The sequence below is a fragment of the Pseudorca crassidens genome, chromosome 1 (assembly GCF_039906515.1).
Source record: "Pseudorca crassidens isolate mPseCra1 chromosome 1, mPseCra1.hap1, whole genome shotgun sequence".
NCBI lineage: Eukaryota > Metazoa > Chordata > Mammalia > Artiodactyla > Delphinidae > Pseudorca > Pseudorca crassidens.
In genome coordinates this window covers 67,002,952-67,971,516 of record NC_090296.1, presented here as the reverse complement: position 1 = coordinate 67,971,516, position 968,565 = coordinate 67,002,952, and the positions used below count along the sequence as shown (strand labels likewise).

General features: G+C 37.8%; 8 protein-coding genes, 1 long non-coding RNA gene and 6 pseudogenes across 47 annotated transcripts; 7 read left to right on the top strand and 8 right to left on the bottom strand.

Moving 5' to 3' along the window:
- Positions 1-141,887: 141,887 nt before the first annotated feature.
- On the top strand, positions 141,888-157,622 carry COCH (cochlin). 5 transcript variants are annotated; one of them, XM_067738334.1, is made up of 12 exons: positions 141,888-141,933; positions 142,289-142,345; positions 142,440-142,490; positions 144,607-144,763; positions 145,614-145,747; positions 146,265-146,327; positions 147,007-147,051; positions 147,145-147,292; positions 150,058-150,161; positions 150,873-151,099; positions 151,276-151,792; positions 155,006-157,622. In XM_067738334.1, the coding sequence occupies exons 2-12, from the start codon at positions 142,312-142,314 to the stop codon at positions 155,179-155,181; spliced, it is 1,656 nt and encodes a 551-aa protein (XP_067594435.1). In that variant the 5' UTR covers positions 141,888-141,933; positions 142,289-142,311; the 3' UTR covers positions 155,182-157,622. The 5 variants fall into 5 exon arrangements, with proteins under 5 accessions (XP_067594435.1, XP_067594425.1, XP_067594443.1 ...); XM_067738324.1 differs by having other exon boundaries at positions 141,892-141,985; XM_067738342.1 differs by lacking the exon at positions 141,888-141,933 and adding an exon at positions 142,115-142,188.
- Positions 157,623-158,298: 676 nt separating this feature from the next.
- Positions 158,299-272,713, bottom strand: STRN3 (striatin 3). Of its 6 annotated transcripts, none has more exons than XM_067738222.1 (18): positions 272,507-272,713; positions 212,435-212,538; positions 211,886-211,959; positions 207,086-207,167; positions 203,607-203,780; positions 196,264-196,393; positions 194,895-195,036; positions 189,553-189,663; positions 180,726-180,863; positions 176,430-176,563; positions 174,935-175,110; positions 174,700-174,747; positions 174,278-174,399; positions 170,565-170,732; positions 169,189-169,329; positions 165,743-165,850; positions 160,110-160,196; positions 158,299-160,027 (listed from the first exon to the last, which is right to left on the bottom strand). In XM_067738222.1, the coding sequence occupies exons 2-18, from the start codon at positions 212,461-212,463 to the stop codon at positions 159,858-159,860; spliced, it is 2,034 nt and encodes a 677-aa protein (XP_067594323.1). In that variant the 5' UTR covers positions 212,464-212,538; positions 272,507-272,713; the 3' UTR covers positions 158,299-159,857. The 6 variants fall into 6 exon arrangements, with proteins under 6 accessions (XP_067594323.1, XP_067594288.1, XP_067594278.1 ...); XM_067738187.1 differs by lacking the exon at positions 272,507-272,713 and adding an exon at positions 271,863-272,391 and having other exon boundaries at positions 207,086-207,164; XM_067738177.1 differs by lacking the exon at positions 272,507-272,713 and adding an exon at positions 271,863-272,390.
- On the top strand, positions 219,057-219,144 carry LOC137207313 (U6 spliceosomal RNA; annotated as a pseudogene).
- LOC137224908 (heparan sulfate 2-O-sulfotransferase 1 pseudogene) lies at positions 244,208-254,293 on the bottom strand (annotated as a pseudogene).
- Positions 271,400-331,094, top strand: AP4S1 (adaptor related protein complex 4 subunit sigma 1). 9 transcript variants are annotated; one of them, XM_067738471.1, is made up of 8 exons: positions 271,400-271,735; positions 273,830-274,018; positions 279,546-279,731; positions 312,204-312,412; positions 315,010-315,096; positions 316,789-316,857; positions 320,935-320,946; positions 330,559-331,094. In XM_067738471.1, the coding sequence occupies exons 4-8, from the start codon at positions 312,275-312,277 to the stop codon at positions 330,685-330,687; spliced, it is 435 nt and encodes a 144-aa protein (XP_067594572.1). In that variant the 5' UTR covers positions 271,400-271,735; positions 273,830-274,018; positions 279,546-279,731; positions 312,204-312,274; the 3' UTR covers positions 330,688-331,094. The 9 variants fall into 9 exon arrangements, with proteins under 9 accessions (XP_067594572.1, XP_067594587.1, XP_067594579.1 ...); XM_067738486.1 differs by lacking the exons at positions 273,830-274,018; positions 279,546-279,731 and adding an exon at positions 286,200-286,295; XM_067738478.1 differs by lacking the exon at positions 273,830-274,018.
- LOC137225156 (small nuclear ribonucleoprotein G pseudogene) lies at positions 277,466-279,561 on the bottom strand (annotated as a pseudogene).
- Positions 331,095-333,805: 2,711 nt separating the features above from the next.
- HECTD1 (HECT domain E3 ubiquitin protein ligase 1) lies at positions 333,806-423,918 on the bottom strand. 5 transcript variants are annotated; one of them, XM_067738063.1, is made up of 43 exons: positions 423,779-423,918; positions 422,178-422,452; positions 400,094-400,328; positions 396,090-396,317; positions 394,800-395,081; positions 394,432-394,702; positions 393,609-393,685; positions 393,425-393,523; positions 389,839-389,953; positions 389,080-389,254; positions 379,802-379,940; positions 379,442-379,612; positions 374,593-374,815; positions 373,814-374,077; positions 373,633-373,709; positions 369,935-370,069; positions 369,211-369,357; positions 368,039-368,133; positions 366,159-366,264; positions 364,340-364,474; positions 363,640-363,779; positions 363,020-363,343; positions 361,889-362,055; positions 361,618-361,794; positions 357,765-358,601; positions 356,853-357,074; positions 352,485-352,618; positions 351,492-351,614; positions 348,984-349,140; positions 345,477-345,699; positions 344,300-344,354; positions 343,685-343,867; positions 343,084-343,291; positions 342,914-342,999; positions 342,628-342,755; positions 340,884-341,085; positions 339,530-339,667; positions 338,646-339,253; positions 337,580-337,658; positions 337,361-337,454; positions 336,512-336,662; positions 334,879-335,023; positions 333,806-334,767 (listed from the first exon to the last, which is right to left on the bottom strand). In XM_067738063.1, exons 2-43 carry the CDS (start codon positions 422,315-422,317, stop codon positions 334,630-334,632), a joined length of 7,833 nt encoding a protein of 2,610 aa, XP_067594164.1. In that variant the 5' UTR covers positions 422,318-422,452; positions 423,779-423,918; the 3' UTR covers positions 333,806-334,629. The 5 variants fall into 5 exon arrangements, with proteins under 5 accessions (XP_067594164.1, XP_067594173.1, XP_067594180.1 ...); XM_067738072.1 differs by having other exon boundaries at positions 352,491-352,618; XM_067738079.1 differs by having other exon boundaries at positions 357,765-358,460.
- On the top strand, positions 396,378-396,694 carry LOC137206907 (translation machinery-associated protein 7-like; annotated as a pseudogene).
- Positions 423,919-473,279: 49,361 nt separating the features above from the next.
- HEATR5A (HEAT repeat containing 5A) lies at positions 473,280-585,307 on the bottom strand. Of its 8 annotated transcripts, XM_067738130.1 has the most exons (39): positions 585,171-585,303; positions 573,604-573,773; positions 572,738-572,820; positions 566,895-567,095; positions 565,398-565,609; positions 563,535-563,643; positions 559,368-559,517; positions 558,518-558,692; positions 552,834-552,994; positions 551,172-551,427; positions 550,403-550,558; positions 548,709-548,959; positions 546,172-546,283; positions 541,018-541,170; positions 539,912-540,011; positions 527,658-527,767; positions 523,013-523,176; positions 522,614-522,789; positions 516,367-516,472; positions 515,421-515,611; positions 513,969-514,128; positions 511,045-511,234; positions 509,975-510,144; positions 506,349-506,375; positions 503,961-504,099; positions 501,229-501,408; positions 499,218-499,457; positions 497,636-497,817; positions 495,709-495,777; positions 494,099-494,278; positions 492,178-492,397; positions 488,443-488,691; positions 486,620-486,747; positions 484,712-484,859; positions 483,588-483,860; positions 481,764-481,988; positions 476,398-476,552; positions 475,069-475,282; positions 473,280-474,776 (listed from the first exon to the last, which is right to left on the bottom strand). In XM_067738130.1, exons 4-39 carry the CDS (start codon positions 567,018-567,020, stop codon positions 474,469-474,471), a joined length of 6,165 nt encoding a protein of 2,054 aa, XP_067594231.1. In that variant the 5' UTR covers positions 567,021-567,095; positions 572,738-572,820; positions 573,604-573,773; positions 585,171-585,303; the 3' UTR covers positions 473,280-474,468. The 8 variants fall into 8 exon arrangements, with proteins under 8 accessions (XP_067594231.1, XP_067594223.1, XP_067594214.1 ...); XM_067738122.1 differs by lacking the exon at positions 573,604-573,773; XM_067738113.1 differs by lacking the exons at positions 572,738-572,820; positions 573,604-573,773 and having other exon boundaries at positions 585,171-585,307.
- A 1,849-nt stretch (positions 585,308-587,156) lies between these two features.
- On the bottom strand, positions 587,157-617,234 carry DTD2 (D-aminoacyl-tRNA deacylase 2). 5 transcript variants are annotated; one of them, XR_010943660.1, is made up of 5 exons: positions 617,044-617,181; positions 613,388-613,457; positions 591,926-591,994; positions 589,172-589,257; positions 587,157-589,003 (listed from the first exon to the last, which is right to left on the bottom strand). XR_010943660.1 is itself a non-coding variant. In XM_067738422.1 (3 exons), exons 1-3 carry the CDS (start codon positions 617,152-617,154, stop codon positions 609,072-609,074), a joined length of 465 nt encoding a protein of 154 aa, XP_067594523.1. In that variant the 5' UTR covers positions 617,155-617,234; the 3' UTR covers positions 608,290-609,071. The 5 variants fall into 5 exon arrangements, 3 of the variants coding, with proteins under 3 accessions (XP_067594523.1, XP_067594513.1, XP_067594532.1); XR_010943661.1 differs by having other exon boundaries at positions 587,157-587,556; XM_067738422.1 differs by lacking the exons at positions 587,157-589,003; positions 589,172-589,257; positions 591,926-591,994 and adding an exon at positions 608,290-609,397 and having other exon boundaries at positions 617,086-617,234.
- On the top strand, positions 617,153-950,598 carry NUBPL (NUBP iron-sulfur cluster assembly factor, mitochondrial). 6 transcript variants are annotated; one of them, XM_067738373.1, is made up of 11 exons: positions 617,153-617,254; positions 698,928-699,075; positions 702,557-702,591; positions 760,244-760,334; positions 802,939-802,978; positions 803,065-803,155; positions 879,209-879,302; positions 915,937-916,022; positions 935,620-935,740; positions 939,530-939,612; positions 948,784-950,598. In XM_067738373.1, the coding sequence occupies exons 1-11, from the start codon at positions 617,153-617,155 to the stop codon at positions 948,844-948,846; spliced, it is 954 nt and encodes a 317-aa protein (XP_067594474.1). In that variant the 3' UTR covers positions 948,847-950,598. The 6 variants fall into 6 exon arrangements, with proteins under 6 accessions (XP_067594474.1, XP_067594487.1, XP_067594465.1 ...); XM_067738386.1 differs by lacking the exon at positions 617,153-617,254 and adding an exon at positions 698,197-698,219; XM_067738364.1 differs by lacking the exon at positions 617,153-617,254 and adding an exon at positions 698,226-698,354.
- LOC137228243 (ATM interactor-like) lies at positions 620,500-622,992 on the top strand (annotated as a pseudogene).
- GPR33 (G protein-coupled receptor 33) lies at positions 643,721-644,743 on the bottom strand. The gene has a single exon (XM_067745339.1). It carries the CDS (start codon positions 644,741-644,743, stop codon positions 643,721-643,723), a length of 1,023 nt encoding a protein of 340 aa, XP_067601440.1.
- LOC137225165 (uncharacterized) lies at positions 690,803-698,403 on the bottom strand. 2 transcript variants are annotated; one of them, XR_010943716.1, is made up of 4 exons: positions 698,084-698,403; positions 694,332-694,456; positions 692,632-692,847; positions 690,803-691,111 (listed from the first exon to the last, which is right to left on the bottom strand). It is a non-coding gene; the product is annotated as an uncharacterized lncRNA (long non-coding RNA). The 2 variants fall into 2 exon arrangements; XR_010943715.1 differs by having other exon boundaries at positions 692,632-692,728; positions 698,084-698,398.
- Positions 907,503-908,749, top strand: LOC137228144 (HIG1 domain family member 1A, mitochondrial pseudogene; annotated as a pseudogene).
- Positions 950,599-968,565: the final 17,967 nt, after the last annotated feature.

Below are 968,565 nucleotides of genomic sequence, written 5' to 3'. Positions count from 1 at the left end.
CTTTTAAAGAAATCTCTGGGGAAACTTTGGCCTTTCTCAAACTATCCAAGCTTAGTCCCATCTGTCCTGGTGTGCATTACCTAGCATGGTCATCCACAATATTGCCAGGGTCACAGTTGCTGGTATCTTGGGCTAGGGAGCCCAGCAAGTCTGAACCAGCAAGGCCAGAGCTTGACTGATTCAGAGACCAGTTTCATCTGTCTCCACAAGGGTTATTCTCTTCAGAGGAATTGATTCCTGCCCCGAGAAAGCTCAGGTGAGAGGCAAAGATCAATAGGAAAGGGAACTGCTCTGCCAGGTGATTTACAAAAGTTGCATGCATCAATTAATCCTCACAACAGCACTGTCAAGTAGGTGGTACAGCTCCAATTTTATAGATGGAAACAAAACTCAGAGGGTTAAATACCCTGCTCAAAGTCATGGCTGGTACATGGTGGAGCCAAAGACAGCATGCACATGTCTCTGCTCCAAGTCCCACTGCTGAAAATCTCCTGGCTGAGGAAGCAGGAAGCTTGGAGCCTTGCCAAGCCACTCCTCACCGATCAACCTGAATCAGTCACTTTACCCCTCTTTTTCCTCCTGTGCATAATGAGTGGTACAGAGCAGGGGCATCTAACATGGGGCCCTCCAGGCAATGCAGCTCACCTGAACCAGCCAGCTCAGGATGTTCAACAAAACAAACACCTTACCGATGAGCTCACACACAGGAACTGGCAGGCTCAGCCGCCTGTCTGAAAGAATTTGAGTAGTTTGGCATAAACATGGGAAAGGTCAGATGGGGCTCTACAATGAAAGGGAAAGGCAAAATTATAAAGGACTGAGAGGAAATTCAAGTCAAGACGGAAGTTTGCCCTGAAACGGAAGCTTCAGTTTCCTCACCATTGGGTACTTTGTGCTGAGACAAACTGTAAGACAGACCCCATTGCAGTGTGATCTAAACTCTGAATTTTCAACTCATGCTCTTAAAATTCACAATTTTTAGGTACTATTCAAAAGAAGGTGAATAGAAGTTGTGTGAAGACTTTTAAACTTACTTAAATAGACCCAGATCATCGCACCATAGACATTTGGAGAAATTTTTTCACGATTTTTTAATATTGCAAAGCACAGAGCAGCCTGACTCCAGGGGCTGATGAGACTGTACTGAGGTGACACGTGACTAAAGAAAACTGGAAACTGAATTTCTAATTTGTTATAGTGACCACATCAAAATAGACATAGACTTAGCAGAGAGAACTACGGACTATTCAACTTCGCTTTGTTGAATTGCCCTGGGTTCAACAGAATCATAAATCTCAAAAGTTTATATCCAGCGTTATTTACAATAGCCAAGACAAGGAAGCAACCCAAGTGTCTATCAACAGGCGAATGGACAAAGAAGATGTGGTACATATATACAATGGAATATTACTCAGCCATAAAAAAGGATGGAATTTTGCCATTTGCAGCAACAGGGATGGACTTGAAGGTTATTATGCTAAGTGAAATAAGTCAGACTGAGCAAGACAATACAGTATGATATCACTTATATGTGGAATCTAAAAATACAACAAATTAGTGAATATAACAAAAAAGTAACAGACTCACAGATATAGAGAACAAACCAGTGGTTACCAGTGGGGAGTGTGAAGGGGAGAGGGGCAATATAGGGGTAGGGGATTAAGAGGTACAAACTATTAAACTATTATGCATAAAATAAGCTATTTTATAATAACTATAATGGAGTATAACCTTTAGAAATTGTGAATCACTATACTGTACACGTGTAACATATAATATTATACATCAACTATACTTCAATTTTAAAAAGTTTTAAAAAGTTTATATCCAAAGAAGTTTCTGGATGTTGATGAGTGTGTACCAGGCTTTAAATGTTTGTAGCTGCTTTTATCATGGAAACCTCAGGATGATTCTAAATTATCAATCATCAACCCCATCAATGTGGCTCAGTTTCAAGAGGAACAGCAGATTTTGCTAAAAGAAAGCTCTATGTATGAAGATGACACAGTATCCTAAGAATCCAGAGACAGCTACATCAACTCCAGGACTCTCCTGAAGGACCATGGCTAAGTGGCTGTAATAACATGTTGACTTTTCTGCCAGTATCCTTTTCCCTGATTTTTGTCACCCCAATCTTTTCTTCCTCTTCTTTCACCATGTGACTCAGGTGGAGCTGACACCATTCCTGACAAGTAAATGGTTAAGGGATAGATAAGTAAACAAATCCAGCCAAGGAGAGGCAATTAGATTCCTGCTGAGACAAAGCAGGGCCACTCTCTTTTCTGCTGGACTTAAACTGGAGGGCCTTAAATATGAGGTTGTCGATATTGCCACAAGATGCATGAGAATGAAACCAATGCAGAGCCCAGAGATGTCCTAATGACATCATTTGAACCCGCTGGGTTCAAATCTGAGTGTTGGAGCCAGAGGCAGACACAGTAAAATGCAACGGATGATTGCAACATCCTTTGAAAGCCAAAGAAATGTAAACCAGACAAAACATAAGAAACAGTGATTTTTCAGACAATGGATGTCAGGAAGCACAGGACAGGGATCCCTAAGAGAAGAAAACAAACAAGATGAGCCCTACAATTGCACCAGCTTACTTCCTGGAGAGACTTTTTTCAGGGTGCAGCACAGGCAGAGCTGGTCCAGAGGAGACAGAGTTGGACATCTGGGAAGGTTGAGGCAGCTTGAGGTCATAGGGTAGAATAATGGAAAGAAGAAAGCTACACAGGTAGAGAGTTCTAGAGGTCTTCAGAGGGTCAGATGAATACTGATCAGTACCTGTGTGTGAAGAAACTACCCAAGGTAGGGAAAGAACTACCTAAAAGAGTTATACAGGGAGCAGGAACAATTGTCTTTGCTCATGTGGGGTCAGAAATAGTATCTGTTCCCATCAACCAATTACCTCATAAATCGTGCAGGGATTGGCAAAGTACTCAAAAGGGTTTTGCCTCAGTAGTGGGGAAAATTAGCCTGACTAAATGCTATTGTGGTCCCATCTAACAAACCTTAAAAGCAAGATTCAAAAGGATTGTTTCTAAGTAACTTAACCTTGTGCAAAAAAGCTCAAGAATAGAGAAATACAAACATATCTAAGCCACCAACAAGATAAAAGTTACAGCATCTAATAAATCATACTAATGTTTTCTTAGGTCAGTCTACCAAAGCAATAGAAATAAAAGCAAAAATAAACAAATGGGACCTAATCAAACTTATAAGCTTTTGCACAGCAAAGGAAAGCATAAAAAAATGAAAAGAACCTACGGACTGGGAGAAAATATTTGCAAATGATGTGACCAATAAGGAGTTAATTTCCAAAATATACCAACACCTCATACAACTCAACAACAAAAAACAAACAACCCAATCAAAAAATGGGCAGATGACCTAAATAGACATTTCTCCAAAGAAGACATACAGATGGCCAACAGGAATATGAAAAGATGCTCAACATCACTAATTATTCATGAAAATCAAAACTACAGTGAGGTATCACCTAACACCTGTCAGAATGGCCATTATTAAAGAGTCTAAAAATAATAAATGCTGGAGAGGGTGAGGAGAAAAGGGAACCCTCCTACACTGTTGGTGAGAATGTAAATTGGTGCAGACACTATGGAGAACAGTATGGAGGTTCCTCAAAAAACTAAAAATAGAGTTGCCATATGATCCAGCAATCCCACTCCTGGGTATATATCTGAAGAACACTCTAACTTGAAAAGATACATGCACCCCAATATTCATAGCAGCACTATTACAATAGCCAAGACATGGAAACAGCCTAAATGTCCATCAACAGATGAAAGGATAAGGAAGATGTGGTGCATATATACAATGGCTTACTACTCAGCCATAAAAAAGAAGAAATAATGCCATTTGCAGCAACATGGATGAACCTAGAGATTATCATACCAAGCAAAGTAAGACAGAGAAAGACAAATATCATATGATATCACTTATATGTGGAATCTAAAATATGACACAAATGAGCTTATCTACAAAACAGACTCACAGACATAGAAGAACAGACTTGCAGTTGCCAAGAGGGAGGGGAGTGGGGAAAGGTTGGATTGGGCGTTTGGGACTAGCAGATGCAAGCTACTGCATATAGAATAGATAAACAACAAGGTCCTATTGTATAGCATGGGGAACTATATTCAATATCCTGTAATAAACCATAATGGAAAAGAATATGAAAAAATATATATATATATGTATAACTGAATCACTTTGCTGTACACCAGAAACTAACACAACACTGTAAATCAACTATACTTCAATAAAAAATAATTAGTATCTAAAATCCAATCAAAACTTATCAGATAAGATTATAGGACAATAAAGCACACAGTGAAGAGAAAAATTCTCAATAGAAACCTACCCAGAAATGCCAGGGCTGACAGAATTAATAGACAAAGACATTAAAACAATTATTATACTACATTCCATATATTCAAGAAGGTAGAAGAAAGTTTAAACATTTTCAAGTAGCGATGTAGAGGATATTTTTTTAAAAGACCCCAATTGAACTTAATAGAAATAAAAAATTCAATGTCTCGATTAAAAATTTGCTAGATATATTTGTAGAATAATCATATTTATAAATTGAACTTAAAGCTTAAGAAGACCTGGGCTTTTTCAGTTTGGGGTTTAATAAACCGAAAGTCAACTTTTTAAACAAAAGTGTTTTCTATAACCAAAAACTTACAGTGACAGCCTTAAGACATACCTGAAGCTCTTTTATGCCAATTACCTGAGTCAATAAATTCACTTTTTGGCTTAAGACAGTTTGAGAGGACTTTCTGCCATTTGCAAAACAAAACGAAACACAAACAAAAAAGTCATGAAATAGTTGCCAAATTCCGGAAATTATATCAGTCTAACTGATTCTGGGAAAACACATTCTCTTTCACAGAACTGCTAAAGCCAATGCTGACACCTACTATCAACAGAAACGTGGATGTAGATTCAGAATTGAGATGTGTCTGCAGAATACAAGCCATAAATCAAGAACTCCCTAGTCTGTTAAATATAAGAATTCTCGTTGATTTTCTTTTTTTTTTTTTCTCATTGATTTTCATATTTGACCAGTTACTTACACTAGGCCTAAAACGATGAACCTTTGTGAGAATAAAATTGATTAAACTGTTTATGGACTATTTTCTGTTTGTGCTGCTAAAATGTTTTTAATTGTTAATTCTGTGAGTAATTTTTTATATTATGCAGTTTACACACAAACAAATTTCTGATCATGTATCCTCTACTTAAAAAACAAAAAACGACTTGGATTAGACAATCCTCAAGTGCCCTACCATAATTAATATTCTAAGATTACAACCAAACTTACAGAAAACTGATTTATAAACCTGTATTCCAATTTATTGATAAGTTAACATACTAAAAATCAGCAGTGGTCAATTGCATGGGTCATACCTTATGAGAGGCAGAAGACCAAAGAAGAGGAAATTAACAGCTTTAAACTTCTGTTATCAGACAAGGACTTTCTTAGGTGTTTTAAATATTAGCTCATTTAATCCTCATAAAACCCCTAAGAAAATAGGTAATACTATTCCTGCTTTGCAGATGAGGAAATATAAGTTCAGAATTCAGCCAGTATACAAGGTCGCTCAGTTAGTAAGTGGTGGAATTTGTACTGCTCAGATCTGAGTCTAGAGCCTTTTCTTTTGAAATGAGAATTAGAGGATATTAGGAAAATTAGGATATTAGAAATTAGAGGACACAGAGGTTAGAGATACTTCTACCAAGTTATTTCAGCCTGATGACTTGTCTAAGTACAGTTGTCCCTTGGTATCCATGGGGATGGGTTCCAGGACCCCCATAGATACCAAAATCCATGAATCCTTAAGTCCCTTATATAAAATGGTATAGTATCTGCATATAACCTAAGCACATACTCCTCTATACTTTAAATCATCTCTAGATTACTTATAATACCTTATACCATGTAAGCGCTATGTAAATAGTTGCCAGTGTGCAGCAAATTCAAGTTTTGCTTTTTAGAACTTTCTGGAATTTTTTAAAAAAATATTTTTGATCCACAGCTGGTTGAATTCACAGATGCAGAACCAGAGGATATGGAGGGTCAAATGCATATGTTTGCTTTATAACCAGGACTGACTAGCAGAGGCTGGTACTTACAGTAAATGTTTGATGGGAGGTTAGATGATAGATGAATGAAAATTCTAGCCACAAACCCTCATTCACTGACTCTGTTTCAGAAATCCAATGTGGCCCTGTGCCCTCATTCATTCATTCAAGTAAACAAACATTTATTAAAAGCCTCTCATGTGCAAAATACTCTGGGGATGCTAGAGTTACAAAGTCAAAAAGACACAATTATAACTTCCCTCATTTCCCAAAAGATTGGAGACAGTATCTTGACTTCTTCTAGCCAGTGTATAAGGAGTTACACCATTTTCAGAAATGAAGTTTCTAAATCATAGTGCAGGGTGGTAGGTTGTAAGAAAACCCTTGAGCAATAAGCTAGTTCTTGTTGGGTTCAATTAGACCTGGTACAGGCAACCCTTAGCACGTGAATGGTCCTCAGCTCGATCTACTTCCTTCAGATAGTTGCCTTTCTGTCCTTGAAAGAGAAAGTCCTTTCCAGTATCTCTCCTAGTTGTTGGTGCTTTTTCAGGGCAAGCTGAAAACATATCTTCATTAAATAAATGAGAACACATCCATACCGTGGAACCCAGTGCAGCTGCAAAAAGTAATAAAGAAACTCTTGCTGTACTATTATGGGATAGTCTACAAGAATACAGATATATTGTTAAGTTATTTTAAAAAAGATGCAGAACACTGCATATAGTATAATATTCTATGTGTAAAAAAAGAGAAAAGAAAGTATGTACACTTATTATATGTCTATAGAGTAGCTCAGGAAGGATACACAAGAAATTGATAAGTGTTTGCTTCCTGGAAAGGGTGCCTGGGGTACAGGTATGTGAGGGAGACCTAGAGCTTTTCATTGTCTACCTTTTATATATTTTGAATTTAGTACCATATGTGCATTATGTATTTCATTAAAATTGAGTGGGGGGAGAGACCCTTTGTGGTATACCAGGAGACAATAGATTGTTTCAGCTCACAAAATCTAATCGCAAATCTGATAGGATCTCTTAAGTTCCCATTTTACTTTCTGTCTCCATAGCATTTAACATTGTTGTCTACTCCCTTCTTAAAATTCTCCTTCTTTAGCCTCCATGACTTAAAAATACCATTTGATTTGCCGTCTGTTCCTGTTATTCCTGAGATTCAGACACCCTGGATAAGAATCAAGGGAAGAAAGTATCATTGGCTTTGTCATAGAATACTTTGTATAGGAACAGCTGGTTTTACCACATCTTGCCACTTGTGAAAAATCAAGAACAGCTATGCAACACTACACAGGTTGATATTAACATCTATATTAAAAAATACTAATCTACAAATGAGCACCGGAGCCAGACTGTCTGAATTCAACTCCAGCCTTATCTCCTCTTACCGGTGTGGCCCCAGGCAAGCTCCTTAATTTCTGAAAGCTTCAACCTCCTCACCTCTACAAAGGGGAAATAATTTTACAATGTCATAAAATTGTTGTGCAGATTAAATGACATAATCCATGAAAGTGCTAGTTACAAGGTCTGAAGCTCGGTCCATGTCAGCTATGACTAAGTCCCACGATGTAAGTTTCTCGAGGGCAGGACTCTGTGATCCACTCGGGACAGCTAACTGGTCCAGCAGAGACCTTTCCTGCCACAAGGTGCTATGAGTGGTTCTCACAAACAAGAACCCAGGAGCCACGCCCTCAACACTGCAACCTTTGGGCTCCACGTGGCTACATCAGGGACGTGCCCGAGACCTTCCTAAAGATTCTGGTGTCACTCTGTTTTTCAAGAAGCCTGCTGTGGCCAAGACACAAGCCCTCGGGAATAGGAGCAACATTATATAGACAGCAAAGCAAATTTCTCTGCCCCATTCTACACTTCTCTCAGCTGCTAAAAGTTGGTGTCAAAGGTGCAGCCCTCCTCTGTGTACACAATCCTATTCCTCCAGTCAGGATGGTAAGACCCTCACCAGCCTCTCTGTAGGCAGGCATCTGTTCAAATATCTCCTCTTGGAGAACAACAAAATGTCCCAAGTTGTCCCCCATGCTGTAGTAACAGGAAGGAAAGGAAATAAATCAACCAATTTTCTCATTCCTCAGATGTCATCTGTGATTTGCTCTGCCTCTTTCCTGGCACCGTGTCTAACGGTGACACCAACATGACACCAAGAGGCTGCTCCTGTGTCTCAACAAAGACCAGGATTCAGCCTCACGATCCCCGGCATTCAGATGCCCTGAATTCAGAGAAATGTTTGATGGCCCAAGACCCTGATGCTGACATCAGAATCCAACCCTGGAAACAATCCTTTGGCTCCAGAGTGCTTGGTACTCAGGTTTCTAATAAACTGCTTGTGTTTAGAAGGAAAGCTGTCCAAAGGCGAGAGTGAAAGAGACCACTTTGATTTTGAAGTTGGTAAAAATAAGGAGAATAGTTTACAAAATGTAGAAATAAGTTCCCACTTCAAGGAGACCTTTGTCCTTTGTCCGCTTTAGGCAAACGCCCTTCTCAGCTGATGTGTTCTTTCCTTCTTCCACCTCCTCACAAACCCCACCTTTCATATCAATAGGGAACTCCAAGGTTGATAGATTTAGCCCAAATATATCCAGAAAATAGATGCCCACGGGTAAGAAAAATTAAAGAAGCTTTTCCCAACTGCTTTTAAATATTCCAATTTAATTTACCTTCTAACTCCCATGTCCCTGTGCATGCTAACTAAGGAGCTAGAGCATTGTATCATCTGACCTCAGGCTATGTCCTCATCTCTGCCCATGGGGACTGGATGTCTTGTTTTCAAAAATTATAATGAAATTATTTCATTTTAAAAGAAGGAAAAAGAGAGGATGGGTAATAAATGAATAGAGAGCATTGGGGTTTGGGAGCCATTGCCTTATTCTCTCAAATGAAAACTTCTGGAACTGTAGGGCAGAAGAAGCTCAGGATTGAAGGGGGCTCCAAGTGGCCCAGTCTAACTGTTCAAATCCCCTCTATTATACCTGCACCAACACGGCCCCCACCCAGCCCAGCAGTCCTTCAGGGTCAGGGCTGTACCTTCTTTCTGAGGCAACCAGACACATCCTTAGACAGCTGAGCCAGACTACAGAAAAGCTCAGGAAATTCCACCTTCACACATGCACGAGCAGGTCAAACTTCTGACACCATGCTTCTTTTCACCACCTGATTATAAAGGTACCAACCTGTCTTGAAGGAAATGCTTATCAACAGCCATCAGAGAGCAGGCAATCTGAGAACTGCTGGTGCACACATAAGCAGAAGTCTTCTTAAAGAGAGAAGCCTCACTAATTCTCCGAAAGTCTTCACTTTCGAAGCCACCCTAGATCCTGACACAGTGTTTATGAGTCCCACGTACTAAAAGCATCTCTTCTGAAGAGTAACATGGGAATACACAAAGAATAGCATCCACCATATTCATATAATAAATAGGTCTGCTGGCATCTTCCCAGATGAAAGGCACTCACCACGAGGAGGCAAACACTAGGAAGGCATTGTCAGCACAGTAAAACTCAGGCATCAGATTGAAGCCAACCTTCCTTTTGCCTGTCTTTTGTTTTCTGTGGTGCACCCATGTACCTAAAGAAATGGGCCTTGTGAGGGGCTTCCCTGGTGGCGCAGTGGTTGAGAGTCCGCCTGCCGATGCAGGGGACACGGGTTCGTGCCCCGGTCCGGGAAGATCCCACATGCTGTGGAGCGGCTGGGCCCGTGAGCCATGGCCGCTGAGCCTGTGCGTCTGGAGCCTGTGCCCCACAAAGTGGGAGAGGCCACAACAGTGAGAGGCCCGCATACCGCAAAAAAAAAAAAAAAAGAAAGAAATGGGCCTTGTGGTCATCAGCAGGCAAAGACCACAGGAGGCTCAGCATTTCACTCACTTTCAATTTCAGTGGAGATGTTCAGTTGTCTATAAAGGAGAAAAGAAAGAGGAAAATCCAAATACCCTGGAAAAGTTCTGCCTATTCTAAACTCTAAGGTTTCTGTCACAAGAAATTATATCAGCTAGACACACATACACACACAAAATAAATGATGAAGATCTTTCACTTAATTCCTCCTTAAGAAATTTATGCCTCATATAAGAGTTGCTAAAGTAATAAAAGCTTAATATAGACCACCTACAAAGCCATGAAATACACCAATGGACAGATCACTGAGACAGAAAATAAAGCAGGAAATACAGGCCTTAAATGACACATTAGAACAGATGGACTTAATTGACACTTATAGAACATTCCATCCAAAAGCAGCAGAATACACTTTCTTCTCAACTGCATACAGAACATTCTCCAGGATAGATCACATCTTGGGCCACAGATCAAGCCTTGGTAAATTAAAAAAAAACCTGAAATCATATCAAGCATCTTTTCCAACGACAACACTATGAGATTAGAAATAAATTACAAGGAAAAAAACACAAACACCTGGAAGCTAAACAATATGTTACTAAACAATGAATGGATCACTGAATAAATCAAAGAGGAAATTTAAAAATGCCTAGAAACAAATGAAAATGAAAGCACAATGATCCAAAACCTATGGGATGCAGCAAAAGCAGTTCTAAGACGGAAGTTTATAGCGATACAGTCTTACCTCAGGAAACAAGAAAAATCTCAAATAAACAACCTAACCTTACACCTAAAGCAACTAGAGAAAGAAGAACAAACAAAACCCAGAGGTAGTAGAAGGAAAGAAATCAAAAAGTTCAAAGCAGAAATAAACAGAGATGAAGAAAACAATAGAAAAAAATCCATGAAACTGAAAGCTGGTTCTTTGAAAAGATAAACAAAGTTGATGAACCTTTAGTCAGACTGATCAGGAAAAAGAGGGAGACAGCTCAAACCTGTAAAATTAGAAAAGAAAAAGAAGTTAGAACTGACACCACAGAAATACAGAGGATCATAAGAGATTACTGCAAGCAACTATACGCCAATAAAATGGACAACCTAGAAGAAATGGACAAATTCTTAGAAAGGTACAACCTTCCAAGAATGAACCAGGAAGAAAGAGAAAATATGAACAGACCAACCATTCGAAACTGTGATTTTAAAAATTCCAACAGGAGAGAGACCTTCAAGATGGCAGAGGAGTAATACGTGGAGATCACCTTCCTCCCCACAAATACATCAGAAATACATCTACATGTGGAACAACTCCTACAGAACACCTACTGAACGCTGGCATAAGATCTCAGACCTCCCAAAAGGCAAGAAACTCCCCACGTACCTGGGGAAGGCAAAAGAGAAAACAGGAACAAAAGAATAGGGACAGGACCTGCACCTTGGGGAGGGAGCTGTGGAGGAGGAAAAGTTTCCACACACTAAGAAGCCCCTTCACTGGTGGAGATGGTAGGCGGGCGGGAGGGAAGCTTCAGAGCAATGGAGGAGAGCACAGCAACAGGGGTGCAGAGGGCAAAGCAGAGAGATTCCCACACAGAGGATCACTGCCGACAAGCACTCACTAGCCTAAGAGGCTTGTCTTCTCACCCTCTGAGGTGGGGCAGGGCTGGGAGTTGAGGCTCGGGCTTCGGAGGTCAGATCCCAGGGAGAAGACTGGGGTTGGCTGCATGAAAACAGCCTGAAGGGGGCTAGTGTGCCACAGCTAGCAGGAAGGGAGTCCGGGAAAAAGCCTGGACCTGCCTAAGAGGCAAGAGACCATTGTTTCAGGGTGCGCAAGGAGAGGGAATTCAGAGCGCCACCTAAACAAGCTCTAGAAACGGGTGTGAGCCACAGCTATCAACGCGGACACCAGAGATGGGCATGAAATGCTAAGGCTGCTGCTGCAGCCACCAAGAAGCCTGTGTGCAACCACAGGTCACTATCCACACCTCCCCTCTCAGGATCCTGTACAGCCTGCCACTGCCAGAGTCCCGTGATCCAGGGACAACTTCCCTGGAAGAACACATGGTGTGCCTCAGGCTATTGTAACATCATGCTGGCCTCTGCCACCGCAGGATCGCCCCGCATTCCGTACCCCTCCCTCCCCACGGCCTGAGTGAGCCAGAGCCACCTAATCAGCTGCTACTTTAACCCCGTCCTGTTTGAGCGAAGAACAGACACTCTCAGGCTACCTACATGCAGAGGCTGGTCTAAATCCAAAGGTGAACCCCAGGAGCTGTGTGAACAAAGAAGAGAAAGGGAAATTTCTCCCAGCAGCCTCAGGAGCAGCGGATGAAATCTCCAGAATTGACTTGATGTACCCTGCATCTCTGAAATACCTGAATAGACAACAAGTCATCCGAAAATTGAGATGGTGGACTTTGGGAGCAACTATAAACTTGGGGTTTTCTTTCTGCATCTAACTTGTTTCTGGTTTTATGTTTATCTTAGTTTAGTATTTAGAGTTTATTATCATTGGTAGATTTGTTTATTGATTTGGTTGCTTTTTTTTTTAATATATAGATATGTATGTTTCTTTCTTTTTCTCTTTTTTTGAGTGTGTATGTGTATGCTTCTTTGTGAGAGTTTGTCTGTATATCTTTACTTTTACCGTTTGTCCTAGGGTTCTGTCCATTTTCTTTTGTTTGTAGTATACATTATTTTTTTTTTTTTTTTTCCGGTACGCGGGCCTCTCACTGTTGTGGCCTCTCCCATTGCGGAGCACAGGCTCCGGACGCACAGCCTCAGCGGCCATGGCTCACGGGCCCAGCCGCTCCACAGCATGTGGGATCTTCCCGGACCGGGGCACGAACCCGCGTCCCCTGCATCGGCAGACGGACTCTCAACCACTGCGCCACCAGGGAAGCCCTGTAGTATACTTTTTAGCACTTGTTATCATTGGTGGATTTTTTTTTTTGGCTTAGTTGCTCTCCACTTTCTTTCTCTTTTATTACTTTTTAATTTTTTAATTTTTAATAATTATTTTTTTATTTTAATAACTTTCTTCTCTTTCTTTCTTTCTTTCTTCCTTCCTTCCATGCTTCCTTCCTTCCGTCTTTCATTCCTTTCTTTCTTTCTTTCCTTCTATCCTTCTTTCTTTCCTACTCCCTTTTCTTCTGAGCCGTGTGGCTGACAGGGTCTTGGTGAACCAGCTGGGTGTCAGGCCTGTGCTCTGAGGTGGGAGAGCCAAGTTCAAGACATTGGTCCACAAGACACCTCCTGGCTCCACATAATATCAAATGGCGAAAGCTTTCCCAGAGATCTCCATTTCAATGCTAAGACCCAGCTCCACTCAACAACCAGCAAGCTACAGTGCTGGACACCCTATGCCAAACAATTAGCAAGACAGGAACACAATGCCACCCATTAGCAGAGAGGCAGCCTAAAATCATAATAAGGTCACAGACACCCCAAAATATACCACCGGACACAGTTCTGCCCACCAGAAAGACAAGATCCAGCCTCATCTACCAAAACAGAGGCACCAGTCCCCTCCACCAGGGAGCCTACACAGTCCACTGAAAACACCTTAGCCACTGGGAGGAGACACCAAAAACAACAGGAACTAAGAACCTGCAGCCTGGGAAAAGGAGCCCCCAAACACAGCAAGTTAAGCAAAATGAGAAGACAGAGAAACACACAGCAGATGAAGGAACAATGCAAAAACCCACCAGACAAACAATGAAGAGGAGATATGCAGTCTACCTGAAAAAGAATTCAGAGTAATGATAGTAAAGATGATCCAAAATCGTGGAAATAGAATGGAGAAAATACAAGAAATGTTTAACAAGGACCTAGAAGAACTAAAGACCAAACAAACAATGATAAACAACACAATAAATGAAATTTCAAATTCTGTAGAAGAAATCAATAGCAGAATAACTGAGAGAGAGGAATGGATAAGCGACCTGGAAAACAAAACAGTGGAAATAACTATCGCAGAGCAGAAAAAAGAAAAAGAATGAAAAGAACTGAGGACAATCTCAGAGACCTCTGGAACAACATTAAATGCACCAACAATCGAATTATAGGGGTCCCAGAAGAAGAAGAGAAAAAGAAAGGGACTGAGAAAATGTTTGAAGAGATTATAGTTGAAAACTTCCCTAATATGGGAAAGGAAATAGTCAATCAAGTCCAGGAAGAACAGAGAGTCTGACACAGGATAAATCCAAGGAGAAACATGTCAAGACACATATTATTCAAGTTACCAAAAATTAAATACAAAGAAAAAATATTAAAAGCAACAAGGGAAAAACAACAAATAACACACAAGGGAATCCCCATAAGGTTAACAGCAGATCTTTCAGCAGGAACTCTGCAAGTCAGAAGGGAGTAGCAGCACATATTTAAAGTGATGAAAGGGAAGAACCTAAAACCAAGATTACTCTACCCAGCAAGGATTTCATTCAGGTTCAATGGATAAATTAAAACTGTTACAGACAAGCAAAAGCTAAGAGAATTCAGCACCACAAAACCAGCTTTACAAGAAATGCTGAAGGAACATCGCTAGGCAGGAAACACAAGAGAAGGAAAAGACCTACAATAACAAACCCCAAACAATTAAGAAAATGGTAATAGAAACATACATATCGATAACTACCTTAAATGTAAATGGATTAAATGCTCCCACCAAAAGACATAGACTGGCTGAATGGATACAAAAACAAGACCTGTATATCTGCATCTAAAAGAGACCCACTTCAGACCTAGGGACACATACAGACTGAAACTGAGGGGATGGAAAAAGATATTCCAGCAAATAGAAATAAGCTGGAGTACCAATTCTTATATCAGACAAAGTAGACTTTAAAATAAAGACTATTACAAGAGACAAAGATGGAGACTACATAATGATGAAGGGATCAATCCAAATAGAAGATATAACAACTGTAGATATTTATACACCCAACACAGGAGCACCTCTATACATAAGGCAAATACTAATAGCCATAAGTGGGGAAATTGACATTAACACAATCATAGCGGGGAACATTAACACCCCACTTTCACCAATGAAAGATCATCCAAAATGAAAATAGAAAAGGAAACACAAGCTTTAAATGATACACTAAAAAAGATGGACTTAGTTGATATTTATAGGACATTCCATCCAAAAAAAAACAGAATACACTTTCTTCTCAAGTGCTAAAGGAACATTCTCAAGGAAGGATCATACCTGGGTCAAAAATCAGGCCTTGGTAAATTTAAGAAAATTGAAATTGTATCAAGTATCTTTTCTGACCACAACGCAACGAGACTAGTTATCTATTACAGGAAAAAAACTGTAAAAAATAGAAACACATGGAGGCTAAACAATACACTACTTAATAACGAAGAGATCATTGAAGAAACCAAAGAGGAAAACACAAAATACCTAGAAGAAAGTGACAATGAACACAAGATGATCCAAAACGTATGGGATGCAGCAAAAGCAGTTCTAAGAGGAAAGTTTATAGCAATACAATCCTACCTCAAGAAAGAAGAAACATCTCAAATAAACAACCTAACCTTACACCTAAAGCAATTAGAGAAAGAAGAACAAATAAACCCCAAAGTTAGCAGAAGGACAGAAATCATAAAGATCAGATCAGAAATAAATGAAAAAGAAATGAAGGAATCCATAGCAAAGATCAATAAAACTAAAAGCTGGTTCTTTGAGAAGATAAACAAAACTGACAAACCATTAGCCAGACTCATCAAGAAAAAAAGGGAGAAGACGCAAATCAATAGAATTAGAAATGAAAAAGGAGAAGTAACAACTGACACTGCAGAAATACAAAGGATCATGAGAGATTACTACAAGCAACTGTATGCCAATAAAATAGACAACCTGGAAGAAATGGATAAATTCTTAGAAAAGCACAACCTTCAGAGACTGAACCAGGAAGAAACAGAAAATATAAACAGACCAATCACAAACACTGAACTTGAGACTGTGATTAAAAATCTTCAACAAACAAAAGCCCAGGACCAGATGGCTTCACAGGTGAATTCTATCCAACACTTAGAGACAAGCTAACACCTATCCTTCTCAAACTCTTCCAAAATATAGCAGAGTGAAGAACACTCCCAAAGTCATTCTACGAGGCCACCATCACCCTGATACCAAAATCAGAAAAATATGTCACACAGAAAGAAAATTAGAGGCCGATGTCACTGATGAACATAGATGCAAAAATCCTCAACAAAATACTGGCAAACAGAATCCAACAGCACATTAAAAGGATCATACATTATGATCAAGTGGGGTTTATTCCAGGAATGCAAGGATTCTTCAATATAGGCAAATCAATCAATGTGATACACCATATTAACAAATTGTTGTGTTTTTTTTTTTGTGGTATGCGGGTCTCTCACTGTTGTGGCCTCTCCCGTTGCTGAGCACAGACTCCAGACGTGCAGACTCAGCGGCCATGGCTCATGGGCCCAGCCGCTCCATGGCATGTGGGATCTTCCCAGACCAGGGCACAAACCCGTGTCCCCTGCATCAGCAGGCAGACTCTCAACCACTGCACCACCAGGGAAGCCCCATATTAACAAATTGAAGAAGAAAAACCATATGATCATCTCAATACACGCAGAAAAAGCTTTCGACAAAATTCAACACCCATTTATATAAAAACCCTCCAGAAAGTAGGAATAGAAGGAACTTACCTCAACATAATAAAGGCCATATATGACAAACCCACAGCCAACATCATTCTTAATGGTGAAAAAATGAAACCATTTCCTCTAAGATAAGGAACAAGACAAGGTTGTCCACTCTCACCACTATTATTCAAAATAGTTTTGGAAGTTTTAGCCAGAGCAATCACAGAAGAAAAAGAAATATAAAGAATCCAAATTGGAAAAGAAGAAGTAAAGCTGTCACTGTTTGCAGATGACATGATACTATACATAGAGAATCCTAAAGATGCTACCAGAAAACTACTAGAGCTAATCAATGAATTTGGAAAAGTAGCAATATACAAAATTAAGGCACAGAAATCTCTTGAATTCCTATATGGTAATGATGAAAAATCTGAAAGAGAAATTAAGGAAACACTCCCATTTACCATTGCAACAAAAAGAATAAAATACCTAGGAATAAACCTATCTAAGGAGACAAAAGACCTGCATGCAGAAAACTATTAAACACTGATGAAATAAATTAAAGAGGATACCAACAGATGGAGAGATATACCATGTTCTTGGATTGGAAGAATCAACATTGTGAAAATGAGTATACTACCCAAAGCAATCTACAGATTCACTGCAATGCCTATCAAATTACCAATGGCATTTTCACAGAACTGGAACAAAAAATTTCACAATTTATATGGAAACACAAATGACCCCAAATAGCCAAAGCAATCTTGAGAAAGAAAAACACAGCTGAAGGAATCAGACCCCCCAGACTTCAGACTATACTACAAAGCTACAGTAATCAAGACAGTATGGTACTGGCACAAAAACAGAAATATAGATCAATGGGACAAGAAAGCCCAGATATAAAACCACACACATATGGTCACCTTATTTTTGATAAAGGAGGCAAGAATATACAATGGAGAAAAGACAGCCTCTTCAATAAGTAGTGCTGGGATAACAGGATAGTTACATGTAAAAGAATGAAATTGGAACACTCCCTAACACCATACACAAAAATAAACTCAAACTGGATTAATGACCTAAGTGAAAGGCCAGACACAATAAAACTCTTAGAGGAAAACATAGGCAGAACACTCTATGACATAACTCACAGCAAGATCCTTTTTGACCCTCCTCCTAGAGAAATGGAAATAAAAATAAACATATGGGACCTAATGAAACTTCAAAGCTTTTGCACAGCAAGGAAACCATAAACAAGATGAAAAGACAACCCACAGAATGGGAGAAAATATTTGCAAATGAAGCAACTAACAAATGATTAATCTCCAAAATTTGTATGCCACTCATGCAGTTCAATATCAAAAAAACAAACAACCCAATCCAAAAATGGGCAGAAGTCCTAAATAAACATTTCTCCAAAGAACATATACAGATTGCCAACAAACACATGAAACGATGCTCAACATCACTAATCATTAGAGAAATGCAAATCAAAACTACAATGAGGTATCACCTCACACCAGTAAGAATGGCCATCATCAAAAAATCTACAAACAGGGCTTCCCTGGTGGCGCAGTGGTTGGGAGTCCGCCTGCCGATGCAGGGGACGCAGGTTCATGCCCTGGTCCGGGAGGATCCCACGTGCCACAGAGCGGCTGGGCCTGTGGGCCATGGCCACTGAGACTGTGTGCCCGGAGCCTGTGCTCCACAACGGGAGAGGTCACAGCAGTGGGAGGCCCACGTACCGCAAAAAAAAAAATCTACAAACAATAAATGCTGGAGAGGCTTTGGAGAAAAGGGAACCCTCCTGAACTGTTGGTAGGAATGTAAATTGAGTCAGCCACTATGGAGAACAGTATGGAGGTTCCTTAAAAAAATAAAATTACAACTACCACATGACCCAGCAATCCCACTGCTAGGCATATGCCCTGAGAAAACCATATTTCAAAAAGTGTAATGTTCCACAATGTTCATTGCAGCTCTATTTACAATAGTCAGGATATGGAAGCAACCTAAGTGCCCATCAACAGATGAATGGATAAAGAAGATGTGGCACATATACACAATGGAATATTACTCAGCCATAAAAAGCAACGAAATTGAGTTATTTGTAGTGAGGTGGATGGACCTAGAGTCTGTCATACAGAGTGAAGTAAGTCAAGAAGAGAAAAACAAATACCGTATGCTAACATATATGTATGGGATCTTAAAGAAAAAAAAGGTTCTGAAGAACCTAGGGGTATGACAGGAATAAATCCGCAGATATACAGAATAGACTTGAGGACACTGGGATGGGGAAGGGTAAGCTGGGATGAAGTGAGAGAGTGGCATGGACATATACATACTACCAAATGTAAAATAGATAGCTAGTGGGAAGCAGCCACATAGTACAAGGAGAGCAGGTCATTACTTTGTGACCACCTAGAGGGGTGGGATAGAGAGGGTGGGAGGGAGACGTAAGAGGGAGGAGATATGGGGATACATGTATATGTATAGCTGATTCAGTTTGTTATAAAGCAGGAACTAACACACCACTGTAAAGCAATTATACTGCAATAAAGATGTTAAAAAAATAAATGAATAAATAAAAATAAAAACTTCCAAGAAACAAAAGTCGAGGATCAGATGGATTCACATGTGAATTCTAACAAACATCAAGAGAAGAGTTAACAACTATCCTTCTGAAAGTATTTCAAAAAATTTCAGAGAAAGGAATACTCCCAAGCTCATTCTACAAGGCCATGATCATCCTGATACCAAAACCAGACAAAGACACCACAAAAAAAAGAAAAGCACAGGCCAAAATCACTGATGAACACAGACGCAAAACTCCTCAATGAAATACTAGCAAACTGAATCCAACACATTAAAAGGATCATACACCATGATCAAGTGGGATTTATCCAAAGGATGCAAGGATTCTTTAATATAAGCAAATCAATCAACGTGATATACCATATTAACAAACTGAAGAATAAAAACCATATGATAATCTCAATAGATGCAGAAAAATATTTTGACAAAATTCAACAACCATTTATGATAAAAACTCTCCAAAAGTGGGTAGAGGGAACATACCTCAACATAATAAAGGCCATATATGACAAACCAACAGATAACATCATTCTCTATGGTGAAAAACTTAAAGCATTTCCTCTAAGATCAGGAACAAGACAAGACCACTCTCACCACTATTATTCAAAATAGTTTTGGAAGTCCTAGCCATGGCAATCAGAGAAGAAAAAGAAATAAAAGGAATACAAATTGGAAAAGAAGAAGTAAAACTGTCACTGTTTGCAGATAACATGATACTATACATAGAGAATCCTAAAAATGCTACCAGAAAACTGCTAGAGCTAAGTAATCAATTTGGTAAAGTTGCAGGATACAAAATTAATACACAGAAATCTCTTGAATTCCTCTCCACTAAGAAAAGCTCAGGAGGAGAAATTAAGGAAACAATCCCATTTACCATCACATCAATAAGAATAAAATACCTAGGAACAAACCTACCTAAGGAGGCAAAAGACCTATACTCAGAAAACTATAAGATGCTGATGAAAGAAATCGAAGATGACATAAACAGATGGAGAAATATATCATATTCTTAGACTGAAAGAATCAAGATTGTGAAAATGACTATACTACCCAAAGCAATCTACAGATTCAATGCAATCCCTATCAAATTACCAATGGCATTTTTTCACAGAACTAGAACAAAAAATTTCACAGTTCATATGGAAACACAAAAAGACCCTGAAGAGCCAAAGCAATCTTGAGAAAGAAAAACGGAGCTGGAGGAATCAGGCTTCCTGACTTCAGACTATGCTACAAAGCTACAGTCATCAAAGCAGTGTGGTACTGGCACAAAAAGAGAAATATAGATCTATGGAACAGGATAGAAAGTCCAGAGATTACACCCAAGCACCTATGGTCAGCTAATCTAAGACAAAGAGGCAAAAATATACAATGGATTAAAGACAGTCTCTTCAATAAGTGGTGCTGGGAAAAGTGGACAGCTACATGTAAAAGAATGAAATGAGAACACTCCTTCACCCCATACAAAAATAAACTCAAAATGAATTAAAGACCTAAATATAAGGCCAAATACTATAAAACTCTTACCATAAGCAGAACACTGTTTGATATAAATCACAGCAATAACTTTTTTGATCCTCCTACTAGAGTTATGAAAATAAAAACAAAAATAAACAAATTAAACGTAAAAACTCTTGCACAGCAAAGGAAACCATAAACAAAACGAAAAGATAGCACACAGACTGGGAGAAAATATTTGCAAACAAAGCAACCAACAGGGGATTAATCTCCAAAATATACAAACACCTCATGCAGCTCAATATCAAAAAAACAAACAATCCAATCAAAAAATGGGCAGATCTAATGTTTAAATAGACATTTCTCCAAAGAAGACATACAGATGGCCAGAAAGTACATGAAAAAATGCTCAACATCACTAATTATTAGGGAAATGCAAATCAAAACTATAATGAGGTGTCACCTCACAAAAACCAGGCAGAATGGCCATCATCAAAAAATCTACAAACAATAAATGCTGGCAAAAGTGTGGAGAAAAGGAACCCTCCTACATTGTTGGTGGGAATGTAAGTTGGTACAACAATTATGGAGAAGAGTATGGAGGTTCCTTAAAAAACTAAGTATAGGAGATCTAGGGAAGATGGCGGAAGAGTAAGACACGGAGATCACCTTCCTCCCCACAGATACATCAGAAATACATCTACACGTGGAACAACTCCTACAGAACACCTACTGAACGCTGGCAGAAGACCTCAGACCTCCCAAAAGGCAAGAAACTCCCCCACGTACCTGGGTAGGGCAAAAGAAAAAAGAAAAAACAGAGACAAAAGAATAGGGATGGTACCTGCACCAGTGGGAGGGAGCCGTGAAGGAGGAAAGGTTTCCACACACTAGAAGCCCCTTCACGGGCAGAGACTTCAGATGGCGGAGGGGAAACCTTCAGAGCCACGGAGGAGAGCACAGCAACAGGGGTGCAGAGGGCAAAGCGGAGAGATTTCTGCAAGGAGGATCGGTGCCAACCAGCACTCACCAGCCCGAGAGGCTTGTCTGCTCACCCGCTGGGGCGGGCAGGGCTGGGAGCTGAGGCTCCAGCTTCGGTCTGGGAAAAATGCTGGACCTGCCGAAGAGGGCAAGAAACTTTTTCTTCCCTCTTTGTTTCCTGGTGCATGTGGAGACAGGATTAAGAGCTCTGCTTAAGGGAGCTCCAGAGACCAGCGTGAGCCGCGGCTAACAGCACGGACACCAGAGATGGGCATGAGATGCTAAGGCTGCTGCTGCCGCCACCAAGAAGCCTGTGTGCAAGCACAGGTCACTCTCCACACCTCCCTCTGGGGAGCCTGTGCAGCCTGCCACTGCCAGGGTCCTGGGATCCAGGGACAACTTCCCCGGGAGAACGCACGGCGCGCCTCAGGCTGGTGCAATGTCACTCAGGCCTCTGCTGCCGCAGGCCCGCCCCGCACTCTGTACCCCTCCTTCCCTGCGGCCTGAGTGAGCCAGAGCCCCTGAATGAGCGGCTCCTTTAACGCCGTCCTGTCTGAGCGAAGAACAAACGCCCTCCAGGTGACCTACAGGCAGAGGCAGGGCCAAATCCAAAGCTGAGCTCCAGGAGCTGTGCGAACAAAGAAGAGAAAGGGAAATGTCTCCCAGCAGCCTCAGAAACAGCGGATTAAATCGCCACAAAAAACTTGATGTACCCTGCATCTGTGGAATACCTGAATAGACAACAAATCATCCCAAATTGAGGAGGTGGACTTTGAGAGCAAGATTTATTATTTTTTCCCCTTTTCCTCTTTTTGTGAGTGCGTACGTGTATGCTTCTGCGTGAGATTTTGTCTGTATAGCTTTGCTTTCACCATTTGTTCTAGGGTTCTATCTGCCTGTTTTTTGTTTTGCTTTTTTTTTTACTTAAAAAAATTTTTTTTCTTAATAATTATTTTTTTATTTTAATAACTTTATTTTACCTTACTTTATTTTCTTTTATCCTCTTTCTTTCTTTCCTTCCTTCCTTCTTTCTTTCTTTCTTTCTTTCTACTTTTTCTCCCTTTTATTCTGAGCTGTTTGGATGAAAGGCTCTTGGTGCTGCAGCCAGGAGTCAGTGCTGTGCCTCTGAGGTGGGAGAGCCAACTTCAGGACACTGGTCCACAAGAGACCTCCCAGCCCCACATAATATCAAACGGTGAAAATCTCCCAGAGATCTCCATGTCAACACCAGCACCCATCTTCACTCAACGACCAGCAAGCTACAGTGCTGGACACCCTATGCCAAACAACTAGCAAGACAGGAACACAACCCCACCCATTAGCAGAGAAGCTGCCAAAAATCATAATAAGTCCACAGACACCCCAAACACACCACCAGACGTGGAACTGCCAACCAGAAAGACAAGATCCAGCCTCATCCACCAGAACACAGGCACTAGTCCCCTACACCAGGAAGCCTACACAACCCACTGAACCAACTTTAGACACTGGGGACAGACACCAAAAACAACGGGAATTACGAACCTTCAGCCTGCAAAAAGGAGACCCCAAACACAGTAAGATAAGCAAAATGAGAAGACAGAAAAACACACAGCAGATGAAGGAGCAAGATAAAAACCCACCAGACCTAACAAAGGAAGAGGAAATAGGCAGTCTACCTGAAAAAGAATTCAGAATGATAGTAAAGATGATCCAAAATCTTGGAAATAGAATAGAGAAAATGCAAGAAACATTTAACAAGGACTTAGAAAAACTAAAGATGAAACAATGAACAACACAATAAATGAAATTTAAAATACTCTAGAAGGGATCAATAGCAGAATAACTGAGGCAGAAGAACGGATGTGTGACCTGGAATATAATATAGTGGAAATAATTACTGCAGAGCAGAATAAAGAAAAAAGAATGAAAAGAACTGAGGACAGTCTCAGAGACCTCTGGGACAACATTAGATGCAGCAACATTCAAATTATAGGGGTTCCAGAAGAAGAAGAGAAAAAGAAAGGGACTGAGAAAATATTTGAAGAGATTATAGTTGAAACCTTCCCTAATATGGGAAAGGAAATAGTTAATCAATTCCAGGAAGTACAGAGAGTCCCATACAGGATAAATCCAAGGAGGAACACCCCAAGACACATATTAATCAAACTGTCAAAAATTAAATACAATGAAAACATATTAAAAGCAGCAAGGGAAAAACAACAAAAAACACACAAGGGAATCCCCATAAGGTTAACAGCTGATCTTTCAGCAGAAACTCTGCAAGCCAGAAGGGAGTGGCAGGACATTTTTAAAGTCATGAAAGAGAAAAACCTACAACCAAGATTACTCTACCCAGCAAGGATCTCATTCAGATTTGATGGAGAAATTAAAACCTTTACAGACAAGCAAAAGCCGAGAGAGTTCAGCACCACCAAACCAGCTTTACAACAAATGCTAAGGGAACTTCTCTAGGCAAGAAACACAGGGGAAGGAAAAGACCTATAATAACAAACCCAAAACAATTAAGAAAATGGGAATAGGAACATACATATCGATAATTACCTTAAATGTAAATGGATTAAATGCTCCAACCAAAAGACACAGACTGGCTGAATGCATACAAAAACAAGACCCATATATATGCTATCTACAAGAGACCCATTTCAGACCTAGAGACACATACAGACTGAAAGTGAGGGGATGGAAAAAGATATTCCATGCAAATGGAAACCAAAAGAAAGCTGGAGTAGCAATTCTCATATCAGACAAAATAGACTTTAAAATAAAGACTATTAGAAGAAACAAAGAAGGACACTACATAATGATCCAGGGATCGATCCAAGAAGAAGATATAACAATTGTAAATATTTATGCACCTAACATAGGAGCACCTCAATACATAAGGCAACTACTAACAGCCATAAAAGGGGAAATTGACAGTAACACATTCATAGTAGGGGACTTTAACACCCCACTCTCACCAATGGACAGATCATCCAAAATGAAAATAAATAAGGAAACACAAGCTTTAAATGATACATTAAACAAGATGGACTTAATTGATATTTATAGGACATTCCATCCAAAAACAACAGAATACACATTTTTCTCAAGTGCTCATGGAACATTCTCCAGAATAGATCATATCTTGGGTCACAAATCAAGCCTTGGTAAATTGAAGAAAATTGAAATTGTATCAAGTATCTTTTCCGACCACAATGCTATGAGACTTGATATCAATTACAGGAAAAGATCTGTAAAAAATACAAACACATGGAGGCTAAATAATACACTACTTAAAAACGAAGCGATCACTGAAGAAATCAAACAGGAAATCAAAAAAAAACCTAGAAACAAATGAAAATGAGACATGACGACCTCAAACCTATGGAATGCAGCAAAAGCAGTTCTAAGAGGGACGTTTATAGCAATACAATCCTACCTTAAGAAACAGGAAACATCTCGAATAAACAACCTAACCTTGCACCTAAAGCAATTAGAGAAAGAAGAACAAAAAACCCCCTAAGTTAGAAGAAGGAAAGAAATCGTAAAGATCAGATCAGAAATAAATGAAAAAGAAATGAAGGAAACCATAGCAAAGATCAATAAAACTAAAAGCTGGTTCTTTGAGAAGATAAACAAAATTGATAAACCATTAGCCAGACTCATCAAGAAAATAAGGGAGAAGACTCAAATCAATAGAAGTAGAAATGAAAAAGGAGAAGTAACAACTGACAGGGTAGAAATACAAAGGATCATGAGAGATTACTACAAGCAAATATATGCCAATAAAATGGACAACCTGGAAGAAATGGACAAATTCTTAGAAATGCACAATCTGCCAAGACTGAATCAGGAAGAAAGAGAAAATATAAACAGACCAATCACAAGCACTGAAATTGAAACTGTGATTAAAAATCTTCCAACAAACAAAAGCCCAGGACCAGATGGAATCACAGGCGAATTCTATTAAACATTTAGAGAAGAGCTAACACCTATCCTTCTCAAACTCTTCCAAGACATAGCAGAGGGAGGAATACTTCCAAACTCATTCTACAAGGCCACCATCACCCTGATAGGAAAACCAGACAAGGATGTCACAAAGAAAGAAAACTACAGGCCAATATCACTGATGAACAGAGATGCAAAAATCCTCAACAAAATACTAGCAAACAGAATCCAACAGCACATTAAAAGGATCATACACCATGATCAAGTGGGGTTTATTCCAGGAATGCAAGGATTCTTCAATATATGCAAATCAGTCAACGTGATACACCATATTAACAAATTGGAGAAAAACCATATGATCATCTCAATAGATGCAGAGAAAGCTTTCAACAAAATTCAACACCCATTTATGATAAAAACCCTCCAGGAAGTAGGCATAGAGCGAACTTTCCTCAACATAATAAAGGCCATATATGACAAACCCACAGCCAACATCGTCCTCAATGGTGAAAAACTGAAGGCATTTCCACTAAGATCAGGAAAAAGACAAGGTTGCCCACTCTCACCACTCTTTTTTTTTTTTTTTTTTTTTTTGCGGTACGTGGGCCTCTCACTGTTGTGGCCTCTCCCGTTGTGGGGCACAGGCTCCGGACACGCAGGCTCAGCAGCCATGTCTCACAGGCCCAGCCGCTCCATGGCATGCGGTGTCCTCCCGGACCGGGGCACGAACCTGTGTCTCCTGCATTGGCAGGCAGACTCTCAACCACTGCACCACCAGGGAAGCCCTCATCACTCTTATTCAACATAGTTTTGGAAGTTTTAGCCACAGCAATCAAAGAAGAAAAGGAAATAAAAGGAATCCAAATCGGAAAAGAAGAAGTAAAGCAGTAACTGTTTGAAGATGACATGATACTATACATAGAGAATCCTAAAGATGCTACCAGAAAACTACTTGAGCTAATCAACGAATTTGTTAAAGTAGCAGGATACAAAATTAATGCACAGAAATCTCTGACATTCCTATACACTAATGATGAAAAATCTGAAAGTGAAATCAAGAAAACACTCCCATTTACCATTGCAACAAAAAGAATAAAATATCTAGGAATAAACCTACCTAAGGAGACAAAAGACCTGTATGCAGAAAATTATAAGACACTGATGAAAGAAATTAAAGATTATACAAATAGATGGAGAGATATACCGTGTTCTTGGATTGGAAGAATCAACATTGTGAAAATGACTCTACTACCCAATGCAATCTACAGATTCAATGAAATCCCTGTCAAACTACCACCGGCATTTTTCACAGAACAAGAACAAAAAATTTCACAATGCGCATGGAAACACAAAAGACTCCGAATAGCCAAAGCAATCTTGGGAACGAAAAACGGAGCTGGAGGAATCAGGCTCCCTGACTTCAGACTATACTACAAAGCTACAGTAATCAAGACAGTATGGTACTGGCACAAAAACAGAAATATAGATCAATGGAACAGGATAGAGAGCCCAGAGATAAACCCACGCACATATTGTCACCTTATCTTTGTTAAAGGGGGCAGGAATTTACAGTGGAGAAAGGACAGCCCCTTCAATAAGTGGTGCTGGGAAAACTGGACTGGTATATGTATAAGTATGAGATTAGATCACTCCCTACACCATACACAAAAATTAGCTCAAAATGGATTCAAGACCTAAATGTAAGGCCAGAAACTATCAAATTCTTAGAGGAAAACAGGCAGAACACTTTATGACATAAATCACAGCAAGATCCTTTTTGACCCACCTCCTAGAGAAATGGAAATAAAAACAAAAATAAACAATTGGGACCTAATGAAACTTCAAAGCTTTTTCACAGCAAAGGAAACCATAAACAAGACCAAAAGACACCCCTCAGAATGGAGAAAATATTTGCAAATGAAGCAACTGACAAAGGATTAATCTCCAAAATTTACAAGGAGCTCATGCAGCTCAATAACAAAAAAAATAAACAGCCCAATCCAAAAATGGGCAGAAGACCTAAATAGACATTTCTCCAAAGATATATAGACTGCCAACAAACACATGAAAGAATGCTCAACATCAGTAATAATTAGAGAAATGCAAATCAAAACTACAATGAGATATCATCTCACACCAGTCAGATTGGCCATCATCAAAAAATCTAGAAACAATAAATGCTGGAGAGGGTGTGGAGAAAGGGGAACACTCTTGCACTGCTGGTGGGTATGTGAATTGGTACAGCCACTATGGAGAACAGTATGGAGGTTCCTTAAAAAACTACAAATAGAACTACTATATGACCCAGCAATCCCATTACTGGGCATATACCCTGAGAAAACCATAATTCAAAAAGAGTCATGTACCAAAATGTTCATTGCAGCTCTATTTACAATAGTCAGAAGATGGAAACAACTTAAGTGTCCATCATATGATGAATGGATATAGAAGATGTGGTGCATATATGCAACGGAATATTACTCAGCCATAAAAAGAAATGAAATTGAGCTATTTGTAATGAGGTGGGTGGACCTAGAGTCTGTCATACAGAGCGAAGTAAGTCAGAAAGAGAAAAATAAATACCGTATGCTAACACATATATATATGGAATTTAAGGGAAAAAAATGTCATGAAGAACCTAGGGGTAAGAGAGGAATAAAGACACTGACCTACTAGACAATGGACTTGAGGATATGGGGAGGGGGAAGGGTAAGCTGTGACAAAGTGAGAGAGTGGTATGGACATATATACACTACCAAACATAAAATAGATAGCTAGTGGGAAGCAGCCACATAGCACAGGGAGATCAGCTCAGTGCTTTGTGACCACCTAGAGGGGTGGTATAGGGAGGGTGGTAGGGAGGGAGACACAAGAAGGAAGAGATGGGGGAACATATGTATATGTATAACTGATTCACTTTGTTATAAAGCAGAAACTAACACACCATTGTAAAGCAATTATACTCCAATAAGGATGTAAAAAAAAAAAACAAAACTAAACTAAATATAGACCTACCATATGATCTAGCAATCCCACCCCTAGGCAAATATCCGGAGAAAACTCTAATTTGAAAACATACACACACACCCAATGTTCATGGCAGCACTATTAACAATAGCCAAAACATGGAAGCAACCTAAATGTCCATCAAGAGACAAATGGATAAAGAAAATGTGGTACATATATACAGTGGAATTAGTCAGCCATAAAAAATTACAAAATAATGCCATTTGCAGCAACCTGAAATGGACCTAGAGATTATCATACTAAGTGAAGTAAGTCAGACAAAGACAAATATGATATCACTTACATGCGGAATCTAATTTTTAAAATGACACAAATGAACTTATTTACAAAACAGAAACAGACTCATAGATCTTGAAATCAAACTTATGGTTACCAAAGGGGAAACATGGGGGGAAATGATAAATTAGGAGTTTGTGATTAACATATACACACTACCATATATAAAAAAGATAACAAATATGGACCTACTGTATAGCACAGGGAACTCTACTCAATATTCTGTAATAACCTATATGGGAAAAGAATCAGAAAAAGAATGGATATATATAGATAGCTGATTCACTTTGTTGTACACCTGAAACTAACACAACATTGTAAATCAACTATACTCCAATGAAAATGTTAAAAGTTAAAAATTAAAAAAGGAAAGAAAGCCATGAAAATACCAAGTGTGATGAGGAGCCAGCAGAAGTGGCAGTATTTCAAAGAAAAACTGATTACATGTAGATGTGTGGGCGTGTAGCCATTTATGTGTGTGTAAATATATATATATAAAATATGTGTGTGTGTGTATTCTTGATATATATATATATATACACATACACACACAAACCAGATATCATGATGGCATGATGGTTAATTTTGTGTCAACCATGGGGTGTCCAGATTAAACATTATTTCTGGGTATGTCTCTGAGGGTGTTTCTTTTTTTTTTTTTTTTTTTGCGGTACGCGGGCCTCTCACTGTTGTGGCCTCTCCCGTTGCGGAGCACAGGCTCCGGACGCGCAGGTTCAGAGGCCATGGCTCACGGGCCCAGCCACTCCACGGCAGGTGGGATCTTCCCGGACCAGGGCACGAACCCGTGCCCGCAGAATCGGCAGGCGGATTCTCAACCACTGCGCCACCAGGGAAGCCCTCTGAGGGTGTTTCTTGATGAGATTAGTATTTGAATCTGTGGGATCAGTAAAGTAGATTGCCCTCCCCAGTGTGGGTGGGCAGTGGTGTTGATTCTGTTTCCTGTTCCCCTGGATAACTATAATATAGGTAGATGATGGATGGATGGATGGATAGATACATAGACAAACAGACAGAAAGAAAGATATAAACAGAGAGCAATACTTACAAAGCAGGACTGAGGCATCATTAAAAATAATGATTGTGGGCTTCCCTGGTGGCGCAGTGGTTGAGAGTCCGCCTGCCGATGCAGGGGACACGGGTTCGTGCCCCGGTCCGGGAAGATCCCACATGCCGCGGAGCGGCTGGGCCTGTGAGCCATGGCCGCTGAGCCTGCGCATCCGGAGCCTGTGCTCCACAACGGGGGAGGCCACAACAGTGAGAGGCCCGCGTACAGCAAAAATAATAATAATAATAATAATAATGATTGTAACAACCACTGACTAAGCATCTCCCATGTGCCGGGAACTGGCCAAGCATTTTACATATGCGCCCTGAGGTTGCAGCTGGGCAGGAGACGATTTAAAGTCGCTGGCTGTGAAGTTAAAGCATCACCATTCAAGAGTTCTTCTGGGTGCACAACACAGCCAAAGACTCTTTGCCGGTATGGAGCGCCTCACTGGTTTTCCCTGAGCCACGTAAGAGAAAAATGAATCCCTGTCCATTATTTGAATTCTGACATGGGTAATGAAGAAGGGTGAGAGCCAAGAGAAGTAACTTGAGGAAGGAAATCACTATTAAATGAGGAAGAACTATCGGGAAAACAGTCCTCTGGGGACTATCTGGGGGTCCTGGAAAGGAAGGATCCTGGAGTAAAAATAAACTATGCCACTCAAGCCCAACCCATGCTGTTGGAAGTGCCCCATTCCAAGGAGGTGAGGTGGGTGATAAAAGCTGCTACCACTATGGGTCCTGCTATCTCCCAACTAGAACTGGACAAAAGCGGGGAAAGGTATTTTCCTTCTGGTTGGAGAGAAGGAGTTCAGTGGGAAGATGGTCAGGTGGCTGGAAGAAAGACCCTAAAAAACTATCATGTCAAAAGAATTACAGATTCACAGGAAGTAGCCTAGACACAGTGGATGACCACCTCAGGCCCACTGGGGACTCCCAAATGGCACAAGCACAGGCACAAGGATCTGCCCAGGTGACATTAGAGGCATTGAGCAGCAGACCATATGTTTTACACTCTGCTGGGGAGCCCGTAACATTCAAAACACATACTTTCTCTCCTCTGGCCTTACTACAACTCCATGAGACAGGTACTCATGTCCCCACTTTACAAGTGAGAAAAACTGAGGCATAGAGAAGTTTTCTAGCATCACAGGTATAGAAAGGCAAGTCACAGTGCTGAGATTAGAAGCCAAGACTATGATTCCAATGACTCTGCCCTTCACCTCACTTTGCTGCCCATCCTCTTAGCAGCATTCGGATTATCTGGATGAAGGCCCAGACGTGTGTAGGGAGACAAGTGATATATTAGTGTGAATTCTGTGCTATCATAGCTTATTTATGAATAGCAGGGTCTGACATCCTGGCCGTCCCTGACCGCTTGTATGTGATCTCCTTCACCCTATCCCAGGCATGAGATGGCTAGATGCCTTCCAGTCACAGTGAAGTGGTTCCAGCAGGAACCTTGAGCACCTAACTCTTGTTTGGCTCTTTCTGAGGGAGACCACGATATTTACAGGCCCTGCTACCCTACACACGTTCTACAGCACACGACCTACCACCCTGGCCATCGGTGATCAGACTGGAGTGGCCTCAACCTATAAGCTGGCGTGGAGACATCTCAGCCCGAGAAGAGAATCCCATACTGGACGGTGGCTGAATCAAACGATCTTCTCTCTTAAGAGGTTTGCAGAAGAAGAAGCAGTTGGTAGCAGGTGCAAAAGCAGAAAGACATTCAGAGGCAGTCAGAACAAAGAGCACTAGAGTGACAACCCGGGTGACGGCGGGCAGCTAGCTAATCTCGTGAAGTCCAGATGCTGAAGGGAAAAGAAAAGACTCTGCCACTAGAGTCACGGGCATCCTGATTGACCTTCTGGTGACTGAACTATTTTCCAGACTCAAGAGGCCCAGCTGCAGGACGGTTCCTGGGTGTCCATGGGCCTGGCAATGTGACTACAACCTGGGTCTGTGTGAATCCTTGGGGAGAAGCCATCCAGTCTTTGAGTTAGTCTGTGTGAGTCTCCAATCATGCAGCTAGCAACCATCAAAAGAATTATACTGTTAAAACAACAATCAACCAGTGTCACTTTATATTTCAATAAAAATATTTTGGGAATGGTCACTTCTTCCAATATAACCTCAAGACCCAGCAGTGGCAAAGCCAGACACAGACAATAGCTGCAGACAGCATGATTTATGGGGAGCACATCTGGCTTTGCTTTTCCATGCTGTTTTCGCCTTGTTAGTATTCCTGGTCCTCGTCCTAAATTAGCCCCCATATCTCCATCAACTTATCCACACTCATGACCTTGTTCTCTATCTGACAATGAGATTCTGATACTCCTGGGAGTTGGGTAGCAAAAAAACATTGAAAAAAAAAAAAACCCATTACATTAGCTGGAGTCTTCTACTGCCATCTCCTTCTTCAGAACTTTGCCCTGTCTTTGTTGGTTTTTGTCTACTTCCTTGGGCCAGTCAACAACCAAAGGCAACAGTGTTCTGGCCTCCTTTCAGGCACTGCAGAACACGACATGCTAGTCAAGGTTTACCACTGATGTGTTTATTTTCTTCTGAATTTTAACAAACATGACTGCTGTCCTACCTTCAAGGCACACAGCTGTCCTCAACACATCACATTGTGCTTTTCTCATGCCTGGGACTCTGGATAGCTATGGGGCTAGGAAAATCTCAGCAAACCCCTTGGCCTGGACGCTGATTTATTGCTCTTATTAGGAAGGCCCCAAAATATTTAGATTTACTTTGAAGAAAAAAACGTTTCTTCAGGTGTGAGAGATTGTTAATGTACTATTTCTAAGTCTCTTTCCACCATACCAGATCTTGACAATGCCTATTATAGAATCTAAGTGGTAAAAGTTTGCAGTATACTAACTTTACCTACTCATTACACTGTAAGTTGTTACCACACTGTGAGTCTCTCTAGTATAGAGACAAAGTTTAATTCAACTCAGTCTCCCAGTCTCCCCCACCCCAGCATGATGCCTGATACATGAAATGATGGAATGATGGAGGGAGAGAGAAAGGAAAGAAGAGAGAGCTGAATGAATGAGTGAATTTCAGGACCATACAACAAAACTGTAAATTTCATACTATACAATCTCCTGAACACAACCATCACCAGGTAAAAAGGTGATAAAGCACAAACTGCCTATCTTAGTCCTGACTTTTCCTGACCCCCACAGTCTTCTTTCAGGTCAAATTAACCTTTGAAATATGCAAATTTTGTGATGTGAAAAAATAGACTAAATCATCAAAGTCCTCAGCCTCTAAGAAGGACCAGAACTGCCCTGTTTATGTCTATAACAATGGGGCTATTCTCTTCATGTTTTTAAGGAAATGTTTGGAAATGTCACTGAGCTGTGTAGCCTTACTGGGTGTCCTCCTAAGTGCCCTCCACTAAGAGTTATTCTAGAACAGGGCTATGCTAGCTGTAATAAGCACATGAATTACTTTTAAGCTAAAATTTAAATGTTAAATTATGTAGCAGAAACTTCAAAAAAAGAGTGACTCTTACTAGCCAAACAAACTATTTTAAGAATTGGCAACATCTTTATCTAGTTTTTCCAATGTGGTTGAAAATTTGTACATACTGCACTTTCAACTATTTCACTGAAGTTCAAAATCAACATTATTAACATGTAAAATAAAAGCTAATTTTTGAGAAGACTTCCACCGAAGTCAGTTGTCTCTGAACTGGGTTTCCAGCAGCATTGACCTTGGTGAGATGAACAATGAGAACGGTATCCCTGACAGCTCATGTAGCAGGATGACATTATGTAGGTAAAGTCATCTCTAAGTTGGCAGAAGGTCAATACAATTTACACTGTGAAGGATACCAATTCCTCACAAGTGAAGTTTCACCCTCATAGAGTTGATATTCTAGACAGGGAACACAGAAAATAAACAACAAATTGGATAAATTACCTATTATGTTAAAAGATTATAAATTCTACTGGAAAAAGAAAAAGTGCTGCAAGGTCGGGGGTGGGCAATGTGTTGGAGAGAGTAGTATTAAGTAGTCCAGGGCTGGCTTTGTTAAAAAGGTCAGAGTTAACCAAAGACTTGAAGGAAATGAAGCTTTGAAGAAATGCTGTGAGATTTTTTCATAAAAGGACTCTCACCACCATGACCGAGACATGCAGGATAAACTGGTCCTCAGGATTCCAATAGAGACGCTGGGGGTGAAGACAAGAAGACAGGCGAACAATCCTAGCATCCCTCTGCTCTTCATCAGGGTAAGATGCTGGCCCTGGTTCCCAGTCATGCACATCAGAGTTGTTAGTGATCTGGGACACAAGCAGGTGTTCTAATGACAAAGCCCCTTCTCTTCCCACTGCTCCCGGCTGCCTCTGTAGTAATTATGGGTCCCTAGCATCGTCTTCCATGGATAATTGTCAGAGAAGCTTTATCCTAGGTCCATTCTTATTAAATAAATTTGTATATCCATACTTAAGATACAGTAATGGCAATGAAGATTGATATCCGGTCATATTTACATATTCACGAAACTGAATTTTGAGCTGAGAATTTTACCACTGAGCAGACTTAAACCATACCCACAATTGATAATGTTTATTAGACTGAGTGATCACCCAACCCTCTGTCTTGTCATTTGGGCTGCTGTATAACAAATTACCACAGACTGGGTGGCTTAAGTAACAAACACTTATTTCTCACAGTTCTGGAGGCTGGGAAGCCCAAGATCAAAGTGCCGGCTGATCCAATGTCCAACAAGGGGCTGTTTCCTAATTTGCCAATGACCATTTTCTCATTGTACCCTCACACAGTGAAGAGCAGAGGCAGGAAGCAAGCTCTCTCAAGTCTCTTCTTCAAAGGACACTGATGCCATCCGTGAAGGCTCCACCCTCGTGACCTAATTATCTCCCTAAGGCCCCACCTTTGAATACCATTGCATAGGGGATTAGGATTTCAACATATGAATTCTGAGGAAACACAAACATTCAGTGCATGGCACTATACAAAAAATCATTTATAACAATGTTGTAAACTTAGATTAACCGTAAATCTATAAATGTCTATACACTTTGGATTTCATTATAGTACACAGCATTCAGATGTTGTTTACCCTTTCAAATTTAAAAAACCCTCTATAACGTTCTCCTTTCTCTTTGGGTCTTCATCAGGGCTTCCGGGGATCTGGTTAACCTTGGCCCAAACCCCGGTGCCTTAGGCTAAAATAGCCAAAAGCCTTCCACTTCTTTCTAGGTGTTCTTGTAGTTTACTTCCTCTCACTGTTTCCACGTTCCCTCGTCTGCCCTGGCTGCCCTCTCCAACGCATGTGTGTTCAGAGCCTAGCCCCTACATTGCATGTGTGTGTGTGTGTGTGTGTGTGTGTGTGTGTTAAAATACAAAAAAAATTTACCATTTTAAAGTGTTCAAGGGCTTCCCTGGTGGCACAGTGGTTGAGAGTCCGCCTGCCGATGCAGGGGACACGGGTTCATGCCCCGGTCTGGGAAGATCCCACATGCCGCGGAGCGGCTGGGCCTGTGAGCCATGACCGCTGAGCCTGCACGTCCGGAGCCTGTGCTCCGCAATGGGAGAGGCCACAACAGTGAGAGGCCTGTGTACGGCAAAAAAAATAAAAAATAAAAATAAAAAAATAAAGTGTTCAATTGCGTGATATTAAGTACATTCTCACCGTTTACAACTTTCACCACTATCTAGTTCCAGAACTTTCTCATTACCCCAAACAGAAACCCCATAACCATTAAGCAGTCAATCCATATTACATACTAGCAACCAGTAGTAATCTGCTTTCTATCCCTATGAATTTGCTTAGTCTGGTTATTTCATATAAATGGTATGATACAACACGTGGCCCTTTGTGTCTGGCTTCTTGCACTTAGCATAGTGTTTTCATGGTTTATCCATGTTGTAGCCTGTAACAGTACTTCATTCCTTTCAATGGCTAAATAATATTCCATTGTATGGATGTACCACATTTTATTTGTCCATTCATCCATTGATGGACATTTGGGTTTCTTCCAACATCCTTGTAAAAGTTTTTTAGTTGAATACCTGTTTTCAATTCTTTCCTACATTAATTTTGTTTCTTTTTTAAAGCCTCTCATTCCAAGCATGATATGAAGTTGGTAACTTTACTGATGACATGGGACATCATGAGGAGGAGTCATGAGGTGTCACATTACAAACAAGCTGCTTCCCACCATCTCTCTGGCTCCAGATCCTTGGTCTCCTGCAGGGGCCATGGACAAATCTCCCATCTTTTCACTCAGATTTGTTCTCTTCTCAGTGAGGTTCCATGAGGTCTCATTTTTTTTTAACCCAAGAAAGTTTGTCAAGGAAGTTCTTCTAAACAAAACATCCCTCTTGCTGAAAGGAATTCTGCTGAATATAATTTCTTTCTCTTGTTACATAAAGACCTTTGCAGAACTGGCATAGGGCAATAAACTGATAAACCCAAGAAGGCAGAAATCATGGATTTCCTATGCTGAGGGAAAGGATTTCTGCACTAATTTCTGTCCCTCAGGTAACCCATTAATTAATTGTGCACTAATAGTCAATAAAATTGGGACTTAAATCAAGAAAAGCATCTTTGGGGAATCTGACATAACAGTATAAAGCTCCCAAACAAAGCAGTGGGATGGTCTAGCTGTTTGATTTGGGCCTAGGTCCTCAACGCATTTCACAGTTAGCCTCCGTCCTCTCCTTGTCTTTCTTTACAGAACACCAAGAGATAGGACAAGATCACCAGAAAATCTAGGATCTAGCTAGAATTAAAATGGAAGAGTTACTCAGCTTGACACTGCTACTGGGATGGAAATGGTCCAACAATTGTACATTCAACTACAGACAATCTGAACAGTGGCTACAGTAGCAAGAAACAGAAGAGAGCAACTTTCTTATTGAGTTTAATGTAACAAACTTGCTGATGCTATTATATGCCAGACACTGTATGAAGCACTAGGAATACACTAATGAATCAGATTTGGCCCATCCCTCAAAGGATTCCCATTTAGTAGACAAAGAAAGACATCCAAACAAACAATTATAAGGTTATGTGATACTAGACTGAACAAAAGTTAATGGAGAAGGTAGAGAAGTAGAGGGAAGATGGAAGAACAAACACATGACAGCACATGAGAGGACTGTTAATTACTGAGTCCACCTCTTCCATTTCCTTTGTTGTAGCCCTATTTCAACCCCTCATGACTTTCATCTGACCTTCTGAATTTATTTGCTAACTGGCCTTGTAGTCTCTTAGACTCTCCTCCCTACTGACTACTCTCCACTCTGTCACCAGGCTTACTCATATAAAATTCAAATCTGATAATAATGATCACTCACTAAGCACTTTTAGGGGTCAGGAGTTGTGTTAAGCATATTACATATATTATTTTATTCCATCCTTATCTAACAAATGAGGAAACTGAATGACAGTTTGCTCAAGATCACCTAGCAAGTAAAGTTAGTGATAAGGTAAGTGGTAGAGATGGCATTCAAAATCAGTTGTGTCTGAACCCTTTTCGTTTGACCTTAACTACTACCATACATTGTCTCTTCTATCAGCCAAAATCCTTTGTTGCATAAAACTGATTTAAATAGAAAAGGGGTTTATTAAAAGAATATTAAGTGTTGTTCTGCCTCCACTTAAGATGTAGAAAATCACAAGACACCCTAACAATATAGAAAACTGAATAATGTAGTGTAAAAATTTTTACTTTTGGTGAGCCTATCAGATCAAAAGTGCCTGCTAAAAGCTACAGGTAGAAGACATACACTGAGAAAAGCCCTCCAGCATTCTGAGCCACTGACAAAGCATAAGGTAACAGCAGCCCATCACCAGAGGAATTTGAAGTCTGTGGTACACTGAATGTAAACATAGAAACAACAAAATTCAAGCCCATCTAAACTACTGACTAGACTGACTCAACCCTCCACAGCAATGGCCTGGCAGAATAAAAATTATACCTGATTCTGATTTACCTCACTATCTGCTGTTCTATATACAGTGTCCAGCATCCAGGGATAATTACAAGTATTACCAAAAGCAAGAAAACATAAGCCATTTTCAAGACACATAACAATAAACGAACCAGACCCATAAGCCAGATCCAGTATACCAGATACTGAAACTACTGGAAAGGAATTTTAAAGTTGCTGTAAGTAATGTGTTAAAAGATCCAGTGGAACAGGTAAACAATATACATAACAGATGTAGAATTTCAGCCAATAGATGGAAATTAATTTTTAAAAGTCAAATGGAAATTCTGGAAAAAAAACCCCTTTAATGGGTTTATCAGTAGACTACACACAACAGAGGAAAGAACTAGTGAACTTGAAAATAGGTAAATAGGAATTATGCAACCTGAAGCACGAGGAGAAAAAAGAGTAAGGGGGAAAAAGAGCATCTAAGATATTGTGGAATAATATCAAATAAGAGTAATTGAAGATGCAAAAATAGAAGACATAAAGAATGGGGCAGAAGGAATATTTGAAGAGATTATGGCCATATATTTTCCAAAATTAACAAGCCACAGAACCAAGGAGCTCAGAATAAATTTAAAACACACACACACTCAAGCATAGACACACATACCTAAACACATCAGAATCAAACTGCTAGAAATCAACATTAAAGAGAAAAGCTAGATAGCATCCAGAAAAATAAGAAACATTACTTAATAAGAAAGAAAGAGAAGATAAACAGCAAGCTCTTGTCAGAAAATATGAAAGCCAGAAGACAACAGAGGTGATAATGTGTTTTTGTACTAAAAAACAAAAACAGTCAACCAAGAATTTTGCACCCAGCAATAATCTTTCAAAACTAATAATTAAATACTTTTTCAGACAAACAAAAACAGAGAATTCATTGCTAGCACTGATGTACTACAATAATGTTCTCTAGGCAGAAAGATTGAAACTAGATGAAAATCTGGATTTATACAAAGAACTGAAGAGTCCTGAAGATGGTAAAAAATGGATGTAAATTTTTTAAAGTTTCTTCCTTAGTTTTAAACTTTTTAAAAGATTATTGACTGTCTAAACCATAAATAGTAACTATATATTTGGGGGTTAATAACATATATAGAAGCAACAAGTGAAACAGTAGCACAAAAGATGGAAGAAAAGAAATGAAAGTATACGGTTATAAGATATTATTTGAAGGTTAAGTGTGAAAAGTTAAAGATGTATATTGTGATCCCAAGAGTAAATCTTTTAAAAAATACAGGTAACTAATGAGCCAATAGTAGAGACAAATAGAATTATTTTTAAAAACCCAATAATTTTGAAAGAACACAGGAAAAGAATAAAAACAAAGAAAAGATGGGACAAGTGGAAAATCACTAGCAAGATGGTAGATGTAAATCCAACCACATAAATGATTACATAAAATGTACATGGTCTAACATAATTAAGAGGTAGAGATTGTAAGACTGAAAGAAAAAAGCCATTGAAAAGGATGTTGCTTTAAATATAAAGACATAGATACATTAAAACTAAAAATATGGAAAAAGATATACTATAATATGCAAGCACTACTAAAAAGGGAGCTAGAGTAACTATATTAATGTCCAACAAAGTAGACTTTAATATCCAAAAGATATACTATAATATGCAAGCACTACTAAAAAGGGAGCTAGAGTAACTATATTAATGTCCAACAAAGTAGACTATATTAATGTCCAACAAAGTAACTATATTAATGTCCAACAAAGTAACTATATTAATGTCCAACAAAATAATGTCCAGAAAAGAATATTTCCAGAGGTAAAGAGAAATATTACCTATAGATAATGGGGTCAATTAATCAAGAAGACATAGCAATCTTAAATGTCTTTGTAGCTAATAACAGAGCCTTCAAAATATATGAGGGACAATTGATATAAAAGGAAAAATAGACAAATTCTCAACTATATTTAAAGACTTCAACACACTTCTCTTAGTATTTGATAGAAGAAGCTGCTGAATAAACATTTTTCAAGTGAACATGGAACATTCATCAGGATGGACCATATTTTGGGCCATAAAACAACTTTCAACAAATATAAAAGCACAGAATCACACAAAGTATGTCCTCTGAACATGTTGGAATTAGATGAGAAATCAATAATAGAAAGATCCCTGAAGATTTAGAAACTAACCCACCCACTCTTAGATAACCCTTGAACCAAAGAAGGAATCATAAGAAATTAGTAAATATTTTGAATGGAATAAAAATGAAAATACAGTGTATCAAAATTTGTTGAATGCAGCTAAAACAGTACCTGGAGGGAAATTTATAGCATTAAATGCTTATATTAGAAAAAAAAAAGAAACGTCTTAAATCAATAATCTAAGTTTCTATATTAAAAAACTAAGAAGAGTAGGTTACAAAATAAGCTGAAGGAGCAAATGATAAAGAGCAGAAAGCAAAGAAATAAAAAAGTGAAAATTAATACAAGAAATTCATAAAACTAAAAGCTAGTTCTTTGAAAAGTTCAATAAAATGTATAAACCTTTAGCCAGACTAATCAAGAAAAAAGAAGGAAGATACAAATTATCAATATTAGGAATTAAAGAAGAAACATCATTAGAGAGCTTACAGATATTGAAAGGATAATAAGGAAAAATTTGAATCAACTTAAGGCAAATAAATTTGATAACAGATAAAATGGATGACATATAATTTATTTGAAAGTTCACTTTTTAAAAAGATAACATGAATAACCCTGTATTTATTAAGCCTAGGGCTCTAGGACTGGAGCCCTAGTTTTAAAACTTCCCTCAAAGAAAAATTCATGCCCAGATGAGTTCATTGATGAATTGTACCAAACTTTTAAGGAAGAAATAATATCAATTATACACAGCCTCCTCCTAATTCATCCTATGAGGTCAGCATTGCCTTGATACCAAAACCAGAAAAAGACATTACAAGAAAAGAAAACTAACTATGAAAATTCCTTCCCAAACTATAAGCAAATTGAATCCAGCAGAAAAAAGAAATAATATTACATCAGGACCAAGTAGGGTCAATGCAAAGTTGGTTCAACATTTGAACCAGCTTTTGAAAAACATCAATTGTAATTCACCATATTAACAGAAAGAGAAAAATTCCAATGATGATCTCAATAAATGCAGAAAAAACATTTGGCAACTTTCAACATTCATTCATGATAAAAGCTATCAGCAAACTAGTATAACTGGCATTTCTGAAACTGGTAAAGAACACATATGAAAACTTACAGTTATCATCATACTTAGTGCTGAGAAACCAAATGCTTTCCCTTTAAAAGTAAGTCTGCTCCATAAAATAGATAGACAGCAAGGACCTACTCTGTAACACAGGGAACTGTATTCAATATCTCGTAATATCTATAATGGAAAAGAATCTGAAAAAAATATATATATATACATAAATGAATCACTTTGCTGTACGCCTGAAACTGGCACAGCATTGTAAATCAACTACACTTCAAATACTCACACACACACACATGCACACACACACACAAATTAGATCTTCTCCCCATCAGCAACTCTCATAAGTCTCATGTGTACCATTCTCCACTCAAAGGAGGGGCACTAAGCCCACATCTTGGGGGAAAACAAATCAGTCTAGATGGCATTGGAGCATCCTCTTGTCAGAAAGCCATAAGGCTTTAAACACCAGCCGTGCTAACAGGACAAAGCAACCAACCTCACTCTGTAGCATCAATAATTATATGATAATTATTTTATTATTGTCATTGTCATTGTTATTGGATGAGTTGGATCTGTGAAAGACCATGAGTTGATGATGACAATCCAAAAAGGAAAGTTCCAAATAGAAAAAGAGTGCAAAAAATGTAGCTGTAACACACAAGAACAATGACTGTAATAGGATAGGTTTAACGTTTTATTTTGATACATAATGTTAACACACATGGGTACTTTGCTTTTTTATTAAGTAGACATCTGTTTATAAAGTATATGTACTTACTTGTCGCCACCTGGGTAAGGAAAGCAACTCACAGACCTGTGAGTAATCAAATAGTCCCAGACAATGGAACTGTGGGCTGCTCACATACAATAACCAAGGAGAAGGTGAGGATGACAGCACGTTCTGAGAACAAATTAGCCAACTCTCCTAGAGTCCTGCTAACTCCACAGACTCAATTCCTCCTCGTCTAGGAAGCGAAGCCTTCAGGTGACTGAATAAATGTAACAAAATAATATATGGGTGGGAATACATGAATTGTCAAAACTGCAAAAGTCCCCATCAATGTATCAAACAGGACAACAGGTTATATACTGCTGCCCAAGTGAGAACGAAAGCCCATGATTTTGAGGAAAGACATCAGGTTGCAAAAAATTAAAACCCATGAGACATTTAGGTTGCTTCCATGACCTGGCTATTGTAAATAGTGCTGCAATGAACATTGGGGTGCATGTGTCTTTTTGAATTATGGTTTTCTCAGGGTTTATGCCCAGTAGTGGGATTGCTGGGTCGTATGGTAGTTCTATTTTTAGTTTTTTAAGGAACCACCATACTATTCTCCATAGTGGCTAAACGTCCATCGACAGGTGAATGGATAAAGAAGATGTGGTACATATATACAATGGAATATTACTCAGCCATAAAAAGGAACGAAACTGGGTCATTTGTAGAGACGTGGATGGACCTAGAGAGTGTCATACAGAGTGAAGTAAGTCAGAAAGAGAAAAACAAATATCGTATATTAACACATATGTTTTGGAATCTAGAATAATGGTATAGATGATCTTATTTGCAAAGCAGAAATAGAGACACAGACGTAGAGAACAAACGTATGGACACCAAGGGTGGAAAGCGGGGGTGGCGGGGGTGGGATGAATTGGGAGATTGGGAATGACATATATACACTATTGATACTATGTGTAAAATAGATAACTAATGAGAACCTGTTGTATAGCACAGGGAACTCTACTCAATGGTCTGCAGTGACCTAAATGGGAAGGAAATCCAAAAAAAGAGGGGATATATGTATACATATAGCTGATTCACTTCGCTGTACAGCAGAAACTAACAACATTGTAAAGCAACTATACCCCCCCCCAAAAAAAAAACCTATGAGAAACCTATGACTTAAGAAGTCTTACAGACATAACAGAAAGGAAGCTCAGCTGGTGATCCGTGGCCTGGTGACAGTCCCCTTGGACCACCAAAGCAAGTTTTGAGTCCTGACCAAGAATCAATTGATCAAACACCCAGTTCCAATAACCTCAGCTGGACTAAGATGACATTTCTTTTTCTTTTCAGTCTGATCAGATTTTTGAAAGCCCAGAAAAGATTAAAAATAATATTACAGAAAGCCTAGGAGGATACCAAAATAAATAAAGCAATGATCCAAGGAAGCAGAGGGCAGGAGGCTCCAGATTTTGTGGGGACTGAAGCTTTTACAACGTGCCTTCTTTTTCTTAAATAGGGTCACACAAAGTAAGGTATAAAAGTAAATATACCTTACTTATAAAAGTAAGGTATAAAAGTATAAAACTAAATATGCATCTAGACAAAAGAAGGAGGCTTGTAAGAAGCTGTACAAGTGAAGAAGCTGTACAAGAAGCTGTACAAACTTCACGAAAATGAAGTCTGCTCTCACTGATTCCATTCAACAGCCTTCCAAAAGAGGTCTTAGCCAGAGCAATAAGGAAATAAAAATCATACAGATTACAAAGGAGCAGATATAACTATCTTTATTTACAGTTGACAAGATGATCTTCACAGAGAATCCTAAAGAATCTATAAAAAAAAAAAGAGCTATAAGAATCGATAGGGGATTGTACCAAGGTTGCAGGATACAAAATCAATCGCAAAAATCAGGGACATCCCTGGTGACCCAGTGGTTAAGACTCCGTGCTCCCAATGCAGGGGGCCCAGGTTCGATCCCTGGTCAGGGAACTAGATCCCACATTCATGCTGCAACCAAGAGTTTGCATGCCACAACTAAGGAGCCCTCGAGCCACAACTAAGGAGCCCACCTGCTGCAACTAAGACCTGGTGCAACCAAATAAATAAATAAATATTTAAAAAAATTCAATTGTATATACTAGCCATGAACCACTGAAAACTGAAATTTAAAAACTATATCATTTACAAGTATGTTATAAAACATAAAAACTGAAAACTATCATGAGACATCACTACATACCTACTAAATGATTAAAATTAATATAACTGACAATATCGAAGGTCATAGAGGATGCAGAGCAACTGGGAATACAAAATGATATAACCACTCTGGAAAACAATTCAGCAGTTTCTTTTAAAGTTTAACATATACTTACTATATAACCCAGTGATTTCATTCCTAGGTATTTATCTAAAAAAAATAAAAACATATGTCTACACAAGGACTTGTACATTGAACATTCACAGCAGTTTGTATATAATAGGCAGAAACTGGAAAGAAACCAAATGTCCATCAACTGGTGAATGGATAAACCAATTATGATATGATCAAATATTATTCAACAATAAAAAGGAATGAATTGTTACACACAACAGTGGATGAATCTCAAAAGCATTATACTAAGTGAAAAAAAAGTCAGACACAAAAGCCTCATATTGTATGATCCATTTATATGAGGGTTTGGAAAAGGCAAAACTCCTAGGACAAAGAGATCAGATGAGGGGCTGGGAATGGGGAGAGAGGACTGACTATAAAGGGGCATAAAGGAAATTTCTGGGGTGATGGGAATAGTCTGTATCATGATATAGGTTACACATCTGAATACACTTGGTAAAACTCACTGAATTATAAACTTTAAAAGGGTATATCTTATTGTCAGTGAGTTATACCTCAATAGACATGACATGGAAGGAAGAAAGGAAAGAAAGAATGAAGGAAGGAATGAAGAGGAAAGGAAAGAAAGAAAACTGGATCAGATAGTTCACAGGATCTCTTGGAAAGTTGGAGAAACCAGCTTTGTAGGCTATGTAGCCAGCAGTCATGTCCAAAATCATGCTGGGGTGACAGTGAGGTAATGACATCATTGCTGATGCTGGGCAGAGACACTACAGCTTCCACCACTACCCCAAAACAGCGGACACTAGGCCCTGACCCTCAGGTGCTTGCCCTCTGCTGCCTCTAGGAATGAATGCTCTATCTCCAGAAATGGATTTTTCTTGCTGTCCCTGCTTCTTCATGTCACGATTTGGGTCTGGAGTGGAGACATCTGACTGGCAGAGCCTAGGTCATATGCCCACTCCTCAACTGCATGTGAGACTGGGAGAGAGAGTACACAACACTTTCAGCTTCTGCAGAGATGCAGACTCTGCACCGCAAGGTGGGGAACTCCTCTAACACAGGAAGCAGGTTCCCTACTGTCTCTCCAGCATAATTCTGGAAGAGTGAAAAATGTGCACTACGCCTCCCACATCATGACACTGATGAAGGATTTTAGATGAATGCCCAGCGCCTGACCCTGATCTGTCTTCCTAACTTCAGCATCCTCTCGCCCCACCACCTGACTGGCTCTAATCACTTAGGAATTGTCACTGCCCCTTGCAGGTTGTTCATTTTCATGGACTCGGCTATGCTCTAAATGTCCTCCTCCCCCATCTCCATCTAAGGAGCTCCTACTCATTTATCAAAACCCACTTCAGGTAAGCCTTACCCAAATCTATGGGCAACACGAACCAGGCCTTTTCTATATTCTGCTCTACGATAGAATTTAGCAGGTACAAAATTAATAGATGCTTGGTAGACGAGAACTGTCCTTCTCCAAAATAAAAGAAGAGAAAGACGTACTTTTAAAATAAAATAAAATAACTAACATTTAAAGCTCTACTCATATAGTCAAAGGTAATAACAACATTTTTTATGTTTTCCAGAAATTCTGAACCAACAGATGACCTTTGGCCCAGTATCCTTATTCCTCACCCTGTCCTGAAGGATTCTCCCTTAACAAATGAGTAAAGTTAAGACATATCTGCAAACTCTCCCTAAGCCAAGAAACACAGAGCAATGAAACACCCTCAGATCCCAAAGAGGCCCAAGACCAGGTCCAGTCTAAGCCTGAAGCCAAGATGAAAACACGGTATACAGCTGACATTTGCTGTGAAATGCTTCTCACTGACAACTAGCAGAGTCAACAATTTGATTGCAGATCCTAAATTACTCTTGCAAAACAAACAAACAAATGAAATATAGCTAATAGATACAGCTGACCTGAAACAGAAATAACTGCCTTAGTCACTTCTGTCCCCACTAACTGACCAGGCGACCAGCGTGAAGCAGGGTAGTCCCAGGGCACAGCATTCTGGGGATGGCGCCCACTGGAAGCCCATGAATGCCTGGGGTGGAGGCTAGATCCCACAGCCTCCCATATTTCACATCCCCTGGCTGTCACTGGTCTTGTGCTAGGTGAGAAGTCACTGACCCATCAACTCCATTTCACCTGGACCTCAAGTCAGCTTTGTGCTCATCTCTCTGTTTGGACATTCTTCCCTCTACAAAGATCCCTTCACAGCAATTTATTCTGACTTCCTTGTTTAAGATGGCAGCACGCCCTCTGCTCTCTTTCATCTTTGCTTTTCCCTCTACAGCAGCCTTCTGAGCACATAAGGGTTTTGAATCTCTTATTTGTGCATTTTTACATTTTCAATTCCATTGTTAAGGATGCATGAAGTCTATTATGAAGTCCCTCCCTCCCCCAACACATTTGTTAATTTCAACAACTGACAGGCTGCTAGCAGAAGCTGATGGCCAAGGAGCGGTAAGAAAAGGGAAATCTGAAAGAAAAATGTGTTCGGCCCAGGTTAAATGAGTCACAGTGGGCATCCAGAGCTGCTGCAACCACCCTGCCACACCTTGTCCCACTTCAACAAAGATCACCCCTACTTGTCCACCTCGTGGGACCTGAGAACAGCTCCCAGGGGCAAGAGAGGCCATCCCACTTACCCAGCTCCCAACAACCATTCCTAAGGACTTTCAGAGTAGAACATTTAAAAAAAATTTTTTTGCCACAAGGGAGAGAGTCTGAAATCATTAGCAAAGGAAAATCCCAAGAGATCGCATAGCTTTCCCAAACAAACTCTCTAGACTTGGGAACACGTACTGTACCCATTTTGTACGTAGAGAGAAAAACGTTTTATAACCTGACAAAAAAGTTACATAAACAACACTATCCCCTTTGTTGGTTTCTTTTTTTAAAAGGATTGTTTTGAAAATAGATAATTTTACTGATCCAGGAGCCAAGAATTGTTGTTCTGTCTTGAGCTGTTGGATGCCCCTTCTGGCAGGACTGTTTGTTTGCGTAAGATTATGCGTGCTTGCTGGGGACATAAAAATGAGCTCCTCCGAGCGCTCGGGATTGGACAGAGCTGCACCTGCGTGGAGCTTGGTGCATGTTGGCCCCGGCTCTCAAGGAGCACCAGCTTGCTCTCACCCACTCAACTTAGGATTTCCTCAAATCAAAGCTTTTTCTTATTGAGGCTACAGAGGTGGATGAGAGTGCAGGGTTGAGGCTGTCTTTACATGCAGACTGACCAGGTAAATGATACTCAGAAAAGGAACATACAGCCTGACAGTGTCCAGAGCAAGCAGGCAAAGGGCAAGAAAAGAGAAAAGGTCAACTGCCAGGTAAAACACATCAAAATAGAGCTAATTATCTTGAGGCTAGTATTTCTGGTAAAAGGACATACCAAGAAAAGAAATGAAGAAAGCTCCGAGAGAACATTGGTTGTAAACAAGCACACTGCACAGAAATCTGGTTCCATCCCTGCTCAATCTCAAATGAGATGTTTCAGATGAACCTGAGGAAACAGTTACGGAATCCCCGCTGCTCTAATGTATGGTTGCTCTTTTGCAAAATAATAGGGTACAACCTAGCGGGAAGGAAACGAACAGTACATAATGCTTATGCTTCGTGTATTTAAATCTGCTTGAAATAGAAGTACAGAAACTTCTCCTACAAATGGCTGCTCCTCAATCTAAAAACACAGAACGAGTGACTCTAAGAAAGAGGACCAAAGCTAAACTTCCTTGCAATGAGAATGCACCCCATGGGTGCACTCTGTGAGGCAGATATCTGAAAAAAAAATTCTTCTGTTACAATCACAAGCCTCTGTGGTCTGAGTTTTCTCCTCTTTAATTATGTCCCTCAGAATAGTAATTCTGACATTAAATGTTCTTCCTCAAGAAAACGATGAAAAACAAGTCTTTGAGAAGTTATACGTGGTGTGGAATGCCACACAATGTTTTTAAACCCACAATGTCAGTGTTCAGTTTTTCCATGCAATACCACCTCAAAAATATCCAAGTCCTTTCCTTAAATATCGAAGCTTCTCAGGGTGGAAACTCATTCACTGCCCTGATCCCAGTACCAACCACAGAGCCTGACTCATAGTGGCGCTCAAGAAATATTAGTTGAATTATCATTAATATGAACAAACGTACACAAAGTTACAACTATCTACTTCCAGTTTCTGGACAATGCCTTTCCTGCAAATGCTGTCAGCAGAGTAATGTTTTGAGCAGAGGGGAATGTTTTTAAATTGGCACATCAATATTTAAAGAAGGAGTGGAGGGTCTATACTTGTTGATTTACAAAAACACATTGATTTTATTCATTTTGAGCTGAGAATCAACTTGGGAACATGAGAGGAGGTAGAAATGTGGGCATGTTGATTCTTGAGAGACCCTGCCAGTCAGCGACTGCTGTACCTCAACACAAGTGCATTCTTTGCTATTTTTCTTGGAAAATGATGAGAGAGGGCAGTGAGCGTGTCTTATCAGCTTCCAGGTGTAGGCAGTCCGCCCAGCCGCTTCAAACAGGGAAGGAGGGACGGGGAGGGACAGCCAGTAATGGAACCCAGGATGCGCCTGCTGGGGCAAGAGCCTTTTCAGATACAATCCCCGATTATTCCCATGTCACCTGGACTTCCCACTGTTCCCTTTGATTTTTAAAATATCCCAAGCAACACACATAAGGGAAGCTTTTGTTTACATTAGAGAGGAAATAACTGAAAACAAACAACTAGGCTGCACTATTTCTCACTCTTTCAAACCTGTTAACCCTTGTGATGGTAATGATTGAAACAAAAGAAAGAAAAAAAGAAAAGAAAAACAATCGTCCTCCAGTTGAAAGCAGACATGCCTTCTATGAGGATTTGATCATTAGGCAGTCATCAAAGTCTATTTTACACTGATCTGAAATCATTTGCCTCTCCCTTCTTCCCTAGTGTCCAGGATGAACATTTCTTCCTGTGTCCCTTTCACGTGTAGTAAATTTGCTGGGGAAGGATGGCACGTTTCTGACTCTTCCCTGTCCTCTTAGTTTTTGGTCCTTATGTCTTCCATAGTTGCCACTGAAGCACTGGCTTTTCCCTAGGGACTCCTCTTCTGAACGTATTATTTTTCTGACACCTTTTAAGTGGCTGTGCCCTTTCACACTGAGAGAAAGCTGTTCTGCAGCCTTCCTCTCCAACAGTTTCAAAACCTATAAAAACCTTCTGAAAACAACAATATTTTCCTTGATATGTCAACAAAGTCTAGCAGTGACACACATATAGTACTGAATTTTGAGCTGATGATTCCCATGTGTGAGTTACTACTGAATTTTACTCTCCTGAGTTCTCAGAGGTATTTTGCTATTTTCTGCAGTGTTGAGATGAGTAGCCCTCTTCCAATCTCAGTTCAATTCTCAGAAGGCACTGGAAGTCATGTTCCTTTCCTCTCTAAAATCCCTGGGAAAAGTCTCCTTAATTAGTTTCTCAATATCAGTTGTTGAAAAACATTCTGTAGCTTCGGACTACAAAATAGTTGGGCAATGTGATATTTGCTACATAACAGGTAGAAGAAAATGGCAAGGAACAGTATCAAGGCTTTCTGGAAATTTTTAATACAATTTGCAGGACAAGACTTTGCGAGCTACTAATTAAATTTGTTCATTTGTTCACACATATTTTGAGTGCACATTCATTGTCATACATTGTGCTAAGAGCTGGGGAACAGCTTCTGTGATTCATCTGCCAACATAAAAATCTTCCCCAGCATTATCTGATTGCACGTGTGAAATTTAGAGTGCTCTAACTTCATCAACGCAACAATATTGTGGTGTAATAGATTTTATTTCATCAACACTATGCCATCTCCTTTGGGAGTACAAGTTTGCCCATTTCCAGACACCGTGGAAACAGCTTTCTCCTTAAGCTACTGAGATTGTCAAGATACTCTGAAACTGCCCTGTTGTGTTGACTGCATACAGACGAGAATACAAACAACTGACCCAGGCCCATTTGGAGCATCAGTTTGGTAACAAGGACTGAAGTCTAAGACCAACAAGGGACATGTAGCACCCAGCTCATGTAAGGCCTCTGCCAGCAATACTTTCTGGTAACACAGAGCTTCACAGTGCCAATAAACTCTGCCACACAGGCAGTATACTGTCCAAAATACATAGGTCATCCAAAAAATATGAAGTCAAATTAAGAAGATCAGAATTCCCTTTGAGAGGCCAGCAGACAGCATAGCACCAGCATGACATCAAGCTCCAGACCAACATCAACTTCTATAAAATCAGTGGTAGCACCTAACCTCTTCTGGTACAGGGCAAAACTTGGACCTACCACAGATGCCACATCTGACTTCTCCAGCAGTTCCACAAGTGTCACCTTTCAGCACCCTGAATATTAAATTCGAGGACAGATCCAGATTCACTTAAATCCTGGGATGCGATTGGTCTACCAAAATTAAAGCCATATTTATTGCAGTATACGCCCACAGAACGGACAGCAACAACACCAAATCATTCCAGCATAACCTTTGGGAGGTTAGTGGCTTCTGGATGGTGGTTACAGAGGTGATACACACACACACGTGCAATTTCTAGCTAGCTCAACATCAATTTCACATTAATTGTATCTTAGAAAGAGAAGCAGAAAGTTCGGGTTGGGTTTCTAGGTAGATTACTTTGGGGCGGGGAGGGCGGGCGAATCCTAATCTCTTGCTCTACTAAATACCTCCCAGCTCTTCTCCTCTGCTCCTCACTGAAACAGCTAATGAGTGAAAGCTAATACTGCGCCCAACAACAGAATTGTCAGATCATGAGGACAAAAACATAACAGCATATCTCTGCTATTTGACTTTTTTCCCTTGAGGAATCTGAAAAATAGTCACTCACTTACCTAGAACAGTGTAAGAACTCCTCTCCAAGTTTCCAGGTCTTCACCCAAAGGCCCTTCTGCTAGATAAGCGCAAAGGAGAGAGTTTTAAAACTAAGCCAGCTGAACTACTTAACTGATGAGGCATTCCCAGTAAGGCCTGCAACCTATAACATTTAGTTGTAGGTTACAAACTAGGAAATTAAGGGCTCTCAGCTCTGTGTTATCTGCGGGTAAAAGAAAGCACGCTAATTAGCCGTAATGCCTGATTGTATTCAGGTGCTCCATTTAGAATCATAGTCCTTAATCAAAAAGTGAGGGGGTTCGTTTTTAAAAAATCATTCCAACAGAGTGAAGTTCAGTACAGAAAAGGGATGGGGAAAATGGAAAAACAAGTTCACAAGCATGGTGTGTTTAGCTTGTATTGAATCCATAATTTTGAAAAACCAGTGTATGACATTTCACTGCATAAATCCCAAAATGATAGCAATGTTAATATGTAAATTCACAATGAAAAAGTCCCAAGGAAAGGGTGAGCTGTAAATTCCATTAGAATTCATCTAGTTCATCCACCCCAACTTTACAGATGAAAAGAACAGAAGCCATGTCTTTGGATTAGTAAAACCATGGGCAGTGCAGGCTGTAGTCAAGCAAACACGGCAACCCTAATCCTGCACAAAATCTGAGGACCTCTGAGACAGCCTCCCCACGACACTGGCTCTGCCATCTTTCCAAAACCACATCTGGTTAGTGGAAGACTTGAAGATGGTCCAGAGAAGAGAACAAAAGTTCCTGGAAGAATAGAAAAAGGGGCCACAAAGAAAGATGAGAAACAAATGGAAGTAGAGCACAGAATGCTGTGGAGGATGAGTTGCTGGGTAATGGTTTCTCTGATATCCCCACAGGGTAAAGATAGGCCTTGCTTTGCATATAAGGAAGTTTTTAACCATCTGAACTATTTTTAAATATTTACTTCGGCAGCATTAAGTACATTCACATTGTTGTGCTACCATAACTGCATCCAAAGAACTCTTTTCACCTCGCGAAATTGAAACTCTTTATCCATTAAACACTGATTCCCTGTTGCCCCCTCCCCCAGGCCCTGGCAACCACCATTCTACTTTCTGTCCTACCAGTTTGACTACCCTAGGTACCTCACTGAAGTAAAATTATACAGTATTTGTACTCTGTGACTGGTTAATTTCACTTAGCATAATGTCCTCAAACTAAAGGATTATTTATTTATTTTTTGCGGTACGCGGGCCTCTCCCATTGCGGCTCTGGTCGGGAAGGCTCAGCGGCCACGGCTCACGGGCCCAGCTGCTCCGCGGCATGTGGGATCTTCCCGGACCGGGGCACGAACCAGCGTCCCCTACATCAGCAGGCGGACTCTCAACCACTGCGCCACCAGGGGAAACAGCTTTCTCCTTAAGCTACTGAGATTGTCAAGATACTCTGAAACTGCTTAGTGTCCAGGATGAACAATCCAGGGAAGCCCCGATTATTTTTAAGAAGGCATTTAACAAGCATTAGTTGAGGGTGCTGACCAGCTGTTTTCCATCTTCCATAAGAACAAAGAAAACAAGAGAAAATGAGTTTAAATGACAAGGGTAGAAAAAGTTGTCAGATGCTGGAATATAAACTCATTTAAAGAAAAGACTATGCTTTTTCTTTAGCACTTACAGAAGTGCTGTAAACAATGAATTAACATATTTAATTTGACTTATTTCCTTATGATAAGATCTCTTAAAATTATTAAATTAATTCAACAAGCCCTAATTGAGCCTCTGATTGTAATGGTGTGGAAAGTACTAAAGAAATAGAACATATTGTCCTTTTCCTTGAAAAACATACAATTTATTCCAGGAAACAGTATAACATTCTTCTAGTTCTTACGGTACTTACCATCTCTGCCATAAGCTAGGGATGGCAAATAGCTTTCAATTTAAGCACCAACTCATCAACTGTTAGAGACTGCCAAAAACAGAGATGAATTATGTGCCCAAGACTGCGTCACAGAAAAGACACTGTAATTAGTTATTGCTGTTTGTTGTGGGTCAAGAAGGGACAAGCAAGGGTAAAAGTGTCATATTCTGGCCATTCCTCTCAAAACCCTTGTAATTTGTTATGCATTGTTGATTAACACCCATCAATATTTGTTTCACGTTTGTCTCTCCAGCTAAAATGAGCTTCACAATAGTCATTGGTACTGCAGCTTCTATTGGGTTGGCCAAAAAGTGCCTTCTGTTTTTAAGTAAAAACAAAAGACACATTTTTCATTTTTACCAAGAACTTTATTGAACAACATATTCACCCTTTTCTCCACTACCTTCTGCCATTTTTCAGGCAACTTCATAATTTCATCTTCCCAAAACATTTTAATTTTTTGAGCAAAGAACTGGTCCAGTTGCCTTTTACAGCCTTCCAGGGAATTGAAATGTTTTCATTAAGAGAAGTTTGTAAATACTGAAATAAATGGAAATCTGAAGGTGCAATATCTGGTGAATATAGCAGATGAATCAGAACTTCCCAGCCAAGCTGTAACAGTTTTTGCTTTGTCATCAAAGAAACATGCGGTCTTGCGTTACCCTGATGGAAGATTTTGTGTTTTCTGTTGACTACTTCTGGATGCTTTTCGTTGAGTGCTGCTTTCAGGTGTTCTAATTGGGAGCAGTACTTGTTGGAATTAATCATTTGGTTTTCGGGAAGGAGCTCATAATAGAGGACTCCCTTCCAATCCCACCATATACACAACATCACGTTCTTTGGATGAAGACTGGACTTTGGTGTTGTTGCTGGTGGTTCATTTCGTTTGCCCCACGATCTCTTCCATTCCACATTATTGTATAGTATCCACTTTTCATCGCCCGTCACAATTTGTTTTAAAAACAGAACATTTTCGTTACATTTAAGTAGAGAATTGCAGGCAGAAATACAGCCAGGAAGGTTTTTTTCCCTTAACTTATGTGGAACCCAAACATCAAAGAGATTAACACAGCCAAGCTGGTGCAGATGATTTTCAACACTTGATTTGGATATTTTGAGTATGTTGGCTATCTCCCGCATGGTATAACATTGATTGTTCTCAATTAATGTCTCAATTTGATTGCTATCAACTTCAGCTGGTCTACCCCACCTTGGAGCAATGTCCAGCAAGAAATCTCCAGCACAAAACTTCGCAAACCACTTTTGACACGTTTGATCAGTCCCAGCACTTTCTCCATACACTGCACAAATCTGTTTTTTGTGTTTCAGTTGCATTTTTACCTTTCTTGAAATAATAAAGCATAATATGCTGAAAATGTTGCTTTTTTTCTTCCATATTCAATATTAAAATGGCTACACAAAAATTCACCAATTTTGATAAGTTCTTTTTTAAATGCACACTGATGTGACAGTTGTCACAATACAATCTAACAAAATTGTTTCGAATGAAGTTAAAGACAACTAAGGGCTACTAAAGCCATCTTACAGAAAGAAACGAATGAACATTTTGGCCAACCCAATACGTATTCAGTATGCCCACAAAATAGCACAGTACTAGGAACTATATAAACACACAACAATGTGACAAGAAATAGTTAGGGAGAGGGCTTCTGGGAAGATGGCAGAATAGGAAGCACCAGGAATTTCTCTCCCCACCTAGACAGCAATTGCACCAGCAGAATCTTGTCTGATGTAACCATTTTGGAATCCTGGAGCATGCTGAAGTTCTGCAACCTCCAGGGGAAGACTTGGATGGGAAATTGTGGTCCATTTCAGTCCATTGCAGCTCTTACCACAGTAGCAGCTACCTATCTCCCACCTTCAGCCATGTGTCAGGCACTTGTGCATGTGTGCCTGGAGCAGGTTGCGCACAGCGTACAGGAGTTAGGGTGGGCAAAAAGACCCTGTCCTCCAAATACCAGTGACCTGTGCTCTGCTTGATTGCTGACTGCTGATTGGGCAAACGAAAAGGTGGGCAGCCATTGTTGTTGTACCTCCCCACCATTACTGCAAACCCCTCTCCTTGTGGCTAAGGTGATTCCCACGGGATTTAAAAGGCTGGTGCCCATCCCCTTATCTCTGTCATCTTTCTTTTTTAATCCTTTTAGGAACCAGGTATTAGCAAACTAGGATATTCACAAATAACTGTATGTATGGGGGAAATTAGAAAGTGACTACATGTGCCCAAGGAAAGTCTCACAAGAGAGAAAAGGGCTGAGAGAATATTTGGGAAAAAAAGTGGCTGTAAACTTACCAAATCTGATGAAATATGTGAATATAAGCATCCAAGAATCTCAATGAACTCCAAGTAGAATGCACTTGAAAAGACCCATACCAAGGCACATTATAATCAAACTTTTGAAAGGCAAGAGAGAATCTTGAAAGCAGCAAGAGAGAAGCACTCATCACAGTCAAGAGATCTTTAGTAAGATTATAAGCAGATTTCTCATCAGAAACTTTGGAGGCCAGAAGACAGTGGGTCGATATATTCTAAGTGCTCAAAGAAAAAAATCAATCAAGAATCCTGTCTTTTGAGGACACAGGGAGGGGGAAGGGTAAGCTGGGACGAAGTGAGAGAGTGGCATGGACTTACATATACTACCAAATGTAAAATAGATAGCTAGTGGGAAGCAGCCGCATAGCACAGGGAGATCAGCTCAGTGTTTTGTGACCACCTAGAGGGGTGGGATAGGGAGGGTGGGAGGAAGATGCAAGAGGGAGGAGATATGGGGATATACGTATATGTATTGCTGATTCACTTTGTTATAAAGCAGAAACTAACACACCATTGTAAAGCAATTATACTCCAATAAAGACGTTAAAAAAAAAAAAAAAGAATCCTATGTCTGGCAGGACGGTCCTCCAAAAGTGAGGGAGAAATTAAGACATTCCTCTGTAAACAAGTGCTGAGGGAGCTCATGACCACTAGACCTGCCCTGAAAGATATGCTCAAGGGAGTCCTGTAGGAGGAAATGAAAGGACACTAGACAGTAACCCAAAGCCACATGAAGAAATGCAATCTCAATAAAGGTAAATACATGGGCAATTATAAAAGCTGGGATTATTGTAACAACTTATTAAACTGTCTTTTCTACACAGTTTAAGAAGCTGATACGTTTAAAAAATTTTTTGTCTAAAAGCTAGTATTATTTTCACTTTGGTTTATAATTCCACATTTTTGTTTTCTACATATTTTAAGAGACTAATGCATTTAAAAGAATTATTAGGGACTTCCCTGGTGGTCCAGTGGTAAAGAATCTGCCTTACAATGCAGGAGACGCAGGTTCGATCCCTGGTCAGGGAACTAAGATTGCACATGTCACAGGGCAAATAAGCCCACGTGTCACAACTAGAGCCCATGTGCTGCAAACTACAGAGCCCACACACTCTGGAGCCTGCGCACCACAACTAGAGAAGAGAAAACCCGAACACCACAGCTAGAGAGAAGGCCGCACACCACAGTGAAGAGCCCGCGCTCTGCAACAAAAGATCCCACATGCCTCAACAAAGATCCCACGTGCCGCAACTAAGACCCAATGCAGCCAAAAATAGATTAAATAAATAAATAAATAAATCATAAATCTTTAAAATAAAATAAAATAATTATTAGTTAGTGTTTTAGGGCACACAACGTATAAAGATGAAACTTGTGACATCAACAACTGAAAGGTGTGGGGATAGAGCTATAAAGGAGCAGATTTTTTGTATGTTATTTTAGTGAAACTGGTATAAATTCAAATTACAGTGTTATAAATTTAGGATGTTGAATGTAACCCCCATGGTAACTACAAAATAGAAATGATAGAATATACACAAAAATAAATGAGAAAGGAATTTAAACATTTCATTACCAAAAATATCAACTAAACACAAAAGGAGAGAGTAATATAGGAAGTGAGGGACAAAAAAGCTCTAGGCATACAGAAAACAAATAGAAAAGTGACAAAAGTAAGTTCCTTCTTAACAAGAATTACTTTGAATATAAGTGGGTTAAACTCTTCAATCAAAAGACAGAGATTGTCAGAATGGATAAAAATACACACTCCAACTATACGCTGTCTACAAGAGACTGACTTGAGATCCAAATATGCGAATACATTGAGAGTGAAAGAATGGAAAAAGATATTCCATGTATATAGTAACCAAAAGAGAGCAGGGGTGGCTGTACTAATATCAGACAAAATAGACTTTAAATCTAAAAAGTTTCCGAGAGACAAAGGACATTATATATTAATAAAAAGTTTAATACTGCAAGAAGATATAACCATTATAAACACTTATCCACCTTATGACAGGCCAAATGGGATTTATTACAGGAATGTAAGGATGGCTTGACATGTGAAAATTGATCAATGTAATATACCACGTTAACCACATTATCATCTCAATTGATGCAAAAAAGCTTTTGACAAAATTCAACATCCTTTCATGATAAAAACACTTAACAGATTAGGAACAGAAGAAAACCACTGCAACATAATAAAAGCCAGATATGGAAGACCCACAACAAACATTATACTCAATGGTGAAAGTCTGAAAGCTTTTCCGCTAAGGTCAGGAACAAGACAAGGATGCCCACTTTCACTTCTATTAAACATGGCACTGGAAGTTCTAGCCAGAGCCACTAGGCAAGAAAAACAGATAGAAGGAATCCAAATTGGAAAGAAAGAAGTAGAATTATCTCTGTTCACAGATAATATAATCTTATATCCAAAAAACCCTGATGATTACACACACACACACACACACACACACACACACTGTTAAAACCAATTAAAAAATTCAGCAAAGTAGCAGGATACAAAGTCAACACACAAAAATCAGTTGCATTTCTACACACTAACAATGAACAATCTGAAAAGGAAATTACAAAAACAATTCCAGTTAGAATAACATAAAAAGAATTAAATACTTAGGAATTAACCAAAGAGGTGAAACACATGAAAATTATAAAACATTGCTAAAAGAAATTAGAGAAGACATAAATAGATGGAAACACATCTCATATTCATGGACTGAAAGACTTGATATTGTTAAGATGTAAATACTACCCAATGCAATCTACAGACTGAAAGCAATCCCTGCCAAAATCCCATGAATTTTTTTTCAGAGATAGAGAAACCCAACCTAAAATTCATATGGAATCTCAAGGGACCCTGAATAACCAAAATTACTTTGAAAAAGAAGAAAAAAGCTGATGACTCACACTTCCTGATTTCAAAACTTACTATAAAGCTATAGTAATCAAAACAGTGTGGTATTGGCATAATGACAAACATACAGACCAATGGAATAGAACAGAGAACCCAGAAGTAAATCCTCACAAATACGGTCAAATGATTTTTGACAAGGGTGCCAAGACCATTAATGGGGAAAGGACATTCTTTTCAATAAATGGTCCTGGGAAGACTGGGTATCTACATGCAAGAGAATGAAGTTGGACTGTTAACCTAACACCATATTCATAAATTAAAATGGATTAAAGACCTATATGCAAGAACTAAAATTACAAGACTCTTAGAAGAAAACATAGGGAAAAACTTCACGACATTGGATTTGGCAGTGTTTCTTGGAAATGACACAAAAGGCAGAGGCAACAACAACAAAAAATAGAAAAATTGGGGGCTTCCCTGGTGGTACAGTGGTTGAGAGTCCACCTGCCGATGCGGGGGACACGGGTTCGTGCCCCGGTCTGGGAGGATCCCACATGCCGCAGAGCGGCTGGGCCTGTGAGACATGGCCACTAAGCCTGCGTGTCCAGAGCCTGTGCTCCACAGTGGGAGAGGCCACAACAGTGAGAGGCCCACGTACCACAAAAAAAAAAAAAGACAAATTGGACTTCATGAAAATTTTTAAATGTTGTGCACAAAAGACACTATCAACAGAATAAAAAGGCAACTCACCTTTTTGGGAGAAAATGTTAGCAAACACCTCATAAAGGATTAATATTCTGAATATACAGTGAACTCCTAAAACTCAACAACAAAACCTGACTCAAAAATGGACAAAAGACTTGAATAGACATTTCTCCAAAGAATATATACAAATGGCTAATAAGAACATGAAAAGATGCTCAATATCATTAATCATCAGGGAAATGTAAATCAAAACTACAACGAGATATCATCTCATACTCATTATGATGGCTACTATCAGAGCAACAGAAAATAACAAGCGCTGGCAAGAATGTAGAGAAACTGAACCCTTGTACACTGTTGATGGGAATGTATAAATGGTACAACTGCTGTGGAAAACAGTATGGCATTTCCTCAAAATATTAAAAATAGAAATACCATATGACCCAGCAATTCAACTTCTGGATATATACCCAAAAGAATTGAAATCAGGCTCTTGAAGAGATATTTGTACACCCATGTCTGTAGCACAATTATTCACAGTAGCTAAAATGTGAAAGCAATGCAAGTGTCCATAAAGCAAACTGTGGTGTATATATTGAAATATTATCCAGCCTTATAAAGGAAGGAGATTCTGACATATGCTACAACATGAATGAACCTTGAGGACATTATGCTAAATGCAATAAGCCAATCACAAAAAGACAAATACTGTAATGATTCCACTTATATGAGATACTTAGAGTAGTCAAAATCATAGAGACAGAAAGTAGAATGGTGGTTGCCACAGGATGGGAGGAGGTGGGGAATAGGGAGTTATCATTTAATGTTCATAGAGTTTCTGTTTCATAAGATGAAAAGAGCTATGGAGATGGATGGTAGTGATGTTGCACAGCATTATGAATGTATTTAATACCACTAAACTGTATCTTTAAAATGATTATGATGGTACATTTTAAGTTATGTGTATTTTACCAAAACTTTTAAAAAACTAAAAGAAAAAGTTACCAGGTCAACTACCTTGTCCATTACTCATCCCTTTACTTGCTCTATGGATCCCATCCTCATCTCCATCCTCTTGGTCCTTGCTCTATTAATATTCTTTCCCTTTCCTTTATCTTCATCCTTTTCTTCTCCATCTTCTCTTTCTTCATAGCACATGAACATGCTTCATCTCTTCCATAAGTGAAAAACAACTACCATTCCTAGGCCTATGTGCTCCCAATTTCTGGACTATGTTTTCTCTTGTCCTTCACAGTGAAACAGAGAAAAACTGGTCAAAAAAGGCTACCTCATCTCCCAGTCCTCTTTGGAGCCTTGCAGTCTGGGCCTTACATCATGGAGTCCCCTGAAAACATTTTTCGCACTCATCACCAGTTACCTATTAGTGTCCAGATTCAATGCACTCTTTTCAGCTCTTGTAAAATTGCCTCTCTGGAATATCAGATGCCCTTAATCTCTCCATCCTTCTTAGAGTTATTTCACTCTTGATTTTGGTTATGACATCTCCCTGGTTATTTCTCTTCCCTCTCTGGCTGTTCCTTCTAACCACAATTTTAAATGGCTGTGTCCCCATGGGTCAGTACCTCTTCTTTTCTCACCACACAAACTCTTTCTGAGTAATCTCTCAACAACCACAGTTTATATCTGATTACCCAACTGCCTCCCGCATAAGCCAACTGAATAGCCCACGAACTTTTATTTCAACACATCCAAAATTAAACTCATTGTCTTTCTTCCCATTGTCCTCCCTCCACACACCCTATTTCCCATCATCATTTTTTAAATAAATTTATTTATTATTTTATTTATTTATTTTGGCTGTGTTGGGTCTTCGTTGCTGTGTGTGGGCTTCTAATTGTGGTGGCTTCTCTTGTTGCAGAGCACAGGCTATAGGCGTGCAGTCTTCAGTAGTTGTGCTGTGTGGGCTCAGTACTTGTGGCATGCAGGCTCTAGAGCACAGGCTCAGTAGTTGTGGCAGTCTGTGGGATCTTCCCGGACCAGGACTCGAACCCGTGTCCCCTGCATTGGCAGGTGGGTTCTTAACCACTGCGCCACCAGGGAAGCCCTATTTCCTATCATCTTGATGATTAGTACCTTCATCCATACAGCTGTCCAAGCCAGAAAACTGAGAGTCATCCAAATTTCTCCCTGTTCTTTTATTCTCCCATCTAGTCACTCTACCAATGTTAATTCTTCCTCCTTGATATTTTTCATATATATTTTCTTCTCTGCATTCCCACTGTCAGTGTTCTAGCTCAGGCCTTCATCGTCTCTCTCCTGGACAACAGCAACTAACCTATAACTGGTGTTCTTGCCTCCATTCTGGTTCCATCGTGCCACCTTTAGAGCAAACATCCTAGCCCACAAATCTGTTCATATTGCTCCCTTGCTCAAAACTTTTTAATGGCTCCTCACTGCCTATTATCCTTTGAATCTCAATGCCAGGATGAAATCCTCTCTATTAGTTAGGACTCCTTAAGCAAAAAGAAATACATCTTTTTTTTCAATTTATTTATTTATTTATTTATGGCTGCATTGGGTCTTCGTTGCTGCACGCGGGCTTTCTCTAGTTGTGGTGAGTCAGGGCTACTCTTCATTGTGGTGCTCAGGCTTCTCACAGTGGTGGCTTCTCTTGTTGTGGAGTGCGGGCTCTAGGCGCACGGGCTTCAGTAGTTGTGGCATGCACGCTCAGTAGTTGTGGCGCATGAGCTTAGTTGCTCCATGGCATGTGGGATCTTCCCAGACCAGGGATTGAACCCATGTCCCCTGCATTGGCAGGCAGATTCTTAACCACTGCGCCACCAGGGAAGTCCCAAGAAATGCATCTTGACTGGCTTAAGCTCAAGGGGAATTTACTGGGTTATGTAGCTTGGAAGTATACTAGAGAAGATCACAAATGTGATTCAGCAATTCCTCAAAACCATGCCCCAGCCTAGTCTCTCAACCCAAAAGGTTATTCACTTAATGCTTCTGCTTTACTCTAAATTTTGATTCAGTTAATGTCCTTAAAGAGTATTGTTTTAAATTTTATTTTATATATTTATTTTTGGCTGCGTTGGGTCTTCGTTGCTGCACGCAGGCTTTCTCTAGTTGTGGCGAGCGGGGGCTACTCTTTGTTGTGGTGCGTGGGCTTCTCACGGTGGTGGCTTCTCTTTTTGTGAAGCACGGGCTGTAGGCATGCGGGCTTCCGTAGCTGTGGCGCGTGGGCTCTAGAGCACAGGTTCAGTAGTTGTGGCACATGGGCTTAGTTGCTCTGTGGCATGTGGGATCTTCCCGGACCAGGGCTCGAATCCATGTCCCTTGCATTGGCAGGTGGATTCTTAACCACTGCACCACCAGGGAAGCCCTTAAAGAGTAGTTTTAAAGACAACAGCTGTAGTAATCTAGTTATAGTAATGAGGTGTAAAAGAGTTTTCTCCTAGTTAGCTGTCCTATTATGTGTATCAATAACTAGTATCATCTTACGGACTCTTTCTCTGTAATGGAAATAAGAGAAGCACATGAAAGAGTTTAAGCTGATCAAAAATAACTGGTGAAATTAATGGAATAAGTAAATAAATATTTCTGTGATATCAGACTTAAAAAAAAACAAAAAACAGAAGCAGTCAATAATGAAAATAATTGTTCCTAAAGGTGACTCTGAAATTCCCTCTGATCTAGTTTTAAATACCTCAAAGACACTGTCTTAGCAATAACAAGATAAAATTTTAAAAGGAAAGAGACAGGGAATTCCCTGGAGGTCTAGTGGTTAGGACTCCATGCTCTCACTGCTGAGGGCCCAGGTTCAATCCCTGGTAAACTAAAAATCCCATAAGCTACAGGCCATGGACAAAGAAACAAAAAACAAACAAAGAAACAAACAAAAAAAACCAACAGCAAAAAAAAAAAAAAAAGAGGAAAGAGGAAATAGACATTATTAGAATGCAATCACATCCATTTGTTTATATATTATCTATGGCTGCCTTTGCTCTACAACTGCAGGGCTCAGTAACTAAAACAGAAACTCTGATTCACAAAGTTATAAATATTTACTATCTGACTTTTTATAGAAAAATCTTGCTGATCCCTGCCTACACAAATAGAAGAAGAAATTTCTTTATTTACTAGTGACCATGAGGAGGGGCTTTGGATCTATGATTCAAGATTTCTACAGTAATACGTGATTGCACTTATTGTATCAAATCAAGTCATGAATTTCTATGGAGTCTCTTACTGAGATACCAACCCCTCTCTTTGTCTTTTTATTTTTTGTAATTTTGGGCAGGGTGTGAGTGATGTAATATGTAGTGACATGTGATCAATATGTGTATTAGATCAGAAACAATGACCTAGAACACAAATTAATGAGACTACAGGGGCTGAAGGAAATGAGTAAATCCACTTGCCTTCACTGCTCATGTCCGTTTCAGGAAGACCTTGAAGGTTCAGCCAATGCACTCCAAAAGCCACATGCCAATAGGCCATTTGCAGATTGTTTCCTATCTTTAAATTTCCCAGATCCTGTCTGTACTTCATTGGGATTAAAGAAGTATTGGTTCATGCTCAACATCATTAGCCATCAGGAAATTCAAATCAAAACTACAGAGAGATACTATTTCACACCCACAAGCCTGGCTATACTAAAAAAGACAGGTAATAACAAATGTTGGGAATGTTGTGGAGAAACTGGAATCCTCATGTGCGGCTGGTGGAATTGTAAAATGGTAAGCTACTTTGGAAAATAGTTTGGCAGTTTCTCAAAAGGTTAAATATAGAGTTACTGTATGACCTAGCAATTCTACTCTTAGGTATATACCCAAGAGAAGTGAAAACATATGTCCACACAAAAACTTTTAAATGAATGTTAATAGTGGCATCATTCATAAAAGTCAAAAAATGGAAACAATCCAAATGCCCACTAACTGGACAAACAATGGAAAAATAAAATCTGCTTTATCTGTGCAATCGGGTATTATTCAGTTATAAAACAGAATGAAGTAGTGAAACATGCTATACCATGGATGAAATCTGAAATATTATGTTAAGCAAAAGAAATGACAGACTCTCTCCTGGACCAAACTTTAGTGAGGCTCCTCTAAGCCTTTCCTTGATTAGGCCTCATCTTAGGGCCTTGTCCTTAGACCTGCATAACCCAGTTTTAGACAGAGTCCTGCTAAGTCATTTTAGCAAGAATTCCCACCCTCAGTATATGACCACCTTCAATATCTGATCAAATTCCTCATTCCCCACCAACCCTCATGTGATATTTGGTCACCCTGGTCTGCCTTCAGGCAGTGCTGTTAGTTCAGTTGAGTAGGAAATTTCCCTACATTTGATGGCTCCACTTAGTAATTTTCCATCCACCAATTCTCCCCACCACCACTGCGGCCTTCTCCTTAGCTATAAATCCCCACTGTCCATGCTGTCTTCGAATTCAGCCCAGTTCTATACTGAGGGCTCTTTCCCCCTATTGCAATAGTTATCGAATAAAAGCTATTTTTACTACTTCAACTACTGTCTCTGGTTTCCTTTAAGAGAAGCCAATCACAAAAGATCATATATTGTATGATCCACTTGTATAAAATATCCCAAATAGGTGAATTTAGAGAGATGTAAAGTCGATTGGTTATAGGGATAGGGGACTTGGTGGGGGAGAGTCTACTAATGGGTACAGAGTTTTTTTGGGGGGTGATGAAAATGTTTGTGGTGATGCTTGCTCAACTCTGAGTGTATATTAAAAACCACTGAACTATACACTTTAAAATGGATGAATTACATATTATGTGAATCATATCTTAATAAAGCTGTTTAAAAAAGAGCATTGGTTATATTCTTTGGATTATGAAAAAAGAGGGAAATTCAAGTACTTTATGAGCAAGATTTTTAGGATTTAAAAAAATTTAAATAGGACAATATATTACATGCACATTGTGGTTCCAAAAAATACTAAGTAGTGTGAATAATATATTCTATAGAGTATAACAGTTTACAAAATATTTTCAGATCTTTATCTGATTGTGACAACTAGTAATTACTTCCATTCTAGAGCATGTACCATGGACTAGGCAATATGCTAGGTGCTTTGCTACATTTATCTTTTTTTTAAAAAATAAATTTATTTATTTATTTTTGGCTGCACTGGGTCTTCGTTGCTGGGCGAGGGCTTTCTCTAGTTGAGGTGAGCAGGGGCTACTCTTCATTGCGGTGCGGGGTCTTCTCATTGTGGTGGCTTCTCTTGTTGCAGAGCATGGGCTCTAGGCACACGGGCTTCAGTAGTTGTGGCATGCAGGCTCAGTAGTTGTGGCTCACGGGCTTAGTTGATCCACGGCATGTGGGATTTTCCCTGACCAGGGACCAAACCTGTGTCCCCTGCATTGGCAGGCGGATTCTCAACCACTGCGCCACCAGGGAAGTCCTGCTACGTTATCTTTTACAACAGCCTTGTGCCCCAAATTAGAAATGATTATTCCTACTTTACAAGTGAGGTAACAGGTAAAAAAAGTAAGTTGCTCACCCATAACTAATAAGTCGTAGAACTCAAGCTTAATACAACATCCCGTCTCTAAATCCTATGCTGTATTCTCTGAATCAATATTTTTAGAGGTATAGGGGAAAAAATATGTTGATATCAAAATTCAAGAAAAGCATCTAAGCTCCATCTATTTACTGAAACTAGAAAAGAGATCACAGTATAGGCTCTGGCATAAAATAAGCATTCAATAAATATCAGTCATCAGTATTATTATTATTCTCCAATTTAGTGACATTTTTGCCTCATTTAGGCAAAAGGTCTTTCTGAACTTTTTGCAGGTTTTGGTACTAGTGATTTTCCTCCTTCTTCCTAAAACTTTATCTTCCCTGGGGTTTCATGACACCACGATTTCCTTTTTTTTTTTACCCTTCTGACAGCTGTTCATTTTCTTAGATATGACATCAAATGCATGCTCCATTAAGAAAAAATAATAAACTGGACTTTATCAAAATTAGAAACATTTGTTCTCCAAAAGGTACCATTAAGAAAATGAAAAGGTTGAGAAAAAATGTTTGCAAATCCTATATCTCATAAAGGAGGTATAACCAGCATGTGTGTGTGTTTATATATGCATGTGTGTGTGTATATATGCATGTGTGTGTGTATATATATATTTATAATTCAATAAGAAGACAAACAACCCAATTAACAAATGGGCAAATGATTTGAAATGACACTTCACCAGAGAGGACACATGAATAGCTAATAAGTAAAGACGTTCAACATTATTTGTCACTAGGAAAATGCAAATTAAAATGACAGTAAAATACCATTACTCACTCATTAGAATGGCTGTTAAAGAAGACAATAACAATTGTTAGAAGGACGTGGAGAATGCCCCTACATTGCTGGTAGGGATGTAAATTGGTACAGCAGCTTTGGAAAGCATTCAGCAGTTTCTTAGAAAGTTAATTATAAACTTACCATATCACCCAGAGATTCCATTCCTTTCTATTTACCCCAGAGAAACAAAACCATAAGTCCACACAAAGACTTTTATGTAAATGATCATAGCAGCTTATTCAGAGTACCCCCAAACTGGAAATAATCCCAATTTCTATCACTATTTACTAGACAAACACAATGTGGTATAGAACAGAATACCATTCAGCAACATAAAAGAGCAAATTACTGATATAGATAGATAGATATAGCTATCTGCAACAACATGAATGAGCTTCAAAAATATGCTGGGTGAAAGAAGCTAGACAGGGACTTCCCTGGTGGCACAGTGGTTACGAATCCACCTGCCAATGCAGGGGACATGGGTTGGAGCCCTGGTCCGGGAAGATCCCACATGCCGCGGAGCAACGAAGCCCGTGTGCCACAACTACTAAGCCTGCGCTCTACAGCCCGCGAGCCACTACTACTGAAGCCCACGAGCCTAGAGCCCTATATCCCAGTTTCAGAGCCTGTCCATCATCTCAAGAAGTGCCTTCCTGCTCATTTGAGTCAGTCTCCACTCCTGTCTCCGGCTCCAGACAGCCACTCATGTGTGTCCTGTCTCTGTTTTTGCCTTTTCTAGAAATTTCATATAAATGGAATCATATAAATGAAATATGTGGTCTTTTGTGTCTAGCTTCTTTCTTTTTTTTTACAAAAAATTTCTATTTATTTTTGGCTGCATTGGGTCTTCGTTGCTACGCGTGGGCTTTCTCTAGTTGCGGCGAGCAGGGACTGCTCTTCGTTGCGGTGCACGGGCTTCTCATTGCGGTGGCTTCTCTTGTTGCAGAGCACGGGCTCTAGGTGCGTGGGCTTCAGTAGTTGTGGCTCGCGGGCTCTAGAGCGCAGGCTCAGTAGTTGTGGTTCACTGGCTTAGTTGCCCTGCGGCATGTGTGATCTTCCTGGACGAGGGCTTGAAACCATGTCCCCTACATTGGCAGGCGGATTCTTAACCACTGCGCCACTGGGGAAGTCCCGAGACTGTAGTGTTTTTAAATGGTCTTATTTTGTTCCCTAAATATTTTTTGAAATATTGGTCTGTGAAATCTAAAAGTCTGGGAACCACACTTTTTAGAAGATCTCTTCTTAATCCTAAGGCTTTTTCACTGAATCACAGAATATTATGACCATCCAGTGCCAGTTGTCATTCTCTTTAACCAACACTATTATATTTGATGTATTCAACCACCCCCTTCTTCCTAAAACTCCTCTCAATGAACAGGCTTCAGTGGCACACACACCCAAAAAGCAAAAAAACAAAAAATCAACAGTTTTTCTCCTCTGATTGCTCCTCTATTGCTTTCCTTGTTGGCAGTTCTATTTCACCAAATGAAAAATTATAAGTGTGAGCCTTCCTAAAGACACTTTCTCCCCCTTCCTGCCTCCTTTCTCCCATTCTCTCCCTCTTTCCTTCCCTGCCTCTCTCTTTCTCTCTCATTAAATTGTAATAGGAATGCTTACCATGAAATCTACCCTCTTAACACATATTAAAGCACACAATGTCGGCTCTTCTCTTTATTTCTACTCATTCTTTCTGGGAACTGCTGTCTTCAGACCTTCATCACCACCCCCACGCTGATGACTTTCAACACTTTAGACTGGAGAACTTAAACCACCAGAGTTCCAACAGTCTACAAGCCATTTGCACCAACAACTTTCCATCTTCCACAATGAACTCATTTTTTTCTCCATCAAACTAGCTTAACCTCACAAATTTCCAGTTTCCATCAAGTACTTTACTGGCAACCAAAACCTCATTGTTCTTTTATCCCTCCTTCTCTTTCATCTTCTAAATCCAGTCATTCCTCAAGTCCATTTTTCAAAATTTCAACACAAACTTTGGAGTAAAAAAGACATAGATTTGATTGTAGACTCTGATTTAATAGTTATGAAAACTTTGGACAAATTACTTACTGTTATAGACTGAATGTTTGTGTCCCACCCCCCCACCCCCCGCCGCAAATTCATGTATTGAAGCCCTAACACCTAATGTGATAGTATTTGGATATGGGGCCTTTGGGAGGTAATTAAGGTTAGATAAGTTCATGAGAGCAGGGCCCTCATGACGGGATTAGTGCCCTTATAAGAAGAGACACCAGAGAGCCCACTTGCCCTCTCTCTCCCTGTAAGCACACAGTGAGATGCTGGCCACCTACCAGCCAAGAGGAGTCCTCAGAATAAAACATACCTCACCAGCACCTTGATCATGGATTTCCCAGCCTCCAGAATCATAAGAAGTAATTTTCTATTGTTTAAGCTGTCCAGTCTATGGTATTTTGTATGGTTGCCCAAGCCAACTAAAACATGTACCTCCTCTGGGCCTTTGTAAATTGTGACCAGTAATACCTACCCTGCTGGAAAATATTAGTTCCTTCTTTTCTCCATCCCCATTACTACCAACTCACCTGAGGCCCTCATCTGCTAACTGCTAGACTAGCCGAGGTTCCTAGTCTTCCCTTATTCTACTCTACCCTGCATGCCACAATCACATTAGTAGTCAAAGAAATCAAATCAATATGTCATTGCAATTCCTCAGAGCTCTGAATGGTTCCCCACTTAACTACTGGATAAAGTTTAAATTCCTAGATCTGGCATTAAAGTATTTCAGAGTACCTTTAATGCTATCTATTCAATTTTTCTCTCCAAGAAACACTTCTGCAGGATGATTTTCACTAATCCCTTTCAAACCTGCCTTCCTCAGTCTAGAAGGTACTTAACCTCCTTTCTGTCTACCAAGATTCACTCTTCAAGTTACCCCTACTCCAGTAGGTCTTCTATAGCTTCTCCAGAAACTCTGACTTCTAGACTTCTATTCCTCATTTTGATACCTTCCATGGCTCAACTGCATTATGTAAGGATGTGTTACCATGTCACCTAAGAAAGCAGACTTCTGGGGAGCAAGACCTGTCTTACATGACTTCTCTATAATCCTCAACACCCAGCACAATGACACACACACAGTCAATTCTTAAGAAATACTACTGAATTAATCTGATACACCATCACTTGATATAAACAGCTCATGTTCCTTTTATTCTTGTTTTTAGTTACAAAATGTTTCAAATATATAGCAAACTCTAGAGAATAACAATAAGCACCCCAATTTTTAGATTGTCATGTTTGCTTTCAAAATTTTAAGGCAATAATACTTTGCAGATGCTGCTGAGGTCTTTTGTGCCTCTCCCTGTTGCCATTTCCAACCTCTTTCCCTGAAGGTATTCATTTAGATATGTGTCTTTACCATTAACATTTTAATACTTCGACTACTCATATATCTGGCCATAGATGCTACTTTCTGTGTTTTTAAAATTTATGTAAGGGACTTTAGTCACACTGGGTCCTGAGATGAAGACAATGAGAACAAACTCCCAATGGACATGCAGTCATAACAGACCATCCTGAGTGAAACAAAGGTGAGGAGAGGACTTGTAGGAGGTGAGGGCAGAAAGGATCAGTATGCTGCTGTTTTGAAAACCCATCAAAAAGGATAAAAGAACAGAAGCAAGAAGATCAGGAGGCTACTGCAATAACACTGCCATGTGGCTGACAGGGTTGTGGTGCTCTGGCCAGGTGTCAGGTCGGAACATCTGAGGTGGGAGAGCCAAGTTCAGGACAATGGTCCACCAGAGACCACCTGGCCCCACGTAATATCAATCAGCGATAGCTCTCCCAGAGATCTCCATCTCAAGGCTACGACCCAGATCCACTCAATGACCAGCATGTTCCAGTGCTGCACACCTAATGCCAGGCAACTAGGAAGACCAGAACACAACTCCACCCATTAGCAGAGAGGCTGCATAAAATCATACTAAATTCACAGGCACCCCAAAACACACCACCGCTCGTGGTCCTGCCCATAAGAAAGACAAGATCCAGCCTCATCAACCAGAACACAGGCACCAGTACCCTCCACCAGGAGGCCTACACAACCCACTGAACCAACCTTAGCCACTGGGGGCAGACACCAAAAATAACAGGAACTACAAACCTACAGCCTGTGAAAAGGAAACCTCAAACACAGCAAGTTAAGCAAATGAGAAGACAGAGAAACACACAGCAGATGAAGGAGCAAGGTAAAAACCCACCAGACCAAACAAATGAAGAGGAGATAGGCATACCTAAAAGGGAATTCAGAATAATAATAGTAAAGATGACCAAAATCTTGGAAATAGAATGGAGAAAATACAAGAAACATTTAAGGGCTTCCCTGGTGGCAAAGTGGTTGAGAGTCCACCTGCCAATGCAGGGGACACAGGTTCGTGCCCCGGTCCAGAAAGATCCCACATGCCGTGGAGCAGCTAGGCCCATGAGCCATGGCCTCTGAGCCTGTGGTCCGGAGCCTGTGCTCTGCAATGGGAGAGGTCACAACAGTGAGAGGCCCACATACAGAAAAAAAAAAAAAAAAAAAAGAATTGAGGACAGTCTCAGAGACCTCTGGGACAATATTAAATGCACCAATATTCGAATTATAGGGGTCCTAGAGGAAGAAGAGAAAAAGTAAGGGACTGAGAAAATATTTGAAGAGATTATAGTTGAAAACTTCCCAAATATGGAAAAGGGAATAGTCAATCAAGTCCAGGAAATGCAGAGAGTCCCATACAAGATAAATCCAAGGAGAAACACGCCAAGACACATATTAATCAAACTACCAAAAATAAAATACAAAGAAAAAATATTAAAAGCAGCAAGGGAAAAACAACAAATAACATACAAGGGAATCCCCATAAGGTTAAGAGCTGACCTTTCAGCAGAAACTCTGCAAGCCAAAAGGGATCTGCAGGACATATTTAAAGTGATGAAAGGGAAATACCTACAACCAAGATTACTCTATCCAGCAAGGACCTCATTCAGCTTCAACAGAGAAATTAAAAACTTTACAGGCAAGCAAAAGCTAAGAGAATTCAGCACCACCAAACCAGCTTTACAACAAACGCTAAAGGAACTTCTCTAGGCAGGAAACACAAGAGAAGGAAAAGAACTACAATAACAAACCCAAAACAATTAAGAAAATGATAATAGGAACATACATATCAATAATTACCTTAAATTTAAATGCATTAAATGCTCCAACCAAAAGACATAGACTGGCTGAATGGGCACAAAACAACACCGTATATATGCTGTCTACAAGAGACCCATTACAGACCTAGGAACACAGCCACAGTGAAAGTGAGGGGATGGAAAAAGATACACCTTGCAAATGAAAATCAAAAGAAAGCTGGAGTAACAATTCTCATATCAGACAAAATACACTTTAAAATAAAGACTATTACAAGAAACAAAGAAGGACACTACAAAATGATCAAGAGACCAATCCAAGAAGAAGATATAACAATTGTAAATATTTATGCACCTAACATAGGAGCACCTCAATACATAAGGCAAATACTAACAGCCATAAAAGGGGAAATAGACAGTAACACAATCATAGTAGGGGACTTTAACACCCCACTTTCACCAATGGAAGATCATCCAAAATGTAAATAAATAAGGAAACACAAGCTTTAAATGATACATTAAATAAGATAGACTTAATTGATATTTATAGGACATTCCATCCCAAAACAACAGAATAGACTTTCTTCTCAAGTGCTCATGCAACATTCTCCAGGATAGATCATATCTTGGGTTACAAATCAAGCCCTGGTAAATTTAAGAAAATTGAAATCGTGTCAAGTCTCTTTTCCGACTACAACGTTATGAGACTAGATATCAATTACAGGGAAAAAAATCTGTAAAAATTACAAACACATGGAGGTTAAACAATACATTACTTAATAACCAAGAGATCACTGAAGAAATCAAAGAGGAAATCAAAAAATACCTAGAAACAAGTGACAGTGAAAACACGACCCAAAACCTATGGGATGCAGCAAAAGCAGTTCTAAGAGGGAAGTTTATAGCAATACAATCCTACCTGAAGGAACAAGAAACATGTCAAATAAACAACCTAACCTTACACCCAAAGCAATTAGAGAAAGAAGAACAAAAAAACCCCAAAGTTAGCAGAAGGACAGAAATCATAAAGATCAGATCAGAAATAAATGAAAAAGAAATGAAGGAAACAATAGCAAAGATCAATAAAACTAAAAGCTGGTTCTTTGAGAAGATAAACAAAATTCATAAACCATTAGCCAAACTCATCAAGAAAAAAAGGGAGAAGACACACATCAATAGAATTAGAAATGAAAAAGGAGAAATAAAAACTGACCCTGCAGAAATACAAAGGATCATGAGATATTACTACAAGCAACTCTATGCCAATAAAATGGACAACCTGGAAGAAATGGACAAATTCTTAGAAAAGCACAACCTTCCAAGACTGAGCCAGGAAGAAACAGATAATATAAACAGACCAATCACAAGCACGGAAATTGAAACTGTGATTAAAACTCTTCCAACAAACAAAAGCCCAGGACCAAATGGATTCACAAGCGAATTTTACCAAACATTTAGAGAAGAGCTAACACCTATCCTTCTCAAACTCTTCCAAAATATAGCAGAGGGGGGAACACTCCCAAACTCATTCTACGAGGCCACAATCACCCTGATACCAAAACCAGACAAAGATGTCACAAAGAAAGAAAACTACAGGCCAAAATCACTGATGAGTATAGATGCAAAAATCCTCAACAAAATACTAGCAGACAGAATCCATCAGCACATTAAAAGGACCATGATGAAGTGGGGTTTAACCCAGGAATGCAAGGATTCTTCAATATATGCATATCAATCAACGTGATACACCATATTAACAAACTGAAAAAGAAAAACGATATGATCATCACAATAGATGCAGAAAAAGCTTTTGACAAAATTCAACACCCATTTTTGATAAAACCCCTCCAGAAAGTAGGCACAAAGAGAACTTAGCTCAACATGACAAAGGCCATATAAGACAAACCCGCAACCAACATCATTCTCAATGGTGAAAAACTGAAACCATTCTCTAAGATCAGGAACAAGACAAGGTTGCCCACTCTCACCACTATAATGCAACATAGTTTTGGAAGTTTTAGCCACAGCAGTCAGAGAAGAAAAGGAAATAAAAGGAATCCAAATCAGAAAAGAAGAAGTAAAGCTTCTGTTTTGCAGATGACATGATACTATACATAGAGAATACTAAAGATGCTACCAGAAAACTACAGGAGCTAATCAATGAAATTGGTAAAGTAGCAGGACACAAAATTAATGCACAGAAATCTCTTGCATTCCTATAGACTAGTGATGAAGAATCTGAAAGGGAAATTAAGGAAACATTCCCATTTACCACTGCAACAAAAAGAATAAAATATCTACGAATAAACCTACCTAAGGAGACAAAAGACCTGTATGTGGAAAACTATAAGACACTGATGAAAGAAATTAAAGATGATACAAACAGATGGAGAGATATACCATGTTCTTGGAATGGAATAATCAACATTGTGAAAATGACTATACTACCCAAAGCAATCTACAGATTCACTACAATCCCTATCAAACTACCAATGGCAGTTTTCACAAAACTAGAACAAAAATTTCACAATTTATGTGGAAACACAAAAGACCCCCAATAACCAAAGCAATCTTGAGAAAGAAAAACAGAGCTGGAGGAATCAGGCTCCCAGACTTCAGACTATATTACAAAGCTACAATAATAAAGACAGTATGGTACTGGCACAAAAACAGAAATATAGATCAATGGAACAGGATAGAAAGCCCAGGGATAAACCCATGCACATATGGTCACCTTATCTTTGATAAAGGATGCAAGAATATACAACGGAGAAAAGACAGCCTCTTCAGTAAGTGGTGCTCAGAAAACTGGACAGCTACATGTAAAAGAGGAAATTAGAACACTTCCTAACACCATACACAAAAATAAACTCAAAATGGCTTAAAGACCTAAATGTAAGGCCAGACACTATCAAACTCTTAGAGGAACACATAGGCAGAACACTCCTCTATGACATAAATCACAGCAGGATCTTTTTTGATCCACCTCCTAGAGAAATGGAAATAAAAATAAAGTAATGAAACTTAAAATCTTTTGCACAGCAAAGGAAACCATAAACAAGACCAAAAGACAACCCTCAGAATCGAGAAAATATTTGCAAATGAAGCAACTGACAAAGGATTAATCTCCAAAATTTACAAGCAGCTCATGCAGCTCAATATCATAAAAGAAAACAACCCAATCCAAAAATGGGCCGAAGACCTAAACAGACATTTCTCCAAAGAAGATATACAGATTGCCAACAAACTCATGAAAGGATGCTCAACATCACTAATCATTAGAGAAATGCAAATCAAAAGTACAATGAGGTATCATCTCACACCAGTCAGAATGGCCATCATCAAAAAATCTACAAACAATAAATGCTGGAGAGGGTGTGGAGAAAAGGAACCCTCTTGCACTGTTGGTGGGAATGTCAACTGATACAGCCACTATGGAGAACAGTTTGGAGGTTCCTTAAAAAAGTAAAAGTAGAACTACCATACGACCCAGCAATCCCACTACTGGGCATATACCCTGAGAAAACCATAATTCAAAAACAGTCATGTACCACAATGTTCATTGCAGCTCTATTTACAATAGCCAGGACATGGAAGCAACCTAAGTGTCCATCGATAGATGAATGGATAAAGAAGATGTGGTATATATATACAAGGATTATTACTCATCCAAAAGAGAAATGAAATTTAGTTATTTGTAGTGAGGTGGATGGACCTAGAGACTATCATACAGAGTGACGTAAGTCAGAAAGAGAAAAACAAATACCATATCCTAACACATATTTATGGAATCTAAAAAAAAAAGAAATGGTTCTGAAGAACCTAGGGGCAGGACAGGAATAAAGTTGCAGACATAAAGAATGGACTTGAGGACATGGGGAGGGGGGAGGGTAAGCTCGGACGAAGTGAGAGAGTGGCATGGGCATATATACACTACCAAATGTAAAATAGATAGCTAATGGGAAGCAACCACGTAGCACTGGGAAATCAGCTCGGCGCTTTGTGACCACCTAGAGGGGTGAGTTAGGGAGGGTGGGAGGGAGACGCAAGAGGAAGACGCAAGCTGCATATATGTATATATGCAGCTGATTCACTTTGTTGTAAATCAGAAACTAATACACCATTGTAAAGCAATTATACTCCAATAAAGACGTTAAAAAAAGAAAAAAGATTGCTTTGGTGTTTGGGGTCTTTTGTGTCTCCATACAAATTTTAAGATTTTTTTGTTCTGGTTCTGTGAAGAATGCCATTGGTGGTTTGATGGGGTTTGTGTTGAATCTGTAGATTGCTTTGGGTAGTATGTAAAAAAAATAAGGTACTTGACTGTTGATTCAAAAAAAAAAAATAAAAAATTTATGTAAGTATTGGACTTTCCTAGTGGTGCACAGGTTAAGAATCTGCCTTCCAGTACAGGCGACATGGGTTCGAGCCCTGGTCCAGGAAGGTCCCACATGCCACGGAGCAACTTCTGAGCCTGCACTCTAGAGCCTGCAAGCCCATGCTGCAACTACTGAATCCCATTCGCCTAGGGCCCGTGCTCCACAACAAGAGATGCCACCGCAATGAGAAGCCCGCGCACGGCAACGAAGAGAAGCCCACGCACCGCAACGAAGAGTAGCCCCCACTCACTGCAACTAGAGAAAGCCCGTGCACAGCAACAAAGACCCAATGCAGCCAAAAATAAAATATAAATAAATAAATTTATTTTTAAAATTTATGTGTTTATACCATATTTATCCACCTATAAATTGTTCTTTTCAACTCATTACTAGATTTTGAGATTTATTTCCAATGATAAATTGAGATCTAGTGTAGTCATTTTACTGCTCCATAATGCTGCATTGTATGATTGTACCATAATGTGTTTATCTATTCCCATATTGCAGAACTTTTCAGTTGTTTCCAATCGTTTGCTGTCACAGGCAATACTGCATTGAACATTCTCGAGAATGTGAGGCAGCCTACTTCCAAAGCAACTAAACTCACACATAGAATCTAACTCCTCAACAATGGTTCACATGTGTGTTCTCGAAGTTTTAAACTTTCAAATATTCTAATCAGGCCCTTGGGCTATTAATATTCTACTGCTGACACAGCACAAACACCAGGACCCAGTCTCCCAGTCTCAGTATAGCTGCTTATTCCTTTTCCTTGACTTTCACTAAACTCTAAATATTAGTAATTACTATATCCCTCATTATCAATACACTACAGCTAATATCCACCAACGATGTAAAAATGAGTACACTACGTCTCAGTAAACATTTCTCTTCCCAGCCCAAAGCTTTTTAATGTCTGATCAGCCATCATGGAATAAATATTTATTGAACTCAGTAGTGTCAGGCATCGTTCTAGGCACTGAGAATCACGTGGTGAAGCAGAAACTGTTCCCACAGAGCTTGAATTCCGATAGGAAAAGACAGGCAATAAATAAATAAGTGAACATAAACTATATCAGATAGGGACAAATGCTGATTAAAAACTTAAATTGTGATATGATAGAACATAATTAGAAAAGGGTTCTTAAATGTTCTCAACACAGAAAACAATTGATAATTATGTGATGTGATGGAAGTGTTAGCTAATGCTAGTGGGATAATCATTTTGCAATATGTAAGTGTATCGAATCAACACATTGTATAACTTAAACTTACATAATGTATATGTCAATTACATCTCAATAAAGCTGGAAAAACAAATAATTTTTTAATTTGTAAAAAAAAAATCAAAAAAAATTTTAAAGACTGGCTGTTCTAATACAGATGGCCAACAGGCACTTGAAAAGATGCTCAACACTGCTAATTACTAGAGAAATGCAAATCAAAACCACAATAAGGTATCACCTCACACTGGTCAGAATTGCTATCATCAAAATATCTACAAATAATAAATGCTGGAGAAGGTATGGAGAGAAAGGAACCCTCCCACACTGTTGCTGGGAATGTAAATTGGTGCAGCCACTATGGAGAACAGTAGGGAGGTTCTTTAAAAAACTAAAAATAGAATTACAATATGATCCAGCAATCCCACTCCTGGGCATATATCCAGAAAAGATGAAAACTCTTAACTCGAAAAGATACATGCACCCCAATGTTCATAGCAGCACTATTCAAATAACCAAGATGTGGAGGCAACCTAAATGTCCATCAACAGATGGATGGATAAAGAAGATGTGGGGCATATATAGACAATGGAATATTACTCGACCATAAAAAAGAATGAAATAATGCCATTTGCAAGCAACATGGATGGACCTAGAGAATATCATACTAAGTGAAGTAAGTCAGAGAAAGACAAGTATCATATGATATCACTTATATGTGGAATCTAAAAAAATGATACAAATGAACTTATTTATGAAACAGAAACAGACTCACAGACATAGAAAATAAACTTATGGTTACCAAAGGGGGAAGGTGAGGGATAAATTAGGAATTTGGGATTAACAGATGCACACTATTATGTATAAAACAGATAAACAACAATGACTACTACAGCACAGGGAACTATATTCAACATCTTGTAATAACCTATAATGGAAAAGGATCTGAAAAAGAATATAAATATATATATACATATATATTTACACATAGATACATACATATATCTGAATCACTTTGCTGTACACCTGAAACACTGTAAATCAATTATACTTCAATTTTTAAAAAAAAAATGGAAAAAAAAAAAAGAACCCTGCTGTTCTGGACCAGTGGTGTGTAATAGAACTTTCTGCAATGATGGAACAGTTCAACAGCTGCACCATCCAATATGGTAGCCACAAATGTGGCTAGTCCCTCTGAAGAACTAAATTTTTATTTAAATTATTTACTGAATTTTAGGACTTCCCTGGTGACGCAGTGGTTAAGAATCTGCCTGCCAATGCAGGGGACACGGGTTCAATCTCTGGTCCGGGAAGATCCTACATGCCACAGAGCAACTAAGCCCGTGTGCTCTAGAGCCCACAAGCCACAACTACTGAGCCCATGTGCCGCAACTACTGAAGTCAGGCACCTAGAGCCTGTGCTCTGCAGCAAGAGAAGCCACCGCAATGAGAAGCCCGTGCACCGCAGCAAAGAGTAGCCTCCACTTGCTACAACTAGAGAAAGCCCTCATGCAGCAACGAAGACCCAACGTAGCCATAAAAAAATAAATAAAATAATTTACTGAATTTTAATATACACTTAAATGTAAATAGCTACATGTGGCTAGTGTCTACTGAACTGGATAGGGTCGCTTGCCTAGGGTCACAATACTAGTAAGTGACGAGGTGAAATTTGAACCCAAGGAATCTGGCATCAGACTATATATTCCTAACCACTACATCATATTGCCTCTACTGGGACATTAGCTGAAAGGAGAGATCCTAAGAGGTTTTGCTTTTTTGTTAGTTTGATAATAGAGCCTGTTTTTACTCTGATGGAAATTAGTCAGTGGAAAGTGAAAACTTCATGAAGTAGATGAGAGAGAATGCAAAAGGAAACATCTTGAAAAGATGAGAGGGGATGAGATCCAGAACACAAGGAAGGAGCTGGCCTTCGATAGGAACAGTGAGTTTTGTTCTTAGTAACAACCAAGAACAGGTGGTGGGAGGGGAGCAGAAACTGGGACTGATGTGGTAGGTAGATTTGGAGATAGGATAATAAGAGAGTTTCTCCTTGTTGCTCTGACCTCAATCAAGTGAGGCAAGGTTATCTTCTGAGAGTGAAAAGGGAAAGGAACAGGGAGGAACAGGTTTGACAAGAGAGGGAGCGGTACGATAGAGGTAATTTCAGAGAACGGTTAAGTGTAGAGGAATGTTAAATAGTATTGAGGGCTTATTTGAAATCTGTCGTCATGAATTTTAAATGAAACCACTCAGTGTAGTTATTTGGTTTTCTCCAGCAATTATAGCTGAAGAAATTGGGTACAGGCACAGAGAAAGCAACTATGTGGTAGCAGTAAAAAGAAGGGAGAGAGGGACAAGGGAATTAAAGGTATTTGCAAGGGAGTGAGTAAACATGAAATCCAAGTTGGGTGAGGAAGGAAATGAGGACATGAGAGTGAATGACAGTGAAAATGCAGTAATGTCTGTAATTGCAATCAAAACATGAATGAGGAGTTGTTTGCTTTCTTTTATTTTTATGGAACCCGACAGGCTGCTTCTAAAATTTGTATGAAAGCACAAAGGGTCAAGGAGATCTAGGACAGTCCTGAAAACCACGTTGGGGGACTTGCCATAGTAGATATTAGGACTTATTTTAAAGATATATAACTAAAGCAATATGGTATTGATCACAGAGGCCAATGTAGTATTGGTCACAGCTAACAGGATAGAGAGTTCAAGAATATATGGAAATCTGATTTACGGCAGAGCTGACATTGTACATAACGTTGAATGAGGCTGGTAAAGCAGGTTATCCATATTAAATAAATGAAAATTGATCCTTAATTCACACCATGCTTATGAATTGATGTCAATATGAAATCAAAACTATGCAACTTTTCAAAGAAAATAAGAAATATATGTATGATTTCAGGGTAAAGAAGAATTTCTTTAAAAAGAAACAAGCACAACCACAAAAGAAGGAACTGATAAGTTTGATATATTAAAATTAATAACTTCAGTTCAAACGATATGATAAAGAAAGTAAAAAGACAAGCCACAAACTAGGAAAAGGTACTTTTAACACAGAATCCAGGATTATAATCCAGAAAATATAAAGAATTTCTACCAATCCATTGGAATCAATCCATTTAAGGAAAATAAGCAAAAGACATAAATAGGCATTTCACAGAATAAGAAATATGAATTACCTAGAAACATAGAAAAGATACTCAAATTCATTAATATTTATGGTAATCAGAGAAATGAAAATTAAAACCACAATGAAATATCACTTTATACCTTTAGATCATCTTTGGACCCCGAAACTTCTATGAGGGTGCAGGCTGAGAAAACCACTTCATCGCAAACATGAACCGTTTCTTATAGAAAAGGAAGGATGACTCAGAGCTCAGAACCAAGAACCACAAAGAACCATTGTCAGGGAGCAGGATGGACCCATTTAAAGGAACAGGTGGTTTTCAGAATTAGATCAGTGACTACCATGTCCTTTTGCCAGGAGTGTTAATTTATGGTATAGCTATCCTATCCTGTATCACCACAGTATCTTGGGTGTGCAGAGGGCAGATAACACTTGTCTCTTTGGCTCAAGGTCTTCATGTTAACAGAAACCATACTCAAGGTGTGGTACCCAAAGAATTGTATCTATACCAGATTAGATGAGCAGATCCTAGACTCTGATGCAATGCTGAGATAAAAGGAAGGTTTGGGGATCCTGGGAGAGATGACTGTAATTTTGCATGTGGGAGGGATGTGAATTGTGGCAAGGGAGACAATGGAAGAAAGTCAAAGATGGCACCATCAATTCCTTCCCTACTCACACATGCATGCTGTTCCTCGACTCAGAAGGTGGAATCTAATTCCCCTCCTTTTGAATCTGGGCTGGCTTTAATGATTTGCCTTGACCAATAGAATACAGTGAAAATGAAGTTCTAGGACATCCATGGATGGGTGATAAAAAGCCTCAGCTTCTGCCTTAGAACATGTGCTTTAAGTCCATTCCTCTTAGAGCCCTGAGCCACCATGTAAAAAGTCCAGGCTACTCTTCTGAAAAAGAGGTGTGTGGAGCAGCACTGAGGTTACCAGACGTGTGACTATCCAGCCCAGTCAAGCATGCAGGAGACTTCAGTCCCAGTCACTAACTGACTACAACTGCATGTGAGATCCCCAAGAGAGAACCAGCCAGCTGAGCACAGTCAACTCTCAGAACCGTGGAGAAGGTTGTTATTTAAGCCACCACACTTTAGGATATTTGTTACACAGTGATAGATAACCAGACAACATGGTTTTGAGCCCCCTTATCATCTTCACCCTCGTATATACATGTTCTAATTTTTTTCACCTAAGTCAAGGCTGTTATGGAAATCTTTTCCTTTATAATCTTGCCTGTTTTACAAAGAGGGTGTATCCTGTCACTCTAGAGGGTTCCTTGTTTTGACAAATGCCATGATGGATTTGGGTATATAAACTTGGAGGGAGGAGCTAGAAGTAGAAAGAAGGCTCAAGTTGAACAGCTCTGCTTTATAAAGGAATTCAAAATGCCTAGGGAAAATTGAGGACAGAGGAAAAACAAGAGCCAGGAATGCTAGGCAAAGTATCATAAAAAGTACAGAGAAATAACTCTCAGTGGTGACACTGCAGCAAAGAGACAATAAAACTCAGAAAATTCTGATGGAAGGAATAAGTTGTTAACTTTGGAGTATAAAATATAAAAACCTCTTCCCTGACTTATGAATCTTCAGTAAAATCCACAATGCTCACTTTCTGATGTGAGTGGACTCCTTATCAACAGCATGTAAGCATGATGGAACAGAAGAATGATGGGGCAGTCAATATCTGGGTTATATTTTAGAAAAATGTTGACTACAACAAGTATTTAATCCTGTAACCTGGCATTAAAGAAGTCTCCCAAACTAAAATGGATCCATTAATAAACATTTTGAGATAAAGTTGTTCAATAATTTTGAGTCATTAAACTTACTCCTATCCAGCCTCTTTCCATTTTATTTCAAAGAATATCACAGGATCCAGTTAAACGTCTTCATGAAATCCACATGCTATATATATAAATGCCACTCCTCTTAACTGCCAGTTCATTAACCTTGTCAAAAAGAGTAGATTTATCTGACATCATATGTTCTTAGAATCATGCATCTTCCCTATGTGCTAAAAAAATCCATCCTTTTAATTCATCATTCTACAGTCTTGACAGGAATTGACATTAAGCCAACCAGTAATTGCCTCTTTGAAGGTGTTCATTGCTGCCTGAAACCTGGAGTGCTTATTAATCCAGCCATGTTTGGGAGAGAATCTTCCCTGAATCAGGGTAACGCTGGACTTTCTCTGATGACTCTGGTATATCCCTGTGTATTGTACCAATGGTAACATGTACAGATATGTGGCATGAACCTGAACCTTAGAGATGTTGCCTCCCCCCAACTTATTGTCTACCTCTACAGATCCCAAATCTTGGTTCTGTATGCATAAGGCAGTATCTTAAAATAAATGCTCCTGGGAAACATCTAACCCTGAAGTTTCTAATCAGAGGTTTTGATAGCTCCAGTGTCAAAGTCTAGCTACCTGCTAGTAGCTTAGCCTTGCAAAGTTTTAAGAAAATCACAGTGATCCGTCAGCAATTTTTGTTTAAGAACAGAGAAGTGAAAAGCTAAAATGACAAGGACTGAGAATTTGTTAGTAGAGCAGTAGGGTATAAATTCAAATGTGCCTTTGAGAAAGAAGGGGTGCTGACTAAAGTTGCTGACCTAAGAGAAAGAATTTGACTCTGAAATAAAGCTGGAAAGGCAGAATTGGGGCAAGTGTCTGGACATGATGTCTGGACATGATGACAGATTTAGGAATTCAAATGAAAACTGAATAAAGGAGTAAAAGAAAAGCTGGCATTAAAGCTAGGAATGTCCCTGCATGTCTGGAACTTCCTTCCTGTCAATACACAGACCCTGGTGATCCTTTCCCTTACATCTCTTATTACTTTCTGAAGATAAACTATTTCAAACAGTTTGGCTCTGTGAGTGGTAAGATGAATAAACAAGCTTTTCAGCTTTAACAAAGGTATAGATAGAGACTGTGGGAAGTAAATCACCACTTTAAAAAATGAAGATATTTCCATATGTGTAAAAAGACATCGTGCTCTAAAGGGGGTGCTCTGTAACCCTAGAATGACGGAATATGTTTTAGGTGCTGGTCAGCCACCACAGAATGGCTCATTTATGCCTATTCCCAGCTTCCCCCACTTCTCGCCTACATCTTCTATAAAAGAGGATGCATAGGTCAGAGAATATCTTTCCAACTCTCCCTTGCAGCAAGTGTGTGTGGGTGTGTGCACACACCCACTATACACTAAAACCTAGAACGTTCCTTGGTATTTAAGTTGTTGAACAAAGTACAACAGATGAAATAGATTCATACTGTTCACTCTAATGCACTCAACAAGAACTCATTAATTTCTTTTTAAAACATTACTACATGGGCTTCCCTGGTGGCACAGTGGTTGAGAGTCCGCCTGCCGATGCAGGGGACACGGGTTCGTGCCCCGGTCCGGGAAGATCCCACATGCCGTGGAGCGGCTGGGCCCGTGAGCCATGGCCGCTGAGCCTGCACGTCCAGAGCCTGTGCTCCGCAACGGAAGAGGCCACAACAGTGAGAGGTCCACATATCACAAAAAAAAAAAATTACTACATGCCAGATACTATGATAGATGGTGGAGCTAGAATGATGAGCAAGACAAAGTCCCAGCCCCAAGGAACTCATAGTTTATTCTGAAAAAAAAAAAAAAAAGAGTTGTGAATGTGAGGATAAAGGCAATAAGAGGGGTGAATTACAGAGTTCTGTGCTGGAAAGGAGAAGGAAAGCTTCACAAAGATGGTGACTGGTAAGCTGACTCTTAAGAAAGGAATTAAAGTTCACCAGATACACAAGAGAGGGTATGGCTTTGGGAAAAACCACGGTCAAGCTGAATTTGCTCAAGGAGTGAAATAATTTTCAGTCTTTCCTATTTACTGATTTTTACAGACCAGACCAATATTCCCCAGTAACTGATCACCCATTTCCCACATTACTGCTGCAGTTACTCTCATCTAAAGAAACTCGTATTTATCTCTTTCCCCAGAGATATTGCTGCGGTTTGGTCTTCACATATTAAGACAACCTTTGGGATAACTGTCATTGACCTCAGGTTCTTTTACTGAGGCATGGTACAAGTCACTAACAGAAAAATCATTGCCTAATGAAGAATAAATGTAGAAATGTTCTATCATTCCTTTTCTATTCCATAGGCTCTGAAAAATTCTATAACCAGCCTGGAGCTATATTTAGACAACCATAATACATCCCACACAGAAAAGATAAAATTCCAATCGATCAAAATGACATTTCCCCATAATGGAAATAAAATGCAAACAGGCTAAGTACCCAACAATTTGGTTTAGTAAATTATGGTGCATCAACATGACAGAAAATTATTCAGCCTCCAAAAATGATAATGTGTGGTATGTGGGAAAGAAAATGCAAAATAGCTTATACACATGATTGCATTAAAATGCATCTGCTTGTGAAATATTACTTGGAAATAACATGAAAAAAATTAAAATCAGTAATTGCAGTGGGGATTGCAGTTTCTGGCATATGTTTCTTTTCAAATTTTTCTTTAATGCTATCAATGAGTCATCTTTTAATTTTTTAAAGTTTGGTGTTTTTAAAGAGTGCTCTGAGTGTGGCTGCTGAATTCAAGTCTGCCATCTTCTTTGTTCCTCATACTTTGTTACAGTTAACGCAGCCTAAGACCACAAGAGCTGTTTCATGCCACTCTCATTGAACTTAGTGACAGCAACAAAAACTCTTATCTTACACTTTGTGATCAAAAAAATTTTAATATAGAAACTTTCCTTTAACTTCACTAAATTTTTCTTTGTTAGAATAGAGCCATCAATTCTTCTTTTTCTTTTTTATACGTAATGAAGTTTTATTTTTCAAAATGTACAGCTGGAGGGACCTGTTCATGCAACCTCACCAGTAGCTGGGGCATCTCCACCCTTGGTGTTTCTAGTGTAAGTCACGTGAGCTCTGTGCTTTGAAACCAGCTTAATAAGTCCTTTACTAAGGAGCTTCTGAAAGGCTGCCCTAGCCAGAGAACTGCTAATCTTCAGTCTCTCAGAGATGACAGTGAGGCTATGAGCTTATAGTTGGAAACTTGCTTACAGAGTTTGCCATATATCTTTTTGTCAAACAAGACTAGGTTATTGAGCTTGTCCCAAACTGTCTTTGGACCACTTCTTCTTTTTGGCCTTTTCAGAGAGCAGCTGCTACCATTCAGCCTCACTACAATGTTGGACAAAAAGCCCATCACTTCTATCTGTTGACATATTTTTAGCTATCGGAGAAAGAATAATATAATAATTAAGAGTATGGGCAGTCTTCTTTCTTCTGGTTGCATTACCTTGGACAAGTTACTTAGCCTCTCAGTACTTCACTTTTTTGTCAGTAAAATAAGATGACAATAATTGTGATAATATTACCAACTGAATATTGAATTCTAATTTTGATAATTCTTGGGGTTGTCATAAAGATCCAATGAGGTGATCCATGCCAAGCATGGCCTATGTGCTCAACCACCAGTAGCTATTTATTGCCCTTACACTTGACTCATACTTGCCCTTACACTTGCCCTTATACTTGACTCATTTATTGCCCTTACACTTGACTCATACACTTGCCCTTACACTTGACTCACACCTCACTCGACTCTTCCTGACACCGTTTATGCAGTTCTGGGCCACTCTCTAATCTTCTCTTGGCATATGTTCTTCTTTTTCATCTTTTATTTATATCTTTTTAAAATCTGAGTTTAGGACTTCCCTGGTGGCGCAGTGGTCTGCCTGCCAATGCAGGGGACACGAGTTCAATCCCTGGTCTGGGAAGATCCCACACGCCATGGAGTAACTAAGTTCACGAGCCACAACTACTGAGCCTACGTGCCACAACTACTGAAGCCCACGCACCTAGAGCCTGTGCTCTGCAACAAGAGAAGCCACCACAATGAGAAGCCCATCCACAGCAACTAGAGTAGCCCCCACTCACCACAACTAGAGAAAGCCCAGGCACAGCAACAAAGGCCCAACGCAGCCAAAAAATAAAATAAAACCTGAGTTTACCAGAGAACTTTCTAGAAATGATACCTTCTTCTTTTCCTTGTTTTTTATCTGTTTTTCCTGTTTTTTATCTGACTACAATGTCAGAATTATATTATGTAAAGAATCCTGTTCCAGGGACTTCTCTGGTGGCTCAGTAGTTAAGAACCCGCCTGCCAATGCGGGGGACACGGTTCGAGCCCTGGTCTGGGAAGATCCCACATGTGCGGAGCAACTAAGCCCATGCACCACAACTACTGAGCCTGTGCTCTAGAGTCCATGAGCCACAACTACTGAGACCACGTGCCACAACTACTGAAGCCCACATGCCTAGAGCCCATGCTCTGCAACAAGAGAAGCCACCGCAATGAAAAGCCCATGCACCGCAACAAAGAGTAGGCCCCACTCGCCACAAATAGAGAAAGCCTGTGCACAGCAATGGAGATCCAACACAGCCAAAAAATTAATTAATTAATTTTAAAAAAACAAAAAAAATTTTTTTTTAATTGCTTTAAAAATCCTGTCCTGCTTGAACCATATTTTCTTTGAAGAGTTTCATGTCACAGAATCATGCCCATCTTTTGTATGAACTTTTCCAACCCTGTATTCCTACATGCTCAGGTTCATATGGGATGATTCTGGCCTTCATACTCTTTGGCTTTCCTTAATTGAGGTGAAACCATGCAGCTTTTTATTCTTCTAAATTAAAAAAAAAAAAAAAAAGACACACATGGTGTACAAAGGAGTGAAAAAATAAAAAGCAAGTCACTCCCTCTTCTCCCAGAGGCAAACATTATTATGTGTTTTTTGTATTCTTTGGAAATACTCTATGCATGTTCATGTACATTTATATTTGCATACATATACATGTGGGTACATATGACGTTTTAAACCCCAACTGGATCAGACCATACACACTGCCCTACAAGTCACTTTTTACTCAGCAATATACCTTGGAGATTGTTTCATATCAGCACAAATAACACTTCATTTTCGTTTACAGCTGTGTAATTTCCATCGTATGGATGAATCCTAATTTTTTCACCAGCCCTATATTGATGTTCATTTGGGATATTTCTATTCTTACGTTATTACAAACATTCTGGAATAAATGTCTTTCACCTATTACATACATATTTTATGTGGTATATAAATAACCACACTGCATAAATAATTTTGTGTTCTTCCTTTTCCACATATCATACATTTTGGAAGTTTTAGAAAGTTATTTTCAGTTTTTCTGTTATAGATACAGCAAAATGACTATCATCCTTAATAATTCAGATGTCATGAGAAATGTCATTTTGATTAATTGTGATTCTAACCTTTGAGGATACAGGATATATTAGAATTGTCCAAACAAAGCTTCTGGCAGATTACAGAACTCTGCAAAACCAATGAAATAAGAAAAACATTGATATAAACATTTCTTCTCCTTAGCAAACTCTTCTATCAGAGACAAATAAGTTCCACACTTAGAGTTGTCAGACAAAGAAACTTAAGGTCACTATCTCTATTACAGCAAATGTGCAAGTAATATTTGTTAGAGTCCTGGAAATTTAAAAGCTGATTCAAAGAGTACATGCATTCATTGAAAAGTACAGTCAAATTGTGCCCCAAACAGGTTGTACCTGACTTCCTCAAGTTTCTCATTACCCTGTTCATTACCAAAAAATTTATCTTACAGTCAAAATTTGACCAAGGGCATCAAGTTTTCTATTTGTATCCTTAACATTCTGAGAGGTAAGTCAAGAATTGTCCTCTTCACCGCTTTTAGCCAAACAGGTCTTTGGGAAAAGTGCAGTTCCATCAGTATCCTTCTCACCAACATTTTCTAAGAATTGACTGTCAGATCCTGGATGGCCACCAGTGAACAAATGGAAGACCTGGGAATTTAAAATAAGGGTGGCCCTGACTGTGAAGTGTCATTAGTTCATTCTTCTAATGGTGAATCAGCTTAACCACTTGGATCTGATGTGTTTACTGTCTCTAGGCTGTAATGTAGTTAATAAAAATGAAAAGTGAATTTCCAGATTTGTTACCAGCTTAGCTACTCTTTAATGCCTTAAGATACAGACAGGGAGCTTCTAGGGCAGAAAATCAAAGACTTCTTTGGCTCTTTCTGGACTCCAGATCTTAAATTCTGTAGCACTTCAGAGATGATTGCTGCTGCCGACAGAACTTATCACAAACCAGAGGAGCATTTCTCAGTGTAAAGAGTCTCACTTTTCCTCTTTAAGTGTACAGTGTCACTGCATTAAATCATCCTGCACACAGAACCCAGTGTGAGAGACTATACAATTCATTCATTCATTCAACAAAAAAGTATAAGTATCCACTTTCTCAGACTCTGTCCCAGGTTCAGAGATAGTGATACAAACAAAACAGACAAAAACTACTACCCTCTTGGAGCTCACATTCTCGTAAGGTGGAGTAAGTCAATAAACAGAATAAGTAAAATATAAAATATACTGGATGGGGCTTCCCTGTTGGCTCAGTGGTTGGGGGTCCGCCTGCCGATGCAGGGGACACGGGTTCATGCCCCGGTCCGGGAGGATCCCACATGCCGCAGAGCGGCTGGGCCCGTGAGCCATGGCCGCTGAGCCTGCATGTCCGGAGCCTGTGCTCCGCAACGGGAGAGGCCACAACAGTGAGAGGCCCGCGTACCGCAAACAAACAAACAAAAAATACTGGATGGTAAGAAGTGCTACAGAAAAAAAAATTATACTTTAAAAATTAAAATGGAAAATCCAAACAAGATCGGTAGATTGCGTCAATGTCAATATCCTGGTTGTGATATTGTACTATAGTTTAGCAAGATGTGACCTTTGGGGGAAACTGGATGAAAGGTATATGGGACCTCCTTGTTTTCTTACCATTGCATGCGAGTCTACAATTGTCTCAGTAAAAATTTCCATTAAAATTTTTAAATAGAATGTACACTTTTAAAGAGCGAGCAGATAAAGGTTTACTGAACAGATAACAGAGAGTAAAGACCTAAAATTGGTGAAAGAGCAAGACATGGCCATATGGTGTAAGAGTGCTCCAGACAGAAGGACCAAAGGAACCAGACAGAGCTGGCCTGCAGGATTCAAGAAACTGCTGTCGATGAGGGGAATGGCTAGAAAGAAGTGAATGGAAAGAGTGGAATGAAGGGACAGGTCACTTTATAGACTGTGGCTTTTACTCTGAATGAGAGGAAAAGCCACTGGATGGTTCTGGGCAGAGGAGCAGCACAACCTGGCCTGGTTTTATTAGTGTCATTCTGGCCTCTGTGTTAATATTAGACGGTAGAAACCAAAAGATGAATTACAGTATCAGAATATGCATGGCATTCTGCTAAATCACACAGATGTCAAGGTAAAATGCCTCTGTCCATGCATTCTGAATTCACTGACTCAGTGAGTTTTCTCAGATTCATAAGAAATATTTTCATAGACATTTCCCCAGCCCAAAAAACTACAAAATAATTCAAAGTATCTGACCTCTGTGCATGAACTCCTCCCATGAAGCTTTGCTTAAAATTTTTATACCATCAATATTCAGATTCTATAAAAGGAGAGTAGCTCCAAGAAGTTACAATGGGAAAATGTTCCTTTGAAAAACTAGTATGTTTCTTCTCTTTCCCAAAACACTTTTCATGAAAAATTTTTGGGTTTTGTGTTGTAATAGTACCTCCTGAATTTGACAATTGAAGAATCAGTAAGCATTTGATGGTATAGTGTAAAAAAAGTAATAAAGAGAAAACATAGTCTTTCCCTTTGAGGCTTATAACAAACGTTTAAAAGAAAGTAGTAATTGATAATTTAGATAAACATTCTGCAAGAGGTTGGTTTTCACCAATAGTTGTTCTTCAAGATTGGTAGCATCTTGAAATTATTGAAAACAAAGAATGTAAAGGGTGGGTTATACAAGATTCTAGCAACTAGAAATTTCTATCAACTGGAACCTCTATAAACCCAAAGTACAATGATAATTCATGTCCATGTTGGTTCATATGAGGAACTGCAACCCTGAAACATCTTCTGAGTCACCTAACAAAAATTGTGTTCAATACAGTATTTTGAATGTTATTAACTTTGAAGACTTTAGGTTTTCAAATTGTGTGTGGGATGTTTGATGACAAGCCACTAACCAGAATATTTTATTACTGAGAACTATGTATTATTTCTCATCTGTGTTGGTTTACTGTATAAAATTTCATAGGTAGAATTTCTAGACTCAAGATGTAAAATCTAGTCATTGATTATTTGTAATGAAAATTTCTTAGGACTGATCATTCTAGAGGCAATCACTGAATCTCTGTAAGGAACTTTAGAGATTATCTAATCTAATTCAACAACCCCACATATCCCATATGAGAAAATTGATATCAAAAAAGTTTAATGCATGCAGTTAATGGTAGATGCCAAAACAGAGCAGTTTTGCCAAGCTGAGGAAAGAGATGGTAGAATTCAAAGCAGCTAAGTCTCCTAAAAGCGGCAGGACAGGATCTCAGAGAAAAGGGGCCTGAATAGAGAAGGAACTCAGAAACTTAAATAGAATCCCTTGAGTTTGGGGCCAAATAATAAGCTGTACATGCACAGGATGAGACTTCATAAGGCTGGGCTGAGAGGAAACACCAAGAAAAGAACAACTACTGCGAAAAGAACAATTACTGAGAGCTGAACAAATGCTGGAGTTCACACAAAGCTGGGAGAGTCTCTAGATATGATCAGCCAGAGAGCTGAGCCCCCAAGATGGGATTAGTGCCCTTATAAGAAGAGGAAGAGACAGCATAGCTTCCTCTCTCTGCCATGTGAGGATACAGCAAGAAGGTGGTCATCTTCAAACCAGAAAGAGGGCCCTCACCAAAAACTGAACATGCTGGCATCTTGATTTTGGACTCCTCAGTCTCTAGAACTGAAAATAAATGTCTGTTGTTTAAGCCACCCAGTCTGTGGTAGTTTGTTATAGCAGCCCAAGCTGACTAAGGTGCCTCTGCCCACTTTTTTCCTTCTCCTCTGCAGCCTCAGCCTCCTTGACTTCATATTTAAATGTAGAGCTCCAATCATGATGGCTTTCCTCCTACCCCCTATATTCACCAGGCTCCTTCCATCTAACTCAGGGTCTTTGCACACATTGTTCTCTTTTTTAGGAAAGTTCCTTCCTCCTTCTCACTAGCCTAAATACATATACTTCTTTGACATCTTACTTTAGTCATCACTTCTTCAGGGATCCCTTCTCCTACTTATCTGACTAGGTCAAATCCCCCTATTATACGCTTTCTTAATACTCTGTTATTCTCATGAGTACTAAACACTGTAGCAATTTATGTCTTAAACTTTTTTTATTTAGTGTTTGTCTTTTATACTAGCCTGTGAGCTCCTGGAGGACACATTGAAAGCCCTGAGTAAATATTTATAAAATGAATGAATGAATGAACACCCTCCAAAAATAATGATTTCATAAAATGTTTGCAACAGATTTTCCTAATGGTCAATAAGTACTTGTTGGAAGAATTAATGAATCTCCCTATTCCCCACTGTTTTACCTATAAAATAGGTGCCTACCCTGCTTACCACAAAGGGGTTGTAAACATATAACAAATAATTGAAGTATTTGATATTAAAATTTTAAATGGCATCTGTATTAGTTTGGGTAGGCTAAATAAACATCTGAATCAAATAGATGCAAACATGTAGTGGCTTGAATACAACAGAAGTTTATTTCTTGTTTATATAACAGTTCAGAATAGGTGTTCAGGTCAGCAGGCAGCTTTCCTACATGCAATTGATTCAGGAATCAAAGTTCCTTCCATCCTGTAGCTTCCCTATGGTCTTGTTATTATCTGCATTCAGCCAGTCGAAAAGAGAATGGAGGAAGAATTCCTACTTTCCAAAAAGCCCCATTCAGAAGTGGCACACATCACTTCTATTCGTCAGGTAGCTGACTATAATGCCATTACTATGGAAAAAGGAAAGAGTGAATTTTGCAGGCAGCCAACAGTCTCTGCCACGACCACCTAAATTCAAGGTCTCTAATTGTTTTAGATTTGCTTTGCTTTTTGAACAGGTGGCAAATACAAGTAGTAACAACACTCTGGGCTAAAATCAGGTCAGACCGGAGGGCAATAAAAACCCTCTCTTATCATTTCCTATTGGCAATGGTACCCCAAGCTTGTTCCACAATAATTTGGTTGTGGAAGTTTAGTCTTTTCTCACTCTCTGTTCTCCAAAGTAAGAGAAGAAAAAGGAAACATTGAGGAAAACATACCTGGGGTACTATTTATTCACAAGTAATTCACATGATCTCTTCCAGTGACAGTTTAATTGTTATTAGGACTAAAAGCTGATTTACTCTTCGAACATAATCAGTTCTTAATTATTTATATGCTGGATATCATCCGTTTGCCCCTCCAGGTCTATCCGGCACCCTTTTCTGTGCCTCACGAAGCTGACTGTATGGACTAAATCAAGTGCCTCTTACCCTCTGGCACCCCTTTGGGTTTAGCCAAAGAACGTCATCAACAGGGGATCAAAGAAAGAAGGGTCACCATGGACTGGCTACATCCGTAGTTCATCCAAAGGCCACAGTTCCTATCAGGAGGTCCTCCCCATGCAGCTCTCCCTCTACAAGTGCTGCTAATCGCTTCCTGACCCTTTAGAACCAGAGGTGGTGTCTCCTTGTTGGCCAGTCCCGAGGTATTCCAATATTTCCAGTGATTTCTCTAGATTCTATCCACACTTTGTAAATCATTTCTTCATTAAAATCTCTTCAAGTTACTCATCTGTTTTCTGCTGGGACCATGATTTCTCAAAGTGGTTCCACAGAATCCTAACTCTAATGTTAAAATATACATTAAGTAAAATAAATTTTTAATGCACCTATCAAAAAAACGTTGTAAACAGTAAATGAAACAAAATATAGGCTATCTATATATTATATGCTGCATTTCTCAGACTTTTTTATATTAATTTAATTTATTTATTTAATTTATTTTTTTGGCTGCATCAGGTTTTGGCTGTGGCACGCGGGATCTTTGTTGAGGCAGGCGGGATCTTTCATTGCGGTGCACAATCTTCTCTCTAGCTGTGGCATGCGGGCTCCAGGGCATGTGGGCTCTGTAGCTGTGGTATGCGGGCTCCAGAGCGCTTGGGCTCTGTAGTTTGCTGGCACGTGGGCTCTCTCGTTGAGGCGCACAAACTCAGTAGTTGTGGAGTGCAGGTTTAGCTGCCCCGCAGCATGTGGGATCTTAGTTCCCTGACCAGGGATCGAACCCACGTCCCCTGCATCTGAAGGTGGATTCTTTACCACTGGACCACCAAGGAAGTCCCCTCTCAGACCTTTTTGATCATGGAACTTCTCACTTATTTGAGAGCATCTGAGGAAACTGGTATTCTAAAGAATACATCTAGACAATTCTGATTTATACCAATAGAAATGAGAAAAGAAACACACATATGACTCTACACAATTACTAAGAATGCTCAAATTGTTTACATTTTCGCTTTAAAATATGGTCAGTCACTCGCTGATGATGGCATGGAACACAAACACACACACACACACCCACACACACACGCACATACCCTGAGTCCACTGCTAAGACCCCAGGACCCACCTGTCTGACTTCAGAGTCATAATGCGGGTCACAGGAGATAACCCACCAAGGAACTTTGTCCTCAGAAATATGCAGTCTTGAACCACTATGACTTACAAGAGCCCCATTGGATTAGGGAAAAACAAACTGTAGACAAATTTTATCACAGAGAAAGAGCATGCAAGCTACAGAACTGTTGGAATCATTTCATTTCATGAACTGTACATGTGATACCTTTATACAGAAATTACTAATTTTCAAATTGAGGATTTCAGAAACACTGACCTCAGGAAAACCCTGCAAGATAAGCTTTCTCACCTTCAGGACTACACTTGAGTCATCCCAGATCGTCAGTAATCTAATTTTTAAAACATATAAATCTCCAAGCAGCTAGCATTTCCCTTTGCCTTCCTTGTTCTCCCTGATTACATCCTTGATAGCACCTACTACCCTACGTCATAATTGTTAGTTTAATCCTTTGTCTCTTGAAGCAGTGTAGGCTCTTTGAGGGAAGAAAATGAGCCTTGTTGTTTTTTAAAGCCTTCACATTTGACACAGTTTGTGCTTAATAAACATTTTTGAGCAGATGGAAAAATACTGGTTGAATGAATAAATGTTTCCTTGGTAACCTGTTTCACTATCAGTCCTGTCATAAAGTTTTGCTTAATACCAACTAAAATGCCATCTTGTGATTAGAAGAATTCCTAAAAGATACTAGAGGCTACCCACTCTGGACAGAAGTGCAATAAAAAAAAATAATAAGATTTTCTTGGCTTTTGTTCATTGTATTTCTTTTTAATCTTCAGAGAAGAAAACTACACAACCATTCTTGCCAATGTATTTCAATTTCAAAAACTATTAGAGTTAGAAAAATTCCTCCTCCTAGATATAGGACTGGGCAAGCCAAGTAAGTGAGTGAAGCATGGTATTTTGGTGTAAGGCCTAAAACTAAGCCCCAGCATTATGTGCCGCCTCGATATCAAGTGAAATCAAGAGGGTCTCAAATGGCCTAACCAAAAGTTCTCCTCCCCACTCTGCCCCATGGATAAGGTCTCCTAGCCAAGCAACCCTCCTTATCAAGGCCACCTGGCAAAGGTACTGCTCATCCCTGAGCAGCAAGTTTCAGCTTCCCGCCAGCCTGTACAATTATTCAAACTAGTCAACCACACCTTCTCACAGGAACCAGGGGTCGCCTCACCCTTTTGACGTTTAAAAGCCTGCTTGTTCACTCTGTTTCTGAATGCATCCCTCATGTTACCTTGCATGGAGTGTGGGCTGACAGTATATGTGATTAATAAACTGCTGTAATCTCATCTGTCCAGTGCTGAGTGTTGCGTGTTCAGCCATCCCCATAACCCTAGGGTGAGAATCCCTTCCTCACCAGTGGAGTGAATAGGAGGCCATTAAAACAGATTATGGACCTGGTATGGGAAAAACAGCTGCCAGAGGAAGAAGTGTAACAATACCCTTAGTGCCTTAGAGCTAGGGAGTGGGGGGATGTGGAGGACAGTATGGGATATGCCCCAACTTAAACAGGGAGCTGCTAGTCAGCACTAGTCTACTGTTGACAGGCAGGAATGAGGACCCAGAAGTGCCAAATTTTCCAGTTTTCAAGAGACCCTGGAAATCTAGATTTTTATGTCCACATCTTCCACTTTTTAAAGGTCTTTCTTTCTTTCACTCAAACAAAACCTACCTAGAGGGGTTTTGTGATTTTGTGGGGTGCCAGTTTGTAACTTCTGCCCTAGAATTTAACTCTAGTCCCTAGCACACTATGATCCCAACACTTACATAACATTCTGCCATTATGCCTTTCAGTATCCTGTGCTTTTCCTACTAACACATTTTCCTGCTAACATTGCTGATTCAAGTTAGGTTTACCACACCCTTAAAATGCAAAATTTTAGCCATATTTGTCTATAAGTTCCCATTATATATCAGAGTATTCTGTTTTTCCTCCCAGCAATAATTAACTGCACTGAATTTTATTCTGGACGTATTTCACACTCCTTCAATACTAGGTCCATGTTGGATTCTAATAATTTCTTCCAGGTACTTCCCAACTGACTCAGCTTATGCTGTTCACTCCATTATATCATTCCAAACATTAATAAAAGGATCCAGGATCAAAACTGTAAAATAAGACCCCTAAAACATTTGCTGTTATGTTTCTCCCAGATTGACATAACACAAATAATTACTTTCTTAATTACTTCCAGGAAATGTAATAGAGCATTTTTTTTCCAGGATGTCACTTTTCAAAGACTGGTAAATAGTAGTTTAGAAGAATAAATAGAGTTACTGTGAGGAAAACGAACAGTACTCTTTACCGTGCCACAACATTTTAATGTGTTTGATGAATTTAAACACATATTTTAAAGAAACACTTTTGAAGCACAGTCATCCATTTATTCATTCAACAAATTTTTATTGTGCACCTACTATGTGCCAGTCACTATTTGAGACACTAGGAACATATTAGTGAACAAAACAGAATAGAATTTCTCCTCCCGTTGAGTTCACATTTCATAATATTAGGTAGAATATGAACTTAACTATACCTGTTAATTATAGCTAGGTAAAAATATGTAAGCCAATGGACAGAATCAGAAGAGAATATGCAAAAATTAAAATAATAGGTGGATATGTTAGAGAAGGTACAGACTATTTCTTTCTCTGTTCAACATAAAATCCATGAATTCATAATAAAACAAAATAAAAATTAAAAATAAACAACTCATTGGTCACTTATGAAGGTTGCTAGTATACCAACTCATTCTGAAAATTGATAAATAAGTAGAATGATCATTGTCTTAGTCTGTTCTGGCTGCTATAACAAAGTACCACAGACTGGGTAGCTTGTAAACAAGAGAAATTTATTTATTATAATTCTGGAGGCTGGAAGACCAACAAAGAGTATAAATAAAACCAAATGAGACACATGCCTTCAACATCACTATGAAACAGAATACCATTAACTGCAAATCACCTGAAAGTAGAGAAATACAACAAATTCCACCATAGCTCCCACAACCAATGCAAGCCTATGGATGTAGAGAGCAGTGACACAGGAGCCTTAAGACACTCCATAAAAAAGAGAAGACAGTGGAGAACTTAAGCAAAACACAAACAAAATTAGTCCCAGAAAGACAAGTCCAACATAAGTGTCAAAATACTAAACACAGGTCCAAAACTTGGTTGTACATGGCACCTGATAGAAGAAAGGGGCATGAAAGTGAATAGAACCAGAAGAGACAGAAGAGGAAATAATACTTCTGGGAGAAAAAGAGATAAATAAAGAAGAGGTGGGGACCATTGGAAGGTGACAGTAAAGGGAAATTAAAAGTAAAAGGTAAAAATTAAGGATTCTTCAGAAATAAAAGAAAAATAAAACATGCCAACCTCCCTTTCACCCACTACCAACATCAATACCATCATCTACTAGAGAAAAAAATGCATTTCACTAAAACAAGAGAAGAGGATGTTCATGAACCAGAAATTGTCCAGGAAATGTCTTGGAATATAAAACAAAATCAAACAAATTCCATACAAAGCTATTGTAAGGGAAATATTAAAAAGTCTAGAAGCATGGGCTTCCCTGGTGGCGCAGTGGTTGAGAGTCCACCTGCCGATGCAGGGGACACGGGTTCGTGCCCCGGTCCGGGAAGATCCCACATGCCGCAGAGCGGCTGGGCCCGTGAGCCATGGCTGCTGAGCCTGCGCGTCCGGAGCCTGCGCTCCGCAACGGGAGAGGCCACAAAAGTGAGAGGCCCGTGTACAACAACAACAAAAAAAAAAAAAAAAAAAAAAAGTCTAGAAGCAAAAATCTAAAACTAAATAATAGAAATAGACCCAGGATGACATATGCAAAAGAAGAAATGCAATGAGAGTAGATAGGACTGGAACAAAAAAAAAGACAAAACTATCTCAGAAATAAAGAACAAAGTACAAGATATCCAAGGGAGAACATTGATAATGGAAATGTAATTTGAATGGAAATCTAATAAGAAACCATAAACATGAAAATAAGATGAAGAGGGACTTCTCTGGTGGTGCAGTGGTTAAGAATCCGCTTGCCAATGCAGGGGACATGGGCTCTATCCCTGGGTCGGGAAGATCCCACATGCCGTGGAGCAACTAAGCACGTGTGCCACAGCTACTGAGCCTGTGCTCTAGAGCCCATGAGCCACAACTACTCAGCCCTTGTGCCACAACTACTGAAGCCTGCGCGCCTAGAGCTCATGCTCTGCAACAAGAGAAGCCGCTGCAAGGAGAAGCCTGTGCACTGCAATGAAGAGTAGCCCCTGCTTGCCACAACTAGAGAAAGCCCACACGCAGCAATGAAGACCCAATGCAGCCAAAAATAAATAAATGTTTTTTAAAAAAGAAAGGAAGATGAAGAAAGAAACAGCATCAGAGAAAGTGGAAAGTGGTCGAAATGGAAGGTATACAAAGAAGGTCTAACACATATATAATCAGAATTATACATAAGTTGTGTCATTTCCCTGATAGAGAAAAACAGTGAAGTATAACTAATATTTAACACTATAATTCAATAAAACTTTCTGGAAATAAGAGAAAACTTAAGCATATTGACAGGGCCCTTCATTTACCTGAGCATATTGGCCTAGAATAAACTCTAAGATATATTCTAATAAAACTATTAAATATTAAAGGCTAAGAATACTCCTCAAAGTTTCCAGGCCAAAAAAACAATTACTTATAGGAGTAAGAAACTTACACTGGGGCTTCCCTGGTGGCACAGTGGTTAGGAACCCGCCTGCCAATGCAGGGAACACAGGTTTGAGCCCTGGTCCGGGAAGATCCCACATGCTGTGGAGCAACTAAGCCCGTGTGCCACAACTACTGAGCCTGTGCTCTAGAGCCCGTGAGCCACAACTACTGAGCCCACGTGCCACAACTACTGAAGCCCGCGCACCTAGAGCCTGTGCTCTGCAACAAGAGAAGCCACTGCAATGAGAAACCCGTGTACCACACGAAGAGTAGCCTCCGTTCCATGCAACTAGAGAAAGCCCACATGCAGCAACAAAGACCCAACACAGCCAAAAATAATTAATTTTTTTTTTTTAAAAAAAGAAACGTACACTGGCATTAGGCTTCACAGGAGCAACATATAAAGCAAGGGGCCAGTATTTTCAGGAAATTCAAGGGAAGAAATTATAAACCAAGAGTTTTATAGCATGATGTCCTTCAAGCATCAAATCTATTAAAAAACAGTTACGAATGTGCAAGAACTCAAGAAATACAATACTCAAAAGTCCTTTCTAAAGAGCCTACTAAAGCAGAAGTTGGGAGGTACAGACCATGGGCCAAATCAGGTCTGTGACCTATTTTTGTGTGGCCTATGAGCTAAGAATGTTTTATATTTTAAAGGGTTGTAGGAGATGGAGAAGGAAGAGAAGGAAGAGGAGGAGGAAAAGGAAGAGGAGGAGGGGAAGGGAGAGGGAGAAGGCGAATAGCAGCAGTAAAGAGTGTACATGCTATAAAAATACTGAATCACTGTGTTGTACACCTGAAACTAATATAATATTGTAAATATTGTAAAGTATAGTTTACTTCAATTTTTTAAAAGAGTGTATGTGGACCAAAGCCTAAAATATGTACTTTCTGGTCCTTTACAGAAAAAGTTTCTTTGACCCTTGACCTAGAGGGTAAGCTTTATCCAAGCAAAAGAGGAGTGGAGAGGGGCTTCCCTGGTGGTGCAGTGGTTGAGAGTCTGCCTGCCGATGCAGGGGACGCGGGTTCGTGCCCCGGTCTGGGAAGATCCCACATGCTGTGTAGCCGCTGGGCCCATGAGCCATGGCTGCTGAGCCTGCGCGCGTCCGGAGCCTGTGCTCCACAACGGGAGAGGCCACAACAGTGAGAGGCCCGCATACTGCAAAAAAAAAAAAAAAAAAAAAAGAGGAGTGGAGAAACAGCAGTAAACAGACATGGTGAGCATTTCTTGTATCTAATGGTAGAACTAAGAATAAAACAAAGGTAGGGACAGGGTCATAAGAACAGTATGTGAACATTATATGTTCTGACAAAGTAGAAAGAATGCAACTTCCAAAAAAGGGAAGTAGACGAGAGAAATGGGAATAGTAAAATAAGATCATTGAGTATTATAGAGGGATTAGGTAGGAGTCAAGGGACATCATTTAAAAGTGACAGACCAGCTAGTAAAAAGTAAGAAAAGGGGGATTAAGGGCACTCTTAAGGGATAAATACAAAGATAACCACAGAATAACAATACAAATCTTCCTAAATACCAAAAGAAAAATATATAAAAGCAAAGAAGACACACTATATAGTGAAACACAATGAATATAATTGTATCCAGTAATTATAACACAAAATAATATGACAAAGTTGAGACAAAACATACATATCATAAAATACAGATATCAATTATATCAGATATACATTTCAATATTAATAAATCATATCAATAAATTTTAATGGGCTTAGCTTGCCCATTAAAAGAAAAAGAATTTTAAATTGGCTCACAAATCAAGACTCAACTCTGTGCTGTATACAAGAGACACTACTAAAACACGATCATTCAAAAAGGCTAAAACAAAGGAATAGGCAAAAATATATTAGGCAAATGGAAACCGTAAGAAAGTGGGCATTGCCGTCTTGATATCAAAGTAAAATTCAGGCTAATAGGCATTAAGTAAGACAAATGATGACACTTTATGATGCTAAAAGCCACAGTTCACAAAGAGATATAATAGTTATGAATACCCTTACCACCCCACATACATCTAACATCCCCCATGTCTCATGAGCACAGAATTCCAGGGGACTCCATGTGTGGGAGTTTGGTGAGACTCAGAACGAGGACAAGGTAAGCATGTTTTGTCCACAACTAAGTGGGGGCACTGATAGCCCTAAAAGGCTATGCTTTCTGTTTGAACCAGAACTTACTTCAAACACAGAAAGAAGGAAATGGCATTCAAAGAAAGAAGAAGGACCTAGGAAATCTATCATATCCTTTTTTATTTGTGTTACTTCTTGCGTTAGCCAACCACTTAAACTGAAAGTGGCGACAGAGAAGGAAAGGGAAAATAGAGCAATCCATGTTTTTGCTTTTGCTTTCACTCTTACTCATCAGTAAGCCAAAAGGAAAGAGTGTTGGTAGGGACCTCCCTGGTGGCGCAGTGGTTAAGAATCCACCTGCCAATGCAGGGGACACCCGTTCGAGCCCTGGTCCAGGACTATCCCACATGCCTTGGAGCAACTAAGCCCGTGCACCACAACTACTGAAGCCCGCGTGCCTAGAGCCCATGCTCTGCAACAAGAGAAGCCACCGCAATGAGAAGCCCGCACACCGCAACAAAGAGTAGCCCCTGCTCACCGCAACCAGAGAAAGCCCGCATGCAGCAACGAAGACCAAACGCGGCCAAAAATAAATAAAAATTAAAAAAAAAAAGAAAAAAAGAGTGTTGGTAAAATGTGAGCATATTGAGAAGCAAAATAAAAATAGTTGTGTTCATTGTGTGCAATGTTTCCAATATTCTGTAAGAATGAAACATATATCCATATGAGCTATAAAGTACGAATTGTGTAATGTCAGGTGATTCCACATATGTGTTATATGCTCTTATATTTGTATTTTAAACTGACATTGCACTATATAAAAATGAACAGGAAATTTTATGCTAATAAAATTAAATTAAAATTTTTTCTTTAGAATGGTATTAAATAGTAAATAAAAATTAACAAGAAAGGAAGAGCTTTAGTAACTATATAGTGGAGAAACCACAGAATGCCCTAACCTGGTGATCAAAATTAACATCACCAATTAGAGGCAGGCAAATGTGATACCATGAGAAGGATGCAGCACTACTTATGTAGTATTCCAACTGGAAATAAATAAACTGAGTCTAATCATGAGGAAAAAACAGACAAACCTAAGTGAAGAACATTTGTTAAAATAATTTGCCTGTTTTCTTCAAAACTGTCAATGTCATGAAAGACAAAGAAAGGCTGAGGAACTGTGCCATGAAGGACATTAAAAAGACATGACACACACAAAAAAAGACATGACAACTAAATGCATTATGTCATCCTAGACTGGATTCTGTACATAAGGGGGTGGGATGGGGTGAGGTGGGGTGGAAATTTGCTATATAAAGGACACTATGGAACAATTGATAAAATTGGGATACAGACTGATAAAAAATATTGTATCAATGCTAAATTTCCTGAAGTTGGTAACTGTACTGTAGCTATACAGTAGCTACACACTGGTATGTTAAGATTGACATACGTATTTATTTCATCTGATATATATATATATATATAGAGAGAGAGAGAGAGAGAGAGAGGGAGGGAGATTGAGAGAATGAGACTGCAAATGTGGCAAAAGGTAAAAAATTGGTAAATTTGGATAAAGGTCTCGGGTACTTCTCTGTACTATTCTTGAAACTTGAAACTTTGAACTATTTCCAAATAAAAGCTTATTATTATCAGATCATACCTGCTCCCCTCTCATACCCTTCTAATGGTTTTCTACCACATTTTCAGGTGAATGCAAAACCTTTACCCTAATCCTTGTGATCCTTGTGATCTAATTGCCCTGCCTCTATTTTCCACCTCTATTTTCCACCATCTCCCCCAGGTCACTGGGATTCAGTTCCACTAGCCTTCCTGCTATTCTTCACCTACACAAGGTCCAACTTAGGGTCTTCGTAGCAGCTGCTCCTTCCCTATAACACCTTGCCCTGATCTTCACAAGGCTGACTCCTTTGTCTTATTCAAGCATCAGTTCACCCATGTCCTTTTCTAAACAAATATAAAGTGCCTGACCCCCAACCCAACCACTTTCCATCGCTTCCCTCTATTTTATTTTTATTATGATATTTATCACTACCCCGTGTCTCATGTTTTTGTTTGATCATTGTCTGTTCTGCTAAAATGTAAACTCCATGAGACCTTATTTGTCTATTCTTCACTGTATTTCCAGCGCCTGGAACAGTGGAACGCAATGGACATATTATAAAGTGTTTGCTGAATGAACAGATGTTGCAATAAACATCCTTGTATATATGTATTTGTGTATGCTCTAGTGTAAATTTTGAGAAGTGAGATTCTTGGATCAAGGTACGTGTGTGAATTTTAAATTGCCGACGTCCCTCCAAAATTACCGCACCAATTTATCTTACCCCAACAACCCCTGAGACGGTCTAATATTATTCACTTTTTTATATTTTCAATATGGTTACAAGGGTATTCAGCTAATAATAATTCATTATGTTATATATTTGTTTCATGCAATTTTCTGTATCTGTGTTATATATTACAATAAAAACAGCTTTAAAATATTTCAATATTATAGTAAGAGAGAATTTGCTTGTAGAAATTCAGCAAGTAAAAGCCAGAGTGATTATTGGATACAAAAGGTATCCAATGTTATTCTTACATAAGTGAATTATTTCTGCAATTTTTTTGATCATGCCAAGGAAAGGGTTGGATGGTTGAGGACCAGAAAATATGTGAGGTATCCTAAAATTGCTTATATTTAATCCTAAACCAGCAAGATCTTAATGTACACTTTCTAACAAAAGCTTTAAAGGAAACTCTTTCAAAAATTTTTATTTTAGTGTATCTTTTTTATGGATCTTAGGACTTTGTAATAACTCTTTCTGAAATAAAAAAAGTAAGAGTATATTTATTGGCAAATTAAAAATGCTTAATTTCTAAGGACTAAAGCACTATAACTTTGTTACAATGCCTTCAATAATATTAACGACTCAACAATATTACAACATAATTTTAAGAACCCTAAATATCAGTGAGGCTAAAACTCAGAAGAAGATATACTGACTTCAAGTGAAGGACAAAATGAGAATCTCAATACTTTGGGGTCTAATTACTCTTAAACAAGACAAAGAACATCTGTTTTCTTCCACAAGGGTAGTGAAGCTTGCCCTTCTTTTTGTTTTGTTTGTTTAAGGTTCTGTATTTGATTAATTTCATGGCCACAAATGATATATTTGCAAAAAAATTACAGTGGATATTTGAACTCAACAATCTCTCTTTAATTTTTTGCAGTTCTTATAAAATCTTCAAAAAGAAAGAAATAACCTGCTGTATAAATAAATAAATTAAATTAAATTTTAAAAAAGTTTTAATGTTTATATATAAAAAAAAGAAAGCAATAATTAGAGTGGCACCCCTATGAATGCCCAGTGAAATGAAAACTAAAACTTTTGCTGGAGGGAGACCCATAAGGGAAGCAAATTCAACTCAACCAAGACTTAGGCTGCAGGATTCAGTTCTAAAAGTCGGTCAGATATGAGCCACAGAACCCACTGGTTCCATTCCGGAAGCACAAATCAGGAATTCAGGGATCACTTATCAGCACCATTTCTCAGTTTGCTGGCAGTACCAGAATTCTAATAAATTAGTTCAAAAGTTCTTTGAACAAGTTCTTCAGGTAATATATCTGAATGGTTCCCTCCCACAGCTGCTAACAATTGCTGATCATGCAAACAACTCAAGTCCATTGAAAAAATATTTTTCCTTTATATATTTATATGTACACAAACACATAAACATGTCATGTATAATGATTTAGGAAAGTTGTGCTTCTGTTGTTATAAACTATCAATTTTATTTATTGAGGGTTTACTATGTACCATGTTCTATATTGAGGTCTTTACATACTTCCTACTTAATCCACAGAAACTCTGCTAAGTAAGAATTATTTTCCCCCATTTTACAGTCAAGATATTGATGCTAAGAGAAAAATATGACTTGCTCAAGGTCACATGGATAATAATCAGTGGCTCTAGATTCCTTACCCACTACTCCAGGTTAGCTGTTTCCCCCTCATTGAAGTAAACCTGAACAAATATAAAGAAGCTGTCAGGTCAGCAGAAAATGGCAGGGAAGTACTGCATACTTTCCCTTACAGCCATACTCTCATGGCCTAAAAAGGCCACATTCAGGTTTGTAATGGAGAGAGGTACTTCCACCATGATACTCTCTTCCATAAACCACACATGCTCAACCTTGACCAGTGTGAACTAGGGCTGTGAGTCTCATAGAAAACAGCAGATATCAAAAACCAATGAAGATACCTGTCTATTTTGGAAAAGTGCCCCAAGAGATTCTGATACCCTGGGCCCTGACCTAAAGTTGAGAATTGTTGCACAAGGAATGTTAGAAGAGTTTAGAGAATTTCTTCCACCTATTTTCTGCATTTATCTCCAAAATAGGCAGTTGAGTATTGGCTCATGTGCTGCAAACGCTTGGGTCCAAACTCTATTTTATCTGGCTGATATTCCCAAAACTGCATAGTTTATGCTTAGCATTATTTCTTAGTTTCAGAACCAATTCAGTTTTGTTCTTTTTACTTCTTTTTGAACATTTGTTCCATTATAAGCTTATTTTTTTAAGCTTATTTTTAATGCCATCACTTTTCCATTGAAGTATATATATGCACATATATACATACACATCTATACACAATTCTTGACATATTCAAAAGAATATAAATAATGTATATGTAAACTTTAAGCAAAATGAGATAAAGGTCACCCTGTATGACTGACAATCTAAAAAAACAGAACATTGTCAAAAACTTGTACCTACTTATGTGCCCTCCCCTTTTGGTGGAGTGTGCCCTCTCCTTATAAGCAGAGGCTCAAAGAATATACCTGGCAGTGTTTTCTGATTTCCATGCTAGTGAGTTCTGTTCCTTGTTTTTACTTCCTTTAGCCATTTCATTCAGCTTTGGGTCCTTTGTGTATTCATTATTGACTGATGGATTCAGTCTGTAAATGTGTTAGTAAGTAAGATTGACCTGTAACTTCCTCTGTCATATTGAAATTTGGCTGAATTTGTTACCAAGGGAATAGGGGCCTCATAGAATAAGTTTTCTATTCTCTGAAATAAGTTGTGCAAGTTTACTCCTTGAAAATTTGGTAGAACTCACCTATAAAACAATCTGGGTCTGGAGTTTTCTTCATGGGAAAATATTAACTGCTAGTTGAATTTTTGTTAATAGTTTTAGAACTATTTGGGCTTTCTAATCTTTTTGAAACAGTTTGTTTCTAGGATCCGTGGAAGAGGTTAATTCTGGAAAACTTAAAGCTTACATCTCTTTAAATATTACCTAACCACTCTCAGTCTAATTGGGACTCCAATTAGATATGTATTAGATTTCCTCATACATCTACTTATTTTCATACTTTACAGTTCCTTTTCACCCTCTGTTGTGGTGATTATGGCTGTACCAAATCTGCTGTTAAATCCATTTATTGAGTTTTAAAATTTTAAACAATTGTATTTTCCATTTCCAGAAATTCCCTTTTATTTTCAAGTCTACATATTCATTCCTGACAGTCTTTTGTTGCTTACTTATGTTTTCAACTGCTTACATTATTTCTTTAAATATTTTTAACACAGCTGACAATTCTGACCACTTAAGTCTTTGCGGGGAGGGGTCTAAATCTGTTCATTTTTTCTGCTGATTCTGATTCGTAATGGCTTACCTTCCAATGTGCAGAGTGACCTTTGATTGCGAACGATTGCTTAACCTGCAAACTGAATTGCTGAAGATTTCCTCCAGAGACAATTGCTTCTGCTTCTGCAGTTGCTCATGTTGGATATCCCAGGCTCAAATTCCTCACCTGCTCACCAGGCCAAGGCCCAATATCTTGGTAGCACTGTGGCTCTTGACATCTGCCTCATGCTTTCATTGTCCCCTGATCTACTGGTTGCCGTATTTGTGGAAAGAGGGTCCTTGGAGACTTCTACTACTTCTTATGAGACCAGAGATGCCTCAAAGAGTGTGTCCTTGAGAGCCACACTACCAGAAGCAGAAATCTGACTGTGATGGTTTACACGGTGTTAACTCAGTTAAGCTGGAACTCTGTTACCCCCAAATCGTCTCCTTCTGTGGTTGTGGGTTTGAGTTCACCAAGAGGAATTTATATGAGATTTACAAAGCAGAGTGAAGCAATGGCCATTACTCTCTGAAAGTTGTTGTAGTCAGACATGCTGACAGAACTACACAAAGGTGCCCTGCAGGATGGAGCTTGTCCTTGCTCTCCCCTGTTCCATGTCCAGCTTTTCTTCCCATTACTCACCCTGTTGACTTACAGCAGCCCCACACCTACGACCAGATACGTAAGTAGTATCAAACAGCTTCCCACAGACCTGCCCATGAGGCCCCCCATCACTGGACGTGTTTGGCTCCTCTGGTGCCTGACTGGTGACCCCTTCTCCAACCGTCAGTCCCCTCCCGGACCTACACTTCCCCAGCCCCTTGTCAACTGCGCAAGATCTAATTCTGATAAAAATCCTTGAACCCCTAGCATGCATAATGTCTCTTCTCTTCAGACTGAATGCTGCCTAATATACCCCCATGGCTTTTAAATTTAACTTAATCTATTATTTGGGGGGGGCGGGAAAGAAGGCCAGAATGTCTATTTGAAGCTCTCATTCAACCAAAAAACCTTTACTGTGCCCCAGCTAAATGCCAGGCACTGTCCCAGTCTCTGAGGGCATTAAAAACTTGCTTTCAGAGAGAAACAAATACATAACAAACACTATGTTCTGAAGTAAAGTAAATGATAGAACTCTGCACAGACTCAGAAGAGGGGCAGCCAATCCAGCTGGGTTTGTCAGAGAAGACTTTCAAATGAAGTAACCCTTGAATGGAGTCTTGAAATAAGTTCCTCAAGCTTGAGAAACATAAGGCCTCTTCTTTAAGAGTGTTTGGTCTGTTTGTGAGCTGTGTATTGACAATTCTTCACCACTTTTCCCTATCCTAACTCAAAATATCCTATGCAGCAGCAGTCTGTGCTATATTTAGTTTGTGAGTAGTGATTTAGTTTTTTCAAAACAATGTCTTTGTCATATAAAATTAGAGTTGTTAATTTTAAATTAATTGGTTTTATAGATCTTTATATTCAATGTGTAAATATGTTTTGGTTTTATAAGACTAATGAAAGAAATTTATACCTAATTTATGTATATACATATTTAAGTAACATAATCATATAATTAATTCAAGTCAACACTAGATGCTGTAAGAATTTTATTTTCTTTAGGAGAAATCTCTATGTTGCTCAGGCTTAAGAAACATGAGGAATCATCCTTAAGTACTTCCTCCCCTTCACCATCCTAACCCTCCTCCCCCAAGAGACAAACAGTCACCAAGTCATGATGATTTAACATCATGAACCTTTCTTCTTCCCCTCTCCATCTTCACTACCTCTCCATTTTCTGAGTCCCTGCAGTGGTTTAGCATCACAAGATCTACAGCATCAGATGCAAGCTCCTTCACATGGGGTCGCTGCACTGTGTTCTGATCTTCACTTGGTACAAGTGTCTCATTATATATCAACCTGCCACTGTTTTTTCTCATATATGTATGACAGTTTATCATAAATGCATGACTCTAACACAACCATCATAAGTACAGATGCATATGTGAGCACTGAAATATGACAGCAGAACTTAATTATAAGGTGATCAGCCTGATGACCTAGAATACATTTATATAACATTTAAAAAATTATCATCAAAATTAAAAACAAAAAACTTTTAAATTCTCACAGATAACTCATGAACAATACCCTCTGCCCTGGCACAGTACCTCTCAACTCAGGCTATACCCATGAATAAGGGATCCTCAGTTAAAAGTTTAAAAGTTTTGATAGCCAATAATAGTGCCTACTAAGGCAATTATTAGACATGATTTAACCCCAAAATAAGAGAAATAACTCAAGAAACTGTATAGGGTAAAAAATAATTATTTAAACAGGGTGAGATATTGCATCAATTTTACAGAGTCTTGACAATAACTATAAGGGGTTCCAATAACTCAGACAAAGCATTCAAATGTTCTGCTTTTTCCCACGCTTTTCCAGAGCTCAAATGACCACAGCACATGAGCTTGTGCCTACCTACCTCTCCCATCTAATCCCCCTCCCTCCTCACTCATGTACTCGAGCTGGACAAGTTCTTCCCTTCATCATGACAACTAACCTGCCTTTTCTTTTGCTTAGAAAACTCTTATACCCACTCTACCTTGCTGGCTCTTTCTCATCATCCAACCACCTGTTATTTAAACAGAAGGAAACTCAAGGACACTTTTCTTCTATTCATTACTGAAAAGCACCTCACTATATCAGGCCTGTTACGCTGAGCAAATAAAATACGGTCTCACCTCTGGGAAAACATTAAACTAAACAACATTCAAATTATAGGGGTCCAAAAAGAAGAAGAGAAAAAGAAAGGGACTGAGAAAATATTTAAAGAGATTATAGTTGAAAACTTCCCTAATATGGGAAAGGAAACAGTTAATCAAGTCCAGGAAGCACAGAGAGTCCCATACAGGGTAAATCCAAGGAGAAACATGCCAAGACACACATTAATCAAACTATCAAAAATTAAATACAAAGAAAACATATTAAAAGCAGCAAGGGAAAAACAACAAATAACACACAAGGGAGTCCCCATAAGCTTAACAGCTGATCTTTCAGAAGAAATTCTGCAAGCCAGAAGGGAGTGGCAGGACATATTTAAAGTGATGAAAGAGAAAAACCTACAACCAAGATTACTCTACCCAGCAAAGAACTCATTCACATTTGATGGAGAAATTAAAACCTTTACAGACAAGCAGAAGCTGAGAGACTTCAGCACCACCAAACCAGCTTTACAACAAATGCTAAAGGAACTGTTCTAGGCAGGAAACACAAGAGAAGGAAAAGAACTACAATAACAAACCCAAAACAATTAAGAAAATGGTAATAGGAACATACATATCCATAATTACCTTAAATATAAATGGATTAAATACTCCAACCAAAAGACATAGACTGGCTGAATGGATACAAAAACAAGATCCGTATATACACTGTCTACAAGTGACCCACTTCAAACCTAGGGACACATACAGACTGAAAGTGAGGGGATGGAAAAAGATATTCCATGAAAATGGAAATCAAAAGAAAGCTGGAGTAGCAATTCTCATATCAGATAAAATAGACTTTAAAATAAAGACTATTACAAGAGACAAAGAAGGACACTACATAATGATCAAGGGATCGATCCAAGAAGAAGATATAACAATTGTAAATATTTATGCACCCAACATAGGAGCACGTCAATACATAAGGCAAGTACTAACAGCCATAAAAGGGGAAATAGACAGTAACACAATCATAGTAGGGGACTTTAACACCCCACTTTCACCAATGGACAGATGATCCAAAATGAAAATAAATAAGGAAACACAAGCTTTAAATGATACATTAAATAAGATGGACTTAATTGATATTTATAGGACATTCCATCCCCAAAAAACAGAATACACATTCTTCTCAAGTGCTCATGGAACATTCTCCAGGATAGATCATATCTTGGGTCACAAATCAAGCCTTGGTAAATAAAGAAAATTGAAATCATGTCAAGTATCTTTTCTGAACCACAACGCTATGGGACTAGATATCAATTACAGGAAAAACACTGTAAAAAACACAAACACATGGAGGGTAAACAATACACTACTTAATAACCAAGAGATCACTGAAGATATCAAACAATACTTTGAAACAAATGACAATGAAAACACAACGACCTAAACCCTATGGGATGCAGCAAAAGCAGTTCTAAGAGGGAAGTTTATAGCAATACAATCCTATCTTAAGAAACAAGAACATCTCAAATAAACAACCTAACATTACACTTAAAGCAATTAGAGAAAGAAGAACAAAAACACTCCAAAGTTAGCAGAAGAAAAGAAACCATAATGATCAGATCAGAAATAAATAAAAAAGAAATGAAGGAAACGATAGCAAAGATCAATAAAACTAAAAGCTGGTTCTTTGAGAAGACAAACAAAATTGATAAACCATTAGCCAGATTCATCAAGAAAAAAAGGGAGAAGACTCAAATCAATAGAATTAGAAATGAAAAAGGAGAAGTAACAACTGACAGGGTAGAAATACAAAGGATCATGAGAGATTACTACAAGCAACTATATGCCAATAAAATGGACAACCTGGAAGAAATGGACAAATTCTTAGAAATGCAGAACCTTCCGAGACTGAACGAGGAAGAAATAGAAAATATGAACAGGCCAATCCCAAGCATTGAAATTGAAACTGTGATTAAATACTTCCAACAAACAAAAGCCCACGACCAGATGGAATCACAGGCGAATTCTATCAAACATTTAGAGAAGAGCTAACACCTATCCTTCTCAAACTCTTCCAAAATATAGCAGAGGGAGGAATACTCCCAAACTCATTCTACGAGGCCACCATCACCCTGATACCAAAACCAGACAAAGATGTCACAAAGAAAGGAAACTACAGGCCAATATCACTGATGAACATAGATGCAAAAATCCGCAACAAAATACCAGCAAACAGAATCCAACAGCACACTAAAAGGATCAGATACCATGATCAAGTGGGGTTTATCCCAGGAATGCAAGGATTCTTCAATATACACAAATCAATCAATGTGATACACCATATTAACAAACTGAAGGAGAAAAATCATATGATCATCTCAATCGATGCAGAGAAAGCTTTCAGCAAAATTCAACATGCATTTATGATAAAAGCCCTGCAGAAGGTAGGCATAGAGGGAACTTTCCTCAACATAAAAAAGGCCATATATGACAATCCCACAGCCAACATCATCTTCAATGGTGAAAAACTGAAACCATTTCACTAAGATCAGGAACAAGACAAGGTTGTCCACTCTCACCAGTATTATTCAACATAGTTTTGGAAGTTTTAGCCACAGCAATCAGAGCAGATAAAGAAATAAAAGGAATCCAAATTGGAAAAGAAGAAGTAAAGCTGTCACTGCTTGCAGATGACATGATACATAGAGAATCCTAAAGATGCTACCAGAAAACTACTAGAGCTAATCAGTGAATTTGGTAAAGTAGCAGGATACAAAATTAATGCACAGAAATCTCTAACATTCCTATACACTAATGATGAAAAATCTGAAAGCGAAATTAAGAAAACACTTCCATTTACCATTGCAACAAAAGAATAAAATATCTAGGAATAAACCTACCTAAGGAGACAAAAGATCTGTATGCAGAAACTATAAGACACTATTGAAAGAAATTAAAGATTATACAAATAGATGGAGAGATATACCATGTTCTTGGATTGGAAGAATCAACATTGTGAATATGACTCTACTCCCCAAAGCAATCTACAGATTCAATGCAATCCCTATCAAACTATCAATGGCATTTTTCACAGAACTAGAACAAAAAATTTCACAATTTGTATGGAAACACAAAAGACCCCAAATAGCCAATGCAATCTTGGGAAAGAAAAACGGAGCTGGAGTAATCAGGTTCCCTGACTTCAGACTATACTACAAAGCTACAGTAATCAAGACAGTATGGTACTGGCACAAAAACAGAAATATAGATCAATGGAACAGGATAGAAAGCACAGAGATAAACCCACGCACATATGGTCACCTTATCTTTGATAAAGGAAGCAAGAATATACAGTGGAGAAAAGACAGCCTCTTCAATAAGTGGTGCTGGGAACACAGGACAGGTACAGGTAAAAGTATGAAATTAGAACACTCCCTAACACCATACACAAAAATAAACTCAAAATGGATTAAAGACCTAAATGTAAGGCCAAGCACTTCAAACTCTTAGAGGAAAACATAGGCAGAACACTCTATGACATAAATCACAGCAAGGTCCTTTCTGACCCACCTCCTAGAGAAATGGAAATAAAAACAAAAATAAACAAATGGGACTTAATGAAACTTAAAAGCTTTTGCACAGCAAAGGAAACCATAAACAAGATAAAAAGACAACCTTCAGAATGGGAGAAAATATATGCAAATGAAGCAACTGACAAAGGATTAATCTCCAAAATTTACAAGCAGCTCATGCAGCTCAATATCAAAAAAACAAACAACCCAATCCAAAAATGGGTAGAAGACCTAAATAGACATTTCTCCAAAGAAGATATACAGATTGCCAACAAACACATGAAAGAATGTTCAACATCATTAATCATTAGAGAAATGCAAATCAAAACTACAGTGAGATATCATCTCACACCAGTCAGAATGGCCATCATCAAAAAATCTACAAACAATAAATGTTGGAAAGGGTGTGGAGAAAAGGGAACCCTCTTGCACTGTTGGTGGGAATGTCAATTGATACAGTCACTATGGAGAACAGTATGGAGGTTCCTTAAAAAAGTAAAAATAGAACTACCATACGACCCAGCAGTCCCACTACTTGGCATATACCTTGAGAAAACCATAATTCAAAAAGAGTCATGTACCACAGTGTTCATTGCAGCTCTCTTTACAATAGCCAGGACATGGAAGCAACCTAAGTGTCCATCATCGGGTGAATGGATAAAGAAGATGTGGCACATATATACAATGGAATATTACTCAGCCATAAGAAGAAATGAAATTGAGTTATTTGTAGTGAGGTGGATGGACCTAGAGTCTGTCATACAGAGTGAAGTGAGTCAGAAAGAGAAAAACAAATACCGTATGCTAACACATATATATGGAATCTAAGGAAAAAAAAATAAAGGTCATGAAGAAACTAGGGGCAAGATGGCAATAAAGACACAGACCTACTAGAGAATAGACTTGAGGATATGGGGCGGGGGAAGGGTAAGCCGTGATGAAGTGAGAGAGTGGCATGGACATATATACACTACCAAACGTAAAATAGATAGCTAGTGGGAAGCAGCCGCACAGCACAGGGAGATCAGCTCAGTGGTTTGTGACCACCTAGAGGGGTGGGATAGGGAGGATGGGAGGGAGGGAGATGCAAGAGGGAAGAGATGTGGAGATATATGTATATGTATAACTGATTCACTTTGTTATAAAGCAGAAACTAACACACCATTGTAAAGCAATTATACTCCAATAAAGATGTTAAATAAATAAAAATTTTTTTAAATTAAATAAATAAATAAATAAAATAAAATACGTTCTCAAATATTATTCAGCCATAAAAATTGAAATCTTGCCATTTGCAGCAACATGGATGGACCTTGAGAACATTATGCTAAGTGAAATAAGGCAGAGAAAAATATCATTTGATCTCACTTGTATGTGGAATCTAAAAAGCAAAAAAAGCAAAAAACCAAAGTCATAGATACAGAGGTGGGGGTTTGGGGGTAGAGAAAATGGGTGAAGGGGGTCAAATGGCACAAACTTCCAGTTATAAACTAAATAAATTGTTATTGTTACAACTATATTCAATATCCTGTGATAAACCATAATGGGAAAGAATGTGAAAAAGAATATATATATATGTATAACTGAATCACTTTGGTGTATAGCAGAAATTAACACAACATTGTAAATCAACTATATTTCCCTAAAATATAAAAGAATTTTAATGGTATATATTGTCTTTTTAGCTATAATTCTATTGCATACTTAATGGACTACAGTATAAACATAACTTTTATATGCACTAGGAAACCAAAAAATTGGCGTGACTTGCTTTATTGTGATATTCACTTTACTTGAGGGGCGTGGAACTGAACAAGCAATATCTCTAGCTATGCCTGTATGAGGTCTCACCTCATCAGTTTTAACAGTGGTTGAGATTTGGGGATCCGGTCTGTAGGATTAGTCAAAAGTTATTTGAGTGTGATGATATATTCAAGTCTAACATCTCAGACCCTGGCAACTCCAGGTCTTTCTGGGACACTGACAAATTCCAAGGTATAGTAGATATCACATGGTCAACACAGGCTCCTAAAGTTCTTCCATTGGAATGTTCCTAGGTTCTGGTAGCTTATGAACTGATAAGAGTTCCTCTAACTTTCAGTATTGTAAAGACTAGGGGCTAATCTCAGGGACCAATTAAGAAATCCAATTAGAAGACTGGGACTGATATCTATGAAACTTATATCTAAAGCAGTGTTTCTCAAAATGTGATCCCCAGTGGCATCAGCATCATCTGAGAACTTGTTAGAAATGCAAATTACAGGGTCCTGCCCTCCACACAATGAATCAGAAATTACAGGGGTGAGGCCCCAAAATCTGTATTTAACAAGACTTCCAGGTAATTCAGATGCACAATAAGGTTTAAGAACCACTGATCAAAGGCATCCCAAAAAGACATTGTCTTTTATGAAGAAGGAGCATAGTAGTAAACAACCTGATAGACCGCACACCTAAAAATTCCAAGAATGTGGCATACTGATGGAAAAAGTAATCATTAGACCCTTCTTTGTTTGTTTTCTAAGAATTGGGCGCCAGGAACACACGGAACCACTTAGTTCTCTGGTCTAAGTAGCTGGCCAGAATCTGGGTCCAGATCTGGACAGAAGACAGGGGTATTAAGAAGGTCAGAGAAGCGACCACCAAAAAAAGTTCCAGAACGGCATCAGATTTTAATATTTTATGGTAGAACTGGCCAATCTCATGCTCCACCCCATATCGTGGCACATTGAAAACATATCCGTCTGCTTTAAGCACATTCTTATCCTGCCTGTAAGATTTTTTTTTGCTCCCCAAATAAGGTACACATTTAAAAAGACACCATTGAAGTTTATGGATCTGTGTATTTTGTAAATGCACAGCCATGAACTGCATTCACAGCTGTGGCCTTCCCCCTGATAGAACATATTAAGCTGCCAGTAATGCATTCTCTGTGCGAGCCAAGGGGAAAAGCCTCCTTTCGTCCCTCTTTATGTAGTGACTTCCACAAGTTCTCAGACTCCAGCAGCACAGGAAATCTGTTCCCTTGGAACTTTGTCAATAAAAATAGGAAACAGAAAACTACAGACAAAAATCAAGAAATTACATCCTCCAAGATAATCGTCATTACTAATCAAAAGAGAATGGGTGATGCACACGGCAGAGAAATACAGAACTTACAGTCAAACACACCTGAGGCCCCCATTTCAGAACCCTTAGGCTTAGCTACAAGAAAAGTTCCCTTCTAGGCTAATTCCAAAGAGTCATGAAGAATTGGATTCGACAGCTTCGGGCAACCGACGGGGAAAAATCGAAAAGGCAGTGAAATTCACCACTTCTTTCCATAACCCTCTTCCACCTCCACGTAAACCTTCTTTGCCACCCACATTCAGTCAGTCAAATAACTACCTTTGCAATGTCTCACCCATCACCTTGACCCAAATGTCTAAGGCTGTGTAAAAACAGCATTGTCAGATTTCATAAACGTGCAATGATGACTCACGCTGAAGGGAGACATTCTGTCACAAGGGAAACAGAGCTTGTCAAAGGAACTCATATTAAAATTGGGTAGGTCTCAAATTATAGGTTAGAGTGTTTTATTTTTAGAGATAAGTTTTATATTTTGTACTGTTTCTCAAAAACTAAATTTTAATAAATGGTGCTTCATTTTTAAAACCAGGACTAGTATTTTACTATTATGAATCATTTGAATTTTGTATTTGTCAATAATTAAGACAGTTTTTATTTTTAAAGAATTTTAGTATTTAGACTCTATTCTGCTTACTCTTGAAGTTAAATAGAAGTTAATTTTTGGCCCCATAAAATCCTGCATTCTTTTGTCATGTGTGAATACACCAATTTATATGTCTTTTACCTTCAAATACTGGTCATTTAACAGTTGGTAAAACAAGCTGCCTTCAGTAAAATCATTCTCAACACTGTTTAAATATATATCTTTGAATCATCTACTTCTAGGCGTCAAGTTCCCAAGTTTTCTTTGAACGTTCCTCTTCCTACATCTTTTCTCTTTTTTCTCCTTCTGTTTCTCCCTGACAATAAAAGGTCTAAGGAAAATAACCTAAGGGTGAAAATGTTTACAGGGTGTGATTCAAAGAATCTCCATCTGGGACTCGTACTTGAAGAAAAGTGTGAGACTTGGGACTTTCACTAATTTTGTTTTCTCCCTTGCCAGGTGTGGAAGTCCCCTTGGTGCTCTCCTCTTTATCATTTTGCTGGTGGTGGTCACAGTGCTGTGTGGCAACTTCTGGGCTGCCCCAGGAGGAAAATGATCAGCTCCTGAGAACAGGCAGGAACAGCATGGCCTCACAGTCCTGCCAGGAAAGGCAGACAGCAGCCCAGCCCGCCTTAGCTCTCTCCTGTCTCTCTAAATTATACCCTCAGATGACGTTAAGAGGGAAGGAGTAAAGCCCCTTGGGTAGAAGTTTTTCCACTAAGACCTAATAAGGGGAAGGCCTCTCAGCAGTGAGGTACCCTAGCCTAGAGAGGGGGTAGGCCGGGTAGGCAGGGGGAACTGCCAGCCTCCAGCATTTTAAGTAACTGGTAGTTTTCCATCAGATAACATGAGGCGCTTCCCAAAGCGACCTAGCAGTTTTAGCCCGTTATGCCAGAAAAGTAGCAGATTACAATTCCTTGGTATAAAAGGAAATCAGCACAACTTTCTGGGAAGGAAAGATTCCTTTATAGAGAAAAGAGAGGAAGCTACACAGACAATAAGAAAGAAAAGAGACTAGGAGGAAAAGTTCAGGAGGCTTGGAAGGAAACTATAAAACTTAGAACTTCAAAAGAATAGAAAACTGTATGCAAGGTGTAAGTATGACTAAAAAGGGAAGGCTAAAAAAAAATGAATGACTGTGTTTAAGTCTTTGAAAACTATTTTACAATTCACTCAAGAAAGTAAGAAGGCATAGGGTAAAGAATGAAAGTCTTCGAGGGTTATACAGGGAAAAGAAGCTTCTGACAGTACAGGTTGATAAACGTCAAAAAGAGTTACTGAGCAGTTGTGGATTTTAATTACTTAGAGAAGTATAAAAAGTGAATTTAAAAAATCTTTATCATATAGCACCTACTACTTGTCTAACCATAACTTTATGGTTATCTGTCCTGACTACTTTGTAGGACTGTTACAGGTACCAAATAAGATAGTAACACTTGGACCAGACTGGGAAAGAGCTCTCCGGTTCTTTCCATTCAGTCAGACTTGTTGAATGACTATTGCCCACTCTCACCTATATTATAAATGGCATCTAGTTTAACCCTCACAATACTCCTGTGAGGTTGGTAGGAGACACAACGGTGTTCTATTTTACCCTAAGGCCCGTGAAAGCCAGGGATGTAGTTCTAGGTCACAGAGGTAGCCACTAAGATGGTGTGAAGAATAAACTGCCTGTAACAGCATTTTCAAAAGATATTAGTGCTGGTTCCCACTTCAGAAAATTCACTCACAATATGCTTTGTTACAACCAGGGTGGGGAAGGGAAGAAACAGAAGAACTCTTTAATCTAGTTCGTTTACTCGGAAGAACAAGTATATCCTGTGACATCTTCCTAACGTTTGCGAATCTGGGGCATCTGTTATGTTTGGGAACAGCTTGCCCAAGTGTTTTCATATAACTACTCTCAACCAACAGTGCTGATAAACTAAGGCATACTGTGTTGTATTGATTTACACTGAAACAAAAAGCTGCCTTTTCACCATGACAGATAACTGAAATATTTTTTGAATAAATATTTTTGGTTTGTTAAGTCACAGTCAGCTTTCATATTATGCATCAAAACAGATAGTCTTTCCTGAGTTTAAAAAAAATCACAGATATTTTGTAATAAAACATTAAGCAAACATGAACCTGTATCTCTGCAGGGCCAACTTAAGACCAAGTTTTGACGAACTGACTCTAAATTCGTCTGTTATCATCAATAAAGGTAATGTCAACGAGGCAACTGAAATTCCTTACATAAGAGTTAACTCTAGATTATTCAGCTTTTGATTATCCAGGTTGTAAGAAACTTCCACCTAAGATAATGGGAGAGGACAAAGAAAACCAATGTTAGATACCCGTTCAGGGTACTTCCCTGGTGGTCCAGTGGGTAAGATCCGTGCTCCCAATGCAGGGGGTCCAGGTTCGATCCCTGGTTGGGGAACTAGATCCCACATGCATGCCGCAACTAAGAGTTCACATGCTGCAACTAAGTCTGCATGCCACAACTAAAAATCCTGCATGCTACAACTAAGACCCAGTGCAGCCAAAATAAATAAATTAATAATAAATAAATAAATATATTAAAAATAATACCCATTCAGGTAGACAGTATCAATAGCTCTGAATAAAAATGCCAGAAGAGAATAGAAAGCAGATAGTGGAGAGAAAGGAACAGACACTGCTGGGGGCCAGGCAGATTCGCTTAATCTGCTTTAGTTTACACGATAGATAATTTTACCCTTACTTTAGTGCAATGAAAATGGATTCACAATGAAATGAAGTGACATATCCAAAATCATAAATAAGAGTAGAAGCCAAGGGCTTCCCTGGTGGCGCAGTGGTTGAGAGTCCGCCTGCCGATGCAGGGGACACGGGTTCGTGCCCCTGTCTGGGAAGATCCCACATGCTGCGGAGTGGCTGGGCCCGTGAGCCACGGCCGCTGAGCCTGCGCGTCCGGAGCCTGTGCTCCGCAACGGGAGAGGCCACAACAGTGAGAGGCCCGCGTACCGCAAAAAAAAAAAAAAAAAAAAAAAAAGAGTAGAAGCCAAGACTTGAATGCAGATATCTCAAGATTCCAGAGCTCAAATGACAAGAGCACATGAGCTTGTGCCTACCTACCTCTCCCAGCTAATCCCCTTCCCTCCTGCTCACATACTCCAGCCTCAGTTACTCCAGCTGGACAAGTTCTTCCCAACTAACCTGCCTGTTCTTTTGCTTAGAAAACTTATTCGCACTCTACCTCGCTGGCTCTTTCTCATCTTTCAGTTCTCATCTATTACTTCCTCAGAAAGTGGTGTCCTAACCCAAAATATGATCCCCTGATATATGTCTTCAGAGCACCCAAGTCTTTTCCATTTCATCCGTCATGATTTGTAATTACACATTTAATTGTGTTTCCTCTTTCCCCACTAAAGTACAAGCGTCAGCAGTGCAGAGATCCTATCTGTTTGCTCTTTACTCTCTATCCAGTGCCCAACACACAGAATGTATATAACAAATATTTTTGAATGAATGAGAAAGTGAGATACAGGATTTTTCTAAAGTTGGCCATTATCTAAAATGCCCCTAATTCTAGTCTATCTAATAAGGTTAAGTTAGCCAAGAGCATTTAGAATTTATGGTGATAGAGGACTTCTCAGGCCATTACTGGTGTGCCACAATGGGATATTAGCAATGAGAAAAGACACTATCAAAAGCTCACTGATCAAAATACACATGAGAAAGCCATGGAAAACACCTCCTGGCCCTGCAGCCCTCACCATGCTGGGAAATCAGCATTGTCCTGGGGATTAATGGTCACTTCCTTGACCAAGAGGCCATGTTTTCCTCATTAGTAACACAGTCATCATAGCGTGGCTGATCTGGGTTCCCAAAAGACAGTCTGATTAAACCATGTGCCTAGTCTCATTGCCAACTCTTCAACATTAATTACTGAAAACTAATCCACACTTACGCCTTTCATGTTTTATACTTAAAGGCGCAAGTCTGGTCTTCCAATGGTGTTCCTGATTTTTGTTCTAGGCTTCAGTTACAACAAAATTTGCTTAGGTAACTTCCTGTGATTGAAAAGCTAATGCATTCTAGTTAAGCAAAGACTGAACAGCAAAGCAAAATACTTCAGTTTTCATTCAGTTCTGTTACTACCTAACTATGTACACTTGGAGGTCAAATAGTTTTAACCCCTGTAATTTAATTATCTTAATATTCCTATCTGTAAAATTATAATCATCACTCTGACAGACCTATAGCTAGTCTGAGTACTTGTAAGATTCTCAGAGACATCTGGGTGACTGACCTTTGCTCTAATTCTGCAGCTCCTCTAAGATCAGAAAAGATCCTAGACCAGACTGTGCTAGCCTGGGGAGAATGAATATGTTAACAGAGGGTGTGGTGCTCACTCCAGCAGCACATATATAATACTAAAATTGGAAATATACAGGGGACTTCCCGGGTAGCGCAGTGGTTGAGAATCTGCCTGCCAATGCAGGTGACACGGGTTCGATCCCTGGTCCGGGAAGATCCCACATGCCATGGAGCAACTAAGCCCGTGCACCACAACTACTGAGCCTGTGCTCTAGAGCCCGCAAGCCACAACTACTGAGCCCACATGTCACAATTACTGAAGCCTGCACGCCTAGAGCCCGTGCTCCACAACAAGAGAAGCCACCGCAATGAGAAGCCCACACACCGCAACGAAGAGTAGCCCCTGCTCGCTGTAACTAGAGAAAGCCTGTGCACAGCAATGAAGACCCAATGCAGCCAACAAATAATTTTTTTTTTAAAAAAGGAAATATACAGAGAAGATTAGAAGATTCTTATCAAAGGAATGAGCATATGAAGTCTTTACCCTGATGGTTACCTAGACCACAATTATTTGGATTTGGGGGAAAAATCAATTTTTAAACTTTGAATTTCTTAAGCAAACTTCTTTTGTACCTTTCTTACTTATAATATCCATCCCTGGACATTCTGTATTACAAATATTTGTGATGCTAAGAAGTGAAGCTCATTTTATGTGATCATCATGCATTGTAATCTACTTTTGGTAGTTAAGAATATTAAACCCTCATTTAAATGTCATGCGCACACACACACACATCCTTGTGTGTCATTCTTGGTCCCTGGGCAAGGATGACCCACATATTTGTGAAGCATTTTGTATTTTTAAAACTAGGGAAAAAAAGAGTGTGTGTTGATGCTTGTGTATACTATATTATACCAGTCTCTATGGCATATTGTATAACACCAAGGTGGATGATCTGATCATAAAGATCCAGCTAGGCTTGGGGCGGGGGAGGATGGGTCTGTCCATTGCTCAGATTACACTTCCCAGTGTAATCCTCACTCAGAATTAATCATATACAATGATGTTGAAGCCCTCTTTGGGAGACCCAGAGGCTTATACATTGTGTCTGTCATTGGAGAACATTGTTGACAGCTCTACTGTGTATCCTGATAGCACTTTCTTCCATCAGTATCCTTTAGATAAAAACACCTTGACTCATTTCCCAGGTAGTATTTGTGTCTGGCCTCTACCTCATTCAGAACCTACTGTAGATACTTGTCAACGTGGTGGTAGCATCGGTTCAAATGGGCTTTAGAAAAATAAAAAGTATTTCACAAATATGGGTGATTATTGCCAGCTGCCTACAAAGCTGAATTTTTTGAGCTCTAATTTCTTTTCTGTAAGAAATAGATGCAATATGGTATTTGCAATAGGCTCCAATTCAGACTCTACTGCTGCTTATAGGCTTTGTATCTTTAGAGAGATCACAGGTTCTCCCAGGACCTATCTTCACCTGAAAAGTGGAAATTCCATAACAGCAGTACCTGTCTCATAAGGTTGTTGTGAGTGCAAATGTTAATGTGGGAAGTACCTAGTGTTATGTCAGCACATTGAAGGTGCTAATATTTGAATCTGAAATCAGAAATCCAAAATTTGAAAGAGGTAAATGAATTATGGGGATTTACTGGCACCTGTAACTGGCAGGTCTATAGGAAATGTCAGCAACAGGCATTGTTCACGTAAGGTCCAGCTCAGCTTCTCTGCAGTTCTCCTGGCTCTGCCCTACTCTATGAGTTGCCTCTCCCACAGGCTGGTTTCTCCCGCTGTTGCAAGATGCCTGCCAACAGCTACCAGGGCAACACACTTTCTCCTTCACATCCAGGGAAGACAGAACGTGACTTCTTACAACAAACAACAGTCCTCAGCTTTGGAGACCCTTGAACTAGCCCTGTGACTAGGTCAGTGCCATGCCCTGGTGTGTAGGACTGAGGAGGTTGAGTGGAGAGGTGTTACACAACGGGGAAAGGTGAAATGAATGCCACAAAGACAACCAGAATGTAGACTACAGTAACACAATAAATGCTTAGTGGTTGACAATATATTCCAAAGTGTTTTGTTTTTAAGGAAATAAAGTACCTATGAAGAAATGTTGAATTCTGAGCTTTCTAGGATCCTAATAAGCCCAGATGGCAGGCAGTAGGAGTGGGCAAGGCGCTGGCAGGGCCTCTGAAATGCCCAACAGAAATCCCAGGATGTAACCCTCCAATTCCTACAAATCTGAAATCAACTGGAGAAACAGAAGAAAAATTTCCCAATGCTGGGAAAGTTTTAAACAATGAAAGTTCCTCTCCGTGCTTTCCCACAGGAAATCCGCAAACACTCCATCAGTACCACTGGAAGGGCAGAAATCCTGACACAAACGTGGTCTCTACTTAGAAAGAAAGTTAAAGCCCCAGAACCAACCTTTTAAGATGATTTCCTTTTCCCTAAATAAAGCATTTGACTGGGTTTTGGGGTTTATTTGACTGTAGGTATTGAAATCCACTCAAGGTATTTAAGCAAAAAAGGGAATTTACTGGATGAAAACCAAGTATTTCCCAGCCAGGAATTAAAGCTGGCCTCAAAAGGGACTGGATTCACTCGACCAGGAAGTGAACGTCCAATCGCTTTAGTCTTCTCGCTGTCACAATCAGCTTTCCTGGGTCAACCTGTCCGTGGGTCAGCCCTGGTTTTATGTAGTCCTTGTTCAAGAACCACTACTACAATGCTGGATAGTTCCTATAAGCCAATGTCAAATTTCTGGGAGAAAGCCCACAGTACACCTAGGGTCAGATGTCTGTCCTTGGCCTATCAGCTATGGCTGGGGAGGGCATGGACACCAGGTTAGGTCTGCTGTACACATGGGAGAGGGTGTATCAGCAGACTCTGAGAAGGGGAGTGAACCAGAGAGTCAAAATGACTGACAGGCTCGACATGTCAGCCCTTTCCTCCTCTATCACGGTAAAGTCAGCATTACATGGTTTCATAAAAACATCAGAGAAATAGAAACCAGTAGAGGAACATGCACTAAGTCTAGGTAGCTCATCTCTCAGCATGGCCCCATTCTACCGTCTTATGTATCTTTTATATAGCACAATTTCTTAGTGCTGCATTTTTCTTACCTGCCAAGTACAGATACTCATACTTGTCCTTGTAATTCATAGGACTGGAGAAAGGATAAAGAAATAATAGATGTGAAAGTACTTTAAAACATTAAAATGATGTTATTTACACTCTGCACACTATAAAGCATCTCCTCCGATTTCTAACTCAAACCCCACTGTTTCCATGGAAATACTTATGAGTTCAAGGATCATTCGTCAAAACAGCCCTTTTGGGTTAGTTCTCCTAGGTGGACACAGGTCTTACGTCTACCACATAACTGTGCGGCACAGTGTTTTACAAGTTACCCAGCGCACACACAGCATACAGTATACGCACAGCAGACATGAAAGAGGAGAGCTACAAAGATTACAGAAAGGCAGGAAAGTAAAAACAAACAAACATCCCTCAAATAATAACAAAGTAAAAACAAGAAAGAAAACGTCACCCCTGAGAAAACAAAAATAGATAAATTAATAACAGTCTGCAAAGATATGTATTCCCAGTCCACTAAGGACAAAAAGAATAGAAATAGGGCTTCCCTGGTGGCACAGTGGTTGGGAGTCCGCCTGCCGATGCAGGGGACACGGGTTCGTGCCCCGGTCCGGGAAGATCCCACATGCCGCGGAGCGGCTGGGCCCGTGAGCCATGGCCGCTGAGCCTGCGCGTCCAGAGCCTGTGCTCCGCAACGGGAGAGGCCACAACAGTGAGAGGCCCGCGTACCACAAACAAACAAACAAACAAAAAAGAATAGAAATAGGCTGCACATGAGCAGATATAAGAGCGAAAGCCCTGGGAATGAGAGCTGCTAAGCATTCCCGACTAACAGAAGTATCCAGTTATTCCTTCCTTTGCAGTGGATGATGCATTCTTTGACGGCAGGATTTTGTTGCATTCCTCTTTGTTTCCCCAGCATCCAGCACGGCACCTGCCCCTAAAGGCACTCAGTTAACGTTGTTGACAACATGAGTGTTCAGAGACTGAGAAGGCAGCAACAGACAGTAGCCATTCTTGTCCCTGTGAGAAAGAAACCAGTTCCTTGGCACCGTGCAGGAGAAGGGAGACATTTCATGTACTTTCTGTCTCCCAATACAAAATATACCAATTGTGAACATGTTATTTCTGTGGACTGAGAGGTGGTCCCCAAGTAGCAAATGTCCCATTATGTTGTCATCTTTTTAGAGTACTATGACACAAAAAATTCATCATCTACCAAAAGCGCTCTGCTTTATATTTTATGTCTCTTGATCTGCCCACAAAGCTTGCGCTCAGGTTTGTCAATCATCAGCAGTCTTTGGTGCTGTGTTCAGGACAGTGATGGAGTTTTAAGTTCTGTGGAAGGCAGTGTGGCACCCTAGAAAGTGCCCAGGAGACTTGGGATAGTTCTGATTTTACCAGTAACTGGTTATCTGGTCTTAGGCACCTCATTCAGCTTCTCCTGATCTGTTTCCTAATTTGTAAAATGAGGGAATTAAACTAGGTACTCTCTAATGCCTCAGTTCCATCAATCTATGCTTCCAAATGGGGCACCAGAGTCTTAAAGAGCTACTGTACCTAGAAAAACAGTTATTCCTCAAAGGGAAGATGAAAGTAAACACAATATTTCTCACATTTTTTACTTCCATATTATCAGCATTCTGAGTACATTTAAAGTCTGAGTCTTATTTAATATCTGAGGCGACATGTTTTCCTCTCTGAGGGGATTGGGTCCATCTTCTTCATTCATGCCCACTACAATGAGGGAGGCAAAAGTGGCAACACAAAAACAAATTTTAAAAATAAAAATAAAGCCAACATTACTACCAAAATGACTGAAAGAAAGAGGTCAATGAAAAAAATTACAACACAAACAAGCAAATGCCAAACAGAAAAATTCCAGCCTGTCAAATGTAGTTATGTGTGATTAACACACCACAGTTGAATTATTTAAATTCAGTCACCTTCAAGTCCAAGCAGACAAACATCACTGAGTACAGAAATCGTCATCCCAATTATGCCACAATCCAAAACAAATTTTTAAACAGAGGGAAAAACTTGTTGCCCCAAAGAGCAAATAGGAACAGTAGATAAATTTCTTTAGCCTTTGTAGGAATAAGTTAGGCTAACAAATGTCCCTTTAATCTTAAACAGCTTCTGCAAAAGGGATTCAAATTTACCAGAATAATCTAAAGCAGCCCTTCCCAATCCATTCCCGAGCCCTAATTAACCTAAAGCATCCATCTAGATAATGAACTGATTTCTCTCCTTTGCATCTAGACAGGAACTTGCTATATACCATCCTCGAGAGAACTGAGAAAACAGTCAAATCATTTTCTGAAACCCCAATTCAGAGAGCTGATTTAACAGACTTAATACTCAGCACTCCTTACACTTCACCTTTTTATAGTAGTTTGTGCTTCTCATAAGCCACAGAAATATGCCATGCTAGCATAAGTGGAGTAGGTATCTGCTTCTATCCATTTATTAAAGTCTTATGGATCTCCTTTAAGCTTAATATTACACACAGATATACAGCTTTATATGTCACATCGTTTTTTCTGGGTTTTTGTTTATCTGTTCACAACTTGTTCAAAACTAGTTGACTTCCATCATGCCTGAGATAATGATTGCACCAATCAAAAAACAATCATGAGTTGTATATTTAGAGTATAATTATTCTGAAATTGCTTTCAGGTACTGTGAGATAAATCAAATTAATAATTCAAGTAGTGCCACTGAGAATTGAGATTTTTCTTTTTTTAATTAATTAATTTATTTTGGGCTGTGTTGGGTCTTCATTTCTATGCGAGGGCTTTATCTAGTTGTGGCAAGTGGGGGCCACTCTTCATCGCAGTGTGCGGGCCTCTCACTATGGAGAATTGAGAGTTTTAATTGAAGTATAGTTGATTTATAATATTAGTTTCAGGTGTACAGCATAGTGATTCAGTATTTTTACAGATTATACTCCATTAAAAGTTATTACAAGATAATGGCTATAATTCCCTGTGCTATACAATATATCCTTGTTGCTTATCTTTTTTTTTTTTCAATTTTTAAAATTTTTATTACATTTTGGCCATGCCACGTGGCATGTGGGATCTTAGTTCCCTGACCAGGGATTGAACCCGCACACCCTGTGGTGGAAGGGTGAAGTCTTAACCACTGGACTGCCAGGGAAGTCCCTGCTTATCTATTTTATACAGTAGCTGGAATAAAAACATGCTAGAAAGAATGAATAGCAGACAAAGTGATACAGAAGAACACATAAGTGGTCTGGAAGATAGAATAATGGGAATCACCCAATCAGAACAGCAAAAAGAAAAACAAATTTTTAGAAATGAAAGCAATCTAAGAGATCTCTGGAATAACATTAAGTTGTTCCAACATTCACATTATAGGGGTTCCAGAAGGAGAAGAAATAGAGAAAGGGATTGAAACTGTATTTGAAGAAATTATGGCTGAAAACTTCCAAACCTGAAGAAGGGAACAGATATTCAGGAAGCACAGAGGGTCCCAAACAAGATGAACCCAAAGAGACCCACACCCAGACATATCATAATTAAAATGGCAAAATTTAAAGATAAAGAGAGATTTCTAAAGGCAGCAAGAGAAGAACAAAGACTCTTATATGAGGGAATCCTCATAAGGTTATAGGCTGATATCTCTGGAGAATTGAGATTTTTAAGTATGTTTGAAAAATAACAAAGAAGTAAAAATGAATGAGTTTAAGTAAACACCCTATGGTCCTGAGTTGGAATTGGAAGTACCCACATGAAACCATGGGTACTTGGTTTACCAAGTAGTTTAGAAAGAAAATAATAATTATCCCTATCTCTGTCCACTAAGAAAGGCCTAGAAACGATGACCAACTCAGTATCAATGAGCATGCTTAGCACCTAGATTATAATCTCTAAATACCATTTCCCATTAAAATGAACCAGAGTTCCTTGGTGAACTAGTTAATTCCACGTCTTGGGCAGGAAATTTTCATGATGAGCCTGGAACATATTGTCATACAAGAGAGGAAGGAAGCTATCAAAGACTACTAGAGTCAATGTCAAAAGGACTCAGAAGCAAACTAGAAAAGGTGTCACAGATCAAAAATGTACCAATTTGAGCATGAATGAGGATAATAACTATAATACAACAGACTGAAACATATTAAATATGCTAAAATCCATGAGTTCTTAATAACACTTAAACAAAAAAGACAAGAACAAACAAACTCAGTCACCTTTAGAAGGTGTACGGAAACCAACCAATGTTTAAAAAAAACCTTATTACAGGGACTTCCCTGGTGGCACAGTGGATAAGATTCTGAGCTCCCAATGCAGGGGGCCCGGGTTTGATATCTGATCAGGTAACTAGATCCCACAGGCATGCTACAACTAAGAGTCTGCATGCCACAACCTAGGTGCTCAGGTGCCAAAACGAAGGAGCCAGTGAGACACAACTAAGGAGGCTGCCTTCTGTAACAAAGGAGCAGGCGGGCCTCAACTAAAGAGCCTGCCGCTTGGGGAAGAGCTGGCAGCCCCTACTAGTTTGTCAGCCTGACAGGAACTGGAACAGCCCCCAATTTCATTTAAAACTTAAGCAAATAGTCCAGTTTGTGCATGTGGCTTTCAACCCAACTTATGTAACTTCTGAGTTATTTGTTGTTTTGACACTATTATTTGGTTCTTTCAACATTCCCCCAAACCTGCTTCTGTTTCCTTGATACATGGTAATTATATGATTGTAACATATATGATCAGGTCTTTGTTATTATTAAAAATATTTTTCATCAGTGAAAAGAGAAAAAAAAGAGCCTGCCTGCCACAACTAAGAGCAAGCGCAACCAAATAAATAAATAAATATTTTTTTAAAAATTTATTAAAATAGGGCTTCCCATGGGCTTCCCTGGGGGCGCAGTGGTTGGGAGTCCACCTGCCGATGCAGGGGACACGGGTTCGTGCCCCGGTCCAGGAAGATCCCACATGCCGCAGAGCAGCTGGGCCCATGAGCCATGGCTGCTGAGCCTGCGCGTCCAGAGCCTGTGCTCTGCAACGGGAGAGGCCACAGCAGTGAGAGGCCTGCGTACCGCAAAAAAAAAAATAATAATAGGGCTTCCCTGGAGACACAGTGGTTAAGAATCCATCTGCCAATGCAGGAGACACGGGTTCGAGCCCTGGTCTGGGAAGATCCCACATGCCGCGGAGCAGCAAAGCCCGTGTGCCACAACTACTGAGCCTGTGCTCTATAGCCCATGTGCCACAACTGCTGAGCCCACGTGCCACAACTACTGAAGCTCACATGCCTAGAGCCCACACACAACAAAGAGTTGCCCCTGCTCGCTACAACTACAGAAAGCCCACATGCAGCAATGAAGACCCAACACAGCCAAAAACAAATAAAAATTTTTTTTTAATTATTAAAGTAAAACACACATAACATAAAATGTTCCCATTTTACCCATGGCATTAAGTACATTCACATTATTAAGCAACCATCACCACTATCGATTTCCAGAACTTTCTCACCTTCCCAAACTGAAACTCTATACCCATTAAACACTGACTCCCCTTTCCTCCTGACCCCCAGTCTCTGTCAGTCTATTATTTTGATTTGGCAAATAAGGTGTAAAAATGAAGCATTTAGGGCTTCCCTGGTGGCGCAGTGGTTGAGGGTCCACCTGCTGATGCAGGGGACACGGGTCGTGCCCCGGTCCAGGAAGATCCCACATGCCACGGGGTGGCTGGGCCTGTGAGCCATGGCCACTGAGCCTGTGTGTCCAGAGCCTGTGCTCCACAACAGGAGAGGCCACAACAGTGAGAGGCCCGCCTACCGCAAAAAAAAAAAAAAAAAAAAAAAAAAAAATGAAGCATTTAGTGCAGAGAGTCCCATACAGGATAAATCCAAGGAGAAACATGCCAAGACACATATTAATCAAACTATCAAAAATTAAATACAAAGAAAAAATATTTAAAGCAGCAAGGGAAAAACAAATAACACACAAGGGAATCCCCATAAGGTTAACAGCTGAACTTTCAGCAGAAGCTCTGCAAGCCAGAAGGGAGTGGCAGGACATATTTAAAATGATAAAGGGAAAAACCTACAACCAAGATTACTCTACCCAGCAAGGATCTTATCCAGATTCGACAGAGAAATTAAAACCTTTACAAACAAGCAAAAGCTAAGAGAATTCAGCACCACGAACCCAGCTTTACAACAAATACTAAAGGAACTTCTCTAGGCAGGAAACACAAGAGAAGGGAAAGACCTACAATAACAAACCCAAAACAATTAAGAAAATGGTAATAGGAACATACATATCCATAATTACCTTAAATGTAAATGGATTAAATGCTCCAACCAAAAGACATAGACTGGCTGAATAGATACAAAAACAAGACCTGTATATATGCTATCTACAAGAGACTCGCTTCAGACCTAGGGACACATACAGACTGAAAGTGAGGGAATGGAAAAAGATATTCCATGCAAATGGAAATCAAAAGGAAGCTGGAGTAGCAATACTCATATCAGACAAAAGAGACGTTAAAATAAAGACTATTACAAGAGACAAAGAAGGACTCTACATAATGATCAAGGGATAAATCCAAGAAGATATAACAATTGTAAATATTTATGCACCCAACATGGGAGCACCTCAATACATAAGGCAAATGCTAACAGCCATAAAAGGGGAAATAGACAGTAACACAATCATAGTAGGGGACGTTAACACCCCACTTTCTCCAACAGACAGATCATCTAAAATGAAAATAAATAAGGAAACACAAGCTTTAAATGATACATTAAACAAAATAGAATTCATTGCTATTTATAGGACATTTCATCCAAAAACAACAGAATACACTTTCTTCTCAAGTGCTCATGCAACATTCTCCAGGATAGATCATATCTTGGGTCAAATATCAAGGCTTGGTAAATTTAAGAAAACTGAAATCGTATCAAGTACCTTTTCCGACCACAATGCTATGAGACTAGATATCAATTACAGGAAAAAAATGTGTAAAAAATACAAACACATAGAGGATAAACAATACACTACTTAATAACCAAGAGATCATTGAAGAAACCAAGGAGGAAATCAAAAAATATTTAGAAACAAATGACAATGAAAACACGACAATCCAAAACCTAGGGGATGCAGCAAAAGCAGTTCTAAGAGGGAAGTTAATGGCAATACAATCCTACCTCAGGTAACAAGAAAAATCTCAAATAAACAACTTAACTCTACACCTAAAGCAATTAGAGAAAGAAAAACAAATAAACTACAAAGGAAAGAAATCATAAAGATCAAAATAGAAATAAATGAAAAAGAAATGAAGGAAATGATAGCAATGATCAGTAAAACTAAAAGCTGGTTCTTTGGGAAGATAAACAAAATTCATAAACCATTAGCCAAACTCATCAAGAAAAAAGGGAGAAGACTCAAATCAACTGAATTAGAAATGAAAACGGAGAAGTAACAACTGACAGTACAGAAATACAAAGGATCATGAGAGATTGCTACAAGCAACTATATGCCAGTAAAATGGACAAACTGAAAGAAATGGACAAATTCTTAGAAAAGCACAACCTTCCAAGACTGAACCAGGAAGATAAAGGAAATATAAACAGACCAATCACAAGCACTGAAATTGAGACTGTGATTAAAAATCTTCGAACAAACAAAAGCCCAGGACCAGATGGATTCACAGGCGAATTCTATCAAACATTTAGAGAAGAGCTAACACCTATCCTTCTAAAACTCTTCCAAAATATAGCAGAGGGAGGAATACTCCCAAACTCATTCTACGAGGCCACCATCACCCTGATACCAAAACCAGACAAAGATGTCACAAAGAAAGAAAACTACAGGCCAATATCACTGATGAACATAGATGCAAAAATCCTCAACAAAATACTAGCAAACAGAATCCAACAACACATTACAATGATCATACACCATGATCAAGTGGGGTTTATCCCAGGAATGCAAAGGATTCTTCAATATACACAAATCAATCATGTGATACACCGTATTAACAAATTGAAGGAGAAAAACCATATGATCCTCTCAATAGATGCAGAGAAAGCTTTCAAAAAATTCAACACCCGTTTCTGACAAAAACCCTGCAGAAAGTAGGCATAGAGGGAATTCCTCAACATAATAAAGGCCATATATGACAAACCCACAGCCAACATCATCCTCAATGGTGAAAAACTGAAACCATTTCCACTAAGATCAGGAACAAGACAAGGTTGCCCACTCTCACCACCCTTATTTAACATAGTTTTGGAAGTTTTAGCCACAGCAATCAGAGAAGAAAAGGAAATAAAAGGAATCCAAATTGGAAAAGAAGAAGTAAAGCTGTCACTGCAGATGACATGATACTATACATAGAGAATCCTAAAGATGCTACCAGAAAACTACTAGAGCTAATCAGTGAATTTGGTAAAGTAGCAGGATACAAAATTAATACACAGAAATCTCTGGTATTCCTATACACTAATGATGAAAAATCTGAAAGTGAAATTAAGAAAACTCTCCCATTTACCATTGCAACAAAAAGAATAAAATATCTAGGAATAAACCTACATAAGGAGACAAAAGATCTGTATGCAGAAAATTATAAGACACTGATGAAAGAAATTAAAGATGATACAAATAGATGGAGAGATATACCATGTTCTTGGATTGGAAGAATCAACGTAGTGAAAATGACTCTACTACCCAAAGCAATCTACAGATTCAATGCAATCCCTATCAAACTACCACTGGCATTTTTCACAGAATTAGAACAAAAAATTTCACAATTTGTATGGAAACACAAAACACCCTGAATAGCCAAAGCAATATTGAGAAAGAAAAACGGAGGTGGAGGAATCAGGCTCCCTGACTTCAGACTATACTACAAAACTACAGTAATCAAGACAGTATGGTACTGGCACAAAAACAGAAATATAAATCAGTGGAAGAGGATAGAAAGCCCAGAGATAAACCCACGCACATATGGTCACCTTATCTTTGATAAAGGAGGCAGGAATATACAGTGGAGAAAAGACAACAAATAAGTGGTGCTGGGAAAACTGGACAGGCACATGTAAAAGTATGAGATTAGAACACTCCCTAATACCATACACAAAAATAAGCTCAAAATGGATTAAAGACCTAAATGGAAGGCCAGAAACTATCAAACTCTTAGAAGAAAACATAGGCAGAACACTCTATGACATAAATCACAGCAAGATCCTTTTTGACCCACCTCCTAGAGAAATGGAAATAAAATAAAAATAAACAAATGGGACCTAATGAAACTTCAAAGCTTTTGCACAGCAAAGGAAACCATAAACAAGACAAAAAGACAATCCTCAGAATGGGAGAAAATATTTGCAAATGAAGCAACTGACAAAGGATTAATATTCAAAATTTACAAGCAGCTCATGCAGCTGAATAACAGAAAAAAAACAACCCAATCCAAAAATGGGCAGAAGACCTAAATAGACATTTCTCCAAAGAAGATATACAGATTATCCACAAACACATGAAAGGATGCTCATCACTAATCATTAGAGAAATGCAAATCAAAACTACAATGAGGTATCACCTCACACCAGTCAGAATGGCCATCATCTAGAAGTCTACAAACAATAAATGCTGGAGAGGGTGTGGAGAAAAGGGAACCCTCTCACACTGTTGGTGGGAATGTCAATTGATACAGCCCTATGGAGAACAGTATGGAGGTTCCTTAAAAAAGTAAAAATAGAACTACCATACGACCCAGCAATCCCACTACTGGGCATATACCCTAAGAAAACCATAATTCATAAAAAGACATGTACCACAATGTTCATTGCAGCACTATTTACAACAGCCAGGATATGGAAGCAACCTAAGTGTCCATTGACAGATGAATGGATAAAGAAGATGTGGCATATATATGCAATGGAATATTACTCAGCCATAAAAAGAAACAAAATTGAGTTATTTATAGCGAGGTGGATGGACCTGAAGTCTGTCTTATAGAGTGCAATGAGTCAGAAAGAGAAAAACAAATACCATATGCTATATGGAATCTAAAAAAAAAAAAAAAGTGGTTCTGAAGAACCTAGGGGGAGGACAGGAATAAAGATGCAGACATAGAGAATGGACTTGAGGACACGGGGAGAGGGAAGGGTAAGCTGGGACAAAGTGAGAGAGTGGCATGGACTTATATATACTACCAAATGTAAAATAGATAGCTAGTGGGAAGCAGCAGCGTAGCACATGGTGATCAGCTCGTTGCTTTGTGACCACCTAGAGGGGTGGGATAGGGAGGGTGGGAGGGAGATGCAAGAGAGAGGAGATATGGGGATATATGTATATGTATAGCTGATTCACTCTGTTATAAAGCAGAAACTAACACACCATTGTAAAGCAATTTTACTCCAATAAAGATGTTAAAAAAAAATGAAGCATTTATCTTGCCTTTCCCATAAGATCTGTATCTCGGGAAAAAAAAAAAAAAAGAGAGGATTCTCATTTTAGAAGTACTCCACATTATAAATGAAGAAGGAATGCTAAAATTAAGAATATCACCACTTTGTAAGGTCCACTAAATTAATGGATTAAGACAATGCTTACCAATGGCTGATAACATCACAAAAGGAAACATTGTATCTCTGATGCTTTAAAGTACAAACTGCCTGTCCTACAGAATATAAATGATCCTCTTACCCACTTGACGACTGTTTATTAAATATGAGCAATAAAGTCCCAAGAGATTTTATTTGTTATTTTTGAAAGAGTCCTATGGTTGGATAAATTTGGCAGTCATTGACTTAAATAAATTTAATCTGATTCACTTGGAGGGGAAAAAAGTACAAAGTGCCATCTATAAAGTAGTACACATACATACAGCAACAAGAACAACAACAAAATTACCTGATTTGATCAAGCCTCTATAGCTAATTCCCAAATTTATAAGAAATACAGGGGACAGCAGAACATGCTTAATGACACCGTGGAGATACAATCAGCAAAATACAAACCATGAGGAAAGCTGCAGAAAATTATCTGAATTTTTCAATAAAACGCAAACAGATAAAGAAAGAAAATTTTAAAAGAAAGATGGAGAACCTAAATATCAAAAGAGACTTAAGAGACGCATCAAATAATTATAATGTACAAACCTTATTTTTATCTTCATTCAGCAAATGATCCATTTAAATATAAAATTTGTAAGAAAACTGAAGCAATATAAACCCTAAGTGGCTAATTGTTAAAGAATTATTAATTTTTTAGGTATGATAATATTAATATTGTTATATTTAAAAAGAGAGTTCTTACAGAAAGATCTTTAGAAATTCAAGATTATAATGTCTGAGATTTCTTCAAAATAATCAGGGGTAAGGACATGGAAAAAACAAAACAGGTCATAAATTGATCATTGTTCAAACTGGTTAATAGATGGATTCACTGTAATATTTTATCTACTTTTTGCATATGTTTGAAAATTTTCATAACAATTTTTTTTAAGGAAGAAAACTAAAACCCCAAATGCAACTCTTGGGCCTAATGCATAATAATTTGAATTAGCTATAGTCATGTAACAGCTTTTATTACAATTAAAAAACTATTGATCTTAAATAACTCAATCTAAAAACAGCTGAAGGGACTTCCCTGGTGGTGCAGTGGTTAAGAATCTGCCTGCCAATGCAGGGGACACGGGTTCAATCCCTGGTCCGGGAAGATCCCATATGCCATGGAGCAACTAAGCCATGTGCCACAACTACTGAAGCCGGCACGCCTAGAGCCCATGCTCTGCAACAAGAGAAGCCAGTGCAATGAGAAGCCCGCGCACCGCATGGAAGAGTAGCCCCCACTCGCCGCAACTAGAGAAAGCCCGCGCACAGCAACGAAGCCCCGACGCAGCTAAAAAATAAATAAATTTATTAAAAAAAGAAATTATTATTTGACTTGAATGTTAATAGTATGAGCCGAACCTGTTGTGTTGTGTTTGGAATGCATAATAATATTTTCTAATTATTTTGTTATGCTAACCTACCAATTATGCATTTCTCTGAGGATGTACTAATTTTATAGCAGATTTCAAGGGCCACACATTCCTGGAAGATGTTACCAGGCACTTCCATTAAAGGATTTATTTCTTCCTTTTCCATATTCTTATAGTCCTTGTCATTTCCCTCACTTTCTGGCATTTATTCAAACGTTTCCATGTGGCTTTATTTGGCTATTACGAGGGAAAAGACGGTATAATCTGGTGGTTAAAGGCATGGGCTTTAGAGACCCCGATTTGGCTCTGCTTTCTACCTGTGTGACTTGGGACATGTCTTCTAATAAATCTGGGCATTAGTATCTTCATTTATGAAATTAGGATGATCTCCACCTCCCAGGTGTGTTACAAAGATTCTATGATAACACATATAAAGAGCTTGTTACAGTGTCAGGATCACTATTATTTTAGCATTTTGATTATACCTTTGCTGAGAACCAAATATGCAACTTTCTGGCCCAAATCTCACAGTGAGAAAGAAGGATAAGCCATCAGCAGAAAATTCCCAGGACTGGAAGCTATGGACCACACTTTACACTGTTGACTGAGCATCTAGTCTGTACTCCAAAGCATCGTGCAAGTCATTGGGAACATAGAGGAGCACATGGAATGGTCTCCGCCTTCTAGGAGCTTACAGCCTTTTGGAGAAGAAGTGCCATAGATAAAAAACAAACAGTATAGAAATAAACAGGGGAGAAGAGACAAATCTTCCTTGCAGGAGAATTCCCAATAATTTATGTAAGCTACTCTGGCCTCAAGGAGGTTGAATTTAACTCCCTACTGCTTAAGTGTGGGCTACACATAGTGACATCCTTCCAAAGAGGACAACATGGAAAGGGGGAACAAAAGAGCAACTTTACAGTAGAGAAACCTGACAAACACTCCTCATCCAGGTGACCAAGGTCAACATCAACAGGAATAAGTCATGTTGATAGTAGGTGCCCTTGATGTGATGTGTTACATTACCTCTGTGGTCCTCCTTCCCAAAACACATAACCCCAGTCTAATGAGAAAAACATCAGACAAATCCCAACTGGGGGACACTGTACAAAATACCTGACTAGTACTCTTCAAAACTGTCAAGGTGGGCTTCCCTGGTGGTGCAGTGGTTAAGAATCCGCCTGCCAACGCAAGGGACACGGGTTTGAGCTCTGGTCTGGGAAGATGCCCCATGCTGTGGAGCAACTAAGCCCATGTGCCACAACTACTGAGCCTGTGCTCTAGAGCCTGCATGCCACAACTACTGAGCCCACGTGCCACAACTACTGAAGCCCGCATGCCTAGAGCCTGTGCTCTGCAACAAGAGAAGACACTGCAATGAGAGGCCCGTGCACCACAATGAAGAGTATCCCCCGCTTGCCGCAGCTAGAGAAAGCCCGTGCGCAGAAACCAAGACCCAATGCAGCCAAAAATAAATAAATTAAATAAATAATTTTTTAAAAAAACTCTCAAGGTCATCAAAATAAGGAACATTTGAGAAAGTGTCACAGTGCAGAGGAGTCTAAGAAGACATGCTGACTAAATGTTATGCAGTATCCTGGATAGGATCCTGGAAGAGAAAAAGGGTATTAGGTAAACACTAAGGAAATCTGCGGAAAATATGGACTTTAGTTAATGTGTCAGTATTGGGACTTCCCTGGTGGTGCAGTGGCTAAGAATCCGCCTGCCAGTGCAGGGGACACAGGTTCGATCCCTGGTCTGCGAAGATCCCACATGCCATGGAGCAACTAAGCCTGTGCGTCACAACTACTGAACTCACATGCCACAAATACTGAAGCCTGTGTGCCTAGAGCCCCTGCTCCGGAACGAGAGCAGCCACCGCAATGAGAAGCCCATGCACTGCAACAAAGACCCAATGCAGCCAAAAATAAATAAATAAATTTATTTTTAAAAATGTGTCAGTATTGGTTCATGAATTGTGACAACTGTGCCATACTAATGTAAGATGTTAACAGGGGAAACTGGATGTGGGGTATATGGGAACTCTAGTCTTATCGATGTTTCTATAAACCTAAAACTGTTCAAAAGTTAACTTTTTAAAAAACAATATAGCAAATGACAAGACAATGGGATTGACTCATTCATTTAACAAATATTTCTTGAGTACTAGAGGTGCTAGAGGTGGGGACTAGAGGTGCAGTGATGAACATGAGACTAGAGGTGCAGTGATGAACATGAGAGAAAGATCCTTCACCTTCAGGAGCTTGCATGGGACGTGTGCTGGGCCTATACAATAAATTTATGTTCCCTGTCACAGCTTTCCTCGCTTAGGAAGGCATACCGGTGGCATTCCGGTGGCATTCCGGTGGCAATGTGACCTCCATTACTTCTTGGTAAATAAGGGGCAAACATGATCCAGGCCACGGTTTAGCAGTGAGAGGTGAATAGCAAGAGACCTTCCATAAGAAGGGATGAGTGCTGGGAGGTAGTTGGCACAGCCAGTGTTTCCTAAGGTTTCCAAACCCCAGAAACAGCACAGCCCTTGAAGGCTATATGTGCCCAGGGAGCAACTGCCCAGCCACAGAATTCAGCCAGTCAGAGGTCCCTTCCAATCACTTGGTCTAGTCTCCTTGACTTTATAGGAAAGGCAACTAAGGCTCAGAAAAAGGAAGTGATTGCTCGTGGTCATAAGGCTATCTCTGAGTCAACTTTTTAATATTCACTCCTCAGAGGCTGTGAACATTTATTCTATTGCTAGAAATCATCAAAAACTGAAAGGCTAGATGTACATACTTGCTTAGTATCACATGTGAACAATGGAAAGGAATCGAGCAGGAAAAATGGATACAAAATAAACATCAATGTGGGTCAAATAACATAGGTGATAGGAGTTTACAAACTGCTAATGCTCTATAACTAACCATAGAGACTTATGGGATACTGCAGGACAAACATACAGTTCCTAAAAGGGAACAAACTCACTTTAAGATCACCATAACCAAAATAAAATCAAATCACTATGCACTGCATTATCTAAGTAACAGTTTGCAGGGAGGTTAAAGGTATAGGGCGTGGGACAGGACTGATATTCCTTTAAAAAATAAAAACAAAATACCAACAACAAAAACATAAAAACTTCTGGGTAACACCAGATTCATACCTAGATAAAAACAGAAGAGAGGGGACCCATAAACTAGAGGTTATCTATGTAGACAATGAGCCAAGTCTACTCAGAGAACCCGGCTATTCTTGAGAAACTCTTCTCAGCCTCATCCTAAAGCTTGAAGATGCCACCTAGAGTATCAGTTTGAGAGGCAGCCCACTCCCTTCCCAATGCCAGCCCATTCTGCACAAAGTTAGAAATGTGATCAGACACTACACTCAGGGAAAATTGCTTTTGAAAATGAGTTTACAATCTTTCTGTTAAGGATCGTTTTCAAAGAGCCATCAGGCCAGAAGATGCTTCCATGTTTTAACAGGGGAACGCAGTAGGCACATTTAAGGTGGAATTTTAATGAAAAGATAATGAAAGAAGAATGAAAAATTAGAATTATTCGTTTAACCTCTAACATTGACCTAAGTATTAGGCCCTCTGGGCAATACATTAGAATCACCTGGAGAGCTTTAAAGAATTCTAACGCCCTGGCCCTGACCCAGACCAATTACATTAGAATCTCTGGGGTGGGACTCAGGATTCAGTACTTTTTTTTTTTTTTTTTTGTGGTATGCGGGCCTCTCACTGTTGTGGCCTCTCCCATTGCGGAGCACAGGCTGCGGACGCGCAGGCTCAGCGGCCATGGCTCACGGGCCCAGCCGCTCCGCGGCATGTGGGATCTTCCTGGACCGGGGCACGAACCCGTGTCCCCTGCATTGGCAGGCGGACTCTCAACCACTGCACCACCAGGGAAGCCCGGGACTCAGTGCTTTTTAAAGCTCCCCAGGTGATTCCATTGTGCAGCCCAGTTAGGAATCTACCGCTCTACAGAGAGTTAGTCTAAAATTTGAATATCAAATACTCTTATATAAAGCAGGATAAACTAACTAGGCATCCTAGAAGTACAACACCCTGAAATGTTACCCAGTTGAATACAAAACTATAATTTTAACAATTTGTCTTTTTAAGTCAATTGTACCCAGATTTATTTGACTTTCCATCTCTTCTTCAGATGTTTCCACAGCAGAAGCAACTACCACTTAAGTTCAGATATTTTTTTTCTCAATATGCTTATGGTGAGCCTGAGATACAAACTAAGTGAGAATGAGAAATCTCATCCCCACTCCACATGGTTAGTCTTTCAAACTAGAAAAATAAAGATTAACTTCTCTTAAATGTTTCAAAACAAAATAATTAAACTCTACCTTTGGGTAAACAACCAATGAAACTCAGTGAGGTATTTCCTTTCTTTTTTAATAGTCACAGACTCAGGGTCAATGATGGAAATAGCTGCATAGTTCTGACTCTGCTAAATGGCTCGGTGAAATTACATCACAGGAGGGCTGAGCCTTGTGGGAGTTCTGAAGAGCAGCACCTTTTAGCCATTTGGGTTGAGCTGTGGAGTGCTAGCCTTTTTCCTGGAGGTGAACTCTCCCTAATTATATAGCATCACTACAATTTGCCCAGCCTAATTGGAGGAGGTTATCCAAACCTGACGGAGGACACGCAGCAAGCAATAATGATAAAGACAGCTTTAACGGTCCTGAAGGCCTAACATTTCTCCCAAGGAAAATATCAGGGGTGGTGGCTACATTGCTGGGTTTCTAAGAAAAGGGCAACTCTCTCTACCATGAGAGGGATTAAATCTTTAAGGCAGCCATGAAAATAAGAATCAAAAACCTCCTAGTCCACAAATGTTATTCAGTCTCTTTCTCTCCAAAAGACATTCAGATAGTAAAGGGAATGAAATCAACACCGCCGGCCCGCCCCTCCGCAGCTGCCTGGTGCAATACTGACTCATTCCAGATTGAAAGGATAGTTGTAAAACCACTACCATATTTGGCTTCCAGGTGGTGGTGGTATGTTTCCTTCCTAACATAAAACGTATAGGAATACTATTCAGCAATAAAAAGGAAGGAAGAACTCATTCATGTTACAACATGAATGAAACTTAAAAACATTATGCTCAGTAAAAGAAGCCACATATTGTATCATTCCATTTATATGAAATATCCATAAAAAACAAACCTTTAGAGACGGGAATTACATTGGTGTTGCCTAGGGCTGAGGGCGGGAAAAGGGATTGGCTGCCAATGGCCAGAAGGGATCCTTTTGGGAGTGCTGGAAGTGTCCTAAAATTGGATTGTGGTGATGGCTGCGTAACTCTGTATACTTACTAAAAATCGTGGAAATCACCGAAAAGGGATGGATTTTACGGTATATAAATTATTGGTTATTCTTTAGACCTAACTAAAATCCTATTCTTTGGACTAAATAAAACTTTTAAAAAACGAAATCGTGCCCCCTCTCCTGCGTCTGGGGGTGGTTCCTCAGCTGCCTTGCAGGTCCTGTGTCACTTTACACTCCACGTGAATTCTGCTTTCTCCCGTTTCCTCATGTGAAAAGTTACCAGGATGAGAGAGAAAGAGAGGGGTGGAAGAGCATATTACCACATCTGAGATCTGTGTAATCCCAACAGACACCAGGTCTGGGAGTTTGGAAAGGCAGTCATAAATCCTTCCTGATCTAGAAAAGAAGAAAAGGCAAATGTAAAGAAGGGTCCGGGCCACCTCCCAAGCGTGGTCCTACCCATGACAGTAAATGGAGCCCCCGGGGAAAATCCGACCGTGGCAGAAACAAAGTCGGAAGGCTGGATCCCTAAAATCCGAAGAAAAACCAGTCCGCTGATGGGGTTTCTAACAAATACAGGGCATGCGTTTACCCAACCCAGGTTGGCGTGACTTCAGAAGTACGAACTTTGTTTCAACGGGAGCACAGATCTGGGAAGTTTGTTCTGAGGCCGCGTGTACCTGGTAGCTCTCCGGGGCCCCGCGTTCCCGGCGCCGCAGCTCCCGCCGCGGGGACTGTGCGCGGGGAACCACCACTCCCCAGCCCGGGTGAGGCCGGCTCCCTCGGGCAGCCACGCCCGGTCGCCGCACGTCGGGCAACCTCCCCGCGCGCTCCCGCCGCCGCCCTACACTCGTCCCGGCTCCCCTGACGCCGGGGCCGGCGAGGTCCCCGGCCCTCCCCCGGGCTTTCGCGTCTCCCCCGGGGACGGACGCGGCATCCAGGTGGCCGAGTCCCGCGCCGCGGGGGTGGCGCCTCGGCGCGGCCTCACCCCGGGACGGAGAGGGGGTGAGGGCGGAGCTGGACGGCCGCCGCCTGGTCCCGGGGGACCAGCTCCCAGCCCCCTCTCCGCGCGCGCCCCCCGCACAGTGCTCATGCGCGCGGCCCAGCCTTTATAGCGGCCGTGGGAGCCGCGCTTTCCGCACTCGGGCGCAGCCGGGCGGATTCGACTCAGGTGCAGAGCCCCCGGCGTCCGGCGCGGGCGTGCGGTTCCCTGACGCCTGCCTGTTCGTGTCTCCCCTTTGTCGCTCCCAGCTTGTCTGTCTGTCTTCAGAGTGCACCCTCCTCCTGGTCCGGGGTTGCACCTCGACTCTGGGTTTGGCTTGATTTGCAGCCGGAGCGTCGCCTCCAGACTGAGAGTGGCACGAGCTCCCGGGCAGCGGCCTCTTCGGTCTCCTCCTCTCCTCGGCCGCCCCTGGGTTTCCGAGGGGTGCGGGATCCCTGAGGGGGCGGGGGGCGGGCGCGGTGTGGTGGGGACGTAGGGATCTCCGTTCTCGGGGAGCCTCCCTTGCATTCTCCCTCCCTCCCAGGTCCGAGCAGCCCCTAGGCTACCATGTCTGCAGCCTGGATCCCGATTCTCTGCCTTGGTGGGTACGCGCCCCTCACCGCCCTCTTCTCCTCGCACCAAGCAAGGTGGAGGTGGAGGCTGGAACCAGCCCTCGAGCTGTCCTCTCTTCGCAGGTGTCTGTCTTTTGCTGCTGCTGCCACAGACCGCGGGCAGCGAGGGAGCCGGTGAGTTGCGGGTTCCCGGGTCCGGGAGCAGGGCTCTGTCCGGGGGTTGCGAGGCGCTGCGGGCCAGCGCGTAGGAACGCACTCAGATGGAGCCCCTGGGCCTTGGCCGGGGGCTGGAGCTATAAGGGTGCGAAGGTTGGAGCTGCTGCCTGGCGCACCCCATTCATACCTACAGCCCATCTACTCCGGCTTACCCATTTCTCCCTCGGGAAGGGGCTCCTGGGGTCCGATGGGGACGTTCTTCACAAGGTGCGGAGAAGGAAGCCTCCCCCCATCCACACCCACAACCCCGGAGCTTCCTCTCCCCCCAGCAAGCCGAACAGCGGCAGCAGAAGTGGGGGGTGTTCGTTGAGCCCCACTGAGGAGCGCCGTAGTCCCGAGTGTTCCGCGGAGTTTGGGGTCAGGGAGAGGCCTTCAGACTGTCAGAGAGACAGAGAGAGGCTTCGGGAGTGAAAGAGAGGCTTACGTCGTTGTCCCATCTTGTTTGACCCCTCGCTGTGTTTCCAGGAATGACCCCTATAAAAAAAAAAAAAAAAAAAGGCAGCATTTACGGGCCCATTTCATATTCGAGAGAGTCTAAAAGGAGTGTGTTCCACACGTAGAAGTCCGAGTAAGGGTGTGTGGTTCGGTGTGTTTTATACAACATAAAAATCAAACTCTTTTTCAAAATCTATCCTTTATTTTTCTTGAAAGGAGAAAGGAAGGTAAGTATTGCTGAGGGCTGTATTCAGTGCCCCCTCACACAAACACACACTAAAGTCAGTGTTGGCAGCTAAAGGCAGAGCCTCTGGTGCCTCGAAAATGGGAGGAAAATTAAGGCTGTTTGCTAACAGGTATGAAGCTCATAGGTATGAGGCTACTGTTCTTGGTAAGGATTTTAACTTGCCCAGCAATCTAGAGTGTTTCAGAGCTAGGGAATCAGCATTGTACCTTTCATGGCGTCCTGCCTTCCTTTCCATGGAGGTGTACAGTCCAGGGCTGGGCACAGAGGGCTCTCAGAAGAGGGTCCTTGCTAGAGGCAGGCTTCTCAGTGGGGCAGTATGACCAGACAGCACTACTGTCTTGGAAAAAGAAAAAAAAATTTTTTTTAATGATTAACATCTGTTTCAAAAACGTTTGGAAAACATCTGTTTCAAAAAGGTTTGGATAACCACAATTTCCAGTGTTTGGAAAATAGTATTTAAAAACATTATCCTCAATTTAATAGTCACAGTAAATTGATGAATTAATATGTTGTATTAAGTTATCTTGTTACATGTTGCCAAGGGCTTGTCTCTAACATCTTTTGTAGTAAAAACTATGATTATTAGTTGGGTTGACCATGTAAAACTTGAGAGTATTAACAGTGCTTTCTAAAACTGCATTCACTGCCTGATATATCTCTCTGGACAGATCTGGAGCGGAAATAAGCAGGTTCAATTCAGATTAAAATGCTCCATTCTGAACGCACTAACTTCTCTGTTTCCTGTCCTGCAGGAGTTACAGAATTTTCCTTGGGCTGTGTGACCTTGGGCAAAATAACCCCATGGCTTTAATTACTTCAGCTGAAAAATGAATGATTGAGCTAAATGACGTTCTGTAAAGTGAAGCACCTTTTTACTGGTTTGCTTAAATTAAAATATAATTTTAATGCGCTGCATTTGAAGAAAACTGATATAAATGGCCCTCAGAAGCAACGGATGACTTAGATTTGTGCATGTTTCTATAAAAATGTTCCTCAGAGGTTCAACCCAGATTTAATATCTTCACCTCAGGCAACTATGTACACAGTTGTAATCAGAGTTGAGGTTCTTATATTTCTAGAATGAATTTAATAAATGGTCAGTGACTAATGTTATTTTCTAATTCTGATATATTTCCAATTATGCATCTCCAAACTGATAAGAACTAAAATTCTCCCATTAGACTTTACAATGTCTGAGAACTAGATTAAATTGGAAAACTGATTTTTGGCTTGCTAAAATCTGGAATGGTGTGGAACAGTACCTACATCAATATTCTTAACAAGACGTGTAGAAATTAGGGAAGTAAAATTTCAATCTCATATTCTAGTTCCCCCACCACCACTTCCCTAAATGTCCTAAGAATGGTTTTTACGTCTCTCCTTTCTCTTCAGTTCCCATCGCTATCACATGCTTTACCAGAGGCCTGGACATCAGGAAAGAAAAAGCAGATGTGCTCTGTCCAGGCAGTTGCCCTCTGGAGGAATTCTCCGTGTTTGGGAACATAGTATATGCTTCTGTATCAAGCATATGTGGTGCCGCCATCCACAGGTAAGCTCCAACATGCCAAGGGGAGAGAAATGCAAGTGTGATTATTTCCCTTTCTCTTTAGCCATCTGGACACCCCCTCCCACCTTTTCTTTCTTTTGGTACCAATTTTGGCCATAGAAGATGGATACATTTTTAAGGTTTTCCTGGATATCCTTGAGTCACCAACTACATAAGGGAAGCTTTCTGACTAAAGGCAAATTGCATTATTTCTGGATAGCTAGAGTCCTGTGATTCTAAAAACATTCCTAATCATGTACTATATTACTGAGTTTTTACTGTATGACAGCCATTATTTTAACTTCCACGACGACTCTACAGCTGTACAAGGTAGGTACAATTTTACCCCATTTTACAGATGAGGAAACTGAATTCAGAGAGTTGTCAAGTATCTTGCCCAAGGCCACCACTGTTAGCAAGTGCCAGAGCTGGGACTGAAAGCCCAGGTCTGCCTCCAGAGCCCATATTCATCACCATTCTTCTGTCCTGTGAGAGAATGGCCAGTATGACACTTTTTTAAAAAAAAAATGAAGTTCAAAGACATGTAGTTAGAGTATTTTAGAAGACTGTTTGGCACTCTTAACTCTGATCCTCTGAGCTGTAGGGAACAGGAAACTGCAAGTGTGTCCTTATTAACACTTAAGAAGTTTCACAGCACAAAACCATTTCCCTAGGTGGATTTTGTACCTGGGTAAGCAAGTTTTTAAAAAGGTTGACAGCATCCTTAGATGGCTTCCCTGCTGAACTATTTTCTTGATTAATCAGAATAATAGGTGCAGTATGGCCATATAAGTCAGTCAAATGCCCCTGAAAAAGTGTGGATAGAGTCTCAGCTGTTATTCTTGTGTTGCAGGGGTGTAATCAGCAACTCAGGGGGACCCGTAAGAATCTATAGCCTACCAGGTCGAGAAAACTATTCCTCAGTAGTTGCCAATGGCATCCAGTCTCAGACGCTTTCCAGATGGTCTGCTTCTTTCACAGTGACAAGTAGGTACAATTAAAGTGTTCTTACTTTTGTGTAAATATTGTCTCCCCAACCCCCCAAAAAGTTTTCTGCTTTTCTCAGATCAACCTCTTTGACTCTGATGCAAAAACTTGTGATCAAGACTGGAAGGGTCAACTGTGGGTTAGAGTCAGGGGATCCGAAGGGTTAAGGACACACTCAAGCCAAACTTGGGTAAATGGGAGGAAAATTATCTTGCTGTCAGAAGATGGCAATAGAAAATTGAATTGCCTGCAATCAGAATGCCCTGACATTTACCAAATAACCCTAACTCAAAAAAACAGGTGAATGAATGTGAACTCATTTTATGGTGATCTTTTAAAAATACGATACAATAGATGAGAATCCATTTTGGTTCTTTGAAACTAGCATGCAGCAATTACTCTTGCAATTGCCATCACTCTATTACATTTATCATCCTATAGAACCCTAAATTAGATTCATTATGCTTTGATGGTAAGGAAGGAAGAGGAAAAAATAGTCTTCTCTTTATTTTAACAGAAGGTAAAAGTGGTACCCAGGAAGCCACAGGACAAGCAGTGTCCACAGCACGTCCAGCAATAGGTATGAAATATGGAACCTATCTCCTAGTTGCCTGGCACAGCATTAGGAAGTTATAAATAAGTGTTATTGATAAAAGCTTTCCTTTTTTAAAATATTGAAACACAAAGCAAATACCTTTACTGGTATATTGCATAGGGAAACTTTCAATTTTATATTTCAAATTACTTATCCTTCTTTTATTTTCATTTATAAACTCTACTGCTAGACATTCTCTTGAAGTCCTACCATTTCTCCCTGATTTGATAAACTATGCCTAGAAACTGGTCTAAGTAAAAGTACCATGAACTTCTAGTTCCATTTGTCATATGAATAAAAGAAATGAGTGCGTGTCTATTTGAGAAATAGCCAGGGATCTCCCTTTCTAAGACTGTGGCAATTTTAAAGTCAAAGAAATGAAGAACATTAGAATCTAACTCTGAGTTTCCAATCCTACCTCAACTGTGGGTTTGGGATATCAAAGTCCTGGATTGGAGGCATATTAAATATGTAGGTCTACTACAGTCCTGACTTGTTTTTTTGTTGGGGCATTGCTTCCCTAGTCCAGAAAATCATGAGGAAATTAATTTTTAAAAAAGTATTTTCAAGAATGATGCTCCTTATCATGAGCTTTTCCCTTGTGGGTCTCCTTCTATGGAACTGTCTTCCTTTTGCTAATGCCAGGTGCTTTTTTTTGTTTCAGGTAAACGACTAAAGAAAACACCGGAGAAGAAAACTGGCAATAAGGGTAAGAGTCCGGATATCCATTTGGGAATATTTTCTCTCTCTCTCTCCCTTCTCTTGAAACTGCTAATGGAAAGACTTGTTTGGGTGTTCACAGACTGTAAAGCAGACATTGCATTTCTGATCGATGGAAGTTTTAATATCGGGCAACGCCGATTTAATCTACAGAAGAATTTTGTTGGGAAAGTGGCTCTAATGTTAGGAATTGGAACAGAAGGACCGCACGTGGGCCTTGTTCAAGCCAGGTACCAACCTTGTTAAAATGGGAGGAGACTTGAATGATGTCTTGAATGATGAAAAATGATCAATCCTTTTAGTGGGTACATACATTTCAGTTCAATATAAACAAATTGAGGTGTGGACAGTCTGGATTCCCAAATTATGAAGTCAGAATTTAAGACTGCCTGAGCAGACTGGGTAGGTATAAGTGCTTCCTTTTTGGGATGAAATGATTTAGAGAATTATATGCTATCTATTTGAGGACCAGAAGGTAGGCTAAAAGTCTTGTTGCTCATACAGATTACTTCTGCACATCTGCTCTGCTCAATTCCTAATTTCTCTTCCCTGAAGGAGGAAGCAGTGATGTTTATTTCTCCTATTTGGTCATTATTCTTTTTAGCTCTTTCCAGATTCCCTTGATGGGACATCTGAAGCTTAACCTTTTATTTATTGTATAGTAGTGTTTATTCATGTCTTTTAGGATTATCATATGCTCATTAGAGAAAGCTTGAAAAACATATAAAACACAAAGAAAAAAAATTTCCCAAATATACCCCTCTGAGATAATCAATGTAAAATGTTGTATTTCCTTTCAGTATTTTAAGAAAATATTTGATGGTACATATGTGTGTATTTCTTTTTCAAAAGCTCAGATTATATCAAAAGCTCAGATTATATCAAAATACTGATGCTCACAATACTGAGCATTGTGAGCTCAGTATCACAAATATTCTTCAAAAAATGATGTTTCGTAATGTTCCTTAGCATGATTTATTTAACCATTCTATTGTTTTTTCACAATTACACTGTGCATCCTTATGTCATCTTTGTGCCATCTCTGATAAATTCATTCGGCTAGATTCCCAGAAGTGAGATTGAGTCAAAGGGTTCTGACATTTTTTTTTTTTTTTTTTTTGCGGTACGCGGGCCTCTCACTGTTGTGGCCTCTCCCATTGCGGAGCACAGGCTCCGGACGCACAGGCTCAGCGGTCATGGCTTATGGGCCTAGCCGCTCCGTGGCATGTGGGATCTTCCCGGTCCGGGGCACGAACCCGTGTCCCCTACATCGGCAGGCGGACTCTCAACCACTGCGCCACCAGGGAAGCCCGGGTTCTGACATTTTTAAGGCTTCTGAAATAAACAGTTAAATTGCTTTCTAGAAAGTTGATTCAGTTTAAACTACTATCAGCTGTGTGTAAGGGTGTCACAAGTAGGATTACAAATATTTATATTTCTATTTGTTCTTATCTTGTTTTTTACAATTGGTTCTTAGAATTTTTTTTGGTGTAAGAATCATTAACTTTGTTGATTTATACATAATTTAACCATTGTCCCATATCTTAAAAAAATGAGCTTCTTATTCCATTCATTTGTGATATCAATTTATAACTTTAGACAAATGTTTCTTTGATCCATATGTTAATTCTAACATCTTTTCTACAATGCTTTGATTATTGTAGCTTTATTGTATATTTTAACATCTCATAGGGCAAATTCCCCTCAATATTTTTCTTCTAATATTTTTTCTTTGCTGTTTTTACCTAACTCTTTTTCAAGAGGAAAGCTACACTACTTTGTAGACGCATACAAAGACTAGCTTCTTTATAAACGTCCTGATTTATGATTTTTCTATTTTAGGAAGAACATTAGAATAGATAAACTATGTCAAGAGTTTATATTTAAGTAGAATAAGAGAATATCTCATTAAGGATGCAAAACTAAGACTAAATCTCATAAATAATAATTTGGATAGTTGAAAAGTGACCATAAAAATGAAAAGATTATTGACTCATGAAAACTGATTTTGTGACCCAACCATTAAACCAAGTATATAGAAATCATGCCACCAAGTATGCAGAAATACAATGAGTGCTATTTCCTTCAGAAATCTTGACTTAGTGGCAATTGATAATGCTAAGATCTTAAAATTTTGCACTGATGAAATTTTGACTTATCTAAAAGTTTTAAACACAAAAATTGTGCTTTAACTAATTGTTTTCACTCAACATGGTCTCTAATGAACACAGAGTAAGTTATAAAAGCTGAAATTCTTTTACTATTAAATATGAAAAATCCCAAATCTATTAAAATATACATAATTGTAAGATTAGCAAATGTCAATATCATTTATCATAAGAAAAATTCAATATTATAATACTTTATAATTTGTTTCCTTGTAAGTTTTCTCATTTTAAAAATGTTGGCCTTAGTGTCACTGAAATTGCCTCTTCTGACCAGAGACCTGGGTTAATAGACCCAGACTATTCAGGGCTTCCAAGGTTCCCCACTGGAGCAGACCTAGACTCACACCCAGCTATGTTCCAACTATCTGGTGCCCATCTCTGCAGATTTCCATTAAGCCCAGTGCCCTGAGCCACCCGGTTTCAGGTGCTTCATATAGTTTAGGAGCCAGACAAACCTGAATTTTAAAATGTGGTTATGTTTTGTTGGGTAAATTACCTAGGTGTTCTGGGCCTCCATTTATGTAATAGGGATAATAATCCCTACCTTGTACAGTTATGATGAAATGAGATTATACATGTAGTATGTATTTAGCATATTACCCAGAATACAATAAACCCTCAAGGTAGCAGTTGTTTTTGTTACATTTTTTGAAAGAACCCTTAAAATTCAAGTAAGGATGCAATATACCCTAGTTGGCTGTATGCTGTGGAATTAAGAAACTTAGGTATTGTCCAATTTAAAGACTTTTTTTAAGGTATATAATATTGCTTGTTTGTTTTACATTTCCAATTCTCCCTGGATAACATTTTTTCCCTTTTTTGCCTAGTGAACATCCCAAAATAGAATTTTACTTGAAAAACTTTACATCAGCCAAAGATGTTTTGTTTGCCATAAAGGAAGTAGGTTTCAGAGGGGGTAATACCAATACAGGTAAGTAGACTTCAGCATCTGGGATGTAACACAGAGAGGGTTATGAATGATCAGACATGTAAGACAGTATTATGCTATTTTATATAAGCAGAAGTGAAACTCTTCTTCCTGGCACTGATCTTGGTTAGGTCTGCACTTGATATCTGAGATATTTAATTTATAATGGAAAATGTACCAAAGGGTTTATTGGTATTGCTCATTTTAAAAAATATAAGACGTTGTGACTTATAATCCTCAGGTAGGGCAGATGTCACTTTAGAAAAGTACCTGTTTAGAATATTTAAAAGAAGCAAAGATCAACAGACTCATCTAATGAATGCAGATGTGACAGAAAGAACTAAAATAGAATGTTGGACCTTCTGAGGGGAGACTTCTTGTTCTGAGCCCGTAGAGGTACTCGTCAGTCACTAAGGGGCTAGATAGAGAGCACAAGTACAGAAGTGGGAGTCAGGTTTATGTTTCTGACTGGTGATTGATGTAAGGAAAGGGAATGTAATGCTCTGGGGGGTAGGTGATGGAAGAAATGTGGGTTGTGAAGACAAAAAATAGGCATGATGGATAATTAAACTTTCCCATCTGATGCACGTGTTAAAGAACTGAGTTCTATATGTGTTAAATTCTTAAACTTGGAGGCATCAAGTTCGTACAGGGAAATAGAAGTGTCATTTTAAGCAGTGGTGCCATTCCAGTTTGCTTCTTTTTCAAACCTAGGAAAAGCCTTGAAGCACACCGCCCAGAAATTCTTCACAGCAGACACTGGAGCGAGAAAAGGGATTCCCAAAGTGGTGGTGGTATTCATTGATGGCTGGCCTTCTGATGACATTGAGGAAGCAGGCATTGTGGCCAGAGAGTTTGGTGTCAATGTATTTATAGTTTCTGTGGCTAAGCCTATCCCTGAGGAACTGGGAATGGTTCCGGATGTTGCATTTGTTGACAAGGTAAGGAGTTGAGAGTGTCTTCTGTTATAGTAGTGATTCAGTTTGGGACCTCTAGGTGTAGTGCTGACTGGACCATATCTGGGTTAACTTTGAAGATTCAAGATTTAATGTTTTCATAATTTTAAAGAAACAACTTTTGATTCCTTTGGTTATCTTTTATGTGTCTCTCCCATTAGGCTGTCTGTCGGAGTAATGGCTTCTTCTCTTACTACATGCCCAATTGGTTTGGCACCACAAAATACGTAAAACCTCTGGTACAGAAGCTCTGCACTCATGAGCAAATGGTGTGCAGCAAGACCTGTTACAACTCAGTGAACATTGCCTTTCTAATTGATGGCTCCAGTAGTGTTGGTGAAAGTAATTTCCGCCTCATTCTTGAATTTATTTCCAACATAGCTAAGATTTTTGAAATCTCAGACATTGGTGCCAAGATAGCTGCCGTACAGTTCACCTACGATCAGCGCACAGAATTCAGTTTCACTGACTATAGCACCAAAGAGAATGTCCTAGCCGTTATCAGAAACATCCGCTATATGAGTGGTGGGACAGCTACTGGTGATGCCATTTCCTTTACTGTGAGAAATGTGTTTGGTCCCATGAGGGACAGCCCCAACAAGAACTTCCTGGTAATTGTCACAGATGGGCAGTCCTATGATGATGTTCGAGGGCCTGCTGCTGCTGCACATGATGCAGGTAAGGTCCTTGTCCTTTGTCTGGGAAGGGAACTGGGGAGAGGTTCAGTGAATTTTAGGAGTAAATATAAACTTAAGTGTTTGTTCGATTGAACAAACATCTATAGGATGGCAGTCATTGTTCTAAGAGTTTTACCCAGTATTAACTGATTTAATTGTCAAAGCAGCCCTACTAAATCTTATTCTACAGATAAGGAAACAGACTTTCCCAAATCACACACCTAGTAAGTGGTGAGGCCAGTATTAAAATCCAGGCAGGGACTTCCCTGGTAGGCCAGTGGTTAAGGCTCTGCACTTCCACTGCAGGGAGTGTGGGTTCGATCCCTGGTCGGGGAGCTAAGATCCCCCATGCTGTGTGATGTGGCCAAAAAAGTAAAAAATAAGGATTTTGTAATCCTCTAAAAAAACCCAAAACAAAACCCAGGTAAGTGTGGCTGAATCCTTACCTAACCACTGCATTTTGGGGAGAATTGCCATGAGAGCTATGTCACATGTCAAGGGAATGTTACAGGTGTTCATGTTTGGCTCAAACTTGGAATATATAACCCCTCAATTACAGTTTATCATAACTTACTATGAATCTGCTATTTGATAATTTATCCTTTTTTTTAGTAGTTTTCAGTCTGCCATGAGTTTTCTAAGATCACCAATTAAGACTTTAACCCTATTCCACTTAGATTTCCTTTTCAGTGTCTTTTATCCCCCTTGAGATAATGAAACACTTATAAAAGGGTATAAAAAGGTTCTTTCTCTTACCCCAACCTTAATATTACCTTTGGTAAAGGCCACTAGTTCCTGAAGACATTAGCATGTGTGTTGCTGAGATCAACAGGCCAAGAAAAAGCTGAGGTTCCCTTTCCTGGGATAAAAACGGAATGATTGGGAGTCCAATTATATATATAATATATATTATATATAATATATATAAAATATATTTATATATAAATATAAATATATATATATATATATATTTTTGCGGTACGTGGGCCTCTCACCGCTGTGGCCTCTCCCATTGCGGAGCACAGGCTCCGGACGCGCAGGCTCAGCGGCCATGGCCCACGGGCCCAGCCACTCCGTGGCATGTGGGATGCTCCCAGACCGGGGCACGAACCCGTGTCCTCTGCATCAGCAGGCGGACTCCCAACCACTGCGCCACCAGGGAAGCCCCCAATAATATTTAAAAAAACAAAAATGCTAACTTGGGAGGGGGAGAATGAAGAGCCTTACATTTTTCTATACTCCTCTGTACTTCCTTTTCCCTATTTAATTCCTAATGACTTTTGCTTTTATACATTTATTAGCACCTCTGCTAGTGCACTTGTGTCCTTTTATAGGTATTGATGGAATACTGTTTTTATTAAGTAGAATAGAGAATGGATACCTGCAATTTAAGCTGTATATACAATGGCTTATTTTTATACATGTCTTAATGTATTCTTCAACTAACTTATGTTGAAGACCTTTTTGCTATCATACTCCTTAAAAGTGTAGCTTACTGAATTTATGGTTAACAGGATTGGATTCAGGCTACATAAAGTGAACTAAATAAATTCAAATATATTCTCCCTATGTGATTAATTGAACTTCAGGAGGTTGGGCCGCACTATTTTCATGAAAGTTATCCTTTAGTGATAGCAAAGTGAAAGTTAACAAAAGCCAGAAGATAGGATAGGTGTTCAGGGCTAGGGCACAGCTGTTTTGATTTTTTAACTGTAATTATATACTGGGCCTGAGCTTGACAATCTGAGCTTGAATGTAAAATTAAAAGTGAAGAAAACTGAAGGGGAGAAATTTTTTTGACTTCTTTCGCCAGGGAGAGGGGAGGATTAGCTGGTGATGATAAATCAGTAATTGTTTCAAGTAGCTTTTACATCATCAAAACCTGCTTTATTTATGTCTTAAGTATTCACAACTCTGATCACTGTATACCACTAGAAGGGTGATGAAGCTTTGGATAGAAGGGAGTAACTATTTCAGAAACTCTAAAAATTTCATGCGGGATTTCCTCCAGTACATAGATGGTAGTCTACACTTCATAGACATTTTTTGGCGGTTTTTGTTACTTTATTTTGGCTGCGCTGTGCAGCATGCAGGATCTTAGTTCCCCAAACAGAAATCAAACCCCTGCGCCCTACAGTGTAAGCATGGAGTCTTAACCACTGGACTGCCAGGAAGTCCCTGGCTGTTTTCATCATCAGAAAACTTTTGCTTTGGGATTAAAGACTGTCATTTTTTTAAAAAAATAACTTTATTTTTGGCCACATTGGGTCTTCACTGCTGTTTGCGGGCTTTGTTTAGTTGCTGCGAGTGGGGTCTACTCTATGCTACAGAGTGCATGGGCTTCTCATTGCAGTGGCTTCTCTTGTTGCAGAGCATGGGCTCTAGGCACGTGGGCCTCAGCAGTTGTGGCTCGCGGGCTCTAGAGCACAAGCTGAGTAGTTGTGGCACACAGGCTTAGTTGCTCCGCGGCATGTGGGATCTTCCCGGACCAGGGCTTGAACCAGTGTTCCCTGCATTGGCAGGCAGATTCCTAACTACTGCGCCACCAGAGAAGTCCCTGTCAATTTCTTACTATTGGCCAGTTTGCTAATGCAACACATAATGAAATGGGAGAAACAATTATCACTCATAGAGGACTTGTCACCATTCCCCAGACAAGGCAAGAGCCTTAGAAAACTTTCATCATTTATATATCCCATCTTCTGTGTCATTTTTTCTTGCTCTATTATACTGGCTATGACTCCAGTATAACAATTAATTGTGATGATAGCAGGTTGTCCTTCCTCATGCCAAACTCTGAGTAGTTTTCACCATTTCACTAAGTATGTTTGCTGTAGGGTTTGTTCTTATTTGTCTTTAGGTATTATCAGGTTAAGAAAGCTTCCTTCTCCTTCTAGCTTACTGTGTACTATCATGAATGGATGTTGAACTTTATCAAATTATTTTTTTCTTTCAGCGATCATATGACTTATCTGTTAAGGTGGTAAACTGCACTGATGGCAAAACCTGTGGTTTTGACCCAACTGTTTAGCCATTCTCATCACGATTACTGCTAAAACCAGCCCAACAATTTGGTACAGGGGATTTAGTTCTTCAGGCATTACAAGGCAGTTTTGTCTGCAACTATGTACTAATGTGTGAAAAATATATACACGTAATTTTATACATAAGCTGGAACTTGGTTTTAATTGACTTAAAAATACTTCTATTGTAGGTATCACCATCTTCTCTGTTGGTGTGGCTTGGGCACCTCTGGATGACCTGAAAGATATGGCCTCTAAACCAAAGGAGTCGCATGTTTTCTTCACAAGAGAGTTCACAGGATTAGAACCAATCGTTTCTGATGTCATCAGAGGCATCTGTAGAGATTTCTTAGAATCCCAGCAATAATGGTGACATTTTGACAACTGAAAGAAGTAGTGCAAGGGGATGTATAAGTTGTTTTTAGTAATACTGAAATACTATATAGCATGCTAAGATCAGACACAAAACTATTATACTAAAGATGGCAAAAATGTAAGCAAGTAAGCATTCATTTAAAGTTGCCTTCTAATTACAGTTCAGACTCCATTGTTCAAAACACTCTGCTGAGGCTTCATAATCACGAACCTTAGAAACTCAGGAAAGAGGAGATACCGTAGATTATAATTTTAAGAGTTCTATTTTAACATGCATATTAAATGTATAGATATGCAAATTCTATAGCTCAATAAAAGCAGCTGATATTTAGACCAAAAGCAACATTCCTTCTCTAATTCTGTATTACACATATAAGGAAAATGAAAGAGAAACACATATAAGGAAAATGAGAAACAAACAGAAAACAGCTCAACTTAGTTCAAATATATATTGACCCAAGCAGATGTTGTCTTAAAACCAGTCAACAATCTGGTTTTAAGATCTTACTTAACATACTAAAAGTTACTTAACATACTAAAAGTTATAATTACAGATAAAATGGAAGCGATTTAGGTATCAAGCCTCTTTTGTAGTGTACTTTCATAATAACAACAAATATCACACTGAACAAGACTGAAGAATTGCCTGGTATTTTTCTATTTATAGCCTTAATTTTATATGTGTATTGATGTATTTGGCTTATACTCTAAAAGTCAACCATGTATTGAAAAAAATATTAAGTTGCTAAAATTTTACTTACCACTTATAAACACTTAGCTTTAAAGAAAAGCACACCTTTCAAAGAGGAGAACTGCAGGAAAGAATATTCTACTTTGACTATTTAAGCAATAAAACTGCTAGTGACTATTATTCTAAGGTCCCTTACTTATTATTCCAAGTGTCTCCCCCTAGGGCATGGTAAAAATTCTATTGACACATTAACCACTTCGTGTGGAAAGACCGAGTTTTTTTCTTAAAATCATGCAATAAGACTAAATATATTTATTTTCTGTTCCAATTACTTATTGAATGCCTACTGTTTTAGGCATTATGCACAGCCAGTACCAGGTTAAACAGTTGATTACTTGGTTCAAAAAGTTGTTTTGTAATTAATAGTATTTTTACTTAAACATCCTTGTGAAGTTGGTTCCTAAGAAAAGTGATCAAAACTCCCTTTATGTAACTATCATTACCTCACCAAGAACTCTCCTCTCCGACGGAAGTGCTGTCATACCTTATCCTGCCTGTCTTCTCTAAGGACAGGATCTATCCTCTCATTCATCTGCACACTCTATTTCCCATCACACATACACTGATCCTATCTGAAATGGTTTACAACCAGTTGACCTGAAAAAGGTGTTAACTGGTTGGAAAATTTATACTCCAACAAGTCTTTTGAGTTTAACAATTTTATAGCTTGTGTAAAAGCTTACGTATCAGAGAGCAGAACCGAAACTGCCTTTGACACTACATAAAAATTTGACCAAAGAGAATATGGGAAGTCATGACTCCCCTGACCGCCACTGCCCCCACCCTTTATAAAGCTACAAATATGACCGATTCATGTAACAAGGAAAATTTTAACAACACAAACGGGTTTAACATGTTTTTTCCCCAATAAATAGACAACTTTCAGCTGAGAATACCACTCCTTAAAAAATTAAATGAAAACCCAGCCTCTAGTCATTAGCTCTTTAAAAAATTTTATAAAGAACAAAGTTTTGAGGTAACCAGGGAAGCTAATATTTTGACTTAAAGAGCAGCAAGAGAGTAGAAGTGAACACTTTATATTTAAGTTACTGTTATTTTTTAAAACTAAACATAATCAAGATAGAGTTAACAACTAAAAATAAGAATAAAATGATTTTTTAAAAGATATAATTCAACTTTGCAAGCATGCCTAAATTTGTTATGCTAGCCTATTTATAAGCCTTAATGCATTAAATGAGATGTTGGTCTTCAGTGGATAACTTACTTTGAAATATGGAAAAAGTACATGAATAAATATGAAAAGAGCAGAATATGATTAAATATTGGGAAAGTCGACATATTAAAAAGTTTGTATATAAAAATACTCAAACTTTATGTATAAAGCACCATTTAATAGTCAAATGAATCTAGATAATTTCCCATTAAGTCACAAATGGAAGCACACAAATAAGATATTCTTTTTGCATCCTTTTAGTCTCTTCCAAATGTTTAATATTGTAGAGAAAATACAACCAAAGTAGATAAAAATAAACATATATACTATTTTTATTCATTTCAGTTTTAATACATTTCAAAAAAGATGAATGTTTATGCATTGCAATGATGATAATCACATTTCAGTTCAACAGTAATGCATTGGCTTGGAACAGCTGCCAGAAACAATACTAGCTTTGGAAAGCTTGTTCCTAAATTATTAAAAAAAAAAAAAAAGGAAGAGAAAATGCCTCTAATTAATTTATTCATTAAGTTGAATGTTCAATTCAGAAAACAAAAAAAAATACTTTAAGAAAATTTCTGAAAACTTTTAGTGTTTCACCAGCAATGACTAAAATTGACATTTCGATTTTTATGGTAGGTGACAGAATTTCTCAATGTACATACAATGTAATTTTCTTTTCTTTGAAGTAGGCATTCAAATAGAATTTTGCCACGTTAAGTTTTCTAATGTTACCTTCTAATCGCATTTGCAATTCCCTTCAAAGAAAAAGGATTATTACCTTGTTGAAGGAAAAGTTTGAAGATATTAATACTTAACATTTATGAGGATAACTTTTAATTAATGAACAATGCAATGTTTATTCTCTGCTGAACTTTTCTGTGGGAAACAGGTTTGGCTAGATAGGAAAGACAACACTATTAATTGAAATTCAGATTTAATAAATTAATAGGGTATCTTAAGGAAATGATTTAAAACTGCATATCTGCTGGTTTTGTTTTTTGGTTATTTTGAATTATCTAACTTACTTCAATAGAAGATTTTTAAATCCCCAAATTGGGTGAAATACTTAGAAAGGCATTCTTAACAGTATTAACTGTTCTAATCTTATTAGAATATCAATAAACAGTACAAAGTTTAAAAGAACAGCATAAAAATGAAGGACTCACTGAGAAATCATCTCCATTTCCTACTTTACTGGAGAGTAAAGTATTGCACTTTATTATTCAGCACAAAATAATGTAGCCAACAGTAACATACAGGTACACAATTTAATATTTATTATATGCATTTTATATACATTATTTTTCAACAGCTGTACGTTCGCTATGTGGTACAATCTTAAAAATTTGCTGATTCATAGTTTGTAAAACAAAAACCTTACAAAACTCATCAAAACTCGCAAACTGATCAGAAAAGTTTTTTGGAAGACTAGAAAAAATACTTTATTGTCTTAATCATGCATTACACAAACAAAATCTTTAGTTACACCATAAAATTAAGCACATCTGAAAAAATAAAACAGGGATAACTAGTCCAAACACAGCAGATTTCTGTATCCTGATTCAACTATTTTTGTATCCTATTTGTAATGCAAATAAAATTTTACTCCAAATATTTTAAAACAAGATAGTTTTCTCTGGAATCATGGTAAACCAAGATATGTAACTGGGGGGAGTCACCTTGGTTTGTAACTTAAACTATAAAATACTCCATTTTTAGTCTATTTTAGACTATTCAAAGAGTTCCAAAATAGATATACAGGTTCCTTTAGCACATTAATAAAAGGATATAAAGACCAACAAAAAGTGAAATAAATAATAGGCTATTAGCAAGATGGATAATCCTTGATAAATAAACTTGTAAATACAGTAAGATGTACAAAATATCACATAGTGATAGGATGCCAAGATTAGTTTTTTTTTTCTTTTTTAAGAGTTCATTTGGAGTACTAAACCCCACCGTTTCATTTTAATACACTTAATAGTCCTTGGTTTAAGAAGACAGTTATGTGATGTTGAAGGTGATTTAGCATCTTTATGGAAAGACTTAGCTGAGCTGTACTACGCAAAAGAAGGAAAGAGTGTGCTTACACGGCAGTGGGTCAGTGAGATCTCTGTGTTTCAGGGTTGTATAATGCAGAAAAACTTCAATACAATCTTGAGCACTGTTGTGACAGGCTAAATATATAAAAAGACTTATAAAAACTAGAATTTTATCCAAACATTTTGTGCAACTAATGCTAAAATATTTTAAGTTAAATTTTCTTTTTTATTTTTTTTAAAGCAAAATAAGTTTAAAAGGGAATCTGTGGCGTTCAACTGATAAACAGAAGATCACTAAGAGATGAAAAAAAGCTACTCTTGGAGCTCACTTCCCCCCAACAAGAGCACCACATTCCTAACCCTAAGGCAGCACACAGAGTCCAAAATAAAAGTCTTTTTGTAAGATCAGACTCCACACTGGCTTAAAGATACCTAAAAGACAGACATACGCTCAGTTCATATCCAGTACAGGCCACAAATAATGGAGTCCTTTTTTTGTCCCACGAAATACAGTAATTACAATTAAATTAATGAGCCTGATGTTAAGATGTGATTTCCACCAATTTATGCCTGCCCCAAATATAGCCTTCATCAGGCAGATCACATGTAGTGTCATATCAGTAACATTTTTGATGGCAGTGATGCAGACCCTCTGTGTCCAAGCGACTCTGTTGTTATGATGAGTTTTTGCTGATTCACACAAATACTTTGGCAAGGGCATCAGCCCCCGCACTAGCAATATATGCTTTTGATGGATGGAAAGCAACATCATAAATTGATTCATCTAATTTTTTCCTATGTGCTGTTATTTCTTGCACACATGTCTTGCTGTCCAAATTCCACAATCTAATAGAACAGTCATGGCCTGTAAAAGAATAAATGAAAAATGTTACTGAGTAACCGTTCTATTATAAAATTTGTGGGCAGTACAGGAAGTTCAGACTTACTTCCAGACATCAAGTAGATTCCATTAGGATCTACTGCTAGACTTGTAACAGCATCCAAATGAGCTACCATAGAATGGATCATTTTACCTAAATAAAACATAACAGAGAAGATTAAGTTTTTAAATAGTTACTAACTTGAGCGATCAGAAACCAAAATACAATACTGACATAAAATATCACCACAGCAATATTTTTTTATTGTGATAAAATACATTTAACACAAAATTTACCATTTTAAACATTTAAGAGGGTACAATTCAGTGGCTTTTAGAACATTCCTAATAATGTGCAACCATCACCATTATCTAGTTCAGAACATTTTCATCTCTGCAAAAGGAAACCCTGTACGCACTAAGCAGTCACTCCCCATTCCTCCCCAAGTCCCTGGTAACCACTAATCTGCTTTCTCTATGGACTGGCCTATTCTGAATGTTTCATACAAATGAAATCATACAATAACACGTGGCATTTTGTGTCTGCCTTCTGTCACTTAGTATAATGTTTTCAAGGTTCATCCACTATAATAATATTCTAAAGACAATTTAATTCTAATGCAGAAGTTTCCCAGCAACTCCTAAAGACATCTGTGTGACATGAATCTGACAGTATATGATAGTGAAAAACATAATGACTACAGGGTTGCATCAAAAGCTTAAGATCGGGCTTCCCTGGTGGCGTAGTGGTTGAGAGTCCGCCTGCCGATGCAGGGGACACGGGTTCATGCCCTGGTCTGGGAGGATCCCACATGCCGTGGAGCGGCTGGGCCCATGAGCCATGGCCGCTGAGCCTGCGCGTCCGGAGCCTGAGCTTCGCAACGGGAGAGGCCACAGCAGTGAGAGGCCCGCACACCGCAAAAAAAAAGGCTTAAGATCATGTAAAGGGGAATTAAAATGAAAATAGAATTCTTCTCATTCAGAGATGTAAAAATTATTGTATATACAGGGTTAATGATAAATAAATCACCAGGGAATATATTCCTCTTTAAAGATTCTAGTAGCAACATTTATCTTCTGAAATGTCAATCATTTAATACATTAGAAACAAGAAAGGGGAGAAGGGTGGGAGTACATCACAGAAATTACTCTGGATTTCCCCAGATAGTAGCAAAAGCACTATTCTGGAAAACATAATTTAGTGAATATCTTCATTAAGATTTGGTAAGCAAATGGATTCAACAGTGAATTGAAATTAAAAAACAAGTTGTGAATACAAAGTTGCGTTGCACAAATACAAGGGCATCAGCCTCTGCATTGGCAATACATGTTCTGATGGTTGGAAAGCAAAATCATAAATTGATTCATCCAAGAAAGGAATAAAACAGCAAGTACCACTAACTTAAAAAATTTCCTCCCCTTTCATTCAGCAATGAATATTTATTACTCAAATGCCTGGGCTGCTCCTAATGAGAGATGGAGGTCTTTCTCCAGAATTCTATTTACAGTCATTTGCCATGCTCCTTGTCCCCTGATGACATTCCACACTGAGACTTGAAATAGACCTACTTTTGTTATTTGCCATGGGGCTATAGCCCTTAACCTGAATACAAAACCACAACATAATCAAATGTGCAAAAGGTACTCTGAAAAACATAAGTCTGCCATTTTCTGGCAATACTAAACAATTATCAATTAAGGACAAAATTAGTCTCCTGTCATTTCAACCACATTTGTCTGTTTTTCATCAATAATTAAGATTAACAGAGTAATTTTAACGATTTTTCTCTACTATCCTGAGAAACAGAAAAATCATTCAACATACTATTAGTCCAACATAATTCACCTATCAGTTCTAGAATCCATTCCTCTGAATATTCCTATTAAAAAAAAAAAACCCAGAGTATGAAATGGCTGGCCTCAAAACATTAGGGGGTTAACTAAGCATCATCAGCTTCCCTTAAAATATCAGCTCTGTGATGGTGACTCTTAATTCATAGATCTCGTTCTGATTTCTCTCCTGAGAATGATCCTACATCTCCTATATTTAACATGTCTTAAACCAAATAATTCTTTCAACCAAATAGCAGATCTACCCATTTCTTTAAGGGTGCTATAATTTTCCAAGTTTAACTTCAGCTTTCCTGCCTGTGCACTAAACTAACCCTCACTATGATATGTAAAGCCAGTTTAGAATCAACCTTCCTCTACATAGTCACGAAGTCACTTCAGAATGTGAGTGACCTTCAGATTGGACCATTTACAGAGAGGTGCAATGCTGAACCAAGCTGGATGCTGGGTTTCTACTAGTGACCACAGAAGTCACAAAGCTTCTGACCCCTCCCAACAACTAGGACCCCTCCTTCAGCAGCATATACATGCAGCTTCTCACATTTAACCAAATTTACCTTTGCCCCATGGCTCTGCTACCACCCTTCTTCCCCCACCAAGATTAATTCTTTCTTCCTATAACTGAGGAAACAGAGGACATATGCAGTCACCAGTTCTCTCTTCCCCGGCACCTTAAGCTCTTTGACTTAAGATAATCTTATTATTTGGGATAATCTATGAAATGGAGAAGAAACAGACTAATAAAAAAAAAATAGTGGACTCTGGAAGCAAACTGCATGGGGGTTTGAATCCCAAACCTGTAATTTTCTCTGTTTTGTAACACTGAACAAATAACTTCTTTTGATCCTTTATTTCAACTATAAAATGAAGGTAACAGTGCTATATCTACCTTACGGAGCTATTAGAAGAGCAAACATGTTAGTATATGTATATCAAATAGAACAGTGTTTCACTTACAGAAAGCAATATACCACTTGTCTGTAAGATTTAAGAGGACAAGATATTTTATTTTTGTTCACCAAGCATGGAGAAGTGTGCTGAGGATATGGCAGATACTCATAATAAACTTTGCTGAATGAATGAGTCCATAAGCAATTCAGACCCTCTTCCTCCAAGTCCTCCACATTCCTCACTTGTACTACACCTTCTCCCAGATTCACCCACTAGCCAAGTCTCTTGAGCACAGCACATATGCAATTCCTATTTGTCCCTCTACCAAAATTTTAAAAATCATGAGCCCTGAAGATCTCTCTGGAACAAACAGTACAAATTGAAAGTTTTAAAGTCAAGGGTCTACCATATAGTGTGACTTGAATACTCTTTCTAAACCAATATTGCAAACCCCTGCTCAAATATTCAAGTGGTTTTCATAGTGCATAGTGTAAACAAAGATCCATTATTCTTAGCCTGGCTCTGAAAAGTTCACCTCAATAGTTTCTGCTTTCCTTTTCCAAACTTACGTCTCTGGTTTTGCCTATAAGAAACTTCTGTTCCAGCCCAAGTTCCCACTGCTGTGCCTCTACTCAAAATATGCCCTTATATGGAATTTCCTATTTTCTTCACTTAAAAACAAACAAACAAACACCTTACCATTCTTTCAAGGAAACACCCAAACCTTCACTCTATGAAGACTCCTTTATCCTACTGCATTATGCATGAGTGTGTGCATGTATGAGCGTGTGCACACCCACACCCACTATTTTCCCCAGACAATAAGCCCTCAGAAAGCAGAAACAACATCTTATACATGATAGTAGCCAGTGCAGTGCGAAATACTAAATATACTTTCATTGTTAAAATCTAAATACTTACTGAGTCCATTCATACTATCAATTTCTATGTTTCAGATAAAAAAAAATTCAAGGGCTTCCCTGGTGGCACAATGCTTAAGAATCCGCCTGCCAATGCAGGGGACATGGGTTTGAGCCCTGGTCCGGGAAGATCCCACGTGCCGCGGAGCAACTAAGCCCGTGCGCCACAACTACTGAGCCTGTGCTCTAGAGTCCACGAGCCACAACTGCTGAAACTGCATGCCACAACTACTGAAGCCTGTGCACCCTAGAGCCCGTGCTCTGCAACAACAGAAGCCACCGCGATGAGAAGCCCACGCACCGCAACAAAGAGTAGCCCCCGCTCGCCGCAACTAGAGAAAGCCCGTGCAGCAACAAAGACCCAACGCAGCAATAAATAAATAAATAAATTTATTTTAAAAAAAATTTCAAGAAACTTACTATTAATTTGATAGAATAATACCCTATTATTAACAACTTAGCTAACCATCAACACCAGTTATCGGGATATTCTAGTTTATCACATTTAAATAAATTACCACTTTTCAAAGAAGACTTTAAAACAATACATCTCAACTCAATTTACAGTTTAATTTAACTCAAGTGTTGTATGTGTGTGTATCTGTGTGTATGAGAGACAGAAAATGAGAGAGAGAGATTTTCCATTGTTTAGAGCCTGTTGCTTCAATTATCTTCACATTACAAATAAGGTACTAGCTGGTTAACACCAAGAATTAATTGGTAGAATTTGTAAACAATTTAAAAGGCTATAGGCTCCTTATTTCTGATTTCTGCCAGTAAAACAGCTCTAGAGACTCACTTTTTGCTTTTAATATAACCACTAAAATTCCTGAACCTTCCCTTACAAATATAAATCTTCAATAATTAATGAAAGGAATCTTTTTAGAAATACAGTAAAGGAAATTATCTCTTTGCTCTTGCAGCAGTGGAAGATGTTTAGGCTTCATAAAAATGTTTAAAGAATTGATTTGATAAGGTGTTAACTGAGAACATTCACATGAATATGAATCTTCTTTCCTGTGCAATATATAGACCTGTGAATATCCATTCTCTTCTCAACTTGTCCTACTGAGTTAAAAGGAACCTCTGTCCATGAAAAGTGTTATTTGAGCAAAGATATTTATGTAAGACTGTAAAGACTAAAAATTATGACCATGTCCTATACAACCTTCAAAGAGAAATCTGTAGTTCTAATTTGCTGTCTTGCTTGATAATTTGTTGTCCTGCAAAAATGTTGCAATTAACATTTAAGTTTCTTATTTGAAGTCCTTCAATATCCCTCTAATCATTTTAGCTCCTCAAAGAAGCCTCTCTTAGCTATCAGACTTTTCCTGAAAGAGAGCAAACAGTACTTTATGTAGTATTCTAGGTAATAACAGATGAGACAGAGGCCCTTAAACAAACAATTCTATGGCCAAATTAAAATTTGATTTTTCTATATAATTGGTATGTTTTCCTTACAACAAGAAATAGAGGAGGGCTTCCCTGGTGGCGCAGTGGTTGAGAGTCCGCCTGCCAATGCAGGGGACACGGGTTTGTGCCCCGGTTCGGGAAGATCCCACATGCTGTGGAGCGGCTGGGCCCGTAAGCCTGCACGTCCAGAGCCTGTGCTCCGCAACAGGAGAGGCCACAACAGTGAGAGGCCCACGTACAGCAAAATAAAGAAAGAAAGAAAGAAAGAAAGAAATAGAGGAAAGATGACAATAAACAATTGACACTGTATCATCAATTCATCCACTGAGAAATAATTTTAAGGACATATTTGAAATGCCAAATACTAGAAAGAGATCTTTTCTGCTATACTAATTCACAACAGAATATAAAGAAAAAAAATTCAAATGAAAGGGTTTATAACTGTCATGAAATGAAGAAATCGTAAGAGGTAAGCAAGGTATTATATATACTTAAGGATAAAAACTAACATATTATAAGTGTGCTACATTAAGTAAAGCAAAAATTTGAGTTAAATCAGTTTAACTTGGCAATTTTGAAGCCAAGAGGTCAATATCTTATATAGAAAATAAGATAACCTACTTACCCGTTTTATTGTCAAAAAATTTGATGTGTCTATCTTCATGAGCAGTTATTGTAACAGGAAGTGTGGGATGACTTACTACTCTGTTAATGTGATTACTGGATTGTAAACCTGAAAAATAAAGAATAATAATACACCAAAATTCAAACCATCAATGTAATGTGAAATCTAAAAAAAGTACAAACAAGACAATATAAAATAAAAACAGGTTCACAGACACAGAAAAGAAATAGGTGGTTACCAGAGGGGAGGGGAGGGAGTGGCAGGGGAAGAGGTGAAGGGGATTATGAGGTACAAACCTCCAGTTATAAAATAAATAAGCCATGGTGATGTAATATACAGTAAGGAATATGGTCGATAATGTTTCAATAAATTTGTACGAGGAAAGATGGTTATTAGATTTATTGTGGTGATCATTTCATAATGTACGCAAATGTCAAATAATATGTAGTACACCTGACTTAATACTGTCCGTCAACTATATTTCAATTAAACAAAAAAACAACAAATACTTCAATCAGAAGTTAAATGATGGCCTTTTTAGTCTTACCAAAAAATAAGCATCACTAACAACTAAAGCTTTTATACATAAAACAAAAAATCTAAGAAATAAAACTAGAGCTCTAGAGAGATACAATTTCTTACAATACGTGTAAGCTAGCATGCCCTATAATATAAATGGATAGTACTAGGCTCAAGTTTAGAAAAAAGTTGGAAGTATTTTATTATTTTATTTATTGTTTTTTTTGCGGTACGTGGGCCTCTCACTGTTGTGGCCTCTGCCGCTGCAGAGCACAGGCTCCGGACGCGCAGGCTCAGCGGCCATGGCTCATGGGCCCAGCCGCTCCGCAGCATGTGGGATCTTCCTGGACCGGGGCACGAACCCGTGTCCCCTGCATTGGCAGGTGGACTCTCAACCACTGCGCCACCAGGGAAGCCCCAAAGTTTGAAGTATTTTAATTTAGACTGTCAATATAGGTGGTTTAGAATTTTTAAAAGACCCACAAATCATTGCTTTTAATAAATAGCCCATAAAAGAATTGGAGGCAATTAATAAAGAAAAAATTCATAAGTGATAATTAGATGTTTGCAAGAACCACCCACATCCCACCCACACTGACAAAAAACCAGAGAACTGGAATTAATGTTCTTAGGAATGAGACCTTTTCTTTACTACCAAGTTCTTAATTTTTGATTAGATTAGTGATGAGGAAGAAAAGAGAGAGATCAAAACAAATGGGAAGGGACTTCCCTGGTGGTCCAGTGGTTAAGAATCCGCCTCCCAACGCAGGGGACATGGGTTCGATCCCTGGTCAGGGAACTAAGATCCCACATGCCATGAGGCAACTAAGCCTGCGCGCTGCAAGAAGAGCCTGTGCGCTGCAATGAAAGATCCCACGTGCCGCAACTAAGACCCGAGGCAGCCAAATTGATAAATTATTTAAAAAAAAAGGGAAAATATTGTCAACATTTATTAGACTAAGTAAATCAATCATTCTACATGTATACAAGAACTCTTAACTGAACTTAAACACATTGAAAAAAATAATCTATGTAAGAGGAAGAAGGGGACTTGGGTTGAAAAGACACTTTGGGTATAATGTGGTTTGAGATTTGACCATGGAACCATTTAAATGTTTTCTATAATTATAAAATGACTTTTAGAAGAGCAGTCATGAAAAATCAAACAAATGAAAGTTAACGATAAAATTAAATGAACTTAACCATATATCCAATCGGCAGTATAAGCACAAAGAAATGAACTACTTCAAGTGACTTTTTAAAGCACAGTAATTAGACTGTCCGACACTAGTAGACTATACCCTATTATCAGTAATGATACTGTTGGTGGTGTTGCTATTATTATTCTGAGATGACTGTATCTGTACTGTGAGATAAATCAAACAAGAAATTATGATGATTTTGCTGAGAACCAAGAGTTTCAACATTGTTAAAATGAGATAAAGATACGAAATCAATGAGATAAAGATATGAAATCAATGAGATAAATCTGAATTAGAATTGGAAGTATTTGTATAAATTTATCAGTCTTTTTCTTTATTAAAAATGTATTTCTAGCTCTGTCCACTGAAAAAGTCTAAACCAATGACCAACTCAAGAGACATGAAAGCCATGGGGACTGACTCAATAGCACAGCACCTATCTTGTAGTCTCTAAATGCCATTTTCCACTAAAAGAAACCATGGCTCCTTAGAGAAATGGCTGATTTCAGATCTGGGGTGCAAAGTGAACAAGATGAACCTAGAACACCTTGTCATCTCAGAAGGCAAGAAAACCATCAACAACTAACAGGGTCATGTCAAAAGGAGGACTCAGAAGCCAAGCTGAATAAGCTCTCACTGGCCAAAGATGAAATAATCGGAGTAGCAATAAAGATAATACCTGCAACAGACTGAAATACATAAAATACATTTATATCCAAGAAAGATTATAATGATAATAAAACCAAACAATACCCAAAAGACTCACTGGTCACCTTTGGAGGATGCTAGGGAACTACCTCATCATTTTAAAGCAATCATTTATCTTGCTTTTCCTTTATAACTACTAACTCCAGGTAACCAAATTACTGATGAGAGGTGTTCCTTTTTATAGAAGCATTCTAGCTAATAATGGAGAAGAAATGACAAAATTAGAAAATAATTTTTCAGCAGTTAATGAATTAATGGACCCAAGCAATGAATGGAAACATAAGAAAAAGATAAACCAGACAATATTTACTTCTGAAAAAAGTGCAGATTACTATGAAATAATCTTGCGAAAAACACTTATAAACTTTAAAATGAAGACAAATAAAAACATTGAACCTGAATTTGAATAAGCCTCTAGATCCACAAACAATTTACAGGAAATAAAGTGAATAGAGGAGCGCATTAAATGATACCACAAGGACGTAACTGGCAAAATCCAAACTATGGGAAACTATAGGACAAACTACCTAATTTCTTCAATTAAAAAATGCAAGGGAAATAAAAGAGATGGAGGGGGAACCTACAGATGAAAAGAGACCTGAGAGACTTACCAACCAATCACAATGCATGGGCCTTATTTGGATCCCTATTTGAATAAACTGTAAAATACATACACATCCTATACTTACAACCTTGGCCATTTACACATAATTAATGGAGCTGGATGATGAGTTCATTTGGTTCATTATATTTTCTCTACTTTCACATGTATCTTCATTAAAAACTTAATTAATTCACTTGCTTTCTTTTACCTTTACATTGCTCTACTCACTTCTCTGTCCCCACATATTCACCCAGGCTTTTAAGCATAATTTGAGGAAACAGCAGAAATAATAAGTATACAGTGAAAGTAATTATTTTTCCATCCTAAATACAGTCAAAATATAAAAATTGAAAGGTTACCCAACTATTGTGAAATAATCCTTTTTAAGGTTCCAACCTTACCAGAAAACTTACCAGAATCTATCTGTGATGAAAGCATCACCAATGACTGTGATGTTTCTAAATCATAAATTACTGTACTACCAGTGTTGAAAGAAGTCACCATATGAGCTGGATCACAGCCTATAAAGTCAACCGATGTAGGTATTCCATGCTCTGAAGGGAGCACAAAGAGACACAGTGTAAACACAATAATTTAGAAATCTCTGATTTTCTAGTAAGAAAAAGGAATTTGAATATTCTTGAAATAATGTTAATAATGAAAAAGAAAGCAATTATGTTAGGATGGTAAGATATAATGGGTAACTTTTCCTCAATTATTAGGAGTTTTTATAACATTATAAGAAAAATATAGCTAGAAGGCTCTTAAAGTAAGAGTAGATATATACAAAAATTATTGTTCTCCTATGCATTTTCTTCTGAGAGAGAAAAAAAACCCTAGGTTAGTTTACTGGCCCACTTGCAATTTTATTTCTTCCTGTAAAATGATAAAATAGCATTCTCACATCACTGTCTTGGGAGACTGTTCACCTGTCTGAGACTGGTAAGCCTTATCAAATAGCTAATACAAGTCAAATTTTTGGATCTGTGAAAATGAAGGTTTGGACTTTGGAATGCACTGATGCAGTACTATCCTAAAGTGTCCCAAGCAGCAATTTTGCTCTTTAACATATTAAATTCAACTGTCCAGATCAATGCACAACTACGTGAAATCTGGAGTAAGCAATTAATTACCTGGATGAAGCAAGAAACAAATTATCTAAATGAATTTTCACCTCAAAAGCTTATTTAGGCAATTCAAAAATTAGTAGAATCACTAAGGTATCTAGAGACCCAACAAAATTAAGCATAAGTGTTCATCTAAAATGTTTTAAAACAAAAAATTATTTTTAGTAAAAATAAAAGGTATGATTTTAAAAAATTACTTGTGTAACTCAGTTTGCACTTCCCAGTTAAGGGTGCTATTTCAATGATTATGGCTAGACTTCTCAACCAGTGTGCTCATATGTGGTTTATAGGTATGCTTGAGACTGTGATCCCTTCAATCTTTGTAAGCAGCCACTTGGATGGAGTTGGTGGAGGGCCTCCTGCTGTTCCTGTAAGTAGCCTCGTTTGTCTACTCTACTGTCACATACAAATAATTCTATTCTTCACATAGGACATGTCCTGAAAATGGTCAAAAAAAGCACTGAGCTACAGGATATACTTGCAAAGCACCTTTCTTATTTATAAAAAAAATGACTAGGAATAAAAAAGATTATCACAGCTTTATAAATTTTTTTCAATTATCTCTTTAAGCAGTCAGGAAATAGTAAATCAACTACTTCGTCTTTTTTATCTTCCAAATTTTTAAAAAATTAACTTTTTTCAAAGAGGCAAAATTTACTCACCCTTGTCTCCATTGTAAGTGCAAATACATGGCAATTTTTCTTGTGGATTCCATAATCTAACAGTGCCATCTGCTGAACATGACAGTAATTGATTTTTTATGCCACTATAAGCAAGACCCCAGACAGCATCTGTATGAGCAACTAAAGTGCCAGCTAGAACATTTGGCTCTGTAACAAAAGAAACAAATAAAAGTTAGCTGAAAGAAGTTTTAAAAAAATGCTTTTGTATATAAAGATAACTTACTACATAATTAAGTATAAAGACTACACATACGGTCATAATAAGATAAACCAAAGTGCACATAGCCATCTCTATGTTGTGGAGTTATGGGTTATTTTTATTTCCCTTTCCAATACTTGCCTATATTTTTGCAATTTTCTAACAGGAACACACACTTAAAAAAACCAAACAAAAACAGCATTATGGAGATGTAACTCCCATGCCATAGAAACCACCAATTTAAAGTGTCAGTTAAATAGTTTTTAGTATATTCAACAAGTTGTGCAATCATCACCACATCAACATTAGGACACCTTCATTGCTTGTTAGCTATTTCCCCCCAATCTTCCTCTCTGCCTTTCTGCAGCCCTAGGCAACCATTATTCTACTTTGCTTCTATAAATTTGCCTATTCTGGACATTTTACACAAATAGCTTTTTGTGACTTCTTTCACTTAGCGTAATGTTTTCAAGGTCCATCCACGTTGTAGCATGTATCAGTGCTTCATTTCCTTTTATTGCGAAATAATGTTCCAGTGTATGGATATACTACATTTTACTTATCCACATGTGATAGACAATGGGGGCTAATAACATTGAACATCATTTGTCCTACAATCCTGTTTCTCTACTAAATTCCCACTTTCCACAGATATTTCTCATCATCTCTGCAATACTCACAGTTCGTAACCTCCCTTACTCATGAATGATTCCCTCTCATACTTCACTGGGGAAATACAGAGTTGAAATAGAAACTTTTCCCCTACCTTTCTGTCACCCAACCTATAAATCTACTTGTATCTAAAACCATCTTCTCCGTGTTTCCAGATACAACTAAGGAATTATCCTCCTTCCCTCAAAAGGCTAATTCCACCAGGTATTCTGGATTCCATTCAACACACTAACTTGCTTTCATGTTTAGTTTTTCTACTACACAGATTATCCTCCTCCCTGGGATCATTACCACAGCAAACGAATATGCTCCAAAATCTCTCAACCTAATAAACAAACCTTACACCACCCTTCCACCAAATAATAGAAAACCATATTGAGTAAATGTGCTTTCTTACCTCCCATTTACTCTCTAAATCACTCCAATACCATCACCACACCAAAACAACCCTTGCTAAAATCACCAATGACAAAGTCTATTCTATCAAATTTAATAACATTTCCCTTCCTTCCTTCCTCCTTTCCCTTCTTCTCATCACAGTGCCTTTTCATCCATAGAGTGTACCTTGAAAGGTCATCCAGAGGTCCCTTTACCTTTTGGTCTTAGCCCCAACATCCAACCTCTGTCTGGCCCAAACCTGGACATCTATTTGTTACTTATAAAAAAGAACCCTCCTATCTTTATATTATTAGACCTCTAAGCAACATATGAAAGTGCATACCATTTCTTCTCAAAATGGTATGCTTGCATGATTCCACATTTTTCTGGACACCCTCCTACCTCACAGGCCATGCCTTCTTAGTTTTTTTGGTTGGCTCTCTTGCTCTAGCCACCCCACCTGCCATGTCAGAGCTCCTCAGGATTTTGCCTTCTCTTCCTACCCTATACAACACATTCTCCCTATGTAATGCCACCCATTCTCATCTTGGCACTGATGGTACCTACTTGATATTGCCATCTCTTAACATGCATAAAACCCCAAACTCAGCATCCTTTATCTTCTCACACCTGTTCTGTTCCCATTCAATATGCTACCATCGTACACTCAGTTGCTAATGTCAAAAATGCAGGTGTGGTAATGAAAAAGTTCTGAATTAGATAGTGGTAATGACTGCACAACCCTGTGAATATGGTAAAAACTACTGAACTGTGCACTTCAAAAGGGTGAATCTTATCATATGTGAATTATACTTCAATAAAGCTGTTAAAAAATAAACAAGAGTCACTCATCCATCACTATATCCACTCAACCCAATTTATCAATAGATTCTGTCTGTTCTACCCTATCTCCCCAGTATGTCTTAAATCTATTTCTCTCCAACTGCTCTACTACCCACTCTAATCTTGGCAACATCATCTCTCACCTAGTCTACCAGATCACTATGTTACAACTTTACAACTTCACATTGGTATTCCTTTCTCCACTCTTCCCACCCCCAATCTATTCTCCTTGCAACAGGCAGTTATCTTTTTAAACCCTACATTTCCAACTTGCTTCCTGGCTTAAAACTCTTTACTAAAAGTTAACTTTGTTCTTCAGATTTTGGCTTGAATGTGATTATTTTAGACTATATCTAAAGAAGACTTTGGCTGTTACTCTCTCTCATAGTACTGTATCTTCATACCACTTACCACAGTTTGTAACTATCCATCCCCTTGTTTGTGTTTAAAGTCTAATTTTTTCTATCAGACTAATTCTTATTTGCTGTATGCTTGACATCTGGCAAATTTAGGCACCAAGTGTGTGTTAAATAAAAAGACCACAGAGCTCTTAAATTCTTTTTTGAAAAAATATTAACATTTATTTGGCTGTGCTGGTTGCGGCACACAGGATCTTTGTTGCAGCGAGTGGGATCTTTAGTTGTGGCATGTGAACTCTTAGTTGTGGCACGTGGGATCTAGTTCCCTGACCAGGGATCAAACCCAGGCCCCCAGCATTGGGAGTGCAGAGTCTTCAACACTGGACCACCAGGGAAGTCCTTTAAATTCTTTTTAAATGAACCAACCATTAAGTAGACAACTATTTAACCATTCTCATACTAATAAACGTTCATTTTGTTTTAATTTTTTATAATTACAAACAATGCCCTTGTAAATATATTTGAATACATGTGCAGGTATTTGTTAGCCAGATTCTAAAAGTGGCATTTGGGAATAAAAGTTTTTTTTTTTAATTAAGGAATTTTTTGTCCCTCAAGTTGACAGATTTATATTCCCTTATGTCCCTAATTTGTTTCTGTCGTCTCCCACTAAATATTTTTTGAACTACATAAAGTATTTAAGTTTTAAAAATTATTCCCTATATTAAATTTTATTCTCCTTTCTGTAACTAGTACTGAAATTAATGTTTGAATTAATACAGTTTTTAATTTTTGAACACCATAGAGGAAGTACCAACTTGCAGGCTAAAATATTCATGGCATGATATTTCTTAATTTTTCTCTTTAATAAAAGCACATTACTAGTAAATGGAAGGACTAAATGAAGAGACTAATACATATTTAAATAATCTTATAATATTTGAGGTGATTATTTTTGTCAGCCCCATTCACTTTAAAAAAGACATCTTGAAGCCTTCCCTGGTGGCGCAGTGGTTGAGAGTCCGCCTGCTGATGCAGGGGACACGGGTTCGTGCCCCAGTCCGGGAAGATCCCACATGCCGCAGAGCGGCTGGGCCCGTGAGCCATGGCCAGAGTCTGCACGTCCGGAGCCTGTGCTCCACAATGGGAGAGGCCACAACAGTGAAAGGCCCGCATACCACAAAAAAAAAAAAAGAAAAAAAAGAAAGAAAAAAAAAAGACATCTTGAGACTTTTACTTACCATATGTATCATATGGATCCACATTAGGACTAGGCATATTCCACCACTGGATAGTTGCATCAATACCACCACTAAAACACTGTTCTCCATTAGAACTAATAGCTAATGATAGAACAGGACCACTATTATAGGAAAAGAGGAAAGAAATTACTTATAAAGCCTAAGAAGAAACTCACATCTGCATCCCCCCAACCTCTCTCTAAATTTATGTGGCATCTAAAACTGTTTAGGTAAACATGTACATTTGAACAGTACTGATTATATTCTCACTAATACAATTATTAATCAAATGAAATATTGTTCAGTATGTCTTTCCTAACATAAAACAAACATTATGAGAAAATTGTAAGGTTTTACAATTGATAAATAATAATTAACAATAACTATGGTTGTTAATTAAGTCCTAATTCAATAAAACTTACATGTGGGCCCTAAATGTGTAGATAGGCTCTACATCTAAAGAGGCACTCCTAAAAGAAGGGGAAAAAAAGGGTGGGGGGGGAGAAGATAAATAATGGTAAATCATTGGTTGATATACAAGGGTCATTAGGAAAGATCAAATGAGTACATAAAAGATATGAGACCATAAAGAATAATAATTATTTATAATTAGCAAACTTGGAAGGAAAAAGAATAGGCTAACATTAAAATACTTGCTTTTTGGCAGGAACTGTTTTTTGCAAGTTCCATAGTTTCAGAGTATGGTCCTCAGAGGCAGTAACCAGCACAGGTTCTACAGGATGAAAAGCTAATGCCCGTACTCCATCAAAATGGCTACGTAGTGTATACTTGGGATTCCATGTCTTTCGAAAGGCATCTTTATTGGCAGGCAACTAAAAAGAAAGAGTGCAATATTTAGTGGTAAAAGTAGTTAACTGATAGGCATGTGGAATTTTTGTTTGTTTTGGAGTGTTTAAAATATATATTCAAAAGTGCTTTGCTAAAATAAAATGTCCAGCGGAAATTTAGTATACCTTAAAAACTTTATAACAAATCTTTATCATTTAATAAGAGCTAAGAAGAATAATTTCATTAGCTTTCAAATACTTAGATCAAATGAGTCCCTTAATCTGTTTTACCTAATCATCAGGGTAAACCCAAAGTCCTATTAAACATCAAATGAGAACAAAAACAAAACAACTACCATGCTGCAATACTTTACATGAAAACAATAAAAATTATATGAATTACTACTAAAAATCCAAGGGTGCAACATTAACAATACAGCTGTCATTTAGAAAATCAGCATGTGATATTTTTCAAGGCATCAAGTTAAAGTACTTTCCAAAAGTCTGAACTAAAGACACTTTATTGATATTGATAAGAGGTTAATCTTTTTACCTTCATTTCTCCATCTGTAAAGACAGGCTGTGAAACCACTTCTAAAGTAGTCAAAAGTTTATTGGAATTTAGTTGCTTATATACTTTAAAAGTATTAATGAGAATAATCCAGCCCACCAAGGCTGATGTCTCTAAAAAAGCATGCTAACGTAAGTATAAAATGTAGAAAAAAGGACTTTGTTATGAAAGGAAAAAAATTAATTTGCTGAAAAACTGCAAATACACTAATACAAAATCTAAGCAAGTATAGTTAACTCTCGATTGAGTGTTTATTGTCTATAAAAAATTTAACCCAAGACTAGTTTCACCTCTAACACTGTCCTTCCCACGTCCTCTCCATCCTCTCCCCATCCCTCAAGTGAAGGACTAAATATTCAGGAAATGACAAACTAACTCTAACATTATCCTTTAAAAAAAAAGTTCAACAATAAAACGTGCTTTTTAAGAATTATCCTGAAGGCAAATAAGTGATTCAGGTTACCTATTTTTCTCTTAACAGCAAAATATGGCTTAATTTGAGTAGGTAATTGAGAGTTGACTACTCAGTTAGATATTTATCAACCAATATTTTAAGGTAATCAATCACCCCGAACTCCTAACTAATCCACCACAATACCTAAGAAAAAATTTAAACACCACAAAGAAAGTAGTTATAAGAAAAAAACTACATGTCACTTCAAATAAACACAATGTCACACTTAAACTTATCTTTTCCATGCACCTTGACATTAATTCTGTTTTATAAGTGTTTCCAAAAAATAAGGAGCCTTCTATTAAATCATTAAAAAATTAAAAATAAAACTGCACTTACATCATAACTATAGTCTGCATCATTTGTTACCGTCAAGTCTGCAAGGTCTCCAAGGCCCAGTACACTTAACAAAACATCATCAGAACCCATAATAAATGACTTGCCTCCTCCAGATGGAAACGTTATTGGTTCAGCTATAAAGAACAAAACCGCTTCTTAAATGCTGAAAAATCATACAGTACAAGACAATATTGTGGGGGAAATGTAAGCACTTAACAGTTACAATATTCAGTAATATAATTAATTTTTTTCCCACTTCCCTCATTTCTTCCACTCAAAAAATCCTATTACTGTGTAGTAATAAACAAGTGTTTATTTTGGAACTGAACATAATTTCCCACAAATCAAATGTGCACTAAGATATATTATTTCAGGGTGGGAGGTGGGGCACAAAAGCTTTGTCTATTTACATCACTTATCACTTTGGTACAACTATAATTATAGTATTTTTAAAACATAATAGGTTGTTGCTAAGTCCTTTTGCTTTCTATCATATTTGCTTGAAAGTGCTAGGTATTCTAGTCCCTGGTAAAAATTAATATAACTATTCACATGTAAATAGTTTCCAGTCTGCAATACAGTGTATCAGCTTACTGAAGTGAAGCCTTAAATTGCTCAGATTTCTTCAGTAACAGCAATGGTCTAGGAAAAGGGCAGTTCTACCATCACTGTCCGTTTTCTTTCCCCAAAAGGTTAATGTATGTGATCTTCAGAATGGCTTCCAGCTTTCAAACTTTGACTGTGTTTTTTTATTTTAACTTCCCTTTTATTTACCATTATACTTCTAAAATAAAATAACTAATCTATACTGACTATGGATAGCACTTTAAACTTCTGATACTTGGACCAATTAAAATCAAACACTGCCATAATTAGAATAACTACACTACTATAAATTTTGCTATTACAGTTATAGTATAAGCAATAATTCTCCGTATCATTTCAAACATGCTTTGAAAGCAAAATTTTAATCTTAAAATACAAGGGGAAAGTACATAAATCATTGTAATACAAAACAACTCAACATATCAATACATATTTAAAATCCATGAGCAAATTTAAAAGGGAAACATAAAAATTCAAGCTATTTATCAATTTTGAAAAATTCCTATAAAAGATGATGATATAAATTTAATACACTATAGGAAACATAACAGATGTCATAAAACTTGTCAGTCATCACTAATACTACTGAAAATATTCTGAGAAGATACAAGTCAACTTCTCCTAGATATATACTATGGCAAAAGTAAAATTCATCCTTACTTAGAATATCTTATTATTTATTAAAGTAATCTGTAATATCAAAGTAAGCTATATAATTTGATTCAAATAGGGTCCTGAATGACATTCCTAAAATGAAGCTGTGTGTCAGCAACTGATATAGGGTAAATCAGAAAGAAAATACACATAGGGATAGTAGTATTTAATTAATTTTATAATGACTATACCTACTGAATCTAAATAATCTATAGCACTGATCCTTCCTATCACTATCTAGTATGCAGTTATTGGTAATACCAGAGCAGCTGAGAATTATAAAATCAATAGTTTAAAATTATGTTTAAGAACAATTATATAAAATTCATTAGGTATTACTTTCTCAAAGCATTTTTAGCCAGTACAAGGACATGTTTTTCTTTTAAGCTCAGAATTTGTTTCTAAGACAAGTTAGAACAAAATGCCACAATTCCTCCCACTCACAATTATACAAACACTCAATAACAGAACTTTTGATAAATGCCCAATAAAGTATTGGTAACTTTAACATGGTAACTAATTATTCTGCATTATTACATATTCTTTTTGCAGAGATATTTCTTAACAGTTACTGGCCAATTTAAGAGCATGTGAAGGGAAGTGTCTAAGCAATATTAGCTAGTTTTATTAGAGTTTTAGATTAATTGTATTAAATAAAAAGTATACCAATTTCTAATTAATCACATAACTACAGTTCTCTATCTCTATACACATATATCCATTTATATATAGCAAGCTATCCTGCTCACTCAGCATTTACTACATATACATCTCGGTGAAACAAATCTTTTAAGCTGTATTTCTCCTTTCCACAATCACCCATTACTGTGGCATATAGCAATCATAATAAATACTCAATTTATCTGCCCTTGTCTGTTTGCAGAGGGAATTAATTTCTATTCTATAAATTCATTTTATTAATGTTAACATAATTACCTATAGCACATGATTACATAAGCATAAAAATGTTATTAGCAATTCAAAGAAAAATTATTAAAAGGAACAGTTTTTAATGATATAAATTATGATACCTTTTATTAGATAGCCTAAAAGATTTCATCAAGCAATTTAAGAAAACTATTATCATATTAGCATTTCCCTTTACGGAAATCTTAGGGTCTACAAAACGAGGTCTTACAACAAGGTCCTTTGTGTACTTTTTAAATTAATCCTCCTTTTTTATGGACACTAATGACCAAGGAAACCTGTAGCTCACATATCAAACTCTTCCTATCTCCTTCAATTTTATCAAATCTAAAGAACACAGCTCAGTAACTGATTCCATCCATGCCAGTGGCAACATGGTATACCTTAAGTCTTAACTAAAAATTGTCTGAAATGTTGTAATGTGTATAAGTTTCTCTCCTTGAAAACAGATATTTTTTCTTTATACAATGAGGTATGACATGGCCTTCAACAGGAATGCATAAAGTTGGAGATGGCCACAGAAAATAAGAGATTATGAACTCTAATGTTCCCTTCTTAGCTCTAAGTCAAAGCTGAACTTGAATCTTTTTTAGTAACAAATTCTAATAATATTTACCCTTTAAAAAGTGTAATAATGTTATGCTTATCTTCCCACCCCCTAGACCTTCCACTATTAATAGTCAGATCACTGAGTTACTTTTTTTTCTTTAAAAAGCACAATTAGACACAAACATACATACAAGTTCTAAATTGGTTTTTGTGTAGCATGAGTCTTGACTGTTTTTTTCTATAGGTCATTGGTTTGAAACATTTAAAAGGGTCCCTAATTCCTGCTAATCCGGCCTTGCCTTAAGCTGTAAAATCTGCAGTTTATGTACAGTGTTAACTACAAAAATTTTAGCAAGTTTTCCTATGCACTGTTTGGTAAACCATTACTAAATGCATAAAATGAAGAATAATGGAGCTGGTATATGCATTTTAGAAAATACTTCCTAAAGTAAAACAGGAAAATAGCTTAACAGTGGGAAAGAGATCTAGGAAAAAATCAATAGATTTTTACTTTTCCTGTTGCTTTTCATGCTTTAATATGTTTTGTTTTGGTTTTATTATTTTAGTGATTTTCTTTATCCTTCCTCAAATATCCCTAGATTATGATGAGTGGTAAATGCATGCAGAGATGATTGACTGTAAAGGAAAATGCAAAATTATTTAATTTTAAGGAAAATGTACTAGTAGAGAACCCTTAGAAGAGCATAAGATGTATTCAAAATTTTTTGACTGGGCTATCAAATTACCTTACAGAGCAAAAGCAGAAATATCAGTGAAATTCAATCTATATGCCAAATTATTAGATAATGGACTATCCTTTATATATATGTATTATATATCACAATAAACCTTTGGTAAGAATTCAGTCTCATTACTTACAATTATAATGATCTAGACCTAGATTTATCAATTACTCAAGTACATCTACATACCTTCAGCTAAAATCAATTATGGAAAAAAATGCCTAAATAGTATTTTCTTTTTCTGTACATTTCTAATTTAGGCAAATTTTAGAAAATTCATTACAAGTAGTATATACCTAGCACCAGGTTAAAGAATAATGATGTTGCCTTATTCTAAAATGATTATATCAGGCAACTGTTTTTTATATATAGAGAGAGAAATAATACATGTAAAGTTCCAAGCACAATCTCTGGCACTTAGTTGTCTCCTAATCAGTGACAGTTATTATTAGTTACTAAATGTAAGCAATATGACAAAATGACTAAATAGTTCTTTTCCATATGTACTATTTCAAGTCTACTATTTCTCTGCTACTAGAACTGTAAGCTAAAGTCACAGTTCAGAAAGGTACTTTGAAATGATATATGAAACAACTCCACCTAACACCAAAAACAAACAAAAAAATTATAAAGACACAGAAGCCAAAAATTTCAAAATCCCTTAGGACAATTACACCAAGAGCTTGCCCAACACCTTCTCTGAAGATCATACAAACTGATCATTTTAAAACAGCAGCAAGTTTATAATATTAAGGAGATGTGATTTGGAATTAATGTCTTCTGCAATGTAAATAAACATGACAGCTAAATTTTGTACCTTCCTCTGCTCTTGCACCTTCATGATCAGTTCTAGTAGAGGCTGACCTAGACTGATTTATGAATCCTGAAGGGATGAGGGGCAGCTCATCATCTCCCAGATCAGCTATCATGTCGTAGAATTTTGTCCTGTTGACCCCTGTAAATTAATGTCAGCAGCAGAGGTTCATGTAACAGCTACCGCTTGACTTGCTAGCAGCCTTAAAAACCTACTTACTAATAAAATAGGCTATTTTTAAGAAGTTCCAGTTATAAAAATCTCCAATAATCAAAGATGTCTTCAATTTTCCATACCAACCCCCCCGAATAATTTAAATATTTAAGATATTCACTATTTCTGTGGAGATACATATATACATAAAATTGAGTCTTCTGTCACACAACCAAAGTTCTAAGCTCACAGACACAGAAGGTACCATTAAAACAAAAAATTTTGGTGTTTTAGTTACCATTTAACAGTGTAAAGAATAAAACATGAGTTTTTCCAACATAATCCATTATTTTAAAACATTAACAAAGAAATTAGTACAAATGATTTTTATGAGGGTGCAACAAACAATTAACTTTCCCTGTGTTTATGTGGATATTTTCCTGCCATATTCACACAAATATGTCATTAACAAATCAACTCCAATTTTCCTCAAAATGTTTTTTCACTTTTCCCAAATTTGAAAAACCTGATTTACCCATGAGCTCTCTTAGTTTCTCATCATAGTATAAAAAGTCAGCATTGTCATAGGCCATAAGTTTAAGGAGAGAATTTCAGCTGTTGCATGGATAATTCAGGCCCAAATATGCAAAACTCAGTAGCATCTACAGTACTGTGGGATCTCTTTAAAACTGTGAAATTCAGAAATGACAGGAGAATCATTTCTCTTATGTATTTTGAAAGAAAATAGTTTTAAGAATGTCATAAAAAATAATTTGAAAAGACAAAAGAAAATGCTTTATAGTCAATATAAAGTGAAAACAATTAAAATAGGCAAATCCAAGGCCACACTTTATGACCTTATTTACTAATGTCAACATTAATGGACTAGACTACATAATTATTAAATTTCACTATGGCTATGAGAATATTAGTAATTCTATAGGAACTATCATTCATTTATGTATCCCTAACAGAATGCCAGATAGTGAGATTATAAGGCTTAATGGAAATAGGTGGAATCTTATACATTTATTAACTCTATTTCACAGTAATCCCTAGCTTCTTAGAAACGCTTGAGCAACTCTACTGTACGCAAAATGTCAAGTAGTCTGAATTTCCTAAAGTAATTATAATGGAGAAAACTCAGTTATTATCTGAGGATTTTCCCCAACAATGAAGTGACTGTAAACAAATTCTCTAATAAATGAAAAACTGCCAACTGGATATCTAACCATCAGTGAAATTCAACATGAAAGAAGATGAATGTTATCCTTTCTCACAAAATAGCTCTCCTTTATAACTTTCCCACTTATGAGTACCAACATCATTGACTTGATTTCTGTTCTTAAAATTCTGCAACCACATCTTTATTCTTTCTTTCTTTTTTTTTAATTTATATTTTTGGCTGTGTTGGGTCTTCATTGCCGCTCGTGGGCTTTCTCTAGTTGCGGCGAGCAGGGGCTACTCTTTGTTGCAGTGTGCGAGCTTCTCATTGTGGTGGCTTCTCTTGATGCGGAGCATGGGCTCTAGGCAAGTGGGCTTCAGCAGTTGTGGCACGTGGGCTCAGTAATTGTGGCTCGCGGGCTCCATAGTGCAGGGAAGCCCTGCACCCACACATTAAGAATTCCTTTTCAACTTATAAATGAGGAGGGGGGGAGATCTGTTTTTAAATAGAATCCTCCTTTAAACTATTCTTCAGGGACTTCCCTGGTGGCACAGTGGTTAAGAATCCGCCTGCCGATGCAGGGGACACAGGTTCGATCCCTGGTCTAGGAAGATCCCACATGCTGCAGAGCAACTAAGCCTGCACGTCACAACTACTGAAGCCTGCGCACCCTAGAGCCCGCAAGCCACAACTACTGAGCCCACGCGTCGCAACTACTAAAGCCCGTGCACTCTAGGACCCGTGAGCCACAACTACTGAGCCTGTGTGCCTAGAGCCTGTGCTCCGCAGCAAGAGAAGCCACCGCAACGAGAAGCCCGTGCACTGCAACAAAGAGTAGCCCCTGCTCGCCGCAACTAGAGAAAGCCCGCGCACAGCAACGAAGACCCAATGCAGCCAAAAGTAAATTTAAAAAATTAAAAATAAATAAAACATATTATAAAAAAATATTCTTCAGATTAATCTCTTTCTTGCTATTGACTTTATTCTAGTCAAAGCTTGCATTCTTATGAATTACTGCAGAAGGTTCCTAATTGGTTTTCCTCTCTTCCAGCTCCATTTGTCTTTAATCAAATTTGAATACTACAGCTAGATTAGTTTTCCAAAATTATCACATTTATCATATCATTCCTTACTCTGAAACCACAAACAGCACTTCAACACTCTTTGAATCAAAGCTAACTAAAATCTTGTACTTAACCCTATTATGTGCTTCATATGCGCTGATCCTATTTTCCTAACCAATCTCATCTTTCAGTGCTCCACAATACAAATCTCCCTAATTTTCAAATCAGAGCAGTTTCCCTATAGTATCAATATTCACCAAGGTTCTTTCTACCATATTTTGTCATATCTGTCCTTACCTATCCCTTAGAAAGGTGAGAATACTTCCTGCACATACTTCCATCTCCTCTGTGAGCCTTTGTTGATCTTTCTCTGCTCACTCTTATCATACTTATGTATACCATAAATTTGACTTTATTAGATATTACTTATAAATAATTTCATCATATGATAGCTAAATATAATAAAGACAAGAAAAAGTTTTATCATTACAGGTAAGTCATATCTTCCTGAACACATGGACTGGGAAATATGGAAGAAAAGGAAAGCAGGAGACAACATGAAAGTTAATTAATGTTTAAACTGAGGATCCCAAATTATGTAATTATTACTTTTTTTGGCTTGCATACTATAGCCAAACATTAGTTTCTGTTTGGCACAGTGGCAAGTTTAGGAAAGATAGGAATGTCCCTGCTTTAATTCTAGTTTCTCAAAAACTGCTAAAAGATGAAAGCAGATTTCTTAACCAGATGTAACAGTCCTATCTAGCACCTACTTTGTAGAACATCTTTCAACTAACTACATTTAATGCTCTTTCATTCTCTTTCTAAATCTATCCTGTATTCTAAATACAGTAATTGTAATGAAATGCAATTTCAAATAAAAAATTTGAAGTCTGATTAGCAATAATGAGAAAATTGTAATCATATTAGTGTAATAGAATGTTATACATAATATTATAAAAATATTCAACGGCATAATTGAAGACTCATTAGGTATTAAACAAAAGTTGATTCTCAATTATTACTCTAATCTATAGAAGAAATACTCTTTCTAATTGTAACACCAAGAAAAACTGTCCTTTCACCACTATGAATAATAAAACAACCCATCTATCTCTTAACCACGACCATCAAGTCTATACAAATGCACAATCAAAAAAAAAAAAAGCACAATCATCTAAACAGATTCTAGGAAAACGAAAAACAGTATGCCATGTGTAAGCCAAACTATGGACTGACAACTGCTGTTAGTGTTTTTGTTTTTATTTTTTTTGTGTGTGTGTTAGTGTTTTTAAATTCACTCACAAACATACACACTCATGACATGAAATCTATCTTTCCATGACTCTATTAAGTAAAACAGTAATTTTTTTTTTTTTAACTGAATCTACTGTTTTCCCTTTCTCAATCTACTGTTCTCCCTTTGTTAATCAGCCTTATATTCTGAAGTGAAACCAAATGTTTAGCAGGCAATCTGGAGAAGATAAGTTTATTTTAGAATAAGATTTAGTTATGTCATGTTTGCTTGATCTGTTGTATTTTCTATCATCTTAATTAAAAGAAAGCTTTGACATGACAAATGTCATCTTAAAAAAAAGGACATCATAATATTAAGGAAAAAATAGTTTAGCTGCAAAGTGATTCTGCAGTTTAAAAATGTGTCCTCACTGAAAGAGCATCAAAATACTTTCTCCCCCTTGTGAAAATACCTGAATTATTTTCTTGGGGGAGAAAAAAAAGAGAAAGAAACCTGAGTTGAAGAGTGGTCTGTTTTAGAAGTGTGAAATTGAAGCCAGAAATATAAAACAACTGCGTTTCTTAGCTGAAAATAATATCCCTTAACTATGAAACAACTGTTCGTCTTTGATTTGATGCAAGAGAATAGTGAACAGTTTTATGGACTCTCTCCAAAACAGAAGCAGGTTAATCATCACAGTCATTTTATAGTATGTGCCAAGGTGCTTTTATAGGCTTACTGAAAGTTATTGCTACAAAATAATAATTTCACCTTAAATGTTCTAAAATGCCTAATATATAGATGATTGGACTTAAGTCACAATTTACAAAAATATTATATTCCCTCTTGACAGTCTGTCATCCTGAATCTGGAATAGCAAATGACAAATACTAATATGAAACTTTTTTTAAAAAAGGAAAACTAGAAAATGATCCAGGGATGCTCATTTATATGTGAATCTTTGAAACACAAATCTTTTGAAGAAAGGACATGAAATAATCTGATCTTCTTTATAAGCCTCAATTTTATAAGTATAAAACAGCATAGGAATAACAATAAGCAAGAATAAGACTATCTATTAAAGGAAAACATATTACAATCCACAATTTAAACTTTCCATGTTGAAAAACCAAAACAAATACCAAAGTCTTAAAAGATTTTTACCCTCCTCCTTCATATTCTAAATAAAGGTTCTAAATTTCAGATGCTTTACCCTTACTTCAGTTGCTATACACAGTGTGATTTTTGTTATTGATTTACATGTTTTTACTGAAACATAAAATACTGCAAAAAAGGAGACCATAGAAAGCTAGAAAAATCCTATCAAACCAAGATTTTGACAAAAGATTAATTCCGAACCCCCCCTCACTCCCTTTCCCAATTACAGAAAGCTTAGAAATTATTTAAAGATTACAGAAAACAGAGTTTTAGATTAGATAACAGTATTATATCACTTAATTCCCTGATTTTCCTCATTGTACTGTGGTCATATAGGAGAATGTGTTTGTGCTCAAGTAACATGCGCTAAGGTATCTAAGGAGCAACATGTCTACTACTTACTCAGTTTCTGAACTGTTCAAAATAATAAAGGTACATATTTAAAGAGAGAAGGGATAAAGCAAATGTAGTAAAATGTTAACATTTAAAGAAACTGTGAAAGTGCATGGAATTCTTTACCCTATTCTTGCAACTTTTCCTTAAGTCTGAAGTTATGTCAAAATAAAAAGTTACAAGGAAAAGGAAGCTTAACCCTTCTGAAGCTTAAGACCAAAATAACTGTATCAAGTCTCTTTAGTTTCACGGTGTTGACTCTTAGAAATACTAATAGAAAAAGTAAGAAAAAGAAAAAGAAAATTAATACTGAATTGTATCTACAGTCCAAGGCAAGGATGTCACTTTTATTTTCTTTTGCCTTAGGTGGGAAAAATGAAGGGTGAAATGGAATGAACAAACTGGAAGATAGATAAACATTAGCTTCCTGCCTCTTGATTTTAGAAGTCTTTCCATTTTTAATAGTCAAATCATGGTTGAGTCTTTACAAAGTTAAACAGTTGGCATTCTCACCACTTTTTTTCCCATTAAAAAAAAAAGGCATTTAGATTGGATTATATCTGATTTCATATGGTAAAGTTAGCAAATAATTTTCTTCCCTTTAAGAAGCTGGAAAAAACTCTGTAGAAACTTAGTGCTATGATCCAACAGGTGTGATTCATTCACATTTTGGAATAAAGAAAAAAGGCTAAAGTTTATGAATTATTCTAACTTATACAAAGCCACATCTGCAAAAATATCAGAAGAAAACCCAACAAAAATAGATAATAAGAATGCTAAGGAAATTCATGAATTATCTTTTCATGTAAAATTGTATCTTAGCATTAACATGATGTTCTACCTGGATTAAGACCTAAGTTTATTATCCATCAATTAAAAAAAAATTTATTTCCATGGCAGGGATTCAGAGCCAACATTTTCAAGGTGAACTCTATATTAAAGAGCAAAAAGTTTTTATTTAACTAATTCACAAAGGAAGTGTAAAGAGAAACATAATTTATTATTTCCTAATTATTCACTCCTGAGACAGTGTTGGAAACCTCATCTTTATATCTACATACATGGGTAAATTTAAAAGCACTGGTGTTTATAAAAACAGTAAAAATGAGAAACAATCTGAAGGATTAACTAATGGAGGCTAGGTTAAATTCACAAAATGCAATGCTATATAACCACTAAAATTACATTTTATTTAGATGAATATGAAAATTACGAAAAAATGAATTAAAAACAATATGATATTCTTGTTGGAAATTGTTAAAGGAGGTTTATGTATAAAGACATTTAGAAAAAGTTGGAAGAATATATGCCAAATATTAATATCTGAGTTGTAGGACTGAAGGTAATTTTTACTTTTTTGTGTCTCTACATACTACTTGTATTGTTTGAATCATAAGTATGTTCTATTTTTATGGCTATATAAAGTTAGTTTTGTTTTTTTTTTTGAGAAAACAGATACAAAATCAAAATTAAAGGGGACTGGTTGAATAACACAGTACACATTTTGGTAATAAAATCGTATTGAGACATGAGAGCCTCAGGGCATGGCTGTGAGGTCTCCAGATCCTGATTTAATCACAGTAGTTCCCTTTCACCCATTTCACATATTAGGTTCTGCAATATTCTGCTTGACAACAGGGTAGCTTGGTATAAAGAAATTGGAAAACGTTATACAGTGGAATATTTATTGACATGAAATGGTATTTTCTATGAACTGTTAGCTAAGTAGGCAAATAACAAAACTGCATATTATGATCCTACTAAAGAAAATTAATTAAATTACAATTTTATGGGGATTTTAGACTTTAGTTTCAGTTCATCTGTTTCTAATAGTTCTTAAACAGGTATTTTTTTCAATAAAAAACATTTTTTAGAAAAATGTAAAACCTACAACTAAAAAACCTTAAGTTGACTTATATCTTCTTTCTAAACCTCAAAAAGGTACAGGCATATCTTGGATATATTGAGGGTTCAGTTCCAGACCACTGCAATAAAGCAAATATCACAATAAAGCGAGTCACATGAATTTTCTGGTTTCCTGGTGCATATAAAAGTTATGTGTACACTACACTGTACTGTGCACAGAATTATGTCTCTAAAAAATGTACATACTTTAATTTAAAATACTCTATTGCTAAAAAACAATACAGGGTTGCCACAAATCTTCAATTTGTTAAAAAGAAAAAAAAATGTGTATAGATCTAAACACATTCTATCAGGGAAAAAATGGAGTATCTATATTTTAAATTAAAAGCAATACTACCTAGCATTTTCTAAAGAAATCTTCAGCAGGTAAGTCAGTTTATGAATAACATACAGAAAATAAGTAATCTAATATTCAAATAAACTATTTCTTAAAAAAAAGATCTAAACCCTAAAATTCTAATGTCATTGTGTCTATATTAAAATGGCCAATCATGCAAAAGTACTTTTATACTCAACATGCATTAATTATATAGGTAAGTGATGTTAGAGCTGAACACAGTCCCTGCCCAGCATTAAACATTTTTAAATATGGTAAGCAGTTCAACATAAAATATGAAACTTCTTAGAGAACAATTTATCTTTTTATTCACATGCAATAACATAAATAAGCATAAGGTTATAAAAGTGCACAACACGTAAAATCTCCCAAATTCCTTATTTACCTCCACAATAAATTAAACCATTCAAAAACTGCTTCACTGAAGAAAACTTACACCCTTTTCCACTGCAACTGCCATTTCATAAATTAATATATTTGTCACCAGAGAAAGGAATATGAAAGAATGCCTACATGGTTTTTGCCATTGAAGTCTACTGTTTTCTCCTACACACAGTCAAAAAATTTAGACTGGCAGGATTCAATGGCCAGTTCAAAATAAAGTTCCCCAAAACTAAACTTCAGTTTCTCCATTTAATACTCATAGGTCTGAAGATGATTTTCATGCGACTGTTCTTAAGCTTGATTCACAAAATGGAAATGAATTACTTCGTTGAGATGTGCTGTAGCTAAATTTATACTTTTACAATACATTCATTGGTCAGGATATTAACAGTGAAAAATACACTGAGGTACCCAAAGACACTCAGTGATTGACCAAACAAACCCTACTGCCACCACTACCCTCTCCTCTGGCCTTACTCCATCAGAGTAGCCAAGAAAATACTGCCTAGGAGAGCTTTTTTTTTGCTACTGTTGTTGTTTGTAGTTGGATTAAGGCCAGAAAGCACAAACTATGGAAAGGGCTTTCCTATTCACTGTATTTTGGAATTCTGAAACTAAGAAATGTAACCTGGACATGAGCTGGTTATAGCAGTAACACCCTATGTATCAACAATACAGAAAGTTATACTTTCTTCCTTTTGAACAGATTTCTATTATTTTTCATCACAAGGCCAATATTCCTTACAGTTTGGTAAACTTTTTAAAGCTTAAAATACAGACAAAAACCCTGAAATTCTTCCTTCATCCTTATCCACATATTTAAAATGATTTCCCACTTGATCAATAACACAACCTAAATTACATTCAAATAAATTTCAATTATACAACAGACAAAGTTTAAAGTTAGTTGCCCCCTTTATAAAACAAAAAGAAGTAGACAAAAAAATCAGAACTGAAGAATTTTTTTTTCTCAAAGATTGGTATACAAAAATTATAATAGAATCTGCACTTACTCTTTACCCCTTTCTTCCCCTTTCGTTCCTTCTTGTACTGTTCCTTCAGTTTACTTATTAGTCCCTGGTCTACATCCCAAACCTCAGTAGTTGGGGAGAGGTCATCTTTATCTACATGCAGCATATTATTAAAAGAAAAAAAATCAGCAGTTGGCAATGCAAGCTGTTGGCAGTAAACTGTTATAGCTTTATATAATCATAATAAAAATGTACTAATAGCATATATTCAAAGTACTTTAAAGGTGCAGTCTCAGTTTTGGTATTCACAACTCAAACTCTAAAAGCTCATCTAGTAAGTTTCTAAACATTTAATACCACTAACAAAAGTTAAATGGTGCTTCATTTCTATGAATCACAAATTTGAAGGTTATTATTCTTTCAATAACTGATATTCTTACAATGGACTGACATTAGAAATCTAATGTTATACAAAAATAGATCACTGCATCTTTATAAAAATGTTAATAAAAAATTATTCAGCCAGCATCATAAAAGCAAATGAATGAATTACATGCGAACTACTCATAAAAGTGCAAGCTAGAAAGGTCAGTGCCATTTTATTGATGAAAATATTCATGCACCTTCTGTCACATTGATTCTGCATGCACAAAATAACTGTACTAATGGAGAGGCATTCTAGTCCAATATAATACATACATATATTCCAAACTACAATGTTTCGAATAATCCATACAAAGCATTCAGAGAATCCCACCTCTGCCCCCACCCCACCCAAACAGTTCAACATCTCATTACCTTCTTCCATTGGTCTACAACTAAGATTAGCAAAAAAAAAACAAAAAAAACAAAACTCAAATTCCACTGAAGAACTTTTTAAGAGTTGATACTTTTAGGGTAAGATAAAAGCAGTGAAAAGTATGGAGAAGTGAAAACACACATTGCTGTAAATCTGCTAAGGATGATACTTTAGCTATTTTAGCTGAATAAACAAATCCGTATTTGTTTTAAGTAAATACTTGTGCCTAGAATAAATTTACCCTATAGTAAACTAAAGGAAAAACAGCATTAAAAAGAAGCAGAATAAAAATATGTCTATTCGAATTATTTTAGGCATTAAAGGCTTTTCCATCCTTTAAGTTTTAAACTTACTGTTTAAGTTGAAAGCTGTTATTAGGAAGTTTAACATTTTGTTAAAGAACTAAGAGTTTATTTAACCCTGTTATTAAATAAAAATTATACCAAAACACATAGGCTAAGTCAATCAAGAAGACTGACATAAGAGGAAGATTTTAGAGAAAACATACTTTAGAAATTTTTGTTAACTCATTATATTCTGGCTTACAAGCCTTATAAACTCCCTAGGACTCACTGATTGCATCTATACAGTGGACATACAAAAAGCCTTTTTTCCTTATAGATAGTTGTATGTAAGTAAACATAAAAAATTCTCATATTTAAATGGTACACAGGGAAATTCCCTGGCAGTCCATTGGTTAGGATTTGGTGCTTTCACTGCCGGGGCCCGGGTTCGATCCCTGGTTGAAGAACCACGATCCCGCAAGCCAAAGGTACACAGAAATTCAATTTACTGTACCTTGAGCTTTTCCTACTATAATTGTCATCACTTTCTCCCTTACGGTACTATGATCTTAGGTAGTCAGTATGTAAAAAGCTAAATCCAAAAATTTGCTAACTTGAATTACCTGAAACTAGGTTGTTCAAGCCTGAAATTTACACGATTATTTGTCAAATCTGCAAACTGTAATACTGTTTGTAATACAGCTGTAATAATGATTTAAATAGAAAATCCACTTTTCATGTACTCTAATCATGAAAACAATGCTATATCAGGAATCCGTTCTGTCACTTTATCAAATACTCTAAGAAAAAATGTGATCTAAAGAATCGCTTGTACTCATCTTAATAAAGCTTACAATTCTTATTTTTAAAAGTGACAAATGGACACATTTTGAGCAAACTTTGTTAAACCTCATAGAAACAACAACAAAAAATTTAAGTGGTATATACTTTACACTGGAAGTTAGATAAAACAGTAAAGTTTAATATGTTTTTTAAAAGACCTTTGTAGAAAAATAAATCTGTGAATAGCTCTAACTGGAGTAGCAAAGTGTAGTGAAGTGAAAAAGCAAAGGGAATAAAAAAGGATAAGCTTAAGAAAAATACAAATACTACTTGCAAGGTAAACTCAAATCTAGAAAACAAAGGTAAACTTAAGGCAGTGCAAAGAAAAGGTTGGTGAATGCATATGTGCACAAACATCCTGAAACTTGCCTGGTAGGTAACAGCTGATTTGATATTACTTATAAGAAATAGTTAAGAGCAAAAGGGAAGAAGCAGCATAATCTTCTACATATTAATTCTGTTTTTAAAAAATCTAGGGGGAAAAAAAAATACCAAGAAATGAGGTTGAATCAGTTGCGGGAACTTTCTTGTTTACAAGAAAACACAAATATGCACCAAAAAAATGACCCTTGACAACTCAAAACCACAAAGGCCTAAAATTTTGTTATGGTGATTCTAACTACCAAAGCAAAGGAATTATACAAATCTACTTAATATAGCATAAATTGGTAACTAACTTTATGCAAATATTCAGTACTTTATTCATTATATTTAAATACAAACATTTGGTATTTTGTAGTCCTATACATTCTACAGACCACAGTTTCAAAGTGTAGGAGACAATAACTAAACAACCTTAAAATGCCTAGTCTCCATGAGAGAAATACCGAAATTAGAAATGCTCACAATATTTCTGATTATGCCAAGAAGTAAAAACTACTAAAATTAAACCCAGAGTACCTAATGTAGATGACAGAAGAAGAAAAAGATTTAAAAGCTTTCTAAAAGCAGTGGTTTCATAGGATAAAAGGATTCAAAATTAGGTACCCGAGTAGACTGCTAGTATACAAAATAAAAAATAACATAGATTATCCGATGTGGGTGAATACTGGGATGTTTCATTATGACAGACTATTTACTTTTAAAAACAACAACAACAACAACTGTGTCCTTTACCAAGTAATTTATCTGAAAAGCATCACCTTCCCATTTGTAAGTAAATTCAAATTTTAAGTAAATGAATTAAATAAATATAAAGGGGTATTTGTATATCCAGCCTCTTTGTTTTGAAAAAAACTGAGTATGACACCTGTTGAGTAAAAATGATAAATTCAAAATCACTGCATAGATCCTTTGATAATTTTCATTTCTTAAGGAAAGAAACTACTTGAACCATTTTGTTCTTAACAGAATCCTTTCCTTCTCAAGAACTTAAAATGTTTTAAAGGTGTTTTAGACTTGTCCGGAAGGAAGAGACTTTGTCGGTTACTTCCAATTACACAAGAAGATTCAGGTCACTCTCAAATATTAACAGTAAAAGTAAATAAAGTATCGACACTTGTCATTCACACTAATTAGGTCCTCACTTGAAACTCTGCTCTACAGCCAGAAGTCTCTGGACAGAAGGACAATCAACTGCACATAATATAGTACTTTGATTATAGAAATAATGCCATTTTATACAAATTACATTCCTGAAATTTTTATGTATTCTTCTGATGGACAGTTAAACTTCCAGCAATTTTAGGTGAAGAAAATAGGAATGGATATGTGCCAAGATTTAGCTATACAGATGTTTGAAAACTGCTTTTGATCGTTTTTTTCTTTAATAAAAATAATCTAAATGTACAACAGTACAGCAGAGTTAAAGAAATAGTGGAACATATTCCATCAAGAATACTATGCAGTTTTTGAAAATGATGTTGCGGAAGAATAATATATTAAGTGGAAACTGTGGTTTATATATCAGCACGCAGCAAAATCCTTGTTAAATAAAGATATAAATATTAACCATGATTCTCTCTATATAGCAGTGTTACAGGTGATTTTTAGTTTTCTTCTTCACATGTATCTGTGCGTTCTAAACCTCCTAAAAAACACAGCAATTATAAAATAATTATGTATTTATACAATTTAAATATATTTATATAATTATTTTAAAATCCAGAAAAAAATAAACAGTATTTTAGAAACTTTCGGAAAAAAATAAGGTATTTCCAACTTTGAATGGGTTGCACAGAGAAGTTAGAAGAAAACATACTTTTATTTTTCTGGAGCAAGGTTAATTCTTGCTCTTGAGCAAAGCTAATTCTTAAGAAGGGAAAATTTCTATAACATAGCTATTTTCAAATAGTAAGTACAAAAGTGTATATTCGAAGTCTAGAAAGTAATTGTGGAATTTTTTAATACTTTCAATTAGTATGTCTCCTCTTTCCCCTTAGAAGACAAGTAAAGATCTGAAAACAATGCTTGAGAATCATAAACAATGAGAAAGCTGATAACAAAATTCAGATCTTTTAAGTACTCAATTTGTATCAGGATAGTCAATAAACATTATCTCTTAGGTCTTGTCTCTCCTGCTGTTAGCAATATTCAGCTTCAATATATAAGTGAGGCATTTTTAAAAAATCCAAGTGTGTTTCCTTATTACCAAAGTACTTTATAAAAATCTAGTGATAATTCCCCTTGCTAGTAACTAAGCAACTTTGGTATTCATGTGAAATATGCATTAAGGTACTTAGTAACCTTCTCCAATAAAGCTCTGTAAACACAATTTGAGTTCTCCCTACCAGGTAACGTGTTGATATTAAATGATGATTAAATGAACATTTTTAATAGGAATAACATACTGGACCTCAGCTATTAACTTAAAATACTTTGTACACTTTTATTTTACTTTCTAATGGGGTTTTTAAACCCTGTATAAATAGAACTGTTTTATCCCTTTTAGTTATGGCTGGATTATTATTAGCAGTAGGTATCACTTCCAAAGGCTAGGCTCTAATGCATTTGTACACTGAATATTACATGTAATGAAGTTTAATACTTCAATAAATCTTGCTCAATATAGAGCTATAATTCAAGATTAGTAGATTTATTACTTCCTAGCAATAAATCAGATAATACCATACAGCAATACTGAAAAGAGTTATCTTCTTGAAACCCAGGTTCATTACCAAATTAAATCATAGGAATGTTTAAAACTACATACATGCTTTAAAAAAAAATCTGCTAAGAAGAAAGGAATTGGATCTCTAAATTGACTAAATATTTCAACTTTAAATCAAGACAAATTTCAAAAAATCAAAATCCACCAAAAGCCATATATTAAAGTTTAGTCACCAAATCTAAATAAATTGGTGCAAAATACTCTGAAATTATTCAATACCACTCTTCTCCTTGCTCTCAGTTTAACTGCCACCATACGTTCAGATATACTACATTCCACATATTATATTTAATAAAATACAACTTTAAGGGCTAGATGATTTCCCACCCCCATTTCTTTATCACCTTACCCCATTCTGTGCCATCCCCTGAACTCCGTGCTTCTCCAGCTCCTTCACCGTCTTCAGCAGACACTAAAAAATCAAATTCTTTCAGTGCTTCCTCAGTATCAGGATCATCGGTTAGGTCAGCAGCTAAACCTTCATTACCTATCTGTAAATGGAACATAAGCCAAGAATTACCTTTATGCTAAATTGTAAAGGAGTCCTTTATGTTTTCACACAATTATCTTTACATTTGCACTCTCATTTTTAGATTAGATACAAAATTTTAGATTTTCCACATAGTTCACCAATCCCAAATTATACCCTAGATAAATGGTTGTCAACAGTGCTGTGTGAACACTGTTATAAAATGTGATGCAAGCAATGTGGTAATAAGAATGGTTAAAATCTTAATCTTCAAGTATGATGATTCTTACAAAGAACTTCTCTAATTACAATAGATTCACAGGTACCAAAAGACCCATGCACTAACTTACATTCTAATATGTTGTGTTGAATTGACCTCATTCACTGAGAACTGCACAGGCAGTCCGTAACATATAAGGATATGGCATAGTTAATAAGGACATTAATGCAAGTCAACAGCTGTGGTATTTATAGTACTGCTTCCCAGAACAAAAAAATAGGGAAGGATCAAAATCTCTATTCACCTATGCTCCACATATGAGTGTGTTACACACATGAAATTTGGCAGAAAGGTTGAAAACTGCTTTTATAGACTAGAAGCTTCTGCGAAACACTGGCATTTTTCCCATATTACTGTAAAATCCCAAAGAACCACAACAGAACCCATCCACTTTTTTTTTTAAAAAACATACTTGAAATACTGTACACTATTATGACAATTCACACATAGATCATTTAATCTACTTTTGCTCTTATAGCTAACCCGCATCAACACTAAAATACATAAACCTGTTTCTTAGGTTATGAGCAAAAGCAAATTTTTATTAATCCTTAACAAACAATGAGTGTTGACACGTACATTTACAATTCTTGGTTTACTCCCTCACCCAGGGTGGGAGTACCACCCCACTTCAGTTACAATTTACCACTTGTTTACTGTACAGGAAGAGAGAGACTTCAGCAGTGATTCTTAATTGTGACAGGAGTGGAAAGGATGCAACTTTTTAAAAAAAGTTTCAAATCACTGGACTAGTCCTATAAAAACAGACCCTTTCTTGCCATTTATAATACAGCAAATAATTTGTACTATGTGTAGGTAATTCAATAAGAACTGACTATATAAAACTTCCAAGTGACATAATAAATGATCAATCACTCCCAATGTAACGAAAGACATCTTGAAATTTTCTATTCCAAATACATGACTACATATATTTTAGCTAATAAGAATAGAAAATTGAATTCTTACTTTGTGTTTATTTATCCGATGTTTGTCTTTTCCTTCTGGGATGCCTTCAATCATGTCATTTTCCTCTTCTTCGTCGCTGTCATCAGCATTTTCTAAGAAATTGAACGTCTCAAGAACATCACCAGAAGGCCTGTAAGAGAGGAAAAATGATGAACCAAAATATTCCAATGATTAATTCTAATATTTCTTTCTGTCTCCTATTTTAAAATAGTACTTGAAGGTAGTAGAGAGATTCAAATGAAAATTTACTTATAATGTATTATCTAAATATTCTACACAAAAATGTTTGAAAGATCATTTATGTTCTACAGTTAAAGTATCTATCAATAAAAGCAGTTGTTAAGTTTCTACAATGAAAATACTTTAAGTAATTGCTGCATCAAAATAAAAACCCTATAGTATTAGGCACTCAAATGTGCTATTATTTCTCAAAATAAAGCCATCATGAGCAAGCAACTTAAACTCAGCATTTCTTATAGCTCTACAACCTCTTACAGCTTGGTGCAAATGTTTACAGCTAAAACTGAACTTTATCGGGATGCTCAGATTTAAAGTTATGGTAAATCAGATATAGAACATTCCAATCCATTTTACAGATTTCCTTACCTAGAAAACAGGATTATTAATATACTAAAGAAATACTTTCAGGACTTAACCTGGTGGTCCAGCGGTTAAGACTCGGTGGTCCCAATGCAGGGGGCCCAGGTTCGATCCCTGGCCAGGAAACTATTAGATCCCGCATGCCACAACTAACAGCTTGCGTGCCACAAGTAAAAGATTCCACATGCCACAACTAAGACCCGGCGCAGCCAAATAAATAAATAAATAAATACTTAAGGGGGAAAAAGAAAAACTACTTAAAAAAAAAAACCTTTGAAGTGTTTCAGAACCACTCATATAATAGGTAACAGTGATAATCTATTTTTATCTACTTACGAAGTCATTTTAAAACTATAATCTGAATTCCTCCTCTATGTACAAAAAAGGTTTTCAAATAGTTGTTTAAATGTCTAAAAACAGAGGCTGCAACAGAACGGTGAAAGCTTCAGCTGAATGCAGACTCTCACAATGAAAGTCTCAACTCTTCCACTGACTTAGCTGCCTGAATTTGGCCAAGTCACTTAAACCTTTTGGCCTCAACTTCTTTACCTGTAAACTGGGGGGGTTAAACTAGATGACCTCAAATATCCTTACTAATACGAACAGTACATGGTAACAAAAAGAATAATAGTCTAAAAGTTAGGGTTTTTTCCCTCCCTGATTGGTTCTTAGTCCAAATTAAGGATATAATACAATTCAGACTATTTTTTTAACATCTTTATTGGAGTATAATTGCTTTACAATGGTGTGTTAGTTTCTGCTTTATAACAAAGTGAATCAGCTATACATATACATATATCCCCATATCTCCTCCCTCTTGCATCTCCCTCCCACCCTCCCTATCCCACCCCTCTAGGTGGTCACAAAGCACCGAGCTGATCTCCCTGTGCTATGCAGCTGCTTCCCACTAGCTATCTATTTTACATTTGGTAGTGTATATATATATGTCCATGCCACTCTCACTTCATCCCAGACATAGGGTTTTAATAGGTCTATTATACTCTGCCTAATCCAGCACATGGTTCAAGGACCTGTATCAACACTGAATGTAGAAAGAGATGTGTTTTTCAAGTGCAAATTAGTAAGAACAAACAAAAAACTACCACAATAACAAAACACATACTTTTCAGTTCAACATTAGTAATACGTCTCGATATCTGGGGATTAAATGAAAGGCAAAGAAAATATTTGACAAAATTGGCACTTCAATGACAGAAAAATAAAAAATTTAAGACATGAGAGTTTTGTTTTGAACTTTAATAAAGTATTATGGTTCCTTGGATAGAAGTTCCTGTCTCTAAAGTGAGAACTCACGTTTCAGGTTTTAAAAACTGTATTTGATCACAACAATACACGTACAAGGTTTAAAAGTCAAACAGCACAATCAATAAAAGAAAGAACAGATGAATCAGACTGCCCAAAATTAAAAACTTTTGCTCTTTGAAAGACACTATAGAGAATTTAAAGAAAAGTCTACAGATTGGGACAAAATATTTGCAAGTCACACATTTAATGAACGACTATATAAAGAACACTTAAATCTCAACAATAACAAATAAAACAATGAAAAAATGGGGAAATTATTCAAACAGATCCTGTATCAAAAGATATGTGGATGGCATACACAGATGCTCAACGTCATTAGTCTTTAGCAAAACGGAAATTAAAGCAACCATGGACTGTGAAGGGTCTGAGACTTTGCCCTACTTGCAAGCTACCATGCTGTTTCTCTTGAGATGTTTTCTTTTTAGCATTCACGATGATGGCCTTTGTATGGATTTTTTTTAATTCACTTTATAGTGTAACTGGGAGAAATCCTTTCAATGTGGAAACAAACATCCTTGGAAACACATTCTATAAATATATTCAAGAATTTTTTTTAATTACTCTTTAAAAAATTTTTTCAACACCAGTTTACCTGTTCTCTCTTTTTGAAACTCCTATTCAGATGTTGTCCCTCTTGGACTGATCTTTAGATTTTCCTCTCTTTTCAGTCTTACTTTTTTTCCCTTTTCTCTTTTCTGGGAGAGTCTTTTATCTCCCAAGTCTTACATGAAAATTATTTAAATCACACTTCTAAATTTCTATTAGCTCTTTTCTGATCTCTTACTGAACCTTATACAATAACATATTACTGTTTTATAGATGTGTTATCTTCTCTCAGTCCTCTCAGAAGAGTAATTATAGTTTTGAAAGTCTTCTGCTCCCTCTTTTCTCTGAGTTCCTTTTTTATGTTTGGTTCCTTTGGTCTCCAATTTTCATATTAAAGTCTTTCCTTAACTGTTAATATTTAACAGTGAGGCACAGAAAAACTAATTGGATATATCGTGTACATGGGTGAGGCTTGTCAAAGTAGCTAGCTTCACACTTCTGTTATAACAACAGGGCAGAGTCCCAGCCATTTCACTGGCAGATCCCAACTGTCGGATCATAAGGTCTTCTCTATTAATGTGATCATATTCCTGCCTGAAAGGGATTTAAGACCAGCTGCCAACATACCTGAAGCCAAGTAGAAGGAAACAGGGAATCTCACTGCTCAGCTAGAGATTTTCAGATAATCCTCCTGTTTTCAGTACAGTAGCCCACCCTACAGTTGCTTGTTTTCTTAAGAAATCAGAAATCACTGGAATTCACCAGAAAATATACCACCATTCTTTGGGATAGGGGAGGGGTGTTCAAGCGGCTATACAGGATTAAAGAGGGGGTTTAAGATTCTAACTGCCTCTTACATAAACTTGAAACTAATTCTCTATTAATAATCCCCTCTAAACGTGACTCCAAATGTACCTGATACCTCTAACTCCTTAGCTTTTGGAACTTTACTGGCATTTTGGGACTTGAATTGGCTTGTTCCTTTTCTTCTTTCCAGCTTCCAAAATTATTAAGTTCTCCCTATCTAATGGACAGTATATCCTCTCATTCTTTCTATATATTCAATTTTTTGTCCTTATGTGTCAATCAGTGTGTCTTAAAATGTCTTTAACTGATATTTTAACAGAGGTTCCAGAAGGCACACAAGTAAATCTGCCTTTAATCCACATGCTTAAGTGGACATCTACATCTATGGAATTTTATAATAATTTTTTTCTTTGCCAACTATTTACTATCCTTTCTCATTCAATGAAAAGCAATCAACAGAATTTTTAAAATTATATATCCAGATGAAGGGAAAACAGAATGAAGTCAAGAGTAAGGTTCGTAAGTAAAAGGGTAAAAAAGAGTCAGTGTTTTCTAGAGATAAGGGAAACCCACAAATATGGCAAGATTCCAAACAGAGTAAAAAGAAAGAGAGCAACTACTGGAGGTTCAAAGGTAAATCAGACCAATCACTAAGAAGCAGCACAGCTTTTCAGTTACAAGACCTATGAGAACTCTCTCCCCCAATGAATCCTTATAAGGTGGAGGCTGTGTGATATGATACACTACACACCCACAACATCCCCCTACAATAAACCAAAGAATAAACCAAGAAAGACAACAATGACATTTACTCAGTAGAATCTAGTAAATATTACTCTTGATTGGGTCACATTTCAACTGGATAAGCAATATTTCATCATAGCTATTATTATGCACCAAGCATTGTTCCAAATGCCTTACATTAATTCATTTCTTCTTCACATCAACCCTATCATTACCATTTTATAAATGAGGAAACTGAGGCACAGGAAGGTAAAGTACCCTGCCCAAAGTCACAGCTAGTAAGCAGCAAAGTCCAGATTCAAACCCAGTCTGTCTTCAGAGTTCCCATTCTAAACCATTAAGCATACTGTCTCTAATAATATGATCTACAATTTACCATTCTTCTACTGTTGAACATGTAGACTGCTTCAAATTTTTTATTGTTATAAATGAGAATACGATAAACATCTTTTTGTTGACACCTCTATCAACATGTTAGGTCATTTTCGTATTTCTTAGGAATTTTCAAAGGCCCTGATCATAGCTGAACCATACACACCTACATTTGTACAGACTCGCAATATACAGCTATATTCATTAAGAAGGAAATCACATTGATTAAAAACAATTATTACCTAAACGTCTGTGGACGGATAAATGGATAAAGAAAATGTGGTGAATACATTCAATAATTATTCAGCCATAAAAAAGAAGGAAATCTTGTCATATGCTATGACACTGATGAACCTTGGGACATTATGTTAAGTGAAATAAGCCAGTCACACAAGGACAAATACTGTATTAATTCCACTTATATAAAGTATTCATATATTATATAAATATATATAAAGTATTTAAAGTAGTCACTCGTAGAAACAGAAAGTCAAAGGGTGTTTGCCAGGGGCTGGGGGAAGGAGGAAATAGGGAGTTGCTATTCAATGGGTATGGCGTTTCAGTCATGAAAGATGAAAATGTTCTAGAGAAGTGCTCTACAATATTGTGCTTACAGTTAACAACACTGCACCGTACACTTAAAATTTATTAAGATAGATCTCATGTTATGTGTTTTTTACCACAACAGAAAAAAAAAACTATTGAACTCTAAATCTTGCAAAGGGAAGAAGCTTTACAAGGAGAAGATACAGTCTGTTGTGGATTTTTAATTCAGATTCAGGTGTGATATAGTAAACTGTGTTCCTCTAAAGTAGTTATAAATCCTAAGAACTACTTAGCCTGGTTAGCTGACAAGTTTAGTTTAAAATAACATAGTAATATCCTTGCTTTTTCTCTAAAGCTATGAAAGCTCTATGATTCCTGAAATCCAGAGTAAAGAAAACAAGGGCTCTGTTAGATGTCAAATTGTTTTTATTAAAGAGACCTTATTTCTCAGAAATAAAACCCGTAAACTAAAGGCTTATGTTAACTTGAAAGTCTTTAAATAACTGCATGATGTATCTTAGATAAAATGTATCTAAGGTATGAAACAATGCTAGTTTATAAACTGTACATATTATTAACTTCTTAAGCTCTAACCAAACTAATGAATTCATTTTGGTTTTTTCCACTCTTTTTTCTTTGTCGTTCCAACCTATGTAATTCAATGTAATATCTAATGGTAAAAAATGAAAAGAAAGTTCCATCTGCTTGACAACTTGCATTTATCAAATCTGTACTATAATCAAAAGTGTATTTGGTAGACAGAAAACAAGTGTTAATGAGGATGTAGAGAAATTAGAATTCTCATACATTTCTGATGGTAATGTAAAATAGTCCAGCCACTTTGGAAATGAGTTTGGAAATTCCTCAAAAAGGTAAACACAGAGTTACTGTATGACACAGCAATTCCACTCCTAGGTATAAACCCAAGAGACTTGAAAACATATGTCCACACCTGCGGACCAATGTTCAAAGTAGCATTATTCATTATTCCAAAATGTGGAACCAATCAACATGCCCATCAATTGGATAAGGAATAGATAAACAAAATGTGGTATATCCATAGAAAAGAATATTATTTGGCAGTAAGAAGAAATGAATTACTGACATATGCTATAACATGGATGAATCTTAAAAATATTACACTAAGTAAAAGAAGCTACTCACAAAATAACCATTTACATAAAATATCCAGAATAGGCACATCTATAGATACAGAAAGTATATTAATGGTTGCCTAGGGTTGGTGAGTGGGAGGAATATGGGAAAGAATGGGGAGTGGTAGCTAATGAGTACGAGGTTTCTTTATGGAGTAATGAAAATTTTCAAAACTTAGATTGTGGTGACGGCTGAACACCTCTGTGACTATCTTAAAAACTATTAAACTCATATACTTCAAGTGGGTGCACTTTATGGTATGTGAACTCTATCAATAAAGACATTAAAATTTTAAAGTATACCTGGTAGCTTTCTGAGTCCAAACACAATGCAAAGCCTTGTTTCTTTAACACTAGTGTCTAAACAACCATTACTATTCTAATTATATAGTAGTATAATTTATTGAAAATACTCTAACAAAAATTTAAAAATCAAGACATTAAAATAACTCTGAACTACATGAAATCACTCTCTAATTTTAAACCTATTTCAGAACTACAGTCATTCTCTTCGCATCAAAACTTAAGATAAATAAATCTTTAAAAAAAATTTATTTATTTATTTGGCTACACCGGGTCTTAGTTGCGGCACGCGGGATCTTTGTTGCCGCGTGCGAGATCTTCGTTGTGGCATGTGGGATCTACTTCCTTGACCAGGGATAGAACCCAGGCCCCTTGCATTGGGAGCATGAAGTCTTAACCACTGGACCACGAGGGAAGTCCCAAGATAAATAAATTTATTATATAATTTTAATAAATTTATTTTATTTTTGGCTGCATTGGGTCTTTGTTGCTGCATGCGGGCTTTCTCTAGTTGTGGCGAGCGGGAGCTACTCTTCGTTATGGTGCGTGGGTTTCTCATTGCGGTGCCTTCTCTTGTTGCGGAGCATGGGATCTAGGCATGTGGGCTTCAGTAGTTGTGGCACAGGGGCTCAGTAGTTGTAGCACACGGGCTTAGTTGCTCTGCGGCATGTGGGGTCTTCCCAGACCAGGGCTCGAACCCAGGTCCCCTGCAGTGGGAGGCGGATTCTTAACCACCGTGCCACCAGGGAAGCCCCAAGATAAATAAATTTAAAAAGCACCTAAATAAAAAGTTTCTTTGTCCATGGTACCATTTGCAGGGCGGGAAGGAATCTTTAAATCTGAACTCTACATGCTTCAATAACTGTTAATAGCAATAACAAGAAGCTAAAGAAATTCACAATACCTGCTATATAAACAATGTTAACCTATAAGTATAGGTCATACCTTTTGATTTCTTGTCCTTTTTGCTTAGGAGATTCACCTCCATTCAGGATCTGTTCTAAATTCTTTGTCTCTACTGATCCATTTGGTTCTGAATTAGATAGTCCAAGTAATGATCTTACCCGCTGAGACCGTACATCTAATATTGTATCTGTGTAACCTACTTCCTGAAGATATCTATAAGAGAAAATTAAAAATATTAAATCCCACATATTGCTAATACATGCAATCTTGTCAAATCAAAATCACATCAAAGATTTTAGAAAAATCCATAATCCTATAAAATTTACTCTTCCTTTGTCTCAATAACTTTCTTCTCTCTAGACTAGTTCCAGTTCTACAAAAAAAAAAAAGGCTGATTACAAACCACAGTTTAATTTAAAAAGCATATAGATGGCTAACACTAATTAAGGGCCAATTATCCTGAAGCCTAAAAAGACCTAGAGCGTTAAAAAACTTTTAGCAGTTGATGATATATATTACTTAAAAAAAAAAAATTCCAGAAAGTGGTAAAGGATGAACAGAAATAAACCTCAGAACAATGACATGCTACGTTTAAACCCTGGCTCTTAGCCAGAGGTTGATGGATAGATTAGTTCTCCTTCTAGGATCTAAGGTCTTATAGCAGTCCTACAGTCCCGCGGTTTTCAAACTTTCCTTGTTATCTAAACCAGGGTACCTAACCGAGGATCTAGGATGAGACTCAAAAAGAAGAAAGGGACTGAATCATGACATAAGTATAGATAATGGGTCATGAACGGCTTTGTGTGACAAATTTTAAAATTTCTTCCTAAAGTATTTGACAGGCTAAGGGAAGATGTTAAAAAGAAGCCTTTTTTGTTTCTTTTTATATGTTGCTGACAAAATAATAGAGGATTTTTAAGTGAAAGCTAAAGACAGGGAGACTGGTTAGGACACTAACAGCAAGAATTAAAACTTGAGAAGAGGAGAAATGTGAGAAAAATAAAATATCTTAGTGACTTGGTACACAAGTAAATATGGCAGTAGAATAAAAGAAGATATAAGAATTTTGGAAAATTTTCAGGTTTCTAGCTGGGATGGTTGCATGGTGGTTCTACTGAATAAAATAAAGAATAAAGGGTCAGAATATGGTTTAGAGGGTACCTATCAAATAATCAAGTAGTATCTATGAAAGTGGTAACATTTATTAGGCACAATGGTAAGAAGGTCAAAAGCTCAGAAGGGACTGGACTGGGTGTACAGATTTGGGAGTCATTAGTGTTTGGAGATATTTGAAGCCATGGATTTAAATGAAGTTACCCAGAGAAAAAGCATAAGTAAAAACAAAACCTGGGGACACAAACATCTAAAGGGCTGGAAGAATAAGAAACTCAAAGGAAAATTAAAAGAAAGAACTTGAGAAATGAGGGTAAAAAAAGCAGAGAGTAGTTTCATGAAAGTAAGAAAAACAGAGTTTCAAAAAGAAATGAAGAGTTAATGTCAAATATTTCCAAAAGATCAATATGAACAAAAAGGTTCTCATAAACATGTTTGTGATAGAAGCTTCAGGGGAATATCAAAATGGAAACCAAACTAGACAGTTGAGAAATGAATAAGGAAGACTATGGAGATAAACTACTGTTACAGAAAAATGAGAAGAGACACAATATAAAGCCAGGCAATGGGATTAGGCATTTATGAGAGAAATACTGTGCAACTGATTTCTCTATAGCCGTCATACTCTTCTAAAAAAACGCGATCCTCTTTTGAGGAAAAAAACTCCCACCACACTCTAGCCATGTGGTCTAAAAGAACTGTCAAGATCTTAAACAACCCAGGTAAAAATAACTGACTCGTGGGCAGTTATTTGATCAAGTTAAGACAAATCCAATCCTCAGAAATTATTCTGACTAAAATAAGGGATCCCCTGCCACCTGGAGAAAAGTGGTTTTCAGTAGAAAATAAAACTGATACACAGAGGAGTAGAACACCAGAGAGTAAGAACATATCCTGGGTGTTTCCAGTCCCTGAGAAATCTTCAGTGATACACTAGCTCTTAAGTTTCTAACACTCAGTTAATCAGCACTTCCCTCAACTCTGCTAGCTATCCCAGCATCCTTCCAGACAGTAATCTGTTTTTGAAGTTTGTGTGAGTTTTAGTCACTAACTGTCCAGATTGATAAACACTTCTTTGAATGGAACATTAGAAACCGAGATGATGAATATGAGGTTTAAATACATTTTCAGAAAGGAAAGCAAAAAGTGAAGACAGTTCTCACCTGATAGCCTTCATGATTTCAGTGAAGTAGAGCTTGAGGTGCTCTAATGAGAGTAAGGGAGAATGGGCTGAGATGTGGTAAAAGTTCAGAATATCCACTGAGGGCAATGGGAGCAGGAGATGACCAGGGATATGGAAAAAGGCTCTATGCAATGTTTGGACAGGAAACCGTGAATGTGTAATGGCATTCACACAATTCTGTGATTTTTCTCTAAGAATTAATTAGAAACAGAAGCAACAGACAGTAAGACTCATTAGGGCTGGGATACTGTAGGTAGGTATAGTAAAATGACTGGTGGTGGGGGTAAGGAGTGGGCAGCAGGAAAGTTAAGGGTACCAGCAAAAGGGTAAAGGATCATGGGGTCTAAGTGGAAGCTAGGGAAACAACAAAAAGAAACAACAAAAAAACCCCACCGCCAAAAAAAAAAAATTAAACCAACAATAGGTAAAGGAGGTAAGGGAAATGAAACAGTCAAGGATCTAAAGATCAAAGGTCAGAGGACAAATAACCTGGGAACTGGAGTAAGAAAAGTGGAATATGATCAAGGAATATTCCAGAGGTAGGGCAGTTCTAGGTTATAACAAGATCAAGGGTGTGACCATACTTCACTGGGTTACTGAAGCGATGGTAAAGATGCCTAGAGTTGAGAAAGTTGAATTACCTAAGATTTCAGTAATATGCGAGTACCAAAGTTTTCAAAATACAAGGGAAAAGAACAAATAGATAAGACAATAATATTTGCCACGTAAGTACTTCTAATACGGCAAAGAATTCAAACATCAAAAAGGTTCCTCGAAAAAAAAAAGCTTCCTTAAAGATTCAAGTAGAAGCAGGATTTAGCAAGCCACTTCTGAAAAGTTTCTGATAACCAGTTAAATTGCTTCTCTAAGCCAGTCACAATCTCACTTAAAACGAAATATGTAAATTTTCCAGTGATGGAAATGAGAATGTCTGTAAGTATGAACTCCCTATTTTTGTTCTCGTCTTCAAGACATCTAGTCTTTATGACATCCTACTCCATAAATAAGAAAAAAACATCATTCTGAGAAATGTTTAGAGAAACATTCAGAGGAAACAAAACTTTAAAAAGATCCAAGCATCTAACAAAACAAAAAAGAAGCAATATGAAAACTATACACATTGTCCCATTATCATTAAATAATTTTCACTTGCAAAGTGACTGAATAGAAGCACTTTCATACCTAGATCCTTAAAGAAAGGTGAAAATGAACCATTACTCACTGTCTTAACAGCTGTCTGCCCTGCTTCCACGTTAACTGGCTATTCTGAGGTGCTGTGGGAGCCTCTGTGTCTTTGGTTTCTTCTAAAATTAACAGTAACAACAACAACAACAACAACAAAAACAAGACAAGTTTCATACACGTTACTTCAACTCCTGATAATACTGCCAAAGTTCTCTTAGGGATAAAGTCCCACAAGAATATACCAAAATATTTTATAAAGGATAGAAGAAAATTAACTTTTATTGAGTGTTTACTGTGGATCACTCATTTAAAGTGTGTTTATCCTGACAGTCCAAACACTTAGGCACCACCCTCCTTGTTTTATTACAAGTGATTTAAAAATCAAAAGCCCAGGCTTTGAAATGAAATTTTATTAAAATCAATTTTTTAATACCAGAATTCTGCTGTTGAATGCTTTTGAAATTAAAAAGTGATATTTACTATTTATATAAACTTTTCAAAATCAACATTGTTTAGAAATTAGATATATATTTATAAAACTAGTGAATAACTTAGAGTCTGTATCAGTAGACTCTAAGGCTACATACAAGACTCTATACAGTCGATTTCATTTTTAGAACTAAAAGTTAGACCAGAAAACAGTTTTTACTATATGTAAAAAGTCATATTTTATTCTCCGGTAACAAAGTGTATGCATTAAAAAAGAGTTTAATAAACAGTATAACTTCAGATGAGTTAAGCTCTCAACAAGTATATCCACAGTGATATTTAAAACTATTCATTGGCACTAATGATACAGAAATATTTTCCTGCAATTTCCCATTATAAAAATTATGATAAAGCAAAGAATATAGGGCCATAGAAGACAAGCCCTCACATTGAATGTTGAGAACTCTTACCATGGCTTACAGTCATTAGGCTCCTAGACTCCTCAGAGTCACATGAACAAACAGTTATTGGTAGCAATTCAAATATTCTCTGCAGGTATTACTTCTCTAACCTTAACAATCCGTTATTAATATCTTCTCATTCTTCCCCTGTGCACGTAGAAACATCTATAATTTCCAGAAATAATTATCTCATTCTAATAGCCCCCATTTTTTATTTATAACTTTTTCTATTTATACCATTTTGCCTATTTTTAAATCACATATAACACATAATTAACTGGCCAAAAAAATACATTTAAAAAAAAGAAACACAAATTGCCCCAAATTCTATCACCAACAGTGTTAGTACTTGAGATTTTATCATTCCATATTTTCCATCTGAAAATAACATCAGCTTCTCCCCTCCTTAAATTAAAAAAAAAAAAAAAGGTCAAAGTGTGTGTACTACACTACAAGCTGCTTTCAATACTTAATGTATCTTGAACATTCTATGGCAATAAATATAGATTAACATCATATAAAATAATTATATAATCTACAGAAAGTATATACCTATTTAATTTAACCAGTTCCCTAATGTTGAAATGTTTCCATTTTTCACTATTATAAATAATGTTGGTAAAAATATTCTTGAAGTACATCCTAAGCGTACAGCTCAATGAATTTTTTAACACACCTATGTAACCAGTACCTAGATGAAGAAATAAAATGTCATCAGCACCCCCAAAAACTTTCATCGTGCCCTTTCCCAAGTCTAACTAGATATTCCTAAAAGGATATTAACACTACCCTGATTTCTAAACACTAGGTTAATTTTTGAATTTGATATATATGAAATCATTTCTATCAATTTTCAATTTTATGTGATCCACATAAAATTTAGTTATAGTTTATTCACTTTTGGTTATAGCTTAGTCTAGTTATAGTTTATTCACTTTTTTTTTTGCTAAACAGCATTTCCTTACACTAAAATATCACAATATATTTGTCTATTCTATTGGTGAAGAACATGTGAATTGCTTCCAGTTTTTTGCTATTAAAAGTAATGATACTATGAACATTCTTATACAAGCCTTGTGATGAACATTTTAAGGAGTGGAATTACTGGGCCACGGGGCATGCTATGTTCCCTTTAGCAATACAGTTATCCCACGCTTTTCGAAAGCTCTCTTTAGGCCACCTCGCTTTTATGAAAGACCTACATTTAGTACCTGTTTTCGCTAGCCTAACTGAAAAAATTCAGAGAGAATTTTCACTCTTTATGAAAAAAGGCGAAAAGAAAAAACAGCCTTCAGCATTTGTTTTGCAGTGAACTGTTAACAGTGGCAGCACGCACCCCCAAGCAGCGAGAGAGGCACCACCAAGCTCCGTAACAAGCCCATATTTTTGAACTGTGTCTATTATCATCTGTGCTTTATCTTGATCTATTTTGCGCATCATTAGCAAGATGTGTCCAAAGGTAAATTGCGTCTTTGTTTTATGTCATTTTGGCTTATGAACAGGAATGCTCTACTTTGGGATACTGGGGGAAACTTGTACTGACAAATCATTTTCAGAGCAGTTTTATCAAACTAGAATTCCAACACCAGAAGGTGTGCAAATCCTGGTTGATCCACATCCTCAGCAACACATGACATTTTCTCTTTTTCATTTTCACATTGTGGTAGGTGTCTAATTGTACTGTGCTGTGGTTGTAAGTTGTATAAACCAATACATTTGAGCATCGTTTCGTATGTTTATTGGCCATTTGGATATCGTCTTTTATTGGTGGCTTTTCAAGTCTTTTACCCATATGTTTACTGTTGTAGACTTTTTCCCTTAAATGTAGGGAAATAGGAGCTGTTTACAGATTTGGATACACCCCCTTTTATAGAGTTAAGTTTAGGATATATATACTGGTATTACTAGGACAAGGGTATAAAAACACACATACCTTGTACTTCTTTCATAACAGTATTTCGTACGTTTTCTCTTTTTTACATTTTGATTTATTTTAAGTATATAAAAGGCAACACTGATTCATTTAATGTTTATTTCTTTCTATACTTTGATGTAAATAATTTTATCTCATTGTTTGCATGGTGTATTTTTGCCCATTCCTTTGTTTGTTTTCCACTAAACATCCTGAGTAGTTTTTCTACATCAGTAGAAATAATCTACTTTATTATTATTGTTTCCTATAAATAAAATACTTGGTTGTTATTTTATTCTTCAATTTAAGGAAGTTTTAATAGTTAAGTTTATATAGATAAAAACAGACTTGTTTTTCTCTCATTTCAGTTGGGGGCAGGAAAGATTACGTGCTAATGATTTTCCTTTATACCAACTTGTACCAAGACCAGTTAGCCAATTCCGACTCTAGTTCCAGGAACAGTGGGGCTGTTCCTCACATTTATACAGACCAAGTTAGGGGGACAGTCCTCAAGTTATACTAAGTGGGGAATTCCCTGGTGGTCCAGTGGTTAGGACTCAGCGCTTTCACTGCTGTAGCCCGGGTTCAATACCTGGTCTGGGAACTAAGATCCTGCAAGCCATGCGGAGCGGCCAAAAAAAAAAAGTGATTATTTTCTGAATATTCTAGCCATATTAGAAAAAAAATGAGTTAAAGAAAAGCTATGAAGACATCAGGTTTTCTCTATGGTGAAACCACTATACTCCCTCTAACTATAATGGGACTGCTGCAGTAAACATGGCCCAAAATATACAGGCCTTCCATATTTTTATCATTTATTATAGCTTTTCCAAGGAGGAGACCATAATATTGTCCCCTGGCATCTGAGTCTTCGTAACCACTTAAAAGCTAGATCAAAGGAAACCTATGCCACTCCTATCTTGGTCTCTTAATTTTATATATGACAACTAGGAAGATATGGTTGTGGTGCTAAAATTGGTAAGTGGAGAAGACCTAAGAATAAATCAACTGCAGGTTGTACATATAGGGTGTTTTCTGCCAAGTTTTAAGTACTTGATGTTAAACCAAAACCAATTAGCTAAATTTTAAAAATTTACTGTAACATTTAACTTAAAAAAAAAATCCCTATTTGTTTTATTTTCCCTACCATGTACACTTTGACTTTATTAGGAATGGAAACAACAATACAAGGAGAAGAAAAATTGTATATCAAAATAAAGACACATTTTTTTCCTTATCTTAGTAACCAGCAGCCAAGAACAGTATAGAATTCAATTTGCCTGCACCATCAAACTGTGTATATAAATGGGTTCTACATATACCTCAGAAATAGAAAATTGCAGTAATATTCCCAAATATTATATAACATAAATCAAAATATTCTTTCCTTATTAAACTTTTAGATTACTCAAATTGTAATCATATGGAATCCTAAATTAACACTAAACTGTTATAGCCTTTTCCTATATCCAGCCCTCTCTTCCTGCATAACTGTTCATCACATACTACTCTCACACTCACTACTTTAGTAAAGAGCAAGGCCAATTGGAGATAATGTTTTCCTTCTCTTATCCTTATCTGGCTGCCTCCGTAGTTTCCAAATTCAAATTTGCAATTTCTTTATGAGTTAATCACAGCTTCTCTAGAAAAAAAAAATAACTTTTTAATAATACAAAATTAAGCTTATATAGACTTGGGTAAGAATTGCCTACAGGTGGTACAAAGAGTTACTCATTACCTTCCACTTCTAATTACAACCAAAAATACACCCAGTTTTACACAGGTTTCAAAACAAGAAAGTATGTAGGAGATTATGTAGATGACACTATTGATACTTACTTTTATTCATTTATTATTTTTCCCCAAATTCTAGACAGTATTATAATAGGCAACCATCTAACTAACTGATGCTTTCAAAGCAAAATGGGGGTAAAGAGAACATGTTTGTTACATAAAAATGAGCTTAAACCAGTTTTTCTTGCATGGGGTGTGTGTGTGGGGGGCGGGGGGAGATTAACAGAAGAATCAAGTTTACCTGATTCAAAGGTTGGCATTTTCAAATCACCTTGGTTCAGTTCTGTGCCGTATTTTAATTTGTGATATTTTGCCCTGAAAATTTAATAATAAATTGTTGAAAGAAAAACAATTTTTTTTTTCCTTTTCTACATAGGTAAGTAACTAACTACTGGTATATATTTCTCAATGACAAATAAAGCATAATATGAATGTCTGTTTCTTTAAACTTTACTTGCAAAAGAAGTTGGAGAAAAAAAATATACTGGATGTAAAAGAAAAAAAATAAGATAAATTGCCCAACTAAAATATACACCCAAGTAAAGATAAATTTTTCCTAATCTGTAAAAAAGAAAAAACTTGGACTCTATAATAAAAGATATTATTTCAATTTAAAGATTTTAATCTTTTTTTCTTTTCCTATATAAGAATCAAATCAAAACATCGTCCTGTATTTTGGGCAAACCTTTGTATCTTTCAAAAGGCGTTAAATACACTGTATAATAATACATAAAGAGAGTAATATTGTTCTACTTTATTTTATTCATATAAGAAAATGAGGGACACATACCTTTCTTGTTTTAATGCATATTCTAACATCTTTATTCTTCTTACTAAATCCTTCTTCAAGTTTTCTTGACCTTTTCTTTCTCCTTGCAAAAATGCTATCCGGGCCTAAAAATACAAAAAGTTCATTTATTTTCATTTTTTTCTTAACTATACATAGGAAATTGAAAAAAGGAAAACAATAAATGTAAAATTCTGCCCTTTTACTCATGACAGCAAGATTTGAAATTCATAGAAGCAGTTGATCAAACTTTCTTTGTTAGATAATACAATCACTTTAAAATAAAGATAACTATAAATTAGCTATTTGCTTATAATCCTTTTGGTCTCTAATATTAAGTTTTACATACTTTTGAAAGGAAATTTTGTATGTAAAAATTGCACCTAATTCCTAACAAACAAGTCACAAAGAACTAAAAAATATTATATTCACAAGTAGATAAATATTTTTCCTCAAATTAGATATTGCTTGTTTAAAAAACAGTAATATTCCCTCAAAAGCATTTCTTTCATGAAATACTTAAAAATTTATAATCTTTTCCATTCTATCCACCACACTCCAAATTGTTTTATCTCTTGAAACAATTATCCAGAGTATTGCAAATAGTTTAAGTTAAGCCACTTTATGTTCAATGACCTCATTACTTTCTGTTGTCATTTTCTACAGTGAGAGAATTTTTTTTCCTTTTAATTGCCTTATTTTCTCAGAGAGACAATTCTCCATCTTTTTCTGGCCCTTCCCAGCATGTCAGCCTCCTTTATACACCCCACACTAAAGAGTAATGTTTAAGGAGGCTGGCATCTACATGGGGATATTTGCTGTTATGAACATATTTACAATAAAATTAACTTTCATGCTCTTGCCGAGATGACCAATAGGTGTATTTGCCCATGAAGATAAAGTAAGCTACTTTGTAAGCTAAATTATGGTTAATTTTTAAAAAATTTCAGTGAACATGGAATCAGAACAAATGAATTCATCTGAATAATTTAACACATTAAGTTTGGAAAAATTAAATGAAATCATTCACAACTCCGTAAGACCTGAGAAATTATACACAACTATATAACACTTAGTCTACATACAAATTTCAAAACAAAAATAAAGATCTAAGAGCAATGGTAAAGATTCAGAACCTAATAATAGTCTAGATCCTAAAGAGAAAAGTAGTACTTCTGACTCTCTTAAGCTGTGGAGCAAAGGCAGAATATATCAGTTTCATTACACAGCTTCAAGAAATTCTGATTGAGGGTTTTCTCCTGTATTGGCTTTAAAAAAAAACAAACATGAATCACATACTGTAGAACCCTTACGTGACTCTAATTTCCAGATCTCATAAGTATTTTACAATTAGCAACAGAAAAAAATGAAAGAAGCTCATTTTATTTTGCTTCTTAAGAAGTAGTGGACTTCCCTGGTGGTCCAGTGGATAAGACTCTACGCACCCAATGCAGGGGGCCCAGGGTCCATCCCTGGTCAGGGAACTAGATCCCGCATGCATGCCACAACTAAAAAAAAAAAAAAAAAAATATCCCACATGCCACAACTAAAAAGACCTGCGTGCCACAACTAAAAAGATCTTGCATGCCACAGCGAGATCTTGTACGTAACAATGAAGATACCACATGCCACAACTAAGACCCAGCACAGCCAAATAAATAAATTTTAAAAAAGTAGTAGTAGTAACTGGTAATTTTTTGGTTGAGAAAGATACTGCAAACTAAGTGCAAGTCATACTGTCCTCTAAGGAATTAAAAAAAAAAAAAGACTACAATACTTCCTATTAGAATCTTATACTGTTGTGAGAATTCATTTTCACTTCTTTCTTTGGCATTTTGGTATTAAAAGTCATCCATACCTAGAGAATCCAGTAAATTAAACAAAGAAGCACAAATCCTGTAAAACAGCAAGAACCCCAAAGCAACTTCTGAACAGGAGCTGAAGGAAGGTAACTCACAAAGACACAAGACAAGGAAATGGTAAGAATTCATTAAAATGAAACTTAAAAGGACAGAGTCTAACATAAAATACTGGAGAGGAGAGTAAAAAGCAGATAACAACAGAAAACTCATGACTACTGGAACTGATCTTATGACCTGTACAGACTAAAAAGGTAAAGATTATGTCTGATAGTGATAATAAGGACCAATAAAATAACAGATTTGACATTTAGTAAAGGATCATGGACAGTGGACTTTTCGATTGCTTTTACAGGTCATAATGCACCATGAACAGCATCATCTTTGCAAATAAACACTTTAAAAAGTAACCACAAAAATCATATTTACAAAGACACTAACAATAAAGAAAAGGATGGATAAATTCACTATAATTAAAAAGCTTCTGTTCAAGATAAAGTAGGAATTGGCAACCTACCTGTTTTTGGACAGCCACAGAGTGAAAAATGGTTTTAAAAAAAAACAATAAACAAAATTAGAATAGGCAACACAGACCCAATGTGACCTGCAAAGCCTAGTATATACTATTAAGGTTTGCAAGCCTTCTATATTAATATTAGACAAAATAGACTTTATATGAAAAAAGGTCATAAGAGACAAAGGACATTATATACTAATAAAAGGTTTAATACAGCAAAAAACAAAAAAGTTATAAATATTTACATACCTAATGAGACCATCAAAATATATGACACAAAAATTGACAGAATTAAAGGAAGAAATAGTTCAATAATAATAGCTGGAGACTTCGATATCCCACTCTCAATAACACATAGAAGAACCAGACCAAAAATAAGGAAACAGAGGACTTGAACAACTCAATAAACCAGCTAGATCTAACAGACATATATGGAACACTCTACCCAACAACAACAGAATACATTCTTCTCAAATACACAAGAGATATTCTCAAAAACAGACCACATGTTAGGACACAAATCAACTCTAATCAATTTTAAAACTTAAATATCATTTAAAAAAATCTCCTGTGATCACAATGGATGAAGTTAGAAATTAGTAACAAAAAAACTTGAAAAAGCCACAAATTTGTGGATATTAAACAACACCCTCTTGAACAACTAATAAAACAAAAAAATCATAAGAAAAATTAAAAAATACTTAGGAATGAAAATGAAAACACAGCTTACCAAAACTTACGGGACACAGCAAAAGCAGTGCTAAATGAATAATTTATAGCTATAAAGGCTTACATTAAAAAGCAAGAAAGAGGGGGCTTCCCTGGTGGTGCAGTGGTTGAGTCCGCCTGCCGATGCAGGGGACATAGGTTCGTGCCCCGGTCCAGGAAGATCCCACATGCCATGGAGCAGCTAGGCCCGTGAGCCATGGCCGCTGAGCCTGCACGTCTGGAGCCTGTGCTCCGCAACGGGAGAGGCCACAACAGTGAGAGGCCCACGTACCGGAAAAAAAAAAAAAAAAAAAAAAAAAGGCAAGAAAGAACTCAAATCAACAACCTAACTTTACAACTTAAGGAATTTCAGAAAAAGAACAAACTAAACCTAAAGCTAGCAGAAGGAAAGAAATAATAAAGATTAAAGCATAGAAATAAAATAAAGCAGAGAAAAACAACAGAAAAAAAATCAACAAAATCAAAACTTGGTTCTTCAAAAAGATCAACAAAATTGACAAACCGTTACCTGGATTGACTAAGAAAAAAAGACACAAATAACTAAACTCAGAAATGAAAGTGGGGACGTTGCAACCAATTCTACAGAAATAAAAAGGATTATAAGAGTACTACAAACAATTGTACACCAACAAATTGGATAACCTAGAAACACAAAATCCACCAAGACTGAATAATGAAAAAAACAGAAAATCTGAAAAGGTCTATAACTAGTCAAGAGACTGAATTAGTAATCAAGAATCTCCCAACAAACAAAACCTTTAGACTGATTGCTTTATTAGTGAATTCTACCAAACATTTAAAGAATTAACACCAATCTTTCTAAAACATTTCAAAAAATTTAAGAGGGACATTCCTTAACTCAATGAGTCCAGCACTGTGCCAAGAGCCAAGGCTAGATAAAGGTACTGCAAGAAAACCAGTATCTCTTATAAACACTGATGCAAAAACTCTCAACAAAATACTAGTAAATCAAATTCAGTAGCATATTACAAAGATTACAAATCATGACCAAGTGAGATTTATTCCTGCAATGCAAGGATGGCTCAACATAAGAAAACCAATTAATATAATATACTACATTAACAGAATAAAAAACACATGACCATTTCAACTGATGCAGAAAAAGAATTTGACAAAACTGAACACCTTTTTCTTGATTAAAAAACCTCAACAAACTAAGAATAAAAGGAAACTCTCATGACATAATAAAAGCCATTTATGAGAAAAAACAACAAACGTCGTACTCAATGGTTAAAGACTGAAAGCCTTCTCTCAAAAATCAGAACAAGGACGCCTGCTTCTAACACTCATGTTCAGCATAGTACTAGAAGTCATAAGCAGAGCAATGAGGCAAGAAAAATGAAAGGAATCTAAGTTAGAAAGGAAGAAGTAAAATTATCTCTGTTCACAGATGATATGATGTTATATGTAGTAAACCCAAACAATTCCATAAGTCTGTTACAACTACAAATTCAGCAAAATACCAGGACACAGTCAACACACAAAAATCAATAGCATTTCCATACACTATCAGTGAACAATCATGAAAGGAAATTATGAAAACAATTCCATTTACAAAAGCATCAAAAAGAACAAAATACTTAGTTAACATAATATTTAAATAAGGAGGTGAAAGACTGGTACAATGAAAATCAAAAAATATTGCTGAATGAAATTAAAGACAGAGGGACTTCCCTCGTGGTCCAGTTGTTAAGACTCTGGGCTCCCAATGCAGGGGACCTGGGTTCGATTCCTGGTTAGGGAACTAGATCCTGCATGCCGCAAACTAAAGATCCCACATGCCCCAACTAAAGATCCCACATGCTGCAACTGAACATCTCACATGCCATAACTAAAGATCCTGCACACGGCAAGGAAGAGTCCGTATGCAGCAACTAAGACCTGGAGCAGCCAAATAAATAAAATAAATAAATATTAAAAAAAAGAAAGAAAAGAAATTAAAGACAGAAATAAGTATAAACACATTCCATGTTCATGGACTGGAAGACTTACTATTATTAAAATATCAATACTACCCAACTGATCTACAGATTCAGTGCAATCCCTATCAAAACCCCAGTGACATATTTTTTCCCCTTTCTTTCTTTTTTTTTTTTTTGGCCACATTGTGCCCCTGGCAGTGGAAGCATGGAGTCCTAACCACTGTACCACCAGGGAATTCCCCCCAGTGACATTTCTTAGAGAAACAGAAATACACACTCTTCTCAAAGTCACATGGAACATTCACCAAGACAGGCCACACTGTGGACCAGAAAACACACTTTCAGCAAATATAAAGAATTAGAAATCATACAAACATGCTCTCCACTCTGACAGCTTTTCAAATTGCCTTTAAATTCACATTTAATGTAGGAAAAGTAGTGCTTATGGGGAAATTTACACCAGTCAATGTATATATTAGAAAAGATCTAAAATCAACAATTTAGCTTCCAACTTAGGCAAACAGAGAAAGAATAGCATTATAAACCTACAGCAAGCAGAATAATAAAATTAGAGCAGAAACCAATAAAGCTGAAAGTATACCAATAATCAATGAAATAAGATTCTTTGAAAAGACCGATAAAATTGATTAACTTCTTAGCCAAGCTAACCAAGAAAAGAGAGAAAAAACAAATTAATACCAGAAATGAAATGAAAGAAAGATCATCACTACTGATCCCAAGGACACTGAACATATAATAAAGGAATATTATGAACTCTATGCCCACAAACTTGATAATTTACATGAAATGGAACAATTTCTTGAAAGACAATCTACCAAAATCACACAGGCGAAAGAGATCATGTGAATAGGACTGTATCTATTGATATTAAAGAAATTAAACCAATAGTTAATAACTTTCTATATCAGAAGGAACCAGGCCCAGATGGGTTCAATGGTGAATTCTACCAAACATTTAGGGAAGAAATGATACCAATTCTCTATAATTATTCTAAGCAATAGAAGCAGAGGGTACACTTGCTAACTCATTCAATAAAGCCAGCATTACCCTACTATCAAAACCAGACAGATGTCACAAGAAAGGAAAACTACTGATCAATTATCTCTCATGAACATGAACACAGATGCAAAAACCCTCAACAAAATATTGTCAAATTGAATCCAACAATATATACAAAGAATTACGTAACAAGTGGGATTTATTTCAGGTATGTAAGGCTGGTTTAACATCTGAAAATCTATTTATGTAATCTATCACTAACTGGTTAAACAGGTTAAAGAAGAAAAACCATATGACCATATTAATAGATGCAGAAAAAGCATCCAATAAAATCAAACACTGATTCATGACAAAAACTCTCAGCAAGCTAAGAATAGAGGGGAACTTCTGCAGTTGATAAGATAATGTACCAAAAACCTATAGCTCAATATCCTATTTAATGGTGAGAAACTAGATGCTTTGCCTCCTAAGACAGGGAACAAGGAAAGGCTATCCCCTTTCACCACTCTTATTCAACGTCATACACAAAGTCCTAGCCAATGCAGTAGACAAGAAAAGAACATTTTAATTGGAACCATAAAAAGAAGATTAGCGTGGCCCTTGAGCAAGGAGGATATGCAAATTCATGAAGTATTCCATGTTTTTAAAAAAGAAAATTTTAAAGTACACACATTGAGAAGGAAAAAATAAGACTCTGCAGATGACATGACTGTCTACGAAGAAAATTCTAAAGAATTACCAAAACCTCCTGGATCCAATAAGCGATTATAGGAAGGTTAGAGGATACAAAGGTAAGACAAAAATTAACTGCCTTCCTATATATACTAGCAATGAATAACTGGAATTTGAAAATTGAAACTGAAAACACAATGCTCCTTGGTATCTATCTAAATTAGCTGAAAACCTGTGTCTACACAAAAATATGAACATGAATGTCTGTAGCTGCTTTATTCATAACTGCCAAAACTTGGAATCAACCAAGATACCCTTCAATGGGTAAATGGATAAACACTCTGGTACATCCATACAGGGAATATTATTCATCATTAAAGAGAAATGAGCTATCAAGCCAAGAAAAGACATGGAGAAACCTTAAATGCATATTCCTAAGTGAAAGAAGCCAGTCTAAAAGCCGACACACTGTATAATTCCAACTATATGACATTCCACAAAAGGCAAAACTAGAGACAGCAAAAAGAGCAGTAGTTGCCAAGCATTTGGGGGTAAGGAGAAAGATGAACAGGTGAAGCACAGGAAACTTTTAGGAACGGTGAAACTGTTCTACGTGGTACTATAATGGTAGATCCAGGACATTATGCAACTGTCAACACCCATAAGCCAGTACACAGAATGAACTTTAATCTATGGACAAACATTAATAATAATAATGTATGAGAACTGGTTAATTGTAGCAAATGTACCACACTATTGCAAGATATTAATAACAAAGGGAAACTGGAGGGGAGGCAGGCAGCAGTGCCACACCACATATGGGAGCTCTGTCCTATCTGCTCAATTTTTCTGTGAATCTAAAATTGTTCAAAACAAAGTGTTCGTTAACAAGCATTAGTGAGGATGTGGAGAAACTGGGACTTTTGTGCACAGTTGGAATTATAATGATGCAACCATAATGTAAAACAGTATGGAGGTTGCTCAAAAAATTAAAAATGGAACTAACATATAATCTAGCAATTCCACTTCTAGGTATATATCCAAAAAAATTGAGAGCATGGTCTCAAAAAGATATTGCACACCCATAATTCACAGCCAGCCTATTCACTACAGCCAAGAGGTGAAAGCAACACCACTGTCCATCAACTGATGAACGGATAAACAAAATGTGGTATATACAAAGAAATATTATTCAGCCTTAAAAAGGTAGGAAAACCTGTCACATGCTACATGAATGAACCTTCAGGACATGCTATGTCAAATGAGGAAGTCACAAAAAGACTACATAATTCCACTTTTATGAGGTCTCTTAAGTAGTCAAGTTGAAAGAAACAGAGTGTAGAGGGGAATTCCCTGGCGGTCCAGTGGTTAGGACCCTGTGCTTTCACTGCCAAGAGCACTGGTTGGATCACTGGTTGTGGAAGTAAGATCCCGCAAGCTATGTGGCAGGAAAAAAAAAAAAAAGAATGCTAGTTACAAGGTGGGGAGGAAGGAGGAAAGAGAAATTGTTGTTTAATGGGTTTAATGTTTCAGATTTGCAAGATGAAAAAATTCTGGAGATCTGCTTCACAACAGTGTGAATACACTTGACTAAACTGTACACTTAAAAACAGGTAAGATGATAAATATTATATTTTTAGCACAAATTTTAAAAAGTATTTTTAAATATCTTTATTTGAAAAGGCAAACCAGATAGAAGAAATTTGCAAAACATATACCTGAGAATGGGCTCATATATATAATTCCTATCTGCTCCCCCAAAAGGTATACAACTTAAAAAAAAACCAACAAAAAACAGCCTGATAGAAATATTGTAAAAAGACTGACAATACCAGGTCACAAGATACCAAAATGGCCAATAAAGATGTGAAATAGTTCTCAACCTCATTAGTATTCAGAGAAATACAAATTAAAAATACAATAAACACAACACCAGGTTGGCTAAAAATTTTTTAATCTGATAATACTATTTGTTGAGGAAGATGTGAATCAACAGAAACTCTCATAAATGACTTATGGGACCATAAAATGGTATAGCCTCTTTGCAAAGTTTTGTATTATCTATTAAAGTTGAAGATATAAATACATTAAAACCATATATTCCTAGCTACATACCCAACAGAAATGCATGTATGTATGTGCCTACTAGGAGACATGTAAAATATTCCCACACCCATTTTTTATAACAGCCAAAAACTGCAAACAATCTAAATAACCATCAGATCAGAAAACAGACAAATTGTCGTATGTTAGTACAATGAAATACTACCAAGTAAAGTAAATGAACAAATTAAGGTTCCGAACAACAAAGATGAACCAATATAACATTGAGGAAAAGAGCAAGACACAAGAGACAACATCCTATACGATCTACTGATATATATAAACTTCACTATCAGGCAAAACTAAACTAATACATTTAAGCAATGAACACTTAGATAGTAACATACTAAAAAAAAAAAGCAAGGAAATGATTACACAGAAAGCCAGGATAGTGGTTACCCCTACGAGGGAAGGAGGCAGTGGTGATTTGGAAGGGGCAAGTTTTAAGGCTTCTAGGGTGCTGGCAGTACTCTATTTTTTGACCTCTCCAAGAGTGATATCATGGTTGTCCTCTTTATAATAAACCGCTAACCTGTGCAATTATATTTTACACACTTCTGTAAGTTATATTTCACAATTTTTAAAAATTTAAAAAATTAATCTCACTCTTAAGAGTTAGATTTAAGAAGTATATTTTTATTATGAAGATATTGTCAAAGACCTAGGTCCTTTAGTTAAGAAGAGAAAAAGGTTCAAAAATGGAATATGCAGTAAGTTCAATAAAGGATAAACTTTTTAAAGAACCATAAATTTTCATTTTTTATTTGCCAGAATCAACTAATTTTAATGTTTTTAATTATTTGACTTCAAAAGTATAAAACTGAGTAGATAACTAACTTGAAATTCATTACTACATACACAGTGTAAGACAGAAATGAGCTTTTTTATAAATTTGTTTCCATATCCAATCTCAGTTAATTCAGAGTAACAAAACTTTATTGTTAAGACAACTTTTCTTCCTCTGAATATAGATAAAGGTACCCATTAGGGCTATATTTTATCATCTGAGTTATTCAACAATCAGTAGGTGATTATCACATGAAAATCTAAAAAAATTACTTGACACTGACAGCAGAACAACTTTTTTAACTGCAAGACCACTAGAGGTCACCAGTGCAAAACATCCAACATTGATTCAGCTAATACTATCAACCTAAAGTATTTCACAATTACTGTAGTTTCCAATATTTCTAAATAAGAACATTTTGCTTAAAACAAATAAATTACTTAACAAAATGTTTTATTGTAAGATTATTCTTACTTTAAACAAAATTTAAACTGAATGCAAACACTGGATATAGGTAATTTTTATCTAATTATTTTAAAACAGTCTTCAGAGCTTATTTTAAAAACATATATTCAGAAACGACAACATCATTAAGGAGCAAACTAACATGCAAGGAATTTTAAAAGATAGTGTTAAATACTTCAGATTTGGAAGCAAATTAAAGACAAAATCAGGCTATAGCAACTACTAATAAATTCATATTATTAGTATTTAAAATAGTAGGCTCTCAACAAATGTTAGGAACCTCTCCCCTTACGGATAAACTCAAATTATACAGGTGACTCTATTCTAAGCACTTAAATATTTTGGGTTAAGCAAGTTCAGCTGTAAATAACTTAAGGTATAAATACAGAGTCAGCTGACCCATGGAATTTTATTTGAAATGTAAAATACAAGAAAAATTCATAACATATAGAGGTTTCAAAAGCTGGCTAATTATCAGAAATAACCAAGGAGGTTAGATTTTACACACACAAACACACAGCTTCATAATTCAGTGTGTTGAGGAACTGGAACTGCACAGAAAATTTTGTATAACCATCTGGTAACACAAGCAGTCAGTTCCCCACCTAAGGTACACTCAAAAAGTATACTGCTGGGACTTTCCTGGTGGCGCAGTGGTTAAGAATCCGCCTGCCAATGCAGGGGACACGGGTTCAATCCCTGGTCCAGGAAGATCTCACATGCTGCAGAGCAACTAAGCCCGTGTGCCACAACTACTGAGCTTGCGCTCTAGAGCCCGTGCTCCACGAGAGAAGCCACTGCAATGAGAAGCCTGCACCACAATGAAGAGTAGCCTCCGCTTGCCACAACTAGAGAAAGCCCCTGTGCAGCAACGAAGACCCAACGCAGCCATGAACAAATAAATAAATTTATTTAAATAAAAAAGTATATGGCTTTTCAAGAAGAATAAACAAAAAAGCATGCTTGCAATAGCCTGTAACATTTTTCATAAAAATAACATTTTCCTATTTTATATATTGCTAACAATTACAGGGAAAAAAGAAACAAAAAATACTAAGATTTCCAGAGGCAAATAAAACCTTTATTTTATTTTTATTTCTGCTCTTTATAATAGAGTCTAAAACAGAATTTAATAGAAATACCGCAACCATCCTCTAAAATCTCAATGTAATTTTAGATGGTAGTAGTTGGCTTAAAGCATAAAAGATTTTAAATTTTTAACTATAAAACCTGTATTTCAGTAAGTTCTCATTTATCTGGCATTTGAAAGCATAAAGCTCCAGGTATAAGCCCATTTTCTATAAACATAAGAATTTACCCCTTCAAGGTATAAAACTATAAACCATTTTAATAGACTTTCTAAAAACACGTTTAGGGAATTCCCTGGCAGTCCAATGGTTAGGACTTGACACTTTCACTGCCGTGGCCTGGGTTCAATCCCTGGTGGGGGAACTAAGATCCTACAAGCCACGCAGAGGCCAAAAAAAAAAAAAAAAAAAAAAAAAAAACCCAACAAATTTTTAACAATAAAAAAATTTTTTAAAAATAGAAACACATTTAGTGACATCTTGACCAATTTTAAAATCTGTTCCTTTTTTTTTTTTTTTTTGCGGTATGTGGGCCTCTCACTGTTGTGGCCTCTCCCATTGCGGAGCACAGGCTCTGGACGCGCAGACTCAGCGGCCATGGCTCACAGGCCCAGCCGCTCCGCAGCATGTGGGATCTTCCCGGACCAGGGCACGAACCCGTGTCCCCTGCATCGGCAGGTGGACTCTCAACCACTGCACCACCATCAATACAAATTCATAAAAATACTAAAATATTGCAAAAGCCAGTAATATGGTATTAATAGCACTGATTTAGAACCTGCAGAGTAATAATAAATTGACACATCCCCTTAGCTGCACAGAACCACTTCTTACCAATATACTTAAAACTTCTACCAAAAAGAGTCTTCCCACTCACTCTCTTGGTCAAGCTTGTTTTCTATACTACTGAGGTACTGGCAACAAGCTTCCCTCTTTCCTCAATCATTCTATTTTGTACCAGGCTTGGAAACCAAAAGAATAAATGGACTCTACTCCTCTAACGTATTTTATTGCTATTTACGTATCTTTGAAAAGAGAATGAAATTCTTTTAAGAATATGGCTGGGTATAAACTTTTAAAAAACTAAGTGGGAAAAGCTTCTACGTAAGTGACTTTCACCTTTTATTATTTGCTTCATTGTTTTCTGCTGACAAGACTGATTCTTTGGGGAAGCCAGTAACAAAAGAATGTTGACTTAAATGAAAGATTACGGTTCTATCATAAAATAGCAAAATGGCTTTCACATGACTACAATTAGAGGAAAAAAACATTTTTTCTTGTTATTATTGGAGAGCAAACTTTTGTTCTCAAGACTGGTATGTTTCTTGAAACCACATTTTTAAACCAAGAGATATTTCTAAGTTTATAATGAAAATAAGTAATTACAAATAATAAAAAATAATTTTACAAGCAAGTTTTTAAGAACAGCTTAATTTATTATTCTTCCTCTTAAAGTACTTTTAGTAATCAATTAAGGCAATACTGATCAGGTAAGTTATTTAAAATCATTACAAATCTTGAGATTGCTAATGTGAGAAAAAGACATTTAGTTGTGTAGTATGATTTTCATTAGTAGGGGTCCACATTCCTTTACTAAAATCCTTTAGGCCAGATGTGTTCTGGAAATTATTACTAAAATGTATGTACCACAAATTACTTAACCTTATCCAATGCAACTTGCAGCAATAACAAAATCAAACAAATACAACAAAGTATATGAGTGTTCAGTATGTGGGATAAAGACTATAAATAGCTGTTACCAAAACAAACTTGGGTCCACTTGCCCAACACACAGCAAAGCCAATTTACTGACAATGGGTGTGGTGAAGAAGTACACAGCTTACTGCAGGGTACCAAACAAGGAGAACAGGCAGCTCATGCTCAAAAGACCTGAACTCCCCAGTGGCTTTCAGGGAAGGGTTTTTAAAGACAACATCAGAGGTGAGTGTTGCAGGGTGTTTGACAAGCTTGTAGACACTCTTCTAATTGGTTGGTGGTAAGGTAACAGGATGATGTTTCAGGAATCTCAATCATCAACCTTCTGGTTCCAACTAATCTGGGGTCTACTGCTTGAGTCCAGCATATAATCACCCCTCTCCACAAATGGATGCAGAACAACTCAAAGATATGCATTAGATTGTTATCTATATCCCTTCAGGAGGAACTAGGAGGCCTGTGACTCTAATAACAGAGTCATATACTAGTCATTAACTACTTGAGTCTGTTCTTTAGAACTTGGGTAAGGCTAGGAGACTAAGGCCTTTTTTTTCTATAAACAAGGAACAAGGGACACAGAGGTGCTTTTGAATCTAGGAAGGTCCTGAAGGGTACTGCTCAGTTTCAACGCCCCCCTTTTCTTTGATTTTCCTCAATCCTGAGGGAAACAAGGGCAGGACAAGAAAGGAAATAAAGTTTTGGATACAAACGTTCATCATAAATTTTGGCAGGGGGACTCAGTTTCAATTCCCTACTCCTGTTTTAACTTTCCCCCAATCTTTACGGGAATGGGGCAACAACCACTCTGGCTACTTCCTGTTGAAATGGGGGCATAGTCCTGCTTCAATTTGGGGAATGGACCATGAGTTAGAGATATTCCCGAGTTCCAAGTCTTGGATCTGAATCTTGCATGATTAAGATCTTAGTCCCTTGATCCATCACTGTGGTGCAACAGACCCAATTAGAATTAAGAGGAAGAGTGAAAACCCAAACTTTAAATAAATCTCAGAAAACAGATCTCATTCCCTGAGGAATTCAGAAGAATAAGCCTGAAAATCAGTCTATCTGGGAGACTTGTTGTTGCCAGGTAGCCAGCTGCTTAGATATAAAATTATATCTAAGTAGGTTTAACTTCTGATGTGGTATTAACATATAAATAACAGGAGCTACTGGCCACTACACACACATCACTTTTTCCTGCTAAAAATCTAAATCTAATAGAATCTAACAATTCTATTGTCATGTAATACTCTGGCTAAAGAACCTAGCGCCTCCTGCTAGGAAGCTAGGGCTTGAGCTGTCTCATTTGTTACTATTATAAAAGAAAAAATTTAATAATTACAAGAGATCTTGAAACTATAAGGTTGGAGCTGGCAGGTGCCAGCAGACACTGCTTTGAGAACAGCTGGTGTCATCCCTGAGTCCAACACAGTTCAGAAAATGCAAGTTCCCAGCTAAACAGAAATGTGTCTAAAATCATGTCCATAATGGCCACCAAGTTCCTACCTTGGATGCCTGAACCACAGTTACTCAGTTTTGATTTCTAAATGCATTTTTCCCCCCTTAATGGTTAAAGGAGATGAACAACATATGTCTGACAGGCCACAAAACAGGCTATTCTACTTTAAGTTAAATCATGATGTATAAGGCAGAAAGATTTCCCCATACCTCGATGTGGGAAAATTTCCTCTATCATTTCCCCTTTTGTTTGCAAATCTTTCCATAGATCAAAATATTTGTTCCTAGATGCTAGGATGGTTGTTGCTTCCTCTGGGTCCATCACGTCCTTTGGTGCTAGGCCTAATTGTGTGTGTGTGTGTGTGTGTGTGTGTGTGTGCGCGCGCGCGCGCATGTATTTACCTAGTTATCCACATTGGATGAAAACTAATCAGACATAGTGAACAAGCTCAGACCTATGATAATAGAGAAGCATTTTGTAGTCTATACATTTTATCAATTATACCAAATTGTAACACGAACACTGTACATGTGCTTTTAGCAGTGGACTTAAAGCAAGCAGCAATACATGTTATGAGTAGTTATACTCTGTGACAACTTCACTAGAAAATTTTCTTTTCATCCTAAACACTGGGGCCACCAGTATGCTGTGAAGTAAAACAATAACTTTCAGTGTTGATAGGGAGACAAATATCTGGTAATCAATTCAATTGAATTAGTAGGATAGGTCTTACAGGCCTGGTCTGGATTCCTGGATCAGCTGCTTACCACTGCTGTCATCTTCTCATCCTGATGTGGGTGTCACTTGGGGTCAACAGTCTTTTCTATAGCCCAGCCCACTGCAGAGGCATAATTTCTTAAGTGGGAAGTATGAATTAAAGAGTCAATGTCCTTCAGTTTCGTTGTGCATTAGCCAACTAAGAGTAATTAATAAGGATCCTTTTCTCTAGATTGGAGACAGTCCTTTAAACTATGCCTTTCCCAGTATGCATAATCTCCTGGTTGTACATCACGGGGTATTTGATCTTCATCCAAAGATAGTTTGTTGCGATAAGCTTTAGAAACAAAGTTAAGAGTGTCCTTTTAATAATTCAACTAAACTTTACAATTATGTGACTTAACAAAGAGCTAACTGGGAAGTGGGTCTAAGGCGGTAAAAACAGACCTCAATTAACAAAACTAGAATATCCACTGAAACAATTTTTCTCCCTAAAATTGCCTTCATTTCTACCAAATATAGCCAAATTACGACTAATTTAATCACAAAATAAGTCTGATTAACTGGTCACAGAGGCACTAACAAGCCATCCAGGAACTTTTCATAAGGAGTCTCAGATTGAATTCTTTAAAAGCCTCTCAAGGCCAGGAAAGCCACACCAAAGGCTTGCCAAAGATTCTGCCTGTGGTATCTATAGATCTGAGTGAATTCCTCTCTTCCAGAGGTCTCCAAAATATCTTGAGGTTCCTGCACCTGCCAGGAGGTGTTCTTCCTTATTCACCTGTTAAGGCTGCTGGGAACCTAAGAGTTTTCAATTTCTGGAGGAATCAGATATAGAGAAAAGATAAATGTTTCAATTCTGCTTACAAAGGTATAATTTACCAAATTTTTCTAAGTTAGAGCTGAAGGAGACAGGTTCCCTTATATCTGGAGAACACAAATTAAAAGCCAGTAACATTTCAAAAAAAACCCCATAAAAATTATATAACTATATTAACCAATTCACTCAGTCCTGTGTAACTAATATTTTATCTTAGTCTTTTGTTAATGGTTTCATGAAGCCATCAGGTTTTCCATTAGAATTCTTTAATTTTTTTTTACCCAGTTCAGCAGTATGATTTGAAATTTATCAGAAACCTATACTTGTCAAAAAGTTCTTTCTATGAAACTTCTTGAAGATGAAGCATTTGTGCAGAAGCATCAGAGTAAAACTCTACAAATGACAAAAGACTTTAAAAGGTATGGTTAAAGATCTGATTCCAACGCAATTCACAAAGAAACCTGGTTATTGTTGTGACCTGCAACATTTTAAGATAATAACTAGAATTATGACTGATAATATTATACCAAGACACATCCAAATTTTAGAAATTTTACATTATTTTTGGAACACTTACATTTAAGACATTTACCCGTAATAACCTAAGGTTTATCACCACTCATTTGACAATGTTTCCCATGTAACTTAACATATCAAGTAATCCCAACTAATTAGTCTAATATCTCTCTGAGGTGCTTCAGGGGCCCTATGGAGCATCCCAAAGTTAGTGAGAAATCAGGAGAGCAACAATCAGAATTTGATCTTTGGGAAGTTTGCTAAAAACATCAATAAGGCTTCAAAAAACACTCAGTCAAACAGGATTAAAGGTCACTATGAAATAATACTCACTTAACCAGAAGGGAAAATCCAATTAAAGTGGCATTCCACTCAAAACCAGATTACCAAGTCCTATGCCTTCCCCCTCCCCACAGAAGGAAATTTCCAATTAAGGCAACCCCATAGGAAAGAATACCCTGGTGTAATCACACGGAGGTTCTGTCAATTACCAGAGATGACTTACAGACCAGGACCAGAGCCTTGTTTCCTTCACCACAGAAGCACCATGGACAGTGATGCCTGGTCGACAGCAAGAGGCTGCCCTTAAAACAAAGGTGTTCAGGAAGCTGCTGGACAGGATCTGAGAGCTGCCACCAGCCAGGGGCTGATGTGCCACAGGCAAGATGCCCACTCTGGATGACAGTTCATTTGTGGTTTCCAAAACTGTTACTGAACCAAACTTGGGTCCAGTCACCCAACACACAGCAAAGCTAATCTACTGACACTGGGTTGTGGTGAAGTAAAGCACAGCATTTATTGCAGGGCACCAAGCAAAGAGAATGGGCATCTTGTCATCAAAAGACCCAAACTCCTTTATGGCTTTCAGGGAAGGGTTTTTTTAAAGGCAACATTAGAGGTAAGGGTGGCAGTGGGCCTGATCAGCTCATGAACATTCTTCTGACTGGCCAAACCCAAAGTCAGACATCAATAACTTTGCCTTAGTAAAGAATTCTTAACATAACTTAGGCTCCAGGTGGCATAAGAAAACTATGAATTGGCAAGCAGGATGAAAACTATTTGTCAGCCCAAACAAACTTCATACTAAGAAAACTGGATTACTAAACCAAATCAATTGTCTTTGTTTTACCACCAATTAGACAAATGCCACTAGAATATAAGCTCTATTAAAGTATGAATATTTGTCTTTTGTTCACTAATATATTCCTATTATCAAGAACATTGCCTGGAATATGTAAAAACTCAATAAATATTTGTTGCTAAATAAATGAATGAAATCATAATTACAGTTTCTCAGTTTACTCAACTGTAAAATCTGGGAGTGACCATATATATATATACAACTTCTTCCTGAATCTCAAAATACGTAATTCATCTATGGTAGGTGATATTTCTTTAAAGAAAATGTAAAGTTTTTCACATGCATAAAGGAAAAATTTACTTTGGTTAAGTAACTGTGTTTGTGATTTGGTAATTTTTAAATCTAGTCTATGTTAATTCAGTATATTAATGATCAAAAATTAAGAAAATATTTAAGACATTTAAGAAACTAAGCATGAATAAGCTGAAATAATCCTAAATTTAGGAGTCTTATGTATCTGTGCCCACATTTGTTGCTACAGTACTAAATCCAATCAACGTACAGTTTTTTAACCTAAAATCTTACATTTTCAAGGAAAAAAGCCCTGAACACAATCCCTAATATATACTTAACTAACCTTAAGAATGTCAACTAAGAAAACAATTTTCTTTTGGAAATCCCCTTTAACAGCTCAAGTAAGACACTATTACTCAATAAAAGTTTCCACAAAATAGGATGTCTCTGATGTGGCCCAAAGCTACCACAGTTGTTGGTCTAAGAAGATACCTTGGGCTTTAGTGCTCTGGAATTCTGTGGAATACCCTGGGTTAAATTTAGTTCATTTTCCCACAAGGAAAGCTTATAAAAGGGTTAAATTTACTCTTCTTCCTGAAAAATCCTTGGTAAGAATTAAAACTTAGTTGTTAATAAGTCAGCTATCTTTTAAAAAGAAAGGTGCCTTTTAAATCTCTAGGGGAAAAATTATTCATGTAACTTACTAGCTCATTAAAACCATTCATATATTTAACAAAACGTAGTGCACTGCTCATGTAATTTTTTTTTTTTTTTTGCGATATGCGGCCTCTCACCGCTGTGGCCTCTCCCACTGTGGAGCACAGGCTCCGGATGCACAGGCCCAGGGGTCACGGCCCATGGGCCCAGCCGCTCCGCAGCGTGCGGGATCCTCCTGGACCGGGGCACGAACCTGCGTCCCCTGCATCGGCAGGCGGATTCTCAACCACCGCGCCACCAGGGAAGCCCTGCTCATGCAATTTTGGTACTAGGAATTCTAATAGCTTAATTTGTTGCACATCTTTAAAACTAATGTAAAAATAATGATATGAATATATGACAGGTATATAGAAAGTCCTAGAATGTGCACGGCTTGCCATGGTTACATACCTCGAAGTGCAATTCTCTTCTGATCCCAAATAAACCCATCTCTGCTAAAGAAGTAACCGTCTATTTGTTTTTTTAAACACACTCAGGTTCTGCTGCTCACGGCTCAGAAAGCCAATACTCAACAGGGTGTTGGTTGGAAAGGAAAAGTTCCTTTATTCAGTAGGCCGGCAACCTGGGGAGAAGGTGGACTCGTGTCCAAAAACCAACTCTGAAGATTCTGCTTGACCATGAAAGTTTTTAAAAGGAGAACCATTTTGAGAGGGGGTCAGAGTCTCTGTTGTCTTCCACTCTGTGCAGACTTTCTTCTGACTGGGTGGTGCTGAGGTAATAGGGCAGTGTTCCAGGAATCTTGTGCTCAGCCTGAAGTTACCATCCTCCACCTGGGTGGAGGCCTTAGTTCCTACAGAAGAACTCAAAGGTATTGTTATATATATTCCTTGAGGAAGAACCAGGACCCTGCACTATTGTTCTTGACTGCTGCTCCTTTGTTTCTGCATTCCCTCCCTTCTCTCATAAGCAACTGCTTGAATCTGCCCTTTGGATGGAATTCAGGGAAGGTCAAGGAGGCTGACCACAGTATAATCAGCTGCTTCAGGGTCAAGTTAGCAATACATAGTCCTAGGCTCTATTTTCATCAGCCTTTGACCAGATAAGATCACATCATTTAGCCCTGTTAAATTAAACAAGGAAGCCATTAGACTGAGTTGGTTTTAATGCCTTAGGAGCCTACATAGCCAAACCAAAACCTAAGCCTGTAATGCCTAAAGGTTAATAAATCAAACCTAGGACTTCCCTGGTGGTCCAGTGGTTAAGATTCCGTGCTTCTAGGACTTCCCTGGTGGCGCAGTGGTTAAGAATCCGCCTGCCACTGCAGGGGACACAGGTTCGAGCCCTGGACTGGGAAGATCCCACATGCCATGGAGCAACTAAGCCTGTGTGCCAGAACTACTGAGCCTGAGCTCGAGAGTCCGCGAGCCACAACTACTGAGCCCGCGTGCTTCAACAATTACTGAAGCCCGCGCTCTGCAACAAGAGAAGTCACTGCAATGAGAGGCCCGTGCACCACAATGAGAAGTCTCACTGCAATGAGAGTGGACCCCGCTCACTGCAACTAGAGAAAGCCCGTGTGGAGCAACAAAGACCCAATGCAGCCAAAAATCAATCAATCAATTTATTAAAAAAAAAAAGATTCTGGGCTTCCACTGCTGGGGGCGAGGGTTCCATCCCTGGTCCGGAAGTTCCACATGCCACACAGTACAGCCCAATAATATTAGTAGTAACAATAGTAATAATAATAAATCAAACCTAAGGACAACCATACGACCAGTCAACTAGGCTTTCCCAAATAAAGGAATTACTACCTAAGCTAATAACTTATTTGCTTTACTTTCACCTCCTCTCTAGAAGTCTTCCCCTGGCTCCTGTCCAGAGTGCTCCTATGACTTCTGGTTTGTTTCTGTTCAATTTGAATAGACATTTGCTCAAATAAACTCTTAAAATTTTTTTTTTTTTTGCAAACGTGGACCTCTCACTGTTGTGGCCTCTCCCGTTGCAGAGCACAGGCTCCGGATGCACAGGCTCAGCAGCCATGGCTCACGGGCCCAGCCGCTCCGCAGCATGTGGGATCTTCCCGGACCGGGGCACGAACCCGTGTCCCCTGCATCGGCAGGCGGACCCTCAACCACTGCGCCACCAGGGAAGCCCAAACTCTTAAAATTTTTAATGTGCCACAGTTTATCTTTTACCAGGCTGTAGTTCTCACTACTAAAAGGTGATGTAGAGTAGGACAAAGCAAGAGGAAAGGAAACCTCACTCTCCTCCATTAAATTTTAAGCTGCCTGAACAAAAGAACTTGTGTTCTATTTTGTATTATTACCCAGCATGCCCTATACATATTAGAAATCTATCGAAGTAATACTGGTACTGGTGTTCACTGCCACAATTGTTTACTGAGTGCCCCCTATGGCTCTAGGGATACAACGATGCACTAGACCAATACAATCCCTACTCTCAGAGCTTATAGTGTACCGTGAGAGAGACAGTACATTCGTTCCTTCAGTATCCCTCAGGGGATTGGTTCCAGGTCCCTTATATAAAATAACATAGTATTTGCATATAACCTACATACACTGTCCTTTATACTCTAAGTCATCTGTAGATTACTTATAATACCTAATACCATGAAAATGCTATGTAAATAGTTGTAAATACAATGTAAATGCTATATAAATAGTTTCCAGCATATGCAAATTCAAGTTTTGCTTTTTGGAACTAACCGGAAACTTTTTTTCTGAACATTTTCCATGTGCGGTTGGTTGAATGCATGGATACAGAACCTGAGGACGTGGAGGGCCGACATTAAATAGACTAGGCATGTGCAATGCAGCTTAATGAATATTATGATAATGGAAATTCACCACATAGGAGGCCTTTGTACTTGCAAGCTCAAAGATAATTTCCCAGAGCAAATAACAGCTAAACTTTAGACTGAAAAGGAGCAGAAGAGAGTTCAAACAGGAGAGGAAGTATTCCACATAGAACTGCATGTGTGAAGGCCTGGAGGGGAAAGAGGATACACTAACTTTACAAGTGTAGAGAAACAAAGTATAACTGGAACATGTATGTCTGGGAGAACTGGGAGGTGGGGGGGAGGAGGAGAGGAAAAAGGAGGAGAGATACAAAGGAAATAAAGCTGAAAGGTTAGCAGAAGCCATATTGTGAAAGGCCTTATTAGAAAATACCACTAAAAAGCTGTATTTGAATATATCAATACATATAACATAATGTATAGACACTAAAAAATTTTATGAAGACCTCTTCTGGATACTCCCTGACAAAACAGTGGAGATAATACATAGTACAGGGAAAGCTCAATAACAACAAATAACCCAATTAAAAAATGAGCAAAGGATGTGAATAGATACTTCTCCAAAGATGATACAAAACGGCCAATAAGCACATGAAAAGATGATCAACACCACTAATCACTAAGGAAATGGAAATCAAAACCACAGTGAGATATCAACTCACATATATTAGGATGATGGCTATTCAAAAAACAGAAAATAATAAGTGGTGACAATGACACAGAGAAACTGAAACCCTTGTGCACTGTTTGTGGGACTGTAAAAGGGTGCAGGTGTGGGAAAGAGTACACCAGTTCCTTAAAAAGTTAAAAACAGAATTATCATGATCCAGCAATTTCACTTCTAGGTATACATCCAAAAGAATTGAAAGAAGGTTCTCACAGAGAGATTTGTGCACCCATATTCATAGCAGCACTAGTCACAACAGTCGAAAAGGGGAAGCAACCCAAGTGTCCATCACAGATGGATGGATAAACAAACTGTGGTATATAAATACAATGGAATATTATTCATCCTTAAAAAGGAAGGAAATTCTGATGCTTGGATATACCTTGAGGACACTATAGTATATGAAATAAGCCAGTCACAAAGAGACAAGTAATGTATGATTCCACCTACAGGAGGTATCTAGAGTAGTCAAATTCACAGAAAAAGAAAGTAGAATAGTGGTGGCCAGGGGCTTGAGGAAGGGTAACTGGGTTGTTGTTTAATGGTTACAGAGTTTCAGTTTTACAACATGAAACAGTTCTGGAGATTGGCTCAACAACAATGTGAATACACTTAACACCACTTAACTGTATACTTAGAAAAATGATAAATTTTATGTTATAGGTTTCTAACACACACACACACACACACACGTTCCTTGTATCCAATACCTACCTTTCCAAAGAGAATCAATGCATGATTGTCTTGTTTCACCTCCTCACCTGAAGTATAGTTGATTTACAATGTTTCAGGAATACAGCAAAGTGATTCACTTTATTTATGTGTATATATATACGCATATATATTCATACACTTTTCAGATTCTTTTCCATTATAGGTTATAAGAAGATACTGAACACAGTTTCCTGTGCTACACAGTTGGCCCTTGTTTATTTTATATATATATTTATATTTTATATATATATATATATATACACACACACACGTGTGTGTGTGTGTGTGTGTGTGTGTGTGTGTGTACCTTAATCCCAAATTCCCAAGTTATCCCTTCGCCCTCCACCTTTCCCCTTTGGTAACCACAAGTTTGTTTTCAGTGATGCCACTGGTATGTTTTAAAGCAATTCTCAGATATCTTATTTCACCCAAAAATACTTCACTATATTTTGCTAACAAATATTTAGTTTACAGGAAAAAAATGCCATTACCACAGCTAACAAAATTAAATAATATTAATATTTTTATTATATTTGTTATGGTGATCTGTAATCAGTGATCTTTGATGTTACTACTACCACTGCTGAAGGCTCAGATGATGGTTAGCATTTTTTAGCAGTAAAGTATTTTTAAAATAAAAAAAAAGTCTACAGATAATAAATGCTGGAGAGGGTGTGGAGAAAAGGGAACCCTCATACACTGTTGGTGGGAATGTAAATTGATACAGCCGCTATGGAGAACAGTATGGAGGTTCCTCAGAAAACTAAAAATATTGAATACAATTACCATATGATCCAGCAATCCCACTCCTGTTAATATATGTGGAAAAGACAAAAACTCTGATACATGCACCCCAATGTTTACAGCAGCATTATTAACAATAACCAAGTGCTCATCACCAGAAAACTGGTTTAAGAAGATGTGGGGGGTGTGTGTGTGCATGTGTGTGTGTATACACACATAATGGAATATTACACATATACATATATATTCCATTTGTAACAACATGGATGAACCTAGAGAATATCACACTAAGTGAAGTCAGAGAAAGACAAATTATATGATATCACTTATTGTGGAATCTAAAAAATGATACAAATGAACTTATTTACAAAACAGAAACAGACTCACAGACATGGAAAACAAACTTATGGTTATCAAAGGGGAAGGGGGGGTATAAATTAGGAGTTTGGGATTAACAGATACACAATACTATATATAAAACAAATAAACAAGGACCCACTGTATAGCACAGGGAACTATATTCAATGTCTTGTAATAACCTATAATGGAAAAGAATCTGAAAAAGAATATACATGTATGTGTGTGTGTTTATAGATTTAAAACAATCTGTTTGCTGTAACCCGACACTAACAACATGGTAAATCAACTATATCTCAAAAAAATATATACACATATCTTTATAAGGTTTTTTGGTCAAATCAGGTCCACATGTTGCATTTGGTTATGTCTCTTAAGGGTGGAGAATATTAATACCATGGAAAATTGTTTTTAAGTGAAAAAAGGAACACAGGAATAGAAAATACAATGTTGAGATTGGTTCAAGGTGGCAGGGTAGAAGGATGTGCACCGGAACCACAACTAACTGCTGAGCAATCATTGACAGGAAGACACTGGAACTCACCAAAAAAGATATCCCACATCCAAAAACAAAGGAGAAGCCGCAATGAGATGGTAGGAGGGGGGCAATCACAATAAAATCACATCCCATAACTGGTGGGCGACTCACAAACCGGAAAACAATTATACCACAGAAGTCCACACACTGGAGTGAAGGTTCTGAGCCTCACGTCAGGCTTCCCAACCTGTGGGTCTGGCAACGGGAGGAGGAATTCCTAGAGAATCAGACATTGAAGGCTAGTGGGATTTGACTGCAGGACTTCGACAGGACTGGGGAAACAGAGACTCCACTCCTGGAGGGCACACACAAAGTAGTGTGAGCATCAGGACCCAGGGGAGACTGAACCACACCTACCTGCTAGTGTTGGAGTGTCTCCTGCAGAGGCAGCGGGTGGCTGTGGCTCACCGTGGGGACAAGGACACTGGCAGCAAAGTTCTGGGAAGTACTCCTTGGTGTGAGCCCTCCCAGAGTCGGCCATTAGCCCAACCAAAGAGCCCAGGTAGGCTCCAGTGTTGGGTTGCCTCGGGCCAAACAACCAACAGGGAGGGAAGCCAGCCCCACCCATCAGCAGTCAAGCAGATTAAAGTTTTACTGAGCTCTGCCCACCAGAGCAACACCCAGCTCTACCCACCACCAGTCCCTCCCATCAGGAAACTTAAACAAGCCTCTTAGATAGCCTCATCCACCAGAGGGCAGACAGCAGAAGCAAAAAGAACTACAATCCTGGGCTTCCCTGGTGGCGCAGTGGTTGAGAGTCCACCTGCCCAGGTGAAACGAGTTTGTGCCCTGGTCCGGGAAGATCCCACATGCCACGGAGCGGCTGGGCCCATGAGCCATGGCTGCTGAGCCTGCGCGTCCGGAGCGTGTGCTCCGCAACAGGAGAGGCCACAACAGTGAGAGGCCCTCGTATTGCAAAAAAAAAAAAAAAAAACCAAAAAAACACTACAATCCTGCAGCCTGCGGAACAAAAACCACATACACAGAAAGATAGATAGACAAGATGAAAAGGCAGAGGGCTATGTACCAGATGAAGGAACAAGATAAAACCCCAGAAAAACAACTAAATGAAGTGGAGATAGGCAACTTCCAGAAAAAGAATTCAGAATAATGATAGTGAAGATGATCCAGGACCTCGGAAAAAGAATGGAGGCAAAGATCGAGAAGATGGAAGAAATGTTGAACAATACAATACAGAGATGAACAATACAATAACTGAAATAAAAACTACACGAAAAGGAATCAATTGCAGAATAATTGAGGCAGAAGAACAGATAAGTAACCTGGAAGACAGAATGGTGGAATTCACTGCTGCAGAACAGAATAAAGAAAAAAGAATGAAAATAAGTGAAGACAGCCTAAGAGACCTCTGGGACAACATTAACGCAACAACATTCGCATTATAGGGGTCCCAGAAGGAGGAGAGAGAGAAAGGACCTGAGAAAATATTTGAAGAGATTATAGTAGAAAACTTCCCTAACATGGGAAAGGAAATAGCCACCCAAGTCCAGGAATCACAGCAAGCCCCATACAGGATAAACCCAAGGAGAAACACGCCAGGACACACAGTAATCAAATTGGCAAAAATTAAAGACAAAGAAAAATTATTGAAAGCAACAAGGGAAAAACGACAAATAACATACAAGGGAACCTCCCATAAGGTTAACAGCTGATTTCTCAGCAGAAACTCTACAAGCCAGAAGGGAGTGGCATGACATACTTAAAGTGATGAAAGGGAAGAACCTACAACCAAGAGTACTCTACCTGGCAAGGATCTCATTCAGATTTGATGGAGAAACCAAAAGCTTTAGAGACAAGCAAAAGCTTTAGAGACAAGCAAAAGCTAAGAGAATTCAGCACCACCAAACCACCTCTACAACAACTGCTAAAGGAACTTCTCTAAGTGGGAAACACAAGAGAAGAAAAGGACCTGCAAAAACAAACCCAAAACAATTAAGGAAATGGTCATAGGAACATACATATCGATAATTACCTTAGACGTGAATGGATTAAATGCTCCAACCAAAGGACACAGGCTTGCTGAATGGATACAAAAACAAGACCCATCTATATGCTGTCTACAAGAGACCCACTTCAGACCTAGGGACACATACAGACTGAAAGTGAGGGGATGGAAAAAGATATTCCATGCAAATGGAAATCAAAAGAAAGCTGGAGTAGCAATACTCATATCAGATAAAATAGACTTTAAAATAAAGAATGTTACAAGAGACAAGGAAGGACACTACATAATGATCAAGGGATCAATCCAAGAAGATATAACAAATATAAATATATATGCACCCCACATAGGAGCACCTCAATACATAAAGCAACTGCTAACAACTCTAAAAGAGGAAATGGACAGTAACACAATAAATAGTGGGGAACTTTAACACCTCACTTACACCAATGGACAGATCATCCAAAATGAAAATAAATAAGGAAACAGAAGCTTTAAATGACACAACAGAACAGATAGATTTAATTGATATTTATAGAACATTCCATCCAAAAACAGCAGATTACACTTTCTTCTCAAGTGCGCACAGAACGTTCTCCAGGATAGATCACATCCTGGGTGACAAATCAAGCCTCAGTAAATTTAAGAAAATTGAAATCATATCAAGCATCTTTTCTGACCACAACGCTACGAGACTACAAATCAATTACAGGGAAAAAAACATAAAAAACACAAACACACGGAGGCTAAACGTTACTAAATAACCAAGAGATCACTGAAGAAATCAAAGAGGAAATCAAAAGATACCTAGAGACAAATGACAATGAAAACAAGATGATCCATAACCTATGGGATGCAGCAAAAGCAGTTCTAAGAGGGAAGTTTATAGCTATACAAGCCTATCTCAAGTAACAAGAAAAATCTCAAGTAAACAATCTAACCTTACACCTAAAGGAACTAGAGAAAGAAGAACAAACAAAACCCAAAGTTAGCAGAAGGAAAGAAATCATAAAGATCAGAGCAGAAATAAATGAAATAGAAACAATGAAAATAGCAGAGATCAATAAAACTAAAAGCTGGTTCTCTTAGAATATAAACAAAATTGATAAACCTTTAGCCAGACTCATCAAGAGGAGGGAGGACTCAAATCAATAAAATTAAAAATGAAAAAGGATAAGTTAAAACAGACACTGCAGAAACACAAAGCATCCTAAGAGACTACTACAAGCAACTCTATGCCATTAAAATGGAAAACCTGGAAGAAATGGACAAATTCTTACAAAGGTATAACGTCCCAAGACTGAACCAGGAAGAAATAGAAAATATGAGCAGACCGATCACAAGTAATGAAACTGAGACTGTGAGATGCAGAAAAAGTTGTTGACAAAATTCAACAACCATTTATGATAAAAACTCTCCAGAAAGTAGGCACAGAGGGAACCTACCTCAACATAATAAAGGCCATATACAACAAACCCACAGCAAACACCATTCTCAACGGTGAAAAACTGAAAGCATTCCCTCTAAGATCAGGAACAAGACAAGGATGTCCACACTCGCCACTATTATTCAACATAGTTTTGGAAGTCCTAGCCACGCTAATCAGAGAAGAAAAAGAAATAAAAGGAATAAAAATTGGAAAAGAAGTAGTAAAACTGTCACTGTTTGCAGATGACATGATACTATACATAGAGAATCCTAAAGATGCCACTAGAAAACTACTAGAGCTGATCAATGAATTTGGTAAAGTTGCAGGATACAAAATTAACGCACAGAAATCTCTTGCATCCCTATACACTAACAACGAGAGATCAGAAAGAGAAATTAAGGAAACAATCCCATTCACCACTGCAACAAAAAGAATAAAATACCTAGGAATAAACCTACCTAAGGAGGTAAAAGACCTGTACTCAGAAAACTATAAGACACTGATGAGAGAAATCAAAGATGACACAAACAGATGGAGAGATATACCATGTTCTCGGATTGGAAGAATCAATACTGTGAAAATGACTATACTACCCAAAGCAATCTACAGATTCAATGCAATCCCTATCAAATTACCAGTGGCAGTTTTTACAGAATTAGAACAAAAAATCTTAAAATTTGTATGGAGACAGAGAAGACCCCAAACAAAGCAGTCTTGAGTGAAAAAAATGGAGCTGGAGAAATCAGACTCCCTGACTTCAGGCTACTACAAAGCTACAGTAATCAAGACAATATGGTACTGGCACAAAAACAGAAACATAGATCAATGGAACAGGACAGAAAGCCCAAAGATAAACCCACATACGTACGGTCAACTAATCTATGACAAAGGAGGCAAGGATATACAATGGAGAAAAGACAGTCTCTTCAATAAGTGGTGCTGGGAAAACTAGACAGCTACATGTAAAAGAATGAAATTATCCCTAACACCATACACAAAAATAAACTCAAAATGGATTAGAGACCTAAATGTAAGAGTGGACAATATAAAACTCTTACAGGAAAATATAGGAAGAACACTCTTTGACATAAATCACAGCAAGATCTTTTTTGATCCACCTCCTAGCTTAATGGAAATAAAAACAAAAATAAACAAATGGGATCTAATGAAACTTAAAAGCTTTTGCACAGCAAAGGGAACTACAAACAAGACGAAAAGACAACCCTCAGAATGGAAAAAAATATTTGTAAACAAATCAACGGACAAATGATTAATCTCCAAAATATATAAACAGCTCATGCAGCTCCATATTAAAAAAACAAACAACCCAATCCAAAAATGGGCAGAAGACCTAAACAGACATTTCTCCAAAGACATATAGATGGCCAAGAAGCACATGAAAACCTGTTCAACATCACTAATTATTAGAGAAATGCAAGTCAAAACTACAATGAGGTATCAACCTCACACCAGTTAGAAAAGGTATCATCAGAAAATCTAGAAACAAGTGCTGGAGAGGATGTGGAGAAAAGGGAACTCTCTTGCACTGCTGGTGGGAATGTAAATTGATACAGCCACTATGGAGAACAGTATGGAGGTTCCTTAAAAAACTAAAATAGAATTACCATATGACCCAGCAATCCCACTACTGGGCATATACCCAGAGAAAACCATAATTCAAAATGACACATGCACCCCAATGTTCACTGCAGCACTATTTACAATAGCCAGGTCATGGAAGCAACCTAAATGCCCATCGACAGATGAATGGATAAAGAAGATGTGGTACATATATAGGATGGAATATTACTCAGCCATGAAAAGGAATGAAATTGGCTCATTTGTAGATATGTGGGTGGATCTAGAGACTGTCATATAGAGAGAAGTCAGAAAGAGAAAAACAAATATCGTATATTAACGCACGTATGTAGAATCTAGAAAAATGGTACAGATGAGCTGGTTTGCAGGGTAGAAATAGAGATACAGACGTCAAGAACAAACGTATGGACACCAAGGGGGGAAAGTGGTGGGGTGTTGGGGGGGTGGGGGTGGGATGAATTGGGAAATTGGGATTGACATATATACACTAATATATATAAAACAGATAACTAATAAGAACCTACTATATAAAAAATAAATTAAATAAAACTCAAAAATTCAAAAAAAAGGGTAAAAATAAAATCACTGCTTAAAAAAAGAGAAAATACAATGTTGAGTGGAAAAAAAAATCTGGACATTTACCGTAAAATTAGTTAAAATGTAAAAACAGACGAAATAATCTGTGATGTAGAAGTCAGAATAGTAGTTACTTCTAGGGGTTGGCGGGAGAGACTAAGTGAAAACGAGGTGGACACATATAGGGCACTGGCAATATTATCTTGATTTGAGTGGTATTTACATTGGTGTATAATTTGTAAAAATTCATCAAGTTATATACTTAAAATTGGAGTACTTTACTAAGTGGATGTTATACTTCAATTTACAAGTTCAGGCAAAAATACATTAAAAGTATCACTCTCACATACATACCCGAATGCCAAAATACTAATAATGGTTATCTCTGGGTGGTGAGATAAGCAATTTTCATTTTCTTTTCTAGGCTTTTCTATAGTCCCCCCAATTAAAAGAAAAATATTTTAAAATGAAGAATGTTGCTATTGAAAATTCCCTGGCCGTCCAGTGGTTAGGACTCAGCGCTTTCACTGCAGTGGCCTGGGTTCAATCCCTTTCTGAGAATTAAGATCCTGTAAGCCGCAGCATGGCCGGAAAAAAAAAAAAAAGAATGTTGCTATCAATTTTAACATCCCCTCTAAACATTCATTAATCTTCTCTCTTCTCACACTGATAAAAATATGCATAATTTTTTCTTCCACACAATTTGTCCTCCTGCTGGATTTCAGGTTTTGAACAGCCCTGTTACTGGTTAAATGAGTATTAAAATCCAACTTTTGACCCCTGGCTAAAGAAATATAGACCTTATATTTACACTCTGCATAATATATAGTTGTCTAAGTGCAATGCGCTTGTGTAAGCATGGGAGATACATGCGTACACACACACACACACACACACACACACACACACACCTTATTCTCAACTCAGCAACCAGTGCACTCCTCCCCACAAAAAGCCAGACACATCACTTATGCTCAAAATTCTGCCATGGCTACCCATCTTACCCAGAATAAAAGCCCAAATCCTTATGATGGCCAACAAAGTCCTAATTGTCTGGTCCTTTTTACGTCTCAGGTATCCTTTCCCACCACTCTTCCCCCGTGGACTTCACTCCACCTTAACCACATGGGTCATCTTGCTAGTTTCTGAATCCATCAAGCACACACCTATTTGCCTTGGGGCCTTTTCCACTAACAGCAATGCCAGTGAGTTCTTCCTTCACACAAATTAACTCCATTACCAAAACTTTGCTCAAATGTCCTCTTCTCAGTGACACCTATCCTAACTATCCTTTTAAAAATTACAAACTGTTCCACATCCCCATATACTCTTTTTTAAAAATTTTCTTTCTTTATTTATTTATGGCTGCGTTGGGTCTTTGTTGTTGCGCGTGGGCTTTCTCTAGTTGCAGTGAGTAGGGGCTATTCTTCTTTGCAGTGCACAGGCTTCTCATTGCGGTGGCTTCTCTTGCTGCGGAGCACGGGCTCCAGGCGTGTGGGCTTCAGTAGTTGTGGCGCACGGGCTTAGTTGCTCCGTGGCTTGTGGGATCTTCCCGGACCAGGGCTCGAACCCATGTTCCCTGCATTGGCAGGGGATCCTTAACCACTGCACCACCAGGGAAGCCCTCCCCATATACTCTTAATTGCCCTAACCCTCCTCTACTTTTTTCTCTTACCACAACGCTTAATCACTTTCTAACAAAAATCTCTTCTTTATCTATTCATACAGTTTCTCAACAATTTATTTACATGTTATTGCTTGTTTCCTCCCACCCTCAGACCCCACAAGAATCTAAGTTTCATGAGAGCAGGAATATTTGATTGTTTAGTTCATGGTTATATCCCAAGCATTTAGAACAGTGTGTGGCAACTAGCAGGCCAGGAAGAAAGGGCGGGGGGCGGGGGGGGGACAGGTGGAGGGGTGAGGAAGGAAGGAAAGAAAAAAAAGTCCAGTGGAAAGTTTAATGACATACATATAGATTAAAATTAGAAGGAAAATGGTGGTGACAAACGATATCTTATTAAGATTATAAATTAAAATTAGTGAAATATCTCAATTGAGATATTGAGTACTCACTCAGTAAAACTTCTATACTCAGCTGAATTCATCACAATTATTTTCATACACATTTATATTCCCCTATTATATAATAATGTGAGTAAACTACAAGTTGTGCCTGACCCCAAAACAGGTATTTATCTACAATTAGATTTATCGAGTAGATCTTACCAGGTAGATCATGACTAGTCCATCATAAATACTTAAACTCTACTAAATAGCAATCTGCCAAAATTTCAACTTACAAAACAAATTAGCAGGTTTTTCATTACAAGATTCACTACAGAATTTTTTTCAAGAGTTAGAACATTCAAAAGAATTCAATATAGCATGAGAAATAGAGTGAATCTTTGAAGACTGAAATTATCATAACTTCCTCCCAGGAGTCAATGGCATCAAACCCTTTATTCAGAAGAAACCTAATTCCTATTATTATAATTTATAATATTTTTCTTCTACACAAGAAAATCTCCCCTTTCCTCCTTCCTTGCCTACACACACACATATATATTAATATGACTGCACATTCATTAAAACTTTCATAAAGTTTTAAGTATGTACTTTTAGGTAGCCCAACATCAACTTAGAACTCTGAAGAAAGACATTCTCAAACTTCAATAATATACAGACCCCTTAAAAAAGGAGAATCGTTCCTGCAGTTTCCAGTTATTTACAAAAGTTGTAATCCTAACGTTATTTAAACCTACGCAAACACAAACTTTTTAAAAATTAATTTTTATCACAGTATAGTTGATAAACATAAACCTTTAAGTAAACTCTTTATGCACACAGATCTTACATAAATACAGAAAGTCAGATAAACCAAAAACCAAATACAAAACTTCTAAATAAAATTCAATTTAACACGAACACTTAAAAAATAAATGGCATGGTTTTGATGAATAAATCTCTGCTCACAACACAAAAATGGCACTAACTGAACCACCATAAGCTTCCTTTAAGATTGGAATGCCTGTACTACTAAATGGTAATAAGGCAGGTAAATTTTTCTCAGTTTCACATTATTATGAAACATTAATTCCTGATGCTAAAAAAGCATTTGGTCTTCAGTTAACTCAAAAGCATCTTATTCATTAAGACTAGTACTTCTATTCTTTTCCTTAATATTAGTCCCTAACAATCAAAACAGTAACACTTGGCACCACCAAAAACTAACACATATTCTAACCCCAGCATCAAGTGAAAGTATTCAATTATTACTCAGGTGATCCAGAACATGTTTAAGATAATCTACCATTGAAAATAAAACACTAAATTTTAAAATTGTAGAGCACTTTCAGACCTCATTTGATAATCATATGTTCACTGTATGATCCTGCCAGCAAATAGTGAAGAGTTTCCATTATCTGATAACCCATAGTCATCAGGAAGAAGTTTCCAAAGATAACTGTGGAATCATCTTCCAGAAAGGTTAAAAATAAATCAGATTCATCTGTCCAAAATGATTTCAGGACTGATGAAAATGATATACTCCAAAAGTTGGCTTTATTATTATTGCTGTTGTCATCACTGAAGCATCTGCATACTGTTTACCATGGTTCCCAGGAGCAACAAAATGACTTTAAAAGCCATAAAAAAACTCTTGCTCAGTTTCAGAACCCTAATACTCTTTTCTTCGAAACTATTGTAAGAAACTAAGATAAGGAATACTGATAAAAGGATACTAGTCGGGAGTTTGGAGACCTACATTCGAATCCTCACTTGTCACTAACTAGCTTTATAACCCCTTAGCTCACTCATTCTCAGCTTACTCATTTGTCAAATAAGAGGGCTGAATTAGATGTCTTCTTAAGATCTGCTAGTTGTAAATTTCAACCACTAAGATTAGCATTTCAGAATTCTATGATGACACTTCTGATATTAAAATGACACAAATCAAAACTAAAATAGCTCAGTTTTTCAAAAATGCCTTAGGAAAAAATTGTCTATCTTATTATGAGTAAAAATGTATATAGTTCTTAAAAGAATTCTATTTTACAGCTTTCTCATGAGAAAAAACTTATTCATTAAAGTTACAATTTAAAAAAATTTTAGAAGAAAATTATAATTAGAAGAACTCACATAAAGCTATGTAGCAGACACTGATGTGCTATCCAGACCTCCCTTCAGAAATGAAGGATTTATTGTCCAGCTGCTGTCAAACAGCCTTCACCTGTCAGGCCTTTTCAGGAATTGCCTCAGCTAAAGACAGCTGCATGCCCTAGCAGCCTTCATGGAGGGACTGATCAAAACAGGCGTATAAGGGCCCAGCACCCTGTCACAATTTTGGACAACTCCACAGGTTATCGCAGCTTCAGAGTTTCTCAAGGGGGCAACAGTGGCTTTTGTTGATAATACATTACAGCCCAATTTACCCCTTCTGCTTCCTTTCCATTCCTTCTACAGATGTTGATCCTAAGAACATTTCTGCATGCTAATCATAGTTAGCCTACCCAGGGACCCAACTTGCAGCCACTGGTGTTGAGAATGGTCCAAGAAAATAGGCTCTAAAATGAAGTTTTGGAGTTGGATCACCATCCACGTAGCCAGGCAGCTGGCAAAGGACACTATCACTGGTGATGACAGAACAGAAACTGAGCACAAACTGGCAGTGCAATGGCTAAAAGTTCCATTGTTGGTAAACTGGGTAGTTATCCAGTGGAAGAGAATGCAGATGTTGGCAAACTTTTTTTTTTTTTTTTACAGGACCAGATAGTATTTCATATTCTGCTTTGATGTTTTTGTTTTACAACTCTTTAAAAATAGGGCATGACAAAAACAGGCAGACACAAGAGTGGGTTTGGCCAGCAAGCCATAGTTTGCCGAACCCTGAACTTTAAAGGTGCAGTGTATCAGATATTTGAGAAATATAAGGAAAACAGTAATTATAAAGACCATGAAACTGGGTTTCTGTTGCTTTAAAAGCAATTGACTCGTTGGAAAAATATAACAAGAGGTTAAAATGAGTGACAGGGAATTAAAAACTAAATGTGAAAAAGCCAGAAGTTTCTTTGGTAGCATAAAATCTTTAAAAGCAGGAGGCCACAAAAGGCTAAGGGCCAAGACTTAATTGTAAGAGTGGCAGGGCTCCAAAGAAAGTTAAAGTCTCAATCTGGATAAGTCTGCTATGCCAAGGTTAAGGCCTGCATAGGAAAAGAGAACACATTGGAACCCTGAAAAAATGGGATAGAGAGATGGGTTGATTAACCTGAAAATTCTCAATCCCCAGTCTCCTTGAGCCCTCTGAGCTTGGAGAAGGAATCCACACATCCTTATTAAGTGCAACTGTTATTCTCATCAGCAAGAATTACCAAGTAAAGACCTCTGAAATTCTCTCCTTCATAAAAGCAATGAGAACACTGGCAAAAGCTGGGAGAATCAACTTTTTCAGAACTCTGAAAATTACAAAGAATTGAAGCAATCTGGGGAATGTTTATTCACCAAATAATGGCTGAATCTTGGTAACAACAGCAAGCTTTGTGGTGTTTAATTTACCCTATTTCCATTCTACCCCTTCCTACTTCTGTGAAAACCAACAGCCTGCAGTCATAGTGAATGTCAACAGCCACTGGGCGGGAGAGCAGAACAGGATTGGATCTTCTTAAAAGTCCCACTCCCAGAGAACTGTCATTATTTGACATGTCTGGTAGTTCCTTGGAAGACTCTACTACTACCAAAGTTGTCTTTATGTGGCCTGACTCTGAACTCATCCAGAGCAAACAGCCTTCTTTCTGGTCAAAAACAGTCAGAAGCAACTGTCAAACACTGCAGCTGCCTGAGATTATGGACAATATTTGGGGCAAACAATAGCATAATTAAAAAGCTTAAAAAGAAAAGCTGGGGAATGAGATGTCCATGGGGGCTTTGGAAAGCTCCAATATACTCCTGGGAATCCACACTCACACATAACCTGTGTAACTTCTCAGGAAAGACCTGAGAAAGCCCTAAACTCTCACCTCTGGCTAACCTTTAGGCTCTGCACAAGCAAGAAAAGAAAGCTAAGACAGAGTTGTAAATTGCCTAGCTGAGTGTTGAAGGCATGTCTCAACATACACATAGAGCCCCTTAGCAAAGACTGGAAGATTTACATGTTTCAGGCATCCAAGGAAACCTATGTCTATTCATTACTTTAACCACTAAGCTAACTGAGCAGAGACTTTAGTGACCACATAAAACAACAGAAAAACAGAGTTTACAGTATTAGTACCAAAAAAGTCACATAAATAAATAAAGAGATAATCAATCAATCTTGGGGAGAGGAGAAAACCTGATTTGTACAGTTGCTACATTATTTAAAAATGTCCAGTTGGCAAAAAATTAAAAGCATGCAAAGAAAGAGAAAGTACAGTCTAAACACACACACACACACACACACACACACAGGTGGTGGGCTCATGCAGCAATATCCCTGAGGAAGCCCAGATATTGAACTTACTAGACCAAGACTTTAAATCAGTTAATTTAAGTTTGTTAAAACAACTAAAGCAGGATATGAGAGCAATGTCTCACCCAAATTGACAATCTCAAGAGACAAAAATTATTTTCTAAAAAAGATCAAATAGAAATTATAGATTTGAATAATATAGTAATAAAATAAAAAATTCAATAGAGGGGCTCAATAGTACATACGAGCAGGCAGAAGAAAGAATCAGCAAACTTGAAAATAAGTCAACTGAGATTAGCCAGTCTCAGGAAGAATAAAGAATGAAAAAAAAAAAAAGATCAGAGACTCAGAAATCTGTGGGACACCATTAAGCACACCAACATACACATAAGGAAGAAGAGACAGAGAAAAGGATAGAGTATTTGAAGAAATTAAGGCCAAAAATTTCCTAAATTTGAAAAACACATTAATCTACACATCCAAGAGGCTCAAAAAACTTCAGGAGGATAAACTCAAAGGCATCCCACACTGACACACATTAACTGTTGAAAGCTAACAAAAAAGAGAAAAAAGCGACTCATCACAAATAAAGGATCGTTTCAAGACCAACAGCTGATTTCTCATCAGAAACCATGGAGGCAATGGGATGATATGCTCAAAGTGGTGTGGAAAAAAAAGACTGTCAACCAGTAATTCCATATCCAACAAGACTATCCTTCAGAATTGCAGGAGACATTCCTGATCAACAAAACTGAGTAAGCTGTTACTAGTAGACTTGCCCTAAAAGAAATACTAAGAGGAGCACTTCAGCTGAAATGAAATAACACTAAACAGTAATTCAAATCCATATGAAAAATACAGAGCACCAGTACAAGTAACTTCATAGGTAACTATTAAAAACAGTATACATGTATTTGTTTTTCTCTTTTTTTCCTATCTTATTTAAAACCAAAAACATCAAGCAATAATTAGAAAGATGGTTGGTAAGTATACAATGGATAAAGATGAAACTTGCAGGATAACAACACAAAGGAGAGGGAAGGGAATGGAGCTTTATAGAAAAAAGTTTTTATATGCTATTGTAATTGAATTGGTATTCAAACTAGATAAAATGGTAATGACAACCCCCAGAACCATGACTAAGAAAATAACAACAAAAACACAGTAAAAGGGGACTTCCCTAGTGGTCCAGTGGTAAAGAATGTGCCTTGCAATGCAGAGGACGTGGGTTGGATCCCTGGTCAGGGAACCAAGATCCCACATTCCAGGGGGCAACTAAGCCCGTGAGCCACAACTATTGAGCTGGCGCACCTCAACTAGAGCCCAAGTGCCGCAAACCACAGAACCAACATGCTCTGGAACCCGTGTGCCACAACTACAGAGCCCACATGCCCTGGAACCTGCAAGCCACAACTAGAGAAAAGAAAACCCACACGCCACAATGAGAGAAGCCCGCGCACCACAATGAAAGATCCTGCATGCCTCAACGAAGATCCCATGTGCCACAACGAAGACCCAACGCAGCCAAAATTTAAAAAATAAATAAATCTTTAAAAAAAATACAGTAAAAGAACAACAAGGAAATTAAAATGGTACGTTAAAAGATATCTGTTTAATACAAAAGAAAGCAGTTAAGAAGGAAGGGAGAAACAAAGGTACCTAATCTCAGCAGTGACGTCTTCCCCAAGGAACCTTTGAAATAGTAATCTCTTACACACAGATCCACTCCTTATCACTCTTCTCTCTGCTTTACTTTCCTCTATAGCACTTATCCTCATCTGACAAACCTTTCTTTCACTTATCCCCTTTCCTCTATAGCACTTAACCCTACCTAACAAACTTTTCTTTCACTTATCCTCTTTCCTCTATAGCACTTATCCCTATCTGACAAACAAAATTTTCTTCCTCGACCCACTAGAATTTAACCTTAATGAGGGCAGTTTTACTTTATTTATAGCTTTATCCTCAGTGCCCCCCACACAGCTACTGAGTGCTCAATAAACACCCAATAAATGAACAACCAGTAGAGATAAGCCTTATACGAAATGTCTCCCATTTTAAGAGTGGCCCAAGAAAACCAATATATGTCTACATGTACAATTTGTAGATTTAGTAGCAGGAATATAAAGAACTCCCCATCTGATAGGTTTGCTATTTTCTCTGTTAAGTAGGAGATAAAGACATCCTGCTGAGTCAGAGGGGGAGGTGGTGTTGTTGAAGATTTACAGAGAGTACCTAGCCCTGCACATTTTTGTTGAAATTAGTATCTAAATCAAATTCTGATATTATTGGACACGGCTGCCTTAAATCAGCAGTCATGTGATTTCATGTAAAACTGTACACCAAAATTTCATGCATTCTTATAACTTAAAACAAAAAGTGTTCACACTTTAGAAGGATCAGTAAAAAGAAATGAATGTGTAGAACTCAGTTTGAAAAGAGTGCCACACTAGATGAAGAGTTTATAAAATATATCAATTTTTTTTCCGCTGAGAAGATATTTATTAAACACAAATTTATATCAAGATTAACTTTTTTCAGGGCTTCCCTGGTGGCGCAGTGGTTCAGAGTCCGCCTGCCAATGCAGGGGACACGGGTTCATGCCCTGGTCTGGGAAGATCCCACATGCCACGGACTGGCTGGGCTCGTGAGCCATGGCCAATGCTGAGCCTGCGCTCCGCAACGGGAGAGGCCACAACAGTGAGAGGCCAAACAGATTAACTTTTTCAACCAGCTTTTAAGTGGACCTTTTCTTTGTTAAAAAAACGAATGGTATGAAACTATATGTTAAAGATGTTTCCATGATACCTTACATTTATATAGCACATTAGTTTTCAAAGTGCTTTCACATGCCATCTCATTTAATCCTCACAACACCCCTGTGAGGTAGGTACAGCAGGTATTATCATCCTCATATCAGGATGAGGAAACTGAGGCTGAGAGAGGTTAAGTGACTCGCCCGAGATCACACAGCTGATAAGTGGCAGAGCCAGGACAAGAAATCAAGTTTTCTGACTCCTCATCCAGAACTCTTTCCACTATAACTACTGCCCCCAAATATGAATAATGTACTGCATATCAAAATTGAAAGGTTATTGAAGTTCATTTCAGTGATACCTTAACAGTAAAGTTAAATGAGAAATACGAGAACAGTAGGTCTGATGGTTTTACCTGACATAATAAAACTGGTGCAAAACCACTTTTGTCTAATTACTTATAACCTTTTGGTCCAAATACATAAAATATGCAATATTTACAGCATTTTCCTTTTTTTTTTGTAAATACAATGCTTTAAAATACATTATAAAGCACCTTAGTTAAAACAGTCTACAAAGTACAGAAGAAGTAGGAAAATCCTACCCATACCACAGCTCACTAACCGAGTTATAATATGGACTCACCAATACCTCAGTTTATACCTTTACAAATAATGGATTGAGAAACAAATACTAAACTTATTTTTCTGATATTCATGTGTGGAAGCCTTAACCAAAACTTCAGGCAATGTCAACATTCTTTGACGTGTTTCCCCAATCTTAGATATTGGAGAGACAGGAATGAGAAATACTACTTTGATTCTTTTTACAGTATTAATAATGGTTTAAATTGATTTTTAACACTAATAATCATTTTTTAAAGAAAATTAAAATGACCTACATAAATAAGGGCAGTTCCAACTACAGCAGAAACATTCTTAGCAAACTTGATCAAACATTTCAATAAATTTCATGGGACGTGATTCACAAAAACAAAGTACACACTGCCAAACAGTTAGTAACACTATCCAGTTGTGGTGTATAATGCAAACCTCCAGATGAAGGTGGAAGTAGCAAATGGATTCATCTTCATTCATGGTTAGTTGAAAAAAACGCTTTATCAAAAACTGTATCAGAACTTTTTCTGAAACTGTATTTCAGTATTTAGCCTTCAATTAGACCTGCTATGTGTTTATTTTAGGTGATGTGTAGGTTGTGTCCAAACAGGAGGTTGTAACTCCCACCAAAATTTAACCAGGAAAAAAAAAAAAAGGCTGAAACTTAAACTTCCTAGACCACTGACATATCAGCCAGAATCTACTTCCTTGACATCACTGTCTGTATTCTAACTCGGTTTAATACAAACTGTCTTATACACCCATCAGCAATCCAAGTTGTGGAGCTGAGAACTAAGGTGAAGACAGTCAAAGTTGTAGTTCAAGAATCTAACTGCCACACCTTGTACTCAGTTCGATTTAGGGTAAATCTTTTCATAGAAAAAGTTCTGTGCAAGGATGCAGAGGTCTCCATCTTTTTTTTGTACAGCATGGGCTCTGATAAATTGGAACTGCTTTAGTGCCAACTCATAGAACTCTTTCTCCATTTTCCAAATGTCAGACTGCTGTAGTTTTGCAATGGTTTGTTTAGTAGGGAGTTTCTTCTCTGTGGTTTTCCTAAGGTGAGATTTCTTTCCTGTATGATAGCGTTCTGTAGCACCCCTGAAGAACCAGGGCGAAGCTGCCTCCAATAACGTGATAAAATCTTCAAGCTCTTCAGTAACTCCCACCAGAAACTATTCATTAACTAGGTTATATTTGGCTTGATCCATAGCCCACCTGCTTCCTACATTCCAAAATTCTGAGTTGTGGTCACAGAAGAATGGGATTTGAAGCCAGAGCTTCTCTGGAGCACAGTCTGAGCTCCCCTCAGCTACACATTCATCAAAGGTCTTTTTGTCCCCTTGTTTTTGTCTTCTTAACCCCAGTCTATAACCGTCTCCAAATCTCAGAAAGAGTAAGAAACTAGCCTCTCAATAGGATCCCGTATGACATTAATGTAAATTGGCTTCTTCTTCACACCAAATTTTGCAAAATCCAAAACAGAAAGGTGCCTATGATAAAACCCTGGTTTCATCTCTTTCCAGGAAGTTATATTCTTTACAAAGCACACCTGATCTTGCAGTGACATTACTGGATTATTGTCGGTAGTGTTGATGTGAAGAACATGGTATTTATTCTTTACACATAGATCATAAGCAATATTGGTAAAAGAGGTGCTTGCAGTTTTGGGGACTCTGTTATAAATGACCACCATGTCCTCTTCTTCATCTAAAGCTGCATCTTGCTAGGGGCTATCCATCGCATGTTGCTGCTCAATCTCTCGAACTTCATGTCTTGCAATAGCCCTTTCTAGCTTCAACTGGGACTCCTCCAGTTTCTGGATCTGGTTCTCCAAGAAAAGCATTGCCACTGCGAAGGCCACCATCATCAGCAGCTGAAACTTGGACGGCATCATCCTGAGGAGCCCCGGGAAACCTGCTGCTCGCAATCAAGACATACCGCAGGGGGCGGGGATAGGGGCCCAGGAGGCAAGGGAGATGCCGGGAGGAGCCCACCGAGCCAGAGAAAGGCAAGGAGAGCGCGAGAGCAAGAGAACCACCGAAGCGACCCCCCTTCTCGCCTCCCCAGCCCCCCGCCCCCAGGCGCCAGCACCTACACCGCCGGTACTGCTTCTCCTCGGCCGAGGAGGCTTACGCCACGGCTGCCCCCACAAAAGCCCGCGCAGCAAACACAGCGCAAAGCGGCTGCCCGGCTCTCGCCTCCCTCTACTGCCTCAGTCCCCGACCCCCGCGCCCGCCTGCCTGCCCGCCTCCCTCTCTCCTTTGCTCGCGGCCATGCTCTGCTCTCCTCCACCAGTGCTTCGGCTGCAGCTGCACCGTCCTTGGCCCCTGGATATATCAATTCTATTAACAAGTAAAAATCAGTTATATCAATAGAAGTGAAAACAGAGTCTTGAAGAGGTATCTGTACACCCATGTTTTAGCAGGATTATTCACAATAGCTAAAAAGTGGAAGCAACCCAACTGTCCATCAGCTGACAAACGGGTAAGCAAACTGTGGTAATGCATATAATGGAATATTATTCACCCTTAAAAAGGGAGGAAATTTTGACACACGCTGAAACATGGATGAACTTTGAGGACATAATGGTAAATAAAATAAACCAGTCGCAAAAAGACAAATACTGAATTATTTCACTTACATGAGGTACCCAGAGTAATCAAATTCACAGAGACACAAAGTAGAACGATGCTTACCAGGGACTAATGGGACAGGGGATAGTTATTGTTTAATATGTATAGAATTTCAGTTTTATAGCATGAAAAGAGTTTTGGAGATGGACTGTGGTGATGGTTGCACAATATGAATGTACTTAATACCACTAAAGTGTATACTTAAAATTAATTAAGATGGGGCTTCCCTGGTGGCGCAGTGGTTGAGAGTCCACCTGCCGATGCAGGGGACACGGGTTCGTGGCCTGGTCTGGGAAGATCCCACATGCCGCTGGGCGGCTGGGCCCGTGAGCCATGGCCGCTGAGCCTGCGCGTCCGGAGCCTGTGCTCTGCAATGGGAGAGGCCACAACAGTGAGAGGCCCGCATACCACAATTAAAAAAAAAAAAATTAAGATGGTAAATTTTGTTGTGCATTTTACCACAATAAAAAACTGGGGTGGGGGGGGGAAGGGACTTCCCTGGTGGCACAATGGTTAAGTCTCTGAGCTCCCAATGCAGGGGGCCCGGGTTCAATCCCTGGTCAGGGAACTAGATCCCAAATGCATGCCACAACTAAGAGTTCGCATGCCACAACCAAGGAGCCGGTGAGCCACAACTAAGACGTGGCACAACCAAATAAATTAAAAAAAAAAAACTGGGGGGTAAAGTCAGTTATTTTAATATGTATTAAAGGGCAGTATAAATGACATACTGTTACTTTTAAAAGAAAAAAAAACAACTTTTTTCTTTAGAGACTGAATTTAAATAAAAAGAAATTTATACCAGATGCCATGTATTTGTTTATACCAGACAGCACAACAGAAGCTAAAGGTCTGACATACCATTGGCTTAGAGAAGGGGACTTAAAAAAAAAACTGAACCTGGTTTACAAAAACTAGTATTTAAGGACACCAGAAACAGTGAAAACAACAGCACAGAACTAAAGGACACTACAAACCAGAAAGATACAGTATGGCTACAGGAATAACTGAAGAAAAGTCAAGGAGCTAAAATTTATGTAAGGCTGGTAAACTGGAAATAAGAATCTAGGGAGAAAGTGACCACAAATGGAAGACATAAGAAATAAAAAATTCTGGAAAGAACTAACAAGACTTGAAGAAAACTAGAGTCCAAAAAGTTCAGCAGAGACAGAATATTATCCTGCAGGTAGCCTCTAAACAAAATGCAACACAAGAATAGTAAATTATTTCTATATAGATATAATTTGAAAAAATGACAATGATGGACATTTGAGACTGAAAGAAGTCTATACAAGAACTCAGAGAATAATAACTGAGAGAACCAATTACAAACAGTTAAAGATTTAAGAAAACAAGCCTGTGGAAAGGCTAAAGATTAAAATTCCAGTCAATGACTTTTAAAAACTAATATTAGGAAGAAGGCCATTCTGGAAAAAATGGAATGAAAATGAGTTTTAAGAAAAGCGGCAAAAAGGGTCACAGCTACCATCTAGCCTTACAGTACTTTACTTTTTTTTCTTTTCTTTTCTTTTTTTTGCGGTATGCGGGCCTCACACTGTTGTGGCCTCTCCCATTGCAGAGCACAGGCTCTGGACGCGCAGGCTCAGCAGCCATGGCTCACGGGCCCAGCTGCTCCGCGGCATGTGGGATCTTCCCGGACCAGGGCACGAACCCGTGTCCTCTGCATCGGCAGGTGGACTCTCACTGTGCCAGCAGGTAAGCCCCAGTACTTTACTTTTAAATACAGACAGGCAGTCAGTGGTCACCAATATGTTAGGACAGCATGAGGTAAGAAAGAAGGGAAGCAAAAGAAAAACAAGAAATTCAGAGAAAACTGACAATTAAGGGAAAGAAAACTTCAACAACAAATATATATATTAAATAAAAACAATACCATTCTTTTTAAAAATTCAAGTAAGAAAATACATTTACAAATTCAAGATAACAGGATTGAAAAATATAGTTGAAGAAAGTATCTCAGAAAACAGACCAAAAAGAGAAAATCAGGAAACAGAAGAAAAATTTTAAATCAGTAGGTCCATCATCAACTGAACAAAAAAGTGCCCTAAGGACTCAGGACTACAATAACCCTTCTCAAAAAAGATTAGTACTGCCTCTCCCAAGGGGGTGTTTGGAAATGTCTGGGGACATTTTTAGTTGTCCCCAAAACTAGTGGGTTATTCTGGCATTTAGTACTGGGAGCCAGGGTGCTCAAAGCCCCATAAGCACAATACAGTCAAACACAAAAATGGTACTACCTAAATGCCCACCATGCCCTCTACTGAGAAATAATGGATTACGGAGAAAAAGAATTCTCTCAATGCCTGATACGATATGCATTTTCATAAAATTTAACACCACCAGTATAAACAAAAGATACCTAGAAAAAAATTCAAATCACATACAAAAAAAAAAAAGGATCAAGAAACTGAACAGCGGGCTTCCCTGGTGGCGCAGTAGTTAAGAATCCACCTGCCAATGCAGGGGACACGGGTTAGAGCCCTGGTCTGGGAAGATCTCACATGCTGTGGAGCAACTAAGCCCGTGTGCCACAGCTACTGAGCCTGCGCTCTAGAGCCCACGTGCCACAACTACTGAGCCTGCGCTCTAGAGCCCATGTGCCACAACTACTGAAGTCTGTGCGTCTAGAGCCCATGCTCGGCAACAAGGGAAACCACTGCAATGAGAACACAACGAAGAGTAGCCCCTGCTTGCCACAACTAGAGAAAGCCCACACAGAGCAACGAAGACCCAATGCAGCCAAAAATAAATAAATTTATATAATCAAACTCTTCAAAAGCAACATTGAAAGTTCAAAGACAAGAGAAATGTCTTTGAAATGCTGATGGAAACTTATTTCCAGCCAAACTACCAATCAAGTGTGAAAATAAAATACAGATTTTTTTAAAAAAGATACAAGTCCCTAAAATTTACCTCCTATGCAACTTTTCTCAAGAAACAACCAGATAACATATTTCAGCCAAACAAAGGACTAAATATGCCAGGGCAGGAGGCAGAAAGGGAGCCAGTGGGAAAAGAAAGGGGGTGGGGTGGGGGTGCAGGGGATTCCCTTTTTGAAAAGACTACAGAAGTTACAGAATAATAACTCTGCAACAAGTCTTAAGAACAAGTCTAGATCAGAGCAAGGAGAATGACAGTTCTGAAGTCAAGTTCTCCCCACTCCAATCCCTCCATACAAGAGGCAGAACCAACAACACATGTGATGTGCTTGAGTTTGAAAACCCCGACAGATTTCTAACACCTTTTGGAAAAACAGCAATAGATACATAGAAAAATAAACAAATAAAAAATGGAGGCAAGTAACTCCAAGAAAAACAAAAAGTTGTGCAGAAAAGGAACAGTATTCACAGTATACTTTTTGACTCACAAATTATATTATACATAAATTATTATACTTGATTCAGAAAAATATTATATACATGGTCACAATAACATAAAAGCTAATGATTTAACTAACTTTATTACCTATACTGAAATATGGTATGGAGATGTAAGAGGTGTGATAAACCGTCACAGCATATATAGGGTAAGGTACTATATCCATGGTTTCAGGCATCCACTGGGGGGTCTGGAATGTATCCCCTGCAGATAAAGGGAGACTACTGTACAGAAAAAGTTCTGAAAAGATATACACCCAAAATGCAGTGCTATTCCTAGAAGATTAAGATTACCAAAAAGGCACTACTTTATTTTTGACATTTCTGTAGCTTAATATTCATACATTACTTTAACAATAACTAAGAATTAAAAGTAATGTAAAGGGCTTCGCTGGTGGCGCAGTGGTTAAGAATCTGCCTGCCAACGCAGGGGACATGGGTTCGAGCCCTGGTCTGGGAAGATCCCACATGCCACAGAACAACTAAGCCAGCGTGCCACAACTACTGAGCCCATGTGCCACAACTACTGAAGCCTGTGTGCCTAGAGCCCGTGCTCCGCAACGAGAAGCCACCGCAATGAGAAGCCTACTCGTAGCAATGAAGACCCAACACTGCAATAAATTAAAAAAGTTAAAAAAACACACTAATGTAAAAATTTACAAAATAAATAAAAGCAACTAAATGCAACCGCAAAAAAATTTAAAACATCAAAAAATCTTCATGAGTAAAACACGGTATTTGTAAATTTTTAAAGAAATCAATTAAAAAAGAAAATGGGGAAAAGATAAACTCATTAAAAATACTAAGTTCAACTTGTTGTTTTATGATAAAGTATTTTTCAACGGTGTCTGCTCATCTGTGTCTCCCTCTCTCTTATATATATGTACATAAAGAAACACTCCAAGGGGCTTCCCTGGTGGCACCGTGGTTAAAGAATCTGCCTGCCAATGCAGGGGACACGGCTTTGAGCCCCGGTCCAGGAAGATCCCACATGGCGTGGAGCAACTAAGCCCACGCACCACAACTACTGAGCTTGCGCTCTAGAGCCCGCAAGCCACACCTACTGAAGCCCGCAGGCCTAGAGCCCGTGCTCTGCAACAAGAGAAGGCGCTGCAATGAGAAGCCCGCGCACTGCAACGAAGAGAAAGCCCGTGCACCGCAACGAAGAGTAGCCCTCACTTGCCGCAACTAGAGAAAGCCCGCACGCAGCAACAAAGACCCAATACAGCCATAAATAAAACAAAAAAACAAAATAAACACTCCATTTCTGAAATATCCATTTCAGTAAAAGAAAATACCTACTTTATGTTTGCTGGGCCTTTTATTTTTTTTTTAGTAGGGAAAATAGAAAGGTTGCCAATAATCCCATCACCCCAAAATCACAAAGGTATTTTAAAACATTTGTACTGGGTTGTTCAATATAATTTTTAACATAGCTGATTTAGCACATAATATGCAACTCTGCTTTTTAGTTTATCATAAGCATTGCCTGGTCATCAAATATTCTTCATAAAAATCATTCATTACTATTTGAGGGGAAGAAGTAACCTCCACCCCCATGCATTAATCCCAAGCACAGATTCATTTTAACTGCAGTTGTGATCTCTCTTATACTCTATTTCCCACAAGGGGGAGACAGGACTAAGGTATTTTGAATACCTTATAATAAAAACCAGAAAGTTTGGTATCATTCCAATATCAAATGAGGGGATAAGGGAAGAGTAGTCATTTACTACTGGTGTTATTTCTATCTTGTGGGCTTTTTTCCGTATGGTACTACAAAAATTACAATTCAGTTTCTCATATCTAACAGCTTAATTGAACATCCTCAGCAACTTCACTCATTTAATAAATATTTAGCAAACACCTATTATGTGCCAGACCCTTTACTGTCACACTGGGTATACATTAATTTTTACAAAAAGACAGGTCCCTCCTCTCAAAGAGCTTACAATCAATCTTAAAAGTGTGCATGGGGGGGGTAGACAATTTTTAAAATTACAAGTTACATTAAATATTAAGAAGAAAATGGGGCTTCCCTGGTGGCGCAGTGATTGAGAGTCCACCTGCCGATGCAGGGGACGCGGGTTTGTGCCCCGGTCCAGGAGGATCCCACATGCCGCGGAGCGGCTGGGCCCGTGAGCCATGGCTGCTGAGTCTGCGCGCCCGGAGCCTGTGCTCCGCAACGGGAGAGGCCACAACAGTGAGAGGCCCGCGTACTGCAAAATATAAAGATTCATGGGCTTCCCTGGTGGCGCGGTGGTTGGGAGTCCGCCTGCCGATGCAGGGGACGCGGGTTCGTGCCCCGGTCCGGGAGGATCCCACATGCCGCGGAGCAGCGGGGCCCGTGAGCCATGGCCACTGAGCCTGCGCGTCTGGAGCCTGTGCTCCGCAGCGGGAGAGGCCACGGCAGTGAGAGGCCCGCGTACAGCAAAAAAAAAAAAAAAAAAAAAAAAAAAAAAAAGTTTTAAAAAAAAAAAGATTCATAATTATATACTTTCTAGAGTCTCGACCCCACCCCCACCCTCACTTATGAAATATAAGCTTATGGAAGTCTGGTCCACTTTTTTTTTTGGCCACTCCGGGCAGCATGTGGGATCTTAGCTCCCCAACCAGGGAACGAACTCACGTCCCCTGCATTGGAAGCATGGAGTCTTAACCACTGGACTGCCGGGGAAGTCCCTGGTCCACTTTTTAAAGCTCTGGGAAAAAGCAAAAACACAAATGTTAGTTTAGGCCACTCTGACATAGTTTTATTATGTGAGGCAACTGTTGGTGGCATATTATCACACCCATCCACTGTTTCTCTATCACTGCCTTTATTCCTCTTCCCATCCACCCCACTCCCCTTGTTTTCTATTTCATCTTTTTCTTTGTTTTGTCTTTCTCACTCCTTTGTTCCTCAAGATTTCAGTAACAGACTTACAGCTTAAATGAAACTGGTTAACTAATGGCTTTCACAGCTAAAACATTGGTGACCCCTAATTCAGACTTGAGTGCAAGCCATGAAATAAAAAAAATTACAAATTTGTATAATGCTTTGTTAACTGCTAATATTATAATCCTACAAAACAAAAAAGCAATATAATAGAGTTTATTTTTGGCAGAAGGCTGGTTGGTTGCTCACACATTTAAGAACACAGTTACAAATGTTTTCTGAAACTTTAACACAACCATTCAGCAATAGTGGAGTAATTAAATCAACTATGGCGTGTATACAAAGTAGAATACTACTACTATGCAGCTGTTATAAAAGTGAGAATGTTCTCTACTGACAGACTCAGAATAATCTCCAAAAAATGTTAAATGAAAAAGCAAAGTGAAAAACAGGTATATAGTTTACGAACTGTTGTATCAGAAAGGAAAGAAAATCAACATACATATTTGCTTACATCTATTTGCATAAAGAAACACTGGAGGGATACATATGGTACTACTAATAAAAGTGGTTACTAATGTAGGACACTAAGGGTAGACAGGCTCATGGTAAGTACAAGATTTAATTCTGAACCACGCATTAACTATTCAAAAAATAAAATTAAGAGTCTGAAAATGTTTTAATTAGAATTTTTAAAACTCTTTTACAAAATCTATCCAAACATGATCCAAAATTTCACTACACATTTATAATTACTTCACTTATATATAGCCTTTTAAATCTTGTGACACTGACCCTATTCATTTGTTTACAATTCTTTACCACCGAGGTGGTCCCAATGAACACCAGGTACCAGTATTACCTTAAAATGGCATAAGGTATCAGACAAAAGCAACTCGGCAGCACGCGGCTTCACTACCTATTTACTGTTTTATGTTGAACAAGTTATTTAAACTCTTGCCCATGTTTCCTTCTCTCTAAAATGGAAATACTTGTTATCTATGATTTAGGGATGGTATACAAATTAGAATGATTCCAAACATACAGAAAGCACTCATTAAATGTTAACAGGTACTATTATTAATAGTTCTTTCTATGGACATATAATGCTTTCATCTATGTAATCAAACACCACAGGGTGTTTCAACTGAATCCAACAAAAATTCGCAGCATATTCAAAACCAGCAAGTTCCTGTTAACAAGTAGCTTTAATTTACTGGAAAGCAGAAAATGAAAATAAAAAAGTGCAACGATGTAATCATACACAGTGCAAGCCATTGTGAGTGCAGAGAAGGGGTGATAATATTGCTCAAGTTTAACGTATCAATAGAAGGAATGACAATGTTAAAGGGAAAGGGGATAGAGAGCTGGATGACACCAAATCGTTAAGAGACTTTGATCATTCAGGTTCCCAAACCTGGCTGATTATCAGAATCACCAGCTATACATTTTAAAAACACAGATCCTACCTCAAACTACTGAATCACAATGACCAAGGACAGAATGTGGGAATCTGTATTATTAAAGATCCCAGGTTACTAGGTTTTGGAACCACCACAGATCTCACCCTCTTACAGTTAGAGACTTTACAAGTATCTCCAGATAAAATAAATTTAATCATTGCCTTTGGTAGCTTCACTGGAAGGACAGCTAAAGGCAAGTTGATATTATAATTACTCATTCCTTTAAGTCATTAAAGTACTTTTTAAGGTAAATATATGTGTTTTAAGTAATAATATGACTGCCATTTACCCAACAATTACTCATAAATGACTGGAAACAAGACCCAACACCATTCCATCCCAAAGCAAAGTAAATGTCAAGAGGGAGGTGATACAGAGAATTTAATTTTAAAAAGGGCAAAAGCTCTGAACAGAACCTCACCAAAGAAGACATACAGATGGCAAATAAAGTGCTCAACACTGTTATGTCATTAGGGAATAGCAAATTAAAACGATATATCACTACACACCTATTAGAATGGCTAAAATCCAAAACACTGACATCAAATGCTGACAAAATATAGAGCAACAAGAACTGTCAATCACCACTGGTGGGAATGCAAAAAAGGTACACAGCCACTCTGGAAAACTGTTCGGCAGTTTTTTAAAAAAATTAAACATACTCTCATCATACAATCCAGTATTCAAACTCCTAAATTACTTGAAAACATACATCCACACAAAAACCTGCACATCGACATTTACTCATAATTGCCAAAACTTGGAAGCACTGAAGATGTCCTTCAACAGGTGAGCGGACAAATAAACTGTGGTACATATGTACAATGGAATATTATTCAGCACTAAAAAGATCAATCAAGCCACAAAAAGACATTTAAGGAGGAACCTTAAATGAACACTACCAAGTCAAAGAAGCCGTCTGAAAAAGCTATGCACGGTATGATTCCAATTACGTGACATTTTGGAAAAAGCAGAACTATGGAAGACAGTAAAAAGAGCACTAGATGGGACTTCCCTGGTGGTCCAGTGGATGAGGTTCCGTGCTTCCACTGCAGGGGGCGCGGGTTCAATCCCTGGTTGGGGAACTGGGATCCCACATGCCATGCAGCGCAGCCAAAAACAAACAAAAAAGCAAAAACAAAACAAAAAAGCAAAGCAACAAAAAAAAGAGCAGTAGCTGCCATGGGTTTGGGTGAGGGAGGAAGGAACAGGTGGAGCATACGGGATATTTAGGGCCGTGAAAGCATTATTTACTATAAAGGTGGATGCCTGTCATTATATATTTGTCAAATCCCAAAGAATATACAAGACAGAGAGTGAACCCTAATGTAAACCACGGACTTTGGTTGATAATAATGGGTCAGTGTTGGTTCATTAATTGTAACAAATGTACCACAGTAGTGGAGCTATTGATGTTGGGGGAGGTTTTGATGGGGGAGGAGTTATGTGGGAACTGTCTGTACTTTCAGCTAAATTTTGCTATAAACCTAAACCTGCTCTAAAAAATAAAGTCTATGACAGAGAAAACACAACTTGGAAAAAAAAAATCAAAGGAAAGGTATTTTGTAAAAAAAAATTTTTAGTAATATATTTCAAAGTTGACAAAAAAGTAACGGTGGCCCTGGAACCCTCCTGTATTGCTGGTGGGAAAGTAAAATGGTGTAGTCACTTTGGAAAACACTTCAGCAGGTTCCTGAAAAAGTAGAACATGACCTGGCAATTCCATTCCTACGTATATACCTAGGATAATTGAAAACATATGTTCACACAAAAACTTGTGCAGAAATGTTAATAACAGCATTTTTCATAATAGCCAAAAAGTAGAAACACCCAAATATCCACCAACTGATGGACAAAATGTAGTATATCCATACAACAGAATATTATTCGGCCATAGTAAGGAATAAAGTACCGTTACATGCTACACATGGATGGACCTTGAAAACATCACCTTAAGTGAAAAAAGCCATTCACAAAAAGCCACATATTGTATGATTCCGTTTATATGAAATGTTCAGAATATTCTTGATATTCTATGATAGAAAGACTATTCTTTCTATCATAGAGACAGAAATTAGTGATTGCCAAGGAAAAGGGGGAATTGGGACTAACTACTAAGAGGTTAAACTGGGTTCATTTGTAGGTGATGAAAATGTTTCCAAATTAGACACCGATGATGACGATACAACACAGTAATATACTAAAAACCAGAGAAATGTACAGTCAACCTTCTGTATCCACAAGGTTCTGCATCCATAGATTTAACCAACTGTGCATCAAATACAGTCAGGAAAAAAAAATTCCAGGAAGTTCCAAAAACCAAAACTTAAATTTGCAACTGCAGGCAACTATTTACATTGTATTTACAACTATTTACTTTGTATTAGGTATTATAAGTAATCTAGAGAAGATTTAAAGTGTACGGAATAAAGTGCATGGTTTATACGCAAATACTAAACCATTTTATATTAGGGACTTCAGATCCAGGGATAGAGGGGAGAGCGGGGTGGGGGAGTCCTGGAACCAATCACTCCACAGATACTGAGGGATGACTGTACACTTTACAGGGGTGAATTTTATGTTACGTGAATTATATCTCAATTTCTGAAGTTTTTTAAAAGCTAAGGGTGGCCCTAATGGATGAATGTTCCTAAACACTAACATCAACAGCTGCTAACATCAGGAAAGACAACGAACTGTTTTGTGCCTTCTGATGGAAGACCTCATCACCACCTGTGAAGTAGTCTCGTCCCCCACTACCACCCCAAAAAAGAAAATAAACCAATATGTAGCAAGACCCTGTATCCGACTAACCAAGTTACAGGGAAAGCAAACAGGACAACAGATAAACTGTATCTGATAAACTGTATCAGAGATGCACTGAGCAAAACACAGACTCTGGGAACCTTTATAGGACCAAAGATCTGATTTCTTCAACAAAAAATGGCAAAGAAAAGGAAAGAAAGATGGAGGGGGTTCCAAAAGCAATGTGTTATTTAGATCCTGATTCAAACAAACTCTTCAAAGATAACTGAGAAAACTGGAAATTCAAACAGCGTATATTTGATAATATCAATAAATTAAGGAATTATTCATTTTCTTAATTTGGTATGCAACTACAACTGTTGTCTTTTGAAAGTCCTTATCTTTTAGATATATACTGAAATATTCATGGATGAAATTGTATGTTTCTGGGATTAGCTTCAAAATAATTTGGGACAGGGAAGGAGTGGACAGAAGTATAAGTAAAATAAGATTGGTCATGAGTTGTTACTGAGTGATGAGTGACAAGTTTATGGGAGGTCACAGATCGCTATATTATTCTTTAATATGTTTAAAACTCTCCATAATAAAAATTAAAGGGTATATGTAATACAATCATATAATACATCCTTTACAATATGAAGGATAAACTCTTAAGAGAGGAGCATGTATGGAGGGAAACCGTTAAGATTCCTCCAGAGAAATCAGGCAGGAGGAACACGCTGAACTAAAACAGTTGTAGTAAAGAAATTTAAAGCACAGATTAAATCAGTGTTACTTCCTTAGGTCAGTGGTTAGGCTTCAAGTATATTCGAAGCCAAAAAATTGTTTTTTAACTAGAAAAGGCTCCAAAGTTTTTATGCAAAGAAGACTATATTTCCAAAAAATTAATAATCACGGAATTAAAATATATTTTAGGATACTGAGGCTATCTATATTAGATAGCCCACTGAATCACTAAAGTCCAGCTCACACTTCCAACAAAGTTCTTTCCTGCTTTAGAACTTATTTTAATGCTGTTCCTTTCCACTGAAAAACCTATGGTTAGGTAGTCACACTTCAGATCTCAAAGTATACTTATCCTCCTAAGGGTTTCACAAAAATTAAATGCGTTAAGATATGTATTAACAACTTAAAATAATTCTTGGCATATAGGAACTGCTCAATAATTGCTTAGCTATTTACCTGAAAGCTCACTATCTACACAGGTTTTCCACCACCATTTATTTTCTCAGCATCCTGTTAATTTCTGATTTATCACATTTTATTATTTCTCAAGTACTGCACCAACAGTAAGGTCCTTGCTTCACATATCATTATATACCCAGTATGTAGCACAAAATAACACTGAAATATATTCACTGAATAATCATACTAGAATCAATAAGACCCAAAGACTCAACATTTTTAGAAGGACCCATTGATCTCTTTAGCATCTGCCAATGGGAAGGATGATGATAAACATTAACAATAACAGGGGGACTTCGCTGGTAGCACAGTGGTTAAGAATCCGCCTGCCAACGTAGGGGACATGGGTTAAAGCCCTGGTCTGGGAAGATCCCACGTGCTGCGGAGCAGCTAAGCCTGTGGGCCACAACTACTGAACCTGTGCTCTAGAGCCCACAAACCACAACTGCTGAGCCCGCGTGCCACAACTACTGAAGCCTGCACACCTGAGCCTGTGCTCCACCACAAGAGAAGCCACTGCAGTGAGAAGGCTGCGCACTGCATCAAAGAGTAGCCCCTGCTCGCCTCAACTAGAGAAAGCCTGCACGCAGCAACGAAGACCCAACACAGCCAAAAATAAATAAATAAAATAAATTTATTTAAAAAAAACAATAACAGGGAATAAAGGAGAATAAACAAGTTAAGTGCCTTTTGTGGGGGAAAGAGGCAGGCATTTGAGATGAACTGAATAATGGATATATTGAATTCGAAGTAGAAAATTTAAACAGGAAGTTAGAAATACGTCTGAGACATCTGAAAGTCAAAAATACAGTAGTGATTAAGAACATGGTCTCTAGAGTCAGTCTGCCTAGGTTTAAATCCCAGCTCTGCTACTCCTAGTTATAGGATCTTAGATCTTAGGCAGATTACTTAACCTCTGGGCCCCAATACTCTAGTGTCAGAAAACAAAACAAACAAACAAAAAAAACCCACCACCAACCAAAGAAACCAATTGTGCTCACCTCATTGGGTTTTTTTAGGATTAAAGGACTAAATACTGAAGCATCGGAATAACAGCAAAAAACAAAAACAAAAAACACAGTATATTTCGAAATTTACAGTGAAAACAAAAAGAACCAGAACCCCAAGTAACGATAACTGAGACCAAAGGAGAGGAAATATATGAAAAGTGATAAGTGAACCAAAGGGAAAATAAGAAATTACAGAATATAGGCCAAAAAAAAGGATTTTGAGGAAGAAACTCTCAAAAGCAAAAAGTGTTGGTTAAGTGCATATAATCTGTAAGAAGGCCTCAAGATTTGGCAATTTGAAGGTCAATCACCAACAGAAAGAAGTGTTCTACGAAGTGTTTAGATAGGTATAAGGAGAGAGAGCAAAAAAAGACTATACAGCAGGATCAAGGGGTAAATGGAGAAAAGAAATCTAGATTAGGGGTCCCTAGACTTTCTGTTTCCAAGGACTTCAAAAAAGAAACAGGGAGAATATGACATAAGATTGTGGACTCAATTCTATCAAATAAAAATTTTTTTACTCTACTGCCACCACCATTTGAAAAAGGAAAACTGCATAACAGCAAGTCTTTATGAAGGCTAAAACTCTCGGAATAAAAGGAACACCTTTATGAAAAATCTCTATACTGTTCTTATTTTTTATAATTTCATAGTAGATTTATAAAAATCTTGTAATAGAAAAGGAACACGGATTTGCAAATCATTATTCTAGACTACCCTAAGAAAACCCTGGCAATAACAGATTAAAAGGGAAACAATTACCTCCCCCCATTAAAAATGAAGAAATCAAGTTATGTCTGAGAGAAACATCTCCTATTAACTTAAGATCTTTAGATGGCAATATCTGTCACGTTATGACAAATCTGTATGCCAGAGTATGCAAACACAAACACTAATTAAAAGTTTACACTTGGGCTTTCCTGGTGGCGCAGTGGTTGAGAGTCCACCTGCCAATGCAGGGGACACGGGTTCGTGCCCCGGTCAGGGAAGATCCCACATGCCGCAGAGTGGCTAGGCCCGTGAGCCATGGCCACTGAGCCTGCTTGTCCAGAGCCTGTGCTCTGCAACAGGAGAGGCCACAGCAGGGAGAGGCCCGCGTACCGCAAAAAAAAAAAAAAAAAAAAGTTTACAGTTGCTGGAGAATTAGTAGTTTTAGAATACTAACTCCAGGACTACATTTTCTATGTATTACCTATGCCATATTTTTATAGTTGGCACACAAGCATTTTGTATATGCCATAAGTGCATTTATTACACACTAACTACAGAAAAAAATATAAGGACATATTTGCAATATATATAAACTAGACCTGGCATGCCATGGGGGCTCAATAAAACTTTTTTGAAATGTACTGAAGTGGTGTATGCTACATAATGAATTACAAGTCAGATTCCATTTCTACAAAAAATACCAAAAAAACAATACAACACAATGGTTTCAAGAGTGGTAATAAGACCAAACAAAGCCTTTGGATTCAGATAAACCTGGGTTCAAATCTCAGCTGTAATACTTTATAGCTGGCAAAGTTATTTAAACTGTTTGTGTTTCCTCATCTGTAAAATAGAAATGATACCTACCTCATAAGGTTGTAGTGCTGATGAAATGGCAGTTATAATTTCTATTTAATGTGACTGCCAAAATCTCACAAGCAGTCCAGTCCATTTTTTCCCAAGTCCTAGACCAAATCAATCCAAATCTCTGGAGGATGAGACAAAGGCCTGCATACTTTTTATAGTTTTACAAGTGATTACCACTAGCACTCTCTTCTAGAAATCACTGTCCTAGAGCCTTATTAACAAAGCTTTACCTAAATCCCAGGTAAGGAACCATCACAAAGATGAAAGAGAGTTAAGACATCCTTTGGTTTAGTTCCAATCTTCTAAGAAAGACCTTTACCCAAAATTCCTTTTACAGGGAAGAGAACCATAATGCAAACTTCCAGTTTAAAATCCTTTCCAAAGCCAGGAAATTTAATTCCACACTGAAATTTTATATCAAAATGAGGTATACCTTAGCCTGGTTGTATTCATTATTGAATAGTTTTAATACTGAATACTTTAAATAATGTATAGATGAACAGTGTACCCAAGGATGTATACCATAACGATATGCAACTTCTCTTATTTCTGTTATCTTTCTTAAAATTAAGTTTAAGTTTACAATTTAAATCCATTCACGCTTCACTTAAACTTTCCCAATAAATTTTTTATTCAACACATACATTTTAAAATGTGCATCTCACAAGCATTCTTACTAAAGACTGAAGACGTGTAAAGCAAATTCAGCATTCCAGAAGCAAACCTGAAATCCTAATAACTAAGTAGCCCAATAAAACATTTTAGAGAAATATACAGAGCAAAAATACACAATCATGAACATTTTATTCCAAAAGAATCAGTGTGAAATAATAAAAATTCCTGGAAAAAAATTAAGAGTCTAGAAACACTGTAGAACTTCTTCAAAAAAAAGCAAACAAAAAAAGTTTAGAATGGCTATATCAGAACTAATATGCCAACTGTAGATAAACTGAAAGCAAGCAAGCAAAATGAATCTTCCTTAAAAGACTTCGGTCAAGAAGAGAATTAGAAGGGAAAGCAAGGGCTAGGGTAGACAATATAGATAGACCTCACTGTTGTATAGATTTTTTACTAATTTAGACACAAGACATTTTTCAGCTACTTACACCAGTGAAACTTATGAATGACTAATGCAATTGCTAACTTGAAAAGTGTTTAAATTCAAGCTTTTCTATAACAGTACAAAGGTTATAAACACTGTATCAGGGACTGGTGAAATATTATTTAGTGAGCCCAAGCCTCAATGCATTAATAAATGCAATTTTTAAAAATAAATGCCTCACACCGAATATTAAGTTTGCACATGGTGTAGTAAAAGTTGTACATCAATAGAACTCTATACATCCCAGATATTTTAAAGCAGACTACACACACAAAAAAACAATTTTGACTTTAGCTTTTTAAATGTTATATTTTTAAGAGCCCAATAGTATATCAAAGCACTAAAACACTGAATTGACTAACAGGTGTTAATTTATAATTAACTTTCTCAAGACTTGGTAAAGTGTCAAAATATATGTTTCTTACTTTTCAAAAGTTTAACTTTCCCAACTTTGTAAAGACAAATAAAAGTCGACTGGTTCAAAATCAAACTGACGATATACATATTTGTTTGAGGACACCCTTTTTAAGCTAATCCAATCTTCCTTCTTTCAACACTGCATTTCCCTAACCATTCACCCCAGGCATATATGACATGTATGTCAGCGAACAATACTACTTACATTCTAAATATATACCAGTCTGAAGAACAGGTGCAACACTATTTAGATGCATGCCTTTTTTCTTCTAAGCCAAAATTTGCCTTAGAAAGTGATTTTAAAATAAACACAAACACCCAAAACAGTTGAACAATACTTTTAAAAAGATGTAGTCCTTCTGAAATACAAGACATAAGTCCTTAAAACACCAACAATCTTCCAAAAGTTAGGTAAACCAACCTATCAAAGTTTCACCTTAAGACTGAGTCCGGCTCAATTATGAAGGATCCTGAGGATATTTAACTTTGCTTCCCCTGCGTGAGTTGGTAACGTGAGACAAGTACGCTTTACTCCAAGTTAATATTAAATCTTCATAAAGACGGCACAGATATTCTGGTTTGGCTTTTTATGTGTAAAGAAGGGGATGGAGAACGGCGAAGGGTATTCTAAAAAGAAAAATTCAGTACAGAGAAGCGTTGATGAGTCAATCACTAAGAACTCAAAGGAATCTAAGTGAATAAGGCAGCATCCCAGGTAAGAAGGTACTTAAAGTTGGCGGTAGGAAATGAAAACTTCACAGGTCAGCCGCAAGCCATTGTGCTCGGTAGCAGCCCTGGAAAGAAGCGTGGCTGTCAAGGAGTAAGGGTTATCAACTCCGGGGGAGGGGGGCAGACATGCCAAATCGGAAAAGGGGGGTGATCCGGGTAAAGGTGGTAAAATGCCCGTCCCAATCCCTCTCCTCCGGTTCTCCATCTCAAGAGGCACAAACAAGAGCAAACTCAGTGCCCAACAGCCCCTCGCCGGACTCTCTCCCACAGAGAGGAACTCGGCCCCAAGCCCCGGAGACCCGCGCAGGCCGCCTCCGGAGGAGCCCCCGCAGACGCCATACTAAAAGCCAAAATGGCTGCCCGAAGGAAGCCCGCACCGCGCAGCTAGTGAGAGCTGGGTAACAAGCTTCTGCGGGAAGGGGGGAGGGGGGCTAGAGGAAGAGCCGTCGCCAGGACCATCGCCCCCTCGAGCCGCACAGGTAGGTTTCTCTCGGCCTCCCAAGGCCTCGAGCTCCAACTGAGGGGAGTCCCGGCCCCACCCCCCCCACCCCCCGGTCGGGAACCCCGCCGCCGCAGCCGTCCCGCACACCGACCCCAGCGAGGTACCTGCAGTTCGGCCCGCTCCACCTCCCAGTGCGCCCGCTCCATCTCGAACCGAGCCCACTCGTGCTGGATGTAGTGCAGGATCCCTGGGATAGTGTACTGCTGCGGCCGGGACAGCTCTGGGCCTGCCGCGGGACCCGCTCCCTCGGCGGCCGGAGCACCCCCACCGCCCGCCGCTCCATTCCCCCCGGGCGAAAGGCTCATGTTCCCCCCAGGTCCCTGCTGCTGCCGTGCAGGGGCCGCCATCCCGGGGCCGCCACCACCACCTCCGGCGAGCTCGTCCATTGTGTGTGGGGCCCCGGCCGGGGAGCAGGGCGAGACGCCGACCGCTGGGGGAAGGGCCGGGGAGGGTGGCCCCGCGCTGGCGGCGGGGCGGAGGCCGGCTGGGAGAGGGGCGGGGAGGGGGTTGTTGCTGAATGCCTGCCGTAGGTCAGAGCAGGGAGCTGCCGGCCGCCGCCATTACAGTCCCTCCTCCATCTGCCAGTTTCACTCACTCACTTTAGGGGAAGGGGGGGCCGCGGCGGGAGGGGGAAGGGGGGCAGGGTTGGGAAGGAGAGAGACGTAGGGCCGCCGCTCCCGCGCAGCATGCCGGGTAGAGAACGCCACTGCCGCCGCTCGCCTACTAGCCAAATAGAGTCCGGCCTCACCCTACGCAGGCGTACTGAGGACGCAGTCGGCTTGCCGTTAGAGGCGGGGAAGGAGATTCGGCCCCGCCCCTAGGCCCGCCCCGCAGGCTCGCTGCGGGATTCTGGCGGTGGAGTCCGAACGGTGGGCTATCGAATCCAATCTTTGGAAGAGAGTTGGTCTCTGCCTTCCCAGGAATCCGTATCCCTCTCTCAGTCAGTCCCCAGCGCCGTTCCCTACCCAAAGGTCTCAGCGGCGCGCCTGCCTTTGGAGCTGGGTTTTAACCTGGTTGGTCGCTCTGGCCGGCCGCAGCCGGTCCCGGATTCCTGACGTTTCTTTTGCATTCCTTGCGTGTTTTCAGGCAGTCCCAGAGGGTCGGGCCTCTTTCTCTGCCTGTCACTCTCTCTCTCTCTGGTTTCCTAGCACCAGGCAGTTCCCGGGGCTTTGGGGACGTTCTCTTTTGGCAAAGAGCCCAGATCGTCCCGGACGTGGAGACTGATTCTCTGTCTCTGGGCTTTGCTCCCAATTCTGTGCTCACTGTCGCGCGTTGCAACTTGTACAGCTTTGCCTCCCGTCTTTCCTATTCTGGGGTGGGTTGTGTTTGGGGAGTTTGACAGGGGAGCAGTAGCGATTGTTTTCATTTTTGGGGGGGAGAAGAGAAGGTGAAAATCTTTAGATCTTGATAGTGGGCAGAGGGAGAAAGAAAACTGGAGGGGACTGGTTAAACTAACAATTTGATATTTTAGAAGTGAATGAGCTCACAAATATTGTCATTCATAGCAGAATCTTTTGATGGAAATAGAAAATAAGAGCATTGTGAAGACAATTTAAAACCCTACATGAACGGCTAAAAATGTTTTCCTGGGTTGTTTTAGTGAATGTAATATACACATAAAAGACAAGGTTAATCTTTTAAGTACCGTGGTGTGTGTGTTTATGTGCTTAGGTTGCACGGAAACATCCTTAATGAACTAGTAAGTTTCTAAAAGTTAATGTAGCTAATAACCATTTGGTCAAAAAATAGGACAAAAATGATATTTAACAACAATAAGGAAAAAAGATTCATTAATTACAGCTATGCAGGAAAATCGCATATAACATTTATTGCATTCAAATTTTTCGCTTCTCTACTACCAATAAAATTTTCACTATGGAATATACACGACCACTCGGTGTAATTTCCAAGAGATAAAGTAGTATATCTTATTTTATCATGTCTGCTTTACTGTTATTATAGTTTAACGGAGAGAGGATTGGACTTGTTACCCATGCTGCCATGTTTTATTTACATATGAAATGATGTCTGAGGTCGCAGAATTATTAAGAACTATTTTTCCATTTCATAGCAACCAACATACAACCAGCTCATTCAATCTTGTTCATTTGCGAGGGGCCTCAGAGCACGTAAAAAGTTCAAAAATCCTGTACTGCCTCAAGACCCATATACATCAAGAAAAATTTGTGAGAGGGTGTGACTGATCTCCCTTACGTTGGCATCAAAAGAAGAGGAGCATACCCACTAATATTTCCTGCTGGTACGTCAAGTTCAAGTAAAGACTGGATTTATAATCCTTTTTCCTCCCCACTCACCTTCAAAAAAACCCGAACTCTGCTCTTCTATTACCTATCATATTAAGTGGCACCACATTCAAACCTGAGGCCTTGCAGTCATTCTAGTACCTTTCCTTCACTTGGTCCCCTCATCCAGTCCCTTTCTCAGTAATATCTTTTATATCTATTCCATATCTTCATACATGTCTTAATTTAAACCTTCCCACCTTTACTGTTCCCCCGCCTTCCACTACCACTGATGCCTGAGTGATCTTCAAAAGTCAGATCTGATCCTATCATTCCCTGCTTAAAATATATTAATGATCACCAGACTTACAATAAAGCCCAAATTTTAGCATAGTATATAAAAGTCCTTATTGCCTAATTTACCATCACACCATCATGGTATCCCATTCTCTCCAGCTAATCTGCAGCACCATTTTGGGTTCCTCAAATGTGTAATGCTGTTTCATTCCACAAGAATTTAATACATGCTGTATCCAACTGGCTTTGCTTCCCTTCTTCCTTCAAAACTCATCTCAAGTATTTCTTCCTCCAAGAAGCTTTCCAGATCCGTGAATTATTTAGTATAGTATCCTAATAGTATCCCATGCTTAACTCCTAATACTTATTACATTGTATTTAAATTGTCTATATATGTACTCCTCGGTGACACTCATACTAAACACTATGAAAGCAAGACAGTCACATAACAGGTACTGCAAATATTTGCTTCACTTATTTACTTTTTTTTTAAAAAATTTCTGGATTGGCTACTATTTTTCAGATGCTCTGTTAGTCGCTGGTGAACCACTGTGAATCAAACAGATATAATCTCTGCCTTCACAGACTTGCCAGTCTAGTTTTAGGCAAATTACTTAGCACCAAGCACCCTTACTTCCTCAAAGTCTTATCCAGATCTGTCTCTTACACTCCCTATTTGAAGAATTCCAGTTGAACATGTCTGGATTCACTTTGTCCATGGTTTTATAAATGTCAACAGTGCAATCCTAAACCATATTCTTCCCAGATCATAGTCATTTATCTGCAGGATTGTAGCCTCCTAGAGGGGCAGGACCTATGCCCCTCTTGTTGAAAACTGTACCCCCAGTGCCTGGGACAGTGAAATCCCCAATAAATGTTTGATGAATAACTTAAATTCATACTAGACTAATATGAATATTTTTCCTTCACCTCAGTCTTTTTTTTTTTTACCAGTTTTTGCTACCATTGTACCAATTATCTCTTGAGGTTCAATGACCAGAACTGTCATGAGCACTAATAGTAAAAGACACCAAAATTTTCTCCTCTATCGGGAGATTATTTTTTACAGTATTGATGTTGTGCTTTGTGTACATGACTCCAAGGACAGTCTGCAGGGAGCTCCTAGAATCTTGTTCTCTGTAGGTAATGAGCTTTCCCAGGCTCACATACAACTCACCTAACTGGAATTCCCTTCCTAAACTGTGACTGAGTCATTTCCTCTTTTCAGCATCAACCTTTGAAACTTCTTGTTTGTTCTGTCCTTTCATCAATCTTGTTCATTTCTCCTTCACTCCCATTGATTCTCTCAGTTTGGATGCCTGCCTATTTATATCTTTAATCAGTTTAGAATTTTAAGGTTTTTTTTTCCCCATTAGCTAATCTTAGACACCTGTGTTTTTATTCTACCTGACCAAAAAGAGACTTGTCACATTTCATGTGCATATATTATATCAACAAAAGTATGTTAAGGAATTCTAGTCTTTTAAATACATCAGAGTGGTTAACACTCAGATGCCTTCTTCCCAGTTACTGCAATACCTGATGTACAAAGTGTTTTGACCCTGACTTTGAGAACTATGTGAATTCCTTCCCAGACATCATATTATTTCATTGGTACATACTTCTCTAGGCATCTTTAACAGATTTTTTCTTTAACATACCACTATACCATTATCACACCTATAAAATTAATGGTAATTCCATTGTACAGTCATCCTACTAACAAAGAGCTCAGACTGGTTCATAATCACTGAACTAGTCATCTTTTTCCATCATCTGAAAAGATTGTGACAAGTATTCTTATCTCTACGAAGAGAGAAAGCTGAGATAAGAGTTCTGGGTAACTTCCGCAGCCCTTAGTAGAATAGGAAGTATTCCTACTCTTACATCAGTGAGTATACATGTTTATTTGGAAACAAGAAATAAAGTCTCCCTTTACAATTCTGCCTCCTTCTGTCCTGTCAATGGATTTAATATTACTACCTCTGGCCCCCAAATCATTTGCACTTTTGAAATCATTTTTTAGGTAGTTTCAGGGTGATTCAGTCACTTGGGGAAACTACATAGTGTTTACATTTATAAATATAGAAAACAAATGAATATTAGAGCCCAGAGAAATATCTTTGAGAAGAGTTGGCATGTGTTCAAAAACCAAACGAGCAAAGTGTATAATGGAGATGGAACAGAAAAGGAGGCAGCTTTGACCTGCACTGTGGTTTAACCAGCATAATAAGATCAGGTATCTACTTTTCATTAAAGCAGTTGCTTGTGGCTAAGAAAAGTATAGAAATATATGCAGGATACCTGAACTATTCAAATAGTATATTGTGTGGAAAAGAAAAGGAATAGGACCTTCACAGATTACAGAAAAATAGGCACCAAGACCTTCAGGAAACTGTGCATGCTATATAAAATTCTAGTCCAAGTTCATTCCTGAATTGTCTCCTGGGTAATATGATTCAGAAAGCAATAGGCTGTGATAATACTGTGTAATAGCTAACTCATAGAGATGTCAAAATTGAAAGGGAAAAAAGAAAAAAGGATTGCCTGGAGCCAAGTCCCTCCTGAACATTGGGTAAAAGTGAACAACCAGCTCTATAAACATGAGAACCAAATGACTGGAAAATGTGACTGAATGGGAAATTGCCAAAAGTTTCCTAGGTAATAATTTAACAATCTTGGAAATGTGGTTTGTCTCCTGTTGGAGCAGCAGGGGAGAATGTTCAGAAGAATGGTACCAGACATGGACATCTTGCCTGGGAAATCTCTGCTAAAGACAGTTTACTTTGGAAAATGTTTTAAATTTGGCAAAAATTCACAAAACCTTATTTTTCTATGATAACATTTTTAAAGACGGTAACCTTTAGTTTTGTCTATTAATAGACCAACCTAAAGTACCTGACAATTACCCTACAAAAAAAGATTAAAGAATTATTTGGAGCATTTTTAAATAACTCCTATTGCTCCTTTTGTATTATAGCTTTCAATATAGTAATCGGATGTTGTAAATCATGTTGTGCATAAGACTTTTTATTTTTGGCCGCACAGCATGTGGTATCTCAGTTCCCCGACCAGGGATTGAACCCATGCCCCCTGCAGTAGAAGCTCCAAGTCTTAACCAGTGGACCACCAGGGAAGTCCCTAGACATTTTTTTTTTTTTTAACATCTTTATTGGGGTATAATTGCTTTACAATGGTGTGTTAGTTTCTGCTTTATAACAAAGTGAATCAGTCATACATAAACATATGTTCCCATATGTCTTCCCTCTTGTAGACATTTTTATTTAACTTTTTATTTTGGATTTCAGTCATTCAAAAGTAGGAAAAAAAAGTGTAATGAATTGCCATTTTCAACAGTTATCAAGATTTTGCCATTCTTATTTCATCTATTCCCCATTTTTTCTGTGTGAGGAATTTTTTTTGACTATTAAAAAAGTTTAACAAGAAAGTTTAATATGAAAATGTACACTGCTCAATTTTTTATATGATAGTAAAACAGGCCCTTTGGAGATGGGACATGAGGAAGCAATTGATATCTTTGATGAACACAACCTTTGTTTATACTCATTCTAAGGCTTCTAACATGATGATACTATTTTCCCTTATACTGCCATTCCAGTATTGTTCTGTCACCCACCAATTGCTGTCTCTGCACATTCATCTATTGAAAGATTCATAAAGGAGTCAAGTCCCCAAAGATTCCTTGGACATGTCCACCACCATTTGATTTCAGTGATAACTTCTTGTCCATACATGTTTCAACTCAGGAGGGTGAGCCTTGCTTATGGCGTCTACTCAACAAGCTCAAAGATACCTTGAAATGGAATTCGTGGCCTTCCTCACACTTCCATGGCCGGCTCTCAGAATAATTTAAAGTAAATCCCAGACATCATATTATTTCATTGGTATATACTTCTCTAGGTATCTAACAGATTAGGACCTTTTTATTTTCAACATACCACAATACCATTATCACACCAATAAAATTAGTGGTAATTCCATTATACAGTATAATCCCTAGTCCATCGTCAATTTTCCCCAATTATCTAAAAAAAATTTTTTTTAAGAGTTGGTGATTTCAAATCAGGATCCAAACAAAATCTATATATTTCCTTTATTTGCTGTATCTTTAGGTCTTTTTTTATTTGTCTCCCCCCTCACCCCCACATCGTCATGCCATTTATTTGTTGAAGAGGTGAGGTTATTCTGCAGAATTTCCCACATTTGGCTGGTTGCATTTTTATTGTATTATTTAGCATATTCCTTTCTCCTTCGTATTGTCTGTAAACTAGGAGTTAGATCTAGAGGCTAGGTTTGATTCAGGTTTTAATTTTTTTTGGTAAAAATATTTCTACATTGGGGATGCAATGTACTTTCTATTGCATCACACCAGGCAGCACATAATGTCTAGTTGTCTCAGTTTTAGTACTGTGATGTACTAAACTTGATCAGCCTGATCTAGCTATTGTCAGCCTTAGCTAGCTAGCTAGCTGTCTTTTAACACATATATCGTGCTCTACTCTCAACAGTTTCTGCTCAGCGCAGAGTCTGTCTTTCTATTAAAGAGCTTCCACTGGATGTTGCCGAGCCTTCGGGGTCCTGATTGGGACCTTTCCTTGCACTCATTGGCAAAAGAGATCCTGCCAGATCTCCTCCCAGTTCTCAGTGTAGTACCTAGATTCCCTCCTGGGGTTCCCATGTCAAGGAGGGGGGGGAGGCGCCCTTCCTTTGGATGATGACTTGGTGATTTCTGGGTTCCTTGGCTCTTTTGACCCTTACAGGACCACATTTTCAAACCTCCACTTCTGCTGGCACAGGTGTGGTTCCCCCTTTCTAGTTGCTAAGGGTAGTTAGTGTTCTGGAGTTCCAGGGGATGTTTTTCCCTTGGTTTTTGGTAAAGATGTTACTGTATAGTTTTTTCTTTTTTTCCATCCTCGTGGCTCTCACTGTTTTTTGTAAGGGAATCCCGGGAACTTCCAAAACTGCTCTGCTACTAACACCACTCCCTTGCTTCTCTGCACTCTTGGCGTTTTAAGGTTTAAATTGCCTGCTAGTTAACCTAAATTTATTTATTAGAGCCCTGCTATTGAAATAACTTATTTGATCACTGCTAAAATAATTGTGACATTTTTGCTATTCAGAGATGTGAGATATAAGTGAGTGTAAATTTAAGTATGAATAATATCCTCTGGGAACAGTTGGGCAGGCTCTTGTCTGACAACTTTACTCTCCTATTTACATTTTCAGCCAGGAGCTGTAACATGTTGCTGTACTTTACTGTGAAATTCAGTAAAGCAAAAAGTGCTCCTGGGCAAAGGGCAGCCAAGCAGTCCACCTGAAAGGCTCTGTGTTTACCCTGACACCTGATCGGAACAAGAATGATACTAAATTCAGATACGTGTCTGAAAACTTGCCTTGGACAGCATTTGCTGGGTATGTTTTATCTATTGGAAGTAGAAAGGGAGATTAGCTGAACTCGCTAAGAGAGCGAGTCAGACATAAGAATTTTGGAAGTTTAGGTCTGATTACAAATGTTAAACACACTGTAATAAATGCAGTAGTATGAGCTTTTCTGTCCTAAAGTTTCACATTATCTGATTAAGCCACTTCTTGGGCTTTAGGCTCCCTGTTGAGATCAACTGAAAGCAAATAGTCTGTTAGAATTGTACCTTTTGTGATACACTCTGGGGTCAAGATTAAACCTGCCAAAATATGCACATATAGCCATTAGCCAGTGAAAGCTTCTGAACAGAGGGTACAAACTGGGTAGACCTAGATTTACTCTAGTGAATGGAGAGTGAAATTGTACGTCCATGGTCATATTACAGCCGTCACTGAATTACTGGAGTCTTGAGGCAAACCTGGAGGTAAAGAGCAGTGGGTGAGAGCACAGACACTGGAGCCTGGCTAACATGATTGAGTCCTTCCTCTGCCTTTTTACTTGGTGACCTTTGGCAAGTGACTAAGTTTTCATATCTGTGAAGTGGAGATAAAAACAGTCTCTAACTCATAAAGCTATTATGGGGATTGAATGAGTGTAGGTAAAGCTCGAAACAGCAGCGCCTGGCTGTTTGGTAAGCACTGTGTGTTTTCTATTGTTATTATCTCTCTTCAAGAGTTGTTTTGTTGGGTTATTAGGACATCTTATCACAAAGGCTGAATAATGCCTCTCAGGTTACAGCAGCGGATTCTTTCATGACCACCATCAAATATCAGGAGCGTTAATTACTCATTTGAATTAGAGTCAGTTGTGGCCATGTAACTAACAAAAAAGATAGATCCTGTTGGTTGAGTAAACTGCTCCTCAAATTAAGGTTTAATACAGTAATTTTTGTGTTTCACTGTTTCTTTTAAAGTAATGATCTGCAAAATGGAGCCATAATTTTCTAAGTGATCTCTTCAGGACTGAAAAATGTTAATGTAGCTTTTAATACTGCTTCATTTTAACTCAAGACACGCTTCATTTAATTAGGAAGATCTTAAATAATAATTTCAATATATAACTGTAGTTTTACAGTATTCTTTTCTTTTTTTTTAACATCTTTATTGGAGTATAATTATAATTGCTTTACAGTCTTGTGTTAGTTTCTGCTGTATAACAAAGTGAATCAGCTATATGCATAACGCATATCCCCATATCCCCTCCATCTTGCATCTCCCTCCCACCTTCCTTATCCCACGCCTCTACGTGGTTGCAAAGCATCAAGCTGATTTCCATGTGCTATGCAGCTGCTTCCCACTAGCTATCTGTTTTATATTTGGTAGTGTATATATGTCAGTGCTACTCTCTCACTTCATCCCAGCTTCCCCTTCCCCCTCCCCATCTCCTCAAGTCCATTCTCTACGTCTGTGTCTTTATTCCTGTCCTGCCCCTAGGTTCATCAGAGCCATTTTTTTTTTTTAGATTCCATATATATGTGTTAGCATATTGTATTTGTTTTTCTCTTTCTGACTTACTTCAGTCTGTATGACAGACTCTAGGTCCATCCACCTCACTACAAATAACTGCTTTGTTTCTTTTTATGGCTGAGTAATATTCCATTGTATATATGTGCTACATATTCTTTATCCATTCATCTGTCAGTGGACACTTAGGTTGCTTCCATGTCCTGGCTATTGTAAATAGTGCTGCAATGAACATTGTGGTACATGACTCTTTTTGAATTATGGTTTTCTCAGGGTATATGCCCAGTAGTGGGATTGCTGGGTCATCTGGTAGTTCTATTTTTAGTTTTCTAAGGAACCTCCACACTGTTCTCCATAGTGGCTGTATCAATTTACATTCCCACCAATAGGGCAAGAAGGTTCCCTTTTCTCCACACCCTCTCCAGCATTTATCGTTTGTAGATTTTTTGATGATGACCATTCTGACTGGTGTGAGGTGATACCTCATTGTAGTTTTGATATGCATTTCTCTAATAATTAGTGACGTTGAGCATCCTTTCATGTGTTTGCTGGCAATCTGTATATGTTCTTTGGAGAAATGTCTATTTAGGTCTTCTGCCCATTTTTGGATTGGGTTGTTTGTTTTTTTGATATTGAGCTGCATGAGCTGCTTGTATATTTTGGAGATTAATCCTTTGTCAGTTGCTTCCTTTGCAAATATTTTCTCCCATTCTGAGGGTTGTCTTTTCATCTTGTTTATGGTTTCCTATGCTGTGCAAAAGCTTTTAAGTTTCATTAGGTCCCATTTGTTTATTTTTGTTTTTATTTCCATTTCTCTAGGAGGTGGGTCAAAAAGGATCTTGCTGTGATTTATGTCATAGAGTATTCTGCCTATGGTTTTCTCTAAGAGTTTTATGGTGTCTGGCCTTACATTTAGGTCTTCAATCCATTTTGAGTTTACTTTTGTGTATGGTGTTAAGGAATGTTCTTATTTCATTCTTTTACATGTAGCTGTCCAGTTTTCCCAGCACCACTTATTGAAGAGGCTGTCTTTTCTCCATTGTATACGCTTGCCTCCTTTATCAAAGATAAAGTGACCGTGTGTGTGGTTTTATCTCTGGGCCTTCTATCCTGTTCCATTGATCTATATTTCTGATTTTGTGCCAGTACCATACTGTCTTGATTACTGTAGCTTTGTAGTATAGTCTGAAGTCTGGGAGCCTGATTCCTCCAGCTCTGTTTTTCTTTCTCAAGATTGCTTTGGCTATTTGGGGTCTTTTGTGTTTCCATACAAATTGTGAAATTTTTTGTTCTAGTTCTGTGAAAAATGCCATTGGCGTTTGATAGGGATTGCACAGAATCTGTAGATTGCTTTGGGTAGTATAGTCATTTTCACAATGTTTGTTCTTCCAATCCAAGAGCATGATACATCACTCCATCTGTTTCTATCATCTTTAATTTTTTTCATCAGTGTCTTACAGTTTTCTGCATACAGGTCTTTGTCTCCTTAGGTAGGTTTATTCCTAGATATTTTATTCTTTTTGTTTCAGTGGTAAATGGCAGTGTTTCCTTAATTTCTTTTTCAGATTTTTCATCATTAGTGTATAGGAATGCAAGAGATTTCTCTGCGTTAATTTTGTATCCTGCTGCTACTCTACCAAATTCATTGATTAGCTCTAGGTGTTTTCTGGTAGCATCTTTAGGATTCTCTATGTATAGTATCATGTCATCTGCAAACAGTGACAGTTTTACTTCTTCTTTTCCGATTTGTATTCCTTTTATTTCTTTTTCTTCTCTGATTGCTGTGGCTAAAACTTCCAAATCTATGTTGAAAAATAGTGGTGAGAGTGGGCAACCTTGTCTTGTTCCTGATGTTAGTGGAAATGGTTTCAGTTTGTCACCATTGAGAATGATGTTGGCTGTGGGTTTGTCATATATGGCCTTTATTATGTTGAGGCAGGTTCCCTCTATGCCTACTTTCTGGAGAGTTTTTATCATAAATGGATGTTGATTTTGTCAAAAGCTTTTTCTGCATCTATTGAGACTATCATATGGTTTTTATCCTTCAATTTGTTAATATGCTGTATCACATTGATTGATTTGCATATACTGAAGAATCCTTGCATTCCTGGGATAAACCCCACTTGATCATGGTGTATGATCCTTTTAATGTGCTGTTGGATTCTGTTTGCTAGTATTTTGTTGAGGATTTTTGCATCTATGTTCATCAGAGATATTGGCCTGCAGTTTTCTTTTTTGTGACATCTTTGCCTGGTCTTGGTATCAGAGTGATTGTGGCTTCATAGAATGCGTTTGGGAGTGTTCCTCCTCTGCTATATTTTGGAAGACTTTGAAAAGGATAGGTGTTAGCTCTTCTGTAAATGTGTGATAGAATTCACCTGTGAAGCCTCCTGGTCCTGGGCTTTTGTTTGTTGGAAGTTCTTTTTTTTTTTTTGTGGTACGCGGGCCTCTCACTGTTGTGGCCTCTCCCGTTGCAGAGCACAGGCTCCGGACGCACAGGCTCAGCAGCCATGGCTAATGGGCCCAGCAGCTCCATGGCATGTGGGATCTTCCCAGATTGGGGCATGAACCTGTATCCCCTGCATCGGCAGGTGGACTCTCAACCACTGCGCCACCAGGGAAGCCCCTGTTGGAAGATTTTTAATCACAGTTTCAATTTCAGTGCTTGTGATTGGTCTTGTTTATATTTTGTTTCTTCCTGGTTCCATCTTGGAAGGTTGTGCTTTTCTAAGAATTTGTTCATTTCTTCTGGGTTGTCCATTTTATTGGCATAGAGTTGCTTGTAGTAATCTCTCATGATCCTTTGTATTTCTGCAATGTCAGTTGTTACTTCTCCTTTTTCATTTATAATTCTATTGACTTGAGTCTTCTCCCTTTTTTTCTTGATGAGTCTGGCTGATGGTTTATCAATTTTGTTTATCTTCTCAAAGAACCAGCTTTTAATTTTATAGATCTTTGCTATTGTTTCCTTCATTTCTTTTTCATTGATTTCTGATCTGATTTTTATTATTTCTTTCCTCCTGCTAACTTTGGGGTTTTTTTGTTCTCCTTTCTCTAATTGCTTTAGGTGTAAGTTTAGGTTGTTTATTTGAGGTTTTTCTTGTTTCTTGAGGTAGGATTGTATTGCTTTAAACTTCCCTCTTAGAACTGCTTTTGCTGCATCCCATTGGTTTTGGGTTGTCATCTTTTCATTGTCATTTGTTTCTAGGTATTTTTTGATTTCCTCTTTGATTTCTTCAGTGATCTCTTGGTTATTAAGTAGCATATTGCTTAGCCTTTATGTGTTTGTATTTTTTAGTTCTTTTCCTGTAATTGATATCTAGTCCCATAGTGTTATGGTTAGAAGAGATACTTGATACAATTTCAATTTTCTTAAATTTACCAAGGCTTGATTTGTGACCTAAGGTATGGTCTATCCTGAAGAATGTTCCATGAGCACGTGAGAAGAAAGTGTATTCTGTTTTTGGATGGAATGTCCTGTAAATATCAATTAAGTCCATCTTGTTTAATGTGTCATTTAAAGTTTTTGTTTCCTTATTTATTTTCATTTTGGATGATCTGTCCACTGGTGAAAGTGGGGTGTTAAAGTCCCCTAGTATTATTGTATTACTGTCAGTTTCCCCTTTTATGGCTCTTAGCATTTGCCTTATATACTGAGGTGCTCCTATGTTGGGTGCATAAATATTTATGATTGTTATATCTTCTTCTTGAATTTCTCCCTTGATCCTTATGTAGTGTCCTTCTTTATCTCTTGTAATAAATAGTCTTTATTTTAAAGTCTATTTTGTCTGATATGAGAATTGCTACTCCAGCTTTCTTTTGATTTCCATCTGCATGGAATATCTTTTTCCATCCCCTCATTTTCAGTCTGTATGTGTCCCTTGGTCTGAAGTGGGTCTCTTGTAGACAACATATAGATGGGTTTTGTTTTTGTATCTATTCAGCCAGTCTGTGTCTTTTGGTTGGAGCATTTAATCCATTTACATTTAAGGTAATTATCGATATGTATGTTCCTATTACCATTTTCTTAATTTTTTGGGGTTTGTTTTTGTAGGTCTTTTCCTTCTCTTGTGTTTCCTGCCTAGAGAAGTTCCTTTAGCATGTGTTGTAAAGCTGGTTTGGTGGTGCTGAATTCTTTTAACTTTTGCTTATCTGTAAAGGTTTTAATTTCTCCATCGAATCTAAATGAGATCCTTGCTGAGTAGAGTAATCTTGGTTGTAGGCTTTTCCCTTTCATCAGGTTAAATATGTCCTGCCACTCCCTTCTGGCTTGCAGAATTTCTGCTGAAAGATCAGCTGTTAACCTTGTGGAGACTACCTTGTATGTTATTTGTTGCTTTTCCCTTGTGGCTTTTAATATTTTTTCTTTGTATTTAATTTTTGATAGTTTGATTAATATGTGTCTTGGTGTGTTTCTCCTTGGGTTTATCCTGTATGGGACTCTCTGTGCTTCCTGGACTTGATTGACTATTTTCCTTTCCCATGTTAGAGAAGTTTTTGACTATAATCTTTTCAAATATTTTTCAGACCCTTTCTTTTTCTCTTCTTCTTCTGGGACCCCTATCATTCGAATGTTGGTGCGTTTAATGTTGTTCCAGAGGTCTCTGAGACTGTCCTCAATTCTTCTCATTCTTTTTTCTTTCTTCTGCTCCCTGGCAGTTATTGCTACCATTTTATCTTCCAGCTCACTTATCCATTCTTCTGCCTCAGTTATTCTGTTATTGATTCCTTCTAGGGTATTTTCAGTTTCAATAATTGTGTTGTTCATCACTGTTTGTTTGCTCTGTAGTTCTTCTAGATCCTTGTTACATGTTTCTTGTATTTTCTCCATTCTGTGTCCAAGATTTTGGATCATCTTTAGTATCATTACTCTGAGTTATTTTTCAGGTAGGTTGCCTATCTCGTCTTCATTTATTTGGTCTTGTAGGTTTTTACCTTGCTCCTTTATCTGTAACATTTTTTTTTGTCGTTTCATTTTTTTTTTTTTTTTTTAAGGGTGGTGCTGTTTTCCTGCCTCACTGGTTGTTTGGCCTGAGATGTGCAGCACTGGAGTTTACAGGCAGTTGGATAGAGCTGGGTCTTGGTGCTGAGGTGAGGACCTATGGGAGTCATCACTCCGATTGATATTCCCTGGGGTTTGAGGTTCTCTATTAGTCCAGCAGTTTGGACTTGGAGTTCCTACCACAGGAGCTTGGGCCCGACCTCCAGCCTGGGAGCCACGATCCCGCAAGCCTTGTGGCACAGCAAAAAAAAAAGGAAAGAAGGAAGAAAGAAAGGAGCAGTACAATATCAAAGAATTTAAACAAAATAAAATTAGAAAGATAAAAATATATTAGGAAAAATAAAATATCATTGAAACAACTGCAACAAGGTAAAATACAACCATAACAGAAAAAGAAAAAAATAAAAGGAGAGTTGGGAACAAGCCAAAAGGAGAGAAGAATAACAAAGTATAAAGAATAAAATAAAATTAGAAAAATAAAAGATTTATTATGAAAAATAAAAGTATAAAAGAATCAATAACAATGAATCAACAAGATAAAACAGAACCGCAATCTAAAAGAGGAAAAAGAAAAGAAAAAAAAAAAGCCTTGGCTATGGGGACGGAGTTTAGGCAGGGGGTGGAACTTAGGCAGGGGCGGGGTTTAGGGTGGGGTGGGACCTAGGCAGGTGGGGGTGGTGACGTTTGAGCGTGGGGTGTGGCCTAGGCAGGTTATGTTCAAGCGTGGGGCAGGGCCTCTGCTTAGGACCTGCACAGAAGGGGAGAGGCAGATGTCAAAACAAGGGCCTCTGGAGTGTGGAGTTCTGGAGTTTGGAGGCAGTGCCCTGGGTGGAGGTGTAGGGGTGGGGCTTGGGCTCTGCACGTCAGGAGGGAGACTCCGAGGGCGCAGGATTAGGCCTGGGAGCCCAAAAGGGTTCCCAGAGCCTAAGTGGACAGGGAAAGCATTGGCAGCGTTCTCTTCCGTTCCTTTTCACCCTTCCCACACTGTCTGCCCCAGGGTCACTCTGGTTGCTGCTGGACCCGTAACCATAGATGGGTTCCACTGTGTGTAGGAACTCCTCCCCTCCCGCAGCCCCCCCTCAGGGGGGCCAGTCCCATAGGTCTGGACTTTACTTGTGCTCCTCCTTCCCACCCTCCCACTCCCTCAGGACCTGCGCAGCTGGAGGGTGCTTAGGTGGGCAGAGGATCAGGCCTGGGCTACCAGCAGGTTCCTGGGGGCCCAAGTGGGCAGGGAAACCTGGCCACTCTCCCTTTTGATCCTCTGCCCTCCCAGTGGTTCCCCAATTTCCCCTTGGGACGTGGGATCCCTTCCCCTCCCCCAGCTGCCCTTCAGAGGTGCCAGTCCCATCCCGACAACACTTCTCCTCCCCCTCACTCCCCCCACGGCCCTCATCCTACCTGGTTGCTGGGGGTTCCTCCCATCCTCTTAGGTGTCTGTGGTCCCTCACCGGTGCCTGGTAGATGCCCTAATTGTGAAGAGATGCAAATTCCGCATCCTCCTAGTACACCATCTTGATTCCACCCCCCTGTAGTAGTATTTTCTTACACAGTTTTTGGGAAAAATTCCACATGGTTACTAATTTTTTCCCCCAGGTAGTGTGAACACTAAAGTAAAAGACCATATAATGTTGAAACAAGTTAATTGTCGGTAAACTATGGAGTGATGGTTTTATAGAAACATTTTCCATAATTTGGGTATTGCATTTTAATTTATAGTCAACTTTTTTATAGACTTTATACTTCTATAGACTTTTTTTTTTTTTTTTTTTGGCCACGTGGCATGTGGGATCTTAGTTCTCCAACCAGGGATCAAACCCGTGTCGCCTGCAGTGGAAGCGCAGAGTCTTAACCACTGGACCACTAGGGAAGTCTATAGACTTTTGTATAAAGTGAGATACCTCTGAATCCCAGTTGGGGTTTGTTTGTTTGTTTCTTCTTTGTTTGACATAAAACTATAGGAGCCATTAGCAAATCAAATTTTAATTCTCAACTCCTTTAGTTTGATTTGAATTTAAAAATCTGTAACATTGTATTTGACCCTGTAAGAGTGCTTACAGGCTTATCACTTGAGTCCTAGTGCAAAGCTATTAGAAGATCACTACTCTTCGGAAGAGGGAAAAAATATGAGAATAATCTATCTCCGTAGTCTTTCACAGTTTTCACTGGAAATCAGATGTCCAACAAGAATTGACAAAACCTAATTTAAGAAATACAGAGTTGAGACTTCCCTGGTGTTCCAGTGGGTAAGACTATGCACTCCCAGTGCAGAGGGCCTGGATTCAATCCCTGGTTGGGGAGCTAGATCCCGCATGCATGCCACAACTAAGAGTTCGCATGCCACAACTAAGAAGCCCACGTGCCACAACTAAAAGATCCTTTGTGCCACTGTAACTAAGACTCAGCACAGCCTAAATAAATAAAATATTAAAGAAAAAAAGAAATACAGGGTTAAATTTATCAAAATCCAAAACATTTTGTTTGAAGTATTTTCAATCTGAGAGGTAACTTGATACTCCATTTTATAGGAAAGGGAAGTAATACATAGTAATCCTACTTCTCTGCTGGAGTTCTTTCTTATTGACACATTGTAACATCACAATAGCAAGTCCTGGGAGGAGCCCATCCATAAGACCCCTAGATCTCTTGGTCCCTGCTTCCTCTTCTCTAAAATTAAGATATTAGATGTCTTTGTTAATCCAAAATTTTGATGAAGAGTTTTAGGTGCTAAGCACAAATATTTAATTTGTATGGCTGATTAACCAAACAATTTGGAATAAGGTTTACCACCAGAAGTGTTTCTTCACTAATGGCCCATGCCCATGTTTTGTCAAAGTAAACATTTAGTTCCCCTTTTTAATGTTATTTTAAATTTCAAAATAAGTTACCCTTGACATTAAAACCAAAAAGAATACAATTTTAGAAGAAAAATTTTTATTTTTAAAGATACCTGTCATTATCTCCGTTGTGTGTAGTAAAGGGAAGGTTGAGTCCGGTTACTTACCTGAAAGCAGCTTTTCTATTCTAAGAGTGGAAGGTAAGATAACAACAATAAGAACAGACTCTATGAACTCCAGCCTTTAAGATTTTGTAGCTTTAAACTGCACAGTTCCAACCACCACCAGATCTGATAGTGAGCACCTCTTTGGCAAATGACTAATGGACAGTCTATTCTCAATCCCTCCATCCCCCACTCCACACACACATAAATGACTAACGAATAAAAATAAAACAAGTACTTTTGGACAGACAATGTAATGGTCTATTTATAGTATATAAACTCCTCATCCTCAGTTTTTGAAATATGGCTTTTCTCCCCTGTTTCAATCATACTGCTGTAAAGACCTTAAGAATTCCTCAGTTCACCCCCCCCACCCCACGCCCTATTTAAGATAGAAAGTCTGATACTTGAACATCTCCAAAAATACAACATCCATCCGTTTTGGTAAAACTTCCAGCTTGTCTCTGCTATTATTATGTATGTGTTTGTGTTTTTGTTTTTTTAAAGCACATTCTCTGCATTCAAAGACCGTATTCTTTTTTTTTTATTATTAGTTAATTAATTTATTTTTGCTGTGTTGGGTCTTCGATTCTGTGTGAGGGCTTTCTCTAGTTGTGGCAAGTGGGGGCTACTCTTCATCGTGGCGCGTGGGCCTCTCTCTATCGCGGCCTCTCTTGTTGGGGAGCACAGGCTCCAGACGTGCAGGCTCAGTACTTGTGGCTCATGGGCCTAGTTGCTCCGCGGCATGTGGGATCCTCCTAGACCAGGGCTTGAACCCGTGTCCCCTGCGTTAGCAGGCAGATTCTCAACCACTGTGCCACCAGGGAAGCCCTATGTATGTGTTTTAAATGGGTGTGAAATGGTATCTTGTGGTTTTAATTTGCATTTTCCTAAGGATTAATGATGTTGGTGTACAAATAACCATTCTTATTTGGATTTATATATATATATTTTTTTCTTTTTTTCTTTTTTAAAGGCTTAGTTTTAATTTTTTTGGCTGCATTGGGTCTTTGTTGCTGCGTGCAGGCTTTCTCTAGTTGTGGCGAGCTGGGCCTACTTTGCAGTGTGCAGGCTTCTCACTGTGGTGGCTTCTCTTGTTGCAGAGCACGGGCTCTAGGCACACGAGCTTCAGTAGTTGTGGCACTCGGGCTTCAGTAGTTGTGGCTTGTGGGCTCTACAGTGCAGGCTCAGTAGTTGTGGCACACGGGCTTAGTTGCTCTGCAGCATGTGGGATCTTCCCAGACCAGGGATCGAACCCGTGTCCCCTGCATTGGCACGCGGATACTTATCCACTGCACCACCAGGGAAGTCCCTTGGATTTATATTGTATATCTTAAACCAGAATTTGATGAGACTTTTCTTTCTATTTTTTTGGCTGCACTTCATGGCACTCGGGATCTTAGTTCCCCGACCAGGGATTGAACCTCTTCCCCCTGCAGTGGAAGTGCAGAGTCTTAACCATTGGGCCACCAGGGAAGTCCTGATGAGACTTTTTGATCAATTTACCAAAATGACTTTAGATCAAGATCTGAGGATCACATGAAGCATTAGAAAATTTTCAGATATACTGCTAGAAAAATGGTAGACCAGACTATTAAGGTTTATTCTCAAAGCACTTTAGTAATTTTTCTGCAAAACTGTTAGCTTCAGGATTCCTGCAAATCCTAATTTGTTTGGAATTTAACATTTTAAATGTTTTAATTATTTTAAAACTATTTAAGTAAAATAGCACACATTCAAAATTAATCAAATGTGGTTGAAATATTTCTTGAGTGACCCAGGGATTTAACAGAAAGTAAAAGTGTCAGCTGAAGCTACTAAAAAAATGTATTCTGAATCATAAAGGAGAGATTTAGAGAGAGAGGGAGAGATAGGGAGCAGGGAGGAAAATGGATGGAAAGAAAAGCACGTGGTAATGGGTTTCTTGAAGTCAAATTTCAGTAGTCTTAGAACTGCAGTAGAAAGAATCCATTGGGAAGAATGTGCAAACTACACTGGGGAAGAGAATGAGGAGGGAAAAGGGGGACTCTATTGAGTGCTTTGCATTTCCTTCACCTCTTTTTGTCCTGACAGAAAGTCTGTGAAGTAGCTGTCTTTATTCCCAGTTGACAGATGAGAAAACTGAATTATCTCAGAATTCCAGTAAATTTTCAAGCAAAGAAACAAACTGTTTTAGTGTATAAAAAAAGAGTGTATAACATATTACAAACTCTGAGGGAGGTGATCCAAATTAGATGAAAATCTGCTAATGACCAGTATTATTTCCTCTCACTCAAGGATGGAGAAATTCAGAAATAGCTAAATAACTTCAAGGCCTACGGAATGAATCAACATGCTGTGGCAAATAGAATCTAGCACTTGCTAGTTCCATGTTTCCTGAGTTAGGCCATATTGATTAGATGCTCTCAGCACATCCTTTTTTTTTTTTTTTAAATTTTATTTATTTTTTATTTTTTTAGGCTGTGTAGGGTCTTCGTTGCTGTGCTCAGGCTTTCTCTAGTTGCTGTGAGGGGTAGCTACTCTTTGTTGCAGGCTTCTCATTGCGGTGGCTTCTCTTGTTGTGGAGCACGGGCTCTAGGCGCGCAGGCTTCAGTAGTTGCAGCACAAGGGTTCAGTAGTTTTGGCTCTCGGGCTCTAGAGCACAGGCTCAGTAGTTGTGGCACACAGGCTTAGTTGCTTCACGGCATGTGGGATCTTCCTAGACCAGGGATCGAACCCGTGTCCCCTGAATTGGCAGGCGGATTCTTAACCAACTGCATCACTAGGGAAGTCCAGCACATCCATTTTGAGAAAGAGTACATATTTTACAGAAGTATGGCATTTAGAAATGCCACAGTAAATGAAACAATAGCTTCATTATTAAAGTAAACATTTATTTTTCAGTTGGCTAATTTTGTAAAACTATATAATGCAGCTCAACATTTTTTTTAATAAATTTATTTTTATTTATTTTTGGCTGTGTTGGGTCTTTGTTGCTGCATGTGAGCTTTCTCTAGTTGTGGCGAGCAGGGGCTACTCTTAATTGTAGTGTGTGGGCTTCTCATTGTGGTGGCTTCTCTTGTTGAGGAACATGGGCTCTAAGAGCGCAGGCTCAGTAGTTGTGGCACACGGGCTTAGTTGCTCCATAGCACATGAGATCTTCCTGGACCAGGGCTCGGACCCATGTACCCTGCATTGGCAGGTGGATTCTTAACCACTGTGCCACCAGGGTAGCCCAGCTCAACATTTTTTAAACAAACTTTTTTGTGTGTAACACAAAAAGTAAGACATCTCTTAAAACTTGGGAAAGAAAGCAAAGTAAGGATAGAGAATAAAAATTGCCCCTAATCCTACCATCCAGATTTAAGCAAAATACATTTTGGTATAATTCCTTCCTTTTATGCTTATTATAGTAGCTCTGAACTTTATATAATATACATGTACATGTACTATTTTAGTAACTTTACGAAATTGTGCAAATATTACCATGCTAATAAATGCAGTGTTTGCAGATTTTCATCATCCTAAAAAGAAACCCATCCCCGTTTTCCCCCAGACCTTTCTCTCCTGGCCCTAGGTAACTACTAATATGCTTTCTATCTCGATAGATTAGCCTTTTCTGGGCATTTTGTATTAATAGAATTGTGCAATAGTATTTTGCATCTGGCTTCTTTCACTTAACAATGTTTTAAAGGTTCATCCATTTTGTAGCATGTGGCAGTGTTTTCTTCTCATTTGCTGTTGAATAGTTTTCCCTTGTCAGTAGATACACCCCATTTATTTTAATCCATTCATTAGCTGGTGGACATATGGTTTGTTTCTACTTTTTGTCTATTAAGAGTAATGCTTTTATGAACATTCATGTACAAATTATTTTTGTGGACCTATGTTTTCATTTCTCTTGGGTATATATTTAGAAGTAGAATCTCTGGATAATATGGTAAGTTCATCTTTATCGTTTTAAGAAACTGCCAAATTGTTTTCCAAAGTGGCTGTATCATTTATGCATGATACAAAATTAATATACAGAAATCCGTTGCATTTCTATAAACTAACAATGAACTATCAGAAGGAGACATTAAGGAAACGATCCCATTTATCATCACATCAAAATTCCCTGGCAGTCCAGTGGTTAGGACTCCGTGTTTTCACTGCTGAGGGTGCGGGTTCGATCCCTGGTCGGGGAACTAAGATCCCACAAGCCATGTGGCACGGCCAAAAAAAAAAAAAAAAAGAAGACCCAGTTCTTATCACATCAAAAAGAATAAAATACCTAGGAATAAACCTACCTAAGAGGTAAAAGACCTGTACTTGGAAAACTATCAGACACTGATGAATGAAATTGAAGATGACGCAAATAGATATAAAGATATACTGTATTCTTAGATTGGAAGAAGCAATATTGTTAAAATGACCATGCTACCCAAGGCAATCTACAGATTCAGTGCTATCCCTATAAAAATACCAATGGGCTCGCCGCAACTAGAGAAAGCCCATGCACAGCAACGAAGACCCAACGCAGCCAAAAAAAAAGAAAGAAATTAAAAATAATTTTTTTAAAATACCAATGGTATTTTTCACAGAACTAGAACAAATAATTTTAAAATTTGTATGGAAATACCAAAGACCCTGAATTGCCAAAACAATCTTGTGAAAGAAGAACAGAGCAGGAGGAATCACACTTCCTGACTTCAGACTGTATTATAAAACTACAGTAATCAGAACAGTATGGTACTAGCACAAAAACAGACATAGAGGTCAATGGACCAAAATATACATCCCAGAAATAAATCCATGCATTTATGGTCAATTAATCTATGACAAACCAGGCAAGAATGTACAATGGAGAAAAGACAGTCTCCTCAATAAGTGGTGCTGGGAAAACTGGACAACTACATGTAAAAGAATGAATTAGAACAGGGGTCCCCAACCCCTGGGCCATGGACCCGAACCAGTCCACGGCCTGTTAGGAACCAGGCCGCACAGCAGGAGATGAGTGGCGTGCAAGCGAATGAAGCTTCATCTGCCACTCCCCATCTCTCGCATGACTGCCTGAACCACCATGTCTTTGCCCCCTGCCCCATCTGTGGAAAAATTGACTTCCACAAAACCAGTCCCTGGTGCAAAAAATGTTGGGACTGCTGAATTAGAACATTGTCTAATACCATATACAAAAATAAACCCAAAATGAATTAAAGACCTAAATCTGAGACCAGAAACCATAAAACTCTTGGAGGAAAACATGAGCAGAATGCTCTTTGACATAAATTGTAGCTATATTGTTTGGAATCTGTTTTCTAAAACAAAGAAAAGAGAAGCAAAAATTAACAAATGAGACCTAATTAGACTTAAAAATTTTGCACAGCAAAGGAAACAAAAAGACAACCCACAGAATGGGAGAAAATATTTGCAAATGATATGACTGATAAGGGGTTAATATCCAAAATATATAAACAGCTCATACAACTCAATAAAAAAAAATACACAACCCAATTAAAAAATGCACTGAAGACCTGAAAAGACATTTTTCCATGGAAGACATACAGATGGCCAACAGGAACAAGAAAAAGATGCTCAACGTTGCTAATTGTCAGAGACATGCAACTCAAAACCACAATGAGGGCTTCCCTGGTGGTGCAGTGGTTGCGAGTCCGCCTGCCGATGCAGGGGACATGGGTTCATGCCCCGGTCCGGGAAAATCCCACATGCTGCAGAGCAGCCAGGCCCGTGAGCCATGGCCGCTGAGCCCACGCGTCCGGAGCCTGTGCTCCGCAACGGGAGAGGCCACAACAGTGAGAGGCCCGCGTACCAAAGGAAAAAAAAAAAAACCACAATGAGATCACTTCGCACTTGTCAGAATGGCTATCATCAAAAAAAGCACGAATAACAAATGTTGGCAAGGATGTGGAGAGAAGGGAATTCTCATACAGTGTTGGTGAGAATGTAAACTGGTGCAATCCCTGTGGAAAACAGTATGGAGGGTTCTCAAAAAACGAAATATAAAACTACCATATGACCCAGCAATTCCACTCCTAGGTGTATATCTGAAAGAAATAAAAACACTAATTAGAAAAGATACATGCACCCCAATGTTCATAGCAGCATTATTTATGATTGCCAAGATATGGAAGCAACCTAAGTGTCTATCAACAGATGAATGGATAAAGAAGATGTGGTATATGTATATGCAATGGAATATTACTGAGCTATTAAAAAAAATGAAACTCTGCCATTTGCGACAATGTGGATGGACCTAGAGGTTATTATGCTAAGTGAAATAAGTCGGGCAGAGAAAGACAAATACTCTGTTATTACTTATATGTGGAATTGAAAAAATACAACAAACAAGTGAGTATAACAAAAAAGAAACAGACTTACAGATATAGTTACCAGTGGGGAGAGGGAAGTGGGGCAGGGCAATATAAGGGTAGGGGATTCAGAAGTACAAACTAGTATGTATAAAATAAGGTACAAGGATATATTGTACAACACAGGAAATATAGCCAATGTTTTATGACTATAAATGGAGTATAACCTTTAAAAATTGTGAATCACTATACTGTACACCTGTAACATATAATATTGTATATCAACTATACTTCGACTAAAAAAAAAAGTGACTGTAACATTTACATTTCCACCAGTACCATATAAGGGTTCCTGGCCAGTATGTGTTATTTTCTGCATTTTTTGTTATAACTATTCAAGTGGGTGTGAAGTGGTATCTTGTTATAGTTTTAATTTGCATTTTCCTAAGGTTTAATGATGTTGAACATCTTTTCATGTGCTTATTAGCCATTCATATATCCTGTTTGTTCAAATGTATTTTCAGATCCATTGTTCTTTTTTCTATTGAAGTATAGTTGATTTACAGTGTTTCAGGTGTACAGCAATGTTTCTGGTGTGTGTTTGTGTGTATTCTTTTTTTTTAATTTATTTATTTTTGGCTCCATTGGGCCTTAGTTGTGGCATGCGGGATCTTTCATCGTGGTGCACGGACTTCTGTCTAGTTGTGGCTTGTGGGCTCAGTAGTTGCAGCTCGCGGGCTTAGTTGCCCCGAGGCATCTGGGATCTTAGTTCCCCGACCAGGGATGGAACAGGGATCGAATCTGCATTGCAAGACGGATTCTTAACCACTGGACCACCAGGGAAGTCCCTGTATATATTCTTTTTCAGATTCTTTTCCATTATAGGTTATTACAAGATATTGAATATAATTCCCTATGTTATACAGTAGGTCCTCTTTGTTTATTTTTTAATTGTGATGCATGTCTTTCTATTAAAAGTCTTTTATATATTCTAGATACAAGTCCTTTATCAGATATATGATTTGCAAATAATTTCTCCCAGTCTGTGCCTTTTCATTTTCTTAATGGTATCTTTTAAAGTATAAATTTTTCAATCTGATAAAATCCAGTTCGTCAAAAAATTTTTTTCTGTTATGGATTATGCATTTGGTCTCAAATCTGTTTCTTCTAAAAGTTTTATAGTTTTACCTCTTACAGTTAGGTCTATGATCTATTTTGAGTTAATTTTTGTATATGGTGTGACATAAGGGTCTAAATGCATTGTTGTAATTTCTTGAGGTGAAGTGAAATATTCTCGTCAGCTACTGGTAAATCCTTGGCAAAAGAATGATCCTCTGCTTCTTGGAAATGTCACTGTATTCCAATATATGTACAACTTTGAGAGAGACTACCTGGGGCCATGAGGGATGGGGCTGCCACCCAAGCCAGCCAAATCAACTGGATGAACCTGAGGATCTGTGGGTGACATGTCAAGCCAGATTGCCCTCTTATCCAGCACAGTAGGGATTAAGATCCATGAACAAGTGAAAGAAATTACCTGTAATGCCTGTGTTTCTGTTTACTCTCTTCCTTTACTGTCTTGTACCTAGTGAGCACTCAGTTGGTGTTATTTGATATGATTTCATAAGCAGAAAGGCAGACTTCATGACCTTGTACGTGTGTACTTTAATGAGTCCTTAACACTTTGATGCACTGAGTATGGTCCCTGCCCCAGACATACTGAATCAGATTCTGTATTTTAATATGCTCCCCAAATGATTTATGTGCTCATTAAGTTTGATGAGCACTGGTCTAGAGTAGAGCAAATGACAGCCTGCAGATGAAATCCAGTTGCTGACTATTTTTATAAGTAAAGTTTTATTGGAACACAGTTATACCCATTTCTTTACATATTATTTACATCATGTGTGGCTACTTTCATCCTGCAGTGGCAGACTGATTGAGTAGTTGTGAAAGGGGCCACATGGCCCTCAAAGCCTAAAATATTACCTGGCCCTTTTCAGGAAAAGTTTGCCAACCCATGGGCTAAGGAAAAGGAGGGAAGGTTCCCAAATGATTATATGTGGTAGAAAGATGAATGGGAGATCAAGATGTTATCTAGGTCAGAATAGAGCCTGACAGACTGGCAGACTAAGCCATTTATACAACATACACATTTATGCACATACACACACCTTACCTATTAAAATTAGCGTGTCTCAGGACTTCCCTGGCGGTCCAGTGGTTAAGACTCCGAGCTCCCAATGCTGAGGGGCACGGGTTCGATCTGGTTAGGGAACTTAGATCCCGCATGCTGCACGGCGCAGCATAAGTAAATAAATAAATAAGTAGATAAATAAAATTAGCATGTCTCTTAGCTAAAAGAAAATAGGAAAGACAAGTATAATCAGTGAGAATGTTAATAAAAATGAACCTCATACCTAAACATCTATATTATACTGATAAAAATTAAGATATTTAAGCAATAGAACCAAATATAACTAAATATACACACCAGCAAACAAGCCCTCTTCACTTTGATAGAAATACTTGTAGGTCTCTTTTTTATTTTAGTCAACTTTTTATTTGGAATTATTTTATGTTATTTTATTGATTTATTTTTGGCCACACCACGAGGCTTGCAGGATCTCGGTTTCCCGACCAGGGATTGAACCCAGGCCATGACATTGAAAGCCTAGAATCCTAACCACTAGGCCACCAGGGAACTCCCCATATTTGGAATAATTTTAGATTTATAAAAACGTTGCAAAGATAGTACAGAGAATCTCTACCCTCACCTATCTCCCCTAATGTTATCTTCTCGCATTACCATGGTACATTTGTCAAATCTAAAAAAACAACTTGGGTAGCATTATTATTAACTAAACTTAGACTATTCACCAGTTTTTCATTAATATCCTTTTCTGTTCTGTGAGCCCCTGCAGGATACCACACTGCATGTAGTCATTATTATCTCCTTAAATCTTCTCTGACCTGTGATAGGTTCTCATGCTTTCCTTGTTTTTCACGTTTCAGGGAGTACAGCTCAGATTTTTTTTTTTTTTTTTTTTTTTTGCGGTACGCGGGCCTCTCACTGTTGTGGCCTCTCCCGTTGCGGAGCACAGGCTCCGGACGCGCAGGCTCAGCGGCCATGGCTCACGGGCCTAGCCGCTCCGCGGCATGTGGGATCTTCCCGGACCAGGGCACGAACCCATGTCCCCTGCATCGGCAGGCGGACTCTCAACCACTGCGCCACCAGGGAAGCCTCAGATATTTTTTAGAATATCCTTTAATGTGGGTTTGTGTAATGTATTTTCTCATGATTAGAATGGGATTATGGGTTTGGGGAAGAATACCACAGAGGTGAAGTACTCTTATCATGTCATATGGTGGCAGGGGTGGAACATGACATCGTGATGATTTAGCCTTCATCACTTGGCTAAGGTGGTGTGTGCCAGGTTTTCTACTATAAAGTTACTATTTTCCATTCCCATCTTCTGTTCTTTGGAAGTGAGCCACTAGGTTCAGCTAACCCTCAGATGGAAGGGGAGAATTAATCTCTACCTCCTGGAGGAGAGAGTATCAGCATATATGTTTGATACTCTTCTGTCCCATTTATTTATTCCATCATGTATTTAAATCAGTATGTACTCATGTGTACTTATTTTATACTTTGGGTTATAATCCAGAACTATGTTATTTGTTGTTCACATCTTTCTAGCTTTGGCTGTTAGGAGCTCTTCCAGATTGTCTCGTCTGTCAGTCTCTTTTTAAAAGCTTTATTGTGATATAATTCACATACCATAAAAACCACCCATTTAAAGTATACAATTCAATGGCTTTTATATATTCACATATTTGTGCAGCCATCACCACAACCCCACATTTCTTAGACCTCACCCTCCAAACCCCCATCTCCTGGCAACCCTTTATCTACTTTCTGTCTCTACAGATTTGCCTATTCTGAGCATTTCATATACATGGAATCATATAACATGTCATCCTTGTGACTAGCTTCTTTCACTTTAGTAGTTTTGTCAAGGTTCATCTGTTTGGTCTCTTTTTCTTTTTGTCCTTTTGTTGTTTGTTTTATTTCTTGTTTTTGCATGATTTCTGTCTGGTCTTTTTAATCTTTATCTATACAGATGTTCCTTCTACGTAATCATTATGGGTATAAATTTGGTGTTCTGATTTTGTGATTTAACATTATGTTATCTACATTTTCCCATTCTCATAGTCTGCATATTTATTTTAATGGTTAAAAGACATCAAGTTGGTGTTCATTTAACTTGGCTCTCAGTTTGTAGTATCTGGGCTTGATTTATTTTTCACTACTGTAAATGATGTTGCTGTAAATGTTTTCATGCATGTGGATTTTTAATTATACCTTAGGATAGATTCCCAAGACTGAAGTGCTTGAGTTGAAAAGTAGAATCACTTTCATGATTCTTTTTGTTACATTCTACCAGGTTTCATTGTAGAAAATTTGTAACAAATTAAGGGATTGCTAATAACATATACATATCTGTTTCCTTATATAGCCTTATCAGCATATTTTTCTAATTTTTAGGTGCGTTTTTTTAAAATTAAATTTTATTTATTTTTTTATACAGCAGGTTCTTATTAGTCATCAATTTTATACACATCAGTGTATACATGTCAATCCCAATCTCCCAATTCATCACACCACCCCACTTACCACCACTTTCCCCCCTTGGTGTCCATACGTTTGTTCTCTACATCTGTGTCTCAATTTCTGTCCTGCAAACCAGTTCATCTGTACCATTTTTCTGGGTTCCACATATATGCGTTAATATACGATATTTGTTTTTCTCTTTCTGAGTTGCTTCACTCTGTATGACAATCTCTAGATCCATCCACGTCTCTACAAATGACCCAATTTCGTTACTTTTTATGGCTGAGTAATATTCCATTGTATATATGTACCACATCTTCTTTATCCATTCATCTGTCGATGGGCATTTAGGTTGCTTCCATGACCTGGCTATTGTAAATAGTGCTGCAATGTACATTGGGGTGCATGTGTCTTTTTGAATTATGGTTTTCTCTGGGTATATACCCAGTAGTGGGATTGCTGGGTCATATGGTAATTCTATTTTTAGTTTTTTAAGGAACCTCCATACTGTTCTCCATAGTGGCTGTATCAATTTACATTCCCACCAACAGCACAAGAGGGTTCCCTTTTCTCCACATCCTCTCCAGCACTTGTTGCTTGTAGATTTTCTGATGATGCCCATTGTAACTGGTGTGAGGTGATACCTCATTGTAGTTTTGATTTGCATTTCTCTAATAATTAGTGACGTTGAGCAGCTTTTCCTGTGCTTCTTGGCCATCTGTATGTCTTCTTTGGAGAAATGCCTACTTAGGTCTTCTACCCATTTTTAGATTGGGTTGGTTTGTTTCTTTAATATTGAGCTGCATGAGCTGTTTATATATTTTGGAGATTAATCCTTTGTCTCTTGATTCGTTTGCAAATATTTTTTCCCATTTTGAGGGTTGTCTTTTCATCTTGTTTATGGTTTCCTTTGCTGTGCAAAAGCTTTTAAGTTTCATTAGGTCCCATTTGTTTAGTTTTGTTTTTATTTCCATTACTCTAGGAGGTGGATCAGAAAAGATCTTGCTGTGATTTATGTCAAAGAGTGTTCTTCCTATGCTTTCCTCTAAGAGTTTTATAGTGTCCAGTCTTACATTTAGGTCTCTAATCCATTTTGAGTTTATTTTTGTGTATGGTGTTAGGGAGCGTTCTAATTTCATTCTTTTACATGTAGCTGTCCAGTTTCCCCAGCACCACTTATTGAAGAGACTGTCTTTTTTCCATTGTATATCCTTGCCTCCTTTGTCATTAGTTGACCATAGGTGTGTGGGTTTATCTCTGGGCTTTCTATCTTGTTCCACTGATCTGTGTTTCTGTTTTTGTGCCACTACCATATTGTCTTGATTACCGTAGCTTTGTAGTATAGTCTGAAGTCAGTGAGGCTGATTCCTCCGGCTCCATTTTTTTCCTTCAAGACTGCTTTGTCTATTCTGGGTCTTTTGTGTCTCCATACAAATTTTAAGATTTTTTGTTCTAGTTCCGTAAAAAGTGCCATTGGTAATTTGATAGGGATTGCATTGAATCTGTAGATTGCCTTGGGTAGTATAGTCATTTTCACAGTATTGATTCTTTCAATCCAAGAACATGGTATATCTCTCCATCTGTTGGTATCATCTTTAATTTCTTTCATCAGTGTCTTATAGTTTTCTGCATACAGGTCTTTTGTCTACCTACATAAGTTTATTCCTAGGTATTTTATTCTTTTTGTTGGAATGGGAAATGGGAGTGTTTCCTTAATTTCTCTTTCAGATTTTTCATGCTTAGTTTATAGGAATGCAAGAGATTTCTGTGCATTAATTTTGTATCCTGAAACTTTACCAAACTCATTGATTAGCTCTAGTAGTTTTCTGGTGGCATCTTTAGGATTCTCTATGTATAGTATCATGTCATCTGCACCAGTGACAGTTTTACTACTTCTTTTCCAATTTTTATTCCTTTTATTTCTTTTTCTTCTCTGATTGTCGTGGCTAGGACTTCCAAAACTATGTTGAATAATAGTGGTGAGAGTAGACATCCTTGTCTTGTTCCTGATCTTAGAGGAAATGCTTTCAGTTTCTCACCATTGAGAATGTTGGCTGTGGGTTTGTCGTATATGGCCTTTATTTTGTTGAGGTAGGTTCCCTTTATGCCCACTTTCTGGAGAGTTTTTATCATAAATCAATGTTGAATTTTGTCAAAAGCTCTTTCTGCATCTATTGAGATGATCATATGGTTTTTTTTCTTCAATTTGGTAACGTGGTGTATCACATTGATTGATGTGCGTATATTGAAGAATCCTTGCATCCCTGGGATAAATCCTACTTGATCATGGTGTATGATCCTTTTAATGTGTTGTTGGATTCTGTTTGATAGTATTTTGTTGAGGATTTTTGCATCTATATTCATCAGTGATATTGGTCTGTAATTTTCTTTTTTTGTAGTATCTTTGTCTGGTTTTGGTATCAGGGTGATGGTGGCCTTGTAGAATGAGTTTGGGAGTGTTCCTTCCTCTGCTATATTTTGGAAGAGTTTGAGAAGGATAGGTGTTAGCTCTTCTCTAAATGTTTGATAGAATTTGCCTGTGAAGCCATCTGGTCCTGGACTTTTGTTTGTTGGAAGATTTTTAATCACAGTTTCAATTTCATTACTTGTGATTGGTCTGTTCATATTTTCTATTAATTTCTGGTTCAGTCTTGGGAGGTTATACCTTTCTAAGAATTTGTCCATTTCTTCCAGGTTGTCCATTTTAATAGCATAGAGTTGCTTGTAGTAGTCTCTTAGGATGCTTTGTATTTCTGCGGTGTCTGTTGTAACTTCTCCTTTTTCATTTCTAATTTTATTGATTTGAGTCCTTTCCCTTTTTTTCTTGATGGGTCTGGCTAATGGTTTATCAATTTTGTTTATCTTCTCAGAGAACCAGCTTTTAGTTTTATTGATCTTTGCTATTGTTTTCTTTGTTTCTATTTCATTTATTTCTGCTCGGATCTTTATGATTTCTTTCCTTCTGCCAGCTTTGGGGTTTGTTTGTTCTTCTTTTCCTAGTTCCTTTAGGTGTAAGTTTAGATTGTTTATTTGAGATTTTTCTTGTTTCTTGCGGTAGGCTTGTATAGCTATAAACTTCCCTCTTAGAACTGCTTTTGCTGCATCCCATAGGTTTTGGATTTTCGTGTTTTCATTGTCATTTGTCTGTAGGTAGTTTTTGATTTCCTCTTTGATTTCTTCAGTGATCTCTTGGTTATTTAATACCGTATTGTTTAGCCTCCATGTGTTTGTGTTTTTTACGTTTTTTCCCCTGTAATTGATTTCTAATCTCATAGCATTGTGGTCAGGAAAGATGCTTGATATGATTTCAATTTTCTTAAATTTACTGAGGCTTGATTTGTGACCGAAGATGTGATCTACCCTGGAGAATGTTCCGTGCGCACTTGAGAAGAAAGTGTAATCTGCTGTTTTTGGATGGAATGTCCTATAAATATCAATAAATCTATCTGGTCTATTATATCATTTAAAGCTTGTGTTTCCTTGTTAATTTTCTGTTTGGATCATCTGTCCATTGGTGTAAGTGAGGTGTTAAAAGTCCCCCACTATTATTGTGTCACTGTCGATTTCCTCCTTTATAGCTGTTAGCAGTTGCCTTATGTATTGAGGTGCTCCTATGTTGGGTGCATATATATTTATAATTGTTGTGTCTTCTTCTTGGATTGATCCCTTGATCATTATGTAGTGTCCTTCCTTGTCTCTTGTAACATTCTTTATTTTAAAGTCTATTTTATCTGATGTGAGTATTGCTTCTCCAACGTTGTTTTGATTTCCATTTGCATGGAACATCTTTTTCCATCCCCTCACTTTCAGTCTGTATGTGTCCCTAGGTCTGTAGTGGGTCCCTTGTATACAGCATATATATGGGTCTTGTTTTTGTATCCATTCAGCAATCCTTTGTCTTTTGGTTGGAGCATTTAATCCATTCATGTTTAAGGTAATTATCGATATGTATGTTCCTATTACCATTTTCTTTTTTTTTTTTTTTTTTCCTATTACCATTTTCTTAATCGTTTTGGGTTTGTTTTTGCAGGTCTTTTTTTTCTCTTGTGTTTCCCACTTAGAGAAGTTCCTTTAGCATTTGTTGTAGAGGTGGTTTGGTGGTGCTGAATTCTCTTAGCTTTTGCTTGTCTCTAAAGCTTTTGATTTCTCCATCAAATCTGAATGAGATCCTTGCCAGGTAGAGTACTCTTGGTTGTAGGTTCTTCCCTTTCATCACTTTAAGTATATCATGCCACTCCCTTCTGGCTTGTAGAGTTTCTGCTGAGAAATCAGCTGTTAACTTTATGGGAGTTCCCCTGTATGTTGTCATTTTTCCCTTGTTGCTTTCAATAATTTTTCTTTGTCTTGAATTTTTGCCAGTTTGATTACTATGGGTCTCGGCGTGTTTCTTCTTGGGTTTATCCTGTATGGGACTCTCTGTGCTTGCTGGACTTGGGTGGCTATTTCCTTTCCCATGTTAGGGAAGTTTTCTACTATAATCTCTTCAAATATTTTCTCGGGTCCTTTCTCTCTCTCTTCTCTTTCTGGGACCCCTATAATGCGAATGTTTTTGTGTTTAACGTTGTCCCAGAGGCCTCTTAGGCTGTCTTTATTTCTTTTCATTCTTTTTTCCTTATTCTGTTCTGCAGCAGTGAATTCCACCATTCTGTCTTCCAGGTCACTTTTCCGTTCTTCTGCCTCAGTTATTCTGCTATTGATTCCTTCTAGTGTAGTTTTCATTTCAGTTATTGCATTGTTCATCTCTGTTTGTTTGTTCTTTAAGTCTTTTAGGTCTTTGTTAAACATTTCTTGCACCTTCTTGATCTTTGCCTCCATTCATTTTCCGAGGTCCTGGATCATCTTCACTATCATTATTGTGAATTCCTTTTCTGGATGATTGCCTATCTGCACTTCATTTAGTTGTTTTTCTGGGGTTTTATCTTGTTCCTTCATCTGGTACATAGCCTTCTGCCTTTTCATCTTGTCTATCTTTCTGTGAATGTGGTTTTTGTTCCACAGGCTGCAGGATTGTAGTTCTTCTTCTGCTCTGTAATTTTTTAAATAATTTTTTAAATTTTATTTATTTTTGGCTGCATTGTGTCTTCGTTGCTGTGCACGGGCTTTCTCTAGTTGTGGCGAGCGGGGGCTTCTCTTCATTGCAGTGCACAGGCTTCTCATAGCAGTGGCTTCTCTCTTTGGGGAACACCAGCTCTATGCACGCGGGCTTCACTAGCTGTTGGATGCGGGCTCACTAGTTGTGACTCACAGGTTCTAGGACGCAGGCTCAGTAGTTGTGGCACATGTCTTAGTTGCTCTGTGGCATGTGGGAATTTCCTGGACCAGGGATCAAACCTGTGTTCCCTGCATTGGCAGGCGGATTCTTACCCACTGGGCCACTACGTTAAGTCCCTCTAATTTAATACACATAAAGGGAGGAAATGAAAGAAGTCAGTGTGCTAAACATTTTACAAAAACTGTATTATTTCTTCATTTAATCTTTGCCACCACTTTGTAAGTTAGATATTATATAATATTATATAGTGCAAGGGCTGGGTGTCAAAGCCCCTTGGAGTTATAGCCAAAGGGCAGATACCAAAGATCAACTTGTGGAAGATCAAGATCAAGAGTGTAGAAATCCAAACCATTTCATTAAGCACCAAGACCTGAGCTGGAATGGGAGCCAAGGTACTGGACCAATGGGACAAAGACCCAGGAAAGCCTGAGCTAGATTGTTTCAGCAGGATGTCCTTTTGATGAATTCAAAAATACATCCCTTTAGTGTCCTTTTGTAGAATCCAACCGGGGTCTTGTGAGTGGACCAGGTTCATTTAATGGTACTGGAAGAGAATAGACACTACACTAGCCTCTTGACATTTTGGAGTTCATTGATCACATTTATGTTTAAAAAATAGAGTTGCTACACATGCATGAATATTTACATGTAAATGTATAGAAAAGGTCTAGAAGGATATGCATTAAACATATTGAAAAACATTGGTTCAGTCTTTGGTAAGATGAACAGGATTTGCAGCAGGAGTTGGGATACCAGGGTATTTTATATGTTTTCTTTGCTTGAATACTTTTGTTATTTTTATTTAAGGAAAATTTATTGCTAAACAAAAAAAGCTTTCATTCATTCAACAATTTTATTTATTTATTTATTTTTAAATATATTTTGGCTGTGCTGCACGGCATACAGGATCTTAATTCCCTGCCCAGGGATCAAACCTGTGCCCCCTGCAATGGAAGTTCAGAGTCTTAACCACTGGACCATCAGCAAATACCCTCAACAAACATTTATTGGATGTTCACTATATACTAGGCACAATGCAAATATCTGAAGTAAGATATAGACCCTACCCACAAGTTCATTGTCTGGTATAGTCTTTTTCAAATTTTGGGTCATAGTCCTTTAGCAGATTATGAAATTAAAAATCATTGGGTCATATTGGATTATAACTCAAAGTATAAAATAAAATATCCATGGGTCAGTACTGATGTAAATAAATGGTTGAATAAATAAATAAATAGGTAGAATAGATCTCCTGTGCAATAGAATTTCAAATAATTTTATGTAGATACTCCCACCTCAAGGAGATCAAACTAAAATCCCTACCCCTTAACGTGGGCTGCACGTAATGAATTCCTTCCAACGAGTGCAATATGGAAAGGGCAGGGGATGGGGTTAGGGAATAACTTTACAGTAAAGAAACCTGACAAAAACTACCTCAGCCAGGTGACCAAGGTAACATCAATAGTGATAGGTCATGTTGGTAGTATGTGCCCTTGATAGGATGTGATGAAAATGGCACTTGACCTCTGTTGTTTTCCTCCCCAAAACCCATATACCCAGTCTAATCATGAGAAAAACATCAAACAAATCTCAATAGAAGGACATTTTATAAAATACCTGATCAGTGTTCTTTAAAACTGTCAAAGTCATCAAAAACAAGGAAAGTGTAAGAAACTGTCAAAGCCAAGTGCATTCCAAGGAGATGTGAAGATTAAATATAATATGGGATCCTATAACTGAAAAAGGACATTCAGTGAAATGTAAGGAAATCTGAATAAAATATAGACTTCAGGTAATAATAATGTATCAATTCATTAATTGTAACATATGTACCATACTAACTAAGATGTTGATGATAGGGGAAACTGGGTGTGGAGTATATGAGAACACTCTATACTGTCCTTGCAATTTTTTCTGTAAATCTAAAACTATTCTAAAAAATAAAATCTATGGAATTAAAAAAAATATATCAGTGGTCCACAACTAGCATTTTTCCTCAATATTTTGTTGTGACGATTTTCAAATATACTACAAAGTTGGAAAGAATTGCACAGTGAATTCCCATATACTCACCACCTAAATTCTACCATTAATCTTTTACTATATAGTCATCCGTCCCTCAGTATCCGTGGGGGATTGGTTCTAGAGTTCCCACACATACCCAAATCGGTGCATGTTCAAGTTCCTTATGTAAAATGGCTTAGTGTTTGCATATAACCTACGCATATCCTTCCATATACTTTAAAATAACTTAATCTAGAAATAACTCTAAATTACTTATAATATCTAATACAATGTAAATGCTATGTAAATAGTCGCCAGTGCACGGCATATTCAAGTTTTGCTTTTAGGAACATATTGGAATTTTTTTTTCCCAAATATGTTCAATCCATGGTTGGTTGAATCTGTGGATATGGAACCCACAGATCTAGAGGGCCGACTGTACTTACTTTATCATATATCTAACCATCTATCCATCTGTCTACCCATCCATTAATTTATCTTAGTTTTTTTGGTGCATTTCAAGGTAAATTATAGGGAGTTCCCTGGTGGCCTAGTGGTTAGGATTCCGGGCTTTCTCTGCCTTGGCCCGGGTTTGATCCCTGGTTGGGGAACTGAGATTCTGCAAGCCAGGCAGCACAGCCCGCCGCCCCCCCCCCCAAAAAGTAAATTGTAGACATCAGTACATTTCCCCCCAATACTTCAGCATGTATATCATTAACCAGAGTATTAGTTTCTTTTTATATAAAATTTACATTTGGTAAGTTTTGAAAAATCCATACATCTGTGTAATCCATACCCCTCACAACTGCATTTTTTATAAAATGAAAGGTCATAGAAGATACTGGAGTACAATACACAAAGTATGGGTGAGTATTGTTTTATGAACTTCCATTCAGATATGTATGTACCTGTATACTGGGTCACAATGTAAAATATATCACAGTGTAAAATATATCACAGTAAAACAGTGAAAATCACTGGTCTGGTTGGGGAGCTCAGAATGTAATCAAATAGTGATTATTTAGGGTGACAGGTTTTGTAAGATACAGTGATGGGTTCAAAGAAAAGACAGCCAACTTTCTGTGGTTAGAAAGAGGGATTGGGATAGGCAGGAAAGGCTTGTCTGAGGAAGAGGTGATATACTATCGTAATGACATTGGCCAACACTTACATAGCACTCACTTCATGCCAACTGCCAAACACTGTTTTAAGAATGTTACATACACTAACTACTCCTCACAACCTAGAAGGTCAGTACTAATATTCCCATTGTACCTCAGACTGAGTACAGAAAGATTAAGTAATCTTCCCAGGATCACAAGGCTAATAAGTAGTAGAGCCAAACAGTCAAGCTCTACCTAGTTCATGCTTTTGACTATTATACCTTACGAGTAGTATACAGTTTTTGGTGGAAATTGGCTTTGTAACTTGGGGGATTTTATTTCAGTCATTTTCATGGGGCAAAAACAAAGTTTTTGTCTGATATTCCCTGAGTGTGTGTGTGTGTGTGTGTGTGTGTGTGTGTGTGTATGTGTATGTGTATGTGTGTGTGTGTGAGTTTTACAATATTATGGTTCTGGGGTACATAGAAAGCATTTAGAGCTAGAAAGGATGTTAGCCATCATCAAATAACATTTTCATTTCCAGAAACTTCCTACTCTACTGTTTTCACGCAGTGACTTGTTTGGTATTTTCCATTCATTGTGCAGCAGCATTAGAAAAGATAATGTTGAGTTGATCATTCCCAAAGATACCTGAAGTTGATGCTTATTAAGCTTAAATGGACATTAATGACACTAATACACTGAGTGAGGCAGAGGCAATGTGATAAAGACAGCATTATGAGTCAAGAGACCAGAATTCAGGACCTCACTCTGCATCTCAGATTACCAGTTTTCCCATCTACAAAATGGAGTGCACATCAGAGATGACAGATACAAGGTGCATATGTTGCCACACCCTGCTTCCTAACCCACAACTGACATTACTAATTATTCATGACATCGTCTTGCTCTGAACCTGAAAACAGCTTCAGAATCCTTCTCAACACAGTGCTCAATGCAGTTAGTACAGTTAATCAAAGTTGGCACCCAAGTTGAAATCTATTTGTCATCTTTGGGTATGACGACCTATAAAGATTCTTCCAGTTCTAACTCCCAGAAATACACCATCAGAAGTATGAAAACTGTGCCCAATTCAATACTTACTTCAGTCTTTCCAGTCTGTCTTTTCTCTAAGCATTAAGTTTACATCATGTAGGGGACTGGGACGCTGATCTGTTTATATTCTACTGTGAATATACCCACCTCCCTAGTCTTGGCCTTTAGGCATCCTAGCACCCTTTGTGTAATGTCTTCCCCAGTAAAGTTTCTTTTTTATTCTTCCTTGATTTTTCACACACATTCACACAAGTTCTTGGGTGTGGAATCTCCTAACTTCTTGGCAATCAAGACATCTTTCCCAGCCCGTGTGTTGTTGAATGCAAAGAGTATATTAACAGAGGAAGTTCATATCTGCTCCCCGACCACTCCCAGCACTTGTCTAAGCATATTCCTTCTTATTGCCCTACCTCAGTTTCATAATTATTTGATCTCCCTCCCCCCTGGTAATTAGTAACCAGGATAGGTGCTTATGTCATTCATCTTCAGTTCTCAAACATGTACCTGTCTCTGAGTCTCCACATTGTATATTTTGGTGTTGTATATTTTATTATAGAAATACTTTACAGTTTTGCTTGTCTGCTTTATTACCACTGTGTAATCCTACAGTTGTAAATCGTGTAATTGTTTATGAGCGTGCAAAAAAAAAATACTGTATTCAAGTCTTTAGATGCCTTCAGCTACTATTTTCAAGACTTGTGTCCTAATGAGTATCAGTTCAGCACGTCCTTGTTTGTCATCCTTGCTCTTGAAGTCAGTGGGAAGGAATGCTGTGCTTGTAAGGTGGAAACCAATTTGATCCCTTGGTGTAGCATCTCAGTGGGATCATTTTACATCTCATTTTACCACTTAATGCAACCAGGGCATTTAAAGGCAATGGTTTGGCCATGAGTACCTTTGAGACAATATTTTCTTTTACCTGGCAGTTGGAGTCCAGGGTATAGGATTGTCATTTCTAACTTTCATAAAGATGGTTTTAAAATAACTTTGCTGAAAGGGAATAAAGGAAAGGATGGTAATCTTAATTTATTAGTCATCTGCCATAATTTTTACTGGCAGTAATTTGTAAGGAGGATAAAAGCAGGACTTAACACCAGACGATTAAATAACACAGAGTATGTTGCAATGCCACCTACAGTAGTGAGTTTATCTTCCTGGAAAAGGGAGTGAATGACCACAGGCCTCCCCCTGTGGCACAGCTGTCAAATCCCCGGCTGAGCTGGTCTAGATGACATCCTGTTCTGCACACCGAATGAACACAGCAGCCCCAGGCTTTGCCAGACTGGATCTGCCTCTAACCAGCTCTTAGTGTTTGGAATTGTTATGAGATAACCGCCTGTCTGATAGGGTTTAGGAAATAAAAGATGAGCTAGGAAGGCAAAAAATAATATAAAAATATTATCATCTGTTGCAACTATTGTGTAAAATTATTCCAAGTTTTAAAATTTCGCTTAAGAACTATTGTTAACCTTGGTCTTTTGCACTGATTTTCAAAGATATTACAAAATGTGAATATGATTTTGTAAGATTGGCCTGAGACAGCTCTGATGCTCATGATGAAAGAATTGGCCATTGGTCAATATTGTGCGCTTTTGCATTGATTATTTCAAAAACTATATTAAGTATAAGAATAACAAACATGGGATTCAATACAGGTGAGTTTGAAATAAACCCACAAGCATGAATGAGGAGTAGGGGTGTCATGGATCTGTGTATGCGCTTGGCCTCTGACCTGCATCTCACCCCTGACATACAGTAATCCAGGTATCCTGGGTGCCTTAACATCCGTAAAATTCAGTTTTCTTGTCCTTAAAATGGGGATAACAGAAGTCCCTGCCTCAGAAAATTGTGAGAACTAAATAATGTATGTAAATTGCTCAGTACAGAACCTTATAGGACTTGTTACGGGGCCTTGTACGAGGACTTCGACAAATAGTTGATGTTACTACTGCTTTCAACACTAAGGAAAGAAGAGCTTCACTACACATCCTGTCTCCATTGTCCATAGAATAAATTTCATATTCCTTAACATAACTTCTAAAGCCCATTTTATCTTATGCGAGCAGCTCAATTTCCTGTGACCATTCTTCTTGCCCCCTGACCTGCAACCAAAGTGAACTTCCCAGAGCTTTCATACCCCTATTTTCTGTGCCTCAGAGTCTCTCCCTCTGGGTCATTCTTCAAGATCTTGCTTAAATGCCCCTTGTCTGGGAAGCCATTCCCAACTTTCCTATGATGCTCCTTGTCCCTCCCTTTTGTGCACCACAGAAATATACCTGTCCCAGTTATAACTCATCACTCTGTACTGCTGTTATTTGTTTACCTATCCAGTACCTTTGCTAGGTGTCATGATCTGAAGATCAGAAATAATTACTTCTTCATCCATATTCTCCTTCTGGTGCTTGACACATAGTTGGCGCCCAACAAGATTGATGAAACAATTGAATGAATATGAGTAGAACTACTGTAGATACTCAAAAATGTTTTGGAGGATAACTAAGGAAAATTTATCTTTAGTTATTTATTAAAGTCTCATTTAGTTCACAGGAGTGAAGACCAATATTATCAGAAGACGTTTTACTTCTGGTTCATCTACAGAACACATTTAATATGATTCTTGAGAAATTTGATCTTGCCTTTCTGTTGTTCTTTTATTCTTCAGGTTCTGGTTACAGCTACCCCTCGCCATAACTTTTGAACTATATTTGGAAAAATACTGGCCAGAAAAAAAAAATGATAAAATTTTTCCTCATGGTGAATAAACAAGGGCAGACCCGACTTTCTAAGTACTATGAACATGTGGAGATTAATAAGCGTACGCTTCTGGAAACAGAAGTCATAAAGAGCTGTCTCTCTCGATCCAATGAACAAGTAAGTTTCTGATTCTCTTTGATCTCTGCATTCAACTCAGCAGTGGCAAATTTATTATTACTGAGTCGCAGGGGCCATCGTTTTCTTTGAACTACATTCTTTCAATAGCTATTAGGGAAAATTAACAAATGAAGTGAAATGAAGACTGCCGCATAGCTCTCTTTACATCCCCTTAAGGAAAATAAAAGCAAAGAAAATCAGGAAAAGTCTTGGGTTCATATTTAGGTCAGCATATTTGTCTTATTGCACTATGGAAGTGGCAGCTCAAATTTAAGCCTGCTAATAGACATACCTTTTTTTTTTGTTCATATGAATTCAGCCCTTGGAACTCTTAGGAGTGCCTGTAGCAGACGGCTTTCTTTAAGCCAAAAGATGAAGGTCAGATGACCAGTATAGAGGAGAACAGTCAAGACCCACTTTGTGCCGGAGGATAATAACATGATTCTCATGTGGAGTGCAGTTTTTTTCTGCTTATCATTTTTATAAATTTACCACCAACGTAATACTGGAACAAGTAATTTAAAAACAAAACAAACTTGATTTGAACTTGTCTTATTATATAGATGGGAGAAATTGAAGTTAAAAAATTCATATGAAACAACAAATCTATCCATTCTGCCAAAATTGAGGTTAAATTAAATCGTTAAAATAATAGTAAACAGGAATTGTAAAAACTGAGTCTACTTTTACAAAGGACTTTAGTTGGAGAATTACTTAGTCTAGGCCCTAAACTTGGAATCCTTGGAAATCACTGAGCAAACTAATGCAAATCCAGAAAGCTTATTTAAATCACCCATTAATTTTGCTAGTTCTCTTTTTCACTGCATATGTAGAAAGGCTGCTCCTGGGAACCACTGGTAAGTCATAAAATATTAAGCTACATCAGTGCTCACAAGTTACGCATTAGAACTGTGTTTCCCTTGGCTTCTAAATTGATTTTCCAGTCAGAACATCTCAGAGTCCTCTTTGAATTACTACTTTGGACTGCCATGGCACACACTGCTTTATGTAGTTGTCAAAAGAAAACAAAAACTATTAAAGGACTGTGTTAATAGCCACATACTTTAAGTAAAGGTAAACAAACTGCAGAAGTATTTCTGTTTGAATCTTTCTGCAGAATGTAGGCACTCTACAGTTTCATAGTTTTCACTGATAGGTTACCCTCTGAAATATATGCTTTGAAATGAACATACCATTAGATATTTTTGAAGCATTCTAAATTATCTTAGATTTTAAAGGGAACCCACTGGGCTTTTAGCATAATCAGGTACCAAAGTAACACAATCTCAGCTTCATTTTTATTTTATCCACAAAGGTGCTTGGATACTTTTTTTTTGAATGTCAGAAACTCCTGAGAGTCTTTGAAAAATGTTCCTCAGTTCTTTCAAATAGATTTTGTTTCCTTGAAAGATCTGACTGAACAGAAATAATACTGGCTCTACAATGAACCAAAAGCTGCAGAATGGTCCTGGACTTAATACTTTTATCCTAATGTCAAATAAAAGCCTCAAATGCCTCCATTATATAGATCATTGAATGGCTTTCCCGTGGAAGAAATGCCATAATCAAAACTTGCAGCTTTGGAAATTCCTTGGCGGTCCAGTGGTTAGGACTCTGTGCTTTCACTGCCAGGGATGCGGGTTCGATCCCTGGTTAGGGAGCTAAGATCCCACAAGCTGTGTAGCATGGCCAAAAAAAACCAAACCAAACCAAACCAAAACAACTTGCAGCTTCATTCCCAGGTACATCTGAGCACCATAGAGCAACATATCCCAGTGCAAAAAGTCATACCGTTCTTGATCAGTCACATTTGGTCAAGCGCACCCAAAAATCCAAAGGAAGGGCAACACTGTACCTTCAGCCTGCTGTCCAATTCCTGTCCACCCAGTGCCTTCCTCTCCCCCTTTGTACAATGGCTTTAGGAAAGAGATGAATGGGAAGGGAGTTGTTTCCTCCACTAGTCAGTAATGGTAAGCTAGTTATTAATTCCTATAAAGCAATATTTACAGTGGGAGATTTTTGTCTAGTGTCTGCCACACAAAAGCCATCTTTAAATAATTTATAAAAAGAGCCTACATTGATTCTTCTCAAAAAGAAATCAAGATTTTTTCTTTTTTGCATGTGTGTATGCTCTGTATATTTGGCTCTTGAATGACTATCAGATAGTACAAACGGAATCTCTAATTGCTTCCAAAAGAGCCCAGGGGAGATGGAAAGAAGAAAATCTTCTTTATCATGTTGGCTTATTTTCACTTTTGGAGGCAGTCTAAAATGCTGATTATTTAGTAGCCTTTTCTTTGCTGGCTGAGTTCCACACAGAGCCAAGCAAAGGAATAAGAAGAAGTACAGGTGGGAACCCATGTGAACACTCAGACATTTTTCCAAGACCACTTCTCCACCTCCCACTAGAGATGCTTCCAAGCATTCCCCTGAGTACTGTGAGGAGGCGGCCGGCAAAGACTGTGTCACATCTTAATGTTGAATATTTCTAGGAATGTGTTGACAGATACTCAAATCAGAACCTAGAAATTATGCATGCCATTTTGAAGAAATCCCTGTCAACCACAGGAATTAATGTCTAATTGTGCTTTGTCTAGTGCTCTTTCATTGAATATAAGGATTTTAAGCTGATATATCGGCAGTATGCAGCTCTCTTCATTGTGGTCGGAGTTAATGACACTGAGGTAAGATAATAGAAGAGCTTATGGAAAATACAAGAAAATTAGGAATAACAGTCTGATTTTTTTTTTAATAAATTTATTTATTTAATTTTGGCTGTGTTGGGTCTTCACTGACACGTGCTGGCTTTTCTCTAGTTGCAGTGAGCAAGGGCTACTCTTTGTTGTGGTGCGTGGGCTTCTCATTGCAGTGGCTTCTTTTGTTGCGGAGTATGGGCTGTAGGCGCACGGGCTTCAGTAGTTGTGGCATGTTGGCTCAGTAGTTGTGGCTCACAGGCCCTAGAGCGCAGGCTCAGTAGTTGTGGCTCACGGACCTAGTTGCTCCGTGGCATGTGGGATCTTCCCAGACCAGAGCTCAAACCCTTGTCCCCTGCGTCAGCAGGCGGATTCTCGACCACTACATCACCAGGGAAGCCCAACAGTCTGATTTTGATTCCTCCTTAAATTGACATTTTCTTCCCCACTTACCTCCATAACAATTATCTTGACTCTTGAAGGATATTGGTTTTTATCAAGGCTGGGGAAACTGTGTGGAAGAGATAAACCTAGGATTTTTTTTGGATTAGATGAGCAATTTGTGGAGAAGCACAAAACCACAGAATGCCTTCCTCGACCCTAAGCAATACCAGTTTCCTGCCCTCATTCAGTGTGGCACAGTAGGGCAGCTTAGCCAAGGGTAGGGGCCAAACAACTGTGACATTAAACATAGGCTGACATTTCAGAAGGCAGAGCAAACTGTAAATATGATTGTGTTGTAATTACATCTCATCAGATATAGTTCACCTTTTCAGAAATGGTCAGTCCCAGATCAATAGCACCTTTGGCCATAGAATCCCTGAAAGGGTATTTAAGATCTAAAATACTTTGAAATCTCAGTTGATTGTTTTTTAATCCATGAACCAAACTTTGAGATGGTTTCCCCATCTTCACAGATGGGAAAGTGATGACATGAAGACCCTGGGGGAAAACAAAACAAAACAAAAACCAGGCTTCAGCCAGTTGGTGATGAAGTCAGGGAGTAAACCTCAGAACTCTATAATCACCAGACACAATCTGGTTTCAGTTCAGTTAGATTCATCATGGACTTTTCAAAAACTCTTAGAGGTTAAGGTTTTCTACATTTCCCCTATTGATAAGCTTCTTTTAAAGAAATCAGTCCTAGAATTATTCTGAATATTTGTCAGTAGGAAGCTGCTTTGCTCACATTATCTGTTTACCAAATGCTCTAAAACCTGGTTGCTGACTGGGCAGCTCCATGTCTGATTTCCCCAATAGGTCATATTAAAACTAACTGCACCCGGGAATTCCCTGGTGGCGCAGTGGTTAAGAATCCACTTGCCAATGTAGGGGACACGGGTTCGAGCTCTGGTCCGGGAAGATCCCACATGCCACGGAACAACTAAGCCCGAGTGCCACAACTACTGAGCCTGCACTTTAGAGCCCGTGAGCCACAACTACTGAGCCTGCATGCCACAACTACTGAAGCCCATGCACCGAGAGCCCGTGCTCCGCAACAAGAGAAGCCACCGCAATAAGAAGCCCGCGCACCACAATGAAGAGTAGCCCCCGTTCGCCGCAACTACAGAAAGCCCGCACACAGCAACAAAGACCCAACGCAGCCAAAAAATAAATAAATATTTTTTTAATAAATAAATAAATAAAAATAAAACTAACTGCACCCTTCCTTTTTTATTTCAGAATGAGATGGCAATTTATGAATTCATCCATAACTTCGTGGAAGTTTTAGACGACTACTTCAGCCGAGTGGTAAGTCTAATGACTAAAAAATGGTTTTCGTCCTTAGCTCAATTTCCCAGAAATGGGTCTATGTCAAAAATATGTGTTAATGGGCCTCCCCGGTGGTGCAGTGGTTAAGAATCCACCTGCCAGTGCAGGGGACACGGGTTCGAGCCCTGGGCCAGGAAGATCCCACATGCCACGGAGCAAAGCCCGTGCACCACAACTACTGAGCCCACGTGCCACAGCTACTGAAGCCCGCACGCCTAGAGCCCGTGCTCCGCAGCAAGAGAAGCCACCGCAATGAGGAGCCCCCCGCACCACAACGAAGAGTAGCCCCCGCTCACCACAACTGGAGAAGATCCACGCGCAGCAACAAAGACCCAACACAGCCAAAAATAAATAAATACATTTATATATTTAAAAAAATGTGTTAATATAGAGCTTTAATGTGTAAAAGTTAAAAATCAAATGACGCCAAATTTTCATTACCTTTCCTTCTGGCTCATCCAACGTGTTAGAAACCTACGTGTGTCTTAGATCTTTATAAAGAACCAGTTCTATAAGACTAAGAACCTCTTGTGTCTTTCTCTCAATTAAGATATTTTGCTATATATTCGAACTTCCTCTCTCTTTTCTTCTTTCTTCTGCTTCCCCTCCTAGGACACCAGGACCCTTTTAGTTTAAGAATCATTTCCATCCAGACCCTTGCTTTGAGGATCAAAACCAAGTCCCCTTAAGGAATACATGAGTTCCTTTCCAGCAGTCCTTTAACAGTTGTACTGAAATGTAATTTAATAACATACAGTTCACCCATTTAAAGAGTACAGTTTTTAGTATGTACCCAGAGTTGTGTAACCATCACCACAACCAAGTTTAAAATATTTCATCACCCCAGAAAGAAACACCATACCATTTAGCATTTCTCTCCCAATTATCCCCTCCACCTGCTCCAAGCACTAGGCAATCTTCAGTCTACTTTCTGTCTCTATAGGTTTGCCTGTTATAGACATTTTATATAAATAGAATTATATAAAGTACAATAAAATATGGTCTTTTGTGACTGGCTTTTTAAATTTAGCATAATGTTTTCTAGGTTATGCTGATCACGTTGTAACATATATCAGTACTTCTTTTTTTATATAAATTTATTTATTTATTTATGGCTGCATTTGGTCTTTGTTGCCGTGCACGGGCTTTCTCTAGTTGTGGCGAGCGGGGGCTACTCTTCGTTGTGGTGCGCAGACTTCTCATTGCGGTGGCTTCTCTTGTTGTGGAGCCACAACTCTTCGTTGTGGAGCACGGGCTCTAGGTGCACGGGTTTCAGTCCGGCAGGCGGACTCTCAACCACTGCGCCACCAGGGAAGCCCTGGCAGACTTCGTTACAGGGCAATTGACTAGCCTGTTTTCATTGCCTTAGTGCAGTTTGTTCTTAGAGTGTGGTTCCTGGACCAGCAGCATAATTATTACCTGGGAACTTGTTAGAAGTGTAAACTCTTGGCCTACCCCAGACTACTGAATCAGAAACTCTGGGTTGAGGCACAGCAAACTGTGTTTTAAGAAGCCTTCCAAGTGATTCTGATGCATGCTTAAGTTTGAGAACCACTGCCTTAATGCATGAGGCTTGCTGTCAGCTATTTCCTAATTCAGCGGTTGGAGCTGGGCAGCTGCCTAGTGGCCTGCGACATGGTAGTGCCTCTAGCTAGGAAGGGATTGGTGCCCTCCAAAGCTGAAAGAGCAAAAGGTCTGGCCATTCCAGAGACTGGCCTTGCAGGGACAGGGGGCATTGGGTCTGGTTTTAAAATCCATCTTCTTGGGCTTCCCTGGTGGCACGGCGGTTGAGAGTCCGCCTGCTGATGCAGGGGACACGGGTTCGTGCCCCGGTCCGGGAGGATCCCACATGCCGTGGAGCGGCTAGGCCCGTGAGCCATGGCCGCTGAGCCTGCACGTCCGGAGCCTGTGCTCCGCAATGGGAGAGGCCACAACAGTGAGAGGCCCGCGTAATGCAAAAAAAAAAAAAAAAAAAAAAATCCACCTTCTTATTGATTGCTTGGGGAGAGCACTATAGACCAGCACTTTCTGTCCAATAGAACTTTCTGCAGTGATAGAAATGTTCTCTATCTGTGCCATCCAATGTGGTAGGTGCTAAGCCACATGTACCTCTTGAATATTTGAAATGTGATTAGTGTAAATGAGGAATTGAAATTATAATTTTATTTAATTTTAATTGATTTAAATCACCATGTGAGGCAGGTGGTTACCATACGGACAGCATAGCTGTAGTTCCGGCTTATCTCCTGATGACCACTTTCTTAGACAGACTGGTTGCAAGTCAGGGTCTGTGATTCAGAGCTGGCCATGGTTAGTCACTTTAAGGGAACACCTATCAAGAAGAATATAATTTCCCAAAATAGCAATGTTTTAAACCTGGGAGAATAAAGCGTGGGTACAGGCACTATCATTGCTAAGGTTTTAAAAATTATTATATTCGGTAACTAAGAATAAATAGCAGGTTGCTGAATTTTAGCTGTTATTCTAGGGAGAGAGTCAGTGACCACATAAACCACAGAAGTAAAGATTAGGATTTAATTTAAGCCAGGTGATTATACAGGACTTGGAGAGTACTAAGGGATGACCTGGTTTAGGATGACAGTAGCAAAAAGAAGAAAAAGAGGAGAGAGAGGAGAACCCTGGGAAAGAAAATAGAATCTGTCCCACTCATGGAGAATGCCTTGTCATCTAAGATTTATTTTTAGGTTTGTGAGTTTTAAACAGTTTTTCTGGGGCTATTTTTAATCTTAGAGGTTCCAAATCTTAAATTTGGAGATCAATCTCATGCTGTCTGGGCTGAAAGAAGCATCTTAACATCACGTTTCAAAACAGAAAGCCAGCCCAGTTAGCTTCCAGAGAGGCAGTTTTGCAAGAGATGAGGGCTGTTGCTGTTGAGGAAGTGGGATCAGAGTTGTCAGTGCTGCACTTGACAAACCTTAAGTCCTTTCAAAGATGAATTTAGCGCTTTCATCTTTTCTCCATCTATGACTTTTTCAGGACATAAATTTGTTCATTAAAAAAAATTAAAAATACATATGAGCAAAAAGAAAGGGTAGATCATCAGTGAGCATGCCGTTTATTGATACATACTGTTAGGTACATTGCCTTTTAGGCTTTATGTATCTGTATCTAACTATATCTATATCTATCTACATATATACAGGGGATAATGCTGTATATACCATTTTATGACTAGCTTTTAAATTTTTATTTATTTTTGGCTGTGTTGGGTCTTTGTTGCTATGCACGGGCTTTCTCTAGCTGCGGTGAGCAGGGGCTACTCTTCGTTGTGGTGCATGGGCTTCTCATTGCGGTGGCTTCTCCTGTTGTGGAGCACGGGCTCTAGGTGCGTGGGCTTCAGTAGCTGTGGCTCATGGGCTCTAGAGTGCAGCCTCAGTAGTTGTGGCACACGGGCTTAGTTGCTCCGCGGCATGTGGGATCTTCCCGGACCAGGGCTCGAACCCGTGTCCCCTGCATTGGCAGGCAGATTCTTATCCCCTGCGCCACCAGGGAAGCCCCAGACTAGCTTTTTTATTTAACAGTATGTCAGGACTTATGTACCTATGTCATCATTTGTGGATTTGCTATAATTTATTTAAGTAGTCCCCCCTAGACACTTAGCTTGTTTTCAGCAATTTGCTACTATAAATAACATTACCCTGAATATGCTGTCACACATCATTGTGCCGTTATTTAACTGTTCCCTTAGGAGAGACTTCTCGAAGTAAAACTGATGGATTCAAACTGTGTGCACATTATTACGATTTTGTACATACCTATCAAATTACCTATGATCTGTAAAGGTTGAATTAGTTTATTCCCTCTACACTCTAAAGGTGAAATGTTTTAGCCTATAAAAGTCCTCTAAACTGCAGCCTATTTTGTTTTTTTAAATCACTGTCCCAAACTCAGGGCCTTCCCGCACTCAGGCTTCTCCCTACAGAGCAGCCTCTCCCACCTGCTTTCAGGCTGGCAACCAGAGCAGCCGCTGTCTCTGCTAAGTGCATTGTGTCCCAGTGTCTCCTTCTCATCCTTGGACTCTTTTCTCTTTTCCAGAGTGAATTAGATGTATCCTTTTTCAGTGCTGTGAACCAAGTTTTCCATAGTGCTTGGCAAAGAACAGGCTAGTCTTGATCAGGTAAGTGCCATGGGGCAGGAAACCAATTCAGCCGAATCCAGAATTCAGAAGGCTAATCATCAGCAGCTCTGACAAGACAGCCGGAGGTACAGGTGCTTTGCAGAAACCCTCCACCCTTTTTCACAAAGACGATTCTTGTACTTTTCAGACGGGGCAATGCTATGGTGGTAGTTAATAATCACTCTTATATATTAATTTAACTTTTGCATATGGAATAGACTTTTGCAGAATTTAAATAACACAGCCAGAAAGTGCTTGGGCCTCCTGGAGAGAATGGATTTCCACAGCTCTAGGTATAAATCTCCAGAAATTCCCCACATGATCAGAAGAAGGCCTTCAGGGATGATAAACTGGAAGGTTAAAGAAATTGCCTGGCTTGTATTCATCTCCTTTTATAGCAGAGGAAGCTCTCCTTTTCTTCTCTTCTCCTTTTTAAATCAGAGTATCCAAGGGCCCCAAGAACAAGCATGATTTACTTAGAATGTTGCAGGCCTGCGGATTTGGGCAGGAGCCCACTGGGGTTCGTGTCAGTGCTCTGGAGGCAAGTTGTCTTTTAAGTTAATCTTTACTTCGGAAATCTGCTTACCACTTGAACGCAATAAATAGGTGTCCTTTGAGAAAACATCAGGCTTGAATATGAAATAGTAACATTAATTATAACAAATATATTAATTATAACATGTTTATGTGTGTGTATACACACACGCACACATACACACACACACACACACATACACATACACACACACATACACACACACATACACATTAGATGCCTATGCCCAGAAACAGTATGCCAGTATATTCTGGGGAAATGGCCATTTACCTTTTACTATTGATAGAAAATGTCATGTTGATAAACTTGATTTGCAGGCTGCATTTGAAGCCTCTTTAAATCAGTTGGGGAAATCTGAGTGCCCTCTAGTGGTGAGTGACCTAAATCTGTGGTCCTTTTGACCTAGGAGACCCAAGACCAGGCTGTATATATATTAGGGTGTATTTTTATGCAGCATGTCACATTGCATTTTAACTAAGTCCTTTAAAGCAATTCAAAATAAATCTCTTCCTCCTTGTACAGGGTAATAAGAAAAATGACTTTTGGTTTAAGAAGTCATCAGGAAGACAGCAAAAGCTAATAGTTACTTTACTGGGAATATAGATAACCCAAGTTTTGCTTTCATTGCTGCTACCAACTGTCTGTGTGTATCAGACAAGACACATAACCCCCTCATCTCAGAATGACAGAATTAAACTAGAAGAGCCTTAGCACCCTCTCAGCCTTAATGTTTGATGTTGCCATGACTAGGTAACTGAGCTATCTTACACCTAGAACAGGCTGGGAAAGTCTTATAAGTCTAGATATTCAGAGAAGTAAAGTGAATCAGATATAGTAGGATGTGTATTATAGTTGGACTCAGTGTGTTGATGTGTCTTATATACTGACTAGGTGTTTATTAAAAGTAGAGATGGGTTTGTCTTTGTATCCCTCTAGTGTATGGCATAGGTCCATGTAATGAACTCCAGCATTCTTGTTTGAATTTAATTTTCACACCAAAGCACACTATTTTCATCCTTACCCTGCATTTTACTTAGTTTCATTTTTGCCTTCTCTTCCTCTCTGACCAACTTATATATTCCTGTTCTTGGGAAATACTTAGGCACATCCACCTGACAGATTAGGAATTTTGCATAATTTAGAGAAGGGAACTAAATCTCTCCAGACCTGGAAGTGTATGTCTGTGCTCAAGCTGTAAATTCACATGGCCCTCCCATGGTCTAAAAGTGCAGCAGGGGGCAGGGCAGGCAGGGCATGGGGCACCTCTCTTAATATTGAGATTCTGAAAGAGTTTCTACCCTCAGCCATCTGAAAAAGGTCAAATTACAAACCCACGACTCTATTCTGTCTCATACATAGTTTTTTTTTTTTTTTTTTTTTTTTTTTGGCCGGGCTGCGCAGCTTGCAGGATCTTAGTTCCCCGACCAGGGATTGAACCCAGGCCCCGGCAATGGAAGCTCGGAGTCCTAACCACTGGACCTCCAGAGAATTCCCCACAGTTCTGTTTAACTGTCACGTTGAAGAAGTCCAGGGAAAACTTTACACATCAGTTTCTTAACAGTAAGACAAGGGAGCCTTTTAGAGGTGTGGCCTCACAGACAGACCACATCACCACCCTGGTAGCATGTAACCAGGAACCTACCAGAGCAGCTAACATTGTGCCAGGGAAGCTTCCTTAGGCCTTGAAAGGTTGGACCAGCAGCTGATATAATTGCAACTTAGAACCGATTCTCCCAACACTCAAGAGCACATAACCTTTGTGTTTGCTCAGATTAAGGAAGCCTTCCACGTCCGTCTGCTTGGAACAGACACAATTTAAGGCTCAGTCTTGTTGCAGCAACAGGAAGGTGGGAGTCCAAACCTTATGGAACTCCCAAGAAGCCCTTTACTCGCAGTCTTTCTCCAGAGACTTTACCGCCCTGCAGCCTTTTAAGAAGGGAGCAGTTTTCCAGAGCCTGTAGGGTTAGACACTGGGAAATTAAATGCATTGTTTACATTTTTCCCTAGTATGGGCTTGTTCTACTTCTAAGAAGACTAACGTCACAGAGCAAGGCAGATGGGTTATTAAAAAGAAATGACATAAGCTCAGGAAATCAGGACAGAAATTCTGGTTTGTTGAAAACCCTTCTACTAAGTGGAAACTCTCTGTTGCAGAGTAGTCTCAAGTGGGGCGGCCTGTACCCCGGGGACTAAGCACATCAGGACCTAAACCGTTCACGTGCGCTGAGGCAGCCCTGGTACCCTCTTTACATTCCACTCCACCCGCGGGGCTGAAATGTTGCCTGAGGACTTCTGTCGGGAAAGTTTGCCCTTCCTCATACTTTGGTAGACTTATTTAAGACTTCAAATTCCACGAATTAAGATAGTTTTTAGGAACCAACTGGTGAGCTTCTCAATATGTGCTCAGCTCCAGAGCCCCAGGTTTGCCGAATTCTCCAGACAGTTCATAATTCAAAGGAGCAATCGGATCCCCTTCTGCTAAATAGTCAGAGGATGGCACCCATGAACAGCGCTGTGTAGAAGTCCAGTTCCTCCCCAGTTCAGCGCACACCTAATGTGTGTGAAGGCGCCAAAACCCTTGACACCCGTCTTGGTATTTGGTGGCCTTAAAGAGGCTTAAAGACTTGGTTAATTTTGGCTAGAATGGAATGCAGCAGTACTGTCTTCAGACCCAGACAACCAGGGTCCCCTTCCTGGGCCCTGTGCTTTAGAGGACCCTACTCTAGCTCTCCTTCAGCAGCACCCCTCTCCATGGGGTAAGGATGCTTACCCAGAGCCGGCAGGGCCTCCCATCCACTCCTTGACCACCCTCCAGCACCTGGGTCCCCAGAATTTAGCGGGTACCTGGTCATCCCAGTGCCTGCTGCCAGGGCCTATGCAGGTCTCTTTACCACCCCAGGACTGGAGGCAGGAATAATAGAGAGGCTGGGATGGTAAGGGGGTATTCCACATGCATGCCTGGGAGGAAAAGCCAGGAACAAGCTGGGGTTCCTATTTATATTCTTGTGCCCCCTCCCTGACAAATATAGGATAGCTCTAGAATCCAGAATGTTTTCTTCATTCAAAAATATCTTAAAAAAAAAATCTTTAGAACACTCATGTTTTTACTTTGTAAGTCCTTAAAGTCCAAAAGCTTGAGCAATTAATTCTAGAGCCTAAAAGCTCATATGCGTGATGTGAAACATGGTCTCTTTACTGAAGTTGAGGGTGGGCGAGTAGGAAGGGCCTCCATCCTCTTGCACTTTCTATGACTCAGCTAGTTATCTACCAGGGTGTGCCCTGGAAGACTAAAAGCACCCAGCCAACAGTAAGAGCACCGCTAAGATTTGCAGTCAGGCCCTGATCAGGCCCCAGGCCCAGTAGGGGGACGTCTATCTGTCGTTCCTTCATTACTTTCCTAAAATCCCAAACACCTTTAGAGGTCCAGAAACTAGAACAGGGCTTCTCCAAATAGGAGATAATTTCAGCCTGACTTAGTGAGAAATCACAAAAGTAACTTGTTCAACTAGGGGCTATGGAAATACTGACAAGAGGACCAAAGATATTCTCTAGGGAAACCATCCAACACTGAAGTGGCAGCTTCTAGAGGAACTGGAATTTTCTCGATGGTCTCTCAGAAAGTTAAAATAATTAATTGTTATTACAAAAGGATTTCTTTTGAGGTATGGTGGAGCATGTGACCACATCAGGAATAGCGTGATCATATCAGAAAGGAGTAAACTAGCTTTCCTCTCCCTGAAGGTTCCTTTTGGAGTCATAGGGTTTGACTGCTTTGGAGTTGGAAGAAAACTACACAATCATCAAGTTAAAACCTCACTGTTTAGACAAAGAGGCTGAGGCTCAGAGACGGATAGCAGTTCTGTCCCAGAGTAGCTCTATGGATTGACTGTTCCAAACTACAGAGCTACTTTGGCACAGAGCTGGTACTGGTCTCCGGGTTTCCAGAGCCTTTGATTCTAGGGCTACAAATGTGATTTAAGATTAAATTTGACACACTTTTTGAAAATTCATAATCATCTGGAGTAGATTGTAGCAAATTAGTCTCTAAGAAAACATTTATAAAGTGCCTGGCACCATGCTGTCTTGGTGTTTCCTGAATTAGGGAAGAAGTTTTTGAGAAACCCTGGTCTTCGGTTGGAGGAGTCATAAATAATGAAAAATTTTGAAGCGAATACCTGAATGTCTTGATAAGAGCATGCTTTCCAAAAGTGACGTTCACGTCAGAGATTTCTAAACATCTTTTCCTTTTGAAAATATGTCCATTGAAGCAGGGCTGCAAGAGAAGAGAGCAGGCCCCTGGGCCCAAGGGAATGTGTGCAGCTGGTCCAATCTTTGGGAAGGGCAGGCAAGGAGGGGTAAGGGGGCCACAGCCCTCTCCAGCATGAGAGTTCTAGTCAAGTCATGAGTGATGAGTCTCAGAATTATGAACAGTCTCCAAGGGAGTCAGCCGTTCACCTGGGAAAGGGATGTGAAAGTTCCAGATTAAACAGTTCTGCCTTCCAGGCCATTTTGGCCCTCCCTAGCCTTAGCCATCTCTCTATATCCTTTAAGTGTGTTTCTGAGTCCTTTAGGTGCCATATTCATCCCCTACTATTCCTCCTATCCCTCCCTCCGGGTCCCTCTGCCTTACCCCCACTCCTTCTGTTCTATGCTTCTGGGTTCTGTTTTACTCAGGAATAGTGGCAGCAAGCTATGAGAAGCAACAGAGAATCTGGGGAAGAAAAAACAAGAGAATGACAGGCTCATTGACCCCAGTGCTGACTGATATTTGTGTAATTTTACATAAGCCTATATAAACTTAAAAAAAATTACACTGGGATGTCTTTGTTGCTTTCAGAATATGAATGGATCTTTCAGGAAAACCTACTTAACAACAACAATAAAAAAACACTCCTTGGGGCTTCCCTGGTGGCGCAGTGGTTGAGAATCTGCCTGCCAATACAGGGAACACGGGTTCGAGCCCTGGTCTGGGAAGATCCCACATGCCACGGAGCAACTAGGCCCGTGAGCCACAACTACTGAGCCTGTGCTCCGCAACAAGAGAGGCCGCCATAGTGAAGAGGCCCGTGCACCGCGATGAAGAGTGGCCCCCGCTCGCCGCAACTGGTGAAAGCCCTCGCACAGAAACGAAGACCCAACACGGCCAAAAATAAATATAAAAATAAATGAATAACTAAAAGATTACTATTAATAAAAACAAAAAAAACAACAAAAAAAACCCCACTCCTTTTCAGTGACCTAATTAACTAAAGGCCATACTAAGCCTAAAAGTGAACACAAGACTATTACAAGGAGAGTATATCCAGAACTATGCAGAATCTTCATGATAATCTTCCATACAGTAGCATGTGATTTTCAGTGGGAAATGTGAACACATTGGCCCTTTGCAACTTATCTAACTCCATGGGCAATTGAGTTAAAGTATAAAAAAAAAAGAGAACACGCTTTTTCCCCACCGTACTTAAAGAACTTTTTTTTTTCTTTCTCTTTCTTTCTTTCTCTCTCTCTCTCTCTCTCTCTCACTACGTTGGGTCTTCGTTGCTGTGTGCGAGCTTTCTCTAGTTGGGGCGAGCGGGGGCTACTCTTCGTTGTGGAGCACGGGTTCTAGGCACGTAGGCTTCAGTAGTTGTGGCTCTCAGGCTCTAGAGTACAGGCTCAGTAGTTGTGGCGCACAGGCTTAGATGCTCCATGGCGTGTGGGATCTTTCCCGGCCAAGGATCGAACCTGTCCTGTGTCCCCTGCATTGGCAGGTGGATTCTTAACTACTGCACCACCAGGGAAGTCCGAGCTAGAATCTTAAAAAAAAAAAAAAATAAAAGAAATCAGTAAGAAGACAAGGGATCTGAGGCCAAAATCTAGAATTAGAAAGTTTAGTTTCTAGGCTGGGCTCTTCCTTGGAATTGCTTTTGAGGTCCCATTAGAATGTATGCTGCTCAATTATCTCTTATTAAAGGAGAACTAGACCACCACAGTGGTGTTAAAATACCATGATGAAAAAGTGCTTTATGATCCAGAGATCAAAATTCCAATGTATGAACCAGAAACATTTCAATCACTCTAATTAAAAAATTGATTTCAAGTGGCACTAATATTACTGAGGTCCTACGCTATTCAGCTCCAATCCACATTACATAGAAATTCAGAAAGGCTCTGGGTTTCCGGGTTGGGAGAAAGTGGGGCTTTATGAATCTGTTCTTTAAGAGGCTCTTTCTAGTTCATATCAGCTCCAACCTTAGGGTGCCCATGAAGGTAAACAAGTTTCCTCAAGGATCTTTAAGTCAGTTGAATTCAGTAAAACCTAAGGTTGGACCCTCTTAAACTAGTCATTCTCAGCTCATCACCTTAATAGACCAACAGCGTGTGCCTTTCTTGCTTCCTCCTATTCCAAATGTCAGGGCTAAAGTGTGTTTGCCTCTGCTTATTGCCACGGGACTTGGCATATAGGGCATTTTTTGGTCCCTGCTCACCTGGCTTGTAGCCCAAATGCCATTACTCTTGGCTTTTCCAGTGTGCACAAGTAACTCATTAACCAAATCAAGATGTGAACAACAGCTGGATTCTTATTTTCAAGGAGCCACATGATTCCAAGGGGAAATCAGTTTTCAGGCTTTTGCCTCACATTGGATTTGGTCTGTGGTTTCCCTTTATAGTGCCAGAAAGTTGCATGATTATTAGAGGTTTCAGCCAGATACTCAAGATAGACAGGCAGTCACATGCCCACAGTACCAAATGCCCTCACTGAGCAATTCATGTTTCCAGGATGTTGGGAAATTCAGACTTGCTGAAGGACCTTGTCCTTGCATTGTGAGGATGTCAGTGGTTGTTATGATTCAGCAGTAAATTCTAATCTGAATTGCAAAACATTGAGCTAGTTGTTCAAGGGGACATCTGAATTGCTGACCATATTCTTGCCAAAGATGGAGCAGTCTTCAGAGCAGCTTGATCCCTGCATCAATTCAAATAGAATAGATTAAAATGAGATCTCCTTCTACCTCAGAATCACCCTGGATGGGTTGACATTTTCAAAGGCACTAGGCTTTAAACAACAAGGTCCTATTGTATAGCACAGAGAACTATATTCAATATCCTATGATAAACCATAATGGAAAAGAATATTTTAAAACAATGTATATATATGTGTATAACTGAATCACTTTGCTGTACAGCACTAATTCCCACAACACTGTAAATCAACTATACTTAAAACAAAAAACCTTGACACCAAAAAAAAAAGGCACTAGGCTTTCATTGCCCTTAGTGAATACAACAGGGGGATTCTACAGGGCATTTTTTTAATGCAGTCACCTGTGCTTCCCAGCTCTGCCTTCCTTTATACCTGGCTGTCATTCCTACCATGTTCTGGCTTCTGGGTCTGGTGAAGAGGATTAAGTCAAGCGCCTAATATTCCAGTCCCAATTTGGCCATGGACAAAGCAATCATCCATCTAATTGGAAGATATTATTAATAGGTATAACAGAGTAAAGCTTTTTTTTTTTCTGGGTCACTTTAGGACAGTCCCCATGGGCTTCTGAAAAAGTTTATTCTGCTGGAGAACTATATGCACAGAGCTTAATGAGGTATTAACACAGAGCCTAAGAGAAACTTAAAAGTCATTCACAGGATTGTCTCATTCTCTGTAGATGTACTTTACTAAACAAATACAATAGACTTGAACGTCTGGAATTATTGGGAAGAAAAATCAGGTGGTAATGGCTCATTTTACAAAGATTCACTAATTATGAACTCCCATAGTGCATTTAATCACTCGCTTGTTGAATGCAGTTTGTCTATTTGAAACAATCTGTCAGCTGTTTTTTGTTTTGTTCTGTTTTTTTCTAAACAGACCAGGATTGTGCTTTTTAGTGATGGAAACTTTAGTAAAGCATAGAATTTAGAAACGTTCAGCCATTATCATCTTCACTCTCAAGAGTTTCTGTCTTCCAGAACAGGTCAGTTCTCTCTTCCAGTTCAATTTCACAAAAGAAAAGTTAGGTACTCAAATGAAGGGACTACTGGAGGAAGGACTTGGCTCTAAATAGCTAGACATCATAGTCTAGCAATGTTTTCTTCTTCTCCCATGCCCTGTACTAACTTTCCAATAAGAACGTCAGTAATCTAAAGTGGCTCCATAATTCTCAAATGAGTATTTTTAGAATGCTCCATTTATTAGAGGTACTCTCCCGAAAATCGGGATTTTTCTCTCCTTGGGAATTAAGTCAGCATTGCCTTTTCTTCATTCATTTCTCCTCGTGGTTATTTTTTTCTTTTAGCCTGTCTGACACAAAAGATGCTCAAGGTGCAGTACTGTAAAGGCATTTGTTTTGGGGTAGGGTTTGAGGGCGGAGGGAGGATGTATACTCAGCAGCCTCAGGCCTCTCCTGGGAAGTCTGGAAGCAGAGCAGTTAAGCCCAAACTTTCGGTTTAAATTCCAGCTCTGACAACTACTAGCCATGTGACCGTAGGCAATGGCTTTGAGCCTGTTTGTTCCTGTGTAAAATGAGGATAATGTTAGCATGTACATCACCGAGTCGTAGAGAAGACTGAAATAATACATGTAAAACACTCAACACAATGCCTGGAACACAATGAGTATTCAGTAAGTCATGGCTATTACTGTTGTTATTATTGTCTGGGAAGACATTGTTCTTGAGGTCAGGTAACACTCTTAACCAAAATTTACTTGCTTTGTTCTCCAGCTCTTAGTAGAGATTCCGTCTCCCTCTGGCTAAAAGGTATAGCTGTTCCATTTCTATGTCTATTGTCCAGTTAGTTAGCCTAGCCAAGGTGAAATTAGGTCTATATGTGTACATGAAGGTAATAATTTCTAAGATAAATACCAATTTTAATTTCAGGAATTCTGTTAAAAAAAAACACAAAACCTTCATGCTTAGACTAATTTACACTGGAAAAATTCCAGGCAAAGTCATAAGTTATTATTTACTGAATGTTAACATTTTTATAACTAATTTCCTTAATATGACCCTAGATAATGTTTAATTTGGATAAAGTACACATCATTTTGGATGAGATGGTGTTAAATGGCTGCATTGTGGAAACGAATCGGGCAAGAATTCTTGCCCCTCTACTAATTCTCGATAAGATGTCAGACAGCTGAAAACAGAAAGGCTCTGCCAGACAACGACTTACAGGAAATGAGGACACCATGGAATACCTCTCAACATCACTAGCCCAAAAGATTCTGGAAGACCAAACACTGCAAAATGGGCTGTCCTTCCAAAGACATTTAAAATAGGTGTTTTCCACAGTTCCTAAACGGAAAACAAAACTGTATTTTAAAACATGATGCACAAAGAAAACTTTTCTCTAAACGGAGAGACAAGTTTTATTTTCTGAACATAAACATTTTTTTTCTCACTTGTTTAGATTTTGTGGAGTACTGAGGGAAACTCTTTTGGTCTCTGCTTCCCTTTGCAAAGGGATAAATTCAGGAACAGCATCATGGGGTGGGAAGAAAATGTGGCACCTCTCTATTGGCCAATAAACTTTTAAAATTGACTTGAACATGCAGAGCACTTTGAATAATACTGTTTTCTGAATGCTATCTTTTTCTTTAAAAAGTCAAAATGTGTGTACCTAATGAAAATTGCAGAATCAAATATTCTTTGCCAGTTTCTAAAAGCCTGATATCCATTTTATGGGTACTTGGCAATTACAAAGACATCATGTAATTAACTCTATAGAGAATGTTACCACCTAATAATGAATCGCTAAGACAACCATTATAGCTATCCTATATGCCATATTGTAAAGAGTTAGTCTTATTAGTAAACTTATTTGTAAATGAAATTTAGTTCGAAGTTTAAAAACAGAATGCAAGAGAATATATCTCTGTTCAGGTTGCCATGAAATGACTCCGTCTTCCCCTCCCTTTTATTCCTTCAACCCCTTCTCCTGGAATGTGTTGAAGCAAAGAAAACTGCTAAGTCACTATAGAAGAGCAATGCTCTGATCCTCCCAAACCTTTCTGTATATATGCTTTTACTTCGTAACAGTAGGAGATACAGAGCTGTCTTAAGTAAAAGCATGTTCATGTGCATGTTAGGGTAGGAGGGCAAGTACATTGGAGGACACAGAAATATAGTCTTGATACATGAAGACGTTGTGCCATCCTATGGAATTCCAAGAGTTCTTTCACCTACAACACTCTGTCCTCCAAAAGAGGACATAAATGGGCATTCTAGGCAGTAATTCATTCAGTACTGTTTGATTTCTCTTCCTGTCTCGTGTGTGTGTGTGTGTATAGGAGGGATTTTGTTTAAATTCTCTATGTGTTTCTAAAACTTCACTTACATATTTCAAAGTTTGCATCTACCAGGCAACCAATGAATAATGGACTCCAAAAGCAAACCTTAGTTGTTTTGGACTCATTCAGGAAAGCAGAGGAAAGGCTTCTGACCTGCCAGAACAGTGAATGGTATGCATTAAGTAGCCAAGGTCTGGGGAAAGCCCAGTCTAGATCAAAGTGCTTTGGAGGTCTTTCTGAGACATAATTAGTTGGGAAACACTGGCCTAGTTGGTAGGCACTTAATCAGTAGCACATTCGGGTAACTGCTGAAACTGGTACACCAGAAGTAACTAGGGAGTGAATAAAATTAATTTTGGGGTCACACCAAAATAGCATTCAAATAACATCTTGGCACAGATTTTAGTACCTTGAGAGAATAACGATTAAAAAAAATACTAGGTAGATACCACTGGAAAAAATACTCCAGAGGCTAGTGTATGTGAAGACCCAAGTAGATGTCTCACAGTACTTGACTTATACACGAAGTGAACTCTAATGTGACTCTCTGTTGTGTGACAGGCTGTGTCATCATCTCACTTCTGGTTTATTGCTGAACTGTGACTACCAGCGTTAAGTGGTTTTCAGACTCATGAAATTTATGTCTCAGACTGGTCAGCTTTACCTTGTTCTTGGACTTTTAGTTCTACAGGAAGATTCCTGACATTTCAGAGTTACTCACTGTATAAGACTCATCAACTTTACCTGCTGTAGCAATGTGCTAGACCAGGATTCAGCAAACCTTTTCTGCAAAGGACCAGACAGTAAATATTCTAGGCTTCGTGGCCCATATGGTCTTTGCTGTAACTACTCAGTTCTGCCACTGTAGTGCAAAAACGAGCCATAGATTATACATAAATAAGTCAGCATGGCTGTGTTCTAATAAAGCTTTATTTCTTTATGGATACAAATCTGAATTTCATAAAATTTTCACATAAGATATTATTATTCTTTTTTATTTTTTTCAACCACTTAAAAATTTTAAAAACCATGTTTAGTTCATGGGCCATACAAATGCAAACGGCAGGCCACAGTTTGCTGACCCCTGTGCTAGAATAGTCTTGGTAAAAGCTGGCTACTGACAGACATTTTAGAGACTTAAATAATACACATAAACTGGATATTAATTCTACTGCTAGTGTAAAGTTCTAGTCATGCATCCATGTATTGAGACAATCACCACCACTGTTTTCTGGATTAAAGCATAGGTCATATGTTTAAATATTGCTATTATGTTTTATTTTAACTTTTATTCTCGCAGAGAACTGTGAAGCTAACAATAAGGTAAAGTAAATGCTGCCTCTGATTACATAGTCACAACATTCTCATGCAGAGAACAGAAACACTACTCAAATGATTGACTGCAATGGGAGAAATCTCTTCTAATGTAGAAAGGGAACGTACCTTTTAAACAGGTAAATTGTGGGCAATTCCAAAAAATGCTTTTCACGCCTATAAAAGCCATTTGGCTAAATCAGACCTAGTGACATTTCTTTTACCTAGATGCATAGATATGATAAGTCACAGGAAAATGGAAATATAGCCCCTTTTCAAAACCAGGAAATAGCATTATCCCAGTGGTTTCTTTTCACACTAACACGACATTCAAAAATCATTCTTGGATCTTAGACTTACACGTCGCTGAAGATACAATGGTAAGTAGCACATTTGGTGTTTAAAAAATTAACACAAATAACTTGGCTATTTCTACCTGAAGAATACTTTAAAGACAGAACACAAGAGTTGGATCACAAGCATGTGAACATATATTTCTCCTAGCTTTCCAGTTTCAGTAAGTGTATTTACACAGAAAAATACATTTCTTCATGTAGTAGTTTCAAAAAACTATATATCTCAATGATTCAAAATGAAAAGTATACAGTTAAGCTCTTAGGCCTGATGGCTGCAGTGAAACAGTCACATGACACAGTTTTGTACGCTGCAAACATTTTAATGATTATTGTTGAGAATACATTTTGGAAATTTTTTTACTTCAAACTGCAACAAGTTAAATAAATGTTTATAATATACAAAGAAAATACAACCAAAAGTAAAACTTGCTTTAAGTGTGCCTTGCACCTAAACCAGTGTTTTCTCCCCCCCCTTAATATATCTTTATTTTTGAACTGCACAAACACACTTAAGAATTTGAATTTTATAGTATGGCATTTAGGAAATAAAAATATACTCCCCACCTCAAAGAAATAAAAAGGCTGTGCATGATTATATGCCAAACAAAAGAGAGAACACTAGATATACTCTGATAGTGCAGGCATCATTAAAAAGGAAAAGAAAAAGCTTGAGATGCTCATTAACTCTCTATGTTTTAAGGAAGCAGGATTTTTGACCAAGTAGCTTAAAAGCCAGCAAAACAGGCATCAGTGATGGCAACTGTAGTGTATGAAGTATGAAATGACAAACTTTACACAAATACACTGTTAGAAATTTACCAATGAACACTGAAGATCTGAGAAGCTGCTCTTTGGAACAGTCAAGTAGGACCACCTAATTCCAGTCACATGAGCCCTTGTAGCAACACAAAGTGTTCTGTGCTATATACTTGCTGGCTGGATAGTTAAAGGATTTGTTTTGTCATTAGCAGCTAACGAACTTATTCCATGTGTTCTTAAAGCCTTAATGGTGGAAAAAAGGCAAGTGTCATTAGCATGGAGGATCATATACTTCTCTGCACACAAACACAAAAGGCTTCACTAGAATTTTAAGTCTCTGATGTCTCCCATTGCACTTCAAAGCTCAGTTGAGATGAAAGCCTTTCTCCATTGTAGCAGCTAGCAGGCGCTCTCTCATGATCTCCTCCGAAGAGTATTCCGGCAACTTTAGATAATGTACACATGTATTCACTGATGGGTAGCTTGCATCAGTAGCATCAACCTACAGAAATAGAAGTGAAAATAACAGAAGACCATGACTTTAAATATGTATTTCTTTCAACCCTTAAGTATCTTAATTCCATTTAGATTCCCCAGTAGCTAGAGTTTGTACCTTGCGTACAACTGTGAGCCTAGGATGCAAGTTAGCCAGTCCACCTGGGGGTAGAGTTGAACAACCAGTGGTAAACTGCAGGAATGCCTTCCTCTCATCTGAAGACATGCCACATAAAACCCTCACAAACCTAAGGAAACCTGGGCTAAAAGAAGAAAAATAAAGTTATATTGATTTGATAGCTGATTTAAATGAAAAATACTACCATTACTGTATAAGCCAGCAATAACCCTAAAAACGAATATCCGCATGTTGGAAGAACAACACTGTCTAGAGACTCTTGGGTAAGTATGAAATAAGCTGATACAAACTACTTGAAAAATACCCTTCAAAGACTGATACAGACAGACTGAAACACTGATGGAGTATAGGAATCAAATATGCAACAAAGGCAGCAAATCAGAAAAGCTCAAGATGCACATGCATAATTCACCCAAATATGGCTAAACTAGCAACAGGGATCTGAAATAATACATTTTTGTTACAGTGAAATAAAGTATCACTATATGCTACAACATGGATGAATTTCATAATTATAATATTAAATAAAAGAAACCAGAACTTAGAGAATACATACTGCATGATTTCGTTTACTAAAGTTCAAAAAGCAAGCAAAATTAATCAATGGGAATAGTGATTTAATGACTAGAAAAGAATAAGATGGGGATGGGGACTTCTAGAGTTGTTTCTTGTTCTGGGTACCAATTATACAGGTGTGTCCATTTTGTGAAAATTCTCCAGGATGTATGTGCAATTTGTGTACTTCTCTGTTATGCTTCAATAAAAACTTACTTAAAAAAAAAAAGCTATATATACAATGTCATTTAAGTTTAAAATAATAATACTTTCTCATTTACATCACTTTGAAAACTTTAAAAAAAATACAGGGCTTACAGTCTTAAAAAATGTCAGTGGTATGAAAGAAAAAACATCCAAGGAACTGTTGATTAAAACCATATCACAACTAAATACAATTTCCTGACGGGGGAGAATGGGAGTGAAGTGAGTGCTATTAAAGATATCTCTGGAATAATCAACAAAGCTGGAATGTAGACTATAGATTAGCTAATAGTATAGAATCACAAATTTGCTAACTAGTATGGCTACGTGGGAGTATGGCCATATTCTGAGGAATGTACACTAATGTATTACAGAGTAAAGGTACAAGATATATGCAAAATATCCTCAAATGGTTCAGAAAATATATGTGTGTGTGTGTGTGTGTGTGTGTGTGTAAAGAGATAATGTAAAAGAAATACAGCAAAACGTTAAGTACTGGTGATTCTGGTAAAGGATATATAGGAATTCTTAACTATTCTTCAACTTTTCTATAAGATTGAAATTATTTGAAAATAAAGGTTAATATAAAAGCAATAAAGCCTAAGGGTTTACAAATGACGCAATTTTTAAAATGATGAACAGTTAAAACACAGTGAGAAAAGGAATGTTAAACATCAGCCAAGATGACTTTTTGTGTGAACTCAGCCTTATCAGTGAATATACATCTTGGTAACGGTGAGACTTAACTCCTTTCTCATTTTATACATATAATTCACTGAGTCATTTAGAGAACCCGCCATTTGATTTTGGGACATAAACAATTTGTTGATCTTAGAAAATAACCAACACATACCTATCACGTGTATAACCCAACTTAGGTTCAGTATAATTAATAATATCCTCTGCTGCCCAGGATGGCGACTGATTTCCACAAAGAATCATTTGGACTTCTTCATGGCTGAAGGAACTTAGTTTCTCCATTGGAAAAACTTTATTAAACCCATCTACATTACACACACAGCAAAAAAACAAAAACAAAACACACAACTCAGTTTCCAAGTTATAATTTCAAAATAACAAATTTCAAATCAAGATATTCAACTAAATGGAAAGAAGATAAATATTAATATTTGAAAAAGCAAATATAAATGAAAATAGCTTGAAATAAAAACTGTGCTAGGGTTTTAAGTACAGAAATTTTTGCTTATTATCACAAATGTAGACAGGGAGAGAATATTCAGACACTATGGTCAGTAGCCAAATTCTAATAATTTCCCAATCAGTTCTTATGTCATACAAGCCAGCCAAGGCTATGTTTCTATTTTTAAAAATAGTAAGTGATAAACAGTCCAATGTATTTTGCGTCAATCTTTACTTGAAGAATTTAGGTTCTAACATAGTTTAACTCATCTTGATCGTGTAATATTGAAAGTATGCAACAATATTATATCCACTTACAAATGAAAAAATAGAAGCCAAAAGTGGGTCCCTCATTACTCAGGAGGACCAAGCTGAGGGTATGCTACAGCTTGAAAATGTTCCAACCTGTTCTGAGTACTCTGCAGGACCTAACTGTTGGGAAGACAAAAAACTAGACGGCAAATCTAGAGATTACTAGCAATTTTTGAGCATAGCAGTACCTTAATTTCAGCTGTCTCAAAGTAAAAGGAGAGGGATTCAACTAAAGAGCCTTAAAAATTACCTCTAAAGGCTTCCATCTGTTTCTGAATACCCATATGCATACAAAAGTCAAACATCAAATCCACATATTCTTCTGCATTATCCATTGTTACCATCTGCAAAGGAAAATTTGTCAACGTAATTGTTAATATCTAGGAATATTTCAGGAGCGCCTAGTACAACTGGCCTCATTAAGAGGAATTTTCTGGACTTACAGATATATCAAAAGCAAAATTTGTACCTCATCTTCACCACTTGGCTTCAGATCCACAGCTGTAAAACCATATATTCTTGAGGAAGGGCAAAACTGGAAATTTAAACTGGGAGGACAGAAAAGGATTAGATTAACATTCAGCTACCATTGGTGTTTAATTTTTAAAACACTGCCGCCAAAACCATGGGCACCTCCCCCAACAATAACAAAATCACTATACCAGCTTAGATATTAAGTATGGGGCCTTTTAAAATGCAAAACCGTGTGCCCAAAAACTATCTGGCCAACTGTTTACCAAACCTGGCTTTGCAGGCATTTCATGAAACATCACCTTTCATGTTTTACTTCCTCCTTAGGCACAAAATTAATCAACTATGGATTTTTGTAATGAATTATGGTAGCAACATGTTTACAAGTTATTTTTGCAAAAGAAACTTTTTTTTTTACTAAAGTTGTTCATGCTCTGTTTTTACCCCCGCCTCAAGTCAAACCTTGAACATATGAACAACTTATCAAACACAACTTCTCAATGTTATCATCAAAGAAAGAAGGAAGGAAGGAAGGAAAAAAATGACAGCAAAGCCTCGTAGTCAATCCAAAAATCACAGTTTAACATACCAAGGGTATAATAATTACACGTATATAAATTAATAGAATTTTATCAAAAGATCTACAGCATCTGAGTTAGTTAATGCAGCCACTGGGGATAAGGCTTACATACAAAGCAAACTATTCTGAGGTTTTTCAAGTAGGCTATATATATCAATTAGCTAATGAATTTGTCAAAATATTATTGGCTTTGGACTGTTTACACAAGATATATATAGTTATCACATTTGATAAATCAGATAATCTTTCAGATGTCTGATGATTAATAAACTATATTCTGGTATTCTGAGTGCTCTCTTTATAATATTAACAAATCAAAGGATCAAATCAAAAATCGATATTTCCTGTAGCATCTTATTATTGTTAACAGACTGTATATTCATATATTGCAAATCAGTGAAGACAAAGGAACAAAAGCTTTAGAATTTATTCATCCATTAGGTTGAAGAGTATATATATCTATATATACACACATAAAGCTTACCCTAAATCCTCTATGCTAAGTGGAGGCCCAGAACCTGATGGATTCTTCAGCACTAGTTCTTGTAATTTTGTGTTCTTCTCATCTTCAGAAAGACCTTTGTTGCTTAAAATCTGGCGCCTCTTGATAGCAAGGTCTTTAATTTCTTTTAAAAATCTGGCTCTGTGTGGGTTTACTAGTTCAAAGTCTTCCCAAGTTAAAATTCCATTAAACCAAGCTGGGGGTTTTGGTTTGGGGGGATCTAGAATAAATTCTGATTTTGAATCCTCTTCAAAGCTTCCTACTGAGAGTGAATCATGACCTTCTTCTGTAGAGGCTTCAGACTGACTTTCAGTACAGTGTAAGTCTCTATCACCTCGTGACTCATAAATCAGTTTACTCATATTGCTTTTAATGTCACCCATACACATAAGTTTAAAGAAAGGTTTAGAAATAGGTAAATCCACAAGTCTATTGTCTTGAATGCATTTGGCCAAGAAAATTCCAAGGAAATGAAAGAGTTTTGTGATCCTTTCAAGCTCATCACTATCTTGTGGAAATGGAGCTGTAAACAGTCCACATGATCTCTGAACATAGTATCCAGGAGGTTTCAATCCACCTCCAAGATCGACCTAATTTTTTAGAGGGAGAAATGCAAAAAAAGATGAAAAGATCCATAAACATTAAACATCTTAATTCAGCTATCTAAAAGTATCTATAAACACATTTTATTAAATAGGTTTTATAGACTAAATTTTACCCTTTAAAAGCATTTTAATAGTATCAGGATTATTCAATAATAAAAGTAGAGTCAGAAAACCTGGCTTACATTCTGGAAGCATAACTGATTTTTAACTTTCTAAAAGCAGAATCGCAAATCAAATCACAAAATGGGAAGTATATCTTACATGACGAGATTCATCATCTGGAAAGTTATCATCACAAAGCCAAGCTCCCAAATCAGTTCTCTGGAATTCTGCTGCCACCAGAGCATAAAATTCTAATGTGGGCCCCAAGCCAGTTCCTTCTTCTCCTAAAAATTCAACCTAAACATGAACAAATAAATTATGGGGGAAAGTAAGCTTAAAAAAATTTTTAATGATCCCATTCTTGCCAAAATCCAGTCCTGCTGTAATATACTTTTTTTTATAGTAGCAGTATAATATAAGCCACACAGAAGTTTTTATTCCAGTTTTTCTAAAGAGAAATTTGATTTGTTGTACGCTATTCCATATTTAGACACTGTGGTGAGCATCGTCCATACATCAACTTACTTCTCGCAACAAACCTACAAAATAAATTATCATGTCCTTTTCATACCAAAGGAAACCAAATTTCAGATAAAGAGGTTATATATCATTTGCTTGAGGAAATGATGGTATACAGATTTATGTGTGTGTGCATCCGCACGTGTGTCTATGTGACACCAAAACCTAAACTCTTCCACTTATTTCTGACTTTAGGCAATCGCTTTAAAGGTTTTTTATCCATACTCCATATATTCCAAAAATTATTTGAGGCAGCTTACAAAAACACACAGTGCATTTTAAAAAATAATAATAATAATAATTGAGAATTATCTGTGTTAGAGATAATATATGGGTATATATGGGTAAGAAGAATAAGATGAAGGCACAGAAAATTCTTTTTTTGGGGGGTGGGGTGGGGGTGAACTGGCGGCATGCGGATCTTAGTTCCCCGGACAGGGATTGAACCTGTGCTCCCTGCAGTGGAAGCACGGGGTCCTAACCACTGGGCCGCCAGGGAAGTCCCAGGCACAGAAATTTTAAAGTGAAAACCATAAGCCTTATAAATTTTCTAGAGGTGTATTGTATTTATCATAATCAGTCTGTGATCCAAAAATAAACCAGGTGGCTGACATCTGTGACAGGAGAGGTATTTCTTTCCTTGTCTCTCATATATAAGGAATAATATGTATATAGGATATAATCAACAATGCCCACAATAACATTTCTGCAGTAAATATATTGAATTTCTTACCGCCATTTGCTACAACATCTCTCAATATCTTCATGAGTGAAGATATTCTTTGCTGCTCATTAAGCCACGAGATCCTGACCCCTGAGGAGGTGAGCTGACATCCTCTTATGAAAGATGCTCTGCCAGAGGAGAAGGCCTTTGCACAGAGGGCAGAGAAATCCATCTACACTTCTATCTAATGCAGTTTTTTATGTGGTGGAAGACACAGACTGGTTCTCTAACTGTCAGTCCTGCACACTACAAGAAATTATATAGAGGTACCTCAAGAACTGATTTCCGATCTGCATGTATTTGCATGACATTCTCAGCCCACTCCATCAGTGATTCACCACGTGGAACTTTCACTCTTTCATGCTTGAGACGACCAACACGAAACTCTCCAGGATCATCTCGCCTTACACTACTTGTGGTCCTTGTTCTTTCCACAGTGGCCTCACGTCGGTTTTGTAACCACACTATTGCTCTGAAATAGAAAAATACCTATGTAGCTGTAGCATACAGCAACAGCTGAATGTACTACTAAACCAGCAACAAAAGTCAAAGATTTAAGAATTTTTTAAAAATAGTATTTTATCAGATGATCAAATATACTAATCTTATTTCCTTAAACAAACTGAGAAAATACTGAGTCTATATTTTCCCTTTTTACTTTAGCAATTAACAGATCAAAATAAAGGTCTGTGGTCCAACCCCACACAACACATAAAAATACAGACAAACTCATAATACATAAAATATAAACATTTCCTAAATCAGAGAATGTAAAAAATGGTTAAGCTATCTTTATTACTGTGATACAAATTGAAAGCCAACACAGAAACAGTGTTGTGATTTTGAAACATTTTCTTTTTAACAATGCAGAGTTAACCCATCTAGGATGGGAGAAAGAATCTTGAATTAAGAATAAGAAGATGAAAGATCTACTCTCTCATGTGTGCTACAATTTTTTTGGTACTCTCAGGCCAATCAGCTATGTACTTTGAGAATCAGTTTCCTCATCTATAAAATAAAAATCAGGGAGTTACCTAGTGGTCTAGTGGTTAGGATTCGGGGCTTTCACTGCCATGGCCCGCGTTCAATACCTGGTCAGGGAACTTAAGATCCTGCAAGCTGTGTGGTGCAGCCAAATTTTTTTTAAAAAATTGAAAAAAAAAACCACCCCAAAACAAAAGAAAACAAACCCACACATATAAAATAAAAGTCATAACCAATGCCATTAATCACAGAGGGCCTATAGTGCTATGTGTGCAAATGCTTGGTAAATGATATGAAATGGTCCAACAATGTAACTAAGGGCAACAGGCAACTCCATTTAAATTATAACTTTTTTACATCTACTTTGAAAGTACTCTGGGTATTCAATCACTCAACAAATATTTACCGAGCACCTACAACATGCTGTACACTGCAGCTAGAGCAGTGAACAAAACTGCCAGAAATTCCTGCCCTCATGAAACTTTCATCTAGTGAAGGAGACAGAAACACAAAAAGAAGTAAAATGGTATGTTAGATTGTAGTAAGAGAAAAATAATGGCCAGAAGATATATTTTAATGTTATCAAAGCTATTTGCAAGCATTAAATTTTGTATTCTTGGGAATTTCAGCAACTAATAATTTATGTAAGCCGCTTAAATACTGTACAATAAATGCTAGCTAATGGAAAACACAGTACTTCAATCCACACTGCTTCAAGAGAGCTTATATCCAACTGGAAATCAAAAAATGTTTAAATGTTGACAACTTTTTTTTTTTTTTTTGGCCATACCTCACAGCTTGCGGGATCTTCGTTCCCCCACCAGGAATTGAACCCACGCCCTTGGCAATGAAAGTATGGGGTCTAAACCACTGGACCACCAGGGAATTCCCAAATGTCGACAACTCTTTACGAGAAAACAATATATTCCCTTCATCAATCTTGATATAAAGTATATATGTACATTTTGAGCTTATATAAAACATTTAAAAACACATTTATTCTAAAAATGTAAAATGATACACCTCCTACCTTGATGCACCAAATGCTGTACATGTGAAATACAGCTGTCTAGTTTCAAATGGTATTAGAAAAGGACACTTGCTGGTTAACTGTTCACACCAGTCTGGCAGAGCCCCACTTGCCAATGCCAATGGCTCCTGCAAATTAACAAATAACAATGTCTTAAAGCAATTATGAAAAAAGACAAAAAAGAGTCAATTCTTAACAGGAGAGATGGCGTGAGGTAGAAAAGGAAGGAGAGGCAATACATTCAAAGTCCAACAGATTGAAGAGTTCAAATATCTGGTTTTATTACCTCAATCTGCTGCAAAATTTTTGTTGTGATTTTTTTGCTAGTGAATTCATCTGGTGGAAAAGTAAACTGAGGCTGCTCATCACCTTCTGTAAAAGTAATAAAATTAATAAAAATGTAAACTGACTTGCTTTTAAAAATGCCACAGAAACGAAACAAGGCTTCTTACAGACCTTCTTGGGATATTCTTGAATAAGTGTCACTTGCAACTATATACAGAATACGCAGAAGCTGAAGGACATCTTCTACTCCACAAGAATTCTGTCCATTGCCTGCTTTGGCCTGAGGTTGTTCTTTTGTCAAATTAAGAATATCACTACTTTGAAGAGTAGAAATGGCCCCCTGGTTTAACCCAGACTTTGTTCCATGCTCACAAAAATCCTAAAGAAACAATTGGGAAAACTAGCCATTAATCATTTTCAAGAAAAGCAATATATCATCCTATTAGTATTAATGTGAAAAGGCTGGAATTCTTCAAAGAATTGCCTTCTTTTAAAATAAAAACAGTATCATCCAAGTCAAAGCTTAACCAAGCTTTGTTCTAAACAAGAAAATTATCAAAATATAACCACTAAAAGCCACAGTTAAAACTACGTATTTAGATCCAATGCCACAAACCATATTTGAAATTTTAGCATTGTCATATTAACAATGTTAATTCAACTTCTTTTTTTTAGTATGTCCCAATGAACTGCTTTTCCTCAAGAATATTTAAAAAGCTGCAAAGCACAAAGCCATTCCCAATCAAAATAGTGTTCTGATGCCAATATATACCTTATATGCAGCTATGAGCTGAGAACAATTTCTGTTTTTCCTAATACTTTTATTAGTGCCAGTTAATTTCCAGTGGCGCAGGAAAGCGGCGTCTGCATTCTTCTGCAGGTAGGTTATCAAGTCATTCTTTGGTAATTCATCAGTGCCAAGATACTGTTCCACATGCTCTATAGACCAACAACCCTACAATAGGAAAAACGAAATGTTGGCCTTTCCTGATTATAAAGTTTATGCTACTTCACATGCATTACATAAGGTAGCTTTAAGATCATGCATTTAACCTAATCTAAAGAATCCCATGTTGGGCTTCCCTGGTGGCGCAGTGGTTGAGAGTCTGCCTGCCGATGCAGGGGACACGGGTTCGTGCCCCGGTCCGGGAAGATCCCACATGCTGCCGAGCGGCTGGGCCTGTGAGCCGTGGCCATTCAGCCTGCGTGTCCGGAGCCTGTGCTCCACAACGGGAGAGGCCACAACAGTGAGAAGCCCGTGTACCGCAAAAAAAAAAAAAAATCCCATGTTGCTGATTTCTCCCTTAATTGTTCAATTGAAACACAGCGTTAGTTTTTCTTTTACTAAGTAGCCAAGAGCAAGACTCATTTCCTAAAAATAACTTACCATTTTTCCATTTTCCTTTTCTTTGTCAGAATCTTTCATTTCTCTGTACATAATTCTAAATATGAAGATATTATTCAAGTTAATTCATAAATCAAATGATTTGTGGTTATTTCTAATAAGCCTTCAATTCTTTAAAAACATGTATGAATGAGGACATTCATTAGCTATATGCTTACATGAAATACTGAACTCAGGGAGAATTTATAAGAAAAAATATTCATTTGTTAAACATAGGGAATAGCGGAAATCATATTCCTGAAAGAGTTATGGTTTATAAATCGAGCATTATTAAGAAAAAGCATGTATCAAACCTAAAACTTTTAAAGATATAAAGTAACATGCCATCTCTTATAACTTTCATACATTGTTGTAAAAATAAAATAAGATGTGTCTGCATCTGTGTCTAGATAGAAAGAAGGATAAGAATAACAAGGACCAAGAGGCGGTTGAGATCAAATTTAATATTCCAATAAAAACTGAAGGACGAGAATGCCATGAAGACCTTCTGTTCTATCTCAGAAAAACCTACATTACTTTATTGGACATTATCTAAGATTATCAGTGACGTTAAGAGAATATCGGAAAAATAAACTAAGAAAAGTGAAGTTACATAGGATGACTATGATATAATTATTTATAATATTAAATTATATTAAATTATTTATATTATTACATAACAAATATTATTATAGGTAATACTTACTGAGCACCCTCTACATCTCATACAGTACTGAATCTACTTTACATATATTAATTCATTGATTCCTCACAACCACTCTCATTTTACAGATTAGAAAACGAGGTACTAAAATGTTAAATAAATTTGCCCAAGGTCATTGATATTATTTAGTGAATGAATAAATGAATGAACAAAGAGAGGTAGGTTTAACTCACAGACACCAAAGCAAATAACAGAAAACATTTACTACTTCATACACAATCCCAGTCAAAGAGTTCAACAATTATTACATAAGGAGCTAGTCTAGATTATTTCTAAAGTTCCTCCCAGTTGTAAGCTTTAACCTTTCTCCATCAGGAGTCAGAAATGCTCTTATCTATTCCTGTAAACCAAGAGAACTAAATCTTTTCTGTTCCTATAATACAAAATATAGAAAATATTTCTTGGCTCATACACTATGAAAATATCTACTTAAAACATTAAATTAAAATCTCTTACGTGTATGTTGGCTCCCAAATACGCCTAAGTTTATCTGATTTCACATTGCCGTTACACGACAACTGAAGCAATTTCTGTACATAGTAAAAGATGGTTGATCTGAAATTAGTGAGTGGTAATTCAACTTCACGAGTTGTTCCAAGACCTGTTACTTTCAAAGTGAGGGCTAATCGAGGTGACGGAGTACATTCAACTTCTTCCAAGAGCTCTGAATGAGGTGTTCCTAAAAATATGGAAGATATGAAAAACAATTACACTAAAATAAGCAGTCCAGAAAGAGCACTGCACCAAGAGACAGGTTACATGAAATCTAAACGTTTCTGCCATATATCAGCTACTTAAGATTCTCCTGGGGACTTCCCTGGTGGCAGAGTGGTTAAGAATCCACCTGCCAATGCAGGGGACACGGGTTCGAGCCCTGGTCCCTGGTCAGGGAAGATCCCACATGCTGCGGAGCAACTAAGCCCATGCGCCACAACTGCTGAGCCTGAGCTCTAGAGCCCGCAAGCCACAACTACTGAAGCCTACGTGCCTAGAGCCCGTGCTCCGCAACAAGAGAAGCCACCGCAACTAGAAGCCCACACATGCGCCCCGGCTCGCCGCAACTAGAGAAAGCCCCTGCGCAGCAACAAAGACTCAATGCAGCCCAAAATAAATAAATAAATATATTTATTTATATATTAAAAAAAACCCTATAGCTAGTGTCAATCTTATTAAAAAAAAAAAAAATTCTCCTGGCCTCAATATTTTTGTTTTTTTAAAATGGGAAGAATACAGTTAGGTTAAAGACAGTGTACTAGAGAAGAATTTATACATATGATAAGAATCTCTAGTTTTTATTAGGGTATACATGAGAATTGTATATTTCAGAACATTTTATTTTTATGAATGAGAAAACTAAAATTATTAATAATACTACATACAGAGAAAACCACATACTCAGTTAAAGACTTATCAACCTTTTGCTTGCATTGAATGAGTCTGTTATGAGGTAAACACACACACACACAAATACAATTAGTTTCATACGTATTTAGTGATGTACTCTCTTTTTTTTAATCTCAGGAATCTTTTCCTCATATCATGATATAGTTTTATAAAGTATTGTTTTATACACTGCATGACATCCCATTGTACTTTAACTGAACCATATCCGTTATATAATGAAGGTCATTTCCAATTTTTAAAGAATACCTCTGTAGTCATCTGAGTGCAGAGCCAATACTTCTATAGTACCAATATGTAGTAGTAAAAATATGAAATATATTGCTAAAGAACTCTATCGAAAATCTGTACCTATTTATACTCCCTAGAATAGGTTTTCTTTTTTTTTTTTTTGCGGTACACGGGCCTCTCACCGTTGTGGCCTCTCCTGTTGTGGAGCACAGGCTCCAGACGCGCAGGCTCAGCGGCCATGGCTCACTGGCCCAGCCGCTCTGCGGCATGTGGGATCTTCCTGGACCAGGGCACGAACCTGCGTCCCCTGCATCGGCAGGCGGACTCTCAACCACTGCACCACCAGGGAAGCCCTAGGTTTTCCTTTTTGAAGGGACCTTGGAACATCTTGATTCATACTCATTCTCACCATCATACTACATCACATACCTCACATTATACTATAAACTGTACTTATGTTCATATTTAACATAGGTATCTTTTTATCAAGTAATAAGTACATTCCACAGTAACATTTAAGTCTTCTTGAAGGATAATATACTGATTACAATAGCTGACATTTATTGAGACACACATCAGGTACCATGCTAGACACTTTACATATCTCACCTCATTTAAACCTTGTAACTACCTTATCAAACAAGGACTTTATTTTCCCCATATAAGAGATGAGGAAAGCCAGGCTTACATAGATTAGGGGATTTGCCCAGTGTATTAGTTTCCTATTGCTACTATAACAAATTACCACAACTGAGTGGTTTAAAACAACACAAATATATTATCTTATAATTCTAGAGGCCAGAAATCTAAAATGGATTGGGCAAGGCTTTGTTCCTTTTGGAGGCTCTCGGGAAGAATCCATTTCCTTGCCTTTTCTAGCATCCAGAGTCTTCCCATGTTCCTTGACTCATGGCCCCTCATCACTGTGATTGCTGCTTCCTGTTGTCAAATCTCCTCTGACTCTGACCCTCCTGTTTCTCTCTTACGAGGGCACTGGTGATTACATTGGGCTCACCCAGAAAAACAGGATAATTTCTCCATCTCAAGATTCTTAATCACATCTACAAAGTCTCTTTTCTCACGTTAAGGTGACATATTCACAGATTCTAGAGGTTAGGACCTACATATCTTTGGGAGGGGGCCATTAGTGTGCCTACCACACCCAAAATAGAGTTGTAAGAGATGGAGCTGGCACTCAGGCTGACTGACTCTGGAGGCCATAACTAAAACCACTATATAGCTTTTCAAAGTAAAAGCTGCATGGGAGTAATGCTTAGCAATTTTGATCCAGTAGAAAACAATACAAATTATCTACCTTTAAATGAGTCCTTGCTTTAAAGTTTATACAAATGTAAAACACTGTGTGTTTTTAAAATACTATAATTTTATAGCCAAGACATGGAAGCAACCTAAATGTCTATGGACAGATGAATGGATAAAGATGTGGTGTGTATATATATACACAATGGAATACTACTCAGCCATAAAAAAGAATGAAATAATGCCATTTGCAGCAACATGGACAGACCTAGAGATTATCATACTAAGTGAAGTAAGTCTGACAGAGAAAGACAAATACTGTATATCAGTTATAATGTGGAATCTAAAATGTGATACAAATGAACTTATTTATGAAATAGACACAGACTCACAAATACAGAAAACAAACTTATGGTTACCAAAGAGGAAAGGTGGTGAGGGAGGGATAAATTAGGAGTTTGGGATTAACAGATACAAACTACTACATATAAAATATAAACAACAAGGTCCTACTGTATAGCACAGGGAACTATATTCAATATCCTGTAATAAACCATAATGAAAAGAATATGGAAAAGAATACGTATATGTATAACTGGATCACAGTGCTGTAAACCAGAAACCAACACAACATTGTAAATCAACTATACTTCAATGAAAAATAAAATAAAATACTGTAATTTGCTCCTTTTAAAAAAGTCTGTATTTTTTTTTAAGGATGCATGGCTGATATATAGTTTCTCCTGAAACCTTTTACTTATAACCTGCATATACGAGTAGTACCTTACTTTTTAAAACTATACAGTACTGGGCTTCCATGGTGGCGCAGTGGTCGGGAGTCCGCCTGCCGATGCAGGGGACGCGGGTTTGTGCCGCGGAGCGGCTGGGCCCGTGAGCCATGGCTGCTGGGCCTGCGCGTCCGGAGCCTGTGCTCTGCAGTGGGAAAGGCCACGGCGGTGAGAGGCCCACGTACCGCAAAAACAAAAAAACAAACAAACAAACAAAACTATACAGTACTACTTTATTTGGTACCTATTAAAATTAAACCACAAAAACTAAAATATAGTATACCTGGGGGTGGAATTTCTAGATCAGTTGTCTGCTGGACATTAGTACGACCAGGTCTAGGATCAAAAGCAGGAACCAAAGCTGAAAACTGCCGCTTTAGTACATAATCATCATCCCATGTTCTCCGGCGTCCCCCTTTAGTTTCATACTCTTCTTCTTCCTATTAAAATAAAATTCCACGTACAAACATTAAAAGGTAAAACTCTTCATTATTGCTAAAGTGATATGCTATCTATAAAATAAGGTATATGTCAAATACTTCTCTCTATAGGTATTACATGTTCTTATTCAACCATATTTCTTAAGCACAATATAAGCCAAACATGTAGATACATAAATTTCTTACTGATTTAAGTTTATGAAAAGTAAGTCGCTGTATGGTTAAAATTTCAAGAGTCACACATCTGGTAATAAAGCTAAATGAAAAGTCAAAAAAAGATAAGTAGCTTTAGTGATGGTTACACAAATTTATACATGTGATAAAATGACAAAGAACCATACACACACATTGGACCAATGCCAGCTTCCTGGTTTTGATACTGTACTCTAATTATGTAAGATGTAACCACTGGAAGAAACTGGACAAAGGGCACACAGGACCCTTCGATCTCTGCAACTTCCTGTGAATGTATAATTATTTATAAATAGGCTGTTTTTTTTAAAAAAAAGTGTAAACTGTATTACATACTGAATTACATACAAAACAGATACAGTGCTTGGAAGTTGCTTTAAATTACTGTGGGGCAAATAGTTCAAACAAGTTCGACAAAGTGTTGATCTGTCAAATGATAGGTTCTTGGGGATTCATTGCACTATCCTTTCTACTTCTAGCATGTTTGAAAAATTCCATAATAAAAGATTTTTTAAGGAACATTTTCTCCTCTCCTTCACTTTTTGTATCAACAAAAAAGAGATCAATGAATTGTAAATATTGTAAATGTCTGATGTAATAATTTTTAAATAATAATTATCTATATACTTAAACATACACATATAGACCCCCCATATTTTGAACACTTAATTGAAATTAACCTTTATAACAAATCAAACTGACATTTGACAGCTCTGGAACCAGAATGTCTGGGTTTTTATCCTGGATCCAAAACTTCTATGTGTGATCTTTAGTAATCATGAGGCAGGAGATGCATGGGCTCCAGGCTAGGCATTTAAAACTGGTCTCCTGTTTACATTTCTTGGGACGAGAAAAAGACGGGCTTCAGGCTGGACACTTACAACTAGCTTCCTGTTTGCCAATTCCTGAGACAGGAGATAGGTGGGCTTCAAGGTTAGATATTTAAAACCAGCCTCCTGTTTGTAATTCAAAACAGAAATAACAATAGAAACAGGGTAAATATCCAGGCTTTGTCTCCTGAGGACACTAAGATAACAGTCACAGCAAGGACAGAGAGGGGCTAATCCCTGTTTGAGTAAAGATCAAGAGGTCACATATTTCCCATCCTTGGGGCAAGGGAGACACTGCACATGCGCAGAAAGGCTCCTTGGGGGTCAAAAAGGACGAGGCACCACCCCATAATATGTGATGCCAAGGCCCCCCATAGGCCTCTGGGCTGGAATCCATCTTGGAAAAAAGTAGCGCACACATGTTGGAGAGGGCCCTAGGGCAGGGCAGGTGTGGAAACAGAAACCAGGTAATTGGCTAAGGATAAACAAAGACCCTGAAGAACTGCCCTATATAAATGACTTAACCACCGATTTACTACTTTAAAGAGGGGGGACTTTAGGGGGGACGCCCACACCCTTTCTCTCCAGGTGTGAATCTCTGCCTTGCTTCTGTCTTAATTAAACAAACTGTTTCTCTGTGTTCTCTCCCACTTGTCTGCTGTGTCTCTAATAATAAACTTTGTACCTGTTTTTACAGTTTTTGCCTCCTTAAGAAATGCATTTTTCAACGGAGGCAAGAGCCAGGGAAAATTTGCTTCTAGCTTCTAGTCCCTGCTGGTCTGGTGGCTAGGATTCCTGGTTTTCATCCAGGCTACCCAGGTTCAATTCCTGGGCAGGGAACTAACACCTTGCTTCAAGCCACGGCTCACTGCTGCCTCTCCAAGGTCAATCACTTCACCTGAAAATTGGGTTTTCAGGTGAAAACCCAAAGGGTTGTTGAAAGGACCGAATTAGTTAATATATATAAACAGTGCCTAGCACCTAATTAATGATAAATGTTAGTTAATAGACTAATACTTCTATTACTCTACTATGAAAACTTAGAAAATAGCTGTTAACCATTTTAGTATATGTTTACTGCCACCCAAAGGCCAAGATGAGCAGGTTTCAAGTAAGAAATTCCTGTATGCATTATGGTAGAGCAATCATGGACTCTATCTGGACTATGGAACCCAAGCAGTTGGGCAAGTTTCTTTTTGTTAACTCTATTTAGTAGCTTCCTGCCCTCACCCTGCCCCTGCTGTATCTTTTTCTAGGCATTTTAGTTTGTGCTTTACTGTGAAAAGGGAAAAAAATACACTGTAGAGAAGGTAAACATGAAGATATTACCTGCTCCCCAATAGGTCGGCTCCCCGCTCCAGCTGGGACCTGTGGTAGCTGTGAGGTGACAGCATGGTGTGTTACATCAGAGCGGGAGCCAGCTCGACGCTGCAGGGATGGACGTCTCAGAATCTGATACAGAAAATGTAAAGAGACATGTCTAATTATCTGACCCATATATATCTCTATTCAGCCTTGACCTGAACTATAAACCTATATTACCAAAACTGTCATTAGAAAACTTCATATTCATTAGCCATGTACATAAAAGTTACAAAGTGAATGTTTTAAATTCATCATGCATCATATACTAACCTTCACAAGAAATGTGCTAATATTCTATATGTTTTCTAAGCAAGATATACTAAAAGCACTTTTTGGAGTTCTCCACCCCACTATAACTCAACTTATGAAAAAACATGTTTTAATCTAGTAACACTTTATAAAGGGAAATAAAAATTATACAAGAAGCTAAAATAAAAGGCATTTTCAGGCAATAGTTCAATTTGAAGACAATCACAGTTATCAAACACTAAGATTTCTGGATCATACTGCCTAAGCTTGGGTCCTACTTTTCTACTTAACTCTAAATAATAAGGGCAAATTATGTTTTCTATGTCTCTGTCTCATAGGTTCTGTGTAAGGACTGATGAGATAACATGCAGATACTGCTTACAAAACAGTAGGTACCAAAAATTTCTAAGTATAACTATTGTGGAAGAACCATGAAAATTATATTCTTTAGGATTAGGGCAGTTCTTCACACTTTAAAACCTGTGAAAACATCAGATGTGACATAGTGTTTTTCAACTATGACCAATTTATTTTCTTTCAAAAAATGTCATAAATGCTCAGATTAAAAGTGCTTTTCTTAATTAACCACATTTTTCATACTGGTGCCATATCGCTTGCTTCAAAGTTTAACCAGGACTTTGCTTTTCCTCTCCTCATTTCAGTTATTAACATCCTGTCTTAGTTGAGAGAATGGGGGACTCTCTCTACCATAACCTCCTCGTATTCTTGGTCCTCCTGATTGTCGTCTTCATTTTCATCATCTTCCTCATCTGGCTCCGGCAAGTCCTCATCATCATCTAGCTCAGCTAGCAGAGTACTGGCACGGCAGCTATCAAGGAAATCTAGAAAACAAAGCCAACGATCTTCCTCTTAACAGAATTAACAAAGCATAACAAAGTAACTTTGCATATTGATTTTTCTTTCTTTTTTTTTTTTTTGCGGTATGCGGGCTTCTCACTGTTGTGGCCTCTCCCATTGAGGAGCACAGGTTCCGGACGCACAGGCTCAGCGGCCATGGCTCACGGGCCCAGCTGCTCCGCGGCATGTGGGATCTTCCCGGACTGGGGCACAAACCCGTGTCCCCTGCATCGGCAGGCGGACTCTCAACCACTGCGCCACCACGGAAGCCCCCCGCGTATTGATTTTATAATACAAAGGTAAAATTCCAGAGGGACAAGTATAAAGGCCACATCTAGTACTGACACTCTTCTACCACCACACATAAAGGATGAGTAACAATGGTAAATAGTCACAAGCATGGCAGAAAACAACATGGGACAAAGGATGGTCATAAACTAAGTCTGTATCTACAAAATCATTTTTAAAAAGGTCAACAATATGGGGTATGTTAAAAAATAAAAATCCTATCATTATTCTCTGCACAAGTCATAGGAAACATAAAACGGTGGAAAGTGTGAACACTGGAATCATTCGCTCTGTCAACAATTATCTGTTGAGTACCTACTATGTGCCACGAATTCCGTTAGCCACCAGGTATATGCAGTTGTAAACAAAATAAACAGGGTCTGAGCCCCCATGGAGTTTACAGGGCAGAGAGGCATTTAAAGGTAAACAAATGAATACATAAATATAAACTGTGAAAGATATTATGAGGGAAAAGAACAGAATTAAGTCGATCAGAGAGACCTGAGTTTATCTATGTGACTGGGGAGATACTTAATGATAATGACTACTTAAAGATAATGTCTATTTACTATGGAATAATGTTAGGTACCATCTTTCATATTACGCAAATTATCTAGCACATAAAAAAGTTCAATAAACTTGAATCCCTTTTGTCTCCCTCCTTCTTAGGATCTCTTCCCTTCACCCTTCAGTAAAGAGAAGGTCAAATTTACATTGCCCCACATCAATGAAGATGCTGAGAAACTGTTCCCCACAGGAACTGAAAACAAAAAGAGGAATAATGGGTCTAAAACAAGGTAAGTTTTTACTGGATCTGGAATTAAAAAAACTTCTATGGATAAGAAGACAGTATAGTAGTATATACTCTATATTCCAAAAGAACATCCAGAAAACAATTTATAATTATTTAGTAGAAACTTGCATTTGTAAATTTCTGAACCAAATATAATTTTTTAAGTCTAATAATTATATAGGACTAAGAATTCAATGCCTTTTACTGTGACTTGCCATTGCTTATGAGACATATTCTGATTTCAGAATATTCACAGCTAAATTGGCAACATTTTTTCCTTAGTGACATAAGATAATCATAATTAACGGCATCTTAAATTTGACAAAATATATTACCCCTAACGTACGTAAAGTGCCCTCCTGCAATTTAGGCAGTGGTTCTCATGAACATGATGTGGTAGTATACAAAATAAATCAATTCCACTTTTTGGTTTATTTTTAAAGGAAAAAAATATATATGTATATATAAATTCCACCTCCTATATGTTACAATTCACTGAAGTCAGAGGTTTGTTTAACTCATCTTCCCTTTTTTTATCAGAGTATAAGAATATTATATATACATATATTTTCAAAAAGCTCCTTATTTTATATATTTGACCATATTACAGAATCAAATCATTTCCCTCAAAGTTTGCATATATAGAAATTATTTTATAAGGCAGATGTTACTCTGATCCTTCATATAGCAGCACTCAAAGAGTCCTCCAGTTTTAGAAATGTAGAAAAGGAAATTTTAACCGCCAAAGAATAATTTTTAAAAGGCAACCAGTAGCCCTAACTCTTCAATATTCTTTCCCACTAGCATACCCACAACTTTCTTAACCTTCACATGATTTAGAACTAAAGCTTAAAGTTAACATATTAACAGGGAGAAGCAGAAGGCCTCCATGAGAAAAACGAAAGTAAAAAAGTTTATTCAGTGAATTTACAATACTTTGGTGTAACAATCATCATCATTTTACCATATACATATTTAATAGCTAAAGTAGAAACAGAGAGATGTAATACTTTTCCTAAAACCACAGAACATCAGATGCAATTCCTGGCTTGGAATAGGAGAGGCCAGTCTCAGAAAAGAAGAGGAAAACATATTAAAATGATGTATACATAAAATAGTACTTAAAATATATCTTCACATAAATTTTCTTTTATTTTAAATTAACAAAAGTAATTTTGAAAAAAGAACAGGTGATCAAGGATGTATGATAAAAGGTATTCTAAAACAATAGGAATTTACCCTAAGGAAATACACAAAAATACAATTCAAGGATGCTCATTCATAACAGTGTTGATGGTACTGAAAAGCTGTAGCTTAAATATCCAAAATGGGGGATTTATTAAATAACGATCATACAAACAGAGGAATATTTGGCAGCCATTTCATATGTTGTAGAAACTCATCGAACAATATGAAAATATTTCACAATGTACTGAGTGAAAAGAGCTTTCTGCAAAGGACAGAATCCTTTTTTGTTTAAAAAAACAAAAACCAGAAGAACATACATATCAAATGATATGTATTAAATGACAACAGTGGTTGTCTCTGGAAGGTATGAACTAGATGATTTTATCTGCTTCTATATTTCCTTTCTATAAAAAGTTTTACTTTTCTAATAAGATAAAATAAGATGATCAAAAACATATATTTTAATTGAATCAAACCGTTTTATCACTGACTACATACCATGGAAGCTATAATAATGTATAAAACCCCTAAGCAAAAATTAATTCATCTGAAAAAAATTCAAATGTTACCTAAATAAAGAATAATTTCCAAAAGACTTTGGTAATAGTTGTGATATTGTGATTTACAATAAAATAAATTTGGTCTTCGCCTTTGTTCTAGGTACTGAGTTCCTAAAACTCTTGGAATTTCCTAAGAGATAAGAGCAATAGAGGTGTCTTTTGTTATTCATAACCAGAGTTGGTTTGATGAGACTTTTAAAAAGCCCTAAGGTAATCTAAGGATGGAACTGGTTGTTAGTGGAACCAACCACAAGTAGAGGGTTGGAACTTTCATCCCACCCCTTAGACCTCTGAGGAGAGGAGCTGGAGGTTGAGTCACCAATGGCCAATAATTTAATTAATGGTGCCTAAATCATGAAGCCTCAAAAAAACCCCCAAAATGCTGGGGTTCAGAAAGCTTCCAGGTTGGTGGACATGAACACACTGACAGACCAGGAGGGTCCCTAAACTCCATGGGGACAGAAGTTCCTGTGCTTGGGACCCTTCCAGACTTCACCCTATGCATCTCTTCCAACTGGCTGTTCTGAGTTATATCTCTCTCTTTTTTTTTTTTTTTTTGGCCGAACCATGCGGCTTGTGGGATCTTCGTTCCCCAACCAGGGATCGAACCCCGGGCCTCAGCAGTGGAAGCACGGAGTCCTAACCACTGGACCGCCAGGGAATTCCCTATATATCCTTTTTATAATAAACCAGTAACCCAGTAAATAAAATGTTTTCCTGAGTCCTGTGAGCCACTCTAGCAAATTAATCCAACCCAAGGATGGAATCATGGAAACTTCCAATTTATAGCCAGTCAGTCAGAAGCACAGATGACAATCTGGACTTGTGATTAGTGTTGTGGAACTAAGACTTTAACCTGCGGGATCTGATACTATCTCCAGGTAGGTAGGTAGTGTCAGAATTGAGTTAAATTTTAAGACATTGAGCTGATGTGGGAAAAGTTCACACACATCTGGTGCTAACGACATGCCAGAAGTGAAGCATTCTATGAGTATTAAAAGTACAGGAGACACACAGGAGTGTTTTTCCTCTTACATTACAACATACAGGAACTATCAATTTATAAAGCTTATTAATCTATCACACTCTTTCTTCTCTGATAAAGGTATCAAATATCTCTGTTATTATGGTTCTTCTAATAAAACTTCACTAGTGACAAAAGGCAAAAAAAGGATGACACACAAAAAGTTCCTAGACGTCTATTTACAATCAGATAATTTCTTAACAGTCCTGCATATCACTGTGAGTTTTTTCATCATATATGAAGCTGCCACATTTGTAAGAAGAGAGAATTATCCTTTTCTAATTAAAGGTTAAAAATAACCAAGGAGAAAAATGTAATAAAAGCGTCGCTATACAAATATCTAAATATTGTAAACTATAACTTACCATATAAGGAATATTCTGCTTCCTGACCTGTGTCACTCTCACTGGAGGTGGATGTGAGGCTGGTGGTCAAGGTATTACTTAATGACTGACCAACTGATAAAGCTGTTGTTGCTGTAGCTACATTGCTGCTGCTAGTGACACTGGATGTTGACATAGTCACTGTTGATGTAGTACCAGGTGTGGTCAAATTAGGGAAACTCTGAGCACCCATAAGAGGAGAAGCTAAAGATAAAAATGAAGCAAATTAGTACAAAAAGGGAGGATTATATAAACCTTAGAAAAACTACATTGTATATTTAGGAAAAAGAATGAGGTCATGAAACACCAATTATTAAAAGGCTGAAAAGCAACAACTTTGGGAACCCAACTGAAATCCAACTAAAAATTCTTATTTTTATAGCATTATTATTTTTCAAAATGTTAAGCCTAGCTTTTTAAGTAAGTGAAACAGGCAATGAAATAACTCCCAATGTTATTTTCCAAGGGAATTACTTTGACCCACTGGTAGCTTTAATTAGAATTAAAAACTTTCAGAAGCTAATACCAATTCAGGACCTAAGTAAAAGCTATGCCAATATTACGCTCTGATTTCAATTGACTTTGATGATATTTAATAGTCATCTATTTCCTCTTGCAACCGTACTTAACAATTTATCACAGAAGAGTGAAAAACAGAAGTGTGTTATTATTCAGAATAAGAGGTTCTTTATCACACCTGATCAGAATTCTTAAAATATCACAGTTCTATAGAACTTAACCTCATATTCCTGAAGTGCTAAATTTGACACAGTTGTATCTAACATGGTTAATGATCTAGTTAAAGACTGAAGCCAGAATCCACTTGAACAGATCCTACTTTGCATCCCTCCGAGTGGAAAAAGCATTGGGTTCCATAAGGAAAAGCTCACTTACTTGCTGTGCTCATCACATTCCTCCCCAAAGTATTAGTGTTGTTATCACTGCTGCTTCGGCTTAGATTCATGTTGTTCGTGGCATTAGTCCGTGCTATGTTTGCCACTCTCCTTACAAAACTCTCCAAGCTAGATGTTTCTCTTGAGGACAGGTTAGGAACACTTGCACTAGAGCTCATAGGGGCCCCAGCAGCTAACAAAGAACTCACTGATAGTCTGTTACTTGCTGAAGAGCTAAGGGGCCGTTGTGAAGCTGCTTCTTTATTAGTTAACTCAGATACTGAACTAACATCAGGAGAACTAACACTAACAATTCCCATGGATATTGCACCAGACTCCCCAGGAGCACGAACAGAACTATCAGGGCCTAACTTTCTTTCAGCATTTTCACTTCCCATTTCCGTTGTTAAGGTGCTGGTACTTGCACTGGAAGATGACCCTACTTCTGTTTGAGGGACGTTTTCAGCAGATGAAAGAACAACAATTGGTTCATGGACATCAGCTCCTGAAACTATACTGTGTTCCATTACAATTTCTGATCTCCGTTCCGTTTTGGTCGAACCCAAGCTGATGTCGCTGCTACTGGCCACGCTACACACAGAACTGCTGCTTCCTTTTCTACTTGAGGAGCCTGCAGCAGCAGATGTCTTGTCTGGACAGTTGTTTTTCACCAAGCTGCTCCATGATTGCGTTGTGCCTGAAACAGTGGATGAAACAGGTTTGGGTGATGCCACTGTATCAGGGTCGTACCCTGGTGCAAGCTTGAGGTCAAATTTTCCTTCTGCGCCCATACGGTAAGAGTTTGAGCCACCAGCATCCCAGGTGACATCAATCCAGCCTGGAAAGGGACAGGAGTTTGTGAGACCCAGCAGAAAGCAGATAGGAGCGTGTCAGACAGTAGCTCCACAATATGGGATCAGCTTTTCATCAGTGCTGCACTTCTCTGAATTTCTAGTCATCTAAGGTCTGCTAACTAAAATTAAATCCTTCCTTCTATTTCTCTTATTTCTGAACTGTTTGTTCTGGTGATGCTTAATGTAAGGGTCATGTTTACATCTATTGGGGTATCTTTTAAGGGGAAGAACTGTTAAAAATTGTAAAAAGACTGATAAAAATGGTAAAATGTTACAACTTCAGCAAGTATAGATGAAATCTAAGTAAAAGCTTTTTCAGTTGCTAAATATGATTATGTGGTCAAATGTTATTTACAGAAAAAAGTGCTAGCTTAACCATTAATTTCTAAGTTTGGGCTAAATCCTATAATTGACAGACAAAATATTCATATATCACTGTAGAAATTCTAGGTCACTATAGTTCAAATAACACTAAGTTAGCATTTCGGTTGTGTTCTCAAAGTTCAGTGGTTATTTGGTTCTCTTATGATTAAGTTTAATAAATTTGAATAAGCGCAGAAAATTCTAAAACCAAAATTTTAAAAGTATGCTAGGCTCTTTTATTAGATAGAACCTATGTGATAAAGCTAATAACGTGAAAAGAACTAACGAGAATAACAATATTAAATCTATGTTTACTTATGCTTGGAAAATGATACTTATTCTTTTTTAAAAATGGTAATTAACTTCCAAAAACAAAACAAATTGCCTATTAGAAAGAAAATTAATAGAAATTTTACAATCTGATTTTAGTGCTATAAGCTAACTACTTCAGAGGAAAAAAAACACATAAAAATATTTATTTTTGTAAAGTGCTAAGTCTTTATAAAGTTTAAATAAAAGTACTTTACCCATACACACACATACTCCCATGCATGCGCACACGCACGCACACACATGCCCAGTTCATATAAGTGTACGATGAGGCTCAGAGGGGTTTAAGTAATACTGAATTACCTGTGGGCATTATCTGCATACAAGTTGTTTGAGAGGAAACTGACTGCCCCAAATCTACATAATCTAGTTTAGATGACATTTCAATTGCCTCAATTTATTCTGTATGCTGAAATAACCTCTGAAGAACCAACATTTAACTATCTCTTCTGCAACATGGAAGAGTGTTAGAAAAGGACAAGTTCAAAAACATATCCCAATCCCAAATAAAAATTACATTTGTATTGTATTTACTGGTCCCAAAATATACTGATAACTTATTTCATAGTACTTATCAAAATCTGTAACTGTAAATTTATCTGTTTTACCCAGAAAGCAGGGGGTCATACTTTTTTGTTGACCATTGTGTATCTGAAGTCTAACGAAGTACCTTTACATAGTAGGCACTCATATTTGTGGAATAAATTAAAAAATGGGTATTCCTACCAACACAAAGATTCTTTAGAAAGGAAAGAGCTTTAATTGATATAGCATAGAAAAATAACTCAAAACTGTAAACCATTCATATTCTGCTTGAGAATGTGTTTAAACTGATCACTTAGAAAGGGTACATACACACTATCCATAAGTGTAAAGATACAAAACTCTGAACTCCTCTTATACTCAAAAGATAGATAAAAAGATAGAATTAGTAATAACTAGCCATTATTAGAAATGGTTAGCTTAAGTATTTGAAAGCTAAGAACCCTCTATGGCATAAGGGTTTTAAGGTATGACTTCGTTACATTTGTCAAATCAGTAAAATAAGCCTTTCTTACATGCTAAATTCTGAAATTAAGATTCCAGTTGCTTCACTTGACTCCTGCCCAAGAAAAATACGCTGTATTCACATATCTCTAACTAGCTCACACACTTAAAAGTCAAATAATTTAGGGGGAATAGACTGTTAACTAAGTATCATTAAGATGCCTAAAAACAAGAATATTGGAAATTTCTGAGTTGAATGGGACTATTATTATTCAGCTATTATTTTTTTTAATGAATTTTGGCAGCTACGTACATGCTCACTCACTATAAACCTGCTATCATGACAGTGATCTGCAATTAGGGTATGACTATACAGAAATGCATTTAGTAATGTAATTTAAGGAACAGAATCTTAAGCATAATAAAACCAAAAATAGTTTAAGTAAATAAATGCCTTTATCACATAGTTCAGATATCAAATGTTAGTCATTCTCCTAAGCATTGTCACTTTTATTATGTCTCTTTCAATATTTGGTGTAAGTTGAGAATATAAACATTTTACTCTTCTTTTTTTTTTAATGCTAGGCAAAATTCATAAGAACCCACTACTGGTTAGGCAAATTATCCACTAATAAGTGAGTCTTTTAAGTTATAAAAAAAAAAACTAGCCACTATAGTTGCTTCTGGGAGTTAAAAGCAATTTAAGTGGGTATGGACTTCTTTAAAATCTACAGATCACAAGTTAAAAATGAACTTGATTTTAAACAATAACCCCTACCCCAAGGAAAAACTGGTAGACTGTGAAACATTGTGAAATATCTTATAGTTAACTAATAAATGAAAAGTCTACAATTTTTGTTCGATGCTTTACTGAAAAATATTTAACTATAAATGTTAATGCTTTTTCTTCTATGTGACTCATAATTGAACAAAAAATTCTGCCCTGATTCTTGTCAAGCCAACAATATAAAGAAAAGCATAAGAAATTAAGATAAAAATCAATGGAAACTTATGAATAATAAACTAAAAAAACATAAAAACAGCAGAAAATGTGTCTTTAGGGTATTCACCTTATACTAGCTTATTAATTACTTCAAAATATTAGCAATAAGTTTTGAGTCAAAACCTAAGAATTAAAAATTTTTCCTATTTCTAAATAAATGATTTTTCCCATTTTTAACATAAAACCAATAAATCAGTTCTTCTACTTAGTCCTGGAACATTTAGTCAATTTATAAATTACCCCAAAGTAACAAAAGAAAAATATTTTGTTATTTAAATACTCGATTTCTACACTACCAATGCTAAGCACCTACTCACCATTATGCAGTTCTCCTGTGACGGTGCCTTCTCCCTGTGGGCTGCCATCCTGATCCCGCCATTTCCAATCAAGGCCTCTGATCACACGAGCCCCTGGAACCATGTACTTCAGTACCTGGGAGCGTACTAGACGTCTCTGTCTTCTAAGGTTAGCTTCTGCTTCCTTAGCTGCTTTTCCTGTAAGGTATAAATTAGAGAAATATAAACAAAGTCGCTTTTTATAAATATAATTGTTTTAGTAAGTTAGAAAAACCTACTCTCATCTCTTTACCTAGCTGATCTTCACATACTCCATTTACAGTGCCATAAAGTTCAAATCCAGATAGTGAGAGATAATGGGTTTGGCCACTAGCATTCTTCCCCATCTGTTTAATTCTCACATGTCGCCACCCTTGTTTCTCATCCTTCGGTGGATCAAGAGGCCAGGTGGCTGTTGACCTGTGAATGTATTAGGGAAAATATTATGTAATGTTTTAAACATATGAAAAAGATGTTTAAGGTGGTGAAGATTTTGTTACATAATAGAAAACTATATGAAAAGTAAACTAACTTTCATGTTCAGTCAACGGTTTGTTACACAAGAATCAAGAAATCAAAGGAGAAAAATAGCAGTAAAGAAAATAAATTAAAAATGAAATGTGTAAATGTGTATTATTAATTTGACTCATAACACTAAATGACTTATGAATAATAAAATACAAAGAAACAAGACCAGAAATTTTATGAATAACAATGTTTTTATGATGAAAAACATTTTTATATTTTTGCAAAATTTTAAATGATATACTAAAATATTAACTTTAAAGCTTGAAAATATTACCTATTAATCATAATGTTAAGAAGCTCCTTCCATACTACATCACATACAGAAAAGTAATTTAACTCTACACTCTACTCCTCAAAATATGCCACAATGTACAATTAAACTTTATTAGAACTAAATTTTTTAGAAATATAATGCTGACTTTTTGTCCTTAAAAAAAATATATGATCAATATATAAAATTTAGGAAAACAGATACATAAAATAAGAAAAATCAATAGTCACTGTTAATTTGTCAAACATTCACATATACTATGTGAATAAATGGAGAGTTTAGTAAAAGTTAACTCCATTTTTTTTGGTTTTTATCAGTGTGCTATATATACACACATACAGCTATATATCAACTTCTTTTTAAATAAGTAAGCTCAGCTTCTACTAATGTTTAAAGCATTTGATGGTTTTGACAAAGTCAGTATTTCAAAATTTTAATACCTAAATGACAGTATCAAGTGATATTTTTAGAAAGAAAATCTTGTTTCAGTATCTTACAAAAAAGAGAGCTCTAGGAGGATACAGTTCTAAAAATAAACAAAGCTCTTTACTGAGTTTTCCAATTTACAAAGACTCCCCAACTAACCCTGGTTCATTGAGACTGCAGTCATCAACATGGGTATACAAAGAAGTCCAGTTCTGTCCATCTTTGGATACCTGGAAAACCCAATTTCTCAGTGCAGACCTTCCATAACCACGAGCATGACGAAGTGTATATGCTGATGGTACCACCCAGAGACCCAGATCTATGGCAAACCAGGCATTCTTATCATCATTGCTATGACAATTTAAAGCTGAATTGTCACGACTTAATATGTCTTCTAAGCGGCCATAAGGTAGATTTCTTCCTTCTGATGATGTTACTACTACAAGTCCATAAGCAGCTGGATTAACCCATTCATATGCAGTTCTACACAAAAACAAAGAAAATACTCTTAAGCAGTGTTAACAGTTAATACTATTAAAATAACTGCATTTGCTCAGACTAGCTTTTATCCACATAAAATTATATTAATTAAGAAAAATTCTACATTTAACAATTTAGGTATTTTTTTCTTCATAAAAAGTAATTTGGATGGTCTTAAATTTAACCTAAAAGACGAAATTCCTAAAACTGCAGGATACTCAGAGTGGTTAATTTTATTCTACTACCTAGAATTCTTTTTCCAGGTGAATGTTTTCAACCTACATTAAATAATGACTTACTTGGCATTTGTCCCAATCCAGTAAATGATTCCATTTTCATCAAAATCATGCTGGTGCCGAAATATAAAATTTTGGCCTTCTCTTAATTTTCGAACAAAAACAAATGAAGATCGGTCAAAATCATACCACTGCTTTGCTACCTAACCAAAGAAAATATGGAAGACACCTTAATTATGATATTTTGAAATGCAGTGCCCATTTGGTTCCTATCCCTTTAATGTGAATTATTTTATAATCAATATTCATTTAAGAATATTTGAAAAAGAAAAAAAACCCAGAAAATTCCATAATCATAGCACCCCACTATTAATATCAGAGAGTATTTCTTTAGTCTATTATTTCAATAGATAGAATAAAACAAAGTCTTGATCAAACTTTACAAAAACATTTTTCTCCTATCCGTCTGTATATATTATGATAGCTATATAATATTCAAATTAATGGAAGTAATTACCAACTTGATATTCCTTTATTTGATTAGCATTAAGGTTTTGTTCACTATTTGAGTATTAAAAATAACTATAATAGACATCTTTATGAAGAAAACATTTAGAGTGTATAAAGATTATTTTCTAAAATGGAATTACTAGGTCAAACTCTATTACTGTAACTCTGGAAAAATACTTCCCAAACCACTTTTCTAAAGGCCTAAACCACAGCAAAGAATGCTTATTTCACCATTCCCTTGCCAGAAACTCACCATTTTTAAGAGATACTGTTCTAGAGATTCAACTGTAGCTAAGGGCTCCATCTTCAACATCCTGCCGGTCCTGTCTATCAATGCAGTTTCACCAGGTGCACGTTCCAACCGAAATCTTAATCTTCTTGTAAGTATCTACACAGAAATGATCAAAATGCTTCAGAAAATATTCTGTTTTCTTAGAATTTTGAAAATGAAAAATGTTACATAACACAGCAATTGAGATTTATAAAGTATAACCATAAAGGAAGGATCAATGTCTGTTTTCTATTAAATGTTTTTTTTTAAAAGAGGTCCACTGAATAATATTTTCAAGAAAGAAACAAAGAAATTTACTTAGAATTTCTAAACAACTTCAAACATACATGGTTTAAATAAAATTATTCTGAAACACTTAACAGAAATATTACAACCCCAACTGATAACTTGCAATTTTCCAAGTAAGTTATAAAAAGTAGCTAATTAACTTATGCCTTTAAAGCTAGAATATATTAAATAATCTATGGCTAATAAACTTAAAAAAATACAAGATAGCTTCCAATCCAATATGCTTTAGTAAATAAAACAAGTATGTGCTTCATTTCTGTATAAATCTTAACTAATTCCTTTAGACACATAATTAAATATTTACATGTACATTTGGAAAGCATTTCAGACTGCAAAATTACCAGGGGGCATATTCCCAGCCTTCCTATCTTTGTATCTTGCACAGTCTCCTAAAATGAGATACGTATAATAAAAGATGTTGGTGCTCCTAGGACTGTAAAAGTATAAGCAGGGGAATTTCCAGTCTTTGAGACCTATTTCTACCTCATTCATCTATCAAGGATAAAACCTTTAAAAGGGTAGACCAAAAAATCCCCTTGTTCCTCTATATTATTCTATCTGAAGTAAAGCACAAAGTAGACCTCTACATCTTGTTTAATATATACATCATGTCAGATATACTAATTATACTGTAACTCTATGAACAAGCTTTCTAGTCTGGGAGTCTAGTTGGCTTTGGTAACACTACTGGGTTCTTGGAGGTATGGTAAGTTTTTTGCCTTGAGTAGGCACTGTTATTGCAAATAGTTTTAGTCACTTATTAAAGGCCATATTTAAAAGAAACTATTTGATACAGTGGAATGCAGGATAGATCAAATAAAGGCAAGATTCAAGGCCAAAGAACATGCTAGAAAATACCAAAGTAACCTACAGAAGATGTGATAAAGATCTGTTTTGGAATATTAGCAGTAAGAATTATTTGTTTTGTCTGTTAATATCTGGATACTAGATGCTAACAAAAGAATAATTTAATGAATTAATAAGAATGTCAACCAAGTGACACTCAGGAAGAAAACAGGTTTTTTATAAAACCATGTGATAATGACAGATTTCAAAAATCAATAGAAATAGCTAAGGAAGGCCATCTGGTTCTAAACAATGACAGACAGAAAGCAAGGAAAAAAACCTGTGCCTAAAGTATTTTCACATTTTCTCATATGTTGAGATACACTCAGAGACGAAGGGACTTAACTCATAATTCTAGAACAGAAGGACTCTCTTTACTGCTTTCCCACTGATAAGGCGTCTTTCGCCAAATATGACCTACCAAATATGATTTAAAACCTAAAATAAACATTAAAATACCAATACATTCAAGAGTCATTAAAAAGAACAATCAAATGTCATTAAAGGTTAAAGTCTTTAATGATTAAGCACAATCGTTCTTTAATAAAATATAAAAGTTTTTTGGTTTTGTTTTTTTAAAGAAAACTATCTAAGCCTGCTCCTAAATGCATTCAGCAATAACAGCAACTGCATTTTCCATGGTTACCTGGAGGTTATAAGTGGATCCTGGTGTATCATACAAATGGAGAGGTAGACGTTCAATAGATTCTAGTACAGCTATTAACTTTCGGATTAATGCAACAGCTGGTCGACTAGGAAAAAAAATAATCGTTAAGAGCTTTTATATAAGTTCATGCTAAAGTTCATAAAGAAACTGTAATAACCAACCTCATATAGACCCCCGACTTTCTTTATTAATGCAAAGAGAAGTTTAATTTTGTATTAGACTACATGAGTAAGCAAAAATAATCTTATAACTCAATTTCTTCACTTAATAAAATATTTCATTTTTCTTATGAAATGTTCATCAACTGCATTCAAAGTAATGTATAATTTGGGCTTCTCTGGTGGTGCAGTGGTTGGGAGTCCGCCTGCCGAGGCAGGGGACGCGGGTTCGTGCCCCGGTCCGGGAAGATCCCACATGCCGCAGAGCGGCTGGGCCTGTGAGCCATGGCCGCTGGGCCTGCGCATCCAGAGCCTGTGCTCCGCAACAGGAGAGGCCACAGCACAGCACTGAGAGGCCCGTGTACCGCAAAAAAAAAAAAAAAAAAAAAGTAATGTATAATTTAACATGTAATTTATTTTTTAAAGTTTAAACAATTTTATTATATAATATCTGATACATATAAAAGAACATATAAAGCAGCAAAGTTTTGAAAATGACAGTACTGTTGGCAAGGCAACACTGGTATAATATTTCTGGAAAACAACATGACAATTTATATCAAAAACCTTTAAAACATCATCAATAACTCAGTAATACAATTTAAAGGAATTTATGTAAAAAGATGTTTCCACCAAGACACTTACATTTTAGTATTAGTAATAATTTGCAAACAGCCAATATGTTTAATAGACTATTTCAATAAATTATTATATATCCATATAATGTAATATGCACTCATTTAAAATGGTATTTAAAATTAATGGAATTAATTGAATTTCACTTATTATTTTAAAAATTCAATCACATTCAAAAGTAATAAAATAGTAAAATGCACCTTCATCAACTCATGACCCAGCTTCAACAATTACCTACTAATAGCCAATTGATTTCTATCTATATCCCCACCCATTTCTCTCCTTCCTGTATATTTCAAAGAAAATGCCAGGGGACTTCCCTAGTGGTGCAGTGGTTAAGAATGTGCCTGCCAACGCAGGGTTCAAGTCCTGGTCTGGGAAGATACCACATGCCACGGAGCAACTAAGCCTGTGCTCCACATCTACTGAGCCTGTGCTCTAGAGCCCATGAGCCACAACTACTGAAGCCCACATACCTAGAGCCCACGCTCCACAACAAGAGAAGCCACTGCAATGAGAAGCCCGTGCACCACAACGAAGAGTAGCCCCCGCTCACTGCAACTACAAAAAGCCCACAGGCAGCAACAAAGACCCAACGCAGCCAAAAATAAAAATAAACAAATTTATAAAAAATTAAAAAAAAAAGAAAATGCCAAATAACATATCATTTCACCCAGAAATACTCTGGGTATGTACCCCTACAAAAGGATTCTTAAAAAATAAAATAATATCATTGCCACACCTAAAAGGTAATGAACAATTACTACTTAATATCAACAAATATTTAATCAGTGTTCAAATTTCCACTTGTATCTTAAAGATTATCTAATTTAAAATAAGAGGCCAGTTGCATTCACAGCAGGCATGTAATCTTCCTTTTATTCCATTAGATTAAAAAATACTTTAAAAATCTTTCTTTTATCTATTTATAATATAAGCTACTTTTGTACTGAATAAAAAAGTTCCTACTTTGTGTATAAACACTATACTAGGCTCTATTTTAAAGGAAAGCTATCAACTTGCAAACACTGCAAACATCAAATTAAAAGAAATTTGGGGATTTACCTTTCATCATCTTCATTTTCACTAAAGGCTGTTTTAAAAACATTTATTCTTTCTACCAGTTGACTACAATCTTGCTTCATATCTAAATCCATGCTCTAAAAAAAAAAAAAGGAAAAAAAAAGTTTTAGGGCTGTTACTGAAATTTATCAAAACACATTCTGCAAGATGAATATTAATATATTACAAAATTATCAATACAATATAAGTGAAATCATTATTTTCTTTCAATTAAAATTCTTTTCATTATATGACTAGTAGATCATGGCTAATATCTTCAGTGTTCATAATGAAGTGGCAATTATACTCCTTTTCTCAAAGTGTAGTGGTATGCAAGATAATTTCAGATTATTTATGAACATTTCGCATTTTAACAGTACTATTTACATTAATTAGTATTAGAAAAAATATGACTGGTATATCAAAACAATGATTTCATAGATACTACTAAGTGATGTTATATCAATATAATTTTAATAAATGAGAATACAAATGGTAAAAATAATGAAGGAAACACGAGACACTGCAGTTAAAGTACAATGATTAAGATCAAGAAATTAAAATGGCAAACAGAACTAAAACGGGGAGAAAACCTTCACTTTTCATAATTTATTCTGTTAGAATTTGTTAAAATATAAGTGTGTGTGGGGGTGTGTATATATACACACCTTTCATTAAAATAAAGGAAAAAATTTTATCACAATAAAGAGATAGTAATGCAGTCTAAATCGAAGAGAAATATAAGGTTATTAGCAAATACTTGTCAAATATTCACATAAACTTCCTAAATTGCCAATGCTCATAAATTAATTCTATGCAAATATTTTAGGTATTTAAAAAGGCCTATAGACTAACTCCATTTTATGTTACGAGGGAATCACAGCAGTGAATAATGTTAAATCTTAGGCTACTACAAGCAAGTGTTTTGTTCAAACAAATCTTGAACAAATTATAATCAGGTAACCAAAAAAATCTAAATAAACTCAATTATTTAATTCAACTGGCTCAAACTAATCATAAAACTTGAAAGGCTGGAAAACTTATAAATGTTAACATTTACTACTCAGTTTTTAATACATCTTGACAAAAACAAAGTAAGTCTCGCTCTGTCAAAGTGTAGTTAAAAATATATTTTTTAACTATATACCTCATTCTGTACTACTTCATAAACTTACATTATTTAAAACAGTAAGAAGCGCTTGCACCAAGCCACTACTGCACATTTCATATGGTGAAATTGTGTTTTCATCCTTCAAAAGTACAATTAGATTTTCTAAAGCTGTCTTCATTAAATCTCTCCAAGTGTTCTCACTCTCAATACACTAAAAGAAACAACATTTTTTTAAAAGACAATCGAAAAAACAAACAGGTCTTAACATACTTAACTTATCAGAGCATCAATTACCATGAAAATAAATTAGATACTAAATTAGATTAAGAAATTCAAATTATTAATGCAAATTATCTCTACCAGGCCTGGTAAACTCTTTTGTAAAGGGCCGACTGTAAATATTTTAGGCTTCACAGGCCACATCACATATCTTGGTCACACCTATTTAAGTCTGCCATTGTGGCCACTAAATCAGTCACGGACAATATGTAAATAAATGAGCATGGCTGTGAGCAATAAAACTACTATGGACACTGACTTTACACATGCATATAATTTTCAGGTATCATGAAATATTATTCTTACTTTTGATTTGTGTTCAACCATTTAAAAATGTAAAAACCCTTCTTACCTCACAAAACCATACAAAATTTAGCCCATGGGTGATAATTTTCTGACCCCCTAATCAATACCCAGAATATAAAATTTTATCACAATAAAGAGATAGTAACGCAGGAAAAAAGGAAACCAAGATCACTGTGTGTCATAAAATCTAGAGGCTAACATACTTGTCTATTTGTATGAAGTTCCCAAGATGACTCTAACTGAGTTGCTATGTTTCTGAGTGTTACCACTACTCCACGAGGCATGCTTTCAACAGCTTTAAAGTGGTCATCATATAAATCTCGAGCCATAGTTCGTACCTACCAAAATAAAAATAGTAAATGTGAATCTTTACTACAATTAATAATTTTACCAAATCTTCCTTTTAAATATATACATGCAACCTTTAGAATTAAGACGTTTGTGCCAGTATCAAGTTCCAAAAAATGTTACTACTTCTATTCATACACATCAAGAAGTTCTCATGGTTGAAAAACTACTCTAGCAGATTTTAGCAACGTCAAATCGAAGAACTTATAATTTTAAGTTTTAAACTTTGTATTCATATACCAAATAGGAGCTTATTTCATTTAAATCAAATTAAACCTATAAAAAGGTCACTTCGCTCTTTTTAATAAAAGTAACCTGTTTATGGTGAACCAATTAGAAAATACAAATAAGCAAAAAAAAAAAAAGAAAGAAAATTAAGCCATCTATAATTCCATCAACTGAAGTTGAACCTTTTAACATTCTGGGGTGTACTTTAGGTTATTATGTCTTTTTTCTATTTATTCACACAAAGTATATATGATGCTCATATATTTATATATTTCATCAAGAGAAAGAATGACTGTATTATCAGTTTGGGTACTAATTACCTCTCATTTAAGTTAAATTAATGTTATTTGAGAGAGAAACCCACACATGTCCAAGGCTTGGGTCTGATGAAATTTAGTATGTAACATTCTTTAAAATATATGCTTAAATAATGTAAATTTAAGATTTATGTGATTTCATTTAAATCATAAGCATAGCTCTAATGTAACAAAAAATTTCACTCCCTAAATGAATTAATAGTACCTTCCCATTCTATTTTAGTATGCCTTTCAGAATTAAAAGATAAGTTCTGGATATCAGACAACACTGAAGAAAATATTCCTTTATAAACAATATTAAGAAATAAAAACAGGTTAAAACTAATAGTTAAAATTATTTTTACCTAAAATTACTGTATGTTGATATATACTACTTTCATATGCAAAAGAGCCACATGATCACTGATTTACTACTGATTTCAAGGATCTGAATCAATAATCATATTTTTTTAAGAAAATGAAACTACAGGACTGAGACTATATCCTCTCCTTGATTTACTTTTCTTTTGTACTGTAAAAGTTCAGTTCCCTGGGAGTTAATCTAGATTTGTTGGTTAATACAACACCAAAAAAGTTTTTATTCCAAAAAACTCCTGAGAAAGCTGACCGGTAGCTTTATAAAAATTACAGCTGAGCCTCATTATTTGAGAATTTAATATTTGTGAAATCAACTAGTCATTAAAATTCATTTGTAATCCACAAATCAATACTTGCAGCACTTTTCACAGTCATTTTTCGGCAAGCACTGTGCAGCAAAAACTTTAAAAATGTGGGCTTCCCTGGTGGCGCAGTGGTTGGGAGTCCGCCTGTTGATGCAGGGGACACGGGTTCGTGCCCCGGTCTGGGAAGATCCCACATGCCGCGGAGCGGCTGGGCCCGTGAGCCATGGCCGCTGGGCCTGTGCATCCGGAGCCTGTGCTCCGCAACGGGAGAGGCCACAACAGTGAGAGGTCCGCTCACCGCAAAAACAAAACAAAACAAAACAAAACTTTAAAAATGTGACCAGAGCCTCACAGGAACCTAAACCTGTATTTCTCCAAGAAACAATGGTTCAGTATTCATGGCAGCTTTATAGAACATAACTATCATGAAAATGAAAACTGTATTTAGTTCAAATTCCTTTTACCATCTAATGGCTACCTTCAATTGAGATATTTCTTCCTCAAATGCCCTTAAGATATCCTGAATTGGAAAAAAACCTCTGGCTTCACACTCTTTTTTGAAAAACACAGAAGCAATCATGGAATAATATATATAGCTACAGAGGTAATATACATTTATAAATTAAAGAAAGCAAGAAAGAGAGAGAGAGAGAAAAAGCAAGCAAGCAATTTTCTTTCCTAGGTCTAGCATGTGGAAATGTGGAATATCTTTGGGATAGCCTAGCAAATTTACAACTGGAAATGAAGACATGAATGAATATATATAATATATATAACATATATATATTATATAATATAGTGCTCCAAATAAAACCCCTTATGACTATTCCTATGGCCAAAGCCGCACAAGTACCCCCCATCCCAATCACCCAAAAGCATTCTTCACATACTATATGAAAAAACTATATCATTATTTTAGGTAAAATAAAAATGTGTCATCAGAAGATACTGAATCTAACTATGAGATTTTATTTTCTCTTTTAAAAATTAAAAAATTCAAGAACAATTGATATAATATAGATGGACATATAATGGCTTGGGACTTCCCTGGTGGTCCAGTGGTTAACACTCTGCCCTCCCAATGCAGGGGGCCCGGGTTCGAACCCTGGTCAGGAAACTAGATCCCACATGCTGCGACTAAGAGTTCGCATGCTGCGACTAAGAGTTTGCCTGCCACAACTAAGAGTTCCCATGCCTCATCTAAAGAGCCCACATGCTGCAACTGAGGATCCTGCATGCTGCAACTGAAGATCCTGCATGCTGCAACTGAAGATCCTGCATGCTGCAACTGAAGACCCAGCATGCCACAACCAAGAACTCGCATACAGCAGTGAAGATCGCGAGTGCCACAACTAAGACCTGGCAGAGCCGAATGAATGAATGAATGAATAAATAAATATTATTTAAAAAAAAGAAATATAGAGACATGGATGTAGGAAACAAACGTATGGACACCAAGGGGGGTGGAAAGTGGGGTGGGGTGGGGTAGGATAAACTGGGAGATTGGGACTGACATATATACACTAATATGTATAAAACATAACTAATAAGAAACTGCTGTATAGCACAGGGAACTCTACTTTGCTTCACTGTACAGTAGAAACTAACATAACATTGGAAAACAACTATACCCCAATTTAAAAAAAAAAAAGAAAGAAATATAATGGCTTTATTTTTGAAAAAACCAATGCATAATAAATGGATAGAATTTAAAAACTAGTAATATGAGTCAATAACATATTTGCTCCTGGAGTCAGTAACATATTTGCTCCTGTATCTTTTTGAAACAGTGGTTTCATCTGAGATGGCCATTAAACTAAGCATCAAATTATCTGAATCTAGAACCAGGAATTCAAATTGATTCATCACGAAGTATTAAATCAAGACTGTAAATTATAATAATGCATTTTCAATCCCACTACATCACTAAAAATACTATCATTAATCATAATTAAAGCATGAGTTTAAAGTTTCTGTGACATTAATAATTCACATAATTTTAAAATAATTTAAATTTTATACTTTGTCTCAATTTTGTTTCTATTTTAATGTTGGTGTTTACTTATAGTATAAAAACTAAGTTTTTTTTTATACTTATAGTATAAAAACTGTAAGTTTTTTTATACTTATAAAAACTATAAGTGTTTACTTATAGTATAAAAACTATATGTAAATGTATACATATTGCAGAAAATAATAAGCACAGAAAGAGGAAAACTAAAAATACATTAGATTAGGGTAGCTTATGTTACATGGCTCAATGTTTTAAATGCCTACGATCTACCCCTGAAGCCTTGCTACATCAGTATAAAAGACAAAAAACAAAGCAAATCCCATAAATAATACCTTTTGCTTAGTTTTTTCTAACTTAGATTTTAGTTTTCTGCCTCTTTTGCCAGTCCAGCCAGTCACAAATTCTGAACCTTAAAAAAAAAAAAAAAAAAAGTTATTTCACAGAACATATCTTATTGCAATTTAACATATTCATTTATTCTTATCTGTTAAACTGACATACCTACATACTTACCCAGAGAAGTTTCTGCAGTAAATGAATGCTTGGTTCCTCTATTAGATTCAAACACAAAACCAGGTAAATCTTCTTTCAGTATCGTTGCTTGCTGGCCATCTGAGTTATGAATAGCAATTTCTCCTTCTTTCAAACATGTTAGTGACCAATTCCCTACAGTGAGTTTAGCGGGTCCCGGTGCTGAGAGTATAGGTTGACTTGAAGTAGATGGCTTTACTTGGCCTCGAGCTCTTTGTAACTTCTCTAAGAATTCACTTCTGCTTTCTATAAAGACAAAATGTTTGTTTTAAAACTTCATTCCTTTCAAATATTCCATTTTTTTAAGGAAACTACCTATTGAAATATCAATTTTATTAAAAAACTTTCATCAAAGTTTTGTTCTGATATACTCTCACTGGTTTGATATTATTTAGGTTCAAGCATTAAAACAATCCTACAGCCATAATTTTTTTAAAGTAGAAGGCTTTTGGGAAAAGATATAATTTGAGACAGCATCACACATGTGCAATTCATCATTATGTGATAAGAGGCACCTTTACCTAAAGGATGGAGACAGTAAAAGTAGATATTGATACAATGCTATTCCTTGTCTCATACAATAAAAAAGTATGAAATGCTTTCATGGTACAATCATTTTTCTCTGTTAATATTAAAGAAATGGCCATATGATCATCAAGGACATGCTATTGCTATGACAATGGTGGCAAAATATGAGCAGAAAAACAAATTATCAAAATTACAGAAACTAGTAAAACATTTTAACAGAAACAAAATATTACCTGAACTATCCGATCCACCTTCAGGACTACCGCTTGAATACATGGTGGCAAGTTTTCCATCCAAGATAAATCTAAACCATCCATTACTGCCATTAGATAGTTCCAAGGCTGCTGCATCACTCCATATATATAAGCAGTCCCTTCCCCTAATGATGGACCAGTCTCTCCAATGATATGGCTTACCCTGCTGCAATTCTTTAGCATCTTCCTGTGGTTCATCTTCCTAAATGTGTAAAATTATTCAATGAAACGTGGGAAATAACTTATATTCCAAATATTCATAAGTACTTAAAAAAACATGACCATGAATCAAATTCAGAATTAAAACATCCTGAATATAATATTCATCTGCCTGTATTTTAATACATATTCTGATTCAACTAATTACCTATAATCTTAAAAGTCCATCCTAAAAAAAAGTCAAGAAATTCACATAATAACCAAAGTTATAACATTTCCAGGTATAAAGGTAAAGAAGACAAATGGATTAGGTTTACACACAATTAGCTAATTATCTAGGACTTGATAAACTCACCATATCTCTGGGCCTAACAGATTATTTGTAAAAAATGAATGTTTACACTAGATCAATGGTATCCAAACCTAGGGTGCAAAAGAATGACCAGAAATGTGTTTTAACAATATAATTTATAAGTTCCCAACCTTAGCCAAGTGAATCAAATATACTGGATTATTCCTATAATCATCAAAATGTTAGCTATAGCGTGTTTAAAAGAAAAATAACTTGTAAACACTGTTTGCCTACCCCGGCATCAAAAAAATTTTTATTCTGTTGACAACATTTAATATTAAGAATATTCATCATTAACATATATGATCTTGGCATGTGTGTGCATGCATGCGTATATGGGTAAAGTACTTTTAAACTTTATGAAGACTTACTATACTTAAAATTGTTTTAAATGTATCTTTTACATGCTTCTTCCCTGAAGTAGTACTTAGCTTATAACACTAAAATAAGATTATAAAATATGGATTATAAATTTCCCTAAACATAGTACTTGTGCTCCAGGCCATGATAGGTTAATAAGGATCAAGACTTGCCTATCCACTGTCAACAACTAAAAAAAACAGACAAAATACATGAAAAAGTGTTTTCAAATACTGGACAACAAGCAACAAAGGACTGCATGATCTCCCAGAAAACAGAAACAAATAAGGTAAGCCCCTTAGGCTCAGACAGAGTTTCTGGCTAAGGTCTTAAGAAGAAGGAACACAGAGGCCAGCAGTTTAAGTTGAGGAAATGGAGATCTGTGTTTGAAGAGATTAAGGCAAATGGAATATGTGGTGGATGAGTTCAGGATCAGGGAGTCAAGCACAAAAAGCCTCTAGAAATGTGCAAAGCGGTCACCAGGACATCTCTACTGAGTACCAGCCCATCTGTGTACAGGTGATGTTCCATAAGGCAGGGCAAAGAATGACTTGAAAATGGTAAGGTGAACAATTCAGAGGTCACACAGGGTGGTCAGACATTTGCATTCCTAACAGCCAGAGTGGAAAATCATCATACCAACAGTTCAAAATTTTTCCAAATGTGATGTAACTGTAAGCCCACAGACCAAAAAAAATTAAATAATCCTGAGCAGGGGCAGAAAACCCACATGTGCATGCACACACACAAACCAAACAGCTAAGCACATCAAAGTCAAATTGCTAAAAACAAGTTATAAAGTCTTAAAAACAGCCAGAGGAAGAAAACTTCTCAGTAGAGACTATGCACATCAGGTGACAATGAAATAGCTCTTCAAGTGCTGGAAAATGATCAGCCAAGAATCCCTGTAGGAACTGAAAATGTCCATTGAAAATGAAGGCCAAGGGGCTTCACGGGTGGCGCGGTGGTGAAGAATCCACCTGCCAGTGCTGGGGACATGGGTTTGAACCTTGGTCCAGGAAGATCCCACGTGCCACAGAGCAACTAAGCCCGTGCACCACAACTACTGAGCCTGTGCTCTAGAGCCTGCGAGCCACAACTAGTGAAGCCTGCGTGCCTAGAGCCCGTGCTCCTCAACAAGAGAAGCCAACACAATGAGAAACCCGCGCATGGCAACAAAGAGTAGCTGCCACTCACTGCAACTAGAGAAAGCCCGCATGCAGCAACGAAGACCCAACACGGCATAAATAAATAAATATATTTATAAAATAGAAAAAAAATGAAGGCCAGAATCAGTCCAATGGTTAGGACTTCATGCTTCCACTGCAGGGGGTAGGGGTTCAATCTATGGTCAGAGAACTAAGATCCCACAAGCCACGCAGTGCAGCCAAAAAACAAACAAAAGAAGAAGGTATTTTCAAAGAATAAAGATAAATCTCAAAGAATTTTCTGGCTTGTCTTCTCATTTCCAGATAATGTATTTTGGGGACTTCCCTGGTGGTCCAGTGGCTAAGGTTCCACTCCGAATGCAGGGGGCTCGGGTTCGATCCCTGATCAGGGAACTAGATTCCACGTGCCGCAACTAAAAGTTCGCATGCTGCAACTAAAAGATCCTGCATGTCTCAACTAAAGACCCTGCATGCTACAATGAAGATCCCATGTGCTGCAACTAAGACCCCGTGCAGCCAAATAAATATATTAAAAAATAATAATGTAGTGTGAAGAACAAAGGTTTAATTTTAATGAAAACAATTTTTTTTTGTTCTTTTATAATCTTTTAATGTCCTATCTAAGAAATCTCTGTCAAGCTCAAGGTCACTAAGATTTTCTTCTTTTTCCTCTAAGAAGCCTTACAGTTTTAGCCCATCCATTTCAGTTCATGGTTTCTTTTTTTGTTAAAAGGGGTAAGATTTCATATTTCTGCATATGTTATCCACTTGTTCAAGCATCATTTTTAAAGAGACCATCCTTTTGTGACTGAATTACCTTAGCACTTTCTTTGAACAATTGACCATATATGTGTGGGTCATTAATCTATTTTTACACCACTACCACACTTTCTTGCTTACTATAGCTTTATAATAAGACTTGAAATCTGCTGGTGTATGTCCTTCAACTTTGTTCATTTTCAAGGATGCTTTGGCTATTGTAGGTTCCTATCATTTTCATATAAATGTTTGCTTGTTAACTTCTACAAAGACTGCTGGATCTGTAACCTATTTCTTGAATGAAAGAATTCCAGGGGGATGAACCCAGATATCACTTCTTGTTTTGTTTTTTGTTAAATCTCCAGTAATTTAGGAAACACACATATACACTAAACCACTCAGGATTCTGCAATTACCATACCCTACCATTCTCTCAAAACTGTTAATACTCAGTCACTAATATGTAGGAAGCATTCACTAAATGGTAGGACTAAATCATTGCTGGCAATTGGTAGAGACAAATAAGGCATATTTTTAAATATGCAATCTAAGGCAAGAATTATCGATAGGTACTGAAACTAGTGGATAAAAGTTTAAAGAGAAACTGCGTATTTGCACAGTCTCAAATTATCTCCCCACAAATTACTTATTAATTACAAAAGGGAAAAAGTATCTTTACAGGGCTTCCCTGGTGGCTCAGTGGTTGAGAGTCCGCCTGCCGATGCAGGGCACACGGGTTCGTGCCCCGGTCCGGGAGGGTCCCACATGCCGTGGAGCGGCTGGGCCCGTGAGCCATGGCCACTGGGCCTGCGCGTCCGGAGCCTGTGCTCCGCAACGGGAGGGGCCACAGCAGTGAGAGGCCCGTGTACCGCAAAAAAAAAAATCGTTACAATAGAGAAACCTGGTAGAAACAAACACAACCAACTGATCCAAGTTAACGTCAACAGCAAGAGCGCAAACAGACATCATGTGCCTCTAAAAAGGCACATTTTACACATGAGAAGGCCATAACATCACCTCCATAGTCTTTCTGCTTAAAAACACACAACCTGAATCTAGTTATGAAGAAACATGGCACAAACACAACGTGAGGGTCATTGTCCAAATTAAGTGGTCTGTCCTCTTCAAAAAAATGCCAAGGCTATGAAAGAAAAAGAAACGCTGAGAAATGGAACAACATGACAACGAAATGTACTGTGCTCCTAGACTGGATTCTGGGGGGGGGGGGGGTGGCGTGGGCCGCAGGAGGGCATTGCTATTAGGGCAATGGCAAATTTGAATACTGTCTCTGGATTAGATAACATTTTCTATAAATATTAAATTTCCTGATTTTAATAACTATACTAGGATTCTATAAGACAATGTCCTGGTTTTTTGGTGAAGATTTTAGGTATAAAAAGGGGCACTGACTTCCCTGGCGATCCAGTGGTTAAGACTCCGTGCTTCCACTGCAGAGGGCACGGGTTCAATCCCTATTTAGGGAAGTTCCACATGCCACGAGGTGCGGCCAAAACAAAACAAAAATAAATAAATAAATTTACAAAAAGGGGCACTATGTATCCAGCTTCTCTCAAATTATATATTTTATTATTATCATCATTATTATTATTATTTTGGCCATACCACGTGGCTTATGGGATCTTAGTTCCCCGACCAGGGATCGAACCCGGGCGCTTGGCAGTGAAAGCTCGGAGTCCCAACCCCTGGACCGCCAGGAAATTCCCTCAAAAAATATATTTTAAATGTGCGTGCACACGTGTGTCTTTGTAAGTAACAAAGCAAATGGAGCAAAATGTCAATAATTAGTGATTTTGGATAGAGGATGTTCTGATATTCTTTATTTGCAACTTTTCTTCAAGTTTTAAATTTTACCAATGATGTATTTTAAAAGAAAAGTGACCAAATTTTAAAAAATTATAATACTACTCCATACTGCCATTATTTTGTCAAAACCCATTGTAACTGGAACTACATTTCCTCAAAAGAAACCCTATTCCTGATAGATACCACTGCAATTAAGACCACTCACTTTTTCTGGTTTTGATTCCTCTTCATTCTCATCATCAGAGGAAGGACCTGCCAAAGTTGACACTTTGCTAATTACACCAAGTCTGGCTAGCTGATCCAAAAAAATATCACCACCTTTATCTACTAAGTCCCTTATGATTTGCAAAGCCAGCAAGTGGCCATCATCGTCGTCCTGGGGGGAAAAAAAAGGAAATTAAGGGAAAATGATAAAAATAAGTTTAGTTGCGTGGAGTAGACAAATGCAATCATTTGTACAGACAAAATGATTTAATAAAATTAAGACACAAGTTAAATTATTTTACCGACTACTATCTAATGGGAATTAAAGCTACAGGAATTTCAACAAAGATAATAAACTAACCTCTTGATCAAGAACTGTTGCAGTGATTTCCACTAGTACTGTAGGCAAATTGTGACCAACATCAGAATCACAAACTTCTTTCAAGAGTGCTTCAGAGCAAAAATGAATCATTTTTCGAATCAGAGCAAGACTTGCTTTCCTTGAAAAGTAAAAAAAAGAATTTTAGTTAGCCATGGTGAGAAGCTAAAATAAAACAAAATGCAACACTAATGAAAACCAAAATATCCAATTTAAGCTTTAAATACTCTGCTAAAATATACACTTAATAAAAGAATACAATTAATAAGAAGCTACTGAATAGCACAGGGAATTCTATTCAATACTCTGTAATGACCTATATGGGAACAGAATAAAAAAAAATGGATATATGTGTATCTACAACTGACTCACTTTGCTGTACAGCAGAAACTAACACAACATTGTAAATCAACTATACTCCAATAAAAAAATTTTTTTTTAAAGAATACAAAAAACTAAGACAATACTAGCACTAGGTTTATGTTCATTTTTTGAGGGAATTTCATTTTTCTACTATTAATATATTGAGCTCATTAAAAACAATTATTTTTGTAATTTTCTTACATGTGCTATTTTATATTAACCAGCATGACTGTTAACATGCCATGATAATTTTAGAAAATCAAAAGTAACACAATTACTAATAAATGGCATCTATAACCCCAAATATAAAACTCTTAACTTAAAACACCTGATGGTTTATATGGAACTCATATTTCAAATTAAGGATTTTTGTCCTTTGTCAAATTAAAACATGTTCATTATAATATTCTCATATAAATGAGATCCTAGTAATCCCATGCCCTTAAATATTCCCATTGTTAACAACTTGGCATGACTCCTTTCCCTTTTATTATCCACTGCTTTACTTAGAACACAGAAGATACTCAATGTCACACAAATTAACCTCAATTTTATAAGCGATTTGTTCTTTTAAAATAAAATACACAAATATCCAAACACATTTAAATTATAATACACTGGTCTATTACATAAAAGTCAATAATGCTTTTAACACATGTTTTCTGAGCATCTAACAACAGTCTGTGTGCCAAGCTGTACATATCATTGCCCTTGAGGTGAGTTCTCCACAGGAAGGATGGAGAGGCAAAAATCACTATCGAAATCCAAGAGAGGTATCTGACAGCTGTATTCCTACAGAATGTGGTCTTGATGTATTTCATAACTCTCTCTAGGTGAATTTCATGTATTCTTTAATTTTAAAACATGTTTTATTACAAATTCAAGTACATTAGAGAAAATAGTAGGCAGATGGAGGGCAAACTGCCCTAACAGGATTAGTTCCTTCCAGTGTTTGTTAACGGCAATTTATATTTGGTTGCAAAATCAGTATTTATGTATAATAATAATTTTATATCATGATTTACTTGAATTAAAATAGCATAAGAATGTTTCTATGTTGTCTACCTACCTATCTGGCTATGTGTCACTACCATGCTGAGTCATAATAAGCCAGGAACACCTGTATATATTTTAAAAACTTTACACCTCATTTAATCCATCCACCAAACCCACTATTAAGTAGGTTTTATTAGCTCAGTTTTACAGATGAAAAAACATGAGACAAAAAAAGGTAATTCTACTAAGGTCACAGGGCTAATAAATTAAAGCCTCAACTCAAACTCATCTCTTAACCAGTACACTATGCATAATATTCATAACATAAAATTTTCCTGCTTGTCACTATTATATAAATCATAAGCATTCAGCTTACTGGCTTTTCTATTATAAATAGCATTATTTTTGGTGAACAGTTTTATTTCTTCAGTAGAGGGATTCTTGGATCCAAGAGTCTAAATATTTTCGTACGTACTGAATGTGCATCAATACTGAATCTATACTCAGCAAACTGATTTTTTAAAAAATCTGTTAAGTGACAACATGGATGGACCTCAAGGGCATTATGCTAAGTGGATAAGCCAGAGAAAGACAAATACTGCCTTATATCACTTAAATGAGAATCTAAAAAAAAAAGAAAGTCAAACTTATAGAAACAGTAGAAAAGTGGCTGCCAGTGGCTGGGGATGGGGGAATTAAGGAGAGGTTGGTAAAAGGGTACAAACTTTCAGCTATAAAATGAGTAAGGTTTGAGCATTTAATATAAAAAATGGTGACTATAGTTGATAAAACTGTATTGTATAATTAAAATTTGCTAAGACTAAATGTTCTCTCTCAAACACACATGTATACACATACACAAAGATAAATACGTGAAGTGATGGATATGCTGATTAACTAAATGAGGGGAATCCTTTCATAATGTATAAACATATCAAATCACTAAGATGTACATTTTAAAAATCTTACAATTTTATATGTCAATTATGCCTCAATAAAGCTAGGGGACAAAAGGACTGTTAATAGCTTAAATTATCAGTAGATATGGATGTACTAATCCATTACGATTTTGTTATTTTTGTAAAAAAAAAAAAAAGGTTCTTAAATGTCTAATGGGTGAAAAGGACATGAAATTTTACTTTTAAATGTTTTGTTTTTTACTAGTAAGGGGATACATTTTTCCCTGTTGTCTTCTTTTTCATCTTGAGCACTGTACCATAATGTCATTGGCTAATTTATTTAAATTGGCATTTATACTTTGACCAAAAACTTGTATGTGTTCTCTGCATAATAAAGGTAGTATGCCTTGGTCATACTTGCTAACAAATACCAATTTGTTGGAAGATTTATCTGGATTACAAGTTTATATTTCTGTCACTTTCATGGTTACGGCTAATACTGTAGCTGATATGCAGTTTTGTTTTTTTACATAGAATAAATTTTAAATGACAGATAGGACTAACACAAACAAGTTTTAAAAGTCATTCTTCCTACCAAGTTCTGATAAACATTTGAGAATATTTTCTTTTTGTTTTCCTAAGGTTTTATTTTTTCATTTATTTTAAATAAATCTAGAATTTATTTAAATACACAATGTAAAGGACTAAGCTGATTTTTAATCAAACCACAAAGCAAATATTCTAATACCATTTAATATATTATGTTAATATATTATAAAATATTAATACATTATATAATTTACCACTATAATACATCCAATTTCTTTTCTTTTTTTTCTTTTTTTTTTTGCGGTACGCAGGCCTCTCACCACTGCGGCCCCTCCCGTTGCGGAGCACAGGCTCCGGACGCGCAGGCCCAGCGGCCATGGCCCACAGGACCAGTCGCTCCGTGGCATGTGGGATCCTCCCGGACCGGGACACGAACCCGCGTCCCCTGCATCGGCAGGCGGACTCCCAACCACTGCGCCACCAGGCAAGCCCTACATTCAATTTCTAAACACAATTGATTGTTTAGAGGGCTAGTCTACTCCAATGATTTATAAACTCTTGGGCTAGTTATCATAAAGATTTAATTACTGAAAGTTTACACTAGCTACTATTCAGATTTTTCTTTAATAATCTCACCTATTTATTCTTCCAGAAGAACTTTAAGATCTGTCAAGTTCTAAAGCAAATTCTATAGTTATTTTCTTTCAAACTGCATTCTATAAATTAACTTTGGAAGAATTTATATCTTTAGATTATTTAATATTCTCATCCTAGAACAATTTCCCCCTTTATCCAACCATGTCTACTTTCCTCTCAATCAAATTGTGATTTAAAAAATAAATAAACAAATGGATCCTCAAGGATTTCTGCTGCTGAAAAGTTTACTCAATCTTTGTCCCATTATTAACACTAACTCCAAAGATGTATATTTACCACACCTCTTCAAAATTCTAAGTAGCCTTTCTTCAAAAGCAAAATGTGAAGTCCTCAGTCTAGTATTACAGATACATATATCAAATCATTACGTTATACACTTTAATACAATGTTACACGTCAATTATATCTCAATAAAACTGGGAAGAAATATCTCACAGACAAAATAATCAGGTTTTTACAAAATGCTCCACCAGTGAAACTGCTATCCTGTTCTGAAGGCTTCATTGATCTGTTGTCTGCCTTTTATTTCCTGAACAGACAATGCACACAGGCCAATAATGATAGATAATAGCTAAAGTTGATATATTCCTTATATACAGATCCTCCTTTAACTGCCTGATTAGAGTATACACGCTTACTCTTCTGATCAAATTTTAAACTGAAATGGTAAAAAATTGGGTTGTAACCTATTCCAGATTGTTTTTAATAATGACAAGTATATATTTTTTTAATGAATCATCTTGGGAGATGGGGGAATGAATGAAATATGTGAGGGAGACTAAGAGGTACAAAACTTCCAGTTACAAAATAAATGAGTCACAGGGGTGAAATGTACAGAATGGGGAATATAGTCAATAATAGTGTAAACATTTTGTATGGTGACAAATGGTAACTAGAATTATCATGGTTATCATTTTGTGATGTACAGAAATACTGAATTACTATGTTGTGCACCTTGAACTAACATAGTGCTGTAAGTGAATTATACTTTGAAAAAAAAAAGGAAGAATGGAGGGAGGGAGGGAGGGAAGGAAGGAAAGGAGGAAGGAAGGGAGAAAGGAAGGGAGGGAAGAAAGAAAAGAAAAAAATGAATGATTCAGAAGTGGAAATGGATGAACTACAAGAAAGAATCTTACCAAACAAAAAAAATATTACCTGATAAAAATCAAATTAAGAAGAATCATACAATATGATACGATTTATATAAATCTTTAACTTGTAAAATACTATGCATCATTTACAGATAAATTTATATATTTGCTATATATTCTTGTAATATATTACAAAAATAAAGGAAGCAAGGGAAAATATTAACATATTAATAACATAAAATATTAACCCCCCAAAACCCAATTGTCAAGAAAAAAATTTATGAGAAAATTGGGAACAATGAATGCTGATTTGATGTTTGATAATATTTAAGAACTATTATAATTATTTTAGGTGTAATAACGGTATTGCAATTATGTTAAAAAACAAAAAAGAATCCCTTTTTTTTTAAAGAATCCCTTTTTAATGATGAAAATTTATTTTTTTATTGAAATACAGTTTATTTACATGTAGTATTCTAGTAGTTTCAGGTATACAACATAGTGATTCAATATTTTTATAGATTATACTTCATTTAAAGTTACTATAAAATATTGGCTAGGGCTTCCCTGGTGGCACAGTGGTTGAGAGTCTGCCTGCCGATGCAGGGGACATGGGTTCATGCCCCGGTCCGGGAGGATCCCACATGCCGCGGAGCGGCTGGGCCCGTGAGCCATGGCCTCTGAGCCTGCACGTCCGGAGCCTGTGCTCCGCAACAGGAGAGGCCACAACAGTGAGAGGCCTGCGTAACGCAAAAAAACACAAACAAAAACAAAAACAACAAAAATATTGGCTATATTGCCTGTGCTAAACAAAAGAACACTTATTTTTTATGGATGCATATAGAAAAATTATGGATAAAACTATTTGTCTTGGATTTCCTCAAAATAGTACAGTTGGGGAGGTATAAATGAAATAAGACTGGGATATTTGTTAAAACTTATTGAAGCTATGTGATAGGGTTCATTATATGATTATCTCGACGTTTTAATACATTTTAACTTATCTATGATAAAAGTTTTTTAATAAACTATCTTTTTACAAATACCTCTAAAATATTAGGCACTATGCTAAATACCACACATACTTAATTTTAATTTTCACACCTAAGGAGAATTAAGTATAATTATCCCATCCTAGAGATGAATTAAGATCAAGAGGTTAACTATCTTGTCCATGGCTATCTGTCTACAAAGTGGCAACACTGACTTTTGGACTGACTTTGAGCTGACTCCAGAGTCTGAGCTCTGAACTAAGATATAAGATATATGCTATCTTATTCACCACAATTAAATTTGTCAGCTATTATCTGGAAAAATTTAGCATCAAATATGTTATAACTAAAATTGTGTTTAGACGATCTTCAAATATTTAACAGAATGATAAAAAAAAAAACTATCCATTAAGGGAACTCTGTTATATGGTGACATACTTTATAATTTCCTGATGGCCTTATAATGAAGCAATTCTAACTCCAAATATAACTTAAGGTTTTTTAATTCGCATGACACCTAGTCCTCTAAAATTTTCAGGCCGAATTATCTGTTCAAAATTGAACTTGCTCATTTCTAAAAATGAATCAAATCTTTTGTTAAACAAACAAACAGAAAGTGGCCCCACTAACACCTACCCTTCTGTAGCTATTTGGGGAAGAATAAAAACCAAGTTCCTAGGTGTTCACAGTGAATTGAGTGGCACTTTCATCCTATTTAAAGTAAACTACTTTCACTTTAATGTCAACTCATAATACTGGTATTTAAGGCACTTGAATCCTACAAAACTCCATGTTCTAAAGACCTCCTGAACTTAAAATCAAATTCTCAAATCACTCAGCCAAAATTTTGGCAGTCATTCTTTACCCCTTCCTTTCCTTCATCCCTCCAATCTAATTGGTGGTCATCAACCCTTATACAGGGTTGGCCAAAAAGTACGTTCCGGTTTTTCCATAGCATCTTGTGGAAAAACCCAAACGAACTTTTTGGCCAACCCAATACAACCCATCTCCCAACCTCTTCAATCTGTTCCCACCAATCCAGTCTTCCAGCAACTGTCTAAAGTTCACATCGATAATTAACCCGTAGTAGTCTGTTTTCATTCTTGCCCTCCTCCAGTACTTTGCTCCACCAGACTGCCAAAGTGATCTTTATAAATCACAAATCTGACTGTGACAAATTTCCTCACAAGTCTTTAATGATCCTTCTTGAACTGCGGGGTAAAGTCCATACTCACTATCTAGACCAGAAAGGCCTTCACAGGTCATAAAAAGCTCTTGTCTACCTTTTTGACAGTATTCCCTGAGCTATACAAACATATCCCATATCCCACTGATACCAAAATACTTGCAGCTGCAAACAAAACGCACTCATTCAATCATTCAGTGTATCTACTGAAGATCTACTAAATATCAAGCCCTATCTATACCTCCTTGTCTTTGTAGGTATAAGGCAGGACATAAGGCCATCTCTCATGGAGCTTTAGAGGGGAGATAGACAATAAAACAAACAAAAACTCAAAGAAGAGCAAGATTTCAGACAGTGTAAACTCTGTGAAGACATTAAAATATCATGATTGATATGAAAAGTATCCTAGGGGTAAATTTAAATTAGGTGGATAAATGTCAATGGACATAAGCATTTGAACTGAGACCTGAATGATATGAAGTAACCAACCATTCAAAAGTCCTGGGAATAGAAAGCTTCCAACAAAGTGAAGTGCAAAAACTCCATGGTAAAAATGTACATAAAATGTTCCAAAAACAGAAAGAAGGCTAGCATACTGTAAGTGCAATGGGCTAGGTGTTATATAGTACTAAATGAGGTCAGAGACCTGGGTGGGACTTATACAAGACCTTCCAAGCCTGAGTGTTAAGCAGTTAGGTTTGGGGTTTCCCTGGTGGCGTAGTGGTTGAGAGTCCGCCTGCCGATGCAGGGGACGTGGGTTCGTGCCCCGATCCGGGAGGATCCCACATGCCGTGGAGCGGCTGGGCCCGTGAGCCATGGCCGCTGAGCCTGCGCGTCCGGAGCCTGTGCTCCGCAACGGGAGAGGCCACAACAGTGAGAGGCCACAACAGTGAGAGGCCCGCGTACCACAAAAAAAAAAAAAAAAAAAAAGTTAGGTTTTAGTTAAGGCCAATTAGAAACTACTGGAGGGTTTAAGTCAGAAGATGATGTGATATAATTATGATTTAAAAACTAATTCAGGGGACTTCCCTAGTGGCAAGGTGCTTAAGAATCTGCCTGCTGATGCAGGGGACACAGGCTCAAGCCCTGGTCCGGGAAGATCCCACATGCCGCGGAGCAATTAAGCCCATGCCACAACTACTGAGCCTGCGCTCTAGAGCCCACGAGCCACAACTACTGAGCCTGCATGCCACAACTACTGAAGCCCCCGCACCTAGAGCCCGTGCTCCGCAACAAAGGAAGCCACCACAATGAGAAGCCCACGCACCACAACGAACAGTAGCCCCCACTTGCCGCAACTAGAGAAAGCCTGCGTGCAGCAACAAAGACCCAGTGCAGCCAAAGTAAATTATTTAAAAAAAAAAAAAAGGGACTTCCCTCATGGCACAGTGGTTAAGAATCCACCTGCCAATGCAGGGGACGCAGGTTTGATCCCTGGTCCGGGAAGATCCCACATGCCGTGAAGCAACTAAGCCCATGTGCCACAACTACTGAGTCTGCGTTGTACAGCCTGAGAGCCACAAGTACTGAGCTCGCATGCCACAACTGCCGAGGCCCACACGCCTAGACCCCGTGCTCCGCAAAAAGAGAAGCCACCATAATGAGAAGCCCTCGCACTGCAACAAAGAGTAGCCCCCACTCGCCGTAACTAGAGAAAGCCTGCATGCAGCAACAAAGACCCAACGCAGCCAAAAATAAATAAATAAATTTATTTTAAAAAAAAAGAAAAACTAATTCAGCATAACATGTAGGAACAGATTGTAGAGGGACAAGATAGAAGACGAGGAGGAAGATCACTTTAGAGGCAACTATAGTAGCCAAACTACAGACTATTGCACCTTGAACCAGAGTATTAGCAATAGATGGATAGAAATGGCAGACTTTGGACACACTATAGAGGGAGAGCCACCAGGACCTGCACCAGGATGAATTGACTCATACCTCCATGCCTTTGCACACACTGTTGCACAATGATCCTTCTAAATTCATCTGCCTAGAAAACTTCCAAGTATCCTTTAAACCCCAATTTAAATCTCATTTCTGCATAAAATCTCCAATTTGCCCAGCCAATTAGTTGTTAACCCATCTATATCCCTAGGGAATATATGTCTAATCTGCTACTTGCCACTCTGTATTGTTACTCATTTCTTCCTCACCAGCTTGCAAGGGCACATAAACAGGGCCAAGTCTTAATTCTTTGGGAACTCCTCCAGTGGGCAGTTTACACTGACTCTATCAAAAAGGCCTCCATAAAGCTCAATAAATGTTTGTTGTACTTATAAAAATTTCTCTAGAATTGATATTCAGAGAGCTACAAAAACTGTTAGTCTACTTTTCTTAATTTTCTAAACTTCTCTTAAGTCAGATCATCAGAAGGAAAGATTTACCTCTCCAATCTAATTTTTATTCTTACCATAACTTTTCAATATTAAAATAAACCTCACACATCCTTCTGGAAAAGTGAGATAAATAAAGGTATATAATTAGCATATTTTAACTAGTAAATACAAATAGTATGGATAACTACCTTATAGAAGGCAGCATAGTCTGCTGAAATGTTTGTGCAAATACTGGCAGTAACCTTTTCAAGTATATGGGTGCCATTTCTGGATCTCCTTTCGGCTCATTACATTCTTCTTCATCTTTGTTTGTATCTTTCTTTTTCTTATCATCTCCTTTATTAACTGGACACATCCAATCACCTACAGACAAATATTGTTCAATAAAATACTTTGCTGGAAAATTTTTCTTTCAATGAAAAAACATTGAAATGTACTATAAAATCAACTATAATTACCCTAATTAACAACAGTCAAACAAATTAGGATGTTGTATCTATCAAAGGCATTTGTAAAACTACTAAAGAACATTAGTACCTCCAAGAAGCTGAATCACAACTTAAGGAGATAATTTTGGATACTTCACTTGATTCCATAAAATATTTCACAGAGACTCTGCATTCATCTACTCTGTGAAAACTTAAAAATTTGGTCAAACTACTTTGTCTATGCAATAACCAACTATTCTTTATGACATTCACACCCCCTTAAACTTGTGATTTGGCCTTTTTGGAATCATGCAGCCACAGTCTCAAAGAACACAGAATAGTACACTGTTAAATGTTTATCAAATATAAGTTTGTGTGTGTGTGTGTGTATGTAATTATTTGACTTCACAGAAATGATTTCTTTATATAATGTTAACATGTCTACAGAAAGCTACTTCTATGGAAGTGAAGCTGAAAAGTAATAGCAGATGGCTTAAAAGGAAAGATATTACCACTCACCTGGAGACTGAAGAATAGCTACTACTTCACTATGGCCCCTTTCCCGAGCTTTATCTAATGGAGTTTTCCCATCTTCATCTCTCAGATCGGGATTTGCACCATGCCGTAAGAGAGTCTAGAAAAGAAAAGCATTTAATGTGGATATAATAATTAACACCTTATTTCTTCAATATCCAATTCTGCAACCTTTAGATTGCACTGACATACTTCAGACTGCAGACTTACAGAATTAATCAAGCAGGTACCAATTCAAATCTCTGCCTTTGCATACAACACCTTAAAAGTGGTTTATTTATATCTTGAAAAAATTATAGATTAATGTCACTTGGTTATTTATTAACATCTCAAATTAAGTACGTTCACATTTGAACCTGTCAACTGCTCCAGTCAATTTCCTTACTTTAACAGAGGTACTAATATTCAGTTTGTGGTGTGGTAATCATCTTCATCATTTCGTGTATACTGCCAATTACCAAGTTAAATTGATTCTTCTAGAATGAACTACCAAATTTAGGTATTAAATACTAATTTGCACTGTTCACCCTTTTTTTTGGCCACACTGTGTGGCACGTGGGATCTTAGTTCCCCAACCAGGGATCAAACCTGTGCTCCCTGCAATGGAAGCCTGGAATCTTAACCACTGGACTGCCAGGGAAGTTCACCAATTTTTAATGGACACTGGACTCTCTCCCCAGCAGACTGTAAGCTCTTTTGAACAGAGAACACATTTCACATTTCTCCTATCAGCCTCAGAGCTGCAGCTTTTTGAATTTCGTTATAACACAATATATCTGACAAATAAGTGAGTACATACATTCATCAGAAAAGTATGCAGTACTGGCTAAGAATTCCAAACTGCTGGAGTTTGAATCAGAATAACTCAGTATTTCATCAAATCTAGGATGCCACAGATACTTATAATCTGATATAATCTGACAGAGATTATAATTACTACTAAGAAAGAAAAAACAATGCCAATTAATTTTGCAACAATGCTTTCCTATTGCTTGGATTTTTTTTAACTTACTGAAAGAACTTTTATAAACTTAGATTTTTTTTCATGTATTACTTGGACAAACATAAATTTAAAAAATAAATGAAATATAATAAGATATTTCTGTAACTTCACATTCTGAGCACAATTGTTCATAATTTCTTTTTGATCCGAAGTCACCAATATTTGTGTTTCTACACACAATGCTGTCATCTGTGCCATAAAGAGTTTAGTGACACAGCATTACTGAGCGTGCTCTTCTATCAGAAAGGATTTTTCACTCAAGTTACTAAAATCCATTTCACAATTTGTATTGGATTGACAGGTAATAATAACTATGCTGCAATTTCTATCTGGCCAATAGCAATTATAAGACTTTCCTAGTTAAAAGATGTTAAAATGTGTATGGGGGGGGTGGGTAATATCTTAGAATCAATTAAAAAACAGGAGAACCTGTGAAGAATGATAAAACATGTTAAATGCTTAAGACCCTGGCTGGCACAAAATAAGTGCTTGGTGAGCACTATAATATCATTATTAGTAATGGCAGCTATAGCTCATTGCAGGCTGATGTATAATCAAGATGGGTTAAGGTTAGATACAATTCATTTGGCTCCTTCTCCCACTCAGCTACCCAAAACTGCAAAACAGTAAGGGTTTGAAAAAAAAATTGCCTTAATAAAATTTTTTACCACCCTTAGGAACATCATTCTCTAAAAATTAACCAATTCAAACTGACAGAATTCAAGCTTGAAGAGACCACCTAGAAAGCTAAGTTGTTAACAAAAATCTTCTTACAGTGTGTAAAGACAATACTAGCAATACTGTGACAATAGTAGCAGCTACCATTTAAGCATCTACATACAATGTGCCAGCTACTATACTAAGTGCTTTTCATGTATTTTTTCCTAATTATCACAATAAGCATGCTAGCAGGGACTTTCCTGGTAGTCCAATGGTTTAGACTCTGTGCTTCCACTGCAGGGGGCACAGGTTCGTCCCCTGTGGAAACTAAGATACCAAATGCTGCGCAGCACAGTCAACAATAAATAAATAAAATACTAGGAGTGTATATGCATTTTATTAATAAAATTGTAAGTCAAACTTAAGAAACTGGTCCAAGGCCAGACAGCCTTTTTTGTTAATGAGTTGAGACTTGAATCCAGGTGTGACTGACTTCTTAGCAAATATGAAAAATTCCTTCACAATATGAAGATTCTTGAGACCTAGATCATGCATTTGGTTCAACCCTTATCATTTGACCTTTCTGGACCTCAATTTCTCCTAACTGTACAAAAAAAACTCTACAGTAATGATGTATGGAGATTCCTCAAAAAATTAAAAATAGAACTACCAGGGACTTCCCTGGTGGTCCAGTGGTTACTAATCTGCCTTCCAATGCAGGGGACGCGGGTTTGATCCCTGGTTGGGGAACTAAGATCCCACATGCCGCAGGACAACTAAGCCCGTGTACCGCAACTACTGAGCCCACATGCTGCAAGTACACAGCTCATGTGTTATGGAGCCCACACTCCACAACTAGAAAGAATCTGCACCCCGTGGTGAAAGACCCTACATGCCGCAACTAAGACCCGATGCAGCCAAATAAATAAATATTTAAAAAAAAAAAAAAAAAGAACTACCATATGACCCAGCAATTCCACTCCTGGATATTTATCCAAAGAAAATGAAAACACTAATTGGAAAAGATATGTGTACTCCTATGTTCATTGCAGCATTATTTACAACAGCCAAGATATAAAAGCAACCTAAATGCCCAACGATAGAGGAATGGATAAAGAACATGTGGTATATATATACACACAATGAAATATTACTCAGCCATAAAAGAGAATGAAATCTTGCCATTTGCGACAACACGCATGGACCTAGAGGGTATTATGCTAAATGAAATAAGTCGAACAGAGAAAGACAAATACTGTATGATTTCATTTATATGAAGAATCTAAAAGACAAAACAAAGGAACAAACATAACAAAACGGAAATAGGAAAAAAAAAAAGAACTCTCCAAAGTCCTTTGCTAATCTAAGAGTCAAAGATATCATGTTCTTCGGCAAATAAAATATTTGCTATATTGATAAACAGAAATAAGAGAAACATGTATAAAGTTATTCGTTACCAAGAGTAAGAAATCGGGAAAAAAACAAGTTTTCAGCAATAGATGACTGGCTGAATAAATCTGCAGTACGTTCACACATGCCAAGTATACAGATGTACAAAAACTCTCTATATACTAATAGGGAGAAGTCTCAATGTGTATTATTAAATGAAAAATGTGTATTATTAGATGAAAAAAAGCAAAGTATAAATCAGTGTATATGTTACATTTTGTATAAGGAGAAAATAAGCATACATATTTACTCTTGCTTGCATCTGTATTAAGAAACAATGAAAAGATAAACAAAAAAACCCAATCAAAAACGCTTACCTGTAATGGGGATAGGGAAATGGAGCAAATGGAAATAGCATGAAAGCATGGCTTATCAGAATAAAAGTTTTCATTTCATTCTAATTTCAGAACCATGTAAATGTTAAATATTAAATTAATAACTTAAAAACCTGGATTTTACCTTTGCTACTTGAGGTCTTCCAAAACATGCAGCATAATGTAATGATGATGACCTCTGACCTCTATTAACATCAGCACCTCTTTCACAAAGAAATTCTACCTGTAAAATGATGGAGCATCATCAAGTTGCCTTATTAATATTGCTATCTTTGATTTAAAACATTAGCTTTTATTTATTAGCTTACCATTTCCTGAGTTCCAAAAGCAGAGGCCCAGTTTAATAGAGTCTGACCCACATCATCCATAAAATTTACTTCAAAGGCTGGAAATTTGAAGGAAAAAAATAAATCTTTTTAAAAGTCAACAAATAATAATGAACTTTTCTAAAGTGGGAACCATTTAAAGATTGTTATTAATAATCACTAAATACACAGCCAATTTTAAACATTCAGGTCGACTATAAAGTAGTAAATAATAAGCAAATGTAAATTCTGCTAAGAAAAAGTATTCTAAAATTTTTATTTAAAATAAACATAAAATAAGAAACAAAAAAACAAACACAATAAAACTCAAGAGTATTAGTTTCCTCACACTGTAACTGAGGAAAAGAAACTAAACCACATCGATAATCAAAAGAAAACAAAAGTCTGATGACACAGAAGCATTTTTCACCAACTTATATTTGCTGATCACCTCATGAAGCAGTGTAAAAAAAAATTGACTATATATAATGATAATTCACTTGTGTCAGTTTCCATTAATCTTGAGAAAACAACAGCCCTAAATTCAATCTCCACTTAACCTTAGAATTGGTATGAACTCCTGGCAATAGACAGGTTAATTTCATTTACTTATTCAACAAGCATTTACTCAGATCTTACCATGCACCAGGCTGATAATTTATATACATGGGGAGAGGAGAGGATATAGAATACGTTGGCCATTCTATTTTCTGGCACAACTGCTAAAAATTAAAAAAAAAAAATTAAAACTCTAGAAACTAGAAGTTGCCTATATAATTCCTTATCTCACAGTTTTCTTTTTATATTTTAAAAAATATTTTCCAACCTCCTGTGTCAATTGCATCTATGAGTGCATCGGTATCTTTACTTCGAATACAGTCTATAAGCTGCCGATGTGAGCGTTCCCCAGAACTATCCAATCTCCGTAGTCCTGGGATTCTGCCTGTGGATCCAGCACTAGACTTTGGCAAAGCCTTTCGTCCTTCAAATAATAGCACCAAGAGAAGGTCAACCAAACGCATGGTATCAAGCACACATCTTTCATCACCCTGCAATGCACTTTCAATTGAATCTGGAAGTTCTGACCTCAGGAGATCCTAAAAAGAGAATGGGAGAAAAAAAAGTTTTAGCATACTTGCACTACACCAAAATACTTCTTCTGAAAGATTAAGTAAGATTCAAAAACACTCTTACGTGCGTTACTACTGGAGAGCCTCTGCAAAGTGTTGAGAGCAGACTTACAATTGTAGACACCTGGTTACTCAATTTGGAATCTGCAGCTGTGGAAGGCGCTCCTGTGGTGCTGCGACCTGGTTTGCAAGCTGACGATGGCCCTGATACAGTACCACCAGCAGCAGCCATTCTAGACAATAGCTCCTCGGTTAATCCGTGCTTGGCTAATGGAGCTGGGTCAACACCACGACGGGTAAATCGGTCAGCTAGTGATGCAAAACATCGCAGAGCTCCATCTGAAACCTAATGATGTAAAGAATATACATATGGATAAAATTCACTTAAAAAGGACCAGTACTGTTTATTTCAATACTGAGACTATTAAGAAAGGCAATTGTAGCAAAGCATACAATCTGTCTAGGTTTGAATACTGGCTCCACATTCTGATAACTGTATAACCTAAAGATGTTACTTAACTGTTCAAGGCGTCAGCTCCCTTATCCGTAAAATGGGAATAGTAACAGTACTTATAATTCATTGTCTGAGCTCAAATGAAATGACATATGTAAAGAATCTAGAGGAACAGTAAAACCTCAACAAATATTTACTATTATTATGTACAACTTTGCCAAGATAATCGATGGACAGCAACTGAAAATAATTAACATCTAAATGGTAAAAAGCATTAAAAGTCAAGTTTTATTTCCTAAAGATGCTAATATAACAAGTTTACACATATAAAATTTCAAATACTGTTATTTTATTTTAATGAAAACTACCCTTTTAAGCCAACAAAATTGTGCTGAGCCAACAAATTACACTGGGTATAAGTGCAGCTTTAAAAATTATATACTTCTAAAACGTTTAAATTTTAAGAATAAACACATAACACTTTTATAATTTAAAACATATCACTGCCAAAACAAAAAGAGATTATCATAGAGATCTAAGATAAAAGAAAGAGAAGATGAAAATTATCTCTAGCTCATCAAGCAAAAAATTCAAATTGCACTAAGGTTGAACCTTAAACAACACAGGTTTGAACTGCATGGGCCCACTTACATGTGGATTTTTTTCCCCACTAAATTCACACTACAGAACTACATGATCCACAGCTGGTTGAATCCACAGCTGCAGAACCCCAGATACGGATGGCCGACTGTAAAGTTATGTGCAGATTTCCAACCGTGCGGAGGGTCGGCACCCCTAACCCTCACCCTGTTCAAGAGTCCACTGGATATCGTGGTTATAACTAGTGGACACTATAAAATCACGTTTTGAAAAGAAAGTACACAAGAGCAATGTAGTTACCTGATGATCTTCATGTTTTAATAAACTAGACAGAGATTCTACACAAATTTCTAAAGAGGAATCTTGAGGTTCCATTTTGCCACAGAGTCTTGATACCACAGCCATGGCAGAGTGCAAGGTATCTTTATGAACCAGGTGTCCACTGTCACGAATGAAGGTAAGCACACAATTTAAACCACCAGCCTCGAAGACCGCACCTGACTCACGAGTGCATATCAGTTCTAACACCTACAACAGTAAAACAAAATTCACAAAAGAATACAGTAAGTCCAATTTTAATTTTCGAGAATGACAGAAAACACAGTACACCCTCCAAATTGATTAGGAGCCACATTTTAAAAAGGGCAGGGTCTGAGAAAGGGGGGGCAGAAGCTGTGTCTGGCTGTGAAGATGGCAAGAAGTAGTCCCTGAAGCAGCCCAAGAAGGTGGCCAAGGAAGATAAGGCATTCAAGCAGAAACAGAAAGAGCTGCAGAAGAAACTCAAGGAGCTAAAAGCAAAGGCCATGGGGAAGGGCCCCCTGGCCACAGGTGGAATTAAGAAATCTGGCAAAAAACTGTTCCTTGTGCCTGAGGCAATGGTGATCCTTAATTCCATTCTCGTTTAACCATCTGGATTCCCTGCCATAACATGCTGCTACCTACAGCTAGAATGAAGTGTTGACTTGGAGCCTGTTGTACCTTTAAGAATAAACTTTTCAGGAATTCCCCGTGGCGCGGTGGCTAAGACTCTGCACTCCCAATGCAGGGGGCCTGGGTTCGATCCCTGGTCAGGGAACTAGATCCCACATGCATGCTGCAACTAAGAGTTCGCATGCCACAACTAAGGAGCCAGTGAGCCACAACTAAGCAGCCCGCCTGCTGAAACTAAGACCTGGAGTGATCAAATAAAAATAAATAAATAAATATTAAAAAACAAGAAAAGAATAAACTTTTGTTAAAAAAAAAGTGAAGCAAAACAGAAGGAATTAATTTTAACATATTTTATTTAGCCCAATATATCCAAGGTGTCATTATTCCAACATGTAATCAATATAAAAATTATTGGTATTTTTATGTAATAAGTCTTCAAAATCCCATGTATATTTCATACTTATAACACACCTTAATTTGGGGTAGCCACATCTGAAGTGTTCAGTAGTCACATATAGCTACCATATTGGACAGCATAGGTTTAGGCGGTGAAACCTGCATGACAAGCTGAGAACTACAAGTAATTTAGCAAAAGTTTATAAAGGTCCTAGACATTAAAAAAAAAATTCAATAAACGCCAGCTATTACATTATTCATCATCCTCACACTTACTCTATGAATATTAAGACATTAAAAATCACTTTTAATTTCTAAATTATATTGATGTTTAATGCATTCAGGTAGAACTAAAGAGTTAACAGGGTCCACAGGTCTTACAGGCATACCAGAAATTTAGACTTTATTCTTTAAGCAAGAAAAATGTTTAAGCGGGAAATAATATGATAAGATTTCCAGTTAATATCTGTGGGAAGCAGGGTACAGGGAGAGTGTAGAGGCAAATGCAAAAATTCAAGCATTAATATTCACGAAAGAATGAGGGCTTAACTAAGGCAATAACAGCAGGGACAAACAGAAGGAAATAAACCAGAAAAGCACTTGATCATTAATTACACCTGTGGAGTAGAAAAAAGGAAGTAAAAGATAAAGCACAGGTTTCTGTCTTGAGCGACTGGCTACAAGTTGATGTCACTTATCAAGAGAGGAGTTTATCTGTAATCAAAGACAATGAATTCAAACATCCAGTTGAATATATACAACAGGCCTTTGAATATGGAGTCTAGAACTCAAGAGAGAGGTCAGTTCTAGAGATAAAGATGTGAAGGGCATATATATATATATATATATATGTATATTTTTTTTTTTTTTTTTTTTTTGCGGTACGTGGGCCTCTCACTGTTGTGGTGTCTCCCGTTGCAGAGCACAGGCTCCGGACGCGCAGGCCCAGCGGCCATGGCTCACGGGCCCAGCCGCTCCGCGGCACATGGGATCTTCCCGGACCGGGGCACAAACCTGTGTCCCCTGCCTCGGCAGGTGGACTCTCAACCACTGCGCCACCAGGGAAGCCCATGAAGGGCATATATTTATATATGAATGGTATTGATGCTCACAGATGAGATTGTCTAGGCAAAGTTTATACAGATTTAAGAAGCTAAAAACAGGACCTTAGGAAATACTACCATTGAAGAATGAATTAAATAAGAATAATCTGCAAAGGAAACAGAGAAAGGGAGAGCAGGGTGTTAACAGACAAGAAAGAGTTTGAAAATATAGGTCAGTGAATAAATGCAATGGAGTAAAACCCCAGTCCTGGAAGAAAAATGAAGTGATGTGATGTGATCAAGAGAATAAGAGGGGGGAAAGCTCTGAACAGAAAAACAAATACCTCTTCCTCTGAGGCCATAGACAGAAATAAATCTATAAACACAGAATCAGAAAGTCAAGATATTAACACCTACAAAAACAACTCTCAAAGCATGGGGAAGACATTTTCAGGGGTCCTTGAAATTATAACTTTTTTTATAATAACACTGTAACAGTTAATTGTCTTTTTCTTTCCTATTCTCTCAGGAACGTAAGGCAGTACTTTCTAAAAGTTATATGAAGTGTGATATAGTAACAGGCTGAATGCAGAAGCACATATTAGGATTTAGCTGTCTTCTATTAAACCACAGATTTCAAATGAGACTTAACAATGTTACTCTTCTCACTAATTTTCTCTTTGTTCAGGACACAGTGATTTTCATTAAAAATGTAATGTATGTTAACACATAATGAGTTTGTTATTTTATGATAAATGAATAAATACTTTTAAATTCTCAGTTTTAATATCTAATATGGTAAATATAAATAGAACCTTCATAAACAAAGGCTCCTTGTGGGTCCTCAATAATTTAAGACTTGTAAAGGGATCCTGAGACAAGAAGTTTGAAAACTGGTGACCTCGAGAAGCAAGAATCATAAAAAGAATGAAACAGGAATCAAAAAAGAGAATCAGGGCTTCCCTGGTGGCGCAGTGGTTGAGAGTCCACCTGCCGATGCAGGACACACGGGTTCGTGCCCCGGTCCGGGAAGATCCCACATGCCATGGAGCGGCTGGGCCCGTGAGCCATGGCCGCTGAGCCTGCGCGTCCGGAGCCTGTGCTCCGCAACGGGAGAGGCCACAACAGTGAGAGGCCCGCGTACCAAAAAACAAAAGAGAATCACGTAAAATCTAAATGTGTTCACCAAGTACTTCCAATAAACTACTCACCAGTACTGATGCTTTTAGAGTAACATAAAGTTTATAATTAGTCCCATCAGGAATAAAACAAAACCGCTAACTCTTAACAGGAGTATAGCAAAACAATTAAATTCATGGGCCCTAGAACCAGGCTTCCTGATCTTCAAATTCCTAATCTTTGAATCTTGGCTCTCTGCCACTAACTACTTGCATCATCCCAAGCAAGTTATTTAATCTTGGTATGCTTAAATTTTTTTCACCTATAAAACAGAAGTGATGATATTAGCGGCACCTACCTCATACAGAGTTGCCATGAAGATTAAATGAGAGTTAACACATGTAAAGTGTTCAGAATAATGCCTGGCATTGGTGGTCAGTGTTAGTTGTCATGGTTCCTGTTGTTACTGCATGCATACAAAATCATTTTGGATAAGAACAGAAATAACCTATCTCAAAGTGTTAGTGGCTACCAGAAACCAAAGAGCACTGAGGCAACACAAATAACCTATCTCAAAGTGTTAGTGGCTACCAGAAACCAAAGAGCACTGAGGCAACACAGAAAAGCATTATCAGTGACCTGCAAGTTTCCTTCAAAGATAAGATTTCTTTTCCCAAGCCATATGGGATCTCCTTTGGTACATAAGGACTGTGACTTCCATTCTTTTCAACCACGGAAAGATGTTTTTTTTTTGCAAAATATATTTTTTACTCTCTAAGTGACCTTCAAATGGTCCAATAAATAATTAAGACTTACCTTTACACATTGTTCAGCTAAGTCTCTGCTTGTCCTGTTGTTAAGTTCGACTACAACCAAACGATTGCAAAGTGCTTTTATAGCTCCATCTACCCCAACAATCCTTCGGGTGCATTCTGCAGATACATCCAGGTAGTATGTTATGGCACGGGCTGTCACCTCTAGCACATTGTCTGGAGCACTTTCGTCAAGAAAAATTTTGCAGAGGGCTGGTAAGAAAGTGCGAGGAGGACATCTGTAGTGAAAGAAATCATATTTCACCTAGGATTACTAAATTCTTAACATCAAAAAGTCACCAAAGTAACAGATAATAAAAACTATATCATGATACATCATGCTCGATACTGCTTCTGCATATATATTAGGTAATATTTCTCATATTGCTTTTGCTTCCATAATAATAATCACAGGTTAATTTCATCATTGCTGAGAATATAAAGTTGTAAACAGTTTAAAGTAGCAGAATTAACATGAAACCATGTTCAAAAAAAATTGCTATTCAATACTAAGCTCAAACATCAACTCTGTAAAACCTTCCCTAACCTGCCCAAATAGTCAGGTGGTATTTTCACATGTTCCTAAAGCCTCATAAAAACAGTTCCCACATTGTTTAATGTATCATTTTATTTCCTTATTTACATTAAGAGTTCCTGAATGCCAGGGACATTGTTCAATTCATGTTGTATGGGAACAAATGCTGATTTGGGGTTTAACAGACCAGAGTAATACATAGAACAACAGCTATGTAGCATTTCTGGTCCTGATTTGTAAAGTAAAGATAGTATCTAAACAATATCTACTTTATATGGATGTTATGAAGATTAAATGAAATTATATACATTAAACACTTAGCTCAGTACCTTGGCACCATATTAAACTAATTAACGTTAGCTCCCCTTCCCTCCTATGAATAGCTAATACCTGCTATATAAACCTGCATGACAGTTTTATCAAAAGAACATTTTGCATTTTTTAATCAATATTTTATCAACACTTAAATTATAAAAGAGCACAATTTAATTTAGTAGAGATCTCAGTTATATGCCATCAAATACTTTAACTTATCTGCACAGACTAAACTTCAAATGAGCTACAGATAACACAAAAGGCACTACAGTCATCCCTCGGTGTTCAAGGAGGAAAGATTTCAGGGCCCCCTGTGGATACCAAAATCTGTGGATGCTCAAGTTCCTTATATTAAATGGTACAGATACAGAGGATACGTGGAGGGATACAGAGGGCTTGCTGGACTCTCAACGTTTCGGTGGAATTATTTTTCCTCCAATTTTTAGTGTGCACATATCTTCAGTAGCTTTTTAAAAATATCTGTAATGTATGAACGTCAAAGTAACTCTAACCTTTATTATCTGCTTGAATGATGTTCACTTAAGGGGTCCGGCGGCAGGAATATTATCAAAGATTTTAGAAGACCTCTTGCATTCAGTAACTGACCAGTCACTGATTAAACACAGGTGGTTTTTATTAGCCAGCATCACTGGCAACCTAGGTCACATAGTCACTATAAATTTTCTGAGGAGGAAATGCTTTAAGATTAGGTTATGGAGATAGTCTGATATTTCTCAGGTAAGATCAGAAGACTGACTAGCATATCAGAATCTTAAAGCATTTTTGCTGCTCTCTACATTGGCAATATGTTAGTAAACCAAAGAGATAAGATTGTAAAAGTGTTAATACTACTGAGGAAAAATATACTCTTAAAAATAACGTTTTTTGCCTTAGAAAACAGTAGCTTTTGAAAAAAGAACAAAATTTTGAAGTTGACAGTCCTCACATCAAATGACAAGAATGGATCTACCATATGATTTATATTAAAAATAAGAAAATATCCATCTATCTTATACAGTACAAAAACTGGACATCAAAACACAAAATCTAAGAGAAATGTTCAGTATAACTATCTATAATTCATGGGGAAATGTGGTATCTGCTTATTTGGGGAATAACTATGATCCCTGCTGTGTTCCCTAAAATGTGATGAATCTCCTGAACAAGTATGGCTAAGGGGCCAATGAAAAAAAAAAAACAAAACCACAAAGAAAGAAGTTCTAAACATAGGTTCTCAGCGGTTAACTGTAATCAATTTTATTTCTAAGAGAAAAATAAAAATATCCTGCATACATATTTTAAAAGAGCTTATTTTATGTCAGGTATAATGAAAACCTGCTTTGTGAACTTTTTAAAGGTATGGTACAAAACATCTGTTGTAACTTTTGGCTATTAGACAGGAAAAAATTTTTGTTTTTCTAGCTCTTGAGTTACTTTTAAAACCATGAGAAGGTATTTTAGGCATATTCACTAATTTTTCAATTTAGAACCAAAGCAATTTACAAAAATCTCAACAATACAAATTAACTATAAATTGAGCAAAAAAAGTAGAGAAAAACACATCAATAGTAATTAATGAATTCTGAAAAGTACAGAATAAGTGAAAGAACTATAGTTATATTACTTGAAAGTTCATATTGCAACTAAAACAAATTACTAACAAGTGTTGTTGCTTAACATACTCTGCTGGATAACCTGCTTTAAGACAGTCACTGTGATATAAACATTTATAAGACCTTAAAACTGTCTTTTCACTTGTTGGTTAGTAACAATTTCCTAGAATCATTTTCAAAGAAACCCTGTGTTGATAGATACTTCAACTGGGCCTTTAAATTCAACTTGAGCTTCATGGCTATTCAGGAAGCACTTGCCTATCTTCTAGGAACAAGACCCTCGCGTTCCTTGCCCTTCCTCCTGGGCTACAACCACAGCCACAACTTCCCCAGGTCTGTATCCATGTCAACAGAGATTAACTAAAAAACTAATTTACATAATCAAGAAAACTCATTATAAATCTGTGATCACCAATATTAAATAAACACAATGCCCAATAATTCTGCTACATTTCTTCCAGTGTCTGCAATGAGTATCTCACACCTTTTCTTCAATTTTCTCTTGGCTTAGTGACTCCCTTAGTTTTCCATTCTAGCCTCAGTCCTAAACTCCCTTCTCTTCTCTAGCTCATCTCATCTATTCCCTTTGTTCATACACCATAACTATAAATCTCATCCACATACCATGAAAACTCCCAAAATGTTATCTCTACCCCAGACCAACTAAATCACTATCTCCATTTAGAATTATCACAGGCATCGTAAAGTGAGCATATTCAAAACAAATGTGCCTCCACCTCCAAACCACTGCCTTTGTAAATATCACAACCATCCAGAAACCCAGAAACCTGAGAATCATCCTCAGTTTTCCCCCCCCATTTTCCTCACATTACACATCCAATCCATTAGTTAAATCCCACCAATTTTCCCTCTAAAATATATCGTAAATCTGTCCACTTCTCTCCACATCTTTTACAAATGTAATCTAAGCTAACTTCAAACTCTTGTCTGAACTACTGAAATAGCCACTTAGACATTCACATTAAGAGACAGGTTTAGCACTAGTGTTGAGGAAAGTATTTCTAGAGGGAGAAGATCAGTCTGGAATAAGGTGTAAGAGCAGGAGCAACATAAAGAGGGCATCTATGCAGGGGAATGCCTCAGTAATGGGCAACTGACACAGACAAGGGAAGTGATCAAATGAATAAATATATTGAGGATAATGGGAGCCAGATATCTCACTGGACTGAAGTTGGAAACACAGAAAAGAGAAAACTAGAATGAACCCTGTGGTGTTAGATTGGAACTGGGGGTACTGGTATGAACTCATGGTTTTCAACAGACTGACAGAAAGATAAAGATACATAAAGATGCTAATGTGTGTGCTGATCCCTCTGCCTAAAAAGCTTTTCCCCCTACTCTTCCCATGGCCGGTTCTTTGTCATCCTTCTGTCAGCCTAAATGTTACCTCCTCAGCTTCAGGCTTACCTTTACTAACTACTCAAAACAGGACTCCTGTTTTTTGTCTTAATTTACTTTGACAATTTATATTTATATTTCATTTTTTGTTGTCCACTGTAACTCTCTCCTAAAAATCTGTAAGCTCCTCAGGAACAGAGATGTATTTCACACAGCACCCAACACGGTTCTCTGCATATGGGAAGATACTCAAGTTTTATTTGTTGAATGAATGATACCAAGAAAAAGTAAGAACTTTTTTGCTTATGGAAAGAGAAACCAAACAAAAAAGAATTCCATCAGCTCCCCTACTGATCTGCCTCTCCACCCCCATACCCAACCCCTCACTAATATGTCTCCACCCCTCCACACACGCCTTCATCCTAGACCAACCCCCATTAGGTCTCCTTCCCCTGCCCCACACCTTCCCACAACACAAAAAAGTGAATCCACTTTTATCTCTCATTTCCCATAGAAAGCAAAACACCAAATCTAGACTCTAGTCTAAACTGCTCTCTTGAAGCCCAGAATTACAGACCCAACTGCCTCCTTTACTCATCTGTCATACCTAGAGATGTTTCAGGAACCATCAAACACAACCTGCCAAAACCAAACAAAGTTTCCCTACCAAAAACCATACTATTTATTCTCTAACCTGCCATCCAACCACTCAAGTAAAAATCATAAAATTCTTCCAAACTCCTGTTTCTAAAATACAAAAATCAACACCTAATCTTGATGGTTCTACCTCCTAAATCTGTTTAATATCTTAATTAAATTCCAACTAGAATCTCTCACTAGACTTTCCAGATCCTCGTGGCCTTGAACAGGTCTCCTCTGCAAGAAACATTTAGCCCCTTCTCCTCTTTTCACTTGTATTCCTTTTTCAAGGAAACTTTTAAAATTAAATGTAAAAAATGTTAGGAACACTCAGGTCAGAGAGTACCTCCTCTTGGAAGCCTGCCTTAGACAAACCTCACCACGCATTCTCAGTTATGTTCCTCTTGGGTGGTTTCAGAACATTCAGTGAAACCCATCTATCAGAAGCATCTGTCAAACTATATTTTCCCATTTATCTGTCTCATCCATGAAAACATGAGCTACTTGATAGCAAGGTCTGTACCTTATCTATCTCTGTTCTCCGACAACCAAGTCCAGTACTGGTTATCTAGTGGACACTCAAATATTTGATAAATGAATACATGAAAATAATCCCAGTTTCAAAAAATTCAGTTTAATAGAGAGAAATATAATTTAAGTAAGTAAAAATAAATATAATAAGTGCTGTAATAAAAACCTGAAAGAAGGAGTTTCATTAAAAGTTTTTTTGGGGGGAGTTTAATATCCAAAATATATAAACAGCTCATACAACTCAACATCCAAATAAAAACCAACCTGACTGGGACTTCCCTGGTGGCACAGTGGTTAAGAATCCGCCTGCTAATGCAGGGGACACGGATTCGACCCTGACTGGGGAAGATCCCACATGCCTCGGAGCAACTAAGCCCGAGTGCCACAACTACTGAGCCAGAAAGTCACAACTAATGAAGCCTGCATGCTGCAACTACTGAAGACTGCACGCCTAGAGCACGTGCTCCACAGCAAGAGAAGCCCCTGCTCGCTGCAATTAAAGAAAGCCCATGGGCAGCAATGCAGACACAACGCAGCCAAAAATAATTTAAAAAAAACCAAAAACCTCCAACCTGATTAAAAATATGGGCAGAAGACCTGAATAGACATTTTTCCAAAAAGGACATGTAGATGGTCAACAGGCACATGACAAGACGCTCAACATCATTAATCATCAGAGAAATGCTAGTCAACCACAATGAGATACCACCTCACACCTGTCAGAATGGCTATTATCAAAAAGAACACAAATAACAAATGCTGGTGAGGATGTGGAGAAAAAGGGACCCTTGAACATTGTTGGTAGGAATGTAAATTGGTGCAGTCACTGTGGAAAACAGTATAAAGGTTTCTCAAAAATCTAAAAATAGAACTACCATGTAACCCAGCAATTTCCACACCTGGGTATATACGCAAAACAAAAACAAAAAAAGTAATTTGAAAAGATACACGTGGCCCAATGTTCACAGCAGCATTATTTACAACTGCCAAGATATAGAAGCAACTGAAGTGTCCATCAAGAGAAGAAAGGATAAAGAACATGTAATACACACACACACACACGCACACAATGGAATACTACTCATCATAAGAAAAGAATGAAATTTTGCCATTTGTAATAACATGGATGGACTTGCAGGGTATTATGCTAAGTGAAATAAGTCAGAGAAACACAAATACTGTATTATACCACTTATACATGGAATCTAAAAAATAAAACAAACTAGTAAATCTAACAAAAAAGAAAGAGACTCACAGATATAGAGAACAAATTAGTAGTTACCAGTTGGGAGAAGGAAGGGGGAAGGGGCAAGATAGGGATAGGGGATTAAGAGGAACAAACTACGATGTGTAACATAAATAAGCTACAAGGCTATATTGTACAGCACAGGGAATATAGCCAATATTTTATAGTAACTATAAAATTGAGTGTAACCTTTAAAATTGTGAATCCCTATGTTGTACACTTATAAATTATGTAATATTGCACATCAACTATACTTCAATTAAAAAAAAAAGGTGTGAGACGGAAAGCTCAGCTCAGGGGATTTGGGGAAAGGAAGACCTCACAAAAAAAGGAAGAAGTTTGAGTTAAATCAAGGCATTCTCTGCCTTGAAGAGTTATTGCAAGAACTTGGGATAAAGTATATAAAATATAGTGTTTAGCACATAAAAGATGCTCCATAAACCATAGGGTAGAAGTTTGCCAAGCAGACAAGCTCCTGTCTTCTAAGTAAGGAGAAGAGTATATGCAAAGGATAGAGGCTTGAAGAATTACATACTGTGGCAGATTGTATTTTCCAACGATATCCACATTATTTCCCATCCCACATATCCATAAATTCTTTTTTACAAGGTGACTTTGATATTCTTTCTACTGAGAGGGTTTATGTTTCCAGGCAGGTTTATGATTACAGTGAAAGTTATCACTTTGTGACTTCTAACATTAACTCAATTCTACTGGATTCTCTTAGGACTCTTGCTCTTAGAACACAACCACCATGCTGTAAGGAAGCTCAATTAGCCACATGGCAAGGCCAGTAGATGTTCTAACAAATGCAACTAAAAGCCAGTATTCAAGTGCATGTGAGAGAACAAGTCATCAGATGATTCCAGTGCCTGGTCATCAAGCTTTTGTTATTTACAAGTAGGATCACACTACAAATACCATCCTATAACTTGCTCGTTTCTTTAATCAATATGTTGTGACCACCTTCCCACATTAATATAAATAGGTCTAGTTCAATCTTTTTAATGTCTACATAATAGCCAATATAATGAATAGCCATACACTGTTAACCATTTAGATGGTTTCCAGTTTTTTTTACTACTTGAAGCAGTCCTGCAGTGAACAATATTGGGAGTATATCTTTGCACATCTGTACCAGTATTTATGAAGGAAAGATTTTGAGTATTTCTTTTCTTTCTTTCTTTCTTTATTTAAATTTAATTTATTTGGCTGCATTGGGTCTTCACTGCTGTGTGTGGGCTTTCTCTAGTTGCGGCGAGCGGGGGCTACTCTTCGTTGCGGTGCGTGGGCTTCTCATTTTGGTGGCTTCTCTTCGTTGCGGAGCAGGGGCTCTAGGCACGCGGGCTTCAGTAGTTGTGGCACGCGGGCTCAATAGTTGTGACTCGCGGGCTCTAGAGCACAAGCTCAGTAGTTGTGGCGCACAGGCTTAGTTGCTCTGCAGCATGCGGGATCTTCCCGGAGCAGGGCTTGAACCCATGTCCCCTGCATTGGCAGGCGGATCCTTAACCACTGCACCACCAGGGAAGTCCCTTCAGAAGTATTTCTGTGAGTACATTTTTTGGTTTGACAGATATTATCGAACTGACTTCTAAAGAGGCTATACCACTGTATACTCCCATCAGAAGCATTTTAGAGTACCTATTACCCCACTCCTAGGCCACTAAAAATGATATTACCTTTACATTTGTGCTAAATTGATAAATATTTTTTAAAAACTTTATTTCATAAAATTTGACTGGCTGTGAGAGAATTTAATAAACTTTAAAAATGAAACACAGAATATTCAAACCTCCACCAAGAAAACAAAAATAATCTAAAGATGTATACATATACATAGACAAATACTTCAGGATATACAAAATCTCTGATTAGAACAGTAAAAGCCATAAATAACTCCCCCCCAAATTCAACACCCACATTTTATTTCTGTATTTCCAATACAGACTTTATTTCTGTATGAACATGTACTTAAGGCAGATACAAAATAAATTAATTAATTACACTACCAAACTGGGAATATATTAACATTATTTTAAAATTTCCATTCTGGGGGACTTCCCTGCTGGAACAGTGGTTGAGAGTCTGCCTGCCAATGCAGAGGACACGGGTTTGAGCCCTGGTCCAGGAAGATCCCACTCGCTGCGGAGCAGATAAGCCCGTGTACCACAACTACTGAGCCTGCACTCAGAGCCCGCGAGCCACAACTACTGAAGCCCGCGTGCCTAGAGCCCATGCTCCACAACAAGAGAAGCCACTGCAATGAGAAGCCCGTGCACTGCAACGAAGAGTAGCCCCCACTCACTGCAACTAGAGAAAGCTCGCATGCAGCAACAAAGACCCAACGCAGCCAAAAATAAATTAAATAAATAAACTTATAAAATTTCCATTCCGATTTCTCTTAAAAGATAAAATTCAGGGGCTTCCCTGGTGGTGCAGTGGTTAAGAACCTGCCTGCCAATGCAGGGGACATGGGTTGGAGCCCTGGTCCGGGAAGATCCCACATGCCGCGGAGCAACTAAGCCCGTGCGCCACAACTACTGAGCCTGCGTTCTAGAGCCAATGAGCCACAACCACTGAAGCCCACACACCTAGAGCCCGTGCTCCGCAACGAGAAGCCACCGCCATGAGAAGCCTGCACACCAAAACGAAGAGCAGCCCCCGCTCAACGCAACTAAAGAACGCCCACGTGCAGCAATGACGACCCAACGCAGCCAAAAATAAATAAATACATACATAAATAAATTTATTTAAAAAAAATTCACTAACCTACTCATTCATTCCTCCAGGGAATAAAAACTTGTAACATTATCTTCAATTAGATTCTCCTGCAATCAACTGTAAAGTTCAAAACAATCAAAAACCACAAGGTCTGCTACCAATAGCAGTTCCACTTTGAAATTACTCATGAGAAGGTAATTATATATGAACATATTTTGTCAGACTTCTAAAAACAATTAAATATTATTAATCCAAACAGATAAGCAAACTTTGGTTTCCTCTTACATGTAATTTTGAAGTCAGCAGTTCAAAAAAACATACCATCAGGCAAAAATGCATGTACAAAGACGCTCATTGTTGCATAACCTATATATCTAATAACAAGGGTATAATTAAGCATATGACACATCCGTATGGCAGATTATGCAGGTTTTTTAAAGCTGTTTACTAAGAACTAATGATACAAATACATAAAGAAAAGGGGGACTTCCCTGGTGGTGCAGTAGTTAAGAATCACCTGCCAATGCTGGGGACACAGGTTTGAGCCCTGGTCCGGGAAGATTCCACATGCCGTGGAGCAACTAAGCCCATGTGACACAACTACTGAGCCTGCATGATACAACTACTGAAGCCCACACGCCTAGAGCCCGTGTTCTGCAACAAGTGAAGCCACTGCAATGAGAAGCCCGTGCACCACAGCAAAGAGTAGTCCTGCTTGCCACAACTAGAGAAAGCCCACACACAGCAATGAAGATCCAACACAGCCGAAAATAAAGAAAGAAATTAAAGAAAGAAAAAGGGAAAAATATATCCATTTTGGTGTTTATCACATAAAAATATGCAAAGAAACTAGAGCAAAAAGTTAAAATGGCTTATTTCTAGATGGTGCAATTATAATTTTCATTCTCTAGATTTCTGACTTTTCTAAATTTCTGAAACAAACCTATTTCATAACTCCCCAAAATAAACTTAAAATCTGTTAACCGAAGTAAGCTAGACAACAGCAGATGGATTGGGGAAGGAAGTCAAAACATAATGACCCACGTTGGAAATGAGTTTCAAGGGCTTTTTTCCTTTCCTTTCTTTTCCAGCTTTGATCCCTGGACAGGCCAACTCCCGAAACCACGTAGCAGGGGGGTACAAAAGAACTCTGAGAGGACCAAGAAAAGGGGCCTCTGTGAGCCTGAGGGTATGAAGAGAAATTCCTGGGGTATCTTCCTCCCAGTCTGGCCTCAAGGCCAGACCCAGGTGAAAGCCCCAAACAAAACTCTGCGTGATACATGCACAGTGGCACAAGCATCTAAGGCCCTGGGAGAACTGGGAACTAAGAAAAGGAGCCCCTATAGCCAAAAGAGCATGAAAGGAATCATGCTATTTTTTTTTCTGTCTTTTCTCTTACTACTTTCACACTGAGGGCAGTCCCAGTCCCAGAAAGTATATGACAGCACAAGGGGGTTGAAGAATGGGTGGGGAGTGGGGGAAATGTGGTTAAAACTTCAAGAGATCCCCAGTTTTCTAGCTAGAACACTAGTAAAAAGGGTTCCTGGTAGCTGAAAGATGTGGGGGAAATCTCAGAGAAAAAGGAGCTAGAAAAATGATCCCTGACACAAGTTCTGAGCCCACCTCTGAATATATGGAAGACAGAGATAAAAAACAATAGCAAACACTTTGACAACTGCACTATGACATAATCCACCACCCAAGCAAGTCCCAGACTAAACTCTGAGTGACACATGCACAAAGTAGACCCAAACACCGTAACAAAGGCTTTGAAACCACTGACATTGGAACCACCACCCACAGAGAGCAAGACAGAGCTTGCAGTCTAAATTTAACCAGGTTGACTGCATGCAAAAGAAAACAACAAAATCAACATTCTCCAGAGGGTTTTTATAAAACCCAGAGTCTCACAGTATAATATTCCAAATGTCTTGGATAAAATCCAAAACAACCTGAAACACACAAAAAATCAATACAATATGATCTATCCAATTCAAGAAAGAAGACAGTCAACACATATAAGCCTGAGACAACCTAGTTGTTAAAATTATCAGAGAGGACTCTAAATCAGCTATTATAACTATACTCCACGAACATTCCTGAATGTGAACATTCTTGAAATGATTGGAAACAGAAGTCTTCAACAGAAAAATACAAAGTATGAAAGGAATCAAATGAAAATTTTATAAATGAAAAAACAGTTTGTGGGGAAAAGAATACTTCACTGGATGGGCTCAAGAGCAGAATGAAGATGACAGATAAAGAATCTGTGAATCTGAAAACAGATCGACAAAAATTATCCAGTCTGAAGAACACAGGGAAAAAAACTGGGGGGAAAAAGGGGAACAGATTCTTAGGGATCTGAGGGAGCATACCAAAAAGTAACATTTGTGCCACTGGAGTCCCAGAATGAGAAAAAAATTGGTACAGAATACAGATTTGAAGGAACTTTCTGTATCTGGTGAAAGACATACAGATTTAAGAAGCTCATTAAACCTGAAATAAGACAAATTCAAAGACAACCATGTACAGACAAATCATAATCAAACTGCAAAAAATCAAAGGTAGAGAAAAAAAGATCTTGAAAGCAGAAAAACAACACAAAGAAACAAAGATTAGAATGAATGCAGATTTCTCATCAGAAACCATAAAAGCCAGAAGATAGTGGAACAACATCTTTAAAATGCTGAAAAGAACTGGCACTACACAATTCTATATCCAGCAAAATATCTTCACAGCATGAAAGTAAAATAAAGACATTCTCAGATGAAGGAAAACTAAGAGAACTCACCACCGAAAGACTTCTCCTAAAAGAAATGCTACAGAAAGTTCTTCAAGATGAAAAGAAATGACACCAGAGAGATACATGGAACTTCAGGAATGAAGGAAGAACAACAGAAATGATAAGTATCTGGGTAAATATAATAGATTATTTTCTCCCTATTAAACTGCTGAAAGCAAAAATTACAACATTGTCTCTTGAGGTTTTCAACATATGTAGACAATACATATGACAACTGTAACACAGGGATAAAGGAATCTACATAGTTGTAAGCCTTCATCATTTCACTTTAAATGGTTAAACGTTAACTCTGAGTTAACTGCAATCCCTAAAGCAACCACTAAAAAATACAAAGAGACAGAGTCAAAAAAAACTATAGGTAAATTAAAATAGAATGCTACAAAAATATTCAAGTAATTCAAAAGGCAGGAAAGAAAAAACAAAGACACAAAAAAAGAAACAGAACAACAAAAAAGCCAAATAAAATGTTAGACACATATGTAAACATACCAAAAACGACATTAAATGTAAGTGGTCTAAACTCACCAATTAGAAACAAAGATTGTCAGGCTGGATTAAAAAACACAAGCTAACTGCATACTGTCCACAAGAAACTCACGCTACAGACGGGTTAAAACAAAAAAGTGGAAAAAGATATAGCAAACAAACACTATCAAAAGAAAAGCTGGGGGCTTCCCTGGTGGCGCAGTGGTTGAGAGTCCACCTGCCGATGCAGGGGACACGGGTTCGTGCCCCGGTCTGGGAAGATCCCGCATGCCGCGGAGCAGCTAGGCCCGTGAGCCATGGCCGCCGAGCCTGCGTGTCTGGAACCTGTGCTCCGCAACAGGAGAGGCCACAACAGTGAGAGGCCCGCATACCGCAAAAAAAAAAAAAAGAAAAAAGAAAAGCTGGGGTAGCTATATTTATGTCAAAGTACACTTCAGAACAAGGAAAATTATCAGAGAGAAATAGGGACATTACATAACGATAGAAGGGTCGCTTTAACAAGAAAACTTAACAATCTTAAGACATCTAACAGGGCTTCAAAATACATGAAGCAAAAATGGAGAGAAATGAAGCTAAATAGATAAATCAATAACTATACTTGGAGACTTCAACACGCCTCTCTCAGTAACCTATAAAACAGACGGAAAATCAACAAGGATATAGACTGAACAACACTGTCAATCAACTTGACCTAATTTGACACTTGTAGAACATTCTACCCAACAACAGAAGAATATATATTCTTCTCAAGTGCATATGGTCCATTTACCAAAAATAGACCATACTGTGGGCCATAAAAAAACCTTAATAAATCTAAAATAACTGAAATAATATTAAGTGTGTCCTCTGACCACAATAATAACACAAAAATATCTGGGAAATCCCCAAATATCTGAAAATTAAGCAACATACTGCTATATAACCCAAGGGTAAAAAAGAAAGTTTCAATGAAAATTTTAAAATATTCTGAACCAAGTGAAAATGAATATAGAACATCAATGAAAACATAAAAGAAAAATTTATAGTATTAAATTTATATTAGAAAGGGTCTCAAATCTCAGCTTCTACCTAAGAAACTAGAAAAAAAGAGCAAATTAAACCCCAAATCAACCCAGAAGGGAATAATAAAAAGCAGAAATCAATGAAACTTAAAACAGAAAAATAGAAAAAAGGAATGAAACTAAAAGCCGATTCTTTGAAAAAATTAATAAAATTCATAAATCTCTAGCCAGATTGACCAAAATATAAAAATTACCAATATCAGGATGAAAAAGATAATTATCATTTACAGACAGTTCTGGGTGTACTCTGATGCTTTTGCAAAAATGTTCCTATAAAAGCGTTTCATCTTCAAGGAATTCATGGAAAAGACTGTGACAAGTACAGGTTTCTGGTAACTGACTATACTGCTGAACTGAATGAATAAGCATTTTCAGAACTCTAATGGAAAACTGATGAATTCATAAAAGTGCTAACAAAAGATCAAGATGAAAAAAAATTAATTACATAGGACTGAGTGAACTGATCAGGATGATTATAATTTTTGTGGCTTTCTGTTTGAATAAAAGAAAAAAAAAATCCCACAAGGATTCAGAGGCAAAAAATATACAAATCAATTTTCACTGCAAAGTAAAGGAGTTGTTACAGTGGAGGATTACTGGACTGAATGTCAATATTATGACATAGTATGAGTGTGTTTCGTGTTTGGTAATTGCAATCACTGTTGCTTTTGTTGTGGTCATCCATTTACAATGCTTGTTGCCAGTTTATCTCTTGTAAAGATAAAATACAGTGTGTGTGTGTGTGTGTGTGTGTGTGTGTGTGTGTGAAAAAAAAAGAGAATTATCACTGCAGACCATATACACATTCAAAGGATAAAAAAGCATACTACAAACAACATTATGCCCATAAATTTTAATTTATATTAAATAGACCAATTCCTTGAAAGACATGCTACAATTCACTCAAGAAAAATTAAGTAACTTGAGCAGTCCTCTATTACAGAAATTGAATTTAGTAAAAACCTTCAAACACAGACTTCCCTGGTAGCACAGTGGTTAAGAATCCACCTGCCAATGCAGGGGACACAGGTTCGATCCCTCGTCCTGGAAGATCCCACATGCTGCGGAGCAACTAAGCCCATGTGCCACAACTACTGAGCCTGCGCTCTAGAGCCTGTGAGCCACAACTACTGAGCCTGCATGGCACAACTACTGAAGCCCATGCGCCAGAGCCCATGCTCTGCAACAGGAGAAGCCACCGCAACGAGAAGCCCGTGTACCGCCACTAACAGTGGCTCCCACTCGCTGCAACTAGAGAAAGCCCACACGTGGCAATGAAGACCCAATGCAGCCAAAAATAAATTTTTTAAATAAATTAATTAATTAATTTTAAAAAATCCCCTCAAACACATCAATTTATTCTCTTATGGATTGTGCTTTTGGTGTTTATTTAAGAATATCTGCTTAACCTGGGGTCACAAAGGATTTCTCTTATGTTTTCTTCTAGAGGTTTTATAGTTTTAGGTTTTATGTTTAGGTCTTTGATCCCTTTTGAACTTATTTTTGTATATGGTGTGGGGTATAGGTAAAGGTTAATTTTTTTCTTTTTTGCATATAGATACCAAGTTGTTCCAGCAGCATAAAAAAATATCCTTTTTCCACTTAACTGTCATTGCACCTTTGTTGAAATAAGTTGTCTAGGTATGAGTCTATTTCTGAACTCTCTATTCTATATCATTGATCCATTTACCTTTATACCAATACTACACTGTTTTGACTACTGCAGCTGCATAATAAGAACTGAAATACAGTAGTATTAGTCCTCCAACCTTATACTTCATGTTTTGGCTAGCTAGGTCCTTTGCATTTTCAAATGAATTTTGCAATCAGTTCATCAGTTTCTACATCTTGTCACATTTATCTGTAAGAAATTCAGAAGAAATAAAAACTCAAATTTACACAGAAATCTGTATGCTAATGTTTATAGCAACTTTGGTTATAATCACCAAAACTAGAAAAACCCAAATGTCTTTCAAGAGGTGAATGGATAAACCATCTGCAGTACATCCATAAAATGAAATACTATTTAGCTATTACTGTTATACACATATAGATGACTCTCAAATGTAATATACTACAAGAAAACTCAAAAGGCTACACACTGTATATATCATTCCATTTATATGACATTCTGGAAAAGTCAAAACTATAGCAACAGAGAAAAGACCACTGGTTGCCAGGCACTGGGGTTGGGGGAGGGTTTAACTTCAAAGGGAGAACTCTAGAGAATTTTGGGGAATGATGGAACTGTTCTGAATTTTAGTTGTGGCGGTAGTTACACAACTGTATCCGTCTGCCAAAATCCATATGTAATTTAAATTTAAGACAAAATTAAATAGCATACATATAATAATCACAGTCCTCCCTGAATAGTGCTAAAAGAACAAATCTATGGCACAAATAGATGCATCACAATTAAAGGATTAATAAAACTTTTAAACTTGCTAAATATTTACCTCTTACATCATAGGTAGAAATTATTTTTACATATTAAACCCAGTACTATACTATAATACCAATTTATAGACCCAAAGGTGTCCTAATTAGGAAACTTTAAGATCACTCAATCTCTACAGAACTACGGTCAGATCAGTCAACTACACAAATGAGATTTAGTAGAATGTTCAGATGAATCCAATTTAAGCAATAGTTTCCAAAATGCTACCTGCAATGATGAAAGAATCTTTCCCTAATGGAAACAGAGATAAGTAACTTAAAACAAGTGCAAAAAAAGTTTCATGAGGTTACAAAGAGAAAGAATTTCTCTTAGGAACTGTAATCCTTTCTATACTATTACTACCATATGCTTTTTTCCAGACTATATGACTTGGACCAAGATTTCAGAAGATTTACAATATAAAGAAATTTAACTTTTTTTAGATAAAGGAAGTTATCTATCGTGGCGATATTTTACTGAATATAGTCCCTAAATTGAGCACTTCATTTACTAAAAAAAAAAAAAAAAACACTAAAAATTTTAACTGTAAAAAATTAATAAATTTTGTTTCTTGAAGATAATAAATAACATCTTTTGATCCATTTTATCTTTTATTCCATTCTTGCCCCTGCCCCCAGCCTTGACTCTGTATTGCTTAACTTACAATAACTCTTGGCATACAGTTAAAAATTACAGCCTTCCCTCTCAAAGAAAAAGGAGTAAGTCAAATTCCAATATGTAGACTTGTTTTTCTCCAATTAAAATACACACACAAAACTGACAATTCGTTCAACAAATATTTATTGAATGCCTTTTGTTTTGTTTGTTTTTGGGTTTTTTTGGCCACACTCTGCGGCATGTGGGATCTTAGTTCTCCAACCAGGGATCGAACCTACCGTGTCCCCTGCAGTGGAAGCGTGGAGTCTTAACTACTGGACCGCCAGGGAAGTCCCTTACTGAATGCCTTTTGGTGCCAAGCACTGTGCTAAGTGTTGGGGGTAGGATACAAAGATGAGAATAACAGTGCTGGGCTCTGAGGCATTAAAAGATCTAATGACGGGCTTCCCTGGTGGCGCAGTGGTTGAGAGTCCGCCTGCCAATGCAGGGCACACGGTTCATGCCCCAGTCCGGGAGGATCCCACATGCCGCGGAGCGGCTGGGCCCGTGAGCCATGGCCACTGAGCCTGCGCATCTGGAGCCTGTGCTCCGCAACGGGAGAGGCCACAGCAGTGAGAGGCCCGCGTACCGCAAAAAAAAAAAAAGATCTAATGACACAGTCAACAAGTACTATGCAAAGTATACATATATATTGCTGTAAACTAGAAGAGTGTTTTGTTTTTTACATTTTTAAGGTGACAGACACTTTGAAAACAAAATGAAAGCTCACTGAAGCTCATTATCTATGAGCCCCCTAGAGCACTGACAGAGCATGCTTCTCATCTTCCAGCACTTCTCTCTGCTGTCCACTGAAAAGCACATATACAGCTGCTCTGTTTACAGAAATTCACTTATCTAACTTTTCAGGATTATATGTGTTTGATACAATGAGCATTCTCTGTGCAGGGAAGGCTCGGCTGCAGGACTGATAAAAAAAAAGTAATTTCACTTCCCTATTACTCTGCCACTGGGTAGAAAAAAATATGGAAAAGGCAGGTACATTAATGGAAGTGGGTAGAGAAAACATCAATACATATCGATGTGATCACTGTTTCTCCTTTAGAGAAGAACACGATGCTCTTCCTCCAGAAGACTCCTCAACCAGTTTGACTCCAAAAGTACTTTCTATAAGCATTTTAAGGACTATGGAAAACAGGCACAATATAAAGAATTTCTTCAATATCTAGCTACTGTACAACAGCAGTATGTTAGCAATGGAAAAACAAAAGTAATAGTAGTATGTATGCGTGAGATGCAGCAGAGGTATTTGAAGGCATTTAAATTTTATTCACTAGGTAAAGAACACAAAAGATTTTGTAAAGAGGAATAATACAGTCAAATCAGTATTTTTAGACTATAGTAAATTATACCTCAATAAAGCTGGGGAAAAAAAGACCATAAAAATATTTTAAGACTGGAACTCTGCGTATAGTTAGCTTATAGGCAGGGATATCTGCTATGAAGCCACAAGCACTGCATGAACATAATCATCTCTCCATACCAATCCTAGATATTACCATTGTTTTCAATCTCCTACTTCAGGGAGAAAATAGACGTCATCAGACAGAAATCCCTTCAACTTTTTACCATCAAACCTAAAACATCTTCCTCTTTCCTGTGTTACAACAAGGAACACACTACCTTAAATCTATCTCTCCACCAGTGGACCAAAGCTTTAATACTCAAGGTGGGATTTTCCAACCAACAACTTCAGCAGTATCTGAGAGCATACTAGGAATGCAGAATATCAGGCACCACACCATACCAACTGAATCAGAATTTGCAATGTTAACAAGATCCCCACGTGATTCACATTATGCACATTACTCCCAGTTTCTCAGAATCCTTATACTATGAATTATCCATTCTCTCTCCTAACTTTTTTTTTTCTCTACTAACTCTCTGACCTCTAAAAGAAAAAGCCCCACACTCCCATTCCAATACAACTTCTCAAAAATTTTTCCATACTCCCTGTCTCCATTTCTTTCTTCAGCTCATTCAAATCTGGCCCTCAAGCCACTCCATTCAGCTCTCATTAAGATCAATGATCTTGGGACTTCCCTGGTGGCACAGTGGTTAAGAATCCACTTGCCGATGCAGGGGACACAGGTTCAAGCCCTGGACCGGGAAGATCCCACATGCCGCGGTGCAACTAAGCCCGTACACCACAACTACTCAGTCTGCACTCTAGAGCCTGTGCTCCGCAACAAGAGAAGCCACCGCAATGAGAAGCCCCGCACACTGCAACGAAGAGTGGCCCCCGCTCACCGCAACTAGAGAAAGCCTGTGCGCAGCAATGAAGACCCAACGCAGCCAAAAAAAATAAATAAAACAAATAAATTTATTAAAAAGAAAAAAGATCAATGATCTTGGAAATGTTGCTAAATCCAAAGGACACCTTTTAGTCTTCACCCTACTTGACCTCTCACGAGTATGCAACATAATTGTTCTTTCTCTTCTTTAATCCCTCTCTTCCCTGCGTTAATGTGCACTAATGCAAAAGCAATGGTGGATAAAACTGCTGGTGCTTTAGCATGAATCAAGGCAGCGGCACTAAACTGTACCACTAGTAATGGTATGGTATTCTTCACTGCCAAGCTCTAGCATGGGGGGAAAAATTATTTATTTTACTAAACCTCAACCCTTGAATACATATCTTTTTAATATCCTACTTAAGGAAACGGAAAGTAAGCATAAAGCACTTCTGCACAGGAAGAGTACTTGTACAACTGTTGGAGAGCTGAACTAGCCACTTTTTTTCATGCAACATCATTTTTACTTGAAAAAACTTCAGGCAAATTGTGGTTATTCAGACTTGGATATCTGGCAAACATTTTCTCAAAAATTAACCAAGTAAGCCTTTCACTTCAAGGAAAAACAACTGACAGTATTTGTTGCCAATGATAACATTCAAGCTTTCAAGCAAAAATCACAACTTGTACCTGCCACCAGGAGCTTGACAGAGCTTCCCAATATTTAAAGACCTTTCTGATGAGATTAGTAGTCGCAATAACAAATGTGAGTTTGTGATACTGTAGAATGACATATGGCAACATTAGGAATATCTGTATAACTCAGTAGACCAATACTTTTCACATGACCAGTGCATGATCTTTAAAACTTAAACATGGGTTTAAAAAAACCCACTCAGGGACCTCCCTGGTAGTCCAGTGGCTAAGGCTCCATGCTCCCAATGCAGGGGGACTGGGTTCAATCCCTGGTCAGGGAACTAGATCCCACATGCCGCAACTAAAGATCCTGCGTGCCACAACTAAGACCTGGCACAGCCAAAAGAATAAATAAATAAATATTTTTTAAAAAACCAACCCATTCAAAGTACCAGAGAGACCAACAGATTTTAATGTACAAGAGTATGACAAGTTCACTGATATTTCAGAACCCACATTATAACTAACCCTTCAGAAACTATCACTTGCCTATACACTAGTATGCATAAAATAGATAGCTAATGAGAAACTACTGTATAGCACAGGGAACTCTACTGAATGCTCTGTGGTGACCCAAATGGGAAGGAAATCCAAAAAGAAGGGGACATATAGCTGACTCACTCTGCTGTACAGCAGAAACTAACACAACATTGTAAAGCAACTATACTCCAATAAAAATTAATTAAAAAAAAAAGAAACTACACTCCCACCCTCAGTTTCGTATGATATCAAAGAAGAATATCCATAATTACACGCAAAAAATCATTACAACATTCCTCCCTTTTCCAGCTACATCTATGCGGGGGATGAGTTTTTTTTCATATATTTCAGTCAAAACAATATAATGCAACACAATAAATGCAAAGCAGATATGAGAATCTAGCCACAACCACACTCATGATCTCAGCCCCTCAAAACATGGGAGTTCCTTGGCAGTCCAGTGGTTAGGACTTGGCGCTTTCACTTCAGGGGCCCAGGTTCAATCCCTGGTTGGGGAACTAAGATCCCACAAGCCATGAGGCGTGGCCAAAAAAAACCAAAAAACAAAAACAAAAAACAAAAACATGGTCCTCTTCCAGTGTTCTCTCTCACTGAATGGCATCATCATCCATTGTAACCTGAATCATCCATGGTACCTCCATGCAATGAAGAGTAGCCCCCGCTCGCCGCAACCAGAGAAAGCCCATGCACAGCAACGAAGACCCAACGCAGCCAAAAATAAAATAAATAAATTTATAAAGTAAAAAATTTAAAAAATAAAAATTTCCTTTAAAATTGTTTCAATATAATAACACTTCTAAAAAATGCCATTACAAACACCTCTACTATACGTTACTACTTAATGGAAGACATGATAGTTGATTTGACTTACTTTTTAAAATACCGAAAGTAATTCTCAGGTCAATGAAAACTCTCTAATGAAATCTATGAATGTTCAAAAACCTATTTCACTTTTCTATGAATCTGACCAAAACAAGCGTTAACAGAGCAGCAAAATTATTATGTTCTCAAAGTTTGCCAATAACAATAACTACTTGAAATAAAGGAGTCACTAACAGACTGTGATTTGGGAACTTTGTTCATAAGGATTTTTATCATAATAGTACTGTCTCAATGGGATTTACAACTAAGAATTATTAACTATTTATTTATTAATTCATCTTCATTAATCATTCAAAAATGAAGATGATTAAAAATGCTTTGTCAATTTAGTAATTCAGCCTTTATTCTCACCTCAAAGAAATTAAGATAATTATACCAAATTTTATGGCAACATCTCAAACATTTTCTACTAATTACTTCAAAACGGCATTAGAACAAATATAGAAGCATCTGAGTTTTCATTTACTTATCACCGGAATTCAAAATTATAAATATAAATGTAAAATAAACAATGAAAACCAAACGTGTTCAGCATTCAGAAGAACAGTTAATCTAACTGGGTAAGTATCACATAAGAGGAAAAACATGGCATTAATGGCCAGTCTAGTACTGATTCCTTTACATTTTTGCACAAATTCTACACAACCTCTGAATAAAACTGCTTAAACTCTCCAAACATCAAAGTCTGTTTATTCCGGAAAGTATGCTATATGGTTAACATCCAATTTATACCCTCTCCAAACTGAAATTTACAAAGCAATGATTTGCTTAACAAAGTACAGGGAATTCCCTGAAGGTCCAGTGGTTAGGACTCAGCACTTTCACTGCAGTAGCCTGGGTTCAGTCCCTGGGGGGGAACTAAGATCCCGCAAGCCATGTGGCACCGCCCCCCCCACCCAAAAAAAAGGTACAGTGTCCTAAGACTTAACACTAATGAAGAAAGGGCAATTGGGAATATATGTTCATTATCATCTGCATTTTCATGTCAATTTAAGCCAATTACTCGATACAGAAATAGCCACCTTTAAAGAACTATTTGTATTCTCCCAGCTCATAACATGTTTTGAAATTGAATCAATCAAGCTATGGGTTAAAATCAGTATTCCCTAATTCCTATTCATCCAATAAACATGCATTTGTGTCATCACAATTATCATTACTAGAGTTAGTTCACCTACCAATTTTTATTTCTCAGGAAAGTGTAAATGGAAGACTGCAAGAACTTTTTAAAAGATAGTTTTAAAACTCACTAAACAAAATTCTACACAAACTGAAATCAGCAAATGGTTGAAAACATGTTATGTAGATGTCCCTACAGCAACCCCAAAGGAAGATGATGAAGGGATGTACTTACGTTTCAAAACAACGATCCACGTTGTCAGACATCAAAAGCAGCATGCATAGCTGTTCAAGGGCTATTAGTTGCATGTCCCTTTCATCTCCCTGTCCCATCTGTAGCCATTCCAGCAATGTATCTGGATCCACGTCTGCCATGTTGTTTTTAAAAGCTTCTTTGCTCAAATTTAAAAAGTAAAGGCAAAAAGTCCTCTAAATGTCCAGGACTGATCAGCGTGGGTTTAAAATTTTTTTCTTTTACATCGGCTAGAGCCAAATTTTTGTGTTGTCCTCCTAGGAATTAGAAAAGACTCATAAGTATGTTTCGATAGCGCGCTTAATGCAGTTTTTCAACTTTCCTTATTCCTCGGGTTTAACTTCATACATTGTACTAAATAAAAACCAGTTTTGCACAAGAGTATAAGCTGATTAGGTTGCTGCTTAACTGGAAACCAGAGCCGTCTTTGTCAAAGACAATCAAACAAGCTTCGGATCCCACTACTGCTTATCACTAACGTCTGCGCCAAAAAGCAAACAACACCTTACTAAAAAGGTTCTTTTTTTTTTTCCAGCAAACTTCTTTCCCCTTCCTCCACCCAAAACCGATCTTCTGATAAGGGTTAGATTCAGTATTTTAAGGAGACTAAGCACTTTGATCCAATTCCCCCCCAAATTAAGTTTCTACTTTAAAATTACCTCCAATTTCATAAATTCTACTGACTTCTCAATTTATTTACTGCTCTTAAGATGTCCAAATACAAATGATAATTAGATACAAGATCTATCTATGAATAAAGACTTTATTAGGAATTTTGGCAGTCTTGACAACTGTTCTTAAAAGTTTAAAAAGAAATGCTAAAAGTAAGTGCAATGGACTAACACGTTACGGATCAGAACATAGGCCAATCTACGGTCCTCCTTCCCCAGCCCCACAGAATGAGGCAGTTAATTAAAAACAACAACAACGACAGCAGCAACAACATCGGAAAAGCAGCCCCAATAAGCACTACAAAAGCTCGTAAGCGCCCTGACGGAAGGACAGCTTTGGGTCCCACGTAACCCAGCTGCAGGTGTATAAATCCAGCGGCAGGTCCCGCTGGGCACCCAAAGGCGGCGATCTGCAGGGATGACCCAACACTCCGGGCCCAGCCGACTCCGCACCGGGCGGCGCAGGCACCGCGCTCAGGTTTTCCGGCACCAAACCCGGCTAAGTTAGGTACCTGTGTCGAGGAGGAGGGGAAGTTTGGGAGGAGGAGCAGCAAGCCTCTCTGCCTGAGAGGAGGCCGCCGGGGCGGGCAGGGCGATGGGTCTCCCGGGAGCGGCGCCCGTAACTCCGAGGCCCGGCGGGACGTCCCTGGCCCCGCCGGGCGGCGAACCCTTCTCAAGGACAAGGGGGGCCAGCCATGAGCTCCAGCTCGGAGAAGCCGGGTCCCTACGCGGGCAGGGCCGGAGGAGGGGAACAAAGGGGCTAAGCGGGTGAGTCGGCGGCAGCCCCGCCGACCTCACCAGGGTCCGGGGTCTCGCTCCCGGCCCGCGGCCGTGCATCCCAGATGCCTGCACCACGCCTGGCCTTTCCGACCGCCCAAGGCGCTCCCGCCTCCCCTTCCCTCAAGCTCTTACCCGGGCCTGTCGTCCCAAACCGCCCCGGTCCAGCTCCTAGCAGGCCGCGGGCAGAGCAAGGCCCGGCCGCGGCCCTCGAGTTCCCAGGAAGCTGCAGGCCGCGCAGGTCGAGCCGGGCAGGCGGCACAGGAAAAGCCGCGTCTCGTCCCTCCCCTTCCTCCGCCAGGACCTGGTGACAGGGAAGCGAGAGGTTCCCCAGACCGGCGGCCGCCAGCTCACGTCCCGTCTTCGGCACGCGTCTCCTCAGGCCCTGCAGCTGCTCAGAGCCCCGCGTGGTGCTGCCGGCGGCGGCGGCTGGGAGATGCAGCGTCCATCGCGATCCGGGAGGGGGATGGGTGGAGGGTCGGGTGAGAGCCGGGCGGGGAAACTGCGGAGGGCAACCGTGCGCGGCGGAGGCGGAGCAAATATGCTCTCCCCGCTCGACCCTGCCGGCCGCCACGTGGGGCGCTGCGGAGACCAGTCGGCCCACAGCGCTGGGGCGCCTAGCCGGGGCGCCGGGCGACCGGACGCGTCGTCGCCGCTACCGGGGCCTCGGACTCCTTCGACCTCGTCGGCTGTCGCTTTTCTGTCGTACGCCCTGCGCCTTCACGCTTCGCTGTCAATCCGAGCGCACTCCCAGCACCCCGCGCACAGGGGTGCACGCACGCTCAGCGTGTTTTGCACGGTGTGTACACATTTGACGTGCTCCAGCTGAAGGCCCCGACGCCGCCCGTGAAAGCTGCGGCCCAGGCGACCTCCGCCACGAGCTTCCCCTCCTCTCGGCTGGTCATCCCTCCTCGCGCACGGAAGTGCGTCGGGGGAAGAAAAGCGCCTCCATTCGGTAGGCAAACCGCCCGGCAGTTCACCAGAAAGGAAAACTTTCACCACCACCCTGGGAGGTAAATATTGTCGAGTATCCTCTCCATTGTACAGATGAGAGAGAGCACTGCGGCTCCCAAAAGCGTGAATCAGGCCCAGTGGCGTCCCCAGTAGAAGCAGCTCCTCGAGTGTGCTTTTGAGTTCTTTCTCTGTGTTGTAGTCTCCAATATGTCCATTATTATTACCTTCAAACGTTTTATTTCACACGCGTTGAAAACAAAATATGCCTGCTTATGGGACGGGCTTGGAGACATTTAGGATGTAATTAATTGGAAATGTGAATATAGCTTTTTTTTAAATCAAGAAATGAATCCATTTGTTTGTGAGATAAGTAAACCCATGCCCCGTACACCCACTGTACTATCACTTTTTCATATTTTAAACGAAAATGAGTATTACATGATAGTATTTGAGTCGTGTTCCTTTAAGCAATCAGAGAAGCTGCTACATTGCTTGAAGAACTAGTATTTTGGAAATTACAGATTTACACCTCAGATATCTACAGGTACATGTCCCATTGTAGCAGGTAAGTGTTCCCAGGTCTCCGGTTAATAGGTCAAATTAAGAGAAAAGAGTGGAGGATTCCACTATCTTGTCCCAAGTACAGCACATGAGAATAATTATTTGTGAGCTATGAATGTGACTTGGAGCTGCCAGGAAAATCTTCAAGGAGGAAGTGGCATTCCTTTTGGACTTGAAGAATGGGTAGAATGTGAACACTTCAAGGGAGGAGTAAGAATACAGGCAAAGCCTGATCTGTTCTGAAACAAAGGAAAGAGGACCTGTGCCCCAAGCAAAAACCAGCATTAAGCAATGATATAGAAGATAGGAGCTAAAGTAAGCGGGGACTTAAATGTGTGGGATGCAGAATTTAGGCTGAGGAAGCTAACAAGTTCTGGACTAGAACATTGACTGGAAAAATTATAAAAGTCTTACAAAGATGTATAGGGCAAGAGTGTCCAGAATGGCTAAAAGGAGCTACCTAGACAAGGAGATTAACTGGGAGATTGCTAAAATCCTACAGTAGTGGAGAGAGAAAGGGCCTAGTTTTTGGCAATAAGAATGGAGAAGAAATCTTTAAAATACTTTTTTAAAAAATAGATCAGAATTTAAATAATTATATAAAGGTATAGTTTCCTTTATTCCCTCACCATCTCTATTTATACCACCCACTTCCTACCTGGAAAATTAATGGCTGTAGTATACTTTAAAGAAACCCTATCCAAAAATGCTGACCTTTTTTGTGATTTTATTATTGAATCATTTTTTAATTGAAATGAGATCCCGGAAAAAGAGCATTAAAGGAAAGGAATAAAGCCCTGCAGAAAACAGGAGACCCAGATGAAGGCAACTGACCGTGCTTGAATATATGTCCCAAGAAACCAGGATATATTTACATGTTAATATTTCACCTTTATGTCAAAATCTAAGAATAATGAACTTTAAGAATTGCTATGTGCCAGGCAGTGTAAGGTACAGTGAGTAAGTCACAGACCTCATCTTCAATAAACTATAAAAGTCTAGAGGAAGGTAGATGTATTCACATCCACTGTGTCTGGCTCCATGATCATACTTATTACATAATATTGTCAGGTACACTGGGACCATCAAGGAGGTAATGATATCTTGGAAGGCTTCAAAAATAATGTGTGAACCATGTTTGGAGCTGGCCAAACATTACGAAGACCACGTGGAGAGGCATAGAGATGTGGAGAGGACTCCTCTTGGGGGAGGAGAGGGAACAGGCTGCCTTTTGGTATAGGCCCCACTTTCATGAAGGAGCTTCAGTATATACACAGCTGGAACCGTTCAACAAGATCAAAAAGGAAGACGTTCATTCAAATTTAAACTCTTATCCCACTGATTGGCGTTACAATGAAGTAATTTTTAAAATAAATCTTATGAATAACACAATTATATAACACTAAGTTTTTTATGTATCGAAAGCATTGTTAGCTGTAAACATTTCAAATACACTACAAAAGATGTCTGGGCATTTCTTGAACTTTTAACTGGAAATGGGGATGTCTGTGGCTTTCCTCAATTTCTGAGAGGCTCTGAATATGAAAGAATGTAATCAGTCATTTTGGAAGAGTAGGAAATTAATTTGGCTGGAACCTAGGGTGGAGGTAGTGGCTGGAAGAGAACATTGAGGTTAATTGGAATCAATTAGCTAAGGGTCTTGTGCTAAGGAGTCTGAACATTGGGTGAACAGTGTTGTTCTTTGGGTGATGGGGAGCTTTTGGACATTTTAAACAAAGGAGTGCTGTAATGCAAACCAGGTTTTAGGATGATTAAACACCTTAAAGTTAAAATTGATTTCTATGAAGCTTTACAGTTAGCAAGAGACTTTTACATATATTATTATTTAATCCTCATATATAATTTTATTATATATATAAAAATGATCTAACAGCGTAGGTATTATTATTATTATTATTTTTGGTATTATCTTTATATAAGAGGAAAAGCTCAGAGAAGTTAGGTGACTTGCTCAGGGTCTCATAGCTCCTCAGGGACCGGTCTCGTTCTGAAACCCAGGCCTTCAACTCTTCGGGCTCTTAAGAGTCTGAAGGAATGTTGAAGATAACCTACTCTGTCTTCCCTCGTACTGAAAAAAAAATGTAGTAATTTGTCTGTGCCATCCCTGACTTGTTATCCAGCCTTTTCTATGATATTTCCAGTGTTGAGAAATGATTATTTCATGAGGCAATGCATTTTACCCCAATCTATTAGCTCCAATTATTAAAAAGTGGTGTGGTAGAAGCTGGCCGACCAATATCTGAAACGCTGTTCCCATTTTACTACCTGGGTGAACTTGGATAAATTATTTGATCCCTCCAAACCTCAGTTTCCTCATATGTAAAAAAGGATGACAACAGCTACATAATTAGATGAACATTAGAAGAGTTGAAGGAGATTGAGTATGCAGAGAACCTAGACCAGTAATTTTCAACCTCAGCTGCACATAAGAGTCATTTGGGGCACTTTTTTTTTTAATAGACTATTTTTTTAGAGCAGTTTAGGTTCGCAGTAAAGTTGAGCCGAAAATACAGAGAATTCCCATACACCTCCTGCCCCTATACATGCACAACTGTCAAAATCCCCCACAGGATAGTACATTTGTTACAATTAACGAACCTAGGTTGACACATCATTATCACTCAAAGTCCATAGTTCACATTAGAGTTCACTTTTGGTGTTGTATAGTCTACAGATTTTGACAAATATATCATCACACATATCCATCATTATAGAATAGTTTCACAGGCCTAAAAATCACCTGTGCTCTATGTATTCATCCCATTCACCCCTAGCTCCTAGCAACCACTAATCTTTTTACCTTGTTTGTTGTTTTACCTTATCCAGAATGTTATACAGTTGAAATCGTATAGTATATAGCCTTTTCATGTCGGTTTCTTTCACTTAGTAATATGCATTTAATGTTCTTTCATGTCTTTTCATGGCTTAATAGCTCATTTCTTTTTAGGGCTGAATAATATTATGTTGTCCGGATGTACCAAAGTTTATTTATCCATCTACCTACTGAAGGACATCTTGGATGCTTCCAAGTTTTGGCAATAAAAATAAGCTTCTGTAAACATCCAGGTGCAAATTTTTACATGGACATAAGTTTTCAACTCATTTGGATGAATTCTAAGGACCATAATTTCTGGATTGTATGGTAAGAATATGTTTGTTTGTTTTCCTTCCAGTTTTACTGAGATATAATTGACATACTGCACTGTATAAGCTTAAGATGTACAACATAATTATTTGACTCACATATGTCATGAAATGATTACCACAGTAGGTTTAGTGATCATCCATCATCTCATATAGATACCACATTAAAGAAATAGATTAAAAAATTATTTTTTCCTTGTGATGAGAACTCTTAGGATTTACTCTTAACAACTTTCATTTATAACGTTCAGCAGTGTTAATTATTGTTATCATGTCATAAATGACATCCCTAGTACATATTTTTCTTTTAACTGGAAGTTTGTACCTTTTGACTACCTTCATCTAATTCTCCCTCCCTCCCACAAGAATATGTTTACTTTTTATTTTATTTATGTATTTATTTATTTTTTGGTACGCGGGCCCCTCACTGTTGTGGCCTCTCCCGTTGCGGAGCACAGGCTCTGGACGCGCAGACTCAGCGGCCATGGCTCACGGGACTAGCTGCTCTGCGGCATGTGGGATCTTCCCAGACTGGGGCATGAACCCATGTCCCCTGCATCGGCAGGCGGACTCCCAACCACTGCGCCACCAGGGAAGCCCAAGAATATGTTTACTTTTGTAAGAAACTGCCAAACTGTCTTCCAAAGTAGCTATACCATTTTGCATTTCTTTTTTCTTTTTTTTTTTTTTTTTTTTGCTGAGCTGCATAGCTTGTGGGATCTTAGTTCCCTGACCAGGGATCAAGAGCGCCAAGTCCTAACCACTGGACCTCCAGGGAATTCCCCCCCATTTTGATTTCCATAAGCAGTGAATGAGAGTTCCTGTTGCCCAACATTCTCGTCAGCATTTGCTATTGTCAGTGTTTTGGATTTTGCCCATTCTAATAGGTGTGTAGTAGTATCATATTATTGTTTTAATTTTCAATTCCCTAATGGCTTGTGATGTGGAGCATCTTTTCATATACTTATTTGCTACCTGTATATCTTCTTTGATGAGGTGTCTGTTCAGATCTGTTGCCCATTCTTTAAGCATATTGTTCATTTTCTTGTTGAACTGTAAGTGTTCTTTGTATATTCTGATAGTAGTCTTTATCAGATGTGTCTTTGTGAATGTTTTCTTCACTTGGGGAACTTTTAAAATGTCAGACGATCAGGTCATATCTCAGACCCCTTCAGTCAGGGTCTCTGAAGGTAGAATCCGGACTTCAGTATTTTTTAAAAAAATGTTTATTTATTTATTTATTTTGGCTGCACTGGGTCTTAGTTGCGGCTTGTGGGATCTTTGTTGCGGCATGCAGACATCTTAGTTACGGCATGTATGCGGGATCTAGTTCCCTGACCAGGAATCAAACCCAGGCCCCCTGCATTGGGAGTGTGGAGTCTTACCCACTGGACCACCAAGGAAGTCCTCGGACATCAGTATTTTTTAAAGTCATTCTAACGTGTAGCCAAGGCTGAGAACCACTGACCTAAGTCAATACAATAATAATAATATTTAAATATAATTATAATGACACTATCATTATTATTATTGCTGCTTAATTTTCTTAGGCACTTATCATGTCCTGACACTCTTCTAAATATATTACAAGTATTAATTCATTATGGACATTAGCTACTTTGATGTACTATGTTGCCTTGGCCTGAGTTTTGTTTTCCTAATCTATAAGCCTAAGATAATAATAGAAACTAACCCCTCATAGAATAAATATATAAACAAGATAATGCATGTAAATGCCTACCACATATTAAACACTCAAAAGTGCCAGCTATTAATATTAATTACATTATTAGTTGTGCTCTCTAATATGGCATGCTAGGTCTGCTCCCTCTTCCATGGGACAGGTCACCACAATTAAAGACAGCAGTAATGATTCCACGTCCTTTTTTCTCCAGGCAAAGTAAGTCTAGTTCCTTCAACAGCTTTACCCTCCTTGGTCATGGTCCAGTTTCTCCTAAAATTCTTTAACTTATTCCTAAGTCTAAAATTGTGCTTTAAAGGTGATCAGACCAGGACGAGGAGAAGTCTTCTGTTGCATTGGGTTGGGAGGGTGGTAGTCACATCACTCTTTAGGCTCATACAGAGTCTGCAGTAAACTAAAGCCCTTACTTCTTGCTACCTGAACTGCCAAGCCAGCTTTTCTTCAGTCTTTTAATTTAGCGGTTAATATTTTTGTCCTTAATGTTTAGACTTATTAAATTTCGTCTTGTTGATTCTGCATCAGTACTGCATCCTGTGGCAATCTCTTTGAATCCCAATTGGGTAGTGAAATGTATCAGCCATCCTTCCAAATTCTTTGTTAGTAGTTGATTAGATAAAGGTGCGACAGAACTTGGCCAAAGCAAAGGCACTGGTGTGTCACAAACCTTTCACCAAGCAGTTTTTTATGCATTAAGTAACATTCTCTTGATGTAGTTGTTCAGGTAACTATGACTTTACCTAACAGTATTTATCACCTGACCCACTTACATCCTTCTTAGCAATAAGAATTTTAACATACTTTTTTTTTAAAAAGTGACAATACTAAGAAAATGAAAACCAAAATTGAGTCTTGTAGTGCAGAATGAACATATTTGTATCCAAGATTTTAAAGGAAATGTTGTCAATTGCCTTCTTGAAATCCACTTATTTCAACTATGACATCCCAATAATAACATTTGGGGAAGTTGGGTAAAGTATATATGTAGGAAGTCTTTTTATTTTTTTTTGCAATTTTTTTGTGTTTGAACTTATTTCAAAATTGAAAGTTAAAAAAATAAGATAGTAAGTTTAGCTTGAGATGACTAATTCTTAGTATTGCTGTCTTCTAGGAATCATCCTTCTTTTCTAAAGATTTCAAAAATGATGTATTTATAAATATATTCTAAAATTTTGACAATTTTTTACAAGATTCAGTCTATCCATCATATGTCCCTTGGTAATGAAGACAGAAAACAAATAATAGTTGTAAAAGTTGTGTGTTTTATGTTCCTAGTTAGTTGTTCTTTCTCCAAGGCTAAAAGAAAAGGTTGTTACTCTTCATTAGCATGCTCAGGTGCATAATAAGTACTTCATAACTTAGTTAAAGGAAAAGTAAGATCTGATTTATGAAAATTCATTCAATAGAAGACTTTCAAGAACCTAAGTTCTGTAAAGAAGTCTATTTTCTGGGACTTCCCTGGTGGCGCAGTGGTTAAGAATCCTCCTGCCAATGCATGGAACATGGGTTCGATCCCTAGTCCAGGAAGATCCCATATGCCTCAGAGTGACTAAGCCCTTGAGCCACAACTACTGAGCCTGCACTCTAGAGCCCACATACCACAACTGCTGAGCCTGTGCGCCACAACTACTGAAGCCCACGCGCCTAGAGCTCGTGCTCTGCAACAAGAGAAGCCACTGCAATAAGAAGCCCGTGCACTGCAACGAAGAGTAGCCCCCGCTCACCACAACTAGAGAAAGCCCACACACAGCAACGAATACACAGAACAGCCAAAAAAAATAAATTAATAAATTAATTTTTAAAAAAAGAATTATAGGGGGCTTCCCTGGTGGTGCAGTGGTTGGGAGTCCGCCTGCCGATGCAGGGGACGCAGGTTTGTGTCCCGGTCCGGGAGGATCCCACGTGCCGCGGAGCAGCTGAGCCATGGCCGCTGAGCCTGCGCGTCCGGAGCCTGTGCTCCGCGACGGGAGAGGCCACAACAGTGAGAGGCCCACGTACCCAAAAAAAAAAAAGGAAAATAAATAAATAAATAAATAAATAAATAAATAATTATATTTTCTTATTAGATATTTTAAAAAGTGTGTTGGGGAAAAACATATAATAATTGTATAAATTTGAAGTTTCTCCTATATATTTGCTATTAAGGGATTATTGTTAATTGTTTTTAATGTGTGATAATGATATAATGGTTATATTACCAAAAAAAAAAAAGAGTCCTTATTGCTTAGAGAAGCATACTAAAATATTTACAGATAAAATGATATGATGACTAGGATTTGCTACAAAATAGTTTGAGGGGATAGTGGGTAGAGTACAAATGAAACATAATTGGCCATGCACTGGGGATAACTATTGAATCTGGGTAATAAGTACATGGGGGTTCATTATACTAGTGTCTGTAGTTTTGTGTGTATTTGAAAATCTCATAATAAAAATGATTTTTTAAAAATATATGGGAGGTCTAAGAGGATAAAGGAAGCAATACTGACATTTTGAGATAATCTTATGGAAATGTTTCTTAATTTTAAGTTACAGCATCATTTAACCTTTTATCTATGGAGAGAGTGCTATAGTTATTTACTTAAGCTTTTTAAAACTCAATATAGTTCAAGTAAGTTTATTCTTATGTTTTTGTTATATAATAAATTAAAGAGGTAACATTATAGGGGATAATGAAAGGAACAGATATTTTTAAAATTAACTTACAAACACTTATACAGAGCTTACTATGTGTAGGCACCCTTTTAAGTGCTTTGTAATTACTAACTCATTTAATCCTCCTCACAACCCTACAAGGGAGATAATGTTATTTTCTCCATTTTACAGATGGGGAAATGAAGGCCTATAAAAGTTAAGTAATCTGTAAGATCACACAGCTGGTAAACAACAAAGGTGGATTTTGAATCCAGAAAGCCTGGCTGCAGAAGCTCTCTCTCTCTCACTGGGCTAAATGAACCCCCCCAACACACACACACCATGATAAAAAGAAATACACCTTGAGGCATTAAGCATATAGAAATTATAGCACGAGTGCAGAAAAATAAATACACCAGGATATTTACTGCAGCATTTTTATACTTACTGAATATTGGAAACTGCCTACATGTCCCATCAATAGCAAAGTGAACAAATCTGCCCAGATTCATTTAACCTGTGCAGATGTTTAAAAGGAGATTGACTTAGAAAAATGAAAAATATTTAAAATTAGAATAGAAAGTTACAGAATCATAAACATTAAGATCCCATTTTTAAATTCTATATATAATATGAATAAACATAACGTAAGAGGGACTTCTCTGGTGGTCCACTGGTTAAGAATCTGAGCTTCTGCTGCAGGGGGCCAAGGTTTTGATTCCTGGTTGGGGAACTAAGATCTGGCATGCTGCGCAGTGTGACCTAAATGAATGAATGAATGATACATCAAACTATTAAATGGTTTCCTCTGAAAAGTGAATCAGAAAAAAGGGAATAAGAGAGAGCACTTCGATTTTTATTTTATATTTCTTTTTAGTGTTTGAATTTCTTTTACAATCACTTTTGCAATTAAAAACATTTTTTAATGTAATACATATATACAGTGTAAAACTTGGGAAGTCCAATAGAATAAAAAGAAAAAACAATAATAATCACCTACCACCTTGAGGTCATTATTATTAACATTTTGATAACACTTCCATGACCTTTTTTCCTATACAGAAATATATACATACACAAAATCATACACATTATATATTGTGATTGTATTAAATAATATGAAATTAATGACAGTAAACAAGTCTTAAGCCCTTTTCTTGGACTTCTTACATCACCAGAGTCCAAAATTCATCTACCCAACACCATCGCAGCTCATGTGTTATTCAAGGAGTCCGTTTTATCCTTTTTATCAGCTAACTAAAGAAGCCTGAGGGCCAGACTTTGATTATCTGAGCTAGGAAAACTAGCTGCTTTCCTTCAGCCTTAAGGATTAAACTTATACTTTCAGAGATCAGTGTGTCTGCCATAGCAGATGAGTTAAAAAGGTGAGCAGTTATTCAAGTAAAGCTCCTTAGCAGAAAAATCCATCTAGGTCATTCAAAACCAAAGTACTTCCCTCGAGGTCATTTGCCAAAGCTTATCTGAATCCTTGTCTAAAACACCTTGGAAGGTAAATCAGAATTTAATATAAACTTGGAGCCCAGGAAATATGTTTGATTTACTAGGTAAATGCCAATGGCTTGATAATACCTGCAGACTGTATATATGTATTATTAATGTGAGAATGTGCATATGCTGAGGTAATCTAGAGATTAAGGCAGGCAGCTCCTTGACCAAGGAAATTAACCACCAAGCTTTCATGGAAATGATATCTGTTCTAGTTTTTCTTTGAAAATCATCATTAGATGATTTCAAGATTTTTTTATTATTCACTTTCTTTAGTTTTATATTCAATTTTTCTGATGTGTGCATCATATATATCATATATACATATATGTATATATTTAAATATATAAACTTTGTATATACACATGTGTGTACATTAAATATATGTATATATATACTTTTAATAGTAGCTTTGTGGAAATATAATTCATATACAATTAATGCTTTTAAAGTGTACAGTTCAGTGGTTTTTATAACAGTCCCAAGGCCTTTTATTTTTTTTTTATACCTTTCATGCCGTGAATTCATAGGGAATGTGTTTCAGCAGTTCAGGCTCCTTTCCATTGGTTTTTACAAAGTTTGCTTCTCTGGGTGAAACAGGCTGGTGCTTTAGTTGAATCCAAGTACCACTGTCTTTGGCTTCCTTCTTTTTCTGATTATTTTCCTTCACATGTTTCAGGAAGCTATCTTGGCTCTTAAGAATGTTTAATACATTCAGTATATACGTTAATTCTCTTGGCAAGATTCTTGCCCTTAACTCGTTTGTTTACAACAGTGCCAACCGCATGCTGGGTAATATAGTAGACTCTTCTAGTTTTGCCTTGGTAACATTTGTGGGGCATTCCTCTTTGAATAGTGCCCATTCCATTGAGGTTTACAATATCACCTTTTTTGTAGGTTTGCATGTATGTGGCCAAAGGACCAACAACATGTTTTCGAAAAGGCCTAGAGAACATAAAGAAGGTGCTTCTCTTCTTTCCATTTGTGTTCGTCATTTTGGTGAATGACTGGAAGATGGCAGTTCCAGCCAAAAGTGTCTTTTTTAATAATAGCCATCCTAGTGAGTGTGAAGTAGTATCTCATTGTGATTTTTATGTGCATTTTCCTAATGACTAATGATGTTGAGCATTTTTTATGTGCTTATTGGCTCTTCATATGCCTTCTTTGGAAAAAAATCTGTTCAGATTCTTCATGCATTTTAAGATTGGGTTTTTTCATTGTTGAGTTATGAGTTCTTTAAATATTCTGGATATAAGTCCCTTGTCAGATATAATTTGCAAATATAGTCTCCAATCCTGTGTGTTGCCTTTTCAGTTTCTTTTATTTTTTGGCTGTGTTGGGTCTTCATTGCTGCATGTGGGCTTTCCCTAGTTGCAGCGAGCAGAGGCTACTCTTCGTTTCCGTGCGCGGGCTTCTCATTGCGGTGAATTCTCCTGTCGCGGAGCAGGGGGTCTAGGCACATGGGTTTCAGTAGTTGTCGCTCTTGGGCCCAGTAGTTGTACCAAACCCGTGTCCCTTGCATTGGCAGGCAGGTTCTTAACCACTGCGCCACCAGGGAAGTCCCACCTTTTCAGTTATTTTTTTTATTTTTATTTTTTTTGCGGTACGCGGGCCTATCACCGTTGTGGCCCCTCCCGCCGGGGAGCACAGGCTCCGGACGCGCAGGCCTAGCGGCCATGGCTCACGGGCCCAGCCGCTCCATGGCACGCGGGATCCTCCCGGACCGGGGCACGAACCCGTGTCCCCTGCATCAGCAGGTGGACTCCCAACCACTGCGCCACGAGGGAAGCCCAATTTTTTTTTTTATTAATTTATTTATTTTTGGTTGCGTTGGGTCTTTGTTGCTGCGCGTGGGCTTTCTCTAGTTGAGTCAAGTGGGGGCTACTCTTCATTGCGGTGCACAGGCTTCTCATTGTAGGGTCTTCTCTTGTTGCGGAGCACGGGCTCTAGGCACGTGGGCTTCAGTAGTTGTGGTGCGTGGGCTCAGTAGTTGTGGCTCTCGGGCTCCAGAGGACAGGCTCAGCAGTTGTGGTGCACAGGCTGAGTTGCTCTGCGGCATATGGGATCTTCCTGGACCAGGGCTCAAACCCATGTCCCCTGCATTGGCAGGCGGATTCTTAACCACTACCCCACCAGGGAAGTCCCTCAGTTTCTGGATGGTGTTTTGTGAAGCACAAAAGTTTAAAATTTTTATGAAGTCCAATTTATCTATTTTTTTCTTTTGTCACGTGTGCTTTCAGAATCTAAGAAACCATTGCTTAATTCAAGATCGTGGATATTTACATTTATGTTTTCTTCTAAAAGTTTTATAATTTAAGCTCTTACATTTAGGTTTATCATTTATTCTAAATTAATTTTTGTATATGTTGTGAGGTGGGAGTCCAACTTTATTCTTATTTGCACATGAATATCCAATTGTCTCAGCACTATTTGTTGAAAAGACTGTTAATTCCCCATGACTCGCCTTGGCACCTTTGTTGAAAATCAACTTACCATGAGTGTAAAGGTTTATCTGGACTCTCAATTATGTTCCATTGATCTGAATTTCTGTCCTTATTCCAGCACCACCCTGAGTTGCTTACTGTAGCTTTGTAGTTTTGAAATCATGAAGTGTGAAGTCTTCAATGTTGTTCTTTTTCAAGATCATTTTGGCTATTCTGGGTTGTTTGCATTTCCATATGAATTTTAAGGTCAGCTTGTCAATTGTAAAAAAAAAAAAAAAGAAGCTCTGAATTTTTTTTTTGAGATTGGTGTCTGACTTTTATTTTATTTTATTTTATTTATTTATTTATTTTTTGTGGTACACGGGCCTCTCACTGCTATGGCCTCTCCCGCTGCAGAGCACAGGCTCCAGACGCACAGGCCCAGCGGCCATGGCTCACGGGCCCAGCCTCTCCGCGGCACGTGGTATCCTCCCAGACTGGGGCACGAACCCGTGTCCCCCTCATCGGCAGGCGGACCCCCCAACCACTGCGCCACCAGGGAAGCCCCTGACTTTTATTTTTTAAATTTTTATTGGGGTGTAGTTGATTTACAATGTTGTATTAGTTTCTCCTGTACAGCAAAGTAAATCATTTATACATATACACATATCCACTTTTTTTAATGTTTTTTTAGATATTTATTTATCTTTATTTTTTTTTAATTTTTTTTTGGCCGCGTTGGGTGTTTGTTGCTGTGCGTGGGCTTTCTATAGTTGTGGCAAGTGGCAGCTGCTCTGCGTTGCACTGCGCAGGCCTCTCATTGCGGTGGCTTCCCTTGTTGCGGAGCATGGGCTCTAGGCGCGCGGGCTCCAGTAGTTGGGGCACGCTGTGGCACGCAGGCTCAGTAGTTGTGGCTTGCAGGCTCTAGAGCACAGGCTCAGTAGTTGTGGCGCACGGGCTTAGTTGCTCCGCGGCATGTGGGATCTTCCCGGACCAGAGATCAAACCCGTGTCACCTGCATTGGTAGGAGGATTCTTAAACCACTGCACCGCCAGGGAAGTCCCTTATGTTTACTTTTTTTTAATATTTATTTATTTGCCTGCTCTGGGACTTAGTTGTGGCATGCAGGATCATTTAGTTGCAGCATGTGGGCTCTTAGTTGTGGCATGTGGGATCTAGTTCCCTGACCAGGGATCAAACCCAGGCCCCCTGCATTGGGAGCTCGAAGTCTTAACCACTGGACCACCAGGGAAGTCCCTATCCACTCTTTTTTAGATTCTTTTCCCATATAGATCATTACAGAATATTGAGTAGAGTTCCCTGTGCTATTCAGTAGGTCCTTATCAGTTATCTGCTTTATATATAGTAGTGTGTATATGTCAATCCCAGTCTCCCAATTTATCCCTCCCTGCTTTTCTCCCCTGGTAGCCATAAGTTTGTCTTCTACATCTGTGACTCTATTTCTGTTTTATAAATAAGTTCGTTTGTATCATTTTTTTAGATTCCGCATGTAAGCAATATCATATGATATTTGTCTTTCTGTCTGACTTACTTCACTTAGTATGATAATCTCTAGGTCCATCCATGTTGCTTCAAATGGCATTTTTTTTTATGTCTAAGTAATATTCCATTGTGTATATGTACCACATCTTCTTTATCCATTCATCTGTTGATGGACGTTTAGGTTGCTTCCATGTCTAAACAAGCTCTGATGGGAATTCCCTGGTGGTCCAGTGGTTAGGACTTGGAGCTTCCACCGCAGGGGGCCCGGGTTCAATCCCCGGTTGGGGAACTAAGATCCCACAAGCAGCGTGGTGCAGCCAAAAAAATATAAAATTTAAAAATAAACAAGCTCTGATTTTGATAGAGATTACATTGGGTATGTACATCAGTTTGGGAAGTATTGCCATTTTAATAATGTTTCCCAATTTATAAATATGAGATATCTTCATTTGTTTAGTTCATCTTTAATCTTTCAGTAATATTTTATAGTTTTCAGTGTACATGTTTTGTACTTATTTTAAGTCATGGAGATGTTTCCATGTATACTTGAGAAGAATGTGCATTCTGTTTTAGTTGGGTGAATGTCCCTTAGGTCTAGTTGGTTTATAATATTGTTCAAGTCTTCTCTTTCCTTACTGATCATCTGTTTGGCTGTTCTAGTCATCATTGAAAGTGGAGTAGTGAAGTCATCAATTATTATTGTTGAACTATCTATGTCTCCCTTCAGTTTTATTAGTTTTTACTTAATGTATTTTGGGACTTTGTTGTTAGGTGCATATATATTTATAGTTATGTCTTCCCAACAGACTGATCCATTTATCATTATAATATATCCTTCTTTGCCTCTAGTAACAATTTTTGTCTTAAACTCTACTTTTTCTTGGGCCATGTGGCTTGTGGGATCTTAGTTCCCCAATCAGGGATCGAACCTGAGCCCTCGGCAATGAAAGTGCAGAGTCCTAACCACTAGACTGTCAGGGAATTCCCTTAAAATCTATTTTGTCTGGTATTAGTATAGCCACTCCAGCTCTCTTTTGAGTACTGTTCTGTATGGTGTATATACTTTTGCATTCTTTTCCTTTCAACTTGTGTTTTTGAATCCAGTTTGTCTTTTATAAACAGCATATAGTTGAATCATTTTTTTATCCATTCTGCAGATTTATGCCTTTTGATTGAAGTGTTTAGTCTGTTTACAATTAAGGTAATTATTGATAACATAGTTCTTACATCTGCCATTTTGTTATTTGTTTTCTGTGTGTTTTATGTCTATTTTATTCCTCCATTACTGCTTTCTTTTTTGTTAAGTAGTTATTTTTTGGTATATCATTTCAATTCCTTTGTTGTTTCTTTTACTATATGTTTCTGAGTTCTTTTCTTAGTGGTTATGCTAAGGATTAGAGTTAACATCTTTTTTTAAAAAAAGATTTGTTTATTATTATTATTTATTTTTATTTTTTGGGGGGGTGCATCAGGTCTTAGTTGCGACATGCAGGATCTTCATTGAGGCATGCGGGATCTTCATTGAGGCACATGGGCTTCTGTCTAGTTGTGGTACGCAGGCTCCAGGGCGTGTAGGCTCTGTAGTTGTGGCGTGCCAGTTCCAGATCGCGTGGGCTCTGTAGTTTGCGGCACGCGGGCTCCCTATCTTAGGCACGCGAGCTCAGTAGTTGTGGCGTGTGCGCTTATTTGCCCTGCAGCATGTGGGATCTTAGTCGCCTGACCAGGGATCGAACCCACATCCCTTGCATTGTAAGGCAGATTCTTTACCACTGGGCCACCAGGGAAGTCCCTAGAGTTAACGTATTAATTTTAAAATAACCAAGTTTGGATTAATACCAACTGAATTTCAATAGTATACAAAAATTTTATTCCATATAGCTTTATTTCCTCCCTTCTCCAAGTGCTATTATTGACATACAGTTACAACTTTGTATATCGTATACCCATCAACTCAGTTTTATAATCGTTGCTTTATGCAGTTGTTTCTTAAATAAGTTGCAAGAATAAAAGAGTTACAAACAAAAATACATTCATACTATCTTTTATGTTTACCTATGTATTTACCTTTACCATTGCTCTGTACATCATGTATTGGCTTATTTTAGGCTCTTATTAAAATTTTTCAAAATATTCAGTTACATCTGCTGTTTCCCTCAGTTGTTTTCCCCTCTCAATAGTTTTTACACTGTAATTATCTAAAGTAATGTGGTTTAGTGGAAAGACTGAGTTTTGAATCAAGAGTCTGGTCACCTACTAATGGCTTTCAGTCCATTGACTGATTTTCTAATCCAGATTAAGCCATTTAGTCACTATCCGGGCTTCGATTTCCGTAACTCAGAAGTGGAAAGAGTAGCATTTGGCCGTATTTGACTGCTGACTTTAAATGTACCACTCTACCAAGTATAGGTTCTACCACAGATGAGAGAAGTTCTCTTGTAATTCTAGTCTAGCAGCTAATGTACAGAAAGAAGGTCAAAACCTTTATAACATTATAGGCTAGTATTCCAACAAGAGAGAGAAAATGACTGAGAATAAATAAAAAATTATGAAAACTGCTTCAGATGATCTGTTGCTATTTGCAATATGCTTTGCAAAAACAAAAATCCTTCAACTTGCAAATTGCTTATATTTCTATGAAGAAAATATAAATAAAATAATAATCTTATGAATACTCCCCAGTATTGTAAATGCCTATTCCTTAGCTAAATTCATTTTAAAAATCCAGTCATAGCCCAGCATAGGGATCAGGAAAACTTGAGTCAGCCAGCTATTTGAAGTGAGTTTGGGGGGAAAAAAAAAGTATATCTGAATCTTAAGACTATATTTAATATGTTTTCTTAGTCTCCTGTTTCCTGAGGTCTACTCTTCCTATCAGTTTTTTGTTTTATTTGTTTTTAGGGAAGAAAATAATCATATTCACCTTGGAAGTAAGCCAGAGCCAGAATCACCATCATTTAGAGTATAACCCGTAAAATCTATTCTGGTCATTTTCTTTGCCCCCACTCAAACAACAGTAAAAATGAGGTTGAAAATAATTCCTTAGGGGCCACAGGTGAAATTCTTCCTCATAGACATTTAATTTGGGATTGAATTTTTAGCAGGGATACCAATTACACCTAGAACAATAAGGTAGTTCTTGGTGATTTATCAAGCAGAAGGTGTTTTGGCCTTTTGCTCCTGTTGGAAACAAGTCCAAGTTGGAAACACCTTCTACACTCAGGTTTTGTCAGTTGATGAGGTTCTGACCATGGTAATTTCTGAATATTAATGAAAGAACAAGTCAAAGTAGATGATCTGGTTAGTGTTTCCTAGTATTATTCAGACCCGTTATACAAAGATACTTATTCTAAGGAACTTCCTTTGTCCTTCTTAGTCTTGAGGAAATGTGACTAGATTGACTGGAGTGTAATCTTGCTAACCATTGCATAACTTTCCATATGATTCTACCTTGTCAAAGGGAAGCTAGCCTTTGCCTTACTCTATTACACTATTTAAAAGCATACTCTTTGTAACCAAATAAAAAAGAAATATATTTTGCTATTCTTTCACGCTCAAAAGAAGGTGTAGGTGGATATCCGTGTTTTTTTAGCTAAAGAACCCCATGTCCTTTCATTAGTGGTCTGGAATCTTGTTAGCAAACAAAATTTGCACGTGGCCTTTGTATTAGCGTTACTGTCACACTGTGTACGTATGGGAGATAGAAGACGCTAAAAATAACTAATCTAGCTTCAGTAAATGGACCGAACTGTGTGTGCTGCATATTCCCACAGACTTAACGATCTGGGTAAGATAATATTTATTCTCAGAACAAATCACAATTGAAACCCTTATTCTCCTCTCATTTGGAGTTTTTTTTTCCCTCTCTTTCCCCCTAACCTGAGAATGGCTGCAGGGTTTTTTTAAGAGGAGCTTGCAGTCTCAAGAAAAAAAGCACAGAAACGTCTCTTCATAGTGGTTTCTTCAGTCAAATACATTCTGTATTGTAACATTGATAAAATTATGACAGAATTTTAAATAATACGGCAATTGCTTTTCCCCATTTGACTTATTTTAGTCACTGATATAATGTTCCTGCTTCAGAGATTTACTTCTTATCTATGGATTAATAGAAACATATGAAAAGTATTGATTTGTTTACCTGTTCAGGTTCTTAAATTCTAAATCTTAAAAATAAGTTTATTTGTAGCTATAACTCATAAGTGTCCGGCTTTTCATTTCTTTCAGAAATAAGGCAGAAGGTGGTTAATATCCTCATCTGCTTCTCATTGGTCCTCATAGGTTCACCCCTGCTCCCCTCTCTCATGTTACACAACATTAGGGAGCCTGGAACATAGTGTCAGCATCTTTCTAAAGGCAGTGGGTGATATTTACACACTTAAGCTGCTGGCACTGACGGGGTGACTGGAGTCAAATGTAAACCATGGCATTTATCATTCCCAGTCAAATATATTGTGCAATGAGTAGCAATGGGCACTGTGTGAAAGGTTGCCTAATAAGCCGCCCTAGTCTTAGGATTAGTCAGCATCTTGCTGTGAGGTGTGTGTGACCAAGATACTGGAGGTTGTTGGAGATGGAAAGGCAGGCTGGCCAATGATAGGAAAAAGGAGGGGCAGCTCAACTCTTGGCAAACAATTGAATCTTAGCACAGTGCATTTGTTTTCTGAGGTGCAGAGGCTGAGAGGCTGCTGAGAAACATCTGAGGGAAAGATGTCGTTTTCTGACTTTTTATTGTTTTTCATGAAAACTTTCCCCTGTGTAAAATCTTAGAAGCCAGTGTAATTTCTGGTCATGTTAATTTATAGTGGAACCAAAAAATGCTTTTTGGGGAAATCTTTTTTTCTTTGTAATAGAAAGTTTAATTATTAAAAACAACATGATCACACTAAGATAATTAGAAAAAGCAAGGGGGAAAACGCTCATAATCCCTTTTACTAAAAATAATCATGATATCATAGTAGCATACATTTTTATTCTTTGAACTGTTTTACAGAGTTGTAATCATCCAGTTAAAAGATTTTGTCACATAATTTTTGGTAACTTATCATAAGCTTTTTTTCCCCCATAGTGCTACATAACCATGTTTAAAATAACTGAATAATATTCCATTCAGCGTATGGATGAACCAGTGTTCACTTTAACCATTACAATAGGCTGCTTCCATTTTATGCTGTTGTTACTGATATTATAAATAACACTGAAATGACTATAATTTAAAATACAACGCTTTTTTGTATTTTTAAATTTAAGGTGATTTATATCAAATACAAAATTTATATAAAGCATATATGAACAGCTTAAAGGTTAATAATAAAATGAACCGCTGAGTATCCACTTCCAACTTAAGAAATAAAATATTGCCTGTAACTTAGAAGCCCACCTGTATGCTTCTCTTTGGTTGCATCCTGTTCTCTTTCTCTCCTACAAAAATAACCACTAGCCCAAATGTTTTGTTTATGACATATATTTTTTTATATTTTAGATTTTTCCTTAGATAATTTCTAAGAGAATTTAATAATTAATGTAAATGGGGTTACATGTTTATCAGGGCTAGTTTCTGATGTTGGTAGAGCATTGGCTTACATTTCTCCTTCAGAAATTGTCAGGCTTGACACACCCCAGTAGTCAAGGCAGGCCCACAGACCAAAGAAAAATTTGCCTCCTAAGGAGGTGCACCCTGTGACAGCTCCCTGCAGTATGAAGATATTATGGATTAGGACTGAGAACCTTTATCGTAGAGAGAGATGATTCTGGTTTACTTACATAAAGGTTACCCTCCCTCCTCCCAGTCCTTTCTCCATTCCCAGTTATTTTGGTTTTAATATATCATTTGTATGTTGTTATTTTAATCACTCATTCATTTAAAGCAGTCAGTTCTTTTTTTTTTTTGCGGTACGCGGGCCTCTCACTGTTGTGGCCTCTCCCATTGCGGAGCACAGGCTCCGGACGCACAGGCTCAGCGGCCATGGCTCACGGGCCCAGCCGCTCTGCGGCACGTGGGATCTTCCCGGACCGGGGCACGAACCTGTGTCCCCTGCATCGGCAGGCGGACTCTCAACCACTGCACCACCAGGGAAGCCCCAGTCAGTTCTTTTTGTTCAGCATATTGGTGTCTGTCTTCTGGAATAAATGCCAACATATTTATGTTCAACTTTACCTAACCCCAAGCAATCAGATTGGTCAGATTGATCTTCTCAGTTTTGAAAATGGAGAAACTAAAAAATTTGAAAATAATTGGCCAATAATAGAACCAATAAGTATGGTTAGCTTTTAGGTCAATAGGAAAAACCCCAGACTAGTGTTACTGATCACCTGCATCAGAATCAGTTAAGATATTTAGTAAATTCAGAGATTCCTGGATTCACTTGAGACCTACCAAATCATAATCTCTAGATTTAGAGTCCAGAAATCTAGTTTATTAAGCACCCCAGATGACTTTTCAGTACCCCAAAATTGCAAAGTACTACCCTAGATCAGGAGCTACAACCAAAGAAAAGTGCTTTAGTAAATATTCCCGTATTCGCTAGTGTGTTTCTATTTGTTTAGCACTGAGATGTGGGGTTGGGTGACCACATAGCAGTCCTTTCTGTAGGAACCCATTGTGATGTATTTTGCTGGATGAGAGTGGAAAAACCCAGTTCTTTACTCCACTACTATTAGAAGTTTTAATATGAGAGAAAGAAGTCTAGGAATCACCTTAATTATTTATAGCAAATTAGCGTAGATTTTCATTGACCATGGCCAAGAGCAAGAATGAGATATAGGAGGGAAGCAAGTGAAGGCATTTTGCCTGAAGCAAAGACAAGGGTTCAGTTATAGTTTGTGCAAAGCACACTCTGTTTTCTTCTCAGTATTGAGTACTGCTCCTGTCTGTGACCTTGATAGTCAAAACTGTTTTGCATGTAACCATTGTCATGCATAGCACTGGTTCTACAATAATCTTTGAAGCAGAAATCTTTATGGTTTCACCAAGTCTGGAGGCACTTATAAAGAAGAGAAGTGGGGCTTCCCTGGTGGCGCAGTGGTTGAGAGTCCGCCTGCCGATGCAGGGGACATAGGTTCGTGCCCCGGTCCGGGAATATCCCACATGCCGCGGAGCGGCTGGGCCCGTGAGCCATGGCCGCTGAGCCTGCACGTCTGGAGCCTGTGCTCTGCAACGGGAGAGGCCACAGCAGTGAGGCCCACGTACTGCCAAAAAAAAAAAACAGAAGAGAAGTGGGGGAAAATAAGTTGTTGAAAGCAAAAACTAAAAGACAAGAGTTGGAGAAATGATATAAAGGTAGATATAGAAAGTTAAGCAGAGTCAGGAAAGAAGTATCACAAGGAATATGGGAAACACTGCCATTCTTCAAATTCACCCTCAATGTAGCTTGAGATATTGCTAAGCAAAACCCTTCTGAGAATTAAACCTGAGAACCTAGTTAATGAACATTTGCTGTCTGGAACAGTGAAGGAATTCCCTTTAGCTGAAAATTAATTGCTCTATGAAAATGATCATTACTAAAATACTTACTGCTGAAACTACATGATATTTGACAAAGTTTCTCTGCCTTCTTTCATCTAGTTTTTCTATCTATGCTGTCATTAAAGAACCCAGCAATGATAATAGGAATATTACACATTTCAATATTTAATATGTTCAGACTCTCTTAAAATTTGAACATAATATTTAACCCAGAGAAAATGAAGTAGAGATGAGCTAATTGGTGCAATGTCAAATATGCTGCAAATATACTAAGAATGTTCAATTGTAGAAATAAGAATAGTAGTAACAATATGAATAAGGGGGAAGAACCAAATAGTAAACTATATGCATATCTTGCATTTTATGAGGGTTATTAAAATAACACCTTAAATCAGAATATCATATTCAAGATATCTTTTTAATGTTTATTTGTGTACTTGATGATCTGCACTTTGGTTTAAGTTCTGTCTCTAGAATACAGAAATGTAACAGATCTCAGTAATATTTATGGAGAGTAACTATGAGGACATGATAATATAATGATAAGTAATAATTTAGGAGTTAAGGAATTTCAGACCAATAACCAAAACATCATACTGATCTATGAAACACCAGATAAAGTTGGGATAAAGCAAGATTTTCCACTTTATTTAACCTTATAATGGGAATTCTAGATGTGGTTCAAAAACAGAAATCATATGAATACTTAGAAGAAATGATAGATGAATATGAATCTGTTGCCAGGTTGGAGTTTTCCTAAACAAAACAAACAAACGAAAAGCCGACAAAGAACAATAATGGCAAATGAATGAAAATAATAACTTTGAACTACATAAAAACATAAACAAAATATTGAAGAATAACAAAATAAGAAATCAAAGTGACCTACAAATGTGAAAACAATGTTTAAATCCACTAGTAATTAAAGAAATTCAAATAAAAACAATGAGATATTATTGTTCTACCATCAAATTGCTTGAGATTTAGAATGATAAAAATATTCAGCACTGGGTAAGCACAATGAAATGCGAACTTTTTTTTCTTTTTGGCTGCACCACATGTGGAATCTTAGTTCCCCCACCAGGGATCGAACCCACACCCCCTTTAGTGAAAGCGTGGAGTCTTAACCACTGGACTGCCAGGGCAGTCCCGAAATGGGAACTTTTGAACATCATTTGTGGGAATGCCCTCTTTGATGAGGAATTTGTTTCAAAACCCTTACAAATATACATACCCTTTGATTCAGTCATCCTTCCACTGGCATTTATTCTAAGGGAAAAAATAAGGGCATCAATAAAGATGAACAGGAATGTTCAGAACAGCTTTTTATACAATATTGAAAAATTGAAACAACCAAAATCAAGAGAACGACTAAGTATGTTATAGTTAATTCATAGGATACAATAATACTAAATGAGCGTCAAAAATCATGTTTTGCTCACTAATGATATAAGTGAAAGCACTAAAAATAGTAGATAAATTCTGATTCCAATTTTTAAAAGTTTATACATATTTGTAGAAAAAGAATGGATGATATATACTAAAATATTCATGATTGTTTTCTCCATGTGTTGAGATTCTGAGTTATTTTTACTTTATTTTACGCTTTTCTAAATTTCCTACAATAGACACATATAATTTTAAAAGCAAAAAATTTTAAGTTAAAGAACAATAAGGGTTAACCCTCTTCATGAAGAGAATGGCATTCAAATCCTTTACTAAATCTTTTGCCTCTGACTCACAAGGAAATCTTGCTTCTAAGCAGATCCTGATCTATATGAAAATAGGAGCTGTTCTAGATATTTAAAGTTTTCCTGAGAAAAGAAGCAGAAGATAATACAATGAGTAGCTTTTTCACCTGAAAGAAATTTTATTCCATGCTAGACTACACACACAGATACACACATACACACACACACACACACACTCCTATGCCTAGATCCTTCTGAACTCCAGATAGCATTTGAACCACAGAGAATAGTAGAGGTTGTGGAATACACAAACGATAAACTTCCTTAAGGATCTTCCTAATACTAATTCTGATTCTGAAGCTGGCACCTCTCCTCAACACTTGAATTTTGGTGAAATGCTATGGACAAAGCAAACTTCTCTGTTAATGATAAACTCATGGAATTATTTTTTTTAATTGAAGTATAGTTGACATACAGTATTAGTTTCATGTATACAATATGGTGGTTTGACATTTATATACATTACAAAATGATCTCCACAATAACTTGTAGGGGAGCAAAATTTGCCACCCCAAATTGTGTTTCGTTGGCATGAGGATTCATTTAGGCTGATTTTTTTTTTAATTTTTTAAAAAAATTTATTTATTTAATTTTTGGCTGTACTGGGTCTTTGTTGCTGCACGCGGGCTTTTCTCTAGTTGTGGCAGCAGGGGCTACTTATTCATTGCGATGCACGGGCTTCTCATTGCGGAGCATGGGTTCTAGGCACGTGGCCTTCAATATTTGTGGCACGCAGCCTCAGTAGTTGTGGCACGCGGGCTCTAGAGTGCAGGCTCTAGAGCGCAGGCTCAGTGGTTGTGGCACATGGGCTTAGTTGCTCTGCGGCATGTGGGATCTTCCCAGACCAGGGCTCGAACCCGTGTCCCCTGCATTGGCAGGCGGATTCTTAACCACTGCGCCACCAAGGAAGCCCTAGGCAGTTTATTTTTAAGGCTGAAAAGTCTCAAGAAGAACCTTTGACCTTACCCTTAACTGCCTAAAAGAATGGATAGAGGGAGGACCTGATGCAGGAAGTGAGCTATTACCTAAGACAGCTACAGTATGAACTAGGTGTGTGGACAGGGAGAAACCTAGCAAAGTCTGTTTGTTAAAACTCCTCTCTGTCCCATTGTCTCAGCATGGCCTAGCGAACATTTGTGTACCAAACACTTCCTTTTCCATCTCCATGTCAGTTGTCTTCCTCCCCTTTGAGGTCCCAAATCACTGCCCCCAGCATCCTCTTTTGTCTTTAGCTGAGGATGGTATTTAAGGTGAGGGATTTGGCCATTTTGATGAGTTACTCAGTTCTCCTAGGTCTCTCCCATTTATACATTTTATTAAACTTTTGTTTGATTTTCTCCTGCTAATCTATCTCATACCAATTTAATTCTTTGACCAGCCAAAAGAACCTAGAAGGATAGAGGAAAATTTTTTCCTCCCAAAGTTTAGTACCACCTGACACCATATAAAGTTATGGAATTATTATCAAAGATCTAACCAGGATGTATTAGACTCTTAGTGATAAAGAAGTAGGAGGTGTAGAGGAGGAAAAACTTGTCTTGACCCTCATAAGGTCCCTGGCTGGGCCTGAGTATTAAACTGACAAAGACAGATTCGCAGGAGAAAAGCATACACATTTATTTTATGTAAGTTTTCATCACATGGGAGCCTTCATAAGGAAATGAAGACCTGGAGAAACAGTTAAGCCTGAGAGTTTTTATACTAGGTTTGTTAAAGCAAGGAAAGTTATGGAAAACTATGATAGGCTAAAAGGATATGAGCTCAGGGTAGTGAACTGGAGAAAGCCTAGCAAGGCCTATTCATCTGGATTCTTCTTGGTGTCCCTCCATCTTCAGAGATAAGGATGCTTCTTTCCTCTGAGTATAGGGAGGGCTTCTTTCACATGAGGGTCTTATGACCTGCTTCAGGGGTAAGCAGGGAGGTCAGATAGTCCTTCCTGCACTTGCCATTTCTAAAATTCCTTCTTAAAATATTCAATATGGGTAGTGTGTTCTGAACCCTGTGAGAAGAATGTAGAAGGCCCTCTGGTGTCTTGATTTTCACCTGTGCCAGTACATATCCAAGTTTTCTCTGGTCTCTAGTGAGAATGTCTGAGTAAGATTCACAACTCTCATTTTTGAGGGGAAATCTCTTCTGAGATTATATCCAACCTACTATTTTTTAGTTTTACCATATCTCTTCTCTTAGGAAAGTATGGTGATATAGTGATATGTTGGCTTTTTTTTTAAGCTCTTATATGTCTAAATAAAAAGTTGGCAACCCTGTGCCTATTTTCTCCTACCACCTCCAATATTTCTTTGGAAATCTGAAACCAGATTCAGTAAGTTCCTTGTAAGCCTCTTCGGGTCAACTTCTACTTTTCAACTTACCATAGGAAAACAGCAGCTGGGCTTTTCAGCCTTAATTGATCATTGAGTCCACCACTATAATAAAAGAGAAAATCAGAAATCACTGTCACTTCTGGATGTCTGGTTAAAAGAAGCCAGAACCAGAGAGTGGTTCAATCATTATAAACAGATTTTATTCAAGAACTATTGCAGTAGGGAAAGAGAGACTTCGGTGTAGAACTGGGCTCAGTTCCACATACAGTGTGATCAAGTGAGGATTTATAGCCAAGGAAGAGTGTGAGAGTCAGTGGATGGCGTATCACTAAGAGGAAACATCAGAGGTAAGGAGGGATTCTGGCTAAACTGACTTAATAGGATTCTTGCTGAAGGTAAGCCAGGGTGATCAGATATAAAGGGTGTGGGATACTCTCTAAAGTGACTCAACAGGATTCTTGCTAAAAGTGGGTGATGCAAAGACAGACATGGAAATCCAAAGGTTAAGGCCTAGTCGAGAAGAGTATTCAGAGGACCCTGACTAAAGTTTGGTCAAGGAGAGAGTCTTTGTCAGTCTCTCAATAAGAAGAACGAAGATGCTACAAGGGAATGATGGCCTGGTAATAAGAAATTACTTCAGAACAATATCTGTCCACCTTTCCACTGGCACCCCTCCATACAAAAGTAAATTAATTTCAAAATATACTCAGCACAAAGATAGAAATGCCTCCAGATTAGCATAAAATAGCCAACCTCTTATAAAAAATTCTTATGTGTATGTATATCATTATTTCTAATTTGTCTATCTGGTTCTCTAGCCTTGGGTTCAATTCCTCATTCTGCCACTTAAAACCTGCATGGTCAGTTAATCTCTCTGAGCCTATTTCCTCATATATAAAATGGGAATAATTAGTTTGGCATTTTTTATCTCACACTATACTTGTGAATGTAAGATAAGAAAGAGTAGATAGAAACTCTGTAAATTGTAAAGTGCAATGTGAATGTGTGTTATAATTTTAAAAACGTAGACAAAATGCATTTTTTTCCTCACAGCAGACCATCTTTTATAATTAGAATACTTATTAAAATTTCAGTGAAATCTTAAACCATCTTTGAGCTCAGTGGTAAAATTAGGTAATAACCTTCTAGGACCAATGGCCACTCCAACAGATTTGGAAAATAATGTGATTATCTTCAGAAATATCCTCCTTTAAAGTGTTCTGCATCACATAGCCTTGTTTAGGCCAACCATGGGAAATTGCCCTTTTTAGTAAGTCAAAATGGTAGAAAATCAGCTATTCCATATGAATCAACCTGTACTAATATATCAATATATACAGGCAAAATTCAAAAAGAATCCAAGACCTGCTAGGAGTCTCAGGGGCTTCTCATAAAGATCTCAAGTGTCCCTCCATGACTGTACAATGCTCAGATTTCTAGGAGCTGGATAAATATTGCCATTTTTATCTTATAAATGAAAAAAAACAAGATACAGATTTGTATTTCTATCACATAATCAAGTTAGCACAAGACTCATTTTGATAACTTCTGTATCCTGTTCGGGCCTTCTTGCACAGCATGGTTGGTCAGTAAAAGTTTGTTGAATGGACTTAACCACTCTTCTCAGAGTTGCAGAACTGCATGTCCAATTGCATGCTATTGTGAAGGTTCTGCTGGTTCTTTAAACTTATTATTGTATGTCCAACCAGTTCCTTCTCCAGTCTTCTCAAACCAGGATATAAGCCTGAAATTCATCTCTCTCTGTTTTTCAAGTTTCCACCTCAAATCATCAGTCAAGTTCAATCCATTCTACCAATTCAGTGTCTTTCCCATTCATTGGGTCTCTCATTGCTTAGTTTAAGTCCTTTGCAAGTTTGCTTGAGCAATTGCAGGCTTCAAACTGCTCTTCCTGTCTCCAGGATTGATTTCTAACGTTCTGCCTAAAGGATCATGCTTTGTTTGTTACCGAGTCCAAGCTCGCTCTGCTTGCCGTACGACAGGCCAATAAATGGGGAGATGAGTGTTGAGGCAAGGAATTGCGACTTTATTCAGAAAGCCGGCAGACCAAGAAGATGGCAGACTAGTGTCCCCAAAAAACCATCTTATTGGGGTCTGGATGCCAGTTTCTTTTATAAAACAGCGAGTGGGAGGAGGTGAGGAAGTAACGTAAAAAGGCCGTTTATATTGCAAAATATCTCCTTGCTTGGCCGAATTGAGGAGGGGATGTGTTAATTTCTTCTTTTCTGCAGCCATTCACAGGTGGACAGGGTCAGAATGTCTCTCTGTGAGCTGAACAAAGGCACTGTAGTTTAACAGGCAGAGGAGCAGGGTTCCCTGTGGCAGGCCATTATGTATGATTATAATAACAAAAGCAACAAAAAGCAAAGGTTAAAGTCAAAGAAAGAGATCCAACATGGAGTCAGATTTTGCCCTTCACTGTTACATGTTCACTTTATATCTCCTGTAGCATCCAAAATAGGATTTCAGTAAATGTTTGTTGAATGAATGGCTGGGATTAAGAATCAGGAGATGCAGAAAGGGTCATATATTTGTGGAAGTTCTTTTATATGTATGGTACTATACATCAGTTCATTTAATCTTTACAACAACTCTTGATGCAGACACAAGGTTTACTTTCTATTTAAAAATTTTTTATTGCACTAACATTGCTTTATAACAACAAGATGTATTAATCTTGTGTGTGCATTCTTCCCTCTTTGATCTTTAGAGAGAATTTTGTCCTTCCCACTTTAGTTTCTTCCCTCTCCTCCACCTCTAGGAAGAATTTTCTCCCTTCTACTCTGGTTCTTTGGGCTTTTTTTGTTTTTGTTTTCTTTTTTGACAACTAATCATTTAAAAATAGATATTACTTAAAAGAGTGAAGATTGGGAATTACCTGGCAGTCCAGTGGTTAGGATTCTGTGCTCTCACTGCCGAGGACCGGGGTTCAATCCCTGTTTGGGGAACTAAGATCCCACAAGCCATGTGACACAGCCAAGAAAAAAAAGAGTGAAGACTGAGAGGGATTCTAATTTAATTTATTCTGGAAAAAAATCTAAAGGGGAAAAATATCAAGTTGCTGGTAATCCTTTTCTTGAGTCACTGAGCATTCAAGTTAAACTGACATGACTTTGGCTCCAGATCTGTGGGGGTTGAGGCATTTTTAAGATCCATCTTTGGAGAAAAATTAACTTTACAAAGGCTCTGCCAAATTTCAGATGATGTGAAGGTCCTTAGGTTTTTGTGATTCAAGTTTAAGAGAATGGAGAGGGGGAGTCTGCATAGGTCCAGGCTGGGGGAAGCAGGGTAGGATGTTGGCTTGCGGCAGGGTGGGGGGGCAGGGTTCCTTTGTTATGGAGAATGCAGTCCAAGGGCAAATTGGAGAGAATTTGAAATTGAACATATACTCATAATAAAGAACTAAGGGGGTGGGGGAGGGAGAAAGAAGGTACAAATAAAACACTAGCCAAGCTGACTAGGGGTGAGGAGGGATTTGTGGAGGTTTGGAGAATGGGCTTTGGAGCAGCTTTGGGAGAATGAGAAAGAAGAAGAAGGAGGGTTTTAAGTATTGCTGTGGGTGACAAATTTGATCTTTTAAAAAGGATGTTCTTTGAGAAAAGCAAGTAAAAAGTTGGGAATTCCTCTTGAAAGCGTTTTGGCTACTAGGCCTTGTTTCTTTCAGTATGAAATTGAGCCATGTGGAATCCACATTGAACAGAAAACTAGGGCTTGGAGAGCCAACCTTTTACTAACATCACACATACAGTAAAGGGCTAAGTCAGAATTTGAATTTTTATTTTTTTTAATTAATTAATTTACTTATTTAAATTTATTTATGTATTTATTTTTGGCTGAGTTGGGTCTTCGTTGCTGCACATCGGCTTTGTCTAGCTGTTTGTCTTTGGCGAGCGCGGGCTACTCTTCATTGCAGTGTGCCGGCTTCTCATTGTGGTGGCTTCCCTTGTTGTGGAGCATGGGCTCTACGCATGTGGGCTTCAGTAGTTGTGGCACGTGGGCTCAGTAGTTGTGGCTCTCGGGCTCTAGAGCACAGGCTCAGTAGTTGTGGCACACGGGTTTACTTTCTCCGCAGCATGTAGGATCTTCCCGGACCAGGGCTCGAACCCGTGTCCCCTGCCTTGGCAGGTGGATTCTTAACCACTGCTCCACCAGAGAAGTCCCTAAGTCAGAATTTGAACCCAGTCCTCTCCAGTTTCAAGGTCTTGTCAGTTTTTCATTCTCACATGCTACCTGTGGTTCAGAAATCTGTTGAATCACATTTCTACAAATTCCATTGAAATTGTGATAGGAAGCGTTGTTCCTAGTATTTATTCCTCATTTATGAGCTTTCTACCCAAGAATCTTTTTGTTTCAGGGATGGTGGGAGGTCAGTTAGTGAATCCTTTCCTTGCCGTGCTTTCTGGTTTTCGTTTATAATTTCTAGTTCAGTCTTTCTGCTTAAGAACATCCCCTGATTTAAAAGACCTTCAGAGATACACCTGAAAGTAACACAACATTGTAAGTTAATTATACTTCAATAAAGTAAAAATTAAAAAAATATATATATATATATATGTAAAAGACCTTCAGAGAGATAATAATTTCAAAACCTAAACTCTCCCCAGGGATAAAAGAGGAAACATCTCTGCAAGTGTGACCTATTTACAAGCATCACAGGCTCCCACTCTGTCTGGGGAGGTGACAGTATTTTGAATCATAAGGAAATGGAAAGATCTGAATTTAAAAGACTCTAGGATACATTATCTCAAGAGTTTGGAAATACAAGAGTCATTGGCATATAATACCATTAGAAACATGGACAAGATGAAATAATCATAACTGTGATGAAGATGAAGATGGTGATGGTGATACCAGCCATATTGAGCGCTGCTTGGAGCAGGCACTATGCAAATTGCTTTACATGTGTGCTAGGTAATATTTTGAGATATTAACTTTTCTTTCTCTTTTCCCCCATCCTAATCAGGCAGTTAGTTCTTTTCCTCAGAGGAGGTATCAACACAGATAATAAAAGTGGCCTAGAAGTTTCTCTGTCTTTTGCTTACCTTGAGTCTTTAGAAGAACTTGGAGAGTTTATGAAGGTAAAAGGGAGAAGTAGATTTGTAAGAATAGCTAGAACAGTGGTTCTCAAACTTCTTGATTTCAGGACCTCTTTATGTTCTTAAATATTATTGAAAACCAAAAAGTGCTTTTGTTTACATGTTACTTTCAGATAATTTGTGGATATTCTTTTAGGGTATGTTAAAGAGAAAACCACAGGCCCCAAATGGTGTCACTTATGCTGAAGCTTATGATACCAAACCTAGACTAAATACCTGATGTAATAGTAGTTTTGACCTTACCCAGGAATGTAATCTTAATCTGCCAGTCTGGAATTTTCTAGTCAGCACCAGTGAGGTAATCAGTCACATGGGTCCTCTCTATATCACCCTCCTCCCCTGAGAAAGGAAGAACAGGTAATCTGCATGGTAGACCTTCATCCTTCCCCTAGAAGAAGGTGACCTGGCCTGAAACAATCCTTTCTTTTCCTTTGTTAATAGCTTCCTTGCCCCACCCTCCTTCTGCCTTTAAAAACCTTACATTTTGTTCAACCCATCAGAGTGCCCTTCTGCTTTCTAGGTGGGATGCCCTCCAATTCATGAATTGTTGAGTAAAGCCAATTAGATCTTCAAATTTACACAGCTGAATTTTTTTTTTAAAACAGGTACTATACTAAAACTCAACAAGTGGTAATTTATAGTCTGGTTGCAGTGTGGAATCTGAAACCACATAAATGAACTTTTTGTCTATCGTTACATTAAAATCCATTCATCTGTGTTGAACTTAGAATGGATCCTCTACCCTTGCATGAATTTGCTGGCCATTCAGAAAAATATTGGCTCACTGAGTGAGTTATGCAGATCTTCCAAATGTTAACATCTTTCACTATATAATATTAAAAGATGACATTGGTTGTCACCATTGATCTCATCAGAAAAGTTAACACATCAGGAAGCTGTACAGGTTTTCCAAAAAGCTATATTTTATCATTGGCAACAAATGTCACTTGCTTATTTCTTTATTTTTAACTAGCAGGCTCACTTTGTTCCTTTGGTAGAAAATACCAGCCTAAAGCCCAGGGGCAAATAAGATGGCTGTCTGTTAGTAGTTCTTTTAATTAAAAAGAAAAAAGGCGGCTAGTTTAGCTCACAGCTCAATTCCTCTAGTGCTTTGTGGCAGAAGTGCAATGTAGCAGAAGGACATTCTGTGTATTTCCCATTTCACCACACAGTCATATTAAAAACATGTGTATACAAGGGTCAAGATTTAATAAAAATAATACTTTTTACTGCTTCATCAAGGGCATTCTTAAGTGAAACTGTTTTGTTCTTTACTGCAAGTGTGTGGTAGAAGAGAATACAACTGTTACTATAGTTTGGTACTGCTGGGGAGGAAAAACTTTTCCTGTACCCTTTTAGATTCTGTGCTTGAGAGTCTTCAGAGTAAACTGACAAACAACAAGTTAGCAAAAGAAAAGACAGATTTTTATTCAAGTAAGGATACGCTGGAGTTCACAGAAAATGTGACTCAAAGAGGTGGAATTTGGATGGAATTAGAATTTGGGACATATATAACACCTTACTAAGGGAAAGAGAGAGAAACGCGCTTAAACGAAAACAGTTGACTTCTTAATAAGGGTCTGGGGAGAAAGGGCACTGAGGGGAAAACAAATGATCTTTTGGAAAGCTGAATGGGCTCTTAGGAGAAAGTCTGTGTAGGGGTGGGTGTGGCGACTTATCATCTACAGGGATAATAGTTGCTCCAAGGCAAGGGATTTATGACAATTGAGTTCTTTTCTTTTTTTTTTTTTTAATAAATTTATTTATTTATTTGCTTTTATTTTTGGCCGTGTTGGGTCTTCATTGCTGCGCACGGGCTTTTCTCTAGTTGCGGCAAGCGGGGGCTACTCTTTGTTGCAGTGCGTGGGCTTGTCATTGCGGTGGCTTCTCTTGTTAAGAGCACAGGCTCTAGGTGCTTGGGCTTCAGTACTTGTGGCATGCGTGCTCAGTAGTTGTGGCTCGGGGGCTTAATTACTCTACGGCATGTGGGATCTTCCCAGCCAGGACTCGAACCCATATCTTCTGCATTGTCAGGCAGATTCTTAACCACTGCGCCGCCAGGGAAGTCCCAATTCATCAGTATTTTAAAGGATAAATTTTGTGTTCGTGCAAGAAAATTCAGCAGTAAAGAATGGTATGACGTGATTTCCTGGTCCCAGTTCTTACTCACCATTAATAGTTTCTTATATATCCTTCTGGAAAATGTCCATGCTTATAAAACCAAATACATGCACACACACATACATGCTTCAACAAATAAAACAACTTGTATACAAATAAATATATATGATCTATTAATAAAATCATAAATAAGAGCATAATATGCATTCTATTCTGCAACTTTTTTTAACAATTAAGTGTTTGTTGGGCATTTTCACACAACAGTATAATTGATTCGCTACATTTAAAAAATTAGTTTCATATTATTGCAATATTTATATTAGTATGCTTTAATCATAGCCTTAGTAACGGACATTTATGTTTCTCATATATATTTTTAAAAATAGGTATTACTTAAAAAAAATAGGTATCACTTAATTGGCCTCCAATATGTTGCACCAATTTACACTCCTACCAATGGCATATGTGCGTGCCTGTTTCTCAGCACCCCTATTGTCACTGAGGATTATCAAAACTTTAAAAAATAGATTTAAAAATTTATCTAAGTCTGTCTTTTGCAGTAGAAATGTATATGCATTGGAAATGCATGAAGTCAGCACATTTACCTGAGTAGACAAATTGTAGAGTCCCACATCAGTGTAAGAGTAAGGTAGTGGGGAGTCATTAATTTGTTTCTCTGGTTTATTTTCCTAAGATTTGGGACTTAGAAAGCATTTTCTCATACAGTGCTCCAAATGGTGAGTGGGTTCACAGGCTAGATGGGGATGTTATACTATAGAAGGTACTAGGCCTCTAATTCCAGCTTCCAGGGTACTTGTAGTTAATATCCCCAAAATGTAAGGCTGTGCTGGTAGTTTGAGACTCTAATCACTGTTTAACCATGTTTTTTTTAAATTTTGTTTTGTTTGAAATACATTCATACATCCAATTTGGGAGGTCAGAAACACACTTCCCCTCTATTGTAGTTATATGGCGCGTACCCACCACCTCACCTCTCCTACCTTCCTCATACTGGGAGACAAGTCTTCCCCAGAGTTTTGGATCTCGGCAGGCGGACATGCCATCTTACACACTACCCTCGACTGAACGTGAAACAACCTGAGAAACACAGACTATTCAATGGGAGAAGGGAGAAGAGGAGTGAAGGAGGTAGATAAAAATCCCCCTTGGCTATGGAGAAAAGGCCGAGGGTTTCAGTTCCCTTGTCTGAGGCAAAGATGGCACAGAGCCCCAGGAATAGGCTTAAAATAGTGATCCTGGCAGGGCATACAAGACTTCTGAGATTGATCAGAAAAGCTTCCAGCTTATGAGATCTCCAGTGTCTTTTTTCAGCCAGCAACTGGAATAGCAGGGTAAGTCATTTTTCTAATTTCTTGATATACTTCTTATCAACAAATAGTTTTTTCAGACTTCTTGGGTGAGAAAGCAGAGTTCTCTCCTACGCTGAGGGGAAGGAACCTGTTTCCTGGAAATAGCTCTGCCATATTTCACCAGAAATACCTCATAGCCTCATTGGTTGTATTTCTTAAGGCTCTGATGAAGTTCTATGTTCTCAGAAAGAGGGGACAAGTAAATACAAGTCCACTTCAACGTTCTGAATTCCTGGGTGCAGAAAGTATAGTATGTATACTCATCTCTATACGCATCACAGTATTTGTTTCTGGCACTGAGAAACAGCATTCAGTGAGCCCAGAAACACTTGGATTTTGTACAACTTTTTTTTTTTTAACGAATCCTTATCTTAAAATGTCTATCAACTTTCTTTAACTTTTTAATTTTTTATTGTCTCTTTTAATCTTTTAAAAATTGAGGAATAATTGACTATCAACTAGTTTTTTCTAATAAATTAATTTTATTTATTTATTTTTGGCTGCATTGGGTCTTTGTAGCTGCGTGGTCTTTCTCTAGTTGCGGCAAGCGGGGGCTACTCTTCGTTGCCGTGCGTGGTCTTCTCATTGCGGTGGCTTCTCTTGTTGAAGAGCATGTGCTCTAGGCACACAGGCTTCAGTAGTTGTGTCCCACAGGCTCTAGAGCGCACACTCAGTAGTTGTGGCACACGGGCTTAGTTGCTCCATGGCATGTGGGATCTTCCCGAACCAGGGATAGAACCTGTGTCCCCTACATTGGCAGACAGATTCTTAACCACTGCCACCAGGGAAGCCCTCAACTAGTTTTTAAAATTTAAAATCACAACTTCTGGTAGCAGGTTTAAAGAAACTAATTAAAGCTAAGTATTAAAGAAATTCAGATGGCCATCAAATATTTGCCCTCCAAAAAGAATGCCAGCCCTAACTGATTTCATTAATGAGTTCTACCAGATCTTCAAAGCATACTTAATATCTATCTCATGCAAACTGTTCTAGAAAATAGAAAAGTTCAGAAATGGCCAGTTCATTTTGAAGGCCAAAGTCTTTTTTTCATTTGTTCATTTATTTATTTATATTCAGTTTTTTTAAATTGAGGTATAATTGACATATAACATTGTATAGTTTTATATAATAGGTGTTGTACACCTGTTAGTTTCAGGTGTAGAACATAGTGATTTGATATTTGTATATATTGTGGAATGATCACCACAATAATTCTAGCTAATAACTGTCACCATATATAGTTGCAAAAAAATATTTTTTTTCTTGTGATAGGGACTTTTCCAGAGGCCAAAAGTCTTGATTCAAAAACTAGATAATGGACTTCTCCGGTGGTGCAGTGGTTAAGAATCTGCCTACCAATGCAGGGGACACGGGTTCTATCCCTGGTCCGGGAAGATTCCACATGCCTTGGAGCAACTAAGCCTGTGCACCACAACTACTGAGTCTGAGCTCTAGAGCCCGCGTGTCACAACTACTGAAGCCCGCGCACCTAGAGCCCGTGCTCTGCAACAAGAGAAGCCACAGCAGTGAGAAGCCCATGCATCGCAATGAAGAGTAGCCCCTGCTCGCCACAACTAGAGAAAGCCCACACGCAGCAACAAAGACCCAATGCAGCCAAAAATAAATAAAAAATAAATAAATTTATTTAAAAATAAGGACAATACATGAAAAGAAAATTATTGACCCCAAACACTTATGAATATAAGTGCAAAAAAAAAATCTAAATAAAGTATTAGCTAAACAAATCCAAAAAAAGTATTTTAAAAATCATACATCAAAATCTAGTAGTTTATTCTAGTAAAGCCATACTGGTTCAAAAGTGGAAAATCTACCGGTGTAATTTACTACATTAAGAACCTAAAGTAGAAAAATCATTATCTAAATTGAGAAGAAAACACTGGATAAGTCTTAGTGCCTATTTATGATTTTTTTAAAAAGCAAGAACTCTGAGACTTCCCTGGTGGCTCAGTGGTTAAGAATCTACCTGCCAATGCAGGGGACACGGATGTGAGCCCTGATCTGGGAAGATCCCACATGCCGCAGAGCAACTAAGCCCGTGCGCCACAACTATGGAGCCCGCGTGCCACAACTACTGAAGCCTGTGCGCCTAGAGCCCATGCTCCGCAACAAGAGAAGCCACCCCAATGAGAAGCCCCGCGCACCGCAATGAAGAGTAGTCCCCGTTCGCTGCAACTAGAGAAAGCCTGCAGGCAGCAATGAAGACTCAACGCAGTGAAAACAAATTAATTAATTTAAAAAAAAAGCAAGAACTCTTAGCAGAGTTGGAGTATAGAGCTTTCTTAATTTGATAAAGCTTTTATACCAATTTCAGACACGTCTTAAAGATTGAAAACAAATCCTTGTTAATTTACCACAGTGCTTGTAGGGGAGGAAAAATAATTTTTCCTCTACCCTTCTGAGTTCTTAGCTGAGACCCCTGAAATAAAGGGCAGATTAACAAAACAGAAGAAAAACAGAAGTTTATCAACACGTATACCTCATGGATACATGGAATATACCCAGGGAAAAATAAGTAGTCACTGAGGTGTCTTAGAATTCAGGATTAAATACCAGTTTAATAGGGAAAGAGGATGGGAGATGTAGGCATCTTAGGGATGAGTAAATGATTATTAGGAAAGGTGAATGGGCCTTTAGAAAAATAAATGTGAGTGACAGTTTGTCTGGGTGTGGTTTCAATTTCTAGTCTCCTCTTCTGTGATAAGAGTCAATCTTCCCTGGTTGATTAAATTCGCAGGGTGGGGATTTATGACAACCGGGTTTCTTTTTGGAGGATCTGTCTTTAGGCAGATAAGGAGAGTTCAATGAAAGCCTCCCCCTGCATTTGCTGCTTTTCAAATGCTAACAGCTCAAAATAACCAATGTACCAAAATGGCACATTTTGGAGTGGCATGTTCTGAACTCCTACAGTCATATTTTGGGGTGGCATTATTCTCCTACCCATCATGCTATAAGGAAGAGAAAAGTTGTATTGGTTTATTGTATCAGTTTTCACATACAGGTTCTGTGAAGATGATTTGTAGAGTGTTGAAAACATAAAAACAGAAAAAATTGTTGTGGACTTTTGTCATTTTTTTTGGTTGTCCAGTTTCCAACTCTTCTTCCTTTATGGGAGAAATCCTTTATTGTTTATAATCATGTACATGAGATGCAATGCTCTGCTTCCCACAGTGGAACCTTATGTGGGAACATCTTCCTTTTTCTTGAACTGTAGCCCTTCTGCAGCCAGTGTGAGATATGATCTTGGCTTAGCCAATGAGATGCTCCTGCCCGGACCCTACTCTAGCCAGATGGCCTGTGATGGTTCGATTGTGCTAGCTGTGGCAGTGATCAATGGGGGCAATGTCCAGCAGCTTCCTACTGCTTGGTCTTCCAGAGCTGTCTTGACTCCTGCATGTCTTCTAAGTTTGGTGTTCCTTTCCCATTGACTCATTGAACCCATGAGAGCCTTCAGTAAATTCTCATTTTTCTTTTCATTTAAAGTTTTATGTATATGCAACTAAGAACCTTGACTGATACACCTTTCTTTCTGTCACCTAGAAGCAATTCAGTTAATATTTTATTCTATTTCTTTCCATATTTTTGCTTTGCATTTTTTATATAATTACGATCAAGCTCTCTACTTTTTTTTTTTTTTTAAGAACAATAAACACCTTTATTACATGGACTAAGATAGGAGGGAGGAGGACTCATTTGCCTTTCTGGGCCTTGATTTTCCTTAGATAGAGCTCCAGCTCCTTGCCCTCCAGCACATAGCCATCTGCTTGGCCACACTGGCCTGGTCTAAAAGTGATGCATGCAAGAAGCTTGTCCTGCTGGAACTGCTCCTCTAGAAGACTGCTGATTTGAGCATTCTTTTTCCTTTCATCATATTTCTTCTGAATTTTCTTTGTTTTTTGTTTAAAATTTCTTAGACATACAAATGGCCAACAAACACATGAAAAGAGGGCTTCCCTGGTGGCGCAGTGGTTGAGAGTCCACCTGCCGATGCAGGGGACACGGGTTCGTGCCCCAGTCCAGGAAGATCCCACATGCCGTGGAGCAGCTGGGCCCGTGAGCCATGGCCGCTGAGCCTGCGTGTCCAGAGCCTGTGCTCCACAACGGGAGAGGCCACAACAGTGAGAGCCCTGCATACCACACACAAAAAAAAAAAACACATGAAAAGATGCTCAGCATCACTAATTGTTAAAGAAATGCAAATCAAAACTACAGTGAGGTATCCCTTCACACCCATCAGAATCGCACCGTTAAAAAATCCCCAGACAATAAATGCTGGAGAGGGTGTGGAGAAAAGGAACGCTCTTGTACTGCTGGTGAGAATGTAAATTGATACAGCCACTGTGGGGAACAGTATGGAGGTTCCTTAAAAAACTACAAATAGAACTACCATATGACCCAGCAATCCCGCTACTGGGCATATACCCAGAGAAAACAGTAATTCAAAAAATGCACACACCCCAATGTTCATAGCAGCACTATTTACAATAGCCAGGACATGGAAGCAACCTAAACGTCCATCAGCAGTGGAATGAATAAAGAAGATGTGGTATATATATACAATGGAATATTACTCAGCCATAAAAAGGAATGAAATTGGGTCATTTGTAGAGATGTGGATGAATCTAGAGACTGTCATACAGAGTGAAGTAAGTCAGAAAGAGAAAAACAAATATCATATATTAATGCGTATATGTGGAACCTAGAAAAATGGTACAGGTGAACTGGTTTGCAGGGCAGAAATTGAGACACAGATGTAGAGAACAAACGTATGGACACCAAGCAGGGGAAGCGGCGGGTGGGGGGTGGTGGTGTGATGAATTGGGAGATTGGGATTGACATATATACACTAATATGTATAAAATGGATAAGTAATAAGAACCTGCTGTATAAAAAAATAAAATAAAATTCAAAAGAAAAAAAAAAAGGAAATTCCTTCCCAGGTAGGATTTAAAGAAGTTAAAAGCTCTCCTCAGCTCCATAGATGAGAGGTTAACAAACCCAAAGGCCAGGGGACAGGGCAGGTGGCCCAGTCTTGCCAAGTATGAGAACTTTGGCCACCTGCCAGGGTGGACAAAGCAAACCAGCACATATCTTTTAATTTCCTCACAGTCTATTAAGTAACATATAATAGATACTCTTCAACTGAAAGAATTTAAAGTCACATGCCTAGAGCCTTCTTATTTAGCCAGTCTCTCGCATGTTGACCTCTTATCACCAAAAATATCTCCTGTAGCTATTCATGCTATTAGATCCCTTTACTGCTGTTGTGGGTATGTGTAAACAGGAATTCTCATTTGAGTCATGATTAGTCTCCAGATAATTAACTCATGAACTTGTGGCTAAAAGTTTCCTTTGTTAATAGCCTTAGATTCTACTAAAGTAGAGCTAACAGAAAGGGGAGAGAAGTAAATTTGGTTGGGGGAAATACTACTATTTGGCACATACTTCTTAAACCAGTTTAACTTCATTTTACTGTATTTTTGATTGGCCAAGGGTGGGTAAGAGACTTTACATAACTGCTCTCTTAATTTGTTGAGTTAGAGAAGTTCCTTGATTTGTTTCTAAGTTCCTTAAATAGCCTGTATTAATCTAGCTCTTTTGACTTTCTCCATGTACGTTCATCCTGTCACCACTCAATAAGTATTTGGGGCTTGTGTTTTGGATCCAGCTGTTTAAGAAGAATGACTGAGAAGGAAATTAGGCCATAATTCTAGAAGGTGAGATTGAAATAGGTGTTAATCTTAAACATAAAGATAAAATGAAATGAGGCACACAGAAAAATGAGCAAGGTGATTATGAAGTTTGCTTTTAAATTAAATATAAATCTACAGCAAGCTGCATCTCTTTTCAGAGTCAACTCAGGGTCAACCTCTGTAGTCCTTTGCAGTGTGGTAAATCCACTCAAGACCTAGAGTTCAGCTGTCTTCCCTATCGATTCAAGTTAAGCTAAGACCCTTTTTTTGTTGCTGTTTTTTTTTTTTTTTTGGCCGTGCCACCTGGCATGCGGATTCTTAGTTCCCCGACCAGGGATCAAACCCGTGCCCCCTGCAGTGGAAGTACAGAGTCTTAACCACTGAAACACCAGGGAAGACCCTAGGATCCTTTTCTTGAAACTCATGAAAATAGGACAATAGATTCAGTTGTCGACATTAGCAGTGGCAGTCACTCGCTCTGTTGCTGTTGGGTTTTTTTGGTTTGTTTGTTTTTTGTGTTAAAAAAATGTTTTTTAAGCTTTTATTAGAAAGTTGATTTCATATGCTCTCCTGCTGGAGTAAGTCTATATCTGAGGATGCTAAAAGCCTTGCTGCCAAGCCAGTTTTGAATGTAGTTTAAACTGGGAAAGGAACCTTCATTGGGATGGTGGCCAAGAAGCTAGTCAGTTGTAGATATAGCTTAAAAGGTCATTGGCTCACTTGCAAAAATGCTGGCAGCCTCAACATTTGCTACAAATTCCTCTCATTAATCCATTGTTTTTGAATTTCTTTCCCACTGAGAAACCTAAGAATGTCTCTTGCCTGAGTGTACCATTCTCAGCTGATCTGCTTCCCTGAGATGTTAGGAATGATGGCCTGCAGCATCCCCCGTGAGTCACAGCTCAGGAGGCAGGAAGCCTTACAAGTTCTTTGCATATAGCCACTACCCTGTCTCTCTGTGACTCAGTCCACACTCTCAAAAGGTCATAGACAACATGCCTTGAGAAGCACCTGAGGCTTTGACCCAGAACTGTCAGAACCAGAAAGGGTCTCAGATAGCCTGTCCAAGAGGGGAACTAACCATCCTGGCTCACCTGGTACTGAGTTTCCTGGGACACAGAACTTTCAGTGCTGAGCCTGGGAATTCTAGACAAATAGGGATAGTTGGTCACACTATGCTCAACTATTTAGCAGAGAAGAAACTGAGGCCAGGAGGCTGACCTGCCCACACTAACAAAATTAGAATCCAGATCCATTGGTGCTAAGAGTTCAGTGCTCTTTCTATACTGGTACTTCCTTATATGCGCATAGTGCGTTGCACACTATAGGTACTTAAGATTCTACTGTGGTGGTTTTATGAGTTCAAGGGAAGTGCTTTTCACAGATACGATCATTTCTAATTAGCAGTGATCTCACTCAAGGTCATCATTAGTCAATGGTCTCTACTTCTGGACTCTGAACAGAATAGAGTTAATGAAGGGGAGGGAAATGTAATGAACAATAATAGAAGTGGTTAAGAAAACAGAAGGATTGGGCTTCCCTGGTGGTGCAGTGGTTAAGAATCCGCCTGCCAATGCAGCCCTGGTCCAGGAAGATCCCACATGCCGCAGGGCAGCTAAACCCGTGCGCCACAACTACTGAGCCTGCGCTCTACAGCCTGAGAGGCACAACTACTGAAGCCTGCGTGCCTAGAGCCCGTGCTCTACAACAAAGAGAAGCCACCGCAACGAGAAGCCCGTGTACCACAATGAAGAGCAGCCCCCGCTCGCTGCAACTAGAGAAAGCCCATGTGCAGCAACAAAGACCCAACGCAGCCAAAAATAAATAAATGAAAGAAAGAAAGAAAGAAAACAGGATTATGCAAAGATGGAGAGACCTATGTGTACAGGTTGGCTGAGCAACACTGCAGCAGGGGACACGTAGAAATACAATATGGGGTATAAACACCAAAGAGAAGGGTACATTATTTCCCTGTTCTCAAAGAGTGTGGTAATCACTATGTAATGAAAATTGTATCACTGATGTTCATGGTTATATGTTTTCCAAGGACTTCGAAAGAACCTAACTCCCAGCAGTATTTGTCCTTCTAGGTCTGAGATCTGCCCTGTTTTTCTTACCAGTTTTCTCCCCTGGATACTGAGTTTTCAATGAAGTAGCATAAATTACTAGGGATCATTAGTCTGTTAAACCTAGATCTTTATGATCTCTTATCTAAACACTGCTGTATCCCATTCAATGCTATAGTCTTCTCACCTGCAAGAGGAACTGGTGGTATGTGTATGAGGGAACAGAAAAAGCATTAGGAATGTGACTGGCTGATGATTAAGTCTAGAGAAATGACTGTTGGAAACAAGGGTCCAGGAACATTATTTATTGTGGCCATCTTCAGCAATTCATTTTGTGGGGTAGTGCTAGGCACTTGAATTCTTTTATCTGGGATGGAACTCAAGGAAGTGGCACATGGAAAGGGAGCAGCATAGACAAAATGGAAGTGACTAAGGTGTTTTGACACCCATTAAGATGGGTGTTAACTCTCAAAATGGAAGCCAGATAACTACTTTTCTATTCCACCACACCTTTTCCTGCTGGTGACCAGAGACAGAGTTACCTTTTCTTCTGACTAATCCCTAAAAACACAGGTGAACAGAGGCATAGCTGACCTACTTTGTAAATACTTATTGTAGTGTTAATCAGCAAATTTACTACAGGCAGAGGTCAAGTGACCTCACAGCCATTCTGCTTTAGGCTGAAAGCCACAGTGGGAGCTGACCTTAGTTAGGGTAGTGCTGCTCCAAAAATGGACTTGTGACCACCCATCAGAAGCAAGATGCAAAACAAGCGTTGTTTAAAAATGCAAATTATTGGGCCATACCCCAGACATTCTGAATCTGATTTTCTTTTTCTTTTAAAATAAACTTTACAATTTAGAATAGTTTTTATTTTTTTAAAATTTATTTTATTTTTGGCTGCCTTGGGTCTTTGTTGCTGCATGTGGGTTTTCTCTAGTTGCAGCGAGCGGGGGCTGCTTTTCGTTGCGGTGTACAGGCTTCTCATTGAAGTGGCTTCTCTTGTTGCAGAGCCCGGGCTCTAGGCACGCGGGCTTCAGTAGTTTTGGCGCGTGGGCTCAGTAGTTGTGGCTAACGGGCTCTAGAGCACAGGCTTAGTACTTGTGGCACACGGGCTTAGCTGCCCCGCGGCATGTGGGATCTTCCCGGACCAGAGTTTGAACCCGTGTCCCCAGAATTGGTGGGTGGATTGGGGAAGCCCTAGAATAGTTTTAGATTTACAGAAAAGTTGTGAAGGTAGTACAGAGTTGCCATATACCTAAACACTCGGTTTTGCCTGTTATTAACATATTACGTTAATATGGTACCTTTCAACTAGTGAACCAATATCGATGCTTTATTATTAACTAAAGTTCATACTGTATTCAGACAGCCTTAGTTTTTACCTAACGTCCCATTTCTGTTGCAGGATCCCATCCAGAATATGATACATTTTTGTCTCCTTAGGCCCTCCTTGGTTGTGATAGTTTTTCAGACTTTCCTTGTTTTTGATGACCTTGATGGTTTTGGATGGGGTCTTCGTTGCAGTGCGCAGGCTTCTCATTGCCGTGGCTTCTCTTGTTGCGGAGCACGGGCTCTAGGTGCGCGGGCTCAGTATTTGTGGTGCACGGGCTTCTCATTGCAGTGGCTTCTCTTGTCGGAGAGCATGGGCTCTAGGCATGTGGGCTTCAGTAGTTGTAGCACGTGGGCTCAGTAGTTGTGGCACACGGGCTTAGTTGCTCTGCGGCATGTGGGATCTTCCTGGACCAGGACTCGAACCTGTGTCTCCTGCACTGGCAGGTGGATTCTTAACCACCGCACCACCAGGGAAGTCCTCCCCCTTTTTTTGAAAGGAAATTACTATGCGCAACCCCTTGAGGGGTGGGGAGTTAGGTTTCACATAAAATTATTTGGAATTCTTCTACATGGGAGATTTGTCTATTTTCCACCATTTATTTATTCAATAATTTATATTAGGATAGACTCATGGACATTTATTTTATACTTTTATATGTCCCCATTGTTGAATTTTTTTATTTTTAATTTTGTTATTAAAACCACTGCCCCACCAGGGAAGCCCACTAACTCCTTTTTTAAAACTTCAGATATAAATCGGTGTGAGTTCTCTAGGGCTGCCATTACGAAGTACCACAATCTCGTTTTAAACAGCAGAAACTTATTCTCTCATAGTTCTGAAAGCTAAAACCCCAAATCAAGGTGTTGACAGGTCATGTTCCCTCCAAAGCCTCTAGGGGAGGGTCTTGCTCCCCCAGCTTCTGGTAGGCCAAGGCATTTCTGGGCTGTGGCAGCATAATTTCAGTCTCTGCCGCCATCTTCACATGTCTGTCTTCCCTCTGTGTGTGTCTCCTTCCAATGGCATTCTCCTCTTCTTACAAGGACACTAGTCAAATTGGATTAAGGTCCCACCCTACTCCAATATGACTTCACTGTAACTATTTACATTTGTAATGACCCTATTTTCAAATAAGGTCACATTCTGAGGTACTAGGGCTTAAGACATCTATTTGGGAGACATAATTCAACCCATAACAAATTCACATACCACAGAATTCATCCTTTTAAAGTGTTCTTTTCTGTGGGTTTTACTATATTCACATGGTTATGCAACCAACACCACTATCTAATTCCAGAACCTTTTCCACATTCCAAAAAGAAACCCCATACCCATTAGCAGTCACCTTCCCCTCCAATCTTCCTCAGCTCCTGACAACCAGTAATTTACTTTGTTTATATGGATTTGCCTATTCATAAATATTTCATATCAATGGACATTTCATAAAATGGAACCATATAACAAGAGGCATTTTATGTCTAGCTTATTTCACTTAGCATACTGTCTTTAAGGTTAATCTCCATTGTATCATGTATCAGTACTTCATTCCTTTTATGGCTGAATAATATTCCATTGAATGGATATACCAACTTTGTTTATATATTCATGAGTTGATAGACACCTGGGTTGTTCCCACTTTTTGGCTATTATCAATAATTCTGCTGTGAATATTCATGTACAAGTTTTTGCATGACTTTTTAATTCTTTCATACCTAGGAGTGGAATTGCTGGATCATATTGTTAATTATGTTTAATTTTTTGAGAAACTGTCAGACTGTTTCCAAAGCAACTGCACCAAATTCTCAGCAGCAGTATAAGAAAGTTCTAATTTCTACACGTCCTCCTCAACACTTGTTACTGTCTTTTTGATCACAGCCATCCTAGTGATCAAGTGAGGTGGTATCTCATTGTGGTTTTGCATTTCCCTCATGAATGAGGATACTGAGCATCTTTTCATGTGTGTATTAGCCATTTGTATGTCTTCTTTGGAGAAATGTCTGTTTTAACTCTGCCCATTTTAAAATTGAGTTGTCTTTTCATTGTTGAGTTTTGAGAGTTCTTTACATATGCTGGATATTCTCTCTCTCTCTCTATATATATATATTTAGCTATGATTTGCAAATTTTTTTCTCCCATTCTGTGGGTTGTCTTTTCACTTTCTAATAATGTTGTTGTTTTAATATTTATTTATTTTGGCTGCATCGGGTTTTAGTTGCGGCATGCAGGATCTTCACTGCAGCATGCAGACTTCTTAGTTGTGGCATGCATGCAGGATCTAGTTCCCCGACCAGGGATTGAACCCAGGCCCCCTGCATTGGGAGCAGAGTCTTACCCACTGGACCATCAGGGAAGTCCCGTCTTTTCACTTTCTTGATGGTGTCCTTTGAAGCACAAAAGTTCTTAATTTTGATGAAGTCCAGTTTATCTTTGGACTTCAAAGATAAAGCCACTTGTGCTTTAGGTGTCATATGTAAGATAAATGGTTTAGGCATATGTTTGCCCAGAGACAGACAGTAGGTGATTTCTGGAAGTTCCAGTACTATGTTAAGCATATAAATCAAACAACTAAAGGAACATTTTCATATTGTAGAAAATTCTACAAAAATTTTTATACAAAATTGAGAACTCAGAATGGTCACATTATTACTGAAAAGAGAAAGCATTTGCAATGAAAACTATAGCAAATGGCAGAGTCACAATACAGCTGACTGGGGAATAGGAAGTACATGTTCTAACCATTTCTCATCTGGTATTGACTCAAAAGAGTGTGTTGACTGCTGAAACAAAAGCATTTCCATAATTTAGCAAATCTGTTTTTACGAAGCTTTTGTGTTTAAATGAAGGCCTAGATGATGTGTTTCTAGTACCTGACACTACTAGGGAGGAAAAGGTAGGAGAAAACAAGTCACCCTGGCAATTCAGGGAGCAGTGAGCACTCTTCCAGCATTTGATTGCAAACTGCAAGGCCCAAAGCTTTGTTAAGATTAGAAACAAGTAACTAACAGAGAAATATTGGGACTTATAGGCTCGTTGTTCACCAGAGAGCATCAGTTTTGGTTGCATATGAATGTTCTGGTTTTTTTTTTCTGAGGACACTTGTACTAGCCCAATAACAACACTAACAAAACTGCTTTTGCTGTGTCACTGGCATACTTTAAATTGCTTTAAAAAATATCTCACTTGTTTTGTTCTTTCTTGGAATGTTTTATGTTATAAAGCAGTCCACTACTGCTGATAGGTGTGTGTATATGCGTGTGTGTGTGTGTGTGTGTGTGTATATAGTGTGTGTGTCTACAGTTTTTTTGCATCTAGATTTTTTTCAGAGAAAAGTATTAAATTTTGATCCCATTAAGCAAAACATTGTCAACATTAGTTTTTCATTGGTAGCAATGACCTCTTAAATTTTCTTAATAGAATCCTTTAAAAAAATAAGTATTTTCTGAAATATTTTGTCAGAGAACGATATGTGGATATGTGCTAAGAATGCCTATTAAGTAATTAGAATTTTCTCCAAGTAGTCAGTGGAATCATTTTATAATGTCCTAAGTAGAACAGCCAGGAGTCCTGAGCAAACAGAAAGGCAATTAAAGGAAGCTAGCTCCTTTGAATTTACAGAACCTGGGATTGTATTTGTGGTCTGTACTGGATACATTCCAGCTCTACATCACAACACAAAATTTCCCATTTCCTCAAAGCTAAAAGCCGAGGCATCAGCTAAGTAGATTGATAAACAGAAAAGTCAAGATAGGCACAGTTCATTAAACTGTCAGCCAGCAGTTGAATAACCATATTTCTGATAAATTGAGGTCTTGCAAGGGTTAACAAGTTATTTGTAAAGAGGAAAGTACATTCAATTGATGGAGAAAATGCAATATATGTAATTACCTTGATTCTACAATTATGTTAACAGGACTCTGAAAGATACATATAGGCAGACTACTGAAGCTTTAGGACTGTTAGCATAATATAATCATTAAACGGCCAGAAATGATTCAACATTTTAACTATAGTTTTTGGGTAGTATAGACTTTATTTCATATATTGTTGGTTTTGTATTAACATTATCATAGTTTATTAGCTTGAGGGTTGAAATTTCTTCCCTCAAAATGTAAACTAATATTGTAATAAAAAGACAAAGCGAATTCTTCTCTTCAAAATTAATGTTACAAAAGACTCTTAGGTTATACATTTATTCCGTCAAGTATGTATTATTCTCTAAGCCTGTACCATATGATATTCCTTCCAGGAAGTCCATCTCAGAAGCGTCAGTTTTCTTCCCTGGGTTCCCATAGCACTATCCTTGTATCTCTTTTATAGCACTTATTTGTATCTTTTAAAGTGCCTTAATGTTCTTTTTAGGTGGGCAGTGAAGTTTGATTTATAGAAGTAGAAATTTTGCTTTGGATGCTCTATTTATAGAAATCTGGTCTTTCTGATGTTACTTTATAAGTCTTTCCAATGATAAGCTTTTAAATAGTGGGTTAAATAAAATGAGACTCAACTAGTAGTTTGGGCTGTATTTCTTCCCTTAGAAAAACATAAAGCTCAAGCAAACATTATATATACCACTTTGTTTCATCCAGGTTGCTCATCAACACATTAAATTTGTAAAGAATTACCAAGTTAACGTGCAACTGCTTTATAACAACTGGAGACTTGTTAAAATAAAACAGATGTAAAGAATTTTTGATGTGTTTTTCAGTCTTAACTATTCACCTTTAAACAAATCAGAACTTATATCAACAACTAATCATGTAATCATTATTCCCATTGAAATTGTAGACGTCACAAATTTTTCCCACTTTTTCCTGTTGTATTAGCCAGAAAACTTTTGGTGGCAATTTGGAGAAATATTAAATGAAAATATCTTCAACTAGGAGTGAAGAAAGCTCTGGAAGGAATGTGGAACAGTGAAAGAAGAGAAAAGCTTTACCTTGATAGAATCAGGACCACCAACGGACCTTTTCTGTCTCTAGCTTGGAACCTGGGATCAGAAAGGTGGGTTCAAGTCTCAGCCGTTAAGCCTTAATTTCTGTATCAGTAAGGGTATCTTTACTAATTCAATATTGTATTAAACAAGATGATACATTAAAAAAAGCCTATAGAATTGTGCCCAACTCAAAGTTCCTAATTCCATGACACTGGACATATTTTTTCACAACTATTGACATTCATATAGCACCTTTAAATCAATTCAGGATCAATTCAGGATATCAATTCAGGATACCAGGATGACCTGGTATCAATTCAGGATACCAGGTCACTAAATGAGGAGCAGAAATCTTAATGTTTAAGAACAAACTAAATGAAATAAAAAACAATACAAAAGAAACAAAAAAATAAAAAAAACTATATCCTGAGAATATCCCAGTCCAGCATTTGTCTTGGCAAAGGAATAAATTTCTCAGCTCAAATTCATCTTACACCAGTACAGTTCAACAGTTTTTTAAGTGTCTAGTTGATGCCACACAGGCAGTTACAGAAGACAAAATTTCTCCCTTTAAGACACAGTCTAAAAGGGAGTATTAAAATGCAATGTGATGTTCAGTGCATAGAATAATATATAAAGTACTGCAGGAACACAGATGAAGAAGCAGTTACATTTGCTTGGTTTGAGAGGAGGGTAAGAAGCGTTAAGGAGTTATCAAGGGGAAGTGACATTTAAACCAGGCCTAAAAGGACTGGGAGTCAGCCAGATAGAACAAGGGAGAGAAGGGCATTCAGGTGAAGGAAACAATAATGAGTATACAGTCAAATTCATAGAGATAATTAGAAAGACAAAGAATGCAAACCATTGCAAAGAATGTTCCAAAGAAAGGGCTCCCCTCAGAAAACAGGCTAAGTTTCAGAGAAAATATTATTTGCTCCACAGAAATGATTTTCTGCACTCTGTGAGACTAACCAGTCATCTTTTGTGAGTAAAATAATTTCAAATACAAGAATGATAAAGAAAATTAGCTTTATTTATGTAAATTAGAAAAACTGATTGTAGTGTTAGAATTTGTCAAATGCTTTCATTCTGAACGATTTACAAGTGTATTTATGTACAAACATAATAAAATAGAGTACCATCACATTGCTTTCTCTTGACTCCAAGTGTCTCTCCATTCTGAACATGCCCCTCTCACTTCGGGTTTTAATTTTTAACAGGGAAATTCTTTGTTCTGACACAGTGCTTGATTCACACAGTATAACACTGAAGTGGAAGGAGAGTCAATGACCATCAATAATTAAAAATTATCCTTCAACCAATATGACTTTATCATTAGATTTTTTCTATATTAAAATATGTTTCATGTTAAAAAAAAATACTTGTATTCATTGAGGATCTAAATTTGTTGTACTAAATTTGACATTTATATAAACCCATAGTTAATTTAAATATAGATATGAATCTATATTAAACTCATTGGTATGAATGTTTGCCATAAATGAAAATGATGAAAATTATTAGGAACAGAGGTAAAAGAAAATCCATGTGAGAAATTGAAGTGGAAATGCCCTATTCTATTTAAAATGACTAAAATTTCAATTTTCTGAACTCAATACAAATAAAACCAATAGATGGTAAAAAGCCATGATATTTATAGACACCAAACCTTAAGTCACACTGTAGGGCATTAATTAATTTGTACTATTACATATTTTAGATAATTCTAAACCAAGTTTCCTAAATAGCTTGCCAATCATTTACGTTGTTTGAGAAATCCAAGAAAGTCTAATACAATTATTGAATAAGGCCGAATTTTAAACTGGCAATCGAGATACAATATAAATGCAGATAATTTATATTAGAGTCAGATTTATATATGTCATAGTACTATGTGTGTATGGACTATTAGAAGAAATAAATTTTGTTTTTAAAGCAGTGGTTGGTTTTCTAAGTTTAGTTCTTTAGCACTTTATTGAAATTCCCGGCAAGAATTCTGACAGAGCTCTGTGATTTTATTATATGAAAGAAAGAAAAAAAGAAACCCACAAAAAATGTTAAGTTTGCTGTGACTTTTCAAAGCAATTTAAGTTAAAACAAACAGCCTCCAAGTGCACTTGTGTCTAAAATGCCACTTTTGCCCCCAAAGTGAAAGAAATGATCAAGTATTGTGTTAAGGTGCTTACTATTCAAAAAAAACATCAGAGGAAGTTGGTCTTTAATTGGATGCTTGAATTCTTTCCAGAGTTCTTAGTATGTTTAGATGTTGGTATCTTGAGTTTGACACTTTCTTGATTGCCCTTTATAGCAGCTTCAAGGCGGGCTTTCAAGGCTGGAGAGGAAGCCATTACACTTTTAAAAACTGATGAATACTGAGGCCCAATCTGCATGAGATTTTGCAAAGCAAAGTCATGTAGATTTCTCATTATAGAAGTTGCTGATCCCAGAGCATTCTCATCCAAAAGGAAGGAAATGAGGATGGGCAGAAGACAGGCCACCAGCTGAGAGCCTGGAAAGTAAACAAATGATGTAAGCCCCAGGTTCAGGGATGTAAATGTTTCTTATACACTTGATCTGGACATATTTCCCCCACTTGAAGGGAAGCAGTTCTTCCAATCTCTTCTCCCAAATTAATACAAAACAGTTCAATACTGTTGATTGATTAACATCAACACCTGCCTTTCCACGAGTGTGAAAATATAATGCTAAGTGACTAATGGGATGTTTTACAGTTTAAATAACATTAAATTTCTGATTTTGGACAGATTCTGATTTAGTATGCATTTAGTGCTAGCACTTACGATGCTGTTCCTCAGCAATGGCTACCAGTGCTTCCAAAACCTTTATGCCTTCTTGCAAGATCTGAAGCTCAGTAGTGTCTTCAGGTTTTCTTTTGTCTATTTCCTGCAGTTTTTCCACGATAGAGGATACTAAAGAGTAAATGTACGGGTAGGAAACAGCTGGATTTGGATACTGAAAAATGGAAAGTAGGAGCTGATAGGTCTTGATTTGTACCTAATCAGAAAAAAGACAAAAATAATATAAACTGTAAATATAAATTTACATTTATATTAAAATGTAAGTTTTAATGTAAATTTTTAAAGTAAATTAAAAAATGTAAATGAAAAACATTTAAAGCCTCCCCTCCCACACTTAAATTTATTTTATTTCTAATTTATCTTTAATTTTGGAAGTCCAAGCACTAACAGGTATTCAAACTTGCATGCTAACAGTGGTTGTGACAGCTTGGAGTGGGAATAAAGTGGTTAATTTTTCTTCTTTTGACTAGTTCCCATTTTCCCCCTCGTTTGTCTCTCTATAATGTAAAAAATCAAACAAACATACAAACTTGAAAAATATTCTGGAAAATGTTTTAGATGAAAATCACATATATTTGATGCTATGAAGGTTTTAAGGAACCATGTCTGGACCATATTAATTATGTGTCATCACATACTGGAGGCACCACTTTGAGACTGCTACATAAAGCTCCTGTTAGGCTAGAGGAAACAGATAGGACAGGAGAACAAAAGGAGATGACTATACAGCAAATATAGAAACCATCCTTTATTCATTTGAATGATTATTTTTTTTTCTGAGAGAAAATCTGTTTACTAAATTTTAGGAGTCTATTTGTGATCATGTGCTACAAACTTATTTTGTACCACATAACAGCACAGGAAATTAATTTAGCAAATAAAAGGGCCAGAAAGGAATGGGATTAATTTGTATATGCTGCTTTTGAAATAGGTCCCATTATTTTGCAGTCATATACTGAAGGCACATGCTAGAGTCTTCCTTTCCTTTTTTTTTGAAAGGAAATCCACTGAAGTTCTAGGGATATATCAATTTTAAGATGCCCCTAATTCAAATTTAGGTTTTTTTTGTTTTTTAATTTTTTAAAAAACATTTTCTTTATCTTTCTCCAACTAACTACATTCCATCCTCAGGGCCAAAAAACAAGACCATTATTATTTGACTTTGTCAACCCAAGAACATGAATTAATCCAAACCTAAAAATAATTTTCAGTCTGGTACTTTCTGTTGGACTCAACAAAATCATAAGGAAAAGTTTTGCAAAAGCCTAAACATGTTCCTATTACAAACATCTATCTTCTAAACACACTTACCATAGGATCTTTTATCTCAAGAGTAGCCTTAAATTTCTCAATACAGCGCTTCTGAAGGCATGGGATCGTAGTTACTTCTGGACTGGTAGACAAAGTAAATACTGTGATAGCAGTAAGCAGACTGACTTCATCAAGTTCTTGGTGTGTTCCAGCTACTAAAAAGAAATAATCTATGAGAAACAGATCCCAACACTGTCATATTTACTGTTATATACAGCTGTGAAGCTGTCTCTAGTTTGGTAGTAATTTCTTTTGTGTACCTAAGGATTACAGACAGTAATACGGACTGACTGACTAAGAATCCTGGCAAATGCTGTAGCTTTAAAATATGCATTTTAAGTAATTCTAGAGTCAAGAATTACCAAAGAAATTACAGTCTGCGTACGTAAAGACATCAGTAAATACTTATATACATTTACTAGGAATATGCATTAACTAGTTATGTGACCTTGGATATTTAACCCCATCTTCAGTTTTCTCATCTGTAAAATGAAAGTAACAGTACTTAAATTTATAAGGTTATGAGGATTAAATGAGTTAATCCTCGCAAAGCATTCAGAATAGCATGTTGCACATAATGCTCAATATAAATTAGCTGTTATATTATTATTTTTATTGTGGAGAAATACAGAAATGCTTGGACAGTTGTTTTTTCTTTGTTAAGTTTAAAGTATTCATATTTTGATAATACACGTGTCAAGCGAAAATAACTTAGCACTTTGTTTGCTACATATACCATTTCTTAACAGTACAGAAAAATTTGAAAATATCTGTGTGTGCCACAATCATTTAAAGGAATTTTCTACTGGATGTAATTTACTTCATTTCCCAAAGTCATACTCTCATTAAATAATTTTAATGAACCTCTTGTGGAAAATCAATGTTATTTGAAAAGGAAAAGGTGTGGCAAATTCAACTCATTAAATTGTGTAAGAATGGATTACTACTTATGAAAAAAATTACATATATATGTAGAAGGTTTGGTAACATTCACTCATCAAATACTTAAGAAACATTTTCTATGTGCCAGCACTCTTTTTGGCACTGACAATACAATTTACAGAGAAGATACAGAATATACCAAGAAGTAAATAAAGGATTCCAGCTAGTCACAAGGTCTATGAATATAAAAAATATATTAAGAGATAATAGAAAGCAACCCAGGAGTTGCTACATTGGGCAGTCAGAGAAAGGTTTAGGAAATTAGTGTTTGAGCTGACACCTGAGACACAGCAGCAATGAAAGCAAAATACTATGGATGGGTAGGATTTATTTTATAAAAATAATTTGAATAATTTTAAGGTAAAATAGGTGCATGGTTAACATTTAAATTATGACAGTATTATTATAAGCACTTTGTATTTAATCCTCATTAGCATCGTGAGGTAGGTACACTTATTTCCCCCATTTTATGGATGAGAAACTGAGGAACGGAAATTCAGTCATTTGCCCAAATCACACGGTTAGTAAGGCATTCAGTTTGATTCCAGAAAGCATACTGTTAACCATGATGCCATAGTGCTTCACATACAGCCAAGTTATTCTTAGTCATTTATAGCAACTTGAAACTACAATAGCTAGTCTGTTTAGTAAAAATGTCTTTTTATTCTCCGTAAGATAAAGTTCTCCTGGGTTCCTCTTCCCATTTCTTCTAAAATTCCCTTATTCTCCCAGCCCTGCCCAAATTCCATTATACCCATTCTCTTTTACCTACAATAGATGCAAGGTTCGCTTAGCATTAAGCCCCATGGAGAGGCCTATGTGGTAAGGAACGGAGGCCTCCTGCTAACAGCCAGTGAGAGACTGAGGCCTCTTACCAACAGCCATGAGCGAGTCCCCTTGGAAATGGGGTCTTTAGCTGTGACCCCGGCCAACATCTTAACAGTAACCTCAAGAGAGACCCCAAGACAGAACCACCCAGCTATGTTGCTCCCCAATTCCTGACCCTCAAAAACTGTCAGGTAACAAATGTTTGTTGTTTGAAGTTACTAAGTTTTGGAGCAATTTGTTATGAAGCAAATGTTTTCCCTATCAGCTCCTTCCTTAATTCTTCTCAGTAGCTAGTCCAAATCCTCAGTGTCCTAACCTCATTCTCTGACAGACAACAGAAAACCATCTGTGTGTGTGTGTGTGTGTGTGTGTGTGTGTGAGATGAAAGAGGCAAGCTCATCATAACTCAACCTAACAACTTACGCCTATTAACTTTCCATCCTTTCCTCCCTCACACTGGCAGATTCATCCTTCTAAATGTGCTGTGAAGTTTTTTCCTTTCTGCCTAGAAAAGGGATGCTGCTTCCCTCCCTAATAGTTCCAACTCCAACCCCATTTCCACCTTTTTTTTCCCCATAAGCATGAACTCATACTAGAGCCTCATCTAAAAAATAAAATAAAATTCCTTGACCCTGTATCTTCCTTCAGCTTTCTCGTCTCCCTGTCGAGAGGAGCCTGTACTTGATCCTTCCCCTCCCTTACTCCTCTCTCGTACCTCAACACTGTGAGCGTGATCTCCACAGTGTATTTTACACTGCTGACCACTCTCGAGTCATTAAAACTCTCTTTTCTTTGGCTTCTGTTTCTGCATTATATTCGGAATCTCCTCCCATCTTGTTGCATAAACCCAAGTTAGGTGATTTCAGCCATCCCACTGACAACTCCCAAACGCATGCAGTCTAAAACCATCTCTAGCCAGACTTTCTTGAAGCCCAGACCGCTTCATATTTCATTCCACTTGATTATCCTGTAGGCATTTCAAAATAAACTCACTATCTTCCCCTGAAAACCCTCACTTTGGTATTTCTGTTAAGGGCACCATGAACACCCAACTCACCTTACCCCTTTCAACTCCTAAACCAAACTATCAGTAAATTCTGTTAATACTTGCTAAACATTTTAGTTTTCATTATTTCATTCCTTGTTATCCTTACTGCTACCACCTTGTCTCCAACAGTCTTGCTTTTTTCTCTATACTGCTGCCAGAGTGAGTCTTTAGAAATGCAAATCCCATCACTTTACTCCAGTTTTAAGAACACATGCCTATTGAAGGCAGCCCAAATTACCAATCATGCCAAACCTTCCATCATCTGGCCCCACTTACCATCCAACTTCCACCTCTACTAATCACCGTTCACCACCCTCTTACTCTTTCCCCTCAAACCCACATTCTCTCGTTGCTCTACTTACCGTCCCCAAATGTACCATGCTATTTAGGTCTGCTGGTCTTAGATCAAAATGTTGCGTGAGAATCCTTTTCTATGATGTCCATGTGGAGAATGGAGAATGCTTTCTAATCCTTTAAGAAACTGACTGTTTTGAGAAGACTCTTGTGGTAGCTACAGAGGTGTAGCACTGAGCTCCCCTTTGTGAGGGCAGGTGCTGCCCAGCTGTGAGGCATGCAGTCAGCTGTTAGCTCCTCAGGGTTGGCCTCAGCCCCCGAGTTTGCTTGACTGAGATCACAGTCTTCAGGGGGCAGCCACATCTGAGGGAGTGTAGACACTGCTGTCCTATGGGAGGCACTGACAGGCAATATTCAGAGACGCCCAGCAGGCATGCTGAGCTTTGCTGGATGCTGGTACTGCAGCTTGGCTTCTTTAGCCCAAGATTGCTTTCCCCATTCCCTTCACAGGCTTTGTTCCTTAATAAGCCTCTTGCTCCCCAAACTCCATCTCAGCATGAGCTTCCAGAGAACCCTACTGTGACACTCTGCCTGATTCACTCAAACAGAGCTGACTACTCTAACTTTTGCCAGTTGGTCTTTTTTTTTAAGTTTTTTTTTTGATGTGGACCAATTTTAAAGTCTTTATTGAATTTGTTACTATATTGCTTCTGTATCATGTTTTGGATTTTTGGCCACGAGTCATGTGGGATCTTAGCTTCCCGACTAGGGATCCAACCCATACCCCCTGCACTGGAAAGCGAAGTCTTAACCACTGGACCACCAGGGAAGTCCCTATCTCCTTTTTTTAATACTAGAAAGGCAGTGATAAATAAGACATTACTGTTGCCTTCAAGGAGCTCCTATGGTATTAATCATACCTTATGGCACTAGCCTCCCCTAGACTCCCAACTTTGGGCACAAAGTACGTGGTCAATAAATGCTGAATTCAACTGAAACCTTTTTACCATACAAAATAGAATATGGTGAATTGTGACACTGATAAACAGAACAAAGAAGGCAGGGATAGGGACTTCCCTGGTGGTCCAGTGGTTAAGAATCCACCTCCCATGCAGGGGATGTGGGTTCGATCCCTGGTCGGGGAACTAAGATCCCACATGCCGCGGGGCAACTAAGCCTGTGCGCTGTAGAGCCCCTGAGCCACGACTAGACAGCCCTGCACGCTGCAACTACTGAGTCCATGTGCTCTGGAGCCTGTGCACCACAATTAGAGGGAAACCCACACGCCGCAACAAAAGATCCCGTGTGCCACAACTAAGACCTGATGCAGCCAAATAAATATTTTTTTTAAAAAAGGAGATAATTTATAATATGTCTAAACACTTTTTACAATTACCATGACATAATGTTGAAAATAAGACCTACTCAACAATAACAAAGGGAAAAACTAAGTTTAATGGACATTGAACATAATACTAGCTATCATTTATAGATATATGCCAGGTAAAAAGCGAGATGCTTTTTGCATGTTATGTTATTGCTCTAACAGTCTCCTGCAACACAATCTCCTTATTTTGTTAATGAGAAAACTAAGGCTCAGAGAAGTTGGATAACTTGTCTAGTCACTTAGCTAGTAGGTCCTGGAGGGACAGATCAGTCCTGTATTATATTTGTAATGTATACCTTATGCAGTTTTCAGTACATTGTGCATATTAAAAAAGTTCTGTCAGCTAGACATGGATGATACTGTATTTTAAAATTAACATACTATTACATTTGAAGGTCTCTCACTGTCAACATACAGGCTGCCAGTCATTTAATTGCATTAACGTTAAAGATACTAAAATGAGGGGGCTTCCCTGGTGGCGCAGTGGTTGAGAGTCCGCCTGCCGATGCAGGGGACACGGGTTCGTGCCCCGGTCCGGGAAGATCCCACATGCTGCGGGGCAGCTGGGCCCGTGAGCCATGGCCGCTGGGCCTGCGCGTCCGGAGCCTGTGCTCCGCAACGGGAGAGGCCACAACAGTGAGAGGCCCGGGTACCACAAAAAAAAAAAAAAAAAAAAAAAGATACTAAAATGAGACCATAGATATTTTCTGTCTACGATACATATCCTCTAAACAAGTATGTAGTGAACTGTGGTCTCCTTTAGGTGCGACTGCCAAACATGATCAAGTAAATAGCTAATTCTCAAAAAACTGTCCCTCTTGCTTTTTAAAACAAACTGAACAACTGCTTCCAAAGAGCCTGAATTACCTGGATCCCAACAGTCAAGAACTGTTGTTAAAGCACTACGGAGAAGGTCAGTCCAAGCAGTATGGCTCTTTTCTGCTCGGGCCATGGGAGAAGATAATATTCCTTTCAGAGCCTGCAGGGAAGCTGCAACTGTTGAAGATAGCTGGCCCCCAGGTAACTTCACAGCAGTTTCTCTGAGGACTCCAATTGTGAGGTACAGTATAGTAGGGAGGATTGAGATGCTTCCTGTAATATTTTTAAAAAACACTATTTCAGTCTATATACAGTTCCTCAAAGGAAATCACCAAATGAGTTAGATAATGTCAAAGATTTCTAGCTTTTAAGATTATTCTCCATTAGGGATTATAACTGTTAAGATAATTTAAATAACTTTAAGATTTTAAAGGGTGGATTAAATTTTGGCTATAATTGGAGATGTTATTTAAAGTATATCACAGTACCATTATCCATTGCTGTGTTATTTTGTTTTATTTGGTAGTTGACAAACATTGAATTTATTTTTACTTTTTAGTGTGGTAAAATATATGGAACAAAAAATTTACCATTTTAATCATTTTTAATAGTTCAGTGGCATTAAGTACATTCACAATGTTGTGCAACCACTATCACTATCCATTTGGATTTCATATTAAACCCTTTTGAAGCAATTTGTAGTGAATCACTCAGTACAAAATATTAAAGTTTCCATGGCCACTAAGGAGTTAAAAAGTCACTTTGTTTAAAGTGAAAGAGAAGAGACTAAAGCTAAAATAGTCAATCAATTTTCCCAGAGGCTATCAATAAAACTCACATCGTATATTTTTGCCCCCAATCCTCTGCTAGTCACTTTTTCTGCTACTATTGGTGTAAGACAGTGTGTGAGAACAAGGAATACACGTTTAAAAGTCAAACTGAAGCTTAAAGTCATGTTAAAAATAGGACAGAATGTAAGTTGGTCAAGACACATTTAAGCAGAAATATGCTTACCAATTAAGAAGTATCTATTAAATACTGAGTCCCTATTATGTACTAGAGGATACAAAATTTCACTGGAAACAAGACATATGTCTGTATATATATTTACCTTCTCTTTCTATAATAATCAATTACATATACCTCTATATGACACATAAAAACTACATATCTACATATGGAAGCTACACACACATACACACACACACACACAAAACAAACAAACAAAAAAAAAGAAAAACAAAACAAAACTCAATATGAGCCAGAGTTTTTAGGGAAGCCTTCACAGATGAGGTAAGGCTGGAGCTGAACTTGAAAGGAAGGCAAAATTTTACAAAGGAGAGAAGGGGTGGGGTTGGGGTCATTTCGGATCAAGTAACACCATCAACAATAGTACAGAACAGGGATATGCATGAAGCCTCCTGGGTTTAAGGTTCACACGGAAGGAATCAGGAGGCAGTTGTACTCTGCAGAGCCTTAAACACTATATTAAAAGCATGGACTTGATTCAAAACAGAACTGGATATGATGAGAAGCTTCTGTTGTCACTGAGGTAGGGAAAGTCCATTAGATACTGTATACCAAAAAATGCCCAAGAGCTAGTAATTGCCATCGATGGGTTTACAATATTCTCAACCATGGAAGAGACTATCTATGTAGAGTACATGCTGTCTCTGTATTTACTTTCACCCTTTTAGTAAAACAGATTACTGGAATATTGTAATGTTAACCTTAGAGGATTAAAGACCATATGCAAAGCTTTGGGGGTCAGCATTTGTGTAATGAGGAAAAGATAAGCAACCATTACCTCCATTATCAAAACCATTTCTCTCCTTCCAGGTCAAGTAAAGCAAATCAAACACCACAACATACCTTCAGGAGAGCACACTGCAGGAAGTTCAGAGAGGATAACTAATGCAGCGGAAACCAACCTACTTCCATCTTCTGACAGCATCTGTGGCTTTGTAGCTTTTACTCCTGGGCTACCTGTCAATTTAGGATTTAGCTCTGGGAGCTGTCTAACTAGAATGCATACACACAATTCCAGTGTTGCAAAGACCAAAGATTTCCCAGGCACAAGTCCTCCTGTGTCCTTTCCCTCTCCAAATTCTGGCAAGGTTTCCTTTTCAGCAGCCCCATCATCAACTAAAAGACAAAAAGAACAATGTTGAATAAATGCTTCAGGTTTGTTTTGCTTCTGGTAGATGGCAGTTTAGTTCATTTCCGTTGTAGGTAACACATTTAAATGGGTGAAGTCTTGGGTCTTAAAGAATGAAAGAGAAAGTTATGGAGGTAAAAGTAGTTGTCTTTATGTGGACTTCTTATTGCAATGGATCAAAAGAAATCCTCAGTGACCTTCTCAGCCTTAAAATATTGTCTGGTTAACTCCTTGCTGTTAAGGTGTGAACCTGATAGCTAGAGCTCCAGCACTGACCTTACCACCTTAATATTGGTAGTGGCTGGGCAGAAAGATAGGAACTGAGGTCCCTGATGTCTTTAAGAAGCTGCCATCTCAGCCCAGGACTGCCAACTTCTGGACTTCTTTTAGATGAGAGAATAAGTCCTCGTGTTTTAAATCTACTGTTATATTGGATTTTCTGTTATAGGTAGTCAAATGTAATCTTAAGTGATAAACTCACCAATACCAAATTTGACTTGTAAATGAACAATTTAATCACTTTGCAAAACTTAAGTTATTAAAGAATTGTCAGTAGTTCTTTCCAAGTACATTGGTAAACACTTAAAAGTAGGTACTCAATCAGTATAAAGAATTTTTTTTCCTTCCAGGGCTGTTAAAATTCTAATTTTCCCAAGGAATAGTAGTTTAGCTACTGACAACATCCAAGCTAACACATAGAGGTGCATGAGAGGATTTGAAGCCATACCTAGAGGTTTGTACTATACACAATAAATTCTCAGAACGACATAGACACATAAGCAATACTTAAAAAAATAATGATGCCGTGTGATTGATTTGGCATTATAGGAACATTCACCTTCTGCACTTCGTCTTTTCTCCTTCACATGTTCTTGAGCTGCACAGATAATCTGCCTTACCACTTCAAGAGAAGCCAGCTGAATGGAAGGTGATTCTCGGGTCAAAATTACTCGATGTAGTACATTCAACAACTCGATACCCAAGTCCTATCACAGAAAACAGGTGAGACTATATGGAAAATTACATACTTAAAAAAAAAATACCAATGTTAAATGCCATGACAAAATTCAGAGAAAGAAACAATGGTCCATAAAAAATAAAGGTGTTAGGGCAATAAAGTTATGTAACACTTGCTCCACTTTAAACCAACTCCAGGTTGGTTTTTGTCCAATCCTGTGGGAGATGGCACTATGACAAAAGATCATTTTCACACAGGTCCTAAAGTGGGAAAACAAACGAGATTTCTAAAACAAGATGAAAAATGTGGCTAAAAGTATATAAGGACTGCCATGTAGATTCCTAGATTTATATTAAAGTTTTCTGGTACTAATAAAGAATGATGGCGAAGTATGACATTAAAAGTGGATGAGTTATTAAGCACAGAATGAATATCTCTCTAAAGAATAAAATACACTGGACAAATACTATTTCATTTTCTCCTTTTCTTTTCTATTGGTTACTCTGGTGGCTTTCTTTCATCTTTGAAAATAATAGTAAAACTGTCATTATGATACTTTTTTTTTTTTTAAAGATGTTGTGGGTAGGAGTTTATTAATTAATTTATTTATTTTTGCTGTGTTGGGTCTTCGTTTCTGTGCGAGGGCTTTCTCTAGTTGTGGCAAGCGGGGGCCACTCTTCATCGCGGTGCGCGGGCCTCTCACTATCGCGGCCTCTCCCGTTGCAGAGCACAGGCTCCAGACGCGCAGGCTCAGTAGTTGTGGCTCACGGGCCCAGTCGCTCCGCGGCATGTGGGATCCTCCCAGACCAGGGCTTGAACCCGCATCCCCTGCATTAGCAGGAAGACTTCCAACCACTGCGCCACCAGGGAAGCCCCTATGATACTTGTTTTAACATACAGAATAAACAAGCAGAAAAAGTTTAAAATTTATTCAAGTACAATCCAAGTCAGGCAGGAGCCTGATTAATACTTTAAACCTAATAAACGATAGTAGTAATAAGTTAAATAACTGTATAGAAAAGAAATCATACCATCCATTTTTCTTAACATCCAAGAGTCAATTTAATATACAATTCAATATACTGGTAGTACCTGATGCTAAGGGTGCCTGCCCAATACAGAGTTGCTCTTGGGAAAGCAGTTAAAGGAACTGCCATTCTTTGTACAGTGATCTTTTTTTTTTTTAACATCTCTATTGGAGTATAATTGCTTTACAATGGTGTGTTAGTTTCTGCTGTATCACAAAGTGAATCAGCTGTGTACAGTGATCTTTTAACCATGGTCACAACTGGGTCTGATATTAGTGTCTGACTCCACCTAGAGACTAGCCAGTCGTCTCTTAAAAAGACTTGGATAGAGAACTCAGCCAAGAGGAATACTACGTAACTGACAATAACTACGTGAACCAAGAAGAAACTCTCAGGGAAATGGGGTATAAGATACAGGTATATACGAAGAGCAGGGTGCACTGAAGCGGAAAGAGACAAAGACAGTATGATATAGAACCTTCCCATCATTGCAGAAAGTTCACATGAAGAGCTGCTACACGGAGTGGTTGGATGGTGGCAGCAGAAATAAGTGCGACAGAAGCAGAGACAGAAAGAGGCATGACTGCTCCTAGGTCAGCACAGTTGCTGATGCCATTTCAGTTCTGAGGCCTAGCTGTGCAGTTTTTTAGTCTCCTTTTTACTTCTCCGTGTTTACTCCCTATTGACTGTAGTAACCTGGACATGTTTCTGTTCCTGTTCCTTGACATGTACAGAAGCCAAACAAAAAACAAGAAATCACCTGATCACTGCCAATTTTAGATCTGGGCCAAGGAACATCTAGAAGGGCCTGTAACGCATGTAAACAAGCAGTAATGCTTTCCATGGTTGCATCTGAACGTAAGGAACACAGAAATTCCACACTGATTCCTGTAGAAAGCAGAAAAAGAGAACGAGGCTTCTTTGAGATTCTTAGTTTATGAAGTTAAATAATTTTCTATTTTGATAAGATATACAAATAAACTTAGCAAAAAGGTAATGCAAATAAACCACAATGAATTTAAGACTAAACAATTAAGTGATAAGGCAATCTCTTAATAGTTTGTTTTTATCAACATATACACAAATAATAATCTCAATTAGGCTTGCTCACTACTGCAAAAATTACAATAAAATTGCACCAGAGAATTTAACATGTAGAGTTTCATAACTTTATTTTGACTAAAATTTATTGAGTGATTACCATGTATCAGGCATTGCACTTTAAGTATATCATTTCACTATCTGAGAAAGTAGGTACTATTATTACCACTCCTTTTTTTTCTTTTAGTGGTACGCGGGCCTCTCACTGTCGTGGCCTCTCCTGTTGCGGAGCACAGGCTCCAGACGCACAGGCTCAGCGGCATGTGGGATCTTCCCGGACCGGGGCATGAACCCGTGTCCCCTGCATCGGCAGGTGGACTCTCAACCACTGCGCCACCAGGGAAGCCCTATTACCACTCCTTTTAAGCACACAGAGCTTAAATAGTTTGCTAAAGGTCCATTACAATGGGGCACACCAAGAATTTGAACTGAGGTAACCGTACTGCACAGCTTATGCCCTGCCAATCTTCGTTATATAAAAGTTCATTTTTATCTTGAAAAATTTTTTTATTTAAAAGAAATATTTATTTATTTGGCTGCCCTGGGTCTTCATTGCCTCATGCAGGATCTTCGTTGCAGCATGCAAACTCTTAGTTGCGGCACGTGGGACCTAGTTCCCTGACCAAACTAGGGACCGGACCCGGGCCCCCTGCATTGGGAGCACCCCCCTGCATTGGGAGCGCGGAGTCTTAGCCACTGGACCACCAGGGAAGTCCTAAATGTTTTTTAGAAAGTTCTCATCTCAAGGCAAGCGAAAACAAAATTTTAACATACCCAAGGAAATAAGAAATCCGGTCATGTTTGGCCTGGTAAGGAATAACAGAAGCTCTATGAACCATAAACCTTACTTAATTTAATCACTTGCCTTTATAACTCTCACATGTCACTTAAATCAATAACTTATTTATAGGTAATGATCTAATAACTTGTTTCCTCAGAACAAGGTAAGTATGAAAAATATTTATTCTAGAAACTCACTGTACCTAGAAAGATACTTCACTTTAAAAATGAAGTTCCAAGGCTTCTGTGGTGGCGCAGTGGCTGGGAGTCCGCCTGCCGATGTAGGGCACATGGGTTCGTGCCCCAATCTGGGAAGATCCCACATGCCGCGGAGCAGCTAGGCCCATGAGCCATGGCCGCTGAGCCTGCGCGTCCGGAGCCTGTGCTCCGCAACGGGAGAGGCCACAACAGTGAGAGGCCCGTGTACCGCAAAAAAAAAAAAAGCATGTGGAAAGAACTAGGCTTCTTTTGCAAATTTTACATACATTCAACTCGATGCTAAAGCCAGCCTGTAATGGCATTCTAGACTTAATGAAATTTGCAATTTTATAAGCTGTATACAAGCTTACTCACTTGTATACATCAAGGCTATCACTAATGCCTAATAAAGAATGAAGTAATAGCCACCAAGAGCTGATAGGCAGGGGGCACAATTCAAGAAAAACTCTGTAGGGTCAGAAGCTAGTAAGGTCTTTTACTGACCTAAAATAAGATGGAATCTCTCAGTGTAGACATCCTCAGGGGACTTTACTGGAGCCCCAGATGATGACCCCTGACACATGGAAGTTGGTGTTACAGGCCTTGAGAGATTAGGTGCTCCCTCATCTGGGTCAGCAACAACAAAGCCTGTGCTTGTAAGCCACAGTGCTGTAGCATGGAGGATAAACGCCCAGGAGCTGTAATAATGCAATTTTGCGTTTTCACTAGTCTCTGCTGTGTAGAAAGCACCACCTACAAAAAAGGGAAAGCAAACAGTTTCAGGAGGAATAAACGAAGAGATTAGCTCACACTACATTTTCCCTTTTATCTGTTACAAGATATAGACCATTTCCATCATCCCAAAATTTCCTTTGTGACCCTTTCCAGTCAGTCCCCTACACCTCAAGGCAACTACTTTTTTTTTTAAAATTTATCCATTTATTTTATTATTTTTTTTGGCTGTGTTGGGTCTTCGTTGCTGCGCAGGGTTTCTCTAGTTGTGGCGAGCTTGGGCTACTCTTCATTGCAGTGTGTGGGCTTCTCATTGCCGTGGATTCTCTTGCTGCAGAGCACGGGCTCTAGGCACACGGACTTCAGTAGTTGTGGCACGAGGGCTCAGCAGTTGTGGCTCGCGGGTTCTAGAGCACAGGCTCAGTAGTTGTGGCGCACAGGCTTATTAGTTGCTCCTCAGCATGTGGGATCTTCCCAGACCAGGGCTCAAACACGTGTCCCCTGCACTGGCAGGCAGATTCTTAACCACTGTGCCACCAGAGGAGCCCGGCAACTACTTTTTGACTTTTATCACCACAGACGTTTTGCCTGTGCTTGGACTTCACAGAAATGGAAAAATATCCAGTATGTACTTGTTTGTGACTGAGGTTTTTTTAAAAAATAAATTTATTTATTTTATTTATTTATTTTTGGCTGTGTTGGGTCTTCATTGCTGTGCACAGGCTTTCTCTAGTTGCAGTGAGTGGGGGCTACTCTTCGTTGCAGTGCGTGGGCTTCTCACTGCAGTGGCTTCTCTTGCTGCGGAGCATGGGCTCTAGGCACGCGGGCTCAGTAGTTGTGGCTCACAGGCTCTAGAACGCAGGCTCAGTAGTTGCGGCACACGGGCTTAGTTGCTCTGCGGCATATGGGATCTTCCCGGACCGGGGCTCGAACCTGTACCCCCTGCATTAGTGGATTCTTAACCACTGTGCCACCAGGGAACCCCCTTTTTTTTGATGTTGGCCATTTTAAAAGCTTTTTTTCGGGACTTCCCTGGTGGCGTGGTGGTTAAGAATCCGCCTGCCAATGCAGGGGACACGGGTTCGAGCCCTGGTCCAGGAAGATCTCACATGCCATGGAGCAACTAAGTCTGAGCACCACAACTACTGAGCCTGTTTGCCACAACTACTGAAGCCTGCACGCCTAGAGCCCGTGCTCCGAAACAAGAGAAGCCATTGCAATGAGAAACCCACACACCGCAAGGAAGAGTAGCCCCTGCTCGCCGCAACTAGAGAAAGCCCGCACGCAGCAACCAAGATGCAACACAGCCAAATAAATAAAAAAATAAATAAGTTAAAAAAAAGTTTTTATTGAATTTGTTATAATACTGCTTCTGTATCATGTTTCAGTTTTTTTTGGCTACTATGCATGTGGGATCTTAGCTCCCCAGCCAGGGATCAAACCTGCACCCCCTGCATTGGAAGGCGAAGTCTTAACCACTGGATCACCAAGGGAGGTCCCTGTGACTATGTTTTTGTTTAACAATGTTTTCAGAGATTCATCCATGCTGCTACATTATCAATATTTTGTTATCAATGATTTTATTTCTCCTGAGCATACAACTGTTCGGTCACAGGGCTGATATATCCTTACAACTTTATAAGAAAATTTGCAGGCTAATTCTTAACTTTTTATTTTATTATTATTATTTTTTGCGGTACGCAGGCCTCTCACTGTTGTGGCCTCTCCCGTTGTGGAGCACAGGCTCCGGACGCACAGGCTCAGCGGCCATGGCTCACGGGCCTAGCCGCTCAGCGGCACGTGGGATCTTCCTGGACCGGGGCACGAACCTGTGTCCCCTGCATCGGCAGGCGGACTCTCAACCAGTGCGCCACCAGGGAAGCCCCACTTTTTATTTTTAATCACAAAATATTTTAAAACAAATATGTGATGTGTATATGCGTGTTTAGAAGGTGAAAGACTTATAGGATCTGAAAAGAAACCAGAGTATGTGTATGCATGTATAAAACAGATACCTATTTACCTATCTCCAAGATTAACATTTTGTCTTTCTTAAATCTCTTTCTTAAAAAACAAACAAAAAAACTCCTAAAACTTTGTACACCACTAATTCTTGCCCCTCCTTTTGTAACCACTTTCCTCAAGTCACTGTGAATCACTCTCATTATGGTCTTACACTTTCACTCTAGACGTCTGTATTCATAAATAATAGATGCTGTTATTTCTTGTGTGAGTTTCCTTAAAAGCCTCATACTGTGTGTATCCTTTTTAAACTTGCTTTCCTCCCAACACTACATTTTGATGATTTATGTGTCATTAACATTTGCTGATAAATTATGTCAATAAATCGGTTTATTTCCATTTTGTTTCCATTTTTAATGCTATTGAAAGGTACAAAGTACAATAAACACTCCACATATCTCTTTGTGTATAATTCCAATTAAAATTCTAACAGAACTTGATAGGCTGACCCTAAAATTCATAGCAAAGAGTAAAAAAAAATAATAGCCATTTTGGAATAACATAAAAATTAAAAGCAGCTACCAAATATCCAATCCATAAAATGCAATATTAATAACTGACTATAAAATTAGACCCCTAAGGGAATCTAAAAAAGAGTAGATATATGTATATGTATAACTGATTCACTTTGCTGTACAGCAGAAACTAACACAACATTGTAAAGCAACTATACTCCAATAAAGATTAATTTAAATTTTTTTAAAATTAAAAAATAAAATTTGATCCCTATCCTCATTCCACACACATAATATAAATTCTAGCTGGACTAAAGTCCAAAATATAAAAAGCAAAACTGTAAAGCTTATATTTCTTTATGACCTTAAGTTACAAAGAAGTATTAGGCACTATACAAAAACCATAAACAACTGATTATATTACTTTTAAAAAGATAAAAGAGCAAACTACAGGCTGAAAGAAGATACCTGCAAGATATGGAATCACAAAGGAATAGTATTAAACATATGTAAAGGATTAATAAGTCAGTAAGAAAATGTCAAATAGTAGAAAATGGGCAAAGATTATGACTAGGTGATTTATGGAAAAAGAAACTTAAACGTCCCATAAACCAATGAAAAAAGATTCCCAATCTAGGAAATAAACCAATGAAACGCTTTCATACTCATCAGATTGACAAAAATTATTAACAATGATAACATATAATGATGGGAAGATGTAGAAAAACAGAAGCATGTTGCTGTTTGTAATGTATGTTGTTTGTATGCAATGTATGTTGCACATACGTTGTTGTAACCACTTTGGAGAGCGATTTGGCAGTGTCTTGTGAGGTAAGACGAGCATGCCTTGTGACTTAGAGATTCAACTTCAGGGTCTCCACCCTGAAGCAACTCTCCCGTGCTTATTCTATGAATGAAAATTATTCTGGGAAAATGTTTCAGATAAACATTACCTGCTATCGGAGAAATTTTGAAAATACATGTTACTGACTGTCATTCTAGGGATTATGTAAATATTTCCCCCCCTTACCTTCAACAGGAAGCTGGGAGGCAAATTCTGAAGGCAAAGTTAGGAGAGCAAAATCCTGAAGTGCAGCAAGCCAGAGCCTACTTAATGTGCCAAGATCTGCGTGGACTAAGTCAAGCAGCCCGTCTGATGAAATCGACCCGTTTCCGACACTCTCTTCTGAACAGGTAGTCTTCAAAGGTTGTTTGTGGTTTTTATGTCTTTCTACAGCAATTATGTAGACCTGTATAAAGGTTACTTTATAAATAGGAAAATCTCGTATCCACTGAAAATGTGTTACAATATTTTTATCTTGCTGAAGAGGCAGACTTACCTTGAGCCTGCCTCCTGGACTTAAAATGCATTGTGATACCAAGAAGGTATACATATGTAACCACACACACAAAACTAGGGTAGAAAGATCCAAAAGCATTATCTTCAGTGAGATATATTAGGGATAATAAACATTTGACAAATATGCTGCCACCTTGCAGTTTACAACCATGACAGCTATAATTAAATGATCATGGCACTCTCTTTTACTAAGCCTAGACATGGCTTTGTAATCCATTTCAAAATATGGCTACAGGCAGCCATCTCTGAATTGAAATAAGCTGAATATCTTCTTTCAATGTTACCACTAAATTACTATAAAAAGTTTAACTATATAGATTTAACATGGACTACAGAATGTTAAAGTATTCAACATTGTACATAATGTGTACTATCTCTTTATCCATAACTCCAAAATCCAAAAAGCTCTGAAAAATCTAAGTTTGTCGGCAAATCAATCTGGTGGCAAAACACAAAAAAATTTATGTGAAGCTATTTCTACAATGTGAATATTCAAACATTTCACACAGATATATTTAAGTGTTTGATTACAGATTCTATGGTATTGTCCCAGACATCCTAGATGAATACATGAAATATGCATCCAAATTTTAAATCCCAAATATATCTGGCTCCAAGGATTTCAGATAATTATGGACCTCAATTACATGGAACTTGTTGGCTAGTCATTACTTTCACTAAGGAGAGAACAGGAGAAAGTAATGGCTTAAGCAAGAGTATAGAGTTTCAAATTATTACAAAGAACACTATATAAGCACAGAGTAATTTATAAAATAGGTTACAGAAATTACAGAATCTGTTTGCTCTATTAAAAGCATATGTTTAAAGCATTTAGAGTTGACTGTTAAAGATCATTAGATCCAACTTATTAAATCTAGGCAGAACTACTTCCTGAGATTTGTCAACACTAAATAATGACAAAAATAGACACTTTACAATCTTCTGATTTTAATTAGCCCCACTGAAGGAAACCCTTTCTTATATGTTGGTTAATTCTCTCAGTTGCAATCTGAGACTATATACTTCATTAAAGTGGTATATGAACCAAGACTGGACAAGTCTGGTAACTGCTGAAGCTGGATGACGGGTATATATGAGTTCACTGTACTATTCTGTGTAAACATTTCCATCGTAAATTTAAAAATTATATAGCTTTCTTCCTGATTAGAAAAGTAAATAAAGAAGAGTTAAGCACTTCCCTCTAAGATTTCTCTAATCTTAGGAAATAAACCAACTTAATATTCAAGTAACTTTATGAAAGAGCACTAAAAAATATTAACATATGTGTTATAGAGTTGATAGAATATATGAGCAAACCCACATTTCCAATAATTCAGGTTTCAATAAAAGTTGATTTCCATTGGCTACTATTAATGTCTCTCATGACTGCCCCTGCTAAAAGCAGCAGATAACAGACAACAGAGGGCACTTTAGAATCCTTGGCCAAAATATCAATTAGCATGTAAATACACCTCATATTGAAAGTCTTCTGTCAACCTTAAACATAGACTTATTTGTGTTTTAAATAGCTAACTTCAGTTTATGGCCTAAGATGTTTATTAACAACTTCCAAAATTCTAGAAGTACTAACCTCTGCCCAGGCTTTTAGCACAGCTAAGATCTCCATGGTAGAAGCACTTTCATTATATAAGTGACTTAGAGCTTCTTTTCCAACCTGAATTTTTGTTAATGATGCAACAAGCAACTGATGAACTCTTCGGAGATCATTAAGGTCACTTACAACTCCACTTGCTATCCAGGCACTGCAAACCTAGTTTTTTAAGAAAATCAAAGGCTATATTTAAAAATTATAAAAATTATAAACACCCCCTTTGTGAGTTCAGCAAAACTCACCCATATCTCAGGAATCTGGTCATTGAAATCATCTTGCTATCAAGAAACCCCAAGGGATACTGGTGATAATGATAGTCAAAGCCAGCATTTCAAAAGGGAATGAAGTCTTAAGGTTGAAGAAAGGAAACTGTGCTAATAAGTATATAAATCAGAGTTTCAGATGTTATTAACACAGTGAAATTAAGCCATGAAAGGCATCACTTTCATAAATGTTTGGATTAACATCTGAATTATATCTCCAATCTTGACTATTTCATCTTATTATTATTTTAAAAACAGCAATTAATTGCATGGTTAATTATTTTATCTTTCTTGAAAGATAAATTACCTACCATTTAAACCTCAATGAAGATTTTGATTCTTTTGAAGATATTTTTAATTTTAAAAACAAAACATCATTAATAATTCTCCAATTCAAAAAGTTTACTCAATTATCAGAGGTTATCTATAAAGGTTTTCCTGGGTGTCACCATATTTCTCTTTTACTACAGAAAATTTATTTTTCTTTTATATTTATTTAGTGTGCATCTCATTTCACAAAAGATTTCAAGTGGCTTACAGCGAGACCACATATAATAAAAACGATGATAAATTAGACTCAGGACAACAGTTAACACACTTCTGTGAATATTTGAAGGCTCTCAAACATTTCCTAAATACAAATGAATTTAGAAATTTGAAAATACTGAGTAAAATTATAATTAATTTAATTCACATCAGTTCTGCTTTCAGGCCATTCAGGTCTGGATATTGAATGTCTGACAACCACACCAAGAAAAGCAACTATTTAAAACTGTATATTATATGGCTCTCAGCTATATGAAAAAAAGCTCAGCCTCACTTGAAATACAAATCTAAACTATCCTGAGATACCCTTTTTACTCCATCATATACACAAAAATCTAAGTTTGACAACTCACAATGCTGCTGAGACTTTGGGGAAATAGGCACTTACATACAGTGCTGGTAGGAGTTTAAATTGGTAAACTCCTGTAATATACTCTTGAACCCAGCAATTCAATTTTAGGGAATTTATCTCACAGATATGCTTAGACCCAGTGAAATGACCTATGCAGAAAGAAGGTCATTCACTGCAGCAGTATCCATAATAGCAAAAGACGAAAAAACCCATATTTCCATCACTAAGGAGCTGGTGACATACCCATATATTGGATTACCATGCAGTTATAAGAAAGAAAAAGTTCTCTAAACTTAAAAAGTAAAGGAAAAGGGGCAACTGAGATTAATGGTTAGACAACTATAACGTAGAACCTTGGTATCAAATACTAACTGGAGAGCTGCTTCCTAAGAGAGGGTTTTTCTTAAAATTTATTTTTAACCTTTTACCTGACATGCTTTGGCAGTGACATCAGGTGGCGTCTCTGAGGTGAAGGCTGGTCTAAGTGCCGCTCCTACCTGGCAAGACATTACAGGCTCATTCAAGCATTAAAAAGTAAAATAGCACAAACTTTTTCTCATTTTAATGTTATTTTAAAATTAGTTTTTTTTTTAAATTAGTTATTTATCATATGTATTATGAACATCTTTTGTTTTTGCCTGCCCAGCATATCTTCCCGTTTTTAGCTAAGTGCATCCAAGTTTTCCTTCGGGGAACTTTCTCTCTCCACAACTCTCAGCCCATGTTGTTGCTATGGAGTTGTGAGCACTGTCTGGCTCCAGGGACCCACACTGGGATAATGAAAGCTCTCCTGAGGACATTTGCTAGGAGTACTAGGAAAGAAGCTCTCTCTTTAAAAGACTCTGGATGCTAAGAGAGCCATCTTGATACCACTTGGAGAGGGCAAACTTGAGAATAAAGCCAGTGCAGAAGAAAGCAGAGCCAACTACGGTTCCTGAAAACAATTTTCCTTTCCTCCTTAAGTGAGTGGTAATTTTATTTCTATCATTTGCAATTTTAAGAGCATTAAAAATATAAGAGGGGCTTCCCTGGCAGCGCAGTGGTTGAGAATCTGCCTGCCAATGCAGGGGACATGGGTTCGAGCCCTGGTCTGGGAGGATCCCACATGCTGCGGAGCAACTGGGCCCGTGAGCCACAACTACTGAGCCTGTGCAGCTGGAGCCTGTGCTCCGCAACAAGAGAGGCCACGATGGTGAGAGGCCCGCGCACCGCGATGAAGAGTGGCCCCCGCTTGCCGCAACTAGAGAAAGCCCTCGCACAGAAACGAAGACCCAACACAGCCAAAAATAAACATACAAATAAATTAATTAATAATAAAAATATATATATAACAGAGCTCCCTTTAAGTAAGTTGAATTATAATATTTTAGTCTAATGTGATTAGTTGTATCTAACTCCTGTCCCTTCCTTTTGCTCTTTCCCTAAACACACATTGGCATTACCTGCTGGGAAGATGTGATGGAGCCTGCTAACCAACTGGTGAACTGCTCTGGATTCCCTAACTGCCAGCCATCAGAAGCTGCCTTTGAATCATGAGAGGTATCCTTGGATGAATGCTACTGAAGGATTACATGTGATGTGTATGATATAATATGTGATGATTTTGTTATCTTCCTTGTTCCTCCTAGGCTGCTTAATGCACCAGTCAAAAAAACACCAGTTAAAAAGCTTACAGAGGGCTTCCCTGGTGGCGCAGTGGTTGAGAGTCCGCCTGCCGATGCAGGGGACACGGGTTCGTGCCCCGGTCCGGGAAGATCCCACATGCCGTGGAGCAACTAAGCCTGTGCGCCACAACTACTGAGCCTGTGCTCTAGAGCCCATTCGCCACAACTAATGAAGCCTGTGCGCTCTAGGGCCAGCGTGCTGCAACTACTGAAGCCCGCGTGCCTAGAGCCCGTGCTCCGCGACAAGAGAAGCCACTGCAATGAGAAGCCTGTGCACTGCAACGAAGAGTAGCCCCTGCTCGCAACAATCAGAGAAAGCCCGCGCACAGCAATGAAGACCCAACGCAGCCAAAAATAAATAAAATTAAAAAAAAAAAAGAACAATGCCTATTCCACAGGGTTATTGTTAAAGATTAACTTAGTAAATGAATGTTAATTTTTTAAAAAAGCCCTTTATTCCCCCAAAATTACCAAAAAGGTTTTAATTATGAAAATTAACCTTTAGTGTTATAAAAGACCTGTTTTATGTATTATTTTGCTTTTACATGAAGATTTCTTCTTTAAACATATACTGATTATACTGGTGATATATTAGCAGAGATACATACTCATTTACATATTAAAAGGTGACATGCCAGTTAGTTCCACAGACTTTTAATAATAATAAAATTCTCTAGTAGAAAGAGCTTACATTGGCTTGATACTGTTCCAGAATCACATGACCTGGAAACTCTGGTTCTGGAATAGTTGCAAATCGCCGAATAACAACTAACAGTGTTTCAAGGCCAGAAAGACGGAGCTGATCACTGTGATCTGTGGCAGCCATAAAAGCCATGCGAATTAAGTCACCAAGATGTAGCACCAAAAAGTCATCTGCAATATTAAAAAAAATATCTTATTAAGAAAAAGAATATGCTGGAACTAAGATTTATGTTAAGTGATAATTTTTCCTCCTTTTAATTTCATAACCTAGACTTTCTTTTAAGTACTTCTGATTTGATTTACATTTTACTGTTTGTTAAATACAGACTTTAAACTGGCTTTACTGCACCAGTGCAAATACTCACATACAAACAACTATCCCAAAGCAAGTAATTATGCAGCTATTCAAAAACAAAGGCAGAATTAGCATCCTTTAAAAGAGTACTAATAGTACCTTCAATAAAAATTTTGTTCAGACTTTCTGATAAAAGTACATTAGAAGGTACTTAGGAGACTGGGTTTTGATGAATTAGGCAGTAATTTAATCATCCTCTTTACATCAAGTTGAGGCTAAAAGACTTAATGTCCCTTTAAAAAAAGTTTTATGTGGTTCTTTATATGGACTACATTACCTTACTTTTTTGCATGTCCTGCCACACACACAAATGATGGGAGCATAAAAATATTTCTAGCTGTGAAATTATAAATGATAATTCCTTTCACGCCTACAATATATTCTTTGGTATAATAATTCTACTGGGGAGAGACATAAGACAATCATTTAACACTGTTCCAACAATAAAATGTTTACAGGTACAACTAACCTTTACCTAAAAAATATGTGAGACCAATTCAAAGAAGTATACTAGTTATAGGTCACACTGAAGAAACCAACTCATCTTAGTAAGTGCCAATTACAGTTTTAATTGGGAGCACAGGAGTCAGTAAGCACGTATATCAGAATAGTGCTCATCACAAATAAGAGACTCAATAAATGCTTGCTTGAAAAACAATTAAAATAGAAATACTTAATTCATACTCTCAGACTGACCATAACAACATCTTGCCTTATGATTCTTTTGTCAGGTAAAGAATATTTCCAAGGCACTGAGACATGAGCATTTAGTCTTTGAACATATGTGCTTAAGTGATTTTAAAAAATTAGACATTAAACCATAACCCACACGCATTTAGGTAAAAATAATAAAACTGAACAATAAAAGGTCAAAATGGTCTTACAACTCGGTTTACTTTACATTGAGATAGACTTAAATATTTTCTAGGTAATATCCTTGAAACCAAAATAATCTATGAGCAAAACTGCTCTAAGTTACAATTCAGAAAATAAAATTTAGAAAATAAAATTTGGCAACTAGCTAATGTACATACTACTTTCCAAGAACATGACTATTCTCTATAAACTTAATATATCACATATGTCCACTAAACAAAAGTGAATGTGAATTTAAGAAGTTTAATCATTAAAAATGTATTTGAACATTAAAAATATACTATAGGCAGACAGCATTTCAATGTATATCATTTGGTCTTTTCATTATTATGCCACTTACTTCTTGAATCCCTTTTTTTCATTTCTTGTGCTAAAGCGATGTCAAAATGTGCACTGTGTGCATTCTCACACTGGTTAATTATCCTGCAGACACATTCAGCAGCAAAGACTCTTGTAGCCCATCGCGGATTGGTAAAAGGATGAGGTCTGCCATCATTTCTGATGGTCAGAACTGAAGCATCATCCCCTTTATCTCCTTCCTCTTCTTGCATTGTATCCACACAAGTTACAGTTGGAAAATCTTTTATCAAGGGAGAATACACATAATCACAATCAGTTGGAAGATATATTTATAAAGGGACACAATGACTTCAAGTACAGACTAGAATTACTGTTGATCAAAATGACTACTAGTAACAGTGGTATCTAAAGAAATGCTAAAAAGAACTATTCTTAAAAAATGACAAAGTTGTTAAATTATATTTAAAGTGAAAACTGAACATGATACTAGAATAATTATCAATCCCCTGTATGTAGATGGATATGCTTAAGGAAGCTCAGAATTCCCTAGTAGGGAGTGTGGTGGATAGAACTAGAGATGTTGTTTTAACACTGGGGCCTTGAATGAATTTAAGAAGGTTCCTGAACCCACTAAAAATGTCCAAAAATGTTTTTTTCAGTACAGACCCATTGCTGTAATTACAGTCTCAAATTGTCCTGATGGCCAGAGCCATTAAGTAGTAAATTATTTCCCCTTAATATTATACTAACTGCTAACTTATTAACTGTTTAACTCGACTTAAATTGGAACTTATGCTATAAAACAAACCAACTTGTTTTCCTTAAATTATCTTGTATGTCAACATTTTTTGAGTGTGATACAATAGATAGCAATGATGTTACAAATAAAGTTAAGGCGAACTCTTGTCTTAAAACTGAGAAGCAAACAGAGACTGAAATGTGGGTTTTCCTAATAAAAAGGGATAGAGGCAAACTACAAAGGATAAAGAATAAATGGTGAAATAAAATTGAGCTATTAAAAATTTTTAAAAAGATAGGTAAGATACCAGAAAGGTATAATCAACCTATCTATGCACATATATTTTTTTCTTTTAAAGAAGTCCTTCTAAGTTCTTAAGTAGTGGCGATAGAGGAGAACATTGAAGAAGGAAAACATGTAGAGCATAATGGTTGAAAGAGCAGGTATAAATCACTGGAAGAGTACCAAGAAGAACAGAGGTAGACAGAGAAGAATATTTTTAAAAATGCCAAAAATTTTATGGTACCTTTCTTCCTTTCACATAACTTAACTCAGAGACCAAAGTGACATTAAATTATAAGACTTAAGTAACTGAGTTGAGAGCTACTGAAATATTATGAAAAGTTAAGATTTTAAAGTCATGTAGGCTAAGGTTTGAATACATCTGTGTGTGTTACTTAACCTTTCCAAGTCTTGTTTTCTCTCGTGTAAAATGGAATAATACTGCCTACTCATAGGATGGTTAAAGGATTAAATCATATAAAATATGTACAACACCTGGAACAGAATTGGTTTCTATCCTCTTTCTTCCTCATTTATTTTCTTAGTCCAGGATATAAATTTTAAAGACTCTAACACTTTCTCACTAATAATTATCTTGTACTAACAAAGACATTAGAGAAACAACACTATTAATATATTTAAATTAACATTATTAAGAGTAGAGAAACTGGCTTGCTCAAAATGTCATAACTCTTGGTGAGTTTTCTATTAAGTTGATTTGAGGCAACACCTCAAATATTTCTCATATGTATGAAAATAAATGATGGGGCTGCTGTAAGTTAAGTTATCCCTTTTATAGCATAAATAACAATTCTAATTTTTAGTTTGTTTTTCACAGGAAAGTCATATAAGACAATTATAAGAAAAAAAAAAGTAGGCTTTTAAGTGTTGGACTAGAATCTCCATTAAAAAAAACAACAAGCAATTATAACCCAAATATCCAGATTGATAAACTGTCACTAGCAAACAATTTTAGATAATGCTCTTACTTTTAATTTTATTATGTTGGCTGGTAATCACCAATACTTACCAGCTGATGCAGCAAGTACATCTTTACAAAGCTTTAACCAAAAGGAGAGTTTATCCACTGCCATAGATGTGAGCATATGGTTTAATGTCTCTTTGATATCATGGCATAATCTCCCATCTGTCTCTTTGTCAAGTAAGGTCAATAAGGCCCCTTCAAGGCCTACTTCTCTGATGTTAGCATCTGACAAGAAGAAAATCGATGATCTAAGTAATACAGAAAACAAAACTGCCATATGAGAAGCACACACATTCAGTAGTTATTAAAATATTACATGCAAATATATTCTAAAGAACTAGTCCAAATATTGCACCTCAACCTACTGAGGTCTATTTTAGTTCACAATTCAAGTTTGGTGATTATTCACAACACTGCAAAGTTATTTTTTATGCAATGTCATTGAAAGATAAATCTTTATTAAGAGTTAATATGTTTTCCTTAAATTAGATAAACATTTAAACCCAATTAGCATTCTAATATTTATAAAAATACTTTCTAATACTTTATAAAAAAATACTTTCTAATACTTATATAAAAAAAACCCCAATACTTCTGAAAATTTATACAATGTTTCTTGGTATGATTATTTTATCTTTTCTTTAAAGTTAATTCAAATAAATAATCATAATTAAGTTTTACTTATTCTGGTACAAAAGCTTTACATTTATTAACATGAGAGTAAAACTCAGACAGAAAACAACTATTGTATGGAGAACAGTGTTTAATTACTGCAACTAAACTACAGTGGATCTAAAGAAGACTACTGAATTAATATAAATTACTACACAATATTCTCACTGCAAAGTAATAAATCATCTCAAAAAAGAAATAAAAACCTTGATCTAGTGTCTATTTCCTCTAATTCTGAAAATGTCAAAAGAACGTGTACATTTTCTCTTGAAGATTTAACTCATTTGGCAATTATGAAAGCATTTAGTTCTAAAGATTATGCTACTATTTTAAAAGAGGAGTTATCTTTTAAAAATCAGAAGGAGGAGGTAGGAATGTTTCTGATTAGGAGTCAGAACAGCCTAATGTAATGTGTGAGTCATGACTGGATCATAAATTTGGATGGGGGTGAGAGGGGTAGGAAAGAGTATTATAAAGGACTATAATGGGAAATTTGTGCGAGGACTGTACATTCTATGAAGCTACTAAATTAATGTTGATTTTACTAGGTATGGAAATAACATGTGGTCATGTAGGAGAATGTCCTTGAAAAATGCAAATAAGTATTTAGGGGTGAACCATCATGATGCCTGCAACCTGCTTTCAGATGGTTTGGCACAAGGTTTGTGTGTGTGTGTGTGTATATACTGAGAGATATATAAAATGAGTATCGTAAAGATAGTAGGTGAATCTATGTGTTCACTGCACATTTCTTTCAACTTTTCCATGGGTTTGAAAAACTACAAAACTTTTAAGAAGGAATATGAGTTCTTTACTATAAATTTTTCTTTTATTTTTGGCTGTGTTGGGTCTTCATTGCTGAGCATGGGCTTCCTCTAGTTGCAGTGGCTTCTCTTGCTGCAGCGCACGGGCTCTCTGCACGCGGGCCTCAGTAACTGTGGCACGCAGGCTCAGTAGTTGTGGCTTTCAGGCTCTAGAGCGCAGGCTCAGTAGTTGTGGCTCATGGGCTTAGCTGCTCTGCAGCATGTGGGATCTTCCCAGACCAGGGCAGGTGGGTTCTTAACCACTGCGCCACCAGGGAAGCCCCTTTACTATAATTTTAATCACACAGCTAATTCAATAATTATGTACCAGTACAGTTACATAATAAAATCCTAAAGCAACAAATACAGATAATTCCAGTGGTGAATATAAGTTAAAGGTCACTTTGGGGAGAATACCACACATTAACCATGTTCTGCAACCTGTCTGATGACTATAACAGTTCAGCAATGCTGATAAGCTCAAGTCAGAGCAAAGGTTTTAATATAATAATAAAACTAATTTAAAGAGCACAACATGACAGTAAAATACATTATAGATCTGAGAGCTTTAGATATTGGAAAGGTTTATGAAGTCTGAGACCTAAAAGTGTGACAGCACTTGGGAAACTATATACTTTTAAAGTGTAAGATATTATCATTACTATTTTTATAGGCTGTTTGAATTTATATGCATGTTTGAGTTATTCACATAATTTTTAAATGAAGAGACATACTTAAAACAAATCTTACTGGCCAAGAAATCCTTTAATTCAGCTCTAAAATATAGAAAGGGTATAAAAATCCTTTAACTTGAAGCAGATTCATCTATGAGAAATTTTATTGAATGAGATTTAGGGGGAAGACAGGCATATATGATAAAATGACTTCAGCGCTAAATCCAGTTTCAATCCATTATTGTAAAAAAACTCGTTTGAAACCAATGGCTCTCGAACTTCAGTACCATTATCATTATTGTAGAAAAATAATTAAGAGATTGCTGGGCTCTACTGCCAGATTTCTGGCTTAGCAGATTTAGGATGGGGTCCAATAATCTGCATTTCTAACAAGTTCCAAGGTGAGGTGGATGTCGCTGCTGTAGGGGGCCTAAGATGGAGAACCATTATCTAAACCAGTAACATCACTGGGTGGAATGATAATCATTGTTAGCAATTATCACTTGTAGCAGGTTTAAGACATTATATACTAACTTTTAAATTTCGTTTTAAAAACTCATGTTTATATGGAAGATTTAAGATTAAAACAGTCATCTGAGCTGGAGATAATACTGATAAAAAGAACTACCTGGAGTCAACTCTTCTCTGCTATCCTTAGCAAGCATAACAGCGTGTTCTGAAACTTCAGCTGCTTCTCTCTGAACAAGCTGACGTAAACAAGCCAGTACTGCTCGTCTCAGTAACAAATAGGGACTACAAAGATTCACCTGAAAAACACCATTTGGGAAGTAAAAGAGCTGAAATTCTTCGTGGCATTCAATACATCTAACAGATATTCACTGGACCCCTCCTGATTGTGTCCAGCCCAGTGATGGGCTGGACACAATTTACTAAATACACAGAAACTTCAACTATCCTAGCACATATTTTTTATTATACAACTTAGAAACAGCTTAAGGAGTAATACATGTATTTATTAGGCAATATTCATAAACAAATCCAAGCAAAAGCCTCCTGACAATGTTAGAAGACATAAAATTTATATGAGTAAAACAGTTTTGAGAGACAAAAGAGATACAATGGAGAAAGAATTTATTTACAGCTTATATATATGTGCTCATGGAACTATATTATAATGTTTTATGAATCTCTAAGTAGAAGTTTATACAAATCCATATAAGCACTGTAGCATACTGGTTAAAATGGAGGCTCTGGAGTCAAACTGTCTGAGTCCTAGATCCATGACTTACTAGCTGTGTGACCTTGGGCAAACTATTTAACCTCTCTGTGTCTCAGTTTCCTCATTTGTTATATGGAGATAACACTAAACACTACCCCCATCTCACAGGGCTGTTGTGAAGTCAACACAAAGAAACATGCAAAAGTGCTTAGCACAGTACCTGGCAAATAGTAAGCACTCGATAAATGTTAGTTATTATTAATGCAGCGTCTATCAGTAGTAGTTTATTCAGATGCCATACATAGTAAGTAAATGCATTTTCAAATAAAGGCAGAAAGAGTCTTACTCGGAAAACATATTCACCGAAAATGCTCTCTAGAAACAACATTATAGATAGCAAATTTTATACATGTATATCTACTTATATATGAATATACATATATGTACATAGATATGTAAATGTCTTAGCAATAGAGAATATTTCTGCTCAGAATGATAGGCTCAATACATATTTTTACTGAGAAGTATTTAAACCATGTAAATCTCAATAGGTTGTGTCCACCTAGGGTAAATGATACAATTGGTGATATACCTTAAATGAGCAATTAAAACAAGTCAAAGGTTTCTGGATACCAATTGTTAATGATTTCATAAGTAGAATAAAGCCTAGAGATTTTGAAATTTATTTTGTCCAAACTATGAAAATAACGACCAGTTTGGTGTGGCTTATGACAATAAATGTTCTTATAATAGTGATTTTTCTGAGCAAAATTTTAGAAATAATGGCATAATTCATATATGTGCCTTTAGATCTGGTTTATGTGTCAAAGACAGGACTGAAGTAGGCGAGTCTGTTGAAAAGACCAGAGGCAAAATTCTGAGGAAAAGAGTACGTAGTGGCAGCTGGTTTGTGATATATGATACATGCAAAGAGAGCTAAATCCTTAATTTTATCAGAAGATAAAAGGCAAGAAAAGTTTGTGAATATATTAGCAGTGAAACATATAGATGAGAACTGCTTTATAAATATGTTCTAATACCCTCAAGCTATATCATGAACTCAGAAGTGTAAAGACAGGAATGCCATTCACAAAGCCTCAAGGTCATGTCATTCTAGTCATGTTTAAGAACTCTGCTGTTAGAAACTAGTATACAGGATAACAGAGAAGTTAAAATGTAAACGATTAGGTTAATTCATGCCCAAGATTACGGCTATATTTAACAACAATGACAAAAAAGCACTCAAGACAATTTTAAAGAAAAGTTAATAAATCTATTAGTTACTTTAACTGGAGTTTTACAAGCACATAATACAAGGCAGGTGCAGCGTTTATTCAGGCTGGTCAAACAATCTTTTAGAAAAAGCATGCTCAAAAGTACTCTTTACTTGTTTGGTAGAAAAAATATTAAAAGGCCGTCACACAAAACAAAATGGGACGCTTAATATTTCCATGTCATTCTCCAGCATTTATATTGGGAAGAGGAATAGAGTGGATTAAGGCAAACAAATCAAGCAAGCAAAATACAGAAATTAAATCAAACTGTAATTACAATTCCTTTCTGAAATGAATACATTAAATCAAAATGATGCAAAATTAAGTGCAAGGAGTGAGTGCACCAGCTGGAGAAGGTTAGGGAGGATTTGTTTACATGGGTATTAAATAAACACCATGTAACATGCTATACACACTGGACTTTGCATTAATGGTTAGCTTAAACAAAGAGATGCAGAGGAAAACAAGAACATCCACAACCAAAAAAAAAAAAAAAACACAACACAAAGAAACAGCACTGCAAACCTCAAAAAAAGTTAGGAATCGAGGGTCAGGGACCTACCAACACAGAATTATCCAACAAGATCTCCTGCACAAAAAACAAATGACAGACTGGTCATGACAAAACCAAAAGATAAATACTAGGATGACTTTGACAACAGTCAGCTAAGCATTAAAATGTAAATGTTAATAGAGCTATCATTCAAACTGGCTTAGCTTCAGCTTTAAAAAATATGCCATAAATACTTCATTTTCCAACTTAAAATATGAGTTGAGGTAAGATTTTAAAAACAGTCAACTCAAGATGTAAAGATATAAAAAATACAATAATTTCAAAATGCACATTTGTGTAATTAGGTTTTCCTTTGGAATCTTTCATTAAGCCTCAGTAACAAAACCAGAACAAGTAGACATGAGTGTGAAAGGAGTGATCTGGATTACATTCACATGAACAGGTGTCCAGCAAGGGACCAAGTTAATGGTTTACCTCATCACAAGTTAATTATAGATTTCTTACTCTTGGAAGCCAAGTTTTAAAACTGTGAGTAGTCAGAATTGCGAATGTAGCTAACGCCAGGTTCAGAATGGAAGTTAAATAGCATGCAGTTAGAAGAAAACCCTTTGCAGTAAGATTCCTTCCTAATGATTAAATGTATTCTGAATACTCAGGGAATTTCAGTTAACATGAAAACACTTCATGCTAACTAAGTTCTATGTAGAAAAGAAACCTGATCATAAAGTTGTTAATAGGAAAGCAAAAGCATCTTTTTTTAGTAAATTTATTTACTTTATTTATTTATTTTTGGCTGCGTTGGGTCTTCGTTGCTGCCCGCAGCCTTTCTCTAGTTATTGCAAGCGGGGGCTACTCTTCCCTGTGGTGCGCGGGCTTCTCATTGTGATGGCTTCTCTTGTTGTGGAGCACAGGCTCTAGGTGCGTGGGCTTCAGTAGTTGTAGCACGAGGGCTCAATAGTTGTGGCTTGCGGGCTCTAGAGCACAGGCTCAGTAGTTGTAGCACACGGGCCTAGTTGCTCCACAGCATGTGGGATCTTCCAGGACCAGGGCTTAAACCTATGTCCCCTGCATTGGCAGGTGGATTCTCAACCACTGTGCCACCAGGGAAGCCCCAATTTTCTTACTACAGGGCATACTTTAAAATACAATAATAAATTTAGAATAAAAGCTTTACTAATCAAAATATTAAGATACAAAATTAACACAAGTTTTGCTAACACAAAATTGCTAGTGATAGCAATTTTTGAATTTAATTTTTGTATTAAAAAAATCATTTTATAGCTTAAGTATTATGAGTAACATGAATAAGACCTGTAATTGTTACTTCTGATTTTCTCAGTTGCTCTGAATGTACCTAAAAAAAAGATCTGAGAACAGTCTCTATTCTTCTTTGTATGTAACCTTCTCAGTCTAGTAAAAGAAAAGACTACCAAATTTGATCAGATCTAATTCACAATGAATTAGTAGTTAGTCTTGCTTTTTATTTCTCAATAAACTTTACTTAATAAATGAATTCACGTATCAGTTAAAGAAGAAATTTTAAAAGGGTATTAATGGAAATTTTCTACTATGATTCAAGAAGAAAAAATGGCAGTATTGTTTTTATTTATTTATTTAGGCTATGTTTTGTCTTCGTTGCTATGCACGGGCTTTCTCTCTAGTTGTGGTGAGCGGGGGCTACTCTTCATCGCGGTGCATGAGCTTCTCATTGCAGTGGCTTCTCTTGTTGCAGTGCACAGGCTCTAGGCGTGCGGGCTTCAGTAGTTGTGGCATGCAGGCTCAGTAGTTGTGGCTTGCAGGCTCTACAGCACAGGCTCAGTAGTTGTGACGCACGGGCTTAGCTGCTCCGTGGCATGTGGGATCTTCTCGGACCAACGCTCGAACCCACGTCCCCTGCATTAGCAGGCGGATTCTTAACCAGTGCGCCACCAGGGAAGTCCCAGTGTTGTTATATTTAAATGGAGAGTAGAAACTTAGATCAACTTGCAAAGTAGTGGGTATTTTTCAGTAATTGGTATTGGCAATTGTTCTTCAAATATAAAGAGTAATATTCCTGGGGAAAAGTTGCTGAATGATAAAGGTAAAATTCTTTTCCAGTAAGTGCTGTTTTCTCTAATACATGTTTAACCCAGATAGAAAACAAAGTTTCTATCAGAAAAGTCAGTCATGTCCTCTCTTTAAGAGTCTTACATAATTATGACTATGAAAATCAATATGGAGATAAATACAATTCTATGTTTAAGTTACATGTTAAGAAAATAAAAACAATTACAATTTACTGAGTGGGTATTAAGTGCCGAGGACAAGTGCATTTATAGGTGGCATCTTGTGTAATCCTCATGTTTTACAAACACGATAACTGAGGCTGGAGGAGGTTATGGGACGTCCCTAAGGCCACATAGCTAGGAGGGAGCAGAGCTAAGAGGGTCCATAACTACAAAGTCAATATGAAATAATGAAACGAGGACTGGACAAGGAGTTCAGAAACCTGGATTCTAGGCTTAGAGCTACTACTACCTAGGTATGTTACCTTGGGCAAAATATTTCACTTTTTGGTCTTTAGTTTATATTTTTATTTAGAAGGTTGGTTTTACTGATTTTTGAGGTTCTTTCAAGGTATGAAATGCATATTTTGTCTTTAGCTTGAAAATGAGAGGTCTGTCTAAAGTAAAGATTCTCAACTCTCATGTTACTAAGGGGAGTGTGCTGTGAACATTACAGGGCCAGAAAAAGTTGAAAAGCAACGGTGTCAAGTTTTTTGGGTTTTTTTTAAATTTTATTTATTTTTGGCTGCATTGGGTCTTCATTGCTGCGTGCGGGCTTTCTCTAGTTGCGGCGAGTGGGGGCTACTCTTCGTTGCGGTGTATGGGCTTCTCATGGCAGTGGCTTTTCTTATTGCAGACCACAGGCTCTAGGTGCATGGGCTTTAGTAGTTGTGGCACATGGGCTAGTAGTTATGGCTCGCAGGCTCTAGAGCGCAGGCTCAGTACTTGTGGCGCATGGGCTTAGTTGCTCCATGACATGTGGGATCTTCCCAGACCAGGGCTCAAACCCGTGTCCCCTGCATTGGCAGGCGGATTCTTAACCACTGCGCCACCAGGGAAGTCCCCAGTGTCAAGTTTTAACTCCAAGTGTAACTCAACTTTTTCAGGCAAGTCCAGATAGAAACTGGTGACGCTCAAGGTAAATCTTAAAACCACTGATGATTACGAACCATCTCATCAGAACTTTTTTACTGATCATCTTCACCTTTCTATATTCATTAGACACACTATTAGAACCCAGATATTGATGCATATGCTGCTAGGATATTAAGGAAAAATATTATTTGCCCATCTGGGATGAAAAGAACTTTATATGTAATAATTTGGGAAAGAGGAAGAAGAAGTAGGAAAAAATAGATGTTACCACATAAATATTTCCAGGTCCTACAGCATTATATACTACCTGTGATATTAGCACTCAGTATGCCTTTACTGATTAATGAATCAATATTCCAAATACTAAGTTCAATATATGAGAGGTTTAAGATATGATTATATGAAGTTGCCCCCCACCGCCCAAAAAAGACCAGAACTGAGGGAAAATAGCTATTGTACAGTCTAGAGAATAATTAAATTTATATTTAAATTTCCAATAATAGAAACTAAGGACATATACAATTTTATACTCACACAGAGGCAGCTGACCAGGCTAGACAAGTTGACATGTCGTGGAGCAAACATGTGAAGCTGCTGAAGGCATGAGATGGCCTGAGCTTGGACAAGGCAGTCTGGGTTATCTTGCATCACTGCACAACCCAACAGACAGGAAGTCCTTAGGGTAGAAACGGAAGTACTGTTACCTAAAATGAGAGCAGAAAGCTTTTAATAATTGGCCTATAAAATCATTACCCTTTAAACATATATTACTGGGCTTAAAATTTCTTTTTTCCCCCAATCTTAAACTTAAGGTTCTGTGAAGTAAATTTCTTCTACAAAAGCAGGGATAATCCAGGTTATAGATTTTTAGATTATGTTAGTTATTTTTAGTCTGAAAGATTTATGGTAAAACAAATCATTAGGCAAAGAAGAACCTACGACTGACTATCTTCAGTTTACATCAAATTTTCATGAAAAGTAGAATTAGAAAGTGCTAATAAACTTCACCCTGCTTGTACTGAGAGTTGCTTTCATATATTAAAATCATGTACTTTGCATTTGAATAGATCAGAATAACTGAGTTTGGGGGCTTTGTCATTTATATCTTAAAAGAGATAGAGTTCTTTAAACTATTCCATTTCATGTCTGTCATTTTACTTGTTAAGGGAAGCATTTTTAGGACATATCTAATCTTTCTAAATATGGTACTCCTTATCTTTTCAAGGTAAGAAAAATAAGACTAGCATTTATTTTAACAAAATATACGGAGCACCTACTATGTGCCAATCACAACGGTTTTTCACATTTTCTTTTATTTGATAGAAGAGGAAACTAAAGCTTAGAGACATGAGGATTTCCCCAAAGTCACCCAATTAAGTAATAGTTGGTGAAGCTTAGATTAAGTTTCTATGTTTTTTCTATCATGTTGTCATCCAGGAGTCAAAGTCTTCCCAAGACTGTTCTCAACATTCTGCCCATATATTTGAAAAGAGCATTCCGCTAAACTTCACTTTACTGAGAAATGTTTGAGTCAATAATAGGAACTGAATTCATTTTTACGCATATATTTTTATGTAAAACATCACAAAAGCAGCTATGCATACCTTGTAGTTCTGGACCCAGTGTAGTAATAAGGGCATTCAAACAGCGACCAAGGCTTTGGTGAACTTCAGCATGAGTAGGAGGCACATTTAACAACAACATAATAATAAGAGAAAGGGTTGGTTCTGCATGTGTATAATAGAGTGGGCCAGCAGAATCAATTATCAATGAGAGAGAATGCAGTGCCCAGGTCTGTGAAGACAGAGAAAAACAATTTCAAATGTTATAGCAGCATTAAGAAACATAAAACACAATGAGTTGTTCTTTTGTTGAAGCAAGTGATAATGTAATAGCACAGTAAAGTATTTGTGTGTTATTACTAACTTGGAGAGAGAAATGGAGAACTTCAGGAGTTTTAAGAAAATTTTTCTCTTTAAATATCCAGTAAAAAACAATCGAGAGACAAATGCCTAATTTAGAATGGCATATGTGCATATATCTCAGCACTAAGAATTCCATACAGTGTTTGGTTCTTTAGCTAACAGCTTGAACTAAATCTGGTTTGTTGAGAACTGTTTAATCTATATAGAAAATGAAAATTCAAGTTTTTAAAAGATTCAACAATATCTACAACTACATGCAACAATTACAGACAAATCTCTTGAACACAGTGTTGAAGAAAGCCAGACATAAAAAAGTACATACCATATGATTCCATTGATATAAAGTATAAAAGCAGGCAAAACTAATATATGCTGTTGCAAATTAGGATAGTGGTTATCCTTGGTGGGACAGGTAGTAACTAGAAGAGAACATGAGGAGACTGTTTGGGGTATTGATATTGCTCTGTTTCTTGATCTAGGTGCTGGTTACATGGTGTATTCAGTTTCTACACTTTATTCACAGAGATGCACACTTCTAACAGGTGCAGTGTTATAAGTATATAAAAATAAATATATTTATAAATATAAATATTATAAATATTTATATTTATAAAACAAATATACATGTTATATATAAATATGTATTTATGTATTAAACAAACAAAATGCCTTTGAGCCAAATCTTGCCTGCCACCTATTTTTTAGAAATAAAGTTTTGTCGAAACACAGTCATGCTCATCTGTTTACATATTATTTATGGCTGCTTTCCTGCTATAATGGCAGAATTGAGCAGTTGACAGAGACTGTAATAACATGTAAGGCCTAAATAATTTACTACCTGGCCCTTTATAAAGTAAGTTTGGCAACTCTGGTTCAAACAAGACTGGCCATACACTGATAACCACTGAAGCTAGATGATGGGTATAAGAGGTTCCTTATAGCATGTTCTCTACTTTTATGTATGCTTGAACTTTTTATAACAAGAAGTATCTGAAGAGTCCTCCTTTTAGGAAATCAACTGAGAAACTTTTACCCCTCTTATCAATAGATGTATATGAAAAGCTTACAGTACTTTAAATGCTACAAAAATGAACTCCCATTAGGTGAGAGATAGCAGCAATCAAGAAGAGTCAGATTTGATGACACTGGATGCCATGGAAAGAACAATTTAAATTAATCAACAAAAGATAGTCAATATAAAAGGGTGTGTGTTCAGAACAGACTTCTTGAAGGGGAAAAGGAGAAATATAATAAACAGAAGCAAAAAGTACTGTACTAAAGGAATGAAGAAGAAAGAATGGAACACCTTATAAATCAACTCAAGTAACAGATGATGTGAAAAAAAGAAAACTATTAGTAATACGGTAACTCAAGAATGAAAGCCATGTTGGATGTTGAAGTTTAACAGGACGGTGGTTAAACTGGATGTTGGAATACTAAAAAATGTGGATTATCAGAAAGGAATAGAAACAGAGGAGAGCAATAAGAAAAACATTAAGTGCAGATACGAGAATGACATGTGTGGGAGCAAAGTAGGAAGATCAGCTTAGGAGAAGACCAGTACTTTGGGTTAATAACAGAGAAAGTTTCTGGGTCAGTTGATGGGACTTCAATGAGAGTTGATTTAAGAAGCAATATGCAGGTCTTCCCTGGTGGCGCAGTGGTTGAGAGTCCGCCTGCCGATGCAGGGGACACGGGTTCGTGCCCCGGTCCGGGAGGATCTCACATGCCGCAGAGCGGCTAGACCCGTGAGCCATGGCCGCTGAGCCTGCGTGTCCAGAGCCTGTGCTCCGCAACGGAAGAGGCCACAACAGTGAGAGGCCCACATACCGGAAAAAAAAAAAAAAAGAAGCAATATGCAGTTTCCCCAGCTTTTCAGTAAGGAAGTGGCAAGATGAAAATCTTTCAGGAAAACATTTTTGGCTTCACATCTAGGGAGAGTTGAAAAGAAAAGAACTTAAACATAAAGTGACCAGGTAGGAGGCTACTGTAGTAATTAGGGACACACAGGGGGGACAGAGATACAATAAGGGGATTAAAAAAGCAGGAAGAGTAACAATCATTCAAGATGTGATTAAGATATCAGGAGAATGATGATTGACAGAAATGGGTAAGATATGTATAATAATATGGTAAAGTGGTTAAGAACATGAGTTCAGAGTCCATGACTTATGTTCTTCACCTGACTCCACGATATATTAGTTTTTTAGCTGTGAGCAAGTACTTAGCTTCTATAAGCCACAGTTTTCTTTCTGTATAATGGGAATATACATACTAGATTACTGTGAGGATTAAATATGTTCATATGTTTAGAAGAATGTAATACAATGCATGGTACCTGTTAAGCTCTACAAAACAGTAGATGTTATTTTAAGATGGAAGGGAGATCCATTTTCAGAAAATGATATTGAATTTGACTTTAGACACTGAGTATGAAGTAAAGATACTGAACTTGAATTTTAAAAATCCATCAAGGTTAACAATGGCTTTGATTTTATTATGGAGCAAGAATTATTTTATAAATTAGTAATGGTCAATAAAAACATAATCTGCATTATCTACAAATCAAGAATTTCAAGGAAGGTATCACATGAAGTACTTACCTGCACATCAGGAGAAGTGCTGTCCTGAGATAAAGTGTAAAGGATTCCAACACAAGAATTCAAATGTTGAGAAGAACTTATTCCTCCCAAGTACCTATGTAGGGATCCCAAAGCCAATGAGTGTCCTGTTCTGGTAACTGCGTCCCTTGCTGATTTCAGTCTGTGATTATGGAAACAAAAATAAATGACAATTACTGAAACAAAACCAATGCATGCACAGTCACTTAGGCAAACTTTCTGTATGAAGAGTTGCAAAATTCAGGAATATATTTACCGTTAACTGATAAAAAAAATTCTGAAATAACCTGAAAGGTATCTTTAAAAGAAAAAATTTTAAATAAAAATGTCTTTACCATTATCAACAATTATTTAAATATAAGCCATTTCAATGTCTCTCAGAAATACACACACACTAAATTCATATGACAGGCATTATTACTTTATCATTAAGTTATACTTTAAAAACTCTCATTGCTGAGATACTCTAATTCCATATAAAGAGAGTTCCAACTCAAGAACTTTGATTTAAAAATTAAATATAGTAAGAGAACTCATTATTTATTAGGAGTTTTCTTACGAATTGTATACTAGTTTAAGCGCTTTATATTTGGTCCTTTAATCTGCTCAACAATCTTGAGATTCACACTACTGATATTATCAGTTCCTTTTAACAGATGAGGAAATCAAAGTGATTTAGTCATTTTAGCCAAAGTGACTCTTACAAAGTAACCAACTATTAAATGGAAGAGTTGGGATTTGAACCGAGTTAGTAATCTGACATCAGACGTTGAGCTCATAACCAAATCAAGATACACATATTCAATAGACTAGAAGGTGAAAGCGCTGCCTGCATTACTACCACCAATCATATAGCTTTATATATGTATAACTAATATAACCATGAACTTTATTTGCAGTTGTTTTATTTTTTCATACTACTTTCATGTTTATTACCTCATTTACCTTAATATTCTTAGTAGGCAGGGTAGCATTAATAACCGTTTATATGAAATAGAAGAAAACTGGTTGAGAGGATTAAGTAACATGCTCACGGTTACAAAGCTGGTAGAAACAAAAATATAGTTTATGTTTCCTGACCTGCAGCCTTCTCTCTTTCCATTAGGTTGTTCTTACTACCTATCATCTATATTTAACATGATAAAACTCCATAAGCTTCTTACTCCCAGAGTCCACTGATGGCCTATTACATCACTCATATAGATAGTGATCTTCCTCATATAAAAACTAAAGCCAAACAACTAGTAATAGTTTTATGTTCCAAAACAAGCAGGCCAAGGCGGGGTGGGGGCGAGTTCTCCTTTATTTTAAAGTATATTTCTCAATTTTTTAAAGTTAATTATCAGAATGAAGTTTCATAAGTTCCAACAAACCAACAAGCTACACTCAGTTTTGACACATAGTCCATGAGTATTAAGTAAGAAATTCACTTACTTGTCAAAGCTAACTTGAGCTAATACAGCAGTAAAAGCTCCATCATCAACCACTTGGGCTAATCTAGCCCATGCCTCTGCAGCTGCACATCTCAAGAGGGGGCTGGGACTTTCTAAGGCTCCCATCACCAATGCGAGGACAGGTCTTCTCATTTCTTCTGGACCCAAATGTCCCTTAGAGCCAGCCACATACTGAAATATGTAAAAAACAATCCAAACTTGCAACTCTAGTAAATTCTCTTATCCAGTTTGGAATGTATATTCTGGTTAACCAAATATGTTCATATTTGGTGATTACTCCTTTAAAAAAAAATCAGAATACCAAAATCCACAGTAAACATACATAATTTTTCTCATGAAGTACTTTAGAATTTTAAACCTCCAGGCAAACAATATGGTAATCAATTATCACTGTAGTATATATGTGTTCAGAAGAACATTAATAGGGATTTCCATAGAATAAAGGATCAGTGAAGCCTATTATATTTTACTTAGAAACAATCAGCCATAAATGCAACAATGAGCCAGATTTGGTCCATAGGCCAGTCTGCCAATCCCAGATCTGGGATATTAGGGTTGGTAGGTTAAAGCATGGTTCTAAGCCAAGATTATAAGTTTGATTTCTGACTAACAAGTTTTATATGGAGAAAAAATAAAAGGGGAGGGACTTCCCTGGAGGTCCAGTAGTTAAGACTCTGTTCTTCCAATGCAGGGAGCGCGGGTTCGATCCCTGGTCAGGGAACTGAGATCCCACATGCCATGCAGTGTGGCCAAAAAAAAAAAAAAAGGTAAAAGGGGAATTACAAATCCTGAAACATTAAGAAAAATCGGGGGGCGGGGGGCGGGAACCAGCCCTTTAAAAACACCTTCCCCAACCTACTTAGTTGGCCATACATTAGGGAAAAAAAATAATAAATCAAACGTGAATTTTTAAAAAACAGAATTACCTTCAAGAAACTAGAAACTGAAGAAACAACATGTAACTGAACTACTTGTTGACGAGCTCCTTTTGTATGCTTTATACTGTCCAAAAGCTGTTCCAGTATGAGAAGCCTAAAATCAGAAACAAGATTTAAAGATAAAGTAAGTCAAAGGACAGTACTGAGTATCCACTACAAATTTGTTTTGTTGCATTTTGTTGGAACTACTAAAATGAGATAAACTGTTGTCAAACACACTGAAGCATTTTAGGAAATGAAAATATATCACAACCAATGCAAAAATATTTTGATTATGTGTCATTATGACCGTGGGGGAGAAGCATTATTTTGTGAAGAAATAACAACAAATGTATCACTTAATACAGATTTACCCGGGCAAATTCAGCTATTTCAGCAACTATTTTCTAAACAAATATTTTGTAAGTCACTTGCGTCAACATTTTTGCTCTTAATAACAGGACATACTGGATTCAAATACATTCCTTCATTTTAAAGGTAGCACTGACTTCAGATAATGAGAAGCAGCACAGCCTTTCTAACCCCAACCATACCTTAAACATGTACTTGGGATCATACTATATATAACACAGTTTTTACACTTGCTTTTCTCACTTAACATTACCTCTTTAGCACTTTTCAAATCAATTTTTATTCTTTGATAATTTTCAGGAAGCCAAATTTTACTACACACATACTACAATTTATTCAACCATTCTCCTCCTGGTGGAGAGCAAATTTCTTATTTTCACAATTCTAACTATGATGAATATATGCACATTACTTTTGGTGTGGGGTTGAATGTGTCCATGGGTTTTAATGTAGCTTCCATAAATTGTTTTTCATGTCCTTTTTTAAAATCCATTTGTTGAGATTAAAAATATGTAACCATGAAATAAATCACCCCATTTTTTCCCACCAATTTCTACAATGTTTAGAAACATTGCTTCAGAGCTCTGAATTCCTTTCCCCCCCTTCTCTCCCTTTAAATCAGGAAAACTGAAATAATTTTTAAGAATACGTCTTCCGTTGTGAACTATCTTGATGGTAGGCATAGACCTTATAATTTATCTTCATCTCTCTAGTATCTGGGTTTGTCATGTAGTCAGCAGTCAAATGTGCTTGTTGAACAATATAAAGGACAGTTGCACCCAGTGAGTGAAAACAGGGCATGACTGGCTGAAGATGGCACATGGGTATACTTTTACTCAACGCTAACGTACTTGCAATAGTATCTCTGAGCCTGTAACTAAATCTCTATCGTTCTGGTGAGGCCACAAGACCCAAATACAGTTTTGTTCCAAATGACAATTCTGTTATCAAAACAGAATAGATATGGGTATTGTGCTTTAAAAAACCCAGCTGTGGAAGAAGTTAAGTCAGAAAAAAGGGAAGGTGTGAAGTTACATGTGTATGACTTGAGGAAAGCAATATACGTAAAATCAACTCAGAGAATATAATAAACATGGTGGATCACTAAAAATTTGGGGAAAAACCACGGTAACTCTAAGTAGTCTATTTAGTTAAATATTTATTTCCTTATTTCAAGGTTAATTCTGTTCATCATAATAAACCTGAAAATCTCAGAAAAGCACAGGAAAGAAAAATAAAATTCACCCATAATACCACCATCTGGAAAGAGCCACTATTAACATTTGGCATCTTTGTTTTAGTCTCTCACCGGTCCCGTTCCCACCCCAGGTATATGGATATCATTTTTAGAAAACTGGGATCACAGTGTATACACTTTATTAGTAACTCTTTTTCATTTCCCTAAACATTAATCCCATCTTATTAATTACTGCACTGAAATAATTTTTTTTCTCTTTTTTCTCTTGGCCTCCTGTGATATTTCTTTTTTATTTTAATTGAAGTATAGTTGATGTACAATATTATATGTTACAGGTGTACAATATAGTGATTCACAATTTTTAAAGGTTATACTTAATTTATAGTTATTTTAAAATATTTGCTATATTCCCTGAGTTGTACAGTATATCCGTGTAGCTTATTTTTTACGTAATAGTTGGTACCTTTAATTCCCTCCCCCTATATTGCCCCTCCCCCTTCCCTCTCCCCACAGGTAACCACTAGATGGTTCTCTGTATCTGTGAGTCTGCTTTTTTGTTATATTCACTAGTTCATTATGTTTTTAGATTCCACATGTACTGAAATAATTTTAAATAGCTATTAGTATTATATAGTCTGGCAATACAATACCTTATTTACCCAGTTCCCTAGTTTTGGACAATTAGGCCATTTCTAATTTTTATTAGAAATAATATGATTAATGTATCATATAAAAGTTTTTTCTGCCTATTTTCCAAGATTATATTTAAGTCATTATGTTTCAAGAATACATTTATGCCCAAATTGCCTGCAGGAAGAAAAATTAAGGATAACCATATGGTTAGCCTTATGAATTTAAAACCTAAAACATCATTATTAGATCACATCCTATTCACCTGCTATAATGGAACTGTGTCATGTTGAAAGTAGTAAAAATACTTAAGGTTAGAGCTTGAGAATTTTGTTACATTATAATAAAACCTGACCTGTACTATTTTCTTGCCCACATTCATGGGCCAAAGATTGTAAATGAGACTACCAGAGCCCAAAATATTTTTCTCCACCCTTTACCCCCAAATTCTGACAGAGATCACAACAAAACATTCTGAATCTTCAGGAAGATGGAGATGACCAGTTTTCAGTAATACTGAATTGGTATTCCTAAGTAGTATCAATTATAACATATAATTATTAGTTCAGAATGAAATTAGATATTAAAAGTTTTGAGTCTGGATGAAATAAAAACATATAGGTAACTGAGTAAACAGCAAAGACATAAAATTTGAAAATGCTGATTTACCTTACTTATATTTTCAGAGAGGGTGTACAATGGTGAAAATTTTCACTACTGAGAACTATAACTATCCTTTCCCTCTCTCTTCACCAACTCACAATCTACATTATTTTACAGCATTTTTAGCAGTGGTTCTCAAACCTGGCTGTACACCAGAATCACCTAAGGAGTTTTTAAAAATTTCAGTGCCCAATGTAGTATGCATACCATTACTATTAAGTCAGAATCTACGTTTTAAAAAGTTGTCCCAATGATTGCAATGTACAGTCAAGGGTGAAACAATCTTCAGGTGAATTAAGTAATTCATTCTTTGCAATTAGGTGCAAAATATATTGAAAAGTAACCATAAACAACACATACACAAGATCAGTAATAACTTCTCTGTGTAAAATATCTTGATATTCCAGAACTTTAAACATTTTAGTGCTTTAAAATTATCGATGCGAAGTTCTCTTATTTTTAGAATCCTATAGTCAAAATAAAGATAATTAGGGACTTCCCTGGTGGCACAGTGGTTAAGAATCCGCCTGCCAATGCAGGGGATGCGGGTCTGAGCCCTGGTCCAGGAAGATCCCACATGCTGCAGAGCAACTAAGTCCGTGCGCCACAACTACTGAGCCTGCGCTCTAGAGCCTGAAAGCCACAACTACCGAGCCCGTGTACCACAGGTACCAAGCCTGCACTCTAGAGCCCGCGAGCCACAACTACTGAGCCTGTGTGCCACAACTACTGAAGCTGGCATGCCTAGAGCCTGTGCTCCGCAACAAGAGGAGCCACCAAAATGAGAAGCCCGCACACCACAACGAAAGGTTGGCCCTGCTCGTCGCAACTAGAGAAAGCTCACGTGCAGAATGAAGACCCAATGCAGCCAAAAACAAACAAATAAATAAATAAATTTAATAAAAAATAAAGATAATCAACTGATTTAAAGACAATTTAATTTCTAAGTACATAAAATATGAAAAACCTATTTCTAATCTTAGGACAACGTCATGTTAACTACAAGAGTTTCTTTTAAACTGTTTAAACACGAAGATAACCATGATAACAAAATGCTTTAAAATATTCACTTGTTGTTGAATACAGGTACTTTGATTAAGATATTTCTTCTCTAGAAATGCAAATCTATGGCCCAAAGAAGAAAGGTCTGCCATTTTAAACAAGTATCATACCTAGGATAACAGGAAATTAGAAACTTAACTTTCCTATCCATGTTTCTCTGTGGTGCTCTAAGGGCACTCATTGGAGACTGCTGATAGTTGCTGAATTTGGGATCCTGCCAGACAACTTCCTTTAAAATTCTCCAAACCACTGCCTACTATTTTTATTCAGTTAGAATCCAAACAGAATGTTTTGCTTTCACCAGGTCTCAACTTTTTTATTAAAACAAACAAAACCTCTCCTCCCTTGAATATTCATTCTATATATTATTTTCATCCAGGTGGGATAAAAAGAAATTTGACACGTTTTAAAGTTTATTAAACTTTAAACAACAGAAATAAGAAACTATTTCCTTGAGACTATAATTAGGCAATAAATCTGGGAGAAATAAAAAAAAAAAGAAAACCAAAAAAACCCCCCACGTTCTTTAGGAGAGTAATAAAATCAATTTTTTAAAAGGAAAGCTTCTAAGAAGTATACTTTTCTTTTTCACTTCTTATCTGAGACCTATCAAAAAGAGGTTAGTGGAGTCATTTAAAAACATGCTTAATTTAAATCTTTTGCCCACAAGGCTACCCCTGTTCCATCTACTGTAGTTACTGCTGTATTAATCCAAATTATTTTAAACTAACTGTATGCACTAGATAATAGTACAGTTACAGACTAGTACAAATCTCATCCTCTCCATCAATTCTTCTTTGAAAATTCCACTTCACTGTGATTCTCCTCTCATCTTTTAGTGCTATAGCATTCATTTATAATTTAGTCATATATTGTCTTCAAATACAACCCAAACTTTATAGTTACAGTATACACAGTGAACTATAGGCTACAAATTTCAAATCACCTCTTGAAATTAATCTCAAAATATACATGTAACATATAATACTGAGTAAAAACTATCAATACTATCATTTTAAATGAAGATATGAAGCTATTAAAAATCAACATAAATGTTATTCATTTTTCTATCCACTGAAAGTAAACTATCCAAAAGCCTGTTTCAGAAATGTGTTGCTGACAAGACTCAAATATTTTTTTGTGAGTCTTCATCAGAGACCAAGGTAACCTCCTTACCTAATTGGTATTCTCTGGAAGACAACAGATAAAATGATATAAAAGCTATGGGCTAGTCAAATGCGTGTTGCTTGTCTAGCATGAAAGAGACAAAGAATGAATGGGAATGAATGAGGATAGTTAATAATTTACAAACTGTTAACCAGCACAGCCCATGGGAGAGATTCACTTCCCACATAGTGTCTCAGATAGAAATTTCCTGGATACTAGCTATCAGAAGTGTTTTTTGATTCCCAAGAAAGTTATTATCCTGTTATTAAGAAACTCATTCTCAATGAGAAATCATTAGAAGCTTTTCTTTTCCTTAATTTTATTTATTTTTGGCTGTGTTGGGTCTTCGTTGCTGCACGCAGGCTTTCTCTAGTTGTGGCGAGCAGGGGCTACTCTTCACTGTGGTGAGTGGGCTTCTCATTGCGGTGGCTTCTCTTGCTGCAGAGCACGGGCTCTAGGTGTGCGGGCTTCAGTAGTTGCAGTACGCAGGTTCAGTAGTTGTGGTGCACGGGCTTAGTTGCTCTGTGGCATGTGGGATCTTCCCGGACCAGGGATTGAACCCGTGTCCCCTGCACTGGCAGGTGGATTCTTAACCACTGAGCCACCACGGAAGTCCCAGAAGCCTTTGATTTTTAAAAACCAAAGTTCATTTTGAGTGAAGTGAATCCACCAAATTGAAGACTAATCTGTTTTAATCTAATTTTTGAAATCTACTAAAATGAAGACTAATCCCTGGATCTATGATGGCTTGATAAGGCCTCCAAGGTAAGAAAGCCTATGAGACCTTGTGTAAGCAGAAAACCAGTGTTTTACTTCGTAACAATAGCTCATAAATCACTGTTCTTGTGACACTGAGTTTTTCATTTGTATTTTCAGCTAGATGAGAAGCTAATGTGGGAAAAGCATTGCATCCACAATAGTGCCTAGCAGTTTTCAGTTTAATCTCATCATTGACTTAATTACTTCTTATTAAATATTAGCCAGGTGAATGAACAAGAGCCTTTAATCTTACCTTCACCTGTCATCTATAAGGAATCTTTGATATTAATGAGAACTTCTGACAACATCATTCTTACCCACCGGTTCTCTATTATGCATTCACTGAACCAATTACCAATCCTGAAATGTTATTTCAGGATAAGTGAACTACTGAAGATGGTTTACCTTTGAGCTTCTCCCACATGAGCACATACAACTCCAAAGAGCTTGACTGCAGAGCTAATAACTGATAGTGTTGGAGGTAAGGGCTTAGGCACCGAATCTCCCTCTACATCTTTCTCGTAAATAGAATAAGGGTCATATTCGAGACTTCCACAAGCAATACCATTACCAAGCAGGAGCTAAAAGAAAAAAAAAATTACATATAAGGTTTTAAAACCACTGTTCAGGACTTCCCTGGAGGTCCAGTGGTTGGGACTCTATACTCCCACTGCAGGGGGCACGGGTTTGATCCCTGGTCGGGGAACTAGGATCCTACATGCCACAAGGTATGCCCAAAAATAAAAATAAAACCACTGTTTACAGATTGAATCAACCCAAAGCGTTATTGAAAAATGACCATACCTGCTCTTCAATAAATCTATGGTCAGTATCTTGTAGCAAAGGACTTAATATTAGAAGATCATCCTGATGACAGAGGCGTGGAAGTAAAAATGTGGATGCTGCCACCTGTATATCAGGGGCAGTCAAGTCAGCAGCCAGCTCTCTGAGGACAGCACAAAGGTATCCTGTTGAATCAGAGAAAAAGGGCAATTAGCAATTTAGTAATAGCAGTTAACTGGTCCAAGAATGGGGTTAAAAAAGCCCAGGCTGAACTTTAATCTACATATCAGCTAACTTTAATCTATCACAGCCAAAGCTAATATATCTCCTCCTTGAGGATGTCCTACCGATGAATGGCTCAACTATGTGTTGCTAGTCACAAGGATAAGAACAGACATCTCAAAGTATGTGTGTATGTATACTTTGTGATACTGAATAAATACTACTACACTCATTTTATTTAAATGACATAAAGCATAAAAACAGAATGAAAAAAGAGGAACAGATACAAAGGCAGAAAAAGAAGGCATAATATTATGACACCCTAACACCCCACCACCCCAGCGTATGACTGTCACTCATCCTAATCAGCTGGATTAACCTCATTCACCTATACTCCCAATGTACTGTCTCACCACTCCCCATATTATTTTGAAGCAATCCCTGGAAAGCATATCATTTCATCTATAAATATTTCATCATGTATCACTAGACTTGAGGACATTTTAAACAATCTCATTATCACAATTTCATGTTTTAAAAATCACTAAACAGGGACTTCCCTAGGGGTCCAGTGCTTAAGACTCCGCACTCCCAATGCAGGGGGCCTGGGTTCGATCCCTGGTCAGGAAACTAGATCCCACATCCCACAACTAAGAGCCCACATGCTGCGACAAAGATCCCACATGCCGCAATGAAGACCCTGTGCAGCCAAATAAATACAATGAATAAATAAATAAAAATCTCTAAACATCAAATATACATTCAGTGCTCAAATTGTCAACTGCTTCATTAATGCCTGTTTTTGTTTGCTTTTTATGTTTGAATCCAGACCTAAGTGAAGTATACATGTTGTAGCTACCTGATATATCTTAAGTCTCTTTCAATCTCAAGTTCTCCCCTCAACTTTTGTTGCCCGTAATTTATTTGAAGAAATAAGATAATTTGTTCTATAGAAGTTTTTATAGATTACAGCCCCCAAGGTAATTTAATTTGTTCCTTTAATGTCTGCATTTTTTTGTAAATTGGAACCTGGATCTAGGGAGGATTCATCTTTTTTTTTTGGTTTGTTTGTATTTTGGGTGCCAACCTAGTTCATAGGCAGCATTGAGATTTTCCTTGAGACATGAGACAACGTATGGCTGTCTCTTTTATATATACGGTTGGAAAAACTGGTCCAATTATCACACTGACCTAAGTTACCATTTCAAAGATATTTATCCTACTTTCTGATGGATTCGCAATAGAAAATTTTATCCACCTAGAGCATAAATGACTTTTGCTAGCTTGTAACTTAAGTACTTTAGGAAAGTGTAAAAATCATCTTGGAGAAACATTCACTTTTGGTTTTAAGCAACACCGTCAGAACGAAATGAAGACTTGACTGAGTCTACTTATTAGAAGTGACAGGATGAGTTAGGAAGGGCTCACCTCCCATTATTTTCTGTATTATTAGTAGTGGTAAGAGTAGTAACAACAAATATTTATTGAGGATGTAATATGTGTCAGTAAATGTCCTAAAAGCTTTACATATAGTTTTCATAACCACCTCAAGAGGTCCAGTTAGTACTGTTATTTTATTAGGTAAGGAAACAGGAACAGAGAGTCTGTTAATTGCCCAAGGTCACACAGTAGTTACATGGCACAGTTTGACTGAAACACAGGCAGTCCAGGCTTCAGAATGTAAGCTTTTAACTATCATGCTCATTCATACATTCAAACTGTGTTTAATATAATATACAAAGATGTTATTATAATATAATCCTCACTTCAAGAAGATAGAAGAGTTTCCCTGGTGGCACAGTGGTTAAGAATCCACCTGCCAATGCAGGGGACATGGGTTTGATCCCTGGCCGGGGAAGATCCCACATGCCACGGAGCAACTAAGCCCATGCGCCACAACTACTGAGCCTGCACTCTAGAGCCCACGTGCCACAACTACTGAAGCCCGTGCTTAGTAGTTCAGGCCTAGAGCCTGTGCTCTGCAACAAGAGAAGCCACCAAAATGAGAAGCCTGAGCACCACAACAAAGAGTAGTCCCTGCTTGCCGCAACTAGAGAAAGCCCGCGCACAGCAACGAAGACCCAACGCAGTCAAAAATAAAAACAAACAAATAAATAAATCCATATATATGAAAAAAGAAGATATAAGATACTGGACACACACATGTTAACTATAAAATGAAGGTAGGAAGTACTAAGTTTCATAGAGGATGAAAAGAGAACTGCTGAGGTTAGAGAAAGGAGAAGTTACACAGGAATTGGGGACAGCAGACAGGGATAATAAAAACTTAACGAAGCAGACGAGAGTTGCTTGAAGGAATGTCTGTTAGTTTAATTACCAGTATACGATACTCAGAAAAATAATTTTGTTGGTAGTACAATACGCAAGGTATGTTTGGTACTACAGCTAAATGTGACAACAGTGGTAAATCTCCATTTCTCATTTAAAGTGACTGACTGCTGGCCTAACTCTCCCTGAACAAAGTACTCAAAGATGATTCAATTTTAAAATGCAAATATGCCTTTGTTGTAGAAACACATCACTTTCTGATGCTAATGAGGAGCAATTTTCAGTGTAGAGAAAATTAAAATACTTCAAAGGAGATCCATAACAAAACTAAGATAGGAAATAAAAATTAAGAACCCAATTTTCTTTTTTTTTTTTTTTTTGAGGTACGCGGGGCTCTCACTGTTGTGGCCTCTCCCGTTGCGGAGCAACAGGCTCCGGACGCGCAGGCTCAGCAGCCATGGCTCACGGGCCCAGCTGCTCCAAGGCATGTGGGATCTTCCCAGACCGGGGCACGAACCCGTGTCCCCTGCATCGGCAGGCGGACTCTCAACCACTGCGCCACCAGGGAAGCCCTAGATTTTCTTTTTTCAACAAGTTAGTTCATAGTAATTCCTGACTTCATTTCCCAGTGAACACTCTGGAACTGATTTTAAATCTATACACCAGTATATTAATTATTCCTTTAAGACTTCTGATTGCATTCCCAAACTCCAATTCTGAGAAAATAGTACAAGACTTTGTTTTTCTCTTTAAGTCCTTCAAGGGCAGACTTATATTATCATTTATCAGAAGATACACTGTGGATTTTAAGTTGATATCCTAATATTCCTATATGTTTAATGAAGACTTCAAAAAATCAATTTTTTCATCTGTAGTTTGAGACAGACCTACCACTAAGCTTTGTCTATTTATTCTCTACTAGGTTACTTATAAATGGATTGGCAGCACAGCATGAAACAGATCTATGTTATCTTGATTCTACTATTTACTGGATACATAAACTTGAGTTGGTTTTTGTAACCACTTTGTGCCTTTATCTGTCAAATGAGGAAAATGTAACTAGCTCACTGTATTATCCTAAGATAAATGGGGTAATATAAACAATTTCTAGTACACCACCTGGCATACAGAAATGACTCTTGATACAGTTTCTGAGAAAGGGCAATGTACAATGTATCCACTTTTTTTCCAGAGAAGTAAATAAAAAATTCTTATTTTATATCAAACATTTTGCTAGGTACATTTGTGAACCAGGAAGACAGGTGGTAGGAATAATATCACTCACATAATGATAAAGGCCAAGACAGAAGTTATAAGTTAGTATCAATATTTTGAACTACTGTGGTATATATTATATTGCATTTATTTGCAGAATAAAGATATAAAACAATAAAAGCAGTATTTTTACAAGAAATAGATTTTAAGAAACATTGACTTAATATGGTTGGTTGAAAATGATAAAAATTTTTAAAAAATAGATGCTCCCATTAGAGACAATTTTCAGCTTTCACCTCTTAAAACAAGCATCTTAAGTTACTCAGTAGTAGTAGCAATGTATTTTCTTAAAACTGTATTTTAAATTTACAAGAAAAGTTTTAGAACTAATTGTAAAATAGGGGTAAGTTTATTTTACCAAATGCAGTATTCTAGTATTCCAAAGCCATCCTGGGCCTAATAAAAGCAAAACCTACATTATAAACTTAATAAAATCAATTATACCTTGGTATACTGTTCAAAATTAAACTTCTATCTGGGCAGAGTTAAGAATGGAATAGTGGAAGGAAACGTATATAACAGATAACCACTCTAGAAGGAAACTAGGAGTGGCCAAATTTCTAATAGATTTGAATTATATATTCTGCAGAAAACCCTGGAGTAGAATCAAGCCCAATCTTTGTGACTCATTCTCTCCCACACAGTGAAACTAGGGACTTTTTCTCAGAAGAGAGAACACCACAAGAAATGAAGTAGTAGTTTTTTTTTTTATGTATTTTATTTACTATAAAATCGTGAACACATGGGTTAAGACTGAACTCCCTAAACCTCCTAGAAACAAAGCACTAAATAACTGCCATATAATTCATTCGTTCAGGTATTACTTTCCAGGCACTGTGTTAGCCACAAACAGTAAAACATTTTGGTGTAAGGCACATACCTTCATAGGTCTCAGGAGGTAATAAAATCAACAATTCATAAAGCCTCTGTCTATAAACTACTGATGGTGTTTTCAAAGGACTTCCGTATGTTTTTAGTATTGAAGAAAGCCTTAAAGTAAAAGAAAAAACACATCTTAAGTGTGTACGTTATACAACAACGTATAAATATTCAACATGTTGACATATAAAGTAGCTATATATAATTAGTGAACATTAGCGCTGCTTTTATTATTTTTTATAATGTGTGACTTTAAGTTAAAAGAGGAATTATAAGCATCACACATGAAAACTATTTTGCTATCTTTTCTACACACTTCATAAAACTATATATTCAGCTAAGATTTCTAAGGCTGTATCTTATCTAGAAGCTGCAACTCTTATTAAACTCCAAAATTTACAACACTGCATTTGTGAAAAATAAAATCTATTACATAGAAAAGGAACAGGCCAAAGAAACAAACAAATTGAAGACACAAATACCTAGAGAAAAATCCAAGTGTCTGTTAGAAACTTGATCTGGAATGTGATCACCAAATAAAAATGAATCCACAAAATCATAAAACAAATTCTCTTTTAATAAAGCACAAGCTAAGCCAATGTTTCCCTAAAAGTTCCAGTCATGAAATCTCTTAACACTTCCTGTCTTCACTCTCTTCTTTCATGTTCATGTACTTTTTTAAAATCTTCTATTCATTCTCACTACTGGTATTGAGACATCATTTTACTGATATTCATTCAACTAACAAATATTTATTAAAGGATTACTACTCTTTGCCAAGGTACCATGTTATCAACTGGTGTACAGTTTTCATCCCCTGTAGCAATACACAAATTCAATGGAATTACTTTTGTTGTGCCACTGGAATAAATCCACTATGCTGTCATGGAATGAGGTTTCCAGGTACTCTAAGAAATTCTGGCAATGTTTATTCATTTGTATTTTCTAGAAAAATACCGCTTGCTTTTACTCGTTTCTAGATGAAAAGAAGAGTTATCTTTGACTTGTCATTTTATTAAAAAAGAAAAAGTTGGTTCCATCTTTTATCTTTCAGGTTAGTAAACAACATTTATAAAATCTGGGTAGAAGGTTTTTAGTTATGAAAGTTAAGAATAAATCCACTGTAATTTTGTACTTCTCTAAAACAAGATTGGAAGAATTACAGCTGACATATGAAAACTATTTAAATCATATTGACAAGACATTAAGAAATTACAAATTATATCCTTAAAAATCCTGCAACATTCATTTAGTTTAAATACAACAGAATTTAGTTCAGAGGGTTGTTCGCATGCACGTGTTTAAAGAAAATAAGATGTATACAACAAAATTAGAACTTAGGAAAGCATTCCTAGGGGTTTCTGCTTCTATAAGTAGGGCAGATTAGAGTCTCTGAAGGGCCTTCCTCTATAAATACACTTAGATCCTGGATAAAAGATAATTAGCATTGCTAGACTTGAAGAAAGGGACTTTTCCAAGGCTTAACTCCCACCCTACCAAACAAACAAACATAAAATGCATGAAACAAAACATGAGCTAAAATCAGAGTGGGAACACCAATACCAACAAAAGAACTTCAATTGAGCTTGTGACCCTGGCAAGGTAGTGTTGATAAATGGGATCTCCTGAAGGTAGTTTAAATGGTCCCAGGTCCTGGCAGAGGCAAAGGCCTATTGAATTAAACCCAGCTGAAGAGAAAATTAGTGAACTGGAAGAGACAGCAGAATAAATCACCCAGAAAACAGCAGAAAGAAAAGGAAAAAATATATATATTAGAAAAAGATTAAGAGACATGGAAGACAATACAAAGAGACTGAAAATTTGTTTAATGACAGCTCCGGAAGGAAAGTTTAACAAGAACAGAAAACTGCAGAAAGAAAAGGAAAAAATATATATATTAGAAAAAGATTAAGAGACATGGAAGACAATACAAAGAGACTGAAAATTTGTTTAATGACAGCTCCGGAAGGAAAGTTTAACAAGAACGGAAAACAGGCAATATTTAAAGAGATAACAGCCACTTTTCCAGAACTCCTGAAAGACATGAATCCAACGAAATATACAGCAAATTGGATAAAGAAATTCACAAACTGCCAGTTTAAAGCAGAAATTGTGAGATTCAATTTTTAAGAACTCCAATTATATGCAGTTTATGATACACCTAAAAACACAGTGACATGGAAAAAGACATACCACACATATAATACTGTAAACATTAGACTTTAATCAAAAAGTATTACTGGGCTTCCCTGGTGGCGCAGTGGTTGAGAGTCTGCCTGCCGATGCAGCGGACACGGGTTCGAGCCCTGGTCCGGGAAGATCCCACATGCCGCGGAGCAACTGGGCCCGTGAGCCACAACTACTGAGCCTGCACGTCTGGAGCCTGTGCTCCGCAGCAAGAGAGGCCGCGACAGTGAGAGGCCCGTGCACCGCGATGAAGAGTGGCCCTCGCTTGCCACAACTAGAGAAAGCCCTCGCACAGAAACAAAGACCCAACGCAACCAAAAATAAATAAATAAATTTAAAAAAAAAAAAAAAAAAAAAAAAAAAAAGTATTACTAAGGACGAAGAGAGTTATTGTATAATGATAAAAGATTCAACTCATCGGGAAGATATAATTACTTTCTCAAAATATGAAAAAAGAAACATAAAACTTCGGAGAAAAACTGATAAACCCAATATCACAGTGGAGTTTAACACATCACTCTCAATTATTGATAGGTTAAACAGAGAAAAGGTTAGTGAAAATAGACGGAACAATGTGACTAAAAGAACATTTGTATAGAGCAAGTCTCAACAAATTTAAAGGACAAGTAACATACAGATCATATTCACTAAGTACAATGCAATTACGTTAACAATCAGTAACAAAACTGCAAGCTAAAAACTGTTGCATACATTCAGAAACTTAAAAACATACTTCTGAACAACTTCAAAGAAATTATAATGAAATTTTAAAACACATAAAATGGAAAAAATAGAAATAATAATTTCAATACTTGTAGAATTCAGCAACTGGATCCTTACAGGGAAAATTATGGCCTTAGCTTATATTAAAAGAATTGAAAGAAATTCAGTGAGCTAAGCATTCAAATTAAGCTGTCAGAAGAAGAACAAGAATTTAAGAAAATGGGAATAATAACAAGCAATAATTAATGAAATAGAAAACAAGTTCAAGTTTCGTTCACAATGGCGGAGTAGAAGGACGTGCGCTCGCTCCCTCTTGTGAGAGCACCGGAATCACATCAGGACTCAGGGGGAAGGAGCAGTGACCCCATAGGAGACTGAACCAGACCTACCTGCTAGCGTTGGAGGGTCTCTGCAGAGGCACGGGGTGGCTGTGGCTCACTGAGGGGACAAGGACACTGGCAGCAGAAGTTCTGGGAAGTACTCCTTGGCATGAGGCCTCCCAGAGTCCGCCATAAGCCCTAGCAAAGAGCATGTAGCCTCCAGTGCTCGGTCACCTCAGGCCAAACAACCAACAGGGAGGGAACGCAGTCCCACCCATCAGCAGACAAGCGGATTAAAGTTTTACTGAGCTCTACCCTCCACCAGTTCCTTCAATCAGGAAGCTTGCACAAGCCTCTTAGATAGGCTCATCCACCAGAGGGCAGAGAGCAGAAGGAAGAAGAACTACAATACTGCAGCCTGTGGAATGAAAACCACATTCACAGAAAGACAGACAAAATGAAAAGGCAGAGGACTATGTACCAGATGAAGGAACAAGATAAAACCCCAGAAATACAAATAAATGACGTGGAGATAGGCAACCTTCCAGAAAAAGAATTCAGAATAATGATAGTGAAGATGATCCAGGACCTCGGAAAAAGAACGGAGGCAAAGATCAAGAAGATGCAAGAAAGGTTTAACAAAGACCCAGAAGAATTAAAGAACAAACACCTAGAAGAATTAAAGAACAAACAAGCAAAGATAAACAATACAATAAATGAAATGAAAAATACATGAGAAGAAATCAATAGCAGAATAACTGAGGCAGAAGAAAGGATAAGTGACCTGGAAGACAGAATGGTGGAATTCACTGCCATGGAACAGAATAAAGAAAAAAGAATGACAAGAAATGAAGACAGGCTAAGAGACCTCTGGGACAAGATTAAAAACACCAACATTCACATTATAGGGGTCCCAGAAGAAGAAGACAGAGAGAAAGGACCCGAGAAAATATTTGAAGAGATTAAACTTCCCCAACATGGGAAAGGAAATAGCCACCCAAGGCCAGGAAGCACAGAGAGTCCCATACAGGACAAACCCAAGGAGAAACATGCCGAAACACATAGTAATCAAATTGACAAAAACTAAAGACAAAGAAAAATTACTGAAAGCAACAAGGGAAAAATGACAAATAACATAAAAGGGAACTCCCATAAGGTTAACAGCTGATTTCTCAGCAGAAACTCTACAAGCCAGAAGGGAGTGGCACAGTATATTAAAAGTGATATAAGGGAAGAACCTACAACCAAGATTACTCTACCCGGCAAGGATCTCATTCAGATTAAACAGAGAAATCAAAAGGTTTACAGACAAGCAAAAGCTAAGAGAATTCAGCACCACCAAACCAGCTCTACAACAAATGCTAAAGGAACTTCTCTAAGTGGGAAACACAAGAGAAGAAAAGGACCTACAAAAACAAACCCAAAACAATTAAGAAAATGGTAATAGGAACATACATATCAATAATTACCTTAAATATGAATGGATTAAATGCCCCAACCAAAAGACATAGGGTTACTGAATGGATACAAAAACAAGAGCCATATACATGCTGTATACAAGAGACCCACTTCACACCTAGGGACTCATACAGACTGAAAGTGAGAGGACTGAAAAAGATATTCCATGCAAATGCAAATCAAATGAAAGCTGGAGTAGCAATATTCATATCAGATAAAACAGACTTAAAAATAATGTTACAAGAGACAAGGAAGGACACTACATAATGATCAAGCAATCAATTTAAGAAGAAGACATAACAATTATAAATATATATGCACCCAGGGGCTTCCCTGGTGGTGCAGTGGTTAAGAATCTTCCTGCCAATGCAGGGGACATGGGTTTGAGCCCTGGTCTGGGAAGATCGCACATGCCACAGAGCAACTAAGCCAGTGTGCCACAACTACTGAGCCTGCGCTCTAGAGCCCGTGAGCCACAACTACGGAAGCCCACATGCTTAGAGTCCATGCTCCGCAACAAGAGAAGCCACTGTAATGAGTAGTCCGCACACCACAATGAAGAGTAGCCCCTGCTCGCCGCAACTAAAGCCTGTGCGCAGCTATAAAGACCCAATGCAGCCAAAAATAAAAGAAATTAATTAAAAATAAGTAAATAAATAAATATGCACCCAACACAGGAGCACATCACTACATAAGGCAAATGATAACAGCTATAAAACAGGAAATTAACAGTAACACAATAATAGTGGGGGATGTTAACACCTCACTTACACCAATAGACAGATCATCCAGACATAAAATTAATAAGAAACACAACCTTTAAATGACACAACAGACCAGACAGATTTAACTAACATTTATAGGACATTCCATCTGAAAATAGCAGATTACACTTTCTTCTCAAGTGCACATGGAACATTCTTCAGGACAGATCAAATGCTGGGTCACAAATCAAGCCTCAGTAAATTTAAGAAAACTGAAATCATATCAAGTATCCTTTCTAACCACAATGCTATGAGATTAGAAATAAATTACAGGGAAAAAAACCATAAAACACAAACACACGAAGGCTAAACAATATGTTACTAAATAACCAAGAGATCACTGATGAAATCTAAGAGGAAATCAAAAAATACCTAGAGACAAAAGACAACGAAAACATGATGCTCCAAAACTTACGTGATACAGCAAAAGCAGTTCTAAGAGGGAATTTTATAGCAGTACAATCCTACCTCAAGCAACAAGATAAATCTCAAATAACAATCTAACCTTACACCTAAAGGAACTAGAGAAAGAACAAACAAAACCCTAAGTTAGTAGAAGGGAAGAAATCATAAAGATCAGAGCAGAAATAAATGAAATACAAAGAAAACAATAGCAAAGATCAATAAAACTAAATGTTGGTTTTTTGAGAAGATAAACAAAATTGATAAACCTTTAGCCAGACTCATCAAGAAAAAGAAGACTCAAATCAACAGAATTAGAAACGAAAAAGGAGAAGTTACAATGAACACTGCAGAAATACAAAGCATCCTAAGAGACTACTACAAGCAACTCTTTGCCAATAAAATGGACAACCTGGAAGAAATGGATAAATTCACAGAAAGGTATAACCTTCCAAGACCGAACCAGGAAGAAATAGAAAATATGAACAGACCAATCACAAGGAATGAAGTTGAAACTGTGATTAAAAATCATCCAACAAACAAAAGTCCAGGACCAGATGGCTTCACAGGTGAATTCTATCAAACATTTAGAGAAAATCTCACACCCATCCTTCTCAAACTCTTCCAAAAAATTGTAGAGGAGGGAACACTCCTAAAGTCATTCTACGAGGCCACCATCACCCTGATGCCAAAACCAGACAGAGATACTACAAAAAAAGAAAATTACAGACCAATATCACTGATGAATATAGATGCAAAAATCCTCAATAAAATACTAGCAAACAGAATCCAACAACACATTAAAAGGATTATACACCATGACCAAGTGGGATTAATCCTGGGATGCAAGGATTCTTCAATATATGCAAATCAATCAATGTGATACACCATATTAACAAATTGAAGAATAAATACCATACGATCATCTCAATAGATGCAGAAAAAGCTTTTGACAAAATTCAACAGCCATTTATGGTAAAAAAAAACTCTCCAGAAAGTGGGCAGAGGGAACCTACCTCAACACAATAATGGCCTTATATGACAAACCCAAAGCGAACATTGTTCTCAATAGTGAAAACATGAAAGCATTTCCTCTAAGATCAGGAACAAGACAAAGATGTTCACTCTCACCACTATTATTGAACATAGCCTTGGAAGTTTTAGCCATGGCAATCAGAGAAGAAAAAGAAATAAAAGGAATCCAAATTGGAAAAGAAGAAGTAAAACTGTCAGTGTTTGCAGATGACTTGATACTATACATAGAAAATCCTAAAGATGCCACCAGAAAACTACTAGAGCTAGTCAATTAATTTGGTAACGTAACAGGATGCAAAACTGATGCACAGAAATCTCTTGCATTCCTATACACTAATAACAGAAAATCAGAAAGAAAAATGAAGGAAACACTCCCATTCACAACTGCAACAAAAAGAATAAAATACCTAGGAATAAACCTACCTAAAGAGGCAGAAGACCTGTATGCGGAAAACTGTAAGACACTGATGAAAGAAATGAAAGAAGATGATACAAACAGATGGAGAGATATACCATGTTTGTGGACTGGAAGAATCAATACTGCGAAAATGACTATACTACCCAAAGCAATCTACAGATTCAATGCAATCTTTATCATATTACCAATGGCATTTTTTTATAGAACTAGAACATAAAATCTGTATGGAGACACAAAAGATCCCAAATAGCCAAAGCAAATTTGAGGGAAAAAAACAGAGCTGGAGGAATCAGACTCACTGACTTCAGACTATACTACAAAGCTACAGAAATCAAGACAATGTGGTGTTGGCACAAAAACAGAATTATAGATCACTGGAACAGGATAGAAAGCCCAGAGATAAACCCACGCACCTATGGTCAACTAATCTATGACAAAGGAGGCAAGGATATATAATGGAGAAAAGACAGTCTCTTCAATAAGTGGTGCTGGGAAAACTGGACAGCTACATGTAAAAGAATGAAATTAGAACACTCCCTAACACCACACACAAAAATAGACTCAAAATGGATTGAAGACCTAAATGTGAGACCGGACACTATAAAACTCTTAGAGGAAAACATAGGAAGTTACTCTTTGACATAAATCACAGCAAGATCTTTTTTGACCCACCATCTAGAATAATGGAAATAAAAACAAAAATAAACAAGTGGGACCTAATTAAATTTAAAAGCTTTTGCACAGCAAAGGAAACTATAAACAAGAGGAAAAGACAACCCTTAGAATGGGAGAAAATATTTGCAAACGAAACAACGGACAAAGGATTAACCTCCAAAATATATAAAAGCTCATGCAGCTCAATATGAAAAAAACAAACAACCCAATCAAAAAATGGGTAGAAAACCGAAGTGGACATTTCTCCAAAGAAGACATACAGATGGCCAAGAGGCACAAAACTAATTATTAGAGAAATGCAAATCAAAACCACAATGAGTTATCACCTCACACCAGTCAGAATGGCCATCATCAAAAAACCTACAAACAATAAATGCTGGAGACGGTGTGGAGAAAAGGGAACCCTCTTGTACCATTGGTGGGAATGTAAATTGATATAGCCACTATGGAGAACAGTATGGAGGTTCCTTAAAAAACTAAAAATAGAATTACCATATGACCCAGAAATCCTACTACTGGGCATATACCCAGAGAAAACCATAATTCAAAAAGACACACGCAGCCCAGTGTTCACTGCAGCACTATTTACAATAGCCAGGTCATGGAGCAACCTAAATGCCCATTGACAGATGAATGGATAAAGAAGATGTGGTATATATATACAGTGGAATATCAGCTATGAAAAGGAACGAAATTGGGTCATTTATAGAGACGTGGATGGACCTAGAGACTGTCATGGAGAGTGAAGCAAGTCAGAAAGAGAAAAACAAATATCGTATATTAACGCATGTATGCGGAATTTAGAAAAATGGTACAGATGAACCGGTTTGCAAGGCAGAAATAGAGACACAGATGTAGAGAACAAATATATCGGCAAAAGGGTGGAAAGCCGGGGGTGGGGGGTGTTGGTGGGATGAATTGGCAGATTGGGATTGACATATATACAGTAATATATATAAAATGGATGACTAATAAAACCTGCTGTATAAAAAAAATAAAATTAAATTAAAAAAAAACAAGTTCAAAATAAGCAAAGTTATTCTTTGTACAGGTTAATAAAACAGTTAAACCTCTCATGAGATGGATCAGGAAAAACAAAAGAGAAGGCACACTGAAAACTAATCAGGAATGGATGAAGGGACATTATAGATATAGCAGAGATTAAGACGATAAGAGAACATTAAGAAAAATTTCATGCCAAAAAATGTGAAGATGAAGATGCAATGGCAAAATTCCTGGAAAAAATCTAACAGACAAGCAAAGCAAACCCACAAACCAGACCTCAAATAGTTAAAGCAATTAAGGAAATGAAATATGTAGTTAAAAAAAAATTTCCCACAAAGAAAACAGCCGGTCCAGACTGTTTTACAGACAGGTGGTTTCATGTGACACATTATTCCAATCTCCTAAAAGCTCCTCCACAGAACTGGATGAAACATTCACCTACCTCACTCCATGAGGCTAGTATAACTGATGAAAATCTGAGGAGGGCATCCAAGAAAGAAAATTATAGGGCAGCCTCACTGATGAATGTATGTGGAGAAATCCAAACATAAGCAAACCAAATCCAGAAGTTTACAAAAAAAGATAATTAGTTCCAAGCTCAGTTTATCCCAAGAGTGCAACCAAGTAAAAAATTAGTCAATAAAATTTTTTACATTAAAGTTTCAGATTAAACCACTTTATAAAACATCAAAACTCATTCACGATAAAAAACCAAACCAAACAAACAAAAAACCAAACCAAAACAAAATGTGGATAACTATGAAGAGGATACTTTCTTAATCTGATAAAGAGAATCTACTAAAAAGCCTGTATCAAGCGTCATTCTTATTCGTGAAACATGAGAAACATTCCCTTTAACAAGCCACTTCTCTTCAGTTTTAAGTGGTAGTCATCTTGTTAGCACGTTAAGAGGAGAGAGAGAATACAAATGAATATATGAGTAAATATCATAAAGGGAGAAATCCTAAAGAATCTACAAACAAATGCTTGATATAGGAAAATTTAGCAAGGTGGCTGGATATAAGATCAATTACATTTTTTAATACAATAGCAATAAAGACATTATACACAATACACACACTCCCACATACTTATTTAATAACTGCAAAGAAAAATATCAAGTATCTAGCTAGGAATAGATTTTTTAAAGACATTAAGACTTTTACATAGAAAAAATTTTATACTTTGTAAACAACCTCAACAACATGTTTATGGGTATTATAGAAATACCAATTATCTTCAAGTTTATCTATAGATTCAGTTTAACTCTAATTAAAACTTCAACAAGAGACAATCAATTGCCAAAAAGGGCCAAATTATGCCTAAAGATGAATAAGGCCTAAAACTTTATTCTAACAGACACTAAAATTTATTATAAAGACAATGTGGTATGGGCACAGAAATGGGCAAACACACAAATGGAATACAACAGAGAGCACAGAAACAGACCATGTCTATATGGAAATATAATACACAACAAAGGTGAATGGCAGTCACCAGAGAGAGGAAGCTTGGATTTCTTTAGTAAAGTATGGGACAATTTGTTATCCATATTAAAAAAGAAAATGAAATTGGAACCCTACCTCACTACAAACATAAAAATAAATTCCAGATAGATTAATGACTTAAATGTGAAGGACAAAAACCTTAAACATTTTAGAGAGAAATAAAAGAAAGTATCTTTATAACCCTGGAGAAAGATTTTTTAAATCAAAAGACAGAAAGTACTAAGCAAGAAGTAAAAGATTGATAAATTTGACATTTAAATTAAGAATGCCTGTGGGGCCTGGGTTCAGTCCCTGGTTGGAAAACTAAGATCCTGCAAGCCGTGTGGCACAGCCAAAAAAAAAAAAAGCATGTCTATTAATCAAAACACAATCTTACTTAGGTAAAGATATGCATGAATTGGGATTTCACAGAAGGGGAAATAGTGAGGAACAATAAACATATAGAATGGCACTTAAAGCATCAGGAACCAGATATATAAGGTAAGATCATAACAAGATACCAATTTACACCTACTGCATTAACCAGAGTTAATGTCTAAGTGTTGGTGAAGAAGTGGACTGAAGGGTACTCCCATATACTATTGATATATATATGCAAAAATTTTGGAAAATAGTTTGGATATTTCATTGTCAGGAAGGTAAACTGCTGTACATTCACACAATTAAATATTATACAGCAACCAAAAAGAATGAACAAGCTGACACATAGAGGAAGTTTAGAAATATCATGTTGAGTAAAACAAGCAAGTCTCAGAAACACTATGATACCATTTGCCTGATCAAAACCAAACAAAACTAAACAAGGTACTGTTTAGGGAAACATGTATATGTGATACACTTTTTAAAAATGCAAGAGAATGACAACTTTAAAATTCAGGATAGTGATTACCTCTAAACTAAGGCAGAAAGAACAGTAGTAGAGAGGAGCACACATACAACTTCAATAGTATCAGTGTTCTTGTCCAGGGATAGCTAAATCCGGCCCATTGCCTGTTTTTGTAAATAAAGTTTTACTGGAACACATTCATTCATTTACAGATTAGCTATGATTGCTTTTAAGCTACAGCAGAATTGAGTAGGTACAAAAGAGACTGTCCGGGCCAAAAAGCCTAAAATATTTACTCTCTGGCCCTTTACAGCAAACCTTCATTAACCTCTGTGCTAGTTGTGCTGAATTCACAGGTTTTCACTTTATTATGACACTTCATAAGCCATAATCTTAACTGTATTTTTCTGTATACATAAAATGTCATATCATTAAATACTTGTTGGAAAGACTTTCTCTAAACTGTACATTTTATTAACTGGGAAATTATAAGTGACCAGGACATAAATTGGATTTTTTAAAAAATGTAAGTCAAATGTATGAAAATATAAACAACAAAAACCTGAAACTGTTAACAAGTATCTGGTTCTTAAGAACACAGAATAGCACTAACAAACCAATCAAACGCATACCTGAAAAGGTTAACAGGCTTAATATTTAATTTCTTGGTTAAATCTGACTGTATGGAAGATACATTATCCACCAAATAACTTTCCTTCCCTTTTAATATGTACTTTTCTTTCAAGATCCTAGCCTAAAAAAAAAAAAAAAAAAAAATCACATAACTAAATGTTTGCCTTCCTCTGCAAATGGAAAATCATTCACCAATCACAGAAACCTGGCATTATTAAGGTACTTAATAAGATACTACATAACTAGAGGGTAACTGATTGCTATTAAAAATTTTTATCAAGTCTAAATAGCGGATCCTTACAGAGTTAGCAAATCCACAGCGCAAGGAAGTGGTGGAAGAAGATGCTGAATTACTTCCTCAGTAAGGAGATCACCACAGTGGGAAACAAAGCTCTTGATAGCTGAAAAATACAACAGACTTTTACTTAGCAGAGTGTAATGAACCATGAAGAAAGCATTCAATTATGGTAAGGCATTTGTATTTTTGTTAGAGGAATAAAGAAATGTGCTAAAATCAAAAAAATTCTTGAAACTCTAGTAAAATAAAAGGAAACTAGTGTCTTCTACCTCCAATCAAACTTAAAAAACCAAAACAAAACAACAACCAAAAAAAACCCAAACTTCCTAGAATTACTAAAAGAGACCAACAACCAAATTAACAAAATGTTGCTTTCCTGGGATTTTACTCAGCCCTTGAGCTCAGAAGTAGCAGCTTAGACCCTCAAGTTTGCCAGTTCTACACTAGTTCTAAAGAACCAAGACTGACTTTTAAGTCAGCAGGTTAGTTTTTATAGATGTTACCTGAAACACACAAGCTTTTATAAGGAGTTATTTCATATGTAGAATAAAGTGAATATTTAAAAGTTAGATTCAGTTTCAAGGAAGCACTGATTTTGGTTTTGTTTGTTTATTCATGGCATTTTTACTCCTAAAAATGATGGTTTTTAAGAAAACGTGCTTCAAAAAAAAAAATCAGTGCTTCCATGTCTTTTCAGGGAACCCACAGCTCCTTAAGCTCAAATTTTCATGGTGGATGCTATTTGTTAATGGTCTATGTGTTGTAAAAGGGTATAACTTTCACATATAAAAGACTAAATGGAAACCATACTTAGTCAATGCTAATTAAATTCAACCCTAGAGGAATGAATGCCTACGTAACACAAAACAATCTTAACATTTCTCAACTGATCGCATTATAATAAAACATGCATCCTAAGGATAAGGACATGTAAATTTGGTTTATTACATCATACTTCTGTTAGAATCACCAACTAATCAATCATGTTCAGTAAGAAAAATCCCCAGAAGCAGATTTTTCCCAACTTAAATAAAACATACAAGTATATGTAAAGTTAAAGGATGGAAAAAGCCAGAGGAAAAGGAGAGAAAAGACTAAACTCAACCTACCACAGAGAGCACCAGCTCGTCCTTCCAAGGTTACCTGCCATGTAAATGAATCTCCTCGGCTCTTTTCTGTTCCTAGATCTTTCGGAGACACTGGGAAGACACACTTCCACAACAGCAGAACTCGAGCAAGGTGATGATTGACAAACGCAGGACCTGTAATTTATTCAACTTGTCACTTGTAAAGGAACCCAAAGTGGTTATTCTTTAAAACCCTTCCCTCTTAAAGTAAACACATTTTAATCTACTACTGCTGGACTACTTTGTCCCTCTAGTTCCAATGAATGTACTACTGATCAATGACTATCTGAAGGTACTAGAGTACAGAGAGGAAAAACAAGGAACTAACAGTAAAGTCTGGGCTCTGGTGTCCTCTCTCCTACTACTGCTGTGACCTCTTTGAGCCTCAATTTCTTTTAACCATAAAATGAAGCCAGAACTACCTGCACTGCTTATCTCCAAAGGTTTGTCCAGATCCAAACAACAGAGTGTACTTTAAAGTAGCCTGAAAAACTAATGTGCTACGTAAACGCCAGGTACTACTGTTTGTAAGAAATAACATTGTATCCTGAAAGTAATTCTAACTTTTGATAGCAACTTTGTTCCAGGCCAAAAATCAGATGTGATACGTCTAAATGGAACTTTTTTTTTTTAATATTTCAAAGCAACATTTAAGAACTGAATACACAAACCCAGTAATGAAAGGCAATGTACTGTACAATGATAGCTTTTTATAGTTGTCCTTTGGTACCTGTGGGGGATAGGTTCTAGGACCAGCCCCCCCCCCCCACGCCAGATACCAAAATCTAAGGATACTTAAGTCCCTTATATAAAGTGGCATAGTACAATCTGTCCTCTGTATCCGTGGATTTGGAACCCACGGATACAGAGAGCTAACTGTAAGTATTTGATAGCATGCAGCATTATCAGTTAAGAAAACAGAACTACGACATATAAAAACCCAAACGCACAGCTTCTCTCCCCACGTAATATTCTTTAAAATTCTGGGGTTACCTTAAAATTCTCCTGTAAGTACTCCCTACTTCTTATTTCCATGTTCTGCTGACTGCATGCTTTTCTTCTGCAGTATGGCAGCACAGCATAGAACTGTACTGGGCTCTGAAGGAGATCACCTAGGTTAACATCCTGGCTCCATCCACTTACTAGCTATTTAAACTTGGATAAGTCACTTAATCTTTTTGTGCCTCAATTTCCTACCTATAAGTGGGGATAACAACAGTATGTACCTCATGTGACAGTTTCTGAGGCTTATATGAGTTTATATAGAACAGTGCTCCACCCATGATAAGCATTTATATATCTGACATTATGTAGTTATCATTCAAAACTTGTCTTATTTGCATATGAAGAGGTGAGAGCATAATGGCAAAATGAAAGGGCAACAGCAAGCCAATCATTATTTTTTTTAAGCATGCAATTCAGTACATTAACAAAATAATTTCTTCATTTTTCTCCTGACTTGCTTTTTAGGAAGAGGCCCTAGGCTAATCCCTACAGCAAAATAAACCTAATTCACTCCTTGCTCACTACTTTCTTTGATGAAGTAGTACTAAAAACATCCCATAGAATTGGGATAAAATAAAGAAATTGGAGTACGGCAATTAAGAGTAAGTGACTGTAAGAGGTTTCACATGCACACACAGGCATACTCATATAATGGGCTGTGGAAGTAGAGAAAATTCTGAATGCAAAATTTACTCAGATACCAAAAAACAAAGTAAGGATGAAGTCACTGGGAATACCCACAGTTGACAAAAGTTCCATATATATTTGCCATTGTACCCTTAAGATACCTCTCTAACTCAGGAGTGAACAGTGTAGCATCACGTCCCAGAGAGGTAACAAGATAATTTATTTCAGAAACATATGTAAACTAAGTTACTAAAAATGTTTGTAGTAATTACAAAGTTAAAAAAATAAACAAGAGTAAGTTCATTCACACCAAGAATAATGTTGGATCTAACAAAAACCAAACACACATTATAGATACCTGCAAGTGAATCAAAGGTGTTGTATGTGGCATCAGATAAATTGGGAAGTATAGCAAAAAGGGGTTAAAAATGTTGGAGTTCACATTTGAGGAATGGACTTAAATGTGGTCTATGAGTTTACATTAGTTCAGAACAGTGAATTTTTTAAAAATAATAATGAAAATTGTAAATGGTGGAGGAAATGCTGAAAATGCAAAACAGGTGTTAAAACTGCCAGGCAAAAATTAATAAAGCACTCAGACAGTCATCTAAATTCCATTTCCCACAAAATATAATCAGAGCTCCTTGGAGAACTGACTGGTTGCAAGCTGAGGCAGAAATTATTATTTTTTTTAAAATACATATACATAACTTTAATCACAGTTAAATATATACAACTATGCCAATCTCCTAGGTGCCTTCTGACCAGGGTCCTCTCTGATCCCCTCCCCCTAACATCCCACTCCTTGGAAGTAAGTCATTTCTAGAATTTTGTATCTAACTGCCCCTCATTCTAAGGCAGAAATTATGATGTAAAAGCTGGGACATCTTGTCATGCCAAAAATAAAGATGTTATCAAAGAACACTAGTTTCATATGAACCAACTACTAGGGGCTCCCAATGACTAAAGATGAAACAATTTGAAGATCAAAGCATAATGACTGCAATGTTGTTGGTGGGAATGTAAATTGATACAGCCACTATGGAGAACAGTATGGAGGGTCCTCAAAAAACTAAACATAGAACTACCATACGACCCAGCAATCCCACTACTGGGCATATACCCTGAGAAAACCATAATTCAAAAAGACACATGCAGCCCAGTGTTTACTGCAGCACTATTTACAATAGCCAGGACATGGAAACAACCTAAGTGTCCATCGACAGATGAATGGATAAAGAAGATGTGGCACTTATACACAATGGAATATTACTCAGCCATAAAAAGAAATGAAATTGAGTTATTTGTAGTGAGGTGGATGGATCTAGATTCTGTCATACAGAGTGAAGTTAAGTCAGAAAGAGAAAGTATGCTAACACAGGGGCAGGACAGGAATAAAGATGCAGACATAGAGAATGGACTTGAGGACACAGGGAGGGGGAAGGGTAAGCTGGGATGAAGTGAGAGAGTAGCACTGACATATATACACTACCAAATGTAAAACAGATAGCTAGTGGGAAGCAGCCGGATAGCACAGGGAGATCAGCTCTGTGCTTTGTGACCACCTAGAGGGGTGGGATAGGGAGGGTGGGAGGGAGACACAAGAGGGAGGGGATATGGGGATATATGTATATGTACAGCTGATTCACTTTGTTATACAGCAAAAACTAACATAATATTGTAAAGCAATTATACTCCAATAAAGATGTCAAAAAAAAATAATGACTGCATTCAACTGAAACATATAAACATATAAAAATCTATGAGTTTATAAAGATATCTAAAAGCAAAACCTCACTGATACCCTTTGCAAATTACTAGCAACCAGTAACACATTCTAAAAATTGATAATAAAGTGAAAGAATCATGCATTAAGAAAAAAAAGCCCAAGAAAACAGCAAATTAAATAAAACATCAACTTAATTTTTATTCCTTTTTGGTATATTGAATATGAATGTGCATTAAAACATGATGTACTAATCTCTTTTATAAAGGAGAAAGGATCTCTTGTACTCTTCTTCCAATGGGATTACCCTGTTTTGAAAGCTTTTGTTCATTAAAATATTGCCATTTATTAAGTAGTTTATCTTCCCCTTTAATTAACCAAGAATATCAATACAGCAGGCATGAAACACCTAGCCAAAAGCAAATAAAATCTTGACCACTTTATTCCCATCACATTGTGAAATCATGATCTATGCCAGGGGCCAACAAACATTTTCTATTAAGGCCCATGCAATAAATATTTTTGGCTTTGAAAGCCATACTGTCTCTATTGCAATTACTCAATTCTGCCACTGCACTGCCTAAAGGCTACAGACAATATGTAAACAAATAATTATAGTTGTACTCTAATAAAAAGTTTATTTATGCACACTGAAAACTGACTTTCATATATTTCTCATGTATCACAAAATATCCTTTTTGTTTTTAAACCATTAAAAACATAAAAACCATTATTAGCTCACAGGCTGTATAAAACAGGTGGCAAGCCAGATTTGGCCCATAGGTTGAACTCAGATCTAGTCCAATAAATTTCTTTAATCATCTCAAAAACATTACTTAAAGTGGCTCTTCATTTATGATTGTTTATTTTAATTAAGCTCCTTTTAGATCAAATTACTTCAGAGGTGTCAAAATGATTTATTGGTCAAATCCAATTAGTTTCATATCCTAGCAGTAAACCACACAACTATACAAAGAGACTTAAAAGTATAGCTTTTATAAAGTAATAAAATAGAGTTTTAAAGTTACAGGATGTAAATATAATAGTCATGATCATAAAATAATTACGCTAATAAATAATAATTTAAATTTAATAAATATAATTTAAACATGCCTTATCCCCGTCAATGTAACTACTTTATTTATTTATTTTTTTTTTGCAGTACGCGGGCCTCTCACTGTTGTGGCCTCTCCCGTTGAGGAGCACAGGCTCCGGACGCGCAGGCTCAGCGGCCATGGCTCACGGGCCCAGCCGCTCCATGGCATGTGGGATCTTCCCAGACCGGGGCACGAACCCGTGTCCCCTGCATCGGCAGGCGGACTCTCAACCACTGCGCCACCAGGGAAGCCCGTAACTACCTTATTAGTGTGACCAAATTCTCAGAACAATTACAGAATTGGATTCATGGGCTATCGCATGTTCTCTTGCCTATCCTTATACTGTAGAAAATTTTTTTTCTGAAGATAGATGGGAATGATTTTGGGAAAAGCCAGACTCATTCAGAGTTTAGCGTGAAAGTTGATCAAATTGGCTTATCCTACTTAAGGTTCATAAATTGGTCTTGAAGAGAATTTCAAATAAAGACATCTGAAAACATTCTAAGGATTGGAGTAAATAAGTATATGGCTTCCTAAGGTGACTGCTAGGAGAAAAACGTTTATGTGGATATTTAAATTCTGGTATATATTAAGTTACTCTTGTCAAATCATACATTAGAATATTTATGCTCAGAAAACACCAAGCAGTCTGTAGTTATGTAAACCCTCCACAAGACTTACCTAAGGTCATCAGGGCAGCAATCAACAACCATCCAGCTTGTGTGCGCTGAGCTGAAAGGCGACTGTTTTGAGCAGCAGAACATAGCAAATCCTCTGCTAATGTCATAATAATCTATTGACGTATAGAAGAACAAGGTAAAAAAAAAAAAAGTATATCAGTTTATAGGTTACTGGACAAATGACGGCAACTAATTATAACAATCTCTTGAAAAATTAACTCTTACACATAATAAATATCCATGATAAAAGACTGTCATTCACATAGACTATACCATAGGACAATGTCGTACGTGAAACTAAAAAAAGTAACTTTTCAAGGATAAATTATAGGTTGTGTAATAGGTATACAATAGGTATATTAGGTTGTACACAGCAACCCTATAATTCTTTGTGGAGTATATGTGACAACATTGTACAACCGTTCAAGTTTCGCTATATAAAATTTGAACTTACTTTTAGTTTTAAGCCACCATTTTCATAGATCTGTAATTACCAGAGGAAGTTTCATTACAGGACTCTCTCCTTTTAAAATTTTGCACACTACTTTGATACCTGAGTGGCTGATAATAGTCTTTCCCGAGGCAATATACTATATAACCACAGTTAAAAGTACTCACTAATCGCATAATGAAGTAGCTTCACAGTAAAGGGGGATTAATTAAAATGTTATATTTTAAAAGTCTAAGAAATAGTTCTAAAACAACACAGAGGAAAAACTAGATATTTCACCTTTATGGATAATGCATGCTTATAGAGTGCAAATGCCGACAGGCATCTAACATGTCTAAGAAAACATCTCTGTAACCAATCACCTCTAGAAGAGCAGCAAATATTGTGAGTTGGCACATACCTTTTCTAAAGAGGAAGGCTAGCATATTTTTAAACAACCAACCAACTTACTACTAACTTAGGACTGCTTGCAGCCTCTACTTGTCCCCCACCCTTTAAAAACGGTGGGGACAAAACAAACCAAGCCTGTCTGCCTAAATTAATAAGATCTGAGGACATTAAATGTAATTAATACACGCAATGGCAATTCTTTGATTAGCAAGATGTGATGTGTTAGTTTAGAATACAACTAAAATAATAAATTTAACTGAATAACATCACCTCCCGAAGTTGCCGATCACCTTATCCCAAAGGCATTGGCAATATTCAAGATAATTTAAGAATTTTTGAAGTAACGGTGTATTTGTCTGCAAAGACTAAACTGCAGAGAATATACCATAATATTCATTAATAATGACGTGGAGGGACAAGAAAAAGGAAAGGAACAATGGTGATTTTTTAAAAAGTTCTTATGTGCGTGAGGCCCAGATTATGAGGGCTTTTCACTGTCAAACAATATTCTCTGACAACTGACAATTCCTATTCAAAAAGAAACAAAATTCCCACACCACGCTTTGCCAATTTTGTGTTTTTTATATATATATATTTGTGTGTGTGTGTGTTTTATATTTGATTAACAAAATTTCTTTTGTTCTCTTTACAATTCTTTGTACATTAAAACTGGGTTATTTACTTTCTAGGTTCTGTATCGTTTATCTTTCTGGAAGTGCTACACTCAAAAGCCATTATTTTTCAGTAGCAAAGCAATCTGTCATCATTATGAGCTCCTGGTGTTTTATATATTTACTATGTTTCTATCCATTGTTATCATTATTTTTTTGGATGCACACATTATCCCCTCTTTGGTCGGGGGAGAGTCTAAAGTTATCTCTTGCATCCTTTTAAAATGAACACAGTCTCTGATGACTTCCCTCCTTTCCAGTATGACAAGATATTCCAGGCTTATACTGTGCATTTCCTGTCCCAGATCTAGAACCAGCCATTCCTCCAAGGGGCCCTAATTCCTTTTCGGTTGGAAATGGTATTTAGGGCCATAATCTGGGCACTAGGGGTGTTTCCTGCTACTGGGTTGCCATTGCTTTTATGTCTGGACAGTGTGAAAGGAAATTAAACACTCATACTAATATTTTCAATTTAAGTTTAACATATGGGCCTTTTACTTAATTTTCCTGATTCTACAACGGTAGCTTTTTTTTTTTTTAATGGAAAATCTTGGCTCCTAAGAACATTCATTATCTACTTCATCTTACCAGGTATGTAAACTAATTCCAGAATAATACCACCAAGAATACCACTAACTATAAAATTATTAAATGAAGTTTAAGATTTCTTTTGAAGCTCTATTTGTCCTTTACAATGCAATTTTAAAATGTACTTCTATGGCAGAGCTGAATGTATGGGAAAAAAAAAAAAGCCTTCAGGAACAAAATCTGTTACTAACTGGAGATATTTCTAACAAAAAGCAGAGAAAGCAACTCCTCTTTAAGTGTAGATACAAAATTTTTAACCGTCCCTTGGTTTTTCACAGTAATTACTTTGATGATACTTAACACTTAAGTAGCAGTATTAGCTGACAGCTCAGAAATTTGTCCTGCATGGTTCTTTACTGGGTGATACACAAGAAGACAATGATGTTTTTAAGAAAAACTTGAAATGTCACTGTCATATGCGAAGAATGAAATCATTACCTTGCCCTTTCCGTGAGGAATTCCTAAAGGACAATGTTTCACTGCTCCCAGCAGAGCTGCCACTGCAAAACTAAAGCCAGTCACTGCTTCAGGTGAAGACTTAAGCACAGTAAGCCTTTCAAGGCAACGGTCTAAGAGAGGTGTTAGGTAGGAGGGTAATGCCACAGCAATGCAGTGTAGACACCAGGCAGCTGCTAGTCGAACAGAAATGCTAGGATGAAGAGTAACTGAAATGACATTGTCAAGGACGCCTAGAAGGACAGAATAAACAAATGATGACTCAGCTACACAGATAAAACTCAGTCATCAAACAGTCAAAAGAGTAAGCAACCACATAGATATGAAATATATTATCTTTATCAAAAGCCAAATCAGAATTTAAAATATTAAGTGATACACAATTATAAATAATTTTTTTGTACCCAAGAGTTACTTCTACCAATATATCTCATGAAAATTGGCTTAAATTAAGTCAGGAGACAAAGGAAATTTTTATTTCCTAAATAAGCCAATGTTCTGCTTACTTTATCTTGAGATCATTAATTTGGTACTAGGAATTAAAAATTACCAATACAAAAAAAATTTTCAATAAATAACAAAAACATCTTGAGAAGAAATGTCACATCTTGTTGCTTCATCCTCCTTTTCTTTTAAATCGTTTCTGGCACATTTCTCTACATAATCAGTATTCTCCCTATGTACCATATTTCTCTTAACCTGAGAACAAAATGTTGAAGAAAATCAAGGCTTCACTAGATCCCCAGTGGGCTACTAAGCCACTATGCAGACAGTGAAGTGCCACTACCAGTAAGAAAAAAAAGTCTACATTTGCTATAATTCAACATATACCTTCATCAAAACATGTTAACAGTTCACGTCAACTGCTACTTAAACAATATATGCCCTAGGAAAAATAGGTTACAAACCGAATATAATGTAAGCTTCAGTCAGCAGGAATTGTGTAGCACAAAAGCCATTAAAGATGATTTTAAAAAGTAATTAAGTAAGCCAGTCACAAAAGGCCACATGCTGTATGGACTCCATTTATATTAAATCTTGTCCAGAATAGACAAATTCATAGAGACAGAAAATAGATTAGTGGTTATCAGGGCCGGGGGGAGGGGAAATGACTGCTAGTGGGTGTAGGACTTCTTGGGGTGAAGAAAACATTCTGCAATTAGATAGTGGTAGAGTTTGCACAACTCTGTGAGTATACCAAAACCACTGAATTGTATACTTTAAAAGGGTGAACTTTATGGTATGTGAATTATCTCTCAAAGTGATTAAATAATTTTCAAAGAGAGAAAGAAAAGAGAATGCCTGAAAAGACCTTTAAGGAAGTAAATTACTTGTACCATACAGAAACTAATACTTTCACTGCAGATGAGAGATACGAGTTCAGGTTTACTTCTCCATTTTTCTGTGTTATCTTAAATATCTCCAGACAGGGGGTTGGAGATAGAGAGAGACCTAGAGAACCATCTTTAGTTACAAAAGCAAAAGAAAAAAAACAAAAACAAAAAAACATACCTTTAAAAATCTTGATTATCTATATTTCATAAAACAACTCTAATAAATCTATAGTGGAATCTATAATAAATGAGCTATATGAGGGAGCTTTTCTTCCTTGGAGAAAAGTTGTCTAAAGCAAAAGTAAAAACAAAGTATTCATACTAGTCACAAACAACAGATACCTGCACTTGAATCCTGTAGCAAAGGTGCAGCTGTGGTGCCGAGACTGTGTATGAGATTTCCAAGTTCTTGTAAAGCACATACCAACATATGCTGGCTGGCTGCTACATCTGCGGAGCCAAGCCGGGTTTCCAGATTACCGTCACTCATTACAGCATCTGACAGAAGTATAAGAATTAACCAGACATCACTGTTTTATTAAAACTTATTACAGAGGGTAGGTACTAGGAGCAGAAACATATGAAGGTAAAAATTAATACTTCCGCTTGATATATGCGGAACCCTTGAGGCAGTAACTAAAATACTAAAATGGGGACTTGCATCTACAGAGAAAGAATTAAACTAACATAACCAATTTAGTTCAAGCAACCTGATCAGAGACGCCTTATTACTCTTTTAGCAAGTGGCACTGAAAGGGAGAACTCCAATTTTATCAATACTCAAGATAAGCAGAGTAGACTTAGGACAGTACAAGAACTGAGATGAACTAATTGTTTCAAAGACAATGTATCTTAACTTCTATAGGAAGATTATGAATTCTGAGGAACTACTATCCACCAGCCTTTAAGATCAGTACATATATATATAATAGTTCTTATCAAGGTAGATAATTTATGTCTCATCTATATATAGACTGCTTTACTCTGAAACAACTGACCTGTATTATAAAAGTGTTTTTTGGGTATTAATATAATTATATACCAGTCCAGCTTTTCCGAAAGGACAATCCCTTTAGCACTGTTAAAACAGACTCTCTTAGAAGATCCATACCCATAACTTTCTTTAACTTCCAGATAGCCTGGCAAATATCCTTGGCAGCAGCAATCTGAGCCTTTTCTCCAAGAAGACCTCCAACAGTAGCTCGAAGGATAAATGAAACACAACGGCGACTGCAGACAGCGTCAATCTGAGTTTGGGCGGCCTTAGGGTGTGACTGTGAAACCAGGCTTAGGGTATGAGAAAGAAAGGCAGCAAAATTTTTCTCTAGCCATGCTCCTCCTAGTGTTGAAACAAACACCACGTAAGCCTAAAAAAGAAAAGAGTTTTATCTTCAAAATGAAGTAATTTCAATTCTATATTAATGTTTTCTCTTCCATGAAATATGCAGAATTTATTAACATTTCTTTTTAGCCTTTCCTCATTTATATAGCCACCTTAGCTATATAAATGTAGTACTGTTTTTCTGTTTGTTAAGCCAAAATTGAAGTACGCAGTCTTTCAACTGAGGTTTCATTTATGCTGCCTGTTTTATTTTGGTCAGACTACAAAGTTTCAGGATAGCCAGCATAGCTAGCTAATAAGTAAAATGTGCCTGTGACTTCTCCAAACAAAGCATTCAAACTCTTTAACATTCTGTGTTGGGTTTTTTTCCTTCAATTTTTTGGCCACACGCTGAGCAGCATGTGGGATCTTAGTTCCCCAAACAGGGATCGAACCCATGCCCCCTACAGTGGAAGCCCGGAGTCTTAACCACTGGACCACCAGGGAAGTCCCTAAGGTCTTTAACATTCTGAACAAGAAAACCCAAATCAAACATATGAACACAGTGTAAGAATGAACTATGGTCTAATACCATAACTCTAAGGGAATTCAGTTCTAGAAACCAGAAAAGAAAGTTTATGGTGACGAATCACTGCTCTTTATTTCCATGAATGTTAATGGTCTGGCTTGCTCCAGCGATACCGACAGTAGTTTTCTTATGTAATCTGTTTTCTTAAAATACACAGTTTACAATTATACTGGGACGTCTTATATTTTCATGAAATCTAATATCATACAGTATAAAATAATGAGGATGTATATGTGAATTTAAAAAAAAACATGTTTGCTTTGAACCATAATGGCATTTAGAAAACAAGATAGTTCAAAGAAAGAATGCAAAGACCTCTATATTGCCTTATTCTAAGACCCTCTTCCCAAGGTTTAGCTTTTTAAGTTTTGTTTAGGACCAAGAATTTAAGCACTTAAGTAGATTACATGCTGTAATCTTTATTTTGAAGTAGAAACCATATAAAACAGAAATATAATATTGCCCATGCCAAATATTATGTACCTAAAAGCTTAAATCAGAACTGTATAAGCACACACAAACACAATGGAAAACATGTTAAACCGCAAGACACATGGAAGCCCAAGGCCTAGAAACAAACAAAAAGATGTTGTTTATGTTTCAAAGGAAATAAACAATAGTCTCCCATCATTACGAACTGAAAACACATTGTGGGTAATAGCCTATTTAGTTGGCTTTGTATAAATAAGGTTCTCTTGTAATCTAGTTTTTTATAAAGCGTCTTGGCCTCACCCCATCTATTTATAAACATGAGAGCATAAGTGATGACCTTGCACAGTATCACTTCCACCTGGAGTCAGATACTAAAACTTTCACTATAGGCCAGTGAGAATTACATTTAGATACTGATTTGTGATTCTAACCTGAGTAACTCCAACTCGGACATCCCTACTGACTGAACTGGTTCCTTTCAGCATATCTCCACTGGCTCGAAGAAATCCTGAACTCCCACGTAGAAACCCTGTTCCTAGTAATTCCAGAACTTCCTCCAGAGATACTCTGCGAACGCTTTGACGTGAGGCTGCTATAACAAAGAACAAAACAAAACATGTGATTCTATTTTACAGACTAAATTTTAATGAGTGATCTTGGTTTGCATGATATTGAACAGTATGTTAACAGAAACAAAAATAAACTAAAAATCCAAACAAAAGGCAAAATTTACAGGACATTACACACACTAAAACATAAAGTCACACGACGGTTCGGAGGTCAAATCATAATGGACTCTGATGTATCATGTCAATGACATCTTAGAGTCTATGCCACTTTGAGATTATGACCTACTGCTCTCTTGTCCTCAAGTTAAACAAGGGAAAACATAAATAAACGGCCCTAGTTCTCCTTGAGTGAGAATGCTATACAAAACTTTGAAAATTCTTTTGAAATACTAAAAAGGCCAAAATCACAATTTTATCTTTCTAAATGCTCTACAACTCTTAATGAAACTTACATAAAGTAACCACCATGGCCTGTTTTCTAAAAATTCTCAACTGCAAGTACAACTTTTGTTACATCCTCAGTCTCTGAAGAAAGCAAAGCTAAATATTACTAAAACTGCCCAGTCAACCCTTAGGCTGCAATAATTAAGAGCTTAGTTAGGCAGAATGTTTTAAATTTGTCTTCAGTTTGACATAGCTGAGTTTCTCCCTGTGAATATCTAGGGAATAACATCTCCTTTAAAAAAAGAACCCATTTTCGCCCTTTCATTCTTCTGAAAAATGTTGGTCACAAGCTCTGATCCTCATTATTGACTTAAGTCATAAATAGTGGAAAAATAAACTTCTGTTAATCCAAGTCATGAACAAAAAATATACTCCTCAGCCTGAAGATGAAACAGATAAAAATCTATATTGGCACGTGGAAGAGAAATATAAGTGAATAGTACAAAATCCATGCTCTTGCGGATCATAAATTCTAAAAAGGAGAGACAACAATAAACATAACAAAGGACTAAGTATATAGTATGTTAGACAGTGATTAAAAGCCATGCAAAATATAAAGCAGGTATCTTTTATGTGTAGTGAGTTCAGCGGAGGGCTCTGGTAGCAGACGGACCAAAGTGTAAGGATGGTGCAAGAGCAGAAGATATAGGACCTTGTCGATCATTATAATAAGGAGGTGAGTAAAGTGAGGTGCCAGTGGAGAACCTTGAGCAAAGGAGTGATATAATCTGTCACTCTGCTTCTGTGCTGAGAGGAGACTGTAGAGGGGCGAAGGCAGAAGTAGAGAAAACCATTAGGAGCAATTTAGTAATTCAAGCAAGAGGTGATGGTGGCTTAGATCAAGGTAGATACGATAGAAATCGGGGTATACATACTTACATATTTTTAAAATTTACTAGAAAAAAATTTCAAAATTACAAAAGAGCTGCAAGAATAGTAAAATAAACTCGTATGTACCCTAGACTCCATATCTTCCTTATCACTTTCTCATTTTTGAAGAGTACATATATGGCTAGTTGTAGTTGTAGAAAAGCCCTCAATTTGAGTTTTTCCTCAAGAGAACTACACTAAGTAATGCTGTAAGCCTTCTTAATGCATAACATCAAAAAGAAATGTCAGGCTTGGTGTCAATCTGTCCCTACATTGGCAATATTATCTTTGAACACCTGAATAAGGTGTCTTCCAGTCTTGTCCACTGTAAAATATTTTTCCATTTGTAATCACTATGCCACCTCTGTGGTGACACTTTTTTTTTAAAAATAAATTTATTTATTTATTTTTGGCTGCGTTGGGTCTTCGTTGCTGCGTGTGGGCTTTCTCTAGTTGTGGTGAGCGGGAGCTACTCTTCCTTGTGGTGCGTGGGCTTCTCATTGCGGTAGCTTCTCTTGTTGTGGAACACGGGCTCTAGGTGCGTGGGCTCAGTAGTTGTGGCTTGTGGGCTCTAGAGCGCAGGCTCAGTAGTTGTAGCACAGGGGCTTAGTTGCTCCGCGGCATGTGGGATCTTCCCGGACCAGGGCTCGAAGCCGGGTCCCCTGCATTGGCAGGCGGATTCTTAACCACTGCGCCACCAGGGAAGCCCTCCTTTTTTCTTTAACAGGTTATAATCCATTTCTATCATTATTAATTCTAATACTATCCTGGATTTGGCCAGCTTTTCTTCAGAAAGCTGGCCAGTGGAAGCTCCTCACTTTCTGGCACAAGACGCTCCAGGCTCATCCTCAGACTTTCCTTGCCCCGACCCCATGAGCCACTTCTCCAAGGAGTCCCAACTGTAGATATGTTTTAATATTGTTAGGTAGAATAGTTACTGACTGTGAGAGAGAAGATTCAAGGGTGACTTTACAAACTGTGGTTTGAACAACTGCAGGGACAGAGCCATCATCAACTTAGATTAGCAAGACTGCGACTGCAAGGAGAGCAGGTATGTGTACATGGGGGGAGGGGAGATCAAGCATTCACTTAGGACAAGTTAATTTGAAACATTAAATAGACATCCAAACAGAGATGTCAAATGGGCAGCTAGATATGAGAGTTTGGCGTCCAGGAGAGAAGTGTGGGCTAAAGACATAAATCAAGGAATCCCTGATATATAGATGGTATTTAAGCCATGAGATTGGGTAAGATCATCTAGAGTGAGCCTACGTAAAGAGCAGAAGACCAAGGACTAGGTGATGGGTGTCTCCTATAAGAAGACAGGAAATCATCAAAGACTGAACAGAAACTTCTAGAAAGAAAGAAAACCAAGGGAGCGTGAGGTCCTAAAAGGCAAGTGAAAAGAGAATGAGGAGGAAGATCAACTGAGTTAAATGTTGCTGAAAGGTTAAGTAAGACAACTGAGAACTGCCCCCTGGCTTAGCATGGCTAAACATTAGAACGCAAGTGCCAAAGGGCAGGGGCTTCTAATCTGTTTTGTTCAATAACACATCCTACACACTCAGAACAGATCGTGGCCCTGTATAAACCCCCAATAAATGCTTGTTTATTTATTGAATAACTGATGAACGTGGAGGTCATTGATGCCCTTAACAAAAATAGTTTTCAAGAGTTAACTGGGGCTTCCCTTAAGCGAGGTGCTTAAGAATCCGCCTGCCAATGCAGGGGACACAGGTTCAAGCCCTGGTCCGGGAAGATCCCACATGCTGCGGAGCAACTAAGCCTGTGTGCCGGAACTACTGAGCCAGCACCCTAGAGCCCATGAGCCCACCGGCCACAACTACTAAAGCCCGCGTGCCTAGAGCACATGCTCCACAACAAGAGAAGCCACCACAATGAGAAGCCTGCGCACCGCAACGAAGAGTAGCCACCGCTCGCCGCAACTAGAGAAAGCCCACGTGCAGCAACGAAGACCCAACGCAGACAAAAATAAATAAATAAATTTATATATAAAAAAAGAGTTAACTGGGGGAAAATCCTAACTGAAGTGTGTTTGAAAGAAGAGAGAGACTAAAAACAGAGTATCAAGAACTCCTCTGAGGAACTCTGCTGCAAAGGGAAGAGAAATGGGGCTCCAGCTGGCTGGGGAGGTAAAATACAAGAAAAAAAACTTTTTTTTAAGATGAGAGGGGGAAAAGCACATGTTTTTATAGGGAATAATCCAATAGAGAAGGAAAAGTTGATGTAGGAGAGGGGAGACTTCCTAGAGCTATGTCCTCGAGCAGGTGAGAGGATGAGCTCTAATACATATTGAACGTATGGCTTTAATAGAAGACGAGATAATTCATCTTAGTAACAGTGGAAAAGTCAGAGTATATGAGTACAGATGCTGGAAGGTGGTAGATTTAGTAGGGAAGCCTATGGAAGATAGGCCGTCAAATGAAAGTAACATGGGAGAAGATAAAGGTATAAAACAGTCAATTAGGAAAGTGGGACAGTGAATGGACGAGGGACGTATAGTACGACTTGAGGTTCATGGTCAAGAAGTAACTTTAAAGGATTCCATAAATCCTTGGCAACTTATGCCAATGTTAGGAAAATGTCATACTCAATCCCTGCTTTTTAAATGCCTTGGTAAAATATACCATTTATTAGAAGTCTGCTGATTTTACTAGGAAAATCATTTCAGTTCTGTACCTCATAATCTTCGAATATTGTGGCTGAGTGTACAAACCTCCATTGTATTTCTTTTCCAAATTATTAAGCACTGTGTTGCTAACTATTAGTCTCCTACTTTAAAAAAATCTACTATGACATCTAGATCACTTTTTGGTTGTTTGAAAATAACTTAATTATAACACAAGCCTAGAACTTACAGATGCAAGATGACAGAATTCCTAACAGAAGATTAGGCCAAAGATTTTTTAGTGTGGGTGAAGCTGGTTCTTCACTTTGCTTAGTCTGATTGCAAAAATGCTGTTATTAGTTTAGTGCTACTCTAGGAGGATATACATTTAAATATTATTCACATTTGTTAGGCAATTCTGTATTTTGCTTGTTTTTACTGCAACTGTGTACTAGTGCTAATGACACATTTATGGAAATGAGCAATTCACATTTTCAAGAGGGTTTGATTAAACATGTCTTCTTCTAATTTCAATCTCTTAGATGGCTTAAGATTTAACCTTTTAAATGCCCTGAACAACTCTGAATTACAAGATTAGAAGAACCAAAACCTAAAAAAAAAATTTATTATAAATTTTAAACTTGTGGGTCTCAACTGGAGAATGAAGGGACTATATAGTTGTTAATGCTTCCTAGGTGATTCTGATATGCTGTACTCACTGTCCTCTCTCAGCTCTGGTTGAGAAACACTGGCTTAGAAGAAACCAGAACACTTCTTAATGTCACAATAAACAATTTCTAGAGCAATGATTCTAAAACTTTAATGTGCATACAAAGTATCTGGGGATCTTGTTAAAATGAGAATTCGATTTAGTAAGTTGGGTGGCATCTGGGTTTCTGCACTTCTTAAGAGCTCCCAGGTGATGCTAGTACTCTCGGTTTGCAGATATTGAGGAGCAATGTTCTACAGAACAATCACATTTTCATTAGCGTGAGACTGTTATTCTTTGGAGACAGAATAATAAAGCAAGTTTTTAATTATTCACCGATGTTTTATAAACCCTGTAGATTAAACCCAGGCAAACCCTTTTGTTTTCAAAAATACTCCATCCTTGCTCACTGCCTAGGAGTGTATAAATAGGGAATAAACACAAACACAAATTGTGCAAATACAGTAAATTTCAAGTATCTGCTGTTTGGAATTATTTACATCATTGCTCCCTTACACCAATCTAGAAGATGGCAAGCCAAATGTATGTAATCAGATGCATGCTGCTTAAAAAAAAAAATTCTCAAGAATTAGATCATATCTCTTATTGGATAACACTCCACAATTCACTTAAAAAAGCCATGGTGTAGAGGAAGACAATGACTGAATAAAGCACATTTATTTAAGAGTTCTTTTAATTTTTTCCTCAAACTTTCACTGAATTGTTTTAAAATGAAATCTTAGGACTTATAGACATGTTTCCAAACTAAAATTTATATGATATTCTGCCTCTTTTCAAAAGTAATAATGGGTAGCAGTAATGCTACATATGTTTGTTTAAATCAACTGGGAAAAAATTATGGAAGACATTATGAAAATAATTACATGAATTTACCTGCTCCTGGATGTTTAGAAATTATAGCTTTGGCCAACACTGTGCCTAGTAGCTTTGAAACTGAAATCCGCACATCATAATTGGAGCCTTCAAAGGATTTAAAACATAGTGTGGCCACACTGTCCAGGTCTGTACTCCACATAAAGACGGCCTCATTCTGAAGTTCAAGGAGACACTGTTCAATCGGGAAAAAAAGAAATTAATGAAAAACAAAATATAAATGTCAGGTTCAGATCTACATAAGTTGCAGAACTATCAAGATCTAGCAAAAATAATACACAAATCCAAAGTCTCTAAATAATGATTGTAGGGACAACAAGTGAATACTTACTAAAAAGTCATAAAAATTACACTATACAAAGCAACGTGTCCACAAAGAGTAGGAGAAAGACCCATTTCTAATTCAGTGGGCTATGAAAAATGTCTGTAGAACCTATCTGTTGGCTATAAGCAATTGTGAGAATAATTCCAACATAAACACTTTACTATCTAACCAACTATGTTAAGAACGCATGATAAAACCAAATCATTTTCAAACAACATACACCATACATGTAAATTTTACACAATTATAGAGAGGAAGCACAGTGGAATGGATGGAATACTTAAGAGTCTGGTAACTTGAACTCCCCACTTCCAACAATGTGCTGCTAACCACTTTAAGAACCCTGGGAAATTCATATAACTCTCAGGGCCTCAGTCTCCTCATGTTAAAATGAGATAGTCCTATCTGAATACCAAGGTTGCAGCTCTAAGATCATGTAGCTGTTACTAGTGTTTTCACTGGGATAAACTGATTTAGTTGTCTTTATATTAATTTTTAGAAATTCTACTCATTAGACTATTTTACCTTTGCAGCAGCACAACGAACGGCCATGGATCTATCTGTTAAGCAGGATCTAGCAGCTTTATAAACATCCCTGTAGCAAGGTGTAGCAGCAGCTCCCAGTCCACTCAATATGTTTTGCAGACTCAGCATGATCTCATATCGACCTTGTGACTATCAAAGAGGAAAAAATTTAAAGAACAGGAAAAAAAAATTCTCTGTGAAGAACAGTATTAAGCATTGAAATTTATCTCATATTAGAGAAACTCAGATTTTTGTACACACTAACCAACCTATTCTGACATCAAGATGCATGAATAATTGCTGTTTCTTACAGTGTTTACTATTTTAAAAGTGTTACTTGTATATATTACACTTCAGCATAATACAAATTTTATAGGGTTGATGTGCAGATTAAATGAAATTATATGGGAAGCACCAGGCATATGGCTTGCATGTTGTCAAGCACTCGATAAATGGTTGCTATAAATGAGGTAACATGGTAAGAGTGCATGGTCTGCCACCTACTAGCTATATGTCTTTGGGCAAATCTGTTTCTTTATCTTAAAGATAAAAGTTAAATGATTGTTGTGAGGATCAAACGAGTTACTACATGTAAAGTGCTTAGAACAGTGCCTGACACACAGTAAATGCTCAGTTGAGTTCATAGCTATTGATATTTTACCATTTATTGGTTCGAGTATTTTAACTCAGAGGTTAAAAGTCTGGGTTTAGATCTTAAAAGACCTGGGTTTGAATCTTGGCTCTGAACCTTAGTAGCTGTGTGACTTTAAGTTGTTCTTACTTACTTCTTCATCTATAAAATGAGGATAAGGGACCTCCCCAGCGGTCCAGTGGCTAAGACTCTGTGCTGCCACTGAAGGGGGCATGGGTTCGATGCCTGGTCGGGAAACCAAGATCCCACATACTGCACAGCGTGGCCAAAAAAAAGAAATGAAAAAATGAAACGAGGATAAGATGAACCCCACTGTGCCAGTGTGAGAAGTAAACAAGCCCCTGTGGGGAAATCATTCACCACAGTGCCTGGACTTAGTAAACACTCAAGAAATAGTAGCTGCTTATATTATGATGTTTTACTAAATGTTCCAAATGCTTTCTATGTCTCAGGAAGTTAAGGCCACTATAGGTAAGTTAAAGTTGGAGAAAGATCAAGTATCATTTTCATAGTAATGTTGTTAATTTATTTTTGTTCAAAGGAGCACGATAGTAATTATAGGTAGATATTAACAAAGTGAGTCCTAACGGGAAACTTCTTAACTTTCTTTTACGCCAATTTCAAATGCTATTTATCACTACTGGTGTGTATCAAAGGTGGAAATCCCTTTTGACATCTCCAAAACGTTGTGGTACTGAACCAACTAAATCATAAAGGTAAAAGTGGAGGAGCAATAAAGTACTTAGCAATAACTTTAAATTTTCTTTTTTTAAAAAAATATTGATTTATTTATTTGGTTGCACCAGGTCTTCGCTGTGGCAGGCAGGCTCCTTAGTTGTGACCTGCGAACTCTTAGTTGCGGCATGCATGTGGGATCTAGTTCCCTGACCAGGGATCGAACCCAGGCCCCCTGCATTGGGAGCATGCAATCTTATCCACTGTGCCACCAGGAAGTCCCTAACTTAAAATTTTCTGAAACCTATAGAGTAATCCTCTGTTAACCATGAGGCCTAAAAAGTATAGCTTAATCAATGGAGTTAAGAGAAAAAAAAAGTTTAAAGTGGCGATACCTCAGTAAATAAAAGATCTTACAGACACATCCTTTTAAATAAAACCAGATTTATGGATGTTAACAGTCTCTCCTCGTGGTTTGCTGTTAATCTCAACATAACTGAGAATTTTCCAGCCTTCCTGCCGTTATTGGCGCCTAGTTTCATATCATTACGGGTGGGAAAGATACTTCATGCGATTTCAGTCTTCTTAAACTTGCCCAGACTTGTTTGGGACCTAATATGTGATCTACCCTGGTGAATGCTCTGTGCCCTAGAAGAGGTATGTTTTGCTGCTGTTGGGTGGAATGATCAGGTTACGTCCATTAGGTCCAACTGGTCTAATGTGTAGTTCACTCCAAGGTTTGCGTCTTGATTTCTGTCTGGGTGATCTGTCCATTGATGAAAGGGGGGATAACTGCAGTCCCCACTATGACTGTATTGCTGTGTATTTCTCTCTTTAGGTCTGCCAATATTTGCTTTATAATTTAGATGCTCTGAGGGGTGTATAAATATTTACATTGTTATAACTTTTTTTTTTTTTTTTTTTTTGTGGTACGCGGGCCTCTCACTGCTGTGGCCTCTCCCGCCGCAGAGCACAGGCTCCGGACGTGCAGGCTCAGTGGCCATGGCTCACGGGCCCAGCTGCTCCGTGGCATGTGGGATCCTCCCAGACCGGGGCACGAACCCGTGTCCCCTGCATCGGCAGGTGGACTCTCAACCACTGCGCCACCAGGGAAGCCCCTGTTATAACTATTTTAAATAGTGATTATTGTAGCCATCATGCTACACATCCCTAATAGGTTACATTCTAATTAAACCTACTATTTACCACTTCATAGTGGCAAGACCCTTAAAACAGTACAATTCCATATACCCTCTCATATGCTTTATGTTTCTGTTTTTATATATTCTAATTCTATATATGTTAAAACCCACAATGCCTTCCATTTCTTTGTCTTCATCATGAGCTTTCTCTTACATAAATAAAGAATTAACGTATAGCCTATACCTGTGTCCACATGTTACCATTTATGGTGCTCAGTATCATTTTGTAAATCTGTTCACCTCCAGCAACAGGGTGCCTTCAGAGCAGAAAGATTTCCTTTTCCTTTCACCACTAAAAGACCTGCCACTGATAAATTATCTCAACTTCTATCCATCTTAAAATATCTGAATTTTCTCAGATTTTTCAAACATATTGGGCAAAGTTTTTTATTTTATAAAATGGTAATAAACTCTTATAATAACTACAAAAAAAAATCTCTCCTCCTGAATTACCTTCTTCAATCTTTGTATAAACTATTGATGTTCAAAAGTGATCTGCTGAGTTGATTCTCTCACCAGTTTTATGTTATGGACTTCACTTCTTAAAATTCTTGAATCAGTTACATTCTTGAATTTGGCAGATTTTATTATTTATTTTATTTATTTATTTTTGCAGTACGTGGGCCTCTCACTGTTGTGGCCTCTCCCGTTGCGGAGCACAGGCTCTGGATGCACAGGCTCAGCGGCCATGGCTCATGGGCCCAGCCGCTCTGTGGCACGTGGGATCCTCCCGGACCGGGGCACGAACCTGTGTCCCCTGCATCGGCAGGTGGACTCTCAACCACTGAGCCACCAGGGAAGCCCAAATTTGGCAGATTTTACATTTGAATTTTCCCATGTTTTATCTTGATACAGTTAAAAAGAAATGTGTGTGACAGGCCAGCATTTTTATAAATTGTTTCAGGGCTGTTCTCTAGACTTTTTCCAAGCAAGGTAAGAACAGGAACTGGTGTGATTTTTTTATATTTAAAGGTGCTGAGTTATCCTTAAATATAAGGTACCACAGACTTAAAATTTTTGATATACAAACATACAAATGCTTTAATTTCAAAACTTGTTAAACTATAGTTGGCAAGAAATTACAGTATATCTTGGAAGTCCAATAAAGAAAGTTACAAAAACAAAGGGTGTTTCACAATGGTAAATGATGCCAACAAATCAATGAGGCTAAGGCTGACAATATATATCCTGGCGACTGAAAGGTTACCCTGACCCTAGTCATGCTTATGTCCTCCACACTCTTTCCTACCCTGATTTTATTCCTTACACCCTTCTGATGCTGGTACAATATTAATCCATCCATCAGGTATATGGTAGTTACCAACTACGTATCTGGATCCTTGGTGACAAGCACTTGCTCTGGCACTAGTAAGTAGTATCAGATGGAAAAGGTGATGCAAGAAGAGGGAGCAGGGATGGGTCTGCCAGAGAAACACCTTAGTTTGTGCCCATTTGAATTTATCTTAATACACAAAATCTTATTGCACGATTGCTTTTCTAATAAAGATTCAATATACAAAGTACATATGTGCACTACCTAGAATGTCATTTATGGATATATTTACATACATACTATGTATGCTTGTCATAGGTAAAGCTCTTTTATTGACTTAAGAAACCATTAAAGTCTGTATTTACCTCTGCACTCTTCATAGCTTTAAGAATATTGCCCACTGTATCAGTAAAGGTGTTACCCAGTATTCTACCCAACTTCTTATACAAGGAACCCAAACACACCACAGCGGCGCTGGAACGACATTTAAATTAGAAATTAGTCATGAATGAAGAAACAGGAATAAAAGGATCTTAGCACACGTCAAGATGACTACTTAATTTTACTTTTAAAGGATAAAATTTCCCAGAATCTATTCCACTGTTAAATCCTAGGGAATGACACTTAGGTGAGTATCAAATAATTACATTTTCAATACAAGAATTTTAAAAAGATATATCTTCAACTAATCTAAATCTCAGCCCAAAGCTTCCATCCCCTCAAATTTTTTACAAAATAATTTTTAATAGAACTGAGCTTCATATATCAGATAATCAAAGATGGTCTTAAAGGTAAAAGAAAAAAAACAATGTTCTCATTCCCATAAAGTCTGAAAACTTTATGGGAAAATACATTCTACTATAAGCTAAAAATTAAATAAATAAAAATTTCTATAACATTAGTACTATGCAACCATACATGGCAAATTGCCTTCTCTAAAAAACAGGTGATAAAATGAACTGAGTCCTACGGAAAAAGAAACTAAGTTGTTCTTTTAGGATCTTAGAAGAGTATTTTCCTATATATTTACTATTAATTTTCACTACTAAGAATTAATAAACTAAAAGAACATACAAAACGTGAAGAATTTAAAATACTTGTGCCTTAAACACTCAACTGCTAAAAGTAAATTTTGTTTATTTTTATATATTTATTTATTTATTTGGCTGCACCGGGTCTTAGTTTTGGCACGTGGGATCTTCGTTGCAGTGTGAGGGATCTAGTTCCCTGACCAGAGATCGAACCCGGGCCGCCTGCATTGGGAGCTTGGAGTCTTAACCACTGGACCACCAGGGAAGTCCCTCAACTGCTAAAATTTTTATCAGACAGTTTTGATCCCCAAATCTAAGCTTCAAATGTCTAAAGCATTTTTTTTTTTTTTTTTTGCTGTACGCGGGCCTCTCACTGCCGTGGTCTCTCCCGTTGCGGAGCACAGGCTCTGGACGCGCAGGCCCAGCAGCCATGGCCCACGGGTCCAGCTACTCCGCGGCATGTGGGATCCTCCCGGACCAGGGCACGAACCCGCGTCCCCTGCAGGCGGACTCCCAACCACTGCGCCACCAGGGAAGCCCTAAAGCATTTTTTAAAAGAACTGTTTCTCAGTCCATGGGAAAATGTTAGATCTTTCTGAAAGTCAGATTCTTTAAAAAATGAGTAAAACAATTTGTATTCAGTTTCATAATAATTATCAAGTAGTTTGGGTTCTTTTTTTTTTTAATATATATTTTTTTATTTAACTGCATTGGGTCTTTGTTGCTGCGCGTGGGCTTTCTCTAGTTGCGGCGAGCAGGGGCTACCCTGTTTGCAGTCCGCGGGCTTCTCACTGAGGTGGCTTCTCTTGTTGTAGAGCACGGGCTCTAGGCGTGCAGGCTTCAGTAGTTGCAGCATGCAGGCTCAGCAGTTGTGGCACGGGGGCCCTAGAGCACACAGGCTTCAGTAGTTGCAGTACGCAGGTTCAGTAGTTGTGGTGCACGGGCTTAGTTGCTCCGCGGCATGTGGGATCTTCCAGGACCAGGGATTGAACCCGTGTCCCCTGCACTGGCAGGTGGATCCTTAACCAATGCGTCACCAGGGAAGTCCAGGGGTTTTTTTTTTTAAAGACTTATTTTACTGAAGTACAGATGATGAACAATGTTGTGTTCATTTCTACTGTAGAGCAAAGTTTGGGTTCTTTATAAAAATGATACAAAGAAGAACTCTTTTATGTTCAGTTTTAACATTTAACTTACAGTTTGGTGGGAAGATAACTTGGAGAATCATCTTTGCTTCGAATAAGATCATTACATTTATCGATTGTCTCATAAACAGAGAATGTATCTCCAATACTATAAAGAATGGCTAGATTCTTAGCAAGGAGTTTGCGAGTAGGAGGCCCTGGGGAGCTGTTCAACAAAGATAGCAGCTGTTCCACAAGAGTTTTCTGTTTCTCCCTTACATCACTCTAAAAAGGAAGGTAACAAAGATAATTCAAGTCAACATAATTACACATAATCCTCTAATATGATTTTTCTTTCATATAATTAAGAACTAACTAAAAGCCTCTAGAAAAATGCAAAATTATTTTGATTAAATAGTACAAATAAGTTGGTGGCATGGCTATTACACCTCATTAACAGGTAGTTTGTTGCCCTGCTGATATCTCCAAAAAATAAATTCTGAACTACAATATACTGGAGTCTTTGTGAACAAAGACAAGGGCTCTATTTTTTCTATGTCCTTCTTCTTAGGTTTGAAAAGTAGAGCAAATTTATATCTTAACTAGAGCTTCTTAGTTCTTAAGCCTCTGCCCAATATATATCTGCATCAATAAGCAGCAACCTAAAACCTATCACCAGAGCTGATCTTGTAATGGGTTACCTGTTTTACTCAGATCATTTTCTAAGTTTACTGCAATTTTCTTTTTGCAAGCTTATGCATCTAAATGCCGATAGTGTGACTCCATTTTACTTGTCTACGCTCTGAAAAAGGAGTACAGAATATCATCACAGTGGTAATGGTATTCAGGTGCTCCCTGAGGCCTAAACTTCCACCATAAAATATTTGTTAATTTAGTGTATGGATTTTTGTCATTTGTTAAATTCTAAATGTCTCCATGAGTAGTCTTTGCACCATTTCTGCATTACATAGGGTGTTGTCATTCTGTAGAATATCTTTATTTTTAGGAGATGTATGCAAAAGTATTAGAAGTAAAGTAGCAACTCACATGGCTCTGTAAAACAGTTAAACATGGCAAAATGTTAACAACTGCTGAATGTCGGTAAAGGGTATGAGTGATTAGTCTTCACTTTCTGGTAGCCATTTCATAAACTTTTAAAAGGGAATGTGTTTACTCAAAGGCTCCTCAATTCTTACTCCCCTTAAAGAGTTCACCCTTTTTTTAAAAGTGAAACTCCCATCACATTATTTAGCGCTATACTGCACCAGGATGTCATGCATGTGGAGTGACACAAGGTACAGAAGACAATGCTAATGAAATCTAACACAATGTGCTCTGTAGTTAGTTTTTAATATATTTGAAAGTAATACTACAAATAACTGGCTAATTTCTTCCTGCTCTTTTGAACAGAAGAAACCTCCTATTTCAATATAAAGTCTTACTAAGGTCTAACCTTTGAAAGCTAATTTAGGTTATACTGGACAGAACTAGAATATCAAATCAAAGGAACTTAAACATTATCTGGCAAGTAAAAAAACCCTCAAAAAACAGTTTTTGCAATTTTACTCACCCTGCTTGTTGCTAGCAAGAGCTTCTCCAAATATCTCAACCAATCAAAAATAAACTCTGCCTTCTGAACGTCACCCAGTTGATTGTATGCTTCTTCATTCAGCAGTAAGCTATGAGCTAATTCCATTCCTTGCAGAAAATTCTCCTAGCTGGTCACGATTCTTCTCATTAAACTTCGGTCAATATACCTAAGGAAAAAAACCTATAATAGAGGAAAATAATATTTTAAAAGGAGGGTGAAAAGGAACACAATCACAATACTGGAAATCTTCCACAGAAAAGCACAAAGCATAAATAAATGGAGACATCTTTTGTAACAGCTCTAGGGTGAAACTGGGAAAATCCCAATAGTAAACCCTAGTTAATACTGACACAAAACCCCTTTTTTAGAGAGCAGACAGGAAAACAGAGTAGGAGTATTGACATTCACATGCAAAAAGTTGCTAAACAGAAGAGACGTTCCATTAAAATTTTGAAAATTTTAAGGTTAGACTACTCAAGATTTTCAGTTTTCTCTGTAGCATAAGCACCTTTTTACTAAAATGGGTCATGGGTACATATTAACAAATGACCAAATCTCCAGACCTCCTGCTAAAATTCTATAGTAAAGCTTGATGTCTCTCTGGATCTTTGCCTCCATAAATAACCTGTCATTTACCTGGAGATTCAAGGAGCAGAGGGACTTATTCCTATTAAAACCTGTTCTCCCAATCTAACAAAGACACTGCCTGAGGCTAGGAGTTTTGGGAAAGAGTCCCATCCCAACAAGTATATAGTCTCCTTATCGCTGAGAGCCTTGCTGTGAAAGCAAACTCATGTTTCTGAAGGCACTTGGATGGATGTTGTCTGGGGATCATAGCAATAAAGATCATGTCTGCTCTGACCCAGATCCAGTGTAGCCTTCACTTCTGTTGCAGGAAATAATCAACGTAAGACAGAGGAGGTTTTGTTTTGTTTCAGATTCATGATCATCTCCTGGGTACACTCTAGTTCCTGTGTTGCTTATATACAACACATAAGCATGTGTGCACAATACATACACACATACACAAATCTATAAGATGGCATTTGTGGTTATGGAATTTTTTATTTCTAGGTGCATGCTCAAGTATACGGCAGTAAAACACCATGATGTCTGTAACTCATTTTCAAATGGTTAAGTACATCAATCAATTAGCCATAAAATATGGCAAAATGTTAACAGCTGAATGTTGGTAGTGGGTATGTGAGTAACCATTTTACTGTTCTTTAATTTTTCTGTATTTTTTAAAAGATCACAATAAAAAGTTGGAAAAATTATTTAAGAAGAGAAATTTTTTAAAAAACATAAGTTGGCTTTAGAAAAAATCATTACTACTACTTACAGGAGTAACAGCTATCATCAAGAACATTAAATGACAGAGACAGTACCATATACATATAAGATGGATACTCCTATTCATTGATGTATCAAAAATAAATTTGATACCTTATAAATAAAACTCCAAGCTGAACAGAAACAGGTAATTGGAACTGCACTGAAATACAGACAGAATGCTACAGGTAATTAAACTAAACCATATAAAATACAGAGCTCATATTCCCCTAAATAAATCTCAATCTTTTGTAGAGAAGCCAGCAAGATGTATTAGAAAATCAGATGGGAGAGACATGGGAAGGCTTTTCTTTCCTTTATTTTTTTCTCCAAGAAAGTTTATGGGTATAAAATTACCTAGAGTATCACATCATCATTATTGTTAAATAAGTAAAAGAGCCCCTCTAAAAGACAGTAGTCGCAAACTGGTACCCTGTTGGCTAAATTGGGCCTGCAATGTACGTACTAGGGAAAAAAATTAGTTACTAACATTTAAACACAAGATTTTACACAAAAATCTGGGTCCATATCCCATACCGCAATGAATGACGGAATCTAAGAGGGGCAGGGACTCTCCATCAGGCACAGTCGCCAGCTAGACTGCCTCATTCACTTACATTATTTGCCAACTTCTATGGGTATTCAAGTTTTCAACCCCTACTCTTTACCTTACTTTCGTCCTATGGCTTGGGTTAATATCCTATATTTTCACTATGACGCTGCCCCAGAGGCCAAAAGACAGCTTTGATCACCACTGTCTTCTCAAACCTATGTGCTGCTTTTAGCCCTCTGGGTTGTCCCTCCCTAATTAGTCCTGCCCACACGCCCAGTGCCACCCATGACCTAGCACCAACTGCCCTCAAAACAAAACAGAAGTGTACATTAGATTATTTTCATAAATGTCAATCTTGAGGAACAAGAACAATATAAACAACCATGCTAACAAATTTACTTTTATAAAGATAACGTGAATTTTAGCTTCTTGTTTAAAAAACCCTCCTTTGGGCTTCCCTGGTGGCGCAGTGGTTGAGAGTCCACCTGCCGATGCAGGGGACACGGGTTCATGCCCCGGTCCGGGAAGATCCCACATGCCGCGGAGCGGCTGGGCCCGTGAGCCATGGACGCTGAGCCTGCGCGTCCGGAGCCTGTGCTCCGCAACGGGAGGGGCCACAACAGTGAGAGGCCCACATACCGCAAAAAAAATAATAAAAAACCCTCCTTTACTTTCTTAAATTATCGAAGTGAACTGACCAAAATACATACAATTAAGGATAAAGTTAATAAATGTTACAGAAATAATTTCCAGAAGAAAGCTACTAAGTGTACCGAAGGTGAAAAGCAAGTTTGCACTCAGTATCTATGACTGTGAGAGGAAAAAAAAACCTGAGTATCATAGAGAAAACTTCTTATAACCACCAGGGCAACTCAAAATCTCAAGAATCAAATTACCCTTTTTAGAGGTCATTAGGACTGCTCAAGAGACATTTTTTTCCTTAGGCAGCAGCAATATTGTGGTGTAAAATGATCTATCAAGAAGCAAAATAGCTAACACAATGCAATAATAAATAATTCAGTAAAAGGTTGAGATCATAAGCAGGGCATAAAGTTATCTACAATGCCCTCAATACATCCCTCATATAAATCACTCCTAAAAGAAGCAGACAATTCACACTGGTAATCCCACATCTAAACCCCCAAATCTAAAATGCACCTGCAATCTCCACATACCTACCATCAGTGAGAGAAGCAAATGCATTTTGCAAATAACAGATGCTCCTGCTCTAACCTACAGTTTCACTTTAGGATGATGAATACAAACGAAGTCAATCTACCGTTATGTTTTAATCTAACCACAACCCTATGGCTATATATACCTGAAGGATGCTTATTTTTCTAGTTTTTCTCTTATTTTCCATTTTTATGTTTGTTGAGATTACAAAGTGATTAGTTTATTAAAAGTGAACATATATATCAATATATTTTTCAAGGTACAGTTATGCTACTTGAAAAAAAGATTCCATCAAACTGTTGTGTGCCAACTGTAATGCCAGCCATTATTTTTGACAGAAACTAATTATTTATTGATCACTCATTATAGTCCAGGCACTACTCCAAGCGCTTTACATTTTCTTGAATAATTAATTCGCAAAACTGTCCTTGGGTAGCTATTTTTATTAGCACTATTTTAAGATGAGGACACTGAGGCACAGAGAAGTTGAGTAGCTTTCCTAAGGTCACACAGAACCTGGTCATACACTTCAGCAATCTGACTCTAGATATATGTGCTTTAACCACGAGATACTATGCTGCTACCCTTTTATCCAATCAAGCCTGTCAAACACCTTGAAGCCAGGCATTTTATTTATTCATTCATTCATTTTTATTGAAATATAGTTGATGTGCAATATTATGTTAGTTTCAAGTGTACTACATAATGATTTGACATTTGCAAACATGAAATGATCACCATATCTGTATAGGGTTTACAGAACTATTTTGGGAACATATGCTGAAGTTTATGCAGGGGGGAATAAGTCTCCCTAATCTTTTTGGTCGTTTTAGTTTTTTAAAATGATTTATTATGTCATTTTGAAGAGAGAAAAGAGAAAAAAAATCACATACATGCAAAGAAAACATCAAACACAAAATAAGATAGGTTTGTCGAATTGGTTTGTTTTTTTTTTCTTTCCAGAGCATTAAAAGACAATTTACAAAATGAATAAGCCACTCAGCAGTAAATGGAACTAATTCCAGAATGTATCAAGCAGTTAAAGTTTCGGAATCTTTCTCATACTTAAATTTAAATTACTTTTCTTTGACTCTCAACTCACGTCTCTAAAAGACATCACAACAGCTTCAACTCAGCCTCCAGGCTTTAGCTTCTCAGTATTGTTCAAAAAGCATACAGTAAAACAAACAAACAAAAAACCTCTCAAGAATCTCCCATACTTCAGGTACATACATAAATATTTTTAAAACCTATTCCTTTCAAAAAACAAAACAAAACCCCAAAACAGTAATTAGCTTGTTGGGAAAGAAGGAAACTTTCCTCTACCCTTTTAGGTTTTTCTGGATGGTCTAAGATTAAATTGACATGAGACAGATTAACAGGAGAAAAATTTACTTCTGGACATACAGAAACCCCATACACAAGAGGGTCAAAGACCCCAGATACATGAAATGTTGAAAGACAGAAAGGTAAAATAAGGTATTATGCCATTCTAAGCTAAGGAATGGGACAGTGGCCTGGGGCTTCGAAGGGCAGGAAGAGTCATTCACAGGACGATTAAGAAGAGTAAATGTTTGGTAACTAGATGTTTGCTCTCACGTAGAGATGGGTCTACTTAGATTAAAATTATCTCCAGCAATAACTCTTTTCTGGGAAAAATCCCAAATTTAAATTCTTCTAAGTAGTTATGGGAGGGGCAGTATTTTCTCTTGAACCCACAGCATCTCGACTGCCTTTAGTTCAAAACAATCCTCATGCAAAAGTGACACACTTTGGGCAGTTCGTTCTGAATCCCAAGATTTAATCTAGAAAGAAGATGGATCATTCTTTACTGACCTATTATTCCCTATGACCTGTGATTCAGGATTTGCAAAATTATAGGTTACAAAATAGGAACTCACAAGTTACACAGAGCATTAGGTCATAATTAAGATGTTGCCTAAGGAAGGTTGCCCTTGGTAGAAAGAAAATGAGGTCTTTCTGTTACTGTACTTTAAATATCCCTAGGCACAGTCTTAAAGTTGGTTTGCTGACACACTGTATTTCACTGGTTGTAGGGTAAAATGAATATTGAAGGAAATCACTTATAATTCTAGAGTTAACAGTTTCTTCTTAATGATTTTAAAATCCTGTCTGTATTCCATTTTTGAATCTGAAATACCTTGCTTCTTCCTACAATAAACTATTTCAAAATTCACCTTAAAAAAAAAAGCCTTCCTTCAGGAAGCCTTTCATGATTATACTGTCTTCTCTTGGTATAGCACTTTTTCTATTATTATAGTTATGCTTCATAAAATGTTTGGCTTCTCTAGCCATCATTTAAATTGTGAGATGCTCCTAGTATTTTTCCAAATCATGATTCAAAAATGTTAACAATGATTATTAGAGTAGTAGCATTATGGGTAATGCTATCTTCTCTAGTCTCCAAATTTTTAATGATTTAAAAACTTTTAAAATGAAACCCTTAGAAACCAATAAATAAACTAAACTTCTGTTAGATTCCTTTTATAATCCATAATACCATTTGTTAGCATCATCTTCGTAACATCACAAGTGGGAAGGACAAATGTATTGCCTGCTGTAGTTCACGGCAATGCCTTTCACTTTCCAAACAGATTCCCAAATCACAAATTGACAACCGTAGCTATTACTCACTGAGCCAGGAACTTTTAGGTGCTTAATTTATATCACCTCTAATCATCACAAGGAAGAAAGCAACGAAGGCATTACTCATCCCCATTTTATGGAAGAAAAAACTTACATGCCAATAAACAGTAGAGCTGAAAATGAACCCAGGTCTCTTTGGCAACAAAGCTCATTCTCCTTCCTCAATGCTAGGAAGCCCTTCCACAGGGGGAAAAAAGGAAAAACAGCATTTTTCATTAAGATGTAAGAGACAAAAAGTGTGGAATAAACAGGGCATGGCGGGGGGTGGGGTGGGGAGGCATTACTTTATATTTGGGCTCATTCTCTCCCTATTTCCCCCTACACCTTTTAGTAAATCACAAAATAGGTTTCACCTTCCAAGTCCTCCAAGGATAAGGGTCAAACAATTAAAAAGGCAGCACTGGGAAAACAGCAAAAGGAACAATACAGATGAGGTTGGTAAACAAAATTAAAAGCTAAACATGTCAAGACAGTAGACTTATAACAATGCAGACTAGTGCTTCTCAACTCTGGCTGCTTTTTTTTTTTTTTAATTAAAAAAATGTTTTTTAACATCTTTATTGGAGTATAATTGCTTTACAATGGTGTGTTAGTTTCTGCTTTATAACAAAGTGAATCAGCTATACATATACATATATCCCCATATCTCCTCCCTCTTGCATCTCCCTCCCACCCTCCCTATCCCACCCCTCTAGGTGGTCACAAAGCACTGAACTGACCTCCCTGTGCTATGTGGCTGCTTCCCACCAGCTATCTATGTTACATTTGGTAGTGTATATATGTCCATGCCACTCTCACTTCGTCCCAGCTTACCCTTCCCCCTCCCTGTGTCCTCAAGTCCATTCTCTATGTCTGTGTCTTTATTCCTGTCCTGCCCCTAGGCTCTTCAGAACCTTTTTTTTTCTAGATTCCATATATATGAGTTAGCATACAGTATTTGTTTTTCTCTTTCTGACTTACTTCACTCTGTATGACAGACTCCAGGTCCATCCACCTCACTACAAGTAACTCAATTTCATTTCTTTTTATGGCTGAGTAATATTCCATTGCGTATATGTGCCACATCTTTATCCATTCATCTGTCAATGGATACTTAGGTTGCTTCCATGTCCCGGCTATTGTAAAGAGAGCTGCAATGAAATTGTGGTACATGAGTCGTTTTGAGTTATGGTTTTCTCTGGGTATATGCCCAGTAGTGGTATTGCTGGGTCATATGGCAGTTCTATTTTTAGTTTTTTAAGGAACCTCCATATTGTTCTCCATAGTGGCTATATCAATTTACAGTCCCACCAACAGTGCAGGAGGGTTCCCTTTTCTCCACACCCTCTCCAGCATTTATTGTTTGTAGATTTTTTGATGACAGCCTCTGGCTGCTTTTAAAAAATACTGAAGTTGAGCCTAAACCAACTTAATCAGAATCTCTGGAGGCTGGGGTGCTGTGACAAATGGATTTTTCATTTAATCCTCACATCACCATTATAAAATGGTGACCAGGGGTAGGCTGCAGCTCCACTCACCACCAAAGTCATCCCTCTGCTAGCCAATCACCCCTGATTTTCCAGGAGGAAAATCACATACAAGTTTTGGAGCAATGGCTTGTAAGAAGCCCACACCCTGTTTCCTTCTGACGTTAAGTTCATTTTGTTGTCCTTGGAAAAGGCTGTTTTTCTTTAACCAAAAATAACCAAAACGCTTTAAAAAACCCAAAAAAACTAGCACTATTAATTTATAAGTAAAGAATGCTGAGACTAGATAATATAGATAATTTTAATAGCTGATTAGTGTCCCCTACTCTCCTATAATTCATCTATTAAATTGGGTAAGAAAAATTTAACTTTATTATTTTTAGATAAGCCCATAGCAACTGAAACTGCTTTAGAAAATAGCAGGAATACGACAATGAAATTCAAATCTATGATATTAGTATTTGACATGAATTTAGTCTTTCTACTTGTCTGTAATAACCCTAAAAATAAATTAGTTAACCATTAGTTAATACTTTAAAATGTTAAGTGTATAATACTGATTTAAGCTCAGTAAGGATTTGATTTAGCTGAGTGATTCAAAATTATACGTACTTTAAAACTAAATATTATAAATATAAAAACTTCATAGCCAATACTGAGATTTTAGAAAAGCTGATAGATTCATAGTGACAGTACAAACAGATTCCACTCTTTTGGAAAATATAAAGAAGCCATAGAAATATCAAAACCATTTGTCAAAAGCATCAGCTTTTGAAAATTCATGCCAGAGAAAGAAAAAGGAAAATATCACAAGCGTAAGTGTTGATTACAGCACTATGAAAAGTGAAAACTGGAAACCTGAAAGTCCAACATTAGAGAAATGGTTAACTTAAGTTTGACATTTTCAAAGAGTATTAGGCTCTTATTAACAATTATAATTATGGAAACTATAAGTACATAAATCTTAAACGTCGAGGGCGTGCCATAGGTAAAGCAGTGTTTCCTAAAGAGTGTTTTGTAGAACAATAGTGCCAAAGAATGAGGAAATGAGGATAAGTGTTGTGTGTGAGGGAGCAGAATCCAAATCCAAATCCAAATCATTTTGGGAAATGCCAAGTTGGCAGTTTTCCTTCCTACAGAGGGTCCCCACACATGTAATATGGTAATGTGCACTACGTATTGCCAGAAGCGTGTGTGTGTGTGTGTACACACACATAAAATATATATAGGGTGGGCAAAAAAGTGCCTTCAGTTTTTTAAGTAAAAATAAAAGACACACTTTTCATTTTCACCAAGAACTTCATTGAAAAATGTATTCACCCTTTTGTTCCACTATCTTCTGCCATCTTTCAGGCAACTTCATAATTCCATCTTCTCAAAACTTTTTATCTTTTTGAGAAAAGAACTGTTCCAGGTGCATTTTACAGTCTTCCAGGGAACTGAATTTTTTTCCAATAAGAGAATTTTGCAAAGCCCGAAATCAATGGAAATCCGAAAGTGCAATATCTGGTGAATACAGCAGATGAATCAGAACTTCCCAGCCAAGCTGTAACAGTTTTTGCCTGGTCATCAAAGAAACATGCGGTCATGCGTTATCCTGATGGAAGATGATGCGTTTTCTGTTGACTAACTCCGAATGCTTTCTGTTGAGTGCTGCTTTCAGTTGGTCTAATTGGGAGCAGTACTTGTTAGAATTAATCGTTTAGTTTTACAGAAGAAGCTCATAATAGAGCACTCCCTCCCAACCCCACCATATACACATCACCTTCTTTGGATGAAGACCAGCCATTGGTGTAGTTGGTAGTGGTTCACTTTGCTTGCCCCACGATCTCTTCTGTTCCACATTGTTGTACAGTATCCACTTTTCATCTCCCATCACAATTTGTTTTAAAAACGGCACGTTTTCATTACATTTCAGCAGAGAATCGCATATGGAAATACGGTCAAGAAGGTTTTTTTGGCTTAAATTATGTGGAACCCAAACATCAAAGTGATTCACATAACCAAGATGGTGCAAATGATTTTCAACACTTGATTTGGATATTTTGAGTATGTCGGCTATCTCCCACCTCATATAAGGTTGATGGTTCTCAGTTAATGTCTCGATTTGATCACTAGCAACTTCAACTGGTCTACCTGACTGTGGAGCATCATCCAGCAAGATATCTCCAGCATGAAACTTCGCAAACCACTTCTGACATGTTCGATCAGTCACAGCGCCTTCTCCATACACTGCACAAATCTTTTTTTCTGTTTCAGTTGTGTTTTTACCTTTCCTGAAATAATAAAGCATAATATGCCAAAAATGTTGTTTTTCTTCCATCTTCAATATTAAAATGGCTGTACAAAAATTCACCAATTTTGATGTCTTTTATTATTTTTTATTTTTTAATAGATCTTTATTGGAGTATAATTGCTTCACAATACCGTGTTAGTTTCTGTTGTACAACAAAGTGAATCAGCCATATGCATACGTATGTCCCCATATCCCCTCCCTCTTGAGCCTCCCTCTGATCCTCCATAGCCCACCCCTCTAGGTCATCAGAAAGCAGCCAGCTAATCTCCCTGTTCTATGCTGCTGTTTCCCACTAGCTAACTATTTTACATTCGGTGGTGTACATATGTCGATGCTACTCTCACTTCGCCCCAGCTTCCCCCTCCCACCCCGTGTCCTCAAGTCCGTTCTCTATGTCTACATCTTTATTCCTGGACTGCAACTCGGTTCATCAGTACCATTTTTTTAAGATTCCACATATATGCATTAGCATACGGTATTTGCTTTTCTCTTTCTGACTTACTTCACTCTGTATAACAGACTCTAGGTCCATCCACCCCACTACAAATAGCTCAATTGTGTTTCTTTTTATGGCTGAGTAATATTCCATTGTATATATATGCCACATCTTCTTTATCCATTCATCCGTCAGTGGACATTTAGGTTGCTTCCATGTCCTGGCTATTGTAAATAGTGCTGCAATGAACACTGCGGTACATGACTCTTTTTGAATTACGGTTTTCTCAGGATATATGCCCAGTAGTGGGATTGCTGGGTCATGTGGTAGTTCTATTTTTAGTTTTTTAAAGACGGTCCATACTGTTTTCCATAGTGGTTGTATCAATTTACATTCCTACCAACAGTGCAGGAGGGTCCCCTTTTCACCACACCCTTTCCAGCGTTTACTGTTTCTGTATTTTTTGATAATGGCCAGTTTGACCAGCGTGAGGTGATACCTCATTGTAGTTCTGGTTTGCATTTCTCTAATAATTAGTGATGTTAAGCATCTTTTCATGTGCCTCTTGGCCGTCTGTATGTCTTCCTTGGTGAAATGTCTATTTAGGTCTTCCACCCATTTTTTAACTGCATTGTTTGTTTTTTTGATATTGAGCTCCATAAACTGTTTGTATATTTTGGAGATTAATCCCTTGTTGTTTCATTTGCAAATATTTTCTCCCAATCTGAGGGTTGTCTTTTTGTCTTGTTTATGGTTTCCTTTGCTGTGCAGAAGCTTTTAATTAAGTCCCATTTGTTTTTGTTTTTATTTCCGTTACTCTAGAAGGTGGGTCAAAAAAGATCTTGCTGTGGTTTATGTCAAAGAGTGTTTTTTCTATGTCTCCTCTAAGAGTTTTATAGTGTTTGGTCTTACATTTAAGTCTTTAATCCATTTGGAGTTCACTTTTGTGTATGGTGTTAGGTAGTGTTCTAATTTCATTCTTTTACATGTAGCTGTCCAGTTTTCCCAGCACCACTTACTGAAAAGGCTGTCTTTTCTCCATTGTATGCTCTTGCCTCCTTTGTTGTAAATTAGGTACCCATGTGTGTGTGGGTTTATCCCTGGGTATTCTATCCTGTACCGCTGATGTATATTTCTGTTTCTGTGCCCGTACCATACTATCTTGATTACTGTAGCTTTTTGGTATAGTTTGAAGTCGTGGAGCCTGATTCCCCCAACACCATTTTTCTTTCTCAAGATTGATTTGGCTATTCGGGGTCTTTTGTGTTTCCATACGAATTGTAAAATTTTTTGTTCTAATTCTGTGAAGAATGCCATTGGTAGTTTGATGGGGATTGCACTGAATCTGCAGATTGCTTTGGGTAGTATAGTCATCTTCAAATATTGATTCTTCCAATCCAAGAACATGGTATATTTCTCCATTTATGTCATCTTTCATTCCTTTCATCAGTGTTTTATAGTTTTCTGAGTACAAGTCTTTTGCCTCCTTAGGCAAGTTTACTCCTTGGTATTTTATTCTTTTTGTTGCAATGGTAAATGGGAGTGTTTCCTTAATTCTCTTTTTGATTTTTCGTTGTTGGTGTATAGGAATGTCAGAGATTTCTGTGCATTAATTTTGCATCCTGCAACCTTACCAAATTCACTGGTTAGTTCTAGTAGTTTTCTGGTGGTATCTTTAGGATTTTCAAGTATAGTATCATGTCATCTGCAAACAGTGACAGTTTTACTTCTTTTGCAATCTGGATTCCTGATAAGTCTTTTTTTAAATGCATGCAGATATGACAGCTCTCACATGTAATCTAACAAAATCATTTCAAATGAAGTTAAAGACAACTAAGCGCTACTAGAGCTATCTTACAGGAAAAACTGAATGAACCTTTTGGCCCACCCAGTATATATATGGCACTCGATGTTTCTCAACATCTTTTAAGTATGAACCTTTGCCCCACCTTTACCTTTTTCTTGTTTTCCCCAGCTGGGAACCCTGTGAACTCAGTGTTCTATAGTACACAATCTTTAAATACTAATCATTAAAGACTATTGTAAGTCAAAAAATTTAAAATTCCCTTTCGTTTATACTGTGATAGGATTTTTTAAGAAGTAGAAGAATGCGTAACAAGTCAATGTCACACTTCTGCTTAAAAGTAGCCATTTCTGGGACTTCCCTGGTAGTGCAGTGGTGAAGAATCCACCTGCCAACACAGGGGACGCGGGTTTGAGCCTTGGTCCGGGAAGATCCCACATGCTGCAGAGCAACTAAGCCTATGCGCCACAACTACTAAGCCTGCGCTCTAGAGCCCACATGCCAAAACTACTGACGCCTGTGTGCCTAGAGCCCATGTTCCGCAACAAGAGAAGCCACCGCAATGAGAAGCCTGCGCACCACAACAAAGAGTAGGCCCCGCTCGCCGCAACTAGAGAAAGCCCACATGCAGCAACGAAGACCCAACGCAGCCAAAAATAAATAAAATTTTAAAAAATAATAAATTTATTTAAAAAGTAGCCATTTCTGATTAATATTTTGGATCAAATTATCTAACATTCAGAATTCTAAATATAAACAGAATCTTTTCTACTCCTGGAATATGAGTAAAGAAAAAAATAGTTTTAATTAACCTAGTATATTTAAGATTTATCAGTTCACATAAAAATCTGTATTATTCATAATTTTAACAATCTAAAAATGGCTTGTTGCACCATAAATTTTAAAATTTCATTTTTGGATTCTGAATACAATTCCCATAAAATCAACTTAATCCATGTTGTCAACTTAATCCATTTTGTCATATGACAAAAATCTAACTTGCATCATGCCCCAGGCACAGCACTAATACCTTGTTTTACTACATAATGAAAATACATTCAGTGTACCAAGATTCAAACAATATTTCCTGCAAACTTGGTAGAAATGGCAAGAATGTTGCTTCTCACCACTGCATAATACAAGTCAATAGGAAAGGCAGATACGCTCAACTCCAAAAACTGATGGGGAGCACATCCTATAGGACAGAGAAGCTAGGATGGAATAGGAAAGAAACAGGAGTTATACAGAAATTTATAAGTTGGGGTAAGAAAGGGCCAGAAGTAGGGATGCAATTTCCTTTGCCTTCCTTTCTTGTTTTTCCAAAGTGCTGCAGATTACCATTAGGGACAAGAAGAATGGCAGAAGCTGCATTCGATGAAGGAGATTGCCAATAGGGGCCCCATTTGATGTCCAGCCCTGGGAATTCTCCTTGCAGATTACAAAAGAGAAAACCTTGAAGGGTAAAAGGAAGTATGGGTGGAGGGGGAGGGGAACTGAGCAGCAGGAACCAACTCTAATAAGGAAATGATGGAAAAGGAACTAACATTTCTTGAGGATTTACTTACTAGAAACTTTTAATTCACTATCTCATTTAATCTTCATAACACTGAGACTCAGATATTATCATCCTCATTTTACAGATGAGGATAATGAGTTAAGCAATTTGTCCAACATGAAGACGCTATTTAAGTGGAAGAAAGATTAACGCCTACATCTGTCTAGTTTCAATGTCCATGTTCCTTCAACTACTTTCTACATTCTCTTCATATAGTCTCTAATCACTGCTATTACTGACAGTTACTGCCATGCCCACTGAAGCATCTAATCTTTATAACTTTGTTCTTTCTTATCATTTCACTCTCATCTTAGGTCTCCAATACTTTTAGGCTTTTTGATAAAGTGTGAGGTCTACTAGAGACATCAACTTCCAGAGGGCCCTTTCCATCTAGACAGTAAATCAATAAGTACTAAGTGTTAGGTTAGTCTTTGGCTATTCTTGACAATTTTTATCACTCTTTATTCCACAAACCAACTCTTCCACCTCCCCCTGGGAAGAAAGATTTCACTTTGGAATTCCAGAAGGCAAATTTTAAAAGAGAAATTTTACTCTAATATCTCCTATCACACTCAATTTGAAAGTCACTATCTAAGCAATCTCACTACTTGGTACCTAATTATGAATCCAGTAACAAGAAGTACAATAAAAAACAAAACAAGTTTAAAAAAAAGAAGATATACAGCAATTGTTTCAAAAATCATGACCTTTACTGACGTAAGTTTCTTGTCTCTCAACGTCAGTTTATTCTTAGTTTAGTTTAGACATGACTAATAATCCAGTTATCTGGATTCTAGTTAGGGTGGAGTAGAGCACCATATTAAAAGTGAAGAAGCAAACTCATTGAGAGCAGGAAGAAGTCAGAGCAGGCAGGTATCAGTGATGGAAGTGACCAAAATACTATTTAATACAGATATTTTAAAAGCAGGCAACATGGGGATACTTAGTTCAAGAGCAAAGTGCACAAGATGCCATTATTCCCCCAGCTCATCAGAGGCCCAGAATCCTTGCTCAATTTTCCAAAATATCACTGTTTTTGCTGCTCATGAAATCTGCCACCTAGGATTTCCTAGTCAGCCATTAAGAGTCCACCTGCTATAGAATCCCCTCCTTTTTCCCCTTCTAACTATTCATGGCTCTTGCACGCTGGTTAGCATTCACAGATTCACCCTTAATGCACACTATGGTCTGACATCTTGGCTTTTCCTCACGGTTCCCACTTCTAATTTACAACATATCTTATGAAATGCCTAGTCTATAATTTAGCTACAGCTCTGACTCTCTTGGAGCCCTACCTGAGGGTTCTTGTTTTTTAGCAGACACTGCTTCCTACTCCCTGCCAGATGCCTAAGTAGGCTCTTAACGTTGCAAGTGCAGCTCCCTGGAACAACTCCATTATTCCTCTGCTTTCTGGCTGCCACCATCATGGCCCACCCAAGTAATACACTGAACATACCATCTATTACCTCTAACCCCTAGTTGCTCTGGGGCAGCACTCCATAATCAAACTCACTGATATTTCTGCAGCAAAAGATAAACATTCACATAAAGGTGGGATAAATAATGACTATAAATAGCTTCATATCAGCTCAGGTGATGTTTTGCTGCCAAATGAGTTAAGAAAAAAGCCTTTTGGACTCTGTAAGTTTACGGGATTTTATACCTGCATATACTTTTCTTATCTTTTTTGTTTTTTTGCTTTGCAGATTTCCTCCCAAAATATCTTTTAAAAATTTTTGTGCATTTCAATGGGTAATTTCAATTTTCTGATAATCTTTTTTTTTTTGGCGATACACGGGCCTCTCACTGTTGTGGCCTCTCCCATTGTGGAGCACAGGAGCCGGATGCGCAGGCTCAGTGGCCATGGCTCACGGGCCCAGCCGCTCCGCGGCATGTGGGATCTTCCCGGACCAGGGCACGAACCCGTGTCCCCTGCATCGGCAGGCAGACTCTCAACCACTGCGCCACCAGGGAAGCCCCTGATAATTTTATTTACATAAAAAATGTATTGAACAAATGAGATATTATTATGAATATATATACAAAAACATGCATATATTCAACATACAGAAATCTACAAGCCCAAGAGAAAAGGATATAGACAGATGCTGTTGTATATCCATAGAGAAGCATAATCTAGAAAATAAGTACAAAGAAGTACATATATAAAATATTTTATTTAGTGAAGTTAGAACCATACCACGGTTTTAAGATTAGCAAAAGTATATACTCTGCTTTAAATATTTAAATATCACCTCATACAAGTTTTCCTTCTTTCCTGTCACATAATTAGCTCTAATTTCTTAGGCAGGTAACACTAACATAATACTTTAATATGGCTATATTATGCTTCTTTTCTAGAAATAATTATCTTTTAAGTTGTTACTACTAAAAGAAAATCCCTAACATGATTCAGGATACATGCTCCAGTTTCAATCTGTTGGGTATCTGTTTAGACGGTTCCAATTTCCAATTTGGGTCTTACTGTATATATACGTTTGACTTCATGCTCACAGTTACACTGTCAATAATTTTCTGTCTGATCTTTTAATCAATGTCACTAGATTCATGGTAAAAAAAAAAAGTCTGAGTAAAAATAACTTACTGTTACTTGTGAAAAACACAAATATTAAAAAGAGACTTTACTAAATGAAAAAAAATTTCCACATCAGATCTAAATTAAAACTAGAATTATAAAGTTGTTAGAAAACACGTAAAAATCCTTCCCTTTCTCTAGCCTTCCAAAAGGCTAGAATTGCTGAAATTAAAAATTATTAGGTAAATATAACAGAAAAGTCATAACCTTTTTCCCTCATTACACATCTAGGATGTGGAAGCATTTATGGGATCCAGTAGTTCACCTAACATAATGAAAAAGATGGAGAATTAAAACTGAACTTAACCTACTTCCTCCCACAAAAGATACAGTGATTAAGAGTTTACAGAGTTCTAGTCCAGGGTCAGCAATTTTTTCCTGTGAAGGACCAGAGAGTAAATATTTTAGGCTGTGTGGACCACACAGTCTCTATCATAACTACTCATAAACAATACATAAACCCATAAACAGATGAGTGTGGTTATGTTCCAGTACATTATCTATAAAAACTGGCAGCAGGCTGGATTTGACCCACAGCCTGTCAATTGCTGACCCCTAGTGTAACCGAAAGAATTTAACACTAAAACTAGACAAAAGATTCAATTAAATGATATAAACAAGTCTCTACTAATTCCTTAGGCCTCAGTTAATTCATTTCTTAAATGAAGTTTAATAACAGTTTCTGCAGTCTCCTTAAAATGCAGAAATGCTTTTCTGTGAGAGGACTAAGGTCCCACGAAGAGGCTGTTCAAAGCCATCAACTATACTATGGATAATTAATGAAACACAAGAGTCAATAAAGCCTTTTTTAAAAAATGCCGATGTCATTAAACTGGTTAATCAGGATTTAGAATAAACGAATTTTAGAATATGAAGGGACCTGAACAAATCCAGAGTTTAATCTTTTATTTTATTCAAATGATAATTAAGAAAAGCTCATAAAGGTTATCAACTCTCTCAATCCCCTTTTTGAAATAAAGCTGAATGGAAGAAAGGAAGATGGGTGTATTGCTTAAAGACGAGAGTTCTTAAATTTTTTCCTTAGAGAACGTATTATTAGTGCAATTTCTAAAAATTTTAAGGTACTTTGTATTATGTATTTTCTGTTCTTAAGTCAGATACAATGATAAACAAAAAGAAAAGAAGAGAAAAGTTAACAAAGATCCGTAAACAGCAGTGGAGGAGCTTAAGCTAAAATTGAGGTCTCCCGTCAGTTTAGGAATCTTCCAATACTATAACTATCTATATAAAATAGCTGTACTTTTTCCAACTGTCACTATTCTTGTTATAAACCCTGCCTGCTTACCCATTTCATTAACGGAGAAAAAATCTATGGTATTAAAATGTAAGACAAATCTCGGCTTCAATGCTGACCTAAAACCACTTTCTCAAAGACATACTTTCTAAAATGTTTGAAAATGAAACAGGGCAATTCTCCTTTCCCCATCCACCTAATCCCAGCTCCAAGCACACTTTTTCCTTACACTATAATCTCACCAGAGTATTTTCTCTGACAAAGTTCTGAACCCTACTTATGGGCCCCTTTTTTCCCTTTTCACGTCTTCTCTAGGCTGTTAACTTCCTTAAGGGCGCTGAGCCTGCACATAAAAGATGCTGAGTATTTGTTGAATAAAGGACCGCACATAAAAACTGTGTATAACTATGACCTTTAATAAAGGAGCGCAAATCATTTGACACCTATTCTCTGACTTGACAGTTACAAAAATCATCTTACCTTATCGGAGGTATACATTACTGTGACTAGTAAATACCGTAAAGCGCTTCATAAAGTTTCCAAAGACTTTATAACCTCTAGAAATGACACTGTGCTGGCCGAAAGTAGGGTAAGAAGAAGTGCTTCCTCGTACTAAGCAAATGCTACCCCGGCAAAGGCTTACTTTCCTTGCGAGAAGGCACTATCCATAACCCACTCCACTGCTCCCGGAAACGCGCCTCCAGGGTTGCGCGCGGGCGTTCGGAGAACCTCTCTCGAAGCTCGGGTTGGGGCCCCGCTCCCGGCCAACCCCCGGCGCGGCGGGCGCCGCCAGGGCGGGTCCGGGGAGTGGCGCGCCGGCGAAGCGGGCTACGACCTTCCGACCTTCCCCGCAAGCCTGGGGGCTCCCGCCAGCGGCCAGAGTCCACGCCTACCTGTTGTGCACGGGGGAAACCAGACTTTCCCGGAGCCCAAGAGGAAGGACGGAGTGCACGGCTACTCTGCCATCCCCGCGCCGCACTTCAGCCCCTTCTCGGCGGGCTCCGGCCCCTTCGGCCAAATCACCTAATCCCTCGTCCCGTTCCTGCTTCCCGGGTCCCAGCTTCCTCCACCGCTTCGCTGCCGCGACCACCCCGGGGACCCTCAAGCCGCTCAACTTACAGTGCAGGCCCCGGTGTGTGGTTCTTCGCAGCCAGCAGGCAGCACGGACACCGCCCCCTCGCGCCGGGAGCCGCCTCCACCGCGGGGATTCCCGACTGCTCGCTCCCGGGGTCCGCCACGACCACGACTCAGCGCCCGTCCCAGCCTCGCCAAGTTATCGGACCCACAGCGCTGAGACTCGCAGGCTGTAGCGACGGCGGGAGGGGCGCGCGCGGGGCGGGACTGAAAGCTCGGAGCCTGGAGTGCGGCGGGAGCCAGCGATTGGGAACGCGCCCCGTACCGCGCCGAAGCCCCGCCAGCCGGCCGCCGAGCTATCGAGCGCCCACACTGGCAGGCGTGACTGCTCCACCTCCGAAAGAGCGATGGCGGAGACTGCGGCCTAGATTGAGGCCAGGTCAGCGTCTTTGCAGTCTGGAGAGCTTGGCCACACCCATTTTTGTTTGTTTTCGACGCTACCCAGAATCCTTGGGGCATCTGAAGTCTAAGGCACAACTGGAGCCTGTAGAAATTCAGGCAGGGAGTGCCGTGGGTGTAGGTGGTGGAATGCTAGACTGGGAAGGGGCCTTAGAGAGCCTTGTGTCCTACAGCTCGAAACTCTGGGGCCTGACGTAAAGTAGCTTGCTCAAGGTCACACACCCAGTCACTGGCGGAACTGGGATTAACAACCTCTTGGCCCCAAGTCAAGTGCGTTTTTCTAGTATACTCAGCATTTTGAACGTAATTTTTCAATTTTTATTTTGAAACAAGCACAAGCTTACAGAAATGTTGCAAGTATAGTACAGAAAACACTTTTCTTTCCTGAACCATTTGTGATCTAAGTTGCTGACACAATGCCACATTGTCCCTAAATACTTTAGTGTGTAGTTCTACTAATAAGCACCTCTGTTACATAATCACAATATAACTATCAAAATCAAAATATTTATGTGATACATTACATTTTGCCAGTTGTCCCAATAATGCTCTTTATGATGAAAGGATTCAGTTCAGGATCAAGCACTGTACTTACTTGTCATGTATCTTTAGTCACCTTCAATCTGGAACACTTCCTTGGTCTTTCTTTGACTTTCATATCCTTGATACTTGTGAAGATTCCTGGCCAATTATTCTACAGAATGGCCTTCACTTTGCATCTGTCTGATGCTTACTCATGATTAGATTCAGGGTAGATGTCTTTGATAGGACTCTCAGAGAAGTGATGCTCTGTTCTCATTGCATCCTGTGAGGTGGCACATGATTTTAATGTCTGATTACGGGTGTTTATTTCAATAAGGTAGTGTCTGCCAGGCTTCTCCAGTAGTTACTTTTTTCCTCTTTGTAATTAGGAAGTATTTTGTGGGGGAAATTCTTTGAAACTATGTACATTTTTTTGTTTCTCATCAAACTTTCAATTAATTTATTTCTATCAGTATGAATTCAGAGTTTCCTATTTTATTAAATGTGTTATAATTTATCATTGTTTATTTTGGAGTTCAAATTGTCCCAACTTTGGTCAGTGGGATTCACCCATTCATGCTGGCTTCTGTGTCTTTGTGTGTTTTAAATCCTTTCACAATGTATTATTGTAAAACATTTTTTAAATACAGAAAATTGGAAAGAGTTTTATATAACGTATATCCCACCATCCATATTATTCATTAACATTTTACTATTCTGTGCCCTTTTGACACACCTCCATCATTCTTTGAGTACTCCTTTACTTTCTGGCACCTGGATGCAGCCATTTATCCAGGAGTCCTGGTTCCTTTGAGTGGAGAATGGTATGTATTTAGTTTGTTTGTTTATTTATTTATTTATGTTTGGCTGCATTGGGTCTTCGTTGCTGCGCACACACGGGCTTTCTCTAGTTGTGGCGAGCGGGGGCTACTCTTCATTGCGGTGCACGGGCTTCTCATTGCGGTGGCTTCTCTTGTTGCGGAGCACGGGCTCTAGGTGCGCAGGCTTCAGTAGTTGTGGCACACGGGGTCAGTAGTTGTGGCTCGCAGGCTCAGTAGTTGTGGTGCATGGGCTTTGTTGCTCTGCAGCACGTGGGATCTTCCCGGACCAGGGCTCGAACCCATGTCCCCTGAATTGGCAGGCTAATTCTTAACCACTGAGCCACCAGGAACGTCCCCAAGAATGGAATTTAGAAGCACGAGGCATGCTCACTACTACTGAGGTATCACTGCTCAGGCTGTCTTAGGGTTTGTAGCTAAGGAATATTTGTACATTCATACACATATACAGTGCATCTATATATGTATACTCACACATATACACATTTATAGCTAGATTTCTTTATTTAACTATGTATGTTGAAAAACCACATGTTCACAGTAATACCTCCAATCCAGCATCACACAGTTTATTCTAGTTTCCTCCCTCCCACATTTGTAACTCCTTTCTCCTACAGAGAGAATGATGGATCCTATTATCTTTGAGATATTTACTTGTTTGAACACCTCTCCTATATTTAAGCAATCACCCATTGCTGCCATCTCTCCCTTTGGAGGATGCTGCCCTTATCCCACTAAGGTTCTGAAACCCCAAAATTAGCCACCACAAGCCCCTCCTTCTCTTTCCTTATCCCTGCTCCCAAACCCTGTGCCCATGCCCTGTCTGTAAGCCCTCTCCACCCTGCTCAGGCTCCATCCCTTGCCAAGCATCCCTCTAGGCACCCTCCTTATCCCACAAGAGTGTGTGTGTGGGGGGGGGGGTACTGTAAACTACGCTGAGAAAGATACAAAGATATTCCAGATCCTGAAGGAGAGAGCAAATGCTGTGAAGTCCAGTTGGGAGGCTCATGAAAGGTTTATAGAAAGAGATGGCATTTAAAATGGGCTTTGAAGAATGCATAAGAATGGATGAGTAGGACATACTCTGTAAGATTCTGAAATAACTCTGGAAAATAATTTGAGCGCAAAATTATTTGTTCTTGGCCAAAGCAGAGAAAGTGATTCATTTTGACTGAGTATGTGGTACAAGAATAACAACACTAGAATTTTAGAGCTGGAAGGGATATTATGTATCATTGAGTCCAACCATTAATTTTACAAGGGATTCAAAGATGGCTCCAAACTTTGAGCCCAAGTGACTAAGCGAATTAACTTAGGAGGAAATAATAAGTTTAATTGTCAACACATCACATTTGAAGTGACAGTAGAGCATCCAAGGAGAAATGGAGGACTACAGCTTAGGAAAGGGTTCAGAACAAGAGCACTAGATTCAAAACGTTTCTACATGGAGTGGACAGCTAATACAATGAAAGAGAAAAAATAAAGAGAGAAAATGACAAGGACAGAACTCTGAGGAACAACCAGTTTAATTTTAACCAGGTGGAAATGTTTCACCTCTCAACTACTATTATACTTTGTTCAATCTCAAATTGAGATTTTAAGTCACAATAAAGAAGAAGCTGTAATATAATTAATGGAAAGAACACAGCTTTCAAATCTGGAGACTTGTGTTCAAATCCTAATTCCACCACTTAGTAGGCTTGACCTAGAGAAAACTGCTTCATATCTCAGTTTCCTCACTTTATTATTTTTTTAATTTAAAAAAATTATTTTATTAGTATTTTATTTATTTTTATTTTTGGCTGTGTTGGGTCTTCGTTGCTGTGCACAGGCTTTCTCTAGTTTCGGTGAGCGGGGGCTACTCTTTGCTGTGGTGCGCGGGCTTCTCACTGCGGTGGCTTTCCTTGTTGCAGAGCATGGTCTCTAGGCGCGCAGGCTTCAGTAGTTGTGGGTCGTGGGCTCTAGAGCGCAGGCTCAGTAGTTGTGGTGCGTGGGCTTAGCTGCTCCGCGGCATGTGGGATCTTAGTTGCTCCGGCACAGGGCTCGAACCTGTGTCCCCTGCATTGGCAGGCGGATTCAACCACTAGGCCACCAGGGAAGCCCAGTTTCCCCACTTTAAAATGAGAATAATATCTCCCTCTCTGAGGTGTGAAGATTCAAAATATAATCAAAATAACTGGCATGTTGCCCATTGTGAAATGATAGCCAGCATTATTAGGCACTTACCTTATCTCTCTACTCCCAACTTACTTCAGCTTTTGTCAATACACTTGGTGTCACTGTTGGGCACACAGAAGGCACTCATCAGATATCTGTTGAAGGAATGGAGAATTTTACATACTTTCTATTTATCCTGTAATGCATCATACTACATCTTCTTGGCTTTCTATAAAGGAATAATTTTCCCCACCAATAAATGAAGCAATCTTAGAAGTAGAATTGTTGGTAATTAATGGTGTATGTAAAAATGATGAAGTAAACCAGTAGTTACCCATTTGACTGGCTATGTGATATCTCACTTTAATTTACTGTTCACACCCATCTGATACAACTCTAGGTTCCAACCACTATACATTTGGGAAACTGAAGATGATATATTCCCTTTAAGATTCCTTTTACCCCTGAGATTATAAAATTCAATGATAGTAGAACAAATGGGACTCTCGTATACCCATGTAGCTCTATGGTCTTGCTCTAGATTGCACTCCTCAAGATGTTAACAGTTGTTCCTTTAAAAAGGCATTCTTAAATAAATTTGAGAAACACTATATGTTAACATTTTATAGCCGTTTCTTAAAGAGTCATTAGGCATATTAGTAGGCTGCATTTCAAGCAGTGTTTCCCAAGCTTATTTGACAATGGAATATAATATCTTTAAAAAAAAAAAAAGGAATGCACACTAATATCTTTTAGAACTAGTGCTCCTGGGAGCAGACTTTGCTCAATGTTGATGAAGCCATCGAGGAGACTGGAGTGTACATGTGGAAAGCTCATGTCACAAAACTCATGGGCTGGGTACAGCTTCCACTCTGTCGATTTCAGTGTGATCTTAAGCCTGAAATGACACTGATAGCCCTCACTCCAACAAAAGATCTGCTGGCCTTTTGTGATACAGCTTTCTACTTTTTGGTCTATCAAGCATTATTTGTCAATGTACTGCTGAGCTTGCTGTAGTATATGACAGCTTTTAGCACTAAATTTCCATTAAGAACTTTTGGCCACGGGCAGGATTTTCTTCAGTAGGCAAACTACCACTATAAAAATTCAGCCAAGAAGTACTTACAACATAGCACAGACCTTGATGAATGAGGGTAAGTAAGTAGTAGTAGACAATCTAACCTGGAAAGAAGCAGTTAAATTCAGGGCTGGTGCTTCTAAGGAGGAATACTGAGCAAAGGTAGATCTGTAACTACATATTTGATGATACTTTACACAAGAATCGACTGCAATTATGTTCATACTTGACTAGGACCCCTAACATCCCTTCCAACTTCTCATTCTCTGATCAGATTAAGAAATACAGTGTTTTACATGTGCATAAACTTTATGATGTTGTTCCAAAGTTGCTATCATGTATTTTATAAGCAAATCAATTAACGTCTTTGGGCCTCAGTTTCCTCCTCTGGAACATGAGCATGTTGTACTAGAGGATCGCTAAGATCTCAGTTTTAAAATTCAAAGATTCTATTGTTATTCTTACAAAAATCCCTTCAGGGTAAATAGAGTAGTTATTATTTGAAAGAAATAGAAACCAAATCCCAGAATAGGTAACTAGTTTGTCCATGTTTGGAACAAAATTCCAGAAGTAAGATTTTAAAACCAGGCCTTCTGAACCCTTGTCTGATATCTTTTCCATAGTATCATAGTACCACATATATTAAAAACTGTATAAAATATGTTAAATACCTTTAAAAGTCTTTCTTTTTTAGGTATGTGGTCACATATTTATTTTTAAATATTATTATTAACATCAACTTGAAAACACAATCTTTTTTTAAACTCAGGGAAACAAAGACATAATCCTACTACCTCCATGAAATTATTTTCATTTATTTGGTTTTCTTTGAACTGTTACTCATATGTCAAGCAAAGTCCTATGCATATGGCACATCAAATTTGTATTCATACTAATTTTATTACCATTGGCCATATAAACATCAGTTCCTGGGTACGACATTGCTAACACTCAATCACATGGACCTGAGGGTTGGGGGAAAAACTGCTGTCTCCTGCCTGTAGGGACGAGTAATTGGCAAGGAGTGAAGAGGACCTAAAATGGTTCTGTAGTTTGCTATGATACCGCTCTTCCTTCATATCTGCCTTTAAAATCTCATGGCTAGGCACTTACCTGGTGGTCCAGTGGTTAGAACTCTGCGTTTTTGTTTGTTTCTTTTTTAAATATTTATTTATTTGGTTGCGCTGGGTCTTCATTGCAGCAGGCAGGCTCCTTAGTTGCAGCTCCCAGGCTCCTTAGTTGCAGCATGTGGGCTCCTTAGTTGTGATATGTGAACTCTTAGCTGCGGCATGCATGTGGAATCTAGTTCCCTGACCAGGGATCAAACCCAGGTCCCCTGCATTGGGAGCACGGAGTCTTAACCACTGTGCCACCAGGGAAGTCCCTGGACTCTGCGCTTTCACTGCTGAGGGCGCAGGTTCAATCCCTGGTTGGGGAAGTGAGATCCCACAAGCTGCAAGGGCGTGGCCATAAATAAATAAATAAATAAATAAATAAATAAAATCTCATGGTTAGAATCATTCCTCTGGCTTTCATAAAAGAAAGACAAGGAAAGAGACTTTAGGAAGTCAATGTTGAATGCTATAACCAGAGATGGGAGAAAAAATCCTGGAGATCTCTTCTGACTCCTTCTTTAATACAGTTTTCACCTTGGAAGACAGGGCAAATTGTGACCCTGAAGAAGTGAACAACAGGACAGGAAGGTTTCGGTGGTAAGGGGGAGTAATGGGCATCAACAAACTTACCGTGGCCAGGGAGAGAAGGCTCCGGATGATGGGATCCAAAGCTGACTCCAGGAAGGGGGAAGGAGGTGTCTGTGGGGAATCAATAAAAGTGGGGCTGAGAGGAATGAGAAGACTTCTCAGTCAGCTTGTCAATTTTTCCCTGCCAGGAAGTTCCTGATGGGAACCACAGGAAACACCATCATAAGCCAAATGAATCATGGAGTTTATCAAGGTGAAGGAGCAAAATTCAATGACATTAGTGGCTCGGTTCTAAACATGAGCCAAAACCTAAGGAATGGGATAGGTCAAGCCAGAGCTAGGACTGAAGAAGCATATTACACAAACACTTAATTTCAGCTGCAAGCTCTTTAGGCAAGTACACTGTTTACCTGTAGACAGGCAATTTAAGAGAATAATTTAGTGCTTTAATTTAGGAATGTTTCATCCTTTATAAGTAGCATATAAGATATCCCACCAAAACCTTATTCACCAATTGCAGACATTTGAATGTAAAAACTTATGATGGATGAGCGTCCACTCAAAAATTAAATGCCTTTGAATAATAACCACATGAGATAATGTGATGATTCAAATAATTTGTTGTAAAATTCATAATAAGATTATTTGTCTAGCTCAAGAAATTGAATTTACCCAGTAAAAGGGAAGAACTCTAACTAGTTGATAAATAGTATTCTTGCTGAATTATCATACATGAGGAAAAACTATATACAATATTATAAAAAATACTTATGGAAATTCTTATCAGTTACTGTGTTTATGAAGACAGATCTATTATAACTTCTTTGGGACACAATATTCTTGAAGGAAATTCTAATAAAAATTAGTTTATATGGCAAACTTCTTGTTTAGCTATAAACTTAGAATAGAGAACCTTATCTAGATGCGAATATGTAACTGACCACTATGAACAATAGCTAGAAATTAAATTAACCATATAATATAGTTAAGATAATCAGTGGAGCCAGAGTCACAGATCAGAAAGAAAAAGAAAAATGTTAATAATATGGAATAGAATTACATACTCTCTCGAACTCAATTTGTTAACTTACAGGCGTTCACAGACCAGAGCACAAATCCATTTATAGACCATACTTGCTCATCTTAATAATATTTTATTGACTTACACCTTTTCTCCTTTTGTCTGCTTCCTCTCACTTATGCTCCCTGAGATCTAAATTAAAAAAAAAAAAACTTTGTCTTAAGTATTATGATAAAATATTGTTTTTAAAAAGCCAAATATAAAATCCCTTTATAACTGAACAATGCTAAAATATCAGTGTTTTATAAACAAAGATTATAAGGGAATAAATAAAAATGAAATAATGATATTTGAGCAATGAGCATACAGGCTTTTTAATCTTTTCATTATCTGTAATTGTGTTTATTACTTTTACCAAAAAAAAAAAAAGCAAGCATTTTTTTAAAGATTTCTTTTTGCGATTTCCAGGTGTAATTTTCCCCCTTTGGAAAGGTACTTGATACATAGTATTTGCTCAACGTAAATTTGATGAATAACTATGCAAAATGGCAACTACAACTGCTGGCAGATCTTCTTTAGAGAAGCCAAATGCTAACACTGGCTATGGTGAAGTAAGGGTAAAATAAGTGAGTATTTACTCATCCACCTGCCCAGGGGCTTCTAATTAACTATCCCTGAGACTGTTATTAGTACGTTGCCCATATAATTTATTGTCTACTGGGACACTTTTATTTTGTGGTACGCGGGCCTCTCACTGCTGTGGCTTCTCCCGTTGTGGAGTACAGGCTCCGGACGCGCAGGCTCAGCAGCCATGGCTCACGGGCCCAGCCGCTCCGTGGCATGTGGGATCCTCCCGGACCAGGGCACGAACCCGTGTCCCCTGCATCGGCAGACGGACTCTCAACCACTGCGCCACCAGGGAAGCCCTGGGACACTTTTGAGAGTCAAAGGGGAGCTATTTATGAATATGCCAGGTTCCTAGATATGACACCTAAAGCACAAGCAACCAAAGAAATAAATAGATTGGACTTCATCAAAATTTTAAACTTTTGTTATTCAAAGGACATTATCAAGAAAATAAAAAGACGGCTCATAAAATGGGAGGAAATATTTGCAATCATTTACTGATAAGGGTCAAGTATCTAGAACATATAAAGAACTTTTATAATTAACAATGAAAAGACAAATAACCCAATTAAAAAATGGGCAAATAATTTGAATGGACATCTCTCCAGAGAAGATACACAAGGAGAATGAGCACATGAAAATATGTTCAACATTGGTCATTAGGGAAATGCAAATCAAAACTATGACATACCATTTCACAGGCACTAGGATGGCTAAAATTTTTTAAAATGGAAAATAACAGGTGTTGGTGATAAAGTGGAAGAATTGGAACCCCCATACACTACCAGTAGGAACGTAAAATGATACAGCTGCTTTGGAAAACAGTTTGGCAGTTTTTCAAAAAGTTAAACATAGAGTCACCATATGATCCAGCAATTCACTCTTGGTATATATGCAAGACAATTGAAAACATACATCCACACAAAAAAATTGTACTCGAATGTTTACAGAAGCATTATTCATAATTCATAAAAGCCAAAAAAGGAAACAATGCAAATGTCTACCGATTAGATAAATGTGTAAACAAATGTGGTATATCTATGCAATGGAATATTATTTAGTCATAAAAAGGAATGAAGTTTTGATACATGCTACAAAGGACATGGGATGAACCTTGAAAACATTATGCTGAATGAAAGAAGGTGTACGCAAAAGGCCAAATATTGCAAGATTCCATTTACATGTACTGTCCAGAATAGGCAAATCCACAGAGATCAAAGTCACTTAGTGGTTTATAGAATCTGGGGGTAAAGTGGAAATGCGGAGTGACTTTAATGAGTATAAAACTTCTTTTTAGAGTGAGGAAAATGTTCTGGAATAGATAATGGTGATGTACAACCTTACTGCAATATTGTACAATACAACAATATTGCACCACCATGTGAATATACTAAAAACCATTCAATTAGACACTTTAAAGTGGTAAATTTTATGGCATGTGAATTATATATCAATAAATAAACAAACAAGTAAGAAAGCTGGACCAATGTGGGGAAGTGGAACTGAATTACGGTCATTGTAGATCAGGCAATCGATGTATTTCCAGTCCTGAAAGATAAATAGGTGGAGAAAGTCGGGGTGGGAGAAGGTGCCTAGATGCTTTTCCTCAGAACAAAATGTTTAAACCTGAAATCTAAAACTTAAAGCAGAGCCTGCACTAATATTAGATATTACTTCCATATAATCTCCATTTCTCTTCATCTCTCCTAAACAATATGAAGCCAAAATTTAGTGTTTTCATTTCCTTTATGTCACCATCTTTTACTTTACCTCTTCTAAACAATATATAGGCATACTTAGTGTTTTGGTTGTATTAACATGCCTTCTCTCTCTCTCTCAACTTCTTTTGCTTCATCTCCGACAAGAGTCAGCCAAAAATTAACATTATAATTCCATTCACATTTCTTCTCTCACCTCCCTGCAATCTTCAGTATTTCTGTGTCCTGTCTCCCTCATATAAGTCTCTAGTCACTTTTTCTTTCCTCTGCTCTCTTTCCTACACAATTCAGCTTGCTCTTTCTCCCACTAATCTCACTTTATCTTCTAAAATACCATCCTGAAAAATAAATAAATAAAATACCATCCTGTTGCTAATAAACTTTCCTATATTGTTAACCTTTCCCTAACAATCTTTTGATCTTTTTGCTATGATGGAAACCCGACTTCCTCCTGACCAGGAAGGTCCCTTTAAGGGAAGATTATTCCTATTTCGAGACCAGGAAATGGAGCTGACATTTCTCTGGCTCTCTCGTGGTTTTCAGAATATAGTTCTTTGTTCCTCTTCTGACATCCCCCTGATACATCACTCTTTCCCCATCCACATCTCTGCCTTTTGCTGACCTTCATATCACACTTCCACAGTGATTAAAAAATTTGGGCTCAGGGTCATGGGTGTTTCCTGCTGTTCTGAGTCATACCATTCTGGGTTACCTTTCTTGTCCAAATGGGGTACTAGCTTTTAAATTCCTTGACATCCTCCACTGCAGCTACACGTTCCCATGGCCTCATTCTAGATTTTGTTGTCACTCATAATAGCTCTACCTCAGAGATCTCATACTACGACCAGTCTCTAATCTTTCCACATCCCCTATTCCCTCTTAGAAATTCTCCTTCTAACTTCTGAAAAGCACTAGTCTTCTCGACCTCTTCCCTCATCTGGTCTGTAAACTCCTAGTTGATTTTACTCTTTTTTTCCCTTTCCTTATCCAGTTTGGTTTATGAGGTCAGTTGTTTCAACCATTTTCTTACTAACATTCCCAATTCCTTCCACTCCATGATCTTAACACACTGCATCTCCTCTGCTAATCCCTGAATGTGAATCAACCCAACCCATTTGCTTTTTCCAATCTGCTCTTGGAATGCCAAGAAAATTGTGTAACTGTGTTTTCTAATTTGTTACATTATTTATGATTTCTAGCCTCAGCTAGTTGGCTCACTTACCCATTTCCTAAAGTGGCTACGTCAAACATTCACTACTGTCCTCCAGTCACTACGCCAAGCCATCTTCCTCTCTCCCAGATGATCGCATCTTATGTTTTACAGCTAAAGTAGAGGTCATGATGTCTGAATTCCACTAGAGCTCTCCTTCTCATCCTATACTCAGCAGTCTTTTCCTCTTATCTCAGAGATACACAAAGTTTTCCAGTTTTCCAAAAGCACTCCTCCGTCTACGCTTTCTGTATATTTTGTTCCATAATTTTACTACATAAACCTCTCTTCTTTCTTCAATTTCTCTCTCTACTTCCTCTTCCTCTAAAAACATGCTCAGATTTTTTGCATCTTAAAAAAAAAAACCTTAATACTGCCTTCCCACAAAACTACAACTCTTCAATTTCCTTCATACTCAACTTCCTGAGTCATCTGCATTTACTATATTTTCTTAGTCCCATTCAATCCTCAAGACATTTGGCTTACAAAATTCCAAGGAACCTGACCTCCTAATTGTCAATCCAAATGGCTTATAAAAAGTTTTATCCTATTTGACTTCTCTACTTGATTGGCTATTGTTCACCACGACCTAAATAGAAATTCTTCCTTCTCTTGGATTTCATGTCAGCATTCTCTTAGACTTTTTCTGCTTCTTCTCGTCCCACTCTTTGTTAGCTAGCCTCTTGATGGCATCTCTTAATCTGCCTATTTCTTAAATAACTAGCTTCTTACTGTTTCTCTCTTGACATCTTTTCTACACACTCTCTTAGACAACGGCATCCACTTTGGTGACTTTTTAAAAAGCGTATAGTTCAATAGTTTAAGTATACTCACATTGTTGTAACTCTACATACACTGTTGTATCTCTAGAAGTTTTTCATTTTGCACAACTGAAACTCTATGCCATTAAACAACAACTCTCCTTATGCAACAACAATTTACCCTGCCCCCAGCCCCTGGCACCCACAATCCTACTTTCTGTTTCTATGACTCTGACTACTTTAGATACCTCATATAAGTAGAATCATACAGAAGTTTTCTTTTCGTGGCTGGCTTGTTTCACTTAGCATAATGTCCTCAAGGTTTATCCATTTTGCAGCATGTAATAGAATTTCCTTTCTTTTTTTTAAATAAATTTCTTTTATTTATTTATATTTTTGGCTGCGTTGGCTCTTTGTTGCTGCAAGCGGGCTCTCTCTAGTTGTGGTGAGCGGGGGCTACTCTTCGCTGTGGTGCATGGGCTTCTCATTGCAGTGACTTCTCTTGCTGCAGAGCACGGGCTCAAGGCACGTGGGCTTCAGTAGTTGTGGCACGCAGACTCAGTAGTTGTGGCTCATGGGCTCTAGAGTGCAGGCTCAGTAGTTGTGGCACACGGGCTTGGTTGCTCCATGGTATGTGGGATCTTCCCGGACCAGGGCTCGAACCTGTGTCCCCTGCATCGGCAGGTGGATTCCTAACCACTGTGCCACCAGGGAATTCCAAGAATTTCCTTTCTTTTTAAGGCTGAATAATATTTCACTGTGTGTGTATACCACATTTTGTTTATTCATTCATTCTTCAATGGATGTTTAGGCTGCTTCCACCTCTGGCTACTGCGAATAATGCTGCTATGAACAAGGGTGTGCAAATCTCTCTTGGAGACCCTGATTTCAGTTCTTTTGGATATATACCTAGAAGCGGGATGGCTAGATCATATGGTAGTAGTATTTTTAATTTTTGAGGAACCACAACTATTAACCTTGGTGACTTTAACTACCATGTATGTGTAGCTAACTTCCAAATCTACATTGGATGACCCAATCTCTCTGTCTCCTGAAATATATAAAGATATGAACCTACAAAGGAGGGAAATATGTTTATCTTTTTATCCACTATGTATCCCAGTATTGGGTATACAATTGCTTCTAAACAGATTCTTATTTAAAAGACTATGCCTTTTGGGGGCTTCCCTGGTGGCGCAGTGGTTAAGAATCCACCTGCCAATGCAGGGGACACGGGTTCGAGCCCTGGTCCGAGAAGATCCCACATACCACGGAGCAACTAAGCCCGTGCACCACAACTACTGAGTCTGAGCTCTAGAGCCCCCGTGCCACAACTAATGAAGCCCACGCGCCTAGAGTCCGTGCTCCGCAACAAGAGAAGCCACCAGAATGAGAAGACCGCACACCACAATGAAGAGTAACCCCCGCTCACCACAACTAGAGAAAGCCCGTGTGCAGCAATGAAGACCCAAAAGCAGCCAAAAATAAATAAAATTAATTAATTAATTAAAAAAAAAGACTATGCCTTTTGAATTCTGAGTGTGTCTAACAAAGAAATTCTAGGAGGGCTAAAGTCCAATATTTTTTCTACTGACTTGTGTAATTCAGGATGAATTACTATTATAAGCTTAATGGTAGGCACCTTGCAATGTACTTATTGCTTCTTATAATGCTTACTACTGCTTTGCACATACTAGGTCATAAGTACCTGGTTAATTAAATAATCTCAAATATAAATCGAACTGAGAGTACCAGTGGCCCACTATTGAAATGCTTGCATAATTTCTTTTCCCTATTTCTAAATGAAAATATCAAGGAAAAAGAGAGGAGAGAATACAGGAATTAATATGTCATTACTCTACTCCTACACATATTTTAGGATAAACACAAATATGTGAGCTATGTACTAGATAAACTTTATTCTGATCTTACGACCTCAGTAAATAAGAATCTATCTATCAACAAAATGTTTGGAAAAGTTTAGCACATAGCAAATCTACAACACCACCAAAAAGGAAAAGATTAAAAAAAAATCACTTTGGAGCATATGGACACTCATCATTATCACTTATGAGATAACAGCAAGAACACTGAGTAACATTTAAAATAATATTCTGAAATCATCTTGAAATTAAAATTAGGCCCAGATTTATAATGGAAAAAAAAAAAACACAAAAAACACTACCCAACACCAAGGTGACTGAGGGCACAAAATTTAATCATTGCTTAAGACAATCAGACACTTTTCTCTTTCACTGGTAAATATAGCTTTAAAACTTGCAGTAACTTCTGCCAACTCAGAACCCTGAGAAAATAAGTCACTTTTTTTTTTTAAGTCACTTTTTTTATAGGGAGGAGAAGAAGAAGAAAAGGATATTACCAACAATGTAAAAGGAATGCAGAGTGGTAACCGCTATGAACACTGGAATCACCACGGAAACACAGAACTCTGAAATGGCAAAGGGCTGAGTGAAATGCCTGAAGCCCATTCTATGGTCCAGCTTTTAAAAACCAAATGAAAACTCATAAGATGTAAGAAGAATTTAGTTATTTTGATGAGTAACACACTTTTTTTTTTCAGTTCATCTGATTAAAGTTTAACCAACTCCTGATTTACAGAATTCAGTTTTCAGAGTTCCACAAAATGGTAGAGCTGAGAGGAATTTCAGAATTTGTCAAGTGCAATCTCCTCCCTTATGATGAGTCGTGATGGGATTGAGTTACCCTAGGCTAGTGTAACACACACAGTCCATGGGAAAGCCAAGACTTCAACAGAAGCCTCTTGACTCTTAGTTCAGAGATATCACCACAAAGATTATACAATTAGTTCTCAGATGCTAGTCTGTATAAGAGCCACAGGTGGGGAAAAGTGGCTTAAAATGCAGTTTCCAGGCCTTTTCTCAGAAATTCTGATTCAGTAAGTCCAAGGTGAGACATAGGAATTTGCATTTTTGACAAGTTTTCCTAGTAATTCTGATTAGGGAGATTCTCAGACCATACTTTGGTAAACTACTAGAAAGTTCAGCAAATCATGGGTCATTTAGAAATAGGCTCTTTTCTAGTCCCAGGTGCAGACTTCCAGGGATAGTTAACTAACCTAACTGAAAAGGTGGAAAAGTTATTTCTCCCATGGGTCACCATTTGGGACCTTTAAAGACAAAGGCACACGGAGTAGAGAGGCTTTCCTATAATGTAAGTATAGTAAATCTGGGCATATCAGTGAAATGCAGCAGGCTCACACACAACCTTGGCCTCGGACTTCCCTGGTGGCACAGTGGCTAAGAATCCACCTGCCAATGCAGGGGACAAGGGTTCAAGCCCTGGTCCGGGAACATCCCACATGCTGCGGAGCAACTAAGCCCATGCGCCACAACTACTGAGCCTGTGCTCCACAACAAGAGAAGCCACCACAATGAGAAGCCTGCGCACCACAACGAAGAGTAGGCCCTGCTCACCACAACCAGAGAAAGCCTGAGCGGAGGAACAAAGACCCAACGCAGCCAAAAATAAATAAATTAATTAAAAAAACCCAAAAAACAAAAAACCTGGGCCTCTGAGAGGAGAAGCTAACCAGCAGAGGCAAAAGGGGAGAAAAGAAGAGGAATAAATTAAAAACCCTTGGCAAACAAAATAACCTCTTCTTGGAATGGACAGATGGATAGATAGGTAGTAAAGCAAATATAGCAAGATGCCTATTGTAGAATCTAGGTGGTGGATATGTGAGTGTTAACTATGCAATAATTTCAACTTCTCTATGTTTGGACCCACTTCCCCAATTCTTGAAACCTTAACTCCAAGACACTGGTGTTTCCACTTCTCCCACTTTTTCCACCTACCTGTCTGACATTTCTTTCCTTTGTCAATTTTCCTCTTCTTTCTGTTACTATAAATTTGGTTGGACCTCAAATCCTTTGTTGTTCTCTACATCATCTCTCGCAGATCTCATCTTCAAAATTATACTGAAATGCCAGCGCTTCCCCAACTAGATGAAATCTCTTCCGTCTCCAAATTTCCATAGTACTGTTTTTACCTCTCTTTTGGCACCTCTAGTTTCTCTGTGTTCCAGTTAACTATCTTAACACACCAGTTATTTTGTAATCTCCTGAGGAAACTGCCTTTTCATTTTTAGTGTGCCTCTTATACTTACCTGAGTAGGCTCTCAGTAATATTGGAATGATTAAATCTCGTCTATTTCTAGGGTTTCAACTATCACTGTTATAAACAAGACTCTCACATCTATACTCTCTCTGCCCTGAGTAACAAATCTGGTAGACGTTTCTACTTTAGGTGCCTCAAACTCAATGTATTAAAATCTGAATTCATCTTCCTCAGTAACCCATACATGAAATCTTAAGAGTGATTTTTGATTCCTCCCTTTAGCTCCACCACAGCTAATCAGCTGTCCTGAAGTGTATTGTTCTTCAAAACACCTTTCAATATCTCCAATTACGTTTATTTCCATCTTCACAGCCACTACTATAAGTGAGACCAAATCCCTTTATGTCTGCACTACTCAAAAAAATAAAAACACAAATCTGTCTTCCTGTCACAAAATTTCCTTCTCTCTGTATCCTTATGTACCACTGTCAGGTCTCTCCTCTTAAAAAGTCTTCATTATGTCATTATTCTCTCTAAAAGCCTTCAATGGCACCTTATTGTCTATCAGTCCAGAAAGTTTGAAGTGCCCTCCCCCACACCTCGTGCCTATAAACATGCTACCCATTCTACAAGGGATGGCTCAAGTTGCCATGCCTGTTTTAACACAGGGATTCACCACTCTAGCCAGAAGTATCTTCTCCCTCTGCTGCTATTCTATAGCTCAGAGATAGCATTGTCCAGATATCACTGATCACACAGTACCTAGTTCATTTCTGTGTCTATCATGTCCCCTACTAGATGGTAAATTCCTTGGGGTTAAGCGTCACATCTTGAACAATTTGTATTTCACACAGCTCCCAGCTCCACTGCTGACCTGCAGATTCTGAGGATTATAACTTTCAAGTGGAGAGCAACTATCCATGACGCAGTATTAAGAAAATGTTAGAACATTTTCAACACCTGGCTTAAAAAAGGCAAGTATGCATATGATGAAAAGAAATCAAAGCCATGAAGACTACCTGAATGTAATCAGGATATAAAATAATTCAGGCACTGAGAAAATGAAACTGTGATGATCATATCTACTCATTAAAGAAACTTACCTTGGGGCTGCAAAGTAAATTAAAAGAATGCCTGGAGTAGAAAATGTGTCTTAGTTTATTTATGTTAGTATAAAGCTAAGTAAACAATATCTCAAAGCTGGAGTCAAGGATGGCATTTTTGCTAGTCTAGTCCTACGTGCCTTAAAAAGACTCCATATCTCCCCCTCAAAAAAAAATGTCCACAATTACTTTCCCAACCCCAACTGTTTATAATAGTATTAGCTAATGGTTCCCAGATACAGTTTATATACGGTGTGGTGCATTCTCTACATAAATTTTTCTTTTCACATTCAGAAAAAAAGCTGATATAATAGGTGAAATTTTATTAAGCTTCTTAAGAGAAAAATGCTAGCTAACACAGTGCAAAAAATTCATTCATATGGAAAAGTCCAGTAAAAAGAAGTAGGATAAAATTTATCATGAAGTTGGCTATTTGTGATGCATTCCACAGAACTGCTTTATTTTGTAATTAAATATAGAAGGGTCTTAAAGCTTGTATCAAAATTAATATTTATGAATAAAATACTTTTATATTTGATTCACAAAAAGTTTATTTTAAAAAGGACTCAAATACAGGTTTTCTTAAATGAAATTTGTTTTTTTTTTCCTTCTGTGTTTTAAGAATGGCTTGCTTCTTGTAATCTTTCTTAGGTACATAAATACAGTTATACTATATTAGAAAGATAATATAGAGTAAGCCTTAAGAAAATGTAAAGTGATCACCCTTGTTGAAATAAACAAAATCCAACTGAGTAAATTGAAGATATAATTGACTCTATTAGGAAATTCACGAATCAGGCAACATCCCATCTAGCAACTTTCCAGGTGCTGTGAGGGGTTGTACAAAATGGAAGGATTTTATAGGAATAAGGGTGGGGCAAAGTAGCTATTAGCAAAAGAAAAGAAAGGACTATTTTTAGGCCAGAACATCTTTGTAGGGGGAAAGGGTGAAGGGAAAGGCAAGGGTTTTATTATATAGATGGCTTCTTCTTCTGGAGGCTGGAGAGGGCCCACGTGGCAGATTACCGAATTGGTGCTGACCAAAAAATTCCAGACTGGTTAAGACTACATTTCTGAGGGAACCCTCCTACACTGTTGGTAGGAATGTAAGTTGGTACAGCCACTATGGAAAACAGTATGGAGGTTACTCAGAAAACTAAAAATAGAATTACCATATGATTCAGCAATTCCACTCCTGGGCATATATCCAGACAAAACTCTAATCCAAAAAGATACATGCACCCCTATGTTCATAGCAGCACTATTCACAATCGCCAAGACATGGAAAAAACCTAAATGTCCATTGACAGATGAATGGATAAAGAAGATGTGGTACATTTATACAATGGAATACTACTCAGCCATAATGAAGAATGAAATAATACCATTTATAGCAACATGGATGCAACTAGAGATTATTATACTAAGTGAAGTAAGTCAGAAAGAGAAAGACAAATACCATATGATATCACTTATACGTGGAATCTAAAATATGACACAAATGAACCTATCTATGAAACAAGAACAGACTCATGGACATAGAGAACAGTCTTGTAGTTGCCAAGGGGGAGGGGGTTGGGGGAGGGATGGAGTAGGAGGTCGGGATTAGCAGATGTAAGCTATTATATACAGAATGGATAAACAACAAGGTCCTACTATATAGCACAGAGAATTATACTCAATATCCTATGATAAACCATAATGGAAAAAAATATATATAATTGAATCACTTTGCTGTACAGCAGAAATTAACTGCTACAATTGTGCTACAATTTCACAACATTGTAAGTCAACTATATTTCAGTAAAAAAAAAAAAACAACAACACTACATTTCTGGTGAAGGTTAAAACTGCAATTAGGTTAGATCTTAAATCTAGGTTTGGTATCATGGGCTTTAGCACAAGTGACACCATTTTGGGCCTGTGGCTTTTCTCTTTAACACACTGATGTAATAAACTAACAAAGTAGAAATAGCAATGCCCACATTTATGTTGAATCTCAAAAACCTGTTTTAGTTTGTCTTTTAACTTTTCTGGTGTTATCTATTGTATTAAAGAAAGGGGTAGTGGTATTAAACTTGCTTCCTGCACATTCCAACCTCTTTATTTCTTAATGACAAAGAAATCTATGTGTGAAATACTGGTAAAACCGAACCAAAATCAAGAGTATTCTAGCCACTGATGAATCTCCATGTTAATTCAGGTAACATTTACTATGAATTATTGAGCATGGACAACACGGTGCTATGGAAGTACTATGGAGATTTAAAGAAAAATATTATACTATGTGTGCTCACTGTCATATTGTCTCTGCCCAATATTGTTTATATTCTTGCAGTTAGGACATATAAGCATAAAAAAAAAAGGTGAAGTACTCAATCTCATAAGACACATTCCAAGTGTCAAGAGTGGGACAACCATAATGCCCAGGCGGGTAGAGGCAGGAGAAATTACTGTGGGGTCAGAAGAGATTGACTTGAGCTAGATATTGAATGATGGATTTAGAGGAGAGCAGAAGACAACTCTGCTTGTCTTCTGAAGAAGAGTGAGCGTGATCTAGGAAGGGTATAAAAAGAGCTATCCTGGAGAATTTCTACTGGGGAGTAGAGGGAGAAAAGGTTAGAAAGTCAAGCTGGAGCCAGATTATGAAACTGTAATATCAGCTTTAAAAGTCTGGGCTTCATTCGAATAACAGTGGTTCTGAGATTCCAGTATATACAAGAATCACCTGGGGGAGATAGGTGACTAGATAGATTTTAACTCCTGAGATTCTAATTCAATAGATTTGGGATGGTCCCCGAAAATTGCATTTCGTAAAAAGTTAGTCTCCCCAGGTGATTCCTGTACAGGTGGTCCAGTGGCATACTTTGAGACACTCTACCTGAAGACAAAAGATTAAGAATCTTTTCCTAATTGTAGTAACTCTTGCAAATTTTATGCCAATTTTCCATAAGTTTGAAAACACCTAACTGCTAGGCCCAGAGGTCTCTCCTCAGTCTTTGTGTTGTCCCATTTTTCTTCAGTATTTGGCACTGACTGTTTAAACCTTGAAAACTATCTTGTTAACAATACATTTTCTGGTTCTCTCTGCCTCTTTGATCTCTATACTATCCTGTGGCCTCTCATATGTTGCCTTTTCTTTATGTTTTCTCAGGATTCTGACTTTGGTCCTCTACATTTCTCCCTTCATTTCATTCACTTCTAACGAGTAAGGAGAATCTTCATGCCAACCTCAGAAGTTTAGACTTTGTCCTGTAGATAAAAAATAGTTATAAAAGTTTCTAAACAGTGGAATATCATACAGAAAGGAATTTTCTAGAAACATTACCTTGGAGATGGTCTGCAAAAAAGGATTAGATGTAGGAGAAATAGGAGGAAGGGAGAATAATTAGATTATCAAAATAAACAGACATTTAAAGTCATCACCAAAGTGTGGCTTCAGAATGAAAATGTTAGTTTTCTAATAGTTCTTCCCTTTCAGAAAGTAGTCTTACTTCAATAAATTAATAGATAAAGCACTTTTGGAAATACTAGTTTCACTATCATGTGAGTTTTTAAGAAATAACTATAATGTAACAAATCAGGTCCTCTGCAATGTTAATCATAGATAATAAAAGTTTGACATGACATCATTCTAACACCAATGTGAGTTATCCTCCAAAACAAGTGGCATAGGATTCTATAGTATTTGATCCTTACATCTGATAAGCTTAGGTCTTTCATTATGGAGTCAATAAATCATTAATACAGATATTATTCATAAATGTCAATGCCTTCTTTTGACTTGAATGAAGAAATGTAAAAGTGTTTGATTTACCTAGTATGAGTATATTCAAGATAAATTCATACTCATTGGTAGTCCATGTCTTATACACAGTATTTTATATAATTGAATCCATGAAGTTTGCCAAATGGACAGATAAAATAGTATTTAGGAATGATATTCTAAGTGCAGTAATTCAGACAGAGAAAGACAAATATATCACTTATGTTATCTAAAACAATGATACAAATGAACTTATTTACAAAACAGAAACAGACTCACATAGAAAACAAATTTATGGTTACCAAAGGGGAAAGGGGAGGGAGGGATAAATTAGGAATTTGAGATTAATAGATACACACTACTATATAAAATACACAAACAACAAGGTCCTACTGTATAGCACAGGAAACTATACTCAATATTTTGTAATAACCTATAAAGGGAAAAGAATCTGAAAAAGTATATATATATGCTGAATCACTTTGCTGTACACCTGAAACTAACACAACATTGTAAATCAACTATACTTCCATTAAAAGAAAGAAATGATACTCTAATTTAAACATTCTAGAATCTTTGAAAAACAAAGGCAGAAGGCACCCAAATTAGGTGTAACCCTACCGCCACGTAATTTAGTACATAAAACAATTTATTGGCTGTTTTTTCTCAAGTGATCCACACTGGGAGATGCTAAGCCTTTATGAAGATCAATTTTAACTCTCACTACAAGAAAAGTCAGGGGGATAGAAATTATTGCTCCCTAATGTGTGATCTTGGGAAAATTATTTAAGCATTTTCTTACTTTCCACAGCATTATTGTCATTATATACTGTGAAGATAAAATTAGGTATCTGTTTAATGTTCTTTGAGCATCTTGGGCCAGGAGAGCTACAGAAAGCCAAGGTGTAGTTATTTTCCTATCTACTATTTCTCTTGCCTTTTTCCTCTTGTTCTAGCCTCCTTGGAAATGAAACAAACTTGGCTGTCATCTTCTGTTTAATAACTCTTCATGTAGTTGAAATTTCTATTCTCCACAAGTACCACAAGCAAATTTCTTCTTAAGGAGAATTGCCTGAACTATAAAATAGCAATCTAGGGCTGTGAGTCAGCATTTCACCCACACACATCAAAATGATTTAAAATAGGTAACACATAATCTTTTTGAAAGACATATAAACCTCCTTGGAGAAGCTCTGAGAAAATTGGAGTTTGAAAGTTTATGAATAGTTTATTACATTTCAATAAGTGTACTGCGAATCAATAAAGCAAAAGTTAAGAACAAATGAGCTCACTACCAAGTCAGTTATTGATCCTTAAGTTCCAAAATAGAATAGTACAGGAAGGATATAGAGAAAATAGGACTTTTTGTGATAACAGAAACTTCAAGTATCTTAGGAACATAAACCTAAAGAAATTATAAGACACAAAGAATTTTCAACAGCTACTTAAGATGTTTCTTCAAGTCATTGTTTTCATCTTTTTGATAACTAGAAACACTATTTCATTTTCACTCTTTAAAATATTAAATCAAGTCAAATGAGTTTGTAAAAAATGAACATTACCTTTTATTGATTCATTTATGCTTTCAATTTCTTGTATATCTTCCTCTCTTGGCTTTGAAAAGTCTACCTTATTAGATGTTTATCTCATGTGACTGTCTTAGCTTGGGCTGTTAGAACAAAATACCATAGACTTATGGTGGCTTAAACAACAGAAATTTATTTTCTTACAGCTCTGGAGGCTAGAAGTTCAAGATCAGGGTGCCAGCATGGTTTCTGGTAAGGGTTCTCTTCCTGGCTTGTAAATGGCTCCCTTCTCACTGCATTCTCACATGGTGGGCAGAGAAAGGGTGAGCAAGCTCTCTGGTGTTTCTTCTTATGAGGACACTAATCCCAACATAAGGGCCCCACTCTCATGTTCTATCAACCCTGATTACCTTCCAAAGGCCCCATGTGCAAATACCATCACATTGGAGGACTTCAACATATGAATTTTGGGGTGGGGGGAGGACACAAAAATACACTAATAGAAAAAAATGATACTGGCTCTAAATCATTAAGTCGATAAAATGGAAATGAACAAGTCAACTTGTTTTCAAATCATTCCAGTAGAAAGCCTCCCTTTTTATTCCTTTTATTCCTTTTACAGCAATCTAAACCAACAAGAAAGGAACTTCCTAAAAAAATTTATGAACATTAATTTAATGAAACAGTAACTTTTAAAAACCAAAAACAGAAAATGCAACACACATTGTTTTGGTAAAAAAATGAGAAACAGAATATTAAGCCATTAGTATATTAAATAAAAAAAACTTTTAGTCCCCCATACCTTATTGCTATATCAACTAAAGATTCTTAAAATAATTTAAAGCACTTGGATGTCCTTGGAAAATAATATTAAAATGTACAATAACATTTCTGTATTATATTTTCATAGATATTATTAGAAGGAATAGTAAATTGCATATTCTTTCATTCAAAATACGGAAATCTGAAATACTAAAACAAAATTGACAAAATTATAATCGTAACACAAATAGTGATTTTTACTACATATTACATACATTTGAGGGTATAAGAAACATATTTTTCTTGATTGCACAAAATGCTTAAATACAGCTCTCTAAAAACATTTCCATGTTCTTATCAATGACCATAAGGCGAATACAAGGCATTTTTCAAAATTTTGAGTGTGAGTTTAGGGGAAAGCAGGATGGAAGGTGACTGAGATCCAGAGTTTAGGTGACGTGGCGAGGTCGTCCAAGTAGCAGGCTGCAGAGGTATGGATGGGACCCAGGATTTTCTTGTCTAAAAATGCTGCAGATTAGTGTACTCAAGCAGAAGGGGAAGAGAATCTAATTACAACTGTAGAAACTTTTAATTTTTCAAAACTCAATTAGGTGTGTGTATGGTCCATTGGTATCGAGCTTTAACACCTGCCTGTTGCCGTAAGTGCCATGTTCCACCACAACCCCAGCTTCAGCACACTTGCTGTTAGCAGCTAATTCTTTTTTACAGAGAGTCACAAATTGGGAATAAAGTTCTAACCCCTCTTCTTTTCCAGAGTTAGAGTGATACTGCATGCTTCTTCCTTTTACTCTCCCCCCAAGGGTGGCTTGAGGGATGATAAGAATGTTGCCAGGTAGATCCAATACAGAGACACGCTTGCCATTTTCTGTTTCACTTAATTTCACATTTAACAGTGTATTAACTGGGTAGGGAAGAAAGGAGAACATTTTGAGGTAGAAAACAAACATGAAGAAAACCAACGATCTTCTAGTCAGCAAACCTCATGTTTAAAATCCAGTTTGTCAGCTCATGCTTTTAACCCAAAGTTTCTATTTAGATTTTAAAAGCTGCTTCAGTAAGCTAAATGATCTAAGCATGAAAAACAAGGAAAATTTCATGCAGAAAATGTCATGATGTTTTAAATCTGACTTGGCAGTTAGGATCTCCTAACAATAAGATAATCCAGAAAGGACTAAAGAATTAACTGTATACTGGAACTTCAAGATATTGTTGCCCTGGGGGATACATGAAAAGATTTTGCCTTTTTGTTCCTTTTTATATTTCAAAACAAATCCCACTGGAAAAAAAAACATGACAGATCCTCCACACACTTATTCTACTTTATAACAAAGAACATTAAATAAAAACCTTAGTGCATTTATTATTTTAAACTTAGTTGCCTAGAATTCTAAGCTGAGACAAAGGTTCCAGGTTCAATCCTGTTATAAACTAGTTGATTTTGCAGTTTTATAACCTCGAAGACATTATTAACAGAGACTAATTATTTTACAAACATCACCAGTGGGAGGATAAAGGTGAAAGCAAAAATCATCAGAAATTCACTGTCAACTGGGAAAGTAAATCCAAAGGTATAGAGTTACTGGCATTATCTTCATATACATACAGGAAAATATTGTATTATTATTTTTATGGCACTTATGCAGGTATACTCATAGCTAATAAGAAGTGTCAAAATAACCATAAATATCCATGTGTAGCTAAAAAATCTAAACTTAGAAAATCTTTACATTTCAACATTAGCCATTTTCAAAACAATAAGCAAAAGAAATGCCTAATATAAACACCCTTAGGGTCTTCCTACCTCTATAAAGGGTATAAATAACTTCTGCTTGTAAAGAATAGTCCTGAGAGGACACAAACAGTAAAAGAACTATTGAAACCTCACACTCCTGTGTGAATAATCAGGCTTGAAAAGGTATGCTTTCTGGTGGGGTAGTCAATGGTTTCAACTACTAGAGAGCCTGTAGTAAATATTAGCAAGGATTCAGTACAGTGGCCCCACTCTACAAATCAAGGAATTAACCTGGTGAAAACCTGCTGAGGTGAACACCCAAATGAATTCCTAAGCTCTGCATTAAGCACTATCAGTTTTCATTTAACTAATGCCTATTTTAAAATACCTCTAGGGACTTCCCTGGTGGCGCAGCGCTTAAGAATCCGCCTGCCAATGCAAGGGACATGGGTTCGATCCCTGGTCTGGGAAGATCCCACATGCCACAGAGCAACGAAGCCTGAGCGCCACAACTACTGAGCCTCTGCTCTAGAGCCCGCGAATCACAACTACTGAGCCCACGTGTTGCAACTACTGAAGCCCACACGCCTAGAACATCTGCAACAAGAGAAGCCACTGCAGCGAGAAGCCTGAGCACCGCGACGAAGAGTAGCCTCCGCTCGCCACAATTAGAGAAAGCCCGTGCGTAGCAATGAAGACCCAACACAACCAAAAATAAATAAATAACTCTAATTTTCTCTAGTACAAATAGGACTTTGCTATATAGCCTGCAGTCCTATTGATTGCTTCTAAGAAAACTATAATTCTCTGGAGCATTTCATTCCACGTAAATCACTATCCAGCTATCCAGGCCTCAGGCTAGTGACAGACTAAGGAGGCAGTTTTGAAATAACAGGCCAGAGAGGTAAGTATAATTTATTATACTTCCACACACTTCCCTCTACTGGATCTAACTGAGAATTCAATTAATGCTGTTGGTATACAAATATCAGTATATAGAAGTAAATATAATACAAATACAAATGTCAGTAAGTAGAATTAAAATGAGACAATGAATTAATGGCATCTTGGAAACTCAAAGATTCTAAGACAGGTTGTCGATCAAATATCTCTAATGATGTATATGGGAAGTTAAGTTTTGACAGGGCCCTGGATCTCTGTCCAATTATACTGAAGATGAATTGAGGAAGATTCTGCACATCTATACATTAGCCATGCTATTTCAGACTTTATGGATATAACTGGCTGTTATGTTCCCAAGGGCTACATGATTTGATTGGAAAGATCTGAATCCATGTAATAAGTATGAGGTCGGGTTTAAGAGAATCCCATCACACTGGCTTACTTTGCCTCCTGGAACAGAGGGAAGTACAAGCTACTACTATCAATAATAGATGGACTTATTTTGCTTACAACTCACACCAGTAGAATGTGATTCTTAGAGTCACAGCTCTTTACTGAGAATCATGATATATAAAAGCTTTGTGTTAGACTATCCACTAGAAGAGTTAAAGTGGACTTCCTCAGTGTTTTTATTTGGCCACAATTTGGCCAAAAATGCTCTTCCTGTTTTTGAAGATTTCTACTATATAGCTTTCATGGTCAAGAAAGCTTTAATTCAAGGCAAAAACAGACAGAATGTCCAATATCCAAGCATTAAGTCCTGGCAATAACCCTCTGTAACAGGAGACCTCATTTCATTTTCTCTTTAAACCCTTTAAAGCTCCCTATTATCCTTCAGGTTCAAATTTCATTTTTTTTTTACGTATTTATTGGAGTATAATTGCTTTACAATCATGTGTTAGTTTCTGCTTTATAACAAAGTGAATCAGTTATACATATACATATGTTCCCATATCTCTTCCCTCTTGTGTCTCCCTCCCTCCCACCCTCCCTATCCCACCCCTCTAGGTGGTCACAAAGCACCAAGCTGATCTCCCTGTGCTATGCGGCTGCTTCCCACTAGCTATCTATTTTACGTTTGGTAGTGTATATATGTCCATGCCACTCTCTCGCTTTGTCACAGCTTACCCTTCCCCCTCCCCATTTCCTCAAGTCCATTCTCTAGTAGGTCAAATTATTACAGTTACTTGCTTTCCATTCTCACCTACTGCAGTCCCTTCTCAAGTCTAGTTTTCATCCTCTGACAAAGTTGTTAAACATGTTTGATGTCTCAGCATAAAATCCCCTCTAGAAGCTTTAGCCCTTTGTCCAAGCTGTTCCTCACTGGGCTATTTACGCTTGAGTTCCACTACTTAAAGCTCTTCTAGGTTAACTTCCGCCTGCTTCAACTACCCATCTATATAATTTATATTTATTAATCCAACTAATGGGTACTGCCTTTACTAATGGAGAGAATATAACCTGTCCCCAACCTTAGGGACAGCTTGACTATTTCAGGCTTCTTTTTTTGTACATAATTATTCTATCAAATACTGTCTTGAGATAGTATATAATTTGATTTGGTATATCTGAACCTATGTAATTATCACAAGGAATGTGCAGTGATATAGAATATCGAGGGCACTGGAAAGCTGCAGGCAGGTACATTATTGTTCAGAGATGCCTGAACACTGACTCTTTCTCTGCCCGCAGAGGAGGTGTGGCTGTGATGACACTGAGCTTGGTTTAATAATCATCTTTATACACATTTCCTAAAAAGAAGTGCATAAATGGTTAATGTAAACTCTTTTATAATAATGATATAAGCCTGATCTTCACGTATTTGATGGGAACCACATGTTGTACATACAGTGTCACCTCTATGCCCCTGTTAGGGACTCTGAGAGATAAGGAGACTATATTAAGAAATGCAGCATCTATTTCTCCCTATGTGGCCACCCTGCTTCCAACAAGTTTCTGTATCCTTGGCTGAATCTCAGTGTGTTGTCTGTGTGTGTGTGTGTGTGTGTGTGTACACTCTTCTAAACCAATCTATAAATGATCTGAAATGCTGCAGATATTTTAAAAGAATTCTACCACACTTGCTTACATTAAGCTTTGGAAAAGACAAACAGCTAAAGTCAACAACAGTACACAGAGTTAAGTCATTTATAACTTACATAACAGTACAATTTAAGATTGTGCTTTTTTCCCTTCTGATTCATCTATCTATTGCTAGTCACTCTCACTCTTAAAAAAGAAACATCAAACACATACCCATTTTGGGAAGAAGCTCTTTATCAGCTCCCTTGAAAAAGCACAGGTAGATCACTAATCCTCTCTGGACCTATGAGAAACCACAATAAATTCAGATTAGAAAGAAGCTTCTATATACAGAGGTAAATGAATAAAATTTCACAACTTTTATAGATAAAAGGTTAAATGCAAAAGAAGAGGAATAACTTTTGATAATAGATTTAATTTCTTAAATATGTGAGAAAATAAAATCTTTTTCAATATTCAGTCACCTCAGTTATCATTTTTCAAAAATTAAGTTTAAAATACAGCCAAGAGCAGTAAAGACCCCAAGTTATACCTTCAAACATTTACTTCTTTTTTTTTTTAATTAATTAATTTATTTTTGGCTGCGTTGGGTCTTCGTTGCTGCATGTGGGCTGCAGTGAGTGGGAGCTACTCTTCGTTGCAGTGTGCGGGCTTCTCATTGCGGTGGCTTCTCGTTGTGAAGTACGGGCTCTAGGCGTGTGGGCTGCAGTAGTTGTGGCACATGGGCTCAACAGTTGTGGCTCGCAGGCTCTAGAGAGCAGGCTCAGTACTTGTGGCGCATGGGCTTAGTTGCTCCGTGGCATGTGGGATCTTCCCAGACCGGCGCTCAAACCTGTGTCCCCTGCATTGGCAGGCGGATTCTTAACCACTGCGTCACCAGGGAAGTCCCCAAACATGTACTTCTGATCAAAATCATTAGTACTATGAACTAGCCTCTTCCTAAGTATGGCTGACAGACTTATAATTAGTTTGCAGCGGCCCATTTATTCAACACCAAATGAATTCACATTATATCAGATATGGCTGATGTATAAACAACACTGTAACTGATATGTTTTTTGACATCATCATTCTTTGTTCCTCCTAATCCATTTACTTATAGATAATGAAAATAAGGGTCTGATTCTATTTCAATAAACTCCAAGAAACTGCTGTCCAATTATTTTTTGTTATTTTTGTTAATACATTAAATACACAGTGATTAAACCTTGGAAACTGCATTCATATTAAGTTCTACATCAAGAGGTTTTCTGTTATCAGGAATGTAAGCTTATTTATTTTATACAATGACTTGGATAGTTCTTTATTAGCTCTTGTAGGACAGAGACTATACGGAAAAGAGACACTTGACAAATGACTTTGATTTTGCTGCAGAGTGAATCATTAAATTTTTTATTTTGTAGATTAACCCTCTGAGTCCAACAGCTATTACAAAGATTGAGTTAATATCTGTAAAGTGCTTAGAACAGTGCCTGGTTCATAGTAAGAGCGATACAAGTGCGTATTAAGTGACCATGTAAAAAGAAATTTAAGGACTGAAACACAATTTATTTTACATCTTAACTCCCAAAGCACTTTACAGACTGTTTTGTACATGATAGGGACTCTGTTGATTGCATTTAAGTTCTACTGTATATTACAGGCTCTATGTGTTATCTAAATACTCTTGTAAATAAACATAAATGCAGCTCTGCACTCACACCTGACTTACCTGGATAAGAAGTAACCTTTTATAAGTGTAATTGTGCTCTTGAACAAACAAGTGCCTCCAGGGCACACCCATAAGTAAGGAGGTGGCAGGTTGAATAATACAGATATCTGCACCACTGTCACAGCTCTCTACACTGGGATTGTTTCAGCACAGGCCAAAATTTCTCAAGCATACTCATATTTGGACACATGCAATGTCAGAATTAAGTAATTGCAGGAATGAACACCTGTTGGGACTTCTCTGGTGGCCCAGTGGTTAAGACTCCACCCTTCCATTGCAGGGGTTAGATCCCTGGTCAGGGAACTAAGATCCCACATGCAGCATGGCTTGGCCAAAAACAAACAAACAAACAAAAAAACACTAGTTCTTTCCTTCTACTTACCACACTACCTCTTCATTAAGGTATTTTCTTTTAGTTTATTCCAAAAATAGCTCTTAAATTGTGATCTACAAATTCCCCTCCTCAAGTCAGAATCACCTTCCTTGCAGCTTCTTTTGGTATAAATAGAACATTTCAAATATATAGGAAAGTACACATAATTCTCACTGTAGGTTAAAAATGTTCACCTTCCAGGAAGAAAAATATTAGCCTGTGACAGCAAAGGTCTAAATGAATGAAACCAAGAACACGCAAAGTAACCTTCAAATCAAAAAGTAAACTTAAAAACAATTAAAAATGTTTTTTTTTTAATTAGAACTTTTAGTAATAGAATAGCTGATGCTTGAGAAAGAGGAAAGAATTTACTCTATCTAATTACTCATCAGCTCTTCATACTAATTTAGCCATGTGTGGGAGTGGAAGAGAAAGCTTTAAAATAGCTTTTAAAGTTAATAAACACACTGATAGTTTGGAAGGCTGCAATAAACTATCCGTGATTTTGCACAAGGAGATGTGACATGAAGAATATAAAAGGATAAAGAAGCATGGAAGAAATCTAAATGATTAATAGTTTGGGATTTATAGTCCCATGAAGCAAGTATAAAAATAGGCAATTCTTTGGACAGTATGGCAAAAATAATAAAATCTCAAAATAGGGAAGAGAAATTTTTAAGAGACCATAACAAAAGAAATAAGAAATGAATTTTTGAGAAAGAAAAAGGGAGGGCAAAAATATAGGACTGTTTATGCTTATAAATATTTCCAAATTACAAGGGAGTAACAGATAGTGATTTAAGAATAGTCACCCACATATAGTTCATGGGTAGTATTTAAAATAATAACTAGGATTGTGTTAAGGAGTGCTAGATTTGGGACGGAATTCAGCAGATGAATGAATGAAATGCTCCTACATTAGAGTTTCTGAGTACCTCCACCAGTTTTATTTATCATTATTACACATTTTTTTCCTTCATTTCAACTTACTCCAAAAAATAAGTCGGGGGCCTTAAAGAAAATTTTGTTTTTGCATGGAATTTTGCATATGGGCAGGCTCTTTTAAAAAGGCAAATATTCAAGCAGAAGGACATCATATTGGTGTAAATGTTTAAAATTCTTTGGAGGAAATGTGTTCGATAACAATGCAACATTATTATAAAAGTAGTCATCTTTGTTCCTGGTGGGAAATAAGTCAAGTTTTTTAGAGTTTCTTGAAAAAAGAACTGCTTCATGGGCAATCTCACGACTGTGCTAACACCTAGCTGCAGTCAACCTAAGAGGGAATTCGACGGGATCCGGAGCACAAGTCAAAACAGATCTTGAACGCTTGCAACAAATCTAACCTAGAAGCTCGAACCAGATCAGGACAACTCACCAGCAGCCCGAGCATCGCGCAGGGCGTGGCAAGGCTTTTTGCTCTTTTGAAGCAAGCGGTCTGAGCTACTAGGTCTAAAGTCCACAGAGCTCAGGTAGGCAAACGGTGAGAGGAAGCTCCCAATTCCCGGGGTGCCAAGCAGGGGACACCCTCTTCCTCTCGGAAAATAAGTCCGAGGGAGAAAGGGCCAGGGCCGGTGGTGCAGGACCGAGGAGAGAGGCGACCACAGGTAGGCACTGAGGGCAGCGTTGGGCGGACCGGCCGGGAGTCCCGCCCCGCCCACAGCACGTGCCATGCGCCACGCGACCGGCTCGGAGGGAGACGCGAGGGCACAAATCGCCTAGACAGTGCGGTGAGAACTGCCCCTGCGCGCCACAGGATAACCGGAGCTGCGGAGCCGACGTTACCTCCACCCACTGGGCCGCTGCGTCCCCTTCGGCGGGGCGTACTTGCAGGCGGGCGTGCAGGCACTGCTGCAGGAGGGCCCGGGCCTGAGGTGGCCGGCCACTTTCAGCCATGGCTCAAGCCCGCGCGGATATTCCCCAGATTCCAGCCACGCGCCGCACAGGCCCGCCTCCGGCGCTCAGGGAGCATTGGACGGGGCGCGACGCAGCGGAGGTACGTGCTGGTCGCCCGTGGCCCCGCCTCCAGAAAGGCGGGGCCTCTGACTGGCTCATCGGTGGCCCGGATGTGCGGTCTTAAAAGACTTGTACGTACTAACCCTTACCCCAACCTACATGCAATTCGGTAGAAGGCGCTCAGTGTATGCTTTTAAGCGAGTGAAAAGACCCAGTGGTTCTCTTCCCAACATACCTTTTTTTTTATGCGGTACGCGGACCTCTCACTGTTGTGGCCTCTCCCGTTGCGGAGCACAGTCTCCGGACGCGCAGGCTCCGGACGCGCATGCTCAGCGGCCATGGCTCACGGGCACGTGGGATCTTCCCGGACCGGGGCACGAGCCCGTGTCCCCTGCATTGGCAGGCGGACTCTCAACCACTGCGCCACCAGGGAAGCCCCCAGCATACCTTTTAAAGAGACATTTTTCAGCTCAGAAAGCTTAAGTTTACAGACGTTGAAAAATTTTAAATCTGCTAAGTCCATATTATGACCATTGTGAAGATAGGTAAATAGAATGAGTCAATTGAATCACAAAACAAGCGGAGGTGGAACTGAAAGCTATAAATCTTGCAAAAAAATCTCCTTACCCCAAATAATAAAACAACGCTGCCTCCTCTATCAAGAATGCTATAAATCATTCTGTTCTCGCAGTTGTGGAAAGGTGTTGGTAGGCTATGTGAATACATATTTGGAGATCAATCTTTTAGAGAATATCCTTGCTAAAAATATTCTTATCCAAGAAAGTGTTTGATTTTAATAAATTTTTAAACATGCTACTAATTCAAAAATAAAATGGCATAGTCTGATGCACATAATGATACTGAATTCTGTGGTGTTTCCTGTAAGTACATATTAGAATGTAAATGAAATTAAACAAGGGCTTGATTTTCTTTCCCACATAATGTATTCCTTGAACCTGCATCAGATTAGCATTATTTTTCTATGGGCTTGGAGGGTTTAGATGAAGAATAATAGTGTTACCCTGACTGCATTACCCAGGTCATTGATTTGGGCTCGGTTGGCACAATATGCCTATACATCCTGGTCTCTGTTTCAGAAGATGACATCACTGACAGTGTTGCTATCCATATAAAGTAGTGTAGCTGAAGAAAATAATCTATGTATAATGAACAGTCCTTTCTACAGAGAATTGAAGCTGCCTGTTTGCTGGTTATCTTGCAGGCTGCCTTTCACTTTTTGTAAAAACAGAAAGCAAAATCTTACATTATCTCTGATTGAGGGATTGCAGGGGTTCCTACATTTGTTGACATTTATCTGCAGAGCACAGACAAATTGCATTGTCTGCACCTTTATGTCTCTTCTCTTTCACTCCCAGACTCAAGTTTTACAGGCTTGAAGGAACTTTGACATAGAGGGCCCTTAGCCTTCACCCAGAATAAGAGAGGACTTCATGTCCGTTTGTATATGGGTGTAGGAGATAGGGAACTCTCTTGAAAATAGTCTGTGGTTCCCAGAAATTTTTCCACAGAGAAGGGACGTTAGCAAATTGAGAAATCCTTCCTGTGGGTAGATGGAGTCTGGTTGGTAATGGTTAGCCTCTCAAAAAACACCAATTACTTTAAATCTTCCTGTTAAGTGAGGATCTTATTCTTTCTTTCTACCTGCAGAGGGCAGTAGAGAGTAGGCACTAAAGAGAAAGTATTTACTTTCTGTATTTTATTTATTTTTTTGAACATCTAGTTTCATTCCACAAAGAATTTAAGAAGGTCAGCCATACCTGCAATAAAATAGTGAAATGTGAATAAAAATAAAGCATAAGGAGTAAACAAAATGGAATTATGTCAGTTGGAATGTGGAAAATTGAAAACAAATAGACAAGACAGTGGTTCTTGACTGGAGTGCTGAGAAGATAATGTAGCAAAGTTTTCACAGATATACAACTTCAATTTTTGTTATAAAACAGTTATGTTCATCACATGTAATGTTGACGTGGAGCATGTTGTACAATTTCCTTCAAGTTAGATGTAAGAGGCAAAGCACAACATTAAGTTGGCTCTAGAGGAAGAAGATTCACTGGAACATAAGAGAGCTTTGCCTTGTGAGTATACAAGAAATCACTGTCTGGGCAAGAATAGTTCTCAAACAGCTACAGTGCTGAAAGGAGACCATGCAGCTAGTGCATTAGTTATGAAAGCATTCTAGGCCCTCTGAGATGGTATAATAATTTAGAGTTATTTTAAGTTGTTTAATTCATTCAAGTTGGCTGCCCCAAATTTTAACAGAGAACCACTTCTGAAAGATCCTTTGCAGCTGATAGTAAGCTTCCTGATTGTAAAGAGGAAAAGAAAGAAAAATGAACTGTTTCGTAATCTGTTTCATAGACTAAGAAATCTGTTTCTTGGACTAAGCAGAGCTTTACGTAAGATTTAGCTCTAGAATGAACCTCTTGCCCGAGGCTTTACTTGGAGGTATGTTAATCAGTAGATATGCAACAGGAAGAGATAGAGGTTTCATTTCAGGGAAGGCTTGGAAGAAACCTAGCCCCCTACCTCAAAGCTTAGAGAGGTTTTTTTTTTTGTTTTTTTTTTCTCAGTGCCTAGGGAGGTGATCAGTTTCTGAGAAATTAGTTCATACTAACTAAATTGCACATGAATTGGGATAGAACCAGAATACTAATTTATTCATTTGTAGTAAGAAATATTGCTGTGACATGGAGTGGAAATTCTCACACAAGGCATGATCAACACATTTTCCCTTGTGCAAGCAGGGTATACAAGATTATATTCAGAAGTCTCTTTACCAATTTACTATGAGAGATAGTCACTCTTCTACCAGGGTATCTGAAACAGGTGTGAAAGACCCAGGTGAATTCGGGCTTCAAGACACATGGCGCACCTGGTGGCCTCTGAGACGGTGGTGGCAGGGTCCGCGGCTCTGGCCTGGGGCGCCCAGGCTGTGAGGGGAGCTGCCGCCGCCTCGGGCCCATGGGGTCCCCTTCCCCCAAGGCCGCTGAGAGGCAGCTGGCCGGGGAGCTTATCCCTCCCTGGGTGAGCAAGCTGTCCTGGGCCGTGTGGACCAACAGCCTGTTCCCGGCGCGCGGCGGCGGCAAGATCCTGCCCAACAGCCCGGTGCTCAACACGCACCTGGTCAAGAGCCACCACCAGCAGGATGGCATAGAGAATCCAACAATAGGAAGAGATTTGAAAACTGTCCTGAGGTTCTGCTGTTGTCCGATTGAAGGATACCCGAGAGGCCCTGACAGACCAAGTTCTCAATTTTCTCTCAGAAAACAGCACTTTATGAAAATGCATGCAGAAAAGCAGCACAAACATAGTTAAGTGCAGCAATTCGTATGGCACTGAGTAGGACTTGAAAAGACATCCAGAGGATTGTGGCAATACCTTCCAGTGCACATGTGGCTGTCCCTATGCCAGAAGGACTGCATTTACAGTCCCACATCTACCGAACTGGCCGTGCGATCCCTGCAGAACACAGGGATCCATCTAGTAAGAAAAGGAAAATGGAAAAGTGCCTGCACAACCAGAAGTTGTCCAGTAAGACCAGTGAATCACTGAGCAACCAATCAACCCCAACACCAGATGCTCAAGAGCTAGAAACTTCAGAAATAAAGCTAATGGCTTCTTTTGAAGACTCTTGCAGCTCTAATGCCAGAAAGCAGACTCTTCCAACTCGTCCAAGGTATCCTCAGAAGTTGCTTTTACCAAAGCCTGAAGTGCCTGTCTTTGTGCCTACAGCAGACTCCTCAGCCCAGCCTGTAGTGTTGGGTGTCGATCATCAGGGCTCTGTCCCCGCGGTTCTGTGCACTTACTGCCCTTGTCCATAGGAACCCTGATCCTCGGCCTAGATTCAGAGGCTTGCTCTCTAAAGGAGAGCCTCCGTCTTTCAAAAATTGTAAATCCCGTTGCTGTTGAGCCAATTAGCACAGGTGTTCAAGTGAACTCGGGTAAAAGTCCATCTAACTCTTTACAAGAACTAGGGAACACATGTCAAGAAAACAGCATTTCTTCAATCAATGCACAGGCAGACCTGTCTTACACCACACAACACTTTTTACTGTCTGTGTTAGACCTGCGCGGTCTCCTAGGAGTTTCGACTCGCCCAGGAAACAACAAGAGTCGGAAGCCGATGCAAAACGCAAGAGGTTTATTGAAGGCAGGTGCACCGGGGTTCCTTGGTCCTCACGTAGGAGGTCGAAGAAGGAACCCTTTTGGGCGCGAATATGTCAGTTTTATAGGTTCCCACTTCCCCGTATGTAAATTATAGATTTGGTTGTGTTCTCCTGCTGATTGGTCCCGGCTTAGGCTCGGACCAGAGAGGGAACTTGTCCCCAGCTGCCTGATTGGTCTTTGACAGACACCTTTTTTACATTTTGTTATCTCCCTCCTTCTCCCCAGCTGTCTGATTGGTCTTTGACAGACACCTTTTTTACATTTTGTTATCTCCCCTCCTTCTCGGAAGGGGGCCGGACATCCTGGAAATTCACCCATTGTCTAAGAAGCCCCTATTGTCTGGAGAGTTCTTAATCATTAGCTGGAACAATGTCCCTCCGAGTCCCACATCTGCACAGTGGGCTAGCCCTGATTCCTCTGTATCACCTTGTTCGTAAACTGATTTGACATTTGGTTCTCAAGTTTCCCTTCCCATTAGTGTTCATACTCAAAATTTTTGCCCAGTTCTAAGGTAATCTCATCTATAGCTGCTCAGACTGATGTATTTATAGATCCCAGTTTCCCGTCAGGTGGGATCTCTTTTGAGAGAAACTCAGACCAGTGGAATGCGAAGTCCAACAGATGATCGAGTACAGATAGACCAAGCTGTAATGTGTGGAGACATTTTTGAGAGTGTTCATTCATCATATGATGTTTCTACAGACAAATTATAAGCAGCAGCTTAGTAGCAGAGACTGTAACTCATGGTTTGTTACCTCAGAACCACCCTAAAACTTTAAATCAAGATATTGAGAAATCTGAACCAATCATGAACTTCATTCAGCACACAGAATAGTACACTTTCTTCACAGAACATGACAGATAATCAGACCTGAACCAGGGATTTATTAAGTGATCTGGAAAACATCTTGTCAAGTAATCTGCCTGGTCAGACACTGGACAATCGTAGTCTTCGTCTGACACAAGTAATGGACCTGACACCCAGCTCCCATCTGGCCCAACCCAGAATCCTGCAGTTGATTTTGATATTAGAGAGTTCTTTTCGGCCTCAAAAATCCAGACTCAAACTAAAAAGAGTGAACTTAGCCCCATAACCACTGAGCCAGTCTTGGAATCGCTGGACATAGAGACCCAAACTGACTTCTTACTTGCAGACACCTCTGCCCAGTCCTACAGTCGTAGAGGAAATTCTAACTTCTTAGGCCTTGAAATGTTTGACATTCAGACACAGAGGGACTTGAACTTCTTTTTAGACAGTAGCCCTCATCTGCCTCTGGGAAGTATTCTGAAACACTCCAGCTTTTCCATGAGTATTGATTGTCTGACACAGAGACCCAAACTGAAAGAATCTCTGCTGCTAAACACCTACCTGCTCTAGAAAGCAAAGTTCAGTTAAGCAGTGCAGAAACACAGACCATGAATTCTGGCTTTGAAACTTTGGGGAGCTTGTTCTTCAACAGCAATGAAACTCAGACAGCAATGGATGACTTTCTTCTGGCGGATTTGGCCTGGAACACAATGGAAACTCAATTCAGCTCTGTTGGAACCCAGTTGTGTGCAGAACTACACCCAGTCTCCAACTTCTGAAAGTGGAGTTCACATGGGGGATGGCATTTACGGTTCCCTTCTGGATTTAGAAGATGGAGAATGGGGACAACAGTATTAACTCTATTGAATGCAGTTGATGATACAGTTACTTCGATTCTTTGAGGTTCTTTGCCTTTTGCACTTATAAACATGAAATTTGTGTAAAAATGTATGAGTGTATTATAAAGTGTAAGATGTTGATCTAAAACAGTGATTGTTTTTTGTGTTGCCTACATTTGCCCTTTCAGTGTAGACATCCCTTCTTTAAAAAAAAAAATGTATTTCACACCTTTAAAACCCATCTAGCAGGGGACTTCCCTGATGGTCCAGTGGGTAAGACGCAGTGCTCCCAATGCAGGGGACCTGGGTTCGATCCCTGGTCAGGGAAGTAGACGCTGCATGCATGCCGCAACTAAAACATCCCACGTGCCACAACAAAGATCGCATGTGCCACAAAGAAAATCCCCAAGTGCAGCAACTAAGACCCAGCACAACGTAAAAAAAAAAAACAACCCATCTAGCCATTTAGCTGAATCAAGCTTACCAGGACTAGTGTACAAACTTTTCAAATTTTTGAAACATTGTAGTTGACATATGACTTACTTAAATTGCACCTAAAATACTTTTGCCAGTGCTTGTTAGAAATTCCTGTTTCCTAATAATGTCTAAAGAAGTCTGATGCTGCACCATCAGATTTAAACACCATCAGCTTCATCTGCTTTGACATCTTACTCTTTCCTTATTTGAAGACACAAAGGAAAACTACAGCTGTCTTTAGCTTTTTTTTTTTTTTTTTTTTTTTTTTTGCGGTACTCAGGCCTCTCACTGCTGTGGCCTCTCCCGTTGCGGAGCACAGGCTCCGGACGCGCATGCTCAGTGGCCATGGCTCATGGGCCCAGCAGCTCCGCGGCATGTGGGATCTTCCCGGGCCGGGGCACGAGCCCGTGTCCCCTGCATCGGCAGGCGGACTCTCAACCACTGCGCCACCAGGGAAGCCTCTGTCTTTAGCTTTTGGGACAATTTTCATATAGTCAATGCCATCCCTCCTCTACGTGAACTCTTACTGATAGCAGTGTAAGTGTATAGTACTTTCCTCACAAGACGTGTTGCTGTAAAATTCTTGCTTAAAGTAGCAGCAAGCACTTAGTGTAAATAGCGATCGTTTCAGTCTAAGTGACAGTAAGTCGCCCCAACTATGGAAACGCTGGGCTGTGGAATCATGCCTATTAGCTCATACTGGAGTGTGTCCTATGAGCGTCCCCCCTACTCCCTACAAAAGGCCAGGGCGGTGCTCCAGAGCTGCTCCTCAAAGAGCACCCACCAGCTGAGTCCAAGTTTTGTCACTCTAATTGTTAAAAAAAATAAAGTAAGGAGAAAAGGAAATTCCCCACTAAATTTCAATACTATGCATAAGCTTGATAGGGCAAGAGTGCAATAAACAACTATTTTAAAGTGAATCTTCTTTTCATCCACCTCTCATTTTTTCCTTGAATGAGGAAACACATTGGTCCAGCAAGGATAGTATCTGTGCCTTGAGGATAGCAATTATAGAATAGATCCATCTAAGATGTGGTATTCTGCATTTTGTTGCTTTGTTTAGAGAGGATAATACCAGTCTTCAAAGGAAGTAAGGTGATGACTGATTGCTTCAGTGTTTAAGAACATCTATGTTTTGAGATGGGTCTGTGGTCAAGTATGCTTTTGAGGTTTTCTGTATTTAGGAGATCCTGAGTTCTTGATTGCTGGCCAAATCTCAAGCAAGTAAAAATCAGTGCAGTCTGTAAATTTTTCTAAGTTTACCCAAAAAAATACTCTGTTCCTTCTGTGGCACATGCTTATGCTGCTGAAGGCTAAATCCTCAAAATAAAACCTAAGGGGGAGACTAATAATTCATTAAAGTATAATAAATCAGTGGTTTGCTACTAATTGCTATCCCGTAGAAGAATTGTTGGTAGTGGATAAATAATATATCCTAGGCAGATGAACTCAACCTAGTAGATAAAAGTTTGCTTTGGTCACAGTTGCCTATGAATATGGCAAAACAAACATAAAGCCTTAACTTAGAATTTCATTATGTTTTAGAGTCATCACTGCCTTAATGTTCAAACATCTATTTAAGTTCTCCTAGTAAGGAGAAATGCATGTTTGATTATGCCTTTTGTAAATATATACACAGTGATCTATGGCTTTAAAAAATTTTTGTGTTTCTGTGACAATGTTAATCCAGCCAATTGAGTTATTTACAGAAAATTGAGGATGCAGTAGTTCTTCATGTACAAGTAAGAACTGTTTCCCCCCCCAAAACCTTAGCTACCTGAATTGTTCTAAGGTTATTTGTAAGAGCTGAAACTCAGCGATTGAAGAGAAGTGAGAATTCTGAAAAAAAAAAAAAAAAAGTCACTTGGGGCTTCCCTAGTGGTCCAGTAGTTAAGACTCCACCTTCCACTGCAAGGGGCGTGGGTTCGATCTTTGGTCAGGGAAGTTCCACATGCTGGAAGGTGTGGCCAAAAACAAAAAAAAGACACTTGGCACATGCACTAAGACTGTGAGGAAAAAGGAAACATACATATGTAAATAAGAGTCTGAAATAAAAACTCCAAGGGCAAATGCTCCAACCATAATCATATATTTGATATTTTGTCATGGAGCCTCTTCTTACATAGGCAGAAACTGATGCCATGGTGTTAATCATGGGCTTAATCATGGGCTGTTGAAGCCCCTCCAATACAAAAATATGAGGCCTGGGAAAATGATAGTTCCCACCTAAGAGCTGAGTCCCTTCTTAACACAAATAGTTTGTACAACCAGGTAGGAAATGGAATTGAGTTTGGAACTTGATATTGACTGTTCTTTTGTTCAACTTGCTTTTTTAAATTCTTATTTTATTACTGTACCATTTGCTGGTGTGTTGCCTAGGTAACGTAACATAGCAAGTGCTTTTAACTGTAAGGCAATGATGCATATCTTTGGCAATCTGTAGGGTTTCCCCAGGGCAGGCTGATAAATTATGTTGATGTTTGGGTTATTTTTCAGTTCATAATGTTGTAATAACTTGGCAAAGCATTGCATAACCTTCTGAATATTTGTATACTTCTGTTAGCTGTTTTGTCAAGTCAGGCCAGCCTGTTGTAAGGGCCTTTTAAAATAATTTTGACACCTGCATCCTTTGTAGAAAAAAATTGTGAAAGATTTTGAAATGGGCAAAAGAGATTTCTAGATATCTTTTTAACAGAATTCTGGAACCTCTGGGATTTACCTGGTCCTATAGGGCTATACAGGGTTTGTCTTTGACTAGACTATCTTACAACTCTGTAGAGATAGAAGCTAACTCTTTGAACACTGATACTGTCTATAAAAATGTAAAATTTGATTATTACTCTGTGGGTATTGACCGGTTTTGCCAATTTTGCATCCATTTGTAAATTCATTTCAGCATTCCTTACCTGACTAAAAGTATATAGCACCTTGAGTAGTTCTCTCTCTCTCTCTCTCTCTAATAAACTTTAAGTTTTAGAATAGATGTAGATTTACAGAAAAGTTGCAAAGATACCAGAGAGTTCCCATATACCCCTCACCCAGTTTCTTCTGTTATTAATATCTCAAATTACTATGGTATGTTTGTCACAACTAAGAAACCAGCACTGGTATATTAATTAAACTCCATACTTTATTCAGATTTATTAGGTTTTCTCTAAATCCTTTTTCTGTATCCCACCCAGGATACCACATTACATTTAGCTGACAAGATTCCTTAGTTCATGACAGTTTCTCACACTTTCCTTGTTTTTGATGACCTTGACAGTTTTGGGTAGTACTGGTCAGGTATATTGTAGGATGCCCCTCTATTGGGATTTGATGTTTTTCTCATGATTAGAGCAGGGTTATGGGTTTTTGAGGATGACCATAGAGATGAAGTGCCCTTCTGATTACATCATATCAATGGTACATTCTGTCAACAGGTCTTATTGATGGTGATGTTGACCTTAATTACCTGACTAGGGTAGTGTGTTTGCCAGGTTTCTCCACTGTAAACTTACACACAGACCCACTTCCATGATTTAGTCTTTGGAAGCAGATCACTAAACACAGCCCATACTCAAGGGGTAGGAAGTTACGATCTACCTCCTTGGCTAGGGAGTATCTGCATAAATTATTTAGAATTCTTTATTTGAGGAGATTTGAGTTCTTTTTTGAACTGGCTGTAATATATTACTGGTTTCTTCCTTGCTGAGTTAAGTATGAATGAAATAAAAATCTTTGACACATGTTGATTTTATGTTTGTATGAGAATTGTGATTTTATTCTTTTTAAAAAATTATTCTCATATCGTTCTACCAAGAAATGTGGGAATTATTTTTTATATAGTTCTTTGAAATCCATGGATAAGTGCCATAAACAAATACACTATTTGGAAAAGAAGATATTGAAGATTATTTATAGTCAGAGAAAAAATAAGTTATTTTATCACACTGACTGTATCAGTCAGGGTCCTATCAGCAAATAACACACTCTAAATAGGATAACCTGGGAAAGTTTTATTGACAAAGGCACTATTTACAAAGGTGTGGGTGTAGGGGCACCACAGTTGGTAGTGTAGTAACAGCTGAGATGTTACCGTTCCCTTGGGCATGGTAACAGGTGAGATGTTACCATTCCCTTGGCCTGAAGCGAGAAAAGGAGAGAGTCTGGAATCCAGGGGTAGAGACTTACATAGACCCTTAAGAGAAGGAATGAGCCTTCTGCTAAGAAGCATAACGAAATTTAGGTGGCCCTTTAGGAAGGGAGCTAGGGAAATAAATACCTGACTGCATTTTCTACCTTCCTTCCACTTCCTGCCAGAGCTCCCCATTGCAAAAAACAGCCAATAGCTAGGAAGCCTGGGGACCTGTTGATGTCCCAGCCTCCAGGGCAGAAAGCAGGGTGGAGAATGCTTGCGTGTAGATCAGGAAGGCCAGCAAAAGATATCTGGCACATTGACTGAAGAGGTTGTAAAGGCCACATTGAGGTTTCTTTTGTCATCTTTTTGTGGGAAGGTAACAGCTGAGAAGACAAAGAGAGACATAGCTGCTGTTAACATTTTTAGCGCAACTATTTAATTTCTCCAAGAGTTTACAGAGGTGAAGTTTGACTTAGTGAGTTATCAGTGTAAGATGAGTCAAGGTCCTTGACCCCTCCCCATCTTTTTTTCCAGCCATTGGAAATATGGCAAGACATCAGAGGAGAATGGTTGCTGCGATCCTAGCCTTGGTGAAAATGTCTCCTACGCAGCCCAGCTTGCATGGCAGGAAGGTGTCTACGAAAAATTAATCAGTCGATCTAAGACAGAAATTGAAAATTTTATTTGAGCCAAATTCAAGGATTGTAATCCAGGAAGAGCATCTCAGAAAGCTCTGAGAACTGTTCCACCCATTAGAAGTCAAGGCACAGTTACATAAGTTTTTCGAAACAGAAAGCTGTACATTAAATGATGCATTATTGACAGTTTATACAATCCAGATCTAAGCATCATCTAGCGGCCCCTTACAAGATGGAGAAAGAATGTCACCTTTTAAGGAGTTGTCTTGTTGATGCTAGGAGAGTGTTGCTTTTTACGGTTGAGCAGGTATTTCTGCAGGTGGGGGAGGTTTGGTTGATGCATAATGCAGATACACAATGGACAGTAGCAGAGGAGAGAGGAGGTCAAAGGGCAAAGAATTTTTTTTTTTTTTTTTTTTTTCGGTACGTAGGCCTCTCACTGTTGTGGCCTCTCCCGTTGCAGAGCACAGGCTCCGGACGCGCAGGCTCAGCGGCCATGGCTCACGGGCCCAGCAGCTCCGCGGCATGTGGGATCTTCCCGGGCTGGGGCACGAACCTGTGTTCCCTGCATCAGCAGGCGGACTCTCAACCACTGTGCCACCAGGGAAGCCCGCAAAGAAAAATTTTTATGTTTAAATTTTTATTATCTTGTCATAAAATATGAATTTTATTTCACAAAGGGATGGAGCCACTGCCTTCAAGGGCTCTTGCAGACTTAACTAAGAGGCACGTTAGAGGGAGCCACTATGGCCCTAAGCCCTTAGAGCTCTCTTTGTGCTGTGGGGGAAGAAAATTGGAATCAGATTTGACTTGATACAGAAAAAATAATGAACGATTTTTATTGTCTTTGAGTGTTGTAACTAAGTAAAGCTCATACTGACTCCAGCAGGAAGTAAATAATAGAATTTCAATAATGAATTGTTCATATACATCTAATTCTTCAGTTGCGTTTGCTTGAGATAAAAAAGGGAAAGCAGTATTTATCAGATGGCAGCTCCCTGATTGTTTGCTCCTTTTGGCAAGTGAAGCAAAAGAAATACTGTAGATTCTCAGCATGCGTGAGGAAGGACAATCTAAAGATCCCCACAAGTAGAGAAAATTCCAACTTCAGAATTAATTAATAACTGCATCCACATATTTATCCAATTGTTTATTAACGTTTATTTATCATGCCAGACACCAAGCTAGGTGTTGGAAATATATGAGGAATAAGATGCTGTTCTTATTCTCAGGGGGCTCAGAATTTAGGGAAGAAACAAGGAAAACAATTTAATTAGAAAACGATTTCTCTTTCCACCATTGTGTTCTTTCCCTCCCAATGTTGTTGAACGAACCCAAGTCCATGTGCCTGATGCACAGTGAGGCCAAACAAATGGAAACTTCAGAGTGTGGAGCAGAGAAAGATTTATTTCAAAGCCAAGCAAGGAGAACAGGAAGCTCACGCTAAAAACCCCCAAAACTGCCGGATGGTTTTTAAAGGCAACATTGAGGGGAGGGGGAGGGAGAGGCTACAGGGTGTGTGACTTTCTTCTGATTGGTTGGTGGTGAGGTGATAGGGTGGTGCTCGAGGAATCTCAATCATCAATCTTCTTGTTCTAAACAGTCTGCAGTCTCAGCATGTAGTCACTATCCTCCACGTGGGTGGGAGTCTTAGTTCCTGCAGGACAACTCAAAGATATGCATCAGATGCTTATACATACCCCTTGAGGAGTAACTAGGACTCTGTTATGTGGCTGAACCATTGTTTCTTGACTACTTTCCTGCATTCACTCACTTCCCTAATTAGTAACTGTTTGAATCTGCTCTTTGGAACTCAGGGAAAGCCTAGGAGACTAAAATTTTTTCTACAAAAAAAGAAATAGGGGTGCGGGTGCTGAGGGGATTTTGTATCTGGGAGGACCTTGCAGGGTCCTGCTGGGTTTCACCAGTAAAAGAAGGACAGGACTTGGAAGGGGAGCCACCTGCTGTAAAGCCTGAACTAAACTGGGGTGACTGGGCTTAACTGCAGGGAAGATATGGTCTGCAGTTTAAACAATCTGGCATAAACCGGATTTTCAGGGCCATACCACATCTAGGCAAATTTTGTTTTTTGGCAAATTTTTTTTTGGTCACCAACTCTCTCTTTGGAATAACTCTCCGTCTCCTTTCTCTTTTATAGCAATTCCCTGTATGTATTATGCTGCCTTTAGCATCTCCAAAATTTGCTCCAGGCTTGACCTACAACTCAGAAGATTCCCTTCCTCTAGGCCACAATCAAAAATCTAATATTCTAAGTACTGTGTTTAGTTGCACTCTGCTGGCGTGAAGCTGATTAAAGTAATTCCCATTAACTTGTGAATGAAACATAACCTTCTTAAAAGGTATATTTGCATTTTAATAGCAGTCCCTTCACACAAATTCATCTCTAATTGGTGGAATGTGTGAGAGTTCCTTTCTGTGGGAAGAAGAAGGAGGGGGAATAACGCCTTAATTTTCTAAGTTTAAGAGAGTTGCTACTCTTAAAGCCTCTGGATTCTCGCCTCCCTGTCACGTCTCAGCACAATGCAGTTTTGCTTCTCTTTCTGAAGCTAATCATTCCGGAAAGCTTTTTTAGGTTAAAGTGAATGGACCCCGTCATCTTTTGAATAACATTTCTATTTGGGGAAATTCCCACATTTTGAGTATACTTTTCCCTTCCATGTAGAAATCGGAATGCAGCTCCCTAGCCTCATTTGCAGCTAGGATGCAGGCATGCCAATTGGATAGCTGAATGCAAGATTAAGCTGGGAAGTGAGCAATGTGAATAAACAGACTCTGCATGGGACCTCCATTTTCCTGACTTCGGAGTTGGTAGGGCTTTCAAGCATAGGAGGTTCAAGATCGGATGCAGAAGTGGCATTGGTGACAGTAGCAGTTGCAGTAAAACTAAGTTGCTGGTATTTGGGGCCCAATGACAGCAGCAGCAGTAATTGGTACCATTGACTGATATAGACAGATTCCTGACCTGGATAGTTTTATGGCCTGCGTCAGGCGTCAGGCACTGTCCCTGGAAGCTTAGCCTTGAACGTTTCTCCAGACATCCCAATAATTTTGTGAACTATTTAATATCTTCTTATAAACCAGTTTTGGGTTAAACCAGCCAGAATGAAATCTACTGTTCGCATTCAAGAACACTAACTGATACAAGTCTCCTTAATTTCCCCCTCTCCCTTGAACCCTCAACCAACAGAATTTATAGGACAAGACTTTCCACTTTTCTCCATTCTCCTCTTCTTTCTTTGTTCTGGCCCCATCATCTGTTACCCGGATTACTGCAACTTTGTCCCATTTGATCACTCACCTCTAGTTTGACTTGTCAGATTGGTCTTTCTAAAATGCAAATCTAGGTACTTCCTGGGGCCGTAGTGGTTAAGAATCCGCCTGCCAATGCAGGGGACATGGGTTCGAGCCCTGGTCAGGGAAGATCCCACATGCCACGGAGCAACTATGCCCGTGCGCCACAACTACTGAGCCTGCGTTCTAGACCCTGCGTGCCACAACTACTGAGACCACATGCCACAACTACTGAAGCCTGTGTACCTAGAGCCCGTGCTCTGCAACGAGAAGCCACCGCAGTGAGAAGCCCATGCACCGCAACAAAGAGTAGCCCCCACTCACTGCAACTAGAGAAAAGCCCTTGTGCAGCAACGAAGACCCAATGCAGCCAAAAATCAATCAACCAATAAATAAATTTATTAAAAAAAATAAAATGCAAACCCTAATTCTACCACTCTTTGGCTAAAGACCCTTCAGTGGCTCCCTATTGCCCTCGTGATAAAGTCTAGGATCAAGTCCAAACTCCTTAGCAGGGGCTTTTGGGATCTAGGCCTTGTTGACCTTTCCAGCTCATCTTGGCCATACCTGCTTCTCACATCTATTCTCCAATCATACTCTTGCTCTGGATCAGCAGCAATGGATCCCCTAGGATCCTATTGGAAATGTGGAATCTCAGCCTCCTGCAGATTTCCTGCATTAGAATCAGCATTTCAGCAAGATCACTAGGTGATGCTCATGAGTGTTCAAGTTTGGGTAGTGCTGCTTTATAGCACTGTGCTCATTTCCTCTGGGGCTTTTACACATTCTGCTTCCTCTGTCTTATTGTCCTTCTCCTGCTTTAGATGTTTAACACCGTTCTGCAGCACTCAACAGGGAAAACTTCTCTGACTGGTGAAACCTGGGTTGGAGGCTTTTGTCTGTTACTCCAAACATGGCACTTACTCCTTTGTACTGCAATGACTCTTTACTCCTTTTTCTTTCCCATTAAACATTGGTCTTCTATTCTGGTTGTATTTTACAGTCAAACTGAGAACCTAAAAAAAAAAAAAAGAAAATACAGATTCCTGGGTCGTGCCCCTAGAGATTTTGGTTTTAACTGGTTTGAGTAAGGCCTAGACACTGGTAATTTTAAAAAGTGTCCCAGATAATTATAATGTGGAGCCAATTCAGAACCACCACACTAGGCTTTAAGCTCTGTGAAGACAGGGATTGTGTCTTATTCACTGTTGTATTCCCAGAGCCTACCACAGTGCCAGATACATAAACCATACTTGTGAATAATTGTTGCCCCTATTTTCTCAGGCTATATGGAATCAGCTTTGTGTTGCAAATACCATCCTACCTTATACCAAACCCCTCTCAGATATGTTAGCAGCTGGGCAGCCCATTCATCTCAATAAACCAAGGAGCCATTTCTTTCTTTCTTTCTTCCTTTCTTCCCTTCTTTCTTTCTTTCTTTCTTTCTTTCTCTTTTCTTTCTTTCTTTCTTTCTTTCTTTCTTTCTTTCTTTCTTTCTTTCTTTCTTTCTTTCTTTCTTTCTTTCTTTCTTTCTTCTCTCTCTCTTTCTTTCTTTCTTTCTTTCCTTCCTTTCCTTCCTTCCTTCCTTCCTCCTCCCTCCCTCCTTCCTTCCTTTCTTTTGTTCTTTCTTTTAAAATTTTAATAGAGTTTCTTATTTCTTTATTCAAAGCATAGTTAACTTACAATGTTGTGTAAGTTTAAACTATACTGCAAAGTGATTCAGTTTTATATATATATCAAGGAGCCACTTCTTTTTTTTAACATCTTTATGGGAGTATATTTGCTTTACAATGGTGTGTTAGTTTCTGCTGTATAACAAAGTGAATCAGCTATACATATACATATATCCCTATATGTCTTCCCTCTTGCGTCTCCCTCCCTCCCACCCTCCCTATCACACCCCTCTAGGTGGTCACAAAGCACCCAGCTGATCTCCCTGTGCTATGCGGCTGCTTCCCACTAGCTATCAGTTTTACATTTGGTAGTGTACACATGTCCATGCCACTCCCTCACTTTATCCCAGCTTACCCTTCCCCCACCCAGTATCCTCAAGTCCATTCTCTACGTCTATGTATTTATTCCTGTCCTGCAACTAGGTTCTTAAGAACCTTTTTTTTTTTTTTTAGATTCCATATATATGTGTTAGCATACGATATTTGTTTTTCTCTTTCTCACCTACTTCACTTTGTATGACAGACTCTACGACCATCTACCTCACTACAAATAACTCAATTTCATTTCTTTTATGGCTGAGTAATATTCCATTCTATATATGTGTCACATCTTTATCCATTCATCTGTCGATGGACACTTAGGTTGCTTCCATTTCCTGGCAATTGTAAATAGAGCTGCAATGAATATTGTGGTACCTGACTCTTTTTGAATTATGGTTTTCTCAGGGTATATGCCCAGTAGTGGGATTGCTGGGTTGTAGGGTAGTACTATTTTTAGTTTTTTAAGACATCTCCATACTTTTCTCCATAGTGGCTGTATCAATTTACATTCCCACCAACAGTGCAAGAGGGTTTCCTTTTCTCCACACCCTCTCCAGCATTTGTTGTTTGTAGATTTTTTGATGAAGGCCATTCTGACTTGTGTGAGGTGATATCTCATTGTAGTTTTGATTTGCATTTCTCTAATGATTAATAATGTTGAACATTCTTTCTTGTGTTTTTTGGAAATCTGTATATCTTCTTTGGAGAAATGTCTGTTTAGGTCTTCTGCCCATTTTTGGATTGGGTTGTTCATTTTTTTTGATATTGAGCTGCATGGGCTGCTTGTAAATTTTGGAGATTAGTCCTTTGTCAGTTGCTTCATTTGCAAATATTTTCTCCCATTCTGAGGGTTGTCTTTTCTTTTTGTGTATGGTTTACTTTGCTGTGCAAAAGCTTTTAAGTTTCATTAGCTTCCATTTGTTTATTTTTGTTTTTATTTCCATTTTTCTAGGAGGTGGGTCAAAAAGGATCTTGCTGTGACTTATGTCAAAGAGTGTTCTGCCTATGTTTTCCTCCAAGAGTTTGATAGTGTCTGGCCTTACTTTAGGTCTTTAATCCATTTTGAGTTTACTTTTGTGTATGGTGTTAGGGAGTGATCTAATCTCATACTTTTACATGTACCTGTCCAGTGTTCCCAGCACCACTTATTGAAGAGGCTGTCTTTTCTCCATTGTATATTCTTGCCTCCTTTATCAAAATTAAGGTGACCATATATGCATGGGTTTATCTCTGGGCTTTCTATCCTGTTCCACTAATCTATATTTCTGTTTCTGTGCCAGTACCATACTGCCTGGATTATTGTAGCTTTGTAGTATAGTCCGAAGTCAGGGAGCCTGATTCCTCCAGCTCCATTTTTCTTTCTAAAGATTGCTTTCACTATTCGGGGACTTTTGCGTTTCCATACAAATTGTGAATTTTTTTGTTCTTGTTCTGTGAAAAATGCCAGTGGTAGTTTGATAGGATTCAGTTGAATATGTAGATTGCTTTGGGGAGTATAGTCATTTTCACAATGTTGATTCTTCCAATCAAAGAACATGGTATATCTCTCCATCTATTTGTATCATCTTTAATTTCTTTCATCAGTGTCTTATAGTTTTCTACATACAGGTCTTTTGTATCCTTAGGTAGGTTTATTCCTAGGTATTTTATTCTTTTTGTTGCAGTGGTAAGTGGGAGTGTTTCCTTAATTTCACTTTCAGATTTTTCATCATTAGTGTATAGGAATGCAAGAGATTTCTGTGCATTAATTTTGTATCCTGCTACTTTACCAAATTCATTGATTAGCTCTAGTACTTTTCTGGTAGCATCTTTAGGATTCTCTATGTATAGTATCATGTCATCTGCAAACAGTGACAGTTTTACTTCTTCTTTTCCGATTTGGATTCCTTTTATTTCTTTTTCTTCTCTGATTGCTGTGGCTAAAACTTCCAAAACTGTGTTGAATAATAGTGGTGAGAGTGGGCAACCTTGTCTTATTCCTGATCTTAGTGGAAATGGTTTCAGTTTTTCACCACTAAGGACGACGTTGGCTGTGGGTTTGTCATATATGGCCTTATTATGTTGAGGTAAATTCTCTTTATGCCTACTTTCTGGAGGGTTTTTTATCATAGATGGGTGTTGAATTTTGTCAAAAACTTTCTCTGCATCTATTGACATGATCATATGGTTTTACTCCTTCGATTTGTTAATATGGTTTATCACATTGATTGATTTCCGTATATTGAAGAATCCTTGCATTCCTGGAATAAACCCCAGTTGATCATGGTGTATGATCCTTTCAATGTGTTGTTGGATTCTGTTTGTTAGTATTTTGTTGAGGATTTTTGCATCTATGTTCATCAGTGATATTGGCCTGTAGTTTTCTTTCTTTGTTACAATCTTGTCTGGTTTTGGTATCAGGGTGATGGTGGCCTTGTAGAATGAGTTTGGGAGTGTTCCTCCCTCTGCTATATTTTGGAAGAGTTTGAGAAGGATAGGTGTTAGCTCTTCTCTAAAAGTTTGATAGAAGTCGCCTGTGAAGCCTGGGCTTTTGTTTGTTGGAAGATTTTTAATCACAGTTTCAATTTCAGTGCTTGTGATTGGTCTGTTCATATTTTCTAAATCTCTCATGATCTTTTGTATTTCTGCAGTGTCTGTTGTTACTTCTTTTTCATTTCTAATTCTATTGATTTGAGTCTTCTCCCTTTTTTTCTTGATGAGTCTGGCTAATGGTTTATCAATTTTGTTTATCTTCTCAAAGAACCACCTTTTAGTTTTATTGATCTTTGCTATCGTTTCCTTCATTTCTTTTTCATTTATTTCTGATCTGATTTTTATGATTTCTTTCCTTTTGCTAACTTTGGGGTTTTTTTGTTCTTCTTTCTCTAATTGCTTTAGGTGCAAGGTTAGGTTGTTTATTCGAGATGTTTCCTGTTTCTTAAGGTAAGATTGTATTGCTATAAACTTCCCTCTTAGAACTGCTTTTACTGCATCCCATATGTTTTGTGTCATCGTGTCTCCACTGTCATTTGTTTCTAGGTATTTTTTTATTTCCTCTTTGATTTCTTCAGTGATCACTTCGTTATTAAGTAGAGTATTGTTTAGCCTCCATGTGTTTGTATTTTTCACAGATCTTTCCCTGTAATTGATATCTAGTCTCATAGCGTTGTGGTTGGAAAAGATACTTGATACAATTTCAATTTTCTTAAATTTACCAAGGCTTGATTTGTGACTCAAGACATGATCTATCCTGGAGAATGTTCCATGAGCACTTGAGAAAAATGTGTATTCTGTTGCTTTTGGATGGAATGTCCTATAAATATCAGTTAAGCCCATCTTGTTTAATGTATCATTTATTTTTATTTATTTTTGTAAACAGTTACTTATTTTCTTAAATTTTATTTATTTATTTTTGGCTGTGTTGGGTCTTCGTTTCTGTGTGAGGGCTTTCTCTAGTTGTGGCAAGCGTGGACCACACTTAATCGCGGTGCGCGGGCCTCTCACTATCGTGGCCTCTCTTGTTGCGGAGCACAGGCTCCAGACACGCAGGCTCAGTAGTTGTGGCTCATGGGCTTAGTTGCCCCGCGGCATGTGGGATCCTCCTAGACCACGACTTGAACCTGTGTCCCCTGCATTAGCAGGCAGATTCTCAACCACTACACCACCAGGGAAGCCCTAATGTATCATTTAAAGCTTGTGTGTCCTTATTTATTTTCATTTTGGATGATCTGTCCATTGGTGAAAGTGGGGTGTTAAAGTCTCCTACTATGAATGTGTTACTGTCGATTTCCCCTTTTATAGCTGTTAGTATTTGCCTTATGTATTGAGGTACTCCTATGTTGGGTACATAAATATTTATAATTATTATATCTTCTTCTTGGATTGATCCCTTGATCATTATGTAGTGTCCTTCTTTGTCTCTTCTAATAGTCTTTATTTTAAAGTCTGTTTTGTCTGATATGAGAATTGCTACTCTAGCTTTCCTTTGTTTTCCATTTGCATGGAATATCTTTTTCCATCCCCTTACTTTCAGTCTGTATGTGTCTCTATGTCTGAAGTGGGTCTCTTGTAGACAGCATATATATGGGTCTTGTTTTTGTATCCATTCAGCCAGTCTGTGTCTTTTGGTGGGAGCATTTTATCCATTTACATTTAAGGTAATTATCAATATGTATGTTCCTATTCCCATTTTCTTTATTGTTTTGGGTTCGTTATTGTAGGTCTTTTCCTTCTCTTGTGTTTCTTGCCTAGAGAAGTTCCTTTAGTATTTGTTGTAAAGCTGGTTTGGTGGTGCTGAACTCTCTCAGCTTTTGCTTGTCTGTAAAGGTTTTAATTTCTCCATCAAATCTGATGAGATCCTTGCTGGGTAGAGTAATCTTGGTTGCAGGTTTTTCTCCTTCATCACTTTAAATATGTCCTGCCACTCCCTTCTGGCTTGCAGAGTTTCTGCTGAAAGATCAGCTGTTAACCTTATGGGGATTCCCTTGTGTGTTATCTGTTGTTTTTCCCTTGCTGCTTTTAATATGTTTTCTTTGTATTTAATTTTTGACAGTTTGATTAATATGTGTCTTGGTGTATTTCTCCTTGGATTTATCCTGTATGGGACTCTTGGTGCTTCCTGGACTTGATTAACTATTTCCTTTCCCATATTAGGGAAGTTTTCAACTATAATCTCTTCAAATATTTTCTCAGTCCCTTTCTTTTTCTCTTCTTCTTCTGGGACCCCTATAATTCGAATGTTGGTGCATTTAATGTTGTCCCAGAGGTCTCTGAGACTGTCCTCAGTTCTTTTCATTCTTTTTTCTTTATTCTGCTCTGCAGTAGTTATTTCCACTATTTTAGCTTCCAGGTCACTTATCCGTTCTTCTGCCTCAGTTAGAGTATTTTTAATTTCATTTATTGTGCTGTTCATCATTGCTTGTTTCATCTTTAGTGCTTCTATGTCCTTGTTAAATGTTTCTTGCATTTTCTCTATTCTATTTCCAAGATTTTGGATCATCTTTACTATCATTATTCTGAATTCTTTTTCAGGTAGACTGCCTATTTCCTCTTCATTTGTTTGGTCTGGTGGGTTTTTACTTTGCTCCTTCATCTGCTGTGTGTTTCTCTGTCTCCTCATTTTGTTTACCTTACTGTGTTTGTGGTCTCCTTTTCGCAGGCTGCAGGTTCGTAGTTTCTATTGTTTTTGGTGTCTGCCCCCAGTGGTTAAGTTTGGTTCAGTGGTTTGTGTAGGCTTCCTGATGGAGGGGACTAGTACCTGTGTTTTGGTGGATGAGGCTGGATCTTTTCTTTCTGATGTGCAGATCCACGTCTGGTGGTGTGTTTTGGGGTGTCTGTGACCTTATTATGATCTTAGGCAGCCTCTCTGCTAATGGGTGGGGCTGTATTCCTGTCTTGCTAGTTGTTTGGCATAGGGTGTCCAGCACTGGAGCTTGCTGGTCGTTGAGTGGAGCTGGGTCTTGGCATTGAGATGGAGATCTCTGGGAGCTTTTCGCTGTTTGATATTACGTTGAGCTGGGAGGTCTCTGGTGGACCAGTGTCCTGAACGTGGCTCTCCCACCTCAGAGGCACAGGCCTAATGCCCAGTCAGAGAACCAATACCCTGTCATCCACACGGAAAAAGAGAGAAAGGGAAAAATATATATTAATCGTTGCTCCCAACGTCCACCACCTCAATTTGGGATGATTCATTGTCTATTCAGGTATTCCACAGATGCAGGGTACATCAAGTTGACTGTGAAGATTTAATCCACTGCTCCTGAGGCTGCTGGGAGAGATTTCCCTTTCTCTTCTTTGTTCACAGAGCTCCTGGGGTTCAGCTTTGGATTTGGCCCTGCCTCTGCGTGTAGGTCGCCGGAAGGCATCTGTTCTTCGTTCAGACAGGACGGGGTTAAAGTTGCAGCTGATTTGGGGGCCCTGGCTCACTCACGCCAGGGGGAGGGAGGGGTATGGAGCGTGGGGCGAGCCTGCGGCGGCAGAGGCTGTCCTGATGTTGCACCAGCCTGAGGTGCTCCGTGTGTTCTCCTGGGGAAGTTGTCCCTGGATCACGGGACCCTGGCAGTGGCGGGCTGCACAGGCTCCCCGGAAGGGGGGTGTGGACAGTGACCTGTGCTCGCACACGGGATTCTTGGTGGCGGCAGCAGCAACCTTAGCGTCTCATGCCAGTCTCTGAGGTCTGCGCTGATAGCCACGGCTCGCGCCCGTCTCTGGAGCTCCTTTAAGCAGCACTCTTAATCCCCTCTCCCTGCGCACCAGGAAACAAAGAGGCAAGAAAAAGTCTCTTGCCTCTTCGGCAGCTCCAGACCTTTTCCTGGACTCCCTCCCGGCTAGCTGTGGCTCACTATCCTCTTCAGGCTGTGTTCACGCCGCCAACCCCAGTCCTCTCCCGGCGCTCCGACCGAAGCCCGAGCCTCAACTCCCAGCCCCGCCCGCGTCGGCGGGTGAGCAGACAAGCCTCTCGCGCTGGTGAGTGCCGGTCGGCCCTGATCCTCTGTGCGGGAATCTCTCCGCTTTGCCCTCCGCAGCCCTGTTGCTGTGCTCTCCTCCGCGGCTCCGAAGCTTACCCCCTCCGCCACCCGCAGTCTTCGCCCGCGAAGGGGCTTCTGTTGTGTGGAAACCTTTCCTCCTTCACAGCTCCCTCCCACTGGTGCAGGTCCCGTCCCTATTCTTTTGTCTCTGTTTTTTCTTTTTTCTTTTGCCCTACCCAGGTATGTGGGGAGTTTCTTGACTTTTGGGAGGTCTGAGGTCTTCTGCCAGTGTTCAGTAGGTGTAGGAGTTGTTCCACGTGTAGATGTATTTCTGGTGTATCTGTGGGGAGGAAGGTGATCTCCACGTCTTACGCTTCCGCCATCTTGAAGCTCCTCCAGGAGCCATTTCTTGAGGAGAGAACATAAGCTAGCGTTTGAACCCTATCTCTAATCATCCCTGTATTCTGTTCTTGAGCCAGTTTGAGGCAAATATAATGAAGCAGGTTCATATAATTTGATGCTAATAGGCACACTGTTTTAATACACTGTCTCCACACACAATTTACACAAAGGAAAGCCACTAATTCTTTGTTTATAAACCTCTTGGGTCCGGAGAATTCACAGTAGTGAGGATGTTGATGAGATCAACACAACCATAACAAGCAGGTTTTCTAAAAGTTGACCATAGTTTTAAGGGAAATTAAAAAATACATTTGGGGAGAATTTTCTCAAGTTTACACCGTACTTTTTAAAATTGAAGTGACTTCTTAAAAAACCGTCCTCATAATATCTTATACTTATGTAGTGTTTTATATTTTAGAAGTAATTTCATATACATAATCTCATTCCGAGCTGTCCCATATTATAGATGAGGAAGGTAAGGCCCAGAAAGTGTGGATAACCTGCCCCAAATAAAACACCAAGCTAGAGGCAAAGCCAGACCACCACCCAAATCTCCTGGTTACAAGTTCAATGCTTTTTCTTTTTTTACATTGTATGTGGATCCTGACATTTTCTAGGAACTTCTTTTTGATTTTTGCTGTCAATATAGTGAATTCTGATGAAATAAACGGACTGTGTATATTTGGGCTGGAAGCCCTGCCTCACAGCCTCCTAACAGTGACATCAGGCAGTGGGTAGGGTGATTAAGAGCATGGTTTGATTCTAGCACCAGACTGCCTGGACTTGCAATACTGGCTCTTCCACTTGCTTACTGTGCGGCCTTGGGCAAGTGCTTCACAGCCTGTAAAAGAGTGATAACAATGTGACCTACTTCATAGAATTGCTGTGGGATTAAGTGAGTTACTATTTGTAAAGCATTTTGAACCATGCCTGGGCACAAGGTAAGTGTGATGTAAATCTTTTTAAAATAAAAATCTGGTTCAATCCTATTATTTTATACCCAAAGTCCTTTTTCAAATCACATATTGTCATGACCCATATTCAATTTTCATTAAGTATATTTTACTGGATATCACTTACATGTAGTACTATAGAAAAGAAATAGTGTGATTGATAGGCTTCTCTCTGTCCTTGAGGAGTTTACAGTCTGTAGAGAGATGGAACAAAGTACATAAAAGAGCCCGGAAAGAGCACTCCCTTGTTTGTTACTGTAGCAAATATGAGGAGGGAGACCAAAGGCTCTGTGGCTGTTAGGTTTCCAAAGTAGGATTCTTGTTTCAAAGAATCATTATGTTCCAACCAATAACTTGCTTTCTTAAGTCCTGCGTCATAAACTCCAGTGGGCTTGTCAGGCCCTGGGAGAGTGTGTGGAGGGAAGGAGCAGCAGCCCCTTCTTGCTGAAGGGCCACTCAGAGCCACAGCCTGGTCTTCCATCCTACTTCTCCGTCTCTGGGACACTATTCAAGGCTCCAAAACTTGAAATAGGGGCCAACAATGAAACTGTTCACCTACCCAAAATTTTTTGTCCCTTATATTCAAAGTGAGAGAGGCCAAGCCTCTAGTTGCCCCAGAAAGCAGTGATGCCAAGTCAATTAGCAGAATTTCTAGGGCATAGAACTACTATTACTTTCCCACTATGAAAAGTTAGTAATGAAAATTAATTTCCCTTCCTCTCTGTAACCCTTTGTAATTAATATCATCCTTTTGGGGGATTTCTGAGGAGGATGTACACCTGTGGCTTGGAATTGTCTGTGCAAAGCTAGCTGAAATATTTAGGGACTGAGTTTGCATTGTGGCCTAAATATCTGCCTTCTGTATTAGTTGAACTAGATAGAACTATCTATTGATTGATATGTACTGACCGACAGATAGAACTAACTAAATATATAAAAGGTAATAGGTCACTGATACTATGTGGTCCTATATAACTTAGGTGCTGTAATATTTTTCAAAAACTTGATGCAAAACTTGAAAACCAGGGAAACAAAGTTAATTTTGTTATTGCTGTTTTAGAATTAAATGTACTGTGACATTACCCAGGCAGGCTCACAAACATTTATAATTGTGTTAGTCCCATATTTCTGTGACAGCTTAATCCATAAATATTAAAAAGACACTTAAAGTATCTTTATACTTAAAACATTAAAATATAAATTCTTTATTCTTTAACATGGAGACGACAAGATGAGTGCCTTCTCATCTCCACGTTAAATTTTGTTCATACCAATTAAATAATTTAGGTGCTATCTGAATAAAGACCTTGGTCTAAATGTCTATTTGGTAGAAAATTCCGTGACAGAAAATTCAGATTGATGGGTTCTATTGGTATTCAGAAAATGATATTCCTATAGCCTCAAAAATCAAAGGTTAAGAATCACATTTGCATCAGTACACACCAACTAGGATGGCTATAATTGAAAAAAAGGAAAATAATAGGTGTTGGTGAGGGTATGGAGAAACTAGAACTTTTGTACATTGCTGATGAGAATGCAACATGGTACAGCTGTTGTGGAAAAAAGTGGCAATTCCTCAAAAACTTAAACATAGAATTGCCACATGACCCAGCAATTCAAAGTAATTGAAAATAAAGACTCAAACAGACACTTGTACACCAGTGTTCATGGTAGCATTATTCACAATAGCCAAAAGGTGGAAACAGCTCAGATGTCTCTCAACAGAAGAATGGATAAACAAAATGTGGTATATACATATAACAGAATATTATTTAGCCATAAAAACAATGAAGTTCTGATACATGTTACAACATGGATGAACCTTGAAAACATTATGCTACGTTAAATAAGCCAGACACAAAAGGAGAAATATTGTATGATTCCACTTACGTGGAATATCTTGAATAGCAAATTCATAGAGATAGAAAGCAGATTGGAGGATATGAGGAGCTAGGGGAAGGGGTGGGGGGTAGGGGCGTGAAAGAGGAGTTATTGCTTAATGCGTAGAGTTTCTCTTTTGGGTGATAAAAATTTTGGAAATGGATAGTGGTGATGGTTGCAAAATATTGTGAATTTAGGTCATGCCACTAAAATGTACAATGAAAAATGGTGTTATATATATTTTACCACAACGAAAGTAAAAAAAAAAAAATCACATTTGCAACATCACCCATCACATTTTACAGCCCTTATAATATTCATAGATCTAACTATAATACAGCCCAGGTGTCTCTCTAATATAGGGACTATATTATACAAGAGTTGAGGGTCTGTCTCTGGTGATATCATTGACTAAGAATCCATTCTTTTCTCTGGGATCCAGAATTTAAATATCGGCTTCTGAATTTAGGTTTTGCGTCCTTTCTCCCGAAGAATCTTCACTGAATGTTGACTCAAAAAGAGCAAGAACAGACTTCTTGAAAACCTTTCTGAAGTTCTCCCCAGTAAATAGGTAGAGTGTGGGAGAAAAGACAGTATTGAAAGAAGTAGTTATCACTGTGAGTATCAGAGTCAACTGGAAAAGTAGTGATCTGTCCTTAGTGAGAATTAAACCTTGGTATACATGGTAGGGCATCCAACACACAAAGAAAGAGATAACGGCAGTCATCATGACTTTGAAGGGCTTGTTGGATTTGAAGAGGCTCCTCTCTTTCATCTTTTTGGCTACTCTTTCATAACAAAAGGTGATGATGAGGAAAGGCAGAAGGAAGCCCAGCAAGAAGCGGCTGCTGAAACAGGCTACATGAATCCATTTTCTTAACGTTTGCATCTTTTTGCCTTCCCAGTTAGTAGACACAGCATAGTTATTCTGGCAGGTCACTCTTCCTTTATGGTCATGATGTACCTCCCTGAAAACCACATAGGGCATGCTGAGGGCAGTGGCAAATATCCAGACTCCCAAGATGATGCTGGAAACCCAGCGTGGGGTTCGGTGCAGCTGTGACCACACCGGGTGAAGAGCGAGAAGATAACGATCAATGCTGATGGCTGAGAGGAAGAAAACAGAGGCAAACATCCCTGCAGACAAAATGCTATTGAAGACCTTGCATGTGGCCATTCCAAAGCTCCAGTGATTTTCCTGAAGGTAGGAGATGGCCAGAAATGGCAAAAATAATGTTGAAATAAAATAAGAGAGAATGAGATGAAAATATAAGAGAGTATTAACAGTCTTTTTCATTTTGAATTTTAGCACCCATAGGTAGAAACCGTTGGTGATAGTGCCAATTATAAATGATGTGAACAAAAGAAGTGCAACAATCACTTTTGAGGCAGATGTTGGAATGTGAATGCTGTTTCTTATTGAAGTAGAGACATTGAGCAGGTAATCATTGGAGTTGATCAGATCCATAATTGTAATGAGAAACTGAAAATAACAACAAAAAAGAAGCAAAAGAAATGGTTAAATATAGAAATTAATATAGTAATTTTTGCATATTCATAGTCAAAATGACAATATTTTTAAAATAACAAACAATATTTTTACAATAATGCAAATCAGATATTTTTCTTTTATTTTGTGTGAGGAATTAAGATCAGATTAATTTGGGCATCAAAAATAAAAATACTACAGATGCAATGAAATTAATGTGAAATAGAAATAAGTTTGGAATATTCTCACTTCGTTAAGTAATTAATTTAGGCAGCTAAAAATATCCTATTTAGGGAATTCTCTGGCAATCCAGTGGTTAGGACTACACTCTTCCACTGCATGGGGCACGAGTTTTATCCCAGGTCGGGTAATTAAGATCCCTTGTGGGACTTCCCTGGTGGTGCAGTGGTTGAGAGTCCACCTGCCGATGCAGGGGACACGGGTAAAAAAGATCCCATGTGCCACCTTGGCTCAGCCAAAAAAACCCCCAAAAACTTCTATTTAGACATTAACCAGAAGTCTGACCCTTCTTGATGGCACAGATTCTTGAATAAGTCAGTGAAGAATCAGTTTTACTTGACTAAGACTTGGTCAAGGCAATGTTAATAGCGAAATTGAATAACAAAAATGACAACAATGGCTGTAAGTTAGTAATCATAGGGAGCTATAATTAGATTTCTCCCATGAGCTAATTATATATAGTAAATGCTATTACCTAGTATCCTAACACTCGGCACATAACAGTAAGAACTGATATTCATATAGGAGCCCTTCGGCACCGTAATATTGTGAAGTACCTTCAAAATCATCAATGAAAGAGGAAAGTGTATGGTAGAATATAGCAGTAGTTCTTTCTTACTTGGGGAGGGGAAAGACAGAGAGGAGTCAAGGAACTGATATTTATCCAGTACTTGTTGTATGCAGAAAACTTCATATAAAAATAATTTCTTTTTTTCCATACAAAGGCAAATGTTTAAACAGAGGAGAAAGTGAGGCTTACAGGGGTTAAATTTCATATTCAACATCTCCCACCATACCTCCACTGTGGCAGGTGGGGAAACCAATAAATGTTTTATGTTACTTCTTTGAAAACTGGTAATTCATGTGTAGTGTATTTTGATAACGCTCCATGAAATGGAGTATTTGATCATCCAAAATATCCCATTTCTTGAATAACTGCTCCTATAGTATTGAAAATATAAATGTGAGAATATTTTGGAAAATAGCTATTATAACAGAGTCACATCAACAAACTGTTTTCTGATAAATTGGATAAAGCAATGGAAATCACTAATGATTTTTTTCACTAATCAAAAACATCCTAAGAATATACAGAGAGAAGAAATAAAATAATTGCTATTGAAACCATAACAACCTTAATTCTGCTGGCTAAGGGAGTTACAAAAATTTCCCCCGAAGTAGAAAAATGGTTCTCTTCAGGAAGATATCTTGGTAGTCTGTTTGGGAATAAAAAGTGAAGTTTGGGGACATGGAATGGATAGGCAATGATGAGTGAAAGAGTGGGAGCCCAAGGAAGAGGCTGGGTGAAGGTCCTGGGACCATGAGAAGAGGGGGAGGAGGGAGGATGGTCTTCAGAGAGGGGCCCCAGGAAAACACAGCAGGAGGCAAGGAGGCTTGCAGAGGAGGAAGGGTCAATGAGATATTGAGAAGCAGAGATGACACGGGATTTAAAATAAGGAATGTCTAATATTTAATTTGAATCCATTTGTTATGGTTTGACATAGTGTAATGTCTCCCTTAACCTCATTAATCACAACTTCTTGTGTTGGTGGTTGCTCTGGGGAATGGAAAGAAAAGAGCTTGTGTTCCCAATTTGGGAAGGAGTAGGATGGAGAGAAGAGGCCAGTAGCGGGAGGTGAGATGTTAATGAGATGATATGGTGGAAACTGTATAGACATTGGGGCTTGAGTAGACAAGGAGAAACAAAATCGCACGGAGGATTTCTGATACTGTGTGTGTATGGCCTGTGTGTGTCTATTTGTGTGTGTATATGTGTGTGCGTGTGTGTGTGTGTCTGTAGTCTGTCCATATATCTGTGGTGCATTTGTGTGTATGTAGGTGCATACATGGTGTGTGTCTCTGTGGCGTGTGTGTATCTCTAGTGTGTGTATAAATTCATGGGGTGTGTGTGGAGCTGTGTGTGTGTGGAGCTGTGATCTGTGCAAGTGTGGTGTATTTGTGTGTGGTCTCTGTGGTATCTGCGGTCTGTGTGTATCTATCTGTGCAGTGTGTATACGTGTAGTGTTTTTATGTCTGGGTGTGTGTGTGTATGTGTGTGGTCTCTCTGTGTATGTGCATACGAGAAACTGAATTATAGGGAAGATTTTATTAAAAATTGTGTGGCTGAGCTCTGTATAGAAGGGCATCTGAAAGTAATGCAGGACTTGAGCAAAAGCAACACTAGTAGTCGTTCTGAAGAGCATATAAAGTTTCCTAAGAACTTTGATTTATTGCACATGACCAGGAGATTTCTTCATCCTTAAACATCTTTTAAAACAGTTCTGAAGTACTTGCTTATAAATTAGTGGGGCAGAACTGGGGCTCTGGCATCCCACAGAAGTGGGTTTCGATCCTACCTCTACCACTTAAACAGCTCTGTGATTTTGGACTCTTAACCCTGAGCCCCTTTCACCTTGTAAACCCCGGTGACTTTTTATGAGGACTAAGTGAGATAATGTATATGAACCACTTAGCTCCCTTCATGGTACATATTAGGCATTCAGGAACTTTTTACCCCTTAGTTTGCTCAACTTGTTTTGGTTTTATTTGGCCGCATTGGGTGGCATGCGGGATCTTAGTTTGCCCGACCAGGGATCGAACCCTCGAAGCCACACCCCCTGCGGTGAAATCGTGGATTCTTAACCATTGGACCACCAGGGAAGTCCCCTCGATTTGTTATATTAAGGCTAGCAAGAGCCTCATTTTGCCCTTTTAATGTCATATTTCTTTCCTTCCCAAAGCCCCCTACTAAATTCTAGAGTACCACTAGGGATTTCTGAAAAAATCTAAATGTTCATCTATAGGGGCAGAGGCTGTCAGATTTAGAGTTATTTTGAAACCTTGCTATAGTGACAGCTTTGGCACAAGTGGCTTTCAGGAAGACCCCGCCTGGGCTTGGGGACATCGAGCTACTATGCGGGAGGGAACCACAACAACCTCGGGAAACTGATCTGGAGAAAGCCTAGAGACTCTATGCAGATGATAGCTGTAGGATAAAGCTGCTTGCTCAGGAATCTTACCTTGGAGTTATATCTTCATGCCAGATGGTCTTGGGAAGGCCAGAGGGACTCTATATCAGCAATCTCCTCTCCAGGGACAGAGGCAAAAGTCAGTGACACTTTGCCTTCATCTCATCTGCCTTTCTTCTTGCTGATGCTACTCCCCAGCCTCGAGCCTACTATTTAAATATTCAGTGACTTCTTGTTGTTTCCCTGTTCCTTTTTCTGCGGAATGTGTGCTATAGAGGCGTAGGTAGAGAGATGAGTACTTCTTCAAATCATTTCTCCATTTCAAGGAAAGATTAAAAAAATTCCATAAACAAAGTTATTCTATTTAAGTTATTCTGTTTAAGTGCTGTTACTCCATAACAAAGCTTGTTTCCAGTGTTAAAACACTGATTAAAAATTACCTTCTCATATTTGGTCATCCCACCAGGCACTCACTCTGCCTCGATTCTAGCATGTTTGTTAGCATATGGATGCATGGTGTTGGGTACATAGGGAAGTAGTAAATATCAAGCATGGAAAAAATAAAATTTGGAAATGAGCTACCTAATCCTGCTGGAGAGAAAATGATCAGAAAGGAAAACTCAAATATCGAGTTTCACAGTGAAATGGAATGTATTATAACAGGCCCAAAACTAATCTTATTTAGTTTGGGAAGATGAGGACTGACGGGCAGAATGATCTGCATTTGTGCAGTTGTTGAGAATGGCTGGAAAGAGCACAGAATTGGTTACCATATCCTAGAAGACAATCGCATTATAAGAAAATCCTACAACACAGGTAATACATTTATGAATTGACTGAACCCTACATTTTCTATTTTCCTCTCTCTAATCCACCTCTGAAATTTTTAGGATCAGCCTCTGTGCTGACCTCCGTGTCCTGATTTCTTTCCTGCTTGCTTTCCTCTTCATCTCTGCACCACCAGTGGAGAAAATACATCAAAACTGCTGTGTGGCTCAGCAGTGAAGCTCAGGAATCTGTTATTTAGGTTAGACTTAGAATTTTAAAGCTTTCATTGCTACTGTAGCTTTTAAAAAATAGGCTTAAATTTTAGTTCTTAATTCATTTGGGGCTATGACCTTCAACCTAAGAACTGATCTTCTTTGCTTCAAGTTAAGGATAAGTTTTCAAACTTGCTACTGCCTTTTAAAAGCAATTTCTTGCCAGGTTTTCATACCCTTTGAGCTAATTCACAGACTTGGAACAACCTGAGATATTATTTGATCCAAACCCACTAATTTTGAAGATGAGCAAAGTGACACTTAGAGAGGTTAAGTGATTCACAGTAGGTTTTCACCAAGAAAAGAACCAAGGGCTCCTTCAGCCGCCCTGTACTATTTCATTGGTGCAAAAAGGGATTTGGATCAGGTTCTTCTTCCTCCCTCCTCCCCCTTATATTTCCAAACTCTACAACTAGTAAATTTTGTAAATAACAAATATATTTTGGACTAGTGTTTAATTCCCTACCCCCACCCTCCACCAAAATATGCACAAGGGCTAGTACCACAATTAGATAGCCTAAAATTTTGTTCTTCCATTACTCCCCTCAGAAATACTCTCACTAGTGAGTATTTTTATCTAATAGGTAATTAAACCAATGGTATTAACTCTGTTGAGAAAGACGTAGACTGTTTGAGGAAGGAGCTTCTCTTCTGTGGCTTTGGTGATATGACTCCATTCATTGTACTTTTCATATTTCAAGATAAGTGCAGTGGTTTCAAGAGAAGAATTCATGGAAATGGAAACTGTTTTATGTGGTTTGGATGTGATCACAGTATGAAACAGATAGAAATGCAGAAGCAGATAGAGTTGCAAAATCAAATGCTTGAAAGTCTAGGAACTCACAGATACATATAATTTTAGAGCTAGAGGGGACCGAGGAGTTAACTTCATCTAATTCCTGGTGCTATAGGTGAAGAGACTAAGACCCATCGAGATATCTGAGAACTTGTCCTAGATTCCATTATTAGTTAATAAAAGATTTGGGGCAGAAATAATGTACACTAAAAATACTAATGAACTGCTTATAGGCACTATATTGATTGCACAAACAGTATAGGATAGAAAACAAAACTATAGATATAAATTCTACCTCTTTTACTTACCATATATATAACATCTCTAAGTCTCAGTTTCCTCATTTGTGAATGTAAAAAAACGAAAGAAAACACCACTCCTGAGTATTCTTTTGAGGATTAATAATTATTACTAAATATTATTAAGAATTATTAATAATAATTATTTGATACTATAAGTAAGGACTTAGTGCCTGGCACATGGTAGGTATTAAATACATGATAGTTAGTATTAATATGTAAGCTGTATCAGAGAACACTAGCAAGCCCGGTGGGCTGGAGCAAATCTCCAGGCAGTGCAATTCAAGAAACATTTATTGAGTATTTATTTATTAAAAATTTTTTTATATCTTTATTGGAGTATAATTGCTTTACAATGTTGCATTAGTTTCTGTTGTACAACAAAGTGAATGAGCTATAAGTATACATATATCCCCATATTCCCTCCCTCTTGAGCCTCCCTCCCATCCTCCCTATCCCACCCGTCTAGGTCATCACAAAGCATTGAGCTGATCTCCCTATACTACACAGCACCTTCCCACTAGCCATCCATTTTACATTTGGTAGTGTATATACGTCAATGCTACTCTCTCACTTCATCCCAGCTTCCCTGTCCCCCACGTGTCCTCAAGTCTGTTCTCTATATGTGCATATATTCCTTCCCGGCCACTAGGTTCATCAGTACTGTTTTTTAAGATTCCATATATGTGCGTTAGCATATGGTATTTACTTTTCTCTTTCTGACTTACTTCACTCTGTATGACAGTCTTTAGGTCCATCCACCTCACTACAAATACCTCAATTTCATTTCATTTTATGGCTGAGTAATACTCCATTGTATATATGTGCCACATCTTCTTTATGGACATTTAGGTTGCTTCCATGTCCTGGCAACTGTAAATAGTGCTGCAATGAACATTGGTTTATGACTCTTTCTGAATTGTGTTTTTCGCAGGGTATATGCCCAGTAGTGGGATGGCTGGGTCATATGGTAGTTCTGTTTTTAGTTTTTTAAGGCACATCCATACTGTTCTCCATAGTAGCTGTATCAATTTACATTCCCACCAACAGTGCAAGAGGGTTCCCTTTTCTCCACACCCTCTCCAGCATTGACTGTTTGTAGATTTTTTGATGGTGGCCATTCTGACTGGCGTGAGGTGATACCTCATTGTGGTTTTGATTTGTATTTCTCTAATGGTTAGTGATGTTGAGCATCTTTTCATGTGTTTGTTGGATATCTGTATATCTTCTTTAGAGAAATGTCTATTTAGGTCTTCTGCCCATTTTTGGATTGGGTTGTTTGGGTTTTTTTGATATTGAGCTGCATGAGCTGCTTGTATATTTTGGAGATTAATCCTTTGTCAGTTGCTTCGTTTGCAAATATTTTCTTCCATTCTGAGTGTTGTCTTTTCGTCTCGTTTATGGTTTCCTTTGCTATGCAAAAGCTTTTAAGTTTCATTAGCTCCCATTTGTTTATTTTTATTTCCATTTCTCTTGGAGGTGGGTCAAAAAGAATCTTGCTGTGATTTATGTCAAAGAGTGTTCTGCCTATGTTTTCCTCTAAGAATTTTATACTGTCTGGCCTTACATTTAGGTCTTTAATCCATTTTGAGTTTATTTTTGTGTATGGTGTTAGGGAGTGTTCTAATTTCATTCTTTTACATGTAGCTGTCCAGTTTTCCCAGCAACACTTATTGAAGAGGCTGTCTTTTCTCCATTGTATATTCTTGACTCCTTTGTCAAAGATAAGGTGACCATATGTGTGTGGGTTTATCTCTGGGCTTTCTATCCTGTTCCATTGATCTATATTTCTGTTTTTGTGCCAGTACCGTACTGTCTTGATTACTGTAGCTTTGTAGTATATTCTGAAGTCAGGGAGCCTGATTCCTCCAGTTCCGTTTTTCTTTCTCAAGATTGCTTTGGCTATTTGGGGTCTTTTGTGTTTCCATACAAATTGTGAAATTTTGTGTTATAATTCTGTGAAAAATGACATTGGTAGTTTGATAGGGGTTGCATTGAATCTGTAGATTGCTTTAGGTAGTATAGTCATTTTCACAATGGATTCTTCCAGTCCAAGAACATGGTATATCTTTCCATGTTTGTATCATCTTTGATTTTTTTCATCAGTGTCTTATAGTTTTCTGCATACAGGTCTTTTGTCTCCTAGGTATTTTATTCTTTTTGTTGCAATGGTAAATGGGAATGTTTCCTTAATTTCTTTTTCAGAGTTTTCATCGTTAGTGTACAGGAATGCAAGAGATTTCTGTGCATCAATTTTGCATCCTGCTACTTTACCAAATTAATTGATTAGCTCTAGTAGTTTTCTGGTGGCATCTTTAGGATTCTCTATGTATAGTATCATGTCATCTGCAAACAGTGACAGTTTTACTTCTTCTTTTCCAATTTGGATTCCTTTTATTTCTTTTTCTTCTTTGATTTCCGTGGCTAAAACTTCCTAAATTATCTGGAATAATAGTGGTGAGAGTGGGCACCCTTGTCTTGTTTCTGATCTTAGAGGAAATGCTTTCAGTTTTTCACCATTAAGAATGATGTTAGGGGCTTCCCTGGTGGTGCAGTGGTTGAGAGTCAGCCTGCCAATGCAGGGGACACAGGTTCGTGCCCTGGTCTGGGAAGATCCCACATGTGGTGGAGTGGCTGGGCCCGTGACCCATGGCCGTTGAGTCTGCGCGTCCGGAGCCTGTGCTCCTCAACGGGCAAGGCCACAGCAGTGAGAGGCCCACGTACCAAAAAAAAGAAAAAAAAAAAAAAAGAAATATCAGCTAGCACCTAAAGTACTATGCAGAGTATTAAAACATGGAAATGTGATGAGTAACTAAGTGTCTAGTCAAGTGGGGCTGTTGGGAAAGACCTTTCCATAGGTGACATTTAGTGGGATTGGAATGACCTAAAGGAGACAACTGTGCAGTGATTAAGAGAAGAGCATTATGCTGTACCTAACTCATTTCTTGTTCCATGTCTGTTTCCTCCTATTGACCCTTTTCTACTTTCTACGTGCTCTTGCTCTTCAAATTGGGTCTCCCCATTTATTAGAATCTTTGGCTCATGACCTTCCAACTTCATGCCACGATTTATGGCTTGGATTCTCCTCCTTGGCTGGGTCCTTGTTGTGATAGCATTCCTGGAAACAGGAATCCATCTTTATTCAGGAGACTCTCTCCTGGGTTCTGTCTGCTCACGGCCTTATTGGATAAGATCCACCACATCAGGCTCCAGATCCTCCCCATGTTTGAGAATTGCAGGTAGGATGTATCTGGAGGAGAGGCAGAAAGTGAGGCTGGGAAGTTGGTCTACGTTTTGATTATGAAAGGACTTGGAGTCAGGCTCAGCCTTGGGGGAGAAAGGTTTGGGCTTTGGAGCACAGGTGGAGAGATGGGCTTTTGACAGGATGATAGAGTCAAGGGCTTGGATAGATTTGTTTCTCTGCAAACTCAGACTCAACGTAGTCTGCTGAAAGTGAACAGAGGAAGGGTGATGGAAAATAATGAAAATTTAGAATTTCCTATGGAAGTTATAAGAGTCACACAAAAAATTATTGAGCTATGTTAAGGGTCTATTTGAGATTAGGGATCATTTATTTGTGGGTTCCCCCTGGGAACGGGGAAAAATACCTCACTGTGCAAAAGTAAAATTATGAGCTACTTACTCTTACATTTACTTCCAGCCTGGGTGTAGAAGAAGCAGATTGTCAAAATATTCTTGGCTGATGGTTTCCATGCTAATACTACCAGGAGAGGAGGCCAGCAGGGTTGAGAATGCTGATAAGAAAGTAGCAGAAGTGATATTTCTAGGGGTTTAAGTAGAATAGGAAAACCACCATGAGTTTGACAGAGGGAGAGAGAGGGTGGAGTTGAGGGACTGGAGGTCTGGTGTAGGCATAGTAGTGTTTATATGAGTATAGAAGACTGTGGTTGAAGTGGGATATTGGAATTTTTAATGTTCAAGGTGTGGCAGTTCTGTTTGATGGTAAAATCTCTAGAGTGTGGCAGAGGAACACAGGTAGTAAAGCAGTCGTTGGAATCAACATCCAGAAACTTCAAATTAAGGTATTGGATGGTCTTTATCCTAAGAGCATTGGAAATCACTGAAAGGTTTTAGGTAAGAAGTGATATGGTTATGGTGGTAGTTTAAAAAGATAGCCTGGGGCTTCCCAGGTGGCGCAGTGGTTAAGAATCCACCTGCCAATTCAGGGGACACGGGTTCGAGCCCTGGTCTGGGAAGATCCCACATGCCATGGAGCAGCTAAGCCCATGAGCCACAACTACTGAGCCTGCATGCCACAACTACTGAGCCTGCATGCCACAACTGCTGAAGCCTGTGCCTAGAGCCCATGCTCCACAACAATGAGAAGCCCGGGCACCACAATGAAGAGTAGCCCCCATTCACCCCAACTAGAGAAAGCCTGCATGCAGCAACGAAGATCCAATGCAGCCAAAAAAAAAAAAAAAAAAAAAGATAGCCTGGCTTTTGAGGTGGAGAATGGGTTGCTGAAATGTGAGAGTGACAGTGGGAAGACCAATTATCTCAGTTTGGGTTCAGCCAGAAGTAGACTTAGAGCAAGTAGTTTTTTTTCTGAAATGATCTCAGGAAGCCCTGGTAAGGGGTGGGGAAGGGAGATAGAGATGGGCAGAAGCAAATGAAGGGTGAAGTATTAAACAAGATACAGCTGTGGGTAATTAACGCTTAATTCCACTGAGGAATTCTGGGAAACGGTGTAGAACACATACCCCTGGGTTACCTCACCCAAGGGACAAGGAGCTTACCTCACCCAAGGGACAAGGAGCTTGGGTATTTATACACGAATTCCTGTCAATTTTTGGTTTATGGATGCTCCCAGAGGGTGTTAATTTCTTGGTACTTCCTTTTTCACACATAAGAGCAGCATGGGACCCTTTGGCCAGAGAAAGTTTTGAGGTTAAAAGAAAGTAGATCCTGGAAGAGGAAGTTTGGCTAGCAAGAACTGACACGGTAATAACACGTAGTTGTGGGTTGGCATCAAAGAGGATCTGCTAAATCTGTTCAAAAGACTATTATGTTAGTCCAGGCAAGAGACAAAGGCAGCTTGGACCAAGTAGTGGTGATGAAGATGGGGGAAAGTGAAAGGATTTAGTAGGTGCATATATACTTATGTGCACATGAGTTTCATGCTTTCCATTTTGTTAACCATATTTGTAAAGATTTTACGTTTCTGATCCCCTTTTAAGGTAAACTGTAAGCTAAAGATATCCCAAGAAGACAGGAATGATGTCTGACACTCTTACTCCCGATTCAGGTTACTAACTACTGAAAGGCGAAAAATCTAAGGCAGTGCTGTCCAATAGAAATATTATGCAAGTCACATTAAAAATTTTCCAGAGCCACATTTAAAAAGTAAAAAGCAATAGGTAGAATTCGTTTTAATGATGTATTTCATTTAACTCAATATGTTCAAATATTATAGTTTCAACATGTAATCAGTACAAAATTATTGATGAAGTAATTACATCCTTTTTTGGGGTACTAAGTCTTTAAAATCTGATGTGTATTTTACACTTAAAGCACATTTTAATTTGAACTATCCACACTTCAAACAAGTGCTCGATAGCTGCCATATTGGACAGCGCAGATCTAGGACTTAGTTTATTTAAGAAATGTGTTCTTTTACAATGTGTTATAAATAATAATATTATAAATAAATAGTAGAAGGAAAATATTTTGCATTTAAGTATTGAATGTTAAAACTAAAATGGACTAGGCAATATTAATATGGTTTCTGACCCTCCTCCACTCTTATTATTTTGAGATTTCCAAGTTAAGTGAGAGATATAATTTTTAAACTTAGTATAGATTTCTACTAATGAGAACTAGACAACTAGAATGACAACTTTCTTAACTTTTTTGATCTTAAAATAGCTAGTAAGGGTGGCTTCCTGAAGATAAATATTTCTTACTGTTTGCTATTTGGACAGGAAATCCTCTTTAAGTTTTTGATATCAAAATCAGTCTTTTTATGGCTCAGTTTACTTTCATGTCTCTTAGGCAGTATCCTAGTGCCCTCTCTTCCTTTCCTTATTTCAAAAACACAATTATCAGAAGGTAATATAAGACTGGAATTCAGAGTTCCTTGTCTTATGAATCATGTTTCTTTTCTTTCTCCATCATCATGATGGAAATGAGACATTTTTATTGCTCAGTAAGTGAAATAAGGACAATATAAAATGGTTGTTGACTGAGATTATGAGCTAATAATATCAAAGGTCCAGAGATACTTAGAGGAATGTAATTAAATATTTTAATATACTTATAAAACTGCATCTTTTAAGATATTCTTATGAAAGCCATAGTCAAATGTGGCTTACTTATGTTTTTCTCTGAATTTGTGCATACAGACAGTATAAAAACTAAGGCAACTCAGGCCTACGGAGTCATCATTAGCTATAGCCAATTTGGAGGTAAAGAGTTTACTACTGCCTACCAGAACCTTATTTTCATGAGGCCTTTAGGAAGTGTAGGGTAGATTTCTTTACTAATAAATAAAGCATTCCTCTGAGGAGCCTGGGACACTGCTTAAAGGGTAATCCCAAAAAATAATCTAACAAAAGAGTAGAAAAAGCTTTGGAGCTTTGGCTTCAGACGTACTTGAATTCAAATCTTATACTTTTTTTTTTTATAAGATACAGCCTCAGTCCTATCACTTAGATTCTCTAAGTTTCAGATGTCCCCCCTATTTATCTTCCTTTTTTTTTTTTGGCTGCATCAGGCCTTAGTTGCAGTAAGCAGGATCTTTGTTGCGGCATGCAGGATCTTTCGTGGCAGCAAGTGGGCTCTTCGTTTGGCGCGTGGGCTTCTCTACTTGCCCTGCATGGGGCTCCAGAGCATGCGGGCTAAGTAGTTGCAGCACGCAGGCTTAGTTGCCCTGCGGCATGTGAGATCTTAGTTCCCCAGCCAGGGATCGAACCCCTGTCCCCAGCATTGGAAGGTGGATTCTTAACCACTGGACCACCGGGGAAGTCCCTCAGATAACCCCTATTCATTTTAAAGAATTTTTTAAAAAGTTTATAGCTCACTAGTTTTTTAAAAAAATTTTGTTTATTTAATTTTTTGGCTGCATTGGGTCTTCGTTGCTGTGTACGGGCTTTTCTCTAGTTGCAGCGAGCAGGGGCTACTCGCATTGTGGTGCACGGCCTTCTCATTCTGGTGGCTTCTCTCGTTGTGGAGCATGGGCTCTGAGTACGCGGGCTTTAGTAGTTGCAGCATGTGGGCTCTGTAGTTGTGGCTCGTGGGCTTAGTTGCTCCGCAGCATGTGGGATCTTCCCAGATCAGGGATCGAACCCATGTCCCCTGCATTGGCAGGCAGATTCTTAACCACTGCACCACCCTGGAAGTCCTAGTTTTTGCTTTTGATGGTGGTATATACATCTAAATATGTATTACATTTCTATAATAAAGGGACGCACTATACATCCTGTTTGGTAACTTTTTCCATTTAATAATATGTTATAAATGTCTTTCATCTCAACAAGCTAATATGTTAATAAAGTTATATCTACATAATCATTTTAATAGCTATATAATTGTCCCTTGCAGGCTATTTTGAGGATTATAGTATGAGATAAAATATGTGACCATAACAAGCATTTAGCAATTTAAAAACAACTAGACTATAAATGGAACTGAATTTCAGATTTCATACAAACAGCCTGCAGGCTGGCATTTTCCCACCTATCTTTGCTAGCCAGCCACCATCATGCAGGCAGTCTCCGGCTGCCTTCAAGCAAGACCTCCACATGTAATTGCCTCATACATCAGGACCAGGAACCCTGTGTCTCAGACATCCCTGGAGGCACCAGAACGAAGGTGGCACAAGAACCTGCATAGAAGTTGTAGGTCACAATGACTTTGATGGAAGATCACAGAATATTGAGGCTCTAGAGAGAGAAAATGTATATTATACTGGTTCAGGACCCAGAAGGACAGGAGACTCCCAGAGGAAAGAAACACTTAAAGGATAGCTTCTCAGATCAGAAAGTTCACTTTCATTTCTATGAAGTTCTTCATTTCTAGCACCCTAGCAGTGTTTGTTCTCTTCCTTATGGAACAAAATTCAGCTAGTGACCTCCCACTTCAGCGAGATTATCAGAACATGAGGAATACTCCAGATTCCTATTTGAAAATATGTGTTCCTCCTACTACATTTCTAGGTTTAAAATACTCCCTTTAACATTCCAAGAATTATTTTTGTAAACAATCTTGGCTGCAGTTCAAAATACTGTATGTAGCATTTGGTAGGCTAGTTCATAGTCCCTCTCTGAATACCAGTTGACAGAAACACTATCAGATGGTCTGGGATAGAGACAGATCCTAGGTCATATCCTAAGTCACTTGGAGCAGGGTCTAAGAGAGGAACTTTGAGGTCTGTTGTTGGCTATTCCTCCTTCAGACTACACTTCTTGAGAAGGACACTCTGAGCTGTGGGTGCTGGTGTAGAGCCCGCTGGGAGGAGGGCTGCATATTTGGCATCTTATGGTGCTGTCCCAATGGCTTATCCAACTAAGTCAATTGAGGTCTCAATTCTTCAACAGAGGAAGCTGTAAATATTGAAAGAGAGCATTGGTCATATGGTCAACTATACTGCTATGTATCAAGTAGTATGGAGGCACTGTAGATAGAGAAGTAAACAAGACAAGAGTGGTTCAGCTATTGGGGAGCTTCTGAATTAGTGGGGAACACAGGACATATGAGGCAAATAGTGACAACTGTGTTTAGTGATGTAAAGGGAAAATTGACCTAGACCGGGAGTCAGGGAGATTTCCTTGAGGGAGTGACATTTGAGCTGATACTTGAAGTTAGGTGGGTAACGAGAGTGGGGAACTGACGTTTCCAGCAAAGGAAACAACTTGTGAGAAGGCCCCAGGTATGACTGAGGAATTCAGTAAGGCTAGAGGGCAGAGAGCTTGGGAGAAGGATGGGGCAGGAGATGTGCATAGGACCAGATCATGTAGGGCTTTACAGGCCGTGTTAATTGTACTGCATTTTATTTGAAGGATGATGGGAAGGGGGAAGATACCACATGTATTAATTTGCTAGGGCTTCCATAACAAAATACCACAGACTGGGTGTCTTAAACAACAGAAATTAATAGGCTCACAGTTCTAGAGGCTGGAAGTCCAAGATGAAGATGCTGGTAGGGTTGGTTTCCTCTGAGGCCTCTTTCTTTAGCTTATGGGTGGCTCCACTCTTGCCATCTCCTCAAATGGTCAATTCTTTGTGTGTATGCCCCTAGTGTTTCTTTGTGTGCCCAAATTTTCTCTTTTTATGAGGACACCAGTCAGTTTAGATTAGGGCCTGCCATAATGGTCTCCTTTTAACTTGATTGCCTCTTTTTTTGGCATTTAGGAATTTCTTTTAAAAATCAAGATATAATCGACATATAACATTATATTAGTTTCAGGTGTAAACACAATGATTCAATATTTTTATATATTGCAAAATGATCACCACAAGTCTAGTTAATATCCTTTAATTACCTCTTTAAAGTCCCTGTCTCAAATGCAGTCACATCCTAAGGTACTGGGGGGTTAGGATTCCAACATATGAATTTGGGGTACACAATTCAGCTCATAATACCATTTATGTGCCTGTTGTGTAGAGAATGGATTGGAGAGGGGCAATAGTGGAGACTCTACTGTGAAAAATGATACTGACCTGTCAGGATGTGTGTTGTGAAGATAGAACAAAGGCAGTGGGTTTGAGAAGCATTTTGATGGAGGATTGATAGAATCTGAGGGTAAGGGAAAGGGAGGAGTCAAAGATGACTCCTGAATTTCTGGTTCTCCATCTGGCTGGGTGGTGATGCAGTTTATTTAGTAAAAGAAGAATGGAAAAAGAGAATGATGGTTTGTGGGGAAGATGATGGTTTCTGTTCTGCTCATGTGGAATTTGAGGTGCCTGTTACACATCAAGTGCATATGATGAGCAGATTGCATGCTGGAGAGGAAATCACCCTCCATAATAGACAGAGCTGATTGCCATATAGATCAACCTCTGTAAGAGACAAAGTTGCTGTTAAAACTACACAACTCGGGCTTCCCTGGTGGCACAGTGGTTGAGAATCTGCCTGCTAATGCAGGGGACACGGGTTCGAGCCCTGGTCTGGGAGGATCCCACATGCCGCGGAGCAACTAGACCCGTGAGCCACAACTACTGAGCCTGCGCGTCTGGAGCCTGTGCTCCGCAACAAGAGAGGCCGCGATAGTGAGAAGTCTGCGCACAGTGATGACGAGTGGCCCCCGCTTGCCACAACTAGAGAAAGCCCTCGCACAGAAACGAAGACCCAACACAGCAAAAATAAATAAATAAATTAATAAACTCCTACCCCCAACATCTTCTTTAAAAAACAAAACAAAACAAAACAAAAAACCCAAAAAACTGCACAACTCAAATGGGATTCGAACCCAGCCAAAATTCAGATTGGGCCTTGAACCCACAGGCTGGGACTCAAACCTGCTGTCTTTCAATTGAGATCACACACCTGATCTCAGGACTTAATGAAGCTTAGGTTCTCTATGTTTCAGTGCAGAAGGAATTCAGCAGGAGGCAAAGTGATAGGAAAGAAGTAGCTTTATTGAGATACACATTCCACAGACAGAATGCGGTCAGTCTCAAAAGGCAAGAGCTGACCCCAAATATGGGGTGGTTAGTTTTTATGGGCTGTGTAATTTCATAGGCTGAGTGGGAGGATTATTCCAACTATTTTGGGGAAGGGGTGGGGATTACCAGGAATTGGGCCACTGCCCACTTTTTGACCATTTATGGTCGGCCTTGGAATTGTCATGGCGCCTGTGGGTGTGTATTTAGCATATGCTAATGTATTACAATGAGCACATAATAAGGCTCGATGTCTACTGGAAGTCGAACCTTCAGCCACCTTGGGCCTAGTCAGTTCTAACCAGTTTATATCATATTCACAACAGCTATGTTATTCTTTAAGGGTTGTATCTTGCTTCCTTTCCTCCTGTTTCACTGTCACCTGGTCCTTGTATTTTACTTTTTTAGGGAAAAAAAATTGTAGCCCTTTTCAAAAATGTGTTTTTGGCATCCTTAGAAATTCTTTCTCAAAATTTGCTAGGCTAGGGTTCAGTAGCTTTTTATAGTTAACATTACAGAATATTTCTTTAACAATTTTCCATAGTCAGCTTGACTCGTGACTTAATAAGCCTAAAGGAATTGCCTAATGTTATTAACCTCTTTTTGAGGATAAAACAACTCTTTTCATTTGCTTCCTTCATGCCAAAGCTTGGTAAAGGATGAAGCCTTGCACTAAAAGTGAAGTGTGTAAAACTCTGAGGAGATGGTAGAACAGAAGGCCTTTTCGTGGCAGCACAAAGTCCCAGGCAGTTCAGTCATGTGTGGATTGGTGGTCCCTCAGTGGCAGCAAGGGTGTTAATGGTAGCTGGGGAGCATAAAGGCAGTGTCAGGAGGCACAGTGTGCTGTGGCACCAGGGTCACGGTCAGCGGTGTCCTTAGAATGAAGGCTGAGCCCTGGGGCAGCTGGAGACAGGCTGGAGCTAGGTCAGAGGTCGGGAAAGCGCTGGGTCACTCCTGGTAAAAGAGGTTCTTGTTGAGTGCCTGCCCCACGTTACCTAAAGGGCCATGGAGGAGATGCCAGCTTACTAAAAGGATCTTTGGTCCTTGAGTTATCTTAGAAGAGATAACTTTAGCCTAAAGCAAATAAATCTGCATGACTCACCATATCCTTCTTAGTAAAATGACTGCTACAATTTGCTTTATGTTTTTAATAAATTAAATAATTAATATTTTTAATAAAGTAGAGATCATTAGACTGACCAAATGCTCCAATTTTCCTGGAACAATTACAGTTTATACCTGTTGTTCCCCATTATTAATAGTGTCTTCTCCAGTCTCAAAAGTGTCCTGATTTGGATGACAAGTTATCTGGTAACTCTATTTTTAATAAAATGATCTTTTCTTAAACACGAGTACTATTTTGTGAATCTTGGCAGAGCAGGCCAATTTCTATATCATAATATTTGACAGTATTCCTTTTAAGATGATTCACTGTGTACTACTTTTAATAAATACATTTTAAAAAATTAAAAGTTTTTCCATTAAGAAGTACTTGACCATAGTTTCACCTCTGAAATTAGAATTTATTACACACACATACATTCCTTCTTTATCTCATTCACATTTGACCATCTTATTATTTCACAAAAGTATCATGGAATTGTTTTTTTAAATAAATTTATTTATTTCATTTATTTTATTTTTGGCTGTGTTGGGTCTTTGTTGCTGCATGTGGGCTTTCTCTAGTCTTGGTGAGCAGGGGCTACTCTTCGTTGCAGTGCGCGCACTTCTCATTGTGGTGGCTTCTCTTGTTGTGGAGCACGGGCTCTAGGCACGCGGACTTCAGTAGTTGTAGCATGCGGGCTCAGTGGTTGTGGCTCGCGGGCTCTAGAGCACAGGCTCAGTAGTTGTGGCACACGGGCTCAGTTGCTCCTCAGCATGTGGGATCTTCCTGGACTAGGGCTCAAACACGTGTTCCCTGCATTGGCAGGCAGATTCTTAACCACAGTGCCACCAGGGAAGCCCAATATCATGGAATTTTAAAATTTATTTCTAATTAAACAAGTTTTTCATAATGTTTTATAAGTAAGAAATTAGAGGTTGAAAGAGGAAATATTACATATGTCAAGGAGCCAATGGAAATTAAGTGGGGGTGGAGGAAGAAGGTTTATCCTGTTAAGGAAACATTAAAAAAATTAAAATTATCTAGTAATTTACTTATTACTCAAATATATCAGATAATTTGGTATGCAAACCGAATTATTTCTGGACCTAATTTCTGGAATAGGAAATTAATTATACAGAATGTCTAAAAATTATTAGTATAAAATAGAAATAGAAGTTATTCAGAAAATAAGTATAAAGAATATTTATGTGTGGTGTCTAAGGAAGCTGTATCCCAAATAAACCTCTTCTCAGATTATGAAACGTAGTTTTGAATACATTTCACATTTACTTACACCAAAATTGAATGTTCACCCCTACCTTTTGCCCACGTTTAAGATCACCCGTCTGGTTTTCCATTTCAATGAATGTTATTGACCACTAGAGGGAGAAACAAGAAAGCCTTTGAAAATTTTGACAAATCAGAGAGATTAGTTAAATACCAGTAGTAAAATGTACCAATTGTAGTGAAATCCGAATTCAAGGAAGGCACTCACAGATACAGTTGTTGCTGGAGATCTGTCGATTCTATGGGATCCTGCAGAAATAATGTAACAGAAAGATGATGTGACTTCTCTCGCACATTCCATGGTTGACCAGCTAGATTATAGTTTTGTTCAACTTATGCCTTTACCCAAAGAGCAAGTGCAATAACTAAACGTATTTAATAAGGATGAATAATGAAAGGATTAACTGCTTCAGACTTCAAACGTGGGAAAAGTGGCAGTAAAGGAAAAATACTACTATAATCAAAACAATTCTCCAATACTTTGCATTAAGTGAATTTGACAATTAATACTTAAAATTATATTTAAATATATAGAACATAGTTGTTATAAAGTGACTGAAGTTTCTAACCAGTTAAAGGTGTGTTTTTCCTAGACTACTCAATACATGGATTTATCAAGAGACAATTTCTTGAACTCTATTACTTTGTTGGAAAATTGTCTTTGAATTATTTGTTAACCAAGAAATTCCTGACCCTTTTAGTTGTAAGGAAAATTATAAAATGCATTAGTTCAACAAATAAATGTTGAACAACTATTCAGTGTTAGATATTCAGGAGATTCAAGACTGAATTGGACATGAATTCTTTTCTCAAGAAATTTATCGTCTAAAAAAACCTATTCATAAAAATCTGTAAAACAAGGTAGATGTGGAACATGCCATTAGAGAAGCAGAGTCAGGGCACTATGGGTGCTGAGAAGGAAAAGTTACTTCTAGTTTGATGTGTGTGTGGGGAGTGGTCGGGGTAGAGGGTGTGAAGGCAGGAGGAATCAGAGAAGGCTTCATGAAAGATGTGACATTTGAGCAGGGCCTAAAGATACTCAGGATTTAGAAATGTGGCAATGACAGGAGAAGCATTTAGGTGGAGGGAGCAGAATGAGCAAAGGCATGGAGGTAAAGTCCTGCTGGGCAAATGAAAAATGTATAAACACACAAACAGAAAACAGAAAAGCATAGGTGATCTAAAAACACATAAATTAGTCTAACGTGTGAAATATATTTGGATTAGCCTATAACTGTTTGTGATGGTTAATTTTATGTCAACTTGACTGAGCCATGGGGTGCCCAGATATTTGGTCAAACATGATTCTGGGTGTTTCTGTGAGGTGTTGGATGAGATTTAACTGATTTAACAGTTAGAACAGTAGACTGAATAAAGAAGATTGCTCTCCATAATGTGTGTGGGCCTCATCCAATCAGTTGAAGGCCTGACTATCACATAAGGCTGACTCTCCCCTGGCAAGAGAGGATTCTCTTGCCTAATGGCCTTCAGACTTGAATGGGGACATCAGCTCTGCAGATTTTGGACTTGCCAGCCTCCATTCTTGCATGAGGCAATTTCTTATGTCTCTTTCTTTCTCTATAAATATATCCTATTGATTCTGTTTCTCTGGAGAACTTGGATTAATACACTGTTAATACTGTTTAAAAATAAGCATCTAATAATCTGCCAGCAATATCTATTTGGTACCATTTTGATCTCAGTGTTATGCTGAACAATGGGGAACACTAGAATAGTGTCAACTGACAGAGAATGTATCTAATATATCTGAAAGCTACTTCAAAGAATAGATAGATATGCTGATAAAACTGATTTAAAAATAAATGTTCTAATTATTAATTTATTATTAAAGTAAAGGAAAAAATTAAAATTGTAACTCAGAGGAAAGAAGAAAAATAAATTATAACCCTAATAGTTTAATATAACCACTGTTAACATTTTGGTATATTTTCTTTCAGTAATTTTTCCCTTTTCAATTAAAAAAAAAATTTATTTATTTATTTTGGCTGTGTTGGGTCTTTGTTGCTGTGTGCAGGCTTTCTCTAGTTGCACTGAGAGGGGGCTACTCTTCATTGCAGTGCGCAGGCTTCTTATTGTGGTGGCTTCTCTTGTTGCGGAGCTCGGGCTCTAGAGCTCAGGCTCAGTAGTTGTGGTGCACAGGCTTAGTTGCTCCACGGCGTGGGATCTTCCCGGACCAGGGCTCGAACCCATGTCCCCTGCACTGGCAGCGGATTCTTAACCATTGCAGCACCATGGAAGTCCCTCCTTTGCAATTTTTAATGTACATAAAACTTTAGTGTACATAAAATCATGTAGTCAATTTTTTTACTTATTATATCCTAAACATTTCCCCATATTGTTTCAGTCTTAAGAACTAAAACTTTTGTTGCCTGTACAATATACAATCTGAAAACTTAATATAATTTTCATGATTATTTCCTTATTTTTGGATATTATAGTTGTTATACAGATTTTTTCTCTATTTTTAAGATCATCAATATAAATATCTTTATAATTATAGCTTTTCATATTCTGAATTATTTCAGAATAAATTCCCAGAAGCAGTACATTAGATCACAGGTATGAATACTTTTATAGTTAGTCTAAATTGCTTTCCAGGGACTTCCCTGGTGGTCCAGTGGTAAAGAATTCTTATTACAATGCAGAGGATGCGGGTTCAATCCCTGGTCAGGGAACTAAGATCCCACATGCTGCACCGCAACTACTGAGCTCACGCACCTCAACTAGACAGCCTGTGTGCCACAAACTACAGAGCCCATGCACCCCGGAGCCTGTGCACCTCAACTAGAGAAGAGAAAACCCACACGCCACAGCTAGAGAGAAGGCTGTGTGCTGCAATGAAAAATCCCGCATGCCTCAACGAAGATCCAGTGTGCCACAACTAAGACCTGACGCAGCCAAATAAAATAAATAAATAATAAACAATAAACTTCTTAATAAAAAAGATTGCTTTCCACAAATGCTGTACCAACTTATAAGGCCACCAAAATAAAACCTACTCAATATTCATTCTCATCTTTGTTAATAAAAGACTTTCTTTGATAGAGCTGTGAGTTGTTATAAAAACCTCACTTCCTCAGACTCTCTTGCAGCTGGGTATGTCTTTAGGACTGTGTTCTGGTTTATGAAGGTAGCTGGGTTGAGCTTTTAGAAACAATTTTGTTTCACTAATTAAAAGGAACCAGCTGGCACACACCTTTCCCTTTTCCCCTTCCTTTCTCCTTGACTATAAGTAGGGCAGCCTTCTTGCAACTTTGAGGATGAAGGCTACAAGTTAAGATGGTAGAACAGGAAGCTAGAAGCAGCTGGTGATTTTCTTGAACATCTGTACCAGCTCTGGACTCTTTCCTCTGGAATTCTTGTTACAAGAATAAATTAATCCATATTTAGTTAAGAAACTGTAGTCATATTTCTGTTGCATGAGACCAAAAGAAAATCTAATAGTAATGCATAGCAATTACATGTGCATAATTATTTCTCCTAATAGTGGATATTGTCACTAAAATTGGAGAGGCACTATATTGGTGATCTTAATTGCAAATCAAAATGCCTAACCTAAACTAGTTTAAACAAAAAAAGGGAATTTACTTGTTCATGTACTGGAGAAAATGTAGGCGTTGAACTAACTTTGGGCTTTACTAAGTGGCATCAATGATACCATTAGGCCAGATCTCTTTTTCCCTTCTCCTTTTCTCTCTCTCTTACACTATCTCCCCTTTGTTTTCCTCTACTTGTTGGCCCCTTCTCTCCTACAGAAAATGGACTTCTTCCACGCAACTGGAGAAGCTGGCCAATAAGGAACTCCAGGCTTGTGTTGGTCCAAAGTCAGTGAAAAGTGTGGAATGAGAGAACTTCCCACTTTTGTTCAAATATCAGTCCTGGGGAAGGACTCTGATTCATCAGACCTGTGTCATGTGCTCATCCAAGGGGGAGGCAGACAGGACAATTGTGTTTGTCAATCCCTCCAAGATCACTGGAATAAGGAAGGGGAAATTACTCAAAGAAAAAGTTGAGTGTTGACACCATAACATGGTAGAAAGTCTAAAACAACCTGTCATCAGCAACCATCTTTTACTAATAAAATGATCTTTATTATTATTTTAGTTTGCTTTTCTTTGAAGTTGAATATTTTGTCTGTGTATAAATTTTATTTCCTTTTTTCAAAATTCCCTCTTTTAAAGATGTTGACATTTCATTGACAACCAACCAGAATAAGTTTATACTTGACAAATCAGTTGAATATTCTCTTTATTTTGAACATAATGCCGATTTTGTGCTTGTAATCTAATATTCTGTATCTGGATATGCCATCCTCAAAGAAGAGGAAATACATATTCTTTATAATGTTTATGTAGACATATTCTAAAGGTCCTAAATCTAGTGAGAATAGTGGCAATTGGGCTAGACATAAATTTAATCAATAGGTGTACATGAGTCATGTAGTATATTTAGTATGGAGAGGTTAAACATATAGTAGATTCCCTTTCTGGGAGCTTACTGAATTGATTTTAATATATTACTTTGTGAGAATGCTTCTTTAGCTATTACATTGGCATATTGACATTATGGGTTGTTTCCCCAAACTCTGAATTATTCAAAATGAGATTTAAAAGCCCATTCAGGATTTAGGCTTTAGATTAAGGCGTAAAAAAGTAAAGCAAAAAAAAAGTGGCCTAGAGGATCTTCTGGTAAACTATAAATATTTTATTACTTTTTTATTTACTAAATATTTATTCATTTGGTGTTTATGGCAATTGTTTCATATATTTCTATGGTCCACATGAGATCTTATGATTTTGGAGAGCAGGGTCAGTGGCTGCAGATTCTCCAGTTCTTTACTTCCAGGCTTTGATGTAAGGGTAGCCCTAGTGTATCCCATGAGGCAAAGGAGTAAGAAACTAAGTCATCACAGCTTAGCCCACATAATCCCACCAAGCTGAATTTAAATGCCCTTCAAAGAGGGAAGATTGAGACATAAAAACAAGTGATGTATTGATTGTACAATGTACCCAGTATACTAAATCAACTTGATTCCCCTCTTTCTTGACGAAAAAGGGCTGGCAATAGAAATGAAAGAAAGTCTTTTCTCTGCCCTCCAGATCTGCTGCTATGTCTGGCTGCTCCAGACCAGCTGCCACCTGTAGTCAAGTACCCTGACATGCTGTTTGTCCTGAGAAAGAGCTTTGTCATCTCTTAGAGTATAAAAGAAATAACAGGTTGGGACTTCTCTGGCGGTCCAGTGGTTAAGACTCTGCGCTTCCACTGCAGGAGGCGCCCGTTCAATCCCTGGTTGGGGAACTAAGAACCTGCATGCTGCACAGTGCAGCCAAGAAAAAAAAGAAATAACAGGTTAAAATACTTGAGACATACCAGTCTGTCCACAAACATTAACTACATCTGGATTTACACAATAAAGGCTTGTTCAGGGAAGGTTGCAAAATTGCCATTCATTTAGGCATCTGCATTTTGTATGGAGCCCAGAGCAAATGACATTTCGCTTCTAGCAGATACCTGGGGTCCTAGTTAGGGCTACAGGCAGATTAAAGCCTCCTGATAGCCCTGCAGTTTCATGCTTCTGTACCTTGTTTGTGTTTTGTCTCCCCTGACTGGAAATCTGTATTTTGTCCTTTGGGAGTTAGCATGAGTTTATGTTCCCTTAGAAGTGTTTTTTGACCACATCCATTCTGATGTGAGCTAGGTGCCCCTTGTCTATACTCACAGAATATCTTGTTAATAATTATATAATAGAGCTCTAATATAATTGCTTTTCTTACCAGCCTGCTCCACTGTAATTTCAGGGCAGGCTGCAACTATGTTTTACTCATCTTTGAAATACTATGGCCTAGCAAAATACCTGGCCCAGTGGGCACTCAGTAAGTATTTGTTGAAAGGATGAAAATAGTTGAAGTTTATCCTCCGGGTTCCCTCATCTCCCTTCTTGTTTCCCTTCTTCTCTTTTGTGCTGCCACACCCTGCCTCACCCAATCTCACCATTTTTTCATCTTCATCCATCCTCTTCATGACCTGCTAATGGCTCCAGTTGCCAGATCCCATTTGGTTTTGGAAATAAGTTTACTTATGTCATAAATTACAAACCGCTGGAGAGTGGGAAAAGTGTTGATCATTCATTCAAAAGTGTTGAATCCTTCAATAATTAGCACAGTAATTAGTTTTTCACACATTAGGTGTTTAAGCTTATATTTTAAAATGTATTGCTTTCATCCACTTATAAAAGCAATACATATTTATTGTAGAGAATTTTTAAAAATATAGAATATCATTAATAATAAAAGCCACTTACCCATCACCTATAGATAAGTGCCATTAATATTTTGGTACATTGCTACATATAGCAATTCTTTCCTATGCATTTATACTCTTTTACTGTTTGCAAAATTGAGATCACACTGTATAAACTCTTTTTATCCTGATTTTTCCGTTTACTGTTATATCATAAGCATTTTATCATGGCATTAAGTATTCTTTTAAAATGTCATTTATTTAATGCTTTTCTTATTTCTGGACATTCAGATCCAGTTTTTCCTTGTATAAACAAGTCTGTGATGAAATATCTGTGTATAAATCTTTACATTTCCAATCATTTCCTTAAGATAAATTCCTAGAAGAATTATTTGATCACTCTGTGTCAACATTTTAAGGTCTTTTGATACAAACTTCTAGAAGTGTTATATCACTTTATCATTTATTTGCTTACTTAACAAATATTTATCAAGCATTTACTATGTGCTTGGCACTATGTAGGGCTAGGATTATAATGGAGAAAAATGTGCTCAAGGTCGTTGACCTGAAGCTCCTAGGGAGAGACAGGTAACCAACAAATAAATGAAAAAAGATAAAAAAATAACATATTGTTAGTAGTGCTCTGAGGAGAGCTCTGATAGAGTGGCACCCTGCTTTGATTTGAGTGGTGAGGGAAGGCTTTTCTTAGAGATCACATTTAATTTGAAAACCTGAAGGACTGAAAACGCACCAGCCATGGAGGTAGAGGGAAGGTTTTGTTGGGAAGAGTAGAATGGCAAGAAATGAGGTTGAGAGAGGTAGGTAGAGGCCGAAGGACCAAACAAAACATGGTTCTCTGTTAGGTGATAGGGAGTTATTAAAACAAACGAATCATGACAATGAATTTATAGGTATCAGCAAGTCAATATTTTATCACTTTTACTGAATATGTGCATTTTAACAGAAGTCTCCCAGAGATAATATTCTTAACTCAAAAGAATGCTCCCACGGATGGAACTTGGGACACCATGGTAGGTGAGCATTTCATTGCGTCTCAGATCACACTTTATATAGGGTGGCCTACATTTCCCACATCAGAGAGTTCTTTCTCAGGTTGTGTTCTTTTCTATCAATGCCCAGGAGTCTGCACAGGTATACTGGCCAAATACAGCAGCTCTTCATAGACCATGGCTCATCTTTCCTCTTCAACTCAGGTTAATAAAAGCTGTCCAGTCATGACTTTCTTGGATTGATTGCATATCTCCATGGCAGTGGAATTAGGTAAGATAAAAAGTATTTAATTTCAATATATTTGCCACATTTACATTTTCTCTCTACATAGATAATATATATTAGATTTTATATATAAATATATTAGATAATTTATTATATGATAGTTATATATTACATACAGTTGATATATTAAATATATAGATAATTTATAGAGAGATAATGTATATTGGATAATAAGAATAATCTTTTGTATAGAGAATTAAGAAGGAATTAATGCTGTGAAAGTTTTCTACTTATATCTGAGATAGATATTGAGATTCAACAACAGGAGTTGTTTCAAATTCTAAATCCTTGGCTTTAATTAGTTTGTTTTTCTATTAGGAGTCAGGCTTTGTACTCAGCTTTCAGATTTATCTTTAAGTATTGTGCATAGATGTTTACTAAGCATTTTCAGATTTATACATATTTATAAATGAAAAGCTTACTTATTTATTCTTTTCGTGTCTGGATTTTATTTATTTCTTACTCATCAAAAAGAAAATGATCATTGATTAGAATTCAGACTTTTTTTTTTTTTTTTTTTTTTTTTGCGGTACGCGGGCCTCTCACTGTTGTGGCCTCTCCCGTTGCGGAGCACAGGCTCCGGACGCGCAGGCTCAGCGGCCATGGCTCACGGGCCCAGCCGCTCTGCGGCATGTGAGATCCTCCCGGACCGGGGCACGAACCCACGTCCCCTGCATCGGCAGGCGGACTCTCCACCACTGTGCCACCAGGGAAAGCCTATTTACATCTTTTAAGACAAAATATCCTCCATGAATATACAGTGCAACAGTTTATTAGCACCAGCTTTGCAATTAGACTCTCCTGGTTCGAGTCCTGATTCTGCCAGCTCCTCTCCTATGTTACTTATCCTCAGGCAAATGGCTTGGTGTAAGTCTCAGTTTCCTTTGTTGTCTGTAAAATAGTGATTCATGCCTTACTTATTTTTGTGTTCTCTGGCAAGATACTTAACCATTTGACAACTCACTCATCTGTGGAATAAAAGCTGTAGTAATAGCTACAGTACCTGGCATGTAGTAGGTGTTCAGTAGATGTTAATCATCATTAGTATGGCACCGGGTTAGCTGTGCTTAATAAACATTTGTTAAGTAACTGAGTGACACTAATCCCAGGTAGTAAGAAACTGATAGTGTTCTATAACTATGCATTCATCCAAAATTGTGTGGTGAAGGACCACTGGTAGGGAACAGTGGCTTTTGCTAATAATGTGCTAGCAAAGACTTGGAAATAAATTTCTGATGACTTCCTAAAATGTGTGCCGTGGAACTCCTTTTCCAGTAAGTAAAGGTTGCTTTTTGAGGGGGAAAAATATCCCTGGAGAAATCCAATAGCTCCAGGAGGCCATAAAATTCTTGCTTTATTTTGACTTGGCACAGAATGAAGGGCACATACCTTGTTCTGAGCTGAAGAAGGTGCAGTGAAGTTTTTACTTCATGTTTCTCTTTTGTCTTTGGTGTGTAGGAGGGTCTACTGGTGCCCACCCAACATCCCTTCCCCCTTCTTCCTTGCCAGCAGAGTCCTGATTTTGTTTTGGTATCTACTCCTCATCCTCTTGACACAGGTAAATCCTGACTGGTCTGAGTCAATTATAACAATCCCCTCCCACACCCACACAAAGTCTGACTTAGAAAGGAGCATGAGACATAATTCTGACCAATGAGGAATGAGGGGAAATCTGCAACCTGGGAAAGGTTTCCTTAGTCTTAAAAAGAGGCACACAGGATGAAGCATGCTCTTTTTCTGCTGCACATTGCCATGTCGGGTTGGAAGGTTTGGAATTGTGGTAACCATCTTACAAGCTAGCTATCAAAATATAAACACATTTTCTCCTTAGAATCAATGAGACTCAATCTATGGCAGAATCTTAAGCATAGGTGTGAAATGACTTCTTTTTTGTCTCATGTGAAGTTGTTGTTATCTGGTGATTACAGTCTAGAGTTTTAGACTTTTGTCCAGTGTATTCAAATATACTGAAAAATTTTAGAGGTAAGAAATATATATAGTGTTGCTTACTTTAAATCTATCACTTTTTATTCTTATTTCCAGAAATAGCCTCAATCAACTGCTTACTTTTTAAATAGCTTTATTGAGACATAATTCACATACTGTACAGTTTACCAATTTAAACTATAGAATTCAATGGTTTTTAGTATATTCACAGGGTAACGTGTCCATCACCACAGTCAATTTTAGAACATTTTCATTACCCCAGAAGAAACCTAATAACCATTAGCAGTCATTCCCAATTTCTATCCAAACCTCCCAAACTTAGGCAACCACTAACTTACTTTCCATTTCTATGAGTTTATTCAAAATTTCGTTCTTTTTTCTGGCTGAGTAGTAATTCATTATATGTATGTATGTATATATGTGTGTGTGTGTGTGTGTGTGTGTGTGTACCACATCTTCTTTACCCATTCATCTGTTGATGGACATTTAGGTTGCTTCCATATCTTGCCTATTATAAATAATGCTGCTATGAACATTGGGGTGTATGCATCTTTTTGAATTAGTGCTTTTGTTTTCTTCAGATGTATACCCAGGAGTGGACTTGCTGGGTCATATGGTAGCTCTATTTTTAGTTTTTTGAGGAACCGCCATGCTGTTTTCCACAGTGGCTGCACCAATTTACATTCCCAGCAGCAGTGTACAAGGGTTCCCTTTTCTCCACATCTTTACCAACTTTTATTATTGAATATTTGTGGTCTTTTTGATGATAACCATTCTGAGAGGTGTGAGGTGATATCACATTGTGGTTTTGATTCGCATTTGTCTGATGATTATCATTTTGGGGTTGTTTATTGCTAGTGTGGAGGAATACAACTGATTTTTGTATCCTGCAATCTTATGAATTGTTTTACCAGCTCTAGCAGTTCTTAGTAGATTCATTAGGATTTCCTATGTATGAGATCATATCATCTGCAAATAGAGATAGTTTTGCTTTTTACTTTCCAATCTAGATGATTTTTCATTTACTTGGCTACTTGCCCTGGCTAGAACCTCCAGGACAATGTTGAGTAGAACTGGTGGGAGTGGACATCTTTGTCTTTCTCTTGGTCTTAGGGAAAAAGCGTTCTTTCACTATTAGGTAAGATGCTAGCTCTGGGTTTTTCATAGATGCCCTTCATCAGGATGCCTTGGAAGAGTGGAAGAGTAGTGACAGAAAGGAAGAAATGGAAAGATAGATGTTGGTGGGTCTCACATTGAAGGTCTTGGGCCTTGCCTTTTGGACAAAGCCCCAAGGAAAGGGTATACCCCATGACTATTTTTTTTTTTTTTTTTTGCGTTATGCGGGCCTCACACTGTTGTGGCCTCTCCCATTGCAGAGCACAGGCTCCGGACGCGCAGGCTCAGCAGCCATGGCTCACGGACCTAGCCGCTCCGTGGCATGTGGGATCTTCCCGGACCGGGGCACGAACCCATGTTCCCTGCATCAGCAGGCTGACTCTCAACCACTGCGCCACTAGGGAAGCCCCCCCCATGACTATTTGAGACAGACAAGAATAGAGCCTATGCCATGCTCCATACAGGCAGAATTAGGGTTTGAGATAGAAACTAATTTAAGTTGTAGGAAAATAAAGTTATATTTCTTGCTCAGTGAAATTGTGAACTGACTCATAATCACTGTATTATTATTAATCAAAAAGTAGCTTTTATATAGGATCTTTTCCACTCATAACTAGCAATGAGCGTATACAATAAATAATTTCAAGTAATGTACTTTTTTTGTATGCCAGTCCTGTTCAATATGAATCGGTCCAGTGTCTTAGTGAATAAAGTTTTAAAAAGCTGGAACATTTTTAGGAATTAGCATTGATTTGTTAGGGAGTCTCTTGTGGATATAGCAGGGTATCTTTAATTGATTTGGAGTCAGAGAATAATACTGTTATAGAAAAGACAATCCCCTTTTACACAGAAATCAATGACGTTTTAGCATGTAAAAGCTGTTGGAATGCTGACTGAAGATTTGAATTTTGAAACATTCTCTTTTACACATTCAAAGGAAACATGTATTCATCTGTATAAAATTAAAAATTATACTTTCTTATTTGTAGGACTGTTGTGTAATCAGAAGCAGTATTTCATGCAAAATGTGGACATACATTATAATTTTCCTAGCAAGATAATTACTATACTGCATTTTAATGAAAGGAAAAACTCATCTAAGTTCTAGAATTTGGCACTAGAATTCAAAATAAAAAATACTTGAAATACTCTTTTTTTCCCACTCTTTTCAAATATTTTCTCAATTTAAGAAGCCTACATTATCATATCCATTTGAGTGCTTACTTCATTTCTCCTTCTTGAAAAGTTAGAAGAGCATTGATATTGTGTGTTGTTCTTTATCCTGGATGCACATTAGAATTAACTGGGTTTGCTTTTATTTTGTTTTATTTTATTTGTTTTTGGCTGTGTTGGGTCTTCGTTGCTGCACATGGGCTTTCTCTAGTTGCAGTGAGCAGGGGCTACTCTTAGTTGTGGTGCACGGGCTTCTCATTGCTGTGGCTTCTCTTACTGTGGAGCACGGGCTCTAGGTGTGCAGGTTTCAGTAGTTGTGTCATGCGGGCTCAGTAGTTGTGGCTCGCGGGCTCTAGAGCACAGGCTCAGTAATTGTGGTGCATGAGCTTAGTTGCTCCGTGGCATGTGAGATCTTCCTGGACCAGGGCTTGAACCCGTGTCCCCTGCATGGGCAGGTGGATTCTTAACCACTGCGCCACCAGGGAAGACCCTAACTGGGTTTGCTTTCAAAAAGTAACAACACCTGGACATCCTGGGAGTGAGGGTTTGTCACTGGTATTCATTAAAAGCTCCCCAGTGATTTTAATGTACAGCCTGGGTTGAGCCTTGCTTTAAATGATCACCAAAACTGGTGAATTTCATGGTATGTAAATTATACCGCAATAAAATTGTTTAAAACGATGATTACCAGCAGGTATCTAAAACTTCACCAAAATAAAGTGTCATACCCATATGAGTATCAGGTGCCAACAGTACCAGTTTACCAAGGACTGGCCCCACCACTAAACCTGGGAGAATCTGAGCACACCGGAAGAGCTGGTCACTCTATAATATGGAAGAGATGGCCTTCCTGGATGAGGAGGGCCTCTTCCCCTCCTTAGCTCAGGTTATTTGAGGAGAGACGTAGAAGGGCTAGTTTCTTGCTGTTCTAGGAGACACGTGTTATTGCTACTTCTCTACCACACACCCACTCATTATCATCTTCTTTTCTGGCTTCAAACCCCACCATCTCATTGAAATTACCCTCTTAAAGATGACCAATGACTTCTTTGTCTCTGAATCCAATGCTCATTCCTCCCTTCTTCCTTGCTTTCTGTGGCATAGTGTCATCTGCTTTTCCTATCTCTCTTCAAACTATTCCCATTTCCTTTGCTGGCTTCATTTCTTCTTGTTCGTCTCCTAGAACCATTTTTCATGGTTCTCTTTTTGGCTCTCTTTTCTTGCCTATACATGCTCATGATTCCACCTGTTCTTTTCTGCATATATTCTTTGTTGTCAGTAGCTGTTATTATGACCGGGCCACCCATTCCCCCTCAATACCCATGGCCTTGTTGAGGTAACAGTAGAGATGGATCTGGCTTGTAGAATCTTAGAAAACTTCATTGTTTTCATGATGAGTCCTGACATTGTGGGGGCCAGGGGTGTGATGTGACATCTAAGACAGATTCACAGGAATTAACTTTGACAAAGGTTTGTATTTCCTGCCTCAATAAACTGCAAACCCCATGAGGTACTATTATATCCTTAGCATTTAGCAAAGTGCCTGGCACATAGTAGGTGCTAAAAAATAGAGTAACACATTTTTTTTTTTTTTTTTTTTTTGCGGTACGCGGGCCTCTCACTGTTGTGGCCTCTCCCGTTGCGGAGCACAGGCTCCGGACGCACAGCGTCCATGGCTCAGGGGCCCAGCCACTCCGCGGCACGTGGGATCTTCCCGGACCGGGGCACGAACCCGTTTCCCCTGCATCGGCAGGCAGACTCTCAACCACTGCGCCACCAGGGGGACTGCACCACCGGGGAAGCCCCCTGAGTAACACATCTTAAACATCAACACATTTTCATTCACTTCTCAGTTCAGCCTCTCACATCATAAGTCATAAGACATAAGTCACGTGCCAAAATGAGTAGAAGGGGGTGGGAAGAACATGATTGTAGGTTAAGATGTTTTTCCTAAGTGTTTTCTTGAGTCCTCTCAGGATATTATGACATATAGCTTCCACCCGTGAGCCCTGGAAAAGTTCCTGGATGGTTCTAAATACTTTAGAGATGAAGCTATTGCCATTCTAATTCCTGTCAAACTTCAAGATTCCATAAATCATAACAATAGTATCTAAGTGTATCCTAGTTCCAAAAGAACTATGTATTATCCTAAGTAAAAAGGAATGCAGTGAAGATTCTGTAAGGTGCCTAGAAGGAAGAGGGTCAAAGGGGAGAAGATTGACATCATGTTTCTACTTCTGTCTGAGAAGATGGTGGACAGATCACCAGGCAGAAGAATTACTGTTCCATTCAGATGTCCCTCTATGGGGTTAAGGAGTGCATGAGGCTATCACAGCTTTGACATTGTTCAGCTAATTCTCCTAGCTCTGATTCTGTGATGAGCAAAAGGAGTCAGATATTCTAGCTACCTACGTACACTTTTCTAAATAAAGTGAGCCCTACAGTTGAGCTGAAAGTGGTTTGTCATTTTAAAATTAAAATTCTGACCTTACATCAGTCTGCTTTTTAGCATGCGTTAGTTGTCCCAAACCCAGTCAGCTTTGGAGACACTGACAAAATAGAATTTCTTTCTATCTGCAAAACTAGAGCTCACACTGGGGAATGCAGTAGCTAAATCAAAAAGATATTACCCTGTGAACAGTAAGCTGACCCCTTAGATCATGTTCTGGCTCTCCTGTTTCTAACTCCAAAATCTCTATTTCACTTCTCTAGCTCTAACTTCTCTTGAGTTTTAGTTATCTGGGCATCTCCATCTGGATATCGCAGGTCCATCTCAAACTCATCACTAAATGCAAATTAATCCTCTCAAACTCCCAGTTCCACATTTCTGCTTTGGATTTCTTCCTAGGACCTCTAGCCTCCATAGCGCTTACTTGTTTTATCCACTGTCTGTCTTCCTCTACCAGAATGTAAGCTCCATGAGGGTAAGGACTTCTGTAAATTTTGCTCACTGCTGTTTCCCCATTGCCTACAATAGTGCTTGGTGTGTGGTGGGTATTCAATGGATATTTGTTAAATCAATATTTACCCAGACTTGCTCCTGTCCTGGACTAATGCCATCACTGGTTTTCATAGCACTCTGATTTTCCAGTTTATCCAGGCTCAAATCCTTGTAGCTCGTTTTTAACTCTTCCCTATCCTCCTCCTATACCCACTTTAATAAACAACTGCTTACAATGTTGTTTCCAAATATCTTTTAGGGTAATGTCATCCTTTCTATTCTCATTATCACTGTTATAAATTAGGTACTTGAAAACTCTAACTGGGACTATGAAATAGAAGCTACTAAGTATCATGTTCTCAAGGTTTTTGTTACTTTAGTTAATCCTACCTATCACTGCCAGATCAATCTTACTTGGAGCTCAGCTCTCATTATGTCACTCCCTTACTTAAGGCTCAATACTGTTTAAATACAGAATACTCAGTCTGGCATTTGGAAGTGCTGTGATATGACCCCAACCTTTCACTTCAGTTTATCTCCCACTTTTCCTTTACAGATTCCTTATGGTATAAACACACTAGGCCACTTGTTCTTTGACTACTCCTTGAACTTTCCTACTTCTGTACCTTTCTCCATATAGTACCTTCTTCAGGAATGTTCATTACCAAGTATTTCTTGTGGTATTTGCTTTTGTGCAGATAAATAATATCCATATACTACAATCTCTTGATTCATCAGTTTTGAAAACTGACTTATTATGGTAGATGAGGATTTAGCTCTTTCACACAATCACATTTCACCTCTGTGCCAGATGTCTCCTGTTTGTCCCTCCAGTTCCACCATCCACCCACTCTCTGTCCCAAGAATCTCACCTGTATGGATCACATCTGTGGCTCCCATACTGTCTGGCTTCTTGTTGGGTTTGGTCAGTGGGGAGCAGATAGGAAGTCTGAGGAAGGGAAGTGAGAGCGGCTAAACCTAACTTTACCCTAACTCCCTCCCAGTGACAAAGGTCATTGTTTCATACAAAGGGGCCTTACAGCTTTCTTCTTTTGGGTTTTGGCCACTACTCCCTTCCTTCCTCCTTTGGACCTAGGGGGTCCAATACTGTGATTCTCTTACGTACTACCCAATCTTTGTAAATAATCCCTTTGTAAACACACTCTTTTGGTTCATCCTAATTTGAGGGTACCATCTACTTCCTGTTGGGATCTGACTGACAGCTATACTCTCCTTCTATCCTCCCAATTTAGTTATATTAAAATTTTTGGTTAATTCAAAATTTGTTTAAAATAATATATTACAAATATCATAGTGTTTCCTAAGTATATTTTCTTTCTGGCACAGTCTTTTATTTTTCCACAAGTTGGTTAATATTTCATTTTTTTATTTCTTAGGTTTTTAAAAAATTTTTGCTAATTCTTTCTAGGAAGATGGTTGAACACATTAGGCACTCTATAAATTCTATTTCTTCCTGGAAACCTCCTTCTTGGACCGTACCCTCTTTCTGTTTAATCATGTTTAGGAATTGTCCAGGCTGGCTATCAATACCTCTAGAATCCTATTACTTTCTTGGTTTACTTCTTTGTTTTGCTGACGCACATACTCTAGTAGTGTCCTAAGAAATGATAGATGGGAAGTGAACTTCTTGAAGCCTTGAATATCTAAAAAGAGTCTTCAATAATTTAGTTGGGTACAGAATACTAGCTTGAAAATGGCTTTTATCTCAGTTTTGAATTTTTTTATTTTCTTCTAATTTCTTTAGTTTCTGTTGAGAAGTGTAGTGTCCTTCTAATTTCCTAACTTCTGAATGTACCTTTAAGAAGTGTTTAGAAGGGCTTCCCTGGTGGTGCAGTGGTTGAGAGTCCGCCTGCCGTTGCAGGGGACACGGGTTTGTGCCCTGGTCCGGGAAGATACCACATGCCGCGGAGCGGCTGGGTCCGTGAGCCATGGCCGCTGAGCCTGCGCGTCTGGAGCCTGTGCTCCTCAACGGGAGAGGCCACAACAGTGAGAGGTCCGTGCACCGCAAAAAAAAAACCAAACAGAAGTGTTTAGAAGATGTGTCATTGTATTGGCCTTTTGATGTTTTCACTGTGGTTGGCCTTTGATATATCCTTTCAGTCTGGAAATCTGTATCCTTCAGTTCTTGACATTTTCCTTGCATTATTATAGAAGACACTCTTAGTTTCCTGGTCAACAGACATTCTCCTGATATTCCTTGCTAACAGAATTCTGATTTTATCCAAACAGCAATGTGCCCAGTCCCAGAGCACAAATACATAATGAATGATAAAGCTAGACATGGTAATCCCATTCCCATTTGCCAGATATTTGTTTTTCCAGTTTAACTTTGTAACTAATGGTGGCCATGTAATGCTTTTCTGGTTAGTGAAATAAAAGAAGTTTGCTGGGGGAAGGATGGTTTCAGGGGATGGTTTTATTTTCTGATATGAGTCAGATGCATGGAAAGAGTTCATTGTGTTGTCTCTTTTTCCCTGCTTTGGATGTACTTGTGAAAGGGCATGTTGTCACTTTAAAATTGTGATAGCCATCTTGCTATGTAGAGGAGACAAACTTAAGGCCAAAATGCCAAAATACTGAGATACGGCAGAGTTGAGGCAACGCCCCAAACGTGGAACAGCCTACCTCCGGACCTCATGTTATATGAGATAATTAAACACTTTTATTATTTTTGCTGTTTTTGCTTGGCTATTTTGTCAACTGCAACCAAATGACTTCTAACTGAAGCATAGTTTGTTGATAAAATTTTCTCTATTCCCCTTTTGGAACTCCTATTAGTTGGGGCTCTTAGATTAATTTTCTTGCCTCTTTCTCCCCTTTTTCCCCCCATCCTTTTCTCACTGTTCTAATATTCTGGGAAATTTCCTCAGTTTTAGCTTTCAACTGTTCTACTGAATTGTTTATTTCGGCTCTCCAATTTCTAATTTCCGAGATCTCTTCTTTGATAGTTCTTAAGAAATACATCTTGTTTTCATGGATGTAACATTCTATTTTAAATCTGAGACTGTTAATTATTGTCTTGAAAAGTTTTCTTCTGCTACCTGCATTGTCTCTATTTCTTCTGAGTTACTCTTTTCTGTTTTTGTTTTTTTTTTAAGGTTGGAGGCTTTCTTCAATTGTCAGGTGATATAAAGATGTCTTTTTATTTTTGCCAAAGGTCCTAGAAAGTTGATTGGAAGCTTTATGTATGTGAGTGGATTACTTTGTAGGGTGGTTAGGTAGCAAGTAAGCTCTTTTTTTTTTTTTTGAAACTCCAAAAGAGCAGCATCTGTAGATATTTTCTTTTAGGATTTTAATTCTCCAAAAAATAATCCTCAAAGAGGTATACGGATACCTGCAAGCATTCTAGAAGCAGGAATAGTGATGGTAAAAGTGATTATGGGTCCCACAGTTAGACTTTTGCTTAATCCTTCTCAGTGATGTTCTGGCAAATAATAGCAACTAGCTCTCTGAAAGAAGAAAAAGCCCTGATTTGTAACAACCCAACATCTGTGGTATAAATATTCCTACCATGTCCAATTTCAGGCTATTAACATGATGTCACTGAATGCAGAGTTGGGAAGACATGCACAGTAGTTCATCATTATATAGTATTTCTGTCATGCAGATACAATAGATATAAATAATCTCAAAAGTATAAATAGTAAAATGTAGGGAAAATAATTAGGAAGTTAGAGCCTTTGAGTATATATTATGTCTATTTTTGATACAATTTATTTAGTTGTAAGCTTATATAATTTAATTTTTTTTCATGGCTGTGTTTAACAATTGGCTTACAAAATTCCTGAAAATTTAGCAGTTCCTATGAGCTAGTACAAATTAACTCTTGTACAAATTAACTCTGGAGCATTGCTGCTGTTTCCAGCCCCAGTCCATCACCCTTCACTGTGTCTGGTCTTTCTGACTCTGGAGTCTATTGTTGATTTTCTTCTGACAAAATAGTTCTGGTATTCTGTAAGGGGGTGGTGGAGGATAAAGAGTGATGGCCTAAGCGAGTAAACCTAGGGATCTTCAGCTTGTTGTGCAGACTTTCAACAAATTCCTATATTTTCATTTTCATACCTAACTCTTGCTTTCCATGGGAACTGATGCCACAAAGTCTTAAGCTCTCTTTGGCACTGCCAGTACAATAAGCTTCTCTGCAGGCACTTAACAGCAGTGCCTCTGCCCTCCTGGGTCCATTGCTTCTGTTCCATCTGCTTTCTGTCTTCCAAGACTTTGACCTCACTTGTTGGTTATTATCTTCTCTCCCATTTTCTTTGTTCTTGTGGGTTTATAAATTTTATATTTCCTTTTACCATTAGTGAGAGCAAATAAATGTGTTCAGCTACATATGCTTAACTGGAAAGATAGCTCAATAAGTACTGCATTTAAAAATTGTTGAACTGACTTAAGATTCCTGGATGCTTGTAGTAGCAACTAAACTCTGTCAGTTAACAGCAACTTATCACTAACCACTGATTTATTTAGTATAGTATTGTGTTCTAGGGCCTTAGATATCCATTTTAATTTTTCCTCCACATGCTTTTTTTAAATGAAATTTTTATTTTAGAATAATTTTAGGTTTACAGAAAGTTGTGAAGATTGTACAGAATGTTTTCACATACCCCACATTCACTTTTCCTTATTATAAATATCTTACCTTAATGTGTTACACTGGTCACAATTAATGAACCAATATTGATACATCATTATTAATTAACGTCCATACTTTATTCAGGTCTCTTAAGTATTTTACCTACTGTCCTTTTTCTGTTCCAGGATCCTATCTAGGCTACTACATTAAATTTAATCATCATGTCTCCTTAGGGTCCTCTTGGCTGTGACAGTTTCTCACACTTTCCTTGCTTTTGATGACCTTGACAATTTTGAGGAGTGCTGATTAGGTATTTTATAGAATGTCCCTCAACTGGGATTTCTCTGTTTTGCTCATGATTAGACTGGGGTTGTGGGTTTTGGGGAGGAAGACCACAGAGATACAATGCCATTTTCATCGCATCATATCAAGGGTACTGCAATATTGCAACATAATTCTGATGCCAACCACCTGGAGTTAGCACAGACTCCAGATTAAGGGCACAGTCAACAAGACTGTCCATGCTTCAGATGCCAGTTTGGGGTTTCCCTGCCCACCTGCACTTCTGATCAAACGGCTACAAATTCAGGTGTTCCCACAAACCCCTGAATTAGCAGTTTTGCTAATTCACTTAAACAACTCCCATAACTCAGGAAAGAGGTATGTTTATGATTACAGCTTTATTATAAAGGATACAAATCAGAACTAGCCAAGTGAAGAGACACATAGGGAGCAGTTTGGGAGGATCTCCAACACAGAGTTTCCATGCTCTCTCCCCATGGAATCAGGGTGCATCACCCACCTGGCACATCAATGTGCTCACCAACCAGGAAGCTCTTCTGAGCTTTGGTGTCCTGCATTTATATTGAGATTTCATTACATAGGCATGAGTGACTGAATCATTGACCATGTGATTGAACTCAGTCTCCAGTATACCTCCCCTCCATGGATGGGGTCAGGCTGGGCTGATATCACCTGGCTCAAAGACCCAACCCTCTAATCACATAGTTGGTCTCTCTGGCCTGACCAGCTTCCATCCTAAGTTATTAGCATAAACTCAGATATGGTCCAAGGGACTCATGAATAACAAAGATACCCCTATCACATGGGAAATTCCAAGGATTTAGAGTCTCCTTCCCAGGAACTAGGGATAAAGGGCCGTCAAGTTCTTTATTATATAACAGGTACATACGATCAACATGACCTTTCTCTGTTGATGTTGACTTGATCACCTGGCTGAGATAGTGTTCGTCAGGTTTCGTTACTGTAAATTTTCTCTCCCTCCACCTTTTTTATACTGTACTCTTTTACTGGAGAATAGCATTATTTACATTCTTTTTAAATCATTTTCTTTTATTCCTGACTCCTTGTTTGTACGTTATTTTTGGAAATAATATTACTAGTCAGTGCTCATCCCCATTTTGATTTGATTTTTTTTTTTTTTGGCCGCACTGTGGGGTCTTAGTTCCCTGACCAGGGATGGAACTCCTGTCCCCTGAAATGGAAGCATGGAGTCTTAACCACTGGACCGCCAGGGAAGTCCCCCCATTTTGAGTTGGGTGGGATTACCAAAATCTAGAAACTCTAAATCAGAACATGCACAGAAGATAAAAGCACAGAAGATAAAAACAGAGCTTTAAGTAAAAATTGCAGTTGCAAAGATCCTGAGTGTTTCTTTTTTGATAACACTCAGAATCCTTGAAGGGATGGAATTATCTCATATGAGATAGAGAAGTGCAGCTCAGAGACCTGTACGATGAAGCTGTGGAAAAGAGCAAGAGAAAATATGATTTTGACATTATATTTTTGTCTTAATTTTTATTTTGGAGATTTAATACTGGAATTATGTCTTTGGAAGGCCTGGGGTAGCTTTTTTTTCTCACCAACATTTTATTATAAAAATTTCAAACATATAGCAAAGTTGAAAGAATTTTAGAGTGAAATAATTCTACAGTGAAACCTATTCATATCACCTAGGTTTACTATTAACTTTTATTCTACTTGTTCTGTCACATAGCCATCTGTTCATCTGTCTATCCATCTATTAACCCATCTAATTTTTTTGATGCATTTTAAGGTTAATAGCAGGTAACAGTATTCTTCTCCCTAAATACTTCATTCAGTATGTGAACCAATAACTAGAGTTCAGTACAGTTTTTAAAATGTGAAATTTACATGTAATGAAATGTGCAAATCTTAAGTGTATATTCACTGACTTTTATACATAGGTATGGGTAGTCCAAAGCACTATGACATATGGGACATTACCATCCCTCCAGAAAATTTCCCTCATGCCCCTTTCCAAATAATCTCTGCCCTCACCTCCTCTGAAATCACTGGTCTAATTTTTTCTCCACCATGGATTATTTTTGCCTCTTCTAGAATTTGATATAAATGGAATCATACAGTATGTGCTCTCATGTGTAAGATTTCTTTCATTAGCATAATGTTTTTTAGATTTATTTATTTTGTTTCATGTCTGTTCCTTTTCATTGCTTGTTATTTATAAATATACAATTTAAAAATCCATTCTTCTATTTATGTACATCTGGGCTATTTTCAATTTGGAGCTATTATGAATAAAGCTGTTATGAACACTTGTATTCAAGTCTTTGAGGGAAATATGTTTTCATTTTATGTCTAGGAGTGGAACTGCTGGGTCATAGGATAGTTGTATAATTAGGTCTTCTAATGCCAGACTATTTTCCAAAGTGGTTATGCCATTTTAAATTCCCACCAATAACATAAGAAAGTTTCAGTTACCCCACAACCTTGTCAATATTTGGTTTTGTCATTGCTTTAAATTTTAACCATTCTAGTGGTGTGTTGTAACTGATATACCATTGTAATTTTAATTTCCCTGTTGACTAATAATGTTGAGTACTTTTTTCACGTACTTGCTGGCTATTAATGTATCTTCACATTTTTTTTTTAATTTAAAATTTTTTTTATTTTTTGGCTGTGTTGGGTCTTTGTTGCTGCGCACAGGCTTTCTCTAGTTGCAGCAAGCAGGGGCTACTTTTCGTTGCAGTGCATGGGCTTCCCATTGTGGTGGCTTCTCTTGTCGCGGAGCATAGGCTCTAGGCACGCAAGCTTCAGTAGTTGTGGCACACGGGCTTAGTTGCTCCGTGGCATGTGGGATCTTCCTGGAGCAGGGATCGAACCTGTGTCCCCTGCATTGGTAGGCGGATTCCTAACCACTGCGCCACCAGGGAAGTCCCTATCTTCAGTTTTATGAAACATATTTTCAAACATTTTATCTATTTTTCAGTTGAGTTGTCTTTTTATTGTGAATCGTGGGTATTTTTTTTTTTTACATTATAGATCAGTTCTGTCGCATAGAATTTTCTGCATAGTCCAATATATTTATTGTGAAATGTGGCTACTGCAAATGAGGAAGTGTATTTTTTTTTTTTGCAGTATGCGGGCCTCTCACTGTTTTGGCCTCTCCCGTTGCGGAGCACAGGCTCCGGAGGCGCAGGCCCAGCAGCCATGGCTCACGGGCCCAGCCGCTCCGCGGCATGTGGGATCCTCCCGGACCGGGGCACAAACCCGTGTCCCTTGCATCGGCAGGTTGACTCTCAACCACTGCGCCACCAGGGAAGCCCGAGGAAGTGTATTTTTAATTGTATTTAATTTTAATTAGTTTAGATTGAAATAGTTACATTGGCTAATGACTAGCATATTGGACAGTCCTGTTCTAAAAACTAGTCCTTATCAGATACATGCTTTGTGATTATCTTCTCCCAATCTGTGGCTTGCCTATTCATTTTCTTTTTTTTTTTTTTTTGTCTGCGTTGGGTCTCTGTTGCTGCGCGCGGGCTTTCTCTAGTTGTGGCGAGCGGGGGCCACTCTTCGTTGCGGTGTGCAGGCCTCTCACCACGGTGGCTTCTCCTGCTGCAGAGCACGGGCTCTAGGCGCGTGGGCTCAGTAGTTGTGGCTCACGGGCTCCAGAGCGCAGGCTCAGTAGTTGTGGTGCACAGGCTTAGTTGCTCTGCGGCATGTGGGATCTTCCCGGACCAGGGCTCGAACCCGTGTCCCCTGTGTTGGCAGGCGGATTCTTAACCATTGCACCACCAGGGAAGTCCCTATTCATTTTCTTAATGGTATCTTTTGATGAGGAGAAGTTTTAAATTTTGATCAAGCTTAATTTTTCAATTTTTTCTTTAATGGTTATTGTGGTCTATGACCCATCTAAGAAACTGTTGACTACTCCTAAGACACGACTTTTATGTTTGGGTTTATGATCCACCTTGATGGTGTTTGGTGGGAGTCAGGGTTGTTTGAGTACCATTGTTAAAAAGACTTTCCTGATTGGATGCTTTGGCACCTTTCTGAAAAACAGAAAACGATAAGTGTGGATCTATTTCTGTTCTCTCTTTCATTGATTTATTTACTGAGCGTCATGCCCTTACTACACTGTTTCGATTACTATAGTTTTAAGTCTTAAAGTCAGACGTCCTTCAATTTTGTTCTTTTTTAAGATTGTCTTGAGTATTTTAGGTCCTTTGAATTTCCATATAAATTTTAGAGTCAGCTTGGTAATTGTTGGGATTATGACTGGGATTTTTGTTAAATCTATAGATCTTAGATATGATGAAAGAAATGTTTTATATTTTTAATCTTGAGATTTTTAGGAATGGATGTCTCTATAGGTTGATGGATTTTAATACTTTGTCAAGAAGGAAAACAGGATCTTCTATGATCCAGGCCAGAAGAGATCCTATAATAGTCTTTGTTTCTTCCATTTTGTATTGTTTATTCAGAGGGACTTTGAACAATAATTTCCTAGGCAGTACCTGGGGATAGAGTTGCAGACTCTATGGACCATGAAAAGTCAAGAATCTAGATTCCAAAAGACAGAACAGAAACCATTTCCAAGGTGAACTACTGATGCTAAATGTGAAAAATCCATGTATTATTCTGTGACTTATGTCCTATTTAAGGAAGGCAATAAACTGTGTGATTTTTTCTTCTCTGTAGCATCTCTAAACTATTTTTTTCTTTCTTTTTTTTTTTTTTGCGGTACATGAGCCTCTCACTGTTGTGGCCTCTCCCGTTGCGGAGCACAGGCTCCGGATGCACAGGCTCCGCGGCATGTGGGATCTTCCTGGACTGGGGCACGAACCCGTGTCCCTTGCATTGGCAGGTGGACTCTCAACCAGTGCGCCACCAGGGAAGCCCCATCTCTAAACGATTTTGCCTTGGTTTTTCTCAACATTATTTTAGGAAAAGTGAAGCTTCACAACTTTGTTCTCTTCAATTCTTATTTTAATTCAATATGAGCTTGGAAGATAAATCTACAGATTATTTAGTTAAATCTCTTCATGTTGTATACGAAGTAATAGTTAAATGATTTGTTCAAGATCACTGAGCTAGTTAGTAGCAGAGTTCTGACAATATTCCAGGCTTTCCAACCTCTCTACTCCACTGATATTTCCACTATGCTTTGCTGTCATAATAGCTAACCAGTGAGTAATTCCTGAGCCCCTATAATATGCCTAGCATTGGACTATTTATAGATGATATAAATTATCATTATGATATAGCTCTGATCCTCAAATACCATAGAGTCCTGTGTAAGACAAGAAACAATTAGAAAACAGTAAAAGGCAATGTATAATAATGTTCCAAGTTGGATCAAATTTTGGATAAAATGCTATAAATGCATATAGAAGTAATACTGTGACTCATTTTAAATAAATCTGGCTGTGTTAGAGCAATATAGAACTGTAATTGAAAGCAGGTTGTACAAGAGAGATCTGAAACAGGCTAGCTGTATAAAATGAATGAAGTCAAATTGCACCTTAAATTCATGCTCTGTTAAATAAAATGTTAACAGTTGTTAAGAAGGTGAAGATTAATGCTTGATGAAATTATTAGAGAAGGATTTATGGAAGAAGTAGGGTTTGAGACATAATTTCAAGGATTGATGGAATTATAAAGGGCGAAGGGGATTATAAACTATTATATTTGGGATACAAACACTATTTTAATGAAAATTTGAATACATTATAAATTAAAATGTAATTTTAATGCAGTTCAAGAGAAGGCCATTAAATATCTTTATGGGTTTCTGAAATAAGTTACTTTTTTTTTTTTTTTTTTTTTTTGCGGTACGCGGGCCTCTCACTGTTGCGGCCTCTCCCGCTGCGGAGCACAGCCTCCAGACACGCAGGCTCAGTGGCCATGGCTCACGGGCCCAGCCACTCTGCGGCATGTGGGATCTTCCCGGACCGGGGCACGAACCCATGTACCCTGCATTGGCAGGTGGACTCTCAACCACTGAGCCACCAGGGAAGCCTGTTACTTTTAACTAAAGCTAATGAAGCCTAAATTTATATGAGAAGGTTAAAGGTGGAAAATGCCTACTGAATTAAGCAGTTGAGTAGAAATTTAGGTTTTTTCCTGCAGAAGTGGTGCTATTTTGCCTAGGTGCTTCTTCTATGACAGCTGGTCCAAATGGAATATTGTTTTTTCAACAATATTCCTTAAAGGTAATGAGAGACCTGTATTTCCATCTTGCTTTCAACAATTTGCCCTAAAAAAAAAATAAACTAACATCTCTGACTCCATATTTCCTTATCTAGAAATGGGATTAATAATAACTTCACTGCCAACCTCATGGCAGTTGTGAAACCTGAGCAAGATAATGTGTGTAAAAATGCTTTGGAATCTTTCAATATAAGATTCAGTAAGTCGTAAGGATTTTACGGATTATGGTCCAATGGAGATTCTATGAAGATATTTTTAGAGACAAATACTGCAGAATTCTCTGCAGCATTGACTTGGATTGTTTTCAAAGATTCTAATAAGCACTATGTATTATATTTTTCCTGGGGTGTAGATAACTATATATGTGTGCAGTATGATTAATTGAATGCTTCATATGTACTGAATCATCTTTCATAAACTGGGCTGATTTACAAATATGCAGTTAGCTGTTATTTAGAGTGTCATTGGAAAATTGTTTGTGTTACTTTTTATTTATACATTATATACAAAAAATTGCTTTCTTCATATCTGTATCCACTCTGTAATGACCTATATAAGAAAATAATCTGAAAAAGAGTGGATATATGTATATGTATAACTGATTCACTTTGCTAAACAGCAGACACTAACACAACATTATAAATGAACTATACTCCAATAGAAATTAATTTAAAAAAATAAAAAATCCACACACATACAAAAAGAAGTAAGTTCAGTTGTTACTAACAAAAACAGATCTTGGTTTGTGATGTAAAGAGTCTTCAGTTCACTGCCTCCATGTCCCTATTCTCTAGCATCTGATACTATAATCTTATTTTATGGGGTTTGATAATTAATATTATAAAAATTAATAAATTATCAGTGATCAAATAACATTTAACTCTTGACAAATGTTCAAAATACACAAAGGACTTGATTTCTTAACAAAATATGCATATTTTTTCATATGGCAAAAAAGAATTGCCCTTTTATGTCAATTATATTTCAATTAAAAAAAAAAAGAGAGAGGGACTTCCCTGGTGGCACAGTGGTTAAGAATCTGCCTGCCAATGCAGGGGACACGGGTTTGAGCCCTGGTCTGGGAAGATCCCACATGCCACGGAGCAACTAAGCCCCTGCGCCACAAGTACTGAGCCTGCGCTCTAGAGCCCGCAAGCCACAACTACTAAAGCCTGCACACCTAAAGCCCAAGCTCTGCAACAAGAGAAGCCACTGCAATGAGAAGCCCGTGCACCACAATGAAGAGTGCCCCCCACCTTGATGCAACTAGAGAAAGCCCGAATGCAGCAATGAAGGCCCAACGCAGACAAAAAAATAAATAAAAAGAGAATCACCTATAAGAAATCATATATTGACTATATTCTTATTTTTTAAAAAAATATTTCAATCTTTTCTTTGTGGATTACGCATTTTTAAAAAATTTATTTTGCTTATTTATTTGGCTGTGTCGGGTCTTTAGTTGCAGCATGAGGGGTCTTTGTTGAGGTGTCCGGGATCTTTCGTTGATGCACAGGCTTCTCTCTAGTTGTGGTATGCGTGTTTTTCCTCTCTCTAGTTGTGGCGTGCGGGCTCCCGAGTGCATGGACTCTGTAGTTTGCGGCATGTGGGCTCTCTCATTGAGGCGTGTGAGCTCAGTAGTTGTGGCGGGTGGGCTTAGCTGCCCCAAGGCATGTGGGATCTTAGTTCCCCAACCAGGGATCAAACCTGCGTCCCCTGCACTGGGAGGCGGGTTCTTTACCACTGGACTACCAGGGAAGACCCCTTGACTATATTCTTATTGAAGTCTGGGTTACTGAGTAGTATTAGTTATCTATTGCTGTGTAACCAATTACCACGAACTTGGTGCCTTAAAACAACACATTTATTATCTCACAGTTTCTGTGGGTCAGAATGTAACAGAATCCATTGCTTCGTGATCTCTCACAAGACTGCAATCAAGGGGTCAGCCAGGGCTTGAGTCTCATTTGAAAGCTCAACTGGTAAGGATCAATTTCCAGTCTCACGTGGTTGCTGGCAGAATTCAGGTCCTTGCAGGCTGTTTTCCTGAGGACCTCAGTTCTTTGCTGGCTGTCAGCTGTTCCTTTCCACGTGGCCTTCTCCATAGGCAGTTTACAACATGGTACCTTGCTTTGTCAGAGCCAGCCAGGAGGTCTCCTAGAAAACTAGAAGTTACAGTCTTATGTAATGTAATCACAGAAGTGACATCCTATCACCTTTGTTGTATTCTGTTGGTTAGAACAAGTTACGTGTCCTGCTCACACTCAAGGGGAGGGGATTACACAAGGGTGTGAATGCCAAGAGACAAGGATCATTTTGGCTATCTTAGAGTCTGTTGGAAAAGAACTGATTAATTTGACATATGACATAAGCTACAAGGAGAGACGTCCACTAAGAAATTGTACTCAATTAATTCTATAATCCAGAAGGAATTGGTGGGAATGGCTTAATAGAATTTTCCAGTTAGCAATACAGCATCACAAACAAATAAAGGTAAACTACTAAGCACATTACTTTTTCTTTACTATTCTGCTCTTTCTCCAGTGCTGTCAGCTGTGAAATGAGATAGCCTACATCAGACCCTGGAAAAGTGCTAGAGTTGTACTTCAGAAAAATGTTAGAGGAAAATACAATCATATATATATGTACATATATGTATATATATATACACACATATATATATATGTTTTAGCAGTAAATGGTATATTTCAGCAGCAAATGGTGTTGATTTTGTTATATTGATAAATGATATCTATTAAAAATGTCATTTTCAACAGCACATGCCAGCACGTTGCCTCACAAAAATAGCTCGAGTTAAATAAAATAGTAATTCTTGGATATGATTAGAAATTCACAAAAGAGATTCAGTGTGGCATTAATGTAATAAGGTTGTTGACTTTGAGTACTTGACAAAACTTCACCAGGTAATTAAAAGAGCTCTTTGTATTCTTAACAAGTCAAAACAGCAGCTATTAAACAATTTAGAACAATTATGCACAAAATGAACATTTTCTGTGTAAAAACATTTTTATCTGTTTTGAAGACTAGCAAAGACTGGAAAGCCTAAGATGGGAGAGATTAGTAATTATCACTTCAGTGTTTGGATTGTTGAGTTATAGTTAGTGGATGGCCTCTATGACTGAGAATAAGTTCCTTAGCCTGAATGGGTGGTCAGGAAAATCCTATTTTGTTTTTATTTTTAAGCTGCAGAAGAAGATGCCATGGAAAATGGACCCAAATACTGCCCGTAAGGTTGGTTGGTATGAACTGGAGCATTTCCAACAGCTTAAGAGTTGTGTGGAAGGCTTTGGAAGACAAAGATACACTTCATAGTTTTAAGTTTGCCAGTCTGTCTTAGAGCACATTGATATTGTAACCCTTAATGTCGGTATTTCTGCTCTATTGCTCTAAATCAGACTATATTTTGAGACATTAGAGTGATTTGGTAGGAGTTCTTCACTTACATAAAAGGATTGAATAAATTTTGTGCCTGCAAAAATTTATTATGACATATCATGTATAATATCTATGGTTAATAAATCCTAAATAGAAAAGGTCAATAAATGAATTGACGAGATTTGGTACTACAATGCCAAGTAGACTAAGATATTATGTAAGCCACATGATTATAGAGGACATTCTCACATTGTGGTCGCAGCTTAAAACAGACAAAAATCTACATTACCTCCTTTTTCCTGAGGAAAATAGAACTTCACATTCGCTGAAGTGTAGGTTTGGTATCTTGATGGGGCTCTGCTTTGTCATTGTCCTTGGAATGTTCTCTAAAGTACACAGGAAAATTCTCTTCTGAGTACAGAATGAAGTAATGTTTTAGCAAAGTCTTGTAGAAACTTATGTCTTCTCATCTCTAGTATGCAATTGAAGGGTAGGAAGGACACGGCTGAAAAAATATAGGTTTGGTACTTGGAGAAAATGAAATAAAAAAGCAAAAGCCTGGGAATACTAAGGCCCTGGGTATAACACGTATTTGCCTGAGGTGACAAATACTTTTCCTAAATTCTGATAGTGTGGCTTCCATTTCAGGATAGGATCTTCTTTGAAGCTTTAAGCATTAAAAAGAGACTATATTCAGTTATAACATGAGTCCTTGACCTTTGTCCAAGGATTCAGTTCAATCTTATAAATCAGAAATTCAAATGTCAAATCACCCATGATTTATCCTGCTTTGGATACTGGCATTTAGAAACCCATCCTGTCTCATTCTAGAAGTGGATTTTTAGTCATTTGGAGGCGTATTCCCAGATGCTCATTCAGTATAAGAACATACAGATATCTCCCCCTCTTTTACAAAGTTCACTTTATGCCACTTTGGTTTTATGAAGGACCTATGTAAGTACCTATTTTCACTAAATGAAAGAAATCTGAAGAGGATTTTTGCTTTTATGAAAAAAGGTGAAAAGTGAAAATAGCATTCAGCATTTATTTTACAGTGAGTGGATATGGAGGCAGTGCCTCCCTGAGCAGCGAGAGTGGCATCCCAAGCTCCTTCTTCGGGAACTACACTCAGCATCTCAGCATCAGGCTACCATAGCTTTGAACTGTGTCTGTGAACATCTGGGCTTTATCTTGATTTATTTTGTGCATCTGTTAGTAAGATGTGTCCTAAGATGATTGCTTCTTTGCCTTTCACCATTTCAGCTTACAAAAGGTTTCATAGGAAATCTCTGTACATACATTTGCTTTGTGTAATTAAAAAAAATAAGAATGAGGAGCTTCTTTTTTTTTTTTTTTTTGCGGTACACGGGCCTCTCACTGTCGTGGCTTCTCCCGTTGCGGAGCACAGGCTCCGGACGCGCAGGCTCAGCGGCCATGGCTCACGGGCCCAGCCGCTCCGCGGCATGTGGGAACTTCCCGGACCGGGGCACGAACCTGTGTCCACTGTATCGGCAGGTGGTCCGTCAACCACTGCACCACCAGGGAAGCCCAAAGAGCTTCTTTGACGGGACTACTTTATGTGAGCTGAGGTACTGAAAGGCCAGCAAAGCCTTCAATATGGGAAAATCCACAAACTTTCTAGACCAGGTTTCCTACAGAGAGACTGGCTCATTGGAAAGCTATTCTCCTAAGCAGAATTACTCTATATTTTAATGTGAAATTTGTATTAGATGAAGATAAAGCCAGTTTCATGCTTAGTCATGAATAGAGAGATTTGGAAACAAATCACACCATGGGGCAAAGTAGGGTCAATGAATGGGGTTGTCATTTAGACAAGTCCATAGATGGGGTGGGGTTTTCTTTTCAGGGAGCCCTTTGAGCAGGATGAGAGGTTCAGTTGGGGACAGTCACCTTAAACTGAAGGAACTAGCACTAGTTTTCGAGCTTTACTTAGAATATTCAACAGAGACTGGAAACTGTCCACAATACCTTATTCTTCCTTAGTGAGTTGAGCAAAGGAATGAAACACTGAGGCAGTCCTGAGGCTTATGGGCAGGGAATAAGGCAGGCTCCTCATTTGTGGGTATCTGAACTTTCAATGAGTCCTTGGTCACCTGAGAATATAAATATATACATACATATATGTATATATATATATGGATATATATGTATTTTAGGGAGAGTAATCTAGCAGATACAAATACTTCCTTTCTAGAAAACAGTATAAGATATTACCCCACACATAGGAGACATACAAAACAATCCTCTTTGTTTTGATCAGTATTTGTAAAATTCTCTCAGGGTGGTAGAAACTTAATCTTGATAAGTACAGATTCCACCATAGATACCAGGGTTGTGTCTATGTAGTGTCCAGATATCCACATGGTGATGTGAATTTAATCCTCAAGGTCGTTATCTATCCACACCAGCATCCATTGTGATGCCACACGCTTAACCATGAAGACTGTTGCCAAGTCTTGACCATTTTCTTGACATTAAGCTCTCTTTAAGGATCAGCTTTCTCTCAGCCAGTCCTGTGGCTCTTTGTAGGGGGCAAACCCTATGAAGCTGCCTCAGGCTGTCTGCCTAAACACAACACTCAACCATTTTCATTCTGTGGTCCTGCCACTACACTGAGTTCTGTCTGGGAATGGGGGCATTGATTTTGTTGTTCTTACATCCCCCAAACTGATTTGGGGTTTTCTTGTTCCCCTTCCTCACTGGGGCTGAATCTTGGGGGAGAGGCAGTAAAAGTGTATGGGGTTCTTTCTTAGGAGCTGTAATAGGCACAGATTATTCTCACTTCAAATGAAAGAAATCCTAACCAACAATGGTTTAAACAATTAATTATCTCACACAACAAGAGGTCTGGAGACACAGGCCAGGACTGGCATAGCAGCTTCACTATATAACCAGGAATTCATCTTCCTGCCATACTTCTACTTTGTTACCCTCAGCTATTGGCTTTTGTCATTGTGTTTGTCACCACTGTGCTTGTCATGTCCGAATGGGGAAGGGCTATATGAGGTACAAGGAATTATAAGGGGAAAATCCTCTATAAATGTTACAAAATATATCTCACCATGGTTACAAGTACACAGAAACCCACCCAAATTAGGCCAAGGTAGAAAGAGAATTTGTTGGTTGGATGTAAGTATATCTCATGGACCTAAGGATAGGAAGTATAGCTGAACTTCACTGTGGACTAGAAGCAGGAACTGGAAAGCTGTTATGGATCAGTACAGCTGTTATCCCTTCCTTTTCTGGGCACATGATCTCTTATGGTCTGCTTTATTTTTCTTTCTTGGCATTGGCTTTTTCTACTTCTCTGTGTACAAAGTAGAAAATGGTCACTTTAGCCTTATCAGTTCAAAGGCAAACTAAGATTGAGTAGCATCTCTTTTGCTTTCAATTCTCTGGGGAAAGAATATGATTGGTCCAATTTTGGTGGTATGTCAATCTTTAATCCAATCAGTGACAATGGGGATGGGGTCAAATGACTTAGCAGTTCTTAGGAACTAAGGGAGAATACTCTTGAGAAGGGACCATGTGTGTGTGTGTGTGTGTGTGTGTGTGTGTGGCAGTGGTTGTTGGAGAAGAAACAATGGACAGCTCTACTACTCTCGATACCCTAATCTGCTGAAGGATAAATCAAATTAACCATTCATTCATTCTACAGACATTGGTCTCACTTGTTCTTCCCCTTATGCTCTCTCTCAGAGTGTCAGTACCGCTCATCTAGTTGCCTATATTATAAACTCTGTACAACCCAATAAGCAACACAACAGCTAATATTTATTATGTGTACTATGTGATAGGCATTCTATGTGCATTATTTTAAATTCCACCGCATAACAACTCTACAAATAGGTATTATCTATTTTATAGATAAGCAAAGTGAAATTTAGAGGTGTTAAGTCAAGCTTTCAACATCTCTTTCGGATTACTGCAGTAACCTCCTGTCTCCCTGCCTCTGATCTGACCCCTCCTATCCTTTTTCTGCCTGTCAATCATAGTGGTATTTCTAAAACACAAATCTGATCGTGCTGCTTTCCTGCTTAAAACCCTTCTATGGTTCCCTCAGGATAAAGTCCAAATTCCTTTGCATGATGTATAAAGCCTTTCATGATCTGGGTAGCTATCACCCTACCAATCTCTATCCTTATCTCTTTCAGTCTTGCACCTCACAGTCTATCCTTAAGCCACACAGATTATTTGCAGTTCTTAACAATTCATTTCTTACTTCTGCACAACAACCCTGTAGCCATTCTCCCTGCTGACTCCTACACATTACCCACATGCAGGATTAAGCTTAGATGTTACCCTATTCAGAAGCCTTCTCTGATTGAATTCAGTGCCCCTCCTTTATACTTTTGTATCACTCAGTGATTTTCTCCTATACTTATCACACCATACTGTAATTGTTTGTAAACTTATTCTGTCTCTTGCACTGGATTGTAAAGTCATTGAGTGGAAAGATAATGTCAGGTTTAGGTTTAGGTTTATGTCAGGTTTATTGAAAACCCTAAGATTAGGGTAGTGCTTGGTGCATAATAGTTGCTCAATAAATATTTGTTAAATGAATGAATCTTTGGTAGAATTCTGGAAGAACTCGAAAAGCTACCTGGAGAGAAAGAGATATTCAATATTTCTTGTTTAGTAAATGGATTATTCTGACAGCTATTTCCCCTTAGCCCTTTTTTTTTGGCTTATAATTTATAAAAATTGAGCAGATGCAAACTTAAAAATTGATAAAATTAACTGTGAAAACACATCACAAAGTAATAAAATAAGAAAGTGATATAAAACAATAAGTAATGGTGTTAAACCTAATGTAAGAATGCTGAATGCAGTGACAAAGTTGTGAGATTGGGGGAGAAAAAGCAAGGAACTGAAAATTCTTTTCACTGCTTACTAAATTGAATGTATATTGCTGGTAATATTTCATTTAATTCTTACAATAATTCTTCGAGGTTGATATGTTACGCCTATATTAAAACTAAGGAAATTAAAGATCAGATTAGAGCAAAATAAACTGAATGATTACACAAGAAACTCTCTACAGATAAGCACATAAAAGAAATGAAAATCAGCCTTAGAAAATATTGTGGAGAATATGCGAAGGTAAACCACCCTACACCCTAAATGATTCTTTTCCTGGGTCTGGGCTCCTGTATCAGCTTTCCAGCTTTCTCTCCTAAAGCGATTTCCTTCACTTTCACCTTCTTTGAATGTAGGGATATGTCCTTCCTTTTACCTGGTTGAATTCCATCTCCTTCCTCAAGCTTTGTCTCACTTTAAGTTGCTTCTTGAGTGAAATTTGCTTCATCAGACCCGCTTTCTGATTTAATTAAACTTTTTCGACGCTAGCAAAGCACCCCGACTTCTCTCTCCGAGGATTATCAGCAACACAGCAGTAAATGTCAACGCAAAGCCGACTATTACTGTAGATCACTCAGGGGGAAAAAAAAAAGATAAAATCCTTAACAGTGGCAGTGTTTAAGTGACTATATTCTGCCGTGTGAGAACGCCTGGAGTCATTTTTAACTTCCACCATTTCCTACGTCTCAATTGGGTCAGTTTTCTAAACTTTCTAAGTCTCAGTTTTCTTACCTATGAAAAGAGGATCCTAGTAAAAGTCTCCTACCTACCTACTCCAGAACTCCTGTGAGGGCCAAATTAGAGGAGGTACGTGAAAATGCTTCCCAAACATTTGGTAAAACGCTGTAAAATGTTTGTACCTGGCTACAGACGAGATCACGACAACAAATTGTATTCCTGTGTTGAAGAAACTCAAAGGAGGCTAGTCGTTAAGGAGAGGAAGCCGAGCGTTGCCATGTGACGTCATCACCCAGCGCTTGCCGCGACGGTTTCCGGGTTGGGCTCAAGGCAGCCTTCTGCGTCATGGGGACTTGGCGGCGTTTGCTGCTTTTTGGGGGGGCGTCGCTTCGGGGCTGCGGCGGGGCCTGTGTCCCGCTTGGGGGAGGCCGAGTGTTGGTTTGGGGGCGCCAGGTCCGTGGTGCTGCAGAGCAGGTGGAGGCGGGCGGGTCCGAGACGCTGGGGCGCCAGGGCTGCGGGTGCTCTGCAATTGCCTCTTGCCGAGGACTCACTTCACTGCCTCGTGGGCACCCGCCCACTTGGCGGCTCAGTGAGACCCCAGTTCTGGACGTCCTCATTTTCCAGGCGGGCCCCCAGTGAGACCAGGTCGAGGCTTAGAGGGGCGTAAAATAGATGGTTAGAACATGGATGTGTGACTTGCACTTGTTTTCTTAGTGTTGGTTTATTTAGAAAATAGGTTAAAGAGAAGGAAAACACGTGGAGGATTTAACTCCGGAAAGAGGCAGCTTACTTTCCATTTTTAACGTCTGCGTATCCTGGCAAATAAATTTCAATTTAAACAATGTGTCTGTGCAATTGTGATCAATAGCAATAGGTAAATAACACTAAAGGCCTAAATAGTGGAGATGAGGAGAATTAGAGTAGAAAAGAAAGCCCTGTTAATTGCAAATACCGAATTGTTTTTGCTTTTACAGCGTGATAATGGAGATGGCTTGATTTAAAACTGTTTTTTTTCTTCCTCTTAAGTTCTCTGGTGCTGAGAGTGAGACCCTAAAACAAAGAAGAACACAAATCATGTCTCGAGGACTTCCAAAGCAGAAACCAATAGACGGTGTCAAACAAGTTATAGTTGTGGCTTCTGGAAAGGGTGGAGTTGGAAAGTCTACTACAGCAGGTATTATAGGATATTAATTCTCATCTTGAATAGGACTTTATGCCAACTGGCAAGTGCACAATATTAAAATTATAGTTTTGTTCTTAAAAAAGTATTTGTGAAGTTCCTAACAGCTGCTTCCTTAGGATGAGGAGTTGGTAGTGATTGGGAGCTTAGATTTTTGGAGTTAGACAAAACTAGATATGTAGCCAGGTCTTTGACTCCTTAACTGAGGAAAAGGTGGTCAGGTTGCCCATTACATCTTCAGTTTACTTAACTGTAAAATGGCAATGATTATAATCTTTTTCATAGGATGGTTATGCAAATTAATTAAACAAGCTGACTACTTAGCCCACTGTCTCATACATAGTAAGTACTCTATATTTGGTTGCTGTTATTATTATTATTAAACATTTAGTAAGTTTAACACTAAATTTATTTCTGTTCTTTGACGTTATTTTCTAGTCTTTTTCAGTGTACACATAGCTAAGTAGTTGCAATGAGATTGTTTACATTACCGTGGCTTATTTTCATTTAACCATAATATAATTTTCAGCATTTATAAAGTCAACATAGATCTAATATTTGAAAATGTTTTAATTATTTAAAATATCTTTTAAGCTTTGTATCTTTTATATTAATATACTGGAGCAGAGAATTTGTTTTTTGGTGGCTTTTTAAAATTGATTATAGATTTCATTGTGACTGAAATGCTGCTTTCAGAACCCATAAAAGAAGTGCCCCCAGAAATAGAAGAGTTACCATCCAAGACTAATGACCAGGTATTCCCAGATGTCTTCAAAAGAAACTTTTTATTTCTAACAAAAATTTTCAGTGTAATAATGTAAAAAGGTAACTCCCCTCCTCCCAATTCAACTCAACAGAGGCAACTTGTATTATTAATTTGGAGTCATAAAGCTCTCAAGTCTTATTGTTGCCTCATTTAAAATTTTCAATCATTTTAATAGGAATGGCTTAATTCAGGTCTTATCCAACCTATCTTTTTTGCAGTTGATTTAAAAAAAGTAACCATCCTTATTTTATTTTGTTAATTTTGGCACAGTTCTACACTGTTAAAGATCGTTTATGTATTTATGTATGTATTTTTTTTAGCTTTTGACTCAAATTTCTGCATTTTTTTTAAATTGAAGTGTAACTGATGTACAATATTATATAAGTTTCAGGTGTACAAGATAGTGTACAATTTTTAAAGGTTATATCCCATTTATAGTTATTATAAAATATTGGATATATTCCCTGTGGTGTACAATATTTCCTTGTAGCTTATTTATTTTATACTTAGTAGTTTGGACCTCTTAATTACCTACTCCATCTTGCCCCGCCCCCCTAAGATCTCTAAATTTTTTTTCTTTTTTTCTCAGATAGTAACCTAAAGTTGGGGCATATATGTACCTTAAAATTCCTTAGTTCCATTGAAACCAATGACATTTTCAAATAAAAAGGGCCAGGTACAGAGTTCTGTGACTTTCACTAGAGATCTTGTGTCTTGACTCAGAGCCATATTTGGTAATTCCTAGATGCAGCAGTTTTATAGTTGTACAACCAGCTACAAATCCAACTGTATAGTGTTATTAGCTCAGTTTTTTCCCATTTTGACCTGAATGTAATTGTGGAAGAGTTTTTCAGATGTTTTGAAGAAATTAAGATTTACTAAGTATTGTAGTTATGATAGACCCCTGATATACTATTTGATAGATACTATATTATTATTAAAAATAGTTAGTGATTGTTCTTAATGAATTCATGCTATATCCTACACATTTTGGCTTTCTTTCTTAAGGATCTACAATCCACCTATTTGGTATTTTGTTTTTCAAATTTGGAAGCTCTTAGTTTTTGGTTCTAGAATCCACCTCTACTTGTGTTTTGAAAGTTCAGAGTACATTTACCTGTATTCAGTGGTGTGACTCCTTTTGCAAGCTCTGTGTTTACTTGGACTGGTTAAAGATGGAAAGTGTTTTCGTGATAATAGCTATAAGTTCTTTGGGTTTTGTGCAATATAATTTGTTGGGCCTGTAGGCTAGCACTTGTGTAAAACAAATTGTTTATTGTTTTTGGTTGTAAGATCGTCTGTTACCATGGAATGTGACAGCAGTTAGACAGGAAAATATATGAGAAAATGTACAGTGTTTGACACATAAGTGCTTCAGTAAGTGTCCCTTCCTTGCGTTTTTTTCTTTGTTAGCATCATACCACTTGTCCCAAATAATTGGCCTATATTGTTTCATAACAGCTCTATCTGCATACATAAGCCTTAGAAATAGATTATTTCTATGTAACTCTGTTGGTATTCTATTTCTTTCCATTATATGTATTTATTCCTGTTCCAAACTATCTCAAAATACTTCCTATTTGAATATGTATGCTGGAGATATTTTGGATTAAAATGATGACATTTGATTAATACAGACATGCTCTGTGATTCTATTGTGTAAATGCAGAAAGACCCTTACATTAAAATGAATTACTCTCTGAAAGTTTCTGCCCAAAAGTTGGATTATGTTTAACCTGAAATTCAGAATTATTTTATAATTTATAAAAATTAATTTGTCAAGTGCCATGCCTTAGGCATAATACTATAATACATACAGTATTTGATTTAATTCTCACAACAGTTATGAAATAGGACCTCATTTTATAGAGGAAGAAACAGGCTTGGAGTAAAATATTCTACTCAAGATTATAAAACAGAGAGTGGTGAAACTGGGGTTTGAACCAGGTCATCCTTGAAAGTTTATGCTCTTAAATACTTTAAAGGAAACAATATCGGCATCATTTATAACACTGTTCTGTGAGGAATTGTGATCCACAGTATGAGGGTCTATTTATTTATCAGTTTTGGGAATGTGTTACTTTTGAACCTCTTTTTCATCTCAGATGTAGCATATCCTTATTGCTGGGCTAAAGGTGGTTTTGGGGACTACTGCTTTCCCCCTTTATGTCTTTGAGATTCACTAACAATAGGCACTTTTGGGAAAATGTTTCACTGCCTTGCCTTTTACCTTCCTCTCTTCCCTCTGCTCACTGGTCCAAACTTTCATTTACGTGGGTATTTGTGAGTTAGATATTTGGAATTCCTGCATTACCGGCATTTATTTTTAAAAAGCAATAGGATCACATCCATTTTTATTTATTAAAAAGTAGGTAATTTTTCCTCAAAATATATTTTTGAAAATAATTGAATGATATATACCATTAACATCATTTAAAAAAAACTTGGATTATTTAAATACAATTGTAACAGATGATAAATGGATTAATTAAAATGATAATTTGGGGGCAGACATCTACTGTTTATGTTGAAATGTTACTTTTTTTTTTGTGTTTTTTACTTTCTATATTCTCTCCATGTCCTTGTTTTTTATAATGGAGATATATTAAAACTTTATTTGCCTTGGTTGTTACATTCAACATATTAAAAGACAATGAATTTTAGTAGAAGGAAAGTTACTAAATTTAATTACTTTTTTGTTTCTTACAGTGAACCTTGCACTTGCTTTATCAGCGAATGATTCGGTAGGTGTTTATTAATAGAAATACTAATTTATTAAAATGTTTCTTAAGGCAATGATTAAGAGCATACTGATGTTTTTCATTTACTCTGTTGGGCATATAGTGTAGCTCTAGTCATTTGCATGTCTTTAAGGAACTCAAAAATCTGCCGTAAGTACTGGTTATATTTAATAATGATGATGAACATGGAAGGGACCACTAGTCAAGGAATTCAGGCAGCCTCTAGAAGCCAAGGAAATGGCTTTTTCCTTAGAGCCTCCAAAAGGTATGTAATCCTCTCAGCACCTTAATTCTAGCTCATTGAAACCTATTTTGAACTTCTGTGATAATTTCTTACAGTAGGAGTGGGAAACTGATACAGGAAGTCAATTTTCTTAGTTCTTAAATTTCTGAAGATGTCTTTATTTTGCCTTAATATATCGTAGTTTGACTAGATGTAGAATTCCAGGTTTACAATAATTTCCTCTCTGAACCTTGAAAACAATATTCCATTTTCTTCTAGCATGCTAATGAGATGTCTGATGCTAGTCTGATTTATATTGCTTTGTAATAACCTGTGTTTTTCCCTTTAAAGCTTTCAAGAGTGTTCTTTATGTCTTTTAAGTTTAGAAATGTCACAAATACGTGTCTGGTTGTTGGCTTTACATTTTTTTTACCTGTTTGGAAATTGGCCAAGCAGTACAAGGCTTGAGTCTTTTTCAGCTCAGGGAAAATTTCTTCATTGATTACTTTTTGTGATGTGTTTGTTCTTTCTCCAGAAACCTATTAGGTAGATATTGACCCTTCATGCTTGTTAATTTTTCTCTCATGTTTTCCATCTCCTTGTCTTTTGCTCTGTGTTTTGGAAGTGTCTTAGACCATTTTCCACACTGCTATATTGGGTTGTAGTTGTTATTTAGCCCTTCCAATTTTTATTTTTAATTTGGAAATGATATTTTTTCCAGTTTTCCAGAACTGTTTTATTTTCCAATTTCTATCCACTTAAAAAAAAAAAAAGGTTGCATCATTCGTTTGAGTCTCTCTGAGGATGCTAATTAGAATTAATAAAAAATGTTCCTTTTAATGATCTCTATTTACTTAGCATGGTGGTTCTTATAATGTGGTCCTCAGACCAGCAGAATCAGCATCACCTGGGAACTTGTTAAACATACAAAATCTTGAGCCCCAGCCCTACTGAATCAGAAACCCTGAAGGTGGAGTCCTACAGTCTTGTTTTAATCAGCCCTCTAGATGATTTTGATGCATGCTAAAGTTTCAGAACCATGGATGTATTGTTTTTTAAAACTCTAAATTGCTGATGGGACCCTGTTTCGTTTTCCACTGTGATTATATTTTTAATTTAGTTTTAAGCTATTTTTTCCTCTTGTTTCAATGGGAATTTGGAAGAGAGATATTCATGTACGATTAGGCAACCTTACTGAAATAAAAGCCAGTAATATATTTTTTTCTTGGCTGCGCCCTGCAGCATGCGGGATCTTAGTTCCCCAACCAGGGATCGAACCATTGACCCCTGGAGTGGAAACTCAGAGTCCTAACCACTGGACTGCAAGGGAAGTCCCGCCAGTAATACTTTTTAAAAAATAGTTTTTATTAGAGTACTTAGTTATCTTGGAGAAGGGACCCCATCTTCCTTAAAGAAGGGAGGAAACAAGGAAAATTCAATGGATGAGAAGGTAAATAAATTCATAGGTGTGGGGATCTTTTAATTTGGTTATCATTTCAGCCAAAGCTTTGATTCTTAAGACAATGCGAAGTAATTATATAAGAAGCAATCGAAGGATGAAAAGAATAGTTAAAAAGGGGTTTATTCCTCCATGTTAGATGTTGCTAGTTTTGATGAGATGGTAGCTCAGATTTTTTTTTTCTTTTTTCTTTTTTTTTCCCTTTCAGGGAGCAGGGATGGTCAGCTTCATATTTAATGCTTTAGATGTATGACAGGGAAATAAGCAACAAGGAAGGAAAAGCAATGTTTTTCCCTGGGCCAGTTTTTCAGAAAGCATTTTAGTGTCCTTAAGTGTTTTTAAATATGTTTGTAAAATCTACTTTAGGAAGGGCTTAAGTATTCTGTTATCCAGATGAAGGTTTTTTTTTTTTCATTTCTTGATATTTTGTAGCAAAGTTAGTTTAGAAATTAAAAAGAAGATAGCCAGGAAATTTGAGCAGCATGCTATGGAACTCAAAGATAATCTGACATAATACAGTGTTTTACAATTGGCTACTGTCTTGTCCTCTTTATATATACTTAGGAAAGACCACTTTTATACAGCATGTATACTTGATTAATAGTGTTTTTATTTGGGAGCAGCATGTTTGGCTTAAACTGTGATCTGCCAGAGGACTGCCTGTGTATAGAAAAGAAGATAAATCATATATAAATATATGATTTATATGTATCTGGCAGTCTTATAATCTGTATTGCCTAACTTAAGATGTTATTAATATTACACTTATTTAGAGGACATGTTTGGTCTTTAGGGAAAACTCAAGGTTCCTCCAAGCCCTTCTTATTGCCTGAGCTGATATATATAGATGGCTTATGTCCAAGGACATTTATTGGGACATGGTACTAGGGTATGTTGCTTTATGGGCTGAAAACCTCCAGTTAGGATGGTGTCTTTGGAGCTGATCTAGTGATTCATTCCCATGGAGTCTTAATTGCATGGAGCTTATATTGTAAGAGGGGTCTCTGACCTGCTTACCTTTAGGCCAACTTTTGTTTTTTTACATCTTTATTGGAGTATAATTGTTTTACAATGTCGTGTTAGTTTCTGCTGTATAACAAAGTGAATCAGCTACATGTATACATATATCCGCATATCCCCTCCTTCTTGAGCCTCCCTCCTACCCTCCCTATACCATCCCTCTAGGTGGTCACAAAGGAACGAGTTGATCTCGCACTAGCTATCTATTGTACATTTGGTAGTGTATATATGTCAGTGCTACACTCTCATTTCATCCCAGCTTCGCCTCCCCCCCAAACCCCCCCCCCCCCGGCCCCGTCCTCAAGTCCACTCTCTACATCTGTGTCTTTATTCCTGTCCTGCTCCTAGGTTCATCAGAACCAGTTTTTTAAAAAAAATTCCATATATATGTGTTAGCATATGGTATCTGTTTCTCTCTTTCTGACTTACTTCACTCTGTATGACAGACTCTAGGTCCATCCACCTCACTACAAATAACTCAATTTCGTTTCTTTTTACGGCTGATTAATATTCCATTGTATATATGTGCCACTTCTTCTTTATCCATTCACTGGTTGATGGACAGTTAGGTTGCTTCCATGTGCTTAGGCCAACTTTGCCAAAGACCTTGCTAACCCTTTTCTCCTATTTTCCTTGGGTTGGTACTTGCCCCTTTTCAGCATTGGAGTGGGAAGATCTAATAAGATTAATTTGTTGGTCTAGGGGAAACAGGTCTAGGAAGTTATTCATTTTACTTTTAAAGTTGGCCTTATGATCTCTAAACTGTGTTATGTAAACCCCAAGGGGTATGCAAGATAGGCCATTGGAATGTAGAAGGGAAATTTATCTTTTCTTTTCTTTTTAAATTTTTAAATTTTATTTTATTTATTTGCTTTTATACAGCAGGTTCTTATTAGTTATCCATTTTATACATATTAGTGTATACATGTCAATCCCAATCTCCCCATTCATCCCACCACCACTCCCACCCCCTGCCACTTTCCCCCTTTGGTGTCCATACGTTTGTTCTCTACATCTGTGTCTCTATTTCTGCCTTCAAACCGGTTCATCTGTACCATTTTTCTAGGTTCCACACATATGCATTAATATACGATATTTGTTTTTCTCTTTGTGACTTAACTTCACTCTGTTTGACAGTCTCTAGATCCATCCATGTCTCTACAACTGACCCACTTTCTTTCCATTTAATAGCTGAATAATATTCTATTATATATGTACCACATCTTCTTTATCCATTTGTCTATCGATGGGTTGCTTCCATGTCCTGGCTCTTGTACATAGTGCTGCAATGAACACTGGGGTGCATGTGCCTTTTGAATTATGGTTTTCTCTCTAGGTATATGCCCAGTAGTGGGATTGCTGGCTCATATGGTAATTCTATTTTTAGTTTTTTAAGGAACTCGATACTGTTCTCCATAGTGGCTGTATCAATTTATATTCCCACCAACAGTGCAAGAGGGTTCCCTTTTCTCCACACCCTCTCCAGCATTTGTTGTTTGGAGATTTTCTGATGATGCCCATTCTAACTGGTGTGAGGTGATACCTTACTGTAGTTTCGATTTGCATTTCTCTAATAATTAGTGATGTTGAGCAGCTTTTCATGTGCTTCTTGGCCATCTGTATGTCTTCTTTGGAGAAATGTCTATTTAGGTCTTCTGCCCATTTTTGGATTGGGTTGTTTGTTTTTTTAATATTGAGCTGCATGAGCTGTTTATATATTTTGGAGATTAATCCTTTGTCAGTTGATTCATTTGCAAATATTTTCTCCCATTTTGAGGGTTGTCTTTTCATCTTGTTTATGCTTTCCTTTGCTGTGCAAAAGCTTTTAAGTTTCATTAGGTCCCATTTGTTTAGTTTTGTTTTTACTTCCGTGACTCTAGGAGTTGGATCAAAAAAGATATTGCTGTGATTTATGTGAAAGGGTGTTCTTTCATGTTTTCCTCTAAGAGTTTTATAGTGTCCCGTCTTACATGTAGGTTTTAATCCATTTTGAGTTTATTTCTGTGTATGGTGTTAGGGAGTGTTCTAATTTCATTCTTTTACATGTAGCTGTCCAGTTTTCCCAGCACCACTTATTGAAGAGACTGTCTTTTCTCCATTGTATATCCTTGCCTCCTTTGTTATAGATTAGTTGACCATATGTGCGTGTGTTTATCTCTGGGCTTTCTAGCCTGTTCCATTGATCTATATTTCTGTTTTTTTGTGCCATATTGTCTTAATTACTGTAGCTTTGTAGTATAGTCTGAAGTCAGGGAGTCTGATGCCTCCAACTCCATTTTTTTCCCTCAAGACTGCTTTGGCTATTTGGGGTCTTTTGTGTCTCCATACAAATTTTAAGATATTTTGTTCTAGTTCTGTAAAAAATGCCATTGGTAATTTGATAGGGATAGCATTGAATCTGTAGATTGCTTTGGGTAGTATAGTCATTTTCACAATGTTGATTCTTCCAATCCAAGACCATGGTATATCTGTCCATCTGTTTGTGTCATCTTTGATTTCTTTCATCAGTGTCTTACAGTTTTCTGAGTACAATTCTTTTACCTCCTTAGGTAGGTTTATTCCTAGGTATTTTATTCTTTTTGTTGCAATGGTGAATGGGATTGTTTCCTTAATTTCTCCTTCTGATCTTTTGTTGTTAGTGTATAGCAATGCAAGAGATTTCTGTGCATTAATTTTGTATCCTGCAAATTTACCAAATTCACTGATTAGCTCTAGTAGTTTTCTGGTAGCATCTTTAGGATTCTCTATGTATAGTATCATGTCAGCTGCAAACAGTGACAGTTTTACTTCTTCTTTTCCAATTTGTATTCCTTTTATTTCTTTTTCTTCTCTGATTTCTGTGGCTAGGACTTCCAAAACTATGTTGAGTAATAGTGGCACGAGTGGACATCCTTGTCTTGTTTCTGATCTTAGAGGAAATGCTTTCAGTTTTTCACCATTGAGAATGATGTTTGCTGTGGATTTTTCATTTATGGCCTTTATTATGTTGTAGTAGGTTCCCTCTCTGCCCACTTTCTGGAGAGTTTTTATCATAGATGGGTGTTGAATTTTGTCAAAAGCTTTTTCTGCATCTATTGAGATGATCATATGGTTTTTATTCTTTGATTTGTTAATATGGTGTATCACATTGATTGATTTGCATATATTGAAGAATCCTTGCATCCCAGCATAAATCCTGCTTGATCATGGTGTATGATCCTTTTAATGTGTTATTGGATTCTGTTTGCTAGTATTTTGTTGAGGATTTTTGCATCTCTATTCATCAGTGATGTTGGTCCATAATTTTCTCTTTTTGTAGTATCTCTGTCTGGTTTTGGTGTCAGGGTGATGGTGGCCTCATAGAATGAGTTTGGGAGTGTTCCTTCCTCTGCAATTTTTTGGAAGAGTTTGAAGAGGATTGGTGTTAGTTCTTCTCTAAATGTTTGATAGAATTCACCTGTGAAGCCACCTGGTCCTGGACTTTTGTTTGTTGGAAGATTTTTAATCATAATTTCAATTTCAGTGCTTGTGATTGGTCTGTTTATATTTTCTGTTTCTTCCTGGTTCAGTCTTGGAAGGTTATACCTTTCTAAGAATTTGTCCGTTTCTTCCAGGTTGTCCATTTTATTGGCATAGAGTTGCTTTTAGTAGTGTCTTAGGATCCTTTGTATATCTGGGGTGTCCGTTGTAACTTCTCCTTTTTCATTTCTAATTTTATTGATTTGAGTCCTCTCCTTCTTTTTCTTGATGAGTCTGGCTAAAGGTTTATCAATTTTATCTTCTCAAAGAAGCAGGTTTTAGTTTAATTGATCTTTGCTATACTTTTCTTTGTTTCTATTTCATTTATTTCTGCTCTGATCTTTATGACTTCTTTCCTTCTACTAACTTCGGGTTTTGTTTATTTTTCTTTCTCTAGTTTGTTTAGGTGTAAGGTTTGATTGTTTATTTGAGATTTTTATTGTTTCTTGAGGTAGGATTGTATTGCTATAAACTTCCCTCTTAGAACTGGTTTTGCTGCATCCCATAGGTTTTGGATCATGGTGTTTCATGGTGTTTTCATTGTCATTTGTCTCTAGGTATTTTTTGATTTCCTCTTTGATATCTATAGTGATCTCTTGGTTATTTAGTAATGTATTGTTTAGCCTCCATGTGATTGTGGTTTTTACGTATTTTCTGCCTGTAATTTATTTCTAATCTCATAGCGTTGTGGTTGGAAAGGTGCTTGATATGATTTCAATTTTCTTAAATTTACCGAGGCTTGATTTGTGACCCAAGATGTGATCTATCCTGGAGAATGTTCCGTGTGCACTTGAGAAGAGAGTGTAATCTGTTTTTGGATGGAATGTCCTATAAATATCAATTAACTCTATCTGGTCTGTTGTGTCATTTAAAGCTTGTGTTTCCTTATTAATTTTCTGTCTGGGTGATCTGTCCATTGGTGCAAGTGAGGAGTTAAAGTCCCTCACTATTGTTGTGTTACTGTCAATTTCCTCTTTTATAGCTGTTAGCAGTTTCCTTATGTATTGAGGTGCTCCTATGTTGGGTGCATATGTATTTTTATTTGTTATATCTTCTTCTTGGATTGATCCCTTGATCATTATGTAGTGTCCTTCCTTGTCTCTTGTAACGTATTTTATTTTAAAGTCTATTTTATCTGATATGAGTATTGCTACTCCAGCTTTCTTTTGATTTGCATTTTCATGGAATATCTTTTTTCCATCCCCTCACTTTCAGTCTGTATGTGTCCCTAGGTCTGAAGTGGGTCTCTTGTATACAGCATATATATGGGTCTTGTCTTTTTATCCATTCAGCGAGGTCTGTGTCTTTTGGTTGGAGCATTTAATCCATTCACATTTAAGGTAATTATCGATATGTATGTTTCTATTACCATTTTCTTAATTGTTATGGGTTTGTTTTTATAGGTCCTTCTCTTCTCTTGTGTTTCCCACTTGGAGAGGTTCCTTTAGCATTTGTTGTAGAGCTGGTTTGGTGGTGCTCAATTCTCTTAGCTTTTGCTTGTCTGTAAAGCTTTTGATTTCTGCATCGAGAAATTTTACTCTACCCAGCAAAATCTGAATGAGATCCTTGCTGGGTAGAGTAATTCTGGTTGTAGGTTTTTCCCTTACATCACTTTAAATATGTCCTACCATTCCCTTCTGGCTTGTAGAGTTTCTGCTGAGAAATTTGCTGTTAACCTTATGGGAGTTCCCTTGTATGTTGTCATTTTCCCCTTGTTGCTTTCAATAATTTTTCTTTGTCTTTAATTTTTGTCAATTTGATTACTATGTGTTTCGGCATGTTTCTCCTTCGGTTTATCCTGCCTGGGACTCTCTGCACTTCCTGGACTTGGGTGGCTATTTCCCGTGTTAGGGAATTTTTCGAGTATAATCTCTTCAAATATTTTCTCAGGTCCTTTCTCTCTCTCTCCTCCTTCTGGGACCCCTATATTGTGAATGTTATTGCCTTTAATGTTGTCTCAGAGGTCTCTTAGGCTGTCTTCATTTCTTTTCATTCTTTTTTCTTTATTTTGTTCCACGACAGTAAATTCCACCATTCTGTCTTCCTGGTCACTTACTCGTTCTTTTGCCCCAGTTATTCTGCTATTGATTCTTTCTAGTGTATTTTTCATTTCAGTTATTGTAATGCTTATCTCTGTTTGTTCTTTAATTCTTCTGGGTCTTTGTTAAACATTTCTTGCATCTTCTTGATCTTTGCCTCCGTTCTTTTTCTGAGGTCCTCTATCATCTTCACTATCATTGTTCTGAATTCTTTTTCTGGAAGGTTGCCTATCTCTACTTCATTTAGTTGTTTTTCTGGGGTTTTATCTTGTTTCTTCATCTGGTACATAGTCCTCTGCCTTTTCATTTTGTTTATCTTTCTGTGAATGTGGTTTTCATTCCACAGGCTGCAGAACTGTAGTTCTTCTTGCTTCTGCTGTCTGCCCTCTGGTGGATGAGGCTATCTAAGAAGCAAGTTTCCTGATGGGAGGGACTGGTGGTGGGTAGAGCTGGGTGTCGATCTGGTTGGCAGAGCTCAGTAAAACTTGAGTCCCCTTGTGTGCTGATGGGTGGAGCTGGGTTTGCTCCCTGTTGGTTGTTGGGCCTGAGGCGACCCAGCACTGGAGCCTACCTGGCTCTTTTGTGGGGCTAATGGTGGACTCCAGGAGGGCCCACGCAAGGGCTACTTCCCAGAACTTCTGCTGCCAGTGTCCTTGTCTCTGAGGTGAGCCACAGCCTCCTCGCGCCTCTGCAGGAGACCCTCCAACACTAGCAGCCAGGTCTGGTTCTGTCTCCTGTGGGGTCACTGCTCCTTCCCCTGGGTCCCGATGTGCACACTGCTTTGGGCGTGCCCTCCAAGAGTGGAGTCTCTGTTTCCCCCAGTCCTGTAGAAGTCCTGCAATCAAATCCCCCTAGCCTTCCAAGTCTGATTCTCTAGGAATTCCACCTCCCATTGCCAGACCCCCAGCTTGGGAAGCCATACGTGGGGCTCAGAACCTTCACTCTAGTGGGTGGACTTCTGTAATATGTGTTCTCCAGTTTGTGAGTCACCCACCCAGTGATTATGGCATTTGATTTTATTGTGATTGCGCCCCTCCTACCATCTCATTGTGGCTTCTCCTTTGTCTTTGGATGTGGGGTATCTTCTTTGGTGAGTTCAAGTGTCTTCCTGTCGATGATTGTTTAGCAGTTAGTTGTGATTCTGGTGCTCTCGCAAGAGGGAGTGAGCACACGTGGAAATTTTTCTTTTTATTAATTTTTATCTTTTAAAATTTATGTTTTTGTATATACTCATTATACTAAGTTAGTATAGTAGCTCTAATAAAAATATCAACAGATATCTTAACATATATTGAGGTTGTATACCTAAACATTTTTTACTGATTGGGGTGCATGATCAAAAAAGTTTGGGTGTCACTGGCCTAGGCTAAAGGAATTTCTGTGCTGGATCATACACCAGTGAAAAGAAGACTACTTTGTAGATGGAGGTAAAGGCCTTATAGGAATAGAGTGTGGGTTTTCCTTGCCTTTTCCTTGCCCTTTGCACTTTCCTTTGAGGATGTAGAAGGTAGTATTGCAGAGAAGAATTTGGGATTATGTCATGTGTGCCATGCATCTAAATATTATATCCCATGGTATGTTGGAGCTGGCTCATGCTTGTTCTGAGAGCTGATTGTTAAATTTCCAAGAATTTTGCAAACCAGTTGATATCATGTTGTTAGCTTGAAATAGGCCATGGTGGGAGTATTTAAACCATAGAAATCGGAAAATACTGAAAATTAGACTCCCCTCCTCACCTTGGGCCATTGTTAAACATTTACTGGCATACCCACTGGTCATACATATTGACAGTCATATATTTTAGTTTTTCTTTTTTCTGTCTTCTTAACCACCTTTATTATGGATCTCATTTTTCTACAGTATAGATTTAATAAACAGTGAGAAGTGCGCTGAAGCTGGAGAGGGAAAGGTAAAGGTCACCAGAAACTACTGATAAGTTCTGTGAGATTCCTAAGTCAATTTATTTCTGTTCGTTTTAGTTCAACAGACATTTATTGAGTGCCTGTAACACTCATTGCCAGACACCCTGGGTATAAAGAAAAGTAAACATGCCTACTAAGACTACATTCACAAAACAGTGTTTTGTGTGTGTACATATAATTATATGTGTATATATCTCTGTGTATGTCTGTGTTTGTGTATTTTGGTGATTTATAGCTGAATTAGGTTTAATAATAGTTTTTCCTGTGGGTAAGTGTAAATTAAAGTAACACTTAATAAGGTTTTATTGTGCTTTATAACAGAGTAGACACACTGTGTACTCTTAAAGTTTTTATAATCTAGTAAAGACAAGGGGAAGATAAATGTCTTAAAATGATGAGCTGTGTTCAAGGTCAAATGTAATAGTGTTTCTGTCTAAGGTGACTAACTTTTATTCCAGAGAAAAGCAGTCTTTTTTCATAGAGCATGTTCGTGAACATAATTGTATTTGCCTCTCACAGAACCCTGTAATGCAGTGCACTTAGTATTTATCAGTTTTACAGTCTTATTGATTCTGCCCTAATCCTTGTCACATTTCATCAGCCAGCAAATAAACTTTTTTAGTCTCTGCAATATTTTTCCAATATGTATCTTTCTATTTTCACTGTTCCCACTCTAATTAAGGGTCACATTACTTCTTTTTGGCTCATTCATTGAATTATACCTCAGACAGTTATTGAGTGCCTGCTCCTTCCCAAGCACTTTGCTACTTTGGAGGATTTAGAAATGAATAAGACATAGAAATGAATAAGCCCCTTTGAGGGACTCACAGACCAGCAGACCACTGCAATGACCTCTTACCTGCCCAAGCTCAAATCCATTCAGTACATAATGCCAGATTACTCTTACTTAAGCACCACTGGAACCTCATTTTCTCCCCACTCAGAGTCACTGCTGAATGCCTTTGCTGGGATTCAAGATCCTCTATGATCTGGCTCCCATCCACCTTTCTGGGTTTATCTTCAGCTCTTCTAAATGGTCCCTGTGCTCTAGCAAGTCAGGGTTACTTGCTGTTGCCAGTTTGGGCTTGGATATATTATGTTCTTGGTAGCTCACAGCCTTCTATGTTTCTACTGGAGCGTTCTCTACTTCTTCTTCAGCTTTACACGTTCTATCCTCCAGGCTGCCATGTATGGCTATGCTGGTTATATCCTGCCCAAGAGTACTTGTCAAGGGAATCGAGTGATGACAGAAATCCGGGCTACCCTCCTCTTCATGTGCACCCACAGACTGCTTTCTAATTCACACAGAGGCACTGTCTGAGCTAGCCTTACCCTGAGAGGCAGCTTAGTGAAGTGCTCCCCTGAATTCCCTCCAAGTGAGGGTCTTTTTTCCATCTTGTGAAATCCAATAGCACTATTTATTGTTACTATTATTATGTACCCATGTAGCCATTCTGGCCATTTTGATAATAACAAATAATAAAACTAACATTTATTGAACATTTATAATATGTCAAGCACTGTTCCTCATGACATGGTTCTTAATTCATTTATTCTTCATAGCAACCATATAGGAATAGATACTATTATGATCCCTGTCGTAGATAAGAAGCAGAAGCACCTGGAGGCTAAGTATTTTGCCCAAGCTTACCCAGGAAGTAAATGGCAGAGCCAGGTTTGAATGCAGCCTAGATCCTGTGCTATTAACCTACTTGTTATACCGCTCCTATGTTGTCTAGATTCTTATGATTCAGAGCTGTGTCGTCTTTATTCTTGGCTATCCTTAGCAGCTAGCACAGTGATTTATGACTTAGGAAACAGACAACAAATGTTTGCTACATGGATGATTTGCGTGCATAGATGGGTTTAATAGTATGTGAGTGCAAAGTTTTGTTTTGTTTTGCTTTGGTTTTTGAGGAGTGCTGTGGGATGCGAGGGCTTCTTGTGGCTTGGTGGCCTGCACACTGTTCTTTTCCTGTTTCTTAAAAGATGGGGTGCTCCATGATTCTACTTGGACCTTTTCTCATTTTAAACTCTATCCAGTAATCTCATCTTTTCCCACTGCCCCAGTTACTACCCATGTGCCCTGGATTCCAAATGCATCAGCAGCCTGGATATCTTTCCTGGGTGCCAGACCTGGCTCTCTCATCTACTGTAGATGTACACTTGAATGCTTTATAAACATTCAAACTCAGCCTGTGTAAAACCAATCTCTTCTTTCCTATAACTGTCTTTGTCCTATGAGGGTCATGTGGTTCCCTCCCACCTCCAAATCAGTCACCTGTTACTGCTGCTTCTACCACTCAAAGCTTTCTAGAATATGTCTTCTCGTTTAATTCCTTAATGCCACTGTTTTATTCAGACCCTTATTATGGATCTTCTATGAGGTGATTCCTGCTCTCCCTTTTCTCTGCTATGATGCTTTGAGGAAAGGGCTGGTACTTCCCACATTATTTCAGAGGTTTGTTTACTTGTTTAACTCCTGTGCTAGTCTGTGAACCTTTTAGGGCCAATGCTGTTGGTCTCGTTTCCTTTTTTTATCCTCAGTGCCTAGTCCAGTGATGGTATATAGTAGGCTCTTGGTAAATGTTGGTAATGAGAGTGGAATGTGTTAAGTGAAGAGTGGTTGTGAATATATATACTTATATATTTCATATATGTGGTAGATTCTAAGTGTTGGATAAGCTATCTATCGTTTGTTCAGTGCTAAATTATGTCTTTTTTTCCCCTGAGCAAGTGAAATTAAAATCTAAGTGGGATAATGTGAAGTGCTTAGCACAATGGCTGATACATAGTAAGTTCTAAGTCACTTTTAGTGTTGTAGCTAAATAAAATCTTTTTGTAAGTAATATCTCAAAAGTTGATAGGCATTTTACTTACTTGACTATTTTAACAAAAACTTATTTTAAGTTTTTACTTACTTTCCTTTGCTAGAATGCATCATTAAGTAGAATTTTAATTGGACTGAAAGATGGAAAAGAAAGTAGTATTATCTTTAAAGAGTTTGTGTTTCTTTGGTTAGTTTTTTCCATTGATGTTTATCTCAAAACATTTATTTTTTCCCCATGATCACATAATGTCTTTATACTTATTCTTTGCAGATGTACTGCTCTTTTTCACAAATTATTATGAATGGCTCTTTAAACATAATTTAAGATTATCTTAAGCCTTTGAAGTTCTGTGATCGTGTTAGGAAAAACTGGGAAGTTTTAGTTCAAGATTTAGGTTTTGGTTTTTGAAAAGTTCAATGATCTTGGGAACAGAACATGTTATGTACCGCCACTTAAAACACTGTGATTAAAAAAACAAACAAACAAACAAAAAGCCCCCCCAAAAAACACTGTGATTTTCTTCATTAATAGTTATGTGTACAGCAGTTAACATTCTAGCTTTTTGATAATCAAACAGACCTGGGCTTGATTCTGGCTCTGCATTTTGCAAACCGTATAACTTTTGCCTGTACCTACCTCTTAAGGCTGTGAGTATTAAAGGAGATAGTGCATATAAAGCACTTAGCACAGTGTCTGGCACATAGTAAGTGCCAATAAGAGCTCCTCTTATTAAGCTGTTCTAGTACTCCAAATGCCAGCCTGGACACATTATTATAATCTGGAATATTAGTTATGATGTGAATTTGGGTTAAATATGGATGAAACTGTTTCTCACAATTAATGGGAAATCCTGATGAATACTATTTAGCTCGAGTTTGTAAGATTGGGCTCATATTTCTTTAATGCCAGTGTTGTAGAGGAATTACTCTATATTAAAGCAACCTGTTCTTAATGTTTTTATCATAGCTTGATAGTATTATACATTTCTTATGAAAAAATATTTTGTTATTATGGTTAGCCATTTTGGAGGAAGGGTACACCATTAGTGTTTAAAGTATAGCTATTTTAAAGCTAGAGGGGAAACTAGGGCGAGAGATCCAGAAGGAACAATTGCAAAATCATTATTTTTGCTCCTTTTTGTTCTTCAGTTCAAAAGTAATTCTTGGTAAGAAGTGTGTTTTATAAGTGAATTTGAATTCACAAATTTTGACATTTACTGAGGAGAGAGACTCAGAAGATACATTTGTAACTAGAGCAAAAGTCTTTATTAAAACTAAGAATTTCTTTTAGGATAAGAAATGGATTTATTTATAACAGTTATAAATAAATTTATGTATAATGACTTTTCTTGCAAATATTTGATAATTGTAATAGCTACACATATTCATACATACATTCGTGGGGGATTATCAGTTTGTAATCAATGAAAAGAATGAATAGATTTCCAATGAAGTACTTTTATCTTATTCCTTCATATATAGGTTTGTTCATTCATTCATTCATCAAACATTTGTTGAGGGCCTGTCATCTCCTAGGTGCTTTGCTTGACATGGGGATACAGAGCTGAAAAAGCCCTGCCCCTGTCCTCATCTTAGTTAATTTACAGCCTGAGTGCTTGTTTGGGAGACTGTCATTTCAGTTGGAGGCAGGTTCTCTGTATGCCTTGACTTGTCTCCAGTCTGCTTCTCTTCTCATTTACCACAGATGCTCGTCCAAATCTTTCCCATTTTCAAGCTGTCTACCACATTCCAGTTTCTTCACTCCCAGCACATGGTCTTGCCTCCTATTCAAGGTGAAAAATGGACTTTTCATTGGTAACTTATTTACTATTCTCTCCCTCTATCAGGTGTATCTTTCTATGGTGATCATGACCTCCTTCCCCTCCTGCATCAGAGAAAGAGATTTCAGACCCGAAACTTCTACCTGAACTCTTGATCCTAGGATTTGACTGATTCATTCCTTTTGGTTATCTTCAGTTTATCATTACTAATTCCTTCCCCTTGGTCTAGAGGTCTACTCATCTTACTCATACACACTGAGAAATATAAATGTGTCTTTGTTGGGTGAGTGAATGAATCAGCAGATCTTCTTTAGCCCCTGGGTCCCCTCAAGCTTCTGCCCCCTCTGACCTTCCCATTACAGCCATATTTGAGAGGGTAGCCTACACTGGCTGTGTCAGTTTACCCAATTCTCATTTATTTCTAGACTTCTGTAATTTGACTTCTTATTACCATGCTGTTGAATTTCCTCTTGTAGTTACCAACTATCCACCAAATATATATTCTCTGTCCAAATTGCTTGATTCTACTTGATTTCCTCCCACATTTGATACTGCTGACCAAAGAGGCTGACATCTTAGAGAATCTTTGTCTGGCTTTTACATCATTCTCTTGATTCTTCTCTCTTTCTCTGACCCTTTCAGTTTCCTCTCGAACTTTGCATATTGCTCCATTCCTATATTTAAAATTTTTTTCCCTCATACTTACATGTCTTCCCTTTGTCTTCATATACTGCTTCATCATCTATCTCTTTTTAAAGATCCAGACCCTTATTTTCAGTAGTTTGCTCAACATCTCCATTTGGTGTTCTACAGATACGTCAGATTTAAATCATCGAAATGGAACCACATAATTTTCTTCCTCTTCTAAACTTCCTGTTCCTGTATTCTTTGATAATTCACTCATATGTTACCATTACCCATTTCAGTTATCTATTGATGTGTAGCAAACTACCCTAAACTTAGTCATATAAAGCAACAACCATTTTATTTTGGTCACAGATTCTGTGGGACAAGATTCTGGACAGAGCACAGCTGGGATGGCTTGTCTTTGTTCTATGATGTTTGGGGCTTTACCAGGAAAGATAGAAATGGCTGAGAACTGGAATTATCTGGGGCTCCTCACTCACATGCTTGGTACTTGGACTGGGATGATTTGAAGGCTGAGCTTAGCTGGGATTGTTAATTGGAGTGCCTTTACGTGGCCTCTCCATATTGCAAGGGCTTCTTCACAGCGTTCCTCACCTCAGTGCAGTTGGACTTCTTACATGGTGGCTCAGGGCTTCGAGAGTTAATGTCCCATTGAATAAGGAGGAAGCTGTATGGCCTTTTGTGACCTAGCCTTGGTAGTCAGGCTGGGTTCTGGATTGAAGGACTCACGTGCCTTCCCAGATTCAAGGGGGAGGAGACATAGACCTCACTTCATAATGGGAGGGGTATTAGTTAATATGTGGCTGTGTTTTAAAAACATCACACCAGATCTGTTGGTGTCCTACTTAAAAACCTTGATATTATCCTTTTCTTTCATTTCTCCACACCCCACTCACTTTTATATATCAGTTACTAAGTGCTGGCCTTTTTAAATTTGAGAAATGTCTCCTTTTCTCCATTATCATGAACTTAGGTAAGAATTTTATTACCTTTCACTTAGAGGAGTTTTCTGTAACCTCTTAATTGGTCTATATAATCTCTCCCACCTTGAATTAAATAATGATTCCTTACATTGATTGTAGGATAGTTCTTAATGCATACAGGTCTATGTCCAAATTGCTTAATTTATTTCTTAAAGGTTGGGTCTACCTAAATTTCCACTCTGCAGTTGGCTTTGCTTCAGCTGCTCCTTTGCATTAACTGTCTTCCTTGCTTTCTTTGCCCAGTTCCTTTCATTCTTCAGGTCTCATGTTGGCAATCACTTCCTCTCTGAAGCCTTCTTAGTGGCTTCAAATAATGTCACTTCTTCCTCATTAGTTCATATGTTTATCTCCTGCCATTAGAATGCCCATAGCTTCCACAAGGTCAGGGACTATGTCTTAAATCATCTGCCACTATTGCTTGACCTATCATATACTCAGTAAATGCTTGCTAGGTGATTGAAAACAGATTACACTTTGGTGGAATTCTCTAAAGGTTTGAATGAGTACTGGGCTTTCTAAAATGTTTATAAAATTACCAGGGAGACATTTTTGCCTTGGGAGAGTTATGCTTAGAGAAGCTTTGAAGTGAGGGAGTTTACATTCTGTGTATCGATATTTTATTTCAGTTAAAACATATACAACAAAACCAAAAAACTTATACTTGAAATATTATTATTGTGTGCCAGAAAATTTAGGGAAGTGAGCAAGGATTAGATTTAAAAGAAGCTTTGATGAGGTGAAAAACTATGAGAACAAAGTTGAAATCAGAGCAGTATTGTTTTCGATTGTGGCATTCAGCTTCAGTTTTGGCCTTGCAATATTTCACATTACAGATTTTTTCCAGCCTATTTCTTTTTGGTCAGGAACGTGTGATAGTTCACTTTTGGCAGTTGCACTGTGTGAAAGGGCTGGGGTTAGCACTGCTGTGCAGAAATGGGTCAATGAGCATTCAGATGAAAGGGAAAAACTTTTAAAGAGTCTTTATTTATTGTTGGTGTAATAAGACAAAATAATTACAAGCTTGAACCTCTCACTGTGTTCTTGCTTCCTCCTTCATCTCTCAAATGCCTTGCCAAATTAACCACATCAATCAATTTTACAGAAAATGGATTGCTGTTTTAAATAGTTCTTTAGCTGTTATCCTTAAGAAGCTTCTTCAGAAAGTCTCTCTCCTCTCTTGTCTTCCAAAAGGACATAAGTCTCTTTTGTACGTCTATAAACGTCTGAAATGGCTGCTTAAAGAGAGCAGGCAGCATTTTCTACTTGAGTAATAAAGTACAACCACCTGTTTTTCAACTGAGCTGGAAGGAAGAACTCTATCCTACTGTTCCTTTAAAAGATGATTTTATTATTGTCAGGACAGATAACAAGCTGGGATTTTGTAAGAGCAATAAATGACTAGTTGGTTTACTGCCTGTGGCTCTTAAACAATGTAACATTCTGAAATTAAGGTAGGAAAGTACTCAGTCTTGGAAGGCAGCCTAGATGCCCTGCATGGAGATAGGGTTGCTTTCTGTTTAGATTTTTCCTGAGTAGAATAAGACACATAAGGTTTCTCCAAACACTGGAACAGTCTTGCTCTCAAATTTGTGCTGGAATGTTATCTGGAATGTGATGGGCTCTTTGCCAGTCACCATGGAAACTGACCAAAGCTCTATCTAGTCCTATCCTTTGGGCTATTTGGGGTGGCTTAAATAAAAGATAACCAACAAATGTAATCCTATTCTCCACATATGTATTTTCTTTAAAAATGATTAAAAATACAGCTTACTAAAGGGAGAATAGGGTATCTGTATCCTATTTCTATTAGGCTATTTAAAACATTCTATGTAGCTGAAGAGTATTCTGGCCAAGAAACATTAATGAAAATTCTCATTTTGGATGGGCATAATTCCATTGGTTTGTGATTTTGTCTTTTGGCCTCTATGCTTATATATGCAATAGAACAACAAATGCTAAATTTCCATTTACCTGCTTAGTGATGGAGAGGGACTTGTATGAGTATTATTATATCATACCATTGCCAAGTGAAATGTGGTTTAAGTTACGGTGTCAGAGACATAAAAGTTAAAAGCATCTGTGAGCAATTAAGGTAAGTAAGTATTCAGATATTATAGACATGTAATACATCATCTGAAATGATCAATATGTAGCTAAATTTAGGGAGAGCTTTATATTTAGGATAATCTTTAGAAGTCTGAGCTTTGACAGTCATATTTCCTCAGTGGGGGACTGGTGAACAGAGGAGGAAGATCTGAGCAGAAACTGTCTGGGGACTTACCTAATGCTAATAGAAGAGCCTTTAAAAAAAAATCAGTTAATTTTAGAAACTGAGGTGAAATTCACATTGATAGAAGAATTTTGTGTTGTGAGCCACACTGACTGCATTGTTCCATTTTCAAGGTCTGATTCCGATCAAAAATGTAAAATGGGAACTTGGATGGTTGAGGCTCCTCTTGATTGTTTCAAATAACATGATTTCCTTTAATGTTCAATAAAGTCTATCTGTATGATATGAAAATGAGGGGTAGGGACTTCTCTGGTGGTCTCGTGGCTAGGACTCCGAGCTCCCAGTGCAGGGGGCCCGGGTTTGATCCCTGGTGGGGAAACGAGATTCTACATGCTGCAACTAAGATCCTGCATGCTGCAACTAAAAGATCCTGCATGCTGCAACTAAAGATCCCACATGGTGCAACGAAGATCCTACATGTGGCAACGAAGATCTTGTGTGCTGCAACTAAGACCTGGTGCAGCCAAATAAATAAATATTTTTAAAAAAAAGGAAAATGAGGGATATAATACTCGGTGCTTCTACAAATAGAGATACTTTCATTCATTTGCTCAAGTATTTACTAAGTACTTATCATGTACTAGGTACTTTTCTGGGTCCTGGAGATATAATGGTAAAAAAGTCCAAGTTTCTGAGTTTAAGGAGTTTACAGTCTGGTGGAAGAGGTATAATAAATAAACATATACTTTTAGGTAGTAGTAAGAGTTATGAAACACTACACAGCAGTGTAAGGAAATAGAAAGTGATGGGAGGTGCTGTTTTAGATAGGGTTGTCAGGAAGAGGCTTTCTGAAGATGTTAGAGCAGAGACCACAATGAATTGAGAAATTGGGCCAGGGGAAGATCAAAAACCCTGAGGTGGATTCAACTTGGATTGTTTAAAGAATAGGAGGAAGGTCAGTGTGACTAGAGTGGACCAGGGGAGAGGTAGGCAGGGGCATGCCATGCAGCCTTATAAGCCATGGTGGAAATTTGGACTTTTTTTCTGGGTATGATGTGGATTTTTAAACCAGGGTAGTTATGTGATCTTACTTAATTTTTAGAAGGATATGGCTGCACTGTAGAGCCTAGACTGTAGGGGAATAACAGTGGAAGCAGGGAGACTTGCTAGTAGCTAATGCAGGAGTTTAGGCTAAAGACAGTAACTTGGACTGGCATCTACGTTGGTGGTGGAGGTAGTGATATAAATACTTAGGTTCCAGGGCTTCCCTGGTGGCATAGTGGTTGAGAGTCCGCCTGCCGATGTAGAGGACACAGGTTCGTGCCCTGGTCCAGGAAGATCCCACATGCCGCGGAGCGGCTGGGCCCGTGAGCCATGGCCGCTGAGCCTGCGTGTCCAGAGCCTGTGCTCCGCAACGGGAGAGGCCACAACAGTGAGAGGCCCGCATACCGCAAAAAAAAAAAAAAAAAAAAAAAAAAGGTTCCAAACCGATCCCCAGAACTATTTCATCATCCCAAACCAAAACTGCATCCATTAAACAATAACTCCCCGTTCCCCGCCACGCCCCCTCCCCCCACAATCGCTAGTGCATGGCAACTACCATTCTACTTAAAAAAAAAAAAATTAATTTATTTTTGGCTGTGTTGGGTCTTTGTTGCTGTGCGGGCTTTCTCTAGTTGTGGCGTGTGAGGGCTACTCTTAGTTGCGGTGCGTGGGGTTCTCATTGTGGGGGCTTCTCTTGTTGCGCAGCACGGGCTCTAGGCACGCGGACTTCAGTAGTTGTGGCACATGGGCTTCAGTAGTTGTGGCTCGCGGGCTCTAGAGTACAGACTCAGTAGTTGTGGCACACAGGTTTAGTTGCTCCGCGGCATGTGGGATCTTCCCGGACCAGGGCTCGAACCTGTGTCCCCTGCATTGGCAGGCGGATTGTTAACCACTGAGGCACCAGGGAAGCCCATACCATTCTACTTTGGTTTTCTGTTTGACTATTCTAGGTATCTCATATAGGTAGAGTCCTACAATATTTGTCCTCTTATCTCTGACTTATTTCACTTAGCATAATATTTTCAAGGTTAATCCATATTATAGCATGTATCAGAATTTTATTTCTTTTTTTATTTTTTAAATATAGAAACCTTTATTTATGTGCTTTTTTTTCTTAAGCTGCACCGTGCAGCATGTGGGATCTTATTAGTTTCCTGACCAGGGATCGAACCCACACCCCCTGCAGTGGAGGCATGGAGTGTTAACCACTGGACCGCCAGGGAAGTCCCAGAATTATATTTCTTTTTAGGTTCCTTGGTTTTGGTTTAGCAACTGTGTGGATGGTAGTGATATTTCCTGAGTTGGAGACTTTTTTTTTTTAACATCTTTATTGCAGTATAATTGCTTTACAATGGGGTATTAGTTTCTGCTGTATAACAAAGTGAATCAGCTATACATATACGTATATCCCCATATCTCCTCCCTTTTGCATCTCCCTCCCACCCTCCCTATACCACCCCTTTAGGTGGTCACAAAGCACCGAGCTGATCTCCATGTGCTATATGGCTGCTTCCCACTAGCTATCTATTTTACATTTGGTAGTGTATATATGTCCATGCCACTCTCTCACTTTGTCCCAGCTTACCCTTCCCACTCTGCGTGTCCTCAAGTCCATTCTCTATGTCTGCATCTTTATTCCTGTCCTGCCCCTAGGTTTTTCAGAACCATTTTGTTTTTTTAGATTCCATATATATGTGTTAGCATAAAGTATTTGTTTTTCTCTTTCTGACATACTTCACTCTGTATGACAGACTCTATGTCCATCCAACTCACTAATAACTCAATTTCGTTTCCTTCAGTGGTTGTGTAATATTCCATTGTATATATGTGCCACATCTTCTTTATCCATTCATCTGATGATGGACACTTAGGTTGCTTCCACATCCTGGCTATTGTAAATAGAGCTGCAATGAACATTGTGGTACATGACTTTTTTTGAATTATGGTTTTCTCAGGGTATATGCCCAGTAGTAGGACTGCTGAGTAGTATGGTAGTCCTATTTTTAGTTTTTTAAGGAACCTCCATACTGTTCTCCATAGTGGCTGTATCAATTTACATTCCCACTAACAACACAAGAGGGTTCCCTATTCTCCACATGCTCTCCAGCATTTATTGTTTGTAGATGGTGGCCATTCTGACTGGTGTGAGGTGACACCTCATGGTAGTTTTGATTTGCATTTCTCTAATGATTAGTGATGCTGAGCATCCTTTCATGTGTTTGTTGGCAATCTGTATATCTTCTCTGGAGAAATGTCTATTTAGGTCTTCTGCCCATTTTTGGATTAGGTTGGTAGTTTTTTTGATATTGAGCTGCATGAACTGCTTGTAAATTTTGGAGATTAGTCCTTTGTCAGTTGCTTCATTTGCAGATATTTTCTCCCATTCTGAGCATTGTCTTTTTGTCTTGAAACGTTTAAATTTCATTAGGTCCCCTTTGTTTATTTTTGTTTTTATTTCCATTTCTCTAGGAGGTGGGTCAAAAAGGATCTTGCTGTGATTTATGTCATAGAGTATTCTGCCTATGTTTTCCTCTAAGAGTTTTATAGTGTATGGCCTTACATTTAGGTCTTTAATCCATTTTCAGTTTATCTTTATGTATGGTGTTAGGGAGTGTTCTAATTTCATTGTTTTACATGTACCTGTCCAGTTTTCCCAGCACCACTTATTAAACAGGCTCTCTTTTCTCCATTGTATATTCTTGCCTCCTTTATCAAAGATAAGGTGACCATAAATGCATGGATTTATCTCTGGGCTTTCTATCCTGTTCCATTGATCTATATTACTGTTTTTGTGCCAGTACCATACTGTCTTGATTACTGTAGCTTTGCAGTATAGTCTGAAGTCAGGGAGCCTGATTCTTCTAGCTCCGTTTTTCTTTCTCAAGATTGCTTTGCCTATTTGGGGTCTTTTGTGTTTCCATATGTATTGTGAAATTTTTTGTTCTAGTTCTGTGAAAAATGCCATTGATAGTTTGATAAGGGATTGCACTGAATGTGTAGATTGCTTTGGGTAGTATAGTCATTTTCACAGTTTGATTCTTCCAATCCAAGAACATGGTATATCTCTCCATCTGTTTGTATCAACTTTAATTTCTTTCATCAGTGTCTTACAGTTTTCTGCATACAAGTCTTTTGTCTCCTTAGGTAGGTTTATTCCTAGGTATTTTATTCTATTTGTTGCAGTGGTAAATGGGAGTGTTTTCTTAATTTCTCTTTTAGGTTTTTCATCATTAGTGTATAGGAATGCAAGAGATTTCTGTGCATTAATTTTGTATCCTGCTACTTTACCAAGTTCATTGATAAGCTCTAGCAGTTTTCTGGTAGCATCTTTAGGATTCTCTATGTATAGTATCATGTCATCTGCAAACAGTGACAGCTTTACTTCTTTCCCGATTTTGATTCCTTTTATTTCTTTTCCTTCTCTGAATGCTGTGGTTAAAACTTCCAAAACTATGTTGAATAATAGTGGTGCGAATGGACAGCCTTTTCTTGTTCTTGATCTTAGTGGAAATGGTTTCATTTTTTCACCATTGAGGAAGATGTTGGCTGTGGCTTTGTCATATATGGCCTTTATTATGTTGAGGTAAGTTCCCTTTATGCCTACTTTCTGGAGGGTTTTTATCATAAATCGGTGTTGAATTTTGTCGAAAGCTGTTTCTGCATCTATTGAGATGATCATTGGTTTTTTTCCTTCAATTTGTTGATATGGTGTATCACATTGATTGTTTTGCATATATTGAAGAATCCTTGCATTCCTGGAATAAACCCCACTTGATCATGGTGTATGATCCTTTTAATGTGCTGTTGGATTCTGTTTGCTGATATTTTGTTGAGGATTTTTGCATCTATGTTCATAAGTGATATTGGCCTGCAGTTCTCTTTTTTTGTGACATCTTTGTCTGGTTTTGGTATCATGGTGATGGTGGCCTCGTAGAATGAGTTTGAGAGTGTTCCTCCCTCTGCTATATTTTAGAAGAGTTCGAGAAGGATAGGTGTTAGCTGTTCTGTAAATGTTTGATAGAATTCGCCTGTGAAGCCATCTGGTCCTGGGCTTTTATGTGTTGGAAGATTTTTAATCACAGTCTCAATGTCATGCTTGTGATTGGTCTGTTTATATTTTCTGTTACTTCCTGGTTCAGTCTCGGAAGGTTGTGCTTTTCTAAGAATTTGTCCATTTCTTCCAGGTTGTCCATTTTATTGGCATACAGTTGCTTCTAGTAGTCTCTCATGATCTTTGTATTTCTGCAGTATCGGTTGTTGCTTCTCTTTATTCATTTCTAATTCTGTTGATTTGGGTCTTCTCCCTTTTTTTCTTGATGAGTCTGGGTAATGGTTTATCAATTTTGTTTATATTCTTAAAGAACCAGCTTTTAGTTTTATTGATCTTTGCTATTGTTTCCTTTATTTTTTTTTCATTTATTTCTGATCTGATCTTTAAGATTTCTTTCCTTCTGCTAACTTTGAGGTTTTTTTGTTTCTTCCTTCTCTTAATTACTTTAGGTGTAAGGTTAAGTTGTTTATTTGAAATGTTTCTTGTTTCTTGAGGTAGGATTGTATTGCTATAGACTTCCCTTTAGAACTGCTTTTGCTGCATCCCATAGGTTTTGAGTCATCAAGTTTTCATTGTCGTTTGTTTCTAGGTATTTTTTGATCTCCTCTTTCATTTCTTCAGTGATCTCTTGGTTATTTAGTAGTGTATTATTTAGACCCCATGTGTTTGCATTTTTTCCAGATTTTTTCCTGTAATTGATATCTAGTCTCATAGTGTGGTTGGAAAAGATACTTAATATGATTTCAATTTTCTTAAATTTACCAAGACTTGATTTGTGACCCAAGATATGATATGTCCTGGAGAATGTTCCATGAGCACTTGAGAAGAAAGTGTATTCTGTTGTTTTTAGATGGAATGTCCTATAAATATCAATTAAGTCCATCTTGTTTAATGTATCATTTAAAACTTGTGTTTCCTTATTTATTTTCATTTTGGATGATCTGTCCATTGGTGAAAGTGGGGGGTTAACATCCCCTACTATGATTGTGTTACTGTCGATTTCCCCTTTTATGGCTGTTAGCATTTGCCTTATGTATTGAGGTGCTCCTATGTTGGGTGCATAAATATTTACAATTGTTATATCTTCTTCTTGGATTGATCCCTTGATCATTAGGTAGTGTCCTTCTTTGTCTCTTGTAATAGTCTTTATTTTAAAGTCTATTTTGTCTGATAAGAGAATTGCTACTCCAGCTTTCTTTTGATTTCCATTTGCATGGAATATCTTTTTCCATTCCCTCATTTTCAGTCTGGATGTGTCCCTAGGTCTAAAGTGGGTCTCTTGTAGACAGCATATATACAGGTTTTGTTTTTGTATCCATTCAGCCAGTCTGTGTGTTTTGGTTGGAGCATTTAAACCAATTACATTTAAGGTAGTTATCAATATGTTTGTTCTTATTACCATTTTATTAATTGTTTTGGGTTTGTTTCTGTACGTCTTTTCCCTCTCTTGTGTTTCCTGCATAGAGAAGTTCCTTTAGCATTTGTTGTAAAGCTGGTTTTGTGGTGCTGAACTCTCTCAGCTTTTGCTTGTCTGTAAAGCTTTTAATTTCTCTGTCGACTGAATGAGATCCTTGCTGGGTAGAGTAGTGTTGCTTGTAGGTTTTTCCCTTTCATCACTTTAAATATGTCCTGCCACTCCCTTCTGGCTTGCAGAGTTTCTGCTGAAAGATCAGCTGTTAACCTTATGGAGCTTCCCTTGTATGTTATTTGTTGTTTTTCCCTTGCCTCTTTTAATATTTTTTCTTTGTATTTAATTTTGATAGTTCGATTAATATGTGTCTTGGCATGTTTCTCCTTGGATTATCCTGTATGGGACTCTCTGCTCTTACTGGACTTGATTGACTATTTCCTTTCCATATTAGGGAAGTTTTCTACTATAATCTCTTCAAATATTTTCTCAGTCCCTTTCTTTTTTTCGTCTTCTTCTGGGATCCCTATAATTCGTATGTTGGTGCGTTTAATGTTGTCCCAGAGGTCTCTGAGACTGTCCTCAATTCTTTTCATTCTTTTTTCTTTATTTTGTTCTGCAATAGTTATTTCCACTATTTTATCTTCCAGGTCACTTATCCATTCTTCTGCCTCAGTTATTCTGCTATTAATTCCTTCTAAAGAGTTTTTAATTTCATTTATGTTGTTCATCATTGTTTGTTTGCTCTTTAGTTCTTCTAGGTCCTTGTTAAACGTTTCTTGTATTTCCTCCATTGTATTGCCAAGATTTTGGATCATCTTTACTATCATTACTCTGAATTCTTTTTCAGGTAGACTATCTATTTCCTCTTCATTTGTTAGGTCTGGTGGGTTTTTATCTTGCTCCTTCATGTGCTGTGTGTTTCTCTGTCTCCTCATTTTGCTTATCTTACTGTGTTTGGGGCTCCTTTTCGCAGGCTGCAGATTTGTAGTTCCTGTTGTTTTTGGTGTCTTCCCCCAGTGGGTAAGGTTGGTTCAGTGGGTTTTGTAGGCTTCCTGGTGGAGGGGACTGGTGCCTGTGTTCTGTTGGATGAGGCTGGATCTTGTCTTTCTGGTGGGTTGGACTGTGTCCAGTGGTGTGTTTTGGGGTGTCTGTGACCTTACTATGATTTTAGGCAGCCTCTCTGCTAATGGGTGGGGTTGTGTTCCTGTCTTGCTAGTTGTTTGGCATAGGGTGTCCAGCACTGTAGCTTGCTGGTAGTTGAGTGGAGCTGGGTCTTATTGTTGAGATGGAGATCTCTGGGAGTGGTCTTGCCGAGTGGTATTACATGGGGCCAGGAAGTCTGTGTTGGTCTAGTGTCCTGAACTCGGCTCTCCCACTTCTGAGGCTCAGCCTTGATACCTGGCGAGAGCACCGAGACCCTGTCAGCCACACAGCTCAGAAGAAAAGGGAGAAAAAAAGAAAGAGGGAAAGAAAGAAAATAGTAAAATTAAGTTATTAAAATAGAAAAATAAAGCAATAGAGAAAAGAGAAAAAGAAAGGAAGAAGAGAGCAAGCAAACCGGAAAAGAAATGCAGCAATGATAACCAGCTCTAAAAACTATACTAAAAGAAAACAAAACAAAACAAAAGCAAAACATACATACAGAAGCCTAGGACAAATTGTGAAGGGGAAACTGTACAGACAAAATCACCCAAAGAAGCATGCACATACATACTCAGAAAAAGAGAAAAATGAAAAAAAAATCTATATATAAAAAACAAAAGGAAGAGAGCAACGAAATCAATAAAAAAATCTACCAATGATAATCAACTCTAAATCCTAAGTTAAGATAAACATAAAACCAAAAACAAATGAGATGCAGAAAGCAAACCCCAAGTCTATAGTTGCTCCCAAAGTCCACTGCCTCTATTTTGGGATGATTTGTTGTCAATTCAGGTATTCCACAGATGCAGCATAGATCAAGTTGACTGTGGGGATTTAATCCACTGCTTCTGAGGCTGCTGGGAGAGATTTCCCTTTCTCTTGTTGGTACAGATCCTGGGGTTCAGCTTTGAATTTGCCCTCGCCTGTGCATGTAGGTTGCCTGAAGGCATCTGTTCTCTGCTCAGACAGGACGGGGTTAAAGTAGCAGCTGTTTAGGGGGCTGTGGCTCACTCAGGCCCGGGGGAGAGAGGGGTTACGGAATGTGGGGCGAGCCTGCAGCGGCAGAGGCTGTCGTTATGCTGCAATAGCCTGAGGCGCGCCATGTGTTCTCCTGGGGAATTTGTCCCTGGGTCACGGGACCCTGGCAGTGGCAGGTTGCACAGGCTCCCAGGAGGGGAGGTGTGGATAGTGACCTGTGCTTGCACAAGGGATTGTTGGTGGCGGCTGCAGCAGCAGCCTTAGCATTTCATGTCTCTGGTGTCTGCGCTGATAGCCACGGCTCGCATCCGTCTCTGGAGCTCGTTTAGGTGGTGCTCTGAATCCCCTCTCCTTGCACACCCCGAGACAATGGTCTCTTGCCTCTTAGGCAGGTCTAGACTTTGGGATCCCAGACTCCCTCCCGGCTAGTTGTGGCACACTAGCCTGCTTCAGGCTGTGTTCATGCCGCCAACCCCAGTCCTCTCCCTGAGATCTGACCTCTGAAGCCTGAGCCTCAGCTCCCAGGCCTCACCCATCCTGGTGGATGAGCAGACAAGCGTCTTGGGCTGGTGAATGCTGGTCGGCACTGATCCTCTGTTTGGAATCTCTCTGCTTTGCCCTCTGCACCCCTGTTGCTGTGCTCTCCTCCGTGGCTCCGAAGCTTCCCCCCTCGGCCACCCGCAGTCTCCGCCCATGAAGGGGCTTCTAGTGTGTGGAAACCTTTCCTCCTTCTCAGCTCTCTCCCACTGGTGCAGGTCCTGTCCCTATTCTTTTGTCTCTGTTTTTTCTTGTTTCTTTTGCCCTTCCCAGGTACATGGGGAGTTTCTTGCCTTTTGGGATTAGGTCTTCTGCCAGCGTTCAGTAGGTGTTCTGTAGGAGTTGTTCCACATGTAGATGTATTTCTGATGTATTTGTGGGGAGAAAGGTGATCTCCATGTCTTACTCCTCCGCCATCTTGAAGATCTCCCATACAAAGCACTTTTAGTAGATTTTACATCCTCTATGGGCGGCCAGTCATATTTACTTCTTGCGGAAGCTGTCAAATACTAAAGGAATTTCTTTTTTTAGTTCTGGAGGCTGGAAGTCTGAAATCAAGGTGCCAAGCATGATCAGTTCTGCTGAGAACTCTCTTCAGGTTACAGACTACCTACTTATCCTCAAGTATGGCCAGGAGCAAAGCCTGAGTTGGAGACTTCTGAAGGAGAGATTAGGGGTTAAAATCAGTTCTCTCTACATATGTTAAATTTAAAATGCTTTGTAGACACCTGAAAGGATACACTGAGGAATACAGTGCTCAGAGTAGTTGATAGGTGGTAGTTAAGGCTATGAAACTGAATAAGATCATCTGGGAAGTAAGAGTAGATTTGGGAAAATGGCCTTTTAACAAGTAGTACGTTTTAAGGTTGTGATAGTGGAATGCATGTATTTTAAGACTTATCTAAGTTGCTAAACCTCTAGAAAGTTTAAAAAATTGACTTTGGTTTTAAATGTCCTAATTGGTATTGCACATTGCTTTTAAACAGTTGTCTACTTGTTATTTTATTAGCCAATTCCCGTACTCTGTTTGGCTTAAAATAGTGGTAAGCTTCATTCTTTAAGGATTTCTCTGAGGAATTAAAAAAAAATGTGTCAGGATGAATTGGGTACTGGTTATTTCCAAAAGCTACATAGCATAGAAATTTTATCATGGTAGAGACAATTTGAAAATTAATAGTTGCTAGTGATAATAGGATAGAGGGGGCTTGTTTCTGAATGGAGTATTTTAATGAGCAAACACCAGCTGTGCATGACTAAGGGTGGCACTCATCCAGGGGAAGGACATTTGGGGGAAAATTTGTGTAGTTTTTTTTTTTTAAACAGCAGAGAGGCTTTTTAGTTAGACTACTGATCTCTTTTCTTTTAAAAGGATTAAGTTTCAAAGGAAGGATCAGCCCACTCTGGTGGGGTGAGGTTGGGGTGGAGGACATATTTGGAATAAGAGGAATGTTTGCAACAGTACGTGGCTAGAACTTTCCCTAAACACGGTGGTTCATAGGCATTTGACCAAGCACTCAAGGGCCAAATCTTAATATTACTTGTTTTTCTCCATTTAATGAGAACCACTGAGCTTAATTAGCTCCCAATTTTGTCTTTACAGTGGTCACACCAGAGAGTTGTGAATACCAACCTTTTAAAAAAAATTTCCCCATTATAAGTAATATATGTTTTGAGCATCAGATTTTTGCAAAAGTAGTTTGGTAGTAGAAATTGTTTTCATAATGGAGAGAAAGGGGTTTGATTTCATGTTACTAAAGGATGTTATAAGTAATCAAAAGAAAAAGGGAAATTTGGGAGTCTATGAAATGTCATTTTTAAAGGAGGAAGTTTAAGTCAGGAAAGAATAGACTTGCTTGGAAACAAGTCCTATAATTGGAACTTGAGTAGCTAACATCTGCCTTTGACAAAATCCCCTGCAAAGCTGCTACCTCTGCTTGTAGTCGTTGAATTAGGGCTCTGACATTTTCATATTTCCCGTGGAAATGACTGTGATAATATAAATGTTTTATTTTTATACCTGATTAGATAGGGAAGATGGAAGCCAGATGTTCTTTAAGTGTGTGTCTTATGAATCACTGCAGGGACTATAACACAGGCAATAGTAAATCAAAGGTTGCAGAGAGGGTATTGCTGAGGCTCCTGGAGCAGAGGTGGGGCAGATAACCTCTCGATTTTCTTGGTAACTCTTTGTTTTGGTTCTGCCAGAGTTGGCTAGGTTAACTGATTACATCACATGGTCTGTGGTTTTATGTTTCAGTTTGTGAAACTGGAGAGCCCAAGGCATTCCTTTAAAGTGTGTTTACTAACTATCTGCTATATGTCAGACACTGTGGTAGGTATTTTGGATAGAGTGGTGAATAAGACAGTCCACCTTGTTTATTTACATCTGTGATAAGTACTGCAAAGGAGAAATTCTGTTTTCAGGAAAGCATACAACAGGATACTGATTCTAATCTGAGGGTTGAGGGAAGACTTCCCTGAGGGAGTAACATCAGTCGTATCTGCTTTCCAACAACCACCATTACTCTCTGTCCCATTACTGTTTTATTTTTTTCATGGCAATAATTGTTATTGCCACAAATTCTAATTTATCTTATTCCTTCTTGTCTCCTCCTCTGACTCCCCTATGCGCCCCTGACCCCCACATTAGAATGGAAACTCCTGGAGAGCAAGGACTTTTGTGCCAGAAAACTCTGAATGGAAAGGAGCATGGGGAGCTGGAGGAACCGAAAGAAGGCCAGTGAGGTGGTGCTCAGTATGAGAAGGAGAGTAGCAGCCTTGGAGATCATGTCAGGAATTTTAGAATTTATCCTAAGGACAATGGGAAGCAATTTTAAGCAGGGGATGGACATGATCAGATTTGCTTAAAAATTACTTCAGTGTTGCATGGAGAATGGAGGAGATGTTAGAACGGGCACAAGAGAACAATTTAGGCTATTATGGTAACCTAAGTAGGAGAGCATGGTGATGTCTTGGACTAGTGTTTTGGTGGTGGAAATGGAGGAGAAGGTAAAATTGGTAGGTCTTGACAAAGGATTGGATATGAGAGAGGAGAGGAAGAAGTCGGATGACCTCCATTCCAGGTTTCTTGATTGTACAACTGAGTTGATGTCAGATACATTTTCCCAATGCATTTGAAAAACAACGTGCGCATTTTCAAGTTTGATATACAGTAGAATTGCCCCGATTGTGAAAATTCAGCAAATATATTGAACTTTTCCAGTCAACTTTTGGTCAAGATAGAAATGCACATACTTTTTTTTTAGTCTTTACTGTTTTACCTACTAAGGAGTAACCTATGTCTTTGTTTCAGGCTTGCTAATTGTTATAACTGACAGGAGTCCTAGGATTTTTTAATGGTTTTATTGAAGTATGATTCACATACCATACAATTCATCTATTTGAAGTTTACTTTTCAGTGGCTCTTAATATATTCACAGAATTGTGCATCCATCACCATCAATTTTAGAAAATTTTCATGACCCCAAAAAGAAACCCTATACTGCTTAGCCATTATTCAGTCTCCCCATGTACCCCAGCCTTAGGCAACCACTAATTTACTTTCTGTCTATATAGGTTTGCCTATTTTGGACATTGCATATAAATAGAATCATACAATATATGGTCTTTTGTGACTGACTTCTTTTACTTAGCATAATGTGTTCAAGGTTCATCCATGTCATAGCATGTTTCATTTCCTCATTTCTTTTTATTGCTGAGTAATTGTCCATTGTATGCATATAACACGTTTTATTTATCTGTTTCATCAGTTGATGGACATTTGGGTTGTTTCCACTTTTTGGCTATTATGAATAATGCTGCTGTGAATATTTGTGTATAAGTTTTTTTTGTGTGTGTGTGTGTATGTAAGTTTTTTATGTGGACATATATTTTCAGTTCTCTTGGGGATATTCCCAGCAGTGGAATTGCTGGGTCATGTGACAACTCCGTTTAACCATTTGAGGAACTGCCAGACTGTTTTCCAGAGTGGTATACCATTTTACATTCTTACCAGCAGTGTACAAAGGTTCCAGTTTTTCTACATCCTCACCAATACTTACTTATTTTCTGTCATCCTCGGGTGTGAAGTGGTTTCTCATTGTGATTTTGAATTGCGTTTCCCAACAGTGTTTCTATTGGACTAAAATGATAATGAGATAGAAGCAGGGCAATTTACTGGCTGGCATAGAATTTAAGAGAGTAGAGATGAATTGGCATATACAAGTAATTATTTTAAGCATTTTCTAAGGCTTTGCATTGTCTTTCTGGTTCTCATTTAGCAGTTAACAGTTAAAACATTTTATTTTGTACCTTAGGTTCAAAACAGTTTTCAGGTTACACAAAAATAATTTTCACAAATACCCTAAATATTTTTGTGATAGTTTTTCTTTCTCTTTAAAATACAGTCTTCATCCCTTTTGGCTCCTAAGCAGCGTAGTTGAGAACGTCTGACTGATTTTGGACAAATTCAAAACTGAACAATCCAAGGACCATCTTGTACCAGACACTGTGTTTACTGTGTTTACATGGGGGCTACCTTCACAAAGGCTTGTAGCCTTGTGGGGGAGACAGATACACATATTTATTTACATATAAGGAAGAATGTGGCAAGTGTAGCAGTTGGTGAGTATAAACAGAGTACGTTAATACCAGAGTGGAGAGAAATTAATTCCCGTTTTAAGCAGAGGCAGTAATTTGAAGGCTAGGTAGAATTTTGGCAGGTAGAAAAATAGCAGAAAAGAAGAAAATTTTAGATAGAAGGAACTATGTGAGCAAAGTCATGGAAGCAGGAATTATAGTTTGGTATGAGAAGTAGTCTGTATGGTTATAGTTTAGGGTATATTGGGACGAGAGGGCTCATGGGGGATCCAGCTGAAGATAGACTGGATGCATATGATATGTAAAGGATTTTGGATTTTGTCCTGTAGTCAGTGGGATACTTTAGAAAGTTATCTGCTAGTGTACAGTTCATGATAAAATCTGCGCTGTAAGATTTATAGTGATGGTGAAGAACAAATTAGAGACATATTGGAGGTAAGGGAGGCATTTGCAATAGCAAGGGTGAGAACAGACTTATCAACTTAAATTGGCTTAAAAATAGGGGTTTATTATTTCACATAAAAGAAATCTGGAAGTTAAAGAGTTGGTTAGAAAGCTGCCCAACTATATCAGGGCTCTGGGGTGGCATTTCTGCATTTCTCTTGGTTTAATCTTTATGGTCACAAAATGGTCTTATTCATTCACAAACAGGAAGAAAAAGGGTGGGTTCTCTTATTGTTTTTTGTTGTTGTTAGAGAAGAAAACTTTGACCAGGCACTCCTAGCTTCACCGATCAGGATTGGATCTCATGACTGTGACTTACCTGCAAAGGAGACTGGGAAAGTGGGGAGTCTGATATTTTCCACCTTTACAGTGGGAGGTGAGCTCTGCCTATGAAAACAGCAGGTGGGAGTAGGAGTTCTCAGGGGTTAGCAATGAGTAGTGTTTGGAGATGTTAATATCCTCCATTTAGTAGTAAAAAGGCAAAGGAACAGACAGATTTAAGAGACAGATTAGAAGGGAAGGAAGAATTAAAGATTGGCTGTAGGTTTGGTGGTGAATGAAGAGATTGAAATGCCATTTACCAAAATGTATTTCCCTATCTAAAATTGAGTTGACTCCTTAATCTATTAATACCTAGGCCTAGTATCCTGATATCTTACCTTCTAATCACCAACCTAATGGGCTGGGGAGGAGTAGTTCGGTGTTTTTTTTTTCTTTTTTAACATCTTTTTTGGAGTATAATTGCTTTACAATGATGTGTTAGTTTCTGCTTTATAACAAAGTGAATCAGTTATACATATACATATGTTCCCATATCTCTTACCTCTTGCGTCTCCCTCCCTCCCACCCTCCCTATCCCACCCCTCTAGGCGGTCACAAAGCACCGAGCTGATCTCCCTGTGCTATGTGGCTGCTTCCCACTAGCTATCTATTTTACATTTGGTAGTGTATATGTGTCCATGCCACTCTCTCACAGCTTACCCTTCCCCCTCCCCATGTCCTCAAGTCCATTCTCTAGTAAGTCTGTGTCTTTATTCCCGTCTTACCCCTAGGTTCTTCATGACATTTTTTTTTTTCTTAGATTCCATATATATGTGTTAGCATACGGTATTTGTGTTTCTCTTTCTGACTTACTTCACTCTGTATGACAGACTCTAGGTCCATCCACCTCACTACAAATAACTCAATTTCGTTTCTTTTTATGGCTGAGTAATATTCCATTGTATATATGTGCCACATCTTCTTTATCCATTCATCTGATGATGGACACTTAGGTTGCTTCCATGTCCTGGCTATTGTAAATAGAGCTGCTATGAACATTTTGGTACATGACTCTTTTTGAATTATGGTTTTCTCAGGGTATATGCCCAGTAGTGGGATTGCTGGAAAAAATCTAGAAACAATAAATGCTTGAGAGGGTGTGGAGAAAAGGGAACACTCTTGCACTGTTGGTGGGAATGTGAATTGGTACAGCCACTATGGAGAACAGTATGGAGGTTCCTTAAAAAACTACAAATAGAACTACCATACGACCCAGTTCAGTGGTTTTTAAGGGCTACTCCTTGGACCAGTGCCAGCTTGCTGCATAAGAATCACCTGGGGAGCTTGTTAAATAAATCAGAATCTGAGAATTTGATTATTTTAGGTCTGGGATTTGACCATCAATTTTGTTAACAAGCTCCCCAGGTAATTCTGATGCACAGCTAGGTTTAGGTATATTTGGTAGGAAAAATGTGGACTTTGGTTTTAGGCAAACCTGAATTTAAATCCCAACTCTTCGCTTACTAACTGTGTGAACTTGGGCAAGGCACTTGACCTCACAGAGCTCAGGTCCCTCATCTGTGAAATGTGTAACAACAACGATAATGGCTACTTTACGTAGCTTTTGTGAAATATACAGTATATATGTAATGTGTCTAGCATAAATGCTGGCATATAGTAAGGATTCAGTAACTGGCTATTTTTATATGTCTTAGCCTGTAGTAAGTACTGGGTATTTGATTTAGCAAAGAAACAAATTTCTGTAAAGCTACAACAAAAAGAAAATAAGAAGCAAATATAATAAATTGCTTTTCTTGTTGCTTAGTATCCATTGTAATCAATAGCTGATTTTTTTTGGCCCAGCCAAACATCTTCTAAGCTTGAGCATATAAACTTTGTTTATTTTCTTAACTGCATTTTTGGCTGTGTCTGTTCTGTGTAATCTATATAAGTATATAATTTGAAAATCAGTGAGTATACCAAAATCTCTAATCCAATTTCTGTGAAATACATTACTTAATATTTAGTAGAGCCTGTTTTTCACAGTAATCTCATATAAAACCTTAAACTAGGCAGGATTCTTTCTCTTATAAAACAAAAAACAGACAATTCGGATAAAAGCAGTAAGTGCACATTAAGGATCATTTTGTTACTCTCAAAGCTTGTTGCCTGGGTTAATAATTAGAATGTTATTGTGGATGATTGTCTTGTGTGATAAATTACTACTCACTGAGAATGAATGCTCATTTTTCCTGTTTCAGTGCATAAAGAGGTCTTGGTGAAAGGGAGAAGAGACACTAACATTGGGTATTTACTTTGTGCTAGGAAGTTGACTTAATATGTCTTGTAGGAGAGGGGCACCATGCTGTAGAGGTACCTGTGGACTCTGAAGGCATGCTGCTTGGGTTCCTATCACAGCTCCTGCACTACAGCTGTGTGACTTTAGGTAAATTACTAATCTTTGCTGTGCCTTGACATTATAGTGTACACCTGCCTCATGAAGTAGTTGTGAGGATTACATAAGCTAACATACCTACAGTATTTAGGAAGTATGTGGCTTATAGTTCTATATAACTGTTAACTGTTCTTTAAGTTTCACAAGTTCACACTGTTCTGCAGTCTCACAAAAATCCTGTAAGGTATGTATCTTCTTAATCTTTATTTTGTAGGTAAGAAAACTGAGGTTTGGTGAGGTTAGTAACTTAGCTAAATTGCCCATCTATTTAGTGATGCAAATCCCAGATAGCTTTTTTGTGCATTCTACTATGCCTTTAATAAATTAGTTATTTTTTAAAAATCCTAAAAATAATAATTACTTATGTGAGTCATATGGTATTTAAACAAAAATATTTATTTATCTGGCTGAGGCATGTGGGATCTTCAGTTGTGGCATATGGGATCTAGTTCCCTGACTAGGGATTGAACCCAGGCCCCCTGCATTGGGAGCGTGGAGTCTTAGCCACTGGACCATCAGGGAAGTCCCCATATGGTATTAAGTAACATTGTTTTTCATTTATGAAAAAAAATTTTTGCTACTTGGGAATAGAATTAATAGATTAACCATTTTTGAACTTCAAGTTAGGTGTTAATATTTTGAAAAACATTTTTCATTGATCCTCACTTAAAAATATTGCATCAGGCTTCCCTGGTGGCGCAGTGGTTGAGAGTCCGCCTGCTGATGCAGAGGATGCGGGTTCGTGCCCTGGTCCGGGAAGATCCCACATGCTGTGGAGCGGCTAGGCCCGTGAGCCATGGCCACTGAGCCTGCGCGTCTGGAGCCTGTGCTCCGCAACGGGAGAGACCACAACAGTGAGAGGCCCGCGTACCGCAAAAAAAAAAAAATATTTGCATCAAGGGTTGTGGAGAAAAGGGAACCCTTGCACATTGTTGGTGGGAATGTAAATTGGTGCAGCCACTGTGGAAAACAGTATGAAGTTTCCTCAAAAAACTAAAAATAGAACTATCATATGATCCAGCAATTTCACTGCTGGGCATATATTCCAAGAAAACAAAAACACTAATTTGAAAAAATGTGCACACCCCAGTGTTCATAGCAGCGTTATTTACAAAAGCCAAGATATGGAAGCAACCTAAGTATCCATTAATATCAATAGATGAATAGATAAAGAAAATATATATCCAATGGAATACTACTCAGCCACAAAAAAATAATGAAAAAAAATATATACTGTAAAAAACATAAAGTATACTGTACATTACAGTAGGTATTTAATTGTAATTAATCATATAAATATAACTTACTTGGGTTTAGGTAATACATCATTTTATACTTGGTGATCATAATGGTACCTTGAGGGTTTTCCATAGTTTTTGAACTTCATTTTTATTTGTTGCGTAGTAATATAAATATTTGAATACAGTACAATTGTTTATTTCAGTCATGATATGGATGCATCTGTGATTAACTGAATTATCTAAATCCTCAAGGTTCATACATTTTATGGAATATATAAACAGTTTTGCTTGCTAACAGATCACCACTGATGTATATAAATAGTATTAATTGACTTGAGAAGTGTGTGTCTACTTTTCTGGTATCTTTTATAAGAATAATTCAGTGTACTGAGTAAGAAACTTAATGTCAAATATTAAAGTGAAAGATAAGGCCGTGTGTTTTTTTTTTAAATTAATTGTGCAACAGAGTGTTGGGAGTGTGTAACTAGACTCTAAAGCCCATCTTGTGTTCAGAATTTTTCCTTACTTACTCTTCCTCCTCCTCCATAAGCACACAGACACACGCACCGCACTTACCAAGCAGAATAAAATAACAGTACGGTTTTATAAGGTAATTTTCAGAAGGTAGAAGCCCCAAACTGCTTTTCCCCTCTATTTTCTGTATGGTTTTAGGTAGAAAGCATTATGCACGATGTGCTTTGACATTTCCCATTAGAAGCAGTAGCAGTTTTGTTTTGAATAGCTCTTAAGAAGCTGTTGGCTGTGTGTTTCCTTCTCAGCACCCTTTGGCCTACCTTTTAAATTTCTTTTGGTAAAGTGCAACTTGCTGCCAGTAATTCGTTCTCTCACTTTGGGATGGAATGGAAGTTGCTGAATTTGTTGTGAGTTAGAAAGAGAACAGTTACCCAAATTTTACATTTAGTATATTCTTCCTTAGTTTCCTTTAGTTTGTAACATATTGGTGGCAAAACTGGTATACATCCTTTGAATTTCATGACCTGATTCTGTACAATAAGAAGTTATCCAGATCTTTCTTACAGAACAGTCTGTCCTTTTTTCTTAATTATTCTCCCCTTCCTCCCTAACTTGGCTCTCACCAATTCATTTTTCCTTTCTCAATTTTTTTTTCTCAGTAATTTATTTCCCCCATCACATCTCCTTGAGGAATAAGGAGGCCCCTAAATCCTCAGTAGGGCAGTGTTAGAAGGGTAGCTGAGAAGAGAGCAGAGAGCACATGAAGACATGGGTTTTAAAACCAGCTGCTTGGCTCCTGTGATTTTGAGTCTGGAGGGTATATCATGTGCTCTGTTTACATCTGATTCCTGTGGTTGCTGCATTGCTTTTATTTGCAAGAGCTGCTATCAGAATTGTGAATGCTGTTCCCTGCACTGCAGTTTAGTTAAGGATATTCTGAAGGAATCGATGTTGGTTTTCAGTGCTTTTGCTGCAGTACCTTATCTGATTTGGGAAAGGTTCTTGTTTGGTTAGGTTTCTAGGTCTTAAGGCTTAGATTCTGTCAAAAAAGTGGCTGGTTGATGTTGCAGATAAGATGACTATTATTTTTAGGGGTTAGTATCTAGAAGTATCTTTTTCTGCATTTGTATTACCATGGTCATAGAAGGCTTCCTAATTTTTCTCTGATTTTGAAGACTGCTTACTAAGAGCATCAATACTTTTTTTTCCCCTTTAATTAGAAGGCCAAGGATTCAAGGTTTTTCTTTTCTTAATCTTAGTTGTTTTACTCCTCATTTACTTTCTCTGTTACTTACTAGATGAAAATATGGGACTTAAGGTAGTTGCTTCTTGTTAAAGAAGATGTTGCTTGTCTGCTCTGGAAAGGAAAATAAACACAGACACACACACACACACACACACACACACACACACACACACACACCCCCGCCAAAACTCCTATGCAGCCATTTTATGTTTAAAACCCTGGATTGAACCTAAACTTGGTAGTGAGCGGGTTTAAAAATTGCCCTCTTTTTAATGAGCCCTTTCATACTGGATTGTGTCTTTAGTTTTCAAAGATTTAAGTAGTGTACTTTTTTTTTAAGGTACTGTACTCTTACCATTTTTTTTTTTTTACAGCAGCCCACTATAGACAGTCTTTGCACTAGATTTTATTCCATGAAGTTCCATTTTTCTGGAGTTGAGATCAATAGAAAAATGAAGATGACACTGGATTTTCTTGGGGGAAAAATGGTGGTTAGGAATAGACCGCAAGGAAATTTATGACCCTTTCTTTAACACCAGAATATTTTAAACTTTACCTACATTAGTTAATTTTGAATCCTATAACTTAAAACATTAGTATAGAGGTATTAGGAGAGGGAATTTCATGAACTCGTAGAATGTTAGAGCTTAAGAGGGGCCGTAGGGATCATATAGTAATCAACCCTGATACTCTACAGAGGAACAAATGGAGGTTTGTTTATTCATTCATTAGTTCATCCATTCATCCATCTGTTCATTAAATGGATATTTATCTTATGATTACTGTTTAAGGTGCTTGGAGATATCCTTACCCTTATGGAGTTTACAATAAATAGATGTTAGACATCATAAGTAAGTTAAATATTATGTTAGAAAGTGATAAAAGTAGTCTGAAATAAGGGGGAGGGAAAATGCTTGTGTGTGAGGGGGGGTTCGCACTTTAACATAGGGTAAGCTCCACTGAAAATACGACATCTGAGCAGAAACGTGAAGAAGGTGAGAGTGTAGTCTGTGTGACTATCTGTGGGAAGATTGTGTCAGGCAAAAGGAACAGCCAGTTCCAAGGCTACTATGTGGGAGCATGTCTAGCTTATTATTCAAGGAATAGTGAAAAGCCCACTGTGGCCCTTGGAGTAAGAAGTGGACTGGAGTAATAACAGGTGAGGAAAGTGAACAGGGCTGGGAGGCAGGGGTATGGGGAGCTGTATAGATTTTGTGGGGTCTGGTGAATTGTCGTAAGGACTTTGGTTTTTCATGAGTGAAATGCAGGAGGGGGTGTCAGTGAAGGGTTTTGAGCAGACACGATCTGACTTATGTTTCAACTCTGAATCATTCTCACTGCACTGTTGAGAAGAGATGCCAGGGTAGGGTTGCTAGATTTAGCAAATAAAAATATAGGACACCCACTCAATTAAATTTGAATTTTAGATAAACAACGAATAATTTTTTATATGCATATGTCCCATGCAATATGTGACTGACTATTTACCCATATGGCAGAATGTGAACTACTTTTTTATAGTTAAAAAAAAAACCCTCTTCATTGTTACTGTTGATTACTGTAGATCACTGACTGTTACTCTGATCCTGCTGGTCCCAAGATGTAGGGCCTTATAGCAAATTTTCATCTTTGCCTTTCCATTACTATCTATATTACTGTTTTTCACATTGTGGTCATCTTATACCCCAGAGTGTTACAATGCAGTTTATTGGACCCCAGCCCAGACCTACTGAACCAGAATTTCTTGAGATAGAACAGAGTCTCTCCACAACTGCCTATTGTTCTAGATTCTAGGTACAGCAGTGAATAAAACATACAAAATTCCTTACCCTAGTGAAATTAACATTCTAGTGGGGAGACACAATAAACAAGATAAATAAGTAAATATATAGTATGTTAAATATTGATATAGGTGCTAAGAAGAAAGAAAAAGCAGGAAGGGGAGTAGGAAATATGCACGGTTATGATGAGGGAGTTGGAGTTTTAGATAGAGTGACGAGTGAAGGCCTCACTACATGGTGATGTTTGAATCAAGACTTGAAAGAAGTGATGGAGAGAACCACGTGCACCTAAAGCAGGTGCATACCTGGTGTGTTAAATACACTGCAGGGAGCAGTGTGTCTGGAGTGGAGTGAAAAGGGGAAAAATAGTAGGGGATGAGATGAGAGAGACAAAGGGGAATGGTTAGTGATTGTTAGCAGTTAAGCTTTATGATATGTTGGAAAGAAATTTGGAAGCTAGATCCAGCTATGACATTTATCTCTGGGCCTGTTTCTTCTTCACTAAAAAGTGGTCAGAAGACTGTGATGATCTCTTAGGTGTTTTTTTGTTTGTTTGTTTTTGTTGTTCTAAAATAGTCTTTAATTCGATACTCTTCCATTTCTACTTTTCCAGCTTGTTTACAAACAGTTTATCATTTGGGATTCTTCTGTACTTTTCATGAGCTCATCTCTGCCCTCTGTCCAGCCATGTGAACTTTTTCCTTTATGTTGCCCTTGTTCCTCTTTCTTTCTTGACTGAAATTGAAGATTTAGACAGTCCTTTGATAAGTAGTAGGAAATTGTTCTCTCATCACTGTACAACCATTACTTCTTCTGACATTCAGATTCTTATTAAATGTTAGTTAATAGAATTAAGAAACATATTTTTCTCTACTGAGAGATTAAAATTCTTGTGAACGGCAGCTTGATTTAAAGCTAGGTAGAGAGAAAAGAAAGTAGAGGCTTGATTCAACTTTAAATTGAATAAATCCTAGTTGCCAGTCCAAGTTTAAGTGTAATGTAATGTGTAGAGACTCATGTGATTCTTAACTGGGTACATCTATGGAAAGGACACATTTGAGTAGGTCTTAATATATATATTTTTTGATTACTGAGTTTTTTTTTTACATCTTTATTGGAGTATAATTGCTTTACAATGGTGTGTTAGTTTCTGCTTTATAGGAAAGTGAATCAGTTATACATATACATATGTTCCCGTATCTCTTCCCTCTTGCGTCTCCCTCCCTCCTACCCTCCCTATCCCACCCCTCTAGGTGGTCACAAAGCAACGAGCTGATCTCCCTGTGCTATGTGGCTGCTTCCCACTAGCTATCTGTTTTACATTTGATCGTATATATAAGTCCATGCCACTCTCTCACTTTGTCCCAGCTTACCGTTCCCCCTCCCCGTGTCTTCAAGTCAATTCTCTACGTCTGTGACTTTATTCCTGTCCTGCCCCTAGGTTCTTCAGAGCCATTTTTTTCCCTTAGATTCCATATATATGTGTTAGCATATGCTATTTAGTTTTCTCTTTCTGACTCACTTCACTCTGTATGGCAGTCTCTAGGTCCATCCACCTCACTACAAATAACTCAATTTCGTTTCTTTTTATGGGTGAGTACTATTCCATTGTAAATATGTGTCACATCTTCTTTATCCATTCATCTGTTGATGGACACTTAGATTGCTTCCATATCCTGGCTACTGTAAATAGAGCTGCAGTGAACACTGTGGTACATGACTCTTTTTGAATTATGGTTTTCTCAGGGTATATGCCCAGTAGTGGGATTGCTGGGTCATATGGTAGTTCTATTTGTAGTTTTTTAAGGAACCTCCATACTGTTCTCCATAGTGGCTGTACCAATTCACATTCCCACCAGCAGTACAAGAGTGTTCCCTTTTCTCCACAGCCTCTCCAGCATTTATTGTTTCTAGATTTTTGATGATGGCCATTCTGACTGGTATGAGATGATATCTCATTGTAGTTTTGAATTGCATTTCTCTAATGATTAATGATGTTGAGCATTCTTTCATGTGTTTGTTGGCAATCTGTATATCTTCTTTGGAGAAATGTCTATTTAGGTCTTCTGCCCATTTTTGGATTGGGTTGTTTGTTTTTTTGTTATTGAGCTGCATGAGCTGCTTGTAAATTTTGGAGATTAATCCTTTGTCAGTTGCTTCATTTGCAAATATTTTCTCCTATTCTGAGGGTTGTCTTTTAGTCTTGTTTATGGTTTCTTTTGCTGTACAAAAGCTTTGAAATTTCATTAGGTCCCATTTGTTTTTTTTTTTATTTTTTATTTTTTTTGCAGTACTTGGGCCTCTCACTGCTGTGGCCTCTCCTACTGCGGAGCACAGGCTCCGGACGCACAGGCTCAGCAGCCATGGCTCACGGGCCCAGCCGCGCGGGCCCAGCCGCATGGGCCCAGCCGCTCCATGGCATGTGGGATCCCCGCAGACCGGGGCACAAACCTGTGTCCCCTGCATCGGCAGGCGAACTCTCAACCACTGTGCCACCAGGGAAGCCACCCATTTGTTTATTTTTGTTTTTATTTCCATTTCTCTAGGAGGTGGGTCAAAAAGGATCTTGCTGTGATTTATGTCATAAGAGTGTTCTGCCTATGTTTTCCTCTAAGACTTTGATAGTTTCTGACCTTACATTTAGGTCTTTAATCCATTTTGAGCTTATTTTTGTGTATGGTGTTAGGGAGTGATCTAATCTCATACTTTTACATGTACCTGTCCAATTTTCCTAGCCCCACTTATTGAAGAGGCTGTCCGTTCTCCACTGTACATTCCTGCCTCCTTTATCAAAGATAAGGTAACCATATGTGTGTGGGTTTATCTCTGGGCTTTCTATCCTGTTCCATTGATCTATATTTCTTTTTTTGTGCCAGTACCATACTGTCTTGATTACTGTAGCTTTGTAGTATAGTCTGAAGTCAGGGAGCCTGATTCCTCCAGCTCCGTTTTTCGTTCTCAAGATTGCTTTGGCTATTCGGGGTCTTTTGTGTTTCCATACAAATTGCGAAATTCTTTGTTCTAGTTCTGTGAAAAATGCCAGTGGTAGTTTGATAGGGATTGCATTGAATCTGTAGATTGCTTTGGGTAATAGAGTCATTTTCACAATGTTGATTCTTCCAATCCAAGAACATGGTATATCTCTCCATCTATTTGTATCATCTTTAATTTCTTTCATCAGTGTCTTATAGTTTTCTGCATACAGGTCTTTTGTCTCCGTAGGTAGGTTTATTCATAGATATTTTGTTCTTTTTATTGCAATGGTAAATGAGAGTGTTTTCTTGATTTCACTTTCAGATTTTTCATCATTAGTGTGTAGGAATGCCAGAGATTTCTGTGCATTGTTTGTATCCTGCTACTTTACCAAATGCATTGATTAGTAGTTTTCTGGTAGCATCTTTAGGATTCTCTATGTATAGTATCATGTCATCTGCAAACAGTGAAAGCTTTACTACTTCTTTTCCGATTTGGATTCCTTTTTTTTTTTTTTTGTGGTACGCGGGCCTCTCACTGTTGTGGCCTCTCCCGTCGCGGAGCACAGGCACCGGATGCGCAAGCTCAGCGGCCATGGCTCATGGGCCCAGCCGCTCCGTGGCATGTGGGGTCTTCCCGGACCAGGGCATGAACCCATGTCCCCTGCATCAGCAGGCGGACTCTCAAACACTGTGCCGCCAGGGAAGCCCTGGATTCCTTTTATTTCCTTTTCTTCTCTGATTGCTGTGGCTAAGACTTCCAAAACTATGTTGCATAACAGTCGTGAGAGTGGGCAACCTTGTCTTGTTCCTGATCTTAATAGAAATGCTTTCAGTTTTTTGCCATTGAGGACGATGTTGTCTGCGGGTTTGTCATATATGGCCTTTATTATGTTGAGGAAAGTTCCCTCTATGCCTACTTTTTGGAGGGTTTTTATTATAAATGGTGTTGAATTTTGTCAAAAGCTTTTTCTGCATCTATTGAGATGACCATATGGTTCTTCTCTGTCAATTTGTTAATACGGTGTATCACATTGATTGATTTGCGTATATTGAAGAATCCTTGCATTCCTGGAATAAACCCCACTTGATCATGGTGTATGATCGATTTAATGTGCTGTTGGATTCTGTTTGCTAGTATTTTGCTGAGGATTTTTGCATCTATGTTCATCAGTGATATTGGCCTGTAGCTCTCTTTCCTTGTGACATCCTTGTCTGGTTTTGGTATCAGGGTGATGGTGGCCTCGTAGAATGAGTTTTCCTCCCTCTGCTATATTTTGGAAGAGTTTGAGAAGGACAGGTGTTAGCTGTTCTCTAAATGTTTTATAGAATTCGCGTATGAAGCCATCTGGTCCTGGGCTTTTGTTTGTTGGAAGATTTTAAGAACTTTTTATTTCTTACTTATTTTTTTTGCGGTACGCAGGCCTCTCACTGTTGTGGCCTCTCCCGTTGCGGAGCTCAGGCTCCGGACGCGCAGGCTCAGCGGCCATGGCTCACGGGCCCAGGCGCTCCGTGGCATGTGGGATCCTCCTGGACCGGGGCATGAACCCATGTCCCCTACATTGGCAGGCGGACTCTCAACCACTGCGCCACCAGGGAAGCCCTATTGGCAGATTTTTAATCACAGTTTCAATTTCAGTGCTTGTGATTGGTCTGTTTATATTTTCTATTTCTTCCTGATTCACTCTTGGCAGTTTGTGCATTTCTAAGAATTGGTCCATTTCTTCCAGGTTGTCCATTTTATTAGCATAGAGTTGCTTGCAGTAATCTCTCATGATCTTTTGTATTTCTGCTGTGTGAGTTGTTACTTCTCCTTTTTCATTTCTAATTCTATTGATTTGAGTCTTCTCCCTTTTTTTCTTGATGAGTCTGGCTAATGGTTTATTCATTTTGTTTATCTTCTCAAAGAACCAGCTTTTAGTTTTATTGATCTTTGCTATCGTTTCCTTCATTTCTTTTTCATTTATTTCTGATCTCATCTTTATGATTTCTTTCCTTCTGCTAACTTTGGTTTTTTTTTTGTTCTTCTTTCTCTAATTGCTTTAGGTGCAAGGTTAGGTTGTTTATTTGAGATGTTTCCTGTTTCTTAAGATAGGATTGTATTGCTATAAACTTCCCTCTTAGAACTGCTTTCGCTGCATCCCATAGGTTTTGGGTTGTCCTGTCTCCATTTTCATGTGTTTCTAGGTATTTTTTGATTTCCTCTATGATTTCTTCAGCGATTTCTTGGTTATTAAGTAGTGTATTGTTTAGCCTCCATGTGTTTGTGTTTTTTCCTGTGACTGATATCTAGTCTCATAGCGTTGTGGTTGGAAAAGATGCTTGATACGATTTCAATTTTCTTAAATTTACCAAGGCTTGATTTGTGACCCAAGATATGATCTATCCTGGAGAATGTTCCATGAGCACTTGAGAAGAATGTGTATTCTGTTGTTTTTGGATGGAATGTCCTATAAATATCAATTAAGTCCATCTTGTTTAATGTATCATTTAAGGCTTGTGTTTCCTTATTTATTTTCATTTTGCATGATCTTTCCATTGGTGAAAGTGGTGTTTGTGTTACTGTCAATTTCCCCTTTTATGGTGGTTAGCATTTGCCTTATGTATAGAGGTTCTCCTATGTTGGGTGCATAAATATTTCCAATTCTTATATCTTCTTCTTGGATTGTCCCTTGATCATTACATAGTGTCCTTCTTTGTCTCTTGTAGTAGTCTTTATTTGAGGTCTATTTTGTCTGATACGAGAATAGCTCCTCCAGCTTTCTTTTGATTTCCATTTGCATGGAATATCTTTTTGCATCCCCTCACTTTCAGTTTGTAGGTGTCCCTAGGTCTGAAGTTGGTCTCTTGTAGACAGCATATATACAGGCCTTGTTTTTGTATCCATTCAGCCAGTCTGTGTCTTTTGGTGGGAGCATTTAATCCATTTACATTTAAGGTAATTATCGATATGTATGTTCCTATGACCATTTTCTTAATTGTTTAGGGTTTGTTATAGTAGGTATTTTCCTTCTCTTGTGTTTCCTGCCTAGAGAAGTTCCTTTAGCATTTGTTGTACAGCTTATTTGGTGGTGCTGCATTCTTTTAGCTTTTGCTTGTCTATAAAGCTTTAATTTCTCTGTTGAATCTGAATGAGATACTTGCTGGGTAGAGTAATCTTGGTTGTAGGTTTTTCCCTTTCATCACTTTAAATATGTCCTGCCACTCCCTTCTGGCTTGCAGAGTTTCTGTTGAAAGATCAGCTGTTAACCTTATGGGGATTCCCTTGTAGGTGGTTTGTTGTTTTTCCCTTGTTACTTTTAATATTTTTTCTTTGTATTTAATTTTTGATAATTTGATTAATACATGTCTTGGCATGTTTCTCCATGGATTTATCCTCCATGGGACTCTCTGTGCTTCCTGGACTTGATTAACTATTTCCTTTCCCATATTAGGGAATTTTTCAACTATAATCTCTTCAAATATTTTCTCAGTCCCTTTCTTTTTCTCTTCTTCTTCTGGGGCCCCTATAATTCAAATGTTGGTGCATTTAATGTTTCCCAGAGGTCTCTGAGACTGTCCTCAGTTCTTTTCCTTCTATTTTCTTTATTCTGCTTTGCAGTAGTTATTTCCACTATTTTATCTTCCAGGTCACTTGTTCATTCTTCTGCCTCAGTTATTCTGCTATTGATCCCTTCTAGAATATTTTTAATTTCATTTATTGTGTTGTTCATCGTTGCTTGTTTCATCTTTATTTCTTCTAGGTCCTTGTTAAATGTTTCTTGCATTTTGTCTATTCTATTTCCAAGATTTTGGATCATCTTTAGTATCATTATTCTGAATTCTTTTTCAGGTAGACTGCCTATTTCCTCTTCATTTGTTAGGTCTGGTGGGTTTTTATCTTGCTCCTTCATGTGCTGTGTGTTTTTCTGTCTTCTCATTTTGCTTATCTTGCTGTGTTTGGGGTCTCCTTTTTGCAGGCTGCAGGTTTGTAGTTTCCGTTGTTTTTGGTGTCTGTCCCCAGTGTCTAAAGTTGGTTCAGTGGGTTGTGTAGGCTTCCTGGTGGAGGGGACTAGTGCCTGTGTTGTGGTGGATGAGGCTGGATCTTGTCTTTCTGGTGGGCAGGTCCATGTCTGGTGGTGTGTTTTGGGGTGTCTGTGGACTAATGATTTTAGGCAACCTCTCTGCTAATGGGTGGGGTTGTGTTCCTGTCTTGCTAGTTGTTTGGCATAGGGTGGCCAGCACTGTAGCTTGCTAGTCGTCGAGATAAGCTGGGTGTTGGTGTTGAGATGGAGATCTCTGCGAGATTTTCACCGTTTGATATTATGTGGAGTTGGGAGGCCTCTTGTGGACCAGTGTCCTGAACTTGGCTCTCCTACCTCAGAGGCACAGCACTGACTTCTGGCTGCAGCACCAAGAGCCTTTCATCCACACAGCTCAGAATAAAAGGGAGAAAATGTAGAAAGAAATAATGAAATAGGATAAAAGAAAATAAAGTAAGGCAAAATAAAATAAAGTTATTAAAATAAAAAAATAATTATTAAGAAAAACATTATTTTAAAAAGTAAAAAAAACAAAAAAAAACGGACGGATAGAACCCAAGGACAAATGGTGAAAGCAAAGCTATACAGACAAAATCTCACACAGAAGCATACACATACATACTCACAAAAAGAGGAAAAGGGGAAAAAATAATAAATCTTGCTCTCAAAGTCCACCTCCTCAATTTGGGATGATTCATTGTCTATTCAGGTTTTCCACAGATGCAGGGTACATCAGGTTGATTGTGGAGATTTAATCCGCTGCTCCTGAGGCTGCTGGGAGAGATTTCCCTTTCTCTTCTTTGTTCGCACAGCTCCCGGGTTTCAGCTTTGGATTTGGCCCCGCCTCCATGTGTAGGTCGCTGGAAGGCGTCTGTTCTTTGCTCAGACAGGACGGGGTTAAAGGAGCTACTGATTTGGGGGCTCCGGCTCACTCAGGCCGGGGGGAGGGAAGGGCACGTTGTGCGGGGCGAGCCTGCAGTGGCAGAGGCCGGCGTGACGTTGCACCAGCCTGAGGCGCGCCGTGCGTTCTCCCGGGGAAGTTGTCCTTGGATCTCGGGACCCTGGCAGTGGCAGGCTGCACAGGCTCCCTGGAGGGAGGTGTGGATAGTGACCTGTGCTCGCACACAGGCTTCTTGGTGGCGGCAGCAGCAGCCTTATTAGCGCCCCATGCCTGTCTCTGGGTTCCGTGTTGATAGCCGCAGCTCGCGCCGGTCTTTGGAGCTCATTTAAGCAGCGCTCTTAATCTCCTCTCCTCGAGCACCCGGAAACAGAGGGAAGAAAAAGTCTCTTGCCTCTTCGGCAGGTCCAGACTTTTCCCCGGATTCCCTCCCAGCTAGCCGTGGTGCACTAACCCCTTCAGGCTGTGTTCACGCCGCCAGCCGCCAGTCCTCTCCCTGCGCTCCGACTGAAGCCCGAGCCTCAGCTCCCAGCCCCCGCCCTCTCCTGCGGGTGAGCAGACAAGCCCTTCGGGCTGGTGAGTGCTGGTCGGCACTGCTCCTCTGTGCGGAAATCTCCCCGCTTTGCCCTCCGCCTCCCTGTTGCTGTGCTCTCGTCCGCGGCGCCGAAGCTCCCCCTCTCCGCCACCCACAGTCTTCGCCCGCGAAAGGGCTTCTAGTGTGTGGAAACCTTTCCTCCTTCACAGCTCCCTCCCACTGGTGCAGGTCCCGTCCCTATTCTTTTGTCTCTGTTTATTCTTTTTTCTTTTGCCTTACCCAGGTATGTGGGGAGTTTCTTGCCTTTTGTGAGGTCTGAGGTCTTCTGCCAGCGTTCAGTAGGTGTTCTGTAGTTGTTCCACATGTAGATGTATTTCTGATGTATCTGTGGGGAGGAAGGTGATCTCCGCCTCTTACTCTTCCGACATCTTACCCCAGATCCAGGTCTTAATCTTAAATGAATGTTTACTTACAAACGTTGGGGTGGGCCACTCTAAGACGTTGTTTTGATGGGTTCTATTAGCACATGACATGGATAAAAAGAACATCATGAAGCTTTACAATCTTCTTTAGTGTATATTCTGTTGGAAGAACAAAGCAGTATCAAAACTCTTGTCAGTGCCTTTGAAATCCAACACACAAAAAATAGGACTTGTAGGCTCTCAAATTGCAGCTTTCATGCAGTGGTAATGAAACAGTATAATCACTCTGAATAATTCTGCCACCTTTTACAGGTCTCACAGGGTATTATGAATTATAAAGAAACAAATCCCGAAATCTAGTGTGTTGGGGTTTGATCTGTCTTGTTTTTGTCATCTGTTAGACTTTGCATACTGCAGGAGAGTCAGAAAAAAGCATACCAACACATTAGGTTAAGTTTATGGTGACATTAAAGATGGCAATCCTACTTTACAATAGTACATGTATAGTTATATTTGCTAATAATCATTTTCTTTATCTGTTGTGTATTTGGTGAGGCTTTTGTGGTGATTATTCTTTTGGGCCTGGCTGAAATTAATGATAAGGAAAACCCTGATTGGAGTTTTCTTGACTAAATATAATTATTTTAGGTGAAATAAATTGGAAAGGATTCACAAAACTTAGTTAGTTGGACACCCAGCTGCATATGTTTATTTATAGCCTCTACCTTGCTCATTTATTTTCCTACAGTATAAAAGTGTTTGAAAGTTTAAATTGAGAAACTGTTTATACACTTAAAATAGGAGCCTATGGGCTTCTCTGGTGGTGCAGTGGTTGGGAGTCCGTCTGCTGATGCAGGGGACGCGGGTTCGTGCCCCGGTCCAGGAGGATCCCACATCCCGCAGAGCGGCTGGGCCTGTGAGCCATGGCTGCTGGGCCTGCGTGTCCAGAGCCTGTGCTCCGCAGCGGTAGAGGCCACAACAGTGAGAGGCCAACATACCGCAAAAAAAAAAAAAAAAAAAAGGAGCCGATTTAAAAACAATGGAGTAAATTATGAAAAACAAATGAGGTTTATTTGGCATCTTTTGAACATTACTGAATTCTAGACTTGAAAATATGTGTAGGCTGCTTTTGTAATTGTGGTAATTTTATCAGTCAGTAGCTGTGCCAAATCAAAGTACAGTATTCTTTAATTAATACAGGGTTTGGTGTTTCTACTTAATGGACACTGATTTTATTCACAATATATAAAATTAAAGCAAGGCATGCTAACTTAGTTCCAGTGAAACAGCCTGAAAAGTGTGCTCTTTATTATTTTTGAAAACTAGCCAATTAAGGATGAGGAAGTAGATCTTTACTGAGGTAGCTCCTCTGACACTAAAAGAGATGATTGTGTCCTGTCTGCTCTTGGCTTTACAAAAATTACATTGTTGGGTGATTGAATAACTTTGTCATGGAAAAGCTTATTTTCTAAATCAGCGTTGGCAAACTATGACCTGTGGACTAAATCCTGCCTGTATTTGTAAATAAAGTTTTATTGGAACATAGCCATGGTCATTCATCTACATGTTGTCTATGGCTGCTTTGGTGATACAACAGCAGTGTTGAATAGTTGCAGATCAAATGATCCACAAGGCTTAAAATATTTCCTTTTTCTTTTTATTTGACATCTTTATTGGAGTATAAGTGCTTTACATTGTTGTGTTAGTTGCTGCTGTATAACAAAGTGAATCAGCTATATGTATACATATATCCCCATATCCCCTCCCTCTTGCATCTTCCTCCCTCCCTCCCTATCCCACCCCTCTAGGTGCTCACAGAGCACTGAGCTGATCTCCCTGTGCTATGTGGCTGCTTCCCACTAGCTATCTGTTTTACATTTAGTAGTGTGTATATGTCAATGCCACTCTCTCACTCTGTCCTAGCTTACCCTTCCCACTCCGTGTATCCTGAAGTCTGTCTTTACGTCTGTGTCTTTATTTCTGTCCTGCCCCCAGGTTCATCAGAACCACTTTTTTTTTTTTTTTTTTAGATTCCATATATATGTGTTAACATACGGTATTTGTTTTTCTCTTTCTGACTTACCTCACTCTGTATGACAGACTCTAGGTCCATCCACCTCACTACAAATAACTCAATTTCGTTTCTTTTTATGGCTGAGTAATATTCCATTGTATATATGTGCCACATCTTCTTTATCCATTCATCTGTCAGTGGACAGTTAAGTTGTTTCCACGTCCTGGCTATTGTAAATAGAGCTGCAGTGAACATTGTGGTACATGACTCTTTTTACATTATGTTTTCCTCAGGGTATATGCCCAGTAGTGGGATTGCTGGATCATTTGGTAGTTCTATTTTTAGTTTTTAAGGAACCTCCATACTGGTCTCCATAGTGGCTGTATCAATTTACATTCCCACCAACAGTGCAAGCGGGTTCCCTTTTCTCCACACCCTCTCCAGCATTTACTGTTTGTAGATTTTTTGATGCTGGCCATTCTGACTGGTGTGAGGTGATACCTCACTGTAGTTTTGATTTGCATTTCTCTAATGATTAGTGATGTTGAGCATCCTTTCATGTGTTTGTTGGCCATCTGTATGTCTTCTTTGGAGAAATGTCTATTTAGGTCTTCTGCCCATTTTTGGATTGGGTTGTTTGTTTTTTTGATATTCAGCACATGAGCTGCTTGTATATTTTGGAGATTAATCCTTTGTCAGTTGCTTCGTTTGAAAATATTTTCTCCCATTCTGAGGGTTGTCTTTTTGTCTTGTTTTCCAAGATTTTGGATCATCTTTACTATCATTACTCGGAATTCTTTTTCAGGTAGACTGCCTATTTCCTCTTCATTTGTTTGGTCTGGTGGGTTTTTATCATGCTCCTTCAGCTGCTGCATATTTCTCTGTCTTCTCATTTTGCTTAACTTACTGTGTTTGGGGTCTCCTTTTCGCAGGCTGCAGGTTCGCAGTTCCCGTTGTTTTTGGTGTGTGCCCCCAGTGGGTAAGGTTGGTTCAGTGGGTTGTGTAGACTTCCTGGTAGAGGGGACTGGTGCCTGTGTTCTGGTGGATGAGGCTGGATCTTGTCTTTCTGGTGGGCAGGACCACATCTGGTGGTGTGTTTTGGGGTGTCTGTGACCTTATTATGATTTTAGGCAGCCTCTCTGCTAATGGGTGGGGTTGTGTTTCTATCTTGCTAGTTGTTTGGCATAGGGTGTCCAGCACTGGAGCTTGCTGGTCATTGAGTGGAGCTGGGTCTTAGTGTTGAGACAGAGATCTCTGGGAGAGCTTTCACCGATTGATAATTACATGGGGCCAGGAGGTCTGTGGTGGTCTGGTGTCCTGAACTCGGCTCTCTCACCTGCAAGGCTCAGGCCTGACACCTGGCCGGAGCACCAAGACCCTGTCAGCCACACAGCTCAGAAGAAAAGGGAGAAATAAAAGAAAGAAAGAAAAATAAAATAAAATAAAATAAAGTTATTAAAATAAAAATATAAAAAAAATTATTAAAATAAAACAATTAAAAAAAGTAGTTAAAAAAAGAAGAGAGCAACCAAACCAATAAAGAAATCCATGAGTGATAACAAGTGCTAAAAACTAAACTAGGATAACCATATAAATCAGAAACTAGGCAGTCACATACAGCAAACCCCAAGTCTACAGTTGCTCCCAAAGTCCACTGCCTCAATTCTGGGATGATTCGTCGTCTATTCAGGTATTCCACAGATGCAGGGTACATAAAGTTGATTGTGGAGATTTAATCCGTTGCTTCTGAGGCTGCTGGGAGAGATTTCCCTTTCTCTTCTTTGTTTGCACAGCTCCTGGGGTTCAGGTTTGGATTTGGACCCGCCTCTGCATGTAGGTCACCTGAGGGACATCTGTTCCCACCCAGATAGGACCGGGTTAAAGTAGCAGCTGATTAGAGGGCTCTGGCTCACTCAGGTCTAGGGGAGGAAGGGGTACAGAATGTGGGGTGAGCCTGCCGCGCCAGCAGAAGCTGGTGTGACATTGCGCCAGCCTGAGATGCGCCGTGTATTCTACCGGGGAAGTTGTCCCTGGATCACGGGACCCTGGCAGTGGCGGGCTGCATGGGCTCCTGGGAGGGGAGGTGTGGATAGTGACCTGTGCTTGCACACAGGCTTCTTGGTGGCGGCAGCAGCTGCTTTAGTGTCTCATGCCCGTCTCTGGGGTACGCGCTGATAGCCGCGGCTTGCGCCTGTCTCTGGAGCTCGTTTAGGCGGTGCTCTGATTCCCCTCTCTTCGGCACCCCGAAACAATGGTCTCTTGCCTCGCTGGCAGCTCCAGACTTTTTCCCAGACTCCCTCCCGGCTAGCTGTGGCTCACTAGCCCCCTTCAGGCTGTTTTCACGCAGCCAACCCCAGTCCTCTCCCTGTGATCCAACCTCCAAAGCCGGAGTCTCAGCTCCCAGCCCCTGCCCGCCCTGGCGGGTGAGCAGACAAGCCTCTTGGGCTGGTGAGTGCTGGTCGGCACCACTCCTCTGTGCGGGAATCTCTCCGCTTTGCCCTCCACAACCCTGTTGCTGTGCTCTCCTCCGCAGCCTCGAAGCTCCCCCCCTCCGCCACCCTCAGTCTCCGCCTGCGAAGGGGCTTCCTAGTGTGTGGAAACGTTTCCTCCTTCACGGCTCCCTCCCACTGGTGCAGGTCCCGTCCCTATTCTTTTGTCTGTTTTTTCTTTTTACTTTTGCTCTACCCAGGTACGTGGGGGAGTTTCTTGCCTTTTGGGAGGTCTGAGGTCTTCTGCCAGTGTTCAGTAGGTGTTCTGTAGGAGTTGTTCCACATGTAGATGTATTTCTGATGTATTTTTGAGGAGATAGGTGATCTCCACGTCTTACTCCTCTGCCATTTTGAAGGTCCTCTCAAAATATTTCCTATTATTTGGCCCTTTAGGGAGAATCATGCTGACTCTTGCTTTTTATCTAAGTCTTTTGTAGACAGATCATGTTCAAGTTATGGTGGAGGTTTATGTGCTTGGTATTTTTGTGTTTAATTTTCCATTCTGCTTCATTCTAAGAAAGAAAACTTGAAATCATTTTGAGTGTTAGTTTCCAGCTTTCTCATCAAAAGTAGGTATAATACCACCTTACAGGGTTGCTATGAGGAGTCAATGAGAAATGTAAATAAAATCCTTACCAGAGTGCCTGGCATCCCGGAGGAATTTAAGTGGTGGGGAGATATAATCAGGGAAAGTCTAGGTGTCTATTTGGGTGATTCAGGATGGCATGTTTTTAGAGATTCTGATTTGTCCACAGAGCTGGCTGTGGAAGCCTAGTGTATCCAGGTTCTTAATATAACATTGCTGATTAACTTCCCTCCATCCTTTTCTTCCTCCCTCCTTTCCTGTGTCCCTCTTTCCCTTTCTCTTTCCCCTCCTCCTGCTGACCTTTGTATGTTGCAGGAAAAATGGGGTGTGAGAGCTTGGTCATGTCCCAGCTCTTGGGTGGGTACCTGGGCTGGGCCACCAAGTGAGAGTCCTTGACTTTGTGCAGGAAAAAGTTCAAGAGCAAACGAGCCATAGTAAAATGAAAGCAGGTTTATTTAGAGAGAGACACACTCCATCTTAGAAGGTGAAAGATGGCCGCAGGACATGGAGTCCTCTTGAAAAGTGAGTGGTGCTGGGCTGTGGTGGGTGGTTAGTTTTTATGGGCTGGGTAATTTTATATGCTAATGAGTGGGAGGAATATTCTAATTTCCAGGAATTGGGACACCACCTACTTTTTGACCTTTTACAATTGGCCTGGGAACTCTCATGGCACCTGTGGGTGTGTCATTTAGCATATGCTAATATATTACAATGAGTGCATAATGAGGCTCAAGATATACTGGAAGTCAAATCTTCTGCTATCTTGGGCCTAGTAGGTTCTAGTCAGTTTTGGTCATATCCTTTTCTTCTTAATGGTTGTGTAATTCTTTTAATGGTTGTGCCCTGCCCCCTTTCCTTCCTGTCTCAATACCTTTCTCTCCTCTGTTTCCTTTTTGGTATATGTAAGCATTGGTACTAAATTTAGTTGGTCAGCAGAGACTTGTAGAGAGTATGCAGAGAACCTAACACATAGAGGATTTTCCATTATTCTTAGTTCCATTCTCCAGGAAAAAAGAGGAACTCTATCATGTTGTGATCTCCCTCCCTGCCCTCTTTATTCTTATGTGATAATGTGTATTAGCAGCTATGTAGGTATATGTAAAATCCATTCCTACCACAGCAAATTTTAGGGCAGATCTTCAGTTTTGTCTTACCCCATGATGCCAAGGACTCACTTTTAGACAAGCATGGTTTTCTTCTAGAAGACAGGACAGGTAGATGATAGCTAAATTCTCCCTAACATTTTGAAGGAAACTTGAAGATCTAGTGATGATAAAATTGACCCTAGCAGTCTTACACTGCAAGCACTCACTTAGTTGTTTTCTTGTTTCATGAAAACATAAATTTAAATTTACTTGACAGGTATTTTTAGAAGATTAATTTGAAAACTGAGACCTAACCCTTTCAAGTTATTCTAAAACAACATTAATATAAATGAGAGCAAGGAAAAAGAATCTTAGAATATTTTTTGTTTGCATTATTATTATTTTATGGTTGCATTAATTTTGTAGGTGTCACAAGAAAACATATGGAAAAGAGGTGTTAGTTATAGCATTAGCAGACCCATAGATAATAGTTAACAATTATCCACATTTCTTAAGGTTTTAGGCCCCCTCATTTGAAAATGCTTTTATCTGTAGTGAATTTAATTCTATTTTTAATTCAACTTAATTCTTTTGTTTGTGGTTTAAAAAGGAGTTAAAATCAGTGAGAATTTCTCAATGAATGTTCCTACCTTTTTAAAGCTACTGACTGACCTAAATTTAGTTCCAGTGCTTAGATACATCAGAAAGGAAACAGAGGAGAGAAGGGTATGAAGATCAGTAGGAAGAGAGGAAAGAGAAAGGGAAAGAGGGACACAGGAAAGGAGGGAGGAAGAAAAGGATGGAGGGAAATTAATCAGCAATGTTATATTAAGAAACTGGAAACACTAGGCTTCCACAGCCAGCTCTGTGGACAAATCAGAATCTCTAAAAACATGCCATCCTAAATCACCCAAATAGACACCTAGACTTTCCCTGATTATATCTCCCCACCACTTGAATTCCTCTGGGGTGCCAGGCACTCTGGTAAGGATTTTATTTACATTTCTCATTGACTCCTCATAGCAACCCTGTAAGGTGGTATTATACCTACTTTTGATGAGAAAGCTGGAAACTAACACTACAAATGATTTTTTTTTAAGTATTAAACCCAAATTTTATATATCACCATTCCATTAAAGGTAATGTGTCCTTCCTCCTTTCTCATTTATTTTACAGTAAGCTGAGATTTTTGGTAGAGGGAGATATTAATCCCAATCCTCTGTGAGTCACACAGGGACATTAAATGATTTTCTTAGAATTGCAGTTTGAGTCACTGTAAAGTTAGGGACATAAATTTGAATGTACCTTGTTTTGTCTATTTATAGGAACCAGACAGTGGGGTTTAACAAGTGACTTTGTGTCTGGAAATAGGTAGATAACGTGGAAGATGAGAGATTGTTTAGTTAAAAAAAATTTTTTTTGAGAGATTAAGAGTTTTATCTTGCCAGGATACAGGGAGAGAGGGCGGAGAGTTGTATGTCTTGGGGAAACATAACTCAAAGGCATATAGTTAGTATTAGCATTCTGTTTGCTTGTATATGAGAAAAAACAATAGCATTGATTTAATCTGTGAAAGAAGAAAGAGCAGGGGGTGGTGGGGGGAGAAGAAAAAAAGACATATTTGGAAATAGTGAATTTTGTTTGTCTTTCTTTGTTAACCTGCTGATGAACTGTCAGCTAGTGAAGAGACCAGTCGGGATATTCTGCCCTTGGGCAGCTGGGTGGATCATCAAGGAAAACAGTTTTAGTTGTTTATGAATTCTCTGGAAGACTTCGGGTTTTTAACAGTGACTGGCACGTAAGAGGTTGTCTCTGTACTATGTCTGCTGCCATCCTCGTTAGCATTTCCATGCCAGATTTGCATCAGCATTTCTCACTTGCTTTAATTATGGTCTTGTTTCTATGCTTTTTCCCTTCATTTTGTATTCTTTGGTGTGTTAGATGGTCTTTCCAAAAGTTAGTGCTCCTTCTTGCTGGGGTTATGTTTGCTGTTGTAAACCATTATTTTAACATTGTGTGCAAGTAGTTTGTTAGTTTTCAGATCAAAAGGTTTTAGTCTGTTTGTGAGTGTATGGGAGATCTGAACCACAATGTTTAAAGTGGATGCAGTGGATTTCTTTAGTCAGTTATCTAGAAGAGATTAGTAAACCAACAAACGATATTTACCCTGAGCAGTTTATGTTCTTTTACCTTACTGTTGCTTTGAAAGTTTATGTTATGATTTTGGAGTATTTTGCAAATTGTCTTTTCTGTAGTCAGACCTGCTGTTTCTATGCACTTTATCTTTGATGAAGGGTGGGGAAAAGTCTGACGGTAAATTCTGTTTTCTTACAGTCAAAGGCCGTTGGTTTGCTAGATGTGGATGTGTATGGCCCTTCTATTCCGAAGATGATGAATCTGAAAGGAGATCCAGAATTATCACAGAGTAAGTGAAGAAGAGAGAAGCAGTATGACAACAGTTACACTTCTGTTTAGTGCCTGCGGAGTGTCAGGCATTGTGTCATGCACCATGTGTACCTTATACACGCTATAATATAATTATGAAATCAGATGCGGGGCCAGACTGTCTGGGTTTAAATTCTAACTCTGTCACTGATTAACTGTGTCGCTTTGAATGAATTGTTCAACCTCTTCGTGCCTCAACACCCCCATGTGTACATAGCGTTAACAATTGTACTTACCAGACAGAATTGCTGTACATAATCGCTCAATTACAGAGTTGCCGTAAGTGTAGTGCATTCAAAGCACAGTGCTTGGCACACCACAAGTGGTCAGAGTCAGCTCATCATCCTCTCTGTATATAAAAATGTGTGAATGTATGGGGGTATTTGAATAGAAAGTATCTAATATATTTGTGTTAGAAGAGCTGAAAATTATTTTCTCTAATCAGATATTTGTTATATTTGTCTTAAAGTGTTTTTGAAAAAACCATAGAACTTTAATTTCTCTCCCCAGTCTTCACTGCCATCAATAGGACAGAGTAATTTTTTGAGTAAATCTTTAATATTTATTTAATATTAATATTATTTATAATTAACATAGTAAATAATATATTATTTTATATTTATTTATATATTTAATATATATGTATATATTTTATATAATTTAATATTTTATGTATATTTAATATATATAAATATATATATTATATAAAATATATAAAAAACTAAATATATATATAATTATATATATTTAATATTAATATAAATTAATATTTATATTATTTAATATTAATATACTAAATCTTTAATATTTTGAGTAAATCTTTAATATTACAAGATTATTTAATAATCTTGTTATATTTTCTTACAAAGCTATTAAATATAAAGCTTTAAGAACAAGGAAATTCTATGATGAAAAAATGAAAAATTGGAACAACTGGTAACTCTTCTTGAAAAATAGTTTTCAGTGAAATTAGTTTATTAAAATTTATTTCTAATTATAGTAAGAGTATAAAATTGAATAATTTCTTTTGTTTCTTATTAGACCTTTTATTGTCCATGAATCTAGGACGAAATGCCTGTATTTAATGCAGGGTATTTATTGGATTTTCTGTGTACCTAATAGAAGTTTTTTTTTTTTATCATTGTCATTAAAAGTTAGGTAATTAGACATTGTCTGCTATTTAAGGTGCTTTTGTTTGTGCTGTAGTTGTTGAAATCAGTTATGTTAAGTTCTGAATAACCATTTATCAGATAATAAGGATTCTCCCTATCACTTTGAAGGAAACTTGAGGCTCTAGTGATGATAAAATTGACCCTAGCAGTCCTACATTACAAGCACCCACTTAGTTGTTTTCTTGTTTCGTTATAATATAAACTTAAGGAAGCTAAGTTATTCTAGTTTCTTTGTTCTTTGCCCTTTTAGTGGAGTGTATACTTAGTTTGCAAATATGTGCCGTGAGCCAAAATGTCAAACTTACATAAAGGAGTAATGAATTTGTGTACTTTAAATGATAGACTTGTTATATCTATCTCTTGATTAAAGTAATGTGAAAACTAGTGCATGTAGCACATGAGTGATAGCAAAATGGAGCCCTTGGTGTCAGTTTTTTCTTAAGCAGTCTGTTCAGTCTATGCCAATGTAAATACTTGAAGTGAACTTTGATGTCTTTCTTCTTGTTTTACAGAAGCTGTAATCTTAAATTTGATGTTTGCAAATTGGCTGCCATTAAATAGGCTTTCTGGTAAAAATGAGCTACTGGAAATCTTGGAAAGCCTGAAAATAATACTTTTTTGTGTGTTGACAAGCTGATCTTAAGTCCCCTAAGAAATAAACTGAACGATTAAGGCATTCACTTAAAAGAATGTGGATTCTTGAAAGCCCATCTTTTAAATTGGTTTTTGAATCTTAGATAAACCAGCCACCATTATACTAATTGGCATCATTTTGACATTTTTACATTTTTGTCAAGTTAATTTATCCTGTATTACTCTCTATTATAGAAAACACAATGCACCGTGGAATTATCTAATTAACAATAAGAAAAAAGATTTGTTTTCAGCAGTTCAGATTTTGCAGAAATAGAATGGGTGAGCAGAATCTTAGCTTTATAAATGTTCCTCTGTTCCTGGACTTAGCTAGACAACCATAGGGGCAGTGGGACTTCAGGATTGTCTTTTTGTCTTCATTATTTAAGCAGACATATGGTAATGTAGTTTTGGTCAACTTGTTCATTTTAAAACTCCATGTTAAGGTTGACAGATTCATTCTCTTATATATTTTTTCTTTTTGAGGAGACTATAGAGAAACCACACTTCTTGTACTTACGATATTTTAGCCTGATTACCAAGTGAAATTTTACATATGATTCTAGAGAAGTGAATTCAGTAATTGAAGAAAAATTTAAGTTTGTAATAGTTTTGGATTTCTTAGGTTGGGAATATTTCTATCAGCTTAAAATGACAATAGTGTTTTGTCTATGTTAGTATGCAAAATTATGGTAATGGAAAGTCTAGCCAGTTTGTAGAAAGAGTATTGTACAGAAACCTCAACAGGTTGACATTATAGTGGCTGCAAGTGAACAGTTGCTTTGGGAACCTAATGGAATTTAGAATAAAATCCATGTGTAGTTTGAGAAATTATCATCTAAGTGTGGATTAACTTTTTTTTTTAAAGAACAAATACCAGTCATTTTTCTCTTTTTTAACTTTCTAAATAACATAATATGCAGATTTCATATTACAGTATAGCCAAAGTACAGTCCTAGAAATTATTGACTAGTAAGATTTTAAACTGAAATTGCGAGTGAATATTAAATGGTGGTTGCACACAGAAATGTATTGTTAATTCATTAATGTACTATTCTTTTTTGTTGAGGATTTTTCACTAAGTTTTCTCAAGTGACTTTTACTGGTAGGAATCTGCTTTCTTTCACAGTTTTGTGATGATAAATCACCTTCAGAATTCTTGTGAATTTTTTACTACTTAGTTTTACTAAAGAATGTCTTTTAGTGTACTTAGCTAATAAAGTAGGAAAATGTTAAGGCCTGTGGAGAGAGGTTACTAAAATTGAAATGTCAAGTAATTTTATTGAGGATGACACAGTGATCATTAATGATTGACTATGAGACTTTTTTTTGAGTAGGATTCACTTTTCTTTTGTTGTGGGCTAGAAATTTTGCACTCATGTCACAGTATTCTGCTCTCTCTGTCCTAAGGTATTAAGCATTTTCCAAGTTTAGGATTGAATGTGTGTATGGGCTTATGAGACAGAGAAAATGTGGAAAATCAGCTTGGGCAAATGACCTTTAATAATAGCACTTGTCTCCGGTAAGAACTACCAGGAAGTGACTAAGATTTCTTTAAGATAATTTAAGCGCATAAAGAATGAGAGTGAATTCTACTCATTCCTGAAATTACCTTGTTTCCTTCCAAGGCAGAGAGTTAGGGGTTTACTGAAGTTATTGACATAGATGATTAAATTCTGATCCAGTGGTTGGAGCTCCCAAAGCTTCTCATTTATAATTTGCTTCTTCTGGTCATTGTCTTGTGGACCCTTGGGTTTCATCTGACGCTACAGTTCCTCTGATTATCTTTGGGAAAGATTCTGGGATGTATTCCATAATCACAGTGTTATAGAAATGACTTTTTTCTTGCTGGCTTCCTGGATTTTGTTTACAACCTCTTTTATACCTAGAATATTAAGGCAAAGTGTAAATCAGGGTTGAAGGATCCTTAAAAAGTTGTTTTGGTTTGTTCTGGCTTTAGGCACTTTTATCTTTAAAATATCTCAGAGATGAGATCTATGTTCTTTGAAGAATCCTATCACCCTACTTTATCAAGACAAAAGTCCATCCTTTGCTTGGCTTATTGTTTCTTGCACAGGTCACTGAATAGGCTGAACTAAATACCTTTTTAGTATGGTAAAACCCTTTTCCTTTTTTCTTTGACAGTCCTGAGCTGAAGAATAGGCAGCCTCTTTTTGGAGTTCTACTTGCTCTGCTGCAAACCGTCTTAGCCAGGGGCTGCAGCAGATGAAGTCATTGAAGAATGCTTTATTTATCTACAGAACAACTAAGTGTATTTTAGTAGCTATTGCCTGTTAATTTTTGTTTTCTTTCACAGGATGGCAGCAAATGGTGTTGACCGGATGTATCTGTGTATATGTCAAATAGTCCTTATATCTTTGAGTTTCTGATTAGCACCTGCCCCACGACAAGACTGGTGTCCTTTTATGCCTCCTTCACTTTTTGAGTTATATCAGAGGGCTGCCCTTAAGATGTGTAGATTAATAGGACGGTACATTTGTAATGTGGCTATATCTTTTAAGGCTATTTGTACTTCATATTATCTTTTCCAGTCTAGTCCCAGACTGGAAAAAATGTTTGTTTTTTTTCTTATTTCCTAATCTTTTGATCATTTTTAATGTTTCTCAACATTATCAGCACATTTTCAATATCTTCTCTCAGATGAGAAAAATTAAAAGAAGCTTACTACTGTTAGGTATTGTGAGGGGAGATAGCTTGCAATTTTATTTATAATATTCTATTTTTACTTATGTAGTCTCTGAAATTTTTGCATTTTAAAATAGAACCCATCATTGCTGATTCATAGTTACAGGAATATTTTAATAAAACATATGCTGCTTCCTCCCCCCCCATTTTTTTTCTTTTTGGGTTAACAGGAAAGTAAAGCATTTAAAAAGGAAAGTAGTTCGGTGAAAGCAGGATGTAAAATGACTTTTGAAGGTGGAAGATTTGGGGAATATTCATCTGTGAATTGGGAACTCCATGGGAAAAGGCAAGAGGTCATTAATAATGAAATTATACTAAGAGGCATGAAAAGTTTTGATGGTCTAGATTTGGTGAGGCTAGCAAGAGAGAAGAGAAATTAGACACACTACCAAAAGAAAAAAGAGATGAAATAAGGCATCTTTTTCACTTTCCTTTTGGACTTCTATTCTAGATTTTGTCTATGTGGTATGCATTTATACAGGGTAATGTATTGAAATGACATCTTGTTCATCAAGATTGGATAGATTTTGTACACCCATGTTTATAGCAGCATTCTTCACAGTAGCTAAAATGTGGAAGCTACCCACGTGTCTATCAGTGGATGAATAGTTAAACAAAATGTGGTATATACATACAATGTAGTATTATTCAGTCTTAAAAAGGTAATTCTGACATAGGCTGCAACATGGATGAACCATGAGGATGTTATGCTAAGTGAAATAAAGCCAGTCACAAAAAGAGAAATACTGTATGATTTCCCTTATATGAGGTACTTAGAGTAGTCAACTTCATAAAGACAGAAAGTAGAATGGTAGTTGCCAGGAGCTTGGGGGAGGGGGAAATGAGGAGTTATTGTTTGATAGGTATAGAATTTCAGTTTTATAAGATGAAAAGAGTTATGGAGAGGGATGGTGGTGATGGTTGGGCAACATTATATTTAATACCACTGAACTGTACACTTAATAATTAAGATGGTAAATTTTATGTTATGTATGTTTTACCACAATTTTTAAAAATGGGAAAATAATTGGGAAGATTTGTTCTGGCAATATTATCAGTACTGGACATAACAATACAGGGTTTCTTCAATAAGTGTCTGTGGTATCGACCCAGTGAATCAATCTGTTCTTTAAAAGAGCAATCATTACAGAACTGGGAGAAAATACAATAGTGATGTTTCATTGGGAGACTTAACAAGCTTAGCTATAAACCTCTGATTTTCAGTTTGGAAACTTCACTAGCCTACAAGTTGTTAGGAATTGTAGCCCAAAGTTACATTTTCATGTCACGAAAAGTGATAGAGCTTATTATATTCAAAATTCTTCTTTTTTTTTCTTTTTTCTTTTTTTTTTTTCAAAATTCTTAATGTTATTGTTACCTATATTACCATTTGTAACATTACCAATGTTATAAAGCTCTCTGTGATCTGGTTTCTGCCTTCTCTCTACTTCTACAGGCTCAATTCCAATAAGTTGCCTTGTTGTTTACTGAACACCAGTCACAGTGGCCTCTGTTGCTCAAAAATGCCACGCTCCGTGCTGAGGACCCTCGTGTGTTTTATTTTCTCTGCCTGAAACACCTTCCATCTCTGTTGTCTTCCACCCCTGGCCCACAACAAGTTTCTACTATCAGGTCTCAGTTTTAATGTTTCTTCTTCCATGACTCCTTCTCTGACTCATCACTCTCCTTATTGCAATTGCAAGGGTAGTTTTTGAATTATCTGGCTTAATTTTTAATTTATTTATTTTTAGAAATTTATTATTTATTTATTTAGGGCTGGGTTGGGTCTTCGTTGCTGTGCGCAGGCTTTCTCTAGCTGCTGCGAGCAGGGACTACTCTTCATTGCGGTGTGCGGGCTTCTTATTGCGGTGGCTTCTCTTATTGTGGAGCACGGGCTCTCGGTGTGCGGGCTTCAGTACTTTTGGCATGTGGGCTCAGTAGTTGTGGCTCACAGGCTCTAGAGCGCAGGCTCAGTAGTTGTGGTGCACAGGCTTCATTGCTCGGCAGCATGTGGGATCTTCCCAGACCAGGGCTCGAACCTGTATCCCCTGCGTTGGCAGGCGGATTCTTAACCACTGCGCCACCAGGGAAGTCCCCTGTTTAATTTTTTAAATCTCTTCTACTAGGCAATACAACATGCACAGAGCAGAGGCTTTCTGGCTTGGTTTGTTTCACTTATGCTTGGTTATATAGTAGATGCTCAGTAAATCTTACTTGTTTAGATGAAGAAGTTTCCTGCTAAATTTATTGTACATTAGCTGCATATTTTAGTTTCTGCTTTGGGTATATTAGTAACTTAATTTGCAATCATAATATATATTTTTTAATGAACAATATGGACAGTTTTAAGATATTATCTTAGCAGTTAATCGTTGTGATATATGAGTGGCTGTCTTATACTACTTTTTTCCATTTTTAGGAAAAGAGAAAGAACCTATATGGTTAAGGCATTTGACTTTTGAGAATTATGTTACGTGGAGTGAAATGGTTGCTCATATTGTTTCAGTGTGGTAGGACAGTGCCAGTCTTGCCTCACATTTTAGTTTTGATATGTTGAGTACAGATCTGCTTACTCATAAGGGGTAGATTTTAGAGTCTTGTGGGGCCTGAATTTGGGCCATGATGGAAAGGACAGTGTCCAGAATGCCAGCTCTAAGACTAAGAACAACCTGAAAAAAGAGAAGGAACTAGTGTCTCAGCGTACACCATCATTCTTTTCCTCAGACCATCCACATTGCCAGGCTAAAATAATGCATGGACAGAGATTATTATTTGAGTGTATTAATGTAAAGATCTTATTTGAGACTGTTTATTCTGGAGATTGGTATTTGTAATAGGTGTGGAGAAATGGTGAGTGAGGAAGCAGTGATGGTAGGTTTTGATTTTATTCTGCTGTCTCTGAGGTCTTTCAGTTAAGGAAAAGAAAGCAGAAATAGCAGCTTGCGGTTTAATGGGCTTTGGGATCTCCCTTGCAGTGTAAAAACCACAAACTTTTCTTGAAGTGGTGGAATGTCTTAAACGGGGTTCCCCAGAAAGCAGAGCCCTGTAGAGTAATAATTTATTAGGGAGTACCAAACCGGACTGAGGAAGGAGAAAGGGAGGGAGAGCCAATATGAAAATGCGCCATCTAGCTGGCTGTCGCTAACCGTGACAGCTTGCTTGATTGCATGGGATTGTGTAGACTCCATCTCAAGACAGTCTATCTGGGAGAAGAGGGGAACAATTTATCTAATGTTATCCATCTTCCAGTGACCAAAGGCTCACCTCAGGAGGTATTAATTCACCTGCATTTCTGAGCTCTATATGAGTAAGTCCTGGCAGAGACCTGTGGTGTCTGACGATGTCTTGTCCTTCAACACAAAAGTTTTGGGGTGGCAGGTGAGAGGCACACAGTGTATAGGCCTGAAGCAAGGTACTGTCAGATAGTTCCTCTGTGACACTGGTCAGAGTCCAAGCAGAGCTGGTTGCCATAGTGCTGGCTGGAATGAGAGATGAGTGAGGCTAAGAGGACCTGGGGTGATGCATGTGGGGCTTCTAAAAATTGGGGATGGAGGCGGAAAGCTGAGTATCAAAGTCTAGATCTGAAAATTTGGCTTCTTTATGCTTAGGGTTTATGGGGGACATGTAATGCTGGTTTGTTTTAAGCATAGTAGCATTACGGGGATTGGTATTCTATTAGAAGGGCTAATAGGGCTAAGTTTTAACTCTTGGTTATAAGATAAAGATAGATCCAACTGTAAGCCACTTTCTTCTTTCAAACAAACAGTTGCACAATTTGATACTGTGTGTTGTACACTTGATCCAGAAGCCTCACATAAGCAAGAATGTTCTGTCAGACTGGACAAGAACGGAAACTAAAAATTGAGATACCAGTCTTAGTCATCAGGAGGATGTGAGTTCAGATGGCTCCGTTTGAATATTTTAGTGGGCACCATCGTCATTAGAGGAACAGTTGGGTTTTTTTTCTTATCACAGATCCTGTGGCTAAAAAAGCATACGCACGCACATATCTATATACATATATATATTTAAGTAAAGCATCCCTAAAATTTTTGTTACTTGTAGCTTAACTAGCACTGGCTTAAAATAAAAATGTTTGCTCTTAAACTATGCTTATTTTAGACCTACTTTTAAAATTTGCAATTGTATCAAAAGTGAAATGTTGAAGGAGACATTATTTCCGTTCATTTAGCAAACATTTATTGGGTATCTTCTATGTAGTTAGTAGACATGAGAAATACTTGGTTCTTTGGCTATCGGCTCAGATAAGATTTGATCCTTGCTCTCAGGAGCTTAGAGTAACACATTAGCTAGTGATCGTAAGCATCATAAGCATAAGTAAATGCTGTTATAGAAGTATAAGCCATTTTTTTGTGAACCCAGAGATGGTGACTCTAAAGTGGGAATTTAGGGAAAACTTCCTGGAGGAGGTGATTTTGAGCTAACTTTTGAAAAATGGATGAACCAGGAGTTCGTTGTAAGAAGGGGTTGAGGATTGAAGGTGAGAAGGACAGTCCAGGCAGAGGGACTATAATGTGTTAACAGAATGCAAGTTGTTTGGCATGGCAGAAGTGAAGAGTGTCCGTGGGTGGGTTGCAAGAATAAGCCAAAAAGGTAAGTCAGAGTACTATCATAAATTCCTTCTTGTGCTTGTTTGAGGAGCTGAAGCGCAATTCTAAGGCTATGAGAAGCTATCATGAATTTTAGGGGAGTGACACTGTCAGTTTTGAATTCTAGGATGATCACTTTGGCAGGATTGTGGAGGAACAGTAATAGGACTAGATGAGAGAGCCAATTAAGATGTTATTATATTGATCCAGGTGAGATGTAATGAGGCCTGATTTAAGTCTGTGTTAGAAATGGAGAGAGGGGGACCCAACTAAGGTATTAAAGAGATTGAATGAATAGGGTTTGGTAATTCATTGAATATGAATGAGAAAAAGGCCTTTAGGATGGCTTCAGGATTTCTGGGTTGAGTGACTGGATAGATAGTTGTGTCACTCATCAAGATGGAACAGATAGGAAAAAGGAATAAATTTAAGGAAAACAGTGATGAGTTAAGGTTTATGTTGAATTTGATGTCCAAAGAGTTAATCATCAGGTGATTGGAATGTGTTGAGAGTTAAGGAGAGAGGTTTGGGCTAGAGATACAGATCTGGGAGTTGGTGGTGTATATATATAGGTGATAGTTGAAGTTGTTAGTTTAGATCAGTGATTCTCAACCAGGAGTGATTTTGCCTCTCCACCCGCCCCCCCCCCCCCACTCCCCAGAGGCATTTGGCAATGACTAGAGACATTTTTGATTGTCACAACTGGGGGATCTAGTAGGTAGACACCAGAGATACTGCTAAATATCCTGTAATGTACAAGACATCCCCTCACAACAAATTATTATCTGGTCCAAAATGTCAGTTCTGCTGGGGTTGAGAAATCCTGATTTAGATAAGGTAACGCAAAAGAGTTTTAGAGTCAAGTACGGTATAGGACTGAGGATAGAATTTGGGGGAGATAACCTAAGGTGATCAGAGAAAAACTGAGAAGGAGTGGCCAGAGAAGTAGGAAGAAGACAAGGAAAAAACTGCACCCCGGAAACCAAGGGGGAGTTTTAGGGTGAAGTGGTCAACATTTTCAGAGAGGCTAAATAAGAATTAAAAATTATGTTTTAAATTTGACAGTATATCCAAGTTTTCAATTTACTAAACTACTATTTTGAAGACGTCCATGTACAACTTGTGTTGTGCTTCTTGAAGAAATATATTTTATAAAGTATTTATATTTGGCCTTTGGGAAATCAGTCATTTGGGAATCATTTATTGAGTATGTCTATAATGGTACTGTGCTGTGCTCCAGGGAAAAAAGGATGAGTAAGACGTAAACTATTCTTGAGGCGCTCACAGTGGGAGTGATGGGAAATGTCAGCACACTAAGTACCGTATGAAGCTATGAACAGAGAACCATACAAACAGAGAGGACCTTCTGATATTTCTGTGATGTAGTCCAGACAACCCTGGATCCTGATAAGGCTTAAAAGAGCAAAAGACTTGGGCATATTAAAAAAATTAATGAAAAGATTATGTTTATCTTTTTTTTTTTTTTTTTTTTTGTGGTATGTGGGCCTCTCACTGTTGTGGCCTCTCCCATTGTGGAGCACAGGCTCCGGACGCGCAGGCTCAGCGGCCATGGCTCACGGGCCCAGCCGCTCCATGGCATGTGGGATCTTCCCGGACCAGGGCACGAACCCGTGTCCCCTGCATCGGCAGGCAGACTCTCAACCACTGCGCCACCAGGGAAGCCCCTATCTTTTTTATTTTCGTGTTAAAAAATGGACATTGAGACCATGGGTGATATCTTCTATCTGTCATAAGCAAAATACGTATGGGATGTTTCATTTATAAATCACAACATAATCTACCACCTTCTACTACCTCTACACCAGAATAGCCCTTTATGTTTCAAATGTGCCTGAGGCTTGTCTCATTTCTGTAACCTTCCTCCTTCCTGTCTACCCACTTCTGTTTCTTTGTAATTCTAGGCAGAGATAGTAAATGGTAGCTGTAACAGAGGGCTGTGGGGACTTGGGGGTTTTCTGGAGAACCTGCTATTAAGACAGTGTGCTGTGGTGGGAAGATCTTGGGCTTTGGAGTCTCACTGACCCAACCGCCATTTCTGATGGCACCACTTACTGCTGTGTGTGCATGGGCAAGGTCTACAACTTTGAAGGCTGTATGAAAAATAAGTGAGATAATAAATTTAAAGGTTCTCAGTAAATGCTCACCCCCTTTCACCATTATTGCAAGTAGTCAGTAGCAACAGAGGATGCTTCAATTAAGATGATAGCATGCTCTGATGAAATTTTCAGTTAGATGGGGATAGCAAAAGAATTATTACAGGGGAGGCAGTAAGATATAGTTGTTACCATAGATTTTAGCATCTGAGAGACTTGGAGTCAACTCCTGACTGCAAGCTATGTTATTACCTTTGTTTACTTTGAGCAAGTTGACTTAAACTCACCAAGACTTAGTTTATTTATACAATAAATGGGATTGGCTTTAGGAAGATAGTCAGCAAAGCCCACCTAAGTATTTGTGTCTTCTTTAATTGAAAGTGATTTTATTCAGCCTCAATTGTCATGAATATCTTGACACACTCTGCCCAGTTCAGGAGGTCCATCCACAGAAAAAAGACTAAAATATTTATTGTCTGGTTCTTTACAGAAAGAGTTTGCCAGTTCCTGTTATATGCAATTAAGTTACTTGGAATCAGTTTGATTCTTTTGAGGACAGCTTTTAAACTTCGAGTGGGTCCAGAGCAGGCTTTAGTCTAGGGCTAGCTTACCCCAGAACTGCTATGATTCCTTTCAGAGGACTCTTACCATGTATTAGGAGATCTTTCCTCTCTGGTTGGTGGGAGCATAGAAACTGTTTCCAGCTGCATGTGGTCTTCGGGAATTGCAGCTCTCTGCTGATTCTTTCCTCAGTCCCAGGGAATTTCCTCTCACTCACAGATGAATACCCAGCTAGAGACTCCTCAGGTCCCCTGTGCAGTTCTCTGTGTTGCTCTCTCCTCTCGGATACACTGCCCTGTAAATTCTCGCTGCCTTGGCTTCACCTGACTCTGAATAGTTCAGCAATGTTACTGGGCTTTGTTTGGATTCCCCCTTACTGTGCTGCAACCTGGAAACTGCCTCTAGGGCAGTAAACTGGGGCAGTCGTAGGACTCATCTTCTTGTTTCCCTTCTTTCAAGGATTGTGGTCTTCCTGCCTGTGGTCCTGTGTCTGAACACGTAGTTTTATATGTTTCGGTCCAGTTTTCTAGTTTTTCAAAGTGTGCTGGTGTTGGTGGGGCAGGGGGGTGGAGTGCTACGGGAGGTAGTTACAGGGTAAATCCTGCTTTTTACTTTTTCATGGCCAGAAGCAAAGTTATGTTCATAGCTTTTCTTTTTTCTTTTTTCGTCCTGTATACTCCCTAGGAAGTCAGATGAGTCCACAATCTTTACAGTCACCTTTTTTTCATAGCAATTAAGTGACGTGGCCATTTGTATTAGTCTGGGCTCTTCAGAGAAGCAGAACCAATAGGAGGTACAGATAGATAGATGGATAATAAGGAGTTAGTTTATGTGGTTAAGGAGGCTGAGAAGTCCCAGGATCTGCAGTCAGCACGCTGGAGACCCGGCAGAGCTGATGGTATATTCTTGTCCAAGTCGAAAGGTGTGAGAACCAGGAGAGCTGGTGGTGTAAATTCCAGTCTGAGTCTGGAGGCAGGAGAAGACTGATGTTCCAGCTTGAAGCCTGGCAGGGAGGGTATATTCTCCCTTACTCTGCCTTTTTGTTCTGTTCAGGCCTTCAATGGATTGGATGAGGCCCACCTACACTGGGGAGGGTAATCTGTTTTACTCAGTCTATTGATTCAAATGTTAATCTCATCCAGAAACACCCTCACAGGCACACCCAGAATAATGTTAAACCAAATATCTGGGTACCCTGTGACTCAGTCAAATTGCCCTAAAATTAACCATCACACCACAGGATCTCCCAGTTTTGCCCTTCATCTGATTTGTATAATCATGAATCTTGATAACACTAAATGCATTCCCTTTGGTCCCATTTTCTCCTGCTATGGAGATTATTCCTGAGTTTCTAGAGTAATCTCAATCTCATTTCAAAGATCTATTTCCTGGGGTCACTTTCCAACAAAAATGCAGAAGCACTTTTCAAATTATTTGAGAGGGACTGTTTATAAATATGTGGAAGAAATGTGGGAAAACCACAAGAGGTAGGATAATACCTGTTGATAACAGTTGAGCAGTTACCTCTAGGCCTGAAGAGGGGAGGGGAGGGAGCATATCAAACCTGGAAGGAGACAGTCCTTGTAGAGATGGCTGTCTTGGGAGGAGCAGTGACACTCGGTAGAGGCACCCAGCCAGCCCAAGATCACCCCACAGAGAGAAAACCAGGAAATGAAATACCCAAACCAACACCACCCCGCCCACACTTCCTCTTTCTGATCTGCTTTTGATGCAGTCCATAGAAGAACCCCTGGGTCAGAGAGAGGGTGAACTGGAGGGGCAAATGACAGATAATCAGCAAAGTCAGGGGAGCTGGGTTATAGTAACTGCCTGGCCCCTCTCCCTCAGAAACAGAAGTGTTTCAAGATGCAAACCTAGGATTTGAAATGAGAGGAAATCCAACTTACAGATTGTCATCTTTCTGCCTTTCTGTATATATAGTCACTCCCAAGTTATTTCCTCTGTGTGCACTGGAGAATTGATGAAAGCAGGGAAGGAGAAATAATGTTAGATTACCTAATTTGATTAAGGGCATCAGAAGGTCTCTGTTATTTTACAGATAAGGAGGGTGATATAAAAAATTAGTAAAGTTTGGGCTTCCCTGGTGGCGCAGTGGTTGAGAGTCCGCCTGCCGATGCAGGGGACACGGGTTCGTGCCCTGGTCTGGGAAGATCCCACATGCCGCGGAACGGCTGGGCCTGTGAGCCATGGCCACTGAGCCTGCGTGTCTGGAGCCTGTGCTCCTCAACGAGAGAGGCCACAACAGTGAGAGGTCTGTGTACTGCCAAAAAAAAAAAAAAAAAAATTAATAAAGTTTGCCCAGGGTAATAGGCCAGAATCTAGATACTCCGTAACCCATAATGTATTTGTGCATAAGAAAATTATCCAGAGAAAGAAGAAAATATTGATGTATATCAGAGTGTTTATTTGACTTTGAAGCATAATAGTGACAATTATTTATGTAAGCTGTATTTATATGTAAGCTGTATGTTACATGCCTCTTTCACTTTTAACTCATTAATAGACATGGATGGATATTTTAGGTTTAATTCAGTCTTTCTATAAATCATTAAGAAAATCTTGGGGGAAGTGTGAGTCATTCCTTGTTACACAGAAAGAGAACATTTATTGGATAATATTTGGTAATTATTGGTGAATTTGGAACATTGGGGAAAGAGGCTGCTGCCTTGCATCTTTGGCTATGTGTGAAACTCTCAGTTTGTGAATTTGAAAATAACGGAATCCACAAATGTGTGATAAGTGATGACCTAGCTTCTGTCAAACACCTCCAGTGAGGTAGATTTTGCTGTTTCACGATAGCTCTATTTATTATAATTTTGAACAAAAATCTGCCTTATTATTTTTTAAATTAATTTTTATTGGAATATAGTTGCTTTACAATGTTGTGTTAGTTTCTGCTGTACAGTGAAGTGAATCAGCTGTTTGTATACATATATCCCCTTTTTTTTGGATTTCCTTCCCATTTAGGTCACCACAGAGCACTGAGTAGAGTTCCCTGTGCTAAACAGTAGGTTCTCATTAGTTATCTATTTTATACATAGTATCAATAATGTATATATGTCAGTCCCAATATCCCAATTCATCCCACAAATCTGCTTTCTTATAACTTTCACATGCTTTTACGAGGTCTGCCCTCATGAGAACCAACTAATCTAATTCTTTTTCCTTTCATAACCTGTGAAATATTTGTACACCATAATCAGTTTTTTCCCAGCTAAACAACTTCCGGCCTTCAGCTTTTTCTCATATGAGGCAGTTTTGAGTATGCTTATCATTCTTATTGTCTTCCTGGCCATGGGTCACTTTGTCGGTATCCCACTTAAATAAGGTTGCAGAATTTGAACATTATTTCTAGGCATATTCTGAAGTGATATTAGTGAATGGATTTTTAATCATCTGGTACAAAACAGTGAGCAATACAGTGGAAGAGGAAAAGCAGTGTAATCAGTTGTTTACACTTCCTTACTTCTTTATGCTTATGCTTACCTAATTCTCATGGTATGGAAAGAAAACAGCTGTGTTCATCAGATTCTCTTAATCTCTTTCCCTATTGCATGTCTGTGATTTTTTCCCTAAAATCTAAGTTCCTCAGCTCCAAGGAATAGACAAACTGCAGTCGCTGTGAGATAGTTGAATTTACATACTGCACCTTCACTTAGACATACTCATTTTCAAAAACCCATTGAAAGTGTGGAATGTTTCTTGGCCTTACAAAGGTTACCCTTTGAAAAGATTACCTTTAACCTTTTATGGTAATAAATAAGGCTCTATAAGTAGCCAGCTGTGGAAGTCAAGTAATCAATAATGGTAGACATGTAAGGTTCTGTTTTACAGAGTTGATTTCTGTCATACCTAATTGTTGGTTATCATTTGTAAAAACAACAGCAATAAACTAATTTCTCTGTTCCATCTTTCCTGCCAGTAAAGTGAATGTAGCATTGTGGCATTGAGCCAGATGAGAAACATAAGAAAAGAAAGCAGAATCCAATCAGTCAGAAAAGAGATTAGTTGAATCTGAGTATAGCGTACAGAATATCACCAATTTGAAATAGGCAATTAAATGACATGTTGGGAGGTTGCTTAAAAAAATTGAAGGAACGTATGATATAGAGCAAAGCCATTGGCTTGAAAAGTCCTAGTAAGCAAAGCCATTGGCTTGAAAAGTCCTAGTACCATTAAAACAACAACAACAACACAACAAAACTTAGCATGCTAGCCAGGTAGAACTCTCCTGGAAGAAGCCCCTAGGTTCTGTGACCCTGTTTGACCCTGACTGATAATCTGTATCCCTCACCATATCTTGGTAAACGTGCTACTTTATGAAACAAATCAAATCCATTAGTATTAACATTTTTGTATTAAGTTTAGGAAGAAATTTTATAATCATTGTGATATTATATGTGTGTATTTGTTTTTAAAGGTGTTAGAAGCATTTAAGAGAATTAAACCTATTAGAGAATGTCATGTTAGCTTTGTAATTTTAATTTGAAATGTTTCTTTGATATTAAACATATTATGTATTAATTAGTATTATTTTTAGATGTGAGTAAAAGAAAACCCAATGCAGTGTTAGCTTAAACAAGGTTTATTTCTCTTTCACATAAGATGACACAATCCATACAGGACTGATAAGACAGTTTTATTCCACAAGGTCTTCAGGAACCAGAGTTTTTTCCCAGTTTGCTGCTACACCATACCTAGGAGGATTTTAATTTAAAAGATGTAAAATCGTTTGGTAAGTTTCTAAATAGTGTTAGAGCATTCAAGATAATTGGATTTATTTCATTTATTAGTTCTGTTTATTAAATTTACAATTGTTGCTTAGGTATTTAGAATGATTTTGGTAGGTGGTAAGGCTACCCCGTCAGGCATTTGTAAGGTTTGAGAGTATCCGATTTATTTGATTTGTAAATGTAGTTTTAAATGTTTTAGGCAACTTAATTTACCTAACTGTATAATTGGAGTTATTGAGGAGATCAAACACTATGCACCCGGAGTTGAGACAGCTGACATCTTTTTTTTTTTAAATGCTTTTAAGTATACATTTTATGTGGTCAAGGGGGAGTAAATAATCTCTTTTAACATTTGCATATCTTTCAGGAGACTTTGACAAGTTTAGCTCTTTGCTGTTAGGAGATTCAAATTAAAGCTTCACTTTTTCAGTAGTGATAGTGTTGTCAAAAATATTAGCCATGTATACAGAGGAAGTCTTTAAGACATGAACTAGTTGTCATTGGGGTCAGTCCAAGTAACTGCAAATGTGTGTAAAGAGAAAACCTAACAAAGCTTTTTATGCAGAATGCTGTCTTCATACTTCCTATCCATTGGCTATTTCTTTGAAGGCTAGATATCATAAAAATGCCTATGTCTAAAAACTTTTGAAATTTAATACTATTCCAGATTTTTGTATATTTGTTTGAAAACTAAATTATTTCTCAAATTTTAACTTAGCTTTTTTTTTTTAGCATGAGTGACATTTTTGAGAAAGGGGCTATCTCAGGTATTGAGTAATACACATTTAAAGTTTCCTTTCTCTTTAGATAACTGATGGCATTTTTCCTGTCCAGTAATAATATTTTCAATATCTGTGCCCTGATTTAAAAGATACCAATATATAAAAACTAAACTTTATAAAACTATCAAGTTTGTGGTGTGCTTCTTTGAATAATGAAGAAGTTTTCCTTTATACCAAAGATCTCTGCAACTAGGGAATTCTGTGCTCTCCTTTGTAAGAATTGTTTTGGTTAAAAGTTTACATTTGTCTAGTGATTGTGTGATTAGTGTCTGTCCCATAGACTTCATGTTTCATGGGGGAAGATACTGTGTCTATTTTTCTTCACCATTGTATCCCTAGTTTGAAACCTCATGCTTGGTATATAGTAGGTGCTCAGTAATATGTTGAATGAGAGAGTGAATGGAGAGAAATCTCTTATGTGGTGAGTGTTCATTGATACCTTAAAATAAAACTCATTTTTACAGAAATGTAATTTATATTTAATCTTTCTTAGGGTTATAGCTATTACATAAGTTAATTGCCTATAATTTTAAATGGCAGAGAATGGAATTTTTAAATCAGTTACTATTCTATAAATGCTTTAATGGTATCCCGTAACCAAAATAAAATACTAGCTAACATTGCAAAGGTTTATTACCCTTCTGAGTAGTCTTCAATTTACTGTGGGGTCACAGACATCAGTGACTGCTTCCTATTAATTCTTTTTTTCTGGTTTCTTATCTAGATACTCTGATACATGGGTCATTCATATAAGTCCCCAGATCTCTAGCATAACTTAAATGGGTAATGCAGTAAGGCTTTTATTGTATATACAAAATGTTTATAGAAAGGAGTTGGCCCCTCAGTATTTGTAGATGTATTATCTTTTATTTAAAAATACTAATTTTTTTGGTAGTCTTCTTAAAATGGTTTTTCATTTTTATGCTTTGTATCTTTTCCTTTACTCTTAAAACAAATTGAGTTTAATGTTATTCTTTTGTGTAAAGACTGCACTGAAGCCAGAGTTTTCTCTTTTGCTGTACATCTCTTTATTTTCTCTGTTGTATTCTGTATTCTTATTATTTTTTTTAATGCTGGCTGTCATAATTTTGTCTAATTTTTTAATGTTTAGACTTTTTTGTTGCATCACAGTATACACATTAATAGGTATTTTAGTTACTGTAAGAAGTACAGTTTTGTGCTAAGCCCTTGTCACATGGCTAAGATAACTTTTTCTTGTTCCGGTAGGTCACTCCTGTTTTGCTAATTTGCTGCTAAAGTGCTCTTGTTTTGCCTTGTGGGCATGTATTGCTAGTATGTTTCAAATTACAGCTCCTGAATCCCTTGTACTTGGAGCTCACTGTTTCTGCTTAAAAATGAATTTGAGATTTTTAGAAACTAGGTGGGCTAATAAAACCGGTGTTGTATGTCATGTAAATTTGATAAGAAGGCTGGAAATGTCACCATATAAACAAAAAGATAGGGATTACAGAAATTTAGTTAAAAGATATATCAAAATAACCAAACATAGTCCACTGCAATTTTACAGCTGTAACCCTAGCTATGACCTTTTTGTTGGCTTAAAAGATGATACACATTCATTACAGAATAACTTGGTGTATCAGAGCTTGTTAAATTATTTCAGGGAACTTGTCTGGGCATCATCAAGCAATAGAAGAAAAATCTGCTCCTATATTAGCTAACCTTCCAACTGTGTGTTATCTTTTGATCTCATGTATGTTGGCATGACCTTAAACCTGCTTCTTTGGAGATGTGTGTGGTAAGAATATGGGGCTTAGGATGAAACAGGCCTAGACTAAGATCCTTACTGATTTCGTTGCTAGCTGTATAACTTTGGGCAGTCTAGTTTTCTGATCTTTAACTACTTTATATGAAGTATGACATATAAACATGTCATATGTCATGTGAAGACAACTTTCCAAGGCCACAGCTAGAAGTGGGTAATTTCTTATAATAATATTTTACTGTACTAAAAATGCCTGGGTGACCAAATATAGAGTGTGCAGTTTTCTTTTAATATCTATTTACTTTCGACTGTTTGGCTATTTACAAAATTGTTTTGGCCATTATGTAAACATGTATTTTTGAGCACCATATAAGGAAGTAGTAAGGAAGGGGAATATGGTATTTAGTGGGGGAGGCAGGATAGAGGCATGAAAAAGATAGATAATCATACAGTGTAACATTTGTTAAGTGTCAGATGCTGGAGGAGATTAGAAGAGGGGATGGCTATGGAGAGCTGGTTTGGAGGCTACCATGGAAGAAAGGGATTTAGATATTAGATAAGCAGAGGCTGGGGATAGCCTTCCACTTTCCTCAAGTGTGAAATGGAAATAGTACTGCCTCATAGGATTGTTATTAGGATTCAGTGAAATACAGTATCTTAAAAGTATCTATGCAGTGCTGTATGACACATAACTGCTATTTTTGTTACTCTTCTAGACTGAATATAAGTGGTTCCTTCTGTCGTCTTAAATTTTCTTTCACAGATGCCTGACTACTCCTTTAACATGGAGATAACACATAGTTTTCATTTTAAATACCAACTGGTTATCTGGAACATAATGTTGAAAAAATTCTGATCCACACCTGGTTTCAGCAGGAAAGAATGTGATCAGTTAGTGCTCAATTAGTGATGCCGAGGGCAGGTGTAAAGCAGGATGGAGGCCAGGATGGTGGTGTATGGGTTGTTGGAGTATGTAAAGCAAGGATTTATCATCCTTACCTATAGTCCTGTTATCACCTATTTTTTTTTCTAGCCCCTCCGTTCACTTCTTCCTATTAAACTCTGCAGTATAAACTGACAAGGTTCAGAAGTAGGATGCCAAGTTTATCCCTATATTTCTAGATACTCAGTAAATATTTGCTGAATGGTTAACTAAATGAAGAAACTCCTAGCCCCAGATTAGACAAGAATTTGAGGTAATAACCATTGCTCAAAAAATCTCTTTATACATTATTCCGTTATATTCTACGAAGCAGCTTCCATTTAAAAAATACTTATATCCTCAACAAAGCTTAAGTTCTCAACGTCGTTTACTCATATCCGGTTCTTTTCCTAATGGAAACCACCCACATGAGAAACCGAGAGTGTTACTTGGGGGAAGGGATGGGTTGGAAAAGAAAGGGGCAGTTTTCTAATTGGGAAAAAGGTTAGATTTTAAGAAAGATGTGCCTGAATGGCTTTCAGCTCTGAGATGAGTGGGTTTCTGGGATGATGTAGTAGGGTTGCAGGGTGGTACAAAAATGGAAAGTATGCTGAAGACAAACAAAATTTTAATATTGAGTGATAGGTATGCAATTGTAAAAACACTGAATAATTTTCTTTGTAGTCGTACTTTCTGCTCCCTTCTCTAATATTCTAGATCCCCCTCCTTTCCACTTCTATTTGCAGTATTATTGTCTATGGGCCCTCCAGGTTGGCACTTGAATTTTGACCCATTTCATTCTCATCTTTACTCACTTTCTCTCTAAATCCTTCTTTTCTTCGAGGTAAACAAGTAGGGTATTCTAAACCTTTCCTGGGTACTATTAATTGGTAGAACTACTTTGTCTCACCCAGCCACTTGATGTCCTCCTGAAAGAAAAATAGTGATTGCAACTCCTTTCTTACATCTGATTGCTCCTAAGAAAGGATCTTGGTTTCAGAAAGAAAAGAAGGAATAGGAAAGTAGATGTGAGAAAGTGAAATTGTAAAGTTTGCATTGGATGTCCTTTCTTACTTTCTGAAGGTTCTTGTACCTTTGAGTGTCTTCTCATTAAAATGTGGATAAAGGCTTGTTTTTATAAAACTTTTATTATTTACTTGACTCTATGTTTAAATATTTCTTAAAACTCATGAAATGAGGTTGTATATTCTTGGCTGTACTGTCTGCATTTAAAAAATGGATTTAATGCCTTTAGTTATGATGCCAAGTTATAATTTTTTAAAGACATATATTCCTGACATTGGTGTTCAACTGTATTTAAAATGCTTCCTTTATTTTTGGAGCTAGGAAGCAGAGTAGAAGGTACAGAGATTTTTTCAGGCTTATTACTAATACCAAGTAAATGGGAATGTCTACTATTTAGCTGATTCATGAACAATGGGATTGCTGCAGAAAGAAGACCTGATTCTAGATCAGAATTATCCTTGGAACATTTAATGATGTCAACTTTAATAGAAAAGTTTAAAACAGCCTTTCTTATGCCTATTTCTTTTTTACCTAGCTTTTCATTTTGACATGGTCACAGTGTCTATTCTAGCTTGACAATTAATTTATAATATAAAAGTAATCTCTAAATCCGTTTGAAATCCACTGGTGACATATAATCCATTAATTAAATTTGCACCTGTTAGAAATGATAGAACTTCGTTGTAGTAGAATGAGGAGGATGTGGCAGTGTGTCATTCATTCTGTGAGTGGCATTGTGGCAATTGAAATAGTTTGACTTATAGTAAGAATCTTTTGTGCTTCAATGCATGAGCTACTGTGAAGATATGAGGAAGTGGGAAATAATGATCTGTGTCATGGTAAGTTCTGCTAATGATGGTCTCTTCAAAATGCTGTTACTCATGGGGCAATGGATTCCAAAGAATCTATGTAAACTTTCAGTAGTACTTTGTTAGTTTTTCTATTAAGTTTATGTGGAGGAATGGCTGTACACATTTTCTTTAATTTAAAGTCTAGGGCAAATAAACTAATTTGTACTTGTAATCATGAGTTGTTGTTCAGAGTCTTTCTCTGTTAATTTAAAAGTATGGCTTCAGCCTATGCCAACATTCCATTCTGGTAATTTTATTAATTAGAGTAAAATGCTTTCCGGCAGTATCAATTTTGTTTACTGATACATAGGAGAAGATAGTGAAGAATGTGCCTTTAACTTTCTCTTTAATGTATATGCCCTACCTGTTTAGGAGTTTCAGTATACATTATTCACTGAATAATTCAGTATACATTATTCACCATGTTACTGAAGTTACATGGTGATGAATCTGCTCACAGTGCTGAGCTTTTGGTTTACAATTGCTTATTCACTAAAGTACAAGAAATATTTAAAGTACATATTTTCTCTAGATTAGGATTTAACATACTAATAAAGTAGATTAAAGATTGTTCCTTTACAGTGTTAGAGGTTTTGATTTTCAATCTTGTGAAAAGACCTTTTTTTTTTTTTTTGGCTATGTTGGGTCTTTGTTGCTGTGCCCGGGCTTTCTCTAGTAGCGGCAAATGGGGGCTACTCTTTGTTGTGGTGCATGGCCTCCTCATTGCGGTGGCTTCTCTTGTTGCGGAGCATGGGCTCTAGGCGTTTGGGCTTCAGTAGTTACAGCACACGGGCTCGGTAGTTGCAGCACGCAGGCCCTAGAGCACGTGGGCTTCAGTAGTTGCAGTGCGTGGGCTCAGTAGTTGCGACGCATGGGCTCTAGGGCATGCGGGCTTCAGTAATTGTGGCTCACTGGCTTAGTTGCTCTGCAGCATGTGGGATCTTCCTGGACCAGGGATCGAACCTGTGTCCCCTGCACTGGCAGGTGGATTCTTAACCACTGTGCCACCAGGGAAGTCCCGTGAAAAGGCTTTTGACTGACCCAGTGTCTTAGTCTACTCAGGCTACTGTAACAAAAATACCATACATTGGGTGGCTTAAATTACAGACATTCATTTCTCACAGTTCTTGAGACTGGATAGTCCAAGAGCAAAGTGCCAGCAGATTCTGGTCTAGTGAGGTCCTGCCTCCTGGATCACAGATGACCATCTTCTCATTGTGTCCACTCGTGGTGGAAAGGGCAAGAGAACTCTCTGGGGTCTCTCTTATAAGGGCACTCACCCCATTCATGAGAGCTCCACTGTCATGACCTAATCACCCCACAGGCCCTACCTCCTAGTACCATCACATTGGGGGTTAGGATTGCAACATAAGAATTTTGGGGGGCCACAAACATTTAGTGCATATCACCTAGTTTCAATTTCTAATTCCAGTTTGAACTTTAAGCTCTTGTTTTGAATAGAGTCAAACTACTTAGACCATCTGTTTCAATGGAGGAGAAAGTCAATAGATGATACTCAGATTCTCTTAATTTATTTTGGTATAATCTTTTCCATGTTACATTAAAAACAAGATGAGGCTGCTATTGCTACTGCAGGTTTTAGCCAATGCACTAAAACAAGAAAAGGAAGTAAGGGTTATTAATGGTGGAAAGGAAAAGAGAGTTGTCGTGAATTCTTTGTAATATGTTTGTCTACCTAGAAAATTCAAAGATATGATCAGAAAATGTCTTGAAAAATAATGAGAATTCTGTAAGATATCTTGGGGGATATAAGATCACTGAATAAAAGTCAGCAGCTTTCCACTTCTAGTTCTGGCAGTGTGGCAGACAATGTTTAGAAAAATGTAACAATATACCTTGTAACAATATACCTTAAAATATTACATGGAATATTAACAAAAAGTACTTTTCAATACATGACTGAGGTAGTAGGAAAGGAAGAGAATTTCTCAGAACTTAGAAATAATAAGAAAGTGTGAGCTAATTGGTATAGGTGAGCATTGGAATTGATGTTTACCTAGGTATTACCTGCTGATCCTTGGTGGCTTAGGGCCTATATTTTATAGGTCTGTTTATGAAGGAATGGAGATAAAGTTTGGCACCTAAGAAGGGAGTAAGTTTCAATGGAGAATCACCATATAAAAGCTGGGATGCCCAAAGGATGACATCCTTAATAAATGACCATTGAAATAACTCTTCCTTACATTGGTGGCTACTGGGATATATGCTGGACTTGTCCTCGGCTCTGGTTAGAATGCAAAGAAAAGAAAAAAAGGACAGATAAAGCAGAAGATTAGACACAACTAAAGAGGACATTAGTTAACTAGAATGTAGATGAAAAGAAAATACCCAGAATATAACATATAGAGAAGATTGGGGAACAAAAAATGAAAGTTTGAGGGACATGGAGCACAGCATGGAAGGTCCCTCACAGGTCTAAGCAGACTTCTAGAAGGAGATAATGGAGAAAATGTGACAGAGGCAATATTTAAAGAGAGAATGAGAGTTTTCCAAGACAGAACTAAAATTTAGGAAAACAATAGCATATAAATTGGCCTGGAAAGGAGAGTGATTAGATTTTAAGCATTCAAAGAAGAAAAGTTAGGGGTATTGATTACCTTTATGCTTTAAATATGTTTAAATAACTGGGTAATCATTTTAAGAATAGAAATGGAGTGTATGATTTCTATTTTAAAAGTGGGAAAAATGTAATGAGGGAAAGAATCACAATAAAAAAAATAAGGCTGCCCCCCAAAAAAGTTAAGCAAAGAGAAAGTACAAAACAAAATAGTAGATATGAATTCAAATGTATCAGCAACATAAATATTAATATTTTACAACTCTTCAGTTAAAAGAATAATATTGTAAGACCGGAGAAAAGAAAACCAAAATAAAACAAAAACAAAATCCAGATAGGTTAAAGCTATTTAGAAGAGATATGCCTAAAACATAAAAATATACATAGGTTAAAAGTTAAAGGATTGGAAATGATAAATCAGGCAAAATGAAAGTGGGTGTAATGTTAATAGACAAAATAGACTTTAAAGACTTTTAAAGCAAAAGTATTACTGAAAGTAAGGAATTACTACCTATAAATAAGCTTGCTTCAATGGCTATATATAGACTCATCCTTTCAAATATACCTGGAACATTGGTAAAAATTGACCATGTGCTAGCCCATGAAACAGGTTTCAGTAAATTTCAAAGATTGGTATCATTCAGATCACGTTCTCTAATATCACACAATTAATTTTGAGGTTTATAACAAAATAGTAACTAAAAACATCTACACATTTGGAAATTAAAAACAATTTCTAAATAACTCATGGTTGAAAGAGGAAATAGTGAAAATGAAAACGTGAGATAAAGCTAAAATAATATTTAGAGATAAATGGTCATTAAGTGTTTATATTTAAAAAGAAGAAAGGCTGAAAATAAGTAAGGTAACTATTTAACTTAAGAAGTTAGAATAATGCAATAAACCCAAAGAAAGTAGAAGGAAAGACATGATTAAGAGCAGAAATAAATGAATTTGAAAACAAAGATACAGTAGAGAGGACCAACAGAACCAAAAAAAAAAAAAAATCCTAATAAATTAGACAAATGCCTGGTAAGGTAGACTTAAAAAAAAAAAAGGAGAGACAACCTATAAGTAAATTGGAACTAAAGATGGGACTTGACAAATGCAACCATTGGTTTCAAATATGAGAAAATGTTTGGACCGCTCTGTGACTATACATTTGAACATTTTCTTGAAATAGGTAATTCCTGGAAAAATGTATATCACCAAAACAGATTCAGAAATAAATAGAAAATCTAGATTATTCCATATTTATTAAAAATGGAATCAGTAGTTAAAAATTTTATTACCATGAAGATAGCAAGCCAACACAAACTAGTAATTCCAGTCTTAAACAAACTCACTCATAGAATAGAAAAATATATAATACTTTACAACTTAGTTTATGAGACTAGTTAAACCTTATAAGGCTAGAATGAAAAGGGAAAATTACAGGACAGTCTCCCTAATTAATGTATGTAAAAAGACTTAAGTAAATATTAGGAAGCCAAATTCAGCATTGTATTAAACAACTATACTGTGATTAAACTGGATTTAATACAGGGAAGCAAGTTTGGTTCAACATTAGAAAAAATGTGTTAATGTAACTCACCATTTTAGCAGCTTAAAGGAGAAAAAGTATATTATAATTCAGAAAGATGCCAAAAAAACATCCTACAAAACCCAACAACCACTTAGGATTAAAACTCTTCTCCAACTAGGAACAAAAGGAAATTTTATTTAACCTGATACAGTGTATCTCTAAAAACTATATAGCAAGAATCATACTCACTGGTGAACTATTAAAAACATTCCATTTAAAATTATGACTAAGAGAAGGAGGCTGGTTTCACAGCTTTTATTTAACATTATACAGGCACTCCTAATCTGCAAAATAAGTTCAAACACATAACATACATGAATAAGAAATTAAATAAAAGAAGCAAACTGTCATTATTTGAAGAAAATATAATTACATATAAATTAAAAAAAAACTATAGAACAGTTATTAAAATGAACACAGGAATTTAGCAGGGTGGCTAGATATAAGATTAATATACAAGAAAATTAAATTTCTATATACTAACAGTAAAGAGAAAATGCAGTTTCAAAAAAGATACAACAGGGAACTCTACTCAATGCTCTGTGGTGACCTAAATGGGAAGGAAATCCAAAAAAGTGGAGATATATGTATATGTATAGCAGATTCACTTTGCTGTACAGCAAAAAGTAACACAATATTGTAAAGCAACTATATTCCAAAAAAATTAATTTAAAAAAATTGTACAGAAATGGAAAAAAAAAGATTCAGCCTATTCCTTAAAGTGTCACCTCTTTCATAAGTTTGTCCCATTCTCTTTAATTGAAATTAAGCATTCCTCATTTTATTGGCCAAGAGTAGTTTGTTTACATATTTGTAAGATTATATCTTACAACATTTATCTCATAATTGACTGTTTATTTGTCTCCGCCCACTTGACTTTAAATGTCATTCATAGAACAAATGACAATGAAAACACCACGGCCCAAAACCTATGGGATGCAGTAAAAGCAGTTCTAAGAGAGAAGTTTATAGCAATACAATCCTGCCTCCAGAAACAAGAAAAATCTCAAATAAACAACCCAACATTACACCTAAAGCAGTTAGAGAAAGAAGAAAAAAAAAAACAAAAACCCAAAGTTAGCAGAAGGAAAGAAATCATAAAGATCAGATCAGAAATAAATGAAAAAGAAATGAAGGAAATTATAGCAAAGGTCAATAAAACTATAAGCTGCTTTTTTTTTTTTAACATCTTTATTGGAGTATAATTGCTTTATAACAAAGTGAATCAGTTATACATATACATATGTTCCCATATCTCTTCCCTCTTGCATCTCCCTCACTCCCACCCTCCCTATCCCAACCCTCTAGGTGGTCACAAAGCACCGAGCTGATCTCCCTGTGCTATGCGACTGCTTCCGACTAGCTATCTTTTTTTTTCTTTTCTTTTTTTGCGGTACGCAGGCCTCTCACTGCTGTGGCCTCTCCCGTTGCGGAGCACAGGCTCTGGACGCGCAGGCTCAGTGGCCATGGCTCACAAACCCAGGCACTCCACGGCATGTGGGATCTTCCTGGACTGGGGCACGAACCCCTGCATCGGCAGGTGGACTCTCAACCACTGCGCCACCAGGGAAGCCCTAGTTACCTATATTACGTTTGGTAGTGTATATATGTCCATGCCACTCTCTCACTTTGTCACAGCTTACCCTTCCCCCCCCCCCCCAATATCCTCAAGTCCATTCTGTAGTAGGTCTGTGTCTTTATTCCCGTCTGACCCCTAGGTTCTTCATGACCTTTTTTTTTTTTTCTTAGATTCCATATATATGTGTTGGCTTACGGTATTTGTTTTTCTCTTTCTGACTTACTGCACTCTGTATGACAGACTCTAGGTCTATCCACCTCACTACAAATAACTCAATTTCATTTCTTTTTATGGCTGAGTAATATTCCATTGTATATGTGTGCAACATCTTCTTTATCCATTCATCTGTCAGTGGAAACTTAGGTTGCTTCCATGTCCTGGCTATCATAAATAGAGCTGCAAAGAATATTTTGGTACATGACTCTTTTTGAATTATGGTTTTCTCAGGGTATATGCCCAGTAGTGGGATTGCTGGGTTTATGGTAGTTCTATGTTTAGTCTTTTAAGAACCTCCATACTGTTCTCCATAATGGCTGTATCAATTACATTCCCACCAACAGTGCAAGAGTGTTCCTTTTTCTCCACACCCTCTCCAGCATTTATTATATCAGATTTTTTGAAGATGGCCATTCTGACCAGTGTGAGATGATATCTCATTGTAGTTTTGATTTGCATTTCTCTAATGATTACTGATGTTGAACATTCTTTCATGTGTTTGTTGGCCATCTGTATATCTTCTTTGGAGAAATGTTTATTTAGGTCTTCTGCCCATTTTTGGATTGGGTTGTTTGTTTTTTTTGTTATTGAGCTGCTTGTAAATTTTGGAGATTAATCCTTTGTCAGTTGCTTCATTTGCAAATATTTTCTCCCATTCTGAGGGTTGTCTTTTGGTCTTATTTATGATTTCCTTTGCTGTGCAAAAGCTTTTAAGTTTCATTAGCTTCCATTTGTTTATTTTTGTTTTTATTTCCATTTCTCTAGGAGGTTAGTCAAAAAGGATCTTGTTGTGACTTATGTCATAGAGTGCTCTGCCTATGTTTTCCTCTAAGAGTTTGATAGTGTCTGGCCTTACATTTAGGTCTTTAATCCATTTTGAGTTTATTTTTGTGTACGGTGTTAGGGAGTGTTCTAATTTCGTACTTTTACATGTAGCTGTCCAGCTGTCCCAGCACCACTTATTGAAGAAGCTGTCTTTTCTCCACTGTATATTCTTGCCTCCTTTATCAAAGATAAGGTGATCGTATGTGCGTGGGTTTATCTCTGGGCTTTCTATCCTGTTCTATTGATCTATATTACTGTTTTTGTGCCAGTACCATGCTGTCTTGATTACTGTAATTTTGTAGTATAATCTGAAGTCAGGGAGCCTGATTCCTCCAGCTCCATTTTTCGTTCTCAAGATTGCTTTGGCTATCCAGGGTCTTTGTGTTTCCATACAAATTGTGAAATTTTTGTTCTAGTTTTGTGAAAAATGCCAGTGGTAGTTTGATAGGGATTGCATTGAATCTGTAGATTGCTTTGGGAAGTAGAGTCCTTTTCACAATGTTGATTCTTCCAATCCAAGAACATGGTATATCTCTGCATCTATTTGTATCATTAATTTCTTTCATCAGTGTCTTATAATTTTCTGCATACAGGTCTTTTGTCTCCTTAGGTAGGTTTATTCCTAGATATTTAATTCTTTTTGTTACAGTGGTAAATGGGAGTATTTTCTTAATTTCACTTTCAGATTTTTCATCATTAGTGTATAGGAAGGCAACAGATTTCTGTGCATTAATTTTGTATCCTGCTACTTTACCAAATTCATTGATTAGCTCTAGTAGGTTTAAGGTAGCATCTTTAGGATTCTCTATGTATAGTATCATGTCATCTGCAAACAGTGACAGCTTTACTTCTTCTTTTCCAATTTGGATTCCTTTTATTTATTTTTCTTCTCTGATTGCTGTGGCTAAAACTTCCAAAACTATGTTGAATAATAGTGGTGAGAATGGGCAACCTTGTCTTGTTCCTGATCTTAGTGGAAATGGTTTCAGTTTTTCACCATTGGGGACGATGTTGGCTGTGGGTTTGTCATTTACAGCCTTTATTATTAGGTTGAGCTAAGCTACCTCTATGCCTACCGTCTAGAGGGTTTTTATCATACATGAGTGTTGAATTTTGTTGAAACCTTTCTCTGCATCTATTGAGATAATCATATGGTTTTTCTCCTTCAATTTGTTAATATGGTGTATCACGTTGACTGATTTGCATATATTGAAGAATCCTTGTATTCCTTGAATAAACCCCACTTGATCATGGTGTATGATCATTTTAATGTGCTGTTGGATTCTGTTTGCTAGTATTTTGTTGAGGATTTTTGCATTTATGTTCATCAGTGTTATTGGCCTGTAGTTTTCTTTCTTTGTGACATCTTTGGTTTTGCTATCAGGGTGATGGTTGCCTTGTAGAATGAGTTGGGCAGTGTTCCTCCCTCTGCTGTATTTTGGAAGAGTTTGAGAAGGATAGATGTTAGCTCTTCTCTAAATGTTTGATAGAATTGGCCTGTGAAGCCATCTGGTCCTGGGCTTTTGTTTGTTGGAAGATTTTTAATTACAGTTTCAATTTCAGTGCTTGTTATTGGTGTGTTCGTATTTTCTGTTTCTTCCTGGTTCAGTCTTGGCAGGTTGTGCATTTCTACGAATTTGTCCATTTCTTCCAGATTGTCCATTTTATTGTCATAGAGTTGCTTGTAGTAATCTCTCGTGATCCTTCGTATTTCTGCAGTGTCAGTTGTTACTTCTCCTTTTTCCTTTCTAATTCTATTGATTTGAGTCTTCTCCCTTTTTTTCTTGACGAGTCTGGCTAATGGTTTATTAATTTTATTTATCTTCTAAAAGAACCAGCTTTCAATTTTATTCATGCTGTCATTTCCTTCACTTCTTTTTCATTTATTTCTGATCTGATCTTTATGATTTCTTTCCATCTGCTAACTTTGGGGGTTTTTTTGTTCTTCTTTCTCTACTTGGTTTAGGTGCAAGGTTAGGTTGTTTATTTGAGATGTGTCCTGTTTCTTAAGGTAGGATTGTATTGCTATAAAGTTCCCTCTTAGAACTGCTTTTGCTGCATCCCATAGGTTTTGGGTCGTTGTGTTTCCATTGTCATTTGTGTCTAGGTATTTTTTGATTTCCCCTGTGATTTCTTCAGTGATCATTTGGTTATTAAGTAGTGTATTGTTTAGCCTCCATGTGTTTGTATTTTTTACAGATATTTTCCTGTAATTGATATCTAGTCTCATAGCATTGTGATAGGAAAAGATACTTGATTCGATTTCAGTTTTTTTTAATTTACCAAGCCTTGCTTTGTGACCCAAGATATGATCTATCCTGGAGAATGTTCCATGAGCATTTGAGAAATATGTGTATTCTGTTGTTTTTGGGTGGAATGTCCTATAAATATCAATTAAGTCCATCTTGTTTAATGTATTATTTAAAGCTTGTGTTTCCTTATTTATTTTCATTTTGGATGATCTGTCCATTGGTGAAAGTGGGGGGTTAAAGTCCCCTACTATGAATGTGTTACTGTCGATTTCCCGGTTTATGGCTGTTAGTATTTGCCTTATGTATTGAGGTGCTCCTATGTTGGGTGCATAAATATTTACAATTGTTATATCTTCTTCTTGGATCAATCCCTTGATCATTATGTAGTGTCCTTCTTTGTCTCTTCTAATAGTCTTTATTTTAAAGTCTATTTTGTCTGATATGAGAATTGCTACTTCAGCTTTTTTTTGATTTCCATTTGCATGGAATATGTTTTTCCATCCCCTCACTTTCAGTCTGTATGTGTCCCTAGGTCTGCAGTGGGTCTCTTGTAGACAGCATATATGTGAGTCTTGTTTTTGTATCCATTCAGCCAGTCTGTGTCTTTTGGTGGGAGCCTTTAATCCATTTATGTTTAAGGTAATTATCGATATGTATGTTCCTATTCCCATTTTCTTAATTGTTTTGGGTTTGTTATTGTAGGTCTTTTCCTTCTCTTGTGTTTCTTGCCTAGAGAAGTTTCTTTAGCATTTGTTGTAAAGCTGGTTTGGTGGTGCTGAACTCTCTCAGATTTTGCTTGTCTGTAAAGGTTTTAATTTCTCTGTTGAATCTGAATGAGATCCTTGCTGGGTAGAGTAATCTTTGTTGTAAGTTTTTCTCCTTCATTACTTTAAATATGTCCTGCCACTCCCTTCTGGCTTGCAGAGTTTCTGCTGAAAGATCAGCTGTTATGGGGATTCCCTGTGTGTTATTTGTTGTTTTTCTCTTGCTGCTTTTAATATGTTTTCTTTATGTTTAATTTTTGATAGTTTGATTAATATGTCTTGGCATGTTTCTCCTGGGATTTATGCTGTATGGGACTGTTTGTGCTTCCAGGAGTTGATTAACTATTTCCTTTCCCATATTAGGGAAGTTTTCAACTATTATCTGTTCAAATATTTTCTCAGTCCCTTTCTTTTTCTCTCCTTCTTCTGGGACCCCTATAATTTGATTGTTGGTGTGTTTAATGTTGTCCCAGAGGTATCTGAGACTGTCCTCAGTTCTTTTCATTCTTTTTTCTTTATTCTGCTCTGCAGTAGTTATTTCCACAATTTTATCTTCCAGGTCACTTATCCGTTCTTCTTCCTCAGTTATTCTACTATTGATACCTTCTAGAGTATTTTTAATTTCATTTATTGTGCTGTTCATCATTACTTGTTTCCTCTTTAGTTCTTCTAGGTCCTTGTTAGATGTTTCTTGCATTTTCTCTATTTTATATCTAAGATTTTGTATCATCTTTACTATCATTATTCTGAATTCTTTTTCAGGTAGACTGCCTATTTCCTCTTCATTTGTTAGGTCTGGTGGGTGTTTACCTTGCTCCATCTGCTGTGTGTTTTTCTGTATTCTGATTTTGTTTATCATAGTGTGTTGAGGTCTCCTTTTCGCAGACCGCAGGTTTTTAGTTCCTGTTGTTTTTGGTGTCTCTCCCCAGTGGTTAAGGTTGGTTCAGTGGGTTGTGTAGGCTTCCTGGTGGAGGGTACTAGTGCCTGTGTTCTGGTGGATGAGGCTTGATCTTTCTGGTGGGCAGGTCCATGTCTGGTGGTGTGTTTTGGGGTGTCTGTGGCCTTATTATGATTTTAGGCAGCCTCTCTGCTAATCGATTTGTCTGTGCTCTGTCTTGCTAGTTGTTTGGCATAGGGTGTCCAGCACTGTAGCTTGCTGGTCATTGAGTGTAGGTGGGTCTTGGTGTTGAGATGGTGATCTCTGGGAGATTTTTGCCGTTTTATATTATGTGGAGCTCAGAGGTCTCTTGTGGACCAGTGTCCTGAACTTGGCTCTCTCACCTCAGTGGCACAGCCCTGATGCCTGGCTGGAGCACCAAGAGCCTTTCATCCACCGGCTCAGAATAAAAGGGAGAAAAAATAGAAAGAGCATAAAATAAAATAAAGTAAGATAAAATAAAATAAAATAATTAAAATAAAAAATACTTATGAAGAAAAAAATGTTTCAAAAGTAAAAGAAAAGAAAAAAGAAAAAAAATGGACAAACAGAACCGTAGGACAAATGGTGAAATCAAAGCTATATAGACAAAACCTCACACAGAAGCATACACATACACACTCACAAAAAGAGGAAAAGGGGGAAAAATAATATATCTTGACCCCAAAGTCCACCTCCTCAGTGTGGGATGATACGTTTTCTATTCAGGTATTCCACACATGCAGGTACATCAAGTTGATGGTGTAGCTTTAATCTGCTGCTTCTGAGGCTGCTGGGAGAAATTTCCCTTTCTCTTCTATTTTCACACAGCTCCTGGGGTTCAGCTTTGGATTTGGACCCACCTCTGCGTGTAGGTCACCTGAGGGCTTCTGTTCTTCACGTAGACAGGACGGGGTTCAAGGAACAGCTGATTCTGGGGCTCTGGCTCACTCAGGCGGGGGGAGGGAGGGGTGCAGATGCGGGGCGAGCCTGCAGCGGCAGATGCTGGCGTGATGTTGTACCAGCCTGAGGCACGCTGTGCGTTCTACCGGGGAAGTTGTCCCTGGATCACAGGACCCTGGCAGAGGTGGGATGCATAGGCTCCCAGGAGGGGAGGTGTGGATAGTGACCTGTGCTCGCACACAGGCTTCTTGGTGGCTGCAGCCGCAGCTTTAGCGGCTCCTGCCCATCTCTGGGATCCGCGCTGATAACTGTGGCTCGCGCCAGTCTCTGGAACTTCTTTAAGCAGTACTCTTAATCACCTCTCCTTACGCACCAGGAAACAAAAAGGGAAGAAAAAGTCTCTTGCCTCTTCGGCAGGTCCTGACTTTTTCCTGGACTCCCTCCCGGCTAGCCATGGTGCACTAGCCCCTTCAGGCTGTGTTCATGCTGCCAATCTCAGTCCTCTCCCTGCGATTTGACTGAAGCCCGAGCCTCAGCTCCCAGCGCCCACCTGTCCCGGCGGGTGAGCAGACAAACCTCTTGGGCTGGTGAGTGCTGCCCAGCACCGCTCCTCTGTGCGGGGATCTCTCCACTTTGCCCTCCGCACCCCTGTTGCTGCACTCTCCTCTGTGGCCCCGAAGCTCCCCCCTCCGCCTCCCTCAGTCTCTGCCCGCGAAGGGGCTTCCTAGTGTGTGGAAACCTTTCCTCCTTCACAGCTCCCTTCCACTGGTGCAGATCCTGTCACTATTCTTTTGTCTCTGTATTTTCTTTTTTCTTTTGCCCTACCCAGCTATGTGGGGAGTTTCTTGCCTTTTGGGATGTTTTAGGTCTTCTGCCAGTGTTCAGTGGGTGTTGTATAGGAGCAGTTCCACGTGTAGATGTATTTCTGATGTATTTGTGGGGAGGAAGGTGATCTCCTTATCTTACTCTTCCACCATCTTCTCAAATCCCCCTAAAAGCTGCTTCTTTGAGAAGATAAACAAAATTGATAAACCGTTAGCCAGACTCATCAAGAAAAAAAGGGAGAAGACTTAAATTAACAGGATTAGAAATGAAAAAGGAGAAGTAACAAGTGACATTTCAGAAATACAAAGGATCATGAGAGATTACTACAGGAGAGTATATGCCAATAAAGTGGTCAACCTGGATAAAATGGACAAATTCTTAGAAAAGCACAACATTCCAAGACTGAACTAGGAAGAAATACAAATTATGAACAGACCAATCACAAGCTCTGAAACTGAAACTCTGATTAAAAATCTTCAGCAAACAAAAGCCCAGGATCAGATGGCTTCACAGGCGAATTCTATCAAACATTTAGAGAAGAGCTAACACCAATCCTTCTCAAACTCCTCCAAAATATAGCAGTTGGAGGAACACTCCTAAAGTCATCCTATGAGGCCACCACCACCCTGATTCCAAAACCAGACAAAGATGTCACAAAGAAAGAAAACTACAGGCCATTATCATGATGAACATAGATGGAAAAATCCTCAACAAAATAGTAGCAAACAGAATCCAACAACACATTAAAGAATCATACACCATGATCAAGTGGGGTTTATCCCAGGAGTGCAAGAATTCTTCAATATATGGAAATCAATCAATGTGATATACCATATTAACAAATTGAAGGATAAAAACCATATGATCATCTCAATAGATGCAGAAAAAGCTTGTGAGAAAATTCAACACCCATTTATGACAAAAACCCTGCAGAAAGTAGGCATAGAGGGAACTTACCTCAACATAATAAAGGCCATATATGACAAACCCACAGCCAACATCATTGTTAGTGGTGAAAAAGTGAGATCAGGAACAAGACAAGGTTGCCCACTCTCACCACTATTATTCAACCTAGTTTTGGAAGTTTTAGCCACAGCAATCAGAGATGAAAAAGAAATAAAAGGAATCCAAATCGGAAAAGAAGAAGTAAAGCTGTCACTGTCTTCAGGTGACGTGATAGTATACATAGAGAATCCTAAAGATGCCACCAGAAAACTATTAGAGGTAATCAATGAATTTGGTAAAATAGCATGATACAAAATTAATGCACAGAAATCTCTTGCCTTCCTATACACTAATGATGAAAAATCTGAAAGAGAAATTAAAGAAACACTCCCATTTACCATTGCAACAAAAAGAATAAAATACCTAGGACTAAACCTACCTAAGGAGACAAAAGAGATGTATGGAGAAAATTGTAAGACACTGATGAAAGAAATTAAAGATGATACTAATAGATGGGGAGATATACCATGTTCTTAGATTGGCAGAGTCAATATTGTATAAATGACTCTTCTACCCAAAGCAATCTACAGATTCAGTGCAATCCCTATCAAACTACCAATGCCATTTTTCACAGAACTAGAACAAAAAATATCACAATTTGTATGGAAACACAAAAGACTCCGAATAGCCAAAGCAATCTTGAGAACGAAAAACAGAGCTGGAGGAATCAGGCTCCTGGACTTCAGACTATACTATAAAGTTACAGTAATCAAGACCGTATGGTACTGGCCCCGAAACAGAAATATAGATCAATGGAAGAGGATAGAAAGCCCAGAGATAAACCCACACATCTATGGTTACCTTATCTTTGATAAAGGAGGCAAGAATATACAATGGAGTAAAGACAGCCTTGTCTATAAGTGGTCCCAGGAAAACTGGACAGCTACATGTAAAAGAATGAAATTAGAACACTCTGTAACACCATACACAAAAATAAACTCAAAATGGATTAAAGGCCTAAATGTAAGGCCATATACTATACAAGTCCTAGAGGAAAGCATTGGCAGAACACTCTATGACATACATCACAGCAAGATCCTTTTTGACCCATCTCCTAGAGAAATGGAAATAAAATCAGAAATAAACAAATGGGACCTAATGAAACTTTAAAGCTTTTGCACAGCAAAGGAGACCACAAACAAGATAAAAAGACAGCCGTCAGAATGGGAGAAAATATTTGCAAACTAAGCAACTGACAGAGGATTAATCTCCAAAATATTCAAGCAGGTCGTGCATCTGAATATGAAAAAAACAAACAACCCAATCAAATAATGGGCAGAAGACCTAAATAGACATTTCTCCAAAGAAGATATACACATTACCAACAAACACATGAAAGGATGCTCAACATCACTAATCATTAGAGAAATGCAAACCAAAACAACAATGAGGTATTATCTCACACCAGTCAGAATGGCAATCATCAAAAATATACAAACAATAAATGCTGGAGAGGGTGTGGAGAAAAGGGAACCCTCTTGCACTGTTGGTGGAATGTAAGTTGATATAGCCATTATTGAGAACAGTATGGAGGTGCCTTAAAAAACTAAAAATAGAACTACCCAATGACCCAGCAATCCCAGTACTGGGCATATACCCTGAGAAGACCAGAATTCAAAAAGAGTCATGTACCACGATGTTCATTGCAGCACAATTTACAATAGCCAGGACATGGAGGCAACCTAAGTGTCCATTGACAAATGAATGGATAAAGAAGATGTGGCACATATGCACAATGGAATAGTACTCAGCCATAAAAGGAAACGAAATTGTTATTTATAGTTAGGTGGATGGACCTAGAGTTTGTTGTACAGAGTGAAGCAAGTCAGAACAACAAATACCGTATGCTAACACATATATATGGAATCTAAAAAAAAAAAAAAACATGGTTCTGATGAACCCAGGGGCAGGACAGTAATAAAGACGCAGATGTAGAGTATGGACTTGAGGACATGGGATTGGGGAATGGTAAGCTAGGACAAAGTGACAGAGTATCATTGATATACATATACTACCAAATGTAAAGTAGATAGCTAGTGGGAAGGATCTGCATAGCACAGGGAGATCAGCTCAGGGCTTTCTGACCACCTAGAGAGGTAGGATAGGGAGTGTGGGAGGGAGATGCACGAGGGATTGGATATGGGGATATATGTATATGTATAGGTGATTCCCTTTGTTATACAGCAGAGACTAACACAACAATGTAAAGCAATTATACTCCAATAAAGGTGTTAAAAAATTTTCATACATAGGCTATGCAGACAGAATAAGCCTTTTTAAGACCACTATCTCTCCTGTCTGCTGGAGTTTAAGCTCCATTAGACCATATCTCTGATGTTCACTGATGTTTTACCAGGGCCTATCCCAGTCTCTAGCAACTAGGGGTTATAAAGTAAATTTTTGTCTAATGAGTGTGTGAATGAATACTCTCATGAATTGGAATTTTGGTGTATACCAATATGGGGCAAGAGTAATATGGTGTAAACTTTGAAGAATATCCTTGGGTTTTAAAAGTGGAAGAAGGGCTTTCCTGGTGGCGCAGTGGTTGAGAGTCCGCCTGCCGATGCAGGGGACACGGGTTCGTGCCCCGGTCCGGGAGGATCCCACATGCCGCGGAGCGCCTGGGCCCGTGAGCTATGGCCACTGAGCCTGCGCGTCCAGAGCCTGTGCTCCGCAACGGGAGAGGCCACAGCAGTAAGAGGCCCACGTACCGCAAAAAAATAAATAAATAAAAAATAAAAAGTTGAAGAAGAATTTAGAATCTATCAGGACAGACTTGATTGTTGCTATTATTATTATTTATCAACATTGATAATTTTTTCGCCAAATCCTTGGTGAATGTATACTGGATGATATCACATTTTATATCAACTATAGATTTTAATATAGATTGACGTTTATGATAATTTTATAATAAACTTCATATAGATCATAAAAAAAGATACAAATAGCTTCAGAAATACAGGGTACCTGGGAAAAAACCTAACAAAGAAAATGTACAATTTTCAAGAGGAAAAGAATTCTAAAATTTTATTGAAAGATTTTCAAAATGTCAATAATTGGAAAACAAATGATGTTCATGGATAGGAAAACTAAATTTTATAAAAATCTCAGTTCCTTCTAATAGTCTTGCAAATCCAGTCAGAAGTCCACTTGTCGAAATTGATGACCAAGTTGAATATACAAATTATAAAGGTGAGCAAAGGGCCTGTGAATAGGTAAGACACTCTTGAAGAGAGAGAAAACACAGGAGACTTGTGCTGCCAGATACGGGTACTTATTATAAAACTGCAGTATATGCCTCCTGTTTGGTATTGGCTCAAGGATAGACAGATAAACTAGTAGAATCGAATAGATAGTCCAGAAACAGACATATATATATATATATATGGAAACCTGATTTATGACAAGGCTAGCATTGCAGACTATTGATGGTAGGACAGTTTATTATCCACGTGCAAATAAAGTAGTGGATCCTCACACTACACACACAAATTAATTTCAGATGGTTTAAGGACTTAGATGTAAAATGCAAAACTATGAAGGTTTAGAAGACAATATAAGATATGATCTCAATGACTGTATTAGTAAAGGCTTTCTTAAACAAGACCCAATAAGGATAGACCATAAAGGAAAAAACTGATTAATTTGATTACATAAAAAGTAAAAACTTCTGTTATTCAAAAGACATTATAAAGGGACAGAACAGCAGAGCCTTGTTCAAGATGATGAACTCAAATGCCTAGTGCCTTTGATTAATGTATTTGATATTTGCACAACTGGAAAATAGGAAGAATTTGCTAATAAATACATAGAAAATGAAGGAAACACATACATGCTGCGCAAAGATCTTATCAATTCAGGGGGAGAAAGGAAAAATAGTATTGTGTGCTATATTGCTCACCTATTAGTAACATTTACATGATGTCTAATAAAAATGGTGATATAATTGCATTGGGAAGATGGGTGCATGAAACGTATGCCTGTGTTTGTGAAAAAGAGCTAAATACTTTAATATGTCATGAGATAACTAAAAATTGTCAAACTTTTGGTTTGGCAGATTAGCTAATTGTATCAACATTAATTTCCTGGTTGTGATAATTGTACTATGGTTATATAAAATATTAACATTAGGGAAAGCTAGGTGAAGGGTATATGAGGACTCTGGCTATACTTGCAACTTTCTGTAAGCCTAAGATTAATTCATCATAAGAAGTTAAAGAAATCAACTAATAGTTGTTGGCTCTGGGGAGTAAGAAATGTGACAGTGCTGGGGGATTATTGACATTTGGTAATAATTTTTATAGTACTACTTGACTTTTTAATTGGTATGCATTTGTTATTGGAGAAAATGGAAAGTAGAAAATTGTGCAGAGCCCAATGGAGGAAAGTTATTTCTCTGTAAATTTAACTTGGATGCTTTGGAAAGAATTGACAAAGTTAGTTACATGGAAAAGAATATTGCTATCAAATTATCTGTGAGGGAGATTGAGCTTGTTAGTTTAGTCAGAAGTTAAAGAGGGAAACCATTAAAAATTATATACTTAAACATTTTATTTTAGCTTGGAACATAAAAATGCATACTTATTCACCAATCTTTTAATGAAGGGCCATAGCTTTTTGTGTGTGTAGGGAATCCAGTGAATAGAGTTCAGTAATGGATTTCTTATATAAACCATGCCTGTATGCTTTATGATAATTTTAAATTTCAGTCTCTTTAAAGAGGAGAAAGAACCTAAAGAACATATGATAAAACGTATCTACCTCCATACTTCTTTTCATCTTGTAAAACCAAAACACCCTATCCATTAAACAATAGCTCTCCATTGCTACTTTCTCCTCCCTCTGGCAACCACCATTCTACTTTCTGTCTCTATCATTTCGACTACTTTCAGTATCTCATATAAGGGGACCATACAGTATTTCTCTTTTTGTGTCTGACTTATTTTACTTAGCAGTGTTCTCGTAGTTCATCCATGTTGTAGCATATGTCAGAATTTTCTTCCTTTTTAAGGCTGAATGATATTCCATTGCATATCTATACCACGTTTAGCTTATCCATTCATTCATTAAAGGACCCTTGGGTTGTTTCCACATTTTAGGTATAGTGAGTAATGCTGCTGTGAACATGAGTGTACGAATATCTCTTCAAGACACTGATACCCTTCAATCCTTTTTTCATCCCTGCTTTCAATTCCACCAAGAAGTGGAATTGCTGGATTGTATGGTAATTCTATTTTTAATTTTTTGAGGAACTCATATTATTTTCCATAACATTTCCATTTTACATTCCCATGAACAGTGCACAAGGGTTGCCATTTGTCTCTATTCTTGCCAACTGTTGTTATTTCCTGTGTTTTTTTTTTTTTTTTATGGCAGCCATCCTAATAGTGTGAGGTGGCCTCTCATTGTAATTTTGATTCACATTTCCTTAATGATCATTGATGTTGAACATTTTTTCTTGTGCTTATTGGCCATTTGTATATCTTCCTTGGAGAAATGTCTATTCACTTCCTTTGCCCAGTTTTGAATTTTGTTGTTGAGTTTTAAGAGTTCTCTCTATATTCTATTCTGGGTATTAATCTCTATAAGATATATGATTTACAAATATTTTCTCCCATTCTTTGGGTTGCCTTTTCACTCTGTTGATATTACCTCCTGATGCACAATGTTTAAAACCTTTCATGAACTCCAATTTGTCTATTGTTGCTTTTGTTGCCTATGTCTTTGGTGTGTATGCAAGAAATCCTTGCCAAATCCAATGACATGAAGCTCTTGCCCTGTTTTCTTCTAAGAGCTTTATAGTTTTAGCTGTTACATTTAGGCCTTTGATCCATTTTGAGTTAATTTTTTGTCTGTGGTGTTAAGTAAGGGTCCAACTTCATTCTTTTGCATGTGTATATACAGTTTTCCCAGCTTTTCCCCCAGTGAATGATCTTGGCCTCTCTGTGAAAAAATCGTTTGACTGTGTATGTGAGGGTTTATTTCTGGTCTCTCTATTCTGCTTCATTGGTCTATATGTCTGCCTTTATGCCAGTACCACATTGTTTTGATTGCTGTAGCTTTGTAGGAAGCTTTGAAATAAGGAAGTATGAGTCCTCAAGCTGTGTTCTTCTCTTTCAAGATTGATTTGCATATTTGGGATCCTTTGAGATACCATATGAATTTTAGGATGGATTTTTTATTTCTGCAAGAAATATTACCTTGATAGGGATTTTGATAGGGATTGCACTGAATCTGTAGGTGGCTTTGGGTAGTATTGACATCTTAATATTAAGTCTTCCAGTTAATGAACATGGCATACGTTTTTGTTTGTTTATGTCTTCTTTAATTTCTTTCAGCAATGTTTTGTAGTTTGCATTTTGCAAGTCTTTTACCTCCTTGATTAAGTAAATTCCAAAGTATTCTTTTTGATGCTGTTATAAATGGGATTTTCATAATTTCCTTTTCAGATTGTTCATTGTTAGTATATAGAAATGAACTGATTTTTGTATTTTGACTTTGTATCCTCTGCTTTACCAGATTTATTTATTAGCTCTAATAGTTTTTTGTGGAACCTTCAGGGTTTTATATATAAGATCATAACATCTGTGAAAAGAGAAAATTTTACTTCTTCCTTTCCAATTTGGATGCTGTTTATTTCTTTTTCTTGCCTCATTGCTCTGGCTATAACTTTCAGTATTATGTTGAATAAAAGTGGCAAAAGTGGGCATCCTTATCTTGTTCCTGATCCTAGAGGAAAAACTTTCAGTCTTTTACTATTGAGTATGATGCTTGCTGTGGGTTTTTCACATTTGGCTTTTATTATGTTGAAATACAAAATAGAGTTTGTTACTTTTTTTGGATTCTTATACTTTTCAAAAATTTCAAGTAAAGAAAAGAAATAACTGTGTGTGTGTGTGTTTGCAAATATACATGTATACACATACTAGATAAGCATATGTATATAATTTATTTATCGATATATATGAATAAACCTGGTGGACAAAATTACTTATTGAGGTTATTTTTTAGAACATTTGAAAATAGTAGATGAAGTGTTTCTCAATAAAGCTATATCCCATCTATTTTTAGATGTTGCACCCATTGGGTGTATTAGTTGTATGCTTTGGTATAATGTTTAAACTGTTGCAAATTGAGGTGAATTAGTTGGAAGTGAAAGACTAGCAATATGAGTAGCTTATTTATATTTTTAATTTGACACTCTTTGATAAGAAAATGCAATATGTTTATGTATAATGACTTACTCTTCTAAAAGATGTTTTTTTTCTTATTTCAGGTAACTTAATGCGGCCTCTTTTGAATTATGGTATTGCTTGGTAAGCATATCTTTTTTACTTTATGTTACTTTTCAGAATAATATTAACTTATATAAATTAGTTGTATTTTTGGTTTGCCATTGCAGTATGTCCATGGGCTTCCTGATTGAAGAGACTGCACCCATTGTTTGGAGAGGCCTTATGGTAATGTCAGCCATTGAGAAACTGTTGAGGCAGGTAAGAAAATTGCATTAAGCATCATTTTATTATCGGCACACTGTGGTTAATATTTTCTGATTGGAGAGTCATTAAAATTTGCAGTCAGGTTTGAGATGTTTTGCAAAAGAACCCAGTCAATATACTGAATTTATAATGAGGTGTGTGGCGCCAAGACCAACTTTCACTGTCACATGATTGAATCTTTCTCGTTGCTTATTAGTACTAAAATCTAATGTCTTATTTTATATTATTCTGTTTCTCTGTTCAGACTCTGTTGAGTCTACATCAAGGCAAGGAAATTTATTTTATAAGTAATTTGCCTTCTTTAGATTTATGGTTAATTTCGTAGTGGCCAATATTGAGTTATAACAGCAGTGTAGAAATTCCTTAGATGTAGAAAAAATTCTATAAACCACAGTGCTTATGATTAAAATTGCTTCAGAACAAAATGAAATTTTATTTTACTCTGAGTACATATGGCTACATATTTATTTATATAGTATCTGTCCAATCAACTTGAATTTGTCCTTAAGGAAAAGACCAGTTGATTGGATAATCTAAAAATATCAGATGAGCTCTATGTTATTTATAGGAATAAATTTTATTTTTTCTTAGTAACTGTGAATTTATAGTTAATTATGTTCTAGGTAAATATTATAAGTACTTTGGATTTTCTCCACTGACTTATAACAATTACGCCTTATTTATTCATGTTTTACTTTGGGTCAGGCACCATGCCATAGGCTGGCAGTTCTAATCATACATATTCCTATATTCATTTCCAGTTGTGAAAGTAAGTAGATATAATATGTCTTGAACTCTGAAACTCTTCTTTTTTCATTGTAACATCTTGTCTTTTTTCTGCTGCTTGAGTTCTGATAAACGTGCTCTTTGATCTTTGGTCCCAGAATCCTCCTGTCTTCTCAGCACATTTAAGTCTCTTGGCTGCATTTCTTCCTCTTTCACACTCAGATCCCATAGTTGGTTATTTCAGTTATACTCCTGACCCCATCCATTCCAGTTCCTTTGTGATCTTGACCTTTATTTCTGTGGATTAAGCCAGGATTTTTTTTTTCTTTAAGGAAATTCTAAAACAATATTTATTCAGTTTATAATTAAAGTTAGAGTCAATGGAAATCTGGAAACACTAGAAGGAGAATTTTGATTTTAATATTGTCAACTGAAAAAATTGTGCAACCTGTAAGTTGAGAATTATGTTTTATTTGGCGGACAAAACTGAGGACTTCATCCCAGGATGCAGTCTCTCAGGTAACTCTAAGGGACTGCTTCGAAGAGGTAAGGGAGGGGCCAGGATATATAAGAGTTTTTGAAGCAAAGACAGGTAGTCAGAACATCAAAAGATTACTGTCAATTTAAGAAAATCACATATCTCAAGTTAAGGACTTTAGCGCTTCTCTGTGTATGGGAGGATACAAGAGTTTGGGCTCATTGAAATCATTCCTTTGATATCTGGGGCCCTCAGTTATCTGGGGCCAGTATCCTGTGCTTTCTCATTCTGAGTTTCCTCAGGGTGCACCATCAGGGGTGGCTGCAGCAGCTGACTGCTAGATGGGGGGCATTCTGTTTCTATCCTGAGTTCCCTCAGGGCTAACTCTCAGGGAGGCGGTAATGTGATGGCTTGATGGCTGCAACATCCTTGTTTACTGATATGGCAGGCAACATTTTCTCATTGACAATATTTCCCGCCTCCTATGTTAGTGTTAGAATTCTCAACAGGAAATGATTCAGAATTCCTCCTAAGTCTTTATGGATGGCCACAAGAAGATGGAAGTACTTCCGCTTTCCACAGTGATCAGACACTTAGAGATCCAAGTCAGTGAGAAGAGACACAGAAGTCCAGGCCAAGGGTTGGTGTTCCTAGCTCAGAGATGTAGAATCCCCATAGCCCGTGCCCAGCAAGGGGTGAGCAAGTTCTCTCTTTTCTGTCCTTTTTAAATCTCAGGGATCCTTTTAAATCTCAGATTCCAACAGGTGACAAAAGCATCTGCAAATGAGCCCCTGAGCCTGGAAGAGAGAGAGCAAGTGTGTAACTGCCCTCAGGAGAGGGGCAAAGGGAGTTTCCCACAGAATGAGATTAAACCTGACAGTTTGAATAATTAGGCTGCAGAAAGACTGCACCTGAAGGTCACACTTAGATTTAGTACCTGCTTTTATAAACAAAGAAAACTTTTTGAGACCAGAGGTGAGAAGATCAAAAGTCTGAAGGAACCAGAAGTATATTATTTTTTTATTTTGTGGGGTGTTGGGGAAGGGGAGAGGAGGCAGGATGCCAATTCTGTATTCTCAGTGTCCCACCATAACCCAGCCTTTTGTATCTACTGCTGAATACTGTTGGAGAATGTAGAATACTTGTGTTAATTGCTGGCATCATACATTTTTGATTTCTGAGTTTAGCCAGGCTCTCAGCACTTCAATCATCTGATTTAATTCATTATTCTTTTAACATTTATTAAATGCTCAGCTTAAAAAATATTTAGAGGGCTTCCCTGGTGGTGCAGTGGTTGAGAGTCCGCCTGCCGATGCAGGGGACATGGGTTCGTGCCCTGGTCTGGGAAGATCCCACATGCCGCGGAGCGGCTGGGCCCGTGAGCCATGGCCGCTGAGCCTGCGCGTCCGGAGCCTGTGCTCCGCAACGGGAGAGGCCACAACAGTGAGAGGCCCGCGTACCGCAAAAAAAAAAAAAAAAAAAAAAAAAATATATATATATATATATATTTAGGGAATTTGGTAGTTTGGCAGAGGACCTATTGGAGATGTGGCGATTTGACTTGCTGGCACATAAATCATAGAAAAGTTACAGTTTATTCTGACAAGTGCTGAAGATACATTTTTAGCAAACATACTACAAAATATCAGAATGAATATCAGGGGCGAGAAAATGAATCCATTACTTATTTTATTGGGATACTTAAAGGATACTTAGAGTATCCTCTAGGATATTAGGATATTGGCCTGCATGTTTGCCATACAGTCTTTTGTAAAGTTGCTTCTGTCATCTGCACATTTTAATAGGAGCTGAAAGCTGATATTTTTGGATCATACCGTGATCAGTGCTAATCATCTGAGCTATTAATTAAGGAGTGTTTTGTTTTGCTTTAGAAAGCAGACTAGCATTTGGTAAATTTAACATCCTTTGTGAAAATATAGTAGCTGGATAGATGCTCTATATAGCAGTGGATTGTGGAGGGTACCTGGTTCATTGGCTGATTAAAAAAATTGAATATAACACATATGTAGAAGATGGTACAGATCATAAGTGTCCAGATAGATGGATTATCCCAAAGTGAAAACACCTTTATACTCATCATTCAGGACAAGATAAATAGAATACCAATGTTCCAGAAGCTCTTCTCCTGTCCCTTCCCAGTTACTATCTTGTGGGGAGATGATAAATACTTGTGGTAGGTCTGCCATCTTGAACTGGAATCTTTTTTAAAGTTTTTTTCCCTCCTTCTTTTAATTTATTGAGTTAAACTTATACATATAATAGGATTCACAGATCTTATATATGGAGTTCAGTGATTTTTGATAAACATATATGACTGTGTAACCATACCCCAATCAAGATAGAGGACATTTCCATGCCCCTAGAAAGTTTCCTTGGACTCTCTTGTAGTCAGTCCCACACCCATAGGCCATGATTGTTGTGATTTCTGACACCATAAATGAGTTTTACATAAATGAGTTTTACATGTTCTTATACTTCATATAAAGGGAACCTTATAGTATAGAGCCTTTTGTATCTGGTTTCTCTTTCTTAGTCTAATGCTTTTGAAGTCATCCTTGTTGCATGTATCAGTAGCTGAGTCCTTTTTATTGCTGAGTAGTATTCCTTTGCATGAATATAACCTAATATTGTTTTAGCTGTTCTTCTGTTGATAGACATTTAGGTAGTCTCCAGTTTTTGGCCATTATGAATAATGCTGCTATAAATATTGTACAGGTGTTCATAAGAGTTCCAGTTGTTTCACATCTTTGTCAATGTTTGGTGTGGTCATTCTGTTCACTGGTGGGTATAAAATGGTATCTTCTGATGGTTTTAATTTGTGCTTCCCTTATGGTCAATGATTTTAAGCCCCTTTTCGTGTGCATGTTAGATATTGCTGTATCTTCTTTCATGAAGTGTATGTTCAAGTTTTCACTCTTTTTTTTTTTTTTTGGCTCATTTTTCTTCTTGTAATTGAGTTGCAAGAGTTTTAATATATTCTGGTTATGAGTCCATTGTCAGGTACATGTATTGGGAATATTTCTCCCAGTCTGTGGCTTGCCTTGTGATGAGCTGAAGTTTTAAATTTTCGTGAAACCCAATCTATTCCCCCCCTCCAATTTTTTTTTTCTTAATGCTTAGTACTTTTTCTGCCCTCTCTAAGAAATCTTTGCCTGTCTACCCCAAGGTTGAGATTCTTGTGTATATTTTTACCTTTAAGATTTATAGGTCTGGCTTGTATATCTGGAATTAATTTTTTTGTATGAAGTGAGATAATGATCAAGGTTTATATTTTTTCATAGTAGTGTCATAATAGGAAATATATTTATTCTTTGTCCTTGGGTCCTGACACAAAGCTCCTAAAACCCTTGGAATTTCCTGAGTGATAGGATTGTCCTTTGTCATTCGTAAGGAGCCTCGTTTTGAGCACACCTGCTAGTTCATGCTAGTGAGGTGACTTGGGGTAGGACCCCTAGGTAGCCTCAGGATGGGACTGGTCACCAGCAAGGCCAAGTATTTAGAGGGTTAGAACTTTCAGCCTCTCCTACTGACCTCTGGGAACGGGAAGGGGGGTGGGCTGCAGATTAAACTCTATGAAAATTCTTGAACAACAAGATTCGATGAGCTTCTGGGTTGTAAAACACATCCACATGCTGGGTGGCTTGTGTACTCTAGTTCCATGGGGACAGAAACTCCTGTGCTCAGGGCCCTTCTGAACCTTGTATTTACCTCTTCATCTGGCTGTTCATCTGTATCCTTTATAATACCCTTTATAATAAACTGGTAAATGTAAGTAAACATTTTTCTGAGTTCTGTGAGCTGCTCTAGTAAAATACAGGCAACCTCAGATATTGTGGGTTTGGTTCCAGACCACCGCAGTGAAGGGAATATCACAGTAAAGCAGTTGCATAAACTTTTTTGTTTCCCAGTGCACATGAGAGTTACGTTTCCATTATACTGTAGTCTATAAAGTGTGCAATAGCATTATGTCTAAAAAGAAAAAAAGTACATACCTTAATTAAAATATACTTTCTTGCTAAAAAGTGTTAACCGTCATCTGAGCCTTCAGCAAGTCATAATCTTTTTGCAATAGTAACATGAAAGATCAGTGATCACAGATCACAATAACAAATATGATAATAATGAAAAAGTTTGAAATATTGCAAGGATTACCAAAATGTGACACAGAGACACAGTGAGTAAATGCTCACTTGGAAAAATGGTCCTGATAGACTTGCTTGATGCAGGGTTGCCACAAACCTTCAATTTGTAAAAGATGCAATATCTGTGAAGTGTGATACAATGAGGTATGCTTTCAATTGAACCTGAGGAGGGGGTCATGCGAACCTCCCATTTATAGCCAGTCAGCCCAGAAGCACGTGTAATAGCCTGGACTTGTGATTGGCATCTGAATTGGGTGAAGTCTTGTGGGACTAAGCCCTTAATGTATGGGATCTGTTGCTATCTCCAGGTAGATAGTGTCAGAATTGACTTAATTGCTTGGCGGTGTTGGAAAACACACATTATAATAGTTTATCTAATTGTTCTAGCACTTTGTTTAAAAGACTTCCCTTTCCCTATTGAATTGACTTCATACATTAGACAAAAATCAATTAAGCATATATGTATGGGTCTATCTCTGGACACTGTGTTGTGTTCCATGAATAGTTTAATCCTTAGAGTAGAACCGTACTCTCTTGATGATTGAAGCTGTATAGAAGGCTTAATATCAGAAAGTGAGAGTCCTCCAACTTTGTTTTTTCTTAAGATTGTTTTGACTATTCTAGGTTCTTTTACATTTCCGTATAAATTTTATATTCAACTTACCAATTTGTGTAGAAAAGCATGTTGTTATTTTCATTAGGATAGTATCGAACTATCAGTATAGATCAGTTTTGGGTGAATCGAGATCCTGACAACATTGAGTCTTCTAACCCTGAGCATGGTATGTTTCTACATTTATTTAGATTTTCTTTAATTTCTTGGAGTAATATTATATAGTTTTCAGTGTATAGGTCTTGTAATTCGTTTGTTAGATTTATCTTAAGTGTTCTTTGATGATATTGTAAATGGAATTTTTTTGGGGTGTTTAATTTCAAATTGTTTACAGTTAGCACATAGTACATATACTATTGATTTTTATATATTAACCTTGTATTCATAATTTTTCCAAATTTGTTTTCAAGTAGTTATCTAGTAGCTTTCTTGGTACCTTGTATGCACATGATTATATTGTCTGCAAGTAAAACAGCTTCATTTCTTTCTTTCCAATCTATTCTTTTCATTTCGTTTTCTTGTCTTCTTATTGAACTGTCAGTACAGTGTTGAACAGAAAAGATGAAAGCAGACATGCTAGTCTTCATCCAGATATTTTTTTCTTATTTGATGATATTTATTCTCTTTACCAAGCTGTACAGTAAAAGGGAAGTGTCACATCTAGTGACATTAACATTAAATATTTCTTCATTAAGAAAGATGATAGCGATTGGTTCAAATTGGCAGAGTAGAAGGATGTGCTCTCACTTCCTCTTGTGAGAACACTGGAATCACAACTAACTGCTGAACAATCATAAACAGGAAAACACTGGAACTCACCCAAAAAGATACCCCACATCCGAAGACACAATGAGATGGTAGGAGGGGTGTAATCACAATAAAATCAAATCCCATAACTGCTGGTGGGTGACTCACAAACTGGAGAACACTTTTACCACAGAAGTACAAGAACTGGAATGAAGGTTCTGAGCCCCACGTCAGGCTTCCGAACCTGGGGGTCCGGCAACAGGAGGAGGAATTCCTAGAGAATCAGACTTTGAAGGCTGGTGGGATTTGATTGCAGGACTTTGACAGGACTGGGGGAAACAGACTGCACTCTTGGAGGGCACACACAAAGTAGTGTGGGCACCAGGACCCAGAGGAAGGAGCAGTGACCCCATAGAGACTGAACCACGGCTACCTGCTAGTGTTGGAGGGTCTCCTGCAGAGGTGGGAGCTGGCTCTGTCTCACCGTAAGGACAAGGACACTGGCAGCAGAAGTTCTGGGAAGTACTCCTTGGCGTGAGCCCTCCCAGAGTCTGCCATTAGCCCCACCAAAGAGCCTGGGTAGGCTCCGGGTTGGGGTCGCCTCAGGCCAAACAACCAACAGGGAGGGGACCCAGCCCTACCCATCAGCAGACAAGTGGATTAAAGTTTTACTGAGCTCTGCCCACCTGAGGAACAGCCAGATCTACCCACCACCAGTCCCTCCCGTCAGGAAACTTGCAGAAGCCGCTTACATAGCCTCATCCACAGGAGCAGACAGCAGAAGCAAGAAGAACTACAGTCCTGCAGCCTGTGGAACAAAAACCACATTCACAGAAAGATAGACAAGATGAAAAGGCAGAGGGATATGTACCAGATGAAGGAACAAGATAAAAATCCCAGAAAACCAAATGAAATGGAGATAGGCGACCTTCCAGAAAAAGAATTCAGAATAATGATAGTGAAGATGATCCAGGACCTCGGAAAAGAATGGAGGCAAAGATCGAGAAGATGCAAGAAATGTTTAACAAATATCTAGAAGAATTAAAGAACAAACAAACAGAGATGAACAATATAATAACTGAATTGAGAAGTACAGTAGAAGGAATCAATAGCAGAATAACTGAGGCAAAAGAATGGATAAGTGACCTGCAAGTCAGAATGGTGGAATTCACTGCTGCAGAACAGAATAAAGAAAAAAGAATGAAAAGAAATGAAGACAGCCTAAGAGACCTCTGGGACAATATTAAAGGCAATAACATTCACAATATAGGGGTCCCAGAAGGAGAAGAGAGAGAGAAAGGACCTGAGAAAATATTTGAAGAGATTATAGTCGAAAGTTCTCTAACATGGGAAAGGAAATAGCCACCCAAGTCCAGGAAGTGCAGAGAGTCCCATACAGGACAAACCCAAGTAGAAACATGCCGAGACACATAGTAAGCAAATTGGAAAAAAATTAAAGACAAAGAAAAATTATTGAAAGCAGCAGGGGAAAAATGACAAATAACATACAAGGGAACTCCCATAAGATTAACAGCTGATTTCTCAGCAGAAACTCTACAAGCCAGAAGGGAGTGACATGATATACTTAAAGTGATGAAAGGGAAGAACTTACAACCAAGATTATTCTACAACCAGCCTATAACCTACAACCAAGATTATCTCATTCAGATACAATGGAGAAATCGAAAGCTTTACAGACAAGCAAAAGCTAAGAGAATTGAGCACCACCAAACCAGCTGTACAACAAATGCTAAAGGAACTTCTCTAAGTGGGAAACACAAGAGAAGGACCTACAAAAACAAACCCAAAACAATTAAGAAAATGGTAATAGGAACATACATATCAATAATTACCTTAAATGTGAATGGATTAAATGTTCCAACCAAAAGACACAGGTTTGCTGAATGGATACAAAAAAAGACCCATATATATGGTGTCTACAAGAGACCTACTTCAGACCTAAGGACACATACAGACTGAAAGTGAGGGGACAGAAAAAGATATTCCATGCAAATGAAAATCAAAAGATACCTGGAGTAGCAATACTCATATCAGATAAAATAGACTTTAAAATAAAGTATGTTACAAGAGACAAGGACACTACATAATGATCAAGGGATCAATCCAGGAAGAAGATAAACAATTATAAATATATATGCACCCAACAGAGGAGCACCTCAATACATAAGGCAACTGCTAACAGATATAAAAGAGGAAATTGACAGTAACACAATAATATTGGGGGAGTTTAACACCTCACTTATACCAATGGACGGATCATCCAAACAGAAATATAATAAGGAAACAGAAGCGTTAAATGATGCAATAGACCAGACAGATTTAATTGCTATTTATAGGACATTCCATCCAAAAACAGATTACACTTTCTTCTCAAGTGCGTACGGAACCTTCTCCAGAAGAGATCACATCTTGGGTCACAAATCAAGCCTCGGTAAATTAAAGAAAACTGAAAATATATCAAGCATCTTTTCTGACCACAATGCTATGAGATTAGAAGTCAATTACAGGGAAAAAAAGGTAAAAAACACAAACACATGGAGGTTAAACAATACATTACTAAGTAACCAGGAGATCACTGAAGAAATCAAAAGGAAAATAAAAAAATACCTAGAGACAAATGACAATGAAAACACGATGATCCAAAACCTATGGGATTCAGCAAAAACAGTTCTAAGAGGGTAATTTATAGATATATAAGCCTACCTCAAGAAAGAAGAAAAATCTCAAATAAACAATCTAACCTTACACCTAAAGGAACTAGTGAAAGAAGACCAAACTAAACCGAAAGTTAGCAGAAGGAAAGAAATCATAAAGATCAGAGCAGAAATAAATGAAATAGAAACAAAGAAAATAATAGCAAAGATCAATAAAACTAAAAGGTGGTTCTTTTAGAAGAATAAACAAAATTGATAAACCATTAGACAGACTCATCAAGTAAAAGAGGGAGAGGACTCAAATAAATAAAATTAGAAATGAAAAAGGAGAAGTTACAATGGACACTGCAGAAATACAAAGCATCCTAAGAGACTATGACAAGCAACTCCATGCCAATAAAATGGACAACCTGGAAGAAATGGACAAATTCTTAGAAAGGTATAACCTTCCAAGACTGAACCAGGAAGAAATAGAAAATATGAACAGACCAATCACAAGTAATGAAATGGAAAGTGTCATTAAAAATCTTCCAACAGAGAAAAGTCCAGAACCAGATGGCTTCACAGGTGAATTCTGTCAAACATTTAGAAAAGAGTTAACACCCATCCTTCTCAAACTCTTCCAAAAAATTGCAGAGGAAAGAACACTCCCAAACTCATTCTGTGAGGCCACCATCACCCTGATACCAAAACCAGACAAAGATACCAGAAAAAAAGAAAATTACACACCAATATCACTGATGAATATAGATGCAAAAATCTTCAACAAAATACTAGCAAACAGAATCCAACATTACATTAAAAGGATCATACATCATGATCAGTGGGATTTATCCCAGGGATGCACGGATTCTTCAATATATGCAAGTCAATCAATGTGATACACCATATTAACAAATTGAAGAATAAAACCATATGATCATCTCAATAGATGCAGAAAAAGCTTTTGACAAAATTCAACACCCATTTATGATAAAAACTCCAGAAAATGGGCAGAGACGGAACCTACCTCAGCATAATAAAGTCCATAGAGACAAACCCACAGCAAACATCATTCTCAAGGGGAAAAACTGAAAGCATTTCCTCTAAGATCAGGAAAAGGACAAGGATGTCCACTTTCACCACTATTATTCAACATAGTTTTGGAAGTCCTATCCACAGTAATCAGAGAAGAAAAAGAAATAAAAGGAATACAAATTGGAAAAGAAGAAGTAAAACTGTCACTGTTTGCAGATGCCATGATTCTATACATAGAGAATCCTAAAGATGCTACCAGAAAACTACTAGAGCTAATCAATGAATTTGGTGAAGCAGCAGGATACAAACTTAATGCACAGAAATCTCTTGCATTTGTATACACTAATGATGAAAACTCTGAAAGAGAAATTAAGGAAACACTCTCATTTACCGTTGCAACAAAAAGAATAAAATACCTTGGAATAAACCTACCTAAGGAGCAAAAGATCTGTATGCAGAAAACTATAAGACACTGTTGAGAGAAATTAAAGATGATTCCAATAGATGGAGAGATATACCATGTTCTTGCATTGGAAGAGTCAATATTGTGAAAATGACTATACTAACCAAAGCAATCTACAGATTCAGTGCAATCCCTATCAAATTACCAATGCTATTTTTTACGGAACTAGAACAAAAAATCTTAAAATTTGTATGGAGACACAAAAGACCCCAAATAGGCAAAGCAGTCTTGAGGGAAAAAACTGGAGCTGGAGGAATTAGACTCCCGGACTTCAGACTATACTACAAAGCTGCAGTAATCAAGACAATATGGTGCTGGCACAAAAACAGAAATATAGATCAATTGAACAGGATAGAAATCCCAGAGATAAACCCACACACCTATGGTCAACTAATCTATGACAAAGGAATGAAGGATATACAATGGAGAAAAGACAGTCTCTTCAGTAAGTGGTGCTGGGAAAACTGGGCAGCCACATGTAAAAGAATGAAATAGAACAATCCCTAACACCATACAGAGAAATAAACTCAAATGGATTAGAGACCTAAATGGAAGACCAGACAGTGTAAAACTCTTAGAGGAAAACAGAGGAAGAACAATCTTTGACATAAATCATAGCAAGATCTTTTTTGATCCACCTCCTAGAGTAATGGAAATAAAAACAAAAATAAACAAATGGAACCTAATGAAACTTAAAACCTTTTGCACAGCGAAGGAGAGCATTAAGAAGACGAAAAGACAACCCTCAAAATGGGAGAAAATATTTGCAAACGAATCAGTGGACAAAGGATTGGTCTCTAAAATATATAAACAGCTCATGCAGCTGGATATCAAAAAACCAAACAATCCAATCCAAAAATGGGCAGAAGACCTAAATAGACATTTCTCCAAAGAGGACATACAGATGACTAAGAAGCACATGAAAAGCTGCTCAACATCACTAACTGTTAAGAGAAATGCAAATCAAAACTGCAATGAGGTATCACCTCACACCAGTTAGAATGGGCATCATTAGAAAATTTACAAGCAGCAAATGCTGGAGAGGGTGTGGAGAAAAGGGAACCCTTTTGCATTGTTGGTGGGAATGTAAATTGATACAGCCACTATGGAGCACAGTATGGAGGTTCCTTAAAAAACTAAAAATAGAATTACCATATGAGCTTAGCATTCCCAGTACTGGACATATACCCAGAGAAAACCATAATTCAAAAAGACACATGCATCCCAGTGTTCATTGCAGCACTGTTTACAATAGGCAGGTAATGGGAGCAACGTAAATGCCCATCGACAGACGAATGGATAAAGAAGATGTGGTACATATATACAATGGAATATTACTCAGCCATAAAAAGGAACGAAATTGGGTCATTTGTAGCGACGTGGATGGATCTAGAGACTGTCATACAGAGTGAAGTAAGTCAGAAAGAGAAAAACAAATATCGTATATTAATGCACATATGTGGAACCTAAAAAAATGGTATAGATGAACCGGTTTGCAGAGCAGAAAGTGGGAGACAGATGTAGAGAACAAGCGTATGGACAGCAAGGGGAGAATGCGACGGGGGGTGGGGATGGTGGTGGGATGAATTGGGAGATTGGGATTGACATGTATACACTTACGTGTATAAAATGGATGAGTAATAAGAACTGCTGTATAAAAAAAATAAATAAAATGAAATTCAAAAAAGAAAAAAGAAGAAAGATGATAGCTGTAGGTTTTTATTGATGCCCTCTATCAGGTTGAGGAAATTCCTTTCTGTTTCTTTGTTTGCTGAGGAGCTTTTATCTCGAATGGGTGTTGAACTTCTTCAAATGCTTCTTTTTTTCATTTATTGAATGATCATGTGGTTTTTCTCATTTATTCTATTAATGTGGTAATTTATAATACATTGATTTATTTTCTGATCTTAGACCAAACTTGCATTCCTGAGATAAATTCTCCTTGGTCATGATATTTTAATTACAATAAATAATAGTATACTTAATTTTAATATGTTGCTGGATTCAATTTGCCAGTATTTTATTAAGGAGTTTTAGATCAATATTTATGAAGAATATTGGTTTCTAAGTTGTTTTTCCTGTAATGTCTTTTTCAGGTGTTGTATGAGAACTATCTTGGCCTCATAAAATGCATTTGGAAGTACTTCCCTCCTCTTCTATTTTGTGAAAGATTATTAGCTTTGGTTTAAAGTTTGTATTTTGTGGAGTTTACCAAGGAAACCTAGAGCTGGAGTAGCACTTCCCCTTCTCCCCACCACCCTGCCCTCAGCCACTGTGGGTGGGGATGTTTCTGAGGACTAATTCTATTTAGAGCTTTAATTTCATCTTGTTTCAGTTTTCTTGAGTTTTACAGGAATTTGTTCATTTCACCTGATTTGTACAATATATACCTGAACTTTGTTCATAGTATTACCTTATTACCTTTTCAGATAGGATATAGGATGTAGCCGTGTTCCCTCTGAATTCCTAATATTAGCAATTTGTTTTTTCTGTCTTTTATTCCTGATTTTTCTTGCTAGGGATTTTTCAATTTTGTTAATTTTTTCAAAGGATCAACTACTGGCCCTTTAAGATTTCGCTATTTTATGTTTATTTCTTATTTCATTGTTTTCTGGTCATACTGTTACTATTTATTTCAGGTTTTTTTAAAAAATAAATTTATTTATTTTATTTTTGGCTGCATTGGGTCTTTGTTCCTGTGCGCAGGCTTTCTCTCTCTCTCTAGTTGCAGTGAGCGGGGGCTACTCTTCATTGCGGTTTGTGGGCTTCTTATTGCAGTGGCTTCTCTTGTTGTAGAGCAGCGGCTCTAGGCACATGGGCTTTAGTAGTTGTGGCATGCACGCTCAGTAGCTGTGGCTCGTGGGCTCTACAGCGCAGGCTCAGTAGTTGTGGCACACAGGCTCAGTGGTTGTGGCACACGGGCTTAGTTGCTCCATGGCATGCGGGATCTTCCCAAACCAGGGCTTGAACCCGTGACCCCTGCCTTGACAGGTGGATTCTTAACCACTGTGCCACCAGGGAAGCCCTACTTCAGGTTTTATTTGCTCTTTTTTTCTATCATCTTAAGGTAGAAACTTACGTAATTGATGATAAGCATTTCTTGTTTTTTAATGTATGTAGTTATGGCTATAGATTTATCTCTAGTCATTGCTTAGAATCCTGCAAATTCTGATATGTTTTCATTGTCAAACAATTCAAAATAATTTCTAATTTCCTTTTCTTTTACCTGTGGATACTTGTAGTGTGTTGCTTAATTTCTAAACAGTAGGGAATCTTCTTAATAACTTAATGGCATTGATTTCTAGTGTAATTTTGTTTTGGTTAGAGAATTTACTCTCTAAAATAGCAGTCTTTTAAAATTTTTTGAAACTTATTTTATGGACCAGCATGTGATCTGTCTTTGTGATTGTTCCATTGTGCTTTTAGAAAGAATGTGTATTTTTCAGTTGTTGTGGTTAATGTTCAATGAATATCATTTAGGTCAGGTTGACAGTGTTGTTCAAATGTTTCATATCATTATTGATTTTTTTTTTGTCTAGTTATTCTGTCAGTTAGTGGGAGAGGAGTGTTAAAATCTCCAGCTGTGATTGTGAATTTGTTCATTTCTGTATTTTGTTTTTTGCTTCATATATTTTGAAGCTCTAATCACCTGTTTAGAATTGTTATGTCTTCCTGGTCAATTGACCTTTTTATTTTTATGAAATGTTCCTCTTTATCTCTGGTAAATGCTCATCTTGAAGTCTACTTTATTTGATACTAATGTAGCCACATTAGTTTTCTTGTGCATACTCCGTTTCCAGAGAATATCTTTTTTATCTTTTTACTTTTAATCTTCTATTTCATTATACTTAAGGTGGATCTTTGTAGACAACATTTAGTTGTGTCTTGCTGTTTTATCCAGTCTGAAGTCTAATTAATAATCTTTGCCTTTTAATTTGGATTGCTTAATCCATTTACACTTACTATAATTATTTATATGGTTGGGTTTAAGTCTGCTATTTTACTTTTTTTCTCATTTGTTCTATCTATTTTTTTCTTCCTCTGCTTTTCTTTTACTGTACTCTGTTCAATTAATGAAATATTTATTGAATTCCATTTAAATTCTTTTATTGGCTTTTAAACTAAACCTCTTCCTATTAGTATTCAGTGGCTATTTTAGAGCTAATAATATGCTTTCTTTTCACAGTCTTCTTAAGGTTTATATTGTTAATCACATGATTAATTACTTTCTAACAGTATTGTTCCATTTATTGGGTTGGCCAGAATGTTCATTTGGGTTTTTCTGTAAGATGTTATGGAAAAACCCGAACGAACTTTCTGGCCAACGAAATAACACCTCCCATTCTGTGTGTATTGTTGTGATATATTTTAAATACATATACTTTATTAAATCTCACAATACAGTATTATAAATTTATTTAAATAGTCATCTTTTAAAGAAATTAAGAAAACAGTGTTTCATATTTACCCACAACTTTGTTTTTTCTGTGCTTTGCATTTCCTTAAATCTGAGTTTCATCCATTTTCCTTATCCTGACAAAGTTGTTTTAGTCTTTTTTTTGTGGTGTGGGTCTCCTGATGAAGAGTTTTTTTAACTTTTATTTGTTGGAAATGTATTTATTTTCTCTTCATCTTTTCAGTGCATGTAGAATTCTGTGTTGGCATTTTTTTCCTTCAATCTTTTAAAGGTGCTGTTCCATTGTCTTCTGCTTTTCATTATTTCCAGTAAGAAATCTGTCATCATTTCTGAATTGTTCTCCTGTGGGTAATATGTCTTTTTCCTCTGGCAGCTTTCATGAATTCTTTTATATCTGTGTTCTTTTTATCTGCCTACCCCTTATATGTTGGTGTTCTCCACAATTTATGTTCATAGCTCAGTAGCTAAGGGCATGGACTATGGAGCCACATCTGCCTGAGTCCAGTCGCTACTGCACACCTAATAGCTGCATATCCTTGGGCAAAAACCTCTCTGGGCTTTAGTTCCTTATGTATATAATGGGGTGAATGGTAACTACTGCACTGTGAAGATTAAATGAGTTAATATGTGTAATATGCTTAGACAGCATAGTAAGTGTCACATAAATGTGCCCTGTTGTTATTGTATTTTATCAGTCTTAACACAAATTAGATTTTTTCCATATGTTAACATTTCTCAAATCGGGATGCATCTTGCAAGTGATGGCTTCTTAGAATTCCTTTATCAGTGGCTTGAATTCTGGTTCTTTCAGAGATGTTTTGTGTTGTGCCTCTATTCACGTGGGACATTTTCAACCTGAGGCAACTTTAAATAGAATTCTCTGTTAGAGGTTTTTGGGACCACTCAGGTGGTAAGAATTCAGATTGAAAAGCTCCATGTGTACCAATTTCTGATTTACTGTCTTTAGGTAATGTTTTTCTGCCTTCTGCCAGGGCCTGGAGAGATGCACATTTCCTTGAAATTTATTTCTAACTTGAGGACTTATATTTTATTTACCTTTAGTTTAAGAGAGTTTAGTCTTTTGGGGTCCCTACTTTTTGTAGGCTTCTTCTATTAGACTCCTTCTCATCTTAGGTGTTTTTCCCTCTTTTCTTGCTACATAAAATAATGATACATCTTATAATAAGTAGGGTATTAGATTTGTTGATATTAGGTATCATTATTATTGTTGTCATCACCACCATCCTCCCTGAGGCATCTCTTCTACTTTCATGACTTGAATTATATTAATTATAGTAACAAAAGAGTAATGAGTTGAAGACTTCTCTTTGGTTAATATTTGTAGTTTGGGGTGGTGATTTTGTGAGGAAAAGGAGTTAGTAAAGAGGAACAGAAGTAGTTCAAGTAGGAAGAGGACTAAGGATACTAATGTCATAAAGATAAAGTGTTTGCAGCCATGGTTTTCCAGTATATCTGCATATTAGAATCATTTGGGAATCTTTTAAAATTTTCAAATTTCAGGTCACACTCCAGACAGATTAAATCATGAACTCTTGGTATGTAAGCCAGACATCAGCACTTTTGGAGCTTTCCAACTGATTCCAGTGTGTGGACAAGTTTGGGAACCATTGGTTTGTAGAGTTTTAAGAATGATAGGTCAGTAAGAATGAGGATTGAAAAAGGGCAAGGAACAGTAAATGCTAGGTAGCCATTTGTGATCCTTTAGTAGAACAGTGAATGAAAAAAGTCAGATTATAGGGGTTTAAGAATGGATTTATAGCATGACCTTGGAGGTGGAGGTGTATTCTGCTCATTATATAAAATAGGCCATTCAGGGGAGTGGGGAAAAGGAATGGAAAATAGGATAGAAGCTTAAGGAGGAATGGTATCAAATGAAATCCCTTTTCATTTGTTTTCCAAATGGGACAGCCATACCTTTTCCAAGGTATAGGATACAGTGAAGAAGGAGGGGATTATTGAAAGAGGAATATTATGAAAGAGGCAAAAGGGAATGGAGTTAAAATGGGGTTATGAATTATTTTTGGAAACTAAGTCTCTAGTTCCAAGTTTGGTGAGTAGAATGGAAAGAAGAATAGATGGGGGAACCCCATCATACCTGACATGAAAAAGAGGTTAACCAAAATTGTTTTTTCCTTGATCTTCTCAGTGGAAGGAAAAAGATAGTTAGTTTACTCAATAGAGCAAATTTGGTTCACAAATTTCAGTATTCATAAAAATTATCTGGAGAGCTAGTTGAAAATTCAAATTTGTAGCCTTTCTGTTGCACTCCCCCACTTGAATACTTTCCTTCAGTAGGTCTGAGGGAGGGCCAAGGAGTTTGCATTGTTAACAGATTATCCCAGGTGAGTCTAAATTATGCTGGTGGTTCTGAAATCGAGCTTAGGCATACTATGGGCCAGAGGCAGTGCTTTTTAACAGGTTTCAGAGCAATAAAAAAAAGATGAAGAGACAGACGATCCCTGTGTAATAGCAAAGGCCCACTGGATGCTAAATATTATGATATTTTAGATTTGCTGGATTTTTGTGACTCTTTAGCAGCTCTCTGAAGCCTGAAAGCTGCCATGGGCAAACCTGTTGTTGGATCCAGGAATGGCATGGCGGAAAGGCCAAAGGGGAAAAACATCCAGGGCATTAATGAAGGAAACATAGAATTCAAGGCCTGGTTTCCTGGAAGACAGGTAGTCAGGAGGGATCAGGAGGCTGTGTAAAATTGGAGGCATCACATAATTGGAAATCATCTGTTGTGGGGAAGAAGTGATTCAGTAGCTTGGGAGGAACAGGTGTAAAAAGTAACAGATAAATTGATTTTGTTTAGGGAAGGAGGGACATTAGACAAGTTGGACCTTTCTTTCCTTCCTTCTTTTCTTTCCTTCCTTCCTCCCTTTCTCCCCCCCTCCCCCCACTTTCCTTCCTTCTGACTTTGGAAATGTGGTATTGTTGAGGAAAGGCAGGTTTCTGTTAAAGTGAGAAAAATGTCAAGGATCAAATTATCTCATGGTGGGGTGGTAATAGGGTTGCTAGATAAAATGCAGGATATACTTAGTTAAATTTGAATATCAGATATACAGCAAATAATTTTTCAGTATGGATATGTCCCAAATATTGTTTGGGACATACTCACACTAAAAAAGTATTCATTGTGTATCTGGTATTCAAACTTAACTGAGTTAGTGTCCTCTACTTTTTTTTCTCTTAATTTTTCAAAAAATTTTTATTGGAATATAGTTGATTTAAAATGCCGTGTTAGGGACTTCCCTGGTGGTGCAGTGGTTAAGACTCCACCTGACAGTGCAGGGGACACAGGTTCTATCCCTGGTCCGGGAAGATCCCACATGCCGCAGAGCAACTAAGCCCGTGCACCGCAACTACTGAGCCTGCGCACCTAGAGCCCGTGCTCTGCAGCAAGAGAAGCCATCACAATGAGAAGCCCGCGCACCCCAGGGAAGAGTAGCCCCTGCTCACCACAACTGGAGAGAGCCTGCTCAAAGCAACAAAGAGCCAACGCAGCCAAAAAAAAAAAAAAATGTTGTGTTACTTTCTGCTGTACAGCAAAGTGAATCAGTTATATATATACATATATCTACTCTTTTTTAGATTCTTTCCCATATAGGTCATTACAGAGTATTGAGAAGAGTTCCCTGTGCTATACAGTAGGTCCTTATTAATTAGCCATTATATATATAGTAGTGTGTATGTGTCAACCCCAATCTCCCAATTTATTCCTCCTCCCCCCTTCCCCATCCCCGCTACCTTTCTCCCCTGGTAACCATAAGTTTCTTTTTTACATCTGTGACTCTGTTTTGTAAACAAGTTCACTTGTACCATCTTTTAGATTCCATAGATAAGTGATACCGTATGACATTTGTCCTTCTCTGTCTCACCCACCTCACTCAGTATGAGAATCTCTAGGTCCACCCATGTTGCTGCAGATGGCCTTATTTTGTTCTACTTTTATTTGCTGAATCTGGCAACTTTAGTGGAAATGATGTTTCACAAGACACAGGTAAGAGTCAGGCTGGGAGAAGGTAGTCACGGTGGTGGAGTGGAACTGAATTGTTTGAGAATAAAAGTATGAAGTAGTATCAAGGGAACATTATTTAGCTGAGAGTGGCAGGTATGAATAATTGAAATGGGGTGAGCATCAGAGTGGGAGATGGGGCAAAGAATTATATTAGGATAGGGGAGCTCTGCCAGGAGCATTCTTTGTAATTTTGTGAAGGAAGATAGTCTGTCAACTTCTTTTACCAATGCCTGCAGCTTCTTCTGAAGGATAACTTATTTTTCTGGATACAGAAGCAGTTGTATAGGGAGTCTCATGGTTTCAGTTGCCAATGTCTAGTAATTTATCTGCATAATATCACCCCACCTCCTTCCAACCTCATCTGCTAAAAGGAAGGGAAGAGACTAATGAATAAATATGTTGATGTTCATGAACACTTCGTAATACATTGCAAAAAAGCATTCCAGCCCATAAAAATAGAAGTTAAACTTCATGATCGATTAGGAAAACTAGGCAGATAAATGTTAGACTGTCATTTTGAGTACTAGATTGATGGGTATGTTTTTCTTTTTATTCTCCTGATTTTGGGAACAATTTCCTTTTATTTTCCATTTTGACTTTAAATAATTAAAGGCATAAATATCTAGTACATTTCACTCAATGAATAACTAATAGTTTAAAATTTTTCTGTTATTTGTTAAGATTCCTGAGTAATATTTTTTGCCTTTAAATTGTGCTCGACATAAATGTAATTAAGTTTACTCAAATGAGGAAGTGTTAGAATCTTTGACTTTAAAAATGCAGGATATTGGAAAAATAATTTTAGTTACTAGAAGAAGAGTATGGAAAGGAAAACTTCAAAGGCTAGTCTGGTGTCAGCACCTGCTGTGGTCACAGTGTAAACCCTGGAGGCCAGGGATTTTGGCAGCAGTTTCAGTGCTTTTAGTTCATTCTCCAGTATCCCCAAATGTGAAGCAGATGCCAGTTTCTTCTCTAGGGCTCTGATAATGGCATATAATGAGTTGGTTGTTTCCTAGCAACTAAAGAAGCAGTTTCACTTTAGCTGATCCTGCAATAGGAATGAGACATTTTCCCTTGATAGTTGGTATTAGTGATTTCCCTGACAATGGAATTTCTGAATAAGGAATGTTCTCAGCCTTTGGTTTCCTAAAGAATTTTGCTTTTGAGTGTGGGCTAAGCTCTGCTTAATCTTGTATAAAATGAAAAAAATTTCTTGAGCCCCCTAAGTACCTCTCATGGGAAGAGCCAACGGAGCTTGATACATCATTTCTCAAACGGCAAGTGATTATACAAGAAGCTATAATGGGTGTATTTTTCCCAGTGTTTAACAGTATAATTAACAGCCAAATTCTTTTCTGTATTTAATGTTGGAGGCAACAGAGGTTTATTATGTACTGGCCAATGTGCTTTAGAAATATATAAGAAATTTTTATTACCAGTGCCATTTCAATATAAAGTCAATATAACAAAAACATATTTTCTAATCTATAACCCACTTGATTTCAAACAGTATTCTATATAAAAAATTATTATTACACCAATTATTATAATAGTTCGCTTTAAAGTAAACTTTTGAACAATTTAATGTTTAACTTTAAATAATTACTAATTAGTTGTAAGGCATCTGTACTTAATTGGAGCATATCTAAATCCTTCTTATTTGGCAGTGGTAATAGATCACAGGTCTTCTGATTCTTAAGATATATGGAGGCATGAGAAAATGACTTTAAATGACCTTTTTTTTAGTCATTCATAGTTTAAACAGTTTCTAAGGAAATTATGTTTTCTTCTTTTGACATTAATACCTAATATAAATTACCTCCCTCATTCAGATTTATAGTATGATATATTAAATTTCAGAAGTTCCCAGACACTTAGACAAAGAGATAAAATATTAAGTGATGTTCTGAAGATAATTAAGTTAGCCATATCTAAATATACCAAAGAAATTTATTGCCTTGCATGGAAAAGGTTTTCAGACTATGCACTAACTGTAGATGAAGTTATTGAATGTTTTCCTTGTCACTTTTGGGCATCTGACCTTATTCATTTCTCTCTATGATTTTTGCATCACCAGGTACTTAGCAGTCTCATATTTAAAAAGACTTTATTAGGCCTCCATGAAGCATTAAAGAATAAAGAACACTAATAAATTCAGTTGGACAGGATAGTAGTCTTTCAGGCACCTAAGACAAAATTTTTCCTTAGAAACTCTTTAAACATGAGGCAGAGTTTCTATATAATATCTCAGTTACTGCTCTTGGATTTCTTTGGGACCTTAATCTGAGGCGACAGAGTCAAGCATGTTAAGCCTAGTTTTGAATTCTCCTTTCCCTTTTAAAACTATAGATTAGTCAACAAGGAAATAGAGATATAATATAACTAAAGCCTAGTTCTTTGAAATACTTTTCTGAGGCAGTATTATGTAGTAAATAGCTCAATTTGATTAACCTAACAGGGATTTCTTTTGATCACTGCATTTATTCACTCATTATTTATTGAGTTGGCATCAGATAATTATCGTTGTACTTTTAAAATATCATTGGACTTTTTTGTCATCTTCAGCAGCAGATATTTAAGTGGCTACTTACTATGTTTGGGCCATTGGTTAGATGCTGAGGACCAAGGATATGTAAGATGTAGATCCAACTTTCAAAATGTCAAAGCTTTTAGTTACAGACCTACTTTTGACTTGTGGTCATAAGCAAAATGTTTAGAATGTTAGAAATTTTGATGGTTTTCAGATATTGTTTTATAGTGTTTTGTTTAAGGCAATCAAAGTTGGAACTTAGAGGAGAAAGCTGAGTGTTACATAGCGTTGACCATTCAAGTTGGTGGTATTGTTACAAGAGACCAGATTTCACAGATTCATTTAGGTTCCATGTCACAGAAGGAACCCTGCAGTCACATTGAAAGGGAATAAGTTCTCAGGAGTTAGAAATGGCTTATGAATATAAATTGCTGGTTATTTCCTTCTACTTAAAATGCCCTTCTTTTTCTGCCAGTTGTCAGAGATGAGTTACATGAGTTCCTCCAGCTCACAGTGATGATTGAGTTCTTATATATGCAGCTTTGAATATTGTAATTTATTTTTGCACGTTGTTATTGTAGATATCTAAGACAGAAAGCTATTACAGTTTTCTAGACAGGCACCAACTTCCCTAATCCCCCACCCCAAGCCATTTATGCAAATTTCTCAAGCGTTAGAATAGATCTAACATGTCATTACTTCACCAGTGTGCTGGTGTCTGTTAACACAGGTGTAGAGACACTTTTCACCTGATAAAACTACTTAATGACCAGAAGGTTTAAATGGGTAATTTTATCAAGAAAACCATAGAAATAAAGCAACCAAAGTAAAAAAAAAGAAGAGTTATTGTTGTCCACTGTCAACTACTGATATTCTCACTTCTTGTTTTGTGTAGTTTTGGGTTGGAGCAATTCCTAAGTCTGGGAAGGCCCTGCTTCTCAGAGCTTCTTTTCTAACCTGACACGCAGGGAAGGCCTCCTGCTGCAGCCCTCTGACTGTATATAGCTGAGCCAGATTATCTTCTGCTCTATATCAGTGATTGGCCTTGGATCAGCCCTAGTCCTGGCACCTTTGGAAGATGAAGGTACTTTCCTATTCTTTGTCATGAAGTCCTTGAATTCCTTCCTCAGGTTTTAGGCCTTTCAGTCACATCTTGCTCTGGTCTGGATGCAGGAACCAGCATGTCACCTCCCCTTCTTATTTGGTACATCATTAGCTATTTCTTCACATGGCTCTCCCCTTTGGCAAGGTTAGGCTTTGTCACCTATCTAGTTACATGTCCTTCTTCCCTAGAACTTTGCAGTAGGGTATTAGGTTTCTCATCTCTGATCATCCCCTTTCTTTTCAGTTCAAAGCTCTTGTTTACTTTGGATAGATCTTTTTGCCTGAGTGAAAAACGTGTTCTTAGTCTATTCGTAGGTTCACCCACACTCTAGGAATGTTTGAAGCTGTGGACTCAGGTTACTGATTTTACTTCCCTGTCAGTGGATCAAGTGTTTCCTAAGGAGAGAGATGGGGCCTTGCCCAGATTTTGTCCCTTCATATTAATTGTTCATTCTCAACAGTGAACATAGAGAATCAGGATTCTTACTTTCAGAACATAGAATGGGGGGAGAGGCACAATTTGACTATTCAGTCCAAATGGAGTACAACAACAGATTTCATTTATGATTTTTCTGGTACCTAAATAGGGAAGTAAGGACAATTAAAGAAAAGCAGAGCATCTGGTTTAACTCCAGGCCTGAATCTGAAAAGAGAGCAGGAAAGGAAGTAACAAGAAAGAAAGGACAGAAAGTTACCAGGAAATTGAAGTCATTATTGTGGTTTAAACTTGGCCAGTATTTCATTGATAAAGCAAAGATGCTTGAGTATTCTTTCGTGTCTGACAACACAGAGAAGCTTTTCCTATTTCCTTCTTTGTGTAACTACCAGAGGGAAGTATCTACCAGAGGGAAGTAATAGGAGTCCTTGGACAGTCATTTCATGTTAAGGGTGGCTCTTACTGTAGCTCTGACGTAAGTAGGAAGCATGCAGAATCCTGGCTTGTTTTTAAGAGAATTGATAAAATAGAGTGTCTCATTCAGTTGAAGTCAGCAATCAAAATTAGTGCAAAAGGAATCACTACTAGAAAAATGTGCCAAGCCAGTGAAATATATTAATCAAAGGGGGAATGATGTTAGACACAAATCATTAGCAGCAAAAACCAATGAGGCTAAAATAATTTGCCTTAGAAAATGAATAAATTAAGAGTAGGCTAATTGCCCAAACCATATAATATCCCATTTCTACCTTGAACACTTCAGAATTTCTAACTTTTTCATTCTTCTGTGTTGTTGATACAGGCTTTTAAGAATAAGCTTCAGTGATTTGGGCTGAGTCTGGGATGAGGGTAATTATGAAAGGTAGGACCATGTCTTTTGCAGTTATAATTAAGGAGTCTTAATAAAGATCAAGATGAAAAAGTAAGATTACTTACTGGGTCCTTAAGAGAGCTGTGGCCCCTTTGGATGGGCAAAGCCTTATTCTATCTCATCAGGTGGAGAGGGAGAATCATGGGTCAGAATCATATGTTAGAAGCCTGCTGGAGCTATTCAAGTTCCAAAAAGATTTGAATAGATCCTAAACAGTCTATAAGGAGAGTTATGGTTGTTTCTGTAGATTTTATAGGATTTTGACCCCTTTTTATTATTTAAACAGAAACCGTATTTAATTGATTTTTTAAAATTTTCATTTTTTTATAGAGCAGGTTCTTATAAGTTATCCATTTTATACATATTAGTGTATATATGTCAACCCCAATCTCCCAGTTCATTCCACCACCATCACTTCCCCACTTTCCCCCATGGTGTCTGTACGTTTGCTCTCTACATATGTGTCTCTATTTCTGCCTTGCAGACTGGTTCATCTGTACCATATTTCTAGATTCCACATATATGCATTAATATACGATATTTTTTTTTCTGTTTCTGACTTACTTCACTGTATGACAGTTTCTGGGTCCATCCACGTCTTTACAAATGATCCAATTTCGTTCCTTTTTATGGCTTAGTAATATTCCATTGTATATATGTACCACATCTTCTTTATCCATTCATCTGTCGATGGGCATTTAGGTTGCTTCCATGACCTGGCTATTGTAAATAGTGCTGCACTGAACATTGGGGTGCATGTGTCTTTTTTTGTGGTACACGGGCCTCTCACTGTTGTGCCCTCTCCCTGTGGAGCACAGGCTCCGGACGCGCAGGCTCAGCGGCCATGGCTCACGGGCCTAGCCGCTCCGCTGCATGTGGGATCCTCCTGGACCGGGGCACGAACCTGTGTCCCCTGCATCAGCAGGTGGACTTTCAACCACTGCGCCACCAGGGAAGCCCCCTCGTGTGTCTTTTTGAATTATGGTTTTCCCTGGGCATATGCCCAGTAGTGGGATTGCTGGGCTCATATGGTAATTCTATTTTTAGTTTTTTAAGGACCCTCCATACTGTTCTCCATAGTGACTGTATCAATTTACATTCCCACCCACAGTGTAAGAGGGTTCCCTTTTCTCCACACCCTCTCCAGCATTTGCTGTTTGTAGATTTTCTGATGATGCCCATTCTAACTGGTGTGAGGTGATATCTCATTGTAGTTTTGATTTGCATTTCTCTAATAATTAGTGATGTTGAGCAGCTTTTCATGTGCTTCTTGCCCATCTGTATGTCTTCTTTGGAGAAATGTCTATTTAGGTCTTCTGCCCATTTTTGGATTGGGTTGTTTGTTTTTTAATATTGAGCTGCATGAGCTGGTTATATATTTTGCAGATTAATCCTTTGTCCGTTGATGCATTTGCAAATATTTTCTCCCATTCTGAGGGTTGTATTGTCATCTTGTTTGTAGTTTCCTTTGCTTTGCAAAAGCTTTTAAGTTTCATTACCTCCTATTTGTTTATTTTTGTTTTTATTTCCATTACTATAGGGGGTGGATCAAAAAAGATCTTGCTGTGATTTATGTCAAAGAGTGTTCTTCCTATGTTTTCCTCTAAGAGTTTTATAGTGTCCGGTCTTACATTTAGGTCTCGAATCCATTTTGAGTTTATTTTTGTGTATGGTGTTAAGGAATGTTCTAATTTCATTCATTTACATGTAGCTGTCCAGTTTTCCCAGCACCACTAATTGAAGAGACTGTCTTTTCTCCATTGTATATCCTTGCCTCCTTTGTTATAGATAAGTTGACCATAGGTGCGTGGGTTTATCTCTGGGCTTTCTATCCTGTTCCATTGATCTGTATTTCTGTTTTTGTGCCATGCCATACTGTCTGGATTACTGTAGCTTTGTAGTATAGTCTGAAGTCAGGGAGCCTGATTCCACCAGCTCCATTTTTTTCCCTCAAGACTGCTTTGCCTATTCGCGGTCTTTTGTGTCTCCATACAAATTTTAAGATTTTTTGTTCCAGTTCTGTAAAAAATGACATTGGTAATTTGATAGGGATTGCATTGAATCTGTAGGTTGCTTTGGGCAGTATAGTCATTTTCATAATATTGATTCTTCCAATCCAAGAACATGGTATATCTCTCCATTTGTTGTATTATCTTTAATTTCTTTCATCAGTGTTTTATAGTTTTCTGCATACAGTTCTTTTGTTTCCCTAGGTAGGTTTATTCCTAGGTATTTTATTCTTTTTGTTGCAGTGGTAAATGGGAGTGTTTCCTTAATTTCTCCTTCTGATCTTTTGTTGTTAGTGTATAGCAATGCAAGAGATTTCTGTGCATTAAGTTTGTATCCTGCTACTTCACCAAATTCATTGATTAGCTCTAGTAGTTTTCTGGTAGCATCTTTAGGATTCTCTATGTGTAGAATCATGTCATCTGCAAACAGTGACAGTTGTACTTCTTCTTTTCCAATTTGTATTCCTTTTATTTCTTTTTCTTCTCTGATTGCCGTGGCTAGGACTTGCAAAACTATGTTGAATAATAGTGGTGAAAGTGGACATCCTTGTCCTTTTCCTGATTTTAGAGGAAATGCTTTCAGTTTTTCCCCATTGAGAATGATGTTTGCTGTGGGTTTGTCATATATGGACTTTATTATGCTGAGGTAAGTTCCGTCTCTGCATATTTTCTGGAGTTTTTATGATAAATGGGTGTTGAATTTTGTCAAAAGCTTTTTCTTCATCTATTGAGATGATCATATGGTTTTATTCTTCAATTTGTTAATATGGTTTATCACATTGATTGATTTGCATATATTGAAGAATCCATGCATCCCTGGGATAAGTCCCACTGATCATGATGTATGATCCTTTTAATGTATTGTTGGATTCTGTTTGCTAGTATTTTTTGAAGATTTTTGCATCTATATTCATCAGTGATATTGGTCTGTAATTTTCTTTTTTTGTAGTATCTTTGTCTGGTTTTGGTATCAGGGTGATGGTGGCCTCATAGAATGAGTTTGGGAGTGTTCCTTCCTATGCAATTTTTTGGAAGAATTTGAGAAGAACAGGTGTTAGCTCTTCTCTAAATGTTTGACAGAATTCACCTGTGAAGCCATCTGGTCCTGGACTTTTCTTTGTTGGAAAATTTTTAATCACACTTTCCATTTCATTACTTGTGATTGGTCTGTTCATATTTTCTATTTCTTCCTGGTTCAGTCTTGGAAGGTTATACCTTTCTAAGAATTTGTCTGTTTCTTCCTGGTTGTCCATTTTATTGTCATAGAGTTGCTTGTCGTAGTCTCTTAGGATGCTTTGTATTTCTGTGGTGTCCATTGTAACTTCTCCTTTTTCATTTCTAATATTATTGATTTGAGTCCTCTCTCTCTTTTACTTGATGAGTCTGCCTAATGGTTTATCAATTTTGTTTACCTTCTAAAAGAACCACCTTTTAGTTTTATTGATCTTTGCTATTATTTTCTTTGTTTCTATATCATTTATTTCTGCTCTGATCTTTATGATTTCTTTCCTTCTGCTAACTTTCAGTTTAGTTTGGTCTTCTTTCACTAGTTCCTTTAGGTGTAAGGTTAGATTGTTTACTTGAGATTTTTCTTGTTTCTTGAGGTAGGCTTGTATTGCTATAAACTTCCCTCTTAAAACTGCTTTTGCTTCATCCCATAGGTTTTGGATCGTCGTGTTTTCATTGTCATTTGTCTCTAGGTATTTTTTGATTTCCTCTTTGATTTCTTCAGTGATCTCCTGGTTACTTAGTAATGTATTGTTTAACCTCCATGTGTTTGTGTTTTTTACCTTTTTTTCCCTGTAATTGACTTCTAATCTCATAGCATTGTGGTCAGAAAAGATGCTTGATATATTTTCAGTTTTTTAAATTTACTGAGAGTTGATTTGTGACCCAAGATGTGATCTATCCTGTGTGCTTGAAAAGAAAGTGTAATCTGCTGTTTTTGCTTGGAATGTCCTATAAATAGCAATTAAATCTATCTGGTCTATTGTGTCATTTAACACTTCTGTTTCCTTATTAATTTTCTGTTTGGATGATCTGTCCATTGGTGTAAGTGAGGTGTTAAAGTCCCCCACTATTATTGTGTTACTGTTGATTTCCTCTTTTATAGCTGTTAGCAGTTGCCTTATGTATTGAGGTGCTCCTCTGTTGGATGCATATATATTTATAATTGTTATGTCTTCTTCTTGGATTGATCCCTTGATCATTATGTAGTGTCCTTCCTTGTCTCTTCTAACATTCTTTATTTTAAAGTCCCTTTTATCTGATATGAGTATTGCTACTCCAGCTTTCTTTTGATTTCCATTTGCATGGAACATCTTTTTCCATCCCCTCACTTTCAATCTGTATGTGTCCCTAGGTCTGAAGTGGGTCTCTCGTAGACAACATATATATGGGTCTTTTTTTGTATCCATTCAGCAAGCCTGTGTCTTTTGGTTGGAGCATTTAATCCATTCACATTTAAGGTAATTATTGATATGTATATTCCTATTACCATTTTCTTAATTGTTATGGGTTTGTTTTTGTAGGTCCTTTTCTTCTCTTGTGTTTCCCACTTAGAGAAGTTCCTTTAGCGTTTGTTGTACAGCTGGTTTGGTGGTGCTGAATTCTCTTAGCTTTTGCTTGTCTGTAAAGCTTTTGATTTCTCCATTGAATCTGAATGAGATAATCTTGGTTGTAGGTTGTAGGTTGGTTGTAGAGTAATCTTGGTTGTAGGTTCTTCCCTTTCATCACTTTAAATATATCATGCCACTCCCTTCTGGCTTGTAGAGTTTCTGCTGAGAAATCAGCTGTTAATCTTATGGGAGTTCCCTATATGTTATTTGTCGTTTTTCCCTTGCTGCTTTCAATAATTTTTCTTTGTCTTTCATTTTTTCCAGTTTGATTACTGTGTGTCTTGGCGTGTTTCTCCTTGGGTTTGTCCTGTATGGGACTCTCTGCACTTCCTGGACTTGGGTGGCTATTTCCTTTCCCATGTTAGGGAACTTTTCGACTGTAATATCTTCAAATGTTTTCTCAGGTTCTTCTCTCTCTCTTCTCCTTCTTGGACCCCTGTCGTGCGAATATTGTTGCATTTAATGTTGTCCCAGAGGTCTGTTAGGCTGTCTTCATTTCTTTTCATTCTTTTTTCTTTATTCTGTTCCACAGCAGTGAATTCCACCATCCTGTCTTCCAGGTCACTTATCCGTTCTTTTGCCTCAGTTATTCTGCTATTGATTCCTTCTAGTGTACTTCTCAATTCAGTTACTGTATTGTTCATCTCTGTTTGTTTGTTCTTTAATTCTTCTAGATCTTTGTTAAACATTTCTTGCATCTTCTCGATCTTTGCCTCCATTCTTTTTCTGAGGTCCTGGATCATCTTCACTATCATTATTCTGAATTCTTTTTCTGGAAGGTTGCCTATCTGCACTTTATTTAGTTGTTTTTGTGGGGTTTTATCTTGTTCCTTCATCTGGTACATAGCCCTCTGCCTTTTCATCTTGTTTATCTTTCTGTGAATGTGGTTTTTGTTCCACAGGCTGCAGGACTGTAGTTTTTCTTGCTTCTGCTGTCTGCCATCTGGTCTGTATTTAATTGATTTTAAGATACATGTTTTTCAAATTTTAGTATCTTTGAAATTGGAGTATATTTTATAATCAATAAATCTTGACATGTCAGTTTAATTATTAACTTTTTATTCTTTTTGGTGGTAAGTAAAATATGGTGTATCTTACAGTCTATGGTGTTTTCTATTTGAGGGGATACAGTAATTATTTTGATTGTGATTACTTCAGTGCTGATTGAATTGTATTCCCATCTTTTTCACAGTCATTGCAGAGTGCTTCTACTTCGTTCATTTGGGTCAGGTTTTTTATTGTTGAAAGACTGTTTTAAACTGCTGGTGACAGCTTTGGCAACCTGTTCATCCTCTTTCATCCCCTCATCACTAACTTAATTTTCCTCCTTATTACCTACCCAGAGGCTGCCAGATTATTCTTCCCAGTGTATAATTCTTGGGATGCCAGTCATTGCAAAGACTGTTAGGGCCTCCCTTTTATTTTTTACAGCAACCTTTCCTCTGATGTTATTCATTTGTTCCACGGTTAGACTTACAGAAATTGTAAATAAGAAAGGCATGAAACTTGCTGCCATAGATTCTTTTCGTTCCTGTGAACCTTTACTTATAGATTTTAAAAAAGTGTCAGTGCTATGTAATCATTCATAGTTTGAAAATAATGCTATACTAATTTATATTCATAGATGATTGTGTGTTTAATTCTTGTTTTTTTATAATAGTTAATTTGATGTTGATAAAAAGTGCACCAAACGAAATGACTCATGGTGAATTAAAACATCCTTTTTTAAGAAAATTTTCTTTTTTGTATTTATGCGAAGCCTATATATATATGTCAAAGAAACAAATATGTTGGAACTTTAAAATTGGTTCATTTTGGTAGAGTCTAAGTCTGGTGTATTTCTTACCTCAGTGTAGAAAGCATCAGCTTAAATAGGTTGACTTAATGTATTATCACTAGATAATTTTAAACTACTGAAAGTAGCTACCTATTACTGAGTTTTTACTGTGTACCAAGACTTATACTGTTTACCTGTATTATCTCATTTAATCTTCACAATTCTGTGTAATAGGTGCTGTTATTCTTAGTTGCAGCTCGCCGGCTCCTTTAGTTGCGGCATGTGGGTTCCTTAGTTGCGGCTCACCAGCTCCTTAGTTGGGCATGTGAACTCTTAGTTGTGGCATGCATGTGGGATCTACTTCTCTGACCAGGGATCGAAACCAGGCCCCCTGCATTGGGAGCGTGGAGTCTTAACCACTGTGTCACCAGGGAAGTCCCCCTAGGCTGAGCTTTTAACTAAACTGTACAAGTGAAGTCTTAAAGTTTTAAGTTTTCACTTAAAAGAGTAAAAACACACTTTTTAATATCATCTCTGAAATGCTAATGGGTATTAATATATTGAGAGTTTTCCTGTGTCATTTGACTGTAGATTTTGTATTTTATACTTTGCACCTTATAAGGCATATCTGAGAGAATGTCTTGGTAAAATCTCTTTACAGTGACACTCATTATTTAAATGCCTGTTTTTCATTCTACTTCAATTGCATTTTAAAAAATTTAGACAATATGTTATTTTGGTACAATTTTTATATGCAGGCTAGTTATAAAGTCTTTTTGGTAGTGTTTGGTAATGGGAAGTTCAACAAACCCTTCTATGTTGTGATGTCAGTAACTACAGTCATATAATTCATTTATAAAGTATAGTAGTTATCAAATGCCTTTTTTAAAAATTAAAAAATTGAATTAAAATTGTTTTATAGGTATTCATTATTTGGGTTTGATCACATTTCACTGAGGTACAATGACATTTCCCAGTTACCTGGAACAAGCTGTAATTCACTAAAGAGAAATGACTTTCCGTCTCAGTGATATAGTGAGTGGCTATTAGATCCAGATTAAAACTCAACAGTACTTTTCTTAGTGGTTATTTGTTGAGACTTCTTCACAGCTCAGAAGAATTTATGGGAGCAGAGGGCCATTAGTAGCACAGTAGACTAGTTACTATTCAGTGACAAATTTCAGCTAACCTCAGATATTGAGTTCTTTTCAAGTTATTTTTTTTTCCTTGCAAACAAGTTGATTTAGAGAGAACAGATATCTCAGTTTAGACCAAATATAAAGTAAGAGGGTTTCCACAAGACTTCCCTCACTCTGACACTAGTTACAAATTCAGGGGTTTCCAAGACCATCTTTAGATTCAATAATTTGCTAGAAGGACTCACAGAACTCACTGAGAGCTACTATACCCATGGGTACGGTTTATTACAGGGAAAGGTGACAGATTAAAATCAGCCAAAGGAGGAAGCTCCTAGGGCAGTGTCTGGGGAATTACCAAGTATGGAGCTCCCGTTGTCTTCTCCTTGTGGAGCCAGGACACATTACTTTCCTGGCATTGATGTGTGACACAGTGCATGGAATATTGCCAACCAAGGAAGCTCACCTGAGCCTTGGTATTCAGAGTTTTTATTGGGCCTCTGTGACATGGTCATTATTGATTATCCATGTGACTGATCTCAGCCTTTAGTCTCCAGCCCCTCTGAGTGTGACCCAAAGCCCCCATCCTAAATCGCATTGTTAGTACCTGGCTAACCCATGGCCCCAAAAAAACAAAGATCTTAGAGATTACTTCCCAGAAGCTGAAGTCAAAGGTCAGTTTTTTGGGGACCTTTTTGAGCAAGATTAGATTATTTACTATACAGATAAAATGTGAATAAAACTGGTTTCCAGTATGAATGTATGTCTAAAGCTAAACTTGGATACTAATCTAGTATGTTGAAAACACTGTTGCTGAGAATTTCTAGGTATTGTAACTCAATATGGGAATTCCTTGAAAGTACAATTTTTCCGAGCTGTAGAGAGGCTGCTGAGACTGGTTCTTTTGGACATCTCGAGGCCTACTAATTCCATTACACGCCAGATACCTGTCACTTTTGATATCTACCCAAATATAAACCTCTCTGGTCACTAAAGTATTTTCTCTTCTTTATGCTGTTTAGGATTTCCTCTCTCCTAAACCTAAACTTACCTTCCTCTTCCCAAAGTTTTGTTTCGTGATTCTGATTCTGTTTCTTGGACCTCCAATTTATATTAAATGAATTCTCCTTAGTATCCTTAACTGAAAACTCCTCTGTCTCTTTGCCTTAGTTGAAAACTGCAATTCCTTGTAGACATTGCTTTTCATGAAGTCTTCTTAAGTGGATGCATCTCTTCTTTCACTTACTGTGTACCCATGGGTTTAGGGTAAGGTTTGACACATTTCTTGTTTCCTAAGGCAGCTTCTGCTCTAGTAACCCTTCATACTTATATTCTTTTTTGATAATCATGGTTATTAGAAGTATAGTCAACTTCTTCTGCTCTTCTTCGGTCATTCTTTTTTATTTGCTAAAGATATTGACACTTCCTTTTACCTGAGTTCTAGCCACCATCTTGGAAAAGTGACCTCACAGTCCACGTGGACAATCCAATTAATATCCTAGCCTTTCAGTTTCTTCACCTTCTTAATGTGAGTGCCCTCAACCTCCATTCTATGTCAGCCATCCATTCTTATGGTACACCCTCAATCTTGTTCCCTGGAAGTACTCATTTTACTCATCTTGCTTTTCATCCCTTTAGCCTTCTTTTTATGGCTACTACACCCCAGGTTCCTTTACTATTCCACTCTGTCTGCCTTTTCATACCTTTCATTTCTTTCCTAACATAGATGTACATGACCTGTTATTTCACTGGCTTGCTGATAACTTCAACTCCTTTGTACCCTTCTCTTTCCACTGTACCACCCACCCTAACTCTAATCTAGAATGGACTCAGCATTCTACTTTCTCTATTCTTACTCTCAGGCTGCTGGGTCCTGCTAGAGAACTCCTTGTGAGTGGCAATGTGAATTAATGATATCTAATATTGACTGAATTATCTGTTGCCCAGTAATCTGTACAAAGTTTTTTTTCCATTCTTCTTTTTCCCTCTCTGGCCCAGAAAGCTCTTATGCTAGGCAACCGTCTCGTATTCTCCATTTAAAAATCTGCTTTGTTATTCTGAAGACCTCTTTTCTTCTAACTTTCCCTTAACTTTTATTGAATGATCCCATTTTCTTCTTAACAGAGAAAATTAAATTTGTATGGTACAAACTTTCTGAACTTCCATCTAGCCCTCTTACAAAATAGCCTGTGTCTGAACTCATTCTTGCCCTCCTCCATTTGTAATCTTTGGCTTCTTTCTCTTTACCAACACTTTCACATTAGCATATAAACATGTATGAGGCAGACAGTATTGGCTGGCTATGTAAAAGTCATTCTCAACCCCCATCTCTCTTATTGCCTCAAAATTGAGTCTAGAAAGTAAGACAATTTCTCAGCTTCTCTTATAGCTAAGAGTGGCCATGTGACCCAGTCTAACCAGTGAGATATAAGGGAAAGTCTGATGGGCAGTGGGGGGAAAGCTCTAGGTAAGGTGTTCTGCTTCCTAACAGACGAACAAGGTTTATTTTTTTCTTTTCTTTCTGTTGGGAATATGTTGTAAGGACATGATTCCCTAGTCTGATGACATCACTAAGATTCTGAAAAATCCCCAGAGTTGTCTACTTTTAGACTTTTTATTAAATAAACAATACATGTCCTAAATGGCTTAAGCGTTTTTAGTTAGGTTTTCTGTTACTTGCAGTTGAAAGCATCTTAACTTGTGATGCATAAATTTCTCCCAATAAAATACCAAAAACAAGCACTCTGTTTTGACTCTACTAGATACCAGCCTAATTTTTCTTCTCTCTTGCAGGCAAGCTTCTTGAAAGAATTTAATAAGTCTGTCTCTCACTCCCTCATTTACCATATATTTCTGTCTATATTCACCTTCACCCTGCTTTAGCCTGGGTCACCAGAAATGTCTTTTATTTATTTATTATTTTTATTATTTTTATTTATTTATTTATTTAACATCTTTATTGGGGTATAATTGCTTTACAATGATGTGTTAGTTTCTGCTTTATAACAAAGTGAATCAGTTATACATATACATATGTTCCCATATGTCTTCCCTCTTGCATCTCCCTCCCTCCCACCCTCCCTATCCCACCCCTCCAGGCTGTCACAAAGCACCGAGCCGATATCCCTGTGCCATGCGGCTGCTTCCCACTAGCTATCTACCTTACGTTTGTTAGTGTGTATATGTCCATGACTCTCTCTCGCCCTGTCACAGCTCACCCTTCCCCCTCCCCATATCCTCAGGTCCGTTCTCCAGTAGGTCTGTGTCTTTATTCCTGTCTTACCCCTAGGTTCTAAATGACATTTTTTTTTCTTAAATTCCATATATATGTGTTAGCATACGGTATTTGTCTTTTTCTTTCTGACTTACTTCACTCTGTATGACAGACTCTAGGTCTATCCACCTCATTACAAATAGCTCAATTTTGTTTCTTTTTATGGCTGAGTAATATTCCATTGTATATATGTGCCACATCTTCTGTATCCATTCATCCGATGATGGGCACTTAGGTTGTTTCCATCTCTGGGCTATTGTAAATAGAGCTGCAATGAACATTTTGGTACATGACTTTTTTGAATTATGGTTTTCTCAGGGTATATGCCCAGTAGTGGGATTGCTGGGTCATATGGTAGTTCTATTTGTAGTTTTTTAAGGAACCTCCATACTGTTCTCCATAGTGGCTGTACCAATTCACATTCCCACCAGCAGTGCAAGAGTGTTCCCTTTTCTCCACACCCTCTCCAGCATTTATTGTTTCTAGATTTTTTGATGATGGCCATTCTGACTGGTGTGAGATGATATCTCATTGTAGTTTTGATTTGCATCAGAAATGTCTTTGAAAAAAAAATCCTTTGTACACTTTTCATTTCTTATTGTAATTGATCTCTTTGCAGTATTTGATGTATTAATTTTAATCTTGAAATACTCTTTTCCATTAGCTTCCATGATACTGCATTCTCCTGTGATATCTACTTTTTTTTTTTTTTTTTTTTTTGCGGTACGCGGACCTCTCACTGTTGTGGCCTCTCCCGTTGCGGAGCACAGGCTCCGGACGCGCAGGCTCAGCAGCCATGGCTCACGGGCCCAGCCGCTCCGTGGCATGTGGGATCTTCCCGGACCGGGGCATGAACCCGCGTCCCCTGCATCGGCAGGCGGACTCCCAACCACTGCGCCACCAGGGAAGCCCAACTTTTTATCTTCTCTTTCTCATTCTCCTTTATAGTTTCTTCTTTCTCTACTAATTTAAAAAAATATTAGTCCTTAGAACAGGTATAATTATCCCAGTTCACAGGCTTAGAGACTAAGTAACCCTAGATCATATAATTAGTAAATGGTGTAGCCAACATTTGAACAGGCTCTAAAGCCTTTATAATTCATCTTTTGAAATCCCTTCTGATCTTGTGCTTTCCCTGGGCAATGGTATCCAGCCCTGAAGCCCAGATACAATATTCATCCCAGATGTCTCTCCTGAGTGGTAGACACACCCATCCCATGTGCAACTGCCTGCTGGATAGCTCTGCTTGACCGTCCCATCGATATCTCAAAGCCATGAAGTCCAGATGAGAGCTCATCAGTGTACCACACACACCTGAAACTCCTCCTTCTGTGCTTGTGATGGGAACTCAGTGATGTAGCTGTTCAGGCCAAAATCCTGGGTGTCATCTTTGATTCATCCTTCTTTTTCTCCCACTGCTCATATTCACTGTGTCCTGTTCTCCCATCTCCTCTGCTGCCCCTCCCCCACTGTGTGGTCCACCCTTATCTTTCTCCTGGGAAGGCTGTAACAGACTCTACATTTGTATCTGTCTGTAATCTGAGATAGTTTGACTAATCTTTTTTTAAAATGAATTAATTTAGTTATTTTTGGCTTCATTGGGTCTTCATTGCTGTGCGCAGGCTTTCTCTGGTTGTGGTGAGCGGGGGCTACTCTTCATTGTGGTGCGTGGGCTTCTCGTTGCGGTGGCTTCTCTTGTTGTGCAGCACGGGCTGTAAGTGTGTGGGCTTCAGTAGTTGTGGCTCGTGGGCTCTAGACCTCAGGCTCAGTAGTTGTGGTGCATGGGCTTAGCTGCTCCACGGCATGTGGGATCTTCCCAGACCAGGGCTTGAACCTGTGTCCCCTGAATTGGCAGGCTGATTCTTAACCACTGCGCCACCAGGGAAGTCCCCTGACTAATCTTTTTAAAATGCAGATCTCATCATGTACTTTCCTGATTTAGACTCTTCAGTGAAAATTTGTTTTCTGGGACAAAAGTTCAAAATCCAACTTGGGAAATAAGGCCCTTCTTGATCTGTTCACAACTCATTCTCCTACTCCCACTCTCTGCTCCAGCTGTCCTAAACTATTTGCTATTCCTGGATTCATTTTGCTCTCTTGCCTCTAGGACTTCCCTCATGCTCTTCCTTCTTGCTGGAATACTCTCTTCTATAACTCCATCTAGTCCTTCAGGTCTTAGCTTAGGTGTTACCTCCTTTGGGAAAGCCTTCTGTGATGACCCTCTCCCCAACACTAAGAGCTCTTGTGTGCTTGCAGTGCCCTGAAAGGATCACACATTCTCTTGTCTTAGGGCCTTTGTACTTGCTGCTTCCTCTGCCTTCTGTCTCTTCCCTGCCTCTACCCTCTTGCTATTCATTACAGATAATGCTCTGTGGTGATCCTACTTTTTCCCCGCATCACAGTTAAGAAATCCTTATCTTCACTTTGTGAAATTTGAAACAATTCTGTTGCATTCTTATGCTTTAGAAATTTAGAATTTTGAACAGTGTGCTTTTAATTTGCGTCTCCTCCCTTAATCCAGGCCTTCAAACACAAAACAAAAACCTAAGCCTGTTTTTTAGCTTTATGCTTCTCCAAGCAAGCTGACATTGCCTAGCTTGAGAATCGATTATGTGCCAGAAGTCAGCTGGTGCTGTTTGTAAGAAAAAAATGGCATTTGCAGCTTTCAGCTCTAGCCATTGAACCTGACAAGTTCTGACATCTCTTCTCTTGGCTGCCTCTCACTTCTTTTTCTGTTTCCATGGAAATGGACATCAGAGCACAGAAACATAGTAAGATACTGGTGGCTAATTGCTGTTGCAGATTTCTGAATTCCCTTTGTTTGTGGAGTGATTATTTTATTTTAGTGACTTTTGCCCTCTATGTAGTATGTAGTAGTTAGCTAAAACATCTAAGGCAGCTTCTGGGTTTGGGAGCTAGCTGATGTTTCCCACGTGTCACTAACTGGTATCCTAAAAGCGTGTTCCCTGTTTCAACTCTTAGGGAAAATATATTTTAATTTAAGAACTGTAATCTTGTCAGATTTCAAGCCAGGAGACCTGGCCTTAGTCCCAGATCTGTTACTGTCTCACTGTTCGACCTCAATTTCGTTATATTTATTGAATGAACCCATTTCTACTACCTAGCCCTGGGGCTTATTTACAGATGTCCCAGAGAAAAGATTGCTTCTCTACCAGTGTGTTTTAATAGAAAACATAGAAATAAGATATACAACTAATTTTAGTTAAGGAAACCAAACCAGGTTTCTAAACATCTAAAATAGAAAAATGCTTTTAATTCTAGCCCTTTATTTTCTCCTCCTGTAAAATGATCAGAATAAGTCTTGTCATATGGCTAGGAATATTAGGTTAAGACTCCCTTTTTAATGTACATGTGGTTTTCCAAGAGAAAAACAACCTATCTTATGGCAAAGTAAAGTGATTAAAATTGTAGTTGAAAAATTCTATTCATTTCCTATTTAATGAAGGAAGTTGCTTATCTAATTGTATTTTATTCACATCCAGGATGTAGGAGGATTTGCCATAGCCATATGCCTTTCTAGTAGGCTTATCTATACCAGGTCAGGATTTCCTTGTAAATCTAAATTTAGAGCTTAGAAAGCGAGGTTTTGTTAAGTGCAAAAAGGGACTGGATGTACCTATAAAAGAGATTAGTATTTGTTGAACCACTTCTTCACATATAGTGTCTGCTCTATATCAAATGAACCTGAGTAATTGAAATTTAGTATGAACAGAATAAATCTTTTTTGGCATGACTACACAGAATAAAATACAGGTTTATAGCAAATTCCCACTTGTAGTTGCATGTATACAGACATAAACCATACACGATAAGACATTATAAATAAACTTAATGGGAAAGAATCCATTTTACACTTTGTAATTGTGGTAAATTTTTCAAGTGGAAAAAAACTGCCTTATTAAATTTGTTGTGAATTTAGTCTCCCATAATGAACCTGCAGTAGACTTTGGGGTATGGTCGTGTCAAATTTCCTTTGTTGGTGAAGCTGCAGGCTTCAGTAGATTTATCACAGGCCCCCAGTGCTGTAAGGTACAGTGCTTTAGAGCAAAAGTTTATTTTTAAATAAAAAATATCCTATATTTGTTGTAGTATAATTAGACAATGAAAAAAATGTTCAAGAAAGAAATTATAATGGCCCATTAACCCACTATCAAAGTAAGCTACTGTTGACTTTTTGGCATATTCCTTCCATTAAAAAAATTCTACCAATATACAAAACAAAATTGGATAATGCTGTATGTGCTGCTTTATAGCCTACTTATTTCATTTATCATATCGTGACATTTTAACCTGGTATTATGTATTCTTTAAAAATGTTTTAGTAGACTTATACTGTCTTTAACAATTCCATAATTTATTTAGCTTTCAAGATACGCATGGATATTTAGATTGTTTTCTTATAAACAACTGTAAGCAAGAGCCTTTAAACTTCCTTTATCCCTTCAGTCAATGTAGAAAGTGACTAAATTATCTGGTTTTCCAGGCTGGTACCCCAGTAGCTTGGACTTTGATTTCTTTCTTGTCTGCCACATCTCATAGTTCTCTAAAGCCTGCTAATTTTATCTCCAAAATATCTCTTGAATTCGTTCCTTCATCCCTGTTCTCACTGTGATTGCAGTAGCCAGAGTCTTCATCATCTAACTTGGAGGACTGCAGTAGTCTCATCCATAGCTGATCTTTCTACCTCTCTGGTCTCTTCTTTCAATGTATTGCTCCTCTTATGGTCAAAATTGTCTTTCAGCGTGTGGATATAGTCATATATTCCCTGACTTTAAAGTCTTTGGTGTTTTCCTGTTGTCTGCTGCATAAAGTTTAAATCCTTATCTTGGTATTCAGGGGCATTCATATTTTGGTCCTATCTAACCTCATTTCGTTTTTCTCCTTTCCACATGCCACACATCCAAGGCAGCCTTCCCTGAACACATTAAGGTATCCTCCTCATCGCCCTTCATGTCGTTTGTGCCTTTCTCATTTCCTAGAATGTGCTATCGCCTACCCCAGCAATTCCTTACTCCCTTTTTTCAATATTTCAGCTCAATTATTACCTATCCTATAAAGCTCTGCTGTGCAATACAGTACAGTAACCACTAGCTACCTGTGGCTATTAAAGTTAATTAAAATTAAAAATTCCATTTCACAGTTATATTAGCTACATTTTAGGTGTTCAATAGCTACATGTGGTTAGTGGCTATTGTATTGGACAGTACATGTTAAAGAAAATCTTCATCCTTGCAGAAACTTCTATTGGAGAGTACTTCTATGAAGCCTTTCCTAAAATGATTGATTTCCTCCTCAGAGCTTCCATAACCCTTAAGATTGACTATTTTAAAAAGCCTTTGAATTCCTTTAAGGGTAGATGAGGGACCAAGCCTGATTCTTTTCATCTCTAGCACCTAGAATAGTAGGTGGCATGTAGTTGAATTTCAAGGTGTGTTGACTGAATGAACAAATGAGTAAAAAATGACATGAGTTTTGGGGAGTCATATGAATAATGACAATGTTAGGGGTTTTTCAAGTTTAGAGAAATGCTGATTCCCTTTTGTAAAGTGCATGGATATCAGTTTCACTTCATCAGTGACTCACAAAGCCTGAGACAAATTGGTTTCTGATTGTTTTACCATCTAAACACTGGGTAATTAGGTGTGTTTCCCCTGTATAATATAGTACAAGGCCAATATTTACTGAATCTGTGCTAGATAGTGTGGACATTATACAAAAGTATAGAGCATTTTTAGTAGATTCCACACTACTGCCTGAGTTTATATTCCATGAGCTGAGAGAGCAGACATTTAGGGTGTCTTAGTTTGTGCCTGAAATCTCACCTTGTTTATTTTATTTCATTTTCATAATATCTTTATGAGGTAGAATAATTTTTTTTTTCTGTTTTGAAGGTAAGGAAACAGAAGCATAGGGAAGCTAAATAGCTTGTATAAGGTCACATAGAGCTGGGAAGGGACTCTTTCTATTACACTTCAGTTGCCTCTCATGTAACCTCATTTGATTTGTTAATATGATCAGTGCCTCTGGGTAGCTTTGGTGATTCATATATTTTGTAATTGTTCATGGCTGGAGTTTGTCTTGGGTTTTGGTTTTAAGAAAAATCAACAGCCTGAAAAACTATTAAAGGAGGAAATTATAATGCCCCACTGTTAACATTTTATTATCGACTGCTATTGCCTGGTACTGTGCCTGGGCTAATGGGATACAACCAGATCAAGTTAAAGGAAAAACTGTAAATTCTGTAAGGGGTAGAATTCTGGAAGCCTTTTGGAGGCATTTACTTACTTTGTGAAGTGCAATTATCATCTTATGCCAGTGGCTCTCTAGCTAGTTTTCAGAAACTTCCCAAAAGGCAATATCAACATGTAAAAAACTACACAGCACAATGCCTGGCACAAACTTAGTGTTTAGAGATAGTTTGTTTAATGAATGTATGAAAAATAACAGAAATACTTTTGTTGATAGTAGTAATAGCTAACATTGTTTAAATGTTCTCACTTGTTCTCAAGTGCTGTGCTAAGCTCTTTATTTGCGTTATTTCACTTCACTCATGGATTGACTATTGAGCACCTACAGTGTGCCAGGCAGCATGCTTGGTGCTGGAGATACAGTGGTGAAACAAACAAAGACCCTGTTCTAATGGGTTATACTTTTTGGTAGGAGAGACAGAAATAAACAAATAAATAAAAACATAATATAATATTGGTTAGTGAGCAATGCTATTGGAAAGAAATAGAGAATGACTAGGGAAAGTTTATCTGAGAATGTGACACTTAAAGCAGACTTGAATGGAAGGAAAGAGATTGAGCCATCCAGGCATCTGGGGGAAGAGCATTCAGAGTGGAGGGAATATATGAGTAAGGAAGCCAGGGACTGGATCATCTAGGGTCTTATAGGCTCTGATAAGGATTTGGGATTTTGTTCCAAAATGACAAAAAAGCTATTGGAGGTTTTTGAGCAGTGGTGTGACATGATATGGTTTTTGTTTTAAAGGGGATCACTTTGGCCGCTTGTGTACAGAATAGAAGTAGGTGGAGTGGGAAGGAAGGGGTGAGAATGGTGGAAGTAGGGAGACCAATTCAGAACCTGTTACAGTATTCCAACAACCCTGTGAGGTAGTTTTTATTATTTTCTCCAATTTTAGGTTAGAACACAAAGGCCCAGAGAGATTAAGAGGCAAATCCAGTCTGTTACTAATCTCTGCCATTATATTATTCTGCCTGACTCCCATGAATGAGTTTTAAGAATTTTTGGCATTGTGTATTATTTCAGTATAGCTAATAGGTATATAGATTTCAAATGAATGTTGTCTTTCTTAATTAGATTGTTTTCTTAAGGGATAGTAACTTGTGACATCATATATTACATAGAATTTGTTAATCAAATGGAATTCAGCGTATATATGTGGAGAATTGTGTAGGTAGGGCAAGAATGTATATATTCTTATTAAAAGGCACTTGATGTTAGAATGCTTTTTTATTAGAGCGAGTTTCTTCTTAATGCAAGCATAAGTTACTCTGAGATTTAGCTTCATTTTAAAACTGGTTCATGGAAATAATTAAAACTCAGTGATTGAATTAAAATGTGAAAACCAGCACCATTTTTAGGTAACATGGTATAGTGAAAAGAGCATGGGCTTAGGAAGAGCATCTGATCTTGGAAAAATTCCTTTAATCTTTCTGAGTCTGATTTCTTCATGTCTAAAGTAAAGATAGTATTATGTACTTCACTGGACTGTTGTGATAATTAAATATGATGATGCATATAAAGTGTCAAGTATATTGTACATGGGGGTAGTAAATGTTATATTCTTTCTTATTAAAAACAGTTTTGTGGGTTTGAAAAGGATAGCTCAAGAAAATTTATTAATTACTAATTAATAGCCTAAATTCTTACAAAACCTTAGTATTTTTCCTCATTTCCTTCCAATCTTAAGGATCGTGTCTTACGAGGAACTGTCTTATGAAGAGGCACTGGAGGAATTGTTTTAGCCTTTGGGAGACAAAATTCAGAGGTATATGAGAGCTGTCTTTAAATGTGTAAAGGGCTGTCATGTGGAACAGGGATTTGTTCTTTATGACTCAGGAGAGCAGAACTATGATCAGAGGGTGAAAGCTACAGGGAAGGTTATTTTGGCTCATTAAAATGAAGACATTTCCAAAAACAGAATGAATGCTCTATCATTGGGAGCTGTGTGCATAGCTACACCAGTTTTCCAGAATGTGTCAGGCATGGAAGGTTTTTTATTTAGTTTGACTATTTCTTCAGCCTGAGAATCACTAGAACATAAGCTAGATAAAAGGAGAGATCTTGTCTTAGCACCATGGTGTCCTCAATGCCTGGTATTGTATCAGACTGTAATTTGACAGTACTTCCATCATTTGTTGAATGAATGAGTCAGTTGTTCTTGGAGATCATCTGCATACCTTACGCCTCCTCTTTGCCTTAAGTTTAGTTCTGATTTTTGGTTGATGGCTTGAGCGTTTATTTGGATTCAAGATAAGGGAAACTGTGAACTGCTGCTTGGTAAGAAAAAAAGGAATTAGTGGAACGTTTCTCAACAGCGGCACTGTTGATATTTTGGGCCAGGTGATTGTTTTGGAAGGGGCTATCCTGTACATTGTAGGATTTTTAGCAGCATCTCTAGCTGCTGAACACTCATCAGATGTCAGTAACACCCCTCTCCTCACTCATTACAATGAAAAATGTCTCCAGACATCACCAGATGTTCCTTGGGGAGCAAAGTGTCCCTTGTTGAGAGCCACTGAGTTAGTGAATAACTCAGTAGGACACACCAATGCAAGTAGACAAATTCACTATTTTCATTAGATGAAATTAGAGAAAATGGTATCATTTAAGAAAATTCATTGTAAAGTATTTGTTTTAAGATGAACTATGCACTGATATCATGAGGTGTATGTTAATATGTACATATAGCTTTATAATGGAGAAGTCTGTGTAATGCTCCTGGGTTTCTACTTTGCTTTGAAACATGAAATTGATTCTTTAGTTTTGGCTTCTCAGTAAATGAAGGCTTATCATATTTCTTTGACAGTGGTAGAATTGCTTATGCTGGGTCTTTGGACCCAAATTGCTTTGACCACCATTATATATTGTAGTATAGGTGTGGAGAGTTCAAAAGCAGGGGTTGCTGGAAATGGTGGCTTGTAGCTATCAAAAACAAAGACAGCATGATCTGTAATAGCAGGAAAGGTTTGCAGCAGCAGAAAGCTGAGTGCTGATCACGGATTCTAGAAGAAGGAATACTAGAGGTTTTTTAAAAAAGAGTTATATATGTATTTATAAATTTATACTTTGGTCTTAGTCTAGGGATATGATCATCTCAAAAATGGATATGATTTCTTAAGTAACTATGGTATACACTGGTCACATTGGAAGTCAACTATTTTTAGGCTGTACTGAGTTTGTACTTCTCTGACTTCTATCATTAGGATTTATGCTGAGATTCTCTCTTGTTTAAATCTTCCAAATGGCAAATGTTAATAAATCCTTGCTTGCATTATATTTTAACTTAGTATATTTTCTTGCCACGTCACATTTTATAACATCTACTGAACTTTTCATGGTCCTGATTTAATTTTGAGCTAGGCATTGTTGCATTTTAATATACAACACTTGCACACATATTGTGATATAGTCATTTGTAAAATATTGTCTCACCAGGCATTATTATAAAGGAGCATCTGTCAGCATTTCCATTATAAACCTTAATTTATTTTTAAAGCGTCTCTGACTTGTCTATTTCTAAATTGCTTTGCGCTGAAACCTAGTAAAGAAGTTGTCAGCAGAAATCCAAGTTTTGTTATATTATAGAAGGAAAAATTGAAGCTAGTATTTTCTACTACTTTGTGTCACAGCATTTGAAACACTCAGAGTTTTAGCAGATTCAGGTGCTTTTTACTTGATATTTATTTAATTCCCATGAACCCAAGTGAGGAAATGGAAACCGACAGCCTCTTAAATGCACTAGTTTCTTTTCCTGTGTTGTGCTATAAAATTTTTGATAGATTTATTTGAAAAGTATTTACTGAGTAGATGCATTAAGTGTTTTGTTAGAACCACCTTAGAACATGAAAGTGTCTTTACAAAGCCTGTAGGAAATCAGATCCAGGATTACTGTGAACAGAGAAACTTTCAAAAGCATCAACTATAATGAGATTCTGGAGACAGTTCTATAGTTGAGAAAGTGAATAGCTGTTTAGTGATCAAAATTTGGGGTTCTTATTCTCCTTGTCCCTGCTTGAATGGTATTACTTTGCAATCACTAACCTGGCTGATTTCTGCCCCTCCCTCTTTTTTGTGAGATGTCATTGTTGCTATCAGTAGATGCTTCTATGATAATTTTCAAATTGCTCTTTAAACCACTTGAAAGCCAAAGTTATTATTTATTTGTTATCTGATTTTGAACCTGAGATTTTGGTATCCTCTTATGACACTGATTACCTGTATAAAAGGTGAACTTTATACCAAATTAAAAGCATTAAGGAGTGTAAGGATCAGAAATTAAATTAGTTCATTCACTTATAATTATTTAACAGATACGTATATCTTACCTCCTATATACCAGACACTACATGCAGAACATATAATGATGAATGAAACAGGCACAGTCCCTACCCTCTTGCATAATCTAGTATGGGAGTTAGATAATATGCAAGTAAACAAATACAAAATAAATAGCACATATTTATTTTGGTCAAGTTAATAATAGTTCAAAGGCTTTTATAAATGATCCATAACACAGAAATCTACATTTAGATGTATTGGGTTGGCCAAAAAGTTCATTTGGGTTTTTCCATAACATCTTAATGGAAAATCCTAAATGAACTTTTTGGCCAACCCAATACAAGTGTCTTACGTTTATTAGAACAGAAAGATTAAAACATCATATTACTTTAGTTACACCTAAACTGTTATCATTTCCACATTAATGGAACCTTTTTTGCTTATATATATTTAATTAATAATTGTTGTCTAGGAACTTGATTTTTGTGTACTTTTCTGTATTTGGTCACCTTAACAGAATCATTTATTCTAATAGCTTTTCAATAGAATTTCTAGGTAGTTGGTCCTTTCTTTTGTAGTGTTTGTATCTCTTAATGGTTTTATTTTTCTTATTGCATTGTCTAGCACAACGAGTTGAATTTTAGATAGTAACAGTGATAGTAGGCATCCTTGTCTCAAGTATGATATCACTGGCAATGTCTCTCCTTTTTCACTGTTAAGTATGATGTTTACCTTTCATTTTTAGTGGATCCTTTCAGCAAGTTAAGAACATTTCCATTTATCCCCAGTTTACAGATTTTAATGATTTAGAACAAACAAGCCTGTGTTTATATAATGGCAGCCTAGGTAATTTAGACCAGCACTTGCTAAGGACAACTAAAGAAGCTGAATAAAATATGGAAAACAAATTCTTAGAAGTGTGAGAAGATCAGAACTGACAGAAATAGGTCATTCTCTCAAAACTACTTTTGTTCTAAGGATGTTTATTGATCATAGCCTACCAGCTTTGAAGCTGAGTTCTGCTTTCAGATGCCTTACAAGACCGAGGGATTTAAATCAAAACCTGGAGTCTGGCAAGAGTAGTCTGTCCCTTACCATGAGCTGGAACCACAAAATGCTGAGCCCTCAGAATAGCAGTGAATTCATGCTAACTTAGCCCCCCTAAAAACTTGTAGCACTACTTCCTATCATCTGTTTGATCAGGAAATCTTAAGTCTAGACCTTGGATTAAGATGGTCTTGGATTGACAGCTCTAACAGAAGCAAATAAAAGTTCTCTATGGAGGTGGATGCCATCGTCCAATGCACCAGTTTGTTTTTTCAAATACATTGTCCAGCATGCAGACAAAGATAATCAAGCATAGAAGGACAAAACACATCATGATTAGAGGGTTCAAGATGGCGGCATAGTAAGGACCTGATTCATCTCCTCCCATGGACACAACAAATCTACAACTACATATGGAGCAGTTTCCTCTGGGAAACTGAAAACTAACTCATCCACAGCAAAGGATGAAAGAGCCACATTGAGACAGGTAGGAGAGGCAGAGATGCAGTCCCACCAAAAACCCCATCCCCTGTGTGGTGACCCACAGACAGAAGGGAATCTCACAAATGTGGAGCTTCTCCCTGGGGAGTGAGTTGTTTATGCCCCATGTCATGTGCCCCAACCTCAGGCTTTGAAAACCAATGGAACTTGCATCCAGGAGGCCCATAAGACTGTAGGGAATGGAGATTCTGCTTTTAAAGGGCTCACAAACAGATTCACTTGCCCTGGGACCCAGCAGAAAAGCAGCAGTTTGAGAAGTGCCTAGAACATATGTGCAGTAGATTCATTTCCTAATCCTAAAGCATCTGGTGGTGGGGCAAGAACCTGTTGGACTGAGGCACTGGCAGGCACCATATTTGCATTCCCTTTACCTTGCTAGTGCTGGCACTCACCCTCTATCCTAGTGCAGGTGGGTGTGCTTCACCCCTGTGCTGCTCCCATGGCTCCACCAAAGCCAGCCAGGTGAGCGCCCTGCCCCTGTGCCACACCTGTGGCCCCACCAAATCCAGTAGGCATGTGCAGTTCACACAGGGGACATCCCTTGAGCACCTATATCTGGTAGCCAGAGAGGATTGTGTTTCTGGGTCCCATAGGTCTGAAACAATTGGAAAGACAGTTCTTGACACCCTTGACAACTTGTACTTATTAAGAAAATAATCAGGCTGCTTAAATAATCACAAAGGCTTGAGAGCCAGCCAAAAGCTATGGCATAGTTAAATGATAAGGTTCATCTTTTACACAAGGCTACTTCTTCAAGACTGGGAGAGATATCTGTTTTGCTTAACATATAGAAACAAACACAGAGAACCAAGCAAAAGGAGGCAACAGAAGAATATGTTCCAAATGAAAAACAAGATAAAACTCTAAAAAAGAAACCTGAATGAAATGGTGATAAGTAATTTACCTGATAAAGAGTTAAAAGTAATGGTCATAAAGATACTCACCAAGCTCAAGAGAAGAATCTGTTCTATTGAACACAGCAAGAACTTCCACTAAGAGATAGAAAATATAAGAAAACACCAAACAGAAGTCATAGAGCTGAGGAATACAGTAACTGAACTGAAAAATACACTAGAGGGGCTTAAAAGCAGACTAGATGAAGCAAAAGACTCAGTGATCTGGTAGACAGAGCAGTTGAACTCACCCAAACAGAATAGGAAAAAGAAAAAAGAAAAATAAAGTAAAGACAGATTAAGGGACTGATGGGACAACATCAAGCAGAATAATATTCACATTACAGGGGTCCCAAAAGAAGACAAGAGAGAGAAAGGGGCAGGAAACTTATTTGAAGAAATAATGGCTGCAACTTCCCGAACCTGGGGAAGGAGACAGGCATCCAGGTCCAGGAAGCCCAGAGAGTTCCAAACAAGATGAACCCAAAGAGACCCACACCAAGACATATTATAATTATAAATATAAGTATATAAATATAAGATATCAAAATTGAAAGATAAAGAGAGACTCTTAAAAGCAGCAAGAGTAGAACAACTTGTGACCTACAGGCATACCTTAGAGATATTGCAGGTTCAGTTCCAGACCACCACAATAAAGTGAATATGGCAATAAAGTGAGTCACACAAATATTTTGTTTTTCCAGTGCATATAGAAGGTACATTTACACTATACTGTAGTCTATTAACAGTGCAATAGCATTATGTCTAAAAAAATGTACAAACCTTAATAGTTTATTGCTAAAAATTGCAAACCATCCTCTGACAATGCAGCGTTGCCACAAGCCTTCAGTTTGTAAAACAAAGCAATATCTGTAAAGTGCAATAAACTGAAGCACAATAAAATGAGGTATGCCTGTACAAGGGAACACCTGTAAGACTATCAGCAGATTTCTCTACAGAAACTTTTCAGGCCAGGAGGGAATGGCATGCTATATTCAAAGTGCTGAAAGGAAAAAAAACCTTTCAATCAAGAATATTCTGCCTGGCAAGATTGTCATTCAGACTTGAAGGAGAAATAAAGAGCCTTCTAGAGAAACAAAAGCTAAAGAAGTTCATCACCACTAAACTGGCCTTACAAGAGATGTTAATAAAAACTTCTTTAAGCTAAAAAAAAGAGCACTAGTTAGTTACAAGAAAACATATGAAAATAAAAATCTCATTGGTAAAGATAAATTTATACTAAAGATATTGGATTAAAAACTTATAAAGGTTAAAAGGCAAAAGTAGTAAAAATAACTATAACTACAATAATTAGTTAAGGGATACACATTAAAAAAGATGTAAAATGTGACATCAAGAAACATGAAACATAGGGTGGGGGGGTAAAAATGTAGGGTGTTAGAATGACTTCAAATTTAACTTGTTATCAATTTTTTATATACATATAAAACTTGTATGTCAACTTTTATATATATATGCCTCATGGTAACCACAAAGCAAATACTTATAATAGATACACAAAAGATAATGAGAAAGGAACCTAAGCAAAACACTATACAGAGTCATCAAACCACAGGGGAAGAAAGCAAGAGAAGAAGGAAGGAACAGAGAGAAACTACAAAACATCCAGAAAACAGTTGACAAAATGGCAATAAGCATATAACTATCAATAATTACTTTAAATGCAAATGGACTAAATTCTCCAATCAAAAGGCATAGAGTAGCTGAATGAATATAAAAACAAGACCCATATATTTGTTGCCTGCAAAAGACTCACTCACATACAGGCTAAAAGTGAAGGGGTGGAAAAAGATGTTTCATGCAAATGGAAACGAAAAGAAAGCTGGGGTAGCTATACTTATATCAGACAAAATAGACTTTAAAACAAAGACTTAAATAAAAGGCAGAGATGGGTATTACATAATAATAAAGGGGTCAGTCCAGCAAGAAGATATAACATTTGTAAATATTTATGCACCCAACATAGGAGCCCCTAAATATGTAAAGCAAATATTAGCACCTAAAAGGAGAAATTGACTGTAGTATAATAATAATAGGGGACTTCAGTACCTCACCTACATCAGTGCATGGATCATCCAGACAGAAAATCAGTAAGGAACTAGCCTTAAGTGACACTTTACACTAGATAGACTTAATATATACCCAGAACATTCCATCCAAAAACAGCAGAATACATTCTTCTCAAGTGTATATGGAACGTTCTCCAGGATGGATCATATGTTAGGCCACAAATCAATTCTCAGTAAATTTCAGAAGATTGAAATCATATCAGGCATTGTTTCTGATCACAATGGTATGAAACTAGAAATTAATTACAGGAAGAAAACTGAAAAACCACAAATATGTGGAGTTAAACAGCATGATAATGAACAACCAATGGGTCAATAAAGAAATCAAGGGAGAAATCAAAAATGCCTTCGGCTAATTGAAAATGGAAATCCAACATACCCAAATCTATGGGATGCAGCAAAAGCAATTCTAAGAGGGAAGTCTTTATTGATAAATGCCTGCCTCAAGAAAAAAGAAAAATCTTAAATAGTCTAATTTACACCTAAAGGAGATAGAAAAGAGCAACATATGAAACCCAAAGTTAGTAGAAGGAAGGAAATAATAAAGATCAGAGTGGAAATAAATGAAATAGAGACTAAAAAGACAATAGGAAAGATCGATGAAACTAAGAGCTTGTTCTTTGAAAAGATAAACAAAATTGGTAAACCTTTAGCCAAACTCACTAAGAAAAACAGAGAGGGGGTCAAGTAAATAAAATCAGAAATGAAAGAGGGGAACTTACAGCTGACACCAAAGAAATACAAAGCATCATAAGGGACTACTATGAACTACTATTTGTGTCAACAAATTGGACAACCTAGAAGAAATGGATGAATTCCTAGAAACATACAATCTTCAAAGACTGAATCATGAAGAAATAAAAAACACGAATAGACCAATTACTAGTAAGCAGATTGAATCAGTAATCCAAAAACTCCCAACAAACAAAGCCCAGTAGCAGACAGCTTCACTGTCTAAATTCTAGCAAACATTCAAAGAAGATATACTACCTATCCTTTCAAACTCTTCCAAAAAATTGAGGAGAAATTGTTTCCAAACTCATTTTATTAGGCCAGCAGCACCCTGATACCAAAACCAGACAAGAACACCACATAAAAAGAAAATTATAGGCCAATGTCCCTATGAGCATAGATGCAAAAATCCTTAACAAAATGTTTACAAACCAAATTCAACAATACATTCAAAGGATCATACACCAAGAACAAGTGGGATTTATTCCAGGGATGCCAGGATGGTTCAATTAATGTGATACACAACATTGACAAAATAAAAGATGAAAATTATATGATCATCTCAATAGATGCAGAAAAAATATTTGACAAAATCCAACATCCATTTATGACAAAAAAAAAAAAAAAAAACTCTCACCAAAGTGGGTATATATCAACATAATAAAGGCCATATACGACAAGCCCACAGCTAACGTCATACTCAGTGGAGAAAGCTAAAAGCTTTTTCTTTAAGATGAGGAATAATACAAGAACATTCACTCTCTCCAATTTAATTCAACATAGTACTGGAAATCCTAGCCAGAGCAGTTTGGCAGGAAAAAGGCATTCAATTCAGAAAGGAAGAGGTAAAATTGTCTATTATATAGAAAACCCTAAAGACACCACCAAAAAAACTGTTAGAACTAATAAACACATTCATTAAAGTTGCAGGATACAAAATGAATGTCCAAAAATCTGTTGTGTTTTTTACACTAACAGTAAACTATTAGAGAAATTAAGAAAACAATCTCATTTACAGTTGCATTAAAAAAATACTGAAGAATACATTTAACCAAGGAGGTTACACTGTACACTGAAAAGTATTTTTTGACAAAAGAAATTGAAGAAGACACAAATAAATAGAAATTGTGTTCATGGATTGCAAGAATTAATATTGTTAAAATGTCTCTCCTACCAAAGGCAGTCTATAGATCAATGCAATCAGTCCTTATCAAAACTCCAGTGGCATTTTTCACAGAAATAAAACAAGCAGTCCTAAAACATGTGTGGAACCACAAGATGCTGAATAGCCAAAGCAATCTTGAGAAAGAAGAAAAAAGCTGGTGGCGTCATTTTCCCTGATTTAAAACTATATTACAAAATGACAGTAATTAGAACAGTATGGTATTGGCATTAAAACAGGTACATAGATCAATGGAATAAATTAGAGAGGTCAGAAATAAACCCAAGCATATGTGTCAATTATATTACACCAAAGGAGACAAGAATATACAAAGGGAAAAGGACAGTCTCTTTAGTAAATGATGTTGACAGAACTGGACAGCCACATGCAAAAGGATGAAACTGGACCACTGTCTTTCACCATATACAAAAATTAACTCAAAATGGATTGAAGACTTGAACGTAAGACCTGAAACCATAAAAATCCAAGGAGAAAACATTGGGTGATAAGCTCCTTGACTCCTTGGCAGTGTTTTTTTTTTTTTGGATCTGACTCCCAAGGCAAGGGCAACAAAAGCAAAAATAAACAAATGGGACTAAATCCAACTAAAAAATTTTTGTCACAGTGAAGGAAACCATGAACAAAATGAAAAGGCAATTTACTGAATTTGTGAATCATTTATCTCATAAGGGGTTAATATCCAAAATATATAACAAATTCATACCATTCAATAACAAAAAGGCAAACAGTCCAACTTACAAATGGCCAGAAGATCTGAAAATCATTTATCTCATAAGGGGTTAATATCCAAAATATATAACAAATTCATACCACTCAGTAACAAAAAGGCCAACAGTCTAACTTACAAATGGCCAGAAGATCTGAATAGACATTTTTCCTAAGAAGAGATACAGATGGCCAACAGCTACATGAAAATATACTCAACATCACTAATCACTAGGGAAGTGCAAATCAAAACCACAGTGAAATATCACCTCACACCCTGTCAGAATGGCTGTTATAAAAAAGACAAGAGGGCTTCCCTGGTGGCACAGTGGTTGAGAGTCCACCTGCCGATGTAGGGGACACGGGTTCATGCCCCAGTCTGGGAAGATCCCACATGCCGCGGAGCGGCTGGGCCTGTGAGCCATGGCTGCTGAGCCTGTGCATCCGGAGCCTGTGCTCTGCAACAGGAGAGGCCACAACAGTGAGAGGCCCACGTACTGCAAAAAAAAAAAATTATATTCCAAATTCCAAAAATAATGAAGCCTGAGAATTAAATTTTATCAGTTCCTTCTTTTGGCACTTGTGGTAATGATTTTTAAACATTTTTTCTTTATTCACTTAATTTAATGAACTGTATTAATAGGTCTTTTGGTGTTCAACAAATTTTGCATTTCTGGGATCATATTCCTTGAATGCACTGCTATATGAAGTACACTAGTTTTAAAATGTAGGATTACACTAGTTTTCTTTTTTTGTGTGTGTATTAATCTCCACATTGGAAGAACTCTTCCTCGAAACTATCTGGACCAAATGCTTTTTGGGATATGAGTTGGTCTTTGACTATTTTCCATTTTCTTGTGTTATTTATTCATTCATTTTTTCCATTTCTTGTGTCATTTTTGTTAATTTATAGTTCTTACAAAATGATCCATTTCATCTAGTTTGAAAATTTTATTGGTATGATGTTGTACTTAGTAATCTCTTAAAATATCAAATCTCTTTTCTTATTCTTAGACTTGTCAAAATGTTGTCTTATTGGTCTTTTTTGAGAAAAAAAAAGCTTTTGGTTTTGTTGATTTAGTTTATTGGTTATTTTTCTTTGTTTTAATAAGGCATAACTTACATATAATAAGATACAAGGATGATAAGTGGATATTTTGGTGAGGTTTTGATTTTGGGTACACCCATATATTCGATCTAATATGCAAAAAAAGATAAAGAGCATTTCCATTACAACAGAAACTTCCCTTGTGCCCCTTTTCAATCAGTGGTTGCCATAGGCAACCACTTTATGAATTTTTGAAATCATAGAATAGTTTTGCCTTTATTCAACATAAAGTTTTTGAGATTTATCAGTGTTGCATGTTAGTAATTTGTTCTTTTTTTTTTTTTTGCTGAATAGTATTTAATCATATGAATATGCCACAATTTATTTACTCTATGTTGAGGGACAGTTGGTTTGTCTCTCTTTTTGTTTTTTGGGGTTTTTTTTTGGCTATTATGAATAAAGTTGCTGTGATGAACATATAAAACATATATTTTTGTATGTGTTAATGCCTAGGAATGGAATTGCTGAGTTAAAGATTAGATGTACATTTAACTTTATAAGAAACTACCAAAGACTGCTCCAAAGTGATTTATGCTCCCACCAGCAGTGTATGAGAATACCATTTGCCCTGTGTTCTTGCCAACATTTGGTGCTATCATTCTTTTTGATTTTAGCCATGCTGTTAAGAGTGTGGTGGTATCTTACTGTGTTTTAAGTTTGCATTTCTCTGATGGCCGAAAAATGTGAGCACCTTTCCCTATGGTTGTTAGCTATCAGAATATCTTCTTTTGTGAAGAGTCTGTGCAGTCTTTTGCTCACTTTTAAATGATCGTTTTTTTGTTGATCTGTAAGAGTTTTTAATATTCTGGATATCAATCACATATTTATTATATAATTTGATGTAATTTCATCTATCTGCCTACTTACCTACCTATTGAGAGCTAGCAAGATAGTGTATGTGTGCATGCAAGAATGCGAGAGGGGAGAGGTAAAGAGAAAGAGAGAAAAATATTTTCTCAGGCTTGCCAGTCATTTCTAAATGGTGCCTTTTGACAGACAGATTGTTTTTTAAATTTTGGTTCTGGCTTTTATGTTTAGGCCTGTGCTTCATCTCAGATTAATTTTTGTGTATGGTGTGAGAAAGAAGTTCAGCTTTTTTTTTTTTTTCTGTACATTTGTCCAGTTTTGTAGCACTAAATGTAAGAAGACACTTTGCTTCATTTAATTGACTTGAAGCCTTGGTTGAAAGAAAAATACATGTATATGTATATGTAGGTATGTATGTATGTATAGATAGATAGAGAGGTAGATAGATAGGTAGATAGATATTTGTGTGTGTGGGTGTAGGGGAGTCTGTTTTTGGATTCTGTATTCTGTTATCTGCTTCACACCAATACTACATAGTCTTGATAGCTGTGGGGTAAGGCTCCTGGATTTGTTTTCTTTTTAAAGGATTGTTTTGGGAATTTTAGACTGTCTGCATTTGCATAGAAATTTTAGAATCAGCCTGTCAATTTCTTCAAAATGTTTGCTGGAATTTTGCTAGAGAGATATGGAATTGATAGCTCAATTTGGAGAGAATTGCCATCTTAGCAATATTGAGTCTTCTGATCCATGAACACTATGTATCTTCCCATTTATTTAGGTCTTTTGAAATTTCTTGCAATAGTATTTTGGAGTGTAATAAACTTGCACATCTTTGTTAGGCTTATTTCTAGATATCTTTTTGTTTTGTTTTTAATTTCATTTTGAATTGTGTGTTGCTAGTATATGGAAATATAATTGAGGTTTTTTTAAAAGATTATTTTGATGTGGACCACTTTTAAAGTCTTTATTAAATTTGTTAGAATGTTGCTTCCGCTTTATGTTTTGGTTTTTTGGCCATGAGGCATGTGGGACCTGCTCCCCAACCAGAGATCGAACCTGCACCCTCTGCATTGGAAGGTGAAGTCTTAACCGCTGGACCGCCAGGGAAGTCCCAATTGAGTTTTTTATATTGACCTAGTATCTTGCTCTCTTCCTAAGATCATTTATTATAGCAATTTTTCTAGATTCCATTGGGTTTTCTGCATATGTAATCATGTCGTCTAGGAATAAAGAAGCTTTCAGTTTTAATATTTATGCCTTTTATTTCTTGCCTTACTACACTGACTAACTTTTTCAGTAGTACAGTGTAGAAGTGGAGAGAATGGATTTCTTCATCTTGTTCCTGACTTTTTTAGAAAAGCATTTAATATTTCGTCATTAAGTAAATGCATTAAGTAAGTAAGCTGTAGTTTTTTTTATGGATACCATCTCTTAGCTTCATATCGTTCTGTTTCTAATTTGCTGAGAATTGTTACTATGAATGGGTATTGAATTTTGTCTAATGCTTTTTCTGTATATGTTGAGATGATCATACAGTTTTTCTCTTTTATTCTGCTAATGTGATAAATTACATTAGTTTTTATAAATTAGATCTACTATGTATTCATGAGATTAAATCCCTCTGTCATGATGTTTTATTATTTTTATATTTTGATGGATTTGTTTTTCTAATAGTTTAAGTTTTTTTTTAATCTGTGTTCACGAGGGATGTTGGTCTGTAATTTTCTTCCCTTATAATATCTCTGTAGTGATTTATTGTCAAAGTTGTTTTCAGCATTTTGGTTTTGTATAGCATAAATGTCTTTATTTTTAAATTACTTTCCTCTTCTAGTTTCTCAGGGTTTATTATTATTTTCTAATTTTTTAGTTGAATCTTCTTTTGAATCATAAATATACTTGTCTATAAATGTTCCTCTGAGTATTGCTTTGGCTACCTCATTTTAAATAGATGTTCTGTATTATTTATTATCAAAGATATGAAATGTTGCAGCAGGAATACTGTATACCTCAGTCACAGATAAGATTCCAGTAAGTGGTTCTGTACATACTCAGGCTTCTGCTAACTACCCCTCTTCTATGAATGCTATATAGTCTCTGTGGATCTGGCCTTTGACCTCCAGATTATAGCTAAAAAGATAAATCAGGGATGTTCTGATGACATAAAATTTTATAGTTCCTGTCATGGCAGCTCTACATCAAAGTTTTCAACTTAACTTTTGACATTTTTAGACTGGATAATCCTTTGCTGGGAGGGGGAAAGAGGCTGTCCTATGCACTGGAAGATGTTTAGGAGCATATCTGGCTTTTATCCACTAGGTGCCCATAGCAGCCCCACTTGTGACAATTTAAATTTCTCTAGACATTGCCAATGTCCTGGGTTGAGGATGATGTCAAAATTGTACCTGGTTACGAAACACTGCTCTAGGCCAATATCTTTGTGTCATTTTTGTTATTTCTGTAGATCTAGTAAGTTTCCATGCAAAATGGATATATGTTAAGTTGTTTTTTTCAACTGATAGCAAACCAGGAAGAATGTGGCAAAGGTAGCTATTAGCTGCTTCAAGCAATAGGAAAATTATGGATTAGATGCTATCATTCCTACCTTGTTTGGTTTCACAAGTGATATCTGGACCAGGGACTAAAGACATTTGAATGTATGGTTCAAATACCAGAAGAGTACAGGGGAACAGTATCTCTCTCTTCTGTGTCTGTTGCTTAGATGTCTCCCACTAATCTTATAACTGAGAAGCAGAACTGCTCCCCTGGTTTTAAAAATCAAGGTAGATATACATTCATAATCTTGGATAGTCAGAAAGGCACAGTGTTTGTTTATATTTCACTTGTGTGATAAATATCTGAAGCATGCTTCACAAACTGCTACAGTGACACATAAAACATACGCTCAATAAAGGTAACTCCTCACAATAGCTATATACTCCAGAGTGAGTATATATAACTCAGTCTTCCCAACTTTCCCCATTGTTAGAAATTCAGTGTTTTTGTTTCCCCCCGATTATAAATATTTGTATGAAAGAATATCTTCTGTGTATTGCAGAGTTGATATTACAAAGCCAAATTGCTTCCCAAGGGTCTGGGCAACCATTTGTGATGTTACTTTTCACTCCAGATTTTTCTTGACTTTTTTTTGCCTTTTTTCCACCACCGTAACTTTAAATATATATATATATATATATATTTTTGCGGTACGCGGGCCTCTCACTGTTACGGCCTCTCCCATTGCGGAGCACAGGCTCCAGACGCGCAGGCTCAGCGGCCATGGCTCACGGGCCCAGCCGCTTCGCGGCATATGGGATCTTCCCGGACCGGGGCATGAACCCACGTCCCCTGCATCAGCAGGCGGACTCTCAACCACTGCGCCACCAGAGAAGCCCTAAAAATATTTTAAAAGCTATTTACTTCACAAGAAAGTACATAAGGTGTACTAATCTTAATATATTATACATGTCTTCATAATTGCTACCCAGATCAAGATCTAGAACATTTTTAATATCCAGGAGGTTCCCTCTTGTTCCTTCCCACTCAGTGCTCACTCTCTGAGGTAACCAGTATATAATTGATTGATATTTATTTATACATACATGTGTATTTTTCAGCTTTTTTGAGGTATAATTGACGTATAGAACTATATATATTTAAAGTGTACAATGTGATGATGTGACATGTGTATGCTTTGAAATGCTTACCACAGTCAGGTTAACGCATTCATCATCTCACATACCCATGAGTTTTTTGGTGTATGTGATGAGAATGCTTAAGATCTACTCTAGACATGACTTCTTTCAGTATTTGTAAGTTTTGCTTATCCTTAAACTTCATGTAATAGAATCTTTTATGTCTTACGTTTTTCTCAACATAGTGCTGTGAGATCCATCCATGTTTTTACTGAATCCTGGATATTTCTTTATTTTCAGCTGTATCGAGGCATATTGATAAATAATATTAAAATATATTTCAACTGTATAACATGATGATTTGAAAGGATTCCCACCATTGAGTTGATTAGCACATTCACTACCTCAAATGTTTCCTTTTTTTTTTTTACTTTTAAAATTTGTTGGTGTGAACACTTAAGTTCTACTCTCTTAGCAAATTCTATTACCAATGCTAGTCACCATGTTATACATTAGATACTCAGACCTTATTCATCTTATAACTGAAAATTTGTACCTTTTTACCACCCTCTCCCTATTTCTTCTACCGCCTGAACCCCTGGCAACCACCATTCTACTCTGTTTGTGAGTTCAACTTCCTTTTTAGATTCCACATATAAGTGGTACCATACAGTATTTGTCCGGCTCTGTCTGGCTTATTTCACTTAGAGCATAATGCCCTCCATGTTCATCCATGTTGTTGCAAATGGCAGGGTTTCCTTCTCTTTTAAGGCTGAATGATACTCCATTGTATATATGTACCATATCTTTATCCATCTAAGGCACTTAGGCAGTTTTCATACCTTGGATGTTGTGAATAGTCCTGCAGTGAATATGGGAGTACAGATATATGAGCTAGTGATTTTGTTTCCTTTAGATATATACCTAGAGGTGGGATTTCTGGATTATATGGTAGTTCTATTTTTAATTTTTTGAGGAACATCCATACTGTTTTCCATAATGGCTGTACCAATTTATATTCCCACCAATAGTATGCAAGTTTTCCCTATTCTCCACATCCTTGCCACCATTTATCTTTTATCTCTTTGATAATAGCCATTCTAACAGATGTGAGGTGATATCTCATTGTAGTTTTGATTTGCATTTCCCTGATGATTTGTGATGTTGAGCACCTACACATATACCTGTTGGCCTTTAGTATGTCTTCTTTGGAATAGTGTCTATTCAAGTACTTTGCCTATTTTTTAGTTGGGTTATTGAATTATATGAATTCCTTACATATTTTGGATATTAACCTCTTATTGGGTATGTGGCTTGCAAATACTGTTTCCCATTCCATAGGTTGCCTTTTCATTTTGTTGATGGTTTCCTTTGCTAAGCAGAAGCTTTTTAGTTTGATGTAATCCCACTTGTTTATTTTTGCTTTTATTTCCTTCACTTTTGGTGTCAAATCCAAAAAATCATTGCTAAGACTGATGTCAAGGACCTTGCCCCGTTTTCTTCTAGGAGTTTTACAGTTTCAGGTCACTTTCTGTTCACTTAGCTTAATGTCCTTAAGGTCCATCCAGGTTGTCATAAATGGTAGGATTTTCTTCTTTCTCATGGCCAAATAATATTCTGTTGTGTGTGTATGTGTGTGTGTGTGTGTGTGTGTGTGTGTGTGTGTGTGTGTGTGTGTGTATCACATCTTCTTTATCCATTCTTCCATTGACAGACACTTAGGTTGTTTCAGAATCTTCGCTATTATGAATAATGCTGCAATAAACATGGGAGTGCAGATATTCTCTTGAATATTCTGTTTTCATTTTCTTTGGAAATATGCCCAGAAATGGGATTACTGGATCATATGGTAGTTCTATTTTTAATTTCTTGAGGAACATCCATGCTGTGTTCCATAGTGGGCTCACCAGTTTACATTCACACTAACAGTGCAGAAAGTTCTCTTTCTGCACACCCTCACCAACACTTGTTATCTCATTGTATTTTTAATGATAGCCATTCTAACAGGTGTGAAGGTGGTATCTCATTGTGGTTTTGATTTGCATTTCTCTGATGACTAGACTAGTGAGTGATATTGAGCACTATTTTATGTACCTGTTGGCCATTTATGTGTCTTCTTTGGAAAAATGTCTCTTTGGCTCCTCTGCTTCTTTTAAAATCAGATTGTTTGATTTTTTGCTGTTGAGTTGTATGAATTCATTATATATTTTGAATAGTAACCCCTTATCAGATATGTGATTAGAAAATTTTTTCTCCCATTCAATAGGTTGCATTTTCACTTTGTTAATTGCTTCCTTTGCTGTGCAGTAGCTTTTTAGTTTGATGCGGTCCCACTTGTTTATTTTTGCTTTTGTTTCCTTTGCTTTTGGTGTTAAATCCAGAAAGTCATTGCCAAGACCAATGTCAAGGAGCTTACCCCCAATTTCTTCTAAGAGTTCTACTTTCAGGTCTCTTTCAACTTTTTAATCCAGTTTGAGTTGATGTTTGTATATAGTATAAGATAGGGATCCAGGTTCATTCTTTTGTATGTGGCTGTCCAGTTTTCCCAACACCTTTTATTGAAGAGACTATTCTTTCCCTGTTGTATATTCTTGGGGAAATAGTTTCTTAAAATTTTTTTAACAGGAACATATTAGAAAATTTATTTAGTCATGCTATAATTACCCAAAATGAAATTGAATTGTTGCCACAGTTAGTTTTTGGGGAAAAGGACAGAAGTCCTATGTTTTCAAAATACAGAGTTGAGGGTATCTTGTAAAAATCTTTTCTAACTATATCGGAGCATAACATGTTATGCATAGGCCTTTAGGTAAAGATAATACTGCTGAATCATCTGTATCTCAGGAAGTTTCTTACTTAACTAAACTCTTAATGGTTTTTAAAGATGTGACAGAACCTATGAAATTGAGTATATATGTTAAAAAAAATTAGAATGAGTAAGTAGTTCTTGAAAGAGCTAGATGCCTTACTTGTAGCTTCATGGGTGGTTGGTTTTTCCTTCAGTTTAATGGCCATCAGTAGGCCTCTACTTCTGTTATGGTGACGATGCCTATAGCACCTCCTAGTGTGAAACCCAGGGCCAACAAACATCCACTAACTATCAGTATTGATTTTAGGTGCTTCATGTTTCTGTGAATGGCTACGTCAGATGGCAAATTTCAGTGATTTCAGTTGTTATAAAAAGCAGAGAACAAAATTGGGAGTATTGATGAAAATTTCATGTGCAGAACTTTGTTGCCAAAATTATTTGGCAGTTTAAATGCATCCAGATCCAGTTTTTGAGAGATGTGTTGATCCTGCGTATAGGAACTTCCCTGGCCCACACTGCTAATGGGGGAGGAGTAGCCCTCCATGAAGGTGAGAATACCAGTAAGGCTTTTATTTTTACAACACAACATTTTTGCATCTGAGCATCAAATTTCAAAACATGACTTTTTGATTCATAGATATTTGCTGCTGAATTTATGTTATAATGTTTGGCCAAATATCTAGCACAAGCCTAAGATGATTGCTGATTGAAAGAGCCTAGCTGAGGAATGCTAACCAGTCATTCTCAAGTTTTCTTCATAGATCACTTGTGTAGGTCATCTTTGCAAAACCATGAAAATGTTATGTTCTGAGCTTTCATCAAGAGTCTGTGTAAGAAATGTCTATGTCTCTTCTTCTTTTGGAGGATGTTGGAAGAGGAATGGGACAGTGGGGATGGGGTAACTGTTATGGAAAGGCGGTACATTATATGGAAAGAATGTGGGCTGTGGTGACAGAAGGTTAGTAGCTTTGGTGGTGGGAGGATGTGGAAGGTCTCTTTTGATTGTCTATGTTTTTCAACAAAATGAGACATTTATTGGGTATATACGTACCTGGGTACTATACTTAGCCTGAAGATATAAAAGTGAACAAGACTACTATTTAAATAGGAGGACAGCAGTTTGGCTCTATTGTTAGTACACATTTCTTCCAGTTTTTTGGTTTGTGCTCAAGTTTTAGTCTTAGTTTGCTCACTGTTGGTCTTTCTTCCCCCCTATTTTTATTTTTTCATTGGGGAATTGAGAGAGAGGGGAGAGATACCAACGGATTGATTCAGGCCATAAAATCAACTTACATTTTATGTTGGGTATCTGCATATATTTCTTTACTCTGACTTATTGTCCTATATGTTAATATTTCAGAATTACTGAGACTATACCTGATTCAAGGAGTTAATTTCTTACATCCAGATAGTCTTGCTTTCTGATGCCGAAGTAGTTTGGTCAGAACTTCAACCTTTAGTTTTATTTGTTCATTCATAACTAGTTTGCTGTTTTAAATACAAGAATCAAACCTCATACCATATGCCTATTTTGATGCAATTTTGCAAAAGTATGTACTCATATTAAATAAAATTATTTCTTCACTGGAAGAGAAAAAAAAGAATTCTCATGTTAAATGTGACTTGAAATTCATAATCTGATTAACAAGAGTCTAGTTGATAACAAAGGTTTTTAAATGGACAGCCATGATATTTAAATTAAAAATGACTTATCTGGACATCAGTACGCAGCTAAGAGAAAATATGTTCCAAAATAGCATGTATGTATCATTATTATCTTATCTGAGAAACCATAGCTTACTAACTAGAGTTAGTTTCTGTATAGAACACAGGTTTGTATTGAGCCTCACCATGATACAGTTAGTTTTCTTGTACTTCATGGCATTACTTACTTCCTACTCTGGCCTGCATTCTGTTATTATGCACGTGCCACTGGAGGCAGGGATATGTTAGGGAGAATTAGGGCACAAGTTCTATTTATTTACAGGTTTTGGGGGTAATTTTTGTTTGAGAAGGGTATGATGATACTTAAGTAATATTAGTTTTCCAGTTTTATAGACAGCAAACTGAGGTCTAGAAAGATAACTTTCATCAGGATTACAGGTGATATACTAATTGGTTTGTTTATTGACCTCCTATCCCCGTTTCATGGAGACAGGAACTTCAGGTATCTTGTTCATGGCTGTATTCCCAGTGTCTAGAACAGCGCATGGCACATGTAAATGTTGGTATTAATTTCTAAGTTAGGGTTAAATTCTATAGTGATGATTCTGTGTATCCACTTATTTATCTTCTGGTTTTAGGCATGCATATTAATGTGTGATCTGAAATATTAAGATGAATATGAAGATACCTGTTGAGGAAAGAACAACTAGATATAGTACCACATTCACTTGTTCATCAGGGTACAAGATTATTGTGAACAAGCCTGCATATAATGACCAGTGTGCATAAATGAGAATGGAGAAACAGCTGCTCATTTAACGGTCTTTTAATGAGATGCATAAACTTCGGTCTGTTTTTCTGTTTCTTTGCAATTTAGTGATTTCAGGTTTCTTAGATGTCTTTTGGGTACTTCTGAAGTAATTATGTAGCTTAGGAAGTCGGAAAGTGCTGAAGTTGATGAGATGGGAATTAGATTGTTTTACGTGTTTTTTTCACCCCCCTCTATCCTCAAACCTACTTCCAATCTATATCTGTATCACCTTCATCTCTATTCTTTCTCCATCCTTAATCCTTCTCAAAATGCTTTGTTAAACTTAGTTATAGCTAAAAGCTGCTGCATTGTTTAGTTTTCGCTAGGAAAAGTCACTTATGACAGTACATTTATTTTTTTTCTTCAGCTTTGTAGGTGGCAGGTCTACTTAACAGGAGCAAGATACAGGTCACTAAAATGTAGAAATTTAATTAATATATTCAAACAACAGATGTGATTTCTGCTCACTTCCTAGCCCTTATTTTTAGTCATTTACATCTTTTAAATTGTACTTTGACCCAGTGTTTTCATGCTTAATTTTTACTGGTAAAAATTTCCCTTTAATTTGCAAAAAGCCACTTAACTCAGCTTATGACATGTAAACATATGGAAAATATATTTTTAAATTACTTGTTCAGGTCATTTTGGAATGTGGTGACCTCAGAAATAGACAGATATTTTCCTAGCACCTGGTTAGAAGAGTAGACATGATAGGCTTATTGAGAGAAATTTTAATTTTGACTTGCATGCTATGACAAGCTTCTCTTTAAAGTAACTTTTTTCAATACAATACTACTATTTAATTATTTAATGTTTTTTAGAAAATCCGTAATTTCATTTCCTCTTCAGAAAGAAACCTCTATAAATCAGACAAAGGTATTTTTATTATCCATATTTGGCAGAGGCAAATCATTGGCAAATCATTTGATTTTGGAGTTACAGTTCCTTTATCTGTAAAATAAGGACATTGGACAAGATAATCTCTAGAGTCCCTCCTAGCTCTAAAATTCTCTGTTTATAACCATCGTAAGATGAGCTAACAGAGGCATAAAAAAGTTAAGCAGCTTGGATAAGTTCAAACAATGAATTAATAATAAAACCTTGATATGTGACTTTCTGACTGACCTATTTATTGACACTTTCACACAACCATTATGCCTGAAAGTGAAACTGCTGATTTCGTTCTTTCTTTACAGAAAACATATCAGTTAAAAAAAATTATGCTACAAATATAATCCTTTTTATTTTTCTAAAAGCTCAAATATATTTCTGTAGTCTCAAGTTAAATCCTTGGGATTTAATAGGTGCTTATTCATATTTTTAAAAGGAGGATGTCTTACAAATAGCGGTTCACATAGCAACAAAAGACAAATCAGAAAACAAAGCATATCTTAAGTTATGAAATATGAGTAATAAAGTAAGTCAAAAGTAAACCAATTTCACGTATAGCAAAAGAAAAAAATAGAAAAGATTCTTGTGACAATTTTCTTCTATGCTTTTATTTTATATTATTATTATTATTATTATTGTACAAATTATTCCACAATTTGTATCTGAGTGTGTGATAAGCATTGGAATGATTCGAGCTTTCTTTTGTTGGTTGAGTATATTTCAGTCATGAGTATTTTGTATTAGCTGGAAAATTGGATTAGATCTCTCGACCTTTAAGGGTTTGTGATTGAGTCCCCTCCCCACTCAACTTAGTGGTGGTTCCCTCAACAACTCTTCAGGAATGCATCTATTTTGTAAATTATGACATTTTATATAGATATAACACATTAATTCCTAGATGAGCCAGAACGAGGTATTTTAGGATGGCAGAGTAGATTGTAGTTCAAAACAAATTTAGATTTGAGTTCTTTGTAAATTTAAGCTAAATTTTCCATAAGAAATATGATCGTTCCATGAAATAAATGTGTTAAATATACCAATTTGCTTTTAGCTTTCTTGTTTTTATATAAAGTGCTCCCTTAAAAAAAATAGCTTGTTTTGATATTTTGTTGCTTTTGATAAGAATACTTTTTATTTACTTTTTTCTGTAAGCAAATCTCTCACAGATGTTTTTCAAGTTACATAAACAGGTCATGGTCACATTTTCTTTTTTTAAGTAGTTGGAAGGAACCTTAGTGATCATCTAATCTAAAACACTTTAACAGATGAGAAAATTGAGGGCCAGAGAGGTTAACTGGCTGACCCATGGTAATCTAGCTAATTAGTGATAAAAATGATTGGAATTTAGGTATGCCAATTTTCCACACTAGAATTCTTCTGTTTGATGAGTAGATATCTGGACTCTTATCTGTACCCAGCTAGATTCATAGTCTTGATTTTTACCAAACTCCTCCTTTCCAGTGCTGTTTTTTTTTAATCATAGTGATTAATGTCTGAATCAGAATTTGAAATCTGAAAGCTGCATTATAATAGCTCATACTTAAAATGTAACTGAATATGGAGCTACAGTTTCTCACAGTTGGTTTTCTATTCGATGTGAGTTAGATCTTTAAATTTTTAGAATAAAAATAGACGGTGGGTAGAATGATGGTTATTGACTTAAAACAAAACTAGAATTTAGTGGTGGATTATTGAAAGATAAAATATTCTTTTTTTTTTTTGCGGTACGCAGGCCTCTCACTGTTGTGGCCTCCAGATGCGCAGGCGCAGCAGCCATGGCTCATGGGCCCAGCTGCTCCGCGGCATGTGGGATCTTCCCAGACCGGGGCACGAACCCGTGTCCCCTCCATCAGCAGGTGGACTCTCAACCACTGTGCCACCAGGGAAGCCCCAAGACCATGCTTTAATATATAAAAGACTCTTAAAGGATCATGTAAGGAAAGAATACTGTGATATACCATTAAAAAATGCTCAGAAATAGAAGAAACATCTTTATAATTAACCAGGAAAATGGGAGGGGAAAAAAGGAAACAAATGATTCTTCTATTTCTTACTTATATTATCTAAGTAAATAATTTTCTGTGGGTCTGTAGTGTCTACTTTATATATGTATTTTATCATACTCTGAAAAAGTGTTGTAGTAAAGATCATTTGTTCTCTTTTAAAAAAATATTTATTTATTTATTTGGCTGTGCTGGGTCTTAGTTGCGGCACGCGGGATCTTCTTTGCGGCATGTGGGATCTATTAGTTGTGGCATGCAGGATCTAATTCCCAGGCCAGGGGTCGAACCTGGGCCCCCTGTATTTGGAGCATGGAATCTTAACCACTGGACCACCAGGGAAGTCTCATAAAGCTCATTTGTTCTTGGGGTTGTGGTAGCAGAAATCTTCAGGGGCTTGGAGAATAGTGACACTGCACCCAATTCTCTGGGAGACTTGGGAGCATGACTTGAGTCACACAGACCAGGATTTATATCCCATCTCCATCACTCACCATCAGCCTGGCCTTGGGCAATTTTCTTAACTTCTCTAATCCTGAATATTCTTATCTCTGTAAAATAAGAGATTATATTGCCCATTTTACAATGTTATGTAAATGTATCTACCCTATAATAGGCTCTCATTAACTGTTCATTTCCATTTGCACCCCTTTACCTGTTACCTGTAGACCCTTCCCCTCACCTCTTCCCTATTCATTAGCCAGTTTGACCTGATGGCCCGTAAGACTCAAATGTAGGACTCCAGGTCACAGGTAACTAGAGCTAAAGAAATAAGCTTGACTGGGACAGATCATCTCTAGCATGCAGTACTACACTGGGTAGACTGCTCTGCTGGAACATAGTGTCCCTCAAGTTCAGTAACATCTTTAAGAACCATCAAAGCCATTGGACAATGACTAGGAATCCTCTCTGGGGCTCCATGCAGCTTCTATGGCAGCTACCATCCTGCTCCTTCAGGACCTTGAATCCTCCCAAGTACAATATTTTTTCTAAGGATTTTTTTTTAAAGAGTATTATGGTTTTATAGTTTTCCTAATTAAAGGGAGTACCACACATCTAAATAATATTTTATAAACTGTCCCAGATTAGATTAATGAAGTGATTTGTTACTCCTACTTAAAAAAAAAAATTTGAAGCTTCAGCCTTTAGGTATATAGGGAGAGTTTTTATTTTTTAATTTCTTTTAGTAATTTTTAAAAATAAAAATATCATGATTCTCAGGCAAGTTTGTAATATTTTAGACCTTTTTGGTAGCAGTCGTATCCTTCACTAACATCTCCTTCCTAGGTGATGAACATCTGTGGCCTAAAGCAAGACTCTGGAGAATTTAGAGAGATGTTCTCATAATTAACTAAAATATTGTTACTTTTGTGATAACATCATTATTTTTATATTGTGAAGTTTTACTGTTTCAGTTGTACTATGGATTTACATGGGACGACTGTAGGCTAGCCTGGGAATTGGATAATCTTTTAAACATTATTTTAGAAACTAGGTACCAAAGATTGACCCATATATCAACTTTTGGGTAAGAAGTCCTCTGTGAATTGATGCTATCTCCAGGTTGTCAGGGTCAGTCTTGCTCTATATCTGCTAGAACAATTAAGGAAATGTGAGATGATGATAAAGGGAAAGATAAAGAGTAAAGTTTCTCTTTCTTTCTCAAAACATTACTGCTATCACATGGGTTGGTAGTGCCTTTGGAGGGATTTAGTCAAGAGGTTTTCCACCCCCACCCCCTTTTCCTACGGAAAGGAAGAAATTTTTTTTGTTTTATAAATCTATTTATTTGTTTTTATTTATTTTTGGCTGTGTTGGGTCTTCACTGCCACACGCGGGCTTTCTCTAGTTGCGGCAAGCGGGGGCTACTCTTTGTTGCTGTTCGCAGTCTCTAGGCGCGTGGGCTTTAGTAGTTGTGGTTTGTGGGCTCTAGAGCACAAGCTCAGTAGTTGTGGCGCACGGGCTTAGTTGCTACACGGCACGTGGGATCTTCACAGAACAGGGCTCGAGCCCTGCATTGGCAGGCAAATTCTTAACCACTGCTCCACCAGAGAAGTCCCAGAATGGAAGAAAGTTGAAAATGGATTAGAGAACTTTCATCCGAAAAAAATGAAAATATTAGGGAAGAACTTTTAGATCATTGTTGTAACTTAAATAATGTGTTTTCATCTTATAACTGGGTCAGCTGTTATCAAAATAGTCTCAAGGATAAGTTCATTATATTTTGTTGTGTCACTTATTTCCACAAGCCAGTAGGCCATCAACTCAAGTAGAAATTTTTTTGTTATTCAGATTTTTATTGTGGTATTTATATTTAAATAATTTCACCTTTATAGCAGTTTTCTTCTTGCAACTGAAATAAAATATTGCATGATTTTATGAATAAATCACTGGGCAGAGCAAAAAATATGGTTCAGACTTAATCCTATTTTGTGTTCTATTTTAGGTTTATATTTTATATAAAAGGTACCTCACATGGCAAAAAATTTAATTTTAGTAGTATAATAAAATTGTAAGGAGCAATCCACAAATGGGCAGAAGACCTAAATAGACATTTCTCCAAAGAAGATATACAGATTGCCAACAAACACATGAAAGAATGCTCAACACCACTAATCATTAGAGAAATGCAAATCAAAACTACAGTGAGGTCTCACCTCACACCAGTTAGAATGGCCACCATCAAAAAATCTACAAACAATAAATGCTGGAGAGAGTGTGGAGAAAAGGGAACCCTCTTACATTGCACTGTTGGTGGGAGTGTGACAGCCACTATGGAGAAAAGTATGGAGGTTCCTTAAAAACTAAAAATAGAACTACTGTACGACCCAGCAATCCCACTACTGGGCATATACCCTGAGAAGACCATAATTCAAAAAGAGTCATGTACCATAATGTTCACTGCAGCTCCATTTAGCTCTGTTTACAAGAGCCAGGACATAGAAGCAACCTAAGTGTCCATCGACAGATGAACAGATAAAGAAGATGTGGCACATATATACAATGGAATATTACTCAGCCATAAGAGGAAATGAAATTGAGTTATTTGTAGTGAGGTGGATGGACCTAGAGTCTGTCATACAGAGTGAAGTAAGTCAGAAAGAGAAAGACAAATACCGTATGCTAAGACATATATATGGAATCTAAAAAAAAAAAAAAAAAGATTATGAAGAACCTAGGGGCAGGACAGGAATAAAGACACAGATGTAGAGAATGGACTTGAGGATGCAGGGAGGGGGAAGGGTAAGCTGGGACAAAGTGAGAGAGTGGCATGGACTTATATATACTACCAAATGTAAAATAGATAGCTAGTGGGAAGCAACCACATAGCACAGGAAGATCAGCTCGGTGCTTTGTGACCACCTAGACGAGTGGGATAGGGAGGGTGGGAGGGAGACGCAAGAGGGAGCAGATATGGGAATATATGTATACGTATAGCTGATTCGCTTTGTTATAAAGCAGAAACTAACACACTATTGTAAAGCATTTATACTCAAATAAAGAAGTTTAAAAAGAAAAAGAAAAAAAATTGTAAGGAGCAACTTGACTCAGAATCAGTCAGTGGTTATTGATTGAACACTGAACACTGGTTCATTAGAGAGGGGATTGGCTGTGGAAAGGGAGTCTGGAGATGTATAAAGAATGGGTTCGTCTGTCAGGAAGCTTACACTGAAGTTGGGGAGATAATTTTGTATAAAAATAATTACCGTAGAATTCTTAGAGCTTGAAGACCCATTCAAACCTTGGAAATTAGTTGAATCAAAAATCCTAGGAGCTTGATGATTTGCCTGACATATTTGTCCACGGGCCTGAGACAAGGTTAGCTGCATCTCCTATGCCAGTAGTGGCATGGTTTCATGTCTGGGATTCTAAGCAAAGCACAGGTACACTGTTCTATTTGCTATTAGGGTTGAAACATGCCTAACAGTGGTTGGAGAACCAGGAAGTCAGGAACAGGTAGCAGGACTTAGGTACAGGATAGAAGTAGCAACAGATACAGACCAGGCCAGACAGACAGAGTCAGACATCAGGACACTACCTTGAGATCTACTAATTATGAGTCAAGTAGGCATAAGAGTCAAAACCAACTCTTCAGTGACTAATTAAGAGCAGACAGGAAGGAAAGAGGCAGTGTCTGGCTCAGCCCAACTTCCTTTAAGAATTTGCCCTCTCACTGATGGAATATTCTAAGTATTATATGAATGGGCTGCCGGGACACAGCCCACTTTTAAATTACTCAGTCTAGATTTTGTCCCATTTCTCCTGCTTTGTGATTCCTCTTTTCATTCTTAAGTTACCTTTTTCTTGCCCTCAGGAGTCTTGGCCACCACTTTGGCTCTAGCAGGTTATAGCTCTGCCTCTCTTTCTTGGCAGTGATTTTCCTCCCTGATTCCACAGGGGCCCAGGGCCCATCCCTGCTGATATTGTTTTCACCTGGCTCACATTGACCTTGCTGACAGACCTGGGATAGCTGGGACACTCTGCCTTTGCTTTGGAAAAGCACATGTTGACCCTGTGGTACTTAAACGTGGCCTGTGTAGTGCTGATGATGGAGTCTGCTACCCTGGAGGTTGACTGTGGTACACTGCTCCCGCCAGCTGAGAAGCCAAAAATGGAATGCATCTATGGGCCCTTTCTTTTCAACACTTACAACTCAGCCACTTTGCACTTGTGCTCCTGGCATCCTCTGAAGCAAGGCCTGATAGCTTCTGCTTTGGTCAGCTTCTTAATAGAAGTATCCATGGAAGAAAGTGGTCCACCTTCTTTACCCATTCATAGCACCACACTCTTCATAACTGATGTCCTGATGTCTTCATAGCCTTATCTGTCCAAATATAAGACACACTTTTATCTCCCAGTCATTCCTCAGAAAAGAGGGAATTGCCTTTATTTGAGTTTTTGAGTTACCCTCAGATTATCAGGCATTATTCTGAATATAAAATACAAAGTATTGTTTGGAGAAGACATGTTGGCCTAAAATTACCCCAGTCAGTGTTAGTTTGGAATATTTTCCCTGTGTAAGGTTGACAAGAAAGAAATAAAAATAATTTAACAGAGATTTAGTAATTATTTTTTTAAATAAATTTATTTATTTATTTATGGCTGCATTGGGTCTTTGTTGCTGTGCGTGGGCTTTTTCTAGTTGCGGCGAGCGGGGGCTACTCTTTGTTGTGGTGCACAGGCTTCTCTTGTTGCGGAGCATGGGCTCTAGGTGCATGGGCTTCAGTAGTTGTGGCATGGGGGCGCAGTAGTTGTGGCTCACGGGCTTAGTTGCTCCGTGGCATGCGGGATCTTCCCGGACCAGGGCTCAAACCCATTTCCCCTGCATTGGCAGGCAGATTCTTAACCACTGTGCAACCAAGGAAGTCCCAGTAGTTATTTCTGATAGCATAAACTTCAAGTGTTGGTTGTCTTAATAAACAAAGAGAAAGAGCAGTAAAAAAAAAAAAGCAATACCATAGGTTGTGCTGTTATAGCAATTACAAATGCATATTTATAGGACACATGAAAAAACAGCTGTTCTAATGTTATATGAATAGCTTTGGACAAAAGCTCAGTGGCTACATTATATCAATATTTGGTTCCAGAAGTCCTGTATCTCAAACTCTTTAGAGGGGAATAAAGGTTATGTACTACTGTGTAAAAGAGGCATCTTGCACAAAGCCTCTGTTGGCAGACTCAGGTCTGAATGCTGCCCCTAATCTGTACCTCATCCCATCCTTCACAATTGCCCTGACCACTGGATTTTATTTTATTTTTTTACCCTCCCATTATGCTGTTTATGTCCCTCTTTAGATGTAATGCACATGTTTGATTTCCTGGCTGCACTGCTGAATTCTCTGCTGCAGCACTGCCTCCTTATCCACAGGGCATCTCTGAACTACCTTGGTAACTCCACTTCTAGACTGATTCAGTCTGTTCTGCTGGGATCCTTTGAGTCTGGAGCCTGAGAGGGAGCCAAGCAGGTTTTACTAGAGGTGGGGTTACCTTGAGGCTAATGAAGCTTAAGTTCAGGGTTCCACACTGTCATGGGCTCCTAAGAGATGCTGGGAGTTGTAGAGTGTTCTCAGTGGAGAGAAGAAGCCGGTTGCAGTCAGGAAGCATTTCTATGTAAGCATTTCTGTTGTTCAAGAGACCTCAGAGAAAGGAACTTGAATCTCTAAGGCTCCAGCATTTTATGATGATTTCTTGTACATTCTAAATAAATATTTACTTTTGTACCAAATTTTGCATTCCTAACTGCATTCTAATTCTTAGAGAAGACCACCCAAATTGTATATGGTTCAGGCCACACAAAATCTGGATCGGTCGCTTGGTTTTACTAAATGAGATACCTGGGTGTTTTGCTAGTACTTATTTCTCTATATTTAGTAATAAATAATTTATATGCATAAACAAACACTGAGAAGAATCTAGAGAATCCCTAAATCATTCTATAATCAATGCTTTGGTGATTATTTTGTAAGAGAACTGGAACTTCCTGGCAGCCAGTATATTTCAATATTAATATTAGTGAATGCTCTAAAACTGGAACTCAGATACTGACTTCAGTTCTGTTCAAGTCTGCAAGCCTTTGTGAAATGCCTACTATGTGAGATGAAGGTGTTGGTCCAGGTGTTTTTTTTTTTTCCCCCAGAAAGTTTGAATTCAGTTTGAGTCATTTGAAATTAATTGTCTTAACAGCGATATATTTTTAGTTCCTTGGAACCATAATAGCAGTTCTCTTTAAAGAAATAAGAAATTGGAGCCAATGTGATAAATATGATTAAATGCCAAAGAACAACAATGATAAATTGTTGGTACCAGTCATTTGATGTCCTCTGAAACAAAGAGACTTGTCAGTCTGCCAGTGCTAGGAATTTCAGTGCAGAGGATATAAAATGAAAAGTATCCTTTGTCTTTTTTGTAAATAGTTTCATAGATGATGGTCATGGGTAACTTAGGGGTAACTATTTTTCAAACCAAGAAACCCTATATTGAAAACGAACTACTTCATGTTCATCATTTCATCATTCTCTTAAAATGTGTCATTAAATCAGTGTCAAGCACTTATGTTTGAGAAATATTATAGAATTCCTAAAAGACATGTCAGTATATCATGACATATACTGATAAATGTGTTGAAGAAGGACACATTCAGAGAAGGAAAGAGACTGATGGTTGGGGGAAGTGCTATTTTAGAAAGGCTGTATTGTCTTCCTAGCTATCCCTTGAATGCGCCAAGCATATCCACATCTCAGGTCCTTTGCACTTGCTACTGCTTCTGCCTGGAATGCTTTCTGAGAATTGCATCAGTTATTTTTCTCACTTCACTCCAGGCTCTGACCACCCTGTCAAAAGTAGCATCTTCTACCACTCTATTCCTTTTCCCTCTTCTTCATGTGTTCCTCACCATCGGACCATGGGAACTGAAGAGACTCAAAGAAATTCTTTGATAAATCCTTAGCTGTCTGAACTCTTACTACTTGCCCTCTGAAATTCAGGAATTGAAGATTTTAAAACTATCTCTCTCTTTTTTTTCTAATTTTATTTCTTGGCCATGCTGTGTGGCATGTGAGATCTTAGTTCCCCCACCAGGGATCACACCTGTGCCCCCTGCACTGGAAGCACAGAGTCTTAACCACTGGACCACCAGGGAAGTCCCTAAAACTGTCTCTTGCTATTTGATCTGGATATATCCAAATCAGGAACCAAGTAATTTTGTGTAGTAAGGGGTACTTGTTTTCTTTGTAGCACTTGTCTTTGATTTGCTTGTCTTTCTGCCTGTTTATCTACCTGTCTTCGTCACTAAAACATTAGTTGCCTGGTGGCTGGGACTTTGTTTTTTTCACTGCTGTATCTTCATCACCTGGAACAGTGCCTGGCATCAATTCTCAGTAAATATGTGTTGAATAAATGTGTTAATACATGAATGAATCCATCTGACCCAATATCATCTAAATTTTAAAAATATGTGATTATATGGAAAAGGCTTATTTCACATTATTAAGTTTTAAGAAACAGGATATGGGATAATATACACAGTATGATTTACATTTAAAAATTTTTGAATCTTTGCATGTGTTTATTTATTTATTCATTTCTTGAAAGAAAACTTATTGAGCATCTCCTATGTATCCATTCTTTGTTACGTATTCTGTCATCTACAGTTTCATGAGGAGACAGATACTGAAATAACAGTAAATGAATGCCATCTTTCCCCCTGCACTGCTCTTCAGCTATGTTGATCTTTCGGTTTCTCTAACTTCTTTGCACAGGTTATATCATTATGTGCTTAATATCTGTCTCCCTCTGTATTGTAAATTCTGTGAGGCTAGGGACCGTGATACCATTTAATTATCAATACCTAGCTCAATGCCTAATATATAGTAGGTACTCAATAAACATTTGTTGGGTGAATGAATGAATGAACAAACAATTAAAAGAATTGTTCCTACATAGTAGGAACACCATATCTAATCTTTAATGGAAGTTATGGGAAGTAAATTTCAAGCTACGATCTAAAGAATGAGGAGGAATTAGCAAGTGAAGAAGACCAGGCAGAGGTTCTGAAGCTAAAACTTAGATTTTATCCTAAAAGCAATAGAAGAGTTTTAAGCAAAAAAGTGGCACTATCAAACCAATTTTCACTGGTGTTAGGAACACACTGTATGGGCAGTGCTAGACCAGAGAGATTGGTTGGGAGACTTTAGTGATAGATGCCTGTGGCCTATGTTTGGTTCTCGGCCATGCAGAAAGAGAGACATGGATACATTTGAGAGATTTTTAGAAGGCATAATCAGTAACTGGGGATAGCAAGGGAAAGGGAACAGTTAAGTATTATCCCAAGCCTTTGCCTTAGGTAACTAAGGGGATCCTAGGGCCTTTCACTGAAACTGGGGACTCAGAAGGAAGAACCACTTGAGGAGAAAAGAGCCTGAGGTACCCTTGAGCCCTATCTAATTGAGGCTGAGCATTAAGGACTTGGTTAAACAGCTGAATTTTCTAGATATAGATACTTAGAAAAGTGCCTGAAAAGAAATAATCAAAATGTTAATTTGGAACTCTAGGTATATTTCTAAAATTCTCTTATTAAGTTTTGGTTTTCATTATTAGTGTGTTTTATGAAGGAAAAATAATAAACTTAAAACAATTATATTAAGATCTGCTATAGGAAACACTGTACTAAAAACCACAAAGGACAAAAAGCTAAGACCTCCTTAGGTAAAATATGGGCTATTTTCAGTGAAAATAAATGAGTGGTCCTGAATAGAAGTCCATTGTGCAAGGGGTTCGCCATTATGGTATGTGTGTGTTTTGTGGTGTCATTTGAAAATTTAACCTTATTGGTCAGAAAAGTTCTGCTAGAGGCAAAGATTGTTTCTTCTTCATCCATTTATCAGCCCTCAGCACAGACCCTGGCATTTACTAATGGTTCAAGTGAAAGCTATTATTTTAGCTTTGTTATTAATTCATTTATTTTTGTTTATATCACTATTCACCACATTTGTTTATACAGTGATGTTATTTGTGTCATCTTGGTTTTTAGGTAGATTGGGGTCAACTGGACTATTTAGTTGTTGACATGCCACCAGGAACTGGAGATGTGCAGTTATCAGTCTCACAGAATATTCCTATTTCAGGTAACTCTTTTTTTTTTTTTTTTTGTAGTAAAATTGTTTCACAATGTTGTGTTAGTTTCTGCTGTACAATGAAATGAATCAGCTATATGCACACCCATATCCCCTCCCTATTGGAACTCCCACCCCCCCATCCCACCCATCTAGGTCATCACAGACCACCAAACTGAGCTCCCTGTGCTATATAAGGTTTCCACTAGCTATCTATTTTACACATGGTAGTGTATTTATGTCAAACCTAATCTCCCAGTTCGTCCCACCCTCCCCTTACCCCCGTGTCCACATGTCCGTTCTCTACGTCTGCATCTCTATTCCTGCCCTACAAATAGATTCATCTGTACCATTTTTCTAGATTCCATGTATATGCATTCATATATGATATTTGTTTTTCTCTTTCTGGTTTACTTCACTCTGTATGACAGACTCTAGGTCCATCCACATCTCTACAAAAGATCCAATTTCATTCCTTTTTATGGCTGAGTAATATTCCATTGTATATATGTGCCGCATCTTCCTTATCCATTCATCTGTCAATGGACACTTAGGTTGCTTCCATGTCCTGGCTATTGTAAATAGTGCTGCAGTGAACATTGTGGTACATGACTCTTTTTGATGTGGTTTTCTCAGGGTATATGCCCAGCAGGGGATTGCTGGGTCATATGGTAGTTCTATTTTTAGTTTTTTAAGAAACCTCCATATTGTTCTCCCTAGTGGCTGGATCAATTTACATTCCCACCAGCAGTGCAAGAGGGTTCCCTTTTCTCCACACCCTCTCCAGCATTTATTGTTTGTAGATTTTTTGATCATGGCCGTTCTGACTGGTGTGAGGTGATACCTCATTGTAGTTTTGATTTGCATTTGTCTAATAAATAGTGATGTTGAGCATCTTATTGGTGAAATTTAGGTCTTTGGCCCATTTTTTAACTGAGGTGTTTGTTTTTTTGATATTGAGCTCCATGAGCTGTTATATACTTTGGAGAGTAATCCTTTGTCCACTGATTCATTTGCAAATATTTTCTCCCAAACTGAGTGTTGTCTTTTCATCTTGTTTATGGATTCCTTTGCTGAGCAAAAGCTTTTAAGTTTCCTTAGGTCCCATATGTTTATTTTTGTTTTTATTTTCATTACTCTAGGAGGTGGGTAAAAAAGATCTTCCTGTAGTTTATGTCCAAGAGTGTTTTTCCTATGTTTTCCTCTAAGAGCTTTTTTTTTTTAACAACTTTATTGGAGTGTAATTGCTTTACAATGGTGTGTTAGTTTCTGCTTTATAACAAAGCGAATCAGCTATACATATACATATATCCCCACACCTCCTTCCTTTTGTGTCTCCCTCCTACCCTCCGTATCCCACCCCCTCTAGGTGGTCATAAAGCACTGAGATCATTACCCTGTGCTATGCGGCTGCTTCCCACTAGCTATCCATTTTACTTGTGGTACTGTATATATGTCCATGCCACTCTCTCACTTCATCCCAGCTTGCCCTTCCCGCTCCCCGTGTCCTCAAGTCCATTCTCTACGTCTGCATCTTTATTCCTGTCCTGCCCCTAGGTTCTTCAGAACCATTTTTTTTTTAGATTCCATATATATGTCTTAGCATACAGTATTTGTTTTTCTCTTTCTGACTTCACTCTGTATGACAGACTCTAGGTCCATCCACCTCACTACAAATAACTCAATTTCATTTCCTTTTATGGCTGAGTAATATTCCATTGTATATATGTGCCACATCTTCTTTATCCATTCATCTGTTGGTGGACACTTAGGTTCCTTCCATGTCCTGGCTCTTGTAAATAGAGCTTCAGTGAACATTGTGGTACATGGCTCTTTTTGAATTATAGTTTTCTCAGGGTATATGCCCAGTAGTGGGATTGCTGGGTCGTAGGGTAGTTCTATTTTTACTTTTTCAAGGAACCTCCATACTTTTCTCCATAGTGGCTGTGTCAATTTACATTCCCACCAACAGTGCAGTGTAAGAGGGTTCCCTTTTCTCCACACCCTCTCCAGCATTTATTTGTAGATTTTTTGATGATGGCCATTCTGACTGGTGTGAGGTGATACCTCATTGTAGTTTTGATTTGCATTTCTCTAATGATTAGTGATGTTGAGCATCCTTTCATGTGTTTTTTGGCAATCTGTATATCTTCTCTGGTGAAATGTCTGTTTAGGTCTTCTGCGCATTTTTCAATTGGGATGTTTGTTTTTTTGATACTGAGCTGCATGAGCTGCTTGTATATTTTGGAGATAATCCTTTGTCAGTTGCTTCATTAGCAAATATTTTTTCCCATTCCAGGGGTCGTCTTTTCATCTTATTTATGGTTTCCTTTGCTGTGCAAAAGCTTTTAAGTTTCATTAGGTCCCATTTGTTTATTTTTGTTTTTATTTCCATTTCTCTAGGAGGTGGTTCAAAAAGGATCTTGCAGTGATATATTTCATAGAGTGTTCTGCCTGTGTTTTCCTCCAAGAGTTTTATAGTGTCCAGTCTTATATTTGGGTATTTAATCCATTTTGAGTTTATTTTTGTGTATGGTGTTAGGGAGTGTTCTAATTTTATTCTTTTTCATGTAGCTGTCCAGTTTTCCCAGCACCACTTATTGAAGAGGCTGTCTTTTCTCCATTGTATGTTCTTGCCTCCTTTGTCATAAATTAGGTGACCATATGTGCGTGTGTTGATCTCCAAGCTTTCTATCCTGTTCCATTGATCTATATTTCTGTTTTTCTGCCAGTACCATACTATTTTGATTACTGTGGCTTTGTAGTATAATTTGAAGTTGGGGAGCCTGATTCCTCCAGCTCCGTTTATCTTTCTCAAGATTGCTTTGGCTTTTCGGGGTCTTTTGGGTTTCCATACAAATTGTAAAATTTTTTGTTCTAATTCTGTGAAGAATGCCATTGTTTGTTTGATAGGGATTGCACTGAATCTGTACATTGCTTTGGGTAGTATAGTCATTTTCACAATATTGATTCTTCGAATCCAAGAACATGGTATATTTCTCAGTGTGTTTATGTCATCTTTGATTTCTTTCATAAGTGTTTTATAGTTTTCTGATTACAAGTCTTTCACCTCCTTAGGTAGGTTTTTTCCTAGGTATTTTATTCTTTTTGTTGCAGTGGTAAATGGAAGCGTTTCCTTAATTTTTCTTTCTGATTTTTCATCATTAGTGTATAGGAATGCCAGATTTCTATGCATTAATTTTGTATCCTGCAACCTTACGAAATTCAATGATTAGTTCTAGTAGTTTTCTAGTGGCATCTTTAGGATTATCTGTGTATAGTATCATGTCATCTGCCAACAGTGATAGTTTTACTTCTTCTTTTCCAATTTGTATTCCTTTTATTTCTTTTTCTTCTCTGATTGCCGTGGCTAGGACTTCCAAAACTGTGTTGAATAAGAGTGGTGAGAATGGACATCCTTGTCTTGTTCCTATCTTAGTGGAAATGCTTTCAGTTTTTCACCATTTAGTATGATGTTTGCTGTGTGTTTGTCATATATGGCTTTTATTATTTTTAGGTAGGTTCCCTCTGTGCCCATTTTCTGGAGATTTTTTATCATAAACCGGTGTTGAATTTTGTCAAATGGTTTTTCTGCATCTATTGAGATGATCATATGGTTTTTATTCCTTAATTTGTTAATATGGTGTATCACGCTGATTGATTTGCATATACTGAAGAATCCTTGCATTCCTGGGATAAATCCACTTGATCATGCTGTGTGATCATTCTTATGTGTTGCTGGATTCTGTTTGGTAGTATTGAGGATTTTTGCTTCTATGTTCATCAGTGATATTGGTCTGTAACTTTCTTTTTTTGTGATATCTTTGTCTGGTTTTAGTATCAGGGTGATGGTGGCTTCATAGAATGAATTTGGGGGTATTACTCCCTCTGCAGTTTTTTGGAAGAGTTTGAGAAGGATGGGTGTTAGCTCTTCTCTAAATGTTTGATAGAATTAGCTTGTGAAGCCATCTGGTCCTGGACCTTTGTTTGTTGGAAGATTTTTAATTACGGTTTCAATTTCATTACTTTGATAAGTCTGTTTATATTTCCTAATTCTTCTTGGCTCAGTCTTGGAAAATTGTATCTTTCCAAGAATTTGTCCCTTTCTTTGTGGTTGTTCATTTTATTGGCATATAGTTGTTTGTAGTAGTCTCTTATAATCTTTTGTATTTCTGCAGTGTCTGTTATGAATTCTTTTTCATTTCTAATTTTATTGATTTGCATCCTCTCCCTTTTTTTTCTTGTTGAGTCTGGCTAAATGTTTATCAATTTTGTTTATCTTCTCAAAGAACCAGCTTTTAGTTTTATTGATCTATTCTATTGTTTCTTCATTTCTGTTTTATTTATTTCTGCTCTGATCTTTATGATTTCTTTCCTTCTACTGACTTTGGGTTTTCTTTGTTCCTATTTCTCTAGTTGCTTTAGGTGTAAGGTTAGATTGTTTATTTGACATGTTTCTTGTTTGTTGAAGTGAGAATGAATTGCTATAAACTTCCCTCATTGAACTGCTTTTGCTGCGTCCCATACGTTTTGGGTTGTCGTGGTCGTTCATTTCTTTTTTTTTTTTTTTTTTTGCGGTACGCGGGCCTCTCACTGTTGTGGCCTCTCCCGTTGCGGAGCGCAGGCTCAGAGGCTATGGCTCACGGGCCCAGCTGCTCCGCGGCATGTAGGATCTTCCCAGACCGGGGCACGAACCCGTGTCCCCTGCATCAGCAGGCGGACTCTCAACCACTGCACCACCAGGGAATTCCCCATTTCTATGTAATTTTTTATTTATTTGATTTCTTCAGTGATCTCTTGGTTATTTAGTAGCACGCTGTTTAGTCTCCATGTATTTGTGTTTTTTACAGTTTTTTTTTCTGTAATTAATTACCAGTCTCATAGCATTGTGTTCAGAAAAGATGCTTGATTCAATTTCAATTTTCTTAAATTTTCCAAGGCTTGATTTGTGAGCCCAGATTTGATCTATCCTGTAGAGTGTTCTGTGTGCACTTGAGAAGAAGTATATTCGGCCACTTTTGGGTGGACAGTCCTATAAATAACAGTTAAGTCCATCTTATTTAATGTATCATTTAAAGCTTGTTTCCTTATTTATTTTCATTTTGGATGATCTGTCCATTGGTAAAAGTGGGGTGTTAAAGTCCCCTACTATGATTCTGTTACTGTCGATTTCCCCTTTTATGGCTATTAGCATTTGCCTTATGTATTGAGGTGCTCCTATGTTGGGCACATATATATTTATAATTGTTATATATTCTTCTTGGATTTATCCCTTGATCATTATGTATTGTCCTTCCTTATCTCTTGTAACAGTCTTTATTTTAAAGTCTATTTTATCTGATAAGAGTATTGCTACTCCAGCTTTCTTTTGATTTCCATTTGCAAGGAATATCTTTTTCCATCCCTTCATTTTAAGTCTGTATGTGTCCCTAGGTCTGAAGTGGGTCTCTTGTTGACAGCACATATACAGGTCTTGTTTTTGTATCCATTCAGCCAGCCTGTGTCTTTTGTTTGGAGCAGTTAATCCGTTTACATTCAAGGTTATTATCAATATGTGTGTTTTTATTACCATTTTTTAAATTGTTTTGGGTTTGTTTTCATGGGTCTTTTTCTTCTCTTGTGTTTCCCGCCTAGAGAAGTTCCTTTAGCATTTGTTGTTAACCTGGTTTGGTGGTGTTTAATTCTCTTAGCTTTTGCTTGTCTGTAAAGCTTTTGATTTCTCTGTGAATCTGAATGAGATCCTCGGTTGTAGGATTTTCTCTTTCATCACTTTAAGTACATCCTGCCACTCCCTTCTGGACTGCAGAGTTTCTGCTGAAGAATCAGCTGATAACATCATGAGGATTTCTTTGTATGTTGTTTTTGCTTTTCCGTTGCTGCTTTTTTCTTTGAATTTAATATTTGTTAGTTTGATTAATGTGTGTCTTGTTGTGTTCCTCCTAGGGTTTATCCTGTATGGGACTCTCTGCACTTCCTGGACTTGGGTGACTATTTCCTTTCCCATATTAGGGAAGTTTTCAACTATAATCTCTGCAAATATTTTCTCAGACCCTTTCTTTTTCTCTTCTTCTTTTGGAACCCCTATAATTTGAATGTTGGTGTGTTTAGTGTTTGCCCAGAGGTCTCTGAGATTGTCTTCAATTCTTTTCATTCTTTTCCCTTTATTCTGCTCCTTGGAAGTTATTTCCCCTGTTGTCTTCCAGCTCACTTATTCGTTCTTCTGCCTCAGCTATTCTGTTATTAATTCCTTCTAGTGTATTTTTTATTTCAGTTATTTTGTTGTTCATCGCTGTTTGTTTGTTCTTTAGTTTTTCTAGATCTTTGATAAACATTTCGTGTATTTTCTCCATCCGTGCCACCATTCTGTTTACGAGATTCTGGATCATCTTTACTATCATTACTCTGAATTATTTTTCAGATACGTCACCTATTTCCTCTTCATTTATTTGGTCCTGTAGGTTTTTACCGTGCTCCTTCATCTGTGACATATTTTTTTGTCACCCTCCCCCCCACTTCTTTTTGATGGGTGGGATAGTGTTCCGGTCTTACTGGTTGTTTGGCCTGAGGCTTCCAGCAGTGGAATTTGTAGGCTGTTGGTTAGAGCTGGGTCTTGGTGCTGAGATGAGGACCTCTGGAAGACCTCACTCGAATTAATATTCCCTGGGGTCTGAGATTGTCTGTTAATCCAGTGGTTTGGGCTCAGAGCTCCTACCGCAGGAGCTGTGGCCCAACCCTGGGCTCACAAACCAAGATCCCGCAAGCTGTGCAGGGCGGAAAAAAAGAAAAGGAGCAGAACAATAATAAAGAGTAAAACATAAGATTAGAAAACTAACAGATATGTTAGAAAGAATAAAAAATAAAAATATAGTTGAAACAACAAGCAGAAGGTAAAAACAGAACCACAATAGTAAAAAAAGAGGGGAGAAAAAAAAAAGCCAGAAAAGACCTTGGCTGTGAGGGGCGGGGCTTAGGCAGGGGGTGGGGTTTAGGTAGTATGCAGAGCCTATGCTTAGGACCCATGGGGCTGGAAAAGACCCTGGGGGTGGGGTAAGGGGTGGGGCTTAGGCTCAATGCAGCAGGAGGGGCCCAGGAGTGCCTCTGGCCTTGGAGGTTGGAGGACCAGGTCCAGGACCCCAGCAGGTTCACTAGGCCCCAGTGGGCGAGGGAAACTCCAGGCGCGTTCCCCCCGATCCTCCGATCCCGAAGGACCCCTTCCCATTGGCGTTTCTTCTTCTCCACACGCTCCCCCATGCCTCTTGGAGCCACGTGGCCAGAGGAGGCCCCAGGAGGCAGAGGACCAGACCTGGACCCCCACAGCTGGAGGGGCCCTTGCAGAATGAAGGACCAGGCCCAGGAGCCCAGCAGGCTTCCAGGGGCCTGAGTGGGCAGGGGAAACGCTAGACGCACTCCCCCCTAATCCTACAAGCTCCCCAGGTTCCCCAGGGGGTCCCGTGTGGGAACCCCTCCCCCCTCCCAGCCACCCCTCAGGGGCGTGGGTCCTGTCTGGCCTTCACTTCTCCTCTTCCTTCACTCCCCCCACGTCCTACCTGGTCACTCAGTGGTTCCTCCCCATCTCCTTGGGCATCAAGGTCCCCACCAGCGTCCACAGGTGCCCTAGTTGTGGGGAGATGTGAGCTCCACATCTTCCCGTGCCGCCATCTTGACTCTGCCCCACTATTTCAGGTAACTCTTAAAGTTTAAATTAATTTATGCTATCTTTGATGTTTTGTTATTGCCATACAAAAAAACACACTCCATGACAGGCAAACATTTTTATCTCTTAAAAAACATTAAATTTTTTAAATTAAAAAACATATAAATTTACCTTTAGAGATCTGATTCATGAACTAAATTTTTCAAAGTATTTCCAGAAGAAACATGTTTACAAAACATAGACACTTTGAAAAGGTGGTGATGTATGTCTGTGTTCTAGAAAAGAAGTAGTGCTTAAGTATTGTTTAGGTAAAACATGGCTATTTAGTGCATAGCTCTCCAGCACTTATAGCATAGTGCTTGATATGTGGCAGGCACTCAGTAATAATTTATTGAGTAAATGCTGAATAAGAATATATATTGGGAAAATTTGGCTTTTTGATAAATACAACCATGGGAAAATTTGATATCCTGCTAATTAGTTAATGTTAAAGCTGAGAGCTGTAAACATTAGTTTACATCAAATGCACAATACTTCAGTATGGTAGTGGATATGTTTTTTATGCTATGGATTTTAATGTTACTATTAGCTTTTATGTTGAATCTGTTTCTAAGGATTTTCCTAGATCCCAATGGAGAAATAGTTGTAAATCTCTCTTATATACATATGAGGACTTTGGGGAAAAGAATGGAAGTTTTAAATGTCTTTTTAAATCAGTTATTTATTGGTAATAAATAACCAAGAGATATCACTGACAATTATCAGAAGGTTTAGAAATTAAATATTTGATAATATATACACATTGTTTGGAAATATTGTCACTAATACTTACGTGTATTTTTGATGTTTTAGATAGATTTATAACCTTTCAGAAGTCTGAGGCTTTTTCTTTGTTGAGGCAAATTATAAAGTGTGAAATGGGGGTAAAGTGAAGTAACATAGGAAAATAATTCATCCTTTTTGTAGTAAGTGTTCTATATAGTCTGCTTCTTTTTTTTAAGTAGTTTTGCGACTTTTGTATTTTTAAATATTAAGAATGGTCACTAAGGTGGCTGGCAGCAAAGAGCCTGAGAGGGTGGCCTCCCCAGGGCCTCACCTGGCGCTCTTGTAGCCCAGGAGAAGGAGGAAGGAGAAAGGAGGCTCATGGATGTGGCAGCCCCTGCCCACGGTGGGGAGAGATACTTGAGACTACTGGTGGTGGCCGCGTGCAGCCCCTGGTGGCTGCTGACTTTGCTGCTAGAGTGCACCTGCTGGCCGGTGGGTCCTGAAGTCCAGGACACCTGGCGGCTGCTGGACTGCCACACACTCTTCTTGTTCTTCCTGGTGGTGATGCAGGCAGGCTGCTCAAAGCCACCAAAAACCAGGTGCATGAGCAACGGCAGCTCGTCAAAGATGTTCTGCAAATTCTCCCCAGCAGGCAGGTACAGGTAGTTCTTGGAATACTGGGCTGAGGAGATCATGCCCAGTCTTAACTCCTCTGAGTGTCTCTTGAACTTGAACTTGCCGAAGCGGGTGTTGTTGATTCGCAGGAAGTTCTTCTTGGACTGAACAAGCTGCAGGTTCCGCTCCTGGAAGTTCTCTGGATCAGCCGTGTGGCTGACAAGGTCTTGGTGCTCCGGGCAGGTGTCAGGCCTGAGCCTCGGAGGTGGGAAACCTGAGTGCAGGACATTGGACCAGCAGAGACCTCCTGGCCCCAGATAACATCAATCGGTGAGAGCTCTCCCAGAGATCTCCATCTCAACACTAAGACCCAGCTCCACTCAACGACCAGCAGGCTCCAGTGCTGTACACCCCATGCCAAACAACTAGCAAGACAGGAACACAACCCCACCCATTAGCAGAGTCTGCCTAAAATCTTAACGAGTTCACAGACACCACAAAACACACCACCAGACATGGCCCTTCCCACCAGAAATACAAGATCCAGCCCCATTCACCAGAACACAGGCACCAGTCCCCTCCACCAGGAAGCCTACACAAGCCACTGAACCAACCTTACCCACTGGGGCAGGCACCAAAAACAATGGGAACTACAAACCTGCAGTCTGCGAAAAGGAGACCCCAAACACAGTAAGTTAAGCAAAATGAGAAGGCAGAGAATTACACAGCAGTTGAAGGAACAAGGTAAAAACACACATAACCAAACAAATGAAGAGGAAATAGGCAGTGTACCTGAAAAAGAATTCAGAGGAATGATAGTAAAAAGATGGTCCAAAATCTTGGAAATAGAATGGAGGAAGTACAAGAAATATTTAACAAGGGCCTAGAAGAACTAAAGAGCAAACAAACAATGGTGAACAACACAATAAATGAAACTAAAAATTCTTTAGAAGGAATCAATAGCAGTATAACTGAGGCAGAAAAACGGAGAAGTGACCTGGAAGATAAAATAGTGGAAATAACGACCGCAGAGCAGAATAAAGAAAAAAGAATGAAAAGAATTGAGGACAGTCTCAGAGACCACTGGGACAACATTAAACGCACCAACATTAGAATAATAGGGGTCCCAGAAGAAGAAGAGAAAAAGAAAGGATCTGAGAAAATATTTGAATAGATTATAGTTGAAAACTTCCCTAATATGGGAAAGGAAACAGTCAAGTCCAGGAAGCAGAGAGTCCCATACAGGATAAATCCAAGGAGAAACACGCAAAGACACAAACTATCAAAAGTTAAATACAAAGAAAAAATATTAAAAGCAGCAAGGGAAAAGAACAAATAACATACAATGGAATCCCTATAAGGTTAACAGCTGATCTTTCAGCAAAAACTCTGCAAGGTAGAAGGGAGTGGCAGGACATATTTAAAATGATGAAATGGAAGAACCTACAACCAAGATTACTCTACCCAGCAAGGATCTCATTCAGATTCAACGGAGAAATTAAAACCTTTACAGACAAGCAAAAGCTAACAGAATTTAGTACTACCAAACCAGCTGTACAACAAATGCTAAAGAAATTTCTCTAGGCAGGAAACACAAGAGAAGAAAAAGGCCTACAATAACAAACCCAAAACAAGAAAATGGTAATAGGAACATACATATTGATAATTACCTTAAATGTAAATGGATTAAATGCTCCCACCAAAAGACATAGACTGGCTGAATGGATACAAAAAAAAAGACCTGTATATATGCTGTATACAAGAAATACACTTCAGATCAAGGGACACATCCAGACTGAAAGTGAGGGGATGGAAAAGAGATTCCATACAAATGGAAATCAAAAGAAAGCTGGGGTAGCAATTCTCATATCAGACAAAATAGACGTTAAAATAAAGACTAGTACAAGAGACAAAGGAGGACACTACATAATGATCAAGGGATCAATCCATGAAGAAGATATAACAATTGTAAATATTTATGCACCCAACATAGGAACACCTCAATACATAAGGCAAATGCTAACAGCCATAAAAGGGGAAATCGACAGTAACATAATCATAGTAGGGGACTTTAACACCCCACTTTCACCAATGGACAGATCAACTGAAATGAAAATAAATGAGAAAACACAAGCTTTAAGTGGTACATTAAACAAAATGGACTTAATTGATATTTACAGGACTTTCCATCCAAAAACAACAGAATACACTTTCTTCTCAAGTGCTCTTGGAACATTCTCCAGAATAGATCATATCTTGGGTCACAAATAAGCCTTTGTTTAAGAAAATTGAATTCGTATCAAGTATCTTTTCCGACCACAATGCTATGAAACTAGATGTCAATTACAGGAAAAAAGTGTAAAAAGTACAAACACATGGAGGCTAAACAATACACTACTAAATAAACAAGAGATCACTGAAGAAATCAAAAAGGAAATTAAAAAATACTTAGAAACAAGTAACAATGAACATATGACGACCCAAAACCTATGGGATGCAGTAAAAGCAGTTATAAGAGGGAAGATTATAGCAATACAATCCTACCTCAAGAACCAAGAAAAATCTCAAATAAACAACCTAACCTTACACCTAAGGCAATTAGAGAAAGAACCAAAAAACTCCACAGTTAGCAGAAGGAAAGAAACCATAAATATCAGATGAGAAATAAATGAAAAAGAAGTGAAAAAAATGATAGCAAAGATCAATAAAACTATAGCTGGTTTTTTGAGAAGATAAACAAAATTGATAAACCATCAGCAAGATTCATCAAGAAAAAAGGGAGAAGACTTAAATCAACAGAATTAGAAATGAAAAAGGAGAAGTAACAACTGACACTGCAGAAATACAAAGGATCATGAGATGTTACTACAAGCAACTATATGCCAATAAAATGACAACCTGTTAGAAATGGACAAATTCTTAGAAAAGCACAACCTTCCGAGACTGAACCAGGAAGAAATAGAAAATATAAACAGACCAATCACAAGCATGACATTGAGACTGTGATTAAAAATCTTCCAACAAACAAAAGTCCAGGACCAGATGGCTTCACAGGCAAATACTATCAAATATTTAGAGAAGAGCTAATACCTATCCTTCTCAAACTCTTCAACAATATAGCAGAGGGAGGAACACTCCCAATCTCATTCTACAAGACTACCATCACCCTGATATGAAAACCAAACAAAGATGTCACAAAGAAAGAAAACTACAGGCCAATAACACTGATGAACATAGATGCAAAAATCCTCAACAAAATACTAGCAAACAGAATCCAGCAGCACATTAAAAGGATTGTACACTATGATCAAGTGGGGTTTATCCCAGGAATGCAAGGATTCTTCAATATACAGAAATCAATCAATGTGATTGATTAACAAATCGAAGGAGTAAAACCATATGATCATCTCAATAGATGCAGAAAAAGCTTTCAACACCCATGTATGATAAAAACCCTCCAGACGGTAGGCATAGAGGGAGCTTACCTCAACCTAATAAAGGCCATATATGAGAAACCCACAGCCCGCATCGTTCTCAATGGTGAAAAACTGAAACCATTTCCACTAAGATCAGGAACAACACAGGGATGCCCACTCTCACTACTGTTATTCAACATTGTTTTGGAAGTTTTAGCTACAGCAATCAGAGATGAAAAAGAAATAAGAGGAATCTAAATCGGAAAAGAAGAAGTAAAGCTGTCACTGTTTTCTGATGACATGATACTATACATAGAGAATCCTAAAGATGCTACCAGAAAACTACTAGAGCTAATCAATGAATTTGGTAAAGTAGCAGGACAGAAAATTAATGCACAGAAATCTCTTGCATTCCTATACACTAATGATGAAATATCTGAAAGAGAAATTAAGGAAACACTCCCATTTCCAATGCAACAAAAAGAATAAAGTACCTAGGAGTAAACCTACCTAAGGAGACAAAAGACCTGCATGCAGAAAACTATAAGACACTGGTGAAAGAAATTAAAGATGGTACAAACAGATGGAGAGATATACCATATTCTTGGACTGGAAGAATCAACATTGTGAAAATGACTCTACTGCTCAAAGCAATCTACAGATTCAATGCAATCCCTTATCAAAGTACCAGTGGCATCTTTCACAGAACTAGAACAAAAACTTTCACTATTTGTATGGAAACACAAGAGACCCCAAATAGCCAAACAGTCTTGAGAGAGAAAAACGGAGCTGGAGGAATCACACTCCCTAACTTCAGACTATACTACAGAGCTACAGTAATCAAGACAGTATGGTACTGACACACAAACAGAAATATAGATCAGTGGAACAGAATAGAAGGCCCAGAGAGAAACCCACACACTTATGGTCACCTTATCTTTGATACAGGATGCAAGAATATACAATGGAGAAAAGACATCCTTTTCAATAAGTGGTGCTGGGAAAACTGGACAGCTACATGTAAAAGAATGAAATTAGAACACTCCCTAACACCATATACAAAAATAAACTCAAAATGGGTTACAGACCTAAATGTATGGCCAGACACTATAAAACTCTTAGAGGAGAACGTAGGCAGAACCCTCTATGACATATATCACAGCAAGATCCTTTTTGACCCACCTCCTAGAGATATGGAAATAAAAGCAAAAATGAACAATTTTGAGCTAATGAAACTTAAAAGCTTTTGCACAGCAAAGGAAACCATGAACAAGATGAAAAGGCAACCCTTGGAATGCGAGAATATAATTGCAAATGAAGCAACTGACAAAGGGTTAATCTCCAAAATATACAAGCAGCTCATGCAGCTCAATATCAGGAAAACAAACAACCCATTTCAAAAATGGGCAGAAGACCTAAATAGACATTTCCCCAAAGATATACAGATTGCCAACAAACACATGAAAGGATGCTCACATCACTAATCATTAGAGAAATGCAAGTCAAAACTACAATGAGGTATCACCTCACTCCAGTCAGAATGGCCATCATTAAAAAATCTACAAACAATAAATGCTGGAGAGGGTGTGGAGAAAAGGGAACCCTCTTGCACTGTTGGTGGGAATGTAAATTGATACAGCCACTATGGAGACCAGTATGGAGGTTCCTTAAAAAACTAAAAATAGAACTACCATATGACCCAGCAGTCCCACTACTGGGGATATACCGTTGTGAAAACCACAATTGTAAAAGAGTCATGCACCACAGTGTTCATTGCAGCACTATTTACAAGAGCCAGGACATAGAAGCAACCTAAGTGTCCATTGACAGATGAATGGATAAAGAAGATGTGGCGGGGCTTCTCTGGTGGCGCAGTGGTTGAGAGTCCGCCTGCCGATGCAGGGGACACGGGTTCGTGCCCCAGTCTGGGAAGATCCCACATGCCGCGGAGTGGCTGTGCCGGTGATCCATGGCCTCTGAGCCTGCGCATCTGGAGCCTGTGCTCTGCAACGGGAGAGGCCACAACAATGAGAGGCACGCGTACCGCAAAAAAAAAAAATGATGTGGCATATATATACAATGGAATATTACTCAGCCATAAAAAGATACAAAATTGAGTTATTTGTAGTGAGGTGGATGGATTTAGAGTCTGTCATACAGAGTGAAGTGAGTCATAAAGAGAAAAAAATACCGTATGCTAACACATATATATGGAATCTTAAAAAAAAAAAAGAAAAAAAGATTCTGAAGAACCTAGGGGCAGGACAGGAAAAAAGACACAGACGTAGAGCATGGACTTGAGGACATAGGGAGGGGCAAGGGTAAGCAGGGAAGAAGTGAGAGAATGGCACTGATATATATACACTACCAAATGTAAAATAGATAGCTAGTGGGAAGAAGCCGCATAGCACAGGGAGATCAGCTCAGTGCTTTGTGACCACCTAGAGGGGTGGGATAGGGAGGCAGAGTGGAAGGGAGACGCAAGAGGGATGGGCTGTGGGGATATATGTATGGGTATAGGTGATTCACTTTGTTATATGGTAGAAACTAACACAACAATGTAAAGCAATTATACTCCAATAAAATTTTTTAAAAAAAGAATGTTTATAAATGTTTATTGACTAAATTGTACTCCTGGAAGTTTGAAATGCCTGTTGCAGATTTCCAAAACTCTTTTATTATTTATGTGGATACTGTTGGTAAAATTGAGCTAAAATTTCAGTTATTCCCTGAGTTGTGAATTGGTACCTTGAAAAAGTTTAATTTACTTCACACAGATAAACTGATTTCCCTAAGGAATTTTCCTTTGTTTACTGAGATAACAGCCCCTCTCTTTGGACAGGATTTTTGATTATATCACCCTGTTATAACTTGTGCTTATATTCTAAAACCAACAATGTGTAGATTGGTGTTAATATTTACTTTTCCTTTGAAGCTTTGTTTCTTATATCCTACAATTTAAGCAGTATATTTCTTTCTTTCTTATCTCTGATGAAGAGTCTACCCTCTAATAGGTGATTCATATTAGATGTGAATAAAAAGCAGTATTTTTAAAATTGTTGTAAAATATACATAACAGTTCAGTAGCATTATGTACATTCATATTGTTGTGCAACCATCACTACCATCTATCTCCAGAACTTTCTCATCTTCCCAAACTGAGTCTCTTTACCCAGTAAACAATAACTCTGAATTCCCTCCTCCCTCTGGCCCCTGGTAAGCACCATTCTCCTTTCAGAAACAGTATTTTTTATAATAAGATGAGAGAATGAAGCATGAGGAAAACTTTTTTTTTTTCTTTTTTGCGGTACGTGGGCCTCTCACTGTTGTGGCCTCTCCTATTGTGGAGCACAGGCTCCGGACTTGCAGGCTCAGCAGCTGTGGCTCACGGGCCCAGCCGCTCTGCGGCATGTGGGATATTCCCGGACCGGGGCGTGAACCCATGTCCCCTGCATTGGTAGGCGGACTCTCAACCACTGCACCACCAGGGAAGCCTGGAAAACATATTTTTTAAGATTGCATTAAACATAAACCTAACATTGATTTTATGATTTATTAATAAAATTTTATTTTATTTTTTAAATAAGGAAACCAGTGCGTACTTTATTTTGCTGTCATTCTTAGAATCTTCTTTTGGGAAAAACTCATCAACTCAAAGTTTGCAATATATTCCATAGTAGGTAGCTGCTACTTTTGCTACTGTTTCTTCTTCTTTTCAAGTTTTTGTTTTCATTTCTCTTTTTTACTCTTTATGTTTTTATTGAAGTATAGTCAACATTAAGGTTGTAAATCAGCAAATATTATCCATATGAAGGTAGGTGCTAAGCACTCTAGAGCAGCGGTCTCCAACCTTTTTGGCACCAGGAATCGGTTTCGTGGAAGACAGTTTTTCCACGGTCAGAGGGGAGGGGATGGTTCAGGCAGTAATGTGAGCGACGGGGTGGTTGGTTCAGGCAGTAACGTGAGTGATGGGGAGCGATGGGGAGTGGCAGATGAAGCTTTGCTTAGTTGTTTGCTGCTCACTTCCTGCTGTGTGGCCTGGTTCCTAACAGGCTGCAGACTGGTACCAGTCCACCGCCTGGGGCTTTGGGACCCCTTCTGTAGAGAATCCAAGGATAATTAAATTACAAGACTTTCCTCTAGCATCTGTCACTCCCCTTCGCTCCACATTTATGCCATTACCACCTGAACCATCTCTCGCATTACTGCCTGAACCATCCCCCTCCCATCTGTGGAAAAATTATCTTCCACAAAACCAGTCCCTGGTGCCAAAAAGGTTGGGGACTGCTGCCCTAGACAAGCGTTCCATACCTTTTTTCCATTCTTGGACCTTTTTTTGAGTATTTGTTATATAAATGGATTCCGTCCATGAAAATGTATTTGTACCTACAGAAGCACTATTTTTATATATGATTTCAGAAGGTTTGCAGTCCTCCAGTTAAAAGTCTCATCCCTAAACCCTTGTATACTATTGGTGGGAATGGAAATTGGTACAGCCGCTGGGGAAAACATTATGGAGGTTTCTCAAAAAACTAAAAGTGGAACTACCATATGGCCCAGCAATTCCACTTCTGAATATATATATATATATATATATATCTGAAAGAAACAAAAACACTAATTCGAAAAGATACATGCCACCCCAATGTTCATAGCAGCATTATTTACAAAAGCCAAGATATGTAAGCAACCCAAATGCCGATTATCAGGTGAATGGATAAAGAAGATGTACACACACACACACACACACACACACACACACAATGGAATACTACTCAACTGTAAAAAAGAATGAAAATTTGCTATTCACAACAACATGGATGGATTTGGAGGGTATTATGCTAAGTGAAGTAAGTCAGACAGAGAAAGACAAATACTGTATAATGTCGCTTTTATGTGGAATCCAAAAAAATACAACAAACTAGTGAATATAACAAAAAAGAAACAGACTCACAGATACAAAGAGCAAACTAGTGGTTACTAGTGGGGGCAGTATAGGGGTAGGGGATTTAGAGGTACATACTATTAGATGTAAAATAAGCTACAAGGATATTATATTTTATAATACTTCTAAATGGAACATAACATTTAAAAATTATGAGTCACTATATTGTATGCCTGTAACATATATAATATTGTACATCAACTATACTCCAAAAAAAAAAAAAAAAAAAGGTCCCAGCCCTAGGAGATAGAGCAAGGGGAAGGGCAGGGAGAGGGAATGGCAGGTAAGAAAAAGAAACATGGATAGCTACAATGTGGAGTATGAGAAGTGCTGTATGAGAGATGTAAGCCCCATGGTATGGAGGATCAAAGGAAGAAGAGATCATGAGTTTGAAGAGAATTGTAAAACACATCATGGAGATGAACCTTAAAGAATAAATAAGATTCATTGTAGCACATTGAAGATAGCACCACACCTAGTTTGCTTTGTCTTTTCTTGGGAAAGAAATCTGAAAATGAAACTTCTAGTGTTCTATAATTCTGTTATGGAAACTTAACATATATGTCACTTGCCAAGTCTGCTTCATTAAAAAAAACCAATAGGGCCAGGTACTAAAGATGCTTTTGAAAATACATAAACTTAGCTATATCTGGACTATGACAGTAAAATTGTTGTTTATCAGTATTTTCTAAGTTTTCTATAATGAACGTGTGTATTTTTATAATTTAAAAAGTAGATACCACTCATTCTTGTTTTTTTTTTAAATTGAAGTATAGTTGATTTACAATGTTGTGTTAATTTCTGCTGTACAGCAGTGATTCAGTTATACATATACATACATTCTATTTCACATTCTTTTCCATTATGGTTTATCACAGGATATTGAATATAATTCCCTGTGCTGTACAGTAGGACCTTGTTGTTTAATGTTTCTATATGTAGTAGTTTGCATCTACTAACCACAAACTCCCACTCCATCCCTCCCCCTCCCCCCTTGGCAACCACATGTCTGTGAGTCTGTTTTTGTTTTGTAAGTATGTCCATTTGTGTCGTATGTAGATTCCACATATAAGTGATATCATATGGTGTTTGTATTTGTCTTTCTCTTTCTGACTTCACTTAGTATGATAATCTCTAGGTCCATCCATGCGCTGCAAATGGTATTATTTCATTCTTTTTTATGGCTGAGTAATAGTCCATTGTATATATGTACATCACATCTTCTTTATCCATTCATCTGTCAATGGATATTTAGGTTGTTTCCATGTCCTGTCTATTGTAAATAGTGATATTGTGAACATAGGGGTGCATGGTTCTTTGAATTATAGTTTTGTCTGGATATATGCCCAAGAGTAGGATTGCTGGATCATACAGCAACTCTGTTTTTAGTTTTTGAGGAGCCTCCATACTGTTTTCCACAGTGGCGGCACCAACTTACATTCCCACCAACAGTGTAGGAGGGTTCCCTTTTCTCCACACCCTCTCCACCATTTGTTATTTGTAGACTTTTTAATGGTGGCCATTCTGATCAGTGTGAGGTGGTATCTCATTATAGTTTTGATTTACGTTTCTCTAATAATTAGCGATGTTGAACATCTTTTCATGTGCCTGTTGGCCATCTGTATGTCTTTGGAGAAATGTCTATTTAGGTCTTTTGCCCATTTTTTGATTGGGATGTTTGTTTCTTTTGTTTTTGAGTTATGTGAGCTGTTTGTATATTGTGGAAATTAAGCCCTGTCGGCCATATCAGTTGCAAATATTTTCTCCCAATCCATAGGTTGTCTTTTCATTTTGTTTATGGTTTCCTTTGCTGAGAAAGCATGCATTCTTTAAAGACAATAAATTTCTGTGTAAATTGGTACCATGATGATTGGCTGTTATTAATAAACTGACATTTAATGACAGCCTTCCATATATTTGTTTTTTATTTAATGATCACAGGTGTTATATTATCCCTATTTTCTTAAATCTTTGAAGGGTTAAGTAACTTTCCCAAGACCACACAGTTACAGTGGGTTATAACTGAGGTTCATATCAGTTCTGATTGAGTTTAAAGCTCATGCTCTTAACCTCTACATCAAGCTGCCCTAATACAAAACCCAACAATATTTGACTCATTGGTTTTCTATGTTTAGTTCCGGTCCATTCAGCCCATTTAGGTTATAATTACTCTAATCTAGGCAATCTCTGATAAAAATAAATTTGTCAATGAATATGCCTAAACCTGTGCACCCATACATGGTGAGTATCCAACCAATGGTCTAGATTGGTGTCTCCTATATTCACGGTTTTTGCTTGTTTGTTTTTGACTCCTAAGAGATTGCTTTGGGCCCCTTTATACATCCTGGGAAGGTTGGAGGCAGTCTAGAAGCAGTCTCCTTTGGGCTTTAGGAGGAGAGCCCCAAATGATTCTTGGGAAGACCTATATTGTCTTTGGGCTGACCATACTGGTCTTGGGTATTTGGCTGGTTTCCAGGCACACTAGCTCTCAGTATAGCATTGTAGGTATCAGTGTTAATACAGTCATACTATGGCTTATTATGTCAATGTTAAAATTAATGGCAATGAGAAGACTAGATTTTCTACAGTCAATATGTCTTAATTTTATAATTAGAAAAAAATAGCAAACGAAGAAAGTATCCTACCAAAAGAATTTGGGGGGGACAGATGCATATGATGATTGTGTCTTTGTATATGTGTGTTTGCTAAAGGCTTAGTTCCTGAGGTTTGGTTTTATTCAGGCCAATGTCATTTCACAACTAATATATCTAAGTATATACCAGAATTAAGCCAGCTCCCAAGATTTGGATGGAAGTGCACCAACCAAAGTGTTACTGGCCTGGCTTGAACCATGGCTTTCATCAATTTATATAATCTGGAGCAGACTGTCAGAATCATGTCTGCCTTTCTAGACCTAATTAAATTATCTTTTCTCTACTTGTGAACCTAATCTTCCTTTCCTCTTATCATTGACTTTAGATCTCTTTTAAGATATGCTGTGTTCTACTTTTTCTTATGTCCCATATCCCACAAACCACATAAGCTTCTTAGACTCGCATTTGAGCCCCCCTGTGATTTGACTTCCCTTCCTTTCCCACTAAACTCCTTCATATACCATGGGATCACTCCCCCAAAAACCTTATATACTCACTGCCCCCTCTTTCCTTCCTTTACTTTCCAAAATCTCTAACTTAGCATACATTTGACCCTCACTTAAAATGTCTTTCCTCCCCAGTCAGTGGGAACCCCAATCCTGCATACCCTTTATTCTAAATGCCTACTACTTAGCATTTTCCCCAAACCCGCATTTAGGAAACATTTCTCCCTCTTTGGAATTCACATAGCATTTTATTTGGACCGTTCCTATAGCACTTCTTATGTTCTCTGTTCAAAACTTGCGTAACTGTGTTATCTTCTCTACCAGACTGTTACACCCTGGAGGGCTAAGGCTCTGTTTCATTCATCTTTGTGTTTCTCACGATACTAAACTCAGTGCCTTCCTGTGACCACTCAGGAAATGTTGATCAGTGAATGAGTGTTTTATCTGTGTTGGTATTATCTTCCCAACTAGGTGGTAAGCTGCTTGAATGCAATAATTTTTTCCTATTTATCACAGTATTTCTTAGAGTACCTTGGACAATGGCTTATGCAATTAATATTGATTGAATAAATGACAAAGCTAGTTGACTAATTGTCACTGTTTATGTGAACAGATCTGCGCCCCCTTATCTTTCTTACCATCCTGCTAACTCACTCCTGTGATCTCTCCCACCCCAACTGCTTTTACCTAGGAACTTTTTTTCTATGTGTAAGTTAAAGAAAGCATTTATTTTAAAAAACATACATTTTATTTCACTCTTCCTTTGAGAGAAAAATATTTTCATTTTAGGGATTTCTTTATGCTGTCTTTTTTCTTGTACTATATATAACATCCTTGTGGTTAGTTGATACCTTTTAGTATTAACTTTTTTTGGTGTCTGGGATAATAGTCTGCATGTGGGCAGTTGTTATTTGGTTACATGCAGGCTCTGTATTAAATTACTGGTGAGAATCACTAGCATTGCTCCATTGTAAGATAATAAATTCTTTTATTTACTTGCAGGGATATTTAGCAAAGTGTTAAGTACCTCTCTCTTTATCCTTACCTGTGGAACACCTGCCTACCCCATAGACTTATAAGGATCAAATGAGATAATGAATATAAAAGCTCCATCTAAATGTATGGTATTTTTTAGAAACTACTTGAACACTTTAAAAGAGGTTTTCAGACAATGATGTCACAAAGAAAGAAAACTACAGGCCAATATCACTGATGAACACAGATGCAAAAATACTAGCAAACAGAATCCAACAGCACATTAAAAGGATCATACACCATGATCAAGTGGGGTTTATTCCAGGAATGCAAGGATTCTTCAATATACCCAAATCAATCAATGTGATACACCATATTAACAAATTGAAGGAGAAAAACCATATGATCATCTCAATAGATGCAGAGAAAGCTTTCGACAAAATTCAACACCCATTTATGATAAAAACCCTGCAGAAAGTAGGCATAGAGGGAACTTCCTCAACATAATAAAGGCCATATATGACAAACCCACAGCCAACAGTGTCCTCAATGGTGAAAAACTGAAACCATTTCCACTAAGATCAGGAACAAGACAAGGTTGCCCACTCTCACCACTCTTATTCAACATAGTTTTGGAAGTTTTAGCCGCAGCAATCAGAGATGAAAAAGAAATAAAATGAATCCAAATTGGAAAAGAAGTCAAGCTGTCACTGTTTGCAGATGACATGATACTCTACATAGAGAATCCTAAAGATGCTACCAGAAAACTACTAGAGCTAATCAATGAATTTGGTAAAGTAGCAGGATACAAATTTAATGCACAGAAATCTCTGGCATTCCTATAATATACATTAATGATGAAAAATCTGAAAGAGAAATTAAGGAGAAACTCCCATTTACCATTGCAACAAAAAGAATAAAATATCTAGAAATAAACCTACCTAAGGAGACAAAAGACCTGTATGCAGAAAACTATAAGACACTGATGAAAGAAATTAAAGATGATACAAATAGATGGAGAGATATACCATGTTCTTGGATTGGAAGAATCAACATTGTGAAAATGACTCTACTCTCCAAAGCAATCTACAGATTCAATGCAATCCCTATCAAACTACCACTGTCATTTTTCACAGAACTAGAACAAAAAATCTTAAAATTTGTATGGAAACACAAAAGACCCCGAATAGCCAAAGCAATCTTGAGAACGAAAAATTGAGCTGGGGGAATCAGGCTCCCGGACTTCAGACTATACTACAGAGCTACAGTAATCAAGACAGTATGGTACTGGCACAAAAACAGTAATATAGATCAATGGAACAGGATAGAAAGCCCAGAGGTAAACCCACGCACATATGGTCACCTTATCTTTGATAAAGGAGGCAAGAATATACAATGGAAAAAAGACAACCTCTTCAATAAATGGTGCTGGGAAAACTGGACAGCTACATGTAAAAGAATGAGATTAGAACACTTCCTAACACCATACACAAAAATAAACTCAAAATGGATTAGACCTAGGGCTTCCCTGGTGGCGCAGTGGTTGAGAGTCCACCTGCCGATGGAGGGGACGCGGGTTCGTGCGCCGGTCCAGGAAGATCCCACATGCCGCGGAGCGGCTGGGTGCATGAGCCATGGCCGCTGAGCCTGCGCGTCCGAAGCCTGTGCTTTGCAGGAGCCTGTGCTTTGCAGCGGGAGAGGCCACAACAGTGAGAGGCCCGCGTACTGAAAAAAAAAAAAAAGGATTAGACCTAAATGTAAGGCCAGAAACTATCAAACTCTTAGAGGAAAACATAGGCAGAACCCTCTATGACATAAATCACAGGAAGATCCTTTTTGACCCACCTCCTAGAGAAATGGAAATAAAAACAAAAATAAACAAATGGGACCTAATGAAACTTAAAAGCTTTTGCACAGCAAAGGAAACCATAAATAAGACCAAAAGACAACCCTCAGAATGGGAGAAAAAATTTGCAAATGAAGCAACTGACAAAGGATTAATCTCCAAAATTTACAAGCAGCTCATGCAGCTCAATAACAAAAAAACAAACAACCCAATCCAAAAATGGGCAGAAGACCTAAATAGACACTTCTCCAAAGAAGATATACAGATTGCCAACAAGCACATGAAAGAATGCTCAGCATCATTAATCATTAGAGAAATGCAAATGAAAACTACAATGAGATATCATCTCACACTGGTCAGAATGGCCATCATCAAAAAATCTAGAAACAGGGCTTCCCTGGTGGCGCAGTGGTTGAGAGTCTGCCTGCCGATTCAGGGGACACGGGTTCGTGCCCCGGTCCGGGAAGATCCCACATGCCGCGGAGCGGCTGGGCCCGTGATCCATGGCCGCTGAGCCTGCACGTCCTGAGCCTGTGCTCTGCAATGGGAGAGGCCACAGCAGTGAGAGGCCCGCATACTGCAAAAAAAAAAAAAAAAAAAAAATCCAGAAACAATTAATGCTGGAGAGGGTGTGGAGAAAAGGGAACACTCTTGCACTGTTGGTGGGAATGTAAATTGATACAGCCACTATGGAGAACAGTATGGAGGTTCCTTAAAAAACTACAAATAGAACTACCATATGACCCAGCAATCCCACTACTGGGCATATACCCTAAGCAAACCATAATTCAAAAAGAGTCACGTACCAATATGTTCATTGCAGCTCTGTTTACATTAGTCAGGACATGGAAGCAACCTAAGTGTCCATCAACTGATGAATGGATAAAGAAGATGTGGCACATATATAGAATGGAATATATCACTCAGCCATAAAAAGCAACGAAATTGAGTTATTTGTAGTGAGGTGGATGGACCTAGAGTCTGTCACACAGAGTGAAGTAAGTCAGAAAGAGAAAAACAAATACCGTATGCTAACACATATATATGGAATCTAAGAAAAAAAAAAGTCATGAAGAACCTAGGGTTAAGGCGGGAATAAAGACACAGACCTACTAGAGATTGGACTTGAGGATATGGGGAGGGGGAAGGGTAAGCTGTGACAAAGTGAGAGAGTGGCATGGACATGTATACACTACCAAACATAAAATAGATAGCTAGTGGGAAGCAGCTGCATAGCACAGGGAGATCAGCTCGGTGGTTTGTGACCACCTAGAGGGGTGGGATAGGGAGGGTGGGAGGGAGGGAGACGCAGGTGGAAAGAGATATGGGAACATATGTATATGTATAACTGATTCGCTTTGTTATAAAACAGAAACTAACACACCGTTGTAAAGCAATTATACTCCAATAAAGATGTTAAAAAAAATAAGTAAAAGGTTTTTTGGGGGGAGGGGGCGGATAGTGAAATGTTGTGAATTACAAAGAGCCTTTATATGAACTTTGCATTTCTCCATGCCATGTTGAGAATGAAATTGTTTTATACTTGTAAAGAGACATCCTTTTGCAAAATTCATGGAGGCAGACCTGTACAAGCAAAAAGACCTTCTTTCTGAATGCTAATTAGCAACTCTTTGTATGTGTTCGATTTTGTTCCATGGGATAGATGACAAGCTTATTATAAGAATAAACTTTAACGAAAAAAATATCCTCTTATTTGTGTTAAAATCGTGTAGCAACAATAGTGATAAATGTGTTGACAGTAGTATTAGTGGCTAATGATTTAAATTTGAGCTTACGTGGACTGAATCATTACATACTGCAAGTGCCTTGTATTTGTAGTAATTGCTAGAGGGAAAGGAGACAGAATAGTGTGTGGCAAATAACCGGTTACAGTCTTTGGATTTACTCTTGTCTTGTTGAACCTACCAAGGGGAAAAGCCAGAGTTATCAGTGCTGGTTTTGTTTTGTTGTTTTTCTTACTTTTTTTTTTTTTTTGTAATACAGTTTGCTGAGTTTTTGCTTGTTGTTTGTTTCACTTGTAAATTAGTTGGTGCCATATATTGAATTGGGTAGATTCCATCGTTGACTTCCAAGTTTTTGTTTTTTTGTTTTTTAATGAATAGCGATGAACTCTTGGGAATTATTGAACACTTAACTGCTCATCCATAATGGAAGAGGATTAATATTTCTTTGAGGAACATTATAAGTTCCTTGAAATTTTTGAAAATATATGCACTATGCTAGTATTTGAATTCCAATAAATGTTGCCTAAAATATTTTTCTTCCTTCCTTTGCTTCAACTGAGATCCTCTGTATGAGTATCTGAAGACTATCTTAATTTGACTTTAACTCTTGGAATTAAGAGTTTATGCCTCTCATGAAATCTATGAAGCATATTTTTGTTTTTTGAGAGACTGGAGAGTTTTAGTAATTTATTCATATTAAGGTGCTATATTAGTCAGGGTCCTGGCTGGAAAGAGATGACACATCTTTAAAGGAATTAACAGAGTGGGTTTAATGAAGGGACTAGTTACCGAGGTGTGGGCAGCATTAAGGAAACAAACAAGAGATGGTGAAGTACCCAGAGACTAGTGACAGTAGGAATTTTTCTGTCTCTCTGCCTGAAGGGGCAGAGAGTGAACTGTGTCGGTGGGACCTGGCGACTGCTGAAGCCATGGAGGAGGGGCTGCCTGTTGGGATTTGTGGCCACAGAGGAACAGAGCCAAGGGCAGAACTCCTGCAAGGCAGGGAGGGAGCAGTTGTGTGTGGTACTAATAGTACTAGAGCGTCTTTCTCCTCCCACAGCCTCCTATCCCGCTGATACCTCCTACTGGCAGATCCTTATTGAAAGCCAGAGGGTAAGGAAACTCAGGTGATACAGTCCACAGAGGTCAGCTACCTGGGCACTGATCAGGGCAGAGAATGAAGCAGAGCTTGGGGAAGGTGGAGAGGAAGGAAGTGGAGCACAGCAAGTGGAAAATAACCAGAAGTTTTTTTTTTCTTCATGATCATCATTATAACTGTGAATTAGTGACTTGCAATACATGAAATACAAAGCAAAGATTCCTGCCCTCTAAAAGTTTGAAGCTAATACAGATATCAGTAGTACACTCAAATTAGTGAAAATCCATGCTATCAGAAAGCAAAATTTTACTGTCATCAAATTAATGAATAGAATATTTATATTGGAGATGAACTCTGATATAAGTATATTTTGTTGCAGTGGGGAGTAATGGATAGAAGAGTTTATTCTGATAGGGTAGAGTTATGAAAAAAGTTCTCCTTCACTTCATTAAGTAAAGATTGATGCAGGAATAAAACTTTTGGAAATGGTTCTTATAAGAGAAGCGACAAAGACTGAACACTCGCAAGGGGAGCAACATGATCACATCTTGGTCCTCTCTCTTATTCTTCCAGGGGAGGGCAGAGAAAACAGCCAAGTAGTCCTAGTGTGGGGCCTGTTTTGATCTCTTTTCTATAGGGAGGGAGAAGCTACTGTATACGGCAGAGTAGTCAGACAATATGCTAAATATCCATGGGCTCAAGAGAAGCTGCACTACCAGACTGGCATTACATTATGAAAATGAGGCGATGCACTTTCTTCCTGTCTGGACTCTACAGAGAGAAGGAAAGCCAGAAGCTTTTCTGCCTCTCATTCACTTAAATGAGATGGGGTGGGAATTTTAAATAAAGCCACCTTAATATTTCAGTCATCGTTTAAAGTGAAAGGCATTTATTGCCTGTGGAAGGCATTGGGCCTTTTGCCACATTAACTGAACTCCTATTCACTCATGATAGATTCTTGAGAAAAAGCTGTACAAATCCACACTAGTATTTTCCCCACCAACAGCAGTTTGGCCTCAATTATCTCTTTTACAGTAATACTCTTTGACTGCCAATTTGGACAGTAGTTTTTATAACATGAAAGCCTATTGGGGTTTGGAGAATCAGAAACTTACTGTTGCCATCATTAAATAAGTAAATGACCATGGGCCATATTTGGCTACTTTGGATTTTTGTGCTGTTTTTCCCCTACATTTTATAATTTATAATTACCTCAAATTGTAAAGCTTGAAACATGCTTGTACCTAATAGGTGGTAGACTTAGGTCATAGCTTTTCCTGGTATTCAGAGATAGTAAATCTTCATTATGTTTTCAGTTTGTAGTGTGAAACTTTAAAGGAGACAGTCAGTTTTGGACTTCTTCCAGGTATCTTTCCGTGCAAATGTTGGACAGGATTATAATTAATGGATATTTGGCAAAGAATCGCATGATGTGGAAGAGAATTATTGTTTTAGCCATCAAATTATAAAAATTCTTTCCAAAATAAAATTGTTTTGTTGTTAGACAAATTGTAGCCAAGGGTTAAAGACTAGGAATTGTATTCCAATGTTTTATCCTTTTTTTTTTTTTTTTTTTTTTTAACGGTACACGGGCCTCTTACTCTTGTGGCCTCTCCCGTTGCGGAGCACAGGCTCCGGACGCGCAGGCTCGGCGGCCATGGCTCACGGGCCCAGCCACTCCGCGGCATGTGGGATCTTCCTGAACCCGGGCACGAACCCGTGCCCCCTACATCGGCAGGCAGACTCTCAACCACTGCGCCACTAGGGAAGCCCTATCCTTTTTTTTAAATACAATTGTATTTATTTATTTTTATGCAACAGGTTCTTATTAGTTATCCATTTTATACATATTAGTGGCCAATGTTTTATCTTTAAGGACACTCCTGGTACTCAGTCTGAAACTTCAGTCCTTGTTAGATTGGGAATCAAATTATAAAGCAAATACTGATATAATGCCATTGGTTAATGAACAACAATGTTTCCAATCTAAATTTAAGAAGCACGTTTCGAGAAGCCGGTAGGAGCCTGCAACGTTGTGCCGTTGTCTGAAGATTCTTCAATCACTATGTCAAGTGACACAGATGTTTCTCTTTCTTCATATGATGAAGATCAGGGATCTAAACTTATCCGAAAAGCTAGAGAGGCACCATTTGTCCCCATTGGAATGGCAGGTTTTGCAGCAATCATTGCATATGGATTATATAAATGGAAGAGCAGGGGCAATACTAAAATATCTGTTCACCTGATCCACATGCACGTGGCAGCCCAAGGCTTTGTTGTGGGAGCAATGACTCTTGGTGTGGGCTATTCCATGTATCAAGAATTCTGGGCAAAACCTAAACCTTAGAAGACGAGATGCTGTCTTGGTCTTGGTGGTGTTTGCTTTAGTTAGACATCTCATATTGAGGTTATATGTTTATGTTGAAAATAAATTCTGTGGGTTGGACAATAACTTGGTAATTTGAATATTGGCTTCCTTTCTGGCAGGCTTGATTTGCCTAGTGACTAGTTCACTAGCTAGGTCATTCAGGGGAGTCAGATTAGCACAAAAATATGTCACTTTTTTTTTTTTTTTTTTTTTTGTGGTACGCGGGCCTCTCACTGTTGTGGCCTCTCCCGTTGTGGAGCACAGGCTCCGGCCATGGCTCACGGGCCCAGCCGCTCCGCGGCATGTGGGATCTTCCCGGACCAGGGCACGAACCCGTGTCCCCTGCATCGGCAGGTGGACTCTCAACCACTGCGCCACCAGGGAAGCCCAAAAAACATGTCACTTTTAAATGCACTTGGTAGTGGTACAGTGTCTGCCTTCTTAAACTCTTCTGATAAAATTAGTTGTAAAGAGGACAACATGCCAAACCTGAAAATGCTCCCAGTTGCTGCAGAATATCATATGCTTTTGATGTAATGTAGGAATCCTATTTACCCCAGTTAATTTAACTCTTTCTGACTGCCTTGTGGACTGAGTACTGTTTTTAAGGTCTGGTTGGCTCTTGAAGAACCCTTTCAGAACAGTGCACGGAATACAACATTATAAACCTCCCAGCAACTATGTGTGTGTTTTTAAACCAAACCTAAAGAGCTGGTAACAGCTGCTTTGAAGTAGTATCTGTTTGAGAATCATAGTTGTAAACATGAGAATAACTTAACTGTAGATCCCCGTTTAGCTGTTTTGTAATTGCAGAATTATAGTTTGCTGCTGTTATATTAGAATAATTTTTAAATGGCATTTTGAAATAGAAGTGTGTATTTTAAGTGCTAATGCAAAGGTAAATGAAAAATGCTTTTTAAATATGTGCAGTCTATTTTCTCTGAAAGAATCATAAATGTTAAACTAAATAAATTGCCTGTAATGGAAGTGAAAAAAAAAGGAGCAGGGCTTTTGTATTTGGGTCAACATATATTATAGGTAGAAGTTATAGTATGTTAGTTAACAGTTCAAAGAAATAGCCCGAGAATTAACAACTTTTGAACTATGACATGGAAAGACCCAGGATTTTAAAAACTCCCAAATGATTCTTATATAGTCAGCTTTCAGAATCACTTTGTCTAGACCAGCTTATCTGATGTTTGAGTTCCTTGATTATCTAGGCTGTGTTTGGATGGGATGCTTCTGATATAGTTCATTCAGTTTTGTCGTTGAAGAATTTCTAGGCATTTTCTTCATAATATGTCTGACAGCTAAAATTCCTTAATATCTTAAAGTTCAATGAATAGTTAATGGCCAATGGGTAGTCAGATTCATATTAGAAACCACTTTTAAATCTATTAAACATTTATATGTTGAAAAAGTGCAAGTCCCACAGTCTATCATTTAAAAATTTTTGCACTTTGTCATAGATGTTAGAAATTTGATCAGAGTTTGATGTGTAGCTCTGAAGAATGTCTTCATGTCTTAAGTATGACAGTATTTGGAAATGGAGCAAAGCTTTTCCATGTAAAGTCTCAGCCTTTATTTCCTGAAAGACACCTGGCTAGATAAAGTTAAGATAATCAAGGTATAGCAGTTCTCCTCTCTGGAGTTCATGGAGAAAGAATATGTATAAAAAGGGATGTGTTTCATTATTAAACAGGCAGCCTTTGGTGGTAGCTCACTATGAGCATGGGCAGGCTGAGCTTCATGTGCATCTAACAGAATTTGAAATACAAAATATTACATCTAAGAGCCCAACATGAACAGACACTCACAGAAGAGCAAAAGAGTTCTCTGAGTTGCAGAGAAATATGTGTACAACAAGTAGGCTCCCCTAGGTGTTTACTGATCAACATAATGATGGATTCAAGACTGGAGGGAAGCCAGGATTTTATCTTAACTTTACTGGAAATATCAGAAGTGGGGGGAGAATGAGAATGAAAGAGAGAGAGAGAGAGAGAGAGCAAAGTGTGAGCATAAGAGAACTGTTTCGTTCCACCCCAAGCTCTTTAGAATTTCCAGAAGCTTCACCTGTCCCCAGTGGTTCACAGTGAATGTAGTCTGGATCCCCTGGTGAATTCTTTGTTAGCATCATTAAGGTGAGGTGATTGGAAGCCTGTTGACTCCATTATTGAAGAGCCAATCTTTATCCCTAAACAGCAGATACGCATCCAGATTCCTTGGACAAACTTGAATTCTTAATTAAGTTCCAAAGTGCAAGTGCTCTCTCTCACCAATGATTTTGAAATACTGTGCTTTCCACTAATTATTGTGTTTTATAATTCTTTTTGGCAGCAATTGACATAATTTCCTGTAACAAAATTCATTTCTAAAGTGAGCAAAATGATTGATCTTTAAATTAATAAAGCATATCCCCTTTGTGACTGTAGTCAATTCTCTCTCTCCTCTGCAGGAATGGAGCATAGAGTCCAAAACAGTGACTCATGAAAGAATTGCTTATATTCCCTGTTGAAACACAGTCTGGGTACATTTGATGTGACTTTACCTTTTAAATTATGTTTTACTTAATCTGATACTAATATTAGTGGGCATTCCTTGATATTAAAGCAAATAATGTTTATAATTCAGGAGGTTTGGGAGTTGTAGAGGAGAATGACAGGGGAGAGCTAAAAAATACCAATTTCCTTTATAGTCAGTAAACAATTGTGTTTATGTTAAGCTAGCAGAAAATGATTATTTTCTTTTGCTGCAAGTATCTTTAAATAAATCAAGGAGCATCAGTAGCAGTAAATATTAGAGCACTGTGAACATTAAGAATAGCAGTTGATTTCTTCTTTTAAGTCTTAGTTGACTTTACACTGACATGCGCAAGGGCTGTATAGAATTACTCATCCAGGTATAATTATGGGCAGTTTCTGTTGTACATTTTTATTAGGTTCCAGCACTGAAGTTCTCAATCAAGCCTGGGAATTAGATACAATTTATGCCATGGAGACTTAGAATGGCATAATTGAGTAATTCCACACTGGTATAATTATGATCAGCCTAACATCTGGAATAATCAGTTTTAAATGCTTAACTACTGTGGACTCTGACCCAAATCCAGATATGCAGTTTTTTCCTCTCAATACTCAAGAGAATTGGCAATTAAGACAATACTCAAAATAATTATTTTTTAGGATGTTTACATGTTTACCAGAATCCGATAGACACCTAACCTCTTACAGTAAATCTCAGCTGAGATTTAAAAAGCCCTTACACAGATTACAACTTGGAAAATAACATTTAAACAATATTATTTAATTATTTGGACTTAGACATTTACCCTAGACAATGGATAGAAAATTCTCCATGGGATTCTTGAGATGGGTGTTTTATGATACTGTGTTTTTACCCCCAGAAAATAATTCCACTTATTGCAAACTAAACATTCTCTTTGTTGCTATTAGCATTCCTTATGGTCAGTAGAGGGAGCACAAGTTTTCTAACAAACCGTCACAAACTGAAGTGACGTATCAGTAATGGTATAAAAGGGAAAATCTAGGCTAGTTCATATTGGTTCATGTTCCAGGGTCCCTGAGAAAAATTAAAATTTATTAAGTAGAAGGCAAGAACTATAGAGATAAACTGTAGTATCAGATATGGAGACCATGTTTTAAGTTGAGATATATTAACAAGAAAAAAAATTGACATAATTCCTTTAATGTTTAAAAATATGTGTTGTGATGCACAGATTGGCTAATGATTAATTTTACTGGAGGTTTTGTTTGTCTTTTGTTTGCTTTATTTCTTTATAAATTCCAGAGGTCACTTTAGGGGTGTCTGAAATGGTTACTTGTATGATGTACTAAAATTTGGTATAGCAAAAGAGGTGTGATTTATGCATGAGCCAGTTATGTTTTTGTATTTTTTAACAAGGGCTAGAAATTTTTTTCTCAGAAGAGCATTCTAAAGACTGACTGTGTTGTGATTAAGGACTTAGTCATTAGCTAAGGACATATATTTCAGAAAAAAAAAAACTTACAAAAGTCTTTTATAATGTGGCTGGTAGTTCCAATGGAATGTTTACATGTTTTGTGAGCATTTGATGGGACATGGAAGATGATTGTTGTCCTTGTCAAAAAGTTACTATGATATATGAGTGGTGCTATTTAGATCACAAAGAAACTCAGGTGGCATAGATGCGTATTTGTGATACTGTGTTAGGGTTAAGTACAGAGGAAACCAAGTCACTTTAATCCCTCTCTCTGGGGTCTTATAGCTATAAAAATAATGTCACCAAGCATTTCAGTAACAGTTTTACATTCTTCTTTAAAAATGAGACAGCTCTTTAAAATTAAATAGGACCAATGGAAATAGGGTCATTTTATAGAGGAGTTAATTGAGATGTATTGAGATTTAGTGAGCTATTCAAGATTGTATAGTACATTAGGATAGTCAACAAAACCAGAATCCAGAGCTTTTGACTCCTGGTTCAAGAACTTACAAACTAAGAGTTCATACAGTTGTAGTCTAGAATGATTTGAAAATATAGGAAAATTATTTAAACCCTGATCCTTTGTTAAGTGCCTGTTTTGTGCACAGCATTGTGTTATTACTTTTGTTTGATAAAAAATTGAGAAAAATCATAACCATCCATGAAACTATATTGTGCAGTGGTAATACAAATAGTGGACAAAGGGTGTTTCAAACAAAAAATGTTTATATTATATGAAAGCTAAAGGTACTTTTTAGGGCTAATGCAATAGAAAACTCCCTGCATACTAGTATATAGTTATGAGAGAATTTGGAGGAAATAGCCAAGGAGGTTTTGCTTCCATGTGAAGAGAATGGCTCTGAGACTGAGGGGCCATAATTTTTGGAGGAGGTAGTCTTTCACACTTGCTTAAATAGGATTACTGAGGCAGTCAGGTTGAACAGGGGTGGTTTTGGAAACTATAGTTGAGGGAATGCTAAGTCATATAATCAGAGAGCTAGCTTGAAGACTGTCTGTCCTTGCATTAATTTTACAGCTAAGGAAACTGAGACCTGAGTGATTCTGAGTTATTTGCCCAATGTTAGTCACACAGGTGGATGGGGGCAGAACTGGAATTAGTTCCCCTCCAAATGCCTGGATATGATAACAGAATCTAGAAGGAGGCAATTTATGGAGATACATTGGTTGTAAAGAGTAGAGTTGAGTACACTTCTGCAGAGAGGTTATTTCCATCAATCTTTAAAAGAGGGAAAAGAGAAATGTTAATTCATTTTTGGTTTTTTTGGAAGAATAAATCAGAATAGAAGAATGTAGTGATCCATGGAACAAATTGAAAAGTAGGATGAGCTGCCTGATGGCAAATATGAAAATGACCTTGCTAGCAACTTCTAAGACATTTGTATTAATAACAATATTAAAGATAACAAAAATGGTGTTACCAACACAGCTACCATTTATTGAATGTTTACCCTGTGGCATCATGTCAAGTATCTTATGTACCTTAGTTCATTAAATTATTGCACCCTGTGACCTGAGTATTACTATGCCATTTTGTAGATGAAGAAACTGAATCTCAAAGAGATTAAGTTATTACCCTGGTCACACCAGTAGTCAGCTATGGAATAAAAATTTGAATACTGATTCTGTTTGAATTCCAAAGCTAGTGTTTCTGAAACTTGACTAATGAAAAGACCCTCTTTCTAAAGGAAAATAATCTGCCCCATGCCCCAAATAGACTTATTTTTATTATTAGACTACTTTAAGCATAAACACAGATTCCCTAAACTTATAGCTCTTATATAATTTTTTAAAACTAAAAAAATAACATATTAAATTCAAGCAAACTTACAAGATCAATAAAATTCAAATTAATGATAATATGAAAGATGAAGTTTTTGCTGAAATGAAAATACCAATTGCAAGATGAATTTGTAGCTAAATACTATTGCACAACTGTTGGTGGGAATGTAAATTGATACAGCCACTATGGAGAACAGTATGGAGGTTCATTAAAAAACTAAAAATAGAACTACCATATGACCCAGCAATCCCACTACTGGCATATACCCTGAGAAAACCATAATTCAAAAAGAGTCATGTACCACGATGTTCATTGCAGCACTGTTTACAATAGCCAGGACATGGAAACAACCTAAGTGTCCATTGACAGATGAATGGGTAAAGAAGATGTGGCACATATACAATGGAATATTACTCAGCCATAAAAAGAAACGAAATTGAGTTATTTGTAGTGAGGTGGATGGTCCTAGAGTCTGTCATACAGAGTGAAGTAAGTCAGAAAGAGAAAAACAAATACCGTATGCTAATATGTATATATGGAATCTAAAAAAAATAAAATAATGGTCACGAAGAACCTAGGGGCAGGACGGGAATAAAAATGCAGACCTACTAGAGAATGGACTTGAGGACACGGGGAGGGGGAAGGGTAAGCTGGGACAAAGAGAATGGCATGGACATATATACACTACCAAATGTAAAACTGATTTTACAGTTTTGGGAAGCAGCTGCACAGCACAGGGAGATCAGCTCGGTGCTTCGTGACCACCTAGAGGGGTGGGTTAGGGAGGGTGGGAGGGAGGGAGACGCAAGAGGGAAGAGATACGGGGATATATGTATATGTATAACTGATTCACTTTGTTATGAAGCAGAAACTAACACACCATTGTAAAGCAATTATACTCCAATAAAGATGTTAAAAAAGATGTTAAAGACGTTATTGCACAGTTCTGAGTTTGGCGTGCCTATATTGCTACATGCTTTGTGAGAACTTGGTTCCACTTCCACTTTCCTCTATTCTTAACTTTTTCAAATTATCCCTTCTGACAGTACTCTTTTTTTTTTTTTTCTTTTTCTTTTTTTCTTTTTTCTGCGGTATGCGGGCCTCTCACTGTTGTGGCCTCTCCCGTTGCGGAGCACAGGCTCCGGATGCGCAGGCTCAGCGGCCACGGCTCACGGGCCCAGCCGCTCAGCGGCATGTGGGATCTTCCCGGACCGGGGCACGAACCCGCGTCCCCTGCTTCGGCAGGCGGACTTTCAACCACTGCGCCACCAGGGAAGCCCTGACAGTACTCTTTAATAGTATCATTTGCTCTTCACTTGGTGTCATCAGTTATTTATTGTTAATTATACCTCTGTTCTCCTTAGCTGGGACAAAGAACTGCCAATTTGATGGTTTGGATGCTGAAATGTCATGGCAGTGTATATTTAGTTATAAGATGATGGTCATCCAGGTGATCTGGGATATGTTCATTTTTTTCAGTTTATCATCTAGAAGAAACCACAAAACTTAAGAAATTCATAGTGTCTACAAATCATAACCAGGTCTCTGGTGTTTCCACTTCCAGAAAAAATTGCACTGCCCTTTCCCTCAAAACTCTCAAAACCATCTTGTTTCTGTGAGATAATAGTGGAGACCCAGGAAAGCCTCCATCTTCATCTACTCTCAGTGCTGCCTTAGTTCAGGCTACCACTGTTTTGCATCTGAACTTCTGCCACAGCTCCTGGTTTTACCCCACCAGACTATTCTCCACAGTGTATTCTACACTAGTGAGTTTTCTGTAATACAAACTTTTAGAACTCAGCTTAGCTACCACTTCTTTCTGGAAACTTTGCCCCATTTCTTCTTATCACCTGCTTCCTGACCCTATCCATTATCACCTTTGCTATCCTCTCCCCTAAATTGAATTAGTTACCTTTCCTTTATTCTTGTTTTATAACTCCATAACATTCTAGGCCTACCTTATTAAAATGCTTAGCACATTGTGTTGAATCCTTAATTTTGGGTCTCCCCAAGTAGGGTGTTAAGTTCTTGAAAGTGAAGCCTACGTTGTACATCTTTTACGTAGCACATTGTCTGAAAAGGAGGAAGGTTCTGATGATACAGCTGTGACCTTGAATCACAGGTCAGTTGTACTTTTAGGAGGAGTCAAAAATATGCAAGAGCAAAGTAGACATTTCCTTGTCTTTCCCATTCATGTATGTGAAATTTATACAAATTACCTAAATAGTTAAATAGTAGACTCTTTGAGTGTATAATCAACATAATTTTGGAAGTAATCTTTCCATAAGGAATTATATGATCGCATCATTTTGCTCTCTTTTTGTGTTCTTTTGGTTAGGAGCTGTGATTATCTCCACGCCCCAGGACATTGCATTGATGGACGCACATAAGGGAGCTGAGATGTTTCGAAAAGTCCACGTGCCTGTAAGCATTTACACCTTCATTGTTGCAAAAATCTGAAACACTTCTAACTGAAAAAGCAAATCATGGAGAAATACAATCCAAATGTTAATTTAGTTCTGTGCAGAAATCTGTATGAACACCCTACTTCATTTTGATGGTCACTCTAAAAACACATATATAGGCACAAACATATATGCATGTTATATTAATCAAGGAGAATTCTAGAACATCCTTCAGGCATGAATTTTCTGAACAAGTACTACCTTTCTCAACTATTTGTAGCTATCACTGAAAAAATAATAATAAGAGAATTTTAAGAAATTATTTAGGTAGATACACTTGAACAGATCACTGATGGGAAACAGGTGAAAAAGATAACCTTTTTCCTTCTGTCTTCTACAGTTTAACTCATTTGTAACTCACCATTTTCTTGAAAGTATCTAAGAATTTTGTATACAAAATTGGCAAAAAAATAAAAAATACAAAAATAAGAGAAAGGACAATTAAAATCAGGTGGAGTCAGAAGTGAAGTCTGTAAATAACTTGCATGCCATTAGGGGACTTAAATACATGCTAGAAGTATGCCATGAATTTTGCAGCAGCCACAGGGAAAGAAACATAGGACCATTATACAACTGTCCATTTCCATGAGGTTAAAAGAGAGCTTGAAGCACTATTTACAATAGCCAAGACATGGAAGCAACCTAAATGTCCATCGACAGATGAATGGATAAAGAAGATGTGGTGCATATATACAATGGAATATTACTCAGCCATCAAAAAGAATGAAATAATGCCATTTGTGCCTATATGGATGGACCTAGAGATTATCGTACTAAGCGAAGTAACTCAGAAAGGGAAAGGTAAATACCATATGATATCACTTGTATGTGGAATCTAAAGTACAGTACACATCAACATACCTACGAAACAAAAACAGACTCAAAGACATAGAGAACAGACTCGTGGTTGCCAAGGGGGTTGGGGGGTAGGGGAGGGAAGGAACAGGTGTTTGGGATTAGCAGATGCAAACTGTTATATACAGGATGGATAAACAACAAGGTCATACTGTATAGGACAGGGAACTATATTCAATGTCCTGTGATAAACCATAATGGAAAAGAATATGAAAAAGAATATATATATATGTATGTATGTATAACTGAGTCACTTTGCTATATAGAAGAAATTAACACAACATTGTAAATCAACTATACTTAAGTAAAACTAAAAAAAAAGCTTGCTGCTCAAGAGAAGCAGAGGTGAGAGAAGAGAGGTATAACTCTCCAGGTCCTTAGAAATAAAAGAAACCCTGTATGTAATGAACACATTTTTGTCACCTTTGTAACCATAAATAGAGGGTTCTTCCTCCTAGTGTGCCTCATCAAAATCAAGTGGACTTGTGCCAGAGAGTGGTTTAGAACAAGCATTTCAGTAAGGTGCCAACGTGATGCTTCCATCTCTATGGCTCCTAGTGGCCTTGCTTAATTCAGGGTTAGATTTTTGAGCTTATAGAGCAGAGCTTTTTGGTTTTATTTTCCATGATGGTTTATTACAGGATATTGAATATAGTTCCCTGTGCTATACAGTAGGACCTTGTTGTTTATCCACTCTATATATAATAGTTTGCATCTGTTCACCCCAAACTCCCAGTCCAAACCACACCCCCACAATCACAGGTGTGTTCTCTATGTCTGTGAGTCTGTTTCTGTTTCATAGATAAGATCATTTGTGCCACACTTCAGATTCCACATTTAAGTGATATTATATGGCATTTATCTTTCTCTTTCTGACTTATTCTACTTAGTATGATAATCTCTAGGTCCATCCATGTAGGCGCAAATGACATTATTTCATTCTTTTTGATGGCTGAGTAATATTCAGTTGTATATATATATACCACATCATCTTTATCCATTCATCTGTCAGTGGACATTTAGGTTGTTTCCATGTCTTGGCTCTTGTAAATAGTGCTGCTATGAACATTGAGGTGTGTGTATTTTTTGAATTACAGTTTTGTCCGGATATATGGCCAGGAGTAGGATTGCTGGATCATATGGCAATTCTATTTTTAGTTTTTGAGGAGCCTTCATACTGTTCTCCATAGTGGCTGCACCAACTTACATTCCCACCAACAGTATAGGAGAGTTCCTTTTTCTCCACACCCTATCCAGCATTTGTTATTTGAAGACTGTTTAATGATGGGCATTCTGTGATGGTATCTCTTTGTTAGTTTTGATTTGCATTTCTCTAATAATTAACCATGTTGAGCATCTTTTCATGTGCCTATTGGTCGTCCATATGTCTTCTTTGGAGAAATGTCTATTTAGGTCTTCTGCCCATTTCCTGATTGAGTTGTTTGTTTTTTTTTTGTTAGTTGTATGAGCTGTTTGTATATTTTGGAAATAAGCCCTTGTCAGTTGTATCATGTGCAAATATTTTCTCCCAGTCCATAGGTTGTCTTTTCATTTTGTTTATGGTTTCCTTTGCTGTGCAAAAGCTTGTAAGTTTGATTAGGTTCCATTTGTTTATTTTTCCTTTTATTTCTTTTGCCTTAGGAGACTGACCTAAGAAAACATTGCTACAGTTTATGTCAGAGAATGTTTTACCTATGTTCTCTTCTAGGAGTTTTATGGTGTGATGTCTTATATTTGTCTTTAAGCCATTTTGAGTTCATTTTTATATATGGTGTGAGGGTGTGTTTTAACTTCGTTGATTTACATGTAGTTGTACAGCTTTCCCGACACCATTTGCTGACTAGATTGTCACTGTACATTCTTGCTTCCTTTGTGGAAGATTCATTGACTCTAGCTGTGTGGTTTTATTTCTGGGCTCTCTATTCTGTTCCATTGATCCGTATGTCTGTTTTTGTGCCTAGAGCAGAGCTTTTTAGACTGTAGCCAGGTATTAGCTTCAGAGGGTCTCATGATTCTCTCTCCTTCCCCATCCCCACCAAATTGTACACTTTGTATTTGTTTTGGTATGGAGAGAATTCTTCAATGAGAGCATGATGCAGTATAAGAACCAATGATGTATTAGAATGAATAGACTCTCAGGGAAGCTTTTGTAAATGTTTTTTATCTCAGGGGAGCTTCTGAAAAGTATAAAATTGTAGAGTAGTGGAGTTGAGATGATCCTCTTCAACAAGTACCTGTTCTCCCTTGCCAGTTAGTGCAGACCTGTACACAGTTAGTAAGCCATGGAGCTCTGGTTGGATCAACATGCCCTTATGAAAATTGAGGACCCTGGAAAAGATGATGCCTGTGTGCTTACCTCCTAGTTGATTTGAGGGTATTCTCACTAGCAGAGTCGGAAAATGTTTGAGGGCCTGGTTTTGTATGAGGATAAATGAGTGATAAAACCCCCCATGGTGTTCTGTGTTTGAAGTTTAGCTTGGAAAAATTTTAAAGCAATGGTAACCAAATGCCCATTTCAGATAGAAAACTGTCTCAATGAAGCACTTAGTTTAACAGTATTATTTCCTGTTATGCCCTCCAAGATAAACGAGATGCAAGTAATGCCTACTCAGATAACTAAATAAGATTACTCATATGAGATTTTAAACTATAAATAAGCAAAAAGTTAGAGCTATCCACCAAAAATTATGAGAACAAATAATTCATAATCCTTCTTACTGCCACTTCAAGGTCAGGATAATAGCCATTCTATCAGCATTTAAGTGAATGCTTAGCTTCTCATTCCTGTAAGATGAGGGTGGAGGCATGTGTCCAGCTCACTCTAAAGCATCATGAAATCCTTGAGAGAAAAGTTTTTAAAAGAGAAGAAGCCAGACTTTTGTTAGGTGGGTGCCACTGAAGGATAAAAGTTGAGGCTGTCAGCCAGGAAGTATTCCAGGTGAAGGATCTTGGGCTGCACAAGGCTCATAGGACCAGTGGAGGATTAGTTTTGGAGTAAAGGAGCTGTTTGTGATCTGAAAGTGGATGTCGGAGTGTAAGTTTGCAGAGTCGGAGCAGTCCTGGGTCACGACAAGGTACAGGATATGATTGCTCATGGATGTGTGGGGCTGAAGAGGAGTGGAAATGAAAGTCATTGGAAAGCATACTCCCTCTATTATTTTTTGACTCTTACTGTACCTTTATTATAGCCCTCGTTTTTCACCCGTTTTAGTTATTTGCCTTCTAAACAGCAAAAATTTGAAAAAAGAGGGAGAATGTCTTAATCATCTCTTAACCTGCAGAGCAAGACAGGTGCTCAGTAATCTTTGCAAGTGAATGAGTGAGAACTTCCCAGCAGAGAGCTCTGTAAGCAGTTGGAGGACAGCCACTGTATAGCTGCATTGTAAAGGGAATCCTGGCTTCCAGTAGGATGTGGATTTGATGACCTCTGAGATCCTTCTGGCACTCGGAGTCTGAAATTAGAAAATGTTCTGTAAATGTAAAGGAGAAATGTTATGCCTTGTGTATACCACTTTATTTCATTTTTTCCCTGGGTTTTAGTCTTGCTCTCTGTTTTTTCCTTTTGAAGTGCATTAGTTACCATGGAAACAGTGATGTCTTTGGAATTCATTGGTATGGTCAGAGTTTATTAATGTCTACAAGAACATTTTGAAGTTAATTTAAATAATTTCTTAAAACTCAAGGCTCAGATAGGGAAAGGAGAAGAAGAGATGACTATTAAATTCTCTGTTCTCTGCTTGAAATGATATCAACTCTGCCAAATCCTTGATTATCTCAGTATTTGTAGATAGACTATTTTTTTTAAAAATAATAACAATTTTTCAATCTTACACATTTTTAATGGTGACTACTTTATGTGCTGTGTCATTCTCATCCATTTTCTTTTAACATCTTTATTGGAGTATATTGCCTTACAATGTTGTGTTAGTTTCTGCTGTATAACAAAGTGATACATATATCCCCATATACCCTCCCTCTTGAGTCTCCCTCCCACCCTCCCTATCCCACCCCTCTAGGTGGTCATGAAGCACCGAGCTGATCTCCCTGTGCTATGCGGCTGCTTCCCACTGGCTATCTGTTTTACATTTGGTAGTGTATATATGTCATTGCCACTCTCACTTCATCCCAGCTTACCCTTCCCCCTCCCCATGTCCTCAAGTCCATTCTCTCCGTCTGCATGTTTATTCCTGTCCTGCCCCTAGGTTCCTCAGAACATTTTTTTTTTTTTTAGATTCCATATATATGTGTTAGCATTTGTTTTTCTCTTTCTGGCTTACTTCATTCTGTATGACAGATTCTAGGTCCATTCACCTCACTACAAATAACTCAATTTTGTTTCTTCTTATGGCTGAGTATTATTCCATTGTATATATGTGCCACATCTTCTTTATCCATTCATCTGTCGATGGACACTTAAGTTGCTTCCATGTCCTGGCTATTGTAAATAGAACTGCAATGAACATTGTAGGACATGACTCTTTTTGAATTGTCGTTTTCTCAGGGTATATGCCCAGCAGGGGATTGCTGGGTCATATGGTAGTTCTATTTTTAGTTTTTTAAGGAACCTCCATACTGGTCTCCATAGTGGCTGTATCAATTTACATTCCCACCAACAGTGCAAGAGGGTTCCCTTTTCTCCACACCCTCTCCAGCATTTATTGTTTGTAGATTTTTTTGATGCTGGCCGTTCTGACCAGTGTGAGGTGATACCTCATTGTAGTTTTGATTTGCATTTCTCTAATGATTAATGATGTTGAGCATCCTTTCATGTGTTTGTTGGCAATCTGTATACCTTCTTTGGAGAAATGTCTGTTTAGGTCTTCTAAATCCATTTTTGCATTGGGTTGTTTGTTTTTCTGATATTGAGCTGCATGAGCTGCTTGTATATTTTGGAAATTAATCCTTTGTCAGTTGCTTTGTTTGCAAATATTTTCTCCCATTCTGAGGGCTGTCTTTTCATCTTGTTTACCTCATCCATTTTTGTTGCCTTCTTTTATAAGGGAAAACTAGGCACCTCAATTTGGAACCCTTCCCCTACCATTTGAACTTTTAGAGTCACAGGGATTTCACTATCCAGCCCTCTCTTCTTAGGTAATCTCCTTTCCAGCTCCTGAAAAGTATATTAAAGTATACTCTCTTATTCTTTCTGTACATAAGGGATCACTTAATTTTAATTCAATAAATAGCTATTAGTTTATTCTACAAATATATATTTACTTATATTGAGTGCCTTCTATAAGCCAAGTACTGTGGTAAGCTCCATTGGTGATTTAAAAAAAGGTGAGGATGAAGCCTTTTTTTTTTCCTTAAGTACATTATCATTTTGTAGACTAACTCTATTATGGTGCAGGGGCCCTAAATTCTGAGGGACATGAGAACACTTTTCTCTATCAAGGAAGGTTTTCATGGAAAAGCCATTCTTTTTTGTTTGTTTGTTTACTTGTTTTTAATGTCCGTGTAATTTTGTACATGCTGGTCCCTTCCCTGAGAAGCCATTGTCAGTTCATATTCATTTTTCAAATCCCTGCTCAGGCATTACATCCTCTAGGAAGCTTTTCCCAAACTACCAGAAAAGATTAATAATTTTTTCTCTGAACCACTTGAACATATATCTAGTTTGGCTCTTATCCCACTACAAGTTTACCTGTCAGTCCCATCAGAAGAATGTGAGCTCTTCTTGGAGGGCAATAAACATGCCTTAAAAATCCTTAAATGTTCACTACCTGGCATGTAGCATGCATATGATGAATACTCCCTATACTGATATTTGACCTGGGATATAATGCCATCCACAATTTGCTGTTCCCACCTCAAGGCCGCTCTGACTGGCATTATCTCTGCCACAGGCAACCTGGTCGTCTTTCACTTCTGGAAGATTTCCATAGTTTCTCTTCTCATGGACTTCAGCATGCTGTTTCCCCATCTGAGAACACTTTACCCTCACTTTTCACCTGTAGCTCCTTTTTATCCTTTGGTGCTTAGATTTTTTTTAAAAATTTATTTATTTTTGGCTGTGCTGGGTCTTCATTTCTGTGCGAGGGCTTTCTCTAGTTGCGGTGAGCGGGGGCACTCTTCATTGTGGTGTGCGGGCCTCTCACTGTCGCCAACTCTCCTGTTGCGGAGCACAGGCTCCAGACGCGCAGGCTCAGTAGTTGTGGCTCACGGGCCCAGTTGCTCCGCGGCATGTGGGATCCTCCCAGACCAGGGCTCAAACCCGTGGCCCCTGCATTGGCAGGCAGATTCTCAACCACTGCGCCACCAGGGAAGCCCCCTTTGGTGCTTAGATTGAACAGCTCTTTCTCTGGGGGACTTACCCTGACCCTGTTGACTAGGTAAGCTCTTTCTAGTGTATGATTTAGTAACACTGTTTCCCCTTTTGTAACTGTTTTCACATTTTGTCAGTACTTTCACATTTATAGTGCCATAAGGTCAGCTCCAGCCACTGACCCCCTTCTGTGTTCAGAACATATAGCTGCACTAAATATATACTGAATGAATGATTGGAGGAGGATTTTCATAGGTATATCACAGGACTGGGGGAGGGACAGAATTCAGTCTGAAAAGAATCAGGAAATCACAAGTGTTCAGGGTTGTTCAATTTGTCTATAGCTGAAGTAATATGTTTGGATATGTCTTTGCTAGGCCTAGGTTTAGTCAAGCTTTAGACACTAGAGTAAGAAATTTGGACATTCTTCTTGAGATTTTTAGAGGCGTCCATAAAGAATGCTGGATAGGAAATAGACAAAATTAGAGTGGAGCTTTAAAAGGATTTAATCTGATAGAGATGAATAGAAAGAATAGGAGCCAGGAGAGTGTGGAGGCAGTAAGGAAGCATTAGCAATGGTCACAGTCATTCACAGTGCAGGTTGTGACCCACAAATGAGTCAGGAAATCAATTCAGTGAGAGATGTAACCAAAGTTCTTAAACAATATCAGGGTAAATTGCCCTTAGGAAGAGAAAGTGTTATTTCATAGGGATATGGTCTCAGTCATAAACATATATACGTGTGCTTTTGTATCAGATCAAGATGTCAAATATTTTTCTTATAAGACAGTTTTAATAAGTTGGGAAAACGCTGGTATAGGTGATAGGCAGTAAGGGTCTGATTTAGAGTAATGGCAATGAAAATGGAAAGGGAAATAAATGTAATCGACATTTTGAAAGAAGAATAGACAGGCTTGGCAATTGATTACATAGAGTAGGGTGGTTAGAAAAAAAAAAGGCAGAAATCAAAGGGATTTTGAAAGTTATGCTGCCGTTAATAAATCTACCAGGAGCTAGTTTTTTACTCAGGTTGACAGTGAACTAGAAATAAGAGGTTAGATTCTCAGTCACAAATCCCTGCCCGATCTCTAAGCATTGTGATTTAAAACTGTTTGGCAAGGAAGATACTGGTAGAGAAAATGATTTGGTGTTGGCCTTTTTAGTACTATTCACATCACATGATGTATGTGACTATCCCTTCTCCTAACCGAACCAGATTTTTTTATTTATCTGTATATTTGTAGCCTCTTATACACAGATTTTTTAAAGCACATAGAGAGCTATATTCTTTAAGTATATCTTTTATGGTTGCAAATTAAATTACATTAGAAATTGTATTATAATTTTAAGGCAGTAGGGTACAGCTTACAGAGGCACTTTTACATAGTAGTTAAGAAGGGTGAGCTCGGGAGTCTGAATGCTAGAGTTCAAATCCTAGATCTGTCACTTTTTAGCAGTATGACCTGAGCAAGTTACTTAATCTGTGCCTCAGTTTTCTCATTCATTATATGGGAATTATAATAGTATTTCCCTCAGAGGGTTGAGGTGAGAATTAAGTGAGGGCTTAATACAGTGTTTGGTACAATCTAATCACTCGATGTCAATATAATGTTATATAATTAATGTTCATTATAATTGCTATCATGAAACATAAATTTATAGTTCATAGGTGTTTTTGTATTTGGCCGAGGTATTTTGACTAGTCTCTTTATTTGCTAATAAGAATTTTAACAAGAAATTTTTAAAAATTTAGATAAATAGTGTCTTTGAGATCTCCTTATTTCTTGAGTATTTTAGTTGAGCCTAAATTGTTCTCTAGATTTATTAAGTTGTTAAAGTTATTTAGAGTCTAAAATTCTGCATTATTTAAAATTTGCATTATTTAATGTCGGCTAATTGCTGTCACAAGTAGACCTCAAAATTTATAATGATGCAAGCACAATAGACGCTTCTTTCTTGCTCATGTAACAGTACTAGTATATGAACAGGTGAGCATGGTGGCTTTCTTCCACAAAGTCATTTAGGCTGTTGGAGCCTCTGCCATTTTGAAATGTGACTTCTAAGGTCACCATTGGGCCATCCTCATTTGAGCTAGCCAGAAGAGAAAGACAGTACAGAGAGATGTCATGGCAGCTTTTTATGGATGAGGCCTGGTTGTGGTACACGTACTTACACTCTCATTCCCCCAACTAAAACTCTGTTATGTGATCACAGTCATGTTTCTCAAGGAGCCTGAGAAACATAGGTTAGCTATGTGCTAAGCAAGAAAGATGAGACCATGGATTTTGGTGAGCAGCTAGCTGTCTGTGCTATAGTTGACGTGGCAACAAATATATTAAAGCCTAATGCTGGTCACTGAACTTTTTTTTTTCTTATAATTAATTTTGAACATTCTAGGGACTTCCCTGGTGGCGCAGTGGTTGAGAATCCGCCTGCCAATGCAGGGGACACGGGTTCGATCCCTGGTCCAGGAAGATCCCACATGCGGCAAAGCAGCTAAGCCTGTGAGCCACAGCTGCTGAGCCCACATGCCACAACTACTGAAGCCCACACACCTAGAGCCCGTGCTCTGCAGCAAGAGAAGCCACCGCAATGAGAAGCCTCACACTGCAACTAAGAGTAGCCCCCGCTCGCCGCAACTAGAGAAAGCCCGTGCACAGAAATGAAGACCCAACTCAGCCAAAAAAAAAAAGAGAGAGAGAGAGAAAATTCTATGACTATTTCAGCCTTGCAAATAGTTAATTATTTTATAAAAGAGAGATAGGAATTTTGCTTTTGTTTTTAGCCAGCAGGTTTTCTTTTCCAGCTGGCTAAAAACAAAAAAACAGAGTCCTACTGCGGTGTGGATTTTGTGGTATTTATTTGTAAGGGTTAATGATTATATTGTCTCCTAAGAAAAATTAGGTGATCTTAGAACCTAAAATAGTTGATTCTTATTAATGTTTTCTTTCCGTTTTCCATTTTTATTACCAAAGCCCCTACAAGTTGTTCTTAGTGATGAGGATCAGAATTGTAGTTTATTCTTTTTCTGGCACAGTCACCATTCATGGCAGTAGGTTATCCATTTGGACCAGGAGTTTCACATCTTCACCCTTGAATGCCTTCAAAACTTATGTGTTCATCATATCTGTCTCGGAGCTTGTTCAGCATCTAGTTTGTCTTTTGGACCCCAAAAGTTCTATTTTCTTTAATACCTCAAGCCTATCTACCTCACAAAACAATTTAGAAATAGGCAATCTTACATGAAAGTGGAGGCAAGTGACACATTTATTCTTTTCATCCTTGAGCATAGTTTTTTCCTCTATGATCATCAAGTTCTCTCCCTTGATTCTTTGAGAAATTTAATACCTTTGATGTATTTAGAGAACCTTTCATTATTGGCTTTGCAGGCCTTGGAAGGTGCTGTTAGTATTCTTTCTAGGAACGCTATTTATTAGTTTGCACATGATGTATCGCATGTGGCTTCCTTCTGCACAATTGGGTAATCTTTCCACTTTTGAAAAATGACTTTCCTTCAGTGACAACCTTTATAAGACTGAGTAGGTAGCATTATGCATCTCGGCCATAGTTGCATCTTAGAGACTGAAGATGTTTGCTCATTTTTGTCTTTCTCTAGCATCTCTCAGAAGTCCATGTATGCTTTAAACGAGAATGCTGTTCTATGTGATTTACATGAATTAAACTAATCTAACCCTCACAACAACCCTGTGAAGTAATAACATTATTTTCCCCATTTTGCAGGTGAGGAAACTGTAGTACAGAGAGATTAAATAATTCGCATAAGGCTACCCATCTGTTTAGTGGGCCTCTGGGATCCTGTCCTAAATGGTCTGCTTTCCAGAGCCCACATTCTTAATTGCTATTTCTGTGGGTTATCTAGAGTTGAGGTTTAGTAATGTGAATGTCATAGAATTATCACAGCATGAGAGATTAAGAGGAGTCTCCTTTAAATTTGCTTTCCTTTGGGGTCCTGATTGCCTAGGGCAAGTAAAGACAGAAAATTGGTGGATTGAAAAATGGAGAGGAGTTAAGGGGACCATAGGTTCTGTTGACAGTCAGGAGAGGTATACTGAGGGTGTTAAGGGAAAGGGGAGTTTCATAGCCAGGAGAAGAGAATGATGTCTGAGGCTCAGCTGCATCAGTGAATGATGAAGATGGTTCAAATCAGGTCTTCCCTTATAACTGTGCTCTTAATTACTGTTTTAAATCTCCCCACTGAACTGGGTTGACTGGTCAATAGTTTTAGGCCATCTAGTTGCATGAACAAAATCCTGCAGTTCATTTACTTGTCGTCTGGTTTTGTGACTTCCACACATAGACCCAGCTGATTTGAATTTTGGCTCTGTTATTCACTAACTGTGTGACCTTGAGCAAATAATTTAGCTTAAGTGTTTAGTGACCCATCTCATAGGTCGTTGTGGCAGTTAAGTGAGATTACATGTACAGTACTTTGCATAGGTCTTAGCACATGACATTGTGAAGGGTAGCTCTGAATGTTATTGTTACAGTGGTAGGTTTTAGAGATCATTACAATCCCTCATTTTAGAATTCAAGGCATGGAGAAGTTAAGTTGTACTTCATGGATCCGGAGGTAGTTTGTTGGTCCCTGAGAGGAGAATGAACGCAGGCCTCCCCATTAATTGTTTTTTCCATTACCAGACTACTTCTGAAAGAGAAAACAAGAACACCCATCTCATTTTTTAAAATTATAATATCTGTACACATGCTTCAAGGAATATACCAAAAACTGGTTCAAGGCTAATGGAGAACTGAAAAGCACTTGTGAATCTAATAATTTCATTTGTTATTATTCATTCTCTGTTTAACAGTGAGTTTTTCCCCTTCATTTTTTCTTAAATCATAGCTCTTAATCCTTGTGACAGGTTCCATCCGGCAAGAATTTAACCTGATTGTAGCCTTGAAAAATTGGATTATATAGTAACCTGAAAATCTTGCTTGTTACTTACCTGAATCTGGGTTTAAAATGCCAAGAAGAAATTAAAATTGGGGTCTTTTGAGCCTGCTTAATTCAATACATTTAGACACAAAAATCCAGTGTTTCAGGGCAATGTTGATATTTCAAGACAGTCAATTTTTTAAAAGTTAATAAAAGAGGTACCCTCCTGAGCCAGTGATGGATTAGAATAATGTAAGAATAACATGCTAAAGGTTTGTGGTGGCTGATGTTAGACAGGCATGTAGCATTTACTTTTTTCGGTAAAACCAGCTGAGGTAAAAAGAAAAAAGGATCTTATACTTTGATGAGACATTAAAAAATGATTGAGCGTGCTTACAGCTGCGTCTCAGTGGTATTATGTAAATTAAGCTATGGCAAAGCAACTGTTTTCTAATGTTTCTATGATCAAAGGATACACAAAATAGCTCTACAATAAACACAGCTTAACAACATATAAAGTATTCACACAATATAAGGCTTTTTTGGGGAGTGAGGGTAGGGGGTGGTCGTGTAGATATGTATTCTTTCCTATTTAAAAGCAGAATTTTTATGAATTGTAATATGGGCATTATAATCTTCTTTCTTATTACATTAGCTACCCCTGTTCAAAAATAATTGAGTATAGAGGACTGCTCTTAAATGAAGAGGGCAGTGTTTTCTAATCTTTTTAATACTGGAAGCTCTCTTGTAAATTTTCTTCCAGCTAACCCCATGTTTTGAAAAAGTTGTTCAGCCACATAGTCTGCATATCTTAGGAAGTAATTTATTTTCTCTTTTCTAGTTAAATACATGTGTGTGTGACTGTTGTATGAGCTTCTGAACAGAAAGAGATAACCACACGAGTGTTAGCACACTCAGTTGATGTAATTTCAACTAAAAGCAAAGAAACTTGGCAGTTTATCTGTCCTGAATAGTCTTAAAGGTAAATGTTTCATTTCTGTTCAATTTTTTAAAATATTCATAAATCACAGACCCTGATAAATTTTTTTTTGCATCTTTAGGACCTTAGAGCAACATTAGGTAGGAGAACTATCAAAATAAGTTCTACAGTCAGCCTTTAGTTGTCAACAGCAGCACTGTCCAAGAGAAATATAATTCAAGCCACAAATGTGATTTTAAAGTTTTTAGTAGCCATTATTTTAAAAATAGGAAAAGACAGGTAAAGTTAATTTTAATAGTATACTTAACTAAGTATATTGAAAATACTGTCATTTCAGCATGAAATCAATATAAAAATTGAGAATCAAGCAAAAAGGAATTGCATTTAAAAATACTAGGAATTCTGACAATTCAGTAGGAAAAGAACCACATAATCAATGGAAAAAATAGACAAGAGACCTGAACAGATACTTCACAGAGCAGAATATACAAATGACCAATAAACATGTAAAAATATGCTTAACTTCCTTACTAATTTTGGCAACACAAATTAAAAACACAGTGCACAGGATAGCTGGGCGCAGAGGCAGAATGAGAACAAACTGGAATGCACCTGTACCTCTGCACATTTCTGTCACCACCTCTGCCCACAGGAAACCTTTAGAGTGTAAGGCCTAAGCCTACACCTTCTCTTCCCAAATCTCATGCCACTTTACCTGTGGTGAACTTTAACCAGGAGCCATATAAGGAAGGAGATTCTAGGAAATAGAGTTCCTGGTATAAACAGATTGACAATTGAAAATCCAGCATAATGAGGTACTACTCCATACTTACTATACTTGCCAAAATGAAAAAAGCCTGATGATGCCAAATGTTGATGAAGCTGTGGCATAGCTGGAGTTCTCGTTCATTTGCTAGTGGGAGTATAAATTGGTAGAATTTTATTGGAAAACGGGCGTTTTTTTAATTGAAGTTAAATATGCATAACCTAATACCCAGCAAAAAAGACATGTATTAAAACGTTCATAGAAGCATTGTTTATAAAAATCTGGAAACAACACGGATGATCTAACAAGAGAATGCATAACTGTGATATAGTCATCATGGAATCTTAGAACTCACTGAAAATGAACTACAGATGTACATGGTTTAGCTGGATGAATCATACAGACACAGAAGAATACATTGCATTATTACATTCATATCAAATTCAAGACAACAAAATTAATTTATGCTGTTAGAAATCTAACCACCATGTTGTTAGTTTATACTTTTGGCAACCTGATTTGGAGAGTATACAAGGAGACTTCTAGGGTGCTGGCAATGTTTTACTGACAGCATCATGGTAACCTGGGCCTACTTAACTTTATGATAAGTCCATTCAGTCATGCGCTTGTGATTTGCGTACTTTTTGTGTGTATTCATGATACACTTCAATGAAAAAACTTAAAGAATAGCTTGTAAACTCTAAAAAATTATTGAGATATGTTACATTCTTTTACTTATACTAAGTCTTTGATATCCAGTTTGTATTTTACACTTACAGCACATCCCAATTCAGATTAGCCACATTTCATGTGTTTAGTAGCCACATGTGAACTAGTGGCTACCTTATTAGACATTGATGGGCTAGAACTCCATCATTTCAGAGCTCTCTGGGCTTAGGCTTTTATTTCAGTTCTTTCCTTGGAGTGTCATGTGGAAAGAATAGGGGATTGTTCTTTCCAAAGACCTCATCTTAGTTTTACTGCAACCTCTGTTTTTATAGAATATTTTCTGTTTAAAACAGATGGTTATTTTTGGGTGCAGGTTCACAAGATGACCAATAAAACATCATTTTGGTTATTTGTTCTTATTGCTTTATTGGCCGCTGTTCACATGACCACCTTTTGTAAAAGCCAACATTTTATTGAAGTCTGATATACATACACAAAAGGGCATAAATTGTGAGTGTATATAGCTCAATGAATTTTTGCAAAGTGAACACACCCATTGCTTGTATTCAGAAACAGAACATTACCAGTACCCCAGAAGCTCTTGCCTTGTGCCACCTTCTGATCACTACCCCCAAAGCAGAACCCAAATTATAACACCATAGATTAGTTTTATCTGTTTGTGAACTTACTATAAATGGAATAATAAGTATATACTTTTGTGTGGCTTCTTTTGCTTAAAATTATGTTTGTCAGCTTCACTCATACTGTTGATTGCAGCTATAGTTCTCTCATTCTCATTGATGAGTAGCATTCAATTGTGTGAATATACCACAATTTATTTGTCCATTTTACTGTTGATGGACATGTGTGTAGTTTTTCATTTTTGGATAATTAGTTATGAACACTTTTGTAATGTCTTTTGGTAACTGTTCACATTTTTTGTTAATGTATAACAGAGTGGAAATACTGTGCCTTAATATAGGCATACGTCACTTTAAGTAGATAACTACCAAACAGTTTTCCAAAATGGTGTACCACTTTACACTCCACTGAAGCTATGAGTTTTAGTTGTTCCATGACCTCACCAACATTTGGTATTTGGGTTTTTTTGGGGGGAGTGGTTGTTGTAGTCACAAGGACGTTTTTCTGTTCTAATCAGATCTTAAGCATAAATGTATGGTATCTCGTTGTGGTTCTAATTTGCATTTCCCTGATGATAATTAAAATTGAACACTTTTTCTCATGTTTGTTCATCTTTGGGTATCTTTTTTTATGAAGTTCCTGTTAAGTCTCTTGCCCATTTCTCTGTTGTATTATCTGATTTTTTTTTCCTTATTGATTTGTAGGAATTCTTTATTTATTCTAGATAAAAGTCCTTTGTTATATATGTATATTATAGATATCATCTTTTGCTCTATAGCTTGCCTTTTTACTCTCTTAACTATGTCTTCTGATAAATTATTAATTTTAAAGTAGTCGAATTTAACAAAAAATTTTCATTTATGTTTAGTGCTTCTTTGTGTCCTGCTAGAAAAATCTTTGCCTGCCTCCAAGTTTATAAGTTTATTTTGCTGTTTTCTTCCAAACGTGTTTTGTTTTATCTTTCATATTAGCTCTCCAATCCATCTGTAATTAATATTTGTGTATGGTGTGAGATAGAAGGTTAAGATTCCTTATTTTCCATATGGATATCCAATTAACACTGCAGTGCTGTGTCATCTCTATTATAAATTTGTGACTTCCATGTGTGAGTCTGTTCTGGGCTCACTCTTCTGTTCCATTACAACTTTTATTTTTTAGGGAAAGTGGTATTTGTGTGGGAAGTTTTTGAGATGAAGCAATTCTAGAGTTAAGAGGAATTACTTTGTTCAACGTAACCTAGGAAGCAGTATTAGGGCATTTATCCTTTAACTAGAAGAATATTATCAGTAATAGAGCTAAGCTTAGGTATCACAACCTCTTAATTTCAAACATACAGAGGGTTGTTTATCTCTAAATTGTTTTGATTATACATGCTAATTAATAAATGATGTTTGAAAATATATATATAATTATAGATATAGAGATTCTATAATGTATACTGTATATAGGTATATAATAAATTATATAAATATATAGATATATAATATAAATTATCTGTACCTATATATAGATTTTATAATGTATACTATATATAAATATATATTGTAAATTCTACGTATCTATATATAGTACATGTTTATTACTGTGCCAATATGTTATTTTCATTATAACACACATACAAAATTGGAATTAAAAAGGAAATCATAAGGAAGAAATAGAAATTTTAATACTTTCTTCTTACACCCCTGTGTCAGCCAATATGGGCTGGATTATGTGTACTAACAACTCTCAAATTTCAGTGGCTTTAAACAACATGAGTTTATTTCTCTCATGCTACACGTCCATTATGGTTTGGCTGTAACACTCCTCTGCATTGTTCTTACTCTGGCACCCAGGCTGATGGAGCAGCCGCTTTCTGGAAGCTTGCTAGTCCCAGGGACAGAGGGAAACATAATGGGGAATTAGCACTTAAAGCTTCTGCCTAGATGTGACACATGTCACTTCAGCTCACATTTCATTGTCCAGAGCAAGTTACGTGTCCTCACCTAATTGCAAAGAAGAAAAATGCTAACCTTGTGCCCAGGAAAAAAATCCTATGCAGAGAACTGTGCAGGAGACCTAGAGTATTTTAGACAGTACTAAAAACTATCACCTCTGAAATGACTGATTTCAGAGCACACAGCCCTGGATCTGTGTTTGTCTAAGAAAATAAACACACAAAGACAAGTCCTTTTAGTTTTTCCATTCCATGTTGTTTTTAAAACCCTACAGTCCTGAGAAATGAGTCTCCTACAACTATAGGCACAGTGGTCTCTCTTGCTTAAAACCCTTCAGTGGTGTCTGTACTCATACAACCCAGACACTAAACGGCCTGTAAGCCTACTTTTCAGGCCTCATCTCGCACCACTCACCCCATACCTAAACTGTACTGCATTTCAGTTCCTTGAAGGAGACAGGAGACATGCTCCTACTTCTGTCTTGAGTGTGTTTCCTCCCTTTCTCCTTGTTTTTACCTGCTTTAACTGTTAGATCAGACATTTCCTGCAGGAAGTCCTCTGTGACTCCAGGGTAGATAGAGTCCTCTCTTTTCTACAGTCTCATAATACTCTGTACTTTGCTTCTAGAGAAGCTGTTCCAGTTTATAAAATGCATTTTTGCACTAAGTTTTCAATCTGTTTCTCCAATTAGTGTGCAAGCTCCAAGTCTGTTTTGCTCACCACTATATGCTACACCTTGTGTTTAGCCTAGTTACTGGTATATAATAGGATGTCATTAAAGACTGAGTTTGGTTATAGTCTTATGTCTGTGACATTTATATAGTCTATATAGAGAATGTCTGAGACATTTATACAGTCCGTAGTGAACAATTTAATAGTAAGTTAATCACAAACAAACTTCAAATACACTCTTGCTCCATGCCTCTATATCTTGGGAAGTCTAAGAGATTCCAGAGAAGGAATACTTTTCCCATTCTCTCTGGACTAGAATATACCCTCACTTAAATTTTCACGTTGTGTTTCTCCTTTTCCCACTTCTAGAGTGATATTTTTACATTAAAGCTGAAAGCCTTACAGTTAGGGGGTATATCACATTTAACATAAATGGCAGTAAAACTACCCAAGTAATGAGTGTATTATATAGACATAGTGAATAAACTAAGCTGTGTGGTATTTAGCTAGGTTTTCGTCTAACTTTCTGAAGATGGTGCTGAATTACCAAAATACAGTGTGATTTATTTTTTGTGATACTTTGCATCAGCAAAAGAGCATATGATATTTGGAAAATGCTTACCTACATCCTCATGTCCCTCACTATTTGTCTTCATTTACATGTGTTGTAGAAAACCTTAGTCTTTCCTGTTTCTCTTTTCAGAAAGAATAACAAATTTGATCACCTTCTTATTTATATGTTTCATTGTGGACTATCGGTTCTCTTCTGCATTTAAAATGTAAATGTTCTAATAGAGATATCTCCCATAATGATAATCTTATTGGTGGGATTGATAGGATGATACAGACATTGTTATCTCTAAGCCTCTGATAGTTGTTTTCCCCATTTTTATTCTAGAAGAGAACCACGGCTTCCCATCAATAAAAAGTAAGATTAAAAGGATCATGAATAAGGATTATATTTGCAGAAGCTGTCTATTTTATTCAACAAATGTTTATGAAGTATCTAGTTTGTGCCAGAAGTTGGGGAAACTCAGAAAGAGATGGACACTTTGTATATAGCTTTAAATTTTTGCTTTGAACAATAACATTTTGATAAGAGCTGAGTTTCAGTATTTTGCTCGCTGTGTCACTTTTCTCACCTATAGAAAGGAGATGATAAAAACCCATCTCATAAAGTTCTGTGAGGAGTAAATAAGATAGTGCATATAAAGCACTTATCCCAGTGCCTGACATAGAATAAGCGCTCAGTATGTGTTAGCTGTTATTTACTGTGAGGCTTTGTCCACAGTTAGCTTCTTAACTATTTCTTTTCCTGTGCTTCTTCCTGCTGTTTTTCCCATGTTGCCCTCAGAAGTGAATTTCTAAAGCGTACATCTTATTGCGTATCACTGCTGCTTTGGTACCATCTCTGTTGTCTCAAGAAGAAAGTCTCAAGTACAGGAATGGCATTTGGCACCTTACCATCTGACCCTGACCTTTCTTACCAGACTAGCTTCTGCCTTGGCAGCTTACTGGGCTGCAGCCCAAAAAGGCCACACAAGTTGTAGTCCGCTGCCTTGGCTTATGCTCTTTCTTCTGCCTAGAATTCCTGCTGTAGGCCTCAACCCCTCTTCTCACACTCAACCTGAAGAAGCGATTCTCTCTGGGCAACTCAGAGGTCCCTCTCATTCTTCCCGAACAGAATTTTTTGATCCCTGTCATTTATAACTCTTTAGCATTTATCTCATTATTAGAGTTAATGACATGTGTCTTGCTCTCCCACCAGCTTGAGTTCCTTGAGAGCAGAGACCATAACTTATTCATTATTGTATCACTGGAACCTAGTAGGCATGCAGTAAAAACTTGTTGAAATAATGGATTGAAACTTGGTTTAATTTTGTTTTGATTTCAGTGTGTCTTTATTATTCTAGGTTCTGGGCCTTGTCCAAAATATGAGTGTTTTCCAGTGTCCAAAATGTAAACACAAAACTCATATTTTTGGTGCTGATGGTGCAAGGAGACTAGCACGGACCCTTGATCTTGATATTCTAGGTAAGACCACAGGATATTCTTTTGCAAAGAAAATGGCATGGTGATGAAGAATGTCTCAGAAAAGGATGAATTGCTTTTGGCTTTGTGTTTTAAATTGTTAGTATAGCACAGTTCTGTGTGTTAACCTTTCTTCGGCTTTTTGTGATACTTCATTAGTGGAAGGCTTTTTGAATAGGGGGTTTGTTCTGCCAATTATGATAACTCTTGCTATAGATAAAAACTGCCTATAACTTGAATTTGAGAGGAGAGTTTTGTGGTTTGAGTATTGTGATTTGAAGCCTACATTTTAAATAATGATCCTCAGTTTGTTTGCTACGTTGGGAAGACAGCTCTCAGTATAAGCAGATATATATACAGAAATACCTGTTCTGTATGTTGTAGCAACCTTTGGAAGTGTCAGTTCTTGGTGTGTATGAAGAAATGCCGTCCTGATCAGTTCTGAATTTATTAGTCCTTTTGCTGTAGAAAACAGTATTTTCTGTTTTCTGTAATCTTCTTATATGTAACCTTTTTATTCTGTAATCTTTTTATGCCATGTCTATAAAATATGCCCCTTGAAATTTACACTGTCTATACAGTTCATGTTACTGAATTGAAGGATTCATTAGTGTTTTGAGAAGTAAAATCATGTGTTAAAGGAGCAAAACACAGATTTTGGATAAAACATGATTTTTAACAAATCCAAAAGCAACTTAATGGACTTTTTAGGAAACATGTTTGATATTCTACTTATGAGTTGTTGTTTTTTTTTCCTTAATTAATTAATTATTTATTTATTTAATTTTTGGCTGTGTTGGGTCTTCGTTGCTGCCTGCGGGCTTTCTGTACTTGCAGGGAGCAGGGACTACTCTTCATTGTGGTGCATGGACTTCTCATTGCGGTGGCTTCTCTTGTTGCAGAGCACGGGCTCTAGGCGCATGGGCTTCAGTAGTTGTGGTGCACAGGCTTAGCTGCTCCACGGCATGTGGGATCTTCCTGGACCAGGGTTCGAACCCGTGTCCCCTGCATTGGCAGGTGGATTCTTAACCACTGTGCCACCAGGGAAGTCCCTACTTACAAGTTTCTGTTCTGAGCAAAGGCAGATGTTAGATGCTAAATAACGGAGGCATAGAGTGAATTATTAGTTTAGGATAGTTAACAATTAAGATCCCTTAAAGATCAAGGAGTTTCAAAACATTCTTTATTATAATTAAGTTTCTAAAATTTGATGTTAAATGTATTATTGTTTTTATGCATTTGTACTAAAGCAGCTACCACAGTACCAGGTGAATACTAATGATATATTTTGATACATTGTTATAATAGCTACTAATTATATTCTGCAACAGTTTTTCATTTAACCTAGGAAGTTCAATTTCCCAAATCTGCATAATAACATAACAGATTGACATTCACTTATATAATAAAGTAAATGTGTAATTATAATGACGTTATTGAATTATACTGACAGTATTATAATTCCCTAATTCATGAATGGGTGGTATGATTTTGTAAGTCAGTTATTTAGAACTTGAAACGTGTCTCCTAGAGAAACAGTTTCACATATGGAAGATACATTTTAACCAACAGCTCACAAGTGTAATCAGAAAATCAGAAACACTGATTACTGATCACAGAAAGTGGGTAATGCTATAGACTGCTGTATATCAAAGTGTTATGGGAAAAATAATTTAGAGTTCTAATGTGGAGCACATCTCCTCCTTTTAATGTCATGGGACCCAGAGGGATGTCCCATGAACTGGAGCAGGGGCTCTGATGATGAAGAGGTTGGAATTGGGAATGAGGAACTGAAATCAGGGAAAGAGCTCTCACAACCATGGCCTCCTGGATGGGTGAAACCCCCAGGACCCTTTACTGACTCTCTGGCTGCCTCTTATTTTCATCCATGGGGCTGTGTTTCAAATGATTATTTCGTAAAATGGCTCTTCAGAACTTTATCCATATTCACCTACAGGGGCAGTTTGTACATAGTAGTTAAAGCTCTCAGATCATGCCACAGAAACCCCTTTAACTCATGTCTCTGAAATGTGCTTCCTTCAGCCCTAACCCCTCAAAAATACTTTTCAAGGCCAGGCCGAACCTTACCCACTCTCATTACCTTTACTCCTTTTTATCCTTCTCTGTATACGATTGTTAGCCTATTACTGCTCTCACTGTGCCACTGTTTTCTAATAAGGTTTTCCTCTTTCTTGTTCTACCCTTCTGCGGATTGTGAGTCTCTGGAGGGCAGAAGTGATGTCACTAGGTGGCTATAAAACGGAGAAGGTTTTACTTTTTTTTCTTTCATTACTGTAGTAGAAATGAAAGCATTCAGTATTCTTTACTATATAATGGCTGTTCATAAATCAAGAGAAAAAACTTTGCAGGTTACTAAGTATTTTCTGTAATATCTTCTCCTGCCTGCCCCTGTGATAGCTTCCTACAGTCTAAAGTTGATCTATAGAATAGACATCAAATTTACTGAAAAGCTGGTCTTTAAATGGTTACTGAAGTATTCATGTATTTTGTCTATTGAACTTTCAGGAAAGAGTTAAACAGTTGGTCAAGATCTCAAAATTTGCTGGTAGGAGGAGCATGAAATATCTGTTCCTCCATGTAGCTCATAATATAAATTGTAGTAGGTTTGTAATTTTGTAACACATTCTTCTGCATTATTTCTGTTGCCTGGCTGAATGAATTCTTTACATAAAACACACACACACACATGCACACACACACGTTTCAATAACCTTTGGGTGGACTTGGAGTAGGTGTAAGAATGCTGAGTACCATGACAAGTCAACTCTTCTACTCCTTTTACTGCAATTTTTTTTTTTTTTTTTTTTTTTTTTTTTTTGCGGTACGCATGCCTCTCACTGTTGTGGCCTCTCCCGTTTTGGAGCACAGGCTCTGGACGCGCAGGCTCAGCGGCCATGGCTCACGGGCCTAGCCGCTCCGCGGCATGTGGGATCTTCCCAGACCGGGGCACAAACCTGTGTCCCCTTCATCGGCAGGCGGACTCTCAACCACTGCGCCACCAGGAAAGCCCTACTGCATTTTTAATCTCAGCCTTTTGAAAGGCTTCATTTGTGATGGTGTGGTAGAAAGAGTCAATTGGATGATGGATCAGAGCATTTTTCCTCTAAATCCTACTACCTAATATATCCTCAGGGAAGACACATACCCTCTCTGACCTCAAGTCTGTATATTGGGGGTTCTTATATATTTTCTGAGAGCTCATCAAGCTCACAAGTTATATATAATGCTATATAGATTAATACATAATAAAAGAAAAATAATTCTATCTGATAAAGAGGCAGATAGTTGAAATAACAGGTCTGGCCTAATTTTCAGCAGTTCTCTTAGCTCAGTCATCTGCCATCAGGAAGATTATTTTGTTGGCTTTTTTTAAACTACTTTGCCACCCCATCTTTTCCTCTTCAATTTCCTCTTATTATGTGGCAAGATATATCTATATCAGTTATTACAGGGAGAAAAATTTACAGATGTCTTCCAGGCCATTTGTTGCTGAAAGACTTCCAGCAAAGAATAAATCAGAGGCCTTATTCCATGATTGGCTGCCACACTGCTTTCATATATACATATGTGATCATGGAACTGCCCTCAAATGGAATATTTTGCCCCTAATTTTCATTTGAAATTTGTTTTTCAGAGATTTAGCGATTTGAGGATAGTCATAACTCAAGTTGATTTGAGTCGATTTGTTTCTTTCTGCAATTCAAAGAATTAAATTCTAAAAGCCAATATACACTTTTGCGGTACTAATGGATATCTGGTGGGCTCTTTTAGGAGATATTCCCTTACATCTTAATATACGGGAAGCTTCAGATACAGGCCAGCCGATTGTGTTTTCACAGCCTGAAAGTGATGAGGTAAGTTATATTTCTAAATATGTATTTTAATTTCTTTTCACAGGATATATACTTTTTGATGTATAGAAAGAAAGTTGGGGAGATCAAGTTTGTCTATTTGGAATACATATGTTAAACAAAGATTAGTTAACATATCCAAAGTATCTTTAAGTTACTATTTTATATGGTAGACATACCAGTGCTGACTCTGAATTATCAACTGGACACGTTCACCTACAAAGAATTGTCACCCAACCAGTTTTTTCATGAAGAACACGAACAGTAAGAGCTTGTAGAGTTCTTATGGTGCTGGCTAGCAATATCTAACTGCCCGAGGTTATTATATTTCAGTATTAGAAGTTCATCTGATTGTTGGGAGAAGGAAACCTAATACAAGAAAATATTGAGTCGGATATAGGGAAACTGTATAAACCTTTAGAGATGGGATTTTCATTGCATTTATTTTAATAAATAAGATTGAGGAGGTGAGGTAGGAAAACTAGTAGTGTTTCATTAGCTAATATCATTGGGGATACAGTTGATAGATTTTCAAAGATTGCTGAAGCTTAATGCCTTTAAGCATAAATTCTTTAATTTTACTCCTTCTTAAAATAGAAATAAAATCATCCATATATATCTCTTCTTTCCTAAGTAGCACTTGCTATTTAGGTTTGAAAGTGAGCCGTCATCTGGTACATCAGTTTTGATGTCGTTTTTGTGCTCCTTTGCCAAGCAGCCCCAATCAGTCTTCTAGTAGTTCCTTTTTTTCCCTTATGTAATGAGTATAACTTTATAGTACCATTATTTTGTCTGTCCATAACTACTACCCCTTTTATTCTAGCTTGCTTCCTCTAATCCCATGTGAACTGGAAAATAAAACAGCCAAGCTTGGTTAGAGCTGTGAATAAAGTAAGGGCAAAACTGACAGTCAGGAGTCTCAGATTGGTAAAGTAGATTCATTCTGAATTATCTCTTTTAGGTGCCCAGAGCTCCTTTCTCTTTCTTAAGGGTTGGCAGTTATGATATAGGTGATTGAGTTGCTGGGAATATGATCTCTGAGTAAACGCAATGTAGTACTTATCATTGTTTTTCTTTTCTCTGCCTTTTAGGTAATAAACATTAAATTTCCTTTTCAGTCTTTTCTTAGAAATCTTTTGGATAAGCAAAAACCATAACCTTTTATTGCTTTCATAGTTGAAGTCTGGCAATCCCAACTACCATAGGTGTACTTTATGCAGTGAATGAAAAGTTGTATGAAAATTGAGGGTTTTTAAATTACACACTTTTAAATGCTTCCTGAGAACAGACTATTTAAAGACATTCTGTGGTGAATACAAATAATTACCTACTAGTTTAATTCAATTATGAACTTACGTTTTTAAGTATTTTTCCACCTGTTCATTATTGCTTTTTTTCTTTGAGATTCTCCAAAAGCAAGAAACATTTCAAAAAGTTAAAGGAATGTAATATAACAGAGAACATATAGCAACCATCAAAAGGTAATATGATTTAAAACTCTAAACAACAGTGTTTGTAGAGTTTGTTGGAGTTACATGTTTTTAAAATCTCATTTACATTTACATAAACATTAGACCTATTATTTTACTGTTGCTTGGTGACATTTATGGGAATGTGAGCAAGCTGCCTCTTTGGGGTTTAAGTTAGATTTGATTTGGTGAGGTCTCTGCTAAAGTAGTGAGAATTTCATGCACCACATTGTCAGCCTTACACGTGAAGACTTCTGCCTTATATATGAAGACTTCTGAGCAATTTTAAGATTTAGACATGTCCATGAAAAGGAAAAAAAGTGGAGCCTTGTATTTAATTTGTTTCCATGGAAGTTATTGCTTCCTACTCTTAGATTGCAGACATTCATTATTATTAACCACCTTCCTAATAATAACAGCAGTTAGAGTATGCTAGACACTGTTAGACATTTATATACTTTCTATGCTCACAAGAACTTAATGTAATACATAAATAGTCTGCATTTTGCAGATGAGGAAACCGAGGCTCATAGAAGCTAAATAGTTTTCCCAAGGTCACAGAACTAATAAATGGCAAGATGTGATTAAAAGGCAAGTCTGTTCCTTCCAAATATTGTCCTCTTTCCATTGTATCACCTTCTGGGTCCTCTACTAATAGCTTTGATTTCCTCAATTCCTTCTAAGAAGTGAGTACAGTACTTGAGTGTATTAAATACAATATATTATTTGATTCTCATAGCACATTTGTGAGATATGTATGATAATCTCCATTTTTCAGATGAAGAAGCAGAGATTCATTTATAGTAAGGAATTTGTCTAAGGTAGTACTAGAGGCTATTTCCACACTCAGCTCTGAAACCATAGCCCATGTATCCTCTTCCTGGTGCAGTATCTGCTTCCCTTCCTAATTAATTGCAAGATTACTTCAGTGTCTCTCTATTGTGTATATGTAGGCTAGCTTTCAGTTCACCTCCTTTTCATATCACAGAGATCTAGAGAAGAGGGTGGGCACACTCTGCCCCTCAGGTCCCACTGGTGTGCACAGCCACAGGGCATAATACAGAGAGGATCCTAACCTGGGTCTGAGAATCCCATGAAGTTATATCCAGAATGTATGAGTGTGCCTTTTTCTGGGGAATTGAACAAGGGCTTTATTAGATTCTCAAAGAGGTGTCTGCATGAAAGGAAAAGCATTAATCTGTATTAGCTTGGGGTTTCATTAAGAAGAATGCCACTTTCTAAGTGTGACCTTAGGCAAGTTCCCTCATGTCTCTGAACCTTTCTCTCCATCTGTAAATTGTTATCATAATGAGAAGGATTAAATGAGATGATAGTGTGAAAATACTTTGAAAAATGCCAAGTAGAATACAACTATGAGTATTTATGTCTTCTGAAATGTTCTGTATAAGATGCTATAGCAATAAATGTCTTTCTTCTGCCCTTTATCAAAGGATTGAGTCCATTTTTGCCCTTCCCCTTACGTAGCTTCAAGTAAATGTCACTCTTTGGTGGCATCTAAAAATCAGAGCAGAATTTGACTCATGAGATATGGGTAGAGTTCTCAGCTTCAGCATTAAAGATACTGTCCTAGATATTAGGAAGCTGTTGCTGAGTCCTGGAATCAGGATCCTTCTGGTTACTCTTATGGTGAATCTTACCTCCTGATAATCCCCTTCCCTTTTGCTCTATGAACTTAAATGGAAATACGCTCTCAGAAGCTGGTCACAGCCCTCTGAACAAATTCTACCATATGCATGGAAGTCTAGTGCCCATTCTACCTTCATGTCTTCATTTAAAGAATGAAGGAAGTGTTTACTTGCCAACGTGATAAACTTCTGCAAAAGTTAATGGGACGGAATATGCAAAATTATTTGTTAATAGTTAGCCCCTTAGATTGATAATTTTTATTGTTTGCTTTTAGGGGTTTACTACAGGCAAATTTATTAACAAGTAAAAGTTTCATCTTTAGCTTTTTGTCTTCTTTCTAATTCTACCTTCTCTTCTCCATCTTCCTTCACTCCCTCCTCTCAGCACCAGGTTCCAGGGCTCTCATTCTCTGCCCATAAAATCTTTTAAAATTAGGCATTAGGGATTTAACTCTCCCAGTAATATTTAACTTTCAGAAGAGACAAACACTAAGAACACAGTGATTAATCGAAAGGTATGCAATGTGCTGACTTTGAGGCATCATTGGAAAAGTTGGGAAGGGTTACAGTACCAATTAAAAAGCTCCATCAGGGCTTTCCTGGTGGCGCAGTGGTTGAGAGTCCGCCTGCCGATGCAGCGGACACGGGTTCGTGCCCTGGTCTGGGAAGATGCCACATGCCGCGGAGTGGCTGGGCCCGTGAGCCATGGCCACTGAGCCTGCGCGTCCGGAGCCTATGCTCCGCAACGGGAGAGGCCACAACAGTAAGAGGCCCGCGTACCGCAAAAAAATAAAAATAAAAAGCTCCATCAGGCTTCTGCCTACTCAGCCAAAGGTCAGAACCTTCTGCATACGTGCACCACTGAGGAAAGGGGAGTAATTGAAACTCCAAATATAAGTAGTGTAAAATAGCCAGAGAAAGCAATAGAGGAAGGGGGAGAAAGTGGACACTTTAGGATTCAGAGCTCTTAAATTCAATAGCATTTCCTCTTGTTTGTGTAATTATAATTGTTCATTCAACTATATCTACCTTTTGCCTTTGATTGAGTCCGGGACACAGTGATGGACTCATGATTGACTGTTAATTTTGTGGTTTCATTCTTTTTGTCAAGTAAAAATCTTAATATTGATGTGTTAAAAAGTGTGCTATAAGATATTCCTGGTAAAGACTTTTAAATATAAATAGAAACTTTATTATCTTATAATTTCTACGTTATTACCTCATAGTCCTAATATGAAATGACTGTGTATGGAAAATTAGAACTTCAAATATTTAAAAACAAAGACAAAGGGAAAAGCTCACCATAAAACTTCTGCACTTCGGTTGCCATCCAGTTCCTTTACTTGATAATGACAGAGCAGACAAATAAGATCCAGCTGTATTATCTGTGTCTCTAGGTGGCCCAATGAAAGATCTTGAATAGGAGAGAAGGGTTAGCTCATGTAGAGTTGAGTTGATGAGAAAGAGAGTATTAATAGTCTGAGAAATCTAAATCATATTTTTTACATATGACATGTATATGTTTGCTTTTCCTAGTTGTGGATTAAACAGAAGGAAGGGATTTAATTTACTTATTCCTCAGGCAGAAAAAGTGTCCAAAAGGATATGTTAATATGAGCTCTTCAATGAGATTGTAAATTACTTGAGGACATAATAGTAATAATAGTAGCCACTAGTATTTATTATTTGCTTCTTATATTCCAGTACTTCACATAGTTTATTCTTACTTAATATGCCCCCAAGCCCTTTGAGGTAGATACTATTATTATAACCATTTTACACATATGGGAACTGAGCCTAGAAGGGTTAATTAACTTGCCCAGGGCCAGTGTTAATAAGTAATGGAACCAGGATTTTAAACCATACCTGTCTGATCTCAAGGCCCCACCTCTTCACCAGTGAGCACTTCTGCCTCCCTTTTTTATTGTTACCTCCCACAGATTTCCCGAAACAATGCTTTACGCACAATAAGAACCAAAAAGTATTGGTTGAAATGATATTACACTGGTTGAAAAAATTCAATCTCAACAGTTTTGTGGAAATTGAAACTGTTAAACTCAGCACTTTTAGTGGTTTCTCAGCAAATAAAAATCTAACCATTGCTTTGAGTGTGATATATTGAAAGTTTTAAGCTTAGATATAGTCCGTTAAAAAGCAAAGGTTAAATGTAGCAAAGTTGATTATTATGGAATCATTCAGTATTTTGTGCAGTCAGATAGGTTTATGTCTCTAATTTAACATAAGTTAGAACTAAGATTATAGAATGATATGGCCTCAGCTTGCCTTAGTGAGCTTTAAATTTTCATTGTAAAATATTAGGCTTTAAAAACCTAGAAAAGCTACTGGGAGATAAAAGGTATTTATAAAGATGCATGTGTTAGCATACAGTATTTGTTTTTCTCTTTCTGGCTTACTTCACTCTGTACGACAGACTCTAGGTCCATCCACCTCACTACAAATAACTCAATTTCATTTCTTTTTATGGCCAAGTAATATTCCATTGTATATATGTGCCACATCTTCTTTATCCATTCATCTGTCGATGGTCACTTAGGTTGCTTCCATGTCCTGGCTATTGTAAATAGAGCCGCAATGAACACTGTGGTACATGACTCATTTTGAATTGTGGTTTTCTCAGGGTATATGCCCAGTAGTGGGATTGCTGGATCATATGGTAGTTCTATTTTTAGTTTTTTAAGGAACCTCCATACTGTTCTCCATAGTGGCTGTATCAATTTACATTCCCACCAACAACGCAGGAGGGTTCCCTTTTTTCCATACCCTCTCCAGCATTTATTCCTTGTAGGTTCTGATGAACCTAGGGGCAGGACAGGAATAAAGATGCAGACATACAGAATGCACTTGAGGACACGGAGAAGGGGAAGGGGAAGGCTGGGACGAAGTGAGAGAGTAGCATTGACATATATACACTACCAAATGTAAAACAGATAGCTAGTGGGAAGCAGCCACATAGCAGAGAGATCAGCTCGGTGCTTTGTGACCACCTAGAGGGGTGGGATAGGGAGGGTGGGAGGGAGACGCAAGAGGGAGGGGATATGGGGATATATGTATAGCTGATTCACTTTGTTATACAGCAGAAGCTAACACACCATTGTAAAGCAATTATACTCCAATAAAGATGATTTTAAAAAAAAGATGCATGGCTGAAAATCAGCACTTTTAGATTTAAGAGAAATATTTCTTTATAAAGTATATGTTATTTCCATTTTTAAACAAAGTCTGTTGTTTCTGTTAACTATAGCAGAGACTGAAACCATTTTTAGATAGAGCATTATGATTAGAATTACTTGTAGTTTGGATTTACTGTTTAATATGTAATGTGGTAGAAGGAGCTGGGCTTTGGAGTCAGGTGGACCCACGTGTGAATGTTCTCCAGCCTGCTGACTTTGTGACTTTGAGCAGACAACTCCAAGTTCTTCATCCACATTGAACCAATAGTGTTTATTTTACATAAGTGAGATTACTTATGAGACTACATAAATGAGATTACCTATACTAGTACTTAGTATAGTATGTACTCAGTAAAAACGTATAAGGCCTTATTCATGTTTTGAGAGCTATTCTTTAAAAAAAAAAAAAAAAAAGGACGCAAATGAAATTTTAACAGTTTCCTGGTAAAATAAAGTATAATTCAACTATTAGGGATTGAACATAGTTGTTGTTGTTTTTTTCAGTGATCTGACACAGGTATTGTTTATTGACATAGGTGTTGAGTTACAGAGGTGTGTTCAGTGTGTACAGTTTCACTGATCTGTGCACTTAGGACCAGTGCATATATTTAAAATATTTTTAAAATATGTATCACCAATGAAAAAGTAGCATTTGAAAGTAGATTTATGTGTAATGTCCTTACACTGTCAAGGTAGGTCTTAAAGGTACTAAATAGAATTACTCTCTGATTAGTTTTTAAATTATACTGATGTTTCTAGGTTAAAAACTGACAAATATTAAATATATAACTTCCAAAGAAAAGGGGTCAAGTTTATACTTATTTTTAAAAGTTAGTAGAAAATAAGTTAGCATAGCTTGAATAAGAAATTAAACCAGGTCTTTTGGAGTGACCACAAAAGCTTGATAAATACAAACCCAAATATATCAATTATTAATATTATAAATAACCAATTGCTCCTTTTAAAGTCAAACATTTCTGACTATAATCATAGGATTTTTTTTCAAGAAGTAGAGCCAAAATATAAGATTTAAAGTAGTAACGTGAAGCATATATTTTATGTTTCAACAATGAAACAAGTAGCATAGCAATATATATACAGACAACATACACTTAAAGGTTTGTCATTATTGTAATTAGTATCACTTAAAATTTTCATAATGAACAATTTTCCAACATGTTGATTGAGAGATAACAGACATGACTGGCTTTTTTCACCACCCCCCAGGGGGGAAATGTAAGTAACCTTTTTTTTTTTTTTTAAAGTATATATGTATCTATTCTTTTTCAAATTCTTTTCAGAATATTGAGCAGCATTCCCTGTGCTATACAATAGCTCCTTGTTTATATGTATATGTATATATACATATGTATCCACAGATACAGGTACATATATATACACACAAATATGTGTGTGTGTATATGCATTTTTTGTTCTTTCTTTATGATCTTAATATGTGGCAAATATTTAAGTTTCTGGTGTGAGTTACAAATATGGCTTTCTCTTTGTGGCACAAGATTTTTTATATATATATATATATTATATCAAAATTCTTTTGTTTTTCAAATTGCTGATTTCTTAATACATTGTATCAACTTCATAATGTAAATACAGAGAGGTCTATATTAAAATATTTCCCCCAATGGAGGAAATATTTACTTTCAAGCATAGTTTTAAAAAATCAAGATGTGTGAAACACAGTTAAACGCTTCATCAAGTCAGGGTGAAGAAGACTCAGTCCTTTTACCATGCGGAGTCAGGGAGCTGGTCAGCCTGGGTTCAGAGCCCAGCTCATCTCACACTAGCTGTGATGCTGTGGACAAGACTCTTCACCTTTCACGGTCTTGGTTTTCTTGTCTATAAAGTGGGAATCGTGACAGAATTTACCCCTTAGGGTAACTTGAGGATAGATGAAATAATACTTGGCAGATATTAAGTACTCAAGTAAAATTTAGCTCTTACCATTACTTCCAGTAGTAGCAGTAGTAGTACCAGTAGTTTTAGCAGCGGCGGCGGCAGCAGCAGCAGTAGTAGTAGTAGTAGTAGTAGTAGTAGTAGAAGTAGAAGTAGAAGTAGTATGTATACAACGGTAAACATATAAATGTATAAATTTCTGGTTCTAGAAAATCTTACTATTGTCTTACAGTTACTTTTTATAGATAAGATAGGAGAAATAAGTAGTATTTACATTTCAATTGTTTAAAACTTTAAAATGCAAATGCCATGACCATTGTTCTAACTGGACTGTGCAGGCATTAGGTTAGTTGTGGCCCACTTAGCACCTGGGAGCTGCTTTTCGTGTTCTGTTATACTGGAGTGCCAGAGATGAAGAGTATGACAACTGATTCCAGGAATTCTTGCGTGGTACTTAAATCTCACCAAATGGAGGAGCCTAGGGGTGCTTGGTGCTGGTATTAGACACCATTGTCAGAGAGAATAAAGAAAATGCTTTCTGAAGATAAACATAGGGTGGTAATAGATAGCCTTTTCAAAAATGACTAATAGCCCTTATGCCAAAGAAGTTTGGCAGTATCTAACTCAAGATATCAATTTGTCAGAAGAGGAAGGTGTAAGTTTTCTGCAGCTAGACTGGGTTGCTAGTTTGCTGACACAGGAGTTAGAGTTTGAAAAACAGTAATTGCTGCTACTAAATATTTTTTTTGGAAAGTCACCTTCCAAATAATCTAAACCCCTTTCTCCCCTGCCCTACGTGCAATGTTCATAGCAGTATCTTCTAACTATTGAGTTTCCTCATCTCATTCAGCCTTTCTACTATTCAATTCAGTAGACAGCTATGGCAAACAGTTTGTGAGTCATTTGATGTCTACTAGGGAGAAATATAGAACAAACAAATCTGTTCTTTTCCAGGCCAAAGCCTACCTGAGGATTGCTACCGAAGTGGTAAGAAGATTGCCACCACCTCCAGAGTGATTCCCCAAGTGTCTTGGAAATCCGCCTGGTGCTTGACAGTAAGACCTTTGGAAATCAGCAGTGTGGTGGTGAAATCTACAGAAATAATAGCAATCATAGTTGTTTTCTTGTATTTCTAAAGAAATAATGTCTTATCTTCAAATTTGATTTGCTAAACAATGACTTAACAAAGTTTTTACATACCGATGCTTACTGCTACATTTAGGAATTGTTTCGCAAGCTGTTGTGTACCAGCTTCACAGAACTGCATTTTATTTTATTGAACTACCCCTTAAGGAATCACGAGTTTATATTACAAGCCCAACCTTCAGTTCAGGAGAGAACTGTGCTCTTTTTGCAAGACTACAGAGTTAAAGAATTTACTGAATGTGAGTATGGATGTTAAGTGTGACATCTCTCCATCAGGCAGTTTGGTCTGGGTTTGAATCCTGCCTCTAGTACTATCTTGGACACATTCTTGTTCCAGATAAACCTCTACTTCTTCATCTGGACTAGACTCTCCCCTAGACTTAATAAATCTCAATCTCCAGGGGTGGAGTCTGGACATGTGTGTTTTTAACAAGATCATAATGATTCTGATTATGATGGCAATACTAATAATAATAACTAACATTTATCAAGTGTTTTCTCGTGTCCTTATAGTTAATCTTTCATTCATATGAGTGGGGTACTGTTGTTATTTCCACTTTACAGATGGGGAAACTGAGATATGGGAAAGTTAACTGTCTTCCTGAAGGTTACTGTCTAGCAACTGGAGGTTTGAACTTGGGCAGTTGGATACTGGATCCTTCCTTTTGTACACCAAAGGGCATTTGTTTATTTCAAAAGAGGAATAAGATTATAGTATTCAGAATTTCCTCAAACTTATTTGACCATGAACTCTCCCAACCTCCCCTTTAGGAGCATTTCTTGGAGTTCATATTTCAAAGAATACACCTTGAAAAGCATCTTGTCTGATTGAGGCTGAGAGAGAGAGAGAGAGAGAGAGAGTGAGAGTGCCAGTCAAGGGTTCCCAAGGTTATAAAGCTGCAAGTACTGATAAGAGTCATTAGTTAATCCTCACTTACAAGGAGGTGGTCTGTGACCTTTGGCAAATGCCTGAGTTCCTTTGTAGTTAAGCAGCCAGAAAATTAGGTAAAGAGTTACATGTCATTATAAACATGTTTTTGCACACTTATGCTCACATAAAAAACTGTGCATGGATGTTTATAGCAGCTTTATTTGTAATAGCCAAAACAACCCAGAGTTTTCCAATGGGTGAATGGTTAGAAAAACTGTGGTATATCCATACCATGGAATACTACTCAGCGATTAAAAAGAAGAACAAACTATGGATACATGCAACAACCTGGATAAATTCCAGATAATTAGGCTGAATGAAAAAGCTAATCCGAAAAGGTTTTGTACCATATGATTCAATTTATAAAACATTCTTGAAATGACAAAATTATAGAAATGGAGAGCAGATTAGTGGTTTCCAGGGGTTAAGGAGGGGATTGGTGATGGGGGACGGAACTGTGTTTGTGGCTATACAAAGGCAACATCAGAAATCCTTGTGAGGATGGAAATGCTCTGTATCATGACCGTACGGATGTCAGTATCTTGGTTGTGAAATTGTGCAACAGCTTTGCAAGATGTTACCATTGGAGGAAATTGGGTAAAGGGCACAATGGAATCTCTCTGTATCATTTCTTACAGCTGCATGTGAAGCTACAATTATCTCAGAATAAAAATAAGAGTATAATTTTAAAAGCAAACTTGCGCTGCTGTGTCTGAACTGAAATCTCCTGGACCAAATTATCCATGCTAATTAAAATCATGAATAAAAGTATTTGTGGACACACAGTAATCATCATTCATCACTCTGAAAAGGAAGTAACTTTAAGTTGCAGATATGTATTTGTATTTTATTGTCTGTTTGGAAGAAGGCCAATGTAGATAATCATTGAGTATTTCTAAATACGAAAAAGCAAGTAACTGAACCAAGCTTGACTTTACCTGGAAAAAGAATAATTTAAATAAGCTCCAGAGGTGCTTAAAGTTGTGTACCAGAATTTAATACATCTCATGGAGAAACGGGAAAGATAGACTTCACTCATAAATGTACAACTTAGAGAAGATTCACATATATAATCACCTGCTCCCTTCTCCCTCACTTACTAGTCTCTGCAGATGCTTCCAGGAAAGCCACTGAAAAAAATTGTGGTTGGGGTTTATACCCAGGTTTAAAAGTGGAGGAGGGGAAAGTAGGTTTAAGAGCAAGAATGAAGCTTATTCTAAAGTTTTTGCCCCTGGTAGCCTTTGCTAAGCTTCAGAGAGCTGACTTCAAATAGACTATCAAGCATAGCTAGTCTGCCTGTTGCTAGGGGTAATATTTATTTCCTCATTCTTCACATTTCCACAGAGTGTAGAGAATTTCCATTCCCCTGTCCAGGAGGGAAAGGCAAGCTTCCCCACTCATTCCATCCTGGGGAAAGAGGAGTGACTCATGGGCAAATTTCTTTATATCTGTGTTTCTTTGATTTCAGCCAAATTCTGAGCTTTCTGAGGTAGGCTACAGGAAAGCCTGAAGCTGTCCGCCTCTGCCTTGGACTTGGGTAATAAGCAAGTCCATCTAATTTAGAGGTAGGGTATTTGGTAGCCCACTGTGGTCATATACCCTCTAATCCAGCTTTTTGTCAGTAATAAAGCTCATTTTTTTTGAACCATTATCTGGATTCTATGTCTCTCAGTTCCAAACAGGGGAAGAATCACCCCAACCAGACTCCAAGGAAACACAAAATACCTTTCTAGAATCCTATAAAATTAGAACTGAAGAATATATTTCAGGTAAGTCCACCACTCTATTTGAAGCACCTCTAGTAAAAAATAAGTTCATTAATGGCCACAAGTTTTTTTTGGGGGGGAGGAGGGAGAGTGAAGGGAGGTTATTATGATGTATACTACATATGCAGTAAAGCACAGAAGACATAAATATACAGGTCAATTAATTATCTACAAAGTGAACACCCATGTAACTACCAGCTAGGTTAGGGAGGAGACCACAACAAGCATCCCCAAAGCCCCAGTGTTTTCCTTCACAATCACTATCCTCTTCTTCCCTTACAAAGTTAACAACAAACTGATGTTTTAGCACCTAAGTCTGTACCCTTAAACATTATAGTTTTGCCTGTTTTTTTGAAATTTATATTAAATGGAACTATACAGTATTTTGCTCTATATTAACTGTTTTTATTTTGCTCTATACTGACTGCTTTTCTTCTGTATTATATTTCTGAGAAGCATGTCTATTGTTGCATATAGCTGTGCTTTATTCATATCCTTTGCTGTAGAGAATCCCATTGTTTGAATAAACAACTTACCATTCCACTGTCTAAATGGATATTTGCATTGATTCCAGTGTTTTACTATTACAAATAATGCTGCTCTGAACATTCTTGTATATATTTTCTTGGTGTTCATGTGCTTGAATTTCTGTTGAGTTATTTCTGGGAGTGGAATTACTGGTAGTTGTTTAGTGGTATCTCATTGTGGTTTTAACTTGCATTTCCCTGATTACTAATGAAGTTGAGCACCTTTACATACAGTTATTGGTTAGTTAAATATCTTCTTGTGTGCAGTACCATTCAAATTTCTTGCCCATTTTTCTAATGTGTTGTTGGAGCATGTATATATTCTTATATTGTTGATATGAATCCTTGTCAGTTCTATGTGTTGCAGATATCTTTCCCCCTCTATGACTTGCCTTTCACTCTCTTAATGGTATCTTTTGATAAACAAAGGATCTTAATCTTAGTGTATTCAAATTTATCATTATTTTCCTTTATGATTGTTGATTTTTTTGTATATACCTCAAAGTCATGAAGATATTACCCTATATTAACTTGTAGAAGCGATTGAGTTGTTTTGCCTTTTACGTTATGTTCTACTGTCCATGTGGAATTGGCCTGTTGGTTATTAGGTAAGGTGGGTGTAAGTTTCTCACAAGGTGGACATCTAATTGTCGCTTGTGAGACTGTGTTTCCCTCCTCTATTCTGCAGTATGCCACCTCTGTTGTAAATTAAGTGTTTGTGTTCCTGTGGGTCTGTTTCTGGGCTTTGTATTCTTTTCCATTGGTGTATTTGTCTGTCTTTGCACCAATAACTCACTGTCTTGTTTATCATCACCTTGATGTTCTTCAAGAATATTTTGGCAATTCTTGATTTTTTGCATTCCCATATAAATTTTAGGGCCAGCTTGTGAAGTTCAAAAACAACAACAACAAAATACTGGAGAGTTTCAATTTTGCTTAGGATGCAGGAGACTGGAAAGAACATCGTACCCACCCTTACAATAAGAAAACACTGTATGATCTACAAAATCATAACTTTTAATTAAACTGACCAGAGAACCTAAGTTACAGTGCAACATAGTAGCCTGAAATGTAAGGAAAGACAGAGCCCTCCAAGGAGACAGGATGTAAGGATTTCCCCGCCTTTGGCAGAAAACAGACAAAAGACATCAAGCTCCCTACAAACAGGTAAGACAAATTCAGTGAAAAATTTTAACACATTGCTAAAAGTTGAGTGTGGATAACAGGAGAATCTAGAACCCCTGGAAGCTACTAACAGAAGGGGAGTTTACACCCCCTTATAGACTTTTCTCTGTGGACTTCACTGGGTACCTAAGAGAAGATTTGAGCATGGGGTAGGGTACTGAAAAAAGCCTTTCTTAGTGTATAGGCCTGGAGGAGAAGAGCAGTTGCTTCTGTGAGAAAAACAGAGCCCTGCCTGACCTCCCTTCCCTGTGGAACAAATACTGTAAGTCACTGGGGGAGGGCAACAAATCTTGTTGTCATCAGATGAAGACCCATTATGACTGGGGAGAGGAAACAGAAAAACCCTCTATTCCTAGAGGAATAGGAAGAGAAAGACATCCTGGCCCCAGGGACCATTAAAAATATCCTGTCCTTGGGGAGGAGGAGGACCTCTGAGAAAGCCCAATGACCAAGGCTCAGGGACACAGGATTTGCCCAAAGCTGAGGCTGAGCCAGGACAACTAAGAACCCACTGCCCCACAGCAAGCTAGCAAGCACTAAGTATCAAGCAACAGCAGTCTACTATTGGAGGAGGGAGCAAAAATGTGAATAGAGAAGGTCAAAAGCTAAGGGTAGAGCAGGAACAATAAGAAAAAATCCTTTGGCAACCCCATCCTTCAACTTAGGCACAAGGTAATACCAGAGAGATCTGAAGCCAGTGGTGCACTTTAACCATAACAACAACAAAACCTAAATAAGATCAACTCCTGATGAAATTGACTCAGTGCTGCACCTTAAGTTTCTAGCAAAATAAGAGGCATACCCATTTTCAGCTATAAATGCTATTTACCTCAGTCTTTACTGTCCTACTCGTGATAACCAGTATTTAATGAAAGAATTATAAAACATAAAAAGCAAGAAAAATAAACCCCCTACTTGATAGACAAAACATTTAACAGAACCAGACACAGAGATGACTCAGATGTTGGTACTATCAAAGAAGGACTTTTAAATGGCTAATTAGTATGTTAAAGGGGCTAATGGAAAAAGTGAACAGCAAGCTTAATTAGATGAGGAATTTCACAGAGAGACGGAAACTATAAGAACAAGTAAAATAGAAATTTAAAAAGTAACAGGGAAGAAGAATACCTTTGGGCTGGTTAGTAAACTTGACACAAATGAAGAAAGTGTTGATGAACTTGGAAGATAGGTAAACAGGAAGTACCCAAATTGAAGTACGAAGAGTATAAACAGTTTAAAACACACATACACACAAATAAGAGCTGGGGATAAATTGTATCTCATAAGGAGAAGAGGAGGAGAGGGACCTTGGGACAGAAAAAATATTTAAAGAGATAACTGCTAAGAATTCTCTAAATAAAATAAAATTTATTAAACTAGGGAATTAACAAAACTCAGAAAGTTCCAAGTGGGATTTTAAAAACCTAGATATATCATATTAAAACTGCTGGAAAACCAAGGATGAGAAAATCTCAAAGGCAGTCAGTGAAAACGATTCACACTTTTTTCAGACAAAAGCTAAGAGAATTCATTAATAGCAGACTTTGCTGCAATAAATGCTATATAGGAAGTTCTTAAAGCAGAAGGAATAGAATACCAGATAGAAATTTTGATCTGTACAAAGAAATGAAGAAGATCTCTGAAAATGGTTAAAAATAAAAATAAAAAAATACTTATTAACTTGTTTCTGATCATTTTAAAAGACAGTTGACTGCCTACTACTACTAACATTTTTTAAAATGAGGTTAAATAATAAGCCAGTAGTAGAGATAAAATGGAATCCTAAGTACATAATCCAAAAGCAAGCAGAAATCAAAGTATAAAAGGAATGAAGAACAGTTAGAATGAATAGAAAACAGCTAGCAAGATGAGAATTTTAATCCAAACATATTGATAATTACAGTGAATATAAATGTTCAAAACAGACTAATCAGAGATTGTCAGAGTGGATAGAAGAGCGAGACCCAACTCTATATTGTCTAAAAAAAAATCATTCTAAATATAAAGACACAAATAGATTAAAAGGAGTAGATAGAAAAGATATACAGTGTGAACATTCATCAGAAGAAAGGTGGAGTGGCTATAGTAGTATCAGGTATGGCAGATTTCAGAATAAGGAACATTACCAGGAGTGAAGAAGGATGCTCACTAAAAAAGAAATAACTTTAATGTCATAAATCACCAAAGGAAATGTATGTTGTAGTTGTAAATTGACAAAGTAAACTCCAGTCCCACATGCCATCACTGGCAAAATCTACCCAACATTTAAAGAAGAAATAATGCCAGTTCTACACGAACGCTTCCAAAATATAGAAGAGGAGGGAGCACTTCCCAACTCATTTTTTGAAGCCAGCATTATCCTAATACCCAAACCAGACAAAGACAGTGCAAGAAAACCACAAATACTCCTCGTGGGCATAGATACAGAAATTCTCAGCAAAATATTATTTAATTGAATCCAGCATTATATAGAAAGGGTAATGCATTGTGACCAAGGGGGTCATTTTCCTGGGAATGCAGGGTTGGTTCAACATTTGAAAGTCAATCAGTGTAAACAGCAGATTAAAGAAAAAAAGAAACTGAAGGAGAGACCAAGGAAGAAACACCATATGTTTCTCTAAAAGATGTAGAAAAAGTGTATGACAAAATTCAGCATTTCGGATAAAAATTCTCAGCAATGTGGGAATAAAAGACAACTTTTTCACTCTTATAGAAGGCAGCTACAAAAAATTTGCGCTTAACATCTTAACTAATGGTGAAAGACTGCTTTCCTCCTAAGAAAGGGAACAAGGCAAGGTTCTCCAGGCTCACCACTTTTATTCAATATTGTACTGGAGGTCATGTCAGTGGAATAGAAAAAGAAATAAAAGCATACATATTGGAAAGGAAGCAATAAAGCTGTGACTTTTCACAAGTGACATGATTGTCTATGGGGAAAATCTCCCAAAATATACACAAAAGTAACTAGAACTAATAAGTAAATTTAGTAGAGTTGTAGTATCCAAAGTCAATATACAAAAATGAATTTTATTTTTATATATTAGCAGTGAACAATTGGAATTTGAAATGAAAATAGTACAATTTATAATAGCACAAAACGTAATATTTAAATATAAATCTAATAAGATATGTGCAAGATGTGCTATGCTGACATACAAAACACTAATGAAAGAAATCAAAGAAAACCTAAATAAATGGTGGGAGATATCATGTTTATTGTTTGGAAGACTCAGTGTTGTTAAAATATCTATTCTCCCCAAATTGATCTATATCCAATGCAATCCCAATCAAAATCCCAGGAGACTCGTTTGTTGAAACTGACAACTTGATTCTAAAATTTATATGGAACTAAAGAGGGTCTAGGAGAGCCAAAACAGTTTCCAAAAAGGAAAATTAAAGTCAGAGGACTTACACTACTTGATTTAAGATTTATAAAGCTACAGTAATCAAGACAGTGTGGTATTGGTATAAGATAGATAGACCCATGGAACAGAATAAAGTGTTCAGAAATAGACATATACAGATATGACAACTTGATTTTCAAGAAAAGTACCAAGGCAATTCAATGAGGAATAGATCATCTTTTCAGCAATTGTGGTCAGTTAGACATCTTTTCACAAAGAAATGAACCTTGCCTTGTACCTTACACATCTACAAAAATAAAATCAAAATGGATCATATACCGAAATGTAAAATCTAAAGCTATGGAACTTCTAAAAGGAAAACAGGAGAAAAATCTTCATGATCTTGAGTTAGGCAAAGACTGCTTAATTAGGGCACAGAAAATCGCTATAAATCTATAAAAGAAAAAGTTAATAAATTGTACTTCAGAAATTTAAAACAGCTGTTGGAAGAACATAATTAAGAAAATTAAAAGGAAATTTACAGACTAGGAGAAAATATTTGTAAAACATATCTGACAAAGAATTTGTATCTAAACTATATAAAGAACTCTTACAACCCATTAATAAGAAGACAAAAACTCCAATTTTAAAATGGGCAGATAATGTGACTAGAGACTTTACCAAAGAAGATATACCATTGAAAAGTAGCATGAAAAATACTCAACACCTTTAGTCATTAGGGAAATGCAAACAAAACAAAACAAAAACCCCACAATGAGATACCACTACACAGCTATAAAAATGGCTACAATGAAAAAGACTGACCACACCAAGGGTCGATGATGATGTGAATCCACTGGAACTTTCATACACTGTTGATGGGAATGTAAAATAGTACATTTACATTTGGAAGACAGTCTGGCACATTCTTAAAAAATTAAAGATGCACTTACCATACAATCGAACTCTTCTGCTCCTAGATATTTATCCAAGAGAAACAAATATATATCCACATGAAGACTTACATACAAATATTCCTAGCGACTTTATTTTATATTTTCCAAATGCTGGAAAGAACTCACATGTCCACCAAGAGGTGAATGGATAAACCAAATTGTCTGTAACTATGCAATAGAATACTTCTTAGCAATAAAGTGGAATGAATTATTAAGTCGTAAAATGAATTATTAAATCTTGAGAGTGAATTATTAAAATGAATTATTAACTCTTAAAATAATAGTGCTGAATGAATGAGGCAGACAAAAAGGGTACAACCTGTGTGATTCTATGTACATACAATTATAGAAAATGCATACTTTACTAGACAAAGTAGATCAGTGGTTGCCTGGAGATGGGTACTGGGAGAGAAAGGGTATGGAGAGAGAGACAGATTAAAAAGGAAATGAGGAAACTTTGGGAAGTAACGGAATGATCATTAACTTGATTATGGTGAAGTTTTCACAGGTATATACCTAGATCAAAACTCATCAAGTTGTGCACTTTAAATATGTTCAGTTTATTGTGCATCAGTTTTACTTCAATAAGGTTAGTAAAAAAAGAATGATGTATTCATGAATTGATTTCTGATATTGGATTATACTTTCCAGAATAGTATTTTTATAAGAAGATAACCGTTTTTAAATGCCTGAAATGTCACAGTTGCCATGTATAGTTGTTTTCAAATCCCTTTTTCAAAGTCTCTCTTCATTTTTTAAACTAAAGATACCTTTTTGAACAACTAGATGAGCATTGTCTCTTCCTTGTGCCAGTCTGAGTGACTACTGATGTTTGGAGTTCAGATGGAAACTTGAAGCATAATCAGTTCAATAATTTGCTTTCTTTTCTTACTTTTGGCACATCTGCTTGTATGACCTGAAGCAGCAAATTGTTTTCACATTTAAAGCTATTTTTAAATAATTTGGCTTAAAGTCTATATAGAGTATAGTATAGAATTTGGTCATATACCACTTTTCTAATCAGAAACTCTTATTTGAATAATACCATTTAAACCCAATCTTCAGTTTAAAGTATATCAATGCTTTGAAAACCTTGTCAAAGTCTGAAATTAGATGGCCTATATAAATATTGATGTACCATACTTTCAACTTATTAATTGAAAAGTAGCTGACTTTTATTCCCAGGAATGTCAGGTTTATAACAACAGATAACTTGATTAATACATAAAGGATGTTTAAAACAAAAGAATATCCTTTAATTTAAAAAGAAGACAAAAAGTGGTTGTGTTTTTGAAGATTTTTGCAAACTGCTTTCCTAGTCTTTATTATTTTTAATCTTTCGTAGATATTTTAAAGTTCTGTAGTTGTTATTTTTTGTTTTAGCCCATTTATATTTTTTATTTTAGCCCATTTATGCCTTTAGTAATTTTAATACTGTAGGTTAGTTTGGACCTCTACAATAACATCAGTTGTCTTTTACAAATTGAATGTATCAAGCAATAATGATTTTTTTGTTGTTATTTATTTTGAAATATAAAATAGGAACAATAAATTATCTTTAACTGTATCTGTTTCAAGCATTAAAAAAACATTTTGTAGAATATGGGTGTTGCAGCTGTTGAACTGTTGTTTAAACATTATTTCTCACACTGTGCCTAATGGATTTAATTATGGTTCACACACTTGTTTCTTTATCATCTCTTCAGATGGAGGACTATACAGATACATTGTAAACCACCATGAGAATATGCTATTAGGCTGTCTTTGCGGATGAAAGTATTTTCTAATTATGTTGTAAAAGTTCCTTGCAAATAAATTCCATTAATTACTGGCTTTCTCTTGTAGTTCACTAATCTAGTTACTTACCGAGATCAAGTACAAAAGAAAGCCAAGATATTCAAACTAAAAGGCCTTATTGTGACTGGACCCAAAGGTCAACAATAGTGATTAGTCTAAAATCCATTTAACATTGAGAAGAACCAATCAAAAATATTTCTTCAACTGTTTCCCAGCCCATACTTGTCCATAGGGAGCTTCTACTTTAATTGAGGACACTAAACTATCACAAAGTAAATGTTAAAATGAATAAGAACTGAACTCTAAGTACATTAGTAGTTCTAGGGAAATGGATTGGAGAAAGAAGATCTGGAATCAGGTTTGAAGAATAGGGGATTAAATAGGAGGAAATAATATGAGCAAAGAAATGGGTGTAAGTGGGCGGAATATAGTGTTTCCTGGGGAGCTGTGGAAAACTAGCCTACTTAGAGATGTAGTTTCATATTTGGATGCCATGGGGAATAGGATAATAGGATGGGAAAAACTGATCAGATTACAGAGGGCCTTGAATGACATGAAGTGCAGTTCGACCTTGACACAACAAGCAGTCATAAGATTTTAAAAATATATTTTTATCTATAATACATGCCTTCCAGACAAAATTTTAAAGGTATAAAAAGACATTCCATGAAAAATAATTCTCCCTTTTAATAGAGCCTAACAAACTGATTTCAAAATTTACATGAAGAGTAAAGATCCAGGAATAGCTAAGAAACTCCTGAAGAAGAAGAAAAATAAACAGGAAGACAAGGAGGCCAACTTGTCCTACCAGATATCAAGACACTATAAACTGACAGTAATTAAGACAGTGTTAATAAAAGATAGAAAATTGACAAATAGAGAACCTAGAAACAGTGTGTGCATATTTGAATATTTGATTTACGACAAAATGGGTATTGCAGATCATTGGGGAAACAGTGCTGGGACAGAAAAAATTGGATCCCTACCTTATGCCATATAAAAATCAATTTTAAAAGTAAAAATTTAAAATTTTGCAGAAAATATAGGACCCTGTGACCTTAGGAGTGTAGAATCTCTTAAACAAATACAAAAGAAAAGAAAAGATTGATAAATTTGGCATTATGTTAAAATTAAGAATGTCTCTTTGGTAAAGGACATCATATAGAAATTGAGGAGATAAACTGGAAACTGAGAGAACATATTGCAGCGCCTATAACTAGTTATTCCTAAGAATTCAAGAATTCCTACAAATCAGTAAGAAAATTTAAAAATGATAGCTTAATTGAAAACTAGACAATAGAAACAAAACAGGCATTTCACAGAAGAGAAAACATGAATGGCCAGTAAACATAAGAGAAGCAGCTCAGTCCCAGTAGTAATCAGGAAAATGCAAATCAAAACCAATGAGAGGCCACTTATACTCACTGGATTGTAAAAATTAAGAAGTCTTATAAACCAAGTATTAGAAGGGACATATCCTAGACATTGGTGGTAAAACGGTAAACAACCACTTTGAAGAACACTTTGTTATAATATTACAGTCACATAACCTACTACTCTGTTCTTGGTGTTTCCTAGAGGATTTCTTGCACATGTGCACCAGAAGACATATAAGAGTGTTCATAGCAGCACTGTTCGGAGTAGCAAAAACCTGCAAATAACCCAAATGTCTGGCAATAGAAGAATGGATAAATTTATTATAGTGTAGTCACACAGTAGAATATTCTGCAGCAATGATAATGAATGAACTACAACTACTTTTTAAAAATGGATGAATCTTAGAAACATAATGTGCAAAAATGGCAAGTTACAGAAGACTGTTTACAGTATGGAGATCCTATTTCAGCAACACCTTTGCAAAGACATCTTATAAAACTCAAAAACAAGCAAAACCAACTAATTTCTGATTTAGCAGTATAAACATATATGATAAAATTTTCTTAGAAACTCATAGGAATGATAAACATTAAAATCAGGGAAGAGTTACTTTTAGGGTGAGAGACAGGGGAGTGAGGCATGAAAGGAACACAAAGGTAAATACAGTGTTGGTAAACTAGTTTGTTTTTTTTTAACTTGGGAGGATGGGTGGAGTCACTGATATTGTTTTGTTTCTTGTACATATTCACTTGTACATATTCTTTCGTGTGTATGATGTAACCTTAAAAATATCATTTGTAGAAAAAAATATACTTCCTCCTTCTACTCAGTCAACCACCCATTTCCCTTCCACAGAGCCTTGTTAAATAAATTGTGGAACATCCCTATAGTGGAGTATCATGCAGCTTATGAAAGAGAATAAAGGCACCTCCATATGTTCTGAAATGGAATGATCCCTGGGTTATGTTGTTAAAACGTACGTGGAAAGCTGCAACCTGTATTAAAACATACACACATGCATACGTGTTTGTGCATGTATGTGTCAGCTATCTCTGTCAGGTAACGAAGAAACTGGCTCTCATAAGTTCTTGACTCTGGAAGTGACTTATGGAAGCCATATTTTTAAAAGGTTGATCCAGCCACATGTAGGAAATGAGGGCCATGGTGATGGGCTGGGGATACGAGGGAGGGGAATTCAGTAACAAAATCTGGGAAAATAGGGAGACCAGCTGGAAAACCATCACAGGAAGAGCTCCCTAAGGGAACCAGGGCTGGAGAAGGGTGATGGAAGAGCATGAGGAAGTGAAATGTGTATTTTGGCACCGTAAATGATTTAGCAGTTCATTCTGCCTAGTTGCTGTTGCCAAAACCCAACAGTCTAAAAAGTCATGTGAAACTACATTTTTAATCTATTGAATGCAACTTATTTTATTATCCTATTTCTGACCTGTTAAATTCAAGGTGTGGTCGTGGAATGTCACAGCCCAAATAGATGGTGTTAAAAAGATTTTGTGGAATCACCTTTTACATTAAAGCCACAGAGGGAGAAATCTCTATAAAGTCTGAAGTTCTTCCTGATTTACTCTGTATAAACTATATTTTGATCTTTCATCCTGAGAAGGACTTAACTGATAAGTCTATGGTGGGATTATACAAATGTTTGCCTACTAATGTGCCCTTTGTAGCAATGGCAAAAATACCCTCCTAACTGGAGATTCTAAGAAAAAGTACTTTTAAGGCAGAAAGTATTATATTATTCTCTTGACACCTATAATTAAATTTAATGAAAATGTTATAAACTTTTTCTTCTACCCAATCGCAGTGTATGAATTTTTGCATATGTACCATATGTATCCACAGTTATGAACTGATTTTTCTTAAATTGCCCCATCCATGATTGGCATGCCCATATTTTTACTAATTTTTAGTGGAACCTGCTGGCAATCTAAAATAAAATAGTCCTATCCACTTTTTCTTCCTCCCCTCTTCTTATGCTTCTTTTCTTCTGCACTTCTTGCCATCATTACTCTTCTTACACTTGCTGTTTTAGCCAAAATGAAGCCAGGAGCTAGTTGTGTGTAGACATATTGATTGTAGTGTTGTGTGTGTGACTCTCTGCTGTCCTGTTTTCCTGAACCTCGGATGGAGTCATCACTCTCACCAGTACAAATCAATTACTTCTTGTTGAAGTACCTGAGTCTTTGAACATCTGTTGTCCTTTACATCATTGATGGGACTCAGAAGAGATTCACTTGAAGTTTTTTTTCTCTCACACCACAGGGATTTTCTAAAACTTGTGTTATTTTCTGTGGCCCAGAGATTGTTTCATTTTCCTGCAAGAGGAGGAAAAAAAGGGATCTAAGTGCTTCCTGTGATTGCATAAAGTTTATTTTAGGAACAAAAATCTGTGCTCTTTTTTTTCTATTACGCCCAATTTTCCTTGCTGAAGAATTTATAGGGAATGTTGGGTGATGTTTGTTCCTTTTTTGCACCAAGGAAATGTTTCTTTTACTGATTAGAAAGTTTTAAAATAAATATCCTATGACCCTCTAGTTAAAATGTTTTGTGGAGGGAAAAAACATTGTTCTAAGTCTATCTCTTTACTCTTTAATTAGCATTCAGACTATTGCTTGAAACAGTTAACATTATTTAGTCTCCCTCTGCACTAACCAATTTTTATAAATAGTATGCATAAAATCACCAATAAACAAAAATATCAAAACTTTTTATTAGTTTATGCCTTTTTATGGTGAGGAGAGAGTTTTTACTGTCTTGAATTAGTGAGTAATTGTTTTCTGTTGAACCGGGAGGATTTCTTATCCTTTCTAGGGAGGAATTTTCATATAAACAAGCTTTTTGTATTTATCTAAAGCTTCCAATTAACTACATTTTACAATGAATATAAAAAATGAAGATTCATAATAACCACTTCCTGTTAGTAAAGAATAGGACACAGGAGCTATTTAGTCAAGTTGCCTTTTTAGCAAATGAAATATTGAAAGGATGGGAAAATATGCCACCTAAGTGTTTAGGCGGGAACCTGTATAATCCACTTTTATTTCTGAATGATGGCTTTATTGCCATGCTTTTGGGAACGCTTTAGTGTCCTGAGCTTTTAGAAACAAGTGTGTATGTGACTTGCTTGTACATTTTCTGAGACCATATTTTCCAAATGCAGAATAGCTGCTGCCACTTCAGTTTTGGTTTCACTTCACCACTCTGTTAATAAAACCCCTTGTTGCAAGCTAATTTTCCTTTACAATTCATAGCAACCCTAACATGCTACTATTTTAAACAATAAATGAAGGAGATATCAGTTCCCATGTAAATAAGAACATTAGTCACCATCTCCAAAACTGGTTTGAGGAAGGAGGAGAGGGTACATTTCCTGATGATGTGAGAGACCTAACTGTGGGAATAATTCCTTTTGGTAGTCAATTTATCTGTGCAGGAAAGTAGCTTACCAATATGAATTTCTTTCCCTTTATTTTTTCATATATTGGTAAGCCTAAGGTACCCATTTCCTCGGGTAGAAGAAATAGGTTTGGGAAGTTCAATAAATTTGCCTAGGTAAGATTGTTAAAGAAAAATAAACCCAAAGAAACTCAGGAATCATGATAAGCTTTTATTAGCTGGAACAGTCCATAGTATTAAGTGGGTATCAACTGATGGAGGTAAGATTCTACTCACATTGCCCTACATTACCCATCAGAATTTCTTTGCTTTACTGTCTGGAATACTAGATATGAATTTGAAGGGAAATTGTAATTGAAACAGCTATACCAGATAAATTAGAATAACCGTAAGTGACATTCTTGTTGAATTAAATATTAGTCAAGGTATAATTTTGACTCATTTCTTTTATTCATTTACTGTTACCCTCCTCTGAAAGATTTATTTTAGAGCTTTAAAGAAATATTTGCTTTCTCCCTACTCCATTGCTCTTTTTAAAGAATAAAGATTGGGGGACGCCCTCGAGAGAGGTAGGCATCTGGGAGGAATAAGGAGTTTGCCTCTTGATTTCCCCACTGTGGAGGGTAGTGGGGAGGAAGTGTGGAGTGCTTGAATTGATTAAGTTTGCTAGGCCATCTGGTCATCAGGAAAAGGCTGTGTTTTCAATTTCACAGTGAATGAGGAGTTTATTAAAGAAGGAGAGTGTTTAGTTTAAGAAAGCAAGGAATCATATTTTGTGTCTGCCACTAAGAGCTTCAGCTTGCTTAATGTAAAAAGAAGGGTCACCTGTGGACAACTCTGCTCATCAGTGTGACTCTGTAATGATGCTGTTGTCTGTATTACTAGGGAGAACTTTAAGACAATGGTTTGGGAAGATGAGCAAACATGCAAGGGTGGCCACTTGGAATGGAGTTATTCCAGTCCCCTAAGGTCTTTCCCCACCACCATACAATCTTTATGGAGGGAAGAAAATGAGCCAAAGGGGTGAATTTTTCTCAGGCCAAAGAAAGAAATCAGAGCTCCTTGTTCCTTAAAGTTCACTGCCAGAGTCTCTGATCCAGATATCAGTTGGAAAGCCATGAATCAACTGTAATTGATTAACATCCATCCACTCCTCTATTTATTGAACTACTTTATGCTTTAAAAGTTAAAACCAGGCTCATGTTTTATTTACCACTTTTTAGATAAAGTACTAAGTTCAAGAGAGGCTATAGTGGGGGAAATCAAGAATAGGAAAAGAAATCAAGGCAGAAAGCATGTCTCTGCACTAAACATTGAGATTCGAAGTCTGGCAATGGGCAAGGGCCTGCAGATAATGAAGAGCTTAGAGGTGAGTCCATCTGTTGCCACCTGTTATCATCTTTGCAAGTAATTAATGCAGTTCTCTGATGCTACCTGAATTATCAGTAAATCTGGAAAGCTCAAATCCTGGGATGTGATTTGGATTGATCAGCCTGAAAGTTTTTAAAGGATTTGTGGAACTTGCAGTTCCACAGACAAGTGCAGTTTGTTTCATTCAAGGTACAGCTAATTACTGAGTATAGGAAGAAATTTTCCTGACCTTTTAAGAGACTGTTGCCCAGATGGTCTTGGGTTTATTAGGTGTGCTTGTCAAGGTGAGAATTCTTTTTGATTTCATTTGAAGCTGCCAGTATGAATGGGGTGGGGGGAGGGCGAGGAGTGGATTGCCCTTCCAAGAAGGGTAAGAAGAATGGAATGTGCAAAGTCTTGAAGACTGAGAGTTTAGTCTTCCACACCACGGATGAGAAAGTCAGGGTGGCTGAGGCTGGGCTGGGCTGGGGCTGAGCAGAGGTGAGCCAGCAAGGGGCGAAGGGCCAGGTCATGAAGGGCTTCCTGCCATTCCCTAGAGGTGATAAGGAGCCGTTGGAATGTGAGCAGGCAGCCCTCCCTGTCTGCTGGCACCCTGGCTCTCAGTCTTCTCTCTCCATTCTCCCACACTCATTGAGTGCACTGCCTCAGGGTGCATGTGGGCAGACAGCCCACAGACGCCCCTCACCTCATTCTCTGCCTCCACTCTCCTGACTTTGTTCTCATTCAGATCTGCTCTGCATCTAAACTCTGAAACTCCCCTAACTGTGAATTTAGTAATTTACCATTCTTCCTCTTCCCACATTCTGTTACCTTTACTGAACTTGGCTCACATGCTGATGGAGGCTGGCAAGTCCAAAATCTGCAGGGTGGGCTGGTAGGCTGGAGACCCATGGAAAACTCTGATGTTGCAGTTCAAGTCCAAAGGCTGTGTATTGGCAGAATTCCTTCTTGCTTGGGGGAGGTCAGTCTTTTGTTCTATTAAGGCCTTCAACGGATTGGCTAAGGCCCACCCACGTTATGGAGGGCAATCTGCTTTACTTAAAGTTTACTGATTTAAATGTTAATCTCATCTGAAAACACCCTCACAGAAACATCCAGAATAACGTTTGACCAAATAAACGGGCACCGTGGCTCAGCCAAGTTGAAACAGAAATAACCCTCACACCTTCTTTTCTTCTCCAATCTAGACCTACACAGTAAATGTTCATTTGCTTCTCCCTCACTCCCTTATGTTGTATAACACTGTACCCTACTTCGTTCATGGCAAAGCTTTTATCACTTCTGCAGTTGGCTCCCTCTCCTGAAACTGCTCAGCAGCACTGTAGGAAACCACACACTCAAGTGTAAGGCTGCTACACTTAATGTGTGGTTTCCAGCTTCAACGGGGTCCCTGGGGTTGCTGGGTGCTGCTTCTGTGTCCCTGGTCAACTCCCTTTCTGTTCCCACGGAGGCTATTTCAGACATCTACAGTTCTGGGGAATCTCTTACCCATCCCAGTCTCTCTTCCTCCACAGATGAGCTTACCTGTTACAACACAGTGGAATCGTGGATTTTGAGCATGAACCACCTCAACTTGCTTCTCTGCTCCCTGTCTGAACCACCTGAACGATCTTGGCTTGCCCAATAACAGAATCCTGGGAGCAGGTAAAGATCCCAACAGGCATTCACACTTTGTCCTCAGAATTCATCCAGAGCAGCTCTGCCTCTTCTCACTTTTGACTTTCCTGGTGCTTTGACTCCCTGCCCCACATCTCCATTCTCTAACTGTCATTTTCCAGCTTGTCTCTTTAACCAGTGGCTTAGTTTGAACTCAACTTGCTGGCTTTGACCTTCACACTTCTCAAGGTCACGTGTTCTGGTGGCTACTGTATTCAGGGAGGAAGGAGGTGGCAGTGGCTGGAGAGGCCTGCATTCAATTCCTGTCCCTGGGACTCTGCTAGATAGCACGGTAGCCAGGACTGCAGAGTCTCTCAGGACTTTGGTGGTGCCACATGGAACATGACATCCTGTAGTTCTCACTACTAGTCTCTCAGCAGCCAGCCAATACTTGCAGCAATTATCAGTCTCCAAGGGGACTTCCTGACAGCTTCTGGTGTACCAGTGTACCAAGAAGCCATTGAAAAAAACTATGTCAGTACAGAGGGTCTCTGTGGAGGGGGACATGCAGTTTGGATCTCTTCCAGACACACATGCTCCACCCATATAGGCCAGAAATGGTTAGCTCACGACCTAGGACTCTTTGAAGGACAGAGAGCATTACCACCTCCTCCTGACTTCCCCTGCCTCCTCACGGTGGTCCATTCCATCTTTCAACTTGCCTCACCTGCTAAATGTTCACTTTCAACTACTATATCTGACCCAACAACTCAGGGTGGTAAATCAAATAGGATTTAGAAATGGTAGGACATGGTGTCTAGCTGTGGTCGGGCAGATGGTACCAGTCATGGAAAGATGGCAGTAGGAAGAGAAACAGGGTATTTTAGGAGGAGGATGGTAACTGGTTTTGGCCATGTTAAGTCTCAGGTGCCTGTGGAGCATGTGTAACCATTGTAACGTCTTGAGGGGTTTTTATTAGGCCTTGATCATACAGCCTGACTTACTCCCTTCCCTCAAGGCTACGTGAGTTCACATTTCATCTTATAGGTTGCTAAAGCAAAAGGAACAGTACTGATCACCTAATCCCAGTCATTTAAACGAGGGGATTTATTATGTGTAACTGAAAAGACCCTGTTACAGCAGGAATTACATACACACATCAGAGATAGGTCCCAGCTTGTGGCAGTAACAGCCATCTCTCAGTTTTTGTCCTGTAATCTCTCGTCATCTTTGCCCAGCTGTTGGTGGTCTGGGGTTCATCCCTAATGAAGAGACTCAGGTGCTAGTGAGCCAGTAGTGAAGTATTGGCATACACCTCTGTAGTTA

Bases quoted from the DNA above. Each gene is read 5' to 3' on its own strand.
- COCH (XM_067738334.1), top strand. From the start codon at position 142,312: ATGTCTGCAGCCTGGATCCCGATTCTCTGCCTTG. The intron at 144,764-145,613 runs GTAAGCTCCAAC...CTTGTGTTGCAG, and splicing joins TGTGGTGCCGCCATCCACAG to GGGTGTAATCAGCAACTCAG. The intron at 146,328-147,006 runs GTATGAAATATG...TTTTTGTTTCAG, and splicing joins CACAGCACGTCCAGCAATAG to GTAAACGACTAAAGAAAACA.
- STRN3 (XM_067738177.1), bottom strand. From the start codon at position 272,144: ATGGACGAGCTCGCCGGAGGTGGTGGTGGCGGCCCCGGGATGGCGGCC. The intron at 165,851-169,188 runs GTAAGTTTTCTG...TTTATTTTTCAG, and splicing joins TTCATCACAGATAGATTCTG to GTTTACAATCCAGTAATCAC. The intron at 160,028-160,109 runs GTAAGTCTGAAC...ATTCTTTTACAG, and splicing joins AATCTACTTGATGTCTGGAA to GCCATGACTGTTCTATTAGA.
- AP4S1 (XM_067738486.1), top strand. From the start codon at position 312,275: ATGATAAAATTTTTCCTCATGGTGAATAAACAAGGGCAGACCCGACTT. The intron at 312,413-315,009 runs GTAAGTTTCTGA...TGCTTTGTCTAG, and splicing joins TCTCTCGATCCAATGAACAA to TGCTCTTTCATTGAATATAA. The intron at 315,097-316,788 runs GTAAGATAATAG...TTTTTATTTCAG, and splicing joins TCGGAGTTAATGACACTGAG to AATGAGATGGCAATTTATGA.
- HECTD1 (XM_067738063.1), bottom strand. From the start codon at position 422,317: ATGGCAGACGTGGATCCAGATACATTGCTGGAATGGCTACAGATGGGA. The intron at 374,816-379,441 runs GTGAGTGGTCTT...TTACACATTTAG, and splicing joins AGGAATCAAAACCAGAAAAA to GAAGATGAACCACAGGAAGA. The intron at 342,756-342,913 runs GTAATAAAACCA...GTTAATTTGCAG, and splicing joins AAATTTTGCAGCAGATTGAG to GAGCCATTGGCATTGGCAAG.
- HEATR5A (XM_067738113.1), bottom strand. From the start codon at position 567,020: ATGGAATTAGCTCATAGCTTACTGCTGAATGAAGAAGCATACAATCAA. The intron at 551,428-552,833 runs GTTAGAATCACA...TTTCTTTTTTAG, and splicing joins TCCGAGTTGGAGTTACTCAG to GCTTACGTGGTGTTTGTTTC. The intron at 476,553-481,763 runs GTAATTCAGGCT...ATTTCTTTTTAG, and splicing joins TCTTGACTGTTGGGATCCAG to TAGCTGGAACACACCAAGAA.
- DTD2 (XM_067738412.1), bottom strand. From the start codon at position 617,154: ATGGCTGAAAGTGGCCGGCCACCTCAGGCCCGGGCCCTCCTGCAGCAG. The intron at 613,458-617,043 runs GTAACGTCGGCT...GGTTTCTCATAG, and splicing joins CAGCGGCCCAGTGGGTGGAG to GTCCAGAGAGGATTAGTGAT. The intron at 609,398-613,387 runs GTATGTGTTTGA...TTCCCTACCCAG, and splicing joins AGAGCTTCTTCCCAAAATGG to TTAATACACTGTTAAATGTG.
- GPR33 (XM_067745339.1), bottom strand. From the start codon at position 644,743: ATGGATCTGATCAACTCCAATGATTACCTGCTCAATGTCTCTACTTCA.
- NUBPL (XM_067738364.1), top strand. From the start codon at position 698,247: ATGGGGACTTGGCGGCGTTTGCTGCTTTTTGGGGGGGCGTCGCTTCGG. The intron at 698,355-698,927 runs GTCCGTGGTGCT...CTTCCTCTTAAG, and splicing joins TGTTGGTTTGGGGGCGCCAG to TTCTCTGGTGCTGAGAGTGA. The intron at 803,156-879,208 runs GTAAGAAAATTG...CTTGGTTTTTAG, and splicing joins TTGAGAAACTGTTGAGGCAG to GTAGATTGGGGTCAACTGGA.